We start from the raw sequence: 1153433 nt of genomic DNA on the forward strand, positions 1-1153433 counted from the left end.
TGAGACTTGAGATTAGCATTCCGGTGGAGGCACATGCGCAGTAATGCCAACCAACAGCATATAGCGTGTTGGGTCACCATAGCACCGGTTTCCCATTCCACACCTCGTAGACCGCAACAGCAGCTTCACCCTCACAGCGTCTGACTCGATGGAGTCACTAAGGTTTTTCTGATGATCAAAGCTTTAACTGTTTGCACTATGCGTCCGATGGCGGACATCTGCAGCATTGATGAGCCGCTCCGTAGTCTGCTTAGCCCTAGACTTGCTCCAGGACAATACCTAACCTGATGTCAGGACGCATACAAGTGCTAGTCATAACACGTTATGGTGACAAGCAGGTTGTTTACATACACGGCACCATTGCTCAATCCACAATGAGCAACTGCCTAAAAATCCATAGAACTCCGTTAGCGGCCTCGATGCACCGCTTAATCGCTTTTTTCTATACATATGTAAGCTAATTGCTTTAATAAATTTTCAGCATAAAATATATTTATAAACTCTTTGAATGCGTGCCCGCTCAGTATGAAGACACCTCTGTGCAGGGTACCGCAACGTTATAGAGAGATTTTAGAACTCCACGTTTATTATTTTCCAATATATGCTGGTCTTATTAATCACTTTCATTACACTAGCTAGCCAACTTGCCCTTACCATTAACGCCTCGACGTTGAACATGTTGCTGCTTACCATGCAGGACTCCATAAACAACCCTGTTTACCGGTACCCTTAACTGTATGCTTACAATACGAAGAAAACAAACACTTCACTTAGCCTCCCGCTACATGTCAAGTAAGTCTCCACTAAATTACTCTGTTTTTATCTCATATTCTCCAATCAGAGAGTTTATGGAGAAGATTGAGTAATACATAGTTATCTACACGTTGGGATTATAGGACTATGTGTCCTGTCTTTTGTATGTCAACAGGGACCGCTGGGACTGCCACACTGAGTATCAATGCAGCCCCCTAGGATTGTTTACCAACACTAAGAGAAGTAAGCCCCTAAGTACATCCAACAAATTACAATGATGAGTGATGTACCCCATTGAGCAACCACACTAACCAGGATGTGGTTTGTCTTCACTAATAGGTTTAGCCTGGACTTAACCCCTTGACTAAAGACAATTAGGTAAATGTCCACAACCACTTAACTGTCCACTGGGAATCATTATTCAAGATTTCACACTGCCACGACAGCTTCGACTTGTCAAGTTCTACCCAGATACCACCACGAGTTGGGCTGTGGGTGTTTATATGCCCCGGCCCACACACTCACCTGAAGAAGTTCCTAATACCAACTCGAAGGACTATATGAACAAAACATGTAGGGCAATTACAGATACTAATGATAAGTATCTGGTTGAGGACTTGTTGAATAAGGCATCAAAATTAGAGTCGCTACACAACAAAGGTCTCTCATTTTGTTCATTGTGTGGTTTTGTTTACCAAAGATATACGGTTTGAATTACCTGAAGTTGTTTATATGTACACTTGATGTCATTCTAGTATCTAAGAGAGAGATGCAGATCTATTGCGCATTTTGCACATTGTCAGTTGTCTGGTGATTAGCACTAAGCACTTTATGGAGCACTGGTCACTTTGTTTGTTTTTATATTTTAGCTTTTATGTGTTTACTTTTAACTACAATTTTTATTAAAAATTACTCATTGTAATAGAATAATTATTGAATTCAGGTTGCATTTTCCATGAACTTCCACTTGCCATTGCTTGAACTGTTTTGTAAGTGTGATAACCCTAGAACTATCCAGTGAGCTGTGTGTCCAAACCTATAATAGGCACAGGAGCCTTTTGTTTTTGTTTAAGATGTGTCCGGTTTGCTCCCTTGAAACCTCCAGGTATACCTGATTTCACTCCAGTTATTTTTAGCCAAAGCCGCTCAGGCAGCTGCCACTTTGGAAGCGGCTGCGGCAGTGCCTGAAGGCAAACAGTCATGAAGCCATGTCCCATAGTTCGCCGGTTGGGGGCAGACTGTCTCAGCATCTCGAAAAATGGCGTGCCATTACTTCAGATGCATGGGTTCTGGATACCATTGCCCACGACTACTGCCTTCTCTTCCTTCAGCGGCCTCACGACAATCCACCGGGGAAATTCTCTTTGAAGCTTCTGGTTCCGCTCCTTGCGCAGGAAATTGTGAGCCTGCTGGAGAAAGGCGCTATAGAATTGGTGCCTGTAGCGGAGAGGAACAGGGGATGGTATTCCCGTTATTTTTTGATCCCAAAGAAAGACTGGGATTGAGACCCATCATGGACTTGCGTTGGTTGGACAAACTTCTCAGGAAGGACAAGTTCAAGATGGTTACTCTTTCTAAAGTCCTCCAGGCCCTTCAACTTCAGGATTGGTTGGTGTCTCTGGACCTCAAGGAAGCTTACTTTCGTGTGCCGATTCATCCAGCGCACAGGAAGTACCTGAGGTTTGCGGCTGGCGACTCGCACTTTCAGTTTCGGGTCCTGCCGTTAGGATTGGCCTCCGCCCGAGGGTCTTCACTAAGGTAATGGTGGTGGTGGCAGCATACCTCAGGCGAGGGGGATTCACGTCTACCCCTACCTGAACAACTGGCTGATCCAGGCGCGCTCTCCCGAGCTGGCGTTGGATCATCTCGGTGTAACCTGCCGCACCCTCCACAGGCTGAGCTTCTCCCTGAATTGCAAGAAGTCGCATCTGACACCTTCCCAACAGTTCCAGTACATCAGGGCTGTTCTGGACACGTCCTTGGGGAAGTGTTCGCCTCCCAAGGTAAGGGCTCATCACATTGTGCAGATGGTGGACAAGTTTCAACATGCCCAGAGTCTCCTGGCTTTCGAATTCTTAAGGTTGCTCTTTATTTTTCTGGTGCCAGAGGACCGGCTGCAGTAGGCTCTCAAGATGCAGTGGTCACAGTTCTCCTGCAAGATTTCGGATCCTGTTCAGATTCCGCTCTCGGTCTCCCGGGATCTTCTGTGGTGGGCCAATGAAGGGAACCTGCTGAAGGGGGAACAGTTTTGGCAACCGTGGCGGTAGTGACGGATGCTTCCCTCACAGGATGGGGCGCTCATGCCAACGACTTTACCGCCAGCGGTCGTTGGTCTCCGTCTGAGTCCAAACTCCACATCAATCTGTTAGAGCTGCAGGCTGTCAGGCTAGCCCTTAAGACTTTTCTGCCCTCTGTACGGGGGAGGAGTGTCCTGATCATGACAGACAACACAGTGACGATGCATTACCTTTAAAAAAGGGGGGGTAGGGTCACTTCCGTTGTGCAGGGAGGCAATGCAGCTCTGGTTCTGGGCCATCCAGCAGGAAATTTCGATCTCGGCAGTTCATCTGGCCAGAGACGAAAATGCAGCGGCGGACGCTGTGAGCAGGCAGAGCACGGTTTCCCACGAGTGGGAGTTGGCTCAGGAAGTCCTTCAAGAGATCTTCACCCTTTGGGAACCCACAAGTGGATCTCTTCGCCACCAGTGTCAACCGGAAGTACAAGAGATTCTGCTCAACGGAATTTCCTCCAAGAAGAGCCTTAGGAGACGCGTTCCTGGTGGATTGGTCATTCCCACTGCTGTACGCGTTTCCTCCAGTCCCTGTCATTCCTCAAGTATTGTGGAGGTTACAGAGGTCCGGTTCCCACATGATCCTCATTGCTCTGACTTGGGCCAGGAGTGCGTGGTACCCGGACCTTTTAGAAATGCCCATCTGTTCTCCACGCCGGCTTCCCTACCGAGAGGATCTGCTCTCGCGCAAGGGGGTGGGAATACGGGGGGTGTCAGGTTCTCCATCCAGAGGTCAAGACTCTCAACGTTCAGGCTTGGTATCTGAAAGGTTGAGGTACAAGGATTGGGACCTCCCGGATGATGTGATGGAGGTGTTGCTTTCGGCCAGGCGGCCTGCGACAAACTCCCTGTACCGTTGGCGTAAGTTCTGTGACTGGTGCAGAGATCACAATGTTGATCCTTTTCAGTGCTCCATTCCTATGGTTTTGTCTTTCTTACTTTCTTTGGCCCAGAGGGGCCTTCAAGTGGGTACCATTAAAGGTTACATGGTGGCGCTGTCTGTCTTTAAGCGCTCGTCTGAAGAATGTTCTTATTTTAAGATTCCTTCGATTTCTCAGTTTCTTAAATGACTGACTAATGTATTCCTGCCGTCCCCTTTGCAGGTGCCGGTTTGGGATTTGAATTTGGTTTTGAAATGTCTCATGGGTGCTCCGTTTGAACCTTTGCACTCTTGTCCTTTGAGATTACTGTCTTTCAAGACTGTGTTCTGTGGTTACTTCCGCTCGCAAAGTGAGTGAATTACAGGCACTTTCATCTAAGCCACCCTTTACTGTGTTTCACAAGGACAGGGTTGTACTGCGAGTATGTCCCTCCTTTCTACCTAAGGTAGTTTCTGAATACCATTTAAATCAAAAGGTGTTTTTCCATCTTTCTACCCTTCTCCTCATCCTGGTAAGGAAGAGGAGCGACTCCATCGGTTAGATCCTAGGAGAGCTCTGAGCTTTTACATTTCTAGGACGATCAACTCTTTGTAGGATATGCTGGACACCGATTGGGCCAGGCTGTTACCGGACAGACCTTGTCCAGGTGGATTATCTTCACCATTACGGAATGTTATCGATTGGCGGGTAAGGACCCTCCTGAAGGGTTGAGAGATCATTCCACTAGGGGCGTGGCTACTTTAACCGCCCTCCAGAGGGGTATTCCTATTAGGAATATTTGTGATGCTGCTACATGGGCTTCCATCCACACCTTTGTAAAATGTTATTCCCTGGATAATATCCATGGTCAGGATATGGCCTTTGGGAAGGCGATTCTTTATTCCGCAATCTAATTGGGTACTCTAATTGGGTACTCTAAATTCTTTTCCCTCCTCCATTTACTTTTACTGCTTTGGGAGTCTGTCAAAGATGTGGAATACATTGGAGAACACAATCCATTCGAAGAACAAGTTACTTGCCAACTGGTACCGTTTTTTCGACTGGATGTTCCTCCAACGTATTCCACATCAACCTCCCAGCCTGCCTCTCCGGAGAATTTCCTATGCGATTGCAGCTTTCGTTTCCTCAAGGCTAAGTGCAGTCAAGCAGGCATGAGACTGGTGCCACATGTTCTGAGTCAAAAAACTTAAACTGAGGCCACGGACGCTGTGCGTCCTAAACATCCTGTGACGTCATCCTCGACAGAGGCCTTCGAGGAAATTGACCTGACGCTATCGACACAGGACGCCCTCTGCCGAAAAAGTTTCCGAAGTGCACAGCTGTGGACATTACATGTCAAATATGTGGAATATGTTGGAGGAACATCCAGTCGAAAGAACGTTACCAGTTGGTAAGTAACTTGTTTGTTAGTTGCACTAGTTGTAAGTTTGAGCCACAGGTCTAGTGGTGTTGATTAATTGCCATACGTTGTGTGTGTGGCAGCAGTTTGGCTGATGTCTGTACATGGGTGCTCGGCATTCTTGGAAGGGGCTGGTGGCGATGTGACATGCGATTGGGTGAGTGTCTGTGATACTTGCTGTTCTCCAGCATGGGGTCTGGCATGGATTCACATGCTTATGAATATTCCCCGTCGTCAGGCTGGAAATCCTCTGTAAAAAAACAGTTTCACTTTCACTTACAAACTGTATTAAACCAATCACTGTCCTCTGGGTCATACTGCCCCCATCCAATGACAGCCCTCTCCCTAACACCTCCTCTGGCAGTCAGATTTTGAACACACGCTTCAGTTTTGGGAGTCCTCAAGTTTACTATGCGAGCTATGTCTACGTTTTTTCGTGTTTTCGGCGGGAAAAGGTTCTATTTTTTTTCAGAAAGAGCCAGTGTGCTCTTTTCTACATCTGCCGACAGCGGGGATCCATTGTTGGTGAATTCTGGGACCGAGGGGCAAAGGTAGTCAAAGATTCCAGAAGGCCATCAGGCCTACTTCGTGCCATAACAGAGGAGAAGGTCCTCTTCAAGCCCTTCACCAAATGCGGGCTTAGAAATGTCTGTGTGGAGGACGAACACCTGCAATGCCTCTACTGCCTGCATCTGGACCACAAGGAGGTGGACTGAGAAATATGCCTCGGATTCTCCAAGAAGACGAGGGACAGGCACAGTAGACTGGTGGCGTGGCTTAGCGCCAGGGCCTCTGCCCTGTGCTCCGAGCAGGGTCATGCCTCACCAAGGCCAGTTCTAGGATTGTCTTCCAAGTCCTTTGAGGGTGCCTCATCCGTGGGGGCCCAAGACAGGGCCAAAAACCGCAAGTCCGAATCCACCGGCTTCACCGTGGAACCGGGTGCCAGGGTGGATAGGTCGCGATCAACGTCCCCCTCCGCCTCCATTGCCAGCTGGCAATTGAGCTCTCCTCCTCGAAGAGGAAATTATCTATCCCGGTTTAACTGCGGGAGAAGTCTGAAAAGCCGCGGACGGAGGAGAATGCGGCCCAACAGCCCATGCAGGCCCAATCGGCACAGGCCAAGACTTTGTCGATGATTGGCCAAGTCTGTTGGCAAGCCAGAAGGGGGGGAAACCGGCTCAGGCCCTGGTTCAAGCCCGACAGGGGGAAAAAGGGAGTGCGAGGAGGCCCCAAAACAGTCCTCCCAGGCCATGGCCCAAGTCATGGAGCTCTCGTACATGGACGGCGAGGCCCAGCAGTCCTTGCACACGGTTCACATGGAAGAGGTTGACGGCGATGAAAGCACAGGGCCTTGTGTTCCGATCCCTCCAGCTCAGCCAAGGGATGTGTCTGGGACATTCTGTCGACTCTTCACACCTTGGTGTCAAAGATCCAGAAGAGGATGCCACCAGGCCTGGCTCTGGTGGTGCCCCAGGACCCTGGTAAGCCTCCCAATGAAGAAGCGTCATCTGATGCCCCCATTTCATCCTCCACATCGGGCCCCTTTTTCCCCAGCAGACGCAGACATGGGTACGGGGACTGATAAGGCCACGACTACATACGACGAGGATATTGTCGGGGCAGACAACGAATCTCTGCATTTGGATGCGACAACTAGGGCATTCCCACCAGACGAGGTGGGGTTGTTCCATTCCATGATTGATAGAGCCTTCCAGCTTGATCCCGGAGAAACCAGGAAGGAGGGTTTCTGTACCAGAGGCGCAAGGCCAAGAGGTAGACCATCATGGTGGTGCCCCTGCTAGATGACGTGTGGTAGGAGGGCCTGGCCCTCATGAAAAACCCCTGATGGCTCTGGCAAAACAGGATAGGCTGGAGAAGTATCGGGTGCCTGACTCTGCATCCAAGTGCCTGAGGTTGCAACCATCCTTTCAGTGGTATCGGTTAACGCAACGTGTTCGGTCACTCCAGACAGCGAGGTGAAGAAGTTGGACACCATGGGAAGGAACATTTACACTGCAGCATCCGCCATCAAGGCAGCCAACGCACTGGCGATCCTAGCCAGGCACGACCGGGAGCTGTGGTACAAGCTGGTGCCTATTCTGGAGTTCTCCCTGATAAGAGGATGGAGGCAATCACTCTCTTCCAGGAGGGGGAGGTAGCGTTGCATCACACCATTACGGGGGCATTAGACGTTGCCGACACGGGGTTCCGGCAGATGGGGAACGGTGTCTGCCTTCGTCTACAAGGCTGGATGAAGGCCACACATTTCTGGTAGGAGGTCCAGATGAAGGTGTTGGACATGCCCTTCGACGGAGAGAACTTCTTTGGGAAGGTCAGCGACCAGTCCCTATAAGCCATCTAGGCAGATATGGAGACTGCCCGTTCCATGGGAACCCTACAGCCGCAACGCTTTTCTTTTTGCTCCTCCAGGGGAAAGTCGAGAAGGTCCTCCAAAGACTTCTCCTCTTTGTACCGTCAGCCCTCCAGATCCATGACTCGGGAAGCTTACAGGGGCCGTTCCAAGGCCTACAGTAGCAGAGGACAGTGGCACCTTCGTCCGCAGGGCAGGACGGCAGCTCAAAAATTGTCCTAAACCAGGACATAGAGGCCCAGACGCGTGCACCCCGGTGGGTGGCCGGCTGACTAAGTTTGTCAGCGAATGGAAGATCACCACCGACAGATGGATGCTGGACGCTCTTGCCCAGGGACACATCTTGGAGTTTCAACGCAGGTGTCCGCGGATCCCTCTGGTTGCCCGTCAAGAGCAGCACATCCCTCAACTCCAGGAAAAGGTATGGGCCATGCTGCGAAAAGGGGTGATAGAGCTAGTCCCCAACGGCTCTGGAGCTTCAGAGTCTATTCCAGATACTTTCTGATCAGAAAGAAGACTGGGTGGGCTGGAGGCCCATCATAGAACTGCAACGTCTCAACAAATACCTGACGACCCAAAATTTCAGGATGGTCCTGTTACACCACGTCCTCGATCAATTGGAGACAGGAAATTTATTGACGTTGCTGGACCCAGAGGACACCTATTTCCACATCGCCGTTCACAAGAAACATCTAAAGTGCCTGTGTTTCGCAGTGCAGGGACAGCACTACCAGTTAAAGGCTCTACCTTTCGGATTGAAGTCGGCACCCAGAGTGTTCACAAAATGCCTGGTGCTGGTGGCGGCCCATTTATGTCTACAGTGCATACACGTATACCTGTAGCTCGACGACTGGCTCATTTGGTCCCGCTCTTGGCAGTTGGCCGTTGGACACACAGAGACGACCGTCCAGCTGCTGACGGATCTGGGATTCTCCATCAACTATCCAAAGTCTTGCTTAACTCCATCGCAGAACGCTGCAATGTTCCTAGGAGCCAGACTCAATACGGTGTCCTGCCTGGTGTTACCCTCGGAGGAGAGGGTAGCAGCCATTCAGGGGACGATGCAGCGGCTGTTGTCGAGAAAGACGGCCACGGTGCGGACCATTAGGTTGTTGCTCGGTATGGTGTCATCCTGCATCTACCTCATCCGGCTCTGCAGGTTACACATACAACCCCTTCAGGAGTTCCTGGACGCTCTCACTGGATACATGTGTCCTGAAGCTTTGCGGACAAGATCCCGCTCAATGAGATCTGTCGGGCGATAGGGTTCTGCTCCAACATCGCCCGGGGCATGGGCTTTCCAAACCCGCCATACCAGGAAACTGTAACAACGGACGCTTCCCTGGAAGGCTGGTGGGCCCACACCGGACGGCGGCACGCCAGAGGTCTGTGGCTGCTGTAGGAGAAGGATCTCCATATCAACGTCCTGGAGCTACAGGCAGTGTTCTGGGCCCTCAACTCATTTCTTCTGTCTCTGAAGGGTAAGGTGGTTAGGATCTTCAGACAACACCACCACTGTGTTCTACATCAGGAACCAAGTGGGCACTCCAGGAAGCACAGGACTTGTGGCGCTGGGCAGTCGGACAAGAGATGTTCCTCGTCCCTCTTCACCTGGCGGGAATCAAGAACACCATCGCAGACTCCCTCAGCAGGGAATTGCGCTTCTGCCACGAGTGGGAACTTCGGCAGGACCAGGTGGGACCGCACCTTCATCAAGTGGGGCAGGCCCCAGATCGATCTGTTTGTGACTGTGGCGAACTCCAAATACCAGAAGTTTGCCAGCAGATTCCATCAACTGAGGAGCCTGGCAGATGCGTTCCCCTTCCCGTGGGAAGGGATGTTTCTGTACGTGTTTCCTCCATTGCCTCTCCTGCTGCGTGCCACCAACACACTCAGATGGTGCCAATGCAGGATGATGCTCATTGCCGCGGCATAGCCGAGGCAGATCTAGTATCTGGACTGTCACCTGTGCCTCCGGTCCAGCTGCCAGTGGTTCTGGAAGGAGGCGCCATCCTTCATCATGAACCATGATCCCTGAACCTGAGGGCTTGGCTGCTGCAGCCCTAGAGTTTGGAGGATATGAGTGGCCGTTGGACTGCAGCGAGGTCGTTGCCAAGACCAGGGCGTCGTTGACTTTGAAATGCTGCGGCCAGAAGTGGAAGCGTTTTGCAACGTGGTGCAGGTTTCAGAAGATTACCCCAATGAGGGTCACAGCACTGCAGATTCTTCCATACTTGCTCTCCTTGGCCAAGGCCGGACTGGCGCACGCCTCTATCAAGGTACATCTGGCGGCTACCTCCCACTATACCAGGTCTCCAGGAAGGTCTTCACTGTGGTCTCATCGACTAGTCAAAGAGTTCCTCAACTGACTTTTTCGATCTTTGCTGCCGGTGAAGGCTCCTGCCCCGGCGTGGGAACTCAACGTGGTACTGACGTTGCTCATGCCTTGAAGTTCTATGTGAGACCCCCAAAGAGTTTTCAGAAGAATTCTCAACTGTTTGAACTTTGGTCCTTTGAACCATGGGAAGGCTTCCATTTCGAGGTAGCTCTGCGGCTGCATCACGCACTGTCATTGGTTGACGAATCCACTGCTGCCCGGCCTTCCGAGAGCCCACTCCACCAAAGCAATCCATGCGACGATGACGTTCCTGTCTGGTGTGCCCTTGCTAGAAATCTGCAGGGCTGCTACGTGGAGGTCCACGCACACCTTCACGAAGTTCTACTGTGTTGACAGGGATTCAAGGGAGGAGTCCAGAGTGGGCCAAGTAGTGCTATGCAACCTGTTTGATTGAGGTGAGTCTGTTACAGGGCTAAATGTTATTGCTTCTGTTGAGCCTTGCCACCTTCCGTCGTCGTGTGATGTTGTACTGCTGTGTATTCATTATTCATGAGCATGTGAATCCATTCCAGACCCCATGCTGGAGTAGAAACAAGTTACTTACCAGTAACTATTGTTCTCCAGCATTGGTCTGGCATGGATTCACATGCGAACCCTCCCTCTGACCCCTCTGTGGCTCTTCTTGGTCATACTGCCACTTTACGTGCTTAACAAATGTGAAGATGGCTGCCAGAGGAGGCGCTTAGGGAGAGGGCTGTCATTGGATGGGGGCAGTATGATATGACCCAGAAAACAGTGGTTGGTTTAAAGAAGAAAGACAGTTTGAAAGTGAAACAGGTTTTTCTTTTACCAAGGATTCCCAGCCTGACTGCTGGGAATATTCATGAGCATGCAAATCCATGCCAGACCCATGCTGGAGAACAATAGTTACAGGTAAGTAACTTGTTCCTTCCATGGTAGCTGTATGTGTCCTACATCAAGGCCTCTTCATTCTACATGGTGAGTATTTAAGGGGGTTCACACCTTCCATGCCTGTTGTCTTGGTTACTTTCATCTGGATGCATGGAGGCATGTGCATGTCAACATGCTATTGGGGTTATCGTGTTGTGTCGTGGGTTGCCTCGTAGAACTCACCAAAAAATTACAAAAGCAGCCAAAAGGAGTGCACGCTGGTGCAAGAAGTAACCCAATTTTATTCAGGCCCCCAGACGTAGCTGGGGCAGCAAATTCAAGCTGAACGTGGAACAGAACTGCATAAAAAGGCGCTGTCAAAGAACCTTCCTCAAAATGCAAACTTTTATAGAAAGCAGAATAATTGGCATTTGCAATCCTTGAACCTTCCCACACCGCTCTCAATTACAATAATGTGACGTCACAAGCCACCCCCAATTCCCACAACAAAAAATGATGTGATTGAAACATTTGAGACGACCAGCGGAACTTTATTATTCTGCCCTGGTCGCCTCTTCCTGACTCTCATGGGAACGACTACCCACCATGACTCCAACCGAGCATTGACCCACAGACATACTACTGAATAAGTGTTGCATATTACGAACACTCTAACCCTCTTCCCAGGGAAAATGGTCTGCAGGCGATTCGAAACTGCCGTGGTTCTTGGCAGCTTCACTAGAAAATCACATTTCATAAATGATTTTGAATTATAAAATGGTCATATATTCCTCTTTCACTGGCAGACCCTGTAAAATCTAATCAGTTGACCTCGAAAAATTACCTCTGTGTGCTTCTCTGAACACTTGGCTTGGGATTGCATGCTCTGTACTAATGAACTAGCTGCAGTGGCCTTTGCCGCAGGAAAAATTGCTTGCACATGTTTAAAGCAGAAGCAAGCTTTTGATGTCTATTTACCGCACGTCATTCTACCACTAAGTTTGATTATACTTACCTGTGCCACTGGATTTATGGATTAGTTTTATTAAGGTTTTAGTTCCACAGATATCAGAAAGAGCCCCCCTCCCCTTTTATAGTGCTACTCTCGCAGCTGATGAGTGTGTTCTATATCGTGCTGGACTTGCATTTTTATTACATTATTCACTCCTTTGATAATGTATTAATAACAACATCTTTTTGTGCCTCTTGGTTTTATTTTTAGCAATTTCATCTTTATGGATTCATATTTTTTCTAACCAGGTCATGTCTCCCCTAGTCTCCTTCCAGCCGTTCAGGTCTTCCCCAACCCAGACACACCCTGTCTCATCTTTTAGGCATTGGATCAAAAATTGATTATCAATTTCAACATCAGCTGGTTGTGTAAATATCCATCCGTCAGAATCCTCCCCTTCATGTTCCCCCATTATTTTCTTCCTGCTGTTCATTTTTATCAATGCTCAAGTGTAACATCAAATGTTCTTTTTTCTTATTAAAAAATACTTTCAAAGTGTTCTTAATGACACAGAAGTTGATGAGAAGCAGCACTAGCATGCAACAGTCACTGGATGCTATCTAAAAAGCCAGGTGGGCACCCATGGCAATACTCTGTCCAACCAATCTTTTGCGTGCACTCCCTTGACTTTGCTCGTCATCTAGCACTCAAGTGTCCTTATCTCTTGCCATTAGAAGCCTGACAATCAGGGATTGCAGTGCAGCAGCTTGACCCAAATTGGGTGCGCACACCTCCGATGGCTGTCAGGAGGTCCAAAACAAACCGATTCTGAAGGGCCACCAAGTGCAAGGCCCTCATCTATTCTTTGATTGTGTTCAACCCCTTTGCAGTTGAATTAGCTAATTGCAATAGCTCATAGCGAGTTAGCTGAGGCCATTTAGCATTGGCTGCAGCCTGCACTCCTGGAAGTAGCAACGAGTTGAAAAATGTTGCAGCAGAAGAAAACAGACAGTATTCATCCAGGATAGCGGCCAGGTTGTCTGAACTTTTCCTACAGAAGTAGTTGCTTTCTCTTTGCCATATTCCAATGCAGTGCGATCTTCGTGGCAGCACTATTTCGAGGCACCACAAGTGCAGGGCTGTACAACTCCCCTCCAGTCAGGCCGAAGCTGGACAAATGCTCTGGACCCGCATGCTGTATTGCTTTTCACGTCACACACACCGGATCCTTAGACTGCTGCACCCTCTTACACGGACCAAAAGCAAGTACTTGGACTCGGGGAGGCAATGAATCACACTTATACTACTGGTTTAGGAGAAAATAAACGGCTTGTTATATACCCTTTAATCGCACCCAATATACATACACATAACTAAAACATAAACTCAGCAACATAAACGCAGTGATTTTGCCACTCCCTCAGTCGATCTCCTCCATCAGTTCCAGCCTGGACCTATCACAATAGCCAACAGAGATGCTTACTCCATACCTGCACCTAAAACGTATATGTGCTCTCCACTGAGCCAACTTTTTTACCTGACCGATAATGGCATTCCAGCTGTTCCCCGCTATTCGTAGCCCGGCACTCTGAGCCCAGATTGTTCCGTGTACAAATGGCCACATGTCCTACATGCATACCTATCACGGGATCATCATGGATTACTATGTACCAACGTTCGCCTTCCGCAATTCTTATATTATAAATATTTCCATTTATATAGACTTTTATTATTCATTCTTCCTGACATCGAGACTGAGACCACACCTAGTGTAGCCCCACCAGCATAATTTAACGCTCTTACAGTGCTCTGAGCCTCCTAGCAACACCAGCACGACACAGTAGATCCGCAGCAGCCTATAACAGATGCCCGTTACCAGACCAGACGGGCCTGCCGCTTGCTACGCACGCGCAAAGCAGAGCCAGCAATCGGACGATCTGCTTCCAGAGGCACCAGTAAGTTAAAATGCGTCTCATACACCGCATAAGCCCACCTATACAAATGATATACACTGATTTGTGAGTTCCCATGTACCGAACGCCCAGCGCTGAAATTTACAACGCCGCGCGAGTCGGCGTCCCTGTTACCTAGCAACTATTGTACAATGCGACCAGCGGCGTCCCTCCACGCTGGGACATTCATGCACTAAACGGCTCTCAGTTTCCATAGTCACATAAACAAGGCGCACAGCAGCACATATACGGCACTTGTCTCTGCATAATTCCACCTCCCAGACAGTGTGGAGACATAGCCGTAGCAGCTCCGTAATCATTTAAAAACAGATGCTTTCACCCAGCTTCCCTACTCCATTTGACTTAAACCACCATGGCCAGTACTATTAAAAAGCATAGAGTGGCCCTCCTGATTAAGTCCTCGAATGCATACCTCGAAATTAGCGAATGTCAAAAGTATACTACCTCTATAGTAAAGTAAATATACTGTAGAGACCACACGGTCATGCTGAGAGGCCTTTTTCATGTTACAGAAGAAGCCCTGAATCTTGCAAAGCACGTATAACTAGAAAAACATCACGAAGCACCGTCCAGTAAACCCAGTTATCACATTAACAGGTAATTTCAAGTTCTTCAATGCCCAACAGTACAAAACATTATTAAACATAAGTAACACAATAATGAGGAACCCTATGTCCTCTCTTGTTTTTCTATGCAGCATTCACCAGCTCAAAAGCAAGACTTAGCACTCTATCGAAGACAGATTCTCTAAGGAAACTGCCCAAGACACAGAGAACTACCGCAAGGTAGGTAAAGAACCCCAGTTACCAGGACACATGGTACCGCACCTAATTGTTTAGATTGCCCCGACAGGCACACCCGATGGCAACACTTTGTATCTCTGTTTTTATCCAGATAACACCGTCTCGGTCTGCAGCAAGCTGTTCAGACTGGGAGTACATCGTGCTTTCCTCAGGACTATGTAGCTAAGCACAGAGGATAGCACATACATTAAAACTGAAACTTCCTTCAGATATACCCCGTGTTGGAAACACAAAATGTGTCAATTTATACAAGTGTATTGATAAGAAATGCAACACACGATGTCACTCCATTTACTAACCTCACCAAACTGTTGCGTCTTCAAACCTTACTGTGTTTAAACAAGTTGAATGCATCAGTAATACTGTTAGATTTTGTTTCTTGTGTTTTTAAATTTGGTGTTTGTTATATTATGAATACATTCTTCTTTTACCAGATTCTGACTATTACCTGTAGTGCAATGACAGAATTAGTAATACGCCTGTTAAACTGTTGTTCCTTACCTGTACCAAGTGTGTCAAATGGTGGGGTAGCCTGTACTCGCCTGTGTCTTTTTTTCTGATAATTAAGCCCTCATGAGTCAGCCCCCCACCCCCGACAACAAAAAAGAGGGAATTTACTCTAATATTTCCTACTTTCAATAATCCATTCTCTCAATTAACCACAAAGCCTCAGGGTGCTATGGGACATGAAAGATCCATTCAATGCCTTTCTCTTGACAATAATCTAGAACCAATTTTCCCTTAAAAGGAGACCCATTGTCACTCTTAATACGTGTAAGGGTGTTCTGTAATACATAGCCACTTGATCCAACAATTTAATTGTGTTCAATTGCGTGGCTCTCTTGCATGGTAACACCATCAGGTAACCAGAATACGTGTCCAAAATGGTGCACGCATATTGACATCCTCGGCTAATGGGTAATGGACCGATATAATAGATCTGTCAAATCTGTCCGGGCAATGTACCCCCTTTCAATGTGCTTTGAATTACATGCGGAATAGATCTCTGCTTCTGATGTTGAAACATGGGGCATTGTAAAATTACTGTTTTCACGACTTCTGATGGAATGCCAATTCCCCTATCTTGTGCCCACCTGATAGCCTTTTCTCTGAGATACCCACTTTCTGGTGGGCCACCTTAGCAATCCCCCCCAGATCATCTTCCTCAGACCTCATGTCCATGACTGAAATCTTGGCATGTTCATCTGCAACAGAATTGAACCACAGTTCTAGTGAGTCTGTTGCACAATGGGCGTCTACATGATACACAGTTACAGCGGTATGCATCAGCATCTCAGGAATATCTTGCCACAATTGTTTTCCCCATACCTCTTTGGCATGACTGTTCCATCCATTCTTCTGCCATTTAGGCAGCCACACAGCCAGTTCATTTGCAACAGACCATGAGTCCGTATAGATATAGCAACAACCAGGCGCTGCTTGCTTCAAAGCCTGATACACGGCATATAATTCAGCTAATTGGCTAACTTTTCCCTTTTCCGGAGGCGGTTAACACTTTCTTTGATTTAGGGTTCTACGCTACTGCTTTCCAGTGTCGCTCAGTCCCCACATATTTGGCTGGAACATCAGTAAACTAGACATGTTCAACTTGTTCACTTGTTAATTCCCCATACGTGCTTCCCCATTTTACCGGACACTCACCTATTTCCGTCCTCTTTATGGATTCTAGATCTACTAACTGAACCCCTGCCACTTGCTCAAGTAACCTCGCAACTCTACCCTTTTCTGTCTTGTCACGATCTTGAATATACCACTTCCATTTGATGATACTGGCCTCTTGCGCATGCCCTATCCAATGTGTTTTAGGGGAGCTCAGTACCCACTGCATGATCTGACTTTCTGGTCAGATCAATACATCATGTCCCACTGTCATTTGTTCAGTATCCACGAGGGCCCAATAGCAGGCTAACAGCTGTTTTTCAAAGGGAGTGTATCGGTTGCCAGCCTCAGACAACTTACGACTCCAAAATCCTAAAGACACCCGCTTCCTGTCCTGTTTTTGCCAAACTCCAGTTGGCATAACTATCTTGCACAGACACATTCCACTCCACCTCCCCTTCCCTCAAGGGCCATAAATCAAGCACTTTCTGTATGGCTGGCTGAAACGCTTTCTCTTGCTCTTCACCCCATGAAAAATTGAATTTATTGCCGGTCACTCGGTAAAGGGGCGCCAAAATCTGTCCCAAATGTGGTATATGCTGTCTCCAAAATCCAAACAACCCGATAAACATTGTTGTTCATCGGGGTGGAAAACTCAAGAATCTTTTGCTTAGCTTTCGGCACCATTTCACAATGCCCGATATGCCACTGATTTCCCAGAAAGATCAGTCTCTGCTGGACCCTGGATTTTAGCTTCATTAATTTCCCATCCTTCCTTTCGTAATCCTTCCATTATCAGCTCTAGGTGCATTGGTACGCTATGCTCGTCTTTTCCCTGTAGCAATTTGTCATCAATGTAATGCACAATTTGCACATCAGGCTGCCACAGAATTTTGTCTAAACGTTCTGCTACCAGCCGGTGACATATGGTTAGACTATACATGTATCCCATTGACAGACGTTGGAACGTATACTGCCTCCCATTCCAGGAAAATGCAAACTGTTACTGACATTCTTAGGTAATCAGTACCGTGAAGAAGGCATTAGCCAAATCTAACAGCATACCAAGTTCCCTCAAATTTCGGAACATTCTCGATCAGAGTAACAGCATCCGGGACTGCTGGTATTAACGGAGAAGTGTACTTGTTCAACTCTCGATAATCTACAGTCTTCCAGTAACTTCCGTACGTTTTTTTAACAGGCCAGACCGGATTGTTCTAAGACGTGGTTACGGGACGTAACACACCGGCTTCAACATATCCTTTAATAGTATCTGAAATCTCTTTCTACCCCCCTGGGAATTCGTTATTGTTTCATAGATACCCATTTTGTGGCTAACGGAAACTTCACCAGTGGCATCTTCAATTTCCCTACATTAACAGGGGTATAGGTCAAAGCACGCACCCCAAACTGATAGTTTACCTCCCAATCCAAGAGTTAAACCCTCCATAAAATCAAACCCAATGATATATTCAGGTATTGGAACAACTAACACTTGATAAGTATCCCTTTTTAAATTGCCAATTTTCATATCTATTTTTTGGTCTGCATGGCAGGGCTCTCTTTTTCCCCCCAAACCGGTAATTTTAAAATGCCGTCCATTAAACCTTAAAGGATTCCCATGTATCAATGAGGCCTCCAGCCTGGTATCAATTAAGGCGCTGACCTCTTGGATATTTCCTGATTGCCAAACTGATTTCCCTTTCACATGAGGCTGTCTGTCTACCTTAATTCGGGCAGTTGTCACCGGAGTTTGGCCACAATCCTATTCGTACTTTGAATGCGCATATTTGGACTCCATTTCCACCATTGCACTCACCATTTTCCTCAAATCCGCATAGGTCGGCTGGAATTGTGGGGACGTACCTGATGACTCTTGGTCCACTTCCTCCGCGGGTGGTGCGGAAGATACCGAATCCCTACTGGATTTCTGTACCTCCTGCCGTTTCACTTGCTTGTACCTTTCCTTGCCTTCCAGCCCTCACTTCTTGTATAACTGATACATGTCCTGTGTCTCAATCCCATCAATGTCTTCACGTGGTACCCCATCTTTTAGTATCACCAAAAACATATCCTTCCAGGATACCCGAGAGTCTCGGCTGTCAAACCTCTTTCCAGGGGTTAGTCTTTCATTCTGCCCCTCCCTCTCCTGTTCTCAAGGTCTTTCCTCAGCCTTTTCCCAATCCCCTAGGTCGGCGAATTGCATTCACCACCTCATCTGTCATCCTACCAGTCATTTGCACTAACAGGGTCATAATGACATTCTTGTATGTGGGTGGAGCGGTTCGAATGATGGCATTTCTCGCGGAGACCGATAACGCTACCACCCCCATATGCTGGGGGGTTTCTAAATGAATGGCTTCTTTCATGGCATATTCCCTCACTCTTTGTATGGCCTCCCTCAAGGTGCATCACTTTTTCTCCTCGTTAGGCCAGTCTGATGTGATCGGGTACTTGCGGTTACACCATTGGGCCACTAGCTCTAACAAAAACATGTGCACCTCTCTCTCATCGTCCTCACAAGGAGGACCTACATGTAACATCTCCTGAATATGCGTTTCCTGCGACAAGGGCAGAAACCTGGTGGCCTCTACCCAGAGTCCCGCCGCCCCTCCATCAAATAATCTGACCATCCAGGTTAACAATGATTCACCCCCCCCTTTGTTTCAATCAGCTGATGATTTCCCCAACCTCCTGCTGGGAATAATCCTCTAGCGTGGTCAAGTCCACCAACTGCCCTCTGGGATTATTAGGATTGGGACCAGCTCGCCTGCACATCACTGGTTTAGCTGTTACCCCCGTTCAACCAAACTCTGGCCGAGACGCTACCTCCTGCTCTGAACCACTCTCGGTGCTGGTACTGTCAAATACATCCCTATCCCATCGATCGGGGCCCCATTCAACCCCTGCGGAGGCAATCATGGTCTCTACCTTACGGGTGTTCACCCTCCCTCTTCTCATTCGATATTTATATCGAGCAACTCTTACAGCAGCGCGCTCGGCTACCGCTTGATCTTTGTCTGCCATATCATGATACAACTTAATTTGAAGCTGCTGCATTAACGCAATCTACTTCTCAGCCGCCAGCTCCTTTTCCAATCTCAACACACTTGCCTGCAATTCCACATTCTGTTGATGCACCTTCCGGAAAGCATGCAACAGAAACCAGCCTCTTCTGCCTAAAGCCGAACACTTTCTTTCCCTTTTTCCACAGGCACCTGTTGCAGGCAGCCCATCACATCCGCCAGACTAGCCTCTCCTATGCTATTATCCCAGGTCTCACTCAGACCTGCACCACATGCCCAGGTCTGTGCCACTTTGTCATACAGACTTCTGGTCCACCCTGGGATGGTCACTTCAGGACAGTCTCCGCCTGCGGAGCTTCCTTTTTTCCTAAATAGGGAACTTGTGATATCAAATGAATGGTCCACGTCTCTATCACCAATACCACACACTACCAACCTTTCCCGTCAAATATTCACAAAACCAATATTGCCTCTTGGAGTCTCACTTCAAATTTACTAAATTGGCAGGGCTTCTTCGGCATCAATATAAGCACAAAGACCCTTCTCAAAGCACCAACATGTATTGCTTTTCTGGTCACACACATCGGGCCTTAGATTCTGCACCCTCTTATACGGAACAAAAGCAAGTACCTGGACTCAGGGAGGCAATAAATCACACTTAGACGACTGGTTTAGAAGAAAATGAATGGCTCGTTATAGGCCCTTTATTCTCACCCAATATACATACACATAACTAAAACATAACATATAGTCGATTATACATAAAGAGCTTCACCGTTAGTAGGGTTGCAGAAGACACCTTCATCTCGGCCACCACAACACTGCTTAGTCCCAGAGCAGGTATGCAGGGAGATCACTCATGCTAACGGGGTCTGGAGTGGAGCATGCTCCCTCTCAGCGAGACTGCATCACCCGGGGTCCAGTTCTCGCTCTCTTCCCTGAGGAATACCTTAGCTCTTTATGGGGAAATCCAAGTCCCTTCATGGTTACTACTGCCCTCCGCCAAAGGGCTGACAGCAAGCATTGCGAGCAAAGAGTGGAAAAATCCAGCTAGAAGTGGAAAAACCCAGCTTCTCTCCCTCGCCTTCGTTACCAGCACCCCTTATCACTGCACCTGCAAAGCTCTGACTCCCTTCTTGGCTCGTCCTTCAGTGGACAATACAACAACTATTCTCCACCGTTAGCTCACCTGACATCATTTATGTGACCTTGCGACCATTGCAGAATTCGCGTTGGCTTACTGAGCCCACGAAAACATAGGCTTTCATGACGGTAATGGAAGTAAATATCCAAAATGGCTGTGCCTTGGCACCATGTTTAGCTCATTTTCACACACGTACTACACATGCCCTCCCAGATGGCCATCGGTGCTGCAGTTCCCCACGCCAGCGCCGCATTCTGAAAAACCTTGGCGCAGCCCTAATTAGTTACCAGGAGAAGTGACCCATTTGACCTCCTGAAACACAAAGGGAATCATGTAAAGCTCCTTATTTAAACTGGTTGAAGTTTTTCATGTAAACCAAGTTAAGGCATAAACCTATTTTCCCCAAGTAACTGCAGTTTTCATTAACCTTGGCTACCACATTTTGCTTAAAACCCACCAATCCTTCAGCACGACATTGCATTATTCCCCCCTGCCATTTGTCCCCATACCATACTGCTCCCTCTATCACGGTCTAGTATGACACCAGGGGGCATTTTGGCCTTCTTTAGTTGTGCATTGTATTCTTTTATGATCTTCTATTTGTAATTCTCCCCCTTTATATTCTACCACTTTATGCTTTGTTTCCTCATTTTGGAGCATTTGCGTTAATTTCACATAGTTGTCCTCAAAGACATTTTCCCCTTCATCCACCCAGTGAACCTCTACTTTGTTTCCCTGGAACAAACTTCGAGTTCTACAAAGAGACATGTGCATCAGGCATCCCGCCTCCTCATTGGACACGGCCTGGGGCAGAAGAACCTTGGACATTCCTACTACGTGTGGAATAAGAGAGAGCACACGTAACATGTGCTATTTACTCTCCCCCTTCCGACATGTATCATTTCATCATACCAGATATTGCCTATCAATGAACTATGATCTTCCTTGGCGTCATGGTGGATGCCCTCTCCATTCATCACACTCCTCCATTTTTCTTCTTACATTCGATTGTGTTTCACTTTTTTCTTTGAAAAAACATATAAATCAAAAGCAGCAAAGCTATAATAAAACATGAAAAAACTAAAAAGATAGCAGGCGCCCCTCTCTAGAAAGAACATGGCATGATAACCTGTTCTGTTTTGTATTTTTGCAAGGAACTTGGGGTTGGTCACCCTAAGTTACCTGGGCGAACCTAGACGTGGACCCCTTGCTCACTGTGCTCAGAGGCACAGCTCCACCTCACTGATGAGGCCCAACTAGACCAAAACACGCACGTGTCTGGGGTTGCAGTTGGCACTCTCATGGAAAGGAGGTTTAGCCAGGCATTTCAGTGCTGGACTGTCCTTGTGGGCGGGACAAAGACTGATATGCAAATGGCTATTCCTCCTTTGTGAAAAGTACAGTGAGCAAACAGCGATAGCTGCAGACTCTCAAAGTGGGTAAAAACCACAGAAGAGGTTATCAAGCCACGTTCTTTCTAGAGAGGGGCGCCTGCTACCTTATTTTTAAAAAAATATATTATTTTTTTTTACATGTTTATTTTAAACCGGTTGGACAAGTGAAAACGAAACAGGCATATATTAAACACAGATTAACCTTAAGGTCTGAGTGAGCATAGTCCTGATACCCCGAAGCTCCCCTCCAGCCCCTCCCACCCGTCTCCAGTTCAACTCTCCTCCTGGCCTGGTTGAGCAGGCGCGTCCGTAATTAGCTCATTGCCCGAACGTAGGGCCCATCGCTCCAATCAGGGTTTATGGGTCATCGTCGAGACGTTCCGATCATAGTCTAGAAGTGGGGCCCAAATATCCGCAAACTGGGGTAAGAGGCCCGCCTTGACTGCCGTAACATTTTCTGTGACCAAAATGTCCCAAAGTTTGATAAACTTCCACATAAAAGCTTCCAGGGTAAGTTGTAGAAAGGTCCAGTCTACTTTATCGAAGGCTGGACCCACGGACATATTACTGAATAATTGTTGCATATTGGGAACACTCTAACCCTCCTCCTAGGGAAAATGGTCTGCAGGGGATTTGAAACTGCTGTGGTTCTTACCGGCTTCACTAGAAAATCACATTGTCATTGAGGGGCCCTCGGTAGCCTTCCAGGTACGGGCAATTGTAATTTTCCCGGCCAGTAAAAGTTGCGTAAGGAGATTGGCTGTTCTCCCTGATCTCGAGTAGGCCCCTGGTGCTGGGGAGCCTAGCAGGAAGGGGGTCAAGGGATCGTTTAAAGTGATGCAGGCGGGTTGGAGGATTGTACCATCGCAGAAGCAGTTTATGGGCACATTCCCGATTAGTGATGCAAAAGGAGGAGGAGTGAGTTCTGGACCTAATGTCCACCCACGTTTGGTCTTCCAGAGGGAGACCTAGCTCTGCCTCCCATTGTGCCATATAGGGGGCTCTTGTAGTGAACGTATCCTCCTGTAACAGTTTGTAAAGCGTGGAGATTTTCCCCTTTGTGGCAGATTCTTTAGGGTAAGCTCAAGAGGGCCGGGGCACGCGTAGATGCTTGTCGGGTTTGGGGATGGGAGCACCAGTTTCGAAGTTGGACATAAGAGAACCTGTCTGTTTCAGATAGTTGAAAGGCTGCTTTGCATTGTTCAAAGGAGCGAGGTTGGCCATTCTCAAAGAGTTGTCCCGGGGATACAAGCCCCCCGGTAGTCCAATTTTTGAAATTTAGTGGGTGGGAGCCCTGAGAAAAGGCCGGGTTGTGGAATATCGGGGAGAAAGGACCCAAGCCACACGGGATACCCTTATGTTTTAATGCCCAGTCCCACGTTTTAAGGGTGTGTTTAGTGGAGGCCAAGGTCCCAGCCCAGGTCTGCCGCAACGAGGAAGAAAGCAGAGGGGAGTGTGAGGCGGGATTGCTGTAGCGCTACCCATTTCGGACGTCCGGAGGTTGTGACCCATGCCCGAACATGCGCCAATTGTGACTCCCAGTCTAGAACTGCCCATCATGGCCTTTTGGGAAATCCTCGCCTTCCTACCTTTCCAAATAAACCAAAGCATTTTCCTCTGCATACATAGGAGGGGGGGCAGTGGGATCGTAGTGGGGAGGGAGGAGCAAGCATAGAGGAATCGTGGAAGGAGATTCATCTTGCAGGTGGAAATACGCCCAATGTGCGAGATCTCCTGTGAGGTCCAACGTTCAAGATCTCTCTCTCTTTAAAGAGCAGGGGGAAGTTCAATAGGTATAGGTTTTTAGGACGGGTTGATATCTGGACCCTCTGGTAGGGAATAGATTTCTCGCTACATTGGATCGGGCATAAGGGTTGTAAAATCTCCCGTTCCCCAGGTTCCAGGCCTACCCCCAAGGCAGTCGATTTCCCAAAATTGATGGCAAAACCCGCCACCTTCCCAAATCTGCAGAGCTCTTTAAGGGCTAACGTTAGGGAAGGGCGAATGTATGTTATGGATAGCAGTACGTCATCAGCATAGAGTGAAATCTTATGGTGGGAGGCACCGATGGGAAGGCCTTTGATGCCCGGGTCCAACCTAACCCGCTGGGCGAGGGGCTCGATTACCAGGGCAAACAGAAGATGGGACAGCGGGCATCCCTGCCTGGTTCCACAAGTTAAGGGGATCGGATCTGATAGATTGTGGTTAACCCAGAGGATCGTCTTAGGGGACCGATAGTTTGCCAAGATGAATTTCCAAAAGTTTGGGCCAAAGCGAAAAGCTTCCAGGGCAAGTTGTAGAAAGGTCCAGTCTACTTTATCGAAGGCTGGACCCACGGACATATTACTGAATAATTGTTGCATATTGGGAACACTCTAACCCTCCTCCTAGGGAAAATGGTCTGCAGGGGATTTGAAACTGCTGTGGTTGTTACCGGCTTCACTAGAAAATCACATTTCATAAATGATTTTGAATTATAAAAAGGTCATATATTTCTCTTTCACTGGCAGACCCTGTAAACTCTAATCAGATGACCTCAAAAAATAACCTCTGTGTGCTTCTCTGAACACTTGACCTGCGATCTTATGCTCTGTACTAATGAACCAGCTGCAGTGGCCTTTGCCGCAAACAAAATGCTTGCACGTTTAAAGCAGAAGCAAGCTTTTGGGGCCTATTTACCTCACTTCATTCTACCACTAACTTTGATTATACTTACATGGTGAATTGAACTCGAGCGAACAGCCCAAATTGTGATTACCCTGGTGGTGAGCCATTCAGGCACTGTCAGTGCGCAGCAGGAGATTGTAGCAGTCGGCTCCTGACCCAACTGTGAAGCCGCTGCGTGTGGCTGTTCCGACGCAGAGTCGATGAAGAGGATTCCCTGACGTGGAGAGACCCAGGTCCTTTCCAGGACTGGATCAGGGCTTGGAGTTACTGAAAGGCAGCTGCTGCGGGAGTTGAATTGTGCTCCCCGCACCACGACATTCGAGCGGGCCAAGTGCACTGCAGTGCTTGCCTGCATGGCCAGGCTTGGTGAGACTTACCCGGAGATAAGCTAGTGGAGAGCTGCAGAGTTTGGAGGCGCACGTCTGCTATGCATTTTCGGCCTGGGCCCTCAGGCAGAGCATGATGTGGCCAGCCCCTGCTGTGGACTAGGGAAAGATTTAGGATTCAAAGCGCTGTACAAAGGAAGCCGGGTGAGACCCATGACTTTCAGGGGAGTGGAGGGGTGGGTTTGGACCTCAGCCCCCATGGTGATCACAGGAGGATGCGTAAGCTGACTTTAACATTGCCTGCGCACAGAGTCCTGGTGGCCTGTTAATCACCTACCCCACCCTGTGCTCCCGTTCTGGTTAATTGCTTTGGTCAGGCGGGCTGTATTGCCCCAAATAAAAGTGGCGCATGGTTTGGGCAACACGGTTTGGTCTGTGGAGTGACCTCCGATTTCATTGAGGGTGATTGGTGCGACTGTTGGCCCGCGCTGGGGTAGGATGGGGACAGGGCCTGTGGATGTGCTCCCATTCATACTAACAGGCTTGGTGGGACCTGTGGTGTGTTCGGTGCAACTGATGACCTCCTGGGCTGGTATTTTCAAAGGGGTCGGGGCCTGCGCCCATCTGGGAGAAGAGTAATCGGGCAATCGGATGGCGGGTTGCCCATGCCATTGGGCGGTCAGCTTGTGCCACTGTACTTTTGGCTAGGAGGCTCCTTGAGGGCAATGGCGTACAGTCAAATATTGCAGAGACTATGGCACTGGCCTTACAGACATGCATATCCCGACTCTCTCACAAAAACACGCCGTTGGCCTCCACCAGCTCCACGCCTGCAAGCTCCTAGGCAGCCAGCCGTAGGAGGAGATCCATGTGCCTGTTTGGCTCCTCTCGCAGACACACACACACACAAACACACACACACACCGCCAAGTGTGGCCGCAAGTAGTGTGGAACCATGGACACTTGCACCACGTGTGACTAGTTGGGCAGAGGGAGGGTAAATTGGGGAGTGGGAGGGAGGTTCACAATTGGGAGATAGTTGGGGAGTGGGAGGGTAAGTTTGGGTGGGTATTGAGGTTGCACCTGTTTTTCATATGTCTAATTAAAAATACACTGGGTTCTGCATATCAATCACGACTGGACATTGTTTCTGCGTGAGTATTCTTTAATGGAAGTGCTTGAAAATACGTGCCACCAGTTGTGCACCATGTGCTTGTGAGTAGTGTTCAAAAGAAGTTGTGTATCGGTACATCCCATGCATGTTGCCCATCCATGGCCTCCCGCCGGGCTAGCACTGGCACCCTGTCGTCATCCTCCTCCTCTGCAGGGTCCATGTCCGGGGGCAGTGCAATGTTGCGTTGAATACACATATTGTGCAACATTCCACATGCCAGGACAATCTTGCCAACATTGATGGGGCTATACATAAGTGCACCACCGGTTCTGCTGAGGCAGCGGAACCTTGCCTTGAGTAGTCCATTCTATAGTGCCCCGTGTACGTATGTGTAGGCCTCCGCATGCATGTTCCATTGTGTTCTAACAGGTGTCATCAGCCATGGCGTGAGGGGGCATCCAGCATCACCTGCATGGGAGTGACATAATTGAGGTTTAATGTTAATGGTGTCAATCTCATGTCAGTGATGTGAGCATGTACACGTACAATATTTAATTTAACACAAGACGTAGCACATGTCACAGATGACCCTAGTGATTTTTTCAATGTTACATGTGATGCCATGACCATATTCAAATGTTTGGTCACTCATTCGATCTGAGACTGTTTGGTCTGCTCACTCTCTACAGTCATGATATGGCCTTCCATGCTACTATATGTTTTTTTGGCTTGCATGGAAACAAGGGTGCATGGCTGCCTGCTAGGAGGCTCCTATCTTGTACGGTGCTAACAACCTGCCTATCGCAACCGCACTGCCCAAAAGGCCAGGCACTACTGTGCGCAGCTGGCCCGGTAGGCAGTGTGCTCAGGGGAGCACCAACTACTTTCTCAGCAGTGACTTACTCCCATGTACATATCCCCATTGCGTACTGTGGCACTCCCTGGTTAGGGGGAGTTGCATTTTACCAGCACCTGGCTTCCTGTGCCACAGAAAGCTGTAGTGGCCCTGTGGCACTGGTAAGCCAGGTGCATGTAAGGTGTGTGGTGTCCGGCACAACCACAGCATGGGCAAGCTTGAGCTTCACGCATGCCTACGGATGTGGCCCATGTGCGTCTTGGCATTGATGTCTCTCACATATTGATGACCAATCCCACTGCATTCTTCTTTCATGTTGTGTGTTTTGCCTGCTTCACCATGCTAATCAACATCTTCAGAGTGCTCATATGTCAACTTGAGGGGGGTGTATGACCTGTACTGAGCACTTGGTGCTGGCTAACCAGTTGTGTAGGCATGTGTACTGGATACCTGGTGTGGGGCTGATGGTGTGTAGGTTTGCATTATTTGGACTTGTCTGTGAAGCAGGCAGTGGAGGATGTGCAGAGTCTTTTAGGAGGCACATTTGTAGGGTGTCTGATGCATTCTGATACATGTGGTAGTTTTGTGTTGCCTCTTTCGACTTTCAATTGATAGGTTTTGGGTGTGATCCATACGCCTGTTTGGTACAGGCGTTACATGCCTTGGGAATAAGGGATGCAATGCATTTGTGTTGGGTTGCTTTTGCCACATGCTCTGCAGACTGTGCTTCTACCAACCCCCCTGCACTCGCCCCAAGGTCATCCATTGATCATTCTACTCACCCAACAGCCAGGTGCACTCTGGTGAGTGCCTTTTTATCCCCCCTCCCCCACCCCTGGACTCCAATACACAGAGTACATGCATTGGTCATTCTACTCACCCAACAGACCATCTGAACATTGAGGGAGTAGAATTGTTTGCGGTTTCTGTATACTGCCTCAATGGCATGTCTGACCACCAACTCCACATGTGTGCAATCTAACGCATCAATGTAATTGGGCATGCCTGCCAGGGCATGGAAGGCCACTTTGGTGGCATTAACCTGGGCAGGGGTTCAGGGTAGGGCGATGGGGTCTGCCACATGGTGCAGCAGTGCATCCAGTACCTTGAACAAGACCCCGGAAAAACAGGGTTGTGACAGCCCATGCAGCTCACCCACGGTGTGTTGGTATATGCCGATCGAAAGGAAGTGCAGGACCGACACTACCTTAAGCAAGGGGGGGGGGGTGATTGGAATCCGTCTATTTATGAGGCTGCTGATGCCATGAATGAGGGCGATAATTGATGTTATGGTCTCCCTGTCAAGCGGTACAAGGTGTGGATTTGGCTTGGGGTCAGGTTCCAGGGTGAGGCCCTTAGTGGGTATTGGGGGCTGCCTGCGGGGTGCTACCTGCTGGACATTGATGTTAGGCATAGCCAACTGGTTCCTCTTTCACCTATGTCACATCCTCTGCCTCTCAGCTGTTTCATCCTCAATCCCTCCTTGCAGGTTCCCCAGCCCAATTGCTGCTACAGCGACTGCCATCATGGTTGTGTTGGGAGGTGGGTTGGGTGTGGTCCTTTTGTACATTCCCAGTGGTCAATGGTGTGCAGCTGGGCTTATTTTGTAGACGTGTGGCCTGTTTGCCAGCATTTTTGGGTTGGGAGGGGTGTTTGGTGTGGATGTGGTCATTTGCTGCATTCACAGTGGTCAATGGTGTACAGCTGTTGTGGTTTTGGACACCTGGGGCCTGTTGCTGCTCTGCTGGCACTGTTTAACGCCTGGTCCGCGGTGCCGGTATTACAGGCACAGTGTTCACGGTCCCACGGGCATTTTTATGGTGGTGTTTCCGTGTAGGTGGTACTCTGTGCCTGTACTAACGCTGTGCTGGTAATTCAGGCACGTCCGGTGACTCTTTCCGCAGTTTACGGTCATGGTGCTACTGAGTGCGGTAGCAACATGGGTGTCACTTAGCGGTAACTGTGTTTCTGCACTTGTGGCTTTGAATGTGCCGGTCCGGAAAACGGTGCTAGTACGGTGCTACAGGCAATGCTCTTTCCGGAACGGCATACTTGTAATGAGGCCCATTGAATCTAAAAGGCATCCATTCATTTCTAAGTCCCTTGTTTGGAAAACACTGTAGGTACGGTTTTAGTACCTGGTTCTTTCAACCCAGACACCACCTGGGTGTAAAGTTTGGTGCATAAGACCTTCCCCCCTGTGTCCGCCCAATCTCTAGTTTTAAGATTTGTTTTTAACCTTTACCGAGTTTGTCAGAAGTAGTTGCAGAGATAGACATGCTGCATTTAGGACCTGCATACATTCCTCATGTAGGTAGAAACTGAAGCCTTTTTTAAGTTTACCAACTTTTACATCCCTACTCCGTAAATGATAGATGGAACTGTCAGTCATCATACAATTTCTGCATCAGGTGTATTCTCTTTCATACTACTATACTCTATATGTATTACAAACTTAGTTTGTAACACAGAACAGCAAATGTCACACATTTAGGGAGATGGTACATGATAGGTCGCTATATCAATGCCTCATAGTACTCCAGCTCGTTCGGTATCCAAGAAAAAAATGGCTCAAGACCATACCATAGCATAGATAAGGTAAAGTCTTGGCGGTATAGTACTTTACAGCCGGAGATGGAGAACTTGCCATACTTATTATCTACGCATCTGAGCTTCATAGCGGGTTGGTGCTTTTTCCTTCAGGTAGTTCCTATAAAACGATTACAACAGATAGGCAATTACTGGGTATCCGAGATAAACCATGTTTGAATGTGTTTCTAGTTTAGTCAAACCAAGGAACCATTTTTTAGGATGCCTAGTTTTGCATAACTTAAGGATGACCATTTTAGATGGGTTTATTTTTACTTTATTGGCTGGCATATAGAAATCAAATGCATCCAGTAATCTTTGCAGATCAAAAAGAGTGTGATCCATTAAGACCAAATCATCTGCATAAGCTATCCATGCAATTTTTGTCCCACCAAATTTGGGAGCAATAAAGGAGCCTTCCAAAAGACATCTCCCCATGTCCGCCACATACAAATTAAATAACGTGGGTGCTAAAATGCATCCCTGTTTTAGCCCATTGGCGGTACCAAAAGCTCTCGTAAGGAGGCCTTCAGTATTGTGCCTGACCTGTATCTTAGAGTCAGCGTGTAGGTGGATCAATATACTTGAGGCCTGGGGCATACCCAGCCTGTCCAGATTAAACCATAGCCTGTGGCGGTCTACACAGTCAAAGGCCAACGATAAATCCATGGCGGCCACATAAATAGGAGTAGTTTTCTTTCCATGCCAATATTTGCAAACTGCACATTAGAAGCCCTCCACTGTCTGTTGACGGTGGAGGGGTTCTAAAGCCAATTTGACTAATATCTAAGATGCTGTTCTCTACACACCAGATTTCGATGTGTTCCAATACAACAGATGCAAAAATCTTAGAGTCCGCATCCATGATTGCAATTGGTCTATAGATAACACAATTCTCAGTCCTTTTTTATAAATTGGAATTACATGAGAGTTTCTAACTTTCTGCAGTATTCAGGGATACCACTATGTCTGTAAATAGTATATAGAGAATTTTGGACCAGAGGTCTACGTTTTCTTTCATTAGGGCATTTGATAATTAGTTGGGGCCCCTAGCTCTAGATATTAAACACCCAATGTTTTCCACAGATGGTTTGAGATCCCATCGTTGTTCCCTGATCTCTTGCAAATTACAGACCTCAGATGCTTGAAAATATATATAGCTGTAAAGTGATTAACCCAGGTCTGAGCTGGAATGGGGTTAGTTTGTATTGCACGTCTATTTTGCAGCTGGTTTATGATCAACCAAAAAGTTATACTCTACTTGTTATACTCTACTTGTTCCTCAGAGCAGCCATCCTGGCTTCGCCATCCATTTAATACATCTAAATAAATAATAATAAATCTATCTGATGGCGATACAATGGTATCCAATTTTTGGGTTTTAGTTTCACTTCATGTATCAGCAACTTAGCTGTCTCCCCCTCCTTATGTTCTTTCTTAATGTCCCAGATCTTTTTACCGGTCTCCCGCTTACTACTTTGCACCTTAGGATATGACGTATGTCTATGGGAGCACCACTTTCTATCTGATGCAGATTTGTTGCTGCTACACAATAATTTGGACATCATGACCTTAAAGTGCTCTTGTATGTGACTAATAAAGTATTTACTTCTTTTCATTTCCAAAGTAGAGTCTTGAAAATCATGTACCATAAAGATAGTAAACCTATCACTGTTGTGTCATGATTCCTGCCCCTCATGTCCCCAGCCCTCCAAGATGTCAGGCTGGAGCCAGGCCACGATCACCTACATGGCCCTCAAGGGCCCCTCCATCGACCCACTTGAAGTCAGACTTGGCGCTTGTGGCACCATACTCACTCACTCCCGGTTTATGGTCATAATAAATGGTCAACCATCTCTGTGATAACCTGGGTATCACTGGTCAGGCTCTGGCGTGGCTGACCTCTTTCCTTTCCAATCGACCCTCCCAGGTCCAACTTGGGTCCTTCCTCTCTGACATCTTTTTCTCCACCTGTGGCGTTCCCCAGGGATCTAATCTCTCTCCCTGGCTGTTCAACCAGTATCTGGCACTCCTTGCCCACCGCATCGCCGCCCTCTGCCCCAACTTTCAGTGCTATGCGGACGATACCCAGCTCATTTTCAGGCTACCCTCGGCCTCCTCCTCTCCCTCCCTCATCTCTGACTGTCTGTCTGCTATCCAGGAATGGTGTGCTGCCAATGACCTCTGCCTTAATGCTAGTAAGACTGAGATCCTACTCATCGGCACACCCACTCCCTCCTTCCCTGCAGCTCTCTGGCCGGCCTCTCTTGGCCCTCTTCCTACCTGCAAGGCAAAAAACCTCGGGGTCATCTTCGACTCCACACTCTCCTTCTCTCCTCATATATCTGATGTCTCTAAGAAGTCACATTACCAGCTGCACCTCCTCAGAGGTATTCTTCCCTTCCTCTCCTTCCCCCAGAAGCTCACTGTCTCCCGAGCCCTGGTTCTCTCAAAGCTGGACTACTGTAACAGCCTCTATCTTAATCTGCCTGCCTCCACTCTCCGCCCTCTGCAACTCATCCAGAACAGAACTGCGAGACTTGTCCTTGGCCTCAAGCCCAGGGACCGTATCGCTCCAGGACTGAAATCTCTACACTGGCTCCCAGTGGCTGCGAGGATTAAGTTCAAAACCCTCTGCATTGTCCACAAGGCCTTCTGGGGCCTGGGGCCTAAATACCTTCAACTCTCTCTTCCTAAATATCTTCCTTCCCGAGCCCTACGCTCATCCGTCTCCAACTCCCTCAGGGTCAGCCGCTTCTCGAAGCAACGAGCTGGGGGTAGATCTCTCTCGGCGGCAGGGGCCTCCCTCTGGAACAGCCTTCCTGCCTCCCTGAAACTTGAGGAGAACCATCTCCGGTTCCGGAAGCACCTCAAAACCTTCCTCTTCACTTCTGCTTTCTCTCTCCCTCTCCCCTGCTAAATTCTTCACCTAAACTGCACTGATTCTGCAACTGGGCCACTCTCACCGACCTCGGTCCTGGGCCCAGTCACTCTTCACTTGCACTGCCTCCCTGGCAACCCCTGCACTGCTGGACTGTCTCTGTATCCCTACAGCCCCCCCCCCAGCACTTGTCTGCACTTACCTTGCACTTGCCACCAGCTGGCCCTATTTATTTATTATTTTATTTCTATTCTACTTATTTGTACTGCACTCTCCCCCCCCCCTCCCTGTTCCCCTTGCACTTTTTCCCTTCCCCCTACCCCTGCACTTGCGCGGTCTGAATGACACCTGGCCTAGTAGGATCGTTGTCTGTCTTCCCCTTGTTCCCCCCTCCCTGCCTCGTCGCGCCTTGAAACACTTGTGTATAGGCGCGTTACAAATGCCATATCATATATCATATCATAATCTCGAAAAACTGCATGTGCGGTCTAGTCTTTTGGGTGTGATTCAACCCAGAGACACCTGGGATATCCAGAGACTATTTAAGCCACACCCAGGCTGAGAAACATGCTTTGCGTTTTCTGCACCTGCAGCGTGACACTCACCGTGTTCGGATCGGTCTCCAGTAGGCCTGCATCTTTCTTATGCGCTCAGCTCCTGCAAGAACAGGAACAACGTTAGGAACAGCCTTACCTTGCAGTGCTTCTGCCCATCATTCATCGCTCCTTCTGTTCTGCAGGAATCTTCGGCGGTGTCATTCCCATCCCGGCACGCCGCTTCCTAACGAAAAGGGAAAAGAACAGAAAAAAGGCATTAGAAAGCATTCTGCAAATCTTTGCTTATTTTTAAATACTGTACGAGCTTCAAACGCTTACCTGAATCCCAGCCGCTCTGGGGGAACCCTGTCTCCGGAACTTCTCATCCATCTGCAAGAGGGAAAAGACACTCCAGGTTAGCGTGGAAACATCTAGAGGCGCCGCATACCGCGCTTACCCACCGCATTTGTTCTTCATAACCGGCATCCACGCTGAAAACGTCGCAGCACCTAAAAGACACAGAAAAAGAACTCAGTTCAATGCAAATAAGAAAGGGGCGCATCGCGTGCTCACTCACCTTCAGCGCTACTCATCTCAGCAGCACGCCGCCATCCCCGGACGCCGGCCATCATCTAAGGAAGGAAAGGAACAAAGTTAGAGAACTGTTCAAAAGACTCATTATACTTATCTGTCGGACTCTTGCCAGTGAAGTAACTAGGCAGCAACGAGCCTGCATCAATCAACGCGCCCCTGCGCTGAAAGCAGGACGGAGAGCACACTATCCAAGAAAACAAGGTGAGCTGTGGATCAACAGGAAGGGTTTGACCCCGGGGAAGAAGGGGTTCAAGCACACAGACAATAGGGAGTTAAACTCTACCAATCCTGTGTTTCAGGCCCAGTCTCCAGTCGAATAGCCTCCAGGGAAGGGTTCGAGGTCGTAAGAGGTCAGAACAGGCTGAGTGACGTCCCCGTGGATACCAGGTGAGCGTTACATGTTTTTGTTTTGGCTCAACTGGTTTCCCCTAATATTAGTTTCTACACACACATATTGACTACATTCTCTGTAAACACTTGTTTCTCCCAAGATGAAGACAGGCTCAAGAGTGCATGGTCATTTTCAGTATTCAGATGTACATTGACATTTCTGGACATATCCACTAAAATTTCACTGACAAATATGTAATCAATAATCGAGCCTAATCCCCTCGCCGACCAGGTCATATCCCCCCCCAATTCTGCTTAGGCCCCAACCTTCAAGGGTTTTGCACCATTTCGCTCCCTGAACTTGCGCTTGTTGGAGCCCATCACATGGTTCATTGCATTGAAAGGACCCTTGTTACCCAAAATCAGGTCAATATCAGTTACCATTCCCGTATTACATTCTGCATCAAGATCTCCTGCAAAAATAATTTTACCCCCAGGATATGTTACCAGCCAACCTTCACATTTAAACAAGAAAGGATAATATCTAGGTTATCACTGGGGTTCCAGTGGATATTAATCAATAATAGGGGTCCAGTGTTTACAAAGGATTCCACATCGAGTGTAACTGCTAGCTGTTTTAGGCTTGTACCCAAACTGCATTGTTAGGTGTAGGCCTCTCCCACTGTCTAGTACTCTCATAGCTGGCTGTTTTCGGTCGTGTACACAAATTGCATTGTTAGTTAGCTTTAGTTAGTCTGCTTATCATACGCTGTTAGCAGCTACAGTAGGTAACCTAGGACCATCACTACAGGACGCTCAATTCTAGATCCGGACAAATAGGTATTTCCCGCAGACTACGGTACGTATTGCTCACACCACTAGCATGGACACAGGCCGCAGGCACGGCCAAACATCCATGCACGATAGACTACGGCTAAGCACATCTGGCCTAGTTTCACACAGCCGTCCAGACTGACACATCTGACGTTACCACAACATCTCTGCCACTAACATACAGCGACCACCACCACGTGGTATGGCTGGCCTCACATATACTCTCAATAGCAATCTATGTCTAACCCCAAGAGCACCCACCCACATGTCTGACCTTGACTGGGCTGCTTAGTCAAGCCTTGCCAGCCACCCAAGTCTTAGAATGGCAAACATGCACACACACATCTAAGATAATCCCCTAGATTCGAATCTCTAACCACATCGACTACGGTCACCAAGGGCGTTCAACCTAGGAAAAAAGCGCTTTGAGGCTACACAAGTGGGGAAAGAGCGCTATATAAATAACAAATACAATACATCTTATGATATTCCACTCGTCCAGCTTTCGAAAACCCAGACCATTTTTGATTGCAATAGTAAGACCACCCACCACTCTCCCCCTGGTGCCTTGTATTGCTGCTAGATTTGTGGCATCATAACCATAAAAAAACAGGAGACCAGCATTCCAGATTTCCGGCAGAAATATTATGTGAAATACATGCAAATGATTACATAACTTTGTATCAATGGTAAGGCAAGCAGATTCCTTAATATTCCAGGACATGAATGCAAGGATTTCATTTTGACTAAAGATGTTGTTTTAAGTCTTTTCGATGAAGTATCGAATCCTTCAGAGTTATTGCTAGCCAGCGCCAATTAATGTCATCTTGAATAGGTTTACTATCCACTCTCAACTGTCTCGTATACATCTGACGGGGGCTTTTCCTGATTTAACATACATATCTCCTTTTGCTTCAATTTGCAGAAAGGAAAAAGGTCATATCCAAATTTGTATAAGCTCTCCCTTTCATTAACCAGCAAGTCAAAGACAAGCCTACATGGAATGACTAGTCTCACAAAATCATAACGCAAGTAGTGGATGAAATCTACAAGCTTAATATCTCTCGAGGTTATTAATCTAAGGCCTGGTATCTCATTGACTAGTACTAACATTTTCGTTCGATTTAGGGAGTTGGGACTGCCGTACTCTAACATGAAATTAAGGATCGCATTCAGTTCCTCAGGATATATAGGATCTCTCAAGTTCCTTGTATCTATTACTCTGTTTCTCTGTTGCTCTAATTCGGAACTACTATAGATTGGGTAATACCGTTACTCATGCACATAAAAAGATACACTTTTACTTCTTCTCATCAGGCAGTTATAATAGTAGCTTCTTCTGTGGTACAACGTGCACTACTGGTCCAAACACATCTATGATGCTTTATGGGTGAAAGCTATTTTTGTGTAGAGATTTTTGCTCCCAATTTTTATTTTTTGGGAGTATTTTCCTATTTTTAGGGAGTAAAAGTGGCCGGATACACCCCTTATCTGTAGGGCTGCTTGTGATCATGTCCCCATTAGTTGGCCTGACCAGTGTGTATGGGACTCTCTTATGGAATTACAATGGAGATGTAATGACACACTGTGGCGGGACGCAGGGTTTTGCAAAGAGTTTATGGCAGGGATTAAGGAGTTTTTGGACATAAATGATACTGGAGAAGTAGATTACAGCACTGTTTGGGAGGCGGCTAAGGCTACATGGTGGGGGTTGATCGGCGAAGATGCCAATAAGAAAAGGGAAAGGACTTTTCTTGAGGTTAAATTGAGGAGGGAGATTGACTCTCTGGAGCAAAGATTACGAGTTCGTGGGGAAGGTAGGGAGAGGTAAATACTAGAAGTATTAATCAGACTGAAGTGACAGCGTTGCTCCACGTTCTGTTGTATAGCTTTTTAAATAGCGTTTGGTCCGCATTCTACTTATTTCCTTTAACCGGCACTGGGCACCTCTTGGGCCGCTGGCGTTTGACTGTGCGCCTTTCTTTTCACTTTTATTTATGCACTCAGCTTTATTTTGATAATTAATTTTATGATTGTTTTATTATTTTAAAGTGAATTTGATTTCATTCTTTATGTTCCTTGTATACCTCATGGTGCGGTCTGACGGTGCCTGGCCTCTCTGACTCACACAGGGCTCGCCCCCGCAGGGTTCATTTGAATTTTTGTCCTTTCCTCCACACTCCACATGCAAGGCTTTCCTCGCTCTCTCCTGCTCCTCACCACTGATTGGCTCTTGCCAATACCATGTGTCTTTCAACTTTGCCCACCCCTAGAGGTGCAGCGACAGGCCTAGACCGCGCCGCTATCTGGCCCTTCTGTGCTGCAGACGGGCTCAGGGCTAGGAACTGCTCTCCTGCCTTCATACGTTTTTCATGTGAGCAGCTTATTCAGGTTGCCCCACCTGGCACTACATTTCCTTCTAACTGGCCCCTGAGTTCTGATACTGACTTCCCCAGACCAATGGAGCCTCTCTTATGGGTAAGGTGCCTATTATGTAATGCTCACTGCCTCGCACTGCCATGGCGTTCTGCATGATCGTTCTCCTGCTTTAGCTTCCGTCACGGAGACCTAGCTAAAGGACTCTTCCGACCCTCTGCTGACTCATGCTCTCCCTCCTGACTACAGTACACTTGGGCTAGATAGGGCCAGCCCCCAAACTGGCGGAGGGATTGCCCTCACACATCACTCTACTTTCGATTGTTCTGTATTACCTTTTACGCATACCTTTAACATGGAGGCGGTCCTTCTGTGCATTAGTTTCCCCCTCATGCACGGTGCATATCCTCCTGGTTATGATTCAGGTTTTATGCTGTCCGTCGTGGAAGCACTAACTGATCTTTGAGTGCAATTTGAAACTCATTGTTTTGGGGGATTTTAGTTTTCACCCTAATAACACTAAGGACCTGCAGGCCAACTGCCTGATTTCTTCTCTTGTAGACCTCAATCTGCCACAGCTGGTTATGAGTCAGACCCACTCACACGGTAAACACTGTGGATCTCATACTGGCCCCACCTTCCTTGGTCACTGTCTACCCTTGTGGTCCTGTCATTTGGTCTGACCTTTTGATCAGACTCTTTGTGATTACCACCTGTCCGGCACTCGTTCGTCCATGCCCCCCCCCCCCCCCTCCCTCCTGGCATGGGCGCAATGTTTCTAGTGCCAGTATCGCGCTGGGCGTTACCAACTCTTTTCCTCTTGGCACGAAGATTGATCTGTTCGCCCTGTCAGCGGCACTTGTTGCCATAGGCAACCATTTGGCCCCTTTTAAAGCTTCTAAGCCTTGTGGTCGGCCTTCCGAGCCATGGTTCTCTGAGTTTGCAAGCCTCTGCCTGGTGCATAGACAGGCAGAGCGCAAGTGGTGCATTGCCTACTGCTGTCTAGCTCATCTTGTGCTTCGCAAGGCCATTGCATCTTTTAAGATTACAATCACAAAGACGAAATGCACTCCCTTTTCTTGCTGCAGTGAATTCCCCTAAGGAACTTTTCAAGCTGGTCCAATTCCTCTCATCCATGCCCTCCGCTAACACAGTGATCCCCGCTCAAAAGCTGTTCACGTCGCTTTCCTCCTTTTTTTTTTTTTAATAAGATTGCCATGATCAGACAAGATCTCCTGTTCACGGAACCTGCCCACAACCTCTGCAGACATCCCCACTCCTGAGCTCTTGCCTCATTCCTGGTCTGACTTTCTTGTTTTTACTGACACAGATATTATGTCTGCTATTTTGGCCTTGAAATCCATTTCCTCAGGTGACCCCATTCTGCTCTGCACACTCGGACATCATCCCCTCATTGCTACGTCTGTGTCCTCAGCTGTTAACTTTTCTTTCTCTAATAGTCTCATTACCCCTGCACCTAAGCATGCGCTGATTATACTTATCAAAAACCTAATCTGAACCCCTCACTCTCTTCTAACTTTCGTCTGATTTCTCTGCTTTCTTTTCCTGTGAAATTGCTGGAAGCTCTTGCCACACCCTTCTTTACTCTTTTCTGAAGAATTCCGGATTTCTAGATCCTTTACAGTCATGGTTCAGGCCTGCTGGTTCACCGAATCAGTATTTGTGTCCATGGTTGATGATCTGGCGCTGATCGTAGACCAGGGTGACATTGGAGCCTTGATCCTTTTAGACCTTTCTGGGACATTTGACACCATCGATCATGCCAGCCTGATTGAGAGATTGTCATCTGTTGGTGTCTCTGGCCGGGTCCTTAACTGGTTTCTTTCCTTTCTTTCAGATCGGTCTCAATCTTTCTCTCTTCACCTCACCTCTGCTGCCTCTCACTTGTGGTGTACCTCCGGGTTCTGCTCTCTCCTCTATAATGTATATATCCAACCTCTTGTTAAACGTATTCACTTGTTTGGTTTTCTATGTTATTCCTACACTGACGACACCCAAATCCTTCATGTGGCTTCATCTGGCTCTCACCTCTACTACGTTGTTGCTCCTGCTTATTCGCGATTCACTAACAACTGGCTCTGTCTTAATGGCGATAAGATGGAGGTTCTTATAGTTGGTGGACCGCCTCAATCCTCGCTGTGGTCCAATGCCTTTTGGCCTGTTAAACTTGGCCCTCTGCAGTGGTTAAGGACCTGGGTGTTAAGCTGTCTGCATCTTTATCCATGCTGGCCCTGGTGAGCACAGTATGCCAATCCGTTCATTTTAAGCTTCGGACCGTGTGCAAAGTGCTGCCCTATCTTCCATCTCAACTCTGCCCCCTAGTAGTCTCTTCTCTGATCTCTGGCTCACTGGATTACTGTAACTCCCTGTCTCTTGCCAAATCTGGCTATCGTAACGTTCGCTTGCACATTTTACAAAATTCTGCGGCTAGGCTGGCCACTGCGGCTTCATGCTTCTCTTCAGCCTCTACCATTGTTAGCTCCCTGCATTAGCTGCTGGTACCCAACTGTGTAAAGGTTTTTGTATTGTACATCGTGCCTTCTATAAGACAGGCCCTGAGTAGCTGCAGAATAAATTCAATCTGTACGCCCCCCCCCAACCACTTTGATGTGCCTCTGTACATTGGATCTCCATCCCCTGTTTTAAGCTCTCTCACATAGGGGGGCGTTCCTTCTCAGTTGCTGCCGCACAACTGTGGAACTCCTTACCCCTTTTTCTTTGCAGCGTCTGCGATTATTTGCCTTTCCAGTGTGCTGTGAAAACTTTTCTGTCCTCTGCTGCTTCTCAGTCTTGCTCATAGCGTCATGATGCCCTAGTTGGTGATGGTTTGCACTTTAAAAATGATCATAACGTAAGTAAGGGCCTAAAGAGAGGAGGTGAATCCATCAAGTTAAGTAAGGTGGTGTGTTAGGGAGAATTCTCATTCTATGGCTAATTTCCCTTACCTATAGAGTCCCCCAGCAGCTTTGCTGGATTTGAAGGGTTTGTTTTTTTCTCTCCTGCTAAGAGTGTGACTCTTTTTCCCACTCTTAGGCATATTTGCTGTGTGTTTTCTAGCCTTTTTTTTGTGTTTAATGTCTATGGGGTTTATCTCACCCTCATAGGAACCATTTTTATCCACATGTGTTACACAGCACCCTCCGTGCAGTGACACAGGGGTGTCGTAGCGACCCCCAAACATAGACTCCATACCCTGGGACTGACTACTGTCTCCCAGGGCATGTAAAGCCCCCATTGACTTTACTAGTCAATCTTTATGAACAAAACCAGTACAACCCATCTTACTTTGGAGGTACTGGCAAGAGTTAATAGTTTTTCCCTTATGTTCATTTTCAAGAGGGTACCGTACAGTCCCTCTCTCAAAGGCTTCTGGCTGGTGGCAGTGGTTACTACCAAAAATATTCGACCGCAAGTATTTCCCTATGGGATTTTCCCATTGTTCGAGGCTACCACATTTACTGACGGCCTCTAACATACCGCCGGATTATTTTTATATTAACTTTACACCGGTAGGTTTTTATTGCCAGAACTTTTATATAAATTCTTTCTCTAAACTCCTAACCCAGGTCGGGATCCTTTGTTCGTCCTTTTGGCAGGCTTCTGCCAAGAAGCCCTCCTTTCGGCGCCACTGAGTCTGGGGTGGAACCACTGTGTGGGAGGGGGAGTAGGACCCCTGGACAGGGTTGCCGCAGCAACCCAGGTCACACTCTGCCCTGATAGGCTCACTCCATTGTGTGAGTGATAGCTAGGCTGTATGAATGGGGATCTTTTTGCATAAAACCAGGGTCCTGAGGACTGGAAGAGCAAGACGTCGCCACTGGATCTAAGAAGCCGAAGAGGAGAGATGCCAAAGACATCTGCACCAGCTGAACCACCGGTGAAGCCCTGCCGCAGCGTCTCACCACTTTTCTCCACACAATGAGAGAAGATCTTCATCTGCAAGAGCCTTCTTCCCTTGAGCTGGTGGGGCCAACCAGTTTGCCAATCACCTTCCAGGACCTGCCTTGGTCAAATCGCCAGTGCCCTGCACTCGGAGACCGGATAGCCAGGCACCCGTCCACCCGGAGTGCGATTTAAAGGAGTGTACCTTTTATTCGTTTGGCAGCACCATGGCTGGTTTCATCCCTGGGCAGTGCAGTAACTCGAACCTTCCTCCACGAGGAGAGTCTCTCTTCCTCTGTTGGATCTCCCGAACTGCAGGAACTGCCAGGAACAACCACCACCGCAGGAGCCTCTTCTACATTTTAAGGTACTTTGTTCCGCCAGGCCTCCCTTTTCGTTTGGTAGCGCTAAAGGTGTTTTAAATCCTTTACCTACCTACCTACTGGGTTGGCCGCCCCTATCCTCTAACATTGTCTTTCACCTTCTGCATCCACCTTTTCGAATCGTTTAACAAAGACTTGACTGCAGCTACAAGAACATTTTTTTTTTTTCATTTAGTTTGAACAAACTTTTGAAAAAATAACTTTTTGCTTAAAAGATAGAAAAAAACAAAGAGAAATACACATACAAAAAAGGAGAGACACAAAGCTTATTGCCTTAACTTGCAGTGTCTCTTTAACCTTATTTTGGTCTTAGACCTTGTTCATTGTCACTAGGTTGCAATTTATTTTCCTTGGTTCCTCTGTATGTTGTTGCTTATGATTTCGTTGTGCGAATTTTTCTCCCTTGATTTATTGCTGAATCGGGCTCGCCTTTGGAAATGATAGGTCTCATTTCTAATTGATTCTGTAATACGTCTAAGAATCGCGTAAGCGCAATCAGCACTGAGTTGCTTTCGGTCAGGTGTAATAGCCTCCACCACTCCTCAGTGGTCAGCGTCTGATAGTTTTCCATCACTTTACCTAAACAGTTTTCACGTTGCATATTCAGTTCGGAACATTTTAGGATAAGATGTTTTAGATTTTCGTCTTCTTTCGCACAAAATCTACATAGTACGTTTCCCTTTGGGATTAAGCGCCTGGTCCTCAGAATTTCTTTTGTTTCTATGATGTTCAGGCGAAACTTCAAGTAGAGTCTTCGGACACGTTTGCATGGTGATAAAACCAGATATTTCTGGAGTGTGTTCCGTTTTTTTGCTTCTTTAGGCTGATTTCTCATGGATTTTTGTGATTCTCTTTTCTCACCAATTTTGATCCAGTCGAGATCTAGCAGTTTTTTTTTTTTTTACAGAATCCGGATTAGACCAGAGTATGGTCACATCCGTGCCCAATTGTTTAAGGATCTCTCTGCACTGTTGTTTCCAATCTCTTAGGGCTGATTTTTTTCCTATTTCATTTCCCATCAGGATTTTGAACGTTGGCAAGCTTCGTCATGAGTTTTCCTGAAGAGCAGTAGTTTATTCCATATAATCCTTGCATTCAGGGTGGACATCCCTACTTCATACAGGACACAAGATGTCGGCGTACTTTGAGGTATCTGGAGGATTTTTTTCCAGAAGAATCCTTCGCATCTGGCCCATATCTTGTGGTCGCAGCCAAACATGTTCTCTGCCCCATAGGTTAGAATCGGTGTCACTTTGTTTTGATAAAATTTCTTCACAGGCTCGCACGTAAATTTCCCAAATTTCTTTTGCATTACAATTCCTTGTGTGGTAAGTTACCTGCAGCTATTTAAGATTTTTTCCATCATCGGTTCGTCGTTAACACTGGAGTTAATTAGTGTACCTAGATATCTTGTATAGTGTACTTTCTCCAATTTTGTCTTTCCCACGAACCAGCTTGTACTATATTTCAATGGCTTCCTTCCTCTTTTGTTTTCTAGGACTAGGATTTCCGATTTAGCTACGTTTATCTCTAGTCCGAGATCTTCTGTATAGTTCTTTAATGCTGTTAGTTTGCGCTGCAAACCGATAGGTCTGCGATCCAAGAGCACCATATCGTCGGCATATAGGATGTGATGTAACTGCAATCCATTAATGCTTGGTGGGAATGAGATTACGGTTGCCAGGGCTTTTTCCACTTCTGAGATGTAGAAGTTGAACAGGGTCGCCCCTAATGGGCAACCCTGTTTTACACCTCTCTCTGTGGGAATTGGTTTAGATAAGTTTCCTTTACTATCTAACCGTACTTGAATGTAGGTGTCTGAGTAAAGTTCCTTGATGGCAGCAATTAGGCACTCATGACACCCTCTTTCTTTTAATTTGTACCATAAGATTTCTCTGTTTACTCCATCAAACGCATTTGCCATGTCAATAAATGCGAGGTAGATTTTCTGACCTGCTCGGATGGCATCGATTTTCAATAAGTTTAGTATTAGAAGGTTTGTGCTGCATCCTACTCCTTTGACAAACCCGGACTGTCGCTCATCATATATTTTTTCTTGGTTAATCCAGGTTGTTAGTTGGTTAAGGAGTTGGGTTGCAAACACTTTTCCTACAACGTCAAGGAGGGATATGGGCCAATAATTTGCAGGGTCAGAGCGCAGGCCTTTTTTAAATATAGGCACAATGATCCCTGATTTCCAGGTTGTTGGAATCCTTCCTTCTTTTATTATTGCCTGGAATAAGATGTCACAGAATTCGGACCATTCTTCAATATTTTGTTTTAAGTCGGCATTGGAAAGACCGTCGGGTCCTGCCGCTCTAGATGCGCTACTCTTTTTAATTGTAGCTCGAATGTCCGCTTTGTCTATTTCAATATCCCATGGTACTTTTGTTTGGCACTCAGTTTTACCTGTGCTTTCTCTTCTTTTGAATAGGTTTTTATAGTGACATTCCCAGTCATTTTCTGTTACCATATTCGTTATCATGGCCTTTTCTGAGTTGGTTGATTCATTTATTAGGGCCCAAAAGCCTCGGGAGTTCCTTTGATTCAGTGCCTTCAGCATTATTTCGGCATCTCTTTGTTCCATCTTTGCTCTGTGTTGTTTACACCAGTTGTTATATTGGTTCTTCGCTCTTTTTGTTGAGCCTTGAGTCCTTTCTCCTTTTGTCGCTAGAGTTTTCCTTAGTTCTCTCTTCTTTCTCACTACTTCTGGGTCGTACGTGTGCCTTCTATAGTTTTGAGTCTTTTTACAAAGCTTATTTTCAGTTTTGTAGATTTCTAGCAATTGCTGATATTCGATTCCAGCAGTTTAACTTTTTACTTGGCATCTTTGCATTTGGTCAGATATCTCTTTAATGTCCGTTTTTTTTAGCCTTAATCTATTTCGCCCTGGTCCCACTGAGATGTCACAACATGTAACGCTCACCTGATTCCCACGGAGGCGCTGACCCAAACTGGACTGCTACAGTTGCTTCTATGACTATGATGAGGCGTAGAACTCTGAAGACGCTCTGGGCAGGACCTCCGAATATTGACTGTTTGGCTTGTAAGGTGAGTTTTCTGCAGGTGGAAGAAAAAGGGGTAATTACAAGCTGGTTGGATAAGTTCTCCCACCAATCTTCTGCTTTTCCCACTTCTTGGTTCTCGACTGGTCTCCACAAACTCTCACCTTTTGGTTTAGTAAAGCCGAGCTCTCCATCCTGCTTCTGGTGCAGGGGCGCGTGGAATCCAGTTACGTCACTGGATGATTTTAGTGTTTAGGCTCAGTGTCCTTTTGTGGCTTGTAATAGTCCTTCAGGTGCCGAGGAGCTGTTGGCGACACCACCACTGCTGTGCAAGAAGAGGCTCGTGAGTATAGAAGATCTGAGGCCGCTTCTGAAGGAGCACCCTTTTATTATGTCCTTTTCTGTCTTTCAGGTGCCGAGATGCTGTGGGCGATGCTGTTGCACGTGTGGTGGCACGTAAGTATAACTGAATTGTGGCCGTTTCCAAATGGGCGCCTCTGATAATGTCTTTTCCTTCCTTTCAGGTGCCGAAATGCTGAGGGCGATGCTGCCGCTGCTGCGCGTGAAGAAGCGCGTAAGTATTACTGAATTGTGGCCACTTCGGCTCGGACACCACTAACAATGTCTTTTGTCTTCCAGGTGCTGGGATACTGCCGAAGCGTAGGCCGCGGTGAACTCCGGTGTGATCACGGATGGATAAGGTAAGCGAGCGCAGCTGCGAGCGTGTTGCCCGTTTTCTAACCTTATGTCTTTATTTGCAGGTTGTCGGAGACTGGACTCTTGTGGCTGAATTCTGGTGAGTAGATGTTCCTGTGCCTTTTCTTCATCCACAGGTTGCTGCTCAAGAAGCTGAGGGTGTGTCTGGACCTGGAATGCAGGAGCCGACTCGGTGAGCGTCCTGCTGCTGTTGCAGAATAACGCGAAGCACGTGAATTCTATCGGGCGTGGTTTAAATAGTGGAGAAGTGCTTTGGTGCGTATTCTTCCTCCAGCCCCACCCAGTTAAGAAAAGAGTTCCTGTAACAGAGGATTGGTCCCTCCCAGCCAGTGGCTGGGACTTCACCCAGCTTGGATTGTTCTAGGCGAGTATGCAGCATGGTCTGCCACAGGTAAGTCCACCCAATCACTACTGCACACTTTAAGAATATGAGCCCGGCGCCCATGGCGCTGGGACTGTGGTTCCTTATGAGCCTGGCGCCAGAGGCGCCAGGACATGGTCTAAAGGGCCCCTGTAGGGGTCTGCTGGAACCGGGGGTGTGGATGATGAGCCTGATTCCGGGGACGCTGGGCCAGTCTTGGCTCCTCGGGAGTAGCGCTCATGACACAACACCACTGTTCCCTTTTCTTAACTTTGATCCATTTCCCTTCTGTCGATATGATGTTATGGTCACTTTGATTGTCTTTGGTGACTTTGAAAGAGATTATTTCGTGTAATATGTTTTCAGAGACAAAGATATAATCTAATATAGATCTCTGGTTTCCTCTTTCCCATGTCGGCTTTGCCGGAATGTCTCCTCTTGTTGCTCCATTGAGCATTGAGAGATTTCTAAGTGACATTTCTTGTAGCCAACAATCATTTTTGTATCTTTCACTGTCAGTCTTTGTTGTTCTCTGTTGATCTAATTCAATTAACTTCATATTGAAGTCTCCACACAACAAAATTACTGCTTTTGAATCATTTGTCAGAATGGAATCGATGGCTTCAATGATGTCATCCTCAAGCTTTTGATTTGAATTTGGTGTTGAGTTCCAATAAATATTTAGTATGTGCACTAGGCGGAAGTGCTTCTCTTTCAGCTCCGCTTGTTCTAAACAGACTTCCTGCAGGAAAGGTGACCAGATGCGGGCCAATTTGATTTTTAGACCGCTTGTTCTCTTGATTAGAGTCAATTGACCTGACATTGGCCGCCCTTTTTTTTTGTTTTACAGCTGGATTTATTGCTACTTCGAATCCATCCACACATGGCATGGTGGTGATCCATGTCTCTTGTAAGCATATCAAATCTGCCTTTTCTAAGATTACAGGAGGGGAACTTAGGAGATGTGAAAATCCTCTAGTATTCCACAAAGCTATCACTAGGTTCGTTATCTCCTCATGGCATTAGCTCTTCTTTACATTATTTAACGATTTTGCTAGCCAGGACCAATTTTTCGATTCTCCTTCCCCATCGTTTCGTTCTGAATCGCTGCTTCTTTCCTCGTTTGATTTGCCCCGATTTTCTATTGTTGTTTTGATTTTCTTCTTTCTTATCTCGTCAGGTAAGCATGATTTTTCTGCATCGCTATCTTCATAGGTTAGCTTGGCGTTATAATCGCACTCCTGAGTTGCTCTATTCTCTATTGTTTTATTTGACTGCAACTCTTTTTCTTTTGTTTTCAGTGCTTTTACATCTTTTGTTTTTTCATAACCTTTGTCCCCTAGTGTGTTATCAACCTCATACACTTGATATCCCGCATCCAGAAGTTGTCTTTCGCTCATCATGAGTAGTTCTGCATCTTTTTTGTCGTTGATGTGTAACAGCACAAATTTCTGGTGCATATCAGGGATAATTTCTACACGATCGATCCGTGGACTCTTTATTGCTCTTAGCACTGGTATTTTTTGGAATATCTGTAGAATGGTGTATCGGTTCAGAGGAATATCACTTTTTTTACATACCATCTTTTCGACTAATATTCTGTATTGATGGTCCATTACGATCTCCTCGACGTTTGTGGTGTTTTTCCAGGGCTTAGCTAGCTCTTCAATGCTTTCCTTGTTCGCCAGTTCAGCTCTTGCTGGTTTCTTCATTTTCTCTTTATGGGATTCTAGTTCCATTTTGTTGTTCTCTCGTTCGTTTGTTGATGAGTCTTGTGTTTCTTCCTTATTCATCAAGGTGATTTTTGGGTTCAGCATATTCTTTCGCCTTTTCTCTTCCAAAGTGAGGAAGATTAGAGGGTCTTCAGCTTTTTTGTCAGCTTTCTTTGTTCTAATTAAGGCTTTTTTGGGAGTTTCTGGCCACAAAATCACTCTTTTGCTTGTCATTTCTGATTCACCCTCGTTCTCGCACTCTTGGGCATGCGGTTTTGGTGTAATTACCATAGACTCAGGGACTTCTTGCCTATTGGCTTTGTTAGATACTTTGGCGTTCCCTTCTGTGGTCTCTTCTTTATTTTCGTCTCCATCGGATATGCTGTAAATTGAAATATTCAGCAATTCTTCATCTTCACTGTCGGAAGCTAGCTCGGCTATGCTTTCCATCTGGGAGTTGACTTCCTCGTTCCGAATTTCTGATTGTGCCTTTCCATCCACAGGTACAATATCATCATTCTTTTTTTCCCTTTCAGTGCCGGTTGCTCAGAGTTATTCACTGTTATATTTAGTGCTTTAATGTTCCTAAAGAAATTTGCTGAGCTACGAGTATTCTTACTCTTTTGGGCTTGTTGATTCTTTGTTTTTCTTTTGCAATCTATTTGTTTTGGATTGTCTCTATTTGTCTTCATCCCTTTGCTCACTCCCAATGGAGCTTTCAATTGCTCAAATATGTCGAACCACTCTCCATCCGTCTTTTTTGCTGTAATGGAGGTTGCATTGCTTGTTGCTGCCTTTCCATTTACATCATTGTAATTTTGGTTACTTCGTGGCTCTGGATCGGAGGAGACTAGTTCTTTGACGGCTTCAAGTTTCTTTTGAGAATTAGTCCTAGCCACCTCTTTTTCAAGCGCTGCCATTGCTATAGTCGATTTAGATGACCTTTCTTTCGAACTTATCTCATTCTCTCGGATTTCTTTCCTTTCGTGGTCACAATCTTCGGCACTTATTAGTAGCACCTTATCGTAAATGCAATTTTGCATAGAACCCTTTTTCTCAGCCTCTCTCGTTTTCTCCAGAGGTTGGTTGTTTGTTTTAGGAATCTCACTTGTTTCCAATGGTTCCAGGTTGGTCGTTGGATTTGTGCTCGTTTGATCTTTCTTAGGAGCTCGCTTTTCATTTTGGTCACTTCTTCCTTCTCGTTCATTATGGAGAAGCATGAGGGCTTGTCTCGTCACTTCAGCCAAGAGTTTCTTGTCCTCAGAGTTGTTTCTTAACGATTCTTTCAACGCTGTTATCGAAATATCGTTCCCTCTTTTCGATAACAAAATCTCAGATGACATCTCCTTTAAGTCAGTCTCTAGTTTTATCATTTTAGAGTTCAATAGGGCAATCAGAGTTGTTTGGTCTCTACAGTTCTCATTCAGGTTCTCAAACAACTTCAGCAACGGGGCTACAGCTATCGTTGTAGCTGACATCAAAATGGGACTGAACTTTGAAATTGTTGCATCAATGTAGGGCGAGATAACTTCTGGGTCACTTCTTTCCTTCGGAAGTAACTCATTAGACTTCCGTCGCCTTAGATCTTTGAGGATTATTGCCTCATCCTCACCCTCTAACTCTGAAATTAAGGAAGTACACCATTTTGTCTTTTTCGGGGATGGCAGCTCTTCTGGGTTCTTTTGGACACCTATGGTTCTTCCTTGGGTTCTGCTTTTGCATCGTTTATCCACATTTCCCTCATCACTCTCAGAGCTTTCTCTTCTTTGACTCCTCTTCTGAGATACCATGATTTCTTCATTTCTGAATTCGAATGCTAGGGAGTTTGCTTCAAGGTTCATTACTTTGTGAATGCTCTTATGTTTAGGACATTGGATCTCGACGAGTCGTGGGCTACCCCCATTAGAGCTTAATTGTGAAGGTCTCCGTGACTGTATTAGGCTGGCATTCATCCTTGCCAAGTCTTTTAGTACTTGGTCTGCAATCCCTAGTGAATTTCTTCTTTCTCCTGGATTTGTATTAATTTTCGGTCCTATGTTTTGTGATGCAGTTTTTTTCCTCCATTCATCTTGGGTTGACCATGTCTCAACCATTTCGTCCATTCTATTAGAGGCATCAGGACCTTAATTTGCTTTTGGTTTAACTAGAGGTGGTTTGTGCATCTCTGCCACCTTTAACCATGCCAATAGTTTTAGTGATGAACTCGAAATTCGTTGCTCATCCGAGTTCGAGGGTCTTTGATAATTCGTAATGTTTTTAATCTTGAGCTGTCGCATGGGGCCAGTATCTTGGGTCTGCTCGCCGTCCCTCGGCTTACAGGGAGTGGTGCAGAGAGTGGTAGACTTCTCTGACTGCATATTCTCAACCTGATGAATCATTGCCGCACATGTTTCAGTATTCATATCACTGGTCCGCTTATCCTCAGACTTTCCTTTCACATCCAGCGCGCTTTCTGCCTGGGCCCACTCGCCTTTTCCTGGCGTCACGCAAGGTTTACTGTTCTGTATCGCTGGGGATCTTGATTGCTGCTCTCCATTATCTTGCCTCTCTCCCACAGTAGACCCATCATTTTCTTTCTCTTCATCTTCGTCTAGCTCACTTTCACTTTCGCTGTCACTTCTTACGTCTATGGTTTCGTTTGCAATGTTAGTGCCTCTCTCTTGTAACAGCTGAACCGCCACCACGTTCCTGCGGGACGGCTCAGACTCAGACTCGTCGTCGAGTCCGCCGAGATGAAGCAGCGGACATCATCCCAGATCCTCCCTCTCGGGGAGACACACCCTCATCCGCAGCGGCAACATCAGAGGTATGCATTGTAAGTCTTATTTTTCCTTTGAAATTTTCGTTTACACTTGTCATACACACTGCGTTCGGCCCTCGCTTGGTTTGCGCTCGTGTGTTTACTTTATTTGTGACGCCCCTCGTGGTCATTGACATTATTGGTGTTTAACGGTATTGAGTATGTCTGTGCTGTGCTCGGCACCGCGCTATGGGGGGCAGCCTATGCCTGATCGTACGCTTACCCGCTTACCCTAGCTCTTACCGTGTTCTTGGGTAGCTGCAGAGGACGGGCGATCACAGTTCGATTCGCAAGCAGCTGCCTTTTCGCGTTCCTCTCGAGCCCCTCGAGGCCCCAGGGAGTCCCAGGGAACACAGGCAACACACTCTCGCACACTCCGCTACGCTCCGCTCCGTAGCAGTGAGGGTTTTTAAAGTCTTGCTCCGCCTCCAGCCTCCAGCAGTTGTAATGGTAGACCGACTTGCCAGTCACAGGCAACACACTCTCGCACACTCCGCTCCGCAAGAACATTTTACTCCGGGGCTCTTTGCCCTGTACCACTGACTCTGGCACAGACCTATTGACTCTGGCTGAAACTGTTATAAATGCCTTCTCTAGATTGCTTCTCAACTAGAACTGTGTTGGTGCACCTAATTCTTATAACCACCTTTTCCTTCCCACTTTTTAAACTTGTGAAGTGCCATTTTGCTCGGTTTTCATGTAAGTATTCTACATGCTAAAGTACTGCCTTGCCTAAACTTGTTCACAGACTTATGGGGAAGTGTTGCTAGGGTGCCTAAGAATATATTCCTGTATAACTTGTTCTTTCCCTCCCTTGTGAGAAATTGCTAGAGTGCCATTTGTGTTTGGTTTTCACTGCCGTTTTGCTCAGTTTTCACTCTTGCTCAAACTTCTCTACAATTTAACCAGGGAGTTGTGTATACTTTTCTTGACTGAATTTAACTTGCTTTAATAACTGTGATTTATTTGTTGAACTAGAAGTGTGTAAAATAAATAAATAAAGATATATATATATATATATATATATATATATATATTCTTTTTAATACAAAGCTTTGGTCAGTGTTTCCTTGTACCCTAGTGCTGTAGGCCTATTGTGTAAACCCTGAATACTGCTCATCTACCTCTTGAGAAGTCTGACTGCTTAGCCACAGCCACCAACTAAATCTTTGTGGTACAGACTGATACCAAAGGGGGTTTATTGCTCATACCTGTAGTCTTAATCTTCTGTAGTGCTCCCTAAGGGAACTGCCCAGGATTCTGCCTAACACTGGTGTACAGCGGTGAGGATAACAGTATTGGATTTACATTTTAGTGTGCTGCTAGTACCTTGGTTCAACCACAAGGCTGTCATAAATCACCAAGGTATTTTATGAAAAGGATACGGTAACCAAAAAGGATACAATTGGTAGGGCTCTTCCGGATCCTTGAATTCACACGGCTTGCTAGTAGTGAAGTCAAATTAGACCTTCCAAATGATACAACTCTCTGACTAGTAAAACAGGCATAGAGAGGGATCACTGGAAAGGGTGTGGGAGCATTATAGGAAGTCAGCCTAGGATAAATAAAGCATCATGAGAAGTTGTCCAAACTAAACTCTCACTGATAGCACAGAAATAGCACTAATTACAACACTAACCTGTAGGCTTAGAACTGGAATCTCCACCAACAAGTCTCAGAAGAAATCCAGGAATTGAAACAACGACAAAGGATGGGAGGTTAGTAAGGGAGACTTATCCCGAACGGCACGAGGCTCACGCTAGATACCGGTTTGGTGCACCACAGAATAGCGTCCAAAGTTCTGTGCACAATCACCTTCAAATAAACATTTGTTGATAATACTTCCTTTCCCACGTAAAACAGAAATGAATTGAGTCCACCTGTAATCTCCTCACAGGTGCCAGGGATGCGGGTGAAGTTACACATTTCAAAGAGTTCAAAAAAACTGCGTGCAGATTTACACACGACAAAAGTTCATGCAGCCTGAACAGCCGCGCTTGCAAGTATAGTAGAAAAGCGTGCTGATTTACACGCAACAAAAGTACACGCAATCAGGACCACAGCATGTAAAGAGTAGAGTAGACCGTGTGTGATTTTACACGCAAACAGACGTGCACGCAGCCAGACAGCCGTACCTGAAGAGTTCCAGAGTCTGCGTGGGGTTTTACCCGTGAACAAAGTACACACAGCCAGAACAGCCGCGCTTGGAGAGTTTCAGCGTCTGCGTGGGTTTTTACCCGTGAACACAGTACACGCAGCCATGGCAGCCGCGCTTGCAGAGTTCCAGCATCTGCGTGGGAATTGACACGTGGCAATTTACACGCAGTCAGGAAATCGGGCATGCGAAGATATTAGGAACCCGCGTGTGAGGATACACGCGACTGAAGTGCACGCAGATAGTGCTGCCAAAACTCGTGTGTGAAGGACAGCCAGCTCCAGGAGTTTGCGTGTGGAAGAAACACGCCGAAGAAAGCCAAGGAAGTAACTGACAAGATGCGAGCACGCAGATCAAGGGTACTGCCAGTATGACCACAGAAAGCCTTGCGGAAACATAAGCTGCAATCGCATAAGAAATTCTGTAGCGGGGAAGGCAGGGAGGGAGCGATATGGATTACGTTGTCTGACCATCCCATCGAAAGAACGTTACCAGGTAAGAGAGTAACTTGTTCTTCGAGGGAATTGGGTCCTCTGACGTATTCCATATCTATGACAGACTCCCAAAGCAGTACCAACGTAAGGAGGTGGGAAAAGAATTTAGAATATACAAATTTAGAATGCCCAATCAAATTGCAGAGTAAAGGACCGCCTTGCCAAAGGCCAGATCCTGCCCATGGATGGAATCTAGGGAGTAGTGACGTACAAAAGTATGGACCGAAGCCCAAGTGGCTGCTTCACAGATGTTACAAATAGGAACACCACTCTGCAGGGCAGTAGAGGCTGCCATACACCTAGTCGAATGGGCCCGTATGCCTACTGGAGCGTCCTTACCTGCCAGGCGGTAACATATAGAAATTGCCAAGATAATCCATCTAGACAAAGTCTGCTTAGTCACAGCTTGTCCCAAACGCCTTCCAGCGTAACCAATAAAGAGCTGATCGTCCACTCTGACCCGGGACATGCGTAAAATGTAGAAACTTAAAGCTCTCCTAGGATCTAACCTATGGAGCCTCTCCTCGTCCTTACCAGGATGAAGAGGAGGATAAAATGCCAGAAGAATGACCTTCTGGCTCAAATGAAAATCCGACACACCTTTCGGAAGAAAAGAAGGACGAACTCTAAGGACAACCCTGTCCTTATGAAACACAGTGAAGGGTGGCTTAACAGACAGTGCTTGTAACTGACTCACTCTGCGAGCGGAAGTGACCTCAACTAAAAACACTGTTTTCAGGGTTAACAGTCTCAAAGGACAAGAATGTAAAGGCTCAAATGGAGCACCCATTAGAAACTTGAGAACAAGGTTCAAATCCCACCCGGACACCTGGAAAGGTGACGGAGGGAACACAGTAGTGAGCCCTTTCAGAAACTGAGAAATTAAAGGGATTTTAAAATAAGAGCACTCCTCAGATGAGTGCTTAAATATGGACAGCGCCGCCAGGTAACCTTTAATGGCACCCACTTGCAAGCCCCTGTGGGCTAAAGAAAGCAAAAAAGACAGAACTGCAAGAATGTCACATTAAAAAGGATTCACATTCTTAACCCTGCACCAGTCGCAGAACTTTCTCCAATGGCAACGGTACAGGGACTTTGTTGCCGGCCGTCTGGCCGAAAGCAACACCTCCATCATGTCTTCAGGGAGGTCCCAATCCTTATACCTCAACCTTTCAGAAGCCAAGCGTGAAGGTTGAGGGATCTCACCTCTGGTTGGAGAACCTGACCCCCCCTCCCGTGAGAGCAGATCGTCTCGGTAGGGAAGACGACGTGGAGGGCAGATGCACAAGTCGAGAAGGTCCTGGTACCACGTCCTCCGGGCCTATGCCGGAACAATGAGGATCATCCGGGAACTGAACCTCCGTAACCTCCGCAGCACTTGCGGGATGACAGGGACTGGAGGAAACACGTACAGCAGTGGGAAGGACCACTTCACCACGAACGTGTCTCCCAAGGCTCGTCTTGGAGGAAATTCCCGCAAGCAGAACCTTTCGCACTTCCGGTTGACACTGGAGGCGAAGAGATCCACTTGAGGGGTCCCCCAAAGGGCAACGATCTCCAGGAGAATCTCCTGAGCCAACTCCCACTCGTGAGAGATCGCGCTCTGCCTGCTCAGAGCGTCCGCTACTCGTTTTCATCTCCGGCCAGATGAACTGCCGAGATTGAAATTTCCTGCTGGATGGCCCAGAATCAGAGCTGCATCGCCTCCCTGCACAGAGGAAGTGACCCTGCCCCCCCTTTTTGTTGAGGTAGTGCATGGCCACTGTGTTGTCTGTCAGAATTAGGACATTGTGTCCTCGCACAGTCGGCAGAAAAGCCTTCAGGGCAAGCCTGACGGCCCTCAGCTCCAACAGATTGATATGGAGTCTGACTGTCAGCTCGTTGGCATGAGCTCCCCATCCCTTAAGGGACGCGCCAGTCACGATCGTCGCCTGCGGCCAGGGTAGCCAAAACGGAGCCCCCCTCATCAGATTGCCTTCGACGGCCCACCACAGAAGGTCCTGGGCGACCGAGGGCGGCACCTGAACGGGGTCCGATATCCTGCCGAAGGACTGTGACCACTGGAGCTTGAGAGCCCATTGCAAAGATCTCATCCGCAACCTGGCCTCTGGCACCAGAAGAATGCAGGATGCCACGAGGCCGAGCAACCTCAAGAACTCGAACACTGGGAGACTCTGGGCATGTTGAAACTTGTGCACCATCTGCTGAATGTGGTGAGCCCTCACCTGGGGAGGAAAACACTGCCCCAGGGACGTGTCGAGCACTGCTCCGATGTACTGCAGCCGCTGAGTTGGAGTCAAGTGAGACTTCTTTAAGTTGAGGGAGATGCCCAGCTTGTGAAGGGAGTGGCAGGTGACGGACAGATGATCCAGGACTTGCTTGGGAGAGCGCGCTCTGATCAACCAATCGTCCAGGTAGGGGTAGACGTGAATCCCCCCTTTCCTGAGATACGCTACCACCATGAGCTTGGTGAAAACCTTCGGGGCGGAGGTCAATCCAAACGGCAGGACCCGAAACTGAAAGTGCGAGTCGCCAACCGCGAACCTCAGGTACTTCCTGTGCTTGGGATGGATCGGCACATGAAAATAAGCGTCCTTGAGGTCGAGAGACACCAACCAGTCCTGAAGTTGAAGGGCCTGGAGGACTTGAGAAAGAGTAACTATCTTGAACTTGTCCTTCCTGAGGAGCTTGTTCAAACCGTGCAAGTCCATGATGGGTCTCAATCCTCCGTCTTTCTTCGAAATCAAAAAATAAGGGGAATACCATCCCTTGTTCCTCTCCGCTGCAGGCACCAGTTCTATGGCGCCCTTCTCCAGCAGGGATTGAATTTCCTGCACAAGGAGCGGATCCGTACTCTTCAAAGAGAGGGCTATGATCTCCAGAACCCACACATCTGAAGTAATTGCACGCCATTCTACAAGATGCTGCGCCAGCCTTCCCCCAACCGTAGAAACATGGGCCTCATGACTGAGCTGAAGCGGCTGCGGCAGTGCCTGAGGGCAAAGAGGCAAATGCTTGCGCACCCTTGGCACCTCGAGTACCTTGTTTTCAGCCTCTGGCACTACTACAGTTGCCCCTTTGACTTGCAGCTCCTCTCAATTTACTAAAGGACGAGTAATATCGAAAGGAACCTCCCCTCCATTGCTGTCCCCTAGGACGAAAAGGCTGAGGTTGGCGAACTTCAGTGCTCAATGACTTTGCTGCAGCTTTGGAGGCCTGCAACCTCTCAAGACTCTTGTCAGCCTTGCTGCCAAAAAGATGGTCACCATCAAAGGGCATGTTGAGGAGCCGAGCTTGCACATCAGGAGCAAAACCCGACTTCCGCAACTACGCAAACCTGTGTATTACGGTGCTCGCCGCCATGGACTGGCGGATGCAATCAACCATGTCCAGGCCCGACTGAACGGATTCACACATTGCATCCTTGCCATCCTGCACGATAGCAAGGAAACCATCCCGTTCCTCCCCTTCGGGAATATGATCAGCCGCTAGGGAAATACAGTTCCACAGAGTGTGCGTGAAACGAGACAAGGCACAAACTGAGTTGGCAGCCTGAAGCGCCATACCCCCAGAAGAAAATACCTTCTTCGCCCGACTGTCAAAACGTTTGTCGTCCCCATCAGGAGGGATGGTAGGGTACGACGCCTGCTTTGCCGGGGCCGTAGCCGCCTGCACCACCAAACTCTCCGGAGTATGGTGCGTGGTCAAGTAGCAGGGGTCGCCACTGGCCGGGCGATATTTCCTCGTCAAGGACTTGCTCACTGCCTGGAGACTCTCCGAAGCAGTCCAAGCCGCAGCCACCCTTCTCTGCAAGGCCATATGGAATGGCAGCACCAGGTCAGTTGGAGGACCTTGGTCCAGGATATCAGTCAGGTCATCCTGCTGAAAATCCCCAGGGGGGGGGGGGGCAGACCACCCCAGATAATCCGTGACCCTCGACATGAGGCGCCGGTATGAGGAGTCGGCATGTGTGCCAGGCTCCGGCCTACCAAACTCCACCTCCGGAGAGGTGTCTAGACCACTGGCGTCGTGCAGGTCCTCAAGTTGACTATGACCAGAAACAATGTCATCAGGAACCCCTGCAGGAACCTCACCTTCCTCAGACCCCTCATCCACCTCAGAAATAGAATCCAGAGGCTGGAAGGAGGGTACAGAAAAAGGCACAAAGACATGTTTAGCGGGGTACCTCCGACAAGGCCGCCTCGAAAGGCGTCGATGGAATCTGTGTCGAGCACGGCGCCAACAGCTTCGACAGCGACGACACAGGCCTCGAGGGTGGAGGCCCGAGTGTGTCTCTCGACAGCCTGGGCGACAGCCGGAGGCTGGGCCTCGAGAGAGTCCATAGACTACCTCGGCGCCGCCGGCATCGATGTCTTCCTCGAAGATTTCACAGGTTCTCGCTGTCTCAAGAGCGTTGAGGACCGGGACCTGGCACGGGCATGTCTAGAGCGACCATCCTTGTCCGACCGGGACCTCGAAGACGCCCGGTGGTCGCGACGACTGCTCGAGCCCGAAGGCGTATGAGCGGTGTCTCTAGCACGGCCACGACCGGCGTCCTCAGACGGCGCGGACGGACCGGAGCCCTGTGATTGAAAAATCACCAACATCTCCTTTCAGAAGGAATCCCATTCCTCAGGAGTGGAATGCTTATTGGGACAAGCAACCCGCTGACCGGAGGAGTCCTCGGAAGAGGACAGGGAAGGCGACCAGTGACGGCGCTTCCTGGAGTGCCTCGAAGAGGCAGAGGAATGGTGGGACCGACTCCCAGTCCGAGAACCCCCGGACTCACGACGACGATGCGGTGAGTCGCCCCTCGAATCGTCTGTCGAAAGACCAGTGGAGCACGACTTCCGGGGCTTGGCCACCTTACCGACCGACAGCTTCTTCTTATGCTCCCGCAAGGCCTTCGATGTGAGCGATTGGCAGTCGACACTGTCGTCCGTATCATGATCCTCCCCGAGGCACCAGAGGCAAGCGTTGTGCGTATCCATCAGCGACATCTTGGACCCGCACACCTGACACTTCTTAAACCCGGACCATGGGGTGGAAGAAGCCGAACACATCATACGATAGCAATGAAGAAACAGGTTCGAAAAACCGAAAGAACAGGATTCAGTAGAATCGAGGCGCGCCGAGATCTCCGAAGCGAACACGTTCGCGGAAAAAACAAAACTGAGGCTATGGGCGTCGTGCGTCCTACTTATAACATCCGGTGACGTCGGCTCGACGGAGGCCCTGGAGGACAGCGTATCGACATCATCGACGCAGTACGCAGAAAGATTTTCCGAAGCAGCACAGCTGTGGTGATTACTGTCATAGATATGGAATATGTCGGAGGACCCAATCCCCTCAAAGTGTATAATTCTATCCTTCCTAATACTAAAGAGTATTATAAAGACAGTGTCCGAGTAAATGGTCAGGAAACCCCTGCCATTAGAGACACTGGGGCCAGCATAACTGTGGTGGATGAATCTTTTTTCAAGGTGGAGGCTGTTGCTAGTGCACCCAAACGCCTCACCAAGTTAGCTGGAGGGCCTGTGCAGATCCTTCCCCAATTACCAGCTCTCATCTTGTGCAATGAAAGACTGTGTGGATACCTATTAGTGTGCAATCTGAAGTGCCTGGAAGGGTTCTTTTAGGGAATGCCCTTAAGGAGCTGGGAGTAGTGTCAAGTACTCCCAGACCTCCCAGCAAAAGATTGCAAGAGCTCACCAGACCTGCAAGGGAGACTACCTTGAGGGGCTCTCCTGAGGAGATGATGGACAAAGAGATCACTCCTACTCCACTAGAGTTACTAACTGCTATTTCAAAAACACCAGAAGCAATGGGGAAACCCAAGACTTCTAAGAAGAAACCCGCAGAAAGCAATTCAGTGCTTCCAACCAGGAAATCTCCTAGGTTGTCCAAAATCACACCTGTGATTCCTCCTCCAGCCGAGGCTGAGAGTGAGGTACAACCCTGTGTGGCTGATCTAGAGCCTGAAGACTTGGATCTAGTAGAAGGCCAGGAACTCATTGGAGATCCTGACCCTGTGGACCATCCTGAGCTGCAGTCTTTACTGGCAGAAGGTGGCCCCAACAGGGCAGACTTCAGTAGGGGACAAAGAGAATGTCCAGCTCTGGAAGGTCTTCGCCACCAGGAAGCTTCTCAGCTTGAAGGGCAGGAGCCTGGGAATTATAGGTTACACTGGGAAGATGGCCTCTTCTATAGCGAACCGACCGAGTCAATCCCTGGAGAATACAAAAGACGTGTAGTGCCCCAAGAGAACAGACTCCAATTCTTGCAACTAGCCATGAGATACATTTGGCTGGTCACTTGAGTTTCAAGAAGACCAAGGAAAGGCTCTCTCTCTACTTTTATTGGCCTAAAATGGGGGCTGAAGTAGATAAGTATTGCAAGAGTTGCCACACTTGCCAAACTTCTGGTAAAAGTGGCTCCAAGAATGTGGCACCTTTAGTGCCTCTCCCTGTGGTGGGAGTACCATTTGAAAGGGTAGGGATCAACACTGTTGGTCCTCTTGACAACTCCAACATCTTCAGGCAACAGGTTTATACTTGTTGTAGTAGACCATTCTACTATGTACCCTGAAGCAATTCCTTTGACTGTTAAAGCTCAGGCTGTGGCTAAGGCCCTCCTTGGTATTTTTACCAGGGTTGGTTTTCCTAAGGAGGTAATATCCGACAGGGGGTCACATTTTATGTCCCACTACATGAAGGCCATGTGGAAAAACTGCAGAGTTACCTACAAGTTCTCAACAGGATACCACCCTCAGACAAATGGGTTAGTAGAAAGGTTTAACGGAACCATGAAGAGCATGATAGGAGCTTTAGATGACCCCTTTAAGAAAATGTGGGTTCTTCTACTGCCATGCCTTCTCTTTGCATATAGAGAAGTCCCTCAGGAGGGAGTGGGTTACAGTCCCTTCGAACTTCTCTATGGCCATCCGGTCAGAGGTCCATTGGCCCTGATCAAGGAGGGGTTGGAGAGTGCTCCTTCCCCCACACCAGTCAGAGTCACTGATTATGTGATAGGACTCCAGAGGAGAATGTCACACATGATGGCTGAAGCAAGTGATAACTTGAAAGCAGGTCAGGCTCTGGTGAAGCATTGGCATGACCAGAAGGCCAACATGGTTGAGTTTGCTCAAGACCAGCTAGTTCTCGTTATGGTACCAACAAGGCAGAGGGCCTTTCAGGACAAATGGATGGGACCCTTCAAGATTGTGGGAAAACTTGGAGAGGTGAACTATCTGGTGGATTTAGGCAATCCTAAGGAGGCTTTTAGAGTCTTTCACACCAACCGTCTAAAAGCTTATGTCTCGAGACCAGAACTGGGAGCTTTGCTGCTAGCTTCAGCGCCAGAGGAGGAGGAGAGTGAACCTCTACCTGACCTCCTCAGAGGCAAACCTTTAGATGAGAAAGTAAAAGGAGTTCATCTCTCTTCTAATCTGACACATGAACAACAGGAGGAGTGCAAAGTTTTGTTAAATCAATTTGCCCCTCTGTTTTCTCTAGCACCAGGCTTGACCCCTTGGGGCCAGCATGATATCAATACTGGTGACAGTTTACTTGTCAAAAGCAGGGATTACAGGATGTCAGAAAATGTAAGAACCCACATCAAAGGAGAGGTCAACAAGATGCTTGATCTCGGGGTAATAGAGCCCTCTACTAGTCCATGGTCTAGCCCAGTTGTGTTAGTACCAAAGGCAGGATCCAAGGAGTTGAGATTCTGTGTGGACTATAGAGCCCTAAATGCAGTCACTAAGACTGATGCCCATCCTTTGCCAAGGACAGATGAGCTGGTGGATAGACTTGGTTCAACCAAGTTCCTCAGCACATTTGATCTCACGTCAGGCTATTGGCAAATAGCCCTGACTGACCATGCCAAGGAGAAAACTGCATTCTCCACCCTAGTTGGCTTATACCAGTTTAAGGTTATGCGTTTTGGACTAAAGAATGCACCTGCTACATTCCAAAGGATGGTTAATCGGGTTCTGAATGGGATGGAGGACTTCTGCATGGCATACTCGGATGACATTGCAGTGTTCAGCCCTACTTGGAAAGAACATGTTGACCACCTAGGATATGTTTTGCAGGCTCTTGAACAGGCCCATCTGACCATAAAGGCAAGTAAATGTCAAATTGGTCAGAGTAAAGTGGTCTACCATGGGCATGAGGTAGGAAGAGGTGAAATAAGGCCTTGGACAACCCCCTTCTACTCAAACCCAAGTGAGAGCCTTCCTAGGCCTCAATGGGTATTACAGGAATTTCATTGAGAACTATGGATCTATAGCTTCTCCTCTGAATGTAATCTCCTCTCCAAAATTCCCTAAAAAGGTCAAATGGAATGAAGAGTGCAATTAGGCCTTTAAAAGTCTGAAGAAAGCCCTTTGTCAAGCTCCAGTTCTCAGAGCTCCCGACTACCACCAACCCTTCATTGTGCAAACCGATGCTTCCAATATAGGTATAGTGGCAGTCCTCAGTCAACTGGATGAGAAAGGTAGGGAGCACCCCATTTGCTTCATCAGTAGGAAACTGAAGAAACCTGAAACAAGGTTGGCAACTATTGAGAGAGAATGTTTTGCCATTGTGTGGTCTTTGAAGACGTTTAGGCCATACTTGTATGAATCTACTTTCATTATTCAAATAGACCACCAGCCCTTGAGATGGTTGATGCAAATGAAAGGGGAAAACCCAAAACTGCTAAGATGGTCAATCTGCCTCCAAGGGTTTGATTTTACCATTGAGCACAGGTCAGGATGTCGCCACCAAAATGCTGATGGTCTCTCTAGGATGTTTATAACCGACTAGAGGCAAGAAACTCATCCAAGAGTGGATTAGATCCTCCTGTCCCTTAGTCTGGGGTTGGGGGGGGAGGGGAGAGTGTTAGGGAGAATTCTCATTCTATGGCTAATTTCCCTTACCTATAGAGTCCCCCAGCAGCTTTGCTGGATTTGTTTTTTTCTCCTGCTAAGAGTGTGACTCTTTTTCCCACTCTTAGGCATATTTGCTATGTGTGTTCTAGGCTATTTTTTGTGTTTAATGTCTATGGGGTTTATCTCAGCCTCATAAGAACCATTTTTATCCACATGTGTTACACAGCACCCTCCGTGCAGTGACACAGGGGTGTCGTAGCGACCCCCAAACATAGACTCCATACCCTGTGACTGACTACTGTCTCCCAGGGCATGTAAAGTCCCCATTGACTTTACTAGTCGATCTTTATGAACAAAACTAGTACAACCCATCTTACTATGGAGGTACTGGCAAGGGTTAATAGTTTTTCCCTTATGTTCATTTTCGAGAGGGTACCGTACAGTCCCTCTCTCAAAGGTTTCTGGCTGGTGACATACCAAATATATTCCACCGCGAATATTTCCCTACGGGATTTTCCCATTGTTCGAGGCTACCACATTTACTGACAGCCTCTAACATACTGCCGGGTTGTTTTTATATTAACTTTACTCCGGTAGGTTTTTATTGCCAGAACTTTTATATAAATTCTTTCTCGTGTCTTTCTCTAAACTCCTAACCCAGGTCGGTGATCCTTTGTTCGTCCTTTTGGCGGGCTTCTGCCAAGAAGCCCTCCTTTCGGCGAAACTGAGTCTGGGGTGGAACCACTGTGTGGGAGGGGGGAGTAGGATCCTTGGACAGGGTTGCCGCAGCAACCCAGGTCACACTCTGCCCTGATAGGCTGGAGGGTCTCCCGCCAGGATGACCACTCCACTGTGTGAGTGACAGCTAGGCTGTATGAATGGGGATCTTTTTGCATAAAAGCACGGTCCAGAGGACTGAAAGAGCAAGACGTCGCCACTGTAACTAAGAAGCTGAAGAGGAAAGAAGCCAAAGACATCTGCACCAACTGAACCAACGGTGAAGCCCTGCTGCAGCGTCTCACCACTTTTCGCCACACGACGAGAGAAGATCTTCATCTGCAAGAGCCTTCTTCCCTTGAGCTGTTGGGGCCAACCAGTTTGCTAATCGCCTTCCAGGACCTGCCTCGGTCGAATCGCCAGTGCCCTGTACTCAGAGACTGGATTGCCAGGCACCAGTCCACCCGGACTGCGATTTAAAGGAGCGTACCTTTTTATTAGTTTGGCAGCACCTCGGCTGGTTTCATTCCTGGGCAGTGCAGTAACTCGAACCTTCCTCCACCACGAGAGTCTCTCTTCCTCTGCTGGATCTCCCGAACTGCAGGAACTTCCAGGAACAACCGCCACCATAGGAGCCTCTTCTCCATTTTAAGGTACTTTGTTCCGCCAGGCCTCCCTTTTCATTTGGTAGCGCTAAAAGTGTTTTAAATCCTTTACCTACCTACTGGGTTGGCCGCCCCTATCCTCTAACATTGTCTTTTACCTTTTGCATCCACCTTTTCGAATCATTTAACAAAGGCTTGACTGCAGCTACAAGAACATTTTGCTCCTGGGCGCTTTGCCCTGTACCACTGACTCTGGCACAGGCCTATTGACTCTGGCTGAAACTGTTATAACTGCCTTCTCTAGATTGCTTCTCAACTAGAACTGTGTTGGTGCACCTAATTCTTATAACCACCTTTTCCTTCCCACTTTTAAAACTTGTGAAGTGCCATTTTGCTCGGTTTTCATTTAAGTATTCTACATGCTAAAGTACTGCCTTGCCTAAACTTGTTCACAAACTTATGGGGAAGTGGTGCCTAAGAATATATTCCTGTATAACTTGTTCTTTCCTTCCCTTGTGAGAAATTGCTAGAGTGCCATTTGTGTTTGGTTTTCACTGTGCCGTTTTGCTCAGTTTTCACTCTTGCTCAAACTTGTCTACAATTTAACCAGGGAGTTGTGTATACTTTTCTGGACTGAATTTAACTTGCTTTAATAACTCCGATTTATGTGTTGAACTAGAAGTGTGTAAAATAAATATATATATTCTTTTTAATACAAAGCTTTGGTCAGTGTTTCATTGTGCCCTAGTGCTGTAGCCCTATTTTGTAAAGCCTGAAAACTGCTCATCTCCCTCTTGAGATAAGTATGACTGCTTAGCCACAGCTACCAACTAAATCTTTGTGGTACAGACTGTTACCAAAGGGGATGTATTGCTCATACCTGTAGTCTTAATCTTCTGTAGTGGAACTGCACAGGCTTCTGCCTAACATGGTGCAACAACTACAATTTTTGAGATGGAAGTAGTATGACAGGGGGGATAGGGCAGATAGGCATTTTGCAGCCTGCTTGTAGGGGCAGAGGGCCCAACGATGGGTTGATGGGATTAAAGGAGTGGCTGGGCATGTCAACGCATCCTCTGAGGGGATAGTGGAGCACTTTGCCAAATTTTATGAGGCGCTCTATAGTACAGAGAATCAGGTGGATGAGGCACAAATTGACTCGTATTTGCACGGGGTAAGACACTCCCGGTGTTAAGAGCAGACGAGTTACAGGCAGTAGAAGCACCATTCAGTCTAGAGGAAGTTCTTCTCGCAATTCGGAGGATGCAGGCTGGGAAGGTGCCTCGGTAGGACGGTTTTACAGCTGGGTTATACACATCTTTTGTGGAACTTCTTTCCCCATAACTGGTCAAATTGTTCAATCACATTTTAGTGACAGGGAGAGCTCAGGAGTTGTTTCGCTGCGATATCTGTGATCCCCAAGGGTTGGAGGGAACCTAGGCGGTGAGGTTACTATCAACCCATATCCTTAATGGGGACGCAAAGATTTTTACCACGGTGTTGGCCTGTAGGTTTGAGAGCCTGATGCCTTGCTTGGTTCATGTTGATCAAGGGGAGGCAGGGGGGGGCAGGCACCTTGCAGAAGACCTTGCATTTGATGGACATGGCTTGAGGGCAGAGGGGGTAATCCAACGCTACTGGTCTTAGAAGCGGAGAAGGCCTCTGATATGGTTGACTGGGCCTTCCTATATGCGGATTTGGGGAAATACAGGTTTATGAGGAATATTCTTACCTGTATTTGGGCTTTGTACTCAGGCCCCTCTCCGTGGGTGGCTGTTAATGGAAGGTACTCCAGGGCGTTTTCCCTGCAGAGTGGGACCAGACAAGGGTGTCTGCTCTTGCTCCTATTGTTCGTGTTGTAGCTGGAGCCGCTAGCAGAGATGCTTAGGATTACCTCTCAAGTGGAGAGGGATTTGTGTGTGGTACTCCTGAGTTCAAGCTTCAGTTGTATGAGGATATGTAATTTGCATATACGTGACCCACATACTTCTGTCCCGGCAGCAATGAGGGTGATATGCCAATACTGAGAGTTTTCTGGGTTTAAAGTTAACAGGGCCAAGTCGATTATGTTCCTTTTTGATGAGGAGGGTGCTAGAGCTGTAGAGATACTTGAACAGCTAGGGATGGAGGTGAGGCAGGAGATCCTTTGGTATCGTGGGGTTGTCATCACCTGCAGGCTGGGTGACCTTTCGGTGGCAACTATCTACCCTTGCTTTACCACAGTATGGCGATATGGAAAACTCTAATAAGCTCACAATATCCTGGATGGGGCATCTTAATGCTCTATAAATGAACTTTCTCCTGCGGATTTTGTATCCCTTCCAGATGCTCCCGATATTGATACCTGAGGCACTACTTAGGGTAGCTAAGGGGTGTATGTTGTGTTTTTTGTGCAAGTTGAAGAAACCTTGTGTGGCCTATGATACTCTGTTACTGCCCAAGGAGAGAGGGAGTGTGGGGTTCCTGGATCTTTGTGTACTATAAGGTGGCACAGTTGAGGATGCTGGTCATTCATTTGGGGGAGGACACGGGCAGACAGTGGGTGTTCTTGGAACACCTCCATTTGAGGCCGGCTTTTGAGTGGATGTGGGCTCCTAGAAATAAAATGCAACAAAGGATTCTGACACAGCCCATTCTAGTTGGTATTTGGAGCAGTTGGCTTCCTGGAATTGGGATGCAGGGATTCACCTCTTGGCCCTTCCCCAGGAGTCATTTGTGGGCACTGGGTATACGAGAAGAGATCCTGGAACTGGCCAGATACCAGGCTTGGTTGGAGGGTGGGCTGGCCAGAGTGGGTCAATTGTGGTGAGAGGGAAAATTCATCTCAATTCAGGAATTGGAGGAGGCTTTGCACATAGGGAAAGTGTTGATCTTCTCCTACTTGCAGATCAAAGGGGTCCTTACTGCAGAAAAATGGAAACCACACATACAGAGGGAGCTTATGCAGATGGAGAAAATTCTGGACACACATCTAGAGATGAAGGGCTTGATCGCTGAACTGTATGCAGCATTGATTGAGGCAGCATGATGTGGACCAGTGGTCCATCAGGGCAGATGGGAGATGTCTCCAATATAAACTCCATGGTATTAAGCTGCTTCATAGGTGGCAATATAACCCCATCTGCCTTTCCAGAATGTTTGTGGGAGTGAGTCAGAATGTTTGTGGGAGTGAGTCTATAATGCTGGTATGGGGAGCTGCAATGAAGTGCAGATGTACTGGGCTGAGGTCTTTGGATGGATAAAGGATGTGGAGGGGTAACCCGGCCTTCTTGGACCCCATGCTTGTTTTATTTGGTCTTGAGGATTGTGACAGTGATTACAGGGGCCTGTCACATATGGCTCCTTTTCTATTGTTGGCAGCTAGAGTGTTCTTGCTATGAGGCTGCCGTGCCTGGGGGAATGGTTGTCAAAGGCTAAGGACATTTATTTGATGGAGAAGAACAGCTGCCCTCCACGGGGGAAGTGCTGTGGTGGAAACGGGTTGGCTGGGGTTTCCTAATAAGCATATGGGACTGTGAAGGTTATTAGTTGGGATGCCAGCCAGCTGCCCAGAAGCTGGTTGGGGCAATGGGTCTGCTTTTCATGCCGGTGGATCACCTTGCCTTTGGTATGGCCTGAGAGCGTTGAGATGTTCTGGAAGGACATTGCACTGCATATTCAAGCAGTGCTTCATATGATGTGTGCGGGACGCCACAAATGAGCATGTCCCATTCAGCTAATCCCCAGATGCTGTTTATAAGAATGGCGGCATGCTGGTCAGTTCATAATGCACCTAGCTATCCAGGCCAGCTAACTGCAGCGTCGGCTCTGCAAAACGGAGAACTGTAAAAATGTCAAAATACCCTTCTCCTTTTAGGGATTTCTGGCGACAGCCTGGGAAGCACAGAATACAAAATGTTACTGGCCCAATGCAGTTTCAAATGCACCTCAGGTACTATTGAAACAGAATGTTGTGAAAAGTCCAATTGATTCCCTCGAAGTGAATTACGGTCTCTGCAAATAAGCCAGATTGCTCTCCCCCATAGACGGAATGCAATCGGTCTTGTTCTAGCCTTAAAGGACAAGAAGGCAGGACTCAGAATGATCACTGTTTGTTCGAACCCTCACAACGACGGAAATCCCACTGAGTGGAAGGAACCAGACTTGTTCCAACCCCAATTGACCGAAAACCTGTCTCTGAATGGGATCGAGCTTTTAATAACCTGATGTCCCATCTCTAACTGGAACTTCTCTTATTGTAAGAATACCCACGTACGGACATTCCTCTATGGCAAAGCAGTGCTTGGAATTAAGGAACAATTCAGACATTCCATAAACGATGCCACCATTATGGTAGATTTGCCCTGCAGTGTTACAGAAAGACTGTACTGTGAATTACAGAACAGGTGCACCCTGCAACCGTAATACCGTCCCTGGTGGGCAAACAAAAATTCACAGAAAAGAATCCTTTCAATGCCTCCTAACCCTTTCTTAATCCCTCGTTTCCATTGCTCTCAAGGAGTCTTTTGTTCGCTCACTTTGAGGCAGTCTCTTTCATACTCCCTCTCGTTCAGTCTCCCTCTGTTTAATACTCCCTCTCGTTCAGTCTCCCTCTCTTTCATACTCCCTCTCGTTCAGTCTCCCTCTGTTTAATACTCCCTCTCGTTCAGTCTCCCTCTCTTTAATACTCCCTCTCGTTCAGTCTCCCTTTCATAGCGTACAGCACGGAAACACTCAAACACTTTATTAGCACGTGGGGCACATTTTGCAACAAGACATGCGCCCTCCACTCCGTCTTGGGTCAGGCACCACATTTCGACCACCCAACATCTCAAACCATCTTGGGCAACTACTCCGCATGGCGGGGTTGGGTGGTAGGCGACCGACACACTTCCACCATCGGCTCAAAGTCCCACAAAGCAAACCTCATTCCCCTTCCCAGGACTGAGTGTCCCTGTACTTTGTGTGGCACCCCAACCACTGCATCTCCATCCGTGCACTGTTCCCATGCAGCACCGCTGTGAGCCTTTCCATCAAATATAGTTCCTTGGCTTTCCTACACCACTCCACCATCGTCAGCAGTTGAGGCCTTTTCCAGGAAATAGTCAAACCGATGAGCCATGTGAAGAAGGGACCACCACCTCCACCAACCCAAACAACATCAGCATGGGATCTAGGCCCCTCACCACCCCTCCCTCTGCTGCTTTGACCCAGCCCAGATCTTCTGACCAGTACATCTGGACCTCCCTGCATGACCACCATATGTGCCTGTATGTGGCCTGCTCCCTGCACCCACAGAGCGGACTGACCCCTGTGAACATCTTGGATAGCCAGACCGGATCGTATTTCAAATAGGCTAGTAGTTTAATACCTTGCAACTTATACTGGCATGGCACAGACGTCCGGAGCGCCCTAGCACACATAAGATCCCACAGTCCCCGGTCAATCTCCCTCTCCAGGTCTCTCTTCCATTCAGCATGAAGGCGTTCAGTGATTCCCCCCCTGTTGCCTCTACCAACACCACATACAGCAGCGAGATAAGGCCCCTCGTCCCGCTCTGCACATGTTATTTTGCATTTATATAGCGCCTTATATACCATTGGTATGGTCTAAAGGCGCTGGTAGGTTGAACGCCCTTGGGAACCGAAGTTCAGGTCAGTAGAGAGAGTCAAAAGGTGCGTGTGTGCACCAGGTATGTGTGCAGCCGGTGCAGAATTCATGTGGTAGCTGCTTCTTAGCGGTAGGTGTGGTGGTTGAGAGATCAGGAGTATGTGTTCGCTCTGGCTGGAGTTATCCAGACCGAGTGTGGCAGCGTTAGGCCTGAGGGGAACGCCTAGCTGGGGGTGTGAAGCCAGCAATGTTTACTTAGAGTGATGGGGAGTGAGCGGCAGATGTTGATATGAGAACAGTTATACCGAATGGTGTCATAGTATCTCTGTGTTCTAGTTGAGTGGTGGTGTAAGGAGAGAGTAAGCATGGGGTGTGATATGAAGTAAAAATTCCCTGCATTCGAAGGCATATTATGTATGACACGCAATTCTGAGCGGTCAGGTCAGTTCTATGCATTTTTGTTCATTTCAGGCGTTCAAGATTGCACTACGCACTCTGGTTGACCTTGCGTGCTCTAGTCTATCCTTCATTCTCTAGTGAGCCCCATGCATGCTCTCAAGTATACCATATGCATGCACTCCTGTCCTCCTCGCGCATGCACTTCAGTTGACCCCGCGCATGTCCTCCTGACTTCCTACGCACTCATCTGCTCTGTATGCAAATCCATCCTGTACGCACGTCCGCTCAGTATGCTCATCCAATATCTTCTCCATTGTCTTAAACTCCTGCTGCACCAATTCCCTCCACTTTTCGGCTGTCGGAACCCTCTTCAATTGCAGCTAGAACACAGATCGGACTAATCTGCAATGCTGTTTCCAGCTCCTGCAAAGAAATAAATGTACCCTTCACCCATAACTGCTCAACTCTGGCCAGCCCCGCCTCGAACCAGCCCTGGAGCTATGCCCGGCACAGGATGTCGACCTGTACCACTCGTGCCCACAAATGATTGAGTGGAGATGGCCACGTGGTTACCCTCTGCATTTCCAGGCCCCGCTGCCAGACACTCCAGAGAAGTCCCAGTATTGGATGGTCTCTTACCTGCCTCGGCAGTCGGTCCCGGGGGACCCCAAACGTCACAGGTGAAAATTCTCAAGATAAACCCATTGCTATCCACCTCCTCCCTCAGATGCGGCACCAATACCCTCAGCTGTGCTGCCTTATAATATAATCCCAATCGGGAAGTGCCACACCACCTCTCTCCTTCAGCAATTGAAAAATCCAACTAGCTATCTGCTGTTTCCTCCCCTGCCATAAGCAGCGCAACATCCTCCCCCCCCTCTCTTCTGTTTTGCAAAAGTCACCTTATGTGGGAGGTTACGCCTGGATGTGGATCTCAGGCTTCCTGTGCCTAGAGCCCCAAGCTACACCTCACTGATTATGCCCATTGAGGACAACACATGCTTTCGGTTGCTTATGGTCTGCAGAAGAGTTATGATTGACCAATCGTTCCCATACTGGCTCCTTAGTGCTGGTACCAAGCCTGATTTGCATATGTTTTCTAACCTTCTGTAGTGGCATGCCTGGCTGAAAACAATGGTTTTGATAGTGCCCAGCATAATGTCAGTGGTTATGATTTATTGAGTTTTTCCTGTTCGTTTCTTTTACAGTCCTTGGTTTCCATCACCTGGGTGTACATTGAATGTCTCATGTTATCTTTCACCCTTTTGGCCTCTGGCAGCTTTTCTCTATATCACTTTCAGGCACACGCTGTCACAGTTTTCCTTCAAATCATATTTGTTCTCACTGTATGGGTCATCCACTGCATGACTCTTGGGTTCTCTCGTACATTTCTTCTCTCGTTCCTCACCCTCTCATTTTGTTTTCAATTGTCTGTCTCTCTTCCTCTCTGACTCGCTCTCTTGCACACTAATTAACCCTTTGGCCCTTCCGCTCTGTCACCTTTCCTCATGCTTCTCTGCTCCTTTCTAGCTGGCTCATTTCCTCTCACAAAAGGGCCTTTTCCCCATGCCCTCTCTCATTTTCACATTCCTCCAATCTGTTCCACTCTCTTTTTCTCGAACTCGCACAACATCCATTTCTCGCTATTTGTGCCCCTCTCAAGTTGTTTCACTCGGTCTGCTCCACTGTGTCTCTTTTGTCCTCAATATATATGGGCATCTGTAGGTGTGCATCTCCATTTGTGTCGCTTTGTAAATTCTCGGAGTACCTGCTCTTTTCCTCTCTTTCTAATCTATCTTTTCTCTCGCTCCCATATTTTGGCCCCACCCACTCATAATCTCTTGGTATTCGAGCCTCAGCATGGCACACTGACAAATAATCATACAAGCGAGCTAGAATTGTATGATTGTGCTCCAACCATGCTTGTCCTAACCAGTTGCTCTGCAGATTTTCAATCCCACAGAATCTTCTCAGCCTTGTGTTTCACAAGCCTCCCCCTACACTTTCAATTGTAGGAATGGTGAGAAGTTGGAGGGTCTCTTCTGTATAGCGTCCATCTTATCCTCATGTAACCTCCACCTCACTCAATGTACATTTTAGAGGATTGTCATTTATCCTCCTCATCCTGTACTCAGACCTTAATGTTCAAATTCAGTCATTGTGCATCACTCATTGTAAACCGAATTACTAACAACTCAAGAACGAGTTGCAAAGAGAAGCATTAAGGTCAGGAGGACAGAGAATTGACAACTAAGGAGAGAGAAGGATGGCTGATCAACGGGATTGAGGAGTAGAAGGGATAACTGTTGCTTGAGTTGCCAAGCAGCGCATTAAGGGTGAGGATGATAAGTAATGAGGACTCAGAATGATAATGACCTAAATGTACAGTGTGGTGATGAGTAAGTATAGCTATTTAAGTGGTCTGGGGCAGAGCCCCTGCAGTCTCCAGCAACTGATCAAGAGCCATTGCTTCCTTAGTCCCCCACAAGTAGCATTGTGTTTGGGAATCTGGCTACTACACTGAAAGGCTCTTGACTAAAATCAAAGGATAATTCTCCAAATGAGTATTTATGACTCATAGTTTATCATCACTTTACTGGTAGGGTGTGATCATAAACGAAATTAGCAAAAAGGCAAGTGTGCATTCTATGCTCGGAAGGCTGCAGACCTGAATCACTATCACAGATGTCATGTATAAAAGAAATGTTCTTTCTTCTGTTCCCAAAATGCTCTTTGATATGCAAAACACCGGGAAGTTTAAATAGCTGCTATATCCCCTATACCTTTCTCACAGGTGTTCTGCTAGGTGATTTTTAGGACCGGCTTAAGGTGTCGGAATAAGTTATCTTGTGGTCTGTCTTTGGCCAGCAAAAGCACATTTAAAGTGACACAGCCTTTAGTTTGAGAAGAGGACTCCCTCCCTAGGGAATATGTACAGACTATCGGCTTTTCCTTGTAGGGGAGGGGGGGGGGGGGTAATTGTTACAGATTAACCCCCAACAGGCAGCAAGCAGGGGAGCTGAAACCCTAAATGAGCTCTTACGAGCTCATAAGCACAATGGGTCTGGGACATTTATTTACAGAAAGGTTATTTATTCACAGACTGAATTGCTAATGAGTCAGAGAAGGATTTATTTGCAGACAGCAATTTATTTAGAAACTGAACTAGAGGAAGCTGTAGTTACAGTATGCAGACTGGATGCAAAGAAGACTTCATGGGACCATGTTGGGTGGCCCCAAAGTATGTTTGCAGGGCCTCATGATGTATTGTTTGTTTGCCTAAGTCATCTGCACTGCCTTTATGCCACGCTTCCTTTCCAGAGCCATCGGCAGTAACGGTTATTCTGTTAGTAGAATTAGTGCCAAAAGCCAACATCAATCAGTAATTCCTTGATTTTTTGGGGGTGGAATTAGTGTTACTGCTGGACATTTTGAAGAATACGCTGGCGGAATTAGTGCGTTTGGAAGCAACTTCATTGCGGAAATTTAGCAGTAATCATTTTGAAAACCAGTCCATCCTGAATCCGCCACTTCCCATAGCCATCCGAGGACCAAACTTTGCAGCAACATACCGGGAGACAAGGGCAAGTCGAGGGTGTCTGAAATCGGGGTCCACAAACCCAGATTTAGTGAGGCAGAGCAGCAGGTCCTGGCAGGTGTGGTGGTGGACAATGCAGAAGAGCTTTTTGGAAGCTAAGAGCTCAATACATCCATCCACTGAAAGACTACTATATAGAATGAAATAAAGAACACGTTAGTGGCAGAGAGACATGGAAGAGGTGGAACGGCCTCAGGATGTCGGCATTCCCCCCGCCACTCACTGCCATGTGACATCTGCTCTGGAAGAGGCACAGTAAAGCCTCTGTACCTCACCGCCGGGAAAAGAAATGTGGCAAGATTTGTGTACATGGCAGAGATTGAAGGAGCAGCAGACTTGTGAGCAGGCAGCCAAGCCAAACCAGGTGAGCATGAAAGTACCCCATCGGGACATGGAAATGTGAAGGCAGTGCATGAGCCCTAAGCCAGCATTAGAGACAGAGACACACACACACAGGTGACATTGTTGATGGCAAGTCCCTTGTAGGCTCACTGTCAACAAAGATACAGGAATTCAGATGACCCTATAACATGTGTACACCTGGAAGTCACACTGTTAAGGGAAAGCTCAGCTATTTAAAACAAAAATGCCTTCTCCACCATTATAAACGGACACTATATGTAGCACACAAGAAATGCGAGGAGAACACAGCAAGCAAATATCATTTAGTGTGAAAATAAATCAAGCGGCAAAACAACTGGCACTGACCCTATACAGAAGAATACCATATCCCTGTCAGGGGGGTGCTCTCCCTAGGTCTGCCACCTATCCAAAAGAAAAGAGGAGAGGGACTATCCCTCTACTCCAGCACAAATTGCTATTATCCAGTTAAAAAACACTCAGTGGCCCGAATTAGGGGACTAACAAGTGTCTCCCTTTCATCACACTCTCAACATTCCAGAGGGGAATTTGTAATGGTATTTAATCCTGTTATTCACCCACAGAGCAATATGTGCGAGATGCACTATCAGTGCTACGTGTGATTTAATACTCAAAAGAGAGAGGAGCCATGTCTGTGAGGCTCAAGGTACCAACCAAAAAACGCGGTACTGGCATACAAAAGGCTGGCAGGGTGCAGTTCCGTACTACCATGGTGTCATGGTTTGAACCAGGGAAACGGGTGCAGCACTGGTTCAGAGTGAGGTCTGCGTTTCATGTGTACTGTACATTCATAGAATAGTACTGTTTCCTGTTGCTAAATGGGTGCTCCAATGCCTGGGGAGCCACCAATGCTACCAGTGTGCAGTCGAAAGCTGCTATTACATTGGGGTAGTGGCATATAATCTGGATTTTGTGGCTACACCTACTGCAGGGGTAGTGTGCAGAAAGATGTGATGGGGCACACGTTTCATTAGTGCATCAAACACCTGCCCCAGCACTTTGGAAATATTAGCTTTAACAGGTCATGCCAATGGTGTGCTGATATGTGACCATGGCACAAAGTGCAGCACAGATTCAATGTTGAGGAGCGGTGGTATGGCTATTCATATATTGGTCCGACTCTTTCCAGCATCTATGGCAGCAATCACCCATTGGCTGCCTCATTCTACCTCATCCCGGCCGGAAATGCTGTGTATGTGATGCCCTATCAAATGCCAGTATGGTCTGTCACTCATCTACATATGGTATCTAGGAATGGGATACACCTACCCTCGCCATCAGGCCCAGTGATGCCATTACCTATGCCAATAGGGCCCCCGAAGCCCGTATCCATGCCATCAGGGCACACAATGCGCCCACAAACTCCATTAGGGCATCTGAAGCCCCTATCCCTACCATCATGGCACAAGATGAAATAACAGTGATCAAAGATATTTTAGCATGCCATTACGAAGCAAATGTTACTGCACTAGTACAAAAGCACATTCTATCTCACAAGAGAGGAATGTGTATTGCGAGAAATAATCAACTTCACAGACCACATTTTATATGATAAATTGCTTTCTGGCATTCTCCTAAGCATTTTGCACCCATTGTGTACAAAGGGCCTAGCTCGTTATTTGTACACCGTGAAAGCAGTGCCCTAAAACAATACAGCGGACTCCGCCTTTCACCATTCCAAGGTATATGCATGTGTTTGTCAGAGGTGCCAAACACCCTGCTAGGACTGCATACCGCATCTACCACACAAACCTAGACCATATCATGAATGGGGGTTTACAGTTTACTAAAAGACACATAGGTGAATGGTATGCATTCGTTTATGTGTTTTCAACTAGCAGCAAAGAGAGTCGACTTTTTATTTTACAAGCATCTTCTCTTGAAAGAACATCAACAACCTTCATCCATTCCAACATGAGGACATGGCTCATGGCCTCACAACAGAAAATCAGTGACAAGCCGACAGCATAAAAAAATTAAGAGCTAATTAGACCACCTCTTCTGAAGTCACAAGAACACTTCATATAGCCAAAACCCTTCCCAAACAGGAAGGCGATACAGTTAATTAGCGAGGAACAGATCTTCTGGAGGTCATCCATCATAGAACAAGACGGTACCCCAACATCTCCTCTGGACAACCACTACAAGAAATAATAAAAACAAAAAGGGTGGGTTTAATACTCACCTCTGTGTCGCTTAATTGAATGTAAACTACCACTCACGATAGTGAAGGGGAGTTATCTATTCGATTTCAAGACCCGAGGCTATTATGCAAGCTCAAAGCTCTTGTGAAATAATATTACCCATATGCTAAACATGTTTCTGGTAACATGTTTTGAATGCTGTCTCCCAGGACCAATGAACTGCTCCCAATCTCTCCCTCAACAAAACTGATTTGGAGGTCATATCACACCGCGCTGAGTGAGGCCCAAACAGCATAAGGCCAATTCCATCCTCCATCACCCAATGCACCTGCCTAACTAAGGTGGCAGAAGGAACTGGTTTAAAATGAGCAGCTAAGATGTTGGAGATGGACTAATCATATTAGCTTGACATTCAAGACAATGTAAAAAAAATGTGTCTTTGCCGCCTGGGCTCCGAAAAAACTGGAATGCGATTCTGCTTTACCTAAAACAATGTGTAACATTGCAGCAGTTCAGAAAGCGTCTCAAGACATTCCTTTTTTATGCCTAAGGTCAACCTAAAGTACCTGAATAACCCGGACACCTGAAGGGACTCTGCCAGTCACCTTTTTCAATGTGACTTTTCAACCCCTCCTCCCCCCTCATACGGAGTTGATTTGTTTCTTGTTGTTTGTCCTCGTGAGCACCCTGAGACCTTTGGCTGAGTGATGCGCTCTACAAACATTTATTTAGTTAGTGTCCCAAATTGTGTCTTATCCTCTGTAAATGGAGGATAGGAAACAGGTGATCATACGCTTTGTCACGCGTGCGATAAAAAAAGTTACTCCATCAGGGGAATAAACTTTGTTATTCACAGAACCACAGTTGATAGAATTAAGGCACAGTAACTTTGCCTTTCCAACAGCTATTGTCTAAGTTATCAGAGAATCATTGTCAGGCCAAGATTGAAAAGATGAAAGACAACACTTACATCCCAAAATGTTGAATACTTACCTTTAGGATGAGCTTTAATGTGAATGGATCACAAAGCGTTCTTGGCCAAGAAATGTCTACCCACAGGCTCACCTTTAATCAGGATGCGACTCACAGAAATAGCCAACCTAAGCCCATTAACAGTATTGTAGGATTTACACTCCCTAAACTAAGAAATGCGCTACCTCAGGTAGAGGGGCAGATATGGGATTGAGACATCCATCCATGCACCAGCCTGCCCACCGTCACCCATACTGATAACTCCCTGAGGAGCTTGAAGGCATCATCTAAAAGGACATGTCAAACGGAACTCTTCCAAACAATGCTGGAAAAGGTGACCCTGGAGAACCAGTTCACAGAGATTGCTCACAGGGACAATAAGCAAATGTGGAGGAGACATGAGGAGTCTGGGGAGATCCACCAGCAGCTCCTTTAGAGAAGGGAATCAAACCAGAGACAACCAAAATGGGGTGAGGACGACGACTGATGCCTGTTGAGTGCAGACTTGTACCTTTACCCGGATATCATGAAGAAGGGAAGGACGACATAACCCTCTAGATGGGACCAGCCCTGGAGGAACGCATGCACTGCCGGAGTGTCTTGATCTGGATTCTAGTTGAACAAGGCATCCTGACAGTTGGCAACTTGAGAGTTTGAAGATTTACAAAAAGTCTGTGGTTGAGCATACAGTCACCCGTCCTACAGATATCTGGAAATTCCAAAAGGTACTCTGCTTGCAGAGTTATTCCCTTGTAAGGAAAGAAGTACAGAAATCCTTTGCTAGATGTGTGAGATTTTTTGTCCTGCATAACTGGGTGACATACCAACAGTTGATACACTGTCCATGTTCAGAAGTACATAGCAATTAGTTTGGTCTTTTATCTGGTCCTTCAGTGCAAGAGAGCTTGCTAAAGGTTCTAAACAAGTTGTATGAAGAGATTTTTCTACTGAAGACCACTTCCCTTCTGCAGAGACATTTCCCCATCTTGCAACCCACCCTAGGTTCGCATTGAACTCCAGATTTACTCGAGAGACGGCCTAAACATTCCCTTCTTGTTCCAAGTCTTCATGTGCTTGAACCACCTAACTCCTCCCTGGCTATTTGAAGCAACTCAGTCGAAGTGGGGGTAAGCAATGTTCTTGCATGGTGATTACCTTTAAGTCTTTGTAGCACTCTAATGGAGGGAGGTGGACAATATCGCCTGTATAGAGGCAGATAGCATTTCCATTCCCTTCGCTAGGAGTCTTATGGAGAACATATTCGTCCTCAATCTTGAAAATCTCGTAGCTTATTCTTTTCATCACTGCTTTGGAAGCAGTCGGATACACTGCTGTGAATCTATATTGAAGCCCAGAAATGTAATGTTTTAAGTAGGCTTGTTTATGACAAGTTCTAGACTTTGTAATGTGGATACTGTTAGCTTCAAGTGAGACAAGACGACTTGACCATCCTTAGCCATCAGGACCATGTCGTCCAAGCAAATGTTCATCCTTATTCTCCTTTCTTTGAGAATGGCCATCACAGGTTGAAGCAACTTTGTAAAGAACCAGGGTACTGAGAAGGGACCACCAGGACAAAGGAGAATTGCCACCTGCAGTTTCTTCTCTGGAATTGGAGCAAATCCCAATAAGGGGGTGAGACATTGGTATCTCCACCTTGAAGTGATGGTAAACCACAGATGGATTCATATCCTTTACATTTTGGACTGGGCAGCTATTGTCTTGCTTTTGGTATTAAGGAACTGGTGCTGAGTAAAGAAACTGTGCGGTGTTGTTGCTGGGAGGACTGCCCCTTTTACCATGGCATCTTGTATCTCTGTTTCTATTAATGACTGCTGCTTGGCATCGCACACAAAAGAGAAGGGAGAGAACTAGCTGACAAGGAGTGGAGTAAAACTTTGTGATATCCCAACACTGTTTGGTGAACCTATGGATCTGAGGCAAGATACGACCAATTTCAGAAGAAAGCGGCAAGTCTACCACTGACACCTTCCCTGGATAATCACACTCAAACAGAGCTTGCTTACCTGAAGAGGGATAGGAGCATCTAGGTCCTTCCTCTACACTGGTTTCCCATTTGTGGGAAGAAGCTTGAATGCCCTCATCTGAAAGAGAACAACCCAGAATGATGGCAAACTGAGAGGGCGGGAAGGATCCCTGGGATGGTTGGCTAGAGGAGCGGGCTCTGCCTTTTCCAGCATTTGGGGAAACGCTACAACTAAAACACTTCTGGTGATTTACTTTGGCCTTGTCAAAGACTGTAAATGTATGTATATAGAAGACAGGCCTTTGACAAATATTTCTCCAAAGAGGCAACCCTGAGCTTTGGGCCATGCCTCAGTGGAAGCCCTGTACATCAGTTCAGATGTGTTTGCATAAGATGTGCTTTTCTTGTGCCGATAGAGCATCATTTGTGCTGCCACGGAGGCAAAATGTGCATTAGACCATCGCTTAGGGTCTCCATATCAAGCAGAGTGTTGATAGTGCTGTACTCCATTAGCTGAAACATGTGGATGAAAATTGTCTAGGAGTGTATCCCGACAGGAACAGAGCACTTTGTCAATTCCCTTCTTGGGGTCTTCCCCCTTCTTGGATTTGAAGGATACCATGGATCGATCTTATTCAGGGTGGACATTCAGACCGCAATTTATTTCCTACACCTTCCCCCAAAGGTTTCCAAACCAAAGTTCTCAAGAAAGCAGCCATTGTATCTGATGGGAGCCACTCAGTAGATTGTAGGTGTTGGCTATTTGCCAAGTCAAAGAAAGTCTCCCCCAAATTATCCAGGAGCACTGAATCTGAGGAGGCAGAAGAAGAAACTATATTGTGTTAGGACGGGCGTCTGACTCTCTGTAGTCCCCATCTGAGGATTCTAAGTTAGAAAACAACTGTGGCGATTCTAATAACATGGGGACCTACCTTTAGCTGGTGCAAACACTTCCTTATCCTCCACCTTCTTTTCAAGGGTCCCCTTAGGTATCACTCTCCTGGGCCTACCATCATCTCCTCTTCCACTTTCATTAATGTGCATTTTGTTTGGTGTTTACAGCCATTGGACTGTGCAGGTGGCCGTGGTGCAGATGGGTACGTTCAAAGGCAGCAGCTAATGTATTGTTCAAATCCCAGAGTACAGAGTCCATGGTCTTATTGACCGCTCTGATTATAGAGGAGGAAGCAGACTCACCCTTACTACTAGACGCGATCTGTCCATGTAAGAGTCCTACTTCACTTTTCACTGAGGAAATGGAATTAAGAACACCCCTAAATGTATTATTCTTTGTAGACCCTGCACAAAACCCTCCCCACCTCTAGGGGCTGATCTAATATTCCTACAACAGGCTGAACCTCCCATTTAATTCCAAGTCTGACAAACCCTGGGGAGGGATAGCAGCCTGGAGCGAGGCCTGCAGGAGCATAAGAGAAACTACAGCTCTGAGTGACATGTTGATAGCTGCTTCAAGCAGTGGGGGTGGGGGGGCGAAGTGGGGGGCTGGGGAGTCGGGGGGTTGGGGAGGAACCCCAGAGAGACAGCAGACAGGCAGTTTGAAAAGCGAGGAGCGGGCCAGAGCCGAAAAGGCTCCAAAGAAATGCAGGTGGGAAATTAAATATACTACTCAGTCGTGGTGCCAGCGTGAATGAAGAAAATGGTAACTTGTACCCAAATGGATGTGGATAACTCAGATGTGCTCTGCCCTGCGTCAGGTGAGCAGGAGCGTAGCTGGAGCAGAGGCCAGACCAACACCTGACCAAATGTTGCAGCAGGATATCAGAAGCCAGAAGGAAGCGCAAAGCAGGCACTGCTTGCAGGATAGAAACACTAAAAAGTATCTCCCAATTAAAGCTGAATACATTGAAGTCAGGCAATAAAAGTACACTTGTGTGCCAAGCAAGGAAAACTAGAAAGTGGCGAAGCTTAAGCTGGTCAAGCAACTAAGAAGAGAAGATGTCTGTTTAGCTCTTGACTTTGTGATGCTGTTGGGCCGTCATTGTCTGTACTGATTGGCTATTCTGGGGCCATGACCTTGGCACCCACCTTTGAGGAAAGGATGTTTCTGTTCTTTTATGGGAAAAATGCTTAACTATATGTTTATTTTCTTTGTTAATGGTTATACGTAAGATAATATAAATGCATAAAAGGAGGCCTCCCATTGCAACATAGAATCACACCACCACTCCTTTCTACCTCACTTCTGCAAAGTATCTGACCACCTTATTTATCCAACAGAACAATACAAAAAACATGCACCCTAATGGTGCTACATAAGCACAAACAGGACAACTCACACTGACAACCAGGCATCATGGAAGACCTCAAAGCGTGGCCACTCAAGCCAAGAAACCACACCCATCTACTGCACTGATGAAGAAACGCCTACTAACAGGAACATGCAGGCATTGTTGAAGGGTCAAACACAAACCACACTAAGGAAAGAAGCAAAGCCCACCTTCCACTGAGAAACTGAAGACTACAAGTCCTGGACACCCTGACTGCTGGAGGGCAATGTAGCTATCCCTTGCACTGGGAGCCTTTCTGAAGGTAACCATTGCAACGAAGTGGGAAAACTGCCTAAGTCTGAAGCCTTTCTTTTCGGCGGTTTACCGGCAATCTTGTAATGAGCCCCTATTAGCCCCTATGAATTGCAACTAATAAACTCACCATTTTGTGATGAGGTGCAAAGGCGCGGACAGAGAGAGAAAGGAAAAGTGGCTTTGATAAAGGCAGACGAAATAGAAAGATCATTGAGAAGACTGGAACATTGAAAGTCTTGTTCTTTAAAGCCCAAAAGACTGACACAGTAAGCTTGAAAGACCCAGATGAAATAAGATCAGACTAAACCACACTAGCGCAGATTCAAAAGAGGGTTCGTATAGTACACCACAATGTAAAATGTTTTTCTCACAGAGCACAGAGGGACTGAATCATCAAAAAAAAAAACTCTGATCGAGAAACAAAATGCATGCTTTTATCCTTTTCTAGTATTGCATCCAATACTATTACTTGAAAAGCATTGAACCCCTCTTAGGCAGAAGTTTTGATCATCCAACAAAACAACCATCAGCTCAAAGAGGTCATGAAAATGGAAAACATTGTGCTTTATAATTGCTGATTAAGATAACACCACCTGCCCATTCATTGCCACACACAAACTCACCCATACATGAACTCACCAGCCACAAACTCACCCATCAATCCCCTAAAACATCTACACAAAGCTATGCCTCCAACCATCCCACACAACTACCACCACTCGGGTCCACTGAATAATAATCTAACCCTATATATATATATATATATATATATATATATATATATATATCCATGAATTCTCATCGAGTAGTAATAAGCATTTACACATATAAAAAAGGCCCGATCATTTGTATTGGTTTTTGTTTTGTAGCTCAAACTTCCTTGGAGCTCCTAGGGAAAATCGGTGCGTACCAATACATGTTTTAATGCTTATCTTTCTGGTGAGCAAATATTGGTAATTCTTTAACCAGCATTCCTGCATTCTGACTAACATTCCAATGTCTCAATACACTTTAACATTGTTTCTTTAGATTGAAAATTGTCTCACATAGACTAGGAGTTCATCAGAGGTACCATGTTCCTTTAATTTCAGTAGCATCTGTCGGTCAATGTTCACAAGTCCCACCATACCAGCTCAGTAGCCCCACTCAATAAACGGTCACAATATTTCCAGACTACTTTCATAAATGTGTCACTGTCACTAATAATCCCCTGTGATCCTATAAAATGGCTGTACAGTAGTATGGATGTTAACTTGTTGTTAAGTTCTGTTGGTGTCCTGCATATGCCCAATTTCATATTCTCTTTCTCGAATAACAGGGATGAGAACAAAAAGAAAATGTGTGCACCACTGCATGACTTTGTGAAATCAACTGATGTGTGTACTCAATTGACTGTGGTGTGCAAATATTCTAACATGCTTTCAATTCATGTCAAACCAAAGAACACATCATATGTTTAGCTCAAGCAAATGTATGAGGTTTGTAATTAGTAGCTGCTACAGTGCACCAGTTCCTGAAAGGAGACAAAAAAAAGACCCAAGCTTCCAACCAATTGATGTACCGTGCACCAGGCAGTAGATTTGGTCTTGTAATCGAAAATAACTATTGTTATATAAGATTCCATGAATAAAAACTAAAAATTAAATACTACTGTTATTTCCTGTTGTCTAAATGTGTGCATCGCATTTCAATGCCTTTTGAATGAGAGATGTTGGTTCAGAGGGCTTCAAGATACCAGAATCCTAAAACATCCACAGTATCCAACAAACTTATTGGATGTTTGAACACATGTTGCTGCATAAAGTAATCATCAAATTGCTAGATGTTGAAAAACTATTTAGAATTGACCTGATAGGATTTTTCTTTGGAGGTGAAAGTACAAGGCAAGTAAATTAGAATTTGCGCTGGACGGATTGAAGGGCCTAGCATTTACCTTGGATAAGGAAACAGTGCAGACACTGCGCAGGCAGGGCTTCATCATGTTAGATGACTTATACACTGAAGGAATCTTTATCCCGGCACAGAGCTTTCAGGAGATAGGAATGTCACCACTTCTAGGCAGGCTACTATACAAAGGATCAGGTGCGAAATGGCACATTTGTTTCCATCGTTCTCCTAGTCACCAGAAACCAGCACTATGATGAAATACATTGCGGGCCAGGACCGCATGAACTGAAGTTCTTTACAATGTACAATATAGTTACGGAACGGAGAAGTGATGACAATATATCTGCTTGTAAAAGACGGGGATTTAAATTAGGGAGGGAGCTGGATGACAAGGAGTGGAAGGAGGCCTGCATCCAAACCAGGCAAATCTCATTAAATCCCAAATATCAACAAATCAATTTTAAATACCTCTATCAGATATTTTACACCGCCATCCGAGTTAGGCAATTGGACTAACGGCCACTGGCTCATGCCCAAAGTGCAAGATGGACGATGCTGATTTTTGGCATCTAGCTTGGAGTTGTCCCTTAGCAGGTGGGTTCTGGCTGGATGTTACAACTAAACTAGCTGTCATTGCTACATCAGAAATCTCGCTGGACCCAGTTACGTGCCTGTAGGGGGTCCCCTCCCCATAGGTAAAACATTGAGCAGGATGGTGTATCATGTGCTACTCTAAGCTTGAAAGCAGATTACTGTGTGTGGGGGCTGGGGGAGGGGACAGCGGCGCATGCATGACAAGGCAGAGGTCCGGTTCAGCAAATTGATGCATGCAAATAATTGCAAAGAAATCTATGCAGAAATGTCAATCCCAAGATCCAGACCCAAAAATATATGGTCGACATTCACAAATTACCTTTGAAACTCGCCCGACCACATTGTATATAAAGAACGGTGAACTTTATTGGAGCAGAGCTATGACGATATGATTATTGATGGAGGCCAAGTACGATGAGTGTTAACTATGCACTAGGTAACTTGACATATCCTATAGCTACCAGTTCGAAGTCAACATCGCCTTGTGAAATTGTTATATGTATGCTTTTTGTTTGAAAATCTCAAAAAGGTTGTTTAAAATAAATTAGAATTGGTGAACATACGAAGGATATAAGTTGTATGAATGAGGCCACAAGTTGTGGGACATTTCATGCAACATCTTCACAATGTGGCACAATTGAGATTTGCGGAAGCGATCTAAAACTCCTTCTGGGATGTGACAGCACTAGAAGATTCAAACATTGTGAAATGTTATGGGTGTTTTCTATTAATTAAATTTAACTGGCTGGCATGAAGAATTAGGAGTTACCGTTCTCTGCAAAATTTACTCATAAAGCCAAACAAATTGTATAGTTTTCTTCCAAGTACAAAAAAGAGCAGAGCATTAACAGGAGGAGAGTCCTGGAGTCAAAAAACTTTAGTTCAATCTCCATAGACCACCAATATTAATACATTATTATTTTTTTTATAATTGAGTGCTGGACAGCAGTGTCATAGTAGCAACAGGGAATATTCAAGGCTAATAAAACTAGTGTTGCAAGAAATGAAGCTTCTCATTTAAGATGCCTATGTGAAGTATCAGATAAAAATACAACATAATATACAAGTACAATTACAATTGAAATGTAATCACAACGGTTAATATTCTTAAAAAAAGGGTAGCTTACTGTGGTCTTTGAAAATGACTGCAATGCTGTTGCAGATCTTTTCGCCCATATCCTGGCTAACAACTTAATAACTCGAAAAAGGAGGTAATTCAATAAACGTTTGTTTGTTTAGGACGACCATGTTCCTGTGATAAATGTCAACCGTTTGTCAGTAGAAGGGTCCTAAATGAAAAACAATTCCTTACTGTTCAGCTCTTTATGTCAGTCTCTGATCTAGTTGAGAGCTTAACTGTGTTTGCGCTAATATGAGGAATTTCCAAGATATACATACTGTCCATTATGAGCTTACTAACGATCATTATCCAAAATAGCATCTGCTCTTGAAGGCAATGGCAGTAAAGAAGCCTATTTGTAGGAACAAGAAGCAGGTCAATTCTCAGCAGCATTTAGTGACTCCATTCAAGCACAGAGGATCTTGCCTTTGGCCACCTTTAAGAGCAGTTAAAGTTACACAATAAGAAGTACATTAAACATTCTGATCAGAGCTAAAGAATACAGACTTCAGTGGAATTCCAATGGAGGCTAGGCACATTTTTGTGCCATCAAGCACTACCAAAAAAAGGGGGCAGGGAAAACGTGGGTTGGCAACTACTTGTGCATTGCTGATGGCTTGGTTCATCGTGATCCAAGAATTCTAGAAAAAGATGTGGACTGGCCCAATGTGGTCTGAGGTGTAGAAAGCGGGGCATTGGGATGTTGCACAGTTGATAGTCACTTAGGATAACCCCATTCTAAATTACAGCCGGTCGAGGACCCTATCCTATACATTATGGGAATAGATGTGCCGCTCTGAGCTAGGACCGTCTTCTAATGTGGGCTCAAACACATCCCTCTAGTTTCTTTGCCAACCTTGTGGGCCCCTAACATATAGAGGCTGATTTATTTGGCATCCATTGACCACAAAGGAAGTGTTCTTGTTGGTCTAAAGTAGAGGGCGTTTGCAAATTTGTAATAGATCTTCCACAACTTGAAGAAGGAGCCAGACAGTATGTCACCCAAATGAGCATGGTGCACATAAAATGGAGATGTATTTACCCATCAAATCCTACCCAGATCACAGCTCCTGCCACAAGTAGGGACTTTGCAGAAGGGTGAAAAAAGCTGCCAAAGTTTTCCATTTTAAGGCTCAGTAGTACACATCAGTTTTTGTATTCACTGCAGCTGCTGAATGAGAAGTTTAAAGATGTTTCCACCTTGTTCAAAACCGCTTGATTAGGCATACCTGTCCTCATTAGGAGAAATGGCTGTAAATATATGGATTAGGACCATGGTCAACACTGGGAAGGTTTGTGAGAGTAATTTCAACCAAGAACCTCCAGCACGCCATTCAGCCTCTCTGCTTTGGTTTCATCAGACTGTCTTGGATGCTGGGGCAATGGGCGGGTCCAAATTAGAAGGGTAATCTAGCAGCCTGCAGAGCACTGGGAGACCTCAGCGCTGAGGATGGTGCTGTAGTGGAGGAGTCACAGGGAAATAAGAGCCTTGAGGAGGTGGAGAAAGGTTTAAGATGTTCTCAGGAGGGGGCACTGATGTTCGCTGCTGGGGCAAGAAAAAGACCATTGTTACACACTGGGATTTTAGAGTCAGAGTCCTGAGGGTCTGCCAGTATCTGCTGCTCTTTCCGTTTCTTTTAGATGCTGGATATTCAGTTTTCCTAAGAAGGCAAACACAAATCAGGGTTACCTTTGTTGTGAAAGTGACAGGCTTGGCTGTTTACCTTGTCTTCCAATCAGCAACCATTGTCACATGCCCAGGCTCAAAACCTGGAGTGCTTTAGTTGCCATCCGGACACCTCATTCAAGGCAAAGACACACTGGACCATTAGAGCCAGCCTCAGTGTCAGAGGTGTGGCTAGGTCTGGAAAAGATCTGGGGCTACGCTAATGTCAGGACTGTCAGGACTGTTAGGACTCCGGGCTGGCTAGCCTTTCGGTAGTAGCCCCTGAGCTTCTATCCGGGGCTACAACCAAATGACCCGGGGCTATAGACCCCTCAGCCCCTGCTAGCAACGCCTCTGCTCAGTGTTCAGTTTCACCTTTATGGGCAAAGGTACCCAGTGAAATACCATTGGAAGACTCCCAGTGTAGAGCTAGTTTTTAGCCCATCATATTGCAACTTGGTCCTACATCCTCTCTGCAAATCCCATAACTAACAGTTACTAAGAACAACAGTGCACTAAAACGCAACCCTCAACATTACTACAAGAGAGGCCGTTGGTGCCAAGTTAGACCTTTCTTTTCAAATTAGTAATGAGCCTACAGTTCCTATCATCTTCTTAACTTCCTTATTAGATCATGTTACAGGGAAAGTATAATTTAAAGCTCCACTTAAAACAAATAGTTGTGAATTAGGGACAACCAAACAGAGTTTTCCACCAAATAACCAGAAACATGGAGAGGAAGTGGAAAGCGTGCTTCCATCTTGAAGTACCTCTGTAAACCGCAGGCATTAGCCATAACTAGAATTTGCTCAATGATTGGCAGATAATCTGTCCAGCTACTTCACAGTTAAATTTGAGAAAATTGAGACAACCCCTAATTTTCTTATCTGAATTAGATAATCTGATGCGTATATGGCCCAGGGATTTGTGGTTTAGTTTAGGGACTGGACATACACTAGATCCTGCTAGGCTCTCAAGTGATTTAGCTTTGCTGATCCTCCTAACACTTCCTATAGAACCAGCCCTATTTCTTTTAGCTAGCTTCCTAAGTCTGTAGAAGTTCATCTTACTGTGCCCTGTTCCTAGAACCTGGGTTGTGGCACTACCACATCCAAAGAAAATTCCATCCTTATGGTAGAACAAAGCAGGTTTTACCCCCAACAATTTGTACTCCAGTCTCTATTCCTCCATCTTCATAACAGAACAAGCCGCCGAGACAAAGGAGAAAAGGACACTCACCTGGTAGCTTTTGCTCTGCATCTGCATGATGAACTTTGCGAAATTCTGATTAGCATGTGGGCTGAAAAACTCTTCTTACCAGTGCTGGGACATGACTGCAAAGACCTGTAACTAAGTGTGATCTGGTTGGAAACCAAAGCTTGTGAGGGTCCCTCATGAAAAAGTGCCTATCGCACGGCAACCATATTTTGAAAACTATCCGAAATGCGATAGGCTGGAAAAGGGGACCCTGCATTAGCAGGGCCTGAATGGAAAAACAGAAGAAACATGTTATGCTTTTAATAAAGAGGGGGTGGGTCCAACCATTTGTGCATCGCTCTCATTATTATTATTTATTTGTTTTTAGAACATGGGTAGGAGTGCATTTGGATTAAGCAAAGGCTAGGAATTAAGGTACAATATGGTATTTTTAACCAGTTGTGTAACTGTTAGGAAACAATATATATGTAATAGTATGGTTCATGAGATCTTGATTTTTAAAGCTACTATATTTATATAGAGTGTATTAACGTGCTAAATAAACATTCGATAAATCAAAATTGAATTAATACGTGGTAGAGCACAAGATGAAAAAGTCTGGCCCCACCAGTGGAGAGAAAGCAATGGCAAGTGAAGATGAAGGGCAGTTGATGGGTCTGATACAGGCGCAGGAGGGCCCATGCACTGGCATCATAGCTTTGCCAATGTACATCAAACTAATTATTTGCTGTACAAAAGCTCTGGACCTGTGGGAACATGGCCAGTGGCTCGAAAGATGTCCTCTTTTACTAGAGCTCCATTACTGAACACTTTAAGACCTGCCTGGCCCTCAATCCTGCAGGTGCTGAACTACCTTTCCAGAAAGCTTCTTGTGGTGGAGAGCCCTTGGAAAGAATCTATGTGATTTTAACGAATACAAAAATAAAGAATCAATTTCGACTGAAATATAAATAACAAAAAGAATACCCAATTGTTTTGGGGGGGGTCTGGAGGGATCCCCTATGCAAGCCCCCGGTTTCCTCTGGTTTAAAATGCCACCCAGCCCCCTCCCCACCAGATTTAGCCCCTTAGCCCACCCCCACATATATTTTTAATAAATAATTCGCTCTTTTTCTGTCTTTTTTATTCGTAAAAAATTCCTTAGTTATTTTGTATTCACTAAAATCACTGGATACCCTTGGAACCAGCTGGAGAAGTATTCCTACCATAGGTGTGGGCCCTCACTGGAGAGTCTAGGCTCTGCTGGGGACCCTCTGAGTAATGGTACGCTGCTAAGTGGACAATGCCACTGCTGAGAACAGAGCAGCCTGTCCTCAATGCCGCTGCCTAAGAGAAGCCAGCCAGCGGATGTCCTAAAGAAATTATCTCCTGGAAAGGTGGAGACCTGAATGATTTCTCTGAGAAGTTTGTAGAAAGGGATTTGGGAATGCCAGGGCAGAGTTTATTTAGTGGTGTACCTGAGCTCTCAATTGGGGGTGTGGCGAGGAGAGTGCATTGGTTGCAGGTAAGGAGGGTGTTAAGGGGGTCTGGTGCTCATTCCTGCCCAGGGCCCGTGTAGGGTACTCCTGCTCCCACAGAGAACCCTTTTGTTGCCCTAGCACTGACTAGTGAACTCAGACTACCAACAGTGGGGCATTTGGGAAATCAACTTCTCGCGTTCCTCTTCAAGTGAGCAGTGCATCAGGACAGGCGGTTGAGGAAATTGCACAAGCTGCTCAGCAATTGATTACATTGCTCTGGATGTTCTACTCTTGCATGTTGCATAGATGGGCCCATCCAGCCTAAGTGAGGAGGAAAGAAAAAAAGTTCACTGATCCCTTTGTTCTGCTAAGGTCGTTAGGTCATGCTGTGTTCCACCATCGCACAAAGCAGACAAGGCTACAAATTGGCTCCTGACTCTGGTGATGCCTCCCTGCTCTCAAGCGGGACTTAATTCTGTGCCTAGATAAAGTTAAAGATCTTGATGTCGGCTGTGGGGAAAAATATGAATGTTTACTCAATGAGCTTGCAAGCTCAATTTCAGAAAGGAGGGGAAGCTAATATCGACTCCTTGGGAAACAGAACTGTGACCATAGAAAAAGGCCTACAAATTCTGCATGACCTAAACGAGACGAGGAAAAAGCTTTGTGACATTGAAGATCTTGCCAACTTGGCTAACCCGCTGCGAGGATGTGGAAAATAAAAGCCTATGTGAAACCCTGAGGGTCAAGATCCTGATTGAGAGAACTAAGGGAGCCGATCTGAAGGCACATTTTCAATGCTTCTTAGACGGCTGGTCCCTGATATAAGCACTTAAGGCATCCTAATGGACCGCATTCATAAAGTTGTTCCACTAAGGAGAGGAATCCCTTAGGGCCTGAGCTATGTTTTATTATCATTGTCATTGGATGGAGGTGCAAGCCCCTAAATACTGGATCCTGATTCTTGTCCTGTGGAAGAAGTCTTGTACTCATCGTGTGCTGGTGCTCTGAGTACTTGCCCCAGAGTACAGGTGTATTCATCAGATTTCTTCTCCGGGGTCTCCAGGGTCCTGCATTGGTGGGGTTTTGCACGGCTCCACCATAGTGGTTCATCATTGGAAGCATTTGGCCCACATCCTGCTTTGCCTCCTTCCCTCTGTGCCTGGCGGGTTTCAAACCTGGCCCTGGAACTTGTCAAGGATGTCTCCTCTGGCATCATCTCAGGTTGGTTGTTCCTCTCCTTGGCATGCATGCACCTGTAGGGTAGGACAGGTACTTACTTGCCTTTATTCCATAACCCTGGCCCTGCCTGTGGATTAGGTCATATTATTGCGTATGTGGAAACTTTTAGGGACCTGCAAAAACCAACAAATGACCTAAAACAGGTTCTAACCTGGAAATAACATTTTACTCGATTCCTCGTGGGTCCCTGGAGTTAGATCCAAGTCTGGCATTTTTAGTGGATACGGGTGATTTATTGTGGTTTTTAACAACAGATCAATGCAGGTCACTCATGCCATTGACGAAACATTGGAAACTTGGTTTCAACCGGTTCTAGAGTGGGTATATTATTTCTGCCAATACTTTTGGGCATATATAGGGCTGGTATTGTAAATCTACTTGTGATTTATGTTTGGTCCTCAGGCGGATTTCTAATTGCGTTTAACTCCTTCTCACCCTAATCACTACACTGTAAATTAATAGGATTATCATCTAGGTATTTATCTTTAAGACTTAGTGTGTGGGAAGTTGTGGGGGAATCTGTGGCATTTGTGGATGCTGCTCAGGACTGTGTAAATGTATTTTACTGTTGTCTAGAGCCCCCTTTCCCCCCATCCCTTAGCCATGTATGTATTGAATTTACAAACAGGTATGTCATATATTTTGCTATAAGAGAGTAAAGTGTTTGGTTGGGACTTTTACTGTTTGTTCAGTACTTATTTGAACTCTGTGTGGTTTTAGGAGTATCTCTGAACTAAAAAGTATACATTTTTCAGTATATCTATGCAGTGTATTCTCTTGAAGTGACTATCTGTGAATTACTCTACCTATCCACCAGCCTGGTTTCCTCCCTTGAGTAAAGCCTGAATGCTCTGTCATAGCTACTACGAGAGAGAGTTGGGTATATATTTTGGTTGGGACTCTGTGTATGCTTACGATTGATGGTTTGTCCCACCTGACGGCTGTGGATAAAATCTCCCTACCAGTTATGAAGGGCTGATCAGCACAACTTAGGACAACCCATCTGTCTCCTGATGATCCCTTGAATATCGAGTAGAGGGGGAACAATAAAGACATCCATCTGTTCAATTCACCTGTCGGCCTATGGGACATTGAAGTCAGATCCCTACATCATCTTTGGTCAGCAGTTCCACACATCATGGGCACTCTTCCATAAAATCTTAGCATCTAAGCTTCCAACATGTTTAACATACTAATCATCAATGGTAAAGGTTTCAATTCTCTCAACAAGAGGGTTACATATTTTCAATATACTTTATGGGCAACATGTAGCTTCTGTTCAAGAGACACACCACTCCAGACTCCAATCAAACCACCCTCCGTCTTTCCTCAGCCAATGGTGGAAAGAAACGAGGCGGGGGAGCTACTCTTACATAAGGGTCTCACCTCCCCCCTTCCAAGATGAAGTGTAAAGGTTTGACAAATAGTGCCTATATTGTTTTCTTCTACAGGACAACTCAATGGTGCACAGTTAATCCTAGCAATGGTCTCTGCCCACAGCATGGTCATAGGGAATTTGTTTATGATTTTCTTCCCATCCTAATTGATTTCACTATGGGGGACCTCCTCATTTGTGTGATTTCAATTTGGCCATGGATCTAGACTTGGCAGGGTCAACTAATGGTAAATAGGTCCATAGTACAGATGTGTTCATATTGGATTTAACTGCTACTGGACCTGTTGACATGTGGTGCTAGAGACACACTGACCAAATGGTTTATGCTTTATACCTACATGAACTACTCGAGTGCTAATAATATCTTTGAGTTTTCCCTAAATGCCTCAAATGAGGACTGTTGAAATGTAAACCCTTTCTATCTCAGAACATGTTCCTCTACTTGAAGTGATAGTCTTGGCCCCCTAGTTTGGGAAATCACTTATGTAGAGGTTAACAGTTTGATTATTAGGGATCCATTAACAAAGGCAGAAGTTGAGGCCTTCATCGAACGATTATTTGACCTAATTGAGAACGGGTGAGAATTTTATCTCCCATATCATTGAGGGGGTTTTGTGATGTCAACTGAACATTGTAAGAACACCTTTAGTGTACAATAATGGGACAGAATGTGTTACTCCCAAGTTAAGCATTGGGTGATGAATGCATGTATACTATTAGGGACCAGATCCCTTACCCTTTTTGAAAAAATTATCTTCGAGAAAAAAGTCCAAAGAGAAACTCTCTGACATATACAAACTACTTTTGCCTGCAGAACCTAGCCCTATGTCGAAATATGCCCATTCCTGACAGGGGATGCTAGAAAACAAAGACTTGGAGAAAATCTGGAGGAGGGTGCCATCCTCATCAAGGTTGGTGCAAAACATAGAGCACAAGTATCAACATCTTCATAGATTCCTGCTTGGAACCAACACTTCTCACCTGATCGGGGAAATGCTTCTTCGAGGTGGATATGGATTGTCTCTTTCACCCATACTTGGCGGACATGCCACAAACTTGGGAAGCACTATATACCTATTGTTGTAACCATCAAGAACATTGCAGAGACCAACTTAACAATGGCCTTCAAGGTGATCTTTAGAAATGACCCACAAGGCAATCTTACTGGCAAGTCCAATTATAGATATTTACGATGAGAAGGGATATAGAGCCATCCTCACATTTCAACTCCTGCTCACTGCTACAAAGACTATGTGCAAGATGCACAATGACAATTATGCCTGACCTATAGGTTTCTCCCCAGCATGTGCGGTCAACCGTTTGTGAACTAATCCCCTTCTAGAATAGGGGTCTGCAAACATGTGGCTCTCAAGATGTTTTGGGCTATGAGTCCCATGATGCCTCACCAATGACAATGCTGGCTGGGGCTGATGGGAGGTGTATGCCAAAGCCTCTGGGGAGCCAAAGGTTGCAGACCACTATCCTATATTCATTACAAGGAGAAGGGCTTAATCTGGCTAACCTTCTTACAGAATGTACGGTGGTACCAAAATAACTACATTTGTCCATAGACCCCTGCAGACTATCTGAGAAGCAGGCTGAGAGACCCAAACATACTGATATATAATGATGGTGTGCTACCGGAGGATGACACTGCTGAACTACACCTAGTGCTACTGCGATGATGGTACTGTCTGGCTAATGCTAGATAGACTTTCAAAATGGATGGATCGGGCAAAACGAGAAAGGGAAGCAGACTTGCAAATCTGTCCCACTATTTAGTTTGTGTGTGGCGCCATTGTAAGGAACATAAAATCAATGAAACGTTTGAAACAAAAAGCTGCTCTGGGTCCTGCCCCATGTGGGCCAGATATTTCCATAGCATGAGGGAAAGAGGATGGAATGTGGAGCTTATAGAGCATGAATGTGTATCATGGAATGTACTGGTTGGTCTGCTCTGACGTTGAGTCAGAGATCAGAGCAGGAGTTCTGGTGTCACTTTTCCCTACAATAAATAATCTTCTTAGGAGCTTTCCTTAGTATCTTGTGATATAAAGGGTTGTGATACTGTGCACCAGTTATCAGCTACCAGAGGCATTAAAGTCACATTATTATATTATTAATATTAACAGAGATGAACATGTTTTCATGGTACAAGTCACAGTATCTCATTCAGTTATTTCATAACACTTGCAGATTCCATATACACAATGACATTATTTCACAGTCCGGGGCCAGGTCTTACCCATTACCCAGCAAGTTCAGCAGAAACTTGAGGAGCATTTTCCTGCCGATGCCATTGATATGGGTGCAGGGTACCCCTGCATCCCTTTGAGAGGATTCACTCCCCCACCTCATGTGTCCTTAGAAACAAGACCTGCTAACATTCAGTGAGCAGCCTCTAGGTGCTTGCGATCTATCTTCATGACACATCCCAGCCTCTCAGATGACATTAAATAACACAACAATATCCCATTAAGGTGCCCTGAGGGCGGAAGACAACATCACCGGCAGACGGAGAAAGGAGGTGTGTGCAAAACACATGTGCTTGCCAGCCACTGGCACTCCACAGGATCCAGAGGTTGGGGGGCTGATAAACAGCTGGAAGGTTCTGCAAGTCAAGGAATGAATACAGTGTTGCTGCTTTGAAGCATTATTTTCGGGGAACTTTTTTTTTTAGCTTTTTTATTCACAAGTGTATTCTGTTTTTCTCTAGTTTGCAATAAAGTGCTTGTTGTTGTATTTGTCGAGTACGTTCCTTCTCTTGCATTGCTCATGTTCAGAGTTCTTATCGCCTACAGGATGCACTCTTCGTTTGATGGCGACTTAGTGGCCCGAACACCACATGTCCATTAAACGTCACTGCAAGACCTAAAGTGCACAGAGAGTGGGACAATAGTCAAGAGGGAGCCATTTTTCCAAGTATCCAAGCGATTTCCTTTGCGTTGTGAAAGTTATGAGTAGCCCTCAAAAAGAATGATCTTTGACAGTGGCGTGAGTTGGCAGAGTACTGCGACAAGCTGTGTCCCTGGAGGGCGGGAATGAGGTGCACTATTAGCACTGCTGTGCACAAGTCTCTGTCCTGGTATTGTAGGACATTCTGCATTATCAAACTGTTGTGCACTCTCAGAGCTGTGGTATTGAAAGCAGCATTGGAATAGCCTGAGGGACTGCAAGTCGGGAGCGAGGTGAAGAGTGTGATGCGCGTAGAATCCAGTAATGAAATAGCAGAGGGTGATGTGGTCAGAGGGGGGATCACAGGCACAGCTCTGGTTGGGTCCCAGTACTGGAATTACAGAAGATGTAGGTCAGGATAGCCATCTCATAGTACAGCTATGTGGGCATCCCAGCACTAGAATCCTTGGTGGTATTTATACGGGACAGGAATAAGGTTCATCTGCAGCGTGTAATCTTTTGCCTTGAAATAAATAAAAGGGATGGGTGATCCTTCTTGTCCTGGGTCCTAGAGCACCTGCTTGGAGGGCACGAACGTCCTTTCCCTTCACACTGATGCACTGTGCAGCAGAAGAAGAAGGCAACCCCGCCACCAGTTGATCATTTGTACGAATGTCAAATCCTACTCACCCCTCACTTTCCATTTTCAGACTAGTACTGCGAGGCTTTCCCCTTACTAGCCCAGATGGAAGGGTAGCATTGCTTCCTCCGCCTCCACCTTCACGATCTGACGGGCCCCGTTCACTGACTGTGTGGCGGGAGCGCAGGAGATGGCTTTGCTTCCGGAGGAAGTTCACTGGTCCTGGACAGCCATAGGCCCCTTTGGACCAGCTGGCCCGCGGGTGGTTCCCCGGGTGGGTTCCCTTCGGCGAATGCGCTTGGCTTGTGGTCTCCAGCTGCGCCAAGTGTGCGACATAACCTTCAGACAAGAACTATGCAGCAGAAAGAAAAAAGAGAAAAATGGCAATATATGTTAAACTACTCATAGCAATCATCCTTATTGCATATTAATTCAAGGCTGGTCTACTGGCAAAGTACAAGATTTCTCATCAAGCCGTGCCACGAAACACGCCTGCCGGGCAGGTTCAGACTGGCCTGCAGCAAAATGCCCAACCAACCGGGCCAACTTAGTTTTGATCAATGTTACTGCCTCAAAGTCTACTAAAATATAGTATTTTCCTAAAATTTTACAAAAAATGTGCCTCTAACAATTTTGGACAAAAACTAAAACGGTAATTTACCAATGTGGGCCACTTTTTATTGGGGCCCGGGCCTTTTGTACGAGACTCATATTACCACAGAGGCATGGGGTTGTGTCAGGCTGTTACTGACTGGCCGGTGGCACTGAAACCTCTGGGGAAGAGTTGAACCAATATTGTCATGCATTATAGTTCATGAAAGTAAATATACAACTGTTAAAAATATGGGGCTTATCAGCGCTAACCATTTCCAGTTTTCAAAATATTTCCAGTCACTAGGGGTCTTTTAAGTGCCTGTGAGAGTTTAGTAGGGTGAACATTGATGTTAACACTGTTTGAAATACGAAACTCTACAGGATGTTGACATTATGAGCCATGTACTATGCTGTGACTTGTAAATAGTTTTTTATTTTTAAATCTAGGGCTTAAGGTTTACCTAGACCTTATGCAGAATCGCAGGTATTCGTCCCTTCTTCCCTAGGGAGAGACTCCCTGTTTGAGGCTGGGGAGATGAGCATGCTCCGCAAGACCCTCCCCTAGGGGTTGAGGCAAGTGGGACCTCACTGGGAGAGACTTCTTCTTTGAGGGACAAGGGAACTACCATAGCCGCATATACGGGACTGTCTTCTATGAAGAACACTATGGCTACTTTATGTTTGGTTGATGGCAATGTAAAAAGAAATCCATGTGGAGAAAATAAGGAAGATTTCTCTTTTAATAGAGGCATTATTTAACTGAGATGAGTCAGAGCAGATGGAGAGGAGAGTGCTATGCCCAGGGGAAGGTTGTGACCCCATTGCGCCTCATGGAGGTGGAGCCCAAGCAGATCGCAGAGCCCTCAAGTTTTAAAGAACCAGAGTAGCAGAGTGTGAGATGCCGCCAACCCGGTGTGCAGGACCGCAAAGGAAGCAGTACAAACAGGAAAAGGAACAGATACCTGGTAGTGGAATGCCCACGCTTGCAGAGTGATGGGCAAGACGGCCGAAGAACAGTGCTGAAACTACTGCAAAAGGAAGCCTGAACGCCTTACGAGCACCATTGACGGCAGACACAGAGGTGGACTGGGAACCAAAAGAGGCCCTGGAAATAATGTTCATATTGGCCCAATATTACACATTTTCAGCAGGCCGAACCCTTTTCCCATGAGAACATTTGGAAATAAAATAGGTTACCACACAAAAGAGGCCCACTGTGCAGAGGCCTACTGAGAAATCTCCAGAATTCCCTATCAGCCAATCCACCCCTGGGCAGACATCCGACAAGGAACAGAGAACGGGAAACCAAAGAATAGCGACGAGAGCGAGAAGCAGTACCCGAGCGAGAGCTTAACCCTGCAACCATTCCCCGCATAACGAGAGATACCCGGGGAATTGGGAACAACCAGAGTCCGTTGGGGGAATCATTATCTACGTGAAAGAAGTTGTCCCAGTCCTAAGGACGAAAGAATAACCAGAAAGTTGAATGATTTGAACTGTAAAACTCTAAGAGAATGAATAACACATAACCCGGTAAGGAAAGACTGGGGTATATGAGGAGAGGAACTCGTCCCAATCCAGAGTATGAAGTAGTATTGAAGATTCCAGTTAAAGGTAGCAAACAAGATATAAGAGGAAGATTTAAACAAGCCAGGTAGGGAGCCAACAGAGACTGGAAAGGGCACCCCTGGGAGGAAGGGCAAGAACCGTGTATATTCAAAGTTGAAGGCGAGCGAAAGTGTAAACCTGAAATATATAACGAGAAAGAGGAGATAAGACTCGCAATTGAACACGTGAAAAGAACAGTGAGCCTCAGAGAGCGCATCATTGACAAAGAAAGCCTGAGAATAATTTGGAAAAGGCTAAGCAAATAGACTGAAGAGCATATATGTGGGAAACGTACTACAAAAAGAGGACCACAGAAAGCACAAGATTCTAGAGTTATCTTGAGGAACTACAAGAGTTGACAAGAAAGACTACCAAAGAAGAAATCTATAATCCAAAAAGAAATCTGTACATAAAAGGACTATCCAAAGCGAAGATAAGACCAAGAGAAGAAGGGACGTTTGGTTGGCCTATTTAATTTGGTTCTATTTAGTGCTAGGGTCAGATAGGGTAAAAGGGTATGCCCTTTAGCCAGAGGGAGAGATAGGCCTTATTCTTTAATTTTAATAGAGTACAGAATGTCCTCAAAGTGTCCGACTCCTCCTTCCGACCCACCGCAGACTGTAGTGACTTGATGAATGTTGCCCTGGCGGTTATCTTTGAATTGCTGATAGAATGTTCATGCATGGGTCCGACTGACAGCGGAGGAGATTATTGATGAATGCTTCAGTGTAAATGTTCTGAATGTGTCAATTGGGGGCCTGAGCTGGAGTGCATGAGTATAGCTGGCAGGTGGCCTAATAGTGTGTATGGTTTAAGAGTAACTGGAACCTATTAGCTAATGTACAGAGTGATAATAAAAGCTGCCTGGACTTTCTAACCCAGGGGTTCTTCACAGCTGGTCTGTGTCTGGACTCCAGCATCAATCTCCTTTCAGTTACAAGGCCCTCGGATTAGATGGTCTGAAAATGGTGGGCTGGATCTGCAGAATGAAATTGTAGGCAATAAGAAATGCCAGGAGAACTACAAAAAGTGGTTACTGCAATATAAACTTCAGATGATCCAGAATGATGCCGAAAGAATGTTAGCGATAATTGGATCTAATAATGATAGAACCTTCTGTACGATCATTAATAATTTAGAGGGTAGCTCATTAAAAATGCAGATAAATCGTATCTCTGAAATAAAAAGCTGAATCTTTGAATAACAAAGTGGGTAATGCCGATAGTAGTGCTGAATGGGAATGGAGTTTCACCTATGAAGATTTGTTGCTTGCTATAAAAAAAGGCAAGTAGTTCCCGGGCCACCAGCCCAAATGGGTTGGCAAACTAAATTTATAAAGCCACTTCAGATTTGTGGGAACAAATACTAATCATCTTGTTTAATAGTATTATCTATCATAGTCAAGCGCCAGTCTCATGGAAACTATTATTGTAGTTCCCATTTTTTAGAAGGGAAATCTATTGGACTCACTGAATTATTGGCCTATTACAGTTCTGGATGCAGACTCGAAGATATTCTCTATATTAGTATCAACTGAATTAGAATCCTGGGCTGCTGCCCATGGTCACTTGTGTAGATATCAATCAGGGTTTAGAAGAAATGTGGGCACATCTTTGAATGTAACCATCTTAAACCAGCATAATTAGGGCCTTACCTCCCAGAACATCTTTCAACACCGTAAGGAGGAGTAGATTGTGGGAGAAACTCTCAGGCTGGAGGTTGACATTGAGTCTGCTCAGTATTGTAATATACCTCCATACCGCTACGGCTCTCCAAGTGCGCCTAGATAGTAAAGGCACTCTGCCTGTTAAAGCAGGTTGATTCAAGCAGGGGCTATGCCAGGGGCGAGTACTGACCCCCTGTTTGTTTAACTTGTACATTTCTGACATGGGTATGGCGCTTCAGGCGGCCGGTTTGGCTTCTCCTAGATTGGGTAGTCGCTACATTCATTGGCTTGCATATCCGGACAACATTTTATTATTAGATCTTACCCAAATTGGACTTGAAAGAATGCTTAAGGCTCTACAAGGTCATGTGGAAATAAATAACCTGAAAAAGTGAATAAAGCAAAAACCCAGGTTATGAGGCTGTTGGCTGGGAATAAGAAAGTGGGGTTTAAATGGTGTTCGGATAATGAGCCCCTGGAAGTAGCTAATCATTCATCTATTTGGGTGTTCCAATTTTTGGAAGGAGAAGCAGGGGAGGACGATGCCAGCAGTCTCGGAGCCAAAAGGGACAGTTTTGTGCCCAAAACAGGGAAAATTCTTCATAATCATCTTCATAACAATTGGCACAAGCAAAAAGGCCCATAGTTAAGTGTTATAAAACTAACGTTATACCAAGTATAATTTATGGTATGGAAATTAAGTTAAATCTTGATTGGGGGCTGTTTGGTGCCTTCGAAGCTGGCTTGTGGCACAAGGTGCTGAGGCTGCCATAGGGTTTACTTGGGGTTGCTATACATTTCGAATTGGGGCGTGTATCACTAAAATGTCTAGTTTACTGGAATGCTCTTCTTTTGTTGAGGAAAATAAGATTAACAACCCTGGACTCTTTTTTTGTGACCTGAAGGCACTATTACAAAAAATGAGTGTGAATACCTGTGCCTGTAAATGTGAGTTGATTTTGGATGAAAAGAATTGTACTTCTAACCAGCCGGAGGTTAACAAGCATACTGTGAAACAGTGGTTATGGGATATGGACTGGGTGGTTACCTGTTGTGAGTTTAGGAAATGTAAGTTGATTGGGGACCTAAAGCTTGAACATAAAAAAGGGGCATATTGCTGAAATATCTAGAGAAACTCCCTAATTTCAGATTTAGAGCGCAACTCATGAGGGTCAGGATTAATTTGTTAAATGCGAAGGAAGAAGTATTTTTGACGAACAGGGAGGATTATCCCCAGCCTACATGCCATTATTGTGACAACCAAGAGGTAAAGGAGAGACACAGGCTCATAGTGAGTGACTACTATGCCTGGTTGGGAGTAGCATTGGAAATGCTGTTTTCAGGGGAGATTGGTTAAACAGATAATGAACGTTTTAGGATTTTTAAAAGATATTGGACTAGTTGAAAGTTGACTTGGGTATGCACATTTTACACTTTCAGCAATTTAATTGGCAAACTGATGGTCTTAAGAGGATTTTATACAATTAATGAAAGTGAGAGGAAATTGGTTTTCTTCTTTTGTTTTTCTTAATTCTTTTTGCATATTGTTTTTGTTTAATCTTTTCCCTTTCCTATCTTTTTTTAAATATGTATGGATTATCAATTGTATGAAGATGAATTTGATCTTCTGTATCTTTATTTCTAGAATTGTATTGATAAATGCTCTTGTCTTGTGAAAGGTTTATATGTTGAACCAGTGCACAAAATAAAATAAAAAAGAATTTGAAATCTTATAAGGACCACTAACAATGCTCTTTGCATTAGCCTACTCAATATTTGCACCCAGCGAAGGGTGTTCAGCCAATCAGGTGGCTGGAACAGCGGGCGAGAATACACAACCCCTGCCGACTGTCCCAGCCACACGAGGCCCTTTCCTGAGTGGTGCCTTTTTTTTCTTCATTCTATGAGGGGGGATGCAACCGGGAGTCTCTCCCTGTGCCCCCTGCACCCAAAATGGCCCGATTCCCCTCCACTCACATGCGGGACTGGAGCATTGTGCTCCGGTCCCGGCGCTCCTCTAGTCTGGCCACCATAGACATGGAAAAGCGACTTAGTCCCTTTTCCATATGGTGGTGGCCATTTTTTTCCCTTAATTTTCACAGCCCACAGCGCCGAGCTGTCTTCGCTCGGGCTGGCAGGCCGTTTAAGGCTGTGTCCGCCCTTCTGGCAGGGCATGAAAGCCATAGTGTGTTTCACAAAGCCCAGTGGGATCAACCACACACACAGACAGTGTTTATGTAATAACAGTTGTTAAGATGGATTTCCATCTACCCAGGGGTGTATTTTGGGAGGCCAAACTATTATGGTGAACAGGAAATAGTCTAAAATGTAGCCAAGCCAAATCAATGTAGGTATCGCAACAGTAAGGCTTAGACGTCTAGAGCTACAATGAGTCCACAACATCAATAATTTCAGTTAGACAGGTAAGTACAAAAATATACAATGATTTCTTAGTCCTTTAAAATACACATTAAGCAATGAAACCTCTAGGCAAATGTTTTCACAAACATACTATAAAACATAGATATATATATTCACCTTTAGGAGATCATAGAAAGCATTTGCTCTAATAACCAGTCTGAAACAGGAAAATACTCGGATGTCTAAAGTTCAGTAAGACACTTTAGTGCAACCATAAAACAATTCCCTAGCATTTGCTAAGTCCAGCCGTAAGATGGTTTGGGGCTTTGTGCCCTAAAGTCACCAGTTCCAAAGTTATACTTTTCAGGTAGGTTTACTACGTGATTGGACAATGCCATTGGTTGTCCCTCAGATTTCAAAAAGTTAAGGAAAGTATAGGTAAGTAACTCTCTCAACCCCATTACACTGGGATAGGCCTAGGATAACCAAGTTAGGAAAGAGAGCTGTTGACACGACTTTATGCTCATGTTACCCTCTGGAGGAAAGAGAGGGAAAAGAAACAGGTCGGTTAACTTACCCACTGACTACCATTCCTCCAGAGACCACTGCTGAGGTTCTGGACTCTGTTGGGGAGACAATCATCTGTGCTTGGTCCGGTCAAGGGAGGCCCAGTATTGACAGGAGTGCAGAGGTCACTTTCAGTTCGGGATTTAGTGCTTCGGTCACAGTGCTTGGATCTAGGTTCCAGGCACCTTCCAGCTGAACACCCTTGAGAAGAAAAGATGACTTCTGTGGAGCAGGCAACCTCAGAACACCTCAAGGGAGTGAAGAAGGACGATTCAACAGGAGTCACCGGATCAGGCAGTGACAGGCGATCTTCAATGGAAAAAACAAAGGAGTAGGTCCGGCACGGCTTCTGTTGATGCAAGAAGGCTGAAAACGCAGGAGCAGGTGTCTTCTAGTTCAAGCTGAAGATCCTCCAGGTTCCAATGATGCACACAGAACCGTGACGACTGCAGCAAGGCAGCCAAGGAGAGAGCTATCCAGTTCACCGGTTGATCCAAGGACACTTCCAAGCACTCTGAAGGCACAGATCCTCAAGCAGGGTCAAGACCGGTTGTTCCCACCAGTCCAGGCTTCGAAGCACTGCCAAGGGCCTTCTTGAGATCAGGCAGAAGAGCATGGCTTCACCAAGACTTCACTGGAGTTGGTGCTGGTCAGCTGCAGGGGTCGTTCTCGGGTCGTCAGCGGCTGCACTTCTTCAGGGGGGGGGGCCTGGCTCCAATGAATATCTGTGGAATGGCTGCAGGAATTCTCCTTCGATCCAAGATTTGGATTGCAAGCCTGCACAGGTCGACCAATGGTAAAGATCTGCACCATTCAAACTGACCACACAGTGTGCAACACAACAGACATTCAGACACTAGGATGTGGACTGGGACCAGGCAGTTCCAGCTCCACTTCTGGCCATACACAAAGACCACCGCTTAGCCTGCGAAAGCAGCAGTTTTCCCTGTAAAAGAGCATTACATATAAGAAGATTCTGGCCCTGAGAGGGCAGGAAGAAAGCCAAATTACGATATGGCCAAAGGAGAGGCACAAATGTCATGGCACAGCCATTTTAAGAGTGCTAGCCACTCTTAGTAGCCATGTGTGGTAATTGCAAAAATGCGCACCTATAAAGTTTAAAACACGGTAGGAAAATGGCCACTGCCACCAGCCCATCCTGGGCACATTAAGTGCCTTAACCGCGCTTCAGCTTAGGGTGATGTGTGCCGTCGTAAAACTACAAGAAATCCAGAAAGAGAGACAGTCTCTCAGCACTGATTGTCCTATGGACTGATCATTCTCCCCATCAAAATGAGCATAAAGCAGACGGTATTACTTGCCTCCAACGGCAGGTCAGGAGTCAAAGCAAAAGCAAGGGTGTCCCATAGAAGTCTATGGGAAGAAAGCACCAAAAGGAAATTCTTTCCTAACAACGGACAAGGCCAGCAAGATTAGATGAGTAGCCTATTGCTGGCCAGAGGAATACCGCTGCTTCTCCTCACGCCACGATTCATCTTAATCTTCCTGAACCTTGTCTGCTGCCAACACTCTAGACCCTGGCAGTAAACCATCAAGAGGCTATAACACCCTTCTCCATTTCAAGACAGAAGTTGAACTCAACATAGTAAAATAAGCGAACAAACTGGAACAGAAACTAGTCTTTTCAACACAATGGAAGCAGAGCCAGTAAACGTATGCAGACAGTGACCCAGCTGTGAGGTGCATCAAAAGCTGTGCAACCAAGGGTAAATGTACTGACTGGGGATGACCACTGGTCCCTGCTAATTGTAATGGGTGTTATTGTATGAACCTAGCCAGAATGCCTTAACACCTGTTTTTCACTTTTACTATCAGCTACAGATGTGGGCGTTTCCCCTATTGAATGCAGAGCGACCAAAGTAGTGGGGGTGTTTTTCCCAGTAGCACTGGCAAGTAATCTGCGAGTGGCTGAAGGTGCAGTGGGTTCTGACTGTTCTTAATGTCACGTGATTGGGGCGGTTGGAGAATTTGAACAGTGCAGCGAAGTTGTCATGAAAGGAATGTTGCAACCGGCTCACCTTCCTATTTGCATGTTCTACTTTTGCTATATTTATTTACCTTTATGACTTCATGTTGTTGCTCTTCCATTTGGAACCCCTTGCCCTGCTGAGTTCTTACTTGTTCAATTAGCCAAGTGTCTCAGCAGGGATAGTGGCGGTTTCCTCTCTTGTCCGTATACATCTTCTGAATCTGACCTGGAGCCTCTAGCATTTTCTGAGCATCATCACCCGACCGTAACAGGTGGCGACAAGTTGCAGCTCACCCATTGACAGCACAGAGGGATCGCCACGTGGCAAGAAAATCCTGCTCTGCCTCCATGGCCTGCCTATTCTCCTGGTTAACCCAAGCACCCAGGACTGGTTCTGGGGCTGCCGTTCCAATATGGGGTGGCCCGCCTGGCTACCTGGAAGATCAGGTACCAGTTCCAGGCCAACGCTAGGCTGCTGCAGCTGTGTACCAGCCTATGCAGTAGCTAGGCCAACAACAGACGGCTGCAGATGCTTCCCAGCAAACGCAGCCCAGCATTTACTGCACAGTTGTTAGTAAAACTGCATGTTCATTTGCATAGCACAGTGCCTCACTCCTTGAAGCAGTCCCTAATCTTCCAGGCACCTCCACAAAACGTGCAAACCCCTCTTTACACTAGGAAAGAGGAGTACTCTGGCTATAAGAAAAAAGCTGAGATAAGTGACACCGTTCAGCCAATTCACACACCTTAGGTGGCCAACTTCCGAGCCCCCCCCATCTATCTGCGCTTAACCAAGGCCTTCCCAGGGAGAACAAATGCACCATACAAAGTTCCTGCAAACCTCAGGCCCTCCACCTATATCCTGGAAGCAGTGAAAGCAGAAATTCCTAACATATTTGGATGCCACAGACGCCATGGACTACATTGATGCATGCAAAACCTATATGCTACTGCACGGTTTAAGGTTGAAGGACAGGGGATGTTCAGAACCCTCCCACCCATATTGGTAGGCCCAGGTAAATACATTAACATACTAGCAAAATAGATAGACATGATAACACTCATCAATTGTTAACAATCAATGATTCTGTAGGTCGCTGTTCCCAGTCGCTTATCACTGTGATGTGCTTTTCCCTCTGAAGTAAACTGCACTGAGAATGGGCGTGTGTAGCTGGCTTACATACCCCGGAGCAGAGTTGGCGTGCTTGAGCGCAGTGGGACATTCTGCGCGCTCTCCCCACCTGTCGCCTCACACTGGCGCAGTGCAGTGCATTGTGGCACATTGGGGTGCAAATATCTCAAACGGTATGTTTTAGGGCCTTGAAAAGTGGTTTTCAAGGGAGATTTGTTCCTCGTGGCGAAATGCTTAAAATTAGCTTTGTCCGGTCCTACTACGACCACATTGATGTTTCACCGATTTGAGGCAATGGTCTAATGTGTGAAGGGGCTGAAATCCAGGGAAACGGTTGGGGTTTTCAAATGTCATGTAGCCAGTAATGTCTGGAGGGTCCTAAACTGCAAAATGTGGTGCAGGTTGGTGGACGGTGTGGAAATGTATAAGGAACAAGCTATCAAATGTTTTGCTTGATAGATTTGATGAGGCCTTGTTTTACATGGGGGGGGGGGGAGCAGAGTCCTATGCACCCAAAATAAAAGAGTTGCCACATGTTCTATTTGCACTACGGGCAGGAAGGAGACAGTATAGAGGAGTATGCTGCATCTCCCAGGGGCTTTGACCAGGACATGCAAGTTTGGTCCATTCCTCAATGAAGTAATGAGGGACCAATTCCAGTTACGGGACAAACAAATAGGAGAAAGGGTATGGCTGGCTCATGGCAATCCTTCCTAGGAACAAGCACTGACATTGGCCAAGGCCATGCAACAAAACATTGTTTGGGTGGAAGAAGTAGAGAAAGCGAGCACTAGCACCACCCGTTCCAAAGTACACCAAATGTACGGAGTCAAAGTACATGTGGTGGCTTCCTCCAAGAAGCCTCTACCCCAGGGTAGAACAACACAATGCTTCAGATGCAGCTCCATAAACCATTGGAGCAATTGAAAGTTATGCCCAGCAGCAGGCAAGGCGCGTGCAGGATGCAGCGAGTCTGCAAATCCAGGTGCAACTCACAGAAACTCAAACCACCCAAATCCAGAGTAGCATTTGTCTAAGAGGGTGACCCAGAGGTACTTGTGGGATGGCAGTCTTGACCACCAACTGCCTTGCAGATGTAGCTCCCACTACCAATGATGTCCCGTCATCAAAGAGGTCAGCAAAGCGGGCGTTAGCATCCACCCGATTCGATTCAGGATCCCAATACATCATTGTTGCTTGTGACTTGTACAGTCAGGATTTCAAGCATCTTGTGGGTCCCCTAAAACTGAAAGACATTAACCCAGGACATTATTCCGGATACAATGTGGGCATTCAAGGATATGTCAATGCCACTATAAGCTACAAATTCAACAAAGTCCTCAAAGAAAGCCTTCAAGCCAGCCTCAGTGCAACAAATGCTATGCAGTAAGCACACCATTTCCCATTCACAACAGGTTTGGTAATTTTGAGGCCATTAGAGGAAGGGTACTAAGAACAAGGTTGAAGCCTTGGTGGCTATTCAGTAAGCAAGGAGTGAGGCCAGTTAATGATGCAGTGGTTATAGTCAATCAGAAGCAAGCCATCAGCAAAATAAATGTATGACTCCCACTGGGCAGTGCAAGCCAGATGCAAGAGTGTCGGAGATTTAGGTTGGGTCAAGTTAACTTATTCCCAGCTCCTCCTCCTCATAGCCTGGAATGGTGGTAGGGTGCCCTGAAGCCAGTCCTGCATCCAATCCAGAGGAGTCAGTGGGAGCAAGAGTGAAGGCTAACAAGAGACTTGTCCCCAATGCTCAAAGGTCCAATGAATTCATATGTATCACAGCTGGAGATTCAACCTTATTTGAGCAATATCCATCTATTGCGAGATCGATTTTTAATAACCAGACTCAAGTTGGATTGTTTGCAATACATTCTACATATGCTAGATGGTAGATAGAAATCCCAAGAAACGTGTTCTCTTAATGTCCTCTTTGTAAGAACACTAAGGAAACATCATTTCATTGTTTGCCACAAATATGAAATACTTAGGAGGAGAGCAATCTTTCCGATCCTAAGGCTCAACCAGACGAGACAATGTTGACTGAAAATGTTGATATTAAGGCCCTTGTGGGTTCCTAGGATGTTTAAACATTTGTAAGAGGAGTTGTGTGAAAATTAGAAACTAAAATATCCCAATGACAGACATGAAATGTATACGAAAGATGGCTTTGCTGATGGATTCAAATATATTTGTATCTCAATTTTGATTATAATCTTGTCACATTTTTTATGAAATAGTACAAATAATTACATTCAGATGTTCATATAATGCAATGTATGTAGTTTCATATTTTGCTTAATCTTTATGTGTTTTTAAAAATTGTTTTTGACTGCCCGAATTGGAATAAAGTATTTGATGAAGAACTGGGAACTGGTGGTGCATTTGTGGCTATCAAAATGGTCCCAGCGGTTGACCATTGCTTGTGCCTGGAAACAGCTTAGCTATGTTATCGGGTGTCCTGAATATGTTTTCAGAGTGATGGCTGCAGAAGCAGAAGGTCTATTTCTTGCACTAGCTGTTCCTTGAATAAGTGGATGGGAAATTTTTTTGCCAGCAATTAGTATTTGTACCATGGGTCTTTGAGGGCCCTCATCCTCGCAGTCACCTAACTCCAACACTATGTCAGTACATTTACTAGGCAGGTCTTCATCTTCACATCTCCTCCCTCTTGATGTTACTTTCTTATCCACCTCCTCAGTTATCACATCCCCTACGGTCTTCCCTCCTCCTTTGTCCCCGTTCTCTCCAGCCTCCTAGTTCCCCCTCAAACTCCATGTTCTCCTTCAACTCCTGCCCCACACCTCCAATGTCTCCAAACGCCCCCACTCAACTGAAACAACTCATGCCTTCTGTAGGGACACTGCCCCCAACATCAGGAACCACCCTCACTAAACCAGTCTGAAGTGTGCAGGTTTTTGTGCACCATAACAACATTCGTCAAAATCTTCTAGTCTGTGGCTTTCTTGCCACTCCGTTTGCGCCATCCTCCATCCTACTTGGAGCCACAGACCAAGCCTTCATAGCAGCTGGCCTGCATCTTGGAATCTCACTTTGTGAATGCACGAGAATGGGCTTGAGCAGAAGGGCTTCATGGGTTTCCCTTACATTACATGTTCATGGACTGGGCTTAATATGGGAATAAATTCCTGAGTCTAGTGACTCACGCAGACATGGGTAAACCTTTTCATTTTCTTGGGTTTCTCGGATTCCCACGCTTCTCGAGCCAATCTCCCTGTACTAGCGGGACTGGATACATCTTCTCCATCACGCTGTTACTAATTCCATAGCAGGGTTGAACATGGTCACAAGACCTTCCTGAGGGACCAGGAATGTCACAAATTCGGGACAATGCACAACTTTCCTATCACTACACCAGGGAGTGCAGAGTGTTCAAAAGATACCTTTACATCAGGAGTGCCATTATGGGAAAGGATTGGGGCTCCTCTCTTTGTGAGACCCCCCTGCCATATGACTGGGGCATGGTCAAGTAAGTCAGGGGATCCTCCCTGCAACTCTCTTGCCCCCCTCCCCCCAAGAGTCAGGCAGGGGACTTCATCAAACATTGCACCCCAAGGTTTGGGAGGCCTTTCATACAATTAATTCACTACCATTTCTGAGATAAATGTAAAACATGTTTTAATAGTTATATAGGCCTACACTTCCAGTCTCATAGTAGGAACTTTTATCAGAAATCTCAAATCGTTATGACGGTTTCTCTCCCTTTTAGGAATTGGAATGTTTCCAGTATATCTCCAGCTCAATTTCCTGCGCTTTCTGATTGTTTAACGTCTTTGCTGATTCATTTACTAACTGTAAACCTTGTACTGAAGCTGTTTGAGGAAAGAAAAACTGTCAGCTAGAGAGTATGGTCTGTGGAATCAGAGGCTATCACAAACATGTGTAAATAACTCAAGATAATGAACCCTAGTCCAATCCCCTGTTTCCTCCGGTTCCTGTACATTGTGCAGGCATCCTGCTAGTCTGGAGGAAAGGGATCGAATGGAAGAAGAAATGCATTTACCCGTTTTTTTTCTTCCTGGACAGGAGCCTGAACTGTGCTGACAGCTGGCAATTCCTGTGTGAAACTGCTCATAGTTGCAAACTGTCGCTATGCCAGTGAATGTTTACATTTCTGTAGCACGTCTGCTAAATAGATGGACTAATCGGCCTAAAAGACCCAGTTTGAAAAATAAAAGTTACTCACTGTAGTGACTAGAGTACTCATAGTCCTAAATCCCCTTTCCACCATCCTTTAAGGGTATCCCCGAATGGGGACGGTACCGGAACATTTGGCTGCAAGAAATTGAGCTACTCCTTTATCATTTGTACAGCACGCAGCCTCGGGCGTGGACACTCCTCCTAGCCCAGACCTCCAGTGCCTCACCTCAGTCCCCTTTTTACATATCGGAAGTTAGTAAACCTCGCTATAACTGGATGAGTTATTGGTCTACCAGCGGGGGTTGGCGGGTGGGAAGCATGGAGGAAAGGGGACTTAGGGCTATGGGTACTCTAGTCACTACAGTGAATAACTTTTGTTACTTCTACGTCCTGGCCCCTTTCCTCCATCCTTTATGAGTGACTCCACCCAATACCTTAACTGGGCGGGGAATGAAAAACATATCTTGAGGCAAAAAGGTTCTTAAGAACTGCCTGTCCAAACTCTGCATCCTTCCTGGAACTGGTGTCCAAGGAATAGTGGCTGCAGAAAGCTGATGGCGTAGCCCAAGTTACTGCCTTGCTGATTGGCTCCCAAGAGGAATGCATCGGGAAAGCCACTGCCATAGCCTTTGCCCACACTGCATATGCATGAATACCTTCTGGAACCATTTTCTTCATTGCTGTATATGCTGCATAGATGGCGAGTACGGATCTACGTGATCCGACCGTGGCTGATTTTGCCGCAGCTGGAAAGTTTGCATGAGAATGGTGCGAACCACCAAAAGTTTACACCTTTGTCATGCAAACACACGTACATACCCACACAATACACCCATGACACCCCCCCCACCCACACCCCCAACACACCCTCAACCCACACCCCCAACAAACAAACCCCACTTACCTTTTTCTTCACGCTGAGTCCCTGCGGCACCAGTTCTCTTTCACTTCCGTGATCGGGAACCAGCGCCGCAGGGTCCTTTTCTTTCTTTTTGTTTTCTTTTAGAGGGGCTGCAGGGGTTTCCCCCGCAACCCCTGCTCACTATACCACACAGTAAAGTGAGCAGGGTGTTGTGGGGGGAACCCCTGCAGCCCCTGTTTTTATTTTTTTTACTTACCTGCAATGCTACCACCAAAGGTTCGAACTTTTGGTGTTCGAACCTTTGGTGGTAGCATTTTTAGAACTTTCTGTTTATGCGTTTAGATACAGTCTTTTTGTACAATTCCGGTGAGTACTATCCACCTGGAGATGGAGGCCTTGGGCGCTTGTGCCCCTGGAGCAGAGCCCCCAAACATGACAACGCCTCAGACTTCCTGAATTGTCTTGACCGTGAGAGGTAGAACTTAAACACCCTCTGCAGATCTAGCGAATGCAGTGACCTCTCCACCTCGGACTGCGGGATTGGGAAGAAAACCAGCAAACAAATCTCCTGGTTCAAGTAGAAGAGGGAGACTATCTTAGCACTGGCGTAAGGGGTTCCCCCGCTAGCACCCGTGGTGCGGGGGGCCCCGCTAGCACATGTCCTGGGAGGGGGGCCCCACTTGGTGGAAAAAAAAAGAAAAATATTTTTTCAATTTGCTTTTTATTTTTAAAATGTTTCTTTTTGAATTTACTCTGCATCCATAAAGAAATTATTTCTGTAACAGAAATAATTTCTTTATGAAGGCCGAGTGACTACAAAAAGAAACTTTCTTTTTGAAGCCGGCGGGATCACGCCACCACATGACATGAAAGACCCTCAGGCTGGAGGCCTCCATGTCATGGGGTGAGGGGAAGCCCTATGACTTCAAAAATAAATAGTTTCTTAATGAAGGCAGAGTGACTTCAAAAATAAACTATTTCCGTTATGGTTCTGTTCTTAACGGAAACAATTTCTTTATAAAGTCAGAGTGACTTCAAAAAGAAACAATTTCTTTTTGAAGTAATAGGGCTCCACTCAACCCCACAAGTGTATTTTGAAAGGGTGCACACTTCCGGGGGGGCTAATACTTCAAATATTGGGAGAGGCACTAACTTCACGGGCGGTGGGGGAGGGGCAAACTTATTTGTGTGGGGGCATCTAACTTGTTTACGCATTTTAATAATGATAATGATGTGTTATTTATATAGCGCCTTAATCCAAAGCGCTTTACAGAGCACATATTTACATACAATATCACCCAACCGAAATTGGTACTCAATTAATGAGACTATTCTAGTGCAGCTTCAATGTTACAAGCAGTTAACTCTCTCCTTTAAGTCTGAAAGCACCCACTTATGGACTGCTGTGAGAATAAGCGGTCTCCTGTTCCTTCTCACCCTTCCATCTGGCATGCAAGTACTAAACCCACATCACAATTTAAATTGCCTACAAAATTTGGCATTTGATTGCAGGTACTAACAGTGAAATGCTTTACGTTAGAAATTGCTGGGGCCTTGTTAACAGCGAAACCCAGGTGCCTTTTAACATCTGTGTCCTGTTCTGTCCGGCAATCGCTCTGAAGGTCAGCCAGGTTGAGTCAACATAGCCCAACATTTCAGGGGGGTCGTAGGGGGAGTGCTGAAGCCCAGTCAACTCAAGGTGTTACGCCACTACTTGTGTTTAATGCCTTGATTACTTATTGGTAATCGCCATTACTCCTAACCCTATTATTCCTCGTCCCTGTACTTGTGCATGAGGCAGTACTTGTGTATGAGGCACTTTGCCTCATACACAAGCATTGGGATGAGGTAGAGGTACATGGAGGTAATGCCTGACTTGGCTACCTGTAATCTTCATTACCCCTAGCCCCACTCTTTCTCGTCCCCGTACTTACCTATGAGGCAAGGAGCCTCATACGTAAACTCTGAGACAAGGAAGAGGGACATGAAGTTAATTCTGGTCTAAGGAGCTGATTTTGGAGGTTGGAGTAGGGGGTGGGAGGGAGAGGGGATGTGTGGGTGGTGGGAATGTGTGATAAATCATAATGGTTGTTCATGTCCAGGCTAAGCAGGCATGATATGTGGTATTAGTGGCTAGAGAGGCATTTTGGTGCAGTCAATCTAGTCATTCCTCAGTTTGGTATGACATTTTTTTTTAACTGCGCATTTCTGATAAAGCAGTCCTAAGTGTAATTACCTGGCTAGACTGGCATTTGGGTGCTGCCAGTCTAGCCGTTTCTTACTGCAGCATTGTATATTTTTCTGGCCATCTGTGATAAAATGATACGATATGATACAAATCATTTATAACACGCCTCTACACAAGTGTTTCTAGGCGCGACAAGACAAGGGAGGGAAGATAGAGGGAGGACAAGAAACGATCTTACTAGGCCTTGTATCATTCAGATCGTACGAGAACGAGAAATTCAAGGGGAAAGGGAGGGGGTGCAAGGAAGAGGGAAGGGGAAAACAGGGTAGTAATGCTCTGAGTAAGTGCAGCCAGGGCAGCGCGGCTCTTGGTAGTGCAAGGAGAACAAGGGACTGTAGGGTCATAGTTACAGCCCCTAAGCGCGTGGTAGGCCCAGAGGCAGTGCAAGGATGACTGAGCAAGAAAGAGCACGGACTCAGTGAGACTCTGAGGGTAGCCAAGCAACCAGTCGGTACAGCAGACATGTAGGTCAGGTTGGTCAGCAGGGGAGGGAGAGAGAGAAAACAGAGGAGAAGAGGAAAGTTTTGAGCTGCTTCCAGAACTTCAGGTGGTCCGCTCAAGTTTGAGAGGGGCAGGGAGGCCATTCCAGAGGGAGGCACCTGCAGAGGAGAGAGATCTACCCCCCCACTCTCTGCCTGGAGAAGCGTCTAACCCTTAGACAGTTGGAGGTAGCTGGGGGAAGGGCTCGAGAAGGAAGGTATTTTTGAAGAGAGCGTTGGATGTAGTGTGGGATCTGATCCCAGAAAGCCTTGTGCACAATGCAAAGGGTCTTGAACTTGATCCTTGCAGCCACCGGGAGGCAGTGGAGAGATGTCAGGGCAGGAGAGATACGATCCCTGAGCTTCAGGCCAAGGATAAGTCTTGCAGTCCTGTTCTGGATTAGTTGCAGAGGGCGGAGAGTAGAGGAAGGCAGATTGAGAAAGAGGCTGTTGCAGTAGTCCAGCCTAGAGAGGAACAGGGCTCAGGAGACAGTGAGCGCCGGGGGGGGCGGGGGGAGTGAGAAATGGATTAGTCCCTTTGAGGAGGAGCAGCTGCTAGTGGGACTTCTTTTTTTAAAAATTGTATACGGTTTATAACAAACCTTTAAAATTAAATTCATTGTCACACCAAAAACTAAAAACGAAAATCATTTTGAAGAAGCAAACGAAAAATATGCAATTCAACAAAGAAAACAGCAAAAAAGGACGAGAAGCGAAAATCTAGTGAACCGATGAGCAAGTCAATCAGATTGTCTATTTCAATCAGACACCTTTTGAGTTTTGATGGTTTTCTTTATCAACCAGTCGTTTCAACATGTCCTCAAAAAAGAATGTCAAAGCAATTGTTAATTTCCGATCAGATTCATTGAATAACACTTGCCACCAGTTCTCAACACTTAAGGACTGCCTTTCGTTGAAAAAACTCTCCATGTACTTAGTTCTTTCCGAACGAAGAGCTATACATGAAAGTGTAAAATGTTTCCTCTTGTTGATCACAAAGCCTGCAGCTTTGTCTGATGCCAGCATAATGTGGCCATAGGCTAAGAGTCTCCTTGTTCTTGAATAGGTTAAGATGAAATCTCATGTACAGTAGTCTACCATGCTGATCCGGAAATTTTTCAAAGTATCTTTGAATCTTATTCAAAGCATTTGCTTCATAAGGTACCAATCGCATGATCTTATGACTTGGATCTTTGTTTGCCTGTCGAGCACCAATATTGTTGCCAACGTTTTTTCCTGAACAAGTCTGGATTAGTCTGAAGAGTGGCAATGTCAATGCCAAGATCTTGTAGGTTTTCTTTACACCATACTACCCACATAGACAGCATGCACCGTTTGTCACTGCTGTCTGGTTTTTGCAAGCCTTTGAATTGTGCAGCAGCGTTTTCGATTGTCATTTTGCGGAATAGAAACGGCTTTTAAGTTGTAAAAGTCAATCACCGGTTTTAAGGAAAACATACCATATTTCTTGTTTAATACGGATGCTTGGATTGCTAATTGCCAACATTTCTTTTTTACACTTTCCACCCAGGGTGCATCGTTCAGATTTGAGCTGATTTCCATACCCAGGTATCTAGTGTGTAAAGTTGTCTTTAGTGTCTCTTTCTCCAGCTTCCATTCAAACTTTGTGTTTGAGCGTGTTTTAGTTTTCCTCAGATCTTGTAAGGATAGTACTTCTGATTTTTTTGTATTGATGCATAAACCATTATTCTTAACATAGGCTTCCAAAGCATGCAGCTTTCGTTGGAGCCCTATTGGTGTAGCATCAAGAAGTACCAAATCGTCCGCATATAATATCCAGCTTATATGTGAACCATGGATTTTCAGAGGAAATGAAGGAACGCTTTCCAAGGTGTTGCCGATGTCTGACAAAAATAAATAATTAAAAATGATGGAAGCCAGGGGGCAACCTTGTTTGACACCACAGCATGTTTTAATTACAGTTGAAAGTGTTCCTCTCCGATCAAGTCTGATCCTGACTTCGGTGTCTGTATGCAATTCCTTGATTGCCAGTGACAGACTTGGCAGACAGTTCCAATTTTTCAATTTAGTCCAGAGGAATTCACGGTCTATACTGTCAAAAGCGTGGGATAAGTCTATGAAAGCAAGATACACTTTTCATCCTGTTCTTATTGCTTCCATTTTCATTATGTTTATAAAGAAAAGGTTCAATCCACACCCCACGCCTTTGACAAAACCAGTTTGCCTATAATAAATGTGTTGAAAGGAATGGATCAATTTTAGTAACTTCTGCTGCAAGTGAGTCGCATAGATTGTTCCTTTCCTAGCACGTCCAGGAGTGCAATTGGACAATAGTCCTTTGGGTTTGCCCTGTTACCCTTCTTGAATAGCGGCACAATCACAGCACTTTTCCAGGACTTCGTAGTTGCACTGTGATGTGATCTTCAAGAAGAGTACTGAGCAAAAATTAGCCCATTCTTCCGGATTCATTTTCAGCGTGAAGTTGGTGAGACCGTCAGGTCCCGGAGCCCGCAAGGAACTTATTTTTTTGATATTACTCTGAATATCATCTCTGTCAAATTTAAGGTCCCACCAATATAGTTTTGGGCACTCCAGGCACTTACAGTTCCCTTTTTGCTGTATAAGTGGGTGTAATGAACCACCCAATCATTTTAGGAAACCATATTGCTCTGAACTGCTTGTTGCGAACCACTTTTTTCATTGATCAGCCTCCAAAATTCACGTGAGTTCTTATTAGCTAGTTTAGCCATCATTGCCTCAGTATCTTGTTGTTTGATGATGGATTTATGTGAAATCAGCCAATTCTTATATTTCTGTTTTATCCTTTTCTTTTCTGCCAAATACGAGGGTATGTTTGTTCTTAGGCATTGCCTAATGTCTGAACGCACTTGACATTTTCTTTGAAGAATCTGTATGTCAAAAGAGTGTTTAGATTTGAACACACAGTTTCCCAACCCCTATTTTCCTTCCACAAATTGTGCCAGTAGATGTTGGTATTCGGTTGTATCCTGTTCCTCGCAATATGTCTTAGTGATCTTATCTACGTCATTATCGTTCACCCGAAGACGAATCCTGTTGGATTCCACTGTCACATTGTGTTTCCACTTTTGGCTGATTTCCTTTTCCCGGGCAATGAAAGATGCTTTCACCATGTCATGGTCGCTGTGTGCTTTTGGAGTTACATGTAAGGCAACAACACGTTGAGCCATTGTGTCTGATACAAAGAAGTAATCTATGATAGACTGTTGGCCATTTGTTTCCATGTGGACTGTGCAGGAACGTCCCCCATTGTGTTTCCATTCAACATGGTTATGTATCGCACATCCATTTCATTGCACCATAGATCCGCCACGCTGGACATGCCATTTTTTCCCATAACAATCCCCTGTTTGAATTTTATTAGGTTAATGTTCAAGTCTCCACACAAGATTATTATTGGTGCGGGCACCTTTTCATTAATGTCATCTATTAGTTCAGTGACTTGATCAATGAAGATAGTTGTGCCTGCCACCTTATGTTGCCAGTTAACGTTGATAATATGAATGCACTCCTTTTCTTCATTGCATTTCCCCCTTGTTTGCACAATCGTTAATTGGATGTATGTAGAAATGTTTGAGCTTGACATTCGGTATCCAGAGCTTTTTCTTACAAACGTCAAAAGACCAGAGACAGGCCGTCCTTTTTGTTTTTTTATTGCCGGGTTAATAGCAATCTCAAATTCATCAGACGTTGGAAGATTAGCAAGCCAAGTTTCTTGAAGACAAGCTAAATCTAGACCATCTAACCAATTTGATTGGAACAGATGAAACAATCCCCTGGTGTTCCAAGAACAAATGGAAAGACTAGACTGTCCTTCGGCTTTTAGGCATTAACTTTGTAGTGGCCCGACAAGTGCAGCGGCCAACCAGTTCCAGTTTGTTGATTCACTTGATTGGTTTTGAGCCCCTTGATTAACCCAGTTTCCGCTGTTCATTCTATTGCCACAATCAATGGTGATTTTGATCTGTTATCCATCTTCTGGGACTTGTAGCAGCTTAAGGTAGTTGCCAGAGCCCAGGTCTGAGGAGATAGGGGGGTTGGTCATGAAGTCTTCATTCCTATTCCTCTGTATGGCGGGATTTTCAGCGTCTGGGTATTTTTGGGGTGGTGCATTTGACACCTTTGGTCTGTTGTAATTGTTTTTATATTCATTTGCTTGTTCATCTTTTACTTCAAAGATATCAAACCCCATGGATACCAACACTGGAACCGCTTCAAGTAGTATATTGCAAATAATCCGCAATTCAATATGCAACCTGACTATCATTCTGTGGTTCATTATTGAACTCAACTGTTTTTATGTCGTTTGATTCGATTGTTCTAAGAGCCGGTACATGGTGTAAAAGACGTAGGACATTGTTCATATTTAGGATCAAGCCATCCTTGATCGACAGAATTCTTTCCAGAGCTAAGCAATATGTCGGTCGTATTTTCTGTGCAGAATTTTGTCGATCGTTTTTAGCAGCAAAGCCTCCTTGACTGGACTGAGCTAGCTTTTTTCCACCCGTCATGGTTCCCTTCCTGAAATCACCACTTGGTCTCTCCACCGTGGGTTTAAAGCACGACCGGCGGTAAGGCAATTTGGCGCCCTTATGTTCGAGGCGCTATTTTGTGGTCCTGAGTCTTGGGGATTGTTAAGTTGTCTTGTGGGTTGCTGAATTGTGGCAAATGGTTTCAATTTTTCACCCAACGTGAGGAAGACAGGACTTGCAATTGTAGGGCTTTGCGTTTGTTGCATCCATACTGGCAAGATGAAGGTACAGGTTCTCAACGATTTTGACTTGTTCTGCGTACACAAGCTTTGCTGCGAGTCCTCTTCTGGTGTCGTGTTGAGACTCTCCTTTTCAGGCTCCCCAGCCCGCATTTGGTTGTTGTCAGATTCTCCATTATTGTCATGTGTTGACAAATTTAATAGTACTTCCATGGAGTCATCGATACTCTCTTCTTCAGCATCAGTTGTCTCTTCCAAAACTATGGTCTCATGCACGGTTCTTTTTATTGGTTTTTCACTCAAGTCCAGGCATTTATCTGTATTTAAGGTAAAGTTTACAGACTTGATATTATGTAAGAATTTCCTAGAATTATTAGTAATTCGAGGTTACCATTTAGTTTGGTTTTTACTTTTTTTTTCATTTGTGGAGGTTTCGATGCAGACTTTTTGCATCTTTTTTGGTGGTAAAGATAGCAAATGTCCCTTCTTTGTTACCACTGACAAGAGCAGTGTCAGAAGTAACCGTGGATGGGGAGCCAATTATTCCTTCACCATTAGCTGAGGTTGAAGGTCTTGGAGAGTTTGTGCTCACAGCGCTCTTGCAGTGCGGAGTCATCGGGGGCTCAGAATGGAGAGGAGTTACTGCCACCCTCATCATTGGAACAGTTGTGACTACTTCTTTTAATTCACGGTTAGTTTCACTCTTGGACTTGACTGAGGTGTGCTCCACTACGACCGCTTCTTTAATGTTTTCGCATGCTGAGCCGTCCACCACAACAATCTCCTCTGCCCTCGGGATTTCTATGTGAGTATTTTTATTACATTGCTTTGCATGATTTTTGCAGCATTCCATTTGCATGTGTTGATTATTTTCCTTTCTTGCTTTCCACAATTCCCATGACGGATTGCGTTGTTTATTCCTCAAAAGACCCAGAGCTTCTCTTGCAACTTCTGCCAAAAACTTTTTATCTTCACTGTTGTTGCGCTTTTGGTCTGCGAATTCATTGAGTGAACCAACAATTCTTTTATTCTCCTCATAGTTCCTTTGTATTAGAGAAGTGTTATTACATTCCATATTTGTTAGTTTGGAATTCATTAAGGCGATCAAGGTGGACAGGTCTTTGAGATTTTTGTGTATTTGTTTGTATATTTTTAAGAAAGGCACAATTGTTATCGAAAGCGCAGACGTCCGGTTAGGTTGTAGTTCTTGAATGAATTTCCTGACTATGTCTCCTTCTTCAAGTCTAGCCTCCGCATTTCTTCTATTTACTTCAAGGTAAGAACAACATATTATAGGAAATTCTCATTCCATGAAAGAAGAGTCAGTAGAGGAGTTGTCGGAAGATGATTCCTGCTGTCCACTCTCATCAACACTTATGCCTGGGTTGACAAAATTAACAGAATTTACATTCTGACTTTCCCACGTAGTGTGCGTGTTCCCTTGTTTTTTGTTTTTTTTTACTGTTTATTGATTCTCTGTTGTGAACAGCGGACCTTGAGAGATGGACTTTCGTCGATCCTTCTTCGGTTTTGGGCACCGCTCTGCCACCTATTCACCAGAGAGTTCGATGTTGTGGTGAAAGTTGCGGGTACATCACATCGTTCCACCAAATCAGGCTCTGTAGTCACTTTTTTGTGGTTTCTGATTGTGTTTATCTTTGTTAAGTCACAGAGGAGTTTATTAACCACATCCAAAGAATTTCTTCTTTCCCTCCTTCCTACACTCGATCCATCAAGGTCTTCATCAACTGGCCGATGGAGTGGCCGCAAAAAAGGTTAATGCTCAACACCAGCTCCAGTTTCGCGATCTCCGGTGTCACACACATCAGACACCATTGCCTCAGGCGACCCTACAAGCCTGCTAATGTTTACAGGGCTTGCTAGTATCGGTGAGGAAGGTGGGAAACAAACTTGCTTGTGAGGCTGTGGAGGGGGTTTTGTTAACTCCCTTACAACAGTAGATTGGTCATTGAAGATGTTGTCCTTGAAAAGATCAAGTGCAACAGTTACTGCTACCAAATTTGGTTTACCCACTCCCGAACAGCATGATCCACCGACTTCAGAATGACCTATTGAAGGCACAAAACTCTTTAGCCCAATCGATGGATCCAAAGGAGCAGATTCATGCAACATTAAATCAACCCGCTCCTGTTTTTCCGTCAAAGCCGAGCGTTCCCTGCCTAGACCGAGTACAGTCGGGAGGGAACTTGCCATACACAAACTGCCACCATCAGCGTCTGCGTTGTCCTTACGGGCGCCCTGATGCACTCTCCATGCAAGGACTCGCAAATGGGGGATCTCAACTGTTTTAAGTTGGCGGTCAAAGTTTGAAACTCCATGGCTAGTGCTAACACCACTGGCCTCGCTACCATTGACGATAGGCCTGGGGACACTACTACAATCTCCATTACATTTGTCAATATTACGAACTTTGAAAATCGCTTCCGTACGCCTGTGATCACTCGGTATGGAAGTGTATGTAGAAGAGTGCAATATATCACAAGTGTTCCGTCCTTGACTAACATTCCCTTTGACTCCTAAAGAACAAATGTTATCAGTTCTCAACACGACCAGGGGCTGTAATGTCACACAGGAACTTACTTGCTGTGCCAAGGTAGAATGCAGCTCCGGTTCCTGTTCCCGGTCTGAGTTCCCACATCGCAGTTGGGATCTTGTAAGCGGTGGATGGTGGGTTGCCTGAGAGAGATGTTTGATTTTTGAGTGCGCTGATGCTCGAGAGGAGGAATCCATTTTCGCACACCGCCCTCGTCAAGCTCCCAAGAGCTGCCTCGACTCTGCTCGACCGCTCTTCGGTGAGTCTGGGTATTTGGGAGGAGGGCTCTGCCTCAAAGAATAAACACGGAAAAGTCACTCCACAGCCAGCCAGCAGTTAGTTGAAGGAAGACTCCCAAGACTATGCTTGACTCCGTGACCGCTCCACGTTGAGTCTGGGTATTTGGGAGGAGGGCTCTGCCTCAAAGAATAAACACAGAAAAGTCACTCCACCGCAAAGCCAGCCAGTAGTTAGGAGTTAGTTGAGGAAGACTCCCAAGACTCTGCTCGACTCCGCTAGTGGGACTTCTTGGCGACGTCTGAGATGTGAGGAGAGAAAGAGAGAGTGGAGTCGAAGATGACGCCAAGGTTTTTTGCCTCGCAGGAAGGTGAAGGAAGAAGGCCCAAGATGGGTGGCCAGAGTGAGAGAGGGAAAGCAGGGGCACAAGTCCCAATGAGAAGGATCTCCGTCTTACTGGCATTAAGGACAATAGATTGGAGATCGTTGGAGGCACACGGATAGACAGTCAAGAATGAGCGAGGAAGGAGAGGAGCCTAAAGGAAAGCTGAGTGTCATCCTCATAACACTGAAAGTTAGAGAAGGTAGAGATCAGGTGGGCCAAAGGGGCCAGGTAGAGGTTGAAAAACCAGGGTGAGAGGATAGAGCACTGGGGAATGCCACAGGTAGAAAGAGAGGTGGTGGCGAGAAAGGGACGAAGTTGGCTCTGGGAGGGGCAGTCCAAGAGGAAGGAGGTCAGCCACTCCAGGGCTTGATCTGTGATGCTGAGGTTCTCGCGTAGTCGATTGACCAGGATGGCATGGTTGACTGTGTCGAAAGTAGAGGAAAGATCAAGGAGGATAAGGAAAGAAGGAAGGCTGCAATTGAGATTAGTGAGCAGATCTTCACCGGTGTTCAGGAGAGCAGTTTCCTTGCCTCTTGCAGCTCTGAAGCGGACTGATGGTCATGGAGACAACCAACAGATTCAGTGTGGAGAGTAAACTGGGATATGGCCAGCTTTTCCAAGAGTTTGCCCAGGAAAGGTGTGATGGAGATTGGGTGATAGTTTGCCGGGCAGTTAGGATCGGCAGACGGCTTCTTGAGGAGTGGGTGCACAAGGGAGTGCTTAAGGGGAGAGGGGGACGTTCCAGTGGCAAAAGAGTGATTACAGAAATCGGCCACGGCTGGGGCGAGGGTGTCAATATGGTCCTTGATGCTTCTGGAGGAGCAGGGGAGCACCTGTTTGAGTGACACTTTCAAAGATCAGACTTGTCTAGAAACCTCATCAGGTGTTAGAGAGAAAGTGGAGAAAGGAGGAGGAGAGGTAGAGATGGCCAAAGGGGGGCCGATTGAGGAAGAGGGGATAGAGGACATGATGTCCTGAGGTTTAGCGCAGAAGTGAGAGGCCAGAGCCTGAGGGCCTGGGAGGGAACAGGAGAGTTAGAGACTGCAACAGGATTGACCAGTTCCTTGCAGATTTGAAAGAGTTTGGCCGTGTTGTTAAGGGCCGCAGAGACCCGGATTTAAGTGCTCTCTTCTTGGTAAGTGTTTTTGCTTCGACTGGCATTTGGCGCAACCAGTCTAGCTAGGTCTAAATGTGGCCTGGCATGCTTTACTTTAATGTTATACATGTCTACACTGGTCTACAGTCTGCTGCCAGTGGGACATGTTTTCAATGTGGCATGACATTTTTAATAACAAAGCATTAATGTTCCTGTGCATTGTTGGTGACTTGCATGTATTGGATTGGTCTTACCCTACAAAACAATTGCAAACACTATGGCTTTTTAGCCAATTTTTCTGTTGCATTAAAACACATATTTATATATTTCTCTTAGTACAGTGTGCGGCATTCCCCTTCAGCAGCATGTTTGTGCATATTGTGCAAGCATGATAATCTAGGCCGGACCAGAGTGTGGCACGATCCGTGATTTGTTGCAGAGTTGGGGGGGGGCCAGCATGGCTCACAGGGGGCCCCCACATTTTGTGTTACGCCACTGCACCTTAGGTAAGAACTTAGGGTGATTTTGGGGGACCACCTTATCCTTTTGGAAAACAGTGAATGGCTCGCAAGCTGAGAGGGCTTGGATCTCAATGACCCTCCGTGCAGATGTTAGTGCCCCATTTGATGTCCACCGAAGCCACAGGCTCGAAGGGCTTACGTTGTAAAGCTAAAAACATCAAATTTAAATCCCAGATGGGATGAGGTCGGTGTACTGGCGGAAATAATCTTGGCAAACCTTTAAGGTGAACTTTGACCACCGGGTTGGCAGCCGAGAAAACCCCCCCTCCTCAGAATTCTTATCGGCACCTATGGCCACAGAATAAATGTGGCAAGTGTCCACTTGGACCACTGACTCTGCAAGATGGGCAGTGAAAGACGAAACATTGTCCAAGGAGCAGGTACGCTGGTCTATCCCTTTGCCCTGCGTCCAATGACAGAACCAGGTCTACCTACTCTTATATTGTGCACTGGTGGAAGCCTTCCTGATCCCCTGGATAATCTGCCAGTTACTCGCAGATATCTGAAAAGCCTGCAACCTTAACTGATCAGGTGCCAGACAGAGCGCTCGCCGGTCTGGTTTTGGTTGTACCACTGCCCTCTACCCCCACCCCCGCTGTTGCGTGAGGAATCCCTGGGCATGAACCGGCAGGGGGATGGGCCCTGTTTTTTAATCTGCAGCAGGTCGGAGAACCAAACCCTCTAAGGCCACTGAGGAGCTGTGAGGAGCAATCTGAACCCCACCGACATCCAGAACTTGCGGATTAGTTTCTTAAGCATAGGAGGGGGAGGGAAGGCATAGCAACTGAGGTTGTTACAACTGATCTGGAATGCATCCCCCAAAGAGCTGAGCCTCTGTCCTGCCCATGATGCAAACTTGTGAAATTATTTTTACACTAACGCATCTCCTACAAAATGATTGCACAAAAGCAGCACTGAATGTATCTTACCAACCTAAACAAAGTACATACATTGCATGCATTAAAACAGGGTGCCTGCCACTTACCATGCACAATTTACAGAATGTAACATTAGTTAGAAAGGCAAAGAAATGTATGTGTACCTTGAAAACAGTACCAACTGAGAATGTGGATACATAAATCCAAGAAGTGTAATCATTGCTGTACTCGTGTGAGAAGCATATATGTGCAGAAAAGTTAATGGAATTTCACACACAAACACATTTTTCTTTCCAAGCTGTACACCTTTCCCAACCTTTTTCTCACCCTTCCACAACTAGGTCTAATACATTTGCAAAATAGTCCCAACCCAATGCACACACTTCCTAAACAGCACATCATATGGTACACTTACAAATCAACCACATACCCCCTTACCAACAATGCTGATGCTCCCAAATCCCCAATCATATACAAATTCATCCAATTAAAGACACACACTAAGTCTTCCTGCCAACACATCCCCCTACCCTTTTATGTAATGCATTCTCCAAGTGCAGTCAGTATGCCATTAACAAACAAATTGTCTTACAGTCGTCTTTAATAGTTGCAGTAAGCACATGTGTCCTAAAAGTGGCGTGTCAACTTCAAAATGCAACCCAGAGGAAGCCTACTCGCGACAGCCAACAAAGTAACTGCAATGTTATCGTGGAGCTGCACCCCTTACTAAGACAGTGCAGTGTTCTTGTATATTAAGGTACACAATTGCAGCAACCCACTGGTATTTGCTTTATGCTTACTAAGTGCAGCTCAGCAACTGCTCACTTTGTGTTATGTCGCTGGCATTATAGTAACTCCCAAATAGCAATATAGCGTTCCCACCGTACACTAACACACCATTACACAATCACACACCTCTATTTGCATTCCTAATGTCATATATATTCATCCATTCATGCACAGTTGCACACATATATAACACAAAATGCGCAGACCTCCACTTTTCTTTTTTTCTCCAGCAGCTGCTACAGAACGCCTAGCAAAAAGAAACTTTGTAGAAACCAACGCACAAAAAGCCCAGCTCTACCTAAAAGCATAGAAAGTAGCCATGCACCGCTAGCAGATTTTGTTCGGAAAGTTGAAAGAGAACAGCTTATATAGGCACAAAGGAAAACAAAAGCACCTACCAGTAAGGAGAATGTAATGCCGCCATCAAAATGTAGAAATAAAAATGAAGGTAATGAAAGGTACTGAAAAGAGTGCAACTGTCACTACTGGTAAAGGAGTATGTGCAAATGCTGATGACACCACAAGGAAGAATTCCCAAAAAGTATTTTTACAAAGAAAGTCCCACCACAGCGTCCCTCAGACTCTTATAAGTAGAGGGTAGTAATCACGCTAAACCCTTAAGCCTTACAGCACAAAAGTAATCCTGGAAACTGTTGTAGACAGTGCATTGTTCTTAAAGCGAAAATGTGTTCAATTAAATTTAACGAGAAAGAAGCCCCTAACAAAATTCTTCTGTAAACTACCACCACTACTTAGAAGCAAACAGAATATCAGCATAGATACCTTCACAATATCATTACAGGTCAGTGGATGCACACCACCAGCACAGAGTCATACTTCAATAAGAAATCATACAAACAAGAGCAAAGAAACCAAATTGCTATACACAGCACTGTACGAGGGTATGAAAATGTACACAATAGAATATCGGAAGAAGAGACACTGCTTTCAGAAATATCCCCAGCAAACTTAGATGCCACTGTCTACGGTGCCGAACCAATGTGGCGCATCTACAAATCGCCTTGCACATCAATTTGTAACGGTCGCCACAACTCTATACATTTGTTACAGCAGTTCCTCAAGCACCCATGTAAAAGTCAGCAACAACGGAAAAAGTCAAATGCTACAAACTGTGAACTCCTATCCAGTGCGCAAATGCACAGGAGAACAAGGACATTTGTTAGCCTCCATTTGTGCACCTGCTTGCAAAAGCACTTTCCACCATGTCCAAATGTTAGCAACACACCATTGTACTGTAAGAAATCTTGTTTACAACGTGTAGTAAGCAAAAAGTACTCAGACACAAAACTGCCTGGTCCATTCAAATCTTCCTACACAAGTGGTTTAAATTAGTATGCAAATATAGGAAGCAATGGTGTACTGCAAATGGCACTAATTGTGTAAAACATTTATTAAATTGGCTCACATCAGTTGTGCTTAGAAATAATAGGCCTGCACAGAAATGCTGCAATGCTGCACGCAATCCTGGAATCAGTTACAGGGGCTCAGGAATTAGACTACTGTGCTTCAATAGTAAATGCACGGTAAACAGACAAGTAAATCCACGGGAAGTGGTAATTTACTTACTGCAGGTATTGGAAAGGAAAAACATACCCATAAAGGAAAACGTTGATTTCCTACATGTGGAAACATACATGCACTCTCTGCAATCATGTCATTCAGGGAGAAGGCCCTAACAAACGCTTTCTCTATGTATGTATACCCAACTGTGATTCCATTCCATTTCAGCAGGTGGTACAAAATGCAAACCATAGCATATTGTTTAGGCCTTCCACTTCCAATAATCGTTCCACCTTACATATAAAACCCCATAGCCAATACATAATATGAATGCTTTTTACGTACTATGACGATGGGCAATCTATTAAGTACACAGATCCCATACATCATAGTACAGTGCAGTACTCTGTAATCTGCACAATGGCCACACCCCAACCACATAAAACATCCGCTAGAAACCTATGCACTTCTATGCATACAGTATTCCAACACATCACCCAGTGGACACACTGCAGGACTGTTGACTCCATCATGTCCAGCCATATATCCAAAACTGTAGGATGGAACAACAATCACCACTCCCATTCAACCAACAATATGTACAATGCTGACACACCACACACACAAGGCAACAATGTGAAACCTACTTGCTACTAGAGGACAAGGAAGTTGTACATAACTGGAGTACTTAACATCGGAAATGCACAATGACATGGTAACACGTTGCCGCCTGATTATGTTTTTGTAGCCACATGGTGGCAGGAAATGGAAATCTGCCTACCTCTCTATGAACAGGGGAAGAGGTAATTGTAAAATAGGCTTCAGTGGAACGCATAAATTCCGCTAAGTGTAGAGGTTCCATGCAATTCAAAAAGAAAATCCACATAGCAGTATCACAGCGTTGGAATACATGGTTGCATAACGGTGCAGTGGTTGTGGCTAAGGCCTAGGCTCTTGGGTGCATGGCCTAGGGCACCCACTGCAACGTTATGCAGCCATGCATATGAACATGTGGCCAGGTACCAGAACCCACAAACGTAATACAGCCATCAGCACTCCTATGACCTTTGGCCATGCACCCAAGAGCCTAGGCCGTGGCCACACATACCACAACAGTATGCAGCCATGCATGTGAACATGTGGCCAGGTATCGGAACCCACAAACGTACTACAGCCACCGGCACTCCTACCCAACATCGGCACCATAATAAAGCCATGCATGCAAACATGTAGGCAATTAGCAAAATCCACAAACATAACACAGCCTCCGACACCTCCACCCACCCCACTTTCACTCACATAGTGTTTTACTACTGCCAACCAAACCACAAAATCTTCAGAACATTGCCCCTGCTCCCAACAGTCTATTAAGTACACAGAACCAATGCACCATAATACAGTGCAGTACTCTAATCTGCACAATGGCCACAACCCAACCACAAAGCATGCACTGTAACCCTATGCACTTCTATACACACAGGATTCCAACACATGACCCAGTGTACACACTGCAGGACTGTTGACTCCATGTCCAGCCATTCACCCAAAACTCTAGCATGTGTTAACAATCACCACACCCATTCAACCAACAATAAGTAAAATGCTGACACACCACACACACAAGGCAACAATGTGAAACCTACTTACAACTAGTGGACATACTGTTTGGTGCAAGGCCTCCAGCCATACATCCAAGGCGCTACGCACTTACCACACAACACAGCCCAGTACTCCCTATACGAAAATGCTCATGTCATCTGCAATGCACTCCCCATCTGCAATTGAGCCTGCCAGCACTCACCACCGAAAGAGGTCGCCTCAGGACCTATTGTGGCGTAACGAAGGCTGCCTGCAGTCACCATACAACCTTGTCGCCTGAGGAGGTGCCTGCAAATTTGCACAATACGCACGGATACACTCCCCTCCCCCCACCCTTTCCACCCCCTCTTCCCACCACCATATGTCGGAATGCATGTTTTCCAGGCCCTTTTTGCGCCGCACTATCCTCTGATACAACACAGCAGCGTTTCCCAAAATTGTGACGCACATCACACTTCCCTCCAGCCAACCACCGGCGCGTCCAATGTTCGCCGACATCACGCCACAATCCAGGCCAATGAGACTTTTGACCGCGGAGCAAACAGGGAAATAGAACCGCAGAGCAGAGCCAGATATCACTATTTTTTTGAGACGTACATTTCAGTTGTTTCTAAAAAAATTACTGGACGGATTTTCACCAAAATTAGAAAAGCACGCTTTCATAACCAAGCCACTGCTCCTGCCGCAAATTTGGTGAAACTCCGTCCAGCGGTTTGGCCTGTAGGCATGCACAATATTTTTGTCCATTCAGTGTATGGAAAAAGAAAAAATGTGGGACCCCCTTTAACTTTGCCCCCCCTCCATAAGCCCTCACCAAACTTTCCAAAAAGATTTTGCATTTTGTGAAAGACCTGCTCACTCACATGCGTTCAATACTGGAGGAAAAACAACACCTCTCTCCCTGATGGTGGATTCAGGAGTCACAGGGAAATTCATGGGACATTGCTTTTCCGATAGGAATACCAGCTGAACGAAAATACATGATGGAACTAGTCTACAGATCCCTGTTAACGCCAGGATTAATCACACGACTGACCAAGGAAGTAACTCTGGTTTGTACAGCAACCCACGTAGAAAAGATGCAATTCGACCTTGCTACAGCCCTTCAGTTTGGACTGATATTGGGACTGTCATGGTTGGCAAAGCATATCCAGACTATCCATTGGACTGAAAACACTGACATTTTTGTCGCAGGAGTAGAAGATGTATTGAGCCAAAGAAGATAGACCTGAACCTTCAGGAAAAATACCAGTAGAAATCCTAGCAGCAGTAAACCATGCTGTACAGCACAATGCCCCAATATAAACAGGACTAACAGAATAAGCAAAGTTTAAGAAAGTCTTTAGCGAGGAATCTACAGAAACAGGATTCCTGCATCTTGCCCCTTAGACTGTCATATTGCTTTAGAACCTGTTGCAGCTTTCCTGTGTAGGCAGATTTACAAACTTTCCAGAGCTGAGAAAGACACGCCTGAAAGAGTATATCAAGACCAACCTAAAGAACAGCTTGATTTGGCGATCGACTTAACCTGTATCCTGCCCTTGCCACGTTTCGGCCCAATATTGACTAACATGCCATCAACAGGATTACCATTACAACCAGGTGCCCATTATTGCTAAATCATGATCTTGCTAAGCCAGGTTAGAGGCTTTTCCCATTTATACAAAGTTGCATTGATATGGTGCTTACCAGTTGGTGCGTGTGCAAGAAGGTGACAAGTCAAAAACTGCTTCCTGGATAACATTTGGTATGTATGAATAGCAGGTCAAGCCATTCTGTATATGTAAAACACCCGCCTGCTAGCCAGCAATGCTGTATGCACCCAGTAGTAAACTTTGTTCATAGCATAACTACCATATTAAAGGCCAAAACTTGCCATGGCATTCATTTACTTGTATTCTGTAGTAGAAATGGGATCTTGAAACACACATTGTGTATGCTTACCATGTGGGATCACATAAAACACTACATACAGATATGCCACATGACCGAGTGGATGCTGCCATACGGGTTGATAACTATAAGCAGGAAAGCTGTTTGTCCTAGCTTCTTGAGAGCATTTTAGGGAGACAGTAAAGTCTAAAAGTCTCTGGAGTTTTGGATCAAACTAATTTCATGTTCCATTCTGGATTTGGGGGTTAAACCAGCTGATGTATTCTGCTATATGCATGCTATCCAAGAAAGAGGGTTGGGGAGGCCTACTAAATGCATTCCTTTATAACAAGCTGCTGCAAGATGGAACAACCCTGATTAATGTGGGGAGCCAGGAATGAGACGGAGACACAGAGGACTCATATTTTGGCTATAAACAGTCATTGAAAATAAAAAGGGTTGGGAAAATGCCTCACTATCCCTAATCTAGGAGGGGTTTCCCCTACCTCAACAAAAAACAATGTTTTGGTCCTTGTCAAGATGTCCAAAAATAAGCATCATGTCCTTTGTCCGTAATCCTTTTCTGGCTCTCACAGTCTAAAACTAATTCTAAGGTATAAAGGACAGTCTTTCTGTTCTTTAAAGTGCAAAAATGTTCCAATCCAACACAAAAGTATAACGCCAACGAAAAAGGTACACGCGGACAATGTTCACAGTTGCAGGCAGTGATTCCCTTCCCCAGATTCCTTTTCTCAGTATATCAAGTTACTTAAAATCCACAACTCCACAGTTCCAGGGAAAAGCCCCCTTCCCCTAGTTTCTCTTTATTTGAAAAACAGTTTAAAAAACCCCCCCAAAAAAACACTCTCAAGGATATGTGTTCCCTTTCGGTTTCTCCTTTTTACTGTATTCACAATTTAGCTGTAGGTTCCAGACTCACAGGTTACCCGGTATACTCCCCTGCCAGGATCCTATCTTTCTTAACAATGTACAATTTGAAAGGTATGATTCTTCCTTGAGATTCTTTGTATACTCTTCACTGTGTTTCACACACTTGACTTTGCCTGGTATACCCTCCGGCAAGCTCTTAGTACTTTAAAAAAAAATCTTTGTGTGAATCTTCCTTGAGATTTACTTATTACACTAACTTGACTTTGCCTGGTATACTCGCCTGCCAGGACTTCCATGCAGCCACTTTCCCTTTTGACCATAGAACAATGTTAGCCCAATGTTGGCTTCTTGACTCTTGTTCACCAGTGTTGGTTTCAGCATTCACCTTGTTATTCTCTTCTTTTAAAAATTGTCTCAGTGCCTTTGCTGTATCAAGCTTTGCAAACACGTTATTCTCGTGACAATCTTCTCTCTGCATTTGTCATATTATTTCCCAAAAGCGGGATGCCCTTTCTAGCAACCCATTTAACTTCCCTGGATTTATCGGGAGCTGTCAGTGTCCTTCGCACTCTCTTGTTGTCGTTCTAAAGGCTCGGCGTGCGTCCCGTCAGCCACAGAGCTTCTCCCATGTCATGATTCAGTGGACACGGTCTCCGCTGCCTTGTTACCTCAGGTGGTGACCATAGTGATCTGACCGGTGTGAGAGCCGGTCGCGATATCCCCCGGACTCTGCAGCTTTCTTTCTCCCTCCTCTTGCAGAACGTTCTGCTTCCATGCGTTCCTCTTCTTCTCCATATCAGTCAGCTTCAGAGCATTTAAACTTCCCAGGCCGATTAAGCAATCTCCAGAGACTAAACCGCTGTGTTGGTTTGCCAGTCTTAGTCCTCTGCACTGCTCCATCTCCTTTCTCGTCCCAGTGGATGTATGAAGCCTGGAATGGGCCTGATTGAACCCAGCTGCCTCAGACTGAAATCGACTCCACCCTGTTTGGCTGTGGGCTGGGAGGGCTTTCATAATCTCACTTTGAGGAGTAGCAAGTGTTCGATCAACTGGGAGTTACTGCTTTGGGCAGTTTCTGAACCTTTCATGTTACCTTGCTTTTGGCTACAGAATCCTGCCTTCTGTAGCGTCTTTCCATCTGTTATCCTGTTTGCTGTTAAAGCTACTCATTTTTCTGACCGGATTTGTGCTGCATTTCCGACTTTCCTCAAAACCTGTGTTTTGCTTTGAGCACTCCTACCCCCAGGATCACGGTCTCATCTTGTTTGTGGCAAAGCTGTTCACCCCTCTTTCTCTCTGCAATCCAAGTTTCATGCTTTACTGTGCCGTTCACAATTCCAGTGATCAGTTGCTAAAGCTGGAATCTGCAGATTGCAATAGTTTCTCATTCACATGATCTTTGGGGGAAATGTCCCTGCAGAGATTTGTGATGATTCTGGGGACTTCGGCCCTTCTTCCCTGGGGGGACCCACCCCATTTGAGGCTAGGCTGGTAACCCTGCTCAGCAAAACACACTCTAGGGGTTTGGGGAAGCAGGACCTCATTGGGAGTTACTCCCCTTTAAGGGACAAGGTCTCCCATTCCCATGGGGAACACCATTTACACAAGGTATTATCTGCCTACATGGGAGTAAGAAACACTGACAACACCTCTATGTACCTGGCTCAAGCTAAACACTGACAATAACTCCAGGTGCTTGGCTCAAACTAATGCTGACAATACCTCTAGGTGTTTGCCTCAAGGTAATGCTGGACGTTCCACAGGCTTGGCAGCCGATACTGAATGACATGCCCCAGGTGGTACATGGCTTACCACCATCTCAATAGCGACAACGACATGGGTGACGTCAGTACATACACACAAACAATGAATGATGTCTCATGCACTGTGAATGACTGCAAGGGTACTATGTAGGTGAATGCCCATTCAATGCATTGTAAGCAAGGTACACCATCCACATCACTATTGAGAGTGACCCACCCCAAGTGGACCTTTTAGAGACTAAAAACACTCTATATCCAACCCCCCAACCTCCCAACTGCAATATGCAGTTATTTCCCTTTAGAATGAAGCTCAACAATGGTTGGTTGAGTGGGTCACAATGCTTTTCAAAGGCCTGATATTCGTCTGTGGTCGAAAATACAGGTTCAGCAAAAAAATAAAGGCGCCCCACAACAAAGAAGCTGAAAGACCACCATTGAAGAAGATGAGGGTACTCCTGCATCAAATTGAAGATTTCAGAGTGGAGCTAGGATGAGCCGCAGGTCAAAGCAGGTGGGTAAGGGTCTGCCACTGATCCCCAGCCTCCCCACACCTCCAAAGTTAGACAAATATAACCAAGACCACATAGTGAGTCAGACGACTCCAAAGACAGAGTGCAGTCACTGAAGAAGTGTCAAAGCAACATGGACATTGAGATTGCAGAGTTCATCTCCTGTTGCAGCATCTCAAGATGTCGTAGTTCAAAGCTGCTTGGGCACTTCCAGTATCTGAAGATGGCAGTGCCGGATGAACAGAGTGCCAGTGACCCCAATGACAAATTTACAAAAGGTGAGGATCACAGTTTTGTGATTGAGGAGATTAGAGAGTGCAGCCTGAGATGTCATGGTACCATGCGGGATGGGCATGGGTAGCCAGTAAACCCACAGCTAGTGGGAGGAATCCAGGATTTTCAGATGAGGTCCACGGATGATCTCCTTAGGACAGGGTGTGCCACAGCAGGGTCATGAACAAGTTAGCGTAATCGTGACCATTGCCACAGTTGCAGGTCGCAGTGCCTTGTCGCCAAAAGGTGCAGGACAAACCACTGGAGGGTTCCACGCAAGAGAAATGGTAAAAGAGTTCTGCTTGATGTAACAATTATCTCACTTCTGCGACAGGTGACATAGGTAGACACAGGAGCTATAAAAGGAGCACAAAACGCTCTGCATGAGTACAGATCCTACTAGTTCTGGAGCACCGCAACCAGTTCCCTCTGGTAGCAGGAGAGGCAGAGCTTTGCCATCATGTTTTCAAGGAGTCCGGCTTGTTAGGTAGCATATGTCTTTTTTAATTTGTTTGAGTCCTTTGAACATTTAACCGATTTTTGTGATGCTTCTGACTATTTCTCCCTGCTCCCAGGTCTCGCTGGGTCAGTAGCTTGGCCCAGTCGGTTATTCTGATTAGTGGCAGTGAACTTTAAAACAATGGCTGCAAGACTTCCTGTGGCCATGTAGGTTGGCTCACAGGAAGCCTCTCTTTTTCTGGGGCGGAAGGGGGCATACAATGAAGTCTCTAGTGGTTTGCAAATGTATTAGTTGCTAAGGCCACTGTACTTTGTTGCCCATGTGTGATCAGTTGGAGGCTGGGAATTGTCGAGTGTAATTTCTGAAGTGAGCTCTGGCCAAGGGCTCACAAAGGTTAGTATGCCTGAGATAGAGGAGTGTCTGGGACTCCTCCAGATTCGAAATTTCCCAGAGTTCAACTGGGACGATGTCTGAGAAGGTTGATCTGTGGGTGAACAGCATTGATTGCCTGTACACTACAACTTTGAATGGTACTGTAGAACGGCAAATCATATTATACCCTCTAGATCGTGTGTGTATATATATATTGGCCTAGGCCAAGTCGCTCTGCGAGGAAATCCGCGTTGCAAGGTCCTGACCTTAAATCTGTGTAAGCCGCCATTTTAGGTTCATCTGCCATTTTAGATTCTCTCTCTAAAGTCACCCTGTGTTCTAAGATGGTGGACAGTGTCATTTTGAATGTTACATGGCCGTCTTGACCTCTGTGTACAAGTTAATATGTAAACTTCCTGCAGGACAAATGTTAGGTTCCTGTACTGAGACCTTGTCCTTCGTTGACCTGTGTATAAAGGATTACCTGTACCAACGAGACTAATCCATGAACATATATTCTGCACAATACTGTTCGAGCATCCAATGTGAACACTTGTTTGACTATATTGTTTAAGATATATGTCAAAGATCAATGCGAAATCCAAAGACACATTGTTGCTATTATAACTTGTTTGCAAATATGTTAAGGATAACCCCTAAATGTATAGCTGCATAAATTAGGGCACGAACTCGGCCTGAACCTCTAGCCCATGGAAATGGTGAACTTGCAAGTGGATTGAACATCAGATAACATACTGAATAAAAGGCACGACTATTCTGATGTACACGCCCACTCACTTCCCACACCGAACGTTAAGCCCAGTTTAGGGATACAGGGTGCAAATCTACAACAATATGTTGTTGAACACTTGGATTTGATCCTGAAGCACCAAGGGCCAACTTGCTAAAGGAAGATGACAGAACTCTACAGCAGCATCTCTTCTACTCTGAGAAACCAAACAGTGAAGTGCCGCCTCTCTGACGACCAGAAGGAACCTTGTACCGCACTCTTTCACCTTCATCTGGCAGGACAAGTTTGGTCTGAACCCGTTTTTTTGCACATCCAACTCCCTGATCTCTACTGGGCTGATTCACCTCAGAATCAGAGAACCACATCCTTTGGACAGCCCAGTATGGCTGTCACTGTTTCAGGACCTTTCACTCAATGACTTTGTAGGACTCCTGCACCATCCACCTACCATGGAGATGTCCAGTGGCATATCCTGCTACATTTTGTTCGAACAGCAACCGGTAACCCCAGTGTCTGGTCACCACTGTGAAATCTCAATCTGAAGCTGCTGCAATGGACCTGCTTCAGCTGCACTTCATCTCTGGGGTCACTGGTCTCGCCCTAAAATCTGTGTACTGTTTGTTTGGGTGCAGACCATGCCTATCAGGAAAGAACCACCATCTCTCCAGCTGCTTCTACAGGCGCCAATCTGCAATCGTTGTCTATGCCCCTTCAAGGTGATTTCTTCAACTGTATCGCTTCTTTGTCCTGATATTGACTGATGGGTCTCTGTTCGGTCCCTTGTGCTCCAGGGTTTTCTGTTGCACACCTAGCAAATCCAGGCAGATCTGAAACCTCTCCAAATGCTGATGTCTGATCTCTGTGTTTGGATTATAATTCTTTGTGGTCGGCACTATTGTTATTAGGGCTTCCCTGATACTTCTGAGGATCTTCTTATGGCTCCATCCTGTGGGGTTTGTATGCAGCCCTTGAACTTACCTCAGTTGGATAACATTGGGCCACAGAATTGGGTTGTCATAACTGTGTGGGGGTAGGGGGGGAGCCTGTGATCCGCATTGCAAGTTCAGTTGGACTGTGTGGCCAGATTTGAACACAACATGACCATGTGGTGTCACATCTTCAGTTGTTTCTTGCAATATATGGTTATTGTTTCTGCCTGCCTCAGATGAGCGAGGGCTGCAGAGAAAAGATGAGATTCGGCTGGATACCTGAATGGGGTCTAGATTCCTTGCCACAATCCATATGCGAGAAAAGTTGTAATGTTACCACTGGCACTGTTTCAGCAGCCATAACATGCTTTAAAGGATGCACCAAATCGACTGGAAGCAAAGTTCTCACTCAGCTCCCAAATTACCTATTTTACTGGAGAATCTGCATTTGTACTCACTCAAACAATGGAAGTCATGCTTTGGGATGAACCCCTGTGAGGAGATGAAACCAAAGAAAACTGTGTGGAAGATCTGACAATGCATGTAGACACTGGACCTCACTGACCAGAAGGAACTGAAGCACCAGTGCTCTCTCTACTTAACGCAGCTGGCAGAGTCTGGTTGCAAGCCTCTTTGAAACACTGCTCCTAGTGAAAGCCCGGTTACTTGTTCCTGCCAGGATCAAACCAGAAGAGACATGAGCATCAGACAACCAAATGCAAGTGTTTTAAATTGGACAGCAGGGATGCACGATCAATGGCTGAAAAGAGACCCCAGCAGAAGAACTAACTATACACCCAATTAACATTTATGCTGGGGTTAGGCAACCCCACCCCGTCCCAAATCAGTCCTAGCCAGTTGTGATGATTCACAAGGTGTCTTTCACTTCTCCCCAAGGGGAAGCCCTTCTTATGAGGCTAGGGAGGTGAGGTCGCTACCCAATAGTCCCCCTAGGGGTGGTTTAATGTGTGAGGAGGATAAGAACAACCACCTGGGGTGCAGCCCTGGAAATCCCATCACCCACACACATTCTCTAGGCCTACACTCCACATCTAATCGTTCCTTAGAGAGCAAACATATGTGCTATTGTCATAGTGATGAAACCAGTCAAGTAAGAAGAATTAGGACGAGGAAGAACAACAGAGGTATGAAGAAATCACCGGAATCATGAAAGGCGCCCAGTGATCATGCACTGCAGGTGTTGACGATGGGCAGGGGTGGGACAAGTCCTACATAAAGAAAACTGAAGACTGACTCGTCATCGTCTTCGAGGAGCGAGGTACCCGGGAGATTCGCATCCCAACAGAAGCAGGCAGAGTAGCAGAAGCCGGTGAGACGATAAGAAAGTCAAACAGGAACCTTGCAGGGGCAGACCCCTCTGCCGGGCCTGGAAAGGAGAATAGAGGCATAACCCTGGGCAGGTGGACCAACGGATCCCACAGAGACAGCGAGACTGCAAAAGTGGGAGATCCGCGAGAATACTGTGGAGCCCGCCGGCTGAAGGAGAATGCACCTGGAAGCAGCAGAGCGGAAGAACCATCCCTGGAAGAACCAGAGCAGTGCCTGATCCTGTATGAAGGTAAAGGGAAGGCCAGGTGGGGACACAAAGGGAACAACTGATGCGGAAAGCATCCGGGAATGCCGTCCCAGTGACACTCATAAAACCACTGAATACCAGAGAGGGGACTGGGACCCAAACTTAGAAACGGAAAGCATCAGAAGAAATGTTCCTCATTATAGTGGGAGAAGGAAAGCCACTGACCATCAGAGAAGAGTCAGGACCCTGACAAGATCTGGGACTTTGTTGAGAACCAGTTAAAGTGGAAAAGTGTGCGTGAAGGTGAAAGGATTGAGAAATAAATATATCAAGTCACACCAGGAGAAAGGAACCATTCTCCTGGTACCACATTAGGAGTTCTGATAAAGATGCCAGGGGAAGGGAGTCATTCCCCCTGGCCTTATGTTGAACTGTGTCAAAGTATACCAAGAGAAGGGATGCATTCTCTTGGCCGTGAACTGAGTCTTGAACCGGAGACCCCAGGGGAAGGGAGTCATTCCCCCTGTCCTTGTGTTGAACTGTGCCAAAAGCATACCAAGAGAAAGGAGGCATTCTCTTGGTCCTGAAATGAGAGTAGAGATAAAGAAGCCAGGGGAAGGGAGTCATTCCCCCTGGCATTGATGTGAATTTTACCCAATCATACCAGGGGAAAGGAGTCATTCCTTCTGGTTCTAATGAAGAGTATAAGGAGCTGCACCAGGAGAAGGGAGCCATTCTCCTGGAGGTAACGTTGTACAAGGACTGGGTGAAACCCACAAGCCTGTAACTTTGACTTGCGAGAACAATCTTTTGAACATTACCCAAGAAGAAGGAACTTTTTGTTAGTTTACCTTTTAATTATATAGTCTGAGGCACAGATGTAGGTTTTGACACAGAATGGTGAAATTTATGTTGACGGATATTCTGACAGACCCTTTAAGTATTAGTTTTGAGGCAGGGAAACTCCTTTTAGAAGCTAGGGATAGTAAGGAACTTTTTCACACAGAAATAAAAGTCTATAACCAAAACCATGCCACCTTTGTGTCAATCTCCTTCTTCCAAAGGCCGAACATCTAGTGAACTACAAGTTGCTATCCTGGCATTATGCACTTTGGAAAGATGATAAATGGGTAGGTACCCTCTTTTCTCACCTCTCGGCCTAAATTACAAGCAGAGGCACCCGCTCCTAATTCCTGTAAACAACTTTGTGTTTTTCAGAACACCCTTCAGCCACAAGCTGATCCAGTTCTGCTGTTACAGAGTCACTACTGCCTCTGTACATCAATGCCTGGCAAGAGCACATTACCAGGTAATCTAACAACAATAGCTGACTTGGACAGTACCCAAAAACCAGTTTAGCCTTGTAAAAATGAGGTACATTAAGCCCTCTCTCCGCCTCTCTGCAGCCATCACCAAGGCTAAATAAAGACATGTCACTGTACAGACGACAGTCATTTTTGAAACCCAGCCCAAGACACAGAGAAGAAATAATAGGTAGGTAGTATCCCACAGCTATTAGAGTCCAACACTGTGCCTCTCTGTTGATAGAATGTCTTTGTACATATCATTCCGACACAGTTTTATCTGTTTTTATTTAGATTTGAGGAATTATCTATCCCCAAAAGTGTTGCACAACAGCATTACACTGCTCTTAGCACCAGTGTCCTGAAGAAAATTCGGAGGCATTTACAAACTTTGCAACCAGATCCTTTCTGAGTTACCCCCAAACTGGAAACAGATGAAATGTGCTGTCATTGTTCGCAGTACATATAACCACTTCTAGTTACTAACCTCACTTATTTTAATTGTTACATGTTCTTGTGCTGTAAATGCAATTTTCAGCTATGTGTTTTGGTAATTGTTGCATATTGATTTTAATGTGAATACATTATTAATTTAGTATGAACTTTGTTTTAACAGCACTCTAATTTGTCAGCTCGATCACAAATGGCTGAGATAAACATATCCTAGCACTACCTGTGTATTTAAGGGAGGGGTAGCCTTGACTCATTTCCTTTGTTTGTTCAATTATGCTCTTTGGGCCATGCGCCATCCTCAGTACATTAGTCTCAGTGCAACAAAAAGGAAACGTTTGCATTAATAAATTCACAGAAGCCGATACAAAATGAGATTGCCCTGAAGGTGTATACTTTTAAAGGAAGTGGTGCTGGCAGGGAAGTCATTGATAGGCATTTAATTCAAGAGAGACTTTGGATCTAGGACACATCAAGGCTTGCAAATCAGATATTTTAGGGTGTCCCTGAATTCATATTGCCATGTGCAGATGGCAATGCCATATTTAATAGCAAGCAGGAGGATCACCTTGCCCATGTTAGGGACGTGCTTGGGAGGGGACAGACCTCTGGACTGACTACTAATCATCCATGGAAAAGATAGAATTTAGAAGACTTCTAACAGTGAGATGGTATTGTATTTAAATGAAGGCAAAGCTGGAACCTATTGCTGATGGAGTTTTAACAATGAGATAGAAATGTAGGATGTTGCTGGCATCCCAGTTGTTTGCAGCACCATTAGTAAAGATTGCATTTTTATAGAGGCAAAACTCAGCAGGCATTAGTGGCGATAGCCATGGGGATGCAAAATAATTGCTCACCCATACAAAGATAGTCCAAATATCAGACCATGATTCAGACATGAAGCAGACCCTACAAATGTGATCCTCAGAAAAATACTAAAATTCTAAGGGCCCGATTCATGGAAGTGTTTTATTATGGGCAATCCCATAGGAAAACGTTCCATGAATCAGGCCCTAAGAGTTTACTTGAAGATGCGTGTGTGCATTCTGCTGGGATTAGGCTTCAGGGCTGGCTAGGCTCCAGTAAGCAACTCAGAAGTCACATAAGTGGGCCGGTGCTGTTGGTGGCGAAGACAGAGTGCTAGTGGAGGAGACTTGATGTGTGCCCAGCTAGTCTGAATTGGTCAAAGGTTGTCGCTGTATACTAATGGCAGAGGTGTTGAGCACGTTTGGTGTTTCAGTGCAGACGGCTATGCGAGCAGCTGGACAAATTTGACATAGCTGTGGCTGCATTATAGAGGGCATGGATGGAGAGTCGTGCCTGTGTTCATAGACGTGGTGCGATTTATACATACTCTAAACTCGGACTGAGTTTATCTTCAATGTCGCTTTCCTCAGTATCCCTAATCGATAGGCTGGTTGTTTGAATGCATCTTCTGGTGGGGTTAGCATACTACCATTGGGAAGGACCTGGCTGGTGGCAGTCTTTGAGTGCAATAGGCAAATAAATTAAATAGGCATTGCCACCTATCGCCTAAGACCAATGATATTGTTGCCCGTCCCCCAAAAGAAAGCACCGTCTAAGTGCGTCATATGTTTTTGCCCGCCGCACCCCTCGGGGCGTCATACTGCATCGACATTCCTACCCCCAAAAGCCATTTCAGTGCGTATTGTGCCCTATAGCCCAAGTTGAACTGGCGCATTTCCTGTCTACCTCCAGTGAAACCTATGGGTTGAGCGTTCTGAGTGCTTGGGGAATCTCCTTGATAATTAGGTAGGGCTGTCCAACAGATTGTGTGACATGTCCTGTCCCAATTGTATTTATTGTGCATTTGTAAGGCGCTTATACATCAAATAAATTGTGTTTCAAAGCGCCCACAGGGCAACAGGGAGGGAGCATGGGAATGAAAGGCAAATATAACGAGAAAAGAGAGAGGCGGTCCTATTATGCCTTGTGAGCATTCAGAAAGTGCAAGTGCAGGTTTCAAACTGGGCGCGCTACATTTGCTACCTCTAGTGGTCTGTCTAATCAAGCACTCTATCCATACAATTTTAAGTGGCCACGTTCAAGGTGCAATCAGATTTTCAGGTAGTGTTCAGTAATCAGTTTGCACCAGTTATAGAGTTAGTGGGTCGAGCGCGGGGCTAGGGGGATTGATGTATTATCGTCTGGTGTAGTGCAAAGGGGTGAGTTTATCACAGTGTGCCGCTGCGAATGCTGCCGGCATCCATTGTGGTTGGAAATTGTAGGTGTTTTGTTGGGTCTTGGCCAGTACTTGCGTGCAAGGGGCAATCAAAGGATAGTGTGTAAGAAGGATGTTAAGAAGAGGAAGGAAAAAGCCATTTTTTGAGGGCTTTTCTAAATGCGAGGTGATTGTCAATGCTGCGGATGTGGAGAGGGAGAGAGTTCCAGATGGTGGGAGCTTGGATGGAGAAGGAGGATCCACCCAGTCGGGTGCAGTTATATTGGGGGATAACTAGGAGAAGGGCTTCACCGGATCTGAGGGCCCTGGGGGGTCGGTAGCGTGTGAGTTTATCTTGGAGGAACTTGGGGTGGGTGTTATGGATGGCACAGTGAGTAATGCACATGGCTTTAAAGGTAGTCCGTCGACCAATTGGGAGCCAGCGTAGGGGCTGATGTGTTCTCTGGGTGGGAGACCAATGAGTAGGTAGGCCGCAGCATTTTGGATTCTTTGGAGTTTCACAAGTTGGAACGCTGGTATGCCTAGATAAAGGGAGTTGGCATAGTCTAAGCGAGAGAGGATGATGGTGAGGATGGCAGAGAGTCGGTGTGGAGAGGTGAGGTATGGGAAGATTCGACGGAGGATGTATATGTGGAAGAAGCAGGTTCTGGATACAGAGTTGATGTGTTGGGAGAGATTTGAGTCCAGCGTGCATCTGAGGTTTTTCACCAAAGTTGAGGTTGCTGGGGCACAGGGTGAAGATTCCTAGAGAGCTAGAGAGTGAGGCCAAGGGACAGGTTGGGGAAGGAGTGTGTTTTTTCTCCAAACTAGGATTTCTGTTTTTACAGTGTTACAGGGTTGAGGGTGAGGTGGTTGATCGTCATCCAGTGATCAATATCCTAGAGGCATGATGAAAGATCTGGACGGGTGGTGCCTGGCAATTTTTGGATTTTGAGGATGATCTAGTTATCATCTGCGTAGTTGTAGCAGGTGAGACTGTGGGAGCGTAGAGTTCCGGGAGTGGGCTGAGATAGATATTGAAGAGAAGGTGGGATAGCAATGCTCGCTGAGGAACTCCTTTCAGAACTGGGTGGAATGTGGAGGTGGAAGGGTGGAGGAGCCTGATTTGCGAGCGATTAGCGATGAAGGAAGAGATCCATGTGAGAGCAGTGTCCTTGATTCCTAAAGAGTGTAGCCTGTCTAGGGCGGTTATGGTGTGGTCAATAGTATCGAAGGCGGCAGAGAGGACAAGAAGAATGAGTACAGCGCATCCTTCTGCATTCGCTGTTCTTTTTTGGTCCTTCCAAACGGACACTAGGGAGGACTCAGTTCCTCAGAGGGGTCTGAAGCTGGATTGGGCAGGGTCAAGAAGGCTGTTGGCTTCAGTGAAGTGGCAGAGTTGCTTGTATGCTGTGCGGGCCATCAGTTTGGCCATGAAACAGGTGTTGGAAATCGGCCAGTAGTTCTGGGGAATGAGAGTCGAGCGTAGTTTTTTGAGGAGGGGTTTGATACAGGAGGTATTGAAGGCTTCTGAGAAGATTTCTGATGTGAGAGATTGGTTAAGGATTGAGCGTGCAATGTTGCCTCCGCAGGTTGAAGTTATGATGTTTTTGAGGAGAGTGGGCAGGCATGAGCTTTACGCTAGGAGCGAGAGGAACTCCTGATGTGAGATTGAGGAGGAAGAGGAGAAGGTTTGCATCGGGAGGGAGTTGGGACGGGAGGTGGGCGGATGTTCGGAGAAGGCATCGCTTAGGGATTGGGAGTTAAGTGGAGGAGGGGCTGAGCAACACAGCGACTTAAATTCAGAGATTATTCTGTGCAATTCCTTGGTTGGGTTTGCGAGAGTGCAGGGTTCTATTCTCATAGACTGTTTTTTGGGCTTTTATAATTTCCGACCTGTAGGCCGTTGTTAGTCTTGCCAGGGGGGTTTTGTTTAAGGGGGTCGGAATGGTACTCCAGGTGGTTCCAGATGGTGCTTCAGAGTTTTGAGGTGGGCGGTGTACCATTTGGGGGTGGGGCCTGATCTCTGAGAGGTTTGTTTTGTTGGAGTGAGGGGTGTGATAGCTGGGGAGACAGTGGTCAAAGTGTTTAATGGGGAGGGCCTTCCTGGAGGGAGACAACTGGGAGTGAGTTGAGGAGGGAATTGACTAGGTCTGGGGTGATAATAACTTTGTCCCTAAGTGGGTTGAAGGGGGCGGAGGTTGGTGGAGGCTGGGCATGACCCTTGGGGGGGGATGGGGGAGAAGATGGTAGGGAGAATATGATTTCGGATGGATCTGTCCATATTAGGGGCCATGGAGGCAGAGTGGATATGATGTTTGTGGTGCTGAAAGCTGCATCGAGTGTGGGTGGGCAGAGAAATTAGTTGTGGCAAGTTGAATGCTTCTAGATTTTACAAGAAGGGATTCATTATCTTTGCTGCTGGCTAAGGTGTCCTTGAGAAGGACTAGAATTTGGTGTCTGTGTAGGATGGCTAGTCCCCCACCTCCTCTGGATCTGTTCAGAACAATCCGGTTGTAACCTTGGTGGAAGGCCTTATGTGCAATGGGTTCGTAGTCGTCAGAAAACCAGGTCTCTGTGATGAAGAGGATGTCTGGGTTTTCATCCGACATAAGGTCAAAGATGTTGAATTTGTTTTTAGAGACCGACCTGGTGATGAGAATGCAAGAGATCAGGTTGAATTGAAGGGGAAGGGGGGATGGATGGTATTCCAGGTAGCAGAGAGAGTCCTGGTGTTTGTTGTTGGAGTTGAGGGCATTGCAGGAAGGCTCCAGCTTGCACAGGTCGCGTTAGGGACTGTTGAAGGAGTGGGAGTGGAAGGAGGAGTAATGAACGCAGAGTGAGGGATGGGGTGGCCAGTCGCAGGCATGGGGGGTGAAGGTAGACAGATGGGGTGTGGGGAGGTGGTGAATAGAGCGAAGACCGAGTTGGGAGCCGGAGGGGAGATTTGGGCGCTATAGCGAGGGGGCAAGGATTGGGATCTGTGGTGGAGCAAGGGTGATGCTAAGTGGAGCTTGAGGTGGCTGAGGTCTGGGACTTTTCTTGTTTTTCGAGTGACCCAAGGGGTGTGGGTGAGAGTGGGGGGGGGGGGGCTGATGAGGTTGGGGTGTTGGCCAGGGCTGCTCTAAGTGAAGGGAAGGGTGAGTTGGGGCAGAGAGGGCAATTTCGTTCGAGAGGTGAGACGTGGGAGAGGTGGTAGCTGGGGTGTGGGGGTTGGAGTGGGAGGGTTGGCAGGGCTGGGTAGGTGGGAGTTGCGAGATGCTCAGGGGGTCGATGTTTTCAACTGTAGCTGGCCATCGTGCTGCTCTGGCGGGGAGGATTAGGGGCTGGACATAGGTGGAGGTGGGGCGTATAATTCAAAGTGTTGTAGCAGGTGGAAGGGTCTGCGTGTGGCAGGGAGGGTGGTTGTGCTATGCGAGAAAGTGGGTGAAGGTTGGTGGAGTGGGCATCATTAAGCCTTCTGGTACGCCAGCGTGCAGCTATGATTTGGGCGGTGTGGGGCATTGTGTCTATCTTGTGGGTAGGATGCCCTCCTAATTAAGAGTTCACACAGGTTAGAGGGTGCAGCTGGAATAAGGAAGGGGCACGGGGGAGGAGGCTAGATCCTGAGAGCACAACTGGGCAACAGCACCTGGAGTTTAAAAGGACCAGAGGGGGAGGGTGCACCTAGGTTTATTAAAAACACAGCTGCGAGGATGCACCCAGATTAAATAGAACTCATCAAGGACGATTCACCTAAATTCAACAGAACACAGCAGTGGACAAGCACCCATATTCCAGACAATGCAGCAGGCAGCAATGTCCCTTGACTTAGGAGAGCACAGCAGTGGAAACACACTTAGTTTTGAGGTGTCACAGTAGGCAAAAATACCTAGACCTAAGATAATACAGTTGTGGGAGTGCACCTAGGATTTACAGAACACAGCAGGCAAAATGCACCTAGATAAAGGGAGCAGAGGAGATGTAACTAGAATCAAGAACACAGAGAACCACCTAAACTTGAGAAACTTAAGCAGTGGGAGAAACACCTACATTGGAGAACCACTTTAAATTGGGCACAGCAGTAAATGGCGAAACACCTACGTTTCATATACTTGCCAATTTAATGTTTCATTTTTATTTATAACCTTGATACACCACTTTGACTGTTCTAAATTGTTAACAAAGCCTTTGCATTTATTCAAGAGTAAGATATGTATAACTATGTTAACTGCTGAATTTAACATTTTGTTCTCATTCATTATAAATCCTTAATAAAAAAAGTATTTAACAAAAATAAAATAGATCAATCACATAGCAATGGCATACCATTCGTTAAAAAAGAGACAACTCAATTAGCAAATCTAATATTTAACCTATACTGAGCTGATATTATTAAAGATTCTGCCTGGCGGAAGGTGGCAGGCCATTTGTCGCACAGTGGATAGTAAACTAATTTTTGAAAAGCAACAGGTTTGTGTACTTCAAGCAGAAAATGTGTGTTTGTGGACCCAATTCATGTAGCAACCATGCTACGGGCAGCCATACACATCTTGCTACATGGCTTACAAGTCTTCACCACTGAACAACTATTTTGTTTTTGCTTTTGTAAATCACACTCAGCCATACCTTTATTAAATTATATTTTTGAAGCTCTGCAACAGGCTTGTATATGAAGATCTACAGGTACTTCTGACCATATATATGTACGCACTTTTTAACAAAATGTCTCTTGCAATTTTATACCAAGTGAAATGTGGAATTTAGAACCATGCTGTGAGATTCTGCAGACTGATGGTGTAGCTCGAAAACTGAGGTGCTCTTGGCACATTATAGATTCACCCAACAGCAAACAGAAAACAAACCCTCTCCCCTTAAGGCTTCATTGGTAATCTCGACATGCAACATGCTTCACAAGCCTTAGTACATTTTGAGGTGCCAGCCTGTTGAGGAGGCCTTGATGGAATGCTCCTGAATTCCTGCTACACCTGCCCAACCTCAGCTTCCCCCCAGCCCGATACTCACCTGACACTGGTTGTTGAATTTCTTCACTGCTCGCCCCACAATATAGATCTGTGCTGGCAGAAGTCCCAGAGCACTGTACATGGTGATGTCCTTAGTGGATCCATAGCCAGCCACGATACTTAGCCCTACCTACAAGAAAAGGTGAACTTCAGTGCAAGAAATGAGGAGACCACGACAGATGTGTCAAGTGTGCACAGGGAGGATGTTTGTATCATCACTAACCTATCCTCAACATCTTCAGTTGCAAAACTCCCTATCAACACAAGATGATCTATCTAGGGGTAGGTCAAGGATTGAATAGCCTGGTAAGGATTCATGGGCCAACAGGGTGGAGATTGGGCCATACAAGACACTGTTTCATTCCCTAAGGTCTTTCTGCACCAGCATTCATACCTCTTGCACCAGGGTCTGCAGGAACACAGCTTTCTGTCGCAGGGGGTCATGGGTGAGGCCATCGCAGAAGGATACAATGCCGTGGGGGAAGTTGTGTTGTGAGAGCCATGCCACCACTCGGTATTTTTGCATGTCTGGCCGTCCAGTGACATACACGATCATAAAGCCTGAATCCTGCCAGTGCCTGGAGGGAGAAAGGAGGACATGAAGTTAGCTCTTAGGAGTGAGGCGCACGTGGGTTAGGTGGTCCAGAACTGTGAACATGGAATTAAATCAGGGGGGCTAGAAGAAAAGGGTGAGGGATCAGAAGGCAATAGAGCAAGAAAAATAGAAGAGTGGTGAGAGAGACGGGCATGAATTACAGCATGACAAATAGGGTTGTTTGGGAGATGGGGAAGTTACACAAAGTCAGAAAGGGGAGGAAGATAGGATAAAAGAAGAGCAAGAGAGAGGAAAGAGATGGAACAAGGAAGAGAAGGGAACTGCGAAGATACTGAGCAAGAGAAAGATTATTGAAAGAAACAAGGCAAGGGATTGGGAAAATAGAAAGGAAGAGCTATAGAGCATATGAGAAAATAGGAGAGGTCTTAGGGATACAGAAAGAGAAAGACTAGAACATGGGAAAATTAAACAAGCAAAAAAAGTAGAGAGGAGAGAAGAGAGGAAAGGGGACAATAACTAGCAAGATATACCATTATCGTGGTTTTCCTTAAGCTTGTGGACAATGTGTTCATGTGTATCCTCCCGGCGTACGTATTGTTAGTGATTCCCTCAAGCTCACCAAGCTCTCTTTGTGGCAGTGTGACAGTGTAGCCCATGTCCAACTCTCAGGCAGTGGAGTTGAGTTGTTAACAAGTACAATACACACTTTTCATGTATACCCAATGAGGGAATGTCCATGCACTAGATTTGAATACAAATGTAATCTTTATATAAAAGGCCAAAAGAAAAATGACCACACATACATAAAATTTGGCACAATAGATCAGGTAAATAGAAACTGTTTCAGAAGAGATTTCTTTAGAGTTCAATAAAGTCTTTTCTAAGAGGGAAAATACAGTAACAGGCATGCAAACACTTTTCCGATCTAGAGAGCAAGGGAGAACAGTAGTGTGGATTTGGAGCAGCACAGTCTTGGCAGTAAAAGAATTACCTTCTGTGAAAATGTCCCAAGAAGTCGGGTCTGGAGTACAGGTGGAGTGAGACCCACAGATGGCCCTTGGTGAAGAAGAGGTGACCCTTGGATGAAGAAGCAAATGAAAAAACGGCTCCCCAGCAGCACTGGAGAGTCAATAGGGCAATGCAATGGGACCAAAAAAAGCAGTTCTGCTATACCAGTTTTGCAGTTTCCAGAGGCAGTTGCTGTGCATGTTGTTTGGCAACCACCTTATATTCCAACAGCGACACACTATGAGGGACCCCAAGACCATTAGGAAGGAGGACGATTCATGATTTGGCGATTCCCAGGTTAAGGGTGGGAGACAGATAACTGGAAATGATTCAGCTGCAATCAGTGGTAGTCGATGGAGGGTACTGTCTTCGTCCTCGGGCACAAGGTTCGGTTTCTGTGTATGTGGACAGCTTTAGAAGGCCCCAAGGAACAATTAATATTAAAGAAAAGCTTGTAAAATCACATCAGAGAGGAGCCAGCTACAGAAGAAGGACCAGGAGACAAATATGTCAGTAGAGTATCGGCAATAAAAGCAGCACAGACCCCTGGAGCATCCCAGGAGATTGAACCAGGTCGCTGGCCTGATGTCCTGGGATGAGGAGTCTCTGGTATGTTCAGAGAGTCTTCAGAGTCGTGGCAGCAAAAGAATACCCGCTTCCAGATCCGGCGATGCAGGCAGGATCAGGAGCTTGAGGGAGTGGAGGCCTTCAAGCAGGAGATGTGATCCAGTGATCCCACTGGATCAGGGAAAGGGGTTTGACAATGGGTTCCTTTAAGTCATTCTGGGGAGACAGAACTTTGCCGTTTGATTCTTCAGAGGATCACAGGATGCTGGTGCAGCGCTTTGGTCCTTCCTCAAACAGCTGGCCTTACAGGAATGCAGGTAAAGAGTTCCACCAGAAGACGAGGAGAGTGGGTAAGGAGAACTGCTTCTCTCTCAGGCGGCCATTAGTGAACACAGCACCCAATCACACACCAAGAATTATTCAAAAAGAGGGGTGGACAACCAACGGTAGACCATCCCTGCAAGAACACCCTTGCATTGTGGATGGTTTTCTCAAACAAAACAATAATTCCAAACTATCCCAACCAGAAGTCTGCATATGAGAGTCAGAACAGTCCTCAGTCTTGGAATACAGGCATGCAGCGGCCCAAGAAAGCCACTTTCTCTCGCACTCACAAAGAGGGGCAATAAGTTGTCATGTGGTAGACAAAGAAAACCTCAATTTTGGTGAAATGGAGCAGGGTCAAAAAGGACCCATCTAGTTCAAATAGATTCCACTGTGTGTAACCCTATTACACAGGTGAAGAAGCCACCACTAGCCTACCCACATGACTTACAGAGAAAGGGTATATTCCCTGTGATGCTATGGGGTGCCCTTGCCTTAGGAGTCATGAAGACCCAGAAGGCAAAGCACGTAATAAAACAGAGCCATATTCTCAGTCAGCTTTTGGATTAAGCCTGGCTGGAAGAAAAATAAAGTAAAACATCCAGAAAAGCCATTAAAATGTACAGGACTGAGGGCCAACTCATCAAGTAAAATGTGAACATTTTACCCAATGGATACATAAAAGGGGTGGGGCACAGACAAGAGGAAGAGGAACAACCACAGAAGGGACTGGGACACAAAAGAGAAAAGTGGATGAGTGAAAAGGCAAGAGTGATAAGTAAGGCAAATGAAAAAAGACTGAAAGTTGCAAAGAAACACAGGGCAAGAAACGTTATTCGCACCAGGGAAAGCCATTGCACATCGTGTGGAATTTGACAGTTTTGTTAGATCAAATTTCCAAAACAGCATAACTTTTACAGACATGTTTCCCCTGCAATCCTTCCAAAGGAAGTGGGGGATACCCCACAGCCCCTGATTGCCTTGTACGGTATAATACGTACGGTTTACACATATGCGAACACAATGTCCATTGTAACCCGATCATATCGGGGTGCGACCATTTCATCATGCCGATTTCCGCAGTAATCTGCAATTTGGCAAAAAGGTATTCGATGAAAACTGTTTCCATACCAAAGTTATTTAGGACAAGAAGCAGGGCAGCAACATCATGACAAGTAATACGTCCCAGCCTAGAAAGACCTGTTAGGCACTTCAAATCCCCAAGCAGTGTTAGTGGCTGTTTACTTGTAGGAAGGCAAAACCAAAAGGGAGAGGATAAAGGACGGAGAACAATGGTGCCAGATGGAAGTGCGATTTGTTATGTTCTGTGAATCTCCCCCCTCATAACTCAGTCAAACATAATCCTTTCAGTTTTCTGTTGTATTAATACAGATCCTTAAAACTTAGAACCTGGATTCGAGTCATCGGTTCATCCCTCGGCCTGTGACAAGACAGGCTACATCAGGGAGGATAGAGTGGCAAGAAGAAACAATGAGAAATGGGACAGAGCAAATGAAGCAGAAGAGTGGGAGGTAATGAATATACAAGGAGTTAAGAGCAAGGGAGGTGAAAAGAAATTGCCAGGTAATGTGGAGACACAGCAAGAGAGATGCAAAGAAGAGAACAGAAACAAACTGGATGAAATAAAGAAAGGGCAATGAAGAGATGTAGTAGTAGAGGGAAACCGAAGAAGCAAGAAAAGGCAAAAAAGACATACAAAAGAAGGTGAGGAAAATAGACTATGCCAAGCAATGACGTAGGATGGGGAAGCACTTAAGTGAAGATAAACTGAGGTGAACAGTTTGAGAAAGAGGAGTGGGGAAGGCAGACAGCAGAAAAGAGCAGAGAAAAAATACAGAGGAGCACAAAGTGCTCAAGAAGGAGGCAATGAGTGGTGAAGGAAAGGAACAGATAGAAAAAAGAGAGGGGAAGGGGGAAATGAAGATGTTGGTAAACATACAGAGCAGTAGGGAGAAACCGGGAGGTGGTAATATGGAACAAAGAGCTAAAGAGAAAACATACAAGTGGTAGGAATACAAGTATAGGGGGGCATGCAAATGAAACAAGAAGGTGACACAAAGGAGGGAGGGGGGGAAGAGGATAGCAGGAAAGGGATCAGGATGAGAAGCATGCAGGAGAGGAGATATTGGTGGCCCAGAGAGAAAAAGCAAAACACACACTTACAAACACTTGAGAATTAGGGCTCGTAAAATCTACTAGCCCACTTGCGTTGGCGAGCCTGAGATGTTTGAAACCTTTATTCGACATTTACTGCAAACAGACTTTGTTTAAAGTCAATGGCAAATTAAAGATTCATTGTGCATGGCTGGCCTTTGATTGGCAAAATTGCACCAAATATGAAGTGTGCTTATGTTGACATGCTCCACTTTACAGAAAGCACTGGACAATATTTTGTCACTCATCACCATGGGGAAACTGCATTTCTCTTAGGTTGAGTATCTTAACAAAGGAACTCGCCCTCGCAGGTCTACTGGGATTTCAAGAATTTGCAAGGCCTTTTAATATAGAGGTGAACAGAGGCTATGGTAATAGCTGCAAAAATCAAACATCCATCCTTCAGTTTAGGAATGAAGACTCACACTGTATAAATGCGTGGTAGTGTATGCCCAGTAGTAACCGTAATTACCTTGGACAGTAATCATGGTTACTACATGGCAGAACAATCATTCAATGTGCTCTTTTGTGGCTCGTTTATAGGCAAATATGATTCTGTGAAAAAAGATGTGTGGCTTGAGAAAATAAAACACTGCCATTGTTAGATGGATGACATTTTTGGAATGTGGTTTGGCAAAAGAGAGGAATGTTTCAAGATTACAGACTATTTGACTGCAGTAAATGGTAACATCAAGGAAATTATATGCACAGGAGATTTATTACCTCAATGTCAGCGAGTGGTAGAATGGTCCCTTCAAAACCATCATGTATTCTAACATGCAGCATTCACCCACAGCACTATTCAAAGTCTGCCGACAGTCAGCTATTAAGGGTGAAAAGCATTGTATCTTGGAAACTATAATCAAGCTTCAGTGTAAGGGCATGCTGAGTAAATACAAGAGAGGTTTTGGTGCTTTAACTTTTCAGAAGTCACTTCAGATGATGAAAAACTAAACTAGATATGAGCTTTTACAGCAAAACCATCAAAAAGATCTCCTGCACAGACATTTCAAATAATATTGGAAAGAGTGGAAAAACAGGCGTTTGCCACACTAAGTTGTAGTTAAAGCATAGGAGATGCAGAGTTGCATTGTCTGCACCAGAATAAACTGCGTGTGTCCTTAGTTAAGGAAATGTCTTGTGCTTAAAAGTAAGAACTAAGCTGGAAGGACAGTAGACATTTCTTAGTGGTATTATTTCACTGGCTGTTTTACTAAACGTGTTGAACAGGTCTGCTACCTTTTAGTTTCTAAGATAACAGGTTATTTTTTTCACAAAATCATTAAATACAAATACAATACAATACACAGTTATAACATCAATTTCATACCCAACCTATGTTGGAATTAGATTGACTTCTCATTTACATGCACAAAGTGTAAATGTGTTTCCCCAAAACCTAGAACAATTAAACCATCACTGCACAACAAGCACCTTAAGCATGAATGCCAATACGTCCACTTGTTTCCTGCCTATGAGCATCATCAGAGCAATACAGTATAAAATCAACCAACGGTATTGCTGTGATGAATATCCTTCAGTTAAGTCTTCCTAAACAAGCATATAGCATCACTTGTCAAGGTCAATTGAAAGGTTTCATCAATCATGTAACCCAAGTCTTTTTTATGCATCTTGTTAGTGCCTCAAAGTGATTGTGCTTCTCAGTTCTCCTTACATTGTGATCAAATTCTATATTAGCAATGTTAATGTCCATGGTTAATAATATCAAACATACTCGTACTGCTGTGATGACTCAGCCATTATCCATCTTTGTTATGTTGCACAGCAAATTTCTCAATCATCATATCTGAATCCCTTGATTTCTCTGGATGTCTATATGCTTGCTATTGTTATTGATACATCCAGTGTTATTCTCCATATTGTTGAAGTATTTTATTTTGTTGCTTTTACTACTTCCCGATTACTAGCACGTGTAATACCGCCGGACGGGTGGGCGCTAGCGTAAATTAAGTTGGGCAGTATTCCAGTCGCGATACCGCCCATCTCACAATGAGGCCCTTAGTACCTGCACAAAACAGTACTTTTTCCTTCATGATACAACTCAATCCTATTTATATTGTGGTCCATTATCTGGTGATAGGCATACAACATTTAAAGAAAAGGAGTGGGAATAGGAGAAGGGAGCCAGCACTAAAACAGTTAAAACAGGATCCCTAATGCCCAGACATATACACAGTCAAAAGGCCTCCTTATGAGTTTGGCTGTGTGGCCATAAACTGTGGTAATGAAGTTACCACTGCATTATCACTGCATTACTGCACCGCTGAACTATGGGTTTGGAGGTAAAATGGAAGAAAAGCCTCCAGCATCATGCTGGAGGTAATTGATTTGGCTGTGGTGGTCTCTTATCTGCACTAATGGATGAATTATGTGTAGCGACAGGGCGGTTTGCAAATCTAATATTTGGGGAAGACATTTTTTAATAGATTGATGTTTTAGATTGATGTGTTTATATGAATTTGTTCATGCAATATTACTGGGGTGTATAGATATGTAATTTGAATGATTGTAAAGGTTTTGCATTGAGATTGTTTTTATTGAGATTGTTTCTTTTATTGGTTCTTTTATAATTTGTATAGTGTGAAAAGTTGCAGGTTTTGTATTATTTGTATTCTAAACTAAAACGCACCATAAATAAACAATTGACTGCTATTAGACTTGCTGGATAGATTTACTATATATTGATATTTCCCCCGTAGCCTCAATACCTTTTTCACAGCTCTTTTATAGTTTGACTTTGTTAACTCATTATCCATATTTTTATTGCAAACTTCAATACTTCGTAAACAGCCTATTTTTATCCGAAAGTCAAGACGACAATTGGATTGCCATAGTTGGTGCAGTAGTGAATCTTGTATTATTTCACTCAGTTTTTTCCATAGCATTAGTCTATTTTGCTGAAACATCGTTTTACATCCTGTGATGTTACATTCCAATTTTAAGTATTCAATTGGTAAAGACGGGCCACATTCACCATTTTTCTAATAACCTTTGCCTCAAACTTTTCTAATCTTTGCCTCTTTCACCCCATATTTCAACTCTGTATGTCATCACTGACCTAATCTTGGCCATGAACACTGTTAGGACAGAAAGTCCCCTCGCCCCCGATTCCCTATAAAAGCAATAATTGCCCCATGGTTTGTGTGACTCGCCTATTTATCAAATCCCAGTTCTTGTCCAATTTCAAACTGTCATCTAACAACACCTAAATATTTAAATTCTCTTACCAATTGAACCTTTTCCCCATTAATCTACCATTCAAACCATCCCACTTTCTTCTTTCTCCCAGGAACATTAAATAACATAATTTTCATTTTGTTGGTGTTGATAATTAGCTAGTTTTCCTTACAATATTCTCCCAACATGTGCAATGTAAGTTGCAAACTTCTAGGGGTATAATCCAACACTATTAAATCGTCTGCATATCCTAACCAGGACAAGGAAAGGCTGCCGCATTTGACCTGATAAGTTCCCTTGCCATCTAGTGCCTCTTCCAAATCTGCCAAATACAGATTGAAAAAGCAGGGTGCCAAGACACATCCCTGCTTGACACCCCTGTTTGCTGCTATCCAATTTTGTAGCTTTACCTTCCTTATCCAGACAAACCCATACCTGTGTTTCTGAATGTAGAGCCATCAACATTGTCAATAACCTGTCAGGTATTTCCAGGCCCTCCAAATTCTTCCATAGCTTGACCCTATTCACAGTATCAAAAGCTGCACTTTGATCTATATAGACACTATAGACTGGTAATACCCTTGTGTTCCAAGAACACTCAATTAGACTTACCAATGTAAGCAAGTTGCTAGTTATGCTGTCCCCCTTTTCTAAATCCTGTTTGATTATAAGAGATTCATTTAGTTGTCTCAAACCAAATAGTAAACACGTCCAGCAGGACCCTAGCGAATATTTATAGGGGATGCTTAGCATAGCTAAGAGCCTGTAATTGGAATGTGTGTGCCTAGATCCCTTTTTAAAGACTGGTAATATTAGGCTTTGTTTCCAGCATGTTGGTGTATTCCCTGTATTACTTATAGCATTAAACACTTTCAACAAGGCCTCAGCCCATAGTACCGGTTCCGCCTTTAACAAGGCATAACTACTACCATCTGATCCCAGGTTAGGTTTTTAATTATGTATAATCATTTCAGTTAGTTTTGTAACTGTGAAGCTGCATCGCTATACACCTTTTCACCTTTTCTTCATTCCCTGGATGTACTGCTAGATTTCGCAAGGTTTTTCCAATGTAATTCTCCCACACAGGGCAAGAAACGTTATTCGAAACAGGGAAAGCCAGATTGACCAATCACAATGCGCTTTCCCGGGCGTGATTGTGCATTCACCGTCCGGACCGTTTTAGATGAACAAATGTCATAAAAAATGGCTGCCGTCATCTGAAAAGGGACCTAGCCCCTTTTCTATTTTAATGTGAGTGGCAATTTTATTTACATTTTTTTCTCTCCAATGGGAGATGTGCTTGCGCGGAGTTCTTGCCTACCAAAGCTTGGGCTGAAGAGCCGTTAAAGCCCATGTTGGCCCCCTTGCTGGGGCATGAAAGCTTTATAAAGCGGAGCTCTCCTTTATTGTCAAAATTCAGATATCTCCAGAGCTTATTATCATTCCTTTGAATTGCTGCCATAACCACACACATACACCCATCTTTCTTTATCGTCTTTCGATATTGCCTCAGCCACCGCTTAAACATACTCTTAAGTTCTTTTTTTTTGTCCCTAGTAAGTCTGTATCTCTGCTTACTTTTAATTCATGTAATAAGTTTGGAATATGCCTTCTAAGAGATTTTTTTTTCTTTTTGAATAGTTTTAACGTTTTTATCCCTCCTATGCATAGCTGTTTCTTAATTTGTGGCCCTGATATTCAGTCTTTTTTGTTTGAACATACCATATTTCTATATGAAACCAAGGATTTTAACATGGTCTCAAATTTATCTTTGTTAACATGTTCTATTGTCTCACAGGAAGCTATGAACTGTATCAACTCTGTTTGCATGAAACTTTTTGCAATATCAAAGTTACCCTTTTTTTATACAATTCATAGTCAGTCAAACAAGTTTATTCGGATTTCAAAAATCAATCAAACACAAGAAATACAAAATCACAACACATAAAAAGAATACAATCTGTGCTCCATATCCAAATGTAATAAGTCAAAGTTACTAGGAGGGAGAAAAGGGTCAACCATAGGCCCCCATTACATCCCATATTGTCCCTTTACAAGTCACAAGACTAATTGCCCACGCTTGGCACTCGCTCACATCCCCCGCGGTCCTTTTTCCCCAGAGGTGTACAGTTTGCTCCAGACAGGACATTACTATGGGTGATAGATCCAGGTGGAGCAACAGCTGCCAGATAGGGGTGCGAGCTGTTTGCAATCCCACTATATGGGGCCCGCACATAACCCTCAGAGCTTCTCAGAACTTCCCTGGCCATTTGATCATTCCTAAAAACCAGTTTAACAGCCCATCATAGTTTCCCTAGCCACAAAGGGACAATTCCCAACTGTACGAAGCCAGTGGAGACATTTGTTAGAAAGGGCATCCCTTGGTTCTCTCCTGCCCAAAGGCAGTTTATGTACCCCATGCAGGAAAACAGTAGCAGTTCTTTGCCCCCATATACATGCCTCTTGGGGCTGCATACCCTTGAACAATATCCATGAGCTCCAGTCCCTCCCTCCCTAAGGGGGTTTGTTCTCAGGGAGCTTGGGGGACCCTCCACCACCAGAGTTGGCTTGGTACACCCAGAAGGGTGTCCTCTATCAGCATTAGGGTGCGTCAACTGCTCATCCGGAATAAGGCTCATTAGTGCATGAACAGTCCCTTCGCAGGATACAGTGTTCAAAGGTTGCTGTGGGGGGTTGGGTCCTTTACCAGCAAGATGCATGCTTGAAGACTCCCCCAGCGAGTCCACTCCACCGTTCCCCTCCCCACTCCTCCCCTGGGCATCGATCAGTACCAAAAGTAGTTTTTTAATGACTGTTAGTTCGGAAAGCACCTGTGTGCAGGTGCAACTTCCGACAGTATGCACCTCCTTGGGTGATGGAGCAGAGGAGGGATGACTGCCGTGGGTGATGGACTTGAGCGCCCTAAATGGTGATAGGTTAAGAAAGGAACTGGACCCGGAGGTCGATGCAGGTTGGTTCTCACTCCAGGAGCTGCGGATGGAACTGGGAGGGAGCTTATCTTCGGTTGCTCCAACAATTTCTATGTTCATTTGGTCCATAGTAGCAGCAACAGTGATTGGGGGAGGACAGTCAAGAGTAGGTCGCAAGATGAATGGGAGATCAAGGGGCAAGCATGGACTTGCAAGGGGTGGGCTAAGTGGGGTGGTCACTGGTACAACAAGTGCCAGGGATGCGGGTGGAAGAACTAACACATCACGAGCCCCCTCTATGCAAGTCCCAGGAGCATTGGCCAGCGGCAAGGCATCTAGATTCCTAGTGTCGGCGGGCAAAGTTTCCTGGCAGGCAATGACTTTGTGGTTCAGACTTGGGGGGGCTGACATTGCAGCTCAGTGCTGGGAGGCTAGCAAGATTACTGCAGGGTCCCCCCCCCACATTGTGATCCTGGGGTGGGTGCTTTCATACCCTCCACGGTCTGGATGGACCCTCGGTATGCCGGGTCGATGTCAGGGCACGGAGAGATGTGGTCTTTGCTTTGGCTGTTACTCCCGGTTGACTTCTTCTTTTGACAGCCAGGAGCTTTCGCGCTGTGGTAAATTTGGAAGGATTGGTGGCGGACTCGGACTTGGAACAGTTCGGGGGCGTGGTGGATGGCAAAAAGCTGGTTGGTTTCCTTGGTACAGCATGGCCCTTAAAGGACCTCAAGGACTTTAATAAGGACATGACAGTGCCCCCCCCCCGCAGCTGGCCAAGGAGACTGGGCTGATTTGCTGAGTATGGACCCCAACAAACTTCACGGGCTCTACACCTTGTAAAAAACAGTCACGGGTGTAAAGCACTCGCCAGCACTTACTTCTCTTGGCGCCCTGTCCAACAACCAACACAGAAAATGCCTCTCTCCATGGACGCTGAACACCTGCGGCGCCAAACACTGCGCCCTTGCCCCGCCGCGGGCTTCACCGCTGCGGGGCAAGCCCAGGGGGGCTTGGCCACAAAAGCAGGAAGTCCCTCCAGGGACCAGGAAAGCGCCAAACACCGTGCCCTTGCCCCGCCGCGGGCTTCACCGCTGCAGGGTTAGTGGCCGCGAGGTAAGCCCAGGGGGGCGTGGCCAGAAAAGCAGGAAGTCCCTCCAGGGACCAGGAAAGCGCCAAACACCGATCCCCTGCCCCGCCGCGGGCTTCCTATTAGTGCCCTGATTTACCTCAACATTTCTGCAATTCACCATTTCATATACAGGATTAGTTAGTTGCATAATGAGGCATAGGGTTAAATGATCACTTTCCTCCCTTGAACTGATCGGCTTACCAATTACTCTATCCAGGTATTGTAAATCAACAGATAATCTATAGTCGAAGAGCTTCTTCCATCAGTGTGCCTATACCCTCAGTGCTGATCACCCTTATAATGGCCATTTAGCATTTTTAGGCCACAGAGGTGAAGTAGAGCTGCCCAATCCAAGCCCTTGCGATCATAATTTATATCATCAGTTGGGCCAGTTCTATCTGCAAGACCGATCTCTATTGGCGAGTTAGAATTATGAGCTTTTAAATCCCCCATGTTCATCTTATGTTTCTTCTCACCAAACTCTTTCAGCTGAGATTTAAACTCTCTAGTTTGTGGGACTGGATTGGATGTGCAGGCCCCTCAGATCTGGAATAAACTCCCCATCCACCTGAGAAAAGTAAATTCCATCTCTGAATTCAAGAGGAGAGTTAAGACCCACTTGTTTCATTTGGATCCGGACTAATTTGCTCCTCTCCTTTCCCGTCCTTGAGGTTTTGTTTGTTGTGTCTCGGTTGATTGTGCACTCTGAGGCCTATGGGAGATTTCATACCCTCCACGGTCTGGATGGACCCTCGGTATGCCGGGTCGATGTCAGGGCACGGAGAGGTGTGGTCTTTGCTTTGGCTGTTACTCCCGGTTGACTTCTTCTTTTGACAGCCAGGAGCTTTCGCGCTGTGGTAAATTTGGAAGGATTGGTGGCGGACTCGGACTTGGAACAGTTCGGGGGCGTGGTGGATGGCAAAAAGCTGGTTGGTTTCCTGGCCGGTTTCCTTGGTACAGCATGGCCCTTAAAGGACCTCAAGGACTTTAATAAGGACATGACAGTGCCCCCCCCCCGCAGCTGGCCAAGGAGACTGGGCTGATTTGCTGAGTATGGACCCCAACAAACTTCACGGGCTCTACACCTTGTAAAAAACAGTCACGGGTGTAAAGCACTCGCCAGCACTTACTTCTCTTGGCGCCCTGTCCAACAACCAACACAGAAAATGCCTCTCTCCATGGACGCTGAACACCTGCGGCGCCAAACACTGCGCCCTTGCCCCGCCGCGGGCTTCACCGCTGCGGGGCATGTGGCCGCGAGGTAAGCCCAGGGGGGCTTGGCCACAAAAGCAGGAAGTCCCTCCAGGGACCAGGAAAGCGCCAAACACCGTGCCCTTGCCCCGCCGCGGGCTTCACCGCTGCGGGGTTAGTGGCCGCGAGGTAAGCCCAGGGGGGCGTGGCCAGAAAAGCAGGAAGTCCCTCCAGGGACCAGGAAAGCGCCAAACACCGATCCCCTGCCCCGCCGCGGGCTTCCTATTAGTGCCCTGATTTACCTCAACATTTCTGCAATTCACCATTTCATATACAGGATTAGTTAGTTGCATAATGAGGCATAGGGTTAAATGATCACTTTCCTCCCTTGAACTGATCTGCTTACCAATTACTCTATCCAGGTATTGTAAATCAACAGATAATCTATAGTCGAAGAGCTTCTTCCATCAGTGTGCCTATACCCTCAGTGCTGATCACCCTTATAATGGCCATTTAGCATTTTTAGGCCACAGAGGTGAAGTAGAGCTGCCCAATCCAAGCCCTTGCGATCATAATTTATATCATCAGTTGGGCCAGTTCTATCTGCAAGACCGATCTCTATTGGCGAGTTAGAATTATGAGCTTTTAAATCCCCCATGTTCATCTTATGTTTCTTCTCACCAAACTCTTTCAGATGAGATTTAAACTCTCTAGTTTGTGGGACTGGATTTGATGTGCAGGCCCCTCAGATCTGGAATAAACTCCCCATCCACCTGAGAAAAGTAAATTCCATCTCTGAATTCAAGAGGAGAGTTAAGACCCACTTGTTTCATTTGGATCCGGACTAATTTGCTCCTCTCCTTTCCCGTCCTTGAGGTTTTGTTTGTTGTGTCTCGGTTGATTGTGCACTCTGAGGCCTATGGGAGATTTAGCGCGTTACAAAAATTCAAATCAAATAAAAAAATCTAAATCATGCAAATCATATATATTGATTATCATTATTTTCTCAATACTTCCTTTGACTTCCGTTATTCCTCCCATAATACCACTCGTACTATGTTGTGATCTGGTTATGGTCCAGGCATTTTCAACCGAAATGCGCCACCCTTCAGTCTACCTTTGCAGCCTTTGATGGTTATCGCATTAATGGATTGCCTTCCATCTAAGACCAAATGATCCACTGCCCAGATCTGCAACATCAACATTAAAAACAATAAAGCAATTCTCATTTAATCCTCCTTCTTCCCAATAATGTGCTGAAAATCTAGTATTACCAATTCCATAATTTCAGAGGTTTTAAAAACCACAATGGCACAGGGAATCTTACATTTCTCTAACTGGTCCACAATATGTATATCTTCATTAGTTACAACCCTCAAAGATATTCTACTCATGAAGATACTCATCAGCACCTTTCTATTTATATAAGGCCTTATCCCGATGCACATTTTATTTGCAAGTCCCCATAGCCTTCCCCATCCATCTTATCATCCATCTTATCACATTTCTGGGTCGATGTACCAAGTGACACTTTATTTCATGTGTTCACTGTGGCCCCTTTAAGAGCAGATTCTTTCCAGCCACCCTCTTCAATTCATACTATTTCCATCAACTCTACATTACATCAATCTTTACTTAATTGCTGATCTTTTCCACTTAACGATACACACTCCATATTCTTCTTTTCTATATATATTCTCATATCTTCCTCTTTTTCTTTGCTCAACATTATATTACCAGTATCATTGATCTTCTCAATTCCTGGAAGGGATGATTCATACACTACTACATCATTTTGTCTTTTGCTATTACCCTGACTTCTCCCTTCATCACGTGTGTTTTAAAAAAAATATATATACACATGAATGTTATGTTGTACTATGATAAAAACCTAGTGAAATAACTACATAGGAACATGTACCACAGTGCAGCACTAAGTTAGAAAAGGATGGCAAAAGAATGAGGCATTGGTTCCAACACACTCCAGAACATACAATGTAGGAGACTAAATGAACAGGTGATTACAAGACCTATGCAAGTCCTGAAAAAGGAGGGGGGCGGGGGAGAAAGGGGTTCAGCAATTTTAAGAAACCAGGACCAACACAATAGACTGTAAAATCAGACTCATAGTACTAGTCATGATTAGGTCCTAGTTAACCTTATGAAACAAGGTAACCACTAATGGTTATTGTACCACTATTACTTTGTATAGGACAGAGTGAATTGCAGTGATACATTATATTACAACTATAATAAATCACTGGTACTTTCAAAAAGTCCAGTCAGTGCCTTAAAAGCTCTAGGGCCCTATTGGCGACTCACAAAAATGAAATGTCTCAGTTCAATTAGTAAGTACCTTATTAAGTTACTCAGAATACGAGTTTCCATCCAAAGGTTCTCCTATAGGAAGCAAAGGGGCCAAATAGCATAGGTGTTTCTTGGTTAAAGGAAAAAGTAAGTTCTCCTTTTACCCAACAGGTGCAGCAAAAGGGTCAACTAGCCAGCATGGACCCCCAAAATGAGTTCCCGCCTAGGATTAAAGAACCAGCATGCCAGGAAGATTTAGTTAGAGGGAGCATATCCCAACTGCAGATAATATGATTCAATGTTATGAGGGGGGTGGGGACTCAAAGCCACCATCAAACAGACCCAGGGATCTCCGATGACATGATCAAGGAATATACCAGGATCCCAGAACCTGGGGACAAAACCTCATGGTGGAAACGTCACCCCAGGAACAGTGGGAAAGTGGTGGGTTTGGGGCCACGTTAAGGTCTGACTAGCCAAATTGGGGGGACTCAAACCCATGACTCAGCAAGGATCCGGATGACTAAAAAGAGCAATAAAGAGGACACCTGAGAGGATGACCATTGGGGCAGAAGACCCAGCAGCAATTCTAGGTTTACTCTGAGAAGAAGAAAGGGGCAGCTGGCCAGCAAGAAACAGTCCTATAATGGAACAATGGGCACGAAGTAACCCAGGACATCTCAAAATGGAGCCGAGGTGGATCAGCAGCAAGCACTCCTATCAGAGAGGCAGCACTGCAGACCAGGAGGATGTCCCACAAAGGAACAGCCAGGCAGGAGGATGGCAGGAAGAGCCCAGGACTGGATCCCATCCGCAGAGAAGGAGCCGGAATTACCCAGGCAGATGCTCTTCCACCAAGAAACATCCTGTCCCATAAAATTCGATTAATCAGCATCCTCTCACCCAAAAAACATACCCATGGCACATACAATCGGATTGCAGTATTTCTGTAAGATCGTTGCCCTCATCGAAGCTTGACTGAGAAACAACTCCATCACAATCCTAACAATCTGCTGCCCAGGGGGTAAAACATTTTCTGTAATCATGTGATAGGGAGAGATGGCAGGATGGTAAAAGCGCATGCCAATGACCTATCCTGCTCTGAAATTACAGTCCTAGATTCCAAGTCGTCATAAGGGTCGATACCCGGTGAACAACGTAATTTGTGATGGCAGTGATGTATTGCAAGCCAATGTACAAGAAATAATTCCTTGAAGATTCATAGACCTTGTACTACATCTGCAAATAAAAGCTCAATATTACCTGGGGTATCATTTTGTGAGTACACAGTGCCTTTAAGTAAGGAGTAGGAGCAGATCTGACCAATGCACAGGGTCTCACACTGAAAACAACTTCACTCAGGGGGTTAGCCAAAGTCAGCCCACCAATCACACTCCAGGAAGGCCCTCAAAACCACAAAGAAACTTGGGTACTTGACACACTGGATGTAGATGGGGAGATCTAGAGGATTTTAGGCCTTTAGTCTTCCAATAGTTTAGGTACGGAATCTGATAAATATTGAGTTTCACCCACTGAAAATACAGCCAGCCATCCAATTACATCACAGACAAGCACACAAAGGTTTTGGCAACCGGCCAGTCTGAAGGCCACACAACTGGCGCACACACACTTACCCACCCACAGGTGAAGTGGACTGGGACGACCAGCAGACTTTACACCAGTTAAACTAAAACTGGGGGTGCTGTTGTGGGCTCAGGACGAGCCTATATCAGCAGAATAGCTATTTGGCCCCATGGTCAACATAGACAAAGGGATGGCTCCACATAAAATGGCCAGGAACAGGGCTTTGAATAAACTCATTGGTAACCCAATGGCTGCATATAGGGGCAATGAGCTACTAATATGGTAAAAGAAACTAAAACCCAGGTGCATCCAAAACTACATCAACTGCCACCAGCCAGCTACACAACACACTGAGGGACACAACCATAATGGGGACACGATGTGGTGCTTAAAGAACACCAATGCCCGCTCATAGAATGGCCAAAAAGAAAATGACCAGGATCCAGCATTGAAAGTACCCCAATGGCTGCTATATAGGTGCATTGGGCTACTAATAAGGTAATCGTGGCTGCAACCGTGACTTAGCCAAAACAAATACAAAGCTGCCACCAGCCAACTCCACAACACAATTATTGAAGGGTGATACATCCACTAGAATAATCCACTTCCCTGGTAGCTATGTGGGCTACTGAGTGTAGCACACCAAAAAAAGGGTTGCAGTGACTGGGAGACTTGAGTAGATGCCCACCTAATCACAAAAGTAAAAAATATGTAAGCCAGAAAAATGTTTAGGGAACCCACAAAGCTAGGGAGCAAGAACCCCAAAATGAAATTCTGCCATAACAGCCCTCATAGTTTATTGGTGTAGGAGGACATCTCTTCTCCAATGCTAAGGGTACAGGTTTCAATATGGAAATGTTTGCTACTTGCTATGTAGTTTAGTTCCTCTAGAAAGAAACCTGGGACTTTAAGCGTGTACATGACCAAGCTGGGGGGCCCACCACATATTTTCAGATCTATTGTTTCAATTAAAAATGTATATGCCAGCCCTGCTGCCCTTAAATGTTTAAATCACTTATTTTTCAGGGTTGTATTTAAAGAAAATCTTTCAATAACAGCTGGCAATGGTGAGGTGTTCGGCATATATTCAGCAATGATTTGGGTTGAAAACTGAATGTAAAAAAGAATGGTGAAAACTGAAAAGAAGAATGCAACAGATTATTTAAAAGCAAATTCGGTTAAGGGGACCCAATGGCCCCATGTTTCTGATATTGGGTCACAAAATAAAACACAAATGCTGTTCTAATGACTAACCAACCCTTTCAGCTGGCCTGTATGATTGTAGGTGATGAGCAGATTTGTTGCAGTGGACTCCCATCATTTTCAATAATCCGTTTTCAAACTTTAAAATAAACTGTGAACCTATGACAGAAATAATCATGTCAGGAAGGCCATGCAGCCAAATTATTTCCAATTAGGTAATATTTGCCATTTCTGTGGCAGAAGGCAGTTTTTATGTTTGTTTAAAAAAACCCCACAAATTGTGCAATCCTCGTCAACAAATAAACCCACTTCCATCACTCTTCTGTTAAAACCCAAAGATATAGGTAGATTAACAAACTCTAGTGGGCTACTGGAGCATGGTTTGTTAGGTGTAGGTAATGGATCTAGCAAGCCCATAGGCGGATGTCTGGGAATGTATAAATGTGAACATTCATAAGTTGCACTTTGTTTACACATCTGGCCACTGGAATGGCATACTTCGTGATTTCAAAGTTTTTGTAATTCCTGGATGCCCAACAAGTGTTGTGTTCTGACAAATGTCCAATGTCAATGTCCCACAGGTCCCATTTGGAATGAATAAATAACCCTGTCAAAGTTATAATGTGCAAATTCATGAATATCTGGTTCTTTCGCTATCCAAAATTCTGGATCTACATTTTCCAGTACTTTTCTGATTATTAGTAATCAATCCCAGAATATATGAAATACAATTGCAGAGATGACTTGACCAGTGTGCAGAATGAACTGGTTATCCTTGCCATATTTTTCAGCATCTTCGTGGAGCCTGGGCAAGAAGGCATCCACCATTCTGTGTCAAGTGATGTTAACATTAATTCAGGAGAAGAAAATCATCCACCAGGGAAGGCTGTGATCGGCACACTTCATGGTTTTTAAGAACTAGAGGTGTTTCTGGTCTGTGCAAACCTTAACCGGTTCAACAGAATAGTGTCTGCATTGGGAGAATGCTTCTATTATGGGCAGAAGTGACCAATCATATATTGTGTAATGGGTTGTAGTTTCTGATCAAGCACTTAAGAAAAAGACCATTGAGAGAAGGTCTCTGTTACTGTGTCTCGATGATAAAAAAAGGTCCAACAGCTGTGACAGAGGCATCAGTCTCAATAGTAAAAATGTAATAACTCACAGGTGTCACAAGATGAAAGCTAATGTGAAAGCGGTTGTAAGAAGTAAAAAAGAAAGATGTTTCTACTTTTGGGGCCCAGATGAAAACACAAATAGGTTCTATGAAGGTTCTATGATTTCAGAAAAGTTATAAAATTGAAAATCCTAAGAAATTATGTACTTCTTTCACAGTATTAGGGGTTGGCCAGTCAAAGACAGCTTTCACTTTATTGTTTTCCATACTTATTCCAGAGGTTGAAATGAAATGTGAAATCCTAAAATGTCCACTGCTAAGGTTTTCAATTCCGTTCTCAAGCTTCACAACTAGACAACACTGTTGAAATCTAGTTGGTACTTCTTTCATGTGATCTCTATGTTCTTTCACAGAATTAGAAAATAAGAGTCCATCGTCTAGGTTGGCAATGACCTAGTTGTTCTGTATGTCTCAAAAGTGTAATGTTGAAATGTAGCCTGGGTATTTCACAGCCCGAATGGCAATTAGTACTCAGAACAACTGTACATTGTATTGCTAGCAGACCCAATTAGACATGCTCCTCAAATCCAGTTCCGAGAGAACGTTTACCTTTCTCAGTTGGTATGTAAAGACACCAATTAGAGGTAACAGATACCGGTTCCAAATGTTGAGGGCATTTAATTCCCTATAATCCACATGGGTATCGGGTCGCCCCAAGCTTAGAAACAAAAAAGATAGGCTCCCCTGCTGGGGAGATGGTGATCAGTAAAATCTTTACTCAGTTATTAATCATCTCTCACATTTGAGGTCTTTATCCATCAATGAGGAATTATTGCTCCCAGAAATAAGTGCATGGGGCAATCGTATTCCGTGTGAAGGAGCAGTGGATCCACTTTTTTCTGAAAAAATAGAATTTGAAAAAAACTTCATATGGTTGGGATATCTTATTATTATCCTTTTGTTCTGTGAACACTGTATAGATCATGGTGTGCATCGATGATCCATTTTTCCGTGAGACCATAGCAACCTATGCAGTTTTGTGCTGAACTTCTCTTAATACCAATGCTGTATGTACCACCTACCAATCTAATTGGTTCTGTTGGTATAGAGGTGCCTTGAATGTTTCTTCAAATGTTTTGTGAATCTATTCCCCTGAAGCACCAGAGTCAATGAGTATGGAACCTGCAATTGGACCACAAAGCAAAAAGAAAAATATTTGTGAAAAAAAATAACTGACCAAGTTAGGAGTAGTCTGAATATAGCAAAGATGCTTCGGTTCAGGTCTGTCCTTTGTCACCGGGCGGTGGCTTTTCCCCATCAACTTTTAACATTGTATACCTGCCTTGATAAACCCAACATTACAAACAGAACAGCAAAAAATCATGAGATGTGTAGAAAATAAATTGAATCATAACTGCGGACCAAAGACAGGGTTTCTTAACAACATGTTCCGCCTGCTTCCACCAGATTGGCGGTTGGACACTTTTCTCCTGCAATTGGAGGGAGCCAAACAGCAAAGGACCCCAGGTTAAGGAGCAAGCCTGTCTGGGCCTGTCCGGGCTTTCTGGCGACTCCGCACCTGCCCTTGTGACCGCAGATCATCCGCTTCCTCACCGCTCGCACCTTCTATTAGGCCCCCTGTTTCTACTGTGGCGTGTACCTAAGGTAGGAAGGTCTGTTCTGATCTCTGGCTCACTGTTCGCAATGCTAGTTTCTACATTATGCACTGTAGCATTGATCTGTCTCACGGATTGTTCCTCTCTCCATATCTGGCTCGTACATCGACCAGTCAAGGACATGTCTTTCACCCCAGGCCTACCTTGCACTGTTGTTCTGTACACTTCTCCATATCCCGCTGAGTGCCGGATCCTAAGTGCTGTCGCAGCCTTGTTGCCTGATATTGATGTAATACCCTACTCCCTGGGTACGACTATGACTCTATGCACACCTTTCATTATGCCTGGTAGCTCCTGCATCCCTCTGGTATTCTGTCTCTCTGCTACTCACATGCCATACTGTCTTGCTTCCTTATGCTTGTGTCCATCCTTCTTGACCTTCTTACACCATCCTTTCTACAATCCCTCTCTCACGGGTCATCCAATGCCACTCTACTGTCCATGGGGTACATTCCGAGTTGGGCAGTAAGGGTTTACCGGCACGGGTAAGGATGCCGGTGCTGGTAAACCCTTACCACCCTATTCCGAGGTCCCTTAGCGGGAACCGCAACGGACGTGTGGTCAGACCACACGTCCTTAGCGGGTCCCGTTAAGGGACCTTGGAGCTAATTATGGTACCGCAATTTGCGCTACCGTTATTAGCGCCTTCCCCATTCCCATTGAGCCCTATGGGGGGCTCAAATGGGAATGGGGAATAGTTTTCAGAATGGGGACTTTCCGGGTCCTCCAAGGTTGGAATGACCCGGAAAGTCCCCATTCTGTCGACCCGGACCCAGGTTTGGAGGCAGCCATGGTGCTAATAGCTAATAGCACCATGGCTGCCACCAAACTCGGAATGACCCCCCCATGTGTCTGTATGTCTGATGTAGCCCCCGCACCATGAGGCGTGGCTTGGCCAGTTCTGCATCTACTTGATTTGCTGATTACCTGTATACCTGATGTAGCCCCCGCACCATGAGGCTTTGCCAGTATTTGTCCTCCACTAACAACTTGCATGTCAACCGTATACTTGATATTACACCTTAGGATTGTCACCTCACACACTTACTGTAACTAGCGCCCTGATGCCTGAGGGTTTGGCGCGCTGCTATAAATGCAAAAATAAATAAATAAACGGGGAAGGCTATTGGCCGAACACTTTTCAAACACCAAATGTTTCACAAAATTTGCAAGTAGGGGAAGCTGTGCAAATATAGCACCTAAAACATACTTCAAACACAACGGAGAGGGGGATGCTAAACTGCAGTCCCTTTCACAAGCCACGGACAACTCTGGATACTCTAGTAAGGTTCAGGTAAGTTACTTGGAGACAGGTACATAGTCAGGAAACAAGACAGTAGGAAACACAAACTGCTGACCACACTCACCGAGCGTAACTGTCACTTCATTCAAACCCCATCATTCCACTAGACTGCATTGACATCACCACACAGCAACACTCCACACTTAGATAGGGGTACAGAAGGCAAGGCAGGGCAGAACTTAACCCATCCCCGTTCCCCATGAAACAGTAACAGGAAGTTAGAAAAGAAACAGACCACAATGCTTCAGCAAGCACAGGTAGGCACTTGACAATAGCTGAGGTGCCATCAAGAGAGGTCACACATACTTATTACCATGACAGTAAGTGCCATAGCAACGGGGCAAGAATGGAGTTACAGACATTAGTGTCATAGCCATGTCAGATATCATCAGCCTCCCTGCTTACAAAGAAAATCGACCATAACCTCAGACAGAGAAAAAAAACAATACCAACATCCCTTCTAAAACAAGAGTAGTATTAATGCAAGAAAATGGAAAATGGATGACGCTTCAAGAAAAATAGGGCGTAATTTGACACTAGCTAAGGTGCCATGCAGAGGTTCAGCACAAGTCCTAAACCACGCTACACAATCTTTGTGTTCTGCCAACAAAACTATAGAGGTATAAACAGTGGAAAGTTCACACAATGTAAAGTGAATCCACAGTCTAAAGATATATCCACTCCAAGGAGATCATGGAAACTGGATTATTTGTAGCTATGAAATTAAGATGAGCAGGAAAGGTCAATATGACCACAAGACCGCTGTGATGCTGTCACTTACAGAAGAGGAGCAACCATGGACAGATTCTCCACGCTTTCGTATTAGAACAACAACTCTTTGTGAATTATATCAGAAACCCATCTATTTCTGTGTGTTCAAGCTAAGGTTTACGGCCCCTGAGGAACGTACAAGCACCTTTGAGCAAATAGGACAGTAACATGTAGGGCATTATATTACAGAAAGAGGTATTTGAACACAACGGGGGGGATTATAGTGCAGGAATGTGTATTTGAACACAACTGTATAGAGCCCAAGAGTGGTAATATTAGAGATTCTGTACCTTGCAATCTTTTGGTTTTTGTGTGTCACAGACATTTTGTGTGCCATTGGATGATGTAATGTGCTCACTGTTCTACATACACTGTTTTCTACTGTTATGGTTTTAACAAATTGATTTTGTTGTTTTTGGTATGAATTTTTTTTTTTTTTAAACTTCTTTTTATTATAAGCGTGGCAGCAAAACACAGGCGAACAGCGTCAGGCAGAAACAATGTAAAAGAGCAGTGTACATAGCGTAGGTATACAGAAGTTACTACACATAGTGAGCAATCGAAGAGCAAAATACAGTCACATCGTGAAAAGGGACCTCAGGGAACTATGACTGGGCTGAGGACCCAAGCTGGCAGGGGGAAACAGGGAAGGAGGGGGTGATCTGAGTCTCGACTAGGTCGGACATATAGGAGCGGAACCTGAGCCAAATGTTTCTAGGTCTGGAATGTATGGGTTGTAGGTGAGACCAGATTTCTTCCGTGTCAGAGGCCCACGTGACCGCTCTCAACCATTGGGCATGTGTGGGAGGCAAGGGGCGAAGCCAACAGAGCAGGATAGAGCGCACTGCGAGGACTAGGCAGAGACCAGCTAGTTTCTTGGAATCTCGGGGGAGGCCTGGGAGATCGTGAAAGAGACATACCAGCGGGGAGAGAGCAATGGGGTGGTCAATTACAGCGGACACTGTCGAGCAGACAGCCTCCCAGAACTGAACGAGGCGGGGGCAGGACCAAATCATATGGATATAGTCGGCTTCATCCCGACCGCATCTGGGGCAGCTGGCAGGATAGTCGGCGGACATACAGTGCAGTCTGATCGGGGTATGGTGTAATCTGTGAAGAATTTTGAATTGGATAAGTTTGAACCGAGAATTGAGGGAAACCCGTTGCGTACGGTCGCATAGGTGGGCCCAGCGATCATCGGACATCTCCACACCGAGGTCTGCCTCCCAGGCGCGTTTCAGTTTAGCAAAGTCTGGGATCGATCTGGACTGTAGCATGGTATATAGCCTAGAGATCTTACCCCTCAGGGGTGGGGGAGGTGAGCTCCTCAATTGCAGGGTCGTCAGGCGGTAATGCAGGGAATGTTTGGTAATGTCGTTTAAGGGTCTTTCGGAGAGATGCGTATTGAAGCCATACGCTCCGGTCTCTTCTCAGGGACAAGGGGAGGTTGGGCCACTCGACGAATATACCCTGGTCAAACACGTCGCGTAACAGCTCGAAGCCCGAGTCCGCCCATCGGCGCACCGCTCCCAATGGGACCCGCGGGACCCCAGGGAGAAAATTCCAAAGTGGGAGATTGCCATGGAAGGCATAGGCAATCCCCAACAGATTCCACATTTTTGCTAGTGCAACGGCCGTGCAGGCGACCGGGTTCTGCGAGTTCCGAGCCAAGGGGGCGGGTTGCAACACCAGGGAGCGGATGTCTCGGTCCATCACTGCGAGCCTCTCAAGTCGGACGTGCGGGGCAGGATCCGTGGTATCGAACCAATAGGAGGTATATTGGATTTGTGACGCCAGCCAGTATTTGAGAAAGTTAGGGGCACCGAAGCCCCCATAAGACATGGGAGTGGAGAGGGTCCCGATTTTAAGGCGGACCGCGCCCGAGTGCCAGAGAAAAGAGTTCACGGTGCGGTTCAAGTCGCGGAAAAAGCCCACCCCGGCCATAAGGGAACGTGAGCGAACCTATAGAGCAGCTGGGGCAATACCACCATCTTCAGCAGACCAATTCTGCTGGCCAGAGATATTGGGAGTTTGTCCCAGACCTGGATCTTAGCCGCCAAGTGTGTGAGATACTTCTGGTAGTTTTCATGGAATGTCAGCTCGTGTTGGCGAGCCACCACCGTCCCAAGATAGGTAAATGTGTCTTGGGCCCATGTGAAACCGAAGGAGTCGGGAGGGGGAGAGGTACATTCCGTGAGTGGAAAGAGTGGATTTCGAGCAGTTCACTTTAAGGCCAGAGATCTGGCCAAAACGGATAATGTCTGCCAGAATGGGGGGTAAGTTGGTCGAAGGAGAGCGGACAAACAGCAACGCGTCATCCGCATAGAGGGACACTATGTCCGTATGCCCCGCGGAGCGGAGACCCCTGTGAGCATGGAGTTGGCGGAGCATGTCGGCGAAAGGCTCGATTGCTATCGCAAAGACCAGAGGAGAGAAGGGGCACCCCTGTCTCGTTCCCCTGGCGATCTTGAAAAGGGGAGAGTAGCGGTCCCCAGTGCTGACCCTGGCAACCGGCTCAGAGTAAAGCAGTCTAACCCAGGAAATAAAAGAAGGGCCGAATTTACAGCACTCGAGGACCCGCCATAGATACCTCCATGAAACCGAGTCAAATGCCTTTTGCATGTCAAGGGTAACAGCCACAGCGTGTGTGTCGGGACTAATTCTATCGATAATGTTGAATAGCCGTCTCAGGTTCAGAGAAGTGGAGCGACCCGGGATAAAACCGGCCTGGTCTGGGTGGATAATAGATGGTAAGAGGGGAGCCAGCCGGAGAGCCAGAGCCTTGGCAAATATTTTGACATCGCAGTTTATGAGAGACAGTGGGCGATACGAGCCGCACTGCGAAGGGGGTTTACCGGGCTTAAGTAGTACTGCGATCGTGGCTTCACGGAGAGAAGGAGGGAGCACCCCAGCCTCAACGGACTCCTCCCAGAGAGCCAGCAAGTGAGGGAGCAGTTGTGACTTGAAGCGTTTATAGAATTCGACTGGGATACCGTCCGAGCCAGGTGTGCGGCCCGAGGATAGGGAGTCAATTGCGGTCGAAAGCTCCTACCGTGTGAGTGGGGAGCCAAGGGAACCCGCGGTCTCCGGGGACAGAGTAGATAGAGGGAGGGCATCGAGAAAGGAGTCAATCTCCGCCAACAAGACCTCATCAGCGTTGGAATACAGGGATTCGTAGAAGGTGAAGAATTCCCTATTGACCTCCTGTGAAGAGACCGCCATAGAGCCATCAGATCTCTCAACCCCGAGAATGTGCGGGGGCCCCGTCTCGTGCCGGATCAACCTAGCTAGAAAGCGGCCGGGGCGCTCCCCCTCTCCATACCTCCTCGCCATGCCAGGGTTATTGAGGAACCTCTGTTCGCGGTCCGCAAGAGAACGGAAATTGTCCAGTTCCTCCCCGATGTTAGCGAGGTTACCAGGGGTAGAGTGTAGTGAGCATATAGCCTCCAGAGATGAAAGTCTAGATTCGCTGGTGGCGAGGTCCCTGCGGATCGACTTAAGAACCCAGTTCTCCTTGGACAATGCAATCCCTCTAGTGTAAGCCTTGAATGACTCCCATAAGGTGGCATGGGACGTTACCGAGCCCGTATTGATCTCGAAGAACTCCTCAATCGACAACTCAAGTTCGGAGCAAAACTCCGGGTCCAGTAGGGAAAGGGGTTTCAATTTCCAGTGTCGGGTGCGGGCGGGATCTGGGCCCCAGTCTACTGTAATGGTGACAGGAGAGTGGTCAGAAAGGGTTCTCGGAAGGATCATTAGCTGTGTTACACTCTTGACCAGTATGTTAGAGATCACCCACCTATCGATACGAGAATAGGAGTCGTGAACCGAGGAGTAAAAGGAGTAGATGCGGGAGTCCGGGTAGAAGAACCTCCACGCGTCCACCATGGCCAGGCGGGGAAGGGAGGACAGTGCGGCATAAGCCGCCCTGGAGAGGTGGCGGGGCCTGGAGCCCGATCTATCTAGAGCTACATCGAAGATCGTGTTGAAGTCCCCACCCCAGAGGATTGGAACAAGAGGGAAGCCATCGAGAAGGGAGGTGACCTGCACATAAAATTCCGGGTCATCAAGGTTAGGGCCATAGATGTTCAGGAGAATCACTTCCTTGTGGTGCAGCATGGCGTGAAGAAGTACATATCTACCCTGGGGGTCAATTGTCGAGGAGATGAGGGAGTTTTTGGTATGAAATTTGAATTAATTTTTGAATAAAAATGTTTATATAATTTTAAGAGTGGTTATATCATTTGAGTTTAGGACTATCATTGGGATGGATAGGAGGACACTCATGAAATGATGTAACCAGTGGGTTTATTTCTTTCCTTTCCTATATCATTGTTGACCTACCCAGCTAGTAGGAAAGATTACAGTCCTGCACATAAATATTTTTGAAAAGACCGGTTATACTGAGACTATTCAGAGGTGTCACGTTTATTATAACTGGGTGGGAATGATTTTTCCATCTTTCTCCCTCTCGCTCATCCCAACACTTTACCTTCATGTTAGTACTGCACTTTTTAGTCCCCCTCCTTTGTCCCAGACGTTTCCCTTAGTCCTAGTCCTTCTCCATTTCCTTAGTCCAAGTCAACTCCCTTCCATCTGTACCAATTCATCTAGGTTTTCTAACACATCTATGTATTTCCCTACACCCCCTTTTCTTTCTGTCTCTCTTTCTATCCCTTTCTCTCACTGTGGAAGAGTGGTGCTGGTTCGGGCAGAAAAGGTGCAAGAGAAGGTGGGGAAATGATTACCGGCAGCTGCATGGAGGGGTCTGAACGCTAAAAGCATTAATGTGATACAATCTTCAAGAATGGTGCTCTGTTATGCTGAAAATAATCACCCTAAGCCATATGGACCTGCGTGTAGCATTTTTACATTTTACAAATGGGAGCCTTGTTTAGTTGGAGGATTTGAGGTATGCATGGAAATTAAGCTCTCGTTTTACGTGTGAAAATGACAGGCAAAGATAGAGTTGAGCACCTGCTTCGGTTGTCCTGGAGGTAAAGGGTAAGGCATGAATGATGCTCAAATGCTTTTCAGCCAGGCAATGGGCCTATGGCCTTGGCGCTACTGAATCTTAGTTTTTAAGGGAATAACTAAGAAACGTTTGCAGGGTCTTGGTAAGACATTCATTTTCACCTTGCAGTAAACAATAGTTAGAGAGGTGTAGTTAACCTCCTACACATGGTCTTGTATATCATGTATACATGTATTCTATTTCAGAGTGATACAGTCCTTTAGTAAATGCATTGTTCTCTTGGCCTCCTTCCACTCCTCCAAGATCATCATAAATGTCTATCTGAATGGCACCATCTTGGTCCAGGGCCCTCAGCCCAATCTCCTCCTGTTTCATAGGCGTATCCTGCATCCTATCACCTCCTTCCTTCTCTTGCTACTCCTACTAGCACCTCGCTGGCTCCTCTGCCACCCCTCGCTTCCACCTCTGCCCACTCTCTGGCCCCTCTTCCACGTCCTCTGGGTGTAGCTGAAACATGTACCCCACCGCGGAAGTCTTTCAAATGTGGCAACCTGCTCCATGTTGCTACTCTCGACTCTCGTTCTGCTGTCAAACACTCCTCTGACATCTGGAACCTCTTCGAAGAACTTGACCTGGATGTCCTCACTCTCACCGAGACATGGTTCACAGCCAGCTCTGTCACGGGTTTTGACACTCTCCTCCCTGATAGCTACAAGATCCTCTCTGAGCCCAGAACCAACCGAACTGGAGGCAGAGTAGCTCTGATCTTTCCGGAGTTGCTCCCTGCCTCTTTCATTCCTACTGAGGCCTACTCCTCCTTTGAATGCCTGGTCTGCAGGCTCTCTCTCTCTCCTGGCCTGAATGACTGTGGCCACTATCTACAGGGCACCTGGCCAGGTTGCCCTCTTCCCCTCAGAGTGGGCTGACCTCTCTTTTTCTCGCCTTGTCTCTACCTCTCAGCTTCTCCACCTCAGAGACCGCAACATCCACCTGGATGCTTCTAATCCCTTCTCTGGGCTTTTCCGCAACCTCTGCGACACGCTCTCTCTCCAATCTGCCCTCTGCTCTGACACACTCTGCCGGACATACTTTGGACGTTCTCATCTCCTCACACATCCCCCTCACTAACCCTCTCATCACCACTCCTCTCTCTTGGACTAACCACTTTCTACTTGCCTCTCACCTGAAACTCTATGTCCCTCGGGCAAAGCCCATCCCAGCACTGCCACCTACCTTCACGGTCATTCGGCTCATGAAGCATGTGTCAGTGGATGCCTTTGCCTCTACTTTCTCTGCTGCTCCTACTCCTGCGGCTGACTCACATTCGTGACACAGCCCTCTATAATCTTCATCTCTCTATCTCCAACACATTGGACATCCTTGCCCCTGTCATGAGAATCCGACTGAAGCCTACTTCCAAGTGCAACTCTTGGTTTGACTCTGATCTCGCTTTCCTGAAACGCAAGTAACAGGGTGGCAGAAAGGGAGTGGAGGGCCTCAGGTGCATCTCTGACAAACTGGCCTGCTCCAAAGGCAATACAGACTCTCTGTCCTGTCCAAGAAGAGAGCCCCCATTGAAGCCCACGTTGCTGCAGCTTCTAACACGGCCGAACTCTTTAAAATCTGCATGGAACTGGCCAATCCTGCTGCAGTCTCCATCTCTCCTGTTCCCTCCCAGGTCCACTGTATGGCTCTGGCCTCTCACTTCACCACTAAAACTCAGGACATTCTGTCCTCTATCTCCTCTTCCTCCCCCTGTTCCTCTCTCGGCCCCCCTGTAGACAACTCTCCCTCTCCTCCTCCTTTCTCCTCTTTCTCTCTGACAACACCTGGCGAGGTTTCTAGACAAGTCCGATCAATGAAAGTGTCTTCCAAACAGGTGCTCCCCTGCTCCTCTAGAACCATCAAGGACCATATTGACACCCTCGGCCTAGCCTTGGCCGATTTCTGTAATCACTCCTTTGCCACTGAAACTTTCCCCTCTCTCCTCAAGCACTCCCTTGTGTACCCCCTCCTGGAGAAGCTGTCTGCCGATCCTACCTGTCTGGCAAACTATCGCCCAATCTCTATCACCCCTTTCCTGGGCAAACTACTGGAAAAGCTGGCCATCTCCCAGCTTACTCTCCACACTGAATCTGCTAGTTGTCTCCATGACCATCGGTCTGGCTTCAGAGCTGCCAGAGGCATCTGCTCTCTAACCTTGATTCCAGCATTCCTCTGTCCCCATCCTCCTTGACCTTTCCTCTGCTTTTGACACGATCAATCATGCACGTGAGAAGGCCCTAAAGTGTTTGACCTACTTCCTCCTGGACTGTCTCTCCCAGATCCAACCAGGGTCCTTTCTCTCTGCCACCTCTCTCTCCACCTGTGGCGTTCCCTGAGGCTCTATCCTCTCACCATGGCTCTTCAATCTCTACTTGGCCCCTTTGGCCCACCTGATCTCTACCTTCTCCTCTGTCAGTGTTATGCGGATGACACTCAATTCTCCTTCAGACTCCCCTCAGTCTCCTCTCCGCACATTCCTGACTGTCTATCTGCGATTCAGGATTGGTGCACATGGGACCCCTGCTTTGCCTCCATCACTATGGCCAGCCGCCTTGGGCTCTCTTTCTTCGCCTTCCTTTGAGGCCAAAAACCTTGGTGTCATCTTCAACTTCACTCTTTCCTTCGCTCCTCACATCTCGGACCTCGCCAAGAAGTCCCACTACCAGCTGCACCTCCTCAAAGGTACTCTTCCCTTTTTCACCTTCCCCCAGAAGCTCACTGTCTCCAGAGCTCTGGTTCGCTCTAGGCTGAACTACTGCAACAGCCTCTTTCTCAATCTGCCTTCCACTACCCTCCGCCCTCTGCAACTAATCCAGAACAGGACTGCAAGACTTATCCTTGGCCACAAGCCCAGAGACTATCTCTCTCCAGTCTGAAATCTCTCCACTGGCTCCAAGGATCAAGTCAAAGACTCTGTGCATTGTCCACAAGGTGTTCTGGGGCGGGGGACTGCACTACATCCGACTCTCTCTTCCAAAATACCTTCTTTCTTGAGCCCTTCGCTCAGTTATCTCCAACTCTCCAAGGGTCAGACGCTTCTGGAGGCAGAGAGTGGGAGGTAGATCTCTCTCCTCTGCAGGTGCCTCCCTCTGGGACGGCCTCCCTGCCCCTCTCAAACTTTATCCGGACCACCTGAAGTTCCCAAAGCAGCTCAAAACATTCCTCTTCTCCTCTGCTTTCTCGCTCTACCTGTCTGCTGCACCGACTGGTTGCTTGACTACCCTCAGAGTCTCACTGGGTACCAGGCTCTTTCATGATCAGTCACCCCCTTCAGTGCCTCCAGGCCTACCACGCAATTAGGGGCTGTAACTGTAACGTCTACAGTCCCTTGCCTCCTTGCACTTACCCAGAGCCGCGCTGCCCTGGCTGCACTTAGAGCAATGCTGCCCTGTTTCCCCTTTGCCTTCCCCTTGCACGTCTCGTTGTCACACTTGCACAATCTGAATGACACAAGGCCTTGTAAGATCGTTGTTTTGTCCTCTCTCAATCTTCCCTCCCTTGTCTTGTCACACCTAGAAACACTTGTGTACAGGCGCGTTATAAATGACTTTCATATCATATCATATAATATCATTGTTAGGGGTTACACCATTCTTGTGGACTCAGTTTATGCCCCAGAGACTGGGTTCTGAAGGTGTGTTTTATCCTTACTGAAGATGCCAGATCATACGGTAGAGAGATCAACAGCATGTTAGTGCCTGCATAGCAGGCTGTCTGCTTTGTAGCTCTGCTGCGGATGTATCTAATTAGCCAGCAAAGGCTAATAACTCACATAATAATAAGCTTGTGATGGCATGCAAATATGCTTCCATGTTTTTGACCTGTGATACTGTAAGGGGTGATAAACACCTGTCTTAAGATGTAAAATGCAATGATCAACTGCAAAAAAAAACGATTGGCTTTGCCAATCCTTTTTTCGATTACCTGATGATCATTTATCTATTCTAAGATGGTTTTCATATATTGCTAACTCAAAGAAATGTTGGGAAAAAAAGAAATTGGGCAAGGCTCACGGGTTCTGCTCCAAACAAGTGGCACAGCAGCCTGTTTTTACTCCTATATGCATATCTGGAACCCATCGCCAGCCAATGGTACCTTCTTAGCAGGAGCTCTTGTTATCTCCCCTAATAAATACAGGGGGGTATTTGGACATGTTGAAACTGAGTGAGGTACATGCACAGTGAGGAATGACTACTTACATTTCAAACAAACAGCTTCAGAAATAGTTTGTAAGGTAAGTTAACTGGATGCATCAATAACAACATTGACAGTTATATGTTGCTATAACTTTGCCAACACGTCTCCGTCACATCCATCAGATGTATATGACATTGAAAGGCAGGTGAAGGATGTGGTGAGAAATGGGAGATAAAATGCAAAAGACCCAACAGTGTGTTTTAGGCTTACCTCACCACATCCACGGCACCTGCCCGGACCTTGGGGTCGCTGCCCATGATGGAGACGCTGGCCGTAAAGGAGCCATCAATGCTGAAGACGACACATTCGGTATTCCTCGCTACCACGGTGAGATAGGACTCAGCATAAGTGTGATCACCCCTAGACACGAGAGGGAGTTGGGGGAATTGTTGGGGACAAAGAACGATATGAGATCAGGCAGAGCACATAAGCAGAAGAGCTAGGCTGGTTACACAAAGCATAGAAGCCTATTAAACACGGGCCTCATTACAAGTACGGCAGTCTGGTAAAAACCAGTGGCAATGTGGCGGCAATTCCAGTAATGCTTCATTACCATACCAACATACTACAGGTTTAGGTACAGCAAAGAGCTGGAGGGAAATCCGCCACCTCACCACCAAAAATCGGCCAAAATCCCTATGGAGTCATATGGACTTGAACAAAATGGGGAGTTACATCGCCTACCACCACATTTAATCCCGTAATAAATCCACGGGACCAAGTGGAGGTAACGGTAACCCATTTGGATGGATTTACCACAAGAATACTGCCAAACCTGTAATAAGGCCCCCTTTCGTGTATTACACACACAAAGAAAACAGAAAGGGAGTAGACGAGTCTCAAACACAAATACTGAAGAAATAGAAGACGGCTGCACAGAAATCGAAAGTTTGCAAAGAAACAGTAATGCAGGCCTGGTACTTGCTGTCATTGTTTACATTGAAAGGTGCCATGCAGACTCCTCATTCACTCTCACTCTTCACCTTACATGCGCAGTGCCGGCTCCGCGTCTATTTTCATTTGCATTAAAGGAGCAGCAGAGGCCCAGCAATTATGGTCCTACGTTATATTGAAAGTGGGGTACAAGAACAGGTTCTGCTGCAAGTGTTTACATTAAAGGCGCAGGTCAGGCTCAGGCAGCCTTTACCATCATCAATAACATTGAAGGGGCAATGCCCAGAGTATAATTTCACGTATTTCATGGAAAAGTGAGTGCATTTTCAGTGACTACTGTTTGCATTGAAGGGGCAGTGCAAAGCAGGCACGAATGTAACCAAGGTGGTAAAATCAAAGTATATGATGTGTCTAGGATCTACTGTCATTGTTTACAGCGAAGAGCTGTATGTAAGCGACCATAATCTACTGCTGGCTTTTTGCATCGATGGGGTAATATGTAAAAATTATTTCAGCAACTAACAAGCGAAGAGCTGAATTAACTGGGATAATTAGCCAATTAAATCATACAATGAATATCATGGATTAAAATGGCTCCCACGTATCACCTTGAAGAGCCTGATTAGGTTGACACATTCGTTACCAGGTGCTACTTATGATTCCCCTGGACAACTTGTGTCATACAAACATACCTATGTTACTTTCCTCTTTTAGTTTGGGAATGTGCATAACACAGCATTAGGAAACATATAGAAGATATTTAAAGCATAATGGGTCATATATAATGACCAAATTGTTACTTTCTATACCATGTGGAAGTAAGGTTTTCGGCACCCGAAGTATTTGTTCGTCATTCCCCAGAGGTAGATCCTCCTTACTGAGTGATAATGATTCCAAGGCTAGTTTGCTACTGGTTTAACAAAAAGTCTCTGGGGTTGGGTTCAACAAAAACCTCTGGGTTCAACAAAAAAGACCCTGCGTTTTGTGATCCTTATTCTCTCCTCAGGACTCGGCAGCTTTGGAGGTTGAGGCTTTGGTGAGTTGCAAATAAGCCCTGAGCTTCCTCCAAGAAGATAGCCGCCTGAGCTTGTCTACCCAGGTTGGGTTAGAGTGCCTTCTTGGTTTCCATGTCTTGAGGTCCTGGCACTAGCCAACACCAGTTTCTTGTGTATACCACTTCCATGAGTCACACCGGTCTGGTACCAAAAGGACCTTTCTTACATCGTGCAACTCTTTCTCTCTCTTTTTCTCCTCCATTCCTCGACACCTTCTGCCAACACTTCCACCCCCATTCACTCACATCCCTCAACTATCTATACATTCAGACTGCTCTTTTTTTACTCTATTCTCTCAATATCTTCACTAACTTACTCATGCACTGCACCCAAGTACAGCATCATGCAGAGGCACCCACCCTCCTGGCTGGCACCCCCATCCTCTGGGCCAAGGTGCAGGCACAGGGGTATGTCGCAGGTCATAGGGGCCAGGTACTGATCTGATATTCTCAGGTGGGCCTAGGTTCATTTTTAAGGTACAAGCAGAGATTGATGGAGAAAAACAAGTAACAGACGTGCTGTTGAGGGTTAACAGAAAGCTGTTGGGGTTTTCTCCCGCAATATGCAGCTAAAATGTGTTTAAAATAAAAACAAGTTAAAAACAAAAATCAGAGGTCAAACATAAGGGACCGCTTGAGACTCTTCTCTTCTGTGCCCACTGACAGCAAATCCCAGTGCATGTGACAATCCATCTGCAGATGGTCTGCTTGGTCCCAGCTACTCCCCTGGATGCATGCCCTAATGCAGCAAGCAGTTTCTATCTATCCTGTACTTGTCTGATGTAGAAATTAATGGCTTAGCCGCCCCCGCCCCGACCTTTGGGTACAGTCTATGCAATCTCTTCTCTGCCTGAGATTGAAGCCGCAGGGACAAGAACCTGCTATGTGCATTTCATTAAATACCTTAGAAAGAAAAGCGGCTTCACACAAATCAACAACTTGTCTTTTGCAAACCCAAACGCCATATAAAGCCTGTAAAATGACATGCCCTGTAACTCACTCACTTGGACAACGTTACGGCCACCAACAATAGAGTTTTCAGAGTAAGGAACTTAAAATCTCAGTTGTGCATCAGCTGAAGTGGTGGACAAAAACCACATTGAGATTCCTTTGCACTTGTATGTTAATCGCTGGAATATACCGGATGGCCAAACCCTTCAGGAATTGCACCCCATGGAAATGTCAAAAAAAGATAACTCTCTGAGCCACCATATAATAAAAGATAAAGCGGCCATAGATCCTCTTCCCATACATCGTATATGCGATCTGAAGACTGTCCTAGGAATGTGTAAAATTGACCACTCTACCTACGGACATTAAGGGCCTCATTACACGGATGCCAGTAGGGATTTAACGTTACCAGTAATGGAATACCGGTAACGTTAAATGCCCATGTGGATTACGACCCGGCTCACCGCCATTAGCGGCACCGCTAAGTACGGTGCCACTAATAGCGGTCAGTTCGCCTGCGCGCGACCCGCCATCCCGTAAATAACGACATGCCGCTAATAGCACACCATCACAAGGCAAGTGCACATGGCAATAGCGGCATGGTAAATCCCCCAAAACCCCTTACCGGCATGGCGCTAATACCGCCATCGCGAACCACCCGTTAAAAGAACTAGGCAGTGTTAACACCTGCCACAGGTGGCCAAAATCAGCACAGGGAGGCAATGGAGACTGTGGCTGCTCAAAAGAAGCACACCACACCCCTTCCCACACCAAGATGGTTCCAATACTGGCAGCATTACATGGCCTGGAGGACCTGATTGCAGCGTTGCTGCTACAACAACAGGTAGCACAGAGGAGAGGCAGGAGGAGGAGGAGGGCTAGACAGGCACAGCAAGCACCACCACGCCACCTAATCACACCACAGAGGCACCCACCAATTCCCCGGATCAGAGCCAGTCCACTTAACCTAACACCTGAGCAGATACACACCCTGTACCGTCTGGACCGGGACACCATCACCAGCATCGTGGACATGATACACAACAACATTGTGAGCCTCATAGACATCAGAACTGCCATCCGCCCTCTACTCCAGGTGGTGACAGTGCTCCACTTCCTGGCCACAGGAACCTACCAGCATACGGTGGGGCAGATGCATGGCATCTCCCAACCAGTATTCTCACGCATACTGAACCAGGTACTCAATGCCCTCCTGAAGCATGCACCCGAACACATATCCATGCCACGGACTGCCCACGAGATTGCAAACACCAAAGTTGGCTTCTATTCACTGGCAGGCATCCCAAGTTGCAAAAGTGTACCGAAACAGGAAGCAATTCCACTCCATCAATGTCCAAATGGTATGTGACGCCACCAAGATAATCACACATTGCTGTGCCCGATTTCCAGGATCTACCCATGATTCCATGGTCGTGCGGAACTCAACTATCCCCCGCTACATGGAGCGACAAATGGGACAACGTTCGTGGCTACTTGGTGAGTAGCAGGCCAAGCACTTGGCAGTGTGATTGGGGGGGGGAGGGGGTAGATAGATACTCCAACTGGGGGTGCATGGGGGGGTAGATAGATACTCCAACTGGGTGTAGCCTGTAGTCCGTCGCCCAAATGCACATACAGATGTACGCAAATGTCCATCTGGAAGGGCAGCAACGTACTTGAGATGAACGGACATGCAAGTATATGCTACACAACACAGCTGACAATCCAATTCTAGTAACATCAAACATCAATCCTCATCCACATTGCACGACACTCGATGCCACGAAATACACAAATGTCATCCATGCTGTCAACATAGTCATGCAGCATTCCTACAGCACAACATCAACAATGCATTGTGCCCTTCGATGCATGCGAAGGGATACCCCCTAGCCATGGCAATGCACCACAAACCCATGGCACCACTGAAGTGATGCCTCTCAGCATGGCAACAGCAATGTTGGAAGGACAGTACACCACCAGTGTGGTACCAAATGTGCCTGGCCACAGGGACACCTACGACCTGACCCCACCCAGAACATGTCAATTACTTTTAGAGGCTTCAATGGGGCATGTCTACTTGCAGGCTTGCGCTCACCTTTGCACAAAGCAGTTACACAGACCATTTCCATTCATGCAGTTGATTGTGTACATGAATCCCAATGATAGGTCAAAGTATGTGATATGAACAGGCCACACTTGTGTTGAAAAGTAACAGGACCCCATTCCTTCCCCCATATAGGTGATGCCGGCTATCCCCTGAAGAGGTGGCTCCTCACACCTATATGGAACCCACAGAACAGGCACGAAGAAGAATACAATCGTGCACATACCCGTACCTGCCTCGTGATCGAACAGACTTTTGGACTTTTGAAGTCACGGTTTAGGTGCATTAGCAGGTCTGGTGGCGCTCTCCTGTATGGCCATGATAAGGTGGCAAAGATCACCATGGCATGCGTCATGCTGCACAATATGTGTATCAGACGGAATGTGCCACTGCCCCCTGACATTGAAATGGAGGCACCTGATGAGGATGATGATGGGGATGAGGATGGAGGTGAAGGGGGTGCAGGTCATGCAAGAGGGGATGGCCAGGAGGGACATGCTGTGAGACAGCATTTGATCAACCAAATCTTCTGAGTACCATGTACTCGTACTGTCACCTGTATATGGCTGGTGATGCACTGCTGTCTGTTTGCTAGCTCACAATGGACCTTGGCGTCAATAAATTGCACATACACAATGAAGGAGTCCAGGCCTGTGTTTTGCTCAAACAACAGTGTATTAATGAACTGAAGCAGAAAAATGTGCAAGTCCCCAATCATCCCACCACCCTTCCCCCCCGCCCCCCACAACTGTCCCATCACACCCTTCCCCCCACCCCCCACAACTGTCCCTCATGAGTCTCCAACAATGTTTGCGTCCAGGCATGCACACAGGGGAATGGACATTCACACCCTATTGGTCACTGGCAGGACCAGCATTTGGGGGCTGGCTGGAGGTGCGCCTGGTGGTGCGTGCAGAGTGTCTGAGTGGGCTTGTCTGCCGCGAACCGGTGGACGAAGAGGTGGCAGACTGTCCTGGTGGTGGGATTTGGCGGTGCAGTGCATCCGCAATGCGTGTGAGCACCTCCCGGACGCGTATGAGCTCCCCACACAGCCTGTCTGTGCACGACTCCATCCCCTCCCTGGAGTGCCTGGATGTCTCCCCGAGCTCCGCCCTGAGACGGGCAGCCTCCTCGACATGCTGACCAACCAGCACAGTGAGAGCCTGTTGCCGCTGGATGATGCTGGCCAGGTCAAGGGCAGTGTCGGGCTGTGGGGGTGTGGCTGCTGCGCATTCTGATGCTGGCCGGTGTACAGATGTAGGCTCCAGGGGGCTACTGAAGGCCTCCATGGTTTCGTCACCAGTGACGTTGGAGACAGGTGTGTGTTGGGGTGATGGCTCTGGGGTTCGAGCAGGGCTTGGGGTGTGCATGGCCAGGTTGAGATCTGTAGGCTCATCCACATCAGACAATGGGGCAATGGCTGCCGCCTCTCCTGCCGAACTGGCTGCAGCTGAGGGTGGACCCTCGGTGGCTGTGATTCGGGGGCGAGTGAACCTCCAGATGCGGGGCAGTAGGGTTTGGCGTGGCACTGGCAGTGGCGCTCAAACGATGTTTTGAATGATGCAAATGGAGCCTTGAGCCTTTTCCCCTTATGTCGTTGGGGCGTCCTCGCTCGGCTGCAGCCTTTTTTCTTCTGCACAGGGGGTGCCTGGGATGCTTCCTCGCTGTCTGTATGTGACCCTGTCGGGGACAAGAAGGGGGATGTCATTGGTTATGATTCAATGTACTCAATGCAGGCTACATCATGAATTCAGTTGGGGCCGTTTGGACTTCATTGTGAAGGATGTAGGTGATGTGTCATTTCAGTGGCTCATCCATGCAGTGTTGTGTGTGGCACTTGGCTCTGTTGATGTGTGCATGTGTGTGTGTTTGGGTCTGGCACTGACATGGGCAGGGTGGGATGCATGTGTGGATGTTTGGCCATCCATGAGGTGATCCAGGGCGGACATTTGTGGGGACCTGTACATTCACATTGCATGCTTGCATCAGTGCACTTACCTCCATCAGAAGTCTCTGCCACGCCATGCTCCATCCTCCCAACTCCCTCAATACATTTGACTCCGATGAGGTTGGCGCATGTCTCCTCCCACTCCTTTAACTTGATTGGCGACCCAGATCCGCCAGCGGTGGCAGTCTTGTGATTCTCTGCCAGGATCATTCTGACCCGGAGTCTCAAGTCATCCCATCTTTTCCTGCACTCACGTACAGTGCGCGTGCTGCTGCCCACAGCACTCACTTTCATTGCCACTTCGTCCCAGATAGCCTTTTTCTTAAGGAGGGTCTCCCGCTGCATGTCATTTGCGAAGACCACTGCAGCATTGTCCGATGAGGTCTGAGTCAGCATGAGTAACTCCTCAGGAGAGAACTTTTCCTTCCGCTGGCGGTCTGTGGTTTTTTCAGTGCCTTGGGCATGGTAACAGTGTTGCAATGGATCTCAGACAGCAAGGTAACACAAACAGGTCCAGGGGGCAGAGGATGGCAATGGATTGTGTTTTTAAACATGGCCGCCATGCTCTTTCCCGTTCCTGTGCGATGACGCTTTTTCCGGTTCCGGTATTTAACGGACACCGCTATTAGCGGTGACCGCTATTTGCATGCTGCGTCAAGGGGGAGGTGCTATCTGCACTGTCGCGGAAGACGGTAAGTGACTTTTGGGGGAGTTTAACGGCAAGGCAGCAGGGCCATTACCGGCATGGCACAATGCTCGTGTCCGCGTACTCGTAATGGTACGCTATTAGTGCCCTCCTGCGAGGGCGGACATGTTAAGGGCACCATCCCGGTAATTTGCGGATTTTACCGCACAACGTGTCATGAGGCCCTAAGAAAGTATGACATCTGATGCTGTTCACACTGACGAATCCAAGCAATTCATCCAGTGCAGCTAGGTTCCCACTCAGGGTGATCACCCTTTGGGGACAAGGAATGCCCAAGTAGAAATACTCTGCCCCCCTCCTCTCACATCAAAACACTTTCCTGATGGTTGCTTATATGTTAATTTAACAGGTACAGGGGCCCTTTAAGGCGCATGTCTTGGTTTCTGGCTTTAATTGGTCTCTAACTCCTAATGCTACGTGGCCAGAACTAATGGTGCCCACGTTCCCATTCCGGGGGGAGATTCAAAGATAACAGACCAGAATTCTCCGAAGAGCAGGAAGTACTGGCTTGAAAGGACACGCAACAGAAGAAACAGCTCTCATCTGCAGGGAGGCGACAACCACGTAGTCAGCGTAGTGGGCGGAGTCCCACACCAGCCCACGGAATGCTGCAGCTCCAGAGAAGCTGAGGCTCCCAAAGATCTGGGAATTGGAAGAGAACCAGAATTAACCTACCAACAGAAGACGTATGGCTGTCTCCCTCTGCCGATGACTGAGAGCAACTGGCCGCGAGAACCGAAGAAAAGGCCAGGATGCCGACATGCAGTAGCCACTGCAACCGCCTCTATCCCTTAGCAGCACCGCATTCAACCAGATTGCCCCATACGGTGTGATTGAAGTACTGCGGGGGGACATTGAAGCCCACAGGGGGCAAATGCTGCACATACCCCAGAGAGGGGTAAAAGAAGCCATCGAGCACCTAGGGCTAGACAGACCCGAAGCCCACAGGGGGCTAACACAGCAGATACCTCACTGCAGGGTGAGCCAAACAATTACAAAACTAGGGCTGAGCAGGCTCGAAGGCCACAGGGGGCTAACGGAGTACATACCCCCAGAGTTTGGTGAAAGAAGCAATCGAGAACCTAGGACTGAGCAGTCCCAAAGCCCACAGGGGGCTAACACAGCAAAGACCCCAGAACGGGGTGGAAGAAGTCAACAAGAAACCAAGATCAAGCAGGAGGGGGCGCTAGAGAGACCGAATAAGATGGCCGCAGGTCTGTAAAGCTCTCCAGCACCGTGTAAATCTGGCTCATTATACGGTAGTTTCCTGACAGAATAATGTGGTCGCGTTGCAGATAGCAACTCATGATAGCGTTGTGACCCAGCTAAAGTGATTTCGGTTGAAATTAGCGCCGACATCCCAATCAACTGGCGACGCACTTTGGCTGCTGCAGGCCGCGCTATCGGCGTGGTGTGGGGGAGGAGCAGCGTAGTAGCAAGTGGAGTGCTAGGGAGCATTCAGAGCCTACCTCGGAGGAAGAGCAGAAACTGGGAGCCGAGGCAGTGAACCCCGAAGGCAAAGGTCCCGATCGTAGCACGTGTGCCCTGCACCTGGGATCATTAACAGCGGGGGTAGACGCCCCGAACTCTGGGCAGTGACCCACCCAGTGGAGGGATCCGGTGGTCCCCCCCGAGGTGACACAGTGTGCACGGTGTGAACTGCGGTGGTGTGCGTTTAGGCAGAATTATATGCAGTACCCTTTGGGAACACCACACACAATTAGGACTACGCAGCACAAATTCACCTTTGGTGCAAGCCTGTACTACACAGTGAAAGTGGTAGCAATGGCTGAGCAGCCAGACTGATCTCAAGAGCAAGTGAGCAGTATTAATAGTTACACAAAGGACAGCAATTACTATGATTCAGGCAAACACTGACTCAAGGTTTCTGAGTAAAAGAATATATATTTATTTACACCTCAGTTATATAACATTTCACTAAAGTAAAGCAGTTCAAAAAGCGCACTCTTAAAACACCACACCACTCGCAAAATGGCACTCTAGTAATTCGCAAGGGGTGGAAAGACAATGTTAGGCAGAAATTGAGCAGCACCAACAGGTAAGTAAGCAGGGCAATCTAGAAAGAGGAACTACAGTGATGGAATCAAATCAAATAGGCTTAGGGCCAAAGTCAATAGGACAACAGTCTTTTGCTCAAGATCACACAGTTCAGGGTAGTTTGCGGTTAAGTCTTTGCCAAGAGTTCCGGACGAAGTTGGTCGGCAAAAATGTTAGTTTAGAGACCGCGCATGCGCGAGCCGCGCATGCAGAGCCAACTACACCGGCTCCCGGCGGCCGCAACAATTATCCTATAAATATTCTAATTTCTGAGAATCGATCCAGCCTCAAACGCTTTACAACAGTGGCGGACCCACTAGGGCAACTGGCGCTGCATTCCCGGGAACATCAGATTCTGCTTGGTGACCGCCAACGTGTGGCCTGCCGCCATTGCTGCACAGGCGAGAACGGCCGACCCGCCCCCTCCCCCCTGAACTGTTACGAACACTGAGGCTCCCGGGAGGGAAGACGCGCTGGTGTGTCGGACGGCGAGAGGTGACTGCATCCCGCCAGCACAGACAGACCGCCGCCCAGGGTCCCTCTCGCCCGCCTGGTCCCAGACACCAGCACATCCTGTGCCGACGAGCACCTTCAAAAATCACGCCCTTCTCGCGGAGGCCGGGGTCTGGTGTTGCCGCGACCCCTGCTCCGCGACTAAGATGCGGCAGACCCCTGACGGAGGCCGCGGAGCTGCACGGGGGAGGAACGCCGCCACACCCTGAAGGCTGATCCACATGTGCGCCCGAGGCCCGGGCCGTGTGTGGACCACACCGCTAACTTCCTCCCTTGCGATCTCCCCCCCCGCCAGCGAGACTGCAGCACTCGGGGTCGAGACGCGGCACGATAAAAGGACATCAGTGCCACGCTCCCCTGTCGGCGAAGGACATGCCAGAAACAGACCCAACACCAGCAAGGTACGTGCAGAGGAGGTGGGGGGCCCCCCTTAACCCCACCCCACAGCTCTGTGCACAATCAGACCGACAACAGGGCCCATGAGACCCGTTGGGCAAACTCAGCCCACCCCCCCTTGAAAAAAGAACTGGGGGATAAGGGAAAGGCATCGGACAGCGCCAGTCTTGTGGGAAGACGCAGGTGCATCACCCCACACCAGCGGGGGAGACCCCCCTCCACAGCGACCACACACACTCAAGGGGCGATAGAGGGGCAGTGACCGTGGGCACCCCCCTCCTCCAACCAAGATAGGCACCCTGCGCCTGTGGTGGTGCCTTAGACTCCCTCCCCTCCTTCGCCACGCTGCTGGTTGGTGGTTGTGGGGACTGGTGGTGGAGCAACACCTGCGAGGCATTATTAAGGAGACGGATGCCCGAAAACGCATAAATCACAGTCCCGACGAGACAGGCAGCCTTGGAGGAAGGATCCTCACCCAAGAAGAATACAATCTACAGTTCCGGATACCGCTGTTGAGCAGGCACAATCGTGGACACTCCTCACTGGTTGAAGGCACGGCGGGTAGACACACGCAAGGTCCCCCCAGCTCCAACACCAACCCGCTTTGGGACGTCAACACGACCTACCCAGACCTGACACCATACCGGGAGCACCGACTGCGCTATGGGAAAAGAAAAAGGTCAAAAGACAGTCCCTCCAATATAGAATGGACCTTTACACTGTAAGGGCCCCTCCCCGCCGGGAGACACAGATTCCAGAAGAGGAAGGTGCCAGGGAGGAGACCCACGACCCTCCTATCTCTCTGTCTGACCTAATGAAAGTGATTGGGGACTCGAGAACATCTCTGGAACTCAAAATTGGAGGGCTGTCTACAGAGGTGTCCCTTATTCGCCAAGACTTACGCAACCTGTCGCCTAGAGTCGGCGAAGCGGAACAAAGAGCATCAGACACAGAGGACACTGTTCGCCGACTGGAACAACAATTAGCCGTAACCGCCCAAAAGGTTAACCAACTTGAATACCGTGCTGAAGACAGTGAAGGAAGGGCACAACGCAACAATCTCAGGATTCTAGGGATCCCGGAGAAAGAAGAAGGCCCCAGCGCCGATCTTTTCCTGGAAGACTGGCTGGCACATATCTTTGCTCCAAAAAAAATATCCAAGTTCTTTTCCATTGAAAGAGCACACAAGGTGCCCACTGGACGGCCTACCCCTGGAGCCCTGCCAAGAACGATAATTGCATGCCTGCTAAATTTCCGAGACCGTGACGCTATCCTCCAAATGGCACGGGCCTAATCACATACAACAGTTACAGAGTAGGGTTTTACCCATATTAAACCAATGAAGTCCAAAAGGCCCGCCAGTCGTTCGATTCTGTTAAGAAGAAACTCCAGTCGCTATCAATCAAATACGCTCTGTTCTTTCCGGCAATGCTCAAAGTCCAACACAAGGGCACCACCCACCTGTTCTATAACCACAAAGCAGCATGGGATTGGGTCGAAACGCAAGTCCTCAATGATCCTGAAGCCCAACGCTCACCTCCTGACCCGTCCGCACAGAAACCCAGGCCCGGGCGGCTCTCGCCCCCCTTAACCCAGGTGGGCCCGGAAGCCGGAAAAATACAGCATCTTGCCAACAGCACCACAAACAATGGATGAGGCCTCTACACCAAGGGGTCCGACCTGCAGCGTAACACCATGGGAACTTTAATTTAGCGGCCGCCGCTCATTACACGGTGTAATCACTATCCCAGTCAATGTTTTCCCGAAGAAGTTTTCCAGTTAAAAGTTTGATATTTGGGCGACAGGTGCTCCCAGTTGGGGGGTGGGGAGGAGGAGAGTACAAGGTGGGGGAGTTCTATGGTTGAAGGCAATCAGAATCACGGGATGAGAAGGCAAGAAACCTATTCACATCGGCGCAGGAACCACAAACTGCCCACAGGCGGGGCTAATGACGCCCGCACTATCCAGCTACCAGCCACACAGTCACATGGCAACCTCTGGACGTCTCCCTCCTGTGAAGACATCTGGGTACTCCAAGAACACACCAAACTCCCACTTATCCTTCCCGACGCCTTACAACGAGAACCCACGCAGATAGAGCAAACACCAACAAGCTCTCCTTATTGACCTGGAATGTCAATGGCCTCGGCTCCAGTGTGAAACGGAGATTGGTGCTCCAGTATCTTAATCGATACTCACCGACATAGCTCTCCTTACCGAAACACATCTGATCGGCACTGGAAACAGCTTCTTTAGAAGATCCAACTATCCGCATACCTACCAACCTGGGTTCACAAAGGGCGCCAGAGGCACAATGATACTCATCCATAAGCGAGTCACCCTACAGGTCAGGAAAATACGGACTGACCCTCTGGGCCGTTTTGTGATACTGCTCGCGGATATCTGGGGTGATAAATGGGGTCTTGCCGCGGTCTACGCCCCCCCCACGCTCACGAAGGAACTACTTGGTGAACTGCAGAACTTACTACTTGAGGAAGAAGCCAACTCTTGGGTCATAAGAGGGGACTTCAACGAAGTCATGGATGTCACGGCTGACAGATCCCACCAGAGGGCTGGAATCAGACTCGCCCCGACACCGCTGTTCACGCTCGCCGAGACACTGGGGCAATTGGACACTTGGCGATCACTGCACAACGGCGAGGCCGGCTTCTCCTTCTCCAGTGTGCACAAAACACTCTCTAGAATCGACTATGCTTTCATCCCCCGCAACATATCTCAAAGGCTTCTATCCGCCGAGTTCCTGGCAAGAGGCATCTCGGACCACTCTCCGCTCCTTATCACCATGAAAAATGGTCGCCGGCACCCAGATATCACCTGGCGCCTAAATACATACCACCTGCGACTCCCCAAATTCGCGGAGGGACTTGAGGAAAAGACCACGGAATACTTTGAAATGAACAAGGCTCCGTGGAATGTCCGATCTCAATATGGGAGGCATATAAACTGTCCTCCGTGGAGAGGCCATCTCCGCGGTATCGGCCCACCAGAAACGATACGCTCAAAAGATCAGGGAGGCCAAAACGCAAGTACAGGAATGTGAACAACAACTCCTCACACATAACACCCAAAGTGCCAAAGAAGCATTGGTAACAGCACAAGAAGCCCTCAGTAACATAGCTCTAGACAATGCGATGGCGGCCCACTGGCTAGTCCGTAGCCAAACCTATGAGAAAGGAGACGAGGCAAATAAAACCCTGGCCTGGTTAGAGAAATGTGAACAAACAAAGGGCATGTGCGTGCTATCAGATCTCCAGAAGGGGTGCTGCTGATGGAAGACCTTGACATAATAGAAACATTTGCCGCCTACTTCAAGAAACTCTACACTCCACCAACCGAACACCCCACACCAGAGCCCTCTTGCTTCCCCGACCGAATTGAGATCACGAAACTGTCAACACAACAAACAGATCTCCTTGGTGCCGAAATTACCGAGAACGAAATCCAAGAGGCGCTCGCGCAACTCCAACCAGGGAAAACTCCGGGCCCCAACGGGTTCCCAACAGAGACCTGGAAATGACTTGGCGGCACACTAACGGCTCATATGCACCGCATGTTCCTACGTAGCAAAGAACAGGGCGCACTCCCCCCAGACCTCAGGAGGGCGAGCATAGTAGTCATACATATAACCGGAAAACCTCCGGAAGAATGCACCTCATACCGCCCTATCTCGTTGATCAACAGAGAAGCCAAGGTGATAGAGACACTCATCCACCCAGACCAATGCGGATTCATGCCCAACAAATCCACCTGCATGAATTTACACAGAATCCAGCTTGCCCTAATCAGAGCCTCAGAAATACCATCGCCACTGGCCCTCCTGGCGGTGGACTTTGAGAAGTAATTTGACTCGGTGGGTGGGACGCCCTATGGGCAATCATGGCCCGAATGAACTTCGGGCAAAGCTTCATCTCGTGGGCCAAACTCCTGTACGCATCACTGATGGCCACTGTGAGGGTGAATGGCACGTCCTCCAGACCATTTCCTCTGGGCCAAGGAACCAGACAGGTGTGCCCCCTTTCTCCGCTCCTCTTCCTGCTCGCTATTGAGCCATTAGCAATCGAACTTCGATCAAACAAAAATTGGTCCGGATTCGCCTGGCCAGAGGGAGGGGAGGAACGGCTCTCGCTGTACGCAGATGATCTCCTTATATATCTTAGCAACCCAATCACCTCATGCCCGACTGTATCCCTTATCCTGAAGGAATACCAAATCTTTGCTGGCCTAAAGGTGAAAAAGGCCAAAACTATTTACTTCCCGATCGAGGGAGGCAAATCTGCGATCCCAGAGGCCTGCCCCTACCACGTCTGTATCACGGAGTTTAAATACCTAGGCATATACATTGGCCCGACCTTAGACTGATTCCTTCAACTCAACCTACAACCAGTACTAGCGAGGCTTTACAGAGATGTCCCCCACTGGCAATCACACTCCCATAACTAATTGGCAGGGTAGCGCTGTTTAAAATGATCACACTCCCAAGACTCCTATACATTCTCCAAAACGCCCCGCTTCCCATCCCCCATGAAACCTTCACACTCGCCGATAGGAATCTCTGCACGCTGCTATGGGGAGGGAAACAACCCAGAATCGCCCTCACTACGCTTCAAAGATCAGTGTGGGAGGGGGGCATTGGTCTAACCTGCATACGCACATACTACCTTGCGACACAGATGGGGGTGGTAAACGATTGGCTACACGCAGATCCTACACTACCACGCATACGCATTGAAATGGAGACCATGCTCCCAAGGTCGCCACTACAGGATTTATATGCTGCCAATAACCAATTCCCGACAATACCAAAAATGACACGCCATATCCGTCATACCTGAAGGGACACACACAAACTGGTTGGCTGGAAGGCAAAGCCAACACTGGCCCAACCCATATGGCACAATGCACCCCTCCCAGAAATAATGAAAATGAGCCCTTTTGAAAACTAGGGAACAAGAGGGATAAGCACACTAGCACAAGTGATCTAAGAAGGGCGCCTCCTAATCTTTGAAACCCTGCAAGACGAATTCGGCTTGGCACGCACAGCTAGCTCACACCATACGCACACAGTTCCCAGACAACTACCATACCCCCCTGCTCCCCCATAGAGATCAACGTTCTCCCGCAACGAATCCCCTCCAAAGTAACCTCCACCCTCTACCAGGCCCTTAACTCCTTCGGGACTAAACAACTCGATAGGCTGAAGGAAAGGTGGGAAAGAGATCTGGGCGATCTAGAGCCAGAGGACTGAATAGACGCACTAATGTCCCCTGAGAGATTGGGATTGAGGCCAAATTCAGATTGATACAACTCAGAATACTCCAGCGCTCATACTACTCTCGTACAGCCCTGGCCAGATGGGGAGGGACCGAAGACGAGACATGCATTTGATGCAAACGGGAGGCGGCCACCTTCTATCACATGATCTGGGACTGTCAAGTATTACAAGTCTTCTGGGGTAATGCACCAATACAATCTCCACTATCCTAGGAACGCCAATTCCTAAAGACCCCAAGATGGCACTCCTGGGCATCTGGGGTGAGGTGGACCTGACTACGAAAAAATATTCCTGGCAGTGGCGATGGGGGCTGGGAAAAGACTCATTGACGCAAACTGGGGCTCAGCGGACCCACTAAACCTAAACCGTTGGAGCAACAAACTAAATAGATGCGCAGCTCTGGAACGCCGAATCTACAACGCGAGGGGCTGCCCCCGAAAATTTGAAAAGATATGGGACAAATGGATCGATGCTCACTGAGACTCATCCCCTCCCTATTTCCCTCCTCCCCTCCCCACCCCTCCTTGCTCTTCCCCTGCACCCCCCCTTAATTCAAAGACACGAGACGCAACCAGTATGGCCAGCTACTACCTGCTTCAAGAAGGTATCAAAACTTCTTTGTCCCATGTCGCCCTTGTCACTGACAATACCGCCGTGTTTTTCTGACGAATGCCGATGTTTATATCTATGTTTCAAAAACACAAAGGAATCCAGGAAATTGCGCCCAGTAAGGTAAGAAATGTATTTTATTGTTTGTATTAGCCCCTCTATGATAACACGTGTTTCGGCCAAGTGGCCTTTTTCAAATCAGGGTTAGAACATAGATCATAAATCAACACCCAATCATTTAAGTATCATCACAAATGCCAATCAAGTTATCCATAGTATTAAGCAAAAGACAACCATATAGTATAGCAAACCAAGAAATAGGGGTTGGGATTGTGATGAATAAAACATTATAAGTAATGAACATATCGTAAAAATATAGTCATTGTAGCAAAAAATAATAAATATATGAACAAACAGGGTAGGGGAAAGAGAAAAGCGCAAGAGAAAAACAACAAACAAAACAAAAGCATCTTATTAGTTGTACAATATTTAGATATAACAATGTAGTTTATGGCTGTTCGGTAGCAGATAAATGGCTTACCCTCGTATCTTAATGTCGTATTGGGTTTAATCCCATATCGGAAGGTTCTGGTGTGAAAACAAGGGTTCAAAAATACATAAAAGCTCATCAGTTGCAATGTTAACTGCATTATGATATATTATGTATGCACCAAAATTCTTTAACATGTGTTTAAATGTCTGTGCGTTTATCTATTAGCGCTAATTTCACGTGTGCTAAGTAGTTCGTGTTCATTACTTATAATGTTTTATTCATCACAATGCCAACCCCTATTTCTAGGTTTGCTATACTATATGGCTGTCTTTTGCTTAATAATATGGATAACTTGATTGGCATTTGTGATGATACTTAAATGGTTGGGTGCTGATTTATGATCTATGTTCTAGCCCTGATTTGAAAAAGGCCACTTGGCCGAAACACGTGTTATCATAGAGGGGCTAATACAAACAATAAAATACATTTCTTACCTTATTGGGCGCAATTTCCTGGATTCCTTTGCGTTTTTGAAACATTATATTGGATGGATTTTCTCTCAGGCTTACCGTCAATCCAGTGATCTGCGACCTGTTTTTATGGGATACAGTAAGTGCAGGGGTCTTATTTCCCTACACCACATGGACTTCTAAAATCTTAAATCACTTATATTTGCTCTATTAATCCAAGAGTCGCCAACTAGACCAGCTGTACCCAAAAGCCTGGAGTACTTTTGCGATGTTTATATCTATGTTGTTGTTTGCTGTTTAAATCCAAATAAACAGAGTTATAAAAAAAAAATGTTTGTTTAAAGAGTAGAGAAGGACAAGCCCTCTGATTGAAGAAAGATTTCACACACTTTCAACGCGGCTGAACGAAACAAACAACCGGATTTGAACAGTACCTTTCGATGGAGAAGAAGCTGTAGCTGAGGCGGATGTTCCTGGTAGTTCCTGCAGGTTCACGGTTCCTGAAGCGACTGTCGGACTGACACGAAGTAGGAAGATTGGAGGGTCCTGCACTACCCTGGGAAGAAACCAGCAGCAGAGCAAAGCAACAAATAAAAGGTGCGCTCTTTAAAACCCAAGCAGGGTCCGACCTTCCTGGCTATCCGGACCACTGTAGCTCTGTACAGTGAATGCGACCAGAGGAGGGAGTCCTGGCTTGCAGTTTGGGCGAACTGGTTGGTCCCACCAGCTCAGTGGAAGAAGATTCCTGGAGGATCTTCTCTGTCGTTGGAGTTCGAGGATTCGGACCAGCAGCAGGGCTTCACTCGGCGGTTCAGTCATGGTAGGGGTCCTCTTCAGTCAGCTCCTTGTCGGTTCTTGCGTTCCAGTGGCGACTCTGCCTTTCCAGACCCAGAGACCTGCTTTTTATGCAGTTTTCCCCCATTCACACAGCCTGGCTGTCAATCACACAGCAGAGTGGCTGTCCCGCTGGGACAGTCACCACAGCCAATCATGTCAGAGTGCGACATGGGTCTCCAAGGAGACCCTGTGCAGGGAGTCCTAAACCCCTCCCTCACATCCTATCCCCCTTGACATACAGGCGCCTAAGGAGGGGCTTCTGCATAGAAGCCTGCAAAAAGACGGTGAACAAAGGAACCAAACCTGGTTTGGCACGCAGAGAAAAACACGACAAAGACATTTTCAAAAAAGAAATGGCGAATAATCCCAGCCAGAACAATATTAAAAACAATATAGTCAAGCAGGTTTAAGTTCAAGGCTACCAAGATAGCCTAAAACAATACCAAGGTTATTTAAGATAACGTGGATGGAAAAATAGGGTATTTACCACTGCCACCAGCCAAGTCTTGAGAAACAGACAAAAAGGGATAAATATTAACCCTTTCCAGTACTCCATGGAAGATGGTGTGTACTGGGTCTGTGGTTTTAAAAGACTAATAAAGTCAATGGCAACTTTACATGTTCAGGGAGCCCGTAGTCAGTCCCAGAAAATGGAGCCTGACTTGGGAAATCTAAAAGACAACCCCATGTCACTGCACTGAAGGTGCTGTGCAACACACAATAAAACGATGATGCCTGTGGAGTAGGTGAGGCTCCACAGTCTATGAACACAAAAATGTTAAACACACACAGCAAAACACATGTAAGAGTGGGGAAAAAGGCTCCCACTCTTACAAGGTGAAAAAAATAATTCCTAGAAATCCAGCAAAGCTGCTGAGGGATTCAGTAGGTAAGGGAAATTAGCCATTCTTGAAAATTCTTCCTAGCAGTGCGCTGTGCCGGTATTACCAGCTGTGTCCCGAGACCTGGCGGCAAGACGCAGCGGACTACCCCAGTATTGACGTCGGACCAGAGCGCCCGAGGTGACATGGGGGTGAGGACCCGCGAGAGAACCTGGGGCGCCTCACCGGCCGGAGGGACGGAGAGTGCCCGGGGAGGCTCAGCAGGGGACCCATAAATCGGATCCTGTGTTGCTACCCCTTTTGGGGATTCATTACACCTAGGGCGAGAGGCTCCTGGGCCCTGGTGTACAACGGCTGCAGGATCGGAGACGCAGCAACTCCTGCACGTCCGGCAATGCTAAAACATTGTTATACAGGGCCGCCGGGCGGAGACCTGGACCCCATGGGTTGAGCCGAGGAGGCGCTGGGGAGCCGCAGGACGATGGCCACGGCCTGCAAACAGAGCGAGCTAGTCCCACGCAGCGCAAACCCGCTCCTGCTGTGGGCCGACCCCCGGTCCCTGGAATCTACTGTACACTGACCGCAGTCGTGGGCACTGGAGGTGAACGGGCGGCCCTTACACCCAGGCGCAGCAACGACTCACGGGGCTTGAAGGTGGGGACCGGGCTGGTGGGTGGCAGCGATTGGGAACTGCGTTGGGACAAACCATAGCAGAGGATGCTGACTCGGTGTCAGATTGGGGGGCATCCGGCTGCGTAGGTGGAGGTAGAGGCCTAGGGAGCTGCCGAGAGGGCTGACCAAGTGGCGCTGGAGCAGGGCCCCCGGACCTGGACAAATCCTGTGGTGGCCCTCCCCTGACCTAACAAGGGCATATTAATCCAGGTGGTGGAGACGATCGCAGGCGACATCGGTGCGGCTGCTCCAGAGGGGAGCTGGGTCCCGGCTGATCATTGAGGGGCCGCCGAGCACCGGCGATGACGTGGTCCAGCTTAAGAACACTGAATTGATGAGGTAGAGGCCGAGGACTAAAGGGAGACAGCGCTGCTCAGCGGTGGCCCCAGATCATGAACGCCTAAGGCAACAGGCAGGAGTGTAGGCGTACAAATGCTGGAAGACGGACATTACACCTCCTACAGGGACCCATCCTGGTGCACCACCTCACAGCTGTCATCCCGGCCTCTCCTGAGGTAATCAGTCACTGACTAACACGAGAGCGCACGTCCGGCCCTCTGGTGGGAAAATATAACAAGATTAGCTGGATCACCAGCTCGGCCTCTGCGATGGTCACTGGACTATCATGAGGCCCGACGTGAAGAGCGGGAACCTGAGTCATAACTCCGGCCCCAGTGTGTGAAAGAGAAGGACACAGGGGAGAGCCAAGGCCCAGACATCGAACTCAAAAAAAGAAAGGATTGGGGCCAGCCGCGACCACACGCCATGTCGAAATCCGGCAAGGGGGGCAAGCAGCAGGCAAAAATACACTTCGAGACACACACTCAGGCCAAGAGTGGAGGAATGTTGGTCGATACATCGGAAGCACGTGCCCCTGGGCTGGACCCGGACCCTGCAGCGGCATTTCAAGAAATAAAAGCTATGTTCACGCAGCTACAGATGGATATCCAATCTCTGGTCGGGAAGTTAGACATGCTAACCTGCAAAGTAGACCACAAGCAGGTCCGCTTGGACAAACACGGAGAGCGGTTAGACGAGGCAGAGGGGAGAATATCCGAAGTTGAGGAACTAGCTGCCTCAGTCTCTGGGGAAATGTCTGGGGTAAGGAAGGCCCTGAAAGAACTCAAGGAGAAGCAGGAAGACCTAGAATCAAGGACAAAAAGAAATAACATTAGGATAGTGGGCCTGGCAGAGTCAGTGGACCAGAGGAGCATGGAGACTCCGGTTGAAGAAATCCTGCGGGAGGCACTGGGGTCTGAAGGGTTCTCTCCGATATGCATGGTGGAGAGGGCACATAGAATTCAGAGCGGTAGAAGACTGGCCCCAGGGCTCCTCCCAGACCATTGATTGCCCGCTTGTTGAACTACCGGGACAGGGACACGGCGCTCCAGAAAGCGAGGGAGAAGGGGACGGTCACCTACAAGGGAGACACAATCAAGTTCTTTCCAGACTTCTTAGACAAGGTGCAGGCGACTAGGAAGACATTTCTGGACGTTAAGAAGCGGTTGCGTGAAAGAAACATAAAATACGCCATGTTGTTTCCGGCCACACAGAGGATTGCGCATGATGGTCGGTCACTCTTTTTCCAGTCCCCGGAAGAGGCTGCCTCCCTTCCTCGACATGCTACCAGGAGTCTCCAGGCAACGGGAGAACAAAGTCTAACACACTGCCAAAGAATGTCTGGAACCCAGGCAGCGTGATCTCATGTCACACTTAGGTTTATTCGTCTAGTCAGGAGACGGAGTAACCAGAGTGGTGCAATGGAGGGTCGGGCTTGACAGCTGGGGTATCCGGCACGGGAGTAGGGGAGTTCACTATAGGGTGAGAGAAGAGGGGGGAGAGAAGGGGGGGATTGAACACTGACAAGTTGGGGGGTTGTTGGTGAGGGAGGGGGGAGGAGACTCAGAGGTGTGGATGGTGCAAATGAATAGTCAGATGAGAGGCGATCTGGGCATTCATGTTGGTTTACTCACTAATGGCGACATTTCATTTTATAACCAGGAATGTCAGGGGCCTTAACAGCCCCCTAAATGCCGGAAAGTCTTACAATACCTGAGACGCCATCAGGTGGGGGGGGCCTTCCTCCCAGGGGCCCACCTGATGGCAGAAACCAAGTCCAATATTGGCAAGAGCTGGGGGTGTCATAGGTACTTCTCCTCTTACTCCAGGGGCGTGTGCATCCTGGTGCATAGCTCGGTAGGTTTCCGACAGACAAAGGTTCTGAAAGATCAGGAGGGCAGGGCATTGATAGTGGTGGGGATTATCCAAGGGAAGTTACACACACTAATCTGCTGTTATGGGCCCAATCAAGATACGATGGAATCTTTGGAGTGGGTTGAGAGGCAATTGGGGGGTATCCCAGAGGGGGCAATCCTGTGGGCAAGGGATTTCAACTCAGTGATAGACCAGACCCAGGACCGGGTGGGAGGCGCCCTACGTTTGAATAGCAGAAGCTCTGACAGAATTCGGTGTATGCTGGTGGTATGGGGAATGGAGGATGTATGGAGAGTGAGAAATCCAGCGGTACACCAATTTACACACTACTCTGCTCCACACAATTCAGCTGCACGACTGGATTATTTCCTAATATCTCACACGCTCTTGGGTCAGACCACGGGGGTAGATATATTAACTTGCACCCTCTCAGATCATGCCCCCGTTTAATTGACCATCCGCCTGAGGGGACGAGCGGAGGCAACGCCTCCTTGGATATTTAAGAGCGATGGACTCACAGATGTCGTTTTTTAGGGAGGAGCTATCGAGTGCCATAGACACGTACTTTGAGAATAATGAGGGGTCTGTGACCTCGATGGGCATCCTGTGGGAGGGATTTAAATGCGTGATAAGGGGAGATTGTATAGCTAAAGAGTTGGGAATCATGATATGGATATGGAAAGAAGTAGTCGATAAAGAAGAGGAGATACGCATCCTGCAGGAAGCGGCCCCCACCCCGACCAAACTTCAACAAGGGAAAATAATGCAGGAGATGCAGGAGTTCCACGCACTAGCCCAGAGGGAGGTGAAATACCAGTGGGATAGATCGGCCCCCCGTCAATATGGGGAAGGCCAGGCCTCAGGACGGTCGCTCGCCATGCCACTCGGATGAGCGGGCAGGAGAACAGAATAACAGTAATCACTGATGAGAGAGGGGTGGATCAATTTGAAGACGAGCAAATAGTTCACAAATTCCATAAATTCTACAGTCCCCCGTACTCCACTGGATCAGGTGGGATTGTATTGGTGCTCGGGTGAACAATGGGAATAGTTGAACAGGCCATTAACATTGGAGGAGGTAGTTGGGGCCATTAAGTCGCTGGCGGGTGGGAAGTCTTCTGGCCCAGACGGCTTCACAGCTGAATTTTATAAATGTTATGTCGACAAAATGGCACCATATATACTGCAAGTCTACCAACAGGCAGTGTCCGAGGAGCGACTCCCAGATTCCCTCAGAGAAGCGATGGTTGCTGTATTATTAAAACCTGGGAAGCCAGCAGGGGATTGCTCCTCGTATCGCCCGATCTCACTCATTAATCTTGACAATAAGATACTGGCTAAAGTACTACAGACTAGATTAGCACCATTGATGCCAACTATAGTTAGAGCTGATCAAGCAGGATTTATCCTTGGGTGGTCGACATCGTTTGGGTTGAGAAGAGCGTTTGGCCTAATGGCGGCATTACCGAGGGATAAGCCGGCGGTTGCGGCTCTATTGGATGTCACTAAGGCATTTGATTCCGTCGAGTGGCCATTCTTGTTTACAGTCCTGCACAGGTGGGGCTTGGGAGGTCTATTCATCTCCTTGATATCACTGTTATACAAAGATCCGGTGGCTAGGGTGAGGGTGAATGGGCACACAACAGATTCAATACCACTCGAGCGAAGGACACGCCAGGGATGTCCATTATCCCCCCTGTTTGCCCTGGCGATAGAGCCATGGGCTGAGCGGGTTAGGGAAATACATATGCACTGGGGAATTCAACTACACACTCATCAGTTGGTGATCTCGTTATACGTGGACAATATGGTCCTGTTCATCCATCGCCCGGAGGTCAACCTGGACCCAGTCATGTTAGACGTCCAGCAGTTTGGGGAACTGTCTGGGCCAAAGGTGACTACTAGTAGGTCGGTCATGTTTCCGCCAACAGATGCGGCAGTACAGTTTCAAGATAATTGGGGATTTCAGTGGGATTTAACCAGCACCCGTTATCTGGGAATTACTATATCCAGGGAGGAAGGGGTGGTATAGCGCTGTAATTCCATATAAACACTTGAATTGGCCAAATTGGCAATGTTTAGGTGGAACTTGCTCCCGCTTAACTTATATGGTAGGATCTCGTGATCAAGATGACCATTCATCCCAGGTTTCTCTGTGTTCCTCAACGCACCCATTAAAGTGCCGAAGAAATACTTCCAGGGCCTCCACTCAGCTGTAACTAAATTTAATTGGGCTGGTAAGCAGGCATGGGTCTCTTGGGACAAACTCGTGGCACCCATTCGGGAGGTGGGTCTGGCCCTGCCGGATTTTGAACTATACTACACAGTGGCACAAGCTAGTTTCCTACGGTATTGGTATGGGATGGCGGCTGAACGTCGACATGTAGAGATAGAGAGATCGATAGCATCCCCAGCATTAGTACGGTCAGTTATAATCACTGCTCCGAGCCGGTCATGTGCAGCCCGGAATATGGTGGACCTGACATGCAGGGCATGGACCCTTCGAGGAATGTAAAACTACAGGGGACACACTTTATTCACCAGAGCTCCCGGTTATACACATCCCAGGCGTCCCCCTGACCAGTAAAACGGGTTATGTGGCCCTGATGAAAAGGTTGGCAGTAACTAAATTTGGGGACTTGTTCCCTAGTGGGATGTTCATATCAATCGCCCAATTGAAAGAGAGAGGGCCGTGCTAGACGTATTTTTGTACTACAAGCTGCAGTTGGGGTTGCAGCAGTTGTTCCCATCTTTCCCTAAGCAGCCCCACACAGCAGATATACTCGATAAAATGATAAGGGGGTGCCTGGGGCGTCGAGTAACATCCGAACTGTATGCGATGGCTCTGAGAAATAGACTAGTAGCTGCGACATCATAACAGGAAGTGTGGGAAAGGACACTGGGCAGGGAGATATCAGTGGCTACATGGGGATACTGCTGCGAGATGATTAGGAAGGGGGCGATCTGCAATAGATTTAAACTGATTCTCTAAGTTTTTGCATCAGAACTACTACTCCCTGGCCCGGCTAAATGAGTATTTCCCTAAAAAAACTGGTGCCTGTATCAGATGTGGGCAGGCTCCCGTGGGATTCCTTCACGTAGCATGGGAATGTGTGGAACTGCAACAGTTCTGGGTGTAGATTTTTTGAGTGATCGGGGAGATAGTGGGACAACAAATTGCACCGGACCCCATAATGGCCTTATTGGGGTAAACCAAACAGGCACCTAAAGGAACCAGGAAATTGATAGGCCTCCTTCTGATTCTAGCAAAATGGAGAGTGGCAATGGGGTGGAGCAGGAAGCGATGCCACACGGTCGCCCAATGGTCAGAGGACATTCTGTACTGCAACGATATGGAGACCAGATGGGGCGCAATGCAAAGGAATGGCTGGGGGGACAGACAGATGTGGGACGCATATACACTATACCTCTTTAAGCAATCAAGCGACGAGGAGGCAGATCCTCCAGCTCCGCAGGACGTTACACAATACCCTCCTTCATAGGAAAAATCAGACCAACAGACCTGTACGCCACCCAAGGATCAATACGTACAAAGACACGGAGACCCCGGTGTGACAGGGACACCGGGAATCACACAGATACTGAATCATAGCTCAGACTTTCCGAGAGTGTCACCTACGAACTTTTGAGCTTGCCGCTTACACTGAATGTGGGTCCATTTCGATGATCGCCACAATACTCTTGAAGTCTACCCGAAGATCGCCTTACCATGACACTGCCCGTACCTGAATGACTGCACCAGGGGAGGGTTGGGGAGGGGCATGTTATATGTTTGCGATTGCTGTTATGCGAAATGCCAATAAAGAAAAAGTTTTAAAAAAACAAAAAAGATCGAGCAGGCCCGAAGCCCCCAGGGGATAGAGAAACTAGTACAACCTGTTTTTGTTGCGTCCCAGGAGAAGGGATAAAATGGACACGGAACAGACTATCTGATGAGGTCATTGTTGTGACCAAGGGACCAAGCTGAGAGACATTTTGTTGGTTTTGAACTGTTTATCTGAAGTCAAGAAGTTGGACGAAAACAGTAAGAACTCTTTTGGGTGGGGATCAGAAAACCTGCCGCTTAAGTTAACCAGAAGGGGAATGTAACCCTGTTCTAAACTGTAGCTTAGAATTCTCATTTGCTATTCTTTTGTCTAGAAGTATTACAGTTGGTAGGTTAGTGTAGGTTTGGACAGAGGGCAGTATTTAATCAGGTGCTATGAGAAACCTGAAGGTGTCTCCCTGACTATTCCCCAGGGATCTGTCATCCAGGGGGCCAGGACATTGCTATTGGATCCAGTTCCTGGGGTTGGGCACGCGAGGGTGGATCACCTGGATGGGGGGTCCTTGGGGAGTGGGACACCGAGGGGTGAGATGCGGTATCCCCCTTCTTCCGACACCTTTTCCCAATCCTACCATGTAGGATATTCCAAAACATTGCCACCCCCCCTTTTCCAACACGAACACTTTAGCACAACATGAAAGACAATGGACTAAAACCAGAGCCGTTTACCTAACATGTCCCAATACAAGGGTCAGGCAAACTCAGGCAATTGACCAGAATCACACACACATGACGCCCCTTTGCCTTCCCCACAGGGATAAAAGGTGGAGCACGACAGCACAGGATGAGCAAGGCAGACTGCACAACATGAGAGCTAACTCAGCACGGCAGTTCAAGAGGAGGCGAAAGACGGCGAATACCGAGAGGGTGACAAGGAGAGAAGTGACCTTGGCCTTTCCAATCCAGGCCTGTGAAACCTCTGCAGATGGAAACCGAAGACCGCAAACAAAGGCCAGCATGTGTTGCAGCAGATGTCAATGGTACGTGAGACCCTCCTCCGCTGATTACCAAGCCAGGGAGAGACGCTTGTCTTGGTGGTACCAACCTTGACTCAAAGGAAAAGAAAGCCAATTGGTTCATCACAGCCGGTGAGTCGAGGGGAGAGTCGATAAGAAACCGAACTGTGTTGAACGAAAATTAGCAAGAGCCAATTTGAACTTTGAAAGGAACTATTGAGAAAAGAGGGGGAAAACCAGCAACAGAAGCATCCGGCTCCACGTGGGTGCTCATGAAGGAACTCTGGGAGATTACCCGATGATAAGACTACCGTAACCAGAAGGCCTTGGGAAGAGGCGAAGAGGGGTCAAAGTGATCATACAGGGGTCTTGTAAAATCCTCTGTACCGTCGAAAGTCTTTGACCGACAGATGATTGTGAAAGAAAGGGAAATGAATCCTGCATGGTGAAAACTGGTATATGCACTTTTTGCTAAAAGTTGGCAAGAGTGAACCCGGTGGAGGGATTCTAACGAGACGGGGTGAAGTCTAAAGCTCCATAGTGAACTGTCTGTAGAAGTTGGCGAGAGTGAACCTGGCAGAGGGAAGCCGACAACCAGAATAGTGTGTGTATCGAAGTAACCCGGCCAAGGGGTGTCCACAGTGAACTGTCTGTAAAAGTTGGCCAGAGTGAACCCGGCAGAGGGAAGTTGACAATCAGAGACAAAGCCTGAAGAACTGTTTAAAAAGACATTGAGACTCCTGAAAGTAAGAACTATTGGATAACCAGAGGAAGTGAATTGCCCCCTTGTCCAGTGGGTCATAGCCCGGTCGACGGAGAACCAGGGGTGAAAAGTCCTCACACAAAGTCCAATGAGAAAGGAACTTTTTGTTTGTTTGTGTGCTGTTCAATACATCAGGACCTCGAAGGCAAGATACTTTTTATTGAAAAGAGACTTAACCATCGATAAACCTGATAGCTGGAACAGAACTGTCGGCTCGTGCTGAGAAAGCTTGAGCGTGTACTGTGCTCCAAGGTCCCACCTTGTCCTGTGCTGAAAACGTGGGGAAAGGAGACCCCTGGCAAACATATCCTGACTTGTTATTTGGAACACTTCTTTCTTTATTGAAACCCTATCCCACACTCTTTCTGTAATTAGTTGTATGGAATTGGCAATAGGTCTTTATAGGCCCTTTTATTTTGACACAACGCCACAAGGACCGCCGTATTTTTAATTTGATGGTTGAAGCTTGCTCCCATTTTAGATTTAGGTTTAGATTAGGCGTTTTTCCCCACTGCATTTACAGTTTAATAAACACCTTTGGACTGATCACTTGCATCTGTCTTTACTGTTGCCACCATGAATTCCTTACAGTGCTCAACAGGACATCAGCCGGTTTGTTTAATATAGTGTGGGAATCTTCACAGTGGTAGGGCCTAGAAAAGGTTTTCTTTTTATTTAAATAAAGAATTGTGTGAAACATGTCCTCTCGTCCGACTCCTATGTCTGACTTACCACAACACCATCTGCAAAAAAGTAGTGATGACTACATAGCCATCTGCGGCTTTGTTGTACCCAGCCCTCTGGCACTAACCATAACATCATCTATAACATCAGGTCCCTGAAACTACAGGCATTCAGAAGCTAAGCATATAGCTCTAAACTGCTCAGGTCTGGATACCAAATCCTGCTGCTGTCACAAAAAACCTTAAGTATACCCAAACAACAAATAAAGATTCAAGGGTTTTTAATTGCACACACTGCAAGCAAAATAATTTGTTGGATGGCAGAAGGCTGAACTGTGGCATACTAATGGCCATCCCTATCTAGTCTACAGTGGACGTCCCACCTCCTTAACCCAGGAACCCCTGTACCCGAGGTTGAGCACTAAAGACAGATAACACCTACTGTCAAATGCACAGTGCCTATTGCCATGGTCGTCCACTCCCTCTTATTACTTTCCCTGATGGACTCTACTCCGTCCTCTTCTCTACTCTCCCCCTCCTTTCTCCTCTCTCCCGTCCCTCTGATAACCACACAAGCTTCCCTCTTTCTCTCTACTCTCCACTCCTCCCTCTCTCTCTCCTGTCTCACAGATTTTCATGCGCAGCGTCCCTCTACACAATATCCTCGTTCACACAAACTCCCCTCTCCTCTCCTATTTCCCCTCCCTCCTCACTCTGCTCTCCCACTTCTTTTACTCCCTCAATCACTCTGCTTGCTCTCACTCACTTATTCTACTACACTACACCCAAAACTCTTCACACGCGCCAGCAAACATTCACTCACTCGCAGCCACTCTATTTCAATCAGGTACCACTCTCTCACAACCAACACATCACCTGTAACATGCTCTTCCGCAATATCCAAATCACTCAGGTTCACTGTCCTTCCTCCGCCTGGTCTCGTGGTGCTCCTACGCTCCACCGGACCTCACTCAAACTCCCCTCAGCCTGTCTGAATCTCTCAGGCTCTTTATACTCCTGCTTTTTTCCTGGATATGATTATTCTCCCCTTATCATTGGCTCCCTTCTTCGCCCGCTGTTACTGGCCAATCTTCCTTCCTGGTTTCTATCAAGGTTGTACCACAGCCATGTAAGATTTTTAAAATGCTCAGTAGCTCCCGCTTCCTTCTTGCATGTATTCAGTTATGTAGTCTTTCTTTTTTGCTGGTCCTTGGATTTCTAAAGCCAATGCGAAGACGCAGTGATTCTGGAACTGGAGGCGAGTTGCTTCGCAAGCATGCTGTTAATATATAACAAACAGAATTCTGGACAGAAGGGGGTACAGAAGGCATTGGGTGAAAGATAGTGATACCTTATACATGCAACAGGGCACAAACTGGGAGGGGCAGACGGTGGGAAGAGACCGAGGCCCTCCAACCTCCCTCACCCGACCTCTTGGGCAGAACTGCCTCTTGTGAAAATGCTGCTAGGCCTCCTGTCTCATGTAGAGAGGAGTCTCTATCCCCCCACCGCCTCAAAGGAGTCAAACCGTTGATCTCATCACATATCTCCATCCATTCTTCAGAACCCTTTCTTCTGAGGGTCTTGTAGCTGATGGAGTACTTTAGAAGAAATGTTTTAACTTGCTCCCTTTTTACTTCATAGGATTTCCACTAATGTGTCAAACTGGGTGAAGTTACTTCTAAAGAGTCCAGGCATCACTATCATGGAAACCATCAATGTCTCGCCCAATATCCTGATCAATTTCAATTTCATACATGTTTATTTCGGTATAACCATAAAACAAGCATAACACCAAATCATCTATTAAATGATACCAAGAATTCAATAAATATCAGCCCTAAAAAGAAAAATATAATCACAACAGATAAAAGCACCTAATAAGTAGGTTAGAAACAAATTAAAACCTAGAAAGTAGAGTGTAAAACCCATGATGAGATATAGTAAAAGTGTCACAATTAAGGCCACTTCCAAATTTGTCACTATAAAAGCTACTCTCTACCTCGAGGCATTACTCACAACCAATTAAAATATTTTCTCTATATTAATCATTACCCTTTTTACAAATATTTTGTGCAACTTGTACGTTCCTTATGCCTTCACCTATAAAAAGAGTTTCAGCCAGCAAGAACTCAGATTCATAAAATGGGCAAAACAAAAGAAAATGCAGTATTGTCTCGTCAATTGATTGATTTGGTAGACTCCCCAGACGTAATTCCAGCAACAACATACGATTCGTGTGGTCCCATCTGTCCAAATAGGGCTCAAAATAAATGGTGTCTTCGATAAGCAGCTATCCAGTAGCAATGCTACCCAATGCATTTAAACTGCGGGTCTCAGAGTCGCCCCAATAATCAAAGTTTTTGATTAAATAAGGCTTTGGGTTGAGTACCCATATATTGTGGATTGAAGCAAAGCTCTGGAATATGCATTCTGACCCACGTACCCTTTACATATTTGAGCCGCGATAATATCTCCTGCTTCTGGGGACTCGAGAAAATTGGTTAAGACCATCCCATACTCCCTAAGCGAATCAGTCGTCCAGATTTTCACCCAATACATTAATGGTTTTAGTTTATAAGCAATGCCTCTCAAGCCAGTTCCAACAGTGTAGGAATTGATGATACACTATGGCAGAGAGAGCAGCCTCTTAACAATTTTGTTCTCTCTAGTTTATATTGGGGTAATCAAATAATGGCCCCACAGGGTCCCTCCATAGATACTTGCTGCAACTGCCTGCATTTTATAGACTTCAAGGGCATTTTACATTACTCGATCCTCATAATTCCCTGCGAATTTAAGCATTGCTTCGCCCTTCTGACACAGGATAGTATTTCCCTTCTTGACTTGTGGTTTGCATGCGAGGCTCAAGACGATCCTAATACCTAGATAATCAAAGGTATCCACAGTTTCTAATTTATTCCCTTTAAGACCATTGATGTTTACTATATCCTGGTGGAGGGGGAGGAGGACATATGAGATTCTTTGTTTTAGATGTATTTAATCTCAGCATGTTATTCTCAAGATCGTTATGGAAAGTTGATAGTTGGCGTTGTAAACCCATTTCCATTGTCTAAAGGAGAATGGCATCGGCATAAAAGAGTGTTGCAATTTTCTGGTCTCCCATCTGTGGAGCCTACGGCGATCGTTCCGAACGTTGTGTTATTAAGTCATTAATAAACAGTGAAAATAGCAGGTCTTCCAATGGATATCCCTGCCAAACTCCAATATCGATATTGAATAGTTCACTGGGGCCCATATGTGCATGGGCCCTTGCCCTAGCATAATTATTAGAAAATGGGAGTATGTCAGATGTAAGAGGAGCTGAGACGGCTAATTGTTCCAGAACATCCCATAACCTAGAACGGGACACACGGTCAAACGCTGCTTCGAGATCAATGAATGCAAGATACATTTTTGCTTTCTAAGAATGACAAATTTGCACAGAATTAATATTAGGCAGAATGCCTGATCAATTGTGTTTTTTTAAAATACACTTTCTATTATTATTTTCAGTGATAGAATACATCACAAAAGAGAAAACAGACCAAGAACAACTCTGTGGTCCTGTAAAACAGCCCTCCCTCGCAATCCCTCAAGGATATTTGTTCTCAGTCACTATTATCAACTTCAATCCGCTCCCGGTTCCACATATAGGGTTGTATTACTCACAATAGCAGGTTTTCCAGTCTCTGCCCTCTAATAAACACCATTAACAGTTACAGGAGTTATTCTCCAGAATACAACGTACAGTTTTGGGTTCCATGTAATAATTTCGCCTCAAAAATGTCTACTGACTGAGACATTATTACATTTAACATTTTTCTTTACAAGGGGAGCAGGGGACATCCCAGCAACACGTCCCATTACATAATGTCACCATATATAATGTCACCAATGGCTTTTCCCAGTGACATGTATGGGGACAGTCTGTATGGGGACATTACCCGATACCAAGTTTTGGGCTTTAGCAATAAGATAATGCACATATGGATCCCAGATATCTCTGGGTTTAGCATGGGGATGCATCAGCCTACCGTATTCCATCTTCATTTCATTACAATACAAGATATCATCTTGCCACTGTTCCAGTTCAGGTGCTTGTAGTCCACCCCACACCATGGCCACCCTCCTCTTAGCTAAGAGCAGGAGTAGCTGCACCAATTTCCTCACTCGTCCTGGGATCTGCTTAGTAAAACCCAGCAAGGCGGTCACTGGCGTCAGTTCCACGCTCTCCCCAACAATCTCGCTCAGTGTCTCGAATACTTGGTGCATCTAGTACATCCATCTGAGGTATCTGGGAAGAATCTGTGTAGCATAACAGGGGTGTAATAAAATTGATGCAGGTATTTGAAATGAATTTATTTAAATTGGCTCTTGATAGCTACTTTCCTTGTTTCCCCACACAAGTAAGTCCATACTTCGTCCGACATTTCACTCCCCAGTGACTGTTCCCATTTCCTTCGCGAAGAGTCACCCCATCCAGCCCGAGTGTCCAGTATTCTACTGAAAGGTTGGTAAACCACTTTGCCAGCATCGACCCTTCCCAACATTCTGTCCAGTATAGCGGCTATTTCCGGCTCCCTGGGGAAGGTGGGGAAAAGCTTCTTCAGAGATTCTTTCAATCGAAAATACAGAAACAAGTCTAAAGATGTGAGAGCTCCTTTGCTCCCCATCTTTTCCACAGACAGAAATTGCCCTTCTGGGAAAATATCCCAGAAACAGGATATATTCAATAGCTTCATACAGCTTACAAAACCTAGCTCATTAGTCACTTGCAATCCCGGAAAATGTATGATCGGAAGATTCCGAGAATAGATCACCCATCCCTTCAATTTTTGCTCAATTCGAATCCATGACCTACAGGTCAACGCCACCATATTCTCCACCTTAGAAGTTCTATTGGGGGCTGTTAGTATGACCGCTCTCAGGAGAAATGGGGCTACAAGAGCTCTCTCCACTTCTACATGTCTTCTGTCCATGTGGCCCCCAAACCAATGTATGAGGAATCTCGCTTGAGCGGCCTCATAGTACACTTCAAAGTCGGATAGTGCCAGTCCTTCCTTATCCAATGGCGCCACCAATTTCTTCCAGGACACACATTCCAGCTTGCCCTCCTAGATAAACCGCAAGATTTCTGACTTTAGCTCTTGCAAATACGATTTTGACATCACTAAAGGCACATCGAGAAACACAAAGAAAACGTGGCAACAGGACCATTTTGACTAGTGATATCCTCCTATAAAGGGTGAGGGGCGATTCCATCCACCTACCCACCACCGACCTAGCGTGTTCCAACAACTGCCCATAATTACGCCTATATAACTCCTCTGGGGATTGTGCAATGTCTATCCCCAAATACCGGGTGTAGGTCACATGCCACTGAACTCTACACCCATCATCGTACCGACTCGTACCTTCCATAAGTGGAAAAAGTACTGATTCTGTAGCGTTAACCTTCAACCATGAGAAGTCCCCAAAGGCTAACCCGTCTACCATTATCGGGCCTAAGTTATCTCATGGGTTCCCGACAGAGAACCATATTGTCCGCATAGAGGGAAACAACCACTCTGTGCATAGACAGCTGTATCCCTCTCTGGACATGTCGCTCCCTGAGAAATTCGGCCATGGGTGCAATCGCCAACACGAACAGCAAGGGTGAAAGAGGGCACCCCTGTCGCATGCCTCTTTCCAGCAGTATATTTGTTGTTGGCCATTCATTCGAACCTTTGCAATAGGCACGATATAAATCAATGAAACCATGGAGATGGACTCCTCCCCCATCCCCATCCTACACAATATCATGAAGAGAAAGTGCCACTCCACCGAGTCAAATGCTTTCGCAGCATCTACCAGTGCCACCACTATGGAGTCTTCCTGTCGGACCGCCGACATCAAACCAAACATCCGGCGTATAGCAAAGAAAGTGGCACGCCTCGGAATAAATCCTGACTGATCCGCCTTCACGCATCTGTGCATCAAGGGCTCAAACCTGGATGTCAACATTTTAGCTAGAAACTTGTTATCCAAGTTGATGTTATTTTATGTTATTTGGCATTTGTATAGCACTCTATATATCATTGGTATGACCTCAAAGCGCTGGTAGGTTGAACGCCCTCAGGGAGCGTAGTCCAGGTCAGTAGAGAGAGTAGGGTGTCATAGGGTGCTTGGGTGCACCAGTTATGTGTGCAGCTGAGGTGATTGTCTGGTGGAAGTTGCAACCTAGAACTAGGTGTGGTGTATTGATATTGGTTGAATGTGAGCAGTCAGGCGGGTGAACACAGAGACTGGGTTCTGGCTGCGTTAGGTCTGTCAGACGCTTATGTGTGCAGCTAAGCTGGTTTGTCATGGGGTATAGCTGTGTTTTATTAGAGTGATGAGGTATTCATGGGGTAATGTTTGTATGTGAGCAGCTAGGCCGAATTGATCGAGGGGTATAGCTGCACTCTATGTGAGTGGTGGTGTAGAGAACAGAGTAGGCAAAGAGATATGGGAGGAGAGTGTTTGTGTGGAGTTATGATCTAAGGCAATAGATATTCTGCATTTCAGGTATGCGGTTACTTCTTAGCGAATTGATAAGCGTATTCAGAGATCTCATTAAGCATTAGTCATCGGGTTGCTATGGTTCCATTTCTTCGGGAGGACTTGTTTGTTATTACAGAAAGAGACATGTTTTTAGAGCTTTGCGGAACGTCATATAGTCTTGAGTGTGTCGAATATAAGGGGGAAGCGAGTTCCACAGAGTTGGGGCCAAGGTTGAGAAGGCGGATCCTCCGATCCTGACATTGTTAGAGGTTGGACTCACTAGAAGGAGGGCAGTTCTTGATCTTAGGGTGTCGGAAGGGAGGTTTGGTTTAATCTTATCCTGTAGGTATATTGGGCCGGTCTTGTGTACTGCATGGTGAGTGATGCATAGGGTCTTGAAGGTTGCCCTTCGTCCGACTGGGAGTGAGTGGAGGCTGCAGAGAGCGGGTGAGTTGTGGTCTCTTGGGTATAGGACAAGGAGCAGTTTTGCAGCAGCGTTTTGGACTCTTTGTAGTTTGTTGCGATGGTATGCCAGGGCTCCTAGGTATAGGGAGTTGGCATAGTCCAGTCTCAACATCACAATAGACTTAACTGCAGCAAATCTGTTAGGGTAGGAGAGGTAGGGAAAAATGCGTCTGAGAAGTTTGAGGTGGTAGTGACAGGATTTTGACACGTTGATCTGATGGGAGAGGCTCAGGCCTGAGTCCATGGTGCAGCCTAGGTTTTTCACTGAATCAGAGGGGGATGGAGGTGGGCCGAGGGATGGGGGCCATGGGAGGGGATGTGGTAGAAGGGCAGTATTGCCACACACCATGATTTCTGCTTTCGCAGGGTTCAAAAGGAGGTGGTTTATTGTCATTCATCGATCAATATATCGCAGAGACAGGTTTCAAGGTCGTGGAGGGGGTCGATGCCCGATTTGGGAGTTCTTAGGATAATTTGGGTATCGTCAGCGTAGTTGTAACAGGAGATGTTGTGCATGCGGAGGATTCCAGGTAGAGTGGTCATATAGAGGTTGAACAGGAGAACAGACAGGCAATCGCCTTGCGGTACTCCAGTGTTCACAGGTTGAGCATTTGAGAGATAATGGGCGAGGAGGGTTATTTGTTTCCTGTTGCAGAGGAAGGAGGCGATCCATTTCAGCGCAGTGCCATGGATTCCTAGGGAATGAAGGTGCTCAATGAGGATTGAGTGGATAACCGTGTCAAAGGCTGCACAGAGATCTAGGAAAATCAATTCTGCGCAGATTTCAGAGTCTGCAGTGACCTTGAGATCATCCCAGATCGATAGAGTGGTTTCAGTTCTATGTCACAGTCTGAAGCCTGATTGAGCGGGGTCGAGGACGCTGTTGGATTCTACAAACAAGTTGAGCTGTGAGTATGCAGTCCAGTCAATGAGTTTTGCGAGAAATCTGGTGTTGGAGATCAGTCTGTAATTCTTGGGGTTAAGCGGATCTAGGGATGCCTTTTTTAGAAGTGGCTTGACATGCGCAATTTTCAAGGCATCAGGGAAGATGCCACAGGTGAGGGATTTGTTTAGAATGGCTCTTGCATGTTCGCCAGCGCAGGTAGACAAGACTATTTCTTTCAGGACAGAGGCTGGGCAGGAGTCGAGGGGTGACCCCGAGGGTTTACTGGCTGATAGTAGGTCAAGGAACTCGTCTCTGGAGATGGGTTTGGAGTCGAAGGTAAGGATGTTGGCGAAGGGGCAGTTGGATCAGGATGGGTCGGTTAAGGGGGTGGGAGGCGGGAGGAGGAACAGTTTGGTGTTAAGGAATGTCATCCTGTTGTAGAAGTGTAGGTAGAGGGGGTCGCAGAGTGATTGTGTGGGAGTGGATTGGGTAGAGGAGCATGTGGGTTTGACAAATTCAGATATGATCATGTGGAGTTCTTTGCTGCTGTTGCCACAGTTGAGAATTTGTTTATTGTAATAGGCTTTTTTGGCTTTTCGGATTTCGGCTTTGTAGATATGGTGGTGCATGGCGAACATGGATCTGCTGAGATCAGATATGGATGCTTGCCATTTGCGTTCAAGGGAGTTGTTTTGACACTCCTCAGGAGGGGCGTGAACCATTTCGGGGACGGTCCATTGTGTGAGGAAGCGGGGCGTGAGGGGTGGGAGAGGAGTTAAAGAGTCATTAAGCCAGGAGTCGAAGCAGTCGATGGTTAAAGTTCTATCAGGGGGGAGAGTCGCAGGGCAGCTAAGAAGGAGGGCATTGGCTAGGTCAGGGGGGATCTTGACTTTGTTTCAGCATTTGGGATCCCTGGGGGGAACCAGGGGAGGAGGAGCGGGGGAGTGGATAGAGAAAGGGATGGCGTAGTGGTCGGTCCAGATGATTAGTTTGGGCAGGGATAAGTAAACCAGGTCATGGGAGCTGAAGATTGCATCAAGGGTGTGCCCACCTGAGTGGGTTGCATCAGTCGTATGAAGGGAGAGGTTGAGCACGTCGAGGCCATCAACGAGCAGATGAGTCAGGGGGTTAGTGGGGATATCAAACTATGTATTAAAGTCTCCTAGGAGTGTAAGAGATGGGTTATTGTACTTGAATGGTAGCTATCGAATCACAGAGGTTGTTGGCGAAATGTCTGTCATACCCAGGGGGTCTATAGATGAGGAGGAAGCTGTGGGTGAAGGTCGGTGGAATAGATAGTTTTACTAGTATAGATTCACAGGAGGCAGTGCATGTCTGGGATTCGACGAGGGAGTCGGAGAAATGACGACTGAAGAGGACTGCCACTCAGCCAGCTCTGCAGGGTCTATTGTGGGCGATGAGCAAGTAGTCTGGGAAAGACTGTGCTATGGGGGCAAAGTCGTCGGAGAACCAGGTTTCGGTGATACAAATGAGGTCTGGCTTGTCAGAGGATAGGAAGTCATAAATGCTGTGTCTGTTTCTTGCTATCGAGCTGGAGTTAAAGAGGATACAATAGACTTTGTGAGGGGATGAGGGTTTCATTAAGCTCATCAGAGTGTGAGCTAGAGGGGCACAGCTGCCCGGTAGTGTGGTGGGTGTGGTAGGGAACATTCTGGGTTGTTGAGATAGGTTGCAGAGGGGTACACGGGGGCTGGGTGCCGAGTGTCTGCTGAGAGGGTTACGTCGATGGGGGATGGGAAAAGTAGGCGGGCAGAGGTAGGAATGTGAGAGACGACGGGTGGGTCACGTGTGGTTGGGAGGGTGCGGAGAGGGTTGGATGGTATGAGGGGTTTTAGGTGGGGAGAATTTTGAATGAGTCTTGGGGCAAAGGGGTTTTAGGTGTGCAGGGTGAGAACTTAAGAGAAAGGGGGTGGAAACTGGGGGAGGGCAGAGGATAGGGGCGAGCATAGGGGTAGGGGAAGAAGCTGGGAGGGTGGGCTGAGGCAGAAGTGGTGAGGAGTAGAAGGTTGAGGGAGAGGACCAGTCGTATTTACTGCGTTTCACAGGATCTGGTGCCATAGGGGTGTAAGAGAGGGTGGGCGGGTCAGAGGGGGAGGGAGATAAGGCTATCGATCTAGCGAGAGAGAAATGTGCTACATTCAGAGAGGGGAAGGGATATGAAAGGGGTGGTTTGTTGGTGAGGGTCGAGAAAGGGTTGTGAGAGTTGGAGGGCATGGTGTGGGAGGTTGGCCGAGGGGTGGGATGTTCCCCAGTGGGCTGAGGGGGAAGGAGTGTGCGGCATGGGAGGATGGTAGAGAGGGAGGGGAGTTTTTTGGGGCACCACAAGGGTCGAGTGGAGGTGAGTTTGGGCTGTTTGGAGTTTGATAGAGGGCGTGGTGTATGGGCGGGCGGTATTAGGGTATTCTCAATAGATGTTAGAGGGAGAGTAGGAGTCGATGTGGTAGGGTGGGAATGGGAGAGGGGTAAGGTACTTCAGGGGGTAGTTGTTGGGTGTGCCAGAGTGCTCCTCTGATATTAGAGTTCGACAAGTGATGACGGTAGGAGAGTGGGCGGCCTGTGCCTGGGTGTATTGATGTAAGGGGGCAGTGGGGGTGGTTTGTGTTCTGTTGGGGAATAGAGGGGGAGGATTGTGAAGTTGGGAGCTAGAGTGCAGGCCATTTGCTGCAAGGGGGAATGGATGGGGGTAGGTATGGTGAGGGAAGGCTAGGGGTCAGGATGGGTCAGAGGGGGGAATATTGAGGGTTGGGATCTCCATCATGGAGGAGGTCAGTGAGGTGCCTAGAGGTTGATGAACTAATAATAGTCGATGTATAGAAATCTAGATGTACAATCTAGATTTTGTGTCCTGGGCAGAGGGGGCTAAGCGGTAGGGAGTACAAGTGGGCGGCAGAGGCAACTAACTCGCAGCAATATCACTGAGTGTAGTTGTCAAGGAGTGCATTAACCACAGTGGCAGTTTCTTGGTGCAGTTTAAGTTAACAGAGCAATTCTAAGTGAGCGTGCAGGCAAATAGATTGCAGTATTATTCTAGATGTGAATCAAGTAACCAGGGGCAATTTCTAAGTCCTAGAGGGTACTTTCTAGGTGCAGATCAATGCATCAGGAGCAATTCTAAGTGTGAGGAACAAACACATTACAGTAATATCATGGAGGGCACTTTAGAAGTGAGTCAAGCTACCAGGGAGAAGTTCTAGGAGGGTGCAACAGGTAGAATAAAAACAGTAATATCTCGGGATGCTTTTGATGCGTATAGGTTTAGCAGAAACAAATTCAAGTCTCTGGGTCAGATAGAGTGAACACAGTAATATTTCAGGGGGGGTGCTTTCTAGATGTGAATCAGGTCAGCAGTAACTATTCTAAGACATTAAGGCACCTTCTAGATGAGAGTCGATGCGTTAAGAGTAAATCTCTAAGTGTGTGGCACAGATAAATCAGATAAATCACAGAAATATCAAATGAGTACTTTCTAGATGTGAAACAGGCTATCAGGAGCAATTACTAAGTTTGAGGGACAGGCAGAACAAAGCAAGAAATATCTCGGGAGTACTTTCTAGATGCGAAAGAGGCTATAAGGAGCAATTTCTAAGTTTGAAGGACAGGCAGAATAAAGCACAGAAATATCTCAGGGGTACTTTCTAGATGCAAAACAGGCTAACAGGAGCAATTTCTAAGGCAGAATAAATCACAGAAATATCTCATGGGTACTTCCTAGATGTGAGACGGGCTAACAGGAGCAATTTCTAAGGCAGAATAAATCAGAGAAATATCTCCGTTGTACTTCTAGATGTGAAACAGGCTAACAGTATGGGGGCCAGGAATAATAGGACACAGTAATATCTCTGGCGTACTTTCCAGAATGTGAAACAGGCAAACGGGAGCAATTTCTAAGGCAGAATAAATTGCAGAAACATCTCGGGGGTACTCTCTAGATGTTAATCAATACAGCGAGAGAAGATTTGATAGAAGTCCGTCTGACCAGTTACCTAAGGTGTGATGTAGGCCAACATTTACAGAGGTGGGATAGTTTGCAATGTGGTAGGGTTTTCTAGGTAGAGTAATTGCTATACCCCCACTCTAGCCACACCTACCTTGGATGTAGCTGCTGGTTGACGGCTGGTCACTGGCTTCCCCTGCTGAACCTGCAGACACGATATGGAGTCACCTCAGTAGGAGCCGCCCTTTGCCTTGGGCCCTTAGCCGCAGGGGCTGCACGGGCAGAGGGCTGCCCTGGGAAGGTCAGTTATGACTTCTGATCTGACCTATCAGGGGAGAGGGAGGGCCGGGAGGCGGGTGGAGGGAGGGGAAGAGAAACCAAAGCCTGGAGGGGTCGCGAGACTACCGCTCTACCTGCAGAGCTTGGGGGTCACCAATAAAGATGTTCAACAGGCAAAACAGGGCCGAAGAGGGTCACAGACACACCAGCTCACCTGGGGAAGGCCAGAGGTAGGAAAGTGAGATGGGACGGTAGGAAGAACAATCATCTGCTTCCTTACCAGTTTTCAACAGTACCACAACTACCGCCTCCCTCAATGACTCTAGCATCTGGCCATCTCTCAAACTTTGGCAGAATACCTCTAAGAGATACAGAGCCAACGTTACCGCAAAGCGTTTGCAAAACTCAGTCATGAAGCCATTAGGTTCCAGGGCTTTTCCGGACGACAGCAATTTGATCACCAACAAAACCTCTTGAAACATTATGGGACAGCACAGTCACTCTCTTTCTTCATCTGTACACCAGTAGAGCACCACCTGGTCTAGGTAACCATGTATCTCAGGTTGCGAAACCTGGGTATGCAAAGAATACATTTGAGTGTAAAACATGCAGAATTCCCAAAAAAATATCTCCATCCCCAAACTTTACATCCTCATGTTCATTCTTAATCGATAAGACATGTCTTCTCTGCGTATCAGACCTTGCGGCTCTCGCAATTAACATACCAGGCGCCGTCTGTCCCCATACCGCCAAACTGCTGCTTTCCCCAGTAGAAACCTCCTCTCTCTGTTCAAGATCCCTAAACCAATCCAGCTGTTCCTTAATCTCTGCCTGTCTAGAAGGCGCATTAGAGGACATGAATTTGTTTCAATATCCTTTGAGATACACTCCCCTCTTATCACACACTTAAAACTCTTCCACAGCACTGCGTATGATTAATCCAAACCCATATTTTGCTCAAAGAATTGATCAATAGCTCTCACTATCCCTTCTTGGAATATCTCATCTGTCAAGCCTTCACTTTTAAACACCCTAGGTGGTCTCCCACCCATTCGTCCTGGCACCTCCAAGGCTAGTACCACTGGTACGTGATCCGACAATGTGCATGCCAGGATTGTAGTCTCAGCCACCCAGCCCACAATTGCATCATAAACCAAAAAGTAATCCAACTGGGAAGCCGAGCTGTGGACCGAGGAGTGGAACGTGTACACTGACTCCCCCATGTGTCTGGTCCTCCAGATATCATTTAACTCCCATGCCCAACTTATATCCCGCAGCTTACAAGTTACTTTCAAAAGTGGTCTGTGGACCCTTCCAGTTCTATCGAGGTCGGGCTCCAGCACTGTGTTAAAGTCTCCGGCCCATTTGATTGCCCCAGTCGAGGTCCCATCCAACTGCTGACCTATCCACTCCAGGGTTTCCATTGAATCTTGATTAGGACCGTAATAGTTAATCAAGCTAACTGCCTGTCCATTTATAGTACCAAATACCTGCAAGGCCTGCCCCTCCCGATCCTTAATCATCGAGGTCAAGCGAAAACCAACAGAGTTCTGCAACAGGATGCACACCCCTCTAGAATAAGACGAGTAAGAGGAGAAATAACTATGACAACCCCAATTTTGCCCAAACTTCGTTTCTCCTGATGGGGTCAAATGGGTTTCCTGGAGAAATGCTATGTCAAACTGGTGACGCTGCATATGCAATAATAGCTTGCCACATTTAAATGAACAGTTCAGACCCCTAACATTCCATGTCATGCATTTAAGTGTCTTAGCCATACTTCTGAAACATCACCGCAAAATTCCTGAGGTTCTCCAGCGTTATCTAGTCAGGGACACTGCACAACCCGATCAACCAGTGAAGAGCAATCCAAGAGCGATGGAGAACAGCCCCTAGAACCACAGTCTTCCCCTGACCCACCTCCAAATCCCAACCATTAACCCCTCCCCCACTAGCAACCCTAACTTAACAGTTACCCCCACACCCCACCAACAAACATATGCATCTGCATTAGGACACGCTAGGACCCAGTCACACTGGCACCCCTGCAGACAATTATAGCCCCCTCTGCCACTTTCATGGAGGATCATTTCCGCAATCGTCATCCACTACCAACCCATGCTTCTAATTAATGGGGAATTCCCTCCTTGTTCATTGTTCCCTCTGCAGCGTGGCACTCTTGGCAGCGATGCCAGAAACGCATTCGCTTCGTCCGGCGTTTGAAAGAATAGTGCCCACACGTCATGTTCCACCCTGGGTTTGGCGGGGAAGAGCATGGCATATTTCATGCCTCTCTCCCTAAGTCTCTTCTTGACATCGATAAAAGTCTTCCTAGATGTTTGTACTTTATCCGAAAAGTCAGGAAAAAAAACAGATTGATGCGCCTTGTTATGTCAGTGATCCTTTTTCTCTGGCTTTCCGCAGAGCTAGATCCCCATAAAGGTAGTTCAGCATTCGAGCTATTATTGGCGTAGCCGGCGCCCCGCGTATTTGCTTCCTTCTGCTGGGGATTCGGTGGGCTCCCTCAACAATGAACACCACTGAGAAATCTTCGCTCCAAGGACAACTCTCAAGAGATCTTCGACCATCGCCTCCATATAGCGTCGATCAGCCACCTCAGGTACCCCGATAATTCTCTGATTATTCCGGCGTGAGTGTGATTCGAGATCTCCTTGCTGGTCTGCCAGTTCCTTAAGCACCTTCTGTACTAGGACCAGTTCCCTCGAAGCTGAGGAGGATTCATCCTCGACAGTTGACACTTGTCCCTCAACCTCATCAAGTCTTTCTCTGTGTCTGTTTAAGCATAGCTACATGTGGTCCACCTTGCATGTTATAATTTCCCATCCAAGGACTGTATGCTTGCCTGCACTTGACCAATCATAACCTTAATATTGCTGAGCGCTCCACCACAGTCTAGGGCGGAAGATTGTCCTCCACCAGTGCCTGTTCGGCCAGAGTTGAGGTCTCAAACTGTTATTTTGTTAACTGTACCGGCATTCTGCGATTTCGACATGGCTCTGCCTCTCTGTTGTTCACTGCACACTCTGCTCCTACTTCTTGTTAATTGTACACAGGGGTGAAACTACGCAGAGCAAAGAAAGTGATCGCAATCTCCTCCAACACTCAAGGCCCGTGCACCCCTTTACCCTCCACACCTTCTGAGGGATCGAGGGCAATCCTGTAGTGCACTGCTCCTTATATTAACTCCTCCAGTCAAGGTCTCCACAGAATCACAGGGTGTGGGCCACCACTGTGATATGTGGGAAGAAAGCAGAGATCCAGTCGCCCCTAGACAGACCTGGCTGAAGTCCCGAAATCCACGCCAATAGCTCTCTCCAAGGCGTGCACCCCAGCTGGGGCGATATCTCAAGCCACTCCCACACCTGAACCCGGTACCAGATGGACAAATGATGCAGCCAGGCTCAGCCAGATATTAAGCAGGTGTGCCCCTTCACCGGGAGTGCCACTCACGTGGGGAGTACCTGCCTCACACACACTCCTTTCCCTAATATCCAGCACACCTGCTCATGCAGGGGCTTCGATAGGTGTCTGTCATCCAGTCAATACCGCAGCAGCGGGCCCGTGCCCCAAGATCCAACAAATCCCCACAAGCAAGGGTGTCAGAAGGAGTCTTATCTCCCAGTCATGCAACAGCAAAGCAAACTGTGCTCCGGAGTCCTCTGAGCGTCTCCAAGCAAGTGCCCCAACAGGGGTCCAACCTCCCAATAAGCACCACCGCTCAGGTACAGCAGGTGTAGTGATATTCCCCTCAAACCCAACCAGTATGCCAAGCTCGTCGTTTTACTGTAGTGAAATTGCCGATCAGGGAGGAACGACCCTCGCAAAGCCCTGGCTCTCCTACCGCTATCCCAAAGCGGGGCTGCCGCGCAGTCACAGGGGAGATGGCCCACTTTGCTGTGTCTCGCACTTCCACACGAGTCCCAGGTGCCACGTGGCCACAGCAGTAATACTCAGTGATCCGCCATCACCAGAGCGCATGGGATCCCCTCCATGCTCCACCTCTAGGCTGCGAGACCTCCAGTGCTCGTCGCAACATTGACGTTTTGTCTTCCCACACAGGAATGCAGCAAACCTTGTCGGGTGTACACAGAAATCACCGGGTTGTGTCACTGTGCTCCTTCATATGTAATGCACCCGGCCGTTCGCATCGCTGTATCGCGGTGGCGGATGCCCTCTGTCAGGTACCGGGGTGTTGCCCTGAGGCCTCCCCATGGGCAGCAGCTTCACAGGCAGCGCACACTGTGGTCTTCTACATCTGCTCCTCCACTCAATCCGGCAATGAAGCCGCCCGCCTTGCAGTGCTGTGAGGAGCGACGCAGTCAACTTGGGCCCAGAATAGGACACTTCAGCTTGCCTCCTCGCTGCGTCAGTGGTATCGCCATCTTCATCACTGCCACAAATGCTTGTAGGAACGCCAATATTTAGCAGAGCATCCCCCTCACATTCATACAGTCAATGAAGCACAAATTGTATCAGCGTCAGACTGGGATCTCTCAGGATACTGTCCGGATAAGTCTGGGGTGCTCGGGAGCTCACAGGTCTGTGGCCATTTTGACTGGGCTCTCTAACTCCACCCATGCCTGATCAATTTTTGATTCGCCTTTCCTGAACCCAGCCTGCAGGGGAGAAAGCGCCCTCTGTTCGGCAGTCCAATCTTCCAACCTTGACTCCAATAGTTTCCCAAAAATCTTGCCCCGAGAGTCGAGAAGAGGAATGGGCCTGTAATTTTGGGGCAAATACACAGCCCCTTTTTAGAAATAGGAACTAAAGTGGCTCCCTCCCAACTTCGTGGAAGCATGCCAACACAAATAACTTTATTAAAAAACTTTGTGAGAAAAGGGACCCAAATATTTGGGTGCTCCTTAAATAAATCTGCTAGGATGAAGCCAAGTCCTGTAGCCTTGTCTACTTTGAGATAAGGTTAAACTGCTTTCTCAACCTCTGAAGGTGAAAATGGTATAAGCCTGACGCCGTTAGAATTTGGTGGAGCAGTGTCTTGGCTTAAGGGTACATTATCTTCTGCCTGACATTCATAAAGGGAACTGAAATAGGAATACCATTCTTCTGAGGATATCTAATTATTATTAGGATATACTGCACCTTTCTGGGAGTTGCGAACCAGTTTCCAGAAGGTTTTCTTGTTATTTGACTTGACAACCATACTCAAATGATGCCAGGCCACTTGTGTGTATGCCGCCTTTATCTGCTAGAAGATCTTTATTTGCTTCCCTTAACCTGACCTCAGATTGTCTGGATCCTTACTTGTGTCTGAGATATAGGTCCATGTCCCAGTGGACGCCTATGATGTACGGGCAAGGACCAGTATTAAATCCATCTAGGGCAACTAGATCAGCCCTGATGGCTGTTCTTTTGCTTCCCAAAGCGAATGGAGCCTTTGCTGGTTCCCCTGGATACTTAATGGAAGGTGGAATTTTTGGTCCGACCTCCACAGTGTTATATACCAGCCATGCTTCGGATTCTCTGGTTTCCTCTTCCTCCATAAATAGATCAGGAAAGTTATTCTCACTGGCTGTTTCGGTCTGTTGGTCAGAATTTGGATCCTGTGGGGGATCGTCCTGGCATCCCGAATTCAGGAGTCCAATTCTCAACTTCTGGCTATATGCCCTGGCTTCCCATAAGGATGACATCATGCTCATTTCCAGACGTGGAATGGGTAATGGTCGCCTACAAGCTTCTTGGCAGGGAAGTGCAGCTTGATCTCCAAGGTAGTCTCTCAAGGGCTCTGACTTCTCATTGCCGGACTCTTTTCTCTTGCTCAAGCCTCTGGTTTTGTGTGTGCATTTTTTGGCCCCATATGTAGATATTGGGGATATATAGCTCTTTGGCGAGTGTTAGCAGTCTAGACAGACTCTTTGAGGGAAGGCTGGTGCCGTTGATACGCCCCTTTCTGTAATTACGTTATAAACGGTACTAAAAGCAACATCTCTTTGGCCTCTTGATGTTTTTTCTTCAGGCCACTTAAGTAAATCTTTTGCACAATAGAACATATGTCATGGGGTCTTACGTTGTCATAGTCAAAGATTTCAAAGTTGAATTCTGTAATGCTCACTGTCCTGATCGAGTTGTTCCAGGGTCCCCTGCTTCAGATCTTCATACAGGGTGGCTCCATCTGGATTCAGGTTCTGGAAGACCTGCTAGGCCCCACCAATGAGGAGAGGGGCTGTGTAACAAGTCCAGTGGTCTCGGGGCTGCCAGGCTGTTTCTGTTACTCGTTTGAGATTCCTGCAAAAAAGGGAGCTGTGTCTTCTCCATTACTTAACTTCTGCAGTACCATGGGTGGTACTACAGGCAGAGTCTGTCTCTTTTTAATAGCTCCATATAATGCCCCGCTAAAGTTTTCCCAATGTTGTTGAGACATGGCCAATTGACCCCCCCCCAGCAATGATGCTCTCAACAGGTCTTCCATGATTATATTCATTGGCTGGAGCATCCCGAGACTGGAGTCCTCATCCAGTGGTTCAATTGATGATTCTGTTGTCTTTATTCTCATTCCGGCTAAGTGAGTCTCTCCACTGTTGGAAAGCGGGAGTGTGAGACACTGGCCAACCTGCTCCCAGGAGCTTCCACCTTTCTTATCCGACTGGGTTTCATCCAGACCACCTGCATCTTTTCCCCCATGGTACTCGGATCCCTGGGCCAGGACTGTAGGTACCTCTGGATTGTCTAGGTTGGGGAATGATTAGATGCTTCTGATTCCCAGGATTTGTCTGACCCTTACGGTGGGGTTTCCAGATTTAGGAACTCCGTTCTATTCCCAGCTTTCTCTGTTAAGGGGCTCAAAAAGCTGCAGTTACCCATAAATTCTGTGCCTCTGATCTTCTGTCAATTTCTTCCAATGGTTGGCCCCTCTGTATCAGAGCATGAAAAATTCCACAATGACACCAGCTATCACTGATGTCCTTAAGAATACTCAAACTATGGGGGGCGTGGCCAGCAGCGATATGAGAAGAACGTGCAGGCTCGGAGGTCCCATAACGATCCGACATTAAGAAGCGCTCTCAACATTCCAAAAGTGAATATAAGTGGCCAATTCAGACCTGCAGCAGGAGTGGAACACTAGGAAACGAGAACAACCCACTGACCCGCTGCGGCTTGTGCCCTGAACTTACCGGAGGGCTGAGTGGCGGAGAGAGAAGGTGCGAACAAACCCCAAGATGGCTGCCGCCATCAGAGACTGATAAGAGAGAGAGGAGAGCACCGGAGAAGGAGACTTGTGGTGCACAGCAGCGTGAATCCAAGAGACTGGAATCCCCCTGCGCTCCCCGCGGGACTAGACGAAGCTGTGCAGCGAAGAACATAGGCGCGAGGGAGGATCAGCAACGAGAACAGGAATACAGTGGAAAGGTCCGGTGGGCCCACGCAGGGACCCCGCCTAATAAAGGACACAGAGACCTGCTGTACTGTAGAGCGGGTGCGTCAGACTACACACAGAACAGGATCGCTGAACAGATTGGAGTAGCTGGGCGGCCATGGCCATGGGCAGAAGGGCACTACTCAGCCTTTCCCCCAGACCGGCAGCAGCAAAATCCCAGACCCCGGGCCCCACTTGCAGCCAAGGAGCTGTGGTACAATACAGAGACAGAGCACGGGAGCAGCAGAGGCCCCCTCACCATAACCACACAATGGGATATCTGGAACATACGCTGCAAACTCCGGAAAGGAGGCGGGAGGACTGGGAAAGGCGGTGAAGGTGCCCAGCAGGCGAAAGAGAACCACAAGACGACGATAGGGAGTGATCCCCCAAACAAGAGACACCTGCATGAACGGAGTGGGGACAAACAGCAGCCGAAACAGAATAAGCAGCAGATTAGATGCACAGGGGCACGAGACAGGACAAGAGGGACCCATGCCGGAAGGGAACAGAAGGAAGATCCCCACAAAACCACGATAAACGACAATGGAGGCATTTGCCAAAAAAGGGGACAATAATCAAGATCCTGTGGAGGCGGTTGGACAACCTGTGTTGGGGTAGTCATGGAACCCCATTATGGGAAGCAGACATCCTAGAAGCAATTGCAGCCCTGAGATCGTCCCTTGAATCATGCATAGACAAAATTAAGTGCGATATGAGTCTCCTGCCGGAAGGAGCGGAAGGCAGAGACCCCACCACATATATCGAAACTATGCTGCTCCAGGAAATCGCCCCCGGATCACTATCACAAGGGTTCACTGTGGAGAGAGCCCATAGAGCACTGACTCGAAGACCTCCCCCGACCCCCTGGGGGCCCCACCCAGACCAATCATTGCAAATATATTGAACTCCAGAGACAAATAGAGGATCCTGGCTTTCTCCAGAGAAGGAGAGGAGATCAAAAGAGGATCAGTCAGACTAGCAATCTACACCCTCCAGGTTTAAAGACAGAGAGGCCAATTTATTCCGACGAAAGATAGACTGCGACGGCAAGGAGTGAAATATATGCCACTGTACCCGGCAAAGCTGAAAATAATACACGCAGGGAAAACCTGGTTCTTTGATTGCCCCGAGGAGGGAGATACGTGGATGGATCGCAACAAAATGATACCAATGGCTGAGGAAAATAACAATGATGCCTGACTGCGAGCAGAAATGCCATAATAAGAGAGAAATACTGAGTGGATGAGACACCAGAGAATGCAAAAGAAATGGGAGCGAAATTAACCCCTTCCTTCACTTTTTTCAGTTTTCTTTTTCTTCCTACTTTTGGGAACCGAACACCAGGGACGGAGAGCCGAGAAACCGACCCCGTACACACAGTTTTGGTTTTCCTAGGAACCAGCGGGTATCGACCCACCTGCCTCCTGATGGACTAGGACCAATTGGTGACTAGGCCTCTACAGAAGAACTCTGATGGGTGGTTTGTTACAGTTCTGTTTAGGTTGTTCTTGTTAAAACATGGCTTGAAGGAATATACTTATGATACTGGGAAATCCAGGGCAGAGAAGGGTGGTCGCATACAAAGGGTTTTAATGTATCCAAGTGTGGGAAGCAATGGGGACGGAGAGCAGTGGGAAATTAAATGGCAGAAGTACTGACAATATTGTCCAGGAATGTCAGGAATGACTATGTTAAACGGATATGGATAGCATCATATATGAGGTGAAAAGGGGTCCAAGTAGCATTACTGCAGGAGACACACCTCACTGCAGCAAGGCAGGCTAAGATCCTGCAGAAATGGGGTGGGAGAGGGCATGGGTCGGTCTACTCCAGTTACGCCAGAGGGGTGCTAGTCTGGATTGCCCCGACTGTCCCCTTCAGGAAGATCGAGGTATATGCAGATAGTGAGTGGAGGATGGTGATAATCAAGTGTGCCTGATAAATACATATGCTCGCAACCAAGGTGCTGCCACTTTTCTGAACTCCCTGTACAAAAGGTTGGCCCCCTACCAGGGATGACATGGATCGGGGTGGGGGGATTTTAATTGCACCCTGAACCCAGCATTGGACAGGTCAGATGAGACAAAGGTAACCCCCCCACCACACGCGAGGGTCCTGAGCACATTACTAGAGTTGTAAGACATATGGCGTTGCGTTAATGGGACCGAAAAGAGTTCGCCTATTCAAGCATACACAACGTCTACACCCGTATTGATTATGTTTTTATGGGCCTAAACCAGCTGGGTGAGTGTGTAACCGCCGCACATGAAGGTAGAAAACTATCAGTTCACTCCCCTTTGCTTGTAGAATGGGTATTGAGCAATAGACCAGCCCTTACACCCACATGGAGAATGAGAGCGGAGACCCTGCGGGATGGACCATTCCGAGAAGCCATAGCACAACAAATAGAAGAATACTTTACCATCAATAATGGGAACGTAGGCAGGAAACGGACCCTATGGGACGCCTTCAAACTAGTGGTAAGGCGAGCTGCTATAACCAAGGTGGGAGGGATCAGAAAAGAAATAGAGCAAGACCTGGAAGGCACAGAAGCGAAAAATAAAGTAGAGTAAAATAACCGCCCAACACCCCCAGTCCCGCACTGGAGCAAGAAGTTCGAGGAAAACCTTATACAACTAAGGCAGGAGTGCCTGGAACACTGGGAAAGACTAGGTAGGTATAGCTACGCCACATATACAGAGCAGTTACACAGGCAAGGGGATAAGCCGGGCAGGATGTTAGCATGGCTGTGCAGGAACGCTGATAGCCGGGAGGGCTCACTGAAATAGAAGATGAGTGTGGGGAACTATGGCTGTCACAAAGTGAGATTAATAACGCCTTTAAGATATTTTATGAGGGGCTATACGAAGAGAGGGAAGACACCATAGGCCAGGACATCACCAAAAATCTGGCAGACATAGACCTACCAACCATAACCATAGAACCAAAATCTCTCTTCTTCACCATCCTTCCTCTGCCTGGTCTCTTGGTCTGCCCCACCTGACCTCACCTGAACCCCCCATAGCCTCTCCGATTCTCACTGGGTTTTAATACCCTGGACTTTCCTGATTATCCTTATCCTCCCCTCCCCATTGGCGACCTTTATCATCTGCTGTTATTGGCCAATCTATCTTTCTGGTTTGCCCCAAGGTTGTTCCACAGTCACAGGAGATTTAAAAAAACACTTGGTAGCCTTGCCCCTTCTCACACGCAATGCAGTCTCTTCTTAGCAGGTGCTCTGGTTTCTTCTGCCAACGCGGAGATGCTTCACTGGACCAGCGTTAAGGCTTATTTTTCTTTGGCAAAGCCTTTGGTTTCTTTCCATCAAGTACGGTGATGGGTAGTCCTGCCCCAGTATAAACAGAATTGCAGAAGGCATTGGGTGATAGATAGTGGTTCCCGATACATGCAACATGGCACAAATAGGGAAAACAGAGACTGGGGCCCTCCCAAATTCCTCACCCCAACTCTGGGGCAGGACTGGCTTTGGTGAAAACCCATATACTAACAAACTACTACAGTAACATACCACAATGCATACATCTCAAACTTGCCAAGAAGTGTACTGAGAGCAAAGGAGCAGAAAAGCAGAAAGCCGCTTTGTGCCCCATGCTCAGGGTACGACTGGGACAATAAATGGGCCCGGACACCCAAAGAAAAGTAGCCTACCCCTCGCCTCAAAAAAAAGTGGCACACCCCTCACCTCACGACCCTTGACCTCTGATGACATCAACGGAAGTGAAGTCATTTGACCCCATCCCAAAGTGACAACCCAGGAAGCGATGAAACATGACCTTTCACCCCTTGACAAAACAGAAGTGGCATCAAATAGCATTGTTCCTAAGTACACTACGAAAAATAGGTAAAAAGATGGTTTTGCAAAAAAAAAATAAATAATTATATATATATTCAAAATTATTTTTTTTCTCCCAAAAACGGCCCAGGTACAGCCAGAAACTGGCCCCCACTCACCAGGGACGATTTCCACCTGGCCACGGGCCGAATGGCCAATCCGACCCTGCCATGCTCGATTCCTAAAAAGGGTAACTCAGTCAGGCGACCAATACTGTCACCTGACATGAAATGTCACATGATGAATTTAGGAAAAAAGACTGCCATCGTAAATTGTAGCTGAGAATCTAACTGCTCTGAGTGAGAAATATATGAAAAAAACAGAAGAATCAACCACATAATGTGGTTTTCTTTTGATTGGATTGATTGATTTCAAACAACACATTTCCAACTTTGGAACATTTTGTATACGTTGTGAAACTCTTATGCATGGTGATTGATAAAAACTTAATTGTAAATACACCTTATTGTAAGAGCATTTCCAATGCTCCCATTATGATGTTTTCAACTTTTGATTTGGAACTTTGATTTTGTATTTAATTGTGGTTTATATTAACCTTTTGTACAAAACAAAAAGTTTGTAAATCCTTCTATAACATGGTTTTGCTAGTTTATTAAATTGGACTGGGCGGTTCGCCCTTTTAAAAATGTGCTTTTGAGTTTCTCAATAATTTTTAGTAGGCTCCTATTCAGATACATTGCCAAAAGCCCATGTTAAACTGAACCTTTTAGTTAACTCTCTCTTTAGTACCGACAAATTATTTTCATTATCCTCATAGCTGCTTCTGTGTCAGTGCCCTCTCACTTATTATGGATCCACTTTTTGCAAAATTGGGAGCTACCAAATAGTTGGGTTTATGCAGATTCAATGAAGGCCTTCAAATACATGCCGCATTTAAACAGCAATGCTTCTTTTGCTTACATTGAAGGGAAAGTGTAGGTACAGACTATACTGCCATTGGTTACATTAAAGCGGAATTGCAAGCAGAGGGCTCTACTATAATTGTTTAGTCTGAATGGGTGATGCAACTAAGCTTCTACTGTCATTGTTTAACATGAAGCAGCATCACAGCTGAGATTTTAGTGTAATAAGCACCCCGGGGACGCAACTCCATTGTTTGGAACACAGGCTTCATTAACTAGGTTAAGCCCTCATTCTATTTTGGGGTGTAGGTGCCTATCCCCGCTTGGCCATTTTTCCTTCACCCACTCTTTCCCACCCCACCTGTAGTCACCACAAGCTTTCATGAACCCCTACGGATGCAATTCCCCCAACCACATCCTCTCATTCCTCCTCCCTAACCTTCATGACCTGCTGTCCACTGCTTTGTCACTTGCTGCCCAACCTCACTTATCCCCTTTTCTGGGTTGTGTGGTGGGCAACTTATTTTATTAGTTTTTTATTTTTTTAAACTTGTCTTTATTAATTTTCCATATATAACATCCAACAGTCGCAACTCCCCCCCCCATCCCCCAAACCCCCCGCCCTCCCATTGGGGCGTGTGTGTCCGTCTTTCGGGGATTCCATTATGCGCTGAAGATGTCCGTTACTTTGATGTTATGGGGGCACCACTGTTCCATAAAGTCTGAATGAAGATATTCTTGGACCATTACCCATTCCTTTGCAAACATGTCCTGCGTTCCTTGGATTGTGTGGGTGACTTTCTCCATGGCCAGTTGGGCCCATACCTTTTGTAGCCATGTGAATGTCAGTGGGGTATCTTTCTTTTTCCAATTCTGGGCAATTGTTGACCATGCCACTATGAGCAATCCCATGAAGCCTCTCCACTGTGACTTTTTGTATTTCCTAGCTATTTCGTCTCTCATTCCACACAGCCATACTCCCTCTCCCATTTGCCCCACATCTGGATCTTCCCCATCTCCCCTTCACCTCTTCCCAAAACGGTTTAATCCCTTTACAGTCCCACCAGGTATTTTTCCACGTTCCCACCTCATCACATCCTCTCCACCATTGATTTGACGTTTTGGGGAACATTGTATGTAGCCTTTCTGGGGTATAGTGCCATTGTGTTACTATTTTGATCCACATTTCCCTTGTTTGTGCCGAGTGCATCATCTTGGGCATCTGTGTCCATAGGTCCACCCACTATTTTCTTGTTGGTTCCTCTCCCAACTTTCTGCCCCACTTGATGATGTATGTCCATTTGATCTCTTCCTCCTGCGAGTTTATGAAGGAATAAAGTGTCGAAACCCATTTCTTTGCCCCGGTGTTGGAGATGACATATTTCTCAAACGGTGTGAGGTTTCTCGTTGCTGCTTTGGCTATTTCTGGGGATTTAAGCCAATGTTTGAGTTGTTCGTATCTATATTTACCCCGTTTGGAGAGTGATGAAAGTGGGTAGCAGGACTCATGTGACCTGATTTCGATATCTGTGAACATTTCCCCAATTTTCGTAATTCCTGCCTCCTCCCATCTTTCATATGCCCCGATGCTCCATCCCCGGTGGAAATTGGGGGTTCCGACAGATGGGTGTAAAAGGGCCTAGCAAAGTGGTCATTATACCTGTACATGTTTGGCTGTCCCACGCCTCCATTTTGGTCTTCATAATTTCACTTATCCCTATGTTGGGGTGCCTATGATATCTCTGTTTCCAGAGTAGTTCCACTAGCGGTGTTCTAGCTACTGCTCTGTCTTGTTTTGCCTAGACTGGCTGTGGGTTTTCCCCCATCCATTCCCAAAGCACCTTTAGTTGCGCTGAATGGTAATATTTCTGGAAATGGGGAAGCGCCACCCCCCCTCCCTGGTTGGTGCTGTGAGGATCGCCCTGGCTATTCTCTGGGTTTTCCTTTTCCATACAAAGGATGATATCACCTTGGATAGTATTTTAAAGAATGTACTGGGACCCCCACCGGGATAGCCTGGAAGTACTACAGAAGCTTCGGGAGGATGGTCATCTTGACCGACTGTATTCTACCCTACCAAGATATCAGCAGTGGGTTCCATCTTTCCAAGTCTCTGCGTATGTTTGTTAGAAGCTGCGGGTAGTTTTTCCCATACAGCTGCCCTACCTTGTGTGTTAATGTTATCCCCAGGTACTTTATGCTCTCTTCTACGATCTTAAGGTCCAGTAACTTTGCTTCCCTTTCTATTATTTCCCGATCTCCCGCCAGTATTAGGATTTCCAATTTTTTCCTATTAATCTTAAGGCCAGAAATAGCCCCGTATTCTTCTAGCTCCCTTACAGCTGTCGCTAGTGTTCTCCCCGGGTCTTCTAGGGCTATTAGCATATCATCCGCGTATGCTATTACCTTGTGTTGCGTTCCTGCCATTTCGATCCCTTTAATGTGAGTGGACTCCCTTATTTTCATTAGCACGGGTTCTAGAAAGATAGCGTACAATAGTGGGGAGAGCGGGCAACCTTGCTTTGTTCCCCTTGATATTAATACCCTTTCTGTTACCTCCCCGTTGATGGCAATTCTGCTGGATGGGGAGATATAGTTCGCTCTAATTCTTGCTATATATTGCTCCCCCGAATCCCATGCATTTTAAGATTTTGAATAATATTGACCATTCCACCCGGTCGAAGGCCTTCTCTGCATTTACTGAAAGTAATATTGCCGGGGTGTGTGTTATGCCTATTTTTTCCATTTGGTGAATGAGCCTCCTGAGATTGTCATGGGTTTGTCTACCCGGGATGAAGCCAGATTGATCTAGGTTGATTAATTTTGGAAGAAGCGGGGATAGCCTTGCGGCGGGAATCTTTGTGTATATTTTTGCGTCTATATTTATCAGGGAAATTGGTCTATATGACGCGGGGTATGTTGGGTCTTTTCCTGTTTTGTGAAAGACTAGCACCTTCGCCTCGTTCATTGTGGGGGTCACATTGCCGCTATCTTTGAATGAGTTTAGGAGCCTGGTTAGAATTGGGATTAGCAAGTCTGCATACTTTTTATAGAATGGGCCGTGAAGCCATCGGGACCAGGTGCTTTATTTACCGGGAGTTCAGTTATTGCTTTTTTTACTTCCTCTTCCCTTATTGGGCTTTCCAGGGCCAGTCTATCTTCCTCTGATATTTGTGGGATGGGGAGGGACTTTAAGTATCTGTCCTGTGCTTCTCCATCCGGATGGTCAGTGGAGTAAAGTTTCGGGTAGTATTCTTTAAGTGCCTCCCCCACGTCTTGTGTGTGCATCAGTAACTCCCCTTTCGTGTTTCGTATGTTCTTAATCGTCGTTTCTTCCTGTTTTGCACAGAGTTGTCTTGCTAACAGTCTGTCTGCTTTGTTTGCTTTTATATAGTATCTTTGTTTTAGGTAAAGTAGTTTCGTTTCTGCTCCTTTTGTGCGCATCATCTCTAATTGGCCCTGTGTGTGTTTCAGTGATATCTTTAATGCCGTAGTGGGGTGGGTCAAGATTTTCTCTTGTATGTATGCCATTGATGTTTCCAGTTCTTTTTCCCACATGTACCTCTGTTTCTCCTTCGTAATCTTCAGCGCCATCATCTTCCCACGAATTACTGCTTTAAACTCCTCCCAGACTGTGCCCATAGAGACTTCCCCTGTATCGTTTTGTGTGAAGTATTCTTCTACCATTTCCCTTATGGATTCCCCTGTTATCGGGTCTTGGATTAAATCCGAGGTTAGCCTCCACCTCCAAAGCCCATTTGTTTTCCCCGGGAGATTCAGCTCAAGCCACAGCGGCGCATGGTCCGATAGCGAAATGGCTCCCAGATCCAGCCCCTGTATCTTACCTATGAGTCTTCCTGATGCCCAGAAATAATCTATTCTTGACATGGAGTTATGAACATGTGAGAAATAAGTATATCCCCTCTGCACCCCCCTCAGTTCCCTCCACACATTGTTTAGGGCCATCTGGTCCATCTGTTTGAGGCGTTTAGATGGTACCCATTGGCCATGCATGCTCCCTGTGCTTCTGTCTAGTTGTGGGTTCCATGCGATATTGAAATCCCCGCCTAGGATCACCTCCCCCCTTGCAAAGCCTTCCAGTTTCCCTAACAGATCTCAAGGAAGCCATCTTGCCCCACATTGGGAGCATATACTGACACGAGGGTGATACGGTGTCCTATCACCACATTGGAAAATGCATACCTCCCATCTTTATCCGTGTGTATATCCTCCAGCTTGGCATCCCCCCTTCCCTTATCGCTATCAGCACCCCCGCTCTCTTTTCGGTTGAATTTGCTTGTGCCCATATTTTGTACCCCCTTATGCGCGTTTTCTGTTTGTCCCTCGTTCTGATATGAGTTTCTTGGAGCAGCAATAGATCCGCTCTTTCCCTTTTGAGCTGCTTCTGCAGTTTTACCAGTTTCCTTGGATGGTTCATGCCCCTGATGTATGTTAAAATGCATATCTTCAGCATGTTGTTAAGTTCAAGTACCGTGTCCTTGGATCCCCTTCCTTACAGGATTCGCCAATTTTCATGCCCCGGCCACCCCCTCCCCTTCCCCTACACATTCCCCCCCAACAAATAACCGTAAACCAAACAACTTGCCCCCGAGTCGGGCGAGGGTTCCCACTGATGCTAGGGCGTTGCGCTCATCGCTCCCTGCCCTCCTTACCCTCAGGGGATATTTTTGTAGGGGATCCTAAACCCCACATTTCCGTCTGTCCTTACCGGATTCCAAGCCGGTGGGTCCTTCCCGGGCCGCCGTCTCAGTCTGTCTCGTTGCAGTTTATTCCCCTCCCCCCGCTCCCTGTGGGATCCTTGTTTGGCTACCACTGCGCTTTTGCCCTTGTCGATCCTTATCTCTTGGTTTCTCTCATGGCAGCTTCTTGTGGCTCTCCCATCCTGTGTTAGCCCTCCTCTGTTTGATCGTTTCCCAGCCTCTCGGTTTTCTTGTTTGTTCTCCCCTTACTTTCAGGTCTTCTTTTTCCTCTTCATCTTCCTGGAGTCCCATTATATTGACGCCTTCTTCCCACGTGTTCGCTCTTCTCTGCTTCCCCTCCCATGTGAACAACAGCCCAAATGGGAAGGTCCATTTGTAGTGGATTTGTTTCGACACCAATGCTTTGACCAGTGGGGCCATCGCTCTTCTTTTTTGCAGCGTTACCAGGGCTAAGTCCTGATATAATTGTATTTCTTGTCTGTTCATTCTGATATGCTCCATTTCTCTTGCGCTCCTCAGGATCTGCTCTTTTTGTGTGTATGAAGAGAGAGCTACCGTGGTCTTTCTCCCGGTGCCCCAGATCTCTTTGGTCCTACCCTGTGTACTCTGTCCACCCCGATTATTTCCGTCTCTTGAGCATCCAGGATATCTCTGAACACTTCCTTCAGCGCCATCTTAAGGTCCTTGTCGAGGACGGATTCCGCTATGTTTTTAATGCGTATGTTGGACCGTCTGGAGCGGTTCTCCAGGTCTTCGCATTGAATTTTCAGGTTGTGGGTGAGTCTCACCAAGTGTTCTTGTGTTTAGCTGACCTGTTGCTTTTCCTCTTTGACACTCTGGATTGATCTTTCAATTATGTCCATTCTCTCCTCCAAATTGGCCATATCAATCTTCTGGTCCTGAAACGCCTACTTCATGTCATTTTTCATAGTTGTGAATTGCTCCTCCACTGTAGACATGAATTTTTCTTGTAAGTCCTGAAACCAAGTTTGCATGTCCTCTCTCGAGGGTAGTTGTTGGTGGTGAGTGGGGGTGTCGCCCTCGCCTTGGGGGTCTTCCTGGGTCTTTCCCCTAGGTTGCGATGAGTTGTCTGTCGACCACATTTGCAGGATATTTGCGTCTTGTTTTGTGGCCTGAGGGGTCTGTTGTGTGACGTTGCCTTTCCCTTTGGCTCTTGACATGTTCTATAGTCTTTCCTGGGGTGTCCTTGGGTTCTTTAATAATATTCTGTGGACTGGGTGTTGTCAGGTTGTCGCTCCACGGATTTCTTCTCTTGGGATGCCAGAGGGATATTGTCCAGGGTTGGATCTGGGCTAGTGTGTTCAGTTCTTCGCGTACCCCTTGTTGTGGTCCTCTTCCTGTAGGCTTGTATTTGCAGGCCTGGTCCGGGACTCCTCTTCCCGCTTTTGCTTGGCTGGGTTCCCCGCGGGGGTGCTCCTCTCATTCTCCTTTTCCCCTGCGCCGGGGTTCCACTGTCTGTGCTTTTGTTCTGCTGTGGGGGGCCCCCTTTATTTAGTTGCAGCTTTTGAATAGTGAGTTGGTGGGGTGGCCAATCGACGGCTGTGGTATAATGGCCAGGGGCAATACTCTCTCTTTCTCCTTTTTGATGCCTGTCGTTCTTGTTAGCGTCCCCCTGGTGCGGGACCTGCTTCACTGTGCCCCTGCTTCTTACGGCCTCACGTGGATGTGTGGTGGGGAGGAGTGGGGGGGTCCTACCCCTCTTCTCCGTTCTTTCTAGTGTGTTGTCTCTCCGCCCCCCTTCTTAATGCTGCTTACCTGGGGGGGGCCTCGCGTGCCAGGCTCATCTTCCCTGGGGTGTCTCCCTCTGGTTGGAGTGTGTGGAAGTGTATTGGGGGTCCCTCTCTGGCCGCGTGCGTCACACCTCTCCCTTGTACGTGTCCCGGGATCTTGCCTCAGCCTCCTCCCTTGGCAGGCTTTGCCTCCACGGGTGCGCCGCTGTGCTGGACTTTCAGAGTGGCCCCTGCTCTGTCAGTCAGAGCGGTCCACCCTTGGCTCTGTTGTCCGCATTGGCGTTTCTCTGTGGCTTCACTCCTCCACAGGGTTGCTGGCGGGTGCTGTTGGTGGGATGGCTCCACGCGGCCGCTGAAGGCTCTCCTCCCGATTGCGTATGCCCAGAGGAGGTCACGTCCCTCGGCACAGTTCGGATTGCTGCTGCTGGGGAAGGGGCAGCCCCGCTCAGCCCGCGCCCTCACCCCGCCGTTCTCCGTTCCCGTAGGCTGCGTTCGGATACCCGGAGCTCTGATGATCTCACTGGGGGGGTTTGAAGATGCGGGGAGGGTGTTCCGGCTCCTCTGCTCAATTATGTTGCATCTATTGTGCTTATTTTCGGCAGCCGGGGCGGAGAGCGACTCAGACGCGTCTCCTCGCCCCGGCGGCCATCCTGGAATCCCTGCAACTTATTTTTTTAAGGTAATTTCACTAGCCCTGTCTGCACATGCCAGACTCCCTTAAAAAATATATTAGCACCCAGAGCGAGCTTTAGGGTTATTACAGCATTAGGCACTGTGTTGGGGGCAGGCTTGGCTGGTAACAAGCGTCCCCCCAAATCCGGTGCTTAATGCTACATTGTTCACATTACTAAGCCGTAAAAGGCACATACTCTACTGTTCCTGTTACATCATGGAAGGGTTAGTGCGGGAACAGCTCTCTTTGTTTACATTAAAGGGCTTTGGTGGCACATGCTCTATTCTCATGGTTTGCATTTATACAGCAGTATAGCCTCACCTTTACTGTTGTTGTTCGTATCAAAGGGGCAGCGTAAACAAATGTCTATTTCCATGGTTTATATTAATAGCGCAGTGAAACCATGTCTCTACTATGAAAGTTTACAAGAAAAGGCAGCAAAAGCCTCTTTTTGCGCAAATCCAGTCTGTAACATCATGGTGTATGCTCAATATTGTAGGCAAAGAAAAATAAGGTGGGATCCACCCTATTAAGACTGGTGCTCTCAGTTAGCCCTAAAATAAGGGCTGTACACTTTAGCTCTATTAGTTCTGAGCATGCGTCAAACTTCAAATTAAGTATTCAAATTCTGAATCGTTTTCTTAAAAGATGTTTATTTTCACATCTCTTAATTATTCTTTTCTACTAAATATTTTACTTCATATTCAGTGAGGACAGGCATAAAATACTGTATTTCTTTGCCCATGATAATTCGGTCCTTATGCCACAGGACCTTTATATGACTGGTAGCCCTAGGCTAAAATTACATCAATTAATTCAAGTGAACTGAAATCTATTAACGAACAAGCCGCACCACGTAGTGCACCCCCCCTTCAATCCTTTTTGTTTTTGCTCAATATTGTAGGAACAGTTTATGCAGCTATCGTTAACACTGAATGGGCAGCAAGGCCTAGGTTCCAATGTCATGGTTTACATTGTACGAGTAAGAAGTTTGGAGCCAGTCTCAAAGATAGTTTTCAGCATTGATGGTCCAGTCCAACCCCAGGCTCTCCTGTCATTCTTAGCATTGCTAAAGCATGGAAACCTAGCTGGTTTATGCTGAAGGAGATGTGGAGGCATGGCCTCAGTAACTTTTTGCATTGATGGTTGAGTCTTTAAAGTAAACACTTCTGTAGCACTAGCAGCAGTGGGAACGCATAAACCTGCAGGAATGCTATCGCCCACATTAATTGTCCACATCCTCACAATCTGTCATATCATCAGGATTACTGAAACTTAATGCCCACTCTGAACATTGTAACATCATCAACCTCAACAGTCCCCTTACCTCACGACCAAGCGTACGGGGTACACGCCAATTCCCAGCTGCTGGTTTTCAGGGACGGTGTAGGTGATGCGTCCACTGTTGGTGGTCGTCTCCATGCCGAAATGGATCCACTTACCCGAGAGGGGCTGGACCATGATGTACACATCAACCTGAAGAGATAGCAAAGGGTAGCACGGAGAGGATGAAAGAGTGTTTGTTGTGTGCTCTAGTATAGAATTGCTGGCTTTGCAGGTAGCATATGAATTTTGGCTGCAGATAGAGGTATACGTTTGCTTGGTATTGGGGATGAGCATTTGCATTGGCTGTTGAAGTGGTGTAGGAGCATTACCCTTGGGGAGGTGCTGGTGTTCTGGTTGAGGACAAACTTATACGAGTACTTGCTATGGGTTATAGTGTAGTATTTCTAGGTGTAAGGGATGATGCACACTGCTGGATATGTTCGCTCTACACCCTCACCTTCTCTCCAGTTAGAGTAACCACATCCAGTGGTCCGTACATGAAGCGTCCAGTCAGAAGCTGTGGTCGCCCCTCCAGAACAACAACATCACTGGAGCGATGATTGGATGTCACATTCTGTAATGAGAAGGTCAGGTCAGAGTAGAACCTCTATTCCTGTGACAGGCGGCTTTTGGGGTCTTAATGTGCTTGCACATACCCGTATTTTCACAAGAGTACGCTTCCGCTGCCACCTCTCGCGTGGTATAGAAGGGCTGTAGACTGAGGTCTCCTCGTACTCTGTCAGAGCAGCAGGCTCCTTCTCCATCACCTGAAGGCACAGAATGGGGTTACAAAAGATCAGGATTGTGGGTCACAAGCCAATCAAGACAAAGTGAGAGCGGTGTTACAAGGTATCTCACCTCTGTGTGATTAAACAAAATGTATCCAACACAGCTACCGTTTTGTTGGAGTCGTTTATTAGCAAGAGGGACCTTGCTTTAGATATGGTAATAGGGTAGTAGAATGTGGCCCTTTTGGAAGAAGGGAGTCACTTACCAGATTTATGTGTAATACTTCTGAGAAACGTAGAGCAAATTGACATTTATCAACATAATGGTTGAACTTCCAAATTAATCACATACTTTTTGATTGTGACCATTTGGCTATCGCCCGACATTTGCCATCTATACGTCCGACTCCTTTGTCAGAATGGTGGGTTAAGTTTTGGTGTTTCTTGGCTATTGACAAAATAGCTGGCTTCTTTGCAAATACAACACCAACATTTTTTTGAACATATTCTACGCTTATTGGTTTTGTAAAATCCAATGATTTCCCAGCGTTCACTTACTTAAGGCAGTTTTCCTTTCATTATAGAAAGGGGAAGTTGGCACCAAAACGTAACACCAAGAATGTATAGTGGGATGCAGCAGAGATTATATGATCTTATAAATGATGACAACTAATTATTTTAACCAAGCTGTGTGCCTTAATGGGTGAGGGATTTCTGACTTCTCACTGGTCTGTTGGTGTCTGTTAAGATGTACATTTATTGAAATGTATGTTTTGATAAACCTCACCAAGATGTATTTGCTTTATGCATCAAGTGTATCGATTTATTAAACAGCCACTGCTGTTCGCTTTCTTGATTATCTTAAATACAATTTTATATATGAAAGATAGACCAAGCAAGAAAGTTGGAGCACAGCAGGATGGGGGAAAAGAGGAAGGTATTGGCGAAAAGAGGGAGAGGTGAGACGGAAGTACTGCCTCAGGCCAAATATATGAACGATTTAAAGAGTATGCGGACAATCACGCCAGAACAGTGCTTAGCTCTTACATTAGTGCTTAGCACTGAAAAACGTTAGATTGCTTATCAATACTAATCCAGGTCTCCCTAAAGTAAGGTGAGTAGTTATGTCTAAAGAAGTCAAAGTAAGGAAAAAGTTACTTGCATATGTTGTGATCTGTTTTTTCACTCTTTGTTCTTCACTTTTTTGGCATGGCTGTTGCTAGAAATGGTAGCAAAAGTACATAGTGAAGTCAGGGAGAAACGTATATCTCAATTCTGGTCAGTGTAAGTTCACTATTCCCCCACTGAAGCTGCTTCTTTACAATCACTGATAAGAAGCTTAATGTAGCTCAGCCAAGCGCCTGGGATTGAAGTGTAAATCGTGGTATATGGAGTAGGGCAAACAACTAAGAGTACTGCAGTTGCACCAAAGGCTGCTTCATGTCTCTTACTCGCACACGAATTGCCAAAGAGGGAAGATTTCAAAGCAGGAAAATACGTATACCGCCAGCACGTGCAAGAATGGAAGCCAATGAACAGGTCTCAAAAGGACTGTGTTGGAACCGATTATCAATCCTAGAATTAGTGTCTAGAAAATGGTAGAGGAAGAAAGCATGTAGAGTAGCTTAAGTGAATGTCGTTCAGATAACTAATCCGTGAAGAGGTTCCTGACAATACTAAAGCTTTTTCAGATCTTGTTTAAAAGGTCCAGCTGTCTTGTGGGAGGAAGGCTCTTTGAATGGAACCCTTTTCAGATATAAAGGGGAGCATGAAGACCTACCCTCCAAACGTCATAGGGAACAGAGCCTAGTAGAGGATCTGATGTCTTTGTCATGTTCTATGTTCTATTAAGAATAATGTATTTCTGGGGGGGCGATGTTGCTCCGTAGCCAAACTGGTGGCTCTCTTCTAGAGCTCATGCACCTGGCGCTATCCAAGGGCTGACACATTCTTTCCCAACAACTTTGGTGTCGAACTGGAAGCTACCGCTGAATCCTCTGTGTGCTCACCTATTAGGAGATCTTTTCCTGACCTTGCAGCGGCTTCTGCTCTCTGAGAACGGGAACCTGAACTTTTGGTGCTGAATGCCGAGGAACGGGTAGAGAACGCGCTGCACTGCTCGCCTGCCTGTGAGGCCCGACAACAGCTCGTGTGCGCTCAGTGCCCCGCGACACCCCCTGCCTGGGTGCTGGGCTGCTGGAGCCCCTCCCCACACCTGGGTGCGTGATTTCTGCCTCCCGGGAAGACCCAGCGGAGAATACACAGCCGTCCCTCTGGATCGGGGGCAGCTGCCCGCTGCAAACTGCAACAGGATGCACAGTGCCGGAGGAGAGTCCCTCCCGAAAACGTCCTCCACACCTCATCCTCCTGGAGGGGAGGGCCACCCGCAGGACACCCTCTGCTCTTCACTTCCCTGGTGGCACAGCAGCGACGAACGTTCTGCGAAGGCGGTCGGGCCGCCACTGGGCAGACGGCCAGCTGCACTTTCTCTGGTGATACCCTCCTGGCCAACTGGCAGTCCTGGTGTAAACCCCAACTTCTGCACCACGTTCTGTGTACTCAAGACTTTGCTGTCACCCCACCCAAACAGAAGATCGATTGGGGGTGCAATGTTTCCTGGTCCTCATACAGCCTCTGATGGTTATAACCACATATACAGATGCCCATGTTAAGTGGCACAGCCCACTTCTAAGCAAGGGCCATTCCCTCTACATCACCTGCGCCCCTCTGCAAACTGTTGGATCTTGGCTGTACTGGCCCATCGCCTGGCTACATAGAGCCCTGTCCTCCACTACCTTGCCCGCCTGGGTGCCGTATACAAGGTACTACACCTGGATAAACTACACACCAGTACTGACCTAGCTGAGTCGTCTAATATCATTGCTGGTCCTGCCACTTTCGTTCTTCACACCTGCCTGAATACACAGAATGACCAAAGGGGGAGCTAATAATCAGCGCTCCATGAATCAATATACCAAATCTGCACCTAGGATCGTTGCCATGGCCGCAGCGGCCGCCGATGTGGAACCCAAGGCTGTCCTGGCGGAACCCTCTATGGCCCAGCGCATGAAGGCGTGTATGCAAGAAGGTTTTGGCAAAGTGCATAGCAAACTTGACGATATGACCAAGCACTATAGACTCTCATGACACGCATCGATAAAACAGACCTGCGTTTGTCGGAGGCTGAGACGAGAGTCAGCACGGTCAAGGACAGACTGTCCACCATGACGGCGGAACTAGCTACACTTTCCAGGCGAGTACTCCAGGTGTAGGAGAAGAATGACTACTTGGGATCGCAGTCTCGCCGTAACAACATTTGCATCATTGGGGTACCCGAGTGTAGCTCCGAAACCTCCCTTGAACTCTAGATTGAGGCCACTCTACAGCCACTCCTAGGTAACCCCTCACTGTCACCTTAATTTGCGGTTGAACGTGATCACAGATACCTAGCTCCCAAATCAAAGCCAGGAGCTCCTCCATGACCCTTCATATCCTGCATTCTTACCTACTGCGACCATGATGAAATCCTTCAGGCAGCCCGGGAACAGGGAGACGGCATGTTGGGCTCCAACAGAATACATATATACCCAGACTTCTCAGTGGCCCTCCAGCAAGAGAAGAAGTCTTATATATGCTATGTTATGTGGAATATGCTATGTTATACCCTGCCAAACAGCAGGTTGAATGGAGCAATAACACTTTCTTCTTAACTATACCCGATGAAGCTATGACATTTCTCGACAAAACCTTACTAGCAACTTAGACCCTAGACGCATTGCTCATCAGCGGTGTCTGTCCTTTATTGGCCAAACATACCTATACTTGTACCCTCTCAGAGATCCTGTTGTGGGGTCTATCTGGTCGTCCTAATCTGCCACCACTGTAACTCATTGTATGAAATATGTTGGTAATTGTCCTTGTTTCTGTATACTTAAGCCCAACGATGGCCCAGGTGAGCCTGTGCACCAGCCTCCCCATGGCAATGTTGCGTTCAAAGTTGAGGGAGTTACCTATAGGTTATCGCCCCATTTCTGTCGGTGATGTGGGTGAGGGTTGGTGGGATTGTTGTAGTTGTTCTATAAATGACAAAAGCATTTGGTACACGCCATACACAAGGGCAAATAAGATCTGAGTACTGAACAAACTATTGAAACGGGGTGCAGGTTGGTTGAAGTCGCTGAGGGTAAAACATTTACACAATTTGTATCGCAATGGGGGACACAACTGTTTTAGCTGGAATGTTCGGGGACTGGGTAACCCAGTCAAACGCAGCAAAATGCATTTATATGTGGAAAGACACAAAGCTAAACTCCTCTTTTTGCAAGGAACTCGTGCCCTCTCTGCGATTTGTAAGATTTGCTAAAATCTGGGGAGCACACCGCTTCTATACAACCTATTCTCCTCACAATCTAGGGGTGTCATGATCCTGATCCACAAGTCCCTCCCATTGCAGTGCAAACACTCCAAAACAGACTGGTTGGGTAGATATGTCCTGTTATATGGATCCCTCGTGGGTTGAGAGTTGGTATTGATGAACGTCTATGGCCCCAACGTAGACGATCCTCAGTTATACAGGGACGTGATTGGCGACCTTGATCAGTATCCATTGATACCGATAATATGGGGAGGCGACTTCAACACCATTCTGAACCCATGCTTAGATAGATCCACCACACTCAGAGCCTCTACGAGAGTGGCCTCTGTTATCAAAGACTGCATGCTCTCACTGGGACTTGTAGACGCTTGGAGATCGTTACATGTGGGAGATCGAGCCTATTCTTTCTATTCATCAGTACATGATTCCTCTTCCCGTATCGATCTGTTGCTCATTTCAGATACGCTCCTGGGGGGAGCTTGCAGAGGCACACATGCTGCCCGCAACTTTTCTGACCATGCTCCAGTCACCATCACTCCAACATTCCTGGCACTAGCTAGGCCTTGTAATACCTAGAGGTTTAAGTTTCTAGCACTACAAGACACTGCATTTGCATCTACAATCGATGAACATATACGACTATTCTTTGAAGAAAATGTGGGTTCTGTGACTTCGCCTGGTATACCCTGGGAGACCTTCAAAGTCTAGATTAGGGGAATCGCTATGTCCTCTGAGTTTGGCGTTCTCAAAGTAATCCGCTGGAACCTAAAACAGTGTGAGGAGACACTCAAAGAACAGGAGCAAGGTCTAACTTTGGTCCCCCCTTCGGCCACACTGATACAAATTAAAGAGGCCATCAACACCTTCAGACTGAAAGCAGAACGTGAGGCGAAGTTCTTCAACCGCCCACGGCCGCTAGGAGATATGGGGAGGGAGACAGACCAGGCAAACTACTTGCTTGCATGGCCCGCCAAGAAAGCGTCAGCGTATACATCTTGGCCTTTACCGACGCTGCCGGTGCTTCAGTCCACACACCTAACACCATTAATGAGGTATTCACAAAGTTCTATACTGACCCTTTACACCAACAAAGACACCTGCACGAGAAAACAGATCGACAGATTCCTCGACGCTCTACCGCTCAGCCAGCTTTCCCACAACACTAAAACCCTGCTAGATCTCCTAATTACCCTCACTGACATTACCCATGCCATCGATCTCCTGGACACCAGGAAAGCCCCAGGTACAGACAGCCTCACGGCTGAACTATACAAACACCACAAAGAAACTCTTGCACCCCACCTCTTGCCGATGTGGCAGGAGTCTCAAGACCCGGTCACTCCCCCCCCCCCCACCATGTGTGAGGCGGTCATCATGGTTTTGCTCAAACCTGGGAAACCGGCCGACTAATGCGGGTCCTAACGTCCGCTTTCCTTAATTAACACTGCCAAAATACTTCCCAATTGACTAATGCCAGCCATGCAGCACATTATTCATCCCGACCAAGTGGGCTTCATCCCGGGCAGGTCCGTGCCTCTCAATCTGTGAGGCCTTTTCAAAATTTTGGCACAAATAGATCCGAGGCCCAGGCCATAGCTGCCATCTTAGATATCCAGAAGGCATTCGATTCTGGGTCTTGGAAGTTCATGTACACTATTGGCGGGTTGCGGGTTTGGCTGTGGGATCCTAGATGCCATCTCCCTCCTTTATGCATTACCAGTGTCTAGGGTCCACAAATATGGGTTATCTCCCCAGTTCAAGAAAAGCAGGGGTACACGACAGGGGTGCCCCTTGCCCCCCCCTTGGTATTCGCTATTGTCATTGAACCCTTATATGATTCGCCTAATACATAGTCACCGGGGGGGTCAGAATGTTGAAGGACCTGCCAATAATCTCACTCTATGCAGACGATGCGCTGCTATTTATCCGCGACCCAGTGGTACACCTGACACCGTTATGTAAGACATTTTGGCCTTTGGAGAGATTTCGAGCTTCAGAGTAAACTGCAGTAAATCAGAACTCTTCTCCCTCACAGATGCTACTAAACCACCTACAGAGGTTTAAGTGGTCCTCAGAAACCATTCGATACCTGGGGGTGACTATTGCATGATAGTGCCCCTCTCTACACAGACATAACTACATGAACTACATGGTGCACCTGCGAGTTAAACTTGCCAGCTGGTCCCGCCTATCTTTCACAATTGCTGGAAGAATAGCACTCCTAAAGATGACGATACTCCCTAAACTTCTATACTTGTTCTTAAATGTACCTTTGTGGACTGGCGGGGCACTGTTACAAGACTTGGACAGCGAAATCAACAAATTTGTCTGGCACTCTGGCGCAGCCAAATTGAAATGGGAGACGATGACTCAACCATTTGACAAGGGAGGATTTGCCACACCTAATTTCAGTATGTATTGTATAGCGGCACAGGTGCAGTTCGCTGATCAATGGTTTAGAGATGTCCTTCCCCCTCCTCATGTACAACTCGAGAGACTCTCGCCGGGAAACAGATCTCTGATCGCTGGTACTCCCACCGGTGGTCGTAGAGGATTGCGATTTCAACCCCACTAGCATCACAGCACTGGCCTGGCGTAATATCTGGAGTGAACTCCGCGTTTCTGCTCCTTTTAATGAGGACCTTCCTCTTTGGAATTGCGCCCCCTCTCTGCCGCAAATAGACTCCAGATCCAGTAATATTTGGATACGACATGGATTTTCTACACTGTGGTCGATGTTCATAGAGGGTAACTTCATCCAATCCTCATTCCTGAATGAATGCATGGCCAATCCTCACAATGGCTGCAATATGCCGGCCTCCGCAGGGCTTCCAAGCAGTTATGTGATAGGTTCCCAGTTAAACCAGAAAAAAATACCCTATGCTGGGATACGTGGTGGCTTTGGGAGTCAACCGCAGACATGTCTCATCATTGTACCATCTGATCCAAGCACACTACACCACCCCACACTACAACGCACAAACTAAATGGGCCGCAAACCTCCAACTAGATATAGATGATGACCTTTGGGCCTATGTGTGTGCGCAAACAAACACAGTATCATAAAATTCCCGATTCAGATTGATACAGCTTAAGGTGTTGCATCGCTATCACTACACCCCAGGTCGGCTTTGGTTGTTTGCCAGGGACGGTGCCGGGGCATGTCCACGCTGCTTGCTTCCCAACACCAAATACTTCCATGTGATATGCAATTGCCCAGACTCCCAACCTTCTGGGAAGATATATGTGCAATACTGTCTGAAATGGTCTCTAAAACTGTTGACCCTGTACCCCTAACGTACCTGGTCCACATTTCCTTCCCCCCCCCATCTGTAACTTTGTTCAAATATGTACAACTGTGTCTTCTATTGGCCAAACAATGTATTCTATTAGGATGGGCTAGTCCACACCCCGCCAATAAAGATGATTGGTTGAAAGATGTGGTCTGGCCAAATGACATGGAGGACCAGTGGGTGCATATGCAACCACCCCAATCCCGCCCCATTGATATTTGGACTCCACTTAGATCATATCTCCTGCACAAAATGCCAACACCTCCATCGCCAACTGGTCCACCGTCCATATGAGCTACATCCCTGGGCTGCCTGGTGTCCATACACATAAGCTAAACCAGCCCAATCCAATGTTTTACTCTCAGTCTTGATTACTGACTGATACTACCTGAATGTAGAATGTAATTGTCAACTGACCTGATGTCTGTCAACAATGCAATTTCTCTAAACCTATACTATGTTTTACCAAGTGTGCCAATAAAGAAAGTATTTAAAAAAAGAATAATGTATTTCTATTCAATATTTCTATTCAACAGAGATTATTATCAACAAATAAGAGGGGTTGCCATGAGTGCCAGATATGATCAATCTTTGGAAAACATCCCTATGGGACAATTAAAAAAGAACGCATGCAGTATCACTAACAAAGAAGAAACTGAGCAGCATGTATTTTTATGGTATTGGTACATTGATGACATTTTGTGTGTTTTGGAAGGTTCAGCCCAGCTAGAAGCATAAACTAGTAGAAAATACTCCATCACCCTGAAAGTTGAGCTCACTTGTACCCAAAAGCATGCATGGTATTACATTTTGGATTTGGAAATCTTCATCAGACCAGAATCTGGAAACAAAAACTTTCCAGAAACCCACAGTAGTGATTTCGGCCCTAAATACCATCAGCAGTCATAGCCAATCAACTATTAACATCCCAAAAGGGGAATTTATCAGAGGTAAGCAGAATTATTTTGAGTTAACAACATTTGAGATAGAAAGTAAACTTATTTTGGATCGTTTCAGAAAATGGGGGTATAGTCCTAAATGTATCCAAACAGAACCGGCTCATGCAAAAATAAACGACAAGCCAAATTAGTGATTCCTAAAGACGAAGTTAGAGATCTAGTTGATAAACAGACCAAGCTCATTACACATTACTCAGGGGACAGTAGGACGATGCAGAACATTTTCAGAAGATCAGGCTCTTTTCACTATGTAGCTGAAAGGCTTATATTCACATACTGCAAAGCAAAAACACTACAAAATATGCTATGTCACAATTAGGAGCATCACAGAAGGGACGTGATTAGGACAATGATTTCAATGTGGTACGTGCACACTCTGCCAGTATTCACTTAAAGTTACAACATATGAAACACCCAGCAAGTTTCTACTAAACCTTTCCTTCCTTTGTGGTGTACGCGTTAGTCTATCCATGTTCCCATTACACTCTTTATTTGATAATATAAACATTTTAAATGTCAATTTATCAGACTTCTTTGTGTTTCCCTGTCTATTTCCATCCTAAAGCCACCAAAAACAAATATATAAATGTAACCAAATTTAAATTACAGGAGCATCGGTGCATGGTATAAGACAAATGAGATACGAATTTGATTCTATGAGAATTCAATTTTAACCTTCTAAAGAAGTAATAACGTGGTGCAAATGGGGAGTTGATATGATGGTCAGTGCGTGTATTTATGCAGTCTCTCAAAAGTTCTCATGTTTCTATTTTGTATTTGTCTTCTTTCTGGCATCTGAATCAGGAAAGAATTAATGTTTATTTTGTGTTGCACACAATTGTTGACGTGTATATTTGGCACATTTATTGAACCAATCCGGTTGCCCTGATGAAGCGCATGGCACCAAAGACATGTGTAGGCAGTAGATTGATAATTAGTGATACGTTGTTTCTGTAAAGTGAGGCATACCAGCCTCATAGTATTGATTTGTATTGCACAATTTGATTTTTTATTCATCTTCTAAATATGGAAATGAGACAAACACAGTTTCCCATTGCAGAGTTCACTCAGGAGGATTGTTCTGCATTTGTTTGAAACTTAAGATATTTACAGAGGTAGTAAAGGGCCATTTTACTCCCAGGATATTTCATACAAGCAAAACAAGAAAGATCACTTTACACTTTAGCACAGGGATTTGGCAGAGTTCCTGCTTCCCACAGCAACCAGTATGTCGCGGTCAGAGAACGATGTCAAGAGTTTGTGCAACCATGACAACTTCAGAATCATTGCCATTAAATTCAGCAATTGATGGTCGTATTGGAGAAACCCTGTTCAGAAGTTGTGTTCTTAGACAATCACCCAATTATGATTCCCCAAGTAAACGTAGAAGCAGTGTTATGCTTTTACTATCGTTGCATACCAATTAGTGCTTTTAAGTACATCAAGAAAAAAGGAAGTAATTGCAGCGACCAAGACAAGATCTAGATTAAACTAATTTGTACTATGCCAGTAGGGGTAGAAATATCAAGTGGCAAGCTATTAGCCAGGCAAAAAAAGTCACTTGACACATGGCATAAATGCTAGTTCTCCACATGCATACCGCAAACTATTTCTTACTTACCAAGAATTAATTATCTGGCAAGTACAAATTATGTGACTTTTCAGTGCTATCTAACTGGAAAAGCTGCAATCCTTGCAGCATACATTCCAGTGAATGTGGAATGTGTCAGCCAAAGTACTGTTATGAAAAATCAGATTAGAACAGATCTCTTTGGTGCAAGCACAGTTGCATTGGCTCCTAGTAGAAGAAAGAACAGTATTTCGCACCCAGAATCTTGTTGGCAAAAGTAATTCAAGATGCATTCTAACACTGCATGCACGTTCGTCAGCCAAGCATTGTCTACATGCTTGCTAACCATTCCCCCCCTTCAGGAATGTGCGCATAGAAAAACATTCTTCTCTAGCCAAGGAGCAAACATTTGTGAATAACTCCAGTTTCCATTTGTGTCTTTAACCACCTCAGATTCAAGAATATAGTGCAAGAGAAAGAGACTGCAGGAAACGCTACGACAGAGGAGCAGGTGGTGGAACTGGACAGGGAAGCTGCAAGGAGAATTCAGGTGGGAGACAGACTGGCGCAGAGCCTAGAGCTTCACCACAAGACCCTAACAGACACACTTTGACAACAGTAGGCAAGACGTTCGACTACATGGTGAGGGAGACAAAGCAGGGAAAAATAGGGAAAACCCAAGGCGAGTTATAATTCAAATCAGGACCAAATCGGGAGAAATAGTGGGCACACAGGATCAGATTAATAAAACGTTCGCGGAATTCTATGGGGAATTGTGTACAAGTGAAAGGGGATACGTGGAAAAGGATGTGGAAGACCTGCTGGACATAGTTCGGCTAACAAAACTAAGGTGGGGTTATGAGGGAAGAACTGGAGGCCCTGATAGAGGTGGGGGACATCAGAGGGGCAATACGCTCCATGAGGAAGGGCACAGCGCCTGGTATTGATGGGTTTCCAATAGAATTTTACTCAAGAGTTTATAAATCTCCTAGCCCCATGGCTCAAGAAGGTATATGACGAGGCTTTTGAGAAGGGGAGCCCCCCAGAATCCATGAGGGAAGCCATAATAACAGTGATCCTGAAGGAGGAGAAGGACCCGCTGGACTGCATGTCATACCGACCCATATCTTTATTAAATAATGATGGGAAAATCCAGGGGAAGATCCTGGCAGCCAGGATGGCGAGGGTAGCTCCGATATTGGTTCACTCAGATCAATGTGGGTTTATTGGGGGAAGAAATACGTCCGGTAACATCAGTCACCTCCATCACGTCATGGATCATATAAAAATCACAAAAAAAGGACATGGCGATTGCCTCCTTTGATGCCATGAAAGCGTTTGACTCGCTGGAGTGGAAGTGGCAATTCTCAGTGCTGAAAGAGTTTGGGTTTGGGGGAAACATCTGTAAATGGCTGGGCCTGTCATTCAAAAGTCGGTAGCGATGGTAAGAACCAATGACTGGGACTCGGTAGAAATGGAAACTAAGCAGGGGGACATGACAGGGGTGCGCGGCGTCGCCAACACTACTTGCTCTGGCCCTAGAATCCCTGGCAGGGTTTCTACAACAGGAAATCATAGAAGGGGGGATCGAAGCGGGGGGTGTGAGGCTTATAGTATCACTGTATGCTGATAATTTACTTCTATATGTGAGCAATCCACGGGAAAATCTCCCAACGCTACCAATATTGTGGAAACATTTCAGCATTTCAGGCACATGTCAGGCTATCGAATCAATAATGAAAAATCATTGTTGTTCCCTCTGGGAGGGCTACGGGAATATCAAGTGGGGGGACCTACCGGTGGTGGGGATAAAATGGGAGACAGTCATTCAAATATTTGGGTAGACAGATATTCCACGAGATGGAAGAAACTTTTGTACATAACATGGGGAGGGCACGATCGAGAATAGGTGACTCGGTACAGTTCTGGAGGGGCCTACCTCTCTCTTTGATGGGAAGAGTGGCACTAAGCAAAATGGCGATCCTAATGAGATTGCTTTACTTCTTCACCAACATAGCCTATGTGGTGACATTTTTTCTTTCTTTAAAATGCTAGACAGCAGAGTGGGGGAGCTACTATGGAACACGGGGAGGAGGAGGGTGACCTTAGTGATACTACAAAGACCAAGGACAGAAGGTGGACTGGGCCTACCCGACTACGAGAAGTACTTCATAGGAGCGCAGTTGCAAACAGTGTTGGAATGGGAACAACCAGGGGAGGGGATGGGGTGTGGGAGGTCCTGAAGGGGCTTGTGGGAGGCTTGCCATCACATATGAGGGGGGGTTGAATTGTTATGCAACCCAATGGGGAATAAGGGGACTACAATTGTGTTCGAGGCAGTCAGAGCGACATGGAGGAAATATGTTCAGAAGAAGGGACCCGGAGGGTTTTACGGAGGGAATCTACCCTGGGGGGTAGACCGAAAACCGCAGCAAGAGGTAGGGAGAACAGGGATACAGAGGCTCCAAGGGAAGGGATGTGAAGTGGTGGGGGATCTGTTTGCAGGGGGAAGCTGCCGATGTTCTCATAATGGTGTAAGAAGTTTGAGCTGCCAAGGGGCCTATTTCTGGCATACGGAGCAGTAGTTAGGAGACTAGCGGAAATATGGGACGTAATTCCGGAGGAGCCGGAAACGAGTACGCTGTTGCGGATACTACTTGAACAAACAGGGGGTAAAGTGAGGGTCTCACGCATCTATAAAGCCCTACAAGAGGAGGAACCTAGAGGGGAATTGAAGGCTAAGGAGAAATGGGAGGTGGATATGGGGTACTAGATTCCAGACACTAAGTGGATAAGAATATGGGAACAGGTCCAGAAGGTGTCACAGAATGCCCGATTTCAATTGGTCCAATTTAACATCATGCATAGAACATATGTGACCCCAACCAGATACAGGCTATGAAAAAAAACCTTGACAGACTAATGTCCTAGGTGAGGTAGGGGCCTAGCGGGATTCTGGCACACCATATGGGGCAGTGGAGTTATAGCGATCTACTGGGATTAGGTAATTAAAGGGGTGAACGAGTTACTGGGGACAAAACTGGAATGCAACCCGAGAATATGCATTTGGGGGATCCTCCCTGGGGGACAGAGACACAAAACATGGAATAGGATGGTACAATTACTACTGATATTAGCCAAACGCTGTATGGCCATTGCGTGGAAGCATCCACAGGGACCAGCAATAACGTTGTGGCAGGCAGACACCCGTAGATGGGGGTAGTTGAACTGGAAACATTGCGGGGAGCGATGGCTGAGGCAGAGGGGGATGGAATAACAGCAGACGAGCCAGTTGTTGAATGACCGGGCAATATCCAATGACCTGAAACCACCATTAGGTGCTGGACAAGGAGGAGGCGAGATGAGGAGGGAAGGGGAAGGAAGAGGCTATTATAAATGAGGGGGAAAGCGGGAGGGTGCAAGAAGGTTGATATAGGATATGAGGTCTCATGGGAATCGGTCGGGAAAAGACAAAAGAAGGAGTGGGGGAGGGAAATGTTGGACTTGTTTTTGTCTGCTTGTTTATGAAAAATGCAAATAAAAAAGTGTTTTAATAATAAGAATTTAGTGCAACACCTCTGTTTTAGTAGTTAGCTTAGCAACATAAAGTAACCCTGGTGAAAGAGCACATACACATAAGTAAACCCTTTAGCAGCATCAAATCCCTCCTCCCTCTTCTATCTTGGCAAGTACATTTTATTTCTGAGGTAGGCAAAGCGTAATGCATTCACCGATCATGCAATCAGATGTGTACTGTTCATTAGAGGGCAACAAACATCATTGCTGGCTCAATCTTCTGATTTTCTGTCATTGGGTACATCAAATACTAATATCCAGAGCCTGCAGGTTAATCAAAATGGGGCGGTGAGAGAGATCTGTGGCCGTTATAGAAAAGATCATGTCATATAGGCCAGAAGAGGTCTACACTGGCTCCCCGTTAAACATCGGATCATGCAAAAAGTACTGTCTATTAATTTCAAATGTCGCAATGGAGTGGCAACACAGTATTTGTCAAATCGTCTTACCACTTTCGTTCCTGGTCTTTGTCTATGAGCCCATGATCCTTCAAAGCTATTTCAGCCGAGATTTAAACTAAAAACCTTTGGAAGTACCATGTTTTAGGGTCAGGCGCCAACCTTGTGGAACACAAACTCGCCCGAGCTTCAGCAAAAAACCTCCCTTACAGACTTTAAAAGGGCCATTAAGACGATCTTGTTCAATATAACACCTGACTAGTCTTTATAAATAGCCCAAGCTTCTCCTCCATTGACTTTCGCAGATTCTATTTGCTTCTTGCTGTGTTCTCTATTTTGTTTGTCTTGTCATGTTCAAGCACTTTCAGGCCCATGGGCGACGTAGCGCTCTACAAAAATTAAATCAATTAATCTGATAATTTGTTGTAACTAATATTTGCTGGCTTTGTAACTCAATGGGAAGGTAAGAGCATAGTGCAGGTCACCCCAAACACATAACATACAGGACAGTTATGGTAGGCAGCTAATGTTGTGGGATGTGCCAAAAAAGAAGCAGTTTTAGCAATCATGGTTTTCATTTCCATATGCATAGGGGCAAGATGTAATATCTAAATCCAGAGGCGTTGCTAAGGGGGGGGCTAAGGGGGTTGTAGCCCCTGGTCTTTTGGTTGTAGCCTCGGATAGAATCTCAGGAGCTACAACCAAAAGGCTAGCTAGCCCCCAGTCCCGACAGTTCTGACATTAGCGTAGCCCCGGGTCTTTTCCAGACATAGCAACACCCCTGTCTAAATCCACAATACTATTTAGTTACACATTCTTAGATTTCACCAGATGGGGTACAGCCAAGTTTTGGGCCCAATCCCAAAATCTATAAGCCAATTCAAAAAAATAACCAGGCTTGAACATCACCATCTTACTGCCGGCCTAGGCCAGACATCATTCCTAGCCAGAGAGAAACAACATCAAGGCCATCAAGCTCCAAGATGGTGGCTGGTCTTCCTTCTAACTAGGAGTTGTGGGTCACTTGCAAGCCCAGCATAGCCCTTGTGTAAGCTTCTGGGAGTCATTGGCAGGAAAAGAACATTCTTTAGCAGTTTTGTTTCAGAGATCCACCAGGCAGGAATCACTGAAAGGATTACGGTGATAATGATGGGCTTGGCCTGATGTTCTGTAGACACCCAAGCTACTCCTTACTGATAACGCTCAATGGGCCGAAACATGTTTGGGGAGGCTTGTGGTCTCCTGCAGAAGGGTATGTTTGTTTGTTTTATTTGTATGGCGCACCAAACCCGTAGGTAACTGGGCGCAAGCAATGCAAGTAGGCTTTAGGCTTAGGTTCAGTAGTTCAGGCTAGACAGCCCCTTTTTGGGGTGCGACGAAGCCCGATTTGCATATAGTTTTTACCCTTTTGTAATGGCTTGGCAGGCGAAGAACGATGGTCTAGAGGGTTGCCCAGAGCGATGCCAGATGTTATGATTAATTGTAAACCTTCCAGCCATTACCGCTTGTTTTCCTTTAGTCACCCATAGTGGGAAAAGATATGCCCAGACGTGGGTCCTGCGCCTGCTGGGTTTAGAGACAGAAGCTACTCCTCACTGATGATGCCCAATGAAGCCGAAACAGGTCTGGAGATGCCTGTGGTCTCATGCAGAACGGATGTCACCTAGCAGTTCGGGGTAGACTGCCCCTTTTGGAGTAGGACCAAGACCGACTTGCATATAGTCGTTTTGCTTTTGCAATCGCTTGGCAGGCAAAGACCGACCGTCTGGAGGGTTGTCAAGAGCAATGCCAGAGGTTAAGATCAATTCTAATCTTTGCAGTTATCACCTCTTTGGTTTTGCAGGAATCACTGAAAGGACTGAGTGGCCAATGATGGCCTTGGCCTGATGTTCTGAATTATTAATGTACTTGAAACACAGTTTGCAGTGAATTAAGCATATATTGAGTCTTAGCAACAGTTCAGTACTGGCACAAGAGATTATCAGACAACGTGTAAATGTAGAAGGGTCTCCAGAATTGTTTGGGAACATCTGTGACAGTCCCCTACCTCTGCTGAGGGGCAGGATTTTGGGTGGGAATGGGTGCCAGGTGCCATATCTGCCGAGTGATGCTGAACCCAGAAGGGGTACCACCATTCCCCAGGACTAAGGTAGGAGGACTATCATTAAGTGAATGCCTCCTTAAGAGGAGCTGAGAATAAAGGCCCAATGGTATGAGTGACCATGCTCCCCATTGTGAGGAGGCCTACGGGTAGCAGGCTCCTTGAGAACTTTACTGCAGCCGATAGGAGCAGTGAACTTGCAGCGCATGAGGAGTTGCTCCTGCTGTAGCATTGAGAGAAGAGCAGCCTGCATGAGGACGGTGCTCTTGCCAACATCCATGTTATGTTAAAGGATATTTATACTGCGCACTAACACCTCCCGAGTGATCCCCTGGCACTCTGCTGGATCTGAAAAGCAAGAGGGAAGGTAAGTTAGTAGGACTGAGCGGGGAAAAAAGCCCAAGAGAGCTGTGATGTGCTGTGGCAGCTTCAGTTCGGTTTACACCGTTCGCTGAGCGTAGTTGCACATTTTCAGTCAAGAGTTGTCATGTGCTGTTGTGCGAGGCTATGTTTGGTTTGTATCGTTGTTGCGGTGTAGTGAAGTTTGTGCAGTTTGTTGGGCTGTAGAAATATGGTTGTGCTTTGTTTAGAGTTTGAGAGGTGTAACCAAAGGGATGAGTTTTTTTGTGGGGTTGTTTAGTGGTGATATTCTATCGTACCCCCTATGTTTTGGCCACCTGTGGCACAAGTCCCTGCCAGTGTCGTGCATTGTGGTGTGGTAGGGGTCTACCTCCTATATTATTTGCAGAGTTTCGGATTGTTTGCAGGGCTATTTAGTGGTGATAACTCCTCTACCTCCCCTGTGTTCAGTCTAATCGATGTCTACACCACTTTGTCCCCTGGCATATCCAAGTGTGCAGCCAACACTGCCTCCCTGGGCCCCTTGAGTGTGGGGGCCTCTTCCCTGTGCCCTTGAGCTCCCTGGGCCCCGTGATGTATCTGTTCGGTTGTCACTCTTTCCCCTTCAATTCTAATGCCCTCTGTCTGTGGTTCAATTTAAGACGCTCCTATCTCTCTCTCATTAGTTTCCGGTAGGGCCCTCTATGTGAATGGGTGCACCTGGGTCTCTCTCGCACTCAGGGGTCTCTCTACTTACCTGTGCTTTGTGGTGGTCAGGCCTACTCCCTCTTCTTGTCGTTTGTGTGTTCATTCTGTGGGGTGTGGGTATTGCTCCTTTGTTTTCGTCCAGTTCTGAGTTGAAGAGCCAGGTTTTTAGGCATTTTCTGATTTTTAGATGGTCCTTCATGAATTGTATTTCTCTCGGGATGGAGTTCCACATTTTGGCGGCTAGGCAAAAGAATGCTGATCCACCACGTTTTTTCCTTGTGTATGGTTTAGGTTCCAGGATGATGTCGTTACTGGATATGAGTGTTCTGGTCGGCTGGTAAATGGTAATTTCCCTTTGTAAGAATTCTTCTCCTTGGTGGTGGATTGCTCTGTGTGTTATGCACATTGTTTTGAATGCAAATCATTTTTTGACTGGCAGCGAATGTAGCATCTTTAGCGCTGGAGTGATGTGGTCCCTTTGTGAGAGTTCGAGAAGCCCGGCTTCTGCTTTCTGTATATGTTGCAGTCTCTTCAGTAGATAATTCGGCATTCCGAGGTATAAACCGTTGGCGTAGTCCATCCTGGACAGGATGAGGGAGATGATGGCCATTTAGGAATGGTAGAATCCTTCTGATTGTGTGCAGGTAGAAGAAGCATTTCTTGATTATTTTTTTTTACTTGTGGTTCTATGGTTAGCTCGTTGTCCATTAGGAGTCCAAGGTTTTTGACAACTTTGAATGGTGTGGGTGATGTTCCTAGTTCTGTGGGCCATGGGATGTATTGGTTGCTGCCTTGGTGTTAGGATATAATCATGATTTCCGTCTTGCCTAGGATGACGGAGGCTGTTTGTGTTCATCTATTCGTTGAGTTCTTTGAGACAGTCTATTAGTGTTGTGTTCTCCTCTTGCACATCTTCGATTTTGTAGATGATTTGGGTGTCATATGCGCAGTTGTAGCAGGTAAGGCTGTGCCTTTTGATGAGGTTGATTAGTGGAGACATGTAGATGTTGAAGAGGAGTGGGGATACGGAGGATCCGTGGGGTACTCCACATGTGGTGTCCTGTGGTGCAGATCTGAATGGTTTAATCCATACTGTTTCTGTTCTTTCAGATAGGAAAGATTTAATTCAGAGCAACGCTGTGTCGATGATCCCTATTTCTTTCAGTCTCTTGATGAGGATGTTGCAGCTGCCTGTGTCGAACGCTACAGAGAGGTCGAGTAGTATCAGTGCCGAGTTTGTGCAGGAAGCTATGTTGGTCTGTAGGTCATCCCAGATAGAGAGAAGTGCTGTCTCTGACCCTCTTATGGGCCTGAAGCCGATTTGTGCCTGGTCCAATAGTTGGTGGTTTTCTACGTGTTCCAGTGTTTGTTCGTAGACATAGGTCTCTAGTAGATTTGCTGGATAGGGAATGTTTGATATTGGTCTGTAGTTAGAGAGGTTTTCCACATCGCCCGTTGTATCCTTGAGGTGTGGTTTGATGTATGCAGATTTGAAAACCTGCAGTACTCTTCCTGTTGAGAGCGATTGGTTTTAAGAGGTTTCTGTGGCATTCCAATGGTGTGCCCTGACTGATATAGATGTCTGGTGGGCAGGGGTCCATTGGGGAGCCTGCTTTGTTGCTTCGTTTCACCAGCTTGAGGAATGTCTCTCCTGATATTTTGTGAAGCTTTGCAGCTTGGTCTGTGGTTCCAGGGTATGTGGGGGATGGTGCATGGTCTGGTTGATTGATCTGCTTTGTATGATACGATGTATGTCAGTGGTTTTATTTTTAAAGTTATCTGGGAGCTCATTGCATAGTTTTGTGAAGGAACCGGTGTGTTATTGAATGCAGGTGGATTTCTCATCTCATTTATAATGTTGACCATTTTTTTCTGGGTGTTGGTGTTTTTTGTAGTATTTCTTTTTGGCTTTGAGAATTTCCTTTTTGTAGGGTATTCCAGTTTCTTTCCAAGACTGCAGGGAGCTTTTGGAGCTGTTTGGGTGCTTTAGCTGGTAGTTGGATCACTAACGGTATGATGAGGTGGTTGCTCCACAGAATATGTATTGGTGGTGCAGCTGAGATCAGTTTTTTGTTGGCGAAGATTGCATTGAGATTGTGTCCTGCTGTGTGGGTGTCGCTACCATCTGGTGTAATTTCATTGTCTCGAGCGGCTTGATTAGTGAGTTTGCATTCTCTTCTTCAAACCATTTGCTGAAATGCCAAAGGATTATCAGGTGATCGTGTTTGATGGCCAGATTTGTGATGGCTTCTATGAAGGTTGCGTCGTAGGTCTATAGAGGAGTATGAATGTGAGGTTTGTTTTTGAGTTTGCTATCGAGTGAAGGACGAGGGATTTGCAGTTTCTGATGTTCCGCGGGTCATCTGTTTTTATTTTCAGGTTTTCTTTGTAGGTTATTGCAAGTACTCCTCTTTTTCCTTTTCTGTTGACCTGTGTGCATTTGAAGTTGTCGGGTAGACAGCTGTGTAGTGTGACTTTGTACTTGTCATCTAACCAGGTTTCTGTGACAAATAAGATGTCTATTCCACCGTTGTAGAGTAGACCGTATATCTCTGTAGCATGTTTGGGCATTGATCTTGCGTTGATTAGATTGCAGTGTATTTTAACAGTGTTTTGTTTTGTTGTTGGTTTTGTTTTATGGTGGTTTTGTTGGCGAGTTTCCTCGTTACTCCCAGAATGTGTGGTGTGTTCAGTACGGTCTGTTTCGTCACAGCGCGTTGTGATTGGTTAGCTATGAATGAAACTGGAAATTACTATCGGAGCCGGAGGACGACGTTGGCCCCCTGCAAAGGCCCATGACAAGATCACCATTGAGGACCCCTGTCTGGCCCGGTCAGGCCTCTGTAAGCCGCCTGCACACCAATACTCTGCAACAGTACATGCCGACTCACAGCTGAAACACTTTCTTGTAATGTGCATGTTGCAAGCCCTAACTGCCCATTCGGCTAACCCCCCCCCTTCACCAAGCCCTACCATTCTAGTCATGGTGCCCACATCCCTAAATCACTAACCGTCACTGGCAAACACTGGGTTTCCAAACCCTGCAGTGGACACGCTAGAAACCTGTGGCTCTCTGTGTGCACCATTTCCTTAAACTCATGCCCTGCTAAACGACTACCGATCTACATCCACTCCTGGCACAGATATCACTCCCTGCATTCCAACTCTGGTGACTGGCCTACCATCCTTCGTAACTGACCTACCACTGACCCCGTCGAATCGCAACTTTACAACCTCCAACCTTGACATACCCATGCTGCTAAAAGGAGTACTAATCAACGGCAGGTCACTGGTTCATGCCCTTGATATCACTGACCTAATAACGGCCTTAACCTATTAGCCATTATAGAAACCTGGCTGCATGCTGCATCGAAATCCATTCAAATATTCGGGAAAAAATACTATGGTGAGAAAACGGCAAAAACGGCGTAAGAAAAAAAACAAATGGAAAACATGTCGATCAAGGGGAGCGGGGGTTGCAGGGGTGTCCCCCGCTCCCCTTGATCGTGATTCTGGGTCTTGGGGGTTATAGGGGTGTCCCCCGCTTCCAAAAAAAGGAAAGCAGGGGTCAAGTAAATGTGCTTCAAGGGAACCAGCGTCGCAGGGGGATGGCGGTGGTGGCGGCACACTTCACTGTGTGCTGCCAGAAGGTAAGTAAGGGAAGGGGGTGGTTGGGTGCTGGTAGTCCAAAATGGCTGTGGGAGACAAAACCGAAAGTTATTTTCGAAGAAATTACTTTCTCCCTCAGTCATTTCGTAATCGTATATTTCTCAGTAATCCTGTTGCAGCAGGTCTTACCCTTTTCCTTGCCATTCCTGATAGTTACACTATCTTCAGGAAAAGTAGATTGGACTCCAACGAGGGGGGGCGGGGGGGCATCATCGGCAAACATTCTGAGGAATTGATGTCAACTAAATGGACCCTCTCCTACACTGCCACTTTAAACCTTCATTTAATTTATATTTATATACCACCCTTACTACTGCTCAAGGAGGATATTTCACATCTCCTCTCATGTGCAGAAACAAATATGGCAGACTAGCCTACATTAGGCTTGGTCTTAGGTGCCACAAATCGCTGTACAGAGACATTACAACCCCTACAACTCCAATCCAATTACTACATCAAACATGATACAAAGGTGTATACATTTCCCAAATAGGATGGCACAAAGGGAGGGGTTGGGAACCTATAAAAAGTGCAGGCTGTTTGGTGGAACTAGAGAGAAAGGAGGGTGGATGGTAACATCAGGGGATAGGAGAAATGCAAAAGGGATAGTTGAAGACCATGTTCAGGAGGAAGGCAGAGAAGTGACTGGGAAGAGTGGGGGTACAAGCAGGTGTCAAAGAGGTTAGGGCAAATTGGAGGAGAAACAGGAGGAAGAGAAGAAGATGGGAGGAGCAGAAACTGTCCTTTTTAGGCGCAAGACCATTGCGACCAATAGGGGAGAAAGGGGAGGACAAGCCCTTGGTGAGGAGAGGCAGAAGACTAAGACAGGGAGGTGGCACTTAAAAACCTGAGGACCAGGATGGTGAATTGATCACTCACATCAGGCAGGGGACCCGGATTGAGAATCAACAACTGTGAGAAACCTGAGGGCGTCCTCACATCTACTCCCCTTGTGACCTCTTCTCATTGCTTTTGGATCCTGACCCTGGGGGTGGAGCGGCGAGGGAGGATCACCTGGGTAGGGGGTCCTTGGGGATTGGGGACAAGATGTTCTCAGGTGAGACACAATATTCAGCATTTCCCTTTCATGAAGAACCCCCTATCCCAGAGGCAGTTATGGGATATTTCTATCCCTATCCCACTGACCAAGAACACGTCAGGAGATATGATCCAACCAGAAGCACCAGAATGAGGGTGAAGAAGAGAGGGGTTATGGGTGAGGTAGGCGCGACATGATATCCCCTTTTCCCTCTAAAAACAATCCAGCTCTCCCCCAGCATTTATGGGCTATTGCAAAACATCTCCCCTCATTTGACCCGTCACAGTACTGAGACGAGTAAGAGGCAACTAGGAGTAGTAAACACCAAGAGGTATTTTCACCACCCTGGCGCTGAGACGAAGAAGACTGTGAATGCATACCATTGGGGAAGTCAGGCATGTCCCACTAATAAGTTGACTAGAGGTCAAGCAATTGATCTTACTGACCCTAGAGAGTATAAGAGGTGGAGCTGCATGCCATGGAGAGAGACTAGTTTGCAAGCAGGGAACGAAGGGGATGAAACAGGCTGGCGTGAAGCAAGTTGGAGACATGACTGGCAAGCGTGCGAGTCCGGGGAAGGAGAGAGACGGCTGGGCCGAGTGCGGGCCGTGAGAGGGTCTAAATCGATGGGCGAGTTCCGGTTGCCAGTAGCAACAGGAGGCTGTGCTCTGCCCGAAGCCCGCAGCTGCTGCGGCAAGCGGGAGAGCGAGGAAATCTCTTGGTGGCAAACCGTGAGGGAGGCAAAGTTTGTGAATCCAGGAGGATCGCAGAATGCTGCCGTGTATTCTGAGAATGCAGAACGAAAGGAAATAGGAAAACCATGAATGTCGAATGATCTGAAAGTAATTAAGCATAGTTCTGGATAACAAAGTGAACATTTTTTAATATTAAACGGGTAGTGAACACTTGCAAAGGAATTATTAAGCAAATATTGAATACCAACCTGAATGAAAACGTTTTGGGCAAAGCTACAAGATGATGAAAGCAAATGGGGAAGTGCCCATTTAAAAGAGTGCAAATGTGAAAGAGCCTAACAGAAAGGCAGGGAATAAATAAGACAACCACAAAGTAAATTGGCAATGTCAAGGGAACGTTATGAATAACTACCATGTGGCAAGGCCAAAGAGTGGCAAAAGGTAATGTGACACATTGTGGCAAAGCCCGGAGGCTAACCAGGAGAAGCTAAGAGAGTGTGAACCTGCACAGACAGCCAAGAGGCCAACAAGGAGAATCTAAGTGAACGTGAATACTTTACATTTGTAATGCGTGACCTAGGACCCGAGGGCTTAAGGGCGCACAGGAACTAACAAACTAACACATAGGACACAGACAGAGTTTAGAGCCAAGACCAACTTTGCAGCGGAATAGAATGACAGGCAAGTAGCAAAGCTAGCAGAACAACAACATTTTTAATTTCTTCTTAAAGATTTTAGTGGACTTGATTTCCCTTAGGTCAGGTGGGAGAGAGTTCCGCGGTCTACGGGCTGCATTGAGGTGTCTTCAATTGATGTGTGTTATTAGATCTAAGAGATCTGAGATTATGTTTCTCCAAGAGAAGATCCTTCAGTTAAGCTGGCATAGGTCCCACTCGACATTTGTGAGTGACTAATAGCAGACAGTACCTTACTCTTGCTTCCACTGGGAGCCAGTGTAGGCTCTGCCCAGTTTACGAGACGTGATCTCTCCAGTTGAGGCATTTGACCACCCTCCCAGCACTGTTTTGGATCACCTGAAGACGTTTAAACTCCGATTTCAGGATACCTATCAGGCGACTACTACAATAATCAATCTTTGCTCCTACTATGGCCCTTGCAATTGTCTCATGAGAGGCTGAAGGTGGGCCAACAGTTTAATATAGTAGGGCGAGGAAGAGACCAGACTGCTGACTTGCACCATCATATTAAGATTTTCATCCAAAACTATGCCTAGGGTTTTAACTTTCTTTTTTACATCAAATTTGAAACCAGCAATAGATAAGCATTCATAGATTGGACCTAGCTTCCTAATCTTATTCTGTGTACCCACCACCATGCGTTCCGTCTTTTCCTTATTTAAAGCCAGCCCATTCTGCAACATCCGGGCTTGAATCAGGCCGTACACCTTATTAATATTATGTTCATCCTCTATGTATGACCCTGTTAGCGGGATGACACATTGGGCCTCATTACAAGCTTGCCGGGCTGGAAACAACTGTACTGGTAAGCTTGCCGGTACCGTTGTTTCCGGACTGACAAACGATGAGTTCTGCGAGCAGGTGCCGTCCCACTCACCAGGTCCGACCTGGCAGGTGGAACAGCACCCGCCCACAGACCTTGATGGTAGCACCAGCACCATTTTGAATGGTGCCGGTGCTACCATCCTCCCCATTCCTTGAGTCCAATGGGACTCAAATGGGAATGGGAGTCATCTTTTACGGCGCCCGACAATGGGCAATTACCGGGTCCACCGGGGCTGTAATGCCCCGGTAATTGCCCATTGCCGGGTGCCGGAACATTCATGACTCCGGCGGCAGCCGTACCAGTATTTACCGGCACGACTACCGCAACCTCGTAATGACCCCCATTGAGTTTCATCCGCATAATTAGCAAACGTTATGCCTTTCGTCTCCAGTAAATCAAAGAATGGCACTGTAAAATATTATAAAGAGTCGGGCAAACGCAGGTGCCCTGAGGAACGCCATAGGCTAGGTTCACAGGCCTAGCCTCCGCCTCCCCACTAAAAACTATACACTGTCGCTCAAAAAGGAGGCGATCCACTGAGCAGTGTTCTTTGAAAAATGTGCAACTTCTTTCAAACGAGTGATCAGAATGGAATGATCAACTAAGTCAAAGGCCGCAGAGAGATCCAACAGCATAAGGAGCGAAGCCTGGCCTTTGTTCATGGAATCGAGTAACTTGGATTTCAATTCCAGGAGTGCTGTTTCTGTCCCATGAGTCTGTCTGAAACCAGATTGATATTTGTTTAGAATCTGATGATTGTTCAAGTGGGTGGAGATTTGACCATAGGCCACACGATCCAATATCTTTAGAAGAAAAGGTGTATTTGGTATAGGCCTGTACTTTGTCACTGTTTTCGGACATAAACCTGGTTTCTTTAAAAGAGGGGTAATCCAGGCTTTTTTTATCCCCTCTGGAACATGATTTTCACAAAGAAGGCATTCACAAATTTGCACATAGCAGTAATTAACTTAGGAGAGCAGGCTTTTATTATCATAGCGGAGCATGGGTCCCCCTTACATCTTGTAGTTTTAAGCTGCTCAATTACATTAGCCAATTCGGTCTCCGACTCACCAGGTGTCTCTGAAATCCCTGCAACTGACGCCATATTGGAGGAATGTTTTTTGGATTCAGTGTCTTTTTTAATTGTATCCAGTTTGCCCATCATGGCACCCTGGATTGATGCACACCAGGCATCATTTATCAGCGGGGAATCATTGTTCTGTTCATTTAGAGAATCTTGTTCTTTTAAGATTTTGAACAGTTCCTTGCTTTCTGAACTCGATTTAGTAATTCAGTCATTAAGCAGATCTTTTTTGCAGACACTTTCAGTTTTGTATTGCTTAGCTGCTGCTTTATACGCTTCCAAGCTAGAGTTATCCTGACTTAGCCTCCAAGCATGAAAATATTTTATATTGATCGATTTAAGCTTCTGCAAATCAGAGCTAAACCAACTGCACATAGGGACAAATAGAAAAAACCTGTGTGGGCGGAAGAGCCTAGGGCTCTGTGATGGGTGGACCATGTGGTCTGACAACTGCACAAAGACCAGGGAACCCTCAATGGTGAAACATAAAAACACTTTGAAACAAACCAAAAAGGAGCTCTTTACGTGAACTGTTAATGCAATCCAGAAGGAGTGTCAAGTTGACCTGGAGTTGTGTTGAACATTGGAAGTTTGAAACCAAGTATAAGTTGATACGTTGGAGTCTTGGGGAAGGAAACCATGAGACTTGATGAATTACAATGCTGTCTTGAGGACGGAGCCTCAAGCCCCTTTTCTTTTTAACTGTGTTGCCTTAAGCTTGGGGGGAGGTAACCCAGAGGATTGTGTGGAACTTTCTTGAACTTGGGGAAGAGGAGATGAAGAGGAATTAGCTTTAGCTGTGAGGACAAGGATAGGTTTTGGACACACAGACTTAAGTTGAATTTTCTGACTGAGACTTTCCTTAGTTTCGTTCAGGTAGGGAAATCCCACCTCAGGTAGGGCAAGTTAGGCCTTCAACCATCCTGACATTTGATTTAATAAACCATCTTATTTTGAACTTCTGTTGTCTGTGTATTACTTCATGATGCCGTCACACAACTTAAAATACTATAGTAAACGCTGAACAATGAGAAACCATGATTGTATTGCTAAAGTTTTGTTGCATTTTCTTACTTGGGCCCAACCCTCTACATAACCCTAAAATAACTTTGGATAAGCATATCTTTCAGTCAGCCTCATGTTAATCCTTTTCTGCTTCCTCCCTGAGCGTATGCCCTGCCACTTCGGGTGTTCGCGTGAAACAGCTGCATAAACTCTAAAGAAGACATATCAGTGGCAAGACCGTTCTGGAGAGGGGAAAGGTGTACAAAACCAAAATAAGATTAGAGTAAGCCTACAGGAGAGAAGTGTCCATGACTAGCGAATTATGTTGGGGAAAGACACAGACTTACTGGGGGTGTAGAAGTTCTGAGTTAGTTCTTCCTGGCAAATAGATAAGAACCCTACAGGGACCTTTCCAGATTGGTTGTAGAGGTACAAGATCTCAAGACTCAAGGAGCTCATTATGCCACTCCGGAATCGTAGACAATATTTAGCCGGAATTTATTTCCAGTGATAGCAGCTAGTTCAACCTATTCGTTTTTAAATTGGACTGTACTGCTCTAGACTTATTTTGCATGGTGGGGAACAAGGAATGAATTACCTGACCTTAGGGTCCTGTGTACATATCCCATTACAGAGAAAGGCCCATTTGAAAACCATTGGAAAATGAATCCCCACAGGCGCACACTGAAATTCCATGCAAGAGTCCATAGTTTTGATTATCTCTGGGTCTGGTTTTCTTCCAACGTTAGGCTTGACCACATGTGATTAAACAAACAACGAGATTCAAACAGGCCATAGGTGGGGTAACCGGTTCCATGTGTTAATATCCCCGCAAATATATCGCCATACAAAAATATCACCATATTTTTGCAGAGATATTAAGGCATGGAACTTGCAGTGGACAGCCCAACCTCTGCATTATTTTTAAAGGAGCGGGGGACACCCCCGCAACCCCTGCTCCCAAAACCTCCAAATAATATCGCCTATGGCCGTTCCAGACGACCATATATACGACAATATTCTTGGTGGGGATAATATGTAGTGATACCTGGTAACCAGAGACATGGATATGTTTATGGCCAAACCCATCGATCTGGTGTTAAAGATGTACAATGGAAAAGCAGTCTTGGTCGCCAGGTTTGGTATGGAGCTGTGGGGCCACAGTAATGTTAACTCCATTGAGGTGGTGGAGAATAACTACTTTAAAAAAAGTCTTGTCCCTTCCTTGTTCGGCCACCAACTTTGATGAATTTACAGCCCATTTCTAAATGTGCTCCAGTGATATAATCTCAGCACAGCCTGTTCTCTGTTGGTTCAGACTCAGGGGCAATTCTAAAGCTGCATTGCCCATGAACAAATTAGATATCTAGTCCTTAAAGGTTCTAACTGGAGAATCCCCTGGCTGAAATATGTTAAGGCGTAACTTGCAGAAGGTAATGTGGGCCATTTGTGCCCTCCATCATCAGACATTCTATGTGCTAGTGAAATAAGAAATACCCCTATGGGGGGGGGGTGGTGGTGGTGGTGGTGGTGTGTGTGTGTGTGTGTGTGTGTGTGCGCGCTACTAAACGTCTCATCGCCTCATTTATTTTCTCTCATCTTGACTATTGTGCCGCCTGCCTGCTCGACCTTCCCTCCTCGCAGCTTACCCCTCTTTGTTCCATCTACAACTCTGCTATTGGAGAACTCTTCCTCTTATCTGCCTGCTCCTCTATTTCTTACTCTCTCCTATCTATCTCCTCACCGCTTGACTCTTCTCTTCCACTTTTTTGGTATCGCTTTGGCGTTTGCATGGTCTTGCTTCTTATTTTTCCTCTCTTCTTACCTTTTACTTCCTCCCCCACTTCCTCGATCCCAATTACTATTTTCTCTTTTACTTAACCCACTGCACCTCATCCTACTTCCGTTCCCTTCTTGCCCCCAAACACTGGAACTATTACCTCTTTTAATGTGTTCCTCATCTTCCTTTCCCGCTTTCAATTTGTTAGTCATCTACCCTTCAAGTTTTGCGTAACCAGCTTAAAACTCACTTACTGTCTCTTCTTTCTGATTCCTAATCTCCATTCTCTTTCGGCTAATCATTGTACTGGCAATTTCACCACTGATTTGCACTGTTTGTAATGCATTGTTCAGCAATGGTCTATGAAATACAAAATACACCCTGATCATGGCAATTAAAGTTTGCAAGTAGTCAGAGGAGATTTACCCTCCCCACGACCACTAGCTCCCCTTTTTGTTTTCTTTTTAAATGCAGCCTGCACCCTTATCATAGCTGCCAGGTCATTATTTTTAACAGGATGCAACCTCTCCTGGACACTTCTTCGAAGGAGCCCCGCCAGGTTCCAGGCACAAACGCGCTTGCGAGTACTGTTGCCCATGTGACGGCCACTATGTTACAGAGGCACAGAGGTATGGCAGGCAGGCCACAATAAATTCACGAAAACAACTGTTGATTTCCTTGAATATTTGAATGGCCATTTAATCAAATATATCAAAAGCGAGATTCAAGCAGTTTAAGGGCAGGCTGCTCATGAAGGGCTCTTATTTTACACGTTTTGTTTGGGACAGTTGGTTTTAGGGCACACTGCCTGAGGTTACAGTGGTTGTCTATTTTTTTTTAGGCTGCTTTGAGGCGGGCTTTTTCAGAGCAGATATTTTAGAGCAGGACTGCTTAAAAGAAAACCTTTTCTGGACAGGCTGCCTCACAGCAGTTTGTTAAAGGGCAAGCTGTTTCACGGTTATATTAGGAGGAACGTTTCCAGACACAGAACTAACTGCCAGTCGACGTCAACTCCTAACCGCCAAACATAGATCTACAATTTCAGGCCATTCTTGAATCAGGAATTGCCTAATGACAGGTATTAACCTGGAAAATCATCGACGTCGTGCCCCTAACATGACAACATCTTAATTATTGCAGCTGTTCCAATCAAATACACTTCCTGTCAAGTCCCTCAGTCTTGTCCCATTTGCTGAGAGCAATGCGCCAATCCAAATATTAGATTTTAATGGTGGCTACCAGGAGTGAACGCTGTGTCTAAACTAAGAGTCTAGCGATTGTATTGGTTCTGAGTGCCAATATATTGAGCAGAGCACCCCAGCCCCTACTGTTGTTAAAAATCTGGAACCTTACAGGGGTACTCCAAGCCCTCCCAACCAGTACCACAAGTCCACCCAAGGGCTTCGTACCTGCCGGAGGATCAAGGCCACGACATCTGTGGACTCCCAGTAGCTGGCGTGGAAGACGTGAGGTAACGTCACAGTGGGGAAGGCCGTGAGGGCATTTGGGCAGTAGAGAGTGTAATCGATCCGCTTCTTCCCCCACCATCTCTCGAGGACTGCAAGGATGAAAAAAAAACGTGTAATTGCTATCCCACCCAACTGACAGCAACCATCACCACAAGTGCCATGACAACTACTGCTAGGCATATTACACTCTAATGTTCGTTTATAAAGATCTATGTGAATACTGCGAACAAATCATTTTAAATCCCAATATACCGATTTCTTTTGACCTGTTTTTACTTCATATATATGTGGGGAGACCCCCGCAAATCCCGCAGCGCCCATACCTCTCAAACTTTTTTATTTACTTAACCGCCCCCCACCTCCCTCACACACCCCCCACATATATATGTGGTACAAAGGGCATCTCGAATTTCAGTATTTTGTGATTCGACATTTTGGGCATTCGAAATTTTGGTATGATTCCCTTTTATAACACAAACATGCTTTGATTAACAAAGATTAACCTACCCTCCAAGGGACACATCTCCAACAAAAGAAGAGAACACAAATGGCCCAAAATCTGTGACCATATCTCACTCAAAACGGCCTCACTCACCTTCAAATGCTTAAATAATGCAGCCCCCACCCCCATCTCGCAGCCAGAATAATAAAAAGAACCTCCACCCGCCCCACCAGAATGATGAACTCTTACTGCCTTCAGGTACCCAAATACAGACAAAAGAAAATGGGAGGCAGCAGCTTCCCTGTCATGGCAGCCCAACACTGGAACGCTCTCCCACTCAACATTAGAACAGACCAATCCTACTACAGCTTTAGGCAAAACACCCTCACCTGGTTACAGTCCAATGATCCCCATGACTGAACCGTACCCTCTCACACCAACTGACCCTAGCCAACCTGACTGTATATATGTACATTCCTTAACTGACCTGCCAAATGTAATTAACTATATGTATACTTGTAAATATGTAATGCTATGCTCTATAACTTATCTGTGCCTTACCCTGTACTAAGCTTTATATATAGCGGTCAAGTTTCACAGCGAGTAGAGCACTCGCTTTGACATCGGTGCAGAGTCTGCTAATGCAGGTTCCCCGGCGGGGCCAAACTCAGCCTTTCATCCTTCCAAGGTCGATAAATGAGCACCACACACCGTGGGTAATAATAAGCAGCGCTCAGATACCTGAGAGTTCGTAGCGCTATATAAATGCCAAATTATTATTATTATTATTATTATAATCGTACCTTCCTGCTCTCTGTTGCGCCCTGTTACCTCTGGGTTTTGCGCACCATACTAAATAAATAAACAAACAAATAAACAGCTGTAAAATATCAGTTTAGACCTCAAGTGCGATTCAGGCCTAAAATGCTGCTGTAAATGCATTTTAAAATGCATAGTTATGTAAATGTTTTATGTATATATGCGCATATTTGTAACTGTAACCTAAACTAACTGCATTTTAACTGTAAATTGTAATGCTCCTGTCTTATCTTGCTGTAACTAAAACACGCGCCCTGGTGCCCTCGGACCTGGTGCGCTCTATAAATGAAAGAAAAAAAAAGAAGAAAAAAAACGAAAAAGAAAAAAAAACAACACTCACGGTTTAATGACGCAAACAAATTACATAACCCTCATAACTGAACTCTGCTCGTCTCAAAAAGGATCGATAGTCCTGAATCAAAACTCTCTTTGCACAAGGATCAGAGATTATAATTTAACAGAATTGAACACTGATGTGTCGTTTCACACAAAGGATTTATTTCATCCCAAATGTGCTCCAGAACGGTATGGCTGCTTCCCAAAATCCAGCCGCACTCAACACTTGATGAGGTCAGGATTTACTGGAAACGATAAAAGCTTTTAAGTGCCTTGGTTTTTCCCAGTAGTCGGGAGTTCACTTGAGACATTGCATTGCAGAGTGAGCATTTTTATTTATTTATTTTATGTATTTATTTCTAGCGTGCTGAAAACTCACAGGCATCAGGGTGCACAGCAACACCACTGTACGAACATCCATGACCGGACAATGCAGACATCTCAGAAAGCCTCATGGCAAAAGCACCCTTCAGCTGAATAGCAAAGTCCTCAGATATTTGGGAATGAGAGCTGATTGGGTTCCTGTCGCAACTCCAAAGGCAGGGAGTGCCAAACGTGAGCCGCCATGACTGGGCAGAATTGGACAACTGGTGCCACGACGCACGCATACCTTGTCAGAATACGGTTTGCTACGGATAACCATCGCCATAACCCATAGCTGCAGGAAAACACCACGTCCGAAAGTTCCATTGTACCACAAGACATGGAGTATTCCTGCTCTACCCTGAGAGTTTCCCTTAGCCGGAATCCCTGGGTAAATCGAGTGTGCGCCTACAAGCGCGAGCAGGATGCAGAGGTTGCCCTATACGGTCATGGGTACTGCACGCCTCGGAGAATGGGGGCCTCGGTTCCCAAAACATGGCATTTATGTATTCAGAAGCTTCCGGGTATCCCGGCAGAGAATGTAAAATTGTGCGGAACACAGTTGCATTTTTATCACTCAAAAGATATAGTATTGCAGCTTCTCACCTCGAGAATTAGGGGGCCATTACACTGTATAAGATTGCATTTTGAACTACTATTTTTGACGTGAATTCTAGCACATTTGACAAAATATACAATTTTGTGAGGAGGTGTAGCATCACCGGAGGGGGGCTGGAAGAAAATACCACAATTGTCACGTCATCTTAGAAATGTCTGTACGCAATGTGGCACCTATAGGCCCTATTGAGTGTCCAGCCTTACTCCCGCTGTACCCCACCACCATCCAGCAGCTTCTTCCGTTTTTTGTCACAGCCCATTTTCACTTATGTTTCAGTTTTCCCTTCTGCCCCTGGAGATGCCATTTGCAAGCAGGCTTATCCATGCACCCCCATGGCTCCCAGATCCCTGTCCATTACCTCAGTGGGGTTGGTTAACTATAACTGTTAGGGTTAATATGCATGAGGGTCCTAGATTCGCAGCTCTGGGAAATTGTAGGCGAAGCCACTCTCTCAGCACCGCCAAGACCGCCACGTCCCCTTTCTACTGTAGATGTCTAAAGACTTTCAGCTTTCAGAAAATCTCAAAGCTTTCTCCAGGAAAATGACTGGTCTAACCTCCAGTGCCCTCCGCCTTTGCCATGCCACTTACTTGGTTGGAGGCCACAGCAGAGTAAGGCAGGAAAGGGGGTGCAAGCCAGTGTGGCCAGAGCCAGGGTGTAAGTGGGTGTGAGAGATTGAGAGAGACAGAGAGTGACTGCAAGAGTGAGAATGGGTGACTGTGGAAGAGTGTGTGAGATGAAGGGTGCCAGTAAGAGGATGAATGTTTAAAGGTGTGCGGGTGTGTGAGCTTATGGGTGACTGTGAGAGCTGTGTGAGCTTGTGGGTAACTTTGAAAAGGTGTGTGTCTGAGGGTGCCTTTGAAAGGGTGTGTGTTTGAGGGTGGCTGTGAGAGGGTATGTGAGATAGTGGGTGCCTTTGGAAGGGGCAGTGCAGCAAAGGTAGCAACGGGGAAAACAGAGGGCCAAAATGGAAGCAGCCCCTCGTTTTATTGGTCTCATTCACTGCTATGCGCTGGGACAATCAGGTATGGTGCATTACGGACACCCCAGAACAGCATCAGGCGTATATAAATATGCTTATTGCACACGAGCGAGCACATCCCACCCAGATGAGCGGTTTATAAACACTGAAACATCCACGCCGACACAGAAGAGAGGTAAGTGGAAAAACCAGCACACAAAGATGGCAAGAGGTGTATATTTTGCAGGCAATTCATTTTGATGGAATAGCGGCAAGATTGTATGATTTGCTTGCACATTGCAATATGCTATAAAATATGCTGGTAAGATAGCTCAGCTGGTTCAGCGCTCCCTGATGCGATCGGAGTGGGATCTGCAGGTCGCAGGTTCAAATCCAGGCAAGGACAACTCAGATTTTCATCCTCCCGAGGTGGATAAATGAGTACCAAATTTGGTTGGGTGGGTGATAATTGTATATAAATATGTTCTCTGTAATGCACTTTGCCGAAAGCGTTATATAACTAACTGTAAAAGGGACTTTAGGGTGGTGGTGAGAAGTGCACAGAGGACAAGAAGGCCCAGCCCGTCACATGAGTAGGATGGGGCGATAATTAGCCAGAAAACATTTTTTTTTAAATGCATTTTCAACTCGTCTGACCATGTTGGCGTTCACTTCTTTTCAAAGGAGGATGGGGCGTGGCTTGAAGCACCACCAATACAGACGCTTCTTTGTTAGCCTCTGTCAGAAGCCCGGGGAATATGTGTAAATTGCTCGAACCCGTGCAGCTTGGCTCCTAACGACGACTGGATATGGTGGAGGAACGCGAGGAGAAGAACTGGGGAAAGTGGCGACGTGAGCTGCCTCCCGGGGTCGAGGTAATCTTAAGCCATTCGACTAGCTAAAGTCCTTCCCGCAATAGTTGACTTGGACCAAATGGGGTTCGTGCTGGGCAGAGCGACTGGGGATAATATTCGCGACTCGGGCCCTAAACTTGGTGGAAACGGCAACTCTGGTACATCAAAAACTGGCTCTACTGGCGTTGGACGCAACTTAAGTGTTTGATAAAGTGGACTGGGCCTTCATGCTATACACACTTGAGGCATTCCGATTTTCCGAAGGATGGTCCTGGCTAATTACAGATTGCCAAAGACCACCGTGCAGCTTAACCTAGGGTGCACAGCCCCGCCCCCGCTCATATGCGTCACAAGACAGGGTTGTCCCCTATCTCCTTTATTGTTTGCCGTGGATATGGAACCCCTCGCCCAATGGATATGTGCTCTCCTCTATCAAAGGGGTTAAGATAAGCCACAAGCAACACAAACTCTCTTTTTAGGCGGACAATGTTCTGCTTACCCAAACAAACATCCGGCACTCTTTTAGAACTGAACTCCTTTGGCCAGTTGCCAGGATTCAAAATTAACTATAGCAAATCTGCAGCTCTGGGGGTGGGTCTAACCGCTGAAGAGATTCGCTCCTTTCAGCCCCCTTGCCCAATCAGGTGGAGTAGGAAAGCCATAGACTATCTGGGGGTCAGCATCTCATCGCTCCTGGGGGAATTGCATGGGTCTAATTTCCCACCCCTCTTTAAAGAACTGGAAGCTGACTTGGAGAGGTGGTCGTTCCAAGAGATCTCGCTGATGGGACGGCTCAAAGCCACTAAAGTGAATCTCTTCCCCCGGTTCCTATATGCCCGCTCGTCACTCCCTTTGGACGTTCTGCAGAAATCCCTCCTCCGATTACAACGAAAAATGCTAAGCTTCATCTGTTGGGGAAAGAAAGTGAGGATCCCGAAACAGGTGATGATGGGCAAATGGCACATGGGGGTTCTACACCTGTGCAAAGATTAGTGGCAGCGCAGATAGCACGAGCCCTACCATGGCTGACCCGCTGTAGCACACCGAAATGGGTAGACATCGAACAGTCTAGGATTCCGCTCTCCCTTTGTTCTCTACCTTATATTCCCCTAGCTGTATGGAAACGTTGGCCTGGCAAGCTTTCCTCTACCAAGACAATATTGAAAGTGTGGGACTGGGTGATAAAAACAAAAGTGATTCCACAGGGTTTGGCTCCATATCCTCCAGCTTTTCACAATCCATCTTTTACCCCTGGCATGCAACCCAAACATTTCAAGAATTGGGCACATGGAGGGCTATGAACCTTATCGCAACTATTTGAGAACGGCCAGCCTCGAACCTTTGAGAGTTGTAAGGAGGGGTTTCAATTGTCCGAGACTCATAGATATTCCTACACCCAACTCAGTCACTGGATCACACACCCAATGGTTAGAGAAGGGGCAATGCATGACCCGGGTACCATTGAACTCACCTTGCATGAGGGTCCGCTCAGGGGAAACATCTCTAGAGTGTATAAACTCTTGCAGAACGATATGCTGACTGCTCGACCAAACTATATGTCCCACTGGGAGGCAGACCTGGGCTATCCGCTAGTGGACCAGTCTTGGGCGGACATCTGGACAAGAAGTTACTCTGTTTTGAGATGTGTAACGAACAGGGAGTGTGCCCTCTAATTGCTCTTTCGCTGGTACTACCCCCCAGTATGGTTACACCACTTCCAAAACTCGTTAGACCCTAAATGCCGGCAAAATTGTGGATCGCAAGTGACCTACCTGCCCATGTTGAGGGATTGCCCTAGTGTTCCAAATATTTAGGGATAAGTGCTGGCTTCTATCGAAGCCATCACCCACACTGTGCTCCCGAGGTGTCAGGAGATGATTTTACTGGCCATCCCGGTCCAGGGGGTCTACCCGAGGTGGGAGACTATGGCCAAGCTGCTTACCCAACTCCTATTGGCAGCTAAAATTACAGTGGCCCGCACTTTGAAGTCCTCCGAGGGCCCACTATTGTCCCTATGGTAGATCAAAATCGGGGACATTCTGGTGGCAGAGAGTGTCACAGCGGTCAAGGACGGCAAACTGCATCAGTTCACAGGCATTTGGGCCCCGGTCTTGGAGTACGACCAGGACTTCCCCAGCTCAAACATACAAGCCGTGGTTGCCAAACATGTTTCTACAGGCCTGCTGAAAGGGTTCAGGGGAGGGAGGAGGACATGGGTGCAAGGAGAGGGAGTTACCTCGAACTATATTTATCCATACACTTGTAAAGGTGAGCTTTACTGCCGTACTTTCACTCTGTATTGCAACCTTTTTAAATAAAGTTGTTTAAAAAAAAAGGAGGCTGCTATAATTGCCAGTGATTGTTTATTATTTAAAGTTGGATCGGGAGTATTCAACGACAGTGAGAGCCCCGCCTTGCGCTGGGCTGCCCTCGAGGCTCTTTCCCTGTTGTCCCTAGTCCTGATGCTTCCCTGCTGGGTGCTTTGCGCCTCCTTACCTCAGGTGCTCTGGTGTTGTTGGGCAGTCCCACCCCCGGAAGGTGCATGCATTCACCGGCCCGATTGTCACATGGGGCTTGAGAGAGCCGCCACAATGAGCGCCCGGGCCCTCTCACCTCTGGGGTCTGGGCCTCGCCACCTGTCGGGTGAAACTCTTTCACCCTGGAAAAGACCTGCGCTCCGAAGCAGGGAGCACCAGATAGCGGACCCTCCCAAGGGTTCTACAATTTTCTGCCCGATTCGGGCGATGTCTGGCTGCTGCTGCGTTTGGTGTCGGGCCACCTTGTCCCTCACTCAGGCGCCTGCGAGGCACTCTCCTCTCACACTGACCCATGCCCACCGGGCATCATCAGAAAACGTCCTCTGGGGGATCCAGTGAGGTTGGTGTCTTTTATGAGTTGAAAGTCTCTTCACGTTTAGGTCAGAAACTATTAAGTGTTGTGGTGGTTGTTGGGGCGCTGGTTTCTGGAGTGTGTCTTTGGTAGGGCGGCTTGCATTGATGGTCTGTTGTATTGCTTCAATTTTCGTTCTTAGATTGGTTGTTATGTTGTCACATAGGGCTTGTGATGGTACGATGCATGTGCTGCACGAGGTTGGGCTTTAATTGACTTGATTTTGAATAATTCTTTATGTGGGTTTTTCGACGGTTGGATTATTGAAGTGTAATTTGCTTTTTTTGCTTTCAGGACTGCTGATTTGTACATTCAGAGTGGTCGTTGGTATGTTTTTGTCTGATTTGTTTGACTGATTTGTAATGCTTTAGTAATGAGATGTTGGAAAAGACTGTTTCTACTCTCAAAGGAAAAATGTCTCCTGGGAGTAATAGACTGCTTCAAAATTGAGGGACTGAAGAATGTACTGAAGGAATAGAATAAGAACATTGTGCTTGAATTGTTCAAAAATGATCCTCAACGAAGAGGCACGGAACCCACATTATATAATGATTTTATATGGATGAACGAACCATGAGCCTCCATAAAGTCTCAAAGAATCTCTTCTAAGCAATAAGAAAATAAAAGCTTGAATCTTTGAGACAGAGAGCAAGAAACAATGCAGCACCACATGGTAATGTGAGAAAAGGAGAAACAGTCATGCTCCAACATCAGGACTGTGCTGTCAACATCTCAGATTACACCCCAACACAGGCAGAAAACATGTTGCGGTCCAGTGCGCTCACACTCTTCCCTTCTAATCCCATTGAAAAAATAGAACTGTCCAGCGACGTTGAAGCCTGCTTCGGAACACTTCGATTGAAGGAATACTTTTATAACAAAACCAGACAACAGCAGGACAGAAATGGAAGTGTCAACAACTGGGACACAAAGTCCAAAAACAAAACTCCAACTAAACTCCGGACATTGGGCGCAAGCCAAAACTGGACCGCTATATTGAAAGTTTCAGACATAGCAACATCCACCATGCTGCGCCAATGCATTAGACACTCCTACAACCTGACACCTCCAGAAAGGAGGGCCATCAAATCTCGGAACAACAACAAGAGTAGAACAATCAAACCAGCAGACAAAGGAGGAGCAGTTGCCAAAATGAACACCAGTTACTATGTGCAGGAGGCGCACAGAAAACATTCTGAAACGAGATACTACAAAAAAGCTGCAGGATGGCATTCAGGAACACATTCAGGGCCTGGTACCCAATAAAACGAATACCTGGTACTTTCCACATGCTCCCCAAGATGCACAAAGAAAACCACCCTGGACGCCCAACCATTTCTGGATCTGGCCCGCTGACTGAGAACACCTCTGACTGGTTCGAGGGCATCTTGAAGCCACTTGTTAGAGACACACCGAGCTACAACCAGAACACCACTGACCTACTCAACAAACTGGATGGTATAGGGCCTCTCCGAGGGGGCACATTAGTAGGAACCATGGACATGGAGTCAGAGGTAAGTAACAATGATTTGGTGATCATAACCCACTTGATGACACTATAGCCAAGTGCATAAAATTCATCACGACTCAACTGTCACATTTGGCACTGATACTTCTCCCCAAGCGAAGAGGACGGCCATTGTTATTCGAATAGCTCCTCAGTATGCAAATTCATTCATGGTACAATTAGGCACAGATTTCCTTGCCACCTGTGACTGAGACCTTTGAGATACCTGTGCTACATTGATGTTATCCCCTGATTTGGACTGCTATGGAACAGGAACTCCTAAGCTTCCACAGAAAATGTAATGATTTCCACTCAACCATCAATCTCAAACTTTCCTACTCTCCTAAAAAGTGCATTTTCACACCACCACCCTAACAATAAATGATGATCAGCTAGAGACCATAGTATATCGCAAACCAACTGACCGGGCCAGCTATTTGACGAGTGACAGCTTCCAGCCAAGCATGCCGATGTTCCTACATGCCCTGTGCCTTTATAAAGACAAGTACAACAGCCGCTGCGCATTTAGATATATGTTAAGTTATAACCGAATATGCTCAGACACAAGGACGACGATAAAAAACTTACAAGCTTTCATATCAGACTTCATAAACCATGTATATACAACCACAGAATTGTGGACAGCCAGATTCACAGGGCGACATCAACCCCCCGGAGTAACCCTTCGAATTCAGAGCAAAAGAGGCCCAAACCTGGGTGCCACTGGTAGTCACATACAATCCAGAGTTGGAAGCCCTATGCAAAATTCCTAAGGAATTACAAACCATTCTGCCACAAGATGAATGTCAGAGAAGTTTCCATCGAGATGTCCCTCCTTGCTTTCACACAACCAGCCAATCTGAAGGGAATGATAAAAAACAAACTACATACAAATAGCACAGAAAATGGACCTATGCCATGCAAAAACAAAAAAGATGCCTAACCTCCTCACATAACAGTTCCAAAAAAACAATCAAGATATCCCACATGGGACTTGATTACAAAATAATGATGCATTTTACATGTGCATCCAACAACATTGTTTACTTGATTATGTGCATGAAATTCCTTGGGCGGGGCTACTAGGTACAGGAAATTGGTCAACCTATACATAATTGCATGAACCTGCACGGTTAGTGCCAAGGGATACACAAAGGAGTGTGTAGTTGGTGATCATTTCGCGGAAGTAAATCATACCCTTGATTATCTAAAAATTGCTGTACTCTGGGGACATTTTAGGACTGACAAAGCGAGGAAGACCTACAAATTCAATTAAATGCTGACAGGGGCGACCTGGTTTCATGAGTCACTATCTCAACTAACAAACACTTTCTCTTTCCAACCATAGAGATGCAGGGATCACAGCGCCAGCCCAACCAGCCTCTCTAAGGCAATAGCTCGTTGACAGACTCTCTCCAGCCCAGCTCCATGAGCCCTCAAAATGCTTTAGCCCAAAAGCTTCCCAAAGACTTGGGATGGCCTCTGTCTCAAGTAAGACCCCACCTTTTCCTCATGATTGTGATATAACACAATCCTGATATGGTATTTTACACAAACTTGTTACACTGAGCTGCAGAGGTAAAAGGCCTAAAACATTACCATTTAGGCCTCCTTCCTATCAGGCTTCCAGAGGCCCAAGCCTGATATGTGAATGGTTGTGCACCCAGTGATCCAGCCTGACACACTGAGTTTCAACTGGACTGCACCTTCCATGACTGACACAATCCCATCCCCTCCTGCCTTCCTGAGAGCAGTCTAACAGGGTGGGCTGTGTTTTCTTTTCTTTATCTTCTCTTTAGTTCCTCTAACCCATGCCTCCCCTGAAAACTGTAATTTGTAGGGGGCATTCACATCTCATGCATGCCTCTCTGAGCAAACTATAAATCAGGTACACAGACAGACACAGAAGGAGAAAAAGGAATTCCAGAACGGCTATTTAAGCTGTAATGTTGAATGTTTTTCAAGGGCTTCATTTCATCCCTGCCCAAGGAAGTGGTGACGTGGTAAAGACCACGAAGGCTTGCAAATAAATGACTTTGTTTACCCAATTAAGAAACTGACTTGTTTTCTTTTGGATCGAGACTCGATCACTAGTGTCGCTAATAGTGCTAGGAGCACCTAGCACTAGACAAAATACAAACTCCTTTCTTTCCATTCTCCTTTCACCCTGATCCATTGTAACCCCAGTTTGACCTCAGTGTTATTCGGCTCCATATTTGATCATTGGAGAGATAAGGATGCAGTTTATGTAAGATTATCTTCTCAGGAGGCGCAATTAAATCTTTTCATGAAAGTAAAAAAGACTGTCCATAACTGAACAAGACAGACTTCCCGACCTTCAACTTAAGCACTGGTTACTGTACACTACTATCAAAACTAGGGCTTGCAGGGAATAAACAGACTACGAGAAATGTATCAAAACTCCTGACAGTCGTGCAAACACCTAATTATGGCCTTATATAAAATGAGAAAATCAGCAGAATAACTATCTAAATTGGTCTTTATTTTGAAGTAGGAAAAGACCTTGGCTGACCCATTGCAGGCTTTGCCTGGGATCAATTGCTGAGGGATATACTGCTCTTTTCTAATAACTATTGGAAAATTGTGTCTAACCTGGCGCTTGCCGGTTCCATGTAATAATCTCGCCACAAAAATCTCGCCATGCAAAAATATAGCGGAAAAATTGCTGTTTTTTTGTGGCGACATTATTTATGGTCACCCATATAATATTGCAGCGACCTTTTCCCGGCGATATTATTTACGGCGACCATATATATGGGGATAATATTACCTGATACCCCCTTGCCGCCTGGCAAGTATTCCCCTCCTGCTGGAAAAGAGTTGAAGCACTGTATATTCTACTATGGACGCAAAAACGGTGGAATCCTTTCGCCCAGGAACATGATTTGTATGCAGTCGCTTGTTCTAATAAGACCTTTTCTGCCATGGGAGCCTGAGTGTAGGCTTTCCTTCCAAGGTCATCTAAAACAAACAAAAAAGGTGATGGCTGTAAGGTGTGGAATTAATCCATACCACTGGCATAACTCGGGGCAACCCTCCAGACCATCGTTCTTCAGTCTTCTAAGCCATTACAGAAGGGAAAAGACCAAGTACGAATCAGGCTTAGTCAAGGAGGCTAAAACATTTCTGGGTTTGCTTGTGGTCTTGTGCAGAAGGGATGTGATCAAGCAGTTCGGGCTGGAATGCCCCTTTTGGGGTGGGACTAATTCTGATTTGGATTTGGTCTCACCCCTTTCTATAAGGACTTGGCAGGTGAAAAACAATGGTCTGAGGGCTGCCTGTGTGATGCCACAGGTTAAGATACATTCTAAACCTTCCAGCCATCAACTCTTGTTTTCTTTCACAGGGTCGTGGAGTAAGTTCCTGCCACCAAAGTCTGAGAATTCTGGATCTGTTTGTAGGGTAGGCTCCGTCCCCAGCGCTATTGGTGTGGAATTGCATTTAAGTTACACTAATTCCTCAAAGGGATTCATCATGAGTGTGTCACTAAGAGGACTGCAATCATAATTTATACCCTGGCTCCAGGTAAATTGTTGAAGTGAGGGAATTGTACTCCTTATTTTCTTTAAAAGTTAGGAGTAAAATGATTTTTTAAGGAGTAAAAAAGTAAGCCTTATTCCCAATGGGAGTATTTTATAAGTGGGGAAAATTATGTTTTAACTGTAAAACAGGTTTTGTAATAAACATTTATTTTCACTTATTTATGCACATTAAAAAAGACATGTTTACCTCTTTGGATCAGGCAGTAATAATAATAGTTTCTTCCGGTGGTACAATGTGTACTACTGGGCCAAACATATCCATGGATCTGTGTGGGTGAAAGCAGGGGGACAAGCTACTATTTGCTGGTTTGCTATTTTTTGTTGGGAGTAATTTTACTCCCCAATTTTCTTTTTGGGAGTATTTGCCTATTTTTTATTTGAAGGGAGTACAAGTGGTTGATTAGACCCAGATCCAACTTACTCTTTTTTGTGGTTTTATTGAATGTATACATACAGGATGGCCTTTGTAGAATTTCAAAGCAAGACTAAGTAAGATGCAACAAACTCATTGAACTGCTTCCTGGAGTTACACGATGACTACACACAATTCCGATGCTCTTTAAGTGTCATCTAAGAAGATAATACAAAGATGCACTTCTGGAAACTACTGGACGGTTTTATGCCAAACCAACAAAAGGAATATCTGCAATGCTTTGTGCCCAAGTTGGTTCTTAATTGATGCAAATCCATGCAGCGGTTTTTGCAGGGTGTGTGTTCAATGGAAGCACCTTTTTGCTCTATGGGAAATTGAATGAGAGTAGTCTCAAAACAGATTTTCTTCTTTGCTTAAGAAACGTTTGAATCGTTTGAGCAATTTGCCTTACAATTTCCAGTTTGGAGATGCCTATGACAGACATTTTATTTTTAAAATTTCATCCAGGAATTTTGGGAAATTTAGATTATATATATATAAATATTGTACCAATGACTCCCAAGGGGAAAACAGAAACTATTCTAGAACGTGAATAAAAATGGAAGATCTAATGTTGGATAGAGATGAAAGTAAGGAACTGCAACCATGTTTGCTGCTTCAAGAAATGTATGGCATTGAGGAAGTACAGGTTCTAGTGCAGGGTCCTGCATCCTGCTGCTGCTCTCCAGAGGTTTTGAACTATTACGCCCAAGATTCCTCATTATTGACTGAGCTGAAAGTTGCTAATGGTAGTTGAAGTGCAAAACATTTGACAAGCCAAAGGTTGCAGAACTCTGGTAGCGTGACAAAGCACCCTGCGAGCCAATGAAACAATATAATTAAGCAGAGTCTTTCTTCCGTCTTTAAACCAATGTGATCTGAATCCCAGCACCACACAAGGATGAAAAGGGTTGAATGTAGGTGCTGGTCGGTAGGAAGGAGAGGCGCTCGAGAGATGCATAGTGGTGCTGAACTGGATGCTAAGAAGGCCACCAATGGAATATGACGTTTGAAGTGCAACGAATGAGGGTGGACGCTCTCCAATGTCTGATAATGAGGTCAGCCGTAGAGATGGGGTGGACAATCAAACCCATTGTAGAGCATATCAAAAAACGCATCCCAAAAGGAAACAGGAAGGGCTATAGTGTGGGCCCAACAGAGCTCCTAAATGCAAAATCACAGCATAGGTGAGAGAAGAGAGCCAGGAGAAGAACATAATGAGATGGGGCCAGAGTAGAGAAACCCTTGGAGAACACAGATGCAGGTCAGTCCAGGCAGTATTCAGAATTCGGGTGAGCAGAATGAAAGAGTCCACTCCAGACACACTCTGGTCTGAAGATGGAGACAAAATGGCAGGCATGAAAGTAAAGTCAGGGGCTGTGAGATGACGACTGCGGAGAACCTGATCCAATTGAAATCAGAACTCCCATCTAAGAAAGTGCATTATTGCTGCATGCTGTAAGTTGAAGTCAGCATTCTGGGTATCTGTGAAGGAGAGGTTGAGAATCCTGAAGGGGATAAAGCGACAGGCTATTGCACTGTGGGGTGTAAGGCTAGGTTCCAGTTTCTCGAATGTTGAAGTGAGGAAGTTGGCAGACTGGGGCAATGTGTGAACTGAAGTCCATAGTCGCCATACATCTAAGGTAATGAATGGGAAACCTGAAATAAGGCAAGATGAGGGCTTAATTATGGGGGAAAAGTCCACAATCCCAATAACTCTGAAGATGGTGTGATGAATCCTGATGTGAGGAAAATTTAGGACAAGTGCCTTGTGGGAATTGTGATCCATGTTCCTAAACCTCTGGAACAGAGCCATTCGAGGTGTGAAGGTGATGTGTTGCATTATGGTAACTGAAGACAGTGGTCCTCATTCCGAGGTCGGCGGTAACCCTGAATCTGCTGCCTGATTTCCCAGTGCCACTGGGACATTACAAGTCCCAGTGGAGCGGGAAGTCAGGCGGCAGATTCGGTAACTCCCCATTCTTGTGGAGTCCCATAGGACTCCATGGGAGTGGGGAGACGGAAGCACTGGCACCGTTAATAACGGTGCCGGTGCTGCCATGATGACTCTGCCTACCAGGGCCGAAGCGCCCGGCAGGCAGACTCGTAGTGTTCCGGCCCGGAAACAAGGGTGCCGGTGAGCTTACCAGCACCCTTGTTTCTCCAGGCCACCACACTCTTAATGAGGCCTGGTGTTCCCAAGATTGCTGCAAGAGAAGTTGAATATCCTAAAGTGAGGAAGGTGAAGTGTTGGCACATCAAGGAAAGTGAAGTCTGGTCCTTTATTATTATTATTATGAAAGAGGAAGCAATAGAGGCAATTAACTGGTAAAAACACACTAAAATAGTTTTTTGCTTACTGCAACAGGACTGAACAGCTGCAAAAGAACCACACATTCTATAATTTGAGAAGGCCATCTGCCACAGAGTGAGAAATCAGAAGGAGGAAATTAGTGTGTCATTTGCAAACGGTGTAATAATGTGGAAGCCTGCAGAGCTATGGCTGGCAACAGAGTGGGGGCATGTATTTTCCTGGTCAGAGGTTCTGGCAAAGCACTGAAATTACTCACTTTTCACCACCTCGCTCACGTTGTCCACGGGTCCTCCACCCTCGCAAGATATGCTCAGCTCATTAGATTTCCAGAAGCCGCTAAATGCGCCTGTAGGCGTTGTCGGCACAGCAATGTCCAGGTCCTCCATAAAAAGTAAAGAGTGCATCTGAAGGGTGTCCTCTGGGGGTTAGATGATGATTAAGAAAAGAAGACATTGAAAATCAATTATCTATTGGTAGGTAAATATATATTTATCCCCCCCCCCCAATATGCACACATTCATATGGACACATCTGCACACTTCACCACTAAACATGATGCTTCGCCAATTGGGTGAACAACTACCTTAATTGGTATGCAAATTGTAATGAATTAATATGTTCATTTAGTCCTACACACACCCTCCCCTTCCTGCCGGCCAATCTATAGAAATAGGGTCCTGTCAAAGATACTGTGCTGTTCGATACATATCGGGCAATTTCCCTTATTATTAATGATGCTAAAATCTATTCAAAGGTACCAGATGGGTTTTGTAGCCCGCAGGTGTACCCATGATAACATTAGAAAGACCCTTAATCTGGAGAAAATGGTGGAAAAGCCATCCCTTAAGGTTGGTTTTCTAGCCATCGATGCCCATAAGGCCTTTCACTGTCTGGACTGGTCTTACTTGGGAGTGGTTCTTTTACGAGCAGGTGTAGGTCCCAGACTTTCAGAAGTCGCTGATGGCCATCTACTCCTGGTCTTCTACCCGAGTGTTACTTAATGGGAATTCAACCCCCCTGGTTTAAGGTAGCAAGAGGCACAAGGCGGGGATACCCACTGTTCCCTCTCCTCATTGCCCTCTCTATGGAGCCCTTGGCGAATTAAGTTTTCAACAACCAGGACATCAGGGGCATTCCATGTCAGCGGCAGGAGCATAACATTTCCTTGTATGCCGATGACGTTCAGGTTATGATATCCAACATGGGAACCTCGGCTAGGGTCCTGATGGTTGAACTGGGAGATTTTTAACTGCTCTCTGGATTTAAAATCAATTGTACCAAATCTCAAAGGCTTACTTTGGTGATACCATCAGAGAACCATAGTAGGCTAGCAGAGAGCTGCCCTGTTAAAGGAAAGGCGATTGGATTGATTACCTGGGGGTCAGAATTTGGAATAAAATGAAAGCACCTTATAGTACCAACTACCTCCCCCAGTGCCCCCTCTTCGCTATTGCTGAATCAGACCTCAAGCGCTGAGATAAGCAGACAATCTTGTGGTTGGGGCAGGTTAAGACGGTGAAAAGGCCCTCCTCCCAAAAATGTTACCATAGCAATAAAGGTATTACTCCCAGACGTTTGTCGCTATTATATAGCCTCACAACTTGCATACACTTTTTTGTGGACACAAGCTAGAGATTCCTCCATTTGGACACAAATAGAACAATCTGAGTCCTGAGTTCCATTACAGCAATTTCCATTCATTAAACACACCCAGGGCCTGCACAGGCAATCTCTCCTGTCCTCGACGGACAACACTCTCATGCTGGAACAAGGCAACCAAAAGGTGGGAACTCCCCTGGGTCTGGGTCCCCTCTCGCCGATAGTTGGCAATCCCAAATTCTCCCCTGGCATGCAGACATCAGCATTCTCTGCTTGGATTCGAGGGGGTTGTTGGGAATTTAGCTAGCTTTACAAGGAAGGGTCTCCACTCACTTTTGAAGAATGCAAACAAAAGTTTTCACTTCAGGAAGGCAAACCTGTGTGAGTCACCTCACAACAAAACAAATGGGTACCAGAGACCTCAATGCCTTGGAGCTCACATAGTTATGGGGGCGTTCCATAAAAGAATCTCAGGGCTTTACAACCTACTTGACCCATATGATCCCTCAGAGCGTTTGCCATATTTGCTGTGTTGGGAGCGGGACTTAGGAGTCCAAATAAGTGAAGAGTCTTGGCACAGAATATGGGAACCGAACCACAGAGTGGGTCGATGTACTACATACAAAGAGTGTCAGATTAAGCTTTGTAATAGGTGGTACTTTTCCCCTTATAGGCTTCACCACTTTAAGCCACACACACACACACACTTATTTCTCAAAGTACCAGAGTTCTTGACAGCCGTCATTATCATCAAACTTACCAAGCAGTCCAGAATTGCCATCACCCAAAGGGAACTTCTGGTACCGAGGTACCACAAAGGGCGAGATGGCGTGGAACTTCTTGGCCAGCAGGGGCTCCAAGCGAGATGCACAGGGGTCAGCAGAGTGAAAAAGGTTGTAGATCTGTTCACAGGCTGGGCGCATCTGAGACACTGTACAGGAAGAAGGTGAGATGTGAGGGCCAAGCCATTTTGGCACACAATCATGATTGGCTTCTAGACCAACAAGCGGTACAATGTGAAAATCTTAATTTTTTCTGATATTTGGTCACCCCAACAGAGGATCTGCCTCAGTTAACATCAATAGAAGAGAAGGCAGAGAACGATTATCTGGTGCAAGGATTTGATTGGAGGAGAGACAGCAGTTGGTCACTGTGAGCAAGATATGATCTCCGCTTCCCACATGCTTTTTGCCTGCCTCATATGGAAATCTGAAAATCCATGGAAGCTTATACTACTGGTGGCCCATTTATTGTGCTTTAAGTATTGTCTAGTCAAGCATCCCCCCCAAGAAATCACAATCTCGCTAACACAATCACACACACCTTAGTTACCTTACATAAAAATAAGCTATTTGCAGGAAACAGTCAGAGAAAGTGCCGGGCATTAGGATGCGCGAATATTGGAAACAGTACGTGAAGCGCAGAGTAACATTATGGACTAAAATTTTACAAATCAATTCTGGGAATGACGGTTTACTCTCTAATTTGGAACTACTCATGCTCTGAACTCTAAGCGTTCAGGAAGTATCTATTTTGCCTAATTTACATAGAAATCATTGAAGTCCTGTACTTAAAACATGAAGGGTACTTGTTGCGAGGAAAGTATAATGGTGAGGGCCTCCTATTGGAGAAGGTTGTCCTTAGGTAATCCTTTGAATTTGGGCAGGAAGTCAATGTCCTCAGTTTTAGTGATAGTGTGTTTCAATGCAATGGAGAAAGGAGGGTGCGGGAGCTAAATCACAGGTTGGTTGAACGGCGGTGATAGGAACTAGTCTACTCCTAGTGTTGGTCCCCTATTCTCCACAGTTGTGGGCCATTTCATTCATCGGGGATGGGCCTGATGCATTCTCCGTTGATAAACACATACATGGGGCTAGGGTGCATGTTTGACCACGATACGAGTAGCACCTACCATTAACTCCCATGCCTGCTAGTCCTTTATTAGCGTTTTCCATATGGGCATTTTATCGGGCAGATGGTAAGTAGGGTTGAATGGAGAGCAAGGGATTGGGGACTAGGAACACAATAGTCACTAAGATGAGTAAACCAACTTACTTCAAGGTCAATCCCCCTCCCTTCCCTCCATAATTGCGAGAAATTACAAAACATCCTTAAACTCGAAGAATGGGCACCTTTATTTTGTAATGCCGAACAGTAATGCAAATCCTAAAATGAAAATATTTAAGAGATCCTCCTCTTCAAATATGACATCAGCTCTAGAGTTAGAGTCCATAAAGCACTGCTTACAGACATGGCTCACATAATTGCCTTACAGATGTCCCCTAATGGTACATGATGTTGATAAGCCACTGATGCCGCTCTGGCTGTCGCCAAGTGAGCATGCAAACCCTTGGGTGTCAATAATTTTCTTAGTGCGTAGCCCTCAAAAATACACGAGACAAGCCAGCAAACAATTATCGAATTAGCTGCATTCGTTACCGGGAAAGACCCCCATAGATGACAGATGTTTGGATTCTCGCTATTCCATGGAACATTCCAGACAGCCGTACAAATATACAGATTGTGCAAAGATCATTCTGCTAAGAACAGTTTGGGGGTACATTGTACTGTGTGTGGTGAACCACCATAGCCTTGTGAAAAACAAGGCAAAGAGTCTCAAAACTTCTGATGGACCAACAATTACTCCAAAAAGGTAGCTTCCATAAGAAGCACTTCTGGCACCACTTGAGGCCATGGATTTGGATAGCTTGTGATCCAGGGCAGAAAGAACTATGTTGAGTTCCCATGCTTGGAGTAGAGCTTATTTGTGGATAGAGTTGCTTAAATCAATTGATGTGGCTATTAACCACTGGGTAATTAAAAGGTCTGCCGGCACCACAAGGAAAATGCACACAGGGCTGAGATTGAAGTCCTGTATGAATTCAAAGTGATCCATGAATGAGATACATCTAATTTGAAGGGGTGGATATGGTCTAGCAAGCTCTTGAGAGGATTCATCCCCCATCATCACACTAGTGGCAGTTATTGTGTCCATATACTGCTAGATTGACTCCTTGTTGTATCCTTTCTAGCTGCTTTATGATCATCCAATTATTCTCTGACAGTTTCAAGTTGTCAAAATTCAGTTCCTCAGGAACCAGGAACTAAGCATATGGACTGAGGGGATGGGTGATGAACCAGCCTGGTCTGTCAGTCCCTTTCGGGGGGTGGGGTGCAACTTGTGCTCCTACAGTAGGTGCTACAGAAGATCCGAACACCCTATTCTCTGAGGCACCTAAAGGCCACTAGAATCAGTCTGAACTTCCTATATCATTTGTTTCTGGACAATTGAGTTACAAGGCAGTTGAGGATAAAGAGCAATTGGGCATTCCATGAAAGTAGAAACGTATCTCCTAGGGAGTATATTTCTTGTCCCATGCACGATGCATACAGTTGATGCGGCTAGGATTTCTGAATGGTGAAGAGATCCAGAAAGCAGGTTCCCCATTTGGTGAACATCTTGTCCGGAACCCTCGAGTAAACATCCCACAAGTGAGAGACTTGCAAAATCCTTCTCAAGATTTCCGTCCTGACATTCAAGATACCTTGGCACTACCACTCTTGGGAATTGCATGATAAGGACAGGCTCACTGTCTGACTCTTTAGGATCCTGGCTAGGATCACTTGGGGTACTTGTGTTGCTAAAAATGCCACATCTTGGGTTGCTGGAGACTATTTTGATCTAGCTTCCTTCACTAGCTCAGAAGTCTCTGTATATGTTCAGCTCTCTGGGAAACCATCTCTTTCCCAATCCTTTCTTCATCTCCCTAAATTCCTCCATTTTGTTCCTCCTTGTCATCTCCCCTTCTTTCCTCATCAACGTTCCACCACAACTTGTTAAGCAGCCTCTTTCTTCTCCACTTCTGTTCCTCAACTTCCTCTCCTCCTCTGGGTGGTCATTTCTACCCCTCCTCTCTGTCTCTTAAATCTCCTGTCAATTGCTCCGTTGTTCCACTCAACTATCCTTTTGCCTCGGTTTCCCCCTTGTGATATTTCTCTCTTCCTCCTCTCATGCTATCCTTTGCTTGTGATGCTCTTACTTTCCTCCTCCTTTCAACTCTGCTCTTTTGTCCTCATTTCCTCCTCCGTGTGATGCAATTCATTCTCTCTCCCTCTGCTCCTTACCCCCTCCTACTTTCAACCCCTCTTTAACCCTTCTTCCTTTCTACTTGATGTTCTCTTCTCCTCTCAACGCTACTTTTCTTCCTCCTCTCCTCAGTGCTTCTATTGCCTTCTGCATCCCACTCCTCACTCAGACCCTCCCTCCCTCTCTTCATCTCCTCCACCTCACTGCTCCTGGACACTCCAACTTACTCTAAACAACCACTTCCAACTCTTGACACCCATACTACCCACAATCACTTTCTCCCTTTTGTAGGAGAGGGGGTGGCCTGTTGATTGCTTAATTGTTTAATGATTTCCAGATGGGGATTACACTCTGGCCAGCACGCTGATTGGCTCTTCAATACTGTGATTACATATTTCACAGCTGCATCCCTTTATTTGTGCATAATAGCACAAGTCCGGGGCTGACCCTTCATGAATGCCAGCATCTTCAAAACATTCTGATCTAGTTCACAAGCAGGGATGCACCACAGAGGCTTGCATACTTGTGTGCAAGCTAAGGTCAAGCTACAGACGCCCTAAAACAGGGTCTCTGCTCTCCAGCTTTGTGGAATGCTGCATGCAAGTGTAGGGTCTGCAAAAGCAGACATTTAAAGCACTGGTTTGTGGGTAATGCTGTTGATCTGGCCCTGGCTTTCTGAACGCAGTGATCTGCCAGGGACATATGGACAGATTAGTGTTTTCAGGTAAAGGGGAGCTGTGCCAAAGAGGCAGCAGTGTACCAGCTTTGAAGGCAATCCAGTCTTCCATCTTCAGCCAGTGTAGATCCCTTCTACTGGCCGAGATGTGTCCTCCCCTCGGTATGTTTTTAATGATGCACCCAGCACTGTTCTGGATTGTCTGACATTTAGCCAGACAAGCAGTATTTGTCTCTATTAGGAGCGCATTGCCGTAATCCAGCCTTGAGAGTATAGTGGCTCGGGCAGTTCTCTTCGCTGATCAGAGGCCTGATGTGTCTAAGCAGGTGTAGATGATACTCACAATTTTTGTTTATTACATTGACATGGGCTTCGGCGCTCATTGAGGATTACAAAGAGATGCCTAAGGTTTTTACTCTGCCTAGGACTGGAATAGCATTGTTCTTAATAGTAAAGGTGGTGAAGTCTGTGCTCAGTTTAGTGAGAGCCTGCCAGGAGGTGTAAATAAGGAGTGTGGTTTTTACTGCTGTTTAGGCACATCCAATTCATGATCATCCATGCCTCAATGATGTTGTAAACGCCTGAGATTTTACTGGAGTCCTGAGAGTAGTTGCCACTCAGCTCTAGGACTAGCTGAGTGTCATCAGCGTAGTTAGTAAAGACCGTGCCTGTGCCCTCCTAAAGAGCACAAAGAGGTTGCAGATATGAATTAAAGAGCACAGGTCACAGACTGGCACCCTGTGGAACTCCGCAACTAATCAGAGCTATGGACGAGAAAGCCCCACGCCCTAGTGGATTTTGGACATTCGGTTGACAATTTCCTGCCTGTTTGAGAGCTTGCAGTAGCTTGTTGTGGTCCAGCAAATCAAAAGCAGCAGACAAGTCAAGAAACATGAGCACACCAGCTTTTCCTTCATCCGTTATCATCAACTTGTGGGTCTGCAAGTCGATAAAGCAGCCTCCGTGCTATGGGCTTGACTGAAATCTGTCCTGTAGCACACATGCCAAGGCTTTTCAACAGAAAGTGTCAATTTGTGATTGGTGTTAGGTTGCTTCGATCTTTCATGTCCAAATCTGTTTTTTTTAGCAATGGGGTGACTGTCACGATTTTAATACATCTGGGGATATGCCGGTCAAGTGGCACAGCGAGTAGAGCGCCCGCTTTGACACCCGTGCAGAGCCTGTTAACGCAGGTTCGAATCCCGGCGGGGCCAAACTCAGCCTTTCATCCTTCCGAGGTCGATAAATGAGCACCACACACCGTGGGTAATAATAAGCAGCGCTCAGATACCTGAGGGTTTGTAGCGCTATATAAAAAAAAAAAGCCTATATAAAAAAAAAAAAAAAAGCCATACCTGTCTCTGAAAGAGGCGTTGGCCATGAGGGTAAAGAACGGAACAAACAGTTCTTGGTGTTCCAATATGATCCTGTGGGGGGAGGGCCGGGAAGGTTTCGGCGCATGAGGTTGGTTGAATTGTAGTCAACAAAACTCTCATATCTAAGTTAGTAACTCGGGTAAAAGCAAATATCTCCTCTAGTTCAATATGGTTTGTTTGGAATCCTGCCATTGAGTCCGAATGGGACAGGGCTTGACTGATTTTTTCTCAGGCTTTGAACATTATGGCTTCAAATGCGTTTTGCACTTATGCACAGTCGGCTGCCGTGGGCTGGAAGGTGATGGCCAAAGCCTTTGGCCTTTCGAGGGATCTAAGAATTTCAAAGAGTTTCCCTGTGGAGTTTTGTGCGCTATTTGATTGTTATAGAAGTCTTTCTTAGGGTTTAAGATGTTTAACTTGTAAATTCTTTCTGCTGCCTTCCAGTTATTTTTATCTTCTACGGTGGAAGATTTTAACCAGATGTCCTCCAGCTTCCATTTGTCCTTCTTAAGGATTTTAAGGGATGGTGTGAATCCTTTCCGGTGGCCTGAGTTCTTTCTGACCAATTTGGATCTAATGGGAGCCAATCTAACCACCAACTCCTGAAATTTGGATGCAAAAGCAGATACTAATGCGTCACACAAGTCATTGTCTGAAGTTTGGGCAATGAGACTCGGTGCACTAGTGCTGAAATCAGCAGGGGGGGATCTTATTGTAGTTCCTCCTTAGTACTTTTTGGGGGTTATTGGGAGTCCGTGGTGGTGGGCTCTGTAGGAGAATGTGGAAGTCTATGCATTAATGATCAGACCAGGCACAGGGCACTGTGTTATCAATGACGGTGTCCAAGTTTTGGGACACCACCCAATCGAATATGTCGTTTTTGTCCGAGGTGGGTTAGTTGTTGAGAACGGTGTAGTTGAGAATGAGGCACCTCTCTAGGTCTAAAGCTTCCTTGTCCGGGGGTTTACCTCTTCATCGATTCAGGTCCCCTAGGAAAACAGTGGATCAATTTAATCCGCAAAGACCACTCTTTAGGCTAACTATTTCTTCATTGAATCCTGAATATCACTTTTCCCATAAGAATTCCTGAAAACACTAAGGCTGGACCTTTTGAAAAGTTATGGTTTACTGCTATGTTAAGGATGGTGATGGACGGGGGGGATGGGGTTTCTCCCATATGCCTTCACCAGGATCTACTTCGCGAAGCGTTTAGTGGCACTCTGCCCCAAGTTCACCACATTCCCACCACTCAGCTCAGCATGTGACATCATCACACCCCACCAATCAGATATCAGTCCTTTGAATTAGTGATCCTGGGATCCTCCTCAGAGAAGGGGGTCCGCATCCTCAAATGGCATACCTAAAGCCCCAACAGGATTTCCTTCTTCACAGCCCTACCAAGATTGAGTCTGATTTGGATTGAGTCTCTTGATCCCAGTTGGTCAGAAGGTGTCTCTGTGTAATCTTATTGTACAATCTGGCATAGGGAACCATCATTACACAGGAAGATAAGAGCCCAAGAAGCCTCAGCAAATCGATAGCTGGAACTATGTTTGCCAGATTCAAACCTGATCCTAAGCTCAAGATGTCTTGAATCCTCTCTTGAAGGGGGCAGGGGGGAGGATGGCAGGGGCACTCACACCATGGCTGAAGTGCCACAGGATCCTTATGTATTTCAATGTCTGCGTACGGGTAAGAGTTGTTTTTTCTCCAACTGACTGATCACCCCAAGGAGTACACCAATTTCAGTGTTTTATTAAATGAATGAGATGCCATCAATGGCCTAAATGAGCCAGTCATCCAGTTAAGGGTAAATTTGTACCTTTCCGCCCGACTGGCGAAGATGGGCTTTGACTCACTGCAGGCTTTTGTGAAGACTCTGGGTTCTAAACTGAGTCAGAATGGTAATACCTTGGAGTGAAAATAGCCCTAGTTGGTCACAAACAGGAGGAATAGGAGATGGGGTGGCCAAATCCAGATAGGCATAAAAGGCATCAAAAAGGTCTGCTGCATAAAGCTAGTCCCCCTCCTCCAAAGCCATCAGAATCTGAGAAGACATTACCATTTTCAACTTTTTTAAAGGCAGGTTCGTGTTGAACTCCAGAATCGTACATATCTCTGCCTTATATTTATTATTATAAATTCAATAATCTATAATTAGGAGGCACTAATCTAATGTTAGAAGGCACATCCTCTTCAACGTGGTCTTTATCCATATTGGAGGAAATGGAAGGATCCGACAACCCTCAGCCGGGGTGGTCAACATGTTTCATCTTGGAGGGCCCACCAATGAGTGCAAAAGAGGCAGAGACTAGAGGCCAATGGCAAACTAAGTTTAGCTGGTAAATTTGTTCTACGCAGTTGGTGCTCGCCGAGCCATGGTGGTGGCCGGCAGAGCAACAGTTGGCTGCATTGTAGTAATTGGTGAACTGGAGGCGCATAAGGAATGACCTCTATTATGTGTACTTTGAAAAAAAAATCTGCTGGCTACAGCTATCAAACAATTCACAAGTTAAAACGTGGTTGTAGACCCTTCTGTGTGGAATATATTACATAGAACAGGCTATTTGTCCATGTTCTTTCTCAATAGAGGGGCTCCCACACCTTTTGTACCATCATGAACAATGTTAAATTTGTTGAAGACATTCTTCTCCAGTTTGGAAAAATGTATAGGATCAGTAGGCAAGATGTAAGCCACTGATCAGTAGGATTGCGACTACTTCCAAAGGCAATAATCCACGAGTACAGAGCTGAGGGAAAATTGAAAAAGGTTAAACTATCAATGCAATGATCTATATAGAGTACAATGATATTTTCAGGGGACCTAATAAGCCTGTATTCTCAGGTAAGCTCTCCTCTGATGAGAGCATAGACTAATCAACAGGGACCTGTTCTTCCTGTGTGACCAGTGTTTTCTCCAGTGCTGTTGAGGGCTGTCTCTTTCTTCTGGGCTTTAGATCATGCTATCAGCCATACTTATCGCCTGTCCTGTTTTCCCAATATTAAGCATAAGCTAATGTGGGGTGGGTGGAGGAATTTGCTCTGGAGAGACCCTGGCCAACCATACTTCTCTAGGCCTGTGCAGCCCCTGGGAGAAGTCTTAATTAGAGGGCAGTAAGATTGCTGCCCTCCCAGATCGAGGACACACAGGAAGCATGTCCCCTTACAGAGAAGCCTTCTTGCTGATAAAGATTCTGAAGGCTTAGGATAGAATAAATCACTCCAGCAGAAAGACTGTCAACATTGTACTTTGAAGAGAGTGCTCTTGGTTGTGGGAAACGGCATGGGCCCATAAGGACAAATGGCTGATCTCAAAACACACGTCTTCAACGAGTAAGGGGCATAAAAAGCAAAGAAAATGTGCAGCATCTCCAAATCTCCTGCCCCTATCTGTGCAGACAAAAGCACTGGTGGCTGCACCCAGGAGCAAACCACCAGGGATGTGCCACTCCTGGGCATGGTCGTTCATGTGCCCTATGCCCAAATATGCTGCTTCTCACCATTCTCTAGTCCCATCCCCAAAGGCTAGAATATCTCACGAATATGGAGGAAAGAGAACTGGATGTAGAAGCAAGAGTAGTGGGTTGATCATGTGTGTGGCTAAGGTGTGAATTACGTCAAGGGGGGAAAGGTAGTAAATGGTAGAGTGTGTCCAGCTTGACCAGCACTCTACAATTGATTGAAGTCTTTTGTGAGTGAATCAAGCGTGGAGAGGAAGTCAACTGGACAATTGCATCCAGAGCAATCCTGAGCTACATAGGAGAAAGAAAACAAAACTTAAAGATATTGCATAAGGAACAAAGACACCAAAGAACATATCACATCCTCCTGAGGAGCCACATCAAGTGGCGCATGACGTCAATGTGTAGGATTAAACAAGAGTTAAATAAGAGGAACAAATAAGGATTGAGGATTTATTAGGAGATCCCCCATTATGATTTGAGGATTAACTAAAGGATTGAGAAGCAATGAGAGGATCATTTTTAATGACTTATAAAGGATGTAACCCTAAAAACTCAAAATAAGTATCTGTTAGAAGATTAAGTGAACCAAATAAAAGAAACATTTGAGAGACACCAAACAAGTCAGCCTCAGGCCCACTTGGCAGTCAGAAATAGTCATGGCGTTGCATACAGATAATACCACTCAGATTTGCTTAGACAACCAGGGGCTTTTGTCAGGTCCTATAAAGATAAGCAAAGGTGTGAAGCATGTTTGTCTGTTAGCAGCCTTATTGTTCAATCTGTATACAGTGGATTTGCCCACTAGATTGGAAAAAAGAGCAAACTGCTCCCTGAAAATAAAATCTACACGGGTAGTGGCAATGCTGTATGCATATGACTTAGTCATCACAGAACACACATTTAGTGGGATGAAAGAAATGCTAGAAGAGTTGGGAACATATGTAAAGGAGAATGGATTGATGGTTAATTTGAACAAGACCAAAATGATATTAGTTTTTTCTAAAACGAAAAAAAGAAAGTCCCAAAATTTAGCATGTCTACCAGTTGGGGGGTCATAGAATACACAGATAGTTATAAATACCTTGGAATTGAGATGCACTGCTACAATAACTACGAGCACATAATTGAGATCAAGACCGGTAGAGCAAATTACATTGCTTATTTGCACTTCAGTATGCAGGCTACTCCATGGGAGGCATAGCGATGCTATATAGACAATGGTTTGCCCCCATGGTATTATATGGGTTGGAAATCCTGGGAGCAAAAGACTTGGGATGGCTGGATAAAATCGAGGGCTTTTTATGGCACACGATTTTAAGATTACCTCGATCTTGTTCTATACTATACATGTGACTAGAGCTATCGTTAACCTCCCTTAAAGCAATGGCACAACTGCTTAGAGGTCTTCTTTGCCCAGTGCTGAAAGTACTGGCAGACAGCCTTAAATCACACGGAAGCCAGAGTGATACAGATCGATATAAGATGCATGTAAACGAATTAAAACTCAAAATTGAATTGGTCCCTTGATATAGCCCACTGTAGAGATTACAACATACTGAAGGCAGCGTTTGGAAGAAAGCTTAGGAGGTGGGACTGGGTATGCAATTACCACCATTTAAGCAGACTACACAATTGTGTGCAAGTCGAGGGAATTGTACACACACATACTTGCAACCTCAAACCTACCTCCTGAAGTGTTCTGATCCAGCGGTGCGCAAATTTAGGCGGCTTTTGCACACAAATCAGCTCCCCCAGAGAGCACTATAGGGAGCAAAGTGGAAAATACCCAAAGAAAAAAGAACATGCCGAATGTGTATGTGTAGTACTAACTTTGAAACTGCTAAGCATGTCAGAGTGTTCCCGATTGGGCTAAATTTATATGATACAGTTCGCTGATTTTGTACATTATTACGACACGATTAAAACTATGGAATTTTGGTTGTACCGTTTTCACGAGCAATACACATAGCACTTGTTAGAGTATGGCAAAATGCAGCATTGATTTTAGAGAGTAATTTACAATGAATAGGATGAATTTTATGGTGCTGTTGATTGATGATGTAAAGATTCATATGGATAATATTGTTTAATTGTATTATACGTTTTGTAAGAAAGTGTATATATAATGTAAGTTGTAAAAGTTTAAATTGGACTAAATACAACTAAATACAACTATAAATAGAGGAAATAATTGTTTATAATTGAATCAACCAAATCAATATGAGGATTATCAAATGAAAAATTGGCATGATTTATTATTTCAAAGATCATATGACAATCTGTTCAGAGATATAACTTCAAGCAATTTTGACAGAGGAGAAAGTTAAGAATAAAGCCACAACAAGAGTATAATATCATATCAACAACAATGTATTTCCAAGAATAAAAAATAGCTGGTCTCACATGCGCCAAGTCTCCGAAATACTTTTTTTACATGCGCATTTCTCTGCTCTCTCGACTCCCTCTGCCTGTTTCCTCCACTCGGCCTGCCTCCTGCCCTCATGGAAGAGTATCTCTAGGATCACCGACTTCTACAACAAAGAACCTCTGGGAGCTCATCAGGGTCACTTCGAACTCCATTGCAACAAGGCGCTTTTTTAACTAGTACAGCTTCTATTTATGTTCACCCGGCTACTAGTTTAACAACTTCAGGTTCAGGAGATCTCCGAGCTTACAGAGCAGTTTGTTTTCAATCCGCTGGCGGTTGATAAGTCATTAACAGCTACACCAGCTCTTTTCGGAACATTAGTCTCCACCATGCAATCTAGCTCAATTTAAGAAGACCATCAATCTCCTGGAGATGCCGCTTTAGTGTCAAACTCTGGCAGTAAGGCATCCCCTCCTCTGCTTGCAAACTAGCCTCTGGAATCTGTGTTTTTTCTGCACCCGTCTAATGAATTTTGCTTGGGTACTGTAGTTCTGGAACATCTTTCGTCACCCCAACATTCACATCCTCCGCTGACGACTTCTCCTTTGGGTTCGATGTCTATTATGGTGCTCAATTTCATACTTAATTCCTTTGTCAGACTCTACTACGACAATATCAAAAATGAGATGAAGATACAAAAACATACCCTCAATGTTATAAACTCTAAATTATCGTTTATTGAGGTGAACTTACTAGCTGAGCCCAAAAGGAATGTACAAGACACAGGCACTACTAGGGTTCCAGATATTACTGACCCTTCATTGATCACAGAGGAATTTTCTTGCTCTCTACAACTCGAAGATGGCAATATAGTGAGCTCCTCTGACCTCAAACAAACCAACGGGCTCTCAAGTGTCCCAACAAAAACAAAAAATAATTTAAAAAAGGGTGTTGCGTATCTACCCCTAAAAGAAACCCCAAAATATGAAAATCAAGTACTCAAACAGTAGCTGTGGCTCAGGAGAATTTTTAAGATCATTGTCCCTCTAAGGAACAGACAAGTGTGGTTACTTTTAATGAAGATGTTGTGATTACAGAGCATGATGTGGATATGAAGAACAATTTCATATCACACAGAAGGGAGACCAAGAAGAAATTGAAAAAAACAAGAATTCAATGTCTTCACTAACCTCGAATTCAGTGGCCTCAGATAGCAATATTTTTCCATTTCTGACTAGAAGTAAAACATTTCCATGTCGTCGTTCAGGAATCTGAAACCTTGACTGATGCTCTTTTGAATATGTCAGTTTACATGCCTGATTCCTTTAAGTCTGTCTCAGATAATCCACAGGTCATCCAATCTTCATAGTTTCCATTTCTACAAATGACCTTCCTATTAACAACTGTCCTATAATCATGCCTCCTGGTACTTGTGACAGGGACTACAGCGACATTATAAACAAGACCAACAATAATTTTTTTAGTAAATATCCATGATAAGTCCTTGAAGGAACCCTTAAGGGTCGCACCTTCTCCTTTTTGTATTGGTATGGAATTTCTTCTAAAAATGGATGAGATTATTATTTTCAATAAGGGTAATATTCTTAATATGCTGCATACAGTAAATTGACTTCATACGAGTATATCTGCTGACATTGATTTAGTGAATTTTGTTCAAGTCAATCAGACGGTCTTAGTCCTTTTTTAGTGTAAAAACTCAATTGTGCATGGTATTAAGGAATCTGATGTTTTTATGAAAATGGGTTATGAGTTATTTGTACCTTTGGAAATGTATTTTAACACAAATAGAAATTTGGTGTTGAATCACCTTGTTGACCTTTCAGTGAAGGCTCTATGACCATTTATTGTAATAATGATGTACGTGGTAAGCATATTATTCACATGAAACATGGAACTGCTTCTAAACAGCAGCCCTCTGAGGATTGGTCATGGTTAGCTAATGCGCTAATTTAGGAGAAAAAATGCCAATGTAAACCTATTATTAATCTTTAACAATAATTCCTTAAAACTTTGTACGTGCATAAAACCCCTGGTTTTCCAAGAGCAGAGGATGGACGCATTAACAACTAATTTTCAAGATTATCATATTCTACTTTTGCAAGAAGTGTGGCTTAGGGAACGTTGCTACAATAACGGTTATTCTACCTTTAAGCAGCAAGGTTTAAAGGGTCCTAAAGGTAGACCATTTGGTGGACTGCCAATCGCGATTAGCAATTGCCTTGCTATCTCTATTCAAATTGTACATAATATAATTCCCAGACTCCTTGCATTAGCTATCACAAGCACTGACATGGGCTGGCTGCATAACCTTCTTATTGTTAATATCTATCTTAACCCAAGTTCATCTTTATGTGGAAAACTCCTGCAGACCTTAAACAATATTCTGTTTGATTGGTGAGGTAATTGAAAGCAGAAATGCCATTGTTGCAGGGGATGTTAATTGTGCCTATGATGCAGGTCCTGAACTCTAACAAGTTTAATATCTTACATGGATTTTCTCCACTCTCGTCTTTTGGTATTTTTCAGATTTTGGAAAAATTGAATATTAACATATTTAATGGCAATGCAATGGGTGATATTCTCTTGAAATGCACCTGGAATAGAGGTGTATCCTTCTGCATAATAGATTATGTATATGTTTATAATCTGATCTAACATAATTGTGTACACTTTGAGGAAGTAGATTCTCTCAAAAGTGATCATAAAATGTTATCCTGTTCCTTTTGATATGAGACAAATGGAGTTAAGAGACAGACGTGCCCGTCCGCTGTTATGGTACTCTGCAAGGAATCGCTTGACTTGAATTACGAAAAATATTCACACTTTTAATGCAAAGATGTTACATTTGGTCGATGTTTCCCCCGTTGGCCATAAACATACTTCTCCCCTTCGTAGTTTCCCAATACATTTTTCCTTATGCAACAAAGCATTATATAGGCGTTTTCTTGTTCTGGGGCCCAAAGGTACCAATAGCCGCAAGGACCTCTGTAATTTTGAAATTGTCTTGAAAAAGATGGAATTTGCACAGAAAGTTGCATATTCTCAGTACAACCCATTATGGTATGTCTCAAAAATTTAAACATAACTATAGGAATTGACCTAAGGCCCATAAATACTTAATGCTTCATAGTTATAGTGAGCATATACTCCCAGCCTTAGCTAAACACCAGACGCACTCCTTTTGGAATTTAGTGAATGGCCAAACATTGTCACAACAATCTCTGCAGTTGAGCCCGATTTCCGATTCTATTTGGATGTCCCATTATGGTAAATTATACTGCCCAATTATTTGCCAACTCCTTTCTTAAGGTGAGACTGGACATGTCTGGAAAGATGACAGGCAAAATACCTACTTTTGATGGCCTACACCAGAGGTGCGTTTTAGCACCTGTGCGGTATAATCTTTATATTTCTGATTTGAATCATCGTTGCTAAAGGTTAACTATTTCCACCTAAACTTGGTTCCAGTCCTCTTATTTCTGGTTTATGCTGATGACCTAGTGCTTATTGACAGGACTCCTATCTGGTTCCAGAGAGCCATTAATGTTCGTGAGGATTACTGTAATACTAATGATTTAGATATTAATACATCTAAAATGAAAATCCTCAGGATATCTACCACTAGGAAGCCTTTCTTTCTTGGAAATTGGGCTCTTCCAGGCTGCACTCTTTCAGCAAATTCACCTATTCAGATTTTCATTTTTGGTTCCAAACCTAGCATATGTAACAACTACAAGAACTTGTGGCAGAAAGTCATGACCTTTGCAGCCCAGACAATTAGGCTTGATTGCAAGTATCACAGATGTTCTGTCCTTCCTATCATATGTTTTTTTTTATAAATGCACGTTTGTGCCATCCCTGTTTTATGGTGCTGAATTTATTTCATTGGAAACCATCTCTTTGGCACTGCCTTGAGGGTTTATTTTGGAGGAAGATATTAGCCATCCTGAACTCAAGCCCATGTGCTGTAATTAGGTTTTAATTGGTCCTTACGTCTCTTGTGGCCAAGACTGACTGGCAAAATATTCTTCTATTCTGAAAAATGTGCGACTGAATCAAATTCTCTATTCCCCTTACTACAGATTCAAACATGAATGGGGATTCACGCCCCTTAATGCCTGTGCCCAAATCTTGTCTGACATTAGTATGACCAGGGACATTCTGATTACTAAACCGTAAAGGGTAAACAAGGCCTCTGGGATTTGAACTGGTGTTCAGCCCCTGTAATATGCTGTCAACCTTTAGATTATTTTGTAATTTGGTTTTAGAGGAGACAAAAAGAAATAGTATTCCAGCATATTTAATTAAATGTCCCTACAAGCCAATGGGAGTTAATTTCACGAGAATCAGGTTAAAAGGGAGACAATGAAACATTGGTTTGTTGATGTTCAAAATTGCATAGTTATGGAATCGCAACCTTTGGGCATTTTGTTTATGATACAGTATCTCTATATGCAAAAGAATGTTGGCATCAAATTCTTAATGGGCAACACATTTCTTTGATTATTGCGGCATCTAATTTTATTACAAACACATTGAGACTGGTTTAATTTTTATTTTATATTTTTATAATTATTTAATAATGAATTTGATGTTTTTTTTTAAACTTTTGTATAAGCAATATAAATGTACTTGTGTGAAAGGTTTACTTTTTTACTTTAACACAATAAAAAAAAAAGGAAAAAGAAAGTAAATGACATAAGGTATAGGACTTCACATAATGGTCATGAGCATAACCATCAGTTTGGAGATATCGGTCCCTCTCATGTGAAATCTGGGCCATGCAGCCCCTTTCAATTCCTTGTCTAAATCCTTTGTTAGCCCATTCAACTATGTTCATGGCTAATATTGTGCATTTTTAACAAATGTGTGCTTTGGATATACTTTGTTAGAAAAGTGCTTCTGATAGAAACGAAAATCTGTTTTTAATAACTTTGATATTTGTCACTGTAAAGAAAGATACTAAGGGTCCAGAAGGACCTATGTGGGAGGCGCCGTTTTGAGAGGTTTGGTGCATCATCTTAGTCTGAACAAGGTCACAAGCACAACACCTTACTCAGGTGGAATTGGCCTTTCCTTTACAGCAGGAGAAAGTGGACACAAAGCCCACGTGGCTAGTATCTAATTGCACTTTGTATGACAGTGAGGGTAAGGATGGTGACTGCAGCTAAGGGACCTATTTACAAAAAAAACTAAAAGTCACAATTAATTGAGAATGCTAGGTCCTCAATACACTTAAAGTTTGAAGAGGGTGCACTATGGGCCTGGGGTCTTTTATTTGCTCTAGAATGTGGCAAAAGGAATGCAGACCCAACTAACAATAGAATTTACGCACTCAGATCAGTACCCAGTTGACACCTGTAGATGCACAATATCTTGTGAAACTATCAACCTAGAAAGCATTGTTTGCATTTTTATATGCTTATCTCAGAGTGCTCTTAAGCAACCCTAGGGCAGAATGTTGATGCCATACAGAACACAATTACATTTTTTATAAATAAAAGGAAAAGTTTCCTTAAAGCAAGAAACTTTTTTCCCAAAATACATTCCCAATTACATTCAATTCACAATTTTACAATAACTCCTTTATGGTGCAAAAACTAAATATGTATTTTACAACTTCCATAAAGTCATCTCAGAAGAGACACCCATCGTAGTGGCAAACGAGAGAGTATTAAAAACACCATTTGTAACGATATTCAAAATCACATTCAAACAAAAAAGGTATTGCACACAGACTTCATACTCTGCACATGACATCAACACAATCAAAATAATCAATACATTGTCATTTCATTTAGACAGATGTGAACATGAGCATGGTTTTTCAAATTTCCAAATTAAACTTTTTTTCAAATAAAGTTCAATAGAAATCTTCTTGTATGGTCTTATCTTCAACAGAGTGTACCGAGGTGTTTCAACATTATGTGCCATTTCTTTATGCCTGGTCTTCCACAGGGGTAACATTACTTATTCTGTCACCCAGACAGGCACTAGGTAAACCCTAACAAAGATGTAGATCTACAATAAGAAAAGAATAAAACAGGACCACTAAATTAGTGGAGGGAGGGGCCACCAGGGGGCGCAGGTAAGATGGACACCTGAGTCGAAAGCTCTGGTCCCTGCCAAACACACAAACAAGAGCTGGAGGCGTCCAACGAGCCCCAGGACCACCATCAGAGGGGACCCTAGGCAGAATAGAAGCAGCAGCACACCCCGACTGAAGAGGGCCGTCCCAATCCCTGAGGGAGCGGAGAGAGACGCTCCGGAGGTGGGAGCCCGCCAAAACTAAGAGGCAGAGTGAAGGCCCTGGAGTGGTGCAGCAACTGGCAGCCGTAGAGAAGAACCCAACTGCTTGGAGGTGCAGTGAGGGAGGGGAGGAGACAGTACCAAGCGGTAAAGCCACCAGCAACCTCCAAACGCAGCGAGAGCTGGGAAGTGGCACCCAACCCCACAGGCAAGCGCCCAGTCGAGCCCCGCACATACATGGGGCCTGCGAGCCGAGAGGTACTGGGAAGTAAGGGAGGATGTGACGTGCAACACAGGACACAGGACACCAGCGACCCCCTGGCCCAGCGGGAGCTGCGAAGGGGTGATCTAAGCTCCGGACCGAGAGGTGAAGAAAGCCCAAGACAGCTGAGGTCCTGGGATACACCCCGTTAGGGAGACAGATCAAGGCCCGGAGGAAGAGGAAGGCGACGCCACTGAAGCAAGCGCGATGACACAGCAGAGCGCTGGGATAGAAGGTGGAGCGAGGGAGCGGCGTGAGAGCAGCAGCCCACTGCAGAGACAGTGAGTACTCCACGCCGTGAAAAGGAAGGGGAAAAGGGCCGTGGCAAGCAGAGTGCCCCGGCAGTCCCACAGGAGGGGAGGAGTGAACAACCCCACAGCAGGCCACCCATGGAGCAATAAGGCACAGGGAGTGGGAGCGGAGGAGAAGCCGCCCTTCCACCCAAGCACCTGGGGGCACGAAAGCCCAAAGTGGAAGAAGACCCCAAAAGTGCCCAGAAGGAGTGAAAGGGGGGTGAATCGACACAAACCAAGCGCTAACCCCTAGCGGGGTAGAAGGAACATTGGGGATCCCAGCTAAGTGCCGGTCCCCAGCCGCAGAGCAAATGAGGTGGCTCCCCGGGACACTGATCAACGACCACAGAATACAGCAGAGAGGCGACAGAGCGCAGGAGTAACAACACAAGGAGGGAGAGGTGAAGCAGGCGCGAGGCACGACTGGGACAGCACCCACCCCCAGAACATCTGATGTGACGGAGCACAGCAGGGAAGGCACGAGAAGCGTGCAGGGGCCAGCCACAGGCCTACTAGAACCAACACATAGCAGAGGAATACACAGGCCTGGCAGCAGCCCACAGCAGTTCAGTGAGAACATGTGCGCCCCTGGAGACATGCAAGACCCTGGCAGGGTAACCAGAGAATGGTGGAGATGCCCTAGGGGACAGCTACAGGTGACAAGAACCAGGGGGAGTGAGACCCCCTTACCCCACCCATAGAGGCACAAGCGACGTCAACCACGACAGTGGAAGAGTTGGTGACAGGGTGCGATCCCTGCAGGTCAAGGGCCGGAGAAGACACCGAGAGGAAGGCATAGGTCCCATAGAGGAAGGTGAAGGTCCCACCAAGCCCTGCCGCAACTCAGTATGAAGAGGGAGTGACAAGGGACACAGAGAGAGGGAAAAAGGAAAAGGGAGAACACTGTGGAGGGAAGCCGGCAACCCCAGGCCCACACCGAGTGAATGAGCTGGAAGGAAGCTCTCTCGAAGGTCCACTACCTAGAGGAGGGGGCAATGGCGGCAGCAAAGGTTGAGGGGGGACCTGACCCATGTGCCACGGAAATTGGGGCCATAAAGAGTGACATCCAAATAATTCTGGAGGAAATTTGCGGAATGCGTACAGACATTGGGGATAAGGTTGCGGACGTGTCCGCAAAGGTGGTCACCCTGGAAGAACGATTGGAAGGAGTGGCAGCGAATCAGGCATCAGCAGGGGTGCTGGAATCTCAAATTGAGGTCTGCCTTTGTCACAATGAAAGGTGGATGACAGAGAATCGCAAGAGACGCAACAATCTCTGCTTTTTTTGACTAGTAGAAAAAGAGGGGGAATCAGTGGTCGGACTTGAAAGAAAAATACAAGAAATAATGGGTATAGTCCTGGGGGTCAAAGAAGGCGAACAAGTGGCAATATACCGGGTCCACAGGGCCAGTGGGGGTGCCAAGGGACCCCGGTTGGGCATCTCTAGTCTACATTACTATTGAGATATGGTGGACATCCTGGAGAAAGCAAGAAGAATGGGAGTTATCGAATATGAGGACTCTAAGGTGACCATCTTTCAAGATCTGTCAGCACATACCCTAGTGAGATGCAAAAAATGTGGTCCCTTGACAAGATGGCTCCAGGAACAAGGGATTCGATACAGAGGGGGATACCCCTTTGAACTCATATTTGAACTGGAGGGAGGGAGACACCACTTGGTTTATGAGGAAGACATCAAGAAGGTCACAGAGGACCAACCAGGGGAAGGAGGAGGAGTTGAGCCATCCAAAAGATGCAAACCAAGAGGTTCAAGGAAGGACTATGGCAGGCGTAAAACACAAGGGGCCAGAAAATATCAAAAACTCAACTTCCGCCGCCCCAGGGAAGGGATGACCTGAAGGAGGATGCCTCGCCCAGGGGCCGTCGAAGCAAACTAGGGAACCCAAGGAGGCCTGGCTACCGGGGCCCACTTAAGGGTCTTTAAAGTTGTAATTATTAAGGAAACCAGGGGGCTAACCGGGGGAGGGAGGACTATGCATACTGGCGAGAGTTGCTCTGTTATTGTTTTGAATTGTTTAATTGGTGAAGGGCTACTGTGATCCACAGACCTGGAACAGGGGGAAGAGAGGGAACTGTCAAATGGGGCGCAAAGCAGGAGGTAAAGAAGGGGTAGGAGAGGCCCTTAGAAAGAAATGAAGAAGGGGAGATGATTAACAGAAAAGTAGCTACACTAAACAAAGGCATTAAACTCACAGAATAAAAAGGTCACATCAAATATGCTCCGTAAAATCAATATAGCAGTGCTGTTCTTACAAGAGACACATTATAGGTTGGGGTAGGAACGTCCCCTTAAGGGGCTGGCGGTGGGACAGACTTTCTGGGCCTCCAAGTTAGAAAGAGGGTGTGGGCATAGTCTTGTCAAGATCCATGGAACTAAGGGTAGCCGAGGTAAAGCGGGGTTATGGTGGCAGGTTAGTGGCACTAAAGGGGTGGATAGAAGGGGGCCTAATCACCCTAGCATCTGTGTACGCACCCAACACGCATCAGCTGGCATTTCTGAGAAAGGAATCCTTGGAACTGGAGGAGTGGGGGGAGGGCATGCTAATGGTGGGAGGGGACTTCAACTTAATAGCAGATTCCGGCAGTGGATTGGTGGTCGGCAGGGGGGAACAAAACTAAAACAAAAGTAAAGGAACATGTAGCATTCACCCAACTGCTGGAGGACCACTTCTGGGTAGATGTATGGAGATCCAGGTTCCCCCAGGCGGGAGGATACACATCCCCCCCCCCCCCGACACTAGGATAGATCTCATATTGGTTCCAAATGAGCACGAAGACATGGTATCCTCACCGAGGGTTGAAACCATGACCTGGTCAGACCACGAGACGGTTACAACAGACTGGTCGTTGGAGGAGGGGAGGAAGGGGCGCTGGAGGTGTAACAATGGCCTTCTTAAGGTCCCAGTATTTAGGGACTTCCTCCAGATTGAAATCACCAAGTATTTCATAACCAACGACACAGGGGAGATAAGAACAAAGGCGCTATGGGAGGTTGCCAAGGCGATGGTGAGGGGCTTACTCGTAGCAGAAGGGGCACGAAAAAAGAGGGCAAGGGCACAGATGGAGTGGAAGATATGAGAACAGTTGAGAGATATGAGGGCGAGGCTTACGCAACCGGGAGAAGATAGTGGTGGCTTACTGGATGCAATGTGGGATAAGAGACAAGAGTTGCATTCGCTCCCGATAGGGGAAGTGGTTAAAAAGCGGAGATATGCCAAACAAAGTTTCTATGAAGGGGGTGATAAGGTGGGGACTATGTTAGCAAACCGCATCAGGGAAAGTATGGGAGACAGATGGGTACAACGGCTAAGGGATGAGAATGGGGCGACACTGCAGATCGGAGGACAGCATCCCAGACCGTTTCACAGACTTTTACAACACACTGTATTCCCAACAGGCCAGACCGCAGGGAAAGGAGACCAGGGCATACCTGGGTAAGCTCCCAATCCCCCACTTTACCATAGAGGGGAAATCCATGTTAGAAGCAGAAATAACACGGGAATAGGTGAAGAAGGCAATAAGCCAGTTGGAAATAGGAAAGGCTCCAGGGGAAGATGGCTACACTGCATGCTTTTAGAAGCCGTTCCAGGACTCCTTAGCAGGGCCCCTAGCAAAGGTCCTCAACTCCATCAGGGGGGCAGAAGGCATTAATAACAGTGATCCCCGAGCAGGGCAAGGACAAGACAGACTGCACCTCATATAGACCCATCTCACTGCTCAATGTGGATGCAAAGAGCTTTACGAAGATCCTGGCGTCCCGCCTGGAAGTCCATCTCCCCGGCCTCATAGACTCAGACCAGACAGGCTTTATCCAAAACAGGCAAGGATGCAATAACCTGAGAAAGACCTTACATATCTTATACAATCCAAAAACACAGAGGGAGGGGCCCTGATCCTCTTTCTTGACACCGAAAAGACCACTGACAGGGTGAACTGGTTGTTCATGGAAGGGGTGCTGGAGGAGATAAGAATGGGCGAAGGATGGATGGTATGGATTAGGGCCCTGTATCACACTTCAAGGTCTAAAGTAACAGTCAACAGGAATATCTGGGACCATAGGGCTCTGCAGAGTGACAAGACACGGGTGCCCTCTGTCTCCACTTCTATACGCACTGGTGATGGAGCCCTTGATAATAAGCCTGTGACAATCAAGAGACATAGCGGGAGTTCACATAGGTGGAAGAGAATATAAAGCAAGTCTCTTTGCAGATGATGCGCTACTCTACCTCTCTAGCTCTCGGGCATCAGTACCGGCTCTCCTAAAGGGGTTACAGGAATACGGGGAACTATCAGGGTTCAGGGTCAACCTCGCTAAATCGGTGGTGTTTTTGATGTTCGTATGTGAAATTGGTTGGTGTTATGGTTGATGGATTACAATTGCAAAAGTGTCAATGAAGATTTGATTTTCAAAAACATTTGTTGAGGGAATTCTATCCAAGTTGTATATAGAATGTTTCTTTTAAGGTAACTCTGAGAACACCTAAAAATAACAATGGGCATGCTGTTTGGCCAAGTTTGCCACAGAACGGCACACAGTTAGGTACACAATGGGGTAGAGTTTGTCAACCTTTGTTGACAAATCTACTCTTGACCAGCAACAATAACCCACTGGCTTCCCTTAATGCACACATTTACACACACAACTTGTGGATCCACACTTACCGTCCACAGCAGGCATGACAGTCTTTCTAAGAGCCAGCACCAGCCCTAAGGGAGAGCCGAATAGAAAGAGGCTGGACACCTTGAAGTCCAGTTTACTGGAGGCCTCGACAAGGTCCACAGACGCAGTGGCTGTTGTAGGAGATATGCTGGTGGGAGATGGTGTGGCAGGGGGCACAGGAGAACTGCTGGACCGCCGGGGTTCGGGCTCCAACTTGGGAAGGCTGACCTGGAGGCTGGAACGTTGCAGGATGTGGTGTGGTCATCCAAAGTGACAGAGGAGAGGCAGAGAGAGAGAGAGGGAGAGAGAGAGAGGGATAGAGAGAGGGAGAGAGCAAGCAAGAGAGAGAAGGCAAGAGAGAGAGAGAGAGAAAGCAAGAGAGAGAGAGAGAAAGCAAGAGAGAGAGAGAGAGAGAAAGCAAGAGAGAGAGAGATTAGAACAAAACTTGTCTGCTTTATCTTCTGACCCAGCATAGTGCCCTCAGGTGCCACCAAATACAATTTCTCAATAAGAAATTATCTACAATCCTTCACAAATGACCAAAGAAGAGATTTCGTTATATGCATTTTGCTGATAATCATCTAGACCCAAAGATCACAGAGTGGACACTACCTAACAAAAATATTCCCTAAAAACAGACACTAACTATACCTCACTCAACTCAAGGTCACAGGTGCACTCTCCCAAATCACAGCCCTAATACCAGAAAGAGATTTTGCAGGCAAGGCAGTTTCCAACAATAGCCAACAAGAATTGTGGATAGGAGAGAAAAACATCATTTTTCGCAGATCCATAATTTTTATACATACGTTTCATTTTTTTAATGTAACAATGTATTTTATTTTAACAACAGAAACGGAAGCAAGACTAAAAAGGAAGCACACAAAACAAACATCATTGATGGATACAGCAGCAGAATCAGTTGGCAAAAAATAAATGAATTATCGGGGGCATTGCGGAAGTCAGTCAGAGACATCGGGCATCTCTTAATGAACCGCTGCATTGTTCCCCCTGCCCTATCTATCCATCGACCCGCTCCTCTCACTTGCCCCAGACCTTCCGGAACTTCATTGGGCACCCTCTGGGATTACACACTTGTCTCTCCAAGGCCATACACATGTCCATCTCCGCCTCCCACTGGGCCATCTGAAGGCAGTCCTAGGCCACGCACAGTGAAGCGATCACTTACTTAATTAGTCCCAGGGCAACTGCGAAGACTGTCTTTTCATGTCTTGAGAGCGCGGTGTCGCCCCACATTCCAAATATTGCACATTTGGGGTCACCGCAAACCTCCACCCCCAGGGTATTTGACAATTTGCATGTACATTTCCCCCACATTTTCTGAGCCAGTGGACAATACCAGAGGGTATGATAAAATGTGCAACCGTGCCTCACACACCGTAAACAACAATCATCAGCCCACCGCATTCGTACAAACTAGTGCAGGAGTAATAGACCCAATGCAGATTCTTGTACTGTCTGAGGCGAAACGTAGGCCGACATGCCAATTGACCGGGGGAACATCATTGCCTCAATCTACACCTCGGGTTCGATAGGGACAGCATCCAACACACATCTGTCCCAGAGTCTGGATAAGTCATGCGTCCCATATGCGGCTATTGCTCGATATAGCATTGATGTTACCTTTGTCTTGAGTCACGCAGGAAGCATATTTGCCTCCAGGGGAGAACACTGTGGGATCTCAGCCAAAACCAGGAATTCGGCTCATGTGTTATTTATATGTATCTAAAGCATTCACAATCCCCAAGGGAGAACATCTGCCACAATTCACCAAAGGAAAGGAGTCAATTCCCATGCAACACATCACCAAAGTTCTGCACCACCTGGTTTTCCCAATGCATAATGTGACCCATCTTGAGGATTTCCAGGAGATGCCCATTACCCCACAGTGGCTGACTTAAAGTTGGTCTGCCCTTCCAGCCAATATGCGTCTGCGTTCACTTCCACATCTGGAGCGCATGCCATGTCTTCTTGTTTCCATACAAAACCTGCATTGGGGACCTTACCCGCATCCACCTCTGCGATAGGAGGCAACACGAGGTCACCATGCTGCCAGTCGTTCACAACTTCCAGCTGTGCCACCCAGTAGTATTGCTGCAGACTAGGTAAGCCAATCCCCGTACCATACCGACCTCTGAAGCATAGTTAATTAAGTGAGGAGAGCTCCTCTGTACAAACTGGCAGTCATGCTATATATTCCCACTTAGCTGTGACACATGTAGGGAAAGGCTTGGCATCATCAATGAAGACCGACACAAATGAGACACAGTTCAAGGGTGTTTATTGAATTTTAAAAGGTTGGTTAAACGCTTATCTAAACCTAAGGATGGGAGAAAGCTACAACCATCAAATAATAACGCAGTCCTAGTCGAGTCTGTCAAAATAAAAAGGCGTATGCTAATAAACCTATTGACAATATGGTGTGGGACAGTAGTGTATGCAAAAAAGTAAAAGTGTTCAAGAATCAATATGTCAGGACAGTTGAGCAGTTGGCCTCCCTTCCCCGTGCTTTTAGCACGGGACAATGCAGCACGCTCGCGCCTCGTGCACACTCTGCCTTCCTCGGCCCAAGGGCAGAGTTCAATGGTTCAGCTGGTCTCACACAACTCTGGTAAAGTCTTTAAAAAACAAAAAGGATTCTCAAAAGAAACATCTCTTGTCAAAACACAGGCTTTCTCCACCTTGAAACAAGTTCACTTTGCTTGTCTAACACAGACTTCCTTTGTCAGAATACAGGCTTCCTGCGCCTTGAAACAGAAGTTCACTCTACTTGTCAATACACACAGTATTACCTTCTTTCCCAGTGACTGCTGGTACTTGTAGTTCCTTTTGGCACTCATACAGTTCAATACCTCAGTATAAGGACTATGTGCCAAAGTCTCTTTGCCATTCAAATTCTCTTACTTAAGAGGGTCGGATGTAGCAAACAAAACACAAATGTTCCTTTCCTTTGTTCACGATTGGTCTCCTTCCTTCGGGCTCAGACCACAGGTCCCCCTTGTCGAGGCTCAGACCCCTTTTCTACAATGTTCACAATTCACACCTTGGTCTCCCTCATCCGGGCTTGGACCATGGATCTCCCTCTTACGGGCTCAGATCCCTTTTGACACCAGAATCGAAGCCTTTCGACTGTGCACAGGATTTTGCTTGACCCGTTGCAGGACCACTTCCATTTACAATTCTTTACAACTCTTTAACTTTCACTTCTTCCACTTCTCAGCTGGATACCTTACAGAGACCTTTGATTGGGCCCACACTCGGTGCCGGACCACTCTGTCTCACAGATTTTCACTTTTGGACTACAAGTCCCAGAATGCACATTGAAGGTTTTGTTCCAACTTCGCCAGTTACAGGCACTTTTGAAATTACAGAAAGTTCTTGACACAACAGGTTATCCCGCTTTAGCTTCCTTTGAGTCACAGGGTCTCCATCTTTTACCCTCAGTGATGAGGTGCTAACGGGTCCTCAATGGGGATTCACTTGAGGTCAGGGTCCCAGAACCTACCCTTCAACTATCTGGGTTCCTAGAACTCACCCAGGGAGCAAGTAAACACTACCAGAAAAGTGTCAGAGTTTTGGTTTCCTGGGGCACGTCTCCCCTGCCACACTGTAGCCCCCTTTGTACTCACAGGCTTCAGTGTCTTGCCCTCCCATCCCCCACCTTCTGGCTTCCCAAGGTTCTCCCAGCTGCTGACTTCTCCTTCTGGTCTTCACGGTTCATTCAGCATCCCCAGCTCGCTCAGAGTGTGCTTGGGTGTCTGACCTTTTATACTCTCTGAAGGGTTGATTGGAGTCCGGTGTGAGTAGTTGTCCCTCCCTGTCTGACTCTGCCTGACCTCATTATCGGGACAACATGGAGACTGCCCATAGGAATCCATTGCCCATTAATTCCTATGGGTAATCCTCAAGATTCCCCTCTGTCTCTTCTTCGTCCCTGTAGTTGGACTTCTAGAATGGAAATAGGGATTGTGGGAGTTGGAGGTTTTCCTGAGATCATGGAAAAACCATATAGGTTTTTGTCCGGATGAACGAGGTAAATGCATTGTGATAGGGGAATGGATTTTCTATTGGGTTTTAATTTCCCTGGTCATGTTCTCCTCCTTCTTACAGAAAGGTACTGGGGAATGATGGTATTCTGCTGACAGTATCCCATGACAACTGAGGCAATGTCGGGTAGGGGTTATCAGAATGGGAGGAATACCATGTCTCGCCTGAGGGCGTGTCTCCCATAGTCCCCAAGCACCTCCTGCCCAGGTGATCCTCCCTCGCTCGTTGGGAACTCCCAGGGTTGGGATCCCAGAGCATGGCCTCCTGCACAAAGGATACCCGGGAATAGCCTGGGAGAAACGCCTCAGGTTTCTCTCACACAGGACTAGGATTCTAGACTGTATAGTCGACGTGGAGCTGGCAACCCCTTTAATTAATTACATTTATTTTATTGTGCATTTGTTAGGCGCTTATACATCAAGTAAGTTGTGTATCAAAGCGCCACAGGGCAGCAGGGAGGGAACATGGGAATGAAAAACAAAACAATGAGAGAAACAGGCGGACCTACTAGGCCTTGTGAGCATTCAGAACATGCAAGTGCAGTACCACCTTTTCAAATACCCTGGGTCACAATGGACCATGAACCAGACTGGTTGGTCAAATACAATATTTAGTTATGTTAAAATTCAAAAGAAATCATACACTTTTTAACATGGGGCAGCAATCACCAATGGGGTGATAATTACAATGAGAATGTGAGCAATGCACAGGGTTTACCCTTCTGGTGGAACATATACACAGCACAGCGGAATAGGAGCACTTTTTGATTTAGGAAAGAAAACACCCAAGTTAGGGTTTCCCCCTGCAATGTTCCCTCAACCCACAAAAAAATGAGTGGATAAACAGAAGCAGCATGTAATCAGGAAGAAGAAACAGGAAACAAAATCCAAATCCGACCTTCCCTCCCCAAATAAGAGAGAAAAACCCCTTGCAATGTTATGAAATGCCATTCTGAGATGGACAAATAAATAATGAATGTTTGTTAAAAACCTTGAAGCAAATATAATTCCTCACTAAAGCAACAATGCAAAGACACTAATAATCACAAAGAATTGATTACCAAGAGCATACAGTTTGAAAATGAGTGGAAAGTTTAAAACAGATTGCAACAAAATGACACTTGTAAAAGTAGCATTTTTTCAATTCCCGCCTTTAATTACCCAAATGGTTTTTAATAAAAACGGGTGAAATACACTGATTTGGAGTGACTGTCAATAGGTTCTGGTCACTACACGGCAGCGTGCCTGGCAAACAGCTGGCAGTTACGGTCACCGGATGGAACTTCTGGTCACTGGATACTAAAGGTCAGCTGGATGACAGGATTGCAGCGGGCATGCAGTTAGTGAGCCACAAGCCAGGCTGGTTCAAGATGCAAAAAGGACCACAGCTCTCCCCTTTTTCATGGGAGATTAGTGGGTTTTCCAGAATTGAGGCCTTGCTGTCCCTAAGGTGTCAGTGAATTCTACCATGTCTTCAATGAAAGCCCATAAAATCATATTTAAACTATAACATTTTTGCATTTTTACAAAGTCTTGCTGCAGAGATAAAAGTATTTAAATTTGATTTATGAAATGGTCTCGAAGCAAATGGCAATCCTTTGTCACTGGACCATTTTTTTCCTCTTCAGTAGCCACCAACTGTCACTTCCTCCAGAGCAAGGTGGGGGGTTACAGCTTGATTGAAGGTTTATTGCCCCCTCCCCACTTATCACTTCTTTGTACTGGGAGTTTCATTGTCAGTGGGTTCAGCCCAGACTACATTCTTTCCAACCTAGTAATTATCAGTGGGGTGTTAGTCTCTGCTGATAGTTTATGGTGTGGCTCCCTTCCTAGGGGGAAGCTTTAACTCTGCCAACCGGAATAACCTGTTTTTGACAGCTTGCAAATCCAGCCAAGGCGGTTTAAAACCTTTATTTTCTGATATTTGGTCCTCAATTAAAACAAGCCTGTGGAATAACATAGCACATGTGTGTATTATCACCAGCAACAAAACCCCTTCACATTGCTAGATAAGGCAGGCTCTAATTCAACAGTTTACTTTTTAAACTGGCATTTTTCTCCTTTAGTTTTACAAAGCCCATTTTTTACACGTGGTGCACAGCTGGCATTTCCTTTTACATCCTTTTTTTTGCATCTTCATCAGATTCCCACTCTGTCCTACAGCCATGGTTATTTTCCTGAGTGCAGGGGTTTTTTCTGAAGCACAGATGCATTGAAACAGACATGGCTTAGATAGCTGGAGTCTCTTGAACTACCAAGCTTTGATACATTTGTAAAGAAATGAACACATTTTCACTTGCGGGCAAAGCGAAGCTCCTTGTTGATTTTTCTCAAAGTTGGTTTGACGGGGCCTGTCATTCAGAAATCATGCACAATGAGATATCCCGGCCATGGCAGGGCCTTATTGATCACAGTCGTTTAAGAAAGAACAGATTGAATTAGTGTCAAAGAAGCATTTTTTAAAGTTGAAAATGTGTCATGATCACTGCTTCCAAGGAGCCAGGACCAGCCCAACGTCCTTGGAAGCAGGCCTCTAACCCTAATCCTAAGCACCAGCCGGTCCCCACTGGGACCTTTTGGACCTTGTCCTGGCGCCGGTGGCACCAGGCTCATCAAAACCATTGGTCCCGGCACTGGAAGCGCCGGGCTCATAATAGGTGTGAAGATGCTTGGGTGGACTTACCTGCAGCAGACCATGCTGCTTACTTACCAGACACTTAGAAGCCATCTGAGAACAGGAACTACTTTCTTACCTGGGTGGGGCAGCTCCACTCCCTGGATACAGCACTGGAAATCTTCTGGAAACTGGAACTCTTTTCTTACCTAGGCGGAGCCGTGGAAGAAGACGCCTCATCACTCCAAGGCTATTTAAACCACACCCGATAGATGAAGCGTGCTTCGCGTTATTCTGCATCTGCAGCAGAACGCTCACCGAGTCTGCTCCGGCCTTTCTTCTTCTGATCCTGGACCTGCAAGAATCCTACTTACCATTTCAGTATCCAGACATCATCAGCACCTGCAAAGAACAGAAACAACAGGTTAGCAAGGCGAACTTTACACGCAGTGCTTACTTACCTGATCCATCGGCTGCGGCCGTTTCTTAACGCCGCATCTCCACCTGCAAGAACAAAAGCATTGCCATACTTACCGGCACGCTGTGAATTCCGGATTTCTTCGTTCTGCATCGTCGCCTGTGAAGACAAAGTATCGTTAACAACTTACTGGCATTCCGCGGACTCCGGCCCTGCAACCCAACATCTGAAAGGCAAAAGAAAAGACAGTAAGCAGGTATTTACTTAAGTCCATCACGCTCGTCGCAATAAAACGCCTGCGAATACTCCGGCTGTAACGCTCACCTGATTCCCGCAGAGGCGCCGGTCTTGACTGGGTGAATGCCATATCTTCAAAGGTGATGTGTAACACACGGTTGGCTCTTTGGGCTGGACCTCTGTGCACTGTATGTCTGACTCGAAGAGTAAGATGTCTGCAGATAGAAAATATGGGATTAATGAAATGGGTTTATTGGGTGCCTCTCTCCTCTTCCCTTTCTCTTCTCCTGTAGAACCCCAAAGGTTAACGCCCTCACCTTAGGTAACTGAACGCCGAGCTCTCCATCTGCCTCGGGGCAGGGTGCCGTAACCAGTTCCTTCACTGGATAAGGGTGCAGGCCTCTTGACCTCAGAGGACTGCTGTCCGTCGTTAACTGCAGGAACGGTAAGTTCTGGGCACTTCAAATGTCTTAAAAGTCTTTTGTAATGATATCTCTTGTTTTGCAGGGTTCCGGCGATGGCGGATGGCGGGCTGATGAGAGTTGAGGATCGAACCCGCGTGAGGAATAGAAGCGCCTGGAAGCACGTAAGTAAGCGCTTGTAGCCTGCTTCACGATGCGCACCAACTGTCCCTTTTATCTTGCAGGTACAAGTTCGGAGCTTTAGAGAAGCTGAAGGGTGCTGGAATACCCACTGGATTCGGCGTGGGAAGGAGTAATGGCACGTGAGTAATAAAGTTGCCCAATGTCTTTAAACGCACCTTCTTTTGTCTTTCAGATGCGGGATGCAGCGCCGAAGGCCTCCGGAGCGTGCGAAGAGCTGGTAAGCTTTTGTCTTTCAGATGCCGGAATGCAGTGCGAAGACCTCCGGAGCATGCGAAGAGTAGGTAAGCTTTTGTCTTTCAGATGCCGGAATGCAGCGCGAGGCGTTGGTGACAGCCGATGGACCAGGTAAGAGATGCGCTGCCACTGAAGACCGTAGTGCTAACCTGTTCTTTCTTTGTCTTTACAGGTGCTGCTGAAGACTGGATTCCAGGATGGTAAGCCTTTGTTCCCTTAGGCCCAGGATCAGAAGCAGAAGACACGATGAGCGTTCTGCTGCAGAGAATGCAGAATAACGCAAAGCAAGATTCATCCATCGGGTGTGGTTTAAATAGCCCCCTGTAGTGCTTAGGTGTCTCCTTCCACAGCCACGACTAGGTAAGAAAAGAGTTCCTGCTTTCCAGAAGAGTTCCAGTGTTCTGAACCTAGGGAGTGGCTCCTGCCCCACCCAACAGGAAAAGTAGTCCCAAACAGAAGAGGATCAGGGGTTCAACTGGCAGGTAAGTAAGCAGCATGGTCTGCTGCAGGTAAGTCCACCCAAGCATTATGAGCCCGGCGCTTCCAGCGCTGGGACTGGGCATCTTTATGAGCCTGGTGCCACTGGCGCCAGGACAGGGTCCAAAAGGTCCCAATTGGGACTGGCTGGCACTCGGAACCGGGGTTATGGGTCTGCTTCCTAGGGAGTCGGGCAAGTCCTGATCTTTTGGAAGCAGAGATCATGACAGCACCCCCCCTCAAGGCCCCTCCCAAACCGGGCTTCTCCGGGGGTTTGGGCTTGTTAGGAAATGTTCGATGAAATCTTTTGATTAGACGAGGCGCGTGGACATATTCTGCAGGTTCCCAGGATCTTTCTTGGGGACCGTAGCCTTTCCAGTCAATCAGGTAAAATAGTTTAGATTTGGAGATCTTGGAATCCAGGATGCTTTTGACTTCAAACTCGAGTTCTCCATCAACTAGAATAGGTTTTGGAGATGTAGTTAGTCGGGTTTGAGGTTGCACGGGTTTTAATAGAGAGACGTGGAAGACCGGATGTATCTTCATGTGAGGGGGCAAGTCCAACTTGACCGCTACTGGATTTACTATGGTAGTGATGGAATAGGGACCAAGGTATCTTGGGTTGAATGTGCGTGGTCCTTTTAGAGGTAGATATTTGGTGGATAACCAGACTTGATCTCCTACTTGATATTGGGGGGCTTCCTTCCGATGTTGGTCTGCTCCTTTCTTGTATTGTTCTTTAGCCCTTTGAAGGTGAGAAACGGCTTCCTTAAAGGCTTGGGTGATTGTAGAATGCAGGTGGTCTTCTGCTGGTGTTCCAAGATCTTGGAGTGGATCCAACTCCGAGGTTCGAGGGTGACTACCGTATAAAAGAGAAAACGGGGTCTTCCCAGATCCCGAGTGGACAGAGTTATTGTAGGCATATTCGGCTATCCAAAGGATATCTTTCCAAGTTTTTTCAGTTTGTTGTAGCATGCAGCGCAAATACTGTTCCAGAGTTTGATTGGTCCTCTCGGTTTGTCCGTCGGTTTGAGGGTGGTGGCTGGTCGAAAGTCTCACATCAATTTGAGCCGACCGACAGCAACTTCGCCAAAAATGAGAAATAAATTGACTACCTCGATCCGAAATTAGAACTGAAGGAAAACCGTGCAGTCGGACGATGTTTTCGAGAAATTCTCGGGCCAGAGTTGCTGCTGTTGGTAAGCCTTTGAGTGGAATGAAATGCGCCATCTTGGAGAATAGGTCCACGATTACTAGGATCGTATTGTATCCGGAGCATGGAGGTAGATCGGTGATGAAGTCCATAGAAAGCGTATGCCAAGGGCGAGGCGGGATGTCAATAGGGCGTAAGAGGCCGGCTGGTTTTTCCTTTTGACTCTTGTTTTGGGCGCATACTCCACAGGACATTATAAAGTCTCTGATATCTTTTTTCCAAGACGGCCACCAGAAGTAGCGCTTGATCTTTTCCGAGGTCTTGGTCATACCGGGATGTCCTTCCATTAAAGAATCGTGATAACAAGAGATTACCTTTTTCTGTAAATCTGTGCTGGGCAGGTATAACCGTTCTTTGAAATATAATAGGTTGTCCTTCACCGTAAAGTCCTTTCCCTGCAGATGCCAATTCTGTATGTCTGCTGGAGTTACCAGTAGCCTGGCTTTATCCTTAACTTCCTCTATGGATTGTGTGGCGATTACACCTAGAATTCTTTGTTCTGGAATGATAGGTACAGGTTTAGGATTGATCAAATGTTCTTCCAATCCCATCCGAGAAAGGGCATCAGCTTTACCGTTTTTTGTACCAGGTCAATAGGTAATTATGAAGTCAAACTCGGCAAAGAATAGTGCCCAACGGAGTTGCCTAGAGGATTGAGCTTTTGCGGTTTTCAAATATTGCAGGTTTCGGTGATCTGTAATCACAGTAACAGTGTGTCGGGCCCCCAGAAGATAATGCCGCCAAGCCTTAAAGGCGGACTTGATAGCTAGAAGTTCCTTATCAGTAATAGTGTAATTGATTTCAGGAGGCGAGAATTTGCGGGACCAAAATGCCACGGGATGCAACTGATTGGTAACTGGGTCCTTTTGTGATAGAACTGCCCCCATGGCAAGGCTCGAAGCATCAGTTTCAACGATGTAGGGGAGTTCTGGGCGAGGATGTTTTAAGATCGGTGCAGAGATAAATCTAGTCTTCAAATTCTGGAAAGCTTGTTCCGCCTCGGTAGACCATTCAAAACGTTTGTTTTTCTTTAACAAGGCGGTGATGGGCTGGACTATTCGAGAGAATTCGGGGATAAACCTGCGGTAAAAGTTAGCGAAGCCTAACATGCTTTGAACACCTTTTACGGAGGATGGCAATGGCCATTTGAGAATTGCATCAACCTTCTTTGAATCCATACGCACTCCGCTAGGTGATAATATGAATCCCAAGAATTCAACTTCAGTCACGTTGAAAACGCATTTTTCCAACTTAGCGAAAAGTTTGTGTTGACGCAATCTCTCGAGGACCATTTTCACGTGTTTTCGATGTTCAGTTTCCGATGAAGAATAAACGAGGATGTCGTCAATGTAAACAACAACACACACATCTATGAGCTCTCTGAGGACATCGTTCATAAAATATTGAAAGGCGGCCGGGGCATTGCAAAGTCCGAAGGGCATGACCTGATATTCAAATAGCCCATACTTGGTGCGGAAGGCCGTCTTCCATTCATCGCCCTCTTTTACTCGTACCAAGTGGTAGGCTCCTCTAAGATCCAGCTTTGTATATATGCATGCTTTTCTGACTTGATCCAGGAGTTCAGTGATCAAAGGTAACGGATATCTATTCTTAACAGTGATCTGGTTCAGGGCGCGATAATCTATACAAGTTCTAAGGTCCCCTTCTTTTTTTGGAACGAAGAACAAAGCTGAGGAAGCAGGGGACTTGGAAGGACGAATAAACCCATTCGCTAGGTATTGATCCAGGTATTGTCGGAGGTGAAGATTCTCAGGCTCGGTGAGGGCATAAATTCTACTACAAGGAGGAGTAGATCCAGGTATCAGGTCTATCTGGCAGTCATAAAACCTATGAGGAGGTAGAGAGTTAGCCTGATCCTTCCGGAAAACATCTTGGAATTCTAGGTATTCAGGAGGTAACTGGGGAGCCTCCGAGGAAATTTCTGCCAGTGCACACCAGGTCGAGGGTGACAAGTAGAGACACATTCTGGAAACTGAACCGTTCTTGCTCGCCAATCGATCTGAGGATTGTGCTTCTCTAACCAAGGAATTCCTAGAATAATCTGGAACTGAGGGGCCTTGATCACATCGAACACGATCTTCTCATGGTGTCCATCTTGACTTACTAGCGTCACTTCTTGGGTGGTATGCGTTACTGGTCCGGAGGCTATCTCCGTACCATCCACCGTAGTAATGACGTCCTTTACAGCCTTTGGACAAAGAGTTAGATTCATCCTCAAAACCATTTCATGATCCACATAATTGCCGATGGCACCGCTGTCGACGTAAGCTTCAATCGCATGTAATCGATCCGGATGTTCAGGGCTAATGAGGACCATAGGTATCACGAAATGCGAGGTCACGGAACTGGTTTTAACGCTCGGCAAGAGGACCTCTATTCTTGTCGGGCAAGGTCGTTTCCCTGCTCAGAGTTTGTGACCCTGGTAACTGCAGCTCCTACTGCCTTCTTGGCTGGTTTCACCGGACAGTCTCGAAAAAAGGGCCCCGAGTTTCCGCAATAGAGGCATAATTGCAACTGTTTTCTCCTTTCCCGCTCCTTTTGTGTTAGTGGTCCTTTTAGGCCCCCTATTTGCATGGGTTCCCCAGAGTCTACTCCTTTGGTAGGAGTTGGTGGTTTGGAAAATACTCGAGCATCAAACTTGGAACGATCGGCCTTCCTGTTCTGCAGTCTGTGGTCAATTTGAACGACTAAGTCAATATAGTCCGAACAGTCTTGCGGGGGATTCACTACTTGGGCTAACACATCTTTGAGCTCTCCACGTAGACCTCTATAAAACAGCGTAATCCTTTTGTCCTCAGGCCATCGAGTTTCCACTATCAGTCTGTTGAAAGACGCAATATAAGCCAAAAGGTCTTGATTACCCTGTCGCAATGAAAGGAGCTCATTGTCCAAGGCCTGCCCCTGTGAATGTCTTGCAAACAGTTTTTCCATACTGAGCTGAAAAGCTTGAAAATCATGGAGAACCGGATCATCTTGATTAACTAGAGGGATCGACCAGTCTGCCGCATTGCCACTAAGGTACGAAAGCACGAAAGCTACCTTAGCTTGATCAGTTGGAAAGGCTGCTGGCCGGCATAAGAAGTGCAACCGGCACTGATTAATAAATACTGCAAACCTCTTTGGGTCACCAGAAAATTGTTCGGGCGGAGCCAGAGGTACATTCCCAGGTAGGTTGATCTGTACTGGGTTCGTAGAGGATGTTGAAGGAAGATTTGCCCCTGATGCGGGTAACAGAGTTTGTCCGGCTTGTGACTGTAGCAATTGTCTAGCGAGATCGTCTGTTCGCTCCTTGGAAATAATCAGTTCCCTTCTTAGAGCATTTGTTTCCTGACGGGCTGCATGCACTTCTGCTCTTAGTTCCCCAAGTAACTGGGCTAGCTGGTCGGTATCCGAGGTTTCCATAGCGCCTGGGTGGGAGTTTTGCGGTAGGCTTTGTGTTCTGTAACGCTCACCTGATTCCCGCAGAGGCGCCGGTCTTGACTGGGTGAATGCCGTATCTTCAAAGGTGATGTGTAACACACGGTTGGCTCTTTGGGCTGGACCTCTGTGCACTGTATGTCTGACTCGAAGAGTAAAATGTCTGCAGATAGAAAATATGGGATCAATGAACTGGGTTTATTGGGTGCCTCTCTCCTCTTCCCTTTCTCTTCTCCTGTAGAACCCCAAAGGTTAACGCCCTCACCTTAGGTAAGTGAACGCCGAGCTCTCCATCTGCCTCGGGGCAGGGTGCCGTAACCAGTTTCTTCACTGGATAAGGGTGCAGGCCTCTTGACCTCAGAGGACTGCTGTCCGTCGTTAACTGCACGAACGGTAAGTTCTGGGCACTTCAAATGTCTTAAAAGTCTTTTGTAATGATATCTCTTGTTTTGCAGGGTTCCGGCGATGGCGGATGGCGGGCTGATGAGAGTTGAGGATCGAACCCGCGTGAGGAATAGAAGCGCCTGGAAGCACGTAAGAAAGTGCTTGTAGCCTGCTTCACGATGCGCACTAACTGTCCCTTTTATCTTGCAGGTACAAGTTCGGAGCTTTAGAGAAGCTGAAGGGTGCTGGAATACCCACTGGATTCGGCGTGGGAAGGAGTAATGGCACGTGAGTAATAAAGTTGCCCAATGTCTTTAAACGCACCTTCTTTTGTCTTTCAGATGCGGGATGCAGCGCCGAAGGCCTCCGGAGCGTGCGAAGAGCTGGTAAGCTTTTGTCTTTCAGATGCCGGAATGCAGCGCATGGCGTTGGTGACAGCCGATGGACCAGGTAAGAGATGCGCTGCCACTGAAGACCGTAGTGCTAACCTGTTCTTTCTTTGTCTTTACAGGTGCTGCTGAAGACTGGATTCCAGGATGGTAAGCCTTTGTTCCCTTAGGCCCAGGATCAGAAGCAGAAGACACGATGAGCGTTCTGCTGCAGAGAATGCAGAATAACGCAAAGCAAGATTCATCCATCGGGTGTGGTTTAAATAGCCTCCTGTAGTGCTTAGGTGTCTCCTTCCACAGCCACGCCTAGGTAAGAAAAGAGTTCCTGCTTTCCAGAAGAGTTCCAGTGTTCTGAACCTAGGGAGTGGCTCCTGCCCCACCCAACAGGAAAAGTAGTCCCAAACAGAAGAGGATCAGGGGTTCAACTGGCAGGTAAGTAAGCAGCATGGTCTGCTGCAGGTAAGTCCACCCAAGCATTATGAGCCCGGAGCTTCCAGCGCTGGGACTGGGCATCTTTATGAGCCTGGTACCACTGGCGCCAGGACAGGGTCCAAAAGGTCCCAATTGGGACTGGCTGGCACTCGGAACCGGGGTTATGGGTCTGCTTCCAAGGGAGTCGGGCAAGTCCTGATCTTTTGGAAGCAGAGATCATGACACCGGCGTCTCTTTAACACAAACTAAGCTGCAAAGAAAAGAGACAGTTAGAGCGCTTGCCATACTTACGAACTTCCAGGCGCTTCACTTCATCTTTCATCTCAAGAGCCCTGCAATACATAAGGGAAAGGCATTATACAGAGTCTGCATATAAACGTGCCACGCACGTAAAGACTATAAAGACAAAAGGTGTCCAGAAATTCACAGCTCGTGCAGATAACGACGGTAACCATCCTCTGAATTCAAGAGGCCTGTGTTTCGCCAGTGAAGGAACTGGCAACGGCACCCTGCACCAGACGCAGATGGAGAGCCCAGCATTCACCTATATAAGGTGAGCACGTTGACCTGGGGGCTCTACGAAAAAGCTGGGAAGAGAGAGAGAGGGACATTCAACAACCCAGACCATTAACCCCCATATTCTTTCACCTGCAGAAACCTCACTCTTCGAGTCCGACACACCGTGCGAAGAGATTCGACCCCAGAAGCCAATCGAGTCCTGCACATCACTTTTCGAATCACAGACAGCTTCCTGCCAAGACCCGCGCCTCCGTGGGAATCAGGTGAGCGTTACAAAATGTTTCCTTTTCAATGGGGATTTTGGGGTTTTTAGCAAAGCAGTGCTGCCTTTTCACTTTCTTCCTTTTGTATATGTCAGTACACACTGGCATGCTCTTTCAGTGTGTCCCCTTGTTCCATTCTGCCCAATGTATGCTTGGCAAGAAGGTGCAGCCATCTTTTTGTTGCTGCAAAATGCAATTTTGAGGCCATGACGCTCACAGGAGCCAGCACAGCCATTTTGCTGTTTCTGCACAAATGCAGCTTGGTGATGTGGGGAAATATATCCCACAGGAGGGTTTAGTTGTATCAAGGGGCGTTGCTGAAAGGGATGATGAGAGGTGGGTAAATGCTAGTTTTAGTAAGGGGTAAGTGCCGTGAGTTAATAGCTGTAAGTGCATAGGAGGAGTGGTCAGCCGATAATAAATAAGTACAGGCCAGTGGTAACATAGGGCGGAGGGTGGCAAGGCAAAGTGCTGGGAAGAGTGGAGGCTGTAGGTCATTGGGTGTGGGAAGCCAAAACCTCTCAGCAACTGTGGAAATTAGCAGAGGAGGGAGGAAGGGAAGGAGGTGGTGAAAAGCAAAGTCTTGAGGAGCTTCCGAAATTTGAGGAGATTTGGCTCAAGATGAAGAAGAAGAGGGAGGCAGTTCCATAGGAGGGAGCCTGCCGAGGAGAGAGATCAGCCCCCAGCTCGCTGTTTAAGGAAGCGCTTAACACACAGAGAGTTGGTGCCGGAGGAACGTAGAGATCTGGAGGGAGAATATTTAGTGAGAGCAAGTTGTAGATAGCGTGTTCCCCGGCTCCAGACAGCCTTGTGGATGATGCACAGGGATTTGAATTTGATCCTTGCAGCAACCGGGAACAAGTGGAGAGTTTTTAGGACTGGAGAGATGTGGTCCATGGGCTTGAGGCCAAGGATAAGTCTTGCATCCCTATTCTGGATTAGCTAGAGGGGTCATAGAGAAGAGGGTACATTAAGGAAAAGGCTACTACAGTAGTCTAGCCTAAAGAGAGCCAGAGCTCTAGAGACATTGAGTTTCTGGGGGAAAGTTAGGAAAGGTAGAATTCCACTGAGGAGGTGGAGTTGGAGGTGGGACCTCTTGGCAAGGTCCTGAATGTGAGGGATGAAGGGAAGAGAGGAGTCGAAGATGACTCACATTTTTCTGGCCTCAGATGAAGGAGAAGGGGGAGAGCCCATAGAAGATGGCCAGAGTGAGGGACAGAAAAGGGGAGTATGGGTCCCAATGGGAAGAATCTCAGTCTTGCTGGCATTGAGCCAGAGATTATTGGAAGCACACCAGGACTTGGTGGCAGATAGGCAACTGGGAATGAAGGAGGAAGTAAGAAGAGGATCAGAGGTGGAAATGAGGTGTGCAAGTGGAGCAAGGTAATTGTTAAAGAGCCAGGAGGAAGGTTGGAGCCCCGAGGGATGCCACAGGTGGAGATGGAGGTGGGGGAGGAGAAGGAGCCCAGAATAACCTGGGACTCACGGTCCCTGAGGAGGGAGGTCAGCCAGTCCAGTGCCCACTCCGAGATACCTAGGGCATCATGGAGCCGTTTTATGAGGATGGAATGGTTGACTGTGTCAAGTGCAGAGGAGAGATCAAGTAGAATGAGAACAGATGGAGAGTTGGAAACAAGATATGCGAGCAGTTCCTCACAGGTGTTCAGAAGAGCAGTTTCTGTGCCTCTGAATGCTCGGAAATCTAGATTGGTGGTCATGGAGGCAGCCAACAAGTTCAGTGTGCTGGGCCAGTTGGGGGAGGACCAGCTTCTTCAAGAGTTTCCCAATGAAGGGGGTGATAGAGGCAGTAGTTGGCTGGTAAAACAGATCTGCAGAAGGTTTTTTCAGGAGGGGGCGCACAAGGGAGTGCTTAAGGGAGAAGGGGAAAGATCTGGTAGCAAAAGAGTGGTTGCAGAAACCAGCTGATGTTGCCCTTAATGGTTCTGTAGGAGCAGCAGGGGAAACATGTATGGAGGAGACCGTCATAGAGCGGACACTCTGGTGACCTCATCAGGTGTGATAGGAGAGAAAGAGCAGAGAGAGAGGCAGAGGGAGGGTGGGACGCCATAGGAGGGAAAGGGGTGGGGTAACAGGAGGGGGGAGAGGGGTGCAAGGGTACTCAGGATGTCCTGAGTTTTTCCAGTGAAGTGTGTGGCCAGTGAGTTGCAAAGGGCCAGGAAGGGAAGAGGTGAGGAGGAGACTGGAGAGGTGTAGGCTAGTTCCCTGCAGATTTGAAAGATCTCAGCTGTGTAGTTAGATGCAGCAGAGACACAAGCCTGGATGTGGGCCCTTTTCTTGGTGCAGATGCCAAGTCTGGATTGCCTTTGGAGCAGGCGACAGGCCAGTTTGTCAGAGAGTGAGCCCGAGGTCTGCCACTTCCGTTCCACAGCTTTGCAGTTGTGTTTCAGGCCTGCAAGTTCAGAGTCGTACTAGGGATTACGCTTAGAAACAGATTTCAGGAGGATCCTCATGACTGGGGCAAGAATGTCAAGGGTATTAGTAATGACAAGTTGGAGGTTGCTCAGGGCAGTGTCAGAGGTAGAGTCTGGTGTGGGGAGGGGGGCAAGTAGGTAGATGCGAAGGCAGCAAATGACACTCGGACAGATGTTCGTGAACGTATTTGGCAGGCCTGGTGGAGGTGCAGTCAGAGGGCTGAGAGAACACAGCCGAGAGGAGAGATTGGTCTAACCAATAGAGTGGGCTGATCAGTGGGGAGGAGAGTGAAATGTCTGTGTGGATGAAGGCATCTAGAGTGTTTCCAGCCGAGTGGGTAGGGACAGATAGAAAAATGGAGAGGGAGAGTGAGGTGAAGACGGCATGGAAAAGAGTGGATGCCATGCTTGAGGAGTCAAGGTGGATGTTAAAATCGCCCATGAGAAGTAGTTTAGTGGTGGTTGTGAGGAGAGAGGAGGGGAAATCAGCCCATTCAGAGAGGAAAGGGTTGGTAAAGCCAGGTGGCCTGTAGATGGTGGCAATGGTCAGAGAGGAGGTGGGAGAGATGACCAACTTGCAGACCAGGCTTTCAAAGGAAGAGTAGGTCTGGGTGGGAATGAGGGAGGAAGGGACCCACTCAGGAAAGATCAGGGCAGCCCCCCCCCCCGCCTGCATGGTTGGTGCGAGGCTTGGAGATGATCTTGTAGCCATCAGGGAGAAGGGAGTCAAAAGCAGTGACTGGGCTGGCCTTGAACCACGTCTCGGTAAGAGCAAGGATATCGAGGTCAAGGTCTTCAAGAAGGAGGCAGATGTCAGCAGAGTGTTTAATGGTGGAACGAGCATTGAGCAAGGCTAGATGCAAGAGATCTCTGCCTTTGAAGGTCTTCAGAGGAGGGGTTGAGGGGCGTGGTACACCAGTCGGAGGCGGTGAGGGACAGAGATAGTGGAAGGAGTAGCACGAGTAGGGAGGACGTTAATGAGTGTAGGTAGGCACCAATCAAAGAGGAGGAGGTGAGAACCCTGAACATGATAGTACCTGTCACGCTCACCTGGTCTCCACGGGGGCGCAGCACGTAGTCGTATGACCGATATCTGTACTGGCGTAGTTTTGATGGTATGATGGTGTCCTCTCCCCTGTTATCTCCCCAGGAGGCGTTAGCCTGCAATGTTGAAATAAGATGTTAGCTAATGAGTGGGTTGGATTGGTCCCACTTCTTGCAACCTCCTGATGCCCGACTCCTCTCCTGCTCACCTTTGAGTTTGGTGAGGTTGGCTCTCCGTCCTGCTTGACCTTCAGCAGGGGCGCAGTAGGCTCAGTCTTTCTCTGGGCACAGTTATTTCACTGTTCCTGAGTGTCTGTTGCTGTGTTTCGGGAATGCTTGGATCAATCAGGTAAGTATATATCCCAATGACAGCTTGGTATAGATGCTCAAAGTGTTATTGTTCCAAGGTTTAAACGTATTTGGTCTTTCTTGCAGACGCGGTTTCGTCCGGAAGGTTAGAAGAATTGACTCTCCTAAGATGCTGAGCTGGTTGTCTCAAGGTGAGTATGAGCGCGGATGAGTGGCGCTGGATGGCTGAACAATTGTTTGTTTTTGTATTGTGTGCGACTAACCTGCTGTTTTCTGTTCCCTTTTTGCAGGCGCAGCGTGGTCCCAAGGTGAAGAATGGAGGAACCGCTCCGAAGTAACCCGGAGGAATGCAGAATCCCGGGTGAGTATTGGATGTCTGCGCAGAAATCCTTTTCCCACAGGGGCAACGATCGGAAGACCAGCTGGAGACGAGACCGATGGACGGAATTGCAGGTAAAGCCTTTGCTGCTGTAGTAACACCTGTTCTTTTCCTTTTCTTCTTCCAGGCACCGATGGATGGAAATCTCAGACGGGCGTAGCTGTAGAAACTCGAGGACAGAGCAAACACGGCGAGCGTTACGCTGCAGGAGTGCAGAATAACGCGAAGCGTGTTCTGCCTGCAGGGTGTGGCTTAAATAGCCTTGCAAGTAGTTCTAGGTAAAGTAGTCCTTTTACCACACCCTGTCTCTCAGGAAAAGTAGTCCCTCTGCCACACCCTGGATATACAGAAGTCTCAGCCTCACTAGGCAGATTAAATAGTTCCATAAGTTCAGCCCATCTCATGAGCCTGGCGCCAACTGCGCCAGGACTGAGTCCATGAGGCTCTGGGGCACTTCCTTGGGGCCGGACAAGTCCTTCTGGGTGACAGGGACTGGGGTGGGCCCAACAGCTCCAGGGGTTTCGGAGCATGCACCATGATAGTACCACTGTGATAGACATCAATGATACACCTGGATGACGCGAGGCCCGCCAAGAGGACTTCCCATTTGGTAGGACCATTAATGGGATAGGATGTAAGAGGATGGAGAGTAGAGATGAGAGGAGAGGAGGGGTCCATAGATCTGGAGAGGGGACAGAAAAGAGGATATCAGTAAAGATTTGTCTGGAAGTTGAACTGACATCGGTATCTGCGATACGTAGTCCATGGCTAATGGCCAGGATATCTTTTTTGTGCTTTTTTCTTCCAGACTTTGTGAGCGAGGGAGGATAGGTGATAGTATAGCAGTTAGAAAAGATGGGGGAGATGGTGGGTGCCATAATGATAGGGGAAGGAGGAAGGTGGTTGCACAGAACAGTATGAGCACAAGTCACCAGGCGGCCTAGTAACCGATGGAAGCAAGAAACAGATGCACTGGTATAGCAATCAAAGCAAAAAAAGCACCTAAATTCGATTTTGGTACAAGGCACTCAGAACACACACAAAACTAAATTGGCAGCACAAATTGTAGAATTAGTAGGAATGAGTGATATTAAGTAGGCAAGGAAGGTAGAGTCTTGTAGGCACAACGTGGTTCAACAGGAGAGGTTAGTGGCAAGGCAGTCTCCCATGCTCAGACATTACTCACAGGTAATATGCAGGGTGTGGTGAATTGCAGCCTGGGTTTGTCTGCTGCTTCACGATTGTGGTGGTAAAGGATAAGGGGCCCTCTGAGCCTTCCTGGGCCTGACAGGGACAGACAGAGAGCCTTAGTCAGGGGCTTGGTCGAAGGCCGGCTTGCGCCTTCCCGGCAGCCTGATTGGTTATTTGCAAAAGGGTAGAACTAATCACAACAGCAGTAGGGCAGGCAATTGAAGAGCTGCACAGCAAATGGTGGTGGCGGCCATGATGGAAAAGTGTGGCCCCAGGGTGATGAAGTGGCTGCCCAGGGCAGCAAAACCCTGAGCACGCTAGCTGTAAATGTTTTGGATGGGCAAAGCCCAAGAAATATGTTGATAATGCAGATTGCCTTTCCAACTTGCTTTGTATGCAAATTGCAGTGCCACACATGCGCATGAATGAAAAAGGAAATAAAAGATATTTCTGGCAGATACAGCTCCTTGATTTGTTACCTGGTGTGCATGCTGCTCATGGAAGTGATTCCTTCTCCTTGTGGTTTTGGGGGCTGATGGTGGAGGCAGCGACCACCTCAGTGTGAATAAATGTTATATATATATATAGTTTTATTAACACCATTTGTCCCGTAGACAGGTCCACTGAGGGGTCTTGTTTTAATTTCCTGATGTTTTTTTTTTTTAGTTTCCTTTCATTCATTTAAGGTTCTTTCTCTGATCCATCATCCATTTATGTCACATCTATAGAATCACTGTTCTGCTCTGCTCTGTGTTCATTGGTGTTTGGGTGACAAGTCTTGAGAGTGAAAAGAATTGTGTCTGTGTGGTGGTAGTAGATGCAAACTGCAAGTATATCCATATTAAATATGTTGCACTACCCAGTGCAATGTAGCTGTTGTATGCCACTCCCAAGTCTGCAGGAAAAACTATTGCAAAAATGTAATTGTGACAAATGGAAGGTTTTGAATTAATTGGAAGTACTGGCGTTGCTCTGGGCAAACATATGTTTTTTACCTGTAATGCCATTACAGAAGGGGATGTACCACACTGTTACACTCACCTGGTCTCTGCAGGGACTTTGGGGCATGGTTGGAGCTCCCCTGAATCAGACTTCTTCCCCAGCTTCTATAGTGTGGAATGCGCTGGTTGCTGACACTGCCCCTGAGAGAATACGAGAGGCAATGAGAATACTGTGGTTGGACAGTGATGTCCCTCGAACCCTTCTTCCCAGAATGAGGTGAGCATGCATCTACCCATATAGTCTCACCTATTTATTTATGAGGATGAGCTCTCCGTCCTGCTTTTCAACTGCAGGGGCTCCTTTAATGGACCTAGTTACTTCACTGGCCCGTGTGCATGACAGCCCAGACCGGCTGTGGCTGATCCACTTCAAAGGTAAGTGTTTCTTAACAATGATTATTGTACTTATTCTTCTGCAATGTCTTTTTTTCCGTGATTATTGTCTGTAACCCTTGTAATGTCTTTCCTTCTCCCCAATAGGTGTGATGAAGGCCCAGCGGAGTCGTGGTGTTGGAAGCGAGTCCACACGGGTGTCAGAGGAGTTTACGAGGTTCCCAGTAGAAGGTAAGTTGGGTTTTAAGGTCAAGTGCAAGGATTGAGTAGTGCGCGACCTAGCGTAAAGTCTTTATGTAGTTTGTAACCTTGTTTGTCCTTTTCTCCTGCAGGGATGGCCTGGCGAGGACTGACGAGAGGCAGCTATCTGAAGACCTGCCGGCAGTTACTGGATGGATCAGCGAGGATGCTCCTGCGTAGCTAGACACCCGGAACAGGTGAGGAAGCACCTCGACTGTAATGGCTGTTGGAATCAGGTAAGATGCGCTGCTGGCGATGGGATTGCAGGAGTCAGGTCAAATGCGCTTATGGCGATGGTATTGCTGGAATCAGGTAAGGTGCACGCTGAAGATGATATGCTGGAGTCAGGTAAGCTGCGCTTCAAGCGGTGGTATTGCTGTGATCAGGTAAGAGCGCTTCAGGCGGCGGTGAGTGTTACGCTGCAAGAAGCAGACTAACGCGAAGCGCTTTCATGCGGGTGGGGCAGGCTTAAATAGCCTGGTCCCAGCCATGCCCCCTTGGCTGCGCCTTGTGGGCCCACCTTGCCACTCCCAAAGGATGCTGCACGTGCAGCCCAATGTTTCCCTAAGGCCACGCCCGGCCTGGATGCAGGGGGGGAACCTGCTGGGTAGGAAATAGCACGTGCCCCAGAAATAAAGTGTGCAGAGCACACTTTCTCATGAGCCTGGCGCCACCTGGACCCTTTAGATGGAGCTAGTGGTCCTTGTCCAGTGGCCATGACACATACAGAAATCAGGCCTAGTCCCACCTCAAAAAGGGAGTCCTGTCCGAACTGCTTGGTCACATCTATTTTGCACACGGCCCCAAGTAATCACAGACCACAAGAAACCCCGGCTGAAAAAACATGGTTTGGAGGGTTTTCCATAACAATGAAACTGATTACATGTCATTCAAAACCTTGTACGTTGTTGTTCGTATGTAGTGTACGGATAGTCGGTGTTCCTAGCCCGCACAAACAGTAGTCATTGGCGACTATAGGGAAATAAGGTACCCTATGTTGGAGGTGCTGGTCTGAATGAAAAATCGTTGTCCCTGTGGAAAAGACCACGTTGAAAGCTCTGCGGGCAGCCATTTACTGAATAGGAGCATTGTTTTAGGACCTATGGCTATTTAAGAGCAATGAAGAAAATTATAAAGATTTGATATTTGAAGTCTTCTGCTACTCAAGGGTGTATTGTAACACCAGCCCTACTGATATCCTACTAAGAGGAGTAGCATTGAAAACTCCATGTGTGGCCTAGGATTACATGGTGAAGATTAAGAAAATCAAGTTCTTCCCCTGAAGAAAGTTCGTGCAATTGGTGCAATAAAGAACTGAAACATGTCGGGATTGGTGTTTGCCTTAGTTAAAATACTCAGTTTGGAAGAAGTGTTAAAGCCATTCGTGTTTTTTATGTATTGTTTTTTATCATTGTATGTGGTTAGATGTATGTGTTATCAGTGATTGTTCTGTTTTTGTACCTACCATGTTTTGTTGTGTTGGGTCAGGATTCATACAAAATAATTTTTATGAGTCTTTTATTCTTGTGTATAACTTTATTAAAATAATGTTTTGATACTGTGGACAAACATCACGTACTTGGTCTATTTTTTCAAGACTAGAGGTACAGGGAGGGTTGTGGCATCAGACCATCTGTACAGATCAGCAATTTTTGAAATCATCAAAACTGTCTCCTTTATATATAAACTGTTGTGGTCACCCCCTGACCGTGTGAGAGAGGGAGTATTCAAAAGGGGTACTGTTTGTCTTTAGTACGGTAGATTCAAAACCTTAATACATCAATTAAGTATTGCATAAGTCATTGTGACAAGGGATAACAGAATACACATGAATCACAACGTTCAACAAACATTATAAACAGGTCGCCTTCCTGTGCCAAAGTTCCTTGGGCAGGGGTTGGGGCTCTTTGGCAAGCCCCTTGGCTCTCTCTCGTGTTCTAATTTCTTGCAGAATTTCAGCATGCTCTTTAATTTCTCTCCGTCTCAGTTTGGTCCCTGCCTTTGGCTGGCATATATTATAGCCCGCAGCAGGATTTTAGCTTTCTCTTAGTTTCCCACCTTTCGTCTCTCGCCAAGCCTGGTCTCTCTCTCGGGTCTCCTTTCTTCTAGCTGCTTCTAGTTCTGCAGCTCATACTGTGAAACTCTCGCCCTTCAGTTCTTTAATATTGCCACTGATTATCTTGTTTAGGCAATAGTGGTCCATATTGGATTTTTCTTGCGTTCTGTGGATTTTATTATAGTTCCCATGCATTTCTCCAATCACCAGGTGACCTGTGTGTTACCATGAAAAAGGGTCCAGGAAGTTCTGGAGGACACAGCGAAGCCACCTGGTCCGAGATGCATCTCCACGGGGTGGTATAGTAAGGATTGCCCAGAGTTCCCTAGTAAGTAGAGCCCAGGTTGGTGGGGGGAACTATGCATCGTGAATAAGGATAAGGCTGTACCATTATATCCAGAGCCTAGCCCGATGTACCCAAGGAGAAACACAGAAGCAGTATTTTACATTTCCAACAGTAGCAAGTGTGTTTTCAGATATGCTGGCTCCCAGGCACAGGTCCATGCATGGATCGCCAGTGTCAAATCTGCGCACGTTGGGGAAGCAAACTCTGGCACAGCCACGACCCAGAGCCGATCAGAAATCCTATGGCAAACTCTGAAACCACAAGGTTTGTGCAGCACTGCTGATAGAGATGTGAGAGACTCACAAGGACACACAGATTGATGCGTTGGTTCCACTGGGTACCATGCTTTCACCCCCAATTCCAACATTGTGGACAGGGTAACCCCTTGGACTGCGGGATTCAGGGTATGATGAATCAATGCTAGTAAAAGCTGCAAAATAATCATCTGGTATATTAAAGTCTTCCTCTCAGGAACTCTTTGGCACCCACAATTAGCCAGATACAATGTTGATGGTCTGCAACTTCCTGAATGCTGAGCAGTCATCAGGGGAGTAAGAGTTTCCGTGCAGAAGATTCTCATGTCAGGTATTAAATATTACTATTTCCCTGCTGTGACGAATGTGTTCAATTCGTCCCTTCTCCCCAGAGGGGAGCCACCACCTGTGAGGTAAGGTAGGTGGGCCTGCTCTGAAAGACCCTCAGTAGGGGTCAGGGTAAGTGGGACCTAACTTGGGACTCACCTCTCGAGGACAAGGACTCCCAGTCCGAGAAAGACCTCCCGGACCATACTATTGTGTCAGTTTATGTGGATGTTAAAATGACTCATGTTACTTCCGTTTTGAATATTTCTGTTTTAAAACCACCAAATAGTGACATTTCTTTAATTTCTTTCCCTCAAGGTAATGGTGGATCTTGCATGAACAATGCCGTTGACGAAGAACACACCCCTTTTTACTGGGATGACGTATTTAAACTGAGGAAGAACTGTGAATGGGGAGAGATTCCTACTGAGGGAGGAGAACTGCTATGCAGAGGCGAACCTTCACAGATTCGACATAATGGAGTGGCAGTGCCACGCAGGACCGTGAAGCCTGCACAGCAGGGAGGGTGAGCGAAGCGCTAACAAATTGGCGTTCTACCCAACCGAGACAAAACCACAACCATCTCATCTGATGGCGCGACCACGAAGCTGTGGTGGACCGGTAGGCCTGCAACGGATGCCGAGACCAGACTACCCCCTCACAGGTCGGACCGTAGCTATTGAGCCAAGTAGCAACAGAAAGTAGCAACAGAAAGAGCTGGCGAGTTTACGGGAGCCTGCAAAACCTGACAGACATTGAGTGATGGCTATGAGAGTCGACAAGGTTGCGGGAGCCTGAGAAACCCAACAGAAAATATACTGCTACAAGGTACGAACTTTGAAATTAATAAATGGGAAAGAAATCAAGGTTACGGGAGCATGAGAAATCCGAGTGTACAAACACCCTATGAAAAGGGGGATCAAGCAGGATATGAACATTGTTAAGAGCAGCTGGGAAAGCTATCAAGGTTACAGGAGCCTCAGAAACCCAGAAGTGCAAAACGCCCTATAAAAGGAAGACCGAGAAAAATACAAATGTTGTGATTAATGATTGGAAAAACTATCAAGGTTACGGGAACCTGAGAAACCCGGATGTGCAAAAACCATATGAGAGAGATTAGAAGTAAAACAAGAATTTTGAACAAGAGCTAAGGAAGTTATCAAGGTCACCAACACTGTGCATAATGGCTGAGAAAAGCTATCTAGGTTATGGGAGCCTAAGAAACCTGAGGATGTAAATAACCTATGAAAGGAGAGAAAGAAACAGACACAAATATTCGAATTGAGGCTAAGAAAGCCAAGGAAACTACAAAACTACAGAATTTTGGGACTCCCAACATCTTGAAGCAAGAAAAGGCATTATTTTCATTGTTGTTTTCAAATCATCAAGAAACAGTTGCTTTTGAAATCTTTACTTTGAGTTAGAGACCAAGAAAGATAATCTGCTGGAAATGAGAGACCCTTGAAGACTATGATCTATTTCCGTATGAACGGGGCCAGGCAGAAGTCGTGTTGAGGCTGATGTACAAAGCCTTGTCTTTTTCCTTTTAGGCAGGTGCTTTCTAAAGTGGTAGGGCCAGTTAGTTGGACAGGATTCAGACTTCATTTTGAACTTTAACAAGACCTTGATAGGTGGTGTTTGACAGAAACTTGGTTCTCAAATACCACCAACCACGCAGCCCAGTTAGCTACCCCGCCTGTATACAATATTATTCACACTTATCAGGAGGAAGGTAGGGGAGGTGGTGTTGCAATTGTCTCCAAATGTTGCCTTAATATTCACTCCCCAATAGCCTGGACAATTGTGACTACTTATCAATAAAGTTACAGATTGATCACAATACCGCCATTAATATTTTAATTCTTTATCGCCCACCATCCGCCACACCTATTTTTGAAGAACAGCTTCTAGCCTGGATTGCAGATCTCGCTAAACCCTCTTCCCATGCTATTGTCTTGGGAGAATTTAACCTATGGAACAATAATAGCAAGGATCATCTTGCAGCTTCTCTGCATTCTTAGCCCTAGGTTATTGGATTCAATCAAATCATTACCAAACCTACACATAATGCAGGCCACATACTTGATTGGATATTGATTCGTAGTCTGGAAACCTCTACTCCCCAAATCTCGAAATGTCCTTGGTGTGATCATCGTCTCATAACCTTTGAACTACTACCTCTCACCCCCTACCAAAAGGTTAATACAATTTAGAGACAAAAAACAGAACTAGAAATCTACATTGCGTCACTCCTGAGGCTTTCGAACAACTGGTTGCCCCTATGCCAACTAATTTACCTCAAACTGCCTGCCATACTTATCTGCATATTACCCCTTCAGCTATCGACAAAGTCGCCCCAGTGGTAGTTAAAGCACTCAAAACTGAAGTGTGCAATACATCCTGGTTCTCCCTAGATATCCTAAATTGTAGAAATAATAAGAGATCACTATTAAGGATTTGAAGAAAAAATCCCCCATCCCACCCATGCTGAATATAAAACCGCTGCCTTGGATTATAAACAGGCCAGCCTGTCTGCAAAAAAGGATAATTTCAATTCTAGAATATCAGAGGCAAAGTCAGACAAGAAAAAGCTTGTAAGATAATCAAAGATGGTTTCTCCACTGAGATTAAATCTCACCAGGACACTATTAAAGCACAGCACCAAGACCCTGCTTACCACGACATTCCTACCCCTGACCCCATTCATGCTTCTGCTTCTACTCCCATCTTCTCTCTTAGTCCCCTTACTAATGTTGCTCTCCTTGACACAATCTCTGGGCTGAGACCTACCGTCTGTCCTGGCGATATCTGCCCAGGCACCATTGTCAAGGACTGCATTCATTACCTCTCCCCCTTAGTTACGAATATTATCAGTTCCTCATTTTCATGTGCAGTGGTTCCTCAATGCCTCAAGGAGGTCTGCGTCCCTCCTTTCCTCAAGAAGATAACTCTTGACCCTGACGTTGTTGGGAATGTTCGCCCTATTACGACTGTCCCTTTTATACTTAAGGTTCTGGACAGGGCTAAGTATCTCCAAATACAAAAACACATTAATGACAATACCTTATTGGGTGTTCACCAGTCTGGATTTCGTGCCATGTATGGGACAGAGACTAATGTTAAACTTAAAGAGATAACCTTGTTGAGACCGCTGAAAAAGAGAACATTGCCCTAGTGATGTTGATTGACCTCTCTGCGGCTTTCGACTTGGTGGATCATTCCTTGCTGTTGGAGAGGTTGGGCAGTCTCACTAATTGTTCCAGGCAGACTATAGCATGGATGTCATCCTTTCTGAGTTCTAGATCAGCCAAGGTTGCCACTGGTGGCTTTCAATCACCGCCGGAGACATTAACATGGGGCGTTCCACAAGGCGCATGCCTTTCGCCTACTCTTTTTAATATTTATACACGACCTATTTTCGACATGCTTGACAGTATAAATGTAAAATACTGGAGAGCATATTCTGGAGAAGAGTTCTCTCCCTGCCAACATGCTTGCCTATCCAGTTAATAAGAGAAGAGCTGGGCCTATCCTCTTTATATTCTATTACAGCCTGGAAAACATTGTCATTTTAGCGCAAAGTTCTGAACAACGCTTTGCAAAAGAATACCGACGTTCTCCTTGTGGCATGGAGAACAGTTTGCATGGCGATACTGCAGGATCTGAACATCTCAGAAGATACCTTAAAGGCTAATCCAGGACAGGCTAAACGCAAACTGTTTGACCAAGACTGGATTGATACATGTGAAAAGGGAAGAAAAACAAAGCTATATGGTCATCTTGGTTTGGAACTCAGACGCAGGGGCAAAGTGCCAAGATACTTGGAAAGTTTTCCTAGCAGCATACTCCGAAGTCAATTCACACGATTTCGTTTGAATTTGATGTCATCTAGGGAAATCACAGATGTGATGAAAGAGAAAACACAGAGAAACTATGAATGCAGATTGTGCAAAGGTAGTTGGGAAACATTGTATCATCTGACTTTAACATGTCCGGTATTGCGACTCCAAAGAACTAGATGGATGGGAGGATTTCTTACGCATACTGTGACGCTATCAGCAGATGACTGGTGGAGTATTTTACTCCAAAGCGACCGTGATTCTGTAACACTGGCACTATTATCATTTTTGAAGGAAGTATTCTCGATGATGGAAAAAGTGCCAGAGCTCCAGATTGGAAAATAGAACTGTGACTTAAGTACTGGTTTACAAAACAGACTTAAGTACCGTTTAAAAAAAAAATTGATAAAAGTAGGGGGCCCGGGACCCCCTGTCAAGATGTGGAGACAGTTTATTAATTTATTTTATATTGTGATTGATACTTGTTCGGTATAAAGCTGTGAGGTTTGATTTTTTAAACCAAATGCTAATAAAAAAACAATAAATGTAAAATATACAAATTATGCGGATGATAATCAGCTTGTGTTTGAGCTCTGTGACAACTATGATCTTGACACTGTCCATGTGAACAGAGTTTATGACCTCATCCAAAATTGTGTGGTCGTAAACCCTCTTGCCCTAAATAATGAGATACAGCCACCTCAGAATTGCTAACTGTTCCATTCAAATCAGTTCCCATGTAAAGACACTTGGGGCCTCATCAGAGTTGGGGTACCGCCCAAGGCTATTTGCGTTACCGCAACTCAGTCTGGCGCAATTTGCGCCAGATCCTGAGTTGCACAGGTCCGGGGGTGGTAAGTCCCGGGGTTGTGGTGGTGCTATTAGTGCCAGCGCAAATAGCGCCATGCTAAACGCACCGAAAATGGCCCAAAAACTGAGATTTTTACCTCCAGTAAAATGCTGGAGGTAAAACTCCCATTTTCCACCACTCTTGATAGGGCCAGTCCTTAAATGCGGCAGTAACAGCATTACTACCACATTTAAGGGCTACCACCCAACTTGTGATGAGGCCCTTGTTGTCTTACTGGATTCTGGGCTTAATATACAAAAACATGTTCTACAGGTGAGGGCATCTTACGCCTACGTAAGTAAACTCCTGCGCCAAATTATAACTTATCTTACTACTACTAACCTTGCATCAGTTGCCTCTGCCGTATTAAATACTTGCATTGACTAGTGCAACCGTTTGCTGATCATTACCACCAAAAGCAGCTACAGAAAACTCCAGATGGCTCAGAATGGGGCCGTCAGAGCTGTCCTTGGAAAAAATAGTAAAGATCACATAACTGAAGCCAGAAGGTCCTTGCACTTACTTCCGGTTTGTAGTCGCATTACACACAAATTCCTTACTCTTACCCATAAGTGCATTTCCGGAAAAGCTCCCGAATACCTCAAAATGCGCATACAAAGGGCACCTGAACTTCAAAATATACGTTCTAATGGCACAAATAAGCTTGTTGTCCCAAGACATAAGTTAAAAGGCTTTGGAGGCACAAGCTTTAATTAATGTGTGTGCTCCCTTGCTCTGGAACTTGATTCCCCAAACCATTAGTGAGATACCAGTTAAATGGATAGCCCAGCCCTTCAAGATGAGTAGCAATTACCCTGGATATGGATGGGGATGCAGATTTTATTCATCCATCAATAATAGAGACGACTCAGGTAATTGGCAAAAGGAAGACTGTTTTAATATCAATTATCTAAAACAGGGAGTTCAACGAACTCGATCGATCCTCTTACTCAAACATTCTTAGTAAAAACTGAGATCTTATACACAATCAATGACGTTAACCTACATATGTACCAACGTCATTATACGTGGCAAACTACAAAAACCTATGAGTATGGGTGATTGGCTCTGAGTGAATGTCTAAGAATACAATCAATACTAGTGTAAAAAAGTAAAAGAAAGTAATATGCTTCTTAACATCAGGTGGGGTAACTAAGACCTCCCCAAAAAATGACCACTATGAACATCACTAAATACATGACGTCCCATTGGTTTACACAAATAAAGGACCCCTAAATACGCAGTCCTCTACAATTGGTTGACACTCTAACCTCCGTCAGTACTTTTCCACCTACGTCTAGCAGCATGCAGGCTGGCCATCCAGGTGCTGGTGAGCTCGCCTTAACTATTGCTTCCCACCAATTAGCATTTCAATCCATCATCACCTCAGTGGTCTACTGTCAATTAGGCTTTGAAGCTCGGCCTTGAGTTTGTTCTTAGCTCCTATAAGTCCAGGGAGTGAGGGCACGCTCTGCACTCGTGTGTAGGTGTGACCATCTCGTTCGTCCAACTTCATTCTTGCACGTGACTGGAGTACATGAAATTGAACTTTCAGGCATTAAAATACAATGTTTTAATGAACCTCTGGCATCTTTCTTGTTTTGTTCATGCCCTCTGGACAGGAGTTCTGTTCTTTCACACGATTTGTATCCAATGTCAGTTTACTCCAGTTTGATAAGATGGCTTCTTGGCACATCCAACGCTGTCTGCTGAGATACACTTTGTAATTCAATTTGCTTTCTAACTGCGACACATTAGAAATGAGGCCTTCTTGCTAATGTCCAGCACTGCTATATAGCATAGTGGAAACATTATATATATATATATAAGCAAACAAAGACCGCACTCGCATCCAGTTACGAAATCCAATAGCATCCAGCAATAGTTGCCCAACGAGGAATTCAATCGTGGGGAACCAACAGCAGACCACTGCACAGCAAAAGTTTGCTTAAAAAGTTCAGCTTTATTTAAGAAATATTGCAGTAAAAAACGGCTTCCCAGTCGCAAAGGAGGCTAACTGGCGCGTTTCGCCACACTTCTGTGTGTGTATATATATATATGTATGCGCTTGCCGCAATCTATACACTATAAAGCTAGCCTCATCTGCTTGTATTTCTTTTGCATCTGTACACATCTAAAATAACCTGATATCTTCATCTGTTTCTGTGGTATAAGCTTCTTCACCTTGATCCCAAGATGTCACTTATCCTTGGTACTTTCTTGATGCTTTACATAATATCTTCATTCTCTTGTCTCTGCATCTCTTCTATGTACGTCAGTTCAGCTCTGCATGACGTCACCATTCATCTTGTCCATTTATTTGCTCTGCTTCTTCTGGGATTTCATTCAAATTGCCATCATATTTTCTCGTATGCAGGAATGGTTTTCACAATAGGTACCTTGTTTCCCAGATTCTCTTCGGTATTGGTAGTTTCACTGGTACCGCACAGAGTCCATACTCTACCCCTTGTTGGTTCAAATGTTCCGTGTATGTCACATAATCTGGTTTCCAACATACAGGCAATATGGGCGAGGTGGTTGAGGTGGGGGTACTTGACTCCTTCACTAAACTAGGTTTATTCAACTTTTGTAAGGCAGTGTTCAATTCTAACAACTAATAGTAGTCCCCTTTCTGCCTACTATTCTATGACTGAGCCTATTTTGTCTGTTAGTTTTTTGTTATCTGTTCTTTGTGCGCACAGAAGCTTCTGGGCCTGTTGCACTTACAAGAAATCTAATAATAATAATAATAATCCTCCTTAGTTTTGTTTTGCTGGGTAGGGAATTTACCTCATTGAAAAATGCCAAGTTTGGCATGTAAACATTTTATTTTTAATAAATCCCTTGAACTATGAATCACACTCGTCTGAGTCCTTCTTGTGGTTCGCCACACTGCATACTCAGTAAAAACAAAGGGTTCCGAAAGCTTATGCAGTGTGGTTCCAGCCTTCAAGTCAAACGCTGGAAACAGAAGAGCTCAACACAGCAAAGGCAGTAGGACGGAAGGGTCAGGTGGGAAAGATTAAAACCCAAGATGACGCACAGGCCAGTCTTGAGATTGCCCAATAGCGACCATTGCGAAGGTCACAGGGCGCAGTTCTGGACAAAAGGTGCAGGGCAAGCGACTAGAAGTCCTTATAGCAGAGGAACAGTAGACACAGCTATGCCGAAGGAATCAATGCCCTGCTTCTAGGATAGGGGACACAGGTAGAACCAAGAGTTATAGGGGAGCACAAATCACTTTGAAGTGGTATGGATCAAGGGGAAGTAGCACCAATGTCATTTCCTTCTGGTCACAAGGGAGGCAGAGCTTCGCAGTCAGGTTTTCAAGAAATCAGGAGACGCTGGTTCAGAGCTTCAGCCGCAGTCCTTAAATTAGCTCACCTTCCTGGTGTTTAAGATTTGAATTCCGACATTTCATAAAGTACTAGGGCACTGGGTCTGCTTGTACCCCTAAACCTAGGTGAACTTTTTGTGGTCAGCCAATCAGTGCAGATAGCCAATTTCAAGCATTTGCAGACATCTTTATGGGCAAACTCAAGGATGTGGTGGGGATTCCCGAGGACTTCCAGAAATCGCACCCTCAGCCACAAAGCCCACCCATTATAAAGCTCAATTGTGAGCTTTTAGCCAAAGCACACATCTGGAATTACTTTATATGGTAATTCTGTGATGAATCCTGTCGAGTCATCACTGATTCCCCGACCAAGATCTCCTCCTATGTGGCCAGGCGACAGCGGTCTCTACCTGATCCTGACCTTGGGGGTGGTATTATGAGGGAGGATCACATGGGAGGAGACGACCGTCGGGGGAAAGGTGGTGACCCCATCAAGAGAGATGCTGTATTCTTCCCTTTCTAGAGAGGAAGACCTTATCATTTCCAAGTTCTTAATGGCTTGTTGTCAACATACAAATTCGCCCCATTTCAAAACTCATAAAACCCTCTTTAAATTATTTTGGATAAAATTCCCTTCATCCTTCAAATACACAGACCACAGACATAACATCTCCTGTTTCAGGTGTTTTTCTAAGAGAAATTGCTAACCAACATTTTAGAAATCCCATGAGTTCTAGGGACTTCAACTATCATAAAGCCTCGAGTACTGAGACGAGGAAGGAGGAGTTAATGCAAAGTGAAAGTAATTTAAAGTTGAATGTGCGGACCAGTTATTTTAAAGCACGAGTATACTGGACATTTAAAAATGATGTCCGCATTCACAAAGGATAGAGATTCAGAGAATGTGGTAGCAAAGTCAGAGAAGGAGGCAGAATGACAGCAAACTGTGCCAGAGATGATTGCAGGCACATCCAGATAGCATCTCCTGACCGCAAGAGATCCATACCTGCTTGGCGTGAAGGGAAGAGAAACACAGCGGGTACCTGTGGACGACTGTCAGAGCCCCAGCAGCAGCAGGCTTGCTGGGAAAATGGTTGTGCAGAAAAGCAGTGTTCCTCTGTCCGGATCACAGAGAGACCCAGCGAACAAGCACAGGATCGTAGGAGATGCTGGAGGAACATCCGCAGAGTGAAGGAGGCCCTCACAGAGCAAAGCCGTGCCACGGGTCGGGGTCGCTACGAACAACCGGTGAGTCAACCCGGAGCCATTGGGAACACCAGGGTGTACCGTCACCGTCAGACATTTAAAGTAAATTAAACAAGAGCATATGAATACCGACCAGATAAAGCACAAAAGCAAAACTTAAATAAGCCCCCATATATGAAATGCCAATGTGGGGAAAATCGGAGCAAGATGTCAATGTGGGAAAGTAGGAACAAGCATTACCCTAAGCCAACAACTAGAAATACAGTGAAGTGATATAACTGTGTTGTGTTAAAAAGGAAGTACTAGTGAAAGGAACACATCAGGCATTTGGGGAGGATAGATACATGGCAGAGGAGTATACCAATAGATCTGCAATACCCCATTAAAGTATTCCTAGCAGGAAAGTACAACAGGCAATCCCCTAGTGAAAGGAACACATCAGGGGAGGAGAGATACCTGGCAGGGGAGTATACCAGGCAATCCAACTGAGCACTTAACATTATAGGACACTGTGGAAAGATACCTGGCTGGTGAGTATACCAGGAACACCTTTAAAGCTGTAGTGTGGAATTTCTCATTTGAATAAGATTTCTTCCTATGAATCCAGTTCAACAAAGCCAAGGAAGAACTGAACACTAAAGAACATTGACTGAATATAAAGAACCAAAGGAACTATTGTTTAAAAGAGACATTTTGCCATCAGGCCTAAATATCTAGGGGATGGGAATCCCCCTTTGAATCCAAGGATCTTTTCCTCGGTAAAGACTGTTTCTGTTGGATTGATCCATTTACTTTGATTATGTGCACTTTTTGCCAAACATAGACCAGAACATTTCCTTGCACTCTTTTGGTGTCCGTTTCTAGTGCGAGGGTCAGATTAGAATGTTTTGGATACAAGGACAGTTTTTAAGTTTAGCGACTTGACACAATCTGATCTTTAGTTTTAGTTTCCTAAGTAGGGAAACTCTCCTTAGGTTTGGGGTAGAAAGGCCTTTTTACAACCCTTTTGTTTTAATAAAGATGGCTGAAAATTAAAATCTAACAACTGGTTGCGCCTTTCATTTTGAATCCTCAATTCCCAATTGCAACAGCAATGCAAACGCCAACCAAGTACAGTTGCCAGGCTGCAGGATTTAAGCAAGAATAATTTTATGGCTCTCTTAAAGAGCAAGAAAGGAATGCAGCTGTTGCGGAATCCAGTTGACAAGTCGTTTAAATAGCCAATCGGAAAATGGAGCGCCAGACCAAATCCATAACCCTCCCGAGAAGCACCGCCCACATCAAGAAAGTACGTGGTGGCTCCAACAGAACAGGAAGGCTGTCAGCATGGCAAGAGAAAAGTCCTGTAGTGGGGAGAGAGGCAAGAGACCCCAGAGTGGCGAAGGAGAAATGCCCCAGAACGGGGAGAGAAGTGAGACGCAGGAAGGTGAATGGGAGAGAAAGATTAAAAGAACCCTGTTTGGGGAAAAATAACAGAGAAGACCAAGTTACTTACCCAGTGTAACGTTCTTTCGACTGGATGCTCCTCCCCTGTATTCCTCATCTTATGATATTTCCATATCCAGCATCAGCTGCTTTGGAATTTTTCCCAGCAGAAGGCGTTGCGCATCGATGTCAGTTGATTGGATGTCCCTCTGAGGCCTCCGTCTCGATGTCGACGTCATCAATGGTATAAAGCGTGCCCAGCAACCATTGGATTCAGTTCTGTTTTTAAAGCATGTATAGGATATCCTACACCCGACAGTTACTTCTCCTGAAAGAGCAAAGATGCAATCACATAGAAAATTCTACTGCGAGGCAGGTTGTGAGGGGCGATGAGGAATACGTGGGAGGAAAATCCAGTCGAAAGAACATTACCATTGGTAAGTAACTTGTTCTTTGAATGGATTGTGCCCTCCCACGTATTCCTCATCTTATGATAAACTCCCAAAGCAGTGTATGTATTCCTGGAGGAGGGAGTCAGAATTTTCAGGCTCACAATAATTTAGGAGTTACTTCACAGGTCTGTGTGCACAGAATGTAGCACTGCCTTTGCAAATAAACCTTCCCGTCTTGAGGAAGAGTCCAGATTGTTTGGTAAAGGTGTGTACGGATGACCATGTGGCCGCCCAAATATCTCTAATTGGGACACCCCTATGTAATGCAGAGAAGGTAGCCATGCCCCTGGTTGAATGAGCTCTAAGACCCTCCGGGGAATCCTTTCCTGCTTTCCTGCTGATCTGTAGCATTCAGATATTCCCAAAATAATCCATTTTGACAAGGTTGCCATACCCAACTTGTGGCCTGTGTAACATACAAAAAGTTGATCATCGTGCCTTATCTTAGACATCCTGGAGATGTAAAATGTCAGTGCATGCCTAGGATCAAGCCTGTGTAATCTCTCCTCGTCCTTTTCAGGATGAGGAGGATAAAATGAAGGTAAAATTATTTTCGGAGTTAAATGGAACGCAGACACAATTGTAGGCAAGAAGGTTGGTTTCACCTTAAGGACCACCTCATATAAGATTGTATAAGGAGGCTTGTAGGACAAGGCCTGAAGTTCTCTCACTCTTCGGCTTGATGTAATGGCCACTAAAAAGATGGTCTTTAATGTTAATAACCTTAAAGTACAGGTATGGATAGGCTCAAAAGGAGCACAGAATAGACCTCTCAATACCAAGGTGAGGTTCCAAGTTGGGACTTGAAATGGGACTGGTGGAAATGTATTTGTCAATCCTTTTAAGAATTGTATCACAAGGGGAATCTTGAACAAAGAAACCTCTTCAGAGGAGCGCTTCAAAATAGAGAGAGCTGCAAGATAATGATATGATAGGTTATTTATAACGCGCTTAATACCAAGAGGTTTCTAAGTGCAGAACCAGCGATCGAACCTGTGTTGCTCTGTGTCGTCTTGCTTCCAACGTGAGCACGTTACCCCTGAGATATCCTCCCGAGATCTCTTGAAGGACTTCCTGAGCTAGTTCCCACTCGTGGGGGAATGTATTCTGGCTACTCAGTGTCTGTATTCTCCACTCCGGCTAGGTGAACTGCCGATAGGGAGATTCCTTCTTGAATTGCCCAGTACCAGAGCTGCATTGCCTCTCTGCACAGTGGTAGTGACCCTACATTGTTGAGGTAGTGCATGGCCACTGTGTTGTCTGTCATTATCAAGGCGTTCTTTCCCTGTACATAGGGCAGAAAGGCCTTCAGCGATAGTCCGATTGCCCTCAGCTCCAACAAGGTTGAAGTTTGGACTCTGATGGAGACCAAAGACCGCTGATTGTCAGGTCGTTGGTATGTGCTCCCCACCCTATGAGAGAGGCGTCCGTTACTACCTTTATCTCCGCCCATGGTTGCCAAAATGTTTCTCCCTTCAAAATGTTGTCCTCACAGGCCCACCACAGGAGATCCTGAGCGACTGTTTGGAACCTGAAGGCGGTCTGACATCCCGCCTGAAAATGTAGACCATTGAGTCCTGAGAGCCCACTCGCAGGTGCGCCTCTGGAACCAGAACAATGCAGGATGCCATGAGGCCGAGCAACCTCAGAAAGTCGAAGGCCGGGAGACGATGGACACTCTGGAATTTGGTGACCATCTGCAGAATGTCTTGAGCCCCTTGCTCACTGTGCTCAGGGAGGCACAGCTCCACCTCACTGATGAGGTACAACAAGGCTGAAACCCGTGTATGGGGTTGCTGTTGGTACTTTTGTTCAGAGGGGCGCCTATGGACTATGTTTTGATTTTATTGTAAAAGCGAAAGGAACTACCCCTCTAAGGTGTGCGGTGTGGTGGTTTTGTGTCTGTCTAATAGCAGCACCAAGGGACTTTGCTGCCGCTTTAGAGGTCTGCAATTTCTCCAGGCTCTCGTCAGTCTCGTTACCAAATAAATGTGTGCCATCAAAGGGCATGTTAACAATCTGCATTGCACATCTGGCTCAAGTACTTTTGTTGCAGCTCGATGTTCTGCTTGAGCAGATATCAAATTGTCACAGAGGCTAGACAGGGCAGGACAGTGTTTAGGTGTCCGATTAAGGGCTGGCTCACTTCCCTTCCTGTGGGTCCTGAACATTTTATCCTTCCAACTCAGTCTTGTTCCACTCCTTGTCAAACAGATTCATACGTCTATGGGCCTTGCAAAAGACCTCGAGCTGGCCATTGCATAACCTCATCAACATTCTGCCATGTGCTTGGTTCCTCCTCCCACCCCCTCCAGATAACAGATAGGCTTGTGTTGCCTTACTCTCTGTCTGCCATCCCCCTTATGACTTCAAGGGACTTCGGGCTGTCGTCCTCTCTCACTTCCTGTTTCTTCTCCTCCAACTGCCACTCCTAACTTCCATGCCTTCTTCTCATCTGGTGTTTTTTACTTTCCCCTCTCCTCACCGTCTCCGACCTATTCTGTCCCTACTTTTACCTCCAACTCATTCACCCTTTCTTGTTGTCTCCCCTCCCCATGCAACTCAACTTCTCCCATATCAGTTTCTCTGCTACTTCAAACTCCCACCCTACTCCTTTTCCAGTATGGGTTTTCATAGTGGCTCCTTCCCTCCCCCTGGGCTCAACTTGCGGAAAGGACTTGCAGATGGGTGTGATCATTCTCCATATTTAGGGATTTGATTTTCTGCCTAGGATTCACAACTCCACGTGTATTTAATGTGACTGTTTGCACTTTAGCCAATTTGGACCAAGCGGATAAAAGGCAGCCTGCCATCTTGGAGTTGGTAGAACCGCGCATGCACAACAGCACCCACAAGCTGAGGAAAGTGAGCAGAGCCGGTGAGAGGATAGCTCAGGGGCAAAGGACTCACCTTGGAAGGAAGACGAGGCGAAGCAGCACAGGTTCAATCCCCGAGTCCACGCTTAGAAACCTCCTGTGTATTAAGCGTGTTATAAATAACCAATTATAATTAGAAATTTGTGTCTGCTTTGCGGTCCACTGCTCTTGCTCTACGGTAGTAGCAAGTCTGATGTATTCTATTTCGGTAAGCTTTGGTATTAAAACTGGGCAAACCACCATGGCCTGGAGCTGAATGGGTCCGCAGATTTCAACCAGATAGTCTAATTCTGTTTTCGCAGAGGGCCCATAGTGGAACCATAAGCCAGTCCCCTGAGTGTTGTGGAGAGACCGGAGTATCTTCCCCATGCCACCCCCAGTAACCACATTATGTAGCAGGTGATGGGGCCCAGACCCTGACTCTCGCATACAGACTCCTTAAGGGTCAAGCAGGATAACTAAACAAGAAGAAGTAACTGACCCACTTAATATTCTCCAAAACAACGTTAGATTTCAAGCTGCAGAGGGAAGTTCGCTTCTGAACTATGAGAGGGAAGTTCGCTTCTGAACTATGAGAATCTTCTTCTACCATTGGTTATTTTGTAACAGTTTATTCCTTACTGTCCAGGCGTCCATGGGCAGCTCTCATCTGGACCAACATACGCTTCTTCACCATTGCATCATTATCAAACCATAGATCATTAATTTTTTCTCTCTCCACATTATAACTTGTATTTCAGTCTCAAACACATCATTAAATTCCATCCAACCAAATTCTCAAACATCCGAAAAGAATCACAAGTTGATCGGCTATTTTCAATCTCTTTGTCTGTCACCTCAGCAAGATTGTGAGGCTAAGGACCTTGGGGTCATCTTCGACTCCACCCTCTCCTTCTCTCCTCACATTTCCGACGTCTCTAGGAAGTCAAACTATCAGCTGCACCTAATCAGAGGTAGTCTTCCTTTCCTCCAGAAGCGCACTGTCTCCAGAGCTCTGGTCCTTTCAAGGCTGTACTACTGCAACAGCCTCTTTCTAAATATTCCTGCCTCTACTCTCCGTCCTCTACAACTAATCCAGAACAGGACTGTGAGACCTGTCCTTGGCCTCAATCCCAGGGATCGTATCTCTCGAGCTCTGAAATCTCTTCATTGGCTCCCACTGGCGGCAAGGATCAAGTTCAAGACACTCTGCATTGCCAACAAGGCTTTCTGAGGCCTGGGACCACACTACTTCCAACTCTCTCTTCCTAAGTATCTCCCATCTCGAGCTCTCCACTCATCCACCTCCAACTCTCTGAGAGTGGGTCGCTGTTCCAAGCAGAGAGTTAGGGGCAGATCTCTTTCTTCAGCTGGGCGATCCCTCTGGAACAGCATCCCTGCCTTGTTCAAACTTGAGCAGAACCATCTCCAGTCCCGGAAACAACTTAAGACCTTCCTCTTTGCATATGCTTTCTCTCCCCTGCTGATGACCCGTCTGTTCCACACACTGGTCACTTGGCCACCCTCTGAACTTGGGCCCAGGTCCTTGCCTGTCCAGTTGCACCTCACACTGCCTCTTGGCTCCCCCAGCACTTGTGGTCTGAATCTGTTACATGTACAGGCCCCTCTCTCTGCAATTATGAGACACCCTTTGGATGCACTTCCTGATTACCTGCACTCCACCCCTCCCCCATTTGCATGGTTATAAGAAACAGTAGAATATCAGAGTCGCTACTAGCTGGTTCAAACAGTGAAGGATTAGAGAGGGAAAACATACATTTCACCAATTCACTTTATCAAGCAATTCAGTGGGAAATCCAAGACTCCCAAGTCAAATGTATTTGGATATCCCCCATGGACTATTGAACAGTCCCATGACCCTTGGGCTCAAGACTCTTCTATCCTACAGACATCGAGGGTGATGGCAACACAATCCACACTTGCAGTGAAAAAAGGGAAGTGCAGGCCAAAGTGCATCAGTGAAGATGGCAGCTTAAAAATAAAATTAATAAATACACCACAGAGCAAAAATATGTCAGGGAGAAAAGCAAGCATTCAAAGACCTTGACGTAGAGAGACCACAACAGCAAATTCCAGGGCTACTATGCCTCAATGGGAACAGACAAAGTTCTACAGTTCAATGTTGGCATGTAGTTATTAGCTCTACCAAAGCTCAGCAAATCAATAGTATGACAAAGCAAATGTATAGTTATTAGCTCAACTGGGGCTCAATGAACACCCAACGCTCCGTTGTCAGGCTCCAGGGCAACTCTGACGCACGCAAAAAAAAAAGACTAATGAAGTGCAACAGTGCATTCATGCAATTAGTTATAAGAGTTGAATGTGGTCTCAACATAGGCTTATATCTCATTCCACAGTCTGCAGTCAGGCACATTTTCACCCCATAGTTTAACACTAGGTAAAAACTATCAGGTCTCTGCAACAAGCCTCTTTGTTCTTCATTCTTCATTAGCCCTCAGATTGTCCAATGGATATTTCCCTATTATAAATGAGACAACCCATTCAATAGCCTCTTGTACAGGAAGCACATTAACAAAGTGTGGTAACAGTAGCAATAACAAAAGTAGTAAGCAGGAGAGCAAGAGCCCATAGCCCACTGCCATCCACAAGCTTGCAGCCAGCCACCATGGCCACCAGTAATTCTCATCAAAACTCCTCGCACAGCTCAATGCAGCTCGATCCTCTTCTGCAAATTAGGAAATGACACCTTCAACAACTCCAGCAGAGCATGCCCTCTACAATACCTACACACAGTGCGTGTCAACTTGTAGTTATCAGGCCCAGAATTTGTTTTTGGAGTATTCTTATATTAATAAGTGAAGTTATGACTGCAATATCATTACACTATTTTTTAGATTTGCATCTAAAAATGCAATTATTAGGTTTGTCTTTAGATTAAATGCTTTGTCTGTAGACGGAATGGTCTGAGTGTTTTTGTATTTGTATTTATTAAATGTTATATAGCGCTTTAAGCCAAAGCGCTTTAAATAAAACATGAATACATTAGAAGCAATAAAATACAAGTCATGAGTCAAATAACCAAGAACAGTATGCAGAACAATTTGCCGCGATCATTAGATTAAAAACCTGGTTAGGGGAAAAAGAGGGGAGGAAGTAGTAGAGAGCTGTCAGGAGAAAGACAGAAGAAGGTTGGATTTTAAGGAGGAGCGGAAAGAAGAGTATGAGGAGATGGAGCGGATAGGGAGAGGTAAAGAGTTCCAGTGTAGTGGGGCAAGGAGCTGGAAGGAACAGACGCGGGAAGGGGCACAAGGTGAGGGTGGGACAGTGAGTAGGAAGTGGTCAGCAGAGCGGAGGGGGCGAGAGGGAGAATAGAAAGAGAGGAGGGAGGAAAGGTAAGGAGGGGCAAGATCATGAAGAGATTTAAAGACAAGACAGAGAAAGTTGAATTTGAGTTGAGAGTGAAAGGAAAGCCAACCAAGTGAGGAAAGCGAAGAGGAGATGGATTCATGAGGAGAGGCGGAGCAGAGAGTGCGGATTGCAGAATGGTAGAGGGATTTGAGGGGGGCAGGATGAGAGGCAGGGAGGCCAAAGAGAAGAGCTGAACAGTAGAAGAGACGAGAAAAGATGAGGGAAAAAATTAGTTCGGCGGCGTGGAAGGTGGGGGAGGATCTGATTTTGCGAACATTGTAAAGATGGTAGCGACAAGCACGGGAGGTGAGAGAGATATGGTGAGTAAAGGAGAGGTTAGAGTCGAAGTGGAGGCAGAGGTTGCGGGCAGGGGCAGATATGGGAAGAAGAACAGGGGGAAATAGGAGGGGGGAGGGAGGAGGAATTGTGTTGGCGGGAAGGAATAAGACTTCAGTTTTGTCAGTGTTTAGGGTGAGAAAATGGGAGGACATCCAGGTTTTGATAGCGTTGAGACAGGAAGAGAGTTTGAGGTGGATATCATGAGTGAAGGAAGAGAAGGATAGGAAGAGCTGGGTGTCATTGTCAGCGTAGAAGTGGTGAGAGATACAAAAGGAAGAGATGATAGGGGCTAGAAAGGAGGTGTAAAGTGAGAAGAGGAAAGGGCCAAGTACAAAACCTTGGGGAACAAAAAAGTCGAGTGAGTGGATGGGTGAGGAGTGGCCACCCCAAGAGACAGCAGAGGAGCGATTGGAAAGGTAGGAGGAAAAACATTTGAGGACTGAGCCTTCGAGACCAAAGGAGGAAAGAGTGTCAAGGAGTAAGGGGTGATCGACAGTGTCAAAGGCGGCAGAGCGGTCGAGGAGAATGAGAACGGAAGAGTGTTTGGAGTAATGAGCAGTGAGGAGGGAGTTAAGAACGGAGGTGAGAGCAGTTTCAGTGGAATGTTTGGGGTGAAATTCGGATTGAGTAAGGGGGAGGAGAGAAAGATTGGAGACAAATGCTGAGAGTTGGGAGTAAACTAGGCATTTCAAGAAGCTTAAAGAGGAATGGTCAAAGAGAGATGGGACGAAAGGTGGAGGGGGTTAGCTGAGGGTTTATTCAAGATGGGGATGATAGTAGCATGTTGGAAGGCTGATGCGGTATTGAGACAGATGTTGAAGAAAGGTGAGGTAAGGAATGAGAAGAGGGTAGATTTTGGGAATCAGAGGGGTGGGTAGAGGATCAAAGGAGGCTGCAGTAGGGTGAGTTTTGGACAGGAAGAGGGAAACATCGGAGTGAGAAACAGGGGTGAAATTAGACATGTAGGAGGATGGGGTGAAGTGAGAAGGGGAAGGGGGAGAGTAAGAGAGGGAGCGAAGAATGTTTTGGCGTAAGGTAAGTATCTTATAGGAGAAGAAGTCTGCGAAGTCAGAGGGTGAAAGAGGAGAGGAGGTAGAGTGGTCAGGGGTGGGAGTGGAGAGAAGACGAGTAAGGGAAGATTTGTCGGGGTTGGGAAGATTGAGAGTGGAGAAGGTTAGAGAAGTAGGATTGTTTGGCTGAGCTGATGCAGGTATCATAAAGGGATTGGTAAGAGAAGTAGGAGGTTTGGTTGGCTGGTGAGCAGTGTTTGAGCCAGCAACTTTCGAGGCATCGGAGAAAGCCGTGCATTGACAGAAGATGAGGGTAAGCCAGGGTTGGGCGGGTTTGCGGGCGGGGCGGATGGGGGAGAGAGGGTATAGTTGGTCAAGACTGGAGGAGAGGGAGGAGGATAGAGTGGATAAAGTTTCATTTGCAGAGAGAGAGAGAGAAGAAAAGTGAGTGAGAGGGGGGAGGGAGGAGGGGCAGGTATCACAGAAGTGGGAGTGGTTAAAGTTACAGAGGTGCCGTCGAGAGAAAGAGATGGAGGAAGAGGGGGAGCGAGCAGAGAGACAGGGGGAGTGAGGGAGAAGGAGAGTAGAGCATAGTCGGATAGATAGTTGGTGAGGGTGGAGACCGAGGAGGGGGGGAAGGGAGACAAAGATAAGATCAAGAGTGGACCCAGAAGAGTGTGTAGGTGAAGTAGGGAGGGGGGTAAGAAGATAGGAGTCGAGAATAGATAAAAGGGGGGAGGTTTGGTGGGAGGTTGAAAGATGGAGGTTAAAGTCGCCAAGTACAGTTAGGGGTTTGGGGGTGGGGGAGATGAGGGAGAGCAGATGGTCAATGTCATCATAGAAGGAGGTGAGGGGGCCAGGTGGGCAGTAAATAATTAGAAAGAATATAGTGATGGGGGAGGTGAAGGTTTTGAACCGGTATTCAAAAAAAGGCAGGGAAAGAAGTAGGACAGGGGGTAGAAAGGCATTTGGGGTGAAAGAGAAGACCGATGCAGCCACCACAGCCAGAAGAGCGGGAGACATGAGTAAAGGAGGAGGAGGGGGAAGTGAGAGAAGCAGGTACTGTAGAGTTGAAAGGGGGATCCAGGTTTCAGTGATATATATGAAATGAAGCTTTAGCCGTAGAAACAGATTCAGAACAGCAGCAGTTTTGTTACAGAGAGATCTAGCATTCCACAGGGCGATGTTGATGCTGCTGGAGGGTTTAACGATAGGGGAATAGATGAGGTTGGGGCGGCGAGTTGGGATAGATGGGTGTTGGGTCGATCGGGGGTGGGTAGGGGAGTGGAGGTTGAATGTGGAGATGGTCATGATGATGAGGCAGATGGTTTTGAGGAAGATCCAGGAAGTGGAATAGGGTGTGGGATGAGGAAGCGTAGGATGAGAAAGTGGAGGGAAGTGGTAGTTGGGGTCGCGCATGCCTGATGGAGTAGTAGGAGGAGGCGTAGTAGAAGAGCAGAAGTTTGATGCTCGCTTGACAGGGTGGAAGCTTGAGCTGGCGAGAGAAGTGAGGTGGCACTTGCAGTATGGGCACTGGAGTGCATAAGAGAGACTTTAAGGGATAATGCGTGGAGGGGGAGCAGAGAGAGTGTGGGAGAGTTGGGGATCAGGGCACAGTGGGACCAGACAGTGGCAGGAAATGTGCTGGCAGGAGATAGAGGCAGTGGGGAGCGAGGAAGCAGGCCAAACAGGTGGGGTAGAGGGGATTTGGGCAGAGTAACACCGCAGTGGTAGTTACGGAGGATGATGAGTGGGAATGTAGGCGGATATTCTCTGCAGAGAGTTCCGAGTCAAGATGTAGGCGCGACAGATGGATCCAACTGGTAGCTGCTGAAGTGAGGAAAGGAGGGTGTAGGGGGAGTAAGTGCAGAGGATGCTGTGGAGTAGGCCAATGAGCACTGGATGGCTTTGCCCTTGATGGTGACAGTAGGATGGAGCTGACCAGGAGGAGCAGGTGGGACGGGGAGAGCAGCGATGGCAGATAGATAAGGTCTTACAGGTATCCCAATAATGATCCAGATGAGTTACTGTGGAGATATGGGCACAGAGCTTCCAGCTGGTGGCTCAGATGGCGTATTGGCTCTGTAGAGACACAGTGGAGCAAAGCGCAGTGGTGGTGGTGGCGCAGAGAGCAGGGACTAGGAGCTTTCCCAGAAGGTGCAGCCAGGTAGATAAGGTCATACAGGTTTCACAATAAAGATAAAGATGAAGTTAATGGGGTGAAATGAGCAGTGCTTCCAGTTAGTGGCACAGGTGGGGTATTGGCACTATCAAGTCACGGTGGAGCAAAGCGCGGTGGCGAAGAGAGTAGGGACTAGGAGCTGTTCCAGAAGGTGCAGCCAGGTAGGGAGTTTAATGTTTGTCTGATGTTTCTCTGTTTAACATGGCTTGCTTTGTAATGATTAAATATCTTTTTTCCACTTCCACTTTTTACTAGTTTCTTTCATTGATATAGTTCACATTGTGCAATGTTAAACAATTCTTTTGTTTAGAGAGGGAGCTCCTTTGATATGTGTTCTTTGTACTCTCGGTCCATCTGTGGTAAATACCTGGGTTTGCCTTGTTTTGCAGGAGAGCCAATGCCGGAATTAACAGTGGGTAGGGCAATAAAAGCAGCAACGCTTGAGCAGACAAACAGAATCGCTGGTGGCCATTTGATTCCATAGTGCCATATTCATTTCACGAAGAATCTAGTTGGATATAACTTTACACTAAAAGCTCCCGCCATAGACAGTGTGGTAATTAGGTTATTATTGAGAGTAGTGTCAGTTTTTGGGTCTATGTATAACGGATTGTTTCATATTGATACTGATGTGGAGATACCAAATTGATGACAGGTTCAAGTAGACGCAGATGCTCTAATTGATGCAGAGCAATAAGGTGACGTGTTATTAGACATGGAAATAATTCAGTACGTTGTTTTTGATTATTTATTCATCATGCTGTAGGTTAGTGCTTTTGTTTCGGGGTCTTTAAATTGTGTGTAGCTTTACCACTATGTACAAATGTCTTTACACATTGTCAAGCCCAACATTGTCTTAACTCAACAAGGAGAGAAAGGGGTGCATCTGTTGCGAAGAATTCATGGGTGTCCTGATGAAGGCCGAAGTGTGGAATCGCTGGGACAGATTTTTGTTTAATGTTATTTTCTAACTTTCAGTTTGAGGATAATCGTCACAGTGCAGTGACTGCTCTGAGAATAATCCAGTTGATGTCGAAAAGGTATTGACATTTTATCATCATTTGGAACGGATGTCACTGGAATTGTAAACACCTTTAGGGTTACCGGTCTGTGTTTACAAAATTGTGTCCATTTATAAAATCGCACACCTTGGTGGGTAGAGGACGATGTGTATTAGTGCACTGACTAACCCCTCTCCCATTTAATTTGATGTATGAAATTGTTTTAACAACATTATATTGAATTATTGCTTTATATATATTTTTGTAATTAATACTTTAAATTTAATTATGAGTTCTTGTCTGAGACCCTGAGACATTTAATAATATTACTAGTATAATTGGTTTCCTTCTGTTAGGTGCCTAGTAGCTTCAAGAAAATGGAGGCCAGCAACTTGCAGCATGTTTCATGCTGTACCAAAATATGGGTTTGTGTCATGATTCCTGCCACTCATGTCCCCAGCCCTCCAAGATGTCAGGCTGGAGCCTGACACGTTGTCCCTCGATTTTATTACTGACTTACCACCCAGTCAAGGGTTTAACACTATTCTTGTGGTCGTGGACCTATTTACAAAAATGGCACATTTCATTCCTCTTAAGGGGCTCCCAAATGCTTCCACTCTGGCAAAGGTATTTCTTGAAGGCATTGTACGGCTCCATGGGCTTCCTTCAGTTTTAGTCTCAGACCGAGGTACTCAATTCGGATCTAACTTCTGGGCCATAGAGCAGCATTTTCTCCAGATCGACATCTGCCTATCCACCAGTCACCATCCCCAAACGGATGGTCAAACTGAGAGGACAAATCAGACGCTCGAGAAGTATCTGTGTTGCATGTTACACCAAGCTGAAGGAAGCTGGTTCGACCTATTATGGATAGCTGAATATGCTTATAATAATTCCCTACACACCAGCACTGGGCAGACACCCTTTTATACCATGTATGGCAGGCACCCACGTACTTCTGAGTTGGACGTTCCTAAAACCCTGGAAATGCCAGCAGTCAAAACCTTGCACACGACCATTCAAAACCTTGCACACGACAATTTCTCAAACCTTTAAAAGGGCAGCTGAACACCTACTTCAAGCTAAGAATCGCCAAAAGAAGTTTGCTGATCAACACCGAGCAAAGGCCCCCAACTACCAAGTGGGAGACAAAGTCTGGCTGGCGTCTAAACACGTGTCCATTAAAGGAACCCGAACTTTCCGTCCAAGATACCTGGGTCCATTCACTGTCACCTCTGTGATAAATCCTGTGGCGGTCAGACTAGCTTTGCCGTCAAACATGCAGATTCATCCTGTGTTCCATGTGTCTCTCCTTAAACCTGTTCAACCTGGGACCCGGGTAGCAACTCCACCACAGCCAGTAGTCATCGCCGGGGAGCCAGAATTAGAAGTTGAGGACATCCTGGATTCAAAGTACGTCAGATCCAAATTATACTACTTAGTAGACTGGAAGGGGTATGGTCCACAAGACAGGACATGGGAGCCTTGTGAGTACATCCATGCACCTCGATTGCTTAGACGATTTCATCAAAACCATCCAAACAAACCAGGACCAGACAGAAGAGCCACCTTGAGAGGGGCCTTGGGGTGGGTGGGGGGTGCTGTCATGATTCCTGCCCCTCATGTCCCCAGCCCTCCAAGATGTCAGGCTGGAGCCAGGCCACGATCACCTACATGGCCCTCAAGGGTATCAGGTAATAATACCGGCATATATATGGTCGCCATAAATAATATGGCCGGGAAAATGTCGTGGCGATATTATTTGGGTGACCATATATATGGCGACAGGGTGTCCCCCGCATGTTCCATGCAATAATGTCGCCACAAAAAACGACCATTTTTCGGTGATATTTTTGTATGGCGAGATTTTTGTGGCGACATTATTACATGGAACCCCCTCAAGGGCCTCTCCATCCCTCCAAAGACCCACTTGGAGTCAGACTTGGCGCTTGTGGCACCAGACTCACTCACTCCCATAGGATAACATTAGGAATTGGACTTGTAGTGCATTGATTGGGACAAGATGGATGCCCCCACATATTTCGGTTCCCAGAACTGCATGTGCAGTCTAGTCTTTTGGGTGTGGTTCAGCCCAGAGACAACTGGGATACCCAGAGACTATTTAAGCCGCGCCCAGGCTGAGAAACATGCTTTGTGTTTTCTGCACCTGCAGCGTGACACCCACCGTGTTTCGGATGGGCCTCCAGTATGCCTGCATCTTTCTTCTGCGCTCAGCTCCTGCAAGAACAAGAACACCGTTAGGAACAGCCTTACCTTGCAGCGCTTCTGCCCGTCATTGATCGCTTCTTCTGTTCTGTGGGCATCTTCGGCGGTGTCATTCCCATCCCGGAATGCCGCTTCCTAAGGAAAAGGGAAAAGAACAGAAAAAAGGCATTAGTAAACATTCAGCAAATCTTCGCTTATTTTTAAAGACTGCACCAGCTTCAAACGCTTACCTGAATCCCAGCCGCTCTGGGGGAACTCTGTCTCCGGAACTTCTCATCCATCTGCAAGAGGGAAAAGACACTCCAGGTTAGCGTGGAAACATCTAGAGGTGCCGCATTCCGCGCTTACTCACCGCATTTCTTCTTCATAACCGGCATCCACGCTGAAAACGTCGCGGCACCTAAAAGACACAGAAAAAGAACTCAGTTCAATACAAATACGAAAGGGTCGCATCGCGCTCTCACTCACCTTCAGTGCTACTCATCTCAGCAGCACGTCGCCATCCCCGGACGCCGGCCATCATCTAAGGAAGGAAAGGAATGAAGTTAGAAAACTGTTCAAAAGACTCATTATACTTACCTGTCGGACTCTTGCCAGTGACGTAACTAGGCAGCAACGAGCCTGCATCAATCAACGCGCCCCTGCGCTGAAAGCAGGACGGAGAGCACACTTTACAAGAAAACAAGGTGAGCTGTGGATCAAAGGGAAGGGTTGGACCCCGGGGAAGAAGGGGTTCAAGCACACAGAGACAATAGCGAGTTAAACTCTACCAATCCTGTGTTTCAGGCCCAGTCTCCAGTCGAGTAGACTCCAGGGAAGGGTTCGAGGTCGTAAGAGGTCAGAACAGGCTGAGTGACGTCCCCGTGGATACCAGGTGAGCGTTACAGTTTGTGACATCATACTAAGCAGCAGTGCTAGGAATAAGTGCACAACTCCTGTAGAGATTTGGCCCTCAGCCGGATTCGAAAAAGGATCACAATGCCATTTCATAACTGTGGCCTGAACTCAGTAGAGGGACTAGCCTCGCAATGATGAGACGTCGAATCAGGAGACAATTCAGACCAAATAATTGCTCCCACAAAAGGAGTCCTTAGTAACCTTGTGTACATTTGACTCCATGAGTTAGGGACACACACCTCTACATCCAAATGGCTGAAATACAAGAAAATGCTCTGAACCAATTGCAGAGCAGTGTGCCAGTATTCCTCTTGCATTTGTCCCTCATATGAACAAAACACTTTATAAAGATTTTCGTTGTGGATAACAATGTGTGGTTCCCAACTTATCTTTGTGTGTTTCAGCAGCCAACCTGATGCTTTGGTCAGAAGAGGAAGGCATTCCATTACACAGTCATTGTTTTTTCCCTAATGGAGTTAAGTATAATTATCATGGACCCCAGCATGACCGTTCCAGTTTATGCCAATTAATGATAGTGTTGTACCAGAATGCCTGGATGGGCTAAAGCTCAAGATTCAATGCAGAGGCTTCAAACATAAGTTTATTGACCCTGATAGGGGATTTATTTAGAGCGGGATCTGCCCCACAGGGCTCTAATCTGGTATGGATCAGTAACACATGTTCCAATTCTGAATGGGAAAAAAGATCCTCTTTACTTTACCAGGTGCTTTCCCTAAGTGAGGTACTAATAAGTGCATACAAACACAGGAAGACCGCACTTAACTGGCAGGTTTAGAGCCCTCACATAAGGGTGCTACCCTCACATTGGTAATGGTAGGCTTTGAAAATTACAATAACCTAGTCGGTTTTGGATCCCTTTTACTAAGAGGAGACAACTTGCATCCAGCAACAGTCGATGGGTATCTCCAGTAGCGGACCCTTCTAAGACATGGGCTGACAGTGCAAAATTATAGTGTAGAATAAATATTATAGAGGAAAATACATCAGGAGGAAGTAACACATGTTTTTGTTTCAAAAGCTAACATACAAATGAAAAGGACAACAATGCCCAAGTGTAACACAGAATGGACATGCATCAACCTACCAGAAGCTAACAAAAAACAGACTCACAGTGAACACGGTTTGTGTAAGAAATGGTAGAGATTGAGGCCTAGTCAGTTGGTGACACAGGCGGGGCAGAGGGCAGATGCTTGGAGGAATACAGTAACACAGTAAATCTCTCGGTAACCTTTAACAGCACGTCTTGAGAAAGTTGTTCCTACACTGCTAGCCGCTGCAAGCATTAACAAAGAGAACAGGATGCAAGAATATGACTAATTATTTTTGTTTCTCTCTAGCACTCGTAAGCTCGACTTTTTTTGACAGAACCGCACAATGTAATTCACCACAATGTAATTCACCACCAATAAAAAGCCATGCTTCCATTGCAACCTTGGAAACCTGATAAACAAAACCAAACAGGAACGAGTATGGTGATATCTTTTCAGAGTATTGTATTCTAGCACAGACAACTATTTCTCTTAATGGTTAAATCGGATGCATGCAGATTAGTCCCAAATTATGTATTGATACTGCAGGCAAGAAACATCACAATGATGTGGATATTAGCAGCAAATAGCCCATTGTAGATACAATTGTCCTACATCTCCCCTTTACCAAAAACATTCTAAAATTAAATAATGTTGAGAAATTGAAAGTTGAAAAGGAGCATGATTTACATCAATAGGCCATGTAAAGAAAGCACAATGCTTGCCCATTTCACAATGTGAGGATGTATGCAATGCCCACAATCCATCACTTGGGATACCAGAAGATAAGGTTCTACATTATCCACAATCCCTCACACTTAATCCCAGCAGAGATGTCAATTTGTTTGCTCAATTATCAGGTTTGCTACTACCTCTATCCACTCCCCACATCGTGTATCCTTACAAGCTGCAATTCACAATACCTGCTGGTAAAGTTTGGAGGCTGCCTGTTGGCATCGATCTCTGGTGTGGAGGTGTCACTGCGCTTGCGTGGCAGCATAAGCCCTGTGCCATCAGTCAAGCCTGCTGTCTGTTCAGGGCTACTACGTCCGGGTGGATCTGCAGCATCAGCGAGCGGGTCCTTCCCCATGTATGCCCCCGGTGAGAGCAGGTCCATGTTCTACAAAGAGGTACCAGAAATATTAGAAGCAAGAGAGCAAGGCCGCCTATTCTCTCTTCCAAATGGCTTAGCAAAACTTATTCACTGGACTTGTTCACATGCAATGGATGTGGGAGACAGTTTATGTTCAAGTGGTAAATCTGTTTGTCTACATGATACACATTATCTCACCTCAGAGACACAAAAGGGAGGCTATCTTAATTCGGGGCAGGGGAGAACTAAGTGCAGAGAATAGAAGTTATCCATGAAGGCAAGTGTATCAAAAACGGTTGACTAAGTGATGGCAGTGTCATCCACAGGTTAGGTATGCACATGGCCTGGGTCACTCCATCCAAGCTGTGCCAGCCTTTCAAAGACATCAGCAAGCCTGGACATCATTTAGTAGGATGAGCAAATAATGTAATGCTAGAAGGCAGGAGGACAGGCCATGGAACTGGAGAGGAAATCACCACAGAATGAGGAAAAGGCAACCTGCTGATTCACTGTGATGAGAGAAGTCCTTTCCTGCATGCATAGAGAGACCTATCTGAATTAGCTTTATGAGGGTTAGCAAGCTGTTTTGCATTTGTTTTACACAGTTTTCATTTTCCCTGTGCTAATGAACATGGCCTGGGATGGCGGAGGATAAAGCTACTTTAATGGGGCATCCAAAAATCTAGATTTACATTTCTGACCTTCATTATTCAATTAACCTTTTTGTTTCAGCCTTTCATTTCTGTATGCGCAGTTAGGATAGTTTCTCTCCTGTGTTCAGAGGGTGAGAAGACTTAACCCCCACAGCTAGGCAACAGGGTTTTCTGCAAGTTTTTGCTGGATAACCGATTGGACAGGACATCTAAGTAGCTAAGAGCAGAGTGGACAGTGTAATGTCACCACAAGGATGTTATGAAAAATAGAACATTATCTTCTCGAAGTATACATTTGTTTGAAAAAACGATGTTTATTGTTTTTTTCTTAGCACATAACGAAAAACAATTCAGCACATGCCTACCCCATTGACAACAGCATCACCCCACCGAAAGTATAGGAATAAATACATCCAAGGAGAGACTAGACAAATCATGTCCAAACATGAGAAGCAAATTAGCACTCAGACCCCCCAGACATGCTGTTGCTAATCAACAGTAAATATGCAACATACGGACCCCATATGTCCATAGGCTTCGAGCAGTGTGTACCATAGCTCCATAGTCTCCAGCTCATAGCAGTGTGTGATATCAGACCTCCACTGGGCATATAAGGAGGGCGGCCCCTACCCCACACCAAAGCCACCCTCCTTTAGGCCAACAGTAACAACAGTCCCAGAAGATTTCTGACATGTGCTACAATGGGGTATGGACTACCCCTACACAAGCAATCCCTCGTCCATTTCAAACACTTATGCCCAAAAGGAATGTATTCAGGGGCATGTCCAAGCTAGAGGCAAATCATTTGCTGGAGAGACACCGCATTTCTGACGCGACTCTGGCGACTCAGGGAAGAACCTACGCATATCCTCCTTATTTAGGTAAAACTATTACCTTAAAATTGCTATTGCTAGCCACCTTTTGTGTCTGCATGCAACAGTATCTCCAGACATCCTCCGAAAGGGGAACCCCCAGTGCTTCCTTCCACTTAACCCGAGAGTCTTCAACCTACCATGCGGCCCTATCAATTATGGTGGAGTATAGCTTGGAGATCAGCTTGGACCTAGTCCCTGTGCTGATCATCCCGTGTAGTACCAGAGCAACAGGAGGCTCCTGAGGGAAGTCAGTGAATGTCTTTTAGCCCAATTCGCAGCCTGAAATAAAATGTCTAGCACTTACACCTCCCCCTTGGCCTTAAATTCTTCCAGCGTCAGGAACTGCCCATTTGGAAAGAGATCCCGGCAACATACTAAACCCAACCTGTGCATACTTTAGACGAAGACCTTCAGCCCGTGAGCGTTATCCCCAGTACATGCTTAATAGGGAGGAGCGGAGAATACAGTAATTCTTCGCTTGGTTTGCCCTCTATTCGTTTCCATGCGCTGCATGTAAGTTCAACCATATCACGCGCCCTGGTGATTTGTTGCGGCAAGGTAAGAACCACTGCCCTCAAGAGCGATGGAGCAACCACTGCCCTCTCGATATGCACCTGAGCCCGGTCCGGCTTCATATCAAACCAGTAGGGCAGGAACGATGCCTGCGCAGTAGTTCAATATGCCTCCAAGTCAGGGGAGCAACTAATTTATCCCAACGCACTCGACCCTGCTTTCCCTGCTATATAAAATTAAGTGATTTAACAAATTTTGCGGGGACTAATAGGGGCACATTAAGGAATCTATAAAGGAATCTGGGTAATGTTACCATTTTAATTAATAAAATACGACCAAAAAGGGACAGAGGCAAATTCAACCATCTCCCAGTTCTCCTGATAAAGTACTTCAAGTGATCTAGCCACTTTTACCCCAAGATAGCGGGTATTGTGGGGATGCCACTGAAAATCAAACTCATCCTGAAACCTCACAGTCTTGTTGGTCAGGAGAAACAGCACCAACTTGGTAGGGTTGATATCAAGCCCTAAGAAGCGGGCAAAAATCAAAATGTCCCTCATGACGGGCACTAGGTTCGCTGCTGGGTCCGTGATGAAGAAGATTAAATCATCCGCATAGAGCAAAATCGCAAATCTATGTATGACCAGTTGAACTGCCTTATCCAAGTGCCAAGAACGTACCATTTCCGCTAGGGGCTCTACTGTACGTTCAAATAGCAGGGGGGACAATGGGCACCCCTGCTGTGTCCCTATTTCCATCTAAACAGTGGCAAAGAGCCTACCATTCCCCCTGAGGCGTGCCACCGGGCCCGTGTACAGCAAGAAACCATTCTTATGAAATCCTCCCCATCCCCATATGCTGCAGCACAGTGAAGAGAAATGGCCACTCACTACCTGCGACATCGGGAAGGGCCGCAACCCGCAACCACTGAGGTCCGTTGCTCCAGAACCGAGAGGAGACCAAAGAGTCTGCAGAGCCTATAGGATGTGGACCGCACAGGAATAAACCCTGCCTGATTGGCCATTACACTTCTGGGCATTATCAGGACAAGTCTATTGGCCAGCGCTCAAGCAAAGATATTTTTGTCCAGATTTATTAGGGAGATCGGGCGATAGGACGAACAGTTTTCTGCATCCTTCCCCGGCTTTAAGAGAAGGGCAACCACAGCTTTGCATATTTAATCGGGCAACTCGCCGTCGTGGAGTGCCTGTTGTTACATACAAATGTGAGGGACCAGAATACTTGCAAAGGCTCTGTAAAAGTCGGCTGTAAGCTTGTCCGGGCCAGCAGCCTTACCAGCTGATAGAGATTTGATTGCCTCATGGATCTCCTGTTCCGCTAAGGGCTTTCCCAGCCATTCCCTCTCCTCTTGTGCCAGCCAGTAGAGACCCACCAGGTCCAGATATCAGTCTAGCATGCCCGGTCCCACAGTGGACCTGGATGAGTACAAAGCTTTGTAATAGTCTACAAATGCCCCCATTAGTCGCTCATCTGTCTGTGAGTCACCCCGCTTGGTGAGTTTTCAGCTTTAATTAAACGGGCCAGTATAGTCCCTGTCCTCTGCTCCTCCCCATATCTTCTCACCGTCGCAGACCTATTAAGAAATCTAACCTCTCGCTCAGCGGCATCCCTAAACAATCCCAATTCCTCTTGGAATCTAGCCTGCATATCTTCACCTGTGAGGAATGCTGGTCCCGATGCATAATCCTTCAGTTGAGTCTCACTAGCGGCCAGTTCAGACCTTATGGTTCTAAGAATTCCTGCTTCCCTAGCGATACACAAACCTCTTATCAAACACTTGAAGGCTTCCCACAACGTGGAATAAGAAGATACTGAGCCTTCATTCTCTTGGAAGAAATTAAGCACACCCTGCTCCACCTCTTTGGGGAATACTGTGTCTCGTTAAAGTGCCAGCTCCTGCCCCCTTGCCACTTCCCTTGGATTAAGAGTTTTTCAACCACTGGAGCATGGTCGGTAAAACATGTGTGCCAGGATATTACATTCCGAGAACCACCCAGATCCCTTGGTGGAAGCCAGAAAAAAGTCCAGCCTAGAAGCCGACCCATGTACAGAAGACCTAAATGTGTAACCCCTTTCTGTGCCTCAACGTGCCCTCCATATATCCACCAAGCTCTCATTGGTGCAAATCTGCAGCAGCTTGCCTGTAGCCTTAGTCAATCCCTTGCTGTGACCCCCCGATCTATGCAGCAAGTTACACATGACCGCATTAAAGTCCCCCACCCAGCATAACATGTTCCCTGGATGCCTCCTAAGGTGTTCTTCGATAAATTCTATGGTCTTGGTCGAGTCCATATTGGGGCTGTAATAGTTGACCAAGGTGAAACCCCTCCCTTGTATTAAGTCCTGTAAGAATCAGAGCCCTCCCTTCTGTATCCCTCACCACCTCTGTGCAACGAAAGCCCACTGTGCTCCTTATGATTAAACATACCCCACGAGAATATCTAGAAGGTATCTGTGATAGCCCCAGGATTTGGCAAAGGCAGACTCATTGGTTGGCGAGAGGTGCGTCTCTTGAAGGAGAGCAATATCCACCTGGTGCCTCTGCATGTACAACAGGACCCTTCTTGCTTTCGAGGGACAGTTCAGCCCTCTGATGTTCCACGTCATACAGGTAACCCCCTTATCAGCCACCCTCCTGCCCCCCTCTGCTAAGGAATTCAAGCCCTGAAGGGTCATAGGCTCTGAGTGCCTCCGCCGGCTTACAAATCGGACCACATCACACTTAACCAGAAGTCCCCAATCCCAGGCGGACCAGAGCTCACCCCGCCATTGCCTTTCCCACCAAGCCCTCCCCTCAAAATGACACAGTGGAGTAACTAGGGGCCAGGAGTGTGTGTGCAGACGGAACCAAACCAACCCCACCCAATCTATCAACTGAAATTTACCAACTCCACCCACAACCACTGACAACCCCAACCTGCCAGTAATAACCCCCACCCATCCCACAATGCAACCAGAAGCCGAAGCATGGCAGCCTCCAGAGGCTTAGCCACCACCACCTGCCATGGTTGATCACACCTTAAAATGTAATGTAAAGCAGCAAGACTGGAGAGCCGCACTAAGACCAAAGTGTCACTGTGGGTCTCTGGGTGAAGCCCCCCTCGACCATTTCTACCATTTGTCGATCCGACTCCACTTTCAGCAATGCCAAGGAAGTCACTCGCCTCCTTTGGGGTTTGAAAGAACAGGGCTTTGCCATTGTGTTCAACACACAGGCGCGCTGGGAACAACATGGCATACATGAATCCCTTATCTCCAAGTCTTTTCTTTACTTCAAGGAAGTTCTTCTGCGATGCCTGTACCTTACTTGAAAAATCAGGGAAAAGCCGGATCTGGTCACCGTGGTAGCTGAGGGACCCCAGTAATCTTGACCGCCGCAATGCATGGTCCCTATTGCAGTAATTAAGGAGTGTAGCGATGAAGGGCCTGGGCGGCACTCCCGGCACTGAGGAACGCCCACCTGGAATGCGATGGGCTCTCTCGATCACAAAGGCCGAGGAAAATCTATACTCCCCAAGTGCCTCCCTTCGCCGCGCCTCCACCATTTGTTCCATGGGCATTCTGTCTGCAGCTTCCGTGACCCCACTTTTCCTAAGATCATTTCGGAGGGAACTGGACTCAAAGTCATCCTGCTTTTCCTGTAGTTCCCTGACCGCCTTCCGCAGCTGGGACACTTCCCTAGATGTTGCAGAGGACCCATCCTCCATCGTGGAGAGACGCTGTTCCACTTCATCCAACCTGTCACCATGCCTGTTGGGCCGGATCTGCATATGATCAACCTTACAGGCAAATGCATCCATATTGTTGTCTAGTGAAGTAATGCTACTCTGCAGCTGGGTCAGGATGCGTTTTAGGTCTCTGAGTGTGTCCAGAGAGGGCTCCATCCTCTACACAGCCTTCTCATAAGCCTCCTGTGCTCCCCATGTTGCAGCCTTTGATTGTGATGGGGTGCCATATGGAAGCTTGGACTGCTTTTTCTTGTGCTTCCCCATTTTGACCCTGGCAGCTATGAGACCGTGAGCTGCATTAGGACTTATCAAGGAGCAAAAAACACTCTGCAGTCTCTCCTCTGTAGTGATTGCACCCTGCAGGAGCCACCCCCATTGGTATGGGAATGGCAGCAGACCTTCAACCCAAGGCGTATATCCTCTGTTGTGTCAGCCTCTCTGATCCTGTAGGGCCACTCAGATCTGTATTGCACGCTGCAATTATTCGGGAACCACGGATTCTGTGGTGCTGGGCGCAGATCCACTTCTACAAAGTCACCCAAGATCAGCTTCACTCTCTGGAAGTCATGCCGGTCAATCCCCAGCCGAGCACAATGCAACTTCAGCCTGCAGGCCCACACCACCTCAGGAGAACGCCTGGCTGCTGCCAGTTGAAGTATGAGGCCCCCAGCACTCTGCGACTGTACCAGCGTTCTCCCCCCACACTGCCCGCTATTCGTGCCCACTTATCCAAGCGCTGCCTTCCACAAAGCAACACCTGCCCGCTCCTACAGGTTGAGTCCTCTAGAATGCAGACAGCGCAGGGCCGGGATCCAAGACTGCTTTTTCAATGCAGGGGCTCTTGTTGTCACTCCCGGGCTCACGCCTCGGCGCAGTAGATAAACACTGGGTCTCCCCCTCCGCAGTTCTTTAACTCTTGAAGCCTCCGGATGCACAGAGTGACGTTTCCTGATTTTGTTCCCCGAGTACAGACTCCTCTCATAATGTGGCCTGCTGCTCCTGATCACAGGAGGCCGCAGCACAGCATGGACCACGGACCATTTCACACCGTGCAGAGTGAGGGAGCCTTTGCCAGATGCCACCAAAGCCAAGAGCCTTGAAAGCGATCACGGTTGTACTCCTGTTAGTTGCTCTGCTCCGTCCTTCAACACGCTGGGGTCCGTGGATGTGGTGTCGACCACTAGCCCCTCTCGTCTCCGCCTAATTCCTCCACGCGCTTCTTACCAGCAGTGCCTTACTCAATCTCCTGTACAGTGCCTGAGTGGTTTAGCTGCTGCCCGCCCTGAGTATACAATATGGGGAAAGTATATTGTGGCGCTCACCCCTGCTAGATCATGGCCGTGGGGTTCTGGCTGCCTTAGCCCCCGGCCTCAATGCGAGCACTGCAGTGCCGCCCACCACGGCCCTCCTCCTGGGCCGTGGTGACTTCGGTGCTACGGGCCTCGCCACGGTCTCACAGCGATCTCAGCTAACCGGCTCAGCTCAGCTCAAAGGCGGCCCAGCAATTGACCCCGGCACCTCCAGCACTGCCCCCAGAGTTTTTCGTGGTAAATCAACCTCGATGTAGAAGGATTTTTAAACAGATTTGTGGCAGGTTCCCGGGAGCTCACATAAGTGTGGCCATCTTGGCACAGCTCTCATGCGCCCCCGGACTCCTAAACCGAAGTATACATCTTTAATGCAATTTCCATGTAATTAAATGTTATGAAGAGTCATTTCAGTGTTCAAAATTCATGCTGCCCTACCAGTTTAGGTTGCCAGAAATGTCCAATGCCAAGAGGATATTTTAAATAACCGGTAGTCAGTAATAAAAAGAGGGGCCTTCAGGTCAATATATGTTCAACCGGGACTTACTATCTCATGTGAAAGTTGGACATATTCCAATTGGCTGAGTAGGACTGGCATACCCACCAATATTACGTACAGCCAACAGTTAAAGATGGGGCCCATTCTCATAGGTCTGCAGTCTGAAAAACATGACCACAGGCTGTGCTACCTTTAAAACCTTGCAAAGTCAAAGGGCAACCGTGACAGTCCCACTCTCTCGTTTGACAGCTTTGGTTCTGGTGGAGTTGAAGAGGTTCTGCAGAAAAGCAGGACACTTGAGAACCCACTGGAGATTATGCAAAGGAGCAGCTTCAAAGGAGATTATTGTTAGGAAGACTTTTCTAGGGCTCGCTATATCAACCTACTTGCTTTACAGGTTGCTTACAGTTGCCTACTTTCCAAGTGATAGTATGGATGAGCAGTCTAGACATCTCTTCAAAAGATGAGAGCTGGTTTAAAGGTATACTAAACAACTTTGATAAATACACATTAATGGGATGTCGACATAATAACTGTAAAGTTGGACAAAAAAGAATAGCCCAAAATATTTACAGGTAAGAAAAAATAAATGACTTCAGTATATAGAAACACATGATAATGTTCTGACGGGATCATGAAATATTTACAGTAGTTCACAAGGTACAACAGGACTTTTACTGAGGCTCAGAGGCCTCTATAGAAACAATTGCCACCAAGTTCCAATGTTCTATGGGGCCTATGTAGGAAAGAACAAGCTCTGAAGACCTCCAGAGAAACAAGAGGACCCATACTAAGAATTCCAGTCGCAAGCTTCAATTCAGTACTCCTCAGGATAAGACTGCAAAGAAGAGTGTCCCGTCAACAGCATTGTAGATGGGCATAGTCTGCACAAGAACCTTAAGTCACGAAAATATGAAACCAAAGATGAGTAAGGAGACCCCCAACATGAGATCTGTGTGGAAGTGGGCTCAGAGCAGCAGATGTTTGAAGCCTGCAGAGGTAGGCTGAGGAGTGGGTTTGGTTGTCTGCCAAATAGGCAGAGGTCCGCGTAGGAGCCCTACAGCATCAGAGGAACAGATCCACTACGTCAAGCAGTCTGGGCTCAATTAAGAGGAAGATCAAATGAAGGCATACAATCAGAGATATGTTAAGGAGCCTCCATTGAGGGGCCATTGGAGCATGAGCACGAAAGCTTGTGGTAGTCAGCCAGATGGGCAAGGTCAGCAAACAAAGGCCCAGACCCTCACCCCAGAAGCATGGTCCCACAAGCACACCTAAAGTCAGAGAGAACCCCCTGAAGAGGCACAGGTGACAGACCAATAGTGACTTTAGCAAGGGTCGTCACAGGTCATGGTTCAAAGGAAGTGCAGCAAGACGCACCAATCAATATCTGCACACAGATAGAATGGTACCAGTGTCACATTAGAAAGTTTAAAATTCAAATAAAAGGTCCAGCAGGGGTATGCAAAGATGCCAGAAGGACGTGATGCACAGATTGCAGGGTCAATCAGCACAAGCGAGCCCTTGAAGTTGGAGACACAAAACCCCTTTCAGGACAACGGATTCCGCTGTCCTCACTGAATCAGCAGGAAACAAGCACCATCTAAGTTTTCCCCTGGTCAACAGAAGTGCATACCTTCACAGTCTGGTTCCTTGGTGATGTTGCAGAGCTTCTGTTTTCGTCCTTTGGCGGGTCCTCCCACTGGATGCTTCAGGATCACATCCAAAATCTGACTAAATTCTGGTGTAGTGTGTCAGCTTTTTGCACTGCACCTCTACTGGAACAGTATCAACAGCAGTCTGTGACCAGAGTTTACGGTTCAAGTGAAAACTGGTATCCGCTGAGTTGCACCGATACTTTCAGAGTTCATGGAAGTTGCTTGGCTTTTAATGACAGGCCTCTAGAATACTGTATGTTACCAGTTCTCAAGGTGCCTAGTGCTCCAGCATCTGTGTCAAGTAAATGCATGGTAGAACAGCAAGGTTTGTAGATCTGTGAGGCATGCAATTGGACTGTGTCTAATCGCCAAGAAGCCTGGTGTTTACAGACACTATTGGAGCGCCACCATCTCACAGGTCTTGGCAAGGTGCAGCAACACAGATTCCTATACAGTTCTCTTTGGTTTGGCTTCTTCTCGGCTAAGTTTTCTCTCCAACTTAGATGAACAAGTTACTTACCCCTGGTAACGTTCTTTCGATTGGATGTTCCCTTCCACGTATTCCTTATCTTATAATAATTATCTCTTCAGCTTCAGCTGCTTTGGAATTATTTTTCGACCAGGGGCGCTGTGTGCCATTGCGTCGAGTCGATGTCCCTCGAGGGCCTCAGTTCGTCTGTCAACGTCATCATCAGTATAACTAGCGCACGCAGTGCCCGGTGGCTTCAGTTCTGTTTTAACCCCACCTCCTGAAGAGGAATTCCAGGCATACCTCAGACCGTAGGCTCACCGAAAGCATAAAGAGTAAGCACACGTAAATTGTACGGAGGAGTAGCCTGGGAGAGTCGATGAGGAATACGTGGGAGAAACACCCAATCGAAAGAATGTTACCAGGGGTAAGCAACTTGTTCTTCGAATGGATTAAGTCCTCCCACGTATTAGACTCCCAAAGCAGTAATAATTTGGTGGTGGGAGTACGAATTTACATTGTTTGTTCCAATCATGGGCCAAATGAAGGACTGCTTTTGCAAATTGTCCTCCCACACTGGAAGATGAGTCCAGACAACACAGTCTCACAAAAGTATTAATAGACGACCAAGGCCGTCAAACAAATGTCTTTCATTGGGGCACCTCTTTGAAGAGGAGACGAGGGGGACAGGCCCCTTGTGGAATATGCTCTTAGGCCTTCCGGCGGGTACTTGCCCACTAATCTCTAACATTCACCAATAGTCAGGGTAATCCGTCTGGATAGGGTTTGTTTAGTAACAGCTAGACCCAATTTGGGGCCAGTATAGCCAATGAATAGCTGGTCATTTTGGCGAAATTTAGCCATTCTGGATATGTAAAAACTGAGAGCCCTTTTTGGGTGCAGTTTATGTAATCTTTCCTCCTCCTTCCCCGGATGGGGAAGTGGATGGAAAGTTGGTTAAGTAATCTTTCGCGACAAGTGGAAGTCCGAGACCACCTTTGGTGAGAAAGAAGTTTTCATTTTGAGAATAACTTTGTCTTTATGTAAAACTGTATGAGGAGGCTTACAGGACAGGGCCTGCAACTCGCTTAACCTGCGGGCTGACGTTATTGCAATAAGCAAAACAGTTTCTAATGTCAACAATCTTAATGGGCATGCGTGTAGAGGCTCAAAAGGAATGCATGTTAAAAATATTAACACTAGATTGAGATCCCATACAGGTACATTGAATGGAACTGGTGGAAATACAATAAGGCCTTTTAGGAATTGGACAATCAGAGGGATCTTAAAGTATGAATCCTCGTCTGAAGAGTGATTGAAAATAGACAGCGCTGCCATGTAACCTTTAATTGTTCCATTTTGGAGCCCCAGATTTGCCAAATGTAACAAAAAGAAAAGCACTGTAGGTGTGTCACATAGAAAGGGATCCACATTCCTATCCCTGTACCACCTGTTGAACTTGTTCCAACAGCAGCGGTACAAAGATTGTGTTGCTGGTCTTCTGGCTGAAAGTAAAATCTCCTTTACGTAATCCGCAAGGTTCCAATCCTTATATCTCAGCCTTTCAGAAACCATACATGAAGGCTGAGTGTCTTGACCTCTGGATGGAGAACTCAACCTTCCTCTTGCGAGAGAAGATCCCCTCTTTGAGGAAGACGCATTGGAGGACAGATGGACATGTCCAGAAGGTCCGGGTACTACATCCTCCTGGCCCAATCTGGAGCAATAAGGATCATGGATTTCCCGAACTTTCTCAACCTCCAGATAACATGAGGAATGGCGGGGACTGGAGTAAACGTGTACAGGAGTGGAAACTCTAGTCCACCACAAATATGTCCCCTAGAACTCCTCTGAGGAAATTCCCTGGAGCAAAACAGTTTGCACTTCCGGTTGACACTGGTTGCGAACCGATCCACTTGAGGGGTTCCCCAAAGGGTGAAGATCTCTTGAAGAACTTCCTGAGCTAGTTGCCACTTGTGGGAGACTGTGCCTTGCCTGCTCAGAGCGTCCGCCTCCGTGTTCTCCTCTCCGGCTAGGTGAACTTCCGTCAGGGAGATTCCTTCTTGAATGACCCAGAACCAAAGCTGCATTGCCTCTCTGCACAGTGGTAGTGACCCTACACCTCCTCTCTGGTTGAGTACATGGCAACTGTGTTGTCTGTCATTATCAGGACATTCTTCCCCTGGACAGAGGGCAGGAAGGCCTTCAGCGCTAGTCTGATTGCCCTCAGCTCCAAAAGGTTGATATGCAGTTGGGACTCCGATGGAGACCAACGACCGCTGATTGTCAGATCGTTGGTGTGGACTCCCCACCCCGTGAGTGAGGGATCCGTCACTACCGTTATCTCCGGCCATGGCTGCCAAAAAGATTCTCCCTTCAGAAGGTTGTCCTTGCAAGCCCACCACAGAAGGTCCTGAGAGAGACTGCTCAGAACGTTCAGGTGGTCTGACATTCTGCCTAAAAACTGGGCCCATTGAGTCCTGAGAGCCCATTGGAGGGATCCTATTCTCAGGCAAGCCTCTGGCACCAGGAAAAAGCAGGATGCTATGAGACAGAACAACCGAAAAAAAAAATAGAAGGCTGGCAGATGCTGGGCACTCTGGAATTTGGTAACCATCTGTAGAATGTGTTGAGCTCTCACCTCGGGTGGCAAGGCTTTTCCTGAGGAAGCATCCAGGACTGCTCCAATGAATTGAAGCCTTTGAGATGGTATCATATGTAACTTCTTGTAATTAAGGGAGAAGCCCAGTCTATGGAGAAAGTGGCAGGTTTTTCTGAGATTTTTCCAGTCATGTTCAGGTGAACAAGCCCTGATCAGCCAATCGTCCAGGTAGGGGTAGACGTGAATCCCCTCTCTCCCGAGACTTGCTGTCACAATCGACATCAACTTGTTGAAAACCCTCGGGCGCAGGTTAGCGAACCTCAGGTACTTTCTGTGATTGAGATGGATTGGCACATGAAAGTAAGCCTCGTGAAGGTCCAATGACACCACCCAGTCTTGGAGTTGGAGAGCCTGAAGGATTTGGGAAAGGGTACTCATTGTGAGCTTGTCCTTCCTGAAGAACTTGTTCAAGTTTAAGTCCAAAATGGGTCTTAATCCTCCGTCCTTTTTGGGAATCAGAAAGTATGGGGAGTACCAACCCCTTGTTCCTTTCTGCCACAGGTACATGTTCTATTGCACCTTTCTCTAGCAAGGTCAAATTTGCCTACACAAGGAGCAGTTCCAGAATTTTGAAAGAGTTGGTCCACGGTGGATGATCCTGAGGCCTTCTTTGAAAAGGAAGGCAGTAACCTTGGGCTACAGTTTATAGTGCCCAAGCATCTGAAGTAATGCCTCACCATTCGTTCAGAAGATGAGTAAGTCTGCCTCCCACCGGGGTCTTGCAAGTCAAGGCCACAGAGTGGTTTTGAGGTGGATGAAGCAGCGGCTGAGGGTAAAAGCTGCCATAGCTTGGGTTGGTTTAGCACCTCTCCCTCATCCACCACGAGGGAATCTTCTCTGGCTGGCTTGTCCTCTTTATCTTCCAATTGAGGAATAGAATCAAAAGGACCTACCCCTCCAGGAAGTTGACCCCGAGTAGGAGTGTTGTGGCTTTCTAAATGGCAGCACTAAAGGATTTGGCTGCTACTTTCGAGGTCTGCAGCTTTTCCAAAATCTCATCCGCCTTGTTGCCAAACAGCCTCGCGCCGTCAAAGGGCATGTTGAGTAGCCTAGCTTGCACATCTGGTGCAAACCCAGACTTCCTCAACCACGCAAATCTGCGTAATACTGTGCTAGCTGCCAAAGATCTGCTGATGCTGTCTGCAGTATCCAGACTTGACTGGAGACATTCACCCATTGCCTCCTTATCATCATTGATGATTGCCAGGAAGCTGTCTCTTTCTTCGCCTTCCGGGATGTGGTCAGCCGCCATAGCTACGCAGTCCCACAGGATAAACTTAAATCTTGACAAAGTACAAGTCACATTTGTTGATTTAAAATGCCATACTACCAGCCGTAAAAAACTTTTTCGCCCAGGCATCCACCCTCTATCATCACTATCAGGAGGGATGGATGGATATGCTGACTCCTTGGTAGATGTAGCAGCCTGAACCACCAAACTTTCTGGTGTTGGGTGTTTAATTAAATACCCTGGGTCGCTGCATGGATGGTCTATATTTTTGGGCAAAATTGGTATTTACTGCAGCCACAGTTTCTGGTGTCTCCCAATTTGCAGAGACCCTTTTCTGTAATGCAGTGTGGAAAGGTAATATTGGATCTTTCTGGTGACCTTGGTCCAAGATGTCCGTCATATCATCTTGTTCAAATGAAGGAATAGGCCTGCTCCAACCCAAAAACTCTATTACCTTACTAATTTGTTTTCTATATGAGGAGTCAGCATATTCAGTTGGATCTGGTTTGCCAAACTCACTCAGGAGAGGTATCTAACCCACTGGTTGACTGAAGGTTGTCATACAAGATCCTTAATCTGGTCTCATCATAGATTAGCTTTTCTGGCACATTAGGGGTGCCGAATTCTAGCCCAAAATGTGGTGTGTTATCATCAGAAGGATGATCTTCCTCATAGATGGCTAATAAAGTCTTTTTTAGGTAAAGGTTTGAAAATCTTTTCCTGTACCACCACTGGCTTGAAGTAATCGTCAAAAATGTATTTTTTATTTATTTATTTTTGACATTTATATAGCGCACCTAACCCTGAGGCATCTGGGTGCGTTTGCTTAAGAAAGGTTGGTTACATTAGTTTCTTGCACATGTTCCATACATTACTTACGAGGGTTACATAGTATAGTTGCATTCATAGAGTGTACACAGGCTAGCAGGATTCATCTCATGTTAAGGGAGGCTATAACGAGCAGCATACAGGTCAAAGTAGGTAAGAGTGTACAAATTGGCACAGCTTCACCTCTTGTTCCGGGTGGCTACATCAGGCAGCATACAGGTCAAAGTAGGTAAAATAGTACAGGCTGGTGCAACCTCACCTCGTGTTACGAGAGGGTACATCGGGCAGCATACGAGCAAGGTGTGGTTATGTCGGAGACCATTCAAGAGTGAGTAAAGGGGAGGTCTCATGAAAGGGGGGCATACATAAGGCAGATAATGAGTGTGGCAGCCTGTAGGAGACACCTGGATTTGTTATTTGGACAAGGCAAGTCAGTGAAAATATTTACGTTCAGTGTTAATAGTGTACTGGAGGCATCTAAGTCCAATTGTTACATATGGAGAACTGAACAGTGAGGGAGCGTGGCAACCAATGGGATAAAAGGACGTAAAAGAATGTACTGCCTCCTGGCAGCTTACCCAATGGGTGGACTTATCAATCCTTAGGTATTATGAAGTCCGTTACGGAGCATGTATGTGCTCTGCTCCTTCATGCTCCGACAGGCTTGGACAGGGCCTTTTGTGTGGGCCTTTGCTGGGGGCCGGCTTTCCTCGCCTGCAGGCTTGTAGTTGGCTACAAGTATAGTCAAGTATCCAATCGTGAGCTTTGTTTACTACCCATCATTATGGCGACCCAAATGAGTCCTCGGAGGCACTCCAGTGCCGAGGATGAGGTCGGCCATTAGTAAATGTAAAAATAAAGCATTGAGGCCAATGACATAGAGAGCATGTGATTGAAGTTGCAGCATGTGAGTCCTGAGGCCTTCACAACTTGGTGCTCGAACATGATTTAGAAATGCACCGAGCTGCCGTGTTAAGTTGGATGCGCATGAGCAGACATGATCAGAAGTTAGGGATAAATGCACGCAAGCCCGAAAGGGCTTACCTTATGAAGGCTGCCGCTGGATGGTACCAGGGAGGGATGGTTGTCGCTGTGGGTGAGGTGGAATTGCAGGCCACCTCAATGCTGTGAATGCTTGAAGCTGGACAATAACCTTCGAAATCGGGATCACCTTAGTTGGCGTAGACTTCCATACCGGTGTCATCGAAGGTGACGACGAAGTCTATTTCTTGTGCTTCTTCAACAGAACCTTCGATGGGCTAGGTTCCTGACTCGTCGATTTCTTGTTGGATCAAGATCTTTGTTGATGCAGCACCGGCTTAAGTCTCGGTTTCGAAGATTTTGTCTTCGACTTCCCTTTGTCGTATTTTTGCATATCGACAGGGGCATGGGCTTTCTGCTTGTCCTTCGAGGGGGTTGAGGCCGCATTCTCGAAGATTTTAAGCATCTTGTTACGAAACGCATCCCACTTTGCAGGGGAGTCCGATTTCGTTGGACACCTGATTACCTCATCCGAGGAATCACTGGAGGTCAAAGGCGACCTATGACGCCATTTCTTGGCCTTCTTTGAAGACGATGAAGAATGGCATGATCGACTTCTAGATCTAGACAGCTTTGATTTTTTACGTCAAGAGGAATCCTTCGACTCATCGATCTTTTTTTACCTCTTCAAAGGAGACTTTCGAAGGTAACCTCCCCACTGCCAATTTACCTTTACTCTCCCAGAGAGCCTTTTCGGTCATCGCCTGACAGGAGCCGCAGTCGGAGGTACAATGCCCGGAACCAAGTCACCACAGTCATACGCGGTGGGAGCCGGTGATCGACTTCTTCAATCCACAGTTTTGGTACTTCTTGAAGCCCGACTTAGGCATCGAAGGTACTGACAAAGAAGACTTTTTCATAACAAAATATACCTAGTGATTTCACAGAAGAACCGAAGCGTGCTGTAATTCTCTCGAATCGTTAGCTCAGAAAATTGGAACTGAAGCCAACGGGCGCTGTGTGTGCTACTTATACTGATGATGACGTTGACAGTCGAACAGAGCCTCTTGTGGGACATCGAGTCAACAAGATGGTACACAGCACCCCCTGTTGAAAAGAAATTCCGAAGCAGCTGAAGCTGGAGAGATAATTATCATAAGATGAGGAATAAGTGGGAGGACACAATCCATTCAAAGTTATGATTTGGGAAAGATGAGGATTGAAACCCTGAGGTATGATGGACAATTGGGGGTAGAGTGCACACTCCGTTACAATCACAAGGGTTCATGCTTTCAAATATTTGGCAACCACACAATTACTGGGTGGGGTGGTAGATTACATCGTTCCCAGGCTACTTTCCAGATTTCCACTGTAGATATGGGTGCTGCTCAACAATCCAGGCACCGTTCAGGTATCTGGCCAGATCTGGACCCGACTCTGCTGCCCTTGGCCTTCCAGGGCAGAGAGAGGCCAGGTCTATACATTGCAACATCAATGCTTCATCCACTCAGAAGGGAAAAAGCTTGGCTGTGTGACTTGTAGGACTCGGATAGGCTCTGGGGTTCAGGAATGTCTGCCAGTTATGAAATATGCAACATGGAGGAGGTGAATGGGGGATTTCCCAGAGTCCCTTATTCTGTCCCAGTCCATATGGCACTATGGGTACCGGCATAGGAGGTCTAGAGTTAGAACATCCCTAGACAGGACTTCACAAGACTAAGTCAGGCAACAGAAGTCCCCTCCTCACAACCCAGCTATGTAGCAGGCGCACAATCCTGTCGCTTGAAATAGAAGCTCTGCCCCCTCGCCTAAGAGACCAGAGGGGAGTTATGCCATTCAAAGAGGAAGGAAAACATACTGCATTCTATCCCTTATGCATGAATAGACTCCTCCCTCTCACTCAGCCAGAACAGCACAGCGGCAAAACAGTCTGCATGTCCCCTTTCAGCATCAGGACTTGCACATACAAAAGCGGTATCTGGCCCTAAAATCAAATGGAAACTCCAACTCAAAATTCCCAAGGAAAAGGTAAGCAAGCAGAGCCCCGAGAAATTAGACATTTTGTAAGATTAAACTCTTTTTTACTGCAAATAAAGCAGCAAGCCAGGTAGAGAAGGAAAGTGGCTACTCAGGACAGAACACCAAAAGCACATGGTATGAATTCAAAACGAACTACCACCATGAGCCTTTTTAAAGCTCTCCCCCCAGTAGTTATGTACTAAAAAGCTTAATTTCCAATTGAATTGCAGCAAAGAAACACATCACCCCAGACTATCAAGGCATAAGCATCAGGCCCAAGTAGTATCCATCAGGTTCGGTATCCTCAGTCGCGAGAAGGGAAGCAGGTGAGCAGACGTCTATTGGAGAGCTGTGAGACCAGAGCCTGGTGAAAGGCCAGGCGACCTAAGAAGACTCCAAGAGAGCCTGCAGAGGCCATGGCTCTGTAATCCCTATATGGCAAGAAGGACACTGGGACCCTTACTGTGATAATTTGAGCAAGATATAGCAGCCTGATAAAAACTATCAGAGATCCTGGGGAGACCAGAGGGAGAGAACTAAGAACCACCAGACTAAAAGGAAGAATCATACCTTGGGAAAGAGCCAGCCTTAAGAGAGGAGAACCATACACTGGGAGAAAGGGTACCTGGGAGAATGCCAGGCACCAGGGGAGAGGAATACCCTATAAGAAGCATCAACCCAGAGAGAAAACCAGACTCTGGGAAGATACCAGATGGTGAGAGAGTAGAGACTACTGTGGCCCAGTAGGGCGGCCCTAGGCCTGGGGGCCATAATATTGATGCCAAATTAGCACCCTTAGCAATGTGAGTGAAAACTTTGTTGGTGGGAAAAGGTATCATTGGACCATGAGGGTGAAGAGTAGCTAGAAGGTAATATATGAGCAACATCTGAACCCTGAAGTAATGGGGAAATGTATTGCTGGAAGAGGAACACAAGAAGCAAGCTGGATGCAATATACATAGGAATGAGGAAGTCGAGAAGGGAGCTGGGCGCTATGACCCTGAAACTGTGCTGTGCCTTAGAGATCCTTGGGAAGAGCAGTATTCACACAATAGAAATAACCTTACCTCTGGATGATCTGTCGTCCCTTGGCACAGTAGATATAGAAATCCTGACACCAATCCCAAGGAGGGAATACCTTTTACATTAGAGAACAACCCCTGCTCCCTGCAGGCATCATTCAAACCCTTTCTAATCGATGTAATGAAGCCAAGGCCTGCAACAAGCGCTTTCCTCCAGAGACTGTGCAATAGACCAGAGAACCAAAGAGGAGACTATTATCCCTGTTCAATTAGGAACTCCAACCATTGTAATGTATCCCCTCCAACCACAGTGTGCTTACAATATATTCCCGGAGAAGCATATCCAGGTTTTCTATTAAAGGACTCCTTAACCTTGGCATTTTATCACAAATCCATCCTGATCATGTTAATACAGGTTTTGAAAGGTACTTCTGTGTCAAGAGTTTACTTGATCCATCGCATTCGGTAATTATTTTTAACACAGTGGAGGCGTCTGGAGCCTACATTGGGATCCAGTTAACTCAATCCCACGTGTAGTCCAAACAACAAATTCTCTTCCTCCAACCAGTGGGAAACACACAACCAAACGTGCAGGTCTTTGGGACACCCTAACCTTGAGAGCCTTTGGGCTTTTCACAGGGAACGTTACAGGGTTGCATTACAAATAAGGCTATGGATTTGGACCGGGGTGATGGGTTGATAAACTAGTGAGGAAAAAGCTAAACGTACATAGCTTTTCACAAGAGTTCCAGTTTAGGACTGTACCCTGTATATTTTTTCGGCACCACCTCACTGTGTTGATTCTATATCTGTGCTAGGACTACTTAAGCCCTAAAAAGGTTAATGTCACTTGGTCTTATTATAACCCTGCCGGTCCGGTAATACAGTGCTGGTATTTACGCATACCAGCACTTTACCAGACCGGCAGAGTACAAGTATGCCGGTGGGAGTAACCAGACTTACCTCCTGCCAAGAGCTGGAGGTAACTCATGCCCTGCTGGCAGAAAACAGACTATTTTCGAAACCGGTATTGCCAGTGCTGAAAATACCGGCAACTCCCCCCCATGGAGTCCTATGGAACTCCATGGAATGGGGATTTAGCGCCCTTTCCTCTACCTGTAATATCCTGGTAAAACCGGGATATCAGGAGGCAAAAGGGTAGGTGCGTTTGCTGGTATTCTGGCAGATTTTCCGCCAGAATACCGGCAAACCTATAATGAGGCCCACTGCCACCCTAATCACCTGGCTGTGCCCCGATTCAGGCATGCACCCATAGTTTGAGAGCTGGCTATCTCTGTTGGTGATAAACAACATCCTGAAGGTTGGAATATTAGCACAGTGGTCAGAGTTATCAAAGTTTCGCAAATGAAAATGACCTGTGGGATCTGTCCAAAGTCTTGGTTCTGCGATTTAAAAGGCGAGGGCACTAAAGGAATGAATTCTTTTCAATAATTGTCATGACAGAGGTCTGGTTTCCCTGCCACTGCCTTGAATCATGCCCTGTTATGCTCTGTACTCGGCTGGATATTTTGGACAACCATTTTTTTTATGCTAAGTGTTTGTTAGGTAGGTTTTCAGAATGCCCCTGGTGAGGAGTTCAGAAGCTCAAACCATTAGTGTGTGCAAAGGGTGCCCACAAGAGTAGTCCAAAACTCTCTCAAAAGTAGGGTGACATGGCAGTCTGTTTTCACTTTTAGGTGATGAGAGGACAGGTATCAAAGCACAATTGGTAAAACACAAGCACAGAATACAATGCATAGTAAAAATATGTATTTTTGAAAACAGATTTATGAAAATGTTAAGGTTAGACCAACAAAAACTTTAAGTCTATAAACATTCAAAATAATAACGTTAAGTAACAAAAATATATTGCCAATACATTTCCGAAAACATTATATTTTAATGAAATATCATGGTAACCTTACCTCACCCTGTTTTTGTTTTGTAATATTTAGATTGGGGTTGTACATTTTTTCACAGTAAAGGTGATGAAATATGTTTTACAAATATTTGTGCTTGATAAAAATGTTACATTATTTTTTATGATTTATGTTTTTAATGCGTATTAACGGGGTGATTCATCGAATGATTGTGTGCCGAAATGTGTGGAACAAGCGTGAAAAAGCAGTGGACGCCTGCGATTCACACGCAAGCAATTCATGGAAGGGTCTGCGCGTGGCTTTCCCGGGAGCTGCGCCAAATCCGCATCACATCACTGCGACTTTCCAAATGCTGTGCGCGACATGCACAGCGAAAGTGCACAACTGCTAGTGCACACACCTAAAAAGGGGGCAGAACACGCAGAATGGGGAACAACGCGTGAAAATGTGGGCGTAATGGGGGAAGTACCGCTGGGAAATACGCGCAATACCCACACGCTCGCGAACAACATGTATTCATGGAATCGAATAGGGAAAACCTGAGCACGCCAAAAGACACGCACATGCATAAACACGTCCACCACACGAAAGTGCCCCAGCACAATCTAAAATTGTGTGCAAACAACAAACCAGCATATACAGCTACGATGAATGTCCCATTTCTCGCAGCAGTGATCGTGGGACACCGCAGGAGGAGGAGAATAGCCAGGCCCTGCATTCGTTTGCCCAGGACCAACCTTTTTGGGATGCCTGATGACCAGGTCTATGGCAGGTATAGGTTTCCACCTCATATCATCCTAGACATGGTCACTGAGTGGGAGGATGACCTCACATCACCCACCATGTGCTCCCAAGCACTGAGCCCCTTGGAAAAGGTGCTCAATGTACTGCATTTTTTGGCCACTGGGTCATTTCATAGTCGGGGGCGTCTCACAGCCCACACAGTCACGCTTACCCACACCAGGTGTTGGCAATCATGACTGCGCGCCCCTCAGTCTGCAGGCACACATATATGCACAGAACACCCACAGAAAGGCAGGCTGTGGTCCAGGACGTCTACAGGGTGGCACACTTCCCCAAAGTGCTCAGTGCCATAGATTGCACCCATGTGGCCCTACGTCCACCTAGGGCCACTGGGAACATCTACCGCAAGCACTGGCATTCCATCAACGTGCAGGTTGTATGCAATGTCAGCGGAATCATCACCTCTATCTATGCAAACTATCCAGGGTCCACCCATGACAGTTTCATATACAGAATTCCCGCCCTGAGCCGGGACCTAGAAGCTGGGAAGCATGGCAGCACATGGCTCATTGGGGAGCACAAATGCCTGTGCATATTCATGCATGTCACACACAGACAAATACACCAGCCCAACTAATGACAACCATCATCACCTCCCCACGGGACAGTGCCTACCTTCTATGCACCTACATGATGACGCCAATACGGAACCCCACCACACCACCCCAGGTAAGATACAACGCAGCCCATATTGCAACCAGGGCCATAGTGGAGCGCACATTCGGAGTGCTCAAGTCACGCTTCCGCTCCCTTGACCGCTCTGGCGGACAGCTACTATATGCATCCCCAGTAGTGTGCAGGATCATTGTGGCAGCATGTGTCCTGCACAACGTTGTAACACAGTGGGGCGTACCAGTGGACATGGTGGTGCCCCCACATCCCCAACCACACGCACAGGCGCTGCGCATGGGAGGGGAAAGGGCACGTGGCGAGGCAGCCCGTACCCAGCTTGTGACCACATTGTTCACCTAAACTCCCACCCCTGCAGAGTGCACACAGGCCTGGCACATACCAGCTCACAATCGATGATGACAAAGGGACAGTCAACTGTCACAACCTTACCACCCTGAGAATGTGTCCACGGAAGTGCTACATTGTGTGCATCCCTAGCCACTTAAACATAACCAATCCTGTGTGACCAAAAGGAACACATGCAAGGTGCATATCCCACCACCCCCCTGCAAAACAGTCATGAAAATACTGGTATGTCACCTAAACCATCCCAGCCCCCATGGCCCCATACTGCCACATCATGCCATGGCATGCAACGGGAAAACAGCAAACCAAATGCACAACACATGACACAATCATCATGAAGTGCCACGTGAGAAATGTAAACAGGCACGAGACAATTACACCTGACATGGAATCTGATAAAATGACTGACCAAAACTTCCCACCCATAAAAAGCGTGGCACAAATGCCACATCGAGCAATAGAAAATTGCCAATAGAAACACTGTGCTGCATGTGTGTGCCCTGCAACACACCACTCACCAGACAGCACAGTGAGTGTGCTTTGCGTTGGGGCAACCCCTTGAGCATCATGAAAAATAAGTACAATCAACCAAAAGTACCCTGTGATGCATGTACACGATCAAGGAATTGAAAGTGATCATGCACTGCAGGGACACAGCATGCCAGAGAAGGCAATCTGGGTGCACGTGTGTGCATGTTATCATTGTTGGTGTGGGGGTGTGTTCTCTAAGTGTTTGTGTCAGTAGGGACATGCACTAAATACATGCATGGGAAATGAAGTGACCCTCAGTGCTCTGTACACAGCACATGTGAACATTGCCCTTGTGGACCCCCCAGTGTGTCAAACGATACCAATCCCCTGACACCTCAAAAGCAAACCCAACGCAGGATCATCCATTGGCCAGCAGAACATATCATGTACAGAATACCCCACATCGACAATGTCAGACAGTGACCAATCACTGTAGCCCAAGTGTCCCAATGTGACATTGTCACCACACGGACCCCTCCCATCATCAGTGTGCGTTTCACAGCCAAAGGGTGCACGGTTCCACCTACAGCAGGAAGTGCATCAACAACATAGACAGGCAAGTCATAAAAAACATCACAAGCAACATGATGAAATGCCCAGTCAACAAAATACTCACCAAAATGAAGTGCAGACATGCATTGGAGAAATCATCCGGAATCCCCACAAGGGGTGTATACACAAGTAGGACTGCAGACTGGCCACAGATATGACGGAAGCCCAATGCCCTTGTGTCAGATGCTGTCACACCAAGCCATCCTTGCGAGCCCATGGAAAGGGAAAACAGGAGTGGCATGTGTCATGACGCCAAGCCACAAACACTTACACGAGACAAGCCTGTATGGGCACAGCTGGAATACACAGTGGATGCTTTCAAATGTCACAAAGCACCACACTGTCACATGAATGCACAATAGACAAACAATAATAGAAAACAAAAATAAAAATGGCCACATACGAACGGGGGGGGGGGGCACCCAGGAGGGGGGAGGTACAGGGTGCACCTCAACACCCACAAGTGTTGATGTTGAGATTTTTTTTAAAAATTCCTCCATGGGCTCAACGCCTGCACGGCCCGACCTGTGTGAGAGAAGTCGTCGTTGTCATCATCCTCTGGATGTAAATCAGAAGGTGGACGTGGAACAGTTGCCTGACCACGCCTATCCGCAGCAAGCCCCTCCATGGCAGCAAGCATGCAGGTCTGGTAAGCCCGGTCCTGCATGGCTATGGCACATAGGTCTGCATGCAGCACATCACGTGATACACGTGCCTCCTCCTGCAAGGTCTCACGTGTATGACAGAGTTCTGCCTGCATGGCCTCACATGACATACGGAACACCTCCCGGCTTGCATGGAGTTCAGCTGAGATGGTGTTTTCAAGCTGCTCCATCCTCTCTTCTGACCATGTCCTCTGGGTCATCATGAGCACACCCAGAGTAGATCTGAGGGATTGATGTTCTTCCCTCAGGGCCTTCCTGTGTGCCTCTGCCTGAGCAGCAAGTGCTTCATGCAGAGCCACCATTTCAGCCGGCGTGCCCTGTCGGAGGCCGCTATGCCCAGCCTGAGTGAGCGGCACGTGGACCGTGTTGCCTGTTGCTGGAGCTCTACCTGCCTCTCAGGGGGGGAGGATGGAATGGGCCACACTTTCCATGCCTTGAGCCATCATCTCAACTGCTCCCCCCTGTTGCTGTGCTATGGCATACATGGCATCCACTGCAGGATCACTCACCGGCAATGACACATCATGATGCACATCCAATTGAACATTGTGGTCAGAGAGTTCATCAGAGCTTGGCCCATAGTCAGCCCTGGACACGATGGTCTGGAGCAACAATGGGTTTTCGTGGTCTACCACCCCACAATCACCACTGGTGCTAGGTTGTTGATGTAAACCCACCACTGTGTCTGGAATCACATCCTCATCCTCTGCCTCCAGTGCCTCATCACCTGTAACGTAAACTAAAGAAACATGAGCACACATGTCAGCGGCACATACCAGACATCACAACATCAACAGCCAACACATGAAGCAGACATGTCACACACAACTCAAACTCCGACATGTATCCAGTGGCATTGCAATGCAAGGGTATCCCAAAAGCAGAAATGGGTATGTGTAAAATGTGAAGCATACACATGTACTGCATGTTGCATATCACCTGCATCACACACAACCTCTGGCAGGCACAGATCCAAGGCAGAAATGAGAGATGGCAACAAAGAGATGACATATAGCATAAGCATGACGGTACACCCAAATAGCCAAATCTGCAAGTGAAACCAAACACACCATGACACATGTAACATGCATGTTGACATGCAGCACTCAACAACCATCACCAATGCAGAGTACATGTGTCACAGGATGCACTTACGCTAGTGAGTTTCAATACAGTGAAGGGATGAACATGGGAACATACATGCCAGGTCACTTTGACTAGGCATGTTGAAGGACGGAACATGGTACAGAAGTAAGGTGGGTGCAGTGCATGCGTACCACCTCAACTTCCAACATTAACATGTACATAGTGATGTCAATCTCTTAACATGACAGCAGTGTAAGGGCAAGTGCAGCCATCATGTGCAAAGTGCATCCACTGGGTTGCATGGATACAGTGAACCCCCCACCCTTTGGGGTATTGCAGGGAGGCAGTGCATTGGCAATGAAAGGTTGACCAGAGAACTGTGCATTGGCAGACAGCTCTGGCATGCATCAATTGCATCTCGTCATTCAAATGACACTACAGCAGTTGAGAAGTGGACATTAAGCAGGACACATGAGGAACCATCAGTAGTACACCCATGCATGCAGAAGCCACACCACCAGTTGAACAGAGGCAGGGTGCCTGAAACAGGGTGAGGCCTGTGCACGACACAGACGAGGAGACCCTAAACTTGTGCATGATGAGGGACTGACCCAGAGTGAACATTAAATGGATGACCAAATACCATGACACTTAAATAATCCCGGAGACGTACTACGATCTGCCTGTCAAGGACCCATAGGGGCATACATGGAATGCACATGGAGCATGAATGGGCACGCATGTCCACAGGGAGCCACTGCCATCTGCACAGTCCGAGTGAGACACACTGCACCAAGGACAAAGGATGTACACCACAGTACGTGTTTTGCACGTTTGCAGAGGGAAGTGTGCATGTACACAGGAACTGGGAACAAGCAATTGCAGTAGTCCAACATGTGACTCACCAGTGCCATGTTGAAATTGAGCTTCAGACGGTTTGAGAGTCAAGGAAGCGTGCCCGTGAGGAGGACCACCTTGCAGACTGTCCACACATACACGGCAGTCATGTGATGAGATAGGCCGAGTGCTGAGTGCACCACCACCACAGGCTACATGCAGACATGTGAGTGAGCAGGAACAAGTAATTGCATGCGAGTAGGGTGCATGTGTGGTGATGAGGACAGTCCCTGTGTGCATCACATATCCTGCATGCATCACAACAGGCACGCATCAGTGAAGCATTGCATGACCCACACATGACAACCATGATTACATAACATGTAGTGGCAGTCCAGCACAACACATCATACAAGCAAAACACACATGTCCTAGACAAACACGCATCAACACTCACCGACCATGCACAAAACTGGGAGGACACCCAACTTTGCCGCCCTTTACCTTTGGTGGCCTCCCAACCATGGCACAGATGTGCTAATGCCAATGGGAGGTGCACACAACAATTGTCCTGGGCAATTGGGGTGAAGGGGGCAGGGTATGTGATGTTAAACGCACCCCTGTGCTCCTGCAAGGCTGTGACCCCTGGTGATGACGGGTCACGCAATGCTCAGGCACCCCAAAAATACAATAAAAATGTGCACGCAACCCCCGGTAGCCCACATGCGTGGAATAAACCTCCTGCAGTACGCTGTGGCACCCGGGGACACACAAAATGCATACACGTGGAACATGCAGGCTACTACGACCTCAAAAACGGGTATGCGATACACAGGGGGAACCACAGTGGGAAAAATAGCATGCGCGACTCACCGTCAGCCTTGCGTGGAAAAGAAAAACAGGACTTGGTCCACCAGGATGCCAACTTCTTTTGCAGTGAAGCTGGCAGCCCTCTGCCTCTCTGCCAGGGGGTCGCCACTGGTCCCAGATGTAGTTTGGCCCGACATGGCAACCCCTGAGGCAGATGTGGGTGGGCAAATAGGTCCTGGGGCTGGGCTGTGGCGGGATGGCACATCAGTCGGGAGTCTTCATGACCGTGCTGCATGTGAGTCCAGTCATGTGTGCTGCACATCAATGGTGTACGTGTTCTGATGCATGATGCACGACTGCATGTGATGATGCACACATGTTTGCATGCCTGTGAATGTACTCAGCCATGTTTGCGGAGTGACACATAGATGCTCGTCCCACCTTCATGTACGTGCACGGTGTACATGTGTATGTGTCTGTTTGGTATGTGTGTGACTGTGAGACACCATGGATGCATATGACATGGACATCTAGGTACCCGATTGGCAGATGTGACATAGTTGATGATGATTGCACTGTGACAGGAGGTAGAGATGGCCAGATGCATGTCTGTCTGGTGGCGTGTGTGCATGTGAATGGCTTTTTCCATGATGCTTGTGACGTCATGCCACCCTTAGGCTGTTCATGCAGTTCCATGTGAATGGATGCAGATGCCTGTTGCACGTTTCCTGCTTGTTTGTGCATGTGTGTGGGTTCAATTGACCTGAGCGATGGGGAGTGTGATGCCGCCTGTGATGTTTGGCACTGCCACTCATGTGCAATAGTTCTGTGTCTAGCAGACCATTGTACGGTGTCCTGATGCCTGTGTTCTGTCTCTCCCTGTCTGCAGCGTTGACTGATGAAGCGGGTGGAGATGGCGCTGTAGGGCCCAGCGGCAGGGATGCCACCGCCAGCCGGAGACGCAAGGCCCTGGCCCCCTCCCAGGTAATATCTTCCGGGAGTGAGGGGACTGGTACCGCGTCCATGGCCGCAGCTGCCAAGTGGAGGTCCAAGAGGCCAAGGTTGGATGTGGACTCCCCGGCAGCAGAAGGGCAGGTGAGCCCCCACAGGGACATACTACAGAAGATAGCACAGAGTCATCAGGTTGGTGGGGGGGTGGGGTTGAGGAGGAGGCCGTATCAGACCCACGCGTGGAGCCTGGAGGGGGTGGTTCCACTGGTGCAAGTGGTACAGGGGCAGGGCAGGAGGCAGCACGGGTCGCAGTGGAGGTGCCTTCTGTGTAATCCTGTCCCTGATCCCGTGACTGCATCATCCTGCACCAGCAGGGATGCCTCTGTCCAGGCCTGTTCGCAGGTAGGGGATGTGTCTAGGACAACTGACCTTACTCTACCTGCAGACGTGGCAATCTGCGACAGGGTTGAGCCTGTCCTAGTTGGTGTTGCATTGTGCACACAGGGGATTCGGAATGATGTGCGTTGTTCCAGGCAGGACAACGCACATCATTTCGAACACCTGTGTGCCCGCGTCGACTTGCTAGGACAGGTCGTTGGCACAGGGCTCCTCCGTGTGCTGGGCGCTCTTGCGACCCCCTACTCATCTGCACACCTTATGTATGCGCCAGTTGTCCTCCGTGCCGTCTTCCCGCCCATGTGTCACCTGGGCACCCTATGGACCTGCCCCATCCACTGCAGCCAGGCTGGTGGAGATCACATTCCTGCCACAGTCGGGAGTCTGAGGACCAGCAGAGGTGGTCACCCGAACAACTGGACCCCTGCCAATGAAGGATGTGCAGGCTCCTCCGAGCAGGGCACGTGCACGGCTGCACCGGGGGATTCCATCGTCCCGGAGGCCGTCGTGGTGGTACAGGCAGATGGCATTGGGGCAGCAGCAGGCTCGACATAGGAGGCGTCAACACTTGGGACCAACAACATCCCGGGGGCAGGCATCGGCCGACGGGCAGGAGGACCCGGGACTGAGTGCGACTTCCGTGTGGCAGCGGTTGGGGCAGCATATAGATGCAGAGTGGCGGCGGGCGGAGAGGGTACAGCTCATGATGGTCAAGGCGGAGGTGTAGAACTCTATGTGCCGGGCATTGAGGCAGGCCGCGTTCCTTGAGGAGACTCACAGGGAGTTGGTGGAGACCATGGCGACATCCCTGCAAGCCCTCGAGGACAGAGCCCAGGTCCACCTCTGGGACATCAACATGAAGTTTGATGATGCGCTGGCCAGAGACCTTAACAACAGAAGTGAGCCGTAGGACTAGCCCGCTGCCGTTGTAAATAGTTCTTTAGGTATAAGTTTCCTTTTCTTTTCTTTTTTATTTTGGAGTCATTGGACATTGCTCCACTTTTTGTAAATAGTTGGATTTTTGATGAACCTTGTTCCTGGATTGTTCATTTTTTGGGGGAATCATGGACCCTTGTGGACATGACCTGTACATAGTTGGATGTTCAGTGGATTTCATTTTTATTTTTTTCATAAGGTAATGGTTCCTTGTGGATATGCGGAAGTGGTGAAGGCCAATGGACCATATTTTTCTTTGTCATGTTTTTCATGGATTTCTTTTCAATTTCTGATTTTGTTTTCATTTACATTTTCATTATTTGTTTATTCATAGTCATGCATCTTTTTCATTTTGTCATATTTTATATTTAATACATTTCATTAATGTCCAGTGTTGGTGTGGTCTGCTATTATTTGCTTGATGCTTGTGTCAGTTGTCATTGGCTCAGTCATGTGTCACTGCTGTGTGCCTTTGTTGCACATGTCTAGGGGTGCATGCACGTGTGGTTCTGTGATTGACGTGGGATGGGGCATGTGCTGGGGAGTGGCAACAGTAGATGGATGTGGATTTGCATTGCGGTGGGTCTATATGGGGTTACATTTGGGTGTGCATACGATGCTGGGGTCTGTGTTGCCATCACCGGGGTGGGGGGACATGAGTCGGGGCCTGCTGGCAGGTTGCCGTCACTGGTGGGGGTGGGGGGACATGAGTCGGGGCCTGCTGGCAGGTTGCCGTCACTGGTGAGGGTGGGGGACATGAGTCGGGGCCTGCTGGCAGGTTGCAATCACTGGTGGGGGACATGAGTCGGGGCCTGCTGGCAGGTTGCCCTCACTGGTGGGGGACATGAGTCGGGGTCTGCTGGCAGGTTGCAATCACTGGTGGGGGACATGAGTCGGGGCCTGCTGGCAGGTTGCCCTCACTGGTGGGGGACGAGTCGGGGTCTGTTGGCAGGTTGCCATCACTGGTGGGGGGACATGAGTCGGGGCCTGCTGGCAGATTGCTGTTGTTGGGGGGCTCTGTTGTGGTGTGGGCTGCCTGCTGGTATGCTCATGGGTGATGGGGGCTCCATTGTGGTGTGGGCTGCCTGCTGGTATGCGCACGGGTGATGGCGGGCTCTGTCGTGGGCGGCCTGCTGGCATGCGCAAGGGTGATGGGGGCTCCGTTGTGGTGTGGGCTGCCTGCTGGCATGCTCACGGGTGATCAGGGCACTGTTGTGGTGTGGGCTGCCTGCTGGCATGCTCACGGGTGGTGGGGGGCTCCGTTGTGGTGTGGGCTGCCTGCTGGCATGCTCACGGGTGATCGGGGCTCTGTTGTGGTGTGGGCTGCCTGGTGGCATGCTCACGGGTGTTGGGGGCTCCGTCGTGGTGTGGGCTGCCTGCTGGCATGCTCACGGGTGTTGGGGGGCTCCATTGTGGTGTGGGCTGCCTGCTGGCATGCTCACGGGTGATGGGGGGCTCTGTTGTGGTGTGGGCTGCCTGCGAGGTGCGTTCGCGTGTGTTCCAAGCATGCGCAGACTTTTTCACGCGATTTGGCTGGCGCAAGTGGGGTACGGGTATTCCAAGGGGTGCGCAAGGAATTTGTACACGTCATTTGGCTGGCGCGAATGGGTTATGCGTATACCAATGGGTGCGCGAGGAGTTTTACACAAGATTTGGCTGGCGCGAGCAGGGTACGTATATTACGAGGGGTGCGTGAGGAGTTTTTCACACGATTTGGCTCGTGCGAGCGGGGTACACGTATTCCGAGGGGTGCGCCAGGAATTTTTACACGTGATTTGGCTGGCGCGAGCAGGGTACACATATTCCAAGGGGTGCGCAAGGAATTTTTACATGTGTTTGGGCTGCCGCGAGCGGGGTATGTGTATTCTGAGGTGTGCGCAAGGAGTTTTACATGCGATTTGGCTTGCGCAAGAGGGGTACGTGTATTCCGAGGAGTGCGCAAGGAGTTTTACACGCGATTTGGCTGGCGGGAGAGGAACGATTTCATGTTTTTGGCGCAATTACATTGTTGGGGGGCTGTATGCTGGTCCACTGGCCTTTGCGTCATATTGGGGATTTGTGTGGCTGTTTTTGGCGCAAGGGGCAGGGTTGGGGGCGTAACTGGCGCTGCTGGATGGTCGCTGCGCCACGGCTGGATATGGATGTTGTAATCTATGAATATGCGGTGTGTGGAAATGGGATTTAGCGCACGCTGGCGCATGATCCTTCTCTGCGCAAGCCGCGTGCGCTACTTCTGCGTGGGAATCTATAAATTACCCCCTATATTTGGGCTACTTTTGTCACTATGTACATTTTGCATTATTTAGTCTTTTTTAGCAGAAATTTCATTTTTGTATTTGTGTTTAAGTATCATTATTATTATATAAATGTTACTAAGTTTGTAAATTGTGTAAGTTGTGCATATGATATTTGTTAAATAAATGTTACTAAATAGTGTTTATTATATAAATGTAATATTGTAAAAGTAATTTAGTAGTTTTGTGTACGTTTTATATTTATGTGTATATTTTAGGTTATGTTTATTGTTACTGAATTATATATATATATATTTGTAAAAATAAATTGTTTTTATTTTTGTAATGCAAATTGTAAAATTGAAGTGTTTATGTATATAACAATTTTTTTTTATTTTGATGTAAAGTTTCTTTTTCAATTTAAAATATGTACAGAGTCTTTTATTTTTAAACAGAAGTGTTGTATATAAATCATAATAATTTTAAGTAGTATTTTTGTTTAATGTATATGGTTTAAAAAATCAATTCAACCTTTAACAAAAATATGTAAGCTTGCTTCCAAATATTTAACCAAAACAAAAAAGAATCCTTACCAGATAACATTAGTTAATATGTTTTTACTCTGCAAAGCAGCATTTCAGTTGAAATGTAAAACAGTTAGCCAATTTTCAACAATAGATCACAGTTTTAAATATTCAGGCGTTACAAAAAACCAAGCACCGCCAATGCAACGGAGGTAGGATAACCTCCCAGCAGGCGTTGCCAAAGATTTTAGCAATCAATGAATTCAAAATGATGAACTTACCAAAATAGAAAATATGATAAACTACTAGCATCAGACAATCTACAATAAGGGGCTTCAACATTTCCCTAAAATTTACATTACCACAAAATGCTCTCTCTTTATGGATTAACATTCGCCTTGCTAAAATTTGGTTAGTGGGTAAAATGTAAAATCTAAATCTAAAATTAATTTTGAGAATGGCTATTGGAAAAAAATCAAGATAGGGAGCCAGTTTCCCCAGCTTCTTATGATCAAATCTTAAATGGGCGAGGGAGTCTTATCCATATAGAGTATCCAAGATAGAGGCCCAATCTTTTTTGTAAAGTGACAATTTAGTAAGTGAAGGATTTTGCATGCGATCATCCTACTACACTTGTCAACAAAAGATTGATAGAAATCTCAATTTTTGAATATAATAAAATTGCCAATTTTTGTATTATAAAAACATGTTATGGTTTGTTTGATGGTGTATTAACAGTGTAATGTAATTAATTTTGCAATACTTTTACTTTATAAAAATGATTTGTTTGTATGCATATAATTGTATTTATTATATAACATCTGTTGTTATTAGGTTTATGGGTGAGTTCAGGTTACCATGATATTTGATTTAAATATAATATTTTTTAAAATATATTTTATGTTGTTCCCTTGACGTTATTATTTCTAATGATTTTGTTGGTTTAACCTTAACCCTTTTGTAAACAGATTTTTTTCAAATAATTTCCTGTATTTAAGGTTTTGTAATTCTTTGTAAAATATTTAAGCACTATTTATTTGATTAATTGTTAAGTGTTATAATGTATTTAAGCATTGAAATATATGAAACTTTGTTGTAATTCTTTTTTTAAGTAGTTGTATGAAATGTAAATTATTCATATTTGGGAAAATGTAATTAATCACATTTTTGTGCTGGTCTCCACAGCACCCCTTAAAAACGTCCCTTACCTCCAATTTTAAAGAGCCAAATTAAAAATACCAAATTTTACATTTAAAAAATTTCAATTGGATTTGATGTATAACAGCTTTTTGAAAAATACTAACTAAAGGTTCTCCAAGTTTTTATGAGAATACTTTTATGTAATTGTTCAAAGTTTTCTGGAGAGATTAAGGAAGTATGTAAAAGTAGACTTAGGTGTTATTAATATTAAAATATATATTTGAAACTTTTATTCTGTTTTATTGATGTTGGTAGTTTTAAATTTTAAATTAGCATAACTAGTTTCAGTGTTAGTACTTTTTGTCCAGCATAAACCAAAATTTAAATGTATACTATTGTGCTTATTACGAGTTCCCCAGTATCCTGCCAGTAATTCCAGTAGGATACTGGGAAACTACTGTACCTTCTCCGCTGCCCGATATCCCAGTATTAACGGGATATTACCGGCAGGCAGAGATGCTGGTAACTCCCCATTCCAAGGAGTTGCATAGGACTCCATTGGATGGGGTTGCCAGAATCACCAGCTCTGTTGGTAGCAGTGCCGATGATTTAGGCATTAATCTGCTGGTAGGAGCCTGATCTACTGGCAGGTCCGGCCTACCAGTAGATCAGAGCCCCTACCGCCAGACTTGAAGTTGGTCGGTCCGGAAAGATGCCGGTATAAATTGTTACCATCACTTTATTTCCGAACCGGCCAACTCATAATGAGTGTCTATGTGTTTTATGCATTTGTAACATTAATGGATTGATTTTTTAAAAATGGTATGAAGTGTATTTTTGTGTATTTGTTTCATTAATGTCTAAAAATATATACATTGTGTATTACATTTTAATTTTATGAATACAAATTATTTTACTTATGTATTATAAGTACAACATATGTTGGATGTATATTATTAAAATATATAATTTTGTTTTGGTTGTATTATTTGTTCACTACAATTGAATGTTTTATATGTAGTTAACACGAGCTTGTAGAACACATACTTGAGTGTATTTTTTAGTTATATTTTATTGATACATTTTATATATGTTACTATACATAAGTTTTCATTTTATAACAGAACATTATTTTAAATATGTATTTTATAAGTTATGTAAAACACATATATATTTAAGAGTTTAGAAAAATGCAAGTATCTTTGTGCCATGATTTATAATTATTTTTAAAAAATGAATGGTTTATTTTACTTCGGAATTATACAAATATTGTATTGTCATACATGTATTACTATACACATTTTATTGTAACGCATTCATTATTAAAAATCAACAGCCTACACTTATGAATAGGCACCAAAATACAAACTAAAAAGTACAAATACATATTTATATGTATGCTGTATTTTAAAAAACAACTATCTTCAATACATATTTATTAAAAGTATGTCTTAATTGATGAGTTTAATTTTTGGAGAAGAGTAGCAGCATTTGGTTTTCCTACTGCAATTATTGTTCCACATTTTAAGCAGCCAAAAAAAGAATAAGCATACGGTGGAGCAATACTTGTTAAACGTGAAAGTGACACAGAAGCACTAATTTGATATCCTTTGGGAACTTTAGATGGTACAGGTTCATGCACTTTTTCTGCAATCACAGTTGCTATATGTTATCTTTTAGTATTTCGTTTTTTAGTTGTATGAACTAAATTGGAACAGTTTTTTTATTGAAGTGTTTTTGGTTGTTTATTTTTTAGGAACATTTTTAAAATATATCTGCCCATGTATATTTTGCATTTGTGCCAACATTGGTGAATTTCCTAAAATATCTGTTTGAGGGTTACTCTTTTTTAATTTTGTTTTTCAGATGGTGCAAATTAGATGAAAAACAATTCACACATTATCTGGTATAGGAGTTTCAATCCCAGATCCAAGATCTTACTTTGTCAAATGGAATTGTTCCAGAGGAAGTTGTGTTTTTATGTTGTTTTTTGATGTTGCTAACAGTGCTTGAAATGCATTTACCACTGTCAGTAATAGGGGGATATTGCTGTAATATTTCTTCAGTCGTTGAACTGTCTAATGAATAAGTTAAAGAAGGACCAACAATAGGTAAATTATCTTTTTTGGGCGATGCTAGTTTTACTAGTTCAAATACTACTACTTCAAATTGAAGTTTTACGTTCTATTTTTGATGATGTTATATGAGCTGCAATTAGCACATCAACGGTTTCATTTTTAGATCTATGAGAAGTTTTATTTTTGAAAAAGAAGTAGTCGAAGTGCTATACATAGTTTTGGTATTTGAGACTGAATAAAAGTACTTTGCGTTGTGGAAAAGGTGCTAGTAGTAGTAGTAGTAGTAGTAAGTAATTCATCTTTTGTGCGGCTTCTATAATGACAGTTTGTCCTTGCAAAATAGTACTATTAGTAGCAATAAGGAATGTCTTTGTGTTATTTTTGTGAATTTGTGGACTTAACTTTTAGAAAAGTAGTATTTTTAGTATTAAGTAATGCATGTTTTGTTTTATTTGGTGTAACAGCACTTTCAATTATTGAAGCAGTGCTAGAACTGGTGGTAATAGGCAGTGTAGGTTGTATTTGTATTAGTAGGAGAAGTTTGTACTGTAGAAATACATTCACATTTAGACTGAGTGCATTTAATGAATATTAATTTGTTGGCTTTAGTTGTTTCGCATGGTGAATGTTATTGATGAGTTGTAGTAAAGGTAGCTTAAGTGGTTACAACTGGGAGTATTGAAAAGTATATGACTATTTTCAGTTGTTTGTTTTACAGGTTTTAAAGGAATTGTGGATACAGAAGGAAAGACTTCAACCGGTGCAACACATGTTGTTTGTGTAGTAATTTGTTCTTATAAAAATATATTTTTTATTTCTTCTTTTGTGACATTATCAATAGTTAGCAAAGCTGTAATTTCGTCAGTGGGGATGTTTATTTCAGCTTTCTGTTGGCTAGTGCTAGGTCTGCTTTTATGTTCCTTCCTTGTATTCCTTTTTGGAAGAAGGTTTGTGGTGTTTTTCTTTCTTTTTGTTGCTGCTGTCTTTTCAGTCGTGTGTTTTCCAGCTGAAAGTAAATCAAAAAGTAAAATGTGTTTATTAAAAGGACCATATGGTTTAAAAAATATATTCATTATGTTTTATGTTTAAAATAAAATTGTGTTTTTGTGAGAAACCTTTAATTTTGTTTTACCTTGGTTTAACCCCAGTTTTGTTTGACTTTGGTTATAACTGCATGTTTATATTAAATGTGCTGTAATAAAACACATTTGTATTTGACATTTATTAGACAGAAGACAATTTGGTTTTACTTTCGTTTACTTTGCAAGTTTTGCCTGTAAATGTTTTTAGAATAAATTCTTCTTACAAGATTTATGATGTTTACGTTAGTTTTTTCCCAATATTTGTTGGAACTGTATTGTCATATCAATGTTGATGCTTCACCTATAAAAACAAAACATGTTATAATAGTAAAATGTGTATGTTAATATGTAATAGAAACATTAGTGCATTTTTTAGTTTAGAATATTTAATATGTAAAATGTTATCAATAGATGACATATTATATAAGCTGTTGATGTTATACATACTATTTAACAAATACACTTGTTAAAGATGTTTCTACAAACTTTACACAATGAGTTGATAGGAAAGTAGAGGTTATACAAGTAATACTTATGTATGCTAATGAGGTTATATGTATTTTGCGACCTATACCCCTGGATGTTACATTATGTGTTCATGAATATGCTTTTGATGTGAAGTGTATTTGTGTACATGGTATACATTGTGTATTATGATATTTTGGCTGTTTAGCATACACACTTGCACATTATAATTGGAAGTACAGTTGTTACATATGAAATACGGTTCTGTTTATTGTACACCCCAGTATCTACAGTATGTATACAAGAATACGCTTATGTCAAGTGTATACTTTTGAAGCTGTACATTATGTATTATGCTATTCTTACTGTTTAGCATACACACGTGTACATTATTATAAGGCCACGTGTTAATTTTAAAAAGTAGTACATTTTATTATTATACACACCTGTATGTTATAATTGTAAGGACACTTGTTAAATATGAAATGTGGTACTGTTTATCATACACACCTGTGTCTACATTATGAATTGATGAAGACGCTTATATCAAGTGTATACTTTTTAAGCTGTACATTATGTATTATGCTATTCTTACTGTTTAGTGTACACACTTGTACATTATAAAGTCATTCGTTAATTTTAAAAGGTAGTTGTCAGGTCTGCAAGGTCAAGGCTTGGGGGAGAGGCAGAATAAAATGGGATTCAATAGCATTTTATAGGGGGTCGTTTGTATGCTGTTGGAATTTCCCATAACAAACCTATAGTGGAATTCCAAGAAGGTAAATCTCCTGCTCAACAATGATTGGAAGACTGGCAGCCGTGACATAATTGGGAACCTTCATCAAGGTTCTAAACTGCCTTTCATCTGCAGACTTGAAGCAGAGAGGAAACAGCAACTAGACCATCCGTTCACCAAGAACAAAGAAAAGTGACAAGAAGAAGCAAGCTAAGTGAAAACTATTGAGACTTTATTTATCATGTAAAAGGTTTGTGCTAATCTAGAAGCAGCTATAAATATTCAAACAACCAATAGTTTTTTGTGAATTTGGCATAAATGTACCTTAAAACTGGTGCTGAGACCTAGAATATTTACTTTATATATATGCGCTTAGGAAGAGACAAACAAAGCTTGAGGCTACGTTGGAAGAGGGTAGTTTATTTTTTCCGACTTTGTGCGTAGTCCGAAAGATCACTGTTAGTGGCCCGGGTTAAAGGGAAGGACCTTGCGGCATGATGAAGTGTTGCGTCATATGAAGGAGGGTTTTCTGGTTGCCTGGTTACCAGACGCGAGCCTGTCCCTCGAGCCAGCATCATGCGGCAAACCTAATGAAGCGCATCATGACTGCAGCGCAGGACCGAGACCATTAAAGGTAGCGCGTTTCATCTGCAGCGCATTACCGAGGGCCGAAGCCTCAGCCTCATGTTACCACAGCACTAGAGGAGGGAATCTAGCAGAGCGCGAGTTACAGAGCAAGCAAAGAGAAGTTGCAAAAAGAAACTGGGGAATATTTTTTCCTACAAGAACCTAAGATCAAGGAGACTCAGACATAAGTAAAAGAGATTCAGGAACTAAACCAGAAAAACACAGTCAATCTAGAACTCGGTTTATAGGTATTCGTTAGAGTTTACAAGAGGTAATACAGCCTGGAGATTTGAGAAAGACAAAAAGTTTAACCTAGAGGAGATGAGAGAAAGGGCAGCTAGTGAACCACCTTCAGTTTTCAAGAGCAAATCTGAGTAAAGAGACTAATGTTATAGAGAACTAAGGAAATTGAGAATTAAGGTTCAACAGCCTTCCAGAGAGAAAGGAAGGCACTCAGCTAAAAACAAGGGAGACCAGAATAGAGGGTGAAAGGGAGTAGTACTTGAGATTACCAACTAACCTGTGGTGTGTTTATTTGTAGATCACCTTGCGAACGGTCCAGCCTAGAATGATAAGGGCAGAGAGAAGGAACAGGATCTGATTGATTGTTTTGTTATCTACTTCCCCTCTCCCCCCCGAGGCTGTCCTGTCTGAGGCAAGAGTTCTTTTGATCTTCCCCAGGCTAGAAGGTCGGGTACGTGTTAGTTGGGTCATCTTCAATTCCTGCAGGACAGAAGGCTGGCACCTCACAGTAATACAGTTTACTGTGCACTGTGCGGGGTCATTAATGCAAGGCGGACAACTGCTTGTATTTTTCTCAAAATATGCCATTTTATTAAAGAAATGATATATCTTGCTTGCCCTACTCTACAGAGGAATTCCCTACTTAGTCTAGAGGCTAAGGGAACATTTGCTAGCATGGGTAAACTGGCCCTCACACTAAACAAACAAACACATAAAGGAAATTATATAGCAACACAATATAATAAACAATATCAACACAATATCTGAATGGCTTTCTTCTGTCTTGGGCAAGAACCCTTACCCAGGATTCAAGTCAACTCCAAAATTGTTCAACAAAAGAAAAGAAAGGTTTTGAACCGATCTTGAACGTTCAAAGTCAAAGCAAATGTTCAACAAACAAAAATTCACTGGTAACAATTCTTTTGTTCCTGGACAAAAATATCCCTTTCCAACTTCCTTAAAAGAAATAGCGCCAATGGTAATCCTGGTTATGATGATAATTTGTCTCTTCTTCAAGATAATTAGCCAAAGTTCAACAGAAAGTGTAACATTCTCCAAATGTCAATAATACACAATTCTTTAAGACTTCCTCAGTTACAACTCTACATTTGGTATATTTGTCGAGATGCTTTCCTTGTGCTTCTGCTACTGTTTTCAACAACCATGCTTCTACTGTTGGTACTATGAGAACAGTTACCTTCGTCCCACAGTATGTTACTACTTCAAACCACTTCAATGTGACATCCACTGACAGCTTAATATACCACCACATCTCAAGTATTACTACTACTGCCCAGTATTTTAGAATAGTTCGGCTTAGACAAGACACCTCAACATCTTCAGGTAGGCAAGACACTCCTCCTTTTATAACGTTCTTAAAAGGGGCAGCCTCTTTGCCTCTTCAGTCTGTCTAACTACCACAAGAACAACCTGCTTCAGTACTGTTGAATTATTAGGTAGATTTTGACCAGCCACTTCAGCCTCTTCAGGTAGCCAAGGCACTCTACCATGTATATCTGTCTTAAAGGGGGCAGCCTCTTTGCCTCTTCAGTCTGTGTAACTACCACATAAACAACCTGCTTCTGCTCACAAGACTCTCTCCTTTCTAACTGTAGCTGTCTTTCAGACCACAGGTTGTATTCTACTTCAGATTATTTTTCACAAGCATTTGGTTCCCCTTCCCCGGCTTTGTTCCCACCTTTCAGACAGTTATCAGCCCAAGCAATTACCCAGAAGCTTATGTGCCACTCTTTCAGCTTCAGGTAATAATAATGGTGTGATTGTTTCTTATACCACTTGATTGTTAACAACTTCACAGTGTAGTTAAATGGCTCTTTTACTCTTGGCAAGACAGGTTTCACTATGAAAATGAGCTGCCTCTTGATTTGGACAATGCTTGTTCTCAATGTTTTAGACTCTTTACCTATCTGAAATAAAAGGAAGGTCACTTCTGGATACTGTATAGAGTTCAGTCTTTCAAGTGAAAACACAATTAGTCACACGCAACCTCTCTTTAAGATAGAATTCAAAGTTTAAAGTCGAATGAAGAATTGTATTCATGTGTAATAGTAAAGGATGCAATTCAAACTTCCACTGGGAAACATAACTGGGTACATGCAATCTTCTTTTGATGGAGTTTTCACTCTTTGTACTCGCAACTCGTATGACGTCAATGTTAGGAATCCGTGAATGTCTATAAAGTGTTCCTCTTCCTCAATTATGGACACACAACCACACCACTACTCAGCAACAAGGTTTAAAGTGTTCAACAATGGATTTAAATGACTTTTTTTCTCATGCAAATGTTAAAGCTTTCACAATAAACGTGCGTGTTACAAGTCCATTGTTTAACAAGACTTCAACGATATCGAACAACGTTTACTCCCTTTCAGCCACACGCAAGTCACTTAGCAGCTGGTTACAGTTACCGGCAAGGCTTGTGCAGTGTATCTGAATGCTGTACTACACTCACCACATTGGTTTTGCGGGGTGCACTGCTTTCCGGACTTCCTCTGCCTCTACTACTACTTCTGGATCGCTGGGGGCTCACACCCTTCTTCAGCACAGGTGTCTTCAGTCTGGCCACTTGATGTGGGAGTTTCCTTTTCTCCCGAAACCCTTAGGTTGCCTTCTGCTTCTGGCCTTAGTTTACCTGGCCTCGTAGGATCGTTGTCTGTCTTCCCTCTGTCCCCCCTCCCTTGCCTCGTCGTGCCTTGAAACACTTGTGTATAAGCGTGTTATAAGTGCCATATCATATCATGTATCATATCCTACACAGTAACGGCTCTGCAATCACTGCAATACGGCTCACATGGGAAAAACTCAGCCTCCAGCACGTATTCCTCTGCGCAGCCTCTGCATGTAAGAGTTTGGGAGAACAGGACTCTCTCAGAGCTTGCAGGTGAAATCTGCCGTCTCCACGATCCAGTGTCCCTTCTATTCTCCCACTTTCTTGTGATTTGCCAGCCTCATGCTTCTCCTCTGCTACTGCTGCTACAGCCCTCATTCCAGCTCCTTCCACTCCTCCTTTCCTGCTGGGGCCTTTTATGCCTCACAGGTTCAATGATAGGATTCAGGTGTAGGCTGTGTAGGAAAGGCATGGTATCACAAGTATGACACTGACACAATTAACACAATTGGTAAAACCTTTATTGAAATTGTTGGGGTCAGATAAACTCCTAATTTGCCCAATAACTAAAATGGCTGTAGTTTTGACCATCAAACGATAAACAAAACAGTCCTAGTGGAGTCAGTCAAATCAAAATGGCCTGTGCTAACAAAGCCTAATGCCTGCCATATCTCTTATACAAAAAGTGTAAAACAGAGAAATGTATGCAAAAGGAAAAATCAGTACGCAAAAGAATAAAGGTAGTTAAACCAGCTCTCCTCCTCACGTTATAACTCAAGGAGTAAGGCTGTCCCTGTAGGCAGGGTGACATACTCTGGCTCGGTCTCCAACACTCTAAGCAGTTCTAAACCGTGGAATGAGGCCTGCCTAGCCTTCCACATTAAAGTCTTTTGCTTGACTTCCCAAAACTGTATTTCCAGCATAAAGTTCACAAAGGTCCCCCTCTACTGGGCTCAGACCATACAGCGCACAGTTCATGAAGGCCCCCCTCTACCGGGCTCAGAACTCTCACGTCACAGTTCAACGCAAACCTGCAAGGGGACTCACTTCCCCAAGTTTATTGTACTCCGGGTCTCCCTCAATCAGGTTCGGACCCCTTTCAAAGACTTTCGATTGTGCGTGATGCTTTTACCAGACCATCGCAGGGCCACTTCAATTCAAACGTCATGGTTACTTTCACTTAATTTGCCTTCACTGTCTGCTTGCTTTATAACTTCAAACAATGCATGGAGACGTTCGAATGGGCTGCGTCCGTTTGCCGGGCCACTCCATTACTTAGTATCGCTGATCTCACAACTGCTTTTTACTTCAAATTTCATTCACAGGTCCGCCTTTCTTCGTCATCCACACGCGTGCAGCCGTCACTTGTGATATAATGTTACTACTTTACTCGCTTTAACACACACAGGTTTCTCAGGTCGCTTGCCAACTCACCAGCTGTGTGCGCTTCTTTCTTGTTTTGCTATTTCCAATTCACGAGTCAAGGTTAGTACCACAGGCTTGGCCTGGTCTCCCCAACACTGCCGTTCACCCGGGAGGGCCGCTGGCGTCCTTGGAACACAATGCAATCTTCACTTATGGGATCTGGCCTTCTCCACGTGTCTTTCACGGTCTGTCAGAGGCAACGATCTCCAGTAGAAACCCTTGGGATTTTCTGACAGCTTCTCTCGTTCCTCGGTACATTGCTCTGCTCCAGTAAGTGTCTCCTCGTCCTGTACGTTCTGCTCGTGCTTGTGTACCACCTTGCTCAGAGTGTCTTTTGGTGTTGCCTATGATTCGTGTGAGGAGAGCCAACTGGTATCAGGTGTATACACTTAGTGTAAAGTGCCTGACTTTGCCTGAATCGATTAATGGGACATGTCCAGTACGATGTGAGAGAGTTGAATTGAATTGATATTCTATTTCTATCGCGCTAGTACACAAGTATTTCAGAGCACGACAAGGCAAGGGAGGGGAACAGGGGAGAACAAAACAACGATCTTAATAGGCCCAGTGACAATGAGAACACGCAAGTGCATAGGAGAGGGGGGAGGGGAAAAGTGCATGAAGGGGGGAGAAGTGGAAAGTGCAGAGCAAATGAGAAACAGATAAATAATAAATAAATAATAAAAGCAACAAGCAGTGGTAGTGAAGCCAGCAAGTGGCAAGTGCTGGGTTTAGGCAGCAGACAGGGTAGGTCTGATAATTGCAGGAAGAAAAAGAGGGGGCTGTATGGGTACAGATACAGACCCCAGTGCAAGGGGTGGCCCAGAGGCAGTGCGGGAGGGTGGCAGGGTGAGCAGGTACCTGGGCCTAGAGGACAGAGGGTGGCCAGGTGCACGGTGCCAAGAGAGAAGAGATCAGCAGGGGAGAGGGGGGGAGCGAAGGCAGAAGCAAATAGGAAGGTCTTGAGGTGCTTCTGGAACCAGAGATGGTTCTCCTCAAGTTTTAGAGCCGCAGGGAGGCTGTTCCAGGGGGAGGCCCCAACCGAAGGCAGATATCTACCTCAGCTCGTTTCTTTGAAAAACGACTGACCCTGAGGTAGTTAGAGGTAGAGGAGCAAAGAGCTTGAGAGGGGAGGTATTTGCAGAGGGATAGCTGAAGGTATTTTGGCTCCAGGCCCCAGAAAGCCTTGTGGACAATGCAGAGGGTTTTGAATTTAATCCTTGCATCCACTGGCAGCCAATGGAGAGATTTCAGAGCTGGAGAGATACAATCCCAGGGCTTGAGACCAAGGACAAGTCTTGCAGTCCTGTTCTGGATTAGTTGCAGAGGGTAGAGAGTAGAGGCAGGTAGATTTAGAAAGAGGCTGTTACAATAGTCCAACCTAGAGAGAAGCATAGCTTGGGAGACAGTGAGCTTCTGGGGGAAGGAGAGGAAAGGCAGAGTACCTCTGAGGAGGTGCAGTAGGAAGTTTGACTTTTTAGAGACATCAGAGATGTGGGCGGAGAAGGAAAGTGTGGAGTCAAAGATGACCCCGAGGTTCTTAGCCTCGCAGGTGGGGGTAGGAGGAGGGCCAAGTGAGGCCGGCCAGTGAATGAGGGGAAAAGGATGGTGAAGGTGTGCCGATGAGGAGGAGCTCCTGCTTGCTGGCATTCAGACAAAGATCATTGGTGCCAATCTTGAATGGCAGTTAGGCAATCAGAGATGAGAGAGGGAGAGGAGGTGGCGGAGTTGGCCCTACTTCTTTATTATATTGGTGGCTGAGGGCAGCCTGAAAATGAGTTGAGTGTTGTTAGCATAGCACTGGAAATTTGAGCAGAAGATGGCAATGCAGGTGTTGGTTGAAAAGCCAGGGCGAGAGGTTAGACCCCTGGTGAACACCACAGGTAGAGAGGGAGATAGATGATAGAAAGGACCCAAGTTGGACCTGGGAGGTCATTCAGAGAGGAAGGTGGTCAGCCAGGCAAGAGCCTGATCAGTGATACCCAGGTTATCACAGAGACGGTTGAGCAGGATGGTAAGGTTGACTGTGTCGAAGGCAGAAGAGAGATCGAGTAGGATGAGGACAAAGGGAATGGTAGAGTCAAGGTTGGAGAGCAGATCTTCAAATATGTTCAGGAGAGCAGTCTCCGTGCCTCTGGCAGCGCTGAAGCCAGACTGGTGGTCATGGAGACAGCCAACAGAATCAGAAGGAAGGTTAAGCGTAGAGATGGCCAGCTTTTCGAGGAGTTTGCACAGAAAGAGAGTCATGGAAATTGGGTGATAGTTAGCCTGGTTACTCTCAGTCACCCTCTTCCTCGGCCCATTGTTTGTGTAGAAAAGGGGCAAGGGGTGGGGGGTTGGGACTGCGGAAAGACCTAAAAAATAGGATGGGGTAGATGAACAAAAATAGAGGGAATACCACGTCTCACCATCGGCTGCCTCACCCCCCGAGGAGCCCTCACCCAGGTGATCCTTCCGCACTGGTACACCCCCAGGAACTGGATCCAAAAGCGATGGCTGTGTCCTGGCCACCTGATGACAAGTCCCAGAGAACTAGCAGTTGAGACCCCCTTTGGTTTCTCACAGCTATTAACCTTAATTGCCTGACTACTCCAATGGCTACTAGGCTTAATTGCCCGACTACTACATGAACATGCCTCCTCATTTCTCTTCCTCATCTCAGTACCTGTAGGATTCTGGGATTTGTAGTTTCTTCGACTAAAGTTAGGTTTTTTAACTTTTACATTATTTATAAGGGTAGATTTGATACTCTTAAGGTTTTTAACAGAGGGGCTATTAGAATTAGCTATCATAGAGGAAGATGGTTAAGGTAAGATAACATTTCCATAATCCTTTACATTGGTCGCTTGGGTTTGAGAAAGGTATTTAGTCTGAGACACCAAAAAGGATCTTTCTTTCGGTATAGTTTGTTCTGACTTCATAACCTTGGGATGCACAACCTTGGATATCATATGAGGTTGAGAGACCTTAAAATGACAATACGCCAGAACCTCTTTAGGTACAGTGGTAAGAATCTCCCTGTCAGAGGAGAAATACTGTGCCTAATCCCACATAATCTCCTCACCACCCTGGCCCTGTCTCCTCCCTGTTGATCCTCCTGCAGTACACCACCCCCAGGGTTGGGATCAGGAAGTGTCAGCTTCGTCCGGCCACCTAGGAGGAGAGTTTAGGCAGGGGTTCAGTGAGGGATCCATAGGATTCTTCACAGCACACCTGTATGTTATAACTGTAAGGTCACTTGTTAAATATGAAATGTGGCACTGTTTATCATACACACCTGTGTCTACATTATAAACTGATGAATATGCATATGTCAAATGTATACTTTTTAAGCTGTACATTATGTATTATGCTATTGTTAAATGTTTAGCGTGCACACTTGTTCATTATAATTATAAGGCCACTTGGTAAATTTAAAATGTACTGTTTACTGTACACAAATGTAGGTTATAAGTGTAAGGACATTTAATGTTACTGCATACATTCGTATTAACATTTTGTACAAGGTGCTATTAATAGTACGCTAGTGACCACATTTGTATTTATTAGTAAGTAGCATGACAAACATGACCGAATTTAGTGTACACACTTGTTAAAGCTATGCAGCGTATGAATTGTTTAAAAAATGAATACTATGCAACTGGTTGAAGTTGCATTTATAGTTTATATTTATTGGTATGTTGCATTATTAAATGAGTAAGTAAAAGGCTAGGTTTTATTGCTTACAATGTTCATATTTAAACAATAGTTTCACTCACTGGGAAATGGTCATTTAAAAAAAGAAATTACTTTTCTATCCGAGCTTTGTTGAAGGCTCTAACTTTGGTTGACATTTTCAAATTTGCTGCAAAAAAATACATGATTTTTTGTAAAGTATGAAATCTGAAAAGGACAAGTTTAACACTAGTTATTAAACTAGTGGCTATTTTTTAGTAAACATTTATATAAGTTGTAGGGAAGACTTACTTTGCATGTGTCTTCAATTGAAGTATTTAATATTATTAATATGCGTTGAAAAAGTTCTGTGTTTGGGTGTGGTCTAACGCACAATCGGCACGTGCATTTGTTATAAAATAAGTTCTGCAGAGTATTTCTGTATGCTGACTGGTTAGTGTGCATTACGGATGCGCAGTTGGCAATTATTTGCACGTGCCGTTTTTGACTGACAAAAGTGCTTTTGTTTTCGAGAAAGTTTCCCTTTACAGTTGTTTTAAAATGGAACACCAGGTAAGATTATAAGCAAAAGTGGTGTGTATCTAGAATGTTTACATTTAAATGTTGTGCGATATCTATTAAGTTGTGAAAGTTTTGAAAGAAACTAATGTTCTACATCTGTAATGTAAGTTTGTTTAGCATTACGCATGCATACGTATTTGTAGTCTTGCAGCATCATTTCAGTCGCGTGACTAGAAGTATAGGTGCAACATTAATCCAGTATACATGCGCTCAATGTCTGTATATTGAATTATGTGTATTGTACGTTAGGCATGCAAGTATGTATTGTGTTTTATATGTTATGCAAATTATTGTAGTTTATGTTTTTGCATGCTCCCATGTATATTTGAATGCATGTATCATTAATTACGCATGCGCTTGTATATGTATTGTTTTGGGAGTTAAGTTTCACATGCTGCACGTATTTGTAATTACGGATGGTTTGTATGTGTATTTTTCAATGTGCATGTGGCAATTGAAAGAGTTTTCCTTTTTCTTCAAATGTGGGCAAAACCTATGCTAATGGTGATTCCTAGGTGTTCTGGCTGGAACATTACACAAGGTGAGTGCTCACTGTTTCACCATTTAAAAATGTAAATGTGGAATGGCATGGCTATAGCGGTGGCAAGTGGAGAGAAATATTTGAGAAACTTGTTTATTATGACAGTGGCAAAAAACAGACTTAATTGTAATACGAGCTGGTGGCAAATCTTAAGGCTACCGAAAGGAAACTCAGTTATGTTCTGACATTAAAACAACCTTCATATGCCTAGCACGATTACTTCCAGGAATTGTATTTTCCTCCATGCAGCACGTAGCATTTGGATGCGTGGAGGTGTAAACCATTGCAAAAGGAATCGTGTGTGCAGCACTATAAATAGCAATGTATATGTATATATAAGTCCATTTGAGCCAAGTCGCACATTCCACAATGCCACCTAGTAGCTATTGCTAGAAGTTCACCTCCAGTTCTGAGCCACAACAGCAAGGCATTATGGGTATGCAAATGAGGTACCAAGATCTTAGAGTATACACATAGGCCAAAAAAACACTGATACACTAAAAGTTATATAAAAACATGTTTTTTTGAATAAAAAAAATGTATTTATTGAATTATATTTCGCCGAAAGCCAGAGGGCATCGGGATACAATCACACAAACACAGTTACTAGAAACATGTAATCCATGGGACAGAGCAAGCCCTACCTAAGGACACCTAACTGACTGGGAGCGTCCACCCTTCACTTAAAGAGGTGTGTTTTCAAACTTTTCCTGAAAGCTATGTAGTTGGATTCTAGTCTTAGTCGTAAAGGAAGGTTATTCCATTTTTGAGCTGCTATCACTGGAAACCCTCTCCCCAGACCATTGGATCGTTTATGGGCTGAAACCGAGATCTGGCCCAGGGCCTCAGATTTTAGAGAGCGCACAGGTACATGTTGGTAATTCTTTCCTTCAAGTACGCCAAAGCTTTCCCGTGCAGGCATCTGTGGACCAGGGTCATGGATTTAAACTGGATCCTGGCCTCCAGGATCAGCCAGTGTAGGGCTATTCTATCGGCGGTGATGTGTTCACTTTTTGTTTTCCTTTTCACTATCCTGACTGCGTGGTTTTCAATAACCTGACATTTTGTAATGCAGCTCTTGTTTGTGCCTAGCAATAACGCATTGTCACAGTCAAGGCGGGACGAAATAGCAGCCCTGGAAATGGTGGCACAATTCTCTTCACTCAGGTACGGTTGAATAACCCTAAGAAGACGTAAATGGTATAAGCAGTTCTTATATAAGTATTGGACCTGAGCGTCTGCACCAATTGAGACCTCCAGAAAAAGCCCTAGGGTTTTCACTTTCCCTGAAACCTGACTGGGGGGGAGTCTTTGATGTTAAATTATTCATATTCTGGTCTCAATTTGGCTCGAGCCTGGAGGGATCCGAAAATCATCATCTCTGTTTTATTTCTGCATAGTTCGTCAAGTAGGCTCCAACGTTATCGAGCACTACGCAGAGACACCTAAGGTAGAGGTTGGCTTTTCTATCTGCTAGAAACGAGGCCTGCCAGCTGGTGGCCTCTTTGGAGCAGTAAGCCACCTTCTTCAGCGACCTTTGGAGTTGTTGGTGATCTAATAGATGAAAGGTTGCGCTAAGACTAGTATGAGTAAGCCTGTCTTGCCTTTGTCTAGAAAGCTTAGCATATGAGTTTGCAAGTCCAACATCGCTGTTGCCGTGCTGTGGGCTCCCCGGAAATCTGACTGTTGACTGTGTAGTATATTATTAGACTCAACATGCATTTGCAGTTGTGCAGTAGCCACCTTATTCAACACCTGGAGTAAAAGGTTAAAGTTAGTTATAGGGTGCATATTTCCTGTGTCCTTTTGATCCAGGCCTGTTTTTTTCACCAGTGGCGTGATTGTAACTGTTTTAATGCTTTTGGGTATAATACCATCTCTAAAAGAAGCATTTACTATCTTAGTAAGCACTAGTGCAAAAATATCCTTGTTATCCAAAATCATTTTTGGAGGAATTATATTTTCTGCGCATGTAGTGGGCTTCATAGCTGACAATACTTTTACCATGTCCTCTGTAGTGATAGGGTGGAATTTGAAACTTTCTTGCTGGCTATGCGGTTGTTCCTTTCCTGGCGGATCTGGCTGAGTGTTAGATGCAGTTTGTGCTGCTATTATTGCCTCCATAGCTTTCTTGATTTTATTAGCAAAAGCCTCTTGTACTATTTCACAGTGCCCTTGGGATGGGATAAAAAGGTGGGGATAAGGCCTTTGGTTTTTCTTTTTTTTTTTTAAACCTTTATTTTTGCTGATAGGTGTAACACAATTTACAAAGCATTTTGGGATTGGATTCAATGGGTATATAGCAACAGAGCAAATTATTTTTCAACATGTACATCGTAATTGTCACATCATTTTCAACCATCTATGAGGAATCCTCAGACCCGTCTTCTTGATTATCTGTAAGGTAGGCCCGTAGCGGAGCCCAAATGTCTTTAGGTCTATTGGTGGGTATGACACTATTAACGTATTGTTCTTCGGTATACTGAACATATAGTAAGTCTCGCAGCCATGCCTTCGATGTGGGGGCTGTCTTAGATTTCCATGATTGTAGTATATTTCTCTTGGCCACTGCCCCTGCAACAGCAACAAATCTATGAATTCTAACAGAAGCCTTCCCTATGTCCCCCAGGAGGTATTTGTATGGGACAGTCGGGATATGTAGCCCCATGATATCACTTATGTTTCTTGCTACGTCCTCCAAGAAGGCCTTTATGGGGGCACATTCCCAGTACATATGCATTGATTTCGCATTGTGGATGCCACATTTGGGGCAGGCTACTTGGAGAGCAGAGTCAAACCTGGAGATCTTTCTTGGGGTTATATGTAAATGATTAAGTAATTTAAACTGAATTAACCTGAAATTAGAATGAATCGAAATAGCCTTAGTATGCTGGCAGTATCTCGTCCATTGGGCATCTTCTATGGTGGTGCCAAGATCCCGTTCCCATTTTTGTTTCATGGTGTTCCCTGATGGGGTATGTTCTTGGACTGCTTTATATAGTCTAAATACTGTACCCATAAAACCCGCCGGCGACATAACTGCAGACAGGAATTTGTGTATCGGGGGAGCCTCAGGAAACAATGGCCACTTTTTTTTGCAAGCCGCTTTCATACGATAGTATTGCAGCGTGGTAATTAGGCCTGACCCCACTTTGTTATGCACAGTTGCAAGTGTCGCAAATCTGTCCTCTGGGTATAGATCGCCTACTCTCATTTCTTTGTCCGGGTTCCATTTACGCTGCAAGGCTGTGTCAAATGTGAGTTCTAAGTCAGGATAGTGCCATAAGGGGGTGAAAGGCCAGTATGGGCACTCACATCCCACCCTTGCTAACAATGCCGCCCATGTGCGTACTGTGGAGCTCACAGGGTTCACTTCCTAATGTTACCTTTATTTTTTGTAAATGGCATCGCTTGGATGTTAACTGGGGTTACTGCGAATTTTTCAGCCTGCAAGTGTGCATGTTTTTCTGCGGTGTCCCCCCAGTATTTTGCAAAATGTGCTTGTGTTGCATGAAGCTATAATATGAAGTCTGGGGCTGACAGTCCTCCTGTTTCATATCTTTCGCACATTCTGGGCCATTTAAGTCTACCTGATTTCCCAGCCCACACAAAGTTAACTGCTAGTCTTTGTAACCTCTGAAAGAACTCTCTGCCCGGCCAAATGGGAATGCCGCAGAACACGTAGACCAACTTGGGTACCACCACCATCTTGAGCAGGGCCACTCGTCCGTACATGGATACTGGCAGTTTTCCCCAGACAGCTAGTTTATGTTCGAGGAGTTGCAGGTATGGTTCGTAATAATTTGTGCATAGGGTTTGTCAGTGGCCATTATTATTCCCAAGTACTGTGCTGTCGTAGGGGACCATCTGAAATCTGATGTAGCTTGGGACTGCCCTGTAGTTGGCGTCAATGGAATTATCTCTGAATTTGGATGATTTTGTGACCAGAGTATGTAGAGAATGTGTTTATTTCTAGCATAATCAGGGATAAATGTGTTTCTGGACACCTTACATACACCATGTCAAGTGGCACAGCGAGTAGAGCGCTCGCTTTGACATCGGTGCAGAGCCTGCGAACGCAGGTTCGAATCCCGGCAGCGCCAAACTCAGCGTTTCATCCTTCCGAGGTCGATAAATGAGCACCACACACCGTGGGTAATAATAAGCAGCGCTCAGATACCTGAGGGTTCGTAGCGCTATATAAATGCCAAATTATTATTATTATTATTATTATTATTATTATTATTATTACCATTGTGTTGTCTGCATACAGAGATAGTAGCTGGGGAACCCCTCTAATGCGAATACCTCTCCATGTATGTTCACGTCTAACCTTAGCAGCCATGCCCTCTATTTTAAGTGCAAATATGAGAGGGGATAGGGGACAACCTTGCCGGGTGCCCCTGCCCAATACAAAGGGAGACGACATTATTGTTAGTTCTTAACATTGCTGCTGGATTCTTATATAGCGGACGAATATAACACAAACATTGGCCCAAATCCCAGTTTACTCAACATTGCAAACATATAATTCCATGACACAGAATCGAACGCTTTTTCGGCGTCTAAGGTAATTGCAGCTGCCTTAGCTTTCGGGTCCAGTTGTGACGTGATCGCAAAAAATCTCTGCAAATTCAGTGCTATTGATCGGTTAGGGATAAAACCTGTTTGGTCCGTGTGTATTAGTTTATTCATGTGCGGGCTCAGACGATTTGCTATCGCCTTGGCATTCATTTTTGCATCCGAATTAATCAGTGACAATGGGTGATAGGATGCTGGGTCTTGAGTCAGATTTATGGGGCTTTAACAGGCCTGTTATTATGGCTTCTCTCATGGTACTCGGTAACTCTCCCCTCTCAAGCGCCTCCTCCCAGATCCCCAGCAGTCTCGGGGCCATCTCTAGTTTGAATACCTTATAGAAATCAAGCAGGACCCCATCCGAACCAGGGGCTTTTCCAGCATACAGGTCCAAGATGGCTTGTTCAATTTCCTCGGCTGTCAATGGGAGTTCTAGTATTGATCTTTCTGCTACCCCCAACCTGGGCACTGGGAATGAATCCATGTACGTTTGAAGGTCTCCCAGCCAGGTAAAACCAGGCGTCCTTAGCGGGTCGCGCGAGCGGTCCAGCATGCTAACAATGGGCCTGTCATTAACGGGCCCGTTGTTAGCATGCTCCCCATTCCCATTCCCATTCCCATTGAGCCCTATGGGGGTTCGAATGGGGATGCACAGGGTATGGGTTCCCTGAATGGGAAATACCGGGCCCTCCAAGGTTGGAATGGCCTGGTATTTCCCCATTCAGGGAACCCAGACCCGGTATGGGGGTAGCCATGCCGCAAATAGCGGCATGGCTACTTCCATAGTCGTAATGACCCCCACTGTGTCCGCAGTAGCATACAATTTGGCATAGAACTGTTTGAACTCTTTGTTAATTGTGCTCGGGCTCTCTGTATTTTCCATGCAGAATAGCAGATACTGGTAATATGTTTCAGCCCCTGCTCTGTTCTAATAAGAGTCGCCATTGTCTTACTTGCCTTATTTCCTTCCCCATACTTTCTTGCCTTCGCAGATTGAGTTATGTAGTATAATTCCCTCTATGCCAGAGTCTTACATTTTTCCAGATGTTCTTGTATTTTTTGTAGGTGCCCCTTCCCTGCGGTCACTGGTTGTTGGATCTCAAGGGCCCTCAGTTCCCGTTCAGTCTGGGATAAGTTCTTCCTGATTTCTTTTAGGGTTCTATAGGCTGTCCCCATCAACTGTCCTCTCAGCCACACTTTGAATGCTTCCCAAACCAATCCCTGGGTCAGTACTGTACCTCAATTGCGCACAAAAAAGTCCTCTATTTCAGTTCTAAGTGGTTCGATCACTGACTCATCCTTCAGTAGCTCTGGGGGCATGCGCCATATGTGGGTAGTGTGCTCCATATCTTTTGGTGCCAATCTCAGGAGAACCGGAAAGTGATCTGACAGCGTACGTGGTAGGATCAAGCTCTGTTCCACCTCTGCTATCGGCACTGGGGAGCATAACCAATAGTCAATTCGCGAGCTCGAACCATGTACTCCCGAGTAGAATGTATAGTCCCTTTCGGAGGGGTGCAACTCTCTCCATACGTCTGCCAGAGGTAGTGCAGCCATAGCCTGTTTCATCATCAATGGCGCTTTTGTGTGCAGCCTACGGTTCCCTGTTGATCGGTCTAGGTCGGGGTCTAGAATTAAATTGAGGTCTCCTCCCATGTGACAGTTGCTGTTCCCAGAGGCGTATCAGTTCCACAATATGGAGATAGAACTCTGGGCTATCTATATTAGGGCCATACGTATTGATCAGTACAACTTCCCGGTTGTGTAGATGCCCCCATATGATCACGTAGCGACCATCGTCGTCCGTTAGTGCTTTGGACATCTTGTGTACAACTGTGAGGACCCCTCTCGCCATTGAGGAGTAATTCGTAGCTACCTTTGTATGGCCCCAGTTTCGTGCAAATGCATCTGTGACTTTCCTGGTGGCATGCGTCTCTTGTAGCAAAAGTATGTCGACCTTATGTCGAGTTGCATATGCAAGTATCTTCCTTGCTTATATCGGGTGTGCCAGGCCCCTTACGTTCCAAGTGAGCAGCCTAATCTCCTGCATACCCGGTAGTCTTAATATTGGTGTCATATATGCGTCGCGGCTTTCTACTCAACTCTTGCAGTGTTCCGTTGTATTCGCCACACTCCTCCGTGTTTTTGTTTTTGCCTTTCCATTTCCATTTCTGTCTACATCCCATTCTCATATCAGCCTGTATGTTTCTAGTCCATTTTTCATAAACTTTCTCATCCTCCTCGCCCCAACTGGACAGTGTAACCCCTCATAAAACTTCAACTTTGCGCAGCTCTGCCCTCTATCTGTGTTTCATGTTTTGTCTTAGTTTGCGCCCTAACGCCCTTGGGTTAAAGGTTGCGTGGTACAAATGACGTAAAGTATAGTAAAGCCGTAGGATTGTATCCCTGTCGCAGTAATTAAGGAGCGTGCAATAATTGTGCGCGGCGGTGCCCGATGTTTTGGGGGAGACGTCAGGATTCAGTGGGCCTCTAAATCAGGAACTGCTGTGAGAGCTGTGCATCAGGGAAGACAGCCAGGATTATTTCTTCCATATTAACCTCCATTGGGACGTTAATTTGCTTTTCTGCCAGCCCGACCACCCTGATATTGTTACAGCGGGACCTAGATTCCAAATCCTCGCACTTCATTTGCACTAATTTCTGGTTCTTTTTAATAGTCTCCATATCCTTGCCATGGTTTATCACAGTGTCCTCTATAGTGCTTATCCGGTTCTCCGAAATAGTTCTGCCTATTTCATCTAGTTTTTGACCGCAGCAAATCCTGCCTGTAGTGCCACCATAAAGGGGCCCGGTGATTCACCTCTAGGGCTGCGCGCTTCTGGTGTGGCTGCCCGTGAAGCTCTGGTACTCTGGTCCACTATAGTGATGTTGGTGAACGCATCCATGGGCCCCTAAATTTTAGCTTTGTGGACCCTGGGCATATTGAGCGTGGGCTAAATATCTGTGTGGGCACCTCCCCCAGGCCGTGCCTCAATGCAGTGCTTCCAACCTGTGGTGGGGGCAATATTTGATCCCACGTATGTCACTCAATCACGTTGAGAGGCGCCAATTTATGGTATCTTAGTTTGCTGTGGTGTTTTTCCACACCTTTCCACGTACGCTGGCACTCAGTCTTATTGACCCAGTAGGCTTGCCACTAGCTAGGGCAAGTTATCTGGCTTCTTCCACCATTCGCCGCATCTGGGCCCTCACACCGCAGCCAATCTACCCCCCGAAGAGTAAAATGTGTCACAGGCTTGCAGCGCCACCTCCTCTCGCCCTGTAGCCTTCCCTGTCCAGGCTCACGTTTATGGCGTTATACTTGGTTTATCATGGAAAGGGCTCTTGCCCTACGTTTCTTGCGTGCACCCAGGATCCCCACAACATAGACGCACCTGTTGAGTCGTAACTGAAGAGCGGGCGGGGGCCCAACCTCGACCTGCCTGGCCAGACGCTCGCACACAGCGCACACGGCGGCCACCGGGGAGGGAGAGCTTGTCCCTGCACCCACTCACAGAGATTCACATCTTCCGTAGAGGCGGCCCTCGCATCCCACACCGGGTATCCTCTCACTGTCTGTTTTCGTGTTCAGACACTCCGATCACAGCTCCGCGGCTCCTCTCCCTGTCGCACGCACCTGCTCCACACAATCAGTATAACAGCAAGCCCGCCGCTTGTGGGGGAGGGGCAGCAGGCCTCGCATTCACTTCCCGCTCGGGCGGCCTGCTGACACTTCTTCACGGGATAACTCTGTTTATATCGGGTGCTGTTACTCCCCAATAGATTCTGCCGGTACCCTGGCACCTTAGCTTCCTCTTCCATGGTAGCTCTTTAGTGTTAGGATTTCATACAGAATATTTATCGTATGGCGCAGCTACTCTCTCAGGGAGTCATTTTCGTTGGCGTCAGACAGCGCCCCCTAGGCCTTTGGTTTTTCAATAGATTCTAGAATTTCAAATAGCTTCTTGGTGGAATTGGCAGCTGACCTGATCTGATCTGATTGTTAAAGTAGTCTTTCTTTGGTTCACAGATGCCCTTCTTGTAATGTTTCTCTGTCCTTTTCCAAATCTCCTTATTGGCCTTTGAAGGTTGTTTTAACCATCTACCCCCTTTTCTCTCGAGCTCTGTGAGCTCGAAATGTAACCATTTTTGGTGGTTTCTGTTAACTCTAACTAGTTTGGTCTTAATGGGTGCCAGTTGCTCAACTAACTCTTGTGTATGATAGAGATAGAGGTATTTCTGAATAATGTCCTCACATGTGGCACTCTCTTTATAATCCCCCAAGACCTTGTTTATGCACTATTCTAAATGTGCTGGCCCCATTTTCTTAAATTTTCTGTTGTGTATTTTCTTTTGCTCGTTCTTACTTTTTAGTTGTTTTTTTTTTATGTGCACTGCAAAGGCCACTTTAAAATGATCCGACCAGATGTACAGGAGGTCTTTTTCACACAGATGTCCAGGTTGTGGGTAATAACCCAGTCTAGTTGCTTCCCTTTGGCCGTGGTTGGTTCCATGTTGATTACTTTAAAGTCAATGTTATTCAGGGCCTTGTCGAGATTGAGAGCCTCTTTATCCTTGGGGTTGCATCCTTGGGGTTGCCTCTTCATCTATTAAAGTCACCCAATAACAAAATAGCAGTATTGGTGCTTTTAAGGTTGTTGTATGATTTCTTCAGTGAAATCCGATGTTAATGATGTGGGTCTATATACCACAATTATGTTAATGCAACTGTTCTTTGTGGGGGTATGCTTAAGATGTAGTACCTCCCAGCCGAGACATATAGTTGTGGCGGGGAACATGTGGATTGAGTCCCTGACTATGACAGCCATCCTCCTCCCCCCTAATCCCAGACTCTGTTTTTATGAAAAATGGTGCATCACTTTGGGACAGCAAAAGCACTTGTCGGGCCGATGGGATCTTGGAGCCATGTTTCAGTCAAACATAAAATGACCAGATCATCTTCCACAATGAAGTCATGTATGCATTGAGCATGTTTATTCAAAGATATGGTATTGATTAAACAGGCTTTTAAGACTTTGAGCTCCTCCCCTTTGCGCAAGTGTTCTCCTTCGGTAGTATGTTCGTCTCCTTCCTATTTTTGCGTTTTTTGGGGGAAAGGCTCTGTGTTTCAATTATATTAACCAAAGCTTGATGGTCTGCATACTGAGAATCCTGCTCACTGATACTTTTTTCTGAGATGGCGTTCTGTGCAAATTGTTGCACAGACGAAATGCAGAATTGACATTGCAAGTGAAAAAGCATTTTCCCCTCCAATGAGATACCCATCCTTACCTTTAGGGAATGAAAACGTGGAGATCGCCTGCTTGGAAGATAAGTGTGAGCGGTCCTTAGTGGCCTTAGCCGCCCCGGACAGCGAGGACCGGCGAAGACTGGCTTGTCTTTGAAGCGCCTGACGTTTCAATAAATGCCAAGCCGGGGCTTCTGGGAATTGTAGTACCCAGCATTAGCCTTGTGCAACAGGTGTATATCCCATCTGATGTAAATGCGAGATTTGCAGGAACAATAAGCAAGTACACATAACAATAATCAATGCAGTTCTCAGCTTCTAAAATTACAGTGCGATGCTATTACAGCACTGTTTGTTTACACGCATGTATACTAAATCCGACTGCTTTAAAGGTTTACAGCGTGTGTCTGTGTGATACCATAAATCGGTGGATATGATCATAACTTCCAACACCTACCAGTTACAAATCTAAGTTAAAGTAACAAGGTAACAAAGTTACAATGGAAAAAAGAGAATAACAACGTCTCAAGTTGCGTAGGTGGGAACCTAACAAACCTATATGGGCGTGGTGAAAACCATGTATTTAAATAGTGGCCGGCGGGACCGGCGAAGACCGGCTTGGTAAAGGTGATCCTTCTGAAAGGTAAGTACTATTACACACAATGAGTAACTTAGAAAAACCAATGCAATATTCACATGGTTCGAAATTGCTGGGAGCTATTTAGCTTCTGCTTCTACCCTAGTAGAGCTTGTCTAGCCTGAAACCAACTGCTACCAGGAGCTACTTTTAGCTCCCCAGGCCAACTGGTGCCTTACATGCATATGTGACATTAACTTGAGTGTTTGAGAATGTTAATAAAGAATTAGTACACCATTAAACATAATGGATCATACATAATAGCCAGAATGTGAATGTATGCTTCTCATGTGGAAGTTAGATTTGTAGTGCATTGTTTCCTCGCTCCTGGTTCCCCAGTGGTAGCTCCTGCTTACTGGGTGATGCACGACACCTAGGAGCTGGCTTTGGCTCCTGCTGATCGAACCTGAATTTCGAACCCTGTATTTACAGTAAGTAAATCACTTTTGTAATACCTGTAGAATGGCAGTAAGCAATGCAAAGGCAAGTATAATACTTTCGTAATACCTTTCAGAATATCTGTTTCAGATAAGAATGAATGAAACAAGACCAACATAAAGCAGGTAAATAACTGCAATCATTTCACAGAGGCCTTAGGATTTAGTAGCCCATCCCTATCTAGGTACTGTGAGGTAGGTATGGTATCGAGCAGTAGACACAGACACAATGGATACTAGTTTGAAAACCTTTATTTACGAATTTGCTTTGGATAGTAGAATTCCTAAATGGCACCAACTCTAAAATGGGAGTAATCTCAACCATTAAACAATAACAAATACGTCCAAGTCAGTCTGGTCAAAATAAAAAAGGCCTATACTAAGAAAACCTAACCTTGCCCTGCTTCTCAAAATAACAAATGCGTTCAGGGAATACAAAAAGGAAAATTGTGTATCAAAAAGAAATGTCGGGATGGCGCCAGCACCAACTCCCTTCCCCAGGTTCAACACCACAGGGACTATAGAGTCTTGTAATAAACAAAGGATAGGTGGATGGCACGGTTCTTTCATTCTTGCACACTTTGGCTTATTGGTACAGTTCAACAGTTGAATCTTAGGCTTTCAATCTCTGGTAGTTCAATCACTTCCTCAGGCTTCGCGCGCCTTTCCATCAATACTCATTTCATATGCTGTCAATTTATCACAGTTCTGCACAGGCTTCCCTCTTCTGGGCTCAAGCCTGTCTTGCTCTGTGTGGGGGTTCCCTTCCTCACGTTTTTATCTGAGATTATTCACTGTCGAAGACTTTTGAAATTTCACGGAATTTACATAGACCTCTGCATGAGCACTTCGACCTCTCTTTCCATACTCTTTCAATACACAATCTTTTCTTGCAGCACCAATGCCTCTTGGTACTTGTAGTTCTTATTCTCTTTCACTTCCCTTTTTAGCCTTTTGAAAAGTTCTTGTCTTTTACTTTTGCCTTCTTGACATGATTCACAATTAACTTACTTTTGCCCTCTTGACATATTTCACAATTCACTTTAATTTTCCTCTTATTCAACTTTCTTTCCTTTGATCTCCGCTTGCAATATCTTTCAAAAGTTCATAACATTTCACAGAGACTTTTGAATGTGCGACTTCCCCTCGCAGGACCACTCTGCTACTTTGTATCCTTTTAACAATTGCATTCTTCACTCATGTTTCATCGGCACACGTGCAACCTTCAACTTTCAAATCACAGTCACTTTCCCTTTAAAATCAACCAGACTGGTTGCCCTCGATAACTCACTGTTTGTGTTAAATGAATGTCATCTTTTTCTCGCAGCGCAAGGCCGTTACCAATGCCTCTTCTGCTCCTCCCCAACTCTGCTGTTCACCCGCTAGGGTCGCAGGCTGTTTCCTGGCAGCTGTAAGGTGTCTTTCCTCCGCTCACTCGGCTCTGCTTTTCGAACACTCACGGCTTCCCGAAAGCTTGGAAATCTTGCGTGGCTTTCTCTCGATCCTCTCAATTGGTGATCAGCCCATTGGCTTTCTAACTCCCAGAGCCTGGTTCACATCAGCCTCGGAAAAGAGTTGTTAATTCTCGTACCGAGTCTTGCTCAAAGTGTGTCTGTGCGCGCCACCTTTTATTTTCACAGGGAGTCTCAATAAGTAGCAGGTGTACATTGTTAGAGCTACGTGCCTGACTCTGCCTGGTCTCATTACAGGGACAGGGCCAGTGAAAGTGAGGGGAGGTAATCCTTCTGACCTCATTCCTCATCTTCTTTGGTGCAGTACTTTTGTCAAGACAAAGTGGGGAGGAATTATGGGAGTTGCAGTTTCCCATAAAATAAACAGGCTTAGGGGTTAGATGGGTTGTTGAAAAAGGTGGATACCATGTCTCACCATTGGGTGCTTCTCCGCGACTTCCTGCGAACCCCCTACCCAGGTGACCCTCCCTCACTTGTCCACCAACAAGGTCAGGATCCAAAAGCAGTGGCCTTTCCCTGGCCACCTGAGTATGGGATACCTGGGGACTTGGTTGTGAAACACCCTCTGGTTTTTCACATACCCTTCCCCTATGCGATGTGGACAAATCTGTTTCATAGGGGAACTGTGAAAGGAAATCCACATTGCTCTGATCTTTGCCTTTCCGATGTTCCACTGTGAAACAGTATGGTTGTAAGTCCAGAAACCATTGCATTACACATGGGTTATATTCTTTTCGTGGCCTTATCCAGACAAGGGTAGAATGATCAGTAACTAGAATACATGTTCTTCCCAAGGGGTAATATTTAAGGAAAAGGATGGCCCACTTGTTGGCTAACGTGTCTAATGCTAACACTGAAAAGTTTCTCTCTGGGAAATAACTTGCGACTGGCAAACAATATAAAGGTGTTCTAATCGGTCATGCACTTGGGATAATACTGCCCCGAACCCAGTTAGGGAGGCGTCAGTCTGAAGGATAAAATCTTTTGAGAGGTCCACCACTTTCAGTATGGGATTCTGACAAACTGCGTTTTAAGTTAATATAACAGATTTCGTCCTCATCAGTCCAACAAATCTTTTGTGGTTCAGCGTTTTTTAGTTTGTTATTCAACCAAGATGTTTTTTCTGAGACATTAGGGACAAAATTGCGATAGTATCCAATTAAACAAAAAATGCTCTAAGGTCTTGTTTGGTCTTGGGTGTTAGTGCATTTAGAACAGCTTTTACTTTTGCTTGCTGAGGCTGTATAATAGCATTTCCTACAAAGAAAACAAGATATTTTACAGCAGGTTGAGCTAATCTACATTTTTTTTAATGTTAGTTGTCAGCCCAACTTTTTGTAGAGCACTCATAATAGTATAACGATGATAAAGATTGTCTTTCCAAGTTGGGCGTTAAATAATATCAATTTACGCACCGCAGAAATCAGAATAGGGCTGTAAAATCCCATCCGTTAGTCTTTGGAAAGTCGCTGGTGCACTGTGTAAACCAAAGGGTAGGACCTTGAATTGGAAAAGTCCTATCAGTGTTAAAAATGCAGTTTTTTCTTTGTCTGAGGCATGTAAAAGGAAACTGCGAGTATCCATTAGTTGAATCCATGTTGACAAGAAAACTGCATTTCCTATCTTGTCTATCAGGTCATCTATACGAGGCATGGGATATGCATCAAAGGCTGAAATAGCGTTGACTTGCCTAAAATCTATGAAGAATCTGCAAGTTTGGTCTGGTCACCAGTACAATGGGATATGACCAAGGACTTGAAGAAGGCTGAATGGCATTAGCTCTGAGCATACTCTCCACTCCATCAATAATTATCTTTTCCTTGCCTATGGGAGTCTATAAGACTTTAAAAGAACTACTTTCTGCATGGTAAGTTATGTGTACCCTCCCTGGTGTGTCACAAAATACATCAGGAAATGCGGAAACAAGTTCATTCAAACGTTCTTGCTTTTCATGGGGGAGGTCTTGGGGTATTAACTCTACATTATCAATTTCTTGGGGTGCCAAACAAGACAATATTGTAGTGTGGGATTTTCTTTCCACCCTTTTAGAAGGATGACGTTGACGTGCTAGATGCGAGTCTTTCGGCGCCTGTCTGGTTGGGCAACCCTGTAGTTGCATGTTCCTACCTGTTCCAATACCTCAGAAGGTCTGTGCCATTTTGATATTAATCTATTCTCTGAAGTTGGCAAGAGAACCAGAACTTTTTGACCCACTGAAAATGTTCTTAGATTTACTTTATCATATGAAAGTTTCTGTTGGCTTTGAGCTTTCTCCATGTGGGTATGGACTATAGACTAGACTAGGTTCATGTGCTCTTATAACCAATTTGCGGTTTGAGACAGTGGTATTGGGGTCTCCCAGGTGTCCCTGGGCATGTCCAAGACATCCCATGGCTCTCTGCCATACAATAGCGCAAAGGGTGGACATTCAGTAGATACTTGAGGGGTTTTTCTTACAGCAAACAAGGCCCCTGGAATCATGCGATCCCAATCCTTCCCGCCTTCATCAACTATCTTTCTTAGAATGGTCTTCGGGGTCTTATTAAATCGTTCAACCAATCCATCTTTTTGAGGATGATAAACTAAGGTTCTTAACGTAGTAATATGTAGTAACTCTTTAACTTCTCCCATGAGCCTACTCATAAAATGTGTTCCTTGGTCTGTTAGTATTCTTTCAGGAACCGGATCCGGTACAAAAATGGTAACATGCGTTTTAATATATGCTGGGTTGTACTATTCCTTATGGGGAAGGCCTCAGGCTATCTGGTAGCATAATCAACAATCACCAAGACACATTTATTGCCCAGTTTAGAGGTTTCAAGGGGCCCAAAGATGTCCATCCCTATTCGGGAGAATGGGACCTCTATTGTAGATAGTGGATTTAATGCCAGTGGAAGAATATTTGTGCTGGTCTTTTGACATATCTCACATGTCTGTACAAAGTTTTTAATATCGGCATATATTCCTGGCCAATAAAACTTTCCACTAATATGGGCTTCAGTTTTAACATGTCCTAGATGTCCCCCTGTTAAATATGAGTGGGAAATTTCAGAACTATTTTTCGATGGGTTTTGGGAATTACCAACTGAGTTTTACATGTCCTCTCCTCTGAGGTTTCCCTTCGATATAGTAGTCATTGTTTTAGGAAAAAAAACCTGTACCTCCTTCCTTGCCTTCAGGCTCCGGGATTACCTGTAGGAAAGCTTCTGCTAGTAATGGATCATTTCTCTGAACAAAGGCTAAATCTGGCAGGACAGTTGGTTCATCATCACGGGTAGTATTGATGTTAGATTTCTCATCAGCTTCTCCAAAACCTAGATTTCCCCTCTCAGTCGCCTCCTGTTGTGTCTCTTCTTTTAACTGAGTTAGTAAAGCCCTTTCAAGAATCTCTTGTGCTATTTTCTCCCCAAGATGCATGTCAAACGATGTCTCCCCATGATTATGCAAAAGTACTTTCATATCTCCCCTGAAATCCGGATCAATAACCCCTGTGAGTACATTAAATCCGAATTTCCAAGCTAAACCAGATTTGGGGGCTAGTCTGATGTAGCATCCAGGGGGAGTTATTAGAATTAAGTCAGTGGAAATCATACTCCTTTTCCCTGGAGGGAAGGATACTTCCCTACTACGGCAGATGTTCAATCCAATAGAACCTTTTGTGGCTACAGTGGGGTTTGTGGCTCTAGCACTTAATTTTTTTGGTTTCCCAATTTGTTTCAATTGAGTCACATCCCACTCCTGAATCCATATGTGAGGAAAGCTTGAGCAGTAGACACAGACACAATGGATGCAAGTTTCAAAACCTTTATTTTACTTAGGATGGTAGAATTCCTAACTGGCCCTAACTCTAAAATGGAAGTCATCTCGACCATTAAACAATAACAAAGACGTCCAAGTCAGTCTGGTCAAAATAAAAAGGCCTATACTAAGAAATCTAACATTGCCCTCTGTGAGAAACCAGAAAGTGTCTCACCCGCTAGTCCCCGGGGATCTCTCTCTCTCTCAGGTAGGCAGGACACAGGCATGGCCTTTGGATCCAGACCCTATGGGTGGACCAGTGCGGGAGGATCACCTGGGTGAGGGGTCTTCGAGGAGTGGGACACCGGATGGCGAGACGCAGTATTCCTCCCCCTCTAACATCTTTACCCCATCCTACCAGGTAGGATACGTAGTAACTTTACCCCCACCCCCTTTCCCATCACAAACACTTCCACACGGACAGCCCACCCTGGGAGAAAACAGACTCGCACCTGAGCAGTGTACCTGACATGTCCTGCTACTATGGTCAGGCAAAGTCAGGCAATTACTGACAATCACGCACACCTGACTTCCATTAAACTGCCCCACACGGATAAAAGACGGAGCACGAAAGCACACTCTGAGCGAGGCAAAGAACATGAAGGAACATCAGTTTTGAGTCAGCACCTGAATGACCGTGTTCCTCGCACCTCGTTCCTTGGTCCGTTGCGTCGTGAATCCCTGAGCACTTGGTCCCTCGCAACTCACGACCACGTGTGCCTCGTGCCCCCCCTTCCATCCTCCTGCACCCACGTGCCCCATTTTGCTCTTCCTCATTGATTGCCCTGTTTTACATTGTATCGCCATGTGTTCTGTTGTATTCTTCCCCTCCTTTAAGTCATAATTTGCTGACTATTCTGCTCTGTATATTGTTTTTGTGTTTCTCCTCACTGTCTGCTCTGTTTGGCATTGTATTGCTTTGTGCTCTGCTGCATTCATCCTTCTTCTAGGTTTACATTTGTGGACTGCTTTATCCTTCTGTATACTGTTCTGTGTTCTGCTGTGCTCCACACTCCTCTAGGTTCTTTTTTGCCTACTGCTTTTTTTCTTGATGCACCTGTAACCTGATTTGCTTACTGGACTGCCTTGTTGTCCGTCTGCTCTTCCACTGAGCTTTATCTACTTAGTTAAATTGTCTACTATTGTCTGGTCCCTTTCTGTCTCGTCTGCTTGCATTCCTCCCTGTGTCCTCCCCTAGTGTCCCTCCCACTACCTTTCCCCTCCACCCCTCTTCATCTCTCCTCTTCCCCCACCTACTCTATGGTGCTCTATGTTTCTCCTATATGTTCTAACTGCTTCTCTACAGACTATACTGCTCTCCTGACTAAGTCTGGTAGGAAGAAGTTCAAAAAGTATATCCTGGTCTCCCTATCGCTGATACCTATACCAGTGCTTGCTCCACATGGTAAGATTTTAGTACATCGCCAGGCTTTTTTCCCAGCGTTTATTTTTGCAGAAAAATTAATTGAAAAATGTAGGGGGTGGGTGGGTAAGGGCATATAAGGGGTAGGGATGTGTGGGGTATAGGGACTACAAAATAGGCAAGGGGGTTAGGGGACGACCCCCCCCCAAATATAAAAACAAAAATGAGATGAGTTTTTTTTCAGCTGACATGTTTGGCAAAAATCTCTGCGAAAAACAAGCCTGGCGATCTAAGAACATAGCACCGTCCAGACAGACCCTCACCAACATCCTCTTTGTCATTCCCTCGCCAGACCTATGGACTCTTCATATGATCTCTGTGCTCTCATCTTTCTCTTCTCCCACTAATGGTGGGAGGTCCTCCTGGCCCCTTCCACTGCTCTGAGGTCATCATTAATGTTTACCTGAATGGCACCGTCTTGGTCCAAGGCCCTCAAGCCAACCTTCTCCTCTTTGATACAGTTTCCGCGCCTCATCAATTTCCTTTCTTCTCCTGCTGTCCCTTCTCTCCTTTCCTCAGCTTCCTTGACTCCCCCCACTCTGCCTCCTCTTTGGCTACCTTGCCCTCTCCCCCTTCCTCTTCTGCCCACCCCCCTCTCCCTTGTGCTCCTTTTACACCTCCGTAGGGCATATCTCTGATTTGTACCAGTCCCCGGAAGTCTTTCAAGGTTGCCAACCTTCTCCATATTGCCACTCAACTCTCGTTCAGCTGTCAAACACTCCTCTGACATCTGCTGCCACCTGGAAGAACTTGACCTCAATGTCCTCAGTCTCACCGAGACATGGTTCATGGCCAGCTCTGTCACGAGCTTTGACACTCTCCTCACTGATGGCTACAAGATCCTCACCACGCCCAGATCCAATCGTTCCGGAGGGGGTGTAGCCCTGATCTTCCCGGAGTGGATTCCTACCTCTGTCATTCCTATGCAGGCATACTCCTCTTTTGAATGCCTTATCTGCAGGCTTTCTCTCTCTGCCGGCCACTCTCTTACCATGGCTACTATCTATCGGCCACCTGGTCAGATCACCTCCTTCCTCCCCTCCTGGTCTTGACGATCCAACTCCTCCTCCTCAGAGATTTCAACATCTACCTTGATGCTTCCTGTCCCTCCTCTGGACTCTAGCGACATCTGCGACACTCTCTCTTTTTCTAGTCTCCCCTCTGGCCTGACTCACTCTGCAGGGCACACTCTGGATGTCCTGATCCCCCCCAGACCTCCCCCTCTCACCACTCCTCTCTCCTGGAGTGATCACTTTCTCCTTTCCACCCATCTCTCCCTCCCTAACCCTCAGGCCAAGCCAACTCTAGCACTGCCACCTGCTTACTCGATCATCCGACCCATGAAGCGTGTGTCAGTTGAGGCTTTCGCCGCCACTTTCTCTCCCCCTCCTCCTCCTCCTCCTCTGGCTGACTCACATCCTGACACAGCCCTTTCCATGCTCCACTCTTCTATCTCTGATACTCTTGATTTTATTGCCCTGTCATGCGGATCCACTTGGAGCCCAAAGCCAAGTGAAACTCCTGGTATGACTCTGATCTTGTCATACTTAAATGCAAGTGGAGGGTGGCTGAGAGGAAATGGCTTGCTTCTTGTGCATCCTCTGACAAACTGGCCTGCCGCCTGCTCCAAAGTCAATACCAGCTCTCTGTCCGCACTAAGACGAGAGCCCACCCCACATTCAAGCCCGCGTCCCTGCAGCATCTAACAACTCGGCCGAACCTTTTAAAATCTGCAAGAAGCTGGCCAATCCTGCTGCAGTGTCATGATGCCTACCCCCGGGGACCCAGACCAAGTCCAGCAACCCTGGAAGCAGGCATCAAGTTATCCCAAGCAAGCCCAACAACCCCTGCTAGGGGCTATTTGGGTGCAGTCCTGGCGTCTATGGCGCCAGGCTCATATGGAGAGTCAGTCCTGGCGCCATAGGTGCCAGGCTCATAGATTAAAACTTACCTGATGCAGACCATGCTGCAAACTTACCTGATGCAGACCATGCCGCAAGAGCTGCAAGCCAAAAGAGGCTTGGAAGGGACTACTTTACCTAGGGACTATTTTTTTACTTGGGTGGGACTGGGGAGGAATACTTACCTGGGACTAATTTGGGGGCTATTTAAACCACGCCCGAAGAGCAGCACACGCTTCGTGTTATTCTGCATCCAGCAGCGTTACGCTCACCGTGCCTGCAAGTCTGCATCCAGTCTTCTGCCACGCCCGCCTCGAGTTTGGAGCTCCTAGAAAAAGGGAGAAAGAAGGAGAAAAGGTTAAAACAAGAGCAATACCTTTGATCCTTACCTGAATTCCTGATCCATCACGCCTTCGAGCTGGAAGAAAGAAGTTATTTCATGCGCGTCGCCTCGCCTGCTGCAGCGCCGCGCTGAACTCACCGGCCTTCGCAGCATCTTCACATTCCACCGATCCTCCTGCATGTTCCCGCCGCACTCCGGCACCTAAGGAGAAGACAAGAACAGCAAGGTGAGCCAAGGGAATACACAGAGGAATATTAGTTACCCCCCCCATAGACTTACCTGATTTTACTACCGGGGGTACTATTCCTCTTCACGGGTCGGCGCAGCTTCCACTGCATCTTCGCCGAACCCCGGCACCTAAGGGGAAACAAAAGGACAGCAAGGTGAAACAAAGGGACTAACAAGGGGAACCCTCCTCACCACAATAGACTTACCTGATTTTACCGCCGGAGGTATTATTCCCCGAGACTTCATACTTTCTCTCAGCGCCTGAATGAGGGAGAAAGCAACAGGTTACATATTGACATTATTTTATCGAACTGTGTTGGAAAATACAAATCCTTACCAGAATATTACCGGTTGCCACGAGGAACTCTTCACTAGGGTGAAGCTGCAACCTGCAAGGAATCGGACAAGAGTGAAAGTCGGGCATTTGAACTCTTACGAACTACATACTTACGGCGTCTTGCCGGGAATCTCGGAGTCAATATTGTTCTGGAACTCACCAATTCCTTCGAGCCAGTGAAGCAACTGGTTATCAACGCGCCCTTGCACTCACTGCAGGATGGAGAGCTCATCTTTTCAAACCATCAGGTGAGACTATAAGAGGGGCCATTAAAGGTGATCTGTGGGGAGAACAGCGGGGGTGGGGGGATTTACGCTCAACTCCACGGGTGGTTAATTCCCTTTCTCCATTTGCAGAAGAATATTCCTACGTGCCAAGCAAATGAAGCTAGGTGGGCCAGTCCAGTCCGTCATCTCAGCCCTACGCGTGACATTGGTGGAGACCGCAGCTGTCCAGTTCAGATCGACGCCTCTGTGGCAGCCAGGTGAGCATAACAGAACGCAAAGCCTACCCACAAATTCCCACCCAGGCGTTATGGATACCTCAGAGACTGACCAATTGGCCCAATTACTAGGGGAACTGAGGGCTGAAGTGCATTCCGCCCATCAAGAAACCAATGTTCTTAGGAGAGAACTGATTTTGTCAAAGGAGCGAACTGATGAGCTTGCTAGGCAACTATTGCAAAGCCAGGCTGGACAAGCACCCCTACCTGGTTCCGGGGGAAATCCAGCTCCTGTGTTATCGAGTAACCCTGTGCAAATAAACCTACCAGGAAATATTCCATTAGGTCCACCCGAACGCTTTGCCAGAGATCACAAAAGGTTCGCTGTGTTTATGAACCAATGCCGCTTGCACTTTTTATGCAGACCTGGAGCCTTCCCAAACGATCAAGCCAAGGTAGCCTTTGTATTGTCATATCTCAGCGGCAGTGCAGCTGATTGGGCAATTCCACTAGTTACTCAGGATGACCCAATTCTTCGGGATTTTCAGGGCTTTCAAACGAGCATGGAAAGACTATTTGCCCGGCACTCCCAAGGACTGGCCCTGGATAACGAACTTTTGTCCCTACAACAGGGTAACCAGGACCTTCTATCCTACATCGCAACCTTTAATAGGTTGATAGTGGAAACTGGATGGCCGGAGGTAAAACGAATCCCGTTATTTCATTGAGGGCTTTGAGGAGAACTCAAGGATGTCTTGGCTCAAGTTGTGAACCCACCTCAAGACTGCGCTGAATATATAGACTTAGTGGTCCAGTTAGATCACAGACTTCAGAACAGAAAGGCTGATCGAGCCAAGTTTGAGAATCGGTTGTTGGTCAAAACTGACGCTAACCCCAAAGGTGCAGATGCTTCAGAATCCATGCAATTCGGAGGGGTTAAAGGACCCTTAATCCAGAAGGAAAGAGAAAGGAGACGGCAAATGCAATTGTGTCTATATTGTGGAACTTCTGGGCATTTTCTACGGGATTGCCCTGTAAAACCACCCAAGAAGGTGGTAGGAGCTGCTGATAAAAGCCATATGGAGTCAGACTCGGGAAACGACCACGCCCGACAAGCGTAGAGGTCCGCTTGCCGAGCTTGAAGAAGGATACTCAGACCTCGCATTTCATCATACCAATGGTCCTCGTAGATCCAGGGCAGCCATCGCGTATGCCCGCAGTAAGGGCATACACTGATAGCGGGCCATAGGAAACTGTTTGGACTATGAATTGGCTTCCAGGATGAATCTACCTCTCTGCCGAAAAACCACCACAGATGTCATCACCACAGTCGATGGAACTGAAATTGCCTCTGGGCCTGTAACTCATTCCACCGCAGAGATGACACTATTGGGTCAGGATGGGCATCGATAGACTATTGTGTTTGATCTAATCAAAGCCCCACAGTTCCAAATAATACTGGGGATACCTTGGTTGGAAACACATAATCCTTGTATTGATTGGCGAGAGAAGAGAATAACCTTCCCGGATTGTGCACAAACCTGTTACCCAAAGAAAAATCATAACGCAGGCCTGGCCACAGTAACCACAGCAGTCATGCAACTACCACCAGAATACCAAGAATTCCAGGATGTCTTCCAAAAAGAACAGGCAAACACCTTACCTCTTCACAGATCGTATGATTGTCAAATCGATCTCATACCCGGTGCACAAACCCTTTGTAGCAGGATCTATGCCCTTACGGAACCTTCACCTACGACAATACTTAGACCAGTACCTTGCCAATGGCTTTATTCGCCCATCCAAGTCCCCTGCATCTTCAGCTTTGTTCTTCGTGCCCAAAAAGGAAGGTGACCTCAGAACGTGCATAGACTACCGCGCATTGAACCAGATAACTGTCAAGAACCGATACCCATTGCCTCTGATCCCTGAACTACTAGACCAAGTGAAGGACGCTTGTATATACACTAAATTAGATCTCCGGGGGACATACCATCTGGTACGTGCAAAAGAGGGCGACAAATGGAAGACTGCTTTCCGCTCTAAGTATGGGTTATTCGAATACCAGGTGATGCCTTTCGGGTTGTGCAATGCACCAGCAGCCTTCCAATACTTCATGAACGATGTCCTTAGTGAACTCAATGACGTTTGTGTTGTCGTATATATCGATGATATTCTAGTATACTCCTCTTCAGAATCTGACCATGTGAAGCACGTCCGAGCAGTCCTTGAGAAATTGCACCAGCACAAACTATATGCAAAGCTGGAAAAATGCGTTTTTCATGCCACAGAAGTTGAATTCCTTGGATTTATCCTGACTCCAAAGGGAGTCCGAATGGACTCACGAAAGGTGGATGCAATCCTTAAGTGGCCATCACCAAGTTCAGTTAAAGGAGTACAAAGCTTGCTCGTCTTTGCCAATTTGTACCGCAGATTCATCCCAGATTTTTCACATGTTGTACATCCCATCACAGCACTCTTGCGAAAAAATAAACGCTTTATGTGGACTGAAGAAGCTGAAAATGCCTTCCAAGAGCTGAAAGCGAAATTCACGTCAGCACCTGTATTAAAGCACCCGCGCCCTGAACTTCCATACATAGTGGAAACTGATGCATCCAGTCTAGCCATGGGAGCTGTCCTGTCTCAAAAGGACCCTGAAACTGACCAGCTTCACCCAGTAGCATTTTGGTCCAGAAAGTTCTCGGCACCCGAGTTAAACTATGCGGTTACAGACAAGGAGTTATTAAATCCACCTTCAAGGCTTGGCGGCACTATCTTCTCGGTGCCAAGCATACCATTACTGCGATCACCGATCACCGGAACTTACAGTATTTAAAGACAGCCAAGGCCCAATCGTCATGTCAACTCCGATGGGCATTGTTCTTTGCCGAGTTCGATTTCGTAATAACCTATCGACCAGGTTGTAAGAATGGTAAAGCAGACGCCTTATCCCGAATAGGGATGGGGATGGGAGAGGCAGAAGTGAACCCAGAACCAGTACCTATAATTTACGAACAAAGGATTCTTGGCATGACTACTCTACAGACACTAGAGGACATTCAGGTAAAGATCCAGCAACTCTTTGATCCTACAGCCCTGCAGGACTGGGTAAAAAAAGGCCTGGACTACTCTGTCACCAATGATCTGCCTTATTACCAAGGGCGGCTATTTCTGCCACACAAGGAACTGCAAGAGCTAGTCATTTCCCGTTATCATGATACCCTAATGGAGGGGCACCCAGGTATTGCAAAAACTGAAGCTAAAATTAAAAGACAATTCTGGTGGCCCACCTGGCGAAAGGATATTAAATCATTTGTGATGTCTTGTGGCATTTGCGCCCAAAACAAAAGTCAAAAGAAAAAACCAGCTGGACTCTTACAACCTTTAGACATTCCGCCTACACCATGGCACACCTTATCGTTAGACTTTATTACTGATCTACCTCCATGCAATGGATTTAACACCATTCTAGTTATTGTGGATCTTTTTTCCAAGATGGCCCACTTTATTCCTTTAAAGGGATTACCTTCAGCTTCAATCCTGGCCAAGGAGTTCCTCGAAAACATTGTTCGCGTAAATGGATTTCCGTCCATATTGGTCTCTGACCGGGGCAGTCAATTCATTTCACATTTTTGGATAAAATGCTGTCAATTGGCGCAAATCGATGTGAGGTTATCGACCAGTCACCATCCCAAGACCGATGGTCAAACGGAGAGGACCAACCAGACTCTCGAACAATACCTGCGTTGTATGTTACATCAGACAGAGTAATTGGAAAGACATTCTTTGGATCGCCGAATATGCATACAATAATTCAGTACACTCTGGAACTGGACAAAGCACCTTTTATACCTTATATGGGCACCAACCTCGAACCTCAGACTTTGACTCACCCCAACACTTAGAAATGCCCGCAGTGGACCATCTTCACGCTACGATTACACAAGCCTTTAAGGAAGCAACTACACATTTAAAACAGGCGAAAGAAAAATACAAGAAAGATGCTGATCGGCATTGAAGTGATACTCCACAATACCAGATAGGGGACCAAGTATGGTTAGCCACAAAACATATACCTCTAAAGGGAACACGGACCTTTAACCCCAGATATTTGGGACCTTACTCTATTAAGGCCATTATCAACCCGGTGGCTGTCAAGTTGGACTTACCTGCTAATATGCGAATTCACCCAGTCTTTCATGTGTCACTTTTGAAGCCAGTGCAACCAGGGACAAGACTAACCAAGCCACCAGACCCTATCCTTGTAGACGGAGAACCCGAATTTGAAGTTAAGAACATCCTGGACTCCAAGCTGATAAAGTCAAAACTCTTTTATTTAATCGACTGGAAAGGTTACGGACCACAGGAAAGGTCATGGGAACCTAGTGACCATGTTCATGCACCCCGATTGGTGAAAAAATTCCACCGAAATTTCCCAGACAAACCGAAACCACAGGGAAGAACGACTTTAGGAGGGTCCTTGGGGGGGGGAGTGCTGTCATGATGCCTACCCCCGGGGACCCAGACCAAGTCCAGCAACCCCGGAAGCAGGCATCAAGTTATCCCAAGCAAGCCCAACAACCCCTGCTAGGGGCTATTTGGGTGCAGTCCTGGTGTCTATGGCGCCAGGCTCATATGGAGAGTCAGTCCTGGCGCCAGGCTCATAGATTAAAACTTACCTGATGCAGACCATGCTGCAAACTTACCTGATGCAGACCATGCTGCAAGAGCTCCAAGCCAAAAGAGGCTTGGAAGGGACTGCTTTACCTAGGGACTATTTTTTACTCGGGTGGGGCTGGGGAGGAATACTTATCTGGGACTACTTTGGAGGCTATTTAAACCACGCCTGAAGAGCAGCACATGCTTCGCGTTATTCTGCATCCAGCAGCATAACGCTCACCGTGCCTGCAAGTCTGCATCCAGTCTTCTGCCACGCCCGCCTCGAGTTTGGAGCTCCTAGAAAAAGGGAGAAAGAAGGAGAAAAGGTTCAAACAAGAGCAATACCTTTGATCCTTACCTGAATTCCCGATCCATCGCGCCTTCGAGCTGGACGAAAGAAGCTATTTTATGCGCGTCGCCTCGCCTGCTGCAGCGCCGCGCTGAACTCACCGGTCTTCGCAGCATCTTCACATTCCACCGCATCCTCTTGCATGTTCCCGCCACACCCCGGCACCTAAGGAGAAGACAAGAGCAGGAAGGTGAGCCAAGGGAATACACAGAGGAATATTAGTTACCCCCCCATAGACTTACCTGATTTTACCACCGGGGGTATTATTCCTCTTCACGGGTCGGCGCAGCTTCCACTGCATCTTCGCCGAACCCCGACCTCTAAGGGGAAACAAAAGGGCAGCAAGGTGAAACAAGGGGACTAACAAGGGGAATCCTCCTCACCACAATAAACTTACCTGATTTTACCGCCGGAGGTATTATTCCCAGAGACTTCATACTTTCTCTCAGCGCCTGAATAAGGGAGAAAGCAACAGGTTACATATTGACATTATTTTATCGAACTGTGTTGGAAAATACAAATCCTTACCAGAATATTACCGGTTGCCACGAGGAACTCTTCACTACGGTCAAGCTGCAACCTGCAAGGAATCGGACAAGAGTGAAAGTCAGGCATTTGAACTCTTACGAACTACATACTTACGGCGTCTTGCATCTCGGAGTCAATTTTGTTCTGGAACTCACCAATTCCTTCGAGCCAGTGAAGCAACTGGTTATTAACGCGCCCCTGCACTCACTGCAGGATGGAGAGCTCATCTTTTCAAACCATCAGGTGAGACTATAAGAGGGGATATCAAAGGTGATCTGTGGGGAGAACAGCGGGGGTGGGGTGATTTACGTTCAACTCCACGGGTGGTTAATTCCCTTTCTGCATTTGCAGAAGGATAGTCCTACGGGCCAAGCAAACGAAGCTCGGTGGGCCAGTCCAGTCCGTCATCTCGGCCCTACGCGTCACATTGGTGGAGACCGCAGCTGTCCAGTTCAGATCGACGCCTCTGTGGGAGCCAGGTGAGTAACAGCAGTCTCTACCTCTCCTGTACCCTCCCAAGACCTCTGCACGGCCCTGGCTTCTCATTTTCTCTCTAAAATCAAGCACATCCTGTCCACCCGTTCTTTCTCTTCTCCTCCTTCTACTCTCTCCTCTACCTGCGGCCTCCCTGTGTCCACCTCTCCTCCCTCTTTCTCTGCCTTTCCTCTGTTACCCTGATGAGGTTTCTAGACATGTCTGATCTATGAAAGTGTCGTCAAATCAGGTTCTCCCCGTTCCTCCAAAACCATCAAGGACCACATTGACACCCTCTCTTCTGCCCTGGCTGACGTCTGCAGCCACTCCTTCGCCATTGGAGCCATCCCTTCCACCCTAAAGCTCTCCCTTGTGCACGCTCGTCTCAAGAAAACCTCAGCCGACCCCTCCGGCCTGGCCAACTATCACCCGATCTCCATCACTCCTTTCCTGGGCAAACTCCTTGAAAAGCTAGCCATCTCCCAGCTTAATCTTCACACTGAATCTGTTGGTTGTCTCCATGACCATCAGTCTGGCTTCACAGCAGCCAGAAGCATGGAAACTGCTCTCCTGAACATCCGTGAAGACTTGCTCTCTAACCTTGATTCTAATCTCCCCTCTGTCCTCATCTTACTCGATCTCTCTTCTGCCTTTGACACTGTCAACCACACCATCCAGCTCAATCGTCTCCGTGATAACCTGGGTATCACCGATCAGGCCCTAGCCTAGCTGACCTCTTTCCTCTCTTATCGACCCTCCCAGGTCCAACTTGGGTCCTTCCTTTACTCTCTCTCTCCACCTCTGGTGTTCCCCACGGGTCTAACCTCTCTCCATGGCTGTTCAACCAATGCCTGGCACCTCTCGCCCACCGCATTGCCGCTCTCTGCTCCAACTTTCAGTGCTATGTGGATGACACTCAGCTCGTTTTCAGGCTCCCCTCTGCCACCTCCTCTCCTTCTCTTATCTCTGACCGACTGCTATCCAGGAGTGGTGTGCCGCCAATTATCTCTGTCTTAATGCCAGTAAGACAGATTCCACTCATCAGCACCCCTGCACCCTCCTTTCCTGTCACTCTCTGGCCAGCCTCCCTTGGCCCTCTTCCTGCTCCCACCTATGAGGCTAAGAACCTCGGGGTCATCTTCGACTACACACTCTCCTTTTCACCTCACATCTCGGGCGTCTATAAGAAGTCATACTACCAACTGTACCTCTGCAGAGGTATTCTTCCTTTCCTCTCCTCTCTTTCCCCCCAGAAGCCCGCTGTCATTAGAGTGCTGGTTCTCTCCAGGCTGAACTACTGCAACAGCCTCTTTCTAAATCTGTGTGCTTCTACTCTCCGCCCTCTGTAATTCATCCAGAACAGGACTGCAAGCCTTGTTCTTGGCCTCAAGCCCAGGGATTGTATCTCTCAAGCACTGAAATCCATGCATTGGCTCCCAGTGGCTGCGACGATTAAGTTCAAGACCCTCTGCATTATCCACAAGGCCTTCTGGGGCCTGGGTCCTCAATCCCTCCAACTCTCTCTTGGTAAATACCTTCCAACTCAAGCTCTTCACTCTGCCACCTACAACTCCCCCAGGGTCAGTCGCTTCTCCAAGCAACGAGTTGGTGGTAGATCTCTTTCTTCGGCTGGGGCCTCCCTCTGGAACAGCCTCCCTGCCTCTCGGAAAACTTGAGAACCATCTCCAGTTCCGAAAGCACCTCAAGACCTTGCTCTTTGCTTCTGCATCCTCTCTTCCTCGCCCCTGCTGATTCCTGCCTGATACTTCACTGGTCACCTGGCTGCCTTCTGATTTCGGGCCCAGGTCCCTGCCCGCCCAGCTGCACACCCGCACTGCCTCCTGACAACCCTTTCACTTGGGTCTGTATCTGTAACCCTACAGTCCCCCTACATGCACTTTTGGACACCTGCTGCACTTACCTTTGTACCTGCCACCTGCTGGTCGTACTTCTTGTTATTGCTTGATGCCATGACCAGCACTGCTCCCTTCCCCACTCTCCTGCACTTGTCCCCTCCCCCGCACTTGCGCAATCCCAATGTCACTTGGCCTAGTAAGATTGTTGTCTCCGTCCTCCATTTGTTCCACCTCCCTTGCCTCGTTGTGCCTTGAAACACTTGTGTATAGGCTCGTTATAAATGCCATATCAGAGCATATCATTCAGATTAGCTTGTCACTTTAACCAGAAAGTTACAGGAGTAGTGAGAAAGGGGATACAATGTAGCCCCTCAGTACTCTGTGCTGATCTCACAATAGAAAAAGATAGGAATGATAAACATATCCCCCTGCCCTTCGGAACATGTGTTCCCATAAGGAAAATATCAGAAAATGAAAAAGCGAAGCCTAAAGGGCTCCCAGCAACACTGCACAGAGAATGCTGTTTGCTACAAAAGTCAAAGACAGACGCGACAAAAATTGGAGGAAAGCATGACTCCAAAAAAAGGTATACAGAAATATAAAAGATTCCCACAGATAGAGTAAAAGAATGAGTGAGTGTGGAAAAAGGCTCCCATCTCACTCAGGAGAACGGACAAAAAATCCAGTAGTCCAGCTAAAAGTGCAGGGGGACTCACAGGAGAAGGGGATTTCACATAGAAATGGACAATCTACTCAAGAATATATATATAAGGACTGTTAACTGATCACAGTTCAAATAGGTACTAGAAGGAAAGAACAAGTTACTTCTTACCTGGTAACGTTCTTTCGATGGGATGTTCCTCCGACGTATTCCTTATCTTGATAGATCATCTCCAGCTTGCTGGCCTCGGAAAAAAAATGTTCAGTAGAGGGCGCTGCGCGTTGACGTCCCTCGAGCCGATGTCCCTCGACAGCCTCCGTATCGGCGCCGACGTCATCATGCGTATAAATAGACTCGCGCAGCGTCCGTTGCTCAGTTCTGTTTTGACGTTTAACAGTTGCTTTACATGAATTGGTTATTGACCCTGAAGGAGCGTAAGCTGTAACCACAAGGGAAGTTTTATTGAGGGGATCGAGGGGAGAGGCGATAAGGAATACCTTGGAGGAACATCCCATCGAAAAAACGTCATTACACGGTAAGAAGTAACTTGTTCTTTGAAGGGATTGTGTCCTCCGACGTATTCCTTATCTTGATAGACTCCCACAGCAGTGGTGTGTAACTGGAGGTGGGAGTAAAATTGCCATTTTTCCCTTCAATAATGAACAGAGTGCAACACAGCTTTGCCAAATCTAGTCTCTTGGCTAGAGGAGGAATCCAGGTTGTAAATTTTGTGAAGGTATGTGCAGACGACCATGTGGCAGCCGCACATATGTCTTGAATCGGTACCCCTCTTTGGAGGGCCGAAGAGGCTGCGATACCCCTGGTTGAATGAGCCCTAAGATTTTGAGGAGGCTCTTTCCCTGCCAGTTTGTAACATTCCAGAATGGCCAAAATAATCCATCTGGAAATGGTCTGTTTTGTTATTGGTAATCCCAATTTGTGCCCTGAGTAACCTACGAACAGTTGGTCTGCTTGCCTAATCCTAGCAAGTCTGCTGATGTAAAAGCTCAAAGCCCGCCTTGGGGCCAGCCTATGTAGCCTTTCTTCCTCTTTCCCCGGATGGGGAGGGGGACAGAATGAAGGTAAGGTAATCTTCTGAGTGATGTGGAATTCAGAAACCACCTTTGGGAGGAAATTAGGCTTCACTTGTAGGACAACTTTGTCTTTATGAAAAATTGTATGAGGGGGTTTACAAGATAGAGCTTGTAATTCGCTCACCCTCCTAGCAGATGTCAATGCCACTAATAAGACAGTTTTAAGGGTGAGAAATCTTAGCGAACAAGAGTGGAGTGGTTCAAAAGGAGTACCCATCAGGAAATTTAAGACTAAATTTAAGTCCCATAAGGGAACTTGGAATGGTCTTGGAGGATAGACATTGGTTAATCCCTTCAGAAATGGTATTACTAAGGGTAACTTGAAATACGATGGTTCCTCTGCAGTGCGCTTGAAGATCGATAGCGCTGCGAGATAGCCCTTGATAGAGCCAACCTGAAGGCCCGAATTTGTCAAATAGAGTAGCAAAGATAACACCGTTGGTGTACCACATGAAAAGGGATCGATATTCTTTTCTCTACACCAGCTGCAAAATTTGTTCCAACAGCAGCGGTATAAAGTCTTTGTTGCTGGCCTTCTGGCCGAAAGCAACACCTCCATGACGTCATCTGGGAGGTCCCAATCCTTGTATCTCAACCTTTCAGATACCAAGCGTGAAAGGTTGAGGGTTCTGATGTCTGGATGGAGAACCTGACCTCCCTTCTGCGAGAGAAGATTCTCCGTGAGTGGAAGACGAATTGGAGGGCAGATGGACATGTCCAGAAGGTCCGGATACCACGTTCTCCTGGCCCAGTTCGGGGCAATTAGGATCATGGCTTTCCGGAATCTTCTCAACCTCCTGATCATTTGAGGAATGACAGGGACTGGAGGAAACGCGTACAGAAGTGTAAACTCCCAGTCTACTATGAACGCGTCCCCTAGAGCTCCTCTCGGGGTAAATTCCCTTGAACAAAACTGATCGCACTTCCTGTTGATGCTGGTGGCGAACAGATCCTCTTGAGGGGTTCCCCAAAGGGTGAAGATCTGTTGAAGGACTTCCTGAGCTAGTTCCCACTCGCGGGAGACTGTACTCTGCCTGCTCAGAGCGTCCGCCATCAAGTTTTTCTCTCCGGCTAAGTGAACTGCCGATAGAGAGATTCCTTCTTGGATTGCCCAAAACCAGAGCTGCATCGCCTCTCTGCACAGAGGCAGTGATCCTACGCCTCCTCTTTTGTTAAGGTAGTGCATGGCCACTGTGTTGTCCGTCATTATCAGGACATTTTTCCCCTGTACAGATGGCAGAAAAGCCTTCAGCGCTAGTCTGATTGCTCTTAGCTCTAACAGGTTGATATGTAGTCTGGACTCCGATGGTGACCAACGACCGTTGATGGTCAAGTTGTTGGCATTGGCTCCCCACCCCGTGAGTGAGGCATCTGTGACTACTGTTATCTCCTGCCATGGTTGCCAAAACAGTTCTCCTTTCAAAATGTTCTCCTGACAGGCCCACCACTGAAGGTCTCGAGCCACCTTGTCCGGAACCTGAAGGAGATCTATCATTCTCCCTGTAAAATTGCGACCACTGAGTTCTTAGTGCCCACTGAAGAGATCTCATTCTCAGACGAGCCTCTGGCACAAGGAAGATGCAGGATGCCATGAGGCCTAGCAACCTCAAAAAGTCGAAGGCTGGGAGATGTTGGGCATTTTGAAACTTGGTGACCATCTGCAGAATATCTTGAGCCCTCACCTCTGGTGGCGAGGCTTTTCCCAGGGAAGTGTCCAGGACCGCCCCAATGAACTGGAGTCTCTGTGATGGTATCAACTGTGACTTCTTTAAATTGAGGGAGAAGCCCAGTTTGTGAAAGAAGTGGCAGACATAATCTAGCTGGATCTGAGCTTGTTCAGGAGATACGGCTCTGATCAGCCAATCGTCCAGGTAGGGGTAGACGTGAATCCCTTCCCTCCTTAGACTTGCAGCCACTACCGACATTAGCTTGGTGAAGACCCTCGGGCGGAGGTCAGCCCAAATGGCAGAACTCAAAATTGATAACGAGAGCCGCAGATGGATTGGCACATGGAAATAAGCATCCTGAAGGTCCAGAGATAGCAGCCAGTCCTGGGGCTGGAGGGCCTGAAGGATCTGAGAGAGAGTTACCATCTTAAACTTGTCCTTCATGAGGAACTTGTTCAATTCTCGTAAGTCCAAGATAGGTCTCCGTCCTCCGTCCTTCTTCGGTATTAGGAAGTAGGTGGAGTACCAGCCCTTGTTTCTCTCCACTACAGGTACCGGTTCTATGGCACCTTTCTCCAGCAGGTCTACAATTTCCTGCCAGAGGAGCGGATCTGGAACTTTCAGAGAGCTGTTCCCTGGTGGATGACTCTGAGGAATGCGTAGAAAAGGCAGGCAGTAACCTTGGGGAAACTGTCTCCAATGCCCAAGCATCTGACGTAATAGCCTGCCATTCCGTCAGATGTTGAGTTAGCCTGCCCCCTACTGGTGTCTTGTGAGGAGAGTCCTCAGAGTGATTTGGAGGTGGCTGATGCAGATGCCGAGGGTAAAGAGGCACCTGCTGCTGCTGTTGTGGCTTTTGTATTTTTACCCCGTCCACCTCGGGTGAATCTTTTTTGACCTCTTTGAACTGACTGTCCTCTGACTTTTCCGAATGCGGAATAAAAGCGAAAGGACTTACCTCTCCAAGAGGTTCCTGAGGGGCTATATGGTGTTTGACGGATTGCAGCTCCCGGGGATTTTGCTGCTGCTTTGGATGTCTGTAACTTTTCTAGGCTGTCATCCGCCTTCTTACCAAACAAAGAAGAGCCGTGAAAGGGCACATTTAAAAGTCTGGCTTGTACATCTGAAGCAAACCCAGACTTTCGCAACCACGCAAATCTGCGGGTTGTAGTACTTGCCGCCATGGCCCTACTGATACTGTCAGCAGAATCAATGCCAGTTTGAAGGGATTCGCACATTGCGTCTTTACCATCCTTAATGATGTTTAGAAACGCTTCCCTTTCTTCTCCCTCTGGGAGGCAGTCAGCCGCTGATGAAGCACACTCCCAAAGTGTATGGCTGAACCTTACGAGCGTACAAGTAGTGTTAATAGATTTCAACGCCATGCTACATGCAGAAAAGACTCTTAGTCATAGAGTCGTATCTTTTGTCATCCCTGTCCTGTGGAACAGTAGGGTATGCCGATCTACTGCCTGATGCAGTTGCTGCTTGAACAACCAGACTCTCTGGAGTTGGATGTTTAGACAAAAATTCAGGGTCAGTAGCAGATACCCTATATTTGGCTGATAACTCCTTGTTAACCGCCGGGATAACCTCAGGAGTTTCCCAGTTAGCCAATATTTTTCTTTGTAATGCAGCGTGAAATGGAACCACAGGATCCTCCTGTGGGCCTTTAACTAAAATGTCTGTAAGGTCATCCTGTTGGAATGCAGGTGAAGGTGTAGACCAACCCATGAATTCTATAATCCTTGCCATTAAAATTTTGTAAGGGGTCTCGGCATGTTCCCCTGTGTCTGGTTTGGCAAATTCTATTTCTGGGGAAGTATCTAACCCACTTGCCTCATGTAAGGATTCTCGAAGGTCCTTTAACCTATTTTCCTCAGAGGTAAATTCCTCTGGTTCAGGTGTTGTATTTCTCTGCAACCCAAAGGGTCTTTCTTGATCCAAATCCTCCCCTTCTTCATAAATTGAAGACAAAGGTCTGAAATGATCAGACCTTGGAAATGGCTTAAATCCCATTTCCAAAGCAGAAGGGGCCAAATTCGTCATAATTGGTTGAGAAAACGTCGACGTGGACGTTAAAGGCTTTGAAAACAACAAAAAAGGCGTCGAGAAGATCGGAAGAGGCCTCGAAGAGCTCGAGAGGATCGGAATCCTACTTGAGGTTGTCGATGACATTCTCAAAGTCGTGTTAGAGGCCCTGGGTATGACCACTGGCTGTGAGGTAGTGACGGCCGTGGGTTTGTTCTTTTTCAGCGTCAACGTCGAAGACAGCGTCAATTCGATCGACCTACGCATCGATGAGCCCTTCGATAATGGCGTCGATGATGCAGATTTATGTGTCGAAGGGACTTTCGACGATGGCGTCGATGGCACAGCGCCTTTGCTCGAGGGTTTGTGACGCTCTCGAGTAGTTTCTTTCGCCGGGTGCAACGACTCGCGGCATTTCGATTTTTCCGGTCTTTCACCCAGGGTATCACCCTCAGCTGTCTTCGAGGGGGTCGAGGCCGCTTTCTTGAAGACGCTAAGCATCCTTTTACGGAATTCCTCCACCGCTATGTTTTGTGGGGCAGGTGACTCTTTCCGGGGAAACAGAAGACGAGGAAAGGGATCTTCGACGTCTCTTATTCGAATGCTTGGATCTCGAAGAGTGGTGGGACCTGCTTCGAGACCTAGAACGAGAATTGTTCCTGTGTCGGCGAGGAGACGAATGTCTCGACTCTGCCGAGGAATCTTTCGAAGTAATTTTAACTGTCTTACCTCTCTCAAGCTTCCCCTTTACGCTCCTTCAAGGCTTTCGCCGTCATGGACATGCAGTCCTCGTACTCCAAACATTGGTGCGCCGATCCCAGGCACCACAAACAGATCCTGTGAGGATCTGTCAACGACATTTTCTTTCCACAGTCTCAACATTTTTTGAAGCCGGACCGTGGAGTCGTACGTTCGGATGAGGAAGCCATCGAGTAAGAGTTGGTATTCTCAAGGAATAATGAAGAATATATCTATATATCTATAACTGAGCAACGCGATTACGAGGCCCACGAAGCACGGAAAAACAGAACTGAACAACGGACGCTGCGCAAGTCTATTTATATGCATGATGACGTCGGCGTCGATACGGAGGTTGTCGAGGGACATCGGCTCGAGGACGTCGATGCGCCGCACCCTCTACTGAAAAAAGGTTTTCCGAGGCCAGCAAGCTGGAGATGATCTATCAAGATAAGGAATACGTCGGAGGACACAATCCCTTAGAAACACTGTTTTTGAAAAACACAGCAACGGGTATAAACTCAATACTAAATCTGATTACATTTAAGTAAAATCCAGCATGCTTTGTTCGGGCTTAGCAGCGATTTAAACATTCAAAAGAGCACATAAATGACAGGCAAGATATTTCAAAGACCGTTTATGCAGGAGTGGGTCTAAAAATAATCAGGTTCTCCAATAATACCTGTGAGAACAAAAAAGTACAAACACACACAATTCTTGCCACTTCGAAAGCTAAAACAGTGAAATGTGAAACAGTGAAATTAATTGATCACATTAAAATGTATAGATAATTACAGGAGTGTTTTAAAAATACTGGGACTGCTCTAAAAAATACAGCATACCAATGGGTACAAAGGAACAAAGGCGCTTTACAGGACAGTTTTTTAAATTTTTTTAAAGGGTACCTGAAATGTTGCCCATGAGGTTTAATGGGACAAACCCAATACTTCTCCTGCGATTATAGGGAAAAGGTAAATATGTTGTACTTCCAGCCCACTGGTACAAGAGAGGCAACAATCACCAAGCTGGAGAATCTGAGGGACATCACCAGAGGATCTCTGGATCCAGGTGACACATCGAGGGGCCCGCAGAAGGATGGTTGCAGTGTGAGGCTCAATCTCACAAACACAATACAGTCACGTCAGGAGGGAACATCAGAAAACTCTCCGCACCCAGAACTAGGCAACCCGGGAGCATCGGACCAGCAACAGATCATGGGGCAGAGGATCCATGATCAATACCTCAAGGTGAAGACTTCAATGAAAACTGGCGAGGAAGCACATGTGCAGAATTAAGTTTTATATTCAGGATTGGGTCTAGATAGACATCGGCTTGGGACAACAGTTATGAAGAGTGGAGTGCTAGGAGGTGGTAGGACCAGAAGTCAGGACCCAAACATAGGAGGACCCTCTGCAAATGACTCAAAATGAAGGAGGGAACCACAGCAGTGACTGCACAGAAGGTTCAAGGAGGACGAGCTGGAAGGGACTGATCAGCCAGACAGCAGGAACGGTCAGGAATAACTACAAAAGGTAATATAAAGTATTCCACGACACATCAGAGTGGAGAAGACCAGTAGCAAGCTACTTGCAATCCTGAAAAGCAGCATTGGGAATACAATTGGAACAGAGGCTTCAGGAGAGCATCAGAAGCTGCAGGCTTGGAGTTCCAGCATGGAATGCCAGAGGGATACAGAAAAAGGTGCCACCAAGAGATTTTTCCATCCCTGAGAGACAGGGAGGCATCCAGAAAAGGATGGGTCTAGAAAGGGAAGCAAATGCAGGACCCTCAGGAGAAGTACACATCACCGGCAGTATTCCAAGGAAAATGCTAAGAACAGTGTTAGGGTAAAGAGCGCCAACTGGAAGAGTTCTATTATCTCTTAAAGTAAGTTCCCTTTGGGGGATGCGTTGAGCTATAGTCTATGATTAATCTACTGGCAGCATCCATTTGGTGAAAGACTAACATCTGAAACAGCTTAAATGAACATACTGAGGAATCTCCCCAAGAAATAATAGGTGCAGCAGTTCTCAAATTCAAATAAAAAAAGAAAGTCTCATGTGTTTCTGAAATGATTAGGTCAACAGTTTATTCTTAGGTGCCAAAAAACAAATGCGCCTTGAACTCAAACATTAACAAAACGGGTGTTTTTTCTAGGTTAGACATTTGATATCTATTCTACAATTGTCAAACTTGATTTTGTATTTGGAGCAGACATTTAATGGATATAGAAAAAAAAAGATGAATATCAAATTGCAATGCTGACATGCAATGTACTAATGTTACATATATTACATTATATAGCAGGCAAAAATGCCCTTGCTCTGTTTATGTTTGTGTCCACTATTGTATGTGCACCATACAAATTCTTGGTCAATGACTACCTTGCACAGTGCTTAGCCAGTACGCATGGATTATGAATATGATCACTTAGTATACACCCAGTACCATTTAATGAATCAAATTCTATGGTGTAAGACCTGAACGCTTATTGCGTTAAGTAGTCTGTATTAAAGTATTAATGATTGGAGGGTTACCTCTTGGTATCCTTTGTAATGATTGCTGTCTGTCCCAATCCATTGATGATGTAGAAACATTCTACCTTTTTTGTGCCTGGAACTGTTTACCCCAAACACAATGAGAACCCACAAGTCTTGCGGAAGTGAAATTAAACATTTCATTTTACCAAGTATGTTGGTAGAGATGAAGTCCATTCAGTCATTACCTGTGATATCTACTCACATCCTACGATTTTATTGGAAGTTTCCAAAGTATTCAAAACAGTTACTGTGTTGTTCTGGACTGATATTTCAGTAATTCACCTACAACATATATATGTATGGTAAAGCTGCAGTTTGCCTCGTATATATGTTAATTTACCTTAGTTACCGGATTGTTTTGGATGCCGCCGCCATTTGTAAAGGTTTATTCACACCATCTATGTCACAAGCCTGCGATGTGATGACATCATAATGAGATGATGTTTATTTGTATTGTCGTAGTTCATCTCTACTCAAGATGCAAATGGCTGCCCGAATACATTGGGTCATCCCCTGCTTAGACTAAAAAACTGCTTGGTAATGTTATGTGTCTCTACTTTTGGCCCTCGTCCTCATGATGTGGCACTCACTTTAAATCTCCCATTTTGTATTTTATTGCAATTATTTTATTGTTGCAACCATCTCTCACCCGGTACGCTGTGACTATTGATAATAAAAGACGTCTATAACACTATATGCTCGCCATAATACAGTGCTGTTTTTTCGTTGAACTCTCATAGTGCATGCAATTTGGTGGCAAGTAGCTGCCGTGATGTGCTGAAAAAGACTACATACTCGTGCTAGCTCATAGCGTATATTGTTGTATTTCTTCACTTACCAGCCCTCATCGGTGCGTTGGGGCACTCACTTCTACCAACCCTTTTTGCATTATTTGTATCAATTCATATTGTTTCACAATCATATCCCAAAATAAGTTGTGATATGAATTGATAAGCTTGCTTGTAACAGTCTATGAGGTACATCCACTTGTAAGTGGGAAGGGTTGGCTCACAGAGAATATGTCGATCTTCATTGATGTGATCGTAAGCCCCGAGGTATACAAAATACCATCTTATGTGAGAGACAAAATGCAGGTTCTAAATATATTGAGTCAAGTGAAATGGAACAAGTGCTATATCCTAGCTACTATGGACGTTAAGGCTCACTATACTTCAATAGATCACAAATTGGCCTTGGCAAGAATCAAGTACTAATTTAAGAATAAATCTGACTCTTTCTTTATACAAATAGACATGATCAAGGATTTCCTTGCCTTTACACCTGAAAATATCTTCTTATTGAAAAGAAACACTATACAGGCAAACGAAGGGTGTGGCCATGTGGGTGAGTCATGCGCCATCCTTTGCAAATCTATTCATGGGAATGTCTGAACACACATGTTTTCACTTTTCCTGATGCTGTCCAGAAGAGGCACATCTGGCTAAGATATATTGACAATGTTTTTTTTTTAATATGGAATGGTACAGAGGCAGAGTTGACAACATTTAACAACCATCTTAATAATAACAATGTTGGCATTGGATTGACATCAGAGACAATCGGACACCACATCACCTTCTTGGACCCTAACATTGACATCATAGATGATGAAATATCCACTAGAACACAACTGAAGTAAACTCAATATTGCATTCACACAGTTGACACAAAAGGAATGTGATGACCAATACTCCCAAAGGGGAATTCATAAGAGCAAAAAGGAATTTCAGTCATGGGACAAGCTATCAGGAAGAATCTATCACCACTCTGCAAAGATTCCTGGAAAGGGGTTACTCCAGGAAAAGCATTAAGGAAGCCAAAAATAAAGCATATATCATTGATAGAATCTCACTGTCAAGTCCTAAAACATGACTAGTTGAAGAGGACAATAAGACTAGGATGATAACTAGATCCAGCAGAAATAACTATGACATACAGAGAATACTCCTGAAACACTAGCACATCTTAAGACTAGACAATGACCTTAGAAATTACATTTTTGGAAAGAACAGATTTTGTTTTAACAAAAGCCCCCATCCTCAAAACCATACTGAGTCCAAGTTTTATGTAATATAAGAAACAGTAATCACAGACTAGTGTTTTCTCAAGGTAGAGAGTAAAAGGTTTCTACAAATGTATGAGTTGTTCCATGTGCAAACATGTCCTGAACAAAGTCAACATTTTCGGTGCCAATGACAATCAGAACCTAATAATCCAACATTTGATTAACTGAAGGACAACATTTGTCATTTATGTCAACATTTGTATATGCAACAAACTGTATGTGGGCTCAACCATACGTGAACTAAGGATCAGGAAGCACCTGAACATGTTTGCAACATTGGACAAAATATCGCCTTTACATGAACATTGGGCTCTTCACCATCAAATGGGTGATGTGGAGGGAATTCAATTTGTGGGAATCAAGCACATTCCGCAGGATGTGAGATGGAGAGCTTGTGGGGGGACCGTGCATACACCCTCAGACGTGAAGAAGCTATGCTGATCTGCAAACTTCGAAGCACAACTCAGGGACTGAACAAAGAAAGCGAGATGCAGGTGTTTCTGTAATACGTTTTGATCATCAATGTACCATACTCAAAAAATTCTCATGGGTAGGAACTTATGATTCTTATGTCTAATGTTTGACCTCAGTTACCATCATAAGATGTAAATGTGACTTCTCATGAGCAGGAAAATCACTTGACACAAATCTGTAGCCGGACATAGGGATATGTATAGACAATAAGGTGGTTCAAACCCCCAAAAGATCTTCTGTTTTTTTTATGATGGCCTACTCTTGCACTGAGTGCACCAGGCTCCTAGACTAAAAATAGATCTTAAAGGTTAGATTTATTGCAACACATAGTGGACATCATGAGAGAGAGAGGCGATACACAAAGGCCACATTCCCAAGAAGTTAGAAAGGGTAGCATGGATAGAGATGACACACAATTCAGTCACAAGTCAATGGAATTACAGTGGCAGATAGTAAGGTATACATTTCTATGAGAACAAGAGGGCAGAATACACAGAGCATACACTGTTACAGACAAGCTTATCAGTTCATGTCACGTCTTATGTTGGGATAGGATTGTGAAATAATATGAATTGATATAAATAATGCAAAGAGGGTCAGCAGAAGCAAGTGCCTCAATGCACAGATGAGGGCCGGTAAGTGAAGAAATACAACAATATATACTATTAGCTAGCACAAGTATGTGGTCTTTTCTGCACATCGCGGCAGCTACTTGCCACCAAATTGCAGGCAATATAACGAAAGTTCAACCAAAAAATAGTACCGTTTTATGACATCAGTAAATTCACACAAGAATCCATGGAGTATTTAGTGTTATAGATGTCTTATTATCATGTCATTCCGTAACGGGTGAGATATGGTTGCAACAATATAATAATTTAAATAAAATGCAAAATGGGTGATTTGAAGTGAGTGCCACATCGTGAGGACAAGGGCCAACAGTGGAGAAACACAACATTGCCAAGCAGCGTTTGCCTCTTGAATAGAGGTGAACTACGAATATACAAACGTCAACTCATTGTGACATAGATAGTATAAATAAACATTTACAAATGGTGGCAGCATCATCCGAAAAACATGCAGAATGCCACCGCTGTGTGAAACAATTCTACATGCGATCACAGGTGAGGCTTTCATTAATAGAGTCCGGTAACTAAGGTAAATTAACAAATATACGGGGCAAACTGCAGCCTTACCATGCATCTATATGTTGTAGTTGAATTACTGAAATAACAGTCCAGAACAACACAGTAACTGTTTTGAATACTTTGCAAACTTGCAAACAAAATCGTAGGATGTGAGTAGATATCACAAGTAATGACTGAATGGGCTTCATCTCTACCAACATACTTGGTAAAATCATATATGATTATATCAGTAGTTAACCACCATTTTGTTTTTCAATTTAACATTTTATTAAGGTGATCATGAACAAAAACACACTTAAATTTACATCACACTGTAAAGCATACAGAGTACAGAAGCTTGGCCATAGATGAAAGCAAGTTGAATCGCACAGTGCACCCTCCACCCTTCCCACAGTCATACATATATGTCAGCCTTGTAGCCAACGGGTCAAAGGAGGTCTCTTTGTAAGGGTAGGGAATTGATCAGAGTAGTCCATAAAGGGAGCCCAGGTTGTTAGGTTGTTCAAGTTTCCTGTACGGATGCCAGTGACTTTCTCCGCCACTGCGATCTCCCAGCATTTAGACCACCACAGGGGGACCGAGGGACCATCCGCATGCTTCCAAAGTCTAGCCATTGCTTCGCCGCTAGTAGGAAGTGTGTGCGGAGTCGAGAGGCCGACCAGCGAGTGGGAACTCTCCTCCCCCCGTCTCCCCCAGAAGTATGATGCCGGGAGCCCACGGGAAAGCGAGACCAGTAATAGCGTTTATGTGGTTAGTCCCCTCTCTCCAGTAAGCCTGCGCCTTCGGACAGCTCCATAGCAGGTGAAACAGATTGCCCTCGGACGCACACCCACGCTAGCAATTTGGAGACATTTCAGGGTTAGATTTATGAAGTTGGACTGAGGTGATGTAGTACCTATAACATAGTTTATATCCACCTTCCCTATTGGTGATACATTGTGTGCTTTTGTGTAACCGATCACAGATCTTTCCCCACTCAGCCACCTCAATTTCCCGGCCTAGGTCCCTCTCCCAATCAATCATATACTTCTCTTTTTTCTCCGGGTCGTGTCTATCCAGGAGGCGATAGAGAGTCAAGACCATACCCCTGGGTGCAGCTGTGGTCAAGGAGAGTTCCAATGCAGTTAGGTCTCTGGCCCCACTCTGTTTAATCAACTTATGGGAAACCCAATGTCGGAGCTGGACATAATGGAATCGTTCCACCTCCCCCACCCCAAATTTCTCCTTGCATCCCTCGAATGTGATGGGGAGCCCCTTTCTAGGTGGCCTGATAACTTTACTAACCTACCATGCCGAGAAGCTGCGCAGGGGATTCCCGGGAGAAAAGTCCGGGTTGTACCGTATGGCAGTGAGCGGGCCCCTCAAACCTCTAATGCCCCATTTTCTCACTGCCGCTTTCCAAGTTCATTTTCACAGCAGTAATTCGCCCGAACCAAGAGATCTCTTGATTTTCCCACTGCCTCAAGTCTTTCTGAAAATCATCCCATAGACTAGGGAAATTACATCGATAGAGAAGGGAGATGTCACTGGGGATCCGCACCGCAAGGTATTCGATAGACGACCCCGCCCAGGGGATTGGTAAACGAGGCTCAAGCTCTATCCGCTGGGCTTTGGAGAGGTTGATTGCTAGAGTTGATGACTTGTCCAGGTTAACCTGAAACCCAGAGACCCAGCCGAATTCCTCAAATTCCTCCCACAGGGGATCCAGGGAAGAGAGGGGAGCAGTTAGGGTTAATAACACATCGTCTGCGTATAACGCGATCTTATATTCACGCTTCCCTATTGTAAGCCCTTTTATCCATGGGTTGCGTCGGATCCGAGTCGCAAAGGGCTCCATTGACAAGGCAAAGACCGGTGGTGAGAGGGGGCGCCCTGCCTAGTACCCCTTGTAATCCTGATGGGCTCGGACCTGGCACAATTAACTTGAAGCTCGGTAGAGGGATATTGATAATTGGGCAAGATCCATTTGATAAAATTTGGCCCGAACCCCAAGTGTGAGAGCGTCGCTTTGAGATAGCCCCAGTCCACCAGGTCGAAAGCTTTATGCGCATCCAAGGACAGGACCACCATGCTCTCCCCCAATCTTTGGGCGCTTTCTACAATATCAATGGTTCGACGGATGTCATCTTGCATTCCCCTTCACGAGATGAACCCCGTCTGATCGCGAGAGACAAGGTCAGGAAGGTAGGCTTTCAGTCGTGTTGCTAAGATTTTCGAAAATAATTTCCTGTCATTATTCATGATGGCAATTGGTCTATAGGAGGAGGCTAGTTTTGGATTCTTCCCCGGTTTATGGATAAGAACTGTTAGCGATTCCGCCATGGACCGGGTGACAGAACCCGTAACGAGAAAGGAGTTAAACAAGGTGACAAGCTGGGGGTGGTCAAGATTTGTACAAAAGTCTTATAGAATTTTGCGGTGAGGCCGTCGGGCCCCAGAGCGGTGTGTTTTAAAGATTTAATGACGTCTATTATTTCCTCCGCTGTGATTGGATTTTCGAGGGAAGATAAGTGTGAGTCAGGACGAGAATCGCAAGGAAGGAAAAAAAGAGGGCAGGCACCTGGAATCATTGGGCAGTCCGGTCATTATAGCTTTGTGGTGGTCCACCAGCACTGCCAGCTTATCCGCCTCTGTGTACTGAGCTCTACCATCAGCATCGAGAAGGCGGGAAATGTTATTCCTGCAATGCGTTTGAGTTTGTATGCAAGTATTCGGTTCACTTTATTACCCTTACTATAATAGAATTGTTTTGTGAAGGCTAAAGATCTGGCAGAGCGGTCAGCCCAGTGCATTTCGAGTGCAATCCTGGCTTTCATTAAGGCCCGGTGTGTTTTCCGTGCCCAGCGGAGTGTAATTCTTTCTCCAAGGCAGCCACTTCTTTCTCTAATTTTGCCCCCTCTAAACAAGATATTTGGCTCTGTTCCGCCCATGCACTGATTAGCGGCCCCCTCACCACTGCCTTCATTGCGTCCCAGGTGGTAGCAAACTTTGTGTCAGGAGTTACGTTTTCAGCGAAGTAGTTGGTGAGCGTCACACCAATCTCTCTTCGGACGCCCTCGTCCAGTGGGATGGGGTCATAGAGTTTCCAGAACCGTTTGGGTGGTGGAGGGTGGCCTGAAATGCTAAGGCCTGGTCAGAGGGGCATGGTCCGAGAGAGTCTGGGTGAGAATCTGCACCCTATCCAGGCATGGGTAGCTCTCGCTTGAGATAAGTAGTAGGTCGATACTTGAAAAACCCCTAAGCGCATGCGAGTAATGGGTGTAATCCCGTGCCCCGGCATTGAACAGTCTCCAGGTATCCACTGTTCCCGTTTCCCTGAGAAGCCTAGCGAAGAACAGAGCCTGGGTGAAATCCGATTTAGTTGGGGTGAGAGTTTTGTCTGACACGGGATCCGGGACCAGATTAAAATCCCCACCCAAGAAGGACCCCTTCTGTAAATGCGAGGATAGTTGGGATGAGGTCAGCAATGAACTTATCCTGGGCAGAGTTAGGACAGTAGACGGTGGCTATGGTAATCGAGCGTTCAACCAACAGTCCCTTGAACAGGAGAAATCTTCCATTAGGGTCCCTTTTTACAGTGATTCTGGTGAGGGGGACCTTTGCACTCAGCAGAATAGCTACACCCCTTTTTTTCACCCCAGAGGAGGCGAAAAATGCTTTTTGGAATCTCTTAAATCTGATGCGCTTTTCATCTGGTTGCAATAAATGAGTCTTTTGGAGAAGAACTATGTCCCCCAATAACAGATCGAGCCTACGCTCCACAGATCTGCGCTTCCCCAGAAAGTTAAGGCCCTGGACATTCCAGGAGATGAGTTTGAGTATGCTACCATCGTCTTGCCCCATGTGGAGAGGTGGTGATATTGGCTGCGAAGAGAGACCCCCCGGGAACAAGACTCGCTGTAGCGGAGTAGATGCAATGACAGTGTGTTTCAAAGAAGGAATTAAAGATCAACTTGAAATATTTATCCCCAACTTGGGAGATGATAGGACAGCAGGCATTCAACCAACCAGAGATAAATAACCCCCGGGCACTCCTCCCTCCCACCCACCACCTTCCCCCAATCCAGTAAACCATCATACCCAAAGGGGCAACTGGAAAAGCTCTAGCAACGAGCTCAATGGCCAATTGGGCCCAGCGCAGCAGCGGAAGAGGAAAACAAATGTTCCAGGGCACAGTGCAGACCAGACCCGACAAGCAGTGCCAATCACTGCTCTGCAATTCAGGAATCCAAGGATTATCAGCAACCCCCCCCTGCTCTGATCTCTCCACCCATCGATCCGGGAGGTCCTCATGGGGGTGATAGGACCATCAGTTACATCCCAGACTAGCGAGGACCATTAGGGCTCACTGACGAAGGGAAAGCCCATGGATCTAAGAATACCAGCCTATGGGAGCTTTGAGACAAACCGAGTCTGGCTTTTTGCGGGGAGTGCCCCGGATTCTGCGTTTCCTGCTGACCCTTGACCAAGATGCTGCAGGGTACTTCTTATTGAGTTCCTGGGAATGTACCTCCAGATCCGATACTTCGGCCTCTCCCGCGACGCCCATGAGCTCCGCAGCCTCCTTCAGGGTGAATATTTGGTGCTGCAATCCCTCCCAGGAGAATTTTACCGAAGTTGGGAAGCCCCACCGGTAGACAGTCATCCTTTCACTTAGCCAGTCAGTAAGTGGTTTGAGGGCTTTCCTTTTCTGGAGGGTGTAGGCTGCAAGATCTTGGTATAATAGGATATTGGACCTTCTGAAGGAGATTTGCTGCATTGATCGTGCTTCTCGCATAATTTCTTCCTTTAATTTGAAGAAATGAACTCTGGCAAGGACATCTGGTGGAGCCAAGTTGGAATGTCTCTGGGTCGTTCTGTGGACCCGGTCTAACTCCAGTGGGGAGTCATCAGGGAGCGTGATAATGAACCTAAACAAGTCTCCAACATAACCCTCCAGGTCGGGGACGGACGCTTGAATTCCTTTGAGGCGGATGTTCTTACTTCTCGCCCTGTTCTCTGCGTCCTCCTGCTTCGCTTCAAGTGCTTCACAGCGAGCCTCCTGGGCCAGCAATCTCTCCTGGCCTTTCTCCCACTCATAGGATTGCTCACATAAAGCGTTCTCCACCTCTGCTGTCCGATTCTCCACTGCTTCTACTCGCCTGTCAAGGGAGTCGATCTTTTTTACATTCTCAGTCCCTTTTTGAATCTCTTTAGTTAGGGCAGCAAGTAGGTCTCTGAGATCCGTTTTCGTGGCTAAGTTCTCAGATTCTGGGGTCTCCTGGGCAGGTTTGGAGCCCCCCAATTGTTCTCCCGGAGAGTCCACCTTTCGTGATTTATCCAGGGCGTTGTTCCCCAACAGCATGGCAATGTCCTTTTTCTTGGTGGTCTTGTTGCTTTTTTCCATAGCAGTGAGCTGCTTTTGAGGAGGAGGGATACAGAAGGGAGGACACTGGCAGGCCCTCCCGATTCCCTCCTCGGGGGACCCAGATTCCCCCGATGCTCCTCCCAGATCCACGGGGAGCAGCTGCCCCTAGCCTGGCCGGGTTTCCCAGGAGAGCCCAGGTGCTGATGGTCAAGGGGTGTTGGTGGGTATTGCCTCTAGTTGTGTTATGTAGGAAGTTTAGAGGCAAGCTGATGTGGCCCCCTACTCGGGGAGAAAGTGAGGAAACGTTGGGTGCTCAGCCCAATAGGATCCCCTTCTATGCAGAAGGGTAGGGCAGGGTGCTGGGGCCCCCCCCGGACGAGTTCAAGAGTGCTGGGAGCAGGCAAGGGTGCAGGAGCTCCGTAAAGAACAATCCTGTGGTAGCGAATGTCTGGCCAGCAGGAGGGTCCTGAAATAATTTCTGTATGGTGGGAGAGCACAGAGAAGGAGGTTGCTGGAGCCCCCACGGAGGCCAGATAGGATGAGCAGGGGGACCCCAGAACACGCCCAGAGAGCACCTTGAGATCCGTCACCCCCAGGGCCAGTGTCGGAGTGCCTGCAGTGCAGCAGCGGGCAGACCAGCTCCGCAGATCAGGCCCAGCGTGTCGCAGAGTCCGCGTCCCTGGATTTAAAGCGGACGCGTGAGAGAGCAGCACGGGTCCTCCCCATGGAGGAGACTCTGATGTAAGGTGAGCGGAGGAGCCCGCGCAGCTGGAGCCTCTCGCTGCAGCACGCACAGGACGGGCCACCGGGGTATAGGCAGGCAGGCCAGCAACAGTGGCCAGGGACTCAGATGTGAGAGGCGCCGCAATGGGGTGATAGCTGCTAAAGAGGTCCTGGGGCCAGTCCGACAAAGTCCACCGCCCACCGAGTATCACCAAGGGTGCCGCAGGAGAGAGCCCCTCTCCGGGAACGTCGCTCGGGGGTAGCAGTGAGGCTGAGAGGGCAATGAGGAAGAGTCCAGCCAGGGATCTAGGCCCCCAATCACGGTGTCTCTGGAAAAGAGAGGAGCCAGAAAGGAGATGCAGTCGGGTGGTTGGGGTGACAAAATTGCTTACTTGAGTAGCTCCCTCCGGCAGGAGCCACGCCGCACCCCGAGGTCACCAGGGGTGTGCTGGGCAGGCAGCCGATGGAAAGCTGCCTGGTGCCAGGTGCCGCGGCTCCACTACAGGGGACAATGGACCCAGCCGAGCGGGTCCGGGAGCGCCTGCCATAGGACCACAGAACTGCCGTGGTAGGGGGAGCTGCCCGTCGAGTCCACCGCCGCTGCATTTGAGGACCAGGTGCTCCGCTCCTACGCTGCATCCACATCAGGACCAAAAGGCTGCTTACATACATCTCTACTTGTGCTTCAGGCCGATATCTTATATTCGGATGTGCTCTGAAGTACCGGTGATGACAGAGACGGCCCCTAAGTGATTTCAGCTCCTTTCCTTCCTCATTCCAGCCATATGGTTTTTATAGCTTAACGGAGCAGAGAACCAGGAAAATTGCACTCATTAATTAGAGTTAGCCAGGAGCTTCTAGGCAGCCATGCCACACACGGCGGCTCCAAGCCACGCCCCAGTTAACCACAATTTTAATTTCACTCCCACTGGACTAGTGGGTTCTCAATGTGTTTGGGGTAAACAGTTCCAGGCATAAACGCAGTAGAACGTTTCTACATCAATGGATTGAGACAGATAGACAGCAATCATTACAGAGGATTCCAATCATTAATACTTTAATACTGACTAATTGACACAATAAGGATCCAGGTTTTACACTATAGGAATTGATTAATTAAATGGCACTTGGTGTATATTAAGGGATCATGTGCATGATGCATTGATAGTGGCTGAGAACAGTGCAATGTGGTCATTGACCAAGAATGTGTATAATTCACATACGAAAGGGGACACAACCAGAAACGGAGCAAGGGAGTTTTTTTTAATTATTGGTTTTTATAACACGCTTAATACCCAGGTTATTAAGCGTGGACACGGGGACCGAACCTGTGTTGCTCTGCATCGCCTTGCTTCGAAGGCGAGCGATTTGCCCCCGAGCTATCCTCCCTAGTGGCCATTTTATTTGCCTGCTATAAAATTTTATATATGTGACATGAGTACATTGCAAGTCAGCATTGTAAGTGTATGTTTTATTCTCTTTTCTTGTTCTCTTACAGGATGATGTAACAACAAAACTGAACATTAACTAGTAACGTTATAATTCTGTTCATGTGCAGTACATCTACTTGATCCAAACGCGGTATCTGGAAATATTATTGTATAGGTTATACTTCAGATTGCCATATAGTATAGAAAAAGTGCATGGTGCATATTACTATCAATTAAAATGTCTTATTAGGTTATAAAGTGCATAGTGCTTAGCTACCTGAATTACAAATGTGCATACTGCATGTTCATATCAGTTTGAATTCTTTTTTGGGTTAGAATTATACTTCAGATCACCATATAGTATAGTAAAAGTGCATGGTGCATGTTACTATCAATTAAAGTGCCTTATTTGGTTATAAAGTGCATAGTGCTCATCTACCTGAATTACAAAATTGCATACTGCATGTTCATATCCGTTTGAATTCCTTGTTAGGTTGTAAAGTACATAGTGATCAACTATCTAAAGTTCAAAATATAAACTTCCTATACATGTCAATTAAAGTGCTTTGTTCCGCTCTAAAGTGCATTGTGATTCATAGACTGGGTTATTAAAGTCAAGTCCATATTGCATGTCTATTAGTTACTCAATCTAAGCCATAAAAAGACCTGCATATAGGATAAGCACTGTATAGCATCTCCAGAAAATATATATTGGGTGCTTTAAATGCACAGTTTTGATGTCACAGGCCTCACCTATTGACACAATGCCCATTGAGGAGCAGGTTTTACCCCATTTCATTCTGTACATAAAATTGAATAAATTCAGGGAGTAGACCTTTTTAGATCTGAACCCAATATCTAGTAGGTGTGTGTGGGAACCCAACAATTTCTAACCAACATATTAAAATCACATGGCTAACATATACGAAAGGTTCAAATAAAATGTGGACAGAGAAACTTGCCATACCATTAGGGATTTACTAACTCCCATGTTGTCCAACATTTTTGTTTCAGCCATCATAGATTACTTCTAACTTTATCTCAAAACTCTCATTGAAACAGATGGTTCTGAATACCAAAATCCAAGGATCCCCAGAGGAGGAGGAGAAGTGAATCCTACTGCATAAATGACACTGTATATCAAACTTAACAACATTCAAAGGGTAACAACTATTTTCATATAAGATCAGTTACAATTACTAAACATTGTCTATTGAGTTATTCCCCTAAAAACCTATAGAGTTCTTCATCAATGGTGTATCCTTTTGGGATCTTACTTTCAAAATCAATGATATAACAGGTTTCTTGTTTTCTTAGCAGTTTCTTTCCATCACCCCCTCTGGGTCCAAGCTCAATGTGATGCAAGCCAAAAAATGAGAAAGCCTTTAGTTTTCCATCATGCTTTTCCCAAAAATGTTTGGCCATTGGGTATGCAAAATCTTTGCTTTTAATGGCCCTCACGTGTTGCAGGATCTTTATTTTTAGTTTGCATTTCGTACTCCCTACATACCATTTTTTGCACGTGCATTCTAGTACATAAACAACATATTCAGACTCAAATGTAATCTTGCTTGTAATGGCCAAGGCGGACATGTTGGATGTTGATACGTCATGCAATCTTGTGTAAATTTGCAAATTTTGCATTTAGTGCATTTGTGGAATCCCTTAGTCCTTTGATCCAGCCAAGTCATTTTGGTTTTGCAGATTTCACTCACAATGTTACTGCTCACTAAGTGGTCTTGGATTGATTTGCACTTACGATAGCTCACGTTTGGAAGTTTTCCAAGATCATAGTTCAGTCATTAGTACCTTCCAATGTTTAGTCAAGATATTTTTTTATAATCTTTGCTGATGCTCCATAGGGAAGTACAACATGAGTTGTATCTTTGCCTTTCTTATCGTTTGCTGTGTTGATTTTATTCACCAAAAGTGTTGATCTATCGCATGTGCGTGCTTTAATATAAGCATGTTCAATCACCCTTTTAGGATAACGCTGCTGTTTGAAGCCCCATGCTGTTAGTTGACTCTCTTTATCATATACTTTGATATTCAAGCAGTTCCTCCTTAGCCTGATAAATTCCCCATAAGGGATACTCCAGATGAGATTGTTGGATTGAGCACTTCTGGCATGTAAGGGAGTATTGAGCCCAGTAGGTTTCCGGAAGAGTTTGCTTTGTAATTGCCCTTTCTCAATATAGACAGTAACATCTAGAAACACTACTTCTTCAGTACTATGAGTTTCTGTGAATTTCAGATTGAAAACATTTTCATTCAGATGTTGTACAAACTCTATCCATTCCTTAGAACTCCCTCTCCATATAACAAAGAGGTTGTCTATATATAGATACCACATTATGGTCTTACCTGTATATTGTTCATTGCTCTCCTTCCACACTTCATACTTCTCCCAATATCCCATCATTAAGTTGGCATAAATTGGGGAAAAAGTCGTGCCCATGGCCATTCCTTGTCTTTGCCTATAGTATTTCTGGTTGAAAAGAAACACATTGTAATGCACAGTTGAATCGTAGCTAGAATCATCTCTGTATGTCTTGAGTAGTTGAGAGATCTAGTATTCAGAAAATATTCACAGGCCTTGATGCCACACTCATGTTTAATGCATGTCTATAATGAGACTATGTCCATTGTAGCAAGAATGTATTAAGATTCACAGGGTAATTCCTCAATTTTTGATAGAAAGTCCTTTGTATCTCTCAGGTAGGAAGGGGGAGTCAACACAAAAAGGAAAAAGTGTCTCATCGATGTATTTCGACATTCTCTAGAAGCAAACCTGTCAATGTGACTATGGGTCTCCCAGTAGGTTTGGTCATATTCTTATGCACCTTGGGTAGGAAATACACCGTGGGGACGGTCGAGTGAGCCTTGTAGAGGAATTTCAAGTCTTGTTCTTCCAGCATCCCTTTTGTCTTCCAACTCGATAGGAATTGCTGTACCTTCATTTCCAAGTCTTTCATAGGGTTGTCAGGCAGTTTCTCATAACATTCCCTGTCATTCAGTTGTTTGCTAGCCTCATGAATATAATTGTCCCTATTCGTGAGCACAATATTGCGGCTTTTATCTGAATCTTTGATAATACATTGTGGTAATGAACCAAGCTCTTTTAGTGCCTCGGTATATCTATTGCACATATTTATTTTGAAATCTTTGTGTTTTCTCCTGATCTTCTTCAAATCATTAATAACCAGACTTTGGAAGGTTTCAATTGTGTTTCCTACCGCCATTGATGGATTACATTTTGACTTGGCTTTTAACTTACTACTTTTGTACCATTCGGTGTTAATGTACAGTACATCAAGATTGACCTCTAGATCATCTGAAGTTGCCATACCTTCTTCTTGTAAATATAGGAGGGTAGAAAGTGTACCTAGATCTTCAATTGTTGCTTCCGCCTTTCCTTCTTGTGGTGTTTTAACTCGTCCTTTGTATGGATTACTCAGAAATATTTTTTTCAATCTTATTTTATTGACATAATGGTCAAAATCAATCCGTGTTTATACATAGTCGAATTTGAGTGGACATACATTATATATATAGAGAGAAAGAGATAAAGGGTGAGATAAACTCCTATCTTTTCCTATCCTACCGAGAACGTGCCTACCTAGCAAAATAAACTAAAGAAGTATGACCTAGTGTCCAAAAGTCTCTGACCCTCACACAAATAGAAACAACAAAATAATACACGGAATGTTGGCCAATCTTTAGTGCAACACCCCCCCAAAAAGTTCAAACATATAAGTTTCAAAGTGCACACCCTTGTGTTCCCTTCCCCTGGCACAAGCCAGGAATACTCATAACAGTTCGGATTCAGCAAAGTTACTTTTAGTCCAAAACAAAAGTTCCTTTGTCTCACAATACGACCTTGCCTCGGGTAAAGTAAATGTCTCTTCATAAACACTTGTTTCCAAAAACAGAGCACTTGTTATTCTTCACAACTTCCTTCTCGATAAGGCAAATGTCTTTCCCATAACATTATTCTCCGACTTTCGAGCAATGGATATTTTCCACAATATCCTTATCAAAACGAATGCCTTTCTCACAAAACAGCAGTTTATGATTCAAGGCAAGTTTTCTCTTCTAGACATAAAGCAATTGGTAAAATACCACACTTTTTCCAACTGAAAAATATGTCAGGATGGCAAGATAACCTCTTCTTGCAGAATAACGGTTTGTAAAGGATTGCAAACAACTTATTCTTGCAAAGCAACAGTTTGTAAAGAATTGATAATTGAAGCAATACTTTCTTTCTGCCACACCCTTTTACAACCAATATAGTATTTCAACTCATCATTTCCTTTCATGGTCCACTCACCTGCCAGGACTATGTGTCCCTTTGCATTATTAACACATATGCACCAAACCACGATACGGAAGCCTACTTTCGTTCACTGTACTCCCAAATGGCCAAGTACAGAGATGGCACGCTGTTATGGGGTGGCGACTTTAATTGCACATTGAGCCCAGAACTGGATAGATCGGATGCTAAATTGACACATCCTGGCCCGGCGGCTGAAGCCTTAAAGACATCGCTGCAAACATTTACTTTGCCAGATGTATGGCGAGCCTTACACCCGCAGGCCAAAGGATATTCTCAATAAAGCGCCCCCAAGGATCTATACACCAGACTGGACTATTTCTTTACAGGGAAGTGACACTAGAAGAGTTCAGAACAGCGGAATACAAGGCAAGGGTGTTATCAGATCATGCTCCCCTAGTAGTCACATGGCAGTATTCCCCTCCACGGGCACGCATCCTAACGTGGAAACTCAGAAGCGAATCCCTCAAAGTTGCGGTATTCCGGGAACGCCTAAGGGAAGGTGTAAGAGACTTCAGAAAAAATACTGGGAGTGCGAGTTCGGCTGGTACACTGTGGCAAGCATTCAAAGTTGTGATTAAAGGGACAGCGATAGCTACATTTAAGGGAACGCAAGCCACGACAGAGAAGGATTTAGACAAGGCGGAGGCCAAACTAGGCATAGATGGCGCAGAAGACATGACCATAGAGCAGGTTCAAGAAGTGGCCCGACTACAGCAGGAATGTTTGGATCATTGGGATAGACTAGGCAACCTGAATTATAGGAAATACATGGAAAGGCAACATGCAGAAGGCGATAACACAGGACGGCTGCTGGCCTGGCTTTACAAGAGTGAGTTTAAGCGAGAAATTATATGCGGGTTTGCGGGGAGAAATCGGGAGGCCTGCACGACGCAAGAAAGCATAAACAAACACTTTTACGATTATTACAGGGAGCTATACGCAGAGAAAAGCAACAACACAACTGTCGGAGATTGACAAGGCCCTGGCGCAGATAGATCTCCCCAAATTAGATGCAGATACAGCAAGCGGGCTGGAGGCACCTATAACTCTGGAGGAGCTAGAATCCACCTTACAAGGGTTGACGATTGGGCAAAGCTCCAGGTGCAGATGGATTGCCCAGCGAATTCTACAAGGAATTCATGTCAGATACTGTGCCGCCCTTGCTGGAAACGTTAAACGAAGAACTGGATAAGGGACGTCCTTCTAATGTTGCTTAGAGAATATATCGTCCCATTGCTGGAGCCCAACAAGCCGGACAATGATTCTGGATCATACAGAACTTAAACTTATACATCCGGACCAGTCTGGATACATTCCAAATAGGAATATTACATGTAACCTTAGGAAGTTGCACCTCATCATCGACCATACTCACTCCAGTACACACCAATATGCAGTTGCTTCACTTGATTTGATTAAAGCATTCAACTCAGTCAGGTGGCCATGGTTGCTAGCAACGCTGAAGGGCTTTGGCTCTCGCTGATGGGAAGAGTGGCACTGTTGAAGATGGTGGTGCTCCCGAGGCACTTCCATTTCTTCGCCAACGTTCCATATAGTATACCTAAAGATGTCTTTAATGGACTAGACACTATTTGTCATAGTTTCCTATGGCAAAACTCGAGAAGCGGTATAGCCCTGTCGAAATTGCAAAGACTGTATGATCAGGGTGGTATTAAAGCCCCTCAATTTGGAAGCTTATTTCATGGCGTGCCAACTACAATTTGTTACGAATTGGCTGTCAGACGAGCCATCCCAAGACACCTTGTTACTTCAGCCACCATGTACCCCATTTTTTATTTAAAGAGATGATATGGACCACTACGTCATGCACCCCTGACCCTCTGCTGCTTTTGAGGTTGGGTAGAGGGACACGGCAGAGGGCTTGTCGCTTTGTAGATAGAGAGCCGCCTTATTCCCCCCAGGTACCACTAGTGACGCTGAAAGGATAAGATCCACAATTCAGATGGAAAATGAGGAAAAATTGGGAGCATATGGGGTGGCGACGGTGGGTGACCTATTATGGGAGGGAAAACTGACGGGCTTTGATACACTCACCTCTGAAACAGGCATACATGCAGGACAATATATTACACATGCAGCACTCCTTAAAAGACTGCAAAGTAGATGGCCTGTAACTGATGAGACACTACAGGAAGATGAGGTCATAGAAACATTGTATGATACTTCGGAGGGAGGGTACACAGTGTCAAGAATATACGAGCTATTAAAGTCACGGCCGGGGGACACGCTGGTACAGATTAGGCACATCTGTGAAGTAGACTTACAGGAGCAACTGACAGATGCAGCCTGGGGCAGAATATTAGCTTATCATACAAAGGTTTCCAGAAATGCAAAGCTCCAGTTGATCCAATTTTATGTCACCCATAGGGCGTATCTGACTCCATAAAAGATTGCCAAATTCAACAGAACGGCGGAACAGTCTTGACCAAAATGCGGAATGATGGATGCGGACCTGGTGCACAGGTTTTGGGCTTGCACAAAGATCAGGCAATTTTGGGAGAAGATGGGACAGGCCTTGGCCACTGTGGGTATTACATTAGACCTTGGTTCACCTGCAGCTTGCATGCTAGGCATCTTTGCGTTTCCAAAGCAGGCAAAACACACTATTAAACTGAAAGACTTAGCATGCATCCTGGCGAAACACTGGATAGCAATGGCCAGAAAGCGCATAAGGGCCCAGAGATGCGCCTGTGGTGGAGCGACCTCCAGAAATGTATGCTAGCTGAAACCTCTGCATGTCAAGAGGCGGCCTGAAGGGGCCAGGATGAACAAAATGTGTCCTTAGATTCCTGGAAGTATGTGGTACATGATTTTCTGGTAGCAGCGCACAGGGCAACTCGAGTGGTTAGAGATTCCCTGTCAAAGTATGCAGACTAATACTAGTGTCTAGGTTTGCGACAGCCGGATGTAATGAAGTGGAATGACGTATGTGGAATAGGCTGGGAGTTGGGTGGAGGCAAGGGGGAGTAGGTTATACAGACACTATTGGCTGCACATTGTCATGTAACAATTATCAAAGTCTGTAAATTATATTGTTTTTGATAAACCAATACAAATGTTTTTTTTTTAAACTATGTGTACCTTTCCTGGTTTAATCGCCTGCCAGGATGAAACTCCTACATCTACAATTGTTCACAGTAGCAATATTTGTTCCCAAGACTCTCCACACCAGCATCCAGTGAGAGGAGAGCTTAACAATGGTTGCCCTTTTTATAGCCTCTTGGCAATTTGGGTTACAAACTTTACCCCATTGCTATCCGACCAAAGAGGAATTGATCCCTTGTTGCTCCTTTGAGGTTACTAAGGGAGTACGACAGGGTTGCGTTTTGGCACCCCTGCTTTTTAGTATATACATCCAGGAGATCATAGACGCATTAGTGAGGGAGTGCAAGGATTGCCCCAGGAAGGCGGCAGAGAAATATCCAGCATTGTTCTACGCAGATAATGCAGTCATCCTAGCAACCCCCTCATAAGGCCTGAAAAAGTCACTGCACGTTTTTCTGACCAAATGCAAAGATTTACAACTTGACCTAAATACAGATAAAACTAAGGTTATGGTATTTAAGCCAGCATTGTCCAAACACAGCCCTCTGACAATTGAAGTGAACAAAGAAAGTCAGGCACCACTTCTGGGGAAATATAGCGGGCCCATTTAATCTTATTTTACCAGCCACAATATTGGTGCAGCATAGCCTGCACTGGATACATATAAGAAACAGGTTTTAGCAGCATGCACCTATGGGTCTGAGCTGTGGGGCTATAAAAACACAGGGAAGTTGGATATACTTGAACATAACTTTCTAAAACAAATGGTTATGATTCCTAATAGTGCTTCATCAGTCTTGGTCTATTTGGAACTGGATATTACCCCTGTTGGAGACCTGGTGCCCTCAAGCCTGCTTTATATTGGTTAAGACTCTGAAAGACAGAGGGTTTAGAGAAATACCGGGATGCTCCGACCCATTTCATGTCATTAGATGGGGGAAAAAGTTGTAAATGGGTCTTACATGTGAAGAATGTCCTTGCTGATTTAGGAGAAAGAGGATTATAGCAAGGCCCGGAGGGCAGAACTGAATTGGCTGCCAAGAGGTTAAAAAAAGATGCACAAATAAGAGCAAGAGAGCAGCTTGAGGCAAAAGCAGTGTCCCAAAATTTAGGGCAAGAATATCTCATAGAATACCTTGAAAAAATCGCCCCGGCTTACGTAAGATCATTATATGTACGCCTGCGGCTAGGGATATTTTAAACTGCATCCTTTACAAAAACATGGTCATATACTGGGTCAGAGGCGTACCCACTTTGTGGGGCAGCAAAGAAGACTAGATTACATGTTGATTTGCCCCATGACCCTAAACCAGATATTTACTTATCTGAGACTGGTCCTGAGGAAAGCTGGGCTCAATTGTACAAACGAGGCTATGGAGTTTTTAAGCCAACCCACAGGGCCCACTGTTGTCTTTGCAACAGCGCGACATATACATAGGGCATAGGGCATGGGGCATGGTTGCAAACAACGAGGGCCGTGAAACTGATTATAGCATAACAAAAGGGGATAAATGATGATGCTACTTAATGGGCACCATCTGTCATTCCGGGTACTGCTTTATCCTCATGTTAATGCATATTTATTGCGAAGCGGCAAGCAAAGCTCTCCTTGCAAAAATTAGCATGTAATCGGTAACTAAGACGAGGCAATTTAGGAGAGGCAATTCAGGAATGGCACTATGTGTCCACTATAGTATCAACTAGCTCCTTTTGCAACTTGCTTATTGATTTCAGCTTCTTTGTAATAGTGGCATATAACAAAATGTGATTCATTTTTATATCGGTAATTTTAGATCACTGGTAACATACATTCCATTTTATTAATAGTCTGTGTTATGAACTTTGTGAAAACGTCTTCTTTTATTAAAGTTTTTTTAATGTCAATTGTATATCATAATCAGCAACATATTCTTTATCTATTGCTCTCTTATGAGAAATTTGTGAAATGTGTGTTTCTTCTTTTTTCATTCCTTTCTCTTTCTGTACTTAAAGGTTTGTATGCCGAATAAAAGTTTGTTTGACTCACTTTGTGGTTTCTGTATAGCCTCTTGCCTGTGGGTAATGCTGGTTGTAGGTTTCCACCGATTGGTGTCCCACAAAAGAGGAATTATGCCCTTCTTATATGCTGCTTCTGTACAGCCTCTTGGCTGTGGGTAACACAGGTTCTTCTCTGCGAACTCTTTACAGCCTTTTAGTAGTTGGCAATGTGGGTTATAGGTTTCCTCTAGTTGATATCCCATACAAGAGGAATTATGCCTGGCTCGCCATAGTGTTACTTTCTTGGTTCGGTATTAAACATTATTTTTTACCATTAAAATCTTTTTGGAGCGCCCTGGGGTCACTGCTGTGTTTAGGCCAACTCACTGGATTGACTTTGCGTCTATGCTTCTTGATTACTGGAGGCGGTGGATCTCCCGTCGTCTGTCTGCGTTGTAGACGGCATTTGCGTAACTTCAGTGTACTGCTCCTTCTGAGTCTCCGGTAGCCCTGGCACTGCGCGGCTTCACCTCACGCTCCACAACACAAAAGTGCCTGCCTGAATGGGGGCACATCACACTGCTGTGATACAGAGCCGTAAGCGCAGTGTGCTGGGAGCAAAAAGAGTGAAGCCACAAGTCTACCAAGTGAGAAGCGCAGCATTTTGGTGGGTGCGTGGGCAAAGCTTAGCTTGTTGCAAGCTGCAACGCGCAGAGCGCCTCTCAATTGAGCAAGCCAACACTCACGATGTTCAAGCATCCTGCCTGCATTTAGCCGCAACATGCTCTATAGCATTAGAGAAAAGCACTCTAGAGCGTCGTCCTGCGTGTGGTCATTTTACAGTTGTAAGGCAATACACTGTTTACTCAAGGTTTCCATGGTGATGTTATTGACAGAGGTACAGTAACGCTCCCTCCAACGTTGCATTGTATATGCAAAGCAATGAAAAGTGACTCTTGATAAAACATTGCCCCGCACACCTCAGCAGCCTATAAAGTGTAGAGTACACGTTGAGAGATCCCAGAACAGTTGTGTATACATGAGTTGGCTATTCCAGCTCAGCAGTGCACATCCACTTTATTTGTAAAAATAGTAGCAGCTGTCAGACACAGGAAGGCATGGCACGTACTTGTTCCTGGCAAGATAACAGGACAGTGGGATTCCCCAAATAGCACTTCAATTGCCAATGTGCCTGAACTTGTGTTTTCTTTATCCACACCTGGTGATCCCAAAGTGCGATGGGCTGATTGGAGAGATGGGTTTACCAAGAATGTGTTGGCAGTGTTCAGAGCCAACTATTCCAATCACAGTAAAGAGGCCTTGATTTATCACTGTCTTGGGATAGCAGATCAAGATATTCTAAATAAATTGCCTGAACCCGTCGGCCTAAGGGATGTGGGTTTATATGAGCCAAATTGGACAAACATTACGAGGTAAAAGAGAATATTATATTAGCATGCTACCATTTTGCTACCAGAGAGCAGAAAGAGGGTGAATCCATTAAAGAATGTATTCCAACTCTAAAAGGGTTGTCAGTCAAGTGCCAATTTACCCTTTGTCAGGAAGAGCACATCCGAGACCAACTGATAAACAAGTGTACAAATGACAAGATATGAGAAGAGATGTGGAAAGAGTGCAATCCAACCCTAGCAAGAGCCATTGAAATTGCAAAATGTATAGAACATACCGAACTCTGCATCAAGGTGCTTCACTCTGAGAAAGACACTGAAAATCATAAAGTGACTCTGGATGAAGGGTCGGTGAACAATGCCAGAAAAGCACCTCAAAAGCAATGGATGACACCTGGAAGGAAGGGTGACAAGAAAGTAAGGGAAACTCAGGGTGATGTGGTGCCTCAAAGCAGTAGAAATCCTGGAGGGTCTTGGGGCACTTCTAAGGAAACTAGATTCCCACAGAACAGTAGATGTTACAGATGCGGCAGTGGCACTCTGGCCAATGACAAATAATGTATAACAATTCACATAATCTGACATGAGTGTGGACGCAAAGGACATGTGGCTCATTACTGCAAACATTTTAGAGAAGTCTATGATGATGATGATGATGAAGAAGATTATGAGAATATGGGAAGAAAAGTGATCAATTCCGTACAAGCAGTGTCAGAAAAGGTGAAAATGAGTAAACAGTATGCCATGGTTGCTATAAAGGATATACACATATCCATGTTAACAGACAGTGGGGAGGACCACACCCTCATGAGCATACCAGTATGGAAACTCAAGTACGATTGCTGTACGCTACAGAACCCAAAAATCTAAGCGAATGGGTGTGGTGATATTCCAATTGACATTGTGGCCCAATTCAGTGCAGAATTGAAATTCAAAGGAAGAAGAGCCAAGAGCATGGTATATGTGCCAAGAAGAGGGGGGGAATTGTTGTCATGGCATGATCAGGCAGAGTTGGCCATGCAATTAGATCAACGTCATCCCGACCAGGTGTTTTCAGTCCAAAGAACTGAGGGGTGCAACGAGGCCTTGGATGTTACTGAATGGCATCAAGATGTGTTCGAGAAAAGACTGGGATGCCTCAAAGGATTTGTACATTGCATCAAGCTCAAACAAGGAGAAGCTCCGATATCGTCCAAGTCACGGATGGTACCATTGGCCCTACGCAAGGAAGTTGAAGAAAAAATTACAAGGATGGAAAATGAGGGTATTGTGGAGAAAGTTGAGACTTCTGTGTGGGTTAGTCCCATAGTAGTAGTGAGGAAACCTAATGGTTTTTTGAGACTCTGCATAGACTTGAGAAATTTAAACAGGAACGTGGTGGCAGATAGGTTTCCATTGCCAAGGATAGAGGATCTCATGGCAGGCATCGCTGGTGCTCAGGTGTTTTCAATACTCTATCTCAGAGCAGCATACCACCAGGTTGAACATCATGAAGAATCAATGAACCGGCAGCTTTTATAATACTGATTGGATTATTTAGATGCCAAAGAATGCCGTTTGGTTTGGTCTCGGCAGCAAGTGTTTTCCAGAATGTCATGCAATGTTTGTTGGGTAAAGAGAAAGGGGTGTTTTATCAAGACGATGTTCTGGTCTGTGATGTGAATGTAGAGGAGCATGATGATCGTCTGAGAAGGATGCTGGAAATTCTGATAGAAGCAGGTCTAATGATCACCAGTGAGAAATGTACCTTCAGGGCGAACAGGGTGACATATTTAGGTCATGAGATTTCAGGAGAAGGAGTAAAACCTAAAAATTATAGAGTGGAGGCGGTCAGAGGTATGACATGTCCAAGAGGTAAGCCTTGTTCTTAGGACTGGTGGAGTTCTATAGCAAGTTTATAGAGAAACTATCAGATAAGACAAAAAACATGAGGAAGCTTATGAGAAAAGGGGCAGTATTATGCTGGGAGGAAGTGTGTTCCAAAGAATTTGAGTTAGTTAAACAGAATCTCACCAATGCCCCTGTGTTATCTGGCTTTGTAGAGGGTTGGAAAATAGTGATCTACGCAGATGTTAGCGATACTGGCTCAGGGGCCATTTTGATGCAGGAGATTGGAGAGGCATTGTTGACCATAGCCTTTGCCTCCAGGACCCTGAAAGATACGCAAGTGAGATATTCGGGGCTGGAGAAAGAGGCTTTGGCATGCATGTGGGCAGCCCACAAGTTCAAAATGTATGTGTGGGGGTGTGAATTTATAATACGAACACATCACAAACCACTCATTATCATTTGCGCCAAAGGTGGTTTGGAAGGCGTGTCCAGAAGGATAATTAAATGTTTCAACAGTTTACAAGGTTTACAGTGTGGAATGGAGCATGTTCACGGGAAGAATAATGTTGCGGATGCACTTTTCAGGTCCGCGCTGAGTACCTACATGGTTGATGAGAGTGAGGAGGAAGTTGCTGAGATATTTCAGGTACAGGAGAGCATGAAGAGAAAAGAGTGGGATGTGGCATGCAACAGTGATGCTACTTAGCAAGTGGTTCTTGATTTGGTAAAAAGGAATTCTCATGACAATGGTGATGAGAAGGTCAAGGAATACAGGAAAGTGAGAGATGAATTGTGCATGAGAGACTCATAATTGTGCAGGGGACATAGATTGGTGGTCCCTGAAGAGATGAGGAGAGCGGTCATGGAGTTTGGCCATACAGGTCATCTGTGGTTGGGGAGATCCAATGCCCTGATAAGAAAGGATTTTTGATGGCCGGGTGTGGGATTGTGTGGATGGTGACAAAGGGCTCAGGATGTGCAAAACGCCAATGAGGGTGAGAGATAGTCCCAAGGTAGCATGGGATGAAATTGCTTTGGATTTATTGGGCTCGTTCAATATTACAGGCTCCAAGGACACTTACCTACTGTAACGCTCACCATGGTATCTACGGGAACGCCACTCAGCCTGTTTGGACCTCTCACAACCTCAAACCCTTCCCCGGAATCTGTTCGGCTGGAGACTGGGCCTGAAACACAGGATTTCCGGATTTAAACTCTGTTCTCTCTGGATGCTTAAGCCCCTCTTCCCTTGGGGACCAAACCTTCCCCTATGTCCTCTCCTCAACTTGTTTTCTGGTGTTGTGTGCTCTCCGTCCCGCCCTTCTATGCAGGGGTGCGTCGGTTGATGTGGGTGCTATGCAACCTAGTTGCTTCACTGGTACGGGCCCAATTGGGTCTGACAAGGTAAGTTTGTTGATTCTTAATGAATTGTCCTTTTCTGTTCTCTTGTCCCCTTTATAACGTTTCTCTTCTCCCTGTGTTGGCGGGGTCGGAGATTGTGTTGTGCTGCTTAAGGAAGCCGACCACTAAGCGGTGAGTGAAAGCATGATGCGCTGCGCTGTTCGCTTTTTCTTGTGCTGATCAATGTCTCTCTCTCTGTCTCCTACAGGCGCTGCAATGTCCCAGCATGGCTGCCCGCTGAGAGAATAAGGTGCAGTGAGTAAGCGCGATATGCTGTGCCTTCTTGTTCTTTATGTGCTAACCTGTCTTGTCTTGTCTTTTCCCTTTGCAGGTCGATGGCGTGCTCTAGAGCTGAAGTTACCCTGAGCGGCTCGAGTCCAGGTAAGCTTTTGACTCTTCTTGCTGTTTGAGTGAACTGGGATACGAGAATGCTTACTAATGTCTTTTCCTTTCATTCACTTCTTCCAGGATGTGGCGTGCCGAGATGGAGACGACACCGCCATAATGCTGCCCACAGGATTGGAGGAGCGATAGATGGAGCGATGGATGGAAGCAGGGTACTCCTCAAGGTAAGTATACTATTAACACTGTTCTTGTTCTTGCAGGTGCACGGGATGCAGAGGAAAAGGCGAAGGCCTACAGGAGACCGATCCGAGCACAGTGAGTGTCACGCTGCAGGTGCAGAGTAACGCAAAGCTTGTTCCTCTGCACGAGCGTGGTTTAAATAGCCTCCAGGTCTCCAAGGTATCCCTGGGTTGAACCACACCCAAAAAGCTAGACAGCATAGCTCAGTTCATAGAACTGAGTTATGTCGGGGCATCCATATTGGCCACAGTGCATTACGGAGTCCAATACCAAGTTGTCCTCAGAGTTATGTATGAGCCAGGCGCCACATGCGCCAAGTCTGACTCGAAGTGGGTCTCAGATAAGACGGAGAGGTCTTTAAGGTCCATGTGGGTGATCGAGGCCTGGCTCCAGTATGTTGTCTCAGGAGTTTGGGGGCAGGGATCATGACACCTACTGCTAGTTATGCATCTTTGAAGTGGCCGGAAGTTTGTGTATTGAAAGAAGTTACCACTAGCAGTATAAACAGGTTTCTAGAGCCACTGTTTTCACGTGAGGGTTTCCCTCGCTGATGCTTATCGGATAACGGAACTCAATTGGTTTCAAAGGAATTAAAATTGTTTCGGGAGAAATATGGTTTTGAACAAGTGACAACAGCTCTATATCATTCCCAGGGCAATGGCTGCATAGAAAGGTTTAACCGCACCTTGATGGATGTTATCAGGAATGTAGTGGCCACTGGGGAGGACTGGATAAGAGCTGTCATGGAGAAGACATTTCAGTAGAGGTTGGCCCCACATGTTGTGACAGGGGTTGCGCCTTTTTAGTTGTTGCGTGTTAGAAAACAAAATACTCATTTGTGCCCGGGTTGGATGGGTAGGTCATGGTGAGAGAGGGTGGATGTAGAGTGTGTGAGGGAGAGATTGTTGGTCAGTGGATACAAGGCAAAGAAAAGATTTGATGAAAAAAACTGCCGCAGAAATATTGACATAAAGCCTGGTGAGATAATCAAAGTGAAGTTATCAGTCACGGTGAGAAAAGGGAGTTCCAGATTCTCAGAGCCCAAGGAGGTTGTGAATGATTTAGGGGTGTCTATTCTGTCCAAAGGTGGAGGAGTTTGGAGTAAAGAAAGGGTGGCAGTTATTCACAAAAGTAATGTAGTGGTTATTTATGGAATAACTGCTTCACAGCCACTACGTCCTCATGAGTCATTTTAGGTGTGCAGTCCCAATACTAACAATGTCCCGCTCTGGTGCTTTCCCTTGCAGAAACTAGATCGCTCATGCAGATTAGTTGCTCTTTGGATCTTTACTACCTTTGAGCCCCTCTTCCTCATCCCAGTACTACAGGCATTCTGGACACTAAAGTCCTAAATAGTATTGATGACAGGCTTGGTTTTACAATAAGCCATCACCATTTTAGGGTTGAGTGGGGAATCTAGGTTGAAGGAGTTCACAAATTTTCCCTGATACACGTCTCTTCCCACATGATCCTGCCATGAATTACCACCTCCAGGGCCAGGATCAGGTAGTGACTGCCTTCCCCTGGCCATATGAGGAGGCGGCCCATATCGGGTTTTCAGGGATGAACTCGCTAGATTCATCACACAAATGAGTAGGACAAAATGGTGTGCCACAAAAGTTGGGGGTGGGGGGGGGACAAACACCATTGTACCACCGTAAAATGACACCCATGTTTCTGTAGCAGTGTGTTTTGGAGTGCTTTGGAGAGCCCACAGGTTTTGAGAAACAGAGGATTGCAGCAGAGTCTGTTTTCACTTTCAACTGGTTCAGCAGGAGGAGGTGGAGTCCTTAAATACTTACACACTGCACGGAGTTCAGCAGTGTGAATCAGTGTGTTGTATGTTTGGTGTGCGGGGCCAGGAAAGCAGCAGAGAGATTGTGTGTGAGCGAAGGTAAGAGGCGTAAGACTCTGCAGTCTGCTTTGACAGTATTTACACGCACTTTGCCTCCTTGTCTCTTAAAGCGTAGTTCTGTATTCTCCCCATTACCGCTGCCTTAGTGTACCCTAAAGCTCTGCTCCCTTCTACACAATCGGCCGTGACCTGCTTATGGGGGCATTTAATTGGACTGTTGCTCAGTGATATGAACCTGGACATAAGCGGAACAGCTGCTGGGAGACACTCTCTACGGAGAGCAGCCCTCGCTGCCTTCGTCCAACTTTTTCGGAAATTTGAACTATGGTGCTCACTCTCAATTACTTTCGATTGGCTGGGTGACTCGGTTTGGGGTTAGGTGACTGCGGGTTTTAGTACCTTGGATCCTACCCCTATTAACCAATTGGGCTCGCCTTTTGAGGACTGCAAAGGAGTTTATTTGGGTAGCTGTGAGCAGGCGCCCTAGAATTGTGGCATCCTTGCACGGTCACTACCTAGATAAGATATATGATATGGCATTTATAATGCACCTATACACAAGTGTTTCAAGGTGCGACGAGGCAAGGGGGCAACAGAGAGAAGACAAAACAATCCTACTAGGCCAGGTGTCATTCAGATCAAGCAAGTGCATGGGAAGGGGAAGGAGGAGAAGTGCAGGGTGTAAGGGGGGGGACAGTGCAGTAAATGGGAGAAGAAAATAAATAAACAATAAGTAAAAGTACGGCCAGCAGGTGGTAAGTGCAGGGGTAAGTGCAGCCGTCAGGTGTCAAGTGCTGGTAGTGGGACTGTAGGGATACAGAAAACAGTCCCCTAGTGCCGAGGTTGCCAGGAAGGCAGTGCAGGAGTGCGACTGGCAGAGGAGGGGGCATGTGCCCGAGATCAGAGGGTGGACAGGTAACCAGTGCAGTTTCAGTGTTAGCCAGGAAGTCAGAAAGGGAGAGGAGGAGAAAAAGCAGACGCAAAGAGAAAGGTTTTGAGGTGCTTCTGGAACCGAAGATGATTCTCCTCAAGTTTCAGGGAGGGAGGGAGGCTGTTCCAGAGGGAGGCCCCAGCCGAAGAAAGAGATCTACCACCTACTTGTTGCTTGGAGAAGCGACTGACCCTGAGGGAGTTTGAGGCAGATGAGGGAAGAGCTCGAGAAGGAAGGTATTTAGGAATAGAGAGTTGAAGGTATTGAGGCACCAGGCCCCAGAAGGCCTTGTGGACGATGCAGAGGGTTTTTGACTTAATCCTCGCAGTCGCTGGGAGCCAGTGCAGAGATTTCAGTCCTGGAGAGTTACGATCCCTAGGCTTGAGGCCAAGGACAAGTCTTGCAGTCCTGTTCTGGATAAGTTGTAGAGGGCGGAGAGTAGAAGCAGGGAGATTTAGAAAGAGGCTGTTGCAATAGTCCAGCCTAGAGAGAACCAGAGCTCTGGACACAGTGAGCTTCTGGCGGAAGGGGAGGAAAGGAAGAATACCTCTGAGGATGTGCAGCTGGTAGTGTGACTTCTTAGAGACATCAGAGATGTGAGGGGAGAAGGAGAGTGTAGAGTTGAAGATGACCCTGAGGTTTTTAGCCTTGCAGGTGGAAGCAGAATGAGGGCCAAAAGAGGCCGGCCAGAGAGCTACAGGTAAGGAGGGGGCGGGTGTGCCGATGAGGAGAATCTCAGTCTTACTGGCATTAAGGAAGAGGTCATTGGCGGCACACAACTCTTGGCTTTAGGGACCTTAATTTTGGATATTTACTGATTGATTGCTATTTTGCCTGGGGATAGCTGACTGAGTCCTAGTACCTTTGAGCCTCCCTGGCTGTGTAAAACCCCCAGTGAATTAGCTTTCTGGGTTCTAGATTGTCTCCTTCAGCAATGGTGGCCCTATTGTGAAGCAAAATTAGTCTCCATCAGGGTGATTTAGAGGTAAACCCAGCATCTGATTTGGCCTCAGACACGGGGAAAGGGCTTAATGAAGCACCAACTTGTATTTCCCCTGATACAACTGTGGTAGAGAATACATATGTGGTAATTGCAGGGGGGAGCGAGCATGATGGAAGTTTGTCTAAATCCTTGACTAGTGTAACAGATGTTGAATACCATGATGAATCAAAAAAGTCTGAATTGGCATGGGGGGTTGGGGGAGTAATGCCGGTACCAATAATATGAGCAAATGACCCACTCCATAGTATAGCTCATCACAAATTCAAAGTTCGCCCTACGAGATGGGTCAAACTTTATATGTGGAGGTAGCAAACGAAATTGACTTGGTATCAGAAGTTTCAATCTTGGCCCTGGTGATTTTGCATGAACTAGGAACGCAAATACGCCTTTCCCCAGACTTTAAGGCTAACCAATTGGTTGTACCAGAGTCCACTTTTAGAAAAGATGATTTGACAAAAATTCTATTACATCGACCCTTGGAACCCGCTTTGTAGGAAGCTGTGGTTTTGTCCCCTAAAAGTAATGCTCCATTATTATCATTATCTGCTGAAATTGGCCATGGTAGTCCGCAGGAGGTCAGATGGAATATGATGGGCGTTCATAAAGGGGACCCGCCCCAGGTAGTGACAGTCACACCATTAGAGAGGTCTCGCCTTGATGGCGGTCACGAGGCAACCCTTATAGATGAGCTGTCTTTTCCTGTGTTGGCTCGCGGACTTGATACAATGGACAGAGGTTATGATACCCTACATTTTTAAATGAGGGAGGTTCGCTTGACATTAAAAGAAATGTGTACAAAGATACATTTTATTGTATTGAGGGGTTCAACACAGCCATTGAACTGAATTCACGAAGTGGTGATTTGAGAGGGGGAGTTACTCAGGCTCATTCTGAACATAGGGGGGATGTGTCGAATAAGCCGGGTGGGGGTAGGGTGCAGCACTCCCCCTGGAAATTATTAACTTGCTTGCTGCCCGCCTGCCGGAAGACAGTAGAAGTTTAAGCCTAGCTGAGGCCCCTGGCAAACCCAAATCTTTACAGGCACAGACATTAGTGCAATCGGAGTGGTTACCTACGGTATGAATCCTGGGTCCTAAATCCCCAGAATTAAAAAGAGCCAATGAGGCACTTTTCCTTGGTAATAGTATGATGGACTTATCAATCCCAGCCCGGACACCAGTAAAATTGTTGGGTAAAAAGAAAAAACCTGGAGACATGCAAAGGAAGTCGAAAAATTGTAAAGCACTGCAAAGCCAGCAGAAAATGTTACACCGATTGCGGTTGCAGGTGGATGAAACAATTGGTAAACAGCCTATTGCAGAAAATGATGTAAAGCCTCCTTTACTGGTAGAGGGGAAGGATTCAAGTACCTGCCACTCAAGGGTACTTACTAAAGGGGGACCTACACTGAAAGGTTAAGGTTCTATTACACACTACATGATTCCTGTGGGGGCAAAGACGATTCTTCAGATTTAAGTAATATCTCTGTATATCCAAATTTAGGTGCCATAGGGAGAAATGAGCAATGTGATGTAGAACCTAGTGTGCTTAATGAAGGTAAGAGTTGTGTCAAGTAGGTAAGAGGACAAGCTGTAAGCTCAACGATGTTCCCCTAAACTTACAGCCTAAGAGTGTCTTACGCCCTACAGCTGAGCCAAAAAGAGGGATGACACCCAGAAGATCTTCCCAATATTTAGGACAGTGGAGGAAAAGGGAATGGCTCTTAACCAGAACAGATACAGAGGGGGTCAAAGCCCAACAAGAAATACTTTGAAATCCCATGACAATACAGTTAACTCTGGAAGGGCCCAGTCCTATGAAGCTAAAGGAATTAAACAAATTGGAGGGAAGGGGAGAACCAAGAAGGTTGAGGGGGTCCCACTGTCTATAATTGGGTCGACTCTTTGAAAAACAGGGTAAAAATCCACTGAAACGTAAGCATATTTTATCACTTTCTTTGGAAATTCCAAGCTTACGGTTAGAGAATTCAAGTGACATTCAGTTGGTTGATTGTTTACGATGACTGTCGATTTGGTTAAAATTTGTGCACGTATTCAAATAATCAAGAATGTTATGCTCGCTGAAGGGGAAGCTCTGCTGTCCTTGGGCTATGAAGTGTTTGAGCATTTCGACCCGGAATACAATAATAACCCTAATCGTTTTTCTAGGGAAAAACTCCCAGAGGTGAAACCAGAAAAACATCTCACAGTAAGATTCTCAAATGAGGGTGGGTTTCAAAATCAAGTGGAAAAGGGAAGAAATGACTACCCAAGAAGAGAATTTAGTTATGACTGGCCTAGGATTGTAGTGTCTTTGCATAACTATCCAGTGTACACCGATCATGAAGCATGAGCCTCCCAGATGCATTTACTATCCTGGAATTCAAGAGGGTATGTAAATATCATTTAAATATAATTAAAAGTAAGGACATTTCGGCTGCTTTCCCTATAATCTGCCTGCAGGAGACTCACGTTAGATTCTCCACTAATGGAGGGGTATGCAATGTCTGCTATAAATGCTAAGCAGGGTTTGAAGGGCCGCCCATATAGCGGGCTACTAACAGCAGTGAAGTGCAACCAGCGTATTCTCGAGAAACACATTGATTCCGGCAGTTCAGATATGTTATTGATACTGCTGAAATGGGAAGACCCTGATTTAAAGACATGGCACAAATATTTAGTGTTTAATATGTATTTTAACCTAAATAGTGCTGTTTTAGATGTTTTCTTAGCATATTTTTCTTGTTTAATGCTTGGTGAGACCGCATACACAATTGTAGTAGGTGATTTTAACGCAGAATGTCTAAGTAATTAATGGTGTTTGAAACCTGCCATGTTAGAAGTTTCAAGCACGAAAAGAACAGATGGTTAGGGATTTAGTCACTCTTAACGGCATATCGCAGGGTGATATCCCTCTAAATGTGTCATGGCTCAATAAGCAATGGAGGTCGACGCTGAACTATATTTTTGCCTCATCTTCTCTGCAAGCTAAATGTGCTACCTTGAAGATTTTGCACTCATCCCTAAGTGACCACTCGATGTTAACATATGCAGTCCCAATAGAGAGTTTGGAGTTATTGCCAGTAGTACATTTGGAGGTCTCAATTAATTCTAGAGACCACAGTGAGAGATGGTGCAACAAAATAGCTGCACCATTCAATAGCTTAATTGAGACCCAATATAATAACGGGAAGGGTTTATGTGATCTGCTGAAATTTGAACATGTTATTCGGGTCACTTTGGCTGAGTTAACATCCTCTAGGCACCTGCTAAAAGGGGTCTCCTCTTTATCACAGAAACATGCTTTTGATGTGGAGGTGCAAAGCCGCTAGAAGGTTTTGCGTAAGGACATAAGAAAGCCCCACTCTTTTGCTGAGATAAATAGCCTGGAATTGAAATTTAAAAACTGGCTACGAGGGCACAAATGTTTAATGTTAACCAACGACACAGAGAGGATGCTGTGCTGTCTCTCTGGGAATCATCAGGATATGTTCTGGAACTTGATTAAGTCAAAAGGTGTTAGGTCCTTTTGGCAAGTTCAGCCAATAGCTGAAAGGACGTGGGTTTCTCATTTTTGTGGACTTGTACACCTCTGTTGAAGGGGGTAACATTACCTCCTACGAGGGGTCCACTTGGCGCGGTGCGTGAATCTGGGTAATGGATGAGATCATAGTTCAGATAAATCGTAAAACATCAGATGCACCCGGCCCGATGGCCTCTCTTCGATGACATTCAAATCAGACACACTTTTGAGGAATTCTCCCTGAATTGTTTCTTATGGGGGGAACTTGGAATTTGTAATTTGAGATGATGTTATTCATATTGAGTTAAGGAATGTTTACATGCTAACTGCAATTTTATCCTCTGTTTAATGTGAAAGATGTTCCCAGGTGGGATCAGTATGTATACATTGCTTCCTTCCATACTGAATCAAGGACAATCGACAACCTTACCATGGCTGACGTGTAAATGCTCAGTGTCCCCACATATATTTTTGTGCAAATTTAAGCCTTATTACAGAATATACACCTTGACAATGTAATGCAATTCTTATGAGTTACATCTAGTCTCCATGAAAACTTCTGTTGTAATGCACTTCTGAATGTAGACCATAGTAATTGCTTTCTCATTCTTTGAGAAGTTTCTACTCTCTGATGATATTGTGATTCCTGTGATGTGGATCTCTATTGTCCAGTATCTCTATACTATGTCTGGGGATTTATGTTGACAATTGAGGCCCTAATGACATCAATATGGTTTTGTTGGAACAACTTAGTATGTATACTTAGAATTAATGCTCGAATGACAACAAAACAATCATGTTGGAATGACATCATGCTGCAATTTGTTCTCACACTACAATTGTATATAGATTCATATATACAGACGTTGAATGCCTTGAGCATAACTATGTACTGTGTGTTAAGCATAATTGACGTTGATTTTGGAGCACACGTAACACCATGGAGAGTTCGGACATGAGCCGTTGCGTCTATTTCCATTCCCCAACAATTTGTTTGGTTGGCGTCCTTGAACGCACTAAGGGCCTCTGCCCTCTATTCTGATTTTTTTAGAGTCAAGTGTCCTTGAAGGGTTGTACCCACATGGTCCTTTACCATTACAATGGTATACTCTTGTTCGCCTTAGCGCCCAACACTTCCTTGAAATAGAGGAATGAGGGCCGCGTTTGCAATGTGTCACTTTCCGAGTACCTGACACTATGAAGCATTACATCTACCAGGAACCTACGCCCTTTTGAGAATTCAGGTGAGCCGTATTTAGATTGCATACCCTTACAAGATGGAGCAACATTGTTCTTCTTACAACAATGTCCCTTTTCAGTTTCTATGATCTGAATACTTTACTAAAATGGCGCCGTGCATACGGCACGTCCACCGTCTCCTAGGTGACTGTTGTGCTAGGGACTTAGTATGCTGTGACTCGAGTGCGAACGTCTTCAAACCAGTGAGAAGGTAGGACATTTGTAAGCGCAGCAATTATCCTGCATGAGCCGATGTCCATTTTAACTTCATTTAACACAATCCCCACTGTTCGAACTATATTATAGATCCCTCACGGCCTGCGAGTATCCCGATTCCATACTTGAGGCGCTTCTGACGCCGCTCAGATACCCATTGAAGGAACTACCTCAGTACCCCTGGGACCCGTTAGCATGAGGTACTTTTGAGCCCTGGGCTCTTTATATTGCTTGTATCTTGATCTGTTCATCATAGGAAATGCCCAATTGTATAATGAGTACCAACATGACGATATTCCGTATTCATCTTTTACCCAACACTAATTTGTTCATGCTCGCTCTACTTTTACTTGTTTCTGGATAGATTTCTACCTATATACCGGGTTCAGTAACCATGACAGTACCACAGAGTCTACGTCTGTATCAATACATCAAGCACCATCTGTACTCCCACCTCAATCTCATATAAGAGGTAATCACCCCCATAATGTCAGTTCTCATCAATATTCTAAATCCTGCATCTTTCAAACTGTGGAACCTTTTACCATCAGATATAGTTTATTGAGATTTAGTCATCATCCAGCAGATTATGACCTTATCAGTGAATTTCTGATACCACTCAACTTTGATTTCATCATTGCTCATCCCTCCATTAACAGATACACGTCCTGCTTAAGGAACTAGTGGTTGGAATCTGGACGGGACATTGCATTCCTAGTTGTGGGTGAACCTGTTTGACATTTTCACAGCATTAAGATGATTCAAGGTATTTCCACATATTCTCACATAGTTTTACTTTTTTTGGTTTTCTTCTTCTGAGTGGCTCTCGAGTCAATCGTTCTCATAATATGTATTTTATATCATACGCATGTTCCAAGAACTGATGCTCAGTTAGTTAGCTAGACATCCAGGCAGCGCGTTCACTTGGCGCATGTGGAGTCTTAAGTACTTATTCATTAATGGCAAGCTGGCCACCCACTTTTGTTGGTATGTGGATGTTCTTCTAGGGACCATCCCTTTTGGTTTAATAATATCAATAAATTCAAGGTCGTGTACTAGATTGTTTTCAATACATATTCTGCTGTTCATTGAATTCTAAATCTTCTGGAACTAGACTCTAACTGTTCATGACTCAACTGCTCCATGTCTTAATTATAAACCTGCAACTAATGTAATAATGGGCTAACTGTATCAACTTTTTTTCTCTTTCAACTAACAGTCCAATTAGGCTCTTTCTGAAGAAGAGGGAATCGTCGAAACTCGTCGGCCGATGTACATTGGACACTATTGTTTAACATTGTGTTTCTCCTTGCATTCATTATGCTTAAAACATTAAATCATTGTTCTTAAAGGAATAGTGTTTTTCAGAACCCATTGTGATACTAAATTGTGAATTTTGCTTTACTTGCTCGACTTTTGAATATCTATATGTTTAACCACCCTTAGGGCGTATGTAGAAAGTGAGCAGGGGACGGGAGGATCCCAAATTTGGGTACTCTTCTCTTTCTTTATTTAGTAGGGCTTTGTGCCAATGCCTTTTTCCTCCCCCGCATCTGAAAATATTTATAACCAGTCACAGCTGGGTTTGTAAAAAGATTTGCTACTAGTTTTTCTCTGAGATATTAGGTGTGCATTGCTTATCACATTTTTTTGTAAAATTCTTTTGGGCCTGTTCCACAATGTTTTAGATCCCTCCCTCTTGGAAGATGGCAACAGCAAAATTTGTCTTCAAGGTGGTGGGGGTATTTCTCCCCCTAAATTATAGCCCAATTTTGCTGTTGGATGCAACACATTAAATCTTTTCGAAATGATACTTGTTGACCTTCAAGGTTGGGCTAGGAAATCTGGTAATCTGGATTTCAACCAAGCTGGTTTCAAAATAGTTCTGGGAACATGCCTTAATAATGTTGTGGTCTCTCTGTTGGAAAGCCAAGCAAGGGCTCAGAAAAGAACACTGTATCTTGCTTTCCTTGATGTGAGTAAAGCTTTCGACTATGTGGACCGAGCAACCACTGGAAAGAATGAACTAATTGTGGTTGCCCAGCCTCTTTGGTTTGTATTTTGGTGGCTTTACATATGGATACGAAGATAAGGGTTAGGCTGGACACCCAAGGGGCATGTACAAAATGGTTTGATGCATAGCAGGGGATCCGCAAATGTTGGGTCCTGGCCCCTTTTCGGTTTCTATTTTTATATCAAAAATATGGGTTCTTGATGGAATCTTAAACGCACTAATACTCCTAAATCAGGCCACACAAAAATTCAATACCTGAATTATACAGACGATACCATCATCTTCGACTTGACGCCTATTGCCTTGCAATGAGCATTAGATAGTCTTAATGTTTATTTAACTAAATTGGATCTTAACATAAACATTATAAAATCAAAGATATTGATCTTGAATGCGGGTAAAGCCAAAAGAAAATATTTTAAATGGAGTATTTTAAATCAAAACCTGGAGGTGGTAAGTGATTTTAAATATTTGGGAAGTTATATCTACTCAGGTTAATCAAAATTGGCACTGTATAGAGATAAAAGGTTGATATTTTTAGCATTGGCTTCCCAGTTGACACAGTTTGATTGTAAATTTGTAAGATACTCCACTTTACCTATGATTACATTTTATAGACAGATACTGGTACCCAAAATAATCTTTGGTGCCGAGACTACTACTGGGGATATACCCTGGTCCAAGTTAGCGACTCCCCTTTCGAGAAAAGTGATTCGGTTTCCAAGTTCGGTACCAATGGCGGGTATCGGATCCTAACAAGGCTTACTCCCTACGCTTGTAGAGTGGAAGATGTTACAATGATATGCCTCTGTTCTATCCCCCCTCCCCCTCTGTCTTCCCTAAATGTCATCTTGAGAATTGAAATGGACAGAGGTACATGCAAGTTCCTGTTGAAATGGAAAAACAAGTAGGAGGGCCAGCTTGAGAAACTATAGACTTCCACTGAAGAACTTGGTACGAATCTAAACAAGGTGATGTCACAGGTTTCCCCCCTTCTCACCTGTCTGTGTTCTTTCTTCGACAGAGTCTTCCTGCGCACAGTGCGGGTCTTGTATAATCCTGTGCGAATGTCCTCGGGTTCCAAGATGCTTTCAGCGTCCCGAGTCCTGGATCGTTCAGAATGTCCGGGAAGTCCTGGAAACAGCAAAGCGTGCACTCGGCGGCGAGTACTCGGAGGTCCGGGATGCAAGAGAGGGCAAAGGAAAGGGAAGAATGTGGAGGTAACAATTGGGGACCAGGAGCCAGGAAACAAGAGGTAACGAGAGCGAACTACGGCAGCACACATCTAGCCACAGTTAGCGGTAGCTTTGAGACGCGCAGAGCCGCGGGGGCATGTCTGCTTTATAGAACGTGATGCGTACGAGGCGGAAACTGGTACACAGCGTTCCGCGTTCGGTGGCCATGTTGGGAGTACTACTGAGTGTAATCCTCTATGGGTCAGGGACCAGGAAGTCCAGAAGGGACGAGTCCGATGGTTCATGAGAGCATGTCTCCTTCGAAGGCCTGTTCCTCCGGGTTTTCCGGGGTGTATAAGGTGGTACCTTTTGAGTAATCTGGGGGCATTGAGGTTTGAGAATGGTCCCCAGGTGTGTTCACTGGTGGGTACCCTTTCCATTCGACCAGATATTGTAGCTGACCACGTCTGTACCTGGAGTAAAATATTCTGGAAACTTCATATTCAAGCTGGTCATTGACAATCACAGGTGTAGGCCTTGGAGCAGTCCGGGAGGACCGGACGTATGGTTTCAGTAGAGACGTGTGAAACACTGGGTGGACCCTCTTCCAGGAGTCCGGTAGTCTGAGGCGGAAAGCCACTGGGTTAATAATTTCCTTTATGGAAAAGGGACCTTAGTACCGGGGGGCCAACTTATTGGGTTGTAAATGCCGAGGTAGTAGTTTCGAGGATAGCCAGACCTTATGACCTTCTGCATAGGAAGGCCCTGGTCTTCTTTTGGAGTCTGCATAGAGCTTTGTAGTAGCTCAGGCCTTTTTGAGGTGTTCTTTGGCTTGCTTGTGTACGTTGATGAGGTTTTCAATCCAGGAGTCGAGTGTAGGTACTGGTGTAGGATGTGGGAGCAAGGATGGTAGAACCGCAGGATGGAACCCTTAGCTACAGAAAAAAGGGCTGGTTTTGACAGCCGAGTGATCCGAATTGTTATAGGCGAATTCAGCCACAGGTATTAAGAGTGACCAATCGTCCTGGACCTTGGTGGTGAAACAACAAAGATATTGTTCCAGGGTTTGGTTCACACGTTCAGTAGCTCCATTGGTCTGTGGATGATAACCTGAGGAGAGGACACGTTGGATTCCTAGTATACTGCATAGGTGTTTCCAGAATTGAGATACGTATTGAGGTCCCCTGTCTGATATGATTTTGGAAGGGAGCCTATGAAGTCGGAATATGTGTTCCAGGAAGATTCCAGCGAGTTCTGAGGATGTTGGTAGTTTATATAAGGGCATAAAATGAGCCATGTGGGTGAATAAGTCAATGGTAACCATGATAGTTGTGTATCCTCTGGAAGGTGGCAATTCCATAATAAAGTCCGTAGCAATGAATTTGCAGGGCCTTGTTGGTAGTGTTGGTTGGAGTAGGAGACCCGCCGGTCTCTTGTTGTCATGCTTGTTTTGATTACAGATTGTGCAGGCTTGGATGTACCGTTGGACATCAACTTTCATTTTTGGCCACCAAAACTGTCTTTGTATCAAACAGAGAGTGTTGATGATGCCACGATGTCCTGAATGAAGGGTATCGTGGCATAGGTTCATGATCCTTTGTCGCAGTCTTTGTGTGGGAATAACCAGGCCATTATCCTTGAACAAATACCCACCCTTTGTTCTAAGATTCCATCGATTCTTTCCAGTAAATTCCTTCCAGATCTCGGAGGACTGGGTTTGAATTCGAATGTCTTCCAGGAGGCTGATTGCTTGGGCTACAAAAATTGTGTGGGGAAACATCTTGGGAAAGGATCGATATTCAAGAGTTTCGTAGTCAGGACGTCGGGATAAGGCATCAGCAATTATGTTGCGAGTTCCAGGGACATGCTGTATTTGGAACTGATACTGTGCGAAGAAGGAGGCCCAGCGGGCTTGACGACTATTCCTACATTCCAAGGATTGTAGAACTTGAAGATTCTGATGGTCCGTACGGACCCGAACAGGAGGTTTTGCCCCCAAGAGTAGATGACGCCAGTCGGTGAAGGCTTGACGGATGGCTAAAAGTTCCTATTCCAGGACAGAGTAATGAGTCTCGCTGGGAGTTAGGGTTCGCGGGAGTTAAGCGATGGGGTGTTCTAACTTGTCCTCGAGTTCCTGCTTGAGAACTGCTTCGATGGCGAAGTTGGAGGCATCCGTCTCCACTATGAAAGGTCGATCAATGTCAGGTTGAGCCAAGATGGGGGCTTGTGTAAACTCCGATTTCAATCGTTGGAAGGCTTCATCTTGGGCTGCTGACCAAAGAAAGGGAGTATTCTTCTTCAACAGTGTAATGATCGGTTGAACTATCTCCGAGAAGGAAGGTATGAATTTCCGGTAAAAGTTGGAAAGCCCCAGGAAGGATTGAATCTGTTTCACGGTGGTTGGGACTGGCCAGGATAGTATGGCTTTTACCTTTGAGTGGTCCATCCCGATTCCTTCTGGACTAAGGACAAATCCTAGGTAGTGAACAGTAGAGACATGGAAAAGGCATTCCTCGGGTTTAGCCAGGAGTTTATGTTCACGTAACCTCTGTAGAACTGCCTTAACATGCTCTTCATGCTTGAGATGGTCCTTGGAGTATATCAGAATATCATCCAGGTAAACTATGACGAAGAGGCACAACATATTGGAGAACACCCGGTCCATGAAACGTTGGAGGACCGCCGGGGCATTGGCGAGCCCGAAGGGCATAACCAGGTATTCAAAATGTCCAAAGGGTGTTCTAAAGGCTGTTTTCAATTCGTCACCCTCCTTTATACGGATTAGATGGTAGGCACCTCTAAGATCCAATTTCGTGAAGACTACAGCACCTCTCACCGCTTCAGGATATTCGAGATTAAGGTTAAAGGGTAGCGGTCTTTGAGGGTACATTGGTTTAAACCACGATAATCAAGACAAGGCCTAAGCTCCTTGGTATCTTTCTTGGGAACAAAAGACAACGAAGCTCCCGCTGGAGATTTGGATGGTCGTATGGTGCCATTTTGTAGATTGGTATGCAAGTATTCTCGGAGGGCCCTTTTCTCTGGCTCGGATAGTATGAACATCCTTCCAAAAGGAATCACTGCTGAAGGTTCAGTATCAATAGCACAGTCTTCAGGTCTCTGAGGGGGTAGAGACTGAACAATAGCAGTTGAAAACACATCAGTGTAATCCTGATAGGCCCAAGGAACCTGGATAATATTTGAGACTGTGAATGGGCCTTGCTGTTTTGTCGGCGCACCTTCTGGGGATGTTGAGGAGGAATTCAGGGATAGACAATGAGACATACAATGTTCGTAACCAAGAAACAAGGATCCTGCTGCCCAGTTGATGTATGGGTTGTGCTTCTGCAACCAGGGCATACCCAGTACCATTGGATAATGGGCAGACTTTATGATGTCAAATTTGATAACCTCTCGATGATGGTTCAGAACGGCTCAGACCCACTGCCTAACCATCCCTAGGTTCAAACTACAAAAGGCGGGTGGATCTAGCTTCCCCGTCCTAGCCTCTAAGCTTTGGAATGCCCTCCCTCTCACCATCCGATCCAAAGAACGCTTTAGTGCCTTCAAATCTAAAACCAAATCCTGGCTCTCCAACCAGCCATGATGTCCGGACCACCCCTGGGAAACGCCTGCTCTAATCTACCTTCTGTAAATATGTATATTGCTGTATGCCTTGTATACTATGTACTGTTTAATGTTTTGAATATATTTAATTGTATGCTTATGTAACCATGTCTAAATTGCGCCCTGATGCCTCCGGGCCTGATGGTGCGTGTTACAAATAAAACAAATACAAATACAAATGGTTTATGGAGAGCTGGATCTCTTTGGTTTGTAGGGTGATGGGTTCTGAAGAGAGGGGTCTTCCATCGATAGCTTCTACAGGCTGCATGATGCCTCGAGTTTCATACGGAATGTGGTGGGTAGTGACCCAATCTTGATCTATAAATATCCCCATGGCCCCACAATCCACAAATGCCAAAATGGGGTAAGTTTCTTTCTTGGATGGCTATAGGAAGGCCTGCAAGAACACAAGATTGCTTTGTCCAGGAGAGTTCAAGGATGGAATAGATGTGGAGCAAACACTCTCTTGGAGTCAGTCCTGGCACCTTTGGCGCCAGGCTCATAACCATCATGAAGACCAACATTAGAATGGGACTATTTACTTGGGCCTATTTACCTTGGGAGGGTTCAGCCAACTTGGAGGCACACACGTAGCTCAGTTACAAGGAACTGAGCTATGCGGTCTAGTGGTTTGGGTGTGGCAGACCTGGGACTACTTGTAACGCTCACCTGATTCCCGTAGAGGCGCCGGTCTTGACTGGGCGTATACCATATCTTCAAAGGTGATGTGTAACACACGGCTGGCTCTTTGGGCTGGACCTCTGTGCACTGTATGTCTGACTTGAAGGGTAAGATGTCTGCAGATAGAAAATATGGGATTAAGGAACTGGGTTATTGAATGTCTCTCTCTTCTTCCCTTTCTCTTCTCCTGTAGAACCCCAAAGGTTAACGCTCTCACCTTAGGTAAGTGAACGCCGTGCTCTCCATCTGCCTCGGGGCAGGGTGCTGTAACCAGTTTCTTCACTGGATAAGGGGAGTAGGCCTCTTGACTTCAGAGGACTGCTGTCCGTCGTTTACTGCACTAATGTCTTTAAAGTCTTTAAAGTCTTTAAAGTCTTTAGTAATGATGTTTCTTGTTTTGCAGGGTTCCAGCGATGGCGGATGACGGGCTGAAGTGAGTTGAAGATGGAGCCCGTGTGATGAATAGAAGCGCCTGGAAGCACGTAAGTAAGCGCTTGTTGCCTGCTTCACGATGCGCTCTAACTGTCTTTTTATTTTGACTGAAGTGAGTTGAAGTGAGTTGAAGATGGAGCCCGTGTGATGAATAGAAGCGCCTGGAAGCACGTAAGTAAGCGCTTGTTGCCTGCTTCACGATGCGCTCTAACTGTCTTTTTATTTTGCGGGATGCAGCGCCGAAGGCCTCCGGAGCGTGCGAAGAGTTGGTAAGCTTTTGGTTATGGTTCCAGTGTTCTGAATCTAGGGAGTGGCTCCTGCCCCACCCAACAGGAAAAGTAGTTCCAAACAGAAGAGGATCAGAGGCTCAACTGGCAGGCAAGTAAGCAGCATGGTCTGCTGCAGGTAAGTCCACCCAAGCATTATGAGCCCGGCGCTTCCAGCGCTGGGACTGGGCATATTTATGAGCCTGGTGCCACTGGCGCCAGGACTGGGTCCAAAAGGTCCCAATTGGGACTGGTTGGCACTCGGAACCTGGGTTATGGATCTGCTTCCAAGGGAGTTGGGAAAACCCTGACCTTTTGGAAGCAGAGATCATGACACTACTTTACCTGGACTACTTTGGGTGTGGCAGGCCTGGGACTATTTTACCTGGACTACTTTACCTGAGACTATTTAAACCACATCCAAACAGCAGAACATGCTTTGTGTTATTCTGCTGTGGGCAGCGTACCGCTCACCGAGTCCAGTTCTTTGATGCCTGTTTACCTGAAACCAAGGACCTGCAGAGAGAGAAAGAACACTACGAAACTTACCTGGAACAGTATCCAGTCTTCAATCCATCGCTGACTTCAGTTCCACTCACCTAAAGGACGAACTCCATCATCCGGCACTGCATGCATCCTGGAATACCATAACCTGGAAAGAGGAGAAAGAAAGACAGCATTAGTAAGCGTTCACTCACATTTCCTCTCGAATGAAGAAAGCCACACAATTCTTACCTGGGTAGTCATCTCCTGTTCAGTATCATTGCTGGAACATTACGGCGTTAGGCGAGGAACATCGCAACCTGCAAGGAGAGAAAAGACACAGGTTAGCAATATAAAAGGCAAAACAGCGCCGCGCATCGCACATTACTCAACAGACAGCATCGCGCACACCGCGCTTTCGCCTACCGGCACATGCTCATCTTCAAACTGCATGACAACACCGAAATACCTTTCCATACCTAAAAGGAAAGAAGCAAGACATTATTGGTCGAACTAAGAGGAACATAAGAAGTGTATATAAAGACTGTAAAGCAGCAAACCTACGGAGTTGCAGCAGGCCTGGATTCCCACAGGGGGGCTTGCACCAGTGAAGTAACTTGGTCGCTGCTCGCTCCCCATATCTACTCGCCCATGCCACGAGGAGCAGGATGGAGAATCCACCTTTTACAATATTAAGGTGAAGAGAAGGCCCAAGGGGGAGGAAGGAGTTGAGGCCAAGGGAGGTGGGAAAACAAAGACAATCTGGTATTGAATCCAGCTCTCCTATATTGCAGACCCATCTTTAACCAGAGGCCTTACCAAGGGACCGGGAGAGGGTTTGAGAGTGCAAATCATCCAACCAGGGCTAAGTGGTGTCCCCGTGTCAGGTGAGCGTAACAGAAGTGGAAAAAGTGAAAGTGAGAAAAAGGTTATATCAAGAAGAGAACGAGTAATTGTGAATTTAAGTGGCCCTGCGACGGGTCAAGCAAAACCCGGCGCACAGTCCAAAGTCTTTGATTTTGATGAAGTAGAGAAATTTGGTCCGAGCACGGCAGAGCGAGGCCAATTGAAGATTTTGTGTCAACGTGGGTCTGCGTCCGGCGGAGGGGGAACCAGGGTGAACAGTAAATCACCCGAGAAGTTGTATGTGAAATCCTAAGAAGAAAGGAACTTTTATGTTTGTCGTGTGGCATCAGGCACTCTGAAAAAAGAGACTTTGAATGGCAAAGAGACTTTGGCACAGAAGGCCCTGATGTTGAAGTTTTGAACTGCATCCTCGTGCTAGAGAAGCCAGAGAATGTGCTAACCTAGAGTGTGCCGCCTTGTCCCGTACTGAAAACGTGGGGAAGGAAAGCCAACAGCTTGAATATACTGACATATCAATTCTTGAACACTTTTCTTTTGCATAACATTGGTCCCCACACTATTTGAATTTGTAAGTAAGGATTGGCAACAGGTTGATTAGTATAGTTCCTTTTATTTTGACAGACTCGACTAGGACTACGTTGTTATTATTTGATGGTCATAGCTTGCTCCCATGTTTAGATTTAGGATTAGATAGACGTTTTTCAAACCCAATTGAAGTTCAATAAAACCCCCTGAACTGTGATCACTTGTGTCCGTCTTACTGTTTGATGCCATGCCTTTCTTACAATGGCCTCACACTATCTACCAAAACGGAGGTGCTTTTCTTCCTGCCAAATCCTCTCCCTCCCTCTTCTCCTCAATTGCCTACCCAGCTCCTACCTTGCGCTCTTCTTTACTCCTTTTCAGCTAGAAACCTCAGTGTCCTCTCTGACCCTTCACACACATTCACTACCTTCATCTCACTATGACAACTCGCCTCAACCTCCAAAATATCAAGAAAATCAGGCACCTTCTTCCCTTCAAAACCGCTTAACATCTCCTAACCACTTTTGTCTTCTGTAAACTGGAATACTGTGCCAGTATCCTCTTTGGCCTTCCAAACTATGCATTCTGTCCCTTTGACAAGATTATTAACTTTGTTACCAGGGCTCTCTTTGAACTCCCTCGCTTCACCCCTACTTCCTCCTATCACAAGCAGGCTGGCTGGCTAACTATGCAAAACTGGGCCATATATACATTTATATTACTAGTGCATAAATCCATCCATGGCAAGGCACCACTGTAGCTATCCTCTTCTATCAACCCCTTGTGAGAAACCTGACTGTTGTCCCATCCACTTCCCTGGGATCCTCCAGCCAGGTGGCCAGGGAAGGGCCATCGCTTTTGGATCCCAAACCTGGGGGTGGACAAGCGAGGGAGGATCACCTGAGTGGGGCGTCATGAGGGATTGGGAGGAGGATACCCAAGGGCGAGACATGGTATTCCCCCAAACCCAGAAACACCCCAACCTATTCTCCCTCAGCCTTTATGGAGTATCTCCAATCTCACCCCCTCTCCCCCTACCCATTTCCAACAAATACTAAGACGAGGAAGAGGCAACTAAGATCAGTAAAGATTTCCTATAGGAATAACATGGGGAAAATAAGGGCAACCTACCCTAGAAAGAAGTCCAGTTGTCCCACCAAGAGTCAGGTAATTATTTATGTTTCCATTTGTAGACCGCAAGCAAACCCTTTGGCATTAGGGCACTTTACCAGTTACATGGTGGGCAAAGGCGTGTGCAAAGTTACAGTTTACAGTGAGCATATGAAAATACAGAAAATAGCTTGGCAAGGTTGCTGATAGCATTTGGGTGAGACAACATCTATGGGGGTAACCTTCCTATCTCAGCAGTGATAGTTTCGGGATGAAGCATGGGATCATGTACATTGAATAGCCATGTCTTTAGGGTTTTGCGGAAGGCCCAGTAGGATTCTTCCGCTCTGAGGGTAGGTGGGTGGGAGTTCCAATGTTTGGCAGCTAAGAACGGAAAGCTGGAGCCTCCTGCTTTGGTTCGTTTGAACTTGGGTTGGACTAGTCTGTGGGAGTAAATTGCATATGTGTGCCTGTTGGGTTGTACTTTGGTGATGTTATGTGATAAAGAAGGTGGTGCAGTTAGAGATGCACTTGTGTGTGATGGATAAAGTCTTGAACAGAATTCTCTCCTTCACCGGTAACCAGTGGACAGCTCTTCTGGTGGCCGAGATGTGTTCAGAGCGTGGGATATTGAGTGCCGTGCATAAGGCGTAATTTTGAATGGTTTGCAGATTTTTTACGTTGCTGGAGGAGGTACCAGCGAAGAGCACACTGCAGTAGTCGAGCCTGGCGCCAATTACTGCTCAGGCTATCGTTAGGCAGTTGTCTCTGGATAAGAAAGGCCTGGCAGCGTTGAGCAACTTTGTAGTGTAGGCAGCTGCAGAGGAGATGGCATTTACTTGTTGGTTTAGTGTCAGAGTGGCATCAAGGTGGACTCCCAATGTTTTTACTGAGGATGAAACAGGGATCACAGATCTGTCAATGTTAAAGGATGAGTATTGGGAGTCTAGGGATTTTAAGGCGGCTGCTGGGCCAATAATGAGAAGCTTGGTCTTATTATCGTTAAGGCAGAGACTGTGGGTAGCCATCCAAGTTTGGATGGTAGCATATGTGGAGCTGAGGGAGGTAGCATCTTCCTGGTATGACCCTGAGAGCGGAAGGAGAATATAAGTGTCATCGGCACAGTTTGTCTAGGCTATGCTGAGTGAATCTAGATGATCAATAAGGGCTTTGTGTAGATATTGTAGAGCGTGAGCGAGACACATGATCCTTGTGGGACCTCGCAGTTGATAGGGGATGAGTGACACAGGCATTGTCAGAGAATACTTTTATCACTCTCTCATTAAGGAAGGAAGCGATCCAGGCGGCAGCTTCTTGGGAGAAGACGGCAGAAGAGGTGAGGTGGTGGCATAAGGTGGTGTGGTCGACTAGATCGACGGTCGCTGCCAGGTCAAAGAGGAGGAGCAGAGCCAGCTTTCCGTCGTCTCGGATAGTGTCCATTTGAATTTTAAGGTCTAGGAGGCAGACTCGGTGCCACGGCCAGGGCAGAAGCCAGATTGGCGGGTGCCTAGAATTTGGTCAGTTTCTTGGTGGCATTGTATTTGTAGGTATGCCGCTCTGTCTAGGATTTTGAGGAGGAACAGGACCGTGGTGATGGGTCGATAGTTATTGGCAATGGTTGGGTCGAGCGTGGGTTTCTTGAGTAAGGGGAGGACCCATACTTTTTTCAAGGCCGGAGGGTAGTATGCCGGTCTTAAAAGAGGCATTGATGAAGGGTGCTAGTTCGTGGGCACAGTCTTTGATCAGAGGTCCCGGGCAGCTGTTGCCTTTACATCTTGAGGGCTTTAAGCCTTGTAGAATGCTGGATGTTTGTTGGATGGTGACAGTGTTGAAACGGAACAAAGGGACTGCCCTAGCGGGGGTAGTTGTGAACGTGGGCAAGGAATGTTGCAGAATGCAAGATTTTTTAGCTTGGATTTGGAGTTGTAGCAAGTCGATTTTGGATAGAAGGGAATTCTGGATGGTGTTGCACCAAGTTGTGTCCTTGAGGATCGAGGAGACTTGGGGGATAAGAGTTTCCAGTTCTTTGAGCATGGAGAATAGCTCCTTGGAGTCTGAGCAGGCGTTGGCAATTCTTGTGTTTAGGGAGGAGGCCTTGGCATGTAAGATGGCTTTTTTGTATTTGTTAGAGAGGATAGAGAATACATGTTTAGATGAATCAGAGGGGGAGTGTTTCCAATTTGTCTCAGCCATTCTTTTTTCAGATCTAAGGGTGGTGAGTTCTTCTGTGAACCATACCCCTTCTTTGGGGCATGGACAGCTGTTTTGGCTTTTTTTGTTGTTGCAACTAAAGGGGTGCTAGTGTTAATGGCGTCAGTAAGGGTGGTGGTGTAGTGTTGTGCTAGGAAATCTGGGTTTGTGGTTTCTTAGGCTATCGGGGTTGAGGGCTTTGATGTAGGGGATGAGGTTTTCCTTAGTGAGTTTTTGTGAGCTGAGGGCAAGGGTGAGCAGGGTGTGTCTTGTAGGGGGTTTGGGCGGGGACCTGCTAGGAGCGAGAAGGTGATGATATGGTGGTCAAACCAAGGGCATGGTAGGTTGGATTTAATGGAGATATTGCAGTTCATGTCTGTTAGCCAATCTAGGGTGCAGCCATTGTTGTGCATGGGGCTGCCAATGCATTGGTTGAAGCCAAGGGAGGTGAGGGCAGTGGTTAGTGAAGTAGCTGGTGGGTACGAGGGGGTCATCAAAGCCTAGGTTGAAGTCCGCTAGGAGGAGCACTTGTGATGTAGTTTTGAGGTTGTGACCTAGAAGGAGGTATGCGTCGGTCCTGGTGGACGATAGATGAGGTGAAAAGAGATTGTGTTGGTAGAGGAGGTAGTCCATTTGAGGAAGAGGATGTCACAGTTGTTATTGAGGGTGGCAGGTATTTTTATCATTGTGAGGTGGTCCTTTGCAATAAAAGCTATGCCACCTCCTTTAGAATGTAGTCTCTCACTTCTGTAAATGGTGTAGCTTGGCGAGCCATAGCATGGGGACAGAGGTTGCGTAAAGCCAAGTTTCAGTGACGGCAAGGGTGTCTAGTTTGTTAAAAGTTAAAAGATCATGGATGTCCAAGGCATGTGCAGTCAGAGAGCGGGAGTTGATAAAAGCTAAATTGAGGTTGTGGCTGGTGTGAGGGTGTTGCTTGCCCAAGCAGGGTTCAGGTTGTTGGCTTTGTGCTGGGGAGAGGTGCTGTCGTTGATCGTGAATACAGTGTTGACATTTGTCATTGGGGAGATGCTTGGATTAGGTCTTGGGGCAAAGTTCAACTTATACAGTGCCACTGTGCTGGCATTTGACTTGAGGGCAGTGTCTGCCTTCAACATAGGGGCAGCCCTGACATTGTGCACATCCACATTATTGACATGTGACTTGGGGGCAGTGACTGGGGTCAGCATAGGGGGTACCGCTCACACTAACAGAATTAACATTTGACTTGGAGGTAACGCTCACATTATGAACAACATTAACATTTAACTTGGGGGCAGTGATTAGGGTCAGCATAGGGGTAACACTCTGGTTTGGTCCGACGGTAGTGCTAGCAAAAGACTTGGGCGCAGAAGAAAGGCTCAGTGGAAGGGCAGCATTGGGGTACTGCATGGCAGTAGTGATGTATTAGAGTTCAGGACAGTACTATGTTGTAAGCTGCGAGCAGAGGTGGCAGGCAAGATCCTTGACTAAGTAGTTTGGGTTCGGGTTGGGGTCAGAAAATGTCTGATGCAGGTGGGATTGCTATGGGCCGGTCCAGGTCATCCAAAATGGCAAGGCTTACATTTAGGGGTGGTTCTTGAGCCGATGAGGGTGTGCCTGGCTGAGGTGGGCATCGGTGCTGCACAGAGAGTCGAAGAACGGGGAGTGTGGCTCGATAGGCAGGGATTGCATAGGCGAATAATATAGCGCATTTCGGTCGTATGCTTTTCCAGCGTGGAGCATGCACCAGAGTGTGCTTGTACGAGCCTTGTGGAGCACCTGGTGGCATAAGGTAGGAAGCAAGAGGGTGGGATAAGGTGACTGGGTGGTAGTATAGAGGGGACAGATAGGTGGAGAATGAGTCGCGGAACAATTACTGTGCATACATTAGAGCCTACCGGCTGTATACGGCTAGAATCCGGAGAGGGCCCTCCTGGCAGGGCGGAAGGCAATGTCGAAGAGTGCACTCCGGTGTATCCAAGGAGCTGCAGGGCCAGACAGGATGTTTCTTGGGCCTTTGGTGGGTGGCGAAGCCTGCCGGCCTCCAGGACTTCCTACTTCATAACAGGCCGATCGCCAATGGGGATAGGGCGGAGGTGGGCTGTAAGCAGGGCCAGCAGCCTTGCAGATCGTCAGTGCTGCAGCGGCGGCCATCTTTTAATAGTTACTATTCACACCCGACACCACTTGAGTGTTTTTTCACCTTAAAAGTTGTGGTCTTGCACAGATGGAAGAGCGAGTAAGGAAGCGAGCAGGAGAGTGAGTTGGGATGAAAGCCGAGATGCCAGAGCTGCCCAGGACCAGATGGCAGAGACTGGGATGCCGAGACGCTGCAGTTTGAAAAAGCAGATGCGTGGCATTGGAGCAGTGTGTCCAGAGAGCCAAGAGGGGTCACTGAATGAGAGCTGAGAGGCGTGCTGGTTCAATGCTTAACCTGCAAAGGCAAATGCTTGTTCCCCTGGGCGAATGAGACAACCCGGGAGTGTCCGAGGAGCAGGCGGTGAGACCCTGACCTTGGAACGGAGAGTCGTTGTGGAGCCGAAGCGCAGAAGTCAGTCCGGTGAGTCTGAAAGCAACAAGTAACAGTGTGAGCATGAAGCAAGGAGATGCGCGTGTGTGAAATAACAAAGGGAACGAAGTTGAACAATGAAGTGATACGAATAACAGGTGGGCCAGAAGCCTGTGAAAAATGTTAAAGAGGTGAACTGCAATTTAAAGGAAGAGAGAAAAAGTGTAGCACTAAAGCGTGCACGGCAGAGTGAAAGAAGCAAGCAAGAGGCACAACAAAGAGACGGAATAGAGGATAGTTCAAGTGTGCACAGAAAGGGAAAGGAATACATGAAAGTGGTGCAGGAAGCAACTGAAGGTAAAATGTGCAAAGGAAAGCAAGAGCAGGAAAAGAGAGGCAAAGGATCATAGTGGTCGTGCTGAGGAAAAGCAAAGAGCTTCACCTTTCCAAAAGCCTCTGATTCTACCATATGAGATGATTATGTGTTAGAGACTATATATAAGGAAAGGGCACATCGTGACCAACTGAACTTGTGTTTGGAGCTAGGGGGGGCCTAAGCTTGGGGAAGGGCGCCCTGTGAAACCAAAAAGGAACTGTGAGATGAACAAGTTACTTACCCCTGGTAACATTCTTTCGATTGGATGTTCCTCCCCTGTATTACTCATTTTTTGATATTTCTTTTCCAGCTTCAACTGCTTCATAAAAGAAAATGTCCTCGACAGACGGCACTGTGCACTGGTCCTGTCGACTCGATGTCTGTGGAGGGCCTCCGTCTGACGGTCGACGTCATCACCAGTATATGAAGCATGCGCAGCACCCGTTGGCTTGCGTTCTCTTTTCCCCCTTTTGAGGAATTACTGGCAATAGTTTAAAAACGTATTAGACTCTAAGAGCGTAAAGTGTAACACGTAAATTCTACAGCTGGGTAGGCTCAGAGGGGTGATGAATACATGGGAGGAACATCCAATCGAAAGAACGTTGATAGGGTTAAGTAACTTGTTCTTCGAATGGATTGTTTCCTCCCATGTATTCCTCATCTTTTGATAGCCTCCCAAAGCAGCGTTGGTCTTGGAGGAGGGAGTAAGAATGTTGACATGTCCTTAAGAACGATCATGGACAGAATGAAGGACTGCCTTCCCAAATTCCCCTTCCTGAGTGGAAGTTGAGTCCAGACAATAATATTTTACAAAAGTGTGAATGGCAGACCAAGTGGCTGCCGCACAGATGTCCTTAATTGGCATCCCTCTTTGTAGAGCAGAAGATGTTGCCATGCCCGTCGTAGAATGGGCCTTTGCACCTCCGGAGGCTCTTTAGCAGCCAATCTATAGCATTCCCCAATATCCATAATAATCTATCTGGATAGGATTTGTTTTGCTACCTCCTAACCTAATTTATAACCTGTATAACCAATAAATAGATAATCTTGGCGAAATGGAGACATTCTTGAGATATAGAAACTCAGAGTCCTTCTTGGGTCCAGTCTATGCAACCTCTCCTCCCTTCCCAGGATGAGGAGGAGGGTAAAAAGTTGGTAAATGATTTTTTGAGACAAATGGAAGTCAGATACTATCTTTGGCAGAAAGGAAGGCTTCACTTTAAGAACCACTTTGTCCTTATAGAATATAGTGCGGGCTGATGTTATTGCAACTAGCAAAATGGTTTTCAATGTCAGCAGCCTTAATGGCCATGAATGAAGAGGTTCAAACGGAATACATGTTAGAAATGTTAGTACAAGATTTAAATCCAAACAGGGACCTGAAAGGGAGTAGGTGGGTACACATTAGTGAGTTCCTTAAGAAATTGTATGATTAATGGGATTTTAAAGTATGAAGTTTCCTCCGATGAGCGCTTGGAAATTGAAAGCGATGCCAGATAACCCTTTATGGTTCCAATCTGGAGCCCCATATTCAATTAAATGTAACAAAAAAAGATAACATCATAGGTGTATCGCATTGAAAAGGATGTACATTCTTTTCCCTGCACCAGCTGCTGAATTTGTTCCAACGGCAGCGGTACAAGGATTTCGTTGCTGGCCATATGGCCAAAAGCAAAATCTCCATCACATCATCTGGGCCGTCCCAATCCTTATACCTCAACCTCTCAGAAACCATGCATGAAGGTTGAGTGTCTTGACCTCTGGATGGAGAACCTGACCCTGCTCTCTTTGCGGAGGACACATTGGAGGGCAGATGGACATGTCCAAAAGGTCCAGGTACCATGTCCTCCTGACCCAATCCGGAGAAATTAGGATCATGGATTTTCCTGAACTTTCTCAACCTGCTGATCACGTGAGGAATGACGGGGACTGGAGGAAATGCGTACAGAAGTGGAAATTCCCAGTCCATTACAAAAGCGTTCCTTAGAGCTCCTCTTGGGTGAAAATCCCCGGAGCAGAACAGTTCGCACTTCCGGTTGACACTGGTCGCAAACAGTTCTACTAGAGGGGTTCCCCAAAGGGCAAAGATCACTTGAAGGACTTTCTGAGCTAGTTCCCACCCATGGGAGACTGTGCTCTGCCTGCTCAGAGCATCCACCGCCGTGTTCTCTTCTCCGGCTAGGTGAACTGCTGTTAGGGAGATTCCTTCTTGAATTACCCAGGACAAGAGCTGCATTGCCCTTCTGCACAGTGTTAGTGACCCTACACCACCTCTCTTGTTGAGGTAGTACATGGCCACTGTGTTATCCATCATTATCAGGACATTCTTTCCCCGTACAGAGAGCGGAAAGGCCTTCAGTGCTAATCTGATTGCTTTCAGCTCCAAAAGGTTAATGTGTCGTTTGGACTCCAATGGAGACCAACGACCGCTGATTGGCTGATTGTTGGCGTGGGCTCCCCACCCCGTGAGTGAGGCACCCGTCACTATAATTATTTCCACCCACGGTTGCCAAAAAGGTTCTCCCTTCAGAATATTGTCCTTGCAAACCCACCACAGGAGATCCTTAGTGACCCTGTTTGGAACCTGCAGTAGGTCTGACACCTTGCCCAAGAATTGAGAACACTGTATCCTGAGAGCTCAATGAAGGGATCTCATTCTCAGTCGAGCCTCTGGCACCAGAAAAATGCAGGATGCCATCAGGCCGCGCAACCTCAAAAAGTCGAAGGCCGGAAGATGCTGGGCACTTTGGAATTTGGTGACCATCTGCAGAATGTGTTTAGCCCTCACCTCGGGAGGCGAGGCTTTTTCCAAGGTTGTATCCAGGACTGCTTGGATGGACTGGAGTCTTTGAGATGGTATCATGTGGGACTTCTTGTAATTGAGGGAGAAGCCCAGTCTGTGGAGGGAGTGCCAGGTGATGCTGAGATGTTCCAGTTCTTTTTCGGGTCAACGTGCCCTGATCAGCCACTCGTCTAGATGGGGGTAGACGTGAATGCCCACTCTCCTGAGACTCGCTGCCACCACCGCCATTAACTTGGTGAAGACCCTTGGGCGGAGCTCAGCCCAAATGGCAGAACTCAAAACTGAAAGTGAGAGCCGCCAACTAATGGTACTTTCTGTGCTTGTGATGGATAGGAGCATGAATCAATCTTCCGTCCTTCTTGGGGATTAGGAAAGAAGGGGAGCACCAACTCTTGTTCCTCTCCGCTACAGGCACCGGTTCTATAGCACCTTTCTCTAGCAGGGTCAACATTTCTGGCACAAGGAGCGAGTTATTCCCCGTTGGATGATCCGGAGGTCTTTTTAGAAAGGGAAGGCAGTAACCTTGGGCTACAGTTTCCAATGCCCATGCATCTGAAATAATGCCCTGCCATGCTTTCAGATGCTGTGAGAGTCTGCCTCCCACAGGAGTCTTGTGGGATAAGGTCTCAGAGTGGTTTAGAGGCAGCTGGAACAGTGGCTGAAGGTAAAGCAGCTGCTGTTTTGGCAAACTTAGTACTTCTCCCTCGTCCACCCCGAGGGAATCTTTTCTGGCCTCTATGACTAGCCTGTCATCTAGCTCTTCCAACTGAGATGTAAACGCGAAAAGGACCTACCCCTCTAAGATGATATACTAGGGTAAGAATGTTGAGGCTGTTTGATTGCGGTGCTGAGAGACTTTGCTGCCGCTTTAGAGGCCTGCAGCTTCTCCATGCTTTCGTCAGCCTTGCTGCCAAACAGCTGAGAGACGCATATTTAGAAGCCTGGATTGCACATCCGGTGCAAACCCTGACTTTCTCAACCACGCAAATCTTCCTAGTATGGTACTTGTCGCCATGGATCTGCTGATGTGGTCTGCAGTATTCAGAACCGACTGTAGGCGCTCACAAATTGCCTCTTTCCCATCTTTAATGATAGCCAGGAAGCCGTCTCTTTCCTCCCCTTCGGGGATGTGGCCAGCCGACATTGCTACACAGTCTCACAGGGTGAACGTGAATTTTGACAAGGCACAAGAGGCATTGGCAGATTTCAAGGTCGTGCTCCCTGCTGTGAAGATCTTCCGCTCCCAAGCGTCCACACGTTTGTCATCTCTGTCCGGCAAAATAGTGGGGTATGCCAACTGTTTAGTGGACATTCCGTCTGGACTACCAGACTGTCTGGTATAGGATGCCTGGTCAAATATTCAGGTCACTGCTGGATGGCCTATACTTTTTGGAGAAGTTTCTGTTAACTGCAGCAATAGTGTCTGGATTTTCCCAATTTGATTCAACCCTTTTTTGCAGAGCAATATGAAAGGACAAGATAGGATCTTTCAGTGGACCTTGGTCCAGGATGTCTGGTAAATCATGTCACTCAAATGGAGGAGCAGGCCTGCTCCATACTCATTAATTGCCTATATGAGGCAACAGCGTAATGGAAAAGGTCTGGTTTTCCAAACTCCAACTCGGGTGATGTATCCACACCACTGGCTGTCTGCAGGTGGTCATAAATCTTTAATTCTGGACTCCTAGGATATTAAGGCTTCTGGGACATTTGGAGTACCATACTGTAGGCCAAAAGGAGGAGTGTTGTCAACAGAAGGCTCATGTTCCTCATAAATTAAGGATAATGCATTAAATAAATCCTTCTTGGCAAAGGTTTATAAGCCTTCTCTGGTGCCATTAGCAGCTTCGATGGCTTCGAACCTGCCGTCGACTATGGCTTTGAGGCCAATGACACCAAAGTTTACGATTCTGGCATCGATCTCTACCCAGGCATCGATGACTGATGCCGTAAGCTCTTTTAGTGTCGAAGTTGTCGACATCTTTTTCGTTGATAATGCCATCGAGGGGCTGGATTCTCGACTTGTCGAAGCCCTCGACAATTTCCCGTCGGGTCGAGGTCTTGATGGCTCCCGATGCGATTCTGGCCTGTGTCCCTGGCTGGAGGGCGCACAGGATTTAGCCTTTAACTTCCCTTTGTCGTCTTTATGCAGAGCAACCAGGAAATGGCTTCTCTCCTCTTTCTTCGAGGGGTTCGGGGCCTCCATCTTTCTTGGAAACTCTTCCCACTGAGCCGGAGTGGAGGATTTGGTCGGGCATGTGATCCTCTCAGGAGAGGAATCATTCAAGGTGGAAGGAGGTCTATACCGCCTCTTTGCCTTTTTTGACGAAGACAAGGAGTGATGTGATCGACTCCTGGATCGAGATTCTTTTTGGATCTCTTCTGTCGAGGAGAATCTCTCAAGTCGTCGGGTTTCTGTTTTTTTTTAAGACTTGAAAGGGTTTTCGAAAAGGTCCTAACCACCACTAATTTACCTTTACACTCCCTTAGAGCCTTATCTTATTGGTCACTGTCTGACAGGAAACAGTCAGTCGTGCAGTGCTCCGTGCCCAGGCACCATAGGCATATTCAGTGGTAACCGGTTATTGACATTTTTGCCCCACAGCCTTGAAATGTTTTTAAACCCGCCTTAGGTGTCAAAGGAGCAGACGGTGAAGACATTTGGATCTAAATTCGAAGAACCGAAGCGTGCCGTAATTCTCTCTAAGCGAAAGCTGCATCGGACAAACGGAACTGAAGTCAAAGGGCGCTGCACGTGCTACATATACTGGTGATGACTGACCGTTGGACTGAAGCCCTCGAGGCACATCGAGTCAACAGGACCAGTGCAGAGCGCCCTAAAGTCTGAAGCAGGAAATATCAAAAGATGAGGAATACGTGGGAGGACACAATCCTTTTGAAATTTTGTTTTGAAAGCTGGAAGAGGCCTGAGCTTCGGGAAGGGAACCCCAAGAGGCCTACTGGAGAAAGCAGAGTGTATCGTGATAAAAGTGACTTTGTTTTGAAAAACAACTTTATTTATAGTTTTTAGAAGGCAGATGAACAACAGCACGACCCAACATAAGCAACATAGACAGCTATACAAAGCAAAATCCCAAACACAGGCCATGCGTCACAGGTATGGTTAGCATGCAACCCAGAATTACATCCTCCCAGCCCCCAGGACAGCCAAACTTCAAACCGGGCCCACCGATCCCCTTAACAGTTAAAGCAAAGGCAGATGTGTATAAGGTTGTCTTTTAGACAGCCATAGTAAGAGTCTTGTGTATAGCTGATGAAAGGGAGCCAGGTGGACACATAGGAGGTGTATCGATCTTCAGACAGGGACATTATTTTTTCTGAGGCCAAGATCTCCCAATGTTTACTCCACCCCATGGTCAGGATGGGCCCCTCAGCTGACTTCTAATTGTGGGCGAGGGCGATCTTGGCCGCCAAGAGGAAAAATTTGTGAAGTTTAGCTTTGTGGCCCGATAGAGGGTATAGCCCATCACCAGTGTCGCCCAGAAGAATCCGCAAAGGGTCCAAGGGGAGGGCAAACTGCAGTATCTCCTTAACATGCGCAAGGACCACTTTGCAATACATCTGTGCCTTAGAGCAACTCCACCACATGTGGAAGTGCCTTTTTCTCGGCAGCCCTCCAACAAGTCTCTGAATATGAGGAATTTATACGGTGCAATCTATCCAAGGAGTAGTACCAACAATAGCATAACATGAATTGACATTCTTTGTCCGTGGTACATCTCGTGATCTTGTGATTGCGTTCCCATATACGTCGCCATGAGTCTTCAGCAATGGTAGAACCCAGATCCCTTTCCCAGGCCTGCATATATGGCAATTGATCTTGGGGGGTGGGGGGATTGAGGGGGGAGATAAACCGATCTAGTAGGTTATAGAGCCCAGTAATCCTGCCCCTAGTCTTGCCCACCCGAAAAGTAAGCTCCAATGAATTAGGTTCCCTGGTACCTCTCTGCCGGACTGTAAGGTGCGATATCCAGGGTATATACCAAAAAGTCAGAAGTCAAAAAGGGCTACTACCAAAAGTCAGACCTTTTTTTTTTCCCCATTGGTTCTCATAGGTATATGTGGGGGGTAAAGCTAATAGAAAATATATAGGCGTGGGGGGTCTCCCCCCACACCACATATATATATGCAAATAAGTGGGGGTGGGGGGAAAGGTCGGACTTTTGGTAGTAGGTCTTTTTGACCTTGGGCTTTTCACACAGATCCATATCCAGCAGCGAATTTGCAGGTAACGGAACCGCTCCCCTTCTCGTAGTTTGAATTTATTTTTGCATTCCTCAAATGTAAGTGGGGTTCCGTTCTTTTAAAGATGTCCGAGTTCTAAGCGACCACCCAAGCAGCAAATGGTTCTGGAGACAAGACAGGGGCAAAGTTTGGGTCTCCAAGCACCAGTGAAAGCGGGCCAAGACCCACCAGGATGCCCCATCTTTTAGTAGCTAGGTCCCAACACGAGGCCGTTTGCAATGTAGAGAAAAGGAGAGGTGCTGAGATCTTTGGCATTGACCCGAACGCAAGGTAAGTGCTGCAGAGAAATCGGGGAGGCTACCTGTTCCATTTGAACCCAGAACGGGGTATCTCCAGCTTGGCCCCAGGGAAAGATATGCAAAAGTTGCAAGGCTAGGTAATAGCAGTAGATATCCAGGACCCACAGACCTCCTAAGTTCTCCCTATGGAGCAAGACCCTCTTAGCAATGCATGGTTTGCGATGCTGCCAAATAAACTCTAGGATTTTCTTTAGTAACGTGTATTTCTTGTGTTGGGACCATCGTCGGGAGGGCTGTAAAGTGATAAATGAGTTTCGGAATAATGTTAATTTTCACTGCAGTGATGCGCCCCAACAAGGAGATGTTTTGCGCCTTCCAGCGCTGGAGGTCCGATACAAGGTGATCAAATAACGAGGGGTAATTAACGGAGTACAACGACTTAAGTGTGCTAGGTATCCTGACCCCTAGGTAGTCAATGTGATCTGGTTTCCATTGGACTTGGGAAATGTCATTGAGCCTCGTCAAGGCTGCAGGTGTCAAGTTGATAGCGAGGCCTACCGACTTGGAATAATGAATGGCGAATCCAGAGACCAATCTAAAGCGCTCAAACGCAGCCATTAGGGCCTGGGAGGAGTCACCAACCTTCGTCAGTGAGAGAAGGACATTGTCTGCATACAGCGTTATTTTGTGCATCTGTTGTTGAAATGGAATGCCTCGAATGGCATCACAAGATCGAAAATGGATGGCCAATGGCTCCATCGAAAGCACAAAGAGAAGGGGAGATAAGGGACAGCCTTGCCTTGTACCTTTTCGAATTTTGATTAAGGGGGAGGCCCTCTCATTGAGCAGCACATGGGTCTGCAGGTCCGAGTAAATAGCTAGTATAGCCCGCCAGAACTAAGGGCCCAGGCCCGAGCGTTGAAGGACCTCAGTGAGGAATCGCCAATGGAGCCGGTCAAAGCCTTATGCGCATCGAGAGTTAAGAGCCCAACTGGCAGCTCTAGCTTGTGTACTATATCTACCAGATTGAGAGTTTTCCTGATGTTATCGTGGGTACAGCACAGTTGAATGTACACAGTTTGGTCCGGGTGGATCAGAGTTGGAAGGACTGTCATAAGCCGAGAGGAGAGAATTTTTTTCGAATATATTTTAGCATCACTGTTCATGAGCGTGATTGGCCGGTAGAAGTCCAGTGATGTGGGTTCTTATGCAGCTTTAAGATCAGGATTGTTGCAGTCTCAAGCATCGTGGGGGTGGAAGTGCCGGTTTCTAGGAATGAGTTGTACAATCTGGTCAGGTGGGGAGCGAGCAAGTCACAGTACGTTTTTATAGACCTCTGAAGTAAAACCGTCAGGCCTGGAGTGGTATTTTTAAGGGACTTTATTGCTAAAGTAACTTCTTCAGGTGATATTGCTTGTTCTAGTCGATGAATATTTGCTAACGCAATGTCAGGAAGACAACTGGGACCAGGTAGTCTCATAATACCTCTATGTCCGCAGGGGCGGCCTGGGCTGTCGTTGCCTGGTATTTATGGGCCCAATCGAGTTTGTCGTCATCGGGGAGGAGAAGTCTGTTTGTCTGGTCAAGCAGGGACCGGATATTTTTCCAAGATTATGCTGGGCTAATTTTCAAACCCGAATTTTGTCAACCTTGTTTCTCCTTGTACAATAGTACTGTTTAGTATTAATTATAGCTCGGGAGGTATGTTTGGCGAAGATGGCTGAATAGGAGGGGAAGAGACCTGCGACCGAGAGAGAGAGCAAGAGAGAGAGAGGGAGAGCGAGCGAGAGAGAGAGAGAGACAGAAAGGAGCATGGTCAGATAGGGTGATCACATGAATTTCACTTTCCGGGATATAGGGACGGACAACCGAAGAGGAAACCAAAAGCGCATCAATCCGCCAATATCCCAAGTGAACATGTGAGTAATGTGTGTAATCTCTTCGGGTCGGGTTGCGCAGGCGCCAAATATCTATAAGCCGAAGCTCGCGCAAGAGTTGCATTAGAGCTAAGGAATTCTTAAAGACGACTTGCGTGGCCGGGAGAGTTTTGTCCACATTCGGATCAGGCGTCACATTAAGCCCCTCCCCCAATAATCAGAGATCCTTCAGCGAGAGCAGACTAGTTCTAAGGTTGTGGAAGAACTGATCTTGGTGATCATATGGGGCATAAGCTGAAACAAAAGTGAAGGTGTGCCCGCAGTCCCATGACCCCCAAGTATCTGCAATTTGGATCACGCAGGATTCCAGTCTTAGTGAAAGTGATTGTTTTTGCAAATAAGACAGCTACACCTCTCTTCTTAGATCCACTAGTGGCGAAAAACTGTAATGGAAAGTATGGGTGTTGAAGTCTTTCTGTAAACTCGCAAGAGGTGTGTTTTCTGCAAGAAGGTTACAGACGGGGAAAAACCAGGAGCCTAGTGAGGACATATTTCCACTTGATCGGTGTATTCAGCTCCTGGACATTCCATGTGAACATATGGAGTGTTGGGCCCTATGGAGGGTTGGGGTCACTAGCCAGTGACATTAGAATGTGGTGTTACCAAGCCATGTGCTATCATAGCTGCCGAAATATGAAGTGCCTTATATGCCATCGCAGCTCTGCCCTCCTGTTTCCTGTGTTCCTCACTCCCTCTACCTCCCCTCCTGCCCGAAATTAGCGAAGCCCTCCCATCAAACAACTATAACCCACAAAAAGCCAGGTCAATAAGCGACCAAAGCAACTACGAGGCAACCTGCCAAGGGGAAGAACCCGTTTTGAACCAGTAGCGCACGTACAAGAGTACACAATAAGAGCTGGAGAGCCAAGAACTCAGGAACTCGGGGGACCAACCAACATGCAAGAAGTAATAGTTGGCTGCGGAGACCAAAGCCAAGGCCTGGCCAGAAGGAGAGGAGACAAGCCAGCTATTAGGAGCAGTGCAAGAGTCAGCTCGGTGGGTTCAGATCCTTCTTCCTCATTTGACCTCTCCCAACCTTAGTTCCTTAGTCCAAGGGCAGCCTCTGCAGCGAGGTCCACAATAGCTGATGAGCCTCCCAAGTCCAGGGATAAGAGTGATTCTTCTTCCAGGTAGAGATTGACCAGGACCTATTTTGGTAGGAAGAATGGCGGGCCGTCTGGAAACCCCACCTGTAGCAAATCTTTTCGCAAAGCCATTCCACCAGTGGGCAAAGTGATTTGCGTTTAAATAAGAGTAACTCCCGCCAGGTCTTGATATAGGAAAAAGGACGAAATCTCAGAAATGAACCTCTTCCAGCGGCCAAAACGTGACCAGGATCCTTTCCTTCATTTTGTAGAGGTGCACTCGGGTCAGTACGCCCGCGATTAAATTGTCGCTCTGGGCCCACAAGCGGACACAATGCGTGCAATCCAGCACAATAGGTTCGGGAGTGGAGACGGCCAAGATATAGAGGAAAAGGTCTGAGATGTAATTTGATCACCATCCGATACGTCTGTTGGGACCCACCTGGCTCGAATGTTATTTCGACGGGAGCGGCTTTCAGTGTCCTCGTATTCATCTCCAAGGAAGGTGATCCTGTCCTCCAGGGATTCTTTGCGTTGAGCCCACTTGCTTGTCTCATAGGATTTCTTGCACAGGTTGTTTTAAACCTCTTCCACCCTTCGTTCAGCTTCATCTAAGCATTTATCAGTTGTAGCTATTTTCCCTGCCATCTCCGTGAGGCTGCCCTGAATGTCCTTGCGGATCTCAGTGATCCATTTTAAGAGGTCCTCCTTTGTGGCCAGCTGTGAGGCTGAGGTTGAGGTGTCCGCCCCGTGGATCTGAGCAATTGCAGAGATCTCCTTTTTGACACGGTCCTGGATCTGAAGTAGGGACTCTGTCTGCTGACTTGAAGAGTTTCCCCGGCTTAGCCATGAGATCCTGATCAAGGACTTAGTCTTACAGGCAATGGCTGTAGCGCGAGCAGGGAGTCGCTTCAAAATGGGAGCAGGGGCATATGTGTTGGTGCCAATGGCAAACTGCAGCTAGTGGCCAGTCGCCGGAAGGATATATGCTGCTATAGGTCAGCAGTCTAGCAGTGGACACTCATGTGGGCAACCCAAGGTGCGTAACAAATCACAGCTGTCCTCCAAAGCTCACCCCGAAGGTTACGATAGATTGTCTCAGGGCCTTGAGCTAAAGTCGCAGCAGAGCCAGATTGGGGAAGCTGGCAAAGACGAGCTCCACAGAAAGTATGCAGGTGTCTTCCCAAGGGCAGTCAAACTCACGAAATCAGAGGTGTGAGAGAGCACAGTATCTTCCAGTGCCAAGAGTCAATGTAGTGCCACCTTAGCAGCAGAGGCAACGCGGCTCCCTCATATGCAGCCCCCAGGCCAGGAGCAAGGGGCAAGTCCTGAGTCCCTTAGGGAAAGTGTTGCGCGTCGGAGCACCATCATGGCTCAGATGCAGGGCTCCCCCTCACCTGGATCAAACTGAAGCACCCATCATGGATAGACCGGGGGGCGGATGGAGAGTGAGTGCAACATTTCTTCTTCGCCCAGGTACTCCTCAGTGCAGTCAGCACAGCCCGGGCCACACAGCAGTAAGACTTGGACTTATCTCCCAATCGGGTGGGAAGATCACACTTCAGCCCGCCTCAGGGCTTAGACTTTGATGCGTCTCGCCTGGCTCCAGACCGCGGCAATGCTCTCCGCAGCAGATGGAGCTGAGCTGGGGGACATAGATCCTGCATCGGGAACAGTTAGGCTGCGAGCAGGGGAGGGCTCTCTAGCACCTCTGGTGGTGGCTCACTCTCGCATCCCACACACCCCTAATGGAGGCCACAGTCTCGGTCTCGCTCGCATTATTCTCCCCGGCAAGGCAGGAGGCCCTCAGGCGGCCATCTTGATTTCTAGTGTGCCAGGCCACCTGACTGTGTTTTGAAAGCTGGAAGGGGCCTAAGCTTGGGGAAGGAAACCCTAAGAGGCCCAGCCAAGTTGGACACGTATTGGGTTTCTTTATGGTGTTGAAAGGATTGAAGCGTAAGGAAGGGGACCCCCGAGAGGCTTCAAGAGGAACTGTGTTACATTTATTTTGTGGCATTTGAAACTTGAGTAATTTGAAACTTGGGGAAGGGAACCCCAAGGAACTCAAAGACACTGAAGATATCTGAATTCATTGTAAGGGCCTATGAAGAAGGTTTTACGAACAGCCCTTTTGATTGAACGCATTTTTGTGACATTGACCAAGTTGCACCTGGTGAAAAGGCCACCTGAAACCAAGTTTGGTTTCCCATTTTTTGCTGAACCACCATTTTCCATTTCAAAAGACGTCCTACCACATTTTCTTGTAAAGAGTGAGGACGAGCATAGGTTAAGACACAGACAGACTTTTACTTTGGACTGTTAGACAACAACGGCCATTAGAAACATCAGTTAAGGGAACTATCCCTTTAGAGTTAGGGCCAGTCAGGCATTACAACAACCCAGGAACCTTAGTAAATAAAAGGTTTTAAAATGAACACTTTTGAGTCTGTCTCTCTTGATACCATGCTTGTCTCACACCCTGCAAACCCTCCTGCAGTCTTTGCTCTGCCTCCTCCACCACTCTTGTGGCACCTCACCCACCCTGTGCTTCTGCACTTTCACTCTTCTTGCTCCATTTACTTGTAACTCCCTCCCCTCTGCAATTCGAAACATGATCCACATCAATGTATTCAAAAGCAATTTGAAATTCCACCTATTTGCTTCTGAGCTATCCTCTTGACTCACTTCTCCAGCCTTACTATTTACACCTTCCGTCACCGCTACCCAGACTATTCACTCACTTTTTTCCCCACCACACTGGTTACTCGTTTGAGCTTGACTGCCTAACCACTGACCCTTACTTGTCCTAGGCTTGTCCACCGTATTTAGCTGGCATCTGTCCAATATACCCCTTCTCAAACTCTGCCAGCATGCCAATTGAACTCTCCCCATTAGAAGAGGCTCACTGCCTGCTGTTTATCTGCCATATTACCTACTGTATGCCCCTTTCCGACCAAAAGAGCTGACACTAGACTAGTACGTGAAGCCTTTCAGCACTTTACACATATTCTCTCGCAGCATACAATACTCCTACACATTAAAATAGCATGAATGAATAGCGAGGAAGGACTCAATTAACGTAGGTGAGAACAAAGGAAAGACCTATATTCATAAGAATGTATTCGGTATCAATATGACCAGGTGGTCCCAGTAGTGTCACAGAGTAGTCCCTATTTCTACAGACAGTTATGTATCCCTCACTTGCTATGGGTTATTCACCAAAGATCAAACAGATGGTTATCAACATACAAAACACCTGTGTGTTTTATAGTACATGTACATTTATGAAAGATCAAGGAGAACTGCAGGAACTATAGGGTGAGACGGCAAACCAGATGTGTTCAAGGTCAGTCATGAGGTCTTGGATCTTAGGCAAAAGAACAGACTCTACAAGTTTTCAAATGTCTTAAATTGGAGGAGCAATTTCAAGTCAGATGATGTTATGCTATTTGTCTTTCATGCTGTGCACATCACCACTGCGGCGGTGTAAAGCGCTGAGCCTTGTTCATGTACAGAAAAATTGTGACTCTGCCGAGTATGGCAACAAGAATGATCACCGAGGTGAAAGGGAAACTGGGCCAGGAAGGGGGGGCAGTGGGAAAAGTCAGGGAGACAAAAACATACAAACTTAGCTCACAACCTGTAGGCAAAGGAAATCATAAGTGTGAGTGATAGTCGAGATAAAGGCAGGCCTAAATATTTGCAGTCACCATAGTTGACTTTTGGTGAGTAAGAAACAGCATGCTCTGGCATATGAAACATTGTAAGGGCAAGTACGTTTTTATGCCTGGCTAGTGGCTTGCAACTTGAAATCTTAACCTCTGATCAATGTATATTTTTCAGTGTTATAAACAGAAGAAAATGTAATTAAAAAGGAGGAGGCAAGCACCTCCCTTATTGGCCAGCAGAACATTTGTGGAGGCCTTTACTAGTGTGGTGGTAGTATTACATTAAGTCCTATTGTTGAGGCTGGAATGTGTGCTAAGGAGTTCATAGAGGGTATGGGGGCTACTAACCAGATAATCATATTGGAGACACTACTAATGATGGCTGGAGGGGGTTCTTTTAACGCGGAGCCCATTGATAGAGTGGTTAGAGGGCACAAAAGGATAATTTGACCAAACTGATCTTGCCCACCCGGAGCCATACCAAATTGGCCTCCTGTAGATTAGAGAGAATGTGTGATGCCTTGTATGCAGCAAATTGAAGAATAAGACACTGGACTGCAGTATTAGAGAATTCAATTAGTGGAAAGGTTACAAAATAATGCATGGTAGGCTACCTGAGGTCAAAGGGGACATTCAGATTAAGGGGAACACTCTAGGAGGGCAACTGTCAGTTATTTAGCCCATATGAAGAGGCTTCCTGGAACCTTAAGCACAAGCTTGAGACCGTTCTGCACTGCTCAGGTGTTTTCAAGTGATGCCCAGAGCAGGAGACCACACACCCACTTGCCCCCTAGGCCAAAAGCTACCAGGCTTTACAGGCAAAGCTGGGAGGAACCATGGCACACTTAATGCAGAGTAGTTTATGATGTGTGGCTCCCCTTGGAGCCAGGCCTTGAACCGGCTACCTGGAAGCGCTTGAGGTTTGCTAGGTGCTTTATGGGAATGGTAACAGTAGTGTGTTGGGACTGGGGAGGGGGTAATTCCTCTTTACCAGAGGCTGAGCTCTTCTGGGAGTTAATCCGCACAATCCAGTCTGGACTCCCCTTCTCAACCTGGACTGTAGCTACTGTGCCCTGTTAACAGAGGTTCAGAAGGGTTATATAGCCTGCTTGTTCTGGTCTACATTGAGATATGTGACCATTTACCCAAACATAGTGCCACTAACTTGTATCATTTAATTATTTGGGGAACCGTGAAGGGGCTACAGGTCACCTTACCGCTACTTCACAGCCCTTACCGGCCTTAGACAAAGCGACATGATATTGCAAATATGACAAAACAAAATTTAACATAATGTACTTGTATACCAAAACCACTTTTATGTCATCACAATTGAAGTACATACACAAACAAAATATAAGTGAAAAACCATTGAAAGCGAAATTGTGGAATTACCCCATCCACCAAACTCTCACACACTTCTGTTGTAGCACCACCATCAAAGCAGATGGATGGTGTGTATTAAAATACAATAGTGACTTATTTATAGAGTAAGTTTGACAATCTTGACGAAGGTAAAACAAGGTCATTACATTTTCAGTTAAAGAAACATTTGTAATAAGAAAAAAAATTCACACTTACATATGCAACCTATAAATCCCAAGGTTTACGTTTAGATACACCCATTGCAGACAGGGAAATAAAGTGTTTACTCATGGGATGAGTTATGTAGCTCTAATGGATTGTACCGTTTAAATTTAAAACCTAGTAAAATTATTGTTGATTTTGCAAGTATTAAATAATATAAAAGACTGTTCATTATGTGCATTACACACCAATCAAACCAAAGAGAGAAAACAACATCTCTTAAAAGAAAATCTAAAAATAGCTCCAAGAATGATTTTGAAAATTATAAAAAATGAATACTGGAGATCCACCAGGGGGCGCCGAGATGTGCTAAAGCACCTCCGTCCGTCTCTCCCTTCGGGCCAGCTGTATGGGACCTAAGCCCCCCCTTGTACCTCCGAGAGTGAAGATCCGACCCCACTGAAGGCCGTGGGAACCCCTGGTGCATCAGCTGAAGGAAACCCCGAAATATGGAGGTGCGGCGTAGCCGGAGAACTGGCCTTGTTCCCTATGGCAGAGTTCTGCACGCCTCGACACCTGCCTGCAGCATCAGGTCTCCTCTGCTGCTGCCAAGGTGGGGGAGGGGACTGGAGCCTTTGCCACCGGAGCTTGAGCCTGTTCGTGTGCTCCTGTCCTGGGCTTTCCTGAGCAAGAGGGTGAGACGCAAGCGGACATTCTCAAGTCTGTCGGCGCGTTGGTTAACTCATTATTTGAGGGGTCCAACCCCAATGAACCAACTATTGACAGAGCGCATAGGGCTGGCGCCTCCAGTAGAGGCCCCAGATCTGTCCTTGTGAAATTTCATTATTTCTCAGAGAAGAGCAAAATCCTGGATCTGGTACAGAAGGGCCCGATTGCGTGGGAAAACTCAAATCTCGATTTTTCAAGACTTGTCGGCCTTCACGCTAGCTAGGCGCCGGCTTTGCGCCCCTTTGACGAAAATGCTGCAAAGAGAGTGTGTTACAGGTGGGGGTATCCCTTTTCATTGTCCTTTGAATTGGAGGGCTACAAATACGCCTTGGTCACTGAAGACGATATTCACAGAGTATCTCAGGAACTCCTGGGTGATCCGGGTGCCGCACCCTCAGGAGCGGACCGGGAGAGAGTCCCGTTGGGGCCTCTCAGAACCAAGCCATCAGTGGAGGGAAGCAAAGGCCGAGGTCACAGAAAATTCAGAAGGATCACTCCCGCCTCGCCAGGTTCAACATATGGTTGATGGTCCCTGGCCTCAGAAGTATTGTTCTTATATGAGGGAGAAGATCTGGATTTTTGCAACCTGGTTTGTTGACTCTAGTGGGGTCCCGGTATGGGGCCCCTACTGCTCTCGAGATGATGGTCTGCTTGTTTCGACGGCTAACTACCAGCCTATTGTTTGCGGGGTTGTTGCCCTTGGTGAGTGCTGTGCAGGGGGTTTCAGATATCCCTGTGCTGGATTCATTAAGGAATGTGCATGTTTTGTTCACAGTTTGTTTTATAGGGGTTGGGGGGGGGGGACTCTTGTTGTTGTTTATGCTGAGTTTATTTCCCCGGAGGGGGGAGACACTGGTGGCCTGGACTAGCCTCTATTGGTTGTTGTTTGGGGTCCAGGCGTCCAAGAGGAGGGTGAGTGGGGTGTGGAGGAGGTTGTCACAACCAGTTTTTGGGAGTTGTCTCTTTAGGCTGCCGGGGCTTCCAGGAGGTATGGGTTCAACAAGGTTCTGCATGACTATTGGGCACAGAGGCAGGGTGCTGGGACAGAAAATTAAGGCCCCATAATGGGGGCGGAGAGATATTTCAATTTTTTCAACGGGCGTCTCCCTTCAATTCTTGACTGTGGGGTCTCTGAATGTGCAGGGAATAAACTCACCTACTAAAAGGTCGCTGGTGTTGACGGAATTCACTAGGCTCAAGCTTCATTTAATCTTTTTGCAGGAATACCATTCGGTTAAGGGGAAGGAACAGAGCTTTAGGAATAGGGCCATACAGCACATGTTCAACTCCCCCTACACCGCAAAAAAACACAGGGTTGCAATCCTGATCTCCCCCAAAGCCCACTTCCCACTTCTCCCCCAAGGCACAAAGAGCTGACCCGGAAGGTCTATTTATTATGGTCAAGGGCAAAGTGAGAGATAGGTTGTTCACTCTGGTGTGTATATATGCCCCTAATGAGGCGCAAGATGTTTTCTGGGAGGGGTTGGGGGAGACAATCAGGGGATTCACTGAGGGGACCCTTTTGGTGTGTGGGGACTTCAACATGGTTCTCTGTCTGGATAAGGATAGGAAATCTCCTAATCCATGCCCTGACTTGCGTCTCCAGGGGAAGTTGGTGGCTACCTTCCGTCCGATCAATGGGGAATTGGGACTAGTGGACTTGCATACTCCTGGTCAAGATCACGATCCATATTTCACTTTCTTCTCTAAACCACACTTAGCGTTCTCAAGGATTGATTATGTCCTAATAGATTCCTCGCTCCGAGACTATGGGCCTCATTACGAGTCCGGCGGTAAAACCGCCTGGTTACCGCCGGACTCGTATTACCATTCCGCCTCCGTGATTGCCGGAATTACCGCAGCATTACAACCCTGGTTTTCCGGGAATCACGGAGGCGGAATGGTGTTAATCCCCATTCCCATCGAGTCCTATGGGATTCGATGGAAATGGGGATCATGGAAACACCAGCAGCATCTCGTAATGCTGCCGGTGTTTCCTCGTCCGCCTGCAGACGGGCAGTGTTAAACCCGCCAGGTCAGACCTGGCGGGAACATCACCTCCCGCCTGCAGAAGTCGAGATCAGGCGGTCCGGAAACAACGGTGGCGGCGGGTTTACCGCCACCGTTATTTCTGGACCACCTGAGTTATAATGAGGCCCTATGTCTCGGATTTTGGGTAGAGGCTATTGTTAAGGTCAGTTTGGGTGTTCCCTCCACTCCACTCCACTCCACTCCCGGGTCTCGATGGACGTGTAACAACACTTTGCTGCAGGATAAAGAGTTGAGGCAGTCCCTTCTGGCTGCCATCAGAGAGTATTTTGTCATCAATGATAATGGGGAGGTGGGTGTTATGGGATTTCGGGATTCCTTCAAAGCCACGATCAGAGGTACCCTTATGGGGATGGGCTCGAGGAAGAAGAGGGATAGGGACTGTGAGGAGAAAAATTTGAGCAAATTGCTTCTTTTTCTAAATTAAAATCGCAGATGCTCCCAGGCAAGTAGGCGGAACTACAAAAACTTAGATCGAAATTGGCCGTCCTGCTGGTGGGCCAGATGGAAAGAAAACTAGCCTTTTTAAAACAGAAGTACATGGAGAAGGGGGAAAAGGCGGATAGGATTCGAGCTTGGAGGCTTAGGGAGCTCAGAAACAGTAGAAGAGTGAATTCCATCTCCTCCCTGGTAGGGGAGAAAATCCTGAAGGATTTCCTGATAGAGTACGCAGGGTATGGTACGGATGTGGACCAATTCTCAGAATCCCTCCCCATTCCTCGCCTCCTTCCCGAGAGTGCTGACTCCTTGGAGCTCCCCATAACGCCCCAAGAAATAATAGATACTATCTCCTCCCTGAAAAGCGGGACCACACCAGGGAGCAATGGTTTCACAGTTCGCTTCTATAAGACGTTCCGCTCCACTCTGGCCCCGTTCATGACTAAGATGTTTAATTCTGCTCTTGACATAGGAGCCCTTCCGCACTCCATGATGTCTGCTCTCATTGTGGTTCTCCCCAAAGAAGTGAAAGACCCCTCCCTCTGCCAGTTCTACCGGCCCACCTCCCTTCTCAATACAGATGTGAAAATCTTGGCTAAGTTCTTAGCCAATAGACTGACAAAACTACTTCCCTCCTTGGTGCATGGAGACCAGGTTGGCTTCATCCCTGGTTGCCAGGGGTCTGATAACGTGAGGAAAACTCTGGACCTCATGCACAAGGTTTTGAGTCGGGATTTGGAAGCCTATCTCCTCTCTTTGGACTCAGAAAAGGCCTTCGACCATGTCGAATGGCCTTGCATGGGAAAGGTGCTCTGGAAAATGGGCCTGGGAGATATATTTATTGGGTGGGTCACAACCCTATATAATGGCCCCGTGGCGAGAGTTCAGGTTAATGGCTCGACCTCGGCACTTCTGCCTCTATCCAGAGGCAACGGCCAGGGGTGCCCCTTGTCCCCCCTCTTATATGCTTTGGCAATGGAACCTCTCGCCATTGCGACCAGGGCACACAGCAGGATCTCGGGGGTGCAGTGTGGAGACTGAATTGAAACAATCACTGTTTGCGGATGATATTTTGGCTTACTTGACCAATCTTCAGGATTCCTTTCCCCAACTGCTTAGCCTCATTAGCCACTTCGGCTCCTTTTCAGGGCTTAAGGTTAATGTGTCTAAATCTTGCATAATGCCGATGGGTGCTATAGACCATGCAATTAATAGCAAATCTGAGGTGCTGGGAATGAGAGTAGAACAGGAAGCTACCAGATATCTAGGCACCACCATCCCCAGAGTTCTAGGTAAACTGTTTGAATCCAATTTCCCCCCAATTATTGCAAGGATTAGCAGCGATCTGGTACGCTGGACTCCCCTCACTCTCTCGTGGTTTGGACGCATGGCCATGGTTAAAATGAATATACTACCCGACTTCTCGATCTCTTCTTAGCCCTTCCCTGTATTATCCCAGAATCTTTCTTCGATTTATTGCAGGCCCGCGTCCTCTGCTTCATTTGGAATGGCAAGAAGGCAAGAGTGACATTTTCAACCTTAACTCTTCCTAAAACATTTGGTGGCTTTGGCCTCCCGGATTTTAGGTTGTATTATAAAGCAGCCCAGGTGTGTGTGAAGGACTTGGCTTGTGCGGAGGACATCCAGACCAACCCCAAAAAAGTCAGGGATCTCCTTTGGGCCCCCCCCCCCCCGAAATCCCTTAATCCCTTCCAACGCATCTCAGATCTCACCCAACGCTGGCTGCCGTGTGGGCATCCTGGATGCCAAGCAAGGATAACAAGCGGCTCTTTTCTTGGCCTTCCCCCCTGTCTTCTCTCTGGGGCTCCCCATTTAACCTCGGGTCTAGGGGTTTCCATGAATCTCAATTGTGGTCTGATTGGAAAGAGCGGCTCAGCTCTTCTGCCAGAGTGCCTTCATTGAATATGTCCAACTGTCTGAGGAGTTGGGGGACAAACCACCCCTCATCTTTGAGTATTTGTGCCTCAAGGGGATTCTTACCCATGCCAGTTGGCTGGCCGATATGACTCACCCCTCGACTCCCTTTGAAAAGATTTTTGTGGAATCCACATCCAGAAAGGGCTCTCTCTCTCAGATTTACAAGGTCCTTGTCACTTCTAACTTAGAGGGCAGACAGCCGTTTCAACAGATATGGGAGGAAAAAATGGGCCTAACCCTTGATTCCACATGGAGGGCAATCTTTAAGGCAATCTTTTCTCGGATGTTATATACCTCAGCCATGGAGCATATCTTCAAGATTCTCTACTCTTGGCATTGGCCCACTGTCGCCATATCCAGGATGTTCGAGAAAGTGTCTCCAGTGTGTCCTAGTATGTGCTCACACCGCGGGACCTGGTAACACATGTGGTGGGAGTGCCCAGTTATCCAAGTTTATTGGTCTGAATTGCTCAGTTGGATCAAAGATATACCAAAAAGGATCTCCCCCTGGAGATCCTTTTGGGTATGCCCATGCCCGATTCTGAGCTGTATACCTTCCCAAAGGTGATAGTTGGTATGTTGAGAGCGGGGAGACTAGCCCTAGCCCAGAAACGGAAGAGCACCTCAACGCCCTCCAAGGCGGAATGGCTCAATAAGCTACTAGCTATCTTTATGTACGAGAAACTGTCAGCCATTACCAATGATACGATGTCTTCTTTTTTGCAGGACTGGACTGTTCTTCTGAATGACGAATGTGATGCTATGAGATTGGAATTTAGTTGTGCTACTCCATCCTTTACATTTTTGTTTGCATTGTTCATCATCCATTCCTTTGCCTTAGGTTTCAATACTGAGCTGGACCTCACAGTTGTTGCCACCCTGAAAAGTCTTAATCAGAGTCTTGTTCTATCCCTATGCCTCTTGAATCTATTGCCTCATGGAGCCTGGTATGCCAATGTGTTGGGGGGGTGTGGGGGTTCGGGGAAAGGGAAGAAAATGACTAGCATTGTTTCTTTAATCAATGTATCTGACTTTTTTCGCCAGGCGTTTCCTGGCGGTTCCTTTGTATGTTGAAATGCTTAATAAAAACAAAGTAAAAAAAAAAATGTATACTAATTGTTTAAATGTTAGCCCTCCAGCACAATGAATACAGGAGGATGCAATACTATAACTGTAAAAAAAAACAAAAAAACCTTCTTGTAACGTTAAATAATGCATAGATTATTAAAGAGACATTACAGTTTAAATTTAAATGCACCCCACAATACGCTACAATGAGCAATTCATTTTCTTTTAATATTTTACATTAATGAAAATTACATTAAAAACAAACTATTCCGGGAAGGCTATGCTTGCATGTTACTCCTGTAGGACAATTTATAAGCAATGTAAAAAAACACTGCCAAGACTAATTACAGTTTATTGTACATTGGAAAGGTACTAAATAAAAAAGGCACCTTTCTCACCATATATGTTACAATGTCTTCACAGTGTACAGTTTAAGCAGTGAATTGTAATATATATACATTTTTTTAATGTTCTGTATTTCATACAGCAGTTCGAACTTTGCATCATTGTATTCCCTCGCTTTCTTTGAATCGGACGCCAGGCTCTGCCTGGGACTGGTCATTTCTGGGCTTATTAGCCCTGTGAGCACGAACTGCTGCCGATGTCGCAGGGACGCCGAGACTGACCTGACAGTGTGGGTTTACTTTTATACACATTTCAGTTTATTTATAATTTCCTTTAAGGCCCTAATGCGCCAGGCAACTGACTGGACGCCTTTCTGGTTTTGAGCACTGCACTTGCTTTAACAAAAGTTACTTATTTTTATTTTACATTTCTGTCCTCTCTTAATTAGTTTTGTTTCCTTGTATACCGCTGCATTTGCTGCGCCTGTTACGAGATCTAACTATGTGTTTATCTGCTTTCTTGAGGCCCTGGCAAAAAGAGGATTGGGCTGGCACCAGCAAGGTCACAATGGCTGTGGAATGTGTGACGGGCACGCCTCGGGCAGTGGGAAACCATCTCTGCGAGAAGTACACGCTGTTCGTGGCTACAACCCACTGGTGATCCATAACACAGGATTCCACCAATTTGTCAGAATATTGATACCATCACTAGGGATATATGAGCTAGAGAGGGCCATAGTGAATATATCCGCCTCATTGGAGATATTTGCAAATGCTACCGCAGATACACCAGGGCACATGCAAAAGGAGATACATAGTATAGGTGCAACGGCTATGCAAAATAGAATGGCTCTTGATTTATTGCTGGCCCACAAAGGTGGAGTATGTGCAACTTTTAATAGCTCTTGTTGCATGTACCTGGAAGAGGATGGCCTTATCACTAAAGACATTGCAGTAATAAAAAGTCAAGCAAAAGTATACCAACATATTGCTGTGGATGGCAGTGGAGCAATCGATTGGTGGGCATGGCTACCAGGGCCTACGGGGGAACTAGGACACAAAATTGCAGCAGGTAACATGGTCCTTTTGGTGTTATTGCTATGTATATACTTTATTATTGCTCTTGTAAAATGTATAGAACAGAAATGAAAGGAAACTGTAGAAATACGAAATATTAGACATTTGTAGAAAGAGAAAAAGAAAAGTGGGTGAATATTACGAGATCCAACTATGTGTTTATCTGCTTTCTTGAGGCCCTGCGCAAGGAGAGGATTGGGCTGGTGCCAGCAAGGTCACAATGACTGTGGAATGCATGACGGACATGCCTCAGGCAGTGGGAAACCATCTCTGTGAGAGGTACCTGCTGTTCGTGGCTACAAGCTGTACACGAGGCTAAACTGCCCCGTGCGCAGGAAGACATTCTAAGAACCTGGACACTTATCTCTTGTCCGCCGGTTGCCCCTACATGCCTTACAAGGCCTGGATGCAGCCCACAGGCAACACTGTAACATGAGTGATGAGGAATGGAGTAGCCACCTTGTCTGTATATAAGGATGCAACTGGCCTGAGGTGGCAGAGCAGTCCACCCAGGCGTTTGGTTCCTGCTTTCAAAACATGCCAAACCTTTCTAATCCTGGTCTCCCATGTGGTTATTTCGGTGGGTTGTAGAGTGCTGTGTGCGAAGGGCATTTGCGGTGGGGAGCAGGACAGACGTTCGTAACAGCACCAAGTTTGCCTGGACTTGTGTGAAAAACCGGCGCTCGTGCTGGGACTACATTTCCCAGCTATCCTTGTTTTCAATCACGCATCCATAGCTGGTGGTGAGTATTCCCACGCTTTCTTTGAATCTGATGCTGGGCTCTGCCTGGGTCTGGTCTCTGCAGTAAAATAACAGGGATATTTAAGAAATCGCACCGGGAGCACAGTGACCCAGCACAGTCCGAAGTCCCATCTGCCTTGTCCACGTCGAGTCCATGCTTTGGTCGTGCCACTCTGAGGGCCTTACATGGTCACAGATAAAATTACTTGCGCTGGTACCTATAGACATACGCTTTCTTGCGGGCTGGGACGAGTCCTTGAGTGCGTCATTGCTTGTGTCGACAAGTGTGCATCTTAAAGGTCATCTCAGAACTTGTCTCATTAACACACGCTCACTAGTGGCACATCGTTTAGAAACATGCACTTTTATCAAAAATCATTCACCAGATTTGGTGTTCATCACTGAGACCTGGCTCTCAGACTCCCCAGGACTGGATGTGGTGCAAGCCCTGCCGCTGAGTTATGCAATCCTCCAGGAAGACAAGAGTTTCTCCACATCCAGGGGGGGGGGGGGGGGGAGTCGTCCTGATCCATAAGGTAGATTATACCTGTTCGTTACTGACCTCATCTATAGAGGAAAATATGGAGCATTTACTAGCCAGAGTAGCGGTCAATGCATCATGTATCTATCATTTTCTGTTAGGTTATCGCATCCCTTAGGCAAATGCAGCAAATTTTGAGAAAATCTTCCTGAATGACGTCTCCAACTTATTGTTGCAATATAAGAAAATCATTATCTTGAGGGACTTCAATCTTTGGGCCGAGGTTGGCTCTAACCGTTTTCCTAACGTCTTCTTGAAAGCAATGAGTCAGCTGCGGCTGACGCAACTTGTCGTGGGCCCTACGCATGTTAAAGCCCATACTCTGGACCTTGTTTTTGGGGATCCTCAATGGATGCATGCCTTGCCTAGTCACCCGCGTTGCTGGTCTAACCACAGGATTATTCCTTTTACCTTTCAGGCCCCAGAGAAGCCTGTGTTATCCAGCAATGGGAAAGAAAAACTCTTCCAAGGAGCCAGAGTGGATCCTGATCTTCTGTTCTCAAAAATTGCATCCCATTACCTAGCGGCATTACAAGGACCCCAGCCAATTCTGTCCCCCATGGGTAGACTGCTGGCTGCGGTTGACGACACAGAAAATGAATTGGTCCCCTTTAAATGGACTACTGCCCCTGCCACTCACTCCGCACCCTATTTTACAGCAGAGCTTCGTCTTCATCATATTGTGACCCGCCAAGCAGAATGTAAATGGAGGAAACACTATGATACGACATTTGGCGAAAAGTTTAAAAAAACACACAGTATATCACAAAGCCATAAAAACAGTTAAAGCGGCCTACTTTGCACACTCAATTGAGTCGGGTATAAATGCCCTGAAAAAACTCTTTGAGATCGTAAAAGGCTTTCCCAATTCGGTCGGGCCCTCTGGGTCTGCAAATTCACAGGCATTATGTGATAATTTGTCCAGTTCTTTTGTTGACAAAATTGAGGGAATTAGGAAAGACATCTCTAGCAAGAGAGCACCAAAGGATGGCTCTGCCACACTTTCGGAGTGCTCTCTCGCCCAGCCACAGCCTGGACAGCTAGCCAGCACCTCATTTGATTGCTTTATGCTCACGAATGGAGTGGGGGCCAGCAAAGTGGTGTTGAAATCTGGGCACAAAAACGGTTCAGTCCATCTTTCAACTGACTAAGTGAATTATGGATTCTCCTTTCTTTGTCTGCATTAGATTATCTGTGAATTTGATGCATTGGATACAATTTAAATGCCTTATTTATACATCTTTACTTGATCACATTTAGAAGTCTACAGCAAGTTCCAATTATTGGGCAAAGTGAAAGCCATTGATTTATTTCTAATGTTTGCGAGTAAACTAAGATGGTCTGATTATCTGGAATCTTTGCAAAACCAAGCATCTATGCTTTGTCATGGTTCACAGTGCGAATGTAATAATGATCATTTGCGAGCCTGAAGATCAGTGTACTGTCGATCTTTCATGCATAAGGTGGGGACATTTACCACAATTTGAAGATGGCTCAACCTAAAACTGGAGAGAGACTCACCACGCTTCCACGGCGGCTGCTTCCCCGGCTGCTCGATAACACAGAACCGCTGCAGCACAAGACGTCGAAAGCCAGAATACCTCCAACACAGTCTCCAATTACAACAACCTGAGAGAGGAAAATCAATTCAGAATCATAACAGGAGATTCATGTAAAGGCACTGAAATACAGCTTCACATACATATTTATGAGGCACATTCTTACACTATCTTTTGTAGCCAGCATTCTTACATAGGGCACCATCAGTGCACGTATACCGCACATGAGGAGAGAACCTAACATGATCCTGGGCATCCAGAGCACATAGAACAATCTCCATATCCAGTTCACATACACCATGACGAGAGTCAGTGCTCCTCCACATTTCCCCAAGGTGGGCAGTCGTATAGTATTGTTATTGCCACCGCCATTGTTGTGGCACCATATACTTAGCGGGTACTAATACGCTAACTCCCCTAAGTGGCAGTCTTTCAGAATTCCCACAACTGGAATTAAAACACGTGTGTGTCCTCCCACCATACCCAGTCTAACAATTATCACGCAATCGTCCCCAATCTCCCATCATCACTCATAGTTTTACATCATCTCTTAACAGTTTCACGCCTTGCCCAAGGGAGCCCACTGCTGAAGGTACAGCTGACCTGCCCACAGAAGCCAGTGCCCTCCCTGGACTTCAGAAAGTCGTGGTAGGCCTGGTTGACACGGGCGATGGTGACTGAAACAGCATTCTGATAGTGAATTGAGGACGTGGCGAGGAGTGGCAGTGCGGCCAGTGGGATGTGATCCTGACTGCTGGACAGGCTATCAGTATCATGGCTGTACGGACTCAGACTGAAAAAAAGAGCAAGGGTGTGAGAGCAAGGAGTGGAGTGGGGACAAGTGGAGAACAAGAAACACAGCAAGAGAGGAGCAAAATAAAATGGTGAACACGTGAAAGAGCAAGATATGATATTGTGATAAGGTGATATTAAAGGGATCATCTAAAGTGTTGAAGGCAGTTGAAAGAGAAAATGGCAAGAAAATAAGTATCAACTAAGGACAGAAAAGAGGCTGGAAAGAAAAACAGAATGAGGATACATGAGAATGATGAGGGAAAGGATGAGGTGAGGAATTGGAGAAAGAGAGGGGACAAAGCTTGTGACTAAAGCAGGGAAAGGGACCAGAGAAAGATGGAGAAACATTTGGACAGAGGAAAAGAGACCATGAACAGGGAAAGATTACAAACTTGAACAGGGAAAGATTACAAAACGACAGGGAAGAAAAGAGGCGAAAGAAGGGGACTTGAGAAGGAGACAGAAGAAAGGAAGTATGGACAGAGGAAAAAGTAAGAGTAGGGGAGCGAGGGGATGGAAGAGGGAGAAAAAAGGATGCATGAAAGACTATGAATGCAAAAGCAGCTAGAAAGAGAAGTGGGTTACAACAGAAAGAACAGGATGAGGACAAAACAATGAGGTTATCAACGAGGAAGGAGAGAATGAAAGATTTGAAGTGCGGTTACAAACAGGGGAGAGTGTGAGAGGAGGAAGAGAAAGGAGAATAAGAGGAGAGTGGAAGGTGGACAGTGGATAAGAGGAGAAATAGAGAGAGAAGAGGATAGGGTGTGAGAAAAAAGAGGAGTGATATGAATAGGAGAGCAAGAGAGTGGTAACAGGAGATGAGAAGTGAGATAAGGACAAGAAACGTGACTAAAGGAAACACAGTTTTCACATCGCAACCATTCCCCCAGCAACTCCCTTCCCCTGATGCCCATTGGATGGACAAAATGATGTATACTTGGACACAAGGGCGTAGGCTTCTGCACAGATGGGCGGGCAGGGCACCAGGCGTAGAGCAATGTGCCCTAGGGCTTCTGGGAAGTGCACCCTCATGACCACATCAAAGGCAGCTGACAGGGTGTGGACGTCTGCCTGCTTAGATGCATGATCACCTCCGCCCAAATCCAGGATGTTTCCACTGTGGAGGATGAGGAATAGAACATGGATTTCACTGAGGGGCCGTGGAGAACCATCCTGTATCAAAGGAAGAGAAGAGATAGAGAAGAAATCAACAATTGAGGGAAAATGATAAGATAGGGTGACAACCATAAGCAAGAGGAAAACACAAGTATTGGGAACAATCATTAGCTGTAGGAAGGGAGAGAGGAAAGACAAAGGAACAGGATACATTTTCACCAGGAGCTCAATAGAACAAGGACATTGATCAGCGAGCACAAACCCCCCCACAGTCTCCCCTGAAAAAAAGACAGGAGACAGAACAGTCACATGCAAAGGTTAGAACAGACAAGGAAACAGATCTCAGGCAGCACAATGAAGAGAGGGAGAGCAGAAACAAGTCCAATTATCAGCAAGTGGAAGGAAGAAAACAGACACGGCAACAACCAGCCCTACAGATAAGGGGTGCATTGGCCATTTTTACTCCCTAAACACTGGAAAATACTCCCACAAAAGAAAAATAGGCAGTAAAAATACTCCCAAAAATTGAAGACATGGATACGTGAAGCTTATCCCCCTCTTATTCCACACACAGCTCTGTGGATACATTTGGACCAGTAGGGCCAAAGGATGAAACTACTATTGTTACTGTCTGATCAGAAGAAGTACACGCTTATCTTCTAATGTGCATGAATAAGTAGGTGCAAAGAAATATTTATTGTAAAACATTTGTTTTATAGTTAAAACATACTTTTACTCGCTTATAACTACTCACATGGTGAAAGAGACTTACGTTTTTACTCCCGAAAATATAATTTTACTCACAGTTAAAAAGTAAGACGAGAAAAGAGAACCAAAAATCAAGTAATAATCATCTTGTTTAAGAGCCTTGTTTGCCAAAACCCTCCAGATATGCGACAAAGTTATGCAAACACCCATTTACAATTTTAGGCCAGATGGCATTTCTAACCAATCTGTGCTCCTTTTCTTTACACCCTAAAAGAGGCAAAGGTGGGCATCCGCCGGAGACACTAGAAACAAGTCACATACAAAAGCGTGGGTATGTGGAGTTACTAGGAGGGAACACAAAACACAATCACAGTACCAACATACAAAGAGAAAAAAAGAAAGTGGCCATTTTCAAAACACATAAAACCTACATAGGTAAGGTGAATGGCGAAACCACATAAAAATATACACAGTGCTTGATGACAAGGCTCTAGTTTCATTAGGCAACTATTGGTTGATCTCTATGCAGTTGTCCTCAAAGTGTGACAGGTAAAAGATTGCTGAAAAACATTCAAAATGTAGTATAGCGTGCCTGAAGGCATCACATCCACAGTTCTGGATGTAAAAGCAAACAATCACATTAAAATGTAGGGTCTAATGTAGGATCAGAGATTGTACACCTTTCCAACTGAGGCAGAATAGCAGACATATTCATTCATGAAGTCAGACATGGCACATACTGGTAAAACCTGGTCTATGAACCTGCCCTACACAAAGGAGAGACTGCAAGTACAGTAGGACAAGAGAAAAAAATGCAAGAAGTAGACAGAAGGATTAAAACCAAGAGAAATAGACCAGTGCGAGATGAGGTTGTAGAGGAGCAGGTGGATGCACTCTTTTAGTCATTGCCCCCTCAGTCCCACCCTATTGGAATGACGGACGAAAAGCTACAATTGGGAACCCACGCACAAGTTTATGCGATATGTCCACACCATGGCGACTATCTGAAAGACCCTATGCAGTCAGGCAGCCATTCAGAAGATACCCTCATGTTGAAACAGTGGAAGAAAACTACCAAGAAGGATGTCCTTTGCAGAGTTGTCAAAATGCAGCCATGGATAAAATGGTGCGCGATATGGATGTAAATCAAGCAAAAGTCTAATGACAGCAAAAGAATGTCCTAAAGAAGATATATGAACCTATAGTGAAACGATATGAAAATACTTAATAATGACGATGTAACTGAAGCACTAAGAGAAACATGTACTCCATGATGCAGTATTTACAAATACAAAGAAGGATAAAGTGGATAACCGGTCAATAACTGTAAATACGCTGAAACGCAAGGTAGAAATAATACATAGAAGCTTGCTTATAAGAGGTACATATTTAACGTTAAGTACTACCATCAGAACAAGATGGACTACGGCTGATGCCAATCAACCCAACTACCTCAAAATACGATCCCAGGATATTAACGTGAAAATATGATGAAAAACCCATTTTCTTTGCGAATATGGGAGTACACTGGCTTGAAACCAAGGATGCTTTTTTCGAGAGAGGAAGGAAAAAGCACAAAGGGTGTCTAACGAGCAAACCATGCGCAAGGACATATTTCCCAATGATTAGAACAAGAACATTTACTGATGGTAAATATATTGGATAATTAAAAGGGCATAATGTCAATATGGGATAGAGTGAGCAAGTCTCTAAAGGCTAAAAGAGAACTACACCCAGCATAATTGAATCAAATGATGTTAAATGCGCTGTCAAAATTGACAATTTTATGGTCTCGCAACACGTGATTAGGAGCCTGCAAACAAGGGCTATTCATTAGGCCTGGAGCCAAGATAGCGGTGTACCGAAAATCGCTCGATTGTCTTGAGCAGGGCTGGACTGGGAACTAAAAGAGGCCCTGGAAATAAAGCTCAAGGTGGCCCTGTATGAAACCTTTTCAGCAAGCCCAATGCTTTTCCAATGAGAACATTTGGAAATACCCCAGAAAAGAGGTCCAGGGTGCAGAGGCCCACCGAGAAATCTCCAGAGTTCCCTATGGGCCAGTCCACCCCTGGTCTTGAGACAGTGCAGACTGGCAAGGTCAGTCTTGAAACGGAAGACACTGGCATGTGGCCTACCGAAGAGAGAGGGTGGCCTAAATGGGAGACAAGGGGAGAGCAGACATATCTCCAACCACCTGGGTTTCCTTTCTATGTACGTGCCGCTAACAAGCCGAATGTCCAAGGTTGGATTTGGGTTGACAACCAATTATAATAGCCTGCCATGCGCTTTTGCATACCATGTTGCAAAGTATTAATCAGCTGCCACATTTTCTGCAATGACGAGTACCCTACACCACGTGGTTAGAAGTAGCTCAGGGTATGTCACACAGAAAGGAGACCACCAATGAGAGACTAACACACACATTTTCTATAAGTAGATATGATCCCCTAATCCAATCCTACCCCTCAATAGGTTTTGAAGTTTGCCAAGTAGGATGACGTCATAGATGATGCATCTAGCATCATATAAGCTAAACATGTCAGACATTGCGATCTTACATGGGTCGATTTGATGAGTGTTTATTCGCCCTGCTTTACTTCTTGAGATTAAAGCAGTATTTTACCATCTCCTTTAAGTCTGGTTATTGGGTCTGAAATAATGTACTGGTAATTTCATCTAGCACAACAGATGCTTCAAGGTGCTAGAGCACAAGGTAGAGCTGGATGTCTACCTTGCATCTGAGCAGGGAGACCGATTTGTGAGATAAACACGTGTGGGAAAGAGACACGAGAGAAAAAGAAAGCTAGGAAAAAAGAGGGGAGTGGAAAGATTTCTTAGAAAGACGATGTAACAAAAGGTTTGAGGAAAAAAGAGAAAACAGTCATAAGTGAAGACATGCACGAGAGAGAGAGAGAGAGAGAGAGAGAGAGAGAGAGAGAGAGAGAGAGAGAGAGAGAGAGAGAGAAGAGAGAGAGAGAGAGAGAGAGAGAGAGAGATCAATGCAATGATTACATGAAAGGTCAAACATAGAAAGGGAGACCGCTAAAGGTAATAACCACCTCTGGGTATCCAGCAGCCTGTAACCCATCATTGCAAAAACGTTGTGGGACTCCAGCAGCATCTACATCTGCAAAACAAAACACAGATTACTCCAGAATCCCCACGTTCTCTACCTTTTCTAAGAGACTTGTTTATTTGTTGCCTTCGTTTGTGCACTTCCTTGCAACTGAAAACATGTTTGCTTGCACTTCAATCCCTCCCTCAATCATGGCTAAGTGGTAGAACAGAACACTTAAATAGAACAATACCCATTCAAAGAGCAGTTGAGAGGTAGAAGTGAATAAAGATGATGGACCTTCAAAGGTTGATGGTAGTATAATGCACAAGAATCCCATAAAAGAAAATCATAGACGATTGCGCTAGTTGTGGCCAGTTGAGGCTAGAGCACCTGCATCTCTAGGGTGGGATGTACAGGGTGTCTCAAGTCACTCAAGATTCAAAATACCTAGATAGTGCATATCATAACAGAAGCAATGGGCCTCATTAAAAGGTTGCCGGTCTGGTAAAATTGATGGCGATATTACTGTACCGGCATCCTTTACCGGACCGGAGTAGTCCGAGTTGCGATGCTGCTGCCACCGGCATTGGCAGGGACCCGCCGTGGCCGGCCACACTGTTGCCAGTATCATCATTGACACACGGCAGCCGTGCCAGTGACACCGGCATGCTGCAATCAAGTCCACATTAAGAGGTGCAGGGACATGCAAATACCGGCACCGACATGCCGTTAATAACGGATCAAATGATGCCGTAAACACCGGCATCGTCGAGCAACTGTTAACATAAATCAGGTGTGGGTAAACCTGCCACAGGTGCTCACAATCAGCACAGTGGAGGCAATGGAGTCTGGCACAACACAAAAGGAGCACTCCCTCACACCTCCCAAATCCACAATGCTACCATTAGCACTTGCAGTACTGGAGCTGGAGGACATGCATGCACATCTCCTTGAGGAGGCAGTGAGCCAAAGTATGCAGCGGAGGCGCAGGCGGAGAAGGAGGGCAAGAATGGGCCATCAGATACCCATTGTGCAGGCAGTTGTAGCCCACAGGCAGCCACCAATCCCTCGCCTAAGGGCCAGCCCATTTAATCTACCCCTGCTCAGATCCACACCCTGTACCGGCTGAACAGGGACACCATCACCATAATAGTGGACCTCATACATGATGATGTGGGTTGAGGCTTCTAGGAATGGAACCTGCCTGTGCTGTGCAACAGTTATATTTAGATTGTGAGTTAAGCAAGATCACAGGAGCCGGTTTGGGGTTAAGCCTGAGCCCCAATTTGGTACGTGGAAAGGGTTCTTTGCTCCCGGTTATCTTGGTTGTAAAGATTTAGAAATGATATCCATGAAACTTTGGTTAGTACAAAGTGATTCGTTTATTTGCGGTCAGCCGGGAGAGGGGAATTAGCGTTGGGAGGCGCATAAACCAGAAAGTGTTCCTTATGAGCAGAGCCGTGAGGATACTTGAGCTTAGTGGGAAATTCATGTTCCAGTTTGTGTGTGCATGGGAGTTAGTTGGACCCCGGGCCACATAAGGATCCTATGTAATGTGGGGATAGATACAATTGGTATTTGTGTCAAGGACATGGGTTGGGCATAGAGTTGCCCTCAGATTAGAAAAATAGGGAGAGGAGAGGAAATGTTTACAGGAAGACATTTAGATCGTGATCTTTGTTCAGGCCATTTTTAACACATCTAAAGTGACAGATTAGCCGTGCTTCTTCTTGTCTTAATTTCTGAATTCTGTCTCCTCCTCTTGGTCCCAGCCGTACTATCTTGAGTCCGATGAACCTGATGTCACTCTTATTGTCCATTTGATGATACTTTTGCCAGTGGTTTGCCAGTGGTAGTTTCGGATCTTGTGACTGTATGCTGTTGATGTGCTCTCTAATCCTAAACCGTGTCTCACGAATAGTGCTGCCTATATATATCTTGTTGCAAACACAGATTATTGCATATATCACATATTTGCTTTTGCAGTTGATGTGCTCTTTGATATTGAAGATTGGGCAGCCTGAGAATTTTGCACATTTGGTCTGGGTTGCATACTTACACATGGCGCAAGTCCCGCATTTCGTGAAACCCATTTGTGTGCGTTTACTGAGCCAATCTTGTGCTGTAATGTTTTTGTCTGACAGGAAAGAGGGGCTTAATAAAGTTCTTAGAGTTGGTGCTCTTCTGTAGGACATACTGGGATATGTTTCCAGTTGTGACCTAATATGTTCATCCATGCGGAGTAATCCCCAGTGCTTTGTCAAGATTTTTTGGAATGCGTAGCTGTCCTTATTGTATCTGGTTACGAATCTGATCATAGGATTGTTATTTTGTCTTCCGGGTTTGGGCTGGAGTAGAGCTGGTCTTTCTAATTGACAGGCCTGTTTTCTTGCTTGTGTCAGGTTTTCTTGGGGATATCCCCGACTTTTGAATCTTAGATCTAGTAGGTTGCACTCATCTGTGAAGGATCTCTCTGTGCTACAGTTTCTTCTTGCCCTAATGTATTCCCCTTTGGGTATGTTGCGTATAACGCTCTTTCTATGGCAACTTTTGGCATGCAAGGTGGAGTTTACTTCCGTTGGCTTCCGGTAGGTTCTGGTAGTGATTTCGTTTTCTTCTATCTCAATTGTTAAGTCCAGGAAGTCAATTCTAGTCTTGCTGGTGTGGCTGATTAGTTCAATGCCAAAGTCATTGGTGTTGAGATAATCCATATATTCAGTGAGCTCTACTTCTGTTCCTTTCCAAATTAGGATAATGTCATCTATGAATCTGGCCCAGTTGACAATGAGCCTGGTGTATCTGTCTTCCTTCATTGCATGCTTGATTTCGTAGGAGTGCATGAAGCAGTTAGCTAGAGCTGGAGCATAACTGGCTCCCATTGCGATCCCCTTCGTTTGTTTAAAGTATTCGCCATTGAATATGAATACATTGTTTGTGAGCGAGAATTTAAGGAAGGCTTTAGTCATTTCCACCTGTTCTAGGTGTGAGGCTGATTCTTGTCTAAGAAGAAACCCCACACTAGTTATCGCAAGTTCATGGTTTATTGATGTATATAGGGCCTTGACGTCGAGCGTAGCCATTAGAAAGTGAGGTTCCCATTTGATGCTGGCTAGTATCTCCAAAGTGTGCATTGTATCTCTTAAATAGCTTGGTATTTTTGTAACGAGTGGTTGTATGACATTGTTGATGTATCTAGCCATTGTTTCTGTGATTCCTCCAATACCGCTGAGGATTGGTCTTCCTTCGGGAATGGTGTCGAAGGCTTTGTGGACTTTGGGTAGAAAGTAGATAGTTGGCATTATCGGGTGGTCTGTTTTAAGGTAGCTGTATTCCTCGTCAGTTATCAGTCCTGCTGTTTTGTAAATGACGAGCAGTTCCTGGTGTTTTTAGAATCTTCGCCTGCGGGTTGTTCTCCAATTTGACGTAGTTGCCTGGCGTTTCGAGGTGGTTAAATGCCATTTTAAGGTAGTCAGCTTTATTCATTATTACTATGTTGCCACCCTTGTCGGCCTCCTTGATTATGATATTAGTTTCTTCTCGTAAGTTTCTAAGTACGTTCTGTTCTTCCTTAGTCAGATTGTCCTTGGCCTCTTTTCCTTTGGTGCGTTGGTCTTCAAGTTTATGGAGGTCATTGATTACCGCTTGGTGGAAAGTGTCTATATAGTTTTCCGTAAACAGTTGAGGCGTAAATCTTGATTTACTTTTGAGTTCCGGAATTGTCATTGCCATATTCTGGATACCCAGTTCTTCTAAGCATTCTTGCTTGCTTTTGTCATTTTCTACGAGCGTACTGAGGAGATGGATGTCTTCAACATCCCCTATCGTGAGTATGCTAGGTTTTGGTGTTTTCTCCTTTGGTTTGTATACCGGTGTTTTGGTGGCAAAGAATTTCTTGAGTTTGAGAAGTCTTGTAAATTTAAATAGGTCTATTTGGATGTCCACAAAGTTGTTTATGCTAGATGGTGAGAAGGAAAGACCCTTGTTGAGTACTTTCGTTTCAGGATTTGTGAATTCTCTGTTTGACAAATTCATAATTAAATTTTGTTCTGTTTCTGGCCCCCAATTTTCTGTGACTGGGACCTTGTCCGTCTTTGTTCCATTTCCTCCTCCAACTGTCTTGCGTCTTCTGACTCTTCCTCCTCCACTGCTTCTTCTTGTTGTGTTCCTGTATCTGTTAATGGTTTTGCGAAGGATACTGTTTTTTTGTTGTTGCTTTTGGGTTGAAGTTTCAGACGACTTGCTTTCTTGTGTAGTTTGATTTGATCTAAAAAACTGCGTTTTGCTGGTGGTTTATCTGTTGTTTTCTCTGATAGGTCTGATGTTTCATCTGGTTCACTATCCATTTCTGAGCTGGCCCCTGAGCTGTTTGGGGTGCTTTCTCTGGATTTGGGTCTTTGTTGGTTTTGGTCATATTTGGGTTGATAGGTGAAGACCCTGTCTTCTCTGTAGTCTTTATCATCCCTGAAAAATTTGTGGAGTTTTCTCATTTTGACTTCATCTTGGTGAATTTTCAGAATTCTATACATTGTTTTATAGTTCTTCTCTTTAGTCGTTTTTGGAGCATCATAATCTTCTATTTCTTTCTTTAATTCTTCAAGTAGAATCACCACTCTATCGTGTTTTCTTTTTGCATGTTCTATTAGTAGTTCTATCATCCTAGTTGATCCTAATATGAGATTCTCTTCCCATGCGTCTGCTAGGTCTGAATCCAGTGGGTCATCGAAGTCAGGAAAAATCAGGATCCTGAGGCCTCTTGGTATTTTCTTTTGCTCTGCATATTCCTGCATCGTTGTTTTCTCCCAAAATTTGTTAATTTCTTTTTTTGATAGTTTCTCTAGCCTCATGAATTTATGTTTGAGGTCTTCCTCTAACTTGCTGTTTCTAAATGCATTGTCCATTGATCCTCGTGGGGCAAAGAGTGCCCTGATGTCTTCGTTCCTTGACATCATATATTCTGCCATTCCTTCTATTTATTTTTCTGTTTTATTCGTATTGGAATTCTCCAGGTGCGATAGCATTGGCTGGTTCCCTAGTGTTAAGGTACTGTGGGTTGAGGCTTCTAGGAATGGAACCTGCCTGTGCTGTGCAACAGTTATATTTAGATTGTGAGTTAAGCAAGATCACAGGAGCCGGTTTGGGGTTAAGCCTGAGCCCCAATTTGGTACGTGGAAAGGGTTCTTTGCTCCCGGTTATCTTGGTTGTAAAGATTTAGAAATGATATCCATGAAACTTTGGTTAGTACAAAGTGATTCGTTTATTTGCGGTCAGCCGGGAGAGGGGAATTAGCGTTGGGAGGCGCATAAACCAGAAAGTGTTCCTTATGAGCAGAGCCGTGAGGATACTTGAGCTTAGTGGGAAATTCATGTTCCAGTTTGTGTGTGCATGGGAGTTAGTTGGACCCCGGGCCACATAAGGATCCTATGTAATGTGGGGATAGATACAATTGGTATTTGTGTCAAGGACATGGGTTGGGCATAGAGTTGCCCTCAGATTAGAAAAATAGGGAGAGGAGAGGAAATGTTTACAGGAAGACATTTAGATCGTGATCTTTGTTCAGGCCATTTTTAACACATCTAAAGTGACAGATTAGCCGTGCTTCTTCTTGTCTTAATTTCTGAATTCTGTCTCCTCCTCTTGGTCCCAGCCGTACTATCTTGAGTCCGATGAACCTGATGTCACTCTTATTGTCCATTTGATGATACTTTTGCCAGTGGTTTGCCAGTGGTAGTTTCGGATCTTGTGACTGTATGCTGTTGATGTGCTCTCTAATCCTAAACCGTGTCTCACGAATAGTGCTGCCTATATATATCTTGTTGCAAACACAGATTATTGCATATATCACATATTTGCTTTTGCAGTTGATGTGCTCTTTGATATTGAAGATTGGGCAGCCTGAGAATTTTGCACATTTGGTCTGGGTTGCATACTTACACATGGCGCAAGTCCCGCATTTCGTGAAACCCATTTGTGTGCGTTTACTGAGCCAATCTTGTGCTGTAATGTTTTTGTCTGACAGGAAAGAGGGGCTTAATAAAGTTCTTAGAGTTGGTGCTCTTCTGTAGGACATACTATGATCAGATTCGTAACTAGATACAATAAGGACAGCTACGCATTCCAAAAAATCTTGACAAAGCACTGGGGATTACTCCGCATGGATGAACATATTAGGTCACAACTGGAAACATATCCCAGTATGTCCTACAGAAGAGCACCAACTCTAAGAACTTTATTAAGCCCCTCTTTCCTGTCAGACAAAAACATTACAGCACAAGATTGGCTCAGTAAACGCACACAAATGGGTTTCACGAAATGCGGGACTTGCGCCATGTGTAAGTATGCAACCCAGACCAAATGTGCAAAATTCTCAGGCTGCCCAATCTTCAATATCAAAGAGCACATCAACTGCAAAAGCAAATATGTGATATATGCAATAATCTGTGTTTGCAACAAGATATATATAGGCAGCACTATTCGTGAGACACGGTTTAGGATTAGAGAGCACATCAACAGCATACAGTCACAAGATCCGAAACTACCACTGGCAAACCACTGGCAAAAGTATCATCAAATGGACAATAAGAGTGACATCAGGTTCATCGGACTCAAGATAGTACGGCTGGGACCAAGAGGAGGAGACAGAATTCAGAAATTAAGACAAGAAGAAGCACGGCTAATCTGTCACTTTAGATGTGTTAAAAATGGCCTGAACAAAGATCACGATCTAAATGTCTTCCTGTAAACATTTCCTCTCCTCTCCCTATTTTTCTAATCTGAGGGCAACTCTATGCCCAACCCATGTCCTTGACACAAATACCAATTGTATCTATCCCCACATTACATAGGATCCTTATGTGGCCCGGGGTCCAACTAACTCCCATGCACACACAAACTGGAACATGAATTTCCCACTAAGCTCAAGTATCCTCACGGCTCTGCTCATAAGGAACACTTTCTGGTTTATGCGCCTCCCAACGCTAATTCCCCTCTCCCGGCTGACCGCAAATAAACGAATCACTTTGTACTAACCAAAGTTTCATGGATATCATTTCTAAATCTTTACAACCAAGATAACCGGGAGCAAAGAACCCTTTCCACGTACCAAATTGGGGCTCAGGCTTAACCCCAAACCGGCTCCTGTGATCTTGCTTAACTCACAATCTAAATATAACTGTTGCACAGCACAGGCAGGTTCCATTCCTAGAAGCCTCAACCCACAGTACCTTAACACTAGGGAACCAGCCAATGCTATCGCACCTGGAGAATTCCAATACGAATAAAACAGAAAAATAAATAGAAGGAATGGCAGAATATATGATGTCAAGGAACGAAGACATCAGGGCACTCTTTGCCCCACGAGGATCAATGGACAATGCATTTAGAAACAGCAAGTTAGAGGAAGACCTCAAACATAAATTCATGAGGCTAGAGAAACTATCAAAAAAACAAAAAAAGAAATTAACAAATTTTGGGAGAAAACAACGATGCAGGAATATGCAGAGCAAAAGAAAATACCAAGAGGCCTCAGGATCCTGATTTTTCCTGACTTCGATGACCCACTGGATTCAGACCTAGCAGACGCATGGGAAGAGAATCTCATATTAGGATCAACTAGGATGATAGAACTACTAATAGAACATGCAAAAAGAAAACACGATAGAGTGGTGATTCTACTTGAAGAATTAAAGAAAGAAATAGAAGATTATGATGCTCCAAAAACGACTAAAGAGAAGAACTATAAAACAATGTATAGAATTCTGAAAATTCACCAAGATGAAGTCAAAATGAGAAAACTCCACAAATTTTTCAGGGATGATAAAGACTACAGAGAAGACAGGGTCTTCACCTATCAACCCAAATATGACCAAAACCAACAAAGACCCAAATCCAGAGAAAGCACCCCAAACAGCTCAGGGGCCAGCTCAGAAATGGATAGTGAACCAGATGAAACATCAGACCTATCAGAGAAAACAACAGATAAACCACCAGCAAAACGCAGTTTTTTAGATCAAATCAAACTACACAAGAAAGCAAGTCGTCTGAAACTTCAACCCAAAAGCAACAACAAAAAAACAGTATCCTTCGCAAAACCATTAACAGATACAGGAACACAACAAGAAGAAGCAGTGGAGGAGGAAGAGTCAGAAGACGCAAGACAGTTGGAGGAGGAAATGGAACAAAGACGGACAAGGTCCCAGTCACAGAAAATTGGGGGCCAGAAACAGAACAAAATTTAATTATGAATTTGTCAAACAGAGAATTCACAAATCCTGAAACGAAAGTACTCAACAAGGGTCTTTCCTTCTCACCATCTAGCATAAACAACTTTGTGGACATCCAAATAGACCTATTTAAATTTACAAGACTTCTCAAACTCAAGAAATTCTTTGCCACCAAAACACCGGTATACAAACCAAAGGAGAAAACACCAAAACCTAGCATACTCACGATAGGGGATGTTGAAGACATCCATCTCCTCAGTACGCTCGTAGAAAATGACAAAAGCAAGCAAGAATGCTTAGAAGAACTGGGTATCCAGAATATGGCAATGACAATTCCGGAACTCAAAAGTAAATCAAGATTTACGCCTCAACTGTTTACGGAAAACTATATAGACACTTTCCACCAAGCGGTAATCAATGACCTCCATAAACTTGAAGACCAACGCACCAAAGGAAAAGAGGCCAAGGACAATCTGACTAAGGAAGAACAGAACGTACTTAGAAACTTACGAGAAGAAACTAATATCATAATCAAGGAGGCCGACAAGGGTGGCAACATAGTAATAATGAATAAAGCTGACTACCTTAAAATGGCATTTAACCACCTCGAAACGCCAGGCAACTACGTCAAATTGGAGAACAACCCGCAGGCGAAGATTCTAAAAGAACACCAGGAACTGCTCGTCATTTACAAAACAGCAGGACTGATAACTGACGATGAATACAGCTACCTTAAAACAGACCACCCGATAATGCCAACTATCTACTTTCTACCCAAAGTCCACAAAGCCTTCGACACCATTCCCGAAGGAAGACCAATCCTCAGCGGTATTGGAGGAATCACAGAAACAATGGCTAGATACATCAACAATGTCATACAACCACTCGTTACAAAAATACCAAGCTATTTAAGAGATACAATGCACACTTTGGAGATACTAGCCAGCATCAAATGGGAACCTCACTTTCTAATGGCTACGCTCGACGTCAAGGCCCTATATACATCAATAAACCATGAACTTGCGATAACTAGTGTGGGGTTTCTTCTTAGACAAGAATCAGCCTCACACCTAGAACAGGTGGAAATGACTAAAGCCTTCCTTAAATTCTCGCTCACAAACAATGTATTCATATTCAATGGCGAATACTTTAAACAAACGAAGGGGATCGAATGGGAGCCAGTTATGCTCCAGCTCTAGCTAACTGCTTCATGCACTCCTACGAAATCAAGCATGCAATGAAGGAAGACAGATACACCAGGCTCATTGTCAACTGGGCCAGATTCATAGATGACATTATCCTAATTTGGAAAGGAACAGAAGTAGAGCTCACTGAATATATGGATTATCTCAACACCAATGACTTTGGCATTGAACTAATCAGCCACACCAGCAAGACTAGAATTGACTTCCTGGACTTAACAATTGAGATAGAAGAAAACGAAATCACTACCAGAACCTACCGGAAGCCAACGGAAGTAAACTCCACCTTGCATGCCAAAAGTTGCCATAGAAAGAGCGTTATACGCAACATACCCAAAGGGGAATACATTAGGGCAAGAAGAAACTGTAGCACAGAGAGATCCTTCACAGATGAGTGCAACCTACTAGATCTAAGATTCAAAAGTCGGGGATATCCCCAAGAAAACCTGACACAAGCAAGAAAACAGGCCTGTCAATTAGAAAGACCAGCTCTACTCCAGCCCAAACCCGGAAGACAAAATAACAATCCTATGATCAGATTCGTAACCAGATACAATAAGGACAGCTACGCATTCCAAAAAATCTTGACAAAGCACTGGGGATTACTCCGCATGGATGAACATATTAGGTCACAACTGGAAACATATCCCAGTATGTCCTACAGAAGAGCACCAACTCTAAGAACTTTATTAAGCCCCTCTTTCCTGTCAGACAAAAACATTACAGCACAAGATTGGCTCAGTAAACGCACACAAATGGGTTTCACGAAATGCGGGACTTGCGCCATGTGTAAGTATGCAACCCAGACCAAATGTGCAAAATTCTCAGGCTGCCCAATCTTCAATATCAAAGAGCACATCAACTGCAAAAGCAAATATGTGATATATGCAATAATCTGTGTTTGCAACAAGATATATATAGGCAGCACTATTCGTGAGACACGGTTTAGGATTAGAGAGCACATCAACAGCATACAGTCACAAGATCCGAAACTACCACTGGCAAACCACTGGCAAAAGTATCATCAAATGGACAATAAGAGTGACATCAGGTTCATCGGACTCAAGATAGTACGGCTGGGACCAAGAGGAGGAGACAGAATTCAGAAATTAAGACAAGAAGAAGCACGGCTAATCTGTCACTTTAGATGTGTTAAAAATGGCCTGAACAAAGATCACGATCTAAATGTCTTCCTGTAAACATTTCCTCTCCTCTCCCTATTTTTCTAATCTGAGGGCAACTCTATGCCCAACCCATGTCCTTGACACAAATACCAATTGTATCTATCCCCACATTACATAGGATCCTTATGTGGCCCGGGGTCCAACTAACTCCCATGCACACACAAACTGGAACATGAATTTCCCACTAAGCTCAAGTATCCTCACGGCTCTGCTCATAAGGAACACTTTCTGGTTTATGCGCCTCCCAACGCTAATTCCCCTCTCCCGGCTGACCGCAAATAAACGAATCACTTTGTACTAACCAAAGTTTCATGGATATCATTTCTAAATCTTTACAACCAAGATAACCGGGAGCAAAGAACCCTTTCCTCATACATGATGACATGGTGAGCCTAATCAACATACGGACAGCCACCCCCTTCCTCCCCCCCTTGCTGAAGGTAGTGGCTGTGCTACACTTCCTTGCCAAAGGCACTTAGCACACAGTGGGTCCGCTGCATGATATCTCCCAACCCTGTTTTTCCTGTGTGCTCACACAGGTGCTAGCAGCACTCCTGTCCCACGTACATGACCACATCAGCCTCCCACGGACTGCGGAGGAGGTGAATGCTACCAAATTCGGATTCCATGCACTTGCAGGCTTGCCAAATGTGATAGGTGCGCTCGACTGCACACATGTGGAGCTGGTTGTCCGGCATGCTGTGGAGGTATTGTACTGCAACAGGAAGCTTTACCATTCCCTGAATGTCCAGATGGTGTGCGATGAACGCACAATAATCATGCATTGCTGTGCAAGATTCTCAGGCTCCACACATGACGCCATGGTGCTCCGCAACTCCACGCTGCCCCACTACATGGCACGACACACTAGACATTGTACATGGCTGTTGGGTGAGTCCAACCACAGGGGCATGAGGGGTTTAAATGGGGGGGGATGACCAACAACATAGGCAACCTGCCTGCTGGGTGGGCCATGAGGGGAATGAATTGGGGGAGGGGCGAACCAACAGCATAGGCAACCTGTCCGCTGGGTGGGCCATGAGGAGAATTAATTGGGGGGGGGGGGACCAACAGCATAGGCAACCTGTGTCTGCTAGGTGGGCCATGAGGGGAATGAATTGGGGGGGACCAACTGCATAGGCAACCTGTCTGGTGGGTGGGCCATGAGCGGAATGAATTGGGGTGGGGGACCAACAGCATAGGCAACCTGTCTGCTGGGTGGGCCATGAGGGGAAGGGGGGGGGGGGGGGTGGGGACAATCAGCATAGCCAACCAGTCTTCTGGGTACGTCTAACCACAGGGGCATGGTGGGCGACGGAACATAGCATAGCATAGTAATGCTTGCATGAGGAGCACAAGTACACTGCATGCATTAATCCATCATCACTCCTGCTAAAACCTGTCAACATCACCAGGTATGCATTGAAGAGCTGAGAGGCTGGGTATGGCAATGGAAGGCTAAGTCAGATGAGGAATCAGACCAACCAACCGCATCATTCTCAACCTAAAACCACATTAAACCTCACACATTAAATGGCATGAGACCACACACAGCGTACAGTGAGTCCTGAACTGTGACGCATGTATATTCCACAGAATGTGCAATACAGGTAATGCATGCAGATGTGAAAGGGGTTCACAGCTGTTGCAATCAACAGACACACTGCTCACACCTGCACATGTATCAGGAACATCTAAAAACAAACCACATGTACCACAATGCACCACCCTTCAGTGGCAATGTAAGTGATACATGATCTGAGCAAAGCAATTGACGAGACATGAACCTCAGCCAGGGAGAAGAACATCTGCCATACTGAAGGAAGTTAGTCACTGCACTCAGTCCACAGGTACACCGCACATCAATATGCATGTCATGTCACCTTAAGGGACACCTCCAAGTAGAATGGGTCAAGCATGACAATCAATAACAGAACGGAAATTTCAAGCACCACCAATAAATGCTGGAGAGCAGCAGGACGCATGCAATTTAGCTTCATTGCACCATGCGAAAACCCATCCTGCCTCATCGCATAAACTAACCCTTCAGCTGTGATACATACTACCAATGTAGATCTGACCTATTCAAATGGGTGAAGGTGTCGATGGACATGTAAACGGATAAATGTATATGTTAAATGCATACTGGGGATGCCACTATATCCGAACACCCTAGCAGGTGTACTACAATGTTGATTGGTGAATCTGCGGGCTATACAAACTGAAATAGGCCGCACATTGATTACAGGCCGCAATTTTGGTTGTAATTACTTACGTGTCCCTGCGGAGCTGCCAGCACGGGTGTATATGAACCCTTTCAAATACACCAAAGCAAGCAGCTTGAACGGTGTATCGTGCAATGTTGCAGCTGCTTACATTGCTGTGTATGGAAGTGTCAATATTCACCTGTGTTCTCTGCAGCATTTATGTGTGAGAACGAATATGAAGTTATATTACAGAAATGCTGCAGAGAAAAACATGCGCAATCCTGAAGGTGCACTGTCGTGCACTACGAGGACGCCCCTGCCCACTTCAGCACTGGTAGAGTCTGGCATCCAGACATTGCCCAGTGAATTGTGCTCCTTAGCACTGTCACTGCGCCAAGTTCAGAATTCAGCCTTGAGGGGGTTCCAATATCTTCATGGACCTGCAGCGCAGCTTGTCCTGGGCGTCATGGTCACTCATACCTCGTTGAAGGCCCTTGCTTTGCTTGGGACATCAACTCACTCTTCATGGCCCATAAGGCACAATAAGGGCCGCGCCAGGTATATGAAGCTAGATCACATGAAGCTACTCAGGCAAATGTGTGAGTTGACACTGTATATGCACAGTCCATTTCCATTGGTAACACAGTAATGACGATTGAAAACATTCTGGTCTGTCGTACTTCGAATTGTGAGAGTGCAGGTTCACTTTGAATGGACCATGTGACAGCAACTGCACACATCCCCCACCCACCCATGGATGAGCCCTGTGTACACTTACCAGGTTCATTGATAATGACACATGTCATGTACAGTCATGATTCCCTTTGCTTAGTTGCATTTCATGAGGATCATTGTACAGCCAGTGCTAATATGAATTACCAAATAAATCACATGTAACCTTTCTCTTGCTCCCATGCAGGTGATGTCGGGTATCCCCTGATGGACTGGCTCATGACCCCCATCAGGCAACCACACAACAAGCACGAAGAGACCTATAACCGAGTAAAGGCACTCACTCGAGTCCCCATTGCGCAGACATTTGGCCTGTTGAAGGCCCGGTTCCGCTGCCTCAGCAGATCGGGGGGCAGAGGGAGGAGCCCTCATCTACGGGGCAGAGAAGGTTGGCAAAATCGTACTAGTATGTGCCATGCTACACAACATGTGCACCCGGTGCAACGTCCCCCTGCCCCCTGACATGGACATGCCACCACCTGAGGATGAGGATGGAGATGCTAGAATCCCTCAGCGGCAAAATGGCATTGATGGACGTGCAACACGTCAGGAATTGATTGACCATTACTTTTGATGGACTGGAGTGAACACAGCACTGGGCATGGCTCACAATGGGCACTGCACATGATTAAACTGACACACACTCGAGAAGCAATGTCCAATAATTTCTTTTTCAGACACCAAGTGTATTGAATGTAGATTAAATATGTGGAAATTAGAGCTTTTTAACCAAACACTTCTAGCCCGTTCCATTTACCCCACACCCCCTCCCCCACTACCTGCCCGCACACCCAATACCCCAACACTCCCTCCCTCACTACCCATACACCCAATACCCAACACCCCCCCACTACCCACACACCCAATACCCCAACACCCCCTCCCCCACTACCCACACACCCAATACCCCAAAACCCCCTCCCAACTACCCACACACCCAATACCCCAACACCCCCTCCCCCACTACCCACACACCCAATACCCCAACACCCCATCCCCCACTAAACCCACTACCCCTTCCAAACGACTCCATCCACACATGCAAGAGTCCTTTGGCCTATTTACGGGCCCTTTTCTGAGGATGTGCGTGAGCCTGTGCTGGCTGGTGCAGTCGCTGTGACCGTCGCAAGGGGCTACTCTGGACCGAACTAGTCAGAAATGTGCTGGAAGATTGGGGAGTGGGGTGATTATGTGCTGTTGTTCAGCAATAGCAGTCACCAACCTGTTAATGGACTCCGACATGCTCGACATCACCCCATTCCCCTCCTGCACACGCCTTGTCAGGTGGTAGACGCCCTCTGTGTCCCTGCCGAGCATCCGGCCCATGTTTTGCATGGAGTCCTGCATTTTCTGCCATTGGACTTGCGCCTCGCAGAGTGTGATCGGGCTGTGCATGGCCTGCTGCTGCTCTTCCATACGCGTGAGGCGCCCCTCAATGTCCCTTATATGTCTGAGTCCTGGTAGTGGCAAGGGAGGTGGGCTCCGAGGGCCTGGGGGAGTGAACACAGCTCCGTTGGAGCCATTGTTGGTGTTAGATTAATGTTTGCCTGCCTGGGTGCCGGGGATTGTGCCTCCTCTGGCTGGCTGGGCACTGGTAATTGTGCCTCCTCCAGCTCGCTGGGCACTGATGATTCAGGCTCTTCCACCTGATATGCCCACTTAGCCTCAGGTGTTGTGGTCGAATGATGGGGGGCCTCGCTGGCAGGTGTTGTGATCGACTGACGGGGGGCCTTGCTGGCAGGTTTAGTGGTTGACTGCTGGGGCTGCGAGCTGGCAAGTGTTGGTGGGTGCTGTGGCTGCTGGACAGCCTGTGTTTCATGGTGGCCTGGGGGCTGTGAGGTTGATGCTGTGGCATGCTCGGTCTTGCCATGGAGGTGCCTGCCACCTGGCTGGAGTCGGTGGTTTTGCGTCAGCCACGACATGTAGTGGTGGAACGGGGTGTGGTGGCTAGTTCACCCTCGCTGTCGGATGGGGTGCCTGTGGGGGACAGTGAGGCAGGCAGGACATTATTAATGGGTGTGTATCCATCTGACATTTATCAATGCTAGTACATTCTGAGTCATGTGCATTGTCATCCTGGCATGGTGCACAATGGAATGTGTGGGAGATGCAGTGTGGGGGCATCCTTGTGCTGCGGCCATGGAGTGCGCAGTGTCTTTTGGCTGGGGTACTGGTGTCTGGTGGCTTGGGTGTTGTGGCCATGCCACAGGGGCTGTGTGCCATGTGGGGTTTGATTGTCAATGTGATGTGTTCCCATTGTGTGCGTTGATGCATTCATGTAGGCTATGCGGGTATGGACATGGTGGGTGTGTCAGGTGTGCGACTGGTGTCATTCCTGTGTGCATCTTGCCATGAGGTGGATTGGGCCATGCGGTGGCACGGCGGTGACGGCAGCTGTTGGACAGTGATGTGTGTCTGTACATGCAGATGGCACTTGTGTGTGCATTACAGGGGACATGTGGGATGTGTCAGTGGGGTTTGTTGCCTGTCTTCCTGGCAGGTACTTACTTGCGTGCGTGCAATGAGGCTGTCAGTGGGTGGCAAGGCAGCAGGGATCTGGTGGCACTGACTTGTCATTTGGACTTGACCATTGGCATTGGGGATGCAATGTGTGTGATGTGACTTTGGGATTTAAGTTAAGGCCACTCACCGGCATCATCAGATGACACTGCTCCAGTCTCTGCATCTCCTACTCCCTTGATGCTCTCCAGTGCTTCAGGTCTCCTCCCATGTCTGAAATCTTATGGGGGATGGAGCACCACTTCCTGTGGCCAGCCCCTGGCTGCGCTCTGCAGCAAGGTGGTTACGGAACCCGGATATGTAGGTCATCCCACCTCTTACGACAGTCTTTGATGGTCCATGGTGTTGTCCCCACTGCAGACACTTTGGTGGCCAATTCCTCCCATATCGCCTTCTTCCTTAATTGTGCTGGGTGCCACAGATCAGCTCCAAACACCACATCGGCATGCTCCACTAGTGTGTCAGCTAGCATATTGAGCTCCTGCTTGCTGAAGCGGGGTTTGCGGCGACAGACGGTGCCTCGTGTTGATGTCATTCTCCTCAGTGTCGGTGTACACTTGGTATAGCAGTTGCACTCCTGTAGGATGAGGATTGCAATAGATTGTTATTTTAAAGATGGCCACCGGTCCATTTCCCGTTCCGGCGCGATGACGTTTCCGATGCAGGTAATACCGGCACCAGTGATTGTGGCATTGTCGGTGCCGGAGTCTGCAATATCGACTTTGGAGCAGTTACCGGCATGTCGGTGCTAATGTTTCCGGCATATCGGAATGCGTGTGCACGCTGACTCGGAATCTACCGTAGATTCCGGCAGCAGTACTACATTGACACTGTAGCACCGGCATGCCGGTAATTTACTTTTTTTTTTACCAGCAAACTCGTAATGAGGCCCAATGAGGTCTCAGCAGCCTTTTACTCATCAGTCGCAGTGGCTGAACGATCGAGACTTGGCTATGTGAAGTGTTGAGTGGTAGAATGATCACACAGCACAACAGGGGAACATGGTTAACAGCATAAATTAAGCAAAGTCCAGGTGGGATGTTATTATTTAAAGGAAATAAAGTCTTTAATCATCATGTCTGGTACAAATCAAGCAGTAAAAACACATGAATCAATCAAAAAGGGGATCTGTCCATGGGTCAATGGTTTAGGAAACATTTACTATATTTGGTCATCAAACACAAAGAATCTGCTCATGTGGAGTAAGAGGCACAAGTTTGTATGCCACAAATTTCACCCATGGTGTAAATAAGTGAACCTTGCAGATCTGTCTTTTGTTTTTGTCCCTCATATACAGTTACGTAGCCCAACCCAGTGGTCTGAATCTTCAGGGATCTGAGTCACAAGTGTTCAACACAGACCCATGTTTCCTCTCTCATTTACACAGCATGGTGGGCCAGTGGGGTCACTTTTTATTACGCTGCTGGTGCACAGACTGCTTCTTGGGCATTGGGAATTTTCACTTCCAAGAGGAGGACTTGTTTGAAAAAGCAGCAGGTCCCCCAGAGTGCCTTGCCCAAGTAATGGCAACTCACTGCTTGTGTGGGTGCCAAGAAGCAGGTACAAAGCTCTAGGTTTAAAGTAGATGCCTCTTGGCTCAGATTTGATTCTCACAATTTCTTGAAGCATGTGGGCATGCGAGCAACTTCGCTGTTGAGATGAAAGAGGGTATTAAGTCCTGTTGGAAGGGAGGTAGGCGTATAAACCCCTGTGAGGTTCATGCTTTGCAGGGAAGTGCATTAAAGTTTAATAACACTAAACACTAACCAATGTATGTATTATGGCAACCAATTGAACTGCTTCAACCTCCAATCATAACATTCAAACATCAGCCATACATGACCTCCCCCACTCTACCTGCCCAATCAGGACACAGGACCAAACGTAAACTAAGAATCTCTAGCTTTGTTCCAAAGTAGTGCTGGCTAAAGCATCTCTGCAGCTCAAATGTTCAAACATCATGATTTGATTTGTCCATGGGCCAACTCGAAAGCTATCAAAGGTCCCCCTTCAGGCAAAGGTGTGGGATAACTTGAACATACTGTGCTCAGTGACTCCTAATCCTACAGGTCCATCTAAAGTTGGTCGACATGCTTGGATCATTATCAAAATGATACCTGATCCAAGCGCCAGATACACAATTCTGCATGTTGGTGGCCTTCACATGTTTTTTGTAAATGGCCCTTTACTAAAGGCAGAACCTTTGATATGATCAGGGCCATGGTTCAATCCCAAACTTTGACAATATTTCCAACAAGCAAGATTAGACTGATAGCAGGGATATAGGTGTGCCCTTGAGGAAAATATTTACTTAGGTTTCTGTGAAAAGCACATTTCGGTTCACCTCCAGAACGCCGTGGATAGGAGATGTGATTACATGTAGTGGAGGGAGATCAGAGAGGCATAGGGGAAATCACAGTCTGATCAAAATATATTTTTTTTATTGATTACATAGTTAATTACAAACTTTAATCAATTCCTTGCAAACTTCAGAATAATTTCCTCACAATTTTTGTCCCTCCTACATAAAATCCCCCACACTCCCTCCTCACAACCTGGGAGAAAGGCAAGTCAACACATCCTACAGTCTGAGTCCTCCACTTTTTTAAACATGAAACACTTCTTTCAGGAACTGTATCGAAGCAAAGATCAGGGCAAAGTCTTCACCACCCAAGAGGCGCAACCAGAAACTTTCGGCCTCCTCGCATTCTCTTGTTTTTATACACTCGCCCAGGTGCTTTGTTCTAATTTCCGTCAGTCCCCTGCAGCCTAACAAAACATCCTGCAATGTTTTCAGCTGGCCTTCAGATCGACAGAATCTACAGTGGTCTACATTTGATTTGCCATACCGCTTCATGATTTCATTAGTGGGGAGCAGGTTGAGTCTCAGTTTCACAAACAGTTCTATACCACGGGACGAAAAGAGCTTTAGGTATCGCGGCCTTGTGCCATATGCCTAGGCTTCTTTACTCAGTGCCAATTGCCAGCAATGGGTGTTTCAGTCCTCAAGGGTTCTAATCCAGTCTTGCACCCAGATTTTCCTTTTTACTTTGTCGGGATTAGTCAATAGGAGGTCGATGCTGGAGTCTAAAGATTCTAGTAGGGCTCTACAGCGATCATTCCATTGTCCCAGGATGCCATCCTACCCAACTCTTGGGCGAGGATTTCGAATGGGAGTGCAGGAGGCACCAGTAGGCATTTGCAAAATAAAGATAACGACTTACAAACCGTTTTCGCATATAATGAGATCAGGCCTAGCTCTTATCTAATAACTGCAGTTGCTAACAATTTCGGCAATTTTAGGAGCTTTCTCCACAAGGTTCCTTCCAACGATGCAAACACCTTGTGAGATGTGAAAAGGAACCCCAATGCACCAAAGATCAAGACCGGGGTCACCTTGGCCTCAAAAAATGTAATAGCTGGTTCTAAAGAGAATTTACCAAATCTCCTATGAAGCAGTATAGCTTGAGATGTCATCATGGAGATGATCTTTTTATGGGCCAAGAGTCTAGGGCCATCGTCCTTCCTGCTGTTAACGAGAGCACCCAAGTAAGTCAATGACTGGATTTCTATTAGGGGCGGGTCCCTGCTAAAAAACCATTTGTGTCCAGAGCCACCCTTATTGTGAATGGCAAATGTCAATTTTGGTTTTCGCTGGATTAATTTCTAGACCATTCGCCCTCATGTACGCCAGCAATACATTCAAGCTTTGCTGGAGTCCAGAAGGGATCTGGTCCATAAGAACCAGGTCATCATCGAATGATAATCTACCAATCTTGTGTATGCTGATTTTAGGGGAAAAGGCATTAATTCCATCCAAAGCGATGGCTAAATCCGACAGAAACAGGTTAAAAAGGGTTGGTGCAAGCGGGCACCCTTGTTTCAGCACCCTATGTTTAGTAACAGGATCAGATAGAAGCCCTTGCGCATTAAGCCTAATTTTGACATTGGTACCTGTATATAATGATCTAATAGCAGCTAGCAGTGGTTCAGGAGAACTCCACTCCTCCATTTTTCTCCAGAGCGTTTCCCTGTCTATACTGTCAAACGCCTTTTTAAGGTCTATGAAGGCCATATACATCTGTGTTCCCTTTTCCATTGTTTTTCCTTCAGGATGTTTAAGAGAAACAAATTCATATCCGTCCCCACTCCCTTTGTGAATCCCGTTTGTCTAGGGTAGGCTCTGACAGAGGTCGCTATCCATTTTTGTAAATGAGACAACAGGACTCCCCCAAATGTCTTCCCCATTACATCTAGGAGGGCGATAAGGCAATAATGTTCAGGGTCAGCCCTATCGCCTCCTTTATGAATCGGGACGATCACTGCAGACCTCCACGATTTGGGAATAGTCTCAATCCTCATGATCTTTTTAAATAGATAACACATGAGGGACGTCCATTCTTCAGGCGATTCTTTCAACATCATATTTGTGATGCCGCCTGGGCCAGTGCCCTGGATCTACTTGCTTTGTTGATAAGTGTCAGCAAGTCATCCTCATCAAAGGTCAAGGATCCCCCCCTTTTCTCTGGATTTAACCAAAGTTGCCCCCTCCTTTCTAGCAAAGATATTCTCATAATGGGCTAGTCATTTATTCTCTGGCACCATCTTTGACGGTGGCATGATTTTACCATTTCCCAATTGATTGAGCAATTCCCATGCGGCTTGCATATCTCTTCTCACTATCTTAGTGAGCATGGCCTCCAAGTCTGCCTGCAACAATTTAGCTCTATGTGCTGCTGCCCAGTTTTAGAAGGTTTGCTTTCTCTTAGCAATCGATTTGTTTTGCTGTTTTGTCATTTCAGGGCTCCTAAATCTCTTCTTAGCTTATTTTTCTTTCTCTCTAGCCATTTCAGCATCATAGCTATGAATGTGTCGCCTACCCATACCTTTCGAGAAGTTGTTTAGTACTCTGAATTCGTTTAACAGGGCGTAATTCACTCCCTCCTCTCCAACTCCTAGTTTTTCAAAATTGGATTTTAGAGCTCCGACATCTTCTCTCCTGAGTCTCAACCAGTTGTATTTGTTAGAAACTTCCAGAGGGAATTGCCAAAGTTCATTTCGTCGGGGCGTCTTTCTCTTTCATATCAATAGTCTCAAGAAGGAGTCGTCGCTGTATTTTTTGGGAAGAATTCTTATAGCGATGATCTGTTTGTTTAGATTGGAACCAACAAATATATTGTTCAACATAGAGGAATACACCCCATTTGTCCAAGTAGCTGCCGGTTGAGTGCCCACTTCATCAAAGCCCTTAACCATGTGCAAGTCACAGGCTTGCATTAGCTCTAAACAAGCCACAGCCCTCTTATGTCTCAGTCCCTTTTGTCCCACCAGCTCATCGATCCTCTCCCCCTCGGGCCAGGCAAGGCGCATTGAGGTTGCAACCCATACAGATGAAATTAAATATTTTATTTATATCGCGCTTGTACGCAAGTGTTTCAGAGCGCGACCAGGCAAAAAGGGAGGGGAACAAGGGAGAACAAAAAAAAGAAAACAGCGATCTTACTAGGCCCAGTGACATTTAAGAAAGCACAAGTGCATAGATGAAACCGATCGTGTATTTTTTTTTTCCTTTATTGTTTTGGTTTATTTACAAACCTTTACAAAATCACAAAAGTATCAAACATTGATTATACAGAAAAATTAAAAGAAGTGCATAAAAGTACCCAAAAAATTTTTTTTTCCTTTTTGTATCCAAATTTTCACATCACAGCATTCTTACATTACGTTTCCAGAGTAAAAGACACAAGAGAAAATTTTCCTCAGATCCCAATCCACAGAAATCCTCACAGATAAAACTTTTACCCTTGTTAACTCAAATCACAGACATTCTTAGAAAGGTTGTTACAGAGATTTTTAAGCTTGTACAATTATCGTGCAACATTCTGTGCCATATGAAGTCTCTTTTCACTTCATTTGTTGAAACTACAAATTTTGAAAAATACTCTATCCTTTGATTCTTTAAATAGGGGCAAACTAATAAAATATGTTACAAATTTTCTACAACACCAGCAGTTTTACAGTATCTACACCATGGATCTCCTTCAATTGTACGATTTCTAATACATTGTACTTGATTAGTAGGTAAAACATTGAAGCGAAAGCGCATGAAGTCATTATGCAACCACTTGCTCGGGTATTTGATCAGATAACCTTCCATGTCGGGTTGCCATTTCCAAGTGGAACAGGCAGATTTATAAAGTTTTGAATCTAGGAATAAGGCTTTCGTTCTTTGCCAATCAAAGCCCATTAAACTGAACTTCACTTTACCCGGTTTATTGCATAATGAGATCATGGATAGACCTAGCTCTTTCAAACAGGTCTCACTTTCACCTTTTAACGCATACATGAAGGGATTCAATAATTCACGATAAGCACATGTATACAAAGTTTCATCCATTGAAGTTTTACATTTTTTCCAGAGGCATAGTCTCTTCCAAGCTGCATGAGAAGAGAGGGAGTGCAAACCCAGTTCATATCTTATTAGGGCTAGTGGTATACATTTAGGCAGAAACCATAGCACAGCTCTCCAGATTTTTCCTTCAATAGTGGTCAGATATGTATGTATTTCATTGGTAAAACGTTCAATTCCATAAATTAAACGTGGTATGACCTTTTTGTTGTAGAAATCCCTCAGCAGAACCATCGTACATTTTCCAAATTTATTGTCAATAGCCCTCAGCTGTCTGATGGCTAGTTCTGATTTCAAGATCAGCTGACTTTTTATCAGACTAGTGGAATCCTGACTAGAAAAATAGAATCCCAAATACTTCAATGAGGGTTGTGCCTTAATCCTCTTTCCTTCACAAGACCAAGCAAAAACATTCTCCTTTTTGCCAAACCGAATCGCCGTTTTTGCAGGATTTATTTTAAGTTTGAGATCGTCTATAAATATTTCAAAGGCTCTAAGTAGCCTTTGCAGACCAATTTTGGTTTTGTCCAGAAGAAGAAAATCATGGGCATAAGCCATCCAGTCTATGGACACATTATTCAATTTAGGACATACCATACCTTTACCACCAAGTGCATTTTGAGCACCGCTTACATACAAGTTAAAGACCGTAGGAGCCAGCATACAACCCTGTCTTAGGCCGTTCGGAATAATAACTACCTTGGAGAGTAAGCCCTCTGTCGTCAAGCAGACCTTCAAACTGGTGTCAGTGTACAGAGCAATGATAATCTGGAGTAAATGAGCTGGAATATCAAGTGCTTGTGACTTTAACCACAGAAGTTGCCTATCCACGAGATCAAAGGCAGAGCTAAGGTCCATCGAGGCCACAAACAGAGGTCTCACCCCCTTTTTCAAAGAGTTGGCTATTAAGGTTTTCAACACTAGACCACCACAATCTGTTCCAATTTTTTTTTAAAACCTATTTGTTTTAAATCAAGAATGGATTTTGCTGTAATCCATTCTTGCAATTCCTTTAAGACCAAAGAGCAGAATATTTTTGACTCTGGGTCAGCAATTGCTATCGGCCTATAACTAGTGGGACACAAACGTGCACCTTTCTTGAAAACCGGGATGACTATGGAAACCTTCCACGAGAGTGGTATAACCTTGGTGTCCAAGATATTGGCATACAACTTGGACAAAATATTTCCCCAAGTTACAGGGTCCATTTTTAACAATTTGTTCGACAAATTGTTCGGTCCGGTGGCTCCTGAGTTTTTAGATTTCTTGATAAGATCTATAATATCATAGGTTGAAAACTTCAAAGACCAAGACTGACTTTCAGCAATTATCAATTTACATGTCACCTCATTGACAGTATATAACTTGGAAAAGTGGCCCTGCCATACATCCTCAATAATGACATTCACAGCCATATCCTGTTGAGGTTTTTCAGTTTCATTTATCAGGTGCCAAAAATGTATACAACCATGCCCACGCAGAGCTTTCAACATAAGCTCACCATCCTGCTACATTCGAGAAGCTCTGTATTGGATTTGCCAATTTTTATAAGATTGTTTGATTTTATTTTTTCTCATATTATATTCAGTGGGTAGTAAACCTTCTTTTGTTAATTGTCTGAGTTCTCTTCTGTATGACGTTTTACGTGCATGGACCACTACGTCCGTGGGGTGTCTATTTTTCATCTTCACTTTTGTACCCTTCATGGGCCGAGGAGCCAAATTATCAATGGTATTTTTGATGTAGTTAGAAAAATTTAAAGAAGAATAGCAATCATCACGATGTAGCTCAGACATGGATAATCATTTATCATTGTCGATGTAAACTTCACATTTTTTTTGTGGCACCATTTAATTCTATTCCCCTGCTGATTTATCATCACCCCATGAGTATACTTTTCATTAGTAGGAATTTGGAAATTAAAGGCCATTTTAAAGGAGAGAAAACAATGATCGCTCGTGCTAGAATCAAGAACTTCAAAGTCATACACACTCCTAAAAATACCGAAACAGACAAAAATATAATCTATAGTCGATTCGAGACCTCTGGCTTTCCAAGTATGATGGCCCCCTCTGAGAAGATCTAACCCCAAGTATTCCGCAAAGTGCATCCACAACCTTCCACGTAAGATGCCAGAGCCACATACCCGAGAGTGCTGCTCTGCATTTGCTATCATTTCGTCACCCGCTAGCTGTTCGCACAAACAGTTGGCATTCAAGTCACCAGCCATAACAATTTGACCTCCCTGGTTTGTCTCTCGCCAGGATTCAATTATTACACCGAATTTGGTCAGTTCCTTTCCAAGTTGCCGGTCAGTCAATTCAATGGGGTTCCAATAGATGTTAATAAAAAGAACAGAAAGAGAGTCTTTGTTTGTTCCTGATTTAAATGCGGCCACCAGAAAGTGGTGTTCCAGGCACCATTGCCCCGTTTTGTAGAACAGATTTGTTTGTTTAATGGCTATAATTAATACGCCCTTAGGGTGACCCTTTTTGGAGCCCCGAGCACAAATGTTAACCACCGTAAACCCTTCCAAGCACAACTGCTCCCTTGACCAAACATCCCTGTGAGTTCCAGCTCACTAGATTAAAAGTCAAACAGGAGCTACAGGGGTTTACCAAGTTTTCTGAGTGAATCGATAGATTCCCTCAGAGTCAAGGCCAACCACCTCCATTCCTGCTTGTTCAAATTCAATTCATCATCAGAAGACTTATTAGCTTGACTAGATTGTAATTGCTCTGCCTCACACAACCTAGGCTTCTGTTGTACTGCCACTTGGGATTTGTATTCATAGATATCAAAACCTAATTTTTGAAGTAGTTCAGATTCCTTTAGCAGCAGAGACCTTACCAAGGGAGAAGGAATTACAAGTCTTACATAGTCATATCTGAACCTGTGAATAAAATCAACCAAAGTGATATCCGCAGAAGTGATCAAACTAAGTTCAGGTATAGTAGTTAAAAGAGATAAAATGTAAGATCTGTTTGGTGAGATGTGACCCTGGTCTTCAAATAGTACTTTCAAAATCAGACCCGGGATATCAGGAATCACAGGTTGTTTTAAATCAGTGTCCATGATGTCGGATGAGGAAACCACATTATCAGATACGTGTTCATGAAGTTTAACCACATGATCAGCTCTTCCCGACCCCTGTTCAACTCTTCCCACCTGCTAGGTACATACCCCTGGGTTAAAACAGGCACCTCACCTTTAAGCAGGCTCGTTTGGCTGGTTCCCAAGGTACAATTATTCATAGAGGCGTGATTCTCACCCAACACCTTCAAAATAATACGCCTTAGTTCATTCTCCTTTTCCTCTTCATTAGTACCCAGGGACCCAACAATTGTCTCGTGAATGGGATTGGGAAAGAGTCTCACGTTCCCCATTCACATCATTATTAGCATTGGAATTACAATCTGTTCTCCCAACATCATTGTTTCTACTCCAGTCCACACTACCCAAACCAGTATTTACTGTAATTTCAGATTGTTTCACACGAGTGGAGACCTTGGGTTGCCTTTCATAGATCGATTCTCTAGTGTGACCAATAGAGTTCAGTAATATGGGGTGCGGCAGTTGTACAGCTTTGGGAACACTGTTAGTAGTGCAACCTACATGGTGTTTGATACCCCAGACGCCCTTTGAGTTTGTGTTTTCTTTACTAAAGTCAAGAGAATGGGGACCCTTAAAAATTTGATACATGACATCTGATTTTTGTTTTACTGCTTCACTCAAAGTATTCTCCCCTTCTGTAAAAACGCCCCTTTGAACACATTCAACATCAGTTGTTTGTCCCATCACGATAGCTGTTGTCAGAGTATTAGCCCATGAGTTTCTATGGGTCAAAGTAGGATTCAATAACAGTGCACCCCCTTCACAGGCTAACTGTTGTGGATCCACTTTTCTTATACATTTTTGCGACATTTTCTTTCTAGCCGCATTGTTGTTTTTTTTTCCTTGTTTTGTTTGGCCAATTTCTTACTCTGTCGTTTGGAAATTTTTACCTCAAAGACGTCGTTGTTAAGAGTCTTCATTGAGCCGTTCTTTTCATTACCAATATCAGTGGCCTCTGTCTGTGTTCCATTAATCAAGCTTTCTGAGAGTGTACAACCTCCAGCTATTTGTGTAGATGGAATAATGATTATCTCTTCCAGTGAAGCAGATTTATCCAGGACAGTTTTTACCTTGTCCCTTAGTAGCCCTTGCACATGGGCCATAATACTGGGAATTTCTTTATTCATTGCCTCAGCAAAAGACTCAGTTATATACTGAGGCACTTTCAAGAGCTCTGTAGTTAAATTAGACAGAACTGTTGTCTGTTTTCTCATTTGCAATCAAAGCAGTCTGTTAAATATGCTTAGGGTTGCAATAAAATCCGATCCTACACCCCTATCAGACGCCAGATTGTTAGGTATAGCATCCGAGGCTAACGCATGCCTTCCCTCCATTGATGGACTAAATGGTGTATCAGCAAAGTCGTCGTAACAAAAGCTGCTTTCTTTCATCACATTAGGTTCCTCCATAACAACCTCTTCCACAAAGATAGTATCCCTCCCCGCAAAAAACTCTGGTAGTTCCTCATCTACAAAGAGTGGTTGCGAGGGATCAATAGCATCCTCTATCGTTTTACAATTAGGGGAACAATCCTGCGCGCATTGCCGCAACGCTTCTAGCTCATCACTGATAACCAGAAGAGGAAGAGCAGCAGCCCGCACCAAACTCGCACGACGTGTGCTGACAGCATTAAATAAATCAGCTCGAATATCTTTCATTGCAAAGCCAGCTTTCTTTTTCCCCATCTTCCAATCACAAAAGACAGATTGAGATAAACTTAGTAGCCCACTTAAGCAGAGTGACCCTCAGTGGAGAAGAGAATCAGTTACGTCTATCCAAATAGCACATATATGTAACAGAACCACCAGAGTCACAGCTTATTCTTACCGCCTAGAAGTCAACAATGAATCTTATTCCACCATAGTAAGTCAACAATTGTGCTCCACCAAAAAGCAGTAAGTAACAAATGATAACATTAAACCAACACCACACACTACGCACTGCTCACAGTGAACAGTAAACAGTGCTTACTGGTGCTTCGTGGTGCGCTGCACCATGGGTATTAGTAGGCGGAAACAGGAAGACAGAGCAGGCAGAGGGCGGAGCCAGTGACGCTTGCTGCAATTCAAGGAAAGAAAAAAAGTAAGATGCTAGAATTGCCAGATACTTCTTACTATAATTCAATATTACAGTCTAAAAGACCATACATAAGGATAGCATAAGTGTCCATAAGTGTCCCTAAGTGTCCATAAGTCTGTATTTGTGGACAAATCCAGTGGCCAATAACGTTTTAAATACGGCCCAAGAACGCTGTGTAGTCACCTTCAGGCAACCACGGTGTTGCAGTCAAAGACGTCCTCCTGGCGGCACGGCAGCAGCAACACATGAAAAAGGACCTCAGACTCCTCCGGCCATTCCAACCAGTAAACAGTGCTTACTGGTGCTTTGTGGTATTGCTATCAAATTTGTCGATGAGGTCATTGATACCCTGCAAAAACGTGCTCAATTCAAACCCCCTGGGGTTCCAATAGATGTTTATAATGACTAACCAGGTGGGCTGCCCAGGGGAGACCCACCCATTCTAACACAGGTAGCCTGAATAAATCTATTGGGGCATATAGAATCTACCACACAAATGCCCCTTCCGTTTTTTATTAGTGTAAGTAGGCCTGCATAAGGCCTGCCTTTCCGCCCAACGAAGGCGGGATTAATATAAGAGCTATAGCCGTCGTAAATTGACGAGATAGATAGACATGTTCCTTGCAGGCAAAGGATGTCCATTTCTCCAGAGATAATATCCTTGTCCTTGGTCAGATGGGAGAACCCTCTCGTGTTTCAAAAGCCTACGTTCCATCCGTTAGCTTGCCGTTCATTCAAATCGTGAGCATTCCCTTTCCCTTTTTGATCTTTTCTCCCTTCTGATTTCTCATTACTTTGTAAAGAAAAGATCCTCTGCTCTCTGTGATGACTTTCAAATGTTATTGAGAGGGCCCTCCCATTTGAACGAGGGGCTATTAAATTCTTTAGCTACACACGCTTTGTGGGTAGAGCCAGCCTCTCTCTTAGGCTGTTTGTAAGATGGCCTTTTTGTTTTCAATGGAGTGGTTTGAGGTTTATTTTTTTGAAGAATGCCGATAATTAGTTGAACTTTCTCAAGCCGGGAGCTCCATCAAGTCGAAGCCCCATGGAAGCAGTAAGTGGGCTTGCCTTAGAAGGGACGATTTTACAGCCCTTCAGTTTAAATGCAATATCACATTGTCTGTCTGACTCTTGTTGGCAAAAAAGAAAATGTGTATGTCTTCTGAGTGGATGAAATGGAAGTCAGGGATCTAATGGAACAGCTTCATTAAATTTGCTCGGTTTAGAATCAGCCTGTCCTTGAGGTGAAGTAAACTTTCAAGTCTTAGTTTAAGGGGAGCCTCTCGTCATCACGTGCAATTGGAGATCTTGTTCCACATTTTTCAAACTTTAGAAACTTAATGGGCTGATCTTCGGACAGTTTTCCTGCCTTGGTGTGAGCCCGCTTCAGTGTCTATTCCTTTCTACCTTCTAACGCGGCAAAATAAAGAGGTCTTTTGAGATTAATTGATCTCCTTCGGTCTTCCAATGTCAAACTGTGCTTCTGATCTAGCTTTGTTTAAGCCCACGCAGAATAGTAAAGAACCACCTTTCTGCGAAGAGATCATACTTCTCTGTGGTTCCTCCTCATTCTGATCATCCTCATGAACCGTCCAAAGGGGCAGATTCAGGTCTGCCTCATCTTTGGAGCATGAGGGATCTTCAATCAATTGTGGGAAAGGAGACGCTATTTCACTAGATTTGGGCTCCTCCTTAGGCTTAGGCCGTCCCCACTTCCTTGAGATGCTCCCTCTGCTATGTATGGTGACATTCAAGAAAGGCATAGCTAGATTGCTTAAGAACGCCCGGGAGCCATTAGATCTCCTCTTGGGCTTGAAAACTGTCATAGTTTTTGGTTTGCTGACAAGTGATTACATTTTTGAGGTAGCTTCCAGCCGTTTGTGCTTTTTCCTCTTCTGGAAAATAGGGAAAGAAACATTGCCCCCCCCGCACTTTTTGTTTGACCGGTATTTCTTTAGCAGCAGGTTTGGTTGGGGCCGCCTCCTTTCCCCAAATGTTTTGGATCTCACTAAGATTCAATGTTTCTTTCGTCTTTGTATCTAGAGCTGGGGCCTGTAGGATCACAGATTCTTTGGAGCTAGCTGCCAAATCGATAGCAGTCTCCTTGATGGTCTCCATGCCGGTGTTCGCCACGGCCTCATCCACTCCTAGGCTCTGCTGTTCCAGTATGGAGGCTTGTTGATAGTCGATGGTAATGTGGATAGTAGTTCCAAGGGCCACAGATGCCCTTGGAGCCTTCTGAATCTGTATAGAGGCCTTTACGTGAAGTAATTCCAAAAGGAAATCCATTAAACATTTCTTCTCCTCTCTTTCTAGATTGAGTGCAATTGAGAGGTTTTGTTAGATTCTTTTGGAGTACTCTGCTTCTTGGTCAACTCTTGACTGCAAGGAAGTGATAAGGTTTTCCATGTAGATCAATTTAGAATTGATGAGGGCCCATAGGGTTGAGTGGTCCTTCAAATTTCCGTTCAAGGAATCATACAATTTCAAGTATGGCGACAAGCACGTTGTTATTGCTGCCAGCAGAGAAGGTTGTGGGTTAAATGCGGTGGAATTTAGAATAGGCCAGAGGCGTTGCTAGGGGGTGGGCTAAGGGGGCTATAGCCCCTGGTCTTTTGGTTGTAGCCCCGGATAGAATCTCAGGAGCTACAACCAAAAGGCTAGCTAGCCCCCAGTCCCAACAGTTCCGGCCTCAGCGTAGTCCCGGGTCTTTTCCAGACCTAGCAACAACCCTAGAATAGGCATCAGGCCTTTCAAGGTTCTAGGAGAGAAAACAAGATCTTCCAATGAAGAAATGGAGGACGATTTTTTGATAGGGTCCTCTGGCGCCAAATGATGCTGAGCTACAGGCAGCTCTTTTGTCAGTGATTTAGATTTGATGAAAGTGTCTTGCTGGTGTGTTTTTCCAGAGCCCACACCTCATCTTCAACCCTAAGGGCTAGATCCGCCCTTTGGGCTAAATTGTCACAAAAGGTAGGATTTGCAAAATCCACCGTTACAAAATATTGCTTAGCCCTGGACCAACACTTCATTCTTTTTCAGGACAGCTCAACTCCGTCAGTATTGAGCGAATGGTAGAGGTGAGAAGCACCCGCAAAGCGGGGTCACTCCCATGCCCAAGACCGGCAATGCATCCAGTTTGTTGCGCGATTTGTTCAGCTCAGGGCACACCTCCAGCCTTAGCTTCTTCATGTCAGGCGGGTTCCCGGAGTTGCCCGTTAGCCCCCAAGTGTTTTATTTCCCGCTTAGTTCTGGAGCCACTATTACCTGAAAGATTTCTGCGTCCGTCAATTCCAAGGTGCTAATTATAGGTTATTCCCCTTTTTGTTGGTAGAGGAAACAGTCTTCCTTTTTAGGGCCAGGGTAAAACCATTACATTCAATTCCCTTTTTCGGGGCATTGGGCCAGGCGTACCCATTAGCCTGAAGAGATGGGGATAGGGGCTTGGGTAAAATCTCCAGCGTGACTGCAGACTGGGATTTAGTTCTTATTAAGTTAGCATTAGACACGCTTGCCCCCTTCCCGCTCTCCTTAGTTTTTGTTTGTAGCCGGCTCCGGGGGGGAGAAATTGGAAAACGGGTATCCTCGATTCAAGCGATACTGGCAACACCTCCTCCGAACGCCAAAAAGCATGAACACTGGAACACTCTGCCACACTCCGCTCCGTGGGGTGGCCTGTGTATATATGCTACTCCTCCCACTTGCTTCAATAAACAGTGAAGAAACAGTGTCAGCACCAAAACACCACAGCAAGCAGTGTTTGCACAGCGTTCCCCATGTTCACTGGAACACTCTGCCACACACTTGCTATCTGGTGACAAGAGGTTACTGATGTTGACCTGTTTCAAGTGCCAAATGCTGTGTGAAGCAGATTGAGGTCTTGGAATTGTTTTTTTTCCATCCTGCGTAAAAAAGGTGGGAGGTAGAACCATAATGGTGTAGGTCCCTCCTTAAAAATCCTTTGTACTCCGCTAGATAGATGGTGAGTAGGCCGGGGAGGGAGATACCTGGTTGGCATATAGGGATGGAAACCTTGGTGAGCTATTAAGGAGTACTGCTATTCATGGATTTGTGTACAATGTAGAGTGGGCCTCATTACGAGTTTGGAGGCAGTCATGCCTCCAAACTCGGGTTCGGGTTCCCTGAATGGGGAAATACCGGGCCACACTTGGAGGGCCCGGTATTTCCCCATTCAGGGAACCCGAACCATCCCCATTCACATTTGAGCCTCCATAGGGCTCAATGGGAATGGGGAGCATGCTAACAATGGGCCCGTTAATGACAGGCCCGCTGTTAGCGGGTCCCGCGAGGGGGCCAGCATGCTAAGGACGTCTGGTAAAACCAGACGTCCAGAGCTGGTCCTGCAAGCGGACCTCGTAATAGGGCGGCGCCGTTAAACCCATACCGCCAGGTTCGTAATGAGGCCCACTGTCTTTAATTCAGATCTTTCCTTGGTAGGGAGTATGTTTAGGGTTTGAAGGGAAACGATGTTGTCCAGGCATCATTTCTTTTTAAACAAAACAACAAAAAGGAGTATCCCCGTTGCACATATGTAACAAGACTCCCCTTTTGGGCCCGTTGCAGATTGAGGGGGCATTTGAGCCAAGTGCCCTGTGTAGATGGCACTGCTATACTCAAGACAACACTACTTCTAGGACCAGGGCAATCCTGAGGAGAAGGGGGCATTCCTCATGCTTCTCACAGGTGTTACAAGGCATTTATGGAGACATTGTTTATATGTGTGTTAAAGTAGTGCTGATGTTATATGTATACACCTTTTTATGGGGGCCTTAGCTCACAATTTGGAGGCCAGTCAAACGGAAGAGGTAAGCAGCTCATCAGGCCAGTGAGAAAAATATAATTTGTGACATGTGTTAAATCAGAGGCCGGTAGCGCTCGCACAGCCCCGGACCTGTATTGGGCAACCTGTTCTTGCTACCAGTAACCATTTTCCTTTTAATATGTGGTGGATTAGGGCATCATGCCGGTATTGTAGATGAACAAGGTATGGGACAGTGAGGCCATGGAGAGGAAGTTTGGTGAGGCAGAAGATACATTCAGGATGCCACATGAGATGAGCATTGGAGGACAGGTAAAGAAAAGCTTTGTTTCGGTGGGGGGGGGCAGGCTTCTACAGAAGAATACAACGCAGGAAAACAATGTGGTCTGTAATCATACAACAGAGGTTAGACGGTTCAGCAGGTTGCAGCTATATTTGCGGCCTAATTCCACAAAAGTACAAATTACTTATCTCTGTTAATGTTCTTTCGGCTGGATGTACCTCCTACGTATTCCTCATTATGCTAATTCCTTCCAGCATCAGCTGCTTCTGAGTTTATTTTTGGTAGAGGGTGCCGCGAGTCGTCGACTCAATGTCCCTCGACGGTCTCCATTCGCTCTCGACGCTGACGTCACCCATGGTATGTATATAGCACACACCGCTCCAGTAACTTCAGCTCCTAGTTTTTCTCCCTTTGGTATTAGAACACTGACATTCAAGAGGTCAAAGACCAGGCACTCAGGAAAAAAAGGTGTAATACACGGGAATTCTACTGAGGGGTACGATTGGAGGGCCGATGATGAATATGTAGAAGGAACATCTAGTTGGGGGTAAGTAAGGTGTTCTTCGATTGGATTGTGTCCTTCCATGTATTCCTCATCTTATGATGCACTCAGCATTATTGTATTGGATGCACTAGTAGTATGTCATTAATGCTGTGAAGCACAGCCTTCCCAAATCCTGTCTCCTGTCCAGACGCAGAGTCCAAACAGTAATGTCTCGTAAAAGTATGTAAAGAAGACCAAGTGGCTGCCGCACAGATATCCCACACCGGCACCCCTCTCTGCAAGGCTGATGAAGTGCCCATGACCCTTGTCGTATATGCTCGCAGAGACATCCTTTCCAACCAGGTTACAGCACTCAGTGATGCATAAAATTATCCAACAGGATAAAGTTTGTTTTGTCACTACAAGACCCAGTTTGTGTCTAGTGTATCCAACAAACAACTATCCATCTTGCCTCACCTTTGCCATACGAGAGATGTAACAGCTTAAAGCCCTTTTGGGGTGAATTCAATGAACCCTCTCCTCTTCTTTACCAGGATGAGGCGGAGGGTAAAGGTTGGTAGGACAATTTTCTGAGAGGTGAAATTCCGAAACCACCTTTGGGAGAAAAGTGGGTCAGACTCTCAGTACAACTTTTTCCTAAAAAAAAAGGTTTCGAATGGCTGTTTGCATGACAAAGCCTGCAGCTCGCTGACTCGGTGTGCTGATGTTATGGCCATTAAAAAACTGTTTTCAATGTTAGTAACCTTAAGGGACAAGAATGAAAAGACTAAAAAGAAGCACACACAAGAAATTTCAAAACCAGATTTAAATCCCAAACGGGAACCACAAAAGGGGGGGGGGGACTCATTTTTGAGCCCTTTCAAGAATTGAATCACAATAGGTATTTTGAAATAAGATGCTTGCTCAGGCATGCGCTTAAAGATGTATAGTGCCCCCAAGTATCCCTTCACAGTGCCAACCTGGAGCCTGAGATTGGCTAGATATAACAAGAAAGATAACACCATAGGTGTGGCACACTAAAAAAGGGTCCACATTCTTATCTCTACACCAGCTGCAAAACCTATTCCAGAGGCAGTGATACAGAGATTTAGTTGTTGGCCTTCTGGCCAAAAGCAAAACTTCGATCACATCTTCCAGGAGGTCCCAATCCTTCTATCACAACCTCTCAGAAACCAGGCGTGAAGTTTGAGAGTCTTGACCTCTGGATGGGGAACCCAACCCCCCCTCTTGCAAGAGAAGGTCCTCTGTTTGCGGAAGACATATTGGAGGGCGGATAGACATCTCCAGAAGGTCCAGGTAACATGTCCTCCTGGCCCAGTATGGGGCAATCAGGATCATGAATGTCCCAAAGTTCCTCAACCCCCTGATGATGTGAGGAATGACGGTGACTGGAGGAAAAGTGTACAGAAACTCCCAGTTCACCACTAATGTGTCCTCTAGAGCTCCTCTTGGAAGAACTTCCCTGGAGCAGAACAGCTCACACTTTCTGTTGACACTGAACGCAAACAGATCTACTTGAGGGGTTCCCAAAAGGGTGAAGATCTCCTGAAGGACTTCCCGGGTTTGTTCCCATTCCTGGGAGACTGTGCTCTGCTGCTCAGAGTGTCCACCGCGGTGTTCTCATCTTCGGCTAGGTGAACGGCCGATAGGGAGATTCCATCTCAAAGTGCCCAGAACCACAGTTGCATTGCCTCTCTGAACAGTGGTAGTGACCCTACACCTCCTCTTTTGTTGAGGTAGTACATGGGCACTGTGTTGTCCGTCATTATCAGGACATTCTTTTCCCGTACAGAGGGCAGGAAGGCCTTCAGCGCTAGTCTGATTGCCTTCAGCTCCAAAAGGTTGATGTGTAGTTTGGACTCCGATGGAGACCAACAACTGCGGACAGTCAGATCGTTGGTGTGGGTTCCCCAACCTGTGAGGGAGGTATCCGTACCTACCGTTATCACCGCCCATAGTTGCCAATAAGATTCCCCTTTCAGAATGTTGTCCTCGCAGGCCCACCACAGGAGATCCTGTGCAACCCTGTTAAGGGCCCAATGGAGGGATCTCATTCTCAGAAGAGCCTCTGGCACCAGAAAAATGCAGGATGCCATGAGGCTGAGCAACCTCAAAAAATCAAAGGCGGGAAGACGCTGGGCATTCTGGAACTTGACAACCATCTGCTGAATGTGTTGAGCCCTCACCTCGGGTGGCGAGGCTTTCCCAGAGGAAGCATCCAGGACTGCTACGATGAACTGGAGCTTTTCAGAAGGTAACACGTGGAACTTCTTGAAATTGAGGGATAAGCCCAGTCTGTGGCGAGAGTGGCAGGTGATGCTGAGATGTTCCAGGACCTGTCAGGAGACCGTGCCCTGATCAGCCATTCGTCTAGGTAAGGATAAATGTGAATTGCGCGCTAAATCCCCCCGACCCCCCAGAGACTCGTTGCCACCACTGTCATCAACTTGGTAAAAACCCTTGGGCTGAGGTGAGTCCAAATGGCAGAACTCAAAACTGATAATGAGAACCGCCAACGGCGAACCTCAGGTACTTCCTTTGCTGGTGGTGAATAGGCACACAGAAGTAAGCATCCAGAAGGTCCAATGATACCTTTCTCTAGGAAATCTCCTGCAGGAGGAATGGATCTGGTGTGGCTCCCTGGTGGATGGGGTCGGGGCCTTTTTAAGAACGGGAGGCAGTAACCCTGGGCCACTGTTTACAAGGCCCAAGCATCGGAAGTAATGCTCCGCCATTCTTCTCAATGCTGACTGAGCCTGCCCCCGCTACGGTCCTGCCGTCCAAGGCCTGAGAGTGGTTTTGGGGCAGCTGAAGCAGCGGGTAAAGGTAAGGCAGGCGCTGCCTGGGCTGACTTCGTACCGCCACCTCATCCACCACAAGGGAATTTTCTTTGGCCTCTTTCACTGGGCTGGCCCCTCATCCTTCCAAATGAGGAATAGTAACGAAAAGGTGGATTCTTCCACCCCTGAGAAGTTTGATGGAAAGGTTGAGGCACTCAGAGACTTTGCTGCTTCCTTGGAAGTCGGCAATTTTTCAAGACTTTCATCAGCCTTGCTACCAAAAAGGTGTGTGCCATCAAAGGGCATGTTCAGCACAAAACCAGACTTCAGTAACCACGCAAATCTACGTGTTACTATGCTAGCCGCCATTGCTCTGCTCACACTATCAGCAGAGTCCAGTCCTGATTGCAAGGATTTGCACACTGCATCCTTGCCGTCCTTAACAATATTAAGGAAGCCTTCCCTTTCTTCTCCCTCAGAAATATGTTCAGCTGCCATCACTATACAATCCCACAAAGTGTGAGCGAATGTAGCCAGAGCGCAAATGGTGCTAATTGATTTAAGGACCATACTACTGGCCAAAAAGGCCCTTTTTGCCAGGGTGTCAACACGTTTGTCGCCCCTATTGGGAGGTATGGCAGAGTAAGCTGCTGCCTTAGAGGTGAGAGTGGGCGCCTGCACAACTAGGCTCTCAGGTGTAGGATGCTTAGATAGGAAGCCAGGGTCAATACTGGATGGCTTATAATTCATTGTCAAATTTGTATTGACCGCTGCGTTAGTGTCATGTGACTCCCAATTTGCCATCAGACTCCTTTGCAATGCTGAGTGAAATGGCAAGATAGGGTCCTTTTGTGGACCTTTGTCCAATATATAAGTTAAGTTGTCTTGCTAATAAACAGTAGCAGGTCTCCCTCATCCAAGGTACACTGTGACCCTGTTCATTAACTGCCTGTATGATGCTTCCCCATCTACATAGGGTCAGAGGCAGCAAAGTAATTCTCAGGGGAGGCGTCTAGGCCACTTGCGCTCTTCAATTTCTCACATAGATTTTCAGTTCTTGCCTCTTCAGATACCAATGCCTCTGGGACATTTGGTGTCCCATACTCAAGGCAAAAATGCGGTGCGTCTTGGTCTGAGGGTTCTACCTCATCAAAAATAGACGAAAGAGACTTGAAAAGATATTTTTTGGCCAGGGGCCTAAAGCTCTTTTCGCTCTCTTTAGAAGACAACAATGGTTTCAACGTCTTTGATGCAAAGGTTTTGCCTTCGACGGGCTCGATGGAGTCAACCCATAACTCGGAGTCGTTGAGAGACGAGGAGTAGACTTCTCCTTGACTCGAGGCCTTAAGGGATCTTGAGGGGTCGGCATCTTTTGGCTCGGGCTCGAGGGCGGGCAAGCTTTAGCCTCTTTGGACACATTATCAGCCTTGGTAGGCATGACAGGGTTGTGGCCCTTCACTAGTTCCTTTGAAGGGGCCGGAGCTGCCGTTTCGAAAATCTTCATCATCTGAAGACAGAACGCCTCCCATTCAGCTTTTGAGGCTGACCTACCTGGGCAAGCCACCCTGCAGTCGGGAGAGGAATCAGAGGAGGAAGATGGTCATCTGTGATTCCTCTTTTTTGATATTTTCCTCAATGACAACGAGGATTGACAAGACCCGCTCCCAAGGCGAGAATACTTTTTAGTACGCTTTCTATGCAGCGACTCACCCCTCGAACTTCATTCATCCGGCGATCGTTTTTTCCCAGGATGTCATCAAAGGGGACTTATGAGGGGAGCCTACCCGCAGCGAGTTTCCCCTTTCTTCCCTTGTGTAAAATGTGTAATCCTTCAACAATGGTTACCAAATAAAATAAAACAATAAGTTCATATTTCATAAAGCCTCTGAGTATTCTCCCAGCTTGATGAGTTTCAGTCAACAGACCATCTTAACCAACATAAGAGAATTAATAAAGCTATTCCTTTATATAATTCAATTTAATTCCTTCCATTCTTAAAAGTACTTCCACAAAATCCCCTTCTATCTAAGGGCAGCAAAACCAGTTCACATCAGAATAGAACGAGCGCGTTGCACCAAAACCTAAACCCCTACCAGGCGTAGCCCTTTCGCCCATCTTGATGGGATTGTAAAGGGTAGCGAGCGCCACACTAGGACAGAATTTTTAATGTTAGCATGTTAAACATCATATAACCCACTAACCAAAAAAAAGCTCAACATTTCTGCAGACTAATCTCACTCAAAAATCTCATACAACCATCTCTCCCACAAGAACCCGCACACACTTCTCAACTCTTTTCTATCCAGCAACCTAAAAAGCTCCACTCAAGTACTCACCCTAGGAGACCTCAACCTGGGCTACAATGAACCGGAAGACCATCCCGCTAGCATCATAGCCAACACTCTCACTGAATTAGGCTTTGTGCAAAGATGCACGCTACCAACACATTCGAAAGGCAGAACACTTGACTGGGTGGCCGACCACAATTGCCTAGCGAATATCACAAATATCTCACCTCTAGCCTGGACTGACCACCATTTGATATCATTCATGCTCTCCACTGATAGACCACCACCTCCGCCTACCAATAAGGCCTCACCCATCCTTACTAGAAACAAGAAAAACATGACAGCAGAAAGACTCATCCCAAATCTACTCCCCACTCTCAACACATTGCAAGACAACCTGGACCCCGAGTCCCTGGTCGAAGACTATAACAAGATTATGGCCACTTCGCTTGACCGCATCGCCCCCCTCAAACTCAGATCCAGTAAACCGAAAATGCACCTCAACAAATGGTATACACCATTCCTTAAAAACCTAAGGCAGCAAAAAAGAAGCTGCGAGGCCATTTGGAAAAAATACCCCTCAGACTCTAACAAACTCAAACTCTCCAAACTACCTGCACTGTACAAAAAAGAAATCTACCTGGCCAAACATACATCATTTGACTCTCGTATATCCCAAGCTAAATCCAACATGAAAGAACTTTTTTTTCAATCCTCAAAGAAATAGAAACCCCCCATAGCACCCCCTGACACCTGCACCAAAGATAAAAGCTGGTGCTCAGAAATTCAAAATACCCTAGCAAATAAGATTGTGACTCTTCAAAGTAAAATCTCGAGCAAAAGAGCCTCCTTGTGAAAGGGGCCCCTAGGGGTCCCTCGTGCTATGGGAACAAGGCAATAACCATACACGAAAAGATGCGCCAGACACGAGGTTCAAATTCCCAATGCTAGGGCTTATTGCAAGCAAAAGATAGTATCAATTGGCCAATTCCGATCTCACGCCCCGCGACGTGAGTTTCCTAGACCTCGAGGGACGCAAGAGAGCGAATTACGTACATCAGTTACATATATACAAAATGCATATCATACAATCAGCAAAGTCATGTTCAACAGCCCTCTGTATTAAGTTCCTTTGAACTCGGGATGACGATGGACATATCCGACAAGTATGACGATTATAATGCTTTTGATGTCTATTCTAGTAACAATGTGCAATTTAGAAAGTGCAGAGGCATCTTTTAGAACACGGTGGTTCTGTTCTTGGAAACAATCTGTACACGGGGGTAGAGCCACATTCCAAGCTTTGCTATCTAGGAGGTACTTTTCGTGTCCTGGGAGCCGACACGTTCTAAAGGGTTTTGCGAAGGGGGGCCGTGAGAAAAGCATAATTCAAGCCTTTAACTGTATTATTCTAACATATTCTACCATCGTACGAGACTGGCTGGCAGCTGTGAAGTGATTACATGCCCTGCAGCTTCCTCCCAAGGCTACAGAGAGGGAGCGTGGGCATTCCTCTCTGGGCTACTCATGAGGAGTTTCAGCAAACTCTTCAGTCCCGCCACCTTGTCCTTTCATATTCAGACAACAATGTTAACAGTTGAGCAGAGTAAGCAGAATCCGCAAGAATTGCAAGCTGCAAAGCAGTTTTTAGACAGAAAGCAATGAGCAATGGTTAACAAGCAAAATGGCGATTCTTACTACATTTAAAATGGCCGCTCGTCGGTCAAGCATAGCAGTTCATATTTCTCCAATTCGGTGCATAAGACGGTTGGCCCACGGTCATCAAGTTACGTCCATCATTCAAATGAAGGGTATTCATTTTTCCAGATTGACATTCATGACAAACTCATGCCTATTGATCTAGCCCATTTCCAGTTCGCCAATGTCAACATATTGGAAGTTGAAAAAATCATCTTATCTTTGAAACCGTCCAATTGCCAGGGAGATTTGTGCCCTGCACAGCTCATCAAATATGCTGCCCGTGACCTCTCCCCTTTCATCGCAAAATGGATTAATGCCTCCTTCGCCACTGGATCCATCCCTACTAACCTAAAACAATCCTGGGTGCTCCCATTATTGAAAAAAACCACTCTCGACCCAGCCATACCCACAAACTACCGACCCATAATGGCTGTTCTCTTTCTAGTAAAAATGTTGGACAAGGTTGCCTATGTACAAATACAGAAGCACTTGGAAGAACACAACCTCCTAGGATCTAGCTAATCTGGGTTCTCGCCCCAACACGGGACTGAAACGCTCTCATTGACTTGAAAGCCCAGATCGATTCGCTCAGAGACAATGTGCAAGCTGCCTTACTCCTCCTCCTTGACCTATCTGCAGCTTTCGATTTGGTCGATCACTCTGTCCTATGCTCACACCTCTACACCTCAGCTCACTTCTCAACGGAAGCCATCACCTGGATCACATCCTTCCTCAACGGTAGGATCATGAGGGTCTTCTCTCCCACGGCTGCAGCAGACCCCATACCCATCACCTGTGGCATTCCTCAGGGCTCCTGTGTCTCCCCCACTCTTTACAACATATTTACCAAGCCCCTTTTCGATGATTTGGATCATCTCGGTATCACCTACACTAACTATGCAGATGATACTCAGATCCTCCTTCCGCTTTCTGGAGATTATGGAAAGGATTTGGCCTTGTTAAATAGGGTGTACATCATCATCCAGGCATGGCTGGCCACTCATGGACTATGCCTGAATGATGATAAAACAGAACTTATCATCTTAGGTACCACACTCAGCATAAAGAAACTCGGCCCGGCCTACAATTCCTTCATGATTGACGGAAACAACATCAAAGTTGGACAGGAGGTCAAAACATTAGGATTCTATCTAGACTCCAATTTTTCCTTCAAAAGACAAGTGAGCTCCCTTGCATCCTCTTCGGCTTATACATGTAAATTAATCCGCGCTGCTAAACCCTTCCTGTCGGACTCCAGTTGCCCGACACTCGCCAGAGCTCTTATTTTGTCTCACCTTGACTACTGCAATGCCCTTTACCTGGGATCTACTAAGGCTACCACCAGTAAACTGCAAACCCTTCAGAACAATGCTCTCAGAGCAGCTCTGGGCATTTCCAGAAGGGAACACATTACAGGTCTTAGCCAACAGAACAATTGGCTATCCACTAGAGATATAATTCTATTAAAAACGGCATCACTCACTCATAAGTCTCTTAATAATGCCGCCCCAACTTACCCGATCAACAGATTCCACTGACAATCCTCATTAAGACCCACCAGAACTGCATACAAAAACTGTCTATCTGTTCCCCACTATAAGCGTGCCACCATAGGGGGCAACAGCTTCTCAGTAAAGGCTATGTTGTAGAATTCCCTGCCTCCAAACCTTAGAATAGACATGCCCTACCAGAATTTCCGCTCACTGGTAGTCTCCTGGCTGAAACTAGAGACCCACTAAGACTATGCAGTGCCCAGCGCTACCTGCACAAATTGTAACCACGTGTGCCTTCCTGCTTACCTGTATATAATGACCTGTAGGCCTACTTTTGTTTTGTATATAACACTGGTGTACTGTATTCTTGTATTATGTATATTCTTTGTACTGTAACCAAGCTTCGAAAGTTCTTGTAAAGGCTGCGCCCCGATACCCCCGGGTACGCTCGCGCATTTTAAATAATAAAAACAAACAAAACAAACAAACACTGCAACAACACATAAGCCGCACCAACAGCACACGAGGAATGACATCAATCCGATACCCGCACCAAAGCTCAGCACCCTGTGTATACCGAGTTAAAGCTGCCAACAGAACACCACTCCTCTCACTATCCTACTCCCTCTTCACCTTACTAACCCATTCCACCTTCTCGTTTGCAGATCCGCCAAAGCGCCTGGGGACCAACTCCGTTCGTGCTCGGTACAAATACCTTTAACATTTAACATTAACATCTTTGAGACAGGTTTGAAGATGTGATAGAACCCAATTATTAGACACTTTAGAATGACAGATTTTGGTTGATGGAGAATGAGAACATCTATTTTGATTTTAGGATCCATCCAGAACTATGATGAATTTGTGAGGAGGCTTAAGGCGTGTGTCCTCCATAAGATATATAAAAGCCGCAGCACAATGTTTGCCCGCAAGTTGCCGATTTTGTCATTTGCATGCAATAGTGAAAAACCTTTGGGGGTGGAGAGGTTTGGCCCCAGGTTACCTTGAGCCCCTCAGCGCCTTGTATTGTCTGGAAAGTCTTTTCAGAGAGATATCGCTACTAGAAGTTTTTATTTTATTTTAGAATCAGGCAAGTACATTCCTGGGGAATCTATCGAATCAAATCTTGAAGTGCGCCAAATAAATCAGTTCATTCTCTAAACCTGTACTTGAGTCAGTCCGGGGGACCCATAAAAAGCAAAAACTTTCAGACTAGGACTTAGGAATTATAATGCACTCTACATCTGCTCAACTAACACCGGAGAAAACCCAATTACATTAAATTACAAACTAGGTCATATTATGGTATGTGTTAAGTTATTCTGGATTTGGATTCTGGATGTGTACAATGCACGGCTTACATTGCACTAGATTTGCATTCTGTGAAGTCATAGTTTAATGTACTTCGATCGGGGAAAATAGCGATTGGCAAGTTCATAGGTCAACGTCCATTTGAGAGTCAAACTAAGTCAGACAGTTAATGGTCAATCAACCCAAAAAGCGATCTGGCAAAAAAGTTTTAGGGCCAAAGGTCAGCACAGAAAGAAGCAATGTTAGCATACAGGATCAGGGTTAAGGAAATACAAATGTATTGTTCAAACAAAGCAATACTTAAGACGAGAGGTAAGGCATGACAGCACATCAGACATATGCTTCTTTTCAGGGGGTATCATGAGCATGACAATAGCTCTATTCAGTACATGCTACAATGGTTTAAATGATACGTAGGGAGCCACAATTAGAGTATGTGCATTACCGATTCTGGGAAGAATGCAGGCTATGCCCTCCACAAGCAAGTTTTAGGAACCTACCCCACTGCCCCCCAGCATTGCTGGATGCACACATTCATAGACTGAGTTATAGCACAACTACCATGTTAAAACCTATAAACTGCATCTGCATTTAGTTACCTGATTCACTGCTCCAGTTTTGGACCAAACTAACACAAAACCCAGAATGGAACATGAATTTAAACAAGCAAATGCATTCTGGTAGATGTATACTTTCCAAGAGACTTGGTTGGGGGGGGTCACACTAGCTACATCTACTTGCAGCAAGATGCTAAGAGCTGGAACAACCCTGATTACATTAACGTGCTGCACGCTACTGCAGGCCAGGCTGCCAAGAGGTGGATAGACTTCAATTACAATGCATTGCTGCAGGCTACAGAAAATGGAACTGGGCTTCATTGGACACAGCTGTCTCAGAATGCAATCTGGCCCACCCTGTTGGGCTGTGGGCTGGGAGGGCACTTACATGCTCATTAAAGCAAAAAGCAGTTGTCATATCAACTGCCTTCACTGGAAGTTCTTGCTTTGTGCCTCTAGGGCCCGTTTTATTAACCTTTCCTTGCTATCCTGCTTTTGGGTACTGAATCCTGCTTTCCAGGTCCTGATCTGTTTGCTGCTAAAGCCAATCGTTTTTCTGATGCATTTGTGCTGCTTTCCGACTTTCTTCAAACACTCCGTTTGCTGTGAGCACCACAGCTCACAGACTCAATTTGCTTCTGCCTAGGCGGTTCCCCTGTAATCCAGGTTTCATGCTTTACATTTTCTACTGTTTCCCAATTCCACGTAATTGCTAATTTAGCAGCAACCTGGAGAGTGTAAGTACCTGCTCTTTAGTGTACTTAGTTTCAGAAATTACGTATTTGATGTGCTTGCAGCAACCTCTTGTCTGGTCTGTGACGTTTCTATGTCATTTCATCGACAGCTATTTTTCCGACAGGTTTTATTTAATGAAAATGTGTTTTTTGTATTTTTGGGGGTTTCCCCCCAAAACCACTGTCCTGTTACTATTTCCGACGACGCCCCCAACCCTTTATATGCCCCCCCTATATTTTTCGAGGTTTTTGTTTCGGCGAAAACATTTGTAAAAAACCTGTCGAAAAAATAGCTGTCGATGAACGTTGTACCGTCTGTGACTAGTGCATAGTTTTCCCTGAATCATGTATTCAATGAAGTGGCGGCGACCTACTGTCTTTTCTGTGACTAACTTCGTGTTTCATGATATTCGTAGATTGCTGGGTTTCCAAGTTTTTGTGTAGCAGCTTTTCTTGCCTACTTCCCTGCTAATCCCCAACACCTGTTTGGATTCTTGGCCCATGAATTCCTCTGGACTTGTATAGCTTCCATCTAGCACAACTGGCTTGTTGGAGGGCGAGATGTAATGTGCAAGCCTTCTGTGACAGGTCAAACTAGGAGGATACTGCAGGCTTTGTTTACACCCAAAAAATGTCAAATTGAAGCGAAAGAAAAGGGCATTCTGAAATGTACTTATTAACTATATTGGTCTATTTATTTATTTTCTGAGACAACCCTGTTGTATTTCATAAGAACATAATGAAAATATAAACTAATATTTGTTAGAGGCAGTTAACAGCGCCTATGACACATTTTTGATTGTTTCAAGGGCCTTAGGTCTAGTCAATCTAAGTTTCCCATGGTCATCCAGATGTGAACCCCTTGCTAACTGTGCTCAGAGGCACAGCTGCACCTCACTGATGAGGCCCAACAAGGTTGAAACACGTGTCTGGGGTTGCTGTTGATACTCTTGTTCAGAAGGGAATTGTCCATGTGGGCGGGACAAAGACTGATATGCAAATGGTTATTTCCCATCTGTGAAAGGTACAGTGAGCTAAAGTGTGGCTGCAGACTCTCGAGTGGGTACCTTCCCAAAGAACAGGTCAATGGGCCATATTCGTTCTCGCAGATGGGCGCCTATGACTCATTTTTTATTATTTAATTCAAAACACTGCATCTGGGTTTCACTGGCACAACACATTCATGAATTTGTTTTGCTAAATGTACATTCTTTACCATCTGGTGCGTCATTGTTGAATTCAGCATTGCCCAGAGCCTGCAACTGCAAGTAGATAGGTAAACCTGTTTGGCCAAGATATTTACCCCACCCATATGGCTCAGAATTAGACTGCATGAGTAACATAGGTACAATAGGGTCTGGCCTTTGTAAATTGGCTTCAGGGGACAAGGCCAAAACTCACTTAGGGATAAGCAAAAATCTCAGAGGTGTGTGTAAAGCATAGTGTACAGAAAGATGTGCGTCACTGGCAGAAGTCAATCCAATTTGAAACAACACCTATAGTAAGGTGCGGGATTGGCAAAAGAAGATGGTATGTGCATCACACAGGGTATGACTGAGCATATCATATGAAATCATTAATGGTGTAGCCTGTGTCCAGAAAGATAGTTTTACTGTTCTCCTCTGACATATTGCAAGCCGTGTCAGAGAGCTAATCACTAGTGAGAAGAACAAGTTACTTACCCATGGTAACGTTGTTTCGACTGGATGTTCCTCCCATGTATTCCTTATCTTTGATATTTCCTAATATCCAGCTTGCTGCTTCAGAAAAATGTTTTCCCAGTAGAGGGCGATGTCCGTCGGGGCCTGGTCGAGTCGATGTCCCTCGGAGGCCTCCGTCCTGACGTCGTCATAATCACTGGTATAAGTAGCGCACGTAGCGCCCGATGCTCAGTTCAGTTTCGAAGAGCGAAGCACTGTCTTGAGTTAGACGGTTACTACCATTGGGAGAACGCAAACTGTAACCACAAGGGAAGTTTTACTGCAGGGTAAGTTGGGAGCAGCGATAAGGAATACGTGGGGGGGGGGGGAACATCCAGTCAAAATAACGTTACCATGGGTAAGTAACTTGTTCTTCAAATGTATTGTGTCCTCCCACGTATTCCTTATCTTTGATACACTCCCAAAGCAGTTGCCTTATTCGGAGGAGGGAATAAAATTGAAGTGATCAAGAATGCACAAAGTGCAGCACTGCCTTTCCAAAAACAGACTCTTGACTAGTGTAGGAATAAAGGCTGTAGTATTTTGTAAAGATGGTTTGTTTGGAGATGGCTAGAACCAGTTTACGACATGTACAGCCCACAAACAACTGATCATTCTGCCTCAGTCTTGCTAATCTGGTAATGTAGAAACTCAGTGCATGCTTAGGGTCGAGTCTGTGAAGCCTTTATTCCTCTTTTCCCGGGTGTGGTGGAGGATAAAAGTAAGGGTGTTTTCCGAGCAAAGTGAAATTCATAAACAACCTTAGGGAGAAATGTAGGCTTCACTTTCAATACCACTCTGTTTTTGTGAAAAACAGTTTGAGGAGGCTTGCAGGATAAAGCCTGTAGCTCACTCACCCTTCAGGCAGACGTTATAGCCACTAAGAAGACTGTTTTCAAGGTGAGAAGTCGTAATGGGCAAGAGTGAAGAGGCTCAAAAGGAGCACCCATTAGATAGTGTAAAACCAAATTAAGATCCCACATTGGGACTTGGAAAGGAGTCGGAGGATAAACATTAGTTAATCCTTTTAAAAATTGGATTACAAGAGTAATCTTAAAATAAGAGACTTCCTCTGCAGTGCGCTTGAACATGGATAGCGCTGCTAGATATCCTTTGATTGTTCCAATCTGGAGCCCCAGATTGGCCAAGTGCACAAGATAACACCATCTGTGTATTGCATAAGAAAGGGTTAACATTCCTTTCTCTACACAAGCTGCAGAACTTATTCTAACGGCAGCAGTATAAAGACTTTGTTGCTGGCCGCAAGCAACACCTCCATTACGTCGTCCGGGAAGTCCCAATCCTTGTATTTCAGCCTCTCAGAAACCAAGCGTGAAGGCCGAGAGTCCGGATATCTGGATGGAGAACCCGATCTCACACACTCACACTCTCTCACACAAATCGGAGTGTATATGGACATGTCCAGAAGGTCCGGGTACCACATCCTCCTGGCCCAATCCGGGGCCATTAGGATCATGGATTTCCTGAACTTTCTTATTACATGAGGAATGACGGGGACTGGAGAAAACGCGTAAAGAAGTGGAAATTGCCAGTCCACCACGAACGCGTCTCCTAGAGCTCCTCTCGGGGGGAAAATTCCCTTGAGCAGTCCAGTTTGCACTTCCGGTGCAGCCCCGGTCACGAACAGATCCACTTGAGGTGTTCCTCAAAGGGTGAAGATCTCTTGAAGGACTTCCTGAGCTAGTTCCCACTCGTGGCAAACTGTGCTCTGCCTGCGCATAGCATCTGCCATTGTGTTCTTCTCTCCGGCTAGGTGAACTGCTGATAGAGAGATTCCTTCTTGTAATGCCCAGAACCAGAGCTGCATTGCCTCTCTGCACAGTGGAAGTGACCTTACATCTCTTTTGTTGAGGTAGTACATAACCACTGTATTGTCCTTCATGATCAGAACATTCTTTCCCCGTACAGATGGCAGGAAAACCTTCAGCACTAGTCTGATTGCCCTCAGCTCTAAAAGGTTGATATGTAGTTTGGACTCCGATGGAGACCAACGACCGCTGATGGTCGAGTCGTTGGTATGGGTTCCCCACCCCGTGATTGAGGTGTCCGTCACTACTGTTATCTCCGGCCATGGTTGCCAAAAAATGTCCTCCTTTCAAGATGTTTTCCCGACAGGCCCACCACTAAAGATCCAGTGAGACTGTCTGGGATTTGTAGGAGATCTGACATCCTTCCTGAGAATTGTGACCACTGAGTCCTGAGAGCCCACTGGAGAGATCTCATTCTCAGGCGAACTTCTTGCAGCAGAAAAACGGAGGATGCCATGAGACCGAGCAACCTCAGAAAATCGAAGGCCGGAAGATATTGGGCATTGTGGAATTTTGTCACCATCTGCAGAATGTCTTGAACCCTCACCTCTGGTAGCGAGGCTTTTCCCAGGGAAGCATCCAGGATTTCTCAGATGAATTGGAGAGTTTGTGAAGGTATCATTTGGGACTTCTTGAAGTTTTATGGGGAAGCCCAGCTTCTGGAGGGAGTAGCAAGTATAGTTGAGGTGATCCAGGGCTTGTTCTGGGAGACTGGCCCTGATCAGCCAGTCGTCCAGGTAGGGGTAGACATGAATAGCCTTCAGGAATGTGGTCAGCCGCCATTGGAAAATACAGGCCCAAAGGGTGTGGGTAATCCTCGCCAGCGTGCACGTCGCATTAGTGGACTTTAACGCCATAGTACCGGCCGAGAAAACTTTTTTAGCCATGGCATCGTATTTTTTGTCATCCCTGTCTTGTGGTATTGTGGAATAAGCATTCTGTTTGCCAGAAGAGGTAGCTGCCTGTACTACCAGGCTTTCTGGAGTAGAATGTTTCGACAGGCAAAGAGGGTCAGAAGATGAAGCTCTGTATTTGGCGGTTAGCCTCTTATTGACTGCAGGGACAACCTGGGTTGTTTCCCAGTTGGAAGCTACCCTCCTCTGCAGAGTCCTATGAAATGGGACAATAGGGTCTTCCTGTGGTCCTTTATCTAGAATGTCTGTTAAGTCATCCTGTTCAAAAACAGGTGTGGGCCTGTGTATTTCATAACTCTAGTCATGAGTAGTCTATAGTTACTTTCAGCATGATCCCCTGGATCTGCTTTACCAAAATCACCTTCAGGGGGAGTGTCAATGTCACTTGCTTCATGTAAGTATTCCTGTAGGTTTTTTATTCGAGACTCTTCTGATACGAGTTCCTTCTGTGTCATGGAGGCTTTCTCATGACTCAAAGGAATAGATCGCTCTCGAGGAGTTTCCAAAGCTGGGGTCGAGGACTCCTGGCTACTGTGCTGCCCAGACTTGCCTGGGGCATCGCCTTTAGGTGTTTTTGAGTGGGGCATGGCCGCCTTCTCAAACACCTCCATCATACTCATTCTCAATTCCTCCCATTGGGCTGAAGTACTGTGTTTTGAGGGACAAACAACCCTTTCGGGTGAACTGGATGAAGAAGTGGAGGGCGATCTATGGCGCCTCTTCTTACCATCCCTCAAGGACGAGGAATGAGGCAACCCACTTCGAGAACGGGAGCGTTTGTTTTTTATGATGGGGAGATGAAGGTCTTGACTCATCAGAAGACTTACGTTTGGACGGGGTAGTAGATTTTAAAGGCCTACCTCTCACCAACTTCCCTATGCGCTCCCTTAAGGCTTTGGCCGTCATCGACATGCATTTGTCGCACTCCGAACATGGGTGTTCTGCCTCTAGACACCACAAGCAGATCCTGTGTGGGTCCATCATGGACATTTTAGCACCACAGTCGCAGCATTTTTTTAAACCGAACCGGGGATACGACGGAGCCCATGAGGAAGCCATCTCGACGAAAAACAGAAGAATTTTCTCACGAAACTCAAAGAAATTCGAAGAAATTCGAAGAAACACGGAACCAAGTGTTACATTACCGAAGCTGTGAAGCGCGGAAAAACAGAACTGAGCAACGGGTCATGCGCGTGCTACTTATACAAGTGATGATGTCAACGTCAGGAAGGAGGTCTCCGAGGGACATCGACTCGACCAGGCATCAATGCACAGTGCCCTCTACTGGGAGAAAAAAAATCCAAAGTAGAAAGCTGGATATTAGGAAATAGCAAAGAAAAAGAATACGTGGGAGGGCACAATTCATTCGAAGTACTTTCTCTCATGTGTGCTAGTTGATAGACATGTGGATGCATTACTAGCACAGTCCAGCTGTCTACACCACTCTTTACACCACTACTACTCATCCCTCTCCACACCACTATTACTCTACTCCAGCCATACCATCTCCCTCCAGTCACGCCTCTTTCACTTTCTTAGTCACCTTCTCATTCTCGCCCTACACTTTCCAGTAGAGTGAGACTACCTTGCACACACACTGAAACCCAGGTACCACTTTGTCCAACCAACCAATACCTCCCATTGCACACTCCTTTAGCAAATCACCTCCCTGCTCCTCTGCTCTGGCCTTCCTCTGCCTGATCTCATGGTCCTCTTTTGACTTCAAACTAATAACCAACACCGTCAGCATCCTGTGCACCTTTTTATATTCCCTCTTCCCCATTTATTGGCTCGCTCCCTCAGCTGGTAGCCCCGGCCAATCACTGTCCGTCCTTTTCCCAGGGGAGGTGATACAGGCAAGAAATCATAAAAGGGGTCTTAAGCCCTGTTGCTTGTATGCAGGTCTGCCGGTTTCAGGCAATGTCGGCCTGCAGCATTCAATGCCCCAGTTTATGTAATGGCTGTTCCACTGGTTTCAGATGCCAGTTTGAGGAAGGAATTGCAAGTGACTAGAAGATCACTGTTGATGAGCCTGTGAACGTCGCTGGAGTGCTCTGTACACTCTCTAGCACTGGAGTTGTCCCGGTGCTTGCTGCACAGTTAGCTTGGTGTCCTGTCTGCTCTTAGTGCTTTCTCATTGTCTGGTTGTTCGCTGGCTGTACCACAGCTATGGCTGCTGATACTTGAAGGTCTATGGAACAAGAAACTGTCTAGAATTGGAAAATTCAGTTGTGGGGCGATTGACAACGAGACTTCATTCAAACAGGCAGGCACATGAAGAAGGGGCAGGGAATGGGTCCCTCCCAACTACCACACCCCGCCTCTGGGGTAGGACTGGGAATCCCCCATGGTAGACCTCCCACCCCACGCTGACCGGAATTCCCATCCCATCCTCCCGACATGCTCAGGTCTCTGTGACCCTGTCACAGTAGTTTGAACACAAATGTTTTAGCAGATAAATACCCATTGCCGAACATCGCCGACTTTATACTACAATTGGATAAAGCTGTGTACATTTCAAAACTAGATTTAAAGGACTCAACACCAGATATGCATCCATCCTCAATCAAAGCCAATCGCTGAGTTTGTTACCGCTGAAGTCTGCTATCAATTTGTCAGCATGCCGCTTGGATGTCATCAGCTGTGTCCGTTTTTGAGGGCATAACCAGACACCTACTCCAAAACATTACTTGTGTCATTTATTTCCAGGGTGATGTTTTAGTTTATGGGGATAACGAGGATGAACGTGACCACGCTTTAGAAAGAGCACTAAAAAGAGCCTGCAAGAGTAGACTCGTTCTCCACAAAGACAATTGCGTTTCTCCTCAATGCTCTGTAGAGTACTTAGGATGTACCATTTCAGAAGATGGGGTTGCTCCGAAGTTGAATCTAGTAAAGGCCATTCAAGATATGTCCACAGCGAAACATTAGCTATGGCCACTGGGGAGTACTACTAAAAATGTATTAAACATATCTCAGAGAAAACATCCAGTTTTTCATGGTGCAAACATTTCACAGAGGCTCACAACAGGCTAAAAGTTTTCATTTCGACGTCCTCCTGTCGTCAACACCGACACAAAGAAAAGGCACCATACTGATGGTGGATGGCAGTGCATGTGTCCTAGGCGCCATACTTCAGAAACCGAATTGTCAGAAGCAAAAGTCATTTTCCTTGAAATCTCTCAACTTCAGAATCAAACTTTTCAGTCATCGGCAGAGATGTTGGCAAGTCGTAGGCTGCAGAATATTTGTATATACATTTCTGGTGCCAGCGCTTCAGTTTCCGCACTGCCTTCAAACCACTAATCCACAACCTCATGCCAGGAGGCATCCAAAATACTGCATCTTGCCCATCCAAGTTTGGCAAGGCTATTACTGCCGCCTTACAGCTCTGCCCAAGCCTGAGTTTGGGTGGAAAGTAGGAGGTTTACCTCCAGCATTTTGCTGGAGGTAAAATTCTCCACTTTCTGCCCATTTGCAGCACTATTAGCGCAGTGCTAATACCTCTGGCAGGAATAGAACAGTTACATCGCCATAGAGTCCTATGGTCTCTTCAAAAAAAGGGGAGTAACAGCCTTACCACAACTCGGGATCGAATTTACCGCCGGGATACCGCCACGGTTGTGATGAGGCCCATAATCTTTTATGTCCTTAGTTTGGCGGTATCCTGGCAACTGGAGACTTAAAAAGCCCTTAAATCCAAATCTTGCTTCTTGGTTGGTCTTCCCCATATATAAAAGTGTCTAAGGGCCTCTGGAAGGATGCCCTGCTGAACTGCATATCAAAATGGTTGACTGGGTGGCGCTCACAAGAAATTATGAAAGCATCCATTCTCAATGTATTCAGAGATATTTCGGCGAGTGGGGTTTTCCAAAATACCTAATTTCATACAATGGTGTCCAATTTACCTCCATGGCTTCCTATCTCAAAAGGCACAGGATATAGCACGGTATGTCATTCCTATGCCATTCAAGGGGAAATGAGAAGTGTTGGAAATAACAGATTGCTTAAGAACAGAAGCACATCAAGAGGACATCAGTGAAACTGTTCAGGATGCAGTTGCAGCTCGTGGAGTGTCAGCACATACCCACGTGGACATCAGACATTTCCAACTCATGAGGAGGTGGGCCCACAGCCCAAAACTCAATCTCGATTGGACCATGCAGAAATCGCACAATGAGCGTCTACATTGGAAGTTATACAACCCAAGGTACACAAAGTCAAACATTTTTCAACAAACAACGTGACACCACTGTCCATTCTTTGAAAGGAAGAATTGGTTGAAAGCTACACTACTCATTAAAACTGAATGCAGTGGTTCGAAGTGTGCCCTGAAAAGTTACTCAAGTGTCTCACCTCGCAAGAAAAACTAGGAAAAGGTGGTAAATGAAACATAAGTCGCATGGCCCTGTTCAGGGATAGCTGCGAAGGGGAAACAAGCAATCAAGACATCCACATATAAAAAACGACTGCAGAACTGTTTCACCACCACAGGTCAAGACAATCCAACCCAGCCACAAAGTGATGAACCAACATTCAAGGACATTCACTCACCAGACATGAGCAGGCAATTTATTGATAAACAGCAAAAGACCAACATGATATCTACACAGCATAAGAACACAGTCGCTCAAGAACAATGAAACATGATAGAAAAAGAAGGAAGGCCAGCAGGGAGGAGTGCAGATGTACCACGCACCCCCGGGAACGAAGAATAATCTACAATGTTTAAAGTACTATGAACTATATTGACATTTTATCGCCCCAACAAACGAAGATGTTGTAGTGTTCTTTGTTCTGCAGGCGGCACATGACACCGTCTACACATGCATGTCATTTCAACAGCCCAAGACACCAAAGCTCACAGCATGCAAGGGACTATAGCATGAGCCTGCTTAATTGAGAGGAGGACAGAGGCCATGGAGGGAAGAGGAAGCACTGAGCAAGTACCAACAGTTAGACAGCACTTTGCATTTGTTCCTCTGCCCACAACTCCTATGCCTCATGCAGAAGCCTCATTTTCAGCTTTCTTGTTGTTACATATAATGCAGAGTTTGACCTCTCAACCCAGAGGTATTCTGCTTTTTGGAATTTGATGTTCATTATTCCTTTTTGATATCAGTTGCAACTCAAGACAATACCACACACTCGCAGAGTTTAAAAATGAACATTCTGAGATCAGAGTCACACACTACCACTGCAAGATTCAAGACTTTCAGGGAGATAAAGTGGATTATGCGATTAAGCAACACCATTCTATGGAGAGAAGAGGATTATGGAATCTTAGCCACACTTTCCAAGTGTAAGATGCTGAGAATTCTGGGACTGTACCCACACCTTCCAAGTATAAGACGGGTGACACTGGAAACAGAGCCATACCTTACCCCATTGAGTGCAAGAGCAAGGTTTCTGGAAGTGCAGTCATGTGGTCTCTGTGCGAGGTGAGGATTGTTCATTCAGAGATCAGCAAATGTGTTTAAACTCACCTGCGTTGTCTTCGGTTTCTCCTGGGGCATCATTCGTATCAAGGAAGTCGTTTGAATTCCATTTTGTGATTTCCTTCGGAAACACCTCTTCTGTGTCAGAGAAATCTTCGTGCAATAAGCGTGAAGGGGCAATGGAGAAAAGAAACGAAAGAGCATATGAGATCAGACACAAAGAGACGCATTTTCATCCACAAGCGAAATGGCCTGGATCCCGGAAAACTGCCAGACAAGGTCTGCAGGTTTTTCTGCAGCCAAATTATTTTGGTAGACCTTCCCCGCACAGACCAGGGCGTCGAACAAGACGTGGAGCCGGAAATCTGTACTGTGAGTTTCCCCATTCAATGCAGGGAATCTGTATGTTGTGGGGAACTCGAGACAATGATACACGTCACACCTAAAATATAGTTCAAATGAGGTTGGCCTGGCATTTCGGTTCCGGACTGCCCTTGTGGGCGGGACAAAGACCGATAAGCTAATGGGTATTCATCCTTTGTGAAAAGCACAGTGAGCTAATAGCGATGGCTGCAGACTCTCAAAGTGGGACAAAACCGCACAACAGGTTATCATGCCATGTTCTTTCTAGAGAGGGGCGCCTGCTACCTTTTTTGTAGATCTTTATTTGGTACCTGCTGAATTATGGGAAGGACAAATGCCCAAGGGAAAATCTAAAACTAAAAAGATTTCTTTATACAGCCAACAGTGTACAATAATAATGCCCAACGTTTATAGGTCCCAGTCCCTTTCCCACCTGGGGCACCCTACGCAACAAAAGGAAATGTTCAAACGATGCGGACAAGAGAAAAGTTCAAATGTTCTGAACTTCAATTTGAGGTTAATGCAGGGAAAACAAAAACCCTGGTCTTCCGACCTAAATTTAGAAAATATAAAAAGCTCACATTGAATATTAACGGCCTAGTTCTGGATCAAGTTTCCCATTATGATTAAATGTGTGTCAGATTTAACGATTATGGACAGTGGACAACCCACGTGCTTAAGTCCCTGGTGGGACAATATTGAAGTTCTTTAATACCCATGGAAGAGGTGCCATAACCCCTGCTGTTAAGATGCATATAGCACAGGCAAAGACAGTGGCCCTTTATGGGGTTTAAATATAAGAATATGCCAACAACAACCGGGGTTTGGTGGAAAGAGCCTTTTTAAGTGTCTTTTAGCAATGCCTTCTGCATGCCCTAGTCCCTCGCTTTATCTGGAGCTGGGCTTCAAGCCCATAGGTGGAGACACAGGCCTTTTTCCAGCATTATATTGGTTGAGGGGATGGTCAGTCTTGGGGTTTGTGAATTATCGTAATGTAGTTGAACATGGACGGTGGAAAATCATACATGTTACAAAGCCTTTGTATGATCTACATTTAAGTGGGCTATGAGATGATCCCTCTAGGATTACAAAAGGAAGTGTGGAAGTGGTTAAGACAATGGCTCGCAAACTGGCCGAAGTCAAACTCATTGAGGCCTGCAGTGTCCTAGATACGGGCACATTTTATCTGGATTTGCAAAATATCTAGATGTGGTGTGTCCACCCTTGCCGCAATACCTATATTTGAAAATTAAATTAAATATTCTGAATACAGCAAGTTATACCTACGCCTGGACAGTGGGCGGAAACGACTTGTGCCCAGTGTTTGGCCCAAGAAACATGTATCAAAATCTGTGTTCTAGATTTCTGAAACCGTTCTGCAATGCCTACAATGTACATTATGTTAACCAGCCTTATCATTGATAAGGCAGACAAGTGATTATAACATTGTATATTCTGTAGCAAGTTATATCCACCAAGCCTGGCTCAAGAGATCTAGGCTAATTGAGTCTGCGGATAGGGGATCAAATAACGAACGGTGACATCCAAATATTTGTAAATATGTGTTGCATGATTTTGATCGTTGTCATACTGCTGAGTTTGCACAGATCACAATGTTGACATCTTTGCATATTTTGCACTACCAGCAGAGGTTGTACTTTGGTCTTGGGGCTTATTGTGACATGCCAACTTTTGTAAACTATATATTGCGTGATATTGCACTTTGTCACACTGCAGAGTTTGCACAGGTCAGAATGTTTACATTCTTACATATGTTGCACTACCAGCACAGTTTGTGTTTTGGCTTCGGGGCTCATCTTTTATTGTACACGCAGATGTGGATTTCTTTCGTCTCAGGGTTGGACTCTTCCTGTATTATATATTACATTTTTAATGTTATTTTAAGTTTGTTAAATTCATTGTTCGTGCTTACATGCATTTTATGATGGTGTTTTCTTCATAATTTTGGCAAACGACAAACAGTTGAATAAAATCCTTGATGATGAAAAGCTCAACCTAATCTCTGAGCCCGTACCCTCCTGACTAACCTAAACTAATAACATAACAAATCCATGGATTGGTCATAGCAAACAGAATAGGAATGGCCTTTAAGACTAGGATTTCGGAACTAATACAGAAAACAGATGTATTCCTAAACTTTTCTCAGATTTACAATAGGTCCCTCCTGGACCTTGGATTTCAGGCTTCACAACAGGTCTCTTGCCAGACCTCGGTTATAGGTTTCACAGCAGGTCCCCCACATAGGCCTTGGATTTCAGAATGAACAGCAGGCCCTCTCGTAGGCCTTGGGCTTCAAGATACACCACAGCACTATCTCCTAAGCTCTGAGTGTAGGATTCACTGCAGGCATCTCTCCCAGGCCTCTGGGTACATGATTCACAGGAGCCCTCTCTCATAGGCCCAGGCTTCCACATTCACAGCATGCCTCTGTTGGGCTTTGGGGAACAGGATTCATAACAGGCCTGTCTCTTAGGCCTGTGCTTCACGCATTCACAACAGGCCTCAATCCTATGACTTGGGGATATCAGGATTCACACCCACTGTACAACGGACAGAATTAATACTATACCTATCCTCGCAACTTGGTGTTACTGGGGTCTGGCTTCAGGGTTGGCTCAGTCTTGGTCCTTGCAGGCACCCTCTGGTATTGACTGTGGACAAGGCAGCTCTCCCCTTTTTAGGCTTCTTCATACAGCCCGAGCCTCCCATCACCTGTTACACCAAGCTCTTTCTTGGGCTGGAGCAACCAGACAAAGATTCCCTTTTTTCAACATAAAGAGGACTGGAGACTTGACTTGCCTTTCCATTTGGTACACTAAAGCAGGGAATACCAACCTTCCTCCCAGGATAGAAACTCTGTTCTGATCTGCCTCTCTTTTTATAAAGCATCCTCTGGGCTTCCCCTTTCTCAAACCTGTGAGGCACTGTTCTCTGATTGGCTCTTGGGCTACTGGAGACTGTCCTCTCTCATTACTCTATTTCTGGCACTGAACTCCAATTGGCGCTTGGGCTACTGGAGACTGTTCTCGCTCATTACTCTATTTCTGTCTCCTTTACTCCCTTTCAACACTTGCACTGTAGTCCTTCCTTTATACTTAGGCTAGCAGAAGGGTTAAAGGGATAAGTGGCCATCTTTGATGCAGTTGGAATCAAGATGGTGACTCTGAACGAAATTCTGATGTTTTGCTGAACTCTAGCTCGTGGATCTGCTGTCCTGCTGCTACTGTTCTGCTCCTTAGGCCTACCTAATCTCTGCAGTCTTCCAGCTCATCCTCATGGGTCTCCGTGCCCTTCTGGTATGTGCCTGGGTGTTTGCATGTGGGCCAATACAAAATTGGGGGGTGAAATTCAGGAACTGGTGTCACCCTAAACCAGCCCAGGGGCAGGCTATGGTGAGGGCGCCTTCTGTGTTTTCTATGTTTCTCCTGTCTCACTCGCTGTTCGGATTTTATATTTCAACTGTCTGGAATCGAGTCCAGGTTTTCCTTCCTATGAATTGATGCTTTATGGGAGATTGAGACCAATATGGCATATTTGCTTCTTTTGGACTCAAAGGTGAATGAGGTTTTGAGCACTTCCTTCCCACTACCTTGGGGTCTTACCTCAGTCATCTCATAACTCTCCCCCACCTCAAGCCATCCTCCCACAGTGCGCAAGCCAGAGTAGGGAAGTGCACAGGGATTACAACTGCATCACAATTTTGATGTGGATGGAGACGCAGAAGCCCATGTGGATTCTGCCCAACCTTTTGCAATTTCAGGCACAATCTATCGGGATCCACAGTAAGAACAACCATCCTACTTGATTTGATGGTAGTCATCATTACATATCTCTGCTGTGCATCCAGTAAGATTATCCACATATATTGGTTGTAGGCACAGAGATCCGAGGACTGCCTGGATTCTTGTGCCTACATCTGCTCCATGCGATAAATCTAAAATCAGTTCTCAAAATTAATATTGGATAAGCAGGAGCAAAAAGCAGATCCTGGTTATCCAGCATTAAGCATTGTCCAGGAGCTACCACGGGGGAATGGGGAGCTAGTGCATAGCGTTCTGCAAATCGAACTTCCACATAAAATGGAAACCTTTCATTTTGTCCATTATTTAGGACTCCTTATGCTTTCAATGTTGCATAGATGTGTCCTAATGTTTATTTATAGATTGTCCCACATGCAGAGTTTTTTTCCTCATTCCTTTTGCAATGTACTGTTATTATTGGTTTGTCCATTATATCCAATGTGCTTTACATGCTCATCATATGTTTTTTTTTTACTCTATTCGTTTTTTACTTGATCAAGGCACGGCTGAATAAGAGAAAAAGAATAAAGACCCAGGAAGGGTCGAAACACGTGTTGACAAAGTTGACCAAGTTTTGTTATATTTGATGCATAACTGTGATTAAAACACAGATTGTAGTAACTGCAATTTACACTTTCTCACTCATTATTTTGCCTCATGTGGCAGCGCTATACCTTGGAACAATCGGTATTGTTTCTATTCAAATAGGGTAGGCTGGGGGAACCTACAGTTCCAAAGGTTTGCAGCAGCCACCACCCCTTTTAACCTTGAACCAGTAGTTGTGTAGACACATACACCCGAGTGCTCTACTACCTGGCACCCCACTTATTTTGCAATGCACAGAGTTAAATTCACATAGGTGTATTGGTTTGGCATCAGTTGACCTGGGGAGAAAAAAGTAGCTCCTGGTAGCCGTTAGTGTCAAGCTAACTAGGCTCTTCTAGGCTACAACCAGGAGCTAATTAGCTCCTAGCTCCCCCTCAATTTCGAACCCTGTAAAAAGAACATGTACAAGTGCCACAGATAAAAGGAGAACTGAACTGTGGATAGCGATAGTGTGAGGGGACCAGCCCTTACTCATAGACAATGATATTGAAACAACAATAGTAAGAGATGTCATCGATCGGGAAATTGGTACTGCAGCGTTGTCAGCTTTGCCCATAAGCAGAAAGTGGGTGGCTAGGATTATCAGAACACCATACCTCAGGCACAGATGGAGACAAGGAGATGGGGCTCATTTACTTGGCACATACCATGAGCATCGAAGAATTCCTCATCAGAGCTATTCTCGGAGTCCCTTGCAATGTTCTGCATCCTCCATTCAGAGAAACTCTGTGGTGATACTCCTGATGGAGAGAAGTTGTATTCAAAGTCATTAGTCTCCTTGCACGCACAAGAGCAATGCTCATACTGCATGCCCTAAAGCATGGGTCTGCAACGTCCGGCTCTACAGACATTGTGGTCTACAACTCCCATAACCACTTCACTTGACTATGCTAGGTTGTGCGGATGGGAGTTGTAGTTCAAAACACCCAGCAAGCCAAAGTTCACAAAGCATTCTTACTGCACATCCCACAGCAGAAACACACTCCCTGTATGTGCCACAGCAAGCGCTGGTGCTACACAATCCCCAGCAAGTATACTTACTGGACACCTAGGAGCAAGCACCTTTGCTGCATGATCCACAGCAAGCACACTTATTCTGTGGCATATTGCACACACTCTTACTGCATGACCGACAGCAAGCACATTATATGTAATACCCATAACCAACACACATACACCTTCCCAAAAGGCCAGCACTTCAACATCATTCACAGTGTACACTCAAGCAGCACCCTCAGAGCCAAATGTGCTCAATTCCCCAAGACTAACTTGGCACAGTTAACAAAGTTCCCTTAAAGCCCTGAAAGTTTAACTTAGAAGATAGTCATGTGATTATGTACATATTGCTAGGAGGTTCAGAGGACTCTTTCCTGAGGAATTTAGCATGTTTACTCATGCCCCTAAAATAAGACCTAATCAAATGTATTCAGGAAACTTGCAAGAAGGGAACTTCATCCAGATCAGCAGAGACACAAATATCCCAAAACGTAGCTGAATAGGACATTCGTTTTAGTTTCTTGTTCTTTCTCATTGTGTACTATTTACCAATGACAGATTTCCATGATATAAATGGACCTTTCTGTAGAAAGGGAATTTCGTACTGAATAACCCTAAAACAGCCATGTAGCCCTTAATTCTACCGAGTGTGTGCATACGGTTATCAAAGGACACTTCCCGATTCAGCCCATTATTAAAAGGGGAGACTTTTCTTAGAGATGCTGCCTTGCAACATGTTATCCCAGTGGAGCCTTGCTGGTTTCATGCTGCTGCCACAGACAATTGGGAGCATCTTGGCCGATCATGAATGGAAGAGACTTGTGGACTGTATTCTTAGTCAATGCAAGCTTAAGGTCTCAGTTGTCTGTAAAAAGGTCAATATCTATGATGGTATCATTTTAAGTATCCATGTAATGTTTGCACCTAGCAACCTGAGGGTTTTGGTTGCGCTTTATCAAATAAACAAACAAACAGTCTCAAGCAATGTATTGATTGGGTTGTATCTCTCTGCAGGATTTGTGCATTTGTATAGAATAAATTAGAACGTTTTTAGAAACTTATTGTCCTTTATTTGTGGGAAAATGCTTGGAAGAATGTGGGATTCAACCCACCCGACGTGTTCCTCTACCACCAAACTAGTACTACTTACCTGGTGGAAGTTCTTGCCAGGTCTGTGGGGTGACAGCTCTGCTTCAATGAATCTCATAACTTGAATGTGTGGTCCTGCAAACAGCACCCCCTGATTCATCTGTTTAGCTCTCATCAGGGTAGAGCTGGTAGACTGCAAGGGGGTGTTCATCCAACTACCCCGGTGTCTTCCAGCCAGATAATAATGAAGGGCTCAGACAGCCCACTTGGTCACCCAGATCTCTTGTTTGATTGTTGAATATCGAGTTTCCTGTGGATACAGTTATCAAATGATAAAGATCACTCTTTGTTCCTCTCCATCTTGGACTTGTGATAGGACTGCATCCAAACCTGCACTGGATGCATCGTTTAACGGTAAAACAACTGATCGGAATCAGGAGTCACCAAGATGGGTGGATTGCAGATCGCAGTCTTCAGGCCTTGAAAAGCCTTCTTGGCAGAATCTTCCAGGTCATTGCAGTTGGATTGTTGGCCGATATGTCAGAAGACCAGTTTAGGTGGCCAACCGAGGAATAAATCTACTATAATAGCCCAAGAGTCCCAAAAACAAGCACATATCTTTCCTTTTCCCCAGAAAGATTGACCTTCTGAATGACTACAACTCTGGTGGTTGTCTGAGCCCATTCCTCCATATAAGATGATGTTTTCATTTCATCCAAGGCTGTGCTGTGTGTACCACATCAAAGCACAGGCATATTCTTGGGGGCGGGGGGAATGTAACAGTTGGTTTATGACTCTTTGGAACGTTGTGGGAACCTCATGAAGTCCATTTAACAAAACCCGGAAACGAAAGAAGACATGTAGAGGGACAAAGGCAGTATTTCCATCGCCTTTAGGGTTTAAGTGTAACTGGGAATATTTGGTGCGATCCAACGTACTGATTAATTTTGACTTCCCATGTTGTTTAATCAATATTTTTGGGTGGGGCTCAGTGTAATGTGCCTTGGATGATAGCCCTAAGAAACCTGTCCAATATTCCCCTATGTGGTACGAGAATAACACTAGATTGGAAGCAGGAAGTAAAAGGTGGGGAGGAAAAACAAGGCAAGCAGTTCTTCACTATAGACTGCAAAAGGAAACAAGGAAAGGCTGACTAGTGAAAAACAGTTTTAAACACAGTTCAGAATTAATAAAAGGTAAAACAAGTACCTGCGTGCGCTGAAACATCTGAATCCGTACACACCTCTCCTACGTCTGCATGCTGTTAGGAGACAGCATCTTGAACTTTCTCCTGATACCTTCAGGTTCTTCTCTCCTATTGTCCTTTATGACAGGTTTATTTACCAGATTCAACAGCACGTACGTATGTTCAGATAAACCTTTGAAATCCTTCCGGAAGGTTTGTAAACCCTGGCCTTAGACATCCATCAGATTCTCTGGCCCTAGAGGCATTCCTTCCTTTCGAGGGCCCCATCGTTCTTCCTGGTTGGTTATGCACCTGACGTGCTGCTACATTTCTTCTTCCCTCCGCTTTCATACATTCAGCCAGTTTACATGGTGCAACTGATTTTTCTTTTTTCAGTTGTGTTGGTATACCAAATAGATTAGATTAGATCATGGATACATTTGGTTGTCCCCTATAAACCATGCCACAAGGGTAGTAGCTTGCTCTCCTAGTTGGGCATCAGGATCAGTACCTCATCTCGTACCTTCAAAGTGTGTACACAGGCTTTTTGTCAAGCCAGGTTTTCTGTTAGCATGGAGCCAAGGTCTCAGACTAATCCCAAAGTTTTTCTCGTTCTCATATGCTTCTTACAACACAACCCAAGAGCTCCTCCCATACAGAGGCTCAGATGGAGATAAACTGGTTGACTTTTAAGGAGTCTTTCCAGTGGCAAACTGGATCCAGGATAGGAAGGCATATCAATTGCAGATATCTTGATCCATGATCTTCCAGCAATTATGTTTTATGGTTTTGGTGAATTTTTTCCAAATACCATGGCACTGGTTCATCCGCTCAACTTGGCTTTGGAAACACGTGCACGGGCTCTCCTCCTCACCTCTACCCAAACTGCTGTTGGAGGCTTATTCCCACTCGCTCCACTGTATCCAGCCAACAGCGCTTTATCTGCAAGCTTTGCGCATCCCCCAGCAGCTCACGTCCTTCACTTCTGATCTGTTCTCCGCTTTTCATGGTCCTCTGGTTGCTTCCCATTTGGAAGGGTTATTTCCTTGCCCTCTTCAGTGCTAACCGTCTCAGTGTGAGACGTCCAGTAGGCCCTCTGGTCTCAGCCTCGTACCTTTCATGGGTGCAACAGCAGCAGGACAAAGTCATTCAAACTACCGCTCCTTTCTCTGATAGTGCATCCGGCGCAGCCACCACGCCATGCCATGCACAGCTTCTTCTCTTCTCTGCAGGTGATTTCAGCCAGCTGCAGTGTCACAAGTCATTTTGCCTGGCTGCAGTTGGGAAACAAGAAACTTTCTATATTGCGTGTGTCTAGCATATTAAGGTGCTATACCTTCACATTGAACAATCATATTTTTTCAGGCTGGTTGGCTTTCTCTGTATATTCTCTTTATTTCCATCTTTTTTTCTTTGCTTATATGGAGATATCTTAATGACTAATTGTCAGGGACCCCAAAAAAACAAAAAGACGGACTCTGCTGTATCCTAAAGTGATGTCAAATGAAGTTATCTGACTGCCTGAAGTCCCCTGCAGCTGCATATGGCTACCAGAGCAAGAATGTTCCTGGAGTACCCCATTTTGTTCCCGGATACATTTTCTCATTCAGAAAGTCTATTATGGTGTGAGTTGGTGCCAGCTGCATATTTACATTTTGGCTACACCACCCTGTAGCTGATGTACTGCAATGGTAGCCAAATCCTACACCCAACCATTTTGTTTGCTGGACGATAAATATTGTCCTAAATGGCAGTTCTGCCTATTAGGCCCTTTACAGAACCTACCATGGGACTCTTTGTCAGTGTTATCCGGTTTAGTCTGGACAAGTGTCTCCCACACACACCCCTCCACATGTAAGTGGATGTGCCTGAATGAATAAAGATTGGCTGCCCAATACTGATAGTATGGTCACCAAAACTTTGAATCTTTCACAGCTGCAGGTTGATGGGCAGGGCCAACCCCGGTCCATTCTAGAGTTTAGTTACTGAACGTATGTGGAAGAAGCTGAAGAGATGGACAAAATGAGACTCCTGCTGCTGCTTCTGCTATACTGACTGTATTCCCAGTCTTCCTACGAAGTCTCTTTGTGAAGGGGAAACTTGATCCAAGCTCTTCGCCCTCCTACCAGCCTCCTGTGCTGAACTCTCCATGTCTTCAGTCTCTGATGCTTTCGTGACACCCATATGTCTCAGTGTTTGCTAGACTGGATGTGTGAGCATCCTCCTGCATTGTTGGTATGGCGCAGCTTTCTCCCGCTCCAACAAATCTACTGCTGCATCGTAGATTATCTTGGCTCACTGACATGCAGCTGCTTTTCATCTTCGGACCATGCTGCTGCTTGAGTTGAGTCATTTGTCTAAACCTGTCGCCTGAGACCTTGTGCAGCCCGTTGCTGCTGCGGTTACCTGGAAGTGATCTGCCTCCATCTTGGATACTGTAGTTCTGGTCCTGACACCTTCTGGGACACGGAAAAGTGAGCCAGGATCCTGAAACGCTGTCTAGTCGAATCCAATCCCAAAGCTAAAAGTGACTTTTCTACCCGTACTTCATGGGCCTTTCCTGCAGCAACCACCAGTCTGGGCAGTATTCATCAGCACCTCTAACATCCATCCAGTTACTAGTCTTCTGCTGTTGGGTTACTGGGATGTGTGGGAAGTCCTTCTTCCGGGCCACTCAGACTGCCAAGTAATCCTTCAGTGGGTGGTCCACTCTGCAGCCATCCGATCCTTGATCTCTGGATGCTCAGATCTCTTCTGGGATGGTCCCTTGGACTCCCCCGGGTTGATGGCTGATGCCTCTTTCACTCTTGGGACCTGGAAGTAAAATTTGCTTACCTTTTCACTAGAACAGTGAGTTGAGTCATTGTCCATTTGAGTTCTACAGATAAACTTTTCTGCACTTCCGAAACTTCTAAAATTCACTAAAATTATTAATGTTACCTGTAACCAGCTCAAGGGTGTTTGTGCATCTTGAGGTCCTGGAGTTTTGAAGCATTCACTGTAATTTTACTACTTAACGGATTGTATATACCAGTATATACAGAGTTCTCATGTTACCCATGCCTTTGCATGCGAGTGCCATCCAGTTCTGTTTTTGCTTGAAATTCTGTGACTTGTAGTTTTCCTAAATTGCAAACGGGAAGAAAAAATGACAAGTCCTAGAATGCAGTAGGGAAAAACAGGACTTGATGGCCTTCTCACACACAGCCACAGCAAACAGGAGATCCCCGATTTATATGCTCCACTCCAACCTACCCTCCCCTCTCTGATCTCCTTAATACTCTCTTTCTTCTTGGTATTCACAAATGAGCGCTTGCCTGGATGGAATCCTACCTTACACCTCACCAATTCTCTGTCTCCTGGAGCAACAACACCTCTCAACTCACTACTCTAACTGTTGGTGTTCCACAAGGCTCTGTCTTTGGTCCACTCATCTTTACACTCTACACCACTGCTCTTGGGGCACTAATCTCTTCCTTTGGGTTCTCGTACCAACTCTTCACGGACGATACCCACATATTTTTGAATTTTTCTGAACTCTCCTCTGATATCTCTATCAAAATGTCCAACTGTCTCTCTGCCATTAAATATTGGATGGCTTTGCACTCCCTGATGTTAAACTCTACCTAAACAGAGGTGCTCTTCTTCCCTGTCAAAAGCTCTCGCTCATCTCTTCCGCTGCATATCCAGTTTCCACTTGACACTCTCCCTTACACTTCTTCAGCTAGAAACCTCAGCATTATCTATGGCCCTTCTCACACCTTCTCTACTTTCATCTCCAAAACATAACAGCAGCTCATCTCAACCTCCTAAATATTAGGAAAATCAGGCACCTTCTTCCTTTCAACACTGCCAAGTATCTCTTAAACACTCTTGTCTTCTCAAAACTGGAGTACTATGCCAGCATCCTCTTGGACCTTCCCAACCATGTTTTCTGTCCTCTCGACAAGATCATCAACTTCGCTACCAGGACTCGTTGTACTCCCTCACTTCACACCTACGTCCACGTACCGTCATCAGGCTGGATGGCTGACAAGGCAAAACCGGGGCAGATTTTAATTTCTTCTCCTGGTTCACAAATCAATCCACGGTAAGGCACCACTGTATCTATCCTCCTCTATCCAACTATACAAGCCTTCTCGTAATCTCTGCTCTGGCTCCTCGACTTCCCTTGTGGCTCCCCGCCCTCCCTGTGCTTCCTCTTGCTTCTGCTCTTTCTCTCTTCTCAAAACCAAATAAAAAGACTAACTCCTCGCCTCAGAGTTACCCTCTTAACCTACCTCTCATCTGCTTGCTAGTTAACATGTTTCCCTCACCCGTAACCTGCCTCTGTACCCCACTTACTCTGGCTGCACTCTAGCACTTCACCCATCATGGTCACATCCCGGGTACAGCTGGCTGTACCGCCTACCTGCACTTAAAAGTGTCAAATGTTGGTTGTGTTTAATCTATGTATGTCCACTTATGTATTGTCCCCAGTGACTGTTCCATTTACTACCTCCACAACCTGATCAGAATGTGCCTCAAACTCACCCCATTGTATAAAGCCAACTGCTTCCCGCCAAATTCGATTTCTTATATATTATACTTTCTTTTGTTTTGTGATCAAAAGAGCATTATTTCTCCTGTATATAAATAAATCCAATATGAGTAATCACAGCAACTCACTCATTTAAAACCTTACCATCTTTTTCTTACTTATGTTCTTTCCTTCAGCAAATATAATAAGGTCTGGATCCCCTTGGCAGGGGCACAGGCCACCACTTCATGGACAAACCTAGGCGCTCTGAAACTAATACTCTGGTGATTTGACACAGTATAAATGGCTATTAACATAACGTGTAATTTGTGTATTTTGGTGCGTTTGTTGAGTGAAAATAACTGTACCTTGATATCAGCCCTCTTCCCTCCTGAGAGTGAAGCCAGGCTACTCCGAAACATTACCCATTAAGAAAGTGAGAACTAACATGCTGGACAGCCTGCGCACACACAAAATGGTTTGGTCTTCCGGAACACCAAAACAGCGGGCTTCAGAAAAACATTTCCTACAACCTTCTTTTCTGTATTTACATCATATTCAAGCCTTTGCGGTCAGTTTATATGACTGATAAACGTCTGGTTCTAGTAGTTTGAAGGTCAGATGGAGTCAGATTCTTCAGACTAAAGCTTTAGTCCAATGCTTCCAAAAGATATGCTTGAATTGAAGGATTTCTTCACTACACCAACCTGCACTTGGAACGTTCCTCTCATTGAGTTTTGTCAGATGCCTAGATTACTAGCAATCTGTAAAGCATTGAAAACTCTGCTCTTAAATTGAACCCATCCTGGTGCCGTTTTCCAAAAACTTTTACCATGCTAATTCATCAGTCGTTCCCTTTCTTAAGTTTTTTTTATCATCTTTCCCTGCACTGCTGTCTTACTTTTGCTTTTTTTTAAATGCATTTTGATGCACCCATTATTTTACATTTTATTTCTGTACTCTTAAATGTTTCTGGTTGCCTGTGACTGTGTACAGCTCCCAGATACCTCTGAATAGGGTATGGTTCATGATATAAAAATTACATTGACTTACTTGGACAGCATTCCACACAGAAACAGCGAACACTTGTACACAATTCTCTACCACTAACCGAAAAGCAACAGGTCCTACGTCATTCAACTCAGTCAGTGTTTGCACACCTTCCCGATAGCCCACAGTTCATCACCATATCTAAAGCCAGCACTCCTAAAACAACACTACAAGCCTGCAATCCTACACTCTCCCAGACCACCAGTACCAATGTATCAACTACATCAAGTGCTACTATACAATCTTTCATAGCTACTGCTATTACACCATTCTCTACAGACAAATGCTTTTATCGCATTCCTCACAGCCAGTGTTCTTGCAGCATATTACACATTTAGTACTAGTAGCCCATCTCCTCACCTGCATGCTGTGAGGAATATGATGACCTTGAGGAGGTGGACCACTGCTTTGTGAGGCTGTCATCCGGGGTAACATCCAGAGCATCCTTGGTCTCTGTGCTTTCTTTGCTTGGGGCAACCACAGGTTCTGTGCACCCCTCCAGGCTTTGTGCAGGGATTTCCTGCAACGCATCCTCTGTACACTTGGCCATCTTCTGTGCCAACATACGGGCAGTCTCATCCTCCAGCTGGCGTATGTCATCCATGGTCAGTTCACACCACTCATCCTGCCAGCACCATGCCTGACGGTGGGCCCTCAGCATCACCTTTCGGAGTCCTGGAGTATACGAAAGCGAGGCAACACAGGAGGAGTGAATAGAAATAGGAACAAAAGAGGTGGATGAAACAATAGGTGAAAGGAGAGGGATGGGGAATGAAAGATGTGAAAAGGATACAGGAAGTGGATTGAAGGGGAAGAGTTAGAAGAGATACAGAGGCAGAGTTGGATAAAAAGAATAGTGAGAGAGGGATAGTTGAGGTCGAGAAAATGGGAGGAAGGTTGAAGGAAGAGAAGAGTGAGGCACAGGGGAAAGAAAGGGGGTAGAGAAAATAAAAGGTTGAATGGAGATATGCGGTCAAAAGGGCACAAGGAGAAGCAAAAAGAAAAATGGAAACATAAAAAAGGAAGGATAGAGCGAATGTTGGAAGGGAGAGGAGTTAAGGAGGGAAAATGGGAAAAGGGGGGACAGAAAAGCCAAGGAAACAATTAATGGGAAATAAACAGGTATAGAAGAATGGTGAAAGGAAATGGTGGAGGGGAGAGATGAAGGAAAACAAAAGGGATGAGAGCAGGCGGAAAATATGAAGGAAGGTAGGTTTGTAGAAGAGGCAAGGTGAGGGATAGGGAGGGAAAGGAAGGAAAGACAGGAATGTGCAGAAGCCGGAAATAGAGAAAGGAGGGATAGAATAATAGAAGATGAATTGGTATGGTGGGTGGGAATAAAAGTGGCAAAAAAGGGAGGATTGGAGGATGGTGAGAGGGTGCCAAGGAGAGAGAAAGATAGAAGCACAAGAGATGAAAGGAGAAAGGCAATGAGGGAAGTTGGGAATAAACAACAGAGAAAATTGATGAGGAATAGGGGAGAAAAGAACAGTAGAAAGGCAAGCAGGATGGAATAAATTGATATTGTGCCTATTTCTATTTGCTTGCTTCTTCATTTAAAACCAATAATGCTGCTGCTTCGACATTGCAGTTAAACATTGCAAATCACAGAAACCTCTTTTTATTCAAGAGTGTTTATTCCTGTTTTTCTTCCAAGATTACTTGCATCTTTTAAGGAATTACACTTCTGGGGCCTCAGATTGACACCCCTTCTTATGGTTTGCCATACACCATCTTAAAATAATGTTGTATACTCAACATAAAGCTATTGAAAGGAAAAGCAGAGGATCAGCAATTATTCTGTATACCACATATTGTGAACCAAGTTTGTTCTAGGATCTACAATGCATTTGCATTTTGGCTATAAAACTTTCAAACACTGCCAGAAAGACATCAGTGGATCGGATGTCTTCGGATGCAGAAGAAGCTACTCCTATGCCCAGAAGGGCCCCTTCAGCTTGGTCAGACAGCCAATGGGTGAGGTCAGATCCATTGCTCCTTTTATCCTCAAACTTTCTTCAGAGGCTGTATACAAGGAGCTATGGCGAACCAGAAGAAGGAGTCTGACTAATTACTGGCATGTTCAAGGGTGTTTATTAAAAATAATAGGAAAACGTCTATCTAGCCCTATGTAAGTACGTTATCTGCCTAAAACTAAAACTAATGGTGCTCAAAAGAAAACAAATTGCAAGAAAAAGTAAGGTAATAATACCGTACTTAAGACTGGTGCTTCTCAGTTGACCTTAAATAAGGTTGCTCAATCATATATAGCTCTTGCGTAAAATAATTCAAATGTCAAACAAAATATATTTCCAAATGATACAAAGTTTTCCAAGAGAAATGTTTAATTCACATTCCTTGGTTTTATATTTCTTGATTAGTTCAGATATTACGAGGCAACTCAAAATCGATAGGTCAATTATTCACAATAGTACATTTGCCAATGCATTTCGGTCTGAGACCATCTTCAGGGCTGTACTGAAGTGAGTGTTGAATCTACACAATGTTAACATCAAACATTCATCGCAATACACATAAATATAAATATAATCGATAATTCAAAATAAAGCAAAACACATACCCCAAATAGATCCAAATAGATGTTGAACATGTAGGAAAAAAATAAATATAGAAAATATGTCAACACACGTCATATCTCTAACCAATCATAGTTTTTTTACCATCTTTGTATCCCGTGCCCTGTACCTGCTAATTGTGAGTTGTCCTCTCCTGTGAATGCGTTCGTAAAACGTCTCCAATATTCCTGTTAATTGTTAGAGGGGAAGTATGTATTACTATTACTATCGCTATATCCAATTGTGTAACTGTTTGAGCCGAAGAGGTTGAATGGGCTCTTACCTGCACACGTATGTTTCGCGCGCGGGACCGATCGCGCTCGCTGTACAAGCGAAAGTGAACTGCGCACGGCCAATAATGCTTTTAAGGGTAGTCATGGGAACCTGGGTGGGGCGCCGGGCAGCTGCATCGTTGCTGCTGCACGTACGCCTCGGGACCCACCGCCCTGCGTAGCGCAGGGGGGCGGGACTGTTGCCATGACTACAGAACATAGTGATTAATTTGTCCTCTAGAAATCTAACCCTGTCTGAAATTAAAACATTACAAAAGGGACTCAGTTTTGTGCCTACATACGACAGCACCCTATTTGATTCTAAGATTGAATTATATAAATTGGTTCGAAAAATGAAACTGAAAGTTTTTTTCAGTGAATTAGAAGAAGAGAATCCGAGAAATACAGAAGATTCAGACTTTAAAGAATTCCGAGGAAAGAGCAATTTCATCCCTCCAATAACAGTCCCCTCGGTGGACATCTTCCAGAAACAGGTCACAAGAGACCTTGAGAAGATCAAATTCAGGCACTCGAGAAATCAGAACATGAAACCTCATGAGTTGGAACTCATTAAAAACTTATATGGAGACGACAGGATAACAATACGATCTGCTGACAAAGGAGGAGGCTTAGTTCTACTCAATACAAGTGATTATGAAGAAGAATGTTATAGACAGCTTGGGGACATCAACACTTATGCATCACTAGACGCAGATCCTACAGAGGAGATCCGGGACAATTTGGACAAACTTTTGGAAAGAGCAGAAGAATTGGAATGGATAAATCATAATACAAAGAAATTTCTGACTAATACTCATCCAAAAATACCTCATTTTTATACTCTTCCGAAGATACATAAGGATACACAGAAACCGCCGGGAAGACCTATAGTAGCCGGAATTAATAGCATCCTCGAACCACTCGGTAAATACATTGATTATTTTTTGCAACCTTTGATTCAAAAAACAAGTTCCTATATTAAAGATTCTACTCATTTCCTACAACACCTAAGAACCGTTCCATTCAACAACAACAATATCTACTTCACGGTAGACGTGAAAAGCTTATACACATCGATTCCCCATGACTTGGGCAGAGAAGCGGTAGAGTGGATGCTCCTGAGGGAAGGAGAAATAGCTGCACAAAAAGAGTTCATCATGGGACTGTTGGAATTCATTAGTAACAATTCATACTTCCAATTTAAAGACACATTTTACCTACAGGTTGCAGGTACTGCCATGGGAGCAACCATGGCCCCTTCATATGCAAATTCCTTCATGCACAAGTTTGAAACAGAACATGTCCTGACAAACAATTTATGGAATCAAGACCTTATCACCTGGATCCGGTACATAGATGATATTTTCGGCATCTGGAAGAGCACAGAATCACATCTATTAGAATTTTTTGTATACATCAATAACATAGACCCACGGATACAGTTCACATATGAATATTCACGTGAATCCATTCATTTTCTAGACGTTGAGATTACTGTCACAGAAACAGAATATCAAACTACTATTTATCGGAAAAGCACAGATAAGAACAGTCTGTTACACAGACTTAGTTTTCATCAACCCAGTCTGATCAAGAATTTACCTTACAGTCAATTGCTTCGAGTGAAAAGGATTGTGAGTAACCAGAGTGAATACGAAAGAGCTGTAAAAGAGATGGGTAAGAAATTTCTGGCTCGCGGTTATTCAACAGAGGAAGTTACATCAGCAGAAATACGCACGGTTTCACAGGATAGAGAAGAACTACTCAAACCCAAAATACACAAACAGGATATCTGTCCCCCACTGGTGTTTGTATCGAAATATTCACGCCAAAGCAATCGGATCAAGTCAATCATAAAGAAAAATTGGAACACTGTAACATGTGACAAGAGGGTGGAACACCTATTTAAAGAACCCCCAACATTTGCTTACCAGAGAAGTTCCAATTTGAAAGATAGATTAGTCCACACCAGACCCCCACAAAAGAAGAGAAGCACAGACCGCATAGGTACATTTCCATGCCTCAAATGCAGTAACTGTGGATATATCATGAAAGGACAAACCATAAATCATCCATATACTGGAGAAAAAATTAAACTGAAATGCTATGCCACATGTGACACGGCAGGAATTATATATGGAATTAAATGTCCTTGTGGTTTATACTACGTCGGACAAACACAACGCACAGCAAAGATCAGGTGGAACGAACACAGATCTTGTATCAGGAACAAGACTGCAAGCTCTGCAGTAGCAAGACACTGGCAGAGTAAACAACACAACCTGGCACAGATCAAATTTGTAGTCCTGGAAAGAGTCCAAAGAAGAGAAAGACATGAGGATCTACAAAAAAGAATTGATCAACGAGAAACGTTCTGGATAGACAGACTAAGTTCCCTTACACCAAAGGGAATTAATGAAGAGATTAATTATATGTGTTTCCTCTAATTAAGCCAGATTCACGTTTTTTTCAGGAATATGTTTTTTATTATTTTTATTTTCCTAGATGGAGAAGCGCTATGGACTGAGATCCAGACACAACTAAGGACACATTGTAAATGTGTGATTGAACTTGATGATGTATTCTGGTTTTTTTGTACTTACATGAATATGTACTAATTGTACATTATGAAACAGTTTAAAATATTTAGAAATGCATGTATGGGTCACATGATCCACTCCATATAACTAGGTTCTAACCTAATTTAATACCTACGTTTGTTGACATTTACAGAACATGTACATGGATATAGAACGAAGTCACGTGTATTGTTTTAACTAATGCTTAGGCTTTGTCCACACCTCTCCTCCCCTATCCACACAAGTTAATTCCATCATTAGCAACACACTACATACACACACCTTGTAGTCATGGCAACAGTCCCGCCCCCCTGCGCTACGCAGGGCGGTGGGTCCCGAGGCGTACGTGCAGCAGCAACGATGCAGCTGCCCGGCGCCCCACCCAGGTTCCCATGACTACCCTTAAAAGCATTATTGGCCGTGCGCAGTTCACTTTCGCTTGTACAGCGAGCGCGATCGGTCCCGCGCGCGAAACATACGTGTGCAGGTAAGAGCCCATTCAACCTCTTCGGCTCAAACAGTTACACAATTGGATATAGCGATAGTAATAGTAATACATACTTCCCCTCTAACAATTAACAGGAATATTGGAGACGTTTTACGAACGCATTCACAGGAGAGGACAACTCACAATTAGCAGGTACAGGGCACGGGATACAAAGATGGTAAAAAACTATGATTGGTTAGAGATATGACGTGTGTTGACATATTTTCTATATTTATTTTTTTCCTACATGTTCAACATCTATTTGGATCTATTTGGGGTATGTGTTTTGCTTTATTTTGAATTATCGATTATATTTATATTTATGTGTATTGCGATGTATGTTTGATGTTAACAATGTGTAGATTCTACACTCACTTCAGTACAGCCCTGAAGATGGTCTCAGACCGAAATGCATTGGCAAATGTACTATTGTGAATAATTGACCTATCAATTTTGAGTTGCCTCGTAATATCTGAACTAATCAAGAAATATAAAACCAAGGAATGTGAATTAAACATTTCTCTTGGAAAACTTTGTATTATTTGGAAATATATTTTGTTTGACATTTGAATTATTTTACGCAAGAGCTATATATGATTGAGCAACCTTATTTAAGGTCAACTGAGAAGCACCAGTCTTAAGTACGGTATTATTACCTTACTTTTTCTTGCAATTTGTTTAGTGCGATCCGGATGCCACAGGATCACTTATAGACTGGCAGCTCCAGGTTAAAATATTACATAATTTTCCTAAATGAACTTTATTATATTAAAGGTCCCAACCACTGTGGTGCCCACCTTCACATTGTAGCTCAAAAGAAAACAGCCATTAGTCCAAATCCTAACATCCAACTGGCTCTACCACTTAGGAATACTGAACAAAAAGAAGGAGCCCAGAACAACAGCCAACCTATCTGTGGCTTCTGCCTGGCCCAATCACTTGGATCTCTTGTCCATAGGATTCACAAGTTCATCAATGTCGTAAAAAACAGTTCTCAACCACTTTACGAGTTCTGTAGATCAAATCTCAGTTTTTTACAATTCATCAATTGTTGATTGAATACAGTTCTCAACCTCTATGTACATTTGTAGACCAACATCTTAATTCAATATGGTTCCTTCCTTCCAGGAAGCAAGGTTATCTTCATACGATAATCCCGTTTCAACTCTGGGCTTGACAATGTTCTGATATGATACTAAATTATTGGAACCCTCCAGGTTCTTCTTCTTTCCGGTGCAGACTGTCTCTCCATTTCTCAGGACTCTCCAAAGCCCAGTGGATCTCTGGTATGTTTGCTTTACCTCTATTCGGGGTTACTTGGCTTGTGTAACCCTTGCAGCCTTCCCAGACGTGGAAGTTAAAGTCTTTCAGTTTCTCGGGGCTTTCAAAGCCCTTTGGTCCTTTGATAGGCTTGTTTTAGCTCTGTTCAGGTTTTCCAGGCTCCCGTAACCCTTGTGGCTTTCACAGCCCCTCTCCACAGCGTTACCTTTTTGGGAGCATTCACTTCCCTATGCGCTGCTCAGCAATCAATAGACCTCCCATGCTGTGCTCAGGGTTCCGGGCTCTGCACTGCAGTCTGGTCTTGCCATCAGTTAACGGGCCCACTGCCCAGCACGGCTTCCAAGTGATCGTGCCACCAGTCAAGACGGTTGCTTTACTGCCATGTCTCATTTCTGACCCAGGCCTCTTTGCCAGTCAGGACGCCAGATTCCAGCATCCTGTGAGTGACTTGTTCGCTCTCCATGCTACTGCTTGCTATGCAGACTAGCGTGTCATCGCCCCTCCAGTAAGTCTACCCGTCAGAGGATCGCCTCTGAGTAGGACTCTCTTCTCTCTGATGCAAGTTCTTCTTGGTAAGTCATCTAAAACAAAAGGAGCGCGTCTTTCCTCTTTGACTGTGGAGTTCAGGCGAGATACGGCATTACCTGAAACCAAAGCGATTGAAGAAATGTCACTATTCTATGAATCCAAAACTGGATTAACAGTCTTTCCAATTCCCATATAGGCAGACAGTTATCTGGACCGCGAGTTCCTTATCGGAATGGGAGTCCTTGTCCCCAAAAGGGGAGTCATTACCAGTGAGGTTCCACTTGCCCATACCCTTAATGAGGGTCTTGCTTCGAATGCTCACCTCCATAGCTTCAAAGTGGGTCGCTCCCCTTTGGGGAGAAGGGACGAATTGCCCGGATTCCCCAGTTTCTGTACTAAGTTAAGTGAACCAAAGGTTCAAGAAAAAGCAGCCAGAAAATCCTGGATGATAGTGTTCACAACTAACTAGGCCTGTGACCCAAAGGTACTGCAACTCTGAGCCTAATTGTTTCTCACCTCTATCCCTAGCCCCAGAAGATGTCAAATTGTTCATCAGTAAGCTTCTGTGGACAGCTCCATCAGTGTTCATAGATTACAAAAAGCAAGAACACTTGCTCTCCTTAAAGTGTGAATCCTTAATCAAGTTGTAAATGGATTACATTGTTTGGAAACATTAAAGTGAAACATCACAGCACCTAGCCCCCTTTTCATTGCATGTTCTCCATGCAGTTCATGTTAGCAGCAGATGTAAAGCAATCACAGAGAGCCTGCAGACACTTGGAGGACATTGTGTAGCAAGTTTGGGTGTGGAGTCAGAAACAACGCGTGAGCGAGTGCACAGAAGTATATCCATATTATTATTATTATTATTATAACTTAGCATTTATATAGCGCTTTGAACCCTCAGGTAACCGAGCGCTGCTTATTATTACCCACCGTGTGTGGTGCTCATTTATCGACCTCGGAAGGATGAAAGGCCGAGTTTGGCCCTGCCGGGATTCGAACTTGCATCAGCAGGCTCTGCACAAAAGTCAAAGCGAGCTGTGCTATTAGACCGGCTTATACATGCCAGAAACATCTATAAACTGAGACGATACACTTATGCAACCAGATACGAAGTAAAATATTTACAAATACGTACCAAATTTAAACAGGTTTGTCCCCATTTAGTCCTGGTTAAAATGGCAACACTTAAGTGCTCTACTACCTAACCTCTCTCCCTGGCTGTTTAACCAATACCTGGCACTTCTTGCCCACTGCATCGCTGCGCTCTGCCCTAAAATCCAGTGCTATGCGGATGACACTCAGTTCATTTTCAGGCTACCCTCAGCCACCTCTTCCCCCTCTCTCATCTCTGACTGTCTGTCCGCCATCCAGGAGTGGTGTGCTGCCAATGATCTCTGCCTTAATGCCAGTAAGACTGAGATTCTCCTCATCAGCCCACCCGCTCCCTCCTTTCCTGTCACTCTCTGGCTGGCCTCTCTTGGCCCTCTTCCTGTGCCCACCTGTGAGGCTAAAAACCTCGGGTCATCTTCGACACCACACTCTCCTTCTCTCCTCACATCTATGACGTTTCTAAGAAGTCACACTACCAGCTGCACCTCCTCAGAGGGATTCTTCCTTTCCTCTCCTTACACCAGAAGCTCACTGCCTCCAGAGCTCTGGTTCTCTCTAGGCTGGACTACTGCAACAGCCTCTTTCTAAATCTGCCTGCCTCTACTCTCTGCCCTCTGCAACTTATTCAGAATAGGACTGCAAGACTTGTCCTTGGCCTCAAGCCCAGGGATCTTATCTCTCCAGGACTGAAATCCCTGCACTGACTCCCAGTGGCTGCGAGGATTAAGTTCAAACCCCTCTGCATGCTCCCCAAGGCCTTCTGGGGCCTCAATACCTTCAACTCCCTCTTCCTAAATATCTTCCTTCTCGAGCTCTTCACTCATCCACCTCCAACTCCCTCAGGGTCAGTCGCTTCTCCAAGCAACAAGTTGGTGGTAGATCTCTCTCTTCGGCTGGGGCCGCCCTCTGGAACAGCCTCCCTGCCTCACTGAAACTTGAGGGGAACCATCTCCAGTTCCGGAAGCACCTCAAATCCTTTCTCTTTGCTTCTGCTTTTTCTCCTCCTCTCCCCTGCTGAACCCCTGGCTGAAACTGCACTGGTTACCTGGCCACCCTCTGAACTCGGGCCCAGGTCCCCTCCACCACCAGTCGCACACCTGCACTGCCTTCCTGGCAACCCCCGCACTCGGGTAGTCCCTCTACCAATACTTGACATTGGATGTCTGCACTTACCCTTGCACTTGCCACCAGCTGGCCGTACTAACTTTTGTTATTAGTCTATTATCCCATGTACTGCACTCTCCCCTCTCCCTTGCACTTTCCCCTTCCCATGCACTTGTGCAATTTAAATGACACCTGGCCTAGTATAATCGCTTTTTGTCTACCCTCTGTTCCCCTTCCCTTGCCTCGTTGCACCTTGAAACACTTGTGTATAGGCGCGTATTAAATGCCATATCATATATCTTCTCTCCTCTGGATTTCATTGGCTCACCTTCACTAGGGTTTCTTTGCTGTCTTACAACCTGCATGAACTCTGCCAGGATGATTTCCTTCCCTCTCATTTATAGATAACTATGTGCACCACCCAAGTGCTCATCAGAGCTGCCCCTAACCACCAGTTGAGCACAAATTGAGAAATGTCTCAATCGAAAGGATGTTGACAAGTGGCTATCCTCTTCTTGCAAAGGTTTCCTCCCCACTGCTAATACCAAGGCTTTCCAGAAATCACTGCATGGTGTTACATTCACAGTGCTAGAGAGGCACCCAGAGGTTTATATTTAAGACCATGATGGGATAGGTTTCCCACTATAAATCTCGATACAGAACAGAAAAGCACACTTTAAAATAATGTGGCAAAGCAGCAGCACCTGTACAACAAGGGAATGAACAGTCTATTTTCCCTCTCTGTGACCATTTCAGAGAGCCTGTAGAGCAGTAGCGAGCTCAACAACGAAGGATTTAGATCAGGAATGGAAATAGAGAAACATGACCTAGTGGAGACCTAAACTTGCACAGCTGAGTAAAGAAGAACCGTGTGAGCAGACTGGAAGACTGTTGAATATGCGGTTGTGGCAGAAGGAGGAAAAGAGGCTTTGTAAACTGGGTAGAAGCCAAGTTAAAGACAAGGATACGTTGCCCGGAGTGAGAGGGTTAGCTCGGGGGCAACGCATTTGCCTTGGAAGCAAGACAACGCTGTGCAACACAGGTTCGAATCCCGATCCCACGCTTAGAAACTAATCTCTGGTATTAAGCGCTTTATAAAACAACAATTATATATATATCATGGTTGATCGACATGCAAGTTACTAACTGAAAGTGAATACAGATAGAGACCTGCTTTTGGGGTACTGGAATGAGCAAGCAAGACGGTCAGGCGGGAAGGAGATAGGAAAAGGAAGGGAAGGGAGGGGATGGCATTGGAAGAGGAGAGAAAGAGGACTTGCGTTTATGAAGAGCTTAGAAGAACAAGTTACTTACCAACTGGTAACGTTCTTTCGACAATGTTCCTCCAACATATTCCTCATCTTAGATGTATTCGCCCAGCTTCAGCTGCTTTGGAAGTTTTTCTCGGCAGAGGGCGCCGTGCGTCGATGTCGTCGAGTCGAAGGCCTCCGTCGAGGGTGACAACATCGGGTATACAAGTAGCAAACGCGGCGCCTGTTGGCCTCAGTTCTGTTTTTCCCCCTCTTGCTTTGCTGTATAGATAGTGTAGGTAGCCAGGTGTCAGCCTTGCAAGAGTAGAAGTGGTAATAACACCGGAAAATCTACAGAGGGGTAGGATGGGAGGGCGATGAGGAATACGTTTGAGGAAAATCCAGTCGAAAGAACGTTACCAGTTGGTAAGTAACTTGTTCTCCGAATGGATTGTGTCCTCCAACGTATTCCTCATCTTAGATAGACCCCCAAAGCAGTGTAAAAAGCTCTCTGGAGGAGGGAGTAGAATTCATTTATTTTTTTAAAAATATTATATAGCTGAATATAATACTGCTTTACCAAAAGCAAGCTCTTTAGAGTGGGAAGCATCCAGATTATAGAATTTAGAAAAAGTGTGAAGCGATGACCAAGTTGCTGCTTCACAAATAGATTTTATGGGAACACCTCTTCGAAGGGCTGTCGAAGAGGCTATGCCTCTGGCAGAATAGGCCCTCAAGCCTTCTGGTGGATCTTTGTCTGCCAATCTGTAGCATTCTGAAATGCAAAGCACAATCCAACGTGATAGGTTTTGACACCGATTGCCCTCATTTCCTTCCAGTTTAGCCAATGAAAAGTTGATTATCCACTCTAAGCTTGGAGAGCTTAAAATTGTAAAAGTTTAGAGCTCTTCTTGGGTCCAGCCTCTGTAATCTTTCCTCCTCGTTACTGGGATGAGGTGGAGGATAGAACGCGGGCAGAATAATTTTCTGATTTAAATGGAAATCAGACACAACTTTAGGTAAGAATGAGGGTGTAACCCTCAATACAACTCTGTCCCTGTGGAACACAGTATAGGGTGGCCCAGAAGACAAAGCAACCAAGAAAATGGGTTTCAACGTTAGTAATCTTAATGGACATGTGTGCAAAGGTTAAAAAGGGGCACACATTAAAAACTTTAGAACCAGATTAAGGTCCCAAACTGGGACCTGGAAAGAAGAAGGAGGGAACACATTGGTGAGTCCCTTTAAGAATTGTATTATCAAAGGAATTTTAAAGTAGGAACATTCTTCCGAAGAGTGCTTGAAGATGGAAAGCGCTGCAAGATAACCTTTAATGGTCCCAACATTGAGACCTCTATGTGCCAGGGACAAGAGGAAAGACAACACTTCTGGGATAGAACACAGAAAAGGACCAACATTGTTTTCCCTGCACCAGTTGCAAAACTTCTTCCAGCAGCAACGGTACAGATATTTTGTTGCTGACCTTCTTGCCGAAAGCAACACCTCCATGACGTCATCTGAAAGGTCCCAATCCTTGTATCTCAGCCTTTCAGATACCAAGCATGAAGGTTGAGAGTCCTGAACTCTTGATGGAGAACCTGGCCCTCCATTTGTGAGAGAAGGTTCTATCTCTGAGGGAGACTTAACGGAAGACAGATGGGCATGTCTAGAAGGTCTGGGTACCACGTTCTTCTGGCCCAATCCGGGGCAATTAGAATCATGCCGTTTCCGAACCGTCTCAATCTCCTGATGACTTGAGGAATGACAGGAATCGGAGGGAATGCGTGTAGCAGTGGGAAGTTCCACTCCACCACGAACGCGTCCCCTAGGGCTCCTCTCGGGGGAAATTCCCTTGAGCAATACTTTTCGCACTTCCGGTTGATTCCGGTCACAAACAAGTCTACTTGAGGGGTTACCCAAAGGGTGAAGCTCTCCTGAAGGACTTCCTGAGCCAGTTCCCACTCGTGGGACACCGTACTCTGCCTGCTCGGAGCACCCGCCATCATATTCTCCTCCCCGGCTAGATGAACTGCAGTTAAGGAGATTCCCTCTTGAATTGCCCAATACCAGAGCTGCATTGCCTCTCTGCACAGAGGTAGTGACTCTACACCTCCTCTTTTGTTTAGGTAATGCATGGCCACTGTGGTGCCCGTCATTATCAGGACATTTCTTCCCCTGACAGATGGCTGAAAAGCCTTCAGCGCTAGTCTGATTGCTCTCAGCTCTAAAGGTTGATGTGTAGTTTGGACTCCGATGGAGACCAACGACCGCTGATTGTCAGATTGTTGGCATGAGCTCCCCACCCCCATGAGTGAGGCGTCCGTCACTGCTGTAATCTCCAGCCATGGTTGCCAAAAATGTTCTCCTTTTAGGATGTTCTCCACCACAGAAGATCCTGCCGAACCTTGTTCGGAATCTGAAGGAGATCCGTCATTTGTCCTGAGAACTGGGACCATTGAGTCTTTAGAGCCCATTGAAGGAATCTCATCCTCGGGCGTGCTTCTGGCACTAGGAAAATGCAGGATGCCATGAGGCCAAGCAACCTCAAGAAGTTGTAGGCCTGGAGATTTTGGGCATTTTGAAATTTGGAAATGATCTGAAGAATGTCTTGAGCCCTCGAATTGGGAGGCAAGCTATTTCCCAAGGATGTGTCTAATACAGCCCCTATGTACTGGAGCTGTTGGGAAGGTGACATTTGTGACTTCTTGAAATTGAGGGAGAAGCCCAGTCTGTGGAGGAAGTGGCAGGTGACTTTCAGATGATCCAGGGCTTGTTTGGCAGAACACGCCCTGATCAACCAATCGTCCAGGTAGGGGTAGACGTGAATCCATACTCTCCTGAGGTGCGCTGCCACCACTACCATCAAGTTGGTGAAGACCCTCGGGGCGGAGGTCAACCCGAATGGTAGGACTCGAAACAGATAGTCGAGTCGCCAACTACGAACCTCAGGTATTTTCTGTGCTTGAGATGGATTGGCACATGAAAATAAGCATCCTGGAGGTCCAATGACACCAACCAATCCTGAAGTTGAAGGGCCTGAAGGATCTGAGAAAGAGTAACCATCATGAATGTGTCCTTCCTGAAGAGCTTGTTCAAGCCTCTTAAGTCCAAGATGGGTCTCAGTCCTCCGTCCTTTTTGGGAATCAAAAAATATGGGGAGTACCATCCCCTGTTCTTCTCCGCTACAGGTACTGGTTCTATAGCACCTTTCTCTAGCAGGGTTAAGACTTCCTGCTGTAGGAGCGGGTCTGGAAACTTCAAAGAGTGTCTCCCTGGTGGAATGCTTTGAGGTTACGTTAGAAAAGGAAGGCAGTAACCATTGGCTATTATTTCTAGAGCCCAAACATCTGAAGTAATGGCTTGCCATTCTTGCAGATGCTGGGACAGCCTGCCTCCCACAGGTGTCTTGTGATGCAAGTCCTCAAAGTGGTTTTGTGGCGGTTGCTGCGGCCGCTGATGGTAAAGAGGCTGCAGCTGGGGCTGGCTTAGCACATTTACCTCGTCCACCACAAGTGGCTTTTCTCTGACATCTTTGGCCATTCCTCTCGCCTTTCCATACTAGGAGAGGATCGTCCCCTCCAAGATTGTCCTGATGCACGAAAAGGCTGAGGTTGCCCAATGGCAGCTCCTAAAGATTTGGCAGCCGCTTTTGAGGTCTGCAACCTCTCAAGGCTCTTGTCAGCCTTGTTGCCGAAAAGGTGAGACCTGTCAAAGGGCATGTACAGACGGTTTTGCATGTCTGCTGCGAAACCAGACTTTCGCAACCATGCAAATCTGTGCATCACTGTGCTATTGGCCATGGACCCGCTCACACTATCTGCAGTGTCCAATCCAGACTGAAGGGATTCCTGCATGGCCTCCTTTCCATCTCCAACGATGGCTAGGAATCCTTCCCTTTCTTCCCTTTCTGGTATGTGCTCCGCTACCATTCCAATGCACTCCCACAGAGTGTACGAAAATGTTGTCAAGGCACATGTGGAGTTGGCCAATTTTAGCGCCATACTCCCAGCTGAAAATACCTTGCGTATCCAACCATCCACACGCTTGTCGTCCCTATTCGGAGGGATGAAGGGTAAGCCACCTTATTTGAAGCCGTGGCTGCCTGGACCACCAGACTCTCTGGAGTAGGGTGTTTGGACAGATAGCCGGGGTCGCTACTGGAAGGGAGGTATTTTGAAGTGAGGGACCTATTCACAGGAGGAATTGAGTCCAGGGTCTCCCATTTTTTGTCCACCCTATTTTGTAAGGCTACATGGAAGGGTAAAATCGGATCTTCGGTGGGGCCATGATCCAATATGTCAGTCAGGTCCTCCTGGATGAACTGAGTTGGTGGTTTAGCCCATCCTAAATAATCAACCATCTTTGTCATCAGCTGCCTGTATGAGGGACCGTCATGTTCCCCTGGTTCTGGTCTGCCAAAATCTGTCTCAGGTGAAGTGTGCGTTATGCAAGGTTTCCACTAGATCCCTCATTCTGCTTTCCTCAGAAATCAGACATTCTGGGACATTAGGGGTGCCATACTCTAGGCCAAAAGGAACCTCTTCCTCCTCCTCAGACCTCTCGTTCTTCAAAAATTGAAGTTAAGGACTAAAAATATTCTTTCCTTCGCAGAGGTTTATACATTTTTTCTGGAGGAGGTGTTGCAGTAGAGACTGAAGGCTTTGCAGCTTTTTTATTTTGCTGGTATTTTGACAGTTTCTGGCTGAATTGGAGCCTTTGAAACATTCGGCGCCGAGGGCTTCGGGTCGACGTCTACAAAGGTGTCAATGGCGCAGACGAAATAGTAGTCGTCGATGGCGCTGGTTTCGAGGGCGTCGAGACGATCTTCAAAATACTCGCCCTTCGAGCTGCGTCGGGTTCCGGACGGCGTCGGTGACCTTGAGCGGTCGACTCGACCGATCTTTTTCGCTCTGGGTCCTGGAGGGTTCCCGATCTTTCCTCCTTCGATCACCCGGGCTCGAGGTCGCACGAGTGTCGGAACAGTAACGCTCCCGGCTGGCTTCCGAGGAAGGTGCAGACTGAGGCTTAGCCTTTTCAAAAACCTCATTTAAATTCCAAATGCTTCACATTCTTCGGAGGAATAATGTTTTGTGGGGCATTTCATTCTCTTGGGGGATTTGTCAAAAGACGAGGTGGAAGGTGACCCCTAGCGTCTTTTTTTAGACTTTTACGTCAAAGACTAAGAGCGGTGTGAACCACTTCGGGACCTAGACCTATGCTTTTACCTTTCGCGTCGAGGAGATTTCTCCTCATGGGATCTCGACTCGACGCTTGAGGCTTTTTGGTTGGGTTTTCGACCTACCTCTAGTTTTCACTTCCTCTCTCGCAAGGCCTTGCCCGTCATCGCCTGACACTTCGTACAGGACTCCATGTCGTGGCCTTCACCGAGGCACAAAAGACATTCTCGGTGCGGATCCGTGATCAACATTTTGGACCCGCAGGATTTACATTTCTTGAACCCCTAACGCGGGGTAGTCTGGGTCGACGACGAGGACACCTCGAATATCTACTTTACAATAACTGCGTCACAGAACTATCGAGGCGCGCTGAGTCTCCGAAGCAACACGTACTGCGGAAAAACGGAACGGAGGCCAACGGGCGCCGTGCGTGATACTTGTATACTGGATGATGTCAGCCACGACGGAGGCCTTCGAGTGACTTCGACTCGACGACATCGGCGCACGGCGCCCTCTGTCAAGAAAAACTTCCGAAGCAGCTAAACTGGGCGAATACATCTAAAATGTGGAATACGTTGGAGGACACACTCCATTTGAATGAGGAAGCGCAGAACCATCCAGTGACTAATTGCAGTGAGACAATTCGTAATCCATTCCGAGATGCCTAGGGTGAAGGTGGGAAATGAGAAAAATATTTGAGTGTGATCAGCAAAAGGGTGATAATTTCTCCTAGGGCAGAGGTATAGAGGGTGAACAGCAGAGGTTCAAGAACTGATCCTTGTAGGACACTGATGGAAAAAGGGGTGGTGTCAGAGGTTTGCGGATTCCAAGACATTTTAAAGAATGAACCTTTCAGGTATAAGGACATCCAGGCAAGAGCAGATTTGTCAAACCCAAGTTCCTGGAGAGTGAGAAATAGAGAGAAGTGGTTGACTGTGTCAAAAGCAGCAGAAAGGCCCAAATGGATGCATATAGAAGATAGTTTGGAGTGGTAAGCATTAGAGAGAAAGTTGGAGACATGCATAAGTGCAGTCTCAGTGGAGTGTTTACTATGGAAGTCAGACTGAAATGAGTCTTCAATGCCATTATCCTCAAGGTACTTAGTGATCCGGTCGAAGACCGCCCACTCTAGGACTTTTGAATAATGGGGAAAAAGATACTGGTCAATAGTTTGCTGGGACGTTTGGGTCAGTAGAGGGTCTCCTCAATATGGTAAAACAGTTGCAGATTTGAAGGAGGCAGGCGAGAGTCCAGTGGTGGGGGGGGGTGGCAGAAAGTAACAGACAGAGAGACAGAGAGGAGAGAGTGGTTAATAAGCTAACGGATATAGGGGCAAGTGATTGAGACTAAGGGCCTCATTATGACCCTGGCGGTCCCCTAATACGGCACCGGCACCGTTCATTATGGGATGCCCTATTACGAGGTTCCCTTGCGAGACCCGCTCACAACGTCTGGCAGACCAGACGTCCTTAGCGGGTCCCGCAATGGGTCCAGGAAGCTAATAACGGGCCCGTTATTAGCTCCCTCCCCATTCCCATTGAGCCCTATGGGGGTTTAAAAAGAAAATGTTATTTTTTATTGCGCTTGTTAAGCTACTGCCAGAGTAATTTAATGTTTAAAGTCTCAAAGGCACTTGAACATGTTTGGCTTTATGAATACCCATGCTCATTTAAATGCTGTAAAATGCACCCCGAAACCTGAAAGTAGAACTAGCAAGTTCTACTTTCAGGTTTCAGGTTATTGTAGATCATGCTTAGCGCTGATCTACAATAACACCAAAAATTGAATTGCTTAAAGACCCACTGACAGGTTGAGCTGGACCAACCATCTTAAATCTTCCTGAGAAGAGCCTGCTGTTAAAGTGAAGAGATGATATTGGACACCTCTGAATTCCTTTGAGTTTTTGAAGAGCAATGTATGCTAGTAACATAAAAACTACTGATCTGTTAAAATGGTATTGTAGGGAGAAGACAAGGGGGCGTGGAAGAAGATGGCCGTGTGAGAGTGGAGCTCTGTGCTTGGCCTCGTAAATAAGTTTTAGAGCGACCCGACGAGCAGGGGAAAGAAGCCTCGAGTGTGCGCGGAGCACAGAGGTGTTGAGCCCCCCTCTCCAGGACTCTGATCGGAGTGGGAGCTATAAGAGACAGGTGGTGCCCCGGACGGAGGACGGCCTCAGGCCCACGGGACGTGCAGCAGAAGGCATGCAGGCGTGGCCTCGATTCACTGTGGGGTCGGAAGGCACACTGTGAGTAAGGCCCACGCGGATGGACTGTGCAGTCCTCCTTGCACAGGAGGAGCCGAGGTGGAGCTCCGACAACAATACCGGGCTTGGCAAAAACACAATAAGGGAAAAGACCCGGAGGAGTGGAAGCCCCTCCCACAGCACATCAACGAAGCAGTTGGGAGCTTGCAACTGCTGGCCTGAAGTGACTCAGGCCCGGTGGTGACCCCTGATTTGGGGCGGCCTGCGGTGGGCAGTCAGAGGAGGGGCCGGACCTGCTCCGAAGGACTGTGAGGTTGCAGACTCCCCTGAGTGTTGGGGCTCCGGGCATCAGCAGCATGGCAACATAGCTTGGCGGACCCCGGCAAGGAACCAGAAAATGCACAGCCGGGTAAGGGCGGGCCCGTGAGAGGTGAGGAGCAGCCTGCTGACGGGTGGTGGGCCTAGGAAGGACAGTACTGAAGTGGACCCCACCACCAAAGGGAGCAGGGGAGGGGCTCGCACCTGACACGTTAAGAGTGGCAGTGAAGCAGGGACGCGGTGCTGTGCCCCGCTGAGGAAGGCAATATGGCGGGGGATGCTGGGGCTGTACTGGAGTTGAGGGACCTGGGCAGCTTACACCAAGACATTCATGCTGTTCTGACAGATGCAAGGCATTTCGAGCTGAGGTCCAGGGCTCAATGGGGGCCCTCACAGAACGAGTTACAAAATTGTAAGACCGGGTGGAAACCCTGGAGCACACACAACATGCAAAAGACATAGTTGATGTGGAAGTGGGGATGAGGCTAAAGGAGCCTGAATGCAGGGACAGAGAGGTGCAGTGCAAGATGGATGACATCGAGAACAGGGAGAGGGGGAACAACTTGTGCATATGGGGGTTCCCTGCCAGAGACACAGAAACACCACAATACAAGGAGAAGTCCTTGTTGTGGTTACTGCGCAAGCTACAGGGGGCCTCATCTGAGAGGGAAATCAAATTCGACAGGGTCAAAAGGGCCGCAGGTTCTGTAGAGGGACCGTGATCAGCAGTGGCAAAATGCCACTACTACAGTGACAAAGAAGAACAAGTTACTTTCTTACCTGGTAACGTTCTTTCGATGGGATGGTCCGACGACGTATTCCATATCTATGACAGTAATTACCACAGCTGTGCTGCTTCGGAAAATCTTTCAGCGTCTGCGTCCTGCTTCCTGCGCCGATGACGTCAATACGCAGTCCTCGGGGACACTCCTCCGACAGCCAACGTCACCAGAGGTTATAAGTAGGACGCACAACGCCCGTAGCCTCAATTGCAGTTTTTTCCCAGACCGTGTGGCACCAATCTTCTGCCAGTATGACCACAGAAAGCCTTGCAGAAATGTAAGCTGCAATCGCATAAGACATTCTGTAGCGGGGTAGGCAGGGAGGGAGCGATATGCAATACCTTGTCGGACCATCCCATCGAAAGAACGTTACCAGGTAAGAAAGTAACTTGTTCTTCGAGGGGATTGGGTCCATATCTATGACAGACTCCCAAAGCAGTACCAACGTAAGGAGGTGGGAAAAGAATTTAGAATATACAAATTTAGAATGTCCAATCAAATTGCAGAGTAAAGGACCGCCTTGCCAAAGGCCAGATCCTGCCCCCGGATAGCATCGAGGGAGTAGTGACGTACAAAAGTATGGACCGAAGCCCAGGTGGCTGCATCACAGATGTTACGAATAGGAACACCCCTCTGCAGGGCAGGATAGGCAGCCATGCCCCTGGTAGAATGGGCCCGTAAGCCTACCGGAGGGTCATTACCTGCCAAGCGGTAACATTCGGAAATTGCCAAGATGATCCATCGAGACAAAGTCTGCTTAGTAACAGCTTGTCCCAAACGCCTTTCAGCGTAACCAATAAAGAGTTGATCGTCCTCTCTGACCCGGGACATGCGTGAAATATAAAAGCTTAAAGCTCTCCTACGATCCAGCCTATGGAGCCTCTCCTCGTCCTTACCAGGATGCAGAAGAGGATAAAATGCCGGAAGAATAACCTTCTGGCTTAAATGAAATTCCGACACCACCTTCGGAAGAAAGGAAGGACGAACTCTAAGGACAACTCTGTCCTTGTGAAACACTGTGAAGGGTGGCTTAACTGAAAGTGCCTGTAACTCACTCACTCTGCGAGCGGAAGTGACCGCAACTATGAATACAGTTTTAAGAGTTAACAGTCTCAAAGGGCAGGAATGCAAAGGCTCAAAGGGAGCACCCATTAGAAACGTGAGAACAAGGTTCAGATCCCAACAGGGCACCTTGAAAGGTGATGGAGGGAACACATTAGTGAGCCCTTTCAGAAACTGAGAAATCAAAAGGGATTTTAAAATAAGAACACTCCTCAGACGAGCGCTTAAATATAGACAGCGCCACCAGGTAACCTTTAATGGTACCCACTTGCAGACCCTTGTGGGCCATAGAAAGCAAAAAGGACAGAACAACAGGAATGTTACATGAAAAAGGATCCACATTCTGAACCCTGCACCAGTCGCAGAACTTCCGCCAATGACAACGGTACAGGGACCTTGTTGCCGGCCGTCTGGCCGAAAGCAACACCTCCATCACGTCTTCAGGGAGGTCCCAATCCTTATACCTCAACCTTTCAGAAGCCAAGCGTGAAGGTTGAGGGATCTGACCTCTGGATGGAGAACCTGACCCCCCCTCCCGTGAGAGCAGATCGTCTCGGTAGGGAAGGCGATACGGAGTGCAGATGGACAAGTCGAGAAGGTCCGGGTACCACGTCCTCCGGGCACATGCCGGAGCAATGAGGATCATCCGGGAACCGAACCTCCGTAGCCTCTGCAGCACTTGCGGGATGACGGGGACTGGAGGAAACGCATACGGCAGTGGGAATGACCACTGGTAATGAGCTCTCCTAAGGCTCCTCTTGGAGGAAATTCCCACGAGCAGAACCTTTCGCACATCTGGTTGACACCGGAGGTGAAGAGATCCACTTGAGGGGTCCCCCAAAGGGCGAAGATCTCCAGGAGAATCTCCTGAACCAACTCTCACTCGTGAGAGATCATGCTCTGCCTGCTCAGAGCGTCCGCCATCTCGTTTTCGTCTCCGGCCAGATGAACTACCGAGATTGAAATTTCCTGCTGAATGGCCCAGAACCAGAGCTGCATCGCCTCCCTGCACAGAGGAAGTGACCCTGCCCCCCCTTTTTGTTGAGGTAGTGCATGGCCACTGTGTTGTCCGTCAGGATCAGGACATTCTTTCCTCGCACAATCAGCGGAAAAGCCATCAAGGCAAGCCTGACGGCCCTCAGCTCCAACAGATTGATATGGAGTCTGGACTCCAACGAAGACCAACGACCGCTGACTGTCAACTCGTTGGCATGAGCTCCCCATCCCGTGAGGGATGCGTCCGTCACGATCGCCACCTCCGGCCAGGGTAGCCAAAATGGAGCCCCCTTCATCAGATTGCCTTCGACGGCCCACCACAGAAGGTCCTGGGCGACCGAGGGCGGCACCTGAACGGGGTCCGACATCCTGCCGGAGGACTGACCACTGGAGCTTGAGAGCCCATTGCAGAGATCTCATCCGCAACCTGGCCTCTGGCACCAGAAGAATGCAGGATACCATGAGGCCGGGCAACCTCAAGAACTCTAACGCTGGGAGACTCTGGGCATGTTGAAACTTGTGCACCATCTGCTGAATGTGGTGAGCCCTCACCTGGGAGGAAAACACTGCCCCAGGGACGTGTCAAGCACTGCTCCGATGTACTGGAGCCGCTGAGTTGGCATCAAGTGGGACTTCTTTAAGTTGAGGGAGAAGCCCAGCCTGCAGGTGACGGACAGACAATCCAAGACTTGCTCGGCAGAGCGCGCCCTGATCAACCAATCGTCCAGGTAGGGGTAGACGTGAATCCACCCTTTCCTGAGATACGACCACCATGAGCTTGGTGGAAACCCTCGGGCGGAGGTCAATCCGAACAGCAGAACCCGAAACTGAAAGTGCAAGTTGCCAACCGCGAACCTCAGGTACTTCTTGTGCTTGGGATGGATCGACACATGAAATTAAGCATCCTTGAGGTCGAGAGACACCAACCAGTCCTGAAGTTGAAGGGGCTGGAGGACTTGAGAAAGAGTAACCATCCTGAACTTGTCCTTCCTGAGGAGTTAGTTCAAACCGCGCAAGTCCATGATGGGTCTCAATCCCCCGTCTTTCTTCGAAATCAAAAGATATGGGGAATACCATCCCTTGTTCCTCTCCGCTACTGGCACCAGTTCTATGGCGCCTTTCTCCAGCAGGGATTGAATTTCCTGCGCAAGGAGCGGATCCGGACTCTTCAAAGAGAGACTCCCTGGTGGATTGTCGTGAGGCGTCTGCCGGAAAGGAAGACAGTAGCCGTGGGCTATAATCTCCAGAACCCACACATCTGAAGTAATGGCACGCCATTCTACCAGATGCTGCGCCAGCCTTTCCCCAACCGGTGAAGCATGGGCCTCATGACTGAGCAGAAGCGGATGCGGCGTTGCCTGAGGGCAAAGAGGCAACTGCACGCGCGGCCTTGGCACCTCGAGTACCTTGTTTTCCACCTCTGGCACTCTTACAGTTGCCCCTTTGACTTGCAGCTCCTCTCGCTTTACTAAAGGAGGAGTAATAACGAAAGGAACCTCCCCTCCATTGCTGTCCCCTAGGATGAAAAGGCGGAGGTTGGCGGACTACAGCGCCCAACGACTTCGCTGCAGGTCTGCAACCTCTCAAGGCTCTTGTCAGCCTTGCTGCCAAAAAGATGTTCACCATCAAAGGGCATGTTGAGGAGCCTGGCTTGCACATCAGGAGCAAACCCCGAATTCCTCAACCACGCAACCTGCGTATAACGGTGCTCGCCGCCATGGACTGGCTGACACAGTCTGCCATGTCCAAACCCGACTGAACAGACTCACACATGGCATCCTTGCTATCCTGAATAATAGCAAGAAAACCATCCCGTTCGTCCCCTTCGGGAATATGTTCAGCCGCTAAGGAAATACAGTTCCACAGAGTGTGCATGAAACGTGACAAGGCACATACGGAGTTGGCCGCCTTAAGAGCCATACCCCCTGAAGAAAACACTTTCTTCACCCAGCCATCAAAACGCTTGTCGTCCCCATCAGGAGGGATGGTAGAATACGACGCCTGCTTTGCTGGGGCTGTAGCCGCCTGCACCACTAAACTCTCCGGAGTGGGGTGCGTGGTCAAGTAGCAGGGGTCACTACTGGCTGAGCAGTATTTTTGCGGCAAAGACTTGCCCACTGCCGGGAGACTTTCCGGAGCAGTCCAGGCCGCTGCCACCCTTCTTTGCAGAGCCATATGTAATGGCAGTACCGGGTCAGTGGGTGGACCTTGATCGAGGATATCCGTAAGTTCAACCTGCACAAAATCAACTGGGGGCGCCGACCACCCCAAGTAGTCCGTGACCCTCGACATAAGGCGCCGGTACGATGACTCAGCACGGGTGCCAGGCTCAGGCCTACAGAACTCCACCTCCGGGGAGGTGTCCAGACCACTGGCATCATGCAGTGACTGCCGCAGTTCCTCAATCTGGCAATGACCAGACAGAATCTCATCTGGAACCCTCTTCCACCTCGGAAATATAATCCATAGGCTGGAAAGTGGGCATTGAATAGGGGAGAAAGGCAGGTTTTGCCTTGGCCAGAGCCTTTCTAGGGGGATCCCCCGTGCCACGGGGTACCTCCGACACCACAGCCTCGAAAGGCGTCGGGTGAAACGGCATCGGTAGCATAGCGGTAAGGACTGGCAATATTGTCTTTTTTTTTAGTATGGGTCCCTATTTATTTGACTAGACTTCACTAGGACTGTATTATTTGATGGTCGTAGCTTGCTCCCATCGTAGATTTAGGTTTACATTAGGTGTTTATCCAACCCTTTTTACAGTTTAATAAACACCCTTGAACTGTGATCACTGTCTTACTTTGAAACCATGCCTTTGCCGTAGTATAGGCCCTCTATGCGAGGCCCAGGGTAAAAGTGATAGTAAATGGGGAGGAGTCACTGCTTTTCGAGCTAGGAAGGGGAACTTGGCAGGGCTACTCCCTGTCACCCCTCCTATACGCTCTTGTAATGAAACCATGGACGATAGACATCAGGGCGGACAACCAAATCCGGGGGCAGTGGGTTAGGGAGGTGGAGTACAAACTTAGCCTGTTTGCGGACGATGCCCTCTTATATATAACTCAGCCCCAGGTATCCCTCCCGAAATTATTAGACAGGTTGGATATGTACGAACAGCTATCAGGGTTAAAGGTGAATCTTAGTAAATCAGTGGCTCGCCCAGTGGGACCGGGAAGGGATCAGACTGGACATTACATGAAGGAACTGGGCTTTAGCTTTAGTGGCGATGGGTTCCGTTATCTAGTGGTGGGGATCCCAAGGGATCTTAGTGATCTGTTTAGTACAAACTTTCCCCCTATGGGGAAAAGTTAAGGTGGACTTAGACCACTGGACCAGGCTTAACATGTCCTGGATGGCCTGACTTAACCCTATTAAAATGGTGATCCTCCCTACATTTCTATTTTTGTTTCAGATGCTCCCGGTAGTAGTTTTCTCAGAGACGGTTAAACGTAGGCTTCTGAAGTTTTTGTGGGCTGGGAATAGACCTAGAATAGCATACAGGGTTCTCAGAGTTTCGAAAGATGGTGGGGAGGTAGGGCTTCCAGACCTAGAGACTTATTAGAAAGCGACCCAGTTACGTGTGTTGATAGACCACCAGGAGCCGGAATCCGAGAAGCAATGGGTGGCAATGGATAACTCGATCTCAAACCCGGTCTCCCTGGGTGAATGGTTATGGGTGCCCCAGAAGGAGATCCTGCGTAGGGTCCTGCAGCATCCGCTGTTAGAAGTGTTGTGGACGACCTGGAAAGAAGGGAGTAGCATGCAGTGGATTACGACTTGGCCCTCCCTCCATAGCTGTATCTGGGCCCCCCGTTAAGGAATTTGATAGCGGAGCCCCTGCAGTTTCAGAAATGGTATGAGGCGGGCCTCAGTCGAGCTGGGCAGATATGGGAGAAGGGGGAATTGCTATCTATGGAAGCATTGGAGGAGTGCTTCCACATTTCGCTATTTACAGCTGCAGGGAGCTCTCAATGACTCGCGATGGGGTAACAATCTGCGAAGAGACCTTATTACCTTTGAGTTGTTACTTTTGCAGTGCAAGGACACAAAGGGTTGTATAGCTAGTCTATATAAGGTGCTGTTGAGGGCAACGCCCCCGCAAGGGTCAACTGCTATGGACCGGTGGCCCAAGGACTTTCAGCAGGAAATACCGGATGATCTATGGTTCACCATGTGCAGAAGGGTAACACAATTAACAGCCTCCCTCCAAAATAGAATGCAGGCGATTAAGATCCTACATCGCTGGCCCCACCCCGCCCTCTTAGGCAAGATGTATCCAGGAGTGGACTTGCGATGCTGGAGGTGCTGCCGCCCCCACGCAGTTTACTACCACATGTGGTGGTGATGCACCCATATACAGATTTATTGGGGAGAGGTCCTTTCATGGATTAAGGGGATCCATGGAATTTCATGAAGTCTTTCGCCGTGGGGGCTTTTGTTCGGGGTGTAGAGGGAGGGTCGGGGGGGATCTGGGAGATCACATGACTCGCACTGTGTTGGTGGCAGCTAGGAGTTGTGTGGCACAATTCTGGAAACGGGACAGAACCCCCACGGAGAAGGAATTGTTACAGAAAGTCAGGGGGATTTATGAAATGGAATATATGACGCACATTCTTAATGAGTCCAGGGTAAGGGTTGGAGAGATGTGGTTACACTTTTTTGCTAAATATTGCCATTAATCGGAGTGACGGAGGGAACTAGTATGGGAATGGAAGGGGTGTGCAGCTGTCTCTAATTTTTATATGTTGTTCTATGGGCTGTGTGCTGGAGGAGGCTGGGGAAGGTGTGGGAGGGGCCAGAGAAAGCATAATGTGGGCATGACAAGTGCTCTGTTGTGAAAGATGTTTTATTCTTTATGTTACTCTTCTTTATGTTATAAAATGCTAATAAAATTTGATTTGAAAAAAGAAAAAATGGTATTGTAAACATATTGAAACCAAATGGGAAAGTGTAGTTGATGAGCCTCATATTACTACTAGAGTAACAGAGACCCCACGAGGGGGTAATAGCCGATGCCGGGATGAGGAACGGGAAACCCCACGAGGGTGCAAGAAACCAGAAAAGCAGAGAGGGGCTAAAGAGCCAGTTAGCCCAAGCAGAGCTAAAATACAAACTATCCTGGGCGGGGTGCGAGACTTTGCCCCCAATGAGGAGCACAGCCAGCCCAAGCAGAGCTAAAATACAAACTATCCCAGGCGGGTACGAATTATTGTCCCAAACTAGGAGCACAGGCCCTGAGACGTCGGACAATCTTTTAACTTGAACTGTGTGAACTGTCCAGTCAGAAAAAAAGGAACATTTGGTTGGGGCCCAGATGGATCTCAAGTGAGACTGAGACATTTGAATCACTGCCACAAGACTAGGGCCTGAAAAAGAACATTGAGAACTCTTTTTGGGTGAGGGGTCATGGGGCTCAGGAAACCAACCATAACCTGCTAAGAAATAGTGGGAGTAACTCTTTCCTAATCTAAATTTATGTTATGCTGTTTGGTATAGTGGTAGGGTCAGAGATTAACTTATTGTAGGTTTGGGACAGAGGTACTTCGTATAGGTGTCAGACATCCTGACAAGCACTTGTTTAATTTTTCTTTACAGAGTAGAGACTACATCTTAGAATTAGGGACTGTCGAGGCATTCTTTCTTTAATAAAATCATTCTTTTTTTGAAAACATGTCCTTGTGTCACTCTCCTATCTCTGACTCAGGGGAGTTGTAACTCTATGGGCCTCATCACGAGTCTGGCGGTAACCCTTAAATGCGGTGGTAGCGCTATAACGCAGCATTTAAGGGTCCGCCAGATCATGGCTTTAATGGATTTTCCCCCCAGCTCTGAGCTGGGGGGAAATCTGCGTCAAATTTGCCGATTTTTGGCGCGATTTCCCGCTGGCAGTAATAGCACGAATTTTCCCCATTGGGCCCAAAGGGGAATGAGGAATTACCGAATGGGCCCAATGGGGAATGGGCAAAAACCCTTCCACCAAACCCGTGATCTGGCGCTAATAGCGCCGGGGGGGTTGGCGGTAGGGCTATTAGCGCAGGCGCTAATAGCGCCGGCGTTACCGCCCAACTCGTGATTAGGCCCTATGTCCCGCTCAGTTTTCCAGCCAAGCTCTTATCTCTCTTTTTCACTGGTCGTTAACTCGCCTAACAATCCTTAGTTCCATCTAGACCACTACTTAAAGGAGCTGCTTCTAAAGGATCTGCAGGCTCATTGCACAAAGACATACATTCTGCCTGCAGGATTGAAAGTCTGCATGAGAGATTACAATTCACTTGTTAAGGATTCCTTATTCCCGGTCTCGTTAAAGGTCTATATGAATCTGACCACTCCACAGGCCTGGTGAAGAGTTCACAGTGGAAACGGACAGGAAAACCTACTGGTCCAGATGGTCACATTGGACTTAATAATAATAATAATACTTATTATGGTGTTTACTGACCCCGGGCCCATCTTCGGGAAGCAACAGAGCACTTTACAAATCATAGCGTGGAAGAACATGGTGAATGAAATCACAAGAGATCAATGGAAGGGATAGGGGAGCTAACAACTAGGGAGGAGGGGGGGCAGATCATTTGGCAGCAAGGGATCTAAAAGCAACCAGGAATGGAAACAAGGGTGACCAGATCACCCAGTCCCAGATTAGGTGGGGATTGGAGGGTGTGTGGCCCTAGACGTTGATGACTTCCACTATGTGGGTCGTGTCTGCAATACACTAGTACGTCAGTAGCCTTTGACAATGAAATTGTGCTGCACTATGGGCTCCACCATGGTAAAGTGTCAACACTCACAAAGACCTTTAGTATTAGTGACACATGTGCATCCAACATGGATCTTTAGGGCGAGCTACATGTGTAAAGAAAATGCCAATGATCTGATAGGCTATTATCTCGTGTGCAAATGAATCCTCATGTACCCTCTACTTGGTGAAATAAAAACTGATTTCAAGTCGGGGTATTCTGTTCATCTAGCAATATCCACGGGTAAAGGATTGTCTGCTTCAGCTAATGATGTCAGGCTATGCTCCACATTTGATTGATATGATTGTAGATATTTATAACGCGTGTAACAGGAACAATATTGGGTACAATAAACTGCATCTTGGTGCAGAGCAACAAATTGGGAGGATATAGAGGTAGGTCTTCAAATCTTTTCAAAAAGCAAGAAGAGATTTGGCCCTGCAAAGTTCCAGTGGAAATACATTTAATTACCAAAGGTCTAGCACTTAGAATTGTTGATCCTAACATCATCTGTGGTCTTGTAGCGAGTAGAGGGGGGCAGAGAAGAGTGTACGCTTCTCTAAAAAGTAATGTCATGCTGAACATCTATCCATAGGGGGCAACTCTCCCCTGGTGATTTTGTCACGCTCTCGCTTCAGGACCTGCTGGCAATGTCCCAGTTCAGTGAGGAGACTTTTCGCTATGCCATGCTTCGCTTGTTTTAGGCATAATGGATATACCCACCACAGAATTGACAAGATAAGTGCATTTCATAATGTTTTCCATGCTTTGGTCCTGCAGCCTCTATCGAGACAAGGGCTGCTAATCCCCTTCCCGGGACCAATTACTTTATAACCATTGTTAAATGTCTTTTTACCTACACTAAAAGGGTCTCTGCTACTAATAAGGATGTATGCACCGTCCAACGTGTGTTGGTAACTTCCGTTTTCAGCAGATCGAAGGGACCGCCATGGGCGCTACAATGGCCACTATTGTGGCCAACCTGTATGTGGAAACTTTTGAAAAATCACACATATATAACACTAACCAACCCTTTACCAAGAACATTAAAAAGTGGTGTCGCTACATCAATGACATTCTTGTGGTGTGAGAGGGGACACGGACCACTGCTGATAATTTCTTCATTTGGCTGAATACTCTGAACCCTCATCTTCAATTCACGATGACAGCTAGCGAGGTATCGACCAATTTTCTAGATCTGACTATCTACTGTCAGAATTGTTTATTAAAAGTAAAAACCTACCATAAACCTACTGATAAGAACTCGTTACTAGACTATTCTAGTCATCACGTTAAACATTTCGACAATTTTTACGCTTAAAACGGAACAGTTCAGATAAAGATACATGTGAGATAGAGGCTGGCTCGCTAACTAAGAAATTAAGACAAAGAGGCTATCCAAAACAGCTAGTTAAGAAAGCCGCCAAAAGGGCTTTTAATAATAACAGAGAAGCTCTTTTGGAACCCAAACCGGCCAAAGGAAAAGAGGAACGAATAGTCTGTGTGAGCACCTTCACGGATCAGTCTCTTAAGATTACGAACATTATTAAGAAGCATTGGAAAATCTTTAACACGTCTTCCCAACCTCTGCCACTCCCCATTTTTGCCTATAAAAAATACAACTGTAGGGAATAGAGTGAGCAACATCAAATTGAAATGCATCACCACCTCGGACCCCAAACTCACCACCCTGTGGGGTCTGCCTGAAGCCACGGGACATTATCCTTGTGGAGTTTGCAAACTCACCTCTAGGAGTAAAGATTTCGATATAGGTTGCCCCAAACCTTGGACCCAGAAAAGCCTTACCAACTGCAATACTGAGTTTGTGGTTAATCTAATTACATGCAAATGTGGATTACTATATGTGGGTAAAACCATCCGGAAAGTCAAAACCCGCATAATGGAGCACCGTAGTATAAAAAACAAAATTGAGAATGCACCCCTGGTTAAGCATTTTTGTTCTGCAAAACAGTCACGAGGACTTTACGTGGACTGTTTTAATATCTTTGAAAGGGGCAATTCGCAATCTCTTGAAAAAAAGCTGTTTAAGTGTGAACAAAAATTGATCTATATGCTACATAGTGATGTCACAGGCTTGAACGAGTCTGTTGAATGGCATAAAATACAGCCATTAACCCTCTTTGGGCTCTTTCCTTTCTTTAGTATCCCCACAGGTAGGATCTTGGTTAACAGGCCTTGCTGCTGCCTTTCTCCATTAGTAATGTATGGTGATATATCAGCTATCTTTCCTTATGGGCCGCCTGACCTCTTATGGGTACCACTATGCTCGCCTTAGTGCTAATTCTAGCCAATGTTGACCTTATTCCTTGCTCCTAGTGACGTTCCCCTGGTTGTGAGTCATTATGTGACTCTTTTTGCCCACCCTTATGGTTACACCTTCCCAGTGCTCTAGTGTCCACGCACTGTTTTTTCACTGGGGCACTTCATTTCAATTTCTTTTCACTTGTGCCCAGTGCATGAGCATATTGTACTCTCTTTAGCACCGTGCCCACGTGGAAAGCATTCTACCATCTTCCTGCCCAGGGAATTTTTTCCAAAGAATTTTTCCAAATATTTTTCCCAAAAATGTTTCTTCGAATATTGTACCAAATTCTTTCCTGATTAGGATGACTGCGCCTGCTTTTACCATTACACCACTACTTAGCCGATTTTCCTGTGTTGCGAGGATTCTTTCTATGGTCCTCACTCCAGGTTAGTCTTGGTGTTTACCTATTGATAGAGCCCACCTGCTTTTCCAAGATGGCCGCCTCTTTTTCGCCTCCCACTCTGTACTAAGTGTGGATCGCCGCCCGTAGTCTTGACATAGAAAACGGACTATGCCGTTTCAATGGCGATGCATACACTGCTTCACTCTGCCTTAGTGGCCTTTCACCAGAAGACGCAGCTTTTTTTGCGTGACACTGCACATTCCCGAACTGGTCCACAGCACTGAGGTATGCCTGCTCCTTTAGTCGATCGATTCATAGTAGCTCCACTAGCACATACGCTTCTGAGAGACCTGACGGATTTTCGTTCCATGTTTCCCCAGAGCTGCATTCTTTAATCTTTGCATCCTTGCATTACGGGGATGCGAACTTTACGCCGCAGTTTGAACACTTAACTCCTGTTTCTGTGGCGGTTTCAACACCTTTGTTCCGTGGCATTTTGATAATAGGTACGTGTCTCTAACCCTCGGTACCTTTCTTTCTGGTTTTGATGGAGGCGATTTAAGCACTGGCAATTACTTCACTGGTGTCCCCTTCCACTTCGTGGTCAATGGGAGATCGCTTGTTGCATTTTTTTGCATTCTATACTTGCATGGTGTATTGGTACTCGTTACCTGGCTTCCTCAGTTGCGGCACTTTTTTCTCGAGGTGTTCCTAACTCTATAGGCACCCCTGTGGAAGGCAGTGTCTTAGACGCTTTCTGCACTTGTCGGCGCCGTGCTTTGTGCAAATTTGTGTAAAATCGTGGCATTCTCCACCGCCCTTAATTTTTGTAATTATTGCACTTTTTCTTCCCTTATCCATCTGATGATTCACCGGGTAGGATAGTCACTGATGCCTCTAGTGTTAAGCCTGTGATCCCATCTTTTTGCAGGACACCTATCGTGTTAGCTGATTGGCCTACTTAATATTCGTGTAGCGCCATACTTCGAGAGGACACTGGATATTTTTCCTGAGCCTAGCCTCTCTTGACCTGCCTCCCAGTCCAACTGGCAGGTTAGTGATTTTTCTAGACACTCATGAGCGCCAGCATTTCGATGTGTGTTGTTGTCTATGCGTTCAGCTTTAGTATTGTGAGCACGGATATTGCTTTTCAGTAAAAGTGGACTGAGTTGCTTTTCTTATATTCTAATACTTTGTAGGACTGATTCTCCTTCCTACTTTCAACTGAACTTTTTTGAAGTTGTGAGCCCCCACGAGTATACCATAAGGTAATCACCTATTTTGGTTCTCTAGTTCATTAAGTTGAACTCTACAAATTAAATGAGCTATTCATCAACTTACACTTTGTTTTTATATTTTTAACCTACAGGTGCTATGAAATGGACTCAGATCAAGTCTGTGAATCTATAAGAACTAGGTTTTCCGTTGAAACTGTTTTCTCCTGATGAATGTTGGTTATTTGTGTTTGTGAACAGAAACATGTCGAGACAGCCCTCTGGATTGAAAACAGAGATGTTATAAAAATGGCATATTAATCCAAATGGATTCTGATACACAACAGGTTGCCCGAAGTGTATACAATTATTTTCTTGAATTTGTTTTAGTTCGCAATTGATTGCCCATTACGTATTCCTGTTTTTCTTGTGAAGTTTTGTAATCTTTGTATTGTGGACCGCTGAATTTAATCATGTTTTTTAACTTATCGATTTATTATTAAAAATTGTGTGGTCATTTTTTTATATGCGTCAGGTCCCTTCTGTAGGTCAAATTCTTTTGTGACCAGCACCTGTACATGCAGCTCTGTCTCTTATTTTTATATTGATACTGATCCACCCGGATTTAGATATTAGGCCCTGCAACTTGTGGTTGGACAGCAGTCTACCGGGTTTCCTCCCTTATACCAAGGTAACTTCTGTACACCCTAGGTTATGTGGATTGTTTGCTTCTGTTCAATGTCCTGTTTGTCAAGATTGATATGTACAGACGGGGTTCTTGTTCTGTTCCAAACTGACTGATACTCAACATCTTCAGCAGCTGTTTTCCAGATCCTCTCGCCTGGAACTGGGTAAATACGTGCATCGTTTCACTGCCCGTGTTGGGCAGACTCTGCATCATGGGGTGTAGACATATTTGCCATGAGTGGGTAGTGTGAGAAACCAGAGTGTCTCACCCGCTAGTCCCCGAGGATCTCTCCCTCTCAGGTGACCAGGGCACGGCCATCGCCTTTGGATCCAGACCCTGGGGTTGGACCAGAGCGGGAGGATCACCTGGGTGAGGGGTCTTCGGGGAGTGGGGGTAAGGCAACCAATGGTGAGACGCGGTATTCCCCCGCATTTTGTTTATCCAACACATCCTATGTTTTAGGATGCTCCGAAGTCCCAATCCCCACTCCTTTTTACACAATCACTGGGCCGGGGAAGAGGGTGACAGAGTAACAACATTAACTTTCACAAATCATACTGGACAAGTCCCGCTAATCAGGTCCGGCAAAGTCAGGCACTTGATTCTAAGTGCATACACCTGATAGCAATTAGCTCTCCTCATACGAATAAAAGGCAGAACCCAAAGACACACTCTGAGCAAGGTGGAACACGAGTACGAGCAGGGCTTCCGGGACGAAGGCAAACCTACTCGAGCAGAGCAACAGACCATGGGACGAGGGAGGTGGGTTGAAAAAAAAACCAGAGTTCTACTGGAGGTCGCTGCCTCCAACAGGCTGCTAAAGACATGTGGAGAAGGCCAGATCCTGCAAGTGAAAACTGCATTGTGTTTCAAGGACGCCAGTGGCCCTCCCGGGTGAACGGCAGAGTTAGGGAGGCGAGGCCAAGCCTGTGGTACTAAACTTGACTCTTGAAGTGGGAATCGCAAAACCAAGAAAGGGACGCACACAGCCGGTGAGTTGGCAAGCAACCTGAAAGACTGGTGTGCGTTAAAGTTTGAAATAGCAACATTTTATCACAAGTGAAGGCTGCACAAGTGTGAATGAGATGCGATGAAAGGTAGACCTGTGAATGAACTTTGAAGTAAATGACAGCTGTGAGATCAGCGATACTAAGTAACGGAGTGGTCCGGTGAAAGGAAGTAGCCCACTCGAAAGTCTCAGTGAAAAGTAAATTGTTCCAAGTGATAAAGCGATATTAAGAGGTTTAACTGCTAGAGAAGGGGAGAGTGAAAGTTGAACTGTGAATTTTGAGTCAAAGTGGTCCTGCAGTGGTCTGAAAAGCCACGCACACTCGAAAGTCTGTGACATCCGCAAGTGGTCCGAGCCTGACAGAGGGAGACCCGAAGTGAAATAAGCTTGGGGAAGGGAGCCGCCCTTGCAAGTTTGTGTTGAAATTTATCTTGAGAGGTCTGAGCCTGGCAGAGGGGGTCGTATGAGAACTGTGTGGTAAAAGGTCTGAGTCCAACAGAGGGGGACCTTTGTGAACTTTTTGGTTGAAACATTTTTTTTTGCCAGTTGAGAAAAGAGACTTAAATGTGTAAGGCCAGATGGGCCTTGATCCATGTTCTGGAACTGTTTATTGTGTTGGATGCCGAGACAGATTGTGTTATCCTGCCTACAGGGACAGCCTTACTCCGTGAGGTCTAACGTGAGGATGAGAGCTGGTTCAAACACATTTATTCATTTGAACATTGATTTTTCCTTTTGCATACATTTCTCCTTTTTACACCTTTTTGTACAATAGATAAGGCAGGCATTAGGTTTTGTTAGCATAGGCCATTTTGATTTGACAGACTCCACTATGACGGTGTTATTTATTATTCGATGGTTGAGACTACTCCCATCTTAGTTACAGGGCAAAATAGGAGTTTCTCCAAACACAACCATTTCAATAAAGGTTTTACAAACTGTACCCATTGTGTAAGTCTCATACTTGTGATACCATGCCTCTCCTACAGTAGTGGCAGTGGTGTATTTAGGTTTTCTACTGCCCTGGGCGAAAATAAGTGCATGCACAGCCCCCCCCATCTTTGCCACACCTCTGCCAGCCTCTGCACCTTCACCAGATTCCGCTCCTTCAAGAAACTCTGTCCGCATTGTCCAAACTACACTCTTTCATCCCCATTTTGTCCCCCATTTTGGCTCCATAACGTTATAAGGAAGTTTTTAAGGTTGCAGGGATTAGAAAGTTATTGCTTCCTCTCTAGTAATTCAAGCCTGTGATCTTCTATGTTATGGTAGTTGAAAGAGTGTTTGCAGACCTCTGCTGCCCAAGATTTGGAGACAGCAGTGTTTTACAGTTGAGTGCACTTGAGGTCATTGTTACGACTAATGGTCTACTTTCGGTTAAGTCCGAAAACAATCTTTTAGAGGAAGTGATAAGAACATAAGCCGTCTGCCAACTGGACACAAGTGAGGGAAGGTTGGAATGAGGAATTTGGGTCTCAATGCTAATATCTGGTTTCTCTCACAAATTGCCTGCTGTCACTCTATGAGAAGCACCTAGACTGGTCTGTAATATACGACATAACTACATTTCTACATCCGGTCTTGAAATATATGCAAGTGGTACAGGCACCTCTTATACAAAATCTTTAATAAAACAAACTGACCCCCCTTCTCATGGTTACAAGCTCTGGTGTTAGCAGGGGGAAAAATGGAAAGAAGGCAAGCTACCTGCTGCAGCTGATGTAACTCAAATCCCTTGGGCTTGAACATCGTTCAAATATAGCAAAATCACAAGTGACATTTGTAAACACTGCTTAAACATAAACACCTCAGTAGAGTAAAGGCAGTTGGAGAAGGTTCTTTGGATCTTTGGCTGTGCATTCTCATGGTGGCGTAATGGATAAACGCGAACCTGAACATTCATGTGCGGGAAGCAACATCATTCCTCGTAGCTGTACAATGCAGACACCTTTTTATAACGAATGAAGTGGTACATACTATTTACATCATTGGTGTTTGTGCCCAACACTCCAACAGCAAAATTGATCAATGTATTGGGCGTTGCAGCACAATATTACCTTTGTGAGTGTGGTTTAGGCTATGGGTCATCCCAGCTTGTGTTTAAGGTAATTTAAAATGTTTGCTAACTCTGTAGAGTTGGTTGGACTGTACAATACATGGGAACATGTTGAGATGTGTGGGTATAGATATAGATGTCCTGCTGTTGTTTGAAGTACTGTTTCACAGTAAAGGTCCTACCTTGTATTTAAAATATACAATTAATGTAAAGATTACTTATAAGCATCACAGTTATGCATTGTGTGACATGCTTTGCAGTTGGTTCTCCTAGTAGCACTGAGCATGCAGTAGAGTGTCATCAAAGACATAATAAACCCAATAGAGATGCCATTTGCCTGACTAGCACTGAGAAGCTTCTGTAAAGATGGCTGAATGGGTATTTTTAATGGGACACCTTTGCAGCTGTTAAACAGTGTGTACCTTTGGCACACATTGGCACACAGTTTTTGCTCCACCCCTCTATGGCTTTGGGTACCTTTTCACAGGTTTCTTGATGCACTTGCGCATTCAGATTTACTCTTCACCATTTTAACTTCTCTATGATCTAATTCATGCTTGCACCTTTTGGGTGGCCACAGACCTCTGAAATGTGGGGCCAGGAAGGGAAATTAGTGCTCGCTTCTGAACATCAATCTAGTGCCACCTGTGGAACTCTGTGCTTGACGTAAGCCCAGGCATGCGTTTGATATTGTAAAATGATGCATCATTTTTAACCTTTAATTTTCTGAAGGGGAATCGCTCTCTTTCGAGAGAGGGGCGCCTGCTACCTTTTTTGAATTCTTTGAAGGAACTTGAGGTTGGTCACCCTAGGTTACCTGGGGGCAACCAGATGTGGACTCCCTGCTCACTGTGCTTAGAGAGGCTCCGCTTCACCTCACTGATGATGCCCAACAAGGCTGAAACATGTGTATGGGGTTGCTGTTGGTACTCTTGTTCAGAGAGGAATTGCCATAGCATTTCGGTGCTGGACTGCCCATGTGGGCGGGACAAAGCCTGATATGCAAATTGATATTTCCCATCTGTGAAAGGTACGGTGAACAAAAAGCAGATGGCGGCAAACTCTCAATGTGGTTAACAACCACTGAACAGGTTATCATGCCTTGTTCTTCCGAGAAAGCGGCGCCTGCTACCTTTGTTGAGTACCTCTCAGGTAAATACATCAGTGGCCCCCTTCATAAGATAAATTCCATTCCTGCAATGGCTCCCCGGTTGCAGTATTTGAGGTGTAGCTTCGGGCTCCAACAAATTTGTGAAGGTGATACGTTTGGGGTGAAACATCTGTAAAAAGCTTGGCATGACTTTACAGCCTACCAGTAAGAGATTTAATTGACTAGGTAGTTTTTTGTTCTGGTCTGAAGAAAAGCCACACAAGGCCTTGATGCATGGCATAGGGTCTAAATGACACTGCTTGCCACATTCGAGGTCTCTCAGGGCACCGCCTCAATGATGCTGATGCTTCACAGGATGCGAATGACTTAGAAGAACAAGTTACTTACCCCTGTTAACATTCTTTCAACTGGATGTTCCTCCCACGTATTCCTCATCTTTGACATGTAATGTCTAGCTTCAACTGCTTTGTAAAATATTTTCGGCAGAGGGCGCTGTGCGTCGATGGCGTTGAGTCGATGTGCCTCGAAGGCCTCCGTCGAGGGTGACGTCATCGGATGGTATATGTAGCCCGCGCTGTGCCCATTGGCCTCGGTTCTGTTTTTCCTCCTCTTGAAGTTGAGATGCCCATAACTACGGGCATGACCGTGCTCAGCCTTGGTGGAATGGAGGCTGTAATAGCACAGGAATTCTACTGAGGGGTAGGTTGGGAGGGCAATGAGGAATACGTTGGAGGAACAGCCAGTCGAAAGAACGTTACCAGAGGTAAGTAACTTGTTCTTCTAAGGCATTAGCATCCTGTGAAGCGTCAGCATCATTGAGGCGGTGCCCTGAGAGACCTTGAATGTGGCCAGCAATGTCCTTTAGACCCTATGCCATGCATCATGGACTTGTGTGGCTTTTCTTAAAGGGCAATTAGGATCATGTGTTTCCTGAACCTTCTCAACCTCCTGATCACATGAGGAATGACGGGGACTGGAGGAAACGCGTACTGGAGTGGAAACTCCCAGTCCACCACAAACTTAGAGCTCCTCTTGGGGGAAATTCCCTTGAGCAGTACCACGCGCACTTCCGGTTGGTTGGCACCGGTCGCAAACAGATCCACTTGAGGGGTTCCCCAAAGCGCGAAGACCTCTTGAAGGACTTCCTGAGCTAGTTGCCACTCGTGGGAGACTGTGCTCTGCCTGCTCAGAACGTCCGCCGCCATGTTCTCCTCCCCGACTAGGTGAACTGCTGATAGGGAGATGCCTTCCAGTACCAGAGCTGCATTGCTTCTCTGCACAACCTCCTCTCTTGTTGAGGTAGTACATGGCCACTGTGTTGTCCATCATTATCAGGACATTCCTTCCCCATACAGAGGGCAGAAAAGTGTTCGGCTCTAGTCTGATCCCTCTCAGCTCCAAAGGATTGATGTGTAGCTTGGACTCCGATGCAGACCAACGACCGCTGATTGTCAGATCGATGGCGTGGGCTCCCCACCCCATGAGTGAGGCGTCCGTCACTACTGTAATCTCCGGCCATGCTTGTCAAAAAGGTTCTCACTTCAGAATACTTTCCTCGCAGGCCCACCACAGAAGATCCTGTGAGACTCTGGTTGGAATCTGAAGTTGGCCCGACATCTTTCCTGAGAATTGGGACCATTGTGTTCCGAGAGCCCATTGCAGGGATCTCATTCTCAGACGGACCTCTGGCAACATAAAAATGCAGGATGCCATGAGGCCAAGCAACCTCAAAAGCAATCGAAGGCTGGAAGACTCTGGGCACCAATTTGGTTACCATCTGAAGAATGTCTTGAGCCCTTACCTCGGGTGGTGAGCTCTTTCCCAAGGATGTATCCATCACAGCTCCGATGTATTGGAGCTTTTGGGAAGGTGTCATATGGGACTTCTTGTAATTGAGGGAGAAGCCCAGTCTGTGAAGAGAGTGGCAGGTAACATTGAGGTGATCCAGGACTTGCACGGGAGAATCCGCCCTGATCAGCTAATCGTCCAGGTAGGGGAAGACATGAATCCCCCCTCTCCTGAGACTCGCTGCCACCACTGCCATCAGTTTGGTGAAAACCATTGGGGCAGAGGTCAGCCCGAATGGCAACATTCGAAATTGATGATGCGAGCCACCAACTGCGAACCTCTGTGCTTGAGATGGATTGGCACATGAAAATAAACAACCTGAAGGTCCAATGAAACCAACCAATCATGGAGTTGGAGGGCCTGAAGGATCTGGGAAAGCATGACCATCTTGAACTTGTCCTTTCTGAGGAATTTGTTCAAGTATCTGAAGTCCAAGATGGGTCTCAGTCCTCTGTCCTTTTTGGGGATAAATAAATATGGGGAATACCAACCCTTGCTCCTCTCTGCTACAGGCACTGCTTCTATAGTGCCTTTCTCTAGCCGGGTTCAAATTACTTGCACAAGGAACGGATCCGGAATTCTCAAAAAGTGTTTCCCCGGTGGATTGTTCTGAGGTTTCTCTATGAAAGGAAGGCAGTAACTCTGGGCTACTGTTTTCAGAGCCCAAGCATCTGAAGTAATGTCTCGCCATTCTTCTAGATGCTGAGACAGTCTGCCCCCCACTGGTGAGCTGTGACTCAAGACCTCAGAGTGGTTTTGTAGTGGCTGTTGCAGAGGCCGATGGTAAGGAGGCTGCTGCTTGAGCTGGCTTGGCACCTCTACCTCGTCCACCACAAGGGCATTTTCTTTGGCTTCTTTGACTGGCCATTCCTCTCACCCTTCCAAATGAGGAGTAGTAGCGGAAAGATTACCCCTCCAAGGTTGTCCACTAGGACGAAAAGGCTGAGGTTGCCCAACAGCAGCGCCTAAAGATTTGGCCGCCGCCTTCGAGGTCTGCAACTTCTCAAGGCGCTTGTCAGCCTTGTTGCCAAAAAAGATGAGACCCCGTCAAAGGGCATGTTGAGAAGTCTAGCTTGCACATCAGGTGCAAAACCTGACTTCCTCAAGCACACAAATCTGCACATGACGGTGCTGGTAGCCATGGATCTGCTGATACTATCCGTAGAATCCAATCCTGATTGAAGGGACTCACACATGGCTTCTTTGCCGTCTTTAACAATAGATAAGAAGCCATCCCTTTCCTCCCCTTCGGGAAAATGCTCTGCTACCATGGAAATACACTCCCATAGAGTATACGAAAACTTTACGAGGGCACAAGTGGAGTTGGCAGATTTTAGTGCCATGTTCCCTGCGGAAAATACCTTTCATCGCCCATACATCTACGCGCTTGTCATCCCTATCAGGAGAGATGGTAGGGTACGCTGCTGTTTCGAAGTAGCCGTAGCTGCCTGTACCACCAGACACTCCGGAGTGGGGTGGTTCGACAGATAGCCGGGGTCGCCACCAGAGGGATGTTATTTTTTGGTCAAATTCTTGTCGACTGTCGGATTTGTTTCCGCTGTCTCCCAATTCCTAGCCACCCTTTTTTGAAGTGCCACATGAAAAGGCAAAACTGGATCTGTAGGTGTACCCTTGTCCAGAATGTCTGAGATCATCTTGGTCATAGGGTACTGGAGGCCTACTCCAACCCAAGTACTCGACTACCGTAGACATGAGCTGCCTGTAAGAGGAGTCAGCTTTTTCCCCTGGTTCTGGTCTTGTGAACTCCAGCTCTGGAGAGGTGTCAATTGCACTTGAAGTTTGCAAGTCATCATACAGTTGCAGCATTCTTCTTTCCTCTGAAATGAGGCATTCTGGTACATTAGGTGTACCGTATTGACGCCCAAAAGGGACATCTTCATCATCCGAATGCTCTTCCTCTTCAAAAATAGAAGTGAGAGACTTGAAAAAGTCAGTAGAGGAGCATATATTTTTTCTGGTTTTCAACCCAGAGACTTTGACGTTCTCAAAGTCGTCGACATTTTCTTAGTCAGTGCCTTTTTGGAGGGGCAATTGGCTCTGATGGCTTAGCTGGCAAAAGTGGCACAGCTGGCGTCAACGACTTTGGCGCTGATGTCGACGCTGGCGTTGATGGAATTGACGTCTTAGTAGGGGTCGAGGGCCTATTGGGTGTCATAGGCACCAACAGCATCGTAGGTGTCGATGGTGTCGACGACCTCCACCTCTCCCCATGTCTCGAGTGATCCTTCGATTTTTCAGATTGAGGCATCCAGGGCTCTCGATGGGTATCATGCGTTTTACCCGGGCTCAGTGGCGTGCAGGTTTTAGATCGAGACCTCTCCTTTCAGGCTTCCTTGGAAGGCTCGGTCGTAGCACAGCTTTGTTTATCGAATATTTTTAACATTTCCTATCGGAACGCTTCCCATTCAGCCGGTGTTGATTTTTTTGAAGGGCATGCAACCCTTTCAGGGAAACCATCATACGAAGAAGTCGGCGAAGGCAACCTGTGGGGCCTCCTCTTCGAAGATGACCACGAGTGGCGGGAACCACTCCTTGACCTAGAACGTTGGCATTCTTCCTCCGAGGAGAGTCGCCTCTTGACTCATCGGTCGAAGGCTTAGCGAGTCGGACTTAGGTGACTTGGCGATTTTTCCTACTTTAAGCTTCTCCTTCCTTTCCCTCAAGGCTTTTCCCGTCATGGCCTGGCACTTGGAACAAACAGTAGTATTGTGGGCCTCCCCCAGGCACCACAGACAGATGCGATGCGGGTCGGTTAGAGACATCTTCGATCTGCAATCTCTGCATTTCTTAAAACCGGACTTAGGTGTCGACAGTGTAGAAGAAGAAGACATAATTGTTGAGTTGTTGAAACAATCGCTCGAGTAACAAATGTCACAGATGAAGCGTGCCGAATTTCACACGAAGCAAACACTGATGGCAGAAAAACTGAAAAGATGCCAACGGGCGCCGCACATGCTACATAGACCCTCCGATGAGGTCCCCCTCGACGGAGGCCTTCGAGGCACATCGACTCGACGCCATCGACGCACAGCGCCCTCTGCCGAAAATGTTTTCCGAAGCAGCTGAAGCTAGACATTACATGTCAAAGATGAGGAATAAGGGGGAGGACACAATCCATTTGAAACACATGATTCACAATTTGGTAAGGATTAAGCATACTGCATAGTTCCAAATATAAAGATGTAACTCCTAGGTGTTTAAAATGGGAACTGTGTGTGGAAGAGTGGAAGAAAACCAGTAAGGTACCCAAAGCAAAGCCCTGGATATGATCAGCAGTTTACAGGGTTGAATTACGGCACATCAGCCGCAGACCTATACAATAAAAATTCCAAGAAAGCAACATCATTGAGTTGGCTGGCACAAACACAAGCACCACAAGACAGTTAAGTGTGTGTTGTGTACTATAGAAACGTTCAATGCTATCATCAAAGAGCACTGTAGCACAGATGCCCCGTGCTTAAAATCTACTCTCTCTTAAAGCCATTCCTTGTCTAAAGAAGCGTCTTTGCTTATGGCACATTTTTTAAATGTAAACTGATTGATTAAATGCGTGTCTGTGGTCTATTCACACATCCACACTAGTATAACTTAGAGCTATATTCTACTACGAAGGAATTAAGTGGAATGAAAGGAGCAGACTTTAAGCACAGTAAACAGCAGTGGAACTCCCCTAGCTGGTCAACTGCCTCAACAACTGACAGGGATGCAATTAAAGAGGCAAAGAGGTGGAGGGGGAATTGACATTTGAAGACTTAGAAGGCTGAAGGAACTTTAAGCTGAAAAACACTTGCCTTTCCCTTTCCTAGGTACACCCTACAAACTGACACAGGCGGCATCACTCACCCACATCATGGATAAACTGCTCGATCTTCGACTGCATGCCCCAGTAACGGAACTCCACCTTGCAGAGCTTGTAGGCACACATGATGGCATGGTGTGCAAACTCTTCAATCCAGTCCTCCCCCAGAGGCCCACGGCCGGTCTTCGCTGAGCGGTACAGCTTCGGATCCTCCTCGATCTTGTACTCACCCATGGATATGACATCTCGTACAATATCAATCGTGTCTACAATTAACAAGTGCAAACACATCCCATCAAAATAAATAGTTAAGTGTGAGAAATTAAAGAGGACATGTAGTTGCTAAACGATGAATGGAGAAATTGCAGTTGAAAGGGGCACATTGATACGTTCAGGAGTTCCCAGGTAGCAAAGAAAGAAATTGATGGGATGCTTGACTGGGCAGTGAAGCTGGAAGTGGTGGCAAAGTTTTAGGAGTTAAGAAGGATAACAAATACAAGTAAGCGGAAAAAGTGAACATTGTATGGGACGAAAGGATTAACATCAAGATGAACTACACAGTAAAATGTATGAATTGATTTCTTTCAGGTGTCTAGCATACCCACAATCCTTTGTCTCTTCTCTGCAGTAGTGAGATTAAAAGCATTGGTGTTGCTCCCAGAGTCTGGTCGATAGAAGGTCTCAATTTCAATGGAAAACTTCTCCACAAAGGGGCAGGTGTATCTGCAGCAAGAGAAAATTGTATTCACTATGGACATGGACATTATCTTTTGGAGACCCCCAGAGCCAGGGGTGCAGAGGTTGACAGACGTTCTCTAAGGTCTGAAGCCAAACACAGCAACATCTGTGCAAAATCAATTCAAAGATGCAATCAATTACCATTCTGAACCGAGAAATAGTGGAGAAGACTGCACACAATTAAACCATCGTAAAGATTAAAACAAGGCACATTTAGGCTGAATGCTAAGCAGTATTAAGCAAATGCTGCATACATATAAATCTTGTCAAACAGAATTATTTTAACAGGCTTTACAAAAAGGTAATCAACTAGATAGTGAATGCACGTTTTAACTAGTGATTCTTGTACTCAATCCTTAGATACGCCATCATCTAAACTCACACAATGTCTGAAAAATAGTTATAAGGAAGACGCTGGAGCTCATTCTTCACCTGCACAAAGCGTTAAAAATGAAGCGTTCTTGCCCATGCCAAAACGCTGCCTCAACAGTTGCCATTTTGTCAATCTAAACTGAAATGCATGCACAGCAGGGGTGGCAGGAAGGCCATCTGGATACAGAAGAAGAACAATGTAGTAGTAGTACATGTTCATACCATCGAGCCTTCTATCCTGTCTCAAGGGGAATAATAAAAGCATCATTACATTCCTATTGAGGGCCATAGGGACAACTTTAACAGTCAGCACAGAAACCTAAACCAAAAACCTCTTCAGAAAGGCGTGATAAAGTGCCACCACGACTTGACCGTGGAAGATAATATATGGAGTGGGTCTTGCAATATTTTGGTCAGGTGATCCAAACCTCTATACTTGCCCAAAAATCCATGTCAGGCAGGGGCAAATAGCTCCCGCGGCGAGGCATGTCCCATTTGGAATGCAGTCTGGCACCAGACGGAGTGCTCCTTGGCTGCCTCCTCATAGCAGGGAACATTGGTTGCATTATATTTTCAGAGCAATGCATGCAGGGATCAGAACTTTGGGGTCCCGATGCTATGTGTATTAGTTTGTGTGCCGGGGCAAGGAAGAAATTGTTGTGGCACTTTTATTTTAGAGGGCAATGCAGACACATTCGGAGTACATGCACCAAGAAAACATGTTACGCTGGCAATGCTGGCACAGAAGGTCTTGAGCAACTCAAGACCTTCCTTTTTGCTTCCATTTTCTCGCTTCCTCTCCCCTGCTGATGCATCTGACTGCTCCGCCCACTAGTCACTTGGTCACCCACTGAACTCGGGCCCAGGCTCCTGCATGTCCAGTGGCCCTTGCACTGCCTTCGGGCTCCCAGCAGTTAAGGGTCTGTATCTGCAACCCTACAGTCCCTTCTCTCTGCACTTATGAGCCACCCGCTGGCTGCACTTGTGAGTTAACTGCACTTCCCCCCCCCCTTCCCCTCACCCCTGGCACTTCTCCCCTTGCCTCTCCCCCGCACTTTGCGCGTTCTGATTGACACAAAGCCTAGTAAGATCGTTATTTTGTCCTCCTTTGTTTCCCCCTCCTTGTCTTATCGCACCTAGAAACACTTGTGTACTGGCACATTATAAATGCCATATCATATATCATAATGGTTCAATGAGATTTTACTGCATTTTGAAGGCCAAACACAAAAAAGACCGATTTCTTTTGGTAGCTTTTGTGTGGCCTTTAATATGTCGAATTATCACGTTCTGGGGGGGGGGGTTCACCTCCCCAACACCCCGTAAGTGTGCTCCCACCCCCCCACACTCTCCCACGCTCTCGACATTTCTACATGTATCTGCTTCCTGGTCTCTCCTTTCCCATCATAAACACCCCCCCCCCACACAAAAACACTTGCCTGGTTCCTGGGATGCCCGTGACTCCCCTCTTGCGGGCCCGTCACACTGGTCTGCCCCTGCACACACTCATGTAACAGGGGTGTAACAGTTCGGTTTAGAAAGATCACTCAGAGCGGTCTTTCTAAATCGATCTCTTTCTATTTCGAGTAATAGAAAAATATATTTTCACCTAATAACCATATAACTCAGGTACATGCATCATGTAAGTATGTTGCAGTGGCCTGCAGACATATATTGTAGGCAGATGCATCACTAAAGATTTTTTACAGCAGCAATGCTGGCATTAATTGAGGGCACAGTGTGGTTTTAAATGTTGTGCATCGTTTGTGAACCCTAGAGTAACAAATGTGAATTCTAGGATTTGTGCTGCAAAATGTAAGATTTCAGCTCATTATTTTAAAAAACACATAAGAGGAGAACCACTGGACCCCACTTCGGTTTGCTTAGACTCACTTGCAAGGCCAAATGTGGGGGAAAGATTTAAGGTCCTCAATGTATAGGCAAAAGCCCCAAAAGTTGAGAGCCTGACAAAGTGTGCTTCATGCTGTTCTCTGTGCACATTGAAAGAAGTCACAGCGAAAAGGCCCATTGTATGCTGAATAAGGGAGAAAGAACTCCACAAGCATCTTGGGATAAGACTGACAGATTGTATAACATGTTGGTTACAGAAGTCAGAACTTGCAATGTAGCTTGAAGAAAATGCATTTGCAGCTGGGGGAGGAACACCAAGCCAACCAGGTGGATGCGAAGGCAAGCAGAATTTGCTAGTGACCATTCGCGGTCTCCTGACTTACCCGTTTGCCCCAGGCCTTTTGCTCTCCGCCATAAGCATTGCCACAGAAGACTTGGGGCCTCATCACGACGAGTTTGGCTGTAGCCCTTAAATGCGGCGGTAACTGTATTACTGCCGCATTTAAGGGGTGTCCCCATCACGATTTGGGTACTAAATGGGCTTCTTTACCTCCAGCTTTTTTCTGGAGGTGAAAATCCCATTTAGCGCCCTGTATTACCGCTGGCTGTATTAGCACACAGTATTAGCGCTGACGATTCCCCATTGGGTCGAATGGACCCAATGGGGAATGGGGATTTACAGTGAACGCCCAAGCAGTGATCCAGCGGTAATACTGCTGGACTGGTGGGCGCTAAAGCTATTACAGTTGGGCGGTATTACAGTGGGGATACCACCCAACTGTGATGAGGTCCCTTAGTCTCTTTTCTACTTCTCATGTCAGCAGCCATGCTTGTTAGTTTTTTTTTTTCTTCAGGAGATTGTACATGTACACTAAGCGCAGACACCATCTCCTGTCAAATACTTAGAAATTATTCGCACCGGGTGGACACCCCACAGTACGAATAGCGATCACCCCCTTAAGGCCAGTAAAAGCCAAGAGCCCTCACTGAGGCCTTCACTTCCCTCAAGCTTACCTCAGGCTTGGTATGGCAGCCCATTACCAGCCTTGTATGCTGCTGAATGCGGGGGTGATCATTTAAATAAGGATTACAATCAGTAATCAGTGCAATAATAGAGCTAGAATTGTTTCTCTGAAAAAATGTGCATCATTGGAGCTCCGTTCCGAGAGGAGACGATCTATGCCTGCCCAGGAATGCAAAAATACGCCTTACCTGTGACGACCAAATTAGCTGTGGGCACTAGGCTTTGCCACATGGCACCGTGCAGCTGCCTTGCGTATACTAGAGCCAACTTCACGGCGATACCACTCCCCAGCACCTCACACTGAACAGGTCTGAATGCACTATGGGATGGATGACCGTTGTCTGTTAAAGGTTCTCCAAATTATTGATACGGTTTATGTGAAAACTGCTATCAAACACATGCATCTAAAAACCTGCTGCACAACTCCAGCTGTCTACCAAGCCTGTGAATTATTTCTGCACAACAGTGAAAACGAATCAGAAAAGAACTATTCTCTAAAACAGTATGCTTTTTTGTAGAACTTAAATGTTTTTCACAGTATAACTAACACTACAGGTCTGTATTAAACAATGAGTATGGAGCATGCAACCTTATAATGGCGTATTTCTGTTGTGTGCCCATTCATCTTTAAAGCACAGTAGTAAAACCTAGAGTACATTTTTTTCAGGAGGACAGACAGAATTGAGATACCTGTAATCTGCTATTTTAGATATGGTTTATAAAACCACAAATAAAGCTTTTTATTGCTATGCTTTGCACGATTTTCTACATTATTTTTAGGCGCCAACATCAAAGCTATTGTTACCTTATGTGTTTTTATGTACTGGTTTCGTCCCAATGATTTGCCTGTCTCAGAGAGAGTGAAGGGCACCAAGCCTCATCACATTAACTGCCTTATGTTCAAATGTTTAATGGGCTTTGACAAATGAGTTGTGTCTTTTCGGATTGAGTTGCACAAGCTTGTGCTCCATGATATTTGAGTCTAGTTTGGTATTTTTCAATTTATTGTGCTGTAACTGTGTGAATAATAAAGTTACTCACCGTAGTGACTACCTTACTCCTAGTCCATAGTCCCCTTTCCTCTATACTTATGGGACATTCCTCCGTCCTGTGGGACGGGACCGGAGCACTTTGTAAAAAGCATCACATTTTTCAAAAATGTGTCCTTCTCTTTCTATGCGGGGTACCGCACGCGGCTGGAACCCCGCCCTCCTTAGCTCCGCCCAGCGCATCGCCCATCAGTCCTTTTCTATGGCCAGGTCTATGACCTTTAAGTAATAACAGAGGAACCTTTTTAGAGGGGACTGCAGGCGAGCGTATGGAGGAAAGGGGACTATGGACTAGGAGTAAGGTAGTCACTACGGTGAGTAACTTTATTATACTCCTACGTCCCGTCCCCTTTTCTCCAAACTTATGGGAGATTTTCAAGCACTCTTCACAGGAATTACGGGTGGATGGAAACTCTTTACTGAAACAGGTTCTTAAGCACAGCTTGACCGAACTGAGCATCAGCCCTGGAGCTCAGGTCCAGACAGTAATGCTTACAAAAAGCCGATGGGGAGGCCCACGTAGCCGCTTTCGCAATGGTCTCCCAGGGACCATATTTTTGGAAGGCAATGGCAGCCGCCTTGCCCCGCACAAGATGAGCATGAATTCCCTTTGGGGCCCTTAGATCCTGAATGGTATACGCCTCAGAAATACAGGTAGAGATCCACCAGGAGATGGTCGCTTTCGAAGCCGGCTTTCCTTGCAGATTTCCGAAGGTCACAAAAAGCTGCGAGGAGTTCCTGAGCTCAGATGTTCTGTCCAGATAGAACTTAAGGGCTCTTCGAACGTCCATGCAGTGCAGAACCCTTTCGGCCTCCAAGGCCGGATCTGGGAAGAATACAGGCAATGAAATTTACTGATTCAGATGAAAATCAGAGACCACCTTAGGAAGAAAGGTGGGATTTGTTTGCAGGACAATCTTATCTTTCTGAAAAATAAGGAATGGATGCTCAACCGACAAGGCCTGAAGCTCACTTACACGCCTTGCCGAAGTCACAGCAATCAAAAAGGACACTTTCCAGGAAAGGTACTTAAAATCGACAGTAGCCATGGGCTCAAAAGTCTTATGACACAAGGCTGTAAGGAACACATTCAAATCTCACCTTGGCTGCAGATTGCGAACAGGAGGATAAAGATGCATCAAGCCCGCAAAATGTCTTTTAATGACTGGATTAGACAGTGAAAAAGAACACTGGTCAGTGGACAAATAAGCGACAACAGCCGATAAATATGTCCTGCAGGACAAGACATGGATGCCAGACTCTGCCAAATGCGAGACAAAAGACAGGACTGTGTCGATAGTAGCCTTCATGGGGTCTAACTGCCTCGCCAAACACCAGTGACAGAAGCGTAGCCATTTACTTTTATACTGAGATGTTGTTGAGGGTTTCCTGGCCGCTTAAATAATGCGCATGTTATCCGCGGACAAGTTAAAACGCTCTAAAGATCTGTACTCAGGCACCAAGCTGAACGATTGTGGGTAGGGGTGCCACAGCTGTTGATCGCTCTGGTGAAGCAGGTCGCAAATCTGTGGAAGCTTGAGCGGCGGGCACACTGATAGATGCTGAAGCTCCGAAAACCAGAACCCAGCTGGCCACCAAGGGGCTATAACAGCAGGCAGCAATTCACTGTGTTTCTCAGCTTGCAAAGCACCCGATGTATCAGAGGAAGAGACGGAAAGGCGTAGGCCTTCATATTTTGCCATGAGTTTTCGAGAGCATCCCCGAGTGAGGAGGCTCTGAGCCCATTCCTGGAGGCATACAGGGGAAGCTTCTTGTTTAAAGATGTCGCAAAGAGGCCCACTTCTGGAGTGCCCCAACAGCAAAAAATGTCCGAGAGGATCTCTCTGTTCAGTTCCCACTCGTAACTGACAATTACTCATTGGCTGAGGGCATCCACAGTGACATTCAGCTGGCCCGGGATGTAAACTGCTACCAGCCAAAAACCATGCTGAATGGCCCATTCCCAGATCTGAATGGCAAGATCCACAAGAGGAGGAGACCCGTTACCCCCCTGCTTGTTGATATAGAACATGGACACCGCATTGTCTGTGCGGACACGACCACCTTGTTGACAATACCTGGTTTGAACGCTTTCAGCGCCAGGAATATAGCCAGAAGCTCCAGATAATTTATATGAAGCTGTCTGTTCTGTGGCGACCAGAAATCTGCAACTTGAAGATGATGCAGCGTCGCCCCCCAACCCAGAAGGGAGGAGTCCGTTGTGACAGTCAATTGCTGGCAAGGGTCATGGAAGGGAGCGCCCACCGACAGATTGCGGAGAGACGACCACCACAGGAGGTCCGTCCTCATGAACGATGGAACCAGTATTATTTTGTAATCTGGATCGACTGCCTGAAGCCATGAGCTCCAAAGAGCCGTCTGCCTCATCTTGAGACGAGCAAGAGGAAGAGCAAGCATGCACAAAGCCAGAAGCCTCTGAAACCACCAGGCCGACATGCTCTCCGACTGTATATACACCTGACACGTGACGAACAGATCCGCCATTCTGTCCCAGTCAGGTATACCTTGCAATCTATCGTGTTCCAACGAAAACCCAGGAAAATCAAGTCCTGAGAGACCGTCATGGAGGATTTCCGCCAGTTCACCGACAGCCCAAGGTGGAACAGGAGCTGGAGGAGAGACTGAAGGTTGCTCGAAGCTTTCAGTGGACAAGGACTTTGCAGCAGCCAATCGTCCAAATATGGATACACATGAATACCCTGTAGCCGAAGATAAGCTGCGACATCATCTTCGTAAAGACATGCAGTGCCGAGCTGAGACCAAAAGGGAGCGAGGGGACTAGAAATGCTCCTCCCCCATGGAAAAACATAGGTATTTTCGATTCAGGGTCAACATGAAGATATGCATATGAGCATCGTGAGCCAGTCGCCCTTCTGAAGAGAGGATTTCATCTGGTAGGGGGTGATCATCTTGAATTTCTCTTGGGGAAGAGAAAGGTTGAACTGGGAAAGGTCTAGGATGGTGCGCAGGCCAGCCTGGTAGTGGTTTGGGCACCATGAACAGACTGGTTCCACCGCCCTGAGATACAGAAGCTTCTGGACTTCGGCTCTGAGGGAGGGCGTCCCCGACTACTGGAAGGGAGGATTGAAGGGTGTGGTCGGGGAAGAGGCAAGCGGAAGCCCGCCCGAGCTACAGACAAGACCCATTGGTCCTCGGGGGATGGTCTGCCACACCTCCCAGTGAGACGCAATGCGCCCTCCCACCGGGGTCTCGTGCGAGCACCAAAACCCCTCATTTAGCGGGTTTCTCAGAGGCGGGACCCCCAGATCCTGAGGAGGAGGCAGAGGACTGAGAGAAAAAAAAGCCTCGCTTTTGATGCCGGTGGGAATTTCCGATCTAGAAACCCCCGAAAACCAGAGGAAGACCGAGGCTGCAAAGGCGTTCTCTGAGTCATAAAAGGTGGTTTTACCAGAACGGACAAAGACTTGGCCGTCTGAGTGCTGTCCTTTGTTTTAGTGAGCTCTGCGTCCGTTGACGAATGGAACAGTTCTTTGCCGTCAAAAGGCAGGTCCAGAACCTTTATCCTGCACCTCATTGGAAAACTTTGAAGCGTGAAGCCAAGCCTGACGAGACGTTTCCACGCCAACATGAGGCCCCGAGCCGAGGTGTCGACATGATGCACTGCAGCCTCAAGCATATCCTGCACGAGGACTCTGGCATCTGACAAGCCAGCCTTAATATCATCCAGCTTGTCTGCAGGAATGAACTCCTCAAATTCCGACAGACCTTTCCACATTTTCATATTTGCCCCCCTAAAATGAGCTCTGCGTTCGCCTGGCGCAACTGCAGAGCCGAATTAGCAAAGATCTTCCTTCCCAAAGAGTCAAGCAACTGGTCCTCTTTGGCCACAACCTGAACCGGCGCTGTAGATGATGCTGAAGCTGGCCTGGATTGAAGAGTGGCAGCCGCCACCATTGTGGAGGAAGGAAGCAGGCAAGACGCTAAGGTTACCTCTTCTGAAGTATAAAGCCTATAACGACCGCCAATCTTTTTGTTAACATGCAGTCCAGATTGTGGCTTATCCCAGACTTTGCAGACCTCAGCCAAAACGTCCTTCTGAAAGAACAAGCCGGTGCGCTCCTGAGGCGACAAGGTGAACGCCCCCGAAAGCACCCCTTCTTGCGGAGGTGGTGCCTCAGGTACTGGAACATCCAGAAGAGTCATGTCCAGTAACCGGGCATGGAAGGCCTTAACAGAGCAGGGCTGGTCATCGCCATCCTGATCCTCTTGCGCGTCATCCAAAGCGTCCGGATCGACCTGCGTCACGTCTGGCTCCGCTGAAGACTTGTCTAATGGAGACAAGGGCGGCAGAGGCGGAAGGGCCGGAGGTGGGCCAACTGGTAGAGGTGGGACAGCTGCCGGAACAACCGGTGCTGTGACGGGAACCGTCGCAACGGAACCGGGCCCTGGAGGGCAGATTTTCCTTAAAAAGGCCTCTGAAATATTCCTTCATGGGGTCGGAATGCATTAGCTTCTGAAATTTTCCAAAGAAGGCATCCTCTGCCGAAGGCTTAGACATTGTGGCAGGAGGAAGCCTCTCATGAGCGGAATAGCTCCAGGGCAGCAAAGGAGAGGGTTGCCAAGAGGGGCCCTCACCAGCCGGGTTGACGTAGATCAATGGCGCAGACGCCGCAGGTAGCGAGACCGAGTGTTGTAATGGCATACAAGCGTTCCAGTCATAAACTGGACAAAACGGTGCACCAGAAACATGCTGTTCACCCAAAAAGATGCACCCATCACCCAACGCTGATGGCGTAGGTGTAAGGGAAGAGTCCAAAATGGCAGCTGCAGTTCGTGCGGGACCGGGTGCCATTTTGTCAATGCCTGAGGAGAACTGCGTCACATGTGTGAGTGAGGCAGGGAGCTCCACAGACCGGTCAGGGGTCTTGACTTTAGCCTTGACACAAGGAACCTCAGCAGAGCCGGTACAGTGTGGCCTAGGATGTTTGAGGCATACTAGTAGCCAAATTAGCCTCTGAAAGAGGAACCTCGGCAATGCCGGTAACAGAGGAATTACAGTCAGCGACCTCACTCTGTGCCCCCTCAACAGAAACGGTATCCCCACTAGAGCGGGACAGATGAGGAACCCACCTCACCGACAAGACCTTAACAGGCCTCTCAGTTCTGTCGGTCACCTTAGCCTCCAATAGAGGAACCTCGGACCAGAGTCTGGTAACAGCTCCCTCACGAGGGGCCTTGAACCTTGGTTTGTTACAGAAAACCTCAATAGAGACCTTGGGATGCGCCCCGGTGTCTGTATGGGAAGCTCCAGACAAGGAGACCTCGAAGCAAGCTCTGGTACCCACCGCCTCAGTAGAACTGGGTTGTTGAATAACCCTCATAGGAGGGGCCTCGGATTGCAATCCGGTGTGAGTAGGCCCCTTACGGAGGCCCTCAGAGAAAACGCTGGTACTTTTCTTAGGCCTAGAAGGCCCCTCAGGGGAAACCCCAGTGACAGAGCTTTTAAAGCCCCTCCCGGACCGGGAGACCCCGGGAAGGAGTACCCCGGTCGAGGTGCCCTAAAAACTAAAGAACTTGCCGGGCATCTCTTCTTCTCGTCGGTGAAACTCTGAAAATGCAGAGGAGGCACACGTTGGAACACCTCCTCCCACCTTTCCAGACGATGTTGAAGAGCCCGGACCAAAAGGGAATCGCAGTAGAAGCACGAGTCCCACCAGTGATCCGGACCCCAACACTCTAAACAAAGTGGATGGGGATCCGCCCTAGCAAAACGTCATTTGCAGGAAGAACAATTAGGAAATTCTAACCGAAACGGCATAGACGGACTACTACGCGACCGCTAAACCGGAACAGGAGAGAAGGACACTGGAAGGAAAACATCTTCCGAAAATGCAAGAGCGTCCAGTCCCGAATGTGCAGAGAAAAGGACTGATGGGCGATGCGCTGGGCGGAGCTACAGAGGGCGGGGTTACGGCCGCGTGCGGTACCCCGCATAAAAAGAGAAGGACACATTTTTGAAAAATGTGATGCTTTTTACAAAGTGCTCCGGTCTTGTCCCACAGGATGGAGGAATGTCCCTTAAGTATGGAGTAAAGGAGACGGGACGTAGGAGTATTGGGGGTTTACTGAGAACATCAAGCTCACTGGAAGTGTCAAGCTGGGAGCTTATCGGAAATGTGAAACTGTGTGCTTACTGGTAATGTCAAGCATCCTAGAAATGTGAACCTATGGTCTTTTCTAAATGGGCACTGGGAATATCATTTGGGAACTTGGATCTAGAGCAAAAGCCTGTATACATAAGACTGACGTTCTGGAGGGCCACTCTGTAAAGAAGCCCCCCTCCACCCATAAGGTCACTCTTTCTTTCCCCTCATTACCCCTTGGCATTTTGAGAGGCGAGGGGGTGTACCCCTGCACTGCACTCAAGAGAAATGTGAGTTAGAGTGAGTGTGAAAGTGGATGAGAGTGCAAGTGTGCATTCTGAGCACTATGACATCTGTAAGTGGACACAAAGTAAAATGAGAATATTGTACTTCGATTTTCTGGTAAGCACCAATGATGTGCTAACTAGGCTAAATGTAGACTGGTAATGGTGTACTAGCAAGGTTCAAGTAGACAGAGAATAATATTTATTCACCAAAAGAGTGCAAGAGTGTTCCTGTGTCTGAGAGTCTGTTTACACTCTTCATTATTTTGCAGCACTTCCCATAAAACATCCTCTCCGGACTGTGTTCCAGTGACTTTGGTGAGGAAGTGTACAGTATTGTACAATTGACTGGGGGAGTCTTGGTCTGAAGAGTCTGAAGATCTGGATCTCTGTTGGGTCTGCCTGACTGAAATGCCAACTGCGGGTGCGCATATTCGCCAGCAGGTGAGACTTTTGGAAGCTTCCCGTTTAAGTTCTTACCAAGTGCTGCATTTGTGACGGATGCAGATTTGAATCACGTTGAAGTGGGGAGTGAGAACTGCCAGACTGGCTTGAGTTATGTCAAATCGCCTAATCCAGTAGAGCAAGACCCTTTAACTAAATGCGGATGCTGATGTTTGCACGGGTGGGGGAGTTGGCACTGCAATCCCTTCTGTGGTGGTCTCGCTCAAACAAACATCATTGTGTAAATCTGAAATTCACTCATCCCCTCGGCAAGCATCAAGTCTATTGTGTACTGAGCAACAGCAGCTTGAAGGTGTTTTAGGGGAGGTTGGAAATACCTCAGAGCCGCTACTCGTAATTGAGGAATGTCTCTCTTTGGAGTGGTTGTTTTGCTCCTCCCTCTAAATGGAAACAGCGGCCCCTCCTCTTCAACTCAAGTTGGTAGCCTGGACAGCAATCTTCTGGGGACCCCAAGGAACACAGAAATTAAATCATCTCTACTAGTGGCCCGTCTGTCAAGAGACATTCTGGATGTAACAATCCAAATTGCAACGCAGAAAAGACTGAGCCTGGCAAATATCAGGGAGGGGTTTGGATAACGGACCCTGCCTACTTCATCACTTGAGAATGGAGGCTTGAGAAATGAGAATGAATTAATGGTCTCATGATGCACGGATGTGGGCCGGAATGGATATGTTTCAGCCCCGAGGGTGGAAGCATGAGAGATCAATTTCACAACATTTGCATATGGCATCACAAATGGATTCTATGCTGTCTAATGTGGGGGGCAGGAGGAAGGTTATCCGCTCCTCCACTATATCCTCAGTGGACTCCAGACGCGATTCAGTCTTTCGATCAGAGGACAGGAATTACGAGGGTGACATCTCTACTATAGAAAATGTTCCAAGTGCAAAATAATATATTAGCGGCCCTCTCAATATCCGTTGCTCCTTTTTTGAAGTTGTAGGAGTCATTAAATTACTCACTTAAAGATCAGGCAACTCTGATAGCAATGGCCCATTCCAAAATGGTCTATTTAGAAAGCTTGTGACTAAGGTGTAGGAAAGAAAAAATAAAGAAGCTGAAACTAGACAACTGGTGGAGGTGGTTTGAGACTTATGGCAGCAGCACCTCGTGGTAAAGAAACAAAACATTTGAAGATGGGACAGAAACCGAAGTCCAATGGAGCTCGGGCATTCTTGAGAAATCTGAGGCTTCTCCTGCCCAATTCTCCTATCTCGCTACCCAAACGTCCAAGGAAAGAGATTCAAGGAGGTGCTAAATTGCAAATTGATTCACAGGTTAGTGTAATAGTTCTACCTTCCACTGATCTGGATGGAAAAGAAAATGGAACTGCGGATTCAGAATTGGCCTCTGATTCATGTCTGAGTATTCTTATTGAAACAATCGCCATGGACAAAGAAGAAGATAATGATTGGAACATTTGAGCCTGTCGGAATTAGTGGAGACAGACCGCAAAGTGACACAGCTGGCACTAAAAGAACCGCCCCCGCCCACACTCAAACAAGGTCAAAAGGGGCATGCAGGAAAAAAGCATCTGGATCAAATGCCTTTTAGAACTTTGGAGGACAAAAGGAAGTACCTGTTGGTTGTAAAACAATCCAACATATCGCATGGAGTCTGTGATACAGTAAAAGTAACCAAGAGTCCACAAAAGCAGATGTTGTTTCATAAATCAGCCTCTAGGTCAGTAAGACCCCAGCCTCTTGCCCGTCAAAGGATAACTTAGTCATCTTGGAGAGAAAGCTGCCAACCAAGGACAACTTAATCTTGAATCGCCGAAACATGATGAAACTGTTTCCACACATTCCTAAGCTGAAATATATCACTTCAGAGGATGTATGTTTGGTACAGTTTGTCAATGAAAAACGTCTGCACTGGCTGATTCTCTATTTAAAGTTGGCCTTGATAAAGTCTGTTTTAATTGAAATGAGTGAAAATCTGCTTCCACTTGGCTTCGAGCTTAGAGACTATTTGGAAAAAATGGAGACTTCCCCTCTCCCCCTTGAAGGTTCGAACTTGAATTTGAAAATAGGGGACAAAGGCCGAAAGGTCCATGCATAAAAGGATAATGATGATCGTGACCCAGTGTAACGCTCACCTGATTCCCACGGAGGTGCCGATCTGTTCTGGACTGCTATGACCTCTTCTAAGGTGATGCGCAGGACTCGGAAGACGGACTGGACCGGACCCCCAAACCTCGCCTGTCTGGCCCGTAGAAGAATCCTTCTGTAGATGGAAAAGGGGATTAACTGTCTGCTGGATAATGTGTCGGATTCCCCCCGTTCCTCCTCTCACACTCCTCGAGCCCCCTCTGCGATTCCCCGTAGAGTCTCACTTTAGAGTCTGAAAGGACGAGCTCTCCATCCTGCTTCCGATGCAGGGGCGCGTTGATTTCCAGTTACTTCACTGGATCTCGGGTTTGGGGAGTATTCAACTCCGCTTGACTTTTCCGATATGAGGCCGTAAGTATTCAGTTGCAAAAGTTCAAGCCTTAATTGTCCGTTGTCCTTTTCTCTATTTCAGATGTAGGATGAAGAATCCGCGTAGAGGAAAGGATTCGCCGAAGGTAACTCTGGTGAGTCTTTTTGATGGATGGTTCCCTTAGTGATCTTGCTTTCACCCACTAATGCGTGTGTCTTTTTCCCTTTAGGGGCCGGGGTACGGCAGTGCCAAAGAAGCGGCGCCGACCCAAGGTGTGGAAAGATTGTCCCAACAAAAATCAGGTAAGTCTTAAGGTGGAAGAATCAGGCCTTCCTCAATCTGTTCCTTCGCTCACCTTTGTTTTGTCTCTTTTTCTCCTTAGGCGCTGAAAGGCGACGGATGGTGCCAATGGTGGCTGAAGAGCCCGAGGGCGCCTCGTGAAGGTGAGTGGAACGCGGCGCTGCAGCGAGCGATGCGCTTCTAAAAATAATGTCTTTTCTCAGGATCATCGGAGTGATGGTTCCGGACTCCGGATGGAGGTAGGTAAAGTTCAATTATTCACCTTTCTCTCCTTTCCTTCCTTTTCAGGTGTTCCAGGTTGCAGGTGGGCGTGGCTGGAGCCAGGATGCAGGAGCAGACACAGTGAGCGTCCAGCTGCTAGATGCAGAACAACGCGAAGCGTAAGCTGCTGTCTGGGCGTGGTTTAAATAGCCCCCAAAGTAGTTCCAGGTAAGTATTCTTCCTCAGCCACGCCCGAGTGGTAAAATAGTCCCATAGGTAAAATAGTCCCTTTCAGACCTCAAGGAGGTCTGGATCCGGCAGCATGGTCTGCATCAGGTAAATCCATCCAAGCACTCCCATAATGAGCCTGGCGCCTATGGTGCCAGGACTGATGCCTTCTATGAGCCTGGCGCCAAAGGCGCCAGGACAATGTCCAAAGAGCCCCTATAAGGGGTTGCTGGGTCCCTCCCTGGGGACATGATGTCTGCTTTCGGGGATGCTGGCCCTGACCTGGCTTCCCGGGAGTAGGCATCATGACACCCAGACCTTCATCCCGTACCAATGAAGAGCTACCAGCAGATCACAGTCACTTTTGGTAGACCAACAGCACGAAACCAGGTTCCGACAAGAGAGCAAGACAACATTTTTGATGTTGCTAAATCTCAAGATTGGTCATGACTAACGGCTGCATTGGTGGAACCTCGCCAACATTAATGCCAGGCCAAGGACCAAACTCAGATCCTTCTATTAGGATCCGTGAATTCAAGGGGCTTTGCTGAATTTTTTTCTAATGAAAAATTGGTATTGAGCCAATATGATGTTATTTGCCTCCAGGAGACTTGGCTTCGAACTAAACCCATATGTGATCGATATAAGGCTTATTTCAATAAAGCTCAAAAAAGGTCTGTATGGGAGTGCATATTCTGGCTTACTGACTTTTGTAAAAATGGATAACTGCTTAGTAGTTAAGGAAGTCTTCCAATCAAATAATTTCTCCCAAATGTTGATTCTGTAAAGTAAGATATCCGAGGGTGATGAATCAATGGTAATAGTATTTATACATTTTTATTTGAGTGAGAACATATGTACTGAACAAGGCTTCATTGATTACATAATGAATATGTTAGCTGGAGCCCTCATGTCCTTAGTAAATCCCCACCTCATTATATGTGGGGATTTTAATCTATGCTATCTGGATACTCAAGGAGTTGTGTTGAGTGAGTCTATGTTGGGGGAAAAAGACTGCCTCCTGGATAAACGAGTCTAGGCTTCATGGTTTATCAATGTTAATCTGCCAGACAAGGGGGAAGGGGGGGCATTCTGGGTGCTTGGACTTGGTCAAGGGGGGGGTGCAGAGGGCATGCTTGGATTACTGTTTTGTTTCCGCTAATGTGTTATCTGCAGTGGAATTGTATGAGGACATAGAGATTCCGGTGAGTGACCACAACTTGTTAGCAGTAAGCTGATCAGTGTTGCCACTGCGACCAAATGAGGTCATGTTTGTCATGGGGCAGAAATAGATTAAAAATTAAACCAAGGGACGCTCCAAGGATTACAGCCCGATTATACCAGTATGTGTCTGATAATACGAGCAGAATATATATTACGTCTGGATACTTAAGGGGTACATGGAAGAACAGGGATCCCAAGGGAGACCAGACTTTAAACCACTCCATAAATATAACAGGGAGTTGGTGGAGGCTAAGAAATCTTAAATCAAACATAAGGAAACTGAAAAAAGGGAACAATAGTTAATTGGGTTTGCAGATAAAAAGAGGAAGCAGCAACATCATAAGTGGCTTATAGTATTGAGAGCTTTAAAAAAGCAGCACGATGCGGAGCATATGTTACAGATTATCTGCAAAAATAACATCCAAAATCTTTGGGAAATAATTAATAATGCCAAACGTTTTCAGCCTGCAATCACAATTGGTCAAGTCCCCGAAGATAGATGGGTTGAACATTTTACTATATTGTTCGCTGACGAGACAGAGAGGAACTATAGCGACATCTCAAGCTCTAGAAATAATTGTCTTTCACGTTCGATAAAGATGAGATCGCCATCTTGGAAACTTTAGATAAAATATTTGCAACAATCTTGCTATGAGATTTGAATGCCTGGGTGGTGAGAACGGTTTGCTAGGATCCTCGTCAAACTGGCTTTGTGAAGGGAGTGGGCACTTCTTTAAACCTCTTGTTGCTTAATTTACATCTACTTGGTGTTCATGGACCTCGGACAAGCTTTCGATGGTGTTTGCAGGGAGAGGTTGGGCTAAGCTCCTTAGTTGGAACTGCCCCCTTGACCTGATGGAGGCCATAAAAGCTATATATACCGACACCTCTATACAGGTTAGGTTGTTGGCAAATGGTTCCCTATCCAAGCGGATATATACATATTGGGCCTAAAACAAGGATGCCCTTTGGCCCTGATACTATTTAACTGTTTTGTCTCAGATCTGGGTGATTCATAGCAAGCAGTACATGCCTTTCCCCCTAAATCAATGAATTATGCTTACTGTGGATCCTATATGCTGATTATAGATCAGACCCCAGTGGGGTTGCAACTTAGATTGAACTCCATTGTCTATCTCGAAGAGAATAATCTACGAGTGAACAATAAAAGGTCCAAAGTCCTCGTCATGTCATCAGCCCTTAGGAAGCACAAGGTAATATACTCCTGGGTTGGGACAGGAAAGATTGGAAATGGTTGATACTATCACTTATTTGGGAATACTGGGGAATAGGAAACTAGATGAACGAGCCTGCGATATGATGCTCAGATCAAAGGGGAAGAGGTTAGCGTCCCAGGGAATTGCCCTCTAGAGGAGATGAGGAACTTTCTCAGTGCTGCCCATCTTAGCCTTCTAAAGACAAACAGTGGTACAGATCTTGGCATATGGGGCAGAGTCCAGGTTGAATTAATCTTGGAGAATATGGGGGATCCTAGAAGGTTATTTTTGGAGAAAGTTTTGAGGTGGCCCAACTCACTGCCAATAGCCTCAATTAGATTTGAATTAGGGCTACAAAACATGGAGTCTATTAAAGCGTGGAAAACTATGTCCTTCTTTAAAAAATGTATTGTATCCGACAATATACTCCCCTGGAACCACCAGGCCGACATGCTCTCCGACTGCGCAAACATCTGACACGTGGCTAACAGATCTGCCATTCTGTCCCCGGTCAGGTACACTCTGCAGTCGATCATGTTCCAGCGAAAACCCAGGAAAATCAGGTCCTGCGAGACCGTCATGAAAGATTTCCGCCAGTTCACCGACAGCCCAAGATGGAACAGGAGCTGAAGGAGAGACTGGAGATTGCCCGTTGCTGCCAGCGGACAAGGGCTGCCTAAGAGCCAGTCGTCTAAGTATGGATACACATGGATACCCTAGAGACAAAGATAGGTCGCAATCACCGACATCATCTTCGTGAAGACACGCGGCGCCAAGCTGAGGCCAAAAGGAAGCACTCGAAACTGGAAGTGCTCCTCTCCCAAAGAGAAACTGAGATATCTCCTGTGGGGGTTCCAAATCAGGATATGTATGTACGCATCCTGAAGATCCACGAGACTGAGCCAATCGCCCATCTGCAAGGAGGACCGTATCTGGCTGGGCGTGATCATCTTGAATTTCTCTTGGGGTAGGAAAAGATTGAACTGGGAAAGGTCTAGGATGATGCGCAGGCCAGCCTGGTTGGGTTTGGGCACCATAAACAGCCGGGAGTAGAAGCCCTCCCCTCGCTCCCCAAGGGGAACGGGTTCCACAGCTCTGAGGTCCAGAAGTTTCTGAACTTCAGCTTTGAGGGAGGGTGAGCCCGACAGCTGAAAAGTAGAGTTGAGGGGTGGGGTAGGGGGTAAGGGTAATCTGTCTTCTGTGATGGTCTGCCACGCCTCCCAATGAGACGCAATGCGTCCTCCCACCTGGGTCTCGTACGATTGGGGAAAACCCTCATTTAGTAGGTTTATCGGTGGCGTTGCCTCCTGATCCTGAGGAGGAGGCTGAGAAGCTGGAGAAAAACCACGTCCGTTGTTGCCTACAGCGGTTGTTCCCCGCAGGGTATCCACTCTGCGAGATTTCTGGTCGAGGAAGCCCCTAAAGCCAGAGGAAGGTCGACTTTGCGACAGTCTCTGGGTTTTGAAAGGAGTCTTAACCAGGACCGACAAGGACTTAGCTGTCTGAGTGCTATCCTTCGTCTTGGTGAGCTCTACATCTGTTGTAGAATGAAAGAGCTCCTTCCCATCGAACGGAAGGTCCAACACCTTGTCCTGCACTTCTTTTGAGAATTTAGTTGCATGCAACCACGCCTGCCGTGAGGTATCAACCCCCAGCATAAGGCCCCGAGCCGAGGTGTCTATGTGATGAGCCGTAGCCTCCAGGAGATCCTGGGCCAAGACCCTGGCGTCTGATAAACCCCCTTTAAAGTCTTCCAGCTTCTCGTCGGGATAAACTCCTCAAACTCCGACAGACCTTTCCACATCCGCATATTAGCTCCCGCTAACACCAATTCGTCGTTGACCTGCCTGAGCTGCAAAGCCGAGTTGGCAAAGATTTTCCTCCCAAGGGAGTCAAGGAGCTTGTCCTCCTTTCCCAGAACCTGAGTAGCCGTGTGGACGAGGTACTGCAGGCCTGGATTGCAAAGTGGCCGCGGCCACCACTGTGGAGGAGGGGGGGCGGACAAGACGACGGGGCCACTTCTTCCGAAGAATGCAGCCTGTATCTCGCGTCAATTTTCTTATTGGCAAAACGTCCAGAGTGTGGCTTTTCCCAGACCCTGCAGAGTCGGCCAGAACATCCTTCTGCAAGAACAGGTCGGTACACTCCGAAGGAGACAGGGTGAATGCCCCAGAAAGCACACCCTCATGCGGAGCAGGTGCCTAGGGCACTGGAACATCTAAAAAGCACATCATGTCCAGTACCCGGTCATAAAAGCTCTAATAGAGCGGGCAGGTCCTCTTTGTCCTGATCGTCCTGCGCTTCATCCGACAGGTCAGGATCCTGCTGAACCGTGTCAGGCGCTGCCTTGTCCACAGGGGACAATGGAGGCAAAGGCGGAAGGGTCGGGGGAGGCACCGCAGGCAAGGGGGGGGCGCCGGCGGAACCACTGTTGGAACGGGTGGAGCTGAGGGCGCCGGTGGACATATCTCCCTGAAAAGCCCTTTGAAATATTCCCTCATGGGGTGGGTACGCATCAACGTTTGAAAAGTGCCGAAAAAGGCCTCCTCCGGGGACTGCTTCGGAACCTGAGGAGACCTCTCACGAGGTGGACAAATCCAGGGACGTAATGGGGAAGGGTGCCACACAGGCCCCTCCACCGACGTATCCACATAAATCAAAGATGCCGACCCCGCAGGCAACGAAACATTGTGCAGAAGAAGCATCCCGGCGTTCCAATCGTAAACTGGCCGATAAGGATGCGCACAAGGGACTCTATGTTCAACCAAGGAACCAAGCCCTACACCTGATGCCGATGGCATAGTTGTAGGGGTAGCACCCAAAATGGCCACCGCAGTCGTGGCGGGAACCGGCGCCATTTTGTCATCGCCTGAGGGGAACTGCGGCACGTGAGGAAGTGAGGCAGGGGTCTCCGTCAATGGATCAGGGGTCTTAACTTTAGCCTTAACATAAGGAACCTCGGCAGAGCCGGTACTATGAGGCCTGGAATGTTTCTGCGACATACCAACTGCCAAATCAGCCTTCCCAGGAAGGACCTCGGCACTGACGGTAAAAGAAGCTTTCCTTTTTTGCCCCCTCAACAGATCTGTTATCGCCGCAAGAGCGGGAACGTTGAGAAACAGCCTTATCAGGCCTCTCAGAAACGTTGGTAACTTTAGCCTCTGAAAGCGGGACCTCGGACCCACGTCCGGTGACAGCCTTATCCGCGCGGGCCTCCAACATCAGTTCGGTAACAGAAAGCCCCACCAAGGCCTCGGGGGGCACCCCGGTCTTATTTTTGAGGGAAGCCGACAGAGAGGCCTCAGAACAAGCTCCGGTATCCCACGATTCAGTAGAACTAGGTCTACAAACAGCCCCCACAGGAGGGGCCTCGGAGCGTGCTCCGGTATCCACAGGCCCCTTGCGGAGACCCTCGGAGAAAACTCTGGTACAATTATTAGGCCCAACGGGCACCTCAGGGCGAACCCCAGTGACAGAGCGATCAACGCCCCTCCCGGCCCGAGAGGAACCTGGAAAGGTATCCCCCGGCTGGGGTGCTCTGAAAAGTAAAGAACTTACCGGGCGTTTTTTCTTCTCGTCGATGAACGCCTGAAAATGTGAAGGAGGAGTTTGTCGGAACACCTCCTCCCACCGCTCCAACCGACATTAAAGTGCCCGGACCGAAAGGGAGTCGCAGTAAAAAACAGGAGTCCCAACGGTGATCCGGTCCCAAGCACTCTAAACAAAGAGGATGGAGATCCGCCCTCACAAAACAACGGTGACACGATGAACAATCTTGAAAGTGTAGTTTGAACGACATAGACAGACTAGTACACGATCGCTAGCAAGAGCCAGAGAGGAAAAAAGGGAAGAAAATCTTCTGAGGATGCAAGTGCGGCCAGTCCCGAACAAGTGGAGAAAAGGACTGATGGGCGATGCGCGGGGCGGAGCCAAGGTGGGCGGGGTTACGGCCGCGTGCCGGGCCCCGCGCAGAAAGAGAGGAAGGACACATTTTTGCATTTGATTTTTTTTGGATGCTTTTTACAAAAGTGCTCCGGTCCCGTCCCACAGGACGGAGAGATGTCCCATAAGTATGGAGGAAAGGGGACGAGACGTAGGAGTAAAATCAATAAAAACAATGTAGTAGGGGGGTTTGAGGTAGAACACCATTTTTGTAAAAATCATACAAAAGTCAAAACGCCTGTTCTGTGGCTACCATTCACATGTGTGTAAGCGTGTTACAAATGCCATATCATAGGATTCCACTTCTGAAATCCCCAGCACTTCTAAAATAATTGTATTATCTTCAAACCATGCTTCCAAACGGCCCAAAAAATGATTTCCAAATACTTTGCCTAACCAGTCTATAATAGGGATTGGATTATAATTTGCCATTACTTTGTCCCCCTTTTTAAAAATAGGGACAATCTGAGCTGATCCTCCTGTTCGGCGCATCGGAGGCGCGGCCTACCCCCTTGTCCTACCCTCCCGAGGATATCTTGCAAGGAACCCTGCCCTCTGCAAGGACGGACCCACACAACCACGGTAAGCCCGCGGGCCCCTTTCCGGCACCTCTAGTTGGATCTCTGATAACTGCACGCCATAGACTTATTCGGCACTCTTTAACAAAGGCCCCTATGCAACCCCTGCTGTACCTCGATAGCTGGGCTGCCTAACCTTTTCCCTTGACCCTGCAGATCTATTGCACAAGGCTAACCTATCATCAGACTTTACACGATTTGTGCCTTATTTTGTGTTGTGCCTTATGGTCGCCAATAGACCACAATTGACCTATGCCTATTTGTGCTGTGCCTTATGGTCGCCAATAGACCACAATTGACCTATGCCTAATTTGTGTTGTGCCTTATGGTCGCCAATAGACCACAATTGACCTATGCCTATTTGTGCTGTGCCTTATGGTCGCCAATAGACCACAATTGACCTATGCCTAATTTGTGTTGTGCCTTATGGTCGCCAATAGACCACAATTGACCTATGCCTATTTGTGTTGTGCCTTATGGTCGCCAATAGACCACAATTGACCTATGCCTATTTGTGTTGTGCCTTATGGTCGCCAATAGACCACAATTGACCTATGCCTATTTGTGTTGTGCCTTACGGTCGCCAATAGACCACATTTGACCTGTGCCTTATTCTGTGCTGCTGCAGATAGTACTTCACCAGATTTGCGCCCTGACCTGTGCCCCCGCCCCATGGTTGTCATTAGGTATAACACTGCCCTAGCCACTTTATACACCTCAATGTGCTTCTAGTTGCCCTGACATACTTAGGTGACACACTACCCAGCTAGTCTTCCACACTTGCCTAGTGAGCCACCGCTTTGCCCATATAGAACCTAGCCTGGTTCTCGCCTAGATCACCTAACTGCCAATCTACAGACTGCTCAGACCTCTTTGGCACCGAACCACTAACTACACGCCTTTGCATATAACCTAGTCCACGCCCATAGCTTGAACCTGAACTCGCCCTCTCTTCCCTGCCCACTACTAGAATGAAAACTACCTATTACCAATCTCTACACATTGCACTGAGCCTCCTTACCACCATGGCATTTGCAACTGCGGACTCACACCCTGCTAAGGACAGAAACATGAGACTAAGGGCAAGACTGTCCTGTCTTCATGAACCATCTTCCTACCATAATCACAGAGGCTATATCGACCTAGCAAACAAACGTTCGCAATACCCCAAACCTACCACCCCTCGCCCTGCTCCTATAACCACTAACCAGCCACAGATACAAAGAGATACCCCCTCCAAAAACAAACAACCCTCCTCGACTCAACCAAACAGTACCCTATCAATAACTGGATCTCTCATTAATGCAAGGTCCATGGTCGCCCATGCTACCGAGATCTCGGACACCTTAACCAACGAAAACTTAGACCTATTAGTCATAACCGAAACATGGCTCCATGATGCAGCTGGCCCTGCCATCATGCTAGCTATACCTGACGGCTACCAACTACTAAGAGTCGATAGACCTAACACTAAAGGTGGCGGCCTAGCCATCATTCACAAAGCTACCTTACCTATCAAACTAGTTACTACCCTGATATTCTCATCTTGCGAACTCCTTACTGCCAAACTGCACCTCTCTTGCAACCGGACTCTCACCCTGCATGCTATCTACAGACCACCTGGACCACTGGGTACCTTTGAAGACGACATAACCAGCATTATAACCAACAATACTAAAGACCACGCTCAAATACTATTACTGGGAGACTTTAACCTGGGCTTTAATGACAGCAACGACAAACATGCCCTATCTGTCGCATCACTCCTGAATGACTACGCCCTATCTCAAAAAGTCTCCTCTCCTACTCATGCCAAAGGTAGAACCCTAGACTGGGTTGCTGATCGGAACTGTAACATCAGCATTACCAACATAATACCACAATCCTGGACTGACCACCACTTAATTGTATTCAATGCCTCACTAGACCTTATCCGGCCCAAACCTATACTCATGGCCCCGCCACTTCCCACTAGAAGTAAAAAAGACATCACATTAGAACAACTCCTACCCCACCTTCTCCCTACTCTCAATAATTTAGACAACATTACAGACCCTACGTCGCTTGTTGAAGCTTACAACAGCTCTATGATCAAGGCACTTGACTTGATTGCCCCCACCAAGCTGCGCAAAAGCAAACAACTCTGTCACCTTAACAACTGGTTCACGCCACACCTGAAAGACCTTAGAATCCAAAAAAGAAAGTTGCAGTCTATCTGGCAACACTCACCCACCGAGGAGAACAAAACCAAATTAGCCACCCTTGCCAAACAGTATAAAAAGGAAATTATAAACACTAAAAGAAATACCTTCAATGACAGAATCTCTAAAGCCAAATCAGACACCAAGGAGCTATTTTCCATCCTCCGTGAAATGGAATCACCCACAACCCCACCTGACAACATTCCCAAAAACAAGTCCTGGTGCACTAATATACAAAATGCCCTGGCGGGTAAAATTAGCTCGCTCCAATCTAAAATTGCTAATAAAAAAGCTTCCTTGCTCCTGCCAACAGAACCCACATTGCAACCTCAGCTCCCCCCTAACCAATCTAACACCCCTCACCTATTTAGCTTCAGAAAGATATCCGTATTAGAGACAGAAAAAATTATACTATCTCTAAAACCCTCCAACTGTAAAGGTGACAACTGTCCGGCCCAAATTATAAAAGATGCAGCTCGTGACCTAGCACCTTTCATTTCAAAAATCATTAATGCATCCTTTAAGTCTAATCTAGTACCGAACAACCTCAAACAATCCTGGGTGCTTCCCTTACTAAAAAAACAACCACTTGACCCTGCTATACCAACTAACTACAGACCCATCACTACTGTCCCTTTCCTACTTAAAATCATAGACAGAGTAGCATACCTGCAAATCCAGGACTACCTAGAAACTAACAATTTACTAGGTTCACGGCAATCTGGCTTCCGTCCCCTTCACGGCACTGAAACAGCCTTGATTGACCTCAAGACCCAAATTGACGAGTTGAAGGACAATGGTAAAACAGCGATGCTACTCCTCCTTGACCTATCTGCGGCCTTCGACCTGGTAGATCATGCAGTCTTATGCAATCACCTCAGCTCAGCCGCTCATTTCTCAAGTGATGCCATAGCTTGGGTACAATCCTTCCTTGCAAACCGGACAATGAGAGTCTTCTCACCTTCAGCAGCCGCTGATCCCATACAAGTTTCTTGCGGTGTTCCCCAAGGATCATGTGTTTCTCCGACGATGTATAACATCTTTACTAAGCCCCTGTTTGATAAGTTGGACAGACTGGGTGTTATCTACACTAACTACGCAGACGACACTCAGATTCTAATCCCCCTTTCGGGTAACTTCTTGGAAGACACGGACTTAGTAAATAAGATATATCTCCTCATTCAGACTTGGATGGCATCCCATGGCCTCTGCCTGAACGACGACAAGACGGAGCTACTGATCATTGGCTCAGCATTGGCTATCAAAAAACTTGACCCCAACTATGCCGCATTCAACATTGACAATAACGTCATCAAAGTGATGCCTGCAGTCAAAACCCTCGGGGTCTATCTTGATTCAGCGCTCACCTTCAAAAAGCAAACGAACTCACTAGCATCCTCCACGGCATATACTTGCAAATTGATCCGAGCATGTAGACCTTTCCTAACTGAGACTAGCTGCATCACATTAGCTAATGCTCTCATCATATCCAAGCTGGATTACTGCAATGCCCTTTATGCAGGCTCTAACAAGTATATCCTTAACAAACTACAAACTCTCCAAAATAACGCTATCAGAGTAGCCTTAAACATTCCTAACAGAGCCCACATCTCCACCTTTAGGAAAAATATCCATTGGCTAAAAATCAAAGACAGGATCACCCTTAAAATACTCTCACTCACATCCAAATGTCTTAACAACATTGCCCCCCCTTATCTGGCCAACAGAATCCACAAGAGAACCTCTAACCGTCCCACTAGACTGACCAACGCCTTCACCTTAGTGATGCCTAGATTCAAAAAGAGTACAGCCGGCGGCACTAGTTTCCCAATCATAGCTGCGCAAACTTGGAACAAACTCCCCTTGGATCTCAGAATGGACCAACCTTACTCGAGTTTCAGGCGAAAAGTCCTTACCTGGATCCGTGCCAATGACACTTAGCTGGACCTCCCCCTCCCACATAGACACTAGATATCTGCAACCAGCTGAATGACATCCGATCAACTAGACTTAACCCTAGCTCCGCACTTTTCCCCTTTTTCTTTTTTTCTTCTTTTCCCGTTGCTTTCTCACTATACCTACCGTTGATCTAAGGTGAACTGTATAAACTGCACTTTCATGATTTAACTGCGAATGTATAACGTGTATTTCTCCTGTAACTAAGTTCTTAAGCAACCTTGTACTGTTTGCGCCCAGCTACCCCTTCGGGTTTGGTTTCTGCGCTATACCAAATAAACAAACAAACAAACAAACAAACAAGAAGAGAGAACACTGTTAATACACATTAATACTAGAAAAAACAGGGAAAAAGTGATCCAAATTATGGTTTTGTTTTTTTAAAAATGCCAGGTCCTTGTGCCCACCCGGTGGCAATCCTGGGTGAACTGGTTGCCTGTGCATCGAGATATCGGCGCAGACAGGTGGGCCCAGAGATAGTGCAAGAAGCAGCAGCAGCTGTGCTCCAGTGGAAAACTGCGTGGCAGCGCGGGCTGTAGGCCATGCAGTCCGCTTCATCAGGACCCCTCCCAGGCATGGGGGCCCCAGCTGTGGGTGCAGACACCTGTAGTGTTGGTGTGAGGGAGCGGCGAGCAGCAGTACTAGTGCTCCAGCAGAGTTGAGGGGAAAGATGTGGGCTGCGAACCACGGCTTATTGTAGGCGGTCGTGCCCGGCAGATCGTGGGGCTCGCCCTCCTCACGGCGAGGGGTCAGACTGCTGGAGGTGTTGGCTGCCCGGCGCTCTGGGGTGGCTGGCAGTCTCCTGCTGCACTGCGAATAGGGGCGTAGTAAAGGGCCATGGAGGAGACGGGACCACAGAGCTCCTCTGCCACACTGGGGGTGCTGCTGGCCCGACTGTTGTCCGGAACTGCCTCTGCTGGGCCGATACACCCTGACGCAGAGCCTGATCACTAAAACGGGTAGCATCAGGACTGTTAAACATAAAATTCAAGTGGACTCTCCCAAGCTGCTGCACCTCGACATGCAGCCTGATCATTGCTACCCATCACATCTTGACTTTGGAACACAGAAGGCCATTGGGTTCTGCTGAGCAGAAACACCATGCCACAGAGCCTTATTATTGTGGAAGTAGCATTATGTTTCCTCTTGATAGCTCCGCACAACAAGCAAGTTCCCTCTGCCAGGTTGAAGCCCCCTGACACAGTGCCTTCACGTGGAGACAGCAGCAACACATCCCTCTGAAAACTACTGATAAAAGGCCAGATGACCCTGCTAGGCTGCAACCCCCTGACGCGGGGCCTGCATACGGGGACAGCAGCAACGCATCCAGGGACAGGCCACTACAAGGAGCAGAGTATGGCCTGATCCTGACTGAAGTGGGAGGACTACAGGGCTTCTGGAGGTACTGGGGGCTGCCACTTGAAGGTACCTTCTGCCACACCTCAGCATGAGCAGGCCCAGGAGGATACCCGCGACTTTGATCCCGTCGCTGGGTCCGTGGGTTTGCCGGTGGAGGCCCGCATGGACTTTTGAGGAGGGCATCTGTGCCTATGAATGATGAGGCCATCAGGCTCGGGAGGCCAAGAGCGGTCCTTGTGGGGGAAAATGATCTTCAGGGTGTGACAGGGTGGGGTCCCTGAAACTTGGTTCTGCTGGGCTCAGAGCCCTCTTAATGTGCATCTTGGAAGGAGCCAAGGCCTAAAGGTAGCCCCAATGTCGCCCAGGAGGGTGTGCCTTAGAGCTTTCCACGACGCAGAACAGTGTGAGTGGGACCTGGCAGTGCACCGGTACAGCTTGGTCGGGCACCACCTGATGCCATGGCCTTGTGGACCTGCTCTCCGGTGGGAGTCAAACTGGGAACTGGCCCCCCTCTCCCAGAAGGGGGGCTCTCCTACAAGTTGGCAGTTTCAAAAAGGCCCATGGAGGCTACGTGGGTAGCCCAGAGGTTACCCTCTGCACTATTATTGAATGAGTTGCCAGCTTTCCCTACAGAAAATGTGCTTTGCACAATAGCCTTCTCAGTCTTCATACACAGAATATAATCCAGTGGAAGCAATGGTGGACAACACAGTCAACTAAAAGGGACATTGAAAGCCTCCTCAAGGAGATTAGGTGAATACGATCATTGGTCATAAGATCGATAAGTTGGATAAAAAGGTGGACTCCATTGAGGATAGAGTTCAAGGCCTAGAAGCGAATTAGACTTCACTAGACACCTTGCAGGTCCAGGTGGACATGAAGCTATCCAGGGTCGAAAGAAGGGAAGAAGAGCTGGCTGGCCTTGATCATGGACAACTTTGAAAATAGGGAATACTGAAATAATCTCAGGTTCTTTGAATTTCCTGAGAAAGAGGGTGAGAACAGAATGGGATATCACATGGGCGATCCAAGAAGTTATCAAAAAACTGTTTGGAGATGTCATGGCAGGAACTACTGATCGATAGGGCACACTGTGCAGGTGGGGGATCTAGAGGCCCGCAAGCAGTGCTCGCCCATTTCCACTACTATGCAGAGATGGCAAAGGTCCTTGAGAATCGAAAAGAGAAGGCCAGATCCCGTTCGGCAGTGCACAAATTGCTATATTCCAAGTCTTATCCGCAATCACACTTGCTAGGCGTAGGCCCCCCCTGGCCCTGTGGTTGTCAAGAGAAGGGTGTGCGGTAACAGTGGAGCTACCCCTTTTCAATGGTATTAGAGTACGATGCTCTTAAGTATAAACTGGTGTCAGAGGACAATATCCAGAGAGTTAAGGGAGAACTGATGAAGCAGGGCACAGAATGGAGGGCAATGTGGAGGGCCCCATCAGAGGTACTCAGAAAAAGGGGAGAGCAGGTGAACATTGCCAGATGCTGGGGTCCCCAAAAATCAAGAAATTGAACACTCTCCCTCCCGGTACCAGCTAAACCCCTAGGGAGTGAGGCAATTTGTAAAGCTGAGAGGGGAGATGGGGAATTAATTCGGAGTCCTGGGGTCTTTTGTTGGGGGGGGGGTGAGTATAAGTTGCAAGGAGTGGTGGGGGTGCCTGGGGCGGGGGATGGGGATCATAGAGGGTGCTCAAATTGGTGGTATCTTAAAGTTTACGGGGGAGGATGCCATGGGTGGGGCGGGTGCCATGGGGGGACTGTTTTTGTGGGGTTCAGGAGATGTTGAATTGTGAGACTTGGGTCTGGTGGTCAGGGGACCACTGGTGGTCGGGGTTTGGGCAACACTGGTTGGAGTTCAGGACTGGACGCTGAGGAGGGGTTGGGGAGAGTTGGGGAAGGAGGTTGGGTGGAGTCGGGGGTGGGGAGTTTTTGATGTTTAAACGGTACTAGGTACTACAGTGCGTGTGTGCAGACGGGAAGTTTGGGGGTTATGTACAGGGGAAGAGGGGCCCTACGGGAGGTAGTGCGGTGGTAATGGAAGTGAACCGCTAACACGGGTTCTGGAGTTGATCGGACTGTCGGCTCCCTCAATACTAGAGGGGTGAACTCACTGACTAAACAGTTGCTATTACTGAGGTAGTTTCACAGGGCGAAATTGGATGTTCTCATGGTTCAAGAGACGTATTTAGTCTTGGGTAGGGAACCGTCTGTTCGCGCAAATAAATACATTAGGTGGACTCTATAGATCCTCAGATGCAACAAAGAAAAGGGGGTGGCCAGCCTTCTTTCTAGTCGTCTAAGCTTTTCGGTTGAGGCTGAACTGATAGACCCTGAAGGTAGATGTGTTTTTATTAAAGAAAAATTGCAGGGCAGCCCATTGATGTTGGGATCAGTCTACTGCCCCAATGTGGGTCAATTGACCTTTTGGCAGGGGGCGAATTATAAACTGAGGCTATTCATCGAGGGTCCTTGATAAAGGGTGGGACGTCAACATGGTACTGGACCCTGTAAAAGATCGCATGAAAGTGGGGGGCAAACCTGTGGCCCGGGTCAACACTGTTTCCACACGATTCCATAGCATGAACAGGAAGCTGTGCATCTCGGATTCTTTACTGAATGTCCAACGGGGGACTGGCCCTCTACATACTTTTCGCCGGTCCATAAATCCTTTTCAATAATTGACATAATATTGGTTGACGATACGCTAAGGGGGCAGGTTCTGGAATCCCGGGGAGAACCGTTTCCGTGGTCCGACCATGACTTGGTGAGGATTGCCTTGGGAAATTTGTCGGCCAGGATCCCCAAACGGCAGATGGGTCTGTAATGATGGTCTCCTTGGAGCCAAGGAAACTATTCAGGCCTACTTACTGATATTAAGGAGCATTTTACACACAATGATAATGGCGAGGTGGGGGTTCAAACACTGTGGGAGGGATTCAAGGCCATTATTAGAGGGGTCCTCATCTGGGTAGGTGCACAGAAGAAGAGAGAGAAGGCTCAACAGGGGCTGAGGGAAAAGATATCAGCATTGCAACCGGGAGGCAGATCAGGCTTCTCCCCTTTGCCCTGCGGCAGCTAGACAACTTAAACTGTACAAGACCCAGATGAAGCCTTTGTTGGCTCAGGATACCAAGAAGAAACTGCTTTTTCTCAAGCAGAAGTATCACGAAAAAGGGGACAAAGCAGATAAAATCTTAGCTTGGAAGTTCAGAAAGGAGAGGGAAAATAAAATGGTGTCTAGTGTGCGGACATCGGGGGGATCCAGGGTGTATGACATGGAGAGTACTGGGGAGGAGTTTAAACGATTCTCCGAACGTTGTAATATTCGGGAGGAAACGGGTCCCATATTACTGATTACATCGACCGTTTACTGATCCCTGGAATCTCAAGAGAAACTGCTGAAGAATTAGAGAGGCCAGTAGAGCTGGAAGAGGATTTGTGCACAATTAAGGATATGAAGGAAGGCACCGCCCCGGGTAGTGATGGCTTCTTGGTAAAATGTTATAAGCAGTATAGGTCGGCCCAAGCTCACTATTTGGTGAAAGTCTTCAATGCGGCCTTAGCCGGGGAAAGCCTCCCTGAGTCGACGATGGGGGCGATTACTGTGGTGCCCCAGAAGGATGGCAAGGATCCATCAATGTGCTCTTCATACAGGCCAATATCACAACTTAATGTCGATGTAAAGGTCCTTGCCAAAGTATTGGCTAACAAGACTGAGGTGGTCCTGCTGACCCTGGTTCATCGGAACCAGGTGGGTTTTATAAGGGGCAGACGGGGCTCTGATAATATCAGAAAAACCCTAGATCTGATGTTCAGGGCCAGGGCGGCAGGCATGGAGACAAGCATGGTGTCAATCGATTCGGAGAAGGCCTTTGCAGGGTCGAACGGCTCTAAATGATGAAGGTCTTGGAAAGAATGGGGTTTGGCAACAACATCTGGAAATGGGTTGTGGCCCTTTACAGAGCTCCTACAGCGTGCATTCAAGTGAATGGGGCGCTCACAGGTTCCTTCAGTTTATCGAGGGGGGCACAGCAGAGGTGCCCCCTTTTCCCCTATTGGACAATCTAGTAATGGAGCCATTTGATTTTTCTATCTGGTTTAGCCCAAGGGTAAAAGGGATCAACTCTGGCAGCATTCATTTTAAGCTCTCGCTCTTCGCGGACGATATTCTTGGCCTATGTGACGGACATAAGAACTTTGCTACCCAACCTGGTCTCGCAGATTTCTAGGTTTGAGTCCTTCTCGAGTGTTCGGATTAATGTTGGTAAATGCTGTGAAATGCAATTAAGGGATGGCATCTCGACCCTTGACTCAGATGGGAGGATACTTGAATTGAGAAAAGAGAAGTCCTGCATGACCTATCTCGGGTACGACTAACAAGGGTCACGTCTGAGTAGGCGAAAGCAAACATTCACCCGATGTTGGTGAGAATTTGGTTGGATTTCCAAAAATGGGATCCAGTGGTATTGTCATGGTATGGTTGAATGACTATGGTGAAAATGAATGTGTTGCCCTGCCTGCTGCATCTTTTAACGGCACACCTGACAATCCTTCCGCAGAGCTATTTTGATGAGTTTAATTCACTGGTGTCCAAATTCATTTGGCGGAATAAAAGGCTGACACCTCAGTAGGCAACCCTTATGCTTCTGGGGGACTATGGAGGCTTTGGTCAGGCTTTGGATCAGGCCTCCCAATTGAGAGTGATACTAGAGCATATATCGGAGAGGCTTTGCACGTTCTGATCTGGAGACCCATCCCAGGAAAGTTAGGGATCTTTTGTGGGCTCCATTCAAGGAGGTTCCCATGAGATCGAGGGAGCACCCCACCCTGGGGGTTTGGTGGTCGCTATGGAAAAAGAGCAAATAAACAAGCTATCTTTGTGGCCCTCCCGGATGACCTCATTGTGGGCGCCCCCAGTTCACTTGGCGCGGCTAAACTTCTAATACTCCCAACAATGGTCTCATATGGGGCTAGAGAGGGTGGGACAGTTGTTTTGCAAAGGTAGATTGAGAACCGAGGACCGAGATTCTGCAGGCCACAATCTCAATCTTTGATTACATAAGGCTTAAAGGCATATTCTTCATATTAAAGGCATTAAATGCAGAGAACTGACAGGATGGCACTTCCCAGGACCTTCCGCTTTTCGATAAGGTCCTTGACACAGCGACGAACAGGAGAGGTATCATATCACGGCTTTACAAAGTGCTGATTACTGCCGATTTGGAAGGGAGGCAAAAATGTAAACGATTTTGGAAGGACCTGGCCGATACAGAAATTCTTGATGAGGATTGGGACAGGATTGATAAGACGGCGTTCCATGGGAAGTTATTTACTTCCACTATGAAACATAACTTTAAGGTACTCCAAGAGTGGCATTGAGACCCCTGAAGCTGTCCAAGATGTTTCCAGGTGTTTCGCCCTTCTGCCCCAGAGGGTGTGGTCAGGTGGGTTCCTTGCCGCAAATGTGGCGGAAATGCCCACAGGCGCAGATATTTTGGGAGGAAGTCGTGAGCTGGATAAAGGACATCACCGGGGTACAGCTTTCCCTGGACCCCCCCCCCCGATAATGTTGGGCTTGCCTACGAGACAGGGGGGCTATAGGCTTCCTAGGGTGTGGGAGGCAATGGTTAGAGCGGGTAGGATAGCCGTTACACAAAAATGGAAGGACGATAGTCTTCCATTGAAAGTGGGGTGGCTGAAGAAACTGCAAGATATAATGATAATGGAAACTGACGGCTATGATGAATGACTACCTGGGCTCCTATCATGAGGAGTGGGGGGCCTTGATAGCTAAATGGGAAAAAGAGGGTAGGTGAACAGGAGCGTGAGGGTAGATTTTGGAGCCAGGGGAACATGTGTTTCGAGAGGGTGAGTGGGGATTCAGGGCACGTGGAGAAGAAGGCTCATGGTGACAGTGTTTGCTAGTCCAAGGAGGTGTGAGGGACCTTGTGCAGGCATGGTGGGAAAGTGGTAAGGGCTGGGCAGCCTCTGGGGTTAACTGAGCAGGGAATCCTGAGGCAGTTCGCAGTTTTGGTGGACAGCTAGCCTTCAGTGGACCCGTGTTTTTTTTCTTTTCCTTGTCTGAGTATTTTTGTTGGAGTCTATATTAGGTACTGAAACATCCGAGGTGAAGACATTGAGGGGCGGGGGGGGGGGGGGCGGGGTAAAGGTGGACTATTGAGGTGGTGTTCATGTGGAGACTGTATGTTGTTAAAACATGTTGATAAAATCAAAGTTTTAAAACAAAATCTGTCAGTGTTTTATCAAAGCCTGGGGCTTTACCTGGCTATCTGTGTATTCACAGAAAAAGAGCCTGCCTCTCTTTCGGTAAATACTAGAGGATGATCTTGCTGAGAACTAAATATATCCGGTCTGCCCGGTAGGTGCGATGCCACTCCATTGATATACAAGCTGTTAAAATAATCAAACCATCTGGAGTAATAACAGTGTCTGCTTCGATGGTCTAACACTTCTCCTGGTCGTTCCTTTCGTTACCAACCGCCAAAGGTTTGCCAGGACCTAGAACTGGAGCAAGGGGTCCATTCGTAAAACCAGGTTCCAAACTGTTGTGCAACGGGGCCCAGCCAGGTTTGAAGACTGTGTTGTAGTTGATCCAAGCATAGAGCAGGCGTTGAGCTGGGTCATAATCTACTAAGGCGTTTTTAAGATGTTTCCAATTTTTCAGTTCGAACTCTCACTTTTTGTATAGCAGAGTCTAGTAAATGAATCTTCGCCCATAAGTGTACCCTTTACTGTCTTGCTTTAAGTGTTTCAGGCCCCAAATCAATGTTGGATGGTAATGTGCTTACATTTGATAGTAACATAGCTTGGGATGTCTCAGAGAGTATTAAAAGTGGAAGTTAGTATGTCTAAAGATTATGGAGTCAAAGCAGAAAATGTGGGCCTTGGTTGCAGTTCAGAGTATTGGGACAGTTTTAAGTAAATGTGCAGTATTCAAACACAACCATCTAGGTGATAATTTCCTAAAATGCCAGAAAAATCAAAACTTTGAGTTAAGGCATGAAATGGAAGGCTGGGTTAATTACTATTATCAGCAGCAAATCTGCAATCCCAATCGTTACACGTAATTAGGTGTCTGGTCCCCCGTGTCTTGCAAACTAAAATGGTTGCATGATGTATCTATTTTTAGCGGGTATCAAAGGGTTATTAATGGCACTTTGCTTTGGTCGGCTAGGCGGTGGAGCAATCCATGAATGCTTATGTCCGCTGGCACACATGACAATGCGCCGCATGTGTGCCAGCGGACAGTATGCCACTCATTTTGTAAATAGGGATATCATATTTGTGCATGCCTTTTCACTGGTCATGATGCCAAAAGGACGTAGGCTACTTTCCATGGAAATAAGGGAAGCGCTTCTCGTGGAGCGTTACAGAAAATGTAAAAAAACAATATTAGGAGCAGTGTGCGCCCCAGTATCGGCCCCACGCCACCACCACCTTCAGATGGCACAAAAAGGGCACATACATCGGCACGGGAAAGTTTTTTTTTTATGTTAATGATGCATTTCTGATCGCTTCTTGTGTAAACCATGTGACTAGCTGCTGGGGTACTGCGGAAAGTATCAAAGAAATGGAGAAAAAAAAGTTACACACCCTCAGACACATGTGTATTTCCCAATTCAAATTTGCCTGGCATACATCTAAAATCTACGTACCTGAAGGGGTTTACGGTCAAATTTTTACATATTGCCATTAAAGGGATTTTTTTTCAATAAAACACAGCGCTGGCAGCCCTAGTGAGAGACTAAGCAGCCCTCGCTGTAGCACTAGGAAACCTGCCAGAGGGCACCCGAGCTTGGGTATGCCCTTTTCAGAATGGCTTGGCCAGAATCCAGTCTCTTTGGGCACACGGGCGGCGACGCGCATGATTGCTTTCCAAAGTCTACTGCAAAACAATTCTACAGCGTCACGGCGCGTTTCCTGCAAGGTGAGCTTGAAGCACGGGCCTTCTATTTGAAGCAAACCGTCCGCCCTTAAAAGACCGGTATTATGGCACCATGACTTTTAAAACATTGAAATAATAAGTGGCATCTTGGAAAATACAAATGGGGATTAGCTGGGAGATGCATTATCATAAAACGAGGAACACGCTACCCTGCACAAAATGCTACAAAGTAAAACGAAAAGATGGATGATTGGAAGGTAACTGGCCAACTCACCAAGGCCGTTTTGCCGCATTTTTAGGGGATTGCAGGGGAAGAGTGTTTTTTGTAATTTATGGATTCGAGGGGACGGGGGTGTAAAGGGAGTATGGGGCTCAAGAAAATGATGTATAGAAATGCGACAAAAATGGCTTCGATGAGTTGACACACCTAGTTGCACCAGTTCCGATTGAAAGCCCGATGGTCAGCTGAGATTTCACTGGATCATTGAACTACACAATAGACAATGTAACTGAATTAAAATGTCTATCTAGGTCTCTCTCTCACTTTACTCCTCTGGCAGAGTTGGCAGAGTCTGAGTGTTCCGACGATTCGTGGGATCTCATAACTTCTTCCCAGAGGGTAGCCCTTCCCCGTGAATCTACGGCAGGGTGAGCCCGCTACGCACCATTCCCACTAGGGATGGTAGTAAGCGGGACCTCACAGGGAGTGACTCCCCTCTTGGGCACAAGGACTCCTATTCCGTGAAGTGATTCCGAAGCCACACTTTTGTACAAACCCCTCAGACCATCAATGCCTCAGAGGACAACCTGAACAGACCACTTTTTGCTGTTTCAATACAATTTCCAGTATTAAGACCCAATACAAATTCACTGAGAGGAAGAAAAGGGAAGAGTAATGCTGATCCAGTGGCCGAGGTGAGCAGGAACAGCAACCATTTTCACCATTCCGGAACAATTTTTTGTGAAGTTAAAGCACACGTCTTCACTTTACCACCCGATATCAGTTACAGGTAAAGTGAAATCTGTTTCAACTGAATTTGCTATGAATCAGCATGATTGCAACCCTTGAAAAATGTGTTGCACGTTGAACCCTTCCTTCCTACTCTGTCCCCCGCCGGAGTCACAGTTCCACTACTGTTTCGCTACACTTCTACCACTGTGCTGATCACTCATCCATGGCAAATAGAGAATACTGTGAAGAGTGGGAAATACTGAGTAAGAAAGAATACTCCAGGGAAAGTGAAGAAGGACAAAGATCCTCCGCTACGGAGGACCCCGCTCATACGCTTAAAAAGCAAAGAAGGATTTGAATTAGAGAGTCGTGTTCACGAGCAGGTGAAGCCCAGGAAGTTTGAACCTGGGGGAAAGAAGACAGGGCATTCCAGGAGGGCCTTGGTTGAGAGGATGTGCAGAACAGGAGATAACAGGAAGCAGACTCGTATGTATGGCAAATATTGCCAGGTGGTGACGTGACCTCAAGGAGGTGGACCGTGCAGTCCGAAAATGGCACAGAGAATATCCATTGAGTATTCTGCAGTGCTTCAGAGAGTGAAGCAGAGAAGGAAAGGAAGGTGCTAGAAGCGTGTTTCAACACACTGTGATCCCGACCCCACAGGAGGAACGGTGACACCAATCCGACAAGCTAGAGGTAACGGGAGTGGCAGGAGACCTAGGAGGGGCCACAGGCAGGCACTAAACTGCAGAGAGTATCACGAATGCCGACAGATTCATCATACTCATCCCCATAACTGTAACAGTAGCAGTGAGTAACACAAAGTGGGCTCATACTCGTCTCAGTCACTGTAAAAGCAACAGAGTACATAACAAAAACCGAGACTTATCATGCTCATCTCAGTAATTGTGACAACAGCGAAGAGCATAATGAATATCGAGAGACTCCTCATGCTCATCTCAGTAATTGTGGACAGCAGCAAAGAGTATAACGAATACCAAGGGACTCCTCAGTCAGAGGCATAGCCAGGATTGCCTAGCAAGTGGGGACAGAAGCTAATGTAGTTGGGATCACACAGTAAGATTAACATCTGTAAATGCTCACACAGTGCTGCTGAATGGGCATTTACACATTTTGGGCAGGCCTTGCCCGCTCAGGCCCTACCCTCTCTATGCCTCTGCTCATCATACTCGTCCCAGTAGTGGTAAAAACAGCAGAGTATATAACGAAAACAGAGGGACTCCTCACACTTGTCCCAGTGATTACAAAAGCAGTAAAGATAGTAAAGAAAGTCAAAACAGTGGCAATACTTGTCTCAATGGTTGGGAAGACCAAGACATGAGTAGAGTAACAGAAGAACCTCCTTGTTGGTTCCCATAAATGGAAGTACTTTGAAAATAACAAAGTGGTAAAAGAAATAGGGGACACTGGTCTCCGTTGGAATGAGAGACTGTGAAACGAGAACAAGTGAGAAAGATATTGATTCCAAAGAAATCCAGAGGAATAGAGACCAAGACCCTCGAGTGAAGAAACAAGGAACCATAAATCAAGACATGGGTTACCTGAGAGAAAGTGGAAGAGTCCTCTTGAGGAATTAAAGGAACTGGTTAACTACGTCAAAAGGAACTATCTGTCACGGTGCCTGCGCCCAGACATCAGGAGCAGACCAATCGGCCCAGAGTACTGGCACCCATGGGGACCTTTAAGGCCCCAAAAGATTGCCTAAAGGCTTCCTGGACTCAGTCCTGGGCCGTTGGCGCCAGGCTCATACTGCCTTTTCAGGCAAGACAGGTTATCAAGTAACAGAACCATGTACAACCCAGTCTGAGGTTGGTTGAAGGCACTACTTTATCTGGGGACTATTTGATAAGGTGTGGTGCAGGGCCTATTTTACCTGGGAACTACTTCTTTGGGCGTGGTTTAAATAGCTTCCCAGAACAGAACACGCTTCGTGTTATTCTGCACTCCTGCAGCGTAACGCTCACCATGCCTGCAGCTCCAGTTCTGTCTTCAGCCACGCCCATCCTGGTCTGGTCATCGCGATCCGCGCCTGCAAAGGAAGGAGAGATCACAGATTAGAACAAGAGCTTTACCTGATATTCCATCACCGTCACTTGGGAGTCTCCACATCTGCAGAAAAAGGAACATCAGTTAACCGCGCTATGTAAGAACCAGCTTAAAGACAATTAGCATAGCGCAGCGTGATACTCACCTAAGTGCTGTACATCCATGCGATCCAACAAGGCATTCTCACGCGATCCCCGTCCCGGTGCAGCCGCATCTGCAGAACAAGGAAAGAAAACAAGTAAAGCTGCGCTTCGCTAAATTACATTCAATCTCGCGCAGCATAATACTCACCAGAAGCAGCGGTTCCGTGAGTCACCATTACATGACCTTTGCACCGGTCGGCGCCACACCTGCAGAGGCGCACCTGCAGAAATAAAAGGAGACAGCAGATAAATAGCACGAAACAACAATATCACTTGTTGGACATTTTTGAATCGTGCAAGTATTGAAACTTACCTTGGCATTACCTCATCTTATCCGGAGGGGAGTCACCTTTCTTCGGGATTACCTCAAAGGGGAATCTGCAAAGAAAGGTACAGGAGTGAACTTTAAGACAACCAGAAATCTAAAGCATTTCACGCTATATAGGATTGGCATAAAGACTTACCTCGGAGTCATTGTTGTCTGGAACCCTGCCATAAGGCTACAGGATCATTGAAGTTAACTGGATCCCTGAATCTCGACGCACCCCTGCACACAGTCGCAGGATGGAGAGCCCATCCTTCATAACATTAAGGCGAGACACAGTGAAGGGACATTGGGAGGTTGCGGAGGTGAAAGATGGCCCTTCTCCTTATGGCTAGTTAATTTATCACTTTCACCATTTTATGCAAATCTTCCTTCGTGTCCAACAGACGAAACTAAAAGGGGCAGGTGCAGTCACTCATCATTTCGCTACGAGTCACGCTGGTGGCGATCGCCGCAGTCCACCTTCGTTCGGCGCCCCTGTGGAAACTAGGTTAGCGTTACGGAACGTGAAGTCTCTACACAAAACTCCACCCGGGCGCCATGGAAACCTCAGAGACTGAACAATTAGCCCAGCTCCTGGGAGAACTTAGAGCTGAGGTGCATTCAGCTCGACAAGAAACTAATGCTCTAAGAAGAGAACTGATTGTGGCAAAAGAGCGTACGGATGACCTCACCAGACAACTACTCCAATCTCAAGCTGGCCACATGCCGTTACCTGGATTGGGGGGGCTTCAGTCCCAACTCAGCCAAGCAGCCCAGTACAAGTGGTACTACCGGGGGCTATACCTTTAGCTCCACCAGAACCCTTTGCCGGAGACCCTAAAAGGTTTGCAGTATTTATGAATCAGTGCCGCCTACACTTCTTATGTAGGCCTGGAGCTTTTCCGAATGATCAATCTAAAGTGGCCTTTGTACTGTCGTACCTCAGCGGCAGTGCAGCTGATTGGTCCATACCACTAGTTAATGAAGATGACCCTCTTCTCCGAGATTTCCATGGATTTCAGCAAAACATGGAGAAATTGTTTGCCCGACATTCTCAAGGCCAAGTCTCAGATAACAAACTTCTGTCTCTACGTCAAGGGTACCAGGACCTGTTAACTTACATTACAACTTTTAATAGATTGGTGGTGGAAACCAGCTGGCCCGAAGACAAAAGAGCTACGTTATTCCATCGTGGGTTGAGAGGCGAACTAAAAGACGTTTTGGCGCAGGTGGTCAACCCACCTCAAGACTGCGCTGAGTACATAGACCTGGTAGTTCAGCTGGACCACAGACTTCAGAACCGGAAGGCAGATCAAGCTAGATTTGAGAATCGGGTTCTGGTGAGACCAAGAGACAACACCCGCAAAAGAACAGATACATCCGAACCCATGCAAATTGGAGGAGTTAGGGGGCAGTTATCCAAAACAGAAAGAGACAAGAGGAGGCAGCAGCAATCGTGTTTATATTGCAGAACAGCAGGGCATTTTTTACGAGACTGTCCGGTGAAACCACCTAAGAAGGCAGTAGGGGTCGCCGACAAGATCAGCGCTGAACCAGAGCCGGAAAACTACCCCGCCCGACAAGCGTAGAGGTCCGCTTGTCGAGCGAGAAGAAGGACTCTCAGACCTCGCATCTAGCCTTCCCAAAGATCCTCATTAGTCACCAGCAACCGTCACGTATGCATGCGGTCAGAGCTTACATCGACAGCGAAGCCACAGGTAACTATATGGATCAAGAGTTGGCTACAAGGATGAATCTTTCTCTTTGCGAAAAGACCACAACTGATTTAGTCACCACCGTCGATGGGTCAGAGATCGCTTCTGGTCCAGTAACTCATTCAACAATGGAAATGACACTGTTGGGCCAAGATGGGCATCGAGAAAATATTGTGTTCGACTTAGTCAAGGCTCCACAATTCCAAATAATTCAGGGAATGCCATGGTTAGAAACGCACAATCCTTGCGTAGACTGGCGTGAAAAGAGAGTGACTTTCTCAGAATGTGCTCATACTTGTTATCCGGAAGAATCCCTGATAAAAAAGATTGCAACAGTCATGAGTCCAACAAATCTGCTACCTCAGGATTACCAGGATTTTCAGGATGTTTTCCAGAAAGATCAAGCCAACACTTTACCACCTCATAGACCATAGGATTGCCAGATCGATCTCATACCTGGTGCTCAAATTCCTTGCAGTAGGATCTACACCCTTACGGAACCCGAGAATTTTCATTTAAAGTAATACTTAGACCAGTACCTGGCTAACGGCTCCATTCATCCGTCCAAGTCCCCGGCGGCCTCGCCTTTGTTCTTCGTCCCAAAAAACGAAGGAGACCTAAGAACTTGTATCGACTATCGTGCATTAAACCAAGTAACTGTAAAAGACCGGTACCCCTGGCCTCTAATCCCGGAACTACTGGACCAAGTAAAGGATGCTCGTATTTACACTAAGTTGGATCTCAGAAGTGCGTACCATCTCGTACGCGTTAAATAAGGAGACGAATGGAAGACCGCCATCCGTACCAAGTACGGGCTATTCGATTATCAGGTGATGCCCTTTGGGCTTTGTAACGCCCCGGCAGCATTTCAATATTTTATGAACAATGTCCTTCATGAACTAATTGATGCCTGTGTCGTGTATATTGACGATCTCTTGGTGTACTAATATTCTGAACAAGACCATGTGAAGCACGTTCGTGCTGTACTTGAAAAACTGCAGAAACATAAATTTATGCAAAATTGGAAAAATGTTTCTTTCCCACTACTGAGGTTGAGTTTCTTGGGTTTGTTCTGACCCCAAATGGTGTTCGGATGGATTCGCGGAAAGAAGATGCCATCCTGAAGTGGCCCTCACCAACCTCAATCAAAGGGGTACAGAGCATGCTTGGATTTGTGAACTTCTACCACAGGTTCATTCCAGACTTCTCACATTTGGTGCATCCTATCACATCGTTATTACCGAAGAACAAACGCTTTCAGTGGTCGGATGAAGCAGAAAAGGCCTTCCAAGACCTAAAAACGAAAATTCACCTCAGCCCCAGTTTTAAAGCATCCACGTCCAGATCTCCCGTACGTGGTAGAAACTGATGCATCCAGTTTGGCAATGGGGGGCGGTCCTTTCTAAAAGAGACCCTGAGACAGGTCAACTCCATGCAGTGGTCTTTTGGTCACGAACATTTTTGGCACCTCAACTAAATTATGCCATCACTGACAAAGAGCTTCTAGCCATTAAGTCAGCGTTCAAGGCTTGGCGACAGTAACTCCTTGGGGCCAGACACACCATCACAGCGATTACGGATCATAGAAACTTACAATTCCTAAAGACGGCCAAGGCCCAATCATCCCGTCAACTCAGATGGGCATTACTTTTTGCAGAATATGATTTTGTAATTACTTACCGACCCAGTTGTCGAAACGGCAAGGCAGTTGCTCTATCCCGCATAGGAATGGAAGAAGCATACTCAATTCCAGAACCAGTGCTCATAATCCCTGGAGAAAGAATCCTGGGAATAACTACCTCGCTAACCCTGGTGGACATCCATGAGGAAATTCTGCATCTTCTCGACTCCACAGCTTTAAAAGATTGGTCAAATAAAAGCAAAGATAATTCAGTCACTGATCATTTACCTTACTTCCAAGGACGCCATTATTTACTTAGTAAGGAGCTACAGAAACTGGTTATGTCCAATTACCATGAGTCCTTGGTAGAAGGACATCCTGGAATTGCAAAGACCGAAGCTAAGATCAAGAGACATTTTTGGTGGCCCACATGGCGTAAGGACATTAAGCAATTTGTGCTATCTTGTGGCATTTGTGCACAGAACAAGGTCCAGAAGAAGAAACCAGCAGGTCTACTACAACCCCTGGACTTTCCACCTACACCCTGGCATACATTGTCCCTCGATTTTATCACGCATCTTCCCCCCTGTAATGGATTCAATACTATTTTGGTGATAGTGGACTTATTTTCTAAAATGGCCCATTTCCTTCCATTGAAAGGCTTAGCCTCAGCTTCAATTCTGGCCAAAGAGTTCCTAGAACAGATCGTCCGAACACACATGGATTCCTTTCAGTCCTGGTTTCTGATCGGGGCAGTCAGTTTATCTCGCAGTTTGAGAAAATGTTGCCAGTTGGCCCAAATTGACGCAAGACTTTCGACCAGCCACCATCCTCAAACCGATGGTCAAACCGAGAGAACCAACCAAACGTTAGAGCAATATCTACGGTGCATGTTACATCAAACAAAAGGCAACTGGAAAGACATTTTGTGGATAACCGCTTGTGCCTACAACAACTCTTTGCACTCCAGCACTGGACAAAGTCCATTCTACACAATATATGGAATGCATCCACAGACCTCTGAACTCGACCCACCTCAACACTTGGAGATGCCTCCCGTAAGCAATTTACACACTACCATAACACAGGCCTTAAAAAAGGTGACAGAACATTTAAAACAAGCAAAAGAAAGATACAAGAAAACCGTCGCTCAACACAGGAGTGAATCCCCAAGGTACCAGATTGGAGACAAGGTTTGGCTAGCCTCAAGTCACATACCGCTAAAAGGAACCCACACATTTAATCTTAGATATTTGGGACCTTACACTACTAAGGCCATCATCAATCCTGTGGCAGTAAAATTGGAGTTACCTACGAACATGCAAATCCACCCCGTCTTTCACGTTTCACTTTTGAAACCAGTAAAACCAGGAACTAGGAGAACGTAACCACCAAGACCCCATTCTAGTAGATGGTGAACCAGAATTCGAGGTAAAAGACATTTTGGACTCAAAATTGGTCAAATCAAGACTTTTCTATCTTGTTGACTGGAAGGGTTACAGTCCACAAGAAAGATTGTGGGAGCCAAGTGACTATATTCATGCACCACGACTGATAAACCGGTTCCATCAGAACTACCCAACCAAGCCTGGACCAGCGAGACAAACCACCTTGGGAGGGGTTTTGGGTGACGGTGCCTGCCCCCAGACATCAGGAGCAGACCATTCGGCCCAGAGTACTGGCACCCAAGGGGACCTTTAAGGCCCCAAAGGATTGTCTAAAGGCTTCCAAGACTCAGTCCTGGTGCCGTTGGCGCCAGGCTCATACTGCCTTTTCAGGCAAGACAGAACCAAGTAACAGAACCATGTACAACCCAGTCTGAGGTTGGTTGAAGGGACTACTTTATCTGGGGACTATTTGATAAGGTGTGGCGCAGGGACTATTTTACCTGGGAACTACTTCTGGGAAGCTATTTAAACCACGCCCGAAGAACAGAACACGCTTCGCGTTATTCTGCACTCCTGCAGTGTAACGCTCACCGTGCCTGCAGCTCCATTCCTGTCTTCAGCCACGCCAGTCCTGGTCATCGCGATCTCCTGCAAAGGAAGGAGAGATCACAGATTAGAACAAGAGCTTTATCCGATACTCCATCACCATCACTCGGGAGTCTCTGCATCTACAGAAAAAGGAACATCAGTTAACCGTGCTACGCAAGAACCAGCTTATAGACAATTAGCATAGCGCAGCGTGATACTCACCTAAGCGCTGTACGTCCATGCGATCCAACGAGGCATTCTTACGCGATCGCCATCCCGGTGCAGCCGCATCTGCAGAACAAGGAAAGAAAACAGGTGAGCTGCGCTTCACTAAAGGACATTAAATCTTGCGCAGCATAATACTCACCAGAAGCAGCATTCACTTGCGGTTCCGCGAGTCACCATTACACAACCTTCGTACTTGCAGAAATAAAAGGAGACAGCAGATTAATAGCACAAAACAACAATATCACTTGTTGGACATTTTTGAATCGTGCAAGTATTGAAACTTACCTTGGCATTACCTCATCTTATCCGGAGGGGAGTCGCCTTTCTTCGGGAGTACCTCAAAGGGGAATCTGCAAAGAAAGGTACATGAGTGAACTTTAAGACAACCAGAATTTCACGCTATATAGGATTGGCATAAAGACTTACCTCAGAGTCATTGTTGTATGGAACCCTGCCATAAGGCTACAGGATCAGTGAAGTTAACTGGATCCCTGAATCTCGACGCACAGCTGCACACAGTCGCAGGATGGAAAGCCCATCCTTCATAACATTAAGGTGAGACACAGTGAAGGGACATTGGGAGGTCGCAGAGGTGGAAGTTGGCCCTTCTCCTTACGGCTAGTTAATTTATCACTTTCACCATTTTAGGCAAATCTTCCTTCGTACCCAACAGACTAAACTAAAGGGGCAGGTGCAGTCACTCATCACTTCGCTACGAGTCACGCTGGTGGAGATCGCTGCAGTCTGGCTTCGTTCGGCGCCCCTTTGGAAACCAGGTGAGCGTAACACTATCTCAAGATGGACTATTAAGGCTAAGAAGGCCTGTCCAGGAGAAGGGAGTCATTCTCCTGGAACACATTTATATTTTGTTGGTTGCTACAACCCTTAGGTGGTAGGGTCAGTTTAGGGTAGTTTTTGAATAGAGGACAGACTATTTTGATTTCTACTACAGCACCCTAGTTAGATTTCAATTAGGTGGGGAAAAGCCCAGTTTGGTAGAGATAGATGGGCCTTTTGTAACAAGGTAACGTATGGCAGTTCAAAAGCAAAAAATAGAACAGTTAAGTTCACAATGGGTTGACTGTCTCTCCTTATAATTTGGGTGAATTCCCAGATTCAAGCAGGATTCTTTTCAACAATTCAAAAAGAGTAAGGAAATCCCATCTTGTAACATAGTTCCAAAACAGTTCTTTGTGGTTCCAACTTGATAACAGTAAGTTACAACTTGGCAACAAAATTGGCAACACTTCAGAATTGTTCAACAAAGGTTCTTTCTCTTACACTTGTAATAGTACGAACTCAAACAACCATATTCGCTTAAACCAAGAATGTTTCCTTAGGTCATCAGCAGCAACATAAGATTGTCTTTGTCAGGGTTGTTTTATAACAGCATATTTGTTTAGAACACACTTTCATACTTCTGCGGCAGTTTATATAACACTTTCTGCAACAATGAAAGTTTGTCAGGATTATTCTTTAACACCACTTCATAGCACTTCATCAACTTCCACCTGGTTTACTCCCATGCCAGGCCTATTACTTCAATGATCACTGTTCGGGTATACTCCCCTGCCCAAGCAGCATAGAAATGTTATCATAACCTCTGACCTGGTATACTGCCCTGCCAGGTCAGTGAATTATAAGCAAGTGCCTATGTGGTTGAGATCAGCTTACAACAACTTCACAATGTCTCTTGCTTCACAACACTAGGTTTTAAGCAATTCTTCGGGCAAGACTAGATTCATATTGGTGTTCTTTATTACACTTTTGTAACTCCCAGAACCTCTGAAAGGTATGCTCCTCTCCTTCTCAATAGTCTTTCTCAGAAGGGCTGCCTTCCTGCCACTTTGGTTTGCCCACTTCTTCATCAACCAAACACTGACAACAAATTGATCTTATTCTACTTTGCCAATGTGGGTTTATACCAGCTTTTGTTAGACACTTCTTAAAACATGGGCAATACGATTTACCAATTCTGGAACATGTTTACCCCCTTCTGTCTTTGGCAATGTTTGTTGATTTTAACTTGCCTTGCATTCTCTTTCTTTTGGCTTGGGTAATTGAAGTTTGCATTGTGTTTTGAAATGATTGCCCCATATTGTTGCTGGGTTTTAAATAAACGTGCATGCTTAAAGTTGCATTCATTAGATGCTACAAAATAATGCTTTCTCTACTTTTTGCCAGTTCAGTATTCAAAATTGCCTCAGTTCATGTTTTTCCTCTCTACGCGATTGTTTTCTTACATTAAAGTACCTGCTCTGAGCACGCGAGCGGTGATGGAGCGCTCCGGTGTCACAATAGCTTGGTGAACTCACTGTATATGGCGTGCACGTCCCTCGAAGTCTTCTGTCTCAGCTGCTACTCATGGTTGGGGAATCTACAGCTTCCGGTCTGCCGCTTCCTGCACCACTCGCAAACAGAGCTTCCAATGCTCCAAAGGCTCTCTGGTGCTCGCCTGCCACCGGAGACAGACTTTTTAAGGGGGAAACGCCTTACACGTTAGCTTCCGGCTGCGCAGCCTCTGCAGTCTCAGTCTCCAGGGGGGCAATCTTCCTTCTCTGACACTTCCTGCTGCGCAATCTCTACAATTACGGCTTCTAGAGGTGAAGACCCTCTAAGGATCTACTGCTCGACACTAGACCGTGGTCCTGGCATCTTCTCGCTCCTCCAGTTTCTGTTTCTGCTGCAATGTGGAGAGTTTGCAACTCCATCTACAACTACTGCTCCACTCCTTCTGCTTTTTCATGGCCAGCGCCTGAGGGGGTCTTTTAAGTCTTCCTCTTCTCTCTAGCAAAGCATGTATGACATTGTTTTTGGAATATGAGGTATCCACAGTATTGGTTATTTACGTAACCAGAAGTGTAAATTAAGAGGTCAACCCCTAAGAATATGTGCAATGTTGTGTATTTGTAGAACCTGCCCTGAAGATGGACGCTCAGTCTGAAATACATCGGCAAGGGCCTCTGCACGCACATTATGAAAATTAAAGAGAAGAGTACAATCTAAGTAACTATGAGAACACATTTATTTCACCTTTTTTACTGTAAAAACGATTGAATATATGTTTTAACATGCAGCAGCATTTACCACACCCCAGGTGTCTCCAGGTCTAGTGAATGTTTCACTAGACACTTGTTGTTCTAGGTAGTTTTCCCGATTTAGTGAATGCCAGGTTTTCTGGAGGACACCTTGAAGTTTAAGTTACCTTTTATTTAACAACCATTAATTAGAATTACTTTAGTGGTGCACAACCCATCCCTTTATTGCTTTCTCATTGGAGCCTTTTAAGCCTCCCAGTATCCCTCAGGTGTGGGTCATTCCCATTAACAAGCTGCACTTTGCAGTTTTATTCCTCTGCAGCCCTCCTCCTCGTCTCAGTACCTTGGGGATTATGGGACAGAGTCCATAATGCAAACATTTTTCTATTGTAATACTATTTTCATGTTCATATGTTTTCCTAATTATATTCCTTAAAGGAACATCATAAGGATAATGATGGGAGCTTTGGAAGTGGCCGTTCAGTGGCGGTGCGGCTTGACGCAGACTCTAGGTCCTTTCCTCTACTGTGTTTGATCGCATTGGTGTAAGTGCAGAGCGGGGAGACGGTAGGGCCTTGAAGTTACCACTGCCTTCTGAGTCGAGTTGCTGCGCTTGGTTTCACCCTGTTGTGGAGTGCTGCGAGCGCCACAATAGGCGGAAAGGAGAGGAATGGAGCAGCAGAGTTGCTTGCCGTCATCTGCTGCCATTTCCGCCCCCCTGCTTGGTGCAATGCGGAACTCTCCGTCCACCCGCCACGCTGTTTACATAGGTACATCATTCTGACGCTGGTGAGTGTAACGTCAGTTCTTTGTTGCATCAGGCTGTTGGCAATAGGATCGTTCTTTTCCTTCAGCTCTAACAAAAATCACTGCCGGGGGCTGAGGCTCAGTTAAACGTGGAGACTATTTGTCCTGTGGAGAATCTTGCAGCTGCTCCTGCTATTGACGGCCCTTGGATATGGTGCTGACCAGACAAGGGACTGTGGGTGAAGTTTCTACTCCACACAGTATTAGATTATCTGAGGGACGAGCTGCTAGTACTAGTAGGGAAAACCGTACTCATAAGACCAAACTGAGCTTCCATGGGGGTGCTACTGAGGGAGGGACACCTGAGGATGCTGCCAAGTTGGAAGGAGAATCAGGGTTTCTAACCAAATGGGAGATGGATTTTCAATGCTTTTGGCTATTAATATTGAGTCCTTATCCCCGCAGACCATGACCTCATCCCAGTCATATGTTGATAATAGAGAGAAAAGTAGTGTGCCGCCCACTGGAAGTCTTGAATGAAATAAGGATCATGTTGCTGAGTTGGAGCTGCTTCCTGCCCAATGGTAGTTAGTAAAGGAAAGATTTGCAGAAGAACTTTTTCAATGTAGAAACTATCACGACTTTGACATATGGCTGGTCATGCTGGATAAAGTCGCAACCCTAGGGCATCATGTTATGGTGGATAATTCTTGTCAGACTAATATCTGGGTTTGCTGACACGGTCAACATTGGCTGCCAATCATCTGCGCATATCTCTGACATTACAATGACCAAGGATAAGACTAGTCAGACTGAGCCAGATCTCTTGAACATTTTGAAACCGCTGGATCCAGAAAATATGGTGTTGCACCCCCCGAATCCCCATATCTTTACTTCCCTCTATATGTATTCCCTTTAAATGTACTAGTGGAAATACATGTGATGGGCAGTCCATAGTGGATGAAGGTGGATCCTTTCCCTTTCACATGACCTTTAAAGCTTGCTCTAATCCCAAAACCCGTCCTTTTGAGACTGTGTCGCAGTAAACTCGAGATGCCACCTATTGCAGATAAATCATGGAGAGAACTAGTCATGGACCCAAGAAATCTTATTATCTCCAATGTCTTGCCATCTCTAAAACCGGATCCTAAAGATTCCCTTAAGAATAAGGTGATGGCCTGGCTTCAAGATAGAACTGGACCACGTATTGTTAGGAGTCTGTATCAGAAGATTCTGTGTAGGATTAAGTTGGACAACTGGTGCTTGGAAGTTGATAAAGATTGTGTAGTCACTGGCTGCAGCCATAGTAACCTCCCCATCTTCTTGGCAAATGGTAAACATTTTTCTAATCTGCCTTCAGACCTGAACCTGATTGTAGATTGTGGATCGTGGATAATTGTTACTGCCATGTGTTTTGGTGTATGTTTTTATGTGTGTTTCTAGTGTACCTTGAGATCTTTTGTTATACCCTTCTGTCCTTGTTTTTATGGCGCCCTGATGCCTGCAGGCTCCAGCACCTTATAAATATATAAATAAAAAATAAAATTATTTGACAGACTTCGCTTTACGGAGAAAGAAGTATTTTTTCAGTCTAGATTGGTATTCTTTTCAGACTTTACTATTGCTTTGGGGTGTAGGGGAGCATCTACTTTTATGAGTCGCCCTATTTTTAAAAGGGCTTTCATTTCCCTCAATGCCTAAGGGTCTATGAATGTTTTCACCCACATTTGGGAAGTAAAAAGCTCTCTCTCACAACAAGCCATTACAGACTTACCAAGTCTCAACCAATAGAGTCCTCTTATTCCCCTGGGCCATTTCTCCTCACAGGTGATCCTCCCACAGAATACCACTCCAAGGTCAGGATCAGAAAGGGTCTGCCTTTTCCTGGCCACCTGGGAGGATACTTTTGTCAGGGTCTCTGTGAGGACTCCACAGGATTCATCACACCTACCACAGTGTCCAAAGTAGACTGATCAATTCTTGGACTTACTGTGGATCGCAAGATAGCCCAGGGGTATTACAAACAAATCATTACATCTGCCCTCCTGGACTCCCCCCTCCCTGTCAGTTCCCAATTAGGACCATTGGCCTTTGCATAACCAGTGTTGGTATACAAGTCACACTCCTGATGGAATCTTCAAAAAGAGGCTCAAAGCCCACGCTCTCACAAGCAGCCAAGGGTGTTGAGAGACCAATACACACTCAGCCAGAAGCTGCAAACTGGAGAAAAGAAGTTAACAGCAATTCTGATACAATTGTTTTTTTAAATGCCCATATCTGCTTTGTGTGTTAACTATGCAAGGCTGTTAAAGGATCCCCAGCAAGAGTAACAGTTATATATCCTCTGTAAATCCTTTTAGACTGCATTAACCTTCGATTGGCCAAAGCTTCCGAACAACCTCATAAATCTGATCACCTCTTGAAGAATTCGATCCACAGCACACTCTTGATCCCATACTACGTTGGAAAAAACACTACCAGTCCTGAGCGAGCACTCCCGTGCAATGTACTCAATCCTATCATTACCAGCATCCTACAGCAAATAGGAAAACTAAATCTGCCACTGGATTTCTGTGCCCTGATGCAGATTGGACTTTTTTGCCCTTGGGGTACAGAGAAGGATGAAGCTAACGGACGCAACAGCAGGTGGTTCAGGCACAGTCTCCACTTTTGGGTCCCATATTCTCTACCGGGGTACATGGAGGTACACTAAAGTTTGGAGCATGACGTGCAGGACTGTATTTCGGAAGGGCAAAATGTACTCCTTTCATTGTAGCTACCCTTGGTGAGAGGTGGCAGGTATTTACTGCTGGCCCTCCCCCACACCGTCCAAAAACCGTCAGTGAATATGGTGTTGCTATTTGGCACGTGGTACTAGGTGAGAGATACAGAGAAGGCGCAATTGGTCCTTTTGTCTCCCGATAAGAGCGCAATCAGGGTTCACAGGTTTGTCCCTGATGAAGACATGGTACTCTCAGATGCTAAGAAAAGGCATACTCTAGACCAAGGCTGCTGCCTTCGGTGCTGTTGTAAACGTAATGTTTATTTAGAGTTTACAAAGCATTAAGGGGGATTGAATATATATATATATTTTTTTTTTTACAAACTTTTTACAACCAAGTAAACAATGAGCAAAATGTTGCATTTACAATGTTTTCATGTTTGTAAACCATATCAAAATTACGGTTTGAAATGTAAAAAGTTTTGTGGACCAACAAAAATGTAAATTTACAGCAGTTTACAACAATGCTGTTTTTCTGTGGAAATCTCAATGTTAGCTTGTTATTTAGTTGATTACAGATATGTTTGTAAAAGCTATGTAAATTACACGGACAATTTTGTGTTTATATGTTTTGCAATCCATAAAAACAAGATTTACAACAGTGCTGCAAACCTTTTGAAAACTTTATTTTCTCCAAGTGTTTATATTTTCACTTATGTAATTTCTGTAAGAAGGTTTACACGCATGCAAACCTTGTGCAAACTTCGAAGTTACTAATTTGCTGCTACCACTTTAAAATCACACTTTTGGTTGTGATTTGGGAACATGAAAAAAGATATAAATAGAAAGTTTTACAATAACCTTTTGCTGTTGTAAATGGTATGCAATGGTTTACACATTCGGGAAAATTGTCAAACTAATATGAACATTTGAATTCAGACAACTTCTGCTTGCATCGGCATTCTTTGGAGACATCCATCAATACATGGGTGTCAGAGGGTTTGGGTGGTGTGTATAGCTTGTCATCAAAAATATATTTACAAAGCATTCATGCTTTTATTTAACTCATTCTATGCTTGAAGATGTTTGCCATTAATCACCCATAGGGTTTCCTTTCCTCTCTGCATAGGGTCTCCATCACAATTGTAATTGTAATCTCTATATACAAAAGGGACCTTTGTAGATATGGGTGTGTGTCCATTCAAAATGTTCAGCATACCTGTTGGGACCCTCCGGACATTACTGGCTACATGACATTTGGACACCCCACCCCTTCCCCCGCACTTCAGCCCCTTCACACATGAGACCGTAACCTGAAATCAGCAAAACATCAATGTGGTCATAGAAGGACCTGACATAGCTCATATTAAGCATCTCAATGAGAGGGACAAAACTTGAAGACCACTCTACGCGAATTCCAGCTGGAACACATCTACGTGGGTCATACATACATGGGCGACAACAGTGGGTGGACTATGAAATGGGAAAATAAGTGAGGGCCACACTTGCTTGCCAATATAAAGCAACATGTAGCTACAGTAATTTCACTCATGTGCACACATCCATTCAATGCTCGGGACCAAAATGTCTCTTATTCTTTAAACTACGCAGCCATGCCGACCAAGGAAGTGGCCCCTGCGGAACTCTCCGACAGCCGTAGTGAAGGAGAAGAAGACCTTGCTGACTAGAGCGAACCCACCCAGAAGGACCAGGAGGAGGAGGACTGGGGGTCCACACCACACCCACAGAGGAGGAGTGCCATGCAGAATCACTAGCAGCAGCACACAAGTGTGTGGGACTACAAATTGCTATGTCTGCAGAGGAGAGGACATCAGAGGTACTGGCAGAGGACAGCATGCTCCTCACACAGGTGGAGTATGACGAGCAGGACACCAGCAATAGAGACTGCATGCACATCACCTCCCCACACCATCACTCGCCATAAAGTGCCTCACCTGTGAGGCACCTAAGTGCCTGGGCCCGAACCGCTGCATCCCTCGAAGCTCACTCTCGGAGTTCACTACCACCACCGCAGCCTTCAGACCCATCAGGGTGGCTGCGCACCTTCCTGCAGCAGCAGCGGCTCATGATCGACACTGTGGCCAAGGTAGGGCGCAAAATAACAGGGGAGCTCCCAGGCGTGTCCAGCCACCTTCAATCCATCGATAAAATAGATTAACAGGAACATCTTCAGACTGGGCACGTCCTTGGACACCAATACTGAGGCACACCTGGGAGTGTTGAGGAGGTTCGACCAACTGCTGACAATGCACAGCACACCCATGAGGAGACCTGAGATGGTGGATAGGGCCGTGCCCACCACTTGCAAAAGTACCACTCCGCCTGGAGGCAGCCAAGCCATTGGGCAGGAGGACAGCTTGGCCTCCCCAGCATCCCAGGCTGAGCTACAGGCCAAAAAGCCATGTGGGAGTCCCAGGAAGCAGCTTTCTTCCCCCACACCATATCCTCAGCCCCATTGCCACATGTGGCAACAAATCCTGACCCCCGACCCCTCACCATATGGCACCGTCACAAACAACCCTACACATCTCCCATGTAGAGCACCAAACACATGCACCCAACAAATGTACTGCACCCAATAAAGCACTTGTGCACTATAAACTTGTATGATGTAGAGACATGGACTGTCCACGTGTGGCGGGAAGTTGGGACTGTGAGTGGAGGCCATGGGAGAGACAAACGTGCACATGTTTAAACAGCCACGCTAGTCCTCTGCACATAGGGCATCACAACTCACACCACCACATAGGCAAAGCACCACGTACCTGTCACCAGTAGTTTGCATGTGCCCATCCAACACATCCATGTATCGGTCCAGCGACATTGTAAGCTGAGCAGCATTGCAATCACATCCCACATGTGCCACACGTAACCTGTACCAGGACCATGATGCATGTGCAGACATAGGGATGCCGGTCATGCCCTGGATGATACACACATGTGCAAAACAAACAGCAGTGAAGTCACACGTGCATGTGTCATGCATGCACAGACAGGGCCAGAAGCTGCATAGATCGACCACTCAGACATCCAGCAGACCAGGCCTCAGTAAACCCCCCCAACACCAGATCACACTAGATGGAAAGCTCACGTATCCATACATCCACCAGTCTGCGTGACATAGCCATCATGTACAAGAGATACGCAGATGAATGCAACACCAATCCGCAAATGTACAATGTCTGCTGCACGACACTCATTAGGGAAAGGTGATGCTTGATGGAACGAGTAACAGGTGCCCATGTAACATGCACAAACCTCCATGTCGCATCACACAGGTGAAACTCCATGTACACAGCATCGCATACCTCACGGGGAGAAAGAAGCAGTCCCTGACATGTGCACGGGTAACCCAGGTCATGGCACTGCCCTGCCTTCCCAATATGTACAACACCAACTACCAGACATGACAATGCGTGTCCGTGTCCTGGGGGCAGCAGGTAGGGCACCTCACTGGCCGCAGCTCGCTGCACACTGATGAATCAGAGAGGATTCCCCCAGACAACCTGGCCAGGGATCCTCATGTGGCCAGGGAAAGGCAGACACTTCCTAATCCTGACCCTGTGGGTGGTGTTCTGCGGGAGGATCACATGAGGGAGGGGGGGGGGGATCAGGTCAGGGGAACTGGGAGAACCCCTTCACTAACTTCCCTAGAGACCGTACAATATTAATGGGCTACTGTAGAATTGAAACTTTTGAAAGGAAAAGGTAATTTGAACATTGGGGACTTCAAGCACTGGAGTAACAGGGGCCCCCGGAGCCCTGGCGGTGCGGGGGGCCCCGAGACCACATGTTCTGGGAGGGGCGCCACTGAGTAAAAAAAAAAAAAGGAAAACATTTTCTTTCCGAATGTATTTTTTTTTTGACATTTTTTTTTTGAATTCACTCTGCATTTATAAAGAAATGATTTCTGTAACAGAAATAATTTCTTTATGAAGGCACAATGAATACAAAAAAAAAAAACTTTCTTTTTGAAGTCCAGGGGCTACCCCCATCACATGACATGAAGACCCTAGACTGGAGGTCTCCATGTCATGCGGTGGGGGAAGCAAAACGACTTCAAAATTAATTTGTTTATTTTTGAAGTCACTCTGCTTTCAAAAAGAAATGATTTCTGTTATGGTTCAGTCCTTAACGGAAATCATTTCTTTATGATGTCAGAGTGACTTCAAAAAGAAACAATTTATTTTTGAAGTATTATGGCTCCCCTCAACCCCATGACGTGTGCGTGTGTGAGTGTATGGTGAAAGGGTGCACACAAATGTATGGGTGGATGGGTGTGCGTGTACGGTGAAAGGATGCACACAAATTTATGGGTGGCTGCCTGGGTGTGTCTGTATGGTGAAAGGGTGCACACTTAAATGTATGGGTAGGTGCCTGGGTGTGTGTGCCTGTATGGTGAAAGGTTGGACACTTAAATGTATGGGTGGCTGCCTGGGTGTGCCTGTATGGTGAAAGAGTGCACACATAAATATATGGATGGATGGGTGCGCGTGTGTATATATGGTGAATGGTGTGTGTGCTTGTGATCAGGGGCGCAACAAAACCTACATTTCAGGGGGATAACCCTTCAAATGTTGGGAGAGGTGCTAACTTCACGTGTAGTGGGGAAGAGCAAACTTATTTGTGTGGGGGCATCTAACTTCTTTACGCATTTTAATGAGACTATTCTAGTGCAGCTTCAATGTTACAAGCAGTTAAATCTCTCCTTTAAGTCTGAAAGCACCCACTTATGGACTGCTGTAAGGATGACTGGTTTCCTGTTCCCTCTCGACCCTTCCAATCACTCCCCTGGCATGCAAGTACTAAACCCACATCACAATTTCAATTGCCTAAAAAGTGTGGCATTTGAATGCAGGTACTAACCGCGAAATGCTGTACATTAGTAATTGCTGGTCCGGGCCCTTGTTAACAGTGAAACCCAGGTGCCGTTTAACATCCGTGTCCTTTTCTGTCCTGCAACTGCTCAGTAGATCAGCCAGGTCAAGTCAACATAGCACACAATTTCAGGGGGCTGGGGAGAGTGCTGAAGCCCAGTCAGCTCAATGGTGTTGCACCACTACTTGTGTTTAATGCCTTGATTACTTATTGGTAATCTTCATTAATCCTAGCCCTATTCTTCCTCATCCCAGTACTTGTGTTGAGGCAGTACTAAAGTACTGGGATGAGGTAGAGGTACATGAAGGTAATGCCTGACTTAGCTACCTGTAATCTTCATTACTCCTAGTCCCACTCTCCCTCATCCCGGTACTTCCCAATGAGGCAAGGAGCCTCATACATAAGCCCTGGGAGAAGAAAGAGGGACGTGGAGGTGATTCTGGGCCAATGAGCTTATTTTAGAGATTGGGGAGGCTATGGGAGGGAGAAGGGATGTGTGGGGATGGGATTTTGCAATATATCATAATGGTTGTCCATGTCCATGCTAAGCAGGCATGATAAGTGGCATTAGTGGCTAGAGAGGCATTTTTGTGCAGCCAGTCTAGACATTCCTCAATTTGGTATGACTTTTTTTAACTGGGCTTTTCTGATAAAGCAGTCCTGCTAAGTGTAATTAGCTGGCTAGACTGGTTTTTGGGTTCTGCCAGTCTAGCCATTTCTTACTGCGGCACTGTTTATTTTCATGGGCATCTGTGATAAAATTATATGAAACAAGTTATAAATAACGCTCATGTACACAAGTGTTTTTAGGCATGACAAGACAAGGGAAGGAAAACAGAGGGAGGACAAGACAAATGATCTTACTAAGCCTTGTGTCATTCAGATCGTGCAAGTGCGAGAGCGAGAAGAGCAAGGGGAAAGGGAGGGGGGAAGTGCAAGGGAGATGGGAGGGGAAAATGGGGCAGTAATGCTCTGAGTAAGTGCAGCCAGGGCAGTGCGGCTCTGGGTAGTGCAAGGATAACAAGGGACTGTAGGGTTACAGTTACAGCCCCTAACTGCGTGGTAGGCCGGAGGCAGTGCAAGGGTGACTGATCAAGAAAGAGCCTGGACTCAGTGAGACTGAGGGTAGCCAAGCAACCAGTTGGTACAGCAGACAGGTAGGTCAGGTCAGGTCAGGTAGGTCAGCAGGGGAGGGCGAGAGAGATAAAGCAGAGGAGAAGAGGAATATTTTGAGCTGCTTCTGGAACTTCAGGTGGTTCAGCTCAAGTTTGGGAGGGGCAGGGGGGCCATTCCAGTGGAAGTCACCTGCAGGGGAGAGGGATCGCAGCCCCAGAAAGCCTTGTGGACAATGCAAAGGGTCTTCAACTTGATCCTTGTAGCCACCAGGAGCCAGTGGAGAGATTTCATGGCTGGAAAGATACGGTCCCTGGGCTTGAGGCCAAGGACAAGTCTCGCAGTCCTTTTCTGGATTAGTTGCAGAGGGTGGAGAGTAGAGGAAGGCAGATAGAAGAAGTGGCTGTTGCAGTAGTCCAGCCTAGAGAGAACCAGAGCTTGGGAGATAGTGAGCTTCTGGGGGAAAGTGAGAAAGGGAAGAGTCCCTTTGAGGAGGTGCAGCTGGTAGTGAGACTTCTTGGCGACATCAGAGATGTGAGGAGAGAAAGAGAGAGTGGAGTTGAAGATGACACCAGGAATGAGCAAGAGAGGAGAATAGGCTGAGGAGAGCATGAAGGAGAGCTCAGTGTCATCGGCATAACACTGTAAGTTAGAGGAGAAGGTAGAGATCAGGTGGGCCAAAGGGGCCAAGTAGAGGTTAAAAAACCAGGGTGAGAGGATAGAGCCATGGAGTACGCCACAGGTAGAGAGAGGTGGCAGAGTGAAAGTGAGCAAGTTGGACCTGGGAGGGGCGGTCCAAGAGGAAGGAGGTGAGCCTGTCTAGGGAACAGGAGAAGTAGAGACGCAACAGGATTGGCCAGCTCCTTACAGATTTTAAAGAGTTTGGCCATGTTGTTAGAGGCTGCAGAGACACTGGCTTGAATGTGTGCTCTCTTCTTGATGAGTCTTATTGCTTTGACTGGCATTTTGGTGCAACCAGTCTAGGTATGTCTTAATGTGGCCTTGCATGCTTTACTGTAATGTTATGTGTCTACACTGGTCTACATTGTGCAGCCAGTTGGACAGGTTTTCATTGTGGCATGGCATTTTTAATAGCAAAACATTCATGTTCATGTGCACTGTTGGTGACTTGCATGTATTGGATTGGTGTTACCCTACATAGCAAACACTGTGGTTTTTTAGCCAATTTCTCTCAAAAAGTGTGCTGTATATTGCATTAAAACACATATTTATATCTTTCTCCTAGTGCAGTGTGTGGCATACCCCTTCAGCAACATGTTTGTGCGTATTGCGCAATCGTGGAAATCTAGGCCGGCCCAGAGCGTGGCGCGACTCGTGATTTGTTACCGAGTTGGGGGGGGGAGGGGCCCTCAGCATTGCTTGCAGGGGGGCCCCCAGATCTTGTGTTACGCCACTGACTTCAAGTCACACCCAAGCATGACTTGAGTAGATAAGACCTCTCAGGTTCAGGCCATTAACAGTAGGAGGTGGAGTTGAGAAGAGAAACAGATGCCGGAGCCACCGCTATCTTTAGAGCAGTTGACGGTCCAGAGAGGTTCTCCAACTTTGATGACTTGTATGCAGAGGTTGCACAGTGGGAAACGTTGCTATGAAAAGCTTTCCCTCTGGAGAGAGAGGCTCTTTTTTTTTTTTTAAAACAATTTTTATTATTTTATAAACACACCAAACTTTACCAACATTTAGGACATACACGTATGTGTTACACGTCATTGTATACACCTGTTATACATCACAGGCCTCCCCCCTCCCGCCCCCTTAACTCGAGCCCCTACTTCAATACCACAGATTTCGATCCTCAGGGTTTGTCTCCCTCATCGTTCCCAAGCGTATCATCTTCACCGATTTCAGCATGGGAGGGTCCTACCATCGTGGCCACCAGTTGTCTCCACGCTATCAGGGGTCCCACTCCCCCCCCCCCCCCCCTACTGATTGCTTCATACCAGGCCGCCGTCTCCACTTCTGCCCACTTCAGGAGGTCGGACCACCACATCTCTATTCTGGGTCTTTGGGCTGCTTTCCAGCCCATTGCAATTCTCCATTCAGCCAAGATGTAAGCCAGATCTTTCATCTTACTAACGTGCTTCAGGTTGCGTGTTCTGGCAAAACTCCCCAACATGGATGCTCATACCGACTCCACCTCCATCTTAATCCCTTTTTGGGACAGACGTTTAACCTCCGTCCAGAATCTGCCAACCTCCGGACATGCCCAGAACATGTGCATCATCCCAGCATCCACCTCCCCACACCTGGGACATTTCTGTATCACTGGGCCTCCAAACCTGGCAATTCTGCTAGGGGTCATGTATGCCCTGTGGGTAACATAACTGGATCTGCTGTAGCTCTGCATTACGTGACACCTTCTTACGATACTTTTGAGCCCTATCCCATTGTCCATCTTGCATAGGTTCTCCCACCTCCTCCTCCCAGTCCCGCTTCAGTTGGAGCACCTCCTTGCCCACCCTGGACATCAATAGTTCATAAATACGGGATATTTCGTGCCCCCCCTCCGAGATATGGTACATCGTCTCAATGACTGTATCGGGTTGTTCCGCTAGCTCTACCTCCAGCCACCTCTCACGCACTCGTTTGAGGATTCTTGTATATGTGATGTATTGACCTCTATGTACCCTGGTGTCCTCCATTATCCTCTGGAAATCTAGTACCTCCCCCTCTTGCCATATGTCTCCGAGGGTCGCGAGGCCCATTGGCTCCCAGTATTTGCAGATCCCTTTTATCATTTGCGTGTCCTCCACGCATCGCGCCACTGGCAGCACCTGCGGGGAGCATGGGGTCGGGTTTCCCACTATTTGGCATGCCCCACTCCATATTTTCCAGCCCAGTTCCAACAATCTCGCACTTCCTTGCATCTCTGGTTGAAGTAGCCATACCACCTCTCTTAGGAAATAAGGGGCAGAGTCGCTGCTCAATAGCCTGGCTTCGGCCAACCATCTGGCCACATACTGGAGCTGTCCTGCCAGGTAGTATATTTCGAAGTTCAGCAGGTTTATGCCCCCCATGTCACACGAATTTTGCAACTTCCAAAGGGCTACCCTGTTCCTGGAGTTGTGCCACATGACGCCCCTGCATAAACTGTGAAGTTTCATGAAAAAGCGTTTGGGGAGCATGTATGAGATGTTCGTGAAGAAATGTAACAGCCTGGGCAGAACCACCATCTTGATCAAAGCCGCCCTTCCCCCCATGGCCAGGAGGAGCTTGGACCAGAACCCCATACTATTCTTGATACCTTCCATTGCCCTTTCCGTGTTGTATTTGTGTTCATCCGCAGCCGTGTGGTATATGTTAATCCCTAAGTATCTAAATGTCCTGGTCTGCCAGGGTATTGGCAAAACCGGTAGGCTGCCACGCGGGGCTCCCTTGTATCTACCCAGAGAGAACATGCTTGACTTCTGAGGGTTTACCGCTATGCCCGAAAGGGTGGCGTAGCGTTCCATCACCTCCAGGACATACTGTAGGCTTTCTTCTGGGAAGCGCAGGTACAACAGCATATCGTCGGCGTACAATGATATCAAGTGCGGTCCCCCCTTGGTGTAGATCATTATCTCTCAGTACTGTTGTCTGAGGCAGATTGCCAATGGTTCTAATGCGAGAATATAAAGCATGGGCGACCATGGGCAGCCCTGTCTAGTGCCCCTACTGAGTTGCCATTTGTCTGAGATTATCGCGCCAGTTTTGACCCTTGCAAGCGGGGAGCTGTATACCATCCTGACCTGACCATCCTGACCCACCTCAAATAACCTGGACCCATCCCATATTCTTTAAGGGCCGCCAGCAACCACGGCCACCTCATAGAGTCGAAGGCTTTTATTGCGTCCAGCAAGACTATTGCCAGTTCTGCGTTCTGCCAGCGCTCTTACAACTTGTCTGAGTAGGTTGACTTCCTGCTGGACTGCGCAGACTTTGAATTCTAGTGCTGCCTTAACTTAAGTTCAACCATGGCCGACTCCAGTTTGGTTTCCCAAGTTAGTTTCAGGTCCGTAATATCTTCCAGGATCTGCTGATCCTTACGCTCCGGAGTGGCGTCCGTAGGGGGTGGGGGGTTCTCACCTTGTTCCTAGCCCCCTCTGTTGGCTGCGTTGTCCTTGCATATTCCTCCATCGTGGGCTGTTTCCCTTTTGCCTTCGCCTGTTTGCTCGCCATCTCTGAGTTGTTATGTGCCCCAATCCGAGGTGTTGTAAATGTGGTCTCTGGTTCTTCTGGATTGTTGTGTGGGTAGCTGTGGTTCGTGGGGGAGATTTGGTCAGGTCTACCTGTTCCGTTTGTGTTCTCCTCTGAATGGTTTGTGCTCTCCCACGTCTCCCGACTACTGGCGCTGTTGGTTCCCTTGTAGGCCAGCCCTCTTTGGGTCTTGTCGCTGCTTCCACTTATTTGGGAAACTTGGTTCTATGTCGGTCCCGTGACCGTCCAGTCAGTTCTAGAGATACCACAGGGCCTCTTTGCTGCACTCCCTATTCGGGTCGTGGTGTGCCTGTACATGCCCGGCACTCACGCCCGTGGGATTCCGCCTCCGGCCTTGGCGCCCTGCATTCTGCCACTGTTGTGCCTTCCACAGAGAGAGGCTCTCCTTATTGTAAGTTGTGCTCCGGTGGCCGGCGAACACTGTAGTGCTTCAGAAACAAGGAACGCTCCTTTCCTGACTGGCACAGGCACGTAGGAAGCAAACCAAAGTAGTTTGCCGTGTAGGAGGAGGCAGAGAAAGTAGAAGGCACTGTGGGAGCGAGCGAGCAGACACATGTGCAGAAAACTGCGAGTTCACCAATGTTGGGTAACCACTTGTATGCTCTGTAATCACCCATGGCCACTAATAATTATTTTGAATACCGAACTGATATAAAGAAGTTGAAGTGACATGATAAGCACTTGGTGAACAGACCAGAGAAGAAAGGTTATGATTGTTACTATCAAGGCCAACATCATTTCCAAAGCCAAGAGAGGGCAATCCTGAAGCAAGTTAACAAGAACCATCATTTCTAAAGCCAAGAGAGGGCAATACTAAAGCAAGCTAATTATTACCCCTATTGCCAGAGTGAGGAAGAGGCAATAGTTGGAAAATATCTCAACAAGCATTGTCTAAGCCAAAGAAGAGCAAGTGTGATAGAGAGCCATTATCATCATTTGTTTGATGTAAAAGTGGGAAAACAAGGATGGCAGGAGAGAAGCCCTCCTGATAGTAAGCATTCAGGAGGAGAGGAACATCATTTGCATTGCATGTGGTAATCACAAGAGTGGAACAAACAGCGCCAATGTGTATCATGTCTTCTCTTAAATAGTAGATTTTGATGTTGTTAAAAATCAAAGACTTTACTACACTGTTTGAAGTCAACTTTACCACAGGATTACTTGTAGTAGTGTTAGGAGCTTTTAGTCCTGGCAGGCAAGTATACCAGGGGAGGGAACTTTTAGTGGTAGTCCTGGCAGGTTAGTGGACCAGGAAGAAGTCATTGAAGTACTGAGACACTAAAGTATTTTATGAACTGTTGTGGAATCATCATGACAAAAGAGTGTTGTTGATACAGATGAATTGTGGAAGTATGTTTGTTTCCTAAGAAGAAGTTGTGTTGAACTCTTTGCTACAAGTGGAGATAAAGACGTGTCGTCTAGTTGAACTGTTGGTCAAAGTCCAAGTGAAAGACATTTGGAGCAAGAAGAACAGAACTTGTTAACAAAACAGAACTTTCCTATTTTGAACATTTAAATTAAAATCATGCTTTGAATTTGAAGTAGGGGAACTAACCCAGGTTATACAGGTTTACATTAGACATAACTGTTATTTCCATTATCTTTGAATTGCCATATATTCCCTTTATGAGTGTGATGTATGTATAAGTGTGAGGGACAGATTCCTTTTGTTAGAGTGTTTCCTTTAGTTTATTTTGTTCGGCAGGGAAGGTGTTTGTCAAACCCTTTTGAGTTAATAAAATGGCATCTTATGAAAAACCTTTACCAAGTTGTCTGCCTCACATTACTGACCCCTCACAACATCGAGGTGGCAGCACAGGCCAAGTCCTGGGCAAATATCGCAAGGTGCATCACCGAGGTCGGGGTCTACCAGCACAACGCCAAGGAGGCGAAGCAGCGTTGGGATGACCTCAAATGGGTCACTGCCATCAAGGCACGGAAGCTGCTGGAGGCGGGCACAGATGATCCATCCTGGCCCATGCTGCGGCCGCATCAGCCACCTGAAACTCCAAGTCCTATGCCGGATTTGCCCATAGGACTACCAGAGACTCTCATGCCTCAACATGCCCCAGCACATTCCTGGTAGGTGTTCCCCACCTCATCAGCAACTACGGTTTATCGATTACCATCACAGGCCCTTCATTTTCTGGGTGTGTGTGCCACATGCATGCCTTCACGGTACCCCACGCTGGAAAACAGTCTTCCTATCCGCATGTGCCAATGTGTCTGTTACCTGTGTACTCATGTGTGTTCCACATGCCTCTGCTATATGTCCTTTGGTGCGTGCATTGCCTCATGTGTCCCTTTCTCCTCTCTTGCAGCCTCCATTGCCAGTGGTGAGCTCATGGCCCTGGATGAAGCCTGTGTAGCACAGCTCCGACAAGCCCACTGGACGCACACAGAGTTTGGAGGAGGAGGAGATGTCAGGGGTGAAGGACCAGGTGTGGCATGATGAGGCACATGAGCAGCACAGGCTACATGTATGCAGGGACATGTAGCCCCCTAGGGACTACAATAGCTCCACCTGCTGCAGATCATGTGCCGCCTCCTGCTCAACCTGTCCCCCAACCCCTCGTCCGTTTGACCCCCACCATCCTGCATGAGGCCAGCTCCCCTACCCAGACTGTCTTACGCCTTTGTTCCCCTGTGACACTGGCCCTTCTTCTGGAGCTTGGGCCAGCACGAGGGTGCAGCTTGTATACCCCTCCTGCCGCACTGCATGGGGCATGTCTTTGTCCTATGACACCTGCAGGAGTCGGGAAAACAGTGCCCATAGCACCAACAGGACCATCAGTGGAAGACTCTTTCTGCCCCAGCAACTGCTGCTACTGCACCTTCAGTGGACCCATACTTGTAATTTCTCAGGTAGCCACACCTCGAGGTGCCAGTGCCGACATCTACCAACATCTATCAACATTTGTTGGTGGTGCTGCAAGGGTGTTGAGGGAATAGGGGGAGAGACAATTGCAGGAACAGAGGGCTCAAAGGAAGGAGGTCACAGCGCTAAGGGCCAGATTGTGGGCAGACAAAGGGGAAGAGAGGGCAATCAAGGATGCTGTCTGTGTCATCCAACGACATCAATCGCTGACACAGACAGCTCCTTCGCCCCACAGGTACCTTGTGCTCTCGGCTACTCCTCCTATGGCTAGCGGGAACAAACAGCAGGCACATCCTTCTTTTCTTCCAACTCGCCAAACCAGTGGCCCCTGCATGGTGAGGTGAAGGAAGAGGAGGTGGAGGTCGCAGTCATGAGGGAGAGTGATTCAGAGGGAGAACTGTGAATGGATTTGTTTTTGCCTATTGTGTGCATGCCATCCCACTCTCCCTGCACAGTGTGCCTTGTTTATTGTTTACTTAACATTTCTGTTGCCCACTTGTTCCACTTACTCCCTCTGTGCACTACGTCTTTACTGTTTATGTTTCATTCAACTGCACTCACCCTCACATGCATATATTCCCTGGACATGTTTGTGTGTACCCTTTTCACTATTGTGGTCAACACTGTGCTGTGCTATTCAATACACTTCATTGTGTGCCATCCATGACTGTAATGGCGATTTTGTTGTGTGTGTACTTTGTGTCTATGTAGGTTGTGGTGTGTTCTCTGCCATTACATTGTAAGGCATTGACATGGGTACATTGTATGCTAATTTCCGTGTACACATTCGCATGGTTCGTCTTTGTGTCTGTGTCATGATGCACATGGGAATCCACATGTATCGGGTGAGTAGTTCTGTGACGGTGGCAGTGTGTCAACTCCATCGATGATGTGCATATCAGGCCATGCAGCTACTGGGAGTGTGATATGCAGGCATGGAGATGTTCTGCCCATGAATGGGTCTATACATAAGGTCCACATTTTGCGTCGCTTCCACGCATGGGCAAAACAGTGCATGCTTCAATGACAGGTTCCCACGTGAATGGGTCATGCACATGGGAGGTTGCTCGGTACCATGGATTCCAGTGCGCATCTACCATGGCCTGCTTACATACTAGGAGAACACACAGACCTGGAACTTGCCGGTCATGTCGATTAGGTGAATGGGCCCTCGTTTACGGCAACCTTGTGGGTTGTAGGTTGAAAGGCCCTTCTGCAACAGTGAAGGGCACACTGTTTATTGCGGCCTACCTCAATGGATTAGTGGCGAGGGTGTCATACATTCGATGTGTGGCAGTCATGAGTCCTTTGCAGGATGAATCTGAATATGGGCACCCTGTTCCGTCCTGCAACTATTTTGCACAAAGACTGGAAGGAGTGTACCGTGGACAACAAGCTGTTCCGCATCAGGATATATTTGGATTGCAGGTAGGTATGTTGCGAGTATGCGTCTATCTGTGTGACCAACTGTGTGCATGTTCAGCCCTTCCATGAACATATGCCAGTATGTGTTACAGGTCGAGTGGCCGACCCCTGCAGCGGGCAAGGATGTTGTCACGTGTCGATCCATCAGGACCTCTGCATCTGACGTAAGCACACTTCTTTACAGGCATGTTCCGTGCGCTGCTGGCTGTGGGTGGGGATGGGGTCTGACATCCAATGTAGCATTCTGTCTGTGCCTCCCCTCTCCTTGTCCCCAGACACATTGTTGCAGCCTGTCGATGTTGCAGTATATTTGTCCCCGAAGATGGATTTTTCAGAGAAGTGACAGCCATTCACCTGCCATTTGGCAGATCCCTGTTGATCATGTACAGTGACATTAACGGGCTGAGTTGCCCGCATGCTGTGCTTTGCATGGTGACCGACACACTCGTGCTACATCTGTGATGCGAAGTGCCAGGTTTGCAATAAAATGCATGGTCGCCCCTGGCGCAATGGAGTTGTGTGCATGTGGTACATGGTATTTGATGCTTATGCTGCTGCTCTTGCACACATGTGGCTGCTTGCTGCTTCACTAGCGTGCATGCTGGGTGGCTATGCAGGGGTGGTGTGTGCATGCAGGTCTGTGGGGGTGAAGTGTCATTCCATGGGGTCCATGCAGGACTCCTGTAGCAATCTATTGGTTGATGTTTCGTGTCATAGAGTTTTACGACAGGTAGTCTGGGCCGGTGTCCTATAACTGTTCAAGTGGGTTCACTGATGTTCACATTTGATGTTTTGGTCATGGGCTGCCATGTTGGGTGGAGGTGTGTGGGAGATGCACTCTTACTAGAGGTGTCGGCTGCTGTGAGTGGATTATCTGCAGTTCAATCTCATGTGGCTGAGGTGGAGTCCTTGCCATGGGGTGGCAGGAACTTTCTGTTGTGCCAAGGTTGTTCCAGGTGGTACCTGATCAAGAACTAATTCCAATGGACGCACATTCCGATGCACATACCTCACAGTACTGCACTACTGTTAAAATATGGGAGTTCAAATGCCGGCTGCCCACACTCTGTACAGTGCTCTGCTGCGCTTGAGCCAAGTCTGTGCTTTAAACAATAAAATATGTACCCTCTCCCCATGGTCTCTCATGCCAGGCGTTACAGGTATGCAGTGTTCATCTGCATTTGCAGTTTTATGCCAGCCCTCAATGTCAGTGTCCTCGAGGGCAGCATTGTGGTGTCACCATGAGATGTGCGTACTATGTGTTGCAGGAGTTGATACCTACTGTTGTTCAGCTTGTTGTGGCCTGCAGTAATCGGGCTTCATGTCATCTGAGCGAACCCCTGGCTGCTCCTTGGTGATGCACTTCTGGGCTCCACACGCATCTCACCCTTGTGCTCCCTCCCCAAACACTCTTTCTGGGATGGGTCTGCCTCCCGACTCTGTACGTGCTGAGGATAGTGCATCTCGCTGTGTGCTCTGTGTTACCTCACATGGGTGTGTTCCGTCGTGTCTGCATCCCAGGGTTTCCAGGCCTCCGTTGTGCACTTTTGGATGGCGGATGTTCCACCGGGGATAGCGTATACTACGCTTTCTACACAGCATGCCTGTTCAGCCAATGTGTTCATGTTGGTCCTCCAGTATGACTTATTGGTTTCGGCTCTGGGGAGTGTTTGAATTCTGTGGGACTGTACTGTAGTTGTGTCACGCTGTGTCGTGCGCAATTTGTCGTCGTTGTGGGTGAGGCAGGCAGACGACTGGTCATGTGTGTCATGCCATGTTGGGCGGATGTGTGGTGGTGTGGGTGTACTTGTGGACGCTGAAGCTGGATCCAGTGATGCTGAGGGGCACATGGTGGTTTCAGTGCAGCTGTGTGAAATGGAGTTGTTCCTCGCTTGCACCATGTTCATCCCTTATGAGATTTTGGTGATGTGTGGTACTGGCGTGGCGGATTGGTTGTACGTATCTGTCCATTGCTTTTTCGTGCTGTGCGGTGCTGTGTGTGTGAAGGCGTGCATGTTTCCTATGTGTTGGCATGGCCGGACGTCTGTTTCTTTGGGTGTCTCGGGCAGGTGAGTATGTGCAAGCCGTGCCTTGCCCTGCTCATCCTTTCATCATGGACACGGTCAGGAGTCAGACATGGGAGACGGCCACATAGGTGGAGTTCTTTCACAAGTCACCATTTATTAAATAATAAATGGTGAGACAAATGCCTATCTTTCCCTAACCTAATAAGGATTTCCCTACCTAACACATGAAGGCTAAAGGAAAATGACCTAAGGTCCAAAAGTGTGTCCCTCACACTAATACATACAAAAATCAAACAGGAATTGTTTGGCGGTTTCAACTATGCAAACAAACATATATATTCAAATATAAAGAAAACAAGAGTCCTTGTGACCAGGGTGGGATCCCCTTCCCCTGGATCAATTCAGGATGTTTCAAACCAAGTCCAATTTCGGAAAATTTATTTTCACTCAGCAAGTTATATTCCAGGTGAAATACCCAGTTCTTTGCATCCAATATGTCCTTCACTTGGCAAAGTGACTTTCTTAGTTTCAAAAATGTTTCTCACTCTTAGAACAAATGTTAAGCCTTCGAACCTTCTACTTGGTAAAAAGTCTCTTTCTTCAAGACCCTTTGCATCATCCACAAGGCTTTCTGGTGCCGGGGACCTCGCTACATCCAACTCTCTCTCCCTAAATACCTCCCTGCTAGAATCCTTCGGTCCTCTAGCTCCAACTCTCTGAAGATAAGATGTTTCTCCAAGCAGAGAGTGGGGGGGAGGGTTAGATCTCTTTCTTCAGCAGGAGCCTCCCTCTGGAATGAACTCCCTGCATCTCTACGACCTGGAAACTTCTCAAGACCTTTCTTTTCTCTCCCTCCTTCCCTCTTCCCCACCCTTGCTAGCCTCCATCTGCCGCTGCGACTGGTTGCCTGTAACCCTCATGAGTCTTACTGGGGCCAGGCCTTCCTTCGACCAGTCCTCCCTTGAACCACTTTTCTAGCACTTGCCCTTGGGCTACCTTCCCTGATCAGCCACTGAGTCTGGTCCATCTGTGTCCTCGCATCTTTCACCCCTAACCCTTGCTCCCCTGGCACTTGCCCTCTTGGGCTCCCCCTAGCACTTCCCCATCCCTTGGGGCACCTCCCCCCCCGGCATTTCTCCCTCAACCCCTTTCTCTCCTCCATCCCTTGCCCTGACCTGCCCTCTACCCCTGCACTTCATATTACTGCACTTGCACGATCCAAATATCACAAGGCCTAGTAGGACTGTTACTGTTTTCTCCCCGGTCCACCCCTTCCCTTTTTTTGTCTTGTGGCGCCTGGAAACACTTCTTGCTGTATAGGCACCATACAAATTATCAATAGATAAATAGGAAAAAGATTATTTTATCAGAAGACCAATCACCTTTCATCACATGGCATTTCTTCTTCATAAGCAACACCTTAATCAGGATGATTCATTCAACATTTCCACTTTAGTCGGGGTGGTTATATAGCAGTTCATCAAAACATAGTTGTGGAATTGCTACTCCTTTTCGACCACAATCTTCACAACCTTCTACCACAGTCACAGTACTTCAACTCCTCTTCTTCCTGGTCCACTCGCCTGCCAGGACTAACCACCATTTGTCCCTTTCCTGGTATACTTGCCTGCCAGGATAAAACCTCTACTACTATTTGTACTCTGTGGTGAGGCCTGTTTCCAACTTTCCACACTTAACTCATCAGAGGGGAAAATTGAATCGGCTACAGCTTCTGGAATAAGTATTTTGACTTGTAACACAATTGGCGTACAACTTCTTTCATACACCTGTTGTATCAGAGGACAATGATTCTTACATTGATCCGTTGGCCATAAGCAATACAGATTACATTTTTCTGCCCCATGATCCTTTCTACAAGGGAGGCTTTTCTCCTGCCTTCTGGGATTTCGTTCTAACCAAACTATTGGTTGTTGGTAATGGGATTTACAACTTCTCGGACAGTTGCATGGAAATTGCCCTGATGTTTCTTGACTTTGGCAATGCAGGTAATAATTTCACTTGTTTGAATATCCTTTGCTGGGAAAGTGATATCCTCTTTGTTTTATAGTTGCCCCTCTCTGGCTTTGGCAATGCTGGTTCCAATGTTTTCTTATTGGGTCTCTCCTTTCAGGTAAATCCTAGTTACTTTGTTTGATTATTGCCCCCTTTTGGCTTGGGCAATGCATGTTAAAATGTTCTTCTGTTTGATCTCTCCCATCAGGGAAATTGCCTTCACTTTGCGTTACTTCAAAGGTTTCAGTATTCAAAATGTGCATTTCTGGCCAGCGGTCTACTTTGGAGCACCCCGGGGTTACCTCTATCAGGCCAACTCACCAGTTTATCCTAGCGCCACCTCCGAAACAGCCGATTATATTTCTTTGCTCATCTGGACTTCCCTCGCGTGCGACAACTCACGTTAGCTTCCTGCTGCTCGTGCTGACTAGCAATGGAGCTCCAAAAGAGCTCCGGTGTAATCCTCACAACGGAGCAGGATGCAGGACACAGAGCGTTTCTCTCGTTCAGGACAGCTGGCCTCAACACCGCTTTCTGCTGCATGTCCTCTGCATCTCTTGGGTACCACAACCTCCGACACGTTCTCTGCATGGCGTCCCGCTATTGACAAAGCGGCGCCAACCTCTGCTTTCTCCTGCTGCTTTCCCTCCATGGCCCACACCTGAAGGGGCTTTATATGTTTAAAGGTCCCGCTCAGGTGTTGGTCATTACAGTCACTAGACCGCACACTACAATTTGGCAACGCTGGACCCCTCTTCCTAGTCTCAGTACTAAGAGTCCATAATGTTCTTCGTTTTAATATCTTTTAATCCACTTGTCATGAACTACAGAACACGCCCCTTTTGGACTTCCTTGTCCTTGTCTCAACAGGGCTTACACTCCCTTGTACTTCCAACATGGCCGTCCACTGTGAAACACCTTCCTCGCTCTACACCTTGGACGTAGCGTGTTCCATTAATAGACCACGCCTCCCGCGGCTCCGCGCGTCTCAATGCTATTGCGAGGTAGCGACCAGACGTGTGCTCCGTAGCTCGCGGTATTGTTTTCCTTGCTTCGTCCAGCCAACCCTATTCCTAGTCCCTTTCCGTCCTTTCTTGATTCCTGGACTCATGTGCTAGTAGCGCACTCTGTAAATTTCCCGGATTCCTGGATCCTTGCATCTTGGAACTTTGAACGCACGCTGGAGTCGGAAGAGACTCGTGCAGCCTTATTCAAGACTCGATCCGTCTGCAAGAAGGCATCGATCAAGAAATCCAGCAAAGATCGAACTCAGGTGAGAAGGGGGGAACTCCTTGACAGTTTGAGATGCCAACTGACCGAACTTGATATGGACATGGAAGCGGCCGTCCAGGACCTGATGCGTGGCATGCAAGAGCTATCAACCGAGGTGCAGAATCTAAAGGCGGAAAACGCCGCTCTCAAACAATTAGTTCTATCCCGTGATTCTGCCACAAAAGAAAGTGTGTTGCCGTCCAGAGCAGGTCTATAGTGCCCAGGAACGCCCGTTAGACTTTCAGCAAGGATCCCAGGATATGCTCACCTATGTTAGCCGATTCAAGCAATTAGTCAAGGAAGTGGATTGGTCCCCTGAGGCAGGTTTTCCCCTTTTCAGGAGAGGACTGAATGAGGAGATTAAGGATGAGTTGGCCAGAGTGGTTCGCCCAACTTCATTCCAGGCACTAATGGACCTTGCCACGCAAATAGATTTCTGTATCCAGGAAAGGAAGGCAGAGAAGAAGAAATCCAGAGGTAATCCTCCGAAGCTGTCCTTTGAGAGTACCACCAAGACGGACACAAACCCAGGCTCAGTCTCTGAACCAGAACCCATGCAGATAGGAGCCTTCCGTGGACCTATATCCCCGCAAGAAAGGATGAGAAGGATTCATACGGGGTTGTGCATGCATTGTGCCTCAGACAAACACTTGGTTAGGGAGTGTCCTCTAGCCCCTCCTCTGCGTTCGGGAAACCCCAGCTCCCGATCCTAGATGGAGCAGAGCTTCGGGAGAGAGATGTTTGCTCCACATCAATTCCATCCTTGAACTCTCCTGGACAAAACAATTTGGTGATACTACAGGCCTTCCTGTCGCCCTCCAAGAATAAGACCTATCCAATTCTGGCCTTGGTAGACTGCGGAGCTATGGGAATTTTCAGTGATCAAGACTGGGTTGTTAGTCACCATATTCCGTACGAGACACAAAGCACCATTCAGCCGGTGGAAGCAATCGACGGAAGACCCCTCACTTTCCATAAACCATCACAAAGAGCGGATTACATTCGACATCATTAAGTCAGCTCATTACCCCATGGTATTGGGTATGCCCTGGTTACAGAAGCACAGAAGCACAATCCGTATATCAATTGGAAAGCAGGATCACTATTCCTAGCCTCAGAGTTTTGTATGTCCCACTGTCTATTCCTGGATCCCTCCTCGACACCCCCTAAAGAACAACTAAGAGACCAGCAAACACCACTCATGGTTTCCAATATCATACAAGTCCCAGAGGCCTATCAGGGATATACTGATGTATTTTCAACTGCCATAGTCCAGGCCTTACCCCCTCCCAGACCTGAAGACTGTGCCATAGATACAGATCCCTCAGCAGTGATTCCCTTCGGCAAAATGTTCATCCTTTCCGAACCAGAGAAAAAGGCCCTCAGAGAATACCTGGATACCAACCTTGAAAACTGCACCATAAGACCCTCAAAATCTCCAGCGGGTGCTTCGTTGTTCTTTGTTCCCAAGAAGGACACCAAGGAACTCAGACCTTGCCTCGACTATCCTGGCTTAAATCAATGCACCCTCAAAGATCGGTACACACTGCCCCTGATCTCGGATATCCTGGAAGCTGTGAGAGCGCCGTAATATTCACAAAGTTGGATCTCCGGGGTGCCTATCATTTGATCCGTGTCCGGGAATGAGACGAATGTAAAACAGCCTTTAGAACACCCTTTGGTCACTATGAATATCTAGTCATGCCCTTTGGACTAGCTAATGCCCCCGCAGTTTTTCAACGTTTTATGGATAGGGTGTTTTCTGACATGCTATTCCTCTTCGTCATTGTCTATCTGGATGACATATTGATCTTTTCCAAGGATCCTCTAAAGCATGAAGAACATGTAAAGGCAGTAGTACAACGACTCCGTGAACACAAACTTTTAGCCAAACCCGAAAAATGCTTGTTTCACGTTACTTCTGTTCACTACCTAGGATTCATCCTTAGCCCAGAAGGAATTGGTATAGACCCTTCAAAGGTAAAGGCCATACTGGCATGGCCCGCTCCCACGTCCGTGAAACAAGTTCAATCCTTCCTGGGGCTTTCCAACTTCTACCGGAAGTTCATTTCTACCTTTTCTGAGATCGTTCAGCCGATCGTTGCCCTCTTGAAGAAAGACACCCCCTTTATCTGGTCTACACCGCAAGATAAGGAATTCCAACGTTTAAAGACAGAATTCACGCAAGCCCCCATCTTGGCCCAACCTGACATAAATCGGCCATTCCTAGTGGAAACGGATGCCTCTAACTACGCCATAGGAGCGGTCCTGAAGCAGGAACTTGAGGATAAACTGGAACACCCCATTGCTTACCTCTCACAAACCCTGACTCCCAGTGAGACACATTACTCCGTCCTGGAAAAGGAACTGTTAGCCATCCGCCAAGCCTTCACTGAATGGCGACATCTACTTCTGGGTGCTAGATATCCAGTTCAGGTCCGCACGGACCATCGGAATCTTCAAATTCTACAGTCGTTGGAGTGCAGGAACAAGCGTCAGGCGCGTTGGGCCTACTTCTTTGCTCTGTACCAATGCCAAATCACTCATGTTCCCGAATCACAAAACATGATTGCTGACGCCTTATCTCGATGTCCTGACTATGTAACCACTGAAGACAGGGCCTATTCTAAGATGTTTCCCCACACGATCTTTGTAGCTCAAGCAGTCAACCTCCTGGAAGAAATTCAAGTGCAAACCCAATCCTCTGACCCCTGGAAGGATATTTCAAGGAAGAATCCATGGAACCTAAGAGATAAGAAAGGATATTTATTCAAGGACAATGCACTGGTCATTCCTACACAGAAATTACAACAAAGAATAATAAACCTCTGTCATGATACCCTTCACTCCGGACATCGTGGCATAACCAACACCCTCGATATCATACAAAGACAGTTTTGGTGGCCTGGAATGAAGACCAACGTACAGCAGTACATCAAAGCTTGTACTATCTGCAGTCAAAATAAACATGATAACAAGAGACCGGAGGGTCTTCTACTACAACCTACACTGCCAACAAGGCCATGGGAATTCATTGCTACAGACTTCATTGTGGAATTACCACCTTCCCGAGGATACACGACCATCATGGTTACCATAGACTTGTTCACTCATATGGCTCATTTTACACCACTGTGTAAGCTACCATCCTCGTCCGAGCTTGCTGGAATCTTCCTGGAACACATATTCCGTTTACATGGACTTCCTTCCAAGATCATATCTGATCGAGGACCTCAATACATCTCTCAATTCTGGAAACATCCGTCACATTTTGGGAATCCAACGCGCCCTTTCATCTGGTTATCATCCCCAAACCAACGGGGCCACAGAACGTGCTAATCAGACCCTGTAGCAGTATCTTCGAAGTTTCGCCACCAAGGTTCAGGATGACTGATCGCTCCTGATACCCGTGGCTGAATTCGCCTACAACAATTCCGATCATTCAGCACTTAAGACCAGTCCCTTTTATTGTAGCCAAGGTTTCCATACATCGGTCCTACCCTCTGTTCTCCCTCATCCTACACCAGTACCTACTGCCGACTCCTGGATAGTAACCCTCATCAACGTACACCAGGAGGCCAAAGAAAACTTAGAGAGGGCCAGAACACAAACTAAGAGGTATGCGGATTCCAAAAGAAGACCAGGTCCTTCTTATGCAATTGGTGATCAAGTCTGGTTGTCCTCGAAATTACTACCCCGACATCTACGGCCAAACAAGTTGGCCCCTCGGTACTACGGTCCATTTCCCATCAAGGAAATTATCAATCCAGTTTCATACCGGATCAGACTACCAGACTCCTGGAAGAAAATTCACCCAGTATTTCACACATCCTTATTAAAACCCTACACCTAATCCTCCTGGAAATCCTGCCGACCTCCTCCTCTGCTGGTCGACAACCAATTGGAATATGAAGTATCCCGAATATGTGACTTCAGGTATAAACGGGGTCAGCTTCAATGCCTGGTTGAATGGAAAGGATATCCTCCTAGTGAAAGAACCTGGGAACCATTTTCTAATCTCAAGGCCCCTCGACTGCTCAGAAGATTTCACCTTATACACCCGGGCAAACACGGAGGAACGGGTCTTCGGAGGAGGCATGCTGTCATGAACTACAGAACACGCCACTTTTGGACTTCCTGGTCCTTGTCTCAACATGGCCATCCACTGTGAAACACCTTCCTCGCTCTACACCTTGGACGTAGCGTGTTCTATTAATAGACCGCGGCTCCGCACGTCTCAATGCTATTACGAAGTAGCGACCAGACGTGTGCTCCGTAGCTCGCAGTATTGTTTTCCTTGCTTCTTCCAGCCTACACTATTCCTAGTCCCTTTCCTTCCTTTCTTGATTCCTGGACTCGTGTGCTAGTAGCGCACTCTGTAAATTTCCCGGATTCCTGGATCCTTGCATCCCGGAACTTTGAACGCACGCTGGAGTCGGAAGAGACTTGTGCAGCCTTATTCAAGCCTCAATCCATCCGCAAGAAGGCATCGATCAAGAAATCCAGCAAAGATCGAACTCAGATGAGAAGGGGGGGGGGGCACTCCTTGACACCACTTTGTTTAGGGGATTCACGCAACGTATATTTAAAGTAAGATTTTATGGGAATTATGGGTTCTCTGTAATTTTTATAACTTAACATCTTGGAGACTCATTACTACTAAACATAGTAGCATTAACTCCCCGACCTTTATATACATCAATTACATGTTGACAAAGGGTTTTTATACTTAGCATCTTGGGAAAGTTTGAGAGGGGATGCCTTACTGTGACACCATGCCATTAAACATTTAGGCATTAACAAAACTGCATCCACACAAGAGGAGGATACCGCGTTTCTCCTGACGGAGTCACCACATTTCCCTGATAGCCTTCTCCTCCCATGTGATCCTTTTCTGGATACCACCTCCAGGGTTAGAATCAGGTAGCGTCTGCCTTTTCTTGGCCACATGGGAGGAGACTTTAGGCTGGGATTCTGGGAGGACTCCGCAGGATTCATCGCAACACTGTCTCGTATACTGTCACAGTGTTCGTTTTTGGCAGCTTTCATGCTCATGTGAAGACGCGGTTGACCAGCCGCTCCCTCACTCATGCTGCTGTCGTACTGGGCTCCCCGAGGTTGGCGGTCTGGCTTTTGGTTGTGGCCTGAAGTCAGGTGCTAGGTCTGCATGTACAACTTTGCACACTGCGATGTTATGCAGGATGAAACGGACATGTATTATGTCGCACACGACGTGTGGCCTGTAGAGGAGAACACCCCTGCCCAGAGTGGTCCAGGCATCCAAACTGTGTTTTCAGGAGACCTATTGACTGCTCAAAGATACCCCGGGCAGCCCTTTGTGCCAGACTGTACCTTTCCTGCTGCGGTTTGGCAGGCCGCCTGTAGGGTGTCAGGAGGTAGAGCTGCAATAAATAACCGTCATCACGTGCGTGAGGAAGAGCATGAATTGTGTTAGTGCACATTGGGTGTTCGTTCGTGTGTGGTGTTGGATGTATGCTAGTTGGCTTTGTGTGGACCCAGTGATGGCATGCATGCATTGCAATCGACATGTGGCTATGCGCCTGTGTCTGGATGCGTGGATGCGTAGATGCAGTGCGTGTGTGTGTGTGTGTGTGTGTGTGTGTGTGGTGGAATGTGATGGGAGTTCATGTACTTACCTATCAGCCTCATGTTCCTGTTGTGTCCGGCTTCCAACTGCTCATGGATGGTGGAGACCCTGAATATGTGGCTGCCGTGGACAGAGCCTGGGAAATTGGCATACACGTCCATGAAGAGACCCCCAGCATCGGAGACCAGTTGGGTGTTGGTGGATGGCCAGCAGTGCCGGATCCAGTACATGTCCACTTGGCCCTGGTGGGGGGGAGGGGACATAGTGCGACATGAGTGCAGGCAATGGAAACGATGACCTGGGGAAATTTGTGCGCTGCATAAAATGCAGAAGCCACCTGCTGTTCATTCTGGGTCGAGGACATGTGGACATGGCATCGTCTGCACGATATGATGCATGCCACGATCTGGTCATGCCTGCAGTTATGCCACTGGTCCTCTGGAAGGAGCCAGTGGCGAAGAAATGCAAGGCTGCTAGGAGTTTCACATGTGACAGTGTGGCAGTGGGATGCAAAGCACCCTCCCACATCCATGATGATGTGCGGAGGGAAGTGATACCTTCATGTCGCACATTCCGAAGCGGGTGACCCTGGTGCAGTAGAGCCACTCCCTCTGTCTCCTCCTCCTGCTCCTGCTCTGCTGGGGTGCTGCTGCGAATGCAGCATCTTGTCATTGCTGCTTGTAGAGCGCCTTTGCCAAATCACAGGGATACATTTGTTAGGATGGGGGTGCTGTGAACCAGTATAACAAAGTTACTCACCGTAGTTATGTTATGTTAGTTTGCATTTATATAGCGCCTTATATACCATTGGTATGGTCTGAAGGCGCTGGTAGGTTGAACGCCCTTGGGAACCAAAGTTCAAATCAGTAGAGTGAGTAGAGAGAGTCAAAAGGTGCATGTGAAAACCGGGTATGTGTGCAGCTCATGGGATATCCGTGTAGTAGCTGCTTCTTAGCAGTAGGTGTGGTGGTTGAGTGGTCAGGAGAATGTGTTTGTTCAGGCAGTTTTTATCCAGAACGGCTGCGGCTGCGTTAGGCCTGAGGAGAACGCCTGGCTGGGGGGTGTGAGACCTGCAGTGTCAACTTAGAATGATGTGGGGTGAGCGGCGGATGTTGATATGGGAACAGTTATAACGAATGGTGCCATAGTATCTGTGTTCTAGTTGAGTGGTGATGCAAAGGAGAGAGTAAGCATGGTGGTGTGATATGATGAGTTATATGCTCTTTCAAACGTTGTTTGCATTCTAGACCATACTATATACGTCACGCAATATTTATGCGTTCCAGTCCGTACCGTGGACAGCTATCCATTCTATGCACCCCAGTCAGGTCCAAATACACTCTGGTCCGCCCTGCGCGGTCTAGTCTGCTCCGCGCATGCGCTCTTGTCTACCACAAGACTGTCCACTTGTCCGCATCACGCATGGCCTCTTGTCTGCCTCACGCATGCACTTTGACTGCCCAAGGCATGCACTCCTGACTGCTTCATGCTCTACGCATTCAGTAGCTCAACGTACTCATCCATTCTACGCACTCATCAGTACTGGATGCGTCAGTGCTCGTTCATTCTATGTGCTCGTTGGCTCTACGCGACGCGTCAGTTCACTCTGGGCACTCGATCGCTCCAGGTACTCATCCGCTTTATGCCCTCACGCGTGCTATGCGTTTACTTGTTTTACGCACTTATCCCCTCTACGGACTCAGCCGCTCCATGCACTTAACCGTTCCACGCACTTAACCGTTCCACGCACTCATCCTCTCTGCACTCATCCGTTTTAATCACTCGTGATTTTCACGTATCCAGCAGTAATATCTTGTTCTATATATTCATCTCTACACTCATCTGTCCTATACCTTCATTTACTCTGAGTATACATCCACTACATATATTCATCTGTTCAATACGCCTATCCACTCCATACTCCATTCGGCTTCATACACTCAACCTCTCCATACACCGATCTGCTGGCTGCATACCTTCATTTACTCTGAATATACATCCACTTCATATATTCATCCGTTCCATATGCCTATCCGCTCCATACTCCCCTCTGCTTCATACACCTAACCTATTCATACACCGATCTGCTGACTGCATACATCCAACCTCTCCATGCATCCATCCGCTCCATGCACCCATCCGCTCCATGCACCCATCCGCTCGATTCCACCGTCCGTTCCAAACACTCGTCCGCTCCATGCACTGATCCGGTCCATACCCTCATCTGGTCCATACCCTCATCCGGTCCATACCCTCATTCGCTTCCTACACTCATTCACTCCATACATTCACCAGGTCAGTACAATCGTCCGCTCAGGCGATAAACACACTCTCCCCACTTCCGCATTCATCAGCTATCCAGACTCGTTGGGTCTACTTATTCATCCGCTCCATATTCTCATCTGTTCTACACACTCATCCTGTTTTCGCTCATCTGTTCTGCACATTCATCCGGTTTGTGCATTCTTGCGTTCTAGTCGCTTCTCTGAAATGTATGCACTCATCTGCGTTACGCACTCACCCCTTCTACGCGCACACCCCCTCTGCGCGCACACCCCCTCCAACGCACTCATCTGCTCCATGGACACATCCCCTCTCCGCACTCATCCTTAGCACTCGTGCTTTTCACGCATCCAACAGCGATATCCTATTCTATATATTCAATCTCGCACACTCGTCTGTTCTAGGTCTTCAACAGCTCTACCCACTCATCCTCTCCATGCACCCATGTGCTCCATACACCCCTTCGCTCCACACACACCTCCGCTCCACACACTCATCCGCTCCATACAGTCATCCGCTTCGCACTTCCGAGTTCATCCGCTATCCACTCAATCATGCGCTTTACTTGCCTCTCTTGCGGAAACCTGCAGACTATGACCTTGTGCTGTCACATGCTCTACAAACTCATCCGTTCCACATACTCATCTGTTCTACACACTCATTCGGTTTACAGTCATCTATTCTTCACACTCATCTATATTACGCACTCATCCATGTTACACGCTCGTTCGCACTACATACCAGTCTCCTCTACACACTCATCCGTTCAACGTGTTCATCCATTCTATACACTCATCCAGTTTACTTATTCTTTTGATTTCCACCTTCATTCGCTATATAGCTGTCTGTTCTTCCACTCATGCATTCTTCGACTCAGCGCATTCATCTGTTCCACCGGCTTCATCGATTCTAGCTATATCATCCCAGCCATTCGCTTCGTTTACGCCACATGCAATCTGTCCATTTCAGCAGTTTAACGTTCTTTACTGTTTTCGTATGATTTACTCTTATTAACCCTTATACTGCTTTGATCTACTTTATTCGTTTAATTCTGTTTGTCCTTCTAGATTAAAGTAAGGGTTATTAGTTGTCAATTTCTTGCATCGGTAGTTTGTTGGATTGATGTTATTGAGTTGTTGTTAGTCTGTTTTGGGATGGTATGGTGCGGGTTGGTTTTATGGGAAGAGCCAGGTTTTCAGCAGTTTGCGGAAAGATGTTAAATCCTCAGTTAGGCGGATGCGGGGTGGGAGTGAATTCCATAGCGTGGGGGCCAAGGCTGAGAATGATGCTCCGCCTAGCCTGACTGAGTTTGTCTTCGGTATGACTAGGAGGCCGGCTGAACTCTATCTTAGGGTGCGTGGGGGTTGATAGGGTTTTAGTTTGTCTTGAAGATATTCAGGTCCAGTTTTATGCAGTGCTCGATTGGAGATGCATAAGGTTTTGAAAGTCACCCTTCGGGCTACTAGAAGCCAGTGAAGCGTCTTAAGGGCTGGGGGGACGTGGTCTCTTGGGCCAAGCGCAAGTAGTAATTTGGCTGCTGCGGTTTGTGCCCTTTGGAGTTTATTCAGTTGATACGCGTGGATTCCGAGGTATAGGGGGTTTCCGTAGTCCAGTCTTGATATTACCATTGATTAAACGGCAGATAGTCTGTTGGGAAAGGAGAGATATGGAAAGACGCTTCTAAGGGTTTTAAGGTGGTAGTGGCAGGACTTTGAGACGTTGTTGACTTGGCGCGAGAGAGTTAGGTCAGAGTCAAGGGTGCATCCAAGATTTTTCACCAATTTGGAGGCGGTCGATGAGTTGCACATGCCGGATGGCCATGGTAGTGGGTGCGGAAGGAGTTCGGAGTTGCCACATACCATGATTTCCGTTTTGGAGGGGTTTAACAGGAGGTGGCTTTGGGTCATCCAGAGTTCTATGTCAAGGAGGTAGGAGGCCAGGTCAGGTCGGAGATTGAGTTTTGAGTTCAGGAGTTTTAGAATTAGCTGTGTGTCGTCGGCGTATTTGTAGCACAGGATGTTGTGAGAACGGATTATCGGTGGGAGGGTGGTCAGGTAGAGATTGAATAGGAGGGCAGATAGGCATGCTCCTTGTGGGACTCCCGTGTCGACTGGTCGGGCTTGGGAGGTATAGGTGGAGAGTATCATTATTTGGTACCTATCTTTGAGGAATGAAGAAATCCATTTAAGAGCGGTTCCACAAATTCCTAGGGAGTGCAGGCGGTCTAGGAGGATTGAGTGATTAATCGTGTCAAAGGCGGCAGATAGGTCGAGAAGGATTAGCGCAGCGCATCCCGCGGAGTCTGCCGTCATTTTAAGGTCATCCCAGATTGAGGTTAGGGTGGTTTCAGTTCTGTGACGGGCTCTGAAACTTGATTGGGTGGGGTCTAGGAGATTGTTGGCTTCGACAAAGGCATTTAGTTGGGAGTAGGCGGTTCGGTCAATCAGTTTGGCAAGGAACCTGGTGTTTGAGATGGGGCGATAGTTTTTGGGTTCGAGAGGTTTGAACAAGGGTTTTTTTATTAGAGGTTTGACATGAACCGTTTTGAATGCGTCGGGAAAGCTACCTGAGGAGAGGGAGGCATTTATGATGGATCTTGCGTGTTCTCCTGCGCAGGTGGATGCGAAAATGTCTTTGAGGGTTGTGGCTGGGCAAGGGTCGACCGGCGATCCAGATGGCTTGCGGGCAGATAGAAGTTTGAGAAATTGCTCTGGTGATATTGGGCTAAAGGATTCGAATGTTGGTTGTGTAGAGGTCGCAGCTGGTGGGCTGGGCGGTACGGGCAGAGAATTGCCTGGTGGATGTAAGAGAGCCAGTTTGGTGGTTAGGGTTTTTGTTCTTTGGAGAGCCGTGGTGTAAATGTGGAGGGAGAGTGAGTCGCACAATGATTGTGAGGGGGTCGGGACGGTCGTGGTGCAGGCCGTATTGGTGAATTCGGAGATGATTTTGTGGAGTTCTTTGCTTGGGTTTTTGCAGTTTAGGATTCGTGAGTTGTAGTGGGCTTTTTTTGCCTTCTATATTTCGGCCTTGTACTGATAGAGGCGGCAGGCCAAGGTGGCCCTGTTCTCCTGGGTTTTGTCTTTCTGCCATTTGCGTTCTAGGTATTTATATAGTTGTTTAGTGATCTTCAACTCAGGGGTGAACCATTTGGGGAAGAGGCCACGGCGGGCTGATGGTTTGCACGGGGGTGCGAGCTGCATCAGAGATGCGTTGAGCCATGAGTCAAAGGCGTCAGGGGTTAGTTGTTTGATGAGAGGGTTGGTAGGTGGTAGAGACTGGAGGAGTGCCTCGGCTAGGTCCGGGGTGATTATTAGTTTTTTCCAGCATTTGCCTAGATTCAGAGGTTCAGATTCGAGAACGGGAAGGGGGTCGGGTGAGCGAAAGGTGAATGAGAGAATAAAGTGATCGGACCAGATGATAGGGGTGGGTGGTTTTAGATGAATCAGAGTGTTGGAGGTAAAGATGGAAGCAAGAGTGTGTCCTTTATAGTGAGTCGAGCCATTTATGCGGGGTTGGAGGTTAATTGCGTCTAAACCGTCAACCAGAGAGTGTGTCATAGGGTTCATGGGAATGTCGAGCCATATGTTGAAGTCTCCAAGAAGGGCGAGGTTGGGATGGTTTAGTTGAAGGGTGGCAATAGAGTCGCAGAGGTTTTTTCCGAATTGTCCATCGTAGCCAGGAGGCCTGTAGATTATTAGGAAGCTGTGTGAGAGCGATGGGGAGATGGATAGTTTAACAAGGAGAGATTCGCAGGCAGGAATGGAAGGTTGGTTGTCGATGATTGAGGTGTGGAAGAGAGACTTGAAGGCGAATGCTATTCCCCCTCCTCTGGAGGGACGGTTCAGTTGGATGAGGGAGTATTCAGGGGGAAAGGCTTCATTAGCAATTGGGGCGTAGTCGTCTGAGAACCAAGTTTCGGTGATGAAAACAAGGTCTGGTTTGACAGAGGCAAGGAGGTCGAAGATGCAGTGTCTGTTTTTTGCTACGGATCGGGCATTAAATAGGATGCAATTCACATCGGCAGGCGAGGTTGGTCTCGGTGCTGGAGTTGGAGGGGGTGGTGGTGGAGAGAGTGGAGGAGGGAGGGGGGTAGGGTGGGTGATGGTCGATGGGAATAGTGGGCGAGCAGAAAAATTCGGGTGGGGTTGAGTGGCTGGGTGTGTTAGGATGATTCGTTTGATTCGGGGATTTGAAGGTGGGGTGTGGGCGGTTAGGCGTTTCAGTTGCAGTTGATGAGAAATCGAGGGAGAGGGGTTTCAGGAATGGTGAAGCCGTGGGGGAAGGAGGTGATTGCGGGAATGAGGTGGTGGGTCGAGACAGGTGAGGCAAAGAGTGCTGAGAGAGTGAGGGGGATCAGGAACGTTTCCTCTCTACTTTCCTTGTTGCGATTGGGGTGTGAGAGAGGGTAGGGCGGTCAGAGGGGGAGAGGGATGCAGCTTCGGTTCTAGCAAAGGCTAGGCGTGCCATTTTTAGGGAGGGGAAAGGGTGCGGACCGGGGGCGAAGGTAGCAGGGGTGTGAGGACAAGGCAGGGAGTGGGTGATTTCAGGGCGGGGGGTGCCAGCTATGATAGTGATGGGAGCGGGCATGGTTAAAGATGGCTGGTCGGTGGTGGTGTTCAGGGGAGGAGTGGTCTTAGGGTGGTTGGCTCGCCATCGTGCCCCTCTGGCTTGGTGTTTGGAGAGGGGAATGGCAGGGAGTGCGAAGGAGGGTGGGGTGGTTTGGGAAGGGGGGGACGGGAGGGAAGGCAGATCGGGAAGTAGGGGCGGTCCACGGTGGTCGTTTCTGATGAACTCTGGTGAAGTGGGTGCACTCATGCTTGGTACGCGCTTTTAGGTGGATTTTAGGAGGGCTTTCTAATTGTAGCTCTAAGTTCCGTGGTGCACGTTTTTAGGCACACTTCAAGTTCAATTGCACAGAGATGATACTAGACTATTCAGTGCACTTCTAGGTTGAACTGTACACAGATGATGTTATGCTACTAGTTATTAGTTAGGTGCACTTCTAAGTTCATCTATCTGTACATAGCGAGGATATTAAGTCTATCTCTACATTCAATTTTGTATAGTGGGGAGATTAGATTATTGGGCACAGTTCTAAATTCTACCTTACACAGATATACTTTTAGGCATACTAATAATTAGGATATTTAGGTACGCTTCTTAACCTCACTGGTGTCGTGTACACTTCAACTTTGGACTAAGTGCGGAGATGCTAAGTGATACTAGCGAGTTCGATTAGGGCACGCTAATAGGTGCACTTTTTTAATTCAGCTTTATACAGGGAGGGTATTAGGCATGAATCTTAATCGGTTTTGCACAGGGTGGTTATTAGGGAGATTAGTCGGTTCGGTCCGGCATGGTATTATACTATAAGGATATTCGGCACACTTCTAGATTCCACTTTCGCGGAGAGTCTACTGGGCGCACTTGTACATTCAACTTTTACATGGAAGCTGTTTGGCATGCTTCCAATTCAGTTTTCACAGAGTTTATTGGGCCCACAATTAAATTCAACCTTCAGACGGAGCTATTGCACACATTTCTAAATTCGGCTTTTCATAGAGAGGTTGTTGGGCAAACTTCTAAATTCAACTTTTCAGAGTGGCTATTGGGAGCACTTCTAGATTCACATAGAGGCTACTGGGAACACTTCTAAAATGCAGCTTTCACAGAGAGGCTATTGGGAGTACTTTTAAAGCAACTTTCACAGAAAACTTTCTAAGTGCAACTTTCACAGAAAACTTTCTAAGTGCAACTTTCACAGAACACTTTTCTAAATGCCACTTTCACAGAGAGGCTATTGGGCACACTTCTAAAAGCAACTTTCACAGAACACTTTCTAAATGCAACTTTCACAGAACACTTTCCTAAATGCCACTTTTACAGAGAGGCTATTGGGCACACTTCTAAATTCCACTTTCAGGGTGGCTATTGGGAACACTTTTAAAGCAACTTTCACAGAACACTTTTCTAAATGCAACTTTTACAGAGAGGATATTGGGCACACTTCTAAATATGACTTTCAGAGTGGCTATTGGGAACACTTCTAAATGCAGCTTTCATAGAGAGGCTATTGGGCGCACTTCTAAATTCACAGAGAGGCTATTGGGAACACTTCTAAATGCAGCTTTCATAGAGAGGCTATTGGGCGCACTTCTAAATTCACAGAGAGGCTATTGGGCACACTTCTAAATTCAACTTTCACAGAGAGGCTATAGGGCGCACTTCTAAATTCAACTTTCCAGAGTGGCTATTGGGAACACTTCTAAAAGCAACTTTCACAGAACACTTTCTAAATGTAACTTTCACAGAACACTTTCCTAAATGCCACTTTCACAGAACACTTTCCTAAATGCCACTTTCACAGAGAGGTTATTGGGAGCACTTCTAAATGCAACTTTCACAGAGAGGCTATTGGGAACACTTCTAAATGCAACTTTCACAAAGAGGTTAATTGGGCACACTTCTAAAAGCAACTTTCACAGAACACTTACTAAATGCCACTTTCACAGAACACTTTCCTAATGCAACTTTCACAGAACACTTTCCTAAATGCCACTTTCACAGAACACTTTCCTAAATGCCACTTTCACAGAGAGGTTATTGGGAGCACTTCTAAATGCAACTTTCACAGAGAGGTTATTGGGAGCACTTCTAAATGCAACTTTCACAGAGAGGCTATTGAGAACACTTCTAAATGCAACTTTCACAGAACACTTTCTAAATGCCACTTTCACAAAGAGGTTAATTGGGCACACTTCTAAAAGCAACTTTCACAGAACACTTTCTAAATGCCACTTTCACAAAGAGGTTAATTGGGCACACTTCTAAAAGAAACTTCCACAAAGGCAGCAAAAATTACCTGCACTCGCCGAGTCTCCTAGATCAAAAGTGGAGCTTGATGCAGCTGCGGGGCCGTAGGGCCTTCCAAACATGGTCCGAGAGACCAATCAGAGCGGGGGTGGGCGGGTCAGGAGGCGGGAGGGAGGGGAACCAGGAAGAGGGTGCGGGGAGGGAGCAGGGAGGCTGAACAGGCCACCAAGGGGCTTGGGCCTCAAGGGATCACTACACTAAGCCTGGATGGCCTACAGGGGCAGCAAAAATTACCTGTACTCGCCGAGTCTCCTAGATCAAAAAAAAAAAGTAGTGACTATCTTACTCCTAGTCCATAACCCCCTTTCCTCCATACTTGTGGACATTCCGTCCTTTGGGACGGGACCAGAGCACTTTTGTAAAAAAGCATCAAAATTAAAAAATGTGTCCTTCGATTTTTACGCGGGGTAACGCACATGGCCATAACCCCGCCCTCCTGAGCTCTGCCCGCGCATCGCCCTTCAGTCTTTTTCGATTGCCAGGTCCGAGACCATTTACGCAATAATAGAGGATACTTTTTAGAGGGGACGGCGGGCGGGCGTATGGAGGAAAGGGGACTATGGACTAGGAGTAACATACTCCTATGTTCCGTCCCCTTTCCTCCATACTTGTTGGAGATTCCCAAGCACGCACCAAAGTTAGCTCAGGTGGATGGAAAACCCCCTTATTGGAATAAATTTAATAAAAGCTGATGGGGAAGCTCACATAGCCGCCTTGGCGATGGTTTCCCAAGGAACATACTTTTGGAAGGTAACAGCAGCCGCTTTGCCACGTACAAGATGAGCATGGATGCCCTTCAGAGGTTGAAGGCCCTGAATAGAATAGGTTTCAGAAATGCAGGAGGCCACCCATCGGGAGATAGTTGCCTTAGAAGCAGGTTTCCCTTTCAGGTCTCTGAATGTTACAAAGAGTTGTGAGGAGCCCCTGAGTTCACTCGTTCTATCGAGGTAAAACTTTAGGGCTCGCCTGACATCCAGGTTGTGTAAGACTCTCTCAGCATCTGATGCCGGATTTGGAAAAAAAACAGGTAAAGAGATCGATTGATCCAAATGAAAATTGGTAACTGCTTTGGGCAGGAAAGAAGGAGTGTAGAGCACAACCTTATCCCTATGGAAGGTGAGGAACGGGTGTTCCACAGGCAGAGCTTGGAGCTTGCTTCTCGCCTCGCTGATGTCACTGCGATCAAGAAGGAAACCTTCCAAGAAAGGTATTTGAAATCAGTAGTGGCTATGGGCTCAAATGGTTTATGGCATAAGTCTGTGAGGACCACATTTAAATCCCGTTTGGGATGAGGATTGGGTAGCGGTGGAAAAAGATGTAACAGACCGGCAAAGTCTTTTAATGACTGGATTAGTCAAAGAAAAAGAACAACTGTCACTGGACAGGTTAGGCGGCAATAGATGCCTAAAGCTGCGAGATGAGACATGAACGAAAGAACAGTGTCAATCGTTGCGTGCCTGGGGTCGAGCTGTTTAGCTAAACACCAGTGGCAAAAATTGAGCCACTTGCTCCTATATGGAGACCTCATAGAACGTTTCCTGGCTGCTTGGATAATGCACATATTGTCCTCGGACAAGTTGTACTGCGCTAACGATCTGAATTCAGGCACCAGGCCGGCAAGCTGAACGATTGTGCTGAGGGGTGCCACATGTGGTGATCGCACTGGTGAAGCATGTCGGGAATCAACGGCAATCTGATCGGAGGAAGAATGGACAGAGGCTGAAGTTCCGAGAACCAGAATATGGATGGCCACCAAGGACCTATGAAGAGGAGAGTGCAGTTCGATGCTCTCCTGAACTTGCAGAGTGACCGATGAATCAGAGGCTGGGGAGGAAACGCATAAGCTTTTATGTTGTGCCACAAAATCTCGAGAGTGCCCCCTAGAGAGGAGACCCCAAGACTGTTTCTGGTTGCATGCCAGAAAAACAGCCAGGCGTTCCAGTTAATTGATATGAAACTGAATGTCCTGAATCAACCAAAGGTCGAACACTTCGAGAGGACCCAACGTCGCGCCCCACCCCAGTAGGGAGGAGTCTGTGGTAATCATCACTTGTGGGCGGGGCTCCTGGAAGGAGGCCCCACAGAAAGATTGTCGGTCAAAAACCACCATTGCAGATCCGTCATCAAGGAGGACGGAACTGGAATCATCTTGGAATCCGGGTCCGAAGCCTGAGACGAAGAGCTCCAAAGTGCCATCTGGGTGCGTCTCATCATCAGACGTGCAAGAGGTAGAGCTAACACGCAAGAAGCCATGAGGCCCAGAAGTCTCTGGAACCACCAAGCTGTCATGTGCGAAGACTGGAGGAACAGCTGGCACGTGGCTTATAGGTCAGCCGTTAGGAGCACCTTGGTACTGACCGCATTCCAATGTAAACCCAGGAAAATCAGGTCTTGAGACCATCATGGAAGATTTCCGCCAGTTCACCTTCAGCCCAAGGTGAAACAGCAATTGGAGGAGTGACTGGAGATTGTTGGATGCTGTCTCTGGGCAGGGACTGCGCAGTAGCCAGTCGTCCAAATATGGGTACACATGAACTTCTTGTAGCCAGAGGAAAGCTGCGATGACCAACATCATCTTCGTAAAGACACGCAGCGCCGAGCTGTGACCAAAAGGGAGCACGCAGAACTGGAAGTACTCCCCTCCCAAGGAGAACCGCAGATATTTTCGATGCAGTCTGCATATCCGGATGTGCATGCAAGCGTCCTGAAGGTCCACCACACTGAGTCAATCGCCCTTTTGAAGAGAGGATTTAATTTGACAAGGCGTGATCATCTTGAATTTCTCTTGGGGAAGAGAAAGGTTGAACTGGGAAAGGTCGAGGATAGTGCGCAGGCCAGCCTGGTTGGGTTTGGGCACTGTGAACAGATGGGAGTAGAAACTCTCTCCTTGCTCCCCGACGGGGAACAGGTTCCACCGCTCTGAGGTCTAGAAGTTTCTGTACCTCGGCTCTGAGGGAGGGCGCCCCGATCTGTTGAAAGGGAGGGTTGAAGGGTAGGGTTGGGGGGAGGGGCAAGCGGAAGCCCGCCCGAGCGATGGACAAAACCCACAGGTCGTCGGTGATGGTCTGCCACGCCTCCAGATGAGAGGAGATTCGTCCTCCCACAGGAGTCTCGTGCGACAGACAAAAAATATCATTTGGCTGATTTGTCAGCAGGGAGACTACCTGCCCCTAGAGAGGAGGCTGGTGGCCGAGAGAAAAACCGGCCACCTTGCCGTTGTTGCTTTTGGCGGGTGACACCAACCGGAGTTTCAGTTCGAAGAAGGGGTTACCCCAATAATGGTACAGCTATGGTGGGGGTCTGAAGTAAAAAAAACATACACATCCAAAAAGCTGTAGAGAATGATTCTAACCTAAATCCTGAATTAATGGTATCACAGATATCCATACTTAGTTTCCCTCGGGAGCTGAATAGTAATCAAAAGAAGTAGATAAAAAGGAAAAAGAGAAGAGCCTAGTGTTTCTCAATTTATTCTAATTTTCAAGATAAAATGCAATAAGTAAAAAGAACAAGAAAAAAATAAATCAAGCACTCTTAAATTCAGACAATGCATGTGCTCAGAGTGAACAATAAGGGAACAAACAGTAAAAAAGAGTCATACATGAATTTGTAATACAGCCTGTGCAAAAACGTCACCAACTCAATCAAAAAAGGCAAAATCATGAATAAATGTATAACACAGCCTGTGCTAAAAATGTCACAGTTTCAATTTGCATTCAATTTACAATATTGTGAAGAGTTAAATTCCATTTCTTAACAAAATATTGTTGGATAACAGGTCTGCCTTTCTAAAAAGCAACAGTTACTAATGTCTTAAAGGTCTTAAAGGTCTGATATGCTATAGCTCAAAAAGCTCAAAGTCCCTTCTAGCATCAACCTGATTACGTTTCAGCGTAACCTTCTAGCATCAACCTTCGCCAGGACCGGCAAAGATTTGGTGGTTTGGGTACTCGCCTTAGTCTTTGTGAGTTCCTCATCCGTAGAAGAATGAAACAATTCCTTGCCGTCAAAAGGAAGGTCCAGAATTCTGTCTTGCACCTCCTTCAAAAACTTCGTCACATGGAGCCACGCCTGCCGGGACGTGTCAATCCCCACCATAAGGCCTTGAGCGGAGGTATCTAAGTGGAGTGCTGCAGCTTCCAGCAGATCCTGTGCCAAGACTCTGTCATCCAACAAACCGGCTTTAAAGTCATCTAGCCTATGCTTAGGAATACATTCCTGGAAATCGGCCAACTCTTTCCACAGCCTCAGATTGGCTGCTGCCAGGATGTGCTCGGTGTTCGCCTGATGAAGTTGGAGCGCCGAATTTTCAAAGACTTTCCTGCCCAAGGAGTCCAGAATTTTGTCTTCTTTGGACAGTATTTGAGCCGCAGCCGTTGAAGATGCAGAGGCCGGCTTAGACTGAAGAGTGGTTGCAGCCACCACCGTTGAGGAAGGCAGCGGACAGGACGATAAGGCTATCTCCGCATTGGTGTGAAGCCTTTATCGAGCATCAATTCTTTTGCTGATGTGTAGCCCGGTGTGGGGCTTATACTAGACCTTACGGTCCTCATCAAAAACGTCCTTCTGGAGGTCACAGGGTAAATGCTCCAGAAAGCATCCCCTCCTGCGGAGCGGGCCCTCAGGTACTGGAATATCAAGGAGGGCCATCATATCCAGGACCCGGTCATGGAATGCTCTCACAGAGCGGGGCTGCTCATCGCTGTCCTGATCTGTTTGAGGGTCATCCGGTGAAGTGGAAAAGGACGATTGGTCCTGTGCACTGCCTCAGGTTTTAAAGTGCTATCCCGCTCTGCCGGTGCCTTCTCTATAGGGGACAATGGAGGCAGTGGAGGAAGAGGCAGAGGTGGGCCAAGAGGAAGAGGTGGAACCACCGTCGGATGTGTAGGAACAGCCGGGGCGGAAGGCGGAACAGGAGGTACAGGGTAAATTTCCTTGAAAAGACCCTTAAAATACTCCTTCATGGGGTCAGAGTGCATGAGCATCTGAAACTTCCCAAAAAACACATCCTCAGAAGAAGGTTTTGGCGTTGGGGCAGGCAGAGGCCGCTCATAAGGGGCAGACCCCAAGAAAGCAAGGAGGATGGTTGCCAGGGAGGCGCACCACCCGGCGGGACCACTGTGGACCATGACGTTTGGGCCGCCATTTTGTCAACACCTGAAGAGAACTGCGTCACATGTGTAGAAGAGGCGATTGTCTCCTCAGGTGAGTCAGGGGACTTAAGCAACACCTTAGCCTTGATACAAGAATACTCGGCAGAGCCGGTACTGGGAGGCCTTGGATGTTTACTAGACATCTTACAGATTGCCCCAAATTTAGCTTCCAGAGGAGGAAACTCAGCCGAGCCGGTAGTGGACGAGTTATGGTCCTTGACTGCCCCTTTTGCTGCCTCGACAGAACCAGTATCGCAGCGACCCTGAGCACAGGAATGTTGAGGAATCCACCTCACAGACAAGACCTTCAAAGCCGGTCTCTTGGTTATGGCGGTAGTGACCTTAGCCTCAAGAAGAGCAACCTCTGGATTCACACTGGTACTAATAGCTCCCTCAAGAGGTGCCTTAAGCCGTGGCTTGGTATGGAAAGCTCCAGAAACGGAGACCTCGGGGCGTACCCCGGTATCCGGAGCCGCAGACGAACTGGGCCTAACTTTAGCACCTAAGAGGTGACCCTCGGAACGTTGTCCGGTTTTGGCAGGTCCACCATGGGAACCCTCGGAGAAAACTCAGGTGCGCCTATTGGGCCTACGAGGCACCTCAGAGGAACCGCTGGGGCCGGAGCTACTCAAGCCCCTACCGGACCTCAAAGACCCCGGGAAGGAGTCGCCTGGCCGGGATACCCTAAAAAGTAAAGCACTTACTGGGCGTTTCTTCTTTTTGTCAATGAAAAGCTGAAAATGAGGAGGAGGAGGAATGTGCTGAAACGCTTCCTCCTATGAAGAAGACGACGTTGGAGTGCCCGGACAGAGAAGGAGTCACAGACACTCAAGCAGAGAGAATGGGGTTCCGCCCTAGTGAAGCGACGTTTGCATGAAGAACAGGAAACTAATCCCAGACGCTCCAGAATAGACAGATGGATGACCGCGCAACCAGTGTAGGAAGGAAGGACAAAGGGAATACAGAAAAAAATCCTGGTGATGCTAGTGCGTCCAGCCCCAACCGTGCAGAGAAAAGGACTGAAGGGCGACGCACGTGGCGGAACTCAGGAGGGCGGGGTTATGGCCACGTGCGGTACCCCACATAAAAATAGAAGGACAACATTTTTCAATTTTTATGCTTTTTCACAAAAGTGCTGCGGTCCCGTCCCGAAGGGCAGAATGTCCCACAAGTATGGAGGAAAGGGGACGGAACGTAGGAGTATATGGGTTTGTACGGCATCATGCTGTGCATGCTCATGTGCATCGTCTCTGTGGTGGTTGGTTTGTTGTTGAGTGCGTGGAATGGCGATTGTTGGTGTAGTTGTGTTTTTTTCAGTATTTACCAAAGATATTGATTCGTATGTCTTCTTGGGGTTAATTAGATCTTTTTGTCTTTGCGTACCTTCCGTCTTTGACGGAAGTTCTGTTATGGCGTACTCTCTTTTTCTTGACTTCCGCCTTTCTGTGTTTTTGTCCCAAGTCCTTTTCATAAATAGGTGCAAGTTACCGCCACGAAACATATGACTTATTATGGGCGTAAGTTGGACTTACGACTCATATCTTCCTTAGTAAAATCAGACCCATCTGCGTACAAAAGATTTTTGTGTGCCATCTTGCATGAAAAAAACAGTGCCTGCTTCTTTGCAACTTAAAAAGTTGACGTCAATGTAATTGTTTAAAAGAAATGTATTAGCCAATTTAGAAGATTAAATATCCAACACATTAAACACAAAAAAATTTAAAAAACATTCATGGTGAAGGATAGACAATTTATGTTACATGCTCTACCATGAATGTTTTTTGAATTTGTTCATGTATTTAATGTGTTAGATATTTAATCTTCTCAAAGTTGGCTAATACATTTCTTTCAAACAATTACATTTGAGTATACTTTTGAGGGCTGTTGCTCGTGTAAGTGCACTTGGGTTGCTCTACATTGCACATAGAGCCAATTCTTTGTTCATTGACCCAAGAAAGTCAGGCCCCTGTGCCTTAATCCCAAGCTTCTACCTTCTTGTCAAAATACGGCACAAACGGTACACAATCAAAATTGTGGCCACTGCAAAAATAACCTATGAATATTAGAAAGATAACTGGAGAATAGAAAGCTGCATAAAAAATACCATAAGTCAAACGTAGAGTGGGACGTGCAGCAGAAGGCCATTATCCATGGAACTAGATCACCCATTGCAAGATGGCGGTTCCTTTCGCAGGCGATTCCACACTGACACGAACGCTCTGTACCCAGGGTTACAAATTGTTGTGCGTAGCGACCGGCCCGTCTCACACCAGACGAGCCGATTTCATTGAAGGAGTCGGACGAGCGCGAAGGCAGGGTAAGCACAAACATACACAAAGTTAGCAGTTATAGTATGAACTTGACTACTAAGGGATGGAATCAACAGTAGTCACATGACTAGCACAGGAATGTGTATCTAAGACACACAGTGCGCAAATATGCTTAATGAGTACACGCAAAACAAAACGCGTCCTTCATTTGGCAGCTTCCCTAAGAATCACCAGGGAGCGACATGAGGTACCTAACCATGATTTCATGGCCTTGCATCTAATGATCAGACCACCAGCAAGAAACAGAACAGTTATGTGTGTGCTCATAAAGAATGTGTGTTTTTCTCTAAAAACTGAGTTCTTACACCAATATATGGTATTTCCCATGACTCCTTCCTGCTTCACCACGAAGAGTACTTTGATATTGCATTCAATAACATGCATTCAAAGGAAGACTAGTATTTGTATACAAGGCTGTAAACAATGTTTAGATCTTACTAAAAGAGCACCATCTGTGTCTCTATTTTTACTGTGTCCCTTACAGAATGTGATATACCCAAAGCATGAAGCAACCTAAGCGATGGGACAGCCGCACAGGTGATATGTAGATGCTGGGTGATGAGGGACAGAGGCCCAGACAGAACGTGACTGGAATAGACACTCCGGTAAAGTTGGCAGCGAAAGGGGGTCAATCAAGCTAGTGGCCGAGGCTAAAACCGGAGACTGCTCCCGGATGTAACATAGTGGGTAAACAGCAGAAGGAGGTGGAGGGGGCGCTACCTCTTGGGAATAAGAAGAAAGTGACTGATCAAGAAATATACTTTTCCCAAAATGTTATGCATTGCCACTCCAAGAAGGCCACGTGAAGTACTTTCCTCTGCACAGGTCCGTAATTTTAGCAGGATGTGTATCAGCGAGTCTGGAGCCGGCCAGGTAGGAGGAGAACGTCATGAGCCGGATTAACCATGGGTACACCGCTGAGGAAAGTAATTGAAGCATACAGTCCCCCTCAAGGAAGATGTGGTATGGGTGGTAACTGGGACACACAAAAGTGAAAGCGCGGTGCACCGGTCGGGCTGGAGGAGAATGTCATGAGCCGGATTAACCATGGGTAGACCTCTGAGGAAAGTAATTGAAGCCTCCAGTCCCCCCCAAAAGAGATGTGCTATCGGTGGTAACTGGGACACGTGCAAGTGAAAGCGCGGCATGCCTGGTTGAGGTAGAGTTGGCTGCAGAAGGTGAGGCAACCCTTGATAGTGTGGAGCAACAGGCTCCCACCACGAGTGAAAAAAATACAAAATCCTTGGTTGTGCTTTTGCTTAAAGAATGCAATAGAATACTTTATTGCGTTTCTTCAATATTGTTTCTTTTTAGTATATTGTGTCAAAAAATTGAAAGAAAAATGATGATATAAATAAATCGGGTAAGGTACATTGGTCTAACGAAAATAAAAATTTCTTTGCAAAAGCGCAACCGCGCACTTTGTATTTTTTCCAAGTATTAAGACTCAGGTCAGTCTCTGAGATAGCCTAGGTTGCAGCCTTTTCTATCTTTTTCTCTCTAACTTTGGAATAAAATACTGTCAGGAGCGCGCCAACATTGTTCAAAAGGCTGGTTAGACGTGGCTCCCACCGCGAGTGAGTCCAGTGTTGGGTATGATGAAAGCGCAACCCCTCTGATGGTAAGAAGGGATTTTGAGGAAGGCACAGCCCCGGGAAACAATATAGTGACCAGAGTGAATAATTTTTGTCAATGGCTCTAAAGCTGCACTAAGGTTGGAGGTGGAGGAGCTAAAGCCCAGTGGCCCCCGAGTTGACCAGAGAGATGAAAATGTGCTAAGGATGAGGAGCAGACACCTGGTGTATTAACTGGTGGGGCGCTTTATTGGTGTATGCTGAAGATAATAGAGTAAGGATTTCAGCGGCTGGAAGAGGGAGGGTGTGGTTGACCTGCTACATTGCACAAGCATACAGTGACAGAGTGCTTCTACAGCTGCAATCAGCCAGAAGATCAAGCAATTGGTAACTGCCGTCAGCAGTGGAGCTTAAGATGATGCAGACATGCCCCAGATAGTTGTATGCAGTGTCTCCCTCCAATTAAGGATATAACTGAAGACAGCTGGGAAGGTGCAATGGAAATATAAGTGGTTGCAAAAGTGGAAAGCTTGCACAGAGTTGAGATGAAGCAGTGAATCCAACAGCATCATTCGGTACCAGCAGAGACGGACAACTACAAATACATTTACCCTCTGAGTCTGACCATTTCCCTCGGGATGGTAACTGGTAGTCAAATGAATCTCGAAACTTCAATTCCTTGCAAAATGCTTGCCAAAATTTGGACAATTTAACAAATTCTAATGCCAAAACCTAAAGATAAGAGCACCCAGGCTAAAAGGAGATAGCCTTGTGCTGAACAGGAAGGTCAGCTCTAGAGGCGTTGGAAACAAAGGGGAGATACAGGAACAGTACACAATAAGAAAAACATAGCGGAGGGGGGAGAAAAGGGATACCTCGTAAACTTGTAAAATGGCGTTCAGCAAGGAAGATCTCTTAAGTTGGATGGAAGGGAGACTTGCAGATAACTTTCAGCAACAATTCACGTTGTTACATGAAGAATTGAGATCCTCTTTGATGGAAGTTAAGGAGGAAATGAAAGAGCTGGGTGAAAGAGTGGACGTCACTGAGCAAGGCCTGGCGGAGACATCAGAGGAGGTCCAGCAGAACAGTGAACTTTTATAACAACTGGCGAGAGTCCCACACAACTTAGAAATACAAGCTGAAGATTTGGAGTATCGTTCAAGGAGGTATAATATCTGCATTAAAGGTCTAAGTGAGAATTTCAAGCATAGATTTTAAAACCACGGTTCAACAATGTTTAGAGAATTTGCTGATAGACGTTCCACCGGATAACATAGGATTTGATCGGGTCCATAGAGTAGGCCCGAGGAGGAAAGAACCCGGCGCTAGATCCAGAGATGTCCTGATTGAAGTGACTTTGTGTAAAGAGTATTCTGCGGGCAGCAAGAGCAGAAGGAAATGTTACAGTTAACAGGATGCAAATTCAATTGTATGAAGATTTGGCGTTGGTGACACTTCAGAAGCAAAGAGATACAAGTCAAGTAACACATGCTTTGGTGGCAAAACAGATCTTGTATAAATTGACATTTCCATTTGGGCTGCTTTTTACCCTGAAGGTGGGTGCAACATTGGGTGCTGAAGGACTGGTATTGCTGAATATCGTGGAAGAAGAGGGACAAAGAGACGAGCAAGGCCCTTCTCCCAACAAGGGATGCACCAATGGGACTGGTCAGTGGTAACGGGGAAGAAGGGTGGACCAGGAGAAAACTAAAAGGTCCACGAGGGAAAGGGCAAGATTGAGGTACTGAACAGAGTGGTGAAGGAACTTCTTAAAATAAGAAATGCACCTTGAAATAAGAAAGGAAAGGGGGTGAATAAGTCGCCGGCTCAAGGGAAGTTCGGAGCGGAGGGCTGGCGGAGGATGTCTTGGAATCTAAGGGCGGTGGTAGGATACTTTCCGGTGGGGGTGACCCCAGGTTTTACATCAGGCCTTAGCTTGGGGGCTGTCTCCTGAGGGTATCATAGGATTGTAGGCATGGGATGGGCTCAGGGGGCTGGGAGGGGGTTTAGGTTGGGTAAGGAGGGGATTAACATGGGAGGTAGAGAAAAACCGGCTGGCGCAACTATTTCTGCAGGGGAATCATTTGATTTCAATGGCAAATATTTGCATAAAGTACACATCCAAGGTTATATCATATAATGTAAGAGGGTTAAACTCCCCAGTGAAGCGGAACAAGGTGGAAGCTATACTAAGAAAAGAGTTGATATTATGTTGCCTGAGAGACACATTAGGAAGGCAGAAAAATCAGTGGGGAAATTTTGTTTGTTCTCTAGAATATATCAATCCAACGCAGCTGGGAAGACCTTGGGAGTAATGATAGGACTTAGAGAAACATTAAAAGGCATCAGTGATGCGATACAAAGCAGACATAAAGGGAAGTTATCTGTTTTTGCTGCTGCAAATGGAATACAAATTGATCACCTTGGCAACGGTGTATGCGCCTAATATAGGACAGGGCACATTCTTGTGGGAGGTCGTAAGTAAGCTGCAGCATTTCGCAAGTGGGGAAATAATACTTACGGGAGATTTTAATATGGCTTGGGACCCTAAGATAGACAGGAGTGGAGGTGGGAGGAAAGAAACAGTAAAACCCTTATGGTGTTAAAAAAAAAAGCTTTGAAAATATAACATTGCAGGATGTATGGCGGATGAAGAGGGGGGACGAAAAGGGGTATACGTGTTTCTCACATGTTTCTCACACATATATCAATCCCTCTCCAGAATGGATTACGTGTGGGCATTGGCTAAATTAATGGCAGGAGTGAAAGAAATAAAGGTGGGATCTATAGCTCTGTCGGGTCATGCCCCCCTAACAGTTTAGTTTAGAGATATGGGACCGCGTGACGGGTTGTGGGCTTGGACATTTCCAAGGGAATCATTACATGATGAAGGAACGGTTGAGGAAATAAAAATTAAAATAGAAGAATATTTCTGTACTAACAGCAATCATTCGGTCTTGCCTGAGGGACATGGGATGCTTTTAAAGCAGTGATTCGAGATGAATTTATAGAACTTAAAGTTCAGAGGCAGAAACAGAGGGCTAAAATAGAAGGGAATCTAGAGACCCAAGTGTGTGATACTCAAATAGCTATAGCCAATTATAGAACGAGGGCATTGTCCAATTAATTGAAGGAGCTAAATAGTCAGCTGAATATATTGCGGACTCGAACAGCAGAGAGATCTTTGCTGCTAACTAAACAGAGATACTATGTCTGTGCTAATAAAGTGGATACATTGCTGGCCCGACAACTGAAGGGAATAGCCGATACAGCGAATATCGCAGCCAGAAGGATCAATAGTAACCGAGACGGAGGAAATAACTGAAACTTCGCTCAATTCTATATTTTATTATACGCATCAAGTCGCCCTGATTATAGAGAGATACAACGCTACATGGGAGAGATAAATATGCCCAAAATAACATTGGAGGAGCCGGAGGATCTAGATAGGGAAATTAGTGAGGACGGGTTGATGGCGGCAAAAAGAGAGTTACCAATAAATAAAGCACCGGGACCAGATGGGTTTCCGGCAAAGAAATATGCAAGGCAGTGGTTCCGAAATTAGGGGAATTATTTAAGACGATAGGGGTCAAAGGGGCTGCGACACCAACTATGTCGGAGGTGAAGGTGGTGGTTTTTGGAAAACCTGGGAAAGACCCGACAAAATGCACGTCATACAGACCCATCGCCCTGCTTAACATTGATGCAAAGCTGTTTACTAGCATCTTGGCAGCAAGATTAGCGCAGCTTCTGCTGGATTTGATACATATTGACCAATCAGGGTTTATATTGGGTAGACAGACTTGGGATAACATTAGGACGGTTACCCTTTTAATTGAAAAAGTTAATATAAAACAAATTCCCGCAGTTGTAGTGTCTTTAGACGCCGGCAAGGATGTTTGATCGGGTAGAATGGCCCTTCTTATTCTCTGCGATGGAACATAAGGGAATGGGGACAAGGTTTATTCAGATGGTGCGGGCTAACTATCAAGGTCCCATGTTACGGTTGGCAATTAAAGTTTTGCATAGCATAAAGATAGGTAGGGGCACTTGGCAGGGGTGCCCGCTTTCGCCACTTTTATATGCTATATATCTGGAAATGGTGAGAGTGACTATACAGGGTATCCCATTTGGGGGCGAGGAGCATAAAGACTGCGGCCTTCAAAGAGGACAGGATGCTGCCATTACTGGAACCTGAACTATCAATACCAGCATTGTTAGAATTGGCCGACATTGAACGGGTGGCAGGTATTAAGGTCAATATGGGAAAATGTGAGCTTTTGGAATTAGGTCTATCCACTCAACAGAAGAAGACTTTGTCCTCTTATTCGCCATTTAAAGCAACAGTTCTATCAGATATTTGGAGGTTAAGATAACAAAGATGGTTTCCCAGCTGTTCGATAGTAATTACCCACAATTACTGCAGATGGGGAAGGAGGATTTAGGAAAATTGATTCTGCTACAAATTTCAAGGGTAGCTACTATGAAAATGGGGACACTCCTGAGATTACTCTATAAATTCCAAGCTCTTCCAGTCAAAGTTCCGTTATCTTATTTCAAGGTGTTGAATAGAGAGGTTAAGAGATTTCCTCAGCAAAATAAAACTCAGAGTGGCACTTCGAACTCTGATGGCGGGCACCCAGAGAAAGTGGGGGAGTGGGCCTGCCGAATTTTGAAAAATATTATGAGGCTGCACAGCTACAGGCAGTCCGGGAATGGTTTATTGGGGATACTAAGAAATCATGGGTTAAAATGGATAGGGCAGTGGCTGGGTGCCCCTTGGAAGGGGGACTGTGGCTGTATAGACAAGTTAGGCCTCCAAATACGCAGACTAGCCAGGTAATTGCAGTGGTATTTGATATATGGGATCACCTAATAGATAAAGGAGCTTGGTCCACACGCCCATCAGCATTTACTCCATTATTTGGGAACCCAAAATGTTATCAAGGTACGATACAAGTACGTTTAAACAATGGCGGAAAGTAGGCTGCACAAAGATGCGCAATATTATGTAGGGAGGGACATTTATTCATTTGAGGAATGCAAACAGCTAATTGGCCTTTTGTAAAAAGATAGGTTGGAGTACTACCAACTGAGACATTGGCTAGCTAGGTTTGGTGGCCAAGCAGCTGCGGGGAGAGAGCTAACTACATTTAAAACATGTATCGCCACACATACAGGGAATAAACAAATGGTGTCAAAGTTATATTCCATACTGATAGAAGAAGAGAGGGGGGGCGTGGCTTGGCGCCGATGGCGAGCGGTAGCTGATCTGCCGAGCTCCGGCCCAGACGCCGTTTCCTGATCCTTTTTCTCCGGCTCACGTGCGGCCCCAGCCCTTGCAGATGGATGTGCGGTTGGGGGAAGCGGTTCTGCATCTGAATAACTATTGGGCCCGCCGAATTGGACCCCCAGACACAGCTGCGGCCCCAAAACGGCTCTTCCCCCTCCCGCTCTAATCGGATCCAAGATGGCGCCTCGCATTGCATAGCGGAGCCTACGAGGGGTATCCCTCCCCCAGCGGACTTCCAGGCCTGATGGGGAGAAGCGGAAGCACGAGAAAGTAAAACGACTCCCCCCGGTGCCGCCCGTCTGACAGAGGACTGGCCCGGCTCGGGTCACTCTACCGATCCAGCCCCACAAGAAAAGGCGCGCGGCTTCCCGCCCACCCTTACTCTTCTGAAACTCGCCTCTGTGGGCCGCACAACCAGACACGGGGGCAAAACACAGCTCACGGCCCGAAATTCGGCTAAGCAGAGGGCCCCACTAGCAACTCCGCAAGCGATCTATCCTTTGAGGCCTAGGACATCCGCAACCATCACCTCAAGATGGCCGCCAAGAATAATTCCAGAGCCGCCACCATGGACTCCTTTGTTTCCGCTAAGGTGAAGTCCACCGCTCTGGCCGGGGCCGGCTCCTCTGAAGCCACCCGGACGAGCGAGGGGGTGGCCGCTGATAACCACTCGCAGATACTTGATGCCATAGCCTCGTTAAAAACGCACTTTGACTCTAAGATCGACGAATTCAAAGTTGAAATTCAACTGATCCGCCAAGACGCTCGCAATTTAGCGGAGAGGGTTGCGACCGTCGAACAGTCGACGGAGGAAATATCCACAGCCACCACAGCCATGAATTCAGAAGTTGCCCTCCTGAAGAGGAAAGTTGCCTTCCTGGAGGAAAAGGCGGAGGAGGCCGAAGGTCGGGCCAGACGGAGCAACATCAGGATCCTGGGTGTCCCGGAGGGGAACGAGGGGGCAAATACCACATCCTTCGTTGAAACCCTTCTGCTGCAAGAAATAGGGGCCGGCAAACTGACCCAGGGATTCTCAGTCGAGAGGGCCCACAGATCCCTCCAGAGGCGCCCTCCCCCTGGGTCGCACCCCAGACCTATAATCGCTAAGATACTGAACTTTCAGGATAGAGAAACTATCTTACGGCGATCCAGGGAGGGGGGCCCATCGAAAGAGGGGACTCCAAAATCTCTATCTATCCGGACTACACGCAGAAGGTTCAGAGAGAGCGGAATTCATTTGTCCCGATAAAAGCTAGGCTCCGACAACTGAACCTAAAATACAGATTGCTATATCCATCACGCCTCAGGGTCGTCTACAAAGAGCGGCTGGTATTCCTTGATAATCCAGAGGCAGCCACCATGTGGCTAGAGGATAATAACCTGGCGGATGGCAAGGACAACTCACGGAATGAGGCCTAACCCCCCCTGATCCCACAAGCGACCCCCAAGTAACAGTAAGAATCATCGTACGTGACGCTGGAACACAGAAGGTAATCCAACTTCAGTTTTTCACTCGGAAACGGCCTCGCTCGGCTCCGCCGCCAGGCCCTCGCCCCACCCCCAGCGTAGAATTCACCCGGTCTAGGCACCCGCCTGACCCAGCTCGCGCCCGACTCCCGGATGGGCTCCGACGGCTTGAGAGCGCCTGAGCACCACGACAATGCTGTAGTCGCTGGGCGCACCAGTTTGAGTTCTGTTATTAGTTTTATTAGTTGTACAGTCTTCATGCTTCTTTCGCCAACAAAGCCCGAGATGGGTCCAGGACGTGACCCCGACGACTGGAACTTAGTGTTGTTCCCCCCGCAGCCCACCTACGGAGGACTAAAGCAGAGCCGGACTCCGGAGACCGAGTCCCGCATTACATCCGAAACTCAGACCCGATGGCGGCACAGTTCACTGTGATGACATGGAATGTGAGGGGTATGGGCTCATACCTCAGACGCAATCGTATACAATCCTATCTCAAGAGGAAGAAAGTTTCGATTGCACTCCTTCAAGAGACTCACCTCACGACGGAGGCCATGTCCAAGATCGCAGACCGATGGGCTGGGACTGTGAGAGGGTCCCCCTACTCCAAATATGCCAGAGGGGTGCTAATATGGATAAGCCCGGATGTGCCCTTCCAGATGGAGGGGAGTGAACAAGATAAAGAAGGGAGATACGTAGTGATTTGGGGCACAATGGAACAGACCCCAGTCTGCTTGGTCAACTCCTACTTCCCACACCACGGAATACCGGCGTACCTCGCCACAATGATTACAAAGCTGATTCGGCACCGGGACCGCACCTTCATATGGGGAGGGGACTTCAATTGTGTTGCTGACGCAAGCGCGGACAGATCGCTGCCCCCCCCACACCCGACCAACCTTGCTTCCCGTGCCCTGAGGGAAACTCTGGAGCAGCTCAATCTAGTGGACATCTGGAGGGAACATCATCCGGCTGACAGGATTTACTCCCACTACTCAGCCCCTCACGGAGTCCATACAAGAATTGACTACCTGTTCATCAACAAGGAGCTCGCCCCACATGCTGCAGCTACAGAGTACCTGGGGCGAACGATCTCCGACCACTCCCCACTGACCATGCTATGGCAGTTGAGGGGCCCCAGACCCCCGATCCCCATGTGGAGGATGCCGACTGCAGCACTTGAAGATCTCGAGTTCAGGGAAGACCTTGCCGAAAAATTGGAAGATTACCTGGAAATCAACATGGGGTCGGTATCCTCCTGGGGCACACTATGGGAAGCTATGAAGGTGGTGACCAGAGGTGAAATTATATCGAGAGCCGGTGGTACTCGCAGGCAATTGCAGAGAACGCTTGAAGCACGAGAAGCTGAGATCTCCCGGCTAGAGTCTGCTCACGACAACTCCACAGAGGCCGAGAATAAATTGAAGGAAGCCCGCGCAGAATGTCAACAAGCATGGGAAAGACTAGAGAAAATTGATTTCAACACACACACCACCCGATCCCACAAAGAATCGGATAAACCAGGGAGATTACTGGCCTGGCTCTGCAAGCGGGAACACCCCAAACACCTCCCAGTGGAGATACGGGACGCCGATGGGACATCCCACACGACCCAGCTGGGGATCAATGAAGCCTTTGCCAAATTTTACACTGAACTGTATGCTCACAAGACGCAAATTCCTACTGAAGACATTATAGACACACTTGAGGAGATAGAACTTCCCCGCATCTCACTCGAGCAGAGAGAGGAACTGGAGATGGAGATCACTCTTGAGGACGTACAAGGGGCGATCAGGTCCCTCTCTAACAACAAAGCCCCTGGCAGCGACGGCCTCCCACCTGAGTTTTACAAGGCGTATGAGTCCATCCTCACCCCAGTTCTCCACGAGGTCTACCAAGAGGCATACACGAATGGGATTCTCCCCAACACCATGAAAGAAACCATAATCGTCCCTATGCTCAAGCCGCACAAATCGCCCACCGATTGTGAGTCCTACCGCCCTCTGGCCATGCTAAACTACGATGCCAAGATCCTCACATCCATATTGGCTCGCAAGCTGGCCAGAGTGGTGGGATCCATCGTCCATGAAGACCAGAACGGATTTGTGCCTGGGCGCAACACCACTGCTAACCTCAGGAGGCTACAGCATGTAATGGCTGAAACATACGAGAGGGACGAGGACCTGGCGGTGTTGTCGCTCGATGCTATCAAGGCCTTCGACTCCATATACTGGGAATGGATCAGGGAGGTCCTGAGAAGATTTGGCTTCGGAGGGGGCTTCATCAGGTGGATCGAGGTCCTCTATAATTCCCCAATGGCGAAAGTGAAAACGGGAAGAACGGTATCAGCAGCCTGGGAAATACAAAGGGGAACGAGACAGGGGTGTCCGCTATCGCCCATGCTGTACATACTGGGCCTGGAACCGATTGCATTGTACTTCAGGCAGCAGCTTTTCGACGCTGGTATCAAGGTGGGCACTGTACACCACATAATATCTCTATACGCAGACGATGTCCTCCTTTACCTAAGCACTCCCGAGGTTAACGCACCGACAGCACTGGAGGTACTAGATAATTACGCGAAGTACTCGGGGATCCGATTCAGCAGAAGGAAGTCCTCTGCCTTCCCCCTGGCGGGCCTTCACAACATTCCAGAAAGCAAACTTCCAGTGATAGGAATAGGTTGGCAACTGGTCAAGTTCCGTTATCTGGGGATCAACGTAAGCCATAACCCGCTACTCACGCACGAACACAACACTGAGGTCGCCATCATGAGTCTTCGACGCTCTATAAAATTCTGGTCCAAGCTCCCATTGGCCATGGTGGGCAGGGCAGCGATAGTCAAGATGATCGTACTCCCCCGATTCCTATATTTCTTCGTGAACATTTGCCATTACGTTCGACCGCCCTTCTTCAAGAAGCTGGAGGCTATCATCAGGGATTTCCTTTGGGGCCCCCACAGGCACAAACTGTCACTATCTGTTCTCTCCCTGCCACATAAAGAGGGTGGAATAAAGCTGCCGGATCTCCAGTTATACTACCTGGCCGCCCAGCTGAGTCACATAACGAAATGGCTCTCAGACGAATCTTCGGCTGAGACGGAACTACTGAGGCAATCCTCGAACAATGTGATCCCCAAGGAGACCCTCTGGCATCCTACACGGCAATCCCTGGTCACCTCACAACTGATTGAACTGGGAAGGAAGATATGGGCCAGGTCCTGCTACATCAGGAGAGTACAACACCCATATTCTCCGGATAACCCCATCTTAGCAGACACCTGCCGAACGGATGCAGACCTCTCCACGGCAAGGAGGTGGGAAGAAGCCGGCATATACACGTGGGGCGACATGTACGATGAAGGGGAATTCAGGGACTTTGAATCTCTTAAGGCCGTCGAAGGAATACCCCCGGGCCAGTTCCTCTGGTACCACCGCCTTAAACAGACTGCCAAGAAACAGTGGACCGGCTGGCCGGAGGAACCCTCCCCTGACCCTCTACTTCAATAAATGCATGACCTCTCGGATGGCTGGAGACCAGTCTCCAGGCTCTACAGCAGACTATGCGACAAACCTAACCCTAAAGGCAAAGATCTGAGAGCGAAATGGGAAGCGGACTTTGGGACCCCGATCACGGATAAAGAATGGGAGAGAGCGCTAATATTTCCCAAAAAAGTGTCCAGGAATACCAGATTCGGTCAGATTCAACTGAACGTCCTGTACAGGACATACATGACCTTTCATAGGGTCGCCTCCTTCAATAAGACATCCTCCCCTGCATACCCATGGTGTGGGAACGATAAAGCGGACATGATCCACATGTTCTGGACTTGCACTAAGGCGATGACACTATGGTCCAAAGCCAAACAGACTTGCATGGACGCTGGAATGACGAGGTACAAATGGACCCCCGGCGAGTGCCTCCTGGGGAATTACCCCAGACCTAGCAAGTCCAAGCATGCTGTCAGACTAATGGACATCTCATGCATCCTGGCTAAGAGAACAATTGCAATGGCCTGGAAGACACCGTCGGGCCCCAGGCATGAACGGTGGCTCAAAGAACTCGAGAGATGGACAGTAGCAGAAACCAGGGCCTGGCAAGAAGGAATCACGTCAAGCGGCGAAGCCGAATGCGGCACCCTGGAATCATGGAAGGCCCTCCTCAGAGACATACGCTTCAGCGCCGACTACAAACCCCCCTGAGATCTCGCAGCATCATACTGACACTATCCCCTGATGTCAGCACTGGAGGGACAGCCCTCATATGCGACCCCCCCTGCATCCTGAAACTCTGGGTCGCAGGCCCTAACCCATCCATCCACTGTAAGTTTGCTGTAACATGAAGACTATTGTTGATTTGTTTGTTCCCTCCCCCTCCCCTGTCCCCCTTGCACCGCCCCCTCCTTTGTTTGAACCACCGTTTGATTTCTCGTTGTATTGCACGTTTTTTTCCCACCAAAATCAATAAAATACGTTTTAAAAAAAAATAGAAGAAGAGAGGGGACAGGCTTGGAGGTACATGCACAAATGGGAAAAGACTTTGGGGACAGACCTTCCAAGAAATCTTTGGGAACATTTATGGAAAAACATCCCCAAATTAACAAGGTCAATCGAGATAAGGGAAGCATGGTATAGGATCATGTACCAATGGCCTTTTACCCCTGAAAAACTACATAAAATGTTCCTGAATTTCACGGATAGAAGCTGGCGTGGATGTCGAGGGAATGGTGATTGGCGACATATATTGTGGGATTGCCCAATTTTGAAGAAGTTCTGGGAAGAGGTTACAAACCAGATTTTAAAAAAAGTTGGTTTCCCCTGTAGTATTATGGACACCTAAAGAATGAATGTGTGGTCTGTTTGATCCAGAGAATTGTTTACCCACCAAAATCCAAAACAAGGCTTTCAATGCAAAACCCTCTGCATTGTCCACAAGGCCTTCTGGGGCCTGGGGCCTAAATACCTGCAACTCTCTCTTCCTAAATATCTTCCTTCCCGAGCCCTTCGCTCATCCGTCTCCAACTCCCTCAGGGTCAGCCGCTTCTCGAAGCAACGAGCTGGGGGTAGATCTCTCTCCGCGGCAGGAGCCTCCCTCTGGAACAGCCTTCCTGCCTCACTGAAACTTGAGGAGAACCATCTCCGGTTCCGGAAGCACCTCAAAACCTTCCTCTTTGCTTCTGCTTTCTCTCTCCCTCTCCCCTGCTAATTCTTCACTAAATTCTGCACTGAATCTGAAACTTGGCCACTCTCACCGACCTCTGTCCTGGGCCCAGCCACTCTCCACTTGCACTGCCTCCCTGGCAACCCCTGCACTGCGGGACTGTCTCTGTATCCCTACAGCCCCCCCTTCCCAGCACTTGTCTGCACTTACCTTGCACTTGCCACCAGCTGGCCCTATTTATTTATTTATCTATTTATTTCTATTCTACTTACCTTGTACTGCACTTTTCCCTTCCCCCTACCCCTGCACTTGCGCGGTCTGAATGACACCTGGCCTAGTAGGATCGTTGTCTGTCCTCCCCCTGTTCCCCCCTCCCTGCCTCGTTGCGCCTTGAAACACTTGTGTATAGGCGCGTTACAAATGCCATTTCATATTATATCATATCATATCATGTTAATGGTATTAGCTGCATGGTTGGTCTTTGCAGGTGCTTGGAAACAGAAAAAGTCGCCCGGGGTTAGAGACTGGTTAATTAAACTGTGGGGTTTTATCGCCTTGGAGTGGATGACATATAACCTTCACGGGGAACAGGAAAAATGTCAAGAATGGGTGGTGGTTTTGGACTTTCTCAACTGTGACTTTGTACAGCAATGGTGTCCACATAACCTAAGGATATTGAATATTGTGTAAGCAAGAATATTTGTTGCCAAATTGAACAAGCGAAAAATGTAATGTTGACTCTGCCCGGGGACGGGTTGGGAGGCGTGTGAAGAGGGGAAGTGGGAGTTGGGGGAGATGTTTATTTGAAACATAAAAAAAAATATATATATAAAACAAATCCACCAACACCGGTATACTACATTAATGGACACTTGAGGGTTACAAACACGCACCAGGCTAAATAACCGTGATAATAGATTTACAAGTGAAAGCTCTCCCCCACTTGCATCTCTCTTCTGTTTCCAACAATTTACCTCTTTCCTTTCTATACAAACTCATATAATTCTTCTTTTTGAGACTTGGGCCCTCATTACGACCCTGGCGCAAAGCGAAAAAACGATGGCGGTAAACCATTACCGCCATCGTCTTCCGCTAGGGCCGATTACGACCCGTGACCGTAAACTACGATATCATTAGCGGCATCGTAGCTAACGCTGCCTGCGCCAAGGGCGCGCGCACGCGTACATCCACACCGTACGCGAATGCCGACCCAAGCGGCCATGCCCCTAACGCCATCACCCAGCCCGTTAAGTACCTTACCGCCATGGTGCTAATTACGCCATCGCGAACCAACCGTAAAGGGCCATGTAAAGTGAATGCAGCTGCCACAGGTGCACAGAAACAGCACAGGTGAAGGCAATACAGACTCAGGAAGTACAAAAAGAGCACACCCCACCCCTTCCCACACCCAGTCACACTCCACAATGATACCAATAGGACTAGCAATGTTGGGGCTGGAGGACCTGATAGCAATGCGAGTGCTACAACAGCAACTACAACAACAACAACAACAACAACAGGCTGCACAGAGGAGACGCAGGAGGAGAAGGAGGGCAAGGCAGGCCGAGCAAGCCCCACCAGCACAGCCAGTGCCACCACACAGGCAGCCCCCAATCCCACGCATCAGAGCCAGCCCATTCAACCTCACCGCTGAGCAGATCCACACCCTGTACCGACTGGACCGGGACTCCATCACCACCATTGTGGACATGATACACAACGACATCGTCAGCATGATTGAAACACCCACTGCCACCCCCCCCTACTGAAGGTAGTGTCCGTGCTCCACTTCCTGGCCACAGGCCCCTACCAGCACACAGTGGGGCACTTGCATGGCATATCACAACCATTATTCTCGCGTACACTGATGCAAGTGCTCGATGCCCTCCTCAAGCACACAGATGACCACATCTCATTACCACGGTCTGCCCAGGAGATTGCCAACACCAAAGTGGGTTTCCATGCACTGGCCGGCATACCTGGTTGCATTGGTGCCATTGACTGCACCCATGTTGAATTGGTGGTCCCACATGCCATGGAGGTACCGTACCGCAACCGTAAACATTTCCACTCAATCAACGTGCAAATGGTCTGTGACTCCAATAGGATCATCACACATTGTTCTGCCAGATACCCCGGATCAACCCATGATTCAATGGTCCTTCGGAACTCCACAATACCACGCTACATGGAGCGACATGCAGGCCCAAGATCCTACCTACTCGGTGAGTCTAATGTCATGAGCATGGAAATGCAAAGTGGGTGTTGAATGACGTACCAATGCATATTTCATCTGGCAGATACAGGGGGGTGATGCATACGTCACATGGGTGCAACTAGCAGTAGCCAGATCATTCCCTGTGGCAGCACTGACGTCAACAGAGTAGTGTACACATTATGCCTGACCTAATCATCCCAACATGTGAATGAAAGTGTATCCCAAAAACGACAACCATCTGCAAGTGCATTGTGCAAATTGTGACCGCATTGACCCTAAAGAAAACCACCAACATGGACGTCACCATGCACCAACTACTGACAGGGCTGTCCCCCACAACTGCGCACAAAGGAGGCACATGACAGACAGGAACATCAATGCACCACTACAAGACCCACAAACTGTCCCCATTGACACCAGTAATGCTCACTGGGGTCATAATGAGCCAGACATCAATGTTGCTATCATGTGAGCTTCAAGCTCACAGGACACGTGCAAGGTCACATGAATGACGGCCTGAACAGACACCGTGGATGGCCATTCACAAGGCAATCGTCCCCCCTGCATTGTGTTTTTGCATGCAAAACAGTACATGAGAGCCATGAACACATACTGGTTGCACAGTGTAAATCCATTAGAACAACTCTAATTGGTGCACAGTAACAGTCGGAATCAAGGCATGGTTGTGCGTCATGTTCACAAATCAATCTCGTTCCTGACACATTCATTTCTCACATTTTACAGGTGATGCGGGCTATCCCCTGAAGAGGTGGCTCCTCACACCAGTGCGGAGCCCATCGAACCAGCATGAGGAGGACTACAACCGTGCCCATGCACGTACCCGTGTGTTGATAGAGCAGGCTTTTGGCCTACTGAAGGCACGTTTCCGCTGCCTCAGCAGGTCTGGCGGGGCACTCCTGTACCGCCATGAGAAGGTTGCAAAGATCGTCATGGCATGTGTCATGCTACACAATATGTGCATCTGACGAAACGTGCCTCTGCCCCCTGACGCAGAACCACAACCACCTGATGATGGGGATGATGATGATGGGGATGGGGCAGCACCTCAGGGAGGCAGCGATGCACAGGAGGGGCATATAATGCGTCAGAATGTCATTGACCTATACTTCTAGCACACACAGCGTGTGTGTAACATATGGATGGCACTTGGGGCACTGTGTGTGTCTGGTATGTCAACACTGTGGACTGTAAAACAATAAAGCACACATACGCAATGAGCAATGTCCACACATTTCGTTTGTGAGAAATGAAAAAGTGTATTGTTCTTCTGAATAGGTATAACAGAACCCCTCCCCCTCCCCCCTGAACACTCCAACACACCCAATTACCCCCTCCCCCTGAACACTCCAACACACCCAATTCCCCCCTCCCCCCTGAACACTCCAACACACCCAATTCCCCCCTCCCCCTCCCCCCTGAACACTCCAACACACCCAATTCCCCCCTCCCCCTCCCCCCTGAACACCCTGCAAACATGTGACAGTGCCCGTGGTGAAGTGTGTATAGTTTTGCACACTATTGACTGCCCCCTCTCCCGGAACCTGGGGCCCCCCTGCCTGTGCTCCTCAGGGTCCTGGATGACCTGCGGACGGGAGAGGCTTGTGCTGAACTTGCAGCTGAGGATGTACCGGGCTGCTCAGTACGGCATGTGTCCACAATTGTCTGGATGAGCTGGCTCATCATCTGCCGCACTGCAGCAAGTTCGGTGCATATGTCCCTGCTGGCAGTTTGGATGGCAGACCTGATGCCATCAGCACTCCTCTCCATGGCTGCACTGGCACTTCCACATTCTGCAACATTCTGCGTGAGGAGTGTGCCCAGTACTTCCTGCCTGTTGGCAATCTGCTTCAGCGACAGCTGGAAATCTGGCCCAATGGAGGGTGCCAATGGGGGACCAATGGGACTACTCCCATCTTCCCCAACTCCCACTGGGCTTGGAGTTGCTGGCCATGAATTAGCAGGCGATTGGCCCTGGGTGTCATCTCCATGATGGCTGATTGGGGATAGGTGTGGTGAGTGAAGTTGCGTGTTGTGGGCAAGTCCAGTGTCATCCTCCATATCACTATCGGAGCAGGCAGCGATGGCTGCAGTCTCCCCAACAGTACTGCTCCCTGCTGACACATTGCCCTCAGTGGGCAACAGTGGGTGTTGTTGGGCTGCAGGCACTGTCACGACCCCTTCCTCGGGGGACTTTGCTGCCCTGGCCTCTTCAGCCTGGCGTGGTTTCGGCCTGGGTCCAGCAGAGGTGGATGCATGGTTCCCTTCTCCCACTTTCCTGGCCTTCTTGGCTGGGGTGCTGGTGCTGTCGTCCCTGCCAGTGTCCGATTGCGAGCCTGTGGTGGAGCAGAGGAGGGTGACTGTTATTGATGGTTCAGCGGACATTGAGCAGGCATTGCGAAGAGTGTAATGGATAGATGGTGGAGTTAGTAGCCCGTGACATACAGGTTGCCTCCCTTTAGGTTCGGTTTTGCATGCAGGTGTGTGTCTGCCTACTGTACAGTGTACATGCTGCATGTGCGCAGGGTGTGGCTCATCTGCTGATGTGTTGCGTCTGCCACATTGTGATTGTCACGTGCAAGTGTATCAGGGTGTCTTGCAAGGCTGGATATGAGGCACCTACCTGTGTCTCCAGATGTCGGGGCCCCTCCCTCCATCTCGCCGACACCTTCGATGCACTCAATGCCAATCAGAGAGGCACATGTCTCCTCCCATGGCTGCATCTTCAGTGGGGAGTGTGCTCCCCCGCCAGTTCCCAGGGCGAGGTTACGGTTGGCAGACATAATGCCCCGACCCTGATCCGCAGGTCGTCCCACCTCTTGCGGCACTGTTTGGAGGTGCGTGGGGTGGTTCCAACAGCACTGACACGTTGTGCCACAAGTTCCCACACCTCCTTTTTGCGGCCTATGGCTGGCCGGGTCATCTCAGTGGAGAAGACAACATCGGCCTTCTCCTGGAGCGTGTCTGCAAGCATTTGCAGTTCCTCACGACTGTAGCGCTCCTGCCGCTTCCTGTCACATGCCTTCTTCACAACTTTCGGCATGGTTGGGTGTGGAAATGGGTGGGTTATGGGAATGACAGGGTTTGAGGGTTGGTTGTGGTGTGGTTGGGTAGGATGGCAATGGATTGTGTTTTTTAAGATGGCCGCTGTGCTGTTTCCCGTTCCGCCGCGATTACGCTATTTCCGGTTCCGCCTAATTGCGGTCACCGCTAATTACGGAGACCGCTGACTACGGTCGGCGCAATGATGGGTGGCGGTAGGTCACCTTGCGCTGTTAACGAGGCCGGTAAGGGCTATTTACGGCATGGCATAGTTTACGTTACCGCCATGGCGTAATGCTCGTGCGCGATGGGTCGTAATATGGCGCTCTTATCGCCATTGGACCATGGCGTTAACGCTCATTACGCCATGGCGGTAATTTCGATTACTTACCGCCTGGGTCGTAATGAGGGCCTTGTGCTTTTAACAATCATTGATACAACAGCAATGAATAAAGAATAACAGACTAGTGGTGAATCAATGCAATGTTAGAAGTAGCTCACCTATCTTTCACCTAGATAAGCAGCCCATCACTGCCAACTATGGACAGTACACCCACACACATAGGGAAAGTTAGAGTCTGTGCAGGGACAGCTGGCTATTTTTTAGACTCACCAAATAAAGTTACAGTTTCTCTCTCAATACTGTTTTCATCTGTGTAATACACCCAGTGACTGGTTTCACTTCTTTTATAATTCTAATTGTTCCTTTATAACGTGCTTAATACCAGAGACCAGTTTCAAAGCGCAAGACTGGGATTCTTGCTTCCAAGACAAACGTGTTGCCCCTCAGCTATCCTCCCAGAAATGAGTTTTCCATTTGCTGGGACAAGTAGGTTGAGTTCCAGAATAGTTCTCACTCTTATTATTTATACAGTCACTGGGATGAGTATATTGCTTTCCTGTGTGATACACATTCACTGGAACGAGTAGGGGAAGTCGAATCTTTATTTCTGCTTCTGTTATTATTATGAGGGATATTATTCTGCCTCTTGTTATGTGTGTCTGGTCCCCCAGGTCTTCCGCTCTTCCTGTTACCGGTAGTGTAATAAAGCTGCATCACCGGGTCGGCACTTGCCTTTGGAGTTCCTCTGTGGGTCATCAGAATGGCTTTTGCGTTTGCTTCGTCTCCTCATTCTTACACGCTTCGGTGTCTTTCTCCCTGTGTTGTCTCGGCGTGGAAAATTATTGCCTTTCCTTTTCCTTTCCAGCCACCGCTAGGTAAGTACACTCAGTTTCCTGTTGTGGCTCGGGCACTTCCCAGCCATGGCTTCTCTCCTCCATGCTTGTTTCTCGAGTCGGGCTGCCCCTCGCACACTGCAGCTCTGGCACTACTGGATTCCAGCTACTCGCCTGCATAGAGAACAGCATTCTCTCCCCTCCAGCTGGTTCAAAACTCCAAGTTCTCTTGCTCCTCCCTCTTTTATGATGCTGATCTGGGTCTTCCCTAATTTCCAGTGGCAGACCTTTCTTTGCGTCAGAATTAGGCTCAGCAGAACTCCTTTGGGTTTCTTCGTCCCAGTGTCAGGCAATTCTGTATTCTTTCTTACTCCTGGGTTTTTACTCATCTCAGTATCAGGCAGATACTTATCTTCTGCAGACGTGTTGCAATAGCAGGTGTAGGAGGATTCTGGCTTTCTGTCAACTGTTATAGCCTTTGGGTGCTTCCGAGTGTGATGGAGAGGGAGTCCTTGTTCCTAGGAGGGGAGTCTCTCCCTGTGAGGTCCCACTAACTGCCACCCCTAAAGGGAATGTTGCATAGCAGGCTCACTGCCCGAGCTTCACGAGGAAAGGCTCTCTCCTGGGAGAAGTGACTGAATCGCTTGAATCATCACACACTCCATTCCATGGTTGTCCTTTGACATGAAATCCAGTTGCCAAATGGAGACAAAATGACCCATGCTATGAGTGCCAGAGGAGAGCAAACATTTTTATTGCTAGAATCTCACAGAGTCTCTGCGACAGAATATCGTAAGAGATTTGTTTTCTTTCTTTTTTTAATTCTGATTATTCGGTTTTAAGGAGCATAAAATACATATACATTACATGTAGATATGTATACAAGGCTCCAAACAACAAAATTCCTGCTTCCCCCCTTGCCCTGCCCCGCTCCAACATCCCCCTCCTCCCGATGAGATCAAGAGACAACATACTCTGGGGTTAACGCCTCTGCAGGGAGACAGTTCAAATCAATTTCAGGAGTTTCAGGCGCTGCAGACACCACTGCACTCTATTGTCTTCTTTGAGAAATGTGAATACCTCCCTCCAATCGGTAGCAAATCGAGGCATTTCATTATTTACAGCATATGCTGTCCCAATTCGAGAGCCACAAAATCCCAGACCTTCTGGATCCAGTCATGGAGGGTCGGAATTTCTGCCCCCTTGTTTCTTTGTGCTATTAGCAGCATTGCAGCAAGGGTGAGAACTATACAGGCTTTTCGTTGTGATCGAGTCGTACCGCCCAGGCGCCCCCTGTCTAAACCAAACAGTATTTCCTCTGGGGGTATCATCGAGTCCCGCCCAAAAACATGTGTGCTTCCTGGACCTCAGTCAAGAAGGGCTCTATTCTGGGGCATCACCACCAAACGTAGGACCAGGATCCTGCCCCCCTACATCCACCTCCAGCACACCCGAGAGGATTCCGGGGTGTAATGCCATCGATATATTATCTTGTACCAATCTTCCTGAAGTTGCAAGCACTTAGACACTTTGGGAACAATTCTCCACAGTTTCTCCCACTTTTCCAAGGGTATTTCCCTCCCCAGGGTTTTCTCCCATTGCTCCATGTACGGCCACTTTTTTTGAGGCGTTGCCTCATGTAGTACCTTATACAGACCCGATATAAGACCCCTAGACCCACCCTTGGTAGTGATGTATTTTTCCATGGAGGTAGGCGGGCAAAGTGCTGCTGCTTTAACCTCTGGGTATAGTAGCCAATGCCTAATCAAAGTATCTCAGCGTCTCTAAACCAAAGCTCTGTTTGCATTCTACAAAGGCCCGGATTGATTGCCCCAGGAACATGTTTCTGAATCTTTGGCATCCTCCTGTTTGCCACTTATAAAACGCTCCCAATTCCATGCCCGGTGTGAATCCCGGATTCAGGATAATCGGCGTGAAGGGGGATGGAAAAGAAGTGATGCCCGGTTTTTCAGCCAGTTTATCCAAGGTGTCCGCCACCAGTTTTGTGATGGAGCTCAGATAGATATGGTGAGGTCTTGCTGACTTTGGAAGCCAGAGGACATCCTTTAACTCGTGTTGAATGACCACTCAGTCCATATCTACCCATAGCTTCCCCATATGAACCATTCTATTATACTATGAAGCATCCCAAATTCGGATTATAATTGAAAATTCAGGCGAGCCATTCCTCCTTCCTTCTTGGGGACTGTTAAAAGGTGACAGCTAATCCTAGGGCTCTTGCCTGACCAAATAAAATTACAAGCAAGTCTACGAAAAAACATTTAGGTATGGCTACCGGTAGAGTCTGGATTAGATGGAGAAGCTAAGGTAGAGGGACCATTTTAATAGCGGGCAATATACCCACCCAGGATATCCTAAGAATGCTCCATTTATGAAGATGGGCCTTAATGGAAGCCAGCAGTGGGGGGAAATTAGTGGTGTACCAATCAGGTTGGAGGAATAATACCCATTAGGTATTCAATTCCCTTGAGGGTCCAGATAAAAGCTGTGGACTCCTGGATTGCGATTGCAGCTGCCTCCTCGTCTCCCACCGGTAGGTTGAGCAGCTCTGAATTTGCTAAATTCATCTGAAGTTCGGTGACTGTCCCGAAGTCTTTCAAAACCTCCCTGGCCCCCACTAGTAACCCCCCCGGATCCATAAGCATGACTAGCATGTCATCGGCGAAGGCTGCTACCTTGTGTTGGGTTCCCCAAATGGAATCCTGTGAACGTCGCCAGGTTCGCGTAGAGATTCCATGTAAATCGCATACAACAAAGGTGAAAGTGGGCACCCTTGCTTGGTGGTGAAATATTCTCGATAAGGAAGCACATCAGGTTCTCAGAGGCAAGAGACTTTTGTAGGAAAAACACTTTACCAACAAAAGGTCCTGATAACTGAAGCAGAAACTGTTGTCTTGTGCTGAGAAAGCTCGAGCGTGTGGAGACCCCCTGGCTACCTCATCCTGACTTATCATTTGTGAACACTTTTTTCTTTCTTGTGAATCCTATCCCACACTCTTTTCAGTATTTAATTGTAAGGATTGGCAATATTTTTTCTTTTTTTTTAGTCTAGGTATAGGCCCTTTTATTTTGACAAGACGCCTCTAGCACTGCCTTATTTCAGTTTGATGGTCGTAGCTTGCTCCCATCTTAGATTTAGGTTTAGATTAGGCGTTTCCCCAACCTGCATAAACAGTTTAATAAACACTCTTGAACTGTGATCACTTGTGTCTGTCTATTCTTGATACCAAAAAAAAGGGTTTATCTTGTCTTCCATATCCTTCCTTATAGTGGGGTCCTGTATCAAGTCTAGCGGGGCCCTCCACCTCTACAAGGCGCTCATGTGTCTGGGAATTTGCAGGTTCATATTGACTACTGTGTGATCAGCCATCCCCAACAGACCCACTTCTACACCCCTAATCTCACCTAATAGAGGGCGGTGAAACCCACACGCGATCAATACGAGAATGGAACCATGGACACTTGAGAAGAACATGAACGCCTCCTCCCAACCCCCTCCAGGCATCTCGCAGATCCAGGGCATGACATTTTTCACACAAAGACTTGGAGGCCACCCCTCCCTTATGGGAAGCCCTGCTGGAGCTCCTATCCAGCTTCTTTTACCAGGCCAAATTAAAGTCACCCATCATTATGATGTTGTCTTTCGCGAACTCTTCAAGGCTAACCAGCAAATCTTTCAGAAAAGCCTCTTGGCCCATGTTGGGGGCATAGATTGATGCCACTGTGTAAAACAAACTTCCCAGCAGCCCCCCCCATCACCATGATATATCAACCCCCTTTATCCACCTTTGAACCCGGCATTCACAAGTTCCCGCCTTCTCTCAACTCGAGCGCTACCCCATTCATCTTATTGGGGCAGAAGCATGCGTTACGCTCACCTGGTCTATGCAGAGGCGTTGGGGCACGGTTGCAGGCCTCTCGGGGGTGAGGTCGCTTGGGTCCAACATCGCCCTCTGCGCTTATGTGGTGACTGGTGGTAATAGGTGACGCTGCTCGGGACTGCTCCTGTTGATTCGTTTTGGCGAGCACTCCGCCCTGCTGCTTCTGGCAGGGACGCTTGTATGATCTGGACCGAGTTCCTTCACTGGTCCCTTGCAAGTGATAGTCCAGTCCTTCACTGGTCCCTTGCAAGTGATAGTCCACTCCTGCTGCGACTAAGCCACTATACTTCAGGTAAATGTTCCTCTTTGCCTTTGTCTTTCCTTGTCTGTTTTAGTTGTATTGTAAAGTTTGTTGTCTTGTATTGCTGTCCGTTCCACTTTTGATGTTTGCTCTTTTGCTTTCTTCCCTTGCAGGTGATGTTGCCGGCCCGGCAGAATCTGCGGAGCTCGAGGCAACAGCCGGAGGGAATGAGGAACGAAGCTGCAGCGGTACTGTAGCTAGTAAGTTGTTAACTAGGGGGCGCGCAGGGTTCAAATGCGGCACGGCCCTAGGACGGATGTTCTAACCTTGTCTTTCTTCTTTTTCACAGGGTCCGAGTTCGTGGATGCGGAGTGTGGTGCTGCGGCACCAGGATCAAGATCACTGGACGTCAGGAGATGAGTCTGCAGATTAAGCGATGAAGCACTGGTTTCCTGGAGGTGAGTATGCAGGAGAACGTCTGGTTTCAAAGGTAAATAAACTGGTCCAAGCGGCGGTGAGCGTCACATTGCACGCGAGTGCACAGTAACACGAAGCACCGGCCTTAAGGATGGAGCATCTTATATAGCTGAGCTTCTGAAGCCACGCCCACCAGGTTCAGCCTGCCTGCCACACCCGATGAGTCAGCACATGAGGATGTTCTCTGGAATAAAGGCTTTCAGCTCCTGGAAAGTTCTTGTAAAATAAAAGCACTCCTGCACTGAAATAAAGTGTTCCTGCTCACATGTCTATATGAGCCTGGCGCCAAAGGCGCCAGGACTGGGTCCAGCCACGGCCCCTGTGTTTATAGGTCCCAAAGGGTCATAAGTGAGTCAAGTGACCCATTGCCCCCATCACTAGATATGTGGTCTTTGTGTTCTGGGGCCTGTGGCCATGACAGCGTGAAAGACCTGGAAGAAACCTTTCAGTAGAAGTCTCCCCTGATCTCTCCACAGAAGACGGGTTTCACGTCCGGTTTGGTAGACCTTATGAACTGCTCCAATTTTTTTCTCTTCAGAGGGGAATTTAGACCCCTCACATTATGCGGAACCGACTTAAGCTAGGGTGGCCTTGCAACTCTTGCTTTGAGACGCCTAAAATCTTGTTGAAGAACTTTGACCTCATCCAGAAACCTGCAGTGTTCCCAGTCCCCCTCCACAAAAGCTGGTACCCCAACCCCCCCACAACAACACATGTGCCCCTCCCCCCTCAGGTTCTGGACCCCTGCTCTTTCCCCCTTCCCCACTGTGCTTCTTCTGCCCTCCCCTCTCCGGGCCCAACCACCCTTACAGTTGTCTAATTGTCAACTGGTCTTGTCTCGGTCTCGTCTGCTTGCACCCTGCCCTGTGTCCTTCTCTAGTGTTCTCCTCTACCCCATCCCACTTCCTTCCTCTTCCCCCCTCTCCCTACCTACTCTATGGTGATCTCTGCCTCTCCTATCTATTCTGCTTCTCTATCGACTATACTGCTCCCCTCACTAAATCTGATAGGAAGAAGTTTAAAAAGGATATCCTGGTCTCCAACCCAGGACTCCCTATCGCTAACACCTATACCAGTGCCTCCTCGAGGCAAACTTTCACCGACATCCTCTTTGTCGTTACCTCGCCACACCTATAGACTCTACATATGGTCTCTGTGCTCTCTCCCTTCTCTTCCTCTCCCATTAATGGTGGCACCCGGTGGAATGTCCTCCTGACCTCCTTCCACTCCTCTAAGGTGATCATTAATGTTTACTTGAATGGTACCGTCTTGGTCCAAGGACCTCAAGCCAACCTACTCCTCTTTGATAGACACTTCCCGCGCCTCATCAATTTCCTTTCTTCTCCTGCTGTCCCCTCTCTCCCCTCCACAGCTTCCTCACCTCCCCTGTGGTCTCCTCCTTGGCTACCTTGCCCTCTCCTCCTTCGTCTTTTGCCCCCCCTCAGGCTGCTTCTACACCTCCACAGAGCATACCTCTGATTTGTACCCCTCCCCGGAAGTCTTTCAAGGATGGTAACCTTCTCCATATTGCCACTCTAAAATCTCGCTCAGCTGTCAAACACTTGTCTGACATCTGTCGCCTCCTTGAGGAATTTGACCTTGATGTCCTCGGTCTTACGAAGACAGTTCACAGCCAGCTCTGTCAGGAGCTTTGACACTCTCCTCCATGACGGCTACAAGACCCTCTCCGTGCTCAGATCCAACCGTTCAGGAGGGGGTGTAGCCCTGATCTTCCCTGAGTGGATTCCAGCCTCTGTCATTCCTACGCAGGCCTCCTCCTCTTTTGAATGCCTCGTCTGCAGGCTCTCTCTCCCTCTCCTGACCATTCCCTTACTGTGGCTACCATCTATCGGCCACCTGGTCAGATCTCCTCCTTCCTCTCAGAGTGGGCGGACCTCGCCTCTTCCCTCCTGGTCTCCGCCACTCAACTCCTCCATCTTGGAGACGTCAACATCCACCTGGATGCTTCCTGTCCTTCCAATAGACTGTTTTGCGACCTCTGCAACTCTCTCTCACTCTCTACTCTCCTCTCTGGCCCGACTCACTCTTCAGGGCACACTCTTGATGTTTTGATCTCTTCAGACCTTCCCCTTTTGATCCCTCTCACCACTCCTGTTTCCTGGAGTGATCACTTTCTCCTTTTCTCCCATCTCACCCTCTCTACCCCTGAGACCAAGCCTACTCCAGCACTGCCACCTACCTTCTCGGTTATCCGACCCATGAAGCATGTGTCAGTTGAGCCTTTCACTGCCACTTTTTCCCCGTTGGCTGACTCAAACCCTGACACAGCCCTTTCCATTCTCCCTCTGCTATTTCTGATACTCTCGATGTTCTTGCCCCTGTCATGACGATCTGCTTGAAGCCCAAAACCAGGTGCAACTCTTGGTACGACTTAGACCTCATCACCCTTAAACGCAAGTGCAGGGTGGCTGAGAGGAAATGGCGTGCTTCCAGTACATCCTCTCACAAACTGTCCTGCTGCATGCTCCAAAGGCAATACCGGCTCTCTTTCCGCAGGAAGAAGAGAGCCCACATCTCTGCGGCATCTAACAACTCGGCCAAACTCTTTAAAATCTGCAAGGAGCTGGCCAATCCTGCTGCAGTCTCTACCTCTCCAGTCCCCCTGCACGGCCCAGGCTTCTCATTTCATCTCTAAAACTCAGGGCATTCTGTCCTCTATCTCTTCCCCTCTCCCCCTCTTCCCTCTACTCCCTGCTCTTCCTCTAGCCCTTCTTCGGCCACCTCTCCTCCCCCCTTCTCGGCCTTTCCCCTGTTCTCCTCAGACAAGGTTTATAGACAAGTCCGATCCATGAAAGGCTCGCCAAAACAGGTTCACCCCTGTTCCTCCAAAACCAACCAGGTCCACATTGACACCTTGGCTCCTGCCCTGGCTGACGTCTGGAACCACTCTTTCACCACTGGAGCCTTCCCACCCCCCCTGAAGCACTCCCTTGTGCACCCTCTTCTTAAGAAATCCTCTGCCGACCCCTCCTACCCGGCTAACTATAGCCCAATCTCCATCACTCCTTTCCTGGGCAAACTCCTGGAAAAGCTGGCCATCTCCCAGCTCAATCTTCACACTGAATCTGTTGGTTGTCTTCACCATCAGTCTGACTTCAGAGCTGCCAGAAGCATGGAAACTTCTCTCCTGAAGATCTGTGAAGACGTGCTCTCCAACCTCGATTCCAACACCCCCTGTGTCATCATCATCCTCATCTTAGTTAATCTTTCTTCTGCCTTTGACATGGTCAATCATGACATCCTGCTCAACCGTCTCCGTGATAACCTGGGTATCACCGATCAGGCCACAGCTTGGCTGACCTCTTTCCTCTCCGATTGACCCTCCCAGGTCTAACTCGGGTCCTTCCTCTCCTCCATCTCTATCTCGACCTGTGGTGTTCCCCAGAGGTCTAACCTCTCTCCCAAGCTGTTCAACCAATACCTGGCACTTCTTGCCCACCGCATTGCCGCTCTCTGCCCCAACTTTCAGTGCTATACAGATGACACTCAACTCATTTTCAGGCTCCCTTGCGCCACCTCTTCTCCTTCTCTCATCTCAGACTGTCTGCCATCCAGGAGTGGTGTGCCGCCAATGATCTCTGCCTTAATGACCGAGATTCTCCTCATCAGCACACCTACTCCCTCCTTTCCTGTTCCTCTCTGGCCAGCCTCTCTTGGCCCTCTACCTGTTCCCCCCCCTGTGAGGTCTTCTTCGACTCCATACTTCCCTTCCCTCCTCACATCTCTGACGTCTCTAAGAAGTCACACTACCAGCTGCATCTCCTCAGAGGTATTCTCCCTTTCCGCTGTTTCCCCAGAAGCTCACTGTCTCCAGAGCTCTGAGTCTCTCTAGGCTGGACTACTGCAACAGCCTCTTTTTAACTCTGCCTGCCTCTACTCTCGGCCCTCTGCAACTCATCCAAAACAGGACTGCGAGACTGGTCCTTGGCCTCAAGCACAGGGATCATATCTCTCCACGACTGAAATCTCTAAACTGGCTCCCAGTTACGGCGAGGATTAAGTTCAAAACCCTCTGCATGGTCCACAAGGCCTTCTGCAGCCTGGGACCTAAATACCTTCAACTCTCTCTTCCTAAAGATCTTCCTTCTCAAGCTCTTCGCTCATCCACCTCCAACTCCCTCAGGGCCAGTCGCTTCTCCAAGCAGCGAATTGGTGCTAGATCTCTTTCCTCTTCTCGGGCCTCCCTCTGGAACAGCCTCCCTGCCTCTCTGAAACTTGAGGAGAGCCGTCTCTGGTTCCAGTAAGCGCCTCAAGACCTTCCTCTTTGCTTCTGCTTTCTCTCCTCCTCTCCTAATCTCCTGGCTGATTCTGAAATTGCACTGGTTACCCGGCTAACCTCTAATCACGGGCCCGTACCCCCCCCTGCCAGCTGCACACCTGCACTTCCCCCCTGGCAACCCTTGCACTCGGGGACTATTTCTGAATCCCTACAGCCCCTATCACTTCACACCTGATGTCTGCACGTACCCGTGCACTTGCCACCAGCTGGCCGCACTTTTATTTATTGTCTTTATTTATTTCAATGTTATCCTATGTTCTGCACTGCCCCCTCGAAGAAGGTCCACAAGTTGGGCCCTCTTTCTTCTGCGATTCCCTACTGATGCCCATTCCCAGGGCCTAGGTCTGACGCGGGCCTCAGGAGACGGACGCAAGCTCTCCTGTTTATCCAGGTCCAAGTCAAGCTGAAGAAGGGAGACTCCTTCTTGGGCTGAGGTAATGCGTCTTTGCGAACCTTCCCAGTCAAACACCATTCCAAATGGAAATTTCCATTTGTATCAAATATTCCTTTTTGATCGCTCCTGGACCACAGGCCCCATCAGTCTCTCTTTTTTCAGCAGTGTATTCCACGCCAGGTCCTGGTACAGTTGTATTGGCGACCCCTGGTATGTTATCGGTGCCTTAGCTCTCGCCACACGGAGTCCAGCTTCCTTATGTGCGTATAACGTGAATGAAGCCAGGACATCCCTTTATCTGCTGCTGCGACCGTTCGCCTGACGACCAGTTCTGTCGCCGTCAGACGTCCAGAGTTGTGTCCCCCAGAACACCTGCAAACATTCTCTGAACCTGCAGCTTAGGATCCTGATCCATGACTTCCTTGGGCAGGTCTTTAATGCAAATATTGATCCTTCGCGACCTGTTCTCCAAGTCCTCCATTTGGAGTCCCAGGTTCTCTGTTGCGGCATTCAGCCACTTGATTGCCTCACTGTGTTCCCTACATTCTGGTTCTACCTCTTGCAGGCCACTTTCGAGGAGGTCCGTCCTTTACCCCAGATAGCCCACCTATTGTTTCATATCGACCAGCGCTATGTTGAGATCTGGGCGCATCAACTGTAACTGGTCCTCAAAGGCCTTCATCAGGGAGGACTGCATGTCTTTCAAATCATGGTGCAGGTCTTGCTGCGAGAGGGCCTCTCTGGATGTTGCTGTCGCGGGTTTCCCTTACTCTGCCATGGTCTTCCCTGTTGTAGTGCTAGGTCTGGATTCACCTGGACCCTATATGGTGGAAAGGGTGCCTAATCAGTCCCCTGTCTTGGAAGTCTGTTTTTGAGATTTAGGGTGGTGGTTTGACATCCATGTATCTCTGCCCAGGGCCTTGGCCACTTACTTCCAGCAACAGAGACCTGGATTTGTGCTCTTGATGCCAATGATGTACCTCTAACCCCTAGACAGGAGCTGCACAGGTGCCACCCGCCTGCATTCTCCTGGGAGGCAGACTGCCTCTCCAAAATTATCTGAACCAGCCTAGTCCATACCCTGGGCGTGCTGACTGTGTTGGTGGCCCCCACAGGCCTCTGGAGTTCAGGGAATACCCCGAGTTGCCTGCATCCTTGGCTGATCTTCCTTCCCAGAATTCCCTGGGGGCACGCAGCAGGCCACCCCCTGGTGCTTCAGTGCCCCAGCAACCTCGCTGCCTGTCTCTGGGTGCCCTTGTAGGAGCTCTGCTCAGCTTCCATCTACGTCAGCAAGGATCTGATCCCTACCCTATCCCACGCCAACCTGGGTGCACAGGTCAGCTGGAGCTATGAGCCCAGTCGGTGTCCTCAGGCAGGCCACTTGACTATACCCACCAGATTTGTTACAGCCAACAAACTGTGCGCTGGGCTGGAATGGCTGTTCTCTGATGTACCGGAGCATTCCCACTAGCATCGCAGGGCTGGTGCACGCGTTTCGAGGCTCCAGGTGGCGTGGGCGCCTGCTAGAAGCAGAGGGTGCACAGAGCCACTGCCGACACGACTATCGGGTGCCGGCCGTCATCTAGTCTCTAGTCTCCCAAGATTTATTTTTTTATTGCGAGGACCAGTTTTGTTATAAAGAGTTGATCATCATTCAACTTCAGTTGCATCGCCCCCTTCTGTTTCACTTTCGTTGGCTTTGCCAATTTAAGTTGTGCTGAGTGAGTGACATACAAGCCACAGGATAATACTTGGCAAAGAAACTGCATGGGGCTAGAGATGCAAGTCATTCTTGAGTTGGAATACTCCGCCGTGCCACTACATTAAGCAATCTAATCAATGTTGCCAGCTGCTCTGCAACTGCTGAATCTGCAGTGCCTGGCTGTGTGCAGAATGCTTTTTCTGCTTTCAGGAAAGCATTCAAAATAATTTTCATACTGGTTTTCCTCTCATTTTGTCAGTATATTTTTCTTCTACCCATCACAATTAAGTGATGTCATTCTGTGAGATTATGAAAAATTTATTTTTTCTGGTATTTTTTTCATAATGTTGCTTTTTCTATCAACCTATGTTTGGGATTTCCTTGATAGTTAGTTATCTTATTTTGCTTAGTGTCCGCGACCATCGTACAAATGTGAGCTTTATTAAATCATTAAAATAAAAAAAAACAGTTATGGCTTTGAGCAAGCCATTACTTACTTTTGAAATTAAGTTGTCACGTTTTGTGCGCAAGCATTTCATTTCTTTTACACAGACTTTCTTTCTCCTTCGTGGTGGCTAATTTGTCATTTGGATGTGCCACCTAATCTTGTATCTGAAGTGATTTCGAACTATCCCATTATGTAATTTTGACATCTTTCTTAGCTCTACCAAAGGATTTCCACTTCTCAATCATCAGTCATCTGAGTAGACATTACCTTGTTTAGACATGGGAAGTCCTTGTTGTAATTAATAGGGCTAAGGTTTGCTGAAAATGTTGGGAGTTACTATTTACTTGCCAATAGGTCCCAAAATGTCAGTAGTGCAAGTTACTTGATGTATGTAACACAATCCCAGTCTATTCTTACTTTTTAAGCAGCAATGTTTCTATTGGCAGCAGGGCAGGACCAGGGCAGAGGAACTGCAGATTAGGAGATGAAGGCGTATTGTGTTGGGTATTTGTGAATCCGGGACAGTGAAATAGGATCAGAGGGGCCTCCAAGTCTCAGGTTTATTCCAGGGACTAGAACGATGCATTTCCAGGTCGGCAGGTTGCAAGCGGTCAATAAGGTAGCAGGTCAGGATCTCAACTAAAGAAAAGGTGTCTGGGAAGTTGGTGGAAGTGATGGGTGTTCAGAGATGCTTGCTAGGCAGCGAGGTGACGGAAGAGGCTGGCAGTGCTAAGGGAAATGTAATCACTAAGCGATTTAGGCACTCGGCTCAGTTGCACTGTGTTGGGGGTTGAGGCGGGGGGGGGCTCATTCTGGCTCCAGAGGAAAGTATAGTTAGTGGGTTTGTAAGAGGCCACTGGGCACGAGCGCAGCCGCTTCTGTCACTTCCTTGCGGCGCCAGTATGTTGCCTCATGGCACATCCTTGTGGCCCCAGAGCAACGCCCTCAGTCACTTGTTAGCACACCATACACCATACAGAGAGGAAACTAGTGCGTGACATGCCGAGCCCTTTGGTGATCTTCCACGGGGCAGGAAAAAAAGTTAATGTAATGCCTGTGTTTGTCAGAGAATGTGTGTGAAAATGAATGCAGGGGTGTATGTGAGTGTATGTGCTGGTGCACAATAATAGTGTTTGCCGCAGGTGGGATGGCAGAGGATGTTGCGGGAAGGTGTAGTATAACGAAAGCCAAATGTAGCAGAATTTGGGCAGAGTTAGGCCTGAGGCAGCAGTTTTTCTTTCGATTATGATGGAATATTGACTTTAGAACCAGGCACACTGCAAGTGTGGACAACAGCATAGCTGGCGTTCTGTCTTGTTCACTGTGGAGAAGATTCTGTGGGCTGGCATCGGAGACTGCAGAGCAGTGGACACCAGTTCTTTAAGACTTGCAAAGCTAGGAGTCTGAAGGTCTTGTAGTGGATTGCATCTTCATTGGCATTGTGCACCAAAGATGCATGTTGTGCAGGCATTTCAGGAAAGTGCTGTGCTGCTGCGACTGAAAGGTAGGGAAAGGGACACTATTAACTATGTCCTGAAGCTCTTTGTAAAGGGGCATTCAGCTGTGACCATATATGCAAAACTGGTTGGGATTACTTATTAGGGCAAACTATTCTGGATCTACAAACCATTGCGGGGGAGGGGGAAATGTCAAGAGGAATGCTTGAAGGCTGGGCCATACCAAAATGTGGACCCAGCGACAGCAGACGTTAAATCACAGTTTCATTGTTACGAAGTTTGCTGCATGAGTTAGTAGCCATCTGCATATTAGAGTAGGAACGATTATTATTTCAGGTGCGGTTTGCATCCGTGTTCTTTGGTTTGTTCCATCGGTTGAAGGACTTACTGGGACTCGGGTCCCAGGATGCATGGCTTGATGGAACATATTTAAACTCAATTAGGAAAAGCAAAACAGATCAGAGGAGCAAGGCAACAGAGGTTTCCATCCCGTCTGAAGTGCTCCGCTCTCCAAGTCACACGGATATTCGAGCTGCAATATGTTGCATAGCAAATGTAAGATTCTCCAAAATGGAATTAATGGTCAAAATGGCCTTAAAAGAGGGTTAACACCTGTCCCAGTGCGACTCTATGAATTTCCCTGAACCACTACAAATGTCCACACTGCCCACAGCTGTCTGGGAAGAAGTGGCAGTTGATTACTTTGGACCGCACAATTGTACTTTCGTTGCTGTGGTTTTGACAAGCTGTCAATATCCTGAGCAGCAAATCATTTCTTCCATCCACTGCTGCCACACTGGCTCGCCCAGCATTGGACAAAGGGTTTATAGTCTATCGTGTGACAAAATATTTATAGCCTATGAATAGTAATGGTTTCTCAAATTCGAAGAGTTTCTACCCTATTGCGGTCCTATTGATATACAAACCACGTCGACCCGAAAGTAATTTGCCCATTAGCTAACCGAAACCATATTCAATATATTTGAAAACAATACTAAATAGTATAGTACTGGAGGACTTTAACTACTGGACACAGCTTAAGACACATCCAGCAGTTGCCCACTTCTTGGAATCACTCCAAGGGCCCGACAGCACTAGTGAACCACCCTACACACAAAGAGGGACATATTTTAGATCAAATTTTATCTCGGTCAACAGAACTAGAGACTGACCATCGTGTCCCTGTCTCCTGAACAAAATCATCTTGGTATTTCATTCACAATCCCCACTTCTTTACCGACGATGTCATCCAGGTCTCCCATAGCTTCTCCCCAATGAAAGCAAGTTACCAAATAAACCATTCTAGACCGTCTACCTAGTCCTTACCTTACATAAAGTTTAAAACACCATAACAACCCAAACATTAAGTAAATTGACGAGCTACGGAGAAGCAAAGCAAAAAAATGGTCTGTGTAAGAACTTAACGCCTTACGCTGAAAATTGACCAAACCCCTTTTAAAGAAGCCATCACTGGACTATACGGATCTGGGGGAACTTTCGAACTATCTTTCAACTAACATTCTTATCCAAGCAGTTAGACTGGTACCTCCCCCCCATAAATCCAAGTCTCTGGTTTATTGAATGGGGCCAAAAATAGTTTCCGAACCCTCACATAGTTTTGAACTCATCACTGCATCTATTTTAGATCATCTTAGAGAAAGGTTCAATAAGGGTGGCTCTGGAGCACGGATATTGGATTTACCAGCTGCTTTTGATATGTTTGACCATCAAATTCACTATTCCAAACTTGAAGAATGTGGCTTCCAAGGCACTGCACTCAAGGAGCTACATTCCTTTTTAACAGAATGATCCCAGAAAGTCTGTGTAGGATCTTTTGTTTCTCAATCATACCTAATGACTTGTGGGGTCCTGCAGGGCTCTGCTCCATAGTCTATTCTTTTCACTCTCTACCTCTGCCCTTTAATGGACATAATTCATAGTTTTGGCCTCGTATTCTTCAACTATGCAGTCGACACCCAGATCATTTCAGATCTGGGTCGGGCTGATGCTTCTTGGTCCACAAAAGTTAGACTGTCTGATCTCAATTAAGACCTGGAAGGGCTTCAACCATTTAAAGTTTAACTCAGATCTTGACTGTAAATGTGAATCCTATACACTGGAGCCATCTTTCTGGCCAGACACCAATACCCAGGGCCCAAACAGGAATTAAACAATATGGCTATTATATGTGATCAATAACTATACTTAATTAATCAGGTTGCAGCAGTCACTAAAACAAGCATTTTTATTATTAGGAAACGGACACCTTCTCCCATTTCTGTACTTTACTTATCAAATAATGGTTATGAACTAATTTATTTAATCCTGCCTGGATGTTAACACTACATATGTAGGTCTGCCACATTTGAAGACTGCAAGAGGTTCAAAATACAACCTCAAATCCATGTCACTCCGGCCCTGCACTCTTTTCACTGGCTACCAATACAAAAATAGTTTTCAAGAGCATATTTCTCATTTTTAAAAGTGAACACCAGCCACATGGCTCACCCCTTTTTGACCAAACTCAATCTTTACATTTCCCATGAACTACTGGGATCGAATGATGGAAGATTGATAACTGTTCCCCCTACAGTAAAGATACTCAAGGTAAATGCTCATTTACAGTACAAGCAGCCAGACTATGGAACTCTCTACCATTATTACTACAGAGAGGGACCTCCCTTAAGCCATTATATATCTCAAATGAGTCGATCAATATCTTCATTCTATCTACATCGCCATGACACCTTTGGGTGACCGAGGCGTTTTACTAAAACCCCTTAACATGACCCAACATAAGATGTCAAAGGAAATTAAGAAATTCAAAACACAGGCCGAACGCCTTTTCTGATGTCCATAAAATAGCCTGGAAGGAACTCACAAAAACATATAAGAGTGCTACATGCAATGCTAAGAAAGACTTCTTTGAGAACCAAATTGCGAAAGCCGAAAATTGAGTTAAATAACTCTTTCACATACTGAGAAAGATTGAAAATCCTAGGCAACAGCAAATTCCATGTATACCGTATAAAAACGACTATGTCAGAATTCAAAATGCCTTCACCGACAAAGTCTTAGCGGCTAGAGACAAGATTAAGTCCTCTGTCATAGTTGTCCAGGCCAAGGATCCTGCACCACTGAAAGATTGCAATGTGACCAGTGAACCCAATGGGAATATTGAGGTTACAGAATCTGTCTTTGTGTTCCAATATATCAATATGGCAGAACGTCTGGTAATTATGAAGAGTATGGAACCTACTTCTTGTTTAGGAGATATTATTCCTTCAAAGATTATACTGGCAAATGGAACTCTTTGGTCCATTGCTTACCTGCTCTATCAATTCTTCTTTCGAACAAAAGGAGGCCCCCAGAGATACTAAGTGAGTCACAATCACCTCCCTGGTAAAAAACCTGGCAAAGATCCCAACGATATATCTAACCTAAGACCCATCACAAACACGCCCTTCTTGTTGAAAATCTTAAAAGTAGCTACAAATCATTTCCAGGACTTTCTACAACACAAAAATATCCTCCATCGTAAACAGTCAGGCTTTAGACCTCACCATAGTACTGAGAGATATTATTGACTCAGGAGGATGTGACTTATTGGTCCTTTTGGACCAGTCAGCGGCATTCGATTTGATGGACCATGATACTCTTTTGGCAACATTTGAAGTGGTCACCCAAAGCTATACATTGGATCCACTCCTTTCTGTCCGATAGGGTCTCAGCTGTCCATTGGGGTGATACCCTTTCGGACTATACTCCCATCTGTTTTGTATATGCACATGAGGCTTTCCTGTCCCCAGCTTTATTTAATCTGTATATCAAACACCAGTGTGATATGTTAGAAGATCTGAATATCCACTTTACCAACTATGCTGACGACACTCAGCTTCTGCTGAGACTGGAGGGTAATTACAATCAAGATACTGTCAGATTAAACGATCTCTTCAAACATCAGGCACTGTCTTGGATTGTAATGTTAGTTCCAATGCACAAGTGAACAACACCAATGCCCAATACCGCTAAAAACTCTTAAGGAAAATGAGACAGTTGATGTCAGACAAAACCTGCAAGACATTGGCTAGGGCTACGATGCTATCAAGAATGGGCTACTGTAATGCTCTTTTCGGTGGCGCATCTAAAAACAACTTGCACACCCTTCAAGTGGTTCAAAATAATGATGTTTGTATTATAAAACAAGTCCCACGAGGTGAGCATATTACAGTACATCAAAAGTCTCTTCACTGGCTCCCAATAAAAGCTAGAATCCAATTTAAAATGGCTGTCTTTGCTCACCATGCAGTTTATGGTACAGCCCCGGAATACATAAAGAGAAGAATAACAACTTACCAACCCATTAAAAGGTTACATTCAAGCAACACCATGCTTTTAAACTGTCCACACCTAAAACATCATAAAGCGAATAGCAAATCTTTTCCTTGCATTGCGTCCACTACCTGGAGCACTCTTCCACCCAATTTACATCTGGAAAGTAATTTACTGTTATTCAGAAAAGGGCTGAAAATCTATCTGTTCAAATATAGTGCCCATTGCTACTTCATCACCAACCTAATTACGGTCCTGTTAGCCGTTCTTTTGTTATGTCTTGTTGTTTGTGTGATCCACACCCTAATGCCAGCCTGGTTTTCGGCATGAAATAAAACATAAAATAAATGTGCATTCCTCCCAGCAACTGTTGAAACCAAAGGTTCAGTATGCTAGGATCTGTCTTTAACTGCAGTCACTCGTGCATCAAAATTAAATTATATAATTGTGGGCCCCAGGATCTGGTGGCAGATGACAAATATAAATATAAACCATGACTGGTTATGACATGTTGATCTCTAGTTGTATTGGAAAAACATATTGATGTTATTTTCTTATCAGCTTGGTTGCTTGTGACCTTCCTGTCTGGGGCTAAAATGAATGCACGGTCTAGGACAGAGTCACTTAAAACAAACCATTTGGGCTTATCCTCAGGAAAATCATTTGTTATCCCTGGGAAAGGATTGTCACCTCCCAGGAAGGCAGGAACTGCCTTTAGGGGGCAAGGAGATGTTCCGTGCTTCAAAGGACAGGGGAAGTCACACCATGCTGTTAATTAACAGAGACTTTTTTATGCAAGGAGACAGAGAAAAGGGTGTGGTAGAGTAGCTCGATCCTTCCAAAGGCTTCTAAACTACCTGTACTCTGCTATTTCTTGCAGACAAACCACTCTGGGTATGAAATTACCAGGCAAGAAAATTCTGAAATAGCAGTCAGGCTTGGACCCTGTTAGGCAGAATCCTGTGCAGTGCCCTTAGGGACCACTACACACAATTAAGACTACAGGTGGCAATAGAAATTTTACCTTTGGTACAAGCCTGTACTACTATGTCAGAGTGGTAGCAGTGGCGGAGCAGCCAGGCTTATCTCAAGAGTATATGAGCAGTAGCAGAGATTACACAAAGGGACCACAATTACTGTGACTCAAGCAAACACTGACTCAAGGTTTCAGGTAGAAAAATATAAGTACATTTACTTTTAAACCATTTGTTATAAACACAACACTTCTATTAAACTTAAACACAAATCACACGTCAATTATACTACAACTAACCAATTCACTTTGTACAGTATGTCTCAAGGCAAGTTCCCTGTGTTTGGATGAACCGGTGTTACGAACAAAACACGTTACCGCGGATGCGATTGCGATCACTTTTTGACAGTTCGGTCTACTAATTAACCACGTATCCGTGACATGAAATGCTACCGGGCAAAAACACACTTAACACCTGAGATACCCAGAGGGAGTTGGAGGCAAAAATCACAGGCAATATTTTGGTTAGGCAGACAGAATCGAGAAACACTCAGAGACAGGAGTTCAAGAGTCAAAGGGCCGGAGCCAGGGCCAAGTGACACCGGGGGCCTGTTGCCGAAGATCACACAGTCAGACAGATCACGATTCAACGTAGCCAAGAGTACTTCAATATTGTCAATGTTCGGAAGCAAAAGTTATAAGAAGGAGGGAAGACAAGGACAAGCCTTGGAGATGAAGAAAAAGGGGTTCACCCAATTTCCTTCAGCAGAACACAGTACCTTATTCCAATGGTGCAGCTGGTGCCCTGGCAGTTGGTCCTGTTGGTTTCCCGCAGACCCACTGCACCACACAGGTATGAATCCGGCAGCAGTGACAATGAATAAAAGGTGCGCTCCTTAAAAACAGGAGAGGCTCTTCAAATGGCTATCCGGACCACTACAGCAGTGTGCAGCGATTTCGACCAAGGAAGAGGCTCCTCTGGCTGTGGAAGATGAGCTGGTTATCCCCACTAGGCTCAAGGGAAGAAGACTCCGGACTGGATCTTCTCTTAGTTGTTGAAGGGTAGATATCTCAGGACTGCAGCAGGGCTTCACCGGGACGGGGTAGTTGCAGCAGTCGTCGTTCTCTCCGCTTCTCTTCGGTTCCTTGTAGTTCCAGTGGCGACTCTCTGACTTCTATCCCAAGAGACCTGCCTTTTATGCGCAAAACCCCCATTCACAGAGCCTGGCTGTCAATCACCCAGCAGGGGGGTTGTCCAGCCTGGACAACCACCTCAGCTAATCATGGCAAAGTGCGATTTGGGTTTCCTAGGATACCCTGTGCAGGGGGTGACTACACCCCTCCCTCACATTCAGCCCACCTAGAAACACAGGCGCCTGATGGAGGGCTTCTGAGTAGAAGCCCGCCAAAAGACGGTGAACAAAGAAGGCAAACCTAGTTTGCCGCGCAAAGTAAAACACAAGAAGGACTTTAACAAAAAGAAATCGCGAATAAACACAACCGGAGCCAAAAGAAAGACAATTTGGTCAAGCGGATTTATGTTCGAGGCTAATATAATAGCCAAGAATAATACCACGTTTATCCAAGATAATCGCGGTAGAAAAGTTAGGGTAGATAACACTGCCACCAGCCAAGTCTAAATGTTAAAAGAGCGAAACAATGCTCTAGGAGGTACAGATAAAAAGGGATACGAATTAACCCTTTCTGGTACTCCATGGAAGATGGGGTGTACTGGATTGTGGTAGATTGTCTAGGTAAAGTTAATGGCAACTTTACCCTTTTCTGGGGGACTGTAGTCAGCCTCAGAAATGGAATCGGGGTGGGGGGGGGGAGTCTCGAAGACAACCCTGTGCCACGGCACTGAAGGTGCTGGGTGACACAAGAGAATGGGGCTACTGAAGTGGTGTACTTCAGAGTCCACAATCACAAAAACAGAAAAATACACATGGAAAAACACAGGTATGAGTGGGGGAAAAGCTCACACTCTTACCAAGTGGAAAAAAAAACTCCTGAAGTCCAGCAAAGCTGCTGGTGGACTCACTAGGTGAGGGAAATTAGACATAAATGAGAATTCTCCCTAACAGACCCTTTACAGCAGGCTAAAATGGAACCAATCTGCTGTGGTCTTTTGTTTATACAAGGCGGGGAGGTAGACTATCCACTTAGTTGATTCATCTTTGGACACTTGAAGGGTTCAAGTGGAACATGATTGGGAGTACTGTCTGCTACAAAGCTCTTTTCCCTAACTTTTCCAATAGATTATTTAGGGCGACTGCAGGCTGGATAAATCCTAGTGCAGATGAGAACACTGCTTCCAAGGGCCTGCTCACTGGAGCCGCCAGAACCCCTGGAAGTCTCTTTATAAAACTTCCTGGTTGGAAAGCACAGTGGAAAGGACTTCCTTGGTCTCCGGAAACCCCAGACAGGATCCTCCAGCACCCAGAAATCAAGCACCAGCACTGACCAAGTTTTTCAGCAATGATCCGCTTTCAAACCAGTTCGAGCACTTTGAGATTCTTTTTGAGATGATACAAGCACCCAGAGCTGCCTTTGACGACTGTTGCTATTTTGATCTGCTGTTGATCAGTCGAACCACTGGCTCTACCCATCGCTTGAGTGCATCTCCGCTTTGAACCAATTGCCAATGAAGAACCGCGTTTCAAGACCCTATCGAGCCGACTTAAACAATCACTGCCTCATTTCTGCACCAAAATGCAATCTAATCTCCACTACAGGAGATGACATTTTTTTTTATTAGTTTGCATTGTTCGTTTAAAAAAATGTCAATTTTGTAAAGAACCTTGGTTGAATATTCTTTTATTTTGGTACCCCAGCAGTATTGTTCAGAATGTTTTTGTACTAACTTTCCGCCCCCCATCCCTGAAGTGTGTAGCCTGCCCTGGGTCTGCGCCATCACAAGAGCAAGGGTGTGCCTGTCGGGGTGTGCCTGTTTCACCTTTATAACTGTGATCACTGCTGGTTTAGTAGTAGTATGGGTCTGAACACAGGTTTTATTTACTATTCAACACTGTACTCCTGTAGAACGGTAGTCATTTCATCACATTATGACTGCGGAAAGGTGCTTGCGGTCTGGATCCAACATGCTCAAAGCATACATAAGATACATAAGTTTCCCCTCACAGAAAGAATAAAAAGAGGCCATGGAAAATTAAAGGAAACTCCTTCCCCATGAAGAAGCCCTCTTTCTATTTCAATTGCAGCACGAGCAATGGTCAGAATTAGCAAAGCTGGCGGATGGAAGTTGCCAACGACTGAAGTGTCGCCTCAAAAGAACAGGTAAATTAGAAAAAAGGATGGGAAGCACAGTACATTGCTCAGGTGACACTTAATACTGACATTTAATACCAGGGTTCAAGCACCACTGCGCCCAGCTGATAATAATGTTCCTTCATATAGGGTTCTTTTAGTTTCAACAATACGGCTTGGTCTATATCCTCAATGCCTAATGTGCCACCAAGACAGCTCCTGAAGAAGACCAATCTTTCAAAAATATGTTGCTTAACTCAAAACATACTTTGCGCCAGCGGAATCTGGTGACTGCATTTCTCGAAAGATTAAGGTCTTAAATTCCTTTCACGTCACATGGCCAGTTCCTCATAATAAATATTCCCTTCAGATACATTGGACAGTTCATAAACTGTAACTACTGGTTTTTCAGCCACATATGTCCGATTATGGGCAGCACCATGTTTATGTTGCAACTGACAATTTCCTTCCTCTCCTGCACAACCGGTTTCAGAACTTCCTGTCACTGTCTCAGAACTGCCTAAAACCTGTTTTCAGGATGCTGTTCGCTACACTGCTTAGGAGAATCTTGTCCTTTCATAAATGTGTTTTGTTTGCCCTCTAAAATTATGGTAGGGGATAAGATCTACCTACACAAATTTGAAAATGTCCTAGACTTTTTAAGCCCTGGGCAGATCACAGTGTTTCTTGTTACTAAGTAAAAGTAGTCTTGTTTCTACTTATCTGCCGGAAAAGGGATGAGCTGAACAGGTTGTCCAATTTGTGTGTCTGAAATAATCTGGTTTAAAAATGCTCCCCCTTTACACATATGTATGCAAATACCCCTTGTCAAAGTAACAAGATCAATTATACATTCTGGAGATATCATCTGCGATGGTTTGTTTTGGGTACCTTGTCCTCGTGTATGGATAGGCATTCCATGACTCTTCCTCCACCTGCAGGGCTGCCTTAGGAAGCAAGGCACGGAACCAGCTGGGTATGTGAGACCCTACATGGTAAATCTTGTGTGTGTACTGTCCAGCACCCCCTGGTCCATTCGTGTAAGGTCGATTCTCCAAGATCTCCACACCGCTGCCTTCTCCACTGGACTCTTCCCGGCTCTTTTTCTACAACAAATATACAAGAAAGTTATTCAGCCTAAGGGCTCATTAATTGCATGACAAGTTCTATGCTTCACTATATTTGCATTCAACTTTCAACACCAAAGCAAAACTGTAACAAGACTGCAAATACCAGTAACCATTGGGAATTTATGTAGTTGCAATAATATGTGATGCAAACCGTTCAGTCTCAGCCACTTCAGAACCATGACGCCAGTGCTTTTCCTTCACCCATACGGATTCTGTGCTATTCTTTCAGTAGATAACTAATTAAGGTAATGTCTTCTAATTTTCTTGAGCAGCTGTGAGGAGTAAGAAATGAAACTCCGACACAAGTTAGCCATGTTTTTGTTTAAAAACGTTTATTAAAATAGAAGGGTTAGCAAAAGGCCTCTCTAACCCTGCTCTAAGAGGAAGACCACTACCTAAACCAATAACCAAGGATCTGTCTGTGTCAGGATGTCAAAATCAAAACTGTCCTTGTGTCCAGAATTTCAGTTATGACCCTCACACTATAAACTAAACAAAAAAGGTGAAAAGGGAAATGTCTTTAACCTTTGAGGCCTTTTGAAAAAAAAGTTTTAAAAAAGAATGAATAAGTAGCTCAAGCTCAAACGTTCTTCAAGGGTAAAGAGTCCTTGTTCCAGAGGGCAACTCCCTTCCCCTGGATTCCTCTTTGCCCCAAACAGTTCTTTCCACAACAGTTCCTTGTGTCTTGTAGGGCCCACAGTGGCACTGTTAAACACACAATGTTCTATGGTTCGCTTTACTTCAAAGTTCTGTGGCCAGGATTTAGCTCCTGCTTGTCTGACCAACACAGTCCTGATATCGTTGCGTAGGATCTCTCTTTTCCACACACTTACAAATTGCCCGGTATACTCTCCTGCTAGGGCTTCTTGTATTTACAGCCTTGTGGTTCACTGGTATACTCTCCTTCCAGGACTTCTTATGTTCACACAATCATGATTGTCTGGTATACTTTCCTTCCAGGGCTTCTTGTACTTCAAACAATAGTAGTTGCCTGGTATATTCTCCTGCCAGTGCTTCTTATGTTCATGCACTTACAATTGCCTGGTATACTCTCATGCCAGGGATTCTTGTATTCATTCCTTTGAAATTGCCTAGTATACTTTCCTGTCAGGGCTTCTTATAATCATACACTTCCACAATTGTACATTTAATTGGTTGGATAATATATCCTCTTGATCTATTATTCATTTCTTTGTGTGCATGTATTTGCATTCCATGCATTCACACACTAGTAAGGGCTTTGGTTTCAATTCACTTTCCCTTCTTACAATTAGTCTCTTTGCCTTCTCTTGTTCATCAACCTGTTTTACTATTATTTGCATTTGGCACGCCCACTCATACGACCCAGGGTCTCCACCATCCTTGGGTTGACTCACCAGCTCTGTTTTGCGCGCCCAGGCTCGTTCGCGGTCAATCAGTGAAGGTACTCTTCCTGCTTTCCCTTTGTGAATGATTTTTCAGTGTCCTTTCATCTCCTTTCGGCTTCCCTTCAGTGTGCCGGTTTTGGTTTGGGCTCTCAGATAAGGGTCTTCTTTCTGCTAGGAACGTGTAAATGTATGGCAATAGGCCATAGGTTCAGTAAACGCCCAGTAGAGTCTTCCTTTCTCCCGGCATCTCTGCAGCATCTTGACTCCTTGCAGCATTTCCCTTCTTCCACTGCTCTGAGTCGCGCAGCTCTGCCACACCTGTTCGGGACCTCGAGCCTTGCAGAAAGGCAAACCGTTCTCTCTCCAACAACAGCAGTCTTTGACACTGGGTTGCCGGTCTTTAAATTTCATGGGCACAGGTGTTTTCGGCCAACAGCTAGAGCATTCGCTGGGTTGGAAGCTTCTTTCGCTGTGCACTGCTCTACTCCTCTTCCTCGTCCCAGTACTCGGGGGATTATGGGAAAATTAGTCCATTGATGATGTCTGATAAAGAGTTTTTATAATCACTTTCAACATGCCTGGATGGTAAAACAGTTCTGGATAATGAATGGATGGAACTGATAAAGGCATTCTTGTTACTTCCACGTGATAGACCAAAGTTGGGAGTGGGTTTCATATGCTTTGGTAAATAGTTTCTATTCTTCCAAGGGGAACGTGTAAATGTATGGCAATAGGCCATAAGGGTAGTGGGTATGAAAGCATTACCTTTAAGGACAAATGGGGAGTACCAGGTCTCATCAAATGAAGCCATAACATCACCCTGGAGGTTGTCTCCTTCCATGTGATCCTCCCTCATAGGGCCGCCCGATGTTCAGGATCAGGTAGTGGCTGCCGTCCGCATACAACATGAGAGGAAGTCACCGCTGGGTTATCAGTGATGACTCCATTGGATTCATGACACAGCCTGGACTCCAGGCTGCCGCGCAAACAATAAGACAAAGAGATGGAAACATGTATAAACTACGTCTTCTTTATTCTTCATCCTTTTTTCTTCCTCTCACTTCCCTTCTCACGCCTCGGCACGTCCTGTCCAGTATCTAGTCTCATTCAAGTCCCTCCTCGACAACAACTTGGCTTGGCTGTACAACGCTACTAGATGTTACACTCTCCCCTTGACTTAGAAAAACTCCCATCAACCCATTTGTTCAATCTACCTACGGAGTCACATTGTTCTTTTTAGTCGTAGCTTAGTTGTGGGTTTGCATCAGTTGAGCTGGCGCAGTTTCCATCCGAGACATACTCATCTTCTGAGAATTTGCAGTCTCTCACTAGTCCTGTTTCACCCTGGTCACCAGAATCTGGGCTAAAGTTGGTGGTCTCCAGTCTTAAGAGTGAGGCTTTCATTTTCAGCGGCACCATAGAACTCTTCACTTTTAGTATGCTGTGGGATTCAGAACCACCAAGCAACTCTGCATATGTGCACCATCTGTAATATTCTACACCCCACACGTTCTCAGAACCATTACTCATGACTCCATCGGGGAGGAAGTGTCCCATAACATTTTTAGCCCACTGCAATCCGGGTCATACATATTGTTAGTGCTGGACAAGTACTCCAGATATCTGGACCTACAAATGGAGTACTCCACAGTTACATTAGCAGTAATAACCGTGCTGGATAAAATATGCAGCAAAGGCATTCTGGTCCCCCGTGCACCAGACAAGATTTTCACATGTTTCCTAAGTACATAGGAACCCAACGAAGGCTTGACGGTATTAAGTGAAAAAATAGTTTTTACTTTACTGGAACAAAAAGATCGATTTAGAAAGACCTCTCTGTGACCGGAGAGGGTGGGGAAGGGGGTCACCTTGCAGGGGGTGGAGGGGGGGGGGGGCAGTATGCAATATGTCAGCATTTTAAAGCCAACACAAAAACAAATCGGTCTTATTTGTGTTCAGGTGTTCGGTCTTTAAAATGCAGAAATATCACACAGAACCAGGCGTGACACACCTTTGTGGTTACAAGCAAATGGAAGTGTAGAACGCTTCATGGGAAACCTCAAATGCACTTTGAAAATAGTGCACATCAACAACAAGCCCATTGAGCAGGTATGCAACTTAGGTTATGTTTTGTATAATAAATAAGACCGATTGAATTAACAGGGGAAGTTTAAACATAACAGGGATACATCTCAGCAGAAGATTACACTAAGAGGGCATTTTCAAAATCCAGTCTAAAGTAGAATCGGTGTTGCCTAGTTTATGATATTTCATGATCTGGGTTCCATTGCCTTGAGTGGTTCAAACAAAGTCTCTTACAGTCCCTGGGGCTTCCAAAGGTCCTGGGACATTCCACTATGGTCTGAGGCACAAGCTGCCCATCCTAGTATTTGCAGCAAGAGGTCCAGATGACAGCAGATTTCTTCGCAGTCTGTTCCGAGTGGATATTCAGACTGTAGTTATTGCAGTTACAGCCCCCAGCCAAGAGCATATGCAAAGTTTAAAGGTTTCTATACCATCCCCCTTGGGTCCAGGCACCTCGCCTCTGGCAAGCCTCATTAGTAGTTTCCCTTTGGCTCAATACTGGCCTTTGTGACCAGCCAGGATCTGGGCCAGAAACCCAAGGAAGTTGTGGGCAAGGGTCCCACTCTGTCAGCATAGTGACTTGGTGACTTCTCATGATGGATTTCCGGTCATCCTCCTCATTATTTTCTCTTTTTTTCCTCATTCCTTTCTTTCTTTCACCTCCAATGCCAGCCATTGCTTAACACTGCTCAGCTTGTTTCCTCCTCTGCCCTGATCGCTCCTTTCTTCAGGCTCTCCCTCATTCCTTTGCCCCTTGATCTTTCACTCCTCCAGCTCACTTCTCACTCATGCTTCTTCTGTCCTCCTTGCTCCCTCTCTCTGTACATCTCTACTGCTTATCTGACCTCTTTCCAAACTCCCTTGCTTTGGTCCAGACACCAACATTTTTTAAAATTCAGACCTGTGTAGAAATTGGCCAACAGTGGCTTTACCTTGGCCACCTAGGGCTAGTCAGCAGTGGGAGTATGTAATTGGTTTACTGGGATTTGATATGCCTGCACATCAGATGCACAGAGTATTGCCACAATTTGTCACTGAGGATCCATATTTCCGCAGGCTGAATTGATGAGAAGGGGATGCGTCATCTTGGACTCTGGCAGTGCTGCATGGTGGCCACCTGACTCTGCCATGCTCTCCCAGTACTTGACTATGGTTCCCCGGTTCCACCGCAGCCTTCCCCCATTCACAAGTGGCACTCACTATCTGCTATACTGCAAATTAAAAGGGGTGAGTCTGCAAGTGCTTTTGCAGTCCCGCTGATGTGCCCATTTTCTATACTTGCCTACGCTTGCAGTCCTGGCTCACATACCACTCCTGTTCCCCATGGTTTTAAGCAGGAAGGGCCTGAGCTTTCTTTGATCAACATCCCTGGGTTTATACATCTTGGCCAAGGAAGCATTGTGAAGACGGGAGAGAGGCTCTGCAGGGCCCTGTTACACTGCCTCTGGGGACCTACTCTCTCTCATGCCCCTTTTACCTGATGCTCGCATGTGACTTCACACAATTACTGAGGTGCCTGCAGGTCATGGCTTCTGGTGATGCCCTGTGGTTAAAGTGATCCCTACCTGTAGTATCCAGAACATGGCTGATTGAATAATCTGGGCCAGTGATGTGTAATTCCCCCTGGGTATGTCCTGCAACTGTGCTGGAGGAGCAGTAACGCTCCTGCAGTACCCACAGCACATGTTCTGCACCCATGTCAAGCAGGCAATGAGCCACAGGATTACTTCAGGTGCATCGAGACTACATTCATTACACGCTGGGCAAAGGCTGGATAATGCCCAGCATGCACTGCACATAGGGCATGGACTTTGAAAGATGCAGGACCTTCAGACCCGCCCACGACACATTGAAAGCACCCGCAGAGCCCCCAAGGTGCATCAACTGTACTCTGGAATTTGGATAATCACAACACTTCACTTTTAATAATGCTTGACTGGTTGGCAGCGTTTGATACCTTGGAACACTAGATAGAGTCTATAACGGGGGAGCGTGTTACGGGATTTAGACCAGTGGGGGGGTCCCTATGTTCTCAACTCTCTTAATTCAGCTCACCCTAAGTTGCCAAATGGAGGCTCATTCAATGGTCATGAAGGCCCTACCACCGGGCCCGAACCTTTTCAAAATAGGAATTCTCCCAATCTGTATGAAAGATTTCCTGTGGGACCACATGTAATTCAAAATAGGACCATATTAAGGAGTTCAAGGGGTACTGATCTGGAAGTTGATTCCTTAACTCAATTTACAAAAAGTATAACTGATTCATTACCTCCCTCAGTAGAGGTTAAAGATCCCTTGGACACTCTGCAGCTTACTAGCCTTTGGGGTCAAGACATACCTATCTGTCTCAACTGCGGAAATATATTAAAAATCTTGCACCAACTTCCTTCTCTTTCACTCATTTCTAGTTATGATATGGAAAGGATTTCCTTTCCCACTCAAGGACGTGTAGATATGAGCAATATTATTCTGAAATCAAGAGTGGTATTAGAACTAATAATGGGCCAAAGGAAAAATTTAATGGAGCTTGGTTTTGAAGCAAATCTGCCACAATCTAATCAGCCTCCCGGTAAATATGGAGGGTGTGAAGAGTATAGGAGAAACCTTACAATGGTGTATCACCCGGAAAGAGCTCCACAGCACCAACGGAGGCAATTTACACCCAGATTCAATGGAAATGCAAGAAACTGGGCCCAGGTTACCTCAGGTCTGTGGAAATGAGCACTCCTCTGCTACACCCATTAATGTCTTGGTCCCGAATAAATGTACTTTTTTCCCCTGGAAGCCCAGGGGAAATAATCATCTCTTCACGAATACTGACACAGTACTTATGATCAGTGCTTCACACTGTTTTTTCCTACAGGAAACCTGGTTGCTCTCTCCTCCCGTTGTAGATGGATTTGATATCCATTCTCAAAATGCTAAATCTAGCACGGGACGGAGGGGCCACTGGGGGACTTTTCATTAGAATTAGAGCTTCCTTTGGCTTCAGGAACAAGGTCCTTGTGGACACAGCATTTGGGATTTTGGCTCTGGAGGTCAGTTCCCTAGATCGACTGGTTAACCTTCTTTTGATTAATGTATACTGGTGCAGGGGCATTGCCGCCCTCGAGCCATTCTTGGAAAGTCTAACGGATATGGTACTTGCATGGAGATCTGTATATCCCAGGGGGAAATTGATTTTGGCTGGCGATTTTAACTCCGACTGTTCTATTTTGTCCGAGGCCAACTATGACGACCTGGGTTTAGCTTTGGAGGATGACAATCGGAGAGGCCAGAAATATGTATTGGGTAGAATGTGGAATCTCGCTTTGGATTCAGTTGGTCTAACATGTCTTAATGGATCTTATGGTGCTACTCTCCCACCTTGCCCTACATGGCATAGAGGTCTGTCACGTCTACTTTAGACTATGTCTATGTAGATTACTCTCTGTCCGCTCTTTTCTCTGAGGTTGAGGTTTCCTTCAACCCATGGAGTGACCATGGGTCACTATTGGTTACATTTCTTTCTCCTTTTCCCATGAAGCTTTTGCCCGCTGGGGGGCCAGGTAATCTTAAAACTGTGGGACAAGGGACAGGGGACAGGGATACGTTGGTCAACTGCCAATATCAATCTCCTCAACTGTAAACTGATTTCTTCGTTTAATCATACCTCTTTTTCCTGGAAACTTGCAGTATTCAACACCATGTATTTTGATAGCTTTCTCAATGCTCTCCACAGCAGTATCTCTGGCTCTCTTAGGAAGGGTATCTCTAAAAAATCTCATGCTCATAGGTTTGATCAGGAGTTGGCCAATAAAAAGGCCTACACAAGGAAATTTAACAGAGAGGCTCAAGTTCTCGATACTGACTGGGATAACAAAAAAAACAAAAATTAAAGCTATCCGCCAAAAATATAAAAACTACTGCAACTCAAGAAAACCTAGTTTGCTACAAAATGATGCAGAGCTTATACTTAGAGTACTTGTCAAAAGAGATCTTGGGGCATTCTGGGCTATTTTTTCCAGCCATGATGATGTGGCGGTGGTTGACCAGTTAAATGCTATCCCAGAGGTTCAATGGATAGAGCACTACACCAAACTTTTTGGTACAGGGGGAGAGGGGCTAGAACCCTGTATAATGGGGGAGAATGCTCTAAATGATACCTGGGAGCCCGTCATTGACTATGAGACAATACTTGGCCTTATTGCCAAAGCTAAGAACTCAAGGGCCCGCGGGCCTAATGGCCTAACAAATAATACATTGAAAGCGGAACCAAAAATCTGGGCTAAACTCTTGTGTCTGCTATTCCAAGATGTTGTTAATTCTGGTAATGTCCCAACCAGTTGGCAGACCGCACACATTGTCCCCATCTTTAAGAGGCCAACAAACTCTGGTCAAGAACTATAGACCAATCTCTCTTATCGATGCGGACTGTAAGCTTTTTGCCTCAATGCTTCGCTCCCACTTTAATGTCTGGATTAAGGAAAATCATATCCTCCCAAAGCAACAAACAGGCTTCAGGGTTGGTTAAACCAATCTAAATGGCATCATTTTAACTGCCCTACAAAGTTCAACCTGGGGAAAATACAGTGGTTCTCTCTATGTCGCTTCAATTGATCTGTCGAATGCATTTGATCTGGTAATTAGGTCGTGACTGTGGGAAAAACTATCTAAGTGGGGTATCCCGGCAGGTCTTCTGTCTTTAATCATGGCAATGTATGAGAACTCGGGGGTCCATATTAGGATAGATCTTGGAGGAACGCTCTCTAGAAGGATAAGGACCCAAATTGGGGTTAGACAGGGCTGTTCATTAGCCCCATGCCTTTTATCCTCTATCTGGCAGATGTAGGGGAATTGCTTGGAAATACAGGCATGGTGAATGCAAAATTGGGGGATCTCAGGCTCTCATGGTTGGCATATGCTGACGATTTTCTTCTCTTTGACCACACTAAAGTTGGCCTACAGAGGCTTATCTGCAAATTTGAAGAATATGCCACTCTTAACGGGTTAAAAATCAACCCGAGTAAAACCCGAACGATGGTCTTCTCCAGGGGGAGAAAAATGAACAAAGAAGTGTGGAAAATTTGTGGTGAAAATATCATCAGAGCAGATAAAATTGTCTATTTGGGATTCCTTATTCTGGCCCATCCTTCGGCCACTGAATTAAGATGTTCCCTTAGACACAAAATACTTCAGCTTATCTCTCAATCTATTCAGCTAGACAATAAATATGGCATGTTTTCCTTTAAACCTATTGTAGATTTCTTCAAGGGAAAGGTGATCCCAAAACTGATATATGGAATGGAACTGCACTACTTCGACCTCCTGACCTTTTGGGACACCCTTGAGGGTATCTATTGGAGAAAAGTTATGAAACTGCCTAATTGTGTCCCAATAGTGGCCATAAGATATGAACTGGGGTTAGTTTCTCTGCGAGCTAGAATTCTTTGGAGAGTTTTTACACTTTTTTCTGCCCTGCTCTCTCCTATACAAGATACCCTCTATGTTTATGTGGGTAAAACGCTCTTCTCGCAGGGATCCTTAGACCAAAATCTATATCTTTCAAGATTCTGTGACCTCTGCGACAAGACGCTATTAGATCTCTCAACTGATAGGGATACCCTGTTAAATAACCCTAATAAAGTTAAGGAATGTCTTTTTAGCTGTGATTGGAGTAAAACGCTTGAAAAATTGCATGCTTACCCATCCCTCAGTGACCTACAATTTGAACATAAGAAGAGAGGCTGCCTGTCTTTTATACTGACTCAATTCCCTAACCGCCACTACCGCTCACTTCTCCTCAAGCTTAGATGGAATCTCCTCCCTACTAGGGAAGTCCTCCATAGAAGGAAGGAAATTAGTGATCTGGACCTTTCATGCAGTTTCTGTCACACTCCTGGGGTAATTGAATCTACACGCCATTTCTTCTTAGATTGCGTTGCTCTGAAAGGTCCTATGGACATCTATTTAGGTAGATTCAACACTTTGGGTCTACTGGGGGCAGAAAACCTTATTTGGTCTAAGTGTCTTGCCATCTCTAAAATCAAAGATGGGCTTGCTGTGGCGGGATTTATCAAATCATTGGATCTCTATGTCTCTTCCCTTTGATTAACTTGTATGATGAATTTTAACCTCTTATATCACCAACTATATTATGTATGTATTTAATAATTTGAAATCTTTTATGACATTCTTGTTAAAATGTGTCTATACGTAATGGGAAGCTGCTTTTGAATCACTAAACACTGTTTAATTTTAACTTGCACTGACATTTTTTAAATTGATTTGCACTATCTTTCTATTATTCTTAGAAAAAGGATATTTGGGTCTTTATGTATCTTTTTCCATATGTGAAAGGAAATCTATTTGTAATGTACTTTTTTTTTCTTCTTATTCAATGCATTTGTAAAGGTTTCTTTTGTAAACCATATACAATAATAAATAAATAAAATACCTTGGAACACTGCGTCCTTCTTTCTAGACTGACATCTGTTGCCAAGATGTTGGTCTCCATTTTACATTGGCTCACCTCATTCAATCGCCGCCATTGTCTCAGCAATAGACTTTCCACTGAATTTACTGAAATCAAGTACAAGGTTCCACAGGGCTCAGCCCTGTCCCTGTTATTGTTCAGTCTTTATGTTGCAACTTTTCATGACCTACTAGCCAGTCTTAATGTTGGGTATCATTGTTATGCTGACGACACTCATATTTTTCAAACTTAATGTTATTTTGTCTCTTTGACAGCAATGTTTTGTTTGAGATTTCCTCCCAAATTAACAGATGGATGCAAAATAATTGGCTCACTTTAAACACTGCCAAAACTGAGCTTGCAATGGTCCTCCCTTGCAAATTCTCACAATTTGTACATCCATCTGCATTTCATCGCCCTTACTAATCTACCTACGGTTAAACCATTGGGCTTTTACTTGGATGTTCATTTGGACATCTTTACAAAAATACATATGACTGTTAACTGTACTTTGTACCATCTTTGTTTATTCAAGCAAATACAGCCTTATCTGAATACTGACCATCTGGTGACTATTACTAGAGCAATCAGAGTTACACTGGACTATGGGAATTGCCTTTATATTTCATTCTTATGTCAAAAGCTCTAGGTGCTACAGAACAATAAGACTAGGTTAATTTTGAATGTTTTCTATCGCTCTAAAACGTACTAAATTTTTACGCTGATCTCACTGGGAACCAGTTTTTCCTCGAAAATACAATTCAAAGTTACTACTTTGACGTACTAATGTATTTACTGCAATGCCACCGCCTATCTTGCCAGCATATTACAAATCAATCTGCAGCCCTATCTGCACACTCTGTTCTACCTCATCAATGATCTTAATTTGTCCAAGATTTAACACAAACTATGCTGAATGCTGATGGTGTTACAGTTCAGGGCCCAGAATTTGGCATGCCCTCCCAGTTTACATGATATGATAGGAGCCATTTATACTGTGCAAATCCAGTGGTAACCAAACAGGCTAGCCTGTATCCAGGCGCAAATTGTCATATTCAGAGAAAGGCCAGGCCACAGGTGGCCATAAAAGGAGAAACAGTGGTAAACAAAAGAGGTAGGTTTTAAGTTGTATTAAAAAAAATCTCCCAATGATCCTGCTGCACGAAAATCAATAAGCAGTTTGTTCCACAGTCTGGGCCCTGCCACAGAGAAGTGTCTGTCCCGCCTGGATGGACAAGTAGAGCGAACTCTGAGTGGGCAGGAGGCAGCAATTTTCTGACCCAAGACTTCTGGTTGACTGGTACCATGTTAAAGGAGAACAGCGGTAGGAAGGAGGAAACTCTTGTTTACACTTGAAGTCATCCATTAGCATACAGGGAACTAGTGGAATTCTCGACAATGGAGGAAGACCGTAGAGGATTTAGGAACCCATTTTAAATCTTTTGTAAACGTTTGTTAGGCATACCCATGTAGAAGGTGTTGCCATAATCCAGGTAGGAATGAATAAATGGGTGGATTTGTCCGAGTATCCAGAGATGAAAAAGGCTGCTCTGGAAACGTCATTAATCTGGGATGACAAGGAAAGATCAGATTACCAGATTATCCCCAGGTTTCCGTGAACGTGTGGACCTCCACCTTAGCAGCTATAATGAAGTAAAATTATATAAATTGCAGGGATGTGGCTGGGTGTGGGGAGGGTGGTGAAGATGGCAGGGACTATTCATGCAATTGTTTTCCTTGTATGGAGGTATTCCCCCGCTCCCATGCCTTTGCCACCCCAAATACGATCTGCCCTAGCCTTGATTATTTTTCTTTAAATCATAGCAGCCTTTATTGAGGGTTTTCTCTGGTCTACTGGCAAGAGGCAATGCTTCTCACTTTATTAAATAGGCATGCACCACACAGGAAAGTGCAGAGTTTAGATTGTCCAGTGTGCATGACGTAACTAGGTGAAGGCCACCAGTCCGCCATTTTGTGGATTAGAACAGTTCCAACTAGCAGATACAATGAGCCCCACATAGGGAACAAGAACTATGTTAGGGAGTGGAGGACCAACGCCCCTTACCTGGCTAGGACAAAACCAGGTAATCGATTATCATGCGATGAGCCAGAACCATGGAAGTAGAGGATGGACTCGCAGGGCAGCACAATGGGTTTGTTTATTATATGGGAGGTGCATGTCACGAAGCATATGTATGCTTCTTCGAAGATATGTAGTCAAGTGTCTTGAGGGGAGCTGGACTGGGAGGCAGAGCGGGTTAGTTGGGACTGCAGAGTTAGGATGGGCTGCTGACCATTTATCTTGCAAGAATAGGATTATAAACGTTTGCCTTTTCATTTACTGAGCGCTAATATGACTTCTTTTCCATTGAGTTCATATTTCTTTCCTCGCATGAAAATGAGGTGGTAAGACTAAAATAAAAAGACAAGGGGAGATAGGAAAGTATTGCAGTTTTTGTGGGACTGAGCCGCAAGCCGCTGGTTACCATACATTTATGTACCATGGTTAGACCCTCCAATGATTAGGGGATGGTATTTAAGGCACCTGGGACTTTAAAATAAATGTGAGCATCATCTGCGTAAAAGTGACAGTCTAACTGAAAATTGTGAAAAATATTCATCAGAGGTTGGAGATGTATAGAAAAGAAGAGGGGCAAGAGGGATGAGATGTGATTGAGAGGGTGTGATTGTAACCTTTTGAATAGAATATGGATACTTATCTAATTGCCCAGATCTTTTGTTTTGACAAAGGCCCTTGAGAGGCCGAAACACGTGTTAACAATCAATGGGCTTAACAAATCAACTTAATTTGTGTTCTGTTTGAACCACTTTTCAAAGATAAACTAATTTGAAATCAATTGTATCTTGTGTGGCGCAGTCAATGTGTGGTTCATCTATTTTGTTTGCATAAACCAAGGAGGTAGGGGTACTAGTTCCTCCTTTAATTACCACACCGACGCAACATTTCCCAATGGTGTTACATGTTGGTCGCCAACAGAAGAAGTTGTACCCTGAACAAACCTCGAAAATTACTTTGTCTAGCAAGAGGAATGATCCCAGAGGAACTCCACAACCCAAATTGATAGGGTCTGAGGTAAAATTACTAATGTTAACCATTTAGACTTGATCAGTTAGAAAGTTCTCTAACCATGAGGGTGTCTGGCCATTCATCCCTTTTCAGGAAAGTCATTAAAATAAAATGGATCATTGTGTTGAACTCCAAATGATAGGTCGAAAATTATCTGCAGTGAAAGGCAACCCCCATCTGTATGGGAAAGGATATCATCCCAAGCTGCGATCAGTGCGGACTGTGCCATGCTTGGGCCAAAAGCCTGATGGTATGGGTCCAAGATTTTATTGCGTTCTACAACTGTTGGACGTTGTGTGGTAAAAATGTTATCCACTATTTTAGCCATTCAAGGGGAGTTGGTGATGAGTCTGAAGCTGTTCAGCAAGACAGAGTCTAGGGTGGGTTTCTTAACAGGGGGCGAGACTAGAACCTTTTTTAATGGAGCAGCAAGCTTTCCTTGTGGAAGGCAAAGGATGGCTACATTTGTGACCATCTTAACATATCTCTGGCTGAGTGGTGAGCAACCATGTGTAGAGGAAAATCCAATTTAGCTTGCACAGGTTTGATCTTCTGTAGCAATGGTAACAACATGTCTTCAGCAAATTCTTTTAAAGCAAATGAGAAGGGTTTTGGAAGACCGGCCAGAAACTCAGAATGGGTCAGGGGGTTATGTTCATTAGTGAAATTGCTTTGAATATTAGTGATTTTGGAAATAAAAAATACATTAAAATCCTGCACCATTTCAAAGCTTGAAACGAAAAATGAACTCGGATGTCTCCGACATCTAGGTATAACTTAAGTATTTTCAGGAAAAAATGCAACACCTTTATTTTCATCTAGATTGTCCTCACTAACAATGTAATGACTGTACATCGTCTACTATAGCTGCCTTATCCCTTTGGGTTCAAGCGCAGTATAAACAGCACAAGATAATACCTTGCCTGCAGGGCCCTCAGTGCAAGGGCTGTGCCATTTCCCATGAGCTTTGCCCGTTAAGAGCCTGGCCTTTGGCAATGTCCTTCTGCAATGCTAATCAGAGGAATTGAGCTATTTGTAGGGTACAGCATTTTGCAGAGGCAGCTGAGCCTGCAAGGCATTAATATGAAAAGAACATAACCTTGAATTAGAGCGGCATCTCTTTTTGGAGTCAGTAAATATGTTCGAGCACCAGAACTGCAGGGTTTTTTAAGCCAGTGGTAAGAATTCTGGCATAGTTCAGTTGGAGGTTTATTAGGGTCATGGTTCTCTGGAGAGCAGATATGGTCACTGAGCGGAGTGGGTAGTTAGTAGTTGTCTCAGCTCAAGGATGACTGCCTGGGTTGCTGCACTTATTTGTGGGGAGATTCTAAAATCTCTGTTGAGGGATATACTTTTCAGAGTGTTTCAATTAGGCCACATTAGGATGTGGTTGAAGAAGGGGAGTTTATGGGCAGTGGAAGGCTGAAGAAACCATGTGGCATGGGGGAGAACCTCCTTTGTTTTTGTGACATGGATTTTGGAAATATTTAGATTTTTACATCCAATTATTTAGCAGGGGCTTTTATTGGTTAGCCCATTAGTGATCTTGCCAAAGATGTCTCTATGTCTACTATTAACATCATGCAGGTATACGCCACTACCTAACGCCATATGACACACAGACTGGTTCCCATCAACTTCATTGTTGAACTTTTAGAACTAGCCTTTACCCAAAATTTCTTTACATTTGATGATGTGTTTTCCAACAAATCTGTGGCACTGCCATGGGGGCAGCTTTCGCGCCAAGCATGGCCATTATCTACATGTCAGAAAACAAGCACAACTATGTTCTGAACACCACCAAGCCCTTTGTGGATAGAATCTCCCAGTGGTACTGATACATCAATGATATCATTTTTATTTGAAAAGGCAACAGTGGATCCCTGGACAACTTCCTTATCTGGATAAATTCACAGCCCCAGGAAATTAAATTCACCCTGAATAGGAGCAACCTGGAAATCAATTTCCTGGATCTCACCATCCTGCCCAGAAACAACAAAATTACATGCACCCTCTTTAAAAAGATACATACTGCAACACTCTCCTTCATTATAGGAGCAATCACCCCAAAGATCCAAGGGACAATTTACCTTACGGGCAGTTTCTGAGAGTGCACAGAAACTGCGCAGACATGGATCAATACCAACAACACGCAACAGACCTGCAAATGAGACTGCAAGCCAGAGGATACGCCAAAACCCTCCTCAAGAACACCAAGAAAAGAGCCTGTTACACACCTAGGGAGTCTCTGCTTCTACCTAAAGTGCGCGACACAAAGGAAAACATTATGACAGGTGTAAGAACTTTTGGTCCGACTACCACTAAACTTAAAGGACTAATGATAATATTCTGGCCGCTGATACAGCTTAGCCTCCCAGAAGAACCGCTACCCAGAATGGCACTAAAACATGCACAAAATCTGAAGGATGTCCTAACCCATGCAAGACTAAACAGAAAAACCATGAGGACTGAACTATAGAACATGAGGGAAATCAGAGGACACTACCCATGCGAAACTTGTACCGTATGCAGACTGTCTGAAAAAAATGACATTGTTCATGGTGGAAGACAAGGAGTGGCAACTCCAGCACTTCTCCAATTGCAAGACATCTAACGTAGTCTATGTGGTAGAATGCCCATGTGGACTACGTTATGTAGGACAAACCAGGAGGCAGATAAACGAAAGAATTGGAGAGCATAGATCCCGCATTCGCTGCAAAACACACTCTGCACCATTAGTCTCACACTATATGGAGCACCAACATGGCCCGGATGACATGATGTGGTGGGTAATCGATAAAGTTCTCAACACCGCCAATGCGACAAGCGCCCTCAATCACAAAGAATCTTGGTCGATTTTCAGACTCAAATTCACCACCAGGGGTCTTAATGAAGCACGACCTACAGGCCCCTACAATTAGATTCAGGCCCCTTAGATCTACACCAGAGGTTGCACACATGCTCACACACCTATCACTAGGTTCAACTCCTACATGGACAGTCGCCCTCCACTTTCATACCTTGACTGGCACAGATGCGACTTTTACACATGCTACTAGAGCTGCACATGCTGCTACAGCTGCACGTGCACAGCGCCATGCGAGTTGCCCATGAACCAACATTTTGCCATAGACATTGCCCGCCTGAGGCACCTTTCTCCTTATAATTCCCCTTGCACCAGCAGCCCCTGCAGCGTACCAACAGCTGGCCCACCTACTCCTTGAGCCTCTTCCGGACCATTAGTTCAATGCTTTCGGAGCACATGCGCACAACAACCACACCCAGACACTAACCCCACGCACAAGCGCACCGCACATTGAACACAGCTTGTAAATCCTCCATTACTTGGAGCGTTTTTCCTCTGCCTTTTCGCACTGAGCGGACGCCACACAAATGCCCAGGTGCCGCCCGTGAACAGACCCACAGACGTACCACCTCCTATGAAGCATTAGGTAAGTGGGGTTTGACAGGCTTCCATCGAGCTCATCTCCCTGCACCAAGGGTTGAGCGGATTACCTTTTCCACACAGCTAGACACCCGGCATGATAGATACAGCACATATCCATCTAATACGGCTCCTTAACCTCCACAGGGTGCCGCAGGGCTTGAAGGCCCACTGGGAATAGATACCAGCATTACAGATCGCCATCTAATGAATGCAGGTGCTCCATAAACAGCAACCAGGTAACACTATGGCCCTCATTACGACCCTGGCGGAAAGTGACTGACCGGACCGCCACAGCGTAAATAGCGTTTCCGCCATTGCACGAAGGAGCAAAGTGCGGCCCATTCCGACCCATCGGGCACGAGCACCACGGCATGGCGGAAGTGCAAAGTCCGCGATGGCGGAAATGACCCCAAAACGGCCCACACCGCCGCCGTACGGCGCCCTAGGTGCAATACCGCCACCCATCACAGCGGACACCGCAGTGTGCGCCTACCGGAAAGTACGGTGACCGTAAATATACGGAAACGGAAGTAAAAACATGGGCCCGGAACGGGAAACATCCCGCCGTACACCTATAAAACCACAAAAACCACACAACCACTAAAAACACTACCCTGAGACACACCCCAACCCGTCATCCACCCTAGCGAAACCAAGAAAAATGGGAAAAGTAGCGAAGAAAGCGTGCGACCGCAAGCGGCAGGTCCACTTCTCCCGTGAGGAACTCACCGTGCTAACAGAGACCCTCCAGGAGAATGCTGCCGTCGTCTTCTCCACGCAAATGACCAGGACGGCACTTGCGAACAAGAAGGCCATATGGGCACTGGTGGCACAGCAGGTAAGTGCGGTGGGGACCGCACCCCGCAACCCATAGCAATGCAGAAAGCGATGGGACGACCTGCGGATACGCGTCCGCAGCATACTCTCTGCCAACCGCAACATTGCCACAGCCACCGGGGGAGGTCCTGAATCACCCATCAAGTTGACCCCCTGGGAAGAAATCTGTGCCTCCACCATCGGAATGGAGAGCATAGAGGGAGTCGGAGGGATGGAGAAAGGAGTGCAGACATCCGAAGATTCAGGTAGGTGGGCCAGATAAAACAATGCTAAATCCACAATGTCCAATCATGTGAAGTACCATGTGTCCACATAGTGCAACAGAAACACACGTCCAGGAGAACGTCCACACACATCGGCCTGATAGCGTACTTTAAAACTCACAATAAATACATGAATAATTAAAAACCCCTAAAACACCCACTACACGTGCAGCAGGCACACCCTAACTGCAGGCTGCCAAACAACTGCACCCTCACTCCACACACAAATGAAAGCACCTCCAAGGCCCCGACCCAAATCACCCTCAGGTACCACCCCACTGCATGTGATACAATGCCATTCCAATACCCACAGACCCATTAATAACCCTCGCCCTCCTTTACTCCACCACAGGGTCCGATCCAAACGACGAGCATCAGGACACCCCTACCAGCACACCTGCAAAGAGGGCCAAGACCAACGGCCAAAGACCCTCCACCTCAGCTGCACGCATCAAGACACGGCAGCAGCACAAATCAGGTGGCAGCACAGAGGAGGGAACATCAACAGGCACCCCAGCAGCCAGCATGCCCACAACACCACCACCACAGGTCCCCCCAACGGATGCCACAGAAGGCACTGCCTCTGGTGGCAGCAGCACCATAGGTGACACCCCATTGATGGCAGCATGCTCCGACACAGAAGACGGGGATGTCGAAGTCAGATCCATCCATGACCTGTCCCAATCCCCCTGTCTGTCCCATCCCGTACAACATGAGGATACCACGCAGGGGCACCCACAAGACGACTGGCCATCCCCCACAAGCCCTGTGGCAAGGCAACATGAGGTCAACAGCTCCTCTGTGACACCCCCGCAAATGTCCATGGCCCAGCAGAGGCAACAGTCCCTCGACCAGTTAATCGTGCAACAGCAGCAACTGGCCACGCTCCTCAAGGACCATGCCGATGAATGTGGGGGCACTAAGGCAGACATAGAAACATCAACTGAGACACTTAGGGCAGAAATGGAGAGAAGTACAGAGACACTAAGGGCACAAATGGAGAGTAGCACCGAGAGCCTGAGAGTACAAATGGAGAGTAGCACCGAGAGCCTGAGAGTTCAAATGGAGAGAAGCACCGAGAGCCTGAGGGGGGAACTGCATGCGACGTCCAAAGACGTATGTGCCGAACTTGCCGCAGTGCGCCGTGTGCTCACTGAGCTCTCACAAACCCTTAGGGACATGCATGGACGTGAGCAGGCAGAGACATCATCCGTTGCAAGTTCCGTCCAGGGCAGCCCCCAACGTAGATCTGGGAGGAACCTGCGCTCCACAGGCAGGGGTGCCCCTGATACCCGCAGAGGGGGCTTGCAATAGCGACAGCCCACTGACAATGAGCATCTTTGGACACTGGTGTTCGGGGGGGAGGTAGGAGGGTGGAGGGGTGTGTTGGGCTCACTTGGGTGGCGGGTCGATAGGGTGTTCAACATGATATCACATATGCCATAAACAGTGCACGATCAACCAATGAGATGTGTGGACAATGATCTTTGTGTACTAGGCCATCATAGGCGTACAGTCCATATTGTGCATGTACCAGACACACACAGTGCCACGAGTCCCGTGTCCATGTATCAGCCACCAGGCGTGAGTGCTAGAAGCATGCATCAATGAGATGCTGACGAATGTCACGGCCCTCCGGTGCCTCGCAGACTCCTTGAGGTGCTGCCACATCCCCACCCTCATCATGACCATCATCAGGTGCTTGCAGTTCTGCGTCAGGGGGCATGGGCACATTTCTACATACGCACATGTTGTGGAGCATGACACATGCCATGACCATCTTTGCAACCTTCTCATGGCGGTACAGGAGTGCCCCGCCAGACCTGCTGAGGCAGCGGAAACAAGTCTTCAGTAGGCCGAATGCCTGTTCAATGACTACACGGGTACGTGAGTGGGCATGGTTGTAGTCCTCCTCATGCTGGTCCCGTGGGTTCCGGACTGGTGTGAGGAGCCATCTCTTCAGTGGATACCCAGCATCACCTGTATGTGGACGATAAACGTATGATGTGGAATGCCATTGCTACGTACGCACACCCCCCCCCCCCTTCCTGCCAGGTCATTGCCGCATCACATACCCCACATCATCAGGCATGAAATGAGACTCACCGAGTAGCCAGGATCTGTCCCCTGCGTGTCGCTCCATGTAGCGTGGTATAGTAGAGTTCCTCAAGACCATAGAATCATGGGTTGATCCAGGGAATCTGGCACAACAATGTGTAATGATCCTGTTGGAGTCACACACCATTTGTACATTCAGGGAATGAAATTGTTTTTGGTTGCGGTACTGGGCCTCCATGGCATGTGGGACGACCAATTCCACATGGGTGCAGTCGATGGCACCAATGCAACCCGGTATGCCGGCAAGTGCATGGAATCCCACTTTTGTGTTGGTAATTTCCTGCTCCGAGCGTGGTAGAGAGATGTAGTCGTCTGCGTGCTGCAGGAGGGTATCGAGCACTTGCAATAGTGTCCGTGAGAAAAGTGGCTGAGAAATGCCATGCAACTGTCCGACTGTGTGCTGGTAGTGCCTGTGGCCAGGAAGTGGAGTACAGACACCACCTTCAGTAGGGGTGGGATGGCGGTTGGGCTATCTATCATGCTGACAAGGTCAGCCTGTGTCATGTCCACAATGGCGGCTATGGTGTCCCGGTCCAAACGGTAGAGGGTGTGGATCTGCTCATCAGTGAGGTTGAACGGATGTGCTCGGAGGCGTGGGATTGCGGGCTGCCTGCGTGGTGGTAGTGGCTGTGCTGGCGGCCCTTGCTGGCCCTGCCTTGGCCTCCTCCTCCTCCTGCGTCTCCTCCGTGCGGCCGGTTGTAGTTGGTGTTCGTCTTCTTCTTGGAGTTGGAGTACTTGCAGTGCTATCAGGTCCCCCAGGGCCAACATCGCGAGTCCTGCCGGTAGCATTTCGGAGTGGGTGTGGTTGTGGGAGGAGACTGGGTGTGCAATTTATGTGTTTTCAGGCTGTATGGCCTCCACCTGTGGTGATTCATTCCACCTGTGCAAGCTGCTCTCCCCTTTGGCCGAGCACGTCCCGCACACAACGCTGCAATTCGAGGAATGGCATCTTGCTATTGCAATCATGTATTTGTACCCGATGGCCGTGTAACATTTGTTGATATGTACATTCGGCTATGGTCCCATTGTTTCACATACAATCTTTGCAGTCGCGAACAGACTTGTGATGGGTCAGTGGAACGTAGTACTCGAGTAACGGTGGGCCCTCATGCATCACTGTACCGAGTTGCAACGACGGGCGGGGCGTCCCATTTGTGGGTGAAGGCAGTTGCCATTTTCACACACAGCCGCACTAGATGGATTAATTTGTGATTTCAAACGGCCACAGATGCCTTTTCGACGTGATGTTGCAAATGAGGAATTCGAAGGGCGGCGCTTTCGGTTTTCAGCTAGCGGCGAGGAGATGCCCACAGGTCTGACTGCAAATATAACGTTCTATTGTTCAATGTCCTTGAGACAGGGGCCATGGCGAGGATGCAATGATTGATATGAATAGTTTGGGATGCGCAATAGCGACGTGGGCGATGAGGCCGGACGTTCCCAAATACATGTTACTTCACAACACTGGAATTACGGGCTGGGGCACTGTGGATTTTGCAGGCTGCATAACGCACAGACTCAATGGATATTTCTAATGTTATGTGAGTAAATAATCAGGCGTTTTTATACCGGGATGAGGGAATGATGAATGGATGCATGGGCAGGTGATTTGATACAGAGTTTGCCATGTACAGGGCTTCTTGGAATCTATCCGCCTCCCCTGCGCTATGTGATGCAGTGCTGCCATAGTGGGACCATCGTCTATCTGGCCTTGTTGAGCCCTCCCTGTCTCGACGCGCCTTCAGACACTTGTGTCCATGCACGTTAACATTCCCATCTGATGGATTCTGTTTTGACAGACGCATGCACAGGTACACTCGTTTGTGATGGTGTTTACACCTCGATATAGATGGTTATGAGTCGCAAGTGGTTTTGGGGTGGTGATGATCCTTTGGAGTGGGCTAGCATGCATATGGCTGTGGATTTAGTGTGATCATTGAAGTGAGTTGTTCGAATGTAGTTCTGATGGCCATTCTGTTCTTTTTCTTTTCTTTTGGTTGACAGGTATCTCCTCCCCTTTTGCCACTGCCATCTGTATGCCACTCCTGCAGATGGCTTTTACTCCCGACACCTGCTGCTTCGTGTTAATCAGTGGAGCAGCATTACGATCTTATGGGACGATCGCCAATGGCCCACATGCCCTTACGCAGTACTAGTGGCTCGGAGCAACATTTCGGCCTTTCAGCTGGACTAGTGCCTCCCCATTGGGACGGCCCTGCGGTTCTGTGCGCTTCCATGTTGCCTTTTCGTACGTGAATGTGGCTCTGTGTACCATGATGGAACAGGGCGTCACACAAGTAGTAGCTGGTCATTCCTTGCGGATGCAGCCCACAATGGTGATATGTGTTTTGGAGCTCATGGCCTAATGGCTGTATGGGCTTGGTGATTTTGTTGTGCATTAAATTTCTATTCTGATATGGGCCGTGTAGCGTTCTTCTTTGCGAGTGATGTGGCATATTCCTATTTGGAGAGCGATGTATTGTGAGGAGATCTGCATTGGGTTCCAGCTTCGGAGTTTAGTTGCGTGGTACTGTGCTGGGCGCGTTTGCCTACGAAGCCCAGTGAGGTCAGGGATGGGGGCTGCCAATATGACTGTTTGAATGTTGTCATGCTCAGGGGCGGGGGATTGGGTTTTGTGTAACAGATGCCGGTCAGCCAGGTGGACTGGTGGAATGATGTGATTTTCGGAATATTGCTGGTCACAGGTGCCTGTGTTTGCGTGCGTTTCTGGGGGGGGGGGGACTGTGGTCATGTCCATTGGAATGGCTTCTGTATTCGTGCCATCTGTGCCCTGCAGCTCCCATTGGCCCCTCTTGTGATTCTTTTGTTCGTTGGCATGCATGGGTGACTTGTACATTTCACTGGTTGCATTGTGAGTTCATTGCACCTACGGGGAGTTGTACTTTGTGGGCAGGGAGCGGTGTACAGGCACTCAGTGGGGCCGTTTACGGTTGATTCGCGATGCCGTACTTCTCACCATGGCGGAATGGTACTTTCCGCCATGCTTGATGGCGTTAGGTACATGTCCGCTAGGGTCGGAATTCGCGTACCCTTGCGCCATGGTGGTATTTACGGTTTGGCATGGCGCGCGCGCGCGTACTTGGTGCAGTTAGCGTTGGCGTTCACTACGGTGTCGCTAATGGCTTCGTACTTTGCGGTGACGGGTCATAGTCGCACCGAGCGCTATTCGATGGCGGTATTGCATTTCCGCCATCGTTTTCCGATTTCCGCCAGGGTCGTAATGAGGCCCAATGTCTTTTACCTCACACCAAATACAACAACAGGCATCTACTTTTTTGGACTAAAAAGAGAGGAGAGCAAGAAGAGAAAAACACTTTTTTCTCTCTTTCTTTGGTCTTCTCTCCGTATTCAGAGTACCACTGGCGCACCCCTTTACAGACACCTTACTGTATCCACGCTTGAGACACCATGAGCCACCAGCTACCCACATCCCAGGGAGCCACTTAGAGAAACACAGATAAGGTCAGTGAATCACTGGCGTGCCTCCATGTGAACTACTCTCTCATGCCACGGTTTTTAACTTTATGTGCTCTTTATTTTAAACACAGCTGGTGTACACATGTAGTTAAGATGAGCTCTTTATTAATTTATTTTAGTTATATGTTCCTCCTATAGGGAGACCTTTTCTATGGCCCAGAAAAAGGCTATTCCACTCAACAGCCGAAACGTCATGGGACGCAGCACTTTTTATGTGTAGCAGTCCCCACCAAGACCTACTGATTTGCCCCCTGACGTAGGCCTATGGTTAGGTCGCCCTTCTGCTCGCATTTCTGACCTCCGGAGAGGTCAAGAGAGAGGAGTCTGACACTGAGCATTCTCCCAATAAGCAAAGTTACAATAACACTTTCTTTTTTTTATTTATTTATTTGTTTACAAACAGTTGAGAGCGACAGCAACCCTTAATGAGATGCGCCTCGAGCTTTCATGTAGTTATGTCAGATTCCTGGTGAGAACGGGATTACCTCTTCCAGGTCAATGTGATGTTTAGATGAAGTTGGTAAGGCTCAAGCGGACGTAGGAGTCCGAACGCGGAGAAGATACCAAAGGAAGCTTAATCTCCCTTATCAACATTGTTGTGATGGAGTGGTGGCTTCGGAGATTTTACTCTCGCTCGTGGTTTGTGAACTGGAACTGATCATTTCAAAGGCAGACTCCAGGATTTTGACAGTCGCAATTGTCCATCTGGTTTTTTCTCCCGACATTAACCTGTTCCACCACGTAAGTTCTTCTTCCTCTCCAAAAGATGTGTGTTCGCAGACCAGTGTCGACAGATAGGTGGCTCGAATTTTTCTCACCTTAGGACATCTAAGTAAGAGATGTTTGATTGATTCTGTCGTAGTGGAATTGTGGCAAAGGCGACAGATAGTGTCAGTTGAACTGGATCTGATTGCTAAAATTTCTCTCGTCAGCAGGAGGTTGAAACGAGCTCGCATGAAGAATTTTCTTAGCTGTTGGCTTGGAAACTTAGAACAGTATGGTATAGGTACGTTGAGTCTGTTAAAGGTAGGTGGGAGATTCATGGTCAGTTTGTTTGTTTGAGCTTTCGATAGAGTCAGGATCCAGTCAAGTTCCTTTAACTTTCTTTTTACTCTTTCCGGATTATGCTCAAGATCTTCGACTGAGCATGCTATGCCTGATAGCTTTCCTTTTAAGTTTTCTGACCATGCGGTTAAGTTCGTTGTTCGCTGCTTTGCGATGTCATCAGCTACGATTTTGTAGATTGATGGACTGTCTGGTATTAAGGTGTTTCTGAAGAGAGTGAAAGCGTGTAGCATCACCGTTGTTTCTAACGACTGTAGGCCCAAGTCTCGTCTGATGAGATCCATCGAGGTGGAATTTGGTAGACCTAGAACAGATTTCCAAATTAAACTTTCTAATCTGCGCCAGATGCTGTTTGGTATGGTCAAAGTTGCTCCCATACCGTATGTGAGTGTGGGCACCACTTTTCCTTTGTAAAATTCGATCGCTGGTTTAAGTGAAAATTTACCAAATAACACTTTCTGTATGTCATGATTTATGTTGCACTACAATGGTGCCTAGATATGTGAGACTTGAACATGCATGGTAACCTTAGGGTGCCGTTGGTGGCTGTAAAAGCCGCTGGAAAGGCTAGCAACAATGGTGTCAAGGGTGAGGAGGGTTGTTTCAGAAAGCTATCAGGGTAGCTTTGGAGCAGTGTTTGGGTTGGCATTTGATAACCAGGAAAGACAATGGGGCAACAGGTGCTCAGGATAGAGCAGCAATAGGTTGCACAGTTATTAAGACAGAGACATGATCTCTTCAGGGGTAAGATAGAAATTCAGTCCCAAAGTACATTTAGACATCGGACTCACCTTCTTAATCACAAACACTGCTTCGCTGGGAGGACTGACCACTGGAAAGTTCTCCTACACACACACACCTACCTACACACACCTACACACCTACACACACACACCTTGCTGCCACCAGAGGTTAGAGAGAGGAACATTCAATGAGCATCTGCTGTCCTGGTAAATCCACATACAATTACCTGTATCATGTAGAGCTGAGCCACTTGGTACTCTTCCAGACTCATGGGCAGTGGGATGTGATATTCCTTGATCAACATTTTTATGAGAAGGTGGGCCAAAGGCCTAGCGTGACCCTGCTAGGAAACAGGCTTCATTGCACAGTTCTGAAAAACAAAATAGGCACGACACATTACTTCAAAATGACAATATCCTTCACAGTGGGCCACACTCACGCCATCACTCTCAAAAACAGCTCCTTCTGTCTCACACAGGTGCAAAACACTGCGCCCCCGCCTCCCCGACCCTCCACCCGGTCTCCCCAGCAAAGGCTCGGATTCTAAAGTGGTGCTAGGCGGATAAAGTTGTTCTCCATAAGACAGTGTGAGCATTACCTTTTCACACTTTCATTAAGACAACACGAACAGCAAGAATCCACGAAAAAAGGGTTTATGAGGTGCACAGCTTTGTCAGATTATCAGTTCAGTAACCAATGTATATAAGATATTTGTTTTCTAAATATCATTTCAGGTGTAACTGGGTTAGAACTCTCCAGCCAAGGAGAAAAAGAATAGAAAATAATGTAACCCACTGTCGCCAGAAAGAAGTGCACTCCTATGGGGATGATACCCCTAACTCAGTTCATAACGTTTTAAATATTTGCAAAACAAACCAGTAGATCAACTGTATATTAACACAAAACAATGTTCAAAGATATTTTTGTTTACACATAAATGACACCACCTATGCAATGCAGTAGTGTATATTAAAAACACAGTTAAAAAGAAACTCAAAAAAAAGGTATAAATATAATTATATATTTTTTCATAAGCAAATCATAACACACAAACTCTATATACCCTATTGTTTCCCAAGTGACACTGAATTTACTCCCATTATATAATCAACAAACACTGCACAATATTCTTATTTGTTGAGGTAAGCCTGCAGTTTATTCAGTTAGACTCCTCCAGAAATTAAAGCTGACGTGTTTCGGATAAATTATCTGTCTTCAGGGCCTGCACAGTGTTCTTCTAATCTTGCATTCAATTAAATAACCTAGAAAATATGTATACAATTACTCATTATTAGCCACTCGAGGGCTGTGCAAAAAGTCCAAGAAAATATATTGTAAATCATGTACACTAACCTTTACATCGTAGTAGACACATCACTCTTGATTGTCAATCTGAAACCCAACATGAAATAAAAATATGGAGCCCTTCACACAAACAAACTCCAAGTCAATCAAAGGTTTTCAGCATAAATTACAAATGGTGATCCCTCACCTGTATAGGCTTCCTGATTTTACAAAGGTTAACTCCTCTGCTGTTTATTTCACAACAATGGCGATTTTCTACCTACTGAAAAGTGGCACATTAGCCAGTTATAAATCACTCACAGTACCAGGGACCCAGTGTCCCTCTTGTGTCTAATCCTCCAAGATAGTTGCTAAAACCCATACCTGCGGCGTTTCCTGGATCCTTCAAACGGGAACTCAGCAGAAATAATGAGCCTGTGTGGATGCTGCTCTTAAATTAAAGCATTCCATCACATGTCATGATCACTTGTCCCTCCATGGTGTATAGCGGTAACTTGGATATATTGCGGCCATCTTGTAGGTACTAGTTAACCATAGTGTGTATTGCGCCAAAAGAGACAACTTTAACTAACATCTTCTCTTTATTTTTTCAATCAGTATTCCCTATGTTTCATTAGGGGAATTAAATTCACCTTATTCTGTATTCTATGACCTGAAGCAGCCCCCAATTCGCTCGATACCATCGAACCCCAAAAATTCACCAGGTGACTGCGCCAGCAAGAATTCAGGCTCAGGCAAGTCCCTTATCAAATGAGGAACTTATTACCTCAACAGAAGAATCCGCAAGTATCACAAAGCTGAAAAGTATTAAATAAACCCCAATTTTCTAGAACCAACAGTTGAAGTCAGGACTTTCCAAAGTGCAATGTTAAAAATTAGATCTCTACAAGAATAGCAGATATGGAGGTTTTCCCAGATCGACTTGCAGGGCACTGGTAATACAGGATGATGAAAGCAAAAGCTCGTCAGACTTGGGGGATGCAACTGCTAGATCTCCTCCTCTCCCTGGATACTTTTGGAAACCATAAAACTTAGATAACAAATTGATGTCCGTTAGCGACCGCCAGGGCCACATGAAGTCCAATGGCACCATGAAATCCAAGGTGGATTTCTTCACAGAGACGAAGTCCCAATGAAAGTATATTGGAATGAGCTAAGGCACTGTAGGCCATCAGGAAAAAGTGAGGGGGGTAGAGTAAAGGAGGTGACTTTACCAGCCAATGCTGAGCTCAGAAGACACTTAGAAATTCAAATGGACAAAAGGCTCTAGCAAACTAGAGGCTTTAGAAGGATGACCCCCGAGAGTAAGGCCAGATTCTCAGCAGAAGAGTGGGGTGGCAGCACAACTGGTTGCCTTAGGCTAGGCAGGCAGTCCTGGTCTAGCTGTAAAGGGTTGGAAGACTATTACCATAAACAGTCTAGAATCAAAGGTATTTGGGGTTTCTATGGCCCTTGACGTTTTGCGAGAAAGTGGTACTCTTCAGGATCAGTATCCAGACTGCAAAAATGCACTAGGCCTGCAGCCAGAAGGTTCTAGTAGATAAGCAATAGTCTACTAAAGGTACTTCATGTTACAAGAGTGTCGAAAGTACTCTTGAGTGGCTTCTGGGTCCAATGGTTAGGAGATCTTGTTGGCACAATGAATTGGGAGCTGAGGTCAGATGAAAGACTAGGAGGCCCCTAGAGGGCAACAACTGACACCCCCTGGGCAATGTTGGTCTCAGAGGTGTTATACGAGGATACCCAGGGCCTCCATCCCGTCTTTAATCTCATATCTCATATCTCATATTACATAGCATCCCTTTACCCCTCTGTGGCCCATGACATAGGATATGCAAGCAAAGAAGAGAAATCTGTGGGTCATAGGCTCAGACATTAACAAGCCTGCAGATGTGGGGCTCTGTGAGCCAAATGTTACCCTCAATGTATGCCACATGACAGCAGAGGGAAGGCGAATGAATATAGGTGGAAGGATGCAACGCGAGTTAGCCCTACACAAGGATGGGCGAGCTTGCATTAACTTTTTGGAGGCATGCAATTACACCGACAGGAAAGTGAACCCAAAGTAGACACCACAATCAAGAGTCAGACGTTCATGAAAGAGGCCGCTGGACCCCAAGATGGAAGACAACCTTAACATCCCCCCTCGGTTTATGGGACCGTGGCATGGCCCTTAAAGTCAAAACCTATGAGGAAATTGATGCTTTCTTACATACAAGCCAATACACATGCCTGCTCCTACTTAGCACATGGATGCCATGCATCTCTTGATCATGAGCCACATTCCAAACCAGAGTAGAGTGTTAAAGGAAAGACAACAAGAAGGAGAGCGTTTGAGTTAGAATCAAAAGGAGAGGAAGTAAAAGAGGTAAAAAGGGAGGAAGAGGGGAGGATAAACGAGAGGGGGTGAAAATGAGTGAGCAGGGACAGGAAGAGCCAGCAAGGGGGGGGGAAGAGAAAGACAGAGAGAGAGAGAGAGAGAGAGAGAGAGAGAGAGAGAAAGAGAGATAGAGAGAGAGAGCGAGAGAGAGAGCGAGCGAGCGAGCCAGACACAGAGAGGGAGAGAGACAGATGGAGAGCAGAGCGAGAGCGAGGAGAGATCAGAGGGAGAGCAAGCAGAGAGCAAAGATATAGATGGAGAAAACAAGTAGGGAGCAAACAAGTTATAGAAAACAGTAGAGGGAAAAAGTGGAAAAGCAGAGAGAAAGAGAAAGCAAGAGAGCAAAACAAGCAGAGAGAAAAAAGCGTAGAGGGGGAAAGAAAGCAGAGAGAGAGATAAAGTGGAGGGAGGGAGAAAGAAGCAGAGAAAAAGCAGGAGAGAGAAATAGAGAAAGCAGAGAGATAGAGACGGAGAGAGACAGGGGGAGAAAACAAACAGGAAACCGAGCAGCAAAGCCAAGCAGAAAGAGGATACCAAGCAGAGATATTGGAGAAAAAGCAGAGAAAGTGAAATCAGAGAGAGAAAGCTGATAGAGAATGCAGAGACGAGAGGGCGAGCAGTGAATGCAAGAGAAAGCAGAGAGAGAGCAATAGAAAGCAGGGTGAGATACAGAGGCAGAGAAAGCAGAAAGCATAAAAAACAGAGCAGAGAGAGAAATCAGAGAAAGTGACGAAGTAGAGAAAGAGAAAGCAGGGGAGAAAGAGCAGAGTAAGAATTCAGAGAAAGGAGAGAGAGAGAGAGAAACCAGAGAAAATATAGCGAGCAGAGAAAGCAGAGAGGGCAAGAGAAAGGAGAGGAAGAGAGCAAGAGCGAGCAGAGAAAGTAGAGAGCAAGCAACGAGATAGTGAGAAAGCAGAGAGTGAGCAGAGGAGGGCAGAGAGTGACAAAAGAGCCGAGAGAATTAACACAGAGAAAGCAGAGAGAGCAAGCAGAGAGAGAAAGCAGAACGAGAGAAAGCAGAGAAAGCTAGCAGAGCTAGAGCAAGCAGAGAACACGCCGAGAGAGCAATCAGAAAGAGAAAGCAGAACGAGCACAGCTAGAGAAAGAGCACACAGAGAAAGAGCACGCAGAGAGCAAGAGAAAGAAGAAAGCAGAGAGCGAGCGAGCGAGATATAGAAAGAGGAGTGAGAGGATGGAAAAGGAAGTAGAACTCTTTAGAACCTGGGCCAAAGGGAGCAGAGCTCTTAAGACCTGGGTCAAAGATCTGCTCCTATGCTGGAGGAGACAGGCCAGAACTTAACATGGGAACTGGGACTAGGGGAGGTGATCCTTAGTTCAGCCGTAGTTGACGGTGTGATCACAAGATAACACCGGAGAGGCAAGTAGGAAGTACCTTGGTGTCTAGCAGTTCATGTAGTGTTGCATGCCTGACTCCCCTTCCCCATCAGATGACCCAAGTTACCTGGATGGTGTTACTGGGTATTATACATTATAAATACCTAGAGACTAGGGGGGTGATGTTGCGCGGCTTACAAGATGGCAGCCGCCTGAAAAGTTCTGGCGACGGCACTACAATCCTTGTAAAATATCCTCTGCATCGGGTCCCCATCCAGTCTCCGGTGCCAACACACATGAACAGCTAACACTGGGGTACCTATTGATCCCACCATTTCTCCATGCCGAGCACCATGTGGGCTAAACGGAGCATTGCCTGCCATCGGCCTCAGCGCGGATCCTGTAGGCAAAGTGGGGGAAGGGCAGACCCTTCGAGCAGGGGAGTGGATAGCTGATCGTGATTGAGGCGCGGCACAATAACAACCCGCCTTGACAACAAGCCTCACCTGGGGCTGAGCTGAGATCCTGAGACGCCACATCAGCCCGCCACTCCAGGAAGAGCTACTCCCCTGCACCTCGACAATGAGTGCAACACAGTGCGAGGACCTGGATGGCCAACCAAGTTCGACCCACATGGACAGGCAGGACTCGGGTGCGGGCAGCCGGCGGAAACCAATACACGTGGTCCTTGTGAAGTGGGGGGGACCCTCGGCGGCTACCTGGGGCAGCCCATCTGACCCTCCACCATAGCGGACAGCAACGCCGAGCAGAGCAGAGCAGAGGCGGAGGCGGGACCCTCCCGAACGGAACAGAACCGCCAAAACACCCGGAACCTCCGAGAATCAGCAGGATGTGCCTCGGCTCGCGTTGCAGACACAGCTGGACAGCGTCTTGTGCACCCTGTGACACCATTGCTAGAGGTGAGCTCCTGCCCGTTAAGAGAGACCAACCCAACTCCTGTACTAATGCGGGTGGTGGACTGAAGGGAGCACTTCGGCGTCTGGACCGCCTTAGGGGGGTGCTGAACACCGTGGACCGTGCAAGCGGTGCCGGCCACGGCCCACTGCCGATCTGGGCTCCTCTGGCGCGCTCTCTGCCCTCCTGGGCCCTGAAACAATACCGTTAGGAGAAGACAAACGGTACTCCTCCAGACCTCCCGTACAGCAGCAGCAGCTCATAGGATGCCTTCCGGGCACTACACACCATAACGCTACAGCTACTAACTGCGGCGACCACTGGGCACCCAGGACAAAGCTGCTCCACACCTCAGGTCCGAGTACTCCCACGCCGGACTCCCCTTCGCGGAGGGCGATACTATCTGTCAATATTGCGGACTACCACGGCCCCAGCTCCCGGGAAGACCCGCAACTCATGGGGAGATACTCCTGACTACACCCACACCTGTGGTGACAGTGGGGCCTCCAGAAAACGTCTGCACTCAGTGGTGGGAGAGACCCTCTCTGCATACCGGACAATAACCCCCATTAACTCCTCTGCATTGCGATCAGCACCTGCTATGAATCCTCACACTGCCGTACAAAACCCCCTGGGGGGGGGGGGGGCTGGTGTGCGTCTGGTAGCCTCCCATGGCCCACTACCGAGACCAAGGGGAAAGCGGAACCAAACAGCAGCTAAGATCCGGCTCCCGGACATGGAGGGCTATACCGGGTTCACCTAAGGCACCAGAGCAGGCATAATAACCCCGCCACGCTGGGCAGTCAGCATCTGGCACCAGCTGGGGCAAAGAGCAAGACACAGCCACACAGAAGAACAACATGTGTATATAAACACACCAGACAAGCAATTACAGGTGGGAAGGACATTGGTTTCCGTACTGGAGGCGACCACCCTGCATCTCGCGTTACACATCGGAACGCCACCCCTACATTTAAGAACGCAAACCACTAATAGAGACTCCCCCGGGACACATCAACCTGCAGATGGCCCCGCCATGGTCAATCCTAAGAAAAGGTCCAGGATGGACCAATTCTCATGAGCATATCCGCCTCAACACCCGCCGTCTCCAGGCCAAAGCCAAATGCAATCCCAGATGGACGTGGCAGCCCTAAACCAAACTCTGTTGGCCCTAAAGAGCAGCACAGACAATTTAGGGGCAACGATAGATGCAGTAACTTGCAAGGTGGACATATCGGCCATACAAATTGATAAGCTGTGCGGGAGCATGACGGAGGCCGAACAATGAATAGGGGATGGCGAGGATAAAGTGGCCACCCTGCAACGAGAGATGGCCGACCTATTACAAACTATAAAGAAACTGCTTGCAAAAAATGAGGACCTGGAGGAACGCTCCAGGTGGAACAACATCCAAATCTTAGACGTGCGGGAGTCCACCCCGATCAATAATATGGAAAAGTTAACAGAGACAATATTGGGGGATATCCTAGGCAAACCCCCTCTCTCCTCGATGTTCATGGTGGAACAGGCACACCGATCGCTAAGTCACCCCCGGGCGCCCCTGAATGCCCGATCATTGGCCGGACCTTCTGCTATAGGGACCCCATTCTTCCAGTCAGCAGGGAAAAAGGGGAGCTGCGGTGGGGGTCCACCACTATACGGCTGTATCCGGACTTCAGCCCAACAGTTCAAGACCAGCGTAAAACATTCCAAAATATCAAGAACATTCTGTGCAAAAAAGGCATTAAGTATGCCATGCTACACCCGGCCAAGCTTCGTGTTCTACATAATGGGTCCACTGTTTTCTTTACCTCACCAGAATCAGCAGAACAGTCGCCCACCACATCACCCTTGAACGATCACTACATGGAGACAATATGCTAGGATACCCCACTAAGGTACAACGACGGCTCCGGGGTCATGGGCGGGACCCAGGTGCTACACTACTAGCCGCAGCCACTTGGAGTGAATAAGCTTCCCCTAGCGCTCCACTACCAGCAGTCACTGCAGACTGTTACGTTTTGTTAATGTTGGAAGTTAGATACAGGGGGGGGGGGCGGGAGCCGGTAGATTTATGTTTCTGGCGTGGGTGGGTTATGGGGGGAATGTTTTTGGTTGTTAATATAACTAATAGTTCTTCGATGACCTTCACAACTCACAAAGGTATACCATACCCAGCTGATACAGGTATCACTACACATGTCCACACTGCACGAACCACGTCAATCGCTATGTTGTTACTCGTAATATGGCTAAGCCTGTAATAAGTGGGAAACCTGGGGCGACTCGGTCAATCTTGTCCTGGAATGTAAGGGGGCTAACCAACCAGAAGAAATCACAATTGATTGCTAACTACAGCACAAACCATGTGGCAAACATATTATGTCTGCAAGAGACGAACCTGGCCCGAGCAGCCGCTCTCCCTAGATTAGCGGTATGGGGCATTCATAGATACGATTCCTCCTATTCCTCGCATTCCAGAGGAGTCGCTACCTATATCCACGCAACCGTACAATATAGACTACATGAACAGATTAAAGATGAAGAAGGGAGGTACCTAATACTCGCGTGAGAACTGTTTGGTACTAAACTCCTACTTATAAACATATATGCACCCAACACCGACTCCCCTGAGTTCTTCCACCAATGCGCCAAACATATCCACAAATTCCCCGGCTATGAGACGATATGGGCCGGCGACTTTAACCTGGCCCTTATGCTAGAGCTGAACAGGTCTGCTACATCACAACTGGCCCTCCCGCAAGCAGTTGGGGCATGGTCCTCCTTCTCCCTATGCCACGATTTACACGACGAATGGCGGAACATTCACCCGAATGACAGAGAATACACATTCTTTTCTGGGGTGCACGGTAGGGCATCCAGGATTGATTACATTATGGCCACAACTCCCATGTAACTGCGGCGTCCATCCTTCCCCGATCCCTATCCGACCATTCACTGGTACTGGTCCGCTTCGTGACTACTGAATGCCCCCCTAACCTACTCCGATAGCGATTCAGAGCCACCGCCTTAGAGGACGTGGCATTCCGATCAGAGATAGGCCAAGATATACGAACCTACTTCCAAGCCAACGAAGGGTCAGTCCCCGATGAATGCACAATTTGGGAGGCCTTCAAAGTTTATATAAGAGGGTGCTGTATCTCAAAAGAGGGTGGAGTACTGAAAGCCCTACGGAGGTCCATGCGGGTATTGGAGGACACCATCCATGAAGGGGAGAAAAGGCAAAGTGCCTTAGACACACCGAGCTCCGCTGAGAGCTACGGGCGCACAGAGAGGATCTCCTTCATCTAGCAAACAGTGAGGAGCGGTGCCTAGGAGACCCGATATTAGCAGCAAGATACGGGGAGGGTGACAGACAGAGTAAGACTCTGGCCTGGGCCAGTAGGAGGGAACGACCAACCACCAGCATATCAGAGGTCGAGGACCAGAATGGGGTTCTTATTAAGGATCTGCAAGGGATTAATAACAAATTTAGGGAGTATTACAAACGGCTATATACATCACGCCCTACCCGGGACATGACGAGTTAACACAGTGCCTAGATGAAATGTCCTTGGGTTGGTTAGACCAGTTCCAAGGTAGCTCTCTCTCAATAACCCTATTACTGAAGAAGAGATACGAAACGCTATAAAATCACTACCCAATGGGAAGGCTCCCGGCCTGGACAGAATAACCTCAGAATTCTACAAGGCATATTCAGACCTAGTGATCCCTTACTTGATGGCCATGTATGACATCGCAATGTCTAGCGGTATCCTACCGGAATCTACCAGATCAGTCCTAGTAACAGTGCTTCTAAAACCCGGAAAAGATCCCAGACACCCATCATCATATAGGCCATTATCGCTCATCAACACAGATTATAAAATCCTTGCAAAGATACTTATTGATCGCATACTCCCACACATGCCAGCTTTGGTTCTACCGGATCAGGCCGGATTCATTCCCGGAAGATCCACTCAGAATAATCTTAGATGCCTATTAACCCTCATGCACAATGTCAATCGAGAGTTACCAATGGTGGTGGCTGCTCTCGATGCTGAATGGGCCTTCGACTGTCGAGTGGCCTTTTCTCTTTGAGGTGCTTCGACGATCCGGGTTCGGTCAAACATATATCAGATGGGTTAAACTGCTGTATACGGCCCCCAGAGCGACAATATACACAAATGGCACAACTTCAACGCATATCTACCCCATGCGCGGCACCCGCCAGGGTTGTCCCTTCTCCCTGGTTCTATTTGTCCTCCACATGGAGCCACCAGCTTGCCATATCCGGGAGCTGCATGCACACCGAGGAATTCGCATACGTACACATCTCTCCTCTGTATCTCTATACGCTGACGACATCCTTCTTTATGTCAAACACCCCCGCCAAAACCTACCTCAATTGACGCAAGAAGTGGTTAGATTCTGAGAACTATCTGGGCTCAGGATCAACTGGGATAAATCCTAGGTCCTCCCCTTAACCCCAGAAGTACAATGGGCAGATGTGGGCGATATGTTTCGCTTGTGCCCCAAGGGGATACGTTACCTGGGCATTATAGTCTCCACTACACAGGACGGCCTATGCAAAGACAACTATATTGCACCGCTGGAGATCCTAAAACAAACGGTAGAAGCCTGAATACTACTCCCCATCTCCCAGGCGGCCTGTATAGCCCTTGCTAAAATGGTAATACTCCCTAAACTACTGTACAGCTATAATAACATACCAATATGTCCCCCTACTTGTTACGGGTCCCGCATTAAGAGACTGATGACAAGACTGGTGTGGGCTGGTAAGGAGCCTAGGATAGCCTACGACACTCTTGCATGCCCGTATGAACTGGGTGGCATGGAATACCTGGATATATATTACCTAGCAGCCCAGGTACAATACTAGCCTCAACTCTCCTCATTCCCAATTAGCAAAAGCTCTCACCAATCCAGGCGCCCTAATGGGCCTGATCTGGGGCAACAGAGACAACCCCGAAGGGTGAGGTTCAATCCATAGCAGTAACATACAAAGCCTGGGAACGGATAAATCAACTACAACAGACTACCTGGTCTACCAATATACAACACAATAGGGATCCTGCTCACGCACAAAAGGTCCTTCAGAGAACAATTTCAAGTTCTAGGAGTGCAGACCCTAGGGGGCCTGGTACAGGACGCCCGATTTGTGCTATGGGAGGAGCTAAGATCTAGGGGCGAACATAATGCTGTGACTCTACTTCACTACTACAGACTACGGGGCATTCCGAGGAACAAATGGCCTGACTTTCCACTAGCCCCATCCCCCCCACCCAGCATAAAGCTACGTGATCAATCCCATATCCACTAGTAAACTTGTTTCTACCATCTATAGACTAGTTAGAAGCGGGAGAGGGGTGAAGGAACATGCATACAAAACCATATTGGAGTCATCATTAGGGAAACCACTGAGCGAGGATCAGTGGAAGTCCATCAGCATGCAAACCCGCTATATATCTCTAACCTGCTGGTACAGACTGGTCCACTACAAATACATCCACTAAGTTTATTACCCTCTCAACTTGAGTAGATGCTTCCCTGGGAGCCCATCCACCTGCAAGAAGTGTGATACAGAACTAGCACACTTTCATCATGTAAGCTGGAACTGCCCTTAGATTAGAACTTTGTGGGTAAACAGAGGGGGCAATGTCCGAAATGTTATCCCCAACGAGAGCATACTCACAGGAACTCTGGCTACTAGCTTTGATTGAAGGAAGAACCCGCACCGAAAAGAAATTGCTAAGGATGGCCTCAGCGATAGCCAGATACCTAGTGGCAAGAATGTGGGGGGAAGTCCAACCCACATCCCTCCCACATTCCCAAAGTGGCTGGAATGCATGAACTTATGTGAACAAAGGGAAACCGGGTATGCCTCATCACTTCCAGCTACCAGCTGCCCGTTTGACTATTGGCCCCCCTTCAGACAGTATCAATCGGACAACGCTCAGGTAACACATTCTCCAGAATCCTCCCCAGGTCGCTGATGTGGGAGACAACAGTATGGTGGCTCAACCACGAGTTGGCAGACTTCATGATACACTATACCAGACATTCCAACACCTCTCAGGTTGATATCTACAAAATCGTGACGAATGTACACCTTTGGCAGTAAATTTGTGAGTTTAAGAGGGTTCGGGGGGGGGGCAATCTGGGGATGCTATGGGCTCTGATGGTTACTTGTTAATTGGAAAACAATTAAGAAAGTTTTTTTTTTTAAAAATACCCATAGACTGAGTTATTGCTTTGAATCGCACAGGGAGCTAACTGTGAGCTAAGGAAGAGAATAAAGGGCGGCGACCACAGTCCTAAAGTAAGTACAGGTATGATTTAATCCGGACTATTGTGCAATTTCTAACTCCATCACTATTGGTACAATTAACACAAATCACCATGATATTGAAAATAACAGTGACTTTTAGTTACATTTGTTTTGCGTTGCCTGTTGATCCCTCAGCCATCATAGGCACTGTTGGTCTTTTGGGCAACAAGGCAGGCAAAAAGAGTCCAAGCAAACTCAGATGGACTGCGGCTTATTTGGAAAACTTTACTTGGATTCAACCTGGTTTGGTGTCGGGAGGAATCTCCTGTGGCTTTCGTCCAAGCCGCCAGATCGCCATCCCGAATCTGCACCTTGATCTAAGATGGTTTGTAGTGCTTTCCAAGTATCCTTAGCCCACTTAGGGCAGCTATGATCAATCAGCCAAACAACTCTCCCCCCGAGGAATATAGAGACACAAAGACACAGTATAACACATGAAGGAACATCCACACACACTGTTACAGATAATGTACATGATGTACTGTTTCAGGTAAGTACACATTTTAATATATGCTAAGCAGGAATGTATAGTGTTAGGTCAGAGTTACATTTATTTTCGGGGGTTCTGCTGTCCTTTTCAGACACTGTTGTCACCCAGAAGGGTATCAGACACCATGACCCTGGCTCCCCTGTTTGTTTGGGCTTTCCTGGGTTGCCTCCTCCGTGGTCTTCATTGTGAGACAGTTTACTGCTGGCTGTGCCGCTTTGTTCATAAAGCCGTTGGAATCTGCTTGGCCTAATTCCTCTGTCTTCTAGGATCCATCTTTCCCAGTGCTGTCAATCCTCATCGGAGAAGACTGCTAATTCTGCTTTTTGGCCATCTAGGTATTCATTGGTCTGGGGCTCAATCGTTGGGTGACTGGATCCGTAAATCACATCTATAAAAGAAGAGATGTAGTCACTGGATTGTTTCAGCATTCCTGATCGGAGTACTTACCCATGGGCCCTGGGTTGGTGAGGTATTTCTGATACACGGTCCAGGTTTGAAGGTTTTTGCAGCCCCCTCTGCCCCTTCTACTGAGTTTTGCCAAGGACTTCTATTGACCTGAATCCTATTGTGCTTCTAGTCTTCCTGGGCTGTTGCGTCTTGACCCTGGCACTAGAGCTCTTTAACTGTGTACACCAACTACTTCACTATGAGCATTCCTCCCTACCTTGCGTTAAGCCTGACTGCTTTGTCACAGCTACCACAACTGTAGAATGTGGTCTTTCATTTTAAAGAGAAACACTGGCCCACCTTTAGATTAGATGGTTACACAGTGCTCTCCAAAGGGCTGTGCAAGAAACAAGCTAGCACATAACATTTACAAGTCACTGCTGAGGTTTTAGGACAGCCTCTGGTACTTGCAGGACCCCCGAAATTTGACTGAGGTTTAGTCCAACCAGAGCTACAATTTCCAAAGGTCTAGCCTGTTGCCTCTTGGAACGTCTCAAAACTGGTTTTCACTCAACCTCAGTGATGATTTCCCATTGGGAAATACAGCTTGCAGCCAATTGGTTGTACTGGATACTGGTCCTGATGTTGTCGCACTTAACACAGGCTAATGTTAGCATTTGAGACTGTAGCAGTCAGAAGATTTCAGCTCTTTCCAGCAATGTCCAGCAAGGTCTTTAGTTTATGGAGGGCAATTTCTTTGGGTCCTTGTGGTACAGATGGCAGTTCAACTGATGTGGAATGTCACATGGTGTTTCCGGACGCTCTATGGCCACACAAGAAGGGTAGAAAAGAGCCTGCCATCGCTGAGGAGCATTGGGATACATCCAGTACAGGGGGAACGACAGTTCCGATGGTGGGTTGGTGCAATGATCCTCCAGCAACTGCAGCAGTTAAGCCAAACAGGTGTTCTTTGTAAAATTGCAATTTTAATCCTCATGTGTAGTAACCCCAGACCTATTGGTCTGTCCAGTTATCACAGTTTGTCCTTGGCTCATTGTCTCAGTTTCCAAACAGGGCAACACGCAATGCAGGATCTCAGGGGCCAATGTTCTAGCAGGTGATTTGGTTGTTCGCAATGAGTCAGGGAAATAGGCACTGACACAGTGTTTTCATCTGGATTCAGAGGCTCCAGTATCGGCAGACACTATCAGCGCTTGACTTTGAGGACTGGTCTCTGATGGAATCCAAATCTGGAACAGCTTCCGCACAGTCCTTCATTCAAGGAATCCACTTTGTTCAACGCTAGGACCAGTCCATGAAGCACCAAGTAATAGTACAGGCCCTCTCTTTATGGGATATTTGAAGCCAAAGGTGCAATTCAACCTCCTTTAAAACATTTTGGTGGTCTTCCAATCATTGGGAGTTGCCACATTTGTATTTATTATAGAAATAACACCCACGCCGCTGGGCTAGATCAGGTGGTAATGGCCAGGGCCAACAGTGTATGCCCAAGCAAAGCGATGAACCCCAGAGCCGTTACCACCTGATCCAGCCCGCCGGTAAGGATGTTATTGCTATTAGCACCCCAGGTTTTTAATCAGGGGTGCCAATAGCAATCCATTTATTTGAATGAATGGGATGTGCACTTGCGGTGTCCTGTTCATTCAAACATATACTCACCTATGATGTCAGAAGCCAATGAAGAAAATAAATGGAGGTCCAAGGAGGAGCCAGATACATGTGAAGCATGAGAGGAAAGCTGAGAAAGACCATATGATTCAAGAAGAGAAATGAAAGGGACAGTAAAGTGAGTGGAGTTTAAGTCAAGATTCAAATCTCAGAGAAGAAAGTGGGCATTGAGAGGGAGAAGGGATGAGAGGAGAGAGTCTAGGTACTCGCAGAGAGAATGGAGTGGTCATGGGGACGCGGTCGATAGACAGAAGAGAAGGCTTTAGTAAAAGAAGAAGTGGCATTCAAAAGAAGAGAAAGGGGGTATTAAGATTGGGAGAATGAGACCAGGTAGAATGCTAGGGAATATCAACACTGCCACCTTTTCCAATAAGGCCAAGAGTATGTGAGAAGTTGGTAGAGGGGCAAGAAAAGAAAAAAGGATTAGTATGGTGGGAAGTGATCCAAGTCTCGGTAAGATAGAGGAACTGAAGATTAAGTCTTAACAACATGTTAAGAATAGGCTGAGATTTGTTACAGTCAGAATGGCCTTCCAGAACCCGAGAGAAAAGAGGGGGGGAGGAGAAGGCGAAAGATGGGGATACAAGTGAACCATAGGGAAGGAGGGGGAAAAATGAACAGGAATCGAAGGGAGCAGAGAAGAGGGTTTACTGAGATTGTATTGCTAAAATAACAGCGACATACAATTACAAAGTGCAACAAATATTGCAAGAAACAATATCGACATGGCTTTTACATTGCCCATTGTAAAAATACCTTTTTTTGGGGGGGACTCCCACCTGACCCCCCACACCCCTTACCTCTCCTACTTCTGAACTTTCCTGGTCTCCCTCCCCTTTATACCAATTTTAACCCAAAACATTTTTTTTGTTTTTTTAACACCTAAAACTCATCCCTAACATTAAACTATCTTGCCTTTATTTCAATATTTATTCTGCTGGTCAGTATTTTTTACCCACTCTATTAATTCCAACAATAGGTTGTCATCCTTGTAAATTCAGTCATTATTTCCTGCAATATTATCACTCAGAAGAATGATGGCAAAGAGTTTGTACAACCAGGCACCAGAAAGAAAAAGAGGGATTAGTAAGCAATGCAGTGTGCAGTCAAAATATCGAATCAATAATGTCGAAAGTCATAATCTCGAAAACAATGTAGAGAAAAAAAAGTCAAATTTTTAATTTTTTTATTTATATATATTTTTTGGGGTCCGGGAATAAAAAAAATGGGTACAAAAAAATACAAAAAATAAAAAAGGGAGTTTTTAGGGGGCATCCCCCCCATTTCGAATAAAAAACGTAATAAAAATAAAATACAACTTTTTGGTTTTCAACATTTTTTTTCAACATTTTGGCTTTCGACATTTTTGTATTCGATATTATCACTATAAACCAAGCAATGCCAGTAGAGATGAAGACAGGTGGTGCCAGGGGACACAGACAAGAAGGGGGAAGAGCATGAAATGACTGGGTAGATGAACACAAGCTTGAGCAAGCGAGGCATTAACAAACAGGTGCAAACATGGAAAGAACGTGCCCTTGAGAGGACACCCTTTAAAGAGGATCCCCAGGGCGAGTACATACTTGAAGAATGGAAATGAGGGACAAAAAGGTTAGGTGACACCGTCATCTGATTGTGTACTCTGGATCGTGAAGCTGGTCCAATGAGAGTGGGAGCTAGCAGGTGTGGGTCCACGACTGCGTCAGGCGAGCGTACTTGCGCTGGCAGTGGGCTCTTCGGCATGCTCCCTCACAAAACGGCACTGGGGACTGGAGCAGCAATGCGTCCTGGTCTCACTTACAAACTTTGCTGGACTGTTCCTAGACTTTGGATTGAGATGTTTATTCCTAGTGAAATCCACAGACGCCCGATTTTACTAACCTCAACTCGGTCGATTCAGAGCTGACCCAGCAAGAGGGCGGAGTCAGGAAATGCCCTTATAAATCGTGGATGTGTCACCCAGTGTGCTCATGGGGAGCTGGATCTGCGACTATCTGCAAAACATTGGGTCGAGTCCAGAAAGCGCCACGCATTTCCCCTTTTGTATCACATTCACCAACACATGGGCGACTAAGTCTGAATGCAGTACTCTGTCCAGGCTTTTCACAGAGTACTCTGTTGTCTCAACCCCAGTGTACTGCCTGTACCCAAACTATAATTAGGTATTAGCCACCAACCAGAAATGTACCTTGTTGTGTTTTTCTGTGACAACAATCAAAACAGACAAAGCTGGATCCTTAGTGTATTCCGAAGGTTTGAGACCTGAAAGCTCCCCTGCAGCGCAACAACCACCTTGACATCCCAGTCGACGCCTCAGATGAAAACTCACAAGTGGAAAGTTAACTAACTGGTCTGGAACCAATGGAGAAAATGAAAGGAATATATATCACATGGGTCTCTTGCCAGAGTCACAGTTAGTAACTTTCAACGTCACACTTGGTTTGCATTTGGGAAACAGAGTGCCACCACAGGCTAAAACGTTTGCCACTTGTCCTGTGCAGCAAACATTTGGTAACCGGTCATTACTGGAGAGAGGTTACACAGTAGGGTCCCAATGCCACTGTCCTGGAGGGGCTATAACATCCAGATAGATGCTCCTGTGTCCAAGGAGGAAGGTCCTGTTCTTTCTCCAGTTCAGTCAACTTCCTGGAAAATTAGATGTCACAAGCCTAAAGGGTCAGTTAGCACCTGGGGACTATGACGAATCACAGAAATCCATCACTTCTCCCCAAGGGGGAACCTTTCCCTGTGAGACGAGCCCACATGCAATACACTCCCTAGCGGTAGAGGCAAGCAGGACTTCACGGGGAGAGACTCCCCCTTTGGGGAGATGGACTTCTGTTCTGATGAGGAACTCCCTAAGAATCACAACCCCAACATACCTCTAAAAACATCCAGTGAAGAAAGGCATGAAGAACTTACCCAAATCTGTTATGTCATCAAGACACTGATTATTCCTCTAAGGGAAAAACTACATGGTACGGAGATGAGGGAAAAGACCTGTGGAGGAATAGAGATCAGGAAGCAAAGAAAGGACAGTGACGTTATGCTGGGGAAGTCCCAGAAAAGCGTAATAAAGGAAGTAGGTGGAGACTGGGAGAAGAGAGAGAGAACCCGCAAGTTATGAACTTACTTTGAGAAGGAGCCCGATGAAAAACTGGATGTGTGGCGTCCTGTGTGAAGGCAAAATCCAGCTGAAGTTTCCGACGTGTGTCGTTGGAGAAGAGAAGGGATGAGAGATGCCGATGGGAGCGCGAAGCACCCAAGTCCAGAACAAGAGCTAAGCGGTGGCGTGACCGAAGTCAAGCAGAGGTGGACCAGCAGGTCCGTGAATAACGCCAGTATCACTTTGTTTAATGGAAGAAGAAACAAACCGGTAAATCAGGGACTGCAGAGACCGTGTATGAAACTGCAAGAACTACGAGAGGCCAACCAGACAAACGCAGAAGCAACTCCCAACCAGACGAAAGTACTGGTGACGCTGTCCTCGAGCACAAGAGGTAACAGGGAAACGGAGAGACCGGGGGACTGAAGAGAATCAATACTGGCACGCTCATGCTCGTCCCAGTCAAGATCAGATACTGACATTGAAGTAAGAGAAGAAGAATCATTACCGGCACGCTCATACTCGTCCCAGTCTAGTTACGACATTAATGTAAATGATAACCCTTACTGGAAAATGTATAATGCAGGAGATCAAGTAGACAGACCACAGATATTACTGAATAAACAGATTGAAATGGAAAGTAAGGGCGAGCCCAAAGTGGAAAACCAAAGAGCAAAGTAAAGATTAAGAACTCAGGAAGTCAAGGGATACGTTTTAAGTGTTGGACAAAGTTATCCTATGAAAGGAAAAGGATAAATGCAAGTAGAGTAACACAAGAGAAATACAGTAAGGAACAAAAGAGTAATCAAAGGAAAGAAAGGCGCTTGAAACCTTGAAGAACCCAGTAATAGAACTGTGTGACTTAATAAAAGTAGTTACCAAGAACTACCTAAAACGACTTTATTGAAAGGAACTTGATGAAGAACCAGCTCATAACAGACACGAGCAATTCTGTGGGGTGTTATTGTTGCAATAGTGCTAGCGTTAGAATAGATTCGTTTGGACAGTGGATTCATCCTGATTTGGACTCTCATTGACGACCGACATGCACCTTAGTTCGTTTTGTTAGGTAGGAAACCCTTTGCATAAGGAAAGACAGGTGCTTGTTGTTTTCACTTTATAAAAAAGTACCCGCCACAGCACACACAGAGATGTGCTTGCATCACAGTCCACAGGGTGTGTTTGGATGGATGAAACCCGAGATAACACGAGGAGAAATCCCCAAAGTCTTCAGGCTCACACCCCAGTTCCAAAGGAGCCAATTTCTGAAAGAAAATGTGTGGGCATGTTCAGTAGAGGGAGGGGGCTTGCCCCGTTTTCACAAAGACTATCTCCAACATGGAGAGGTTTTTGGGAAAGGCATGTCGTGCTTTGTAGGTGCTGTGGGAAAGATTGTGACTGGGCGTGGACACATCAAACTAGAGGAAAGTCTTACTATAACTAATGAAGTGTGTGTAGGCTATTCCTATCTGTTAAGATAACTCTGCCAAGCAGGACAGAGCCGGGTTGCATAGCCTGTCTTTACCATAAACACTGGCACACTCAGGGACGTTCAAAGGTGTTCTGCCAATTCAGAGGCTAGGTGTCCCTGGCCTCCATCCGAGTACTTCACAGGGACAGAACTTGTAGAGTTCTGGCAAAAAACAGATACCAGTGTCAGAAAGAAATACACCGAGCTGTCACGTGGGTGCCAAGTAGGGCACCTACAGTGAAGCCCTTCAGCATGGCTTCGCCCATAGAAATCATGTGCCAAGTGGAGGCTGGCTTTATACGCCAGGGTTAAATTGTGCAAGTGTACATGGCAAATTAAGGGATAGACGGGAGCATGCATTAATGCACCAAACTTCCTGTTCATTTATTATAACCTGGATGGTCCAGTTGAGGCAGCCATGGCTCTTAAGAGGCACACTGGCCAGGGCTAGAGAGCACCTCTAAATTGATAGTGGCTCAAAGAGAAAGCACTCCAGCTTCAGAACATTTCTAACAAACGGGCACAATGGATGATCTATGACAACTCAACTCCGTGGACATTTCACCCCATTCGATCTCTGAATTTTTATGGGGGCCAGACACCCATGCGCTCGGTTCTACCGCCCACCCCTACTCCCCAATCACCGTTCTGCCCACCTTACCTCCCCCAACCTACCATATAAATGTCAAGGGTAAACTGCAACAAAATGTTTACTTCAACTGGGAGTTTAGGAATGAGAACCTTTCCCCCACCCCAGTGAATGGGCATTGAAGGTGCACAACAACATTAATTAAATGACATGATGGGGACCAAGTGCTCAGGAGGAGTGGGGGTGCGGTCTTATATGGAGCCCTCTTAAACCAAAATCTCCATCTGTCCCAAACCGGAGGGGCGCCTTTAGTCTCTCTTCCACCGAGCTCCCTCTGTCACACACGAGTACTGTCTTCACGGGATCCGTCACTACAGCTCCCTGCCCCACACTGGAGGTTGTAGTGTGTATGGGATGTGTAAAGCACGAACATAGCTGGATAGGGGACCTACTCAGGGGGCTACAGGTAGGCTGCGGGGATAGCAAAGCTGCTGGAAAGGTTATGGGGAGCAGGAGAGCAGCTCCGGAAGGCAATAAGAGGATTGGGGGGAGCGATTGTCGAGATAGCCTTTGGAGAGTAGGGTCTGTACACTATCCCTCGCCACAGAGCTTCCTCTCTGCCCCACCCTGGTGACGGAGATGTATCCTTCCCACCACCAACTCCTTAACAAGGGCGTAGACTTTCCCGGCAGGGGGTGAAGAGGGGGGTGGCGACGGCAACAAAAAGAGTCCCATTGTAGCATATGGACTTAGATAAGATAGAAGTCATGTATAACGCGCCTGTACACAAGGGTTTCTAGGAGCGACTTTCATGCAATTGGTCTTTCCTGGGGGGTGGAGGGGCAGGGGCGGATCGCCCAGGCACTCGATCGGCGCCCCTGCCACTAACCCATCCATCTAGACAAAGCGTAACTGCCTGTGTCCCACACTGGAGGCAACCCTCTAGACTCCTCCCTCCCTTTATCTCCTCATAGCCCATTTGCCGCAAGCTGATGTAAAGGGGTTGGGAACATTTCTCGCTCATATGAAATGCTCCCACCATCTGCACGATAGTTCGACGGTGCGATCTTGCCTTCACCCCTCACCCCCTTGAGCTCACTTTGTCTCCGATAGGGAAATGAAGGGCTCGGGTATTTTTGTGCCTTTCTGCCCCCACGCTGGATGCACCTTTTTATATACCTCAGGATCAGGCTACTCCCCTCCCACCTTCAGGAATGTTTTGTGTGAAATGGCGAAGTGGGATTGGGGAGCGGTGGTTACTGCTTTATTCACTGGCTCATTTGTCTCACAACAACTGACGAGACTGCCACATTGCCTCTGTAACTCGGCCCAGAATTCTCTCTCTGCCCCTCGCTGCTGGGAAATAGTTCAGACAGAGCCCTTCCCCCGTCAGCGGTAATTGGGGGGAGCGATTAGGGCTCCACCTCCCGACACTGACCCAGATGTATAGCGGCTGCCTCCAGTGATTCCAGGCAGACAAAGCACCATGTTAGGCAGCAGCCGCACTCTTCTCTGACCTTGTATAAAAATACATCTTTCCTATTCGTTTCCATGACAACAGGCAAGAACGAGGAATTCCATACTGCAGCCTTAGGGAATGAGTGGAGCGCTGGATCCGTCGCAGGTGTGAAATGCATTCAACGAGCAAGCGCAGGCCCACTTCCATACACCTGCCTCAGTGAATGGGAGCAAGAGGTGGGATTAGCAGTATGTGGGGTGGGTCTGCATTTAACAAGCAGCCGCCAATGCACATAACCTCAAGCACCCCACCATCAGCACATGTTCAGGAATCACGCACAGACCAATGTGTCTCTCACACTTGCCTCAATGAGTGCCTCACACCAGGCTCAACACATCGACGTCTCGTGATAATATTAACATGTCTCACGCCCACATCACTGTGTGTCTAGGAGTTTCTTACAAATGTAAATATACACCAGGCTCACGCCTGAGTGGGTAGCACCCCTCCGTCTATATCTCAATTAATATTTTACACCCAAATCAGCGTGTATCTCACACCCGGATCAAGGCATGCTTCACGCCCGCACCAATGCGTGTCTCCCAACTGCATATATGTCCATATCACAACCACAGCCATTGTATGTCGGTAAGATAGCTCAGCGGGTTGAGTGTTCGCTGCTGCGATGTGAGCGTTCGAATCCGGGTCGCAGGCTCGAATCCCGGCAAGGCCAACTAAGCCTTTCATTCATCCTTCCGAGGTCGATAAATGAGTACCAATTTCGGATGGGTGATATTGTATGTAAATATGTGCTCTGTAAAGCGCTTTGGATTAAGGCGCTATATAAATAACACATCATTATGTCGCACATATGGATCAAACTGTAGTGTGGCAGGATACCGGGATCTGGGTTTCTGGGTTCCTCGGCCCCTAAATCAAAGTGTGCCTCAAATTTGGACCAAATGATATCAATGTGCATCTCGCACCAAAATCAGCGCACAGCTCAATTATGTATCAATGTACCACACACAGGTGCACAATGTCGTTGAGCTAATCGGGATCCAGCATCACTTTCCCCAAAAAGTGAGCTGAGGGGCGGGGCTTCCGTAGTGTGCCTTTAAAAGTTCAAAGGATCAGGAACATACTCCTGGGTGCATTCTGTTTCTTCCGGGGCAAATCTACTATCTGCTCGGCTCTGATGATCAAGCACTGCCTGTTTGCCAGAGTCACAGCCCCCCTGAGACACACAGGCTGCATCCCTGGCTCTGCAGCCAGAGCTGTAATGAACTCGACAACACGTTTCTTTTGTCATCAGCAGCATAGCCTTTCTTATACACGATGGTGAATTTCTAACTGAAAGATCACCAGTCACCTTGCAGATATGTGACAGTTAAAGAGAGCAACACGATAAAGCACCCTTTGAAAAAGTGTTCATACTCAGAACGTCTAAAAGCTTGATATGCTAAAAAGTAAAGTTTGCTTTGATGTCCTTCGCTGAATGTTCTTAAAACCATACATAACATGCGGGGGTCTGTGACGAATCTCTAAACCTAAGTGAGTTTATTACACAACAACCTTTTTGCTTTCTGCATCTTATAGATTTCCATTCCGGGTGTGGAAAAGAAAGGTACACTGATATTATTTTGGCTCAACATGCTTCTACATGGATTTACATGTTGTCATGATGCTTTACTATGCAAGTACACTCTATAGGATTGTACTATTGTAGGCCTTGACACCCACAACTTACATATTTGTTACAAGTAAAGGGTTGAAGAAGGTGGCCGTGCCTAAATTGCAGAGTGGGTTAAAATCCCTGCTTCGCTGTTAGTGTGATCCTGGGCAAATAATGTAATCTCACCCTGACTTCAATTGCAAAAATGTGAGTGTTTATAAGTGATTAAGTTTACACCCTTACAATAGGACAGTTTTAATAAGTGTAGGGACAAATTGGTGTACCCTGGTGCTCCTTTGGTCGTGGCTCCAATACTATCACATAGAATTGCATTATTGCTGCACTGGCCCTCTCCCAGTCTCGCATCACTTGATTCGACAGGCAGACAGTCTCACCAGCCAGTCCGCGCACCAGAGATTCTAGTATAGCAGACTTACTGTGGTTGACCCAACATTACATTTTCTCCCCTGTTGCTCCCAGCCACTGAAGTTGCTTGGGCTGTCCAGAGTACTGCCCCACACTGTTATATCCGGTTATGCTATGATATTGAGTCTTTCATTGCACACCATCGGCCATGTTCACACTTTCTACTAGCTTCAGGATCTGCAAGAAATAGGGTCGGGGGCTAATGCAATAGCAGAGGGATCAGGCCAAGATTGCCTTGCTACAACATTGATGTGTGCAGATCTTAAAAGATACGGCTCTGTACGGGAACGTTTTAGATCATTTTGTCAGCTGCGTGGAGCAGTGATTATATGCGTTTCAAGTAGCTACGGTACTTGTTTGTGTGAATGAAAGAAAATTGAAGCGTTTTGCTTGTTGTTTTCGCCACGAATCGCCAGAGAGCCATAGACCAGAGGAGGGATGGACCAAAGGTCCAACTTCAAGGGAGCCAAGGACCAGAGGAGAGTTCACCAGAGCAGCCACGGACCAGAGGGGCAACTGACCAGAGTGGTTCACTTAACTTTGTTTTACTTCATTGCATTTTTAATTTTGCCTGTAAACCGAAACTATTGAACCGGAGAACAATTGAGGGTGATGACTTGTGAGGAGGGACTCACAAATTAAGAGTGTTTTGTTATTTACTAGCCCACTGAGTGCTAATGGCCATGCTAATTCCTATGGCCAGTCCCACCCACTACCTGCCCTTCCCAAAACACATCCTCATGGGATCTCTTTGAGCTAGCTTTATCACGCATTAACATCAACCATTAGCCTTCCAAGGTTATTCTTAACAGTCTGTTGAGAGTTAATGGCTTAATTACAGTTGTAAATGGCTTCTGGTGTAATAAAAAAGCCTCAAACAAGTGTGCCTTCAGCCACTTGATTTAGATTTGTTCCATGCACTGAACCTCCTTTTTAAAACAAGCAATCACAAAGCCAACAGTTTTGAGTTGAGATATTAGAAAGGCATTTGCCAGTTAATGCCATCAGGTGCCTAGGTAATCACTCTATTGTTCAGCCGTTGCCATCTTATCGCATTATAAGAGTGCTTATCCCATACTTGCACAAAGGCCCAAACTGTCGGATTTGCCAGTGCTTGTTTATTATTCCAGATAATGCCACAAAGCAACAAGAGACATTGTTGATGGCAAACCAAAGGTCAAACCCCATTCACCACGGTCCTACCCTCCCCCCATCTCCCACCATCCCACTCCTTCCTTTTCGGATGCAGAGTACCACTAGTTCCTTTTCTTCCACTTCCACCACTGTTCAGAATACAGCACTTTTAACACGAATAAACAACTTTCTTGGCACAGGATGCAGCGCGGACTCTACTTCAACTTGCCTCCTCACTTGCAAACTGTTTTTATTCGAGGAAGGTGTGGTTTTGCAATCTAATGTAAGCTCTGTATGGAATTTAAAGGCATTGTGATGTGCACCAGCAGTGACAGTGCTGACAGGCGGGCGGAGGTCAGCAGCACCAGAGTCTTGAGTGATGATCTTCAATGGGTTTGGGGATATGTTATGCAATGCAGAGAACCAGAGGTCTGATCCCCTGAAGTGCTTTGTGAAAACCTTAGTTACGTAAAGAATGTCATTGTTAGCACCTACATTCATATGCAAACATTTTTAGGCAATTGAAATCGTGATGTGGGGTTAGTACTTACATGCCAGTGATTGGAAGGGTTTGGGGGACAGAAGACAGCTCATTCCCACTAAGTGGGTGTTTTCAGAGTTAACTGCTTGTATCATTGAAGCTGCGCTAGAATAGTCTCATTACAATGCATAAAGAAGTTAGATTCCCCTACAAAAGTAAGTTTGCCACTCCCCCACCGTCTCTGAAGTTAGCACCTCTCCCAACATTTGAAGGGTTAGGCCCTACCTACATTTTTGCCTAGGTGCACCTGTGGATGTGCGCACTTGCATTTTTGTAGGCAGAGAGGTGAGGGAAGCCTTTCCCGAAACTGGTGGTGTTAACGTTTTACTGTGTTTGTGCAGAAAAACGTACTTGAACAAACGCAGTAACACTTTAAAGCTGCTACTTTCAAGAAAGGCCATCGCCTCTCTGCACTTTAACATGTACTATTTGATAGTTGGTCCCCACACCAGACCATGGAGGTGGGGGAGAGTTGTGGTAGAACAGTGGGGGCGGACCGTCCAAGTTTGCCGCGCCTATTTTCTGAAGTGGCCCCTCCCATCACCACTTAACCCCCCGCCGAAATGTAGGTTTCGTTGCGCCCATTTCCGCACATGTAGTTTAGCGATCAGACACAACCTTCTCAATAAATGCTTAACACTCCTATTTTCTGTATCACACGTGGATACTTATTTAGATGGCCCTTTCACCAGTGCCCCGCCCCCATCAGTGCGCATCCCCTGCTCGAATGCATGTTTAAAAAAAAGATTCCACAAATAATAAAGAAAACAAAAGAAAACCACACGCAGACACAGATGGCATCCTAACCAGATCTATGTATGTTTCACAGGACAGTAGACGTTTTAGAAACAAACAAGCAACACGGATCATAAACGCAAGTCGCATGGCAGACAAGAACATAACCGGGAGAAGCCTAAAGTAGAGGCTTCAGAGGCTGGCGCAGCTTGGGAACTGGAGCCACGAAACGGTGCAGTTTCAGTGCAGTCTGGAAAGGAAGTGGTGTAGGGGTTGGCGGGGTTGGGTGAATGTTTTCAGCCTGTAGCGCTGGTAAGGAGAAAAGTATGAAGGGTGATGAGATTATCCTACCCACAATGGGGTGCACAGAGTGCAAAGTGAGAAGGCGCTCAATATTTCAAATGGCGTGTGTTGGGACCAGTCCCGTGAGATCTCATTGCCACAGGATCTCGCAAGATTTTGGTGCAAAAAGTGCGCACAAAGCCAGGAAGCCAGCTGACGGGGTGCAGACTGTCAGGGCAACGGTCGTGCCCCAGCGCTCCTCCTGAGGTGGGGCCTTGCACCCACACTTAGCAGCCACACACCCTGGTGTTGCAGATGATTTATCCCCAGAGCGTAATTCCATGGACATATGATGATGCCTCGTGGGAGCTCAGGCAAATAGGTTACGACTCTCAAGCAGAACTGTTCAGTCAGTGCAGTGAACTTAACTGCACTGACTCACTAAGGACTCAAATGTGAGTATGTCAAGTGCTGTGCATGTTACGAGGTGTATATAATAAACACCTTTCAACCATTTCAGGATCCTGTGTTGATTAGGTCACCACGTAATTGGCGACGAGGACCAGTGAGGAACTCACGCAGAAACCATACAAGGTGCCACGCCGCCTCTGGCTTTCCTCCAGTCCCCGGCCAGACCTACCATTCCCTGGCAAGTGGGAGCCTTTACTCACCACTTCCTTAGAGGCTTTGGGAGGTACCGGATATTCGGCTGCCAGGAAGAAAGCCACGCTACTCAACGCAATGGGTGTTGAAGGATAACGCATCTTCATGTGCCTTACGGTGGAGTCCGCTGCGGGCGATGGGGATGATGTGAATAAAGAGGCAGTTCGTCGCATCATAAAGCGTTTCACCAACAAAGAAAACATGGTTCTACAGACTAAAATTCTATACCAGGAAGCAAGGAAGCAGTGAGAAATTGGACTATATTACCAGCACGAGAGATCTGGTGGCCCTGTGCAGATTTAGGGACAATGTGGAGCAAGTCATATGTGACATGTTGGTGGTACAGACCAATTCCAACAAAGTTCAGGACACATTTATCCAGGAGAAGGAGCTACACCTGGACAAGGCAATTCAGATAGCAAGAGCCGAGGAAGAGACGTCAATCAGACGCAAGGCATTGGACGGATCTGCGCCAGTCCCTGAAATGGCAGCTGTCCAATGGAGGGACACAGGGACAGACAGTCTCGAATCTCCACCAAAGAGTGAGGTCCCAAGTGGAAAGAGCCTCATAAATGCTAGATGTGCGCCAGCACCAAGCACTTAGCCAATGAGAGGAACTGCCCTGCAAGGAACAGGGAGTGCTCCAAATTCAAGAGATACGGTCACGTTGCTGTTTCCTGCATGTGGAGGGAAAAGAAGGTTGTGTACATCAAGGGTAACAGAGGTACGAGTGACGAGGATGATGCGGAAGACCGACCCACAGTGATCATGGTGAACTTGACTCGTGCCAGGAGAGGAAATCCTCACTGTATTGTGAAAATAGACGGTAATGACACCCAGTTAATGGACGTCTAAGGTTCAGATCTGACCATTCTCCCCATACAGAATTACAAAAACATGGTGGGACCTGAACTGGTAGAAGTGAGAAGCACCAGGCACAAGCCCAGCCTTAGGCGGGGCCACAGGGAACCTCTTGGGGTACATCAAAGCAAAACTTGAATTTAAGGACAGACACCACGACAAAAGTTTATTTCTCGAACGAAGGTCCTGCAGTGCTGGGATGGGCCGATCAGCATAAATGGAGCATTCGGTTGGACCCCAGCACCGACAACCTGTTAGTCTCCTAAGGAGGAGCGTCAAACCAACAAAATGACTTTCCCATGTTGTTCTCTGAAGTTCCAGGGAAGATAAAGAACTATGTCTACAAGATTCGGTTGAAGCCACATGCCATCCCAGTGAAGCACACATTCAGTCCCGTCCCAGCAACGGCGAGGTCGGCACTGGAGCCTCAACTCTACAAAATGGTCCAAGACGGCACGATTGAGACTGTTGAATATTCAAAGTCCCGTTGGCCTCATCAAAAAGAGACAGTCAAATGACTTCAGAGTGTGCATAAACCTGCACAGCCTCAATTTTGAAGTAGTCACAGACAGTTTTCCCTTGCCAAGCATTAATGAAATAATTCTGATGATGAAAGAAGCAAATGATTTTTCCAAGCTGGTCGTGCGCAACGCTTATCAGATAGACCTGCAAAAACTTCACATCCCCTTACAAGCCTTCATCATGCCGTTCCGCACATACCAATATACCTGTATTCCCTTCGGGTTGTTGTCAGCCACATCAGCGTTCCAGAGAATGATGAACTCCCTGCTCCATTCGCATCGACAATGTGTCCTATTTCCAGGATGATATCCTGGTTTATGCTAAAGACGTGAAGACCCATGATTGGGGATGCAGGAGTTTGCCTGCTCTCCAAGAAATGTGTGTTTGGAACGGTTGAAATGGAGTACCTGGGCTACCGTATCTCGAAGGAAATGGGTGAGCCCTAAAAAAGATCTCCTACAAGCGATTGTTGATGCCCCGGCCCGACCTCGAACGATGAGCTTCGCTCGTTCCTGGGACTTGCTGGGTACAACAGAATTTGTACCCAGATTCTCAGAGACAACGTCCACGCTGGGGGAGGTTCTAAGGAAAGGGGCGGAATACACGTGAGACGCTCAACAAGTGGCTGCATTCAACGAGGTCAAAAGGAGAATTCTGCATGCCCCATATTTGAAACCTTTCAACCCTAATAAGGAGACCTATGTGACGACGGACGCCAGTGACTATGGGCTGGGTGCCACCCTCACCCAAAGAAGAGGAGACACAGAAAACAGTTGGCACTGTTCAATTTTGAAAAAAATACTCCACGGTCGAGAAAGAGATGCTCTCACGTGTGCCTGGGCCGTGGAGTACTTCAGGTCATATGTCTGGGGCACCAAGTTCAGGCTGGTCCCCGACCACAAGCTCAGTCCCGGAGGGACAACGACTGCAACGCCACGACTGGCAAGAATCGTGGCAAAACTACAAGAATACACTTATGAAATCACACATATTGCTGGCTGGATGAACTTACAAGCGGACTGCAAGTCCAGACTGCTCAACCACAAAATACCAGGCACAACGTTCCTTGAAGAGGAGAGAATTTTGGCATCCATTGGGGACCTAAGAGACAGGGAATTCATGGAAACAAGTTGAGTCCCATTGGCAGGAAGAAATGAGGCAAACCGATTCCTTGAGCAGAGTAGCGGAATGGGCCCGCACTGGCTGGCCCAGCGAGACAGCAGTCCCGGAAGGCCTACGGCCATATTGTAAGGTAAACAAGGAAATTGTGGCAATGGATGGCCTAGTGATGAGAGGAGATCAGGTAATTCCCCCAGAGGTATGCAGATGGTCATATTATGTAGAACCCATGCCGGTCAACTGGGCAGCAACATGACCATGACACAGAGTGCGGGATGCCTACTGCTGGGCCGGCATGGACAAAGAAGTAAGGACAATGATTGAGAGGTGCCACAAATGTGCCAATATTGACAAAGATTAAAAGGCGAGACAAGCACCCATGATCCCCCACAGAAATTCCCTTGGGCTGTGGCACAAAATAGGACTGGACTGCATAGGCAGGCTGGAGGACATGTCGAGCAACAACAAGTATGGAGTGGTCATGGTGGACTATCTGTCCAAGTGGGTGGAGGTAGAATTTGTACCGGACATCACCACAGTCATCAAAGTACTCAATGCAGTCTTTTAAAGAGAGGGATTGCCCAAACGAATTGTGACAGACAACAGTGTCCAGTTAGTCTCGAGAGACATGGAGAGTTTTCTCAAGAAGCAAAAACATTCAGCAAATGAGAGCAAGTCTTTACCACCCCCAGGCTAACGAGCTGGTATAAAGAGCCAACCGGTTCATCAAAGGAGTCCTACAACTAGCGAGTGCCGCAGGGATGAATCCCTATAGGACGGCCAAAGAGGTGGTGGCGGCACACCGACTGACCACCAATGCCATTACGGGCGTTTCGCTGTTCCAAATGTTAAGAGGGAGAAGGGCCACATCCATGCTGGTACCCCCATGCCTACACAAAGTTAGGTAGGACGACGACATTGACATGAGTGAAATAGTGTGGAAAATACAGAAGAGCAAGGATGTCATGAAAGCACAAAGTGACGCGCACAGAGCCGTACATCGCACAGAAGTCAATGAAGGGGATCTAGTAAAAATACGTCTGCCCACAAGGGCACCACAACTGGCTCCAACTATGGCCCGGCCATTGAAGTTACCTGGAAAGGCACAACTCGCGTGCATACCAGCAATGGCAAGAAGTGGAATCTAGAAAGGGTAGCCATGTACAAGAAGAAAAAGCACACAACTCGCACCTCTACAGTAGTAGGAGATGCCAACGAATCAGGGGAATCAAACGACGGTCTGCAGCAACAAGTGTCGGAAGAGAGGGAAGAAGAGAACCAAAGTGAGTGTCATGATGAGCCCTGCACCCTCAGTGAGAGAGCAACACCAACAAACAACCTCAACCACCCAAGACTCAGGAGAAATATCAGACATGAACACTCCGACCCCCAAAGCAGCGATTTGCCAGAATCGACCCCCAACAAGAAAAGAAAAGACCAACCAAATATACAGACTTAGGAATGGAGTAGAACAAAGCTGTTCTAACGAAAGGAGGTGTGTGGGGACTCGTCCTGTGAGATCTCGCAAGATTTCGGTGCAAGAAGTGCGCACAAAGCCGGGAAGCCGGCAGACGCGCAGCGGACTGCCAGGGCAATGGTCGTGCCCCAGCGCTCCTCCTGAGGTGGGGCCCCGAACCCCCACTTATGCAGCCACACACCCATGTGCTGCAAATGACTCACCCCCACAGCGTGATTCCATGGCCATATGATGAGGCCTCGTGGGAGCGCAGGCAAATTGATTAAGACTCTCAGGCAGAACTGTCAAGTCAGTGCAGTGAAGTTAACTGCACTGAGTCACTAAGGACTCAACTATAAGTATGTTAAGTGCTCTGCATGTCACAATGTGTATATAAACACCTTACAATCATTTCAGCGTCCCGTGTTGATTAAGCCACCATAGAGTGGTTACCTCAATTACTGGTGCAATGAAGGAATGAGGAGCCCTGGACTGGTTGGGTTTAGAACAGCCACCTTAAAATCCTGGTGTTAAGGCAAAGGCGGTTCTAGTGCTGTCCCTCAATCCTGAAGGGAGAAGTAAACTAGTACAAATACATGAGAGCAGAATAGGCCGTTTCAGCTAAACCACAGATGTCAAAGTGCCACCCAGTAGCTATCCCAGGAAGGCCACGCCCAGTCCAGAACCACTGAGCAATGCATTGTGTGTATGCAAATTAGTGCAAACGGCCAGGGACACTGAGCCATCAATTAATTGTTTTCAAGAATGCTAGTAGGAAAGCCCTTGCCGAGGTTTTACAAGATGAACTGACTTCTTGGGCCAGCTAAAAAAGAGAATTATTCCGGACTCTGGAATTCCGATACATAAGATTGTGCACCATTGAAGATCTTGCCTGAAAAATATATAAGGAGGAATAAATGGGATGTAAACTATAGTTGTACACATTTTACCCCAACATGCGATTGAGTTGATCGGAACAGGTTGCCGCACAAACTGCAGTCCAGGGGAATTCTGCCAAAGACGTTAACCATAATCCAGGCCTTGTACACTGATACAAGTAGAAGGTTGAGAGTGGGCGCCAACAGGGTGATCTAGATGGGTGACATATTTAAATCCTTGTGCATTTTCATCTACTTCATGCACATCAATTTTGTTAGTTTTTCAGGGAACGAGCAACAGTGTTTTTTTTTAAAAAAAAGAGGGTAAGGCAAGGACAAAATATAAAGGTAGTGGGAGTGCTTTCCCCACTTTTTTTTCAAATGCAACCGCAGTAGATGAAAATGTAATCAATGTAAAGACATGGAACCAGCTGATTGGACATTAAATATAATACACTAAGGCTCGAATTGTTTGCCTGTAACTTGCAATCTACGAAAATAAATACTAGGGCATATGCCGAGGACAGTGTTCTTTTACAATAAATGCCAAGATATATGCCCGAAAATACAAAATTTGTTTCTAAAATGTTATTTAAACATCCTTCCCACCAATATTGTAGATTTGGTACGCCAAAATTAAGGATTGAAACCCTAGAAAACTCGGTTTTAAATTGTCCTGAACTAAAGAATATGGGTATATTTGTGTATGATTTAAGCTATGTTTTTACTAATGAATTATGGGAAAGAATCCGAGAAGGAAACTATATACGACTCAATTTAGCAACTATGATATTGAAAGTAAATGTAGAGAGGATTGATTGTATGAACATATATATTATGTGTAGTATCTCATTGTGTAGGTCATTACTAATGTAATGGTGTTATGCTTTATATGGTTAGTCACATGTACAGATGGGCTATAGGTATGGAATGTTAGAATGTACTTGTGGAAGGAATGATGCACAGGAAAGGATCCATTATGTAGCTGCTTATGATGTGACCGGTGGGTTATTAATCCTGTACTTAAATAAACTCAAACTACAAAAGTGGTGTGAGACGATATTTCAATATGCTACTGTACGAATTTGTTGTGCAATTTTAACGTTTGTTAAAAGGTAAGCAATGTGCCAAACATGTACATCATTTTTTTAGAACCAGTAGTGGGTGTGCTGCAAAGGTAATTGGTTATGCTTTCCAGTTATTGCAGGGAGTATAGTCTAAAGAGATATATTGATGAATCATAGATTACAATGTAAACTAAGACGCAGAAACAACAGATATGTACACGGCGGCTGGATGACTGGAACCGGAGGCCGTTGACCATTCCCAGCTGACTTAGTCTTGCGCTCTAAAACATGTGCATCAGAGTGATACAAATAAAATATCAATATCAACAGCACACCACCAGAATTAAAGTGAAAAGAATGATTGCCCCCAAAGTAAATTTGCTAATTCGACTAGTTCCTTAAAAGTTTTGTGAATATCACTGTCAAATTAGTTCTGTCTATTCTTTTATGACTTAGAAATCTGAAGTAATACATTTGCAGAGTTTGGTTATATCACTCAATAATGGTCAGATGTGAAAATGACGCTTTAACTGGAATTAGAAACTGAGAAGTTGCCATGTGCTCTGCGATCGTTCAAGTCACTTTTTAGCCCTAGCTAAAGAGGATTTGGAATATGGAATGTAGCGTTCATCAATGCCTGGGGGGCAGGGGGGGGGGATACGATGGACGCTGTACAACATAAAAAAGGACCAAAGACTCTTCTCTATGTTGCTGGCAGTCTTCAGGACAGGACAGAGACAGAAAGGGAGATGAGGGGCCAGAGTGGAAGCCGATGACTAACTGGGGGAGAGGGGAAGGGAGATGTAATGAGGGTGAGAGGAAACATGGGGCAAGCAAAAACGGGGCACATGCACAAAAAATGGTGGCACATGGGAAATGGCAGAGGAGGAAAAGAAAGGGTAGCAGGCTTATACCGACAGTGCACGCACGCATTCCCAGCATCCGGATGGCTAAATAATCACATCCTACCATAGCAATCTTATCTAGTCCCATTTGAGACCCAGGTTAGAAAGGAATAAACAACTGTAGAGCAGTGCCCAAGATTACAGTGATGTAATACATCGACTATGTATCCCCTTGTGGAATCTAATGAGAAAGATGGGGCACAAAGATATATCCTTAATTTACCACTCCTCCAACACACGAAAAAGAATTCTCTCCTTTATATGGGCTTTTTAAAACCTGTGTTTGGTGGGTGGCGATTTGGTCTCCCTAAAGAGAAGCGATTGTTCAGACTGTGTGGTAAGTAATTGTTCAGACTGAGCATGTTTTGGTGGGATGTGAAGAGTTAAAACAGAACACATTTTGCTAATAAAGCCCCTGAACACTGCTCGTCATTGCAGGATGATTTAAGAGGACTTTATAAAGGGAATACAAATAAACGTTCCATAGCAGTGGCTGAATATAAGATTTAGTTAAACGATCAATCCTAAACATTGTCAATCTACTGCCATTTTGTGATTCTGAGATAGTTTTTATAGATTCGTTTTTTAAGGGCTCTCTTAGGAAGCTTACAAATTTGCATTTTGATTGTAGAATATTGTTAGGAGACTGCTGCTCTGTGAGCATTTTCTTTTATGATCATGTTAAGTTAATATATTTTCATACTGTGCCAAATCACCACCATAGTAGTTTCAGAGCACCTAGGCTGGATCGTGGAGTGGCGTACCCCTGCTAGGGGCTTCCAGACCTTGGTGTTCTAGACAGTGGTCGAAGTGTACGAAAAGAAGTAGTGGAACTATGTTCTCTGTAGCCTGCACCCACTCCCCACAAAGCCCATCACCACACCACCTCCCACACACAATACAAACCCCCAAACACATGCACCTGCTGTTTAAGGGAATGTTCTGTGCAGTGCACTGAAAGTGCAAGTTTCAACTCTTCCTACACTTATTTTAAAACAAAACCGTTCCGGAACGGTTTCTTTTTAAAATAAAAGTATAGGAGCAGTAAAACTTAATTTAATAAACTAGAGGAGCCCCGCTCCCAACCGCTCCCGCTCACTTCAACCTGGTGCTAGAGGATAGAAAATGAGCAAGTGAAGGAGAAGCGAAAGGTAAAGTGGGAAATTGATGGTACAAAACACAGGGGAGAGACAGAGGGAAGGTATGTTGCGATGTGGGGGGGAGGTTTGGTGATTGCATGGGTGCAAGTCAGTCCTGTTGTGTGGACAATAAGTCTGCAAAAAGGAGGAAGCGCTGATGTCCGAAAATGTTCTCATAATCTAGTGTGTTTCCAAGTCAGATGTGGAGAATTAGTACAGAAGGTAATGTTGGATGTATGAGGGACTCCAGCGGTGGGATGCTAATGCTTTTAAGAATCAGTCTGTAGCCTTGCCACCTACAAAATATCCACACTTTGTTAATTTGAGGTTTTAGTTGTGTACTAAGGTAACTACTTTACAAGCAATGGAATCTATTGCAAATGGAAAATTGACCCGAATGAGTTTAGCAGCTTTCCAGAGTGTTGTGAAGCCAGGGAGTTAAGACTTTGAAGATAAGTCTGGGGCTGAGTTAATAGCTGCCCTGGTGGACTACCGGACTGATTGTGATGCTCTTGATGAAGGGGAAGGGGGGCGAAACCATTGAGGACCGTACCCCTGGGATTATTACTGAATCTGTTGCTGAGGTTGCCACCTCTCCTGTCACCTCTATTCCGAAACCCAGCATTGTTTCTTCGGGAATACCTTGGAACTTGAATTATCAAGGATGAAATTGGCCTTTGAATATAAAAAGTTGGAAACTAAAGCTGAACTAAAGAAGGAGGAGTTGGCACAGCAAGTGATACTCAAAGATAGGGATCTTGACCTTAAAAACAAGGACACTGAATGTCAGAGAATCCGGCTAGAGAAAGCTAGAGTGGAGACTCCAGCCAAACCAGTTCAGAGTGTCAGGTCCCCTGCCACCAAGTATATGAAAGATTTGGTTGGTGTGTATGGGGAGGGTTCTTATATCCTTCAATGGATAGAAGCATTTGAGATGGCTTGTGGTATTCACAATGTTGACAAAAGAGACTAGGCTAAATAGAGTGCCTCAGACTGGTTATGACTGTATTCTGAAGAAAGGGGTTGGTATGAGTGCATGAAAACTGCTTTGATTGCCAGGTTTGGCAAAACACCCACCCCATACCTTAAAAGGTTCAGAGAATATAAAAAGAGAGAATGTGCCTTGGGTTGACTGGGCAAGTGCTGCACATATAAACATGATGGGGTGGATTTATGGATACAAGATGAAAACATTTGTTGAATTGTGCCACCTTTAGTTTTTTGAGCATTTTTCTGAAGCCCGTTCACCAGAGCTGCGTCAGTACATTGCTGACCAGAAACCTTTCGATCCCTTTAAGCTGGCCAGGCTGGCTGTCAAGTGGGTCTCCCACCGGGTGTCCCCTAAGGAACCCAGTGGGACGGACAAAGAGAAAGGGATCTCTCAGAAGTCTGAGGGGTCCCATAAGCAATCACAGCGAGTAAACCTAAACCTCCCTCTCCTAAAAACCAAAAATCTAGTGGCGATAAGTGTAATGGGGTGGTAGCAAGAATAACAGTTCTCCTGCTATAAAGCAGGCTCTCAGTGGACCCAGTACCGTACCTCGCATTACTGGCACTTGTTGGGACTGTGGGGCTCTGGACCACAACAAGGGGGGCCCCAAGAAGGGGGACCCCAAGTGTAAAGGTAAGGCACTTGGAGTCCAGGCTGCCAGCCTGACCTACCCTTGCTTCATGCCTGAGGTGGAGGCCACTGTCCTCCCCTCACCGACAGGAAGCACATTTGGTGCTCCTGCAAAGATATCCCTAGTGTCCCTGGGGCCTGGGAGCAGTACACAGAAGTATTGGCTACTATCCCACAAAATACCTGCAGATGTTGCAGAAGTGTCCTCTTGAATGGCCAGCCTTCCACTGATTTGAGAGCCACTGGGGCAAGTATGACAGTGGTGGACAGGACCCTGCTCATGCCAGAGGACTATGTAGGTGCTCCTCTGAGAACTACCAGGTTAGCTGGTGGGCCTCCCAAATTATCTTCTGTAGCCCTAGCCACCATCACAATTGCCAACAAGACAGCAAAGCTTCCTGTCCTGGTTCAGGACAACCTGCCTGTCCACATCTTGTTCGAAAAGATCTAGTAGTTGGGGTTGATCTCTGATGGACTACCCCTGACTGCGGCTGCAGTCACTAGGTCTCAGTTCACACCAGGTCTGATTGCTAGTCAGTTACCCACGCCAAGGGGGAAACCCAAGGCAAGAAGGAAGAGTAAGAGGACTACCTCTGTGAAGGGGGCTCCTTCTCTTCCTGCAGTTTCAGCAGCACCCACTGGTATTCAGGCTCCAGACGGACTGGGTCCAGTGGTAACCCAAGACTCAACTCCTAAGGGAGAAGAGCCAGAAGACCCTCCTGTGGGAGAGGTGCTCAACTCAGAGGATCACCCAGACCTTTAATGCCTGCTGGCTGAAGGAGGGCCCTCTAGGGGAGGCTTCTGCAAGGGTCAGAGAGAGTGCCACTCTCTCTCAGGGCTAAGAAAGCAGGCCCAGGCACAAGGTGAAGTGCCCAAGTCATTCAAGAGCTATTGGGAGGGTGAGCTCCTTTGTAGGGAGCCCACCAACCCTGAACCTGATGCCCTAAAGAGGTTGGTCGTACCAAAGGTTTACAGGCCCTTCCTACTGCAGCTGGTCATCTTGGGACCAAGAAGACTAAGCAAAGGCTCCCAGCACATTTCTACTGGCCCCGGATTGGAGTAGAAGTGGAGTCCCACTGTTCCACTTGTCAGTTGTCTGGCAAGGCTGGAGGCAGTGTCATTGCCCCACTGCAGCCTTTGCCAGTGGTTGGCACTCCATTTGAGAGGGTAGGCATCAACATCGTCGATCCCTTGGACCCTCCCACATCAGGTGGATACCGGTTCATCCGGTCCTGGTTGATCATGCCACCAGCTACCCTGAGGCTATACGCCCTTCCGACCATTACTGCCAAGGTGGTTGCCAGGGCTCTCCTGGGCATTTTTACCAGAGATGGATTCCCTAAAGAGGTGGTCTCTGACAGAGGATCCAACTTCATGTCTAGTTTCATGCAAGCGAAGTGGAAGGAATGTGGGGTAACATAAGTTCTCCACCTCCTACCATTCCCAGACCAATGGTCTGGTTGAGAGTTTTAATAAGACTCTCAAGGGCATGCTGGGTGCTTTGGAAGAGCTCCTAAGGAGGAAATTGGATCTCCTACCATGCCTGCTGTTTGCCTATACAGAAGGGCCTCAAGAGGGTGTTGGTTTCAGCCCCTTTGAGCTTATTTTTGGATTTTGGATATCTTGTCATGGGGCCCCTTGCCTTAATCAGAGAAGTTTTAGAAGCCACCTCTCCAGGCCCTGCAAGCAAGTGTGGGACTGTGTGTTAGGCCTCAAATGGAGGATGGCACAGATGAATGGCCTGGCATCAGCAAATCTTAGGGCAAGCCAAGAATTAAACAAGTACTGGCATGACTTAAAGGCATCACAAGTGGAATGGACTCCAGGACAGGAGATCCTTGTGATGGAGCCTACCAAGCCTAGAGCTCTGGCAGATAAGTGAACTGGACCCTTCAGGATAATCTCCAAGATGGGCGAAGTCAACTATCTGGTTGACATGGGATTCCCTGGGGTAGCCGCTCAGGTATTCCACATTAACATGCTCAAGCCTTTCCACAGGCGAGAGGAAGTCCCATGTCTTCTGCTAGCTTCAGAGCAAGAGTAGGATGAGAGTGAGCCCCTTCTTGATTTGCTGCATAGCAACCCCCAGGATGGCTCAGTGGAGGGAGAACATCTCTCTCCCGATCTGACACCAGAGCAACAGAGGGCCTTCAGGTCTTTGCTCCGGATGTATGCCCCCCTGTTCTCACTGACACCAAGCCTCACCCCGTGGTGCAGGCACAAAATTGACACTGGTGACAATGTGCCCTGTAAAAAGCAGATGCTATTGGACGTCAGATACTCTAAAGAACCACACCTAGGCAGAGGTCACCAAGATGTTGGATCTGAGTGGAATTGAGCCCTCAACCAGTCCCTGGTCCAGCCCAGTGGTGCTTGACCCCAAGGCAAGTTCCCAGGCATGTACCAAGGATTGGAGGTTCTTTGTGGACTACAGAGGAGTTAATGCCGTCACCAAAACTGACACGCACCCATTGTCCAGGGCTGATGAGCTTGTGGATAACATAGGTGCTGCCAAATTTGTAAGCACCTTAGACCTTACCTCAGGCTATTGGCAAATCGCTCTGACGGACAAGGCCAAGGTAAAAACTGTGTTCTTAACACCCGAGGGGCTCTACCAGTTTATAGTCATGCCTTTTGGGTTGAGGAATGCACCTGCCACCTTTCAAAGGTTGGTCAATCATACGCTCAGTGGGATGGAGCCTTTTGTGTGGCCTATCTAGACGACAGTGCGGTCTACAGTTCCACCTGGGAAGAGCATTTGACTTATTTGGATCGGGTGTTTCAGGCCTTGCGAAGGGCTAACCTCACTATCAAGGCCACCAAGTGCCAGATAGCACAGGGAAAAGGAGGGGGTAGAATCCAACCCCCTCCCCCCAGTAAGGTACAGGATGTACATGAGTGGGAGACTCCCACTACTCAAACCCAGGTGAGAGCTTTTTTGGGTCTCACCGGAACTTCATGGTGGACTATGGAACCATAGCTTCTCCTCTGACACTCTGACATCGCCCAAGCAACAGAGGAAGGTTTATTGGACAGAAGACTGTCATAGGGCCTTTGTTGGCCTGAAGGAAAGTCTGTGTAGGGCACCTGTGTTGTGTGCGCCCGATTACAGCAAACCCTTTATTGTTCAAACTGATGCCTGTGACACCGGAATTGGAGCGGTCTTGTCCCAGTTAGATGACAAAGGGAGGAACCATCCTATCATATTTGTCAGTAGGCAACTCAAAGGTAGAGAACTTAGGTTGGCTACTGTTGAATAGGAATGTTTCAGCATAGTTTGGCGCCTTAGGCGTTTTAGGTCCTACCTTACAGGGTCTACCTTCAAGGTTCAAATCAACCATAAGCCTTTAAAGTGGCTTATACAGATGAAGGGTGAAACCCCTAAACTGCTCAGGTGTTCCATTAGCCTGCAAGGGCTAGACTTCACTATTGAGCATAGACCAGGGAAGAGTCATGATAATGCAGATGGACTTTCCAAAAGGTATGTAGACCGTCTAGATGAAGGTCTCAACCTCGTGGGAGATTGGACCACCCTAACCTAAGTCTGTTGGGGTGGGGGGTGCACTGTTATGTTGGGAATGCATTGGAGGGACAGAGCCTCCATGTCCTTGTCCTGCACCCCCTTATCATATGTGTTCTGCGTTATTTTCTGCACAGGAGTCCAGTTGGGGCTCCTGGCAGTGCAACCCTTTCTCATTTTAGTCATGGTGAACAGACTCTTTGGATACCCTTATGGCACCGATGGGTGGGGGTACAATACTGTACCCCTAGTGTATGTTTTTGGGGACCTGTGTGTGGCCTACAGAGCAGGGTATGGGCGGGTGGCAGATCCATGCTGAAATTGACAGGTGCTCTGAGTATCCTCCATTTTGGGATACTCTGGACCTGCCATAGGAATCAGTGGATTCCAGATAGGAGACAAAATGTCCCCTGTGGCCTCTTGGTTTCTATTGCCTGTTAACTTGTTCTCCCAAAGTCCTGGGAAGCCCCGACTCTGTCCCTTCCCCGGACTGGCTGTTGGGTGGAAGAACCATGTATGGTATTGTGGGGAAGTAGAGCCCAGACTGGCTGGAGCCTTCCCAGCAACTGTATGTCGTGGGTACACCCTTGGGATGGGACCTAGGTGAATAGAGCGTGTGACCAATATGCAGTCTATGTTATGGGTGTCTGGTTTCTGTGTGTGTGACACAATGAATGAGAAAGCCCTGCCTGAAAATGATATGAAAGCAGTGTGGTATGATGAAAGGCTGGGTGCGTGCCCCAATCCACATTCCTCGTTATGGGTGTCTGGGTGGAAGTGAATAGCCTGGATGCCTGTGAGCCTGATTGGCTGCATGCCTGCATGAATCAATGCCCTTCTGTCTGATTGGCTAACTGAGCTTGGCTCAACAGAGTGAATGAGGGACAGATGTGTATATCTGGGACCCATCACTTCCCAATTTGTTCAGAAGCTGAAGTTGAAACTTGAACTGCTTATCGTTGAAGCCCAGCTCCAAGAAGATGAATTGCTGCTGCTTTCCTTCGATGAAATCTAAAAGCTGTTGAGTCTGTCGAGGACTGATCCGAGAGAGGACCTGGCTAGGAGACCTCTCCCCGAGCTACGAGGGACCATTGTGCAGAAGCTGATCTTCATCGAGATACCCTGGAAGCCAGTCCTGAAAGGCTGTCGACCGGAGAAGGGGTTCACCCAGAATCTTGAAATAAAGCACCAGGACATTGAGGCCATCAACGTCCATTGCCGTCGACCGGGGTTCGGAGGATTTCCGTAACCTTTGTAAGCCAGTTGTGTTGCCCAGAAGCGGGGACAGCTTGACGCTGAGCTGCTAGACGACCATAGCCACAACACTCCATCTTGCCTAAGAACATTGAACGAAGGGCTCCCTCGCCATCACCTTTGACCGCTTTGTCCTGCCAGAGAAAGTCGAGGTCGTCGACGACTGAGGAGTCTCTGCCGTTGAGTTTCCCACCACCCGAAGCCAACCAAGACGCTGACGGAGTGAAGATCCAAAGTCCAGCCCGTGGTCGAATCCCAATCGCCGAAGCGATCCTAGGGCCGTCACGAGGGGGGTGCAGAAGGGGCAAACTCGCGGCACCCCCTCCTAAGTAGAAGGCAGCACAGTCCACCCATGTCCTTTATTCACACGGGGGGCTGTACTGTTTGCTCTCAACCCCTGCAATGATTTTCCGGTTGGTTGCGAAACAGTTTGGCTCTGCAACAAACAGCAAAATAATGAGAGACAGCAGGGCTCAGAAGTGAGCTCTGCTGCCTGCCGTTATACAGCTGACAAAGTAGACATGCTGAATGACAAGAGAGGACTACTTTCCTGTCAGTCAGTGTGTTCACGTTGCTCATGATGACTGATAGGAGTTCTCTCCTGTCAGACAGCATGTCTACGTGTCGGAGGGCCATCCGGTCCCACGTGGCTGCTTTTGAAGGGTGCATGGAGGTAAGGTAAGTGTTTTTTATTTGAAATTAAATGTGTATGTGTATTTAAATTAAAAATTAGTATGTGTATGAATGCATGCGAGCATGTTGGTGTTTAGGTTTGTGTGAATGCTGGGTTTGGTGAGTTGTTTGACTGGTGAATGAATGCATGGGTGAAAGTGTTGTATATGTGTGTGTGTGCAGCCCCACCCCTAAATGAGCCGCCCTGCGGGCCACTTCATTAAGGGGTGGGTTCATGGCATCAGGGGTGCACCTAGGCTAAGAGTTCAGGTGGAAGGGGGACTAACACTTCAAATGTTGGGAGAGGCTCTAACTTCAGAGGCTGTGAGGGAGGGGTAAACGTACTGTTGTGGGGGCATCTAACATCTTTCCACATTTAAATAAGACTATTCTGGTGAAGCTTCAATGTTACAAGCAGCTAACTCTTGCCTTCATTTCTGAAACGTCACACTTCAGGATTGCAGTGAGACTGAAATGTCTCATGTCACCACTTCCCTTCTAATCACTCCTGTGGCAAGCAAGTGCTAACCCCACATCATGATTACAATTGCCTAAAAACGTATGCATATGAATGCAGGTGCTAACAGTGAAATGTTTTATGTTAGTAATTGCAGGGCTTTTGTTAACAGCGAAGACCAGACACCATTTACCGTTTGTGTCCTGTTCTGTCTGGCCACAGCTTTGTTGGTCAGCCTGGCAGTGGCTGGATGACAGTTTAGAAAACGGATAGTGAGTGGGGCCAACAAACTCATTGCACGGTCTGTCTCCCCACTGAGGGATGGTATCTGGGCCTTTCAGCTTTTACAGTTGAAATGGGCCCCAAGCAACTGCTCCCATGTTGGCAGTCTTATGACACAGAAATTAATGATAATCTGCAGCTTTTAACCACTTTGCTGCATTATTTTGACTTTATTATTGATTTAAGCACTCCACAGGTGCCTTGGTCTATTTGTCCAATCAGTAAGGGAAGTAGTGCCCGCAAACATCAAAAAGAAATGGGCCCCACCAGCCATGACATCTTCAGCCAGCCCTGCTCCCATTTCCCTCCCAATTCCCTGAGCCCAGCTAGGAAGCCGAATGGCTATTGCACCTTCCCTTTGGCCACAAGTCGTACTTTTCACCCCAATTCAGAGGCTAGTTACTTTCATAATGTTATGCTAATCTCTGGAGAGATGGGCTATCTAAAAGCTGAGACCAGAAGTTAAGACTTTGGTTTTATCAAAGTGAGTCTGTGGGCCTCATTAGGACCCAGGCGGTAAGGGGTTTATGGCGGCGTAAACAGCACCGACCCTTACCGCCTGATTCCGAGGTCCCTTAGCGCCATGGAGGTTTTAACACCTGCTTTTAGCAGGTGTTAAAATCCATGGCGCTAAGGGACCTTGTTGTTAATTACGCCACCGTAATTTACGGTGGCGTAATTAACGCCTTCCCCACTCCCATTATGCCCTATGGGGCAAAAATGGGGAAGGGTAAATGGGTTAATGGGGACTTACCGCCCCACTCACCTCGGAATGGGGCGGTAAGTCCGCCAACCACCATGGCGTAAACATAGTTTACGCCATGGTGGTAAAGGTACGACCCAGGCGGTAACGTACCGCCTGGGTCGTAATGAGGCCCAGTGAGTCTGTTGATATTGCATGGATAGGTTTTTGTGCTCTGCAGGTTTGATGCGGATGCCCCTCCTTAACGAGTGCTACGGGTTGGTGACACATTGGAAGAGGCCTTCTGCCTCAAAGTGTGTCAAAGTGGCCAGGGGCTGGCGCCGCCCATGCAGCCAGGTCGAGTCAAAGCCCAACATTTCATGAGTGGGCTAGAGCCTGATCTGCTCAATGGTGTTGCGCCACTGCATGGCATTCTTTTTGTTTGGATTATTAGGTGTGCCACCAATAAGCCAAAATGATTCAGTGGTGGACGTTTTTTCTGGGGCATCCCTCCTACCGCAGTGGAAGAGGTAGGAGGGATGCCCCAGCGGGAGGACTAGGAGGGTGTAGGGCAGGTATTTTAGTCACCCCATGAACATTTGCCTCATCCCCTCAGAGGATTTATAGTCAGCAAAGTTCAAAATCTGCACCCCTTTTAAACCTAGAATATGCACCTCAATATTTCCCGTACAATGCAACATTGACAAGGGATTTCACAGGGCTCCCGAGCAGACCCTCAACTGTTCTTCTGGGGAAGTGTCTCAATTTGGAACCCAGTGACCACGGTCAAATCCCTACCCAACATAGTTTAAAGCACGAACACACCACTGCATTCTAAAATAAACATATAATGCACATTCACAGATTGTGGAGCTGTATCCGAGATCCGGTGACTCATTTTTTGCCAGATCCTGGATCTGACAAGATCCGTCTCAATGACAGCATTGAGTACAGATAGGAAGAAATGGCATATGAGGAGGGACACAAAGCTTGTAGATGTTGTTAAGTTATTTGCCCACCCATTGACTTCTAATGGCCATGCTAATCCATATGGCAATTCTCACCCAGTTACTGCCATCCCCACCCAAAACACATCCTCATTGGAATTCTTTGAGCTAGGTTTAATCAAGCCTTACCATCAAACTTTGCCCTCAATGTGCCTGCAAGTGTTTTCCCAAAAGGAGTCTTCTGCGAGGTAAGGACTTCATTTAAGTTGTAAACACAGAACTGGTGTAATAAAAACGTCTTGATCAGGTCTGCCTTCAACCACTCGATTTAAAAGCACCCTGCGTGTCTTTCGCTGAAGTCCTGTGAAAAGCAAGCATTGTCAAAGCAAACAGTTTTGGCTTGTGCGTACGCATTAGGCATTTTGCCAGTAACTGCTATTAGCTGCACAGGTAATCAAACCATTTTGCACCTGGTACCATAAACGACCGCTAATACCAATACAGAAGTACCTTTCCAATGCCTCCATGAAAGCACAAACTGTTAGCATTGCCAGTTCTCTTTTTGCTTTACCCTTGATGCACAGGACTATGCATCAAGGTTAAGGCAAACATACTACTTGGCTAAATTGGCCCACATTGAATTTAGGCCAATCTAGCCAATAATAACACTTATGGTGCACAGTCAGCCGGGACATAACTTCTGTGGCATGGCATTTTTACTGGCTGGGAGTCCGTACATGGTAATAAGGGCATATATTGATGCAGCCTGCATAGACATACATGGGAACAACCAGCATGAATATATTTGTATAGTAGCATATGTTGCGTAGAAAGGCGGCATGACATGTATTGGAAAATGTTCATGTGCAGTGTTTGTGATTTGCAACTATTACGATTTTCCATGTGCTTCCATTCAAAACCAACTGCAAACTGTATGGATTTCTACCCAATTTTGCAAAGAAAATGCTGTAAAATGCATAATTTTAACCCAATGTTTCAAAAGGTTCTTGGGAGTGAAAACCCCCCTCAAGCAACACTTGTTTGGTTTGGGATCCCTCACTGTGCTTTCTCTGTTGAGCCAGCATAATTTAAGCCTCTTAAATTCAGAGATGTACCAGCCTCCACTGTACATCAGCTATGTATGATGGGTGTTTTAATGCGCACACAGGGGCAAGGTGCTCCTTAATGCTGGCGTCACGCACCACATGCGCCATGCCATCCTATATATATTTATGCATAAGATACAAAAGTTAGTCCGGCATAAACCTTTCTTCAGTAGAGTAATCTAACTTTGCTGAAGTTGATTTGCAGTTGTAATAAACCATATCAGGGATCCTTCAAACAAACTCAAGGGGAGATTTCTCGACTGTCCCGTTTGTGGAGGTCCCGCCGCTGGGCCAGTGTAAAAAATTGTAAGGGGGGCCTCACCAAATGTTTTGCCCCAAGCCTCACCACATCTTGTGACAGCCCTGAGCTATCCCAATGCCCACTGCTGGGCCTACGCTGATCACTACGTCTTCTTTGCAACACCAAACTCTTTGCATCGAGGTGGACTGCACGCCTCATCTTCACAGGACTTCCACGATCATCCAAGAGCACCGCGAAGATCGAAGCTGCAGTCTCGACACAAGTGTTCACCTATTTGAGGACTCTCAACGCCCTGTGGCTCCTGCTTTAAAGGGAGTGCACCTTTGAGGGATCCGTCAACGAACCGTCGGAGAAACTCTTTTAACTGAGGTACATTAGGGCAGTTGAACATATTAACCAGGAAACAAGACTATTTAAACATTAATGGACTGGGGTTGTTAATGCTCTTTATTACAGGTTGCCCAGGTGGGGGGGATCCTCACTCAGAACTGTGTCTTAGTAGCAAGAGAACCATTCTGCCATTATTTAACCCAACTGTCTTCCTTCCTACATGATTTGTATGCCATTATAAAACTGTCAGAAGTTGATGCATTTTAAAAGGAATCAATAGCCAAGTGTGGTACCACATAGACATTGTATATATTTGCCATATTAGAATTGTCAGCTAAAGTATAAAGTGTGTTATTAATTGATGTATATATCTTGAAACATATTTTTATATAAAGAACTGTTAGCACATACCATTGTGTGAACATTCCGTTGTGGGTGCTTGGGGACTACACTGTACTTAGGAACCAGCCTGTATCACCTCCTGAGAGCTTAATCCTCGATTGCTCGTCCATAGCTACCATCTAGAGAACATTGACAGGGGTGCTCTGTGCTTCTACTCTGCCATATAGAGGGCAGGAGTACAGATACTCCCCTCCAGTCTTTACATTCGGCAATCCTGTATGTTTGATGGCTTATTTGCCCGGACATGTCTACATTTTACCCCAGGTCAAACTCCAGAATGTTAATGGGATACCCCAACTAAAACCTTTAGGGATGGGGGCAGTACTGGGGGTAGACCAGGTAAATCTGACAGCTGTAAATCAACCTGTGTGGGGGTACGCATAGTGGAGGGTGGGTTATGTGAACTGACAAATCGAAATTGAAATGAGGAAGAAAGTGACAACTGGGCAGTGAGTGACAATCAACGGGAAGTGATGAACACCTCTGTACAGGGAAGATCGAATGACAGGAGGTGCTAGTACCCATCCCCGATAAGGAATGGACCACAAGCTCCGATATCCCGTGGGACTCTGTATTTCAGTCGAGGAGAGTAGGGTAGGGTGAACCCTAATACTGATTTCCAAGTGTTATCTTGGAATAAAGCTGGGGCCTTGAAGCATATGGATGATGATGGTTGGACTCACTTATTTTTTGTTTATAGGAGACATGGGCACTGTTGGCCCGACCCAGCAGGGCCATGCTACTTTTTAAATAGCTGCACTCCAAGGGAGGTGGGGTCGTCCCGGGGTTTGCTCATCTGGGCGAGCACTGATGTTTTTTCCTCAGCCAATGTGCCGAAAGTTGGCTCTAAAGAGTACTTGGAGGTGCACCTTAGTTGTTTGGACGGCTACAAACTATTGGTGGTTAATATGTATAATCGACAGGAGGCACATGGTGGGTCTGGCTTGTTCTCCTTTTTGGAAGAAAGAATTAGAGCCTGGAGGGAGGATAACCCAGGAATGTCAAAAATTGTAATAATGGGCGACTTTAACCTACAATTTGAACCCCTACAAATCATGATGGGTCTTGCCGATGAAGAAGATAAGCTTGGGGGTATTGGTCACTTGGGTGCTGAGCCCCAAAAGTGGAAATAGAAGAATAGTGAGTTCACTGGCAGCTCGATAAGGGCTGCAGGCTTGAGAGCAGGCAATGGTAGGTTCATGGGGTGACAGTCGGGCTAATGGAAAAACTAGCTTGATTGATTATATCCTAATGAATGTTGAAGCATCGATTGGGTTTCTGACTGTGCAGTAATTGAATGACTAGAAAGCGACCATCATCCAACTGTTTTAGAGACAAAACTACCGGAAATGTATTTTAATATTATGCCAAAATTTGAATCTTTTTTTCCTGGTTAATCAAACAAATGGCATTGAGATATTGTCCCTCCACGAAATGGTGGTGGGCGACGGCTTTAGCAAATCTTGCTTCCTTGTTAAAAAACCAGCGACTCGCAAAACTGCGTGGTACAACGGGGAATGCCGTGAGGCAGAAAAGGCTTTAATCAAACACGCAAAGGCTATATGAGTAGAGGGGTCTGTGGCCCTCCAGGAGGCCAGAAAACGATTCAGGGATTTAACTTAGGCCAAGAAAATTGAACACTCAGTAAGCCTTTGGGAGGCATTACTTGCAGCAGCGAGATTGCATGACTCTAGGTGCCTTTGGGAAACCTTGCGGGCTGGCACTCATCATGATCCCAATCTCATTCAGGGTGGTGTCCAGGAACAGTTATGGCTATCACACTTTCAAACGCTGCATTGTGAAACGAGGCCACTCTTCCTAAGGGAACTGGATACACAGCTGGTGAATCCCACTACTGACAGTGACCATTTGATCTTCACCCTGGAAGAGGTCGAGGCGGCCCTTCTGTTACAGAAAGTTGGTAAGGCCCCTGGGACGGATATGGTGCCTGTTAACCTATTCCGCAAAGAGGTGAAGCTATTCAATGTGGTACTGGCAGAAAATAAGGTACCAGACTCCTGGACCCAAGCCATCCTTATACCAATACTTAAGAAGGGGGATAAGGCGCCACCCTCCAACTACAGACCCATCTCCCTTCTAGATGCGGTGGGGCAAAATGTTTGCTAGCACGGTTTTGGTCCATCTGGATGTGTGGATGTTGGAGGTGGGGGCAATTAACCACAGGCAGGCTGAGTTCCAACAAAATATTAGCACCATCGATCAGAATTTGAGATTATATATGATCACAGAGAAGTATGTGACCCTAAGGAACATGAATATATTTGCTGCCTTTGCTGACCTCAGGACAGCATTTGATAGTGTCCAAAGAATACAATTGTGGCGAGTACTATGTGATCTGGGCCTGTCAATCACAATATTAAAAGCTATCCAAATCCTTTACTCAGGGAGCGGTGCAGTGGTTAGAGATGCCCTTGAGGGTCACAACGCTGAGAGTGAACATTGAAACTGGTGTTAGACAGGGGTGTGTTTTAGCCCCCAGTTTGTTTTGTCGTTTTATTAATGGCGTCATTAGCGAATTGTTGTCTAGGCCAACGTATGCTCACTCATTGGCGAGTGAGAAAGTCCCCATTTTGTTATTTGCTGACAACGCTGTATTGCTTTCCTTTACCCCTGGGGTTGGGGGGGGGTCTATGTACTCAGTAGTCAATTTTAGAAAATGTTTGTGACCAAAATGGCCTAGCTATCAATGCCCAAAAGACAAAGGCGATAGTATAAAAAAATAAAAGAGGTGAAAGAAGTTTTAAACGTGATTTGAAGCGGAGATATGGGTCGATAGAGCAATTTGGGTGGTATGATTACCTCGGCGTTAGAGTGAAAAACGACTGCTTCTGGGGTGACCAAGTAGAGCAAGCAGCGTTAACACTGGTGAGATATAGTGGTGCAATATTAAAATTCGCAGCCGAGCATGGGGACGGAGCAGTGAGTGTTTCCCTAGAAACGCAAGGCAAGCTGCTTTGGATGGGACAGAATTGTGGGGGATTAATAACAGCAGAAAACTCCAGATTGCAGAACATACATTTAAAAAAAGGATTCTGAGGCTACCTCCTAATGCGCCACATTTCCAAACCTTTATGGAAATGAATCTGCATAGTATCAGTTTCATCTGCAAAGCAAAGCCAGCCTTCCTTTGGGCTCGGGTCTGGGCTAACCCGGCATTGGATGGATACAGAGATGCACAAAATGTCCTATGGAGCCAAGAGGGCGGGCATAGCTTACCCTGGTTTGTGGCTGTTAAGGTGGTATTGACCTTAATCGGGCTGACTGGGTATTGGCTGAACCCAGAATGAATCCCACCAGGCTACACAAATAAAATCAGTTTATGTGGCAAGATGATAGGATATGATTGGTTATTTATAACACGCTTAATATCCAGAGGTTTCTAAACACGGACCCGGGGATCGAAGCTGTGTTGCTCCGTGTCGTCTTGCTTCCAAGGCCAGCACGTTGCCCGCATGTGTTTGAAATGTACCTGGACCTCATGCAGCCGAGGCAAATGAGGGCAGTCTCTACTAAATTGCGGAGATTCTGCCCCTGGCGAACGTGGAAACAAATGGAAAGAGTGTAACTCGCCAAATTGTTCATTTTGTCCAAATGTGATTGAAAGTGTGAACCCACTTTGTTAGTGTGCTCAAGATATGTAGACCTAAGAGCAAGTTTCCGAGGCCGCTGTTTAAGCAGCGTAGAACTGTGAATGCGAGTGCTGCCATTTTCCTGTGTTTGGCAGTGAAGGATTCGCTGGCAACTCATTGTCTAGGTAACTTTGTCTTAAAAGAAAGCATGGAGGAGAAGGACAATGGCTGTTATGTGCCAGTAGAATCCTATGGTCTAACCCCTCTGGACTGAAACTGTGGGCATCCCCATGACGGATGTTCTCTTATAATGCACTTGTGATTATTATACCATAATTGTATTCTATGTTTTATTGCATGTGTGTTTATGTATGTACTTTTATGGCACTTTGAATGGCAAAATACAGTAATAATGAATGGATTCTAGGACTGCCAAGACTGAGGAAAGAGTGGCATAATCAAAAATTGGCAGTGCATAAAAGGAGAATGTTGTTGGCAACAGAAAAGGAATGTAGTGGTCAAACTAGTAAGGTAAAATTGAAAAGCTTGGCACCTAAATGTCAAAAAGGGAATTATTCAGAATTTGTTCTGTGACTCATTGTGCTAGACTTTATTTTAGTTCACAGTGAGACAGGGATCGGAGTATAGTAATGCATAGCCAGTTATAGTGAGAAAAAATAGCTTGAGCTCCCTTTGCAGTCTGTGTTCATTACACTCTGGTAAAAGCAGAGTAGGATGTGCGACAAACATGGTAGGTAGGAAGAAAGAGAAAGGCCAGATGCCTTTCCTTCTTAGTGCAGGGATAGTCTGGCACCCTTCTGTTATGTTACTATGCAATGACTGTTACCACAGGGCTGTGATACAGTTTGCTGCTTGTACAGCACTTTATGTTCGAGTAAGTCCACCTCACAGGGCTGAGGAGCAGAGCGGGAATCTTTCAGGTTGCAAGCCAACGACCTGAGCACCAGTGCACCCGAATAGTGCTGCAGAGCCTCTCAGTCAACAAGACAGAGTGGAAAGAATGGACATTAAACAGAAGTGAAGGTGCTCCGAAATGCATTCAGATGCAAATGAAAGGGCCACCAGGGCAGCTTGTACATCTGGAAACGCGTTTAATGAAAAAAGAAAACGTTCCGGAGGGGCTGTATGTCAGAAAGGCCAATTTGCAATGTTAGCAACTCCCTAAAAATGAGCAACAGTTTCTATTTATTCCCCTTAATATGTCACAATATTGTTTATCCTGCGCCCAATCAACACCTAGGATTGCCCATCATGCAAAATGTTGAAGGACATGCGCAATGTCTCTAGGTCAGCAGTCAGACCTTTAAGCTTTCAACCGTGCCTGGGTGTCATTGTGATCCTGGGCATGTTGAGACCATGCCCAAGGAAACAGCAAAGCCCTTCTACTCACTCTCCTTGCACCCGAATAGCCAGGTTCTACAGTCGGGAAAGCTGGAAGGAAGGATCTATTGGCACTTTTAAATGTGGGTAGGTTTTGAACAGTGGCAGCTCCCCTGGAAGCAAAGCCATGGATCCGGTGTCTGTGAAGTCCTTGAGGCATTGCAACGGGGATGGTTCCAGTTGTGTGTAAAGCAGGACTCCTCAAAGGCAGAGAGAGTCGGGCTCTTACAGGAATTCATCTGCATAATACAGTTTAGCATATCCTTGTGGACCTGGGCTGCAGTTAGCTTGCCCTGTTATTAGAGGGCAGCATGCGAATCCTAGGTCAAACCTGATGTGTAGAATCGGATTACATTTGCAGGTCTACTTCGGGCATTATGGCCCTTTCAATAAACAGTGCAGCTCATGTGTTCCTGTGTTTTATTTTATTCAGGTTTTTTAGGGAGTGCTAGCTGCAATCATATGGCTGCTTCAAAGCACTTGAACACTAGACATTATTGCAAGACATAACAAACCATCACATAACACAACCAGACATAACATGACAACCATTAGAAATAAGCATGATATCCCACAAAAATATAAAAGGGGTGAATAAATGGATACAAAATCAACATGAAAAACGAGCAAATACAAAAAATAAGAAGTTCACGTTCAATTCAGTTACAATTTTGCAATTGAGAAGGTAGAGTTGAAAAAGGACAAACACGTGCACAGCAGGGTTACGTTTAGATGCTGCGAGGAAGTCCAAAACAGGAGGGGTTTGGGGGGGTCTAAGTGTTTCTTGGGTGGAGAGCCCAACTTAAGCCAAGTGTCGGTCAAGTGGCACAGCGAGTAGAGCGCTCGCTTTGCCATCCGTGCAGAGGTCGATAAATGATCACCACACATCGTGGGTAATAACAAGCAGCGCTCAGATACCTGAGGGTTCGTAGCGCTATATAAATGCCAAATTATTATTATTATTATTAAAAGCAGAAGCATAGATTCAAATTAATATGCATTTAGATTTGGGATCAAAACACATACATCTTAACAGGCAAACATTGCAGAAAGGGGGAAAACGGAAAGGCATGTGTCCCCATTTCCCAGGGTCAGGGGAACAGTAGCAGCAACAACAGAAAACAATCCTGGGGTAACATTTGTAAGCAAACACTTTATTCAAATGATATACAATATATGAACATAATCATATTATTTTTAGACAACAGATATCATTAAAAGAACATAGCAGACAATATATATAAAAAACTAAATACCCAAATGCACTCAACGCCAATCACCCACTGTCGAAATCACACACACACCTCACTCACTTTTTCAATGCCTCTCAATACACATCTTAAACTGCAAAACTACTACAATTAAATCGAGGAACTCAATAGGTTCAGGAAACAAAAAGATGTGTTTCCGGGTATGAACAGAGATGGACATGAATTTACTCTTCATGCACCCCTCTTCCACCCGCTGTTCCAAATAGAATGACCCCACCAGCTTTGACGTATGAAACAATGCAACATCTCCATCAGGGGACCAACATACTACAAAAGCCAAACGCCACATTATTCAAATATAAGCCTATGTATCTGTTGAAACATGTAATGTATGACTGTCATGTATTACAATAGTACCAAGTGTATTACAGTACTGATCAAATTAACAAGGTCAAAAGAGGAGTGAACTAAATTGATCCCTCTTACCCAAGCTGTGCAACAAACAAGGGGGTCCCTCCACTATGCATTCGCAGTGCAGCCGGAGACCCAAAGCCCCCACTAGAAGCCCAGTCCACCACCTCCGAAAGCGACTGTCATCACAAGTGCATCAATGAGGCCCCAAGGAATTACCAACGAACATACCTCAGGGGACTGGGCAGAAATTGTAAGCCGGCCAAACGATACTGCACAAACAACATTCTGTGCCGCAAGGAGGGCCCTGTCCAACCCTTTTTCTTTGTGAGAATAATTGAACTCACATGTCAGTGCCAGCCACCACACCATCTACTGAAGATAAGGGGACATGTTATTGCTCACTCCGTTCCCACTAGCCATAATCCAGTACAATCTGTGTGCAAGTGTAACACAGCATATATTACAGAAGGAACAGGTCCCTGCAGTTTAAAACATGACATGTTATGGCATAATGGAACATAGCCTAGCATATCAAAAACTAAGACAGCATAGCATTTGAAAGCCACGCAGTGCATAGTAAAACAGTGGCTTATCTTACCATAAAAACAAAGCTCTTTTGATCATAACAGGGTGCATTGGAAATGTACTAATATTTAGTAGAATTTGTATTTGTTAATGGATGCATATAAATGTATATTTACATTATGGTATAGTACAATATTTGTATGCTTTGTATCGACCGGTTATCAAACTTAAATTCTTCATAACTTGATTTCTTGACAGATGCAATTAGAAGAGCTGCCTAATGGTCGATTGCCATCACAGGTTGAGAGAGAATTTCAGGAGGTCTTCTAAGAGGTTGCACCGTACATATGAGACAAGACTAAAGAGTATTAGCTTTCTCAAAGGGGGTACAGTTGGTACAAGCTGGTCTTTCTTGATGTGAGGCTGGAGGAATGGCAGCGAGCCTGAAACAAAGCTAAGATATTTTACTTGCACGATGATGGATGGGGATATAGCTGGAGGAAATATAGCTCGTAGAGTCTTGAAAAAGCAGAGATCAAACAGCAGAAAAAAAAGGAGTTGCTGTGTGTCTTCCAAGTAATATTGGACTGCAGTGTTTCCATTTGGAAGCACAGTTCCAGATACTTCATGCAGAAATTAAAGCTGGTGACCATACAGAGCCCTGAGGAAAAATCATTGGAGGGAGAGCAGGGTGGACCTGGTAGCCTCAATTTTTATTTCCATCATTTGTGATCTGCCTGAAAACAGTGCAGATGGTGACTTTTGCAATTGGAGGGGTGTAAATATTTAGCCAGATTGGCCAGAGCAAATGAACACAGCAAGCAAGCCCAAACAAGTCAGGGAGTTCAGTGGGTTTCTCTCCCACACCCAGGGATGAAATAACTACTGCTCTGCGAGAGTATAGGGATGAGTAATGGCTTATAAACTCCTACTCAGCCCCCACACCACTAATAAAGCAGCAGTGATTCCAATCAAAGGTAACACTGCCACAACCAGACAGGTTTACCAACATAGCCACATTAGGTAATATGGGCAGACAGCAGGTTATACTCTTCAGGAGGGGTGTGAGCTAGCAAAGAGGCATCCAAACACCAGCACTGTGGTACCAAAGTAAAATAATGTCCAATCAAGGTTCTATACACAATACAGGTTTTTAATCAAACTAAAAAGGACAGAAAAACTACTAATAACAAACCACTCCTCCAATGAAATATACAGAATATGTACCACAAAACATCAAACGTTTTACTGCGAGTCTCATAACAGATTTTCTTTTCTATTAACCCATTTCTGAGCCCATATGTGTGGAGACCCACATATTCCCCTCACCTTAATTTAGATCCCCCACCTCACGGCTCTCCCATCTATAATTTAGGTTAAATTCGATGTTGAAAATCCCATGTTATGGGATTCACAGTAAAATGGTTCAATGTTTTGGTACGATACCATAGATTCTTGGGCGAAAGGGGCACACTGGATGTGAAAGATAGGGGAATGCAGGCAATTTTCTATGTAGTTCTATTCAAGTTTAAGTACATGCCTTTTAAAAAGGTATGCTGTGGCATCCTAATTGTCAGCAGGGCCTAGAGAACACTGCCAGAGGGACAGAATGGCCGTTAAATACCTTGGTGTCTTCCTTGGAGTACCGCGAAACCATTCCCATGGTCTCTGAGGAAATGTGCATCAATCTTCTGACCTTCCCACCCAGGAAGGTTGCCAGAAAGTACTTCCAGGGACTGCCACTTCCAGTGGGCAGAGTACTGGGTACCAGTGTTCCAGCCAGCAGGCAGGCCTTGTCCAAACAGCAGGCGACCCCAAATGTTTCCTGGAGTGACTAAGGAAAGGGTTTGCTAATTCCTTGGAAAAATGGATCTTCACCTCAATGGCTGAGGACTGTATCCCAATAAGATTTCAACAAAATAATTCTTCTAAAGTCCAAAGATAATAAAAGTAAAGGAGAGGGGCTTCCCTCCTTCTACGGTGAATTTGCCATGGCAAATTGGTCCATTCCAAGCCTTCTATAAGGGTCCAACACTGGCTGCTGCAACAAGAGTCTTTTCCTGGTGATGTTCGACCCAGAGTGCTTTGTGTGCAGAAAACAGGGAGGGGCACAGAATTTGAGAGTGGCTTGAGAGATTCCAAGATGGCGAGGCCCTTCCCCGGACTACAACATCTCTTTGATGCTACTCCTCCCTTCCGGTGCCTGTCTTACATCCAAGAGACTCCAGTAAGTACCACTCTGGTGTGACCTCTCCATTGTCATGTCAGGGTTGCCTGTGAAGCCATATTTCCAAGCTGACTCCGGGGTATAGCCCACGCTCACAGGAAGGTGACAAGCCTTCCCAGAGCGAACAAAATAAGATTGTCAGCCCATATCGAAATGGTTTATTTTGGGTCAAACTCCACCCCAAATAGCAGTACTCAAAACTCAGTTAAATTAGCCACTAGAAACCCATTGACAATAAAATGACATCAAAGCCTTTTGGCCAGCAGAACTGTAGATTTATGTTCCCAAAGACAGCCATATCAAACCAGATATAGATTATATGCATTTATTAATCTGCTAGAAGGAATGTACAATTATATATAAGTATATACACATTGGTTCAGGATTGCCCAAGGTCAAGGCAGCCCCTGGCTGTTGGAACTTTGGGTTTCAGCTGGCTGTTTGTAGGAATACTCATGTTACTCTAACTGCCATGTTGCAAAACTACAGGGCAGCTGCTGGGGGTGTTATTAGACAGTCGAGGCAGAGTTACATGTTGCACTATACATTTCAGCATGGAGCATTATGAAAGTGATTCTGATTAACACAGCTCACTTTCTGAGGCAGAATTACCAGCATAGTTTTTTTTCCAGAAATAAAAATCTCGGGATTGCCAACCCACGCAGATGGAATTTTGTTACACACATCCCTGAAAAACAATGAAGTATAGTGGGTTGAAATGCTGTACTACAATCAGTTCTGTAGGGGAACATGTGAAATGTACCTCTGCCATTTTGACAAACCAACAATCAGAAAACCCCACAAAACTTGCATATCCACAAGACAGTAACCAACACAATAGAACAGAAACCTCAAAGATGGGACCAAATAAAAGCATACCGTACGCGACTCGGAAAAAAAGCTTTCCTGAAGCCAAATGCCCTCCAGAAACAAACTAACAAATAACAGGCAGAGAGGTAAACGAACCAGGAGGGCAGCACAGGCTGAGACCCAAAACTACCTGTCACAATAAACGAAAGGTACACCACTCCTGACAATGCGGGCGCAACTGAGAATGTGATTCTTTTGGGTTATTCTCACAAACCCACAACTGCACAGAAAACCCCAATCACGAAACTCTGGAGAACGGACTCCTTTGGGTTGGTCTCCGCTGCTCTGGGTTTAAAACACAACCCAGAACAACAAGAACTCTGCCCCTTTGGAGAACAACATGACAAACAACCCATTCATGGATCATCGACAGAGTGGAACTTTAACTGTTCTATCACTAAGATACTACTAACAGAAGTCATCATTAATTCCTACCCCCTTTCCGCTCTAAATATTTGTTTTTTTGAAGAAAAGGGACTTTAATTTCAATCTGAAAGGATTTACAAGAGCACAGTTACAGTTGGTGGGGGGATTCCCCTGAAGGGTGCCTGTACATAAGCACAAAGATCAGAAAAAGTGGTGAGCCAGTTTATGAGGGTGTAAAAAAATTAATAAAACGAGGGAGATAGACCAGAGACACAAAACAAAGTTCACCTTGAGTTCTGACCCACATCAGCAAGGCATTGTGAGTATGCAAATTAGCCCAAATGCAAACTATCTCCAGGAAATTGTCTTTGTCTTAGAGGGCAGTGCAACTTTATACATAGCTTAATCAACCCAAGACAGACAGTGGCGCTGAAAATTATACAGTGGCCGAAGGCATGAGAAAAAAACGATGGTATAACCAAACCCTTGAAATTCAAGGAAAAAACTCAAGTTGAAGTGCAGTTAAGGTAAGTAAATTTAAAGCAACAAAACCCTTTAAATCCTGCGCATTGGGAAACTCAGCACCGGCTTAACTCAGCGCGTTCCCATTGCAAAGTCCAACAGCACATTTATATTATACAAGAAGAAATTTACAATGCCATACAAAATGACACTACGGGGAGATCAACGAGAATGTGCCAAGTGAAGCTAGTCCCGAGTTTCCCAATGTGCTGAATTTCAGGTTTTTTTTGCGTTAAGGTTAAGTTTACTCACCTTAACTGCACTTCAACTAATGTTTTTGCCTTGCGATATATATTTATTTTTTTGCGCGAAGTTCTAGACACAAGAAATGTCCAGGATCGCACTTGTGCTCCGACTCATAAAATGCCCCGAACTCACACGGGAAGTTAAAAGGTAAATATATTTGTTAAACACAATATAATCTGCAGCAGAGGCTGCACGTAGCTGGTGGCTTGATCACACATTAGTTTGAATATTGGGACTCAACCTATATGCATTCTGTAGCTCTATTATCCAAATGGACTAGTCCTCCATCATTGTTTATGTTACACAACATTTCTTGTTCTGCTGCGTTTTACATGGCAACCATGTTTTAACATTTCTTCTTGTAGAGTAATGATTCCGTACCATACAAAATGATTGTTGAAAACACAATTTAAACATAACGTGTTTTTACACAATTAAATAGATAATTCTGACTCATTGCATTCCTCCATCTGAGTTGCAAACAATGTAGATATAAATATCAAAATGTACAACATTGCGCTACGTATACACATTATGTCAAAGTGACTGAGTGCTGTGCAAAATTGCAATGTAAACAACAATTCAACAGGGATAATATCCAATAGTAATTCACTTCACTTTTATAATTTTATTCGGCCACAGGGCCATCAAAGTACATCCTATCAGAATATTACAAAAAAGTCCAAAGCATAACACGTCAAAAAAGTTACAGAATGGGTAAAGCAGAAACGATCCAGAGAAAAAAGAAAAGAAAGAAACCAACCCCAATCAGGGTATCACTAGCTCCATGAGCCCAGCCACATTAACCCCCGCTATGCCACGTCCCAGAGGTGTAAGATTTGCACTGGTTAGGGGAGTGTTCCTCTGCGTTGACGTAGACGAGTCGGGCCAGAGTAAGAATGCAGACTAATTGAGATCCCACTCCTCAACAACCAAACCCCCACTTCTCCCCAGGACCCCTTTGGCCACTTTCCAATCCCAAAAGGCTGATTCAACAGTGTCATGGGAGTTCATGCCATTGCTTGTGACTCTACAGCAACCCGCCATGGCTTCCCTGGAGACAAAAGCACAACCTCTAGCGGTCCGCAACCAGTGTAGGCTTTTGTTTTAAAGGGCATCCCCCTTGATTCAAATTTGTCCATCGCCCGCTTGGGTACCCCATGAAGAAATACAGTGGCACATCAAGGCCCTCCTTGGTCATATGGCTTATTCCCACTCCTTCTTTGCTGTAGTCCTTGTACTCTAGTTTCTAGGGTAGAGTATTTTACACCCACGGGGCTTGAAGCGTGATCCCCTGGAGAGGTGGGGTTTACCTTGGATTTGGTCTTCCCGGTCTTAACGTTACTTTCCCGGGGGGAGTTGGGATTTCCAAAACAGCAATTCACGGGTGCCAGGTTGGGGCGGCCAGGATTCACTTCAATGTTCATTGAGCTCTCAGGAACCTGAACAATGGGGCGTTCCAAAGATGGATTATTCAGACCCTTTCAAGCAATTGGAGCGGAGCAGGGCTCCCCCTCCCGCTGTGACCTCTCTCCTCCCCAGAGACTATCAGGGCTGCAAGCATTTTTTTGATTACTGCCAGCTCAGCAAGCACGTGGTTGCACTTGCACCCCCTGGATGTACAGTCTCCCCCGGCAGATGGATCAGTGACCATTCAAACCTCAAAATTGGCTGCATGACATGGGCACTTGGGGGCTCCCGAGTGGAGTTAAGCAAAGGAAGGAGATGGCCCCTGAACTCGTAAGGGACCGATACTCGCTCCAAACACTGCGAGAAGAGCATGAGAGGAGTTTGTGAATGGGAGGGCCGTTGGTCACTCTGTCCGGTTCAACCAGGGGGGGGAGCAGAGGTTACTAATGGGGCATTAATGCCAGGACCAGTGGCGGATGCAAGGACATAATCCAGACTGGGTAGGCCTTTGTGGTGTGCAAATACTGGCAGGGACAGCCGGGATGACAACCGTCTTGGCAACCTCCTTTACAGATTGCACCTGTCTCGTCGGCCCAGAATATGATGGATCAGGGAGCCAGTATGAAATCAGGGAGCTCATGGAACCAGATGGTCTCAACTGGTGATGTGGGGGGATAATACTCTTGCCATCCGGACAGTGGGCCTTTTCTGTAACCAAGCCACTTCAAATAGGGTTCCCTCCGGGGGTTGGCATACTTCTCGTGAAGACTGGGACTTCTTTGTTCGTATCTGTGCAACCCACTCAGAGGCAGGTTTCAAACAATCTACCCAAATTACAGTACCTTGATCCCTGGAGGCAGTCAACTGGCTGTGGAACTATGGAGGCTCCAAGGGACCCTCCAAAAACAACATATTGGTGGATTTCTTAAATGAACAGATCGGCCTCCCCCGCAGGGTCAATATGGTTGATAGTGGGTAGCTCTGGCCTTTTACCCCCCACCCCCCCCAGGAACAGAGTCACTAGTGACGAGTTTGGAACATCCTCCCAGTTGCCGCTGCCTTCTTACAGCCAGCATCTTACGCTGGGACTTGTGGACAGGATGGTCATCCTTGGGGACGAGCTGGGTGCAGAAATGGATCAGGGGGAAGGGCGAAATAGGCGAGATAGGCAAAGGCTCAATTGTCTTAACGCAGCACAGACCAACACCTCTTCCTCCCACAGCAGGTTGTCCTGCTCTGTCCTGTGCTTACTTCTGCTTACTCTTTCCACCTGCCACCTTCACTTTGCACAAAATCCTCACAACGGTCGTCCCAGGTTAGCCTTGTCCCTCCACCTCCAGGCGCTGAACACCTGCGGCGCCAAACGAAGCGCCTTTGCCCCATCAAGGCTTCACCACTGGGGGCTACGGCCGACGGTTGCAATTTGGCAGGGGGGGCCTAGCCAATGAAAGCAGGAAGCAGCTGGTGGTCTCATGGCTGCCAAACACAGCGCCCTTGTCCCGCGTGCAAAGGAGCAAATGAGGTAATACAATTTAAAGTGCCAGGGGATGGCTTAAATGCCAGAACTTAATAGTTGTTAACATGCATCATTTCAGACGCTTGTAAATTCAAGATCATAGTATGTGCACAAGAACACAGAGGCCCGAAGATCAAAAGGAGCAGTGCCTATTTAGAATGCCTAAAAACACTGCAACAAAAACTCACTTCATTTAAAATACACTTTAAGATCCTTCAAAGTGGATGTATCGCTAATCCTCCTAATCCAAACTTTGTACTTTGTACACATGTCACCATTTCCATTGCATATATTATTAATATAAATATGAAAAGGTATGGCATTCTCCTCCACCTACGTATTATATTAAAGTGACTATAAGCTGTGCACAATTATAATGTAAACATTAATTCAACTGGAAAGTGTAGAGCGAGTGACAATACATGCAAAAAAGCAAATGAAGTGATTAGTTTTGGTGTGACAGCGCCTGGCTTGAATGCCAAAATAAACTATGTTGTAAGCATGTAACACTTGACCTCCACCTCTAAACGGAAACAGTATCTTGAAATGCTGGTATGCAACAACTTACCACAGAACAATGGCCCAAAAATCATGGCTTGGACAGTCCCAGGCCTAGAGCATGTAAAAAATAGAGCGATACAACAACAGTGCGACATTATATTATAACAAGGATCTGTTCGGAAAGAGAGAAAGTTGTTGATAAAGAAACAACCTCCTATGTGTCCACTCCTAAAAGGAAATAAAAACCAAGTAGGGACAATAGTAATCTACAGGAGAGAAGAGAGAGCAAAAAAAGAAAAGAAAAGAAAAATAACAGACCTAAATTACACAAAAAATCCCCTGGGATGGATGTACTAGACAGCCATTAATAAAATTATCAATCAGAAAAAAAGACATCAGAGAAAGACATCAATCAGAAAAAACCCAGGGTGATCAAATTCAGACTCTGAAAAGATTCTCATGTTCCTTAGAAAGTATACAGGGCTTCATCAATATTGCGGCCCCTTGGGTACTGGGTCTCAAAGTCTATTATGCATTTGGTTTCGCATTGTCTTAGCAATAACTGCCTGTCACCCCCACTTGGGGATAACTGTACGCTTTTCAACCCAAAGAATTTTAGGCCATCTACCAGGCCATTATGTTTTTCTTGATAATGTTTTGCCATGAGATATGCCTGGTCATTATTTTTTATTGCTCCGATATGTTGGAGAATATACCATTTCATACATGGAGATATCAATGCGTACACTACGGACTGGTTGTTGCATGTTATTTTCGAATTTATCTTGCCTTTATGTCCCAAAATGGGATGAGTGTACTGTATAGGGTCTTGTGCAAATTTACAAATTTTGCATTTCATACACTTGTGAGAAACCCATGCCCGCTGTTTCCAGCCATTTACCACCCTTTGTTCCAGTCTCACAGCTCATATAGCTGGATAAGAGCATATCTTTAATAAATATCAATCTACGATAACTAATGCTCGCTTGTTTGTTCATTAAGGGTGCTATGTTTTTGTCCAGCATCAAGATGTGCCAATGTTTACAAAAAATGTCTTACATCTTTAGAAGCTCTATCAAAGCCCATTCTACACCTTACATTTTCGTTCTACCCCTCATGTATAGGTAGCTGGTTACTAGAGGATAAAAGTGCGTCTCTGTTCATTTCCCGTACCTTAAGAAATGCCCTTTCAATAACTTTCTTAGGACCTGTTTGATAACAGAAACCCCATGCTGTGATTTTGCTCTCTTTATCATACATATTCAGACTAGAGCAGTTTCTTCCAATTCAAATGAATTCGCCATATGCGATGCTCCAAATGACACTTTTCAAATGGCAACTGCTTGCTTGTAGGGGAATATTTGACCCTTTAACTTTTCTGTACAGAGATGTATTCAGACAACCATTAGTAAGTTTAACAATGACATCCAAAAATACCATGGTTTCTCTGCTATGAGATTCTGTGAATCCAAGATTACATCTATTATTAAGTTTGCCAACAAATTCAGTCCACTCAGTGTCACTGCTAAGCCATATCACAAGTAAGTAATCGATGAATCTGAGCCAGAGCACCAGCCTTTCTATATATATAGCATTTTCCTCGGACCAAAACATGGATTGCTCCCACCAACCCATGGTGAGGTTTGCATACAAAGGAGGTTCCCATAGCAGTGCCTTGCAAATGTTTGAAAAACGTCTCATCAAATAGAAACACATTGTTAGTCGAGCCCAGTTCTATCATGCCCAAAATCATTTCTGTATGGCTGAGGTAGTTCAAAGAGCGAGAATTTAGGAAGTGTTTGCAAGACACACACACACACACCTATATATACATATGTCATGTTATATTATGTGAACTTGTAAAGCACAGACCTACACCAATAAAGGCATCATGGCACTCAAAAGACTGCAAGGAAGAAACAATTGAAGAAATCGAAACCAGAAATCAGAAGAGTCTTCAGTTGTCGATGAAACAACAGATGATTATTGTTTTTTTCAATGTCATGGGGTAAATTAGATGGATTTTCATTCATTGGGGCTATGCATGTACAGAGACATCCAAGATGAGGCAATAGGACTCTAAAGCTACGACAGTCAGAAACAAAGATGATAATTGACTTTGAAACAAAACTTCCCAGGGGTTTGAACATCGATAAAGAAGTGTACACATTTGTGGCACATTGATATGATTAAGAATCTGTTGAAGTCTGATATAGGAATGGTTTGAGCAGGTCCCTCATCCCCCTTTTTGTATCCTCTGTTTAATATACATTCAATAACATTGCATTATGTATTAATCTATAGGGTCAGGAGGTCACTTTATTATGCTTCGAAGAAAAAATTCTATGAATGATGTAAGCACATATAGGGATATTTTGTATTGTGTTACTTCGAGAGGTTTCCTTTTTTTAACTTCAGTTTCATTTTGTTCTGTTTTTTTTCCCTTCGGGGAGACAGTACCATTTAAAATGTGTATGTATTTTGGGGCGTTGTGTAGTTTTTTTTAGTAGTACAATGAATTGGTATTTTGCACTGCAGTTTATTATGACTGTGAACATGTGTTTATTAAAAACTATTTTTCTTGATAGACTGTGTCTGAAGCAATTTAGGTTCAGTATGGAATTGATTGAGAGCGTTGTGTTTTATACATTTGAACCTTTGATTTCTATGATTATGGGCCTCATTACGAATCAGGTGTTAAGGGGTTAACGGCGCCGACCCTTAATGCCTGATTACAAGTTCCTTTAGCGCCCCTTTTTGCAGGCGTTAAAATCCATGGCGCTAAGGGACCATGGTGCTAATTACGCCACCGTAATTTACAGTGGCGTAATTAGCGCCTTCCCCACTCCCATTATGCCCTTTGGGGCAAAAATGGGAATGGGGAAGGGTAAATGGGAAATGGGGATTTACCGTCCCACTCACCTTGGAATGGGGCGGTAAATCCGCCATCCACCATGGTGTAAACATAGTTTACACCATGGTGGTAAGGGTACGACCCAGGCGGTAACTTACCGCCTGGGTCGTAATGAGGCCCTATGTCTTCTTTTTGGATGGCACTAATATGATGACCATACGATATTCATTGCCCTTTAGCTGGGTAGACCTTTATAATCTTGTGTTTCCTGTGAAAAAAATCCTTCCACTAAGTTATAAGATGAAATGTTGGTATATACATTGAGTGGTATAGTACCATTAGGTTTTTAAAGATATGCAGGTGGCACTGTATCTGAATGAATTGTTGTGACTGTATCATATATCATGAAATGCTTTAGTCATTTTATAGAGTTACAAGTCCATAATTAATTCTAACAATATATATCCAGAGACCTATTATGATGCTGGTTTTTAAGTAGAGTTAAACATTACCAGTGTCAGTATAGGTGCACTTGTCACTTTGAGTGGGTTGTTTACAATCTAGCAGTCCATGATTATATGGCGAGAAGGTTCATATGTACTCGGCACCATACCCGGATGAATCGATTAGACAGTATTATATATCATATCATGACATGCACTAGTAACTTTAAAGAGTTGTAAGTACATAATTGATTTTAATAAAAGTATATCAAGAGATCTAATAGGATGCTGATTGTTTTTTATATAGATGTACTTGTTATCCCGAGTGAGTTGCAGTTCATGACCATGTGGCTGGTAGGGTCAAATGAAACCTTGGTCAATTGAGGCCATTATATATCATATTCCTGTTGCACGTGTCACTTATTGTGGATATTATTTTAAAAGAAAATATATGCACTATTTGTTAATATTGTATATCAGTTGATATCTTTGCAGCTTTTTTGTTCTTAATTGTGATTAAAATGCTGATTTTTGATCAACCTTGTTCTTATAGATTTTCAATCTGTACTGACATCTAGCATTTTGTGGTTGTGCTTTTTTAATTAAGGAAACTATATATTTTTGACTTGTTCATAGCATGTTGGGAGTCGTTTGTACGCACTTTGCAGAGATCATCTTACAAACATATGAGATGCATTAACCCACTAATATTGTTGGGGTCAAGTACATTATTTTATGTGCATTGGCCAACAAAATCAGTTAGAACTACGTTCTTTGGTGGAAAGAACAAATTAGTGCATATTTTTACCCTTTTTAAAAAACGATTTGGGTATTATAGCTGGTTTGTAAACATAGTGCTAAGATGGGCACACTGCTTCCAACATTAGCTATGGGCTGAAGTCAACCAGGACCTTGTCATGTGACAAAGGTAAAGTTTGTTGTTGTGTTTTAAGGAATGGTCTCCCAAGCAAACTGTGTGTGATCAAGCACAGTGTGAGGCTTAAAACACATTGCTATGTGTGCTTTTTAGCTACCAGTCTGCAGGTTATTTTGTGCCAGAATAAAGAACACAGCATTTTTAAAGTATTTTTACCGTGTGGACAGCGTTGTATTTAGTGGAGCAAAAGAGTGTTGCTTCTGTGCCTTATGGCGCTTTTCTATGTTGTTTTCTATATATGTTATGTGAACTTGTAAAGCACAGGCCTACACCAATAAAGGCATCATGGCGCTCAAAAGACTGAGGAAGAAACAGCTGAAGAAATTGAAAACAGAAATCAGAGGAGTCTTCAGTTGTTGAAGAAATCACAGGTGATTATTTGTCGCACGTAAGAAGCGTGGCATATTGTTTCACAGAACTGCTGCTGCCACAGAGAAAGCCCAAGAGCGTTTAAACCTACAAACCTGAACAAGGCAGGCATGCTCAGATCTCAACGATCGGGTGGGAGTGTAGGGACGAAATTAGTCCTGAAGGTACTCTGCACTGACACCATAAAAGGCATGGTGGATGATGCAGAGCGTCTTAAACTCAATACCGCGAGCAACAGGCAGGCAGTGCAGATGGCAGAGGACAGGCGAGATGGAGGCACGCCAGAGGGCAACGGTAGCAGCTCTGGCATTCGAGTTCTGCAGAACCTGTACCCTATTAGGAAGATAGAGAGGTTGAGCTAAATATAAAGAGTTTCAGTGGTCAATCATTCCGAGGATGGACACTGACACCACAGGAGTGCAAATATTCACTGACTGAAAGGGTAAAACCTGTCGAAGAGTTTTAGGTTTAAAATAGCCATTTTTAAAGGACCATGCACTTTAACCACCGCAAATAGGGTCACACACAAATACACGCACGTATGCAAGTATGTGGAACATGGAACAGTTGATTTACAAAGGTAACAAGATGACATTTAGATAAGGGGCAGAGTGTTTCAATCTAAACATGAGTACTGTACAAACAAACACAATTGCACAGTTCAGCGACCCAAGAGTGTTTGGCGGGGGCCCGTATAGAGGATGGGGGAAACAGGCAGGGGGAGCTCCTTCTTTAGCAAGTAAGTGAAGCCTAGGCCGAGCCTTCAAGGGATCCACAATTGGGCTGGCTTTGATTGCGACGGGCAGCAGGTTCCTGGAGGGATTTAACCAGTGTTAAAGAACTGAAAAACATAAGACTTCGTTTTCTTTTGTAAAGGGGAGGCGAAAACCTTCCAGAAGAAAGTTTTAATTTTAAATGAACAAACTGTATACTAAAACTGTGAACTGTGTAAAGACATTCTAAAGGAACTCGGAGACTGATGAGAAGTCTTTGACAAGCTAGACCAGGAAGAAGCCCATTTCAAGGCTATTTTGCATGCCTCCTTCCCCTTGTGGTTAGATTTTCTAAAGTGGTAGGGCCAGTTAGTAACTAGGAAACTCTGGACTCTTTTTCTGGACTTTGACAAGCACCCTTAGTTTTTGTTTTGGAAGGAAGGGAACTTCCCTCATAGCAATAGGGCCAGATAGGCCTTTTAAAAAAAAATTTGAATAAACAAATCTGCACCATGACCCATTGTAGTCAGGGTCCTCCTTGTTCGCCACAATAGATAACCATGAGACAGGTAACAGGCCCAAAACAGGAGTGTTCCCTGGTCATGTGACATAACAGCAGCTTAGCAGTGAATGGATAGTTAATGGGTCATAGCATTCTCGCGTGTGGAAGCAGGTGTCAAGCAATGGGCGAGCACAGTGCAGTCTTGGCTTAAGCATGGAGTTCTGTCTGGCCTTAACAGGAAGTTTTTCTTTGCTGCTTTTTAGCCGTTTGTTCCAGATGCCCAGAGAATACTCAATAAGCGAGGGAGTGTCTCACAAGGCCCTCTGGGAGTGCTCCAGATGGCTCAGAGACTTGCAGGCAGAATGCTGGGTGTTGTAGGCCCAGGGAGCTTTGTTTTTTCAAACCGGGTCCTCAGATGGTGCACAGGATCCTCTGGGAAATCATAAGGACCTAACCAAACTACCTCTAAACCTCCTACCTCCTTACACCACACACACACACACACACACACACACACACACACGTCATGCCTACCAATACCACATTAACCAGACTGAGCCATGTCACAGCCAACATCGGCCAACCCAATCTTTCACCAGGATTTATCCAATCTTGGCCTCTCCTTGCTATAAGGGTCACCGTCAAATCATATAGAAGCATACCTGTATTCAGAACCTGGTCATGAATCAACAACCTTAGGTTGTACACCTGCATCCCTCTCCATCCTCAATATGTGGTATATAAGACCTGCATTACATTACTGTATGAATGCATTTTCATGCTGTCTGTGCCCAATATATGGCAAAATGCCACTTGAAGAAGACATTTTTATCTGCGCAGTCTAATTTACCTTAATTCGCACTGCAAGGGTAATGGCCCAAAATGTCACCCTCAGGATTCCGACTCCCGAAATGCCAACTTTTTTTCCCCGACCCCCCCTTACACCATATATATGTGGGGGCGGGGCATGGGATATAATAGTAGTGTGAGGCGCTGTGGAGGGTGGGGAGTGGGGGCCTCCCCCGCATATCTAGGTGGTGTAAAGGGGGTTACAAAGAAAAAGAAGAAAAGTCCACATTTTCGGCTGTCGGAATTCTGGGGGTCGTAGTAATCATATAGATCCTATTAGTATAGTGCTAAATGAACCATGTAGTGAAGGAAAGGCCTCCTTGCAGTATGTTTGTCGTCCCCGTCCTTAATCAGAATCTGAGCCACACAAGGTCCAAAACGGATACCATTCAATCTCCAAGGCCACTCTGTCCTCATTCAACCATGCAGTTATTTTTTTCCATAAAAAACATTCTTTACTTTCCACTGCCATTTCACTTTTGAAGGCACAGTGGGCCTTTTCCAATTTTGGGCTAAACAGGCCCTGGCCGCTAGAAGAAGGTGATCAACCATGTGTGAAGTTGTCTTACATTCATCTGCTGGGGATAAATCAGGGAGAAAAAATTCAAATTACAAGCTACTAGTCAGCCATAAAAAAAAGGTCACTCGCCTGCCCACTTCATATTTATACACAGCACACCATTTCCTATTAGCCAAGAGTCAAATATCACTAGCCAATGTCTAGTGGCAAGTGCAAATTTTGCACTCGGCATAAACCAAACCGGATTGCATGGGGTCCATCTTTATTTCCAATTCATCAAGTAAGCACCTCTGACCCAAATAATTATGATACCTGCATGATCACCACATGTGACAAAAGGTCTCTCTTTCCCACTGGCCTTTTAGCAATCATTAACCTAGGTCTATTTTGACAGGGGCGAGGTGGCAATTGCCATCTATGCAAAGTTTAATTCCATGGACCTTAAATTGGGGCATCTTAACTCCTTTTACATTATGTCACAAATAATGGCCTATCACTTTTCAGAAATGTTAAGCCCTGGGTCTTTCTCCGACTTGGCATTTAAAGATTCTGTCTCCTGAAAATTCAGCTCCACAGTGCATCTATATAATGCAGACACAAGACTTTTGCTATTGGGTGGACATCATCAAAAGGCTATGAGCTGCAGCAAGAGTCTGGCCTTTCATTTCCCCTCGGAGAGTACTCCCTTAAGTTGTAAATATCGTTAGACTGGTCATTTGCCTATATTCAGTCCCAATTCCAATACTTTCAGATCTAGGAACTTCCCTCCCTTTCATTACCATCCTACTCTCTCAAGTCCCGCTTCAAACCAATTCTGGAATGCCAGTTGGTTTTTAAGGTCATCCAGAAGTGGGATGGGCCCACAAACAATTGAAAGAGGAGGGCCACGTTGTAAGTATTAAAACAACCCCTTTGTTATACCATATATCCCACAAGACTCCTAGGATTGTGCGTTTTAGAACCTTTCCAAGGCATATTCCCCAACCGTAACAGCTCTCAACCAGTACATTTCCAAGTGCACCCATTTTTTGTTTTTATCTGGTCTCAAATTATCCCATACAAATCTTAACTGAGCCGCCAAATAATAACTTTCAATACCTGGGAACCCTAATCCTCTCGAATCGCAGTGAAGAACCAAGTGGCTATGGGGAATTTTGGACTTTTTATCTTCCCAAAGGCTGCAAAGAAGTGTCAATCTAACTTCTTGAATGAATCGTGTAGGGGTTGCGATTGGAAGAATTATAAAATTAACCTGTATGCTGTAGGGGTGTCAAAGAAGGAGACCGACACAAAGGTGGCATGATTTTGGTTATAGACTTATTGTGGAAATGGTAAAGAGGTCCTCACTATCCCTAACTTCTAAGAGGGGTTTCCCTGCCTCAATACTAATACTAAAAGGGTCAGACAGAATGTCTGTCAAAGTAAAATCCCCATCCTGTGCCAAAACATGTGCTACTATCCCTCACACTATATAACTAAAGAACTAACAAAGTTTCTTCTTCAAGGAGAGAGGCTCCTTTCTCCCTGGTGCTTGAATGGCGTGTCACAAAATATTCCTTCAAAACGAAAATACCAGGGGGAATGTCTCCCTTCCCCTCGTATATCATGATACAATGCACAACAAGGCCAGGCGGAATTAACTCCCATCTGCTGTCTGCTTCACATCCACTCTTAGTTTGGAACCAAGAGAACATCTCTCTTCTCCCAGTAGGTTTTTGGCAGAGTTCAACAAAGTTGAGGGGGAATGACTCCCTTCCCATGGCATCTCCAACTCAACTCCTGTTTCAGGATAAAGAGAATGCTTCCTTCTCTTGGTCAGCTTTGGCACAGTTCAATCACACAGCCAGAAGGAATGACTCTCTTCCGCCAGCGTCTCTATCGCAACTTCTGCTTTGCTACCAAGAGAAGGACTTCCTTCTCCTGGTATTACTTGATAGCACCTTTCATCAACGTTTCCAGGTTGTCCCACACTTTGTCTTGGAGGCTTGCTCTCAACAATGTCCCAAATCTTGTTAGGATCCAAGATCCTACCAGACCCTTCCCTTGTGGCCAGTGGGCCTCTTCTCCACTGCAGTTGTGGACAAGGTCCCGGACCCTTCTCTGGTGACCAGTGGCCTTCTCTTCCCCCACTGCGATTATGGACAGGGTCCCAGACCCTTTCCTGGTGGCCAGTGGGCTTATCTCTGCCACTGTCTGGGGGGGCGACTCCCTCTAGTACTTGGTTGGTGCTGGTTAGTGTCCTCGACTCTTATCTTGCTTGGGTTCCAAACCCGAGCCTTTCTCCCTCTGGTGCTAGACCCACTTGGTTCACTCTCCTGGCAAGTACTGCCACAAAGGAGATTACTCGTATCATTATTTTCAATTAACTTGTAATCATTCTCCAACTTTACACCCCTACCGGTTCCTGCGTTACATCTGTTACCTTCACATCGGTTCTTTCTGGGGTCTTGCTACGTTTAGGAGCGTTGCACCGCTTTCCTCGTCTCTGTGGCTCTTGTTCCATGTGTCTCGTTTCCGTTCTCCAGGCTGGCGGTGTAGGCACTGTTGCAGGACCGCACGGTCCACCGTTCAGAGGTCGCCCCACTGCTTCTCAGCCTCCAGCCAAGTTCCCAATTAGCTCCACACCACAATTGTCACTGTCTGCTTCCCGTCTCCAGCGGATGACGGCTTTCAGCTTTTTCAGAGCTTTCTCCGTCTCCCTTGCTTTTCCCAGACTGGGCCGTCTCTCGTGCTGCTGTGCTTCTCGGCTGGCCTGCATCCAGGACAGTTTGCTCTTTCACGGAGTCTATTGTCTATTTTTATGTTGCTTACATGAACACTCCCCCTTGCAGCATTAGAACATTTCCTCCTGTTCCATGAGCCACTCTTCATGGCTCCTTTGGGCCACCTCTTCTCAGTACTTGCATTGGGGTTAATCTTTATGTCTCGAATGATCTTCGTGTCAGTTGGGGAAACTGACATGATGTTACGATAGCACATGAATTGATCAGTCAGAGTGGGGGTGTTCTGCTGCCTATCACCCAGGTGGTCGTCCTCATCCCCAGTAGGGTAGTCCCTCCCCATGAGGTCCCCCCACATTAAACCACCCCTAGGGGGAATATTGGTTAGTGGCCTCACCCCTTAGCCTCATCATAACTGGCTACCCCTGGGTAGAAGGGACAACACCTAGTGAATCGTCACAATACAAAGAAGTACATTCCTTTTTATGTCAGTCTCCCTCGCACCCCCATGTTCCCATCTCCTCCGGTCCGTCTTTAAGGAGTGCATTTGGGGTAGATAACTGATCTCAAAGAGGGACTCTAGGTCCTTTCCTAACCATACTACTTGTTTGCACAGATTTGAAACTGGTAGTTTTGAGCCACTTCCATAATTTCTTGGGTTTTTAGGCCAAAAAGTAGCAACAGATTTTTCTATACATATTGCATACCTACCCTGACATTTTACCATAGTGGAATAACATTTGTAGGAATACTTCTAGGGATTCCTTGGGAGGCATGTGATATAGCTGTACATCATCCATATATAGTCCCAATATATACTCCTTATCCCCTACACATGCCGTTTATGCCATTAGAATCATTGTTTCAGCTAGTGGCTCAATGACCATTGCAAATAAGGGCAACATGGAACAGCTCTGCCTCCTACATCTATGTAACAGAAATGGCCCAGAGGAAACCCTGCAATGCATACTGTAGATGTTGGCTTTGAATACAGCTCCCCTACCTACTACAATTGGGACCAAACCCTAATTTACTCAGGACCCCCATAAGGAACCTCCATCTGATGCCTTTCAGCATCTAGAGGAAGCATCACTGATCAGCTGGTAGACTTTGGCCATGTGATTTCAATGTATAGTCTTTCTAATGTGATTAGCTCCGTGTGGACCCGAAACAAACCCAACCTGATCAGAGTGCATGGGCGAGGGGATCACCTTCTCAAGCCTGGTAGCCAAGATTCTAGCACTTCCATAGCCACATTCAACAGGGATATGGGCCTGCAGGATAAACACAACTGTGGATCACTCTCTTCTGTGTGTATTATCGAAATCAGAGCTTCCAAAAATGACAGATGAACGGCTTGACCTTTTCCTTACCCATTCAAAATAGTCACTATTTGTGATGTCAAAAGATCTATACAGAGAGGTTTTATAAAAATAGCAGTAAATCCATCATCTGTCCCAGAGGCTCTGACTTGCTTCATATTCAGTATAGCTGCATTTACTTTCTTCTCTGAGATGGGGGCTTCTAATCCTGTCACTTGTAGCAATGTAAGTCTTGGCAACTGGAGAGCCTCTAAAAATTCCCAGATCCAAGTTTCTGAAGTTTGCACTTCCTCCTTATAAAACCTTCAATAGAAATCTACAAAGTGAGATACTATCCCATTGGCTTGTCTGACTATCCTACCAGCATTGTTTTGTATAGCACCAATTCCTCTTTCTGCCCTTGGCCTTCCAAGTCATCATGCTAAAAGTGTTTTGGCCAAGTCTCCCTTTTCAAAAAACCTTCGTTTGAGGAAATTAAGTGTTCTGACTATCTGTTAATTGAAGGTCATGCAGTTCCCACCCATGCCTTTTGATTTGATCTGCCAGGGTCACATATCAATGTTATTCCTCCGACCCATGCACATTTCTAATTTTTCTATGTCTCCTCTCAACTCAGATTCTCTTTCCAATCAAATTCACTTCCTCATGGTTCCTCAATAAATAATCATCCCCTGCAGACTGCCGTGATCGTGTCCCACACCAGTCCCAGTTGCACTTTCTTTCCCTTTGTTCTCTCATTAAAAAGAAAATCCATCTCACTCTCTAATGCTTTAGCGAAGTTATGAACACTTGTTCTCTCAGTAAATCTTCATTTCACTGACATCCTCCTGTCCCTTTCGCTAAATCCGGGAGATCTAGCTTTAGTATGGCCATATCACGATCAGACTAATCCATCTGCAAAGCTTTGGCCAAATAACAAAATGGCCTTTACATCCTCCACAAACAGGAAGTCGAGTCTAGAGTAGCTACAGTGAGCCTGGAAAAAGGTGATGTATGCCTGTGTATCCTATTTATGAAGTCTTCGGGAGTTTACTAAGTTCTAGTTATTGATTAACTTTCCCATGGACGAGATTACCTCGCATTTCATCTCCACCACCCGCACCCATCAGTATCGATCAGTCAAGCGCTGGGTGGAGTATAAAATTGAAATCGGCCACAAAAAAAGAATTAAAAAAACACCCATGTCTGAATCTCCTTAAGTGCACAGTTTATACATTCTAGTTGTCCCAAATTGGGGGGGCATAGCAACAGCCTATCATTACAACGGTTCCTTACCCTGACACTTAGCCATAAGCAGCCTTTCCTAACTTTCACTTGTTCAAAGGTACACTACTAAAATCCCTAACCCCACTTTCTTCCTCGTTGCGACACCCATGCCTGCAAATATTACATCAACTTCTCCTAGTCTCTAATGCGTTTCCTGCATCATGAGAATTTCGAATGGGCTCCTCTTAAATTCTCTACCAAACAATGATCTTTTTGATGGGGAATTCCACCCCAAAATTCAGAGTAGTCACCCTCCACCCTAAAAGATTCTCTACAAATTCCTTCTTTGAAGTGTCCGATCAGTAACTCCCTTGTTTGTGATGCGCAGGATACGCACCCTAGAACTCAGAACTGTGAGCAAAGTGCTGTCCCCTTGGCCTCTACTATTTCCAAGCCAGATCTCTTCTGTTTCCCAATGTCAGTTCTAACGTAACCCTCCCCCTTCCCTGTGAACCCACCAATCCGCACTGCATGCAAGGTCTGCCTGATGGAGACCTCCAGATCAGGTGCTGACCAGGGGTCACCGTCCAGAGTCCCGCGACCCCTGTAAGCCCTCAGTAACCAGTGGAGCAACAACCCCCGTTCTTCAGAGACACCCTTGAGCATGAACAAAATGGTATGTGCTCCAAGGGTCACCAGTCTACTCGACACTGTCCTCCTCTCACTGTCTCCAACATAATCATACCTTACCAAATCTTCCACCAGCTTTGCTATTTTTAAAAGTTCTCAAAACTACATATTTCTTCCCCTCCTTACTTAGTTCAGTGCCTGTTCAAGATTCACTTGGTCAGCAGGGCCACCTTCCTATACCTCCATTCTTCATCGCAATCGTATTTAACTTTCAAAATGTCCTTGAGCCTGGAATTTTCATTCTGTCTTTATCCAAGTTCTCCTTAAGGGCCTGCAGATATGATGAAGCTTCATTCTTACGTACCGCTTTCTCTTCTAAGGCTCAGAGTAAAGTGGGAGTTACTTGTTGAAACTTTTCCATTTGGGAGAGTAAGTACGGTTTTCTATCCAACTCAAAGATTAAGGCAAAGGGGTATTAAACATGCTTTTGCCTCAGCCAATTAGACAGCTGATGACATTCGCCCCTCCTAGTCACAGAGTGACACATTCTGGAATATGCATATATGGAGTCCTTTAACAGCATTGATACCACTTCTTAAGCCTTTTCCACAATTTGATCTTTATCTTTGATGCTTTAGCATTTAATAACCATGGATCTAGGGCCCTCGCCAAACGGCCACCCTCAATATGCCCACCCCATCTGAAAGTAAAAATTGGGATCCTCCTTAAAGATATCTTTAACCATTTCTTCAACCGGACTGTTTTCTCCATCCCCATCCAGCAGGCCAAAAAATGCACAGATTAGATCTCTTCTTTCTATTTTCTAGGTCCTCCATCTTCATCTCCAAAGAACTTGCATGGAACCCTGTCTGCTCCAACCTCTTCATATTTAAGTAAATCGGTAGATAGTTGATTGCTTTCTATGGTACCAGCCGGTCCTCCACCGTACTTTTGCACTCAACCAGTTATGTTAAGTTATCCTTTTTTGTACCCATGTACAGCGCAACTGACACCAAAAGGCAAACTGGCACTAAAGACTGAACAAGCACTAAGAAGTTGAACAAGATTTAGAAGAGCAGAGTTTTTAAGGCCCTTCTAAAAGGCAAGTGGGCAGCCGTAGAGCGAAGCGCAGTAGGCAGGTCATTCCACAATTTGGCAGCCCTCACAGAAAATGAGCTGCCACCAATTCTGGCACGATGAAATTTCAGCACAGCAAGAAGGAAATTATCCTTCGAGCGCAGCAAGCGGCCAGGAACATAAGGCTGGAATTTCAGCTGCAGATCCTCAGGTCCTACTCAAAATCTTCAACTGAAAATGGCCAGCCTGGCAAACCGAGCTAATCTGACAAGACATGAACAGAGAGGCAGACAAGTTAACACCCAGATTCTTAACAGCAGGAACAGCAGCAGGAAAAGACCCAAAAGAAGACGGCCAAAAAGATGGAGACCAAAGGGACGTGTCAGAACAAGAGCCCACCACCTTAACCTCAGTTTTAACCCCGTTCAATTTAAGCCATTTGTCACTCATCCAGCTTCCAATGGCCAACAGACAGTCCCTCAGCTGAGTGGCAAGGGTAGGATGGAGAATGTCCAGCCGAACCAGGATCTGGGCATCATCAGCATAAGAGTAACATCTGAAGCCATGGGAGCGGATCAGAGCAACAAGAGGTTGGATGTAGATATTGTACAGGGTAGGAGAGAGAGCAGAACCCTGAGGAACCCCACACACCAAAGCAGAGACAACCGAAAGAAAAGGCTGCAGGGACAGCCGTTGCGAACGATCAGAGAGAAAGGAATGAAACCAAGAAAGAACTGAGCCTGAAATCCCAGCAGCAGAAAGGCGACTGATCAGGATGGTGTGATCAACGGTATCAAAAGCGGCAGAAAGATCCAAAAGGATCTGTGCGGTCACTCCACCCTGATCAGACATCAAGGAAAGATCATCTAGCACTGAGACCAACACAGTCTCGGTGCCACGCCCAGGTCTAAAACCCGACTGAAAGGCATCAAACAGGATGCTTTTACAAAAGCATCCAATTGCAGGAGCAACCAGAGATTCCAACAGCTTCATAAAAAACAGAAGGAGGGATATTGGCCGAAAATGTGCAAGAACCAAAGGATCAAGAGAAGGCTTCTTGAGCAGAGGAATTACCGTGGCACATTTAAGTGCAGAAGGAATAGACCCCGTGGAACACAAGCGATTAATAGCAACTGTGCCATTATCAAAGGCAAAATCGCTTTCACCATTCTCAAAGGAATGGCATCAGAAGGTGAAGCCGATTTCATTCTCTCCACTGCCGAAGTAATATCCCCAGTAGAGAAGAAAGAGAAGGAGTCCCATAAGCAGACAAAGAGCCTAATTCCGGAACAGCAAGGGAAGAGGGGTGGGGGGGCAGGGAGCCCACCAAGCTGGAGTCATCAACAGAAGAAAACGGATAGCGAATGTCTACTATTTTACGGATAAAATAAATCAGCAAGACAATCACAAATCTCTTGGGAGGGATGAATGGAATCAGTAGGAGACACCTTACCAGAGAAGGAGCGAACAACCCTAAACTAGTAATGCTTGCACTTCAAATCTCAAGGCCCCGATCTCCTGAAGAATGTCCTTCATATCTTTCTTCCTTGCAGGCATAGTCTCCTTCTGTGCTGCCTCAGCTTGATCGGGTTACGTAGTTCCGGTCTAATTTAGCAGGCAGAGCTTTGCAATATATTCCTCCCGACTCCCTTGTCACTTCTGTCAGACAGATTAATTTGGTCCGAATTAGTTGCGCAGCAGCTCTGGTGTAGGATCGTTACTGTCTGATCCGAACACCGTCAAAATGTCCTCATCTGTTAAGCTTGTGGTGTTCACTCCCTCCATCTCTCACTGTGTCAGGGAAGGGTCAGAGCAAATGCCTCATGACACGATTACATGGTACCCTTCGTCTTTTTCCCCCTCAATCTAGCCCCTAGATTGAGGGGATTCTGGGTGAACCAACAAGCAGGGAAAGAAGAGGGAAGCTCCTCTCTCAATATATACCAGTTTTTCCATATAAAACATTTTGATGCTACGAGTGCCAAACATTATACGTCAGTACTTCTACTGAAAAACCATGTTCATGCTGACTGTGCCAAACAATGTATGCCTGTTTTTCCACTAAGAACGCATTGACATCCTGGATGCCCTGTAAGGGTGTCGAAGAAGGAGGCTTGACATAAAGGTGGCATGATTTTAGTTAAAGACTTATTTAGGAAAATGGAAAAGAGGCCCTCCTTATCCATAAGTTCTAAGAGGGGTTTCCATGCTTCAAAACGAATACTGAAAGGGGTTGTCAAGATGTTTGTCAATGTATAAACCACCATCCTATGTCAAAAACCTACTTCTATACCTCACACTCTAAAACTGAAGGGTAAACTAACACAAAGTTACTTCTTTAAGGAGAGTTGATCCTTTCTTCGGTTTCTGGATTGATGCTTAGCTAAAACGTTCCTTCAAACACACACCGGGGGGTGGGGCTTAATGACTCCCTTTCCCCGATTTGCAGGTTTCAACAGTCTCAATTTATTTGTATTTATTTTATTTAAAAAGCACTAAACCAAAGCCCCATAGGTATAATAGTGCTAGACAAGATAGACAACAGGAAACAAAGAAAGAGCTCCAGGAAAGGTCAGTGCTGAGATCAGTAGTTCTAGGACGAAGAGGGATCAATGGAATAAGTCAGTTTTCAGTCCACATGTGAAGCCAGCTAAAGAAGGACAGGCTCTCAGGTCTGCCAGCAGGGAATTTCAATACCTAGGAGATAGATAGATAGATAGATAGATAGATAGATAGATAGATAGATAGATAGATAGATAGATAGATAGATAGATAGATAGATAGATAGATAGATAGATAGATAGATAGATAGATAGATAGATAGATAGATAGATAGATAGATAGATAGGAGTGGCATAGGGAAAAGATCCCTGGGTCACTAGCATTAGTTCTGACCTTGGCATTGGAAAGAGGCAAGCAATGTTTGACCTGAGCACTCTTCGGCCAGGAAGCCAGAAGAGTCCGTTTGAAAGGTAGCTCAGGCTTTTGACATAAAAGGCACTTGCGCGTAATGCACAGAGTCCGAAAGTAGATTCTACTACCCATGGGTAACAAGTGTAGGGCCCTCCTGGCAGCCGACACATGGTCAGATCTGTGCAGGCCCTCAACAACACGTACTATGTTATTCTGAATGACTTGTAAGCAGGTGATTTCGTCCTTGCCAATGACCTGAAGGAGGTTGGAACAATAGTCCAGTCTTGCTCCAATAATCCCCTAGCAAGTGTAGCACAGTTTGTAGAGTTAAGACAGGGCCTAAGTTGTGTGAGCAGTTTAAGGTAATATGAAGAGCCAGAGACCAGACTGTTGATATGCGCCTTCATATTAAGTTCCCGATCTAAGATTATCCCCAGTGTCTTGACCTCTGTATCTAGCATTACTTAAAAAGGGCAATGCAAATGTATTAAAGAGTGTTGGAGAGACACATGATCCCTGTGGGACTCCATATGTAACCAAGCATTCATCTGTCATGGCATCCTCATTAAAGATTTTCACTTTGCAGTCTGAAAGAAAAGATGTAATCCATTTAAATGCATCAGGGGAGAAGGAGGCTGAGTTAATGAGTCTGGCAATTAGTATTGAGTGGTTAACCAAATCAAAGGCTGTGGAAAGATCCAGAGGCACCAGGAGTGCTGTGCTCCCCTCTTCAGAGATATGCAGGATGTTCGCCTTGAGGTCCAGCAAGGTGGACTCAGTGCTGTGAGTACTCCTGAAACCCAATTGCTTCTGACCCAGTATATCATAGGTACCAAGGAAATCCTGAATCTGAGAATAAGCAACCCAATCCACATTGTTTTAGCAGAAAGGGAGTGTTGGTTATAGGATGATAATTCTAGGCAAACTAGGGTAGAGAGAAGGTTTCTTTAGCAGGGGTGGGAGGGAGATCCAAGCTTGCTTGATTGATGATAGAACGATATTTTTCTGAAAGAAGGTGTTCACAAATTTAGTAATCAGCGTAGCACCTGAGAGGCGCATAATTTCAACAATAAGAGCAGGGCAAATGTCCCCTTGCAGTTTGTAGGTTTGAGTTTGTGCTGAACCGGCAAAATTTTGGTATCGGTGACCCCCCCAAACCTAAATATGGGTGATGGAGCATGTGAACTTAGACTTTCCCCATCAGCAATCGCTCTGTCCAGGGTACTCTGTTTGGCTGCAATTTCCTCCTTGATTTTTTGTTATCTTTCTCATCATGGCATCCTGTATGAAGGTTTCCCCAGTTTGTGTCTTTAATGACCGTAGACGTGATGGGGAAAGGTTCTTCTGAGTATTTTAAAGAGTTCTGTTGAGTTAGATGCTGCACTATCAATTCGTTTATTATAGGATGATTTTTTAGCATCACAGATGGCGGTTTTATGGGTCTTCACAGCAGTGACATTTAGCTTTGTCGTCGGAGACTCAGTTGTTTTCCACAGTTGGAATGCCCTGTTTTTTTGTGGTTTTCAGTTTCTGAATGCCAGCCGAATATCAGACTTTAAAAGTTTGCTTCTTCACTAGCTGAGTTCTCTGGGGCCACAGTTGACTGTATTGACCGTCGTATTTTGACAAAAATGGCAAGCTTATCCAGGGTAGCCCCAAAGTAGGGTGCCATGGATGTGGGTGATAACGTGTGCAAATGTCTATATTTAGCCCAACATTTCTCCCCTTTGGTTTTGATAGGTTGTGACAGACACAGGAGATTGAAGTGGATGAAGTTATGGCCTGACCAGGGACAATGTTATTTATAGTGACATAACTGGTCATCCAGTCCCGGGTCCTGCCCTCGATATGGACTGCTGATCTGCCATAGTAGCATTGACAGTGGTTGCCGTGGAGTCAGAACTGTTTGCAAATCCAAGATTAAAGTCTCCTGGGAGAATAACCTTAGACAGTGGCTTAAGTAATGGTAGAGTCAGATCACTAAGGAGAAGCAAAATCTTTGGCATAATGTTTGGGGATGATATAGCAGGAGAATGTTGACTGTGGTATTATAGTCGACAGTTTTGCCATTAATGCCTCGCAGTCAAGTACATTGGCACCCTTTCTTTGATGGATTTGAGAGAGGCTTTGTATATCAATGCCACTCCACTGCCTTTACCAGAGGTACGATCAGCTCTGAGGATTTTATGCTCTATGGGCAGGGCTAGGGCGAGTGCTGGTCCAGCAGCTGTATGCAACCATGTCTCTGTGACTGCACAGATATCAATTTTACGACTGACGATATAATCTGCCAATTCTTATACAATGTTCCCTTCAGAAGAAAGGTTTCCATCTCCTGGTGTGATTCTAGACACGTTCCAATAGAACCAGGGGGAATGACTCCCTTTTCCTGGCGTCACCAACTTGACTTCTATTTCAGGACCAAGAGAATGCCTCCCTTCTCTTGGTCTGCTCCGGACACACAAAGCCAGGGGGAAAGACTCTCTTCCCCTGACGTTTCTCTACTTCAGCTTTGTTACCAGGAGGATTACTCCCTTCTCCTGGTATTACTTGATATTCAGTGCTTTTAGATTGTTGATATCGGTACCAAGGCAGTGTATCAATGTCCCAAATCTTCTTAGGATCCCAGATCCTTCTCTTGTGACTAGTGGACTTCTCTCTGCCACTACGATGAGGAAGGTTTCCTCTCTGCTTTAAATGTCTTTGTTGGGGTCCCAGATCCTTCTCATCGCACCAGTGGTTTCTTCTTCCACACTGTTTGCGATGGACAGGGACCCAGACCCTTCCCTGGTGGCCAGTAGGCTTTCCCCCACCCCACTATTATTGTGGACAAGGTCCCAGAAGCTTCCCTGGTGGCCAGTGGGCACTTCTACCCCACTGCGATTGTGGAGAGGGTCCCAGAACCTTGCCTGGTGGGCAGTGGACTTCTCTGCCAGTGTCTCGAGGGCGACTCCCTCTGGGTATATGCTTGGTTTTGCTTCAGGTCCGAGGCCCTTATCTTGCCTGGATTCCAAACTCTTACTTTCCTCCCCTTTTCGATAGACACACTTGGTTCACTCTCCTGCAAGCGCTGCCACAAGGAAGATTACTCAAATCATCAAGTTCAGTTAACTTGCATTCAGTATTTCCAATTAACTTATTTTTACTCTCAAGCTTTATGCCCCTACTGGCTCCTGCATTACACCAGTTACCTTGTTGACGTCGGGGCGCTCCGCCGGTTCTTCCTGGGGTCTTGCTTTGTTTGCGAGTGATGGACAGGGCTGCATTGTCTCTGCGGCTCCCGCTTCACGTTCAGCGATGTAGGCGCTGTTGCAGGACCGCACGGTCTACATTCTCAATGTCGTGCCACCGCTTCTCAGACTCCAGCCAGGTTCCCGACCAGCTCCTCACCACTGAGCAAAGGATTCTCACTGCATGCTTCTCTCCTCCAGCAGATGACTTCTTTCGGCTTCCCCGGAGCATTCTTCGCTCTGCCTTTGATTTTCCCGGCTGGACTGTCCCCCGTGCTACTTGCCTTCTGGGCTGGTCCGGATCCAGGATGGCTCTCTCCGTCAGTCAGTCCTTTGATGTTTTTTTACGTTGTTTTAGGGAGCACTCCCCCACAGAGCACTAGAATGTTTTCTCTGGTTCCATGAATCACTCTTCATGGCTTCTTAGGGCCACCTCTTCTCAGTACTTGCATTGGGATTAACCTTTGTTTTTCGTTTGATCTTTGTCTCAGTTGATGAAACTGACATGATGTTACATTTTAAATCTTAGATGATCTTCTATGTCTCAGTGGGAGAAGGTGACCTGATATTACAATAGCACATGCTTTTGTTAGTCAGAGGGTGTGTGTGAAAAGGTGCTAGAAGTTTCGGGTAGGTTTGGGTATGGATGTTTTGCTGTCTATCACCCAGGGGGTTGTCCTTGTCCCCTTCCTCCCGCATTAAACCACCCCTAGGGGGGGCTATTGGGTAGCAGCCTCACCTCCCCAGCCTCATGATAAGGGGCTCCCTCGGGGAGAAGAGGCGACATCTAGTGAATTGTCACAGTATATAGCAACAGATGCCAGCATTAGCACTGTAAATAGATTGTATGCTGGATGTGCCAATATATGTCGGCATTCCACTATAAAAGCGCATTTTCACTCAGGCTAGACCCAATGTATGCAGGTATTACCACTGTAAGAACACATATTCATGCAGAATGGCCACAATAAACACCAAAATAGCCAGGTAAATCCCATTTTAATTATCTGCCAGCTGGCCTCCGAGTTCATGCAGCTACCAGCTCTCTTGCTAATGTCCCAGCCAGGAAGCATGAAATAGGAAGAGGGGTCAGCTAACGCCTCTTCCTAAGTCCTGCTAGCTAAGCATGCCCTGTGAGGCCTGAGAATACCCTGCAGCTGGGAAGCCTACGCCCTGAAAGGCCTTCTATAGGTGCCATGCACAAGAGCATGCCTGCAAGATAAGGTTTCTGAAGTACTCCAGCCAGTATGTCGAATGGACCAGGCAAGTCTGGAGAAGCAGAACGTCTGCAGCTTTGCATGGACCATTAGGCATGCACATGCCAGGGAACTGCACACAAACATATACCAGCTATCCGAAACACCAACCGGCCCTGAAGGAGTCAGGACTTAGACCGAAATCAAGACCACGTACACACCAAGGAGCTGACATGCAAGCAACAGAAAACAGGTACAAGGTATCTAACTTTGTTATATATTTTATTTTTATCGCGCTCGTACACAAGCGTATGTTAAGCTGTACATCTTTTATACTGCATTGCACCAAATCACCACCATAATGGTTTTGAAGCACTGAGACTTGACTTAATGCCTCTCCCCACCATAGCCTGCAGAGAAAAGGAAGCAGGGAAGCTTTATTGGAAAGAAGATGCCGATAGTTGAAACGGGGAGATCCAAATAGGGCTATGGCAAGAACAAGAAAGAAGGATAGTGTTGTAATAGCTTGGGTGCAAGTCGAATCTGACAAAGTAAATCATATATCAGTACTACAGAAATTGGGAGGGTAAATTCTGGATTGCCTGAAGTAGAAGGCAGTTTCAGAGGGATAGATAATGAATACTAAATGTGGTGTGTGGCAGCGTGATGGGCTTTCGGATGTGCTCAAGTGGGTCTTTTTGGGTGTGCAGCTTTTATTGCCTGGGAATCACGTTTAATTTAACTCACAACACATAAGAATTGTAAAAAGCCTGGTGCCAAGTCAAGATCAAGAACAGACTGAGGCTCATATGAACAGGGACACGAATAGTAAATAGAGAGGGATGGCCACAAAGCCTGGCTCCCTTCTTTTGTGTTTGATCTTCCAGTGAGAAAAGTATTTCTTGCACTCAGAGTTAGTCAGGCTAGAAGGACTTCTGCAACATGTTTGTGTCATTGTTAGCATGGCTGTGTTGAAACAATGCACAAGAGAACAGGCAAGCACATGTCATTCTTAATCCCATTATCTAGAGACAAGGAAGTGGTCAGGGACTACAAGCCCTTTTAATTTAGGGAGATCCTGAAACTGTGGCTCTTCTGTCAGAAAAGCACTGGATAAGGCTCCCTGAACGTCCTTGAGGTATGGTAGTCCAATTGAACCCCATACACACCTCTGAAAATGTCCAGAGGAAAGATGGCCCTTTTTTGTAACAAAGATTCTCAACATTATTAAACTGTGAACAAGCATGAAACAAATGTAGGCTTATGCTCAACTTGGTTCGTACCTAATTCAGGTTACGAATGTGCCTTTCCCACGTATATGAATAAACACCATGCATAAGTTGGAGTCAAAAAAATGTTTTCTTTGGACAAGAACCACATACTGTACATTGTATTCAGGGACGGTTGCGAAAAAAGACTCCTCACATTGTATTGTTTAACAAAATACTAAACTACACACTTAGAAGTCATGAAAGAGTCCATGATAAAGCTCATGAAGGAATGGAGTAAAGCATGGGCATGGTAGGAACTCTCAGGCAGTCAACAAGGATTCCTGATGGGTACCACTCACCCTCAATAAAGTGGCGTTGCATCATCTTCCAGGGTGTTTAAATAGTACTAACATTATACCTTTTAGTTGTACGCAATTTAAATCAGGTTTGTACCGAAACCTCTGCAATTGGAGTGCACAGGAAGGACATTCAAAATGGTAGCTATAAAATGCAGAAGAGATATAGGGCCAAAACACCCAGAACCGCTCATAAGTTATGGAGGGGTGGGGACTGCCTCCACAAAAGAAAGGAGGCCAACAGAAAGGAGGACAAGCAGAACTATGAAGAGCAGCTGCAATGTGAGAAGGTGCAAGCAACACCCAATAGCTGACATAGAAGGTAGAGCTGCCTTCACACAGTTGGACACGTGCAGGATTGCAGCTTATTTTGATGAATGTTCAAGACGGCTTGCAAGTATCAAAGTACCAGGTATTTCCCAGAACAATGCAGGACAGCTGTGGAACAACGTGTAGACAATGGGTTAAACGACTATGCAACAGCAAAGACACCTTTACCTACACTCTATATTTTGACCACAGAAAATGATGAACTATGACTCACTAAGGCTAGAAAAGGTCACAACAATGGTTTCAATAAACTGGTTTGGAGATGGGTGTATGCCAAAGGTAGGAGGGAACCCCGGTAGTACCATAGATGAAGCTGTCCAGGTGTCCCGTTTGAGCAGCTTTATTAAGCCTACACCTCGACATGTAGGAAACGATGAATGACATTGTACTCATGCTAATGAAAAAGGCTACAAGGTGTATATTCCCTACGAAGACTCCTTAGGAGGGCCCCCAGAGAGTTTGGAGTGAGAACATTTGGGTCAGATGGAAGGACAATCCAACATGTAAAAGGATAAACATGTCTTTGGTTTGCTATTCCCAACCCCACCAGGCAGTTTTTATAATAAACTCTCCCTTGCATCTAGTCCACTTCCTGAAGGATAAATTACAACTTTGGAAAAAACGAACGCTTTTCTTGCCTGCTGCTGCCTGCTGCTGTGCCCGGCTGTCTTGCGCTGGGAGTTACCAAGAACTCGCGCTAAGTCACACGCTTGCTTCCAGGAGGAGGCGGAGCACCGTGGCTGTCACGTGAACAGTCACGTGACCTTTCCTCGCCACAAAGCACAGCCCAATCCACCCTTGCGGCGATAAGCCCGACGGGGTAAAGGGCGCTGGCTGTTGTGCGGCTGTTTGGCGCTGGAGGTGCGCAATATAAAGTTAACAGATTGACGGATAAACAACATCTGAGTGATCTTACCCAGAGCGGAGACTGGAGTCCGGTTGAACTCACTGCTTCGGATAAACAAGGTGAGCTAACCCCGCACTCTAAGTAGATATCCGATACTATCTATTTCTGAAAGCCGATCAAAAAGCGCATAACGCCAGATTCAAATAGTCTATCATTTGGGTGGGGTGTTTTCGGGAGTCTGCGGGGGGCCTGACCCCTTTGATCCCTAATCCCCCACAGTACGGAGAGCACTCTAAAACTGAGCTGAGTTGAACACACACCTGTAGAGACTCGAGCACTCACACCAAAAAGAGAATGACCGAAACACAAGGCCCTATTGGAAAACTTAACGCGGACCTATTAGTACAGACTAAAACGGCGTCTGCTGGCCGCCTACATGCGGAAAGTTTGATACACCCACAAACAAGATTACAGTTGCGAAGATGGAACTCGCTGGCTACCTCACGCAAACCCCCACGGCGGCAGTGGAGCAAGCCCGATTGCAAACCCGAATGCAAGTCAGACTGTGACGGTGACTGCACGGGGGAGATAAACTGTTCATCATCAGCATCTGACCTCGAAAATAGACACGATCTAGACCAAGATCTAGACCAGATGCAAATAAGAGAAGAACAACTGAAAACTCCTGATGATATGACCAATAATCAGCGGCATACTATAAGTCTGCAGAACGCGGGGGAAAACCGGATAGCAAGCTGCCCAGCGGCGTTATGTCTCGCTCCCCTTAACACAGAAGGAGCCCCAGAAAGTGATCCCTCAAGCGCGCTCCTGAGTAATGATATCTGCGATGCCGAGTCAGGCACTAATGGTTCTCCTCGCAAACTACTTCTAGAAATCGACATGGGCCAGGCCTTGATCCACGATGAAAGTGGAATCTTACCACAGGTCATCGAGATGGAAGCGACGAAGGAAAGCCCAACCACAAATAGATATGACTCCTCCTCAATCTCCTCGAAGAGCTTACCGGCAAACAGAGAAGCGCATCTGCATCTAAAGCAAAAAATGGGACTTAAGGACTATTGGGTCGGTTCTCCTAACGACGATGAAGTTTTCCATCAAGCACGTCATGACACAATCGAGACCCTTCGCATCAATGAACCTACTGCTATGGGATCCAACAGGAGAAATTCACTGGAGGTCGTTAACAAGATACTAAATGACATCTCACTAACAAATAAAGCATGAGGCGCCACTGTAAAAGACAGACCGGACACTCCGATCCACGAGCCCAGTGTCACCGAGGCCATTGAAGATATTGTAGATGTAATGAAGGAGACCTTGGGAGCTCCGCCTCTATCGCAATGGAAAAACGCCCATGGGAAACGTAGGCGTATCGACCACAGCCTATCTCCTACCCTACCGTGTTCACAGAGAAAAGGCACAAATATCCCTCTACAGACTTTAATGAGACCAACAACACCCCCATCTAGGCACGGAGGTGCTCTTGAGACGAGACAATCACCCCCCCCTCGTCATCATCGTCAGACTCTTCTTACTCAGAGTCACAGTACAACAAACCAAGGTGCCCCAAACCCCGAACGCACCAATCCCCACAAAATAAGCATGAGGAGTTTTCTTCTGAACTAGTCGGATGTATAATGAAAGAGATTCAACCGCTTGTGATGTCTTCTCTTGCAATATCTATAGCTCCATTTCTAAAACTATACGAGCAAGTAGATGGGAACCTCAGCGATCTGTCCACACTAGTTGCAATTATCAACTCAAAACTGGTAGGTCTGCACATGGAAATCACATTAACAAACCAAGTGCAACGAGACTCCAACAAAAGAATTGAGGCTTACCTGAATACTCTTCTGGATCAAAGGAAAACTAACGGATCGGAAAAAAAAGCTACTGGCAGAAATCGCTAAAGAAGCACTCAACCTTTTAAAAACAAGGAAAACCCCAACGGAGTTTGCCAACGATGAACGCATTAGTATCTGTCCGGATTCTCAAGAGCTGACCTGCATGAACAACAAAACATGTCCTCAGGCGAGCACCAACCTGGAGCCCGATCTGAATAAACGGGTTTCTCCATTGCAACAACCCGAGACCATCACAATCGGAAGCCAAGAGGTGACTAGCCCTCTGCCACCACCTATAGATCTAACCAAAGATGATGCCACACAGCAGAAAAGTTTACATGAAGACATAAGATCGGAGGAGATAAGGAATCCTGAAGTACTTGATAACGCGACAAAAGTTATTCCACCTAGCATGCACCTACAGGAACAACTTAACAAGCCTTGCTTTCAAACAATCTTAGATAAAACGAGATCGACCCTGAATCCAGCCTCCCTCGATCCACAAACACCAACTACCTCAACTGACATCGAGAAATGTGCCAGACTGCAAGATTGCGCCTCTGGGCATCTTGACACTGAGACTGAAAGGAACAATGGCATCTTTGCGATCTTCAAGGGAAACACTAATCAGATTACTGGGACACACTTAAATCAAACTAGTAAGCAACCTCAAATTAAAAAAAAACAAAAATCAATGCACTAAGAACTCTCGACGTGGCAACAACTCCAGAAAGTTCTTACATAACATAAAAACAGTAAATGTAACCGTAAACCAGAACATAAAACCTGTGGATCCAACCCTGAATAAAAAGAGCTCAGAAAAGGAGGTGACAGGTGAGCTCTCAGATCAAAAAAGTGAGGAATCGACAAGGAAGCCGGACAAATGAACGAGCTGATAAATATGTCAACTTATGAGGACACTGACGAATTGGAGCCAATGGACCCTAAGATTTCAATTGGGTCATCTTCAAGTCAGAATGATCCTTCACTAGAGACAGAAAAAAGGAGTACAGAATTAAAACCAACATCTACATTGTTGTCTTCACATGTTACAACGCCACAAAGAATTTGTACAATGATCCCCAAGATCGCAAACACCGAAAAAGCCCTACCTGTGGAGGGTAGTTCTATCTTCCTCACTCTGACAGAAAGACAGGAAATGATGCTCAAGAAAAACGAGGTTAGAGAGTGTCAAAAGACAAAAGTACTCAAAAGCCTTCCCCAGCCAGAACGCAGGAACGAAAATCGAGAGCCTTATGCTGATGTTCGAAAATTTGCACCAAACAAGTGCTATGGGAAAGGACTTTCGGCGATCAAAGCTCCTGCTATAAAACAAGCGCCTTGCGAACATAAAGGAAGTGCCCCTCACCAAAATGAGCAGTTAGGCAACAAAACTTCCATATCCATCTATAAAATAAAGATTGAAAGATTAGAAAGTCAAGATGATGTGATCATGAACCGCAATAATGTTCTACGATTACTCCACTGCGTACCGCGTCTGAGAACGATACAATCGTATGACATCCAAACAGTGGAATTTCCAGAGGAAGGCCAAAATGATCTCGTATTACTACATCTGCAATCAAAAATGATAACTAACAGTATCTTAGATGCAACGCCTGAGCTGATGTCGCTTGGATTCGACATTCTGGAATTAACCAATGAAGATAAATATAAAAACCACTCTAATAAAACTACAGAACCACAGTTAGTCTCACCCTTTTGGAAGAAAAGTAACGAAGTGAAGAGCTCTGAGAAAGAAAACGCGAGAGGTTGGCCAACATAATAGAAACCAGAGCACCGACAGCGATTGTGGCCTAAAAAAAGTGGAATATGTCCAAAACGACTTGGTGGAACAAATCCAAATCACAGTCGTTGGCACTCAAGCCATCAGTGGAACTGGAAAATAACGAAAACGAATCATCGGATAACTGGGGGTGGCTTGCAAAAGCCCTGAATAAAACAACTCAAAGCTAATGCCAACTAGAAAACTCGCCCCCGACAGTCAAGTTTGACTCCTGGAACACCAGAGGATTTGTGCATTTATACCAAGAGAGCTGCTTTCCAGGGTTGGATGTCGTGTGCCTTCAAGAGACGCGGCTGGACAACTGTCCCATCTCTGGAGAATATGAGATCGCATTCAATCCAGCTATCAAACAACTGATGGGTAGGCCCATGGCAGGCCTTATTAGCATGGTCAAAAAAAGCTCTGGATACCAAATCCTCAATACCGAAAACGTGACTCCCTACATTCAGGCAACGACAATCGCACAAAGCAACGTAGGAAACAAGAAAATCCACATCCTGAATCTATACTGGAACCACAAGATAATAAGCGGCAATGGATATCTAGACCAAGTTACAACTGTCATAGATGATTGGTTCGAAGCAGACGTTGGCGCTGATACTGTGATCTGTGGAGACTTGAATATGAACTGTCTAACATCAAACAACGAATCGAATCCAAATAACTCTAACAAAACACAACTCGCCAGTCAATGGGCGACAGAGATGGAGCTAAGAAACCTCATGCTGATGAACGGAAACTTAGCAGGTGATATTCCAGCTCAACCAACTTGGTCTAGAGGCACCCAACGATCGACGCTTGACTACTTTTATGTCAGTGAGAAAATACATCAACACGCAATATCACTCGTGGTGCACCCTATGACCAATAGTGATCATGACTTAGTCAATCTGTCATGCATCACAGCTTATGGAGCTGAATCCTCAACATGGAAATTCCTGGTAATGATTGAATCCAACAGGGTCAGACTGAAATTAAAGAAGACAGAGGTTAAAAACATACTAACCACATACGTGGATGAGCAAAAGTAGACTGAATATATCCATCTCTTAGACGATTTCAAAGAAAAACATCAAGGATCCAAAGCTCGTGGCTTTGTTGTAAGACATAAATTTGATCTAGAGCTGAGAAAAAGAAAGAGAGAATTAAGAGCGCAAATAAGACATCTACCGAAAACTGACTCCAATAGTTATCTAACTGCAAAAAGAGATTGCAAACAAAAGTACAAAAACTGGTTACGAACACACAAAGCAGATATGATGCAGAACGATTCAGAACTAATAATGGAAAAATTGCAAAACAAAAATTCCTCTGATTTTTGGAAGATAATCAACAACGAAGGAGCCCCGCAAATGGCATTACTGACAAATGTAATTACTGAAGCTGAGTGGATACAACACTTCTCAAAGCTGTACAGTAAAAGAACAACCGCAGTAGAGACACCATCATCTATCCTAGAAAAATGGAAGATAGATTTTGATAAAAATGACATCGAGGAGATAATAAAAAGAGCTAGCTCCTCCAGAGCACCAGGCCCGGATGGTCTAACAAACCACACAATCAAAGAAAATCCGGAGCTGTGGGCGGAGCTATGCCACACGATGTTCAAAAGAATAGTAGCTAACTGTAAAAGCCCGGATTCATGGAAATGCGCAATAATTATTCCAATTTTCAAGAAAGGGAATCGATCTGACCCGACAAACTACCGACCCATTGCGCTGCTAGATGTGCTAGGCAAAGTGTACGCGACTCTTCTACAACAACAACTTGTGAAATGGGCAGCTGACTCAAAACATCTGGACCCACGTCAGACTGGTTTTGTCAAGGGTGTAGACTGCGCCTTGAATCTCCTCTTAATCAATCTCCTCAAAATGGAAGCCATAAGAACAAGAACCAAGGTGTACCTCGCACTGATAGACTTCTCACATGCCTTCGACAGCATAGATAGAGAGCTACTATGGGAGAAAATGAAGACGTGGGAATGTCCGGAAGATCTGATAGCGGCCATCAAAGAGCTCCACACTGGTACAAGCATCAAAATTCGCCTGGATCAAAAAGGCACCCTGTCCAAAGCGATAAACACCTTTTGCGGGGTTAAACAGGGTTGCCCACTGGCTGCTATAATATTCAACTTATTTTTATCGGACATTGGAGGAGCAATTGACAGCGTACGTTCCTTTTCTCCAAAAATACACGGAGCCCCACTAAGTTGGATGATATATGCCGATGACCTAATATTGTTAGATGTAACACCTATAGGCCTACAGCGAAAGATCGACGCAGTGGAACTATATGTGAGAGCTAACGGCTTACAAATCAACAAAAAGAAGTGTGAGGTGCTAACACTGCAAAACTTGAAAACATCAAAGCACAAAAAACCTAAATGGCACTTGGGAAAAGAGTGGCTAAGTAACACAACAAACACAAGATACTTAGGCATACAAATCAATTCAAGCCTGAACGGCAGTCAATGGGAACAGGTAGCCAAAACCAAATGCCGGCAATTTGCATGCCAAGCTAGCGTATTACACAAGAAATACGGAAAATTCTCAATAAAACCGGTAAGGAACTTCTACTGCCAAAAGGTAGTGCCGGCCCTGATCTTTGGCGCAGAAAACGCCTCGGATGCTCTGCGGATGTCTGGTTCACCCTAGAAAACATCTTCTGGGTAAGAGTTTTGCAACTACCAAAGGGTACATCAACTGCATGTATCAGATACGAGCTAAACTTAATATCAATCAACGCACGAGTTAGCTGGAACCTGTTGAGCCTCTTCAGAAAGGTGACCATGAAGAAAGTGGCCTTGCAATTTGAAATACTACAAAATCCTAGCAAAGGAAATTCCAACTGTCTGCTGTCGTTGTGGTATAAACGCTGTGAGGAAATTTTGGCTTTTTACGACATTGACCTAAAAATCCTACACGACAACCCGGATGCCGCAAAAACTAAGGTCTGGCGAATGGACTGGATCGTGACTGGGAACTTAAGATCAGGATGAAGGATGTGCCGTGTGAAGCAAGAAATCTAAACACTCTACAGTCTTATATCGAACTGTCCCAGATAACGGCAGCAGAGCCCTGTTTCTACATTTCAGACTAAACGCATTTAAAACAAGACAGTGGTCTAGAGAGCTACGCAAAACAGAAGAACTTAATGTAGCCTGTAGATTTTGCAATCAGAAGGAAGAAACTTTAAAACATCTGACACTCCATTGCAAGAGACTACATCGGGAGAGAACACTGACATTAGGGCCTCATCTAACGAAATTTCAAACGCCAAGTGCGGATGACTGGTGGCAAGCCCTGTTCGACAGCCGGGAGAAACATCTGAACTACGCGTTAATTCGCTTCCTGAGCCTGTTGAAAAAACTACTGACATAATACCTAAAATAAGGGCAAAACTGTGAGATTGCATCAAAGAGGCTCTCAACTGGCGAAGGCTCGAATGCGACCTGCGATCTTATGATGTTAAGGTTTCAACAGATGAGAGTTACCCGGACATTTAAGGAGAGAAGAGAGAATAAATTGTAGTGTAATATTTGTTCTTCTTTTTTAAAGGCATTTCTGCCAATAAAATAAAAAATAAATAAATAAAAACAAATGCCACATGGGGGGGGGGGCAAGCTAGGCAGAGTGTTCAGAAAACCAGCAACATGTGAGCTGACCGATGACTGCGCCCTGATGTGCACCCAGACTTCCATGTAATGTGTGTGGCCCTTAGCAGGAATTCGGCGTGCACCTACTATTGCTCCTTTTCTAAGTGCTATGCTTGTAATCAGTAGTCTTTTCCTTTATGACTAACTGAAGCGGCCAACCTGCCACTACACCAAGAGCCAGGGGTCCCAATGAGCATTGTGGGCATTTATGTGGTAAAAATGTAGAGTGGACGTTTTCTCTAAGTGCATTTCTCTCTACAAAAACGTTCATGTATGTTGTTTTTAGTGGAATGGAGCAGAAGAAATGGACGTGGACCCCCTCACTGTCTGACACAAAGAAACCAGTAAACCTAGAACACAATATCTACTCTTTTCTAGAGTACCCAAAGACATTACAAATTGCAAGTTCATAAAACTCATGGGGGCTTCAGACAAGCAAACCATCTTAGAGAGAGCTGCGAAACCCCTCAGACGAACTGCCAATCAAGCTTCCTCATACGGTCTCATCCTTAGCGGGCACCATGCAATTGATATCTGTGCACTGAGCATTAGGACTACACACATAGCACTCCCAAATGTGGCAGTTGAGGGTGTGACTCTTGGACTGGAACGCACCAAATTTCAAACATTAGTGTCCAGATGATGCGCCACTCTAGCTACACTGAAGAATAGGGGATGGAAAAGGTTTGAATTACCTCTGCCTCCGACACAGGACCTTCTTCTATTTCTTTAAATCCCTATAACTCCTCCCCCACATCCACGTCACTCAGTTACATTTTTCCTGCCTCCAGCAAGTTGGACTTTTTCTTCCCGGTGCGGGGCACTGGGGAGCACAGATTGCTGGCCCCCTAGGGCAGGGCTGTGTGGCGCGGCCTTTGGCTCCCTCAGGTGCGGCGCTGCTCCTGGGTCCCCTGCGGGGCTTGTGGTGCCAGTTGAGCGTGATTGCCTCACTCGGGTCTTTGCTGGGCTCCGGACCGCAGAGTGGGCATTGCGTCCCGGGTCCTACTCGGCCCGGGTGAAGGTAAGGAGAGGGGAGGGGGCTCTGTGCTTGCTGTTTTTCCCCCTCTCCGGCTGGTATGGCCATCTTGGCGTCCCATTCATGCCGGCTCCTTGGTGTGCCTTACGGAGGCCGGTGCCTCGCCCGGTTGTGTTTTTGCGAGGTTGTAGGCCGGTGCAAGGACATCACGGCCTGGGTCCTGCAGGGCCCAGGATGTGGTAAGGAGTTGGGGGCTTTGTGAAGGTTTGTGCCCCGATTCTCCTGCCCTTGGGGCCGTGCAACTACATGCCTCATGTTTGTTGCGGCGTTGCCTAGGGGATTGTTTTGTTTGGTTTTTCCTTCTGGAGGGGTACCCATTAGCTCAACAGGCCGTTTCCTCGTGCTCTGTGTACACATCTTTATTGGCTGCATCTTTGAAACTCTGACTGAGAAGTGGGGACGTTAAGAAATGATGGCAAGCACTTGGCAGTATGAGATAGTCTTCCCTTTGTTGTGAGGCCTCTCTGCTTCTTGTCGTGGTGCGACAGTGGCAGAGAGTCTTTGAAAGTGCTGGGGCTCTGTTCTGTCGCAGGCATGCACATGCCACCCGCTCCTCAGACACACACAGCCCAGGATGCAACAGATGTTAGCTGCATTCTCAGCGTGCAGCCAGTGAAAACTGCGCAGATTTGGACACGTTTGCAAACACTATTTTACGGCCAGAAGGGTAGCAGCCTGGCATAGACTACACTTCAGGGGTTCGAGTCTCAGCGTGGCTGACTTGGCCTTTCATTCTTCCAAGGCCGATGCATTGAGGAGAACCATTTAGAGCATGGTGCTACCAGCTACCTGATGCAGGGCTCAAGCCACCTCTCAGTCAAGTGCTGTGTATACAGGTGGCGAGTTAGTGGTGTGTTTGCGTCTGTGCTAACCATGGACGCAGGCTCCTTGTCCTGTCCTCTCCTCTGAACTGCGTGGGGGACGGACGAAGGAGTTTAATTTATTTTCCCTTGTCCGGCATGGAATTATAGAAACTGCTAATGCATCATGAAAGTAACGGCCATGCAGGGGGTTCCCAGTGTCTCTTCTTTTAGGGCCTAGGTCCTCCGGTGCGGACGTGTTGCTTTCACGCCTCCTCTCAGACGTGTGGAAGTAATATGGTAGATGGTGGCACATGTCTGTGCTTAAAGGGGTTCTCAGAGCCCCTGGTGCCGGTGGAGGGGGCTGTCCCTTCAGTGAGTCTTCCAGTATAGGCATACCCCAGGTATGGGGTTGCCTTTGCTGTCTGCTATCCAGGATGGATTGCATTGCCCCGCTTTGTGACAGTACTCTGCCCATTGACACCAGCCCGGTGGCTCCTCTGGGCCGACAAGCATGCTGTTATATTGCGGCACAGGCCTGCTTCGAGGTCCTGTGATTTTCCTCTGGTGCAAGTGCAGTGACTGGCGGTTTTTCCCTGGCTCCTTGTCTCCATCTTCTCGGAGGTCTATGGGACCGGTGGGGTTCGGCTTCCTGGGTAATGGGCTCCTTCCGGAGCGGGGTATCAGTTGCTGTTCCCGTCTCCTGTCCAGGTTTGCATGGTTAGGACTTTGGCACCCAGCTCACCGACCAAGTAGTTGGCCATGGGATCCGTTCTCTCCGAATTGTTGTTGTGGGTTACCGTCTTGCCCGTTCCTCTCCCTGTTCGGGGTCAAGTTTTCTACTCACGGGTGTTCCTGGTCCCTATGCCTTCTAGGATGCGTCACCTGCTTATGGGTCTCGAGGACTCACACTGCTTGTCCGGACAGAACGCTTCAACGACTCTGGATGTTGTGCAGGGGGCCGGGGGGGGGGGAAATTGGATGAGATCACAGCGTTTTCGGTTCCGAGTGCTCCCATCCGGGGTGCGATCGGCTCCCGGAGTGTTTTCCATGCTGGCGACTCCCCTGGTGGTGCATCTGCAGGGAGTGCAGAATTTTTCCCTACCTGGATGATTGGTTGGTCGAGGAGTCCTGTCGGCAGGCTATCCTGCCTCGTCTCCCTTTAGTCTGCCAGGCATTGCGGGACTGGGGTTTGCTAGTAAACTGGCGGAAGTCTCAGCTGGAGCCTTTTCAGGATCTAGTTTTCATTGGGGCACTGGTTTGCACCGGGATGGAGAGGGTGTTCCTGTCCCTAGGGAGGGTCCGTTGCTTGCTGGTTGTTCTGGGCAGAGTTCTCAGAAGGCAGTATGTTTCGGCTCGCCTGTTGCTGAATTTACGGGGCACATGGCGTCTTGTGTGTTTCTAGTTCCTTGGGCCCGTCTTCAGTTACATCCAGTTACATCCCCTGGTGTCTTATCTCTCCCACTGGCTCCCGACGTCTCAGCTTTCGAAGCTTTGATTTCAGTGTTCCCAGCGCTGCGAGTCTCCCTGCTATGGTGGCGGATGGTTCCAAATCTACAGGCTGAGGTTTCCATGGTCCTTCCTCCTGTGGCCTCTCCTACTACTGACGCCAGCAGAATTGGTTGGGGGTGTACATTGGGGGTCATCTCAGCTCAAGGGTTGTGAGATCTGGGGAGAGCCGTCGATCATACGATTGGCGAGAGTTGTGTGCCATTCTCCGAGCTGTGGTGTACTTCGAGAAATTGCTGGACGGTCGGGCGGTTTTGGTCCGAACAGACAATACAATGGCCTTGGCACATGTCAACCGCAAAAGGGGTTCCGGCCGCTCCTTGAATGCTCTGGCAGCGCCGATAGGCACCTAGGGGGAAATCGCATCTGATGTCTCTGGTGGCCTCACATATCAGGGGGGTGGACAATGTTGAAGCGGATATTCTCAGACGCCGGTTTCACTCCTCTGCGGGACTGGTCATGTCGGCCCAGGTCTTTGCGGTGACCTGTGTCAGATTAGGGCCCCCTGTTCTAGACCGGTTTGCATCCCCGGCCTCAGTAGTTTCCCTCTTCTGCTCTCGGTTTTCATGCCGAGGGGATTGGGGGGTGTACGTCCTCTCTGTAAAGTGGCCTTGGGGTTTTCCTTTCTGCCTTTCTGCCTATTCCCCTTCTGCCCTAGGTGGTTCGGCGCATCAGAGTGTCCAGGGTGACTGTGTTGTCGTTAGCTCTGTTCGGGGCCTGCCGGAGTTGGTTCCCCTCTCTGTTGGAGCTTCGGTCCTAGGAACCTTTGCTGGTTCCGAGGTGGCTGTGTCCCCTTGAAGGGGATCTGCGGTTGGAAGTCCGCCTGATGCAATGGGCAGTGTGGCTATTGCTCAGTCTAGGCTGATATCTCAGGGGTTCTCAGGTCCTGTAGTTGAGTCCATAATGGATGCTCTTAGACCCTCCACTCTGAAGGTGTTCGGCAGGCATTGCGGCCATTTCCGAGACTGGTATGGGCGGTCTGGGATCCCTCCCCTGCGTTCTGGCCTCCCCGCTATCCTTCAATTCCTCCAGGAGGGGTTTTGACAAGGGCCTGGCGGTTTTTCCAGGCTTCGCTCTCAGTGGGCCTCCATTAAATTCCTTTTGGGGGACTCTGATGGTCACTTGGATGGGGAGATGTTGGTGCGAAGTTGCTCTGGGTTTTTCTTCTTCCCATCCTTGTACTGATAAAGGGCTTCCCCTTGGGATCTCCCTCTTGTTTTACGGTTCCTTCAAGGGCCTCCTTTTGAGCCCATTTCCGAGATTTATATCAAACATCTTACACTGAAATCTGCTTTTGCCCGTAGGCTTGGGGAGGTTGGGGCTCTCTTATCTCACCCTCCTTTCCTGAGGGTGCTGCCGGACTCGGTGGTGCTGAGGTGTGGTCCGAAGTTTCTCCCTAAAGTTGTCTTGCGGTTTTCACACCTCTCAGGATCTGGTTCTCCCTGACTTCTTTCATGATCCGAAAACACCTGAAGAGGTGGCTTGGCATAACATTGATGTCCGGCGGGCCATGTTGGAGTATTTGGCTAGGTTTGCTCTTTTCTGCCAATCTGATAGTCTTCTGATTGCTTGTGGTCTGACTGGGGCTAGGCGTAAGGCATCTGGTTTCCGTTTTCCAGTGGTTCCGTGTTGTGATCTCCATGGCCTATGTGGCTTCTGGCCTGCCTGTGCCTGCGCACGATCAGGGGCGGCCCACCAGGGGTTTGGCAGCTTCCTGGGCCAATGCAAGGAGGGTTTCTCTGCAAGAGATTTGTATGGCTGCTGCCTGGGCCGGTCTAAGCACTTTCATCAACCGCTATGGGTTGACTTTCTCCCACTCGGGGGTTGGTTCCTTCGGGGTTGGAGTTTTGTCTGTGGAGATGTGAATTAAGAGTTATTGTGGGTGTGTGTTTTGCTGCACTGTTTTTGGCTTTGTCGCATTGGGACCTTTTCACTGTTGCTGCTTTGGTATACCTCATGAGGTAAGTACTGGGATGACGAAGAGTGGACGCGGAGGTAATGCTCTGATTACTTACCGGTAATCTTCATTACTCCTAGTCCTACTCTTCCTCGTCACCGTACTGACGACCCTCCTCACCCTCCCTGGAAGGTCCCATGCTCCAGCTTGGTAATATGAAACAGTGACGTGGATGTGGGGGAGGAGTTATAGGGATTTAAAGAAATAGAAGAAGGTCCTGTGTCGGAGGCAGGGGCCTCATGAGGCAAGTAATGTGATGAAGATTACCGGTAAGTAATCAGAGCATTAATCATTACCACTGACAAATGCTTTGGGCAGCCTTCCAGGTAGAATGTATCCCTTAACTGTACCCTCTTATCTGAAAGGCTTGGGAAACATCAAGAATGTATCGACCACAATGAAACAGGTGATCCTCCAACCCTCCCAGACCAACCACTTGTCACTCCTTCTGAAAGGAGAATATGAAAAAATGACAAATCTTTAGTTTACTGGAACTTAAGTATTCTACCGCTTAAAGGTTGCCCGAGCCACTCCAGACCTACCTAGCAGGCCTCACAATTTGAATTTGCCACTAGCTTGTGATAATGGACTTTTGGCGAGTATGAAATGGTGTGCTGGGTTTATCTAGTAAATTGAGGTAGCAATTAACTGTATGCCTGGATAGTAGCTTGCAAATTGAAATTAGTACATCTGAGTCATCTATAATAAAAAATTACTTAAATTATATGCAGCATATCAGTCATGTCTGGGAGAACACTGCGGATGACTCTGCACCCGAGTACATGCTGACCCAGATGCTCCCAGGCAAGCATCAAGTCCCAATGCACACGTACGGCCTGCTTATCCAGACATCCCCAAACAAACTCCTGATCCCAAAGCTCAGGAATGACAATTTATTGAAAGCAAAATTGACTCCTGAAGAAAACTACATTTCACTCCAGACCCCACAGAATTACAGGTCAGATATGACAGTGAACTTTGGGCAAGCAGAACCACAGCAGTTCGTGTAAATGGGGCATAGGTGATAGGGACATGGGAGACAGCTCACCAACAAAGAACTACTCAAAGAAACGCAACCATATTCCACTTCCTCCGTGTATATATTAGTTAGTTAAATATATCAAAAAGACAGATGCCCTCCAAATTCCTACAATGGAAAATATAATAGTTCCAAATGTACACCAATAGAACGTTGACAATGATCAAACCAGCACACTCATTTTGGTAGGCACTCCTGCATTCAGTATTCGTTCATTGTTCCGAATCAAGGGCATGCGTTTGGGGCTCAGAAATTCTCTAGTCACATGTAAAAGACAGCTTTTGAAGAAATTAAAGCCACTTTGCACTCCATACCGATCCTGGAAATCCATGCATCCACTCACCATACACAGCAATTCAGTGAATACAGGGTTAGGTGTTGCTCTGTCACTAATGCAAAGTGGTTAACAGCTGCTTTCCACTGTTCATCTGTTCATGGAATGAATGGATAGAAGTGTGTTGGAGTAGGTGTTGCACGTTATGTCTAAGCATAGTCCAAGCACAACAAAGCAGGTCTCTTTCAATGGTTAAAAATAGTAGGCCAAACAAACAGTTAACTTGAGACACATTAAGACAAGCAATTGATAGGGATGTGTCAGGCTTCAATGGAGAAAGCAATAAGATCGCTCACGGTCTAGAAGGTTAGAACGGTTGCACGATTAGTCTTCAATGGGAATATTCCCAGGTTAGTCTAGATTTTTGGATAGGAACATAAACAAAGAAATACTTTGCATCCCAGGTGCACCTCTATGAAAATATAGAAACAGTCCCTCTTGGGCAAGTGACCAGGAGGAAGTTAAATTGTCAGGCAAGACCTTTGGGTAGTGCAAGATAAGAGGCTGTTTGCCTTGTAGTTGTCAAATAGTATGCAACAAGCAAGTAGGTCAAAATCCATATTTAGTTTAGGCAAGTAACAGTGACTACTTTCTTGGGTAAACAAGTTGCTTGGGAAAGTAGAGATGTATACCTACCGTTTGTGGTTAAGTGGCAACTTTGAGCATCACAAATGCGCACAACAGACTTATCCATTGTACCCAGCCGTGGTAGAAAGGGAAACAAAACAATGCCCTGTTGCAGTGCAGCATGAGGTTGCAGATCTTCTTTATGCAGCGCAATCTTCTTCACGCTGCTCTCCCTTGGTTTCTCCCTGACATAAGGGGTGGCAAACCATGCCTGCTTCCTTTTTTCTTGCCACCTTCGCCCCCCATCATCCCTAACCCTCATCCAGCCATTTTCCTTTTTCTGTGTCCCTGGCAGCCTATTCTGCTTCTGGGAATGTCCTTTCACAGGGAACATGCAAGTGGCCCCTACTCTTCCTCCCGTCTCGCCGCATAAACAACAACCCTGTGACCCGCCCGCCATTTTTTGATTCTCCATGTTTAAAAAGATCAAAACAACGTTCTTTTTGTCATTTCATTTAGGAAAAACAACCAGTATACCAGCTTGCAGTAATATACCTTACTACAGTTGTCTATTGAGCATTTACAGCGATACATTCCTTCTCAAAGATTGGTTCCACCAGCACAGTGATCATCCTTGTATACAACTTATATTAAACTACCCACGACTCTGAGTGCTAAACTAGGGGATATGAGGCTCTCATGGTTGGCTTATGCCGACGAGTTTCTTCTTTTTGATCAAACTAAAGTGGGCCTGCAGAGGCTCATTTGCAAATTTGAAGAATATGCCACTCTTAATGGGCTTAAGATTAACCCGAGCAAAACCCGTACTATGGTCTTTTCAAAGGGGAGGATGGGGAATAACAAAGTATGGAAAATAGGTGGTGAAAATATAATCAAAGCAAATAAAATAGTCTATCTTGGTTATTTGATTTTGGCCCAACCCTCGCCGATCGAACTTAGACGATTTCTTAGACACAAATTGCTCCCACTCATCTCCCAATCCCTTAGACTAGACAATAAATATGGCATGTTCTCCCTTAAGCCTGTAGTAGATTTCTTTAAGGGTAAGGTTACGCCAAAGCTTCTGTATGGAATGGAACTCCACTACTCGGCACTTCTGATTTTCTGGGACTCTCTAGATGGTATCTATTGGAGGAAAATTCTGAAACTGCCAAATTCCATTCCAACAGTGGCTATTAGGTATGAACTAGGGTTAGTCTCATTCCGAGCCAGGATTCTCTGGAGGGTTCTTTTACTTTTTTCAGCTTTGCTCTCTCCTAAACCTGATACTCTCTACGCTGATGTGGGCCACATGATTTCTTCTCAGGGACCTTTAGTCCAGAATTTATATCTTAACGCTTTTAGTGATCTCTGTGACAAGACCTTGCTGGATATTTCGTCTGATAGGGACACCCTACTAACGAATCCCAACAAGGTCAAGGAGTGTCTCTTCAGTCATGACTGGAGTAACACTATTGAATAATTACATTCATATTCCTCTTTGAGAGATTTACAATTTGACCACAAGAAAAGAGGCCTGCTGTCTTTTATTCTGAATCAATTTCCCAACAGATATTATCGCTACCTTCTCATTAAACTCAGATGGAATCTCCTTCTGACTCGGGAAGTTCTACATAAAAGGAAGGAGTTTTCTGATTTAGATCCTATCTGTCGTTTTTGCAAAACTCTGGGGGAGATTGAAACTGCTCGGCATCTCTTTTTAGACTGTACTGCTTTGACATCTTTAAGGGACAAATATTTAGGTCGTTTTAATGTAATGGGGCAAATGGGGGCAGACAATCTGATCTGGTCACAGTGTCTCTCTATTTCAAATATTAAGGATGGACTTGCTGTGGCTGGTTTTATCAAAGCTTTAGATTTATATGCCTCGTTGTTATGATTATGCCTGTTATGACTATGCTTGTCTTTATGAAATGTTTTTAGTTTCTGCAGGTTTTCTTCTATTAGAATTTTGAAAATTTTAAAATTTTAATGTCGGTATATTCTTGAATGCTGCACTGAACTTCGCACTGAACCTTTCAAATCTAAATTTAAATGTGTCCCTTATTCTCTGGACATTTTAATTGGAAATTGGATATATGTTTTAATGCTTATTAGTATAATTGAAATTTAAATGTAATGAATGTTTTTTTTCTTAAAGTCTTTTTTGTAAAGGTTTCTTGCAAACCATATACAATAAAAAAAAATAAAAAAAATACCCACAACTCAACTTGTCAATTATGTTCCAAATGAAATACGTTATGCTTGTAATGCTTGTAGTTCCAATTCACTTCAATGTCGCAAGATATGCTCTGGACCCACCCCAGAAAGCTTTAGGTCTAGCTGTAGAAAGGAGCATATAAATCGAACATTTTGCTCCTAGCTGTTACAGAATGTAAGTTTCATCAGCCATTGTTTTAAAGTGGGCAGGGGGGATCTGCACATCCATCTTTGATATCAAACATGTGTGCAACTAGACACACTATGACAACAAAGTTCCTACGTACCCCCCTTTATATGGCTCATTCCCAGTATGCACACTTATGGTGTCATAGGTATGTTTTCCGCCTCAACCTTCAGCCTTACCTTCCAAACCTTCCACCAGAATATTTGCAGAGGACAGGACCAAGATATGTGCAGAAAGCTGGGAGCCATATAGTTACATCGAATACAATGAGCATCATATGCCTCATTCAACGTGGTTCGTATAGCAGGGGTGTAATAAAACTGGTGCAAAAACTTAAAATTGCAAAAGATGAGACTATTTCAAAGATACCCTTTTAGCACAGTGCTTGTCCATTGTGAGTACTTCAGCTGTTTCACAGCTTAACGGCTGTGCTTGTTGATTTTAATTTGGTCATCAGGGAATATAAAGAAGAGAGCCAGCAGCCTGTCACTAATAATCACGTTTAATACACATGCAAATATAGGGCTCTCCGAAGGGGCAGGTGGAAATACCTTGAGCCTCAGATACCACAATGCATATCCCGTTTCTGTTCCCCTAATCACCTCATATTTTATAAAAAAGAACCGACAGGGGAAGAGACATTGCAACCATATCGAGCCCAACTCTGCAAATCCTCTTCAAAAGGGGATCGGCGGGTCTATTATTCTGTCTAGCAAAAGCGTGGCTGTTATACAAAATGTTACTTCTTGGTAGGGATTTATCTTCCAACAAGCCCCAATCGCCATATCAGTGGCATTTACATCTTTAGTATAGATCAATCAGCACACTCATCAAGCTACGTGATTGGCGAAGCATCTTTTCAATTTTCAAATACACTGGTTTTGACCAGCAATATTCCAACAGGTTAGTACATTTCTGGGTCAGGGATGCCAAAACCACCCACTCCCAAAGGTTTCTTTGTGCCCCAAACCAGTTTACTTGCTAATTCACACAAACACAAAGTGCCTGTTCTTGAGCTTGAGGAGTACGTTCGTTAACACATGCAAAAGCTTAGGCAAAACTATCACAGAATACAGATGCATCCCATCATGGTAAGGGGGAACAACAAGCAATTTGTTCACTCTTTTCTCGAAGTATGTAAGCAATGCCTCCTAGTTAAAATCATACATACGTATGTATTTGTGTGATCCAAGCATAGACACAAATAACGAAACGTGTCTTCCCACCACAGCAGATCAGTTAGATAACCCAACTTGTTGAGCACTCACTTGTCAAAGGTAAAATCTCAGATGTTCCTCGATTTACTAGCTCACCAAAGCGTGACACTTCATGAAGTATTGGTTTTGGATTAGAAGGGTCCTTGACATGCCGTCTGCATACATATATATAAAAAGGTTAACCCCATTGATGTTCAACTTTTTCAAATGATGTTCTTGCAGGTAGCTGGCTAAAGGGAAAGAAGAACCAACTGCGATGCGGGCGAGCACTTCCGTATGTGGAAAGAGAGACGACAGAAGCCGGTAGAAGTGAGAGAACGCCGGCAGCGACCCGCAAGGTAGACGGACCAAGCCATCGAGACAGAAGATACCCGCGCTTAGAGAACTAAGAAGCCATCTAAAAGATCACGTGGGAACCCGGGGCGATCGAGGTCATAACTATTGAAACAAAAGGAGGTATCCACCTGGAATAAAGACTTTTGAGGAATCGGGATAAGTGGAGAACTGCAAATGCAGCGGATTTAAAAATGAGAACACCTATTTAAGGTGAACACAGAAAGGTAACATTCAAGTGTTAACACTAAAAGAAGTACCCAGAGAGAGAGATATCTGGATGGATAAAAATAAACAACTTGCATGCTAAAGCTAGGAGATACCTTCTTTTGGAATTCTGGCCCAGGAATGAAACAGATGTGAGTCGAACACATGAGCCTTGACCAAGAAGGGTAACAAACACAGAAGACCTAATGGTCGCCACATAACAGACTGTTGTTATACAAAAATTAACCTCTGAAGAATTTCCTGGAATTGCGAGAATCAATAAAGGAAAGAAACATGTTGGGTAGTGTGGATTGTAGAATGAAAGGATGTATGATTGACATAAGTGTGAATGACTAGAACACTACATTGGGGAATCTAGAATACCCAGTGAAGACAGTAGTGGACACAAAAAGTAAATTAAAAACTGACAAAACTTGTCCTCTACTGATGAACTATTTAACAGCAGAGATAGGTATGAGATAACAGAGTGTTATGTAGGTTTTGTCTGTGGTCAACAATGCCAAAAGTAGTGGCAAATGTGCAATAATTGAATCTAGACAAAAAGTGCAATATTTTGTATTCAAGATAATTATGAAGTTATTTTTAGTGATGTTTTTATTGAGGATAAATAAATTGATATTTTTGATACAAAAACTGTTTGGAAAAAGTATGTTGTAATCTAATGAGTTAAACAGCATGCAAGACTATGTCAGAAGAAGGTGCTGGAGAAGCAAGGGATCCTTTAAGCATTAGTGTGGTATGTTTAGTCCTTGACGTTTTGAGGGTTGTATTAAAGAGGTCCAGATAAATATTCCCTCTAGTCTCTCAAAGTTGTACATATAGCTGGCTAAAGGCTCCATAGAGTACGATTTAGTTACACCGAAAGTCAATTTTTCGATGAGTTTTGTGCTGACAGTTTTTGCCAAAAAAACAAATAGAAAAATATGGGGGTGGGGTGGGTAAGAGGATTTAAGGGGTAAGAGGCTGTGGGGAATATGCAGTATATAACGGGAGCGGTGGTATTGTGGGATTGGGGAGGCGGGCACCACAAATAAAAATAAAAACTTGATGTGTTTTTCAGCAAAAAAAACTGTCGGCAAAAAAACTCAACGAAAAGTGAACTGTCGATGTAGGGACATAGAGCCCTCCATAGCTATTACAAGAAGCAAAGGGGATGGGGCAACCTTAACGTGTATCCCTGGCAAGGACAATCATTGGTAAAATGTCATTATTTGTAACAAATCGTGTTAGCTCAGCATGGAGTAGTCTGACCATTTTCATGAAGAGGCTCTCACAGCCCAACTCCCCCAAGTACAGCAAACAAATAAGGCAGTTCCACAGTATCAGCCTTTCTGTATATCAAACACTGAAGATAGCATTGGAATATCCAGGTTAATTTTATTTACAGTGGCAAATAATATTTGTATATTAAAATGCGTATGTCCCCCGGTTTTGAAAGCAGTTTGATCTAGTAAGACTAAATCAGACATTAGGGTCCTGCAGTCCAAGACCCAGGATTTGGGCAAGAATGTTATGATCTATATTTTGCACAAAGAGAGGCCTCTATGATCCACACAATATTTTGTCTTTATCAGGCTTTGGGAGCAATATAAGTTATGTTATGTTATGTTAGACGCATTTATAGAGCGCACAAACACCCAAAGGCACCCTGGCGCTAGGATGAATACAGAGCTACCATATAACAAATTAGAACACAGATGTTTTGAGCATACGCCGAAAGGTAAGGTGATCACCTGTCATCCGCAATGGCAGGGGAGTAGCATTCCAAGCCATGGCGGCAACCACAGAAAAGGCCCGGCCACCAGTACGAGTCAGTCTAAACCGGGGGATCTTAACCAAGAAAGCAGAGTGAGAGCAGAGACATTGTGTTGGGACTTAATGGGGGACCTTGTCTTGAATATATTCTGGCACGAGGCCGTTGAAAGCCCGATGTACCATGCATAAGGATTTGAACAATATCCTCCTGTCCTCCGGAAGCCAGCGGAGCTGCCGCAGCAGAGGGGTAATGTGGGCTCCAATAGGAGGCCAAAGAGTAGCTCTGACAGCGGCGTTCTGCAGTAGCTGTAACCGATGAATCACATAGCAGGGCTGGGCAAGATACAGTGAGTTGCAGTAATCTAGACCACTCAAAAGGAGTGCTGCTACCACCCGCGCATGGCATTTTTCCGGCACAAAAGGGAGTACCTTCCGGAGTATGCACAGCTTAAAATGACCGCTCTTACATAATGCCGCAACATGGGTAGCCATAGCAAGAGAGGAGGAAATAACCCCCAAATTCTTTACGGATGCCACAGGGACCAGGAGAGGGCCAAGGGAGGCCGGCGAGCACTCATTGGTCCAACAAAGGAGCGGTGAGGTGGTACCGACCACCAATACCTCCGTCTTGCTACCATTTAATTTGAGCCAGTTAGATGACATCCATTCCCCGACCTACTGAAGACACAACCTAAATCGACTGGCCGTATTGGCATGATTAATGTCAAAACGGACCAGAATAATAGCGGAAGCCATGCGAGTGAAGGAGACCCAGAAGATGCCTAATATACAGGTTGAAAAGAATCGGGGAGAGGGCAGACCCCTGCAGAACACTGCACGATAATGAGACTGGGCTAGAGCGAAAAGGAGGAATAGACACAGATTGTGAGCAGTCGGCCAGAAAGGAGACAAACCAGTCCAGGACTCTGCCAGACAGCCCAGCAGTAGAAAGGCGGGAGATCAGGGTGAGATGATCAACGGTGTCAAATGCAGCTTAAAGGTCTAAGAGAACAACTGCGCCGACACCCCCCTGGTCCACCAGGCGAGCCAGGTCGTCAAGCACCGAGTTCAGGACTGATTCAGTTCCCCTGCCAGGCCGAAACCCAGACTGAAATGGATCAAAATAGGACGTTGATCCAGGAAAGTGAAAAGGAGAGGGGATACGAGGGCTTCCAACAATTTCATAAGAAATGGGAGTAGCGAAATAGGCCGATAGTTCGCCAACACCTCTGGATCAAGTGAGGGTTTTTTTTAATAGAGGGATCACTGGGGCGTGTTTAAGTGTGGGTGGGATGACACCCTCCCTAAAGGAGGCATTTACAGCTGCAGAAACTTGAGAGATAATAGCCCTCGAGTTTTCCTTCAAAAGCGCCAGCGGAATAGGATCAGTGGGAGATGCTGATTTCAACCCAAGGATGGCAGCAAGAATATCTGATTCTAGAAAAGTGGGGAATGAGGACCATGTCCTATCTTCGCGAGAAGACTCAGTCGATGTATTAGCGACTGGAGGACATGCTACATTGTTATTAATATTGTCACGAATAGCGGCAATCTTAGACACTAAAAAGGTTGATAGTCACATAAAGCCTGAGAAGGGGTAACCTGCATGCTAGTCATTGCGGGGGAAGAAAGAGACTGAACAAGCTGAAATATATGTGCCTCCCTAGTAGAAGGTGGTCAACATCCCTTCACTAAGGATATCAGAGACAGCGAAGGCAACTAAGGTGCAATAATTTCTAGGTAATATCTATAGACTTCTACATATGGGCTGGATGATTTATCAATTGCCATATCGTCAATTGCTTGTCTCAGTTATGGTTACGCAGTCCTAGGTGTTCCCTACGGTCAAGTACGATTGTATCTGCTTTGTGAATGCATTAGTCTTCATATCATCCTTTGTAGAACTGTGCAAAGCACATATTAATTTCAAAAGGGTAAAATATGCTGTGCATCTCTAATGCTTATAGGTGTTCTACCTCTTTTCCTCCCAAGTAATCATGCCACCACCCTGTCAGGTCTTTCCAAAACGCATTTATTTCCTTGTCTCAACTCTGCCAATTATCAATTTTATCTCTCATTGGGCTAAAACATTTAACTCTATCTTAGTCTGGATTTTCGCTAATAAAGATTCATCCTTGGTAACATGGATTTTTTCAAGGGCCCCAATTGAATCTTCAATTTCACTCAATTCACTTGTATGCATTTCAGCATACTAGCCTCTGTAGGTCTACATATAAACCCGATGTACACCTTGAATGTATTCGGCAGTATATGATAGTTTATTAACGTACCTCCAACCTAATGGCTTCATAAAAGTCCTCATCCAATAAGGCATTGGATTTAAATTTCCACTAGGGTCTGTTCCACCTCATTTTCCATATTGAAGTTACGATAACACAGGGGAGTTGTCCTAGGTAGTTCTCGAAAGAATAGTACAGTTCCTAATATTTGCACAAAGCAAAAGGGGAATGAGCCACTGATCAATCGTAGTGTAGGAGACATGCACCGTAAAGTAATATGCCCATTGTCTGTCAGTGCCATGCATTTGCCGCAACAAAAACATGAAACACACACAGGCCTATGGAAGGCAGTCAATCTGTCAAGATTTACATCAAGCACAGGGTTAAAATCTCATCCTGTAATTAGGGTTAGGAATAGATGGAGGGTTGCATGCTATTTTATCCGTAAATCCAGGCGCATCGAAATTAGGGGCACATCTGTAAGCAAGTGCGATTGGCAGATCCCTCAACCACCCATGCACCACAACATAAACTACTTTCGGGATAGGATGCTGCAGAATTTAATTTAAATGGTAGGCTCTTATGTATCAAAATGAAGAACCCTTTGGATTGCCTTGTCTAAGACATGCGCCGTCCTTTGTCTCTACCAATAGCTTCACACTGAGCTCTCATCAGGGGCGCCTCTTGCAAGAACAATATATTTATACCCAAACTACGGCAGTAAGTTAGGACCTTTCTTGTTTAAACAACATTAGTCTACGAACATTTCAGGAGGCACATTTATTTGAAGATCCATTTTAAAACTTGTTTTCATTAGCAATGTATATAAACATTCCCCATTTATGCAAATGAATCTCCCGATTGTATCTGGTAGTATGTTCAAAGTCCTGTGCTGTTTGCGGCTGCAACTGTGCTGTTACCTCAATCATTTTACTTCACATAGTAAAAAAAAAAAAAAAAAAGCCCTGCCCACACTCCACCCCGAGATCCAAAAGATAGACGGTACATTTTTCCCGTCCCTAACTCTCCAAACAAACACATAATTCAAGCAATTTGGAGAGAAGGAAAAAAAAGAAAAGGGAGGAGAAAAAAGACATTAAAAATCGTATAACACAATAGTACAATAGAGTGGTGGTTAACAACACCACCCTCTATTGAAGAGAGCATCTTCCGCTGCGCGTGCCGATTTAGCCACTCTGCAAAGACCCCATGTATTTCTTAAAAAGCAAAAACAAAAATTCAAAAAGCATTTCAAGATTGCGATCTCGATGCAGTAACATTCTGAGTGGGATTTACCTGGAAACGTGTTTCCATAAAGTGCATCTTGCTGGGAAGTAAAATGCTTTGTCTCGATAGAGAACCTTCAGTTTAGATGGAAATGGCATACGATACTGAATTCCAGCATTATGCATGTCCTTCTTGATTATTTTTAACTCCTTTATATCATCATCATGGAGATTTGCAATGTCTTCCACCAAAAACATTTTTGTCCCACCCCTGCAACTATGCAATATATTTGTTCAATTTTATGTTGACGAACCTCTAGTCTAGATGACAGTGTCTAACTTTTGACCCATCACAGCCATTGTACTCTTCAGCTCTTGTATAATTTTCAGTTCCACATTACCTCCTATAGAATCAGACGTCGCTGGTTTGGAGGAGCTTTGCTGCAAGGTTGAAACCCTATCTGGTTTCATTGTGTAGCCACGCAGCTTAGACTGTGACATAGACATGTTCCGTGGGAAATGGCGAGGGTCTGCACCTACAAAGAGTAGGTAAAGGTTGTAAGCAAATAGATACATCTCGGAACAGTGCAGCTCTAACCAGCCCTCTGCTTACTTCAAAGGGGTCCAAGAACAGTAGTGAACCAACCAGAGAAAAGAAATGTGAGGTTCGACAGAGATACAGTGCATCCATATACGCAAATAACAGCTCAGCCATTGCACAATACCACCCATCTGCATCCTGCTTTAAAACAAGTATGTGACGCAGCTCACTCTTGGTTCTTAATCCTTCAGGTGCTAATATCCTCACAATGTTGTGCCAGCAGTTGTTCACGCTCAGATGATCAGCCTGGTGCCTGGTGCATTTAGCTCTAACAGTAAAGATGCTGGTAATTTCCAGGTACAGGAACTTCACTCCAGCCTTCCGGGGTGGTTTGCATCACCCTTACACTGGGTGTGCTCGTTGTTCAACACACACCATGTGGGGGGAAAAGGAGGGAGGAAGGCAGCAAGTATTGTCACTCCAGGAACCAACGATTTAACAGAGGGGGATAGGCGCGACACTGCTCTGTGGCTCAGACGCCCCACATGACCACCTTACTGGAGCTTGTTCAGTTTCCGCCCCTCCCACGTGCTTACAGCAAGCCTCGTGTCTGGCTCACTCTCATTCGTCTTCCACAGGATTGAGGTGTGCAGTAGCAGCAGTCGGTTCTGGATGATCCGCAAGGTCAATTTTCCAGCCTCCCCTCAGGAACTCTTGAGGTCTCCACTCTGCAGCACATTGACGAGCTGACAGCTGCAGTGTTTCCAAAAGGCTGCAGACAAAATCAGCACACTTACCCGGTGCACACACACCATATGGGGAGAAAAGAGAGAGGAAGGCCATGAGTATCATCACTGCGCGAGTCAACAATCCAACAGAGGGGGATAGACGTCACACTGCTCTGTGGCTCAGCCTCCCGACAAGACCACCGCAGTGAAGCTAGTTTGGTTTCCGCACCTCGCAGGTGCTTACAGCAAGGCTCGGGTCTCGCTCTCCCTCATTTCGCCTCATGCAGGATCAGCTGCAGAATGGTAGCAGCTGCTGTCAGATGAGCTGCCAGGTCAATGCTCCAGCATTCACTCACCATGAACCTTATTTTTTAGAGCAAATTTTATTGTTTTGAAAGGTTAGAAACAAACAAGAAATCATAACTTAATTGGCTATGTATTGTCGGTTCTATACAATTGTTAAAAACCAAAGATACACAGTATGATAGAGATGGTACAAACTGAAAGTAACAGGGCCAAAAGCTAATGCATCTCCCATTAAAGGAGAGTTCCGGGACTTTTTTTTTTATTGTCTCTACGGTTCGGCCATGTGTTTTTAAGCATAAATCGGTAGATCGTAGAAAACTTTCCTATGGACCATACCCGACTTTTCGTCCATTAACGCACTCCAAATCAGCCGCCATTTTCTGATAATCCTCTCACTTGCCGCATCGCCCTGGCTCACCTGCTTTTGCGGCACTAAATCAAATCCCCCACCCCTGACATCAGCAGACGCGTACCGCCCATTTCCCAACGCCAAAGCACGTTTCGTGTCAACAATCGCTGCGCCTCAGCTAATGACGTGTCGCCATGGAAATGGCAGGACGCCTCTTTCCTCAATAAGTATAAACACACCGTTTCACAACACACAGCAGCAAATTTTCGATTCCATTATTCTCTCTGTGTTACTTTGAGTATTCTGTGACTCGTTTCTGTGCTCTGGTCAGCTACCTTCGCCGCTTCTAGGCCTTGTGAACACCTGTACCATCTCTGTAAATTATTTTACTTTCTTTACCACACAATGGCTACAATAATGCCGTATATGTACGAGCCCGAGTACACCGAGGAAGAACTACTGGAAAGGCAAGCACGTGAAAACGATGGGGATTCGGACGGCAGTTGGGAGGACCAGTCAACGGATGAAGAGCCTGGACCATGTCGCATGGACGGCGTCTCCACCTGGTGCACGTGCAATCGGTGCAAGCTAATGCCAACTGAGGAGGAGAACTGCTGCTGCCGTGAAAATTCCGGGTGCTTGGCCTACATTTCGGAAGGCGAGCCAAGTCCGCAATGCATCACCGAGCTGCCAGAGTTCAGGGAAGCCTGCCTCTCACGGACCGTATTGAGGATGATGATGGTGCTTATGCACGAACTTCGCGGCACTGTTCGTCCGCGTAATCCGAGTAACGAGTAAGTATACTCTGGTTGTGATGTCAGTGATGCCACTACTATGTCATGGTCGTCTCCCACATATAAAATTACATCTACATATCATTCGAATGCATGTAAATTGGTTCCATATTTTTCAAAGCAGAATGACATTTTTTACCTGAATCGACAGTGATAAGAAAGTTTTGTCATTTTAATACAGTTTGCATCTTTCATTTTCACAGGTGGTACAGGCTGGTGGCCTATCGTTGCTTCACTTGGTGGCTTCACGGGAGGCTCGGACACCGCGTTCGGAGAGTAATACCTGCCTGTGCGGTACTTGCCATTAGACAACATTTCCCCAGCGACAGTGGACAATACCACGGATTTTCCCTGGATGTGCTGCAACCGCAACTTTACAATGTGTAATGTTTATTATTTATGTTCAATTGAAATTAAGATCTAAAATAAAACCCAACATATATTTTAACAATGGTTGTTTTGATTTTTTAAATGAATCTAGTGTGTCTCCATTGAATAGTCTTCCTGTGCCTTGTCTTGTCACACCACATGTCTCTGGTCAGCATCCTCCCTCACGCTGGCCGCCCACCTTCAATCCACATAACCGTTGAACCCATATGCAGCAGACATACATATGTTATTTTGCGGGTTGGCATCAAGCCTCCCGGCCTTGCCTCCTCCCCCAAAAATACTTACCACACCACTTTGTTAAAGCGTTGGCAATAAAAGGAAGGCCGTTGGATTTTATTGATACAAAACATGGTTATAGGTAAATAATCAATATGGTTGATCATAATAAATCATCCTTTTGGGCACCGGGTACAGAGATGACCACCTCTGGCCCGTGCCGCCTTGCCACCACAGGCCAGCCTGCTGCTGACTAACTGCCTAGGCATCCAGGGTCTCCAGGGTGAACTGCACCCATATATTCTCCTGGGAGGGTGAGGTATTAATAAACTCACCCCCCTGCCTTCCATGTACTAGATCCTGCAGGCAGCCTCTTACATGCAGTTAGATGGCCTCTCCTTGGTGAGGCCCTGCGGCAAACGAGTCTTGTCTGCACGACCACCGCCCTAATCCACACCCCCCCCCCGCCCTATCAAAAGCAGTTCGCACCGGGGTACTTGCGCTGGCAAGTGGAGCTGTCAGGGAGCGATAAAGGCCAAGAGGTGCCAAAGACCATGTACACTTCAAAGTGGTCTCTAGAGCATGAGTTGTTGTTCCCATGTCTACCTCCAGACCCCGTGTCTCCTGCCAAGCATCCCCCTCACGCTGGACGCCCCCCTGCAATCCACATAAGTGTGTCTCCATTCACGAGTCTTCCTGTGTCTTGTCTGCACGACCACCGCCCCAATCCACCCCCCCGCCCTATCAAAGGCAGTTCGCACCGGGGTACTTGCGCTGGCAAGTGGAGCTGTCAGGGAGCGATAAAGGCCAAGAGGTGCCAAAGACCATGTACACTTCAAAGTGGTCTCTAGAGCATGAGTTGTTGTTCCCATGTCTACCTCCAGACCCCGTGTCTCCTGCCAAGCATCCCCCTCACGCTGGACGCCCCCCTGCAATCCACATAAGTGTGTCTCCATTCACGAGTCTTCCTGTGTCTTGTCTGCACGACCACCGCCCCAATCCACCCCCCCGCCCTACCAAAGGCAGTTCGCACCGGGGTACTTGCGCTGGCAAGTGGAGCTGTCAGGGAGCGATAAAGGCCAAGAGGTGCCAAAGACCATGTACACTTCAAAGTGGTCTCTAGAGCATGGGTTGTTGTTCCCATGTCTACCTCCAGACCCCGTGTCTCCTGCCAAGCATCCCCCCTCACGCTGGACGCCCCCCTGCAAACCGCATAATGCCACGACTTAAACACATCATTCATTCACAAACACACCCCTGTTTCGAATTCTTTATAACCCACTTCATATTTCTAATGAGCACTTCTTTGCGCTTTGCTAGTCAACCCGTGAAGGTGCTGGCTATCTGCTCTTCGTCTCTGTGAACTTCCGTGACCACTTCGAGGAAACTCCTCAGTTTGCAACCTGTGAACTGCTCCCTGTTCTACGACAAGAAACTACTCTGATCCCTGCATCTAACTGTTTGTTCGTCAAGGTAAGGCCATGTACCATAATCATTTTGCGTCCAATTTCTTTTCGTTCAAGACAGTACATGCAAGGAACTAGTCACATGTTCTGAGTTTACATTGGTATTCATAGAGAATTGTTGATCTTTACTTTTCAGAACTTTCCACAATGCCTGCCTGTTCCATTGGCGGTTGCCCTTCGAAGACCCATAATAAATCTGAAGGTACTATAATGCATGTTTTCCCTAAGACAATAGATCAGATAAGAGAATGGGTCCGATATTGCGGATATCCACCGTCTGAGCTTGAAAGTAGAGTCCTAGAAGTCTTTGCGGACAAGAGGGGTGATCGATACCGCATCTGCAGCAGGCACTTTACCTCTGACATGTACTCCACATCATTGCTAATAAAGAAGAACACACCGCGAGCGAGGCGAAAATTGCTCTCAACCGCTATTCCCACTCTATTCGTCCACATCCCTCCACTGGTGAGTCAAGTTTACGTATTTATCTCTCGGCCTTGCGGTAGTGTGTAGCATTAGCTAACAATAATTTCCCCATTTATGTATCCACTCAATATGAAGGCGGAAGATTCTCCATCCGTGTCGTTATTGCAGTCATCAGCCACTTCAAGCGCCTATCGGGTAATCTTACTTGGCTATTCTGCCACTGACTTGTTTTAGGCATGTAAATCAATAGTTTTAATTTATCGTGTAATTATTTTACCTAATGGTACACCCTTGTACTCGTCCTCTAGTCTTTGTTTTCAGTTATAATTATTGCTATCCAAAATAATTCAAGTACTGTCTTTCAGGGAGATGCTGAGGAGTCCAACGTATTGACGACTACCGTTGATGTCACTCAGATGCTCGAGGTACGTTTCAGGACAGTTCCATCGATGGAGATCATCAGATCTTGCATTCTTGTAGCGTGATTGTTACACACAATGTTTCTTTCGTTTTTAGCCATTGATATGTCCTTCTGTCGTCGCCCTCCTATGCGTCTTTTTTCAATATTGTGTTCATTACTAATGAAAGTCCTATGTTTCAGGGAGTCGATGGAGCATTAGTCCAAGAAGAAGGGGGAGCGTGCAGTTACGGGTCGGCGCAACAGCTTGCAGAAGTGTGCACCGCAGTTACATCGTCCCTTGATGTTCTTATGCATTTCGAGGTATGGATACTGACAGTTCAATCAAGCGAAATCATATGACGTGATTACATCCGCTATACTTCCTTCTTTATTAACGCAAGTACTATGTTTCAGGGAGATGACGGAGCTTCTTCTACAAGAACATCACCCCTAGTAGTTGATGCAGATCTCTGGGTGGTGACACTTCCAACGATCGAGCAAATCGAATCATATTGACATATCCATTATTTATTTTAGACAACTGATCATTTGTGCAGGTCTATTTAGATGAGCCGTTCACGCCTGCACAAAGTTTCTGTTCTTTTTATCAAAATATAAAACCATACTAATGCAATTACTGTGTTTCAGGGAGTCACTGAAGCATCATCTTCAATAATATCATCAATGGAAGTCTATGAGGAGCCCGAGGTATGGATCTTGACAGTTCCATCTAACTAGATCAACAATGCGTGAATAATTGTCGTTTGAATGTTCTACACAAAGCGTTCATTCGTGTTTTGCTATTGAGATGTACGTGGGTATTGGTCCCCAAGTACATTTTGTGTTTTCGATATTATTATACATACTAATGAAAGTTCTATGTTTCAGGGAGTCGATGGAGCGTCAGTGCGTGATGGATGTGCTTATCAGGAAAACATAGTCGTTGCAGCGCAAGAGGAAGTGGAGACATGCACACACGAGTCGGAGCAACAGCGTCCTGATGTTGAAGTTCGAGGCAAGAAAGTTTCAAAGAAAAGAAAGCAAAAGAAGGTTAGTGTCCTGCTCACTACATTATGTTGTTTTTCACTGTTAATAGTTCAATACTGTAAGTTGTGTTTAAACTGAACATCCCTTTTCCAATCTGTCCTCTAGTTGCGAGTGGGTGTACGAACTAGATCTACACAGACAGTGAAGCGAACGAGAGATGTTGCTTGTCAAACCTTTTGGCAGGGACTTGAGACTGGAGATGCATCGTGCCAATGGGAAGAATATGAAGTGATTGACAACGGAGCTATACCAACACCAGCCATTGATAGTGAATGTCCTCCTGGTAGTTCGGATGCAGTCGGAGATCAATTCACAGAATCCACACCCACAAAAACTAAGACCGCGAGAAAGTTGAAGAAATTGTTTTATTCACCCATCTCCGGAGAAGGAACAGATGTTGCAATGGAAGAGAATGAAGTGGACGACAATGAAACACCATCAATATCACTGAACATAGCGGAAGACGATATCAGAGATTCTACCTTTCATGTGAGTGACATGTCCTCAACGTTACAGGCCGAACCAGCTGGGATGCAGAGTGACAGTATAAGGAAAGAGGCCAAATTCATTGTATTCGATAGTTGTTTGATTGATATTATTATTCGGATGAAATGTGGGCATTCGGTTGGTGGGGAAGTATGTGGGGAGCCATTCATTAATGTGACTCGTGCAATTCGAGGCACTAACCTTAAAATACATGCCACCTGTACAAAATATCATCCTTTCTCATGGTCTGCACAACCTATGCTGGGACAACTGCCAGCAGGCAATCTACTTTGTGCAGCGGCTGCACTTTTTAGTGGTTCAAGTTTTAAAAAATTAGAGTCTTTCTTTCAGTTTGTGGGAATCCATTTCATTGCGAAAACTCAGTTCTACAAATACCAAACCGATTATCTATTTCCAGCCATTAGCGAAGCTTGGAGAATGGAAAAAATGTCTATTGATAGTACATTCGTGGGCAAACGGTTCAGGCTAGCCGGTGATGGACAGTGCGACAGCCCAGGATTTTCAGCCAAGTACTGCACCTACCACTTTCAGGACATGGAAAGTAAGAAAATTGTGAGTTCGGTGGTCGTGCAGGTGTCACAAAGTACATCCTCAGTGGCCATGGAGAAAGTTGGCTTTGTAGCATCATTGCAAGAACTACAATCGCGGGGAATGGTGATCGACCTGATAGCCACGGACAGACACGTTTCAATTGCCAAGACAATGAGAGAACAGTACAAAAATATAAATCACCAATTTGACGTTTGGCATCTTGCAAAAACAATCAATAAAAAATTGTCGGCTGCAGGTAAAAAAAAAGAATTGCAAGGTATTTCACAGTGGTCCAAGTCAATCAGCAACCATCTTTGGTGGAGCTCAAAAACATGTGGAGGGTCGTTGGAAATTCTACTGGAAAAATGGCGGTCAGTAATGCCACACTGTACAAACGTTCACCGATGGAACACGAACCAACATTTCCACAATTGTGAACATGGCCATTTGTCCACAGAGGAGGCACGGAAGAAGAAGTGGTTGATTCCTTCATCACCCACTCACAAAGCCATTGAAAAGATTGTATTTGATAAAACTATAACAAAAGCTTTGAGGGGACTCACGGAATTCTGCCACACAGGAGATTTGGAGGTGTTCCACAATATGTGCCTAAAGTACAGGCCAAAACGATTGCATTTTGGCATGGAGGGCATGATAAATCGGACTCTTTTAGCGGTCTTGGCACATAACCATAATGTTGGCCGTCAACAAAGTAGGACGACCGGAACTTTAGGGACGCTTCGCTACAATAAGGCCTTCACTAAAAGAAGTAAACAATGGGTGATCAAACCAGTGTTTGAGGATATGCAATATGAGTTTATTGAGAAACTTATTGTTGACGTCCTTGTTAGGCACATAAATGGAGTTGTGAACGAACCTGTGCAGGGGACAACTGCATTGCCACCCAACATTGCCTCTGTTCCATGTCCACCTAAAGAAGAACTCATTGAGAAATACACATCACGGTTTAAATGATTGTAATTTGATTGTCTGTTCTCTCGAGTCTCCTCATGTCGCAGGCCCATTGAATATGTGTATCTATACAACCTTGTTCATTTGCGCATTAAATTAAACCAAACAGTAATATAAATCATTTTTCAAAAAATATAGAATGTCTCCGTATTTATGGTTCTGTGGGGCTGCAAAGCACGCAGACAAAATGCAAAGATGGAGTGTAAATTTCAAGTCCTGTGAGATGGCCTTACACTAAATGTAGCTAACTAGGAATGTGTGCTCGTTCAAAGTGAAGGTCAGCTGCTTTGATTTTTTCTCGGGTGCCAGAATGGCCCACGACTCAGTATAAGGTTCTATTGTTATTTGACCTTGACAGGCCGGGACCACGTAAGAAACGATAATGAATATAATTTCAGAAACGAAAGCCATTTCATGTTCGTTCATTAGAAGAAATAACGTCGGCATAGAAGGAGTGGTATTTTGGGGCTGCCCTACGCACAGACACAATGGAAAATGCAAATATAATGTAAGTAACTCTTTAGATGAGTTTATACCGCAATTTAATTACTATACAGTAGCTTTAAAGACGGGTTAAGTTGTACTTGTTCGTTCTATGTGGCATATTGTTTTGTACCGCGCACTATCTTGGGGAGAACCGTCTCCTTTTACGGAAGCACCTCAAAACCTTCCTCTTTGCTTCTGCTTTCTCTCTCCCTCTCCCCTGCTACAACTGGTCCACTGTCTGCGATCTCGGTCCTGGGCCCTTCCACTCTCCACCTGCACTCCCTGTCAACCCCTGCACTGGGGGACTGTCTCAGTATCCTACAGCCCCCCCCTTGACGTTTAAAACCCAGTTGCACTGTCCTAGCTATGAAATAATTTCCCGACCGAATATATAAAATGAATAATTTTAATAAAGATCTGATGGTGAGACTAATTTCATTTTTTATGTTTTTCAAACAGGTACTTCACCCATTATTGTCTGTGTCACGAGTACCAGACACCGGCGGATGGGTTTTTCAACCGCCAGTTGCTTCTCCGCGTGAACAACGTTAGCACCCTGACCATTTTGTGGGACGATCGCCAAGTACAAGTATGCCCTTACGCGGTACTAACTGCTAGATGCAACATACAGACCGCTGTGGTGGCCTAGTGCCTCGTTCTTGGAACAGCCATGTGATTATCAGTGCGACCGAAGAGCTTATTTTATCGTAAACCAACACCCTGTGTACTGCACACGAACATCGCTTGCCTCAAGACGAACTATTTTGGATCGAGAGCAAATAAAAATGCAAATCGCTGAATATTCTCTAAAAATTTGATGTCCAATAAATGTACTTTGCCAAATGTACAATCTTGCAGTTTGCTTTTAAACCACAGTTTCATATTCCGAATTGTGGCGCTGTATTGTGAGATGATCTAAGACCCTGTGTACAGCAAAGGAACATCGCGTGCCTCAAAACGAACTTTTTCGAACGTGAGCAAATAAAAATGAAAATCGCTGAATATTCTCTAAACATTTGATGTCAAATAAATGTACTTTACCAAATTTACAATCTTGCGGTTTGATTTAAAAGTACAGTTTCATATTGCGAATTGTGGCGCGCTGTGTTGTGAGCTGATCTGTGTTGATTTCCGGGTTCTGTGTGGAGTCGCGTAGAAGACGCATGGGCGCGTTTGCCTACGCAGCACAGTCACGTCACGGATAGAGGCGGGGAATATGAATGTTTTGATAAAGTCTGTTTCAGGGGCGGGGGATTTGATTTAGTGCCGCAAAAGCAGGTGAGCCAGGTCGATGGGGGGAAATGATAGGATTATCGGAAAATGGCGGCTGATTTCGAGTGCGTTAATGGACGAAAAGTCGGGTATGGTCCATAGGAAAGTTTTCTACGATCTACCGATTTATGCTTAAAAACACATGGCCGAACCGTAGGGACAATAAAAAAAAAAGTCCCGGAACTCTCCTTTAATCCTCTCCTTCCCATTTCCCCCATATTTTTCTGGGTTTTGGCAGGGCACCCCATGTATTGTATACTCTCCTTTCAAGGGAAATGCACATGTTCACCTCAGAAATCCATCAGCTTAATCGGGGGTGCTCCTCAGCCCCCCCACATAGTTGCAATGATTTGCTTTATTACACCAACAGTGGTGGATAGGAACAACTTTTCATAACTATTGCATGGGGACTCCCTTCCGCCTCCCCCCCATATTCCCAGTAATAACAATTTTGGATCCTCTGGAATTGTAGATCCCAGAACAATGTTCAGTTTATCTAAAAATATCAAACCTGTGCCCAATTCCATAGTATGTGAAGAAATGTTCCTCAGGTCCCACACATCTTAAACAATTAGCCTGTTCAGCCTGTCCCCCATTTAAATAATGCACTGCAGGGGTATTAGACTCTGTGGAGTCTTTTGAACTGCATCAGTGGTAGCCTAGCGGAGATACCGATCTCACTCAGGAACATCAAAGCCTCAACTAATTCTTCTGCGTCAAGTGTGCCTTTATCCATCTCCCACCCCACTTTAAGGCTGGTCCCATCATCCCCCTGTACAGGAAAAAAGGTGGATTTTTGCCGGTTTACCCTGAGTCTGCTAAATGCCCGATATTCATCTAACGTCTGGGTCACTATCTGATAAGAGTGCAATGGGTTTCCCACAAGTATGAAGAGATCATCTGCACACAAAGAGACTCTCCCCCTCCGCTCCTCCCAGATGGGCATCAGAATCCTAACCAGTTTGGGTACATCCTAAGTTGAATCACGAGGGGCTCAATTGCCAGTGTGAATGGCAGGGGAGAGGCGACATCCATGCCTCATCCTACGACCCAGGGACACAATCCTAGAAAATACCATATTAACCTTAACTTCTGCAGTTGCTGAATTGTAAAGCAAGCGTATCCAACTCAAAGTTCTCACCAAAACCTATACATGTCATGATTTTCCATAGACATTCACATGTTTTTTTTTTAATATAACATTTTATTGTTTTTTGTTAACACAAAGAAAACATACAGCCCCGATCAACGGGGTAACCAATACTTCCCTTTCCCGCCCAATCGTAGTTCCACACCTTGTTCCACATACAGAGGAGCTTAGTATAACTGGATTTTTAACCACATTAATATTGCGCAAACTGGTTCCCTTATGAGTCCTTGGGTTTTATCACAGTCTGTCCATACAGGTTACTGTTCAGTGTGCATCTTCCCATTTTTGCCTTATTTTCTGAGCTTTCTCAGGACATCCCCGGGTTGTATATACTCTTTTTTCCATTGCAATACAAATGTCCATATCTGTCATCCATTGTTCATAAGTCGGTGCTGTTGAGGAGCCCCAGATTTGTGCTATATTCCTTTTCAGTATTGCAGAGGTGGTAGATAAAAACGCTTTTTAATAATGTGTTAGCTCGATATGCTCTTCTATTCCCAGCAGTAGTTGTTTGGGGCTCATGTGAATTCTTTTGCCCATTATCCTTGACAGTTCGCTGCAGCATTGCTGCCAGTATTGTTGGATGACGGCACATTCCCCCAGTATGTGATAGTAGGAGCCTTCCTCCCTTTTACATCTCAAGCAGTGCGGGTCAGTGGTTTTCCCCCAGTTGAAAAGTGCTACCCTCAGGTAATAAATTCTGTGCAGTATCTTCAGTTGTATTAACCTGAACCTGGAGGAGATAGCCACCTCTCTGGGGAACATTAGTGCAGCCACTCAGTCCTCAGGAAGTATGGCGCCCACATCCCTTTCCAATTTGTCCTTCAAACCTGACAGTTCTTTCGTGGCAAGGAAGTTATGGCACTATATAAGTTAGACGTGACTTTGTGTCTAACCACTTCTGGGAATAGGTTGCGTTCCAGCGGGGAGTAGTCTGGCATGTCTATCATATCGGGGAGATGAACCTGTAGCGCATGTTTAAGTTTCACATAGTGGTACTGTTCATTAGGGGGAAGTGTAAAAGTGGTAGCTAAAACTTCAAATGGTATTATTTCGTTTTCTCACACTACGTCCCCAATTTTCGTAATGCCTAGTTGGGACCAGGAGCGCCATTTAGGGAGTTTGTTCACTTCCGGGAGGTGTTTATTATTCCACAGTGGTGGTGCTGGGGTTAGCTTTCCATCCCAGCCTAAGTATTTATGAGTATCTGACCATATTAGAGTTATATGTGTCTGCATGGACGGGACTGCAGCCCGGTATTTTTGGCAATAGAGGTATTTCATGATGGGTCTTTCTTGTAGGTTGGAATCCGGCATTCTATTGTGCGGTAGTGTGGTGTCCCCGTGTAGTTTATCATTTATTATTGCCATTTGACTGGCCCAGTAATAGGTTTGCAGTCGGGGGAGTCCGATTCTGCCTTCCCATATGGATCTTTGTAGGGTCGTGAGTGCCAGACGTGGGCGTCCCCCTTTCCATAGCAATTTCCTGGGTGTTTGATATATTCTATGAAACTCACTGGGCGCAACAGGCAGTGGAGCATTTTGCAATATATAAAGAAAGCGGGGGAGAGCAATCATTTTGAAAAGTGCAGCGCGTCCTAATAGTGTAAGTGGTAAGGACATCCAATGTTGGACGTCATCTTTGAACCTTAACGTTATAGGGAGTAAGTTCTTGGGCACATAGTCGGTTAGTTATGTGTAATTTGTATGCCTAAGTATCTAAATTGCTCCCTTTCAATGCGGTATGGGCATTCGTCTGGTACTGCGTTGTCTATCTGCCTCACTGGGAACAGTATGGATTTAGACCAGTTGACACGAAGGCCGCTGAACCTGCCGTTTCTTTTTAGCAATTGCGTCACGATAGGGCAAGAGTCACGTGGGTCCTGTAGGTATATTAGTAGGTCATCTGCGTATAAGGACACTTTGTCCTCCCAGTCTTCTGCCCATCTGAATCCACTCCATGTTTGTGTGGATCTTAGTAGGATTTCTAGAGGTTCAATCGCTAGTGCGAATATCAAAGCTGACAGGGGGCAACCCTGTCTTGTGCCCTTACCCAGCCGGAAAGGATTTGAGACATGCCCGTTTACCTTGGTTACCGCTTCAGGAAGGTGATATAGCAGCTTGACCCAGCTCATGAAGTACGGTCCTATGCCCATTCGTTGCATAATCGCCCATATTGCTTCCCAATAAACAGAGTCAAAAACCTTTTCAAAGTCTATGGCCAGCAAGGCCAGGGGGCTTTGCAGCCCAGGTAATTTTTCCAGTGCTGTATGTAATCTGCATATATTCTGTCTAGTGGATCTCTCTGGCATGAACCCACACTGGTCTGGGTGTACCAGTGTGTGTATAACTTGCTGTAGCCGGTTGGCCAGTACCTTTGCAAGTATCTTGGCCTCGCAGTTTATTAGGGAGATGGGTCTGTAGGAGCTGCACCTGTCAGGTGGTTTATCTGCTTTTGGTAAAACTATTATCGTGGCTTTTCTGAGGTCTGGGGGGAGGCAACCCTGTGAATGTGAGTGTTGAAAAAGGCATAGCAGGTGCGGGGAGATTACGTTTGCGCCAATTTTCTTCCATATTTCGACTGGGAAGCCGTTTGGACCTGGGGTTTTCTGTGATTGGAGTTCTGACATTGCCTGGGTTATTTCTTCCTCTGTGATTTCTTGTTCTAATATGTTATGCTGTTGCACACTTAAAGTAGGGAGAGTGATTTCGTCCAGTATGTCAGTCGATAGCGGTGAGGTTGGTGCTCTGTACAGTTCTGTGTAGTACTTTGCAAACCCCTCCGCTATGTCCTGGTCTGTTACCAGTGGATATGGTCTTTCCGTCATCAGTTTTCTGACTTGGGTAAGGCACAACTCCCTACGTTCTAGCCATGCTAGTATTTTCCCGGCTTTGTCCCCTGTCTCGTATACCCTTGCTCGCATTGCTGCGTGTGCTTGTTTAGTGTTGTCTAAGGTTATGTGTTGCAGCTGTTTTTGTGCTAATTGTAGAGTACGGTGCGTCGCGGGTTGGTCGTGGGTTATATGCTCAACTTTTGCATTCTGTAACTTTATTTCGGCTTCGCCTATTGCTTCTAGATGTTTCTTTTCGTGGGCTGAGGTCCAGGCTATGATCTCACCTCTTAATACCGTCTTTAGAGCCTCCCATAGCGTTATCGGGCTATCTACAGATCCAATATTCAATTCAAAGTACGATTCAGTGACATTTTGAATATGTTCTACCAGTTCTGGGAATCCTAGGTAGAAACCATTTAATCTCCAGCTGGGTGGGGGGATTCATCTGTTGGTCTTAATCATTATTGTGAGTGGAGAGTGATCCGATATGCCTCTGGGGAGTAGGTGTGCCTCACATGCTTCATGTATATTGCTTAAAGGTAGGAAAAAATAATCTAACCGGGACAGTGAGGCATGTGCTCCAGAGTGATACGAGTATTCTCTTTCGCTGGGATGCAATGATCTCCATACGTCTTGCAGCCCCAGAGCATTAGTGAATGTGGCGAGTTTAGTGCGTGTTTCTGGGTTTCTGGACCTTACATGTGTACTATCAATGTCTACATTCATTACTTCATTGAAGTCTCCCTCAATGAGTGTAAGATCTGCAGAGTTGGTAGCAAGTAGGGGCGTAATGTCATTGGTCAGAGAGGTTAGCAGATTGGGTGGTGCATATACAGCAGTCATGGATATAGTGCGTTCCCAGAGGGTTCCTGTTGTGTCCTGTGTAACAGTAATGGGTATATATGGAAGTCTTTTGTGTATTAGGATTAATAGCCCTCGCAATCCCATTGTGAAACCGGCGTGTAATGCCAATCTATAGTTCGAGTGTTTAAATAGTGTGCACTTTGTACCAGCGAGATGCGTCTCCATTAGGAAAGCCATGTCTGGGGAGTTTCGGTTCAATGCCTGCAGGACCAATAGCCTTTTGATGCCATTACCAAGCCCGTTTACATTCCATGTCATCAGCCGGATGGTTCTATTTCTGTTCATGTTGGAGGTCCCTACCATTTGAGCTGTGTGACTACAGTGACGCTGTGTTGGGTATCTAGAGATGCTGCGTGATACAGCAGCCTGTTCAGGCATTGGTCATGGTCGTGCTTAAGGTGGTTATCTATCGAGACATATGTACTCCTGTGTTTTGCGTGGCTTATTAGTAAGGAAGCTGTTGCCATGCGTGTGTTGGAACTGGTGCGGTGCTTAACATTACAACTTTGATCCCCCCACCCCATACTCCACCCAACTTGAAGCATCTGTCACCCAATCTAACAAATTCAACACACTGTCAAAAGGACAGTCAACTCATCAACTAATAACTATTACCTAATTTTCTTTTCTCTACTTGTTCTGCCACACCACCCAAATTGTTCACAGTCCTCACGGAGCTCGGGATCGTAGGTGGTGGCCCTTAGGGGCCCGCTGCTTACATCATGTTCCTTTGACGGATTTACGGCAAAGTGTTAACAGGGTTTCACAGTACCCTTGCATGAGTGTCTGACACATGCTCTGGTACTCTGGTGTAGTCTTGCTGGGTGTACATCAGTTGTCATACCTGGTTTAATGCGTCAATTTTCTATTTCTTGAGCCGGATCATTCGGTTCCGGTCGAGGGGGGAGCCACCCTCGTCGCCCTCTGTCTCCCGGGAGTCTGGGCCTGCCCCCAGGATCCGGGATCCTCGGTTCCCAGTTCCCGGCGATGTGTGTCTCGGCCCATTTCCAGGCCTCTTTTGGGTCCGTAAAGTGCACCGTGGTGCAGTTATGCTGGATCTTGAGTTGTGCCGGGAAAAGCAGTCCATATTTGACGTTCATAGAGTGTAGTTTCCTCTTTAGATGTTCAAAGGATTGCCTGGCTTTTTGAACTTCCTGGGTGTAGTCCGGGAAGAACGCGATTTTGGAGCCGTTGTATGTAGTCGGGCCTCCGGATCGTGCCATCTGCAGTATCGCGTCTCTGTCTCGGTAATTCAATAGCTTTGCGATGACAGTCCTCGGAGGGGCCCCAGGTATTGGATGCCCTGATGGTACTCGGTGGGCTCTCTCTATTGAAAAGGAATTAGAGAAGGATTTCGGTACCGCCAGGTCCGCCAGCAATTGCTCGAGGAAGAGCTCCATACTGGGACCTTCTGCTCCTTCCGGCAGTCCCAAAATGTGAATATTGTTACGGCGTGATCTGCCCTCTCCCTCCTCCACTCGTGCCTCCAGAGATTTTAGACGTGCGATTGCCTGTGATAGCTGCAGGTGGACCCCGCCAAGATCATCCTCCACGTTCGAGACTCTCTGTTCTACTTCCCCTGTGCAAGAGAACAGCTTTTGGAGGCCGTGTCGGAAGAACGAGACCTCTGCTGAGATGCAGTCCATTTTTTTCTCCATTGAGGAGCGAGAAGTAGCGATGGCGGCCATCACGTCCTTTAATGTCAGGTCTCCAGCCTCAGGCGGGGAGGCCGTCGGTGGTTCCACCTCCATTGCAGTGGTGGGGGTGCTAGTTGCGTATTGGTCCATGTTGCTTTGCATGGTACCCCGTTTTGTTTTATCTTGCCCATGGTGCCCCCTGCTCGTCTCGCACGGTGGGGAAGCACCTTACAAGGCCGCGGTGCAGCAGGATGTATCCGGGGCACCAGCGCTTGTCTCACACCTCGACCCAGTCGTGCGTGTGTCTCCGGCACTGCGTAGGTCCAGCTGGCAATCTCGGGTCCCGCCGGGTCAATGCAAGCTTGTGTTCCGCAGGCCCGCACGAAGGAGCTGGCTCTGGGTCCCTCCTCCCCTCCTTGTAGTGCTTCGGCGACCCGTGTCTTACTCAGTCGTTGTCCGCGGCGGCCATTTTGGCGGGCATTTCCTCGCGCCCAGGGGGCCTCCGGGTTTGTCGAAGTAGATGCTGAGCGGATTTCGTCCGGGAGTCAGGATTTCTTCCAGGCCTGCTATACCGCTTTAGGTCAGCTCGGGTGTCTTTCCAGGCCGATTCGGTCCGTCCAAAGGATATTTAAACAGGATATCGCGGGCGGCCAAAGGGAGCTCACGGGACTCACGTCCTTGCTGCTCGCATGCTGACCACGCCCCTGACATTCACATGTTAAAGTCGAAAGTCTTTTTCGAAATCTACAAAAAGAAGACCAAGTGGATCCAGAATCACAGAGGCTGGATTTATGGCTAGATGTAATCTCCGGATATTCATCACAATGATTTTGACCTCTCCATCAATAAGGGAGATAGGGCTGCACGATGCACAGATACCAGGTGACTTGCCTATTTTGGGAATGACAACAATACAAGCCTTTCAAAGGTCTGGAGAATTCTGCTGTGTCTTCTAGGAGAGAATAAGCTATGCAGTAGGGTGATCAAAAGATCGCTGTGTTTTTTCCTGGGTTTTATAGGGAATCCATTCGGCCCAGGTGTTTTCCCAGATTGGAGATGGCAGATGGCAGTGGCGATCACCTCTTCACTTATTTCTGCCTCCAGGTCTAGTCATTGTTGGCTCGTCAGATGAGGGAGAGCAACATCTTTCAGAATATTCAATGTCGCGGACAAGCGCAGATCATGCAGGGATCGATAAAGTTCCTCATAACATGCAGCAAAAATGTCTGCAATGCCTGCGTCGTCAGTGATTCTGTTGCCCTTGCTGTCTATTTCTCTCACATGCCCGTTTCCTTTGTCTCTTCTTTCCAGCCATGCAAACATCTTACCCGATTTCTCACCAGGGTCATAAATGCGGCTGCACTCAACCGAGGGTGCTTGTTTCGCAGTGTCTGTGGAGGCGTCCCGACATGCCTCTTGGGCCCTGTCGCCCAAACTTTATTATTAACATGTTAAAGAAAACAAAGTTGCAGCCAACAGTTGGGGTTATGGAGAAGCAGCCAGCACGGTAATGACTGCATCTTCTGTCGCCACAATCAGTCGGGGTGGGGGGGGGGGGAGGGGTTGGGGACCTTAATGTGTTGCACTGCAATTGTAGAACCTTGTCTCCATTTTAAAACAGTAAGTGAGACACAAGCGGGTGCTTGTTCATCAACCCCTGTCTGTCGATGTTTGCGTCTTCTCAGCTCTGCCGGGCAGGTCCAAGGGTTGAAGTTCGTCCATGAGTGGAGACATCCTGCAGTCTTGCGACGGTTGCATATTGTCCGTATGGGGTCTGGTAACCGGAGTGGAGTCGACATGTATTACAAACAGTCCCAAGCCTCAAGAGTATTATTGAAAAGATGGGTGGCACCCTCGAGTTGTGCCGGGAACAAGAGAGCATATTTGATGCCTTGGAAATGCAGTTTCTTCTTGATCGAGTCGAAGGATTGCCTGGTTTTCTGCATCTCTCTAGTACATTCTGGAAAAAAGGTGATCCCTGGCTCAGTATGTAGCACGTGCCATTTGTAGTAAAGCATCATGGTCTTGGTAATTCAACAGTTTGGATATTACTGTGCGCAGGGGTGCTCCTAGCATGATTTGACCTGCAGGGATCCAGTGCGCTCTCTCTATTGAGAAAAAGTTTGAGCCGTTTCTTAGGTGCAATCAGGTCTGCAAGCCATTGTTAGAGAAAGAGTTCCATACTGTGCACTTCTTCCTTTTCAGGGAGCCTCAGGATGCAGTGGTTGTTGCGCCTAGATCGACCATCGTTCTCTTCCACTCCGTTTCCCAACACCCTGAGTTGCTGTGAGATTGATGATGGCCGATGGCTGGTTTTTCATCATCTTGATTATGTCCTCCGAGTCCGAGATGCGCCTTCCTGACTCTTGATGACAACTTGCATAGGTCATAGCACAATAGGGACACTTAAGACAGGAGCCCATCTTTGTTTCCTTCGATGGAGGTCCAGGAGTCCACTATGGCGCTCAGTAAGTCTGTCAGAGAAAAGGCACACCCTTGTGGATCTTCATTAGAAGCTGTGGCCACAGACATCAGGGTGTAGAGACTGGTGGATTGCTTATTGTGTACTGGTCCATCTTGTTCTGAGAAATAGCTTTTCTAAGCTTATCTTTAACCATATTCGTGAGGGGTTAGAGTCAGGAGCAGCGACCCCCAATTCGGTGTTGTACCTTTCTTGTTGTGGGCAGCAACTAATAGTCGGTATGGGCAGCCACTAATAGTAGTGAGGGTATTGCCAGGCCATTACCCTGCAGGAGAATCCCACACCCCAACCAGGTATCGCTGCACAGTGCATGAGGAATATCTTTTCCCTCAGTTACAGTGGTAGTTTCCAGATCAAAGGCTGACTGCCACGCTCGGCATGGGTTTGAATGTTGTCCCTTTTTCCCCAGCACCTATGGTTGTGATGTGTGGCAATAGCGCTTGCCATGTTCTTTGCTGTAGCAGGGGTGTGTCTCTGATTATGTAAGATCTCATCCTCAATGCCTGGGATACATAATTCCCCATGCAGTGGGTCGCTAATTCACTCACCCCTGCCATGCACAGATAAAAAGCCTCATTTAATCTTCTTATGTAAAATTGCTTAAAGAAGGTAATCAAATATTTCTTTCTAATAGAAAGGTATTCCGGGCAAAAGAAGATAAAGTACAGAGGGCTTACAACAACGTTTGGGCAAAAGGGTCAAGTTTCTGAGTTACTCAGGCTCCATTTATGCCTCAAGCTGGCCAAAAGAAGAATGCCAATACGTTTCGGTCACCTTCTGTCTAAATAACACTCAACGCCAGACTTTATCTTCCACGATGCATATGAGGCCAAGCTAGATGAGTTTGCTAATTTTGCAAGGATTTCACTCACCCATCTTCTCTCATAAGCCTTTTTCAATTACGTCTTAAAATGTTTGGGAATTGTGTCGGGTTAGAGCCAACTTCCCCACCCCATAGAAAACAGCACATTTCTTATAGACACCAGCCAAGGTTGGTTTAGACTTCCAGACTGGGATGAAACATCTTGTACCGCTTTTCTATAGTTGCCCAAGTTACAATTGATCCATAGGCGAACCCATAAAAACACAGGCCCTTTTCCACAAATAAAACCAATACTTTGCAAATCCATCTCCCAGAAAACCCAGGGCACTGGGAGCGTTTGCAGGCAAACCCATGTTTTTTTAAAAATATATGTTTTTTAAAAATATACGTTCCATGTGCAACATGCTGGTGTTACACATGTGCCCAGGGCTCAGCCCCGTATAGGGCCGCTTGTCTCGCTTGGCTCTTGTAAATCTGCAGGATGACACTAACCGGACCCGTCCCATGGTCCAGAATGGAACCTGACACGGCCCCCACAGTGCCTTGTCAATTTAAGGGCTGCCCGGTTTACCTGGTCCCTCCATGCACAATTGGCCTTCACTCCGACACCTAAATAGTCATACTGAGTGACCAGCTCGATTGGATCATCTCCAAGTCTTGTCATGAGAAGTGTTTGACTCCTAGCCCTGCTTTTGATAAACACCAGTGACTACGTTTTCTGCACATTTATAGACAGGCCGTTGACCTCACAAAATGTTTTGAAAATAATGAGTTGCCTATGAAGACCTTGGGGAGTGAGGGAAAACAGGACTGCGTCATCTGCAAATAGGAGGATGGGGATTTTCTTGTTCGCCATTGATGGTGCTTCAACGGGATCAGCCAGCTACGAGTCAAAACCCCCATTAATGAACAAACAAAACAAATGGGGGAAAGGACACAGCCTTGCCTGACTCCCACATCAATTTTTACTTTTCCCGTTCTTTGGCCGTCCAATGCATACCCGATTACTGCTTCCTTATTTGTATATAGGGATTGGATCGCTCTCAACATACCAGGCGGAATACCCAAGTGTGTCAATACCTGCCACAATCTTGCCCTAGGCACACTATTAAAAGCGGTTTTGAAGTCAATAAACATTACATAAACTATCATGTTCCTTAGTGTGACACATTTTTTCAAAAATCAAGTGCAACCTCATAACATGATCGATAATACTGACATTGAGTACTGACATTGTGCTGGAACTCAGCCTGAAGATGACTTCCGGCCCCCACCTCCAAGGTCCATGCATGCAAATGATTCAACAGCGGCTTTTTTCGAACAACTTGCATCCTGCATCAAGAAGGGAGATGGGTCTATAGTTGGAGGGAAATCCCCCCCTCCCCCCATCTCCCTTCTTGACTATCAGGACAAGTACTGCTCGATTCCATGAGTGTGGGACTGTATTAGCCGCTAATAAAACATTGAAAAATGTCAACAATTAAGGGGTTTATATAACCCCTTTCTGCCTGTACCAATGGATAGGGACCATATCAGGACCAGGCGCCTTTCCCAGTTTCTGTGACAGAAGTGCCACCTCAACATCTTTCGTAGACAATACCAAAAGGGACTAAGTCCTCCTGACAGGTCCCTGCTGAAGTAGTATCGTCGATCACACTTGAGGCCAAGTTGACATCTTTGTAGAGATTTTCAAAATGGGCAATCCAGCTAGCTTCTGGGATAGCATCTAAAACAAAATGTTGGTCCCTATTTTTACCTGCCCCTACACATAACCAAAAAACCCCAGAATCACCATTCATAAATCCTGAAGGAAGCCATCCCATACCAGATCAGAATAGCCATCCTTTTTAGATTTCAACAGCTTGTGATAAACCGCCCTAGCTACAGCCAAGGCCAATGCACCCCTGCCTCGTACTCCCTTAGCATGCTCAACCAACACCTTCTTTGCAGCACGGCAATCACTGTCATACCATGGGTTTTTGCACACTGCCTTTGCCCTGGCAACGGTCTGAGTCTTACTGAAAGAATCTCCCAAAATATTGACCAATGTTTTGTGGACTGATAAAATATACTTAACATCCTACTCTTCACCACCACAAAAAGCCACAAGTAACGGGGGAATGCTTGCATACATGGCCAGTAGTTTAGGCTCCAAAGCAGCTACACACCACTTAATGACACATCTGGCTTCACCCCGGATCTCAATCGGGACCACACACTGATCATTAGTGACCCCGCCTCAAACCAAACAGTTACTCCAGTATTGTTACTACAACAGGATCATGGTCGCTTAAGTCCTGCAGATGTTTCTAGGATTTGGTGTTAACCAGAACTATTTTTAGGCTCTGTACAAACAGTTGCCCTAGCAGGTCGATCACCCAGAAATCTTCCATTACACGCCCTAAAACCAGAATACAGGAACAAGCCAGCCACCACCTAGGCGTTTCTGCATTTAATCTTAGGGCAGACCGCCATCAATACCCCATCTTGTGTCTTCCTCATCAGTCAAGCCCAACATAGTCTCAACGGGTTCAAACTGGAAGTGCAGATCACCCATTACAATTATTTTTACCACACACTTTTGCTTTTCCCTCCATTGAGCAACCCTTTCCTCCAGCATCAAAAAGAAAGAGTTGGCAACAGCAGTTCCCTTTCGATTATACAGGTTAATGAGCAGGAGATTAGTCCCTCTGTCAGAGTAAGAATGGGATTACCAGGTTTCATGCTGCTGGTCGCTCTGTACCAGGTTGGACAGGATTCAGCGGTGTATAAGGATCTTGTCTTCAGGATACGTTGGGCCCTGAAGGAGCTGGCAGGGCTCACGTCCACATCACTTTGCTGCTCAACAGCACCCCCCTCAGCAGGAACTCTTTAGAGGACTGTGCTCTGCATCACAGTGCCAAGCTGATGGCTACAATGTCTCCAAAAGGCTGCAGATAAAATCACCACTCACCGCTTAACTAGTTAGCGCATGCAGTGCCCATTGGTCTCAGGTAGCAAAGACTGTATAGCTTAGGGTCCCCTGCCCACTAGCAAAGGATACGTTCGTAGAATTCTAGGAGGGTTTTAGCAGAGTTCTTGGACAGGCGGCCATCTCGGGCACAGCAACCACGATTTGTCTTGGATTACCGTTACCCCCTTTTTCACCCATGAAATGGACCATCACTGTTCCCATTGTAACTGTATCGGAATGTGGTGAAGTGAGCCATGGCATCTGAGCCTCAACAACTTCACAGGTGCCCAGAGAAACACAGTCACCAGCATTTCATGAACCAGGAACAACAGAGAACATCTCAGACCAAACGGGTTAAGAGAAAAATGGTGATGTAATCCAAGACGATGACCTGAGCTTTTACAAACCGAAACCCTTTCTATGGACAATGATCAAAAGGGCACAGACTGAAAGTATTGAGGAAAGGTGGGGGATCCAAGAGCCAGTAAACAAATGAGAACAGAAGAGGAAATGGGACTATCAATGGGGTGAAGACATGAGACGCATGAGAAGAGGAAAATGAAAAGGAAAGGAGTGATAAGCAGAGACCTGGAAGAGCCGACAGAGGTGGTAGCTGTCGAGGTATGGAGGAGAGAGGGGCCAGTCTGTGGTGTATGCTAAAATCACTAACTTTGGTTATGTGGAACACAGGTAGCACGCTGTACCAGGGAACTGTGATGAATCAAGGGTACGTACACAAGTACACACACACACACACACACACACACACACACACCACCTCCACCCCCAGACTTCCTGTGGCAGCGAAGTGGCAGATTGGGAGTGGCCGGCACAGTTTAGAGGAAAGGCGACTAGGTTACTGGCTTTGTGCTGGTGAATGCAGAGATGCCAACCGAGTTGAGGGGAACTGGTGACAACCTGAGGTGGCTTGGGCCCGCGAGTTGCTGACCTGGAGGGAGAGGGAGAGATCTGGCTGTCACAGCACTGTGGACCAGAGGGGCGGCTGGACAACTCAGCAACATGCAGCGAGATGGTGCTGCCAAGGTGGAGAGAGAAAACACTTTATTCAGCTGCAGGGGAAAGGCTTCAGCCTCCCTCACAACTGAGAAGCAGCACAGCCGAAATAGCACAGTGGTATAATTCTTAGTTACAATGTAAAGACATCTTGGTTTGATTCCCCATTAAGGGGCTTGGGTAGTGGAGAAAGGACTGTATAAAGAGAGACACAATTCAGTTACAAATTGTCTCAGGTGGGGACTGGGTCTCTGTCTCGCTGGTTTGGGGAAAACACTGGAGAGGAAGCCTGAAGCAGGGGAAGGAAGGCGGCCTTGTGCCTGGTAGCTACTGAGCTGTCAGAAATTAGAGGCTGACACAAAGTTGCAATATTTTCAACATTAGTCATTTTATTAAAATAAAGGGTTTGGATAAAGGCCTTGCTGTCCCTATCCTATAGAGAGTTTCTCTGCCTAGAAAACTCAAACAAACTGTGTCCAAAATGTACCTGACCCTCACACTAAAAACAAACAACAAAAAGGTGCAAGGTAAACATCTCTACTAGATTCAGCAAAAAGTGTGCACAAACTAAATATGTAAATCAAATAAAACAATACTTGCATCCGGGAGTTGATTCCCTTCCCCTGAACTGTCCGAGGCAAAATGTGGACAGTGTTCTGTTCATACAATGTTCCTTTAAGATTAGTGGAAATGTCTCTTTCGCATAACACTTTCCTAAGGGTGTTGGAAATTGTCTTTTCCAATCAGTGGTATTGGAAAGGATGGTAAACCCGTTTCTTCTATACAGCAACTTATTAAAGATGGTCTCCGGTGCACCTTTTCACAATGTCCTTTCTTTTCACATACTCTAGGTGGATTACCTGGTGAACTCCACTGCCAGGAATCCCCCCCTTTGGGCTTTGCAGATCCCCTGGTGTACTCCTGCCAGGTATCTTTCCGGCAAAGGCTCGCTGCCCAATGCACTTCTTTAACCAGGTCTTCTTATGACATTCCCTTTATCTTTCAATCTCTTTAAGTATAACACAGTTGTACTTCTTCACTCTTTATACTTTATTTGCTCAAGGTATTGCTTGTTCCAACTTCCCCCATATTAACATTTCATACATGGAGACTTGTACAGATCTTGCCTTTCAAATGCTTCATTAATGTTCATTTGCTTTTGACAGCATTTACTCCAGCTTTCCCCATATCGACATCTCATATGGAGACGTGGGTAAACTGTCTTTCTACATCATTTGTTTGATATTCAAAATAAGTTCCCAATTGTTTGTAAGCCTGTCGGTACGCCCCAGGGCTCTCAATGCTTCAGGGCAGACTCACCGCTGTTTGCTGGCATTTCTGGCCTTTGGCATATGGGTACGGCGAAGTTCCTGCTTTGGCAAAGTATCTCCAGCTCTACAGACCCTCCTGCGGTTCTCCCGCCAGCTTCTCTTCATCCGCAGGTGGAGCTGCTGCTCTTCCCTGTGAACGCGTTTCTGACAGCCTCTGCACTGCTACTGGCTCCTCAGCGTTCACCTGCAGCAACTGCTGTGCTTCTCCCGGTCTCTCACCTTGCCGGTAGGAAGCGCCTGCCTCCTTCTGCACAGTCTGCTTTTATGTGTCTGCCTCTAGTTCTGCTTCCCACTGTGCCCATTCTGCATCTCTCTTCTCCTCCTTCATACTGAAATTGAAAAGGCACACCATTTTTAAATGTCCTGCGCAGCTGATTGCCATTCCAACAACTAGTCTACATATTTAGCTTGGTGTTTCTTCTGCTCCACATTACCACCTTTGTCCTCTTCCTCGTCCCATACTGGAGGTTTTATGGGAGTTGGAGTCCGTAGAGGTTTTAGACTTTTTACAACTGCCTTGCTTTGAATACTTGTTTGAATCAAACCTGTCAGAAACAGGAGGTTTTAAGTGGGTATTATGAGTAATGGTATTTAGTTTGGGACCCTTACTTAGGATAAAACCATCAAAGACAAAGAGTCATGTGTACCCCAGGTGTGAATGTTTTTCGGTGTTATTCAGAAAGGGTGCCTTGGGTCCTAAAATGGGAGGGTCTTGGAAAGTGACAACATGTCATTAGGAATGTAGGAATCATATGCTCTTCCTCGTTATTAAGACAATAATACTGCATCCCTCCTGATGGGTCACCACATCTCCCTGATAGCCATCTCCTCCAATGTGATCCTCCCTCAATCCAGGGTTAGGATCAGGTAGCAGCTGCCTTCCCCTGGCCACATGGGCGGAGATCTTAGGCTGGGGATCAGTGATGACTCCACAGGATTTATCACACTACCTTGATGTGCTCAAGAACGAAATCAGAGAGCCCAGCTGAACACAGAGGGGGAGAAGAGGCAAGTATCCCTCTGACCTAGGAGCCCAGAGGTGCTGGAACAAAGTCAGCCTGTGCTAGCCTATAGCAGGGTCTATGGAAAATTAAGGTTCCCCCGTGAAGAAAGGACTTTGGGCAGCCTGACTACTCCTGGACTAGAAGGAGTGAGCCCAGTTTGAAGGAGTCACACAAAAGACCCACCCAGTTGCTCCCAGTTCATGAGAGGGTGACAAGAGTCAAGATATCCTGGAGCAAGGATGAAAGAAAGAAACAAGAGAAATACCCATAGTGGAGAGAAAGAGTGAATTCCTAGTGTGGCAAAGAGAAATCCTCATAGAGGGGTGAATACATGAAAACAGCACCCAGAGTCAGCAAGGAAGACTGAAATAACCAAGAAGACTTCCTTTGGAACTATGTTTGGAACACTTGACCGCTAATCCCTGCACCTGAAGAAGAGTTTATCCAGGGGAACCAGAGTAGGAGAAAACCTAGTTCAGAAGTAGTCAAGCATATTTTAGTTGTTGAACCATTTAGACCCGATAGTAGTAGCCTTTCCTGGAACATTTGGGTTTTAGAACAGGGGATAGATCTATAAGAGTTAGGGGAAGCTTTTTTTTTACTTTAGTTTATTATTTTGCTTTAAGCTGACAGTTCAGGCTAAGTGTGAGAAAAGAAAAGAAAGGCCCTTGAACATGATGTCCCAGTGACCAAGACCCAATCATGGCTTACCACAGAACTGAGATTGTTGAAGTAGTTCTGAAGTCTGGAGATGGCGGCTGGAAGTCGGCAGATAATCTTGGAGACAGTATCACCCAAAAAGTAAGGGCAGAAGGAGGAGCCATTAACAAGGGCTGCAAGAAATCCTGTGAGATCTGAAGAGACGCAACTGATATCTGGTGAAGAAAGCCAGGTGTCGTGAGAAATCAGAGCAACCACGGACCTTAGAAGTCCAAACGATATTACCCGATGTGGAAGAAGAAGTAGTACAAGGACAAGGCCAGGCGTAAGGTAGACCCTGGAGATACAAGTACAATAGTTGGACCTGTCAATACATGTTGGGAATTTATAGTCAAAAGTAACAAAGCATCCCATAAAATTGTGAGAAGAGTCTGCAGACACTAAATTTGGGCAGAAGTAGTCAAATTACTAAAGTGTCTAATAAATACTGAGAGAATGAAAGCTAAGACAATGCATTCTGGGAATTGTAGACAAAGACCACTGTGTCTAACAAAGACAGAAGAAAGTCCAGACACTGTATCTCGGGAAAACTAGTGAACGTACCAAAGTGTCCATAACAGTTTCTGGCGCTTCTGTGGTACATCCAGTTGGGACTCAAGAGGAGGTTACCACATCTAATTTGTTACTAACGAGTGAGCATGCTACCACTACTTCGACTTACAGAGCAATGCAGGGCTGGATCTTCTGAAGCTCCTAATGGAACATACCAAAATCGGTTTCTTTAAGAAACGCTAACAAATACACTTATGCAAATAAATTACAATTACTGGCAACTTCAATCCTAATAAAGATCACACTGTTAGTGTCAGAGTGCGACTACAAAACATCTCGAATCCCCAACTTTATCACAGAGGACCACTCCCCTGGAGCACCCAAGAAAGCAGGTGGCGGGAGGGCTGACAGCAGGAAAGTTCCATATGAGAGAGCGAACGAAATAACCTTAAAAATGCACAACAAGCCCCATCAATGCATCACTACTATATGTAGCCCCGAAAACATGTAGGGTTGATACATTGTTTTTAACACCTTTTCCAGAAATGTCTGAGCTGTATCCACTTATATTGTACTGCTGCTTATTGGGAGATCCTCCCAATTTAGCAGGATACCAGATCTCGATCCTTTTATTTCCTACCTCTGCAGTTGAGTATTTCTACATAGGTCAGAAAACTGCAGATTTTGTGACCCAGAAACAAAACTTTGCTGCCTCATCACAGAATGACCTACCACTTCTGTCTCTTACGCTGCTCAGTTCTGCAATGACACATCCTTATCTTTTGGCAGCTCTTTTGAGCCCTTATTAAAGAATTGGTACAACAACATCACATCTACCGTCCTAGACTCAGATCCTAGGAGAACAACCTCACACAAGAATGCCTACACCTCCCTTTTCAAGCCCACACTTTCCGAAGAGTCAAACTATAGGACCCAGTAATTGGCTGCCCTGGCCACCAACAAAATTTGTTGAAGTGTACCACTCTTTACTACAGATCAACAGGTGAGTTACCTGCATACTCAATCAAGCTAACAGTACACTTCTGGAAATTAGGAAATGGTTCTTAAACGTGCTCCGTCTCTGCAACTCTTGTATCTCAACATACAATTTGAAATTTGCCCTTCAGGCTTCACTCGCTGACCTTTCCAATCTCAATAAGACTATTTTGAACCATCTCTCCCTCAATGACTAATATTTATTGATGATCGCAGTGGTTTATGGATTTCCTTCTGGGTCTCTGGCAACAGTAATTCCGATGGCGTTAACTGCCACCACATCACCCGTCTACCTTTTAATTTCAGAGACTTTGGTTTGGAGAAAAAAAAACAAAAAAAAAGAAAACAAAAAAAAAAAAAAAAAAAACACCAGTCCCTTCCTTTTTTAGGAGGCTTGCCCCAGTGTCAGGAATTCAGCAAGTCTGCATTTCCTCATCAGTTCCCTGTCAGGGAATCAATCACCTACACCACCACCACCACTACAAAACAGAGTGCAGCACACAAATGGTCACTGTGTCAACAGATGTCTTATAAACTGAAATAGTTCTGTCAGTCAGTAGTGTCAAAATCACGCGTTTGTCCCTTGCGACTTCAAGAGACGGGGGTATTTCCCAGCATTCATCTGTAGTACGAACCAGTCCTCTGCACCTTTTTGTTCCACCTCCACCCTGCCAGGTCATTGGGAGCACCAACGCTTCTGGGCTTTGCTCGGCTACCCTCCAAACCGGTGTCCAGTCAACTGGTCGACAACAAACTGGTCGACTGCAATTTGGTCGACACCATTTGGTCGAATGCCAAATGGTCGAATTTTTTCTTATATATATATGTGTTTTGTGGGTTTTCGTGTGGGGGAAAAAAAAAAAAAAGAAAAAAAAAGGGAATTGGGGGGGACCCCCCCAAAAAAAACCAAAAAATGGGTCAAAAAAAAAAAAAAAAGAAAATTCGACCATTTGGCATTCGACCAAATGGTGTCGACCAATTGTCCTGTCGACCAAATGTTTTCGACCATTTGACTGGTAACCCTCCAAACCCCAACACACATCAAATTGGCAGAAATGGCTCAGACAGTGGGACCACCAACAAAGAAATACAGCCAAATCAGAGCTTGCTTGACTGTTCCACGGAATGTGCACCTTAAAAGTCAACTTGGGCATTCATCATTTGACAGTGCATCTTGACAGTGGCCTATGTACTTAGCTGATTGCACAAAGGGGTTGGCGGTGACCAAATAAGAATGGTATGGGGTGATAGGTGGGAAAAGTGATCAAATAGCCCATCCAGCATCAGCGCATTTCAGGCTCAGGCACTAGTCAATGATGCAAAAACAAGGGGGTGGGGGGGGGGGTTCTGGGAGATTCTCTACTACCTGCCTATATCCCGGGTTAAAGTCTCAACCAGAGTCTTTAGCTCACCATCCTTTGACAGAAGAGAAATTTCCACTACATATCAGTCTTTGTCCTGCCCAGGGGCAGTCCGCAACCATGTGAAAAACCAAAGCTACTTAATATACAAAAGCAAGGGGGGTTTCTGGGAGTTTCTCTACTAGCGGCCTATATCCCGGGTTAGAGTCTCAACCAGAGTCTTTAGCTCACCATCCGTTCAAAGAAGAGAAGTGTCCACTACATATAAGTCTTTGTCCTGCCCTGGGGCAGTCCAGCACCGATCTCTTCTGAACAAGAGTACCAACAGCAACCCCAGACAATGATGACCAGACAACCAGCTGTGGGGGCAAAGGTCTCCTTTAAGTAGTGATTGTTATACCAGAGTCTTCAGAATGGAAAGGAATGAAGAAAACATTCTTGTTCTCACTCCAACCACCTCCACCCCTCTCGCCTGAATCTTGGTGTCAACTCACCCGAAGCCCTGACACTAGAGCACTGGAATGGCCAATCACTTTGCAACAAGACTTCCATCCTCTCTGATCACTGTGATGCTCACCTCCCAGACTTCACTTTGATTGCCATCTGAGAAACCTCAATCACCCGAGTCCCACCCCTCCCCCCCCCCAGCCCCGAGACAAAGCTACATTAGTGGCCCTTGATACAGACACCACTAGCTTCTCCGACTCCCCTTGCCTTTCCCGAGAAGGGCAGCCGGGTGGATCTACTAATTAGCAAAGGCAGCCTTGCCAACCCACTCTTCCACTTGATTTTCTCTTTTTTTTCCTTTTAATAAACTGTAGTTCAACTGCTTGCTCCAACTCTTCTTACCATTAGTCACATCTATCACCCAATGGTGATCTCAGTCTCTTTTTCCACAACTTCAACCTCTTACTTGAATTTCTACCCTCTAAAGTATTGATCATATTAATTGGAGACCTTTCACTTCTCAAGCATGAAGAAAGCTCACCATCTTCAGCTTGTCTCCCTCACCCCCGATCTGACATCCATAGTAACCCTTCACAACCTGCTTACCCACCTTCACAGCAACACATTGCATCTAGTCTTTCCTCTTCTTATGTCCCTCCATCAACCCCTGCCCCTTGCATCACCCCCTCCTGCACGTTAACATATATGTCCCCACTAATCTACTCCCAAGCACCCATCCATGATTAAAAATCTAATTCCACTGCGAGTTCATGTCTATCTATGTAGAACATGTCAGGTGCTCCCTCCAAGAACTCTCCACCCCAGGAAAAGTTCATTTGGAAGGCCTTTCAAGCCTTCAACCAAGCACTCCATGCTCACTTCATGCACCACTAGCCCTCTTTTCTGGTTCTCATCTTCCTCCCGACCACATCATGGACTTTGGCTCTCACCCCCCAAACAACAATTGAGAACCAAAACACACCTCCACCTATGGCCACCAGCGCAAAGTCTGGGAACCTTAATGCATTCAAAGAATTTCTCCTAATTTTATCCTCTGCCCTCTGCTATACCAAATGGTGTGCCGCAGTAACCTCAGTCCATGCATGCACCTGCCCACTCTCCAATTCCACTTGTTTCTGATGAGGACTGCCTGCTACTCCTACTAAAATCTCGAAAATCTGCAGCAACCTTCTATCCACCTTTACCTGCCCACTCTACTCCATCTCACCTTCACTCCATCTGATTTTTCTCCCACTACTCTATCTTACACAGCATTCACCATTAAATCTGCCAAACATTCCTATACATCCTTTTGCACTCAGGCTGGTAAGGAACGAACTGGCACCCATTACCTGTACCAACCTCTCCAATTTCTTAAACCTCACATAGCACCCTACAAATTCCCAAAACTGCTACAAGCTGCCACCAGACTACTCCTGTTTTACCACCGACTATCTGTACAACTTCAACCCTCAAACCAATTCAGCAATCAAGAGCATACTATAAGGTAGCGCTGTGGAGCAGCTGCACAAGATGGTAGCTTTCTAGCAAGCTCTGTGCACTGATGACAGAGACCGGCCACTGAAGCACACCACAGTTGTCAGTGTCGCCCACCTGGTGGTCTTCAGCGTCTCCTGTACTGCCGGGGAGTATATCGGCAGTGGCTGCACAGTGACAGAGCACCAGGGGCCCGCTGTGAGGCTTCAGCCCAGATGGGGATAGGAGCTGTGCCTCTACCAACCACCCGCTGTGGCTCCCCAGAGCATCTGTTGAGGAGAGTGAAGTGGGCCCTGCGCTGCGGGGCATCCGAGGGAGGCTGCAGTGGCTGGTGGCCCAAGGGCCGGATAATGACTTCTCGGGCTGCTCGCATCTATACAGGGTGTGGGCAGTGGTAGCTTTGGCTGACTGGTGCAGAGAAGGCGTTTGGCAGATGCTGAGCGCTGCCCGAGGGCCTTTGACCCAAGCCTGTGGGCCAGAAGCATTTTTAGAAGCATCAAAGTGCATGGCGCAACATGCATCTGAAGACACGCAGTGAAATTAACACTCATCTCCCAAGGCTTTGATCGTTCCGCCAACAGTGGCTGCAGACAAAGGAGGCAATCCTCGTGAGGCCCTCCCTCATACACTGCCACAGATCCAAGGTGAGCGCTGCGCAGCATCTTTCCTCTGCACCATTTAAGCGGTGCACATGACGATGGATGCAGGCAAAAAACGGGGCAGCATAGAGAAATATGCACAGGGCAGAAAAGGAGACCATCAGCCCAGGAATCACATGGGCAATAAAAGCAATTTCTAGCCTTGATAAAGACCCTATAGATATAGCACTATATTGCACGAGCAGATTGAATAGAGGGCTGTCGAATGCAGCCTGAATTATTTTACAGGGCATTGAAGAGGGGAGGTGGTGAAGACTACCTGGAGGCTCCTACATAGGGGTAACAGAGAGTAAACATTCTACTCTTCCGTACATAACCATGTAATCCAGAATGGATGTATGGCTGCTGTCATCCCAAATACTAAGCATGATTTTGACATACCACATCCTTCCTAGAACTTTCTCAGACCACTCTCCTATTACCTAGTCCTAAACTTCGCCAGACGAAGACTATAAGCCTCCATGGAGGTTCAAATCGGCATCAGTGCTGGACCCAGCATTCTCTATTAATATGCATGACCAGATAGCTCAGTTCGTTTAGCACAATGCACGGTCTCAATCACCACCTCCCCATGGCAAGTGTTTATGCAGGGCATCGCCATCTCCACTGAATTTGGTTTCCTAAAAAGTTTAAGGAATGACATCTGTACTGCTGAGAGCCGTCCTAAGGAGATTGAAACCAGATACGTTGCAGCGCCTATGCCACAGTTTCAACTAGAAATCAAAATTTAACTTGATACCTTTCTACGAGGTGGCGCAAAGGGAACTTAAATTCCTCAATAGGCCACAAATGGCTAGGCGATACTACGAGGCAGACAGAAGAGGTAAACAGCTGACTCAGCTGGTTAGGAAAGCAACCAGCAGCAATACTATCCTGTTCATACTATCCAAAGAAAGGGCAGCACTGCACACCAATTCAGTCAAGACTGTTTGCTTTTACTACATTGCGAGAGATCTCTCATGTTCCATATCTTAAAACTACGTCAGTACATAGTTGATCATACTGTGCAGTCCGTTATGCCTGCCAGTTAATGTCTAAGTACTGTTACCTGATGTTTGAAATGTGCACGACAAATGCTGCTTTGCTTAATCCATGCTCTACTACACTGTTGTTAGACAGATGCCTTAGATGCGCCTTATAGACTCATTCTGATTGCTGCAATAATTATCATAGCTTCAGCCTTCACTTACCTAGGGGCCTTCCTCATCAAGCCGAGCTGTCGCTACATGGCTAACACTGCGACCTATCCTCTTAGCTTTACTCTGCATGTATCACTAGTATGCACTCCGTGCAAATAATCAGTGCTATCGAAGACTCATCACTAGATGTACGAATTGCTCAATAAGACGCCACGTTTTAGAATCTGCCTAGAGCACTACGTTCTCAGTAAACCGGTAAACCAACAGAGGCTTACCGTGACTGCCTATAACATAGTATGCATACCACAAAGCCCCCTAGTGTTAGTCATTGGCCTCTACTTATCCTAAGCTTCCTCTATACGATAAACATTGCGTCTCCTCAAACTAGCGACAGCCAGCCTTTTCACAATATGAATCCTTGCCCATCAATAGCGATCTAACCAACCAAATTCCTCCCCTCTCGGAAACCCAACAATCCTGAACCAGAGATCAAACCAACTGCATTCCTCCTAAGTCTTGAACTGCTCACTAGCATATGCCGCTCTACCTACCAAGCTAGTCAAACTATCACAACTGATATTCCGACTCCTAGCCAATGGATTAAATTATTCGCAAGCAAACCAACTGCCAATCAGCCCTGTCGGGGTGACCTTAGAAACAGTAGACTAGGCTCCAGACTATCCAAACAACCCTCATCACCAAGACCTAGCTATAAATCCACCAGACATGCAATGCCAGCTGCCTTACTCCAAGAGAAAGCATGTATACTACCTCGCCCTAAGAAGGTTGCCCCAAAACATACCTGGGTAACACAATCTCCGCCTCTTACGTCCAACATCCCCCAGATCATACAATCTACTAAGAACGCCAATGAAGTCCTCAAGACCTCACCCCAAGACATGAACCATTATATCAAGGGTGCCCTAATTAATGCAAGATCCATCATTGCGCATGCCACGGATATAGCAGACATCATCAATAAGGGAGATCTAGACTTCCTAGCTATCTCGGAGACCTGGCTGCATGCAGGTCCCTCACTACTCTTGACCATTCCTGACTCCTACACTATTGTAAGAGCTGACAGAGAATTAACCAAAGGCGTAGGAGTTGCCTTCATTGCCAAGGCTAGTCTAGCGCTTAGAGTAACAACTATACCCATGCTCAAATCATGTGAACTTCTAATAGTCAAGTTAGCTACTTCTTAAACGAGTTCTCCAACTATCCATCTAATATACAGACCTCCTGGCACCATTGGGTCCTTTGAGGAGGAGATCACTGCCCTACTCTGACAAAACTAAACCTTCATCTCAAATATTAGTATTAGGTGACTTTAACATAGGCTTCCAGGATTCGAATGACCATTCAGCTTAAATCATCGTTGACTCCCTTGCTGAAATAGACTTCACACAAAAAGTCGACCAACCTACCCATGACAAAGGGAGAATTCTCAACTGGGTGGCTGTCTTCAATTGTGAAACTACTATCACAATGATCAAAACCCAACCTTGGACAGATCATTCTTTAATTTCCTTTACTATTTGCGCCAATAGACCAGCCAACAAACCTAAAATAATGTCCCCACTTCTCCTCACTAGAAATAAACGAAACATCACCACGGACAAGTTATTGCCTCACTTGCTCCCAACCCTAAACTGATCTAATTCACAAGACCCAGAAGAACCTTGTAAACCTCTACAATAACACCATGGCTCAACCCTTAGACACTATTGCTCCTTTTAAACTGAGAAACAGTAAACCTAAAGCACACCTTAATACCTGGTTCACCCCCCAGCTAAAATCCCTCAGACTATAAAAAAGGAAAATCAAAGCCAATTGGAAAAAAAAAAAAAACAAACAAGCGTAACTTCAAAAAAACAAAAAAAAAAAGATAAGTTGATCGAAATAACCACTTACTACAAAGCGAAGATTAGCAGCACCAAACAAGAAACCTATAATGAAAGAATCCAATCAGCCAGCTCCAGTACAAAGGAACGATTTGCAATCCTCAGGAAACTAGAATCTCCCATTGCCACTGACGACTCGTGCCCAAAAAACAAAGAATGGTGCACTGACATCCAAAATGCTTTGTCAAATAGAATTGCCACTCTACAAAATATAATTGCTGCCAAAAAGGCTTAACCTCTCTAAGAGGCATCCCAGAAACTGCAAAAAAAAAAACAGCACTAACAATCTCCAAGAATTCAGATTTGCCCAAATCTACACAGTCAAAGTTGAAAAAAATGATTGCTTCTCTTAAACCCTCGAGATGCCAAGGCGACCTTTGCCCTCCACAAATAGTCAAAGAAGCAGCCAGAGACCTTACCCCTTTTATTACAAAACTAATAAACGCCTCTTTTAGAACATGCCAAGTACCAACTAATCTCAAGAACGCCTTGGTTCTGCCTCTACTCAAGAAAGCCTGCCTAGACCCATCGATCCCCACTAACTATAGGCCAATCACCACTGTCCTGTTTTTACTCGAAATACTTGACAAAGCCGCATACCTTCAAATCCAGCACTACCTTGAGAAAAATAATCTTCTAGGGCTTAAGACAATCGGACTTCAGACCTCTCCACAGAACGGAAACTTCCTTGATCGACTTAAAAATGCAAAGAGATCAACTGAAAGACAACAGACAATGTGCTCTATTCCTCCTACTCGACCCATCAGCCGCTTTCGATTTGGTGGACCATAACATACTGTGCAAGCACCTATCCTCAGTGGCAAGCTTCTCACAAGAAGCGGCTGACTGGATCAAATCCTTCCTTAGTAATAGATCGATGAGGGTCTTCTCCCAATCGGATGCTGCGGATCCAATCCCTATCACATGTGGAGTACCACAAGGCGGGTGCGTCTCTCCGACTATGTACAACGTATTTACCAAGCCACTCTTTGACAAACTAGACCACATGGGTGTCATCTACACACACTATGTGGATGACACCCAGATACTCATACCATTATCAGGGAATTATGACACAGACCTCACCTTATTCAACAAAATCTCTCTCATCATCCAGGCCTGGATGGCCACCCATAGCCTCTGCATGAATGATGAGAAGACAGAAATCCTGATCTTAGGCGCCCCTACAAACCTCAACAAATTGGACATCCAATACTCTGCCTTCAATATTGACGGCAACATCATTAAAACGGCGAAGGATACTAAAACCCTTGGTTTCTACTATGACTCGACTCTGAATCTTCGTAAACGAGTTAACGCGACGGTCTCGGCCACCTCTTACACATGTAAGCTTATACATGCATGCAAACCACACATCTCGACAAATAGCTGCATAATTCTAGCGAGAGCAGTAATCTTGTCCAAACTTGATTACAGCAACACACTTTATGCAGGAGCTAACAAACGTATCCTAAACAAACTACAAACATTACAAAATAACGCACTCAGAGCCGCATTAAGTATCCCTAGGAGAGATCATAACTCTGAATTTAAAAGGAACCACAAATGGCTAGGATTAACTCCAAACTGGTCTCCATTACGAATAAATGCCTCAAAAAAGCCGCTCCACAATACCTAAGTGAGAAAATCATAAGAAAAACTTCATCCCGACCAACAAGGTCCATCAATGCCTTCTGTATCACTGTTCCACGTCTCAACCTAAAAAGAGCCGGAGGTAACAGTTTCCCTGTTCAAGCTGCCCTAGCCTGGAACGCTCTCCCCTTACATTTACGTATGGATCACCCTTTCCAAAGCTTTAGATCTAATACAAAAAAAAATGGCTATCTGTGAATGCCACTCCTCTCCGGAATATCTAGAGTAGCAGAGTCTGCCTTCTCACCTTGCTTGAATATGCACTTGCCTGTTGACCTTTTCTTATTATGTTAAGCTAAGGATTGTGGCTCTTAGTATGCATTATCTCTCATCAGCGTGCATGTCCAAATCCATGTCAAAATAATAGCGACCACTATACTTCTTCCCCTTATGCCTCACCTCATCCACTCAGACCAGTCAGGCTTCAAGCCGTTCCACGACCTTAAACCTGCACAGACTATTTAATGTGGCATCCCACATGAAGCCAGAGGGGCAGGTAGTGGCTATTTCTCTAGGCATGCAGAATGCCTAGACGTTCCCCTTTAAAGTCCTAGAGAAATGCTTTTTTTGGCTCCAGTTGTATTGCTTGAATAAGATTGCTATATACAAAGCAGTTTATCACAGTGTGGGCGAATGGTATAGTATCCCTAATCCTCCACTTATCCAGGGGCAAAATGCAAGGATGCCCCTAAACCCCCCAAACCCCAATACTGTTTGCACTGGTGGTGGAACCGCTGACGAACATCATTAGAGATCAATTTCAACGCAAAAGGCATCAGGTTGGGGGGCACTCCCAAAACAATATTGCTTTACGCTGATGATATTCTTCTTTTTGTGAGGGATCCAGAGCAGAACATCGAACCCATAATGCAAACGATGAGCAACTTCAGCAGATACTCAGGGCTAGGCATCAATAGAGCCCAATCTGAAGTGTTGCCATTAAGACTATGAAGCCTGCCAGAATCTAGTGCCTCAAATGGTCAGACTCCCTGATCAAATACTTTGGTATAATATTCCCACACTCGAACAAATGCGTCTTCAACTGCAACTCTGGTGCATACATGACTCAATTGCGTCCGAAACGGGCGAGATGGGGCAAATTACCAATGTCCTTGCTGGGCAGAATCTCACTCCTAAAGTTGATCATACTCCCCAAGCTGTTATACAAGGTTGCAGAACATTCCGTTATGGCCTGGAAGAAACTTTATTTTTTTTTTTTAACAACTGATGAGCCTGTGCACTAAACTTGTGTGGGCACCGGGCCCAGTTAGAATGAAATGCACAGTCTTAATGCTACCCTATGACCATGGAGGACTTGCAGCACCAAACTTTGAACTAGAATTCAAACTATAGAGCTAACTCAGTTTACAGCATATTGGTTTGGGCTGCTAAAGCTTCCCCCGCGTTAAGCAGTAAATAGGGGCAGCTGGCACAGCCAAAATGCAAACCCTGTTGTTTAGTGGCTACTACAAGCCAGACACACTCTTGCATGGAGGACATTATTTCATCAGGTGGAAATCTCTACCCCTTATAACAAAAAAGTACCCATTTGGCATAACCCACACCTAAACCCCATCATGGACAGCAAGATCATTGAAGCCTGGCAGGCAGCACAGTTTCACATGCTGGTGGACTTGTTTGCAGAGGGTCAGTTCACAGATTGGGATGGTGTCAAAGCTAGGATCGCAAATGGCCCACTACACATATTACAACATTGGCGCATGCAAGCATCATTTAGGGTGCACTAGACCTCATTCCCATCAGAACCCGCTCCCCACACATGCTTATCAAACATAATTAACTATGTGGGAGTGAAGACAGGGATATCTGCGGTAAAGGTGTAGAAGAAGGGGATCGACACAAGGGTGGTCAGATTGTTGCCATAGACTTTTATTCAATAAAACGAGGGTTGGTGAAATAACTATCTAACCCTAATTGTCAGAGGGGTTTCCCCTTCCTCGAAATGTCAGGATGCAAAACAAAACAAGTCCACCGTTGTGTCAAAAATCTATTTCCAATCCCAACATTAATAACTCAATCTAAAGTCCAAGGGAATCGACTTCTTCAGATCAATTGCAAAAATTCTTCTTCAGTTCATAAAGAAAAGTCGGGCTCCAAGTGTACTATAGTTGGACTGACTGGGCAGACAGTTTATTTTTCCTGTAGATTCACCTACAGTGCACCAGAGTTACCTGTGAACTTAGTAGCGATTGCTGTTTCCTGGAAGCTCCTACATCCATTGGTTCCACCTGGGAGCCTCAGCTCAGCATTCTGAACCAGTTTCTGGGCTGCCTTCAAACAGTCCCTGACCATGCAAGGCAAGTGTACTGCAGTTGGCAGTTAGACTGGTAGGCCTTTGTTTCACTGGCCATCGGTCTGCCTACTGACTTCATGTGACTATCATCTGTTTGGCTGATCAGACATCGATTCTTTACTTGCCTATATTTATCAACTTAAACATGAGTGGCCATTCCAACTATGCGCTGTGTAGCAATTCTTTGTTGCCCAAGGGTTCTATTGGAAATCTGTCTGGGCCCGAGCACCCGGAGGAACGGGTTAAACCCGGCAATAGTCAACAGGGGACAGGACACAAGAGGCACTTGTAATGGAAGTGTTGCAAAACTTGGGTGACTTTTTAGGCAGCACTATAAGGGGCGAACAGCGTTGCCTGGGCTGCAGCCCTAGAACTGATTTCATAGTGGGGTTCTCGGTTGCTCCATGGTGTACGCCTATTGCCAGACATAAAATAACTGACTTCTTTCCTCTGGTGTAGAGGTCAGGTCTGTAAAAAAATGTCAAGGGCACTTTCTCGGCCAGATCACTCTCATGTCAACGATCTACGTATAATTTAAGTGGCTGACTCTATTGATCCAGTTGAAGAGGCGGGAGGGGAAATGGTAAACTTTAAACTAATGAGTGCTCCGATGTTTCCTATTCTGGGTGCCTCTTGTCATGCTACCCCTACAGCCTTCACAAAATATAAGAGGAATCCCGGTTCGCACTTATAGAGCTACTAACAAAGTGCTGAATCTATCTATTTCTGGGGGGCCTAATATACAATTAACACTGAGATAGAGACAAGGTATTGACAGTTCAAGCTACTAAAAGATTAACTGTTAATCCCTCAGTCAGTTTACATAAAATAAATGTATTGAGTAACAAAATACAATGGCAAAAAAAAACAAAAAACGGTACAACATGCATATATTAAAAACACAAAGCACTGGTGATAGTACAGTGTATTGCAACTGTCTGCAAAGGTGAAATAAATATCATACGGACACAGAGTTGTCAGTTTTTTAAAAAACATAGTAGGTAACCCGTTCAAAAAGCTAAGAACTCTGTGGTCATATTAAGGTTTTGTACTCTATTCGTCTTCTGCCTGTGCAACAATCCACAGGTTATAACCTTGACATGTTTCTGTTCTTTTCTAACAAATATCGAACATTCTTCAGGAGGTTTAACCCAGTTTACTTTCTATCGCTGGAATTGTAATTATCACTCAGCTTTCAGGAATCTTGTGAATGCTCTTGGTTTGTCAATATAAAAACAAATAAAATAGTGTAAGCTATCAGTGCTTTTATTCCATTTTGGTTCTTGAATTGAACACTCAACCTCAGTAGACAGGTAATTACCTGCACTTGTTCTGTGGGGGCGCATAACACTGGTATTAGTTGTTGGGAGGACTTCACTGTGGTTCTATTTCTTGCCTGGTGCAAAATAGCATAAACAGATGCTTTTATAGTCACATTTCTAGTATGGAAGGTCTCTACTAATCTTAGGCAGGATAGTAACAAACATGTAGCCAACATGTTGGTTGGATCTTACCCATCTTTTGGTTGGGTTTGGGGATTGTTTCTCTGGGTGGTGAATCCCTGGGATGGCATGGATTTGTTCCGTCTTTAGGATCGGTAGATGGGGGCCTGGATCCTATCCCTTGCACCCTTCTTGTGAGTAGTAATTCAGTTAGGGTAATCCCTGTTGAGAAGCGCAAGATAGCATTTCTTAGCAAATGGTGATCCCATGTGGACTGTACTCTGCTTCGTTGTCAATTCCGAACATACAGTGGAAAAATGTACATTGTTTCGATCGTTGCGGGGTGTAGTTTAGGTCTCACAGTGTCCACCCGCTTTAAACTCTAAAGCACGGTTAGCCTACAGGTTCGCCTGTATCGAATCAGTGCTGTAAACATAAGAAAATGTGTCTTAGTGGGTCTGTAGTGCGTGTCCTCCATGTATAGTAGGCACTGAATGGCGCTTACATCTAGCATTGGTTGTTACCTTGACAGGATTAGTTATCCGATTTGATTGTGAATATGGTGAGGTAGCGGCCCAGCTCCTGTTCTCATAAATGCATGAGTGGTTGCCTAGGAGATAGAAATGCTTTTCGGTGGATGGACCGTCGTTGATGTTGACGAGATATAAGGATTGACTAGTTCCATAACAGAGTGGATTAGAATGTCTAATTGTTGATCGATCTCTTGACTCGGTATGCTGTGCTTGTAAACAGGATGGTTGATTGTGGAATTGAATTATTTAATACATTTGTTGACTATTAGCCATGGTGACCTTCCACCTGCGCCCCTTACGTGTGGTGGTGTCTGTTCATCTTGGAGCCTTGTGCACTATGCCGAGGATGGTGCACCTTGTTCGTAAGGATTTTTGCACTCACATATGGGTCGTTCCTCCTGTTTTGCACGCGCAGTTTACAGGTTTAGCTTTTTATTTTGTGCCACTCAATGGCTTCATTCAGTCCTTCAATGTCACTTTTCATAGTATAGGAGCATTTCTTGCTCCCTCTTGAATAATCTTTGTTCCATTTGGAGTGAGATGTCTACTTTTATGACTTTTAATGCATTCCATGTGAATTCTTCATAACCGTGGTTCTTCAATATGAAGTGTTTTACCATTGGTGCTTTGTCTATTTTGTTACGCAGGCAACTGCGATGTTCAATGATCCATGTTTTTATTTATCTGTTTGTTTTGCCCACGTATGGTAGGCCACAAGGGCATTTAATAAGATAAATTACGTGGTCTGTATTGCAATTGGAGAAATTCTTTTGTTGCCATTTTCTGTTGGTTCTTATGTCTATTTCTTTGCTTTTGCTGCTGAGTTTGCATACTCCGCAGTTGCCACAGGGACAATGTCCTATGGTAGCGTCCATACCCCATTGTGTGGTGACACTGTGTCGGAGGAGGGTTTGTTCTTAGTTTGCTGCTGCTTACCCTGTTCCCAATGGACATGCTTTTTTTAATATGCAAAAATTGGTAGTTGGGGTTAGGCTTTAGTTGTTTCAAATATTCTCCAATGTTTTTGAATAATATTCCTTATTTTGGGACTTTGGTTGGTGAAGGTGTTCACACACACAATTCTTACTTCTTTGGGTTTCTCCTTTTTCCCTTCTAGAAGTGCCTCTCTGTTGTTGTAAGCCCTTTTGGTTGCCCTATTCACCATCTTTTTCAGATAGTCTCTTTTTGTTAGTTTGGTGGAAAGATTCTTTGCTTCTTTATCATATGTGGTATTCTGTGAACTATTTCTTTTCAATCTTAAAAATTGACTGAATGGAAGGTTATTGCGTAGCTGTTTAACGTGATAGCTGGTGTAGTCTAGGACTCAATATAATAATTCCTGCGACGACCGCCAGTGTGTGTATTCAAAATATAAGAGGAATCCCGGTTTGCACTTATAGAGCTATCTATTTCCGGGGAGTCTAATCTACAATTAACATTGAGATAGAAACAAGGTATTGACAGTTCACGCTATGAACAGTAGTCCCGTAAATAGACTACAAAAAACAATTCCCTACACCAAATTGGCCAAACCAAATCCAACAGATGAGTGAGATTCAGAGCCACCTCTTACAGCACGAGCAAAACGGCAGCGACCCGGATGATGCAGGAGAAGGCACACCGACCAACAAAGCCTACACAAGAGGGAGAGGACAACAAAATGGTAGATAAGGAAGTGGCTGCTGCAAAACTACACGTCCTTTTTTATACCAAGGCCAAAACAGAGGCAAGTGGGACGTCGACAGAAGACAGATAAGAAGCGGGAATCGCTCATAGTCATCATAGTCCTTCCTGTGATACTACACCCTTTCACCCTATCGCCACGCCACTGGAACACAACACGACCGACATCTAGTCAATCAATCCCCACTTCATCATGCTTCTCAACTGCCCTACGAACACATCTTTACACTGCAAGGAGCACAATAAATGAGCGGTTATTCCCCTCCCCAATCCCTCATCCTCCTAATACAGTTGTATCCAATGCATAAGATCATCATGTAGTATGCAAATACTACATAGTCTCAATCATCAGTGGCACATTGCTGTCCAGTCACCAATTTCCTCAATGTTACACCTGGTTAATGTGCCCACCGTTGCTAGACATCTGCTAATGCAAAGCATCCAGTCATGGAACTGGCCTGTCACCCACATTTTCTCATGTGCATAATGTCCTATAAGAGCCCTGCTTACAAAGCAAATCCCAAAATACAAATAACTGCTAAAGGAAACAGGTGAGTGGAAGTGGAGTACAAGACCCTACGGGTTCTGAGAGGAAGGTGCCATGCTTGACCGGTTGCAATCCGTCAAAGATACAATATGTCCTAGCGGGAAAAATTAGCTCTCTCCAAACTAAAATTGCTAACAAAAAAGCTTCCCTGCTTTTGCCGGCGGAGCCCACACCTCAGTCACAGCTTCCTCCAAGCCAGCCTAACAACACCCCTCACCCCTTTAGCTTCAAACAAATAACCATATTAGAGACAGAAAAAATTATACTTTCTCTAAAGTCTTCTAACTGCAAAAGGAGACAATTGCCCTGCACAAATTATAAAAGATGCAGCTAGAGACATAGCTCCATTTATCTCTAAGCCGATCAACGCGTCCTTTATGTCTAACCTAGTGCCCAATAACCTAAAACAATCTTGGGTGCTTCCCTTGCTAAAAAAAAACAAACACTTGACCCCGCAATGCCGACAAACTACAGACCTATTACAACCGTCCCATTCCTACTCAAAATCATTGACAGAGTAGCTTACTTGCAAATTCAGGACTACCTAGAAACCAACAACCTACTAGGCTCTCGTCAATCCGGCTTCCGTCCCCTTCATGGTACTGAAACAACCTTGATTGACCTAAAGACCCAAATTGACGAGTTGATGGATAATGGCAAATCAGCTATGCTACTCCTCCTTGACCTATCGGCGGCCTTCGACCTGGTAGATCATGCAGTCTTATGCAATCATCTCAGCTCCGCCGCCCATTTTGCAAGCGATGCCATAACCTGGGTACAGTCCTTGCTTGCAAACCGGACAATGAGAGTCTTCTCCCCCTTAGCAGCTGCCGATCCCATACAAGTTTCCTGTGGTGTCCCTCAAGGATCATGTACAACATCTTTACTAAACCTTTGTTTGACAAATTGGACAGACTGTGTGTCATCTACACCAACTACGCAGATGACACTCAGATCCTCATCCCCCTTTCGGGCAACTTCTTGGAAGACACGGCTTTAGTAAACAAGATTTATCTCCTCATTCAGGCATGGATGGCATCTCACAGCCTCTGCCTGAATGATGACAAAACGGAGTTACTGATCCTTGGCTCAGAGATGGAGATTAAAAAACTTGACCCGAACTATGCCTCATTCAACATCGACAATAATGTCATCAAAGTGATGCCTGCAGTCAAAACCCTCGGGGTCTATCACGACTCAGCGCTCACCTTTAAGAAACAAATTAATTCCTTAGCATCTTCCACAGCATATACTTGCAAATTGATCTGAGCATGTAGACCATTCCTAACTGAGACTAGTTGCATCACACTAGCCAACGCACTTATATCCAGGTTGGATTACTGTAATGCTCTATATGCGGGATCTAACAAGTACATTCTTGATAAACTCCAAACACTCCAAAATAACGCTCTTAGAGTAGCTTTAAATATTCCAAATAGAGCTCATATCTCCACCTCTAGAAGAAATATCCACTGGCTAAAAATTAAGGGCAGGATTGCCCTTAAAACCCTCTCTCTCACTTCCAAATGTCTCAACAACATAGCTCCTCCCTACCTGGCTAATAGAGTTAACAAGAGAATCTCAAACCGTCCCACAAGAATGACCAATGCTTATACCTTAGTGGTGCCCACATACAAAAAGAGCACAGCCGGCGGCTCCAGCTTTCCGGTCATAGCTGCCCAAACTTGGAACAGACTCCCTTTAGATCTCAGAATGGACCAACCTTACCCTAGCTTCAGGCGGAAGGTCCTTACCTGGATACAATCCAATGACATTTAACTCGACCACCTCTCCTTACTAGGACCCCTTGCCTTGCCACCTTTCTACCCGTTCCGCTCTAACCTGCCCCGACCGAACTTACTTCTGGTATCCGCTGCTAGCATCTAGGAATGCCACTGGGTCCCACTTGGCCCTCGAGACCTCTGATGATTGTAACTATGTCACCTGGCTTCTGTTCAACCGGCTTTAACTGTATCTTTGTATTGTGTTTGTACATGTACTTTGCTTCCTAATCATACTGCATGACTGTAAATTCCTGTAACCAAGTTCTCAAGTATCCTTGTAATGTCTGCACCCAGCTACCCGTGGGTTTGGTCTTGCGCTATACCAAATAAACAAACAAACAAAGAGGAAGACTTGAACACATCCAAGAGTGGATCCTGAGGTTAGAGTGCATGTATGCTGCAATGGCTTGATGGCATCCATTGAGCAGGTTATCAAGGTAGATGCTGGTGAAGACCCAATGAATTACCAAGTGGACCAGCTGTTTGAGGGTGAGATGCATGGGCTGTGTGAGAAACCTGAAGGTGTCTCCCTAGCTAGTCCCCGGGATCTGTCATCCAGTTGGCCAGGATACAGCCATCGATATTCGATCCAGTTCCTGGGGGTGGACCAATGGGAGAGGATCACCAGGACAGGGGTTCCTCTGGGAGTGGGAGACCGTCGGGTGAGACACGATATCCCCCTTCTTTTGACACCTTTTACCCATCCTATCACGTAGGATATTCCAAAACACTGCCTCCCCCCGTTTCCGCCACAAACACTCGCACAACATGAAAGACAACGGACTAACACCACAGCTGTTTGCCTGACATGTCCCAATACAAGGGTCAGGCAATTGACCAGAATCACACACACCTGACGGCCCTTTCCCTTCCCCACAGGGATACAAGGTGGAGCACGAGAGCATAGGACGGGCAAGGCAGACTGCACGACGTAAGAGCTAACTCAGAACGGCAGTTCAAGAGTGGGAGAAAGACGGCGCATACCGAGGGGGTGACAAGGAGAGCAACGACCTTGCGCTTTCCGACCAAGGCCAGTGAAACCTATCCAGAAGGAATTATAAGACTGCAAGCAATAACCAGCGTGTGTTGCAGCAGATGTCTACGGAACACAAGACCCTCCTCCGCTGATAACCAAGCCAGAGAGAGATGCTGGTCTCCATGGTACCAACCTTAACCCCGGAGAGGAAGAAAGACAAGCGATTCATTGCAGCCGGTGAGTTGAGGGGAGAGCCGATAAGTAGCAGAATTGTATTGAACGAAAAGTAGCAAACTGCTAATTTGAACTTTCAAAGGTTTAAAGAGACTATTGATGAAAGAGGGGGAAGCCACAACAATAAAGGCGTCCAGCACCATGTGGGTGCTCACGCAGGAAACTCTGGGCGATTACTCGAGTGTTAACTACTGTAACCAGACAGCCTTGAGAAAAGGCGAGAAGAAGTCAAAGTGGTCATACAGGGGTCTTGTAAAATCCTCTGTACCATCGAAAATCTTTGACAGACAGATGATTGGGAAAGGTATGTGATGAACAGTGAACTGTTTATAAAGTTTGGCAAGAATGAACCCGGCAGAGGGATGCTAATGGAAAGGGGCGAAGTCTGAAGTCCCATGAGCATTAAGTTGACAGGTGTGAACCCGGCAGAGGGGTGTCCACAGTGAATTGTGTGAAAAGGCATTAAGACTTGTGAAAGTAAGAAAGGCCATAGTGAATCCGGCAGAGGGAGGCTAACGTCTAATAGGGGTCCGAGACCGAAGGAGGGAGGTCCAGGTGTGGAAAATCATCACCCAAAAGTTCATTGAGAAAAGAGGTGTTTAATGGATTTTGTTGGATACGACTTGTGAGGGGTCTGTGCCCAGACAAGGGGGGCCCAGGGATGAAGTCATCACCCTAAGCCATACATGGAACAGAACTCTTTTGTTGATGAAAAAAAAAATATATCAGGCCCTCGAAGGCAAGAGACTTCTGTTAAAAGATACTTAACCATTGAAGAACCTGATAGCTGGAAAGGAACTGTCGACTCCTGCTGGGAAAGCTTGAGTGTGTGCTGTGCTCAGGAGATCCACCTTGTCCCAGGCTCAAAACGTGGGGAAGGGAGACCCCTGGCAATCACATCCTAACTTATTATTTGTGACTTTCTTTATTGAGAACTCTATCCCACACTCTTTCTGTAATCAGTTGTAAGGAATTGGCAATACGATTTTTTATTGGCCTTTTTGATTTGACAAAGACGCCACAAGGACTGCCTTATTTTCGATGGTCGAAGCTTGCTCCCCTCTTAGATTTTGGTTAGGCGTTTTTCCACCCTGCATTTTCAGTTTAATAAATACCCTTGAACTGTGATCACTTGTGTCTGTCTTTATTGTTGTCACCATGAGTTCCTTACAGCAGATAAAAAGCATGGTCTAGAAATTAATAATTGATTGCGAAACATATATTGGAAAAAGGATATGATGCACAAAGTCTTAATATCGCAAGCAGCCATTTCTCTGAACCAAATGTTTGTGCTTCCCATAAACCTTAACACCTAGCTTATAGTGATGGGTGGGGTCTCCAGAATTCCCCTTGCGGCATCTACCAGATCCTTGTGGCAGACAGAGTACAATGTATGTAAAACAGGGAGAATGAGAGTGAGAGAGAGTACGACAAGGTCTGTCAGTGGCAATGTGATGAGGTGAAATAGGGCCCCCTTCAAGAGGTCAGTGGTAGGAGCGCTGGCAGGACACCGAGCTACTCTGGCTCGTAATGCCTTTTTTATTACTTCATGCCATGTTCTCATCTGCTACACATGGTTTCAGGTTTGTTAGCACTCCTCATCTACCTGTCCATTGGAGTCTCCTACTACTGCTTGCGCTAACATGCTCAAATGCTGTTTCCAATACACAATAGGCACACCAACGTATCCCCTGACACATAGCAACTGAACAGCCGTCCCAAACGATCAAACATCAGAACACTACACCTCTATACCCAACTTAAAATCCACAAGGCTCCCTTTTGGACACAAATGCATCTACGCTCTCGACACAAAGCCTAGAAAATGGCCTGCACACAGAGCTCAAGGTACTTTCAGACTGCACCCATCAACACAACAGCAAAACTATCTTGCCTTTTACCCCTCTACCCTCACTAACCTCACCCACCCACCTCTCTTTCCGGTCCGTCAGAGTGTCTGGAGACCAAGCAAATGGCAGTGGAGCATGGTATAAATCCCATTACAGCCAGCACAAATGATTCAAGGATTAGTCCTTCTCCGATACATGCCGAGGAGCCTTTAAAAGGATAGCATCAGAGGAACTTGAAAGACTTATGCAGAACCCAGAAATTACACTACTTCAAAGACTCTTTACCTACTAGCTCCACATGTACAATGTGATGCTTAATATACAAATACAAACTCTGTACACTGTATGCTTAATATGTAAAGAATCATTTTGTGCCAACAAAGGCCCTGCTCCGTAGAAGTATTCATGACTGGGTACAGTACAAAATGTCTGTGTATTCAGAAAATGCTGGTCACTTTTAATGACTGTCAAGAAAAGATGAAATTCTGGCTAATGATATCAGAGACTGATGGAACAGCAGTGCCAAAAGGTCCACGTCCACTTGGGTAAGTGCAGATTAAAAGCCACTAGCGAGATGGTCCAACCACCACACGCATCAATGCGTGTCTCACATTTGGATCAACATGTGGTCCCACCTGCCCAGGCTCATTGGGTATCCTAGATCTGGAGCAACATGTGCTTTACATGGTCAAAAATTGCTACACTTGGATCAAACTGTGCCTTACACCCAGAACAAAAAGTGTCCTACTTGCAGATCAATGTCGATCAGCTCATGGTGCGCATTACACTTTGATCAGTGTTTGTCCCACATGGCTCATGTGCATCCTACCGACACCCAAATCAATGTATGTCCACATGGCCAGACTCATGTGTGTCCTACCTAAACCGAGATCAATGTGTGTCCCACACGCAATTACTTTGTCTCTGCTTAAATTAATGTAGCCCACACCAGAGTCAAACTAACAGTTAGTGATCCAGACCTAAATAGATGTGTCTCCTGCACCTTGATGAATGAAAGCCCCACCCAGCAAAGAATAATGTGCGTCCTACAAATGTATCAATTCATGTCTGCCATGGGGATGCTCAATGTGTCCCCCAGAGCTCGGTCAATATCTGCTCCACATTGCGAAGGTCAATGAGCATCCTATACACAATTCACTGGGTATGATCACATCAATCACATCAGGGTCAATCTAACTTACTGCCTGTCATTTGTCTCCTATACCTCATACACTATGTATCCCACTCAGTGCTCAATTTATCTGTGTGGATCAGTAGATCACAACTCGTTCGCAAAGAGGGAACCCGCAAAAAAGCCTTCTCTTGTCACACACTGACCCTCTAGGTATCAGCTCGTAATGGCCCCACAATTCTCCAATTTCGCAAATCACTGAAAACATGGCTTTTTCAACAACACCTGACCAGGGACTAATCCCAAAGTATGCACATACCAACCCAACGCACAAGCCTCAATTTGCAGTAGTGCGCTACTGTTAAAAGATGCCAGCCCAAACGCTGGCTACCCCCACTCTGTACAGAGCTCTGCTACTCTCAAGCTAGGTGCACGCTTAAAAATGTATGTCAACCCCAAATGATCCATGAGGATCACTTGCACCTGCAATCACTCATCTTCACCACACACCTACTGTAGACCCCCACTCTGTTGTGAGGATACTGGTGTGAAGGAGTGCACCAAGTAAAATAAGAGGTTTCAGTGGGATAGGTGGTATCGACTGAGTATAGTTATTGGTCTCTAACTGGGGGAAGGAATGGAAGGTGAGTCTGGATTGTAAAGTAGGTGCTGGACTGCAGGGAACTGGTGGGTTTGTATGGGGTGATGATTGTATAAGTGGTGCTCGAGAGAAAGGGGAGCTGGACTTAAAGGGACGTGAGCTGAAGGTTCCAAAGGAATTATCCGCAGATATGGCTGTAGAGGCTACAGACCAGACGGGTGCAGGTGGAGCTGCCATACACGAGGTGGGCTTAAATGCACAGGGGGTGGGGGACAGCCTCGGCTGCTGAATGGGGTTGGTCGAGGGCTGCGAAGGGTCGGTAGAGATGGGCCGCAGAGGGAGGTCGGCTAGCTTGTTTCCCAGAGAAGACAGGGGCTTCAAAAGGGAGTATGCAGGGGAATGTTGAAGGCGCTTGTTTGGCGGGTCCCTTCCCTCTTCGTTAGCCCGTTGCTTAGGATGGACATACAGTGCTGCAGTTCTCCTTGTTAAACGGGAGAGACCCCGCTGTCAAGAAAGCGGCATGTGCCCCCCCTCGCCACGGCCTGTGTCCACTCACCTAGCGGCCAGGGGTGTCGGCATCCGATTCATCACGCTCCCGCTCTGCCCCTCGTCCCCGCCTCTTCAAGGTTTCCTGTCGACTCTGTTTGTGCCTCCGTCTCTGGCGGCCCCTACCCGCTCTGTATCACGGCCTCGGCTGTCCAGGCGTGCCCCGGCCCGGTCAGTCCCCGCCTACGGTCCGTATCAGCCTCGGTCTCTGAGAGCCGCAGAGAAGCTGCCGTTGCTGCTGTAAACACCGCCTCCTCTTCCTCCTCGTCAGGCTGGGCGGGAGAGCAGGCTTATAATAAGAACCTCGGAGCGAGAGACGAGCTGCGGAAACCGGCTGAGCGGGACAACCCTGGGTGGGAGGAGAAGAGAGAGCCGGGCCAGGTCCTCCGCGCCTGTAGGAGCCAACTGGCTGTCTGTAAAACCTAGCTAAAAGATAGGGGTGACTGGCCCAAGGCAGACCAGGACCAATGGATGAGGCGTGAAGGCCCCCCGCCAAGCGTTGTTCAAGGCCAGGACCAGGGTGCGAATAGGTGTGTCAGCCACAGGCCGCGCTATCACCCGGGACAGGGCGTCCCAGTGAACCAAACTAACGAGTTAACGAAAAACGTTGGCGATATGCTTAGTCCTTTACTCATAAATATCCTAGCAGGGTATACTTTACTGCAGTCCTGGAAAATATGAGGATTTTTTTTATTTTTTATTTACTTGTGTATAATCAAGGAATATGATTTTAAAATTTAAATTCTGTAACCACCTAGGTGGAGATGCAAGAAACCCTGACCTGAAGGTGACCAGGCCAGAGTCCCCCAGTAAAGCCATGCTGCATACATGCCAACCCTCCCTATTTGGGTAGGAGACTCCCTCTTTTTTCACCAAAAATGGTGCAATGTTTTACTTTCTCCCTCCTAATGTTGAGATATGTGATGAATATTAATTTCCTTGATAGATCACTCGGAAGAATCAGATACAAAAAGAAATTTCTTTACTTGGTTACAGTGCAGATAAAGTAAGGACACAGGCTACAAGTTAGGGGTATAGAAGGACACATCTACAGGCCACCCCCTCTCAGCCAGTCTCTCATCAACTGTCATTCAGAGAACACCCAGCAAAGAACATTCACACAACATTCCACATCCAGGCGCTCATGACATCATATACATACTGAGCAGAGTAGATGGAGAAAAGGTAAGTCCCAACACATCTCTCTCCTTAAACGGAATAGAAATGAACACCCAAGAGACATCCAAACATCTATAGAACCAAAGCATGGTACATCCCTCAAACTCCCATTCTAACTTCCACCAAGAGTACAAAGCTCCTCTGAGAAACAAAACCCTACTCCGTCCTCGCATGCCACACATACTCATGTCCACATGACAGCGGGACAAATCATGTTTGGGTTAAGAAAATCAATGGAGGTGAGGTTTCTTCCAGGTCATGGAGAGAACCTCTAGAGCAAGGGTCGCTCAAGGCGATTTGCAGGGGTGTTTATCAGCCACACCAGTTCTAGGGCTCTCTTAAGATATCAGGGTGGGCTAGACTGAGAATTGATAGAGCTCTAGGTGATTACTATCACATGATGAGTTTTGGGTAACCCTCCTATCGCATGTGTGGTGGGGAGTGGATTGGGTCTGGCTATGCTTATGTCAATCTAAGTGGAAGAGTCTTTAATAGAGGATTGGTCTTGAAGGTGTGCATCAGGCTCGCAATTAATATTTTGATACTGTCAGCAAAGCGTATAAGGGTGTGCCACTTGCTTGGATCATCAGCAAGCTTTTCTATTAGTAACTGATGGCAAATAGAAGGGAGCAGATATATGGTACTTTACCCACTGTTCTCAGGCTCCTGTTGATAGGTTTGGTGGATTAGACAAAAATGTGATGTGAACCAGGTGTATCAGTTGTGATAAGTTGACTGAATTCCCTAACGGTACATTGGAAGGAAGTGGCCTGAGATGGAGCTGATCAGGCTGCTACCCAATGTTCCTCCCAGAGGCTAGATGAGGAGGGATCCCACCAGCTCGCTGCCAGACCACCTCCCACTCTAAAGGTGCATTAATATAGCCAGAGGCCCAAAACTGTGTGGCAGTGTCTTGGAGTACTTCAAATCCCAGAAAGCCTTGTTAACGGTTCCTGCCATTCGGGGACTGGAGCTGCAAGCATGTAACTGAGAGGAGTGCCTTCCGCAAACACGGGTTCACTCGGCCATGGAAAAGACTACTCAAATCGTGTCTGAGAGAGGGCGATGGAAGGAAGGATCACATACTTGGAATCCCCAGCAGACCAGAGAGACTGCAGAATGCCACGTAGCTGCTTAACATGGTGCCTGGGATTCCAAGATTGTAATGCATGCAGTGGACACCTATGAAACTTCACCAGCCCTCATTAACAGTGCTAGAAACAATCTATCAGAATGCAGCATGGTGTCTGCAAGCATTGCCCCAGCAACCTCCCTGCCCACCAAATGGCCAACAGGGAAGTACTATGGACCCAAAAGTGAAGGGAAAAGTGGGAGGGATAGATCACCAACAAAAAGGACATCTAGGCTGCAAAGAAAGGGACACAGTGTGAGTATGGGGTCTGCAGATGAATAGTCCAGGTATTGGGAAAGAGAGAACATACCTACGGTACAAATGAAGTTGCTGGTAAACCTGGTCAATGATCAATACTTCTCCTTAGGTCCTGAGTCCATAGTTCAGAAACGTACAAAAACTGATCCACACCGTCTGACCAAATGGCACAAGGGCAACACTAGACGTGACGTGGCAACAGTCTCAGAAGTCCAAATCCAAAATTGAAGTTCAGATCCAACAGGACAAGTCAATAAACAGGCTGAGGTCCAAGCTTAAATCCAAAGGGTAAAAAGAATAGTTCACAAATCCAGGAATGGAGGGCAATAGTTGTCTCACAGAGAAGTCATCAGATGTTAGACACAGCAGAATCGAAGGGGAGTTTGTTAAACAGGCAGGCAAGGTCTGGTACAAAAGAGATCCAAGCGGAGAGCAGGAAGACTCACATGTAGTGGTCTGAAGTTAAGGGGCGATGAACAGGAAAGAATGAGTGGCCACACTTGCATAGGAATGTAAGAGACAGAAAGGGACACGAGGAACCACAAACAAGCAATGCACAGTACTCGGGAATCCTCACCTACAATGATGTAGGGCACTGAGCAGGGATCGAAATTACGATTCAATAAGCAGGAGCTAAAAGTAGCTCCTAGGTATCCCGCATTAGCCTGTGAGCAGGAGTTACCACTGGGGACCGAGGAGCTAGTACATAGTGTTCTGCAAATCTGTCGTCTGCTTAAGATGCAAACATATAATTTCATCCATTTTTTATGACCCCTTATGTTTTAATTGTTGTATAGATGTATCCTAATGTTTATTTATAGATTATCCCAAATGCACAAAGTTAAATTTGCTCAGCTGTGTTTAACCTCAGTGGGCCAAAAGTAGCTCCTGGTAGATGTTGGTATGAAGCTAACCACACTCTTCTAGGCAACAAGCAGGAGCTAACTAGCTCCCCCCTTAATTTCGAACCCTGGGTGAACCTTCTCTGGGGTCCTCTTAACATCTGCCCACTGTGTTCAAAGCGGTGCCGCAGCACTAAGTGTCAAGTGGCCAGCAAGAGATGCCAGCCATAGGAACAATGGGACTTGTAGTTTACCCATGTTTTTAGCCACCATAGGACTTGCCAGTACCCCGTCTCAGTTGGATCTTGCCAGAACCAAAGGTGAAACATGAGACCATCAGGTAATAATCCAATATGAAACTTGCACCAATAATAGAATAACAAGAGGAATTAAGGATTCCCCAGTGTGATGAAACAAGCAATGTCACAGCTGTCTCTCTGGGAAAAGTCTCTCTCCATGTGGCCAGGGAAGGGCATTCACTACCTGATCATGCCTGAGGGATTAAAACATGGGGGGAGGTGACCCTCAGGGGGATAGTATGTCATCAAAATACATACCCCCCTTTTCCTTTTGGGGATAACTCATCCATGACTCATGCCTTTATGGATTATTGTGTCATGTCCCATCAGTCACCTATAAACTTTACTGATAATACCTGTCAAGGTAATATGCCCAGAACTGTTTTTCAGTCCCATATATATGGGGATACTGGGATAAGGAAGAGGACCAGAGCAATGAAGATGACTAAGACCAAGTAGCCAACGCAACAGTCTAGTCTCTAGAAGGTGCTCCATCTTGCCAGGAAGCTTAAATTCACCCCAGCCGACAGAGGAGAAAGGAGAACAGAAACAGGAATTGTGAGAAACCTGAAGGTGTCTCCCTGTCTAGTCCCCAGGGATCTGTCATCCTGGTGGCCAGGACACAGCCATCGCTTTTGGATCCAGTTCCTGGGGGTGGACCAGTGCGGGAGGATCATCTGGATGGGGGGTCCTGTGGGAGTGGGACACCGAAGGGTGCGACGCGGTATCCCACTTCTTTGAACACCTTTTCCCCATCCTACCACCTAGGATATTCTAAAATACTGCCCCCCCTTTTCTGACATGAAGCCTTTTGCACAATACAAAAGACAACGGACTAACACTAGAGACGTTTACCTGACATCTCCCAATACAAGGGTCAGGCAATTGACCAGAATCGCACACACCTGATGGCCCTTTCCTTTCCCCACAGGGATAAAAGGTGGAGCACGGCAGCACACTACAAGCAAGGTAGACTGCACAACGTGAGAGCTAACGCAGTACAGCTGTTCAAGATGAAGTGAAAGTCGGCGCAAGTCGATATGACACCAAGGGGAGACGTGACCTTGCCCTTATCAATGGAGGCCCGTCAAGCCTCAAGAGAAAGAATCGTAAGACCTCGAACAATAGCCTGCGTGTGTTGCAGCAGATGTCAACGGTGCCCAGGTGCCTCCTCCGCTGACAGCCAAGCCGGGGAGAGACGCATGGCCCAATGGTACCATCCTTGACTCTACAGACAAGAAAGCAAAGCAATTCATCACAGCCAGTGAGTCGAAGGGAAAGCCGATAAAGAACCAAACTGTGAAGAAGTACATAAGTGGATGGACACGGAAAATTTGCCAACCGGAGCGGACAACCAAACGAGCGGAGAAGGAGGTACATGTGAATGACCAAGGATGGAGATGTTTAAATAGGCCCGGGCACAGCCATCGGACTGCAATAGGGTGCGACCTTCGTGCATATTAGACTCAGGCAATGGAACCTTTGTGGACTTCAGGCTCAGGCAGCGCAGTGCCCATCCAGGAATGCACTGCGAGGAAATGTCCTTCACCTCAGACTGGATTTATTTTTTTTGGATACTAGCAGTTACGTATCCGCATGCTGCACTCCAGGCACCAAGACAAGCAACGGAGGCAGGAGTGAGAAGTGGGGATGCCTGAGCACAAGGTTTTGAGCTGAGCAATTGTTGGGGTGGGGGAGGGTAAGGGGGTTGGTGTAGTTAGTTGGGAATTAGCCTATAGATCCATGCAGGGGATATACATTACGCGCATCAGGCTGGCGAAGCATGTCAGAATGTACATGTGCGATGGAGGAACTTAAAATAGCGTCCTGGAACGTCCAGGGAATGAACAGTTATATCAAATTAATTAGAATGATGACCTACCTGAGATGCCAATAGCATGACATAGCACTCCTTCAGGAAACGCATCTCACTAGGGAGAAACCAATTCTCCTAACTAAAAAAGGGAGTGGCACAACCCTAGGCTCGGCATATTTGGCATATAGCAGAGGGGCGTTGATATGGGTAGCGCCGTCCGTGCCATTCAAAGTCCTCAAGGCCTTTAAAGACACAGATGGCAGAATGATTATAGTATAAGGGAGGTTAGAACAGAGAGTAATATGCATTATCACACGTATGCACAAAATCATGATACAGCAGCCTATTTCTGTGCACTGTACCCACAATTCTGCACAGAAAAAAAACACATTAATATGGGGAGGGGACTTTAACTGCACACTGGGCCCGTTAATGGATAGATCAGACTAGAAATTTGCACACCCTGCCCCCTCGGGCAAGGGCTTGCATACACTGCTACAAGCATTCAATTTGTCCGATAAATGGAGGGCTCTACACCCGGAGACACGAGGATATTCACATTACACTGCCCCTCCAAAGATCTACACACTAGGTTGGACTATGTCTTCACAGGGGAAGAGACCATAGGCGAATTCAAACAGGCAGAATATAAAGCACAGGTATTATCAGACCATGCCCCTTTAGTGGTTACATGGCAGAACTCCCCCCTAGGGCACGCATCCCAACTTGGAGGCTTAGAGGTGAGGCCCTGAGAGATGCAGGGTTCCGGGAACACCTGAGAAAGTAGGTTAAAGAATACTTTAAATATAACACAGGGAGTGTAGTGTCAGCGGGAACATTATGGGAAGCCTTCAAAGTAGTGATTAGGCAATAGCTAAAACTAAAGGAATGCAAAACACGATAGAAGGAGGCCTACTCAGGGCGGAAACTAAATTAGAAGACATAGAATGCTCAGGAGACATGTCTAAAGAGCGCGTTCAAGAAGTTACACATCTGCAGCAGGATTGTTTGGAACACTGGGGAAGATTGGCATGTTGAGTTATGAGAAATACGTACAAAGGGAACATGCTGGAGGTGACAAGCCGGGATGTTTACAAGCCTGCCTATGTGAAACCAAGCGGGATACGATAAGTGCGATAAAGGGAGGTAATGGGGAAGAAAGTAGGACGCAGGAAGGCATAAATACATTTTTTCATGATTATTACAAGGAACTAGATGCAGAGACTTCAGGAACCAGGTTGTCCGAGATAGAGGAGGCTCTCTAACAGATTGATCTCCCGAAACAGGATGTAGAGGCCGCTGGTTAGATGGCGGTGACTGCTGGCAGTGCTGAAAAACTTCGGCATGGGGCCCAAATATATTAAATAGGTATGGCTGTTATATAGTAATCCAGTAGCGCGAGTCAAGACAGGCACCCACATCTCGGAACAATGGCAGTTAGGCAAAGGTACAAGGCAGGGTTGCCCATGGTCTCCTTTGTTGTTTATACTGGCCATAGAACCATTAACGGTGTATCTCCGGAAAAAATATCAAGACGCAGGTAAAGTTACACAGGGCAACAATAACCTGATTTCACTATACGCCGATATGCTGCTTTATATACAACACCCAGAAACCAATTCAAAGTATGTTTTGCACGTGTTTGAGCACTATGCAGAACTATCTGGTATCACGATCGATGCTCAGAAGTTGAGCTTGTTTCTGCTAGCGGGATATAGAGGGAAACCCATAAACACATTAGCGGTACTACCGATTAAATGGGAGGTGAATACATTACGATACCTGGGAGTAGACATTTTCCACAATCCTAAAACAGAGCACATACAAAACACACTAAAAGGAGTAGATAAAATAGAAAAATCAATGACCTTGGGGAACGCGCTCGAGAGCCCGAGCAAGCTGGCCGCGGGCTGCTGAGGCTCTGACAAAGCTTGGAACCTGTCGCAGGCTCTCTCTGAATAACGCCCTGAAATCAATGCACCGGCCGGAGTAAAGTGAAGATGACACACTGCTGTGTCCCTTGCGCGCAAGAATTAAATCCAGGAGCTCCATATCTTGCGAGAAATACCAGGCTGTGCAGTGAGGGACCCGAGTGCCTGCACCTGGCGCTGCGGCCGTGTTCAGCGTTCACACCCGTAACCACGGACAAAATGGTCCTGAACGCACACAACGCAACGGCACTCTGCGAGGAAACGTTTAGACCAGCGCCAAATGCAAGTGCATGGAATCCAGCGGAGCCTCGAGACCCAACGTCGCTGAAGGGCCCGAGACCGACCTCCCGTGAGGGACGTTCAACACACCGCAGAGGTGTCTGGAATTTGGGGTTGTTTTCCTGCTGTAGAAATGTTTGAAGGAGAAACGACCGAAGATAATTTGTTTGAAATAATCTTCAGTCTTTTCTCCCCTGAACATTCCCGATGTGCCCAAACCCCTACCCACATCCCCTGCCACACCCCCCTCCACCCTCCACAACCCACACCCCACCCACTTACTTACCTTCAATTCCATCTTGCTGTGTCCTGCAACGCCTTTTCCCTTTCACTTCCATGATCGGGAACAACCCCCACTCACTATACAATGTCCAACCTTCTAAAAGTTTGACTTTTGGTTGGGTAGGTCATTTGGATTCAGTTTAGGGCTGCGGGAGCTGCGGCGGTGTCCACCGCAACCCCCACCCACTATACTGTATACTATAGTGAGTAGGGTGTTGCTGGGTAGCAGGGCCAGCCGTTGTAGGTTTCCGTTCCTCCCATGCTTCCCGGGCCCCAGTGCTGCCCAAGACCATCCAGCTACTATATCCCCAGGACAATAGCGGGGCTACCCGCAAGACCGGCCCGCTGTGACTACGCAATGAGGAGGAGACTTCCCCAACCTCCAGAACGGGGGCTTGCCTATTCCTGGCCCAGTTTGGGGCCAGAGCCCACGCGAGCAACATCATCCTGGCATGGCATCAGCATCAGGTTAGTGAAAACGGGATGCGGTTGTGACTCCGCCCGCAGTGAAGTTCACCCGGAGCCTCCAGGATACTGGGAGGAGGAGGAACAGGCCCCTTAAGCACAGGAGGAATGGAGACCTACAACAGCTGGCCCTGCTACCCAGTTTCCCTGAAGAACGTGGGGATCCCAATCAGGCTGGGTAGAAGCATGGGCAAAATAGATGGTGGAGCTCATGGGAAGGATGTCTTCAAGTGCCCCCACGGAGGCCACGTCACCCAAGAGACTAATACAACAGTTCAAGACATTAAACAGGACCTCCAGGATGTCCAAACCAGACTCAATGCACAGGTGGAGAGGACCACAGACAACAAACAGCACATCAGCTCCCTGGGAGATAATCACAGGACCACTGCAACAGAATTGGATGGGGTCATTCGGGAAGTTCAATGCCTTGGCGCCAAGCTCGAGGACCAAGAAAATAAGTCGAGGCGCAATAAATAAATCAATCAGCAGGGGGCACCAAGCATCGGAAGCCTGATCCGACGCCTCCCTTCCTCAGGCTGAATTCTACCTCCTGAAAGCAGTATATTTAACAATTTATACTACTTCGCTGCAGTTTTTCGATTTCTAAACATCTTGTGCAGCACTTGACTGCATTGGCTCGCAATAACTCAGCTCTTTTCTACCTGTTTTGCCCCCCTCTGCTTTCATCCCGCCTCGGAGACAACAACATGGTGTCCTGGTCCTTCATCCCAGCGGCTACTCCAGCGATCTGCAAGCCCTACTGCCGTTCCTGAGACTCCTTCATCTTGCTGCCACGGCCCGGCGGCTCTTGTGGCCCGCTCTACTTGCCACCACCTACCGAGTCATCCGCCTCTCGCACCCGGACCCTACTGCTCCTGGGACCAGCTCCTCAGCGCATACTGGGGCTCGCACAGCCTCGGCCTGCAATGGCCCCCGCTGCTCCTGAGCACCCGGGCCCCCGCAGCCAGCTCCATACAGCGGCTCTCACAGCCTCGGCCTGCAACAGCCCCCACTGTTCCTGAGCACCCGGACCCTGCAACCAGCTCCATACAGTGGCTCTCACAGCCTCGGCCTGCAATGGCCCCCGCAGCTCCTGAGCACCTGGGCCCCCGCAGCCAGCTCCATACTGCGGGTCGCACAGCCTCAGCCTGCAACGGCCCCCGCAGCTCCTGAGCACCCGGATCCTTCAGCCATCTCATCACACCGCAAATAGGTGGCCCGCATAGCCTTGGCCTACAATGGCCCCCGGACCTTTCAGCCAGCTCCTCTCACCGCACACGGCGGCTCCTAAAGCCTCGGCTTGCATCGGCCCCCGCTGCTCCTGTGCACCCGGTCCCTGCAGCTCCTGTGGACAGCTCCTCTCACTGCATACGGTGGCTCACACTGCCTCGGCCTGCCTGGCCCCTGCTGCTCCTGAGCCCAGGCTACCTACCACCCCCGGCTGTGTTCTCTGCATCCTCTGCCCGGGCCGATCAGCTTCGCATTAGTTTGGTGACTCCCTCCATCTTTGGACCACGTCGCCTACATCATCTGTCAGCTTACACTGCTGCGAACTCAGCCTCTGCTGCCCTGTCCGGATAGCGCTGCAGTCATTCTCGGGACTCCCTCCAGCGCCGGGCCATGGCGCCTACAACACCCAACTGCTGTCTCTTTGTTCAACTGGCTCCCGCGGTTCATCGTGCATTACTGTGTCCTCCATAGCCCGATCTGACAGCTCCACAGTCTGCTTGCGTCTCCTTCCAGCTTGGCGCTTTGGCGCCTACATCATCCAACTGCCTTCTCCTTCTTCAGACGACTGCCGCGGCCCGCTCCTGACTCAGCATACTGCTGCTCCCACCGCACCAGGCTGCCACGGCCTCTGCAGCTCCTGTGCCCACTGTGTGTCTCTGCAGCCCAGCAGTGGCCTACTCCCCCTGGACCTACTGTGCTTTTCCCCCCCTCTCCTGATGGGTGCACCTCTTCCTTCACCGCTGCAGCCTCCTCTGCTTCCTAGACTGCTCCATCAACGGCACCTTCCACATCTGGCTGCCGGAGGACCGCTGCCTACCACGGCTCGGAGACACCTGGGTGTACCTCTTCCCTCACCACTGCAACCTCCTCTGCTTCCTCGACTGCTCCATCAACTGCACCTGTCACATCTGACTGCCTTCACCATCTTCCACTGCCTACCACGGCTCGGAGGCCCCTGTGGCCTGCTCTACCTACCACTGCCTCTGGATCTTGTATTTTTATCTCACCGCCCTAACCACTACGCCCTCAGCAGCTCATACGTACTGCTACACCACCACTGCAGCCCCGCAGTGGCCTGCTCCTCTTGGCTCTACTGTGCTTCTCTCTCCCTCTCCTGCGGGGTCCACCTCATCCTTCACGCCTCACCCTCCTCTGCTTCTTAGACTGCTCCATCAACCTTTCCTTTGCAACCCCCGCAGCCACTCTGCTCCTGGCTTGCTCCATCAACCATCTCCATCACAGCCACATCAGCCGCTGCAGCTCCTTGAACTGCACCACCTACCATCACCCCTACAGCTAACGCAGCCCTGCTGCTCCTTGGCTCGCTTCATCAGCCATCTCCTCCGCAGCCACAGTGCTTCAACCTGTGCCTCAACCATCACCACCCCAGCCACCACGGCCTCTGCTGCTCCTTGTACCCCCCCCCCATCAACCTTCACCACTGCTGCTTCGTTACTCCATCCACCCTTCCGACAGCTTCCTCCCCAGCTTTAGGCATCAGCCCCATGGACCACTTACTCCCCTGAGCATCCTGGACCACATGTTCCCCTACAACCCTTCCCACCTCTTACCAGCTGTTACTCTGGTACTCCATTCCTTCCTCGCCTGCCCTCTGCTCTAATTATTGCTCCTTGTCATGTGCGGCTCCCCCTTTCTGTCCCACCCCCCTCCTCTCTTTCCCCTCCTCTCTCCCCCTCAAAGTTCTCTACCTTATCACCATGGCTATTTCCTCTCTCAACCTCCCCCTCGCTCCCCATACCCACTCCATCCCACCTTCTAACCACTCACTCAGGCACAGCAACCTTATCTACCCACAAATCTCCAATACCCCCAATACCTTCGAAGTTGCCCTCTGGAATACCCGTTCGATCTGCAACAAACCTACTGCTGTTCTTGACCTATTCTTACGCCTCAGCCTCCAATTTCTCTGTGTCGTTGAAACATGGATTCCACCCCATAACACCTCTGTTCCTGCATCACTCACCTCTTCTTCATCTTCTTTTGAGCACGTCCCTCGCCCCTCTGGCCGTGGAGGCAGCCTAGGCCTTCTCTTCCATCCTCACTTTACCTCCTCTCCCTCTCCTCCTTCTCTTCCCACTCTCCCTTCCTTCGAATACATGTATAAAATGTTTAATTCTCCCCACGCTATATCTTTCCTTATCATATACCGCCCTCCTGGCCCTGCTGGCTCATTCTGTGAGGACATTGACCATCTTCTCAGCCTCCTCTCCCCCAGCCCCTCCCCTCTAATCGTACTTGGCGATTTCAATCTCAATCTTTCCACTAACCCCCCCTCCTCTCCTCTCCTGTCCATCCTTGATTCCTACCGCCTTACCCCTCTCCTTTCCCCTCCTACTCACCAGTCTGGCTCTATCATTGACCTCATCTTTACCTCTTCCATCTCTGCCTCTCCCATTTCTTCTCTACCTAACTACCTTTCTGACCACTCCTTACTCTCCTTCTCCTCACCCCCCTGTCCCTCTCCTCCCCCTCCTCTCCTTCTTCCACCCCCTTCTTCCGTTGTGACCTATGTATCTTCAACCCATCTCTCTGCCTTACTTCCTGCTCTTCCTTCCTCCCCTCTCACACTTCTCCTCTCTTTCAGCTACTGAAGCGTCCTCCACCCTAACTTCCTCCCTCACCTCTTCTCTAGATCTTCTTTACCCTCTCTCCTCGTTTCACCCTTCCCGCCATACTGCTAAACCTTGGCTTTTTCCTCATCTTTCCTCCATGCGCCGCCTTCTTAGGCGCCTCGAACGTTCCTGGCTCAAACACACCACACCCTCCAAACAATCTGCATACTTCGACTATCACTCCCTCTATGACTCCTGTCTCAACTCTGCTAAGTGCACTTACTTCTCTGACCTTCTTCACTCTCAGCCCTCCCATCCACGCTGCATCTTTCAAACCTTATCTAGACTTCTTTCTCCTCCCACCCCTGATCATTCCATTGCCTCTCCTCTCTCTGCCTCTGACCTTGCCTCCTTCTTTTCCAGCAAAGTCCTCAACCTTCGACAATCTATTCTCTTCCCCTTCTTATTCTCCCTCTCCACCCCCCTTCTCCATGTCCTCATTTACCCCTATCACTCAATCTGAAGTTAGCCTCCTCCTTTCCAAAACTCATCCCACTGCTTCTCATGCGGACCCCATTCCTACCTCCCTTATCCCTAAAATCTACCCTCTCTTAATACCTTATCTCACCTTCTTCTTCAACACCTGTCTCTCTACATCCACCTTCCACTCTCCTTTTAAGTACGCTACCATCATCCCCATTCTCAAAAAAACCCTCTGCTAACCCCCATCTAGCATCCAATTATCGCCCTGTCTCCCTTCTTCCCTACCTCTCCAAACTTCTAGAATGTATTGTCTATTCTCCACTCTCTACCTTCATCTCCAACCATTCCCTCCTCCCCCCACCCAATCTGGATTCCGCCCTCTTCACTCCACTGAAACTGCTCTCACCTCCGTTCTCAACTCTCTCCTATCTGCTCGCTACTCTAAGCATTCTTCTATTCTTATCCTACTTGATCTCTCAGCTGCCTTCGATACTGTTGACCACCATCTTCTCCTTAACTCTCTTACCTCATTTGGCCTTAAAAACTCCATCCTCGACTGGTTCTCCTCCTATCTCTCTAATCACACATTTTCAGTCTCCTGGGTTGGCCACTCCTCACCTATCTTTCCTCTCAACCACGGTGTTCCCCAAGGTTCTGTCCTTGGCCCCTTCCTCTTCTCACTCTATACTTCCTTCCTAGCTCCCATTATCTCCTCCTTTGGTGTATCACACCATTTCTATGCCGATGATACCTAGCTCTTCCTTTCCTTCTCCTCCTTCACACCTGACATCCACCTTAAGCTCTCTTCTTGCCTCTCAGCCATTAAATCTTGGATGTCCTCTCACTTCCTTTCTCTCAACTCAGATCAAAATGAGCTCCTCTTCTTCTCTGCCAACACTCTTCCTCCTCCCTTCATTCCCTTTCCTCCCTCCCAATTCCCCTTCTCCCCTCATGCCCGCAACCTTGGTCTCCTCATCGACCCCCACCTCTCTCTCACCACATTTCTCTCACTGCCAGATCTTGCCGCTTCAACCCCTACAATACCCGTAAAATGCGTCCTCTCCTAACCTCCCATGCTACTAAACTCCTTATCTCCTCCCTCATCTTCTCCAGACTCTTCTACTGTTCCACTCTCTTCTTTGGACTCCCCTCCTCCCACCGCTCGCCCCTCAAATCCATCTACCACACGGCTATCCGCTCCCTCTGCCTTCTCTCGCCTCACAACACCATCTCCTCTTCCCTTGACTCACTAGGATGGCTCCCTTTTCACTCCCAGCTTAAATTTAACTTCCTCTGTCTAGTCTTCAAAGCCCTCTATTGTCTTGCCCCTCCCTATCTGTCCTCCCTTCTCGCTTTCTACACCCCTTCTCGTTCTCTCCGTTCTGCAGATCTCTTCCTTCTTTCTCCTCCTCCTCCACGCTGTGCCCCTTCCCGCTTCCGCTCCTTCCAACTTCTTGCTCCTTTCCATTGGAACCACCTTCCCCTCCCAATCCGCTCTACTACCACCTACGCCTCATTTTGCACCTCTCTAAAATCCTACATCTTCCATTCACCCCCTAGCATCTTTCAGCTCCCTCTTTCTCCATTGAACCCTCGTCCTTCTTCACCCCCTAACCCTCCTCTCTCACTTCAATCCCCCTCCATATGCACTTAACCTCACCAATAATGTAAATTGCTCCCTGTACTGTTTTCTGGTTTGATTCAATGTTATGTATTGCTTGTTGTAATTGCTTGTTCCTCATGTAAAGCGATTAGGCTTAAAGCGCTAAATAAATCTAAATAAATACAAATAACCTCAGAATGGTCGGCTTGCTGGAGAACGCTGAGGGCCCAGTCCTCGAGACTTTCATGTACAACTTTTTACAAGACGTACTCCACATCTACAATCCCGAGACTATGTCATTGAGAGAATTCACAGGGCTCCAATCCCAAACCAGCCCCGGGAGAGTGACCCAGAGTGATAACACTCTGAGTGCTGAATTTCCACCACAAAATGGCTACCTTAAAGGCATACAGAGCGGATGACCAGATAAAGTTTAAGGATGTCCCAATACACCTCTTCAACGACTACTCGACGGAGGTCTCCTGCCGCCGCAAAGACTTCAACCCGATCTTTGAAGCGCTTAAAGGGAAAGAGATAAGGCACTATCTTAAGTTTCACGGTCTGGTGTATCCAGCTTGATCACCAATGGCATTCATTCGAAGACCTGGAAGATGCCTGGTGATTTTTGCAACAACAGTTCTTGGTTACAGTGGACTTCCCTCAAGAGGTGGAGCGGGGAGCTCTTGCATCATCATCGAATCATAGGCTGAACCAGAGGGAATATCAGTTCTCAGGCAGGCGCCAACAGGCTGGGAGGAGCCTCCGGGGCCCAGACCGCTTGAGGAAAGAAGCCCAAGACTGATTGCATTGCCTTCAGAAGAACAGCGTACAGAAAGGCTAAATTACTGGAGTTGGCGGGCGGGCCCCGTTGGCGGGATGGCTGTTGGTGGGGTCAGACCATGCGGCAAGATGATAACCAGCAGCATGCATCTCTCTGTATCCATCCACACTAGCAACGACCCACGGAAAGGGACACTAACGTGCAGGTGCACCTAGGCTTCCAGCTCCCACGGCCTCACTGGCTTCCCCCTAGACTTAGACTCTGACAATAAATTCGATTTGGACGCTAGCGCTCGCTCAGTCGATACCTCTGAACGGGCGTCCCTTGTTGGATGCTCACTATTCTGGGCAACGATCCAGACCACCAATCCAAACAAGTACTATGCACTATCAGGCTGCCATAAGAGCATGCCCCTCTGTAGGGGGGCTATGGTTTGCATGGGAATGGGTATGCCTCCAGTAGTCAAGACCCATCGAGCCCTTGCAAGGCTATACTGCCATGTATTGGGGCAGATTTATTTGTTCCCAATGTTCACAGGGGGAGGTTACCCCCTATTGTTTTTAGTTTTGTATTCATGTTCTACCAGTTAGGGATTCCGCCTGTTGCTAAAGGAGCGGGTTGGAGGAAAAATCTACATGGTGAAAATCACTTGGTCTACTACGGGAAGGGGTATGACAAGGGCCTGCAACCCACTCACCCATGCTCCTATCTTCTCAATAGATGGCTAAAATCACACTAGTGACCCTTAATGTACAGGGGCTTAGGCACACTATAAAAAGACGGCGGGTCTTAAACCATATGTGGGATCTTCAGGGGGACATGGTATACCTGCAGCAGACACACCTGAATGACATTTAGTCCAAGAAAATTGAACGTGGCTGGGTGGGGGTGGCGTCTCACGCTCCGTGCCAGGGCAAACGCACAGTACGCATATTGGTTAACAAATCGGTCCCCCTTCAAATCCTGGACATGATCATAGACAAAGAGGGCAGATATGTAGCCATCAAAGGTCAGATCCATCATCACTTGGTTACTTTCCTTAACATCTATGCCTCTACAACGGATAACCCATCCTTTTTCACCCATACGCATGGGTCCCGCAGAGATTACACATACTACTTCCACAGCCACCTCAGCTATTCCAGGATTGATTAATGGTTCATCCCACACAATGCCATGTACATGGCTGCTCACTGCACCATTCTGCCTATCACCATTTTGGACCACGCTCTGGATGACACTGCCAGACACTCCTCACAAAATCATACCATGGTGCCTTAACATGAGGGCACTGACACATACCAATTTTGTTGATCAATTTAGGGAAGACATGACTGGGTTCTGGGACACCAACATAAACCAATCATATGACACACAAGCATGCCGGGATGCCTTTAAAGCATTCATGAGAGACCAATGCATTTCGAGATGGTCACACAAAGTAAAACAATGGAAAGAGAGAGAAGTGCAACTCACTGGGGAAATCAATGCACTGGAAAAGGTACACAACCGAAGGCCCGATAAGCAGCCCCTTTCTCACATACGAACTCTGTGATCTCAAATCACACAAATAGCAACCACTGGAGTCCACAAATCTTACTCGGGATGGTCCCAGAAGTACTATCTCGAGAACGATAGACCACTACGCCTAATGGCGCTTGCCTTGAAACAGCGACAAGCCACCCAGACAATCGCCTCTGTCCGGGATAAGAATGGTAACCCAATGGTGGGCGAGGATGCAATCAATGCCCGATTCGCTGAATAGTATGCCGATTTGTAAGCAACCCCGGAATACATCCCACGCCAAAAAATGCAACAATTCCTGAGCTCCATCCCAATTCCTAGATTAACTGAGGCCCAAACAATCACCCTAAGCAGCCCAAAATTGCCCACAGAGGTAGATTGCGTTATTCATCCCCTGGCACCAGGCAAAGCCGCAGGTCCGGACGGTCTCTCAATTGACTTTTACCGCTCCATGGCCCAACATCTAACCCCCAGACTAGAGACAGTCTTTACTGAGGCAGCTCTAAAAGGCCGGCTACCAATGTGAATGCTGGCAGCAAATATTTTTGTCTTTCATAAGAAGGGGCGACCCCTCGATAAATGCAGTTCATTTAGACCAATTTCGTTAATAAATTCGGGTGCTAAAATCTTGACAAGATGCCTAGCACAAAAGATCAAAGGGGTCCTCCTTCATTTAATACACAGAGACCAGACCGGCTTTATCACTATAAGGCACTCAGGGGACAACGTCTGCAGATTGCGGCACGGTTTTGCGGAAGACTCGGACCCGGAAATTACGATTTTAGCCATCAATGCCGAGAAGGCATTCGATAAGGTCCAGTGGAACTTGATGAATATAGGTTTCCCTCGTCCCTGATCAACCTTCTATATACCGACCCCGTGGCAACAGTAACCACTAATGGTACAACGTCGGCTCCATTTAATCTCCACTCGGGCACGCGCCAGGGGTGCCCGCTCTCCCCACTGCTCTATGCCCTCTCCATAGGACCAGTAGCTATCAAACTATGCATAGATCCCCAGTGGGTGGGCCTACTTTGGGGTCCGGAGGAACATCGAGTCTCCCTGTTTGCAGACAACCTTCTTGCTCTACTTTAGGAAGAGTCCGACCTCCATCCCACGCATCCAGCAATTACTGCAGGAATTTGGGCCGATGGCGGGGTACCGGGGTCAATTGGGAAAAAGCAGAAATGCTCCCGCTTTGTCAGGATATCCCCTGGCACCCCGGTGGGGTGGCTCCTTTTCGCCTTCAATTACCCCACATTACATACTTAGGGGTCAAGGTCAGCGCACGTGTGGGCAATCTAAAAGATCTCAACTACCCACATATAGTAGAATGCATACAGAACAATGTGCAAAGGTGGGAAACGTTACCTTTGTCCCTAACAGGCAGGATAAATGCGGTACAAATGTATTCCATGCCCAAGCTTATATGTCTGGCAATGATGCTCCTGTGCAGCCCCACCCCGAAGCTCTATAGAGAATTGGATGGGGCCATTTCCAGATTTATTTGGCGAGGCAAGATAGCATGCATGCAGGCGACCATGTTGACTGCCAACAAAGCCGACAGAGGTCTGGCCCTTTCTGTCGTGGCAGAACTACTATCAGGCCGCACAGATCTGCTGGGCAAAAAGGTGGCTGAATGCGGATGACAAATCTAGCTGGAAACAAATAGAACTAACCCGGATGCCACTGATGACCCCCATTGAAGTCTTAGCTGTCCCCCGACTCGCCTCCAAGGCTACTTAAAAGCCCACCCAATTCTAGGCCCGACAATCACACAATGGCATAAGCTACGCTCCCAGCAGGGAGTCGATGTCAGATTAGCACCCATGTGGATGAACGTAAGCACACTGATGGCTACTGGGGGAAAACACAGGCTACATTTGCGTCAAAACATAATATGGTCACAAGTAAAGATCATGGACCTTTGCGAAGGCCCGCAAATCCTACCCTTTCATACCAGATGCCGGCTGCTAGACCTTGACACCACGCATTGGCTGCAGTATGGGACGGTCCAGGCTTTAATTCTACAGTTTACCAATGCTACCCCAGCCCGTGTGAAGTAGAGTTGGAGCGGCAACAAAGCAAGCACCCCCGACTCCGCGCCTTTTATGATATGAGCATCCCAAACAATGCTGATAGAAACAGCGCTTTAGCAACAGCCTGGTCCACGGATCTCGGCCTCACCTTAGACACAGGGGATATCTATGACTTCTTCTCTGCCATCCCAGGGACATCCATGAATAGCAGAAAAAGGGAGATTCAATTCAAAATAATCCAACGCACATACTACACCCCTGTCAGACTGCATAGGATAGGTCTGATCTCTTCCCCCAACTGCTGGCGTGGCAGTGTGGATTTCGGCAACATGGGTCACATACTTTGGTCCTGTCCCAAACTGACAGGGTACTGGTGCAGAATCCATAAACGCATTACAACAGCCTTCCCAGAGTCAGAATTATCCCTATCTCCTGATGTCATGTTGCGTGGGGCTGGACACAGAGACTGGCACTCGGATGCTCTTATATGCAGGGTCATTGCCATTATGCTTTCTGCTGCCCGCAAATTACTAGTCATACATTGGAGAAATCCTTCCCCTCTACCATGCCACAATGGGCAAGCCTAATGGCCAAGATTTGCACACTAGAGAGGGCTTCAATAAAGCACCTAAATACCGATGGTCAGCCACGGGCCGACAGACTAATGAAATTACTGGAGCCACTTGTACAGGGATAGGTCTCAGACTACGGTTATATGATACCCCCGAATCCCGGGCCTCACTCGGGAGCTCAAAGCCCCAGAACCCCACACGCTGCCAAGCCCGTAGATTGGCCCTGTTACGCTCGCACCTAGAGATGTGAGCCAACGTCTCACAACGACCTTCACATATAGCCCTTGTCCGAACTTTCAGACTCCTACAATATTGACTGAACACCGGTAGACTGAGGGTGGGGTGGGGTGGGCCGTCTTGGCCTAAGGGTAGGGGGTTCGTTTTAGTCTAATGTTTTTATTATTATAGTGGGGTAAGATTCAATATCTCCGGAGGGAGTGCAATAACATGAATGCAATGTGTATGCCTCCATGGAAATAAGTTCCTCGTATATTATTTGGTATTACCCAAATTGACCGAGCACAATTGACCGAATTACCTAATTGGTCGAATCGTAATGGTCCTAATTGACCCCCCACCCAAACCCCCTACAAGGGGTTTGGGTGGGGGGTTGCAGGTTTTTTTTGATTGGGTAGGGGTTTTTTGGGGAGTTTGCGGGGGTTTCCCCCCCCCACATATATGTACTAATTGACCTTTAGAATTCGGTCAATTGTGCAGAAGGTCAATTGTCATTCGGTCAATTGTCATTCGGTCAATTCGTATACAACCTATTATTTGGCATCCTTCCAATGTATGCTCTCTTTGGTTTTGAATTATGTTGTTCTTATCCCATGATGCAGACACTATGTATAAGTGAATTGTTGAAAAAGCAATAAACAGAATTTAAAACAAAATAAATCCATGACCTTCGGGGCCAGGTTGCCGCTCTCACTAATGGGGAGAGCTGCGCTATTGAAGATGGTGATGCTCCAAGGCTTTTGCATTACTTCACTTATGTCCCGTACGATATACCTAAAGCCTTTTTTAAGAAACTTGATACCATATGCCGCAGCGTTTTATAGTATAACTCAAGATGCAGGTTAGCACTTACGAAATTACAGAGCCCGTACGATCAAGGGGGTATAAAAGTGCCCAATTTCGAAGCGTATTTTCTGGCGCGTCAACTCCAATTCGTCACAAACTGGATGTCAGACAAACAGTCTCAAGATACTATGTTGCTACAGGTAGCATGCACCCCATTTCCCTTGAAAGAGGCGATATGGACCGGGGTGTCAAAAGTCCCGAAACCCCCACTGCTGCTGTGGCTGGGCAAGACAATATGGCAGAGGGCTTGTCGGTTTCTGGGGAAAGAAGCACCCTATTCCCAGCAGATCCCATTAGTGACGCTAACGGAAGAAGATTCACAATTTAGACTGAATGTACGGAAGTACTGGGAACACTATGGGGTGGTGACGGTGAGTGATGTGCTGCGAGAAGGTAGGCCAATAGACTTCAGTGAACTTACCTTAGAAACAGGGATACAGGCGTGCCAACATTTAATTTATGCCACACTCCTCACGAGACTGAAGCAGAAATGGCCAGGATCAGACAAGGTACTGCAGGAAGATGAAATAATAGAAACATTTTATGATATTTCAGAGGGAGGTCATGCGGTATAGAGAATATACGAGTTGATAATGTCAAGGCCGGGGGATATGCTTGTACAGAACAGGTGTAATTGGGAGGCAGACTTACAGGAGCAATTGACAGATGAGGTCTGGGGCAGAGCGATGGCTTACCATAAAATAGTACTCAGAAATGCAGCAAAGTTTCAGCTGATACAATTATACGCAACTCATAGGGCATATTCTCGATGGGTTGGAAAGCATGTAAGGGTCTGGAGGTGCGCCTGTGGTGGAGGGACCGTCAGAAATGGACACTGTCAGAGACTTCAGTATGGCAAGAGGCAGCCCGACGGGGCCAAGAAGAACACAATGTGGACTTAAACTCCTGGATGCATATGTTGCAGGAACTGTCATCCTCTGCGCACATTGATACCAAAGAGGGGGGGCATGCACTGATGCAGTCAGAGGATTAAACACTAATGTATATACCTAATGTAGCCAGTCGTGTTGGTAGGAGATAACGTAGGTGGAATAGGCTGGGAAGTGGGTTGGGCGGGGTTTGAGGGAAAGCAGACGCAACCATTTGTATATGAATGTGTACGGATAAGAGTCTGTAAGTTGTACTGTTGTTCATAAATCAATAAAAATTGATTTTTTTTAAAGAAAAGAAACCGAACTGTGTTGAACGAATGGAGCAAGCGGCTAGTTGAACTTTGAGTAAACAAAGGAACTATTGAGAAAGTGGGGGAAAGCCTGCAACAGAGGCGTCGGGCACCAAGTGGGTGCTCACACAAAAAACTCTGGTCGATTACCCAAAGGTATAGACTACCATAACCAGAAGGCCTTGGGAAGAGGCAAAGAGAGGTCAAAGTGGTCATACAGGGGTTTTTTAAAATCCTCTATACCGTCGAAATTCTTTGACCGTCAGATGGTTGTGAAGAAGGGAAGTGAATCCTGCATGGTGAAATCAGTAATGAACTGTGTTTTGTAAAGTTGGCAAGAGTGAAACCGGCAGAGGGAAGCCGACAACCAAGGGCAAAGCCTGATGAACTGTATTGAAGATTAACAAGAGTGAACCTGGCAGGGGGAGGCTAACAAAAAGGGGCGAGGCCCAAAGTTCCTATGAACAGTGTGTTGACAAGGTTAACCAAATTACGGGAGACTCACACTGCATTGTTTAGAAAAGAAATTAAGATTTGTGAAAGCAAGAAATATTGCAAGGTACGGTGAAGTGAAATGTCCCCCTTGTCATTTGGGGTCCGAGCCCAGCCTAGGGAGATCCAGGGGTGGAAAGTCATCACCCTAACTACCATAGGAAAAGAACTGTTAAACGACACAGGTGAAGACATCACCCAAAGCCATACGAGGAACAGAAATGTTGTGTTTGTTTGTCGTAAACAATCAGGCCCTCGATGGCAAGAGACTTTTTATTGGAAAGAGACTTTAACCATCGGAGAACCTGATAGCTGGAGCGGAACTGTCGGCTCATGCTGGGAAAGCTTGAGTGTGTGCTGTGCTCAGGAGACCCACCTTGTCCCGTGCTGAAAACGTGGGGAAGGGACACCCCTGGCAATCACATCCTGACTTTTTATTTGTGAACACTTCTTTCTTTATTGAAAACCCTATCCCACGCTCTTTCTGTAATTAGTTGTAAGGATTTGGCAATAGCTTTTGTTAGCATAGGCCTTTATACTTTGACAAGAAGCCATGAGGACAGCCTTATTTTTCATTTGATGGTCAACGCCTGCTCCGTCTTAGATTTAGGTTTAGGTTAGGTGTTTTTCCAGCCTGCATTTACAGAATTACTGAAGAGGTTAATTTCTCCTCCAGCAGTGATATACACTCTACCAGGTCCACTTTTGTGAGCGGAGTGACCATTGCATCACTGTTCTTTGCCAACGCCATATCTGCTTCACTTTGAGGGGATCTTCCTTTGGATGTCTCGGGTTCCTTCCCTATGGCCCACAAGGCGGTCACAAATCTCAGCTTCTTTGGGGCTTTATGTTGCAGCATTAATACAAATAGTCACCTACTTGACTGACACCCACCGACTCTTTCTGCTCTCCCCAGGCACAGAGGTTTGATCCCTTCTTACCTCTGCCGCGTGGTAAAAAACTCTCCACCCCGAGGGTTAAGCGCCCACTCTGCTGGAACATCACTAAATGGGCAGGCTCATGCACCCCTCTCAGCCATCTTCAAGCTAACAGCTCGGCCCTTATCACTCTCCTGAGCTAGACGGCTCCCCCGGTGAGGTCCGCAGAGGGGCACTGCCTCCCCGTTGTTTTGGTCAATTTATAGAGGGGCCTCAGGAGGCCAGACCACCGTGATCAGCCCGGCCAGCAACCTCCCCGGTATTCCACCCTCAGTCAGGTCACACCGCTCCTTCTGTGCGGTGTGATAATAAGGTGGGGAGGGGGCTGGTGCTCTGCAGCCAAACATCTCCCTCCCACTGCCGCTCCGCCACCACCTCCAGTTGCAGCGTGGCCAGCCGCAACCATGCTCCTGTATAAGATGGAGAGGGCGCCTCCTCACTGCACTGCCGCCTCTACCGTCCGAACTCGGCCTTGGCTTCTGTGCTCCTCATGTCACTCGCCCTTCCACCTCGCCATATGCACCAGGCCTGGAGACTCCCCCTGGATGGCTGGGTCCAGCGTCTCTCCAAGCGGTGTCCCGCTCCTTCCCACTAGGGAATACAAGCGTTGTTCAGGTCCTTATGCCTGGGCGGCCAGAGAGGATGGCACACGCACCACATTCACCCCCAATGGTGAACCTCACATCCCCCATGCCCAGGGCCACTGCAGCCTCAGCTCCTTGGGCATCCAGTAGCCAATGCCTCTCAGCGTGCTACTGTCGGTGCTGCGCATCCAGCCGGCTCAGGTCTCCGTTGCAGCGCTCACCCTGTTCCTGCTCTTCTGCGGGCAGCTTGCGCTTATCAAGGGGGTGTTAGGCACAACTGCTCACACTTGGTCCATGAGGGCCTGGCAGCTTATGGGTGATCCTTGCCCACGATCGGACGAGATCCCTTAGCGTGCAGCCATCTTAGTCGCCGCTAAACCAGAAGTCCCTTCATATTCATAGGGGAGAGAAAGTATGCCACAGGCAAGACAGTCTTGTTTCGCAGCCCAAATAAAGGATGTAAAAGCAGATTCAAACTCTGAGAAAAATATCTGGTGTAACTGGATGGGACTGTTAGCATATTTTGATCAGCAAACTTCTTGCCGGAATGGGGGTAGGGAGTGCTCAACTTTGCTATTTTGTATAGGATGTTGAATAGGAGCAGTTTAAAGTTCAGCTCATATAGTAGGTGTGGTGTTCTGGCCACTGTGGCGGGTCAGGAAAAGGGCGCGGACACTTCAAGGACATGGTTTACGATAATTGTATTAAAGTAAAATAAGGCCTAACTCTCCCTGCCTCTATGGGTGGTCCCTGCCTATGTTTCTAACTAAGGTGCTCGTCCGTCAGTCGTGAATGTTCCAAAAAAGGAAAGGTCAGCTGTCTGAAAAACTACCCTAACTGACCCTACCACCATGAAAACTAACTTATGACTTGGGAATGACTATCTTCTCCTTTGGGTACTCCTAGTACCAGTCTGTTGAATTCTTCACTAATAGATAATCCTCCAATAATCTCTTGTGATGCCTTGCATCAGTCTCCGTTACTTTTGAAGTGCAGTTTGTAGTTCCCCCTTCTCTATGGGAGCCCTCTATGGGTTCCTTAGGTCAGACATAAGGATATAAGTTACTGACTTTATTTTGGTCCGTTTACCTTGCACTTTAGACCAGTAATGAGGCTTGATAATGCGTTTTACATTAGTTAGTTCGGTTTTAATATCCTTATTATTGTTGTCAGCCGACACGTGTTTTGACACCTTCTGTGTCTTTATCAAGGCTGAGCCATTACATTTACATGTACATGGCATAATAATGGCATTGTGAAGTGACGGTGATGATGGCTAGTGATAATTGGTGGTAATTACAAACATGAGATTTGAGTGTTGAACGTGCAAATTGTATAAGTACAATAATGGAATACATTATGAATTGCATTATGAAATACATTGTGAGTGTGAGTGTGGGGGGGGGCAAGGAGGGAGGAAGGGAGAGATGAGAGAATGTTAGGATCCAAATCTGGGAGAGTTTCAGTAAGAATCATTAAGCCTTACTGTCGGGCTAGGTGGAAGGAGGTCAATGTCAGGGTCCAGGCCTTACCTAATATGCTTTGTGCTATACCTGCAGATACAAGTATGTTGGGCAGAATTGTAGGGAAGGGGGTAAATGCAGAGTAGTAAGGATAACGTTATGAAGCGCTGCCTCGTTCTGCAAGTGGGCCTTGTGGTCGTGGTCAGAGTGGTTTGAACATGCAGATGCATAGTTGGTTGGTGGTACTGAATCCTGGTTGGATGCCAACATTCATTGCCTGGTGGCATCCCCATGCAACCAGGTTTTTCCGATTATACAGGCGATGTCTATATTGGGTCACGCTTGGTTTTATCATTGTGCTCGGCTGCTGTTACATACGAAGAACATTGGTACCCCCAGAATATGGTGTCTGAGAGTGTGGCTTACGCAATCTCAATTTGGGCTGGGTGCCATAAGTAGTGAGAATTGTGAGCTCCCACAGCCAGTGGTTTCATGGTTGGGGGGTGGGGGAGAAAAATGTGAATTGCTTTGATGGTTTTACTGTGCAGCCCACCCATGATTAGAGTAACAGGGTGGGGTGCCCTGCTGCCTGTCTCAGAATCCCCATGAGCGGGGTGGGTGAATTTAGAAAGTGAGAGCCTAACTGCTATTAGTCGCAGAGGTTCAGAGACCTCATGGTCAGGGTTGGTAAATAAAGGAAGTGAGATTGGATTTACACCATAAAAAGTGGCGAGCCTGTGAGTGAAGGCAGTTCAATAAAAGTCATAATCATGTTGTGCAGGCAAGCGCAGGGGGCCAGCAGTGTTCATCTTTTCTATGGGCTCAGGTCTGTCTTACCTGGTCGTTTCCTTAGATGCTCTCCTTTCTGTGTTCTGGTGGTGAGCATTACAGGAAAACATTCATGTCGAGATCTGAGTAAAGGCCTTTGGTTCGCGATTCCTACCTCTGGATCCACATTTGGCCTTAACTCAGTTCAGGAACTGAATGTTTTCCTGTAATGATAAACATGCCGCAAACTAGCAGCCCTAGCAAGTGTAACCAAAAATGGACCATGTCACAACTTAGATGGGATATACACTACCGTCCAGATCCACACTCCTAACTATCATGTACATTGACACCCCAATGCCTCAAACACTTAAAGCCATGACAATATGTCAACCGTGGCTCATGCCTACCTAGATGGAAAGGCCACATACTGACACCACTTGGACATAGGGATATAGATTTCTGACCAACCATGGACCACACTCAAAGTGGACCAGGCAACCTGATCAACTGATCTCCACCGTTTGAGTAGCTTTGCGTCAATGACTTAGGACTCCAGATCCCAACCCTAACAGGTCATTAATATAGGAACCATCACAAGCAGCGTATGTATTATGGACTCCGACTCACAGCCTCGCGCCCAATAATTAGGACAATTGATGGCATCCAAGTCTCTTTATCTGGCTCTCTTCCCTTTGGGATTTTCACATGCTGGTTTGACACTGTGACTCTGCGTACCAATGTTTATCAATTGGTTTCCTCTCTGTGGCTTTCTTGTGTTGGCCTGGCTTCACACTCCTGGCATCCCAACGTCTACTCTCAGGGTTCGTTCTCTGTGGTTCTGCGTCTCGCTTCAGGCGAGTTTCAAACTCGCTGGCTTGTCAGCTTGTGCTGACCCTGCCTCTCTTGTCTTGGTACATTGAGTGTCCATTAGTTAATCTCCTATTCCCAGTGTAAGGGATATTGAGATTTAAAGGCACATGTTCCTTCCTGTAAGATTTTGGCATCTATTCCGTGTTTCTTCATCCCAGTTGAGAGATTTAAAAGTTTCTGATGTTGTGAAGCAATTCATGTACACCATGGTATGGGCATCTCTAGTGAGTTCCTCAAGGGAGTCCTTGTTCCCAAAGGGGGTGTCTCTTCCGGTGAGGTCCCACTTGCTTCTACCCCTAGGGAGGGTATTGCAGAGTGGACTCACCTCCCTAGCCTCAGGGAGTGGGGGGGCTCCCAATTGGGAAGAAGGGACGAATTCCCTTGATTCATCACACCACCATAACTCCTGAATAGGAAACAGACTCGGGCTTATAACTAAGGCTGCACAATTTGGAGGGATCTGTGAAAATTGTCTCAGAGCTGTTACTGGAGTATTCATCTTCTAGTTCCTTTAAGGAGCATTCAAGAGAGGTTATTTCAGTGCAAATCATTTTTAAATCATTGTTTCTTTTGAAACACCATAACCTTGTATATAACATTTGAATGTCTTCCATACGATGGAGCAGTTGGAGACTGACCCATCGTTTTCTTGTAAGAAAACCTTTACCTCGTCCAACAGGTTCTGTTTAAAAGCAGGGTTGGTAAGAGAGGAGGGTTTAAAATGTCAGTTGCTAATTCTGGCAAGGTCTTTGTAACTCCAATGTAAGCACCACGGGGGAATGATCTGACAGGGTACTGGGCAATATGGTGCAGCCACTTATCAGGCGCGCTAGTCTAAATGAACTTAGCCAGAGATCTAGTCTAGAGTAAGAGTAAGAAAAGAGTAATAGGTGTAAGCCTTTTATACATTGTGGAGCTTGTGCCACACTTCGGTTAAGAAAAAGAGGTTAATATGGTCGTTTACCACACAGGCAGAACGAGGAGTTGAGTGTGGGGCTGATGAGGACCTGTCATGTAGGGGGATCAGAGTAACATTTAAATCTCCTCCATTAAGTATGAGTTTGCCAGCATATTCATGCCATTTGGTCAGTATTGAGTCAAAGAATTCCAGAGTATCAGTGTTGGGACTGTATAAGCATATCAGTACTATATCCTGAGCTTGTACATTGCCAGCTACGAGTACATACCTACCCTCAGGATCCACCACGCAGTGGTTTTAGATGCAACATAGTTTACGGTATATCAATATTTATTTATTTTATTGTTCATTTATAATGCGCCTATTACCAGGGAGTGGTTTCGAAACACGGGATCGGGATTCAAACCTGTGTTGCACTGCATTGCCTTGCTTCCAAGACAAACGCGCTCCCCGAGCTATCCTACACCTCTTGAGAATACAGAGTAGTTGGCATGCCATTTGTTCAGTTCCCAATCCCAAAAAATGCCTTTTGTGCAGTATTTCATAGATGGGTTTCTTGTAAGAAAATTATAGAGGCCTTATGTCAGTTAAGGTATGCACAATTTTATGAGCATTGATAGGGTTATTGAGGGCCTGAGCAACCATATGATATACATGTGAATTGGGTCATTTTAGCAAGGCCCATTGTAGTGGTAACCAGAAAGAGAACAGAGCTCCCACAGTGGAAAGGGAGGATAAACTAATAGATTGCATGCGTGTATCTTTAAGTTTAAGTATATGAGAAGTGTAATGGTGTGCTGCATACCGAAATCAAAATATAAATGAACATTTAACATCCGCCGAATAAACTCCTACCCCCATACCCCATCTTCATTGGTAGTACCCCCAACTACCAGTGTAAATCCCAAAACTTGCTAGGCATGTCAACTACCTGGGTAAACAGCACGGCAGAAATGTCAAAGACTTATCTTTACACTGGTCCTTATTGCAGCACTGATGGCGGTGCGGTCCCATCCTAAGATGGTGACCGCACGTCCCTGCGCAAGTCACATCACCAATTCCAACATGGCGGGTGTGTCTTCCAGATGCCGTGATATCAAGCACCTGATCCGGAGGATGGTCTTGTAACAACTTACCCAGTAAGCCTCCGGTTGTTGGTCCGACACTCCTTGTGTTCCCTGACCCTCTCCTTGCTTAGTATCTCCTGTTCCTCTGTCCCTTGTCTCCTTGATCTCTGTCTGACTTCTTCCTTCTTCCAGTCTTTCATTTGCCCTGCTCTTTGAGGCTACTGCTCGAAGTTCCCTGCTCCCCCTTTTCTTTCAGCTCCAGCCAAGTGCCATCTTCGCCTTCCAGGCACTGGACTTGTGCTCTTCTTCATCTGCTTCAGCCTGTAGTTCCTAGAAAATCTAAATCTGAGACTTATTCCCATTTGGTTTTCCACTCTACGTTTGGCCTCACTGGTGCCCTCCTTTCTCCCTGTTACCATTCCGGCGACTTGGGTGCCTATTAGGGAGGACAGGCCTTATCTCCTTTCGACCCGATCCTGCATTCGTATTCTGTTAAGACCTGTTGCTGTTAAGAAATGCCAAAGGGCAAGCTAGGATGCGCAGGAGCTCACAGCCAATATAAGGCTATTGGCAAGGCGTGGGCCCGGTTGAACATGGAGGAAGAGTTATAAGGGTGGGATTGCTCATCCGTGTGGGCTAGACTTTGTGATCATAGTGACAATTAATTGTATGGCCTCCTCAAGTGTATTAAAGAAATTAGCCTTATTGTGGTAGAGGATTTTGACACAGCAGGAAACAGCGTGGAATATTGGAAATGTAAATCACAGTGAGTTCTGCTGACCTCATCAAAGTTACGGCTGGAGGATTGAACAAAAGGGTTATAGTCGGAAAATGTAAGAATTTCACATCATTGGTAGCACAGTACTTCCTTTTCATGGGCTGCCTTAAGGATGAGGTCTCTGTCCCTATCACTGAACATTTTGCATAATAGGTCTAGGTGGTAAACCGGAGCCCGGTCTTGGGCATTGGTATCTGTGTGCTCTCTGGATCTGAAAATGGCTGGAAAAGGCGGTTCTAGCAAGAAGATCTGGGAGCATTTTTTCTAGGAAATGTTCAAGAGGGCCAGACTGTGTGGACTCTGAAAGGCCAACTACATGGATATTAATTCACCCGGATCTGATTTCAAGGTCATCATTTTTGGTTTTGATAACAGTAATCTCTTCTCGCATCAGTAACAACTCCATTTCCAAATGCTTAATGGAGGTTTCAACGATATCAAGCTTCTGTTTGGGATCCCCTATTCTTGCACACAATTGTTCAATTTTTTTGTTCGAGGAGTCAACTTTAGCTGTAAGTGTTTCAAGTTTGTGGTCAATATTGTAAATGCTTTGTTGAATTTGTATCAACATTTCTGTGATTGATCCAAAGGGGTTGTCAGTCGTAGAATTTGAAGGATTTCCACATTTGTTTCTGCTTTCCTGATGTCCTGGAGATTTCCTTGCACAGCCATCCAGTTTGGCTTGTTTCTTTGTACCCGAGTGTTTGCCTGTCATGGTGTAGAATTAGCAGAGTGGTGACAGCAGGTAGAGAGTGAGCAGATGTGTGATGTCTCCAACATGCTCAAATTAGTGAATACCAAGCAGGTGATGAATGATGAGTGGTAATGAGAAGAAGAGATAAAAGAGCTATGGGGTTCTTTCAATACAATATTTGACAGGATTTACACGAACCACCAGTCAATGCATGCTAAATGATTGCATCTCAGTATGAGTGGGAATTACTCCAACTTTAGCCTCTGTGTAAGCTCCTGTATGTTACAGCACGCCTAAGTACTTGGTCTGCCCTTGAAGTTGTGTGGGATATCAACAGATAGGAGTCCAGGGCATATTAGTCATTACAAATGCCTTTAGCAGCATAAATTCTATCTCTGGCAGTGCGGTGAAGGGGCAACTTATTCCTGATATGATATTTTATTCATATTGCGCTCTTACACAAGTGTTTCAGAGCGCGACAAGGCAAGGGAGGGGAGCAAAGGGGGACAAAACAACAATCTCACTAGGCCCAGTGACATTGAGAATGCACAAGTGCAGAAGAGAGGGAAGGGAAAAAGTGCAAGGGAGAGGTGAGAGGGGAGAGGTGTGAAGCACAGACCTAAGGATGGTAGTCATCACAGGGCCTCTCCCATGCCAACTATAGCCGGAGTTGCAGTAGCCCCTGATGCTGCCAGGGACACACTGTGGGCCCCAGCAATTCTGCCTGCATGAAGGAGGGGCTTGCCGCTCAACACTGCCGTTGACTGGATCCATCAGAATAAACAGTGAAGCTGTATCAGGAGCTTCCAAGTTATGCAACTATATTGCTTGGCAGCTCACCAGCACCCTCTGTTACTCTTTATTCTTGACTGCCACACTCCCTTCTTAAGAGCCTAGATACTGGATGATAATGCCAGTAACCAAAGAAAAAGCTGGGGGATCCTGCCTAACAATAGGTTTTTATACTGGAAAGAGTTTACGTCTGGTCATACAGTTTTCTAAGACCATTGTAAGTGAGATATTTTACTCTGTACAGGTATGACAGGGTCAGGGGTGTGATCCTGTAAGGGGGAACAGGGATCCGCCCTACCTTGGGGTAGGAAACCTGCCAGGGCATATATTCCAGTGCTGGTCCTACCCCTGAGTTGGGGGAGGGTGAAAGGAGGGTCTGAGTCCCTAAACCCTATGAATGTGCCTCAAATGAAAATACCAATTCCACTTTCGATCACCCAATGCTTTGCACCCTCAATTTTGGCCAAAGTTCTGTTTTCTTTCTTACAGATCTACCAGGCCTAACATGTGCTAGTGTACAGAGTGAGCCTGGCAAACCGCTAAAAAGAGCCTTAACCCTTTGCCATAGATTCTGAAGTTCTGACACCTCTCCAAAACAAAAAGCATTTGCCAACACTAACCCGTGATCCAGCAAAGAAAATAACAAAGGCTGTTGAATTTATTGTGCACCAAAAGGGGCATACAGCTAAAATGGGGTTATGTAGTGTTACTACAATAGCCTAATCCCGGGGGAAAAGGCAGCATTAGCTAGGGACCCATGGTTAGGTGGAACACAGACCCATTGGGGGTGTGGAGGTTAAAGACAGGAAGTCACGGATATTAAAGATCAGTGTGTAGTACAGAGAGTAAATGGTGTTCGAGTGTGGTCAGGAGGTGTGGAAGCGAATTGAGAGACCAGGAGAATGACAGAAGATGGAGTGGAGCACTGAAGAAACTGTAGAGGAGTTGGATAGGAGTGCAGATGAGGTAGTGTGTGTGTGTGAGGGAGTAGTACCCAGTGGAGAGAGTCAATCAGTGGTTGTGAGAGTGTTTGTGATAGTGAGTGTCAGTGCAGTGGGGTGTAAGAGATAGGATAGGAATGGGGGAGTGTAGAGGATGATGGTAGGAGTAGAGAGCAAGAAAAAGACTGTACAAAAGGAGTGGATGTTGAGGAGAGAGGAACACGGTAAAGGAGAGTAGCTGTGAAAGGTAAAGAGAAGGGGTGGGAGAAGCTGCAGGTGAGGAAGATTGGAGGGTGTTACTGGTGGAGAGGGGAAGTGATAGAAATAGAGGGGAGAGGAGTGTGAGATGATCAGAGGGAGAGCATAGGAAAGTGGTGGGAGGAGAAAAGGTGAGAGTGGAGGAGGAAGGAGAGAGGGAGGTGAGAGTAGAAGGTGAGTGAGTAGGAGAACATAAGTGGAAAAAGTAAGTAGGAGGTAGAAGCAGATAGTAAAGGAAGGAGACCTCAGATCAGAAAGATGAGTGAGAGGGTAAGCATGAGGAGTATAGTGGTTGAGACAACTTAGGCACCATATGAAATCATCAAGACCATCATTTAGGGAACACTGGTGTAGGGTACTATGAGACAGGCATGGTACCAAGAGAGATGACACAGACTACAGAACTGTAATTGAACAACTTCATGTATATTGTGGTTGGTTTAACCTCATAACTAACCCTATGCTAGGGCGGGATTACCCTGCCTAACTTAAACTAAGGAAAGTCTGTGTCAGAAAGTCCAAAAGCAAAACCTCTCTCTGTGTCATAAAACCCTATGATGTCCTCACAACTACAACAAACATAGGGGAGACAATGATCGCAACCATTATCTGTGTTCTATAGCAAAAATGTTCAGTGTTAATTCAAATCTCCATGAAGACAAAGTTCTCCAATCAAAGCACAACACAGTTCCAAAATAGCTTCTTCTCAGGCATGACTGCTCCAACTCTGAAGTCACCTTTTAGTAGGTTCACAAATATCCAAATGGCATGTTAGGGGTTGGCCTTCCCCGAGTTCAAATGCAATACAAATGTCCACACAACACTGTTATCTCGGGATTCCATTCCCCAAGGCAAAACGTCTCCAAACTTTGCCTTTCAGGGTTTCCTTCCCCAAGAGTCACTCTTTCAATAGTTGCTTCAGCAGTTCTTAAAAGAACATAGGGTCCACGTGACTCCTCCTTTAATTATTATCACACCTTTCGCCACTTATCAGCCCATTTATGACTTCATGTCTACGCACAGTTATTGGACTACACAGTCTACCCATCACAGGTCACGCAACCAGAAGCCAACAGTCTTACTTGCGAAATAGCTCTTAATAGTAGCAAAGCTGACATATGGAAACTCAATGTTTTAGGTGCATTTGTCAGACAACATGGTCCACTCATCACAGGTCACGCAACCACAGGTTTTCCCCAGCGGATTTTTCAATGGCTTACAAATTCAAAGGTTTCTTGAGATGTTCCTTTTGGCAAGAAAACAGCAGGTACAGTTTTAATTAAGTGGGCTAATGTGACGAATCAACATCGGGGCACCAGTGGCCCAGGGATGAATATCGGTTTCTAACCCATCAATCTAGTACACTAGAAGGGATTCGAATAGATTGGAAACACAAGTAAATTATAAAACTCCTTGTCAAATTTTGGTTATGTTGACAGAACAGCAAGTCTATCTCTGCAAGGCCGTGCATCGTTGGTTAGTTGCAACACAGCGAACATACAATTATTACCCAATGATAAAAGGGACTGTCCAGTCAAGGGTGTATACAAATATCTATTTTATTATTATTACAACAGAGCAAGGACATGGAACACAAAGCACTGACTCCTGCTATTGATTACAACATAGTGACACTGATTGCTAGTGTCCATTTTAATGTTCAAAAAGCATAGAATATCAATTCACAGAATATCACAGGATACTCAACAAATAACAAACAATGCCTATATATGGAACATTTAGTGTGATCCCAAAACCAATATTTGGAACGTGATTTAAAGCAATACATTCTCTGGAATCCTATCTGGATTAACAGGAAACACAAACGGTGCTTTTGCACACTAATCAATACAATGGGCCTCATCATGAGTCTGGTGGTAACCCTTAAATGTGACGGTAGCGCTATTACTGACGCATTTAAGGGTCCACCAGATCATGACTTTGGCAGATTTCCCCCCAGCTCCGAGCTGGGGGGAAATCCGTGGCAAAATTGCCGATTTTCAGTGCGATTACCGCCGGCGGGAAATCCGCCAGCGGTAATAGCATGAATTTTCCCCATTGGGCCCAATTGGGGATGAGGAATTCCCGAATGGGCCCAATGGGGAATGGGCAATAACCCTTCAGCCAAACCCGTGATCCGGCGCTATAGCGCCGGGGGGGGGTTTGGGAGTAGGGCTATTAGCGCCGGCGTTACCACCCAACTCGTGATGAGGCCCAATGTGTCAGTAGGACACTAAAGTTCAAAGTCAACACGACTGTGTTTCGGCCTATAAGAGCTGTTGTGATATAGCTGCTGTTGGGTCAGGCTTCATCAGGACAGGGTAACTTTACAGTAGGAGTATCCTGTGGGCTCGTAATTGGTTGAGATATGCCTGGGAAATTGTCTACCTGCTTTAGGGCATTATTCCGCAGTGATAGACAATCTTTGGAATTTAGCCGTCCGGCACTACAGGAGGGGTTGCCGGCATGTACTATGTACTGTAAGCATGGCATTGGAAGTATAGTATTTAATGACATTTGGCACAGACAAACCAGACATGCCTCCGAACTTCAGTGGCCAATCAATGGTAGTTTTGAAATCCCTCGTATTGAGTATTTAGAGTCAATTCTATTAAAGAAAAAGGCTAGACCTGCAGCATTCGATGTTTTGCAGAACTGGAAAAAAGAAGCGTTGCAGCAACTTAAAAGTAGAGAAAAACATGCGCGCCGTCATAAAACGAACGCTGAAAAAGCGTTGTTATATGATCAGGACAAACAGTCTGAGGTGACTAAAAATATGGATAGGGCTTTCTCTCTTGGTATTCAGAAAATCTATCCTTCTAAAGATCTTCATATTTCTGATGAGTTTTTTGACAAATTATTAAATGAACGAAGGCCTGGTGCCTCTGCGCCACCTCTGTATGTTCCTGTTCCTGCTGCTTTGCCTCTTCCTCCTGTTATTCCTGCTCCACCTGTTGTTGTTCCCGTTGTTCTTGCTCCGCCTAATGTTCCCCTTCCTTCAGCTCCCCCACCTCCAAATTTGCCTGCTCCCTCTCTTCCAAGTGGTCCTGAGCCGCTTGTAATCGATCGAGGTGCAGGGTCAAAGGTTGTCACTCGTAATACTGTACCACCGGAAAAGAAACGTGAGTTAATTGCATGGGCTAAGCATTGTATGGAGAAGGATGATCAAGCTAGCGTTTTTGCCACACTTTGTAATATGGATAATTTTCCTGAGAAAAATGTTTTTATTGAAGGTTTAGGGATTCAGTTATGTATAATGTGGGGAAGATTAAATAATGAGGATCTTCCGCAAGGGTTAAGGGATCTAAATACTCTAGCGCTTTCTAGAGACTCTGTGGAGAAGGTAAATGAGCATGTCGAGAGAATATTTGGGTATAGAAAGGAGTTAGAAAAGTTACAGAATGAGGATGACGAGGAGGAAAATATGTATGTACAGAAACGGTTCCTTCCGTGTCGTAAATCTATATCTAAGGAAACGCAAATTTGTAAGAAAGACGTGATTAGATGGATTTCAGACCTATCGATAACTTCTGTTGAAGTATATGACACGTATGGTCAATATACGCTAGAAATGCAGAGGAAAGTGATACAGGTAATGGTGGAGTACCTGCAGGATGAGTGTGTAAAAAGGAAGATTAGTTGTCCCACAGAGTTATTGAGTATTTACAAGAGAGCTTTTTCACTTGACACTTCTTCAACTGCTTTAGCGCTCGATTTAGCTCTGTTGCTTAGTAAGCGTTCGGAGTCACCTACCTCTCAGTTGCCTATGAGAGAGGTCCCTCCGACATTTGTCCCAAAGGTCGAGGTTGCGGCCGATGCTGCACAGGGTATAGTTGCTGTGAACATTCCCGCACACTATGTATCGCAGTTCGTGGACGGCCCGTTCTCAAGACAGGAAGTGAATACTATTAGGCAATCTATTCCTGATATTAGGAAAAATCCGACAGGATTCTATAAAGAAATAGAGTCCGTCTTGCAATCCTCAGTGTTCACCTTAGGCGATATTGATCTGTTATTCCCTGTACTCCTGCCCGTAGATTTGTGGAAACAGGTTAGAACTATAGACAACGTACCTGGGTTGGGAGATACGTGGGCTAACATAACGGCTTGATGGAGAAAGGCCAGCTGGAGAGAGACCACCTCAGGTGATACTAACTTTGCCTGACAGAATCGTTGCTAAATTAAAAACCATAATTCCCGAAAAGAGAATTATTTGGGACAAGCTTACGGCCTGTGTCGAAGGAAAGTCTGAGGGTGCTACCGAGTTCTTTAATCGGTTCGAACAGGTATTCTCGGATTTCAGTGGACAAGACCTAGGCACAGAGTCTGGGAAAAGGTTGTTCGTGGACAAATTTGTGCGTGTATTGCTGCCTGACATCCAGTCGCAAATTATGTCTTCTGAGAACACTTGGCAGGCGAAATCACAATCAGAAGTACTGCACATGGCTCAGTACTACGAGAACCGTGTCAATAATGATAAAGATCCGGTTGAAAAACGAAAAGGAGATTTGAAAACTAAAGTGCTATTGCAGCAAATTGTTACAGGCCCCAGAGGGGGTAGTTCTCAGGTTAGAGGTCAGTATGTCCCGGAGGGGAATGTGCCCTTGGGTCCTGTGAACATTAACCAGTGCGCTTATTGTCGTCGAGAGGGTCATTGGCAAGCACAATGCCCCGTCCTTCAACAAAGGTCAAATAATACATTTGGGAATATGGGTAGGCGATCCAGAGGTCGCCCGGGTGTAGGGGGCCCTGGTAGAGGTCAGTTTACACAGGACCCTCAGCAACCTTTCTCGCAGGACAATCCGACTCCGAGTGTGGACACCAGGAACATATTTGATCATCCTTGCGCTGCATTTTTATCTGAAGAGCTTCCTTTTGATGATTTTTGTTTCATTAGGATTGCCCGAAGCAGGGTTTGTAACCTACACCTATTCCCGTCAATCAGAAAGGTCCCTACGTTGAAATGGTGGTGGGAAATAGGAAACATCAGTTTTTGATAGACACTGGAGCACAGAAGTGTTCCATTGATCATTCACGGGTTCCAAACATTCCACTGTCAGGGCGAACCAATGTTTCCGTAGGGTTTTCTGGTACACCAGTTGTTTGTCCGGTTTCTTTGCCGGTACCTATTTCTTTGGGTCCCTTTACGGACCATTGTCCATTTCTTTTGACTTAGGATTGCGGGGAGAACTTGCTGGGGTTGAATCTGTTAAAAGAATTAAATGCAGTGATTTATTGTTCTTCTGATGGAGTACACTTGACGATTTCACCACAGCAATTTTCTGCCTCGCAATTGTTGACTAGATCTTTGCCTCCAGAATTTATTAATGTACCAGAGAGCTTGTGGGCTGTCGAGGACAATGATGTCGGTGTTTTACAGATTGAACCTGTCAAGATAGTTTTGAAACATGGAATTGAACTGCCACGCATTCCCAAGTATAAGATTTCAGTTGAGGGCGAGCAAGCTTTGAAATGCATTGTTTCCGATTTTGTGCATCGCGGGGTGATCGAAGAAATTTCAGGAAGTTTGTGTAACAGTCCGATTTTACCCGTGTACAAGAAAGGCGATAAGGGGGCGTGGCCTGGAGCCGACTCGACTGGAATGCTTTCCTGAGAGCTGCCGCCCGGCCCAATGCGCCTTTTTATATAAAGTCTGTTTCCCGCCTCTGTTTGAGCCCGTGATTGCGTCCACCGGTGGGGGAACCCCCCCTGCACCCACCGACCGAGTGGGTCCCAGTTTCACCCTGGGAATGCCTGATGCGACCTCTCAACTGCCCCGAGACCCACTCGGCGGAGAAATGGCCGCCGCAGCTCCGAGACCCGGAGGCCACCCAGGAGGGGGCAGAGCGGATATAGAAGCCCTGCCGATCTGCCGCAGTGTGAGGTGAGCCAGTGTGTGCCTGCTCGCCGCTCGCTGCTGTGCCCCACTGCCTCCGGACCCAACGCCCAGCTCCCCTCGCCAGCACCGCCCGAAACAGCACTGCGCCCAGGATAGTGAAGTTGCCGGCTCTCCACCACCCCTCGCCTGCCAGGACGTGGTCGCTGTTCTGTCTCTTCTCCTCCGAGCCCCGGGATCGGGCGGCTCGGCTTTGCACGCTCCCAGGCCGCCTACCTGCACATGGCCCACCGCAGGCATCCATCAGGTATCCTCCGACACCACAGGAGCTCGGGTGGCCCAACGACAGCCAACGGCATCCGAGCCTGCCAAGAGCTTGCGCTCTCCACACTCGAAGCAGCACTACGCCCTGGGCAGAGGAACCGCCGGCTCTCCGCCTTCCCCTTCCTGCCGGGATGCAGCCGCTGGACTGTCTCCTCTCCCCCGAGCTCTGGGATCAGGTGGCACGGCTTTCCGCACACCCAGTCCGCCTACCTGCACACGGCCCACCACAGGGGTCCATCAGCTGCTCTCCAACGCCGCCTGAGTGCGGGTGCCCCACCAGCAACTGGCAACTGGCTGCCAGGCCCGCCAGGAGTGCGCGCTCTCCTAGCCCACGCACAGTGTTCGCACAATATCCATGGATGCACCGGCCCACGAGCCTCTCTCCCTCTGCTCGGGGCACTGGGCAAGCGGTGAAACATCCGGCACATCTCGCCTCAGCCCGTCCAGGCTATTTCAGCGTTCCAGCATCCTAGGACTCCCGCTACAGATCCTGCATCTACAGTGCCTCCAGGCCCGGCGGCCATCTTGCGGACCACTATCAGAGCCCGGATCACCCATCACTGCAACGGGGCCTCCTGCCCTCCTCATAACAACACCGGAGATCGCTTTTGCCCCCCCCGCCGTCCCGGCCACTACGTCCACCATGCCCAGCTGAGGGCCCGGATTCGCAACCCAATTCCGGGGGTAACCCTTTGAAGCTGTCCCCCACTGCCCCCCTCATCTGCCTCTCTGGCCCTCCTCCTGGACCATTGCTCCACAGGCCTACAGGGGTTGCTACCCCCACCACCTATACAGGCTGCCCCCGGGTCGCAGGAAGTCCCCGGAACCTTTACAGCTGCACAGCAACATCCCAGCACCGGCGTCGGGAGGTAAGGAGTCGGGGGCAGGGGGCATCCTACTTGCTCTGGGTGTGCAGCTGAGGGAAGCCCCACAGACTCATCGCCCGGCCTCTTGAGCCCCGTATCATCAGACCCCACCGGATCTACCTTGGGTGCCAACACATCCCCTACCCCGACTATTGTTTTCTCACACCTCCAGAACTCCCCCAAGCCTCAGATGTATACCCTTTAGTGCAGGCGACTTTTGCCACTGGACTCAGAGATCCAGCCCCAGAGCCTCCCTGGCATCACATAGCTTTTATTGTCTCGCCCACACCGAGGTGCTGCCACACTCACCCGTTCTCCCACGACAATGTCTAAAAGCGGGAAGGCACCTAAACAATCTGACATTGTCGCCCGCATGACTAACGCGGCTGTTGAAAGAGCCAAGAAAGCCGACCCACCGGAGGATACTAACAAGAATAGCATTCCATCATCTGCAGGAGCAGATACCACTCCGCCACAAGCTGCAACCAAAGCTGATCTGCAAGACCTACTAATGGCCCTAACCAGGGAAATCCAAAAAAGCTCTGAGGAAATTACTAAGAAAATAAACTCACTGGACAAAAGAATGGGGGAAGTGCAGCATCGGACTACCGAAATTGAATCTGAAGTCTGTGACCAGAGATTTGAAAGTGAACATAACAAGGACAGGATAGCGGCCCTTGAATCAAGATGCAACAACCTTGATGCAAAACAGGAGGATTTGGAAAACCGATCAAGGAGGAACAACATCAGAGTCTGAGGTATCCTAACCACTATCTCAGAATCAGACCTGAAAGCTTGCATATCGGATCTCTTTCGATTCATCATCACCCTCCCAGACACTTCCCCCCCTAGAATTAGACCGGGTGCACAGAACTACTCCAAGGAAAACTTCCACGCTCCCCCCAGATGTGTTGGCCAGGATACACTTCTTTCAGATGAAAGAGGACATTATGCGAGAAGCAAGGCAAATGCGACAGATCACCTTTCGAGGGTCCACGATCTCACTTTACCAAGACCTAGCGAATGCAACACTCTTGAAACGGAAAGCAATGCGGCCCTTGACAACCTGGCTACAAGATAAGAAAATCCCATACCACTGGGGATTTCCCACTTCAGTGAAATTCATATTGGATGGATCACAGAGACAAATACAGTTGTTGAAAGAGGCGGAGAAACTCATGGGCACAAACAATACTGACCCCAGTGCCGAACCTGAAGAATCAGTTCGCCCTCACCGGAACGACTCCCCAGGAGGGACGTGGTCCAAATCCAACAGATGGTGCAGACTCAGGGGCCCTCTGAAAAAAGACGGTGACAGGGGCTGAGCGTACGGCAGCAGCTCCCTGGTCCAGGAGTCTGTGGACCCCTTACGCAGAGTCCACCCAAGACCAACTGAGGCCCTTCTGGAGCTATCGCAAGCAACTCATATGCACCTGCACGGAGGCACGACCTCCGGCGAGCTTCCATACGGTTCATCTCGGCGGCCCAGTTGGCCACACCGAGCGCATTGGTGCCACTAGTTCCCCAGTGGCAGTAGGTAGACGTTCCCTCTACCAGTTCAACGTTGGGAAAGGAGGAAGGGAAAAGAGAGAAGGATGAAACTTACAAGAATACCTTCACCACCACGGACATCTGCTGTCTCTAGAGTCATCCGAGGACTCTTTAATACAACATGCAACAACAACCGAAATCAGACCCACAACTCAATACATCCGCTATATCTTATCCAAAACTCACAGGCTAGGCCGGGGGTAAGGCTCATGAGACACACTCAACATCACAGCATAAGAGATGGCTAATACGAACAAATTAAGAATCATCTCCTGGAATATCCAGGGGATGAACTCGCCAAGAAAACCCAGATCGGTTGAACACCGCCTTGGTCACCTATACGGAGACATTGTCCTACTGCAAGAAACGCATCTACTAGCAGAGGATGAACATCGCATAAAATTCAAGAGATATAAGCAAACCTTCTTCGCCACTTCTGGTTCAAAGAAAAGGGGGGTGGCAATTCTACTCGGCGACAAAATTCAACTATTCAACATCACAATAAGGAGAAATCCAGAGGGCCGTTACCTTCTACTGAAAGGCCTCTTCGAAGAACTTCCCATCACGTTGGTATCAATTTACAGCCCCAATACCCCCCAAAGCAGGTTCTTCAGAGAAATCCTCTCAACCATCTTATCCTTCCGGAAAGGCCACTTATTCATCGGTGGAGATTTCAATGCCATGCCGAACCCGCTGCTAGATAAAACGCTTCCCCCCACGAATACAGACTATACGCAGGCCCTGGCCTTACTCAGTCTATTCAAAGAAACGGAGACTGTGGATCCCTGGAGAATACAAAATGACACATCAAGAGACTACACACACTACTCCAATGTCCACAAGGGATATTCAAGAATCGACTTGATTTTAATTTCCGGCTGTAACGCTCACCTGATTCCCACGGAGGCGCCGACCCGTTCTGGAATGCTACAACTTCTTCCACGGTAAAGCGTAGTGCTTGGAAGATGGACTGGACTGGACCCCCAAACCTCGCCTGTCTGCCCGTAGAATAATCCTTCTGTAGATGGGAAAAGGGAGCTAAATGTCTGCTAGATTGTGTGTGAGATTCCCCCCTTTTTCCCCTTCTCACCCTCCTTGAACCCTAGCTGTGCCTTCCGCAGACTCTCACCTTAATTTCTGTATGGACGAGCTCTCCATCCTGCTTCTGACGCAGGGGCGCGTAGATTTCCAGTTACTTCACTGGATCTCGGATTTGGCGAGGGTTCGGTGTCTGCTTGCCTTTACCAAAATGCTGCCGTAAGTATATAGTTCAAAAGGTCAAGTCTTATTTGTCCCTTGGCCTTTGTTTAATTTTGAGGGACTAGGTGAGGAATCCGTGTGGAGGAATGGATTTGCCGAGGTAAGCTCAGGTGAGTACTTTTAATGAAGGTGTGCCGTAGTGGTTTGCTCCGACACCTTAATGAGTGTGTCTTATTTCCCCTTAGGGGCCGGGGTACGGAAAAGCCAGAAAAGCTGCTCCGACCCGAAAAGGGAACTGAGGTCCCAACAAAATTCAGGTAAGACTTAAGGTGAGTAATCTGTCCTTTTGCAATTAGTTCGTTGCTCACCTTGTTTTGTCCTTTTTCTCCGTAGGTCTTGAATGTGACCGATGTCACCTATGGGCGCTGAAAAGGTTGCCGGCGCCACGTGAAGGTAAGAGGAAGCGGCGCGGCAGCGTGAGAAGTGGAGCGCTTCTAACTATTGTCTTTCTTTTCCGTAGGTGCTGGGATGAGGCCGATGTCGCCTATGACCGCTGAAGAGCTAGACAGCGCCACGTGAAGGTAAGTGGAAGCGGCGCCGCAGCGGGCGATGAGATGCGTTTCTAACCCTTGACTTTCTTTTGCAGGATCGACAGAGTGAAAAATCCAGATGCTGGATGAAGGTAGGTAATGTCCTAATGCTTGCCTTTCTCTCGTTGCAGGTGTTCCAGGTGCTGGCGGGCGTGGCAGGAGCCAGGATGCAGGAGCCGAATCAGTGAGCGTCCTGCTGCAGATGCAGAATAACGCGAAGCACGTGTGGCCATCCGGGCGTGGTTTAAATAGCCTTGGAAGAGCTTCAGGTGAGTGTTCTTCCACTGGCCCCACCCGAGTAAAAAAAGAGTTCCTGAAAGAAAATAGTTCCTCCCCAGCCTTAGTTGGCTTGGAGCTTCAGACAGCATGGTCTGCCTCGGGTGAGTATGCAGCATGGTCTGCCTCAGGTGAGTTCACCCAAGCATTACCATATGTTCTGCCATGATGAGCCTGGCGCCTATGGCGCCAGGACAGATGCCTTTTATGAGCCTGGCGCCAAAGGCGCCAGGACAAGGTCCAAAGAGCCCCTATAGGGGTTTGCTGGGTCCTGCTTGGTGAGTATGAAGTCTGCTTCCGGGGATGCTGGGCCTGACCTGGCTCCTCGGGAGCAGGCATCATGAGAGCACTCCCCCCCAAGGCCCCTCCCAAGGTTGTTTTCCCCGGGGGTTTTGGTTTGTCTGGGAAGGTCTGGTGAAATTTTTTAATTAACCAAGGAGCATGTACATGGTCATGGGGTTTCCATGACCTCTCTTGAGGCCCGTAACCCTTCCAATCGATTAGATAGAAAAGCCTTGATCTTATCATTTTAGAATCTAAAATGTTCTTCACCTCGAACTCAGGTTCTCCCTCCACTTGAATGGGTTCTAGAGGCTTGATTAGTCTGGTTCCAGGTTGCACAGGTTTCAAAAGTGACACATGAAAAACAGGATGTATTCGCATATGAGCTGATAAATCCAGTTTAACGGCCACAGGATTGATTGTGGCCGTAATGGAATATGGTCCCAGGTATTTGGGATTAAAAGTTCGAGGTCCTTTGAGTGATAAGTGTCTGGTAGCCAACCAGACTTGGTCCCCAAACTGGTACTGAGGTGCCTCACTTCGATGCCGATCAGCACTTTTCTTGTATCTTTTCTTGGCTTGTTGTAAATGTTCAGTTGCTTCTTTGAAGGCTTTGGTAATTGCGGTATGCAGCTGGTCCACTGCGGGTGTTCCGAGATCATGAGGTGGATCCAGGTCAGAGGTTCGAGGGTGAAGCCCACATAAAGTGTAAAAAGGACTTTGCCCAGTTCCAGAGTGCACAGAATTATTATATGCATATTCAGCTATCCAAAGAATGTCTTTCCAGTTACTTTCAGATTGTTGCAGCATACAACGTAAATATTGTTCGAGAGTCTGGTTCGTTCTTTCTGTTTGACCATCGGTCTCGGGGTGATGACTGGTTGATAGTCTTACATCGATTTGTGCCAATTGACAACATCTACGCCAAAAGTGGGAAATAAATTGGCTTCCTCGATCTGAAATCAGCACAGACGGAAATCCGTGTAACCGGACAACATTTTCAAGGAATTCTTTAGCTAGAACCGAAACTGAAGGTAAACCTTTTAATGGAATGAAGTGTGCCATCTTGGAGAATAAATCCACAATAACAAGAATAGTGTTATATCCTGAACAGGGGGGTAAGTCCATAATAAAATCCAATGACAGGTGTGCCAGGGCGATGGTGGAATGTCTAACGGTTGAAGAAGACCGGCTGGTCTTTTCTTTTGGCCTTTATTTTGGGCGCACACACCACAGGACATCACAAATGATTTTACATCTTTTCGCCAAGAAGGCCACCAGAATTGTCTTTTCACCTTTTCCTCAGTTTTGGCAATGCCGGGGTGTCCCTCTTTTAGTGTATCGTGATAACAAGAAACAACTAGCTTTTGTAAATCTGTGTGTGGAAGAAATAATCGTCCTCGGAAATAAGGTAAATCGTTATCTATAGTAAAATCAGATCCCTTTTGAACCCAGTCCTGCAAGTCTGTTGGGTCCAGGAGTTGTTTAACTCTAGTTTGGATATTTTCTAGCGATTGTGAAGAAGTCATACCTAAGATCCTCTGTTCGGGAATTATCGGCACAGGCTCTGAGTTAGTGACTGTGTCCCCCATTCCAATTCGGGATAGAGCATCCGCTTTGCCATTCTTACAGCCAGGACGGGAGGTGATTATGAAATCAAATTCAGCAAAAAACAGAGCCCAACGGAGCTGTCGAGATGACTGAGCCTTGGCGGTTTTCAAGTACTGTAAATTCCGATGGTCGGTGATCACCGTGATGGTATGTCTTGCGCCAAGGAGATAATGTCGCCAGGCCTTAAAAGCAGATTTAATCGCTAATAGTTCTTTGTCCGTGATGGCGTAGTTAATCTCGGGAGCCAAGAATTTTCTGGACCAGAACGCAACGGGATGCAGTTGGTTAGTCTCTGGGTCCCTTTGAGAAAGGACAGCTCCCATAGCAAGACTGGATGCATCGGTTTCGACGACATAAGGTAGATCCGGGCGCGGGTGTTTCAATACGGGTGCAGAAGTAAATTTAGCTTTTAGTTCTTGAAAGGCTTGCTCAGCTTCTTTAGACCATTCAAAACGTTTATTTTTTCTTAAGAGTGCAGTGATGGGTTGAACCACCCGTGAAAACTCCGGAATGAACCTGCGATAAAAATTGGCAAAGCCAAGCATGCTTTGAACACCTTTTACAGAGCTGGGTGATGGCCATTTGAGGATAGCATCCACTTTTCGTGAGTCCATGTGGACTCCTTTAGGTGTCAGGATAAAACCTAGAAATTCAACTTCCGTGACATGGAAAACACATTTTTCAAGTTTAGCAAATAGTTTGTGTTGGCGCAATTTCTCAAGGACTGCCCTAACATGGTTTCGATGATCAGATTCTGAAGAGGAGTATACAAGAATGTCATTGATTTATACGATAACACAAACATCGATGAGTTCCCTGAGGACATCGTTCATGAAATATTGGAAGGCAGCCGGTGCATTGCACAGTCCAAAAGGCATAACTTGGTACTCGAACAACCCATATTTAGTGCGGAAGGCAGTTTTCCATTCATCGCCTTCTTTGATTCGCACTAGATGGTAAGCCCCCCGGAGATCTAGCTTGGTGTACATGCATGCATCTTTCACTTGGTCAAGGAGTCCAGGGATCAAAGGCAAAGGGTATCTGTTTTTGACAGTTATCTGGTTCAGTGTGTGGTAGTCTATACAAGTTCTGAGATCGCCTTCTTTTTTTGGTACGAAGAATAAAGCCGAGGATGCAGGAGACTTAGACGGGCGAATAAAACCATTGGCTAAGTACTGGTCCAGATATTCTCGTAAATGAAGATTCTCGGGGTGGGTAAGGGCATAGATCCTGCTGCAAGGGGGTGTTGCACCGGGTAGTAGATCTATCTGGCAATCGTATGACCTGTGGGGCGGTAGAGTATTGGCCTGTTCCTTTTGGAAGACGTCTTGAAACTCTTGGTACTCTGGCGGTATTTGCAAACTGACAGGAGTTACGGTAGCTAGGCCAATGCTTGTATTTCGTGGATAGCAGGTTTGTACACACTCTAGAAAGGTCATCCTCTTTGCTCGCCAATCAATTTGAGGATTGTGTGTTTCCAACCAAGGGATTCCTAGGATTACTTGAAATTGCAGAGCCTTGATTACGTCAAACACCATTGCCTCCTGATGCCCGTCTTGACCCAGCAATGTCACTTCCGTGGTGGAGTGAGTTACTGGCCCAGAGGCAATTTCGGTTCCATCCACAGTGGTGATGTCATCTTTATTGGTTTTAGGGCAAAGAGGGAGGTTCATCCTAGAAGCCAATTCACGATCCACGTAGTTTCCTATAGCCCCACTATCGATGTATGCCTTAATTGCATGCAACCGTTCAGACTGCTTTGGATTTACGAGGACCATTGGCATGGTGAAGTGCGAGGTCAAAGAGTTGGTTTTTAAGCTCGGCAAGCGGACCTCTACGCTTGTCGGGCGTGGTCGTTTCCCGGCTCAGATTCTACAAGATCTTTATCCGTGGCTCCTACCGCCTTTTTGGGCGGTTTTACAGAGCAGTCTCGTAAGAGGTGTCCTGAAGTTCCACAGTAGAGGCACAATTGCATTTGCCGTCTTCTTTCACGCTCCCTTTGGGTCAAAGGTCCCTTGACTACTCCAATCTGCATAGGTTCAGTAGGTGAGTTCACCCAAGCATTACCATATGTTCTGCCATGATGAGCCTGGTGCCTATGGTGCCAGGACAGATGCCTTTTATGAGCCTGGCGCCAAAGGCGCCAGGACAAGGTCCAAAGAGCCCCTATAGGGGTTTGCTGGGTCCTGCTTGGTGAGTATGAAGTCTACTTCCGGGGATGCTGGGCCTGACCTGGCTCCTCGGGAGCAGGCATCATGACACTGGCATCCTTTATCCATGTGTCAACAACACAGAAATCCACACATGCATGATCTCTGACCACTCTCCAGTCTCCGTGAACCTAACCATCTCAGGCCAGAAATCCCCCCCCCCCGAGGTACCCCCGGAGCGGAACAACGAAGGATCTCAAACATAGCTGCATCCAAACTTGAAAAAGAAGTATCCTACCACGAATCACAGCTAAAAGTTCAATATTCAAGGAAAACCGAACGAGCCTTGAGAAAGGCAAAGACCGCCCTGGAAATGCGCTGCGCCGACCGGACAGCTAAATCCCTAGCGTATACAAAACAGTTCTACTACGCTAAAGGGAACAAAGCAAACAGGATACTAGTGCAGAAGTTAAGGGCGATCCGCAGTCGGAACAACATACTCAAACTACGAGGAGAAAATGGAAAACTGCTCCTCTCCGAGACGGATAAAATTAATGAACTGCTGAGATACCATACATATATAATGTCCAGTGAACCATCAAACCTAGAAGACCTACCAGAACCCCTCTCACCTAGAACATCTGGAGGCTCCCATTGGAGACGAAGAAGTCATCGAATCCATCAAAGCCCTCAAATTCTCTGCTCCAGGCCCAGACGGCCTCACTGCAAACTTCTACAAAAGATTTGCCAGGGTGCTGGCCCCTCAATTATCCGCCTTATTCAATTCCTTCCTATCCACGAGATCTGTCACGAAATCCATGGCGGAATCAATCACGATTCTGCTACACAAGCCCGGGAAAGACCCCGAACTGCCTGATTCCTATCGTCCCATATCGCTCTTGAACAATGATGGGAAGATTTTCACCAAAGTGTTAGCCAGAATACTGGGCCCGACCCTTCCAGGCTTAATTGACCAAGACCAGACAGGATTTATCGCTGGTAGAGGGACCCATGACAATGTTCGGCGAACGATAAACCTAATTGAGTGCGCCCACAAATCAAAAACAAAGATGGCAGTAATCTCACTACATGCCCACAAAGCCTTTGACCGGGTGGATTGGGGATACATCCGTGCGGTCCTTCAACGCTTCGGCTTCGGTCCTAACTTCACGTCATGGGTCATGGCCAACTACCGAATCCCCACAACACAACTCCGAATTAATGGCACCAGGTCTGACTACATTCACATCACAAGAGGCACCAGACAGGGCTGCCCATTATCACCCCTGGTCTTCGCTTTGTCCATGGAACCCTTCGCTGCCAGAATCAGACAAAGCTAAGGCATAAAAGGAATTCAGGTGGGGGACCACGAGTATAAAATTGCACTTTATGCCGATGATGTGCTATTAACTGCGACAAACCTTTCAACTTCCCTGGGGGCCCTGTGGAGGGAGATCGAGGTGTTTGGCGCCTTATCGGGATTCAGGGTCAACCTATCCAATTCCTCAGCATTACCCATCAACCTCTCCCACCAGGACGAGGCCGCGCTCGGACCACTCTCACCAATTCCCTGGGCCAAGGAGGCCATAGAATGCCTTGGAGTCCAGATCGCCAAAAACCCAATGCGTTTGTATTGAAATAACATCCCACAATTAATCAGTGCTCTGCAGAATGACCTCAAAAGGTGGAAGCAACAAGAAATCTACTGGTTTGGCCGAATTTCCGCCGTCAAAATGAACTTGATACCCAGATGGCTATACCAATGTGCATCACTACCACTACAGATCCCTTCCCCCTCCATACGGGCTCTACAGAAGAAAATAATGGAATTCGTCTGGGGGGGGGGGGGGGGGGGGAAGCCCCGGATCAACAAACGAATTATGCTGAAAGGAAAATCACAAGGGGGACTGGGAGTCCCTGACCTAGCCGGATACTCACTTGCGGCTCAGCTATCTCATGCATTCTCCTGGGTGCAGGAAGTAGACCCCCGAAAATGGCGACAAATTGAAGAGACCTGATGTCCGGTCCCACTACACGCTCTCCCACACCTGCCATTGTTAAAACCACAAGCCAACACTGGGCCCTTATCTGCCACGATGGTCACGACCCAATGCTGGAAAACCGCAGCGCGGAAATGGGGAATTCGAGGCACCCTGGGTCCCATGTCCCCCATCTGGAATAACCTGGAATTCACACCAGGAAACCCTCCACGGGACTTCCATGCCTGGATAGCAGGGGGTCTGGCAAAAACTGGCGACTTTCTGGAAGAAGGCTCTCCCATCACCTTCGAGAGGTGCAAAATAAAATTCAGAGTGGGTGAACGGGAATGATTCCGTTACTCTCAAATCAGGCACTGGATGTCACACAGGAGAACTCGAGACAAATGCTCGAGAGAACCAACAGCATTGGAACTCACTTTATCATCTCCGACCAGCAAAGGCAGAATATCCACTATCTACCGGCTCCTAGACAGATCTGACCCGGCAAAGAAAGAAAGATACATGACAGAATGGGAAAAGGACATTGGCCGGGAAATAGCAGTAGAAGACTGGGAGAAAATATGGGCCAGATTACACAAAAGCTCACAATGCGTCACTAATAAGGAAGGAGGTTATAAACTGTTTTATAGATACTATATCACCCCCACCCAAATCCATAAGGCCAACCCGGATATTCCGACACATGCTGGCGTGGCTGCCAAGCCCCCGGATCTCTTTTTCACTTAGTGTGGGCCTGCCCAAAGGCAGAGGTATACTGGAAGGAAGTGCTGAAGCACATCAAAGAAATCTCCGGCCTCTCAATCCCTTGGGACCCAGGAATTGTCATTCTGGGCGAAACCGGTGATGGAGCATTCCCGATTTCAGGTCACATCTCCCGCCTATGCAACCACCTACTACTAGCTGCGAAAATTGCAATGGCCCGACTATGGAAAGACAAAAATGGCCCCTCGATCGCCCTATGGTGGGCCAAATGCTGGGAGATAGCAGTATCAGAAAAAATCACAGCAATACGCTCAGACTCCCTAAATAGAAATCTGAATATATGGGACCCATTCTTGGACTATGCGGCCAAATACCCAACCCTCACCAGGAGGCCCCCGCTTACAAGGTGGCTCCAATGTAGCCTCCTCTACTGACCCCTGATCAACCCCCAAACACGCCGGAACTTAATCGGACAATCACCCGGGATCAAGCCACCCAAATGCCACAGCCAGGAATCAACCCACCATCTCTCTTACCCCCAACCCACAAAAGCCTATAAAGACACTATTTGATGTTTAAGCTGATAAGTATTGTATTGTTGTATGAAATATACTATCTTGCAAAACTCAATAAAATGTTGTTATGAAAAAAAAAGAAAGGCTATAATGCAATTCCATTCCGTTTCATAAATGATTTACGTGCCATTAATAAAGTTGTGGCACCACAATATCCAATTGGCCCTGATGTAACGCCAATCCTAACCATGATTCCAGCTACAGCTACTTACTTTAGTGTTGTGGACCTAAAGAATGCTTTCTTTAGTATTCCTATACACAAGGATAGTAGATATTTGTTCGCGTTCACCTTAGGGGGACGCTCGTTCACATTTACTCGTGCACCTCAAGGATACACAGAGAGTCCTAGCATTTATAGTAGGGCTTTGAACGAACAACTTGATACCCTTGAATTGCCTTCTACATGTACTTTGCTTCAGTACGTTGATGATTTGCTTCTAGCTGCTGACTCTGAGAGTGCCTGTAAGGAGGTCACTGTGTTATTACTTATCCATCTAGCTAAGCATGGTCACAAAGCTTTGCTTAAAGAATTTCAATATTGTTGTCAGGAGGTCGCCTATTTAGGCTATCTCCTGTCAAAGGAGGGAAGAAGATTGACACCTGAAAGAATAAAACACATTTCTGGCATGTCTGTCCCAAATACACAGAAGGAAGTTAGGGCCTTGATAGGTATGTCTTCTTACTGTAGGTTGTGGATCCCAAATGTTTCACTAGTGATCAAACCGATGTTGGCTTTGACAAAGAAGGGCATTTCTTCGCCATTGCCATGGAACTCGGTACACCAGCAGTCGTTTGACTTGCTTAAGACTGCATTATGCTCTGCACCAGTTTTGGGCACACCAAACTATGAAAAGGCCTTTGTGTTGTTTGTGCATGAATGTGATGGATGTGCTTTGGCTGTATTAATGCAGGAACATGGAGGGAAGAATAGGCCGTGCGGTTACTTTTCTTCCACCTTTGATCCTGTAGCATGCGCTTTGCCAAGATGTTTGCGAGCTGTCGCTGCTGCTGCTGTGTCTGTAAAACAGAGTGAGGGAATGGTCCTAGGCCATGATCTAACCCTGATGGTGCCTCACTCTGTAGATGTTCTACTGAGCCGAACTCAAATGCAACACCTCACTTCTGCACGGTTGACAAGATATTAATTGATCTTGTTTGCTCCTCACATTCAAATTAAGAGGTGTTGTATTCTTAATCCGGCTGAACTCCTACCTTTCCCGCAAGATATTACTTGCGGCGATGAAGTTCTGCATGATTGTTTGTATACGACCGAACAAGAGACAAAAGGTAGAATTGATTTGAAAGATACTCCCTTGGATAATCCGCAAGGAGAGCTGTTTTGTGACGGCTCCTGCTTCAAACTTCCAGATGGTACATCCACAGCTGCTTATGTGATCACTACATTGAGCACGGTTGTGGAAACTAAGAGAATCATGCAAAATTCTGCGCAGGCCGCAGAGATTATAGCATTGACCGAGCTTGTGAACTTTCCGAAGGGCTAGCAGTAAATATATATACTGATAGTCAGTATGCCTTTGGTGTGGGTCACAACTTTGGGAGACTTTGGTCAAAGAGAGGGTTCCTAACTTCGCATGGCACCAAAATTCAACATGACTCCCTAATAGTACAACTACTCTCAGCGCTTGTGCTCGCTACTCGGTTAGCAGTTATGAAATGTGCAGCACATCGAAAGATTACAGATGATATAGGAAAAGGGAATGCTTTCGCTGATCAGATAGCTAGGCAAACTGCTACCGATCTCCTTACGCAAATCTATCTCTCAAGGGACTCTATAGATGCTTATGCAATGGATGAGGGTGTTGGGTCTGTATGGGATATCCAAGCTGATGCCACGTTAGAAGAATCCAAAAGGTGGGCTGAAGGCTTGGGGAAACTTGACGATGACGGGTGTTGGGTGGACATAGTAGAAGGGAAATGGCTACTCCCTGACGCGTATGTCATGATGATGGTCATCATGGCCCATGGTCCTACGCATGTATTTGCCCAGAAGATGACAAAAATGTTAGAGAAAGTTTGGGTAAATGACAACATTTCGAAAATTGCCCAGCGCTACGTCCAGGGATGCAGGATTTGCCTACAACACAACGTGGAAAAGGGGACAGTAACTCCAAGGGGTAGTTTTGGGCCACCCTCTGTCCCCTTTGAGGTGATCCACTTTGATTTTATTGAAATGGAACAATGCGATAATAAGAAATATGTACTGGTGGTTATCTGTGCTTTTAGTAAATGGGTTGAGGCTTTGCCTGTTAAAGATGCTACAGCTATGACTACTGCAAAAACCATGTTAAAGGAATACTTCCCGCGGTTCGGTTTGCCAAGAGTTATCTGGTCGGACAATGGTCCACATTTTGTCACTGCTGTAATTCTGCAGATATGTACGGCATTCCGAATTGACAAACGGTTCCATTCTGCCAGACATGCCCAGAGCGCCGGACTAGTAGAAAGACACAACAGTATCATCAAGAACAAGCTCACTAAAATGTGTGTCGGCACCAAACTAAAATGGCCGGACGCCTTACCGATCGTGTTTTTATCTATGCGCACAACCCCTCAAACTAAGACTGGGCTCTCTCCATTTGAGGTGGTAATGGGGAGACCTTCCAATATTTGGAACCTTCCTAAATGTAACTCATTAAGAAATGTTGAAAATGTACTACTTTCAGATTATTGTAGCCAGTTGACTAAAAACCTATATTTGATTTATAACCAGGTACCAGAAGCTTTACCTGTGCAATACGAGGGCCCTGGCCACAGCATACGGCCTGGAAGTTGGGTGCTCGTCAAATCTTTCGAGTGCTCCTCTTGCCTCGCACCTCGCTGGTGTGGGCCATTCCAAGTCCTGTTGGTCACCCAGACAGTGGTGCGGGTCGCTGGGAGAAAGAACTGGATCCACGCGTCCCACGTCAAGAAACTTCCTCACCCTGTGCCACACGTTACAGAAGAAACAGAACCCCTCGCTGACACTGCAACCAAGGATCCCAAAGCAGTAAGTAGGACTGAGAGTGTGTCGGAGAATCTCTCTGAGCCTGTGAGGCTTGGGGAAGCTGCCATTTTGTCTCCACACTCTCCACAAATTTTGCATCTGGAAACTGCTATTTCCAATTCGGCACCTTCACTTGCTTCTGACACGTTGCTTCCAGAAGGAAGTGACGATATATTGTTTCTGGATCAATCAGTACCGGGAAAAGTAAGGTACAATCTACCACCATGAAAATAGACTTACGGCACGGTTTTGCTGTGCATCTGACAGACTTACGGCATGGTTCGGCTGTGCATTTGAAGAAGAAAAGGATCATCGAGGGCTTGTTTTTGCCCACATTTGAGAAAGGGGATTCTGTTGGCTAGGGTTGTGGAAGGACTAAGAAGTCGCTCGACCGGGAGGTCGCCAGCAACAAACTTTGGGGCATCCATTTGAAGACTACAATGCCTGCTACCGCTACCGCTCGTATGGGACTTGTAACTAAGGGGGTGACCAACCGGGACAATGGACAAAATGCCTGGGCCCCGAAAATGTATTGCTGTATTTTTATAATGAGATTTGGTTTTTTAATAGCCGCTGCCTTAGGATTGTGGTACCTCGAGGAAACTCACTCTTTAGAACTTTTGTTGCCTACTGAAAGTGCACCTATTGTTCCTACTCCCTTTGTACATTTGCATACTCTATCCCCTAGGGATTCTCAGCACAGACAAAGGTACCACAATAACACTTTACTGCTTATCATGAATGCTACGCATGCCATTTTTAATAAATCTAACTGTTGGGTCTGCTCACATTTACCGCAACACAGGGATAAGGGGCTAGGTTGGTATATTCATCCTTTACCTTTGACAACTACTTGCTATGCTTCTCTTAGAGCACTGTTCTTTGGCCGGTGGAATGATAGCATCTCAGGGAACTTTGATGGTACTAATTTGAATAGTTTTGAGAAATGTGTTTGACTCCCCTGGGATGCTCGCTTTTTGCAAACAGGAGTAAACCGAATGTTACTTCTATTAGGCCTTCTGATAAACTGTCTCGTCCTTTCCAATCTTTGATTTCCTCTAAGATGGCTCCAATAGGCAATAAGGATGCCATGCCTCCTTCTTACACTGTTCCCAATAGCCCCGATTCAGTTTCTTTTGCATACAAAGGAATGGAACTCAGTCAATGGTAAATTTTCTAGGTTGTGCCAACGTTGCAAATTTGACTGGGAAAAACAGACCTTTGTATGTAGACAAACCTGTCTACTTTGTCTGCGGTAATGTAGTATTCCCATGGTTGCCCAGTGATTGGCAGGGAACCTGTTATTTAGGGATCCTGTTACATGGGGTGTTTATAGCTAGTACAAGAGAAGTTTCAAAGGCTCGTCTACGGCGGGACGAGAATGGTGACACCCCAGCACAAATCCTGGGAGATATAGCTAAATCAGTTGTGCCATTTTGGGGGCAGATAACGAATTCAGAGGATATCAGAAAACTAGCGAGAGTACTGGAGAGAACCATCAACTGGACCACAGATATACTCTATAATATGACGTTAAAACAAAAGGCAATAAGATTAGTAGCACTTCAAAACCGAATGGCATTAGATGTCATTCTAGCTGAGCGTGGTGGAGTGTGTAGGTTAGTGGGGTCCGCTTGCTGTGTTTTCGTACCAGATTCCTCCCCAACTATCTTTAAGGCAATACAGAATCTGCAAGTCCTTAGTTCCGAAGTGCATGTTCCCGAGGAAAACTGGGATCTAAGCGCTTGGTTCTGGGACTTGCGATCTTGGGGTTGGAAGGTACTTTCGGTCTTGCTAATTATTTTGGGAATCCTGTTCTTTCTTTGTTGCTGTATTCAGTGTCTGCCTGGTATGTGTTCGATGCTAGGGGGATGTTGCACACAAGCAATAGGTTTGATAGGACATGAAGTGTATGCCCCGGATAAAACTTCCAAAGAATATGTGTTGAAAGATATTTTAGCAAATGACCTAATGGCAATAGATATTTCCGATAGTGATTCAGGGTGCATGGACGATGATGCATGGAGTTATTTGCAAGGAGATCCAAAGTAGTTTTTAGCACTTGGCATAGGCCAAAAGGAGGGTTTGTCAAAAGAGAAATCATATCGTGCCTCCTATTGCAATAAATATATGAATATTGGCCTACGCCAAGCTGCTCGAAAGTCGCTTGCGAAAGAATCTGTGTTGCAAGGTCCTTACCTTAAATCAATGTAAGCCGCCATTTTAGGTCAAACCGCCATTTTAGGATTCGCTTTGTAAAAGTCACCCTGTGAGTTAAAATGGTGGAAGATGTTATTCCAGAATACAACATGGCCGTCTTGACCTCTGTACATAGCTAATATGTAACTTGCCTGCAGGCCACTTGTTGAGGTCGTGAACTGAGACCTTGTCCTTCGTTGACCTGTGTGTAGAAGGATTACTCGTGCAATGAAACTAATCCACGAGCATATGTTGAAACAATGTATTCAAATACTTAACGTAGAACACCTGTTTAACTACATTGTATTAATGTTCGAGAAGGCCTGCATGGAAAATCTTAGAATACACAGTTATTGCATAGGCTTGTTGATACATGTATTAAAGGCAAACCAGTTATATGCGGTTGTTGAGACTTGGCACGAACCCTATATCGGTGATGTATTAAGTGGAATATTAACCCGAAGTGGGGCTGGACATCGTGCCCACCAAGTGTATAAAAAGCGAATGCATTCTAATGTACAAGGTCTCTCACTGAACACACTGAACCATGCTGGAGTTCGTTGTGTTGTACTGAGGGCCGATAGCTATCTGACTTTGCTCTGTTTTTGTAACTGGATTCAGTATAAAATAAAGTACTCTGTATGTTCCTTTCTAACCCGTGTTCGGTGTATTTCCTTTTGGGGTACTCAGCCTCCATATTTTGATTTTGTTTTCACAAGCTGTTTGGGTCCGATAAATCTGCGTTACTTCTTGCTTGGTGTATGCTCCTTTTTATTTTGATTACTTTTCTTCCTTGAGATTATTTTTGACAGAGGTCCCCTGATACATTGTGGAGGTCCCAGCAAGATTTTAAGTTCCCTTGGCGGGTTGCGGGTATTCTTGCCACACTCCTGGGGAACGTGGGGCAAGCGGGCTGAGACCAGTTCGAAGTGCAATGATGAGGAGGTCCCGCAGATGCCGCAAAGGTCTACCTGGTCCTGAGCGCCGCCCGCGCTCAAAGGGAGGTGCAGGCAGTGGGGGAAGACTCTGTGTCGAGAGGACTTGAGGATCTCTAGAGCACTTGAGTGTACCCTTGCATGAATGTGCAGCACTTTGCATATTATGGCATATGTTCTATGGCATATTGGAAGCTTCCTAGAGGGGGGAGGACGATCAGCACAGAGAGAGGGAGAGGGTGTGTGACAGGCACATCTCTAGTAGAATAGGATCTACTTGATCACTGCACCATCAGTTATTGCGAATGCAAAAATTTGGAAGCCCAAAATGGTGGTGCGCTGTTATCACATAGATCACACTGCCCCGCAGTCTCCCTACCCAAAGCTCTCCTATCCTTACTTACCTTTTCTGTACAGACCTTTGTTCCCTCCAGCGCCTTGCCTCGGCCGTCTCCCTGCAACAGAAGTTTCCTATCCCTAATGTGGGTAGGGACTTCCATTGCAGGGTATTCTTTTCCTTTTTAAAAAAAAAACAAATCTCTATTCTCCCTTGGCACCGCAATCCTTCCCATGGAAGTGGGGGATACCCCCGCAGCCCCCAAACCCAAAATAGCAAACAAAGGGAGTGGGGGACAACCCCGCAATCCCCGCTTCCCTTGTTGTGTTTTTTCAGATTCTGCATTTTTTGTCACTGCCAAATGCGCAGTAAACGCATAGTCAGCATTTTATTTTGGCATTTTCAGACAATACTGTAGAATAGATGATTGTGTAGATGGTGGCAGACTTCCATTAGATGGAGTGGTGCGTAATGCAGGCGATTGTATAGTTGTGTCATTTTTTCTTTTATTATGGGGTTTATGGTAAGAGATTTTTTATAAGTGCTGGTTATTGTTGAGGAGCGCGCACACCTTCAAAATATTGTGGTATATTGTGTTGGCCGAAGTGAAAGGGATGGCACGAGATTGTTGCTGTACATAGTAGTGCTTAGTGGTTGTATAAGTAGTTTAGAATTGTGTGGGCCTGTGTAGTGGGCCAGAAAGTTTGGTTAAAAAGAGTTGTGTGGGCCTGTGGAGAGGGCCAGATAGTTTTGGTTTTTGTGTGATTGGAGGTCGGTTGAATGTGTGAATGTGAGGAGAGATGGAGTGGTTATTAGGTAAGCGTGGAGTGGTGTAAGGAACTCATGGTGGCAACAGTAAAGATAGACATGTGATCACAGTTCTAGGGTGTTTATTAAACTGTAAATGCAGGGTGGAAAAACGCCTAACCTAAACTTGAATCTAAAATGGGAGCAAGCGTCGACCATGAAATGAAAAATAAGACTGTCCTCGTGGCTTCTTGTCAAAGTAGAAAAGGCTTATACTAAAAATAAAAATAAACTATTGCCAAATCCTTACAGCTAATTACAGAAATAGTGTGGAATAGGGTTTTCAATATTTTGCTTTGTGGAGAGCCATGTGGAAGGATGTGGCAGTGACTCCAGTCTGGAATCAACCTTAGGTGCTGGTTGATTGTGAGTGAGTAGTTTCACAATGATTGTAATCCGTTTTTGGCCTGCTTTATGTGCTCTTTTGGAGTTGTGTGAGTGTTTTTTTTTTCAAATTATAATAATTATTTTTTTTTCTTCTCTCTCTTCAAAATGTATTATTTATTTATTTATTTACTTAACCATTTATGTATTTATACATTATTTATATATATATTTATGTATATTTATAGATAAATGGTTAAGTAACACAAAAATTATGTGTGCTAATCTGGTGTCTGTCTAGTGTTTGTTTTGGCTTCTGGGGCCGTTTTTCTGGTCTGGGTTGCATCCAAAGGGTGCAGTCTGTGGGGTGTAGTCCTTTGTTTGTGTCTGCCCTTTCCCAGTCCCACCCTTCCCCCTCCAACCCGCCTTGATTGGTACATTCAGCTGGTCATAACTGACCTTCCCAGGGCAGCCCTCTGCCCGCAGCCCCTGCGGCTAAGGACCCCAAGGCAAAAGGCGGCTCCTGCAATGGTGGCTCTGTGAAGTGTCTGCCGGTGTCAGCAGGGGAAGCCAGTGAAGCCAGCAGTGAACAGACACCAACACAACTGTAAGTGTGGCATGGGTGGGGTGTAGAGCAATCACTCTACTCCAGAAAGCCCCCACCACTCTACCTTATCTTTCCTTAACGTAAACTGCCATAGACTCACACCATGCACACCTAGAGAGATTTGACCACCAAGCTAAATCCATTAAAGGCTGGACTGTAAAGGTTGTCCTGCATAACATACTAACATACTTACCAATGTTAACTTGTGCCACTCCCAGAGACAATGATGATTAACCAGCCTCACACTAAGACAGGTGCAACAATGTTACCAAGAGCCACACTTAGATGGAATCATGAATGATATCATGTGCCACACTTTGATTGAATTGTGAATGATAGCATATCCCGCATTTAGATAGACTTGTGAATGATATCTAGAGACTGTGCCCGCCCTAATAGCGTCACTGTGTTAAGGTTGAAACTAGAGAGTGTGCCCTAATAGCGTCACTATCTTAGAATTAAACTTACAAATTGTGCCCTAGTGGCATCTCTGTGTTAAAGTTGAACTTAGAAAGTGTGCCTGAATAACGTTGCTGTGTTAAAGTTGAACTTAGAAAGTGTGCCTGAATAGCGTCGCTGTGTTAAAGTTGAATCTAATAAGTGTGCCCTAATAGCGTCACTGTGTTAAAGCTAATCTTAGAAATTGTGCCCTAATTGCGTCATCACTATGTTAAAGTTGAAATTACAAAGTGTGCCCGAATAGAGTCGCTGTGTTAAAGTTGAACTTAGAAAGTGTGCCTGAATAGGGTCGCTGTGTTAAAGTTGAACTTAGAAAGTGTGCCTGAATAGCGTTGCTGTGTTAAAGTTGAACTTAGAAAGTGTGCCCTAATAGAGTCGCTGTGTTAAAGTTGAATCTAATAAGTGTGCCCTAATAGCGTCACTGTGTTAAAGCTAATCTTATAAATTGTGCCCTAATTGCGTCGTTACTGTGTTAAAGTTGAACTTAGAAAGCATGCCCGAATAGGGTTGCTGTGTTAAAGTTGAATTTAGAAAGTGTGCCCTAATAGAGTTGCTGTGTTAAAGTTGAACTTAGAAAGCATGTCCTAATTAGCGTCACTGTGTCAATGTTAAATCTAGAAGGTATTCCCAACATCAGTGTGTGTGCCCTAATAGCGTCATTATCTTAAAGTTGAATATAGAAAGTGTGCCTTATTAGCGGCACTGTGTTAAAGCTGAATTTAGAAAGAGCACCCTGATAGCATCTCTGTGTTAATTTTGAATCTAGACGGTATTCCAAACATCATTGAGTGTGCCCCAATAACGCCATTGTGTTAGAGCTGAATCACAATGGTATTCCCAACATCATTGAGTATGCCTAATAGTGTCAGTGTGTTAGAGCTAAATCTAAAAAGTGCGCCCTAACAGCGCCACTGTGTTGAGGTTGAATCTAGAAAGTGTGCCCTGATAGTGTCACTGTGTTAAAGCTGAACTTAGAAAGCGCGCCCATATAGCATTATTATACTCGCAGCAGATTGTGATTTCTTGTGATTGTTAGCATATCCCATTCTTGGTTGGAATTGTGAATGTTAGCACGTCCCACTCTTGGCTGAATGGTGAATGATGGCATATCCCACTGGATTGTGATTGATGGCATGTCCCACTCTTAGTTTAATTGTGAATGATAGCATGTGCCACACTTAGACACAATTGTGATAAATAGCATGTGCCCTAATAGCGTCAATGTGTTAAAACTGAATCTAGAAAGTGTGCCCTAATAGCGTCACTGTGCTAATATGGAAGCTAGACGGTATTCCAAACATCATTGAGTGTGCCCAATGACATCAGTGTGTTAAAGAAGAATCAAGAAAGTGTCACCATGTGAAAGCTGAATCTAAAAGTGTGCCCTAATTGCGTCGCTTTGTTAATGTTGAACCTAGAGTGTGCCCTCCCTAAAAGCGTCACTGTGTTAGAGCTGAACTTGGAAGGTGTTCCCTAATAGCATCGCTGTGTTAATGTTGAATATAGAGAGTGTGCCCCAATAGCGTCACTGTGTTAGAATTCAACTTAGAAAGTGTGGTGTCAATGTGTTCAAATCGAACTTAGAAAGTGTGCCCCAATAGCGTCACCATGTTAAAGTTGAATCTAATAAGTGTGACTTAAAAATCGTCACTGTGTTAAGGTTGAATCTAGAGAGTGTGCCCTAATAGTGGCACTGTGTTAAAGTTAATCGTAAACATTGTGCCCTAATTGCGTCACTGTGTTAAAGTTAAACTTAGAAAGCATACCGAATAGCGTTGCTGTGTTAAAGTTGAACTTAGAAAGTGCGCCCTAGTAGAGTCGTGTGTTAAAGTTGAACTTAGAAAATGCACCTTAATAGAGTTGCTGTGTTAAAGTTGAACTTAGAAAGTGCGTCCTAATAGAGTCGCTGTGTTAAAGTTGAACTTAGAAAGCATGCCCGAATAGTGTCGCTGTGTTAAAGTTGAACTTAGAAAGCATACCCTAATTAGCGTCACTGTGTCAATGTTAAATCTAGAAGATATTCCCAACATCAATGTCTGTGCCCTAATAGCTTCATTATCTTAAAGTTGAATCTAGAAAGTGTGCCCTAATAACGTCACTGTGTTAAAGTTGAATCTAGAAAGTGTGCCCTAATAACGTCACTGTGTTAAAGCTGAACTTAGAAAGCGCACCCTTGTAGCATCTCTGTGTTAATGTTGAACCTAGACGGAATTCCCAACATCATTGAGTGTGCGCCAATAGCGTCACTGTGTTAAAAATCAACCTGGAAGCATCCCCTATTGGAGTCACTGTATTAGAGTTGAATTAAGATAGTATCACCAACAACATTGAATGTACCCTAATAGCGTCACTGTGTTAAAAGTAAAATTTAGTAGGTAGATTGTGCCTGATTGCATACACTTCACTGATTACCACAATATCACACTCCTACGCTTACTCTCTCCTATACACCACCATTCAACTAGAACACAGCAGAACTATGACACATAAAGCTGTTCTCATACTAACATGACCCATCAAACCACCCATCATCCTAATAAAACACAGCTAGCTAGCACACACCGGCTATTTTAGGCGTCTCCTCAGGCCTAACGCAGCCATAACTCAGTCTGGTTGTCAACCCTCCAGACTGAACACATTCAACTCAGCACCACACTTACCGTTAAGAAGCAGCTATCATGCAACAACCACACTGGCTGCACACATACCTGGTGCGCCCACGCACTTTACGACTCTCTCTCTCTCTCAACTGACTTGAACTGCGGTTCCCGAGGGCGTTCAACCTACCAGCGTCTTGAGATCATACCAATGGTACATAAGGCGCTATATAAATGCAAAATAACATAACTTAACATAACATAAAGAAAGAAATGTTCAAAATAATAAGTCAGGATGTGATTACCAAGGGTCTCCCTTTCAGAGACGTTTTTATGGGAGGCCAAAAAGGGCACTTGGCCAGGGCCCCCACCTTGGAGGGGGACCCACAAGGCTAGCTAATCTGAAGAATTAAGATTCCAGTGTTCACCAGTCTTAAATAGCACACGTCAGGATATTGTATGGGGTGCTGCTGAGGCGCTAAACCCATTGGCTTTCTGTTTTGGCAAGTGCATTCTGCCTTGATCAATGCATTGTCTAATTGCTCTCTGTGTTCACTGTGGTATACATAGTTTGTGTTTTCCTTATTGCACAACTCTGTAGCAGTCTTTCCTTCCTGTGGGAATTATGTTGATCATGTGCAATAGACAATGGTGAAATGCTTATTAATAAATGGAGTGCCACAATGGTTCAAGAAGTTAGCTCAGTGCGTGAAGCACCCATTGCAGAGATATGTGTTCATATTTGAATATCACATTCCAGCAAGGCTGGCTGAGCCTTTCCTATGTCTGAAGTTTATAAACCTGCCTGCATATGTACTTGGTTTTGCAGAACAACATTTACTATTATCAGCAATGTACCTGTACCAGATAGGGGTTGCTATAAAAACTAACATATCATCCGTATGGTGAAGGTCTAGAAATTGGTTTGTTCAGATAGGGTGTTGTAAAACCTAGGCAATCGCCTCCAACGATGGCATAAACTGTTAGTCCAAGAGGTGAATAAGTATCCAAATTCAAGACTATGGATCAACAGCGCTCATGTTTGTATCCTGCATTTGCCAGCAGATGATACACTGATCCTGGTCAAATCATCTAATATATCTTACATTATGTGCGGTCTTCTGCAAGGTTTCCCTTTTTGCATGCTTCTGGTATCGTTTAGCCCATTGCTTGATCTTTCTACTTATGTAGGCCATTTGGGTGGAAGGGTTCATAGACAGAAGAGAACGGACCATATGTTGTAGGCCTCAAGCAAGCATATTTTAAGGTCTGCTTGTTTGACACAAAACACGGTTTGCTTTTTGGAAAAAGTCAAAGGTTTTTATGCACGTTTATTAATGAAAATGTCACAAGCCATTGTTTTGCAAGTATTTAAAGCTTTAAAATACAAAAGACAAACCCAGATAAAAGTTGTTAAATCATATCGATTGGTATGCTGGCTCGTATATACTTTCCGTGATGATGGAGAGAATGAAGCTAGAATCATTCCCATTTTGCATAACACCCTTCTATAATATTTTATTTAAAAATGGTCATGTTTGGAAATGTGATTTGTGTACGTTCGAAGTCCATATTTAAAAAAAAAGATTGTTTTAGTTCATGGTAAGAACTGGAATAGAAAGTGTTCAAATGCAGAAATTGCAGAGTTGGCACACATCCCAGCTTCACCCCTTCACCCCTGTGATCCTGGGCATCTCATTTAATCTTGTATTGCGTAACCTCTCAATATTGCCAGTCCCTAAACCTTTCAAAATTGTCAGCCCTTCCGAGTGATTTCCTTCTCATGGTATGATCTTCATAAAAGCCTTTTTCATGGTTTTACTGTGTTAATAGTGAGCATATTTATATTGCACACCACAGGCATTTGTTCCTTTGATATCTAATGGCAACATTTGAAAACCAAATCCCACTTCTAATCTCAGTGTCTGGATAAAGACACGTTCCTGGCGGCCTCTAATCTGCCTCCACTATCCATGCTACGGTATGTGTAGCGTTCTCCTTCCTTCCAATTGGTGGTCTCTATCCATGCATGAGCACTTGTGCATTCTGTGAGTCAGCTAATGTGAGTTCTCTCTTTTATGGGTCACATGTACCTTTTACATACGGTCCTGCATTAATACTAAATCTACCTTCCTGGATGTTATTGATAAAAACTATCTGTATGTACTAGAACAGTAACCCCTTTGTTGACTGCTAATGTTGGTCTTCAAATGCTACTTGTTTATCATTCTGATTAGAGCAAGAATGAGGAGGGCACAGGGACTTAAAGGGAGTATACATGCTTATTATGCTACGAGACAGCATATCAACCTATAAGTTGTGAGCGCACGACCAGTATTCTTGATCCCTTAATTCCTTTGGTTTGGTGGAGAGGGCCCAAAAGAAGTCTGTGCCCAGGGCCCCAAAAGTTCTTAAGATGGCCCTGCTCCCTTTCCCGCCTTTTCAGCATGGCACAAGGTGGGTCTCCCAAGCACAGCAAACACTCGAGCTTTCCCAGCACAAGCCGACAGTTCCGCTCCAGCGATCAGGTGCTCCGATGGTTAAAGTCTCTTTATAGCTAAAAGTCTCTTGCGTTCGAGGGCTTGATAGTTCAACAAACACAAAAGTTCTGTATCATGTATGGCTTTGGGTCACGACTTCACCCCTGGGTCCCCGTCTTCCCAGCGCAGACTCCTCACCGTCGTGCTCAGCAAATCAAATAAACAGTTCCTTTCTCAATGAACTTTGGGTGATGACTTTTCACCCCTGGATCTCCCTCAGCCGGGTTCAGACCTCAAATGACAAGTAGGACAGTTCACTTCTCCTTGTCTTATAATACTTCTTAATTTCATCAATCTTAACATCCTTTTAAGCAGCAGCACAGGATTCACCTCTGTTTGTCAGCCTCTCTCTGCCAGGTTCACTTTGGCCTCTTTGTAAAACAGTTCACTGTGTACATTCGTCGGTAGGGTTACTTTGGGTGGTTACTTTCGATCCCCGAATTTCCCTTCGGGTTCAGACCCCTTTTTAACTCATCTGCCTCCCTTCCTTCAGGTTCACAATGGCTTTTCTTGTACTCACAAATCACAATATCCTTTTTACACATATCACTGTGGACATCCCTCCACCGGGTTCACTCCTGTCAACACAATGTTCAAGGGACTTCAAATGTTGTCCTCTCTTGTTAGCATCCCTCCACCGGGTTCACTCTTGCCAACACATTGTTCATGTGCTTTTCTTACCATGTGGGATTCGGTTCCCATAGTTTCCCATTCATCTACTGATCAAAGACTTTCGACTTAACGGAGGATTTGACAAGACCACTTTGACCCCTTTTCACCTTTTCCTAAGACCTTCTGGTTGCTTTAGTTCAATAACAGGGTAATCGCCTAGCGTTTCTCAAGTGAACACCCACGTGGTGTTTGTTTCTCTTATGTTGGCTTTCCCCTTTCTTTATATCAATAGTTCTTTGTTCATTCAAAGTTCAATTAGCCACTTGCTACTTTCGTTCAACACAGTTTGGTTTCTTTATCGGCTCTCCCCTCGACCCACTGGCTATGATTAACTGCTCTGCATTCTTGTCTATAGAGTCAAGTCCGGTACCAATGGGCCATGCGTCTCTCCTCGGCTTGGCTGTTAGCGGAGGAGGCGCCCGGCTACCGTTGACATCTGTTGCAACATATGCTGGATATTGTTCACGATCTTCCAATTCCTTCTCTTGAGGCTTCACAGGTCTCTGTCGATAAGGGCAAGGTCACTTCTCCCCATGGTATCCTCTCTACTCCTGCTGTCTTTCACCTTCTCTTGAACTGCCGTGCAGAGTTAGCTCTCATGTCGTGCGCTCTGCCTTGCTCATATTGTGCTCTTTTGCTCCACCTTTTATCACTTTGGGGAAAGGAAAGGGCCGTCAGGTGTGTGCGATTTTGGTTTATTGCCTGACTTTGCCTGAACCTTGTATTGGGACATGTCAGGTAAACAGCACTATGGTTAGTCTGTCTATTGCCATGGTATGGAAAGCTGTTCATTTCAGGAAAGGGGGATGGTAGAGTTTCCAAGCATCCTACAGGGTAGGATTGGGAAAAGGTGTTATATGGAATTATAGTCTTTGTATTAGCAGGTTTTGTGGTAATCTCGGAATGGTGGTTTTTGTAGGGCTTGTGCGCTGACTAAGGTGGTTTGTGGGGACTGTCATTGTTGGTCACATTCGACTGGGAAGTCGGAAAATGACAATCAGAGGGACGTGATTGGTAGGGTTTATGAAGCAAATGGGATAGCCGGTATTGTGAACTGACCAGAGGGGATAGTGGGAACGGTAGTGTTTGGTCCAAATAGACTGGGAGTGTGACAAATCATAATCAAAGGGATGTGGAGAAGAATGACTGGGAGTGTTCGGATAGGAAACAGAAACACAGGGAGTTGTGGTTTATAAAAGTAACAGGGTTTGGGCTCTGCATGAAGAGAAAAAAGAGGAACCCACCAAAGAGGCGGGGAAAGGTAGTGAAACAGTGGTGCTGGCCACCGCACTGCCCCCTCCCTATGGGCTGTACCGTACTCTGAAGCCTGCAGTGTGGTACACAAACCTATGGAGAGCGTCCCCAAGTAGGGCAAGACAGTAATAGGAAAGGAAAACCAGAGGCTAGGACCACTACTACTGGGAGAACAGCATCAAGTAGTACTTAGCTGACATAGAAAAAAGTGTGTGGCGGCAGCTGGAAACCATCTTCAAGGAAGCTGAGAATGAGATCGAGAGGGCAGTCTGAAAAAAAGAGGAGGAGGGAGAGGCGGCAGGAACGTCAGGTGTCTGGACGTATGAAAAAATAACATTCAAATTAGATTGAAAGACCCCAGAGGTAAGGTCTACGCAGGGTGTGAAGTGGACCCCGAAGATACAGATAAGGACAGAGGAGAAGGGGTGATAAAGGGAGGATGTGGGATGAAGAGGAATGGGATGAGGACAGAGAAAAGGAAAGGGAGAAGGAGAGACGGAGGAGAGACAGAGAGCGAGAAAAGGAGGAAGAACGAGAGAGCGAATGCGAGGGCAGCAGGGACTGGTCCAAGACCCTCACAAATAGAACAGGAAGGATGGCAGTAACCAGCACTGCAAAAGTGCTGCAGACACAGCTGACCCTGTTACAGAAGGGCAGGAGAGGAGCGCATTACATACCATGGCAGAGTATGGACAGAGACAATTTGATGTATAGCTTGCCATCCTTCATGATGGGGGCAGGCAAATGGATGTATACTCTTGAGAAAGGGACAACAGGGATTACCCTGGCAATCAGCGATATGAAGAGCCTCTTCCTTGCCTTATTGGGCAAGCGGTGGTACAAAATATGGGAACAGGCAGGATATGAAGGAGTTAAATTGAGCAGTAACATTCATCACAATGCACCCTTTAATAACTGCCACACACACATGTAGAAAGTATTGAGGAATATGTACCCAGAAACATCAGACATGCAGGCCATTTTGGCGTGCAAAATGAAGCTAGACGAAGATCCCCCAGAATACATACAACAGATACAGGAGATGTGGACATTAGAGACAACAATCATGGGACTTCAGCATATCAATATTTTACTATATATTACTCAGGGGTCTACCCACGGATGTGCAAGCATCCTTAGAGAAGGTGGTTGAGATTGAGGCGAAGGGGTGGCCAGACATACAAACCCACATTGTACACTTTTGTAAGAGGAAAGAGAGGAAGACACGGTATATAATGCAGTCAAGGCAGAGGCGAAATTGGTGCAAAGGAAATTAGAAAAAATATCAATGGAAATGGCTGTACTTATAAACATTTTTCCAGGGCAGCTTGAAGTAGCTCTCGCCCAACAAGGGGGGTAACCCACAGGGGGCATGTCACATGGAGGAGTATATGCACAGCAAGGAGGCGTGTTCCAGCAGCATGTGGGTATCGCCAATAGGGGTGTATCAGCAACAATGGTATTATCAATAGGAGGGGTATTACCTACAGATGGGATATTATCAACAGAGCAGAGGATATTCACAGGGAGAGAGGGGGTACAGATATGGAGGGCCGGGGACCGAATTTGGAGGACCATGTTTTGTATGTGAGCCGAGGGGACACTTTGCAGGAATGTGTCCACACGGACAACAGCAGCAGGGGGACCAGGGGGAACTCAGGTATATTTTCAATCCATGCACCAAAGATGCAACCCATGTAGCCAGAGATGCAACCACTGCAAGCACAGATCCAACCACCACATATGCAGGTGCCCTTCATCAAGACTGTCCAACATGCAGGGCCTGTGGTCGCCCAGACACCACAGACAGACACACAACAACAAGCAATAGTACCACAGAACACCTTACAGGCTCAAACACACATATACAAACAGGGGGACAGCACATTGTTAGCTCAAAATGCAGTGCCACATTACACAGGAGCAACAGTCCTTGGGGGTAACCCGTTCCCATTTCCAGGATCAGGGACAAACACTGAATCGGCCAGCCCACAGAGGGCATGTATGTGCCCAATCCTTTCTATAAAGAAAGACCCAGAAGAAGAACCTGAGGTAGCAGTGAAGATTGGACAAAATGATTTCTCATTTTTGTTCAAAACAGGAGCCACCAAATCCAGCATTAAGGAAGTTGTCTTTCCCTTGACGGACAAAGTAAGGGACACTGTGATGAATCCTACAGATCTCTCACTATAAGCCTGCATAAAGTCTCTTCCCAGGTGGCCAGGGAAAGTCAGGCGCTTCCTGATCCTGACCTTGAGGGTGGTATCCTGCAGGAGGATCACCTGGGAGGAGAAAAGGCTCAGGGAAGTCAGAGGAATCCATGGGGTGAAACACAGTATTTGCCTCTAAGTAGGCATATCACAAATGCCAAAGTAAATAATCGCTTGGTTTGTTTGTTTATTTGTTTGTTTGTTTGTTTATTTATTTGGTATAGCGCAGAACCAAACCCGAAGGGGTAGCTGGGCGCAGACAATACAAGGATACTTGAGAACTTGGTTACAGGAAAAATACAGTTATACAGTTCACATTAGTAACAAGGTGCATGTACAGGAAAATGCGGCACTACAGTTCAAGCTAGTTAACCAGAAATCAATTTATCTAGTTACAGTCATCTAGGGTCTCTAGAGCAGGTGGCAATGGGACGGTCGAGCTAAGTTTCATTGGAGCGTATCCAGGTGAGGACTTTCCGCCTGAAGCTAGGGTAAGGTTGGTCCATTCTGAGATCCAGAGGGAGTTTGTTCCAAGTTTGCGCAGCTATGACCGGAAAACTGGAACCGCCAGCTGTACTCTTTTTGTATCTAGGCACCACTAAGGTATAGGCATTAGTCATTCTAGTGGGATGGTTTGAGGTTCTCTTGTTGACTCTGTTTGCCAGGTAAGGGGGAGCTATGTTGTTAAGACATTTGGAGGTGAGGGAGAGTATTTTGAGGGCAATCCTGTCTTTGATTTTTAGCCAGTTGATATCTTTCCTCGAGGTGGAGATATGAGCTCTATTAGGAATATTTAAAGCTACTCTAATAGCGTTATTTTGGAGAGCTTGGAATTTATCAAGGATATACTTGTTCGATCCTGCATATAGAGCATTACAGTAATCCAACTTGGATATGATGAGTGCATTGGCTAGAGTAATGCAGCTAGTCTCAGTTAGAAATGGTCTACATGCTCGGATCAATTTACAAGTATATGCAGTGGAAGATGCTAGTGAGTTAGTTTGTTTCTTGAAAGTGAGCGCTGAGTCAAGATAGACCCCGAGGGTTTTGACTGCAGGCATCACTTTGATGACATTATTGTCGATGTTGAATGAGGCATAGTTTGGGTCAAGTTTTTTGATGGCCAAGAGCCGAGGATCAGTAACTCAGTCTTGTCGTCATTCAGGCAGAGGCCGTGAGATGCCATCCATGCCTGAATGAGGAGATAAATCTTATTTACTAAGGCCGAGTCTTTCAGGAAGTTGCCGAAAGGGGGATAAGGATCTGAGTGTCATCTGCGTAATTAGTGTAGATGATACCCAGTCTGTCCAACTTGTCAAACAAAGGCTTAGTAAAGATGTTATACATCGTCGGAGATACACATGATCCTTGAGGGACACCGCATGAAACTTATGTGGGATCAGCGGCTGCTAGGGGGGAGAAGACTCTCATTGTCCGGTTTGCAAGGAAGGATTGTACCCAGGTTATAGCATCACTTGAAAAATGAGCAGCGGAACTGAGGTGATTGCATAAGACTGCGTGATCTACCAAGTCGAAGGCCGCAGATAGGTCAAGGAGGAGTAGCATAGCTGATTTGCCATTGTCCTTCAACTCGTCAATTTGGGTCTTAAGGTCAATCAGGGCTGTTTCAGTACCATGAAGGGGACGGAAGCCAGATTGCCGTGAGCCTAGTAGGTTGTTAGTTTCTAAGTAGTCCTGAATTTGCAGGTACGCTACTCTGTCAATAATTTTAAGCAGAAAAGGGACGGTGGTGATGGGTCTGTAATTTGTTGGTATTGCGGGGTCAAGTGTTTGTTTTTTTAGCAAGGGAAGCACCCAAGATGGTTTTAGGTTATTAGGCACTAGGTTAGACTTAAAGGATGCATTGATAAGTTTAGAAATGAAGGGGGCTAGGTCCCTAGCTGCATCTTTTATAATTTGGGCAGGGCAATTGTCTCCTTTGCAGTTGGAAGGCTTTAGAGATAGTATGATTTTTTCTGTCTCTTTTATAGATATTTGTCTGAAGCTAAATGGGTGAGGGGTGTTAGGCTGGTTTGGAGGGAGCTGTGGCTGAGGTGTAGGCTCCGTTGGCAGGAGCAGGGAAGCTTTTTTATTGGCAATTTTGGTTTGGAGCAAGCTAATTTTACCCGCCAGGGCATTTTGTATATTAGTGCACCAGAGCTTATTTTTAGGAGTGTTATCAGTCGGAGGTATGGGAGATTCCATTTCACGGAGGATGGAGAATAGCTCCTTGGTATCTGTTTTGGCCTTGGATATTCTATCATTAAAGGTATTTCTTTTGGTACTTATGATTTCCTTTTTATACTGTTTGGCGAGAGTGGCTAATTTAATTTTGTTCTCCTCAGTGGGTGAGTGTTGCCAGATTGACTGCAGCTTTCTTTTTTGAATTCTGAGGTCTTTCAGGTGTGGTGTGAACCAGTTGTTTAGGTGACAAAGTTGTTTACTTTTGCGTATTTTGGTAGGGGCAATCAAGTCAAGTGCTTTAATCATCGTGCTGTTGTAGGCTTCCACAAGCGAAGTGGGGTCTGTGGTGTTATCTAGATTGTCGAGAGTGGGGAGGAGGTGGGGTAAGAGTTGTTCTGATGTGATGTCTTTTTTACTTCTGGTGGGGAGTGGCGGGGCCATAAGTATAGGTTTGGGTCGGATAAGGTCAAGTGAGGCATTGAATACAATTAAATAATGGTCAGTCCAGGATTGTGGCATTATGTTGGTAATGCTAATGTTGCAATTCCGATCAGCAACCCAGTCTAGGGTCCTGCCTTTGGCATGAGTAGGGGAGGAGACTTTTTGTGTTAGGGCGTAATCATTCAGAAGTGAGGCAACAGATAGGGCGTGTTTGTCATTACAGTCATTAAAGCCCAGGTTGAAGTCTCCCAGTAATAGAATTTGAGCATGGTCTTTAGTATTATTAGTTAGGATACTAGTTAGGTTGTCTTCAAAGGTTCCTAGTGGTCCAGGTGGTCTGTAGATGACATACATGGTGAGGGTACGGTTACAAGAAAGGTGAAGTTTAGCAGTAAGGAGTTTGCATGATGGAAATAGCAAGGTAGTAGCTAATTTAATAGGTAAGGTAGATTTATGGATGATAGCTAGGCCACGTCCTTTGGTGTTCGGTCTATCGACTCTTAGTAGTTGGTAGCCGTCAGGTATTGCTAGCATAATGGCAGGGCCAGCCGCCTCATGGAGCCATGTTTCGGTTATGACTAGCAGGTCTATGTTCTCATTGGTTAAGGTGTCCGAGATCTCTGTAGCGTGGGCTACCATGGATCTAGCATTGATGAGTGACCCAGTTAGTGATAGGGTGCTAGTTAGTTTATTCAAGGGAAGTTGTTTATTTTTAGTAGGAGTAACTTTTTGTACAGGTTACTGGTTAGTTGTTATGGGTGCAGGGTGGAGGGTTGCAGGTTTGAAGTATTGCGAACGTTTGTTTGCTAGATCGATATAGCCTCTATAGTTGTGGCGGGGTGATGGTTCATGGAGACGGGACAATCTTGCCCTCAGTCTCATGTTTCTGTCCTTAGGAGGGTGTGAAGCAGCGGATGCAAGTGCCATGGTGGGGAGGAGGCTCAGTACAAGGTGTAATGTTTGGTATTGGGTGATTTTCATTATGGTCGTGGGCAGGGAGGAGTTAATGATGGGCAAGTCCAGGTTCAGGCTATAGGTGTAGACCAGTGCTGCGTGCAAAGGCGTGTAGCTATATGAGTTATAGCAATTCGGTAGCAGGGAAGTCTAAGCAATCTAGTAAGAGACCGTATATTGGTAGTTGGGTAATCTAGGCAAGTACAAATAGGCTGGGACCTGGGTAGGCAGGCAGACTGGCCAGTACAAGTGGTGTCAAGCTAGGCAAGTACAGATGAGCTAACTAGGGCAGTGTATCACCTAAATGCGAGAGTCACAACGCAGCCAAAAACACATTGGACAACAGGGAGTAACTAAGGCAGTGTTTCACCTAAATGAGAGAGTCACAGTGCAGCCAAAAACACATTTGGGATACATAAAGTAATTAGGGCAGTGTTTCACCTGTTGACAATCATAAGGCACAGCATAAGTCACAAATCAAGTGTGGTCTATTGGCGAACCATAAGGCACCACACAAGTCGAGTGTGGTCTATTGGCGACCATAAGGCGCAACACAAATCAGAAGGCACAGATCAAGTGTGGTCTATTGGCGACCATAAGGCACGACACAAATCAGAAGGCACAGATCAAGTGTGGTCTATTGGCGACCATAGGGCACAACACAAATCAGAAGGCACAAATCAAGTGTGTTCTATTAGCGACCAGAAGGCACGACACAAATCAGAAGGCACAAATCAAGTGTGGTCTATTGGCGACCCTGGGTGCAGCACATGATGCAGTGTGGCAGCGTCTGAGTCCAGAGGAGAACATAGGCTGGGTTAGGTAACGCCTGAGTTCGGGTAGTACACATAAGCCAATAAGGCCGTAGGGCAGCGGCTGAGTTCCGGGTCGTGCCTAAAGCTGCAGAGTTGAAAGTGTCATGTGCGAGGATGGTAATAGTGTGCCAGAGCGCACATCTATAGGCATAAGCTGGCAGGTTAGGATGCTAAGGTGCAATTGACTGTGTGTAGCCGAAATCTGGAGTGCAGCTGGGAGAGGCAGGTTAAATGCACTATCAAATTACAATGTAATGACAGGCTAAAAGCAACTGAAGAACACAATGTAATGGCATACTAGATGCAAATATCAAATTACAGTGTGGTGGTCGGCTAGATGCAACTTTCAATGGCAGTACACTTTCAAGTGGCTAAATGCGTGTGCATATGCAACTGTAAGGCAATACAATGAATATAGCTAGCAGGAGATGATACTGCATATGGCTGGGTAAAGATAGCATGTGGCAAACTTGGGAGCAATTATCAAGTATTACTGCAAATGGGACAGATGGTATCATAGTTGCAAGTTACAGGTGCTCTATGATCACATGTAGGTGCCACAATAACCTAGCTGTTCCACATATTGAACACGTTAATATGGGTGCAATCAGCCAGACCTCCTGTAGCTTGTGAATAACAACCGTCAAAAGTCTAGAAAGCCTTATTCCTCTTTCCATACACGACTGATGAATAATTTGTGTGATACTCCTTCAATAAATATTATGGAGAACGGAAATCAAATCAACAAAGCAGAAAAGGTTAGGAAAATTAGCTTTGTTGGTAGGGACTTCAAGTACCATCATTCCTTCAATACTGGGATGAGGAAGAGGGATGCAGAGGAACACTGCTGTAGGAGTGTTCAGCTAATTAGTGTAGATGACTTACACCTGAGGGAGACTGAGAGACTTAAAAAGCCCACTCAGGTGCAGGCATTAGAGCAGCAGGGGAGGGGAAAGCCAAGCAGGCCTTGCATGCAGGTGAAAGTGAATCTAGTAGCAAGAGGAGGCGCCAGGGCCTTTACAGACCCTCCAGCTTATAGCGATTTTGCGATCCTGCAAAATGCCGCAAAAACGGCAGTTTTTGCAAAAAAACTGTTAAAAAAAAAAAATTCAGGGTGCCAGATTCTCAAAACATTTTAATCCAAGAAATGAAATGCACCAACACATCTCACCACTTGCGCCCAACAAAAGAGCAGCCCAGTTCACAAAGGACACCTGAATGGGCACATATTATTAAAATGGGCCCATTCAGGTGTCCCTTGTGGATTTTATATGCACGCCCATTCAGGTGGCATTTTTCACCTCCTTGAGCAAATTAGGGGGCATTTCTGCCAATTTAAAAGCGAATCCTGAATTTCCAAGCACGATGCACTTTTAAATGTGCAGAAATTGTAGGCAACAATACGCGCACAGGAGGTGGGGGTGCCACTGCATGACAGGGTCTTTCTTGACCCTGTCATGCATTTTTTTTTAATGTATGAACCACCGCTATGTCGCTTGCATTTCTGTTCCTCAAACAGGAAAGAAATGCGTTTTTTGGGTTGCATTTTACAGTGGCAGGCCCCTGAAGGGCCTGTCACTGTAAAAGGCGCTGGGAGCTTGCAGAAAATTTTGACCGGCAAAAATCGATCGAATGGTACAATTTGACCTATTTCACCAGTACCATTCGATCGATTTTTATAAATACCGTACATGTGGAGCGGGGGTTGCGGGGTTGTCACCTGCTCCCCAGGTTCAGTATTCTTGAGGTTGCAGGGTATTCCACACTTCCTCAAAATTGGAGGTGGGGGTCCGAAAACAAAAACAACAAAAAAAAACTAAAAAGGGACCCTTCAGCGTTGTATCCGACCTGCGTTAGAGGGACGGATCTGACACTGCAGGGTTGAAGGGGAAGCGGCAGCGACCAAGCAGTTAAGTAGGGGAGGGAGTGCGGTGGTGGTGAAAGGTACATTTTGGGTTGTTTGGCTGAAGTGCAAATCTATTTGCGGCAAAATTGACTACGGTCAATTCCGCCACAAATAATTACACTTCGGTCAAACAACCCAGAACACTATTCAAGGCATCTGGCCAGCACACAATTTGCACTACAGCTCAGCCCCGTGGAAATGCACAAGTCACCTTTGAGAATAAGGCGACCTGCTCATTTCCAAAAATGGGTTATCTAAAAATAGCATATCCATGGCTCTATTTTTAAATGCCCCATTTTTTGAGGATCATGGTCAAAAACTACATTTTTAAAAAGTGGTCACACTATGAGAGGGAAAGGTGAGAGAAGGAGAGATGTGACGTGATAGGCAAGAAAGCAGAGGCAGAGAAGTGGGTCAGAGGAGGAAGCGGTGCACAAAAGAGCAGTGATGCAGTGGGCCAGAAATCTGAGGGGAGCAGTGAGCCAGAAAGCAAAGAGGCAGCCGTTGGCCAGAAAGAGGCAGTGTGCTGCAGATTGGGAAAAAGGATGAGTGAAGAGTGCGATAGAATGGGAGAAAGGATGCAAGATGCAGAAGCAGCACAAAAGAATGAAGGATTGTATATTGTGGGAGGAATTGTAGGGTGTAAGGTGTGAGTTGGGAGTATGATTTGGAGTTTGGCAGGGGCGGGGGAGTGCAAATTGTGACTTGACAGTGTGACATCGTATGCAAGTATTTGTATGACAGAGTGAGAGGTTCAGGAACGCAAGTTGTAATGGGGAGTTGGTGAGATGTGTGATGTGTGTTGGTGAGAGAGGTGTGTGGGTGTTTGGGGGCTTGGAGAACATAGAAGGGGAATAGTTTCAGCATTACAATTGATAATGATCAATTTAGTTAATACTATTAAATAGGCATGCACATTAAACCAAAAATTTAGCCAAAACAAAAACTGTTCTGCCAAGCCAGAGACATCATGGACTCTTCCTATTAAATTAATACAAAAGATATATAATAATGACACCCTGGCACTCTTGTAGCCTTGCACTCTGCCTCTTTCCTACAATGTGTCAATCTTACACCCGCCAGTTAATACAAAATGTCCTGCAAAAATGCCGCAATAAATAAAGGTTTGTGCCGCAATATTTGACATTTCATGCCGCAAAATCCTGGAAGGTCTGTGTAATGCCAGAAGTATTGGTGGATCCTGAGAGGGTCTTTGCCTCGACTTACCCTTGTTGCAGAGGTCCCGCATCGGGAAGGGTGAGAACAGGATGCCTGCCCGTTGAAGATTCGTTGTGCAGAGGTTGCGCAGCAGGAAGCAGAAGTAGCAAGGGAAGTGTGCCCTCTTTAGAGGTTTTCGGTGTCTGGGTTACACCGGACCCTCTCTGATGCAGAGGAAGCTCCATTTACGAGTGGCACGAGCAGAGGTGGACCAGAGGAGGCTGTTTGCCAGATTGTGAGAAGCCACGATGACAGAAGACATGTGAACACCAATTTGAGTGTGATCGAGCGACTTACCCTGTCAGTTCACAGCTTGCAAGTGACTACAGAGTGCTCTGAGGCTGTCCGTGTGTTCACGGCAGGCAGTTTCACTCACGTGTGACTGAAAGAAGCAGTAATGACGATGCTGAACACTGAACTATTCGAAAAAAACTAAAGTTATGTTTATTGAATCAATATAACTATGCAAGCACGCGTGTACATTTGTGGAAGGTCCAGAAACCAAGTGGGATTGTTTAAATAGAAACAAAAGCCTACAAGCAATACCCAAGCCAAGAGTACTTAAAACTCAGCAATAACAATACAACAAACATTGCTCAAGGCGAGAGGGGACACACTTTACCAAAGCCAAGACAAAAGCAGAGTGATATCATATCCTGGTCACTACTTGGTTGTTGGTGTAGAGAGGAAAGAAAGGTGGCAAACAGGCTGATTTCTGGAGAAGCATATCAAGAGGGAAAGCAGCATAGTTGCAAAGGAGTCCTAAAGAGTACTAAAGTGATTCCTTGTTTCCCCAAAATTGGCTTAATGCCAAAGAAATCTTGTGATGTTGCTGTTGTTCTAAGTTGGAAGTTATCACTAAAGCACACTATGTTCTTTTGTGAAACATTGAGCAGGCAGGAGAGTATACCCGTATGACAGGTTGTTGCTGCAGAAGGTCTGGCACAAGAGTGACAGGTAGTGGTTGATGAAAGTGCTGAACTGTGGTTCTAACAAAGACAACACATGTTAATTGTGACATTGAAAGAAGAATTGTGTGAACCTGCCGGGGAGGAGTTACAATTCTTCAGAAATCAAAGTTCTGGCAAATGATCCTGACGAAGACAATTGTTGTTCACTTGCAGAAGAAAAATGTGAAACTTGTTCTTACTCCAGCAGGAGCTGGAACATACTATTTATTTTGGTACATTATTGAGACAATAGAACATTTTGTTATCAAGTTCAAATTCCCAAGAACTGTGTTGGAACTTTGTGGCAAACTAGGATTGCCTTGTTTCTTTTGAACTGTGGAGCAACGAAAACTTACTCAGATCCGGAGAAGGGGAATTCACCTAGGTTATCACAAGAGATGGTGATCCTATTGGGAATTCGATTGTATGCTATATATAATTGTTGAAATTAACTGCCATGCATTTCTTTATTGCTTTATTGAATGTACAGACAAGAGGGACAGATATCATTTTGTTAGAGTGTTTCCTTTAGTTTATTTTAGACAGGGAAATAATTGTGAGGGTAGGGATAGTGAGGCACTCATCCAACGTTTTGATTTAATAAAATAGCAAATCTTGAGAACTCTTTACAAAGTGATCCGTCTCACATTTCTGACCCTTCATATATGGTGTCAGGAATGGGACTGGAATCAGTTCATACAAACTGGGGATCCAATGTATATATGACATATTCTGATTGGACAAAAGTTGAGTCCGAGGAAGATTGGTATGGTCATACTCTTGCTCTCCTTAGAACGTACTCCTCCGCTAATATCCCAAGTTCTGCCACCTCTCTTATAGGAGAGGAAGTGAATTCTACTTCTCTTTCTATCAAGGGTACCAGGAGAATAAGAGAGGTATCCTGTAATATATGCCCCCTTAAGATGAATGTGGGGCTACATTTTATTTTAAACTATCAGGGCAAGCTATCTTCCCTACAAAACAATCAGTAGAACGAAACATATTCCAACAATTTTTCCCCCAGCACTATATGATTCCGGAAAGGATAAACTTCTGGTTTCCTTGATGTTGGAAATATAATTTCCTGTGTATATATCTGAACATATTATATATGATCAAGGACCAAGATTCAAGGTTTGTCCGCTAATTTCTAGTGGTAAGGAACTGAAGGTTATGGTATCAAATCGTTCAGTAACTCCCCATGAGATATTTAGAGGAGATAAAGTAGGAAGACTAATGTATAATTTCGCCTGGGAATCTTGGAACCTGGAGAAGATTAGACAAACTTGTTAGTCAAAACCAGTCCCTTCTGGGTGTGAGAATTCTGAACTAGAAGGGGGCAGAAAACCAGGGAAAAGAGGGTTGGAATTAGAGTCCCCAATAAGGGAAGGAAATCCTTGACCTCACCTAGAGCTCTTGATCGAAAACCATCAGGAAATTCATGGGAGTAAGAAGCTGAGCACAATTTGGATGCAGAAGTTAAATTCCAACAATCTTGTCAGAGTATATCAACTGTTAATAAGGGTTGTATATCAGCTAACCCTAAGTTAATGTATTCTACTGTTATTATAAGGTATTGTCTCCATGCTTAAATGCATCTCCGAGGTCAATGGCCGAATCCTTGGAAGATAAGGCTTCAACGGATTTAGAGATCTAAGATTTTCTGAAAATGTTTCTGGTGATTTGGGTTGTTTGCGATGTAGACAGTTTGAACATATTGTCTATAGAAATACTTCACAATTCTTTCACGTGTTGTAAGATGAATGGAGTAGGGAAGAGTGCAAGATATCTGATGAAAATATAAAGTCCCCAAACATACCCCAAATTGTTTACAAAGACGATTTGATGTAATGCTTTGTACTAGTGAAAAGAATAGATGTCGGGTCCCTGTAGTATTGTCAGGAAAAACCATTTGGGCCCAGTTAGACACCGGAAGCAGAGGCTCTGCAGTACAAGCTAACATCTTCCCACCGCACTGGGAAAGTGTTGGTAAAAAGACTATTGGTTGTGTTCATGGACAGATTTAGGGACACCCCTTAACTAAAATAGATGTTACCATTTTGGGGACATCTATGTTAGTATTAGTGGCAGTAATATCTGACCTTCCTGTCCCAATAATCTTAGTTAGTGCAATCCCTTATTTTGATGAATGGATATACCGAGTGGCCCAGATAAAAGTGAAGGCAATTAAGCAATGGGACCAATGGGAAACGAAACCTTCATCCTATTCTCATCAAAATTTGCGGGCTTGAGAAGAAGTATTCATAGAAAGTTCAGTCAGACTGGAAAACATGTGAATCTACTGTGAATGCGGGCAAAGCTAAAGGTGGAGAAGAAGAAGAGGAACCTGGAACGGGAGGTCAGGTCTTTAGGGGAACGGTATGTGATGAATCCTACAGAACCCTCACTAAAACTCTGCCTAAAGTCTCCTCCCAGGTGGCCAGGGAAAGGCAGACACTTCTTGATCCTGAGCTTGGGGATGGTATTCTGCGGGAAGATCACCTGGGAGGAGAAACGTTCAGGGAAGTGAGAAGAATCCATGGGTGAGACACAGTTTTTGCCTTCCTCTAAGGAAGACATATCACAAATGCTAAAGTACATAACCGCTTGGTGCCACAATAACCTAGCTATTGCACATATTGAACACCTTTATATTGGCGAAATCAGCCAGACCTCCTGTGGTGTAAAAAGGAATGAAACCCCTTCTCAAATCGATAGAGCTAGAAACGTACCTAACTCCAAAGGGGGTAATGAAAGGAAGTTTGTGAATAACAACCGCCAAATGTCTAGCAAGCCTTATTCCTCTTTCCAAACAAGACTGATGAATAATTTGTGTGATGCTCCTTCAATAAATATTGTAGAGAGTGAAAATCAAATCAACAAAGTAGAAAAGGTTAGGAGAACTAACTTTGTTGGTAGAGACTTCAAGTCCCATAATTCCCTCAGTACTGGGACGAGGAAGAGGGATACAGAGGAACGCTGCTGTAGCACCAGTCAGCTAATAAGTGTAGATGACCTAGAACTGAGGGAGACTGAGAGGCTTAAAAAGACTCCTCAGGTGCAGGCATTAGAGCAGCAGGCGAGAAGAAAGCAGTGTGGGCCGTGTATGCAGCTGAAAGTGAAGCTGGAGTAAATGGGAGGCGTCAGGGCCACTGTAACGCCAGAAGTGGTGGTGAGTTAAGAGAGGGTTTTTTTCCCCAAGTTATCATTGTCGTAGGGTCTGCGCAGGAGAGCGCGTGAGAAGAGGATGCTTGCCTATTGAAGATTTGTTGCGCAGAGGTTGCGCAGCAGGAAGCAGAAGTAGCAAGGGAAGAACCTGTGTGATTTTCCGCGACGGAAATCACCGCATACAAAAAGTCTGCATGAGAAAAATTGTTCGTACATTTCCCATGCGGACATTCATTAAAAAACACCACATCCATACAAACACACAACCAACACACAACCCACCCACACCCCCAACAATACCCCACTCAAACCCCAAACACACCCCCACACCCCTACTTACCTTCCTTTCCGATGCGCTGTGTCCCTGCAACGCTGGTTCCCTTTCACTTACATGATCGGGAACCAGCGCTGCAGGGTCCTCTTTTCTTTTATTAGTAACTTTTGGTATAGTATGGTGAGCGGGCTGTTGCGGGGGACACCCCTGCAGCCTTTTCACTTTTTTTTGTCGGGCAGCTGCGGGGGTGTCCCCTGCAATCCCCGCTCACTATACTGTATAGTATGGTGAGCGGGGTGTTGCGGGAGACACCCCTGCAGCCCCCGCAGTCTTTTTTCTTTTACCTACCTAAAATGCATACCACCAAAGGTTCACATTTTTGGTATTCAAACCTTTGGTGGTATGCATTTTCTGACTTTTTGAAGGGTCGGAACTTTCGGTGCAGTCATTTTGGCCGAAACCACGAGAGAAGTGTGCCCTGTTTAGAGGTTTCAGGTAGCCGGGTTGCAGCTGATCCTCTCCAGAGCAGAGGAAGCTCCATTTCCAAGTGGCGCAAGCAGAGGTTGACCAGAGGAGGTTGTTCACCAGATTGCGAGGAGCCACAATGACAGAAGATCTGCAAACACCAAGTGGAGTGTGAGCGAGTGACTTACCCAGTGAGTTCACAGCTTGTAAGTGACTCTGGACGGCAGGCAGTTTCACTTGCGTGTGAGTGAAAGAAGCAGTAATTACAATGCTGAACACCAAACTCCCCCGTGGGGAAGGTTTAATAGAAACAAAGGCCTACAAGAAATACCCAAGCAAAGAGTACTTAAAGACTCAGCAATAGCAATTCAACAAACATTGCTCAAAGCGAGAGGGGAATATTGGGACACACAGGAGTTGTAAGACTTGCTGCTTATGTGTTGTGAAATGCAGATCCTCAGATGACATAAACACCCACTGCCAAAACCAAGACAGAAGCAGAGTGATATCATATCCTGGTCACTACTTGGTTGTTGGTGTAGTGGGGAAAGAAATGTGGCAAACAGGCTGCCATTCTGGAGAGGATTATCCAGAGGGATAGGAACATAGTTGCAAAGGAGGGCTAAAGAGTACTAAAGCAAATCCTTGTTTCCCTGAAATTGGTTTAGAGTTTGATGCCAAAGAAACCTTGTGAAGTTGTTGTTGTTCTAAGTTTGAAGTTACCACTGAAGCACGCTTTGTTCTTTAGTGAAGCATTGAGCAGGCAGGAGAGTATACCTGTATGACAAGTTGTTGCTGTAAAAGGCCTGGCACAGGAAAAAGCCAGGTAGTAGTTGATGAACGTGCTGAATTCTGGTTCTAACAAAGACTACTGATGTTAATTGTGACATTGAAAGCAGAATTGTGTGGTCAGAAGTCTGAAATTATATGGTCTTAAACAGGGTCGTATTGGCCCCTCGGCCTGTGGCTGGGCCGAGATCGTCCCTGAGGAGTGGGGGCCGGTTTCTGACCATGCCTGGGCCGGTTTGGAAGAGAAAAAAAAAAGTAAAAAAAATAGTAATAATTTCCATTTTTCTTTTCTTTTTTTTCAAAAAGCCTTTCATCCTTCTTAGGTCGATAAATGAGTACCAACACAGGTTGGGTGATATTGTATGCATATTTGTTCTATAAAAAAGAGCTTATGCTATACAATAACATTATCATTTGGCCTTGGACATCTGCTTGGATTCACAGTAATTTAGTGTACTTAGGCCCAATGCTATTTGATGACACTTCCTGTTTTGTCAAGGAGTGAAAGGTCGTGTTTCATCGCTTCCCAGGATGTCACTTTGAGGTGGGGTCAAATGACATCACTTCCGGTGATTTCATCAGAGGTCAAGAGTCGTGATGCGAGGGATGGGCCACTTTTTTGAGGCGAGGGGTGGGCCCCTTTATTTTGGGTGACCGGGCCTATTTCTTGTCCCAGTCCGACCCTGGTCTTAAAGATCCAGCCCAGCGAGCTTGAGGTGAATTGCAGCAATACTTGATAAAATGTCCTTGCTACTGTAGAAGACTTTATGAGATTTCAAATGAATCTGTGGCCAACAAAAGAACTTTTGGACGCACGTAAGGAAAAAAAACTTACGAGAATATAGTTGTAGATTTTGTAAAGGGGAAAAAGAGATTCTCTTGCCTCTGACAATGACATGCCCTACCTTAAGTCACGTAAGAAGCAAATGGCTGAACAAGTTTTTTGTGTTATTTACGACAAGAACAATAAAGGACTGGTGATCTGAGCTATTGTTGGGAAACAGTATTTCACTAACACTTGCCCTCTTAGCATTTCTGAAAGAAGAATTTTAAAACTAGAGGGACTGGACATTTTATCTTGAGTGAATACAGTTAATAACATCCTCTTTACAGAAAGTTTGGAGAAGAGTTTAATTTAGATAAATAGCATTTAGAGATTGACTTCTTTTATGCTCATGTTTTTGTATCTTGTAACCTGTAAATTGTGGTTCCCTTTTGTTATTTGTTTCTCCCTTATCTCCTTTCTTCCTTCCATTCGTAAATTGATTTAATTTTTGTTTTATCACTTTTTTTTACTAGCCAGAGTGCGATATTGGTTCTGCTTTTTTTTAACTAATTAATACATCGACCAAGATCTGGCCAACCGGATAGGTCTCCCTCTCCGACAGAAGCAGATATCGGAAAATGTCACAGCAGTTGATGGATCTCAGCTGTCTTCTGGCCCTGTGACGCACACCCTTCAGTGTCAGGATGGCCACCGGGAGGACCTCACCTTTGATCTCATCAGCGCCCCCCTGTTCAAGATGATCCTGGGATGCCCTAGCTAGAGACCCACAACCCTAAGATTGACTGGCGTACACGAGTTCTGACCTTCCCTCAAGACTGTGCAGGCACCTGTTATGGCAAAGAACCTCCTTCAAAAGGCTTAATGGAACCAGGACCGAAGGAGGGAACCACACTGGGCTTAATCGGAGCACTACCACCTGAATACACGGACTACCTAGATGTTTTCCAGAAGGAGCAGGTGAACACTCTACCCCCACACAGGCCATACGACTGCCAGATAGATCTAGTACCGGGCACACAAGTTCCCTGCAGTCGGATCTATGCCCTAACTGAACAGGAGAATCAGCACTTAAGAACCTACCTTGATCAATACCTAGCAAAAAGCTTCATACGCCCGTCCAAGTCACCTGCAGCATTGCCCCTCTTTTTCGTACCCAAGAAAGAGGGAGACTTGAGAACTTGTATTGACTACCGATCACTCAACCAAATCACAGTGAAAAACCGGTACCCCTTGCCGCTCATCCCTGAACTCATGGATAAAGTCAAAGACGTCCACATTTACACAAAACTGGACCTAAGAGGGGCCTACCATCTAGTAAGAGTTAAAAAAGGGGATGAATGGAAGACGGCTTCTCTCACAAAATATGGCCTGTATGAAAACCAGGTTATGCACTTTAGGCTCTGTAACGCCCCTCCGGTGTTTCAATTCTTCATGAATGATGTGCTCCGCGAACTGTTGGACGTATCTGCACTAGTATAATTGATAACATTCTGATTTACTCGGCAACAAAAAAGGACCACATCAACCACATCCGAGCAGTCCTGGAAAAACTCTGGCAACATCGGCTATACGTCAAATTGGAAAAATGTTTTTTCCATGTTGCAGAAGTAGAATTCCTCGGATTCGTTCTCACCCCATGAGGCGTACAAATGGATACACACAATGTAGACGCTATCCTCAACTGGCCCTCACCAACATCCACAAAAGGGGTCCAGAGTGTGCTCGGGTTCGCCAATTTTTACCCCTGTTTTATCCCAGGGTTCTTCCAAATCGTCCACCCAATCACCTCCTTGCTGAGGAAGAATAAACAGTTCAACTGGTCTGCAGAGGCAGAAGAAGCCTTCCAGAAATTGAAACAGACATTCACTACAGCTCCGATTCTGCGACACCCCCGACCAGAACTACCATATATGGTTGAAACCGATGCCTCCAACATAGCGATGGGAGCAGTTCTGTCACAACGAGATCCCGACACAACTGCATCCCGTGGCATTCTGGTCACGCAAGTTCTCTGCCCCTGAGTTAAACTACGCGATCACAGACAAAGAGTTACTAGCGATCAAGGCAGCATTTAAAGCCTGGAGGCATTACCTTTTAGGAGCAAGACACACAGTCACTGTAATCACAGATCACCGCAATATAGAATACCTGAAAACTGCCAAGGCGCAGTCCTCACGCCAACTCCGCTGGGCTTTCATCATCACCTACAGACCCGGAGTATGCATTGGGCAAGCAGATGCCCTAACCCGAATGAGTGAGGATGAAAATGCATTTGCTGCGCCAGACGCAGTGCCCATTATCCCAGAAGGACGGATCTTAAGTTCAATTGCCGCAACTTTCACTCTAGACAACTTGAAATCTGACCTGCAACACCTTATGGATCGATCGATACAACAAAAATGGGTGGAAAAAGGGAACAAACATACCATTGTGGACAATCTGCCGTACTATCAAGGACGACTCTACATCCCAGATAAGGAACAACAGAATCAGATCATCGCAAGTTATCATGAAGCATTAGTGGAAGGGCATCCGGGAATAGCCAAGAACGTTGCCAAAATAAAGAAAAACTACTGGTAGCCAACCTGGCGGAAGGATGTTGCCCAGTTTATTGCAACCTGTGGTGTCTGAGCACAAAACTAATCTCAAAAACAAAGTCCTGCAGGTCTTCTATGTCCTCTAGTGGTACCACCGTCACCATGGCACACTCTGTCAATGGACTTTATTACAGACCTTCCTTCCTGCAACAGGTACAACACCATCTTAGTTATCGTAGATCTATTCTCAAAGATGGCCCATTTAATTCCTCTGAAAGGCCTTCCCACTGCATCCACTCTGGCTACCGTGTTTCTGGAACAGATCATCCGGTTACATGGGTTCCCATCAGTGTTGATATCAGACCGAGGAACTCAGTTTGTCTCTGCATTTTGGAAGAGGTGTTATAAAATCGCTAAATTCGACCTTTGTTTATCCATGAGCCATCATCCCCAGACCGACGGCCAGATGGAACGGACAAACCAGACACTGGAGCAATACGTGAGATGTATGCTGCAACAAACTGAGGACACCTGGAAGAACGTACTTAGGATAGCCGAGTACGCATAGAATAACTCCACTCACACCAGTACTGGTCAAAGCCTGTTCTATATTATGTACGGGGACAACCACGGACATCCAAATTTGACCCACCAGAGTCATTGGAAACTCTCAAGATGGCCCATGACACGATTACAGTAGTGACACGATTACAGTACTGCCAAAAAGAAGTAGTGCATATAGGACAGATAATATCAGTAGAAGGCAGGACGATCACACTAGAAAGGGCAGAAGCCATACTCGGCACACCACAGCCATGCACGGTCAAGCAAATGCAGCAGGTCTTAGACATATGCAATTATTGCAGGGCCTGGGTCTTCGATTAATCCACATTTACAAAGCCCCTCCTTCAGGGGTTAAAAGAAACACAGAAAATAAAAGGCCCCATAATATGGACACCTGAGATGATTGACACATTTGTAGAACTCAAAGAAGCATTAGCACATGCACCAGCTTTAGCAATCCCGGATTAAAAGAAAATATTCTATTTGTATTCACATTCGTCAGGCTACGAAGTGATATTGTTCAATCCATCAATTGAGTGCGGTGTTGGGTGGGCAACCCAGCAACATTCATAGCACAGCCAGCGGAGAAAGGGGAGTATGTGCACGATTGTGCCTCATTCATGGACACCCTTGAGGACGACACTAGAGTGCAGGAAGAACCCATAGAAGGAGGAGAAATGGTCTTTGTTGATGGGTCGTCGATGAGAGATTTGAAAACAGGGTGTCGACATAGAGGTGCGGTGGTGGTTTGTCATCAGGGAGGAGAATTTAAGGTGTTGGTTTAGGAAAGGTTGCCACTGCACTGTTCACTTTTCAGAACAGGCGGACAAGTTAACTGCTCTGATAATACTGACTATTGCCCAATCCCCCTTGAACAAAAAATTCTGGGACTTACCCATTTTTTCTCCTATATAGGACAACCCGGCAGTTGTTGGGTAAAATTGAGTTTGCTGATTGGCACTACAGCTCCTCATTTGGAAATTATAGTCCGGGTGAGATACTCACAGCACATTAATATGGAAGCTGTAAATCTAGTATCGTTCAAGGACGAATACTACCAAAAGATAATAAATTTACCACTATCTATGACTTTAGAAGACACCACTTCAACGCCTAATACAGCGTACAGTGATTTCGAAACCCTGACACAGAAGAAAAAGAAATTGATTAGGACGGAATCCCACGGCAAGCTGATGCTGGCATATCTAAAAGCCGGAATTATTCCGGAAGGTTTGCAAGTCAAAAATATTCCTCGAGTCTTTATAGACAATGCAAAGTTCAAAGGGAAATTCAGCAGCGTCGGAAATAAATGCTCGAGAGACTGGCTTATTTTGATCATAGAGATCGCACAAGAAGAAGCAAAAGAACAACAAGTGGAAATTAATCTTCTGGAGGAAAAAATACAATCAGACAAAACCATCAAAGAGATTAAGCAGAAACTGGAAAAAATAGAAGAGGAAATGAACACATTTAAAAAAACAACAATAGACAAAAAAATCTTGTAGCTTAAAAAAGATATTGAGATGTATAAAGAAACGAAGACCTACCCTTACCTTGTCGACACTTTCTATGACAACGTTAACAAAGCAGGTCCACAGAGAACTAGAAATGGATACCAAAGAAAACAATACGTAACTTTCTCCAATACCACCAATAGCACTACAAGCAGTGACTCAGATAATAGCACCAATGCTAATACGCCACGAGGAGGAAAAAAACAAAAACAACAGTTTTTTCAAGCGAGGGGCAGAGGAGGCCGCAACAAAACTCGAGGCCCCCCACGAATGCAAGCACGCAACTGGAATGGACCCGTCCAGAACTGGTAATTCCCATATTCAACCTCTCCACACACGTATTGACTGAGGGAGAAAAACAAGTATTAAGTCGGGGACTAAGCTTTGTCCCTGTTAAAAGAGCAGACAATTTCAAAACTCAAATTGAATTGCAAACATTTTTCAGAACCATCCGTCTAAAATACTTCTTCAGAAATCCCACAACCAGCAATAAAGATAAAGAAAAAAAGCACTACTGGGCTAAAACCCAAATCTACTTTCTGCCCCACCACAACTATGATAAGCCCAGCCATTGTAGCATTTGAAAATAAAATCATCGACGAAACTAAGAAATACATTTCCAAGAAGAACTTTCTAAAAGACAACCTTTGCCCGTCCCAAAGACAAGCACTAAAAGACCTACAAACCAATACCCTGTTTGTGATTAAACCCGCAGACAAGGGTGGAGGCATCGTCCTATGGAATAAAGAAGCCTATAATGAGGAAGCAAAGTCCCAACTCTCAAACCAAAAATTCTATCGACAACTACAAGGAGATCCGACGCCGAGACTGAAAGAAGAAATATCTAGCTTGATGTCACATGCCCATGAAATAGGGTGGATAGACCACGACGAATAAATGTTCCTTATAAATTCCAATCCTACGATTCCAGCCTTCTATCTGTTGCCGAAGGTGCACAAGAACAGTGAAAAACCGCCAGGGAGACCCATTGTGTCCGCAATAGATTCCATTTTGGAACCCATGTCCATATATGTAGATTGGTTTCTGAGACCATGGGTGCTAAAAATGAAATCCTACATCAAGGACACTCCAGCATGATCAACACTCTTGACAACATCCGGATTGAGCATGGAGATATCCTGGTCACTTTAGATGTAGTGGCTTTGTACACTAGTATCCCGCAAATAGAGTGCCTCCAAGTCTTAGAACAATATCTCAACCAACGGAATATGAATAACAAAACTGTGCCTACTGCCTTCATCTTAGAATGCGCAAGGCTAGCCCTTATGGAAAACTATTTTCTGTATGAAGAGACATTCTACAACCAAAGAAATGGAACAAGTATGGGTGCAACATTTGCCGCGGATATCGCCAACTTATATATGGACTATGTGGAAAAAAACTCAATCTACCAGAGCAACAATCCATATACATCAAACATCAAAGCGTGGCACAGATATATAGACGACTGCTTCATGGTATGGAGAGGCTCGTCCACCCTCCTAGAAGAATTTCACCAATGGTTGAACCAATGCAACTGTAACATTAGCTTCACTATGGTCTACACCACCAAGATGATCCCTTTTCTAGACCTAGAAATTAGGACACAAGAAGAACTTTCTAAAAGACAACCTTTGCCCGTCCCAAAGACAAGCACTAAAAGACCTACAAACCAATACCCTGTTTGTGATTAAACCCGCAGACAAGGGTGGAGGCATCGTCCTATGGAATAAAGAAGCCTATAATGAGGAAGCAAAGTCCCAACTCTCAAACCAAAAATTCTATCGACAACTACAAGGAGATCCGACGCCGAGACTGAAAGAAGAAATATCTAGCTTGATGTCACATGCCCATGAAATAGGGTGGATAGACCACGACGAATAAATGTTCCTTATAAATTCCAATCCTACGATTCCAGCCTTCTATCTGTTGCCGAAGGTGCACAAGAACAGTGAAAAACCGCCAGGGAGACCCATTGTGTCCGCAATAGATTCCATTTTGGAACCCATGTCCATATATGTAGATTGGTTTCTGAGACCATGGGTGCTAAAAATGAAATCCTACATCAAGGACACTCCAGCATGATCAACACTCTTGACAACATCCGGATTGAGCATGGAGATATCCTGGTCACTTTAGATGTAGTGGCTTTGTACACTAGTATCCCGCAAATAGAGTGCCTCCAAGTCTTAGAACAATATCTCAACCAACGGAATATGAATAACAAAACTGTGCCTACCGCCTTCATCTTAGAATGCGCAAGGCTAGCCCTTATGGAAAACTATTTTCTGTATGAAGAGACATTCTACAACCAAAGAAATGGAACAAGTATGGGTGCAACATTTGCCGCGGATATCGCCAACTTATATATGGACTATGTGGAAAAAAACTCAATCTACCAGAGCAACAATCCATATACATCAAACATCAAAGCGTGGCACAGATATATAGACGACTGCTTCATGGTATGGAGAGGCTCGTCCACCCTCCTAGAAGAATTTCACCAATGGTTGAACCAATGCAACTGTAACATTAGCTTCACTATGGTCTACACCACCAAGATGATCCCTTTTCTAGACCTAGAAATTAGGACACAAGACGATGGCACCTTAATCACTAACCTTTTCAGAAAAACAACTGACAAAAACACTCTGTTAGAGTATAAAAGCTTTCATCCTGCCAGTTTAAAAGTGAACCTTCCAATAGGTCAATTTCTAAGAGTCCGGAGAAACTGCACCCGTCTAGAAGATTATGAAACGCATGGGAAACAACTGAAACAGCGCCTTAAACAGAGAGGATATCCCAAAAAACAAATAAATGTGGCATACAAGAGAGCAAAGAATCGAAATCGAGAGACATGTTTACATCCAACAAAAAGAACGACAACGGAAAAGATGACTTGTGTTACCACCTTTAGTCCGATAAGTCACAATCTACGAAATTGAGTATTGAAAAATTGGCATATTATAAAAACCGAGGACTTTGCCCCAGCGCCACCCAGATTCGCCTTTAAAAGACAAACAATTTAAGAGACAACCTGGTGCTCACTTACCCCAGAGAAATCAAGAACAAAAAAAATGATACACAGAGAACACTCTGGGACTTGCCGCCTGTGATCGGACATTTTAAATGCGGCAACTGCTCGGTCTGCTCTTTAACAAAAAATTTGAAGAACATCATGTTGCAAGGGAAACCCTGGTTTTTCAAAACGTTTACTAATTGCTGTTCACAATGGGTGGTTTACGCCATCCAGGGCCCTTGCAAATTACTGTACATTGGAAAAACTAACAGACACATAAAAACCAGGATTGGAGAACACAGATGCAATATCAGAAACCAAACTGCCAACAAACCCTTGGTAGCCCACTACATGCAGTATAGACACAAACCATGTGAAATGTTTTGGTTCATAATTCAAACAATTCAAATATCAAAAAGAGGCGGAGATAGAGATTTGGCACTTCGCAAGTGCGAACAGAAATTGATTTTTGACCTTGATACTGTGTAGAATGGTTTGAACTCTGCAGTGGAATGGGGAATGTTCTTCTAAATAAGTCACTCCAATAGGGTTTTTCAATCTCGTGCTTTTAGACATGCAACAGGTTCCCCTAACACACCATATCATCTGTTTGGTGGCCTGGCTAATAAACAAAGCCCTTTTATTTTCCTCTGGTTGCCCACCGGGCGGATTTAGAGTTAAAAAGGGAAGGAGAGCCACTTATATAGTGGAACATATTGGGATATCATGTTCTGACATTACGGCAGTGATCCCTCAATACACACGTATCAAATACATACGTTTATAACAAGATCTCCAAGAATACGTTAAGAGATGGGTGTATTCCCCCCCAAACCCCTTTATCTCCTCTTTCATTTGCGTGATATAGCGATCACGGAGTACAAAACAAAAGGCTCACATAACAAATCCAATATGGTGGATCGAAAACAAACGAGCATACTAGCGCATCGAACTGCGCTACACCATCACACCATCACGTGACGGTCACAAAACACGGTGAGAAGGACACCATACCGCGCCACGTCATCACGCGATCACATGACTGTCTTTTAAACATGGCAGGAAGTAAACGTCTTCTGTAACGAATCACTCGAGTTCGGAGATTGACGAGCACAGTGGCTGGAAAGACGCCCAACGAAAACGACAGAAAAAAAGCAGGTAAACAAACTCTGCTGCGTTAGGCCCCCCACTTATATGTAGAAAAGGGCCAAGCCTACAAATATGGAGACGACACGCATATAAATGTACTTACCTAGATAGGCACGCGTAAAAATGGAAAACTTCGGAAATGAGAAACCAAAAATGTGTTTGTCTGCCTCCACATTTAGGTAGATGACACCGGAAAGTCAAAATCGAAGAACTCTGGGCTAAATCAACTTTCTCCCAAAATCACAGTGAATCAAAAGCTCGCAAGTGGCCACATTCATAAGGAAGGTCAGTACATGACTTTTTAAAATAAAATCAGTAGAAACTACGTATGAAAAGAAATAAGTACTATAGGACCTTAATACATTGTGTATTTCTCCTCCCTCCCTGTTCTGTGCCACAACAGGTGCAACACACTCAATTTAAACCTGTAAACGGAAAAAACTCTGTTAATTCACAAAAGGGAAACATAACTTCATTAAATGAGCGGATTAGTTTATCCAAAACACAAATAAGGAACAAGGAAGTAACCGCCTGATGAAAATCATCACACTTTAGTCTAACCGCAAGAAGACCAAAAGGTCAGTAGAATATTGCTGCATAGGTCGCGAAGACAGCCCTATCACATATGTCAATTGTCTAAGAAAGTTTTAACATTTCAATGTTTTAAATTATGTACAATTCCAGACAACCTACTCAAATCGGTTAAAAAATGTCTTTCTATCTTATAGTCTCCTACTGAACTCTGACAACATGGGGATCTGAATTTGGAACATGTTGTCCCATTGAAACAACGTACTGTCCTGAAGAGGGCTGCAAACAACAACAGCGGAACACCAGGGAAGGTGTTCACAACACTCTGTTCAGCCGAAACATATGTAGACATCCCACAGACACCTTCAACAACGTTGTCTATCTATGAAAACGATTTCCTAGATCATTTCTGCACATTGATAGTCTGTTCCCCAGCCAAAATAGACTCTGGTATCAACATTTTGCCACTGCGATTAATTATGAATGTCCCTTACTAACTTGAGCCATAACTGGCACAAACACACAAGCATTCTGGATCTGTTTTTCAAATTGTTTGTCAAAAAAAGTTTTTTATGAATGTAAATGTTGGTGATGCCTTGTGGAAAGCACTCACTATACAATTATGTTCCAAATTGAATTTTTGAATAAAATGTGTTTTAATATGTTCACTTCTTTGACATGACATCATTTTGTCAATACATATGAAACGAGGGTAAATGAATGAAATATTTTATCCCATTTTCTCTGACCACACGATTAGGTAGACTAAAAGAGGGGTAATTGAGCATTTCTTTCTGCTCTTGACACTGCTCTGATAATGGCCATAGACATGTTGGAAGGTCGCCATATTCTCAGATTATGCCTATGTCATATGCACGGTGCACTCAGGATTGGCCTGATGGAAATGGAGGGGGATCCGGAAGAGCGATGGCTCCTCTGTGCAGCATGTAGAGTTACTGTCCCTGTTAATGGACGTACTACACTTCCCAGCAGCACTGGCAGTAGTAAAATGCACCACCCATTCAACCAGCACAGATTTGATTTCAAAAGGCGATGACAGGGTTGAATCCACAGCAAAAGACATAGTATATTTGCCACCACACACACCACTGTACATGCCCTTTAAAAAGGATCAAACATCCTTTTTACCACTGTTTTTATTATTTTTGCAATAAGAAAGAAAGGAAAACAAACATAGGCACGTCTGAACATGATACACCCGTCTCCATAGGGTGACACAAATGCAAAAAACACAGCAAATCAGAAGAAGCCATGGGGTTATATTTCACCAATTTAAAGGTCGAAGATTAAAACAAAGCAAACTATCTTATTCCATCAGCCCTCCCCCACCCATTTGCCCCATATCTTCTAAAGATTCTGGGGCAGCCCCTTTCCCTGTACACTCTCAAGGGATGAACAAGGGTCCACTTCTGCAGTCCACTGGCTCAGTCTGTGGCACTCCACAGAGCCCCAAGAGGATGCAATCAGTCTATTGGCAAGCTCCAATGTTACCTCCAGGAACAATGTTTCTTATCTTCCCAAATCCCCAGCAGTGCCAGTTGCGGTTGTAGAGGTACCTGAGCAGCCTCCACAGTAGACAGTTTATGCATACATTTCCCCCAAAAGACATGTGCACAAATCCCACACTATATGATAAAAGGTGCCACCTTCCTTTCCGCATCCAAGACATACATCGCTTCCCACAATGCCCCACTTGGCAAGTGCAGTGCGTCTGAGTCTTAAACCCGGTGAAGAATTTTGAATTTTATTAGCTGCAATCTGGCTGCAATTCCGACTTCCCTTGGAAACATTAGAGCCTCCACCGATTCCTCTGATTCCAAGCACCCCACATCACGCTCCCACCTCTCCCTCCGGTGGGTCAATTCAGGGGCGTTGCTAGGGGGGGGCTAAGGGGGCTCTAGCCCCTGATCTTTTGGTTGTTTGTAGCCCCGGATAGAATCTCAGGAGCTACAGCCAAAAGACTAGCTAGCCCCCAGTCCCAACAGTTCTGACATCAATTTAGCCCTGGGTCTTTTCCAGACCTAGCAACTCCCCTGGGTCAATTCCTTGCCACCGAAGGCCGTGAACACCTGGTACAGTGTGGATGTTACCTTGCAGGGGATACCTGCTGAGAACAAGCTAGCCTCCAAAGGTGAACTCTTTGTGATTTCTACCAGGGAGCGAATCTGGGCGACCATGGCGTGCGCTATTTGCATGTAACGAAATCGTTCCCTTGCAGGCAGGCCAATTTCTTCCTGCAGCTCCTCGAATGAGCAGAGTCGGCCTTCTTGCACATCTTCTAGGGTGACTATCCCTTAACTATCCCTTTTGCTTCCCAGCTCCCAAGATGCCCCACCTTCCGCATTCAGTCAGGTGTGTATTGTGCCAGATAGGCTGATCTAGGGTCGGTTTCCCCCCCCAATCCGATGTCCTGATGCGCTTCCACCCATACCTGCCATGTGTGCTGCGTCAACCCGGGGAGAGCCCCTCTGTTCCTTGGCCCCTGTACAATACCTATCTATGTGTCCGACCCATCATTCTTTTATGCTGAATCGCAATGTGAGGAAGTGTCAGGTTCCCATGCAGCCAGTCATTTATGACCCCTAACAGTGCAGCCCAGTAGTACCTTGGAAGATTGGGCAAACCTATGCCCCCTTCCCAAACCAAGCATTGCAGTGTCCTCAGTGCCACCCGCAGTTGCTACCCTCCCCATATTAGCCCACAAAAGGATCCCTCAAACTCTGTGAAAGCTTGTCTAGGAATTGGAAGCGGGGCGTTCTGCAGGACATAAAGAAAAATGGGAAGCGTTAGCATTTTAAAGAGAGCCACCTTGCTCAACAAGGTCAGTGGGAGAGTTTGCCAGTGTGTTATATCCAGCACAAACCTAGTCACCATAGTGGAGAGATTAAGCCGGGAGAGGTCGGATAGGCTCGGACTCAGGTGAATACCTAAGTATTTGAAACCTGAGTTCGCTATTGCGTACAGCATTCCTGTGGAGTCCCCTTTTCAACCCCCTTTACCTGGAAAAGAACTGACTTTTGCCAATTTATTTGAAGCATGCTAAAGCTTTGGTATGCTGTTAATATATGCGTCACTGCCAGGCACAAGATACCTGGGTTGCTCATGTATTATTAGGAGATCGCCCGCGTAGAGAGAGAGACCATGTCTCCCCCCCAGGGCCATCTGAATCCCACCCATTCTGGGCTCTCCCTGAGCTGTATCGCTAGTGGCTCCATGGCCAGTGTAAACAATAATGAGGAAAGGGGTCATTCCTGCCTTGTGCCCCGCCTGAGGGCAAAGATCCAAGAAGAGACTCTGTTCACTCTATTTGTCACCACGGGAGAAGTATAGAGCAGGTGGACCCAGGACAAGAAGTTTCCCCCAAACTCCATGCGACCCATGATCTCCCAGAGTCAAACGCCTTCTCAAAGTCTATTGCGAGAAGAGCCAGCAGATCCGGCATCTCTGCAGCTAAGCCTATGGCGAGTTGCACCCTTTGCAGGTTTATCCGTGTGGATCTGAAAGGCATGAACTCGCATTAGTCCAGATGAACCAGAGTGCCGATTACCTCCAGTAAGCGATTAGCCAGAACCTTGGCAAGGACCTTGGCCTCTCCTTTTATCAAAGATATCGGCCTATAGGAAGCGCACTGCTATGGGGGTTTACCTGGCTTTGGGAGAACCCCTATGCTTGCCATTATGAGATCAGGAGGCAGACACCCATCCTGCCTGCACTGTGGTGGACTGACCACCCGCTCCCCCAGTCACTTTTCACACCTCCACCGGGAAAACATAGGGTCCTGGCGCTTTACACATCTGTAGCTGCGCAAGTGCAGCTGAGATCTCTTCCTCTGATATGTATGCCTCCATGCCCAAAGCCTGCTGAGTCGTACGTTTTGGAAGAGGCAATCGATCCAGTGCGTCAGAACCCCCTGCCACCAAACACCCCCACCCCAGGGGACTGTAGAGTGCCTCATAATATTGGGCAAAGGCCCCCACAATGTCTGCATCCTCGGTCAATTCCCTCCCTTGGGTGTCCTGTACAACCCGCACATGTCCGCTCCCCATGTCCCTTCTCTCCAGCTAGGCAAACATTTTACCCACCTTGTCCCCTGCTTCATGTATCTGGCTTTGCCTAGCCCAATGTGCTTCCTTGGCGTTCTCTAGTGGCACTTTGCACAGTGATTCCTCTGCCGTAGGAAAGGCTAACCTGGCCTCTGGCGATCCTGAGGAGAGAAACTCCTCCTCTGTTGTTGTACCGCTCTCTCCGCCTCCTCCACACTTTCACATGCTGTTTTAATCTAGTTACCACTATTGAGAGCGCCTCCCCTCGCAGCATTGCCTTATAGCCCTCCCAGAGGATAACCGGGCTGTCGACAGTCCCTGTATTTATATAGAAAGATTCCTCAGTTTTGGACAGCTCTTCCACAAATTCCGGGTCCCCCAGGTAGTAGGTGCTTAACCACCAGTGTCCAGTGGACTTAGTGTGCCCATTTCGTAGCTCAATAACTAATAGGGAGTGGTTTGATATCCCTCTGGCCAGGAACTTAATGGATAACAGCCTAAGAGTTATGTTGGATGGGACAAAGAAAAAGGATCAGGTAACAATGTCCCTATATGTATGGTCGCCGTACATACTGTAGTTGGGAAAGGTTTGTGATGACATTATATAGGTGACCATATATATATAGGGACGGGGGAGCAGGGGTTGCGGGGGTGTCCTCCGATCCCCTTGACAAAAAAAAAGGTTTTGGGGGTTGCAAGGTGTCCCCCCGCATGTTCCATGTAACAGCCATTTTGCAGTTAATTCTTTGCATGACAACATTTCTGCGGGGACATTATCACACGGAACCAAAGAAAATAGTTGATCGTCGACATGGAGGCATGGACCCCAGAGAAGAAATCATAACCCTTTTCTGTTGCATACAGCCATCTCCATGCATTCACCCAGCCTAGGGCAGTTGCACAGCTTAGGGCAGAGTGCCAGGTTCCTAGTGCCAACTTGCGTTCTGTCTAGACCCCGGGCATATCATGTTGTTAAAGTCCTCCCCCCCCCCAGCACCCATACATCAGCGTGGCCCTGAAGGGTAATCCTCTGAATTTCTGAAAGAAGGTCGGGCGCAAGCAGTGGGGTTGTGCATACCGCCACCATGCGCCAAGTGCCTCCCCATAGCTCCCCCTCAACCAACACATAGCGCCTTGTAGTGTCAGATTCACCTCTTGAAGCCGAAATGGGATCTTCTTGTTCCTTAGTATGAGCGTCCCCCAAGAGACCCTCGAGAAGCCCACATGGAATGCCACCCTGTAGTTGGATCTAAGGAAAAATTTGCACTAGATGTGTCTCGTTGAGAAATACAATGCCGGGGGACTGACTATTAAGAAATGCAAGACTCTCTTGTGCACTGCATACCTCCCCAAACGTTACACAACCAGAACTGAAACCTCCCGAACACCCCACCCGAGACTTCCCCCCAACCAGAAGCACAGGTTGCCCTATCACCACGTCAAACAGACTTGGGAAAACCATAGCAACTGTGTGTGAGGCAACAGTTAAAGCAGCTCCGGTCGTCTCCTATTCCCCACCTGGGGCCCCCTGCACACGATCCCCTAAAAGCATTGGGCTAGAACTCAGCCATTAGGTTCCATGGGCTGTGTCACAAATAGAACCAGGGATGACCCAGGCCCAAGCCGCGGCCCTCCTCCCGGCTGACAGTATATGAGTTTTTAGCCAGGCCCACGCATCATTGGGAGTATGAAAGAGTTGCACCTTGCCCCCATTGTATACCTTCAGCTGTGCGGGAAATGAAAGGGCATATTTGATACCCAATGAGATCAGATTCTTTTTACTGAGTCAAAGGACTGGTGCACCTTCTGGACCTCCTTTGTGTAATCCGGAAAAAACCTGATTCGGTATTCATTGTAGGTTATTTGGCCCAAGGCCCTTGTGATTTGTAGCAGGATGTCCCGGTCTCGGAAATTGAGGAATCTGGCAATTATAGTGTGTGGAGGGGCCCCTGGCATCGGTCAGCCAGTTGGGATCCTGTGGGCCCTTTCGATGGAGCAAAAGTTGGAAAACATATTTGGGCAAAGAGCTCTTTTAGCCATGTTTCCAGGAAAAGCTTGACGCTGGGCGACTGTTCCCTTTCCAGCACCCCCAGGATTCGCCGGTTGTTGTGCCTTGATCTCCCCTCACTATCCTCAGCACTCCCTTTCAGCTGAGCGAGTTTCGGGGAGACCGCTGCTAATTGCTTCTCCATTCGTTTAAGTGCATTTTCAGAGTGCTAGAGGCGCTGTTCCGCCTCTACCAATCGTGATGCACGGTCCGCAGGTCCTGCTGAAGATAGAATACCTAAGTTGAGAGGCCATCGATCTTCTCCTTAACAGATGATCTGAACACCCATCTAGTGCTCATAATATCTGTGAGGGATATCTGTGACACATGCATCTCCTATCCCATGGCCAGCATTTCCTGGACTGGGGTCGTCACAGTCTGAGTGATGCCCACTGTGTATTGGTCAATCCTATGCTGGGTTCCCCCGCTTGGTCTTGTCCTTGACCATTGTGTCTGCTAGACAGACACTGGTGTCCACTCTTCACTTGGCCCGAGGCAGGTGCGTGACCACAGCCAGGCCCACTTCTGGGGTCCTCCCCGCATCTGATGTAATAATCTGTATGTTTCTCCATGTGGCCTACGCTTCCAGTGAGCTCCTCGGGCAACCAGATCAGTGTTTTAATTGTAGCAACTGCTCTCACTTTGCATCAGTCCTTTTGCAACAATTGTAGGGCACTGGGCAGCTCAGGATCAGGAGACCCCCTGGTACTCTCTTTTCCGGAAGTGTCATTAGCCCACCGGCCCCATGCGTGCCTCGGACTGTCCAGCCATGAGTTCTGTTCTGTTCGTCCTGTTTGGGGGTTCCACGGCAGCCCTGCTGGGTAGTCTGCTTCTTGTGCCCTGACCCGACTTCCTGGCCCTGTTCAGCCTTGAGGTCTGACGGATGTTATGGTCCCCAGGGGAAGACCTGGACCTGTGCGCAGCTGTCCCAATGCACACTGTGCAGAGGTCCACCTATCTGTCTGGGTGTCTGGGCATTGGCTCAATGTGGGCTAATGGGTGCGTGCCAGCTCCTGCTTTCCAGGCAGCGTAGTTATGTCTCTGTCACCTCAGTGCTTCTTGTTGCTGAGACAGCCACTCTCTAGGATGATCAGCCCTGTGCCAGCCTACCCGGCTCACCTGATCATTGTGTCTACCTGTGCCGACTTGCAGCAGCCCCCACCTGGGAGAGGACTCGACTGTTCTTGGACACCTGGCCTGTCAGGTGTCTCCAGCGCCGGGTGTGAACTCCCGCTTCTGTTGCCACCTGGGGTGTCACTGCCGCTGGCCCGGTCCTCTTTGAAATGCAGTTTTCCTGAGCCAAGCACTTGCCTGCCGCTTCAGTGGCCATCGCCCATCATGGTGCCTCGACCGGCACCTTCACTCTTTCTCCAGCTACCACTGCTGTTGCTGCTCCGGCAGCGGGGAGCTCCAGCGCACTCCAGAGTCCTGCTACGGCAGTCCCCTGGGGCGCACACAGCCTCTGTCTGCACTCTGCCTCTTCTGGGGTCTGTTGTCAGCCCCCACGGCTCTCCCCAGGCTGCAGGCCTGGTATCAGCGGGCGCCCGCGGTTTTCTGGCCCAGGTGCTTAACCGTTCACCTCCGGGCACACCGATCCCCGGCCTTGCCTGTTCTTCAGCTTCACACCACCCGTCTCCCCAACAGGGGTCTCCTGCAGCTGCTTCATTGCATCTATGACCCAACAGCTCATTGCGCCGCTCACAGATTGGTGCCAACTAAGTCCGCTGGCTTCAGCACAGATTTCCAGGGTTATCCAGCCTCGATTTCAGCTGGAAATATAGCAAACTTGAACCAAGATGCTCCCCTCGCTCTCCCCGGCAAAGGCGTCCAAAATTGAATTCGGGAAAAGTAGGACATTTGACAGAGCTGCAGAGGCTTACGACCTCATCTGTTCGCCAAGCAATAGCGCCCCAGGATCAAAAGCCCTTGATGACATTACTGCAAAGGACCACTCCACACTAGCGGAACCCTTTCATGCATTACCCATTGCCCAAGTGATAGATTTACAGGGGATGCACCCTAGCAGGAGTTATGGAAAAGAAGGGGCTGCTCACTGTCACCCACAGATTTGGTCTGGAGACAGAACAGTACATGGAAACTGGTAATGCCACAGGGGTTTCTTAAAATGGCACTGGATCAATTGCATTACCCAGCACATGTCTTAATTGAGATTAACAAGCAATGGTTTTTGCCAAATGTACAGGAACTAGTAACTGAATTTGTAAATAATTGTGTGACATATCAGCAATTTATAGCCGGTCACACGCTCAAAACTGTGAAAGCAACATTGCCAAGCCCAAGGGACCATTTTGGAATTTACATAATGACTCTGTTAATATGCAGGGCAAGTGCAGCTCTTATAGGTATATGATTGTATTTACATGTCCCTTTTCATATTGGCTTGAGGCTGGTCCATGTGCCCATGATGATGCCAAATCAGCAACCAAATTTCTAATACATGAAGTATTCCCCAGGTGGGGAGTATGCAAAGTGTTGAGGTCCGACAACGGACATCACTTTGCCAATGATCTTATTCAAGGAGATAGCCTCCTTAGTGGGTATCAGGCACAAATGGTGCTCTGCGTACCATCCCCAAGCCAACTGACTTGTAGAGCACCTCAATGGCTTGCTTAAAGAGCGCGTTGCCAAGTTGTCAGACACACTTGGCAAGAACTGGCTCTACTGTCTGCCTCTTGCTTTGTTTGCACTATGCAATTCCTCTGGTGAGGATCATTATTTGATTGTGCATGAAATTGTCACTAGCAGGAGAATGCATGCGCCCCTCACTCCTGCACATACAATTTTGGACACTAATAGTACTGCATAGTTCCTGGGAGAAGAATTCAAGGTGTTTCTAAATGAGCTCCCAAAATCTCGGAACTATATTTCACACCAGATATAAGCACATCAAGACAGGCCTGCTAATATGTTATCAAGTACCTGCAATACATCAGCACAAGAGACTAAGGACTTTGTGTAATGCTCACCTGATTCCCACGGAGGCGCAGGTCTGGCTTCGAGTGCTGATGCTTCTTCAATGGTGAAGCGCAGGACCCTGAAGATGGACAGGAAGGGCCCTCTACTCTGGCTTCTCCGGCTCGCAGGAATATTCCCCTGTGCGTGAAAAGGGAGTATTACCTACTGACTGAGTTATGCTCAAGCCTCCCACTCTCTTCCAACCCTCCACGATACCCTTCCACGATTCCCTGTGAAGTCTCACCTTAGGGACAGGAAGGATGAGCTCTCCATCCTGCTTCTGATGCAGGGGCGCGTTGAAACCCAGTTACTTCACTGGATTGAGGATTGATGGGAGTTCAGGTAAGCTTGACTATTCAGGTAAGGCTCTGTAAAAGTTCTGTTGCAAGTTCAAAAGTCCAAACTTAATAATAATGTTCTTTGTCTTTTGCAGCAAGCGCTAATGCTTATGTCTTTTTTCCCCTTAGGGGCCGGGGTTCGGAATGCCGGAGATATGGCACCGACACGAAGTGAAACGTGCAGTTCCAGTTCCAGTAAATGGCAGGTTAGTTCTGGATGAGCGCTCGGGAACTGACTTTGCATCTGCTCATTCAATGTCTTTGTCTTTTTTCCCCATAGGGGCCGGGTTCCGGAAAATGCCTGGAAGCGGCAAGACCCGAAATGAAATGGGAAAGACCCAACAGGTAAGTCTTATTCCCTTCCTTCTCTCACCTCTTATTCTTGTCTTTTTCTCTAGGCTCTGGGAAGTGGCTGTGTATCCGGATGATCACTGCTGAAGATGGAGGAACCCAGGAAAGGTGAGTGAAATGCAGCGCTGCAGCGATCGTAACGAAATGCTTTTAAAAATAATGTCTTCCTTTCCAGGATCGTCGGTGATGTCTCTGTGGTGCAGATTTAGCTGGTAAGGTCTCTTGTCTCCCTTTGCAGGTGACCCAGGATGCTGACAGGCGTGGCTGAAGTCCAGATGCAGGAGCTGACACGGTGAGCGTCCAGCTGCGAGGAGCAGAACAACGCGAAGCGTGAGTTGCTGATCGGGTGTGGTTTAAATAGCTTTGGAAGAAGTCCCAAGTGTGTATCCTTCCTCCGATCAGGTATGTATCCTTCCCCGACCACACCCGGGTGGAAAGTAGTCCCACAGGTAAAGTAGTTCCATTCAGGCCTCAAGAGGGCCTGGATGTAGCAGCATGGTCTGCATCAGGTAAGTGCACCTTAAAACACTTGAACACATGTCTAGCTTTATGAGCCTGGTGCCTAAGGCGCCAGGACAGGGGTCCAACATGAGCCTGGCGCCTAAGGCGCCAGGACTGTGTCCAAAGGGCCCCAGCTTGGGCCCGCTGGCACTTCCCTGGGGGAAATGATGCCTGCCTCTGGGGTTACTGGGTCGGACCTGGCTCCTTGGAGGTAGGCATCATGACAGTACCCCCCCTCAAGGCCCCTCCCAAGGTTCTTCCCTCCGGGGGTTTGGGCTTGTTCGGAAATCTCCGGTGAAACCTTTGTACTAATCGAGGTGCATGGACATGGTCACTAGGCTCCCACGATCTCTCTTGAGGTCCATATCCCTTCCAGTCAACAAGATAGAAGAATTTCGACTTTACCACCTTGGAGTCTAAAATGTCTTTAACTTCGAATTCTAATTCCCCTTCAATTTGAACTGGATCTGGAGGCTTGGACAATCGGGTTCCTGGTTGTACTGGCTTCAACAGTGATGCATGAAAAACTGGATGAATACGCATGTTGGACGGTAGATCCAGTTTAAAGGCCACTGGGTTGATTATAGCTTTGATGGGATAAGGTCCTATGAATCTGGGATTGAAGGTTCGCGGGCCCTTGAGGGGTAAATGTTTAGTTGCTAGCCATACCTGGTCTCCTACTTGGTAAGGAGGAGTTTTACTTCGGTGCGAATCAGCGTTTTCTTTATACTTTTTCTTGGCTTGCTGTAAATGAGTTGCAGCTTCTTTGAAGGCTCGGGTTATTGTGGAATGCAGATGATTTACTGCGGGCATTTCCAGGGTCAGAGGTGGATCTAGGTCAGAGGTCCGAGGATGGTGACCATACAAAGTATAAAAGGGGGTTTGTCCGGTTCCAGAATGCACTGAATTGTTGTATGCATATTCTGCGATCCAAAGGATGTCTTTCCAATTTAACTCGGATTGGTGTAACATGCACCGAAGATATTGCTCGAGAGTCTGATTGGTTCTCTCGGTTTGTCCGTCGGTCTGGGGGTGGTGGCTGGTGGATACCCGCACATCTATTTGTGCTAGTTGGCAACACTTCTTCCAAAAATGTGAGATAAACTGACTTCCACGATCCGAGACTAATATGGAAGGGAAACCATGTATGCGAACTATATTCTCCAGGAATTCCTTGGCCAAGGTGGAAGCTGGAGGCAAACCCTTTAAAGGGATAAAGTGGGCCATTTTGGAGAATATTACAAGGATTGTGTTGTAACCAGCACAAGGAGGCAGATCTGTTATAAAGTCCATTGACAGGGTGTGCCATGGCGCCGGTGGAATATCCAAGGGTTGAAGTAGGCCGGCTGGCCTTTTCTTTTGAGCCTTGTTTTGGGCGCAAATTCCACAAGACAGTACAAAGACTTTATGTCTTTTCTCCAAGAAGGCCACCAGAAGTGGCGTTTGATTTTTTCCTCTGTTTTAGCGATACCAGGGTGTCCTTCCATTAAAGATTCATGATGATGGGCAATAACAAGTTCTTGCAATTCTTTACTTGGCAGAAACAACTGCTCCTGGAAGTAGGGTAAATCATCCTTAACGGTGTAATGAGGACCCTTTTGACTCCATTCCAGTAAGGTTGAAGAGTCTAGAAGTTGTTTTACTTGCGTTTGGACATCCTCAATAGTTTGCAATGAAGTTAAGCCTAAGATTCTTTGCTCAGGTATGATGGGCACAGGTTCTAAGCTCGAATTAGGTTCTTCCATGCCAATCCGGGATAAGGCGTCCGCTTTTCCATTCTTGCCGCCAGGGTGATAGGTAATTACAAAATCAAATTCCGCAAAGAATAGAGCCCATTGGAGTTGTCGTGAAGATTGAGCTTTGGCCGTTTTTAAATACTGTAAGTTTCTGTGGTCCGTAATTACGGTGATGGTGTGCCTTGCCCCAAGAAGGTAGTGACGCCAAGCCTTGAAAGCAGATTTGATGGCCAGTAACTCTTTATCGGTAATTGCGTAGTTGATTTCAGGAGGAGAACATTTTCTGGACCAAAGGGCCACTGGGTGTAGTTGGTTAGTCTTTGGGTCTCTTTGCGACAGGACAGCTCCCATGGCCGAACTGGATGCATCGGTTTCCACTATGTACGGGAGATCTGGGTGCGGGTGCTTCAATACAGGTGCAGAGGTGAATTTGGTTTTCAGGTCCTGGAAGGCTTGTTCGGCCTCAAGAGTCCATTCGAAGCGTTTGTTTTTCTTTAGGAGAGCGGTGATGGGTTGGACTGTTCGGGAAAATTCCGTGATGAATCTTCGATAGAAATTGGCAAAGCCGAGCATGCTCTGAACTCCCTTCACCGAGCTTGGAGATGGCCATTTGAGGATGGCGTCCACCTTTCGCGAGTCCATTCGGACTCCTTGAGGTGTCAGGATGAATCCGAGAAACTCTACTTCTGTGGTATGAAAAACGCATTGAGTTTTGCAAATAATCTGTGCTGGCGCAGTTTCTCAAGAACTGCCCTAACATGTTTTCTGTGATCAGATTCTGAAGAAGAGTACACCAGGATGTCGTCAATGTAAACAATGACACAGACATCGATAAGTTCCCGAAGAACATCATTCATAAAGTACTGAAAGGCGGCAGGTGCATTGCACAAACCGAAGGGCATCACCTGATATTCGAAGAGCCCAAACTTGGTGCGGAATGCTGTCTTCCATTCGCCGCCTTCTTTTATGCGCACCAGGTGATAAGCTCCTCGGAGATCTAACTTGGTGTACACACTAGCGTCTTTCACCTGGTCGATAAGCTCAGGGATCAAGGCCAGAGGATAACGATTCTTAATCGTTATTTGATTTAGGGCGCGATACTCTATACACGTTCTAAGGTCGCCTTCTTTTTTCGGCACAAAGAACAGAGCTGAAGAGACAGGAGACTTGGACGGGCGAATGAAACCATTGGCTAGGTACTGATCTAAATACTGACGCAAATGCAGGTTCTCAGGTTCCGTAAGAGCATCAATCCTACTACAAGGTAGTTGAGCATTGGGTACCAGATCGATTTGGCAATCATAAGACCGATGGGGAGGTAACGTGTTAGCCTGTTCCTTCTGAAAAACGTCTTGGAATTCTTGGTACTCTGACGGTAGCTGTACAGGGGTGGAAGTTGCTGAGGCTAGACCCATAGCTGGATTTCTTGGATAACAAGTTGGTTCACAATCAGGAAAACTTATCTTCTTTGCTCGCCAGTCAATTCTGGGATTATGTGTTTCTAACCAAGGAATTCCAAGAATTACTTGAAATTGTGGGGCCTTGATCACATCAAACACGATTGCTTCCCGATGTCCATCCTGACCCACCAGTGTCACTTCACCAGTGGAATGCGTTACAGGCCCTGAGGCTATTTCGGTTCCATCAACTGTAGTAATGACATCTTGGGTTACTTTCGGGAGGAGAGGAAGCTTAATCCTGGAAGCCAATTCACGGTCTATGTAATTTCCAATAGCTCCACTGTCGATGTATGCTTTTATAGCATTTTTAATTTAATTTATTTAACATTTATAAAGCGCTCACACAGCCCACAGGCATCGAGGCGCTGTTACAGGAATTGTTTGTTTTTCTTAGTTGTGTATTTGTGTTGTTTTTTTTGTCTTAGTTACGTATTTATAACACGCTTAAACACCCAGAGGTTTCTAAGCGCGGACCCGGGGATCGAACCCGTTGTTGCTTCGTGTCGTCTTGCTTCCAAGACGCGCACGCTGCCGCTGAGCTATCCTCCCGGGACAACACCTTCCATGCAACAGGCTGTTTTGGGTCCACGAGCACCATTGGCATGACAAAATGCGAGGTCAAAGAGTTAGTTTTCAAGCTCGGCAAGCGGACCCCTACGCTTGCCGGGCTAGGTCGTTTCCCGAATCAGGTGTCACTAATTCGTTATCAGAAGCTCCAACCACCTTCTTAAGTGGTTTAACTGGACAATTTCGAAGAAAGTGACCGGAAGTCCCGCAATACAGACAAAGTTGCATTTGCCGCCTTCTCTCTCGTTCTTTCTGCGTTAATGGTCCTTTAACACCACCGATTTGCATAAGTTCAGATACGTTGGTACTCTTGGAGTTAGCGTGGGTTTTGATCGGTGCTCGGTTTTCATACTTGAACCGATCTGCTTTTCTATTTTGAAGTCTGTGATCAAGTTGAACCACCAAGTCAATGTAGTCTGCGCAGACCTGGGGTGGGTTTACTATCTGAGCTAGAACATCCTTAAGCTCTCCGCGCAGGCCTCGATGAAACAATGTGATCCTTTTGCTTTCTGGCCATCCAGTTTCCACAACCAGTCTGTTAAAGGTGGCTATGTAGGACAGAAGATCCTGATTACCTTGTCGTAAGGATATCAGTTCGTTATCAAGGGCCTGTCCTTGAGAGTGTCGAGCGAACAATCTTTCCATGCTGGCCTGGAAGCCCTGAAAATTCTGAAGAATGGGATCATCCTGATTTACCAATGGAATAGACCAATCGGCAGCACTGCCACTGAGGTAGGATAGTATAAAGGCTTCTTTGGTCTGGTCGTTAGGGAAGGCTCCGGGTCTGCATAGAAAGTGTAAACGACATTGGTTCATAAAGACGGCATATTTCTTGGGATCCCTCGCAAAATGTTCAGGCGGGGCCAAAGGCATGTGTCCAGGTAGATTAATTTGTACCGGGTTACTCAAACCCATTGATGTGGAAATGTCTCCGGAATTAGGTAAAGGAGTGTGCCCTGCCTGGGCCTGTAATAACCTTTTGGCTAGGTCATCTGTTCTTTCCTTGGATAAGATCAGTTCTCTTTTGAGAGCGTTAGTCTCCTGGCGGGCTGAGTGCACCTCTGCCCGTAATTCCTCCAAAATCTGGGCCAGCTGGTCAGTCTCGGAAGTCTCCATAGCGCCCGGGTGGGAAATTGTGGGTAGGGTTTGCGTTCTGTAACGCTCACCTGATTCCCACGGAGGCGCAGGTCTGGCTTCGAGTGCTGATGCTTCTTCAATGGTGAAGCGCAGGACCCTGAAGATGGACAGGAAGGGCCCTCTACTCTGGCTTCTCCGGCGCGCAGGAATATTCCCCTGTGCGTGAAAAGGGAGTATTACCTACTGACTGAGTTATGCTCAAGCCTCCCACTCTCTTCCAACCCTCCACGATACCCTTCCACGATTCCCTGTGAAGTCTCACCTTAGGGACAGGAAGGATGAGCTCTCCATCCTGCTTCTGATGCAGGGGCGCGTTGAAACCCAGTTACTTCACTGGATTGAGGATTGATGGGAGTTCAGGTAAGCTTGACTATTCAGGTAAGGCTCTGTAAAAGTTCTGTTGCAAGTTCAAAAGTCCAAGCTTAATAATAATGTTCTTTGTCTTTTGCAGCAAGCGCTAATGCTTATGTCTTTTTTCCTCTTAGGGGCCGGGGTTCGGAATGCCGGAGATATGGCACTGACCCGAAGTGAAACGTGCAGTTCCAGTTCCAGTAAATGGCAGGATAGTTCTGGATGAGCGCTCGGGAACTGACTTTGCATACGCTCATTCAATGTCTTTGTCTTTTTTCCCCATAGGGGCCGGGTTCCGGAAAATGCCTGGAAGCGGCAAGACCCGAAATGAAATGGGAAAGACCCAACAGGTAAGTCTTATTCCCTTCCTTCTCTCACCTCTTATTCTTGTCTTTTTCTCTAGGCTCTGGGAAGTGGCTGTGTATCCGGATGATCGCTGCTGAAGATGGAGGAACCCAGGAAAGGTGAGTGAAATGCAGCGCTGCAGCGATCGTAATGAAATGCTTTTAAAAATAATGTCTTCCCTTTCAGGATCGTTGGTGATGTCTCTGTGGTGCAGATTTAGCTGGTAAGGTCTCTTGTCTCCCTTTGCAGGTGACCCAGGATGCTGACAGGCGTGGCTGAAGTCCAGATGCAGGAGCTGACACGGTGAGCGTCCAGCTGCGAGGAGCAGAACAACGCGAAGCGTGAGTTGCTGATCGGGTGTGGTTTAAATAGCTTTGGGAGAAGTCCCAAGTGTGTATCCTTCCTCCGATCAGGTATGTATCCTTCCCCGACCACACCCGGGTGGAAAGTAGTCCCACAGGTAAAGTAGTTCCATTCAGGCCTCAAGAGGGCCTGGATGTAGCAGCATGGTCTGCATCAGGTAAGTGCACCTTAAAACACTTGAACACAGGTCTAGCTTTATGAGCCTGGCGCCTAAGGCGCCAGGACAGGGGTCCAACATGAGCCTGGCGCTTAAGGTGCAAGGACTGTGTCCAAAGGGCCCCAGCTTGGGCCCGCTGGCACTTCCCTGGGGGAAATGATGCCTGCCTCTGGGGTTGCTGGGTCGGACCTGGCTCCTTGGAGGTAGGCATCATGACACTTTGCAGCACACGCTTCCTCTCTATCCAGGCAACAAGATATTAATTCTGAACTTCACAAGGTCTTGGAAGGAGCCTATATTCACTGGGCCCTATATAGGGGTGTGCTTCACCCCAACAGCAGTGATGGTGGCTGAGAGGTGTCCATGGATTCATCTTACAGACATCTGCCAGGACAAGGCTGGTGCTCCCCTTTCAGGAGAATAAAGGGTGGCCGACTGATGGGAAGTAGTACCCAATTGAATTGACTATGACATTTTTACCTTAATTTCACCTTTACAGAAGACCAGTGAGCGATCCAAATGAGTTTCAGCAAGTTAAAGTAGCAGGAAAAGACAAAGGGTTGTATAGGCTATGCTTTTGTAGTGTAGTATTTTTGTCTTTTGTTTTAATTTTTATTTGGTTTTTAGCTGGAAGGGGACAGTTTGCCCCTCGAAGGAGGAATAATGAAGAAGTGGGCAATCAAAAAGAATTGTTCAGAAATGGCATCCAGGGCAGACATGGCACTGGGTCTGGCAACATATGGTATGCCCTTATGAGAACAATGGGGCAAAAGAGGGCCAATGACGCATGCTATGTGTGCTCTCTCATTCCACACGTTACTGGGGCACCCAAGCTCTTTCTCCCTTAAGAGGTATCAGTTCGGGTTGGGTGCATCTGGTGTTGTGCAAGAGAAAGTGTCTCTTTCTGGGGCATACAGTCACCATAAATGAAGAGGAGGAAGTGTATGCTGATAATTATATGAAACTTACAAAGATAGCGAATGTAGAGGCCACCAAACACATAATACTGCAATATATAACAGGGGTGATAAGGGGGAGAAACTTTTTACAACACATAGCAGACTAGCATGCTCCAATACCAAAGGGCATAGTATACCATAGTGCCATACCAGACCAATAAAAAGATGAACAATAGTTGTTGAATAATTTGGAACCAGCATGTCCAGGCTCTAACATGGATAGATGAAAATAAGCCACCTGTACATATAAGGGAACTCACACAACATTCTTTATGTTTCAGATGCAATTGCTCGATCCACTTGGGGACCAACAAAGGGTGCCACAAGGTGATGATGTTGCCATTGTTGAGAAACAGGACTGCAGCATTAATGGATTTTTGTTGGGCAGGTGCTCAGAATTAATTTCCTTTGATGGTCATCCTCCTCTGCTTATTAAAGGCTCACATAAGAATAACACATTGAGCAGTGGTGGTGGGGGGGGGGGGCGGGATGCACACACAACCAGCCCGATCTTTGAACTTGCACAGAATTCATAGAGGCAACAACTATCGGTCCCGAAAATCATCTGATAGACTGGCTGCCATTCCACCAGAGTTTCACCTGTTCAGCAAGGTGTCTACATGTTTCTCATCACTTTTGCTTCCAGGGGTCCAAGGAGCAGCAAATTCCAAGTGTATCCAAATCACCCGCTACAAAGTACTACAGTTAGCGAATTCGACTGAGAAAGGGCTGAACACAGCAAGGGAGGAACTAAGGGCTTTACGACTAGTTGCTCCAAAGCCAGTACATTTTTTATCTATTTCTGTTTCTAAGAAAATAGGCAGCAGCTGTTGTACATTTGAACCTGCAAACGATGCGGCCAATGGAATGTTGTCAGAGTCTATTGAATAACTGCACACACTCCATGAGACTATGAAAACAGAAGCGAGCACAGCAACACTTGACAACTGACTTGATAACCTTTTTTCACAATGTGGTTGTCTAATGTTTTTAAGAGTCCTTGTTTTGGTACTCATAACAGTTTGTGCATGTCAAGTAGGGCTAACATTTTGTAAGGAAAACAGGGGACAAGGGTCATATATGATGCCCCTGAATGTTAATGGGGCAAGGGAAGCAACACCGTGCATATGACACATATGAACACAAACTGAAATGCCTGAATGTGTCCACCCACAAATGTTTTAAATTCCTCCCCAGGATATAAACAACTATGAGGCCTTCTGGTTAGATTGTTTGGCAAAGGAGGAGGCTTGTTTGATATTGTATTGCTCCCCAGAAGAGTATGAGGCACAAGCGGGGAGCTTGCACAGGGTAACAAGGATATGGATACCATAGGACCAAAAGCAGGGAGCTGATGGCAAAAGATGTGTCGATCGATAAATCGATCGAAGGGGGGAATGTTGTAAGGGTCCAGATCCAGCGCTCTCAAGGGGAGCACATGTACCCGTTCCGCAAGTAACAGCGTGACATATATGTAATGTGGTGGGTGACATCGGGAGTGGTGCCATCATCGAGAGCGGCACAGGTACAGGAAGTATGCAGTGCAAGAAATACCACAGGGAAACAGAAAGGAGTGTGTGTAACTTGTTTAGTGGTAGGGTAGCTGGTACAGCACGGGCATAAGGGTGGTGGTGTAGGGTGTCTTAGGGGATAACATGGTAGGGGGCTTTTGAGCAATATGTGAACTGTAGCAAAGCCATGTTTTGTAGACCCATGTTGAGAAAGCATTTTTGTAGACAGCTCATATTAAAGGGCTGCAGGCTTGTGTGACAGCAATGTTCATTTTTGAATATTCAGCCGGAACAGTGTGTACTGAAATGTTGCAAGACTGATGTTTCCAAGGAGTACACAGTCCTATCGAAGCCTCTTCATGAGATACATTCGAGGCCACAGAGCTAGGCACCTAGGTGTCCAAAGAGAATTGGCAGGGAAAATGAAATTAAAAACAGTTAATTAAAATATAGTCACAGTGTTGGGTAGGGTTTTTGGAAGCATGTCTGCAGCGAGGTGTCAGAAGGCAGCTTTGAGCTAGAGCAATGGGGTAGAGAATGAGGGGCGCATGAGAGGGAACCAATCCGCGGAGAGAGGTGTTGGTGTTCTGAGGATGTATCATTGTAAATTGTCCTTGCTGATGTCCGCAGGGCACATCATTGGTCAGACTCTGTGAGAAGGTCGCACCACCTGCCATCTCAAGATGACATACCCAATCAGTACGTAGCAGGCTATCCATTTGTATATTGGGCAATGCCAGCCAATTACAACTGCGTGTTTTTGACTGACCATCACAATAAGGTAATTGTGGGGTGAGGTGTTGTAATTTTGCTCCAAGAAATGCAGTTCGGGCAGACGGTGCAGTCATTACTGCTCCCGACTAAACTGACCAACCCAATCTGATTGTATCTTATTCTCTATTAGCTGGTTTTCTGATGCGCCTAGACCACAGTTTGTATAGTAATCTTACATTGCATTTAGCCTGATTGTGTTAGTCAGCCATATTAGCCATTACTGTACTCCATTAACTACGCCACCCGTCTCATTACCCAATATCCTACTCCCATGCACTCAGCCTACTTGTTGCTCATCAGCCATAGTCAGCATTTACACAACTTGTATGAGGTAGCCTTTCTGATTCCAGCCTCAATGTGTAAGGTTACCAGATGTTGCATCAAGCCAATTGGGTTACTCGGCCCCAATTTACATTTTGGGCAGTTATAGATGGGTAGAATTGTAAATATTAGTTTGCGTCACATCTAGACAGAATTGTGAATATTAGCTTGCGTCACATCTAGACAGAATTGTAAAGATCAGCCTGTATCACATCTAGATAGAATTGTGACTATTAGCTTGCATCACATCTGGACACAGCTGTGACGATTAGCCTGCATCACATCTAGACAGAACTGTGAAGATTATCCTGTGTCAAATCTGGACAGAATTGTGAATATTAGCCTGTGTCACATCTAGACAGGATTGTGAATATTAGCTTGCGTCACATCCAGACAGAATCGTGACTATTAGCTTGCGTCTCATCCACACAATACTGTGAAGATTAGCTTGCATCACATCTAGATACAACTGTGAAGATTAACCTGTGTTTACATCTAGACAGAACTGTATTAGCTTGCGTCACATCCAGACAGAATTGTTAATATTAGTTTGCGTCACACCCAGACGCAATTGTGAATATTAGATTGCGTCACATCCAGACAGAACTGTGAATATTAGCTTGCGTAACATCTAGACAGAACTGTGAAGATTAGCCTGTGTCACATCCAGGCAGACCTGTGAATATTAGCTTGCGTCACATCTGGATACAGCTGTGAAGAATAGCCTGCATCACATCTAGACACATTTGTGAATATTAGCTTGATATGATATGATATGGCATTTATAACGCACCTATACACAGGTGCATCACATCCAGACAGAACTTTGAAAATTAGCCTGTGTCACATCTAGATAAAATTGTGCATATTAGCTTGCGTTACATCCGTCGTGCCTGCAGGGGTGTCTGGCGGCGGTGGGGGACTGGATGGGCCACAACTGGCTCAAGTTGAACGGTGATAAGACTGAGGTGATGGTGGTGGTTTACCCTCCTAGTCCTACACTTTGGGTGTCCTCTTGCTGGCCCCCCTCTTTGGATCCTTTACCTACCCTGGTCAAGAAAGTTAAACACCTGGGTGTCATGTTATCAGCTTCTCTGTCTATGGACCAACATGTTACGGCAGTGTGTCAGGCCGGCCACTTTCAATTAAAAACTCTTAGGAAGGTTCTGCCTCTGATCCCGGCCCCACTACGTCCCCCGGTGGTTGCAGCCCTGGTACTATCGCGGATAGATTACTGTAATTCTTTATATCTAGACCAACCTAAGAAGCTGATAAAACGATTGCAGCGACTACAGAACCTCGCCACTCGGGTGGCCACTGATACTCCTTACGGAGCTCACATCTCGCCGGTGCTTCGGACTCTGCACTGGCTCCCAGTGGCCCAGCGGGTGGAGTTTAAGGCCTTGTGCTTTGTCCATCGTGCCCTTCATAACCAGGGAGCGGAATATATCCAAGCTAAATTTTCTCGTTATTATCCTACCCGCAATCTTCATTCCACCACTGCCGAAATGCTTCTGGTACCAAGATACAATCGCAAACGTGTAGGCGGTCGAGCCTTCTCGATTGCCGCAGCATCCCTGTGGAATAAACTTCCACTGGCCATCAAAAAAACCTGTAACTATCTTGAGTTTAGAAAGAGGATCAAAACCCACTTATTCTAACTCTCCTAGGTGCTTGTTCTCTCTCTCCTTAAGCGCCATGATGCCTTCGGGTGACCACGCGCTATATAAGAATTGATAACATAACATCCAGACAGAATTGTGCATATTAGCTTGCATCACATCTAGACAGAACTGTGAAGATTAGCCTGTGTCACATCCAGACAGAATTGTGAATATTAGCTTGTGTCACATCTGGACACAGCTGTGAAGATTAGCCTGCATCACACCTAGACCGATTTGTGAATATTAGCTTGCATCACATCTAGACAGAACTGCGAAGATTAGCCGGTGTCACATCTAGGCAGAATTGTGAATATTAGCTTGCGTCACATCCAGAAAGAATCATGACTATTAGCTTGCATCTCATCTAGACAATACTGTGAAGATTAGCTTGCATCACGTCTAGATAGAACTGTGAAGACTAGATTGCGTTACATCTAGAGAGAACTGTGAAGATTAGCCTGTGCAACATCTAGACAGAATTGTGAATATTAGCTTGAGTTACATCTAGATGGAAATGTGGATATCATTATGCCACTAACCAACCCTACTAACAGAAAAACTCACCCTCGGCGTACACCTCTCAAACTCTGAACTAAACACAACCATAACTCTAAAGCACAACAAACCCCCTTGCTTTTCAGATCCACAAGAGCGCCAAGGGACCACTCCAGTGGTGACAGTGCGTGGTATAAATATCCTTTAACATAACATCCAATAAGGGTCACCTAAGGTAAACCTCACTATAGGGGTCTGACACAGTTCCACCAATCAGCTCCTGTGACCTGCCCCAAAAATGTAAGTCAAATGTTGTATGGTAATTTTGTAATCTTTGTATAGAAAGTAGAACTTCAGTGGGAGGTGTCGAGAGCTCATTTAATTCAGTTCAGTTCCACTGGGCTATCTGAACCATGTCTCCTAGCTGTTTGAGTCCAATACATCTGTGTTACTTTTTGCTTGGTATATGCTTTTTTTTAGGTTGACTACTTTGCTTCATTGGGATTATTTTTGACGGAGGTCCCCATCTAAGATCATTATCAGAAAACGTGATTAGGTAACTGTGCAGTTTACCAGGCGCAAAACTCTGCATTGTGAATTGTACATATCTCTTCTTCTGCAAGAGCTTCACTAGGTTTCGCGGGCCATCCCATTCAATCGTTTTGTCTTTCACCGTGTTATAAAATTCAAAACAAAATTCCTCTGAGGGGAGAACCTTTATTAATGAGGCTTTAGCCCAGGGGCTGCATCTCTCCTGAACTAAAAAGTCTTAAATGGCTCCCGGTTGCTGCACGGATTAAATTCAAATCCCTCTGCATCATCCACAAGGCTGTCTGCGCCTGGGGACCACACTATCTTCAACTTTATCTTACTAAATACTCTCCCTCTAGACCACTTCGTTCCTCTGGCACCAACTCTTTGTGTGAAAAGCGTTTTGCTAATCACAGGGTAGGTGGTCGATCGCTTTCCTCAGCTGTCTCCCTCCTATGGAACAGTCTCCCCTTCAGCAGGACTTCCTTAAATTCTGGAAGCTCCTCAAGACCTTCCTCTTCACCTCCTCCTTCCCTTCTTCTCTTCTCTGCTAATCCCACAGTTGCTGTGATTGGTGTCTGGGGCCCTTATGCATCCTCGGAGCCCCTGACCTCCCACACCCAATGTCCCAGCTCCTGTCTTCCCTCAGCACTTGCCCTGGCACACCCTCTGCCCTGGAGGATTGCACTTACTCCTAACGTGGCCCTTAGCCATGTAGCACTCAACAGCCAAGTACTTCATCTGTGGCTCACCCATGAGCCCAGACCACCTAGCTCTTACTCCCTCTGCCCTTTTCCTTGCTGCACTTGCACGTTCTGAATACTCACAAGGCATAGTAGGTTTGTCCTTTCCTCCTTTTCCCTCCGCTGCTCTTATTAATTATTGTGTTATGTAGTGATGTATTTCACTCCCTTCTCGCCCCCCTCTCCTCCTCGCCCTATGGGTGCTTTGAAACAGTATTTTACTTACTGTATAAGTGCCTTACAAGCAAACAAATAAATACAATAAATTATCCCTAGAATTTTGATGGAATCATGTATTGCATGGCAATCAGGCTAAATTAATAATATTGCTGTGTAAAATGCTAATTGAAATCCAAATGTATCTTAGAAAGCAAATATGGGTTCTGTGAATTCTCAAACTTTCACTCCAGTTCCGTTTTTTCTTACTGAACCACCTCCTGCAATGGCCCCATGTGGTCTGGCTGTCGCTTCTGCTGCCTATCTTTCCTATCACCGGTCCTGCTTGGCTTGTCCTCTTTGGGCATTACAATTGTTCTGAGCTCTCTCTTGATCAATTTACAGATTTGTCAAGAAACTGTGATCATCGGAGTCATCAGGAAATAGCAGCACAATTGTTTTTAATGTATAAAGTTCTATTGGTTCAAACATGATTTTTGAAATAAAAGCCAACCTCACATATATAAGAACTGTGACCCTTCAGCTCAACGGGAGGTTCCACTGGCACCTTTTGAAGATGTAGCAAGATGACATGCAATGGCATAGAAACGCTCTGCCATTCTAAACTACAGCATCATTGTGTTTGTCCTTTCAATGCTACGAGGTATATTATAGAGATTTAAAAATCATTATTTCAAATATTTATGTGCAGAAAATTACCAAGGAAAATGTATGTTTAATAAATAAATACATAAATATATATTTATTTATTGATTATAATACTGGTTGTATAACACTACCTTATACAGATCACACTTACCACAGTTGATGAACAACAGTACATATCTAAACACACAAATGGATAAAACGTATGAATCCTACTACACTTCAAAGATCAACTTTTCTCATCATTATTCATGAATGCATCCACAGAGGTATGCTTTTACGTTTATCATGGTCCAGTAATAGCGAAAATATTTACAGTTTTATAAATTACATTATGTATATTAAATAAAAAACATTCTTGTTTTCAACATACACACACTCTTCTATGATCCAAGATACCATTTCAAACAAAGCAATGCTCTGACAATGATCATTGGGTTTGCCCTATGCTGGATGCAGATGCTTCATTTTGTTACCACATGGTACAGTTCACATTCGTCCTTTCATAGCAAATGCACTTTTCTGTGTTGCAAATGCAGTACTCTTTGCACAACTGAGCCACTAAATAGTCAGCCCCGTTTCTTGGCAGGTTTTTAAACAATATGGGCTTAACATTTCAGTGTTAAGAACTGAACATGGGGTATTTTTATTCACCAGGCCAGCACAAGTATCAGTTAGCTGACCAAGCCAATGCATTCTTCAAAGAGAATTAAAATACCACACAGAAAAAGTCTTGAAACTATTTTCTTTATTTTCATGTCTCTTTATTTGACACCCCAACACTTTTTGTATATTACTTTTTAGTTGGATATGGCGCATCCTTGGGAAGGTTAACTCTAACTGTCTGGCTCAAGTATTCTAGTGGCTGCGACGGGACATTGACTAAATGCATCTGCTCAGCATCAACAGTCTTTTAATTGTCTTAACAAGCCAGCCACTGCCTAGCGCGCGCACCAGACGGCAACTCACTGTCACTTGGCACCTTGATTAGAAAAGCAGGGTACATTGTGTCTCACCATGCATACAGTAGTCCATGGCAAAAAAGAATGCAGTGATATGTGTGCAGCAATGATTTGTGCTCTGCACAAGTTACCAACCTGTTGGTTAATGATGTCTGTGTGGGGCTCCCTTATGTAACCGCGCATACACCTTGTTTTTGTCTGATGCGCCCAATGTCCATACGAGCATGCCATACTGTGCCCACACTTAAATATATAAAGCAAAGAAGTTGCCTCAAATTGTAAATCCACTAGGCCAAACACCCTTTCTACACGGCCACACCATGATTTTCACTAGCTGCAGGCCAGCACTAAGAGATGCTAAGGCCAGCTCTGTTAGATAAAGCATGGACCTCCTCTTTTTTGCCGAAATAACCCCTGATGCCTGCGTAATAGTGAGGAGGTGGTGGCTGAGGAACTGTGGACCCTTTACCATGCATTAGAAGCCGGTTTTGTATAAAACGCTTCATCAGCTTATTACTGGTCAGGCTAAAGTTTGAAAGGGGTACAATCAATTCTTTGTAACCTTTCTGTGCATTGTTTATTGGGTCCCCCTTGTGCTGCATCCTATCCTGTCTGTAGATATAATTCCCTATAGCTGTTTCCAGGGGTGGACTGGCCTATAGGGAACTCTGGAGATTTCCCGGTGGGCCTCTGCTCCCTGGGCCTCTTTTGTGTGGTAGTTCCAATTTTTCTCATAGGAAAAGCATTGGGCTTGCTGAAAATGTGTCATATGGGGCCCCTTTGAACTTTATTTCCAGGGCCTCTTTTGGTCCCCAGTAATTATTTCCAGGGCCTGTTTTAGTTCCCAGTCCAGCCCTGGCTGTTTCTGTATTGGGGTTCGGCATGCCCACACTGAGACCCAGCCCTTTCACCTCTAAAATTCTTCAGAAACAAAAGAAGCAAAAGAGCCCTTGTACCCCCATTTGAGTGGCTGATGTTGCAGCCATTTTATACTTGCATCCAGAAACATAAGCTGTCCAAACATGTATGGTTTGTGGTTACAAACTTAATGTTATGGTGAGTATTGTGAACCGTGATGTGAGCGCCAAGCATCAGTCAGGGGCACTGAGTACGCAGGGCACCCTCCAGCAGAATGAAGTCGGGGCTGAGCCCTCCTCCCCGGGGCCGCAGCGAAGAGACGCAGTATGGATGGCCCTTTGTTCCAACCATACTGTGTCTCTCTCTGGCGGCCCGGGTAAAAGCCGGATAAAAAAAAAAAACGATGTTTATAAATTGAGGGACAGATGCACAGCAAGAGGAACTTGCTTTGCATCTGTCCCTCAATTTATAGAAATCGTTTTGGGTTGAGTGTGCCTCTACATCTGTGCACCACTCTTCCAAAGAGGAGTGCACAGATGTACAAATACACCCAAACCAAAACGATTCTTAGAAATTGAGGCACGGACTTGCTTTGCATCTGTGCCTCAATTTCTAGAAATCGTAGATGTAGAGGTACACTCAAAAACCATGTACTTGGGTAGCAACAGCTGTGTTTTCACATTAGAATTGTTCTGTAAAGTACTTGAATTACAATGTAATGAAACCACCTACATTTATATAGCAATTATGTATTCATATTGAGGGGTTTTGTCGCACGACAGAGGTCTAGTTCGAGAGTGACTTGTGCCAGTGGGCGGGGCGCATTCTGATGTTTCGCCCTTGGCACAACGTTGGCTAGAAACTGCCCTGTAAATAGTCTGCCGCTCAAATATTTGCCCCTCCCCCGGCCCCCACCATTTCCTCAGTGATTTGTGCCCCGGCATCCCTCAGTGGTCTATGGGCTCAGATGTTTGTGCCCTTGAGCTGCTGGACTATGGGTGTGCTAAGCATGCCAAAACACACTATTTTGCCTAATTCAATTGACTCAAGCCATAAAATGTCAGACGCTGCTCCTGTTTGTGGTCTGTCTGTGGCCCTCACTGTCTCCCTCTTATGAAGTCCCTCCTTTATCTGTTTTACCCCTTTACAAGTCCATCCTGCTTTTCTATTGCTCATTCTCTCCATCTTTCACCTCTCACTGTCCTCTATAATGCTCCCACCACTTTCTCTTCGACTCTGAACGGTCCCTTTCTTTCTCTTCCTTTTCCACAGCCCTTCATTTAAATTAAAATCAAATTAATTTGCATAACAAGTAAATACATGTGTTTCCATGGTTACTGCATAACAAAACTGACAAACAATACCAGAAATAGAAGCAAAACCAGACACATGCGTGCCTGCGTGCGCACACACACACTCATATTTTATGTTATTTTTTTTAATTAAGAATTTGTCTTATTTATAGTTAAGGTTACGTGACACATTACATACAAACATGAAAATAAGTTTTCTTCTGTAACTTGTGTTCTCGTTCGTGAAATAGCACCATATTTGGCATGCAACATATCCGGTCAGATCAGAACACTCATGCCAAATGCAGAGATGTTTCATCAGCCTTTCCATGCCCAAAATCATTGCTGAATAAACATGCTTTTTTGCATTGTGATTTACACAGAGGAGAAATAACCGCGTTCTTTGGTCCGCATATCCCAAACCCATCTGCTTTGAATTTTGATCTTTTTGGAACACCGTAGCCCTTATCCTGAAGTTACGCACACTGAAAGTATTTACAATCTCGCATAAGCCAAGCTCAAGATGTTCGCTTTGAAATAAGAAACACATCTACATATGTCCAGAAGGACACAGCCAAATGCAGAATATACCGCGCAATGCACAAAATCATATGAGGCCCTAACACACACACACAAAATCATACACTGACGTTATTTATAACCCAGTGGTTTCTAAGCGCGGACCTGGGGCTCGAACCTGTGTTGCTCAGTGTCATTTTGTTTTCTCAGAGAGCACGTTGCCGCTGAGCTATCCTCCCTAGACTAATAACATCACACAAGAAAACACACCACATACACAAATATATTCCACAATCATAAGCATCCATACAAGACAGACGCCAATAATATACCACAGTGGTACAGGTGAGAACAACAAAATGAAGAGCATTCTGTGCAACACACAAAATCTTCCACGACCCCTAACAAACACATCGGGACAGTGGGTGCCTTACAAATCATTAATACATAAAATGTACACAAATGCTAATCTACCACTCCTCCAGACACACACACAAACATGTGCATACAATAAACACTCATATGCCATTATTACTCCAAACACACCACATACACAAACATATTCCAAAATCATAAGCATCCATAGAAGACAGACATCAATAATATACCACAGTAGCACTGGTGAGGAGAACAAAATGAAGACCATTCTGTGCAACACACAACATCTTCTTTGACCACTAAAAAAAACACACACACACACACACACATCGGAACAGTGGGTGCATTACAAACATTAATAAATAAATGTACACAAAAGATAATCTACCACACAGACACACACACACAAACCTTCGCAAACAATAAACAATCATATGCCACTATTACATCAAACACACCACATACACAACCAATGAAAATGATATGCCACTATGAAAGATGGACATTGTGACCACACATTATATATATACTCACACAACAGCACGCTATCACAGCATGCAAACAAGAAAACCTAACACATTCACACCAAACAACACACACGCATGCATACACACAGACACACTACTCTCTCCCCAAGTCCCCTCCATCAAAACAATGTACTCAAAAGAGTACCCTCATAATAATAACACATACACATATGCACAGACTACAATTCAGTCCAGTTGTCATGCACAACGTGCGCTGCACAAATCCCCACACCATGGTCACACCAGACCAACAACAATATGTCCAAAACAAAATGCTCAACTCAATACACTCTGAATAACATGCTCAGAATACAAGTTACTGAAATAGTCATACACAGGAGGCACTGTATACAAAGACACATAATGAGCTCCATTACGAACAAAACACTCAAAACACGATGCTAAACAAAATACAGTCAAACAATACATTAACAGCAGTACACTCGGAATAAGATGAGCGGGATACAATACAGCACAATAGTCACACAAATAAGGCACGTCATGCAAGGACAATCTAACAGCACACTATGACCAAGATCAACAATACATACAAAATAATACACCCAAAACAATGTACCCTAAAACCACAGACTCAAAACAAGACATTCACAATTATACAAGCTCACACCAGGAGCATATGGTGACTTACAACAATTTACTCAAAACAGTACACTCAGGAAAGTATGTTTGGAATAACATGGATACTGTTTCGCACAACAGACACTGCTCACAAGCACACACAATGAGCACACCATAACCAACAACATTATGATCAAAGCACTATGCTAGAAAATACACTCAACACAGTACAATCAATAAAATACACGTGGGACAACCCACAAAATACAATTCAGCAAAGTATCCACACACAACAAACACTTGCCTTCAATCCAGACCATGATCAACTACAATACACTTGGAATAATGAGCTAAAAATAACACATACATAATAAGCAATTTAGCACAACACCCAGACACAAAAAAATAAGGAAACCTGTAGGGAAACATTTATTTTTTTAGAGTGAAGGTTACTACCTATAAAAAGCTAAAGTCAGAAAACGCCTGGAACACCAACATTAATGTTTTAACAACTATTAAGCACCACACTTTAAAAAAAACCTCATACTTCAACTGTTAAGGCCTGGCTCCTGCCATCCTCTGGGCCAAGGTTCCTAGCAGCCACTCGAGTCTAGTTTTTCCCATCAACCTCGCCTATCCTATAACGTGGCTCAATTTGCCAGCCACCTCTTGTTCTATGTCTCTCTAGCTAGTTGGCCTACTTGGCTTTGCCAATGCAATTTCTGATTCTCTGACTTCTCTCTTCCTTCTCCTCTCACTGCCACACAACTCTCTCTCTCTGGAACTCTGTGCTAACTCCCTCAACATCAAGATGTTTTGCCAAATTTAGAAGGGGGGCTCTATAAATAAATTCCCCAAAGAGTGCTCTGGTTAGTGGGTCTGTTCCCCATTAGGGAGTAGGTTCGTTATTTGATATTCCCTAGTGGGTGCATCTCCTTCTGGCGTATCTTGTGTTTCGTTTCTCGGAATGTCATATGTGGTGGGTATTTCAATGGTGGAAATTATTCTGTGCCCACCCTGGTGGTGCAAGATTACAAAAGGCTGGGTGGCTATTTTGGGATCAGGCAACAGAGTCATCGAGGCCCCTAGAACCTAGATACCAGCACCTTCACTTGCAAGTGAGTTAATTTGCCCCCTACCAGCAAGCATCTTTGAGAGTGTGGGTGCCTGTTCATTCCACTATGTGCCATAAAACTATCACTTGGTTCTGGCTTGCCCTCCATGCCAGAGCTTGGGAACTCGACTTGCGCTGTGTTAAGAGTCCCGCTGAGTGCATGAAATTGCAAATGGGAGCCAAACAGGTTGTCACATGACCCATTTGGATCACTGGAATGTAAGGCCTTCCTGGACGCTGATTTTCACGGGGTTTATTCCCCAGTGGAGCAGTACTGACTCATAAACATGTTACTGGAGACTATCCTTCATTTCTCATAAAGCATTTCTCCTGGGTTGATATAAGGGCTTGTCTCTATCCTGCACAATGTTTGTACTCTTAGGTCCCCCAAGAGAGGACTCTGAACTCTGTTGGGGCTCCACCTACCACACAACAATGTACCTCTGCTGCCAGTTCACGAGACCTATCCTGGAGGCCTATGGCTTCAAGCCCACAATATAAAGCAGTGGACAGCAGACACGTTAGAATCTACAATCCGGCAGACCTCATACTCAATATGGCCATTGACCATGACTGACAAGAGGGGAGCAGGTAAGAGCATAGGGCTAAATGCCAAACTAAAAAAATGAGATTGACAGTGCGTATATATTATGTCGAGTAAGACTCAGACCAAAGATGGAGAACATGTCTTAGAACTTCACTTCACGTTTGCACCAATGTCAATACATGTTTTGATCTATGCAACCTCATAAGGAAAGTCATGTTGACTAAGATCTTTGCAATATATTATTGCAAAGCCAAAAAGATACACCACTGTCCCTGAGGTTGCAGAAACATTCTGGGCTGTAGATGACCTGGGGGGTGAGGAATGAAACATGGGGTGGATCTTTAAGGAATGTAGGAGGTGAAGATTTTCGACCTTGGACCCCCAATATGGGCCAATAAGTACAAAATGAAATTTTCTGACCCTTTCAAGGGAAGGTTTCACTTGTCATCTACTTGATAAACCACAGCCAGCTGATGAAACGTGAATGTTGTGCCAACCTGGCACAAGGGACTGAAGCAATGGCCTGCAGGTTTCAAAGATAACATATCTGGGTGACTTCATTTCAGACAGTAGAAAGGAGAAACCCAAGTGGGAAAGTGCTGCAAATTATTATAAGCAAACCCCACAGACCACAATGCTGTGACCCGATCCTCTTAATCCACAATGTACAATGCAGCTGGGAGAATACTGAAGAATCAGAATTCAGATGCTTGCTTTGCTCGTCTGAATCTCAATTCCGGCTGCTGTGCAAAATGTCTTTCAAAACCTGGATATAAAACCAAGGCTACAAACCAATAACACACCGGTTGGTAACATATGTAGCCCATTGTGGCTAGCTTTCTGGCAAATGGAAACCCTTTTAACGGAATAAAGTGCCCCATGTTATAGTAATCGCTTACCACCAACATAGTCTCAATCCTTTTATTCTAGCCAAGTCTACCATGAAATACATGGAACCCAGACTCAATGGTATCCCTGGGACTTCCGGCATTTGTAATAATCCTGCCGGTTTTAGAATGGGCCCTTGATTCTGTGTGCTTATAGCACAATTTCAGACATTTTGTTGCAAATAGGTGGAGTAAACAGCCTGCCAAAAAAAGTTGCTGCATCATCTCGAGCATCTTGTGTTTTCTAGGATATCCTGAAATCATAGAATCACATGCTCGCTGTTTTAGGATTTGGAGTTGCACATTTTAGTTGGTACATCTAAAGCGGCGCTCTCATACCAAAAGTGTGGGTGAATATTCCTGTATGCCCCATGTTTTAGCCTTGCCTGATCCTTACAAATGGTGTACGCTTGGAACCAATCAGCATTAAGAGTCAATCGTGGCCATGGCAGTGAATCCTTCCTCTGGTGTTACTGGTATTGCTTGTAGACTCTCAGGTCGGTTTCCACTTTTAGCAGTACCAGCTGGTGGACGTGATTAGGCATCAGCATTGTCATTGGTGTTTCCTGGGTGATAGGTTATTACAAAATCAACCTATGTCCATTAAACTGGCACCCTGGAAGGGCCCTGGCAGATTGAGGAATTGCATATTGATACTCTTCTTTTTCTTTTAATAACACATTTTATTATTTTGCAAATAAGATCAAAACATTACAAAATTTAAATTTGGCCCAAAGTGGCCACTTTCATAACTACCTCTCCATAACGGAAGCATTGGGTGTTAGGAAGTCTTCTGTCGTCCACACGATATATTTTCTAGGTTTTCGCCTTTACACATCACAATACGATTTGCACTGTATTGGTTGAACAGATCACTGCGCATCTTCCCACCTGTGCCATATTTTATGAGCTTTCTTCGGGCATCCTCTAGCAGTGTACACCCTGCGTTCCATCGCAAAGCATAGCTTCACGTCTGTAATCCACTGCTCATATTGTGGGATTACTTCAGAGCCCCACAATTTTGCTATGTTCCTTTTGATTAATGCTGTAGTTGTCGATAAGAACAGTTTCTCATATCTAGACATTTCTCCCTCCTCCTCCAACCCGAGTAACATCAATTTTGGATCTCTGTGTACCAACCACTCTCCCCAACACTCGTGAAAGTTCTGGTGCCAGTACTGTTGGATGCAAGTGCACTCCGATAGTATGTGAAAGAATGTTCCTTCTTCTCTTTTACAGCGCAGACAATGTGGGTCAGCAGTTTTTCCCCACCGATAGAGCGCCACTCTTGGGTAGTATATCCTATGTAATATTTTTAATTGTATGAGCCGGAGTCTGGCTGAGATGGCCACCTCTCGGGGATACATGAGGGTATTCACCCAATCCTCTGATTGTATGGCACCTACATCCCTCTCCCATTTGGTTTTCAAACTCGTTAATTCGGTGGTGATAAAGGAGGTTAAAACATTATACATGGTAGATGTTGTTTTGGTGTCGACTTTTGCCTGCACTATGTTTATTTCCAGAGGGGTACATTCAGGCATATTTTCTAGTTCCGGGAGGTGGGTCTGTAATGTGTGTTGTAGTTGTATATAGTGCTATTATTCGGTGAGTGGAAGGTGAAAGCAGGACTTTAGGGTTTCGAAAGGCACCAGTTTGCCATCTGCAAAGACATCGCCAACTTTTGTTATCCCGGTCTTCACCCAGCTGTGCCATCTCAGAGATTTATTCACTTCAGGGAGGTTCCCATTGTCCCATAATGGTTGTATTGTGGTGATTTCTTTTTATCCCATCCCATGTGTCTGTGTGCCTCCTTCCAGATTAGTGATGTATGTGACAACATAGTCCAGGGGGATGTATGGCATGTTGCCCGGTAGAGACATTCCAGCTGGGATCTGCCTAGCACTTCAGTGTTTTCTACTCTGATGTGCGGCAGTGATTTGTCTCCGTGCAACATATCGTTGACCACCGCCATTTGACTGGCCCAGTAATAAGACTGTAGGCGTGGGAGTCCAATTTCGCCTTCCCATATGGATCGCTGGAGGGTACGAAGTGCTATGCGTGGTTGACCTCCACACCACAGTAACTTTCTAAGTATACATTCGATTTTGTGACATCCATTCTGCGGAATGTGTAGCGGGTCGTTTTGTACTATATATAGAAAGTGGGGAAGGGCCATCATCTTAAAAAGCACCGCCCTGCCCAGCAAGGTCAGTGGCAGAGAGACCCAGTGGCGAGCATCTTCTGTGAACCTTGCCACGATCGGATAAAGGTTTTTAACAACATAATCGTTCAGATCATTTGTAATTTGTATGCCGAGGTATCTGAACTGGCCTGTTACAACACGATACGGGCAATGGTCCGGCATCGTGGGGCTTGTGTTGCCAACCGGGAACAGTATTGATTTGGACCAATTTACCCATAGGCTGCTGAAGGCTCTGTATCTATCTAGCAGGCTTGTTACCACGGAGCTGGAGTTATACAGATCTTTGAGATAGATTAGCAGGTCGTTGCATATAAGGAGACTTTGTCCTCCCATTCATCTGCCCAGGGGAAACCGCTCCATGATTGTGGTGTTCTTCACAGTTCGGCAAGGGGTTCTATTGCTAATGCAAAGATCACTGCAGACAGGGGACATCCTTGTCTGGTTCCTTTTCCTAGTCTGAAGGGTCTTGAACGCTACCCATTTACTCTCGTTTCTGCTTCAGGGGACTCATAGAGGAGTTGTACCCAGCCCAAGTACTGTGGACCAAATCCCATGCGGCGCATTATTTCCCATATTGCTTCCCAATATACCGAATCAAAGGCTTTTTCAAAGTCTATTGCGAGTAGTGCTAGGGGACCTTGGATGGTGGTTGCCTTTTCAAGTGCTGAGTGCAGTCCATATATATTAATGCGGGTAAACCTTTACGCCATGAATCTGCATTGATCTGGGTGGATTAGCGTTGTTATAACCTGTTGTAATCGGTTAGCAAGCATCTTCGCTAATATCTTGGTCTCACTGGTCTCCATATATATTAATGCGGGTAAACCTTTACGCCATGAATCTGCATTGATCTGGGTGGATTAGCGTTGTTATAACCTGTTGTAATCGGTTAGCAAGCATCTTCGCTAATATCTTGGTCTCACTGTTTATAAGGGAGATTGGTCTGTAGGAACTGCAGTGTTCTGGGTGTTTGTCCGTTTTGGGAATCACTATTATTGTGTCCTTCCAAAGGTCTGCGGGTAGGTAGCCCTCTTCCTTAGAATGTAAAACATTTAAACATTTGCAACAGGTGTGGGGCAATTTCATTCATTCCTAGTTTCCGCCACATCTCTATCGGGAAGCCGTTCGGCCCTGGTGTCTTTCGTGATTGGAGTTCTGACATGGCCGTTGCTCGTTCCTCTTCAGTGATGTCTCTTTCCAACAGGTTTTGCTGAACTGCCTTTAGGGAGGGGAGAATGACCTAATTTAATATTGAGATATCAATGGGCGCCGTGGATGCTTTATATAGTTCTGCGTGATAGGAGGCAAAGCCCTCTGCTATGTCACAGTCGGTCAGTAACGGATGTGTCATCCTAACTTCACTACTCCCCTTGTCTCGTCTTTCCAACCATGCCAGCATTTTGCCCGCCTTGTTGCCGGTCTCAGATACCCTGGCTCTCATTGTTCTATGGGCCTGTTTGGCGCAATCTAATACAACATTTTGTAGGCGTTTTTGTACCAGCATCAGTGAGCGGTGTGTTTCAAGTTGGTCAAGGGTTAGATGAATTCTTTCTGCTTGTGTGACCTGTTGTTCGGCTTCTATCAATTCTCGTTGATGTTTCTTCTTATGTGCTGCGCTCCAAGAGATAATCTCACTCCGCAGCACTGGTTTGTACGCTTCCCACAGCACTCTGGGGTTATCTACTGATCCCGTGTTCAGCTCGAAGTACGTTGTCGTAGCTAGGTGTGCCTGTTCTATTAGTTCTGGGAAGCCCAGGTAATAATTGTTTAGGCTCCACTTAGGGGGAGGGAGCGGTCTAGTCGTGTGTAGCTCAATCAGCAATGGGGAGTGATCTGATATGCCAGGGGGAAGAAGAGTTGCCATAGAAGCTTTATGTATATCTGTCGCTGGGAGAAAGAAGTAGTCCAGTCTTGATAGTGAGGCATGAGTGATATGAGTATTGTCTCGTGTCAGGATGTAAGTCTCGCCACACATCCCGTAAGCCTAGTGAGGTGGTAAAGGTAGCAAGCTTAGTGCAAGTGTTGTGGTTCCTCCCTCTCAAGTGTGTGCAGTCCATCCCCACCTACATAACTTCATTGAAAATCACCTCCAATTACCATAAGATCAGATATATCCCTGGGGATTATGGGCGTGATAGCGTTTATTAGTGTTGCTATCAGCGGTGGGGGCGAGTATACCACCAGCATTGCAATGTTTTGATTCCAGAGTGTCCCTGTAATGTATGCGAATCTGCCTGACATATCTTGTGTCACACTTGTAAGAGTGAAGGGCAGTTTTTTGTGTATCAGTATAAGCATGCCACGGGAACCCATGGTAAAGCCAGCGTGTATTGCCAATCTGTAGTTGGTGCGTTTGAATAGGTTGCACGTGGTACCTGCCAAATGTGTCTCGGTTAGGAATACTGCATCTGGTGCATGCCTGTTTAGGAGCTACGTGACAAGGCGTCTTTTAATCCCTCCTCCTAGCCCATTGACATTCCAAGTCAGAAACCGCAGGGCTCTAACTTCAACGTTAGTAGGAGCCATTCGCGGTGGGGTATAGAACAGTAAGCGGTATGTCGCGCAGTGCGTGTGGATGGAGGACTGACTGCTTTGTGATGTGTAGCGCTCTTGAAGGAAATATATGAGTTGACTTCCGGACCCTTTATCGACAAAACTAATAACAACAAAACTTTTCTCCCCCCACGCTATACTCCACCCAACTTGAAGCATCAATCGCCCGAACAACAAACAGCAGCTGATGCCAACTAGCTCAGCTGTTAATTGAACACATTTCTGCTTAGTGCAGTGTACCCCAACAAGTTCGGGTGGCCCCGATCTTCAGGGTCCGGAAAGACAAACATTTTGCCGGGGGCATCCTTCATGACGGCCGCAGAAATGTTATATATCCTTGGTTAATTTATGGTGTTTCGTCTTGCAGATGGTTTACCTCTCTTCCTCTTTGTGTCCAGGGGGGCACGTCGCTTGGCAGTCAGTCGTCTCTGGCAATCATCCCATTTCATCACCCGGGGGGTTTATTGCTGGTTGTTGTGGAGATGGCGGTCTTCTTTCCGGTCGGGCTCGTGGATTCTTGTGCTTGCCGTTCCACAGAGTTCTCGAGTCTCCTACATAGTGTTGCTCTTCCCATCTCCAGGCCTCCTTTGGGTCAGTGAAGTGGACCGTCGTTCCATTGTGATATATCTTGAGTTGGCCCGGAAATAGAAGGCCATATTTGACGTTAAGGGCCTGCAGTTGCTTCTTGAGCTGATCGAAAGATTGTCTAGCTTTCTGTACCTCCCTGGTCTAATTGGGGAAGAATGCAATTCTCGAGCCGTTGTACATCAATGTGCCTTTGGCCTGTGCCCTCTGAAGCAACGCATCCCGGTCCCTGTAGTTGAGGAGTTTTGCGATCACAGTACATGGTGGGGCTCCGGGCACTGGCTTCCCAGTGGGCATGCTATGAGCCCTTTCGATCGAGAAGAACTTGGAGAAGGAGTCTGGTTCGAACATATCTGTAAGCCATTGCTCCAGGAAAAGCTCCATGCTCGGGCCCTCCGCATTTTCAGGCAGGCCTAGGATTCAGTTCTGATTTGACGCCAGCCAGTTGTTGTTGCAACTCCCTTATTCTGTCTTCCGCATCCGAGATACGCTGCTCCGCCTCACCGGTGCAAGATGTTAACTTCTGCAGGTCGTGGCAAAGGAGTGATACATCCATACTTATGCCGTCCATTTTTTGTTCCATGGAGGCACGCGAGTCTACAATGCAGGGTCAGGTTGGCCCCTCGACCTTTCGGCCCGTGGCCGGCCGAAATCGTCCCTGGGGAGTGGGGGGCTGGCTTCTGGCCATGCCTGGGCCCGTTTGGAAAAATAAAATTGAAAAAAAAAATCTTTAATTTCCTCACATTTTTTTTCTTTTCCAAAAAGTCTTTCATCCTTCTCAGGTCGATAAATGAGTACCAGCACAGCTTGGGTGATATTGTATGCATATTTGTTCTATAAAAAAGAGCTTAAGCGTAAGTGCTATACAATAACATATTATTATTTGGCCTTGGACGTCTGCTTGGAGTCACAGTAATTTAATGTACTTAGGAACAATGCCACTTCCTGTTTTGTCAAGGGGTGAAAGGTCGTGCTTCATCGCTTCCCCTGATGTCACTTTGGGGTGGGGTCAAATGACATCACTTCCGGTGATGTCATCAGAGCTCAAGGGTTGCGAGGGGTGGGCCACTTTTTTGAGGCGAGGGGTGGGCCACTTTTTTTGGGTGACCAGGCCTATTTCTTGTCCCAGTCCGGCGACGCTGGGGCCTCATAACGGTCCAATTTCTGCTTCTGAGGCCCTGCTCGAGCCTAAATATTGCCTTGATTTCTTACCCCACTTAAAGCGCTGTTTCAAGCCCCTTTCGCCTCTTCTATGTGGTACATACTCCTGAAGATTAAAATGACTGGCTTTCTTTGCAGTAAGCTCCACAGTGGTATTTTCTGTTCGGTGTTCACTTATCTCCCGCTCTGTCCTCTCCCCAGCGACTGTTAAGCCGCGCTGAAGGCTTGTTTATCTTAAACCTGCCTGACATCAACATGGGCACTTCCTTCGACATAATTACAGACTGTAATACTTCTGAGAGATGTTTATTAGACGTCACCTGGGTGATCACTTCCAAATATTCCCACAATGCTCTAGGTTTATCAGCCCAGAGAAGACTCCAGAGTGTTGGGGTTTTGCTGAATGAAGCCTGCTGCTGAGAAGAGGCCCATCTCTCTGACATTCCTTGCAGAAACGTCAAATGTGAGCTATTTGCGCACACAGGTTAAAGGGCATGCACCGTGCTCGCGAGTGTATAATTCCGTGGCGTGCACATAAGGTGCAATTATGTGACTTGTTCCAACACGAATCGAGACACGGAATGCGCAGCAACAAGTCAGTGTGAAGAAAGGGGACCAAGGACTGTAAAAGAGATCCGTGAGCAAGAGTGGTGGAGAGTATTCATGCAGGTGGGTTCAAAATGCACCACGTGACAAACACTGTAAGGAATATTGAAGCTCAAACAGTACCTTATTCGGATGATATGTTTCACTGCAGAGTTAATAATAAGTTCTGTAGTTATGTAGCGACACATGTCTTATTCCTCAAGTTTCTAAACGCTGTAATAACACGTGTTTTTATTTCCCCATTGAAGGGTACTTAATTTATCGACGTTGGTAAGGAAGAAAGGCTGATTGAGACCTGAACTGCAGGCTGAGCCCGTGTCACAGACCAGCGATTTACTTGTTAGCTACCCACCAGGATATGATCGGAGTTCTGTGCCTTGGTGCTTTATAAAGGCGTGCAACACCAAGATGATTTATAATATTCTAAATAATATCAAAATAACAATAGGTAGCCAGCGTGTGATCCCCTCGGTAGCTTCCTGGAAGCTCTGAACATCTTGCAATCTACAGAATGGATGATCATGTTCAATATATGTATGCATATAATACACGAAAGCCTGCAATATCTGTATAAAATCTTCCAAGTTGTTATTTTATTACATCTTTGTTGTGACATCACTACTCGCCTGCAATAAGAACATGACATCATTGCTCAGCTGCCATACAGTATTAAGGCTGATGTGTGATGTTATGATGCAGTTGCATGGCCATTATTCTGTGTCGCACTAAAGCAACTAATTAAAGGCATGGCCAGCTGTTCAGAGCTCTTTCTACTGAGAGGGGTGTGACAATTCACAGGCATTAATTGCTAAGTGGGCATTTATTTATGAGAGTCTGTTTAGTGTGTATGTTTCAAACACACCTGAACGAGGATATTGCAAGTCACCTCCGAGTTCCATGACTTTTTTATTTATTTATTTACAATTATATATACAATCGATAAACATTTGAGCAAGCATAATAACTAGATAAGAAGAGAGAAGAAAAAAAAATCTTAAAAGGAGTCATTAAACATATTCCAGATGTTCTCATACAATGACAACTTATGTTTTCATTTGTAAATCATTTTTCCAGTTCTCGAGAGACAGTGCATCTCTTGAACCCAATCTTCAAAAGAAGGGGGACCCGGCTTTTCCATCCTCGTAGTATTATCCTTTTGGCCACAATGGTAGATCGAAAAAAACATTTTTTGAGGACAGAGCTAAGATCAGACAACCCTGCATCATCACCTAGGATCACTGTCTTGAACTTCAAAACACACATCCCACCATTAATCTTGTCACACACATCACAAACATCACTCAAAAATCTCTGACTCTCACACAGCTCCACAACTTGTGTTCCAAAGATCCAACCTCCTGAGCACATCCCCAACACTCATCGCTGTCCGACATGCCTCTCTTGTGTAATGATTCCGGACACCAGTATACACGATTAAGAATCTTATTTTTTTTTTTAATTTGTTTATTTAATCACTTTGGATTTTTTAACAAAGCAGTGGATTGAATTTTTTTTTCTTCTAGTCCGAAGGCCAAACAAGGAGGATAGCAGATTAACGAGTTTTCTTCCGTCGGGGACGTGAGGGATCAGGTTATGTGTATCTCATGAGTTCCTTTTAGGTTAGTTGGTCGTGATGGGGAGAATGTTCGGAATGTGGAGTGGAAGCTTCACGTTGATGATATATTGCATGATGTTTACAGTCGCCAGGGCCCAGCCTGGTTTGTCGCCAGCGATCAGCTTATTCCAGCAATTTTCCTCGTCTAGTGAAGAAAAGTCAGAGATGTTGTTCTTCAAGTAGGTGAAGCGGATGTCGCGTGTCTCTGGGCAGTTCAGGAGGAGGTGGCGGATTGTTTCTCTTTCTGTGGTGGATTTGCAACAGCGGCATGTGTTTGTTGGTGTTAAGCCTCTAATAGCCAAAATTTTGTTTGTTCCCAGGAGGTTCAGTCGAATTTTCAAAAAGTAGAGTCGAGCTGATCTACTTGGGAAAAGTTTGAGATATGTTTGCAAAGTGTCCAGTTTATTAAAAAATGGTGGAAGGTGGCTTGTCAATTTGTATTTATTTGCTGTTTCTAGAGTTTTTATCCAATCCCACTCTGATTTTTTTAGAGGTTTTGACTGGATTGGTTATCAGTTCATCCTTGCAGCTATCAACTGAGTATAAAAGGTTGAGCATCTTGGATTCCCAGTTCGGGAGTGTTTTGCATGATTTCAGTTCCAGTTCTTGATTTATCAGACGGTAGGTGTACGGGGAATCTGGCATGATACATTTCCTATATAATAGGATACTGTTTAACGGTACTGTGGTTCCCAAGGATAGAAGGCCTAGTTCTCTCCTGATCGAGGCGATCGGGGTCGATTTTGGGAGGCCAAGAATTCTTCTCCAGAAAGAGGCTTCCAATTTAGGCCAAAGCTCTAGTGGGAGGTTTGGCATAGCGTCCATCCCGTAGGTTAGCGAAGGTATTACCTTTTTTTATAAAAGTCTCTCACTGGGATTAGCGAATAACGTCCGAATTTGATGTCTATAGCCTTCCCGGTGTATGGATAGCTTCTTAGCTTTCGCGATGAGAACTTCTTGCATAGCTTTTTCTTTCAAGGAGCTGTCTAACGTGACACCCAGGTATTTAAAGTTAGTCACAATTTCGATTTGGGTCGGACCCAAGTGGAGGCGAATCTTTTCCTTCGATTTAGATGGTTTTTGGAGCACCATCGTTTTTGTTTTTGACTCGTTGATTTCCAAGTTGTTTTGGCCATGTATCTTTGCAGGTTATTTAGTTGTCGTTGGAGACCTTTTGGGGTGTGATCCAATAGGATCAGATCATCTGCATACAGCAGGCGACTGATCTGAGCTCCTCCTAACTTAGGTGGAAATTAATGGATTAGTTTTTCTGAGTCTTGAAAATCACCTAGGTAGGTCCAAAATAGGGCAGGTGCCAGCGGGCAGCCTTGTTTTACCCCTCTGGCTGTTTTTATCACCCCAGATAGGGTCCCTTGTTGGTTTAACCGGGCTCTCATTGACGTATTGGAGTATAGAGCCTTGATTGGATTCAAGAGTTCGGGAGGGCATTCCCATTGAGTTAGTTTCTGCCATAGTCTTGCACGATCCACTTTGTCGAACGCCTGGGTGAGGTCCACGAACGTGATGTATAAGTTGGGTTTGCCTTCCAGGATCTTATTTTTCAGTGTATTCAATATCAAGATGTTGGCGTTCGTGCCTAAGTTCTTCTAAAAGCCGGTTTGAAGGTTGTCTTGACAAGGGGCGTTGCTTGCCCACCTGGTGAAGTGTTGCAAGAGAAGGGAACCAAAAGGTTTGCCTATTGGATCCAAAAGGGCTATGGGGCGAAAGTTTGCTGGATCAGCCCTGTTTCCTTTTTTATAAATCGGGACAATGTTCGCGCAGGTCCATGATGGTGGAATAGATTTAGAAGCCGAGCAGTGGCTAAAGATTATGCTCAGGAGTGAGGACCACGCTTCCGGATGTGATTTCAAATCAAAGTTTGTTATACCGTCCGGTCCAGGGGCACGAGATGGTTTTAATTTTCTTATTTGAATTTGGATGTCTTCAGGGTCATCTAACTTGATCCATGGGGAGTCAGTGCCGCTCGTTAAATCCTGGGTGGTGGCTGGTTGTTGGAATAGGGTTTCAAAATAGGTCTCCCAAACTGCAGCGGCGATTCCATTGAGTTGGCAAGGGAGAGCTCCATGTGTAGCTGAGTGGATGAGAGTCCATAAGTCTCTCGCATGGTTGCCGTTTATCGCCGTGAGAATGTTTTCTGCATCCTGTTGATAGAGGTTGTGGCGATGGCCTTTCAGCCAATTTTTGTAAGCTTTGACTGCTGTATTAATGACAGTTTGTGCTGATTGGGGATTAATTTTCCATGCTTGTCTTTTTACTCTTCTTAGTTCCCTCTTCTTTTCTGAGATTAGTTTATCGAAAATGTGCTTCTGTTGGGGTGTAGTGTGGCTATTCTTTCCACTTGGGAATCTGAATGTAGTCAACAATGGAGTATAGTCGACCAACGAAGGCTGTTCGCGTGTAGTTAGATCTTTGTAGGTTACCGTCAAGGTGCTTATTGCTCTTTCGTTCATTCTCAGTCTTGTGCCTTGAGTTGTTGGTTCTATATTGGTTGGCATCGAGATGTTTTTAGGCGGGGCCGAAGACCAGGTGGTTTCTAAGAGGTTGTGGTCACTCTCTTCTGTTCTTATGACGTTGAATGATGTTACTAGGTTTAATAATGGCCGGGAGACGAAGATGTAGTCGATTGTTGATTTAGAGTTTGCTCTCTCCCAGGTTGGACATCTTTTTGGGTCGTAGAAGACGTGCTCAAGGTTGAAGAATGCTCTGGAGTCCATTAAGTTCAACCATTTGGATACCCTTTCGTCTGTTGGTGGTCCTTTGGATTTTAATGTAGGAGGGTCAGCGAGGTTTAGACAGCTGATGTTGAGATCCCCGCATATGAGTATGTGGTCTACTTGCTGGTTTAGGTGAATCCAGTCAATTTCTCGTTCCAGTTCCTTGATGACTTTTTGGGTATTTATTGTGGCCGGGTTCCAGTATATGGTGATGATAATCATTGACTTTGCCTGGAGTGTGTTTGTCTCCGTAGCAGGTGACCAGTTTAGCTTCACCATTAACATGTAGTGGGTCGCTTAATTTTTTGATGTTTGTTAGGCCACGGCCACTTCGGATTGCCCCGAGTAGGCCGGCAGTCGGCCTTCCTGTTGAGCCTTTTTTGGCTGCGACTATATTTGTCTCGTAGCCATCGATAATCGGGGGTTGAAGAAGCCAGGTCTCTTGGAGACAAATAATATCGTATTTGTTCCAATTTATTGAGCCCGAGGAAGTTAGGTGGCAGAAGCCTCTGGTCTTCCATGAGCAAACCTTTATTTGGTCGTGCTTCGGAGTTTGTTGATCTTCGTTCGTGTCGCAGTAGGTCTTGTACTTGAGTGGCTATTTTTGGCGTTTAGGCTTCAGAGCCTTTGGCAGCCATGACCACATTGTCTCGAGTGTGGACGCTGGAAGAGATTTTACTACGTTGGAGTAAGTCTCGTTTTGAACCATTCTTTGTATTTTCTGTGGGCCTTTCATTTGGCTTTGTTCCCGCTTATCTCTTTGAGGTGCTGAAGAGGGTGGAGTATTTTGGGGTTGATCACGAGATAATAAGTGTTGATCAGATAGTTTTATAGATGACGTCAGGTCTTTCTTGTGAGTTGGGTTTTCGGGCTCTTTCCGCGTTTGAATAACTCGGGATCTCTTTATGGAGCAGTGTTGTTTTTGAGGGGCTTGTTTCCTATCTGTATTTCCCTTTGAAGGTTTAGAGCGCTCTTCTGAGTCTGAGGGTTTGAGTATTTTAATTTTTCTTGAAGATTCAGTTAGGTTGTAGCCCATCGTTAACAAGTCTTCTGCGGCTGATCTTAGTATTTTGTTTGTAGTTGAGGATGAGATGTAAAGGTGAGAAATCACCTTAAGATTGATATGGCTTGGGTCCACTGTCTGGAGATCAGCGGACTTCACCGCACACAGTTTCGGGATGTAACTAAACAGGTCAAGAACTGATCCTCTGTTTAAAGTTACATTATCCCGGTTGCCTGAAATTTGCTCTAGTTTTAGGATCCATCTAATTTGAGGTCTTTTGCGGAGGTTATCTAGGAGGGTTTTTCGGCTTGCAGTGGATCTATTAGTAGTTCTTTGCAAGCGGTCACTTGATCGTCGGGCGTCAGATCTGGGGCGTTGAGTTTCTTCGTTGCGTCCTTTCAAGTTGCGAAAGCGATTTTCTCGCATTCTTACTTCATGTGTTTGGTGAATTGGTCTTTTCTTTGAATTATGATTCGATCGATGAGGTTCAGGTTTCCGCAAGTCCTCATGGTTCCTGGTGGCTCTCCTTCTACGATTTTCAAGGGTGAGAAATGGAGACTCAGGCCCTGACTCTTCGGCGTTGGATCCTGTTTGTAGATGAGCTAATGATTTGGCTGTTTTTGGCGTGAGTTTGTCGTTCAATGACTGAGGTGTTGTCGAGTCCGTTAAGTGTTGTGAGATGTTCATCAAGTCCTCGTTATTTAGGAAAGCCTCGACCCCTCTTGGCGAAAGGTTAATAGGGTCACTTTCTTCCGATATTACTCTTTGCTTTTCTTTTGCTGCAGACAATTGGGTAGGATGGGTAGGATGGGTTGCTGGAATTTTTAGAAGTGGCGGGAGTTTGCCCTTTGGGGCGGCTTGATGTTGGAATATTGATGCGACGGTTGTGATTATTCTGGATTTTGGGATGGCCTCTAATGGCTCTTTTACGTTCTTTTCTGTTGCTGTTAGTGCAGGAACCGATGTTGTTAAGTCAATAAATGATGTTGTTTGGGTCCCCTTGGATTCGCGTGGTATCTCTGCTTGCCACGAGGAATCCACACTCTCGGGACAATTTACAGTTGTGCCAGATAAAACAGGTTGCTGAAGCCGACAACATTCAGTGTGTTTTTGTTTCATATCAAGAGCCATTATGTATCCTTCTAGGAAGGTCAATTTGGTTGACATGGACGCTTGGATTGAGATCTGGTCTTTCAAGGTGTCCCCGATTGTTTCGTAAAGTTTGGTGAATGGAGCAAGGGCGATTGTTAAAGCTGACATCAGGGTGAACATGTCTAGTTTTTTTGGTAAAGGGTCTTTTGGGGTTGCTGAGCTTTGAGAAGAGAGTCTATTTCGTGGGGAGGACGATAAGCGGATTGAGGTATGCCACGTGGTGGACGTTCTAGAGGGGTGGTCTAAAGAATGTCTTCTTTGATTATTATAGTTATTAAGGTTTGAGTGAAGGGAATCCAGGGTTCTCTCAAACTGTGCGTTAGGTTTGGGCATTGAGGGTGACTTGTTACTCCGGTTGCTTCCTGAGACTTGTTTGCTTGCTGATTTTAGCTCGTCCCACCCCACGAAAGGAGGCGTTGCCACTAGATCTTTTTCGCTGACATAGGCATCTGTTAAGATGTTTTGAGCGTGCATTGGTATCGCCTCTTGAGGAGAGTTTGGTCTAATTAACGGGCTTCTACCAATACAGGCTGAATTTAGGCTTTTCGTAGCGGCGCTCGGCGTCGTCGTTTGAAAATCGTTGTCTGACTGGGTCAAGGCCCGCGACACCAGTTCGTGCTCTATGACAGTCGACATTTCTGGGTTCTCCTGGGCTGAAGCCGACGCTTCTGTCCTGACAGCTGTAATCCTTGTCGGCAAAGAGGCTGAAAGAGTGATGGCAGCTTTGTCTTGGACGGGTGTTTGTTCCCTAGGCTGTAAGGCTGGTTTTGTCGAAGAGGTTGATGGTGGAGGTTTGTCTGCGAATTGCCAGTTGGCTTTGATTATGTTATGGGAGAGGTAACCCGCCCTGCTTAGTGGGGGCGGTGAGAGGTTTCTTAGCGGAGGCGCCAGCCTGTGCTGTTTTCGAGGAGGGGTGTTTTCGTTTACAGCTTCCAACATTTCCGCATCTGTTAGTTCTTGACATTTATCTTGAATTTCCTTGGAATGTTTGCGGAAGAAGTCTGATAATAGCTTCAAAGGCGATTGTGGTTTCTTTATCGCCCTTCTTGAATTTTTTTTGCCCACGCGGGTTTTCTTGTTCGCTTTGCCCTGGTTTACATTTTCTCCTTGTTTGGGCAGTGGGGTTGGTGTCTTCTTTTGATCTTTTTTAACGTGGGTTTTTTTTTGTTTGGTAGGGAAGTCTCCTGCAGTCCGTGATCTTTTTCTCAAATTTGTCAAAGTTAGGTTCACTTCTAGGGCATTAGGTGGTTGAGTCGAGGAATCAACGTCGATTGGGGACTGTAGTTCGTCCACTGCGCTGGCGGTGCGTTTAGCACTTTGATGGACCTGTGCAACTGCCTTTATTATGGTAGGGGGCGGGGCTATAGGCGCGGCTGGAGTGGTTTCAGTCTCCGCTGTCTCTGGTGTATACGCTGCCTCTTGCGTCCCCCAAGCCCTGGGGGCGATCTGGCAGCCCACTTCTTCCTCGTCGGGGCCCGCCCTTGCTAAGAGGGTGGGCGCGACCTCCACCCCCCTCGGGGGCGCAGGTCTGCCGATTTGCAGCGCACCTACGCATGCGCCAAACAGCCCGACCGGAGGTCTCCACGCCGTCCCCCCTCTGGGGGGCAGCGGAGCTTCGGTTCTGGCTGGAGGAGCCTGCGAGCAGGCGGGAGCCACAGGAGCCGCGGAGGACAATCGAGGGACGTCGCTGCAGCCGTCCAAGGTAGGAGATTCAGCTCCATGGGGAGGTTGAGGGATGTGATGCAGATGAGAGTTGCTGGGTGGTCTGGGTTTTCTCTTTTCGCAGCCGAGCAAGGATAGAACGGTAGGTGAGGCACCCTTTGTTGGTCGGTGCGGCGTGATCACAGGATTGAGAAGACCGGGGAGTTGGTTGTGTTCAGAAGTGGTGTTTGTGCTTTCTGATGCAGAGTTCTTTCTTGAACTTCTTAAACAACGTCCCGTTTCTTCTTCCTGATCGACGTGACCGGCCGGTAGTGTGGCGATCTTTGCAGTCATTGCCAGTTTGCCTGGCATGACTGCAAGACTGCCACTCACCGCCACTCCGCGTCCGCTCCGCGGAGTCAATGAGGTTTTGAAGGGTTGGCTGGAAACACTCCTCACAGCAAAGGTAGACACTGAAGAAACACTGGAAACACTGGAAATGGGGGTAGCAGACTGCAAGACTGCCACTCACCGACACTCTGCGTCCGCTCCGCGGAGTCAATGAGGTTTTGAAGGGTTGGCTGGAAACACTCCTCCCAACAAAGGTAGACACTGAAGAAACACTGGAAACACTGGAAATGGGGGTAGCAGACTGCAAGACTGCCACTCACCGTCACTCCGCGTCCGCTCCGCGGAGTCAATGAGGTTTTGAAGGGTTGGCTGGAAACACTCCTCCCAGCAAAGGTAGACACTGAAGAAACACTGGAAACACTGGAAATGGGGGTAGCAGACTGCAAGACTGCCACTCACCGCCACTCCGCGTCCGCTCCGCGGAGTCAATGAGATTTTGAAGGGGTGGCTGGAAACACTCCTCCCAGCAAAGGTAGACACTGAAGAAACACTGGAAACACTGGAAATGGGGGACACAGACTGCAAGACTGCCACTCACCGCCACTCCGCCAGAATCTTAATTTGCCAAGACCTTTCTCCTAAATTCAGCGAACATCAGGAAACATTTCTGCAAAAAATTCTGCCAGCAACCGATATCAATCTCAGAACCAATCCTTTCACTCCAAACTTCCCGAAGTCTGTCATTACTTTGAAATCGCGACACAAATAACTTATACATTCTGCTAGCCAAACCACCTTCCTTTCCATTCAAGTTGCCTAGAAAGATGTCCAAATCTAGGGTTTTTGACCAGTCAACTTCACCCACCGATCTCTTCAGACGTCTATAAGCAGAATCCGATAAATTACCAAGACCCCATCTGTCTCTTATCTCAGCAGCAGTTAACCATCTACCATCCTTCCCTAAATCAGAAATCTGTCTAATACCAGCCAGGGATCAATCAGGCCAAAAATCGTTTTGGAGTTATCCCGAATATTTGTATTCAGCCAAATGGAGGCCCTATGGCATTTAAAGGCGTCAAAACCCAATAACGCCAACACCTCACTCCAAGAAGTGCGCAAAAAAGCCTTCACCAATAGTTTGTCACCAGAGCCTCTTGTATTAATGGTCAACAAAGCTTCTGGGCCAAGCGTCCCAAAGGCATTTGATTCCGCTACCGCCCAGCGATCCAACTGTCAACTCAAAAAGGGAAGAAAAGAATGAGATGAGAAGGCTAAGTGATAGGCTTTAAAGCTCAGGACCCCCAATCCACCCAGATGAACAGGAAGCTGTAATTTCCAAATAGCCAATCTCAGTGGTTTTCTATCCCATAAAAATTCCTGAACGAGATGGTCCAAATCTTTCCAATAGCAGTTTATAATTCTCAAAGGAAGCATACTAGCCACAAAATTGATCTTTGGAGTCAAGTTCATTTTTAAGGCATTTACCTTACCCCATAGCGATAGATTACGAAGAGACCATTTGTCCAGGTCCATTTTACAATCTTGAATGACCCTGTGCATGTTTTCATTGACCATAAGTGAGACAGGAGACGTCAGCCAAACGCCCAAATAGCGTAAGCGCGTACCACACCACTTAAATCCCAGACCCTTGACTAGATCTTTATCACATCTATGGGAAAGAGGTAAAACCTCTGACTTTAGCCAATTGATCTTGTATCCCGAACATTCATGAAAATCAGATAGTATCCGCATCAGACAGGGAAGTGACACATCCAAATTCTGAAGCGCCAACAAGAGATCCTCTGCATACAGCCACGCCTTCTGCACAACAACCCAGCAACCAACACCATGCAAACCAGGTTAATTTTTGATGATACAAATAGCCAAAGGTTCGATCGCCAAAAGAAATAAAAGAGGTGACAATGAACACCCCTGACGAGTGCCCCGTTCCAAACCAAAGGACTCTGAGATAACCCCGTTAGTCTTCACATCCGCCTTTGGATTGGCATATAAAAGTGCAACCCAAGAAATTAAATCCTCACCAAGATTAATTTCCCTCAGTACTGAATAAAAATAGTCCCAGCAAACCCTGTCAAAAGCTTTCTCAGCATCAAGGAAAAGGACAGCAGCCCCACAGTCCGTCGCATCAGCAATTTCCATGGTAAGCAACAATTTCCTAACGTTGCTAGACGTACGTCTGTTTTTCATGAATCCAGATTGTTCCACATCAATCAATTTAGGCAAGATTTTTTCCAAACGTAAGGCCAGAACCTTAGCCAAGATTTTATTATCAGTATTGATAAGACTGATGGGACGGTATCTCGCTCGGGAAACTTCCGTCCTTTCCCTTTTTCAAAAAAACAGAGATAGAAGCATGACTCATACTTTTAGGCAGAGACCCGTCCAATCTACAAGTAATGAACATATCTTTCAAAAGCTCTAGTGCTGAATTTGGAAGAATTCTATAAAATTCACACGGAAGTCCATCCAGGCCCGGGGATTTACCGCCATTCAGCTTCGAAATTGCATTTTTAATCTCATCAATCATCACTGCCTCACCAAGAAGGCGACTTTCAACATCCTGTATCTTTGGAAGATTAAAATTCCTAAAGAAGTCCCTTCCCCTGCCAGAGATGCCAGCCTCATTGCTATATAATGTCATGTGAAAGTCACGAAAGACAGAATTTATTTTCCTAGGATCAAATGTAATTCGACCTTCCTGGTCAACAACAGAAGTAATAGCATATTCCGAAACCCTCTTTTTCAACCTGTAAGCAAGCCATTTATCACACCGCTCTCCTTTTTCAAAATATGCACTGCGAGGGTAGAATAAATGTAACGCTCACCTGGTATCCACGGGGACGTCACTCAGCCTGTTCTGACCTCTTACGACCTCGAACCCTTCCCTGGAGGCTTTTCGACTGGAGACTGGGCCTGAAACACAGGATTGGTAGAGTTTAACTCCCTATTGTCTCTGTGTGCTTGAACCCCTTCTTCCCCGGGGTCCAACCCTTCCCTTTGATCCACAGCTCATCTTGTTTTCTTGGATAGTGTGCTCTCCGTCTTGCTTTCAGCGCAGGGGCACGTTGATTGATGCGGGTACGTTGCTGCCTAGTTACTTCACTGGCAAGAGTCCGACAGGTAAGTATAATGAGTCTTTTGAACAGTTCTCTAACTTCGTTCCTTTCTTTTCTTAGATGATGGCCGGCGTCCGGGGATGGCACTGTGCTGCTGAGATGAGTAGCGCTGAAGGTGAGTGAGAGTGCGATGCACCCCTTTCATATTTGTATTGAACTGAGTTATTTTCCTGTGTCTTTTAGGTGCTGCAACATTTTCAGCGTGGATGCCGGTTATGAAGAACAAATGTGGTGAGTAAGCGCGGTATGCAGCGCCTCTAGATGTTTCCACGCTAACCTGGAGTGTCTTTTCCCTCTTGCAGATGGATGAGAAGTTCCAGAGACAGAGTTCCCCCAGAGCGGCTGGGATTCAGGTAAGCGTTTGAAGCTTGTACAGTATTTAAAAATAAGCAAAGATTTGCAGAATGCTTACTAATGCCTTTTTTCTGTTCTTTTCCCTTTTCCTTAGGAAGCAGCATGCCGGGATGGGAATGACACCACCGAAGATGCCCGCAGAACAGAAGGAGCGATGAATGATGGGTAGAAGTGCCGCAAGGTAAGGCTGTTCCTAACGGAGTTCTTGTTCTTGCAGGAGCTGAGTGCAGAAGAAAGATGAAGGCCTACTGGAGACCGATCCGAACACGGTGAGTGTCACGCTGTAGGTGCAGAAAACACACAGCATGTTTCTCAGCCTGGGCGTGGCTCAAATAGTCTCTGGGTATCCCAGGTGTCTCTGGGCTGAACCACACCCAAAAGACTAGACGGCACATGCAGTTCTGGGAACTGAAATATGTGGGGGCATCTATCTTGTCCCCATCAATGCACTACAAATCCCATCCTCAATCTTATCCTATGGGAGTGAGTGAGTCTGGTGCCACAAGCGCCAAGTCTGACTCCAAGTGGGTCTTTGGAGGGATGGAGAAGCCTTTGAGGGCCATGTAGGTGATCGTGGCCTGGCTCCAGCCTGACATCTTGGAGGGCTGTGGACATGAGGGGCAGGAATCATGACATCACTCCCCCCAAGGCCCCTCTCAAGGTGGCTCGTCTGTCTGGCCCTGGTTTGGTTGGATGGTTTTGATGAAATCGTCTAAGCAAGCAAGGTGCATGGATGTACTCACAAGGCTCCATGTCCTGTCTTGTGGGCCATACCCCTTCCAGTCTACTAGGTAGTATAATTGGATCTGACGTACTTTGAATCTAGGATGTCCTTGACTTCGAATTCTGGCTCCCCGGCGACTACTACTGGTTGCGGTGGCGTTGCTACCCGGGTCCCAGGTTGAACAGGTTTAAGGGGAGACACGTGGAACACAGGATGAATATGCATGTTTGACGGCAAAGCTAGTCTGACCGCCACAGGATTTATCACGGAGGTGACGGTGAATGGACCCAGGTGTCTTGGACGGAAAGTTTGGGTTCCTTTAATGACACGTATTTACACGCCAGCCAGACTTTGTCTCCCACTTGGTAGTTGGGGGCCTTTGCTCGGTGTTGATCAGCAAACTTCTTTTGGAGATTCTTAGCTTGTAATAGGTGTTCAGCTGCCCTTTTAAAGGTTTGAGAAATGGCCGTGTGCACGGTTTTGACTGCTGGCATTTCCAGGGTTGTAGGAACGTCCAACTCAGAAGTATGTGGGTGCCTGCCATACATGGTATGCAAGGGTGTCTGCCCAGTGCTGGTGTGTAGGGAATTATTATAAGCATATTCAGCTATCCATAATAGGTCGAACCAGCTTCCTTCAGCTTGGTGTAACATCCAACGCAGATACTGCTCTAGCGTCTGATTTCTCCTCTCAGTTTGACCATCCGTTTGGGGATGGTGACTGGTGGATAGCCGGATGTCGATCTGGGCCATAGAGCAGCATTTTCTCCAGAAGTTAGATACAAATTGAGTACCTCGGTCCGACACCAAAACTGAAGGAAACCCATGGAGCCGTACGATGCCTTCAAGAAATACCTTTGCCAGAGTGGAAGCATTTGGGAGCCCCTTAAGAGGAATGAAATGTGCCATTTTTGAAAATAGGTCCACGACCACAAGAATAGTGTTAAACCCTTGACTGGGCGGTAGGTCAGTAATAAAATCGAGGGACAACGTGTGCCAGGGTGCTGGTGGGATTTCCAATGGATGTAATAGCCCAGCCGGTTTCTGCTTGGATGACTTGTTTTGAGCACACACTCCACAAGATAGGATGAATTGGATAATGTCTTTATGCCACGTGGGCCACCAATAATTTCGTTTTACCTTGGCTAGGGTTTTAGCGATTCCGGGGTAGCCCTCGATTAAGGAATCATGATAACCGGACATGACTTGTTCTCGTAGTTCTTGGTTTGGTAAGAATAAACAATTCCTGAAGTAGGGCAACTGATCTTTTGTCATGCAATGTTCTCCTTGTGCACTCCACGCTTGTAATTGCTCCGGACTCATTAGGTTTTGGATTTCTTCATGTAATTCTTTCTGAGTTATGGTTGCTGTGATTCCTAGGTGCTTGTCACTCGGGATGATTGCTATTGGGTCAGGGGTCTGATACCCTTGCTCTTCCACCCCCATACAGGAAAGGGCATCGCTTTCCCGTTTTTCACCCCTGGTCGAAATGTAATCACGTAGTCATATTCAGCAAAAAAAAGAGCCCAATGTAGTTGTCGTGAGGATTGGGCCTTTGCTGTTTTTAGGTACTGGAGGTTCCGGTGGTCAGTTATTACAGTGATTGTGTGTCTGGCGCCCAAGAGGTAGTGCTGCCATGCCTTAAAGGCTGACTCAATGGCCAGGAGTTCTTTGTCTGTGATAGCATAATTGATTTCAGAGGGTGTGAATTTACGCGACCAGAAGGCAACAGGGTGTAACTGGCCCGTTTCAGGGTCCTTTTTTGAGAGGACGGCTCCCATAGCCATGATTGAGGCATCCGTTTCCACCACGTATGGGAGATGAGGGCGAGGGTGGCGTAAGATTGGGGCAGATGTGAATCTTGCTTTGAGTTCCTGGAAAGCCTCCTCGGCTTCTGTTGTCCACTGGAACTTTTTGTTGCTTTTCCTTAGTAATGACATGATGGGATGCACGATTTGCGAAAATCCTGGGATGAACCGGCGGTAGAAATTTGCAAAACCCAGCATACTTTGAGCCCCCTTGGATGAATTTGGGGATGGCCAGTTCAGGATAGCATCTACCTTGTGTACATCCATTCGGATTCCATTCGGGCTGAGAATAAAGCCCAGGAATTCCACCTCAGAGACGTGGAATGAGCACTTTTCGAGCTTGGCGTAGAGATGGTGTTGACAGAGTTTCTCCAATACGGATCGGACGTGTTTAACGTGGTCCTGCTTTGATGCGGAATATACTAGGTATCGTCGATGTACACTAGAGCACAGACATCAATCAATTCCCGTAGGACATCGTTCATGAAATATTGAAATGCAGCAGGCGCGTTGCAAAGGCCAAAGGGCATTACTTGATATTCGTACAAGCCGTATTTGGTGCGAAAAGCGGTTTTCCATTCGTCCCCCTGTTTTACGCGAACGAGGTGATATGCCCCCCTCAGGTCTAGTTTTGTGTAGATTTGGGCATCTTTGACTTGATCAAGCAATTCAGGGATCAGTGGCAGGGGGTAGCGGTTTTTTACGGTAATCTGGTTCAGTGCTCGATAGTCGATGCACGTTCTTCAAGTCCCCTTCCTTTTTCGGTACGAAGAATAGAGGACTGGCTGCTGGAGACTTCGAGGGACGGATGAACCCATTGGCCAGCTATTGGTCAAGATAGGCCTTCAGGTGCTGGTTTTCTGGTTCCGTGAGTGCATAAATTTGCTCACAAGGGATTTGTGCGCTGGGTATCAGGTCGATTTGGCAATCGGATGGTCTATGCGGTGACAGGGTATTAGCCTGTTCTTTCTGAAAGACATCTTGAAAGTCCTGGTATTCACTTGGTAGGGTGCCGATTGCCACAGTCGCAAGCGTGGAGGTTCTGGTGTCTATTGGTTGTTTCTCTTGGCGATAACATGTGTGGGCGCAAGTCTCGGGAAAGGCCAATTCTTTTGCTCGCCAATCGATTCGAGGATTGTGAGCTACCAACCATGGCATTCCCAAAATCAACCGGAACTGTGGTGCCTTAATGAGGTTGAAAACAAAAGTTTCTTGGTGTCCATCCTGGCACAGAAGGGTTAAAGCTGTGCCGTCGACAGTGGTAACAGTGTCAGTGGTTGATTTAGGGCATAACGGAAGCACCATCTTTGCTGCAAGATCCTGGTCAATGTAATTCCCAACGGTTCCACTGTCTATGTACGCTCTTACTGCGTGCATCCGAGATAGTTGTTGGTGATGGATCAAGACCACAGATAGTGCAAAATGGGAGGTCTGTAGTTCACTTTCTTCGCTCGACAAGTGGACCCCTACACTTGCCGGGCTGGGAGTTTTCCGATTCCTTGATGGCATCTTCCTTGTCCGTGGCCCCTACCGTCCTCCTCGGTGGCTTCACAGGGCACTCTTTAAGGAAATGGCCTGACCTTCCACAGTACAGACATAACTGCTGCTGTCTCCTTTTATCCCTTTCCGCTTTAGTCAAGGGGGAACTGACCCCCCCCCCCCCGATTTGAGTTGATTCTCCTGAATCTTCCGTTGTTCGGGCAGTATTGTCCTTTGAACTCACATACATAGGGTGAGGATCTGGTCTGGTTCGATCTGCTCTTCAGTCCTGCAACCTATGATCCAGTTGAACAAAAAGGTCAATGAATTCTGAGTAGTCTTTCGGGGGGTTCACTACTTGTGCGAGAACATCCTTGAGCTCCCCCCGCAACCCAATGAAATAACGTAGTTCTCTTCTCCACTGGCCATTCTGCTTCAACTACGAGTCTATTGAACTTGGCTATGTATGTTAATAGGTCTTGATTCCCTTGGCGTAGGGGCAGAAGTTTGTTGTCTAATGCCTGCCCATGAGTACGACGGGCGAACAGCTTTTCCATCTCCTGCTGAAAGCCCCTGAAGTCATGCAGCAAAGGATCGTCTTGGGCCACAAAGGGTACAGACCAGTCCGCGGCGCTACCACTCAGGTAGGATAGCACAAAAGCGACCCGTGATTGGTCATTCGGAAAGGCCCCTGGCCTACAAAGAAAGTGAAGGCGGCACTGGTTCATGAACGTTGCAAACCTCTTGGGATCCCCCGTAAATCGTTCGGACGGGTCTAAGGGAACTGCCCCAGGAAGGGTTATCTGAACGGGATTGGCTGATGGCGCTGGCATCGAGGGCACGCTTCTCGGCAATGGTGCATGCCCTGCTTGTGACTGGAGAAGTTGCCGGCTTAAATCATCAGTGCGTTCTTTGGCTACTATCACCTCTCTCCTCAGGGTGTTGGTTTCCTGCCTGGCCGCATGTACTTTGGAACGCAGCTGCCCCAACATGTGGACTAACTGGTCGGTTTCTGACGTTTCCATGACACCCAGGTGGATTTTGAAGTGAGGCTTTGTGTTCTGTAACGCTCACCTGGCATCCACGGGGACGTCACTCAGCCTGTTCTGACCTCTTACGACCTCGAACCCTTCCCTGAAGGCTATTCGACTGGAGACTCCAACCCTTCCCTTTGATCCACAGCTCACCTTGTTTTCTTGGATAGTATGCTCTCCATCCTGCTTTCAGCGCAGGGGCGCGTTGATTGATGCGGGCTCGTTGCTGCCTAGTTACTTCACTGGCAAGAGTCCGACAGGTAAGTATAATGAGTCTTTTGAACAGTTCTCTAACTTCGTTCCTTTCCTTCCTTATATGATGGCCGGCGTCCGGGGATGGCGGTGTGCTGCTGAGATGAGTAGCGCAGAAGGTGAGTGAGAGCATGATGCGCGATGCACCCCTTTCATATTTGTATTGAACTGAGTTATTTTCCTGTGTCTTTTAGGTGCCTGCGACGTTTTCAGCGTGGATGCCGGTTATGAAGAACAAATGCGGTGAGTAAGCGCGGTATGCAGCGCCTCTAGATGTTTCCCCGCTAACCTGGAGTGTCTTTTCCCTCTTGCAGATGGATGACACGTTCCGGAGACAGAGTTCCCCCAGAGCGGCTGGGATTCAGGTAAGCGTTTGAAGCTTGTAAAGTATTTAAAAATAAGTGAAGATTTGCAGAATGCTTACTAATGCCTTTTTTTCTGTTCTTTTCCCTTTTCCTTAGGAAGCAGCTTGCCGGGATGGGAATGACACCGCCAAAGATGCCCGCAGAACAGAAGGAGCGATGAATGATGGGCAGAAGCGCCGCAAGGTAAGGCTGTTCCTAACGGTGTTCTTGTTCTTGCAGGAGCTGAGCGCTGAAGAAAGATGCAGGCCTACTGGAGACCGATCCGAACACGGTGAGTGTCACGCTGCAGGTGCAGAAAACACAAAGCATGTTTCTCAGCCTGGGCATGGCTTAAATGGTCTCTGGGTATCCCAGGTGTCTCTGGCCTGAACCACACCCAAAAGACTAGACTGCACATGCAGTTCTGGAAACCGAAATATGTGAGGGCATCCATCTTGTCCCCATCAATGCACTAAAAGTCCAATCCCCAATGTTATTCTATGGGAGTGAATGAGTCTGGTGCCACAAGCGCCAAGTCTGACTCCAAATGGGTCTTTGGAGGGATGGAGAGGCCCTTGAGGGCCATGTAGGTGATAGTCTGGTTCTGGCTCCAGCCTGACATCTTGGAGGGCTGGGGTCATGAGGGGCAGGAATCATGACAATAAACTATGTTCTGCCCTAAGCGACAAGATGTCCTCCATCTCCTTTTTAAGTTTCTTCAAGGTCACCAGTTTAGCTGAATTAGATGGGTCAAGCATTAAATCCCTAGAAACGTCACTGATTTTGAGATCAAGTTCCAATCTGTTTCTTTCCTCTCTGTTCTGTTTACCACTAGACAACCCAAGACAAATACCATGCATACAACATTTAAAGGCCTCCCACGTGGTCGCTAAACTGATCTCGTCAGAAAGATTCTCCTCAACAAAATAATTAGCCTCCGATACAATTAGTTCTAAAATATCACCATCAAACAAAATCGATGTATTCAGTTTCCATGAAAAAGACCTGTCACATTGAAATTTTAGATTTAACCGTATCTCCACTGGGGCATGATCACTCAATAGAATATTACCGATTACACATGAAACAAAACTTTCCATCACCGTCCCACCCTTGAAAAGCATGTCCAGTCTGGAATACAACCCATGGGCACCCGAAAAGAAACTATATTGACGTTTGTCCTGGTTCATGAGACGCCAATTGTCTTTCAAGTTGTGTTCCATCAAAAGTGACAAGAGAGCCCTATGGTGATGATCACATCGTGTTACCCGTCCGACCTGACTACGGTCGAGTAAAGGATCAATAACAGCATTAAAGTCACCTCCAAGAAGAATATTAGATATGTCAAATTCTAAAAGAGTCTAAGCAACCATTCTAAAAAAAGAGCCGTCATCCACTGTTGGAGCATACACATTGCAAAGAGTCACCGGAACCCCCTGAATCTCAACCAACAAGGCAATCATTCTCCCATCCTTATCAGCACACTCTCGCAAAACTTTTATAGGTAATTTTTCCGAAATAAAATGGCCACACCCCTGGATCTTGAAGTAAAAGAAGAACCATAAGCAGAACCAACCCATTCTTTCTCTAACTTTGAAATTTCATCACCTAAAATGTGTGTTTCTTGTAAGAAGCATATATCTGCTTTCATGTCACGAAGCATTGTAAACACTTTCTTTTTCTTCAGGATGTTATTAACCCCATTCTCATTCCATGAGATAACAGATAGATCTTTATCAACCCCACTTTGATGTGAAGTCATCATTGAAACATCAGTAGCAAAGATATAGAAAGTAAAGACTCCAAGGTGAACAACATTGCTTAGGCATATTACAACATACTGAACAGGAGGCATATATTAATATCAAAACCCCCAACAACTAGAAGATCAGGGGGAGATTAACCCACAAAAACATATTGAATCAGAAGCATTCACATGTCATACATAACCATCAAAACACATACATGAGGACTCCACAAGACTATAATAAATCCCACAGTCATAACCACATTGGTGTAAATATATATATATAATTGCCGGAGTAGCAAATTAGAACTGGAGAGTCACTTTCAAAAGTCCGTAGGAAGATGGAGTCCGAGCATAACATCCCCCACGAAGTCACATCAAGGCATCTAACACGATCCAAATGACGTATCTATAGTTCCGTGTCCAAAAGACACCCACACACCCCAGTTCAGCTCTTACCTAAACCATTCTCCCACAATCCAATAACAAACCCAGACCCGGAAACTGTGGGGAACTCCGGCCATCCAGCTGTTTATGATTGCGCAGTCCACTGTGCACGGGCAGGTTCTGATACGCTGCACAACATGCCCCTTCAAGAACCAAGTCTGCGAGCGGGAGAGCACCGTCCTATCTCCCTACCACTCAGGTTAGAATCACGAATGGCGCGGAATAGGCCAGCAACCACCATCAAGAGACAGCGGTTTCCCTCGTCATCTTCCATAATGTAAGGCCTCGTTCCTCTGTTTGTTCGCAGAACTCCTTGATGCCTGGCAAAACCAGATTGCTTTTATATCCTTAAAAGGCTCACAGGACGAGCACTTTTTAGGTGGCTTCTAACTTTGGTGCCAAACCTTTACTAAAAGAAATACAATAGACCTGGCTTTGAATTTATTTTAGGGGTTTTGTGTGGTTTCGGTGGAGTGGAATAAGGAGGCAAGGATATAGCAGTGGCTCCAAAAGTAACATTTTCCCGCTCATTCATAATAGACACATTTTTGGTTGCAGCTGACGCCCAAACGGCTGGTCAGACTTAATCAAAGCTTTGCTATGCTCTTGTATCCAGTGTGATGCTTTTGTAGCTTGGGGAAAATCGGTTACGCAGTTTCATTTTTCTTTTTTCTTTTTAACTTTATTTAAAGGATGGTCACACGGCTGGAGGATCACATTGCATGTAACATAGCACATATTCCGGTTTCTGTGAATACATGATTTTACATTTTCACCTTTACATGGGTTATAGATCGCAATCATGACAGTGTACCTGGGGGGTGTGTTGTGGTGTTCGGCCAAGTAGGAGCGAAACGGGGCCCATATGTCTTTGGGTCTGATCGTGGGGGAGACAAGAGTAATAAAGCCCTCCTCACACTCAGTAATATAGGTCAGGTCTGCAAGCCATGCTTGCAAGGTGGGAGCTGTGCTAGATTTCCAGCATCTGAGGATGTTTCGTTTTGCCACTGCACAGGCCACAATAAATAGCCTTTGTGTCTTGAGGGGTACTTTTCCAATATCGCAGAGTAGGTATTTCAGTGGTGTGGGAAGGATGGGAATATCTAGTATGTCTGTTAAGGTGTTTGCTATCCCTATCCAGAGCTCGTGAATAGGTGGGAATGTCCTGTACATGTGGAATGAGTCGGCCTCTGACCTATGGCATTTGGGGCAGCTAGCCGCTTGACTAGGGGAGAATCTCACAATTTTATGGGGGTTAAAATGTAGATGATTCAGGATTTTGAATTGTATTAGCCTCAAATTTGTGTTGTGGGTCACTGCTTTGGTAAGCTGACAGTGTCAGGCCTATTGTGTGTCGTCCAATGTCAGGCCCAGGTCTCTTTACCATATGGCGTTCATTTTGTTAATTGTGGGGGTATGGATCTGTATGATTGTATATAAGTTAGAGGTGTCACAACTAACCCTGGATGGTGTCATAACGGCTTGTATGAATGAATAGACTATAGGTTCAGTCGGAAAAGAGGGCCACCATTGGCAGAATGCCGCTCTCATCCGGTGGTATTGCAGTGCCGTAGAGGGTCCTTGCCCTAACTTGGCTAGGAAGTGGGCAAGTGGTACGAACGTTCCATCAGGGAACATGTCCCCCGTTGTTAGCTGTCCTTGGAGATCCCATGCTCTCTGTAATGCTGGGTCATGCGTCGGGGAAACACCGGGATAGTGCCACAATGGGGGTGTGCTGCAATAAGGGATAGTAATATCAATCATCTTGAATATTCCTGACCAGGCTTTTACAGTACTTCCCACAGTGTCAATAGATGTGGTGTCGCTGTAGGATTTTGCAAATATTATCGATTGAATATCGGTGGGGAGCCCACAAATCTTTCGACACGCAGATGTGCATGCTTCTCGGTGTCAGCGAACCAGTGTCTCACAAATTGGGCTTGTGTCGCATCGTAATAGAGTTCGAAATCTGGTGCCGCTAGGCCTCCAGTGTCGTATTGCTCAGCCATTTTCACCCAGCTCATTCTGATTGCACCATTATTCCAGACAAATGCTGACACCATTGATTGTAATCTGGTAAAAAAGGCTCTCCCGGCCAAATCGGTATATTGCTGAATAAGTATAAAAGTTTTGGCAGGACAATCATTTTCAGTAATGCTATTCGGCCATAGGTTGATACTGGAAGGTTGTTCCAGAGTTTAAGCTTGGTTTCCAGTTGTAAGATGTACGGATCATAGTTACCTACAAGGTCTGGCGGTCGGTGACTACTACCACCCCAAGGTATCGGGCCGAAATAGGGGACCAGCGGAAACCCAGTATTGGCCCCATGTGAGCCGATGTGCGTGTGAGTGGTAGAATTTCTGATTTAGAAGCGTTGACCTTGTATCCCGAGTACCTGGAGAATTTGTTTGTCTTCCATGACGGGGGCGAGGTTGGTCTCGGGGTCTCTGATGTATAATAGGGTGTCATCACCGTAAAATGATACAAGTTGGGGAGGGCCCCTTATCCGTACACCCCGGTGAGAGTGTTTTTGTCAAAACAGTGCTTCATAAATTCAATAGTGAGGGCGAATATAAGGGGGGAGATGTGGTATCCCTGCCATGTGCCTCTACAAAGGGGGAACCTGGGCGAGAGGGTGCGATTTGTTCTGACCATGGTGCATGGCTTGTTGTACAGTAGTTCAGTGTAGCTCAGGAATTGGGGCCGGAACCCAAACCGCTCAAGGACAGCAAATATATACTTCCAGGACACCAAACCAAACGCTTTCTTTGCGTCAACCGAGGCTGCGATTGCTTTGGCCTTAGGGTCTAGTTGGGAGATGATGGTGAATAGCCTACGTAAGTTCAGGGAACTGGATCTGCAAGGTATAAATCCTGACTGATCAGGATGTATCAGATGATTCATATGGGGCATTAAACTATTTGCTATAGCCTTGGCATACATTATTGTGTCCGAATTGATTAGGGAGAGCAGGCGATATGATGAAGCCTCCTGCCGGGGTTTGTTAGGTTTGAGCAAGACTGAGATGACTGCCTCTCTTAGTGACGGGGTTAGGTTAGTGTCCCAGCAACCATGGCTTCCTCCCATAGTGCAAGCAGTATAGGGACAAGTTCTGGTAAGTACGTTTTGTAGAGATCAATAGGCAGGCTGTCTGGGTCTGGGGCCATCCCAGCTACAAGGTCTTTGATCTCTTGTCCAATCTCTTCAATGGGGAGAAAGCCTGGGGAGTGGGAATCAATATATCTGGTGAGATCAGTATCCGAAACCATGTCAGCATTAGCATACAATGTTGAGTAAAATTCTGTAAACACCTAGTTGATTGCATTTTCCCCCACACATGTCCCCCGAGCCCGCACACCATGCTAGTAATTGGTTGCATATTGTTTTTGGATTTAACCAGTCTAGCTAGAGATCTGCTAGCTTTGTTCCCCTCCCTGTATCTCCTGGCTCTGGCAGAAGCTGTGATGTACAGGATCTCATGATCTGCTAGTCTGTGGAATTCGTCCAGTTAGGCATGAAGTGAGGCAAGTGTCGTCTCCTTCGATGATAGGGCATATGTGTTCTCTAATGTCCATAGCTGGGTCTCAGTCCGGTGTAGTTCTTGGCATAGGAGTTTTAGGGAACTATGTGTTAGGGATAATATATGGCCCCGCAACCAGACCTTGGAGGATTCCCATACCACTGGTAGGGACCTCACTGATCCCTCATTACGGTTGAAGGATTCCAGTATTTCCACTCTCAGTGGGCCAATTACTGTGGTGTAGTGCAGTAGAGTAGGGGGCATCCTCCATAGCCTGGGGCTGGGGTCCTGACAAGTCTGTTGGATCTGAAGTAGTACTGGAGAGTGGTCCGAGATGGTGCGAGGGAAGATGGAGCAGTCCGCTGTGAATGGGACACAGTCTGGGGCTATAGCCAGTAGTCTATGCGTGAACCGGAGTCATGGACCGAGGAGTAGAAGCTATATTCCTCTACTTTGGGGTGCATCTCCCTCCAGGCGTCAATGAGGGGTATGTGATTCATGCACTGAAGGCTAGTATGCGCTGCCCTGGTTTGGGATCGGGGGGTCCTAGTGCTTCTGTCCAACAATGGGTTAAGTATAGTGTTGAAGTCCCCACCCCCACAATACCCTAGTGTTGTCCAAGGGGGATATTAGCTCGACTATCTTGAGGTAAATGTTGGGGTCGTCGATGTTCGGGCCATATGTATTGATAAGGACAGTAGGATGTCTCCTCATATTCCCCCAGATAATAGCATACCTACCCAGTGGATCAACAGTTGATTTAGTCTTCTGGAAGCAAGCGCATGATGGATAAGAGGAATAACCCCCCTCGATTGTGATGAGTAGTTCGTACCAAATCTTTGAGGTTCCCAGCAACAGGCGAATGAGTCAACCACTTTGGCTAGTGCATGGGTCTCTTGTAGCATTTGGATCTGGATGTTATGCCTTTTGATATAAGATAATATTTTCCATGCTTTGGTGGGGTTGCTCAGTCCACGAACGTTCCAAGTGAAAAGTCTAATCGGGTGAACGGGCCTAGCCATTACACCATGCAAATCCCAGAATTCCCAGTTGATCCATGCAAGAACCGAAAAAGTGCAGTTTCCCAAAACCGACTGTCGTTATCTTTTTCTTTTTTAAACACACAACTCCCTTCCCCAACCTCCCACCCCGACCATCCCCCCAACTTGACAGTGTATATCCTTGAGTAACCCATTCTTAAGCAGTGGGGGGCAACGTGCGCACCCAACCAAGAACATCTGAACGATGAAATGGCGCGATCTGCACTATGGAGTAAGATCGAACATAGAGGACCTTTCGATAATATGACTTAAAAGGTTGTAACCTGGTGGACGTGAAGTATGATCAAATGAACAGTGTCAATGTCAATAATTTCCAGGTGGAATCAGGATATTCTGTTCGATGTAAGGAGTGGCGTCCGCCGGGGTTTCAAAGAAGTGGGCTCTACCTGCATGTTGCATTCTGAACTTGGCCGGGAACATCATGCCAAATGGGATCTTTCTCTCCCGGAGGGCACGCTTGACTTGGTCGAAATTGCGCCTGGCAGCCTGGACCCCAGAAATGAGCAACCAAAGTTGGCAGAGCTTTGGAATAAAGCCTCAGACTCCAACAGCATCTCGGCAACTAGAAATACAAACTTGCCTCCCCCAGAGATTCAAAAGGGGACCCAAAAAAATAGCAATTTCGGGGTCGAGAATACATCAGATGAGGAGGTTAACTCGTCAGATCTTTCCATATATTCTACTCAAGAACCAGAAGTGGGCCAGCCACCACAGGACTTAACCTCCCCACTGCCAGTACTAAATATTCAAGAAGACGCGCATTGTTTACTAATATTTCACACTTTCTTAGAAGAAAAACAGTGTTATCTGGGAAGGCTCCAAATACTCAAAATGCTTCAGTCCATAACGTTTGCATCTCTCCTTTTTGCACTTTAGAAAAAAAACTTAATTTGCTTTGAAAGAGGGATAAAGCCACTGGTTGCACTGCAAAGCCACACCCAGAAGCTCTCTCCATGTATTCATCTCACAATGCTTTGGGGTTGGAATGTATCTTTCAGGCTTTATCCTCTATTATTGTAAATCGACATAACATTGTTTCATTACTGCACGAAATACCTTGTCTATGACAAATTTCCTCGAAAGACATTGAGTTGGTGATATTTCCCAAGGAAGACAAAACTGATTTGGTTCACATTCATTTTGCATATAAATTAATTTTGCCTATTGTTATGGACCAAGAATTAGCACTTTGACAGTAGGACTATGACATTTTTAGAATTAAACACGCCCCAGGTAACCCTTACAAAGTGACCTCAATCCCTCAACAGGACAAGCTGACAGACCTCAGTCTACTTGATCCTTTAAAAAGTCACAAAGACAATAACAAACCTGATCAACGTAATGTCTCCTTTACTATCCAACCTCAACCCACTTCAAACTGGGAAAATGACTGGTTTTGGTTTGCATCTTCATTATCCAAGTGCACTTTTACTCCAGGGGCCTGGCCATGAATCCTCTCTTCTTCTCAATTAAAGATTATTTTGCTGAAATACATGAGGACACTCCCACCTATTTGAAGATTGCAATGATGACCATTCATTTTTAAGAATGGGATATTTTATGTTTTGACAAGAAACTTGGCTAATTGAATGATCCCTGTTGGACGGATACACCATTTAAAAAAAAAAACATCTGCTTACAGAGGGCTTATAGGTCGTCCATCAGGTGGCCTTATAACCGCTATTCGATCAAATCTTATTAGTAAGACTGCCCAACTTAGCTTTACTTGCAATGAAATATAAGTGGTAAATATTGGGTGGTAAAACACTGATTCGGCTGATATACAAAATGTCTTGCCTTTCAATATTTATTCGAATCCAGTTAGAATCTCCCAGGGAAACCTTTTTAGTTGTTTGGGAAATTATTTTGCTGTTTGGAACGAGATATCACTACCCAAAATAATTTGTTTGGGGATCTGAATTCCAATTGCATTTATGCAGAAGAGGCAACTGAGAGGTGACCTATGTGCAATAAAGGTGAGTCTAGAATCAGAGCTGAAAGCTGGAACACTTTTATGAGTCTTTGGGACATGCGCAGAATGAATGGAAATATACCTGCAGATATACCAGCTGAATAGACATGGAAAAGTGGGAAACTAGCCTCTACGATAGACTATATCTTCATTTCTATATTTTGTAATGTAGTAGATTGTGTCGCTAGCAACCACTCGATACTTCTGCTCACTCTTGACTTAATTGTAGGACGTAGACCTACCAGCACCCACTAGACTTAAAGGGAACCCCGAGGCAGTGGATCGATTTAACACTCAGATTCACAAATAAGCTGGGAATAACTCTTTAAAGCTAGGAGTGTGTAGCAATCCCAAATCCTTTTTTATTTTCTTTAAAATTCAAATTACAGAGTTGCAGTAAAGGACTTTAATGTATAAAACACAGGATGTTCATTTGCATCCCCATAGATATGATGATTTAGTTAACCTTAAAAATAAAGAACTCGGGCATAACATGAGACTTTGTCATAAAAATCTGGTTTTGGAACAAAAGAATTTGAAAATATCAGAAAATTAAAACAAGAATATAAATATTTGATTAAGTCCCACAAAACTATTTTATTTCTACGAATTTCAGAACACATGCTTCGAATACGTATAACCAATCACAACAGGTATTTCTGAGGAAATATTCATGCTATAGTTCAAAGCTCTCTGAGAATTCCAGATAATCCAATACTAGAATGGATGAAATATTACTCTGAAATATATTCCAATCCTGGTGAATGTCCTCTCTTAAATTTCACAGACCTACCTAAAGTAGTTCCTTATTTTGGATCAGGAGGAGATTATTGCCCTAATTATCAAAGACAAGAATTTGAGAGCCCAGAGGCCGAAAGGGCTCAATAGCTGTTAAGAAAAAACTCCTACAAGAGGACTGGTTCTCTATCATAGATACAATCTGTTCTTTGATGAAAAGAAATTAAATAAGTTGCGTACCTATCTATTTCAATCCCCAAACGCACACTGTGGATTCTTTTTTATGAGATTAAGGCTGAACCTTCTCCCTCCTAGAGAATCATTAGGGTCCAGAAACAAGGCTGCCTTAATGGCCAAGAATTATCGCTTCTGTAGGAAAACAGGAATCGTAGAATTCCTGAAACACCTGTTTGTGGAGTGTATTAATTTGACAGAGAAACAAGTGCTTTTTTTAAAGCAAATTTGTCCATGATGTTGACATTCTTCAGACTTTATACTTCGGGGAAAGAATTGTAAACGGCAGACATAAAACCTTAATCATTGATGCCATGTCATGCATCAAATCTGTCCCGGACAATAAATAATACCTGACTAACACACATATGCACTTTATAACTGGATTACGTTTTTAATATGCTTTTCGTATTAATTCTTATTAATTAACCGAAACATATGTGCTTTTCCCCCTTCATTCTTTATTGTTGTGATTACAAAATAGGTTGATTTTATTAGCTCTCACCCATTTTTTAGGTCATGATATTAACTGCTATTTTAATGTCATGGTTTTACTCATGTACTACATTATATTGTTCTTCACAGTTTTATTTGTTTTTTTTGTAAAGGTTTTAATAAAACAAATACAAATAAAAAATAATTTTTCAGCTAGGTCTTATTCGTTGTTAAAGTCCAGTTCAAGGTTTGCTCACATGCTCATAATTTCTGTTCGCATATTTTTATTTTTTATTTTTATTAGTTCATTTCAAACTTTTAAAAAGAAAGGAAAAGATACCAGAGTCCTCTGAGGGGCGAAAAAACAAGAGTATACCATTTGCAAGTCAGGTATCTCCAAGAATCAGTCAGTTCTTAACTGTTCGGCATTCTTTTTTTTCTCCCAGTCTTTATCACTTAGACATTAGTTAAAAGTGTTATCCATCGTACGCCATCAGACTACAGTGTCTTTATCCTCTAATTTTTTCACCAATTCTCTCAAATATGCAGTTAAAGCAAATAACAACTGTTTGTTAGATCCTTCGTGCATTAAACTCCACACGTCCTCCATGTTTTGGCATGACTTTATAATGTTCACTTTTTACAGGTGAGTTGTTCGTAGTTGCTGTAAATTTGTGTAAATCAGGACCAGATGTTTTAAAGCTTCATCTTCTTTTGCACAAAAACAGCACAACTTATCATTTCCATCCGTTGTCTTCCAGGAATTTAGGACTTCTTTGGTGCGAATCAAATTTAGGCGGAACATAATGAAGCTTCTCCTTCTAATGGGGCAGGGAAATCCTCTAGATATTTCGGGAGCTTGTTAAGCGCCCTTGCTTCCGGCAGAGCATCTTTCATCTGCCTGTAGCTCACCCTCTGATCTACAGTTTCACACCAATCTAGTTCCCATAGTTTCTTCTTTACTTTATTTGGATTTTGCAGGAGTGTCTCTGCATTCGTTTCGAGTTGTCTGAGCAGATTTCCGCAGTTTGCCTTCCACTGAGTAAATATAGTGTCCGTTGATGTTTGGTCTAAAATGCTTAGAATTTTCCTGTATAGGGTTAGAGTGTTCCACTGCACTCTGTGATTAATTGATAGTAAACCCAACTCATAGCTCAGACAAACCACTGGGGCTCCTCTAGGGAGTTGAAGGGTCTTTGACCAGAAGAAGTACTCACACCATGTCCAAGTATTGAAAGAGCATCCCAGCATTGTTTCTACGCCAAATATCAGCGCCGGGATTGCCTTCGCTCTGTAGAATTCTACTACTGGCTTTAGGCTGAATTTTCCATACTTCCGATTTATTTTCACAGCTTGAGCTCGCAGCATCTTACATGTTCTCTTTATTTTTAGTACCATCGGTCCATCGGTTCTGTTGGCATTTATAGTTGCACCTAGGTATTGGACGTGATTCACAAATGCAATCGGTGTACCTGCGATTGACCATTTGTAGTTATGTGTCATTTGTTTTTTTTTAAAACCCCTAAGATTTTGTAGCACCAAAATCTCATTTTGTTTTGCATTTATCACTAGGCCTTTTCTGTCCGTGTAACCTTTCAGCGCAGTCAGTTTTATTTGTAGCCCCATTGGTGTTTGATCTAATATGACCATATCGTCAGGATACGTCATGTGTCCCAGTTCTTGGCCATTTATTTTAGGAGGAAAGGATCTGACTCCATTCAAGTTGTTTCTGGCATCGGCTGTGAATTGGTTAAATAAGGTTGCTCCTAAGGAGCAGCCCTGCTTTACACCCCTTTCAGTTTTTATTGGGGCAGATAGGGTACCTGCATTGTTCGGCCTGATTTTATTGGTCGATTCAGAATATAATTATTGTATTGCCTTCAACAGATGGTGAGGGAAATTCATTTCCATCATCTTAGCCCAGAGCAGCTCACGGTCCACGCTATCAAAGGCGTATGCCAAGTCTACGAACGCCACGTACACTTTTGTCCTGTTCTTAATCGCTTCCATCTTTAACAGATTGAGCAGTAATACATTTGAAGAGCAGCCAACCCCTTTGACAAAGCCGGTTTGCTGAATGTCAAATTGTTCAGTTGACATAATCCAAGTTCCAAGCTGTTTAAGTAATTGGGTAGTAAATACCTTTCCAATAACGTCGAGCAGTGCGATAGGTCTAAAGTTTTTTGGTTCTGCTCGATCTCCTTTTTTAAACACTGCCACAACCACTGCTGTCTTCCAGGACTTTGGCACTCTCATCTCTGATTGAATGTTCGTAAAAAGGTTGTAGCAAAAATCTGCCCAAGCTTCTGGGTGCTGTTTTAGTAGTATGTTTGAAAGGCCGTCCGGGCCGGGTGCTCTTGAGGAACTCAGCGTTTTTATATTATTCAGAATGTCCTATTTAGTGATGTTGAGAGACCACTCAGCCAATTCAGGTACTTTCTCTTCTGGTGTTTGGATCAGTTTTTTGAAGAGTTCCATAAAATGGTCCAGCCACTTTTGTTCAGTAACAGCTTGCCAGGAGCGCTCTTTGGGGTGCTTCCATATTGTTTATTATAGCCCAGAATCGGCTTACTTCCCTTACTTCCCTTGAAGTTATCAAGCTCAGCATTTTTTCACCATCTTGTTGCCCAATTTCGTGTTTATGAGAGGCTAGCCAGGCTGTGCAGGATTTCTTGCTTTTTTAAAGTTCAGCCCAAACGTCGAAATTATTGTTTTTCTTTAAAGCTCTGATCGTTTTACGTACCTCTTGTTTTTTTGGGACTATTTTCACGTCATAGATGTGTAGATGTTTAAATGTTGGCTTCTTGTTTATGGTTTGATGTTCAATGTACTTCTCAAGCATGGCGTCATACTCAATCTGGTCATGGATCGCACAAGTTCCTACCTTGCCGAGTAAGTTTGTCATTTTATTGATTTTTCTCTCATCTAGCTGGACCCTATTTCTCCCTGGTCCGATTTTTATCCGGTTTTTCCATGAGTCCAGGATCTCTATTGGGCCATCTTTAGGGCTAGTGTAACCAATTTATGGTCACTTTGTTTCATCAATGTTACCTTTAGTGAAGTCACTGCACTCAGTATATTTGTTGAGGTGCAAAAGTAATCCAAAGTCGATCTACTGTTGCCTCTTTCCTAGGTATAGTTTGCAGGGATATCGCCAGACACATTTCCATTCAGTAGCATCATATTCCGTGTTTCAATCTCTTATGACCAAACAGTGTTTATTTGGTAGTGGGTATTTTTTTGCCTTGCTATTTTGTTCTTGGCCGTTTGATCATTTACAAGGCAATCCATGTTCAGATCGCCACATAAAATGATTGCTGCGTTTTCTTCCACCTCATTGATTTGATCAATTATTTTGCATATCATGTCAAGGAAATCGGATTCATCCGAGGCTCTGTGCTGCCAGTAGATATTAATTATGTGCAGGTTGCTAGGAGGATTGTCGCCATTGGATTTTACAGTTATCAGTGTCACCTGGACATAAGGGGAAGGGTTTATCGAGGAGCTGAACTTATGTTTCTCCCTGTTTTTATTAACGTTAATAGTCCCGCCTTTGGTCTGCCTTTGCGTTGTTTTATTGCCGAATTATGGGCTAGCTCATCATTTCCTGCACTGGGTTCGATGAATACCCATGTCTCTTGTAGACAAATTATGTCTAGATCTAAGAGTTCTTTTGGTTGTGTATTGTATAAATGAAAGAATCCTTGCGTGTTCCATGATTCCAATGTTAGAAATTCGATCCTTGATCCTTTCTGGCATTAACTTTTTGCATTACAATTTAGTTTCTCAGCTAGCCAATTCCACCCAGCCCTTTCTGCCTTTACATGTTCCTCAGTCTCGCACTCAGCGTTCTCTTTGCCTGGTTTTTCTGATTGGATAATTTTTATTTCGATATCCTCTTTACTGGCACTATTAGATGTATTTTCTTCCAATGCTTGATCACTTGTTTTATTTGTTCTTGTATCAGATATTTCTCTCCTTCTTCTAACCTCAGTCCATTCCTCGTTGGGAATGTGAGCTTGGACTTTTCTTGTAATAAATTTGTTTATACTTGGCAGATGTTTCTTCTCGTTTTGCTTTTGTGGTGACTTTTCGTCTGTTGTTTCCCTGACATCAAAACCTAGGGAGTTTAGGTCAGATGTGTTATTCAAAATCAAGTCTCTCACTATGCTTGAGTGTATATGTAATATCACACGATCCATTATTCCTTCTTTTAAAAACTCAACTATTTTGATTTCTTCCGTATCAATTGAGCGAAGTTGGGGTATATGTTTAAACAACTGCAAGACATTTCGCCTGGTTAGTATTAGGGTATCCTTTCCACAAAGAACTCTTTCTAACGTCAAGCTATAATTTGCACTTGTTTTTGTTCTCTTAAGTGGCATCCTCGTTGTTGACGGTTGTATTTGATCACGTCTTTTTTGTCTCTCCGACCTCCATTGATTGGGGTCTAGTTTAGAATTATTTGCCCCTTCTGCGCTGTTAGTTTGTATGCATTCTCTCCTTGTCCGGTCTGTTTCTCTCTTGTTCTTCATGAGGAGCGATTCTACATTTGCTGTTAACTGTTGTTTAGAATTTTCCATGTGAGCCCAACGTTCGCCTATCGTAGTAAATTGTCTCAGGGGCAATTGTAAGGGCACATCACTTGGGACCTCAGGCGAGGTATTTTTCTCTTGCTCGATTATCTTACAAATACGTCCAACTGATGGTCCGGTATGGATTTCAACCTTTTCACCTATTGGCAGTTGGATTGTATTTTTTGGCTGTACTTCAACCTCTTCTTCCTCAGCGGAATCATGTTCAAAACCATCTTCGTTCACAGTGTCCTCTTCGTGTGTGGATAGATTCACCAACAGTTCGATCAAGGCTGCATCTTCTTTTTCTTTTTGGTCTTGGAACGCCACTTTCTTTACCTTTTTCTTTAGTGTCTCATTTTCCGGTTGGTCACAGCCAGTTGTTTTTTCTTGTGTTTTGCATCTCACTTCTTTGTCTATGTTTGGCTGCAAAAGGGCATTTAAGTTCTTGACATTTCGTAGAAATTTGCAGGAATTTCTTGTCTGATTGTTTTTTTGTTTTGGTATGTTTTTTGACTTTTGTATTTGTTTTTTTGGTTTATTCTTTTCCTCTGTAGTTTGCTTTCTGATTGTTTCATCACCGATCTTATTGCTGCACCCCCTCAGAGGTATTCTTCCTCTCCTCTCCTTCCCCCAGAAGCTCACCGTCTCTAGAGCCCTGGTTCTCTCTAAGCTGGACTATTGCAACAGCCTCTATCTAAATCTGCCTGCCTCTACTCTCCGCCCTCTGCAACTTATCCAAAGCAGGACTTAGAGACTTGTCCTTGGCCTCAAGCCCAGGGATCGTATCTCTCCAGGACTGAAATCTCTGCACTGGCTCCCAGTGGCTGCAAGGATTAAGTTCAAAACCCTCTGCATTATCCACAAGGTCTTCTGGGGCCTGGGGTCGCATTACCTTCAACTCTCTCTTCCTAAATACCTTCCTTCTCGGGCTCTTCGCTCATCTGCCTCCAACTCCCTCAGGGTTAGCCGCTTCTCCAAGCAACAAGTTGGTGGTTGATCTCTGTCTTCGGCAAAGGCCTCCCTCTGGAACAGCCTTCCTGCCTCCTTGTAACTTGAGGAGAACCATCTCCGGTTCCGGAAACACCTCAAAACCTTCCTCTTTGCTTCTGCTTTCTCTGCCTCTCTCCCCTGCTGAAATTCCCTGCCGAATCGGCACTGGTTACCTGGCCACCCTTTCTGATCTTGGGGCCAGGTCCCACCTTTTGCACACCTGCTAGCCTCCCTGGCACCCCCTGCACTATCCCTACAGTCCCCCTACCAGCACTTATGTCTGCTCTTACCTTGCACTTGCCACCATCAGACCGCTTTTATTTATCATATTTATTCTTCTATCCCATGTACTGCACTTTCCCCTTTCCCTTCCCCCTGGCACTCTTCCCTTTCTCCCTACCCTCGCACTTGCATGATCTGAATGATACCTGGCCTAGTAGGATCGTTGTCTGTCTTCCACTGTTTTCCCCTCCCTTGCCTCATCGCGCCTTCAAACACTTGTGTATAGGCGCGTTATAAATGCCATATCATATCATATCATATCATAGAAAATCGGGAAGTTTCAACTTTGTAGTTCTTTTGGAGATTGATCTGAGATCATCTCAGTGTCGGGCATTGTCTCCAGTCCTTCTGCATTAGCTGAGGTTGAAGGTTGGCTGTCAATGTCCTCAACCAAATCCACAGATCTATCTCTAGACTCTAGCTCTAGTCGATCTTTGATCTTGTTTCCGTGAGTTTTGTCGGTCTCGAGATCTATAATCTCTAGTGAACTATTTTTTTCATGTTGTTTTATTCTGTTGACTTTCGTAGTGTGGGGTGTACTTTTAATACCCTCATCAGGTTCTTGTCGCTCAAAGCGTAGCGTACTTCGTTCAGGTTCATTAGCCTCACTGTGGTTCGTTACATTTTCTTTCTCTTCCTCTACTAGGACTTGTTTAATTACTGTTTGTGACTGAGTTTGCAGCATGTGAACTGCTTCTTTCGCTACCTCAGCCAATAGTCTTATCCTCAGCATTTGATTTCAATTGTTCCTTCAGCAGCATGGACATTAATTTGTATGATTTAACATTTTTTTTTGCCTGTTGCTTCATATCATGTATTTCCATTTCCAGGCTCACCGTTTTAGAATTCATCAAGGCTATTAGCGTACTTTGGTCTTTGCTTGTTTCATGTAATTGTTCGTATAGTTTGATCAGCGTTGCCGCCGTAATGGTTAACGCTGACGTTAGATTGGTGCGCAGCTCATTAATTATTTGTTCTATTAGGTTTGTGCACCATATTTGTTCATCATCGCGGTTTTGCGGGTTTGTGTTTTTAATGCGTCTACAAGGTTCTCTATGTATCTTTGGGTACTGCCTTTCCATGATTGAAGAATCTGTTGATGTCTCTGTCTCTGAGTCGGAAGAGGCTTCACAATCTTCAGTCACTTGAGATCTTAACTGTTTTGCTGGGAGCTCTGAACGTTGAACTGTTGTTTTGTATTCATTCGTGTTGAGTTTTGATTTCTTTTTTGAGAACATGATAATGCCATTTGAGGGATTAAGGCAATTTTTCTTTATTGGTTGGACCTGAGCTCCTTGTAACTTCGTATTACAAGGACCTTGGTACGTTGTTTCATCACACTTTTGTATGTTTTGGTCTTTTGATGTATTCATTTGTCCGTAACAACTCAGTGGTTGTATCTTGGATAGCTGGTTAATTGAAAGGGTTTGATTGATCTCCATCAGGTCTTTCAGGAGTTCATCAGCCATTGCCATTGAGTCTCGTCTATGGACTGTGGGCTTTTGTTTGCCGTTAGGATCTAGTACATTGCAACAATCTGCATCCATCTTATTACTTTTTTGCCTGGATCCGCTATAAACATTTAATCATTGTTGGTATTTGATTTGTTTGCTAGGGATTGAGTTGGTAAGGCTTGTGTATGGGGGCACAAGTAAGAGTGAGTTCCATTGCGTGGTAATGAATCAGAGTTACTTAGATGGAGTTGCACAATCGTACTTAGTCGAGGTACGGTCTCATCTACCAAGTCAGGGACCAGCAGTGCAGGCCTCATAGGCGAGGTTATTTCAAGGTGGGCCTGACCGGATACTAGATCCTCTGGCTCCGTCACAGCACTATCGCTGTCCGCCCCCATTTCCCTTTCCAAGCAGCCATTTATAACGGCTCCCACATTGCAGTCACTTTCAGCTGCCTTTTTAGTCATATCTAGACTTGATGTTCTGCTCAGAATTTTCGAGTGGGGTAAGTGTGTGTTCGCAGTTTTTATTTCTGCTACAGCGAGCAACTCACCACTCCGGCCACACAGTTGCGTCGGCATTCCTTTGTTGTTTAGGTGACAATTTTGTGAGGTGTCTCTGTTGGGCAGAGTGTACCGCGCTCGAGAAATGTCAGGGTAACTCTTTAGCCTGGCACTCACTGAGTCTCTAAATCAAGCTTGCGTGTCATTTTGCATATATATGGACATTTCATTCCCCTCTCCCATACCTTTTTGCAATCTCGTCATCATCTTTGTAGCACTTATATCACTTAGTTGCAGTGCTTAATTTGTGGGGGTTGTTGCCAGTGCCCAACACCGGCACTCTTTTTTGGGCACCGGAACTCATACGTGCCATTGCTTTGTTTGTTCTTCCAATTCGCTTTGCTTCAATTATAAATCATTGGGATTTGTCATTCTGATCTCGATCTCTCTCGTGCTTGCAGGTTGCAGGCCATGGCTGGCTGGGCCCGGGAGGGGCCAGCAATAGCAATGAACAATAAACTGTTACAAACAGCCAATGAAAACTACCATTCTGTTGTTATTATGCAGTATTTGATACATTCTGTATAGTAACACAGAATGTGCAGTTTTCATTGGCTGTTCTTCTGAACCAGTAAATTATATGGTGACGTGTTGTTGTTGCCACAGGAGGCAGCGCGGCGCCACCTTCATTTCACGAGTTACTGCGTGGTGCGGCCTAGTTGCTTCCTGGAGCCCCCTCTGCCTGCTTTTTCATTTGTGCGGGTGCCAGTGTGCACACCTGCCCCCTCTGCACCCCACCCTGAGGCCCCGACAGGAGGCCAAGTCCCAGCCGGCAAAGCAGGTAAGTCACTTGTTGTTGCGTGCGGTGCAGCCTGAGCCCGGGCTTCTGTCTGTGTGACCTGTGTGCAGTGTACTGCTGACTGCAGTCAGTGCTAGGCCCATGCCAATTTCTGTGACCAGGGGCTGCCGGCTGCCTGAGTCGGATGACTCTGCCGCGTGCGGCCGGGCCCGTGGATTGTGCCCAAAAGTATGTTTTTTTACCTTTTTCTTTGAAAACCTGACCTTCCGTGGGGCCGGTGGCCGGGGTCCCGCTCCACGGAAGGTAGGTTTTAAAAGAAATAACTTATTTTGAGTGGCGGCTGTGGCCCATCACTTCGAAAGTGATGGGCCCCATCTGCCCAAATATACATTTTTTCTTTTAAAATCTTTGGGGCCGCATGCTGAGCCTGTCATCATCAGGCTCAGCATGGCCGTGGCGGTGGTGGCCCCACGGAAGGTAGCCTAAGTGATTGAGGCAAGGCAGGACAAAGCCCAGGACCGGGCGGGGCATGGGCGGCAGCGTGGTCCCACTAGTGTCTGTCACAAATGGAATGAATTGTCGTTTGCAACTTTGGCCACCTTTTCATTGGTGCCGAGCCCGACTCGAGACAATTGTATGCCCCAGTCCGACCCTGGATAGCATTCATCTAAGTAAAACATGAACTGTGAATGTTTGCCTGGGTGTTTCCATTCTTCCTTTTAATGTTATCGGCCTCATTAGTTCACAAACGAGTTTCAGCGAGGGGACCTGGAACGGTGCACGTATTGGGCCGAAACCGAACCGGCTGCACTTCGCGAGAAAAGCCCATGCAAAGACGAACTTCTGAAATGCCATTTCAGGCTTAAAGATACACACATGGAAACTAGACGGGGATAAACATGGTGCACGTGCCCACTAATCTGTCGTCATAAATAAAAGCACTAGTTGAGTATTTGTGTATAATTCTCAACCGTCTTTTGCTGTCATTTTTTTACATAATTCCAGCGCATGTTTTCTATCCTGATGTGTGGTTTATACAACAGATGTGGCCCCTTAACCTGGGTACAATACGCTCCGAACATGTACTCCGAATGAGAGCACATGCAATCCTCAGATAGGAATCCTCAGATAGGGAGGTGGGTGTCTGTTACACCCCGCAGTTTAATGAAGTATGTCAAGAACATGTCAGTGGGAAGGAGGTATCCGAATACGCATCACCCTCTGGTTTCTGAATATTGGGTGACAAAACATATTTAGTTTTTTAATATGTATTAAGGTGGAAAGAGGCCCTAAAGTAGAAGTAGCACAGGCTGTTGATTTCACAACAATGTCTTGCAGAAATGACTTTTTCCAAGTTATACAACACCATGCTCATGCTTGAAGGAAGGGTGAAGGGGGATGCATTTATGAGATGTGATGACTGATAAGGGCGTGTGAGTAAATTGATTACACAAAACACCTGGATGAGGTGACTGAAGAACAGGCTGAGGGAGGGTGCTCTTCCTGGAGGTAACCGATTAACAATACTTGGTGTACTTTAACAGACTGCCAGATGGGGCAGAAGGGGTAGAGACAAATACAGGTCAACAGTGACTGAAACAGAATGCTTTTGTATTTATTTGCATTTTTAAAGCGCTCGCTCAGCCCGGGGGCATCGAGGCGCAGTTACAGGAGGAGCATGTCTTAGTTGCGTATTTACTACCAGTCTGTGCCAGCAGTTGCTGCAGTGCCAAACATGTGACATGGAGCAGCAGCAGTGTGATGGGCTGGTGGTGGGCCGATCTAGGTAGGTCTAGCACTGAACTGGCACGGCCGGCGTGCCCACGCTGAGGGCAGCGCCGCGCCCGGCATTACGGGGCCAATATTTTTTGGGCACTGGCACTTCTTTTTTTACAAATTAAGCACTGCTTAGTTGGGAAATCTTGTTTCCAGTAACCGGTTGAGCACCTGCTGATTCGGAGTGCCGTCTTCTCAATGAACTTGGTTGTTGTGTGATCATTTCTTTGGGTGAGAGATCCGGTATCCGATATCTCGCGGCACTGTTTTTTTTCCTTTTTAGTCATGCACATTTTTCGCCCCCCATCCCAGAAAAGCAGCCACAGGCAAACAGCAGTCCTTGGTAAAACTGTAACTCGCCCTTTGCACACTCGGGCTTTGCGCCACAAGGGTGCCTGGGGGCTTGTTTTAGCCCCTCTCACTTCCTGCTTGGGCGGGACTGCACACTGGTGTGCGGGGCCAACTAGCGCAACAGCGCTCTGTTTGCTTCTCCTCTCGTCTCGTCTCGTTTTCTCCCTGTGCTGCAGCTGCTTCCAACTCCACAGCACAGCAGCAGCAGCCACAGCCAAACAGCAGTCCTTGGTAAAACTGTAACTCGCCCTTTGCACATTTCTGTTCGCATATTTGGCATCCTGACCAGTGATCGGTGGTGGCCATCAGCATACAAGCATACAAGCAACCACAAAGAGAATGGTGTGCTCTCCCACCTCAAAGGCCACTGCTACCTTCAGTTAAACAGTTAAACAGGTAAACTTATTAGTCGCCAGCTCAGTGGGTTGAGCACTGGCTGCTGCGATCAGAGGAGGAATATCCATTTGCATATCAATGTCTGTCCCACCCACAAGGGCAGTCCAGCACCGAAATGCCTGTCAAACCTCCTTTCAACAAGAGAGCCAACAGCAACCCCAGACACGTGTTTCGGCCTAGTTGGCCTCATCAGTGAGGTGGAGCTGTGCCTCTCTGAGCACAGTGAGCATGGGGGCACGTTTGGGTTCCCCGAGGTAACTTAGTGTGACCAGCCTTAAGTTCCTGTATAATAAAATAACAAATCATTATTTATCAGGGCGCCGGCTGCCTGTCCCTCAGTTTTGAGGGGTTGGATAAAGGCCAATGGGCTCAACATCTAACACGCACAATAGGGTTGCCTAACCGGCTTCCTATAGCCAGAGCGTGGAACCAAACAAGAATTTTGATGTTAGATACTTTCTATTTTCTACTGGGAATCCCCTCCCCCCAGAGCCATGGTCTATCTGCATCTGGTATAACGATCTGGTCCTTCCAGTGGGACTTGCTTCTGCAAAGACGGCGATTGGGATGAACACATCTGTATTTCAACGCATATGGATTTCAACTAAAACGTAAGGTGAACAGCTGGTGGAAATTGATGTCAGGATGGAACCAAAACAAAATATGTGTGATGGCTCTCTTCTACACAGGAACTAATGCCCAAGTGTAAGTTACAAAATATCCTACACCATCCAATATCCAAGCCACAACTTCCCTAGTCTCAGACAGCATTGTACATCTAAGTGACATGTTACCCAGTCTGAAACAGCACTTAATGTCCGAGCCCCAATTTCTCTAGCCTCAAACTTTTCCTGGAATGGAGAATCCAGCTCCCTGGTTTTATTCTTTTCGGGTTGTTTCCTGGTTCAGATATTATAACCTTCTGACCGAATATGGCCTTCCAAAGCCAATGAAGGTAATTGCCACATAGGCCTTCAGAAAGTACTTATTATTCCTTCTTGCCTCAGGGGATACTGTAACAGCAAGAATTGCTCGTGGGTGCTTGCAGTTATTTCAACCTAGCAGCCAAAGTCCGACCTCCTAGGCTTGAGCCCTCGAAAGGTTGTGGCTTTCACTTTCTCCCTGGATCACTGGCTCCTGCCATGGCCTGATAGTTACAGACCCCATTAGCTAGCAACAAATTGTCTCTCCTTTGTGGTCACATGCTCTTGCCAGGATCTTGGCTATAGCCCCAGCAGGATCTTTGCATTGTGCTTCCCTGCTGACGCATGACAGGTAATACGCTATAGCTCTAAGTAAGCAGTGGTTCCTTGTTTTCTCTTTCACTCTCTTTCCTACTCCACCACCTCTCTTGATCACTGTCACAAATCCCTCAAATCGTGGTTCCCTGTTGCTACTTTAATAATGCACAGCCCCGATAATGCACTGGATTGGCTAGGCCCTTTTCTTATTAGTTGTGGGTCCCACGATTGGTCAGGGTATCCTTGTTCCCCCACCCCACCATGGGGTTCACCTCCTCTCATCGCGATTTCCATGTGTTATGGCTCACCCTCATCTTCATGTTGTTCAGGAATGACTTAATTGTCAAAGATGTGGGCCAAGGGTTCAAAATACTCCCTCCACTATCTTGGGGTCAGGCGGATCTATCAGGTCACCTGTGCTGCTCTGCGTCTTACCCCCCCTTTACTACTGGCAGATTCCTCTTTTCTGACTTCATGGTTGCATGCTGTTCATCATCCCCTGTCCCCCCACTTCGCCGATACCTATAGTGTGCATTTCATGTATAATGCTTGGGGGCTGGCACAGTATATTGTGTATCTCTGCAGTCAGTGTTTTGCTGTTGCTGGAATATGTAGGCTATCCTCATGATTCTCTGTTTTTGTGTTTAAGATTTTATTAAGCTCAGTAAGTATATAAGGTTCATACAAACAGTAAAACAGCAAATAAAATAGTGTTAATGCCACAAACGGCTATAGTTGGAAAATTCATTAACAACACATTTGAGCAACAATGGAACCTTATATAGTATATATAAATGTTCTATTCTAATGCATAAAATGCAGTTTCCAATAAACTAATAGTTATATAAGGTATTTATAAAATAACAATAAGGACACACAAGACTAACATGAACACAAGGAGGGGAGGGGTCATTATGTATAGAAGTAAGGATTAATAGTACCTAACAATATTCTCTAATTTTGATTAGGTTTTGCTTTATCCAAAAAATCCAAAAAAGATTCCCATTTTGATAAATGTTTGTGCAACAAGGGTGGGGACACGGCATTACATTTTTCCATCCTATAAAGATTACAAACTGAATTCCACCATAATTTAAAGTGTACACCTTTAAGATTTTTCCAATTTGAAGTAATAGTCTAGATTGCTATGGCAATAAATAGGTAAAACAGATAACTTTTATTTTTATCAATAGCGGGTTGGATCATTGCACTACCCTGAAATAATACATGAAAGGAGATAGTCAATTGTATTTGGAAGATACTTCTAAGAGTTTTCCAGATCCTTTCCCAGTAAGCTTTAACATGAAACCATTCAGAAATCATATGCTTAAAAGATCCTTGAGAGTTTAGACAACTCCAACATTTGTCATTTTTAGATATTCCACTCTTAAAAAGCATGAGTGGGGTAATGAAGGCCCTGTGGTGGAAGAAATACAACGTTTGAAGCAGACTAGCTGAGACAATTACTTTAGATATATTGGTCGATATATAAGGCCATCTAAACTGTGTGATGTCGAGGGAGCAATCTTGATAACACGCTTCTTGACATTTAAGCAGGACTTCATCCATTGACGTAGAGGTGCCTACTTTATACAACATAGACGCTGTTACATTAGGGTTGGATAGATGGATTAGTCTTTGGGCTTGATAGCTGTTGGAATTAAAAACTAACATCTGATAATTTTACATAATAGCATTAATTAGACTGGCATATTTCTGGAGAAAAGACCTTAGGGCCTGAAAATTAGTTGTGCATTCTTCAAAAGTTAATGGGGTACCTTGAGTAAACAACTGTCCTATATACTTAATGCCAAGAGATAGCCATGGTCTCCAACAGATAGCTCTCTTATTGATTTTTATTAGGGGGTTCATCCCAAATACACTTAGATATAAACTGAGAACCATTTGTAAAGGGCAAGATTAAGTTTGTATGTAAGTACTTGATGGCGATATTAATACTAATGCTAGTAAAGCATCTATTATTATTATTGATGTATGGGCAGTCTGGGAGAACATGAGGGGAGACCATTGCTCTCTCTATGATCAACCAGTTGGCAACTCAAGACTATTAGGATAAAACCATAACTATGTTTTAGAACAAATGCAACATGATACTTTTTAAAATCTGAGAAACCCACTCCACCCGCAGACCTGGGTTTTTTAAGTTTACACAATGAGATCCTTCATTTCTTTCTCCCTCAGATACATTTGAGGATGCAGGAGTCTACGGATTTGAAGAAAGATGCAGGAATGGGAATAGGAAGCATGTAAAGAAAATAAATATAGTATAATAGGTGAAATCATCATTTTAACAACTTCCAATCTACCCCACCAAGAAAGATAGAAAGGTGACCGTGTGTTTGTTAATTCCTTCACTCTGGTTATGATGTTAGCTGTGTTCTGTTTAATGATATTCTTAATCGAGGAAGAAATTTGGATACCTAGATACTTAATACCAGTTGGGCACCATTTCATTCCAGAGCTTAAACAATGTTGACTTGTGCAGTGTATACTAAGTGGTAACATTTCAGACTTGCTGTGTTAAGTTTGTTCCCTGATGCAAGGGAGAATTGTGTAATGATACAGTTTAGATGTTATAGACAAGTATCTGATACCCTTAATAAAAGTAGTACATCGTCTGCATAGGCAACCTTTTTGATTTTAATGTCATTAAACTGAATACCAATTATATTATCTTCTTGTCTAATTTCTTCTAGAAGTGGTTCTAATGCCAAGATAAACAGAAGAGGGGAGAAAGGACAGCCCTGACGAGTCCCTCTATGAAGAGGAAATAAGGGGGACATTTTATTATTTATAAAGATTGATGTTGTAGGATTGGAATACAATACTTTAACCATTGATATGAAAGAGCCAGGTATCCCATGCCAGGCCAGAGCTTCAAACATATAATCCCATTCGACCCTATCAAAACCTTTTTCAGCATCTAAAGCTATTGCTGCATAAGGATTAGGAGAGCTCTGAATAATACTAATAATATTAGTGAAAAGTCTAATATTTGCTGAGTACATTCTACCTTTGACATACCCCACCTGATCATTCTTAATCAAATTTGGAAGAAGGAGAATACGTCTATTGGCTAAAATGTTGGCAAATATCTTACAATGAGTGTTAATTAGGGATATGGGTCTGTAATTTTGGGCTAATTCAGGTTCTTTATTGGCTTTAGGGAATACAATAAGCATTGATTCAGAGATGGAACATGTGGCTTTTTTATTAGTAATGAAGGGTGTATATAATTTGTTAAGTTTGGGGACTAGTATTTCCTTAAAATGGGAAAAATAATCAATAGAGAAACCATCAGGAACTGGAGCCTTACCCTTTTTGAGATGTTTGATGGTTTTGCAGTATTCACTCAAAGATATGGGATTATTTAAAGATTGGAAATTGGAATTAGAATGTATGTTACGATGTAAATGTCCTTGTCATTAAGGAATCTATTACCATTTTGATCTTTGATGACAGTAATTCTTGCTTTATCTTTTTTAAATTTGAGATATGATACCAATGTTTTGCCAGATGTATTAGAAAACGGATAAATCTTAGACTTATATTTTAAAAGATTGGCACACGAGTATTCAGTAGTTAAGTTATTGTATTGTATTTTAGTTTGATGTTTTTTTGATGAATAGGGGCAGAATTAATATGTATATATTGTGATTGTAGGAATTTGATTTGTTTTTCAATATCTTCTGTTTCTTTTTTAAGATTTTTCTTTTTAACAGCCATATAGGATATAATGTGTCCTCTCATTATTGCTTTATAGCAATCCCAGTTGTTGTGAACTGATGTATTGGTAGGAGACTTTTCTGCAAAGAAATAAGATTGCTGTTGGTGTATAAACTCTTCATCCTTTAAGAGGGCTGAATTGAATCTCCATCTATTATATTTATGTGTGTTTTGAGCATTGGATAATTTAATATGAACCGAGGCATGGTCTGACAAAACAATAGGTTCTACCTTTGCATCTAATAAACAGTCAGAGATTTAGATATAAAAATGTAATCTATCCTTGAGAAGGAGTCATGTGGAGGAGAGAAGAAGGTATAATCTAAATCTGAGGGATGAATAATGCGCCAAGCATCAATAAAACATAATTCGGACACAAAGGTAACAAATTGAAGGTGGGACTTAGTGGTTCTAAATCGTGCATTAGACTTTTTTAAATCAAGGATAGGATCCATGATTTCATTAAAGTCTCCACATACAATTAGGTTGTTAGGACAAGATTTGGATATATGCTTTCTTAAATGAGTCCAGAAGCCTGGGTTAGCATTAGTGGGGACATATACATTTAGAATAGAGTATTCTATGGAGTCAATAAGAAGTTTAAATAAAACCCATCTTCCAACATCATTTGTCTCTGAGGATAGTACCTTGCATTGAAGATGTTTTTTAATAAGGGTAATGACCCCAAACATTTTCCCATCTGCTGCGCTTGAGAATACTTCACCCTCCCATAATCGCTTCCATTTGGCAGCTTCAACCTGTGAGAGGTGGAATTATTGTAGGCATGCAATGGATGGTTTAGCCCTATTAAGGTGTGAAAGTATGTTTTGCTGTTTAACAGGATTATGTAATCCTTTACCATTTCATGTTGCAATGTTAAGTGCCAGGAGTTACAATGTAAATGTTATAAGCAATCTTACATTTATATTGATAGACTGGTGAGATAAAACACATAAGGGAAATAAACAAGATGGAGGGGGAGCGACAAACAAGAAGAACATGGCGTTTTGCAATTTACATAGCAACCAACTAGTATATGAGCGAGTAGTGGCGAACTGGATACAGCCACTCCAAACCATGTCCATGTGAAGTCAGTAAGAGGTGGGGTTGGAGAGCCAGATCTCGATGGGCCACTCCGTGACCCATTCCGGCAAGACTATCATGTTATAGAACAAAACATTCTGTGTGTAACTTCTGTTTCAGGTATCTTGAAAAGTGTACATATGGCCATTGTGAGTGACCTTTAGAGACGCTGGATAAATGATCCTGTATCTGGCCGCAACGCTGGTCTGCACGTCAATAGTTATTTTCTTCTTACGGCCATGGTGTTGGAGACATCCTGGGTTATGAAGATTTTGGTGCCTTCCCATATAAGAGTCTTCTTTTGCTTAGCTTTATGCAAAATGAGCATGACATGAGTATAGTCTATTAATGCGAAGATCAGAGTTCTCGGAACATTACGAGAAGGATTTCTAGGACCAATTCGATGAGCTCTTTGGATATTAAACTGTGGAGGCGTGGTAAGATCCAAAAGTATGGGAAGCATATGATAAAGTGTAGGACTATCATTTTCAATGTTTTCGGGAAGATCAACAATATGTATATTGTCGTCCTATTCCTATTTTCTAAATTTTCTGTCTGCTTCTGCAGGGACAAAACCGTGTTTTCCAAAGACTGCACCCTTCCTGCAACATCCTTAGCGTCACTCACCCTTCTTTCCACTTAATTTATTCTGGATTCGAATGTGGACCACTTATCTTCAAGCATTTGCAATTTGGCAGTTGTGGATTCCATGAAGGGTTTAAGGGATTTAATTTCCATTAGAATAGCATGCATAACTGGATCTTGCAGATCTTCCTTAGGCGTTGGAGTGTCACTTTTCTGTCATTTGGGGGCATTACTGGTAGACGTTGATGCCATTTCCTTGGCTTGTCCCTTTTTTGAAGCCATACTGAGACACGGTAGGTATTACTGGGGGAGAGGACAGCTTTACAATGGTTGAAAAGATTCTCTTTCAATGATGAACCCAGGAGCTCAGTGGAACACTTTTATTGGCCAAAACACAGCTTCGCTCTTTGGTGGTCTTGAAATGAATATGCAAGATAAAGTAGCCTAAATCTTCCACTGTTCACAGTATCGGGTGGTCTTTAATACATAGTGGTCACATTAACCTGTCAGAATGCAGGCATCAGCCAGGCAGTATTAAACTGTATTTCTATAAATTTCTATAAATTCATTATAATGAACAAAAGTGGCCTTCTTTAATATAGGCAATCCAGGTATTGCGTGTCACCTTTCGGGAAATATGCACCCCAGGTGCTACATTTACTTCAGGATCTTCTCATAACTATTATCACTAATCACTACAATAATTATGTTAAACATAGTATTGCTCTATATTTCCTAAAGAATCTGTCAGTCCCATTCTGAGATATAGATCACATGTGCTTGATACTCTTTAGGTATTTATATTTCTTGTTAACTTTATCCAGACGAGTTTTATTTAAAAGTCAAATTAAAGCCACAGAGGGGTTCCTCCAATATGGATTTGAGTGGATATATGGTCCAAAATCTGTTACTTCTCTTCCTGAGCTTTAAACATATATAAACATTTATTGGTGTAACTTGTATTAGCTTAATAATGCCTTATCTTCGTGTGTTTAACTGTATTATAAACTGATGCGTGAGAGAGTTTGTCTTTGTTGTGAAGCAAACGTGCTTCCCAACGTCTGTAGAGCCTCTCTGCCTCACACGCCGAACAGCTGACGTGACGTTACAGCTTCGTTTCAAAGCGCCCGCTGCACCAGCAGGCCGTGCCTCATTAACAACGCCACACTTCAGAAACTCGCTGCACCGTTTCAGGAGACCCACGCCACACTCCAAAACTGCTGCCCATGATATTTGGGTGGCGCTAGTAAGTTAATTATTAAAATGTTTTCAAAAACGCACACGGAATAAAGTAGAACTTTGTGCTGGTTGGGAGCTCAGAATTAGGCAGCCATCCGCTACAGCACTTGGCCACGCCCCCATCCTCATGACTCTCTAACACCTTCATGGTGTTCTAGTTGTGGCCTGCAGTCTCCAGTGGAATTTCTTGACAGAGGCGGTTGGGGAGTGGAGACAGACTTTAGGGCAGCTGCCATAACTGCCTTGCCGAGCAGTCGAATTCCTCTGTCCCCAAAGTTTCCTCATCCTCCATAACCAGCCTCCTACATGCGACTGTATCACATTAGGTTCATCCTATCCCACTCCTGGAGGCTTTCTTGTTCATTCATGCATACTTTGGTTCATTATCTCCAATTGATTTGATCCAACATCACAACACCTAGAATGTACTTGACTGACATCTAAAAGCGCAGACCTGGGGCTTGGCGTCCCCAGCGATATGGAGCCCTCAGATAACCTTAGCGCAGCCCTTACCCCCATTCTTAGGATCCTGTCTTTCCATCCAAACACGTCCACACCATCCCAGGGGGTAAAATGATGATAGCAACATTGAGCTAGTTCACAGAAATGAGTGGTGGAAGATGAAAGGTATTTATAGTCACAGCATAGACTTCGCCCCATTATGATGATGATGTGCTATTAATATAGCGCTTTACATAGAACATTTTTACATAGAATATAACCCAACCGAAGTTGGTACTCAATTATCGACCTTGGACGGATGAGAGACTGAATTGGCCTTGCTGGGACTCGAACCTGCGACCTGCAGATCACACACAGATTGCAGCAGGGAGTGCTCAACCCGCTCAGCAATCTTACCTGGCTAAAGAGCCCAAGTCTGCCTTTGCATCACTATGCCCATGTGCCCTTTAACCCTTAAAGGCGACACTAGACGCCTATTCCGGCTATGAATTTTTAACCCCATCCAATGAGGAAAACTACAACTGGGCACATATTTTGACATGGGCGCCCATGCAACAGCAATCTGGGCCCCTGAAGGCTTGCTTCTCCCGACCACCTCCCAAACATCCTCCGTAGCCTCCCAATGCATAACACTATCCCCCACAGACCAACATCTCCATGTCCTCTATTAGTCCAACAGTCACACCTGTACCAAGAGGCCATAAGTCTACTGCTTTCATGGCTGGCAGAGATTTGGAGGGCAGCAACTCAGATGAACCTTTGGGGAGTGTGGGTGGTAGAGGAGTCACCACTTTTTGACACAGAAGGGGGTGGGGACCTGCCCATCGTCTGCAGGGCAGGGGACCACTCCAGCAACTCCAAGGTGCCAGATATAACGGGATCTTGTATGTATGGCCTCATGGGCCCTTCTTATGTACTGACACCCGAGGTGCTGTGAACTGTTGCTTACTGCTACCCCTTGTGCTTCCGGCTACAGCACATCCCCAACACCTTTTAATCTGTCCAGGTGCTTTCTGGAGGTCAGAGTGCTCCTCCATTGCTGCAGAGGTCAGAATCATCTGGGCTTCCTACCTACGCACCATGACTTCGAGGCACCCAGAACTGTTTGGAGAGGCTAACAGGGCAATGGCCCCCAGCAGCCTGCGTGGTGTCCCTCCAAACACTGTGGGTAGTGATGTTCAGCATAAGGCAGGGTGTACCTACACCAGCAGTACCTCCAAGGTAAACTGTCCTCATCCATGGTGTGAACAATGCCACTGTGGTGGTGATGATGATGATTGAAGAGGCAGTGCAGATGAATGAGACCGCAAGAGTGGTGACAGTGGAGGGGAAGCGGGAAAATGTGAACATTGTGATGGCGGTGGTGATGGTGGCAGTGAGGGTAGTAAACAATTTACATGTAATTTGTTTTATGCTATATGATCATTTTATGATTGTTTTTTTAAGAAACATGTTTGTGTAATTAATAAAATTGATACATTTTTGTGAATAAGAAACATAAATAATTTAGTATTATTGGAATTGTTTGAGAGGATACCCACAGACACTTTTTGATACATTGGAACTTCTTTTTGTATATGACATAGCTATCTACTGCAGAGTAAGAAGTTTGTTTATCCCCTGCTGCGGTATATGCCGTTTTGAGAACAGGGCAGTGAGGGTAGTACCATTGCAGGAGACAGTGGTGCAGGTGGTGATCGGCACAGATATCACTGTTCCATAATTGTCCCTCCATAACATTGTCACTGGCTTTGGTGGCACCTGTGGGCATACATGAACGTTGCTATAATGTTTCTGGACATGTCTGGCACACATGGCATTTGGAGCCTTCACTGACTTTTGGGAAATGTGAAAATATCGATCTACATATCTGATTTGCACAACCCATATCTGACAACCAGGCTTGATGACTTGTAGGCATGATGTGGGGGTGATCAAGATTTTCTACACAATTCACTTCATTTCTGGTGCCATATACCTGTACAAAGACATGACGGTGTTCTAGCAGCACATTTGGATGGATATATTACCCTTTTCTTCTGGCAGTGTTCAAGAGGGGGGGCTACCATGCAAATAATGTGGATGCTTCTTCCACATAGTTTACAGGGCTATCAGTATGTTACTTCGCTGCCGATGAGTAGCCAACAAGTTACAGGATTCCCATGTTTAGAATATTCCCCATTTTCAAGCCAGGAATCTTAAGTATTTATAAATAACATCTGACCATACATGAAAGTAAAGAGACTTAGAGTGCCCATCCCCCTCGTTATGTATGACCCTTTTGCCACCAATGAGGCAGACGGTACAATCACTGCCACCTGGTCCTGGTGGCCTGCTCGTAATGGTCTGAGTGCGTGAGCAGCAAGTGTGCTCAAGTATATTTCATTTGGGCAGCTGGGAGTCTTAACAGAGTTCTGGTATTCCTGCCTGGATTTTGACTGCACAGGAATACCTACAATTCCAAATGTTGTGCGTAGCATGAGCACGTGAGCAGCAAATGTGCTCAAGTGTATTGCAGTTGGGTAGTCAGGCGAGCAGCGAGCTTTTGCAGACTAAGCTTCACGGATAATTATTGAATTTGTTTGGTGTGGAGAAAAAATCATGATACAGTTCTAGGAAGTAAGTAATTCCCTAATTGTCTCTCTGTTGCCAAGTACGGCACTATATTGATGGATCATTGATGGACTATAAAATGTCTTCAGGGTTAAAGCATTATACAACCTTTGCAATGGTAAAACCGGGGCGATTACTGCCCCACGCCTCTCTAGTGGGGTCTGAAGCAGCCAATGTTGCGTCAGCGTCTTGACCTGAGGGGACTGCATGAGTACATACCACCAATAATAAACCATAGATGAAGGGGAAGACCACTACGTATTTCAATCAGGTTACACATGTAAATGCCATTATCTCGCCTTCAATAAATATGAACACTCAATTGGGCACCAATTCATCTAAATTAACAGTTATTGACAATAACTCTTTACTCAATCTATGCTACACCCTACAAAGTCTGTACCTTCTAGATCTGAGGTAGAGGTAGAACCTCCGGAGTTATTTCCTTTGACAGAGCCTGGGACAACTCATAAAGAGGCAAGGGGGTCAAGGAGCCCAATTAGGTTTTATATGGCAATCCCATTAGCCCGAGTAGAACGTTTTGGAGGTGATCCAAAGAAGTTGAAAAATGTTTGGGCACAATGTACATTTTCCTAATAGACCGGAAGCTTTTCCCTCTGATGCGGCTAAGGTGGCATGTGTACTTTCCTATCTTTCTGCGGAGACGGCAGCCTGGTCGGTGCCACTTGTTCCTCAAGGTCGGGAGGCATTACAAAGCATAGCTCAGTTTAAGGTTGAGTTTGGGGAAATGCTTGATCAAAGACAATTGCCCCAAAGTGTAAATCAGGAATTGCTTGAGTTGAGGCAGGGAGGAAAAGATCTAGTTACCTCTATAACTCAATTTAGAACATTAATCTTGGAAAGTGGTTGGTCAGAAGAAAAGAGGGCTTCCTTATTCTGTAGAGGGTTAAGCGATGATATGAAGGATGCCTTGACAGTCATCACAGATTGGCACACTTCCTGCAAAGCATTAATTAACCTGGTTTTCCAAATTGATTTTCGGTTAAATTAAAGAAGGTTGGAACATAGGTGGCCATTCCCAGAACCTAGACATGTGATTCGATCCGACAGAATCAGAACAGATGAGGGAGTAAGAAGTCCTAGGATCCCAGAATACTCGAGTAGATCTAGAGAAGAGAAAGAAAAAAGAAGAAAAGATATTCTTTGCCTTTGTTGTGGTGATGAGAGTCAACTTGTGGGAAACTGTCCTCCGAGCCCACATGGATTTTCATCTCCCTCCATTAGGACACAACAGTAGCTAATGCCTTACAAATCTGAACGCTAGGCTAACGGATACGCCTGATATTTTTAATATGCCTGCTGGAGAAGCCACTCTCAGATCTTCTACCACCATTTCCTCTCAATCGACATCAACTAATGAAATCCTGCAGTTTGCAATTAAAATATTGCTTACATTATATAACAACATATATATATACGAGCATGTTTGCGAGCAAACCAACATTTTACACAGACTAGAAAAGACAAACTATGGTAAAAATAATGCGGACATATTTGATGCTTCTGCAGATGATATTGATGAGTCTATTTTTGAAAATGCATCATTATTTATGGATTTAGACATTTGTAAAGCGCAGCGAACCCTGGGGCATCTGGGCGCTGGTTTACGTACACGTGGTGGTTACACTGGTTGCAGACCAGAGGTGGTTACATGAGAAAAAGGATTACAATTGGTTAGACATCCAAAGAGCATGCAAGTAGTGATTCGAGAATAGTTGCAAACATAGGAGGTATTTACAGGTACAAGGTTGCCAGTAAGTAAAGAGGGAGGTTGCCAGCTGCTTAGGGAATTGTGCGACTTTCCTCTGGATTTCTTGGGAAAAGAGCCAGGTTTTGAGCTCATGTGGATGGAGCATAAGGACGGTTCTGATCTTAGCGCTAGTCGCAGGACGTTCCCTTGTTTGGCCGCGGTCACAGGGAAACTGCTACCTGCGGTTCTCTGAAGTCTGTAACGGGATGGCGAGAAGGTGCGAGTACGCTGCCTGTGTAGGTCTATTAGATTGTACCTTGGAGATTTGTCTGGCTAGGTAGATCGGGGCACTGTTTGAAAGGCATTTGTTGTCTGGGATAGTGCTTTGAACATGATACGTTCACAGACCGGGAGTCAGTGGATACTTCGACTAGCTATGGAGATGTGGTCTCTTTTTTAGATGTGAAGTGCGGCCCTTACGAAATAGGACTACATGATATTTCCAAACATGTGAATTTAATCGCTCAGCAAACAACTAACACAATAAAATTCACTAAACTTGTGGTGTTTACTAAGTTCCCATCAAGCGATGCTGATGTGAAGGGTGACAATGATATATACCTAAAACGCAAGAGTGCAGAAGGAAAGCAAAAGATATATAGCAAAACAAAAGGTTCATGACTGGAAGGTTTCAAATGAATCTTAACCTCTTGCATTGCTCTGGGCAACCCCCCAAGACCATTGTTCTTTGCTTGCTAAGCCATTTCAAAACGGCAAAGACCATATGCAAATCAGGCATGGTCCCATCTGAAAAGGGGCAGTGCAGCCCGAACTGCTTGGTCACATACCTTCTGCACAAGACCACAAGCATTCCCCCCAAAAAGATAGACATCCAAAAAAGGATGCTGTTACTAGCAAGAAATGCGACACTTTGACTGATGAGATAAAAGACTATAGGGAGGTGGCAACTGGCCAGACAAAACAGGTAAGAAAGAAAGCAAACAGGAGTGGAATTAAAGGTACTGGTGATCTAACTATTTGGGTCATAAAATTAAAAGAGGCAGACACAAAGTCAAAGAATGAAGTGGAAGGGAGACAAGAGTTTATAGTAACTCAAGAGAGCATATTCTCAAATGTGGATTTATGTTTGACATTGGAGGATAGCGAGAAAGAGAATGATAGGCAGCAACTGGACGTTAAACACCAGCAGGTGTTGGTTAATGAGCAAATGACCACTTTCCCACCTACACCTACTTCTAGTGACATCAGGGTATCGAGTTCCACCTCTTTTACCATGTGCAATCTTTTTCCTGGGACGGAATGGTGGACCACTTAATCAAACCCATATATTGCAACTTGTATTATTAATTTCACCTCCAAGGGTGTTGACATCGCAGGATATCTATTATACTGAATTTGTGGAATCTTCTTCTGTTCCTACCGCTAGAGTCCATTGTGTATCAAGAGTGATAGTTAAAATGATAAAAGCACACTTTCAGAGCTTTCTTAAGCAGGATATGATATAGATCAACTTGTTACACTTAGAAACCCATTGCTCAGCAAGAATCTGAAACTTATGGATATGAAGATCTTAACCACAAAAGAAGGGAGACAAGTGACCTGCAAATCTATACCAAGCATGGATATCCACGATCATCAGAACGGGGCTGGCTGCCAAGGATCCTGCATCCTCCTCCCTCACGTAGGCCTTGACCTTGTAAAATAATAATATGGAACACGGGTGCGGGGGCATTAGCATTTCTCTAGCAGCAATGGTGGGCACAAACTGCTGTCAGGTGCAGATATATCATTGGTGCAGGAATGTTGGCTCACAGAGCCCATTTGGTTGGATGGATATAATGTGTACCAGGGAATGGCTAAAAAGGGAGCAATTGGCCTTCTAGAGGATGTTGTGATCAATGGAGGTGATTCCAATGCTCTTTGTGTTGATAGATATGAGATGTATCTTTCCGATGGTAGGCAGGTGATAAATGATATGAGGCAAAACAAGGAAAACAAACTAGGAAGAATTTGCGTTGTTGAGTTTATGCCGGACTGCGATCTGGTCATGCTAAATGGTTGTGCACCAGTAGATACACCAGGAAAAGTTACCCAGAAGGCTGTTAATAAGATGGACACATTAGACGACTTTTTCATAAATTAAGACACTTATGGCACTGCTTTATTCTTAAACGCAAAGTTTAATTAGTATAGTGATCATAGTTTAGTCACCTTAACAATAGATGGTAATGGTTGGCATAGACGACAAATGGCAGTGGGAGACATTGAGGGGAATAATGGTGTCAATAGGATTAGATGGACTGAGGAAAATCTTAATGTGATGAATTACAGCAAATACGATATTGAATGATTAAATTATATGACATCGAATAAGATAGTCTCTTGGATATACAAGTTACCTGCATCTGTTCTTCCCATTGGTGATCGATATGTACATAAGGAAAGAAATAGCAAAAACAAAGAGGTGATGGCTGGAAGGTTTAGAATGAATCTTAACCACTGGCAATGCTCTGGGCAACCCTCCAGACCACCGTTCTTCGCCTGCCAAGCCATTACAGAAGGGAAAAACCATATGCAAATCAGGCTTGGCCCCACCCCAAAAGGGGCAGTACAGCCTGAACTGCTAGGCCACATCCCTTCTGCATGAGACCACAAGCATCCCCAAACATGTTTTGCCCTTGTTGGGGCTCATCAGTGAGGAGTAGCTTGGGTCTCTAGGCCCAGCAGGCACGGGACCCACGTCTGGGCATACCCGTCCCACTCGGGGTGACATAGCAAAAACAAAGAGGTGATGGCTGGAAGGTTTAGAATGAATCTTAACCACTGGCAATGCTCTGGGCAACTCTCCAGACCACCGTTCTTCGCCTGCCAAGCCATTACAGAAGGGAAAAACCATATGCAAATCAGGCTTGGCCCCAACCCAAAAGGGGCAGTCCAGCCTGAACTGCTAGGCCACATCCCTTCTGCACGAGACCACAAGCATACCCAAACATGTTCGCCCTTGTTGGGGCTCATCAGTGAGGAGTAGCTTGGGTCTCTAGGCCCAGCAGGCACGGGACCCACGTCCGAGCATACCCGTCCCACTCGGGGTGACATAGCAAAAACAAAGAGGTGATGGCTGGAAGGTTTAGAATGAATCTTAACCACTGGCAATGCTCTGGGCAACCCTCCAGACCACTGTTCTTCGCCTGCCAAGCCATTACAGAAGGGAAAAAGCATATGCAAATCAGGCTTGGCCCCACCCCAAAAGGGGCAGTCCAGCCCGAACTGCTAGGCCACATCCCTTCTGCACGAGACCACAAGCATCCCCAAACATGTTTTGCCCTTGTTGGGGCTCATCAGTGAGGAGCAGCTTGGGTCTCTAGGCCGAGCAGGCACGGGACCCACGTCTGGGCATATCCGTCCCACTCGGGGTGACATAGCAAAAACAAAGAGGTGATGGCTGGAAGGTTTAGAATGAATCTTAACCACTGGCAATGCTCTGGGCAACCCTCCAGGCCACCATTCTTCGCCTGCCAAGCCATTACAGAAGGGAAAAACCATATGCAAATCAGGCTTGGCCCCACCCCAAAAGGGGCAGTCCAGCCTGAACTGCTAGGCCACATCCCTTCTGCACGAGACCACAAGCATCCCCAAACATGTTTCGCCCTTGTTAGTGCTCATCAGTGAGGAGTAGCTTGGGTCTCTAGGCCCAGCAGGCACGGGTCCCACGTCTGGACATACCCTTCCCACTCGGGTTGACATAGCAAAAACAAAGAGGTGATGGCTGGAAGGTTTAGAATGAATCTTAACCACTGGCAATGCTCTGGGCAACCCTCCAGACCACGGTTCTTCGCCTGCCAAGCCATTACAGAAGGGAAAAACCATATGCAAATCAGGCTTGGCTCCACCCCAAAAGGGGCAGTCCAGCCCGAACTGCTAGGCCTAGAGACCCAAGCTACTCCTCACTGATGAGCCCCACCCTTTTGGGGTGGGGCCAAGCCTGATTTGCATATGGTCTTTCCCTTCTGTAATGGCTTGGCAGGCGAAGAACGGTGGTCTGGAGGCTTGCCCAGAGCATTGCCAGTGGTGAAGATTAATTCTAAACCTTCCAGCCATCACCTCTTTGTTTTTGCTATGTCACCCCGAGTGGGACGAGTATGCCCAGACGTGGGTCCCGTGCCTGCTGGGCCTACAGACCCAAGCTACTCCTCACTGATGAGCCCCAACAAGGGCGAAACATGTTTGGGGATGCTTGTGGTCTCGTGCAGAAGGGATGTGGCCTAGCAGTTCGGGCTGGACTGCCCCTTTTGGGGTGGGGCCAAGCATGATTTGCATATGGTCTTTCCCTTCTGTAATGGCTTGGCAGGCGAAGAACATTGGTCTGGAGGGTTGCCCAGAGCATTGCCAGTGGTTAAGATTATTTCTAAACCTTCCAGCCATCACCTCTTTGTTTTTGCATAAGGAAAGAAAGCAGTATGATATGAAGGCAAGAGGACTCTCGGGCAACAACTAAACAGCATAAATCAAATATAGGAGTGTAATGAAGAGAGAATCAAACATATCAGGAAAGCAATACATCTATATCATAACCAAATAAAATGACAGCTTCTCTGTCATAAATGCCCAGGCAGAAAATGTATGATATATTGAAATGCGGAGACCCCAAAATGTTCTGGTGCATCTTGAATGAAGTGAAAGGGAATAAATCCCATTTAATTATCAACCCAATTGGTGAAGGAGAATTGATTAAGTTTATAGAACAGAAATATAACGGGATGAGTTATCAAACAAATACCCTAAAGTGACTCCCGGATTTAAATTCATTTTTAATGTGGAGAAAGTTAAGTAGGTGATACATTCATTTTTTAAAAAAATTGTGAGATTCTGACCCTGATGAGTTGCCCAGAAATTAATTCCAGACTCCTGGAAAAAAGCATACTTGATTCCCCTATACAAGAAGGAATCCCGGCTTAACCCTAGAAATTACAGGGTTCATGTGCTTCTTGATGCTCCAAATAAAGTTTTTTCCTCATTAAGAATCCTACCTATAGAACAATAAATGTTATCTTGTGTTAACCAGGCCTGTCTACCCCCAGAATCCTCGCTTTTTATGTGCACATTGATCATTGTAACATATTTGTAGTTGTCAGTCTGGGGGTGGTGGTGGGCGTGGGGGGCGGGAGATCTACTAGAGTGACCACATAACTATAGGTCACTAATACACTTTTTTTCCAGCCTGTGCTCTGGGGGGGCATAGGACTACCCCACTGCTGCTTCTTTACACAAAGTATAATATTTATATTGTAATGATCGGTTGGTATATTTATATATGAGAAACTTGGATTTTAGTCTGTATTAAATTGCGCAAAGGTTTGTATTAAATATAAACACTAAAATAAAAAATAAAATATATTTATATGCACAAAGAAAGCTCGAGAAGTGTTCTGTAAGCAGTGACGTACTTACAGTAAGGCCGAGTAGGCCATGGCCCAGTGCGGCAGAATCCACTAAAGCGCACATTTTGCTACGTATCAATTATTTCTGAACTGGTTTTTCATTCAAGCATTTCATTCTTTGTTTGATGATAATATTTAAGCTCAGTGTCAGGTGGCTGCTGACACTGAAAAACGCCTGGGCGATCTAATACGTAACATTGCTTACGTCACGTTACATCAGTTACGTCAGCACGTGAGGTGTCTTTCTAGCTCGGAGCAGGAAACTCAGACCGTGACCCTCTAAGTGCGTACTCGCTGTGCAGCATATGCAGCACAGGCCGTCGGTGGTGATGGTGAACAAACAGCACCGCAGGGAGAGGGGAGTGCCCTCTTGCCTTGCGTACTGCACCTGTTGTTCAGGGCTCACGCTGCCTTTCCTTTTGGCTCCCTGCACTACTGACAAATATCTCCACGGTTAAGAACTAAGCACTTGCTTTGAAGAATGTATGTATATGTCGTGCTTATACTTTGTGCTGTAGCATTTCTTTTTATTGCTTCCTTTGTGTTATTTCTAAAACAATAAACATTATTTAAACCAAAAAGAAAGAATGAACTAAGCACATAGCAGCGACCACAATAATCAATGCGTTTATCCTCGAATAATCCCTAAAATGAATCGCGTAGATCAGAAGGCGAGGCATTTCAATTCTAGAAGTCTTATTGTACTTTAAACAAATTGCATTAAAAGGGTGGATTCGAACCACGTGTGTGTCTGTTTACATATGCCACAGAGTGATTCCCCTACGCTATCTGCACCTGTTTTGGATTATTTTTGTGTTAAAGCCTGTTAACAGTTGCCAGGGGATGCTTATATGGAACACTGCTTAAGCACACTTCATTCTATAAATTACAAATGCTGAACATCCTTGCCCTTGAACAACCGCGCTGACTCAAATTGCATACTTACCAGCACATAGAAGACACAGCATGATTTACATAACTCCTTCAATGTTCAAGTGTGGCCTCTGACATGTTACACACTCTGCACAGCACAACAGGTTACAATTAAGAAAGTAACCCTTCCAATCTTCCAAACTACTATCAACGCTATGTAATACTCTAATGGTAAAGTACTGCCAGCCATGTTGGTGTTGGACTTCAAACCCTGCGTTCTCCTATTTATTTAGTTTTTAAGTTTGACAAATCTGATTCACAGTTCATAATTACAGCTTTTCTCGGTAATCAGTGAGTGAAAAAGTGTTCCCTTTTTAAGCATTCAAGTGCTATACAAATAGTAAAAAAGTGTTCCCTTTTTAAGCACTCAAGTGCTATACAAATATATTTTAAAAACAAAAACATCTTTCGCGGTTCCTCTTGTTAATCTGACTGCAGGTGTGCAATTTTACCAGCTTTTCACGATTTTTGTGTCGCATGTTTAACCGCTGGTTCCATTGTTCGATCAATGGCAACCCCCCTTTATCAGCTTTCTCCATTTTGGATACAGACGATGCCTTTCCTTAGGGTTCTGCACCTGTGTGATAGGATTCTTTAGGGAGCCTCCCGGAATTGAATTTCTTGTTAAAAAATTTGACACACATGTCGAAGATGGGGGGTAGTTAAAGACCTACACCCCTTTAATTATTTACTCACCCACTTACAGGGTGCAAACCATTTTAGTTCAATTTTAAAAAAAATATATTTTAAACTTGATGTTTTGTTAGTAGCAAATTCAATAAAAACCATTGGTTTGCATATGGTAATTAAGGAGCAAATGGTGCATGATTATGTGTGAAAGGAGATATGAAAAGTCTGTCAATGCCCAGTAGAATGAGATTAACGCCTTGCTGTGTCATTTCTGCTCACCTGGGGTTGTCACCCATGTGCTAAATCAACCAATTTGTGGGCCTGAAATTCTAATATGTGTCACTGACATGCAAATAAATTCCCCTCAGAATCCACAAGATCATAATTTAGGGGAATCTGAATCTATTAAACGACAGTAGGAAAAATTCTTTAAAAAGTCAAAACTTACAAAGCACAGTAGCGAAAAACCTAAAAAATGAATGGCATAAATGTTTTTCCTCCGCGTTTTAACATTTATGTTTCTGTGTCTTTGATGTAAGCAGGGACGAAGGGCTGCAGTCTGGCGAAGTGGGTGGTGTAAAGTGGGAGGGGCGCATGCACTTTTTTGGGCCTACAGCAGCAGAAAGGCTAAAAACTCTGCTGCCTGTAAGGGCTCAGATGTTCAAGTCCTTGCTTTCAGCACACTTCATTTGGTATTCTTGGCCAGTAATTGCAGTTTTAGTTTCAGACTATAAAGTTGGGTTTCGAAGCACCAGCATGCAATGAGAGGATGAAAACTAGTTTAACATCTTGCACCTGACATGCGCTAATTTGAGATGTCTTGAATTTTCCCACTGTCTTATACGTGCGATAGTCACCTGCTCTTAGTCATCGTTTTTTGAGGGCATGAATCTTGTTGTTATGCATGATGGGCATAAAAGCAAGAGACAACATACCTTTAATGAGAAGACATCACTCACAGTTCAAACACCTAATACCATGCACTCAGCAAGAGAGTGCATGCTTTGAACTAAAAAAAGACATCACTCACGGCTCAGCTTTAAATATTTTGTTTTCAAAAACAGATAAACAGAAGAGATATCACCCATAGCTCTGTTTCAAATGATAGCTAGTCAAAGACAGTCTGTTTAAGAGATGAGATTTCACCCATAGGTGTCGAGTTCAGGGGAGAATTGGGGATACTGGCCCCTTAGATCTTTAGCAATTGGGGTAAGAACCTCACTTTGCCCCATTGGTGATTTTTACAGTTTTCAGTTTCTGGATAGACATCTATAATGAGACTGTGTGCAGTGTCAGTGTGGCTGGAGATAAAAAAACAATTGACTTTAAAATCATATACACAAACTGCACTGTTGGTAATGCAGTGAGTTTGAGCACAATCAGAGATGCATTTCTGATGTTGAATTATTTGAAACTAGAACGTCATGCCCTAAAGTAGAAAGCCACCAACGTAACACATCATGTTGAGTGACGTTGGAGGAGCTGTTATTTGTTTTAATCTGGATGTAAGTGGCTTTCTGCAAATCCTTAAAAAAAAAATAGGTGCTATAAAATGCACTGTTTGGTAAGGCTATGGTTTGTTCTGGTCGCTTGCTCATTTTCAGGGTAATATGGATCCAGATGTAGCTGCCATTTTCCGCCCCATAACCAACGTACCATTCCTGTTGGAAGTCTTCTACAAAAACTATCGTCCGTATTATGAATTTACTGAGCAACTTAAAATATTGGTATTGGGCTAGTCGGGATTCAGCTCGAAACATGGTACAGAAATGGTGCTGCTGGACGTAAAATCCAACATTGTTAAAAGTCTTGACAAAGGTAAGGTTGTACTGCTCCTACTGGTTGATCTGTCGGCCGCCTTTGACCTGGTGGATCATGAGCTGCTTATTGACTGACTTGTCACAATAGGGAAATGCTCAGATACTGCCGCCGAATGGTTCAGATCATTTCTTGGACCAAAACAAGCAAGAATAATGAAAAATGACAACCAATCCTCTCCTTTGTTTCTGACCACATGGATCCTGCCTCTCTCCCTTGATGTTTTTTTTTTTTTTTTTTTAAACTTTTATTTTTTATTCAGCTTGGTAGGACAGATACAGGTGAGCATCAAGAGCATGTAAAATCAAACAACTTAATACAACACAGTCTCCTAGAACAGGTCGAGGGTCCACCTCGTCAAGAAGGGGGAGCAGCAGAACAGTGCAAATGGAGGGCCATTCAGGGGAGAGCTGGGGGACCACAAGAGGAAGGCACCGGGGATGTAGGACCTGAGTCGGCGCCGGGAGAGGACATAAATGATCGGAACTTCAACCAGATGTCTCTGGGCCTAGAGCAGGCGGGCTGTTGTACCGCCCAAGATTCCTCCGTGTCGGAAGCCCAAGTGACCGCTCTAAGCCACTTTGCATGTGTCGGAGTGGTAGGTCGAAGCCAACAGAGTAGTATCGCCCGAACAGCCAGAAGCATACAGAGGCCAGCCAGTCTCCTAGAATCTTGGTGGAGGTCGGGAAAGTCATGGAATAAGCATTTCATTGGGGTCGGGGGGATGGGGTGGTCAAGAACAGACGAGATGGTGGAGCAAACAGCGTCCCAAAATTGGGTAAGGCGGGGGCATGACCATATCATGTGGAAGTAGCCGGCTCCATCAAAGCCACACCTAGGGCATCTAGGGGAGGAATTATTCGACATACGGTGTAGTCTGGTTGGGGTATAATGGTATCTGTGGAGTAGCTTAAATTGAATTAATTTAAATCGGGAGTTGAAGGAGACCCTCTGAATACGTGAGCACATATGGGACCACCGGTCTTCGGTCATTTCCACACCAAGGTCAGACTCCCAAGCAAGCTTTAGTTTAAAAAACGAAGGGGACGATCTGGATTGTATCAAGGTGTATAGTCTGGAAGTTTTTCCCCTCATTGGGCAAGGTGAGGTCAATTCAGTGATCGCAAGTTCATCCGGCGGCAATGCTGGGAAGCAAGGGTACTTATGTTTGAGGACTCTACGGAGGGATGAATATTGAAGCCATACCGAGGGACGCTGTCTGAGGGGCGGAGGGAGGTCAGGCCATTCTATGAAATTACCATCTACAAATATGTCTCGGAGCAGTTCAAATCCTGCCCCAGCCCATGTGCGAACAACCGAAGGGGGAACCTGTGGGATTCCCGGGAGAAAGTTCCAGATCGGGAAATTACCATGAAAGGGATGGGTGGTGCCCAATAATTGCCAAGTTTTGGATAAAGCCAGAGATGTGCACCTCACCGGGTCTAATGAGCCTGATTCCATTGGGATAGGTGTGATCACCAGGGATCTAATATCGCGGTCACCAACCGATAATCTTTCTAGCCTGACATGGGGAGGGGGGTCAGATATGTTGAACCAATGTGCAATGTGTTGGAGCTGGGCTGCCAGCCAGTACTTGAGAAAGTCGGGTGCACCGAAGCCACCCAACTCCATCGGTGAAGCAAGAGTCTTGAACTTAAGGCGGACTGCCCCGGAGTGCCAGAGGAAGGTGTTGAGGGTTCGTGTCAATGTCTGAAAGAACTCACCTCCCGGCCATTGTGGGATATTGGCGAATCTATACAATAGCTGAGGGAGTACCACCATCTTCAGTATTCCTACCCTCCCTGCCAGTGAAATAGGGAGGTTGTTCCAACCCTGAATCTTTTGCGTAAGATTTGTAAGGTATACTAGATAATTCTTCTCGAGAACCCGATCAAAGTGTCGCGACACCACTACACCTAGGTATGTAACCTCAGATTGGGCCCACGTGAATCCAAGAGTATCGGGAGGGGGGAGTGTGCTGGGGGTGAGCGGGAAAAGAGTTGATTTAGTGCAGTTAACCGTCAGGCCAGAAATACGGCCGAAGAGGACAACATCCTCCAAAATTGGGGCAAGGTTGATCTCAGGAGAACGAATAAAGAGTAAAGCGTCGTCAGCATATAGGGAAACTATATCCGAGACCCCGTCGGTGCGCAGGCCTCTATGGGAGTGAAATTGGCGAAGCATGTCCGCGAACGGTTCCATCGCCACGGCAAATATTAATGGAGAGAAGGGACAACCCTGTCTAGTACCTCTGGCTATCTGGAAAAGAGAAGAGCAACGGTCCTCGGTGCGAACCCTGGCCACTGGGTTTGAATATAGTAGCTTGACCCAGGAAAGAAATGTGGGGCCGAATTTGCATTTGTTGAGTACTCGCCACAGATAACTCCATGAGACGGAATCAAAGGCTTTTTGCATATCGAGGGTGGCGGCCACTGCGTGGACGTCCGGACTCACCCTGCTTATAACATTAAAAAGGCGCCTCAGATTCAGGGAGGTAGAGCGACCCGGAATAAACCCCGCCTGGTCAGGATGAATGATATGAGGCATGAAGGGGGCCAGGCGTAAGGCCAGTAACTTAGCATAAAACTTGACGTCGCAATTGATTAGCGAGAGTGGACGATAAGAACCGCATTGAGTGGGGGATTTACCCGGTTTTAACAAGACGGTAATAGTGGCTTCACGGAGCGTGGGGGGGAGCTGACCCGTCACCAACGATTCCTCCCAGAGCGCGACCAAACGAGGGAGCAGCAACGTCTTAAACCGTTTATAGAACTCAACCGGTATACCGTCAGATCCCGGGGATTTGCCTGATGAGAGGGAATCTATGGCCTCCGAGAGTTCCAAGGAAGTAAATGGGCCCTCAAGGGCTTCGATGGTATCGGGAGAAAGAACCGACAGGGGTAGCTTGTCCAGAAAGACATCTATTTCAGCTATGGAGGCTTTATCTGCGTTAGCATACAGGGATTGATAAAAGGAGAGGAATTCGGAATTAATATCACCAGGGGAGGTGGCTAGGGATCCGTCAGGTCTCTCAACGCCAGGAATGGGTGGGGCACCAAACTCACGGCGGAGAAGCCTAGCCAGGAGACGTGACGGGCGTTCACCCTCACCATATCTCCTTGCCAGCCCAGGGTTATCGAGAAATCTCTGCTCGCGATCCGCAAGAGCGCGGAAGGTGTCTAGCTCCGTGCCGATCAAGGCAAGGGTCTCAGGAGTTTGATTTAATGAATATTGGGCCTCCAGCTCGGACAGTGTGGCTTCGCTCACGGCGATCTCCCTACGGATGGTCCTGAGGATGCCACTCTCCTTAGAGAGGGCGATGCCTCTGATGTAGGCTTTAAAAGTTTCCCAGAGGGTGGCCTGTGATGAGACGGAACCAGAGTTGATCTCAAAGAACTCCTCAATAGCCGACTCCAATTCAGAACTGAAGACCGGGTCGAGGAGGGAGAGTGGTTTCATCCTCCAGTGTCTAGTACGGTCGTGATCCGAGCCCCAGGATAGGGTAATTGTCACTGGTGAATGGTCGGAAAGAGTCCTGGGGAGAATCGACAAGTTTGAAATGCTTCTTATGAATATATCAGAGACTAGCCATCTATCAATGCGGGAAAAGGAATCATGCACCGAGGAATAGAAGGAGAAGGTGCGGGAGTCGGGGTA

General features: G+C 46.1%; 1 protein-coding gene across 2 annotated transcripts; it reads right to left on the reverse strand.

Moving 5' to 3' along the window:
* Window positions 1-83618: 83618 nt before the first annotated feature.
* On the reverse strand, window positions 83619-959465 carry PITPNM1 (phosphatidylinositol transfer protein membrane associated 1). Of its 2 annotated transcripts, XM_069628971.1 has the most exons (24): window positions 959072-959463; window positions 798841-798984; window positions 773409-773623; window positions 638618-638739; window positions 638061-638282; window positions 595497-595811; window positions 586944-587036; window positions 581555-581659; window positions 527529-527596; window positions 523583-523818; window positions 522451-522640; window positions 521810-521917; window positions 360584-360780; window positions 308403-308635; window positions 285684-285854; window positions 283581-283742; window positions 268186-268334; window positions 238590-238700; window positions 238391-238507; window positions 237935-238083; window positions 177145-177294; window positions 145070-145253; window positions 144677-144805; window positions 83619-94748 (listed from the first exon to the last, which is right to left on the reverse strand). In XM_069628971.1, the coding sequence occupies exons 2-24, from the start codon at window positions 798916-798918 to the stop codon at window positions 94443-94445; spliced, it is 3810 nt and encodes a 1269-aa protein (XP_069485072.1). In that variant the 5' UTR covers window positions 798919-798984; window positions 959072-959463; the 3' UTR covers window positions 83619-94442. The 2 variants fall into 2 exon arrangements, with proteins under 2 accessions (XP_069485072.1, XP_069485073.1); XM_069628972.1 differs by lacking the exons at window positions 83619-94748; window positions 144677-144805; window positions 145070-145253 and adding an exon at window positions 145261-148217 and having other exon boundaries at window positions 959072-959465.
* Window positions 959466-1153433: the final 193968 nt, after the last annotated feature.

Source organism: Ambystoma mexicanum, chromosome 12 (assembly GCF_040938575.1).
Source record: "Ambystoma mexicanum isolate Mex_15411 chromosome 12, UKY_AmexF1_1, whole genome shotgun sequence".
NCBI classification, from domain to species: domain Eukaryota; kingdom Metazoa; phylum Chordata; class Amphibia; order Caudata; family Ambystomatidae; genus Ambystoma; species Ambystoma mexicanum.

Coding starts and splice junctions, on each gene's coding strand:
- PITPNM1 (XM_069628971.1), bottom strand. CDS start 798,918: ATGTTGATCAAGGAATATCACATCCCACTGCCCATGAGTCTGGAAGAG. Junction 308,636..360,583: donor CCTCCAAACTTTACCAGCAG/GTATTGTGAATT, acceptor GCAACGTTCCAG/CCTCCAGGTCAGCCTTCCCA. Junction 144,806..145,069: donor TGCAGACCCTGGTGCAAGAG/GTATGAATGCTG, acceptor CTTTTCTTGTAG/GTAGGGCTAAGTATCGTGGC.